Raw genomic sequence first — 1,153,433 nt, 5'->3', positions numbered from 1 at the left:
GGTTTGCAGGTCACTCACCAGAGCAGAAGAAAATGTAATGATAATTGGAGGTGTTAGCCAGAAATATAATGGTGATTTTGTGACTAAAAGGCTCGTGAAATGGAGTAAACTGACAAGCTGGACAATTTCCTAAGGAGCCATTTCACATCAGATCACAAAAGATCACTCGCACAAGACCCAAGTAACATTCCCTATAAAAACAAACAGCTTCATGCTCTCCAATTATCACTAAGAATCCAGAAAGTGACTATAAGAAACCAAAACATTGTCATCCTCCAGCCCATCTGAAAAATAATAAATAGAAGAAGCTGTGAGGATAATCTTTTAAAGTGTCCTGGAAATGAAGTGAGCACTTGGCTGAGTTGTGACTCCCTGATAACGATGGACCTTGATGGAGTCGTGGCTATCAATAAACCATGGCCAGCCCTCAGCCTGGCATCCAAAGATGATGGGACAAGGTTATCTGCCACATCTGTGAACACTTAAAAACGTGTCAGGACTCACCATTGTGCTGAGTGCTTATCAATCAGATACTCTTGAAAGCATTGCCAGGAAATACTAACACCAGAGATCACAGACTTGGGGATATTTATAGTGTTTCCCCAAAACTGGCATCAATTCCACTGTCAAAACAAGAGTAAAAAGAGCTCTTTCCATAGCTGGCAAGTTGTGAGGGAGAACTTTAAAGAGGCAAGCAAAGGAGAGTCATAGCTAAAACCAGTCAAAGTGTGTCATGTCACCACAACATCTCAAGGATTGTGCCCTGTAACGTGGCAAAACTGGCACTGGGACATTTAGTACAGAAGTGACAGCTCCAGGCCCAGGACATCTGCTGTGGCAGCATCTGGACCCAGACTGGCAGCGTGGCACTTCTTAACACTTGAGTGGTTTTAAACTAGAAAATTAAGACCTGCTATCTAGGTGTGGAAAGGGCCAAACTGATGCCCACTGCTTATGAAAAGCCACTGTCTGTGCATTAATTTGTTGTTACGTGGTTTTGTTCTTTGCAAAACAGGGTAGGCATGCAGAGTGTGTTTGACAACACCACTGCTGCCTCGATAAACCTAATGAGCCATTGATGGAAACCCTTCAAAGACTAAAAATACACCTGTCAGGTTTTTCCTGTACCACCACAATGGTCCCTGTGGGCTGGAGCAGCTCTGCTTTTCACGGACAGGAACATTCACCTGCCCCTGCAATAGGATTTGTGCTCACCAAGCAGCCCTGCCTGGGTCTGTGTGTTCGTGAGCATCTCTGAAATACAAGTGTTAGTCAGAACTGGGAGGAGAAGGAGAGGTGGAAGATCTGTAACACATCACAGATTAAGAAGAGGAGGTTCCTAAAACATCACTTTCCAGAGCTTTCAGAAGCAGTTCCAGATTTTAAAGGTGACTTTCCAACTCAGTCCATTGTGGCAAAATATCACTAAATGCACCATAGTGTCCAGCACAAGAACCATCTGCAAACTTCCAGAGCCATGGTATCTGTGACACCATGAATTTCTGGGGTAAATTGTGAATATCTAGTTATCCCAGAGGGGTGGCTGAGGGACCTGCTGCTGTGTAGCTGTGGGACATGGATTAAAAAGCAGGAGCTGACAGGTAAAGCCACACTCACACAAAATTTAACCAAGTTCACGAGAGGCTGAAACAATTATTGCTCGTATTCAGCATTAATAAACCTGCAATGACAAGCATTTAGCTAAGCCTAATTTTCAAAGATATACTGCTCTCTGGGAATTCAGTTTCTGCTCAGATTAAACCCAACCTGTGTGACAGCAGAATGATATAATGATGATATCCCACTACATCATTCTAAAGGAGCTTAAATCAGTCAGTATCCAGGCTGAGCCCATGGCTGTGCCAGACTCCATGTGACCAGACACCCACAATGCTGTCAGAGCTCTCTGAAACACCAGAAAAGACATTTTGGGGATTTTCAGCACTTTTCACTCTGCAGGAAAAGCATTGCACTTCCCAGCAGTAATGGCAGATGTTCAGGCTGGTTTTGGACAGGGAGGCTTCATCCATTGCTTAGAACACAGACACAGAGGAACAACTGTGACCGTGTTCACAGGGGTCTGAGGATGAGGGAAGAGACGAGGATCTGACTCCATGTTTCAGAAGGCTTGGTTTATTATTTTATGATATATATTACATTAAAACTATACTAAAAGAATAGAAGAAAAGGTTTCATCACAGAAGGCTTGCTAAGCTAAGAATAGAATGGAATGAATTACAAAGGTTTGTGGCTCAAAAAGAGAGTCTGAGCCAGCTGACTGTGATTGGCCATTCATTAGAAACAACCACATGAGACCAATCACAGATGCACCTGTTGCATTCCACAGCAGCAGATAACCATTGTTTACATTTTGTTCCTGAGGCCTCACAGCTTCTCAGGAGGAAAAACCCTAAGGAAAGGATTTTTCCGTAAAATGTGTCTGTGACACTCCTGCCTCCACGTGCTGTCCCCACCATGAGGGCTGCAGCAGTGGAGCTCAGACCGGTCCCAGAGGCCTTGGTTGTTTTCCATCAGTTTACCAGCTCTGGCTCAGCCCCAGAGGGAGCAGGTTTGCTATGGCTCACAGCTCGGGCCAGGCTGAGATCACGGGAGAGGTGGGCAAGGTGGCCCTTTCAGTGAGAGAGCACAGGCAGGACCTGCTGTGGGCAGGGCTCCAGGTGTGCCCAGGCTGGGCACAGGAAGGTGCCAGGGCTGCTGCTGCCTCCTGGCTCCCCTGCAGCACAAGGGCTCCCTTGGAGCAGGCAGGGAAAGCTGCATGTTTTCAGGCTGGGAGCTTTCAGGGAAACAGGCTGGGAGAGCGCTGGCAGTGCTGCCCCAGCTGGGCTGAGAGCTCCCAGACAGGCTGCCCTTGGGAAAGGGGCTGAGACCCAGGGGATCCTGGACCCCAAACTCCTGAGTCCTTACAGTCCCCTGTGTCAGAACCCAGGACACTCCTCTGGCTGCCCTGGAGGACTCCAGACCCTGGCAGGGGGCTCAGAGACCTTGGCACAGAGTCAATGACACCTGTGCCTTTGATTTTAACCCGTGGAAACAATTACCAACTTTGTGTGAGGAGTTACAGGCCACAAAGGTTTGAATACACTGATAGTGAATTTACCACAGGGTGGAAAAGCAGAATTTTGGGGTTTTTAGAATGGGGGTTCAAGAGGCAAGATGGAGGAATCTGGGTGTGTTCTGTCTTTCTTCTTCTTCTTGTCCTCCATCTTCTGCTGTGATGGAGGCCACAGCTGCAGTTTCCTCATCCTCTTCTGTCCTTGCTGCTCTGAACCATGACTCCTCACTTTTGGATTGGTTTAGAGTAGAGACAGACTGTCTAACATAGGTGATAGGTATTGGAAAATTATTGTAAATAAAGTACAGGTAGTTTTTAGTATAAAAAGATAACACCACCCTGAGGGCAGTCAGAGTGCCTCAACCCAACCTGCCGGACAGACCTCAGCAGGTCAGACAGACAATGTATGAGATAAGAGCAAATAAACAACCTTGAGAACCAGAGCTGAGGAATTCTGCCTTCTTCTTCAGTCTCAGGGCTGGGAAAAAGAGACTTTCCAACACCTCGGGGTCATCTGGACACCAGAGCCCTCAACATCCCTGGTCATGAAGGATTCCATCTCTTTCAGGCTCCTGTTGCATCTTTCCTGGCTGGGGGCAGCCATGGGAGGCATGGCACATCCCTGCCACAGCTTCCCAAGGGACAGTGGCATGTGCCAGGGGGCCTGGGCTGGCCCAGCTGCTCCTCTGTGCCCCAGGTGCTGACAGCAGTGCCCACAGCAGGCTGGCATGAAGGGAATGTTTGTAGCCCACATTTCCAGGAATTTGATGCCTGACTGCCTCACAGGGTTTGGCCAAGGACTGTGTTGCTCTCTGAAGAGCCGAGCTCAGTGGCCAAGAAGAGGTCCTGTGCAGGAGCATAAATGATTTATGGGCAAGCCTGAGCAGACTCCTCCCTGTAGGACACATCCCTGGTACTGCTGCTCCTTCTAAAACCTCGCTGTTATTTTCTGCTTTTTCCCCTCTCATTTTGCCCACTCACCTCCCAGTCTGGACTTCCCAGACAGTCAGAGGTGCCTGAGGAACACACCAAGCACAATTCTCATGGGATGGAGCTGCAGGAGCTGTGATCAGGAGGGAGCTGCAGGAACCATGAGCTCACCACTGCCTGGGGACCAGCACCCTGTGCTGAGAGCCCCCTCAGCCTCCCCACTGGCCCTGGCAGCGTGCAGAGCAGGAACATCTGTGCCACAGAGCCAAAGGGCTCAGCTCTTGGGACTCTGACTGCTCACAGTGACCCCAAGATGCATTACAAAGTCTCTTTTCCCAGCCTGGTGGTCAAAGAAGGAGTCAGAGCTCTTCAGTTCTTGGTCTCAAGGTTGTTTATTGTTCCTTATCTATAAAATTCTTTCTCCTGTCCAGCTGAGGTCTGCTCAGCAGGTCAGACAGAGGCACTCTTCCTGCCCTGGGGCAGTGTTATCTTTTTACACTAAAAACTACGTGTACAATATTTACAATTACTTCCCAACACCTATCACCTATGTTAGACAGTGAGCTTCTACTCTAAACCAATCTAAAAGTGCCAATGTCACAGCAGGAGATGGAGGCCAAGAAGAAGAAGGATAAAGGCTGGACACACCCAGATCCCTCCATCTTGCCCCCTGAACCCCCATTCTAAAAACCCCAAAAAAATCTATTTTTCGCCCTGTGATAAATTCACTATCATTCTACTTAAACTGTCATGGCTTGTAATTCTTCATCTAAGGTTGGTAATTGTTTCTTCCAAGGGCTAAATCAAAGGCACAGGGGTGTTGGGCTCTGTGCCAAGGGCTCTGAGCCCCTGGGCAGGGGCTGGAGTCCTGCAGGGCAGCAGAGGAATGTGTTGGGTTCGGACACTGGGCTGTCACAGGGTCCCCCTGGCACAGTGACCACTCTGGCGCTGCCCACGGAGCCGGGTGGGTGCCAGGGTGTCGCAGACAACTTCAATGAAAAATCCTTTCCTTAGGATTTTTCCTCCTGAGAAGCTGTGATGCCTCAGGAACAAAATGTAAACAATGGTTATCTGCTGCTGTGGAATGCAACAGGTGCATCTGTGATTGGTCTCATGTGGTTGTTTCTAATGAATGGCCAATCACAGTCAGCTGGCTCAGACTCTCTGTCCGAGACAGCTGCCTTTGTTATCATTCTTTCCTATTCTATTCTTAGCCAGCCTTCTGATGAAACATTTTCTTCTATTATTTTAGTATAGTTTTAATGCAATACATATCATAAAATAATAAACCAAGCCTTCTGAAACATGGGGTCAGATCCTCATCTCTTCCCCAATCCAAGAGCCCCCGTGCACACGGTCACACCAGGGCGGGCCCGGAGCAGTGCGGGCAGGGCTGCGGGATGGATGGGGTCACTCTGTCCCCAGGAATTGCCGGCCAGGGCCTGCGGAGGGCACCGCCACTCGCTCTGCATTAGCATTCCGCGGCGAGGACGAGAAAGCCACCCTGGGAAACACAAGGAGAGGAGATAAAAGCACTTATCGCGGGCTGGCTAGACACAGCGCCCCGGCTCAGGTGGCTGGGCCTGGCTCCTGCTCGGCCTTTTGTAGTGCGGCTGCGGCTCCGCTCCGCGCCCCACCAGCGCCCGGCCACGCCTGAGCGGCGCTGCAAAGTTCCCCAAAGGTTAATTGATGCTGCAGTGCTGCATCCACCCTGCAGACAGCTGCCTGCCAGCGGCTTCGCCCTGTCAGCTCTGCCGGGGCTTCTCCTGCCTCCGCACATCCTTCCCGAGCTGGGTGTGCTCCCACCGCTCCCAGCCCCGGCTCCTGGGGCTGGCACCGGGATCCTTCCCGAGCTGGGTGTCCTCCCACCGCTCCCAGCCCCTGGGGCTGGCGCCGGGATCCTGCCCGGCCCGGAGCGCTGCCAGCGGCTGCAATCACCGTCCCCGGCCCCTCTCCTGCTCCTGTCCCTGCACACAGCAGCCTGGCAGGCTTCGTGCCCGCCTTCCTCGGCAGCAGGAGCGACACGGAGACACAAACTCTGCAGGGATGCTGTCCCCGGCTCACCGGCGCCGTGCCCACTGTCACCTCCTCTGTGCCCCCCTCTAGCAGCACAGCCTGGTGCTGAACCCCGCAGCACAGCTCCTGGTGATTCCAGAGTGCATCAGCAACAGAATTTAACCCAAGGAAGGACAGAGATGGGGTTCATATTTAACCTAAGGGAGGACAGAGGATGGGGTTCATATTTAACCCAAGAAAGGAAAGAAGATGGGGTTCATATTTAACCCAAAAGAGAACAGAAAATGGGGTTCATATTTAACCCAAGGGAGGACAGAGGATGGGGTAAATTTAACCCAAGGGAGGATATAGGATGGGTTTCATATTCATCCAAGGAAGGACAGAGGATGGGGTTCATATTTGACCCAAAAGAGGACAGAAAATGGGGTTCATATTTAACCCAAAAGAAGACAGAACATGGGGTTCATATTTAATCCAAGGGAGGACAGAGGATGGGGTTCATATTTAACCCAAAGAGAACAGAGATGGGTTCATATTTAACCCATGGAAGGACAGGAATGGGGTTCATATTTAACCCAAAGAGGACAGAGGATGGGGTTCATATTTTACCCAAAAGAGGACAGAGAGATGAGATTCATATTCACACAAGGGAGGAGAGAGGATGGGGTCCCAAAAGAGGACAGAAAATGGGGTTCATATTTAACCCAAAGAGGACAGAGGATGGGGTATATTTAACCCAAAAGAGAACAGAGGAAGGGGTTCATATTTAACCCAAGGGAGGACAGGGGATGGGGGTAATATTTAACCCAAAAGAGAACAGAGGATGGGGTTCATATTTAACCCAAGGGAGAACAGGGATGGGGTTCAGCATGCAGCCTGTGGGGTTTGTTAGCCCCCCTCCCTTCAGACCCTGTGTATTCCCAGGTACCCAGTGAGGAGGGGGCGCAGAGATCTGGGCTGTGTGTCAGGGTTCCTCAGCAGGCAGAAGCAGGCTGCGCATTTCTGCTCGAGCAGCTTGCTGGGGGGCACAGCACAAGCCTCTGGCAGGGAAGCCAACCACCCTCAGCAGCCATGAGACCAAAGTGGGCAGCCCTGCCTTGGTTTGTACTGCAGCCACCATGTGGGAGGCCTCTCCTCAGCTTGTTTCTAAAATCTCACATGATGTCAGCTTGTTTGCCTCTGTGCAGGCTTTAAAACTAAAAAAGACCCATCTCTGAGATGTCATCCTTGCTCAGTCAATATTTTAATAGTCCTGGACTCTGCCGCCCTGTTTACCTCCTCAGAGCTGTAAAATAAATAACACTGGCCTTTCCTGCTGAAATCAGAAGGATTTTCCTTTGTTCTTCGCTCAGGGACCAACAACTTGCACTTGTGAGGAGATATCTATGCTACAAAGTCCAGCATTCCCTCCCCACAGCAAACAAGGTCAAAATTCAAAGCCCACCAGGATCTACATGGTCCTGATCATTTACAGAAGCACAATGCCCTGGATGGGGTGGTGTGACAGCACTGTCCCTCACGGGGCTGTCCCCATGGCCAGGGGCTCACAGCCTCTCCCCTAGACAAGGGCCAGGCAGAGGATGAGCCATGACCTGTGGCAGCCTGTCGGGGTCTCTGCTGCTCACAGCGACCTCCAGATGTGTCACAAAGTCTCTTTTCCCAGCCCAGCACTCAAAGAAGGAGTCAGACCTCTTCAGTTCTTGGTCTCAAGGTTGTTTATTGTATCTTATCTATAAAATTCTTTCTCCTGTCCAGCTGAAGTCAGCTCAGCAGGTCAGTTCCAGGCACTCTGCCTGCCCTGGGGCGGTGTTATGTCTTTATACTAAAAACTCCATGTACAATATTTACAATTACTTCCCAATACCTATCACCTATGTTAGACAGTGAGCTTCTATTCTAGACCAATCTAAAAGTGCCACCATCACAGCAGGCCAAGAAGAAGAAGGAGAAAGGCTGGACACACCCAGATCCCTCCATCTTGCCCCCTGAACCCCCATTCTAAAAACCCCAAAATCTATTTTTCACCCTGTGATAACTTCACTATTATTCTACTTAAACTGTTGTGGCTTTCAGGTCTTCATCTAAGGTTGGTAATTTGCTCCATGGATCATAATCAAACCCAGAGGAGCATTTTGGGCTCTGTGCCAGGGTCTCTGAGCCCCCTGGCAGGGGTCTGGGCTGCTCAGGACAGCCAGAGGGATGTCCTGAGTTCTGACAGCAGCCCAAAGCAAAACACTGTTCAACAGCAGCACCCCAAAAATATGATTGAAACCATCTTTTGCATCACTGGTGACCGAAACCAGAACTGAGGAATAAAGACACGGGCGCACCAGCAGCCTCAGGTGTGTGCACAGCCACAGCCTCACTCCCCGTGCCCCAGCTGGGTCCCTCCTCTGAGAGCTGCCAGGCCTGCTGGCATCTGCAGGGGTGGCTGTGGCCATGCCCAGGGGGCCGTGGGGTGCAGGGGTGCAGCCTGGGGTCCCCACTGCGAGACTTGCAGGGGAGTCTCCCTCAGCTTTTACATCCATGGCAGGGACAGAGCATGGCACATCCTCCCTGGTGGCACACATGGCATTCCGTGGGGTCAGCAAAGACTCATCCCTGGCTGGACAGGCAGATTGCAGCCCAGGAACTCCCTGGTGAGGGTGCTGAGGTGCCAGTGTCCCCATTCCCTGCCAGCCCCTCTCAAGGAGGGATCCTGCTCACCCTCCCTCTGCTCTGCTCTCCCCAGGCTCTGCAGCACAGCAGCCCTGGGATCAGAAACCCTGCAAAGGAGGCTTTGTAAACCACACAAACAGCAACCAAGGAGCCATTTCCCTTCTTCTCCTTTGTAGTCTCAGTGCAGTCTGGCAGGGCCGGGTGCGTGCAGGGGCTGAGGGCTGCAGCTGGCTCTGGGAGAGCTCTGTCTGTGCTGAGCCACCCTCAGCTCCGGGGCAGGACAATGCAGCAGGAGAGCAGAGCACGCAAATGTTCTGCAGCAAGCAGGACCAAGCCTTTTGCTAGGGGAGAACAGCAGTGAGAAACGGGAAAAATCCAAATTCTCATGTGGTGTGACCGTGTTCACAGGGGTCTGAGGATGAGGGAAGAGATGAGGACCTGACTCCATGTTTCAGAAGGCTGATTTATTATTTTATGGTATATATTATATTAAAACCATACTAAAAGAATAGAAGAAAGGATTTCCTCTGAAGGCTAGCTAAGAATAGAAAAAGAATGATAACAAAAGCTTGTGACAGTCCGGACAGCTGACTGTGATTGGCCATTAATTAGAAACAACCAACATGGGCCAATCACAGATGCACCTGCTGCATTCCACAGCAGCAGATAATCATTGTTTACATTTTGTTCCTGAGGCCTCTCAGCTTCTCAGGAGGAAAAATCCTAAGGAAAGGATTTTTCATAAAATGCGTCTGTGACACTGTGGATCTGAGCCCAGCCTCGCCTCACACAGGGTAAGTCCAGGGACCTGTTTCAGGGGTGCTGGGAGGGTGAACCTCTCTCAGCTCTGGCACTGGCAAGATGACTGAAAACTGGGACAACCTCAGCTTGGGGAGCCCTGAGTCTCCTTGAGAGGGAAACCTTGAGGTTCCCTTGAGGGAACCTTGAGAGGTTCAGTTCCTGAAAGCAGAGAGCTCCCTGGTACGGGAGATCCCAGGTGACATCCCAGACATTCCTGATCCTACAATGGAAAAAACCCCCCAAACCTGCAAGCCTGGGGGCCTCCTTTGGGTGGGAAAAACCCCCACTTCTTGGCCTTAACAGTGTTTAACTGTGTGTCAAGGGCCCCATGCTGGGAAGTAGCTGCCCTTGGCTGCAGCATCTCCAAAGCACAGGAACTCAGAGCCAGGAGATCTCCTGCCAGCCCCCAGATCAGGCACTGCTACAGGTCCTGTTCCTTCCTGGGCTTTTCAGAGGTGCTCATTGATGCTGGTGGATAGCACAGACTGTGAAGCAGGTCAGAAGAGTCTGAGCCATTCTAAATGGGGCAATCAGAAGCACACAGGGTGGTTCCTTGGTTATGAGCAGAGGAGGTTTCATGCACAGAAGAACTGGAGCAATCTTGAAAAATCCCAGCCTTCTTAAAGATCACATTTGGTCTAGAATATACCCCAGACCTTCAGGCTGCTCATTCAACAATTCAGCACAAACCTCCCACTCCTTTAGGCAATGGGAAGTGATGCCCACTCCTCACAATCCTTTGAGCAGTGTTGCTGTCCCAATGGGAGTCAAATAATTGATGTTCCCTAGTGCATGGGATCTCCTGGAAGGGGATATTTTTATCAGAGAACATGTTATTCATTTCTGGGCTTTGATTTACAGACCCTCCCTGAGCCATCCCAGGTGAATGGAAGCAGCACCCTCGTACAGCAAAGAGAGAAGGCATCAGAGCCCCATTCAGGGCTGACAGCACAGTGAGGAACCTACCCAGGGAATACAGGGAAAACTGTCAATGCAATGACCAAGAAAAACCTGCAAATGAGGCAGTTTCTTATGGCCATGGGAAGGAGCTGAGGGTTACAGGCACTGGGAAGAGGAATGAACACATGGGAGAGGTCCCGGGAAGCACTGAGCACCTACACTGGGTCCTAAACTGCATTTGAGTCTATACTGAATCCCAGAAACAGGATCTTCTATTAGTCATAATAAAATTGATTGACCCAATAGACCCAAAGTTATTAATATCTTTCCCTGCCATAAAAAAATAATATTTTAGGAACCTAAATATTATCTAATGCTTCAGTTCAAAACAGAAAGGACTAACAGTTCAGATACTAATGAAGGGTTGTCTTCAGAGCTGCTCTTTAGCCTGTATTAAGTAAAAAAATTGCACTTATTTGCTATATGAACTGTTCTGTACATGCTCTGCAGCTGCAGAAGAGCCCCATTGCCTTGTGACAGCCTTTTAGGGCTACAAGAAGAAATCAAAAACCCCCTGTTTGTGTGCTGTGATTCACCCCCATTATATATTATATTATATTATATTATATTATATTATATTATATTATATTATATTATATTATATTATATCATATCATATCATATCATATCATATCATATTACATTATTAATGCTATACTAAAACTATACTAAAGAAAGAGAAAGGATACAGACAGAAGGCTTAAGAATGATAACGAAAATGTCGTGACTGACTCCTCAGAGTCCAATACAGCTGATGGTGATTGGTCATTAGGTAAAAACAATTCACATGAAACCAATCAAACATGCACCTGTTGGTAAACAATGTCCAAACCACATTCCAAAGCAGCAAACAGAGGAGAAGCAAATCAGATAATTATTATTTACATTTTTCTCTGAGGTTTCTCAACTTCCCAGGAGAAGAAATCCTGGCAAAGGGAATTCTCAGAAAATATGAGGGACACTGGCAGAAAACCTGTCTTTGCTTCCTGCACGCTCCTAGCCCTCTGTCCCCTCTGTCCCCTCTGTCCCCTCTGTTTTTTGTCTTGTTCTTCACTTCCCAGCTGAAGTCCTGGCAGCAGGGACCAAGCCCTGCACAGCTCAGGGCACTCCGGGTCTGAGAGAGGCTGCAGTGGTGGGGCAGAGGATGAGGAGCTGGACAGGCACACATGGAAACATCAGAAATGATCACTTGAGGAAGTCCAGAGGAAATGCAATTACCTTCTAATGATGGTGACAGAGCGGAGATGTGAGAACATGTCATGGTTACAGGACAGCCAAATGGAGAGACCCCTGGTCACAAGGACTTGGGGACTGCAAGTCTCCCTAAAACAGAGCAGCAAGCTAACAGCCAGCTACTGGGCTCCAGCAACTTCTCTTTGTAAGCTCCTTTGCCATGGCAGAGAGAGGCCCAGAAAAGAGACCTCAATTCTTTGAAGTGAGCACTGAAATTATTGCCAAGGACTCATGGCAAAAGATCGTGGGAAAAGACTTTCTATTGATTTTTTTTTTTTAATTAGTTACTTAAAGCTTCCTCATCTTGGCCAAGGAAATGTAACCATTCACTGCTGCCTGCTGTTCAGAATAGCTCCTGCACCCATTCATCATGTACTAGGAGATGTAAGCTCCTTGTTCTAGGGCTGTAACTCCTTTGGGAAAGTTTTCAGCTAAGACCAAGGCAGCTCTTCAGCTTTGGTTAGATTATATATGTCTTTTTAAATACTCTGAAATATCTTTGGATCTCAATCCCTTAGGAGCACTTGGGGCACTGCAGGGGCCAGCAGCAGCTGCAGAGAAGCAGAGGTGAGAACCCTGCTGGAAGAGCTGTGGGACAGATGTCCCCACACATCAGGTCCCATCACAGCCTGCACCTGGCAGGGCTGCAAAGGGGAGGTTCAATTTCCTAAACTGTCTCTGCTGCATTTGCTGGGAAATTCTGGATAACTGCAGTTACATACATGAGAGCCCAGAAGAGTCAGAGAAAACAGCACCAGGGTGATTTAGGAGATCTGCACTGTCTGGAGTGCTTGGAAGTGCCCACCTCTACCAGCAGGATCCTGGGGCTGTTCTGGATTCCTGGGAGGGATTTCAGCATCACCAGTTCCTGTTTGTGTGCTGTGATTCACCCCAAGCTGCAGGGTGAGCTGTGGCCCCGGGAACAGCAGGGCCTGTTGCACTTCTCCCAGGAAAAGGGTCTGTAGTGATCTTGATCAGCGAGGATCAGTGATGCTGATGGGGAAAATGTGAGAAACACAGGGAGAAACTGTGTTCTTCTGTACCTGGATAGGGACAACCCAGCCTGGGAAAGTAATGGGGAAAGAAAGTGTGTGGATCTTGTGCCTGGCTCAGCCAGTCACCTTGGGGAAGTGACCTTGGCCTTATCTACACAGAGACAACCAGGAAAATGAATCTGAATTAACCTTTGCAAATTGGATTAGCTAAACTTCATTAAACTGTCTATGTGGACATTCCTGTTCAGAATTCGAGCAGCCTCCACTCGTCCTGGCTTACCTCATGTCCACAATGAGTGAGAAGAAAAGAAACTCAGGTTTTTTTCCCATTGAGAGTAGGACTGTCCACACAGCTGTCCTAGGTGCAGTTTAACTAAACCACCACAACATCCAGCTTCAGACTAAAGATCCCTGATGGTCTCACGTGTCTTTGTCTTCCTGCCACGCTGCCTGTTTGGACAAGGAGCTCCAGAGTCTCTGCATGAAGGAGCAGCTCTGATTGTATGCAGAGACCATGCCTGCTGCAGGGTCAACACAGCTTGTAGATGAAATGTACCTCAAGCTGTGCCAGGGAGGTCGAGTTGGACATCAGGAGGAATTTCTTCAGAGGAAGGGTTGTCAAACACTGGGTTGTCACCATCCCTGGTAGTGCTCAAGAAAGGATTGCACACTGCACAAGGTGGTTTTCAGCCACAGGTTGGACTCAGTAATCTCAGAGGTCTTTTCCAACCTGAAGGGTGTTGTAATTCTGTGATTCTGTGACTCTTTCACAGAAGTAGCACTGGTGCAATTGTAAAGCTGTTGATCTGGGTAGGAGAATGTCTATCAGGGACGGGTTGGTTTGAACCCAGCGAAACAAAGGTCACATCACTCCTGATGGACCTGACTACCTAGGAGGCAAGAAAACTGGCTGTGAGGACACAGGGTGAATGGTGAATAAGGGAATATTGAGTGTTTTCCCTTACCTTTAGTAAAGCTCTCAATGCTCACTCTCCCTAGAGCCAGGCTGGGGAGATGTGGAGAAGGAAGGAAGGAAGGAAGTGGCGGAAGGAAGTGGCGGAAGGAAGTGGCGGAAGGAAGTGGTGGAAGGAAGGAAGGAAGGAAGGAAGGGGCGGAAGGAAGGAAGGAAGGGGCGGAAGGAAGGAAGGAAGGAAGGAAGGAAGGAAGGAAGGAAGGAAGGAAGGAAGGAAGGAAGGAAGGAAGGAAGGAAGGAAGGAAGGAAGTGGCGGAAGGAAGGAAGTGGCGGAAGTGGCGGAAGTGGCGGAAGTGGCGGAAGTGGCGGAAGTGGCGGAAGGAAGGAAGGAAGGAAGGAAGGAAGGAAGGAAGGAAGGAAGGAAGCTAGCTGGAGGATAGGTTGGGCTGCTGCACTCACAGGGTGATGATCAGAGTTACAGAGCCCACTTGGCAACTCATTGAGATCCCAGGGGGACTGGAACTGATGGCCTGGATAATTGGGCACACTTCAGGAAGTTTTCAGAAGCCACCAAAGGAAGCAGTGGGGAGGGAAGCACTTGACACCCAAGAGGCAGCAGCTGCTGTTCAGGAGTGGAGAAGTGGGCAGACAAGTGCACAGTCCTGATGGAATAACCTCAGAAGGGAACAGGACAGGTTGGGCTGGGAAGCAGCTTGGTAGGAAGCAGCTTTGTGGAAAGGGAGGTGGAATTGAACAGGGGTCACTGCTGGGTTACAGCAGAGGTGATCTACACCTCAGCTGTGTGAGCAAGAGGCAGGCAGCACATCGGGGGAGTGAGAATCCCCCAGGTTTGGCCCTTCTGGGATTGTTTTGGAAACACTGGGTCCAGTTTGGGGCTTCCCAAGACAAAACCAGCATTGACAGATTGAAGCAGGTCCAGCAGAGGCCACCAGAGGATGGCTGAGGGACAAGGAGAGGCAAAACCAGCTGGGTTTGTTCACCCTGGAGAAGAATAGGAGGAAGATCAAACTGCTTTGTGGAAGGGACAGAAAAGACAGAACTCCTGGAGGTGCAGAGCCAGCCTGGGCTGTTCTGTGCCCCAAGTCTGGGCTTTGAGTGCCAGGCTCACCTGCAGTTCCTCAGAGGAAAGGGTGCTCACACCATGATGCCAATCTACACGAGGGTTTGAGGATGCTCTCTATCATCATCAGTGTTTGAGAATTGCTGGTGAGGGTTAGAGAAGTGAGTCCTCCATATTCCTATAAACTGGATTAGTGGAGTAGTAAACATATAATAAAGTAATAATAAACCTTTCTAGAGTGATTAATCGAACTGCTAATTGAGGAATCAGTCTGATCTCACTTCATATGTGAAGGTTTGCCAAAGGTACTCATTTGAACTTGCTCATACCTTTCCATCTGTGGTTCCACATTTTCCTTTAGAACTCCAGTGAAGCCTGTGAGATGAATTTAGCCTTGCTCACCAGGCAGGAAACTGAGGCTCAGAGAAGCCAAGCAACTTGTTTGGAGTCATGGTGAGCACTGTGTTATGTACATCATGCAAACACTGAATGCACCTGCCTGGTGCTCCTGCCTCAGGTATTTTTTCCCCCTGATTTTTAAACCTGGACACGGTCCACTCTCACAGCTCAGCTGATGGATGGCAACTCATTAAGCAGGAGTAATGCAAGTGGGTCTCAGCCCTGGAAACAATTCCCTAAGAACACACAGCCTCTCCTCTGCTCACACAGAGAAACTGCTTTTTATTTCCCTGACTGTCCCTGAACCTCTTATTACTCCCAATCTGAAGTCCTTTCCTGAGGCACTTTCAATAGGATGGCTGGGAAAATCAGGCCTTTCTAATCTGTCCTTTTTTTTTTTTTTCAATTTAAGGAGATAATAATTATGGAGATCATTGTGCTGATGCTCCAGTAGACAATCAGAGAGGCTCAGCACCGAACTGCTGGCAGCAGGTGGACTGTGAATCACTATCTCCTCCAGTCACCTGCCAGGAGTCCCCCACCCCTCCTCAAGCAGATCCACTGATGGGTTGTTGTGCGGTTTTTGTTGTTGTTGTTGATTGCTGACATAAAAGAAGCTGAAGCGACACCGTTTTAAGCTGAGTATCCAAGGCGACCTCATTAACATCTCTGCAGAGGAGCCCTTTAAAAAACATCAGTCACGGTGGTCCTGAGTGGAACAGAAACTGTTCTGTGTTTTCTTGATCAATTGCTTAAAATTCAAGGTCGGGGTGCAGAGCAGGGAGGGCTCCCCGCCAGTCACTGCGGGCTTGGGCTGAGGGTTTTTTTGGAAAATAGTGATGCTGTCGTACTGGAGAAAATCCATGTGCTCCCTCAGAGGAGCACTATTGGGAATAAATGCTGGAAGCTGTTCCACTTGAGCAGATGGCTGAAAAACTTTGGCTGAGAAATAAATTGAGTATGACGGTCTGAGGGCCAATCACAGATGGATGAAATTCTAGTGATGTCCCAAATGTCCTGAACATAGAAGGTTCTCTTCTTTCCCCTTTTGTGCTAAAAAACCATAGTAGGATTTTTAATACAGACTGAAAAAATGTTGATGGAGTGAGACACAGAGATAACAGTTTAATGTCCCCTGGATCAGCAGCACATTTAGGGCAGCCCTGAGGTTCTGCCACCTCCAGATCAGAAAGTGCTGATCGTGCAGGGACCATGATGGAAGGGCTGGGGAATGCCCCTGTGCTCCTTCAGACACAGCCTGGTGTCCACGTGCAACACCAGACATTCAAATATTCCTGCTGAATTCAAGTTGTGCAGAACCCAAAAGCAATTTTTTTTTCTTTAGGATCTTTCAACCCAGCCTTAGAGTAGACTGGAAAACTGTGCTTTAACTGGAGAAGTCACTAGGAGCTCCTTGCCTTGGTTTGAGGCCATCTCCATAAACCCAGGGGTGACCCTCGAGGTGTATAATTTAACAGCACCCTCCCTGCAGTGCAGCACATAAAAGGAGCCCTGGGTTTCAAATCCAACCCAGTGCAGATCCCAGACTCCAACTCATCTCTGCTCAGGCTCAGAAGGGAGACGAGCCACATTTCAAGTGGCACATGTCTTGCATGTCCTGAAAACACCCTGAGCCCAGATCCTCCCCTCCCAATGCCTCAGTTGACAGGATGCCATGAGAGCTGGTGAGACATCAGCCGTGGGCTGGGCTAGCGCAGCCTGGCAGCCAGCAGCACCCGAGCCCAGTGGGATCCCACAGGGAGCTCTGCAGCGTGAGGACCAGGGCACAGAGCAGTCCTGTGCCTCTCTAGCAGACAGGTGAGGCCACATGCAGGCACAGGGTTTGGGGTGATTGGAGTGGGGCTGGCCCAGCCCCATCCCCATGGGCACAGCTGTGCGCAGCACTGACAGCAATGAGCCATGGAGTGCCCAGGGGCACTGAGCACCCACCAAAGGGAGCAGAGGGCACACAGGGGCAGGGCATCAACAGGAGGGGATGAAAGGTTGGGCTAAAATACATAAAGGGCAGATGCTTGAAGCCTTCTGAGGTATTACGGTGTCACTGTGTATGGGTTGAAGCTTTCTGAAATTGCATGGGGACACTCTGTGTATTGTGGCCATCTCAGCTGTGACATGAGCTGTGACAGCCACACACACACACTCACACCCTGTTTTCCTCTCTTTGAACAGCTCCTTCCCTACACTAGTCCTAGGGTAAGAAGGAGGATGAGTGAGGAGGTTCAGGCTAGGGTGGTGGTAGGGGATTCTAGTTGGGTGCCTCATGGTGGTGGGAGGAGTAAGGCAATTTCTAGGTTGAAAAAAAAAGTTTAAGCCAACAGAAGCTTGGGGAAGAAGATTGCCATCAGCCCAGCATGGCAAATATTGAAGAATACCACAAAACACATATTTACTATAGGAGAGGAAATTAATATTTCAAATAAAATACTAAGTATTTCATATTCATTCACCATATTTCATTTACAGCGCTGCAGTGGTTTGTTTTTTATTTGTTTCTCTGTCACAGAACACTTGACATGTCAAATTGCTACTTTCTTTTCTAAAGCCCCAATGTCTTTCAGCAATCTCAGCTACTCCATTCACTTTTCATCCCTTATTAAATCCCTTATTTCTGGTGATGGGACAAGCTCATGCAGGTGAAGGCTGTTATAACCCAGCCCCAATATCCAGCCTCTTGGGGCAAGGTCAGCAGCTTCCAACAGAAGAGTTTTTCTGTGGTCAAGTGACCAGCTGGAAGGATTATATGGGATTTATTCATTGCTTCAGCCATACAGGACACCATAACCCCACAGAGCTGCACAAAGGGTCTGTGCTGCCTCTGAAATCTTGGTGCCAGCCTGCATTTGCTGGGGTATCAGCTGGTGATCTCTGGCCAGGTCAGTGACAGCTGTGACATGTAAGAACACACGGTGGGGACTTGTCAGGACTCGCTGAAAGCTGCATGAGAGGTGGACAGGGTTACAGCATTTCCTGGCAGCCCTGAGAGCGCTGCCCATGGCACTGGGACAGATATTAAAGGCTGGACTCAGCCTGCATCTGCAGTGCCCAGCAAAGGCTTTATCAAATGAGCTTATCAGCAATGCTGCTGATTCCTCTCAGCCAGCGGCTGTATTAGCCACCCTCAGCCCTTTGTGGCAGATGCCCCTTTAAAACCCATGATTTGAAAACAGTCTTTGCATCTCAGGGATGTATTTGGGTTTTTTACAAACATACCTTCACATTCATATAATCTATGTGGATTCAGTAACACAGAAAAAAAAAAGGGAATATGAGAAATTCCAGAGGGAAGAGGATGTGAAGCTTGCACTGTCAGTGCAGAGAGCTGGAAACCCCACACCCTTGGGACTTTAGGCCAACCTCACTTCGCTTTATGTTTACAGGTTGAGTCTGGCGCTCAGGGTGTCCTGCATGGTCCCACACCAAGCTGGCAGAGGAATTTTAAATACTGGATAAGACTCTCCACAGAAGATAGAGGAGTTTGGGCTGGTGTGGGAGAGGTTTTACAGTGATTTCTGTGAGCCAGAGAGAAGTTTGATAAGAGGATCCATGTTTACCTCTGAAAGAATTTTCTACCAAGGTCGTTGACATAGAAACCAAGAAAGAAAGAAGGAGAAATAAGAGAAACCTGCAACTGCCTGTTCCAATGAGCACTTTCTTTGTCTTTTGTGACCAATGAGTAAAGTGTAAACTTAGGAGTTTTGTAAGAATGTATAAAAAGCGTGCATGCTATAATAAAAACAGGTTTGAAGCCTTCTGAAAATGGAGAGTGTTGCTTTGTATTGTCTCTGTCTCACCTAGGACAGGCTGGGCCCTGCTCTTGCACTGTGGTTGAGCAGGAAGGAGGAGTCCAGGTTTGGAGGTGTTTCTGCTCTCTTCTCCAAGGGCAGCTCCCACAGGACATGGCCAGTGCAAACAGAGAGGAGGGGTGGGTGACACACACACCAAGCCTGGTGTTCCTGGTGGTACATGGCAAGGGCCACTCTCTGTCTCCACCATCAAAAAGTGGTAAATGATGTCGTGGCTGTGGTGTGACACGTGGTCCAAAGGCTCAGCACCTGTCCCCAGCACTGCCCAGTACACAGGAGAGTGTGGTCATGGACAAATACCACCCCCCATGACAGCATGATCATGGCCAAACACCCCCCATGACAGCGTGATCATGGTCAAACACCCCCCATGACAGTCTGATCATGGCCAAACACCCCCCATGACAGCGTGATCATGGTCAAACACCCCCCCATGACAGTCTGATCATGGACAAACACCCCCCATGACAGTGTGATCATGGTCAAACACCCCCCCATGACAGCGTGATCATGGTCAAACACTCCCCCATGACAGTCTGATCATGGCCAAACACTCCCCCATGACAGCATGATCATGGTCAAACACCCCTCCATGACAGCGTGATCATGGTCAAACACCCCCCCATGACAGTGTGATCATGGTCAAACAACACCCCCCCATGACAGCGTGATCATGGTCAAACACTCCCCCATGACAGTCTGATCATGGTCAAACACTCCCCCATGACAGTGCAGTGTGATCATGGCCAAACACTCCCCCATGACAGTCTGATCATGGTCAAACACTCCCCCATGACAGTGCAGTGTGATCATGGTCAAACACTCCCCCATGACAGTCTGATCATGGTCAAACACTCCCCCATGACAGTGCAGTGTGATCATGGCCAAACACTCCCCCATGATCTCCTTCCAGCCTGCAATACTTTGTGCTTTAGAGACTTCCTGACCCACAGTTAAAGCCCTTGTATTTAGTCATCCTCAATTCCTCAATGGTTTTCTTTTCCATGACCTTGTTTGTGAGTTTGCAGCCCCCAGTAAAGTCAGAAATTCGAGTGTTTCATTATGAGCATTTTCTTTACCATTTCCTGATTAATCATCCCCAGCACCAGGGTCATTACAGCGGTTCTGGAGAGCGAGCAGTGCCAGGGCTCATTGGCCAGGCACAGCAGCACACACAACTCACTCTGGAGATTTCCATGGGCTAACTGAGCAGAACCAGCTCTGGGATGGGCCAAACCCACAGCCCCAGGAGGAGGCACGGGAGGGATCCAGCCATGGGGCCACAGAGCAGCAAGGGACTGGAGGGGTGAGGGAGGACGTCAGGGAAAGCAAGGCAAGGGGAATGGAGAATTGAAGCTGGAGAAACAGAGGGATTAAATAGCTAATCTGCATTATAAACAGCACAGGTGAGAGTCTGCTACTGAATCTCTTAATCCAGTTATTACCATTCAGTGTGGTCATTTCCTCCTGTTCTGATGCACCACTCACTCTTCAGGTTTGGAAAAACAACAGTAGCATCAACACAAATAAAAAGAGACACAAAAGAACTTTTTGTGTGTTTGTGCAGTTTGGGATTTCCCTCCTGTAAAAATGTACCAGCGCTTGTAGGGGAGAACATCTTCAGGAAGAACAGGGCTGCATCATCCATGTGTTGATGACAGTGAATGTTCCTGAGTAACTCAGAAGTGACAAAGTTGATATTTGGAGGCAAATCTGGACTCCTGATAGTCCAGCAGGGTAAGACAGAGCAGATGTGACCTCATGAGAATTTATCAGATGTAGATACAGGGTGTTTGAGTGGTGGTGCTTTACCCTACAACCCACACAGGGGCCAGAAAACAGACACAGAACATGAGGAAATACAAAGGGATGGTCGGAAAGATGGAGGAAAAACTTTGAAAGGATCAGGGCAAAAAGGCCTGGATCTGCTCACAAGCAATTTGTGACTCAAAAAAAGGGAGGCAAAACTCCTGTACATCCCCATGTGCTGATGCCTGTTCCCATCCCTGGGCAGACAGGAGTCCCTCCCGGGGTGGGAAGTGCCAGCAGGAAGGGCCATGGCAGGTGGTGTCCCACGTCCGTGTCACAGCGATAGCGGCGGTACAGTGACGGTGGGAGAACTGACCCAAGTGTGACCTTGCACATCTAAAGGCAGCAGTGGGAGAGCCCAGTGCCTTCCCCAGGGCTGTGTGAAAATCAGATGAAGCCTCTCAGTGTAGGACAGGGGCTGTTGGCTGGGGAATGTGAATCCATCTGACACAAAGAGCCCCGAGTCCCTGTTCTGTCTGAAGCTCACAGAGCCATAGGTACCTGTGTGGAAAGTGCTGCCCTGGATTTCCCATCCAGGTGCTTTATGGCTCAGTTACATGCCACTGAATATGCTAAAAACCCTCGTTTCAGAAGAGAGCAAAGCAAGGATGTGCTGATCCTGGAGTTTCAGCCAGTTCTGGAGGTGTGTTTGAAGGCAGCAGAGATTGTCTTCTAGCCCAGCACAGAGACTTGAGGTCCAAGAAGGAGCAGATCCATCCAATAAGATGAATTCAGACATCACATTTCAGGAAAAAGGACGGGATTCAGCTGCTTTTTTGGGAACCACCTGGGGTTTCAGCAGGCAGGTTGATTAAATGAGCTGGAACCTTCTCCAGCTGCATGGAGTCATTTGACAAGCTGCCCCAAGAGTGCACAGGACAGAGAGGTGCGCGTGGCAGGGGCAGTGAGCCCTCTCAGCCTCAGAGCACTGCAAGGGGCTCTGAGGTCTCCTTGGATCCTTCTCCTCTCCAGGTGAGCCCCCCCAGCTCTCCCAGCCTGACTGCAGAACAGAGGGGCTCCAGCCCTGGGAGCATCTCCATGGCCTCCTCTGCCCATGCCCTTCTTGTGCTGTGGCCTGGATGCAGTCTGAAGATTCCCCTTAGTGCTTCCTCTGGAGGAAAAATGATGCAGAGGAGAATATTGTGCTAAAGCAGTGTTGGTCCCACTCCTTTATTGCCTGATTGGAAAATCATCTTCTCTAAAAAACAACAACAACAAAAAGAAAGAACAAAAAACCCCAACAAAATCAACAAGAAACCATACTCATTTGGAGGCATTTTCTCAGTACTGCATGGAATATTTGTGACTTAGCAGCAGCCACAACTTCTTGTTTTACCTTCACTTAGCATTTGTGAGCCCTGCAGAGATTGCACAGCTCTCCTGGAAGGGCAAGGACCTTCTGCCTCCAGGATGAAAACCCAGCCTCCAGGAGAGACCTCTGGCTTCTCTCTGTCAGATTTCTGCATTTTTGTGTAGGATTGGGAAGGGTGTTTTCCTCCTGAAGGCCAAGGGATGCTATGTGGGTGTGACTTTTTGAGTGACTCTGAAACAGAAGGTACCAGAGGTGCAGAACAGGAGAAGAGAGAAGAGAGAAGAGAGAAGAGGTCACTCCCAAAAAAGGAGCCCAACCCAGCCTGATTCCTTTAGAGAAAAGCACCTGCACCATCAGCTCCAAGCACTTGGTGTTGGCATTGCTGGCTGGAGCTCTCGGGCTGTGTCACTGCAGCAGAGCTCCAGCACAGAGCAATCCATCTCCTCCCTTTGCTGGCTTTGGCAGAGCCAGACATGCCCAGCACTCCTGCAGCCCCTGCAGGCTCAGGAAGCCCTGCTCTGGGTGGTGGTTCTGTGGCGGTGCTGGAGGAAGGGATGCTCTCCCTGTGCAGCCCTCACCTCTCCCCTCCTGCTGCTGTGCGGGGTAAAGGAACCACTCAAACTATGAGAATCAAGCCCAGCTCTCATCAGGCCTTTGCTAATCAGTTCAATGTATGCAAATTGTGGAAAAAGTGAGCTTGGAGAGACCCCTCCAGCACGGAAGGGGAGGGACAACACTGACCCAGGCTCCTTTCAAGCCCCAGAGGACTCAATGACTCCAGTTTGGGCTGAGGATGCTCAAATGTCACAAACCTCTGGGGAGGGTCAGGATCAGACACAACTTCTGGGACTGAATGGATGGATGGTGCTCAGAGGCAGAGACAGCAAGGGACAATATGGGACTGCACCAATTCTTGCCTCACCAAAGTCATTAGGAAGAAATTCTTCCCTGTGAGGGTGCTGAGGCCCTGGCACAGGGTGCCCAGAGCAGCTGTGGCTGCCCCTGGATCCCTGGCAGTGCCCAAGGCCAGGCTGGACAGGGCTTGGAGCAATCTGGGATGGTGGAAGGTGTCCTTGCCCATGGCAGGGGGTGGAATTGAGGGAGCTTTAAGATCCTTCCAACCCATTCTGGGATTCCATGCTTTGAGAAAGAAGCAAACTTGGCCAGCCCATGGCAAACATCACTAAAACCCCCAGTTAAGGTCCCCAATGAGCTTCATCACAACATTCCTCCAACCAGGCTGGATTAGCATGTTGAAACTCTCCTTGCAAATCACATCTAATCAGCAGCTATTTTATTTATTTTAATTTTTTGCAGAGCCCAGGCATGCAGGTTGCTCTGGAGGGCTGGATCTGCCTGTAGAAATATGCAGTCACCTGACTGGGGCCTCGTCATCTTCACAGGCTGTTTTGTAAACAGTCATTATAAATAATAAATCAACAGCATGCTAATGAAATGAGCTCTTTTCAGGATGCTTTAGAGCAGCCTCTAATTTAATATAGAAGAAACTCTAATCTGCTCTGCCAAGTTACAAAGAGGATTAAACTATCTTCCAATAATGGTGAAATATTCAGGCTCTGTATCACCAGCACAGGAACTGAGGGAAGCATTCAGAGGCACAGAGGGGAGGTCAGCTCCCCAGTCCTGTTGCATTTGAAGGAGAACTGTTGCACCACAGTGCCTGGAAAATCTATTAAATCCCAGGCCCCACACCCATGAAAATCAAACTCTGCTATCAGATTGGTGGGGACTGCCTTCACCCTTCAGTGAATTTAAATAAATCTTTCTAAGTCAATGCTGCCATGAGCTGGTCATGGCCAAGTGGTGTTTAAATATGTAGGAAGGAATTTGTTGCTCCAATGTTTTCTTGTGAAGGAAGGACCTGGGGATAGCAAGGACCCAAGAGACACTGAGGTCAGGATGGGAGGGACTGGGGACAAGCAAAATGAGTTGAATGAGTTTGCAATAAAATTTTGGGCCTATTTAATTTGAATTTTAATTTTATTTCTGTGTACAGAACAGAGCATGAGTCTGAGAGCCTCATCTTGCCTTTATTTTAGAGAGTCTGTCCTGAGAACCAGAAGCTGGTTGAAATTCCAACAAAGACCCAGCACACAAACACAACCCACAGGGACAAAGCAAGTCCTCAGAAGAAGGAGAAATGGAAGAAATGAGTGAACAGAAGAAGGAGAAATAGAAGAAATTAGTGAACAGAAGAAGGAGAAATAGAAGAAATGAGTGACCATGGAAAGCTGGCTGGGAGAAGGTTGTATGAGAGGCTCTGGGGTTTTTCTCAGTGGGGCTCAGTGGCACATGGAATTGAGAGAATTGAGATTTCTGTACTATTCCACTGGTTCTTATGTGGGGAAACACATGAAATAGCCTTTCTTTAAAAGCCATTCATGGATTGATGAAAATTCCTGCCAGCCCAGCACCCTCAGCACTTCCCTACAATACTCCAACCCATCCTGGAGCTGTGATGCTGAGTGCCTGAGCTGGGGAGCTGTGACAAGGGAAAGCCTGAGGTGTGCAGGAGGGCTGGGGAGTCAGGGTGGGCTGTTTCTGGCCTAAGAGGGCACAGGAAGATCTGCACAGCTGCCTCTGGGCATGAAGAACCAGCAATGTCCAGCTGTGGCAAAGAGCCACAGACCCTCCACCAGCTCCACTGCCCTTCTCTGGACCCACTCCAGCACCTCAGAGTCTTTCTTGGGGGCAGATCTGCTGGATGCAGAGCATCTGCCAGCACCCCACCAACAACAGTGTCGCAGACATCTTTTTGTGAAAATCCTTTCCTGAGGATTTTTCCTCCTGAGAAGCTGAGAGGCCTCAGGAACAAAATGTAAACAATGGTATCTGCTGCTGTGGAATGCAACAGGTGCATCTGTGATTGGTCTCATGTGGTTGTTTCTAATTAATGGCCAATCACAGCCAGCTGGCTCGGACTCTCTGTCTGAGCCACAAGCCTTTGTTATTCATTCCTCTCTATTCTTAGCTTAGCTAGCCTTCTGAGGAGAACCTTTTCTTCTATTCTTTTAGTATAGTTTTAATGTAAAATATATAATAAAATAATAAATCAAGCCTTCTGAAACATGGAGTCAGATTCTCGTCTCTTCCTTCAACATAAGACCCCTGTGAACACTGCCACACAACAGCAGTTTTATTCAGTGATCAATTCAAAAAGTGTTGAGCAGACACATCAGAGATGATGCCATTCCCCAGGAGAGCACAGGATGCAGTGCTGACCCCACACACAGGAAAGGGAGGAGCTGCCCAGCCCAGAGCATCCTGTGGCTGCTGGGTGTCCTTGGTACCCTCACAGCACCTGAATAAAGCAAATAGAAGCCAGCCCAGACTGCCTGGGCAGCCAGAGCTGGTGCTGGATCAGAGCTGCTCAGCTCAGAGCATCCTGTGGCTGCTGGGTGTCCTTGGTACCCTCACAGCACCTGAATAAGGCAGACACCAGCCCAGAATGCCTGGGCAGGCAGAGCTGGAGCTGGATCAGAGCTCCCAGAGAGCCCCCAGAGCTCCAGCTGGAGCAGTGCCCTGGGGTCAGAGCAGGGCTGGAAGGAGCAGCCAGCACTCAATGCCTGATTATTTTCTCTCATTTCCTATGCAAGTCTCTCATCATCAAGTGATCCCCCAGTGACCCACAGCTGCACTGACACACGATGCTGTGCCTGCACTGGCATCCTACACCCAGCAGTGCAGATGCTGGCTTTATACTCCAGCCTTCCTAGGAGCTGCATGAAACACAAAATACAGCCAGCCCTGTCTCACTAGAGCATGCAGCCTTCTGCAGAGACACCAAAACATGCTTCACCTTCATGCAAGGTTTTAATAGATAGAGTACCTCTTGTCTATTCAATAAGGAACTGTCTCTGCATGGGTTCAATCAAGTAAAACAGCTATCAGTGTAGCTGGGAGTTTAAAATGGCTCCAGGTTACACTTTATTCCCTTATTTGAAATATTAAAAAGCAGGTTACTCCAGTGTAACAAAGACTTGCTATGTCATATTTACACAAAGGCCATATTCATACAGCCATAGAACGGTTTGGGTGGGAAGGGACCTTAAAGATCATCTTGTTCCCCCCCTGCCATGGGCAGGGACACCTTCCACTACCCTGGGTTTCTCCAAGCCCTGTCCGACCTGGCCTTGGTCACTTCCAGGGATGGGGCATCCACAACCTCCTGGGCAACCTGTGCCAGGGTCTCACCATCCTCACAGGAAAGAATTTCTTCCTAATATTTGTTCTAAACCTACTCTCTCTCAGTGGGAAGCCATTTGTAAAGCCCTTGTAAATGCTCTTTCCATCTTCCTTGCAGGCTCCCTTTGGGTACTCGAAACCACAGTGAGGTCACCCCAAAGCTGCTCCTCTCCAGGCTGAACAGTCCCAGCTGTGCCAGCCTTCCCTCCCAGCAGAGCTGCTCCATCCTCTGCTCATCCTGGTGCCTCCTCTGGGCTCTCTCCAGCAGCTCCAGGTCCCTTCTGTGCTGGGTCCAGAGCTGGATACTGGATTCTGTCTGTGCTGAGAATTCTTCTTGATCAAATCTGGCTGGGTTTGGCCATGGAAGCAGCACCCTGACCTGAAGGAGGACTAATGCACCTTGCACCATGTCCTGAAGATCATTTATTTGAAATTCATGGAGAAGAGAGTAGATGATGAAGTCAGAGATGTGCCCAAAGTCACATTGCCAGCCAGAATCTCTCCCCCTGCACGGCACACCTGATGCCCCCTGGGACACAGGGAATAACCACAGCAGGCAGAAGGAGCCAGGAGGGATGGCCACAAGTCAGAGGGGAGACGCTGCAGCACAGGAACTCTCAAGGGCAGCCAGAGCCACCTGCAGAGGTGGCAAAGCTCCTGTCCTACAGAGGTGTCTGCTGTGGCCTGGCACCAGGGGCTCCTCAGGCACGTTGCGTGGAAGCTGCCCTGAGCTGTGCAGTGTGACCAGGCTCAGAGGAGCTGCCACACACACACCCTGTCAGCTGTCCTGACTGCAGGCACAGCCCCCAGGCAGCTCAGACGGCCCTGGGAGCAGCTGCAGCTCTGGGGTTCTGTGCCCACGGGTGGAAGTGGGTGTTCAGATTGCAAGGCAAGATGTATTCTATTACCATCTGTATGGCAGTTGTTTTCTGTTCAGTGGGCAGTTTGCCTTATCTCTTCCACACCCACTCCTCCCTCTGTGGACACATCTGCTGATAACAGCCATTAAATGTCACTGCATGACTGATAAGAACTATAACATCCCATTGGGAGGAGCCAAGCATTCCTTCCTGGACATAATCTGGAGATTCTGGAACACCAGCACGGCTTCTCCACTGGATTCCCCAGAGGAACAGCAGCTGCCTCTCCCACTGGATCTCCAGAGGAAGAATACATCCTTCTTTCTCTACAGGATCCCTGCTCCAGCAGAACCACCCCTGACACTGCAGGAGGGCTGCAGCCACAATTCCAATGGGACTGCCGCCAACACCCTGACCCACAGGGTGTCAGGTTGGGTTCTGACTCTGGCAGTGTTGTTCTAGTGTCTGCATTGTTTATTTTATCGTTTTATTTTCCTTCCCTATTGAAGAACTGTTATTTCCTGCTCCCATATTTTTTTTGCCTGAGAGCCCTTAATTTAAAATTTACAGCAATCCAGAGGGATGGGGAGGGTTTACATTCCCCATTTCAGGAGAGGCTCCTGCCTTCCTTAGCAGACTCCTGTCTTTCCTAACCAAGAGAGTGGGTGATCCACAGCTGGAAGTGGAGCATCCCAGTCCCTTGTGGCCTCCCCAGGCTGGCCACAAGCCCCAGCAGGAGCCACTCTGCTGTGAGGCAGCAGCTCCCTGCCCCATTTGCACAGGCTGTTCTCTGAAGAGTCTCTTCAAAGCTGAGGCAGCCCCTGGGGCTCCCTTGGCTGGCTAACACTGACTCATGAGTCACTGAAAATTACTTTTCAGTGCTCAAACCCCTGGGCTTGAGGGCAGGGAAGAGTTATGGTGACCCAGGAACCTAAACCCCAGTCCTGGAGCCACTGTTCTGTCTGTGAATGACTCAATGAAGAGCCCTGAGCTTACAATAGGAGCAAAATCTCAACCAGAACACTGCCTCTCAGGTTCATCCCATTCTTCCCCCTCTGTTCCAGACCTTTGCTGTCTCCAGCTCAAGCAGCAATGTTGTCATGCAATTTTGATATTTGCTGTAAGAATGAAGCCCAGCAGCAGCAAGCTGGCTGTGTATGCTGCCCCACTGCCTGTGTGTGCTGGGTACCTCTCCCAGGAGCACTTCATAGGATGCTCACAGCATCCAACTGCCTGCACGTCCAAAGGAAGGGAAGTTATGATGTTAGCACTGCCATGACCTTCAGAGAAAGGGACTAATTATTCCCAAGCAGGCAGTTTAGTGCTGGGCAGCTGCTAATGAACATTGATAGGGAATGAAACACATCCAGATGCAAATTGCAGCACTGTCTTAGGAGCTTAATGAAGGAGATGATCCTGTGCTGGCTGCAGCTCCATGGCTTTGCTGTGGATGAACATGTCAAGATTTTTGTCCACATCAATGCCTCTTTTTTTCTCCTTTCCCCACTTCCTTACAAGCTGATTACAAACCAATGCCATTGCCAGGAGCAGAGCTGTGTGCTGCAGGCTCAGATTCACTTGCAGGATCCAGGTGTTGGTGTCCAGGGAGGCCTTGGCAGGGCAGGGCTGAAGCACCACCTGCAGCATCATCAGCAGCAGCTCCCTTTTGTTTTGGGATGTGATGGGAGGAGCTGCAGAGCAGAGCCAGGCAAACTGGCACACTGCTCCTAAAGAGGACACACCTGTCCAGAGTGCCAGGCTTTGGACAATGCCAATCAGAAGCCAGTCCCTATCTAATTCAGCCTGCTCCTCTAATCAATACATTGGCAAAAATGCAGCTCAGAGCTAAGAGTGATGGCAATCTACTAAATAACGTGATTTTTCTGTTGAAGAATAATCAGTCTGCTGTATATAAGCTACTAGACTTAAATACCAGAATTTTACATAACTTGGGAACAGATATGCTACAAGGGAAAAAACACAATGATTTTTGATGACTCCTCAATTAGAATATATATAATTATGGGTCCACCTTGGCAATAGTGGCAGAAGTGCAGGAAAGTAAGGAAGGGCATAATCCTGAGGACAGGTAATGCGGTGGGGAGCAGAAAGGTGGGACAGAGCAGCTGGAAGCACCTCTGAGTAGGTCAGGTGGCAAAAGGAGCAGTTGCTGGCTCCCACACAGTCAAAATTCATCCCTAAAAGCCATTTGTGCTTTGCAGGGGAAGCTGTGCTGAGGGCTGTGATTGCAATCACCCCTGGCAAGGCCCTGCCTAGGCATGGGAGGGGTGACAATGTCTGTTGTCAGCATCCTGGAGGAGCCTGGGACACCCTGGCAGGCTGTCATCAGCACGAGCTCGGTGCCTGCTGCTTGGCTGCCTGGCCAATTCCACCTTGCGCGAGAAAAAAGCAAACACAAAGAGGAGGTTGCAAAAAATTGAAGCGCCCTGAAGACAGGAAGTGTCAAAATCCAGGCTGCCCGCTCAGCCTGGCTTTGGCAGAGCTCAGGGTGCCAGCAGGAAAGGAACACGTCTTCCATTTGATGAGGGGAAACATGCCTTGCTCTGTGTTGGAGAGGTTCAGGCTGTGCAAGGCTGTTTGATGTTCTGCTTCCCCAGCACCTCCAGTGGGTGTCCTGGCCCTGCTCAGGGCAAGCTCCTGATGCTGTGCTGGTGATTGAAGTGTTTGTCCCTTCTGGGCTGGGCTCTGGGGTGTGCAATTCTGATTTCTAGGCAACTTGAGATAAAAATATCAGTACCAGCAGTGTCCAGTGGAGATCTCAGCCTGCCCTGCCCCTGCCTGGCAACGTGGGCTGCTCCTGGAGCTCCACTGAAGCTCTTTGCGACAATGAGCACTGACAGCTCTGCTTGGACCCCCCTTTGCCTCTGCTCTGCCAGTGCCTTTCCCAGAGGGGAGGGATGCAGGGCACTGCAGAGAGCCCTGATTCAAGCAGCCAGTCCTGCAGAGCTCCTCAGCCTGTCAGGGGTGTGCAGCTCCAGCAAGGCCAAGCTCCCACCAGCCTCCTTCTCTCTCATGGACACAGCTGAGTGCAGAGGGCACCAGGGTTTGGTCAGAGCTCATTTCGGGGGTCACTTACCCTTCCCAAAGCATCCTGCTTTCACCTCACATCATCCGTGATCTCACAGCTGGCTGTTCACTCAGGATGGTCCTGTGGGCAGTGGTGTGATGGTGGCAGAGGGGCTCCATCACCCCTCATTCCATCACTGCTCAGGGATCTGAGCCCCCCTGAGCCACCCCTCACCAGAACTGTGCTCCAGAGCCTTTCCCATCTCCATTCCCTTCCCTGGACATGATCCAGCACCTCCATGTGGATCATGTTGAGGTGTCAGGGCATGGGTTGGACTTGGTGATCTTGAGGGTCTCTTCCAACCTAGTCATTCTGTGAATTCTGGGAATCGTGAGGGACCCAGAACTGAACTCAGTACATTATTCCAGTGAATCCTGGAAAAAGATTGATATTTTTGGGCATAAGTAAGATTATCAGGAATACTTGTGATCAAATATTCATAGAAAATATCAAAGGACATCCATAAGGCCATCCCTGGGCACACTGAGGAGCACAGTTTGGTCCAGCAGGCTGGCAGGTAGGACTGCACACTCAGAACATCCATCAGGCAGGTTCAGCTCTGAGCTCTTGGCCTCAGCTGCAAGGTTACAGCATCCCAGTGGGACCTTCCACTCACAAACAGGGAGCTGGAAAAGGACCTTGGGCAATCATCTGCTCCATCCTCTAGCTCAAAGCAGGGCTAATTTAAAAACTAAATCAGGTTGCTTATCTTTCTTATAGGTTGTAAATAAACTGGACAACTCCAAAGACAGTGCAGAGACAAGATATCTTCTTGTCAAGAGCATTAACTGAGTCTCAGTGTTTTTCAGGGAGCAAGAGTTTCAAGTTTCTTGGTCATTTTCGTTTATATGAGCTCCAGTTGATCAGTGACAGAAAAATTGGTTGAATTGTACCTGGCAGGACTTCTAAGAAATATTCAGTTTCATGGCAGAATGCATCTGCTTGACAAAATGGGACTGCTGGCTCACGTGGTGATCTTGGTGGAGATTCACAAGGGATGGTTTCCCAAATGACAGGGTCAGAAGTGAAGACATCCCATGAACTGATGGAATGATCAGGAGGCTCCTTCAGCAGCACAGAAACATCCACCCTGAGGAATCTGGGTACCCCTGAAGTTACCAGGAGCACCAGAGATGCCAAAGGCAGCAAAGCTGAGCTTGGACAGGCTCCACTGAGATGTTAGGGTGAAGTTTCCCTTGCTGCAGGAGACGGCTCAGCCCAAGCATCTCGTGCAGCTGGAAAGGATGGTTACCAACAAAGTTGGAAAGATCAGCTCCTTATGAGACTTGATGCTCAATTCCCACACACCTTCTGCTGGAAAACCATAGGAAAATTGTCCCAGTTTGAACAAAGCCAGGCTGTGTCCAGAACACTTTGTGTCCAGCAGAAATGCATGTTCCTGTCATATGGGCCTGCCACATCCCCAGGGCCTGGGCTCACTGTAAGCTCTACATCTGCAGCCAGTCTGACTTGAGCAAAGTGGACTAAATGAAGAAGAGAAGTCTTCTTGCTGACTTGTGAAGAGGAGGCATCAACCCCCATTTCTGTTTCTTGATATATTTGCCTTATCATTTAATGGACCACACACCCCACTGTTAGGGATGAAGATCTAAATGTTAAATATTCTTCTCATCAATGCATCTCCTTCACTAGCACACCTGAAGAAATCCCATTTCAGTGGAGGGGTGGCTGCCTTGGCCCTTCTCTCTGACCACAGCCTCCCCTAGGATGGGTTTGCCAAGAACCAAAGACAAGAACCATGGCAAACCTTTCCTGCCTGCAGGGCTGGGGCTCTGGGACACTTGTGTGTGGCTGCACAGCTGCAGCACAAGCAAAGTGTCCTGAGAGGAGGCACTGGAGAAGACTGCAGCGATTGCATTGTGATACAGAAGAAGTGTTAGAGCTAATCCATTGCCATCTGTCTTTATTTTGCTAACCCGTTCAGTTGGACGCCACAGAAGTGCATTCACAGCAGATGAGCTGGGAGAGCCGTGGCATGGCAGCTCTTGGATTACTGGCATGAAAAGAATCCTTTTGTTCACGAGCCAGGAAGATTAGCTGCTGCCACGTCTGTGTCTGGTTTGTAGGACAAGAAAGAGAAGATGCAGCTCTCTTGCTGCCTTGGCCACTGCTTTGTGGCATCCCAGCTCCAGCTCTTTTCTCACCTCCCTCTTGCTTTATCCTTCCTCTGCTCCTTCCTTCCTGCTCTCTCCTCATCTTGAGCTTTCTCTGTCTTTTCCATCTGCTTCTCTCCTCTCTTGGCATCTTCTCCGCTTCTGCTTGAGCGCACACAATACCCCCTTCTCCTCTTCCCCGAGTTCAGGCGGGCAGCAGCAAAGTTCAGAGCAGCACAAGCTCCTCTCCACCGAGGTGCTTTACCTGCAGCCCCTGCTGCGAGGAAAATTGGCTCGCACCACCTGATCCCAGGCAATTTTGCTCACAGCGGGCGCTGGGGATGAGGCGCTCCGGCGGCCGCGCTGTGCTCGCCGGCGGTGCGGGGCTGCTCCGGGGGACGGGGGTGCTCCAGCCGCTCCCCGTGCCCGGCTCTGCCGAGCAGCAGAGCAGCCTGACCCAGTTACGGCTCCCCGACCAGCTCAGCACGGCTGAGCCGGGTTGGAGAAGCGCTTCTCTCAGCAGGCGCTCAAGCCCTCCGTGTCCTTCGGCTCCAGGAGTGCCACGCTGGAAGGAGATGCCCTTGAGATGCCCCTGAGATGCCCTTGAGATGCTCTCTGCAGAGCACAGAGGAACTCGGGTTCTCTCTGGGTTAGGGGCAGGGCACAGCCCCAGCTGCAGGGCAGGAATGGGGGTTGTACCGCAACTCCTGCTCGCCCCCGTGGGCTGGGGGCTCCATGGGGTGACCCTGCCTCTGTCAGCCACAGCCGGGCTGGGGGCTCCAGGGGTGACCCTGCCTCTGTCAGGCACACCCTGCAGGTATCAGAGCTGCCTCCTGCTGATTTCCCCCCTGGGGGAGGATGAATGCGGGGCTGAGGCAGGGAGGGGAGGTCGGCAGTGTTCCTATTCCTCCGTCTCTCCCACGCAGGTCCGGAGCTGGGCACGCAGCACCAGCTGGCACCGCCCTGCCCTCCCCGGGCTCCTGGAGCACCGGCATCATGTGCAGGGCACGCTGACCTTGGGGCTGCATTCCCAGAGAGAATGCAGTCCCACCAGCTACTGGGGAAGTGCAGCCTGGGATGGGGACACTCACAGCCTGCTCAGTGGTGTGCAAGGCTCCCAGACCTGCTTTTGGGACATCCTTAACTCTGCCCTGTGCACTGCAGTTACCAGATCTGTGCCACAGCCAGCGTTCCCAAACACATCGCTGCTGCAAATGCAGAGACTTCTGTGAGGGGTAAAAGAGGTGTTGGCTTGCTTTGGGTGTTGTCAGTCTGTCCCTTACAGAGGTGAAAACTCACCCAAGTCAAAAAATCCCCCAGAAATAGGTCTGCAAAAGTGCCTGAAGCGGGTGCAGTGGATGAGAGTGATGGTGAGCTCCAGGAGCCAAGCTGCTCCCTGTCCCCCCAGAGACTCAGCCCTCCTCCAGCATCCTTCACAGCTACCTCTGACTTTCAATCCACATTCGTGAAAAAACTTCATAATCTCCCTGGCTAGGGAAGGTTTTGGGTCATATACAGATGGATGGAAGGAAATTAATTTTCTGCTTGGGCACTGAATCGTCCTAGGAGAAGACCTTCATCTCACACTGCAGCTCGCTGGACCATGCCAGCCTGTTGAATTTCCTCGTGTGACACCATGGGGGGCTGTTTGGGCCCTTCATAATCAAATAAGAGTCAGGGATACATTAAAGATGAGAAATGAGAATCCCTGCCCCCTTTCAGGGTGAACCCCTGCTTATCCCATTGAAAAAACACAGCCAGAATTTGACTCCCATGGTTTCAGAGCTGGTCAGTAATTTGGGGGTGCCCAATACCTCCAAAACTCTGCACATTCATCAACATAGGGGTCTCCATCAACATCTAGAGGTCTCCAGGATCTCATGCTGGTTTGGGGTGTTACCAGGCAGGTACCTGCAGTGATCAAGGGTTTATAGGCTAAAACTCCATGAGGAGTTTGTGTTGCTTTGTGCCAAGAGGGAATTTCATCCCTTGCACATCTCATCCCTGCACTGGCTCAGCAGCTGGACACTCGTGGTACTCATCATCCTGAGCTTCCTCCCTATGGGATCCTCTGCAGCCAGACCAGACCATGGAACTGCAGCTTTCAAAACATCCCATCCCAGCATGGATCTTTGTAAGTGGTGGTGGCCTTTCCATTCCCATGTTGCTCCCTTAGGCTGAAGCATTTGGGTCTGATCCTCTTCACTCCCCTGTGCCTCCCAGGAGTGGATTCCCCCTATGCAATCCCAGGGCTGGATGGGTGATCCTGAGCCAGGTGGGCGAGGGGCACGGCTGGCAGGGAGGGTGCCCATGCTGGCACAGCCATGGCAGCAGGGCAGGGTGCCCTGGGCTGGGCTCCTGCGTGCCCAGGGAAGGGGATGGGCTGGATCATGGCTGGTGGGAGCCCTGCCAGCACCCCTGGATCAGATGGGAGCTGAAGGGCTGCCTGGCTCTCCGTGACTCAGCAATAATGCTTTGGGTAGTTAACATTTCATTATCATTTTTAAAGGCTAAGTGGCTTTTACCACCTGAGAAGTATATTAATGGCCCCAGTAAAACACTCCCCTGAGTGCCCTAATGCTTCTGTTATATCGATTCATTTCCCCCCTCCCCCCTTTCCTTCTTTCTTTTTTAAAACATTTTTTCTCTCTCCCTGCATGTATTCCCCCATTATGAAAAATACACACTCATTTATACGGCGCAGACAGGGGGAATAATGCCTTTCTCCACCTAATAACACTGCTGAATCCTCCCTTCCTCACTTGCTTATTGCTCCCCACAGCAGAGACACAAGAGGCAGATGGTGACAAACTCCTTCCCTGCCCCCACAGATGATCAGCTTATTCCCTGGGTTCCCTGGGCTGTTCCCAAGGGGATTTCTTGGGGTTTGGAGGTGGTTTTGCTTCAGCCTCTGGAAGCCTCTCCCTTGGGTTGTGTTGTTTCCTGCATCTTGTCCCCTCACTTCAGGAAAGGCATTGAGAGGCTGGAGCGTGTCCATGGAAGGGAACGGAGCTGGGAAGGGGCTGGAGCCCCAGGAGAGGCTGAGGGAGCTGGGCAGGGGCTCAGCCTGGAGCAAAGGAGGCTCAGGGGGCCCTTGTGGCTCTGCACAGCTCCTGCCAGGAGGGGACAGCCGAGGGGGTCGGGCTGTGCTCCAGGAACAGGGACAGGAGGAGGAAAAGGTCTCAGGCTGGGCCAGGGAAGGTTCAAGTGGGACATCAGGAAGAATTTCCTCACTGGAAGGGTGGTCAGGCATTGGAACAGGCTGCCCAGAGAGCTGGTGGAGCCACCATCCCTGGAAATGTTCAAGAAATGTCTCCCAAGAAGAAGGCCTTGGAAGAGATCTCCAAGATCATCAAGTCCAACCTTTTATCAGCATCCTGCCAACAGCCCAGAGCACCGAGTGCCACCTCCAGTCATCCCTTGAGCACCTCCAGGGATGGGACACCTCCACTGTCCTGGGCAGCTCCTTCCAATGCCTGTCCTCCCTTCCAGTGAAGAAATTCTTCCTGATGTCCAGCCTGAGCCTCCCCTGGTGAACCTTGGGGCTGTGTCCTCTTGAAGAAGATCTTCCCCAGCACAAATGCAGGTCCCCAAATTCCTGGATGCCACCTGCTGTACAGACAGGCAGGAGCCTCCCAATCCAGATTTGGTTGCTGCTGATGCTGAATCCCACAGTGAAGGACTTGCTGTGTCAGCACTGGCACTAAGTGAGCTCCTCTGAGTGGCCAGGAAGGCCAAGGGCACCTGGCCTGTACCAGGAATAGTGTGTCCAGCAGGGCCAGGGCAGTGATGTCCCCCTGTGCTGGGCTCTGCTGAGGTCTTTTCCAACCAATAAACACATCTATGATTCTATGGAACAACTTCCAAAAAGTGATTCTCCTCTTCCCTCCAGCCCCCTCATCAAAAAGCCATTTCTGAGAGATGAAATGCCAGTTTCAGAAGACAGGAAAGCAGGGGGCGTCCCTGGCAGTGACAGGCCCAGGCACTGACCACGTTCTGCTGGTGAAGGTCACAGCTCAGAGTGCTCCAGATCCCCACAGGACTCTGAGGATCAAACTCTCCTGTGATGCTGTGAACTCTCAGCTCAAGGCAGCTGCACCCTCTGATGTGCATCCTCCCATCCCTGATGCTGGCCAGGAGTTGCAGGAGGGAGGGAAAGCACCCTTGGGTCAAGGCTGAAGCAATTTAGCACCAAATTTGGGGTGGCACCAAAGCTCAGCATGTGACAGAACACTCCAGTGGTGCCATTATATCCAGTCACAAAATGGAATTTTTCCCAATCAGTAGGGATGGACCTTGGGATGTTTTAAACCCTTCTTTTCTGGCTGGGGTAGCAGCCAACAAAACAAGGCAGATTGCAGTGTGACTGACCCCAAAGTGTCACCCCAGCTCAGCTGGGGAAAGGGCAGCTTTGGGCTTTCTTCTTCCTTGTGGGTTTCTTGCAATTTTTCTGTTCTCAAAGTTTTATCTAAAGATTGGCAGCACAGTTCCTTCCACATGCAGTTACCTGCTTGGCCATGAACCACCAAGATCCCACTGCTCCAGTCCTCAAATCCTCAGTTTTCCCCATCTCTAAATCTGGGGAAACATGCTCCTCCCAGAATTTATTTCTCAACAGGCAAAGCCTCTGTTCTTTGCTGCTTTTCTAAATCACCTTTCCCCATCTTTTCATGATTCCCTATCTAAACTATAGGGACAGGTGACTTCTTCTCATTGTCTCCAACATTTGTTGATGTAAAATGGATTTCTTGTCTCTGATGAAATACACCTCCCCTTTTCTCATCCTTTTTTAATATTTTTCGCTATTCTCAGGTCAGTATTTCAGGTGAGCTAGAGAAATTCATTTGAGCCGTTTCTCGTCTCAGGCCCTTTCTCCTCCAGGAGCTCACAGACAGTTTCCTGCACTGCCCAGCCCTCGGGGAGGGAGGCTGCAGGCATCCTGAAGAGCCACTGAACCTTGCTCCAGCCCAGAGGGACTCAGCCCTCCCCTGCTCTCCTCCATGCCTTGCATTTATATCCTGACCGGGGGCTCTCTGCATGCCGGGCAGGGCTGTGCTCCCCTGCGGCTCTCCAGGCTCTGCGGGGAGGAGCAGGGACGGTGTGTGGGGAAGAACAGCAGCAGCAAGGAGGGAGGGAAGGAGGGAGGATGGAGGGTGTCACCAGGAGCGGGCAGTGGCTCTGTTGTCCTGTGTCCGGCCGCCTCTGGAGCAGGAGCTGGCAGCTCCCTGGCATGGCCACTCCCTGCAGTCCATCTGGGGAGTTTGGGAATCCAGCCCTGCACACACCAGCAGTGGAATGAGCAGTAAGGGCCTTCCCTTCCCTTCCCTTCCCTTCCCTTCCCTTCCCTTCCCTTCCCTTCCCTTCCCAGGTTTGGGAATCCAACCCCGCACACACCAGCAGTGGAACGAGCAGTAAGGGCTTTCCATTCCCAGGATCTGGGCTGAACCCCCAGAACCTCACCGTGCCCTCCAGGCAGTGATTCCCTGGCTGCTCCCCAGCCCCTCTCTCCACCCTGGCACCCCAAAGCTTTACCCCTTCTCTTCCCTCTGTGTGCCCCCCTTGCTGCCATCCCCTCGGGCTCCCTGGCGTGCTGCTGGAGCGCAGGGGACACCACGGCTGCTGGGTGGATCTGCAGATACGCTGAGATGAGGAAGCTGGCTGAACTGATGCCCAAGTCTGCAGACTGTCACATTCAGAGCTGCTCTCCTGCAAGTGAGAAAATTTGGTCCCGATAGTAACACTTGGATCGCTGCTTTGCACAGATGTAACTCCTTTCTCCAGCTTCTGTTTTAATACGCTCGTTCCTGCCTATTCCTGGAGATGCACTTCGGTGCCGGATGGAGGGAGCAGCCCGAGACACCCAGGCAGCTTCACTCTGCAGCCAAGGGGCTTCCTTCCCATTGTTCTCCCAAAAACCTGCCCAGATCTGGAGATCTTCCACCCTAGGGGGCTCGCAGCACATCCCACTAAAAAACCCACCCAGCCCTCAATCTCCATTCGTGGCATTTCCTGGGATGGGAGGTTTGGGCACTGAGAGCTCCACACCACGCCCTTGTTCTCCTCCACCTGTGCCAGGTGTGCTGGAGGGAGAGGGCTGAGGCCATGCCCTTCATGTGCTGTCCTGGCAGCCCCGGCTGGAGCGGGCTGGGCGGGCCGGGATGGCTGCAGCTGCAGCAGGAGCTGCCTGGCTTTGGGGCTTTCCGACTCACAGCCCTAATGCAACATTAATGGGCTCTGCTGGCGCTGAATATTTATAAACCCGGCAGCGAGTTCCTGCCCATGCACGGGAAGCCGGGGGCTGCAGGGCAGGGAGCAGCACACGGCCGAGGTGAGGGGCCAGGACCCTGCCCATGCTCCAGGCAGTGGGACCTGCCCTGCCCACCTGCCTGGGAAGGGGAACAAGAGCAGAACAGGACGGATCCAGAGTTGAGCCGTCTGCAACACCTTTCCCTCCCCTTTCAGTTGCACATCTCTGCCTAAATTTGTGTAAAACCACACCAGCTCCACAAGCCCACCTCCCTCCCCTCTCCTGTCATCCCTCCCAACACCCCTGTGCTGCTGCAGCCCTTCCCAAAGCCTGACTGTCCCAACCAGTGTCCCTTGTCCCCATTCTCTGCTCCCCTCAGCATCCCCTCCTCTCCCCACGTCCCTGACCAGACCCTGCTCTTCTCAGCTCTTCTTCTCTCAATTTTGAGGATTTCCCAGGGCTCTTTCTGCACATCCCTCATTCCAGAGATGCCACGACCTGCTGGCTGCATGGCCCTTCCCTCCTCCTGCACTGTCCCTGTGGCAGCCGAGCCACACAAACCACTGCTGGGGATGGGTGGCACTGCCCCAGCAGAGGGCTGTCCCCACCACAGGACTGTCCCCACCAGGACACCCTGAGGAGAGCCTGTCCCAGCCCCCTGCAGCTCCATTCCACACTGCTGTGCACGGCAGCCCGCAGTGACTGCTCCAGATAAGCCTTTTTCAGCAGGAAAAGCACATGGAAAAAATGTATTTTTCCCCCCTTTTTGACCAGTTTCAAAGGGATCCTCTGCTTTTTTTGTTTGTCTCTTGGAAGCTTTTGTGTGCAGACAGAATGAGAAATCGCCCTGCCATGGCTATCTGGCCAGCCAGAGGGAGATGCCAGCCTCCAGGGGACATCACTTTGGGAATGTGGGGACCTTCTCTCCCACCCAGCCTCCTTGGACCACTCTTCCCAGTGCAGGGCAGGTGGAAATCCCTCCTTGGGGGCTGAGGGACAGCCCAGGAAGGCTCCCACCCACCTGGGGTGAGGTTGCAGTGAGGAACATGGTTGGGCTGTGCTCCAGCTCACCTCACCCTGCACCGGGCACTGCAGCTGAGGGGGCTGGGGGGGGTCCTGGGGCCAGGGACATCCCCCCTGCCCATCCCCATCCCCATCCCCAGGAGTGCCCTGGCCCAGGCCACCTCTCGCCTCTCCTGTTGGAGCCCTCAGCTGCAGCAATGAAAGCACCTCCCCTTCCCAGCTCTACATTAAAAGAGCCGGACCTAAAATTAATTTAGCCCTGCTCTTTGTTGTGGACAATACAGAGGGGATATTGTGTGTGGGGAGAGAAAGACTTTTTGTTTGGGTGAGGAGACAGCGGCGGTCTGTTCTTGCGGACATCTGAAAACAAGGCTGGGAAGAGCGGCCCTTTAAGTTCGGCTGAAGCAAAAACACACAGCCCCATCTCACAATTAAACACAGTATCAAACCGAGAAAGGATCAATTGAGCCTAAAACAGAAAGCTCCCCATGTGACAGATTCCAGAAAGTACGTGATACACCATGCCCAGGGCTAGTACATGCCTGCTGTGTTTCCCAGTACATGATTAATTTGACTCAGGGCAGGAGGCTGCAGGCGAGGGATCTGCAGCACACACTGAAAACTTTTAACGCTTTGAAGACTGGAGGCGCGGCTGAGCGCCGCAGACAAAGGCACGGGCGGAGGCGGGCGGTGGGAGCTCGGGCTGGACGGACACACGGACAGCCGCGGACTCGGTTCTCAGCCCTCACCAGCACGGGGTGTGCTTCTTGCACCGGCATCCCCGGGCAGCATCCCGCCTCCATCCCGCGGGGCTGCTCCCCACGGCCACGCTCCCAGCGAGGATTTGGGGCTGGGGTGCACGGGGCAGTCCCTGAGCTGCAGTGTCACCCCTCGGGTGTGTGACGGGGATGGCCGGGGGAGGTTTGTTTCCCTTTCCCGGTCTTACAGGTGACCTTGGAGATGCGCAGATTAGAAACAATTAATATATTAGCGGCTTAATTGCTGGAGAGTGCAGATGAAGGCAGCGGGCACTTTCCCCGGGAGGCAAGGGGTGGCGCTGCGACACCGGCGGAGCAGCCTGTCCTGCTGGGGGGCGGGCTGGGGACACGGGGGTGACAACCCCAAAGCTGCCCCCTCCTGCCCTCCACTGGCTGCCCAGGGGGCACACGACAGCTTTTCTAAGGGCAGGATCTTGGCCGAGGGGTGCAGGCTGAGGATACAAGGGTGGCACCGCCGGAGGTGGATGCCCTCTGTTCCCCTGCCCAGCTGTTGGGGACACTGCCCTTCCAACGCCAGCCTGGCTGAAGGGTGCAGGCTGGTGGAAAACCCTCCTTGGGGGTGAGGGATGGGGGTGGCATGCCCAGAGCTGGGTTCCTTGTCCCCCCCTGCCCACACAGCACTCCTCAGGCAGAGCTCACTGCCCTAGCCAGGGTCAGTGCCACCAGCCCTGCACTCCTCGCTGTGCAGGTGGTCCCTGCTGCCAGCCCCTAGGCTGCCATCCTGGGGGCAATGGGGTGCCCACAGCCATGGCACTGGGGTGGCTGGTGGGCAGCAGCAGGGCTGGCATCAGTGGGCTCAGACTGTGCAAGCCAGCCCTGAAAGCAAACAGAGCCCAGGCTGAGACAGCACTGCCCAGGATGGCTGGACACAGGACCTCACAACTCTGAGCACCTTTTCCTAGGCCTGGGAATGGTTTTAGCCTGGGAGTGACACTCCCCAGCCTCAGCCCCAGCTCTGGACCCTGCTCAGTGCCACAGAGGTGCTGCAGCCCATCACGGGGAGCCCTGAGATCCCTTATCCCTGGAGAAACACACCTCACCCAGGCTGCTCTGATCCTGCTACACTGAGCCTTAAACCAGCACGACTTCTCCAGAAATATCTCTGTCAGCAGGGCAATCCAGGCTGTCTCGTGAAGGAAGCAGACCCACAAGCTTCCAGGGGATGAGCCACACAGGGTTTGGCACCAGCAGCTCCTTTTTCAGGCAGCTCTGTCACATTAAAGCAGCAGCGCCATGCACATGTGGGATGTGGAGCAGGACGGAGTGGGGAGCAGCAGGGTCAGCCCATCCTCGGGCTGTGACCCCCCCATAAAATGCAGCCCCTGCTGCCTGCCTCAGCGAGGGGCTGCGTTCATCATCCGCTGCAAGTGCTCCGGGATGCGCGGATCAAAGGTGCTGCCGCAGCTCCAGCCTGATTATTGATCATCCCTCCCGAGCAGGTCCCAAACCAAGGCAGCGAGCCCTGAACGCCCAGAGCCCAGGGAGGGCCCAGCCATCGACTGGCGATTTTTACTGCGGCTGACCCGAGCCAGGGAGCAATTTCTGTTCATCCATCAAGGAGGATCCAGGCGTGAGCAAACAGCCAGGTCATGGGCATTCATTTTATTATTAAATCCTAAAGGGGCCGCGGCTCGTGCAGCTGGATGTAAGTGATCTTCCTGCTCAAAGGACGAGCTTTGAATTTAATTTTGCAGCCTGGCTGATAGACCTGGGGATGACTCAGCCAGAAGAACCAGCTAGGCCTTCTCCTCGGGGAGGAGCAACACAGCCAGGGAGAGTCAGGGGCAGCTCGCAGCACAGCACAGCCCTCAGGTCCCTCCTGGAGCTCCTGCTGTCCCTTCTTCGCTCTCCTGTCCTCGTGCACCGTGTGCCAGGGTGGCTGAGCTCACGTTGAAGGCTGTGCGTGGGCTGGGGACAGGCTCTGAGCTGTGCTTACCTCAACACAGGCACAGGTGGAGTGAACTGTAACAGTGCTCTGGTGGTGAGAGCCACCCCTGGAGCATGAGCACCACGTGTGGATTCACCCTGCATGCCTGTGCCACACATCCTGCATAGCTGTGCCACACATCCTGCGTGGCTGTACGCACACATCACCCACTGCAGAGGTGTGCTGCACACCCTGCATGGCTGTGCCACACTCACTGCACACCTGAGCCACACCTCCTGCATGGCTGTACACCCATCCTGCACAGCTGTGGCACACTCACTGAACAGCTGTACACACACACCACTCACTGCAGAGATGTACCACCCTCATTGCTCACCTCTACCATGCACCCTGCTCAGCTCTGTCACACTCCCTGCACAGCTGTACTGCACTGACTGCATGGCTGCACCACACTGCCTGCATGGCTCTGTCATACTCCCTGCACAGCTGTATCACACTCCCTCCATGTCTGTCACACTACCTGCATGGCTGTACCTCACTCCCTGCATGGCTGTCACACTCCCTGCACCACCCCATGCACGGCTGCCCGCACAGTCTCTGCTGTGCCAGGGTCCTGCAGGCCCAGCAGGGCCGGGGTGCTGAGGACAGGCAGGATGCTCGTGGAAGCCAGCCATGAGGGAATGTTCCTGGAGGGGATGCAAACGCTGCTGCAGCTCCCAGGGCTGTGGGTGTGGGAGCTCAGTGCCCTCTGCTCGTGTCCCCTGGGCTGGCACCAAGCAGGCGCATCAGCCCCTCTAATCCCTGGCCCCACAAGACTGGCTCCGCTTTCCCCAGCAGGAGCCCAAGGAGAAAAAAAAAAAAAAAAAAGGAAGAGAGAGAGAGAGGGAGGGAGGGAAAGAGAAGCTAAAAATCTGTCTTCTTTAATTAATGAGGCAAGGCAGCCTGGAGAGCACGTTTGGGATCGCAGGCCCCCAGCCAGGGGCGAGCCAGCAGCCAGGGCAGTGACATGGAGGAAGAGAGAGATGGGGGGAGCGTGGGGGGACACAGGCACAGCTTTTTATACTCTCCTGTTAACTGATCCACGGAGCTTTCCTGGCATCGGTTTCAAAGGTATCCCTTCACTAATCCGCCGGGCTGTTCCAGGATGGCGGTTTTGACCAGCAGGAAGGGGGAAGGGAGGGAGGAGAAACGGTCACAGGCAGACTGCACCTTTTCACAGCCCGCAGGAAAGAAAAGCAGGGGGGGGAAAAGGAGCAGAGTGTGCTGTGGGGCCGGGGAGGGGGATGCTGCTGCTGGGGAGCTGCACAGGGCCGGCTCTGGGGACAGCTTGCTGCAGCATCCGGGGAGGGAACCAAATGGCACCTTCCAAATTTAGCTGCTGGCACTCATCTGCCTGCCGGGCATCCCCAGCACGCCCTCCCCAGCAGCCTGGCCTCTACACGGGCTGATCCCCTCCCCAGTGACCTTCCCCACGAGGGCTGCTGCTCCAGGGGGAGAGCCACAGGGCACCCACCCAAATTCCCTGCAGGGCACACCTCCCACCCAAGGAAGGCAAGCTGGCAGCTATGCAGTGCATGGACACAACAGGAGGGAGGTGGCCCGGTGGCATTTGTCCCCTGGGGAGGGCTGTGTGGGTGCCACTTGGCCATGTGAGCTGGGGGGATGAAGCACATGCAGCAGTTTCACACAGAAGCAGCATCTCAGGACCTGATTATTGGAGGGCAGACACTGCCTGCCATTTCAAGGGTCTTCTTCAGTTACAGTTCCTGCTGCTCTGTTGCTGTTTTAATTTCAAAATGCAGCCCCAGAGAGGGCCTGAGTGGGTGCCCAGCCTGCTGTGGGGACTCTCCAGGCAGGTCCAGTCTGTCCCAGCAGCTCCCAGCATCCCAGCATCATTTCCTCCTCAGCCTCCCATGAGATACTGCCCTTGTGCCCCAGCACTCCCTCATTCAGGGCAGCCTCTGCCCATCAGCCTGGCCCTGTGTGCCCATCACCAGTGGACACCAGCACCCCTGGCCTGCAGGATGGACACCATGCCAGGCACCAGCCCTTCCATGGGACACAGAGGAGATGGCAAGATTGGCAATAAATCCTTCTTCAGGACAGCACTGCAGGCAGCAACGGTGTTTGGTCATTAATGTCACTTTTCAAATTGCAGTTCAGAGCTGGGCACAGAGTCACCACGAGGGAAAAGCTGCTGGGGCTGACCCAGGGGTAGGTACAAGAAGAATTTGCTTATGAGCTTTTTCTCTAGGTGGTTAAAAAGCTCAGTCTGTGTGACACAGAGAGCTGTGCTAAGACAGATCCCACGCCACAGCTCTGATTTCCCTGTCAGGCCAAGGCCACTCTACTAAAGCTCATGTCCTGACATGTAAGATTTGGGCAAAGCCAGGTAAAAACCTCAGTCTCCCTGTGACTCTGAGGTAGCTGTGCTAGCTCAAAAACCAGATGTGTTCTGCTCCTCAGCACAGCCATCTAAACTAGCCTCAAAATGTCTACAAAACCCCTCTTCAGTATAGGGAAAAGCCAATCCTCCATCCAATAATATTTTTACAGCTTCTTGCTGCCCAGCAAACTCCCTTAAGCTCCAACAGTATCAGTTCTGCATCATTTTTGAAAGGTTCTTTTTGAGTGAAGGACCAAGTTTTTTGTGTGAAGAAGAGAAATCAAACCAAACCCTCCTGCAGAGCCTAAATGGCATGGTGCCATTTGGTGCTTTTTGGTCCCTTCAGACCCCGCCCACCACATGGCCAGTGCTCCTTGAGAGCTGCTGGGAGGTTGGTGTAGCTCATGCGCAGTCCAGTCTCCCAGAATGGAGTTTGCTCACCCATCCTCCTATCTGTTGGAGAGGGGAAGGGTTACCCCCACACCCAAGAGAGGAAAATCCTCTTTCATGCCAATCTCAGCCCCTGATGCTCCCCAGGTTCTAAGGCTCCTGTGCAGAGAGTGCACGCAGGAGTTTGGGAAAGCAGCTGGGGAGGGGCTGAACACCTGATCCAGTTTTACACCACAGTGTTGGACGTGTGTTGGGCAGTCCCTTGTCCTGCAGAGCTGTAGGCAGAGAGGCTGGGATGGTGCTGCTGGGAATGGGAATGCCATGGCAGAACCAGCCCGAACCCAGCATGAGGGCATTACACATTTCATTCCTCCCTGACCTTTGTCCACGGGCTCATTAAAATAATTGATCCCAGCCATGACAATCACACAAGGACCCCGTGCTTGTCACATCCCCTCCTGGGTGGCTCCTTCCTTCCCAGCCCCAGATCTCGTTTTGCCAGCCCTTCCCTTGCCCTATGCTCCCCGGGGCTGTGCCAGAGCCGTGCCCCGAGTGCCCGGGATGGGGGGCAGCCTCGGGGGGCCGGGCAGGGTGTCTCTCTGCTGCCCTCGGGGACATCCAGCCGCTTGTTTTGCCGGCTTTCCTCCGGAGCGTTAATTATTGCAGCCCCAGGTGGCATTGTCCCTCACCATTACACGGTTGACCTGTATCTAATCCGTCATCATCTGAAACCCTCCGGCCCGTCCCGGCATCCCCGAATCTCCGTGTGCTTTATCGCTCCTGCACGAACCAAGTTCCAGTTTCAGGAGGGAACCAAAGCAAAGCTCCTTCATTTCCATCCAGCGATCCCGGTGCATTTGGAGCCCCCGGGGCTGCTGAATCGCGGGCGGGCAGGATCGGACGGTCCCTGTCACACTGCCCCCGTACCCCCGGCTGCGAGCGGAGATGTCCGGGGGCTCAGCCCTGCCTTTGGGGCCGCTCCCCGCTGCGAGAGCCGCACAAAGGAGCCCTCCGTGCTGCTGTCCGGGCCCGCAGCATCCCCAGCGCATGACTTGTAACCCGCCGAGCCGGTCCTTCACACGCCGTGCATGATAACAGCGAGCTGCAGCCCATTGTCTGCGGCCCCTGCGCCGGTTTGTCAAGTTTGCGGTTGCATTTTAATCCTGACGCCTTTTCAAAGCCCAGCTGCGCATTGTGTGGGCGCAGGAATTCTTGACTTGCAAATCCCCCGGCATTAAATTCAACCTTCTGGGGCTGCGGGGATGGTCCGCACGGTGAATGGGGGGCGGGGGGAGCCTCCTTGCCCCCTGCCATGAATAACAAGCAGATGAGAAGAGCGGAGGACAGCGGGGCTGGGGGAGCCTGGTGCGGCCGAGGTGACAGCGCTGGGGACGCTGGGGCTGCTGCGGTGCTCAGCAGTGCGATTTGTGGCCAGGCAGCTCCCCCAGCCCCTCCTGCTCTCTGTGGTGCCGTTTCAGACCATATGTGACTCCAACAAGGAGTGTCCCCCGTGTCACAGCACGGGGACAGACCTCGGTGGGAGACACAGAGAGGGAAGTGGGAACAGAGAACCACAGAATGGGTTGGGTGAGAAAGGACCTTAAAGCTCATTTTGTCCACCCCTACCATGAGCAGGGACACCTTCCCCTATCCCAGGTTGCTCCAAGCCTCATCCAGCCTGGCCTGCGACACTTCCAGGGATGGAGCAGCCACAGCTCCTCTGGGCAATCTGTGCCAGAGCATCCCCAGCCTCATCACCAGCCTCATCACCATCCTCATCACCAGCCTCATCACCAGCCTCACAGGGAAGAATTTCTTCCCAAGATCTCATCTAACCCTGCCCTCTGTCAGTTTACAGCCATTCCCCCAAGGATGGGGAAGGGACAGCAAAATCCTGCGGGTGCTGCAGTGCCAGCCACTGGGTCATGCAGGCAGATTTAGCCTTTTCCTGCCTGTCTGGGTCTGCTGCAGGGATTGGGAAGCCTTCCTGCAGCCTGAAGGTGTGGAGCTTGGCCAGACCCAGCTGAAGCAGAGAGGGCAGGGGTCTGCAGACACAGGTGGTGTTCCAGCTGTGATGACACAGCTCCTGCCCAGTGCTGTGGTTAATGCCAGCCATCGCCTTGCTGTGCCCAGAGAACAATGGGCACCCTGTGTGCAGGAGAAGGCCCTGCTGCCCTGCTCCCCTACAGGCTGGCTGAACCATCCTCCAACCAGTCAGGCAAGTTTTCAATGCAGCCAAGTTGGGTTTCTCATTAAAAAAAAAAAAAATACACACACACACAACAAAAAAAACCACACATTTGTCAAAGCTGAAACCTTTCAGGGAGCTGTATCATTCAGGCAGATTTTGCCAAAAGCTGGGCAGACTTTTGGTGGCAGCCAGCCCGATTTCCTAACCCTGTGCCTAGCAGGCAGCTCCAGAGCCAGGTTCCCAGGCCGCCTGCAGGCTGCCAGGGCTGAGCAGAGCAGCCTCTCCCTGCCTGCCTGCTCGGGTGGGAGTTCATCCCTCCAGGCACGGCTCTGCACAGGACCCAGAGCTGCTGCAGGAATCCCACGGCTCCCATCCCTTCCCTGCCTTTCCTGTCTGCTGGAAGCGGCCCCAGCAGCCCTCTGGAGCTGGGGCAGCGAGGGAAGTGTCAACTGACAGCTCTGCTTTGTTTCAGGGGAAAAAAAGAGTAACACAATCCCTTCTCATCTTCTCTGGTGGCCTCGCTTAACTTCTCAGTGCCTCGGTTTGCCAGGTTCTGGCATCGTAAAGCCCTGGAAAAGACTCAGAGGTCCTGGAGCTTGGGGGAGGAAGGTGGGAATGGAAACAGGAGGAGGGACTGGCTCCCAGAGCCCTCCAGCACCTCCCAGCCCAGCCCTGCCCTTTCCCCTCCTCTCTGCACACTGTCAAGTGTGTGTGATGGCTCTGCACATCCTCACCTCCCAGCGCCCCTTCCTCTGCTCTCCCTGACCTGTTTTCCTTCTCTCCCAGGCCAGAATGCTGCAGCCATCCTGCCTCTGCCAGGCCTCCCTCCTCTGCTTCCCTGCCTGAGCAAGTCTGCTCTGTGCAAGGGCTCAGGCAGGCTGTCCCCAATACTTCTTTTTGTCCTTGAGCTTTCTTCACCTGGGTACAGCCCCTTCTTCTGGGCACACACTGTCCCCAATCCTTCTTTTTGTCCTTGAGCTTTCTTCACCTGGGTACAGCCCCTTGTTCTGGGCACACACTGTCCCCAATCCTTTTTGTCCTTGAGCTTTCTCACCCGGGGACAGTCCCTTGTTCTGGGCACAGACCCCAGTCAGGCTCAGCAAATCCTGGGATTGGTGACCACTCAATGGGAGCCTGGAAAGTGCAGGAATGCAGGAATATGAATCCTGCAGAGGCAGAAAAAGTGTTTAGGTTCCCCAGGGCACTGGCCAGGAAGGCAGGCCCTGAGCCCAGCAAGCTGTCCCAGACAGGAGGCGGCCACTGTCTGTTAGCCATGCAGGACTTGGAGTGACGTCTGTCCTCAGAGCCACTCTGCACTCAGCAGAATTCCCCACACCAACCAGAGAGAGAACGATCCCCTGTTTGTTTGCCCTGGTTTGTTTTTAACAAAACTGTGCTGCTGGCTGTTTATCACTTCATTTTCCTCCAGGAGATGAGGCAAGCGAAGGAGATCAGCCAGAATAAACCAGGACCTTTCTGGGCTGTGCTGTGGGCTTGGACTTTCCACCTACCAGCGTTTGTACCAATGGGGTCTGAGCTGAGCAGATGCCAGGTGCCATGTTTGGTGCTGGCACAGGAGCAGCATATGCAGCTCTGAGCTCAGGCCCACGGGATACTCCCCGGCGTGTGCTCATGACACCCACCCAGAGAGTTTTTGTGCCACAGCTCAAGTCACTTCCTCACACCCAGCAAATTCCTCCCCCCACGGGGAAGCTCAGCAGACGAGGGCTGGATGCACACAGAGCATCATTTCTGGGTTCCTGCAGGGCCCAGGCGTGCAGGGATTCACTCCCTGGCCTTGCTCAGTCCCCAGCTGGGCAATGTGTGCAAAATTCCCTGGGATCTGAGGGGCTTTGCTCCCTGGATGTGCCCAGACTGTGAAGGCAGAGTCAGTGCAAAGCACAGCCATGAGAAAGGGGCTCCAGTTGGGGTGTCCAGCCCAGCCCTGCCTCTCCCCTCACAGCTCTGCAGCCCAGCCTGGGAACTGCCCCTGGCTCAGGTGGGCCTGACTGGCCTCCAGCCAGGCCCTCACCAGCCTGGGCTCCAAGCCCAGCTCAGGGGGAGCTGTTTGGGGCAGGCTGGCAGGCCTGAGTGCTCCCCAGACTCAGCAAAGCCTGGGGTTGGGGACCACTCCATGGGAGCCGGGAAAATACAGGAATATCCACCACACACTGACCAGCCTTGCCATGGGTCACATCACAGGGTTGTGCACAGCCAGCCCCCTCCTCATCTGGGTTGTGAAGGGCCTGGCTTGGGGGGCTGAGAAAAGCAAAGCCCTGACCCCAAAATGGCTCTGTGCACCCAACCCTGAGTGCCAGGTGTAGCTCTGCCGACCCAGCCCTGAGTGCCAGGTGTGGCTCTGTGCACCCAGCCCTGAGTGCCAGGTGTGCCACTGGTCCTGCTGAGCCTCCTGGGGTTCCTGCCCCTCCTGCCCAGGGATTCACATCCAGTGCTCCTGGCACATCCTCCCTGTGCTCATCTGGAGCCAGCCTGGCTCTCCTTCCCTCTCCTCATGGAGAGTGAGGCTCTCTCTGGTGTCATTGCTGCTGCCTCCAGTTCCAGAATGTTCTGTCCAGTGGATCTGTTATGCTTTGGAAGCACAGTGTGTCCAGCACATCTCTCCCAAACTGCCCTGAGAGGGGTTTGGGGGTGCCTCTGTCCTGGCTTTTGTGGTGCTGGCATAAGAACTGAACATTCACTATTGTTACCACAGACTTTAGCTGTGAAAAGAGCTCTCCTGATTTGTTTTTGAACAAAATCCAAGCAGTTTTGACCCATGGATGGCATCCTGAGTTTTGAAGGCATTTCCTGAGTAGCAGTGAGCTCAGAGATGTGATGATAGACCAGGGAAAGGCTGTTCTGGTAGGGATATCTCCAAGGGAAGATGGGAAAAAACCCACTCTAAGAGCCATCTGCCACGTGTCCTGGTGGCTTCTGGGCCACTTTGGTGGCTTCTGGGCCAAAGATCTCCTGGTTCTGAGCCCCAAAGGTCAGCCGTGGGACCTGTGTGAATGGGGACAGTAAGGGTGACAGTTTTGAGCTACTGAGAGAACAAAGCCTTTCTCAATTATATGTCTTGAAGGTCCAGGCCTTCCAAATCCTCCACATGAAGCACAAAGGTGTCCTCCATCCCTCCCAGTCCCACAGGCATGGTCAGATCAAGTGGATTTTGGTCACAGCTAAAGAATTCCCCTTCCAAACAGAGGGGAGCCTCAGGGCACACACAGGGAGCAGCGGGGCATGAGGCAAGGCAGCACTGGGAGGGCAAGCAGCTCCCTGGAGGCATTTGGGGACATGCAGGGAGAGCAGTGGGGATGGCAGCTAGGCTGGAAGCCTGCCCTGCAGCCTGCCTCTCTCCTCCCTCAGCTGAGCCCCAGCAGGTAGTGACACAACCCAAGCAGGTTTGTTCGCAGTGACATTTTGGAGGATGCCTCCCAGAGATGAGTCAGGCCGTGCCTGCTGCAGAAAAACAGTGATGCAGTGTCTTGTGGGACAGCTTTAGTGGCTGTGGAGGAGGCAGGCTCACCTGAGCCAGCCTCACCACGCTGCTCCTTGGGAAATGCCTGCCACGGACACAGACAGTGGTTCTTGCAGCCCAAACACCCTTCCCTTTCTTCCACAGAGTCATTAATGCTCCTGGAACTTGTGCAGCAGCTGGAACTGAGGTGTTTCCTCAGCAAGGTGCCCACCCAGAGGTGTCTGTGCCTGCAGTGTCCCCCCTCATGCTGTCCCTGTTGCTAAGGTGCCCAGCTTAGCAATGCCTGCTGCTGACACCAGACCCTGCACACTGCCTATCACATTTCCCCGAGCTGCAGAGAGCAATGAAAACAGAGATCAGAGAGCCGAGGAGAGCAGCTCAGCCTGCTAATTACAGCGGGAAAGCAACATTCAGCACCTGCTGCTGGCAGCTCCGTGCCCCTGCCAGGGGCTGTGTGACAAAACAGGTTCTGTGGTGGTGACACAGGGCAGCCAAACCGCATCCAGTGGGGCCAGGAGCACTGGGGAAGATTTGGTGTCACCAGGAAGGGATAAAACACACTGGTGGGCTCAGGATTGTTAAACCCACCATGCACTGATGCAGAACTACCCCTGCAGACACGCTGGGTGTGTGCAGAGCCAGGCTGCCACCACCATCACCCTTGTGCGGGCTCTGCTCCCATCCCTGCGCAAATCACGGTGTTTTCTTCCTGCCGCCCCTGCCAGGGTGATTTGTGTCAGCAGGGTCTCTGGCCAAGGTGATTGCAGCAGCAGCCGCAGCCTATTTTTGGGAGCGCCCTTGAGAGCAGGGAGGTGGGGCCCAGCTGCGGCCGTGCCCGTGCCCCGGGGGGCTCCGGCACCTGCAGCCCCTGCTGGCCGCTCTCCAGAGCCGGCTAATTGCGAGCGGCCCCTCAGCAATGCGGGGCTGCCCTGGCTCTGCTGCTCCTCGGCAGGGACGCCGTGCCCCAGCCGGGGCCACTTCAGCCTGCGGGAGATGCCAGCGTCTCCTCTCGGCTCCTGCGGTTTTGGCTCCAGAGGGGCTTTCTGGCTCAGCTTGGATTCTGGATGCCTGCTGCCTCCCCAGGACTCTGATTTGGCTCTGACAATCAGCAGTAGGCTCACAGATCCCCCTTGTTTTGAGGCCATTTTAGGTACAGACAAAGATTTAAGGGACAGCTTTGCACCCAAATGGATGTGAATCCTATTCTGACCATCACGTTTATTTACCTCATTGTGACCGTGTTCACAGGGGTCTGAGGATGAGGGAAGAGACAAGGATTTGACTCCATGTTTCAGAAGGCTTGATTTATTATTTTATGATATATATTACATTAAAACTATACTAAAAGAATAGAAGAAAAGATTTCATCAAAAGGCTAGCTAAGAATAGAATAGGAAAGAATGACAACAAATGCTTGTGGCTCAGACTGTCTGTCCGAGCCAGCTCACTTTGATTGACCATTAATTAGAAACAACAAACATAGGCCAATCACAGATGCACCTGTTGCATTCCACAGCAGCAGATAACCATTGTTTACATTTGTTCCTGAGGCATCTCAGCTTCTCAGGAGGAAAAATCCTAAGGAAAGGATTTTTCAGAAAAGATGTCTGTGAAACCTCATCTTACAACTCCAGGTAACATCTCAGTGAGGTGCTGCCCACCCCCAAAGCTGCCCCACTTCACCTGAACGTGGCAGGGATCCATCTGAGCAGCTGTTCCTGGGCCTCCCTTCATCACCCTTGTTCAGAGCAGCTGTGGCTGCCCCTGCATCCCTGGCAGTGTCCAAGGCCAGGCTGGATGGGGCTCGGAGCTGCCTGGGATGGTGGAAGGTGTCCCTGCCCATGGAAGATGTCCCTGCCATGGCAGGAGGATGAAATGAGATGGTGTTTAAGATCCCTTCCAACCCAAAATCTTCTATGATCTGTTGAGCTGCAACAGCACAAAATGAAGGCAGAGCCTGGCTGGAAGCACATTTTGCACCCCTCATCTTTGCATTGCACACCTGCCCATCCAGAGAACACCAGGAGCCCTTCCTGGAGTGGGTGTCACCCTGCAGGACCCAGGATGATGGTGGCACCTGGGATTCCACCTCTTTCTAGGTGGTGTTGCACCTCAGGGTCTGAAATCTGCCTTGCATGAGAATGGTGGCTCTGCCAAAGGCCTGCCCTGCCCTGGCCATGTTTGCACCAGCAGCTGGGGGGAAAGAATCTCTCCTACACATCCTTCCCTGGGATATAATAAGAAAAACACACAGTGCTTCCCACAGTACCTTCCCAGTCTCTCCCTGGATCTGCCTGATCCAGCTGCTGTCTGCAGAGTGCCTGCTTTTCCACAGGTTCCTTTTCCACGATCTTGCATCCACACTAATGCTTTGATGCCCTTTATTAAGGACTTCCACAGCACGTTCCTTGAAAAATTGCTTCCATCCATCTGCTTCAAGCCACTGCCTCTGCCTCATGCCCCTGCTCCTCAGCTGGGAGGGAGGATGAGCAATCCCTGCTCACATTCCCCGTGCTGCTCATCCTCTCCTGGATTTCTCAGGCACCCCCAGGTGTCTCCTCCTGCTCTGTTCATGAGAGGCAGCTGCAGTTCAGTGGCGTGCATGAGAAATGCTGTGGCTCGCAGGAAAGCTGGAGTCCTGTGATACCCTCCAAATATTGCTGAATTTATCTTCCCTGCACACCTGCCAAGCTGAGAAATCCTGTTACCCCTATTGCAGTGAGGAGCAGCATGGCCAGGTAGCAAACACTCCCCTGCTGCAAAACAAGGAGCTGGAAAGCAGGTGCTGAGCCTGCATGTCCTTGTTGCCACCCCAGAGGTGCTTTTCTTAGCAAACCAGCTAAACCAAGCTTAACAAAGCACCTGCCTTAACTCAGCACCCAGCCAGCTGACCAAAACCTTGTCATTGCAGTGACCAACCCACCAGGGCTGTGTTTTGATCTCCAGGAGTTGTCATCCAGCTCGGATGGCAGCAAGAACTCGGAGAGACATGGCTTTTCCCAGACAAAGGGAAGGAGGGGAGGGAGCAGCTGAGCCAGTGGAACTGTTTGTGCAGCCTTAATCACACCTTAAAGCACGGCAGCAGCACCTGGAAAACAGCCCTTGTGTGAGCCTGGTGACCAGAATGGTGCAGTGTGGAACCCCCTTTTTGGGGCACTCACACACCCCCTGAATTGTGGGTGCTCACCCAGGCAACACTTTGATCCTTTCTGGCCAGGGAAGAATTGCTCCCTCCAGGTTTTAACTTCACAGCTGTTTGCCTTCATTAAATATATATATTTTTTTTAAATAGAGAGGCAGACCAGTGTTTTTTGGCAGTTTGAAAGGGTCCCACCCAATGGAAACGGAAGGGAGCAGAGAATGGGGAAGGCTGGGAGTGAAAATGTCCCAGCTTTGCCTCTCCCTGCCCCTGCTTGTGGTCCATGTGCCCTCCAGCTGTGCACTCTTCCCCTGCCTATGTTCCCCTTCTTTCCCTTGTTGGGCAGCTTCTGTGACCCCTCTGTGGGCCAGAAGCTCCATCAGTGCTGGGGTACAGCAGGGACATTTGGGCAGCATCAATGTCAGAACTCAGGACATCCCTCTGGCTGTCCTGGAGTGCCCAGACCCCTGCCAGGGGGCTCAGAGACCCTGGCACAGAGCCCAGAATGCCCCTGTGGGTTTGATTATGACCTGTGGAGCAAATTACCAACCTTAGATGAAGATCTGGAGGCCACAACAGTTTAGTTAGAATGATGGTGAATTTATCACAGGGTGAAAAATAGATTTTTGGGGTTTTTAGAATGCGGGCTCAGGGGGCAAGATGGAGGAATCTGGGTGTGTCCAGCCTTTCTCCTTCTTCTTCTTCTTCTTGGCCTCCATCTTCTGGGTGTTGTTGGCACTTTTTGGTTTAGAGTAGAAGCTCACTGTCTAACATAGGAAAGTTATTGTAAATATTGTACAAATAGTTTTTAGTATAAAAAGATAACACCACCCCAGGTCAAGCAGAGTGTCTCTGACTCTCTTACTGAGCAGGAGAAAAAGTTTTATAGATAAGAAACAATAAACAACCTTGAGACCGAGAAATTAAGAGCTCTGACTTCTTTGAGCACTGGGCTGGGAAAAGAGACTTTGTGACACATCTTGGGGTCACTCTGAGCAACTAAAGCCCTGAGGCATCAATGCCGGGGTACAGCAGGAACACTTGGGCACCATCAATGCTGGGGTACAGCAGGGACACTGGGGGCTCAGCTCTGGGGCACTGCAATGCCAGAGACAAGGGTGGAAGCAGCAGGGCCAGACCCAGAGCCCACCTGAGCCAGGCCACGCCCCAGGAGGCTGCTGGGGCACGTAGGGATGCTCCAAGCTGTCACCAGGGCAGAACTTGCCATCCCTGTCACTCAAAGATGCTCAAGTGCCATTCTGGGAGACACAAGCAGGCTCTGGGAAGAGCCCAGTGGGAGAGACAAGGCAGACTGTGCCTCTCTCTCAGCTCTGTCCCCCACACTCTGCAAATGAGAGCTGCAGAGAGCCCTCTGCTCTGCAGGCTGGCCTCTCCCCCTCCGTGCTCCTGCTCCCACTCAGCAGCTCAGCCCTGCATCCAGGTTTACATATAAATACAGAGTGAGTGTGAAATCCACCCTGGGGTCTCTCCTGACTCCCACTTGGCTCCCTAATTGGAAAGTCTGCCAGCAGGAGATACTGCAATGAGCTCAGGCAGAAACAAACTCCCTTTATCCCAGGCAGAGCTGAGGGCTGGGGTTAGGGCCCAGCCCAAATCCCACAGGCTGGGCAGGACACAGAGCAGGTCTGCACAGGCTCTGCTTCTCCACCAGGCCCTGGGGCTCCACCACTGCTGTGCCTGCAGGGAAGGGATGCCAGAGAGGATCCTGCAGCCCCTCATCCCTCTGGGAAGGGCTGGACCAGCACTTTGCAACCCCTGACTATTGATGCAGCAAGGAGGGGCATTAGGACAGGGGCTGATCTCTGTGCATCTTCAAACAAAGGCACCTGGCTCTGATTCACCATTTGCTCAGCTCCCCAAAGTACACACAACTCCCACCCAAACACTGCTGACCTGCTCACTCCTTTGGTTATTCTGCCTAAAGAAATTGGGAGTCAGACTCTTCACCTCCTTCCTGTGAGGGAAAACTGACCCTCACACCTTGTGGCCTCTCTCTCTGCTCCCCAAGCCCTGCATTGCAGGTGTTTCTCATGGAGGCAGAGCGCCCACACCTCACCAGGGCACCTGGCACCCCAAACATTCCTGTCAGCAGCCAGGAGCACTGGGAAAGGCAGCTCAGAAACCTCCTCCACCAAACCCCCATTGATTTTTTTGCTGCCTCCTCTACTTTTTGGAGGCCCTGGAGGCACAAGCATTGCCTCCAGTAGAGCTGCTTCAAAAGCAACAATGATTTCAGTACAAGCAGATCAATGCTCCAGAGCTTTGTGGTTTTGGAGAAATAGAGCACAGATCTTGTCTCTAATGCTGCTCCCCATGTCCAAGGGGTGTTTTCCATGTTCACCCCAGGATCAGGGCTTAGCTGGTGCTTCCTTTGGGTCTGGCACCACCCAGCCCCAATGAGCTCTCCAGATGAGCAGGCAGGGAAGCGCCAGGGACAGATGAGGAGCAAGGGATGGTCAGATTCCAATTTAAACCAAGGATGGAGCCAAAGCAGGAGCCCTGAGCTGCTGAGCCCTGCTGTTGTGCTCAACCAATCTACTCCCATGAAGGCAGAAGCTTTGCCTCTGAAAGCTCATCAGAATTTCTGACTTGTGTAGAACCCAAATAACTGGGAACGCAAACGTCTTCAAACAGAAATTTCCATTCCTGACCAGTTCTCTGAAGCGAAAACAAACCTGACGTACGAAATACCAATTTCTTGCTCATGTTGTGTGTGTGAACTCAAACATCCACTGACGCAGCAAATGCTTTGTGCCAAAACAACGCCAGAATTAGTAAGCTCAGTGCTTTAATCATGGTGCTTGGTGGTGCAGACTCACAGGCATTTCCTGTGCACAGGAGCATTGCTCCTGTGTCCCTTGGAGAGTTTCTCATGGCCATTGCCTTGATTCACCCTCAAACACCAGACAGACACTGGCAAAGGCACCTTCATGGCCATTCTCTCCTGCTGGTGAGATCCTGAGTGCTGCAGACTCTTCCTTTCACTAATCCTGCCTCCTGGAGGCACTTAGCAACTAATCTGGATTATTATATATTACCTGTTTCTGCTGTTCCATGGCAAAGGAACCATCATTGTTTCAGGTCCTGTGGGCTCCCTCCCAGGCAGTACCCCATGGGAACACCCCCTTGTCTTCCTAATTTGATTGAGGTTGTTCCTTTGCCAAGACCCCTCAAGTCTCACGTGGATTTAAGTGAGCCATGGCATGGGCTCCAAGCACACTCTCCTGCTGCAGCAAACACTCAGACCTGGGCTTTTGCAGCAGGAGGATTATCGCTGTTTAGCAGATGTCAGCACCCAGAACATCCCTCTGGCTGTCCTGAGCAGCCCAGACCCCTGCCAGGGGGCTCAGAGACCCTGGCACAGAGCCCAGGATGCCCCTGTGGGTTTGATTATGACCTGTGGAGCAAATTACCAACCTTAGATGAAGATCAGCAAGCCACAACAGTTTAGGTAGAATAATAGTGAAGTTATCATGGGGTGGAAAAGTAGATTTTGGGGTTTTGGTATGGGGGTTCAGGAGGCAAGATGGAGGAATCTGGGATGTCCAGCCTTTCTCCTTCTTCTTCTTGGCCTCCATCTCCTGCTGTGATGTTGGCACTTTGGGATTGGTTTAGAGTAGAAGCTCACTGTCTAACATAGGTGATAGGTGTTGGAAAGTAATTGTAAATATTGTACAGGTAGTTTTTAGTATAAAGACATAACACTGCCCTGGGGGCAGGCAGAGTGCCTGGAACTGTCCTGCTGGACCTTGGCAGGGCAGGAGAAAGAATTTTATAGATAAGATACAATAAACAACCTTGAGACCGAGAACTGAAGAGCTCTGACTCCTTCAAGGACCAGGCTGGGAAAAGAGACTTTCTAACACATCTTGGTGTGACTCTGAGCAGCAGAGACCCCAACAAGCAGATGCCTAAGGAAACATAGACAGCACAATGCTGACCCACAGCAAGGAGCTGGAAACACCTTCCTCGCCTTTTGTAGGCAGGAGTTTCCTCCTTCAGAGCATCCCTTGTGAGTTTTGAACCAGCCCATGTCACTGCAGGTCAGAACATTGAGACAAACAAAGCCCAGCTGACCTCCCCAGCCCCTAGAGCACCCCAGAAAGGACCAGCCGGAGTTGGGACTTCCAGAGCTTTGGAGCCAAATGGGCCCAGGCTGGTGGGTATAAACGCCCCAGGGTGTGCCAGTCTGGAGCTGTTTTGCCAGGCCTCCTCCACTCCTGCCTGTGCCTGTCATTTGTGAGGTGGGATGTGCAGCCCTGCCCACCGCTCCAGCGAGGGCACGGTGACACCCCCGCCTGCCTAACGCCTCAGGGAGGCTCTGACATCCTCCTCTGCAGCCTCTCCCTGCAAGCTCCTTATTTTTAGGCACCTTCCTGGTCACTGCTGGGCTCTGCAGCAGAGGTCTTCGTTGGGTTGTGACAAAATAACCCAATTTCTGGGAGGTGTCAGCCAATTCAGGAGCTCTCAGTGCTCAGGGTGGGTTCTGCCTCTGTTTGTGAGACTCTTGCTGAGCTCAGCTGTGTGACCCAGGCCCACAGTGCCTCTGTGATCAGCATGGACACCCCACTGAACTGACCCTGACAGGTTCTGAGCAATCACCAGGACATGGTCCCACTGCAGACCTCTCCCTGCTCCCCCTCACGTGGATCCTCGGGGTGCCCACGAGCCCGCTCACAGATGCCACTGAGCTTCATGTAGGAGGATTATTCCTGGGAAATCTCATTTCTCACTTCCACTCACACATCCTGGTGGCCCCTTGTAAGGACAGCAAAAGCCCCAGCCCCAGAGCCTTCCCAAAGAGCTCAGAGGAGTGAGGCAGCTCAGTTGAGTTGGGCCAGGGTGAAAATCCATTCCCCAAACTGCTCTGGGGAAGGAGCAGCCTGGCTTGGTGGCCAGGGTGAGCTGCTCCACAAGGAAGGATGCTGGTGGCGGTACCCAAAGTCTTCAGCTTGTTCACTCACCCAGGAAGGACAAAGGCTTCAGCTTACCCCCAGCAGCAGCTCTGTGCTGGTCATGGTGCCAGGATGCCATGAAGTCCTGCAGAGATGCCAGGAAAACCAGTTCAGCTGGGCTTGTGGTGTTTGCATGAATTCAAATCTCACTGTCACAAAGCTTGTTGTTCTGCCTGCAGACCCACTCCTCCCTTCCCAGGCACCCTCCAGCCACCACTGCTTCATAGGTGGCTTTAGAAATGGTGCCTTGTCCATCCAGGTGAGCTCCTTGCCCATCCAGGTGAGTTCCTTGCCTATCCAGGTGAGCTTCTTGCCTACCCTGATGAGTTCCTTGCCCATCCAGGTGAGCTCCTTGCCCATCCAGGTGAGCTCCTTGCCTACCCTTGTGGGTTCCTTGCCTATCCTGGTGAGCTCCTTGTCTATCGTGACGAGGTCCTTGCCCATCTTGGTGAGTTCCTTGCCTATCCTAGTGAGCTCCTTGCCCATCCAGGTGAGCTCCTTGCCAATCCTAGTGAGGTCCTTGCTCATCGTGATGAGTTCCTTGCCTGTCCTGGTGGGCTCCTTGCCTGTTCAGGTGAGCTCCCTGCCTATCCAGGTCAGCTCCTTGCCCATCTTGATGGTCCAGCACCACCCCTGATGGGAGCCTGGGTTGCTCCAACCCTTCCAGACACCACCAAGTCCATCCAGCTGGTTTGGGCTCTGCCCTGGCTGTTCCTGCCTTAGTGCCTCCTGCAGTGGGGCAGGCAGTGTGCCTGGGGTATCTCACTGGACAGGGCAATTATTTCTGCTCCAGCTCCACATGGGTGAATGAAATCTCTGCTGGTGGGGCAGGACCTCTCTGCAGACCTGGCTGTTCCTGGGATCTTTGTCAGAGCAGCTTGGGAGCTGGTAAGGAAATTCCATCCCTTTAGCACTGCCTCCAAGGGGTTTCCAGGTGCTGGCTGAAGGCTTTGGCCTGGTGTCCTTTGCCCTCAGCAGGGCAGGCAGCTCCTCTGGGCAGGAGCTTCTCCCTCCTGGCCACCCTAGAGAAGAGATGACCTTCTGGAGAGGGAAGTGCTTGCCAAGCTTAAATTACATTTTCTAAATATCCTATGGCCCCAGAGCCAGTTGTGATGGCAGCCAGAGCAAAGTCCCAGAGCAGAGGGGAGACACCAGCTCCTGCCTCCCAGCCCAGCCTCACACAGCCCCAGCTTTGGCCTGGCCTGCAAATAAACAGGACAAAGCTGCCCAGGACAGTGTCCACTCACAGGAAAATCCTTTTCTCGTGGAGCAAAGCCCCACAAAGCCTGCCTGCAGGGAGAGGAAGGACGTGCTGCCTCCCCTCCCCATCCCAGCAGCCAGGATTGCAGCCCCAGGCGGATTCTCTCCTCGCTGGATAACTTACACGTAGCTTCCCTGCTCCATATACTCAGCTGTTCCTCTGATATGGTGCCAGTCTCAACACATGGAATCCAGGCCTTCAAAATCTTCCATAAGCTCAGGCAACTTTACATGAGCACACTGTGGATGGTTCTGAAGCCCACAGGTTCAGCCAGGCCAGCCTTCCATGAAATACCGAGCCAGGTGAGGGTAGCCCTGCATGGAGCACAATGAAAGTGTGCAGCAGTCCATCTTTGCAGCCACCACATCTCTCCTGGCTGAATAAAAGAGCTTGTTTAATGGCAGTATTAAATTCAGGGCCACCTGTTGTATTGCTGTGTCCCCAGGACCCGGAGGGAATGCTCTTTACACAGCTTTCATGTTATTTGTTATATTATATCTGTATGTATTATCTATATATTGTTATTTTCCATGCTATTTGTTATATGGCTCCTAATTGCAGCTCTGCTATGCTAACATTTTGAGGAATTTTCATCAGGCCATTCAGCATCAACCCCTAGCTCCTGAGAGCTTCCCTTCCCTTCCCTTCCCTTCCCTTCCCTTCCCTTCCCTTCCCTTCCCTTCCCTTCCCTTCCCTTCCCTTCCCTTCCCTTCCCTTCCCTTCCCTTCCCTTCCCTTCCCTTCCCTTCTGAAACTTTTGCCATTTTTCTCCCAGGGAGAGTGAAACAAACAAAGAGGAGCGGGGAGATATGACCATTCAAACTCTTGAACCAATTGGTCAATGAAGGAATTTCTCAATAATAATATTTTAATTATAAATAATACATTTTTCAGAATTTTGGGACTATTCACCCCCAGTGACTAACTCCTCCCTTCTCTTCATCATGAAGCCACAACTGTTCCCTTCAAGAGACCTTTCCACCCCAACTCCTTCTCAAACTCCAGCCCTGCAGCTCACAACAAATCTGGAAAACCATTCCTGCTCTCCAGGATGTGCAGTTAATGGAGGAGAGCTGGAGAAAGATCTGGCCACAGGTCCAGTGAGGAACAATGTCCCCTGCTGTCCCCTCCCTGAGTTCTTGGTGAGCAGCTGGATGCTCAGCACCAAGGCAGCCAGGCCAGCTCAGACACCTTCCCTGACCCATGGACAGAGTCACTGTCACCAGGCCACCAAAACTGTCCCCAAGGTCAGCTACAGGCTGACCCCTGGCACCTGGCAGCAGATGTGGCAGCTCAGCCTCCTGCTGTCCCTGCTGTCCCTCTGTCCCAGCTGTCCCTGCTGTCCCAGCTGTCCCTGCTGTCCCTGCTCCTTGTCCCGCTGTTGGTGGATGTTTGCAGGTGGCTCATCCCACCCTGTCCCTTCTCTCCTGCCCCAGTCCAGGCATCAGCCCTGCCTGTGCCATGCCCAGCACGCTCTGTGGGCCAGCCCTGAGCTCCCTGCTGCCTTTCAGCATCTCCTGCACCCAGCCCTTGGCCCAAAGCCCTGTAGGCTTTGGATCCCCTGAGATATCAGCCAGCACTGCCTGCCTGAGGCCGCTCTCCCAGAGGAAGGGGGAGATGTTCATCCTCTCTTCCTTCATGTCAGCACCCACTGTGTCCCTAATCCCTGGCTCATGCCTCCCCTGAGCATCCCCAGGACACCCCTGGAGGTCCCCCTGTGTCCCAAAGTCCCCATTGCACGGCACCGCCACCCCCGGGGCCCTGCATCCCACCCACTGCAGCAGCCGAGGGAGGCCACCACATTTGCTGGCTGTGCCAGGGGACAGCTGGCTTGTTCCTGCTCCAAACCCTTCCCTGGGGCTGCCAGCCCAGCTGGGGATCCTGGCCCATCCCTCATGGCACACAGAGGGGAGGACAGGGATACTGCGATGGGGAACCCCATCCTTGGAGCAGCAGGGGCTCGGGTTTCAGCTCCTCTGCCCTTGGAAGGGCCGTGCCAAGAGCACCTCGGAGCTGTTTGGACTCGTTTGCCTCTCCCCGCCCCTGCAGGAGGGTGTGGGTGAGATCTGCTTGCCAAGAGAGCCCCATGGCTTGTCCTTCTTGGCTCGTCATGGCTCGGACCAGATCAGGTTTCTAAGCTCTTCCCAAGCCGGTAACTTTGGGGTTTTTTTCCTTTTTTTTTCAGCACTGATTTTCTCCTTTCCCCACCCTCCCATCCTCCACCCTGCGATGTGTGGCCTGGCCTGAAGATGGTGAACGAGCAGCAGTGGTGCTCCAGAGCCCGGCCAGGGCTGGGCCACCTCTGTGGCCACCCAGCTCCCCTGAAAATGCTCCCCGAGCCCAGGCAGGCAAAGGGGGCTCAGCATCTCCTGCTGCACCCATCCCTCTGGTCTCCTGTGTGTTCCCACCTGGTGTCCCCAGAGAACAGGACCAGAAGTGGAGGGGGGCAGAGCTGTGACCCTCTCAGCCCCCCAAAGATGTTTTCTGCTCCCTACACCATGAGTCTCAGTCCCCCACTGCAAAAAGGAAAAAGGGCTGGGAGCCCTTTCCCAGGATGCTATGGGGATGAATACAGCAGATAGCGTGAGGTTCCCAGAGCAGGTAACATCCCCCTAATTAAGATAAATACTAATTAAGTCTGGGACTTTCAGAGAAGCCCTGGGAGCAGACTCCAACTCCTGTTGAATTTCAATGGGAACGAGACACCTGACTCCAGCAAACGGCAGCCTCTGCTATGAAGCTGAAATGGGCCCTTCTCTGAGGGTGATGTATTGCTGCTGTGTAAGTTACGAGAGCCTTCCCGTATATCCCACACAGCATCCATGTCCTGGAAATGCTAATCAGGAGCTCTGGGAGGGCAGCACAGAACAGGCTCCACGTCAGACGCCCATGATCACCCTGTGCTATTGAACACTGGGGACAAGCTTTGAGCAGAGCTCACCAGGCTCTGGCTGAGCCCCAGGTGCTTTGTGCATCCCTTCTCCTCTTCCTCTTCCTCCTTTCCAGCTGTGGAGAGCTGATGCTCTCCCAGGCCCAGCCCTGTGCTTTGTGGGGTGGGAGAGGTGAAGGGACAGGGCACTGCTGGTGGCTGTCCCTGCTGGAACAGCCTCCCAGAGAGCACTGAGGGACAGAGGTGAGGAGCAGAGCCCTGGCACGCCCAGATGGACGGGGCTGCAGAGATGGGGCTGCCCAGCCTGTGTGCAGTGCAAGCTGTGGGTCACCCCTGCCAGGACCATGCCATGAGGGCTGTGCTGGGTGCCCACAGCAGCAGGAGCCATGTGGGGATCTGGGGGGACATAACATGGGTATGGTGATAGGAAAGAGAAGGAAAGCATTGGGATTCTCAGTGCTGGGGAGCTGGGAGGACATAACATGGGTGTGGTGATGGGAAAGAAATGGAAAACATTGGGATTCTCAGTGCTAGGGAGCTGGGGGTACAAACCATGGATGTGGTGATGGGAAATAAATGGAAAGCATTGGGATTTTCAGTGCTGGGGAGCTGGGGGGACATAACATGGGTGTGGTGATGGGATAGAAATGGAAAGCATTGGGATTCTCAGTGCTGGGCTCAGGGAGTGAGCACTGAGCTCGGGCACAGAACCATTGGGAACTCCAGAGCTGAGACCCCTGCATGAGGCACCAGCACGTGTCCAGCTGGCTCAGCCCCAGCTTTGTGACGGGCCGGACGTCACTGCCAGCCCCGAGGGCTGACAAACACAACCTCTGTGTGCCCCGGCCAGCGCCTGGTTCGAATTAGCATCTCCCCTGCCCCCAGCAGCAGCCATTTGGGCAAATCCCTCAGCTGTCTGCCAGGGGACACCGACCCCGGGAGCCCCGTGCGCTTCCCAAGGACTTTCCCAAGTCCCCGGTACACTTTAGCAATTAGAGGGTTAAGTTTCCTCCCGGCCTCGCTGCATTAACTGGAAAGGAATGAAGTGTCAGGCATGTTCTCACCACAGCAGGCTGTTGGAAAGCAACTCCCTTCTCCACGCACACACACCTCCCACTGCTGCGACCAAATTATTTTCTATCCTCCAGAGACCCAGTATGCCAGACAAAATCTGCAGCATGACTCTGATTCATTGCAAAAGGATGCAGATGTAATATTCCCTTTTTTGCCGGGGCTTCTCGCACGCTAATTCACACGGCATCTCGGCGCTTCCAGTTTTACAGCTCTCCTGCTCTCTTTATTATTTTTTTTTTTTCGGAGGGCTCTGACGCCCCTCGCTGACCCTTGGCCCCGCGTCCTTTCTCCCAGCACCACCAAAATAAAGACACTAAGCCTCCCATCTCCAGCGTGCAAATAGGCAGCTCTCCCCAATGTGCTAATTAGCCGAGTGTTTGGAAGTAAATAGGTAAGATTGGTGGTAATTTCCTGGCTGAAGGGGTAATTATTTGTTTCAAACAGGCTGCAAAATAACCCCCGTAAGGTGAGATAGGAAACTAAATTCAAAAGAGGTTTCCTATTCCCACTAAGCAGGATTGAAAACTGGTTTGAAATTCCTTTTTTTATTTATAGTACATGGTATCCATGGAAACCTACAGAGGAGGTCATGGTAGCTAGGCCTCCGTTTCACCCTGCTCAGGGGATTACCGTTGCACAGTGGTACGCAGCCGTGTAAGAAAGTGGATTCACAATTCCCCGCAAACACCCCCCCGCCAGCCCCCAGCCCCAGCCTTCCTGGAGGGCCGCAGGAGAGCTTTGGGGAGGCTCATAAATCTGCTCCGAGATGGGGAAGCGATGGGAGCGGCGCCTCCGGCGTCCCCCCGAAGCAGGAGGCAGCCGGAGCGGGCGGGCTCCCCGCGGTACCCGGGCGGGACGCGCTGCGGGACGGAGCCGCGGGCGGCGCGGCAGCGGCAGCGGCAGCGGGAGCGGCGGGACGTCCGCGCCTCCCCTTCCTGGGCTCCCATCCTGTGCATTTCCCTTCCCTGGGCTCCCATCCTGCGCCCTTCCCTTCCCTGGGCTCCCATCCCTATGTACTGCCTCTTTCCTGGGCTCCCATCCCTGTTCTTTTCCCCTTCCCTGGGCTCCCATCCTGTGCACCTCCCTTTTCCTGGGCTCCCATCCCTGTGCCCTTCCCTGGGCTCCCATCCCTGTGCCCTTTCCTGGCTCCCATCCTGTGCCCTTCCCCGTCCCAAGGCTCCCATCCTGTGCACTGCCCCTTCCCTGGGCTCCCATCCTGCGCCCTTCCCTTCCCTGGGCTCCCATCATGTGCCCTTCCACTTCCCTGGGCTCCAATCCTGTGCATTTCCCTTTTCCTGGGCTCCCGTCCTGCGCCCTTCCCTTCCCTGGGCTCCCATCCCTGTGCCCTTTCCTGGGCTCCCATCCCCGTGCATTTCCTCTTCCATGGGCTCCCATCCTGTGCCCTTCCCCTTTCTTGAGCTTCAATCCTGTGCCCTTTCCCTTTTCTTGGGCTCCCATCCTGTGCCTTTCCCTTTCCCTGGGCTCCCATCCTGTGCACCTCCCTTTTCCTGGGCTCCCATCCCTGTGCCCTTCCCTGGGCTCCAATCCTGTGCCTTTCCCTTTTCCTGGGCTCCCATCCCTGTGCCCTTCCCCTCTTCTGGGCTTCAATCCTGTGCCCTTCTCCTTTCCTGGGCTCCCATCCTGTGCATTTCCTCTTCCCTGGGCTCCCATCCTGTGCCCTTTCCAGGGCTCCCATCCCCGTGCATTTCCCCTTCCCTGGGCTCCCACCCTGTTCCTTTCCCCTTCCCGGGCTCCCATCCCCGCTCCAAGCCCCGCACGGAGGGGAGCAGCACCGTGCCCAACTTTTCACTCGGCTGAACCGAGCGAGGGAAGCCCCAGCGCGGTCCAGCTCCTGAATTCCCATTTGCCGGCAGGGATGTGCAAGCAGAGCATCCTCTGCGTTCACCTTTCCCTGCTGTTCTGGGGAAAAGCGCTGCTCTGGAGGGAGAGCGTGGGCACAGGGCTGCCGCAGCAATGACTGTGGGGTTTGGCCGTGTCCTGGGTTGTGGTGCTGGGCACTGCTCTCCTCATGATTCCAGCAGGGATAAAAGGCTGCTCCTCGCCTTCGGGAGCTGTCGGTGCTCTCCCCTGTACGAACCTTTTGCTGCTGAGGATGAGAGCGGTTTCCCCTCCAGCCCGGCTGTGTGTGATTTAGCGGGCGAGCGCGATCATCGCTTTCTATGCCGTGTGTACAGCCCGGGGAGCGGCTGATGCTCCACCAACACCCGCGAGCAGCAGGAGCGCTCAGCCAGCGCTCTCCCCCGTGCTGGCAGGGCCCTGGAGCCGGGATGTTCCCCGGGAAGGCAGAGCTGGAACGTGGAGCTGCTCCACGAGCATTTTCCAGCCCAGCCCAGCATCCCCTGCAGCCCCCCGCGCTCAGAGCACAGCGACATTCCGCCTGTGACCTTCACTAATTCACTTTCCCTCTCCACGCCGCATTCCCCCGGCTCGCAGAAGGACTCGCTTTTTCACACAGCACAAAAATAGCCTGCGCAAGGCGTTGCCAGAGGAAGCTGCGGGGCCAGCGGCGCGGGCGGGCGGAGGCACCGGCGCTGCCCAGCGGGTCCCGGCCCGGCCTCCCCCATCACCCAGGCACCCCCGGCCTCCCGAGCACCCCAGCTCCTGCCCTGCTGTGCGCTCGCTCTGGGATGTGGTGAGATTCAGATGGTGGAAGTCAGCAGCAGGGAAATGCTACTGCATTAACCTTCCCCCTTAAACTGAATGTTTATCCCCCCTCAGTTTAGGAAATTGAAGGCTGAAAGCATCAAATTTAGGTAAATTGCAAGGCAGATTTCTGAAGCTTTCTAAAGAAAAAAATGAGCCAAAAAATAGTTTTTATGTCCTTTATGGAAATGCCTCTGGTTTGAATATCGGTCAGTGGGAATAGCACTGGAGCCATCACCGTCATGCAAACCTGAACTGTTGGTACCAAACCGACATTGTTACCATAGAACACCTCCAGCTCCTCTTCTCTTCACCTTGATTCTTCCTCTGCCACCCCTCGAGCTGGCCTGTGCATGGCACCATGTGATCACAGCCAGCCCCAGCCATTGCCCCGCTTTGAGCCAGGACTGTGGTGTTTCCCCATTTCCCATCACCGTCCCAAATCTGCCTCCCAACCACCCCCCTGTTCTTCAGCTCCTTTCCTAGGCCTGCCCTTTGCCTGGGAGCATCCCATCTTCTGGGCAGGGCTTCAGCTGGCAAGGGAGGCAGCCTCTGGACACACCTCCTGGCTGATTTGAGGAGGTGAATTGCATCCTAGGAGTGTCCTTTTCTCTCCAGCACTGGCTGTGACTGCTGGAGCCATCAGAAGGGAAGCAGAATGAGGCCAGCCCTGCTCTATGAAGTGCCCAGCCTCTGTGCTCCATGTCAGACTCATCTCCTGTTCCCTCCCTGCCCCAGGGAGCCACACAAATCCTGCACCTAGCCCATATGTGGCTCACATTAAGTCCATCCCCGGGGCTGGTGGTTTTCCAGAGCTCACCACAATTCCGTGCCTACCTTGCTGCGCGCTGTGCTCTCGCCAGTGCAGCCAATCAATCTTGCCTCGGCCAACAAGCAGGAGAGAAGCAATGCTTCCCCTACTCCCCCAGCTCTCTTCTCCTCCTGATCTCCATCAGGCACTCAGCAAGTTCACAAGGGCAGCCCGCTCTCGGTTTCCTTGGTCACGCACAGCAGCTTGCCCTCCTGGAGTAATAAAAACAAATGACACGTTGCTGGTTGTTGTCAGAGACGTGGCTGGGCCCCTCACTGGAGAGCAGCTTTGGGGAGAAGGGAGCATTTGCATTTTTAGGTTCCTTCCTGGGCAGGTGGAGGAGAAGCTGCCAGTGGATGTGAATTGTCAGTGGATGTAACGCCAGAGTCAACGGAGAAGGGTGAGCAAAGGCTGAGGAATGCACTCTGTGTCTGCTCACAGAGCCAGAGATGGGGAAGTGCTGCTGGAACTGATTATCTGGGAGCAAGCAAGACCCAGAGGTGCCTGTGCCAGGTCCTGGTGGCTGGCAGAGGGGAACAAGCCCCCATTCTGTAATGCTGCGCCTGGCACTGAATTGAGTCACCCTGGTGTGCAGACATTGGTTCTAGAAGATGAAGAACAGATTAAAGAGATTAAACCTCTCTTGTGACTGGAGCCAAGACTGGTCCTGCTTCCATGTGCAGCATATATGCATCTCCTCCCAGTTCAGTGTCCTCTCCTGCAGAGAAACACACAGACACACACTCTCAACGGCATGGGAGGAGAACACAAGCCTCCAGCAGAGCTGGAGCTTGGGAATTCAGCAGTTACTCATGCCAGGAGTGCAATCTTCCTTTAGCCCACATGCAGCCCATGGTGATGAAGACCCTATTAAGCTGTCCCCCCGACTCAGGAGCCCTGCACCTCCCACCCTGCAAGCCCTGCATCCCATCCCAGCTGGGAGGAGCAGGCTGTGCCAGCCCCTGCCCCATGGGCAGCCAGCAGGGAGCAGCTCCTGCCTGAAGGACTTCACCCTCTGCTTGCTGATCCGGCACCAGTCCCTGCTCCAGGACCTTCCAAAGACTCCAGGAGGGGAGGGCTCACAACACCTTTATCTTTGGCTTTGCCTCTCCTTTTTTCTTATTTTTATTAGCTGGGAGTCAGCCCATCCATTTCACAGCTCTGAATTCGAGGGTGATCAGATGAAAGTGGAGAGGGGCTCCTGCATGGGTGGATGAGCAGCCATAAGGTCAAGGCACCTGAAGGAGAAGTTTCCAGCTTTCACAGCCCTGAAGATTGTCCCATAAAATTACTCATAAAATTAAAGTGGGGCTTGGGTTTCAAAGTCCTAAGAAACTTGCAATAGTCATCAGTCAATCTGGTATATGGGGAGCCTCAGAGCCCTGGTTGTGGAAGCAGAGGTTAATGCTGAGCTGTAACTTCTGCTGGGGGCACCACGGCCATGGCAGTGCCCAGCTCAGCTCGGGGGTTATAGCACTGGGTGATAAGCTGTTCTCACTGTCAGAGAATGTGGATCTGAATTTCTTCACTCAAATTCTTCGAAATAAAACACAGAGCCACTGTCTCCGAGGCTTGCACAGGATTTACGAGAACTGGGTCCTCTCCAGTTTGCTTTCCATATCAAAGTGATGATTTAATTAATTGATGATGTAATTTCAGCCTGGAACTGAAGCTAACCTGCCAATGTGTGACTTTGACCTTGGTACAGATTAACCATGGTGGCGGTTAGTGTGAGTTTAACAGTGTCCAGAGCAACTTTGCTCTGGGGATGCCTTCCCTGGACTTTGCTTTATAAAAATCCATCCACAGCAGGGTAAAAGCAGAGAGGGAGGGACAGGGATTCAGGTGGCTCCAAGCATCTCAGACAGGAGGAAACCCCTGGCTGTAGCTGTCACTGTCACACCTATGGCAGCACCATCAGCTTTGAGGCAGGCAGGGGAGCTGATATCACTGATAAACAGCCCAGGCAGAACTCGAGAAGGTTCCACTGGGTGGCAGTGACAAGGGCACACAGCCCGTGGGACAGCACAGGGCACGGGGACAGGCTGCTGGGGAAGCCCTGGGGGCAGAGCCAGCCCTGCCCAGAGCTGTCACTGCCAGGGAAAAGGAAACAGCTCCAGGGAGGGACCCCTGTGCCTCAGCGTGCCCCTGGTGCCAGCAGGTCCATGGAGCAGGGCTGGACCTGGTGTCTGTCTGTCTGTCTGTCTGCATGTGGTATGAGCCTTAGCACACATAGACCCCACACATGTCCTGTCACACCTGCCTGCAGGTCTGTGCATTGTCCCTGCCACGGGCACAGCTAGTGTCACACAGACAAACACACACAGACACAGACACACACAGACACACACACAGACACACAGACACACACAGACACACAGACACACACACACACAGAGACACACACACAGACACACACAGACACACAGACACACGCACAGACATACACAGACACACACACACGCACAGACACACACAGACACACAGACACAGATACACACACAGACACACAGACACACAAACACACGCACAGACACACACACACAGACACAGACACACACACAGACACACACAGACACACACACACAGACACACAAACACACGCACAGACACACACACACAGACACACACAGACACACAGACACACAAACACACGCACAGACACACACACACACAGACACAGACACACACACAGACACACACAGACACACACAGACACACAGACACAGATACACACACACAGACACACACTCACACACAGAGCTGTGCATTCCAGGGTACAAAGTACCTGCACACAACCTCCACATGCACACACACCCAGTGCACCCCTGCACATGTGAACACACACATGCATGCACTCATCACACATGTATGTATCCATCCCCCTGCTCCAGGGCCCTGGACAGTCTCTGGGCTGCTCCTGTCCCAACACAGACCCACCCCAGGGATTTCCCTGAGCTTCACACCAAGCACAGGGCCCCACCATGCCCTCATGTCAGTCCCCCTGCACTGGGCACCTGCTGGCACTGCCCAGCAGCTCTCTGCATCTCAGGCTGGCAATGTTTGGCACATTCCTGGCTGCCAGGATACAAGAGGCATTAGGCAGGGCAGCAGGACCTGTGTGAGCTGGGGTCACTGGGACGGAGGGGAGAGCTCAGAGCATGGATCTGTGTGCACACCCACTGCCAGCATCCCCACACTCCCCTTCTTACCAAGGCTCACCCCATGCATGTGTCACACTCCCTGTCAGACAAACCAAGCTCTTGGCAAGCAAAACCAGGGCTCCTGGTGCAGCCTGGGCACTCCCAGCACCTCTTTCCATTATAGGTGGCACCCACCAGATGGGCACTCCCGGCTTGGGGAGGTGACCCAGGGTTTGGGACAGGGAGCAGGAGCTCTGTGTGGGCTGGCTGTGGCTCAGGGTGCTGCAGAGGGACCCGGGGCTGGCGTGCACAGCCAGGGGGAGGAGGCACAGCCTCATTGTGCGTGAGCCAAAGCGCAAATGCCCCGTGCCTGCCGCGGAGCTCGGTCCCATGGCCCGGGCTCGGGGCGAGCATCCTCGGGGAGAAGGTGAACCAGCCCCACTGGGGCGGGGGAGGGCTGCGGGCTAACCACGCTCCGAGTCTCATTATGCCGCGTATTAGGCTGGAATTTGCAGATGCTCTAATCACCCGAGGCGTTCGGCGCACACCGCTCCCTGCAGCCCGGCAGCGCTGCTGCGCAAACAGCGCAGGAGCAGCCCCGCTCGCCACCCTGCCACACGGTGTCCTGGAATCTTTACAGACCATTTCACCTTCACAAACGGCCTTGGAATGTCTGTGCATCCGCAGCCCCTGCGGTAGCCAGAGAGGCTCGGCCGCCGCCTCCGCAGCTCCCCGGGCCCCTCTTAAGCTTTTTCCCATCACGCCGTGCAGATGCGAGGCTCCGGAATTTACACCGGGGCTGGCTAAAGCGCCTCACGTCGAATGTGATCGGCGCCCCAGGCTCGCAGGAAACGTGAACTGTATTTTATAGAGGTTGAGGAAAGCTCCTGCCTGAATTGCTTTAATTTTTTTTTCTTCCTCTGTTTTCTCTCTCCCTTCTTTTTTTCTTCTTTTTTTTTTTTTAACGATTTTCTTTTCTTTTCCCGGATCTCTGCCCTTTGCCCTCCCTCCATCAAAGGGGCAAGCATTCAAGTGCCGTGGGAATGCTCCCTCCCTGAGTATTCTGGGCAATCTCACGAGAAAAGCTGCTTTTTCCCCCGAGGTGGGGACACGCGGATGGACTGGGCTGTGGGAAGGAGAGCTGTGAATCCTGAGGGCTCCCTGCGCGTGGGAAGGCAGGAGAGAGGAGCAGCACGGGAAGGGTTAACCACAGACTGTCCTCGCTGTTTTTTCCAGGCCTGGCTGCACCAGATTCTTCCATTTCTCTTGGCAGGCATTGAAACCGTGGGGCTGAGCTAAGCACACGAGCCTGGAGAGTCCCTGTGCTCCGAGGGTGAGCAGGACCCCGAGCGAGATGCTGCAGCTCATTAGCAAGGCAGCAGCTCGTCCAGGGCACGCAGGTGTCAGGCAGGCAGCAACAGCAGCAAAACAGAGACAAGGAGGCAGAAATGCAGCTCAGAGATGGGGAGAGATGGGCAGCGTTTGCTGCTCTGGAAACCCGCATCTGCGTGCACACACAGCCGTGGTTACTACAAGTAGTAGTGCAGAGGGAAGCTTGACCTGCTCTCTGTGTAGGGTTTGGTAATTGGGTTCATTCCCCTTGCTTGGTGCTTGGGCATGCACACCTGCGTGCACACACAGCCGTGATTACTACAAGTAGTAGTGCAGAGGGAAGCCTGGCCTGCTCTCTGTGTAGGGTTTGTAATTGGGTTCATTCCCCTTGCTTGGTGCTGGTTTGGTTTTGGGCACGCACACCTGCGTGCACATACACACGCGTGGTTACTACAGGTAGTAGTGCAGAGGAAAAGCTGGCCTGCTGTCTGTGTAGGGTTTGTAATTAGGTTCATCCCCCATGCTTGGTGCTTGGGCATGCACACCTGCGTACACACACACCCGTGGTTACTACAAGTAGGAGCGCAGAGGGAAGCCTGGCCTGCTCTCTCTGTGTAAGGTTTGGTGATTGGTTTCATTCCTCGTGCTTGGGGCTGGTTTGGTTGCTGGGCATGCACACCTGTGTGCACACACCCACCCGTGGTTACTACAGGTAGTAGTGCAGAGGGAAGCCTGGCCTGCTCACTCTGTAGGGTTTGGTGATTGGGTTCATTCCCCTTGTTTGGTGCTTGGGCATGCACTCTTGCGTACACACATACACCCATGATTACAACAAGTAGTAGTGCAGGGGGAAGCCTGGCCTGCTCTCTGTGTAGGGTTTGGTGATTGGGCTCATCCCCTGTGCTTGGGGCTGGTTTGAGCCACCACCTTGGGGCTCTCATATGGCATTTGGCAGCTTTTCCTTGCTGGGGAATGTGGTCTCATCATCCCACGCTGGAGGGGTGATTTGGGACGCTCAGGGAATCCCAGGCGAGGCCATGCACTGCCCTCCTCTGGGCTGGCGAAATGGGGTGACCAGGGAGGCCCCGAGCCGGGAGAAGGGCTGGGAATCATTCCCTGAACGAGCTCAATGCTGTCCTGGCGCCTCGGCTGGCTCACAGTTACCCAGGCGACTGCTCCTGGAGGAGCCGCACGGCGGGGGGGGGCTCGGCTGGGCCCGGGTCCGCATCCATCCACCCCAGGCGGGTCCGCATCCATCCACCCCCGTCCGGGTCCGCATCCACCCCCGGGCGGATCCGCACCATCCACCCCCGGCCAGGTCCGCATCCATCCACCCCCGTCCGGGTCCGCATCCATCCCCGGCCGGGTCTGCATCCATCCATCCCCTGCGCGCTCCCGGCCGGCCCGGCCCTGCCCCGCAGCACAGAACCCTCTGCTCACACCCCCGAGGAGCGAGCCCAGCTCCTGCCACTGCTGGCACTGCCCCAGCTCTGTGCCCAAAATCCAGCCTCAGATCTGCCACTTCCCACAAAAAAGTCAGGGACAATCCTGACCTGTCGCTATAGGACATGAAATAACACGATGTGCACACACTGTTGTTCTCAAGGTAAAAAGGGAAGTTTATTTTCTGATTCTAACATTTATAGATTTGCAAAAGTGACAGTGGATTGGAGGGTGACAGTGCCACCTCTCCAATGATGCTGGACAAACCAACAGTGCATCAAATTTCTCCTCTTCCATAAAAAATGCAAAACTATGAGTTATTTACAGAAAGTGTGTGAGAAAGTTCATTACAAGAATGTAAACATCAGAAGGTTTTGAAAATCTTAATCAGGGTGACACTGACCCTCCCTTCCCATGGATTGATCAGGGTTAGTGTGTGCTGCTGCCCCCACTGCTGTGGGTCTGTGCCAGGCACTGTGTGATGCTGCCCAGAGCAGCCAGGGACCCCTCAGTGCTTTGGTGTCGGTCTGTCCTTCATCCTGGACAAGTTTTTCCAGCTGGATCCTGAGCTGGATGGTCTGTGGTTTCCAGCTGCTTGGCCATGGGTTCCTGTAGGGGGAAGCAAGAAAACTGCTGGGCAGAGACCCTGGAGGAGCAGCAGAGGATTCAGGGTCAAAATCCATGCAGGCATCCTCCAAAGAGGTGTCCCCAGTGCTGCTCTCCCACCATCCCAGTGTGTCCCATGTCCCCTGGCTGTGTTCAGGCCCAGGGCAGCCCCAAGAGCAGCTGGGCAGTGTCTGCCCAGACAAACAGCCTGGTGTCCTGTGGGCAGGAGCCATGGAAGGGGCACCTCTGGGATGGGGTCTCCAGCTCCTCTGACATCCACCCAGCCCACACTGGAGCCTGCAGCCTCCTCTGGCCAAGGCAAGGCTGCTCTGTGCTGTTGTGTCCCATGGGTGGTGTTGACACTGCAAAGTGAGAAAGGAGACCCTGAACTCTTGTTCTGGTGCCTCTGTGACCACAGAATGGAACCCAGCTTTCTGCACAGCGAGCTCAGCATCCTTCAGGCAGGGCCTGGAGGTGTGCCCTCCCTTCAGGAGTGCCCTTGCAGGTGGGCACAGCCACTGGGGTGGATGTGAGCCAAGCTGAGGATGGAAACTTAGAATCATGGAATATCCTGAACTAGAAGAGACAATCAGGATGATCGAGTCAAACTCCTGGTGCTGCACAGACACCCCAACAATCCCACTTTTTGCCTGAGAGCATTGTCCAAACACTCCTGCAGCTCTGGCAGCTTTGGGGTGGGGACCATTCCCTGGGGAGCGTGGTCAGGGTCCCACCACCCTTTTCCTGATATCCACACTAAATCTCCTGTGGCACAGCTCCAGCCATTCCTTTGGGTCCTGTCCCTGGTCCCAGGGAGCAGAGATTGGAGCTGCAGCCCCTGGGGAGGTCTGACCTCAGTCTCCTCTCAGTTTCTCTAGCTTCACCTGTGCCAGCCACCTTGTCCCTAAATGGCATCTCTCTGGGCATGTCCCTGCCCCCTAGCCATGTCCTCTCCAGATCTCTCCATGGCAGGCACAGCCAGGGCAGTGCACAGAAGCAGCCCCAGCATCCATGCAGGTCGTGATTTGGGAGCAGATCCAGACACCAGTGTGTTCCAGCTTGGACACCCCTGATCCAACATCCACTCTGCACAAATGCACCCTGCAGGAGGAAGAAAACAAAAGCAGGGATGATTTAAAGGGAGGATAAAGTCCCTCCTGTGGGATTCTGTCCTTGGCCGGAGGAGGAATCACCTACTGCAGGAGTTTGATTGGGGTGAGTAACAGTCCCCCTCAGCTGAGGTGACACCTCCTGTGAATGCTGCATTCAGCAGGGGACAGGCCATATGCAGAAATGAGCAGGGACCTGGGACACCCTGGCAGCTCTTTAAAAGACTGTTAATAATGTGCTGTTCACGTTCCTGGGAGACTGCAGCCATGGTGTGCCAGCAGCAGACGCTGGCAGGGCTGGTGGCAGCAGCTCCTGCCGTGGCAGAGCCTCACTGGCACCAGCACCAGCCCAGCCTGCCCTCCCTGGCCATGACCAGCAGCTCTGGGGAGGGGAGCACGGTCCTGTGGCAGGGACCCCGCTGATCCAGGGGACACAGGGCAGGGGACACCCTCAGGCTGTGCACTCCAGCCCTGCTGGGCTGAGGGAGCCCAGCATGGAGCCAGCCCTCAAAACCAGCAGGGGTTTTGGGAGGGTGATGAGATGCTGCTCCAGATCTGGCAGGGAAGGGGAGATAAGAGTGGACCTGCAGCTGAAGGGGCCAGGAGGACAATCCCTGGAGAGCAGGACAGCTGTGGGACAGCTGGGTGGACACACACCCAGCACTGCAGGCATTTCTCACACTGCAGCTCACGAGTCAGCATCTCCGAGCTCATCCTAGAGCCTGAGCAAGCAGGGTCCAGGTCAGAGTGGTACAAGGGAGAGGGAGATGGAAAATCATTCCAACTGCCACGTTTCTGTACAATCCACATCCAACCCAGCTCCCAGGGCACAGGGATGAGGGAAGGAGCATGGAGCTTTCCCCATTTTCTGCAGGCAGGGAGCAAAATGTGTCAGGCTGGAATTCTCCCAAGAGCAGCTCCCTCCTGGGCTTCGCTGCTGCTTCCTGTTCCCGGGGGCAGGAAATACCAAGCAAACAGCTCCGTGCATGACTTCAAAACTTCCACTCCCAGTGCCGGCTGTGAGATGAGGATGGAGCAGCCTGGATGATGGGAGCAGCCTGGGTTATGGAGCAGCCTGGGTTATGGGGCAGCCTGGATGATGGAGCAGCCTGGGTTATGGAGCAGCCTGGGTTGTGGAGCAGCCTGGATGATGGAGCAGCCTGGGTTATGGAGCAGCCTGGGTTATGGGAGCAGCCTGGGTTATGGAGCAGCCTGGGTGATGGAGCAGCCTGGGTTATGGAGCAGCCTGGGTTATGGAGCAGCCTGGGTTATGGAACAGCCTGGGTTATGGAGCAGCCTGGATGATGGAGCAGCCTGGGTGATGGGGCAGCCTGGGTGATGGGGCAGCCTGGGTGATGGGAGCAGCCTGCCCCGAGGCTTTGCCCCCATGGACCACCCCCCTCCATCTCTCCTCTGCCCCCCAGGTCCCAGGAACAGCTTCTCCCAGCCTTAAATGCCAGGCTCAGGACTGCTCTGAGCTCCTGGGCCATCAGTCCTGGTGGGTTCCATTTGCTTCTGCTCTCTGCCTCCACTCAGAGCCAGGCAAACAGAGGAATTAATAACGGCACAGAAAATGAGGCTGCGCCGTGCAGCATGAGGCCGCTGCGCTGATCCCTCGTGGGCATGGCTGGCCAGCACAGCACAAGAGCCTCTGCAGTCCCCTTATTGCTGCCATCATGAAAAAATCCATGGGCTGCTCCCCTTGTGCAGCACAGAACAGCCTGGAGGGGGGAGCGGCGTTTTCCCGTCTCCATTCTGATTTTTGAGGGTTGGTTCAGCCTGTCCTGCTGTGCCAGGAGCTGCACAACAGCACAGTGGCTGTCAGTGGATGAAAAAGGGCTGTTTCCCCCACTTGGCTGGATAGAAATAACAAGGTAGTGCCTGGCCAGGCTCTAGCAGGGTTTCCAACTGCTCTGTTGATTGCCCAGCAGATCATTAGCCCAGGCAGCGAGGAGCAAAACTGGGATGGGGCTGATGGCTCAGAGCTGGGGCCACCCAGGGCTTCCTCAGCTCCAAGCCCCTGTTTAGGGTGCAGAGGAGGCCTCACTGTCTGACTGGCAAATCCCACGGGACCAAAGTGTCCTGGAGGCTCCTGCACCTTTGCATCATACATACTTTGCATCCTGCACCTTTGCATCCCGCATCCTTTGCTTCCTACATTGCTGTCCCCAGGAGACACCTGTCCCTGCAGGGCACTGCAGATCCCTGCCAACGCCTCTCCCTGGTGGGATGCAGGAGCTGGCAGCACACCCCACATGAGCACAGAGCCCAGAGGTGCCCGGCACAGCCCCAGCCTGGCACGGGAGGGCACAGCCCCAGCCTGGCACGGGGGGTCCCAGCCCCGCTCCCAGCCCCGCTCCCGCCTTTGCCGCTGAGCAGCCCCGCTCTTGGCCCGCTGCGGGTGGAGCCAGCTGCTCCTGGCGCCGCCGCTCGTCTCTGCCAGGCGCGGAGCCATCTGCCTGGCAGGGCCAGCCACACCTGCTGGGAAGGAGACAGAAGCTGGGCAACCTCCCCGCCTCTGCGGCTTCCCGGCTGGCGGCTCCGGGCGGGCCCGTGTGTTTGCACAAAGGGAACGCAGATAAGCGAGGCTCCTTCCCACCTGCCGGGCACCCACGTGGGGCCTGAACGGAGCCGTGGGACACCCTGGGCCGGGCAGGGGTGGGAGGTGTCCCTGAACCCTCTGCAGGGTGGCCCAGGGCCATCCCCATCCCCAGCACTGGTGCAGGTGTCAGCCAGGAGCAGGAGCAGCTACTCCTTCCCCAGGTGGGCAAAGGGGGTCACAGGAGGGACACTCCAACATCTCCTGACAGTGAGGATGAGGATGTTTCCTCTCGCCTGGGTGTTGTTCAGGGTCCACCCCTGTGGCTGCTGCTGTGAGGGAAAGGAACGGAGGGGATTTAAAGAGCTTTGTCCTTCCCGGTGGATCCATCTCGTCCTGCTCCTCTGCACCAGGAGCTGCAGCAGCCAGAGATGTGCCAGGTGCTGGTGCCAGGGTGGGGCTGCATCCCCAGCTCCTGGCAGTGCCACAGCACTGAGGGTGCAGGGTGCTGCCTCCAGCCCTCACACCCCAGCAGCATCAGCCAGTGCTGGGATGGAAAATTCCAGTTGAGGGTCACCTGGCCTCTGGGGTAGCAAAGCTGGGTAGCAGGACAGCAGAAACCATGGGGAGCATTTCCAGCTGCCCCACTGCTGAACATCCTGCCAGAGACTCTTCTGCCCTGCCCTGCTCCCCTCGGTGGGGTGAGGAGGCTGGTGGGCATCACAGCAGTGCTTCCCCAGCCTGGTGGTGTCTCCCATCCTAGGGCAGCCACAGCTCTCTGCCACTCCTGAGCATCACAGCTGGCAGCCCCTGCTGCTGCCACTGAGCCCCAAACCAGCCTGCAGAGCTTTCCCAGCCCCAGGTCATGTTGGATCTTTGTTCACCATCCAGCCAAGGCAGGGAAGTGAGCTCAGCTTTTGAGGGGTTGGGAACACAGGAAAATCACCTCAGGCTGTGGGAAGGTCCCCTTACCCAAAGCTCCACCCCAGCAGCAATCGTGGGTACCCACAGCTCAGAGGTGTCTGCAGGGAGCATGGTGCAGGGACAAGAGTGCAGCTCCCCATTCCCAGTCCCTCAGCAGGACTGACAGAGCAGCACATGGAGGCAAAAAGGTCTGCCTGGATGGTTTGGGTTTAGTGGATTGAGGATCTCTGGCCCTGCCTGCCTTGAGCTTCTCCACCCTCAGGTGCAGCAGGCTCACACACACAGGCCCAGGCTGGCTGTGCAGAGCAGAGGGACTGGTGTGGGCACTGTTATTGCAGCAAATGTGGGGTGCCAGGGCAGCCCAGTGTGGGAATGGGGATCACTGCCATGCAGCCAGTGCTGTGCCCCTGAGGGAGGCAGGGGGACCCTCATGGCATCTCCAGCTCGGTGCTCCTGGTGCTCTGAGGAAGGAGAATTCCCTCCTGGCATCCTGTGTGAGCTCTGTGCCAGGCAGGGCAGGCACAGGGTGGCAATGGACACAGCTCCCATGCTGCCAGCACCACAAGGATGCCAGGGGTGGGCAGCAGGTCCTGTGACACCCCCTGTGCCCCTGGGCACAGCCCTGGGCAGCTGACACCCCACAGGACCCAATGCTGGCTCTGCTCATGCACACAGTGCTGCTGGGGACCCAGAGGGACAGGGAGGTCACAGTGAGGATCCTGCTGCCCCAGGGAGCACCAACAGGGACAGGGAGGTCACACTGAGGATCCTGCTGCCCTGGGAAGCACCCAGCATCCCAGCTGGGCTTTGATGTGGCACAGAAAGCTGACAGGCAGCAGCACTCAGGGACTTAGCAGCAGCTCCTGAATGTAGTGTGAGCTCTCCAAGGGGTGCTGACCCCAGCTGAGGTCCTGCTAAAAGCCAACATTCTCACTCAACCCACCCAGGAGGCTGCTCCCCACCATCCCACCCAGTGCAGCACCAGCCTCCAGCCTGGGTTTTACCCATCCCCAAGGCTTGCTCACTCCATGGGCACCCTACAACAATCCCTGAGAGACACAGCCACCTCCACATCTGCTGACACTGGGCTCCTGGTGGCTCCTGCTGAATTTAACAAACCTCCTCCTGCACCAGCTTAGGCAAATTTTGCTCTAACAGGTCTGCTACGACCTTGACCTGGAGAAACTCCATGGTGGTGGCTGCAGGAGGGGACATGAGCTCAGCACCTGCCTGATGGGTAAAAAACACACAGAGCAACCTCCCTCCTTCCCTTGCTGTCTCTCTGCATCCATTTGGTGGGCAGGGCGGCCCCGCTGCAGCTTTATCTTGGTTCCTTAAAAGGCTCCCTGGCTGACACACACACCGTATGGGAGCAGTCAGCCGAGGAGAGCTGTAAATCTCCCAAGGCCTCATCTTGCGGGGCACATTAGCTGTTTTAAACTTGTCAGCTTTCAGCGATGGAAATTGACTGTTCAGAGCCCTTCTTCCCTCCACGTCCTGCTCCATTTTATGCCGTGGAGAAGGTGCTGCATCCCCGGTTGGAGGAAGGGATGTGTGTCCCCCCACCTGTCTCCTCAGGGACTGTGGGTGCTTTAGGGATGTTTATTGAGGTGCCACCAGGAATGTGAATGCCTCCAAGCCTTCTCCTTGCTCTCTGTCTCCCGTGATCCTGCCTCCACCTGGAAGCAAGGATGGGGAGGCATAACCTCACAGAGCATGCCTGCCCACACGAGCTGCCTTTCCATGTCCATCCATGCAGGACAACTCCAGATCCAGTCTGAGCCTGGGAAGGTTTATGAAAATGAAGCCCAGCTTGCAGCGTGCTGGTGGGGTTCACTGCAGCTCCGTGTGTGTGTGACTGTGAGCTCCAGCACAGCCTGGCACGCCAAGTCCGGGGACACGCAGCTCTGTTCCCACCTGGGACAATGCTGCTCTGTGCCCACCTGGGGACAATGCTGCTCTGTACCCACCCGGGGACACGCAGCCCTGTACCCACAGCTCTGTGCCCACCCGGGGACAAGCAGCTCTGTGCCCACAGCTCTGTACCCATCTGGGGACACGCAGCTCAGCTCTGTGCCCACCTGGGGACACACAGCTCTGTGCCCAGCTGGGGACAATGCCCCACGGCCACTGCCCTGGCGCCGCCTCTGCCGGCACCGAGAGCTCGCCAGCCCAGTCAGGAGCGCAGAGCGTGGGGGTTTCGAGGAGGAAAATCTCTGCTTTATCAGCTCACCCCGAGGCAAACTCCCACACAGGCATCTTCATAGGGCACGGGACCCTATCGCGCATCCAGCCTGGGCATCCCACAGATCCGGGGTGGGCGCCCACCTCGCAGCGAGCCCGCAGCTCATCTGAGCGCGGCGATCCCTCTCCATCCTGCCGGGTGCGCGCTGCATCCGCACAGATGCTCCCCAGCCCTGGTGTGGGACACGGAGAGGAGAGCCTGGAGCAGGCGCAGCCCTTCACCCCTTTCCCCAGGGACCCCGCGCCGTGCCTGGCTGCCATCCCCCAGGAGCCCCCGGCACCGCGGTCTGTGCCATCCCCCAGGAGCCCCCGGCACCGCGGTCTGTGCCATCCCCCAGGAGCCCCCAGCACCGCGCTCTCTGCGGAGCAGCATCCCCCCGGGGACCGCGGCCACCCCGGAGCACCCCCGCGGCTCCGGGCGAGCTGCAGCTGCCCCGTGTCTGCCGAGGGAGCATGACAGCCGCGCTGAGCCCCGCACCACCGCGGGTCCCTGACCCTGCGCGCACGGGGTCAGCGGCGAGGGGGGCCGGAGCCGCCGCCGCCGCGGGTGATTAGCGGCGCTGCGAGCCCTGCGTCAGAGCCCCGCTTCCCCCCGCCCGCCTGATCCCTCTCCTTGGATACCGGAGCAGGGGGAAGCGGGCCAGGTGGGAGGGGGGCATCTGGGCCGGGGAGCGCGGGGGCCCTGGCGCACGGCGCGATCCGTGGCAGGCGCTAAAGAGTTGCCCCCGAATTAGCGGAGCGGCGGATGACGCACCGAGCTCGCAGCCGGCGGCGAGGAGACGGGGAGGGGGAGGACGGGCGGCCGAGCGCGGCACCGGGCAGCCCGCGGGGACGCGGTGCCGGGAGGGCGCAGCGGGAAAGGTCCCGGCCCGCAGCTGCCGGCACGGCCGCGCCCCCCGCGGCACCCCCGGCACGGCTCGCAGCCGCGCGCTCCCCGCCGCGTCCGTCTGCGGCCGTGCCCAGAAATAATCTGGCAGCCGAGCAGAGCCGGAGCCGCGTCCGCCCACAGCTCCGCGTGAGCGATGGGGAGCGCAGAGGGCGAGAGCGGCCAGCTGGGCCCCGCTCCGGCGCTGCGGGCCTCTGATAACGCCGCGTGTGGGTCCTGCAGAGCGGGGACAGGAGGGGTGCCAGCGTGGGAGGGGGGGTTTAAGCTTCCTATCACCTGCAGGGCAGCGCTTCCTCGGGGACCCTGGCAGCCCAAATCCCGCGGGCAGCACAGAGGCTCCGGCAGCACGGAGGGCACGCAGCACCCCGTGCCCTCGGAGGGTCCCATCTGTGCCCTCGGGCACAGCCCGGCTGCAGGGACAGCACTCCGAGCCCCATTTCAGACTGCTGCCCATGGCTGGGGCCGGGCTGGTTATTGTGTCCGCAGCACAAACGTGTCGGAAATTGCCTGAATTAGCCACGTGCCATGCACAGGTTTATGGATTATGGGATGCAGGCAGCTCACAATCCAGTTAGACAGCTCCAGCCCCAGTCATTCCCCTTCAGAGGACAAAATCTCATTGGGTGCAATGGCAAAATCCAAGTGCGTCCCCTGTGTGGGAAGGATCAATCCCAATGAGCCCATCCTGCTCTCCCAGCTGCTGCCACCTCCTCACCTGATTTTTGCCTCCTTGGGAAAACATTCTCCTTGTCTTCCCCAGAAGATATTATCCCTGAGGATGTGAGGAGGGGGATGTTCTACTTTTGTGTCTAAATTGCATAACAAGGACTTTGGGCAAAATCCCGTGTCCCACAGGGCTGTCCTTAGCTTGGATTTGGAATTAAAACTCACCAGCTGTCCTGCCTCAGCCCCAGGCTGACCAGGTCCAGGGTCACATCCTGCAGCAGCTCTAACAGGCTGCCAACAGGGACCTGAGGGCTGGATTAGCCCTTGCAGGGTTTTCTGACCACTTTTTTTGGATCTGTGTTTAGTTTGGGGGTTTCCTGCATCAAAGCATTCCTTAGCTTCTTCCCAGAGATTCATTGGGACTGGAAGGTGCTGGGTGACCGTGGCCAGCCCCATGTCCTTGGCTGGGCTCTCCTCCAGGCCTGCAGCATTCCAGCCTGGACCAAAGCCCTTCCCAGTGATTTTGTGGGAGAACGAGGTGTCACACCACGGTCTGGAGACCATCACCGTGGGCAGCAGCAAGTCTGGAGCGGCCCTGCATCCCCACTCTGCACCTCTGCAAGAGTTCCAGCTTTTAAAAGGGTTTATCAATGTCCACCGGCACCTCGGAGCAGCCGGCACCGGGCGGGAGCGAGCCGGGAACAGAGACAAAGAAAAAGCCAGCAGTGGTGGGGAAGGGCCAGCTCGCCTCCCTGCACAAGCGCTTTTCCTCAGCCGAGCAGCGAGAAAGCAAAACTGCGAAGTGCCTAAAATTAGAGCTGCCAAACCCCAGCTGGGGAAGCCTGGAAAGATCCCCAGGCCCTGGAGCCTTGGGCGAGCTGCATAAAAGGCAGCGGAGGGGAAGGAAAGGGAGCTTGGGGACCGCGGCAAGTAGAGCGAGGCGCGGTGGGAGCGGGGAGCGGATGGCGGCCTCCCCCCGCAGCCCATCGCCCATCCCGGCTGCCTCCCCCTGTATCCCACCGCCCATCCCGGCTGTCTCCCCCTGTATCCCACCGCCCGTCCCGGCTGTCTCCCCCGCATCCCACCGCCCATCCCGGCTCCCCCCGCATCCCACCGCCTGTTCCCAGCTTCCTTCCCATCCCACCGCCCGTTCCCAGCTCCCTCCCCATCCCACCGCCTGCTCCGGGCTGCCTCTCCCCGCATCCCACCGCCCATCCCGGCTGCTTCCCGCATCCCACCGCCCATCCCGGCTGCTTCCCCCCGCATCCCACCGCCCGCTCCCGGTTCCCCCCGCCCGGGCTGGATGCTCTCGGCGGGCTGAAATCCCTCTGAGGGCGGCTCTTTGGGGATGCAGCTGTGCTGGTGCACTGGGAACAGGGTTCATACGGTGCCAGCACCCCCCAGTCAGACACCCCAGCTTGTCTGTGTTTCCAGAAGACTCACAGACCACACGTTGGTGCCTGGGAAGCTCCATGCACTTGGGGATGGCTCCTTCAGCCCAAGAGCAGGAAAACACCTACCTGGGCCGTTCTGCAGGGCTCCCAGCCCCACGCAGTGTCCCCTGCCTGCTGAGCTTCTCAAGGGGCTGCCATAACTGAGGCGGCCAAAGCTGCAGGTCCTGGGCCAGCAGTGCCCTCTCAGAAACTTGGGCACCCACCCCCAACCACCAAACCAGGACAGCAACTCTGTGACCCCCACACACAATCACCCAGTGTGTCCTCCTGCCCGGGCAGACACAATGAGAGAGTGAAAAGCACAAGCTCTGCCATCAGTTAACACGAGGGGAGTCTCATACACCGATCCTCAGCATCCCCCAGGCCGGCTCCTTCCACAGAGGTGAGTGAAGACACGGGCAGGACCAGTCCCACCAGCACCCCAAGGCTCCTCTGGATTCCCAGAGAACCATCCTGGCCCTAACAGTGTGGGTGGCAGAGCCACCAGCCACACACCAAATCGACATCTAAACCCAGGAAAAGCAGCAGCTCCACAGCCAGCAGTGACTCTGCACTGGATTTGGCTCTCCAGCTCCTATTTGTCATGATCAAAGCAACCGAGGTTTAGCCCAGCTTCACTGAGCTCAGGAGATGCTGTAAAATGGCTGAGTCAAGGGCAGCTCTGGAGCCTTTCCTTCAGTAGCTGCAGAAACCCCAAAGCTAGCCCAGCACCTAAAAGGGAGCAGTCCCAAACTTCTCCAGGGTTGGGACTGCACTCCAAGCAGTTCACAATCAGTCCGTGGGCACCTAATCTGGGGTAAATCAGCCTCTGTTGGGCATTTGCCCATGACTTGTGTTGGGTACATGCAAAATGACCCATGGAGGAGTCAGACAGGGGAGACAGGAGCTGTAGAGAAAAGGGGGATTCATGCCAGAGAGACACTCTGGGAGTAGCTCACCCTGAGGTCATACAAACATGGAATATTCTGAACTGGAAGGGACCACAATGATCACTGAGTGCAATTCCTGCCCCTGCACAGGACAGCCCAACCATCCCACCCTGTGCCTGAGAGCATTGTCCAAAGGCTTCTTGAGCTCTGGAAGCTGTAACCACTCCCTGGGGAGCCTGGTCAGTGCCCAACCATCCTCTGGGGGAAGAACCTTTTCCTGGTTTTCCTCTTTCCATCCAGCCTAAACCTCCACAGACACAGCTCCAGCTGTTCCTGGGTCACAAGAGAGCAGAGATTGGGTCCTGGCTGTGCCCCTGGCAGCCTTCATTCCTAGCATGAGAGTGGGTATGAGCTGTGACAGCCAAGGGACGGTGTCCTGGCTCTGGCATGGCTGGCACAGCGGGATGTGCACCCAACAGGAATGGGGTTGGGATGGAAGAGAAAAAGGCTGAGGGGGTCAGGGCCAGAGGATGGCACGAGATTGGTCACTGGGGTGCAGACAGTGACAGAGGGAGCAAAGGATTGGACAGGACAAGCATGATGTGGCCGGGAGATGATGGAATGGGTGGTGGCATGGGAGAGGAGCATTGGGACTGAACAAAGAGAATGGGTTTGGCTGGGATGGGATCAGGAGGGATAAAACAGAGCGGGAAGGATGGGACAGAATAAAAGAGAAGAGATGGAATGAGATGGCATGGCATGGCACAGCATGGAATAAAACTGAGGGGATGGGATGGAATGGGATGGCATGGTAAGGGCTAAAACAAAGGGGATGGGATGCATGGCATGGCATGGCATGAAAGGAGACAAGACAAAAGAAGGGATAGAATGGAATGGGATAAAATGGGGAATTAGATTGGGATGGGACAGAGTAAAACAGAAATGAAGAGATGGAATGGAATGAAATGGCATGGCATGGCATGAAACAGAGGGGATGGGATGCAATGCAATAGGATAAAACGGGATGGGATGGGATGGGATGGGATGGGATGTGATGGACCACTGGCAGGATGGACAAGCTGACGGAGACAAGAAATCCTCCTGGGGGCCATCTCCCTGTGGCCCCTGGGGTGCCCAGCAGTGCCTGCTGGCTCGGGCAGAGCACAGCCCAGCCCGTGCTGTCCCAGTGTGCCCGGCCATGCCCTGGGTGCCCCGCTGGGCACAGCCTGCGGGCAGCAGCCGCGTGCGAGGCCGGCACAGGCACAGGCGGCTCCGCTGTCCCGTGGTGAGGAGAATTGCTCCCTGGAGCGTGAGATCTGATTAGATTCGTGACACACCACAGCGTGGCAACAGCAGCACGGCCAGGACCACGGTGCGTGCCCCGCGCCCGAGCGGGCACAGCAGGAGGGGCACAGCAACTCGGGGAGGGGCAGTCGGGCGTGCCCTGGCATGTGTCTGGCCTGGGACACGGGACAGGGGCAGGGCTGGCTGCCAGTGAGCCTGGGTGATGAGCTGGGCTCTGCTGCACATCCCTGGGGCAGCCACCAGCCCTGGGGACTGCAGGAGGGATGGAGGGAGGGTCCGAGTTCCCTCACCCCGGCGGATGTTACCCCATCCCTACCTGAGCACCACAGGAGGGGTGAAGGGAGATTTGGAGGTTTCCTCACCCCAGTGGATGAATACCCCTTTCCTAACTCCTAGTGGATGTGAAATGATGCTCTCCCAGAGCCAATCCACCAGGACACCAGCTCACAGAGCCTTGGAGAGCCCCAGGCAGATCGGGGTCAGGGGAGCTGCCCAGCCAGGAGGGGATGTATCTTCAAAGGCCTCTCAAGGCAACAAACAGTACCTGTTCTGCAGTTTACCCTTCACATTTGCTGCCTTGAATGGCTCCTGAGCGATGCCTGCCTCTTCATTTGAGATCTTTCAACAGCTGTCTGATAGAGAAGACCTTTATCTCGCCTCTCCCGGGCTCCCATCCAACACCGGCCTCTGGAGGTGGGGAAGGAGGGAAAAAAACCCACAATTCACTCCTGACCGAGAGTCTCACCTAATCCACCGCGTGTGGAAAATTACTGCCACCACACAGTGCCCAGCCTGGCCCCCTTCCCACCCACGCCAGCCAGGGACTGCTCCCAAGGCTTTTGTGCCTGGGTTTTTTCTCTCCTCTTCCTGCTGGGAGAATGGGAACTTCAGCGTTTGGACAAACCCTTGAGAAAACAACTTCACACGTGCTCGGGGCACTGAGTCGGTTTTTTATTTAATTTTGTCTCATCCTGAGACGGATTTGCCTGGAATGACTGTGCAGGCTGTGAAAGCCCCCCCCAGTACAGTGCCCAGGCCAGGGGCCATTCGTGCCAGTAGCTTTGCTGGGAGTCTGTTAAGCTGTGCCAGCACTGCAGGCTGTGGCACCAAGCTTTGCCCCTCCTGGCATGAACCCAGCCTGGCAGTGCCACCACGTCCCACTCAGCCCTCACAGCCACACTTCCACCCCAAAGGAGATTATGTGAAAAAGCTCTCCAGGATGGTGTTGAGCTTCAGGAGAGGTCACCTCATTCCTCTGCTCAACACAGGCACAATGAGGTGAGGAGTCACCTCTGCCACCCCAAGATATCCTCTCAGGGATCTCTAGAAATGGAGGTTGCCCACTCCTGCACAGCCAGAGAGACAAAGCCACTGCCAAGCTTCCCCTGAGATCTGCAACATGTCCTTCAGCATCCCATCATTCCCTGGGATCCACTGAAAGGATCAGGCACTGGAACAGGCTGAGATGGGAAATGGTGGAGTCACCATCCCTGAAAGTGTTCCAAAAAAGCACAGATGCAGCACCTGGGGACATGGGGTGGTGGTGGCCTTGGCACTGCTGGGTGAATGGCTGGACCTGATGATCCTAGAGGGCTTTTCCAACCTTAATGAATCCATGAATTCATTCTTTGGGCCTATGCTGGCCCCAGGAACAAAGGCACCAGGCTGTGTGTGTGCTCTCCAGAGGGGCTGTGCCATCAGCATGTCCTCCTGTCCCCAGCACCTGCGACTGCATGGTCCTGTGACATACTCACCAGTCCTGGAATTGGGATTAAAGACACACAGGTGCAGAGTTTCTTCCTATCTGGGTGCTCTGGACAGAGCTTTGCCTGAAGGAGGAGGTGCACCAAGCTTCACACCCTGCTGACTGGAAAGCAAGGATTGTTCTCCCCAGATCACAGTTGGGGAAGTTGAGTCACAGGGCAGTAAATCTCAGTGCTCAGAGAGAGGTGGTTTGGCTAATTTTGTCTAGCCTGTGAATAGCAGGCAGAAGGAAACAGAAATACAGATTGTTTCCTATGGCAAACAAACCCCCAAGAGCCACACATTTCACCTCCTGTGCTCTCTTTTCACACCATCCAGTGGCCAGTTCAGACCGAGGCATTGCAACCCCTGTGCCACGTGCGACCCCAAACTCCTCCTCATCACCCTGGGATTGGTTGGATAAATCACGGGGAATTTGCTTTCTTCATTCCTCAGATTGTTTTGGAGCTATAAAGCACTTCCAGCACAGCTGCCAAGCCCAACCTGAGTGATCTCGCCCAGGGCCAGTGAGAGCTGAGCCCTGGAGACACTCGGTGACCATCAGAGGCCTGGACGCTCTCTGTGGTCACTCCTTCTGGACACACTCTGTGGTCACTCCCTTCTGGTAGCGCTGATCTCACCTCACCTGGGAGCTGGCGGAGGGAAATGGAGACACAAGGGTGCAAACCCATTCCCCAGCTGGCACAGGCCATACCTGCCTGTGCACATGCTGACTGTACAAATAAAACTGCAGCACCACTGCAGTGCTGCTGGTGCCAGGAATTTATGGTCCAACTGCACCTGAAGTCCCTGCCCAGGCCCAGGAGAGGGGAGGCAGCTGCAGCCTGGCTGCCTGGGTGGAGAGGAGGGAAAAAACCCCTGCTGCTTTGGGCAAATGAAGCAGTGGGAAGTGGGGTTCATGCTCAGTGTGCTTTGGGAAAACCAATCCCTTCCACAGAGTCCTGCCACCAGCACTGGCAGCCCTGGGGGGACATGGCACAGGACCAGCCCCCACATCACCAGGGGTCAGCTGCCATCACTGGCACAATGCTCAGAGGTCCATGGACTAGCTGGAATAATCTTTTGCTAGGATGGGGTGCTGGATAGTGTTTTCTGAAGTGTCTTCAGGATTTAAGGGCCCGGCTCTGTGAAGGAATGGAAATGGCAGGAATGAGGTACCTAAATAAGAGCAAGGCACTTGAAAGCCACTCTGGATCAGGCTTTTAATTTACCATTTAACCATACAGTAAGAAAGCCTCTTGAAAGATAAGGGCTGTGTTGTAGAGATGCAGGAGGCATCCACCTAACCTGGTCCCCCTTTTCCATCGGTGCCAGGTGCCTGGGGAAGTGATTACAGATGTGGTTGGCATGTGTAACATTTGCTTGCTCCCCTGATCTCCAGACATTCATGGAGCAGAGTTTTCTGAGCTAGAGAGGTGCTGCCTTTCTCCTTAAGAGCTCTCCATGGGTTTTTTCCTTGTGTCTTTGAACTCTCACACCTCCTGTAGGAAGCGGGAGCACCCGCTCCCCCTGCAGCGTGGAGCTCTCCTTGAGGATGCTCCATGGAGCAGGCATCTCCTCGGGCTTCCTTTGAACCTGGCTCCTGCTAAATGTGTTTCACCTAGATCCCACTTGATATATGAGCAAAGGAGTGAACAACCACCCGTTTTCTCCCTACTGCTCAGAAGTCTCTCCTTCCAGGAATCGGATCTTCCACCACCAGCAAGGATGGTCCCAATGACATGGAACAAAATGACTTCACACCCCTTCGTCATGGATGGCTTTGGACATTGTTTTCTTTTCCATCCCTGACCAAAACAAAGAAATGCAGGGAGAAGATTCTGTTCTGCCCCATTTGCTGGCTCTCGGCAGTTCACAAGTGACCTTGGAGCTCCCCACTGTGCTGAGAGCATCTCTGAACCTCAGTGCTGCCTCCAGAGGTGGGGAAACTGAGCCACAGGGCAATCATTAGATTTCTTCTGGTCACCTGGTAAGAAGACAGTTTAAAAAGGCTCCCAAAAACGAGTCTGGCCAGCACTACTGGGGCATTTAAATTCTGCTTTTCCTTAGGTGGATTTATCCTCACCACACTGCTTGTTCTCATTACAAGCTTTTAATATCCAAAACAGCGAGAGCAGGTAAACTGAGGCACCAGAGGGGCTCCTGCAGCCTAAACAAACCCCACAGAAAGGTGGTAACACAGGTGTGGACACCCCCACACTTGCACCCCTTGTCCCCTGCCCTGGCAGCGCACCTGGGGACACGGGGTGGCAGTGGCTGGGCAGCGGGGACAGGGTTGACAGTGGCTCTCAGAGGGGCTGTTCCATAACCCAGGAGCCCGGCAGCCAAGGCAGGGATGCAGAAGCAGGGAATCAGAGGCAGGGATGCAGAGGCAGGGGCACCACCAGCACGGGCTCCCCAGCCCCAGCCAGGCAGCTGATTAAAATGCAGTCCGGCCACCCCGGGCCTGTCCCCACCGTCTCCCGGCTTTAAATAATAGCTTAATTATCTCATTTACATTTGGCTCCTTTCAGGGAGGCACTGCAGTTGATTAACATTTTCCCTCCCGGTGTCTTGCTCTGTGTCCCTGCTCCATCCCACCCTTCCCAGGCACGGCTCCCTGCCCCAGCACGGCCACCCCGCACTGCCGGGGCTCTCCAGGGCTCTGGAAACGCCGACACCCGGCTTGCAGATGGCCACAACAGATGCAGATGCTGGAGGATGGGCATCAGTGCCCTGGCTGAGCAGGATGAAGGCTCTCCTCATCTTCTCTCCGTGTCCTGCCATTGCTTTGCTGCCGGCGCTGCCCCTGATCTCTCCCCACGTTCCCACTTCCACCCCTCACTGGGTAGCTTTTAACTTTCTTTTTTATCTTCTCTTTTTAAATCTCCTTTGAACGCTCCAGCCAAACACTGAATTCCTTTGAAGAAGAAGAAAATGTCTCTGTGGGTTGCCCTTTCTCACCGGCTGGAGCTGAGAGAGATCCCAGGGCCCAGCCTGAGAGCCCTGTGGCTCCCCCAGCCCCAGGCACGTCCCCAAGGGTGTTCCTGGAGGAGACCAGCGCCGGAGGCATCACCAGCCCTCTCCTCCCACACCCTCCAAGCCCTGTCAGGCTGCCCAGAAAAGCTCCTTCATCACATGGGGTCTCTGGGACACAAATTATTGTCCCCTGCCTCGCCGAAGGGGAGATTTCGCAACATAAATTTATGTGTAATTATCTTGCCAGGCCCCAAGGCCATGAGGCAGAGGAGGAGCCAGGAGGACGTGTGTGGACTCCGTGCTCTCCCCACCGGCCACAGCACACCCGAGCTGGGACAGGACCTCACAGACAGGGGCAGCGAGGTGATGCCACCAGAGCCCCAAGACGCTGTGCTGGGGGAGATGATGTCCTCAAGGCTCTTCATTAAACCTGCTTCCTGCTGCAGGATCCCGTGGCCTGGCAGCCCCTTTCCCCCTCCTCTGATCCCCCTTCCCTGGCTCCCTGCATCCCTCCCCGGGCTTGGCACAGCCGCAATCAGCACTGCAGACCCCGCTGCTGAATCCCAACCTCCTGCGTGACTGCCAGGCATTTCCAGACCGTCCTATTGATCCCGAGGAGCTCCAATCCCCCATCCCCGGGCTCATTCCGCTGGGACAGCGCCGTCCCCTCTGCCTTTGATCCAAGCAGCCCCCGCTGCCGGCAGAGCTGGTGCTCGGTGCAGAGGTGCTCTTTTTGGAACATATATTTTTAATGGGGATTTCAGACGTGACGCAGGCACGAGGGAGCAATTCTCCCGTGCCCTGCTATTTACATATTTTCCAGCTCAGGCAGTTGAAGGTTTCACGGAGGGAGCCGGGCAAACAGGAAGGAAAGGAGCTTTGTGCTTTGTATGGCCAGGGCCCAATTACAGCCTGAAAGGCGAGGAGCCCATCCGGGTATTGCCCTCTCTCCCAGCCAGTCCTGGCTGCAATTACAGCCCTCGCCAGGCTCAGCGGGGTCTGGGAGAAAAATAGATCTCAAGAGCTTCACAAATGATCACTGGCTCGCTCTTCGGGCGCGGGGATTTTAGGGCACCATCTGCTCGCTGCCTCCTGCCAACACAGATCCTAAAAACTCCTGGGTTTCACCTGGAAGGGAAGGAGAGCAGGGGAGAGCCCCGAGGCTCCTGCTGTGCTGGGAGGGAGGGAGGGGAGGTGATGCTGCAGGGCTGTGGCTGGGGCTGCTGCCAGGAGGGCTCAGGGTGGGCTGTGAGAGGAGATCCCACAGAGAAAAGGGGGTGAGGGGTGCAGAGGGAAGCTGGGATGAGGTTTCCCATTCCCACTGGGACTGACCCTCGCAGCCTGGGGCATGGCCAGGCATGGCTCTGCTGCTGCTGCAAGCCCGGAGCTGTGTTAGGTGAGGGTGCCCTGTGTCACCAGAGGGACAGCACCGAGCCTGGCACCCCCTGGGCAGCTCACACCACAGCTCAGGGCACTTCTGCAGCCCACACAAGCCATCCAGGCCACCAAATGCCACCCCCAATGCTGCCCTCAAGGCGGTGCCCACCATGGGGACAAGAGTGTGTGACAGCAGAGGGTGGTGGCATTGCTGCCTGAGGACCTGTGCTGGAACCAGGGAGGGCAGAGTGCTGGCTCTCCAGGGAATCTGTCACTGTGGCTGGGGGACTCCCTTTAAGCTCCAGGCCACATGCCATTGACCAAAATCTGATGGCAACAGCATTTTCCACTGTTCCAGGGCAGCTTCTGGGCAAGGATTGGGAAGACTAAGCTGCAGAGAGAGTAGGAAAAGGCAAAAAGAGCTATATGGAAAAAATAGGTGGAAATACATGAGAATCATGGTGTGATTCATGGGCTGTCCTGTGCAGGGCCAGGAGATGGACTCAATAGTCCTTATGGGTCCCTCCCAGCTCAGCATATTCCATGATTCTCTGATCCTGTGCGTTGTGCTATGACCAGCAAGCTCTGGTTTTGAGCCAAACCAGCAAACACTGAAGTGGTGCAAGTGAGTGAGCCAGGTTTGACCTTCAGGCTCTGCCAGAACTAAAGTAATGTGCAAGGGGAGGGTCTGTCCCACCAAACTGAGCTCCTGGAGAGCCACCACGCTGCTCTCAGCACACAGGAATTGTATTTTCTTTGAAGCTCTCTCAATCTCCAAGTCCTGCCTGGCAATTACACACATTTCCAGGTCTGAATTTGCTGGCCTGTCTCTAGACATATGCTGGATGCTATGATATGGAGCAGTTGGGGCTGGGCTTGCACGCAGCAGCACCGTCTGCTTCCGAGCGCTCCTGCTGGGGCTCTCTCTGCTCCTTCAGCTCTCTCAAACCTACAGATTCATATCTGGATATACAGGAGGCTGGCTCTGCATCTCAGCACGGGCAGGGAAGGGGTAAACCTGAATCCAGCAGGGCAGGGACAGAGTTTGGGACAGGGTGAGCAGTTCTGTCACCACTGCAGGTCACCCAACTCTCCCATGCTTTTCCACAAAATATTCACTATAAACATCCCAACATCAGTGAGGAGAACCATGACTGTTCCTGCAGTCAGGGAATGGGATGTGGCAAGCTCTGTGGGGTGCATTAAACCCAGCTCATGCCTTGCTTTCCATGGTTGTCCACACCATGAACCACCAGGCACATGTTTCCTGCTGTCCTCCCTAGCCTTGCCCAGGATTTCTGGGCATGAGAATCATTCAGAGAAATAGTGGGGCAGACCAGAAGCTGACTCTGGTTCTCATCAGTAAGTTCCAGAGTTAAAATCAAGCTGTTATCATGGCAAAGACTGTCCAAGGAAAGCAACTGCAGCCAAGGCTGCACCCCCAGACAGGGTGGGGTGATACCTGCAGCTCCCAGCACACTCTGGATATGAGGCTGGCTCTGCCACTCTCCTGCCTTTCCCTGGCACAGCACCTGGCTCTCTGCAGGATGCCCTCCATCAGGACACGTTGCAGCAAGGCTCAAGGGCAGATTTCCCTCTTTGCAGTGCACACTGAGGGTCTGAACAGGGTGAGCACCCTCGGGCACACCCCAAGAGGCTGTGTGGGCAGAATCCTGCCAGTTTGACCTACAATTCCTCCTGGAAGTGGCTCCTGAGGTTCCCACTCAGCAGCCAGGCACTGAGTGTGGCTCTGGGTCATAAGCAGGGCCACAGCATGTCGTGGCTAGAGCCCTGCAGTTCCAGTGGCCAGCAGAGCATCCTGTCCCATGGCATGACCAGCCCTGGGAGGGCTCAGGGGGCAGTGACAGCTGGCTGAGTGAGGAGGAAGAGCCATTCCAGAGCCACAGGCTTAGAGATCCCATCCCACATGGGCCCAGTCCCTGCAGCAGGGAGGTTCTGAGGGCCAGTTTGGAGGCCAGATTGGAGATGTCCCTCCCTGCCTCTTGTTTCCTCTTTGGAGAGCTCCTATTGCCCAGGGATAAGAGGAGGAACACACAGTGCTGTGTGTCCAGCCTGGGGTGCTCCAGCAGCTGCCAGTGAGGCAGAGGTGGCCAAGCCTGACCCCCACCATGTTTCGGCACAAGTTTGGCACCCAGTGAGGTGTCAGTGCCCAGTGACTCCATCCCAGCTCCCAGCCAGAGCCAGCTTGACCTCCCTGTGCAGGAGGGAGACCCTGGCTGAGCGTGGTGTGCAGCCTGAGCTCTCCTGCCCTTTGCCAGCTGCCTTCCTTGCAGTGTGTAGGGTGGGGGGCTCAGGTTTCCTGGCTCCTTGATGTCTTCTGCTCCTCCTGGTTTGGAGCCACGAGGGATGGTGGTGGTTTGTGCATCACTTCTGCTGAGGTCTTGCAGCCCAGGAGACTCTGCAGTCCTCAGGCTGGAGGAATCACAGAATCACAGGGTTGGAAGAGACCTTCAAAATCATCGAGTCCAGCCCAGCCGCAGCACCTCAACCAAACCCTGGCACCCAGTGCCACATCCAGGCTTTGTTAAACACACCCAGGGATGGGGACTCCACCACCTCCCTGGGCAGCCATTCCAGAACTTTATCACGCTTTCTGTGAAGAACTTTTTCCTGATATCCAGCCTGAATTTCCTTTGACACAGTTTAAGACTGTGTGCTCTGGTTGTGTCAGTGCTGCTGCAGACAGAGCCCAGCCCCAGCTGAGCACAGGCACATTTCAGGAGCTGTGCAGAGTGATGGGGGCACCCCTGAGTCTCCTTTTCTCCAGGCTGAGCACCCCCAGCAGTTCCTCACAGGGTTTGTGTTCCCAGCCCCTCTGGATGTGCTCAGTGTCCCAAGGTCCTTCCCAAGCTGAGGGGCCAGAGCTGGGCACAGCACTCAGGGGTGCCCTCAGCAGTGCCAGGCACAGGGGAAGGATGCCCTCCTGAAACCAGGGCTGAGAGCACAGCCTTGCCTGTGACCCTCACAGGGCTGCCAGCACTGCTGTTTAAGGGCTGAAGGAGATCCTGGATCTCAGTGGGAAACGTCACAAGTCTCCACATCAGGACTTCTCCAAGTCCCATCTGCCAGGGAGTCCCAGCTGAGTGAATCCTGGACCAGATCTCTGTCCCACTGGAACTCCTTCCCATCCCCACCACCACAAGTGGCACCATTCCTGCTGCCTCAGCCCTCCAGCCTGTGCTGGGGGCCACAGGAGGATGGACGCACCCCTGGCCCCCAGCCCCACTGCCCCTAAGCAGCCAAAGCCACGTGCCTTGCTCCCAGCTGCTGGAGAACAGCCAGGAACCACTTCCAGACTGCGTCACCATATTCATGGCCTCTCCTGGGCTATATTTAGTTTTGTGACTGCAGGTTTTTCTGGACGTCGAGTTGCTAAAGAGCTGGCACTCCCCGCTCAGAGCAGAGCACGTCCCCAAGGGGAGCTGAGCTGGGAGGGGGAGCTGAGCTGGGAGAGGGGAGATGAGGTAGAAGGGGGAGCTGCACGAGCAGGATTGCAGCATCCCCCAGGTGAGGCTTGCCTTGCTGACAGGAACAAGCAGCACACAGCAATTTTAGCCCTCCCTGTCTCCTCTGCAGGGAGGAGTGTGTGGAGCTGGGCAGCCTGTGCAGAGCCAGTTTTGTTTTGCCACAGCCAGCAGATCTGGAGAGGATGTGAACCTCAGTGCCAAAAGCTGCCTCGCAAAGAGGTCACAGAAAACACAGAAGAAGGGAGGGAGGGAGGAACGGTGGCTGTGCTGCACACCAGCCGCTGAGCTCTGCAGGTTTTTTACCAGTCTGAGCTCAAGGCACTGACTCAAGCAGCACAGCCTCCCTCTGGTCCCCTGGGAGCTCCAGGCTGGCCTGCAGCACAGCAGGGATGGCAGGAGGGCAGCTCTGGGCATCCACTGGCTCCCTGTGGCTCAGGTACAGCTCCAGGCCTTGTGATTCTCCTCCTGCTTCACTCTGATACCTGGGACCATCCTGGGGTGCCATGGATGGGGTGTGGGCTCTGTCAAACCCCAGAGCAGGACAGGGGGAGCTCTGAGCAGCCTGCTCTAGAGGAGGATGTCCCTGCCCATGGCACGGGGTGGGATGAGAAGAGCTTTAGGTCCCTTCCAACCCAAACCATTCTAGGATTTTATTTTATATTTCTGTGAAGCCAGTGCTTCTATGCTCACCTGGCTTGAAAACACCTACATTTCCCCTAAACATTTTTTTCACAATTCACCAGGAGATTAATGGAAACCTCAAACATTAATTATTGATGATGAAGCCAGTGCATGGTGATCCATGGCCTTAGACATGGCACAGCCTCCTTCTTCCAGCCTTCAGGAACCCCAAAACTGCTTTGTGTGAGGAGGTGGAGCAGTCCTGGAATGTTGATCTCAACACAAAGTGTCAGAATTTCCCAGGTCACAGGGGACCTCAGGAGGTCTCTAGTTCAACTTTCTACTCCAAGCAAAGTCAGCTGCAAGATCTCATTGTCCAGTAGGGCTTGAAAGCCTCAGAGGATGGAGACAGTGCAGCTTTCCTGGGTAAGCTGCTGATGCTTGGCTGCCTTCATGGAAAAAAATGTCTTTATCACCAACCTGAGCTTCTCTTAACTCATACCTGCTGTCTCTCTTCCTCTCACCACACACTGCTCTGAAGGGTCTGGCTTCTCCAACACCACCTCACAGGTACTGCATGGCTGCTTTAGGTCCCTCTGAATCCTTTCCTTCTCAAGGGATAGGGAAAAATCTCAAGGATTTGAGATCAAGGATGAATCTCCCACAGCCTGGAAAGGGGAGGAACTACCTTCAGAAAGAAATTTAAAAAAAAAAAAAAAACAAACAAATAAAGAAAGAAAAGTGTAAAAAAAGGGAAAATAAGATTACAAAAAAGAAAGAGAACTACCTCAAACTCTCATGACCCTCTTCACTCCAATCCCACTAAAAGTGACAGCAAATGAGGAGCTCCCATCCCATCATACTCTGGGCTGCTCTAAGAATCAGGAACAATAAATCAACTGACTTCAGCCCAAGATGTTCCCATCTCTTTGCTGACACCAGATAACACAGGGCTGTGAATATTCCCAGCCTGCAACACCTCTGAAGGAGAAGAAGCTGCAAGGCAGGGAAGCAGAGGTACTTAACAGGTAAAACAAGGGAAAAGGAGGCTCCAGAGGTCTCAGGCAAATCCATTAATCCCACAGTGCCTTCATTTTCCATGCTGCTCCTGAGGAACCAGGGCCTGAATGCACAAAATATCTGCACAGAGAGGCAATTGCTGCCTGATCAGCCTCTTCCCCTGGCTGAAGCTTCTGCCCTGCGCTGATTGCACAGAGCCTCAGCACGAGCCAAACCCAAAAATCAATGTTCCCATGGTCAAGGTGAGCTCTGCAGGAGGTGAGCTACATCTTTTTCCAGGTTGACAGCAAGATGAAGAGGGGCTGGAGGCACAGGAGGTAGCTCCATCCATCAGCAGCAGATCTGGTACCACCACCACCAACCCTGCTCCACCCATCAGAAACAGATCTGGTACCACCACCATCAACCCTGCTCCAACCATCAGAAACAGATCTGGTACCACCACCATCAACCCTGCTCCAACCATCAGAAACAGATCTGGTACCACCACCATCAACCCTGCTCCAACCATCAGAAACAGATCTGGTACCACCACCATCAACCCTGCTCCAACCATCATAAGCAGATCTGGAATCACCATGAACTCTGCTACATCCATGAGAAACAGATCTGGAATCAGCACCACCAACCTTGCTCCATCCATCAGCAGCAGATCTGGTACCACCACCATCAACTCTGCTCCATCCATCAGGGGCAGGCCTGGTCTCACCACCATCAGTCCTGCTCCAACCATCGGGAACAGATCTGGAATCACCATCAACCCTGCTCCAACCATCAGGGGCAGGTCTGGTACCACCACCATCCATCCATCAGAAGCAGATCTGGAATCACCACCATCAACCATCATCAACCATCTTCCCCCTGCCTGCAGCAGTGTCCCTGCAATGCCTCCTCAAGCAGCCCTGACCAAGGCCAGCCCTGCTCACAGAGACAGCAGTTCCAGATGTGGCAGCTGTGGACAGGTAGGCAGGGGACTGGAGGTGAGCAGGGATGTAGAAGGTGTGATGGAAACAGGAGGTTCAGAGCAGTGTGGAGGGCAGGTGGAGTGGGGACGAACAGGACATAGCCAGAGGTGGCCAGGCAAGGGTGACCACGCCTGGTCTGCTGAAGAAGACCAGCTCCCATGACAGAACACCACTGGGAGTTGGCATAAAGGTGAGAGCAATCCAGGAAGGCTTTGGAAGCCACCAGGAGACTTAAAGAGGGTCAGGAGATTGTAGGTCTCATCCTGAGCTACTCATTAGCCACAAGGACTCTGGCCTTTCAACCAGGCTAATTACTGATTGCTCAAAGGATAACACTTCCCACAGCTGCTAAACTTGCTGACACTGGGCCCTGGATGTCTTCTATTCTGGGAAGGGGGAGTGGAGTCTCCTAGTGTGAACTTGTGGAGCTGGGCAAAGCCACACTGGAGCAGAGATAAAGTCAAGGACAGCTGCAGCTGCTTGGCAATCGTTCAGAATGAGCCACGAGTCACTGACTTGGCTATTCTGGGACCAGCTGAAGAGCCAGAGCAGGGGAGAATGAATTCATGGCCTGCTCACACAGAAATGGACTGCAGCAGGCCTGGGCCTGCCCAGTGCCCAGGCACATTTGTGAGGGGCCTGATGGGAGGCTGCAAAGCTCCGTCCCTGGTCACCAGCGAGGAGCTGTGGCTGCAGATCTGCCTTGGGACTGATCTACCACGGCTCACAGGTCTCCAGGGGGAGGACCACGCAGTTCCCTGAAAGTCACAGAGAGAAATCACTGCTTTGAGGAGTTTTCAACCCTTCAGGTTGTCTGAAATTGGGTCAAAGCCTTTGCCCAGGGCTGCCATGCCTGAGAACAACTGCTGCTGAAGCTTCTAGAGAACCTAGCAGAGGTTTCCCAAGTCAGAATTTACTGGGGAATGGGGTGGATGAAGCCTGTGATATTCCCTGAATCTGCAACCAGTGACCAGAGTAATCCTCTCAAATCTTTGCCTAAGGCAAGGAACCTGAATTGTTTATGTGCTGCATTTCCCAGCTTTTGGGTGGGAGCACTGGGCTGGGAGGATCTGAGGTGGCCCAGCAATGTCTGTTCCCTCCCTCCTGTGCTCCCAGCACTGCTGGGACTGACCTGAGCCCTGCACACAGCCCAGTGCAGGTCACCTCCAGAGCTGCAAGACTCAGATAGACAATTAAGCTCGTTGGGAGCTCACCCAAAGGACACCAGGCCTTTTGAGGTCACTCACTGCATATGCTGGAAAGCAGATATGATCTCATTAGGCAAATATTTATGATCAATATAGTCCACACTCTGGCAGTGAGCAGCATCACTTGGAGCTAGAAGCTCTCCAGGGATGGATGTGGGTTAACAGGAGGGCCTGGGCTGAGCGTGAACCTCTGCTCACCTGGCTTGAAAACACCTACATTTCCCCTAAACATTTTTTTTTTTCACAATTCACCAGGAGATTAATTAGCTGCTTGGAAACCCCAGACATTAATTATTGATTATGCAAAAGATTTTGTTCATCACAGTTGCTGAGCTTGTCAGTGCGGAGGACATCAGGATGGAGGGGAAGTCTGGATTTGCCACCAGTTTCCCAAGGTGGGGCCTCTCCACAAGGCAGAACAGCTCCAAAACAGGAGCCAAGCGTGGCAGGGAGAGCCCAGCTCAGACACAGCTGCCCTGAGGGGCAGGAAACTGAGGCACAGGACGGCGTGACCCATTCGGGAAACAGAAACAGCACTCGCTGCACCCTGGGGCATCTAACCGAGCTTGGGGCTGCTCCGGGGCGTGCGGGGGGCAGATACCGAGGCTCCAGGGCACAGCGCGGTGCCAGCAGCCCCTCCTCGGCCCCGCTCCCCGGGCAGCAGCAGCCGCGGGAGCGCGGGTGGCAGTGATGAAGCTCCTGCAACGCCCGGCGATTAATCTTGCGGAGCGGTGAGTCAGAGTCACCCGGAGCTTCCTCCCCTCACCCAGAGCCAGCCGCCGCCGTCTCCAGAAGCTCCGGGCTCCAGGGACCTGCAGATGCCACCTGGCTGGGGAGAGGGATTTTTTTTTTTATTTTTGTGCTGTGCCATCACTGCGAGGTGCTGGATTCCCCTCCGGATCTCTCTGCTATCCTCAAGGGAAACAAGACCCACTGAAACCCGCATGTCTCTGCAGAGGAGTGGGGTGCCTGACTCCCGGCTTCTCTGGCCGTCAGGAAGGCGAGAGGGAGATGCCATCCTCATGATAAAGCCCATATAAAAAAGGTGTCAAAAGCCAGAGGGGAGGAGGAGGCAGGAAGGACTTAAATAAAACTCCCGGGAAGGAACGGGTATATTTAACTCCCACCAAGAAAACGCCCCCGCACATTTCCCCCCCGTCCCAACCCCCCAAAATCTGCGGTGCTCCCCAAACTTTCCCAAGCTTTCCCGGGCAAAAGCCTCTCTTCCCGCCTTGCCCTAGGCATGAATGCAGTTTGCAGTTTTAACAGCAGATGTCTCTCCTATTATGATTTATAAAAATGCTTAAAATAAATAATGCAAACATATTTACAGGAATGAATTCCTGCTCCTGAGCGCGTTTGTCACTCGGAGGCTCCCGAGCAGGAGCGCCTCGCCGCCTGAGTGCCTCCCGCACAGGCTCCCGCTGCCCCCCCGCCGGCTGCGGCGGCTGCCAGGAGCCCAGGGCAGGGTGGCCAAATCCCAAATCCCCCCCCCAGCCCCTCCTCAAACCCCGGGTCTGGGCCCACACCAGCGTTTCAATACGAATGTTGTATAATCAACGTGTTAAATATTTAAAATGGTCGCGCAGGAGAGCTGCCCGGCGGTGCCTGATTTCACACATCCTGACAATTTCACGGACCTCTGGGCTTACGTTTCTTGGCAAATAATGAAAGGCGGTGGGAGCCCCCTTGCTCGAAGGGCGCGTTGGGGAGGTTTGCCCTGGCCGCAACTCCTTCAAACGCGATGCGACTCGCGCAGCGCCGCTCCCACCTCCGCGCCCAGCCATGTCCAATGCTTTTAAGCGTGACCTTCGCGCGGGGCGGATGCAGCCGTCACGCCGCCGAGGTGACTCAAAGGCAGAGCGGGGGGCCGGGGAGGGGGGCACGGCCGGGGGCAGCTGCCGCCAGAGCCGGCGCTTCCAATGGAATAACTTTTTTCTTTTTTTTTTTTTTTTTTTTTTTTCTCCATGGCCGCTTTTTCCCGCAGCCGCGCTCTTTCCGGCGCGGTGCACACAAAGAGCCGCGTACCTGCGGTGATGCGAGTGGCCCAATTAGCGCTCCGCACCCAGGCTGCCCGTTTCCATAGCTTCACAGCACAGCGCTTCCCTCTCCCGAGGCCATCGGAGCAGGACCCGGCATCTTATCAGCCATCATCCTGCCACGCACAGGCTCCTCCGGGCCCTACCTGCCGGCGGCCAGTCTCGCTGGCAACGCAGGATAATATCTTTTCCCACCAGAGCCCGCCGATGATTTCTTCCCCGCTGTAATTTTGTCTTGCTTCCAAAGCCTCTTGCATAACCGGTGCCGAGGAGGCAGAGCACAAAGCAGGGCAGCTACAGGAGCTCCCCCGAGCAGGGGATGGGGTGAGGCTGTCCCAAGCTGAGGACACCCCGAGAGGCTCTGGTGCTTCAGTCCTGCTGAAGGAAGGGTGAGAGGAGGCATCAAAAAGAACTAATGTGTCCCCCCTGGACAATCCCCACTGGCAAGCTGTGAGGCTGAGCCAGGAGGACATGGAGGTGGAAGGCAGAATTTTCTCCCCAGTGATCCAGATCCTGCCTGGGTGAGCCAGAACCACAGCCTCTCAAAGCAGGCACAGAATTTGGGCAGGAAAGCCTGCTCCAGGAGGAGGGGAGTGTTGGTGGCCTCCTGAAGGGGTGACTTGCTCCAGCTCCTTGCCTTCCTGCAGGTTGCCTCGGCAAAGGGCAGAAGCACAGGGTGTGTAGAGGCATGAGGTGTCCCTTCTGCAGCCTTTGTCATGGAGGAGAGACACATTCCAGGTAGCACAAGCAGGGAAATCATGAACTGAATGCCCTGACATCCTCCAAGTGAGGGTCTTGCATCCTTCCCCACCTCAACCAGAGCCACAACCAGCGCTGCCCATCCCATCCATCCCATCCTCCACTTCCCAGCTCCAGAGCTGGCTCTGTGGGCAGTGCCAGGAGAGAGAGCTGCCAGCCTGGTGACACGACCATGGCCATGTCAGCTATCACCCTGCACAGCCCAGCAGGATGGTAGCAGCACACACCATGAAAGCTGCTCAGCACTCTGCATCCTCTGGGTGCTGATGTAGGAAGGGCAGATCCCCACATGGATCCATCCACAACTTCCCAAGCAGGCTGGAGTTGTTGACACTAACAGCTCATCACCAAAATCTCTGATTTCAGAGGGGCTCTAATTAATTGTCTCTGGTGACCAGCAGTAGGAGCTGGGGGAATGGCTGGGGCTGTGTCAGGGGACACTGAGGTTGGATATTTGGGAAAGGTTCTTGTCCCAAAGGATGCTCAGGCACTGAACAGGTTTCTCAAGGGAATGGTCATGGCCACAAGGCTGACAGAGTTCGAGATGTGCTTGGTCAATGCTCTAGAGAAACGTTGGGATTGTTGGGATATCCTGAGCAGGGTCAGGAGTTGGACACAATGACTGCCATGGATTCCTTCCAGGTCAGGATATTCCATGATTCTATGATTCCATGATTTGGGAATTTGGGCTCCATCTGCAAGGACAAGGAGCATCTCTTACCTTGGGAAGAGCAATGTTTATTTTTTATTTGTCTGGTATTAGAGGAACTTTGTGACTGTGACTTTTCACTTGCCATCTAGCAAAGTCATTTATATCAGTAGTGGATAAAACCAAGAGCCTCCTGCTGTTCAAAGCAACACTTTTTTGTTTCAGAAAGAGCACCTAGAACAATTCATTTTGGGTTGACCCAAAGTTATTTCTTTCCCTTGGGTTTTTGATTTAACAACCCAAACAATGCAGCCCCACTCATGCTCCCAGCCCAAGGATACTTTTTGCCACACATCAAGTGCCTGCTTGAAATTTTCCATGCTTTGTGGCTGACTCAGACTACATTTTTCTCTCCAAAATCTAAGCAAAAACTCATTTCTGAGAAGAGAGCTTTGCCCACCAAGCAGGACCATGAAGCTTTCCCACAGCCTTGCCTGGAATCAGGAATGAGATGGCTGTGCTGGAGTTCCCGAGGAGCTGCACAGGCATTTGGGGAATTACCAGCCTCTGGGAATGGCTGTTTGCAGAGGAGCTTGCAGCCTGGAAATGCCACAGAATTTGCTCAGCCTCTGGAAAACTGAGATATTCCAGAGAGCAGAGGGCAGCCAGGAGGATGGATGTGGTGGGAGCATCATTGTGCCCAGGGAAAGGGCACAACCAGGGTCTGCAGGGATGAGATGTTCCCAGCCCTGCTGATGTGAGTCAAGGACTTTGCAAGATGGAGGTGGAATGTTTGTGTTTTCTCTTCTTTCTGGCTTTTTTTTTTTCCCCTGAATCTCTCTCTGGTTTGAAAGCTGCACCTGCAGGACATCTCCAGCTCTGGTGTGAACTCACCTGCCTCACACCTCACCCGTGCTGGTACAGCCTCCTGGAGCCCACCTAGGGGCAAACAGAGGTGATGATGCCACAGATGCTGCAGACAGAGCAGCTTCCTCCAGGAGCTCACACCATCAGAAGGGTTTCGTCTCCCAGCAGAGCTCCAGAGGCAGCTGGAGAAGGAGGCAGGGGACACCCAGTGAAAGCAAGCAATGCCACTGGGGCCAAGGAAACCCACAGGAGCCTGGAGGAGGAGCAGGACAAGGCTGACAGGCTCGGGAGTGCTCGTGTCCCACCATGGCTGTGCTTTCTGAGCCATGTTCCCAAACTGCCCCACCAGCCTTGGGTGGCACCTGTGGCACTGTGCCAGCCCTGTGCTTGCCCTTCAGGAGGGCTGCAGAGGGACAGCCCCAGGCCAGGTCCCCAGCTTCCTGCAGCTGCTGCTGGGCTGCCAAAGGCACGTCCACCCCGGCCTGTGCCCACAGCATTGCCTCACCCAGATGGGACAGGCTGTGACCTGATTGTGGGAGGAACAAAAAGGCTCCCAGGCAGCAAATGCAGCAGCCCAGGTTGTGCTGGGTGTCAGCTCAGCTCTGCTTGGCACAGACATGACTCAGGACAACCATCACACTCCTCTGAGACAGCTGCAGCAGCAGAGACATGGCAAGTGAGGTCCATTTCCCTCTTTTCCCTGCTGTCCTGGAGCTCTGACACTGCCAAGAAAAGCAAAGATGCCCAAAACCTGTGACTGGAATATGAATGTGATGTTCAGGCTGTGGCAGTGGCTGTAACCCAGCTTGAACTCCCCAGCCATCCTGAGCTGCAGGCAGCAGGATTGAGGCCAGCCTAGCTGACAAACCCTCCCTGCACCCCAGCCCTCGTGTCCCAGCCTGCCCACCCCTTTGCTTGCCCACAGAGCTCTCCTGCCCGCCTGTGCCACACAGCCTGCTGTCCTTGGCACCCCCAGGGCACAGCAGAGGCTGTGGCAGTGTCTGAGCAGATGCTGAAGGAGAGGGAGTAACCCACATGTGGCCATGCCTGGGAAAGCTCCAGGCCACTGGGTTTGGCCATGATGCAGAGCAGAGTAAGGGATGTGGATGTGAGAAATCACCAGCTCTGAGCACAGGGGGCTGCACCCCTAGGCAGCAAGGGGGTGCCAGGGCTGGACACCCCTGCCTGAGGGCTGTGGTCAGTGGGGTCCCACCAGCCTCCAGCTCTTTGGCTCTGAAAAGGGCCAGAAACCTCAGAAAAGGCTTCTGTGCACTATATCCAGTGGAGCAGGACTGCCTGCCCTCCCTTTCCATGGGCAGCTCCAGTCCCACAGAGCCCAGCTGAAGGGCTGCCTCTGGTTTTCCACGCTCAGCATAGCTCAGCAGAGGTTTGGGATGAGGCAGAAGGGCCATGATTGGACTGATAACATCCAGAGAGCAAGACTGAGCTCCCCAGGATGCAGCAGCCATGTGGGAGCCATGCCTTGCTTGTAGGAATTGTGGCTGTTCCTGTCATGGTTTGGGGACATCTTGCCCCACTGTGGAGATGGCTTGTCCATGGCTTGTAGGATGCTCCAAGGTCCTGTGGGCAGCAGAGGCTTTGCCTGTTCCTGGCCTGGAGAAGAGCCTGAGCAGGGCTTTGCTCTCCAGCTGGGCAAGAGGGAAAGAGGGAAAGAGGAGAAAGAAAGGCTGTAGCAGATCTGCTCGAGCAGGGCTGTGGCAGCACCAGGATCTGTGTTAAGAACTGGCTTCCCCAAGTTTAGGAGGCTGAGAGATGCATGGAATAAATTACTTGTGACACTGACTCCCACACTTCCAGACTCACACGGGATTTAGCCACCAGACTCTGGGTAAGTCAGCGCTGGTTATTAAGGTCAGAGAAGTCGGGTGGCTAAATCCCTTCTGGGGCTGAGGCACAGGGCTGGGCCAGCCTGGGGAGGCAGCTGTGCCCCCTGGCACCACTGCCCAACACCCAGAGCAGCCCAGGAATGAGTGCTCCCATCACAGCCTGGATGGCAAATAAAGGAATTACCCATTATTGGATCCAGCTCCTGCATGGGGATATGGAGGAGAGGAGAGAGGAGAGAGGAGAGAGGAGAGAGGAGAAAGGAGAGAGGAGAGGAGATCTTGCCCTGATCCAGGAACAGCCTGGTTTGTTTTGCTGCTGGTTTCTGAGTGGTTTCACTTATCTCTTTCCTCCTCCACTACCTGGGGTTTCAAATGCTCTAGGGAGATGTCTCCATTAACCACAGTTTTCTTTGGCAGTTATATTTCATTATAGTCTCTCTTCCCACTAATCTTTCCCAGCTTTTGTCGTTGTTATTTTTATTGTGACGATTTTCACAAACCCTTTGTTTCCAGCCACACTTAACCTGGCCATGTCCCTTTAAATACCACAGTCTGGGCAGAATCGGGGATCAGTCCTTTGACAGGAGCTAAAGTCCTGTTTGATCTGGATTAGATGCTGATTTTGCTTACCAGACTAAAGACCGAGGGGGACCACGCAGTGCCTGTGTTTGCACAAACCTGCCTGGTCGCATTCCTCTTCCTGCCCGTGTCCAGCCGCGGGGTGAGCGCGGGGCTGAGCACACAGCGTGAAACCCAAGCGGATAAGCGGTCACTTTGTCTGGAGATGGAAGAAAATGGAGCTGTGGGGGCAGAGGTGGCAGCTCTGCACTGTGCTGGGGAGGTGCCCCGGGGTGCAGAGTGTCCCCAGGGTAAGAGCAGACCAGCACCATCACTGCGATGGATGCCTGTGGGCATCCTGCAGCCCTTGGCACTGCTCACTCTGGAGACCCAGCTCTGACCCGCTGCCCATTTAAACTTGGGGTTTAAATGTGGGTCCCTGATGGCCCATCTCCTGGGGGACTGGCAGGATGTGGGAGCACCCAGACCCCACCATTCCCTCACCCAACAGATTGTGTTTTGTCCAAGGATCCCCATCTCCACTGTGTCCCTTTCCCACCCCCATTTCCTGCCTCTTCTCCTGCCTTTTTCTCTCGTTCCCCTGCCTAAAGGAAGAGTGTTCTCTCTTTCCCTGTGCACTGCCCATTCCCTCATTTTTTGCCCTGCCCTGGTCCCTTCCCCCAGATCGGCCCCAAGCTCCCAGGAGTGGCTTTGCCTCCTCAGCTGCCCTGCAGCCTCACCCTCTGCCATGCCTCTGCCTCTCCTGGAAGGCACCACAGCCAAACCCTGCCCCAGCAGAGGTGACAGGGCCACCAGCCAGCTCAGGCACTCCATGGGCTGGGGGGCAGGGAGCCCCCATCACACACACACACTTGCAGCAAAGCCAATTTATGCCTCCCCCTGAGGCTGTCTCGATGGAGAAATGTCAGGACTCGCGGCAAGGCAGCGAACCGTGCTGCTGGTGGGAGCCCTCCCAGGCCAGCAGAGAGGCAGGAGCTGGGGTTCAGTGCAAATCCAGGGCCTGCACCCCATCCCTCACACAGAGCCTGCACCCCGTCCCTCACTGAGAGCCCATGGCCTGCACCCCATCCCTCAGTGCAAACCCAGGGCCTGCACCCCATCCCTCAGTGCAAACCCAGGGTCTGCACCCTGTCCCTATGAGAGCCCGGGCCTGCACCCCATCCCTCAGTGTGAGCCCAGGGCCTGCATCCCATCCCTCACACAGAGCCTGCACCCCGTCCCTCACTGAGAGCCCATGGCCTGCACCCCATCCCTCAGTGTGAGCCCAGGGCCTGCATCCCATCCCTCATTGTGAGCCCAGGGCCTGCACCCCATCCCTCAGTGCAGGCAGTGGGGAGCACACCAGTGGGATCTGCCCCAGGCTGGTTTCACCCCACCTGCTTCAGGTGAAAAGCACCCCAAAAATCCTGGAGGGAGGAGAAGTGTGTCTCCGGCTCAGGGAGTCAGAGCCTTGCTGGGGCAGCATCTCCCAGCTGGCTGGTGCTCAGGTCACCTGGCAGTAGTTGTGCCCACGATGGCAAGGTGGAAGGATGCCAGTGGTAGTGATGCCACCAGCACGTGTCACCCAGAGGGGACAGGGCACAGCTGGGAGGTGCTGAGCTGTGCCAAGCACTCCTGCTCACTGCTGGGGTCCAGCTCTGCCAGACAGAGGTGCAGGACCTGCAATATCTTCGTGGGCATCAGTGTCCTGCCTGGTGCAGTCCCAGAGCTGGAAAATGAGCTCTGCTGGAGCTGGGCAGTCACGGCTGTACCGCTGCTGGAGGCATCGCTGCCCACAGCAGGTGCAGCCTCAGAAAGCACAGGGCAGCACCTGTGGTAAAATGCAGGAATTATGACTGTAAAGGTCAAGCAGGATGCACTGATGGAGGCCCTTGGTTCCCAGGGTTGGGCTTGGCTGACTCTGCTGCAGTCCCAGCCTGCCAGGATGGAAAGCAGGTGGGTTCTGGCATCACCCCCTGCCCACTGGGAAGCCACCCAAGACAAGAGAGTGACACCTCAGTGGCAAGGGTGGGTGAGGAGATGGAGAAATCCAGGAGATGGAGAAACCCAGGGTCACCCAGGGCTCTGCCAGGGGAAGATGTTGCTGTGATCTGACAAGTGCAGGGATGAGAGGAGAAGGTTGTCCTGCTGTTTTCCTGTCCACAGGGAATCCTCATGACTGGAGGTAGCCTTGTGAAACACCCTGGTCACTGCTCTTCACCAGGAGTAGGAGAACAGGCAAAGCCAGAAAGCAGGTGGGACCAGATGGAGCATTGTAATGATTTGGGAGGTCTCATCCATGCTTGCCCTGTTCCTGAACCCATCTTAGGTTTAGTAGAACCTGCCCTAATCACTCGTTGGCTCATGGGTTTGCCAAGAAGACACAGACCAGCAGCTCCTCCACCCCTGACAGGCCTGCCCCAGGCTTGCTTGGGCTCAGGGAGATGGCCTGCAGGAAAAGCTAGCTGCAGGAGAAGCTAGCTCAGGGGGCTGAGAGGCAAGGCACGAGTGGGCAAGGCATCCTTCCTTCCCCATAGGCATCTCATCCTCCAGCCCTGGGTCAGAGGTGCAAGAGGGACTGCAGGACAGGCTGAGGGGACAAGGACAGGGCAGCTTGGTCCTGTGTCTCCAGTGCCTCTGGTACCATCTGGACACTTCCACCAGCACTGCATCCACTCCCAGCATTTTAGTGGGGAGGAGACACAATTACCCAGACCGATGCTTCACCAGGGCTGTCAGCACCAATGGCTGGCCAAAAGCGAGGCCAGCTGCAGGCTGCAAACCCCCAGCTCGGGCTGGTGGCACCTGTCACCTCTGCTAAGGCCCTGCTCAGCGCTGTCGTCCGCCCATCGTCACCCAAGGGCTGAAGGCTCGCGCGGCGCCAGCCGCTGCCTCCCTGCCCGATAACAGCGCAGCGTCGTGTGCTGAGTGGCCTCCTCCTGCTGTCACAGGCCGACCTATTTCTCACAAATCCTGACTGCTCTGCCCTTAAAACATCTTGACGCAGTGTTGAAGGCGGCCTTGGCACCGCAGCCAGTCCTGCTGAAGCGGGAGTAGCCGTGGCTTGGCGTGGGCTTTGCAGCGAGCCTGGGAGAGCAGCAGGGATGGGGAGCACTGATGTGCTCCTCAGGAATAATCAGGCATTGATCGTGGTTAAAAAGAGGAATACCATTGTTCAAATGAGACCAGACTCCCGGTACTGAAGTCATTTCAGCATTTATTGTAATAAAAAGGAAAGGCCTAAAGCAGGGGGCCTGCGGGCCAAGCAGGAGCGTTCCCTCGAGGATGGAGCAGCGCTGGCGCTGGGGCTGCTCAGCAGCGATGGCCCCAGTGGTCCAGGTGGAGTGGCATGGATTCACTGGGTCAGATGCCCCTTTTTATCCTGTTTTTTGTTGCTCTGGATTGGTTTCTGTTTGGATCCTTCATTTGCATGAAGGTTTAAGGCACTTGATTGGCCCATTACAGTTCTGTCCAGGCTGGCTGGTTTGGCTTGGGGAGTGCTGCACTTTACTGAGGTGTAATTTCTTATAACTTCCCTTTTAACCCCTTTTACCATAACCAAACTAACAGTACATGCTTAACAATTATCAACTATTTGACAGCAGTTTCTAACCTATTTTTGACATCATGGCTCAACCAGGCTAGAAGGTCCTTGCTGCCCACAGCCCAGGGCTGCTGGGTGTTGTGGTTCTCTGCTGGGGCTGAAGGAGCTGGTAATAGAAGAGGTGTCCTCCTGCACACAAGCACAGCCAGCACTCCCCAAGCAGTCACCTACTCTGTGGGGTGGAGAGGGGGAACCTGAGACCCCAAGCCAAGACAGCTTCTCCATGGAGACAGCACCATGGAGCTGCAGGCAGGATGCCAGGCCTGGTGGTGTTCCAGTCCCCAGGGCAGGAGGACCTCAGGCAGTTTCTGTGCAGAAAGCACCCTGTGATGGCTGCAGCGACATCCCCAGCCTCCTGCAGAGCTGCAGCAGGGCGCCCAGCCAGGGCCCATGGCCAGCTGGAGCTGCAGCTTTGCCTTGCTGGGGACACAGCTCATCCCAGGGTGGGCTGGTGGGATGCAGGAATGGGTGTCAGCTTCCACCTACAGAGTCCTTTCCAAGGATGCTGCTGGGTAAACATCCCCCTGCCCCAGCTCAGGAGTGGGGAGATCTCAGTGTGTGGGGGCTGGCCAGGAATCCTGGAATTCCCAGAGGTGAAGTGATGCAGATGTCAAGCCTTTATCACGGAGAAAGGATCTCCCATGGCTCCTCTTCCCTGAGAAAAGCCCTTTTCAGTCTTGCTCTGCTGCAGAGACAACGTAGCATCCCACAGACCTTGTGGGACCCTCCTCCCCTCTCCCACACCCAGCAGGCAATGTTTGTGGGGAAGAAGCCAACACAAAGCTCACTCCCTGTGGAGAATGTGCAAAAAACGAGGCATCCTTAGCCTGAATTCAAAAACTCCACAACATTTTGGAAGAACTTCAGCCAAGGCTGGAAATGGGGCTGGAAAGCTGCCATGATGTGTGTGACACCAGGAAGGTCACCTGGCCAGCTGCTGAGGAGCAGAACTTGGGATGCTTATTTCAATTAATGGTCCCAACTGAGCTGTCCCAGCAGCCCCAGGCTCCAGCCTGAGCCAAGCCAGATGTGTGAGAGTGAGCATCCCCCAGATGTGTGACAGCGAGCATCCCCATGCCTGGGGACCCCCAGGACACCTGCATTGGTCCCATCCGGCTGCTATGGGGCTGCCAAAACCTCAACCAAGCTGATATCAGCTCAGCTCAGCCCAGGACAGGCTGGGAAGCACCCAGTGATGGTGTTGGACATGCTGGATGGCTCTAACACCTGGCACCAGGGCTGGGTTGTCCCCACAGCCCCCTGAGCTGTCGTGTGCCCCTACCAAGGAAAGCTGAGCAGATCCCACCATCCCAACCTCCCACTGGAGCGGTGGGTGTGAACTGGCTCCCCTCCCAGCAACCAGGATTGGGTGCTCATGGAGGTTCCCACCTCATCACCGAGGTCCTGCTGCCTCCCCTGCCCAGCCCTGTTCCCCCAATGTCCCGTCTCCCGGTGTCCCCGCAGTGGCAGCGGGAGGTCACGCCTGGCCGGCGGCGGGCCCGCCATCCGGCTCAGCTGAAGCACATTTTGTATTTTGTCCGGCGCTTCCTGCATCCTGCCCCATGCCCGGGCCGGGGGGGCAGGTCAGCCCGGGGTCAGCCGCTAATTGCAGCCCGGGGGACGGCGGGACGAGGCTGGGACCAGCGCCAGGCTGAGACCCGGCACGGGGACACGGAGTGGGGACACCCTGCAGCCCAGCCCGGCACCCCACAGAGTGCTGGGGTGTCTCTGGCATCGCTGTGAGGGTTCCAGCTCCTGCTGCAGCTCACCCCAGAATCCATCCTGTCCAATCCAGGCTATTCCACATGGAAAACATCACTGCTGGATCAGCCCAGGGTCTGGCCTCACCTGGCATCATCTGCTGGCACCTTTCCACGCCACCAAGGCCAAGCGGGGTTGGGGACACGGCGGTGCCCTCTGTGACAGCACGCCCTAGGGCCACAGGCAGGTTTGGTTGCCCTTCTGCTAACTCTGTCTAATGAGGATGTTAATTAGGAGAGACTCGAGGCCAGCCCTTGTGGTAGCGCCCAGGGTTGTCCCTCAGCGCCGTGCCGAGCTCGTTATCCTCATCCCGGGTGCCCTGTGTCACCTGGCTGCCAGCAGGTACCCTGGGGACAGCAGCCCTGGGTGCCACTTCCCCAGCAGCAGCCGTGGGGACAGCCCAGCACAGGGGGTGAGCAGGGAGGAGGGGATGGGTTCACCCTCGGGGATGCCTCAGGTGCTGCTCGTTAGGCAAAGCTCCAGGCCAGCACAGGGCCACCCTCCCACACACTCACCTGGGAGGCAGGGATGGAGCCCAGCACAGGGTGAGCTGTGAGTGGGGTGGTGGGCAGCCAGCACCCCACATCCCACCTCCCCACCTCCCCATCCCACTCATGGGCAGGGTTTGAATCCCACATCTGATCCTTTTCTTCCTAAGCTGCTTACCTGCATGGGAAGCCCGTGCTCCCTTTGTCCCCTGCTGATGTCCGTGTCCTCCCTGGCAGCTCCATATCCCTGCTATCACTGTCCACCTATGGTCCCTGGCAGTGCCCTGCCAGCCTGGCACAGCAGGGTTTGCTGTGCCATGCTGGCATTTCCCCAAGCACCGCTCCGTGCCAACAGCAGCCCTGAGCACAGCCCTGTAGTGGGTGACACAGCAGTGGGGTGACATTCCCAGCAGTCCCAGCCCCAGCTGTGGGTGGGATGAAGCAGCACCCACCCTGCAGGTCCCCAGGGGATCAGGGCTGGGGAGGGGGCTCTGTGTGATGCTCCCCAGGACACTCTCCCAGCAAGGGGCAGGGGCTGGCTCCCTCCAGGTGCCAGGACTGTGCCTTCACACAGCCCCAACCCTTAGCCACAGTCATAAAGAGAGCAGCCAGACTCCTTTTTCCCAGCACACCCCCACCACATTCTTGCTAAGTGCTTTCGGCTGTGGAGCAGCCTGGCTTGGGAACCAGCTCCCAGCAGCCCCTTGCCAGTGCCACCCTGGTCAGAGCAGAGCCACGCACCAGAGCCCTGCTGGGGCACGACCAGGGTCTGTCTGTCTGTCCCTGCAGGCCTCGAGCTGTGTCACTCACCACACTGGCCCAGCTCCATCACTGTCACCATGTGCTGCAGTGGTTCCCACACCCAGCCCAGGGCTCAGCTCTGCTGTGACCAGGATCCCTGGGCTCCAAACCACCCGGAGCTGCAGGAGCAGAGGGGGGAATGCTGCTGGAGAGGGCATCTGGGGCAGCTTTCCCCAAGGGCTTTCTGCTCCATGCCAGCAGGTCACTGCCGGGCAGGGACAGAGCCCACGCACCGCCGTCACCCCCTCCTGCGGGTGCACATCTGGCCAGCAGATGCTGGCCCAAACGCTGGCTGGAGCTGGGGACAAAGGCTCTCGCTCCCTCCTCCCGGCAAGGCAGAGCCAGCACTGCCGGCTCCAGCCGGATCTTCCTCCTGCCAGGCTGGGAGGGCCCTGGAGAACCTCCGGGGGACTGGTAGGAGGTTCCCAGCCCACCTGCCTGGCGTGATTCCCAACACAGCACCCAAGCACTGGCAGCATTGTCCATGGCTGAGCCCATCCAACATCTCCTCCACCCCAGAGAGCTCCTGCTGATCCAGTACCAACATGAGGCCAGGCTGGAAAGCCATCCCAGGGCCCACTCACCTTTGGGAGCTCATTTCAGACTTGTCCCAGCAACACGAGCCTCACAGCGGTTCTTCATTGCATTTCAATGCAATATTGCACTTCAATATTATTTCACCAAAACAAATGGTGCTGGCACTGCTGGGTAAAGCTCCAGGCAGGTCAAGGAAATATCCCCGGGAGGAGCCAAGGCTGGCTTAGCCCAGGCACTGCCAGGATTAACCGTGGGGATTTAGCAGCCAGGGCGACTCCAGCTCAGCTCATCACACCGTCCCACACACTCTGGCATCGTCACTGGCGAGGTCCCCACAGCCAGCAGGAACACAGCACGTGGGCCACCACCACTGCTGGGGGGCTGGACAGAGGGGTGGGAGAGAAATAACCAAGCTGGAAATCATGACACAAAACATGCATTCATTTTATTCACAAAAACAGCCTGGATTGCTAAAACATTACAAACAGCATTTCAATTTAATGATGGAGAGAGAGCTGGAGAGACTGGGGGGTGAACAGAAGAGAAATATCACTTTGCGTAACTGCTTCAGCACAGGTCCTGCAATATTTGTTTTATTTTGATTTTAACTTCTGTAAGTTTACAAAAATTACTTCTAGGAGTAAACCGTTGCAATTAGGAGGATTTTCTGTACGCAGCATTTCTTGTTCTATATTAATAAACTAACAACGACTTTTTTTTTGCCTTTTTTTTACTCTTTTTTTTCCTTTTTTTGAATTCCGCCAGTTGTGTAGCAATTGTTTTCTTCCACCTTTTATACCGACCCTCTTGTGGGTTAAACTTCCAGAGGTGAATGGCGAGGAGAAGGGATACTACATCGCTTTAAACATATTCTCATTTATAAACATGAAGTTGAGGCATTCTAGAAACTATCCACTCTATTGTATGATGGGAAAGAATCAAATAAAAAGTATAAATGAGGGTGCAATTAAACAACTGTGCTAAATTACAGTAGTGCTTATTAGTAACTAGATTTTAAAAGGTTACTGTAAATTTACATTCCCTACACAAGTACTGCATCTTTCACACATAAACAACATCAACACCAAAACACAGAAAGAAACTGATTGTCCATACTCTGTCTATTAAGTCTTGGTACTTTACAGATCCATTGTTTTTTCTTTTAATTATTTTTTTGTTTTTTATTTGAAAAGCAGTTAAATGTCTGACTAGGACTCGAAGATGTTAAAACGAACGCAAAAAAAAAAAAAGGAAAAAAAAGAAAAAAAATTATAAAAACAGGAATGAGATTTGCGAGAAAATATTTTTGGTTCTAAAGAGACACAGGTGCATCCATTCATTTCAGCCAAAAATCCCTTGCCTGAGACAACACAAGCAAGCAGTGACATTGCACTTGGATGACAGAGCTTTGGGATTCCCGTTCCTACTGGAACCATCTGAACGCGGCTCCTGTAGGAAGCATCACCTTCTGGAAAGGAAGAGAGACAGGGAGGGGGACAGAAGAAGAAGGGACAAGGCGTTAGATCGGGTCCAGCACAGGTGTGCAGCACCAGGGCTGAGCAGCCACCCCTCGCCCCCACCCCAGAACCCCAGTCCCAGCCTCGGGATGGATCCAGCCCAGGCTCAGCACCCTTTGGTGCTGCTCTACATCCCAGGATTTCCAACCCACGATGCCAGCAGGAGGGACAGCGGGGTCCCCCTGCTGCCAGACCCCTCCCTGGCCGTGGGCCATTGTTCCCACATGCCCGTGTCCCTATGTCCCCATGTCCCTGTGTCCCTGTGTCCCCGTGTCTCCGTGTCCCTGTGTCCCCATGTCCCCGTGTCCCCATGCTGCAGCTGGCACAATGGCACAGCCCCTGGCTTCCCCTCTGGCCAGCAGTGAGCACAGCGGCCAGGCTGTGGGCAGTCAGCATGGCCTGGCACAGCCCAGCACAGTCCCCTCACTGCCAACCCCCACAGTCCCCGCCATGGACAGGCAAACACTCAGAGGACAGGAGCCCAGGTACCAGATAGGTTTAGGAGTGCATTTGGATGGAAACTGGGGTAGGGAGTAGGAGCTGAATGGGCCTGGGGACACCAGAGCAGGACAGGGGACATGCTCAGCCTCAAGGAGCAACCTTGACCCCAAGAGAGCAGCCCCAGGCACCATGAGGTACCTCAGCATCTCACAGGGAACAGGGATGAGTCCCACCAGGCTCAACCCCACAAAGTGCCAACAAAGGGCCTAACAACAGACAAGATCTCTTAGAAGCCACCTCCAGGAAAGATGGTGTGGGGCCAAGCCCCAGTAGCACTGTGGTCCTCTGGAAAGAGAGCCAGGGACATTTTCCATCTGGATGAGGCGGACAGCCTGCACAGTGTTCATGAGAGCACCGGTGGAGTATGCAAGGATCACAATGTCTCAGTGCCAACAGCCCCAAACAAGGCTGAGCTGTGCCAGCCAGACACACAATCACCACAGGATCACCACACAACCACCCGAGAGGACCCTTCAGGTCCCACATCTCCAAACAAGCAAGGGACACAGATGGGAAAGAGGCCACAGGCTGCACTGACAGGTGTGGGCCAGCAGACTGGCTGCCATGGGGCAAGCAGGGGCACAATACTGAGCCCGTGTGCAGGGCTGGGACACCTCATGTAGCATCCTAAGAGTCAAACCAGGCACATTTTGGTCCCTAACTCCGTGCAGGAGTCAGCCAGGTCTCACTGGGTCCTTCTCTTGGATCAAGACACCAACCAAGCATCAATGAAACACCTGAGCAGCATCACCCCATCCCTGCAGGAGGGTGTCCCCTTCCACAGGCACAACCCAAACACGGGGCTTGGGCAAGGGCAGAATGGGCAGGAGCTGGTGGTGCCCACCAGGCTGCTGACAGATCCCACCTCTCCTGCTCCCAGCCCATGTTGGGGAGCAAATTGAGCTGGGGCAGTCACAGGCATCACCCCTTCCCCAAGGTGTCTATGACACAAAATCAGACACCTGGGAAGGCACCAGTGCCTGTGCCCAGCCACGCACAGGGCTGTGGCACCCCACCCTGACCACACTGGATCCCACCCTAGGCACTAAGTGCAGAACAGGCAGGGCAGGGTGGACTCTCCAGCAAGGGCCACAGACCCAGATCCATCATCCCAGAGGAGAGGAAAGGGGAGAGAGAGGGGGGTCCTCATGGGTCTGGAAGGAGATGTCTGATAAATACCTCTGCTCCTTTATTGTTAAAGGAAGACGGACAACCAGCTCTAATTGGATGCCCAGGAGAGATCCCCCTCATCCCCACAATCACAGACTCACAGAATGGTTTAGAGGAGAGTTAAAGATCATCTCATTCCATCCCCTGTCACAGGCAGGGACACCTTCCACCAGACCAGGCTGCTCTAGGCCCCATCCAACCTGGCCTTGGACAGTTCCAGCGATGGGGCAGCCACAGCTTCTCTGGGCACCCTGTGTCAGGGCCTCAACTCCTCATCATAAACATTTCTACCTTATATCTAACCTAAATCTATCCCTTTCAGTTTAAAACACACACCCCTTGTGTGTGTCTGTCTGTGAGGCTGACATGAGGGTGACATTGACCCTCACTGGCTCTATCAGGAGCACCAGAGCTCTTCAGCACAGCTTCTCTGGGTAGAGCACAGCTCTGATGAGTCAAATCCCAACTATTCATGGCCTTCATGTGACCTGCAGCTCTGCAGACAAGGCCAGGGTGACCTGTGCAGGGCTGGCCAGCAGCCCCCACAGCATCAGCCAGGGCTGCTGGGGCTGGCAGAGCCCAGAGGAGCCTGGTCAGGGCAGGGACGTGCTGCTGCCTGCTCCCAGCACCCGGCCTGGCCAGTCCCAGAGCCCCAGGCAGCCCCAGCACAGGGGGACACCAGCAGTGACCGGTTCTTCAGGCTCTGTAGATGTGCAGATAAAGCTTAACAGCCGCTGAGGGATTTAGCCTGTTTTTTTACTCCACCATAAAGGTTTAATTCTATTTTTTTACTGCTTGATTTTAGATCAATGTTTAATCATAGCTGCAGCCCCTGTGTGGGCTCTCCAAGGACACTCCTCTGGATGCACAGGGGTGGCAGGACAGAGTCACTGTCCTTCCTCTGGGGGCAATGGCACTGCCCCCCCAGACAGGGACAATGCCTCACAAAGCCTTGTGAATAATTCAGCCCCATATGAAGGGCCACAGAATGGCCTCTCCTGTCCCAGAGTCCAGTACAGGGCTGTGGTGGCACCCCACCAGCACCAGCAGTCCATGGAGCTCTGCATCCTGACCCTCTCCAGAGAGGTCTCCAGCACAGCACAGGTGCTGGTGGTTGCCCTACAGCTGGCCCAATGTATGAGCAAGGCTGGTTGACAGGTTAGATTCAAGAACCCAGCTTTGACCCAGGTGACCTGGGACATCACCAGGTCATGGTGTCCCTGCCTTGTACACCCCTACCAAGGTCAACACACAGTGTGAATGGATGTTCTGAGGGAGGGGATGGTCTGTCATGAAAAGGGGATGGTAACACCCTGGAGTGACCCACACCTGCCCAGGTGTCCATCCCACCTGCACGGTGGCATCTCTCTAGACCCTCAACACACCTGGTCATGCCCAGGGGGATGGGGCTCATCTCCAGTGGGGCCCAGCTCTACCAGATGCAGAACCCTATTTCAGTGGCCTCAATTTCCCAGCCAGTCATGAGATGGAGAAACCCATCCCAGGGGTGACTGTTCCATGGGTTCCTGGTGCCATTCGTCACCCCCAGACCCAGCGCTGGGAGAAGGGAGCGACTGCTCCGGCTGCTGCGAGCTCCGAGTCTATTGACCCGCTTTAGGACTCTTTGGAAGAAATGAACTTTTTTTTCCCTTTCTCCCTTTTTCCAGATCACTGACTCAGCAAATTAGAACAAGAATATAATTTAGCAATACAGCGGTTTTTGAAAGACACAGTCCCCCTCTCCTCATCCCCACCTCCCAAATAGATTTTTTTTCCCCTTCAGTATTCATTCAGAGCTGATGCTAATTGAAAAACGTAGAACGTGGCTAAGGGAGCGGCAGGCTTTGGTTGCATCTGGACCACCAGAGGATGGGGAAAGCCCTTGTGCCAGGAGGCATGATCCAGCTGATGTCCAGGTGACTTTTTAGCCTATCTGCCTCTACAGAAGGAGGAAGCACACCAGCATGGCTGAGAGTGGGGTCAGCTCACAGAAAAATCAAACCTGGCTTCAGCACAGCACCTGGGTGTGCAGGAAGAGGGAAGCTCTGCCAGAGCAGGGTGTGCATGGGGCACCCCTGCCCTGCTGGCACCCAGCTCCCAGACACACCATGCCACCAGCAGCTGCCCACAGCCCCAGATGAGTTTCAGACCCACACAACCCAGGCCAACAGACTTTCCCTGCAGTCCTCACATGAATGTCACACCTCCCCAGTGGATTTGGCAAGGTGGCACCCCAACCCGATGGCTCTCCTCCAAAGCCAAGGACATCCACAAGCAGGCATGGTGAGCAGTGACAGCCCGAGCAGCTGGCCCACACCAGGGCACCTGGGCATCCCCAGCAGGAGCAGGGCTGTGCCTGGCTCTGCTGGGTGCTGAAATAGGAGCACTGCCAGTGGGGACTGCAGCACTGCTGCCACAGGAAATCCAACTGCTGCCTCAGGGACTCATCCTGGCCCAGGGAGACCCGGCACAGCCACTGCACTGGGGATGCTGCCCAGTGCACACTACAGCAGTTTGCTCCCAAAAGCAGGGATCGTTGTGCTCCTGCTCAGAGCAGAGTGAACTGAGGGGCTGGGCTTTGCCTGCACCGTGGCCACATGTTTGATCATCACCAATTACCCCAAGGTCTGCCCCAAAAAGTCATCCCCCTGCTCTGGGGTTGGATGTTGCTCCCCAGCTCAGGGAGCTGAGGACAGGGGATGCTGTCACCAACACCCCACTGCTGCCTGTGCTTGCAGAGGGGAGAGCAAAGTCCAGCATGCCCAGGGAGAGACCCCAGCCCTCCTCCCCACATCAATCAACCCCAGTACATAGCAGGGGGTGGGGACTGGGGGCACTGGGCAGAGCACACATCTCAGGGTGAGAGCTGTTAATGGAAAAGGGAAAAATAAAAAAAATAAGAAGTACCAGGTGTTTTATTATCTAGGGCAAGATCCAAACCCAGGAGCGCAGCCCGAGGAGGGGTTAGGGTGCCTGAGAGGGGCCGGTTACCTCCAGTGCTGCAGAAGGCTTCTTTTTGAGTTCTTCACATTTTCGGAATTTGCAAATCTGGTGGCCAGTTTTGCGATTCCTACAACTGCTGCACTGCTCGCAGTTTATCCGTCTTCGGCAGGGCGGGCACATGCCGCATCTTTTCCGTTTCTTTTTCCCCGAATTGATGGCAGATGCCAACTCATTCTGCATGGGATACTCTGCCAAGCCAGCCATATGGAGAGCGCTCTCTGCCAGAAACACGCCGGCAGGGGTCATAATGAAAAGGCCTGGGTTGATGGGAAAAGCCCCCAGGTAAGGAAAATCAGAGGGGCCGTTCATTGTCTCTGCAGCTGAGACTGCCTCCATGTCAGAGATACCAGTCCCGTGCTCGCTTGTTAGAGGAAGATGCTCCTGTACCACTCTTTTGAGCATTTCTGTCGACTGAGCAAACTGTTGGAGGGCGGTCTGTCCTTCTGAGGAGAGCTCCGACATCCGGTCTAATTTGCTCAGCATACTAGAGATGTTTTTGTGCTTTGAGGTAGAATGACTTTTATCCACAGTCGCATCGTTGCCATTAGCTAAGGGGTTGCCTTTCTCTGAATGTTCGCTTACCGAGCTGCTGCTACCAAAGGTGGAATAGTGGGAGAGTGGACGGGACTTCTTAAGACTTTTGTTCAAAGGTTCACTTATTATTCCACTTTTGTTCCTCCTCTCAGAGTTGACAGGGGGTTGAGAGTCATCTTGGTTATTTTTTTCCGTCTCTGGCTTGTTCCCAGTGTCTTGATGGGAGCCCGAATTTGACATGGTGCCCGGAGCACAAAAGCCAACCCCAAAATTAAAAAAAAAAAAAAAAAAAAAAAGCGGAAAAACCAAAAAAAAAAACCCCAACAAAAACCCCAAAACCCACCCTAATGCCAAAGTGAAAGACCCCCAAAGCCCTTCTGGTAGCACTGGCCCGCCAGCCACCGGGGACGCTCAGACGGGGCCGCGCATCAACGGGGCGTCTCCTCCCGCACGGGCTGCGGAGGACTCAGGGTGCTCTCAGTGCACAGACATACTCTGCGGCTCTGGGACACACCACGCGGCTCTGCAAGGAGAAAAGAAAAGAGAGTTAGCGCTGGCAAGAGCCAAGAGGCTTTTCAAAGCGGCTCTTCCTCCCCCTGCCATGAAAATCTCAGCGCCGCGAACAAAGGAACTCCAGGGAACGGACCTCGGTGGAGATCCGTTCCGCTGCTCTCCAAAAGGGTCGCCATACAGACACAAGCAGGGGGTCACAGGGGAAGTCCTGGCCTGGTAGCAATGGCACTCTGATACTTAAAGGCTCTCTGTGCCCGGCTCTCCTCCCCCAGGGACCGCAGCCCCAGGGAAGTCACGGGGCCCATCTCCCGCTCCGCTCCAGCGGCGTGCGGCCCCACACCGGATGGCACCGCAGGCGCCAGCGCGATGCTCCCGGACCAGGAGCTGGAGCTCATGCAAGGGGTGCCTGGTTCCCACCCTGCAGCCACCCTTGTCCCCCAGGCCGAGTGCCATGGAGGCAACAGCCCAGCTCCCACTGTCCCAGGGATGCTGCTCACCCAGCTCAGGCTAGGCTGCACCCCTTCTCCTCCTCCTCTTTCTCCTCCTGGACCATTGTCCCTGAGCCAGCACAGGGCAGGGGAAGGAAGCCACATGGAGAGCAGCAGTGTCCACCTTCAAGTGCCTCAGGGATCCAAAGCATCCTCCTCTAAACCCCACCAGCTGCATTGTTCACCCCAAATACCACAGGGAGCTGCACCATCCAATTCTGAGTCACTTCCAGCATTCACTTCCAAATCCCATGGTCAGCCATGGTGTTCACCTCCAAATTCCCATAAGAGCTGCAATGTCCACTTCCAAATCCCATGGATAGCCATGGTATCCACCTCCTAACCCCACCAAGGGCTGCAGTATCCATCTCCAAAAACCAAACAGGGAGCTGCAGCATCCACTTCCAAGCCTCATCAGGAGCTGCAGTGCCCACCTCCAACCCCATAGGGAGCCACAGCATCCACCTCCACTCCCCAGTGCTGACCTCCTGCCATGCCCCAGCATGCCCAGCACACATGCCCAGCTGCTCCAGCAGCGCCATGGGCTCAGCAGTGACAGCAAGAGCCTTCCTGGAGCGGATGCTATGCTGCTGTCCCTGGGGCAACTCCGGGGCAGCTGGGTCCAGTGTGGCTGCAAACACTTGTTGTTGTGAAATTCCTCCTCCTCCTCCCTCCCGAGCACGCACGCACACAGGCACCGCCAAGTAATCAGGCTTTAGAGGAGAAAAGCTGCAGGGCTTAATGGAGCAGGAACCCACGTCCCCACCCCGGCGGCAGCTGGGGGAGGGTGGCACTGGGAGGAGGCCCCTTGCCCACCCCACCCCTCCATCCTGGCTGTCCCAGCACCTTCCTCTCCAGGGCCCAGACGGGGATGTGGCCACGTGTGGAGAGCTCTGCTGAGACCCTCACTCCTGTATGGGGGTGATGCAGCAGAGCGAGGGGTATCCTGCACCCCCACTCCCCACTCCTGCTCATCCATCATCCTTCAGATCCCCTTCTCCAGTGCAACCCCAGGAACCCCACATAGCCCAGGAGGACCCTTTCCCACGGATAGAGCTCGGGCATCGCCCTTAAAGCGCTGATGGGGGCAAGGTCCTTGTGCCAACAACCGTGGTACCGGCTGCGGAAGCAGCCCCGGTGTCTCCTCGCTCCTGTGCCAGAGCCGGCTCGCCCACGGAGAAACCCCCCCGCCCTGGCGCTGAAAACCGCTTGCTTCAGCTGCTGCGGGATTTAAGATGCAGCGCGGATCGATGCAGGGCTTGGGCTCCAGCCGGGAGCTCGCCAGGCCACGTGGGGAGGGAGGGCTGCGGCGGCAGGACGGGCTGCCCTTCCCCAGCATCCCGCTCCGCGCCAGGCAGGGGATGCTGGGCAGCCGGGAGGTGGGGTGCACTCCAAAGGGATGACGGGGTGCTGGGCAGATGGGCGAGCTGCTGCCATGCAGCTCAACCACCCATCCCCTCTGCCAGGGAGGTGGGGGACCTGTCCCTGGGGCCCTTGGGACGGGTCACACCTCAGTGCCGACAGCAACGGGCGCTGGGGCCGGAGCGGGGAGCGCGGCAGGAAAAGCACCGGACGGGAGGATGTGAGATAAAGCGCCCGGTGCTGTTATCTCACGCCTGCCCGCGGCCGCCTTTCCTGCGGCCCTGCGCCTCTTCCGCCCGCCCCGCGCCGTGCACGGAGCCACGGGCCCGGCCAGACCGGCCCGGCACCGCCACCCTGCCCGGCACTGCCACCCTGCCCGGCACTGCCACCCTGGTCAGCACAGCCACCCTGCCCGGCATTGCCACCCTGCCCGCTATTGCCACGCTGCCCGGCACCACCACCCTGCCCGGCACTGCCACCCTGGCCAGCATTGCCACCCTGCCCGGCACTGCCACCCTGCCCGGCACTGCCACCCTGCCCGGCACTGCCACCCTGGTCAGCACAGCCACCCTGCCCGGCATTGCCACCCTGGCCAGCATTTCCACCCTGCCCGGCACCGCCACCCTGCCCGCACTGCCACCCTGCCCGGCACTGCCACCCTGGTCAGCATTGACACCCTGGTCAGCACAGCCACCCTGCCCAGCATTGCCACCCTGCCCGCTATTGCCACGCTGCCCGGCACCGCCACCCTGCCCGGCACTGCCACCCTGGTCAGCATTGACACCCTGGTCAGCACCACCACCCTGCCCGGCACTGCCACTCTGGTCAGCACTGCCACCCTGCCCGGCACTGCCACCCTGCCCGGCACTGACATCCTGCCCGGCACTGCCACCCTGGTCAGCATTCCCACCGCCACCCTGCCCGGCACTGCCACCTTGCCCACCTGCCCCGGGGCATCGGAACCACCGTCCCGCGGGGCTGCCGGGGAGCCACAGGCGGTTCCCAGCCTCGACTGCTGGAGATGCTCTGCAAAGAGCCGAGTGCTGCCCCATGGGTCTCCCCACGGCCCCACAGCAGGCTCCAGGTGCCAGAGTGAGGAGGACACCAGCTGAAGCCACGGCGTGGTGACCATTTCCACCAGTTCCCATCTTCTTCTGCAGCCACCACACAGCCCAGCCTCCCTGGCTGGTCCCACCATGCCACACGGATCGAGTGCCAGCAGCTCTGAGCCCCGCTGGCTGCCCCCTCCCAGCGGAGCGATGGCTGCACAGCCTGGCACAGCCCCCGGGCACCCAGGGGGCAATGGCTGCACAGCCTGGCACAGCCTGGCACAGCCCCCAGGCACCCCCGGCTGCGGGACAGGGCCATCCCTGTACCCACGGAGACATCGAGCACGGCGCCGTGGACGCGCTCAGCCCCAGCGGCGCAAGGCAGTGCCCGCTGCTGGCACGGGGTGCGGCGCCGAGCCGTGCCGAGCCGTGCCAGCGGCGCCACCGCACAATCCCCCATTGTCCCGGCCGCCGCTTCGCCTCCGCCAGCTCCCACCATCTGCAGCCACCCGGCGCTGCCCTCCAGCCCCCGGGGCCACCGCGCCAGCAGGCGCCGGACACCGCGGCCGTGCCAGCTGCGACGGGGCTGTCCCCACGCCGTCCCCACACCGGGGTACGCGGCTAGCTCACATCAAAGGGGGGTCCCCCACCCTGACACCGCGGGACCACCCAGCACAGCAGAGAGCGCTGCTCCTCGCCAGCCGCTGCCCGGCCCCGGCGTTAATTGCAGCGGGGGGAGGAATTAATTATCTTAATCCCTTCTTTATGATTGACCCGAGTAAAGACGGTGAGGGCCCCCCCGTCCCGTTCCTGCCCCTTTTCCGGCCCCCATCGCTCGGGGAAGGCGCCGGGCGGCGTCATCTGGGTCCCTGTCAGAAGGTGCTTAGTCCCGGCCGGCCGCCGCATTAAGGGGCACGTGATGGGCTCCCTCGGGCCGGCCTGTGCGCGGGGCAGCTTAACAGCCTGGAGCCACGCCAGGGTTCAAGGGGACACCACCAAGGTCGGGAGGCCCCAGCCCACCACCACGGCTTCCCAAGCCTTTGCAGGACACTGATCCTCCCCTGCATCCAACCCCCTGCCGTGTCCAGGGTCCAAAGGACAGGGGGTCTCAGGGTGAGGGATGGCACGTGTGGAACATGTTGTCCTGAGAAGCTGTGGCTGCCCCATCCCTGGAAATGTTACAGGTCAAATTGGAGGGTTGCCTAGTTAGTCCAGGGTTTAGAGTAACCTGGTGTGGTGGAACATGTCCTTGCTCATGGCAGGGGGTGGAATGAGATGATCTTTAAGGAACTTCAAACTCAAACCATGCTGTGATTCTATGATTTCCATGGGTCATCCCAAAGACCTGCCTCCCACCAGCCCAGAATGCTCAGATGGGGCAAAGCAGCTGTGCTCTCCCGTGATCCTGGTGGGGAAAAAAATGGGATACTCATCTCCATGGATCTTCCCCCATTTCTCAGCCCCACACCACCCCTCACCTCCTTCACTCTGCCCCAGGGCTCCCTGCACCCCAGCACACAGGGGACTGCTCTGCAATAATCCTGACAATGCCAAAATAAATAAAGGTTGCAAAAGGATTATCTCTGGTGGTCCGGAAAAACCCCTGCCAGCCAGGGAGACTGGCTGAGAGTGCCCCCAGTTGCAGGCACCACTCACTGTCAGAGGAGAGCAGGAGAGGAGCTTCATTTTTCCTAAAAAAATGACAAGCTGCAAATTCCAGCTGGCTCCCCTGTGTTTTCGCTGCATGGCTGGAAAGCCATCAGCTCCCGCCAACCTAAAAAGTCTCGTCTTCAAGAGAGAACTTCTGCTTTCCTTTAATTTTAAATAAATCACCCTGCTCCCAGCAAAGCCGCCGGTTGGTCAGCCGTGCACAGACACGGCGTGAAGGGAGAAGAAAGCAGCAAAGCTGAAGCCGAGCTGCTCCCGGGCTCCGGAAACAAAAGGAGAAAATCAAAATTCTCCTTTTTTCTAATCCCTGGGCGCTGGGTGGGCACTGGGGGCGGTGGCTTTGTCCGCCCGCGGCAGACGGAGGATGAGGACGGAAGGGACCCCGGCGTCTTTTCAGCCTGCAGAAAGGCTGCAATTGTCCCCTCTGCCGCGGTTTTGTCCCCACTTCCTCCCCCTCGCCGCGTGGCCGCCCGCCCGGCATGGCCCCCACCTCCTGCCCACCACCATCCCCTCCTGCTGATGGATGGACAGACAGACAGATGGACGGACTCAGCCGTGCCATGGACTGACCAAAGTAGGGCGTCCATCACCAGTGTGTGCCCCTCTCGAAGGCATCCCAGGAAATATGTCAGTCAAGGGAGGCTCCAACTGGAGGCACCTTTCCCTTGCAGCTCCAAAGAGGGGCTGGAGGTGGTCCCTCCTCAGCTGCCCTGGCCAACAGTGGACAGGACCTTGAGATGGCCAGGAGCATGGGACCATAGATGTGGAAGCACTGCATAGGGAGACAAGACACCCTGGAGACATCCTGGTGTCTGAAACACATCCTGGGATGAGACACCCGGCGGGTCAAACAGCACCACGGCCCTGGAGCTCTGCCACAAGCCAGAAGGTCCAGCAGCAACCCAGGTCAAAGGCCTAGGAGAACAGGCCCCACCAGAACAAGGTTCACAGCAGTTCTGACCCCAGCACCACACCAGCTGATTCAGCAACCAGGTGCCCATTTCTGCAGCACAGTCAAACCTGCTGTTCCCTCCACCAGGTGACACAGGTCAGCTGAAACAGGCGGAGATGTCTTATCACAGCCTCACCAGCCAGATGTCCAGCAGCAGGGGAACCAAGAGAGAATTCAATCCATGATCTCCCAAGGCTGATTACCCCTACAGGACACCTATCAATGGTGCCTGATAACCAGGTGCCTGAGGCAAAGACAAGCCTGTTATTTGCAAGCCATCATCTCTGTCAACCCAACAGCCCCCAGGCTCTGCTCTCTGCATTCATCCTCCCAAAAACTGGTCCAGCCAGAAGATCCACTCCTGGACGTACCATGGAAGTTACCATCACCCACCACCTTTTCTCCAGACATCAAGAGAGGACACCCAGGCCTGGGGGAGGTTGGGGCAGCGCTGTGAATGCTCAGGCTCACCCTGGGTGGGTTAAAGAGCCAGAGGTATGACAGGTCAAGGTATGACAGATTGCCACATGGGCAACTCACAGGGACATAGCTCAACTCTTGTGCTCCAGAACATCCTTCGAAGGGCCAGTCGTGGCAGCCACTCTGCTTGTCTCTGCTGCCGAGGTGGCACTGGGGGACGTTAAGAAGCCAACTCCTGAATTAAAAAGGCTATGGAAGATTAAATCCAGCATCTGGAGTTTGCCCTGGAAGCAGATGGCGAATCATCATGGTGCACAGAGTGGCTTTCACCCGTCTCCTTCTCACAGGCAGCCACTCGGCCCCGGTGATGTGACCCAGGAGCAGCTCTGGACACACACACAGGGTGGGCCAGGAGGTGTCCTGCCAGGCACATCCTCAGGGACAGCGTGGTGAGGCCATGCCACATCCTGCTGAGCAGGCAGGAGGTGATGCCACCTCCCCAGGTGGGCTCCCTCCACCACGGATCCAGCAAGGGCATATTGTTTCCCACGGGTGCTGGGTTTTTCCATGTACCCCCATGGCTGCTGCAGGATCCCAATCTGCTGGCACAGCCACACCCAGATTCACCCCAGAGCCTACCACCAATGTGCCCTGGACTGCCAAGGAGCTTATCATTGGGGAGAGGACAAGGAAGTGCCCAGGGACAGCACTGCCTCTGTGCGCATCCTTGCACCTCACCTGTGGCCCTGGCACAGCTGGAGCCACCACTGCAGTGACCGACCTGTGCCCGGGGCTGCCCCAGCTGGGAAATGTGGCTGTGTCCTGCCTCCGCAGGGTGGTGGTTACGGATTAAGGAGTCTTAAATGTCAGACGACCAGGCGCTCCCTAGAAATCCACTTATCTCCGCTGCCACTCGGAGCGGCCGGAGCCGGGCGGTTATGGAGATAACGCGATTTGAAGCGTCCACCCGAGCATTGCAGGGCTGCGGGTGCCCTGCGGACAGCGCCAGGCACCTCCTCCCCGCCTCCCCTCGCCCAGCTGCTGCCCAGAGAGCCGGGTGATGGCCACGCTGCTCAGCCCGGGGGCTGCACCCACCTGCGCGGTGCCCCCCTCCCCAATTCCGGGGGATGAGGGAGGCTTGGCAGCCTCGGCGCTCATCCATCCCCCCCTGTGCCAAAGCCGCACCAATTCGCTGCCCAAATCCTAAAACGACTGTAACTAAAACCTACCAGATTGAGCCTGGGGAAGAGCCCCCCTCCGCCTCTCCCCCCTCTCCAAATGGGATTGAACAGATCTGCTCTCGCACGAGCCCAGCTCGCAGCCAAGCAGCATCTGACATTCACGCGCCGTGGCACGGCTCTGCGCTCGCCCACTCCCCCCGGCTCGCATCGCCCCGGAGCTGCGCCAGCAATCCCAGCCCAGCACAACACCCCCCGTCCTCTGCTAATCCCCTCCAGACCTCCCTGGAGGGACTCTCTGGCCCAACTAGCTCCCCATGTTCTGTTCAATGAGCGAGGTCCCCAAGGTGATTCAGGGCCGGGAGGTTGAGGCAGAATGACCCCAGGGCGTGGGGGACAGGCGGGCAGGGGCAGGCGCTGCCCCATGGCAGATGCCAACAACAACGGGCATCCCAGCAGGACCCCGAAGAGCCGGGGGGCTGAAGGTGGCTGTGCCCCAGGGAGACCCCCACGTGCCTGCCTAGGCCAAGCTCTCTAGAAATCCACTTTTCTGTTAACAGATGGGGCCATTACAGCGTCAATTACTTGGGGTCTGACCAACAACCAGGTCACAGAGACACCCTTGGCATGGGCAGAGTGAAGGGAAGGTAATTAAAAACAAAGGGAAAAGTTGTAAGCACAGTCACATGGGAATACTGGATGGCCAAGAGCCCCAAAGTCAGCAGTGCCACCTCCAATGGTGTTCCAATCTACATGTGACAGCTCCCAAGTGCCACTTTTGATGGTGCCCAAATCTATTCATGCCACCTCCAAGAGTCACCCTCAATTGTGCCTAAATCCGTTAGTGCCACCACAAATGCCACCTCCACCAGTGGCATCTTCAAGAACAGCTCCAGCCTGGAGAGGTCCCCTTGTGCTCCCAGCTCTCTCAAAACCTCATCCCTCCACGTCCCACCAGGCAGCTCCATGGTGGGAGAGCACAAACCAAGAGGATGCTCCAGATCCCAGGAGAGCTGGCACTGGGACGGGCAGGTGCACCCACACCAGCACCTGTGTCACTGTCATCACTGCTAGCTCAGTGCACGTGAGTTTGGCCATTAAATGGGTGGTGTGAACCTTATGGTGCTCAGTGATGAGATCCCAAATCCCCCCACCCCTGCTCCTGGGGGCAGCTGCTTTGGAAGAGCCACTGTTCCCAGCAGGAAGGCGAGGGCCCCGTCGGACAGCGGGTCTGCAGCCATGGACAGATGTCTGAGAGCACGGCAATAATCCCGTCTTCCTCTGGGAGGATTCGGGTCGCCCTGGCCCTCACCGGGGGTTTATCCATTGTCTGGATCTGCCGGCCGTTGTTATTTTTGGTCAGCACCGCGTTTTGCTTGGCCTCGCTGGCAGGAGGGAAATAGGAGGAAGAAGAGAAAGGGGAGGAAGGCTGCTTGGTCAGAGCTGGGCGGGGGGAAGACCGGCTCAGCTTTGGGAGGGGGCAGTGAGGCACCCCACAGCCCTCAGGGAGTCTGAGCCGGTCTCTTCCCAGCCCCACAGCCTTGCTGAGCACAGCCAAAGCTCACCACAGCGACAGGGCTGGCACCATCCCATCCCCAGTGCTGCCATGGGGAGTTGCTTCCAGTAAGCCCAGTGGGCCAGAGAGGCTGGAGAGGTTTTGGGGTACAGGTTTTGGGAGGCAGGCAGCAGTCAGGGTTCTCTCTGTCACCAAAACCAAGTGCAGGGCAGTTCTCTGAGGGATGGGCAAACCCTGCCCACAGACCCACATGTGTCTCAGGTCCATGCAGACAAGCCAAAAATGCTGGGTAGCTTCAGGAAAACAGATCCCCAACCTGCCCTGGCAGCCTGGGCTGTGAATTCCCACCCCTCACACCTCACTCTCAGCACTGCAGCATCACAACAGCATCCTAGCCCTGCTGGCAGGTCCCATCCTCCCTGTTGGAGCTCACCAACATTGCAGGGTGCAGCTCAGGCAGCCCCTGAGATCTGCACCTGGATCACTACAGAGGCGTTACTATGACATTGGAATACATCACCCAGGGCAGCTGTGGCTGCCCCATCCTGGAAATGTCCAAGGCCAGGTTGGATGGGGTTTGGATAAACTCAGGATAGTGGAAGGTGTCCCTGCCCATGGCAGAGGTGTGGAATGAGATGAGCTTTAAGACCCCTTCCGACCCAAACCATTCCATGATTTTATGATTCTATCCTGCTGAGGCAGGTACAAGGGGAGGCAGAGCTGGGGTAAGAGCATCCAAGAGGATGTTCCTAGGGAGGAGACACAGAAATGCCTCAAGACTTTGCTTCTCCCCATCTCCCCAGCAGCGATGCAGGGAGCATCCCCTCGAGGCAGGGCTTGCCATCCTTCTCCACATCTTTCCACCACCTCCCAGCTTGCCTGCAGAGCAGGAAGACAGGATAAAGATGCCTCCCTGCTCCGTGGGATCTCGCTCCTACCAGAGATGGAAGGCATGAGCACAAAACTGCCTCTCCCGAGCTTTCCCCACGCTCAGCACCGCTTGTCACTCAAGCAAACCCCGTGGCCTTTAAGCTGCCAAGGTACCAGAGCTGCTCTGGAATCGGAGTTCGCTCGGCTCCTGCCCTGGAGCAAGGAATCTGAAACGCTGCCACTGGAAACGAAACAGAGCATCCGTCATTTTACTTGCCAGAAATATATCCAGCCCCCAAAAAAAGAAATACTGCCTGCAAAAGAGCCAGCAACAAAGCCCTCGATTCCACCGGTGAAGCAGAGCCCGGCGTTGGGCATTTCCACTGGAATTCTGATTCTCTTCCCAGTTCAAAATCACCCAGAATAAAACGAGCAGCAGGGCTGGGTTATGGCCAGAGGGGCCAGAAGAAGCCACCAGGTCATAACCAGAAGTTCTCACCTAGGATGCTACAAAGGAAATCCATGGGTTTGAGAGGAAAAGAAGCAGGTGGCAGAGGCAGGACTGGAGGGGATGGAAGGTGCAGAGGAGCACAGCAAAGCCCAGGCAGCCCCACCGTGGGGATGTCCAGGGGAACCCACCCTGCTCCCGGGCAGGCAGGCAGGTCAGCACCCCCAGCCATTCCCAGTGGCATCCCCAGGAAAGGCAGCAGCGTTCCCAGCCAGCCCAGCCCCCAGCCCAGGCACGCCAACCCAAATATCTTCGAGAGGCGCTCCCCTCCCTGGGAACGGCGACTCGCCGCGGAGTTCACATGCCCCAGCAATGCCTGATTAAACTCCCAAACTCCAAGGGAATACCCCTGAGGCTGTCTGAAGATAAGCTAGGAGCTAGGCTGCTCTCAGGAAACGCAGGAACTGGGAAAGAGCAATCCCTTTTTTTTTTTTTTTTCCTTTTAGATCCAGAATAACACAGAGCAAACCCTGTTGCTCTCCAGCTCAGCCACAAGCTGAGCTCGCTGCTGTGCACCCCAAAGCTTCCTGCTCCCCGAGACAAGGTGACTGACCCCTGCTGCAAGCCAGATCCTGCTGGGGGCACTGGGGATGGGACCAGAGAGCCCAGGAGAACACAGGCAGCACAGGGGAGCAGGCTGGAGGGTGCTGAGCAAGAGGACAGAGCTGGCAGAGGGCAGGGTGCTGCCCAGGACACCGGGTGCCAGAGGATGGGCACACTTGCTGCCAGCACCTCCAGCACTGGGATGCTTGGCAGGTGCTGCACCATGTTGGTTCAGCCTAGGGAACACCTCAGGTGCTGGTTTCTCTGGTCCTCAGGTCTCCTGCACCCCTCACTCTCTTTTTCCCTTCCTTGACCATGTTGGATGGTCACAGCACCAGACCCAGATCTCCCAGGACATCCACACACTCAAGGGCAAGGACAGGCAAGGAAACCCTGTTAATGGAGCACCCAAACAAACAGGCAAACTGGAGCACCCTGGGATCAAGCGGAAGATGATGCTCCTCCCTTCTGCACCTGCTGGGTCCCAGGGAGCCACCAGCACCTCATCCTGCAGGAGAGCAGAGCCACAGGCAGGGATTGCACCACGTCCTGGGGAGCAGGGAGCCCTTGGGTGTCCTGGCTGATGGTAGGGACACTCCAGCACTGACCAAATGTCCTCAGACACAAGGTCTGGCCTCACCCAGGACCACGGCTGGGAGACCCAACACACAGCATGCTCTGAGGTGAGCAAACACCTCTGAGGCCAGAGGACACACATGGACACAGCCAAGCCAATCTCCTTTCAGAGATTCCTCTTGGATCTCTTACTTGGTTCTGAACCAAGAATCAGCCCAAATGAAAGGCATCTTCCTTCCCCTGCATGGCAATAGAGGGCAGAGAAACAGCACTGCTGGGAACCTGCTGGCAAGAGTTATTAGGAAAACTGTTCCTGGAAAATTGTTCCCAGAAAACTGTCAGGGGTGGCAGGGCAGGGAGGTGCTGTACCAAGGCCCGGCTTCTGTATTTGATCAGACACCAGTGGGACTGCAGCAAACACTGGGACTGCTGTGGGACACTCAGATTCTCCTGGGGGTCCTGCACAGCCTGAGACCCCACTGTGACCTTTCCATGCATGAAGGGGGTGTGGGAGATTGGTGGATGGAGGCTTCTCACCATGGCCTGTTGTAACAGAGCAAGGCACAGGGTTTTAAACTGACAGGGCAGGGTAGATAAGACATCAGGAGGAAATTCCCTGTGAGGGTGGCAGAGGTGCCCAGAGCAGCTGTGCCTGCCCCATCCCTGGAGTGTCCAAGGCCAGGCTGGACAGGGATTGGAGCAACCTGGGCTAGTGGAAGGTGTCCCTGCCCATGGCAGGGGGTGAAATGAGATGATCTCTTCTGACCCAAAGCATTTTCTGATTCTATGGCAATTTTTAAAAAGCACAAGTGAGGTGGGAGAAGCTGTCAGGTCCTAAAGAACCAGCCCCAGGATGTTTGGAAAGCAGAGCTGGAGTCCTGGGAAGGAGGAAGGGCTCACCATCAGCAGCCACAGCATGAGTCAGGATGGGAGAACTCTCAGCTGGAAGGGCTGCAGGACTCACAGTAAGAAACAGAGAGGTTCACTCTATGACCTGGAGGAGAGCAGCCATGGAAAAACTCATCAACAAACTGTCACCACACAGAGGAAGATTGTGAAGGGACACAAGACCAAACCTGGGGAAGCTGAAGCATGAAGGAAACACCACTTGGTGGGAGCTGGAAAGGGCTCATCACACTGGAGACGTGGTTTGAGGGGACTGACTGCAGGCTGTCAGTCTGTCTGGGCTCCTGCTCCTTCCTGGCCCCAGCTCTGAGGGGCTACACTAAAACTAGAGCAAGATGTCAATGCTTCTGCCTTCCCTCCCTTCCAGGGTGGAGGGACAAGGAGCAGGTTGGATGTAGTTGGTGGTCCAGCCCTTCTGCAGCAAGCCCAGGGTGGTTCAGGACTCCCAGGACCTGCCTGCTGGATTGGTGACCCCCAGCAAGAGAACAATCCTCCCTCACCAGGGAAGGGTTTGATCCCATCAGGGTTTTCATCCCTTCTGAAAGCCAACACCCACATCCCCATCTCCTGATGGATCTTCCCACGGCACTGCCAAGCTCCTGGCATGGGAGGGAAGCTCCAGAGCACAGAGCTCCCACTGCCCACTCTCAGCTTCCAGGATGAACACCCTCCTCGATTTGCTGCTTCCCCAGCCTCCTCCCTGTTCCCCATGCCAGAGGGTGCTGCACCTTGCCCTCAGCACCATGATCCATGGAGGATGAGCCCAAGGAAGGCTGAGGGATGAGCAGGGGCTGTGGGATGAGCTGGGCAAGGGAGCACCCACAGAATCCATTCCCCAACAAGCTGGAGCACCAGCAGATACAGACTTGGTGGTGACGGATTCAACAGAAAGAAATTCATCCTTGTGTCTGGAATGAGGCACTGGAATTTTAGGGACTGTCCAGATCTCCCTCAGTGTTCTGATGAAGCTGTTTTCATCCCATGAGCTCCACAAAGACCTGTCTGGGGTGGAGAAGGGGGTTTCCCACTATCACAGCTCCTGACACTTCTGACATAAGGCACATCTGGGTTAAGGCAGGAAAAATCCCAAGCAATTCCTGACCAGGTTCCCCTTCACCAGAGTGGCTTCCCCATCCCCACCCCAGCTGGACCTACCTGCCCTCCCTGCGCTTTTCTCCTGCACACTGTGATGCTGAACGACAGCACCCGGAGGGGGAACAGCCTCCTCTGAGCATTTTTCAGACAAAAAAATGTACTTTTTCACCCTGATGATGCATTTTAACAATGCAACAGAGCCAAATCCCGGTGCCAGGGCTGCAGCCCTCACTGTCCCGGGGGAGCAGGCAGCACCCACGCTGGGATCCAGGATGGGTCTCTCCAGAGGATGGCCATGGCATCCTTGTGTCCCCACAGCAGCGCCCCCGCTTCAGCTCAGGGGGTTTAATCTGGAGCAGTGCAAGTCCCTGCTGCAGCCCCCCGAGGTGTAAGGCTCCCTGAGCTCTTAATGGGCTTATGGAGCTGCTGGGAGCAGAGCAGCTCCCCCAGCACAGCACCCAGGGGGGCTCAGAGGCACCCCCAGCTGGCACCCCTGCCTGGCACCCCCACCGTGGTTTCACTGCTCCTCAGGTCTCCTGCACCCCTCACTGTCTTTTTCCCTTCCTGGACCTTTTCCATGTTGGATGGTCACAGCACCAGACCAGATCTCCCAGGCCATCTGCACACTCAAGGACCAGGGCAGTCAAGGAAGCCACGTTAATGCAGCACCCAAACAAATGGGCAAACTGGAGCACCCTGGGAACAAGGATGCTTGTTCCACCCACCAGCCCCATCCAGGATGGCCCCGAGTGCTCAGCCTGCTCTCTCCCCATCCCAAACCCCACAGGCCTCCTCCTGCTCTCCTTAAGGATGTGTGTCCTCCCCAGCCCTACAGCAAACCCACTCCCCCCAGGCTGTGCCACCAGCCTGGCACCCACAGCTCTCCCTGCACCTGCAACCTGTGCCCCACACCTCACCCCACTCTGGCTCCTGCTCCAATCCTCATCCCTTCATGATTGTGCACCCCACATCTCACCCTACACCTGCACCCCACATCTCACCCTACACCTGCACCCCACATCTCACCACACATCCCACCCCACATCATCGCCCTGATTCCCCCCACTCCAGGGGTTCAGACCCCCTCAAATTCAGGCTGAGCATGCAAAGAGCATGTGCTACACAGCCTGGTAATGCTGGAGGGGCCAGCACATCATCCCACACCATCCCTGGCAAATCCTGGTTTTTCCAGGTTTGGATCAAGCACAGTGGACTGGGAACAACAGCCAGCAGGAGTGGGGCCATGCAGGGAAAATCCTGCTGGAAAGCAGTAAAACCCCATTCACCAAAACCCCATCCTCAACCAGCACAAGTTTGGGGAGGCAGCCCCTTTTCCCTGTCAGAAGAGACTCTGCCTTCCTTTTCATCCTGTTTTGGGGATTTTGACTTTCTGTCACTAAAACCCAGCACAAGTTTGGGGAGGCAGCCCCTTTTCTCTGTCAGAATAGGCTCTGCCCTCCTCTTCGTCCTGTTTTGGGGATTTGGACTTTGTGCATTTGGGTTTTTCCAGAGGGGAAATATTTTAAAAAGCAAAAAAATCACCCCAAAACCTAAGAACGTTACTGAGCTCCTGTGAATTCCCTATCAGCTGCCGTACACGCACATGGCACAGAAAAATCCTTAGCAAATTCCTGCTGAAAAATAATAAAAAAAAACAGGAAAACCCACCAAAAGCTGAGCTTGCCGGACACAGCGCGCCAGGAGGGGCTGACAGAGCTGTTACGGTCTATTGGGCCAATAATCCACAAACTAAGACAGATTTATTGTACATGGCAGATCCTAACAGCTCCAAAGAAACCATCACTGTCTCCTGGCGCTTAAAATTCACTTTCTTGGGGGGGAAAAAAAGGGGCCAAAATATGGCTTTATGAGATAAGATGCGTGGTTGGACCATTCTGTGACAGGCAGAAGCCTGTGCAAACACATCCACAGCTCTTTTTTTTTCCTTGGTATATAAATATATAAAATATCTCCCCTTCCAAGGCGAGCATGACTGCATTACCCGTCGGAGCGCTGTCCTTACCACCGGATTACCCGGCTTGGTTTCACCTCCCTTAGCAAGATGGATTTGCAGAGATGTTGTTTCTGCCTTGATATTAGTGATCAAAACCAGGGGGAGATAGAAAATCAAGTTAATTAAAGATAAAATGAGCCCCTGCACAAGGAACATCATCCCCCTGGCTTGCTGGGTGATGTTTGGGTCCCCTTTGATGGGTGACTTTGGGTCCCCTCTCCTTGGGGAGAGGGAGATGCTGGAGGGGAGAGCAGGCTCTTCCCAATAGCATGACACTGATGGCAAGCATGATGGGGGGCATAGTTTGATGCTGCTGATGATAATAAAAATAATAATATTAAAAAGGTCAGAGCTGGTGCTTTCCCTGCTCCTGGCGGACAGGACCCCAGCCAGCGTGGAGCAGCAGGCCGAGGGCGGGCTCAGGCCGATCCCATCGGTAATTGCGGCGTCTGTTCGGATCCCGCGACGCTGAAATCACGCTGGGCCCGGCTCGGAGCTGCCGGCGGCTGATCGTATCGGCCGGGGATCAAAGAGGCTCAGCTTACGGCTTTGGCACGGCTCGTCCCAGCCGGCCCAGGGGGGGCCGCGCACCCGGGATGCTCCGGGAAGCTCGGAGGGCGCCTGGGTGGATGGAGCATCCCTCGGTGGGGCGATACCCGGGGGGATAGCCAGCCCTGGATGGTGGCTCAGCTGTGCTGTGTGACAGCCCCACCGAGCCCGTGTGACCCCAAAACCATCAGCGATATGGGGGTGAGCGTGGGGAGCTGACAACCAGGAGAGAAGCTCTAGGAGAGCCGGAGCGATGGCCAGGGGCAGGGATAGAGAAGGTTTGCACGGATGCACAGCTGCAGACCCCGGTACAGGGAAGGGGGTTTGCACGGATGCCACAGCTGCAGAGCCCGGCTGCACCCCAAAACCGTGCCAGGGGTGTGAGCAGTGGATGCTGGACCAGACCCCGGCTGCACCCCAAAACCGTGCCAGGGTGCGAGCAGTGGATGCCGGGCCAGACCCCGGCTGCACCCCAAATCCCTGCCAGGGTGCGAGCAGTGGATGCCGGGCCAGACCCCGGCTGCACCCCAAATCCCTGCCAGGGTGCGAGCAGTGGATGCCGGGCCAGACCCCGGCTGCACCCCAAATCCCTGCCAGGGTGCGAGCAGTGGATGCCGGGCCAGACCCCGGCTGCACCCCAAATCCCTGTCAGGGTGCGAGCAGTGGATGCTGGGCCAGACAAGGGCGATGCCCGCGGGCAGGGCCGGGGCACGGAGGGCTCTGCAGGGATGCCCCGGCTCCAGCCCTGCAGTGCAGCCGAGGGAAGGGAGGGATGTGCCGGGACTGGCCGGGTGGCTCCGGGGAGGGAGGGAGGGAGTTGAACGAGTAATTAGAGCAGGAGGCTGTGAGTCAGCAAACGATGCGTAACCTCGGCGAGGCTGACAATGAGGCAAAAGATGGCAGTTTCGACCGAGAGCGCCGGCTGAAAGGGCACATTTAGATATGCAAAAAGCAGCAACTCCTGACAATCCCAGGGCTGCGACCCCGCTCGGCTCCGGAGCCGCCGTCTGCCGCCGAGCTCCCGACGCCTTCCTCCAAAATCATTGTGAATAGAGACATGGGTGGGCGCAGACCCAACCCCACGGAGCGAGGTCGTGGGGATCGCTCCCAAAAAAGCAGCAGCCGGGGGAAAACAGCGGCAGCCTGCGCTGCCTGCAGAGCGGGATGTAACCAGCCCCGGCAGCTGACCTTGCTCGGGCCGCCCCGGGGAGAAGCAGCCGCGGTGCGCACAGGATGGATAGGAAGGCTTGGCTTGGGAGCAAAGCTCCAGCCACAGGCTCGTCCCCCCCGTTTTGGGGGTGCAGCAGCGGGGCTGCAGGCAGGTACAGCCGCCCTCGGCGAGAAGAGTTTAATTAACCCCGGAAAGCGATCGTTAAACGGCCGGCGCGGGTAATCGATGCGGAAGGGGCAGCTCCGGGACCATCTGCTCGGGGAGGGGGGGAGGGAGGGAGGGAGCGACGGCGGCTCCGGTCCCCCCCGGCCCCCCGCGCCTGCCGGGAAGCGGCGGGGCAGCTGCTGCGGGCCCGATCCCGGGCTGAACCCCGGCCAAGGCGTCCCGGGGGGATGGGAGCTGCCCCTCGCCTCAAGCCCGGCTTCCCGTAAAGCCCCGAGGCCCGGCCGCACGTGATTTCCGACCCGACACGGCCCCCCCGGCTCCGAGCCCGCCGAGGGTCGCTCCGCAGGGTGGGGCTGGAGCAGAGGGATGTGGCCGATTTTCACCCCTGAGATGAGTCTGTGGCAGTCTCAGCCTCGAGGGCTCAGGGGGTTTGTGGATTTTGGAGCAGCCAGTTCCCCTGCACACCTACGGCCGCATTCCCCGATGAATACTCAGAGAGATGCTCTCAGCATCCCGGCATCACCCAGGATATCTCATCCTGGCCTGGGGCCCTCTGTCCCTTCCCATCCCCCAGCACCTCCAACCCTGAATTTCCAAGTTTCTGCTTGTTTCCACTCAGTAAATGATGGGGGGTGCTCAGGGGCAGTAAGGCTGGGTGTGGTGGATGTGCTCCCCAGGGACCCAGGAGCTACTCCCCACTCCAGGCTGACTTGGAGAGATCAGTGTCCCCAACGGTGTCCCCAGCTGTGAGGAGACCTTCTGCCATCAGCACACCCTGACCAGCTCCCAGGATCAGCACATTCTGGGGAACCTGTGGGGCCATGGCACTGGCATGACCCTGGGCATGGAGCCACAGGAATCCTCCTCCTGGTCTGGATCTGCCCCCCACCCATGGGGAGGAGAAGAGCACCCAAGGAGGGGCAGAGCTGCACCCCCAGGAAGAAAGGGGCCCAAGGGTGCTTCCAGGGGAGGTGCTGGCACAAGGAGCAAGCCCTGGGACCCAGCATGGCTGGGAGGCCAGGGAAAAGCCCTGTCCCATCCCCTCACCCTGCCTGGGGCACAGGGGATGGTGCAGCTGCTGCTGGCCCAGGCATGGGCAGGGTGGCAGGTGGGTCCCCAGGCCAGGGGCCTGCAAAGCACAGGGTGCTCCTTGCCCCATGCATGGAGACATCCTGGGCTCCTCCTCACCTCCCCAGCCCTGCAGAGCCCTGGGAAGGGGACCCTGCTCTCCCCACTCCCATGGCAGCAGCTCAGCTGCACCCACCCACCCTTCCCCACAAACTGGTGCCACTTTGAGGCCCACCCTGCTCCAGGCTGGGAGATTCAGTTCCTTTGGGACAGCAGGTGAGGCTCCAGCACAGAGCTGGCTGTGTGAGGGTTTGCCAGCACACCCAGCACACCAGGGGAACACTCAGGGATGCTCCTGGCAGCCCAGCATCACCCAGGGTACCAGCACCCAGCCACTGGACCCTTCCCTCCCCACCTGGGCAGGGATGCCCATGGCAGCCCCTGGGAGAGCAGCTGGAGCACTCTGGGCAGGAGGCAGCAGGGAGGCCCCTGAGGAGGAAGGGGGATGCTCTGCTCCACTGCAGGAGGGAAACTGAGGCAGGGGAGGGCTGGGATGGGCCCACACACTTGGCACAGCAAGGGGACCTAGGGCCTTGTATCAGCTTTTCCTGACACTCCCCATGCAGAGGGGGGATGTCTGTCCCTGTCTGGGGACAAACAGGATCCCTGTCCCCACTCTGTGCTGAGCACAGGGAGCAAGGGCAGAGCAGGAACAGCCCCTGCCCTGGCACTGCCACACCCCAGAATGGGACATGAGACAGGATCACACCCACAGTGGGGTGCCCCCCCAGCCCTCTCAGGAAGGATCCAGCCCCTCAAACTGGGGCTCAGCCCCAGAACAGCACTCAAACCACCCCCCAAACCAGAGCTCAACCTCTGACCAGCACTCAGCCCCCTGCAATGGTGCTCAGCCACCCACACTGGTGCTGGGTGGCCAAACTGGTTCTCAGCTTCCCAAAACAGTGCTCAACTCTCAAGGGCTGATCCCCCAAGCCAGCACTGAACCCCTGAGTGGGTGCTGAACACCCCAGGGAGGTGTTTGAGCCCTGAGATGGTGCTTGACCCCCAAGGCAGGGCTCAGCCCCCTGAACCAGCAACTGAGCTGCTGCCCAGACCCCAGACTGGAGTTCAGGCCCCAAAACAGTACCTGAGCCTCAAGCTGGTTCAGTCTCCTAAAATGCTGTTTGACTCTCAAGCTGGTGCTCAGCCCCCCAAAGCACCAAACCCCCAAATCAGTGCTTGACCCCCAATCCAGAACAATCCTTGACCACCAAACCAGTGCCCAGCTCCCCAAAATGGTGCTCAGCCCCTGGACCCAGTGCTCAACACCCCAAAATGCTGCTCGACCCCCAAGGCAGTGCTCAGCCCCCAAAAAGCCTTGTCCCACAGGAGGGGTCAGCACTGCATGGTCCCCCCCAGGGACAGGGACAGCCACTCCAGTTCCTCCCAGTACACCCACTGGTCACACGGCCCCTCAGGATGGCCACACAGCCCTGAGGGGTTTTCCCAATTTCCTTTGGCCCTTCATCAGCAGAAGGACACAGGAACACCATGGCAGGGGAGCTGTGGGAAGGGACATGTCCCTGTGTCCCTCACTCTGTGTCCTGCAGGGGACCCCCTGACCCCTTCCCCATCATTTCCCAGGGGAGCAGCACCAGTGGGACAGACAGGATTCCCAGAGCTCTGCTGGCAGCCTCCCCAGCCCCAGAGCCAGGGAGTGTGGGGGTCCTGGCCAAAGGTAAGGAATGTCAGGATATCCCTGGTTATCCTGGGAGGGGGCTGCATGGTGGGATGGTTTGTGGGATGGTTTGTGGGATGGTTTGTGGGATGCCTTGTAGGATTGTTTGTGGGATGGTTTGTGGGATGGTTTGTGGGATGGTTTGTGGGATGGTTTGTAGGATGGTTTGTGGGATGGTTTGTGGGATTGTTTGTGGGATGGTTTGTGGGATGGTTTGTGGGATGGTTTGTGGGATGGTTTGTGGGATGGTTTGTAGGATGGTTTGTGGGATGGTTTGTGGGATGGTTTGTAGGACGGTTTGTGGGATGGTTTGTGGGATGGTTTGTGGGGTGCAGACCAGGGACTTTGGGTGGGATGAGAGCACATCCAGCACATCCAGTCTCTAATAGAGGAGGGTGCTGGCTGTGGGGATGAACTCCCCAGTGCCAGGGGGTTTTCCAGCCCTGTCCATCGGGATGAGCTGCTGAAGCCACCCCACACAGCCCAGTGGAGCCATTCCCAGGATCAGTTATGGTTATGGATGTGCCTGTCTGTCCCCCAAAGCACCAACCACAGACAGCCTGAAGACCCACAGGACTGGCCCCAAGCCCCCCAGCTCCCCCAATCCCCCAGCTCCCCCTTTCCCCCCAGACACAGCCCCATCCCTGCCCCATCTCATCCCTCCCTGCTGCCCCCCACCCCTAATGGAACTGGCTGCTGCACAGACTCATCCCAGTTTAATCTTCACGGTGCATCAGGCACGGGGAGGAAAACCACAACGATTTTCCTTTTTTTTTTTTTTTTTTGGGTCTTAATCTTTACCTGGGGTCAGATTTACCAATCCTCCCACTAATCCCCCAACGCCTTGGCAAAGCAAAGGGCCCCCTCCTCCTGCCCCAGCCCGAGGGAGGCAGCCCAAGGAGCACCCATAGCCCCAGGGTGCCTCGGGATTAGCGCTCCAGGTGACTCCGGTTTTCCCCAACGAGGTGGCAATAAATGTTTTTAAAGGCTTTTTTTATTTATGGAATCTGAATGTGAGGATGGGGGAAGGAGATCACACGGTGGGGAGGAGATAGAGGCAAAGCCTGGGAGTCTTGGCTCCACTGACAGGCTCAGGTTTTGGGGAAATATTCAGGGAAAGGATGAAAAACCATTCCTAGAGAGGATTCCATGCCATTCCCTGCCTCAGTTTACCCGTGTGTAGAGATGAAAGTGGGGGAACTCAGATGGCCCCAGCTGGCCCTGAACATCCTCCAGGCCACCCCCGGGGGCAGGACTGGGAACCACCCCGGCCCTGCAGGTGTGGGGATGAGAGTTCCTGTGGATGTGGGGGTTCTGGGATCCCTGTGGATGGGGGACACGGGGCTCTGCAGAAGGGGGCAGGCAGATCAGGGGGCTTTGTGCATGGGAGGCTCTGCAGAGAGGGACAATGGGGATCTGCATATGGGGGGACAGGGGGCCCTGGAGATGAGGGGACATGGAGCTTTGAAGATGAAGAGACACAGAACAAGGGAACAGGGATGCCTGGAGGCAGGAGGGAGCATGGGGGGCTTTGAAAATGGGGGCAAATGAGTCCCTAAAGAAGTAGGGACAGGGAGAGATGAAGAGACAGGGTGCTCTGTAAAAGGGGGATGGGGGCTTTGCAGATGAGGAGGGGACAAGGGCAACAATGTTCCCTGCAGAGGGAGGGACAGGAGCCCTAAGTGGGGACAGGGGTGCCTACTGATGAAGAGAGAAGGGACATCTCTAAAAGGGGGATGGGGGCTTTGCAGATGAGTAGAGGACAAGGGCGACAGGGTTCCCTGCAGAAGGAGGGGACAGGAGCCCTGGCAGCTTGAGAGGGGTCCCTGCAGATTGAGAGATGAGAGATCCTTGCAGGTGGTAGAGGGACAAGGGTCTTGCAGACAGGAGAGGGACAGAGGTGCCTGCAGACAGGGGAACCACGGGTCCCTACAAATCACACCAAGCTCCCTCCCGCTGTGCCCCGCTCCCCCCGGGGCTGCCCCAGCTCTGCTGCGCACACAGCCGGGCTCGGTGGAGCGGGGGCTGCCCCAGCCGTGCCCAGCCCGTTCCCCAGCCGTGCCCAGCCCGTTCCCCAGCCGTGCCCAGCCCGGTTCCCCCGCGTGCGGCGCTGAACGGGGATGGCAGCGCGGGGCTGGCAGCGCGGGGACGGCAGCGCGGGGCTGGCAGCGCGGGGACGGCAGCGCGGGGATGGCAGCGCGGGGACGGCAGCGCGGCCCCCGCCCGGCACCGGCACCGCGCACGCTCCGCCGGCCGCAGCGCCGCGCCAGCCTGGAATTTGCAAGCTGTCCTGATGCATTAAAGCGCAAACGCCCGGCGTCCGGCTGCCAGCCCCGTGCCCGGCTGTGCCAGCCCTCCTCGGGGACGCCGGTGCGGGGCCAGCTGTCCCCAAGGGCGCCCAGAGCCACCATCATCATCATCTTCATCCTCCACGGTTGTTTTTTCCCCCTCAGCCCCAGCTTTAAATAGGGAATGGGGAGATGGTGCCAGGCTCATGCTGTTACCGTGGGGATGGAGGCAGGGGACACTAGGGACATCAAGAGTGGAGGGTCCCCAGCAGTGCTGGCATGGGTGACAGTGAAGCCTCACATAGTACCAGCCCAGGAGAGAATGGAGAGAATGGAGGGAATGGAGAGAAACAGACACGGATGGACAGATGGATGGGATGCTGTGCTCGCCATCCCAGGGACAGAGGGATGGGACCCAAGGTGAGCGCCATGGCAGCCCTGCAAGGATCACGCTGGAGAGCCAGACTCAGATGGGCTGCAGGACCCTGGGACAGCACCCACACCATGGGGGTACCAGGGTATCCCCCCCTCTCTTCAGCCATACACTGCACTCCTCCAAGCTCACTCCCTGCACTGGGTACTTCGCATGGGGGCAGGAGGGACAGCCCAATTCACAGTTCAGTGTCCAGCCAGCACCTCCCATCCCACATCCCCCACCCTGATGCCTTTCAGATTCCCTGAGACTCCCCAAAACCACTGTCACATGTGCCATGGGATCCCCTGAGCGAATCCACAGCGGGAGCCCTGGGCACCTGCCAAGCATGGGGGCACAGGGGACACCCCAATCCCTGGCACACGCTCACCCTGCTCCCACACACCCAGTGATGCTCCCAAATGGTTCAAGAGCCCCGGTGGCCACAGGACACGCTCCGTGCCCACATCCCGGCAGGATGGGCTCAGCCGGCCGTGCCCATCCCGGCCGGAACCGCGACCAGCAGCAGCGGGACGCCATGGGAGGGAGGAGGGAGCGCTGCAAAAGAAATCGCTCCTGCGTGCTCTGTCCGAGCCAGCTAACGAGGCCATATTTGAAATGCCTCGCATACCTCCGGTCATCAGATTAGTGAGATGCAGAAGGTAAAGCAGAGGGCAAGAGCAGCGCGCCCGGCTCCGGCAGCGATCCCGGGAACTGGGGCAAAGCGCCGGCTGGCAGCGGGGCACGGGCACGGTGCCCACGGCAGAGAGAACCCATGGGTGGGCAGAGAGTGCCCACGGGCAGAGAGAGCCCACGGGTGGGCAGAGAGTGCCCCCGAGGAGAAAGGCCATGGGCACAGTGCCCACGGGCTGAGAGTGCCCAGGGGCAGAGAGAGCCCACGGGCACCGAGAGCCCACGGGCAGAGAGAGCCCACAGATGAGCAGAGAGTGCCCACGGGCACTCAGGCAGTGATGGATGCTGGGAGCTCCTCCCCGCTGGGATCCCGGCAGATGCAGAAGAGAAAAGTGGGCAAGGATAACCCAACGTGCTGCCACGTCCTGGCCACCAGCCACTGCCACCTCCCCATGGCCCTGCTGAGGCCTAGACCTGCTGAAAAACCTCTCAGTGTTTTACAGGGGCTTACAGGAAAGTCAGAGAGAGACTTTTCACCAGGGTCTGACATGACAGGACAAGGGGTGATGGTTTTAAACTAAAAGAGGAAAGTTTGGGATTGGATATTAGGAAGAATTCTTCTCTGTGAGGGTGCTGAGGCCCTGGCACAGGGTGCCCAGAGAAGCTGTGGCTGCCCCATCCCTGGAAGTGCTCAAGGCCAGGCAGGATGGGGCTTGGAGTCATCTGGGATAGTGAAAGGTGTCCCTGCCCATGGCAGGGGTTGTAACTAAATAACCTTTAAGGTCCCTTCCTGCCCAAACTGTTCTAGGAGTCTATAGAAGGAGCAAGATCCCACAGAGCCTCCAAGCACCACCTGTGGGCACAGCTCACCTGCCCTTCCCAAACCTGCCTGGGCAGGAATGGTCCCCCCCGGCCCGGCTCCAGGTCCAGGAGTGGCAGGAGAGCAGGAGCTGCCCCTGGGCAGCAGGTGGGTGCAGAGAAACAAGAGCTCTTACAGGGTAAAAGCAGCTGGATCTGTGGACACTTGGGATCCTGCAGACACTTGGGTTGGGATGTTCAACTGGGAATGTCTCAGCTTTCAGGATGTTCAAATTGAGACACTGGGCTTGGATGTGGACCTCAAAATCCCATCTCTGAGGGAGAGAAAGAGGCACAAAGAGAAAGAGAAAGAGGCACAAGGGCAAGTCCTAGCAAAGCAAAGTGAGAACCAATGACACCAAGACCCTTGGGGACACCAAGAGAGAACCTGGGGCTGAGTAGATGGAGCTGCATTGCTTGGTGGGGCATGGACAACTCCACACAGAGGACTGTGGCAGACAGATATTGCCCAGATATCCCTACAGAAAGTGGAGCACAGGCATGGACTCAAGGCACATTTGAAGAGGAAAAACCAAAACATCACCAAACAAGGGCTGCTTCCAACCACAGCTAACCACCCACACCGCAGGAGGTGCCCAGGGACAGCAGCAGCAGAGCAGGCCAGAGGGGAACATGCCCAATCCCATCACAAACAGTCCCCATTCCAGCAGGCAGCAAACCCAGTGCTCAGCCCTGCTCAGCAAACGTGTGCCAGGGTCAGCCGAGGGTACCAGGGGTGGCAGCAGCCACCAGGAGCCACTGGGGTCACTCACAGGGCCAGGAGGGCACTGCTGCCAGCCCTGCCACCAGCCGGGTGACAACCAGACCCTGGGCATGGAGCCCATCTCAGAGGTGACCCAGAAGTGACAGGGTCACCTCAGCCCGTGGGCAGGTGCCACCCATCACCCACAGTGTCCCCACTGCAATGTCACAGGGCTGGCACAGGGCAGGGCCAGCAGCCCCAGCCCTCTCCAGCTCCCACCTCTCAGGCTGGCAGGGTGGGGATGGGAAAGCATCCTGCTTGGAAAATCAGAAAACAGCTTTTCTTTTTTCATTCTTTGCCACCGCTTCCAGGGTCACAGCTGACACAGATCCTCCCATGCCCAGGCCACCACAGTGACAGCATCACTGAGGGCAGGGGATGCATCCTCATCCTCCCTGCACCAAGGATGTCTCAGCTCAGGCCATGGAGGCTGCTCTGGTACAAGTGACACTGCTCCAGGACACTGTTCCAGGACAAGGACACCCAGGCAGACCCACACATCCCAAGGCAAGCCCACAGCCTGGGAGCCATTAGCCCAGTTCCTTCCATGCCATAACCATGGATGGTGGGAACCAGGGACACCAAGGCAGCTACAGGAAAACCTCCTGACCTCAAAAATCCTTTTATGCACATAACCACAGGCTGTCACCCACGTGCAGCACAGGCTGTCATCTCAGACCATCTACACACTCCACCTGCTTGCAGGCCTTGGGAAAAGACAAGCAGGGATGAAATCACTCTGAAGATGTAAGGAGCCAGCACTCCAGCACCCCAAAAGGACAGACTGTGGGGTGGGCACATCACCAGCACTGGGGTGCTGACAGACCCCAAAGGGTTTTGGCTGTGGATGACCGGTGCCTGAGGGCCCAAGGCCAGGGTAAATGTGGCCCTTGGACTTTCCCAAAGGCAAAAGGACACACAGGTCACCCTCAGCCACTCCCTGGGGTCACACTGTTCTCTGCCTGCTGTCCCTGGAGCTCTCCTGGGGCTCCAGCCCCACAGGTGTCCCAAGGGATACAGGACATGGGTAGGGATGGAGGCTGCTCCTCACCCACATGTCCTGATGCTCCCCAGCATGGCAAGTGCAGCCTCCCCACCAGGACATGTCCCTCAGAGCTGATCCCCACAGCAGAGCCACTGCTGAGCAGCAGCAAATTCCTCACATTTCCTTCTGGGATTTCCCACTGGCCACCTTTGGAGGTGGTTCCTCCTCTAGCCACCCTTTCGCCCACACATTTCTGCCCTCCTGCCCCTCCCACACCAGTGCTCCCTGCACCAAATCCCACAATGGTTTGGGTTGGAAGTGACCTTAAAGCTCCTCTCCTTTCACCCCCCTGCCGTGGGCAGGGACACCTTCCACCATCCCAGGCTGCTCCAAGCCCTGCCCAGCCTGGCCTGGGACACTTCCAGGGATCCAGGGGCAGCCACAGCTTCTGTGGGCACCCTGAGCCCGGGCCTGCCCACCCTGTGTAAAACATTTCTTCCCCACGTACAAGTTAACCCCAACCTGTTAGAGTTTAAAGCTCTCACCCCTTCTACCCTCACTCCAGGCCCTTGTCCAAAGTCCCTCTCCAGCTCTCTTGAAACTCCTTTGAGCACTGGAAGGAGCTTTAAGGTCTCCCTGTGGCCTTCTCTACTCCAGGCTGAACATGCTCAGCCTGGCTCCAGAGCAGAGGGGCTCCAGCCCTTGGAGCATCTCGGGGGCCTCCTGGACCTGCTCCAACCTCCCCACATCTGTCTGTGCTGGGGATGCCACAGCTGGATGTGGTGCCCCAGGGGGGTCTCCCCAGAGCAGAGCAGAGCACAGGGGAGCACCCCCTGCTCAGGCTGCTGCCCGTGGTGCAGCCCAGGACACACTCACCTTGCTGGGCTGCCATTGCACGGTGCTGGCTCGTGTCCCATCTGTCACCCCCCGGCACCCCCAGTCATTCTCTGCAGGGCTGCTCCCAGCCCGTCATTCCCCCAGCTGGGCTGGGGCTGTCCCCACACAGCTGCAAGATCCTGCACTGGGCATGGCTGAACCTGCCACCTTCCTCTTTCCCCACCACCTGCCTGGCAGGAAAGCAGCCAATGCCACACAGCACCCACTGCCAGCATCTCCATCCCTTCCCCATCCATTCTCATGTCCCCATCTGAGTGAAGGGCCAGCCTCCACCTGGGGCAGTGGCTCCCATCCTGCTCCCCATCCTGGATGAGCTTCAAGAGCACCAATCGCTCTGGGGACACCCATGCTCCATGCCTGGGCTCTGTGCAGGCTGCAAGGGGCAGCAGTGACAACTGGGAGTCCCACAAGACCCCCCATGCTCCCAGGAGTCACAGCTGAGTCAGGGGAAAAGGAAGGGGAAAGGAGAAGAAAAAAAAAAGAAACAAGCCTTTTGAGTGCAATATTTTAGTTGAGCACCAGAGCATGAGTAAAGGAGGGAGCTTTTCGTGGTCTGGTGAGTTTAAGCTATGAGCTGAAAGTTTAACTATTAATACACTTAATCAAGAGGTTGTTCCTACAGCCAGGATTTGGGAAAACAAAACAGGGAGGCAGGAGAGCGGTGCCATCGCTGTGGCCACCCCGGGGAATGTCCCTGCTAGGGGAGGTGGAGGGTCCAGGACCAGCTGGGGATGACCCAACCTCGGCCAAGCCCTGCATGGGCACACCAGGAGGTGCCAGGGCCAACACCCTGGATCTGGCCATCCCCCCGGTGGCCCAGAGATTGGCCAGAGGGGACAGTTTTGGGGAGAGGATGTCACCCCCAGACCCTGCAGCATCCCCAGGGCACAGACAAGCAGCACCTGCACTGCTGCCACCTGCCTGGAAGGTCCTGGTGACACCAGGGGATGCCGGTGGGTGAGGGACCCCCAGGATCAGGGATACCCAAAACACCTCCGCACCTCCTCTGGCCCAGAGCTGTGTCCCAGAGGAGGAGGAGGAGGAGGGAAAGGCCGAGTTTCGGGGTGCAGCAGGCAGAGCTCTGTGCCAGGGGCAGGGGCAGGCGGCGCGGGCAGTGCCTGGCAGCGCGGCGCCGGCCGCCCGCATCCCCACCACAAAATCCACGGCAAGGACGCTGGGCCGGCTCTGCCTCTCCCCACCGAGGCGGGGGGAGGACACGGGGACATTGGTGACGCCCGGCACAACCTCCCCCAGCCCTGCCTGCCCATCCCGCCCGGCACGCAGCCCCCCCGGCCCTGCCCCCGGGGCCACCGAGCCCCGAACGGCGCCGGGACCAACTTCTGAGCGGCACCGGCGGCTCCTTTGTTACTTTGCTTTTGTTGTCACACGCCGGCGCGTCCCCGTCCCCGTCGTCCCGTCACCGTGTCCCCCCCCACGTCCCTCCCACAGCCCCCCCCAGGCGGCGTCCCCGAGGTCAGGGCGCGACATCTGCCAGCGCGACGGGGCGACGCCGCTACCGGCACCGGGGAGGGGACGCAGCGCCGAGGGCATCTCCGGGGGCATCTCCGGGGTACCCGCGCGGGGACACTCGGGGTGACACCGCCACCGAGGGCGATGCGCTGCGGCGGCCCCGCGCTGGAGGAGCCGTTTGCCCAAAGCTGTTCCCGCTGGGAACGCGAAGGACGGACGGACGGACAGACGGAGGGACGGAGCGAGGTTTCCATGCCTACCAGCGCTCCCGCTGAGCGGGACCTCGGGGAGAGTCACCCCCCCTCCTTCCCATCCGACCCCCCTGGCTCGGCCCCGCCGGGGATGCGGCGCAGCCCGCGGGCAGCAGCGGGGCCGGGGAACGCGGGGGGCTGGGGAGGCCGGAGGGGTCCCGGTCCCCCCGCAGCCCCAGGTGCGGCCCCGCCGCCGGGCTGGGGGCCGGGGGGCGCGGACAAAGCGGCACAAAGGGGCCGCTGACACAGCAGGGCCCGTTTCCAGAGAAACAAAACTTCCGCCGGCCCCGGCTCCGCGCCCCAGGTAGCCGGGATGGGCATCCCCCCCCCAGGTCCCCCCAAAGGCGGCCTCAGCCGCCCTCCCGCAGCACGGCATCCCTCAGCATTCCGCCGGCCCCCCCCGGCACGGAGCGGCGGGGGGTGAAGGTTGCCCGGCCGGGTCAGCGCACACGCGGGGCCGGCACCGCAGGATGTGCGCGCAGCTTTGTTTGTGCGTGGGATGGACCCCCCCGCCGTGCCCATCCCACCCCCGAACCCCCCGTGCCACCCCCCCATCCTCCGCTCCCCGATCAATCATCCCAGCAAAGAATAACCCGACCCGAAGCAGCCCCGGCCCCGCAGGAAGGACGCTGCCGGTTGCGGGATGCGGTGGAAATAAAAAAAAAAAAAAATAGGAAAAATAAAATTAAAATAAAAGGAAAAAACCCAAAAACAACAACAAAACGCCCCACACCTCCGTGGGGCGCATGGGGCCGCGGTTCGGCGGAGTCTGGGGCCGTAATTCCCAAATTCGGGTCCAATGCACAGCCCCCACAGTGCTTTTGGGGCCGGTGGCACCGAACGAGGGATGTTCCACGGCGCGATCGCGGCGGCTCCACGGGTGTCGGGGCGCGGGGGGCACCGTGCCCGCGGGGCTGGGGCAGCGGGGGGTTCGGGAATTCCGTCTGCCGGCGGAGCGGGGCGGGGGGGCTCGCCGGGAACGGGGGGATGATAAAGTTGGGTGAGTTGTCGCACATGGCTGGGCGATGGCGAGCGGCGCCGCTCCCACGGCCGCCCCGCGCCCGGGCACCGGCGGCGGAGCCGAAGTGCCGCGGGAGCCCCGGCGCGCCCCGGGGAGGCGGCAACGACCCCCGCGCGGTCAGGCGGGGGTTCCCCCGCGCCCCCCACGCCAGCCCCGCCGCGGGTGGCACCGCCGGCCCCGCTGCCCACCGCCTCCCCCGGCGCCGCCGCCCCCGCCGCCCCCCGGCCCCGCCGCCACCATTGTCACCCGGGAAACCACCGGGCGCTGCCGCGGCGGTCCGGGGCGGCGGGGGGAGCCGTGGGGGGCTCGCTCCATCCCTGCCCGCCGCTCCCGGCGCATCCCCGCCGGGCTGCGGGTACCGGCGGCGGGGTTCGGTCGCACCGAGAAAAACTTTGCTCGTTACCCCGACGTTCCCCCCCTTCCCCTCCCATCCCCGGGAAGCGGCGGGGCCGCTCGGGCGCCGCGCAGGCAGCACCGGCCGGGCCCGACGCGGGCAGGCGGGCAGGCGGCCAGCTCCGGCCCCGCCGCCGCCGCGGGCAGCCCGGGCACGGCGCCGGGCAGCGGGGCGAGCCGCGGATCCCCCCGCCAAACTTTTTCTCCTCCGTCGCCTCCCCTTTCTCCGTGAGCCCCCCGACACCCCGCACCCCAACTCCGCCGCCGGAGCGCCCCGGGGGCCGACACCGAGAGCGGTCCGGGAGCCGCCGCGCTGCGGGCAGCGCTGCCGGGAGCGGCGGGGGCCGCCCGGGAGCCGGGAAAGGGGCAGCAGGGGAAGGGAGCGGGGTAGGGAGGGGAGGTCAGCACCTGCCCGGGGCCGGGGCCGGGGCCGGGGAGCCGAGGCGGGCTCGGTGCCTCGCCGCCGCCGCACACCCACCTCCACATCGCCGCTCGCTCTGGGAGTGCGCAGCCCCCGCTCCGCGCTGCACGGCGCTGCCGCCGCCGCCGCCGCTGCCCGCGGCTGCCGGCAAAACCCGGACCGGACCGGGCCGAGCGCCCCGCGCCGCCGGACAACGCCGCGACACGCCGCGACACGGCACGACACGCCGCGCGCGCCCCCCGCCGCCCCGCGCGCGCGCCGCCAGCCCCCGGCTCGCCCGACCCCCAGCGCCGAGCGGCGACACCCAGCCCGGGGCACCGCCACCCCCGCGTGTCACCGAGCCGTGCGACAGCCCACCCCGCGCGTGGGGCGCTGCGCGACCCTCGTGTCCCGCCCACCCCCCGCGGGGATTAGCCCGCTGTGACCCCCGCGTCTCATCTACACCCCCCGTGTCACGGTGTGCCCGCCCGCGCCCGTGTCCCAGCTGCCCCCATGGGTGTCACCACGGTGTGTCCCCTCGTGTCCCTGATGTCCCCTCATGGGTGTCACTGTGCTGTGCCGTCCGTGGGCTGTACACCCCACACGGGTGTCACCCTCCGTGTCCCAGCTGCCTCCCCTTGCCCCCCCCCCCCCCCCCCCGAGTGTCACCGAGGTGTCCCAACCTCTCATGTCACACCCGGATGGGATTGGAGTGTGTCCCCCGTGTCCCTCCATCCCCACGGATGCCATCCTATCCGTACCCCCTCCGTGTCCCACCTGTCCCCCACAGGTTTCACCCCACTGTGCACCCCGAGTCCTGGCCGCACCCATGGGTGCCAGCATGGTGTCCCCTCCAGCTCAGTGTGCCCCCCTTAATCCCCAGCGCTGCCCAGTGGGATGTCACCATCCTTTCTCTGGGTGTCACCATCCTGTCTCTGGGTGTCACCATCCTATCTCTGGGTGTCACCATCCTGTCTCTGGGGTGTCACCCAACTGTGCCTCCTCCCTCCCCGCTGTTCCCTGAAGGGTGACACCCCCATGTGCACCCACATCCCCAGAACGTTCCTCATCCGTCTGTCCCTCTGTGGGGTGCACATCCCTCTGTCATCCCCTCCTGCATGTGCTCCACCCTTGTCCCCAGCGTGGGGTGTCCCCATCCCTCTGCATCCCCTCTGGGGTTCCAATCCCTCTGTTCTCCCTTCCCACAGCGCGTTCCCATCTCTCCGTCCCCCCGTGGCGTGCAGTGGCAGAAGGTCCCAGAATAAAGAGTCACCCTGCGGTATTCGGGGTGCAGCAGAGGGAACTGGGGGTGCAGAGCCCCCCAATCGCTCCGCACAGCCAGGACCGCTCTGGGGAGGAGCCCCAAGCCCGGAGCCCCGGAGCCCCCGGCTTGCTGCCGCCACCGGGAGGGACCTCACGGTCTCCCAGCGGGGCATCGCTGAAATCCCCCTGAATAAACAGCAAATAATCGATGGTCCGATAAGTCAGCTGCAGGGAGGGGACAAATCCCGAGGTCTGGCCCCGCGGCAGTGTGGGGGGATAACACTCTTGGCCCAGAAGTTTCCTGCTCAACTTTTTGCCAGAATTTTTTGCGGCTGAGGGGGAGAGTTGTTGTTGGGTTTGCTTTTTTTTTTTTTTTTTCTCTCCCTTTGGAGTTGTGGGCACTGAAATATTGGAAGTTAAAAAAAAAAAAATCCTTAAATCCCCGCTCCTCAGCCGAGAGCAGCTTTCCAGGGACAAACAGCCCAAAAAAAAAACCCACCACCCCCAATTCCTGCAGCCTTTTCAGTTGCCAGCAAAATACCCAAACCCTCTCAAAAGCAGAAACCCTGACAAAAATGAAACTGGGTTTGTGTTGCCGTTGATTTTTTTTTTTTTTCACAGGAATGCGAAATCTCTTCCCACCCCGCTCCCGCCTCGAAATGAAACAAAAAAAATCTGCGATGGGGCGGGGGGTGGGGGGCGAGCGGCGCGGATGCTGTTTGTATTTGATCCACGTCTCGTTAATTATGCGCCTCTCTCGCAGATTTAGCCACTGGGATTTGCAACCGCGGGTGCTGTGACGATGCTCCAGCTTCCCAAAAAATCTCCCTCCGGGTGGCAGCGATGGGGGAGCGCGGTCCCATCCTCCTGGGCACCCTTTCAGCTCCTCTGCTGGCCCTCTCAATGTGCTCCCAACCTGCCTCCCTCCGCATTTCAGCCTCTCAGCCCTCCCAAAACAGGAGCAGGGGAGCCTCGTGCCCGGCACACGGGATGGGGGTGGCACTGGTGACACAGGAGAAGGGACAGAATGCCCCCAGCAGCACTCCAGGTGACACTGCCCAGCATACAGCACCATCTCACCCACGTGGGCTTCACCAAGGGCATTTTCTTTGCCCCTTTTTGGCTGTTTTTAAGGACCTGACACAACCCCCTGATGCCAGCATGAAGCACGGGGTGTTGATGTCCCCTTGGCCAAGGCAGGGCCTGTAGCAGTGGCACCTGGTGTTTGCCACCCACTGAAAGTCCCCAAATGCAGCAGCATTTCACTTCTCAGAGTGTTTGGAAAACTTGTGGGCAAATCACCTTTACTGAGGTCTGGGATGCTCAAAGAGAAGGGAAACTGAGGCACAAAGCCAAGCTGGGACTCGGTGACAGCGACAGCAGCAAAGCTGTGGCATCAGCCCAGTGTCCCCAGCCAAGCTCCAGGCTCCCAACCATTCCCACTGCCCAGTCCCCAGCCCTCCAGGCACAGGGAGCCCCCCAAATGCAGGGGAGGGTCCCCCAGTGCTCCCCACAAGGGGACAAGGGACACAGTCCCTGAGCCTCCACTCTGCTCCTGGAGCCTTTCCAGTGGCACGCTGGGGGCTGGGGGGAACAGGAGGATGAGGATGGAGGGCAAGGGGGACAGAGGTGGAGAATGAGTGGGCCAGAGATGGAGGACAATGAGGATGAGGATGAAGAGCAAATGGGACAGGAAGGGAGGGTGACAGGACAGGATGGAGAATGATCAGGCCAGTGTTGGGAGACAAGTGGGACAAGGTTGAAGGGTGAGCAGAATAGGGGCAGGGATGAAGGGACAGAGAGACAGGAGAATGATGGTGCCAGGGATGGAGGACACAGGATGGGGACTCATGGCAAGGGGACAGGGCAGAAACCTGTCACCAAACAGCAGCACTGCCCTGCTCACTGCCTGCCAGGGCCAGAATCTCCCCCAGCAGTGCTGGGCTTTGGGCTCTGGCAGTGGGGTCTCACTGCCCCTCCCCAGTGGGGAACAAACCCAGGAGCTCTGCCCAGCTCCAGGAGAAGAGCCAGGAATAACTGGGGTGGGGCAGGGAGGTGTTCCAGAGCAGCCTGACCCTGCAGCACTGAGGGGGGGTCATGCAGGTCCATGTCCCCCTCCCCAGGGTGGCAGTGGGACACCGTGAGACAGTGGCTGGCGGGCTGCCAAGGCTGTGTGACAGGGAGACACGTCCCAACAGCCTCCAGAGCACAAACACACATCCAAAATTGCCAACCCCAAATTCCCCCAGCCCAGCCGCTGCCGTCCAAGTGGGTTACAGAGCTGGCACTGCCTTGGCACCTCCTCCGTGCAGGGTGCTGGGAGGCTCCTGTTGGAGGGGAAGCCGCGTCAGGAGCCCCAGACCTTGGTGACATCCCTGATTTTGGGGAGGGGGCTGGATGGGGGACCCCATGCTGGGATTCACCCACCACTCTGGCAAGCTGGGGGCAGCCTGGCACGCACCCCTTGGCCCTGGGGGTGCTGGCAAGAGCTGGAGCAGCCGGTGGTGTTTTGGTGAGCCCTCCCGGAGTGTGGGTAGGAGTGACCCCCATGGTGCCCAGCAGTGACACAGGGCTCTATGTGTGTCCAGCCGAGCCCGGGGGACACCGCAGCCCCTCGTTCCCTTGCTGGTCACACACGGCCTGGGTGCCAGCACGGCCGGGGGTCCCGCGGGCAGCCCGAGCCCCCGGCCGGCCCCGCTGCCCCTCAGCGGAGCCCTGCAGGGTTAATTTTTAACCCCAGCTGTCTCCCGCATGGCGGCTGGGCGCGCTGGCCCCGCTCATGGGGACATGCCACAGCCACCACGGGGGACCGGCCACCCCTCCCTGGAGCCCGATGAGGGGGGGTGACACAGGGGGTGTCCCTGTCCCTCGGGGGAGCCCAGCGTGGCCTCCCGGGCTGCTCCAGGACGGGGACGCGGTGCGGGACAGGCGGGAGGCAGCGGCCTTTGTGCCCGGGGGGGGCCGGGCTGTCCCCCCGGCTCCTGTGCAAACGGCAGCGGCTCTGCCCGGGAATGTCCTGGCAGGAGGGACCCGGGCCTCAAAGCAAACAGACGCCGCGCCGGCGGCCGGGAGAGGGGCAGGAAGCCGCCCTCGCTCTGCCCTCAAGGGGGGAGCGTGTGCGCGGAGCCCCGGGGCTGGCCAGCATCCCCCAGCCTGCAGGAAGGGAAGGAAGCACGGCCAGACCCCCACCCGAAGCGGCCCTGCTGGGGGCTGAGGAGCTGCTCCATCGTGCCAAGGGACACCGGGGCCGTGCGGGTGTCCCAGCCCTTGGCAGGGGGGTCTGTGCCGCAGGGAAGGGTGGGCTGCAGCCAGAGTCCCGCCTACGTGCCAAGCAGCAGGAGAACCACGAGGACACTCGAGCTGCAGCGTTTCCACCTCCGGGGACCCTGGCAGGCGTTGGGAATTTTTTTTTTTTTTTTTTTTTTTTTTTTTTTTGAGCCGGGGATTCGCCTGGAATTCAGACGCCCACGTGGTCCAAAATAGCCTGGCTCCAACATCCGGAGCGCCCTGCAAAAGCCATCTGCCTGCGCAGGCAGGGCGGGCAGCCGCGGGCTGGGGCACCCGGCACAGCCCATCCCACCCCATCCCTTCCCTTCCGGTGCCTGCTGCGGGTCACAGAAGCCTTGCCCACGCCGTACCGGGGACACAGGGACAGGCAGTGCTGGTGGGCAGGCAGGGACACTGGTCGTGGTCGCATTAACACCAGGGTTTTCCCAGTGCTGGCCGGTTTTTGTCTCTAGGAAGACAGCAGTGATATGAAAACAGCCATTCTCAGACCAGAGGATGTTGCCCCTTGGACGGGAGCTGAAATGCAGAGCAAGCCAGGCTCCAGGGGGCAATTGTAAGTATTCCTGCTCCACCCATGTTCTCCCACATCTCATCCACTGGCCAGCACTGTGGTGTCATCTCAAATCCACTCCCAGCCCCTGGTGGGACAGGATCCTTCAGCCCCAGCACATGGGATGGGAGGACACCTGCCCAATGGTCCCTCTTCATGAGCTCTCACCACCAGGACAGCAGAGCCACATGGGGTTTTCCAAACCTCTCCTGCCTGTCCACACAAACAAGGAGACAGAAAGGTTTTAAAAACAGCCATGCCAGTTACATGATTTCCACTGGAAATATCAAAGTTACTTATGGGAAGAGCTAATTTAGGCACACTTGAGTCAGGAGCCCTGGAGAAATGAGGGTGAAAACCGTGCTGTGGCAGCCAGGTCATTGCCTCGTGCCCAGCACTCCACCCAGGTGTTGCAGGCTCAGCCTCACAGGCAGCAGGGATTTGGGATCCTGAGGAGGATGCTGAGAGCCACCTGAGCACGGCTGTGTTTCATGGAGGGCCATGAGAAGCCTGCAATGTGCAGTGTAAATCTGGTTTATGGCTGTACATGGGCCAGCAGCCAGCAGGGCTGTGGGCACAGGAGGAGGAGGTGACGCCCTGTGACCTCCCATGGTCATGAGGCCTCTGAGAACAAGCACGTGGTTGGTCCCTCCCTTGTGAGATCCCACCTGGACACATTTCCCTCCATTCCACATCCCCTCTTCCCATCAATGCTGCTGCAGCTGAGCCTTCACCAAGACATTGTGGAGGTGAACCATGCTCACCTTGTCTTGCAGAAAGGACTGGGGCATTGGAACAGGCTGCCCAGGGAAGTGGTGGAGTTGCCATCCCTGGAAGTGTTAAAAGACCAGTGGGTGTGGCACCTGGGGACAGGGTGAACACAGTGTGTGGGGTTAGACCGGGAGACATGGAGAACACAGTGTGTGGGGTTAGAGCTGGGGACATGGAGAACACAGTGGTGTGGGGTTAGACCAGGGGACATGGAGAACACAGTGGTGTGGGGTTAGACCTGGGGACATGGAGAACACAGTGTGTGGGGTTAGAGCTGGGGACATGGAGAACACAGTGGTGTGGGGTTAGACCTGGGGACAGGGTGAACACAGTGTGTGGGGTTAGACCTGGGGACAGGGTGAACACAGTGTGTGGGGTTAATGGTAGGACTTGGTGTCCTTACAGGGTTTTTCCAGCCTGCAGGATTCTGTGATTCTGTGACTCTCACAGGCTGCCTTCTCTGTTCTGGCCTTCTTTGCCCAGCTCCACCACCCTGAGAGGAAATCACCCCCTGACTTTCACAGGCTGGAGCAGTGCCCAGAGCCCACAGAACCCAGCCCTTCCCCTGTGGCCATGACAGACAGCAGCAGCCCGTGATGGATGCTGTGGAAGGGGCTGGCAGACCTGACTCTGGGGGTGTGAGAAGCTATCCCCCCTCATCACCAGAACACCACCCACGTGTCAGCCCTGCACTGATCTGAAGCCTAGAATGGATTGTGATGTATCAAAAGGATCAGCTCTGTCCAGGCCACTCTTCCTCCTGACAGCAAGCTTTGGAGCTGAGCAACAACAGGATGTGTCTCACATCACATCTGCAACCACCTAAACCCTCCAAGATCTCTCTCCTCACTCTGTCCTCAAGGACCCTTCAACAGCAGGGTTCAGCTGGAAGGACAGCCCCCAGTTCTTGCTGAGCTGAGGTGGGAGGGTCCCTTGAATTCTTCTGGGAGGCACCCAGTGCAGCCAGCAGAAGGGCAGGAGCCCAGGGCTGCATTCACCCACTGCTCCTGCCATCAGGGAAGCCACCTCTTCCCCAGGACACCCTCTGGGACCTGGCTGGGGACAGGCCAGCAGCCCTTCCCTGCCCTATCCCACCTGCTTGCTCTCCTTGCCTGGAAGCTTCCCTGCACTCTCCACGCTCTGGGGACACTTCCACAGCCCCCCAGGGACGTCTGGCACTGACACAACTGCTGTGTGGAGAGAAGACAGGCCTGGAGCTCTGACGTGCAGCTCCATTTCTTCCGGGGCAAACACAAGCGAAGGAATCACGGCAAGGAGCCAGCCTGGAGTTGGATGGGAACAGACCACCATCTCCTTACCTAGGAAGACCAACTGGACTTGTCAAGAGGAAAGAAATTCATCTACATCTCACACATATGGTCTCATCCTAATGGATATGTATGAGCATAAGGGAAGAAGAATAACCTTCTGGTTAGGCTAAGGGCTTGGCAGTTGAGATTTCGCGATGCTATTCTCAGCGCTGTCCACACCTTGCTCCCAAGCCTTAGAAAACTCTTTATCCATCCTCAGGCCTCACGTTCCCATCTGGAAAAGGGGCCCATACCTATTTTGTGCTCGTTGCAAAGGAGAGAGGAGGGATGCTTGGGATGCATCTCCCTCCTCGAGCGGCTCTTGTTGTGAGTTAAGGAGAGCAGGGAAGAATGAAGAGCCACGAGGCATCTCTGGGAAAGCTCCAGCGCTGCTGAAGGCTGCCTGGAAAACTCAAACTTCAGTGGAAAAAGGGAAAATGGTCTTTTCCCAGCACTCTGGGGCAGCACAGCTCATCACCTCGGATAACCCAGCTATCAGAGCATGTTTTCATCCTGTGACCCAGCCCAGACCCTTCCTGGGCTCGACATCTTCCAGGAGGGATACAGGGATGGGCACTGCCCGAGCTGAGGCACTGCTCAGAGGCCCCTGCCAGGCTGCCAGGCAGGCAGGAGTCAATGGCCTGTGCTGGGCAGGTGTTCCCTGTCAGCAAACCTGCTCCAGAAGGATGGTGCTCAATGCTGGGACTGGCAGTGACCTTGCCTGAGGGACTCCAGGCGGTGGGGTGCTCCAGGGAAGGTGTCCTAGGAGCCTTGAGGGGCTCCAGGAGATGAGGTGCCCTAGGTGACCCCAAGGGATGAGGTGTCCTGGTGACCCCAAGGGATGAGATGCCCTAGGTGACCCCAAGGGATGAGGTGCCCTAGGTGACCCCAAGGGATGAGGTGTCCTGGTGACCCCAAGGGATGAGGTGCTCCAGGTGCCTGGGGATGCTCTACAGGATGAGGTTCTCCAAGTGCCCCGAAGTTCCCCAGAGGCTGAGATGTTCAGAGGCTCACAGCACGTGGCCAGGTTGGAACTGGGAGATGTCACCACCTTCCCAGAGGTGGACAAGGTGTCTCCCCACCAATTCCCCACTGCTGGAAATGTCAGAGTCTAGCTGTGTCCATGCTGGACAGAATCACCCAGCTCCTGCCCAGCATGGGGGTCACCCCACTGTCCCTGCCCAGCTTTCCCAGCCCTGGGATTGCCATAGATCCATGGGTGAACCGAGGACGTCCTGTTCACCCTGCCTCCTCCAGCTCCCCTGATCAGCACTGCCTAGGACCCTGTTCCCTGGATGGATGCCAGCACGGGTTCCCTCCTCCATCTCCTCCTCCTCCCTCAGGGCATTTCTGCAGGAGCCCCAGCCCTGCAAGGAGAACACAGAGCAGCCAGAGCAGCTGTAAATCCTTCCCTGCAGCCCAGGGCTCTGCCAAGCTCTCCCTTCCACCCAAATTTATGGAAAAGCAGGTCTCTGCCAGCGAGGCACAGCACAATTGTGAGGTGGAACAGGCAGTGCTCGCCAGCTGCAGCAAGGGCTCCTGCAGCCTTTCTCTTCCTCTTCCTCAGGCTGTCACCCTCAGCAGCCTGGGGACAGGCACATCCCTGCACAGACAAAGCAGCCCCAGCAGAGTTTGTCCCCCCCCAGTCTGAGCCCCCTGCGAGATCCCAAACCTTGGATAGGAGTGTGAGACCCTCTATGGACAGGCACAGCTGGGCCCAAACTCCCCCTTGTACCACCCCTTCCCCTTGTGCCACCCCTTCCCCGGGTTCCACCCCTTCCTCTTGTGCCACCCCTTCCCCTTGTGCCACCCTTTCCCCTTGTGCCCCCCCATTCCCCTGCTGCCACCCCTTCCCCTGGTGCCCCCAGTGCTGGCAGGGCCATGAGCCCAGCCTTAGATGGGAGGGGATGAAGGGCTCAGGGAGGGAGACCAGAGCCAGAAGCTGAGCACCACTGGAGATTTTTCCCAAGTAGCAAAGGTCAGCCATGTGCCAGCCCCTTCCTCCGCTGCCATGGCAGAGGTAGAGCTGACAGTGGAGCCGAGTATTTGCATTTCCTGATGGCTGCGTGCTGAAATTTGCAGTTTTAATGGTGCATTAATGCTGGCTCCTGCATTTCATTACTTCTGAGAGCGAGAAAAGGCACAGAGGGAAAATAGAAATTCCCCCCAGTTCAGCCAGGCCAGCCTGGCCCCTGAGTGCTGGCTCCCTCCAGCCACCCTTGCACACAGCTGTGACACACAGCCACAGAAACCCCAGCAAAAAACACCTTTCCTTCACTTATCCTGAACCATGGGATGCCCCTTCCCAGGTGCAGAGGTGATCAGAGCCACCAGCCCAGGTGGGCTGCCCAGGATCCCCCACAAATACAGGGATGCTTTGGAGAGGTGACTTCTTGGCCACCTTCCTGTTTCTTGTCCTGTCTGCACACATCAGGGAATTCAGTCTGCTTTTTACCCAAATCAGACTTGGCTGCTGCTTCTTTACTGCATCCTGGACACAAAGCCTGAGCTTAAGCATAAAGCACTTGGAAACGTGGCCTGGAAGCACAGGGAAGAGAGGAGCCAGGATTTGCACAGGGGAGCCAGAGGGAGCACACACGGTGCGAGCAGGAGTGCTGGGGGTGTCTGAAGGGAGGGATCAGGCAGGAGGAACCTCTGAGATGCTCATTAGGGGGAAAGCAAAGCTTGCTGCTGGCCCCACTGCATGCAGTGGGCTTTTTGGGATGAGTTTTGGGGTGTCCAGCACACCAGTGACCAGCACCCTCTGTGTCCCTCTTGTTCAGTTCTGCTTCAGGGCCACTCATGACAAGAAAGACATTGAGGGGCTGGAGTGTATCCAGAGCAGGGAAGGAGCTGGGGAAAGGTCTGGAGCACAAGATGAGGAGCAGCTGAAGGAACTGGGAGGCTCAGCCTGGAGAAAAGGAGGCTCAGGGGGGACCTTCTCCCTCTCCACAAGTCCCTGACAGGAGGGTGCAGCCAGGTGGGGGTCAGGATATGGGACAATAGGAAATGGCCTCAAGTTGTGTTGGGGGCAGTCTAGATTGGATATTAAGGAAAAATTCTTCACAGAAGGGGTGGTCAGGCATTGAAACAGGCTGCCTAGGGAAGTGGTAGAATCACTGGAAATGTTCAAAAGCCATGTGGATGTGGCACCTGGGGACACAGGTTAGTGGTGGCCTTGGTACTGCTGGGTTAATGGTTGGACTCAGTGATCCTAGAGGGCTTTTCCAGCCTCAGTGTTTCCATGATTCCCTGTGTCCAAGCCTGATCCAAGGGCACATGGATGAAGTCAATGGAACACCCAGGCAGCATCATGGCATCTCCTGTGCCCTTCAGACCTGCAAACCTGTGTGTCCCTTCCCCCTGTGCCCTGAGGACGTCCATCAGCAGGGTGAGGTGCCTCTCCCTCCTCTCCCATGTTTGGGACCTTCAGAGCTCCCAGCCATCAGCACTGGGCAAGAATGGGGGATTAGGCTGACTGAATGTGACACCCCAACCCCAAAACCCTGTGGGAACTCAGCACAGCAGTCCTGATGTGCAGAGTCTCCGGGACCACCCTTGGGGGGCTCGGAGGTCCTGGAACATTGCCAGCAGTGTCTGGTGGCTGGACTTTGATCCTGCACAGGAGACGACACCTGTATGAGGATGGGACGATCACACGGGGATAAATGGTGAAGGGATAGGTTAATTATAGTGTGAAACACAGGTTTTAGAATCTCAGTACAGGGGAGTTCTAGGGACAACATGGAGGAATCAGGGCGTGTCCTGTCCTTCTTCTTCTTGTTCGTCCATCTTCTGTGGTGGTGGTGGCACTTTGAGATTGGTTCTTACTGAATGTGCACTTGTCAATAAGGGTGAAAGGTATTGGGGAGAAAAGGTAAATATCTTACACGTAGTTTTTGGTATAAAGATAAGTGACCGCCCCAAGGGCAGTCAGTGTGCTCGTGGCTGGCTTGCTGTGCGGGCCGGGAGAAAATATTGTAGATAAGAATTAATAAACAACACTGAAGACCGAAAAACCTGAAGACTCCTTTCGTCCTTTGGAGCGCGGGCTGCCCCAAGGCCACTCTGAGCCTTTCCAGGCCATTAAAACAGCCGAGAACGGGACAAAACCCCATCGCTTCCACAGGCTCTCCAAAGCCTCCATTATTCAATGTCAAAGTGACCCCATCACCTCTGTCCCCCAGGCCAGGGCAGACTTTCACCATCCCCATGGCTTTGGGGGTGGATCAATGGGGGTCCCCTCCTTCACCCATCTGCACCATAGGGTGACTTTGCTGATGTCCAGCCTGGAATCCCTGCTGGCTGTTCCAAGCCTGGTTTCCATCTGCAGGGCCTGCCCTGCCTTTCCTGGCCATAAAACCAACAGGGCAGTGGAAATATTTCGGAAACACCTTTTACAGTTCTCTCAGCAGGGCTGCAGTTAACCCCTAAAGGGGCTGGCTGCCATCAGGAAAAACAATTTCATTCCAGCCAAATTATTTCACAGGAAGAGGCTGATTTTGGTGCCATTTTTACCGCTGATGACTTCAGCATCGTCCCTTCGGACTCTGCCACCTTTTCCTGTTCTAATGTTCTGCAGTGACCTGGAGCTCTGGCATTCTCCAGATCAAACGTTTTGCCTCTCTCCACATTGAGCAGATGCAGTTCCTGGGGTGTCTCTGCTGAGCTGCCCTGGTTTGTGGGGCCGTGGGGCTGCTCTATTACAGCTCAGGTTTGGGATCGCTGCTGAAACCCAGCCCCTGCAGCCGCCCTCTGGCTGTTTTCAAAGGCACCTACAGAGCATTAGGTCACAGAGCCCAAAATAGCAGATTCCGGTCCAAATCAGGGTGATGAGCACATTTTGTCCAGCCTCTGCCCAGGTCTCCAAGCATCCCAGCCTCTCCCAGCTTGGAGCCATGTCACAGCTCCAGTGGGAACACCCCATGGGTGCCAGTGCCACCACCATGGGGCAGCTCATGGAACCTTTCAAGAGCACTTCTACCCCACTTCAGAGCCACCTGAAGGGTCCAGCACCTGCTGGGGACCTCCACTGCTGTCCTGGCACAGTGGGGCAGGAGGACACAATCCTCCAAAAGGGGTTTGGGGTTAAGACACCCCTGGGATCCTTCTGCCTTGCACACACCACACAGCTGATGTCTGAGGGGGTGAAGCTGGTGAGCTCAGCCCATCACAGCTCCTCGTGCTGACCTCCAGCACGCCCCAGCCCCTCGGCCGCTCCTGGAGACGGCAGCGCCAGGACGTGACATTCCCTCTGTTTGATCTTCACACATGGGCAGCTCTCAGCGAGCAGCAAAGGCCAAACCCTTTCACCACCTGGCACATAGGCTGGGGTAGGGAGAAAGGCAGGCTGAGAGTGCTTGTGTCCCACAGGCATCCAGGAGAAGCCACATCTGGTCCCCAGGAACCAGCCTGAGCCCACCAGCAGGTCCCAGGGAGAGACAATCCCTGAGCAGAGGTGGAAGCCAGCAAAGCCTTGGCTGTGAGTCTGATTTGTGGCTCCCAGGGCAGCCAGGTTCTCATCCCAGGAGCGGGGCTTTGGTGCAGCTTTGGCCACTGCACACTGCTGGGCCAGTCTGGGCAGGGACACAGAGACTGGCAGATGCTGCACAGAGATCCCACTGGGGACACTCACTCCAGCTCATGGATCACCCCAAATACCCATCTCCAACATGGTCCTGAGGAGGACACCATTGAACTACAGAATGCTTTGGGTAGGAAGAGGCTTTGAAAGTCATCCAGTTCCACAGGCAAGGAGCTTTCCACTAGAACAAGTGTGTCTTGGTTTTGCTCCCATCCAACCTGGCCTTGGCTACTTCCAGGATGGGGCAGCCTCAGCTTCTCTGGGCAACCTGTGCCAGGGCCTCCCCACCCTCACAGGGAGGAATTTCTGCCTAACATTCATTCTAAAGCTCTCAGTTTTTAATTTAAACTGCTCCCCCTTGTCCTTTCTTCACTCTGTGCCCTGCTCCCCCAGGCTGGACCATGTCCCCACACTCCACTTGCTGCCCTGGGATCCTCTCCACTAATGGCTCCCTTCTTCCTGAGGGCTCAGCATCCTCAACGGGTGCTTCACAGGCAATCAAAAATTGCTATTTTTTGCCTCTGGGAGAATTCAGCAGCAATTCAGAGAAGAGCCTGGGATTTGGGCCATCTGCATCCTGTCACACATGGCTTCACTGAGTCCCTAAATCATCCCATGCCTCAGTTTCCCACCCTGATATAGCAGAGAGGCCATTCCTTGGGTTGTCCCACTCTGTATCCTCCCTCTGGAAACTCTCTGGGTCAGAGGCTGCCTCTTGGTGTGGGGACTGGCTGCAGAAATGAAATTTTTGGGTATCCTGCTGCAGCTGAGGGATCTGTCTGCTGCTGGGATGTCCTACCCTCACACAGAGTGAGGGCCGGGCTCCCCTCATTCCATTTCTTGGCACAGCAGTTTGCTTTCCCCTTCTGAAAGTGCAGACTGTGGGTTTCCAGGAGCTGAGGGCTTGCCTGAATGCCCTGATTTTGGAAGGAGCTCAGTGAGGCCAGGAATGGAGCAAGGGCCCTCTGGAGCTCAGAGGGAAGAAGGAGAGAAGGTACCACCAGCCAGGCTGGGGTGCAGGAGCCTGGAGGTGTCACAGCTGAGGTGGCCATGACACACAGGGTGTCACCATACAATAGCAAAAACTCCAACCCACACAGAGTAACATCAGGCCACCTCAGAAGGCTTCAAGTGTTTGCTCTTCTTTTCCTTCAGCCCAACCCTTTATCCCCTCCTGTTGATGCCCTGCCCCTGTGTGCCCTCTGCTCCCTTTGGTGGGTGCTCAGTGCCCCTGGGCACTCAATGGCTCATTGCTGTCAGTGCTGCTCACAGCTGTGCCCATGGGGATGGGGCTGGGCCAGCCCCGCTCCAATCACCACAAACTGGTGCCTACAGGAGGGACTGGTGGCCTTTGCAGAGGTGGGGTTATCCCCCAGCATCCCACACACTCCTGGGACCAGGAGGGCTTTGCAGGCACTGAGTCACTCCAGCCCTAAAACCCAACAGTGCCAGGATCAATGGCAGGGCCAGAGGATGTGAGGAGCCTCCACAGCCCTCACAAGTGCTGCTTCCAGTCTCATTTTCCTCCCTTTCCTCTCCAGTCTCACTGAAAATCTTCTCCACCTCCTTCTTGGTCCCTTCCATTGCCCACTATGGAGTGCAGAGTCCGGGTCTCCAGGAGAGCCCTGCAGCAGGGGCACAGCAGGGATGGGTGCTCAGGGTTCCTGGGCTGGGGCTGCCTCTGCTCAGCCTCCCGAGGGACACCAGGCAGGCAGTGCCCAGGAAAGCAGCTCCATCCTTGCCCGGCAGCTGCCCAGGGAGATGCTGGGGCTCAGGATGGCAGCAGGCAGTGCCCAGGAAAGCAGTTCCATCCTTGCCCTGCACCTGCCCAAGGAGAGGGGAGATGCTGGGGCTCAGGATGGCAACAGGCCACTCCCATCCAGGGAAGGATGCCCACTGAACAGTGTGCACTCCATGGCCAGGCTCCCTGCTGGCTCCAGCCTCAGGAGCCCTAGTCCCACTCATTTCACCTTCTCCAAAATTCCCCCTCCCCACTTTGGAAAGGGCAAAGGTCTGGAGAGCAGCTGAGGCACAGGAAGGTTCTGTGTGTCCTAATGGGAAGTGGCAGGGAAGATGGAAAACCACCTGCCTTCTCTGAAACTGGGAGCAAAGTGGGGAACCACCTCCTCAGCTTGGTGAGTCCAGATCTCACTTCCCATGGCTGGTGGTCAGTCTGAGGCTTGGAGCCCCACGGGGAGGGATGAGCAGGCTCCCAGCAAAGCTGTCCTGCCCAGAGCCCACCTCCCAGGGCTCCAGTGGCCTGTGCCCACCATGGGGACACCCCAGCTGTGTGGGGGCAGGCAGAGGCATGCGCCCTGTCCCCTGTGGAACAGGGATGGAGGAGCTGCAGAGTTGCCATGGAGATTTTCTCCCTAGCAGATGCTCTGGGCAGGTGCAAGAAGAGGCTCTGCCCCCCTCGCTGTGCGGCACAATGCCAGCCGGATCCTGCAGAAACAGGAAGCCTCTGCAACTGCCTGCTGCCAGCCCAACGGCCACCACTGCCACCACTGCCACCACTGCCACCGCTGCCACCGCTGCCACCACTGCCACCATTGCCACCGCTGCCACCGGCCTCCCTGCCCGTGCCCGTGTGGGGAAACTGAGTTACCTCCCCAGGCACCCCGAGCTCCCGGTCTCACCTCCCCCAGCAGGGTGACAGTGGCATTGCTGGGCTGTTTGCACCCACCCTTGGGACCCTCCAGCCCCCCTCACTGCCTGCTCTATCACCTGAGGCTGTCACCCATTGCCTCCTCACTGAGCAGAGAGGTCACACACAGCCTTACCCAAAATGTCACCCACAGGACCCCCACAGTGCCAGGGCACTGGCATGGCCCACGCAGACAGTCAGCTCATGCCAGCCTCCTCAGCCTGTCCCAGGACTGGAGGGACACTGTTGGCCCCAGGGAGTGGCACAGGACATCCATGAGATGAGTGATGCCATCCCAGGGTTCTGCTGCTGGGGACAGACACTCCATAGCTCTGAATCCATCTGTCCTAGGTTGACTATATGATGGTTTTATCATATATTCTCTCCCAAATTTGCCCTGAACCAAGACATCATCCCAGAGCACCCAGCCCTCCACCTTTCCTGTTGCTCCCAACATTTCTTCTTCCCTCTCTGGTCCTTCCAGCTACTCATGGAATATCCAGAGTTGGAAGGAACCCACAAGGATCATCCAGTCCAGCCCCTGGCCCTGTACAGGACATTGCAGCAATCCCACCATGTTCCTGAGACTATTATCTCACTTCTCTTTCAAAAAAAACCTTCTGAAGTCCCCAGTGCCATAGCATCAGACACCTAAAAATCCCCTTTCCCTGGGTTTTCCCCAAATGCCTCAAAGCCCACATCATCAGAACAGTTAATAGCCAGCCAGAGTGTGGCTCCTCCAGCAGGGCCCTCCTGAGGAGCTGATTTCACCCGGCTCTGCCGGGCCCTGAGGGCTCTGCCCAGCCATGAGGGCTCTGCCCTGTGAGCTCTGCCGGGCCCTGAGGGCTCTGCCCAGCCATGAGGGCTCTGCCCTGTGAGCTCTGCCGGGCCCTGAGGGCTCTGCCCTGTGGGCTCTGCCCAAACCTGTGGGCTCTGCCCAGCCTTGTGTAGAGCTCTGCCCAGCTGTGTGGGCTCTGCCCGGCCCTGCAAGCTCTGCCCAACCCTGTGGGCTCTGCCCAGCCTTGTGTAGAGCTCTGCCCAGCCGTGTGAGCTTTGCCTGGCCCTGTGTCTCTGCCCAGCTCTGAAGGCTCTGCCCTGTGAGCTCTGCCCGGCCCTGTGGCTCGGCCCTGTGGGCTTTGCCCAGCTCCATGAGCTCTCCCCGGCCCCGTGGGCTCTGCTCGGCCGTGAGGGCTCTGCCCAGCTCTGTGAGCTCTGCCCGGCCCTGTGGCTCTGCCCTGTGGCTCTGCCCAGCCCTGTGTCTCTGCCCAGCCCTGAGGCTCTGCCCAGCTCTGTGAGCTCTGCCCGGCCCTGTGAGCTCTGCCCGGCCCTGTGAGCTCTGCCCGGCCCTGTGGCTCTGCCCTGTGAGCTCTGCCCAGTCCCGTGTATCTGCCTGGCCCTGTGGCTCTGCCCGGCCGTGTTTTCCCCTCGCTGCCTTGCCCGTTGTGAGGCGGTTGAGGCAGCAGTGGGAGGGTTCCGGGAGCGACACCCACACAATCAAAAGCTGCTCTATCCAGCCGGGCCGAGCGTTTCCGTGGTAAGAGGAGCCGCTGGCTTGTGTACCTAGCGCAGGGGCTGCGTTTCAAAACACGCCGGGGTCACTGTGCCGCTGGTGCAGAGAGCCCGGGCCGGATAATGGAGGCAGTGTTTGCGCACAGTTCGGCACCATCGCGGAAAGAACGCGAGCCTCGCTCCCCCTGCAGCTGCACGGCCACCGGGGCACCCTCCCACGGGCACCGGGGGGCACCGCGGGCCTGGCCCGGCTGGGGTAAAGCCAAAAGAAGCCCCCAGCTCCATGGGTTAGTCCTCTTCCCAAAAATCCAAAGGCATTGCAGGATTCTGCTGGGGCTCCTGGCAGCCCAGGGCTGGCAGATCCCTTGCTGCTGCACTTGGTTAGCCATGGCAGTGAGTGGCAGTTGCACCCTAAGGGACAGGGTTTTAGGGTGGCAGTGCTGGGTGGGTGTCCCTCAGGGGTCCCAGAGTGGCTGCAGTGTCCTGAAGGGACACTCCCAGGGACCAAAGGGCAGCAGGGGTCCGTGGTGTCATGCTGGGTGGTGTTGGAGGCGTTGGGATTGCAGCAGTGGTGTGGGGTGCTGGGCAGTGCTGTGGCACAGGACAGCCTGGCACAGTCCCACAGTGCAGCACCCGGTGCCCTGCATGGCACTGCCCAGTTTGGTGCTGGTGTGGTGCTCACTGACACTGTGGCTCTTCAGCACCTCGTTCAGTGCCTGGTGTGGCAATACCCAACTGGGTGCTGCCCAGAATGGTGCCCAGTGTGGTTTTGTGCCTGCTTAAGTGTCTGGTTGGGTGTCATCATAGTTCTGCCTGGTTTGGTGCCCAGGCCAGCCCTGCCTGCTGCAGTGCCTGGCTCTTTACCCAGTTCATGTCCAGTTTGGTGCCTGGTGCAGCACCCAGTGCAGCAGTTCCCAGTCAGTGCCCATTGCAGCACGGCCCAGCCTGGCGCCCAGTTCTGTGTCTGGTTTGGTACCCAGTTCTGTGCTCACTGCAGCAGTGCCTGGCATAGTGCCCTGGTCTGTGCCTGGTTCCATGTCCACTTGTTTGCCTAGTCCAATGCCCAGTCTGGTCCCTGGTTCAGTGGCTGGTTCAGAGCTTGGTTCCCTATCTGCTCCAGTGCCTGGTTGCTTGCCCAGCCTGGTACCTGGTTCAGTGCCAGTTCAGTGCACGATTGTTTGCCTTGCCTGGTACCTGACTGTTTGCCCCATTGCTTTCCCAGCCCATTGCTTGGTTGTTTACCTGCGCTGCTTCCAAGTTCAGTGCCCAGCTGTTTGCCCAGTCCAGTTCTCAGTCTGGTGCCCTGCTCTGTGCCCGTTGCCCTGCTCCATGCCCTGCTCAGTGCCCTGCTTAGTGCCCTCTCTGGTGCCCTGCTCAGTGCCCTGCTCGGTGCCCTCCAGTGCCTGGCTGTTTCCCCTGGGCAGTGCCTGGCCTGGTGCCCTGCTCAGTGCCGGCTGTTTGCCCTGGGCACTGCTCAGCTGTTTGTCCTGCTCAGTGCCCTTTCTGGTGTCTGGCTGTTTGCTCTGGGCACTGCTTGGCTGTTTGCCCTGCTTGGTGCCCTGCTCAGTGCCAGCTGTTTGCCCTGCTCAGTGCCCTCTCCAGTGCCCGGCTGTTTGCCCTGCTCAGTGCCCGGCTGTTTGTCCAGCTCGGTGCCCCTTCCAGTGCCCGGCTGTCTGCCCTGGGCAGTGCCCTGCTCAGTGCCCTGCTCAGTGCCCTGCTCAGTGCCCGGCTGCTTGCCCTGCTCAATGTCCTGCTCAGTGCCCGGCTGTGTGCCCAGCTCGGTGCCCGCTCCGGTGCCCGGCTGTCTGCCCTGGGCAGTGCCCGGCTGTTTGCCCTGCTCAGTGCCTGGCTGTTTGCCCTGCTCAGTGCCCGGCTGTTTGCCCAGCTCGGTGCCCGCTCCGATGCCCGGCTATCTGCCCTGGGCAGTGCCCTCTCCGGTTCCCGGCTGTTTGCCCTGCTCGGTGCCCGGCTGTTTGCCCTGCTCAGTGCCCGATGCCCGGCTGTTTGCCCTGCTCAGTGCCTGCTCCAGTGCCCGGCTGTTTGCCCTGCTCGGTGCCCGGCTGTTTGCCCTGGGCAGTGCCTGGCTGTTTGCCCAGCTCGGTGCCCGCTCCAGTGCCCGGCTGTCTGCCCTGGGCAGTGCCCGGCCGTTTGCCCTGCTCGGTGCCCGGCTGCTTGCCCAGCTCCGTGCCCTCCCCGGTGCCCGCCCGGCCGCTCCCTCCCGCGGCCGCCCCCGGCCGAGCGGCTCCGCGGCCGCCGCGGTCCAGGCCGGGTGTTCGGGGCAGCGCGGCGCGGGCGGCGCCAGGCGGGTGCGCGGTGCCACCGGCGGGTCCCCGGGCCGCCGCCGCCCGACATTGGCTGGAAACTGGAGCAGCGCGGCGGGGACGGTCGATGCCGATCGATCGCGGCGCGGGCGGCACCGCACGGCACGGCCCCGGCGCGGCTCCGCACGGCCCCGGCACCCCGGTGTGGCCCCGCTCCGCTCCGCAGCCCCCCGGGGGATGCGCAGCCCCCCGAGAGCCGCACCGGGCAGGGGGGGACGGCCGGAGCCCGTCCCCGGGGTGTTCTGACAGCACCGGGAGCACCCGCTTGGGGGGCGCGCAGGACTCCCGGAGTTTTGCTGGGTGATGCTGCCCGGTCCCCGTGTCCTTGTGAGCCGCTGGGACGGGGACAGGCGGCGTCAGCCCCGTACCCAACCCCAGGGCCACCCCTCGTCCTCCCCGGTCCTTCTCCCGCTGAAGGGAGCAGCTGGGACATGGCACTTGCGGTCTGTCCCCGCAAGTTCTGCAGCTGGACCTGTCCTTCCCAGTGGCCTCGCTCCATGGCCAGCTCCCTCCAGCTGTCCCCAGCATTGGGTACAAAGAGCTCCAGGACCGGCCAGCGGCGCTGGGACACGGCCGCGGGGCTGTGCCCGCACCGCCGGCAGCCCCGAGCATCCGCCGTGCCCGGCGCTGGCGAGGGCTTTGCTCCGGCTCCTGCACAGAGAACGGTGCCCAAAGTTTCCTTCCTAGCAGCAGGAAAACCTTTTTTACTAGAGGAAAGCAGAGCGGCGGCCTCGCAGTGCTCATGCGTGGCGGGCAGCTCACCGCTCCCAGCCGCCCGCAGGGATGGCCGTGTCCCTGCCCTTTATCTTCCCCAGCCAGCGCCGCATTTTCAGGGCCAGGGACGCGGGGCTGGCTGGACCACAGCGGCGAGGACACGGCAGCAGCATCTCTCCCGCCCCGGGCTGCAGGATGCGCCGGGATGCTGCGGTGCGGGATGACCGGCCCCGATGCTGGAGCAGGGAGAGCTGCTTTCCCGAGATTGCCGCTAATTAATTAATGGCAGAAGGGGCTGAGCGGGCTCGGCAGCGCTCAGGAAGGGGTTTAGCCCTGGAGCTGGCAGTTCTGCACGGATACCCCCTGCCCCGGCCGCTGCCGCATCTGAAGTCGGCACCAAAGTTTCCGCCAGGTTTTGCTCTTGTTTGAAGTGATTTCAATAATAATGAAGTGGAGGGTCCTGTGGCAGCAGGAGCGCCGGGGGGCTGAGCATCCCCTGGGGAGGGGCGCAGAGGGAGGGCGGCATTTAAATCCAGGAGATTGTGAAGATTTGGTAAGGAAAAAAAAAAAAAAGTAAATAAATAACCGGCTGAATAAAATGCGAAATCGTGCTCTTGGATTTGCCCTCCGAGGCTTTTTGCCCCCGTGGAATTAGCAGGCGTCTGGGGAAGGAGGTCACGGCGCTGTGCATCAGGGCAGGCGTGGGCCCATCCTTCCATAATTTATTGTTTTTCTTAAAAGAAAAGAAAAATTCCTTTCTTTGGCAACTCCTGCATGAATCAAGTTAGCATTTCACAGCTATTTAACACCTGGTTACAGCGTCTGCGGCAGAACCGCTGATGCTCCGGCTCAGCACCCGCTCCGCATGGCGGGATCTGCCCCTTCCCGCAGGCGGGACCAGCCGGATTTATTTTCCCTCCGTTCCCGGCAGGGGTTTCAGGCAGGAGGTGCTTTGCGTGACTCTCTCGGGGGTTCCCCCCGGCCCTGCCGGCGGAGTGAACCCCCAGCTCTCCCCTCAGATCCCCCCAGCGCCGCCCCTCGCCCCGTCCAGCTGCCATTACGGTCGGGTGGGAATCGACTCAAGTCCTTAAACCCCAAGAGTTAATCAAAGTGCTTTGAATATGTAAATGCTGAGTATTGTTTATCATTGCCTAGAGCTGATACAGCAGTTTTCCTGCTCAAAGCCCCGTTCAGATGGGAGCTCATGAAAATTCACAGCAGCCTCGCAAATAGGTGATGGGGATTATTACCCCCGTCTTCCAAATGAGCAAGGGGAGGAAGAGCAGCGGGGTGATGCTCGCCCTGGCAGCGGGGATCGGCGGTGAGGTCAGTGGTGGAACATCCCAATAGGTGTAAACCAGCTCCTGCTTCATTTCCCCCCGCCAAACCTTTGCCCTGGGCTACGATGTAGCCCTCGATGGCCGGGTGTGACACTCCTTTAAATATACACCGTGTTGGCACCAGGCAGGGAATTCCAGGCAGGCAACACACAATTTTCCATGAGGTTCTTCGGCAAGACCTCCAGCAATGAGTGCTCTGTCAATGAGTGCAACAATGAGCTTGGTGGGGATCTGTGGGAGTGCAGAGGGCAAGGGAGAGGCGTCTGTGCCCCATGGGAAGGGGCAAATCGGTCTGTGGGTCTCAGCAGGACATCCCTGGGCACAGACATCCCCGGCTGGGCAGGCAGGGGGTGCCAGGATGGGGAGAAGGCTCTCGCATCCCTCAGCTCCTCTGGGTGAGGGCACTCTGGAGGGGACCATGGGGCTGGAGACCAAACCCATCCACACCACAAGAGCTCATCCCACAGTGCTTCCCACCTCATTCCCGTGGGTCAACCTGTTGGCACCAATGCCTGCAAGAGCTTTTGCATCCAAGTGCCTCTGCAGCCAAGGAGATGCCCCAGTTTTGGGTTCCTCTTTGCAGGGCAGCTGACCCTGGAGGCCCAGGGCAGCCTCCTGCCTCGTGAGCCGAGCCTGCAGCAGAGCTGCCAACCTCAGGGGAGGCTGGGGGACAGCTGGGAGCAGGACGTGTCTCAGCCAGCCAAATTTAATCCTCCTACGTTAGCAAGGCTTAAAATAGGCTCCCTGCAGCATCGATGAGGGTGGTGGAGTTGGCCTACTCCAGCCCTCCCAAGTATTTTGGGGAAGCAGGGATGGCTGTTTTGCAGACAAGCACAGCTGGGAGGAACTGAGCTGCGCTGTCAGGGCGTCCTTTGTGGAAGCCATTCCAGGAATTAAACACACCTTGTGGTACCCTCACCCCTCTAACCTCCCACTGCCACCTCTCTGGCTGCCACCTTCTCCCTTGCCGTTCCTCCACAGCCCTTTCCTGGCCTCTCCCATCGTCACAGGATTCAATTTTGCACCTCATAGAAATGATCCATTTTGGTTAAGCCCAGCTTATAGTCTGGTCTTGATCTCTCAGAGGAGATGCCATCCTGAGAAGTGGCTGGCCAGGACATGACCTGGGCAGAAAGCCATGGAGGAGCCCTTGGAGCAAGGCAGGTGAGGTGACACATTTGAGGAGCCATGGTGGGAACTCTGGGGACACAAAGGCATCATGCAGTGCTCATCATGTGGAGAGACTCGTTCCATGTCCCAGGTGTGCTGGCTGTCTCCTCAGTGCTGGATGCCCCAGGGTGAGGGTGTCACAGCCTTGGGCAGGTCCCAGCAGCTCCCTGGGAAGGGCAGAAAAGGTTCCTCCTGCACCTCGCCCCAGCACCCCACTCGGGCTGGGGGATGCAGGGGCTTGTTCTGTGTGTTAGTGGTTCTTGGGGACCAAGCTTGGGTGGGGTTTGGGGCTCCTGGGAAAACGCTGCTCCTGATCCAGCAGTGCCTTTGGCAGTGCCTGTGGTCACTGGTGCAGCTCAGTCACTGGTGCTTCATCCACCCCTCAGGCTCTGCCTTCCTCCTGCTGGCTCCCTGCCACCACACTGGCCCTCCATCCCCTCCTGTCCAGGGGCAGGGGCTCCCCTCGAGCTCTGCCCTCCCTGCCTCACCCCGTGCCTGCCTTCCCGTGGCACCTGGGGGTTTACAGAAGCCATTTTCCCTTTTCTCCTTTCTCCGTGCAGCCTCTCCATGGGCCCACGCACCAGCTGGGCCCCCCACCATGCTACTCCCACCAGCCCTGCTGTGCTGCCTGATGCCTTCCTGCCTTCACCTGGTGGGGCCCAGCCCTGCACGGGGAGGCAGCGAGCACAAAAGGGGTGGGAGAAGCCTCATCTCCCTTTGTGATCCCTCCAGAGCTGCTCTTCACCTGCCTGGTGGAGCCCTGAGTGAACTGCCCATCTTCCCCATGCACCACTCTGTGAGCATCCCCTGGGGAATCCTCTGGAATGAACTCCCCTTGGCAGCAGCAAAACTTCCTCAGGAAAGAGTGCAGAGACAAATCCCTGTGTTCTCCTGGGCTTTGCCAAGCTCCCTGAGCTGGGAGCATCACAGGGTGGCACTGAGGCAGCAGACTCCCCGGTGTGCCACTGTGCTTTTCCCTCCATGTCCCCAAAGGGTCCCCAAAGGACCCCTCTGGGCTGTCAGAATCCTTATTCACATGCAGTGCAAGCTCCCATCTGCATCCCTCCCTGCCAGCACAGCACAGTCCTGTGGGCACTGCTCTCTGCCCGGGGTGCCTGTGTCACTGCTGGGCTCTAAAAGAAAACAAAGCCCCAATACAGCCCCCGGTTGTGCATCTCTGTGAGGAGGAAGGGTTTTATCCTGGATAAGTGGTGGCACATCCATTGGCCACCCTCACTGGTGACCATTCCTCTGTCCTTGCACCAGCCCTGAGGGCTCACACAGCTGCACTCAGGGCCCCTTGTCCTCTTCTCCTGGGGCTGGCAGTTCTGGAGATGCAGCGAGTGAAGAAAAGGAGTCTGCATGGGATGGAGGGAGTTGTGAGGGAAGCTAAAGGATACAGGAACTCCCTGAAACATGGAAGGAAAGGGAAAGGGAGGTTTCTCCATAGCAATGACAAAGAACAGGTGAGGAGAGGCATTAGTGCATTGCTAAGGAGAATGGTGGATATTCCCATTTGTGCTCACAAACCCACTGGGACACAACAGCTGTTGAGCTGCTGTCCCAAGACAGTCCCAAAACATCAGTTGTCCCATCATCTGGACATGTGTACCATCAGCAGCCACTGAGCTGGAGGCACACATGGAGCACTGGGATGCTTGGAAGCACCTGGGAATCCACACCTGGGAAAAGAGGAGCTGGCATTTTCCAGGAGGGTGTGGGACATCCTTGCTTGTAACCTGGATAAATACAAAATGGGAAGGAGAACGGGGGACCCTGACCGAGCAAGAGGGGCAGAGAGCAGCATGGATTGTCCCAGACCAAAACCATGAATTGGGTCCTGTCCAGTCCTGAGGAAATCCCTTGTGCCAGGGCTGGAGCGGGGCTGGCAGCAGGAAGGCGCTGCCAGGACCGCCTTCCGCAAGACTTCCTCTCCCATGGCCCTTCGTTAGGGAATTGGGACATAACGAGACCAAGGCAGCAGAGAGGAAACAGCGCCCGGGGAGCCGCCGCTGGGGGAGCTGGGGGGCTCTGCCCTGGCCCTGCGTGCTCTCATTAGGGAGGGGAGAGGAAGAGCAGGCAGAGGATGGCAGGCGACCCATGGCTGGGGGGAAGCGTGAGCACAGGGATGCCTGGAGCAGCCCGGAGGGTGCCCAGCCAAGGGACAGCCAGGGCACCCCACAAACCAAGGCAGCAGGATGGTGGGGGGGAAAGGGAGAGAGCAGGGAGCTGGGGAGCAGCAGGAGCAGTGGGATTAGCGGATGCAGTGGGAGCAGCAGGAGCAGTGGGAGCAGCAGGAGCAGTGGGATCATGGGGACAGTGAGAGCAATGGGAGTAGTGGGAGCAGTGGGAGCAGCAGGAGCAGTGGGGACAACGGGATCATGGGGAGCAGTGGGAGCAGGAGGATCGGCAGGAGCAGTGGGAGCAGGGGGATCAGTGGGAGCAGTGGGAGCAGCGGGAGCAGTGGAGACAGTGGAGCCATGGGGATCATGGGGAGCTGTGGGATCAGCAGGAGCAGCGGGAGCAGTAGGATCAACGGGATCAGTGGGATCATGGGGATCTCTGGGAGCAGTGGAATCAGCAGGAGCAATGGGAGAAGTGGGAGCAGTGGGAGCAATGGGATCAGCAGCATGTGGGGGTGCAGGCTCTGTGCCATGGAAAGGAGGGTTGGACACAGAGCTGATGAGCCTGGCATGGAGCATCAGGCACATGCCAGCAGCTAAACCTGCATGGGGCCATCTCCAGGCTCAGTGTGGGCAGGGCTCCAGCACCAATCCCAGCCATGGGCACCCTCAGGAGTGATAGGGCTGAGCCTCAAAGGGGGTGAGGTGGAGAGTGTGTACCCACAGAGCTGGAGCTCGTGAAAGTGGATGTGTTGGATCCCATGTGAGCGGGTGGGGTGGAGCTGTGGGGATGGATGGGCTGGATCCTGGGTGAGTGGATGAGCTGGAGCCCATGTGGGATACTCGGAGCCCCTTACCTGTCCCTGGAATCCCCCTCCCACCCCTGCTGTAGGATGTTGCTCTATCCACACCTCCCTGGGACAGCCTGGCCTTTGCCCTTCCAGGCTCCAGCCTGGATGTGGCCCCAGCTCCATGCCAGCTGCAGCACCCACACCCAGCAGGTGACAATGCTGGAACAGCCCCAGCTGCTCTCCTTGGGGGGCTCTGAGCCCACTGCCCCCTTTCTCCTGGGATCAGAGAGGCTGAATCCCCCCATGACTCCTTCCAGCTCCATCTCTGGGAGCTGCTGGCCTTTCCAAGCTGAGCAGAGGGAACACCTGCCCTCCCAACCTGGCTCCCGTGTCCTCCCCACGCAGGGCAGCACGGGCAGCAGGGACGGCGCGTTGTCGCTCGCTATTTTTAATTGCTCTTTCCCAGAAAGGCTGGTGCAGGCTCCTAAAGCTGCTTCCAGCTGGGAGTTTGGAAAGCTGGTTCCAGTTAGGCGCCCGGCGCTCGCTGCGCTCGGAGCTGTTATTTTTAGAAGGGCTGAAGGCAGCAGCCCCACTCCCCAGGCTCTGCTCGGCTCTGGCCACGTCCCCTGGTGGGCAGGACCCCGCTGCACCCTCGGCTGGGGACATCTTGGCAGCGTGATTCCATGACTGCCCTTTTTTCCTGGTGCTTTTTCGGCAGGGAGGGACTTTCATCTCCCCGTGTCAAGCTGCGCAGGCAGGAAGAGCAAAGGCAGAGGATGTGAGCAGTGGTCATCCCTGAAGGGCCGGGGCGCAGAGCAGCATCTCTGGTTTTAATTAAAAACCATCCGCTGGCAAAGTTGGATGGCGTGAGCGGTGCCTGGGCCAGGACAGGACCAGCAGGGAGCGTCCCCGGGGCAGCGACCGGCACCGGCACCGGGGCAGCGCTGCCGGAGCCTCTGCCCCGCGTCCGAGCTCCGCCCCGCGCCTGGCTCCGTCCTACTCCTTCCCCGGCTGCCTCCTCCCCTCTCCCCGGGTCCCCAGTGCCACGCTCTGCCACCGCTCGGTCACCCCATCCATGGCCGTGACCCCCTAGAGCTCTCCCCACGCTCACTGAGGTTCCCCAGGGCTGCCCAGTTTGGGGGTGTGGGGCAGAGGGCTGGGGGTGCCCCAAAGCAGATTATCCCAGGGACAATATCCCATCCATTCCCGGCCCTGCCACAGACCCCAGACATTTGCCGCGGGCACTGTCCCCTCGCTGTGCCCCCATCTCTCTGCCGCGGGGCTCCCCATCACTGTGACCCCCCAGTCCAGTTCCAGGGGCTCACCCTCTGCACACCGCTCACCCCTCCACCATGGAGCTCACCCTCTCCCATGACCCCATCCTTGAGCCCCCAACCCCTCTCTGCAGGGCTGTGACCCCATCCCTGCTCCCAGGGGCTCCCCGGCCCCCCGAGCCGCGCTGCGATTTTCCCGTCACATCAAATTGGCCCAGCCCGAACCCGGCGCTAATCAGCTGGATTATCCGCGCCCCCATTCTGCACCGCTCCCGCTGGCCGTGCTGCCCCGCCCGGGCGCGGGGGCTCATCCCACCGCCCTCCTCCTCCTCCTCCATCCTTCCCTCCCACCCTCCGGCCCCCCGGCCGGAGCGGGCCAGCTGGCTTTGCCTGCATTTCGGCTTCAACCTCCCCCAAGGATTCCTAAATCTGATAAGGGAGGGGGGTGCTGCTTTCAAAGGAGCGGGGTTGACCTTTGCCGCTGCAACGAGAGCCGCATGGAGGGAAAAAATTGGCTGCGGCGAGCGGGGGGAGCGAGCGAGCGAGCGAGCGAGCGAGAGAGCTGCTGTGGTTTTACAATCCCTAAATAACGCCGGGAGCTGAGCTGTAAACACATGGCGGTATTGCCTGAGCGTGTCCGCACCCCCTCGATGGAAACCCAGCCTGGAAAATACTCCGACCTTAAAGGGAAAAAAAAAAATAAAAAGGAAAGAAAACAGCTTTCGAGAGAAAAAAAAAAAAAAAAAAAAAAAAAAAAAAAAAGAGAGGGAAAGGAAAAAAAAAAAAAAAGAAGAAGAAATCTCGTGAATTATTTAGCGAACGGTTCCAATCCGACGGCTAATTCTGCCGGCAGACGCCGGCGGCCGGAGCCTGGCGTGGGGAGATGATGATGATGATGATGATGATGGCTATCGGCGGGGCTGGCGGGGGCTCCAGCGCGGGGGCCCAGCGGCGCCGCAGGGCTGAGGGCAGAGCAGGGACCCTGGCCGTGTCACCCTGAGCCTGCGGGTGTCCCTCATTGCTTGGTGACATGGTCCTTCAGCACCCCAGCAGCAGAAGGGGAGGTATTCACACACCGCCCCTGTTCCCCGCTCATCCGGAGATTCGCAGAGAGGGAACCCCACCACCGGGAAAGAGCCCAAGCGGCCCCTCCTCACCCCCCCAGCCCCACGGGCACCCCAAAGCGTCCCCTGTGCCCGGGGACTGTCCCCACGCTCCCCGCACGCCCCGGCACCCGGGCACAGCGCCCACCCCGACCCTTCTCACCTGCGTCTTCCCAATTTTTTTTTTTTTTTTCTCGGAAGCAACTAACACTTTTCTTTGAAGAGCAACAGATGAGCGAGACCCTCCCAGCGCCTTTTATGATGTTAAATTTATTGCCTGGCTCCACAATTGCCATTTTAATGACGAACGCTCCCACGGCTTTAACGCGGCTGAGTGCTGGCATTGAAAACAGGAGCCGGGGGGGACACGCTGTCTCCGGTCTCCTGGAGGAGAACGGATTCCAGCCCTTTTCCTGATCCTTGCACAAAGTTTTGCCAAATAGATAATGTGTTTTATAATTTCCAGACGGCGCTGCGCTGGTAAGGGAGGCCCTCTGCTGGCACCGGGCTGATGGGGAGAGCCCCGGGATGCAGCCGGGAACCACCAGCGAGGCTCCGAGCCTGGGAGACACCTCCGGCAAGGTGTGCCTGGAGAACCGAGCCTGGAAATCCGTGTCCAGCAAGCCAGGCCCAGGGAAACTCCGTTCTGGAGGTGCTGGGGAGCTCACAGAGGTGAGCGCAGGGAACTGAGCCCATGGGAAGGAGCCTGGGAAATCGAGTTGGGGAAACCAAGTGGAACCAGAAAAGTGAGCCCAGAGCCAGGGGCAGAGACCTGGACCTGGAGAAAGGGGCATGGCCAGACCAGCCCTGAGGAGAAAGGTGCATGGCCAGAGCAGCCCTGAGGAGAAATGTGCATGGCCAGACCAGCCCTGAGGAGAAATGTGCATGGCCAGAGCAGCCCTGAGGAGAAATGTGCATGTTCAGACCAGCCCTGAGGAGAAATGTGCATGGCCAGACCAGCCCTGAGGGTCACACCTGGGCTGAGCCCACCCCAGCCCTGCTGCACCCAGAGGGAGCCCCAATCCCTGCAGCCCTGCTGAGGTGGCTGTGCACACCCAAAGGGAGCCCCCCAGACCTTCCCTTGGCTGGGGTAAGCCCTGGTACCTCTGCCCCATGGGTGGCACCATGTGGGAATGTCTGGGATGCTGGAAGGGGAGTGATGGCAGCTTTGCCATGGGGTGGGATGGAGCTGCCACAGCCCCACTGTGTCCCAGATGGGGCTGGTGAACATCCCCCTCCTCTGCAAGAGCCCAGGGGTGACAATCCCCACACTGGGAGTCCCCAGTCCTCTCTAGGAGGGCATCAGGGCCCTGCCAGAGGACAAGGACAACTGTGGAGCTGGCAGTGGACAGCTGCAGTGTGGGGCCAGCCACGCAGACCCACACCGGGAATTTCATCTGAGGACATCGACTTCTACCAGGAGATGCTTTATTTTTTTTAACAGGGCCTGAAACTCGGCCTGGGTTATCAGGGAGATATTAAATTGCTGCTGGAAGCGACACCAGTGAGGTGGAAAAGCCATGCTGTGCTCTTACCTCTTCCCACAAGGTCGAGGCAGCAGCCCCGGGGGACGGCGCGCTCGCCGCGTCCTTCCTGTAGCGAGGATCACATGTCAGAGCCAGGGAAGGCTGGAGAAAATGAAACCCGTGAGCTCACCGCCCTCCTGAGCGCAGGCGCCAGCCCTGCCCCACGGCCCCACGCCTGGAATGCCAGCTGGGGTGGCCTGGCAGCAGTGCCAGTGCCAGGAGGATGGCACCTCCCCAGGGACAGCAGCATTCCCCACCTGTGTGCAGCTGGGCCGTGCAGTGAGGGAGTCTGAACCCTGTTGTGCTTCACTGGCTGATGGGGAAGGACCTTCCCTTGGGAAGGAGCTGTCAGCCTTGGCAGAACACAGAACCAAGTCGTCTGAAGGCCTTCAGCCAGATTTCCTCTGGGGATCCAAGTTCCTGCTTGGGCAAAGGAAGGGACAGATGGGTCAGCCCTGGTGGCACTGGCACGTCTGGCCCAGCCCAGGCTTGGGGCTGGGTTTTTTCCAGGACAAGGTGAGTGCTGTTGCCTTTGTGGCACAGTGGATGGACAGAATCAAAGAGAAAGGCAACAGAGTCCTCAGGAGAGCCTGTGTGTGCATGGGGGGTCACCTGGAGACCCCAAGAACCCCACACAGGGACCCCGAGCTGCCCAGGCCTCAGTCAGCTGGGACCATCACTGGAAAAGGGACATCATGAGTAACACTGAGTTAAATGAGTAACACTGCCTGGGAGGGACAAGAGGGGCCAAGACTAGGAGTTTGGGACCTGGGGACAGTGAGGGATTGCCCAAGATGGCAAGAGGAGCAAGGGGAGGATGAAGGAGAGATCCGAGTGAGGACCTGGAGACAATTGTTCATGGGGTTGTTAAAGCCCCAGGGCTGAGCCACCCCTCTTCCCAGGGCACCCTCTGCTCTCCCAGCTTTGCTGACATTCCCCAGCTCAGAGCGGGAGCAGAAATGCAGCTCAGCTCCCAGAAATGCAGCTCAGCTCCCAGAGATGCAGCTCAGCTCCCATTTCCCCCTCTGAGTACTTTCTCCTTCATCACCCTCTTCCTCCTCGAACCAGCCCAGCGCTGCACCTTGGCTCTGCTCCTTCCCAGCCAGCCAGGAGGCACCAGGGCTGGTTTTCCATGTTCCCACAAGGAACAGGGTTTCAGTGGATTCATGGCACAGCCCTTGGGGGTCTCCAGTCTCACCGGTGGCACAGGCAGTGCCGTACACTCACACACACACAAAACCCAAAAAACAAAAACCTCCTCTCTCTGCCACCACAGGGGCCTCCCCAGGGCCAGCAGGGCCAGGGGCAGGGGCAGCCCTTGGCACAGCCCGGCCCGGGCAGGGCTGCAGGGACGGCAGCAGGCAGGCAGGAGCCGTGCGGGGATGCTGCAGCAGCTGCCGCCAGCACGGCTGGCGGATGCCCTTTGGCCAGGAGCAGCCAGGCTTTTTTTCCAACCCTTCCCAGAAAAAATAAAAAAAAAACAACAGCCCAAGCCCCATAACAAGCTGGAGCGAAGCAGCGAGGAGGCGGCAGATAAGAGGCTGGAGCCGCGCGGAGGCCTCACGGAGATGAAAGGCGATTGCGAACGAGCCTCCCCATCCCCTGCGGACAAAAGAGCTCCTAAAATATTAACGAGGCCCCCGTGCCGCCAGGTCCCCCGGCCCCCAGCGCCGGCGGTGCCCGCCTGGGTCCGGGGGGATGGAGGCGCAGCGGGGAGAGCGCAGGATGCTCATTAATTACCTCCGACGGGCCCTCAGGGAGCCGCTGCCACCTCCCCACCGAGCGGCCTTTAAAGAGCTTCGAGCCGGGGCTGGGCGGGCACGGGGGCCCTCGCTGCCATCTCGGCACCCTGGGGGCAGCCGCAGCCCCCCAGCACCGCCCGGGGCATCTGGGGAGAAGCTGGGGCAGCTCAGGGGGTGTTTGCACACCACGGCGGGGTGGGCAATGGGGAGCAGGGGAGGGGGCTCGCTCCTGCCGGGTTTGTGTCTGCGGGTGGCTCGTCAGGATGGGGATGGGGTCACTGGGGTGGGGTCCTGTGGGAGCGGCCCGGCCCCGAGGGGGATGTGCAGGCTGTGCTCGGGACACGGCCACTGCTCCTGCCGCATTCCCTGCTGTACCCGGGGCACGGGCACTGCCACATTCCCTCCTGTACCCGGGCACTGCTCCTGCCGTGTGCCCTCCTGTGCCCGGGACACGGGCACTGCTCCTGCCGCATTCCCCCGCCATCGGCAGTCCCAGTGCCTCCGTGGCTCTGTCCTCACTGGTGCCCATCCTCAGAGCCCACCCGTGCCCAGCACAGCCGGCCCGTGTGCTGCAGCCCCCGCTCCATTTCTCAGCGAGGACAGGGGTGCGGTGACACCGGCAGCCAGGCCGAGCACTCTGGGGACTGGAGGTGACCTGGTGGAAGAAGCCTCCATCTCCCGAGCCCATCCATCCCCCAGAGCTGCCCCGTTCCCTCCTCACGGCCCGGCCCGGGTGGGCAGAGCACAGGGCTGGGTGCAGGGGAGGCAGGAGAAGGGGGAGATGTTCGTGCTCCTGGGAATGAGGGGCGGGATGACAACAGCTCCAGTTCCGGGTCCGGAGCGGGTCCACAGCGGCCCTCAGAGTGGGGGATTTGCGCAGCACAGATGGCAGCCCAGGAATCCCAAAGCATCAATCCCAAAGCATCAATCCCAAAGCATCAATTCCAAAGCATCCCCCGAGCCGCGGCAGCTGAAGGGCTCGGTGGCAGCTGCCGGAGGGAAGCGGAGCTGCCCCGGCCTGCAGGGCACAGCGGGCACGGCACGGGCACACCGGGCACGGCACGGCACGGGCACACCGGGCATGGCACGGCACGGCACACCGGGCATGGCACGGCACGACACGGCACGGGCACCACCGTGCCCAGCCATGGAGGGGACGTGCGGGCTCGGGGCCCTGCCGGGAAGGGCCGCACGGAAGGGCTGGAGGGCATGACATGTGAGAGACGACGGGAGCTAAATTTACACGGCGGCGGAGCGAGCTGCCTCCAAGGAGACGTGAGCACGGGCTATAAATACCTGCAAGGAAACAACGGGGACAGGGCCGGTGAATTATTCACAGGCGCAAGATGGCAGGGCACGGAGCGAGCCAGGGGAGGAGGCAGCTGGGGCCGGGGGCAGCCCGAGATCGGCCCGGCTGTGGGGCAGCGGCACAGCCAGGGCTGGGACAGCCCGGAGCTCCTCTGGAGGTGTGAGGGTCCCGGGGGTGAAGCCCAGCCTGGCACCGTGGGTGCCTCCTCCAGGTGGGTGCTGGCACCAGGGATGGCCGCTGGTGGAATGGGGTGGCCAGGTTGTGGGTGCCCCTGCAGGTCCAGCATCTCCCATCCCGGTCCTGAGTCCACAACAAGGGACAGCAATAGGGGATGTCGCATGTCCCCTGCGCTGGAGGCACCCCCAGCCTGGCCTGTCCCGCTCCGTGGGTTTCCCAGAGGATGCTGAGCAGACACAGCAGCAGGACAAGCCCTTTGTGTCTGCAGGAGACACCTGGGGGAGGATTTGGAGGCTGGAGGATCGCGGAGCACATCTGCTCTACTCGGGGTTCACGGGCTTCCAACGATAATAATAAAAATAGAAATAACAACGAGTTTTCTTGCTGCTGATGAGAGCAGGTTCCTAAATACCCGTGCTGGCGGTGCCGAGCCCCGCTGGCAGCGCGGGGGGAGCGGAGCGGGGCAGCCCCGGCCCGGCCCCGCCGCTTCCCGGCCTCTGCTGCCCTCGCCCGGCCGCGGGGAGCGGAGCGGGAGCGGGGCCCCCCGGCCGCGGGTATTTCCCAATTCGGGCCCTTCTGGGGGATATTTCCTCTTTTCAGCTGGATTTTTTCACCCACACCGAATGAAGGGATAGAGGAGACCCCGCTGTCCCTCAGCCCCCTCCGCTTGTCCTCGCCTTCCCCCTGCTCCCGGCTGGGGATTCTCCTTGTGCCCAGCTCCATCCCAGCTGGAAAGCCCAAAGCTGTCCTTACAAACACACCTGAATGAGAAATGCTTCCCCATGGAGGTCCAGCTGCCTCCCCCCTGGCTAGCCCACCCAACCCCTTCCACGAGGAGCTTTAAAGTCCCTTCCAACTCAAACCAGTCAATTCCCACATCCTTGTTTCCCCAGCAGCACAGCTACAGGGGGAATGTCTGACCCCCCAGCACTCCTGGGGTCCCTTGCAGCCTCCCCACAGCCCTTGGTGAAGGTACAGCAGTGCCCAGGGTGCCAGATCCCTGCTTGGAGCAGCATCCCTGCCCTGCCCTGCCTGTAACCACATCCCACAGCATCCCCCCTCCTCCTGGGAAAGCCACAGGCAGCCAGGACACAGCACTCCTGCCTGGTGGGGTCTGAGGGGCTGGAGGGGGCTGTGAGCTCCAGGGCCAGCACAGGACCCTGCCTGGTGGGATCCCAGCCCCAGCTCTGCCTCAGACCCTGGCCCTGCCATGGCTCCATCCTTCCTGCTTCCTGAAGAAGTCCTGCAGCTTCCAGCAGTCCCCAAAGGCAGGAGGGATGGATTTTGTTTGAAAAGAGTTTCTGGATCTGGTGGTTTCACTTCAGGGGCAGGCTTGGCTTGTGCTCAAGGAAAGGATCAGCAGATCCCTTATTTACACTGAGAGGTTTGGGGACTCTGGGTCTCAGCACCAGCTCCAGTTCCTCTTCCACAAAAAAAAAAAAAAAAAAATCCCTGCAACCAAAGGGAATGGCACAGGCTGGAAGGCAGAGCTAGGAAAAAAAAAAAAAACCAACCAAAAAACAAATCTATAAACATTCAGTGGTTTACAGTGGCTACACAGCCAAGGGCTTAACCAAGAGGATTCAGTGCTCAAATGCTGCTAATGCAGCTCAGGCAGGGGCTGGGACAGACATGGCCTGGCAGAGAGACAACTTTGCCAGGAGAAAAAGGGAAAAGACAACAGGAAAGCAGAGGAATGGGCTGAACAGGAGGAATTTTCATTCAGCTCATGGAGACTGATGCAAGTCACCCCCAGGGCACAGGATGCATGAGAGGACGCAGAGCAGGGGAGGTTCAATCCCACTGCAAAGCCCCTTTAGTTTTGTTCCAAAAGGGCCTCACCAGCCCTTTCCTGAGGCTCATCCCGTGTCATTCCCACCCAGGACAGCTCCCTCAGCCCTGGCTGCAGGCACTGCCACAGGAGGTGCTCCCAGCTCTGCCCCATCTGCTCCTCCCCGGGGCTGTGTCATCCATCACCCCTTTCCAAAGAGCCTCTGGCCAAGGATTTGGGCATTCCTGGGGGTGCCTTACAGAGGCCAACACAGCATTTCTGAGTGGAGTTACTTGCCCAAGGCAGGATTTGATATAAGGGAAGATTTCAGCATTTAAATACAGAGGGTCTGTGCTTACCTGTCCTGTGTCAGCTCAGACTGCAGCACTTGCACTCGATGATCTCTGAGGTCTTTTCCAGCCTACATGATTCTCTGATTTGAACAGTTACCCCACAACAAGCCCAATAAAACCTACTTGACAAAACCCCATCCTCCCATGAAGTGTCCAGCATCACAAGCTGGAGCACTGAGTGCTTTATGTTGGCAGCAGCAGAAAACTCCCATGGAGCTTTATGGAAGTGGTGAATCCAGCAGGGTCAATCCCATCTCTGACTCAATAGCATCAATGTGCAGCTGAAGCTCACCTGGCCCAAGGTGCCACAGCTGGGCTTTATCTCACACACACCTTTATCTCTGCAGGTGAGTCCCCACGTGCACCTGCTTGGACACAAGAACATCCAGGAACTGCTGTCACCTCACTGTCCCATGTCACCCTGCTCACACATCCTCACCCTCTGCTCCATTCTGCCTGTTTTCCTGAAAATCAGAGCTCTTATCCCACACAGTGCCAAACAACGGGGGTAAAAAAGAAGAGACAACTCAAAGAAGTTGTGCACAGGGTTAATCAGGGGATCAGGAATGTTGGGACATCCTTCTGCAGCTGTGCAGGTGACAGCCAAGGGTGAGTTTTGAGTACAGTGATCCCTTCCTGGAGCTCTGGTGCCACCAAGTCTCTCCTCTGCTCCCTGCAACTCCCCGGTTTGAACCATGTGGGGTCAGCCCCTTGTCCCAGGACAGGAGGAAACAGCCTCAGTTTGTGTCAGGGGAGGTTCAGGTTGGATATTAGAGAAAAGATCTTCACTGAAAGGTGGTTGGGCTTTGGCACACACCACCAGGGATGTGGTGGAGCCACCATCCCTGGAGGTGCTAAAAAAGAAATCTATGGATGTGGCACTTTGGGACATGGCTTAGTGGTGGCCTTGGCAGTGCTGGGGGAACTGTTGGACTCCTTCTTACGGGGTTTTCCAGCCCAAATGACCCTGTCTGCCTGATACCCTGCAGAATTCCTGCTCCTCATGCTGAACTGGCCTCTCACAGACCTCCCAGAGAGCCCCAGACAGCAGCACTGCAGCGAATCACCGAGCTCCAGGGCAGGGGCAGACAAATAATCCCCATCCCAAGCTGGAGGGGAGGTTGTTTCAATAAAAACTCGCTAAACACTGACCCAAAAATAGCCACAAGGCAGGGGGGAATCAAACCTCCCAAACAGCACAACTGCTTTGGGCACCTCAGGGGGAGCAGAGAGGGAGAGCACAGAGAGGGTTTAGACACAAACACCAGAGTGGGGAGCACAGAGAGGGTTTAGACACAAACACCAGAGAGGGGAGCACAGAGAGGGCTTAGACACAAACACCAGAGAGGGGAGCACAGAGAGGGTTTAGACACAAAGACCAGTTCTGCTGAAGGCAGCCAGAAAGCAGCAGGCACTCCATGGCTACCTGTGCTCCATCAGAACTAGGAATTAATGCTCCCCCCTTTAGAACACTGGCACTTGCTCCCAGCTGTGGTGCCCAAGCCAGCTTCTTCCTTTCTCCCAGCCTGGCCAGCTCAGATGGCTCCTCCAGAGGCAGCAGCAGGGCAGGATGAGCCTCCCCAGGCACCTCAGCAGCTGGGGCTGGGCAAAGGCACTGGGGACAGAAAAGCTTGGGGTATGGTGCTTGTGGCTTCAGGACACCAATTCACTTCTTATTCAAAATGCCATTTTTATCTATACCCCAACAACCTGCTCTCCCAGCCAAAGAAATGTTTAGAGGTGAGCAACAATCAGATTTGCTGAGGAAAGGAGGAGAATGGTAAATGCACCCAACCCCCGCTCGCCCCGAGGTGGTTTCACCTGACTAGACAACAATAAAAACGAATCCTCTCACCCAGGGAAGGAGGGGGTGGGCGCAGAGAGGCAGGAACACAATAAAATAGAACCTGTGGGTGCCAAATGCAGGTTAGAGGAAGCCATGAGCTCTGGGAACCAACAGCTCCAGCTTCCCCCCGTGCCTTGTGCTCCTCAGCTGATCCCAGCTTTTCTCAGGTGACCCCACTGCATCAGGGACTGGATCAAGCTCATGATGAAATCAGAGCACCAACAAACTTTCTATCAAGTCACAGTTTCCAAAAAGGAAGGGGACAGTGTAGGGCTTGGTGAGAGCACAGGGATTTCTGCCACTCCAGCTCTCCCAGAAAGCTCTGCCTGTGCTCAGAGCAAGCCAGGCTTTGCAGGAGGCTTAAAAAACAAGATGAAGGTGACTGGAGATTGTTGAGAGAGGGACAGAGCAAGACTGGAGCCTCAGGGAGAAGGGACAGAGCAGCCACGAGAGGAAAGGAACAACATGAGCTAAAATAAACGGGCAAAAGGCACAGGTAAAGCAAAAACAAAACAAACAAACAAACAAAAGCAATCAAGCCAGAGATTTTAAGGGAATTATTTAATGGTGATCAAATTGCAACACAATACAAGAGTACAGACAGTGTTAGCATGGATCTAGTCACACACACTGCAGGTGAGGGAGGGGCTGCAGGGATCCCTCCCAGAGCAGTCACTCACACAGGGCTTGGTCTCCTCACCTCCCCAGAGCTGCACAGCAGGATCTGTCCTGCTCTGAACCTTCCACACACCCTCAGTGCTCTTGTCCCTGTGCATTCCCTGTAGAAAACCACGTTTGCCAAGCCTCAACAACTGCAGCTTTTTGCTCCAAGCCTACCCAAGAGCCAGGGAGTGGAAGGAAGCAGGAACTGTGGGGATGGAACTCCACTGCAGCTGTAGGAGAGGGGAGGAGGCTTCCCTGATGCTGCAAGGATGAGAAGACTTTTCTGAGGTCCTGTATTCAACGGGGACAGCCTTCCTGCCACTCAGATACACCTCCAGGCTTCTTTTCTCCAGGGGGTGACTTCCAAGCTCTGCCTGGATGCACTGGCATGCCTGGAGCCTTAGCCAAGGGCTCCTCCACCTGGAATGGGAGTGCTGAGCACCTTCTGAGATGGTTTGTTGGCCTGGTTCTTCAGAGCAAGGTGACACATTCACTACTGGGAGCAGTTTCTCCACCTCCCACACCCCTGGGGCTCCTCCTTGCTCCCCCAACAAAGAGCTGCTCAGCACAAAGAAATGACCCTGTCACTGGGCACAGCTTCCCTCAGGATCCTCATCTTCTCCTGCACATCAGAACTGGCAACAAGAGCAGCTCCAGAGATGCTTTGCTGCTGGAGATGACCAAGACTGTGAAAACCAGAGCCAGGCATTGCTGTCATCCCAAACAGCAGGGACCAGACCTTCAAAAAGCATGGACAGGGAACAGTCTGCTACACCCTCTAAGGACACAGGATCACATCCAACTTAGCCCTGCTGCTTTTCCCACATCATCTGATGGATGCAGACTGAACAGAAGAGTCTGAGGACACTTTGGGATGCAGCTTAGTTGGAAGCACTGGGATAACATGGTAATAACTGAATTAAAAATCCCTCTTGCCTTGTCCAAAAGCTGTGACAGAAATGCAGCAGCACATCCACCACAGGACAAGCTGGGTGTTTGAAGCAGAGCAATCAGGTCTCCAGCACTTCCCTGGATCAGCTCCATCCCACTCTGCAGGTCCTTGGAGGTTGGGAATGTTGAAGCCAGTTCTGCACACTGACAAGTGGCTGCTCAGTGCTGAGCCAAGAGAGGTTCCAGAACACAGGGATCACATTCCTCCTCGGGGTCACTCTGAGCAGTGAACAGGCACTGATGAGCACAAGGAATGCATCCAGGCACGGTGTTCCAGCTTTGCTGCCAGACCTGGGGGTTCTAAGCAGCCCAGCACTATCTTTAAATAAAACACACATAGCACATGACAGGGAAAAAGGGATTTGCATGAACAATCTACAGCCACAGAAGGCCCAACACAAAGAAAGCCAAGCAAAGGGAATCAGGCAACTTAAATTACTAAATCAAGGTAAAAACTGCACAGGGATGGAAAAGGTTGATGACATGACAAGCTGAGGATTCCTAGAAAGGGAGTGACCAGAGCCCCTGGCATCATGTGCTGTTTGACATTACAACAAACTCAATGCAAAGGAGCAAGATTCTAGTCCCAAAAATAGCTAAGCTGGGTCAGGCTTTCAGTTAAATGCTAAAGGCTCCTCCATCGAGTTCACAATACAATCCTCAACAACAAATGGCCAACCCACAGGAGGCACGCAGAGCACATCCTCCCATCTCAACAGCACCAGAGCTGCTTTTTGTACACCACAACTGTGGTCATGCCATCAGCAAAAAGGTCAGAACTGTTCAAATACCTCACTGCAAATGAGCTCACCCCAGCAGGAGCAGATGTGTTAATGCATCCTCAAGCTGAAGCTGTTACAGGTTCAGGATTGTTTCAGGGCGTGTGTGGCTTGTTCATGTCCTGTCACCTCATGTTCATGGCTCCTGGCCCACCAAAAGAGAAACCATCCTCCTCCTCAGCTCCCTCAGCTGTCACTGCTGCCTCCTCTTGCCTCCTCTCTGTCTCCACTCCCATACGGTCTCTGATCTCTCCCTATCTCTGCCAACTTCCAAAGGCAGCCAGATCTGCCACACAAATCATTCCTGGGTGGCTCAGTAGCAAAGCAGTTCAAGAGAATCCCCCCAGACTGTTCACAGTCAGTGCAGCCCCTTCCCTGCACTTCTCAGTGACCCAAGGAAAATCACAGGAGGGCAGCTCCACCATGGCCAAGGTGAATTGGGGAGTGCAGCAGGAGCACAACAGGTCACGAGAGGCAAGGCCATGGAGCCAGGCTGGCACAAACCACAGCCACCCCAGCTCACACTGCAGTTTGGATGCCACAGGTGATATCCAGGGCCACAGGCCGCTTCCCAGAGATGCAGACACCAACACCCTGTGGATAACACGAGTTCCAGGTGACCCAGGCCGAGTTTGCAGCCCTGCACACAATCTCTCCCCTTCCCCTGTGAGCCTGCAGTGTCCCCAGGCAGGACAGTGGCCACGAGCTCCCTTCCTTCTCCAGAGCAGCAGAGGGACACAGCTCCCTGCAGGAGGGCTCACACCTGCCCAGCACCACAGACATGAGACAAGAGGAACAGATTTAGACCAAAAGCAGTGGACATTTATTCCTCGTTTGTGCAAGAGTGTCAAGATGCATTTGGGAATGGCTGGGACAGACCCTGTGGCTGGAGAGCCAGCGGCTCCAGCCTCTCCTGCCCGATGGCTTGGGTTACAATTCTACTAAGAGGAGATAAACTTGCAGACTCACCTACTGTCACACCAACGATGCTGGCAAATACACTTGTATACAAAGAAAAGTTTCAAACTACATTTTTTTTTTCACTAGATTCAAGTGAAGACTTTGTTCCAAAAAAAAAAAAAAAGAAAAAAAAAAAAGACACATACAAGTACAATTTAAAACTGTATGAACATTTGCAAATGTTTAGTGCAAAGTAATTATGTAAAAGCTACATTTTATGAAAGTTTGTGCTGATGTGTTTGGTAGGTTTTTTTCTTTTTTTTACCCTTTTACATCCATTTTTTTAGTTACATAAGGTTTCACTTACCTACAGTACATATGCATTGTGTTAGGTCCCATGCAAGTGGGAGTAATACCATCAGGCTTTGTAAAATGTCACTCTGATTCGCATTTAGTAAACTGCTTATTTGGTTTAACAGTCAAGTTCCTGGCACACTACACATCCTGATTTCATCTAAGTGCTCAAGCTCCTGTTTGCCTCTTCAGGTGCCTTGTGTGATGCAAACCAAACTGCTTCACGACTTCAGCCCAAAAAGTTTTTTTTTTTAGAGAAATCCACCGTTAGTTTAAGCCTGTAACAAACTGCTCTGAAAATTAAAAGCCTATTCACACAAAGTTATATGTAATGACTGTAGTAATCAGTTTATTACACAGATTAATTCATTCTTGAACGTACAAGCTCCAGGGGAGCAGTTGGGTCTTTAAATACACACAAGTTTTCTGTCATATGGATTTTTTTTTTTTTACCCTTACATCCAGAAAGACCTAAGCAGTTAAAAAACTTAAGAAAAATAAGAGCTATTAGCTAGGTATTAACTGAGAAACCACATACAAACCAAAAAAAGTATGAAGGGAGGGAGAGAGTTGAAACAAATCAACATCACTTGATGCACTAATAGCTCCAATCCATTTAAATGGTGACCGGTTAAACTTAGACCTTAAACACAGGATGTGGGTACAGTTTCTCATTGGTCATAACATTTACCTAAGGTGTAGGTCCTTCAGAATAAAATGAATACAGAAACAGCTTCAAGTTCTTCACCTTGCTTTTCATAACTGTTATGAGTTTAAAAGGATTCCACTTAAAATCCTTCACGGACCAGCAACACTGTCCCTAGAAAATCTGAAAGCCACCAGAACTCTCCCCATTCATTCCCATTTGATTTCCCAATTTAACTCAGCAAGGAATGCTTTTAGGCTCACAAAGTTATGACTGAAGAACCAGCTTTTCACACACACACTTCTCTGCTAGGAGTCAATGTTGGTACGGGGAAATACAGTATTTCTAGTTTGTTGTTCCAAGTATGTACAACACGCAGCACTGCTGTATCAGGTAAACATGTGCACAGGGGAAGATGAGGCGTGGGCTCATAGAAAGCAGTCAAATGGAAATCAAAAGGACTTTCTCTTTCAGAGTTCCCCTATCTTTATTTGTAGAGGTTATCCAATAATTTCTTTAATTACATCGCATACTTCTGAGTCCATTCCCGAGCTATTCTGTTGTACCTGTATGTATAAAAAGAGGATTTTTTTAACATGGCATCTGCACAGTATTTCAGCTCCAGCACTCTAGCCTACACATGGCATGAAATCACAGTACTATCATCAGTTTGTAAAATTCAAGTGCAAAATTAAACATTAAGCAAACAAGGGAAACAAAAAAGTCCACAGTGCTTCATGGAAAAGAAGTACCTGGTGGTATTTACAACAGGAATGTGAGATCTGTGTGATTGGAGACACAAAATGGAGCCACAACAGGGCTGAGGGGAAAGGATTTTCAGGAAGGCTTTATCTGTGCCTCCCCCAGCCCCATCTGCTGTGTCCCTGGGGAAACTCTTACTGCAGGGTTTCACTTGGTCATTCTGGAAAACAGATTAACATGTTCCCCCATCTCCTGCTTCCCTGCAAAGTTAAGCCCAGTACCTGCCATCAACTCATCTGCTAAACCCCAACAGCCATTTCTTCCTACACATTTGGCTATTTTGATGGCTGTCAGGACACAATGATTTGTCCATCAGAATCTTTTTATTCTAAAGGCACAATATAACTCAATTCCCAAGAAATCTGTAGCTTTTGCAGCTTTTTCCCTTGTTACTCTTTACAGCCAGAGGAAGCTGAGGATACTTGTGTAAACAAAGCAGTTGTGTGATTAACTGCACCGCTGAAAGCTTCTCTCTGACAACAGAAGGCAAGTTGTTCATGTTCTACAGAATTTGCAGAGCAAGATACAGCCTGAAGTTCTCTATAGTTATGTACACCAAGTTAGTTTGGGGTTGGAATTCAGTCTGTAGACAATGTTCTTTAGCTTAAACAATCTGACCACCCACTCCTAACTCTCTCCTTCATATCACTGCTCAGAGACTGCCCAAGGAGCAAATCCTCCTGTTTAAACCCAAAATTTATGTCTCTATTTTCAGAAAAAAATAGAAAGGATTTCTGCACACTTAGAAGTGCAGATAATCATTGTTGATTGTATATCCAAACATGTGCTGCTGCTCTTGCAGCTCTCAAAACCAGGATGCATAAACTTCTCTAACACTGTTCCTCAAGTGTTCTATGCAGCAGAAAAAGCCAATCTGTGGACTATTTTCCCTTTCCTGATCAGGTCTGGAAGGGAACAGTGAGGTAGGAAGTGTTTACAACACTAAACTGTTAAAGTGCTTGTTGGCACTGAAATTTCTCTGGAAATATGCTTGCTGGAGAGTCCTCCTGCCCCACTTCTACACCACTGGCTCTTCCCTTGTGTTGCAGAGTGAAGGTAAAGCAGGGAGTTTGTTATTTCTTTGTATGACTCCAGAGCTGCCATGGAATATCCTCCCGTTGGAGTAACTTGCTCTCCCTCTGGTGGTTACATGGGATTAAAGCAGCTCAGACAGTGGTAAAAAAAAACCCAACAAAATCTCCAAGACCACAGAGCTGTGATGTGCCTTTTTTCACTCTCCTCTCAGTTCCCCTCCACTGTGTAAGTGTGGATCCTGCCCTGACAAATCCAAGGGTTTGGTTTCCATACTCACTTTTCTCTATCTGTTTTGTAGATCCGTGCAATCTCAGGCACTAAAGGATCATCTGGATTGGGATCACACAACAGAGAACAGATGGACAAAAGTACTAAGGAGAGAAAAGAGACACTGAATTAGTTCCAAGACAGCTGAGGACACCTGCACCAGTCAGCCCATGCACTTCCTTCCCCTCCAGCCAGTAGCATCAGCATTTATTTAAGTTTGTCAGGAGCACCAACCCCAGGTAACTCAGCTGAGGGATTTTGAATAAACTCCTTTTACCAGTGAACTACACAACTTTCCACAAGCACAGTGTCACAGTGAGTAACCTCCTGGACAGGTCTATCCAGCAGCAGCCTTGTATCACAAGGCAGAAGTGCTATCCCTGAGCCTGGTACCTGAGAGTCCTCTGGGAAAACATCCTTGCTATTGCACCCAAAATCCAACAGTTCCCTAAAGCAGCCACCTCACTGCTGGGTGACCTGGAGAAGCATTAATCAAAAGTCAAACAGCAGACAAGTCCAGCTGAAATGAAGGAAGCAAGGGCTGTTCACAGCTACTGAAGAATCACAGAATGGTTTGGGATGGAAGGGACCCTGAAGCTCATCTTGTTCAAACCCCTGCCATGGGCAGGAGCACCTTCTACCAGCACAGGTTGCTCCAGGCCCCATCCAACCTGGGCCCAAAGATCTGTTTCAAAATAAGCTGATCTTGCAGTGAATTGAGAGGCTTAATTATTTTCCAAGCATAAGAAAGCTGAGATGGATTTAGTGTAGAACAGCATCCAAAATGACCCAAGAATGCCCAGCTCCTTGCACTTCTATGGATCACAGAGCCCCAGAATGTGAGTGTTTCACTATAAATACAGAGTGGATGTATCCCAGAAGGCAGACTGACAGCCCTCATCCATACAAGGAGCCAGGACACTGCTGCAAAGCCACAAATAGCACTTGGACATTCCTACACTCACTGCACAGGAGAAGGCAGGAAGTTCTAAGCAAACATATTGGGACAACACTACACCAGGCATGGCAGGGACATCTTGCCCCACTCCTGAAAATGCCAAACATTCCCTTCTCTCAGCCTGTTTGGATCAAACAGTGCCACTCCATATGTCCCTTCACCAATAGCAGCAAAGCAGTTGTCACAGTGCAGCCTCCAGGCAAGGTGCAGATGACAAGAGTGAGGAGTTTGAAGACACTAAACACGAATCTGCTCCAATTCCCATCACTTGCAGGAGGCAGAGCTATCTATGAAAAATCAAAGGAAACAGCATGCAGCCCATAAAAACAAAGGCATTAGGATAGGTTAAAAAAAGGCCACAAAACAGAGATCACAGAATGGCTTGGGTTGGAAGGCCCTTCAAAGTCCATCTCATTCCACCCCTTTGCCATGGGCAGGACACCTTCCACCAGCCCAGGGTGCTCCAAGCCCTGTCCAACCTGGCCTTGGACACTTCCAGGGATGGAGCAGCCACAGCTGCTCTGGGCACCCTGTGCCAGGGCCTCAGCACACTACAGGGAGGAGATGGAAACAGGTCTGATACTCAGCTTTTTTTCAAGTGGGACAAGAGTGAAAACTTCCCTTAAGTGTGAACTGCACAAGTTGCTCAGTGTTGTGAGCACCAAGAACCCACTTGGTTCAGTTTTCCCACCTGTTTCTGTACACCCTTCATTAAAGAATTACCAATTCCCAGCTCCCAGCTTCTAAATCAAGTTTGATAATAAACCAGTCTTGGTTTGGGAGAACATATTTCTGCTTCTAGAAAAAGGAGCAAACCTCTTCTCTCTTTCCCCAGTTTTTCACAGTGCACTTTTGAGAGTGAAGAGCTTCATGATTCTTCACCATCAGCTGTCACAGGGCTGCTTTACTGAGCTCCCTCTCAGCTCAGAGTGTGCAGGAGCTCTGCAGAAGCCACTGCTGCTGTCCCTCAGCAAGGCAGCACACTCAGCACCTGTAGCACAGGTCCAGCACCAGCTCTTTTCCCCCATAAATCAAGTGAAGGCCATGTCAGTCATCAATGGGAACATCTCTGCCACCCCACGCTGCTCAGTCAGTGCAGTTTGAACACAGCTGTTTCTCCAGCACTTTTCCTGCAGCTCATTTCTTTCTGTCAGACTCCACTGCTCTGGTCACTGAAGTTTCTTCAGCTGTAGGATGAACAAGGCAGCTCCAATCTGTTCCCTGCCCTCACCAGAAGAGGCAGGAAATCCAATCAAAACTTTTCTGGTCAACTGTTGTAACTACTCCTTCAAGTTTTATCTCATCACAGTCCTTTAAAACCCCAAGGACTTTTTTGAGCAGTGGCTCAGCCTTCATCAGCAGAACCACATGCAGGTCTGTGCACTGCTCTCTGCCAACCCTCACACCTTTCTCCTAACACCCAGCAGTTCATTTTTCAGTACCACCCCAAAAACACTGAATAAAAATGGACACAATCATTTAGCTTCAAGCTGCACTGCCACATTCAGCTGCTTTGATTTATTTTTCTAAGTCTTCATTATTCCAAATTATTCTCATTACACTCACTCTTGCTGGTGACTTCACATCATTCCCCTTTTATCTGTACAGCCTCAGCAAAAAAAGCATTTTAAACTAAACTGGTTTAATTTTAATATCCTGATATTTGTCCAAAATCAATCCTGCAAGTTTCTCCCAAGGCTTTCCACTAGAACACTGCACATGATGTTTTAGACCAACATACAGAAAAATCCCTTGGAAAAGGCACCACCTCAAAGTTTCAAGTGCAAGGGGAAAGGAGAAGCAACCCTTACAGATGTGTACCAGAGTTCTTTGATGCATCAGATAATGAGCTAAACCAACACCATGGAATAACAGACTCACCAGGCCCCCTCCCTCTGCAATCAGGTATTACTGCAATGAATTCCACAGCAAAGCCTTGACATGTTCTAGTCAAATGACTACAACATTACTGTCAGGCAGTAAAAAGAGAATTCTCCAAAAATTTGGAGCCATAGAATGAGGTTGGATAATTACCCAAGGCAGGTAAGTGACACTTCACACCTGAACATGCTGCATGGCCATGGGCAAAGCATTATCAGCTTGGCAGAATCCCTTCAAGTCCCTCACTGGCAGGGATGTACCTCAAGTGTGCACTCTTTGAATTCAAGCCTGGATTCTTCTCAGTAATGGCAAAATAAATTTTCCTTGCCATTGACTCAGGGGATTCATCCCTTGAAATAACTCTGTACAGAATTATTTCTCATAACTCTTAGCTGTCACAGCTGTCCAGCCACTAAGCAACTTAAACCACTGTCACTTTTAAGCTCCTTTTCACTTGGAAATTGGTTTTGCTTTGTTTTATTTCACCAACCAGGCAGCCTACTGACCTCCAACCCTTCAGCTACACTCCCCATCTATCTCTGCAGACAACAGAGAGAATTTACTCTTCCTGCTGCCATGGACTGGCACAGACTCCTCAACACCAAGGAGTTGGGAGAACCAAACTCAAACTCATCAAGCAGAAAGGCTGCTAACAAAGTGCTTCTGGAAAATGGGCTCAGCTTCCCCACAGAGCAATGACAGAAATGTATTCTCATCAGGCACAATGATCACTGAACACTTAAGATTGCTTGAGCACCATGCAAAACAAGCCCAGCAGTGTAACACTGCACAACTGAGATCCAGGTTCCCTCTGCATGACTTTCCTTACAAAGCATGTAACACTGAAATTCATGGGCAATCTCTCTCTGTGCAGAAAATCATGCCACTGACAGTGTGTTAACATGACCAGCTCCAGTTCCTCCCTGCACAGTCCACCTCAGCAGCTGCCCTGCTGTGCTCTCACACCAAGGCCAGCCCACCACCCTCCATGGGCAACTGCACCTTCCTGGCTCTGCCCCAGCTCCCACTGAGCAGATGTGGATGCAAATTCCACAGGTAAATGTCATGGCTGGGCTTCCTGTGCTATGAACAGCTCAGCCTTTAGTCAGGACAATCCATGGTGTCAGCTCTCCACAGGTCCTTCCAGCAGTGCAGAACACAATTTAAAGCCCATCTGGCTACTGGAACATCCAAATTTAGGTGTGTTAAAGCTCCTGGAACTCAGAGGTGAAGACACTCTTAAAAGCAGCTGATCCTCATCTGCCAAAACACAAACCCCAAATCACTGACTTTGTCTGCAAAGCCTGACTGGTCTGACACCCACCACTCCAGTCACAATCCTGCTGCTTAAGTCCAGCTGGAATTGCAAACAAACTTGCTCCAGTAAAGCACTCATCCATGGGGCACTTCAGAGTGAGGAAAAGTAGCTGAGGAGCCATGGAATCTCCAGCTGAATTCACAGGAGGGAGATAAATGGCACTTGTATTTCCAAAGTAATGAACTCCCCAGAAGAAACAGCTGGTGTGTTCTGATCCAAATGCTGTTTGGTGCAGTTACTGCCCTCCAAAAGGAGCCAGTTTATAATCCATCTAGGAGTAAAGGTCCATCTCTAAGCAGGCACAGAGACTGCACCAACAAAGTGTTTGTTCCAGCACCAAGAGGGTGCTGAGATGGTTGCTGTGCTTGCCAGGCTGTCAGGACAGCAGGTGACACTCAGCTCTCCAGCCTGGCTGCAGTCACACCACAGTGCCAGGAGCACCTGATCGTGGGAAAGCTCAGGCAGTGACACAGAGCAGGTGGATAAAACAGGGATAAAACACCAATCCCTGGCCATCATGAGTTCACAGCACAGGCAGCAGTCCATCCCTCCTGCTCTGTCCTGGGGAATGACAAACACTGTGCCAGGGCTTTCCAAGGAAAGTGATTTGTCACCTCCTGGAGAGCAGGCCATGGGCTCTGGCAGCCAGGGCTGTGCCTCTGGCCCAGCTCAGTTTGTGAGTGTAAAAGCAACCATTAGTCAGCTCAGGTTTGACTGAGCCTGGTAGGCTGGGAGACACCTCTGCCAGCAGAAACGGGAGCTCTGGACATGCCAGACTGCTGAGGAATTCTTAATTCCATCCTGAAGGGTTTATCCAGCTGCTTATCCTGCTTCTCTCACCAGCAAGGGCTCCTTTGCTCATCACCAGCCTGGCAGCCTGCACATCAAGTTCACTGCTACTTCCATCTCTGCTCCTTACAGGAGTCAGGTTTTTTCCTAATTTTGGGGAATATTTTCCTACACAATCACTGTTTTTGACTTTCAGGCCCCAAATCCTTGAAACTTGAGATGGGTAGTTGCCAAAGCTTTATCAGTACTGACAGATGTTAAGCTTGCAGCATTCAGCACTGGGAACACCACTGAGCAACAGGTTCAAATGCCTGGCAGCTGATTGTGAACAGGCAAGATGCATCCAAATAAATGAAAGGAACTCTGGCCTCTGCTTGAGTTAAATCCTGTTTCTTAACCACAACCCCATTTCCAACTCCTCCAGCCATCTTCCCCAGCCTTACAGGAAGTGTACCTTTAAATCTGAGCAGTTTAAACTTCTGCCTTCAAAGCAACTTGCATTCCTGCTAAGTCAGTTCAACAATTTCTGGTGACAAAAGAAGAAAAGTTAAGCATTGCCAAGTGTATTCCAGACTGGTTGAGGCTGGAAGGGACCTCAGGAAATCATCTTGTCTCAAGCAGAGCCACCTAAGACAGGCTGTCCATGACAAAGTCCAGGGGTTTTGGTGTCTCTCTGAGGTGGGACAGCCCACAGCCTCCCAAGGCAACCTGTGCTGGTGCTCAGCATCCCCACAGTAAAACTACAAAATCAAGTGTTTCCTGCTGTTCTGAGAGCCTCCTGTGCTTCAGCTTGTGCCACTGCCTCTTGTCCTGTCACTGGGCACCACTGAGAAGAGTCTGGCTCTGACATCCTAACTTCAAGTATTTACAGACACTGCTAAGACCCCCTGAAGCTCCTCTTCTCCAGGCTGAACAGCCCCAGCTCTCAGCCTGTCCTCACACGGGGAGATGCCCCAGTCCCTCCATGGCGTTCCTGGCCCCTCACTGGGCTCTCTCCAGTACATCCACACTGGGCAATGCTCCAGGCACAGCTTGAGCAGCACCCAACAGAGGGACAGGATCACAGCCCTGCTGGCACCACTCCTAGCACAGCCCTCTCTGGGGCAAGGACAGCTCCTGGGAAGCTGCACAAGTGGCTCAGTTACAGTTGTGAGAGTTGAAACAAAGTGGGCATCTCCCTCAGAACCCCATGGAGATTGACCCATGCTCTGTGACAAAGCCACCCCCAGTTATGTGGGTAAAGCTGCAATGGGCAAACTAAAAGCCAAGATGATCAGAACCCAACTTCCTGATTCTGAAAATGGCACTGAAAATGTCCAATTCAATCTCTCAGTACTGTTACTTCCAGCAAGTCTCAGTGAAGTGATTCATGAAGAGCAACATCACAGAAATCCTCACTGCACCAGGCATGCAGGTCTGGGCAGTGGGAGCTGAAGTCCTGCATGAATGAGGCTGAGGTTACCACTGCCCTCCAGGCAGGGCACACTCACACAGGCTCCATGATTTATTCCTCACAAAACATGGGGACAAGTGGGACAAGACAGCAGATCAGTCCAACCTTTACTGCACAAGTGCTTCAGTTCAGGATTAACTCTTGCACAGCCACTTGCCAAATTCAAGAGAAAGAGTGTCTTCCCCCTCACCAAAATGGCTGAGAATAGCTGTAATAATGTTAAAGCACTTCATATTCTCCTGTTTCAGGCAATAGGGATTCTTATTTATGCAGATTTGGAGATAATGTTTTTAATTTAAGCCTACACATCCTGCCTAAGCCTTGGAGTTCAAATTACCCACCACGGTGTGGTTAAGACTGTATTTTGAGGTTATTTATTCTCCAGTATGTATTCTTGAGGGAACACTGAGTTCAGAATTACTAATATAAGCAAGTCAGCTGTTGTACTGAGACAGTCACTGCCGTTCTCCCAAGTTTTAACAATTGTAGGAGGGACAGAACAAAACCCCAAAATGCCAATCACTTCTATCACAACCACAATTTTTATTAAATTGCTTACAGGGGGCTGGCTCCAGGGTGTGAGGAGCCAAGACCTCTACCTTTACCCCTGAACTGGAATGATTAAGTAGCACTGATATGATTTTTCAGGCTGTCCACCAGAAAGTGGCACTTTTAACCCACAGGAAGTCACTGCACACCCCTTCCCCTCTCTCCTTGCAGGTTAAGGTGAAAAACATCTTCATGTACCACACATTAACTGTGAGCTGCTGATAGTGCTGCCTCCCAGCTGCCTCAGGAGGAAGCTGTGCATGATAAGCTCTTTCCTACAAGGACTGTTTCTACTCTTCTCAGATTCCTCAATCAGTAGGATGTACATTTTTTCATAGCTGTGCTCTCTGCTTACAGATTTTAAATTCAAACAGCTTGCTCCCAGTAGCATCCAATTTAAAGGGTGGCACAATTTAGGAAATACTCTCAGAAATCTACACTACAAATAATGAATTGATGCTTTGGAAGAGGTATGAGCTTAATGCTGAATGTTCTAAGTCTTATTATTCACCTCAAATTACCTAAATCCAGCAATTTTTTCTGCTAACAACACATTCATTCTTGGATAAGGCTGATCAGGTACTAGAAAGCTGAAACATCCCTGAAGTCTGTCACAACACACTCTAATCTGACTGAACACAAGATTTCAACCCCAAAATACCCAAATTGCCTTTGTGGACTTTAATTCCATTTGTTCAAGATGGGAACACTTCCCCTAAGTATCAGCTCTCTGCTTCTGAAGTCTACCTTTTGACAGGGCATCCTGTGATTCTGAGGCAAGTATTCCTATAAAGCCACCCCTAGGAATTGGCTTTGTTGTTTTAATTCCTTCAGTAAATGCAGCCCAGGGGAGCTGGGAGAAGGTTTTCTCCCAGGTTAGAGCAGTGTGGATGTTGTGCTGTGTGCAGCAGTGTGGGCATTCAGCTGAACTGCTCAGCAATGAGAAGTGATCAGCACTCAGAGCCCCTAAAGCCAGGAGGGAGAGGAGCACTGCAAGGGGCAGGGGCACAGAACAGCCACCCTGATCCCATGGCTTATTGCAGCTGAGTCACAGGGATATAGTCTGAAAAGGATAAGACAAAAAAAAAAAAAAAGAGTTCAAAGCAGAAGACAGAGGGAGATTGAGATGTTAAAGCATATTGCAAATGTATTTGGGCAGTAAAATTAACACCAGGATGTATTTTCTGAGTGATTAAAGCTGACAGCCTGGAGCAGCCTCTTAAATTCTTGCCCCATCTTCTCCCAATTGTCCTAATTCCAATCTATCTTCCAGTATTTTCAATCATGCTGTCTATCACCCCACCACCCATCTGGTCACTTCAGATTCCCTACAAGAATACAGCATTTTCTCCAGTTAAGCAGCAATTAAATCAAACCAGAGCAGACATCAGTGCTTGGGGCTAATTTGGTGCTTCTGAGAGCAGCCAGTACTGACTGAGAGCACTTGTAAGGAAACTGCAGCAACCTGACAATCATTTTTTCTTCATTGACACCATTTTTTCAGTTCTTTCAAGACTTTCAGCCTTGTGCCCAAGCAGATTCACTTCTGCCAAGAGACAAGGAGATACTGGTTTGTCTTTCCATCTGCTTCTGCAAATGCCTTTGGGTGGTCAGAGAAGGTGGGAACTTGTGTGGGCTCAGGGAAAGGCTGACAGTGCTGATGTCCAAGGGATGCACCAGGATCACCTGTCTGAACCATAAAGTGCCTGGGAACATCACATGTAGCTGGAGAGAAGGACAGGCAACAGGACAGCCTCGGAGCAGGGACACTGCGAAGGACAATGTAATCAATGTGACAACTGCAGCATTTGATTACAAGGACAGTGTGAAGCTGCAGAACAGAAGGGTCAAGACATGATCATGCACAGGGTAGACTCCAAATATTCCTAAATAGCCATGGCTAGACCTACAAGCTTGATCTAGTTTGTAAATCTACAGTTTCAATAGCCAAAAAAACAAAAAAAACCAGCCTGAGTCTTCTTTCAAGATGTTTAAAGCCTCCTATTTATATTAAATATGAATCCTGCTTTATCAGGCAAAGGCTAAATTCCAGTGCCCCACAAGCTAACACAGTTCACAGGGACCAAGATGCTCTTAGCTAATTATTTTAGATTGTTCATTCTAGGCAAGTTTTAACCATGTTTCAGTAGTCCACACTGGAAGTTCTGTTAAAAAATTACCAACATGGAGTTCTGATGCTCCCTTGAAAGAGAAATTCTTTTTAATATGACAAAGAATTAGCAACTTCACTGTTTTTTAAAAGCCACAGCTTCTCCCTTACATATTTTACTCCAGGCATATCTCAAACATTAAAGTCTTCCACTGTCACACACTAGGTTTTATTTTATATCCATTTATATCTATTTTGAGCTGAAGTGTTCTGAGGTGAGGTGGCAGGAGTATGTACTCAGTGTAGTAAGACTTATCTGATCCACTGGCAAAGCTGAGGAGTCTCCCCATGGGCACAGGGAATCTGGATGTGCTGAGCATGCCGTGCTCCATGAGAGTCACAGGACAGAAGCTGTGCCCACAGAAATGGTGGATTCCAGCAGGAATGCAGCAGTTTTTACATCCCAAATCAGTACTTCATTTTAGCATAGTAACATGAAATAAGCATTGGAGGTACCTTTTGAAATAGTTAGTGCTGGGGACCACTGTGATCGTAGAATATCAAGACAAATGCTGCCATTACTGTTAATATTTGGATGATAGATTCTTGTTGTAAATGCAACCTGCAGAAGAAGGAAAATTTCAGTGTAGGCTCACAAATATACATCACACCACATGGTAAAGGACAGATTTATGGCAGGAGCCACTCACCTTAGGTGGTTTGAAGGGATAATCTGTCGGGAAGTGAATTGTCAAGAAAAATACTCCACCTTGATAGGGACTGTCGTTCTGTTAATGAAAAAGAATCATTGCAGCTTGAGGAGTTTCTACAAGGCCACCAGTCAAAAAAGCCATGAACATCAATTCTCTCATACTTACTGGTCCCATTATTGTAGCTTGCCAATGGAACACTGAAAAAGAGAGAGATTTACTTCAGTTTGGAGAAGCTCAAGTAATTATCTACTTTCTTCCAGACAAAGCAGCACAGAAAAGAAAAGTCTATTTTAAAAACAAAGCCTTGTGAAAGGCTGCAGGGAAGTGAGCCAAGGAATTAAAGAGAGACAGAGTGAAGTCCTCACTCCAGGACTCCTGTGGTACCACACACGTCCTGCAAAAAATCCCATGACAATAAAAATCTACAACTTTTCAGGCTCAAAATTGTGAGTTTAAACTTTGTAATTTCTGATGAATCATAATCCATGACTGCCCTGTTCAAGCCAGCTCCAGCATGAACTCACAGCTGCTCTCCTACTCAGACTGTGACACACAGAGGGGAAGCCCAGGCTCTGTGTGAACCAAACCAGTGGTGTCCTCACAACATTCAAGCATCATCTCCACACAGGCCTCAATATTTCCCTAAAGCTGCAGAAAGAACTGTCCTAAGAGAATGCAGGAATGATAGTCTGCCCCACACTTGGAGCAGGATGTGCCAGGACACACTCCAGGTTAAATGGACAGAAGTTAATCCTCACTTGTATGCACCTGCCCAAGAGAACTTTCACCTGCTAACACAGGATCTGTGAAGAATGTGGCTGTGCTGGGAAGGAAAACAGTCAAAGCTGATAAATCTACAGGAGGCACACTGGGGAGCTCTCAGGGTTCCTGTGTCTCCACAGGCTTCAGTGCCTGTGCAAAGAGCAGCAGCCTAGAAAATGATTTGTGAATTAACACTATGGAAGCTTCCCTGAGCATGGATGTCACCTGCACAGCACCTTCAGAGCTGGGAGTTGTAGATGAAGCCAGGAAAGAAGGGAATCAAAGAGAGGAGCTGAAGGCACGTGGAAGTGTCTGTGCCTCAGTGGCACCTGGTGGCCCCAGCTGTCAGGACTGCCTGGCCAAAAGCAGGAGTGGAACTACCTGTTCTCATCCAGCACAGGCAGCTTTTAATTACACATGGTACAGGCACTACAGCTCAGAATGATCTCATACAAGGAAGGAGGAAAAAAGCAGAGTGGGAGTAGCTCTGCAAGGCCAGGGGAGAAGACTGTTGGGTTGGAACAGGTTTGTTTTAATCTACTCCTACATTTCTACAGGAATGTGTAACTTTCTATACACTACAGCACTGCTGAGTGGCTCAGAAATGATTCAGAAAGACCTTAGCAGCTCATTTTTTCCTTTTAAAAAGGATACCTGAGCTTAGAGTTCTCAGCTCTAACAGAGACAGAGGATTTCACTACTTAAATATTCCCTCTCTCAGGAGCCTGGCTTTGGGAAACTCTGCATCCAATGAAGAATTAGGAAACCAAGACACATGCAGCATTCACACATCTTCAAGGGGTTCAGTTTCCCAGGAGCTCCCTGTCACCTGCAGCAGGACAGGGAGAAACATGGAGGAGAGGACAAAGGGGCAGCAGAAATCCCACAGGATATTGCAGCCAATCCCAAAAAAATGAGCAAAAATCTCACAGGTCCTGAGGAGATTCACTGTGGTGCTCTGCAGAGTCACCACTGAAAAGAGAACCTCAAATAACCAACTATTTTCTTAAACAAAACAAAACCCCAGAAATAAAAACATATCCACAGGCAATCTCAACTTTTGGAAAGCTAAAAGGGAGGTTTGGGTTTCCTCCCACTCAATGCCCACCCCAGACTTGGCTGCTTGTTTAACCTAAGCTGTAAATCCTGGTAACATCCAGGACAAGTCTGGTGAATGCAGAGATGGATGTGTCACACAGAACTCATTCCAATTGATTCTTTGCTTTGCAGTCAGCCAAACAGAGGTGTTTACAAAGGCAGGGGCTGTTGGCTATCAGTAGGTAAGCCCAGGCACACGGTGGAAAAGGCTGAGCCACTGGAGGCACACCATCATCCAGTCCCCAGCACATTTCCAAATCACAGGCCAGAGGTGGGTGGAAGAAAGCTAAAACCACATTGCCAGGAAAACCCCATTCCTACAGACAAGGCAGAACAGCCCTTCACTTGCTGAGGTCCATGAACCCCAGGGATGAGAAGCTCAGAGCTGGGGACAGTTTGTATGAGCTGGAACAGCCACAGGACAGCACTATGCCAGCACAGCATGTCCTGAACTCTGGGAAATGTTGTTCTACCAAGGCAGCTGCAGCAGACCTGGAGCACAGGGACCTGGGAGAAGGCACCTTTGTGTTGCTGCCACTGCTATCCACTTACACACATCCCAACTGTGGCTCTCAAGAACAAAAGGCTTTCATTAGAGGTCTTTCAGAAAGGTGGCACCAGGAGAACTGAATACTACTTTACAGCTTTCTGTATCAGTAGTAACTTTCCATTCTCAGCCTTCACCAACTTCAGTTACCACCTCCTCTGCCAGACAATCCTCAGCACCTTTGATAAGGTTTTGGAAAACACTAAGTGGTTTATCATGGCACAAATCACACTTGCTAATTTAAGGGAATAAAAGCCTCTGACTGGCTCCCCATCTTAGTCATTTCTTGTCTATGAAACTACAAACCTCTTTGAAATACTATTTGGAAAACAGAAATAGGTTGTGAAGTAACTACTGCTAAACACCCTCAAAGCCAAGCTGGTCTTCCACTCATCCGAAAGAGCTGAACAGGAACATTCCCACTAATTTCAGTATTTTCACCCTCAGGTTTCAAGTGCCTTTTTTTAAATGTAGCCCTACATTTCTACAGGAATGTGTAACACTCTGTACACTTCAGCACTGCTCTGTAGCTCAGAAATGATTCAGAAAGATCTTGGCAGCATTTTTTTCATTTTAGAAAGGATACCTGAGAGCTCTCAGCACAGACAAGGAGGGTTTCCCAGCTCCCCTCTCCCCTCTCTCAGGAGCATGGATGCTTTGCTGACATCACTTGTTAGACCACACTGCACAGCAAACTCAGCGTGTGCTGTTCAGGGGGCACTGCAGTCACAGCTGCCAAGGGTTCTCTAGGAGCCCTTTCCACTGGCAGAGCTGCTACAGGAAAGAGTGTGAGCACAGAACAGAGCAACAACTCCCAGTCACTCCCCAGACCTGAACAGGAAGGCCAGGAAGATTGTCTGAGGCTGTCCCTTACACAGCACCTGGCAGGGCATGCTGATTTGAGCCCAGTTTCCAGACACCATGTACAGTTTAGATATCTGAGTTCAGAAGGCTGTGGGCAGCTGCTTGCTGGTTTGACCACAGATCTGCTGAGGTTTTCTAACACCATCCCCCAGGAGAATTCCAGAACAGTTAATTTAAAAGGCATAATCTAAGATGTGCATTGAGTTGCCCAATCAATAGAGTGGGAATAACACCACAAGGAAAGTGTAAGAGATACAGAAGAGCAGCAAATTTAGGATCAGGAGGTGGAGTATTATCTGGTACTCTAAAAGAAACAGAAGGATTCTCCTTGCTGAGGAACTGGCCATCCCATTTCAGAAGGAAAAGGAAAAGCATGACAGAGGGCAGGCAGGTGCTTGCAGAGAGCAGATACTCACTGTCATCCCCGACAGGCCCTGCTGAACACTGTGCTGGAGGATCACGTGCCAGGTCGTTCAACTCCTAAAAAACAGGAAGAGTTTGTTTCACTTCATTTCAAAAACAACCATGTCATTGCTCAAAGGCTGCTAGGGGCACTCTGGCAGCACCACAGAAATAATAACCAGGACTCTGGAAAGTCAAGTTGTGTCTTAAACCCAGGAGACAGAGCTGGCAGAGGCCTCAGTGACCTGTCCAGCTCCAGAGCCCTGAGTCACAGCAATCCTCAGGTCACAGGGGCTGCCAGGTCTGCCTGCACTGGCCCCAAGCATTGCCAAGGCACTGCATCTTCCACCAGCCCAGGTCACTGAGAGATAAGATGGCCTCAATCCAACAACTCTCAGTGTCAGCCTTATTTTATTCCCTCAGTTGTAACAGTTCCAGTGATCCAGTTTACCACCCCCACAGCCAGCCTGCAGCACACACAGCTCCCACAACCTGGGGCTGTTTCACCTCCACACGTGCGCATCAGTGACCATGGCTGGAATGGAGTAAAACACAAGGCCTGCCATACCCACACACCTCACCGAAATCCCCCACTTTTCAGTGCCTGTGTCAGTCAAATTCTCCTCTGAAGAAACCCTATGATGAGTCTGAACAGGGTGAGTAACTCACAGTACAACTGAACTATACTATTTTGCTTCAAATTCAGCATAGAGTTACTGTTACCAGTAATTCACACCAGCCATTTGCTCAGGAAGTGGATGTTTGGTGGAAAGTGCAAACAGAGTAAAACTTTGAAGTCAAACTTTACCTGCTCCATTTCTGGCTCAGTCACTGACCTGCTTTGCATGATAGGCCTGAACACATCACCATTTTTGTCTGTGAACTCAGTCTAGAAAGCTGAACACACACCAGATAAGGATTATAACTATTATCTGGTGCTCAGGAAACACTCCCATGCTGTCCCTGGTCCTTTGTGTGTTCAGCTTTTCACCTCCCAGAACAGTCCAAACTGCAGTCTCCAAACCAGGCTTTTGGCAGACAAAACATGTAAGTACAATGATTAAGACAAGATGATTGCAGGAATGGAAGAAAATTTGCCATCTAATGGCCTTTTGTTATTCACAGGGAGTGATTAAGCTTTTGAACAGATGATCTCTGGGAGTTCCAGCTTCTACTTCCCAGGAACTGGGAGGCCACCACTAACCGAAGCCACAAGGCACAAACGCTGCCTCCCATCACACACTGAAGTCTCTGGATTTCCCTCTCCACATGCAGAGCCCCAGAAAACCTCACAGGTTTGGGGTTTGCCCTCAGCAGCTTCCAGAGAGCCCTGCTGGAAGTATCCTTGACTTGACACCAGACTATGGAAGCTTTTCCAGTGCTCCTGCTGGGCTTTTTCCACTTGGTGTTCAGCATGGGCATGGACAGGAGCAGACACTGAGCATACAGCACCTGCTGGAGAGCCTTCTCCCTCCTGGAGGGGGAGAGAGCATCTCCAAGTGTCCTCCAAAGGCACAAAGCTCTTTGGGGTTGCTTCATCACCACCAGGGCAGCACAGGAACATGTAGAAACCTCCACACACCTTCCTCAGGGGCACAATAGTCATGGCCACCAACAATGAACTGAGTCTACACACAACAGGCAGGAAAACTTTAAAAAAGCAATGACAGCAATGTACCTACTCTGTCTAAAGGTGTGTGGAGTACAGTCCATTTCCAAACAACACTGGATTCTGATTTTCTCAAAAAGAAAAAAAATTAATGCTATTGTATTCAAAACCACAAACTCACAATTGAAAAAAAACCCAAAAAACTCCTTACCACTTCTCATCCCATTTTATGCATCAATCCTATACATCCACATGACCCAGAAGGTACAACTGTAAAAATCCATGGTTTCCATGCATGACCACAACCTACCACAATGTCATTTATGAACACACTTCCCTGCTATAAAAGGGAACATCAGCTTGGGCACACATTTTACCAGTTAGTAGAATACACAGCTCCCCCTACATCCTGCTGCCCAAAAGCACCAACCACTTCAAACTGCACATAACAGAGGGACCACAAGGTAACTCCCCAGGAGCCACAGAGGCAGCAGTGAAGGTCAAGTAGCAGCAGCTTCTCATCAAAATACTATTTCGTTCTCTACATATTCAGTTAAAGAGAGATTTCTGAGTTTTCTGAAGCCCTGGGTATTATCTCAGAACAACCACTTGGACCACTTGTCTCAGTGACAAGGTGGCATTTCAGGTTCTGCTCCATAAATTCATAGAGTGAAACATCACAGATTAAAAGGTCTATGTAAAAACCAGTGTGTAAGTTCCTTGTGCTTAAAAAAGTATTGCATCAACTCTCAATACAAGCCCCTGCAGCACAAAACTTCCCAAATTTTGTAGAACAGCTTGGAGAATGAGTTCAGCTCCTTCCCTTCACCCCTCAAGTGGAGTGCAGGCACCAGCTGCTTGTGCCTCAGATAAGCCATGCCATTGCCTTCCAGCTGCTCCAAGACTCCCTGTACACCTGCAGAGTTCAGAGCAGGAAAGGAACAGCTCATGACAGAAAGGAGCAGCCCCAGCTGCTGCACAGAGCCAGGAGCAGCTCATGACTGGTAGCACAGAGGGGCACTCACAGTTGTACAGTGCCAGGCCCCTGTGCCAGAGGCTGCTCTGCCTTCTGCAGGCTCCTGGGCAGCTCCTGAGGGATCATGAGCATGACACCAGAGCCAGCAAGGTCCTGCCTTCCAGCTGCTGCTGAGGGACCCTGAGAAGCAGCTGGTTTCTGTAACTCAGAACAAATGACTCTGGAGTTCCATAAAACTGGAACTCATCACACAGGGAGGATTCAGTTACAGTCTGGTATCACCTACAACCTGAATGCACTGGGTCCCAAGCTGCCAAGCCCACTGTTTTCCCCTGTGAAGTCTTGCTGGTCCATGAGCAAGACTGACCTTGACCACACTGATATTAAACCAAAACTTGAAAAAAGCCATAGCAGTTTGCACTCCAGACAGTTTTTGATCCTTAAGCACATGCAGGTTTTGCTTCAGGAATTTACAAGCAGCCTTTAGATCAAGTTCCAGTTTGAGTTAATCAGCTCCCAGGGCTGCCTCACCCTGAGCTGGCTTTCCAGCTGAAGGCATCTTACAGAATTTTAAGTTTCTGTCATCTCCCCTAAGGAAAATACCCCTGGGGCTGGGCCCACTGGATCCTACCATTAACCTGACCCATCTCACAACTCTTAATGAGTCCTTTAGCAAAAATGAGGAAGTGGAAGAACACCACAAAGCAAGGTTCAAGGTGTCCTGCCTAAAGGCCAAGTTGAACAAAACTACTACCATTAAATCCACACAGGAGATACCCGAAAAGCTACAAAAATCTCACAAGAAACTGACATTTAGGCTCCAAAACCCAATTTAATTACGATCTGAAGTTCCCAACATGGGAACATAGGCCAATCCCCACTCAGGGGTTGCAGGAAAGCATTTTAAGGAAGATGGAATGTAGCTGTGCTTCCCAAGCCATGACAGGCATCAGCTGCCAGCAAGCCTTGAGGCTCACAGGTTCAGCAGTGCCCCCAGCCTGGCTCAGCCCCACACACCCTCAGCACAACCCTCCTCCTGTTCTGCTTCCAGGAGTGGCACAGGGCCTTTAAACCACACCTCAATGCAGGCATCCACAAACTGCACAAGAAGCTCCCAAAAAACTCAAACACAAATGGTTTAAGTCTTATAAGTTTAACCCTGCACATGTTTCAAGTTATAATTATCAACTCCAAAGACATTTGTTAGTGAAGTTCCAATTTACTCCTCTAGACAACAAATCCTCCCCAGCCCAACACACTCCTGGTAAAACCTGCTCTGGCCAAAAGATAAGACTGGTTTTAAGGATTAAGTTAATGCTAATACAGCCTTCAGTGAGAATAACCAACAGAACTGGCAACATCAAGAAGCCAATCAGGCAAGTAAAAAGCCAGTATGCTTTTTAAATTTTTTTTTAATTTTATTAAGCCTTGGGATACAGCAGAGCTCCTCAAATCCACTCCAACACACTGTGTGTATTCCTCTGGATTATCCAAAGTCCTCTTAGCTTGAACTCCATGGGCTTTCCACTCTGCCCCAGTCTGAGCTGCTTTCACATTGTACTTTACTGAGAGACCACATTAGCTTGATTGTAAACTTAATTTCTGCCTCAGGTTGCTGCTGGAAGTGTAATAAGGTTTTCATTTGCCTTTAGCAAGTTTATTTGCCTGAAGCCCCTGAACCCTTCAGCAACAGGCAGTGTAAGGAGATGTTACAAAATCCTGACTTATGTAACCAAAAAGGAACTCGTAGCCACTTCAGCCATGAATTGCTCCCAGCTCCCAACAGAGTAAAGCCAAGTAATGGGAATGAGGGCCAAAGTCGAACTGATCACACCCTGCCTCACCTCAGGAGCACAGCACAGAGGAGCTGCCAGCCCCCTGTGCAGGGCCAGCAGGGCAGGAGGGTGGGCAGGGCCTGTGCCCCCTCCCTGGGCCAGCAGCACCTCCCTGCCAGGTGCCAGAGCTGTGCCAGAGGCATTCCCTCAGCTCTGCCCTCCACCTGCCCGGCAGCCCTGCACACCAGGCAGTGTCACCACGTGCACCAAGGTCACACCAGCAATTCCCTGCAGTGTCCATAGCTGCTCTCCCACCCACAGGGCTGTCACCCCAGAGTATCTGCCACTACAATTCACACAAGCATTTTAATCCTCTCAACAAAAACTGCTTTTGCAATGCTTGAAGCTGCTCAGATCCCCCAACTCTGACTCCTCACAAGACTCTGCATGAGAAATCATGAAACACAGCTACAGCCAAAGTACACGTTATAAACACAAGCTCTGATCTAACTGTCACCTATCTTTTTAATTTTTTTTCCCAAAGCCTGAACAGGAAGAAGACCAAAGCAATGTGTAACTTCCTCCTGGTGTAGAGTGTGAGTATCAAAACACCTCTCTAGCTAGCAGAAGCTGCACAGCATTCTCTGTACACAAGCTCTCCAACACAGATGGGCTGTGCTGGCAGCTCCACGCTCGCAGCGAGGGGCCCAGCGGAAGAACCCACTGCTCCCACTGGCTGCTGAACAGAGCTGGCAGCACAGGAACGACACCAGCTCTGCCCAGCACAGGGACACAGACACAGCTCTGCCCACCAAGGCTGCTCTGCACCCTTTCCTCACACATCCCACCCACAGGCACGGCTCCTTTGGGCAGAATGATGCCTGAGCATCTCTGGACTGCAGGACTACAGCTACACACAACAGCACTGTGGAATTCAGTTTAACTTCCTATTTTTTGTGCCTGTACATTACAAGCAGTAGTAATCCCCAATTCCTCTGCTACAGAAAGTGTTTCACTTGAGCAGGGCTGGAGCACAGCTGCTGCTTTCCCTTCCCCCTCACCCGCCCATCACACAGGGGAACCCTGCAAGACAATGAGCCAACCTTTTCCTTGCTTCCCATTCAAACAACTCCCAACGGTGCCCTAGTTATCCACTCAGAGGTATTGCACTCCCTAAAGATCAGCAACACAGATGGGCATGTGCCTGAACCCAAAGGGTTTTGGCTTAAACCTTAAAATGGAAGGCCCTCCTGTACATCCCTCCCATCCTGCCCTTGGATTGCTTCACACTGCTTTGAAATAAAATCTAGAACCTAGATTCTATCTGGAATAAAAGAAACCATTTTTACATATATATAAAAATACCAATTCAATTACTGGACAGGAAGGACTCACCCTGGCAGTATTGCTTACACTTCTCACAAGGAAAGATTTCAAGTTTCAGACCCATGATCCAATAAAAGCACCCAAACAAGAATTTGGAGCCTCAGTGCCCGAAATACTGTGGTGAGTAACACAGGCAGCAATCTGAGAGCAGGTCTCACCCAGCCTGAGCTCTTTTGGAGCATCTGCTCAGAGAGCAGCTGCTGCTGTGTGCACACATGTTACTCCAGCCCGAGCCTCTGCACAATCCCCAGAGCAACTGTGCCACCAGTGACAGACTGGGACGGGCCCTGCAGGCTCCTGGGCTGCCTCACACGCCAGCAGCAACTCGGGCTCGCTGCTGGTTCTGCCCCCTCCCAGCCGAGTTCAACATCCAAGAGGCCATTTCAGGTAACACTGTATCACACCTTCACTCTTGGGATTTGCTCCTTTCCAAGTTCTCAGCCCTGCGTTATCCGAGGACACAAAAAATTTGACAAAAATCTCATGGAAAGCCTTTGTGGTTCAGTAAAAACCCCAGCTGCCAAGAGCAAGAGCCAGTGGGCAGACTGAGCTGTGCACACTGATATACCATGACTGATAACACCCTTAAAAAAAGCCAAAGCAGCAGTTTTCTCTGCCATCCTGTCTCTGTGCTCCAGTCCACTGGGATTATTCCTACTCAATCCACACTCTGCAGGCTTCTGCTCCTGCTACAAGCTGCAGCAGCAAAGGTCACAACCTGGCTGTCCCCTCGTTATGGTGACAGGGACGGCCACGCACCCTCCCAGAGCCCACAGCAAGGCGGAGATGGCGATAGGAGCGCTCCGCAGGGGGTTTAAAATAGCCCGAGCGAGCGTAAACAGCCAGCCATGATCACCGAGACAGCTACACCGAGACACCCACAGCAGCTCCCAGGGCTCCCCCAGCCTGCAGCTTCACGCCCATCCAACTTCCCGAGCAGCTGGGCTGCTACAACAGCACTTTTATTTCCCTCCCCATTCCTGTTTGTGGAAATGCTGCCTCCAGCCCCAGCATGTCCCTCTCCTCCACAGCCACCACACTCACTCCACTGAAACTCTCTTTGCAGAGCTCACACAGAACTGCTTTGGTGATGCTCTTGCTACTTCCCAAGGCTTTGAAGACTCTCACAGCCCTACACAGCCCCCATTATCTCTCAGGGTTCTTTATTTTTGAAAAGCAGCATGAGGAGTCAGTCCACAAGCACCCAACAATAACAAAGACTCCACACATCCAGCTTTCCTCCTGTCACAAACCAGCCTGGAAATGTAAGTGCTCTCAGAGTCCTGACTCCTACCCTCAGCATGCACTGAACTACAACCAGGCAGCTTTCCTGACTTACCTCACCCAGGATTCACCCTCCCCACATAGCCCTGCACTGCCTATGTGTGCCCAGCCCCCACAGCCACATTTACCCTGTTCAGCATCCACTGCTGTCTCCCAGGCCTACGAACCCACTGCTGAGGAGTAAGAGCTCTTCCAAAGCACCTGTGGGCCCACAAACACTCTGAAGAGTTCTCACAATGCCCTGAGGACCACTAAAGTAAGGGACAGAACACTTACAGTGAAGCAAGACTCAGCTGGAACACAATTCCCTTATGTAACTCACTACCAGATCCAGAACTGGAAAATCCAACAGTCTAAAATCACACTCCAAATGCTACCTATTCCACAAGTATAAGTAAGGCTTCAAGCTCTCTTCCATTTTCTTCTCCACCTGAGCTTTAACCTGATCAGTAGGACACATGAAGCTTCACAAAGCCTCCAAGGTAACCTACAACCAAAGCAGAGATGTTAACACAGACCCAACACTACACACAAAACCAGACAGGGCTACAGAGTGAGCTGTCAGGTGGTGGGTTTACAGCTGGTTCTAGGTAAAAAATAATTTACATGGGAATCAAGAGGAGAAACACTAAGGAAGGGCTGTTTGCTACACATGAACCTTGTACAGACTCCAAACTGACAGCTACACGTTTTGCAGGGAAAAGGATACCAACTCCCTGCCTGAGTCACCAAGGTAATACAAGTGGACTGCAATTACCGTCGAGGGCTTTCTTCCTGGTAAAAGACACTGATGATCAAGCAAACATTGTCCTAAGCCAGCCATGGACTGGGCAGCAGCGTTTTTCCAAAAAGCCAGGACACGGAGCACGGCGCAGCTCCCGCTCCAGGAGAAGGCAAGCTCGCAGCTTTCCCTACAAGCCTGCGGGATGACTCAGGCTGTAGAACAGCGCTGGCTCCATTAAAAGAGCACAGCACGCTGCTGTGTGACAGCTTTACTGCGCTCAGCTGCCCGCACCGCGATCCTTGTTGCTGCCGGGGAAGGTAGAGGAGCCCTTGGCCACGGGGCTCCGAGCGGAGCCACGCCGGAACTTGCAGCGCGGGCCACGCTGCGCTCCTCGGGGCGCCTTCCTGCGGCCGGGCCGGGCCGGGCCCTCGCGGAGCCGCAGCAGCTGCCGGGGCCGCCGCCGCCACCACCTCCGGTCCGGCCCCGCCGCCGGCGCCCCCTCGCGGCCCCGGCCCGGGGGCCACGTTGCTCCGGAGGGGCCCGGCCGCGGTGCAGCCCCGCGGGCAGGCCCGGCCCGGCCCCCCTCGAACAAAGCGGCCGCGGCCCCCGGGAGCGGCCCCAGCGCTGCCGCCCGGCCCGAGCCCCGCGGGGGGGAACCCGGCCGGGCCGGGCCCGGCCCGGCCCGGCCTGCCCGCCCCCCCCCACTGCAGGCCCGGGGCCGGGCCGGGTTATATAAGGCGAACGGGCCGGGGGCAGCGGGGCCGTGCAGGGCCGGGCCGGTTCGGCCCTTACCTTGTGGATTCTCTTCAGCGCCATTGTGTGCGCGAGCGGCGGCAGGAGGGGCGCGGGCGGAGGGAGGGGGCGGCCCGCGGGACTATTTGCGAGGGGAGGGGGGGAGGAGGAGGAGCGCGGAGGTGGCGGCTGCGCGGGGAGGGGACGGGGAGGGACGAAGCGACCGGAGGGGCGGGAGGGGACCGGGGCCCCCCGGGGCGGCGGGGCCGGAGCCTGGCCGGTGTCGGGCGGTGGCGGCCGCGGGCTCAGCGCTGCCGCAGCTCCTCTGTTCCCTCCGCCGCCGCCGCTTTATGCGCTGCCTCCGCGCCGTCCGCAGAGGATCACTCCGCCGCGCCGCCGCCGCCGCTGCCCCCGGGCACCGCTCCGGTTCCCGGGGCGGAGACACCGCCGTGGCGGGGAGGGGAAGGAAGGGAGAGGCCGGGACAGGAGCGGCGGGAGGAGGAGGAGGAGCGGGAGGGGGAGGAGAGGGCGGGGAGCTGCGGGGACTATTTGTCGTGCCGGCCGCCGTGCGGAACTCTCCAGAAGGGGGAGGGGGAGCGCGCGGAAGGATACGGCGGCGGCGTGAGAGCGCGCGCGCGCGAGGCGGCCGCCGCGGCGCGTGACGCCACAGCGCGTTCTCTCGCGAGAAGACGGGACGGGAAAAAGTCCCGGCCGGGCCGGGCCCGAGTCTGAGGGGACGGGACCGGGCCTGAGGGGGCCTGAGGGGACCGAATGGGTCTGAGGGGACCGAGCCGGCCTGAGACGCCGGCAGCCCCGGCCTCTGCCCGAGTTCTCCATCCCCGCCTCCATGTGGAGTTGCCCGGCCCCAGCGCGGAGGCCCCCAGGCCCTGTCCCGGGCAGGCCGGGAGCGCACTGAGGGCAGGCAGAGCCCTCCTGGAGCACTTGAGGGGCTGCAGCGGTGACTGGCTTGTCCTGATGGTGTCTGTGGGCCTTCGTGGCCCTGGCAAGCACAACTCACGTTAAATTGCACTGAAACACCGCTGGTGACAAAGTGTCCCTGCTCCTTCCTGTGCCCAGGTGGGGTGAGGGTCCCTGGTGCTGCCTCTGTTCTCATGCTGATTTTGCTGCCAGCCTTTTGCGAGACTTCATCATTTCTGGAGGCAAAATACACAGGGTGTATTTTGAATTAATTTCTTCTCCCTCCACATTTGTTACAGAGAAAATAAACCAAAAATTGATTAAAATGGCTCTCTGAGTGGGTTTGGTTTTGGTTGTTTTGAGGTTTTTGCAACTACTTTGGTTCATTTTGTGGCCTCCTGCTCTTTTCTTTCACTTTCCTTTCTTTCCTTTTCATTTTGGGCACTCCTTGATTGCCAATTCCAGACAAGCCAGCACAGCTCATTGATCCGATGACAAGGGAACACACCCTTCATCCTGGCCACTGGGAAGGCTCAGACACTAATCCCAAGCACTCCTGGCTGCTGAAGCCAATGCTGGGTTGGGGTGAAACTGTAAAACTGTTTTTCTTCCAGCATTTTCTGCTTTCCTTTTGTATGGCCCAGCCAATGCCTGATCCCCATCACTGGAAGTGAATCCCAGATTCCTTTTGTGGGAGATGCTCCTGTGGCCCCTGAGGGCAGCACAGCCCCTGGCTCAAACCTGGCTGGGCACACATCGTGTTCCAGGGCACAACAGGCTTCCCACCCCTTGGGAACATCTCTGCAACCTTTTCCTGTTTGTGAGGCAGCTTTCCAAGTCAGCCAAGATGAAAGTAACCTTTTTCTAGCATTCACAGGGGAAGTGTTGGGTTTTGTGCCCAGGAGGAGGTAGAAAAGTGGTTTGGTTGTGGTTCTGGTGCAAGGATTTAAAGGAATAGAAACTTCCCATCCAAGCTGGTTAAATCTAGTTATTCCAGGTTTTTATAACTTCTGAGCCCTTGGTTAGAGGGTGCAAAAAAGTCACTAAAAGAGGAGAGACACAACTGGGAAAGGAGAAACTTCCAATGTTGGGCAAGATTCAAAGAAAAGTGAAAACTCCAGAAAAAAAGGACCAGGAGCAGCCTCTGTGCCAAAGGTGCTCTGCCCAGCAGCACCACCTCAGTCATGGAATCATGGAATGGTTTGGTTGGAAGAGACTGGAGGCTCATGTTCCAATGCCAGCCTGTGGAAATTTGTAAAATGAGTAAAATGAGTAAAAATAGTTTTTCCACCCAACATATAAGTGGGGAATCAGTGCCACAGAACCCTGCAGGTGCTGGCAGCTGACAAAATCAGAAATCACAGATTGATCCACTGACATCTATTGAATTCAAACTCTCTCCTGGGAAGGGTCTGGTGCTCCAAAAGAAGCAGAACCTCAGTGGGTGAGGGGCGTGCAGCACTCAGAGCAGCTCTAGGGATGGAGGGAGGCTCCATTCTGCCACCAGGACTTGAAATTCATCATTGCTGAGGGCTCCAGGCCGGGCTCAGAGTGAGGCAAAGCAGCTGCCAGGCTGGGCACATCCGTGAGAAGGGAAGGGAAGGGGAAGGGGAAGGGGAAGGGGAAGGGAAGGGAAGGGAAGGGAAGGGAAGGGAGCACATCCCTATATGGGCTCTGTGAGCCAAGGTCTGAATCTGGAGGCCAAAAGGGAAATTCCCAAATCCTCAGGCCAGGACATCTCCCTGGCCACCTTGGGTGTCACCTCCTTTGTCCCACAGCTGAGTGTTGGGACAAGAAGGTTCTCCAAGGAGCATTTGGACAATGCTCTCAGGCACTGTGTGAGATTCTTGGAGCTGGGCTTGATCATCTTTGTGGGTGCCTTCCAACTCAGGACATTCCATGATTCTGTGGAAGTGCTTGGCTCAGTGAATGAGAAACAATGGGTGCTTAGGAGCTCCAGGAAGCTTCAGAAGCTTCTGCTGCCACCAGATCTCCTGCAGCACACGGTGGCTCCTCACTGCACCAGAACCTGGCCTGGTTCACACAGCCCAAGGCCACACAGAATATTGCAGAGCACTTTATTTTTGCTATTTTGTGTCACTACAGCAGCCCTGTCACACGGGACCTCTGAGGGACACTGCTGGTGCAACTGCAGCACTAAAAGCACCGACTGCAGCACTTTTAGTCAAGGCACCAAAGCCACTTTTGACACCAGCCTGGCACTGGAGCCCCATCCCTGCAGGTATGAAAGCTGTCGCTGGGCAGCCTGCCCTCAGCACGAAGCCAGCAGCTCTACCTGCTTCCCAGGCAATGGAAAACAAGGGAATCAAAGGAAGGAAGTGCTGCTGTGCCCATCCTGCAGCAGTGCCAGCTCTGTCACACTGCTGCTGCTGCCTGCTCACAGCCCTTCACCCAGGGGCTGCCAGGGAGAGCACCCTGCTCCTGGCCTGCCTTTTGGCAGGGGACATGCCACATGTGTCCAGCCTCTAGCTGGGCACCACAGTGTGAGAAACAGCATCCAAAGAGGGACACGAGGTGGTGAAGGGCCCCCAGGAGCAGCTGAGGGCACTTGTCCTGTCCAGCTGGAGCACAGGACACTGAGGTCAGACCTCCCCAGGGGCTGCAGCTCTGATCTCTGCTCTCTGGGACCAGGGACAGGACCCAAAGGAATGGCTGGAGCTGTGTCAGGGGGATTTAGTGTGGATATCAGGAAAAGGGTGGTGGGACACTGACCAGGCTCCCCAGGGAACGGTCCCCACCCCAAAGCTGCCAGAGCTGCAGGAGTGTTTGGACAATGCTCTCAGGGATGGGATGGGATGGGATGGGATGGGATGGGATGGGATGGGATGGGATGGGATTGTTGGGGTGTCTGTGCCGGGCCAGGAGTTGGACTGGATGATCCTTGTGGGTCCCTTCCAGCCCAGGATATTCCAGGACTCCTTGGTTCTCCTGATCTCAGCAAGGCCGGCAGTGTGTGTGGGTTGCTGTGGACAGAGTTGATTTCTGTGCCCCACTCAGCCTCACACAGGTGTCAGCACCAGCCTGGTTGGAGGTGCCATGGTGCTGGTCCACAGAGGTACCTTGTGGGGTTTTTATGCATCTAAAATCTTCCAGCATCATGTGTTCCCTCTGCTTGAGAGAGTAGCAGCAAACAGGGACAGAGAGAATGTCAATCCAGACACGATGTGGAAAAGTAAATTGTTGGCCAGAGGAAGGCCAGGGAGGACAATGGGGGCAGTTTCAATCCTGCCACTTCTTGTTGGCTGTGCAGAGGCACTGGGTGGCACTGGGCAGCTCTGGGCTCTCTGTTCCCAGGCAAGCTCAGATGTTCCAGGTGTCCACAGGAGGCCACAGAGATGTTTTGAGGGCTGGGGCCCCTCTGCTCTGGAGCCAGGCTGGGAGAGCTGGGAGTGCTCACCTGGAGAAGAGAAGGCTCCAGGGAGAGCTCAGAGCCCCTGCTGGTGCAGGAGGAGACTTTGGACAAGGGCCTGGAGTGACAGGACAAGGGGAAATGACTTCCTACTGCCAGAGATCAGTGTCAGATGGGATATTGGGAAGAGATTCTTCCCTGTGAGGGTGGGGAGGCCCTGGCACAGGCTGCCCAGAGAAGCTGTGCCTGCCCCATCCCTGGAAATGCTCAAGGCCAGGTTGGATGGGGCTTGGAGCAACCTGGTCTATGGAAAATTGTCCCTGCCCACAGCATGTGTTGGGAATGAGATGAACTTTAAGATCCATTTCCACCCCAACCATTGCACGGTTCCAAAATTCTCTGAAAGCTCATTCCTGGAGTTTAGACTCACTTCTTGGACCGGTACCACAGCTCTGCTCTGAACAGAAGTGAGACAGAAACACTGCAGGTGTTGGTGTGCTGAGGGTAGAACTGAAAGCCAGGCCAGGCTTTGAGGGCAGGAGAGCCACCAACTGCTGGGGGACCTGCAGGAAGGTGGCTGGGGAGGCAGGCAGCCCATGCAGCACACTGAAGAGCCAGGCAGAGCAGGTCAGTGAAGCCTGGCTGCAATGGGACAAGCTCTATCCCAGCGCTGGAGAAGGAAGAGATTCACTTGGTGTTTCAGCCAGCCTTTGTGTTGATGGAGCAAACACCACGTTGGCTGTACCCACAGGCCCTCCCAGGGCCCGGACTCTGGCCCAATGGTTTGCTGGGGTTTCTAAGGCACCACCCAAACAAGCAGCTCCCTGCCAGCCCTTCCTCCCCTCTCTGGGTTTGGGGATGCTGGAGCTGTGTCCACAGAAGGGCAGCAGAGCACAGGTCTGAGGAGGAGCAGCTCAGGGAGCTTGGGGGGCTCAGCCTGGAGGAAAGGGGACACGGGGGGGACCTTCTCTCTCCACAGCTCCCTGACAGGTGGGCTCTGCTCCCAGGGAACAAGGGACAGGACAAAGAGAAATGGCCTCAAGCCAGCACTACTAGAGGAACTTTATGCTGGGAAAATTTCTTCACCCAAAAGGGCTCTCAAGCACTGGCCCAGACTGCCCAGGCAATGGTGGAGTCTCCATCCCTGGAGGGATTTAAAAGACTTGGGGACATGGGTTAGTGGTGGACTTGGGGAAATAGTTCTGGGGAAATAGATGGACTTGGTGGTCTCAAGGGTCTCTTCCAACCTAAATGATTCTTTAATTCAATTATTTTAATTAAATGTGAACTGTGGGCATGTCTGAATCAAGATCCTTGTGCTGTAAGCCTGTGACAGGCTCCAGAGACCCTGGCAATGTGGGTCTGTGGGGACTGCCAGGGTCTCCTGGAACCCAGGGGCATTCCTGGCCAGAAAGCAATGGGACCCTGAGTGTGTTCTGGACAGTCACTCCCTTTCCCAGCCTGTATCCACCTAGTGTGGCTCCACAGAGGCCATGGGTGACCATGCTGAGGGCTTTGCTGAAGTGGAGGTTCTCCCCTCATCCCCACAGCCAGTTTTCTTGCCATTCCAGGTAGTTGGGTCCATCAGATGTGGTGTCCAATCCCTGATGGCTGTTCCTGTCCCATCCTTCAGGCATTTGTTAGAGATTGCTGAGAAGATTTGTTCCATCACTTTCCCAGGGTCAGAGGTGACATTGAGCAGGCTGTAGTTCACCTCCTCAAAGCTGGTGTGAGATTTCCTTGTCCCACTCTCCAGGAACATCCTGATTGCTACAACATTCCAAAGATAGCAGAGAGGAACCTTGCCAGGGCATCATCCATCTCCCTCAGCACCCTTGAGTGCATCCCACCTGCTCCTATGGGCTTGTGTACGTGTCCCCTAATCCATGTTCTTCCAGGATGGAAATACCTCTCCACTGCTTGGAACAAGGATCTGGGAGTCTTGAGGGCCTCCCTGGCCACCAAGGAAGCCCCTGATGTGTTGCCAGCACTCCTGGGCACTGCTTCCCAGCCTGGCATCTCCTGCAAATGTGTGGGGTGGGAGCATCCAGGGCACTGTGAGTCACCTTCTGCTAGACAGAACTTGAGTCTGTTTTGCCCCTGGCAATCTGCTGAGCTGAATCAATGCAATCTTTGAAATCTGCCCTTGAAGATGAGATCTCAATAAATTCTGGTTTCCTTCCTCATTCCAGTTCCTCTCAGACCATGTCCTGGCAGCCTTGGGGCTTTCCAGGATGTGCAAGCTCATGGATATCGAAACCTGCTAGAGCCACCAGTGCCTGGATTCCCTGTGGGCTGGGAGATCTCATGGATGCCCTGCGTGGGAGAGCTCTGGCACTCCGCAGGCTGCCCGCTGCTGCCAGAGCTCCTTTCATTTTCACTTTTCTGCGCGCTTTTATGTGCAGCTCCACCCGCGCTCCAGAAGCCCGTCCGTGGCAGAGATTCCGGCTGTGTGTCCGCAGCAGCCTCTGGAGGAGCCCCCGCTGCCCCGGCGGGAGCGCCGAGCTCGGGAGCCGCAGCGCAGGAATCCGGGGCTGGCGGCTGGAAACTGCTCCGGTGAGTGCGGCCAGAGAGCGGCTGCGGAGCAGGGCGGGCTGGCAGCGTCCGGGAGCGGGGTGACAGCCAGGCTGTGTCCTGCCGAGCCCCTGTGGGCACAGGGGACAGCCCGAAGGCGGGAAGCGCAGGGGAGCCTCCCCGAAGAGTTGCGGCTTTGGGATGCTCAGTGAGCGCTGGGCGCACACATCCCTGATGTGCTCCTATCCGCTCCCACAGTGCTGCCGCGGGCGCTGAGGACGAGCTGCAGCTCTGGGAGCCGGGACAGGCCGCTGCTGAGCCCGCCGATCCCCGCAGATGTCCCGGGAGCCGCGGCGGCCGCGCTGTGTCCCGCTGATCCCGCGGGCCCGGGCCGGGCGGGCGCAGCGCGCCGTGCTCGTGCTGCTGGGGCTCTGTGCCGGGGCTCTGCTCCTGGCCGGGCAGCCCCTCGTGCCTACCGCCCGCAGCCTCGCCCTCCACTTCGTCACCCTGCAGACCGGGGAGCTGCTCAAGGGCGCCTGCTACCTGGCCGAGGAGATCTTCCACCTGGAGTCCAGGTGAGGCAGCGGGGCTGGCTGCCCGCCCGCGGCGCTCCTGGGACTGCCCTGGACAAGGGCATTGCACCCTCGGGATGTGCTGGGGTTTGCTCCTGTCTCTGTGCCCACACGTGCCCTCTGCGGCAATGATGTGCTGTGCCCAGCAGCACATGCTGCCCTCTGTCACCCTCCTGTCCCTCTCATCTCCTGCTCCCTCTCCCACACTCTCCCCCTCTCCCACCTGCCAGTTCTCCCAGTTGTCCATGGATCTCTCCTCTCCTTGTGCTCTTTCCCTGGGGAACAGATCTTGTCCTCCAGCCTTTCCCCACCACGCAGTGCTGGAGGGCAGGGGGCTCTTGTCTCCCTTTGCTGCCCAGGGTGACATTCCATCCATCTGCTCCCTCTGAGTCCCACGGGTGCTCCAGGACACCCAAGCCCTCTCCTGCCTGGGGGCACTGGGGTGTGCTGGGCAGGGTCCCACACAGCTCTGTAGTGCTCTGGAAGGTCGGTGGCCCCCAGGAGATGGGAGCAGCCCCAGCCATGGCTGCTGAGGGTGGGTAGGTGGCCACAGCCTGACTCCTGTCTCCCTGTCCCCCCCAGGCACCATGGCAGTTTCTGGAGGGCCCTGAGCTCCTGCTTCCCCCCCCACTGGCACGGGCCCATGCTGCTCGTCTGTGGCTCAGCCTACGTGGCTCTCTTTGGTGATGGGCAGCAACTTGGCCTCCACCTCATCCTGGCCAGTCTGTGCCAGCTCCTCATCCTCGCCCTGGGGCTCCGGGTAAGGCTCCCACACCCTCAGCCTGCCCTGGGAACCCTTCCCCTGGCTGCCTGGGGAACCCTTCAGCCCTGAGCAGCCTTGGGGGCACCTAGCCAGCTCTACATGGCCTCTGCATGTCCAGCCTCTCAGCCCAGCCCTGCAGAGCTGATCTCCCTGGCCCTGTGCTGCCAGGAGTGTTGGCATTAGGAGGGCAAGACTGCCTCCTAATGAGCACAACCATTCCAGGGGATGGCATGGCCCCCCTGACACAAAAAACAGGGGTGTTTTAAATCTGCCAGTCAAGCTGGTGCTTGAGGGAAAAGCAGAGTCTGTGTGTTCTCAATTCTCAGTGTGGTGTGGGAGCAGGGCCAAGCCCCAGGTGCCTCTGCAGCAGTGGGAGGGCTCAGCTGTGCCCCAGAGGTGCTGAAAGGGTCACACAGGATGCAGAGGGTGCTTCTGTCAGGTGCCTGTGGGACAGGACACCCATCTCCACCCAAATGCACACACAGAGCTGGCAGAGGCCATTGGGAACCCCACCACTAGGCCCTGGGGTGTCTCCTGTCCCATGCTGGAAGCACAGGGCTGTCACAGTGGTCACAGGGGTTTTCAGGGTGAAGAGAGAGGCAAGAATGTTGACCTCATGTTCAGAAGGCTTGATTTATTATTTTATGATATATATTACATTATAACTATACTAAAAGAAATAGAAGGAAAAGTTCTCAGAAGCTAGCTAAGCTAAGAATAGAAAAGGAATGAGTAACAAAGGTCTGTGTCTCAGCAGAGAGTGAGACCCAGCTCTGCCGTGAGTGGTCAGTAAATCCAAACATCCACCCGAGACCAATCACAGATGCACCTGTTGCATTCCACAGCAGCAGATAACCATTGCTTACATTTTGTTGCTGAGGCCACAGCTTCTCAGGAGGGGGAAAAATCCTAAAGAAAGGATTTTTATGAAAAGATGTCTGTGACACAAGGCAGATGCACAAGTTGCACTGGGACACAGGATCCCAGGGGAAGGTGCAGCCAGGGAAATGCCTGGCTCACTCCAGCCCCATTCCCTCCTCTGTGGGGGCTGTGGGGCTCTGCCCTGCACGGTGGGGGAAGGGGCTGGTGGGGTTGTTCACTCTCCACTCTTTGGAGTTCTCCAATCCCGTGGAGAACTGACTGTGGCAGAAGGGCCCAGGTGGCAGCTGTCACTACCTGGTCTGTCTGTCCTTCCCTCCACAGAAGCCCTCAGCAGTGGAGATGTCTGAGATGTCCGAGAGGTCCAAGCAGAACGTTGCTCATGGCCTTGCCTGGTCCTTTTATGTTGGGTACCTAAAAATAGTCCTGCCACGTACGTAGCTGTTTCCCTGCATTCCCATGCCTACAGATAGAAATAGCTGCTAATAACAATCCTCCCACTTTTACAGTGTTAGCAGGGAATGGGGAGCAAGGCAGAATGCAGCTGTACTCACACCAGGCACCTCTGCCTGATGCTCTCTTCCACCAGGGGTGAAAAAGTCCATGGAGGAATTCAGCAGAGCCAATCCCAACCTGCCAGCGTGCAGGAAGACCTGGAAGCTCCACATCTTGATCCCTCTGAGCTGTGATATCTATGATGACCTGGAGAAAGCTGACAGCAATATCCAGTATGTGACAGAGCTCACTGAAACCACCCTGGCCCGAGCTGGCATCAAAAAGAGGGTCTACAAACACAGCCTCTATGCAATCACAGATGAAGAAAATCAGGTATGCTGAGAGCAGCATTAGGAGCATCATCACAAAAGCTTTGCTGGCCCCAGAAGTGGCCCTAAGGACAGGAGTGTGACTGGGTTCACAGGGGTTTTTGGATGAAGCAAGAGATGAGAATGTTCACTCCATGTTCAGAAGGCTTGATTTATTATTTTATGATATATATATTATATTTTAACTATACTAAAAAGAAATAGAAAGGAAAAGGTTTCTTCAGAAGGCTGGCTAAGACAAAAATAGAATAGAAAAGAATAAATAACAAAGGCAGCTCTCTCGGACGCTGTCCGGATAGCTCCATCTTGATTGGCCATTAATTATAAACATCCAAGAGGGGCCAATCACAGGTGGACCTGTTGCATTCCACAGCAGCAGATAATAATTGTTTTCCACAGCAGCAGATAATAATTGTTTACATTTGTTGCTGAAACTTCTCAGCTTCAGCAGGAAAATCCTAAAGAGAAGATTTTCACAAAAAGATGTCTGCGACACAGGAGACTGTCACCTCTGCTGTTAGATACTCCCAGCTTTCACCAGGCTTCCATGAGAGGGAGAGATCCCATTCCTGTAGCCCTCCCTGCTGGCTGCCTCCTCCCAGGCCCAGCTGCAGGGATGGTGGGCTGGCTTAGCCCCTCCTGGAGCTGAGTGAAGCCCAGAAAACAGCAGAAAACTGAGCAGGGAAAAGCAGATGTGGGCTACAGAGCATCACTTCCCACAGGATGGATGTTTCCTTGTGTTGTGGAGAGGTGCTCCAAGATGTCTGTGTGAGTCATTATTTGAGTCCCTCCTTTCCCCAGTCACCCTTTTCTAGGCTGGTGAGCCCTGAATCTCTCCAGCTCACATTGCATTCATCTCCTCCCACATCTCTGGGCAGACTGGCCCCTGTCCCTTCCCCCTGGAGGAGGGAACACCCTGGTGCTGTGCATGGAGACATTGGCAGAGCTCTGCTCCTCACCTGGTGCCTGCTTTGCCCTTTGGCAGTGGCTGAGCTCTGAGCCGCAGTTTTTAAAGCCCAGCCTGCAGGGACCCCGAGCCTCTGTGCCCTGCTCTGGGGGAATCACAGTCAGCCACGGGTTTTTCCTGCTGTGCTGCACACACTGATGCTGTGCTCCTTCTGCCAGGCTGCTGCTGAGTCACTCTGCTCCCTGGGAGCTCCAGCAGCTCTGAGCCTGCACCTGGCCTTCCAGTAATATTTGCCCCTCAGCTTCCTGCCCAGTCCCTCACAGCGAGCAGGGCCCATGGAAGGCACCTGCCCCAGGGCAGGAACTGCCTGCCAAGGCTGGGAACTTCCTGCTCCTCTGCATTCACCTGGGATCACATCCCTCTTCCTTCTAATTCACTCCATTCAACTTTCCAGTTTACCCATTGTAAGACTCACTGGTAACACCACTCCTCCTTGGCATGTTTCTGGCTTTATCAGATTTCTCTGGGTTTCTTTGCTCAGCCTCCTTCCAGCTGTGCCTCCACCTTTTCAATGTTTATGCTCTGCCCTCCAGCTCTCTGTTAGGATGCTCAGACTTAGAATAATGGAATCACAAAATATGCTGGGTTGGAAGGGACCCACAAAGATTATCAAGTCCAATGCCTGGGCCTGCACAGACACCCCAACAATCCCCCCCTGTGCCTGGGAGCATTGTCCAAGAGCTCCTGGAGCTCTGGCAGCCTGGGGGCTGTGACCATTCCCTGTTCAGTGCCCCCCTGTACCCTCTGGGGGAAGAACCTTTGCCTGAAATCCAACCTAACCCTGCCCTGACACAGCTCCAGCCCTTCCCTGGGTCCTGTCACTGGTCACACAGAGCAAACATTGGTCACTGGTCACACAGAGCAAAGATTGCTGTCCTTCCACTTTCCTTTGTATAGCAGAAAGCCACCAAGAAGGTGTGATCACAAGGAAGGATATCTCCCTAGGGACCAAATTCCATGGGGAAGATCACCCTCCAGGCTGCTCTTGGGAGCACTGTGGCTGCCCCTCATGGGCAAAGGCAGCTCCCTGAGCCCACCTGGCAGAGGGGACACCTGGACCTGTCAGGCCAGCTACTCTTTTTCTGCTCTGCATGAGGCAGAACACTGTCCCAGTGTTCCCAGTGCAAGGCAGGCCGAGGAGCTGAGAGGTCCTGAGTGCTGTGGACTCAGGAGTCACAGCAGCCCTTTGCCAGTCCTCCTGTCCCCATATCTTGTCCTCCCACCCCTGCAGCTCTGGCACTGTGCTGTGGAATATGCCACCCCTCTGCAGACCCTGTACGCCATGTCCCAGGATGAGTGTGCTGCCTTCAGCCGGGAGGAGCGCCTGGAGCAGGCCAAGCTGTTCTACAGGACCCTGGAGGAGATCCTGAGAGGCTCCAAGGAGTGTGCAGACACATACAGGCTCATTGCCTACGAGGGTGAGTGAGGAGAAAGAGGCTGGGGTGCCCTGGCTGTGCTCTTGTAGCCCTGAGTGAAGGGATCAGTGTCTGAGCAGGGCTTGGCTGATGTCCCCAGTCAGGGGCCATGGTGGCCTCTGCTGCCATGGGAGAAGGGAGGGGCTGCATTCCCCCATGAAATAGGAATGTCACTGAGCATGGCATCCCTGGCTGGGTGAGGGACGGCACTGTCACACTCTGCTTTGGGCTGGGGCAGCCTCACCTGGAGCCCTGGGGCAGGTCTGGGCACCACAGTATGAGAAAGATCTAAAGCTGTTAGGGAGTGTCCAAAAGAGGGACATGGGGGTGGGGAAGGGCCCAGAGGAGCTGCTGAGGAGCTGAGGGCACTTGGCCTGTCCAGCTGGAGCACAGGACACTGAGGTCAGACCTCACTGGAGGCTGCAGCTCCTGCTGAAGAGGAGGTCCAATCTCTTCTCCCTGGGACCAGGGACAGGACCCGAGGGAGCAGCTGGAGCTGTGCCAGGGGGATTTAGTGTGGATATCAGGAAAAGGTTCTTTCCCCAGAGGATGATCAGGCACTGCCCAGGCTCCCCAGGGAATGGTCTCAGCCCCAGGGCTGCCAGAGCTCCAGGAGTGTTTGGACAAAGCTCTGGGACACAGTGTCTGTGCAGGGCCAGGAGTTGGACTGGATGATCCTTGTGGATCTCTTCCAGCTCAGGGTATTCCATGACTCCATAATTCTAAGGACTTCTTGCTGTGGGTCTGAGGAGCAGGGAAGGTGGTGGCAGCACTGGTTGTCCCAGCTGGAGTCCCCAAGGGGACCTGAGGCAAGCTGTGTGCTGCCAGCATTGAGTGTAACAGAGGATCCAGGATATAACAGCGTAACAGAGGATCCAGGGCAGCCGCTCCCTCACTGTTGGTGTTCCTGGAAGTTGCTGGGGCTGTCACGCCCTCCCCAGCAGAGGGGTGAGTGTGTGCTGGCTCGGTGCCATTCCTGCTGACAGGGGATGGGAGGGAGTGAGGCTCTCCCTCATTCCCATCATCTTTTCATCTCCCATCTCCTCACCTCCAGCAGATGAAATCAGCATCTTGCTTTAATGAATGTCGGTTTTTTCAGAGGAAACTCTCCCTGATGGGGAGAAGCATTTCCATGCAGCGAGGCAGTTCCCATCACAAGCATTACCGGGAATCCAGCACATAGTGCCTGTAATTTTACACTCCTCCCCTCACTTTGTGTTTGAACTTTTCCCCTCTGCCAGGCAGAAAGTGGGAAGTAAAAGCTGTGTTTTGATGAGCAGGAAATAGTGCACATTTGGGGGCATCTCACAGAGACTCTGCTCCCTGCCCAGAGCTCTGCCTGAGGACAAGCAGTGAAGGAAGGTTTGTCTTTCTTCTGTTCCAGAGCCAGAAGAAGCAGAGTCCCACTTTTTGTCCAGAGAGATCGTGTGGCACCTGCGGCAGGAGCACCACGAGGAGATCTCGGTGCTGGAGCAGAGCCACCCACCCAGCCCGTCCACGGCCCTGGACTCGGCAGAGCTCAACCTGCAGATCAGTGTGTCAGACCTGCCCCAGCCCCTGCGCACTGATGGCTTCTGACACAGCCCCTCAGTGCCCCTGGGGCTTGGCTCAGCCTTCCCCAGCCCCCTTCCTCCTGGAGCTACCCATGGCTGCAAGCCCCAGCTCCCATCCCAACCTCCTGTGCAGCACGGTTACTGGAGCAGCTGACTCAGCCCACAGCCCTGTGACATGCTTCCCATTTTCTTTGTTATGTACAGCTCTGATGTTCTTCTGTGGGTGTATTGTTTTTTTAATCTGTTTTAATTTGTGTCATATAAAGCACTTTTCTCTCTGGGACAAGTTGCAGTATCCTAAATTTTGGACACAATGTGCAGTCTGCCCCATGTGGGATGGGAAAAGGTTTTTCCTTCAGAGGGTGGTTGGGCCTGAACAGAGAATGGTCATGGCTCTAAGGCTGCCAGAGCTCCAGGAGCATTTGGGTGATGCTGTTGGGGACAGGGTGGGATTGTGGGGTGTCTGCAGGGCCAGGAGATGGCCTGGATGATCCTTGTGGGTCCCTTCCAGGCCAGGATATTCCACGATTCTGTGATATGTTGTGGTGTTGGATGGGGCTGTGGAAATGCCAGCCACAAGTGTGCCTGTGTGTGCTGGCACAAACACACCCAGCCCCAGTGGCCAGACTGATGGGGCAGTTCTGCAGGCACAGGGAGCCTGGGCAGGACTTCCAGGGGAGCTCCAGCCTGACCAAAAGTGTTGGTGGCAGAGCAGGCTCACCCAGGATGGGGAGAGGCTGGGCAGGCACAGGCTGGAGCTGACACAACAGCCTTGCTCGTGCCCTGGGCTGCCCAGCTCCTTTTGGAATCACAACTCTGGAATCACTAAGGCTGGCAAGGCCCTCTAAGGTCATCAAACCAACCATTAACCCAGCACTGCCAAGGCCACCACTAACCTGTGTCCCCAAGTGCCACATCCATGTGGTTTTTAGTATTTCCAGGGGACAGTGACTGTCCTGCACAGCCCATTCCAAAACCTGACAACGTTTTCAGTGAATAAATTCTTCCTGATGTGCAAACTGAACCTCCCCTGGGGAGGTTTGAGGCCTTCTCCTCTGGTGCTGTGCCTTGTTCTCTGGGAGCTGAGCCCCACCTGGCTGTTAAGGAGTTGCAGAGAGGGAGATGGTGCTGCCTGAGCCTCCTTTTCTCCAGGCTGAGCCCCCCCTCAGCTGCTCCTCATCTTGTGCTCCAGATCTTTCCCCAGCTCCATTCTCTGGACATGCTGCAGCCCCTCAATGTCATTCTTGTCAAGAGGGACCAGAACTGGACACAGAATTCCAGGTGCCTCCCCTGGGCTGTATATATAGGATTCCACCTTTCATGCATGTGGGAGAACATGGTGGGAGATCTCTCAGTGAGCTTTCAGGAGAGATTTGGCTATATGTTGGTCCTGCTGGGACTGGGAATTGGAACCCATTTCAGAATGCAGTAAAACCTTAATCTGCAGCCTAATCTCTGGGTACTGCATCTGTGCAAAAATGGCAAAAACGACAGATGAAAGGGCTGTGAAGGGAGGGTTGGGACAGCAAAGGCCACTGCACAGAGGCAGCTAGTTTGCAGAGGAATGAGAAATCATTGCTGAGCCCTCCAGGATGTGCCAAGTTCTGGTGCTGGACTGACTGGAAAAGAAGACAGCAGGTGAGGGACCTGGTAGAGAGCAGGGAGGTGGGTCTTGGTCACCTGAGCAGTGTTCCCAAGGGCACAGAGCAAATGCTGTGGGCACCTGCTGAGATGCAAGGGAAATGTGTCAGGGTCAAGCTCACAACACAGGAACAGCCAGGAGCAGCTGTGAGAGCAGCAAAGCCACTGCAGCCCCCCAGGGCTCACACCTTCAAACCCCTCCCTGTGGGGCACAGCTCTGTGCCCTCCTTGATGCCCTGCTCCCTCCTCACGTGGAAGCTTCTTATCTCGCTCATCACTGCAGCCAGGCTGGGCTGGAGATGCTGATAAGCTCAGGCCATATTAGAAGGGGACAGGTTGAAAGGCAGGCACAAGCCCAGAGGAAATCTGCCAGCACAACCTCGTTCCAGCAGCAGCCGTGCTGCCAGCCAAAGGCTCAGCTCAAGGGCACAGCCAGGGCCAAGGTGAAAGCCTTTGCTGGCCGCAGGAACTGGAGGCAGGGCTGGATCACAGGCAGGAAAATCAAACCTCAGAAGTGGCAGCTTGCTGCTAAGCTGGACAAAACAGGCTAACCAGTTTCCCCTTGAGCTCTCCAACAGCACAAATAGCTCAGTTTTAGTGCTAATCACAGCATCCCACAGCAGGTCTGACTCAGACTCCGGGCTCTCAGCTTGGAGGCAGACCCACCCTGGTCCATGGGGAGCAGCAATGCCTCAGCAAGGGGAGCTGAGCAGCTCTAGGGGCCACCACAGCCCAGCAGGTCCCAGGTGCAGCAGGGAGGGACGGTCACAGCCAGGATCCTGCTGAGCAAGGCACAGAATGGCTGCATCCTCCCTCCAGCAAGGGCTGGGGCCTGGCTCAGCTTAGACACAGCAAGGACAGGGCTTCTCCCAGCCCTCCCTCACATCCCAGCTGGTTCCCCACCAGAAATCCCAGGAGGCACCAGCGGTGACCCATCCATGCTGCCCCACACAGCACAGAGCCTTGGTGTGTGACCTGGGGAGGCTGTGCTCCCTCACAGACCCTCCGAGAGCAGGGGCTCAGCTCCCACCATCACCTAGAAAAACTCATCTTCAAGGGATCCCAGAATGGGTTGGGGTGGAAGGGACCTTAAACCTCATCCCATTCCATCCCTGCCATGGCTGGGACCCCTTCCACCATCCCAGGGTGCTCCAAGCTGCATCCAGCCTGGCCTTGGGCACTGCCAGGGATGGGGCAGCCACAGCTGCTCTGGGCACCTGTGCCAGGGCCTGCCCACCCTCCCAGGGAACAATTCCTTCTCCAGTAGAGAGATATATAAACCTCCTCTCTGCCTTGTTGTATTACAGCTGGTGAGGCTGGCCATGGCTTCACCTCTCTGGAGGTGACAGCAGTGACTGATCACAGGGCTCTGCTGCCCTCACATGTTTTTTACCAACACCCAAATTTTCCAAGTCAGCCTTACACTAAGTGGCACTTTTCAAGTGCTGTGATTGTGTTCCAAGAAAGGCCCTTGCACTCACTCACACAGCTTTATTATTTTATCTTATTTTATTTTATTTTATTTTATTTTATTTTATTTTATTTTATTTTATTTTATTATTTCATTTCATTTCATTTCATTTCATGAAGTAAAAATCCTGCTTGAAAAGCAGCTGCTTTGAGGTGGCTGAGGAAAATGTCACTAAATGCACACCTGCCTCTGGGTAAAGTTTGGAATCCTGCAAAGCAAGGCAACAGCAGCTCAGCCTTCAGCAATGGTTGGATTTAAACTGGCTATTAATATTAATAGCAATATTAATGCTGCTTCTTTGAGCTGCACCTGGCACTGCCTCTGAGTCCCTTTCCTTTCCTTTTCCCAGTGCTCAGGGGGAGCAGTGTAACAGACACTGGGAATGTATGGAAATTAACTCAGAGAGCAGCAGCCCCACAGCCCAGAAGGCTTCACGGAGCTGCCTCGAGAGTATCACACACGTAACCCCCAGCACCACAGGCTTTAATTAAATTGTGCCAAGCCCCTGAAACCAACATTCCCCACAGTTGCTCAGCTGTGCCTGCAGTTCTGCAGGGCCTGTTTTCCAAGCTGTGAGTGCTGCAATCGGGGTTTCACTCACACGTTCAGCAGCTGGAGTGTGGCCCCAGCACAGCTCAGTGGGGCTCTGGGCTCACACCAGAGGTGCAACAGCCCCAGGTTGTGCCAGGGACTGGGTATTGAGAAGTTCTTCACTGAAAGGGTTGAGCACTGTGCCAAGGTCTGGATATTGAGGAGAAGTTCTTCACTGAAAGGGTCGAGTGTCACCCTGATATTTAAGATTTTCTAAGCTTTCTGGTGTTTACATTCTTGTAACGAACTTTCTCACACACCTCCTGTAAATAACTTGTTGTTTTGCATTCTTTTATGGAGGAGGAGAAATTTAATGGACTGTTGGTTTGTCCAGTGTCATTGCAGAGGTGGCACTTTCACCCTCCAATCCACTGTCACTTTTGGAAATCTATAAATGTTGGAGTCAGAAAAGAAACTTCCCTTTTTCCACCTTAAAGCAGCGGTGTGTGCGCTTGTGCTGTTTCATGTCCTATAGTGACAGTCGAGCACTGTGCCAGGGTGCCCAGGCTGTGCTGGAGTCACCGTCCCTGAAGTGTTCCAAACACCTCTGGGTGTGGCTTGTGGGAGCTGCCAGCTTTTTAATCATTTTTTGGATTGGCAGGGCTATGTTGTTGGGTGGATTGGATGATCACAGAATCATCTGGGTTGGAAAAGAACTCTGAAGTAATTTTTGTTCTTTCCTTATGCTTTTATTTCTGGGAGGGTATGTGGAAATTCCGTTCAGCAGCTGAGGAGGGCCCATCAGAGGGACTCCCACAGGCACTGAGATAGGTGAAAAACATCAATGTTTGTTCAGTAATCACTTTGCTACCTTTAATATCCTTTACTACTAGTATTGCTTCAAAAATATTGCACTCCTCTAGTGGCTAGGGCTACCTACACTATGTGATAAAGAATTCTGAATGAGCTCTTTTAGCATAGTCCTTTCAATTATTAATTATTTTATTTATAGAAATATTTTTGGGTTGCCATCCTTAATCCTGAAGGACAAAGTCATATAAAGGCTCAGTTGCACAGCTTCAGACATAAACTACTGGCCAAGCCTGGGACTGGACCAGACTCCTGACAGAGGAACAGCCCAGGGAAACTGCAGAGCTTGGGACCTCCATCCATGCTGCCCCCAGGGGCGACACAGTGGCTGGGTCCTGGGAGCCCTTACGAAGCTTAGGGGCGGCCATGAGCTCTGTCAGCCTGGCCCGGAGGTGCGGGTGCCCGGCAGGGCCGGTACCGAGCTGAACCCAGGCAGCGCCTCAAGAAGCAACCCCGTCCCCCCAAGATGGCGCCGGCCGGCCGGCGTGAGGGAGCGGGAGCAGTCACGTGACTCCACTCCAGCAAATCAGCGCCAGGTGCCGCCTCCGTGGCGGGAAGGGACGCGCGGGAGGAGTCACTGCCCCATGACAGCCAATCAGCGGCGGAGGAGTCACGTGCCTCCCCGCCAGCCAATCAGCGGCGGGCGGCGGCGGCGCCAAGATGGCGGACGATAAGGTGAGCGGGCCGGGCCGGGGCTGAGGGGCCGCTGGGGCTGCGGGGAGGCCGCGCCGGTTCCTCCCGCGGGACGGGGGGCGGGAATCACCTCCGTGTCTCCCGCAGGACTCGCTGCCTAAGCTGAAGGACCTCGCCTTCCTGAAGGGGCAGCTGGAGAGCCTGCAGCGCAGGGTGGAGGACGAGGTGCAGGCCGGCGTGGGGCAGGTAATGTGCGGGCTGAGGGCGGGCCCGCCGCGCCCTGTGAGAGGGACTGGTGGGGGGAAAAACAAATCCCAGGGTAAAAACTCACCCCTGGGGCATGTCCTGTGTCGCCCCCTCCCCGGTGCCTCACTGCGCTCTCCCCTCAGGACGGATCGCTGCTGGCGTCGCCCTTGCTCAAAGGTTTCCTGGCGGGATACCTGGTGGCCAAGCTCCGCTTCTCCGCCGTCCTGGGCTTCGTGGCCGGCACCTGCACCGGGATTTACGCCGCCCAGAATTATGCCGTGCCCAACGTTGAGAAGACGATTCGGGACTATGTGAATTCACTGAAAAGAGGTCGGGACTAGCGAGGAGGAGCCCGGAGGCAGCAGGGACTGCAGGAACCGTGCTCCTTAGGTAGCAGGCACAGAGCACCCCTAGGGCTCTGGGAGGCACACAACCTGCACCCTTCTTTTCCCTGGAAAGGCTTTTGCACCACACCACTGCCACACGTCAGGGGGCTGGTGATGGGTGTTTGTTGGGCACCATGGCAGCAGTGATCACTGCACTAACCCACAGCAGCTTGAGAGCACTGAGGGGCTGCCAGCTGCCTTTTCCCCTTAGCTTTCCCTGTGGACTGAGGGGCTGCTGTGCCTGGTCACCCGTGTGCCCTGTGCTTTGTGTGGCTTCTCAGGAAGGCCTGTAGTTCTCCTCCTAACCAGAGACAGCACCCTGCTCACCTGCTGCATCACCAGAGTTGCAGGGAACATCCTGCTTGAATCAGGCTCATTAAATTCTCGGTATTTGATCTGTTCCATGTTGCAGGGTGAGAGTCTGTGTGGCCTCTCTGCTGGCAGCTGCTCACTCCCCGCCTCCCACCCGACATGGGGGTGTTTGGGAATGCTGCTGGCTCTGCCGACAGGCTGCTCCACAGGGGGCTGTGGGCTCTGCTGCTGCTGCTCTCTGTGGCCATCTACGGCTCCCACGCCCCCCTGCTGACCCTGTGCAAGGTGGATGGGGCCATCCCCTTCAGCTCCACGTCCGTGGTGGTGCTGGTGGAGCTGACCAAGCTGTTGCTGTCGGTGCTGTCGCTGCTGCCGGGGCCGCGGGAGCCGCTGCCGGCGGCGCTGTCCTGGCGCCACGCCGCGCCCTTCGCCCTCTCCGCCCTGCTCTACGCCGCCAACAACAACCTGGTGGTGCACATGCAGCTCTTCATGGACCCCAGCACCTTCCAGGTGCTCAGTAACCTGAAGATTGTCAGCACGGCGCTGCTCTACAGCCTCCTCTTGCGGCGGCGCCTGGGCCCGCGCCGCTGGCTGGCCCTGCTGCTGCTGCTGGCCGCCGGTGTCACCTACAGCTGCGGGGGGCTGCGGGGACACGGGGACGCCGCAGGGACACGCCTGCACGTCACCCCCGTGGGGCTGCTGCTGCTCTCCGTGTACTGCCTCATCTCGGGCCTCTCCGCTGTGTACACTGAAGCCATCCTGAAAAGCCAGGCGCTGCCCCTCGGCCTGCAGAACGTCTTCCTGTACTTCTTTGGGGTGCTGCTCAACCTGATGGGATCCCTGTGGACTGGCATGGAGGGTGGGTTCCTGGAGGGCTTCTCCCTGTGGGTGCTGCTGGTTGTGTTCAGCCAGGCTCTGAATGGCCTCATCATGTCCGTGGTGATGAAGCACAGCAGCAACATCACCAGGCTCTTCATCATCTCCTGCTCCATCCTGGTCAATGCTCTCCTCTCTGTTGCCCTCTTCAACCTGCAGCTCACCCTCCTCTTCTTCGTGGCTGTGGCATGCATTGGCCTGGCTGTGCACCTGTACTATGGAGTCACATAGTCACTGCCTTCCTCCCACGTGTCTGGGCAGCCCCAGCCCTTCCTCAGGGCTGGAATCATTCCTGGTGCACAGCTCCAAGGATCCCCCAAGGAGGGCTGAGGGGGAGAGCACCCCGCCCCTGCTTCCACAGGGAAACTGCCCTGCTCCAGTCCAGCCAGGCTCTGTGCCATGGGGCTCCCGTGGCATCAGGCATGCCCAGCCTTAGGGGGGTCCTGAACCCCTTGTGCCAGGGAAGGTTCAGGTTGGACCTTAGAAGTGATTTCTTCACAGAAGGGGTGATGAATCATTGGAAGGGGCTGCCCAGTGAGGTGGTGCAGTCACCATCACTGCAGGTGTTTAAGGACTGGGCCTGGCACTTAATGCCATGGTCTAGGTGACAGGTCTAGGTGATGTTGGGTTACAGGTTTGACTCCATGATCCCAGAGGTCTTTTCCCACATAAATGACTTTGGGACTCTGTGTCCCTTGTCCTCAAGCTGCTTCCCCACACCACAGTGGCCTGGGAATGCCCTGGCAGTGCCTCCTGCCAGCCCAGCATGGCACTGGTGCTGTTTCAGCTCCCATGGATGCTGCTCGATCCCTGCCATTCCTAGTGCTGCTTCCCTGGGCTCTCCCACCTCCACGGTTTTCCAGGCTGGCCTGCCTGGAGCCCTGCTGTCCTCAGGCCCCATTACCCCTTCCTGGCACAGTGTCTGCAGAACAGCCAGGGACTGGGGCATGTGGGAACCTTCACCTGTTCCCCAAAAGGGGGATGCCCCAAAATTTGTACCGAGTTCCTGGCAGGCAGAGGCCACCCAGGGTATTAAAGCTGCGGTTCAATAGTGTCCGTGTGTCTGTCCTGTGTCTGCCCGCCCTGAGGGATGGTGGCCGTGCCCCTGGGGCAGGTTTGGGGACCAGGGTGTGTCTGAGCCTGACAACACTCACAGCTGAGGAGCACCCACTTTATTCAGTGTGGAGAATAAAGCCTGCCTCCCAGCAGGCTGAGCTGTGCTCCCGCAGGCAGGTTCCCAGCACAGAGCAGGCTTTCCCTCGGGAGCACAGCCAGGGGTCTGGTATAACTCCTGTGCCTGGGGCTGCCCGGTATCCTGGCATGGCTCGGTGCAGGGACCCAGTGCTGCCAGGCCAGCTGTCCCCACGCCCGGCCGTGCCTCAGGGTGTCTGTGAGGTGGCACCGGCCGTGCCTGCCCGTGGGGTGTCCCTCAGTCGCTGCTTGTGCTCGGTGAGTTCCCGCAGCACCTCCTGCAGCCGCTCCCGGTGCCGGCGCTCCAGGCCCGCCCGCTGCTCCTCCGCCAGGCGCTGCTGGTCCCGGAGCACCTGCGGGTGCCCGGGGCGGTCTGGCACAGGCCTGGCACAGCCCTGCACGGCCGGGAGAGGTGTCCCCAGCCCGGCCTGCCCACCTGCAGCAGGTGCTGTCGGCAGCCCTGCATCTCCCGGTGGTGGTTGAGCAGCAGAGCCTCCAGCTCCCACTCGGCCGCCTCCCGCTCCCGCAGCGCTGCCTCCAGGCTCAGACCCAGCGCGGCCACCTCCCGTTGCCAGCGCTCTGGGTCCCGCTGCGGGGACAGGGACACGGTCAGGGCAGCTCCGGGGTGTCCCTGCTCCCTTGGGCTGCACTAGGAGCTCGCAGTGCTGGGCTCTGCCTGTGCTCACCTCCCCGCTGTGCTCCCGGGCTGGCACAGAGCCGGCCCCGAGCTCCCGCTGGCGCTGCCGGCAGTGCTGAGCCCGCAGCCGCTGCCGGCGTGCCCTGGCCAGGGCCCGCTGCACCTCCGGGGGTGGGCACGGCTGGCACCGCCTCCCTGCCTGCAGGAGAGCAGAGGGGCTCGGTGGCACCAGTGCTGGCAGCAGAGCTGGCCCTGTGCAGGGACCCCGCGGGCTCCCACTCACGCTGTCACACCCGGGCCGTGGCTGTGACACTTTGCTCTGGGATGGCTCCTCCAGCAGCCCTGCGCTGGCCAGAGCTCGGCTGTCCCCTCCCTGGCTTCTGCTGCCGCCCTGTCCTGCCGTGTGGGGACAGGGGAGGAGGATGAGTGTGACATGGGAAGCTGATGAAGGACGTTCAGATGGAGAGTGAGGCCTTTCCCACCGTGTCCAGCCATGCTCTGTGCCCACATGTCCTCCACCCATCTGCGGGATGCGTGCCTGGCCCCATGCTCCGGCTCTGCTGGCTCCAGGGGTGTCTGACTCCCAGGCTGCTGGCCTGGAGCTGCATTCCCTGCAGAGACCTGCTCCTGGCAGAGAAGGAGACATTACAGGGACACAGCTGGGATTTAGGGCTTTTCCTGCACCAGACTGTCCCTGGCTAAGGGGGCCTGGCCTGATCTCTGCCCACCTCAGCGCTGGGCTGGTGCATCTCACGTGTCCCAAGCATCTTGGCCCGCTTTTTCTCCCACCTCTGGCTCTTCAGCACCTGGAAAAGGGGAACTTATTGGGGTGTTTCAAACCTCCAAGGCCTGGTGTGGCTCCAGGGATGCATCTCACCCTCACCCTGCCCTCAGTGCTGGACAAGGGCCTTGACCCCAGGATGGGTCAGGAGCCTGCACCTTACCCAGCCCAGGGAACGAGTGCCATGCCAGTCCCGTGGATCCAGGGGCAATCCCCACCTGCAGCTCCCTCAGGGCTCTCCTCAGCTGGGCCACAGCTGCTCTGTGCTCGGGGTGGCCAGGCCCAGCCAGCAGCTCCACGCGCAGCGCTCGGATCTCCCTGCGGCGCGCCCCAATCTCCTCCTCAGGGGCCCAGAGCGTGGCAGAGATGGTCTTGGCCAGCCCCTTCACCCTCTGAGCCAGTCCCAGAGCTCCCAGGATCTCCTCTCTGGAGGTGTCTGGGAGAACAGCGAGCCCTGGGCAGGGGCCATGGGGCTTCCAGCACAGGGGGTGCCATGGAGATGAGTGGAGCTGTGTCAGCTTCCAGTGACTGCAGGTGTCCCCGGGCACCAGCAGGGGTGTGTGCCAGTGTGAGGCAGGATGGGGGGGAATCCTCGGGGAGGGGGCACCCAGAGAGTGTCCCAGTCCCAGGGGTTACCTGGCAGTGACACACACAGCAGCAGGAAGGTCAGGCTGTTCCCCTCCAGCAGCCGCTCCACGATCCAGGGCAGGCAGACAGCTCCAGGTTCCCTGCACGTGGGGAGACACCCCAGGAGAGAGCTGGCTCTTACCAGGCCAGGCAGGGACCCAAGGATGGGGTGGCCCCACATATCCCCAAGGAGCAGTGACACCCCCTTGGCTCCCAGCCAGGGCTCCCACTGGGGTGTCCCCCTGCTTCACCTGCAGGGATGGAATTCCCTGGCCCTCAGCAGGCACAGGGAGTGCTGGAGGGGGAGCAGAGCTCAGCCCTGTACGTACGGCCTGGGGCAGGGCCCGCCGGCCCCTGGGGACAGCAGGATCCTGAGGGCCGAGCGCTGGCGCCTGCCCCCCCCCAGCTCCCGCTCCACGGTGAGAGTGAAGAGGCTGCCAGCCCTGGGGAGGGAGGCTGTGTGAGGGGTGGGACTGGGGCTGTGTGAGGGGTGGCACTGGGGCTGTGTGAGGGGTGGCACTGGGGCTGTGTGAGGGGTGGCACTGGGGCTGCAGCAGAGCCAGCCCAGCACCCCATGGCCCAGCCCTTCCCAGCCTGTGGGATCTGCCCCAAATCCTCACCCCTGCACAGCTGAATGTCCATCTGTAGGGGAATGCTGAGCACACCCCTGGAACAGGGCTGGCAGGGCACCCAGCCCCCTGGCATAGGCACTGATGGCAGCCTGGGCATCGGGCACGGCCACTTCTGTCACCTCCTCCACCATCCTGGAAGCAGAGGGAGACAGGACCAAGCAGGGAGGGTCACACCCACACCCTGCACTCTCTGAGGAGCATCCCTGCCATGCTGAGGCTGGCACCGTGCTCCCTGCCCAGCCCCCAGGAGCCATGCCCAGCCCTGGTACCTACAGGCCCAGGGGTGCCACATCCAGCACCTGCAGGGCTCGGCCATCGGGATGGAGCAGGTCCCAGGCTTTGTCCTGGCTGCTGACCTGGAATGAGGGGGCTGCATCAGGCAGGGGCAGGAAAAGGGGCTGCTGGCACCCCACACTCACCAGGGGCCCAGAGTGCTTGTGGCCATGCCCAGGTGAGGGTTGAGAAAGCTCATTTTGGGGTAACTCCCAGCTTTCCCTGGCACCAGGGAAGGGCAGAGCCCTGGGAACACCCGAGCTGTGTGTGGAGCTTATCAGGCCCTGGCAGCATCCCAGAGCCAAAGGGCAGGAGCCAGCCCAGGGCCAGGAGCTAGCATCACTGCTGTGCCAGTCAAGGCCACACTGGAGCAGTGACTGGCCCGGGGAGCCCAGCTGTGGGGGGAGCAGGAAGGGGTTACAGGGTGATCCTGGTCCCACCATGCTGCTGGAGCCCAGGAGCTGCTCTGTGGGCAGTCCTGGAAAGAGGTGAGAACACCTGGGATCCAAAGGTCCCCAGTCCCTGGTCACCCTCTGGATGAGGGCACTGCATGCCAGCACAGGGCAAGATGTGCTCATGGCACAGCAGGGGCTGGGCAGTGGCACAGAGGGAATGGGGCCCTCATGCCAGGCCATCCTGCCCTGCTCCTGCCCTACCTGGACCAGGCTGACCATCTGCAGGCTCTGAGTGTCGTCCCCCAAGGCCTCCAGCTCCTGGAAGACGGTGTCAATCACCTGTGGACAAGCTGGGAGCTGCTGTTCCCAGACCCATGGCTGCATCCCAGCCCTGCCCTGGGGACATTGGGCTCTGCTGGGTGACCCAGGAGCCCAGCACTGCACAGCTGTGCTGTCCCCTGTCCCTGCCAGCTGTCCCTGTGCCCTCACCTGCCAGATGACACTCTGGAAGGGCAGCTGTGTCCCAGGGCCACGGGGGTCCCACAGCAGCAGGGACACGCTGTAGCCAAGGGGAACCAGGGCTAGCTGGGGCCTGGCCAGCTCCAGAACCTTCTCCTGTAGGACAGACACAGCCAGCATGGCACAGACTGGCACAGCATGGCACAGACTGGCACAGCATGGCACAGCCACAGCACAGCATGGTACAGCCATGGCACAGCATGGCACAGCATGGCACAGCATGGCACAGCCAGCATGGCACAGCATGGTAGAGCCAGCATGGCATGGCATGGCACAGCATGGTGCAGCTAGTGTGGCATAGCCATGGCACAGCATGGCACAGCATGGCACAGCCATGGCACAGCATGGCACAGCTAGCATGATACAGCCAGCATGGCACAGCCATGGCACAGCCATGGCATAGCATGGCATAGCATGGCACATCCAGCATGGCACAGCATGGCACAGCTAGCATGATACAGCCAGCATGGCACAGCCATGGCACAGCCATGGCATAGCATGGCATAGCATGGCACATCCAGCATGGCACAGCATGGCACAGCCAGCATGGTCCACCATGGCACAGCATGGCACAACATAGCATGGCCAGCATGGTACAGCCATGGCACAGCATAGCACAGCATGGCACAGCCATGGCACAGCCAGTGTGGCACAGACTGGCACAGCCAGCGTGGCACAGATGTCCCTGGCCCATGTGGCTGGGGTTGGGGCACAGGGAAGGACTTGGGGCTCAGGTACCTGTCCTGCATCCATGTGGAACACCCCATCAACAGTCAGGGAGCTCTGCTGGTGCAGGGAGAGGGATGATGTTCAGCTTTCCCCCATCCCAGCACGACAGGGCAGGACAGAGGAGGGTCTGGGCACGCTGGGTGTGGCAGGGGTGGCACAGAGGGCCTGGCATGGGCAGGGCTGAGGAGAGACCCCCTTTCCCTGGGAGGGGCCCATAGGCGGGGTAGGGCAGGGTAAGCCCAGAGCCCCTGCTCCCATCAGGGGTGTCCCAGGGGGTGGCACAGAGCCCTGCTCCCTCCTGGTGCCCCAGGGACCCTCAGCCCCCGGCTGTCCCTGCCTGCAGCTCTCACCTGGGGCTCCTTCCCAGCCAGCAGCAGCTGCAGGGGATCCTTGCTGCCATCCAGGCAGCCTTCTGCTGGCCCTGCAAACAGCGAGTGTGGGGTGGTGTGGGGGTCACACCCATCCCAGCCCTGTCCTGCTGCCCCTGAACGTGGAGCCACATCCCAGGGCTTCCCCTGCCGCATCCCAGGGCTTCCCCTGCCGCATCCCAGGGCTTCAGCTCCCACATCCCAGGGCTTCCCCTGCCACATCCCAGGGCTCCCCCTGCCACATCCCAGAGCTTCAGCTCCCACATCCCAGAGCTTCCCCTGCCGCATCCGAGAGCTTCAGCTCCCACATCCCAGGGCTTCCCCTGCCACATCCCAGAGCTTCCCCTGCCACATCCCAGAGCTTCAGCTCCCACATCCCAGGGCTTCCCCTGCCACATCCCAGGGCTTCCCCTGCCACATCCCAGGGCTTCCCCTCCTACATCCCAGGGCTCCATCTCCCACATCCACATCTCAGAGCTTCAGCTCCCACATCCCAGAGCTTCCCCTGCCACATCCCAGGGCTTCAGTTCCCACATCCCAGGGCTTCCCCTGCCACATCCCAGGGCTTCACCCCTCACATCCCAGGGCTTCACCCCATTCCTGAGCCCTCCAGGTGTGACTCAGAGCCACCAGGATGGGGATGACACCCTGTCCTGTCAGCACTGCCCACACCAGTGGCGCCAGTGCCACCACAGCCATGATGCCACCGCAGCCTGTCAATGACTCCCTGGTGTCCCAGTGCCTCCACAGCCATGGTGCCAGCCTGTCCCCTGTTCCCTGGTGTCCAGGTGAGGGCTCTGGGGTGCCCTGAGCTCTACCTGCTGCCTGCTGCAGTCCCAGGGCTGCTCTCACGCTGACATCCTGCTCAGCCTGCAGGCACAGAGGGGAAGCAGCCACACACTGAGCAGCAGCAGGAGCTGGAGGAGACCCCTGGCAGGTCCCTGCAAGCCAAGCTGGGCTGTCCCCCAGCCCAGCACTCACCTGCTCCATGGGCAGAGTGGCAGCAGAGCCCCTGAGCTGCAGTCTGGCCAGGACAGGGATGGGGTTACCTGGGGATCTGGTTCTCCTGCATTATTGATGGATGTGGGCAGAGCCAGAGCAGCCTGGAGGCACTCTGCTGCAGGGCTGAGCCTGATGGGCAAGGATCAGTGGGGCCACAGAGAGCAGGGGGTGCCTGGGGCCACTCACACCACTGGGTGCTCCCAGCTCCAAGAGGGACATCTCAGCCATGGCTGGGAGATGAGGGACCCTGGGCTGCCATACAGGGTGTCCCAAGTGACCACAAAGCACAGAACCACTGGAGATCAGCCACAGCAAGGGAGCACAGAGGGAAATGCCAGTGCTGAGGGTCCCCACTGTGCAGGTGGTGGGTGTAGTTATGATATTTTCTGAAAAATCCTTTCCTTAGGATTTTTCCTCCTGAGAAGCTGAGATGCCTCAGGAACAAAATGTAAACAATGGTTATCTGCTGCTGTGGAATGCAACAGGTGCATCTGTGATTGGTCTCACGCAGTTGTTTCTAATTAATGGCCAATCACAGCCCAGCTGGCTCAGACTCTCTGTCCGAGCCACAAACCTTTGTTATTCATTCCTTTTTCTATTCTTAGCTGACCTTCTGATGAAATCCTTTCTTCTATTCTTTTAGTATAGTTTTAATATAATATAGATCATAAAATAATAAATCAAGCCGCCTGAAACATGGAGTCAGATCCTGGTCTCTTCCCTCATCCTCAGACCCCTGTGAACACGGTCACAGCAGGGCACCAGGACAGAGGGCCCAGGGCAGCCCCTGCCCTGCTGTGGGCAGGAGCAGGAGGAGCAGATGCACACAAGTCCCTCTGCCCTGTGAGATCAATGTCCCTGTCCCCCAAAATCCCTCAGCTGCGCCCAGCTGTGAACCTGATGCCAGTGGAGCAGCACTGGGGGCTCCATCAGCAGCAGGCAGCTCACATGGCAGGGACAGCAGGGACATGGCAGGGACAGCAGGGACAGCAGGGACAGCAGGGACGTGCTGGGCCCTGGGGAGTTGCAGGAGGCCACAAGGAAAGCCCTTGGCAGGGTGGAGCCCCGGGACAGAGCAGGGCACGGGGCTCTGAGGGGCTCCCCTGCCCTTGGCTGGGCACAGCCACATTGGGATGATGCTGGGGGAAAGCCCTGCTCCAGAGGGGAGCCCAGGCTGGGGACTCCAGGAGCCCTTGGGGATGCTGTGAGCGTCCCCAGCACTGGTGGGAAGGGTCTCACACCCCCTCCTGCTCTGGGGCAGGGCCTGGCCCCGTGTGGGTGCTCCCAAGGCGCAGCAAAGCCATAGGAAAGGGATTGATTTCTCCTTCCTCATCCATCAGCAGCAGCTGCTGCTCCCTGTTCCATGTCCAGCCAGGCCAGCACTCCCCAGGTGCAGGAACACCCTGTTGTGCACCCTGGTTAACACCAGCAGAGCCTTCCCCAGCTCCCTGAGCCCTCCTCCCACAGCCCAGGGCACTGCCACAGCCCAGGGCACTGCCCATGGCACTGCCCATCCTCCCTGGGGCTGCCCAGGGCACTGCCCATCCTCCCTGGGGCTGCCCAGGGCACTGCCCAGCCTCCCACAGCCCAGGGCACTGCCACAGCCCAGGGCACTGCCCATGGCACTGCCCATCCTCCCTGGGGCTGCCCAGGGCACTGCCCATCCTCCCTGGGGCTGCCCAGGGCACTGCCCAGCCTCCCACAGCCCAGGGCACTGCCACAGCCCAGGGCACTGCCCATGGCACTGCCCATCCTCCCTGGGGCTGCCCAGGGCACTGCCCAGCCTCCCTGGGGCTGCCCAGGGCACTGCCCAGCCTCCCACAGCCCAGGGCACTGCCCAGCCTCCCCGGGGCTGCTGGCACAGCCCCACAGCCCCTCCACCCGGGCAGGGCACACCCTGAGTCCCTCCCAACCCACTCCTGGACCCCTGCCCTGTTCAGCCGCTCCCCAGCTCCAGCCTTGGTGCTTCCCCCACCCCCAGGCTGTGTTTGCCCTCAGGTCAGGTGTACCTGTGCCCAAACAGAGACAGGGAGGGACACAGGGAACACCCAGGCACCATTAAACACAGAGTTTAATGTGGGGGACAGGACATGCCCTGGAGAGAGGAGCAGGGCTGGCCAGGTGAGCAGTGCCTGCCACCCACCATCCCCTTCTTCTCACAAGGACACAGGGAATGGCTTCACACTGCCAGAGGCAGGGCTGGATGGGATATTGGGGAGGAATTCCTCCCTGGGAGGGTGCACAGGGTGCCCAGAGCAGCTGTGGCTGCCCCTGGATCCTGACAATGTCCCAGGCCAGGCTGGGCAGGGCTTGGAGCAGCCTGGGACAGTGGAAGGTGTCCCTGCCATGGCAGGGGTGGAATGAGATGAGCTTTAGGTACCTTTCAACTGAGACTGCCCTGTGACTCTGTGATTCTCCCCCATCCCCATTTTCCCAAGCCTGTCCCTTCCCCACCCACCCCTTCCCTTTGAACATTCCCCAGTCCTGCATCCCAATAATCCATTTCCTCCTTACAGTGAGAGATTCTCTGAATAACCCAGAACAAATTAATTTTCTTTTTTAATCACTTAAAAAGTTTCTGGTTGCCCCTCCTCAAGGTCCCACTTGAACCCATCTGCCATTGCCTCAGGTTGAGGTGTAAGGAGCTGCTCCAGCTCATTACCATTTGTGTGCAGGGTGTTCAATTTAGTAATTTTTCTGTTTTTCATGGGTTTTTGGTTTTTCTCTCAAGCAACATCCTGCCAAACCTGACATCCAGGGTGAGGAGAGGGAGGATCAGCACAGGAGGCTCCAAGGATGCCTGGACTGGAGGGGCTGAAAGGAGTGGGGGGCTCTGGGGGGGCACCAGCAGAGCCCAGCAAGGCTGGGGACACCTGAGTGCTGCCAGTGGGACCTGATGGAGCTGAGCTTGTCCAGGACAGGTGACATGGCAGGGACAGCAGGGCTTGGGGGGCTGGACCTGGCCACAGGGACATCCCCAGTGGGAGATGGCACAGGGCTGAGGTGAGGGGTGCCCCAGGACCTGCTGGGCACAGGCATGTGCTGATCACACATCCTGTGAACAGAGACAGACACAGCTCTCTGAACAGAGACACACACAGCTCTCTCAGGATTTCCCTGGGAAGCTGTGAGAAAGCTCAGAGAAAAGAATGAGAAACAATCCTTGTCTCCACTTGCTGCACCTGTTGTTGTGCACATGTGGAATGTGTTATAAAGATTGTTTAGCAGTCCTTAATTGTTTGGTAAATAAACAAATTGGTAAACAAAAATTGTTTACCAACCCTTAATTGGCCACTGATGGTGTTTGGATTAATTGACCAATTAGGCCAAAGCTGTATCAGACTGTCTGCAAGGGCAATGGGGTTTTTCTTGTTTGTATAGTTTAATGCAGTAGAATAAAGTGATTGATCAGCCTTCTGCAATCATGGAGTCAATGCTCATTATTCCCTTCAGGGGCTCTCTGCTATGACAGAGGCACAGCAGGAAAACCCTGTGGACAGCCCTGCTCCACCAGGGAGCCCCTGTGGGCACAGCAAGGGCAGAACAGGAGCTGAGGGGTGCCCAGGAGCCCTGTGGGCACAGCACTGCCAGGCAGGGTCCCGGTGGCCCTCAGGCTCTGTGGCAGGGCCTTGTCCTGGCCACGTACACGGCCCCAGCCCCGGCCAGCAGGGCCAGGGCCACACAGATCGGGGCCACCACGGCAGCAGGGTCACAGTGCATCACGGACACGGGCACCTGTGCCACCTGCCAGCCCCGGTACTGCTCTGGGGAGTGGCACCTGTAGTCCCCAGGCCAGCCCAGCCCCAGGTGCCCCATGGCTGCCAAGGCCTGCAGCCCCCCAGCCCCGGAGCAGGAGCAGCTGAAGGGGTTCCCAGCCACAGCCACGTCCTGCAGGTGCCTCAGGAGCTTCACCTCAGCCCTGGGCAGCTCTGAAATGGAGTTGTTGTCCAGGTGGAGGGTGTCCAGCACGGGGCAATTCCTGATGGAGGGCACGGCCTGCAACAGGTTTTGGTTCAGGAAGAGTTTCCTCATGGAGCTGAGGGAGATGTCGACAGCATGGAGGTGGTTGTGGCTCATGTCCAGCACCTGGAGGTGGGGAGGCAGCGGGGCTGGCACTTCATCCAAGCCAGTGTTGGACAGGTTGAAGTGCTGGAGGGATGGTGGCCACTGGCAGGAGGAGGATGGCTCTGCCCTGAGCTCGTTGTGGCTGAGATCCAGGTGCTGGAGCTGTGGCAGCAGCCCCACGCCCTCACACACACCATGGTAGGAGCTCAGGTTGTTGTGCTGCAGGCTCAGATGCTGGAGCTGAGGGAAAGCTCCCTGGCAGAAGGCAGGGGCCAGGCTGCCATCCCCGAGGCTGTTGTGTGCCAGGCTCAGGGAGTGCAGGGCCCTGAGCAGCCTCCCGATGGCACAGGGCAGGCTGGTGACACGGGAGTCGGTGACAGCCAGCTCCTGCAGCGACCCCAGCCACCTGCCCAGGCTGGAGAAGGCCGGCTCATGGCCCGTCAGAGGGGCACAGCTCACGTTGTGGAAGCTCAGGGACAGGATGGGCAAGCTCTGCCCGTCCATGTCACTCCAGTCCCCCGTGCCCTGGAAAATGCAGCTGTCAAAGGCCAGCTCCTGCACGTGGGTGTAGGAGAAGAACCTCAGCACACGGGCCAGGAGCACCTCAGGCACCAGCACATTTCCAATGATGATTTTCTGGACGATAAGGGAGCCCAGAGTCTCAATGGTGGAGTCGTCCAGGTCCCTGATGGGGAAGTCTGTGTATTTCTCCAGATCTCCACCCCAAAACTCCACCACAGTAGCTGCCAGGCATTGGATGATGCTCCCAGCTGTCTCCTCAGACAGGTTGTAGCACATACAGAACTCCTGGGTGCGGTTGAAGAAACATCTGTTCCTGTTCCTCCTGCGCTCTGCAGCCTCCTGCAGCCCCAGAAGCAGCAGCAGGAGCAGCAGCACAGCCACATTCATGGAGAGCAACCTGAAAACTGGAGGAGAAACGGTGAATGGCAGCTGAGGGGAGCACTGTGACCCATGCTGGGAAGGATGGAAGTTTGGCAAGAAAGTCTCACAGACTTTCTGCTTAGCAAAAAGATTTTTAAATGTAGAGTCTGATGAACAAATAGAGATAGAAGCAAGTTTTGATATAAAAGAAAAGAATTGCTGAGCCAGTCTTACTGGACAACCAAGGAGGCAAAGGGTGTGTTAGTTAGAAGGGGTTTTTGTGGCTTAGAGTGAAGGATAAACACACCTCAGACAGGAAGATGTTTTTACCAAGCAGGAAGATAGCACAGGCAAACAAGTCAGCAAAGCTGCAAGTAGAAAAAAGGTCTCAGAATTTTCCACTGCAAGAAAACTGAAAAACAGCTTCTAGCTTAAACTGTAATGTACTGACTTTTAGTGATTGGTGAACAGTAACATGAATATGGTAATTATAGTAGTTATGATAGGCTATAGATAATAGTTAAGGTATAGATTGGTTCTACTGTATGAAGATGCTCAGCAAACAGAAGTCTATAATGCATTGTAACCAAAACCAAAGGGTCTCCAGGCCTGCCTGCAGCTGGAGCTGACAGCTGTAGGCACAGCTCTGTCACCCACCACCCTGGACTGCTGTAACGCCTTGAATAGAATAAACTGCATTTTGGAGAGCCCCTGGAGTCCCACATCTCTCATTTCAGCTCTTACAGACCCAGACTGAAGGGGTGGCTGGGGCAGGCTGAGCCCTGCAGAGCCATCCCTTGGGGACAAGGGGACAGGGCACTGCCCTCGTCCCTCCTGCACCTGCCTGGCCGCTGAGCCACAGCTGGGACAGCGCTTGGGACAGCAGCCAAACACCAGGAATGCACCTGTGCCACCCATGCCACCCTGTGCCACCCTGTGCCACCCTGTGCCTCCTGTGCCACCCGTGCCCCTGTGCCACCCGTGCCTCCCTGCCCGCCCCGGGAGCCTCCCGAGGCTCTGCCTGCCCTGCCTTGCTGCAGGCTCCCGCTCCTGACCGAGCAGGAAATGCCTGCAGGAACTAGAAACGCGGAGTTGCAGACAGTGAAGCCAGATGTATCAGCGTGACCAAGGAGAGCCCCAACTCTGTTTGTTCCTCTGCAATCTGGGGCAGGAAATTGCAACAGGCGGCTTCGCGTTTTCTCCTTCCCCACCCAGCGATTTGATTCATCCCTAGCCCCCAGAGGGGTGCTAGAAAATGAGCCCTGAAGGTGTGAACACATCCCTGCCAGCACCAGACGCTGGTCAGCCGACAGTCTGATCTCTGATCCCCAGATTTGCAAAAGAAGCAGCAAGCACAGATTAAAGACTCCTGACCGTGTGCTGACTCAGCTCAAAGGGGTTTTTGGGGGTCCCCAGCCCAGCCTCCTGCCCCGAGCAGTTCTGTGGCTGACACCAGCCCTGAGCAGGCACAGCTTTCCTCGGCCACATCCCAGAGCCCCCCCAGGCCGGAGCTGTCCCTACCTGTCAGTGCCATGCCGGGCCGCACCGCCCTGCCCCGCACCTGCAGCAGGGCCCCTCGGGCTGCGTTTGTGTGTCCGTGTGTCCGTGTGTCCGTGTGTCTGTGCGGTGACTCACGGCCAGCTCACACCCCAACGCCTCCTTGCTCCGCTCCTTCCTCCAGCCGCTGCCAAACGCCGCGGGAGCCGCCAAAGGCTCCGAGCGCTCGGCTCGGCTCAGCTCAGCTCAGCACAGCTCGGCTCGGCTCAGCTCAGCTCAGCACAGCTCGGCTCGGCTCAGCTCAGCTCAGAACAGCTCAACTCCGTCCGGCACCGCTGCTGCTGTCCGAGCCCGCCGGGGGAGCCCTCGCTGCTCCAGCTGAGCTCCAGCTGTGCCCAGGTGTGCTCAAGGTGTGCCCAGCTGTGTCTAGCTGTGTTCAACTGTGCTCCAGCTATGCTCAGTTGTGTCCAGCTGTGTGCAGCTGTGCTCCAGCTGTGCTCCAGCTGTGTGGGCTAGCAGACCCCTCGGGCACCGCCCTCGCTCCCGCAGTGGCTTCCTGAGAGGACAGAGCCACCCCGGCCACTTCTGCTTGGCTTCCCTGCGGCCGGAGCGCCAGCGCCGCTGCCTTTCCTAGGAAGGGGAGGGAACAGAGCGTGGCCAAGGTTCCCCAAATGCATCTTCGGGACCGGCCCCTCCAGAGGCTCTGGTGTTGCCATGCCTCAGTGTGGTGGTGGTCGCAGGGGTCCCAGGATGAGGGAAGAGATGAGAATCTGACTCCGTGTTTCAGAAGGCTGATTTATTATTTTATGATAGATATTATATTAGAAGAAAATTATATATTAAAACTACGCTAAAGAATAGAAGAAAGGATTTCATCAGAAGGCTAGCAAGGAAAGGAAAGGAATGATAATAAAATCATGTGATTGACCAGAGAGTCCGAGACAGCCGAACTGTGATTGGCCATTAATTAAAAACAACCACATGAGACCAATCACAGATCCACCTGTTGCATCCCACAGCAGCAGATAATTATTGTTTACATTTCGTTTCTGAGGCATCTCAGCTTCTCAGGAGAAAAGATCCTAGCAAAAGGATTTTTCATAAAATATGTCTGTGACACCTCAGGGCTCCAGCGGTGCTGGGCACCCTGCAGGCAATGCAGAAGGGGACAGGACTGTCACACCTGGCATCCAGAACTGGATGAGCTTTAAGGTCTCTTGCTATCCAAAAGGGTCTGGAATTCCATGAAATTGCTGCCGAGTGACGATGGCAGCCCCAGCCGCCCTCTGACCTCCCCTTCTGGCCCCTTCTGACGAGCCCCCAGCTCTGCCCGGGCTGGCAGCTCCAATTTCTGCCCTCAGCCGCAAATTCCCCAAACACTCGCTGGGGAACTGCTCTGTCCTCGGTCCCTGGGCAGGGACCCGCCTTGTTCCGCATTTCTGGTGAACCTTTGAGGGCTTTTCTTGCCCTCAGCACAACCAGAGCCCATCCCACCGCATCCCATCCCTGCGGGGCACAGCCGCCCATGCCCGAGCGGGCTGGACGCTCCGGATACGAAAAGGGGCCGGGATCGTGTTTTCCCCGCCCCGGGACCGCCCCAGGACGGCCCTAGGACGGCCTTTTCCTCCTCCTTTTCCTCCTCCTCCTTTTTCTCCTCCCCCGGCTCCGCCATGTGGGCCCGGCGGCGGGCCCGGCGCGGCGGGCACAGCGCGGAGGAGCTGCGGGTTCGGCGGCGGGAGCGAGAGGCAGGTCCGGCCGGGCACAGCGGGCACAGCCGGGGTGTGCGGGGTCCCCATGGGTGGGAGGGACCCCCCAGATCAGCCCTTGCCATCCCCATCCCCGCCCCGCGGGATGCGCGGGGTGAGCGGCGCCGCTGCCAGCCCGGGGAAGCGTTTGACAGCTTCGGGCTTCAACCCTTGGGGCTTCTGCCGTGAATCCCCCGTTCCTGCCATGAATTCCCCGTTCCTGCCATGAATCCCCCGTTTCGGCCATGCTTTTTTCCATATCCCCCCACTGTTTAGGTTTTTCAAGGTCTTAGCCTGGAGCAAAGGAGGCTCAGGGGGGACCTTGTGGCTCTGCAGAGCTCCTGACAGATGGGGACAGCCGGGGGGGTCGGTCCTGCTCCCAGGGAATAGGGACAGGAGGAGAGGAACGACCTCAGGGGAGGTTTAGGTTGGATATTAAGGAAAATTTCTTCATCAGAAGGTGGTCAGGCATTGGAACAGCTGGAGTCACCATTCCTGGAGGTGTTTTCCAAAAGCAAGTAAATGGGGCAGTTGAGGTATGGCTTAGTGGCCATGGTGGTGTTCATGATCCTGTACGTATTTTCCAACTCTAATGATTTTCTGATCCTGTGTGAAATCCAGCCTCAGGTCCCAGACGTGCCTTCACACTTTGTGTGCCTGACCCTCAGCCCAGCTCCAAGCATCCCTTCCCGTGCATCCCTTCCAGGCTTGCACAGGGAGCAATGGGCAGCTCCTGCCTGAATTAAGGGAGGAGTGATGCCCTTGGGGGACTGGAGGAGCGTCCTGCCCGGGCAGGTGTGGCCGTGCCGGGCAGCTGTGACTGTCCCCTGCCCTGCAGCTCTCCGCAGGGCCCGGCGGCAGGAGCAGCTGGTCAGCAAGCGGCTCCTGCGGGAGGACAGCGCCGCCCACGAGGAGACACAGGATGGAGGAGATGTGCCAGACCCGCTCTCAGAGGATGAGGTGAAGAACCTGACGGTCTCCGTGGCAATGGGGGTCCTGGGGGTCTTCCCCAGACTCAGCATGTGAAGGAGGCTGGGCAAGGCTGGGTTTGGGAATGGTTCTGGGTCACTGCCAGGCACAGTTAAGGCTCCTTTGCCTCAAGGATTAACGGGGTGAAATCTTAGTGCTGGCAGTGCTGGCAGCTCAGCCAGCTCTGAATTCCCTGGGCAGGTTCTGGAGCTGCTCAGGGGTGTGCAGAGGGGTTCGGAGGACAGGAGGCGATGGCTCGGCCGCCTCCACTGGGCTCTGCAGAACGAGGACACTCAGCAGAAGTTTGTCAGGTCAGCCAGGCCTGCTGTGCCTCTTACCAGGGTCATGTCCCCAGGGGCCAGTGTCCCTGTGCATGGGTGGCTGAGCTGGGAGGTGACAGCAGCCTTTGGTTCCCCAGGTTGGATGGCAGCATCCGGACGCTCACCGGGCTCTTCACCAGCAGCCTGGCTGAGCTGCAGCTGGAGGCTGCCCGCTGTCTGCACGAGCTGTCCCACTCCAGTGTCCCTGCTGTGGCCGAGGCCTGCCTGCCTGTCACCTCCTACCTGCTCACCTACCTGTCGGGACACAGCCTGGAGCTCACGGTGAGATCCATTCCCACCTGGGAATCCTTTGGGGTGCTGGGTGTTGGTCTCTGCTGGTCACACGTGGCTCACGTGGGAGCTGCTCAGGAGTGGCCCTCTGGAAGCAAAAATCTTTTGCCATCACAGCCTCACCCTCAGAGCAGGACTGTTCCCAGTGCCCAGGTGTTACAGCCTGCCCTGAGCTGGGGTAACTGAGTTCTTGTGAGTTCTTGTTCATCACAGATCCCTGGGGTTGGAGTAGAGTGGAACCACACTGAGTGACCCATGTTTATGTACATATATATCTATATCTATGGTAGATTTATTTTAGAACAATATGCTGTAGAAAGGAGTCATTTTGGTTGTTACCTGTAGAAATGACACAATGTAAAAGTACAAAGATGTCACTTAAGAAAATAAATAAGGAAAAGAAAGAAAGGATAAGAGTAGATAGAGTGGCTGTAGTTCCACACTGTGCAGCTTGATCTGGGAAGGAGCAAACAGCTGCAGTAGCTCTGGGATGGCCAGGTGTTTTCCAGCTGCTCCATGGGAAACAGGCTCAGAGCTGAGGAGGGAGGTGGGCAGTGACCCCACTGCTGATCCCATTTGAGTGCAGCACACAGGCAGGCTGCAGGAGAGCCAGAGGGGGCTCAGGGAAATGTCACCCTGAAAAACCTCCACAGTGGGAGTGACCAGATCCCAGCTTCAGCCAGGTAGAAGAAGAAGAATGAACTGTGTGGGCTGTGCTGGCTGCCCTGGGGTCACCTCCTGCTCTGCTGTGTCCTTGCAGGAGCTGTGTTTGTACACACTGGGGAACCTCGTGGTAGAAAGTGAGGCTGTGAGGAAGCAGCTGCTGCCTCAGGGCATTATTCCAGTGCTGGCATCCTGCATCCAGGTGGGTGAAACAGCTCAGCCGCATTTCTGCTGTGCCCTGGAGAGGCTTTTCTGGCTGACAGCCCTGAGTCACCAGCCCTCCTTCCAGCTGTGGGGAAACTCCAGGGAGCTGTTCCCATGAACCTGAGGGTCGCTTGTGGGCTCCCTGTGCTCATTCTCAGGGCTCAGCTCAGCACCTTGTACTCTCCTCCAGCTGTATCTCCCCTGGGACAGTCTGTAGCACAGGGAGCCCTGTCCCCTCTGCCTTGCCTGGGTCCAGCAGGGCTGTGCTTTGCAGGTCCAAATGCTCAAAGCAGAACTTCTGCTGCATTTGGGCTAAGCCCAGTGAATGTGGGGAGGGGAACAGCTCAGCTCTGGTGTGGCCACAGGTTCCTGTGTCCCTCCTGGTCCCCTGTGTGCCCCCTCTTCTCCAAGCACAGCGGGGCTGTGCCACTCAGCTGGGTTTGGTTGGCACCCTGGGGCCGTGGTTCTGCCAGAGGGCATCAGCTCTGCCAGGAGGGATCAGCTCTGTTCTCTCTGTTGCAGTCCCCTCACGAGGCAGTGCTGGAAGGTGTGGGCTATGTCCTCTCTCAGCTCCTCCAAGCCAAGGAAGCACCCACAGAGATCATCCCGTGAGTCTGAGCCTCTGAACCCTGCACCAGGATGGGCCCTGGGGCCTCCAGTGGTATTTGTGTGCTGGGGACACGAGGCCTTCTCCATCCCAGTGACATTCATAGTTCAGGGCACCATCTTGTCAGAACTGTGCAGGTTTTGATGCAGATCAGGGAGCAGGGCTTGGCTCCTTTCCCTCAGCCTCATCTGAGCAGACAGATCTGGTATTTCAGTGAAGGCCAGCATGGAGCAGGGAAGGCTTGCAGGGAATTCTGGCTCTGTTCCTCTTGCAAGGGAAAAGATCAACTTGACAGCCCCCAGTGCCAAAAATGTGACCCCAGTCAGAGTGTCCTGAGTGTCCCCAGGCCCTGCCATGGACAGGGAGGGCCCAAAGCTGGAGCCCTTGGCTCAGGGTCCCTTCCAGGTGTGTGTTTGCACCCTGTGCCCCCAGGATGGGTACAGCAGCTCCCTGCTCAGGGTTTGTGTCTCCCTGCTGGTGTCCTGCCTGTGCTCCAGCCCATGCCTGCATTAACTGTGCTCTCTGTCCCCAGGCTGGTCCTGGACTCAGCTCTGCCCCAGCACATGCTCCAGCTGGTCTGCTCCAGCCTCAAGGCTGCCATGGGAGCAGCTGTGGAGTTTGCCTGGTGTCTCCACTACATCATTTGTAGGTAAATGCAGTTTGCTCCTCATTTTGAGTTCCCTGGGGGCAGCCAGAGGCATGAAGGCTCATGGTCCTTCAAGGGGATCTGGATTGCCTCCCCTTTTCCCTTGGGAAAGAATTCCCCAGCCAGCCTGTGTGTCCCAGCTCTCCTGTGTGAGAATATGTGCTGTTTGCAGCATCACTGAGCTCTTTTACAGAGTGGTAAAGGGGGATGTACCAGAGGAGGCTGTTTCTAGTCCTCTGAAATGCCCCCACGTTGCTTCCCCTTGCCTGGAGTTGTCCCCCACCCTTCCCAAGGTGAGGTCCCTGAATCCTCACACTGGTGGGGCTGGCCCAGGGCCCCCCATGTGGGCTGTGCCAGCAATCCCCGCCTGCCACTGGAGCCAGGGAATGAGGGTCAGGGCTGTTCTTCCCAGACCCACACAGATAATTCCAGTGAATCTGTTCTTCATGGGCTTTTAAGTTTTCTCATAAGCTCAGGGAAAAAACCTGCTATTCCAATGTGAAACAAGTCACTGCTCCAACATGAAACAAGCCCTGTGGTGGTTCAGGAAAGCACTCTGCATTCCCAGGCCCTGTTTGGTGGGGGGACGTGGCAGTTTCCCCTCTCCAAGCTCCAAAGGCACTGCCCTGTCCCTCCCTGTGCAGGCACCAGGACAACGAGCTGCTGCTGGCCCTGGGGGCCGTGCCCGCGCTCACCTCGCTGCTGCTCGACCTGGCTGCACAAATCCCCCCGGAGGCTCCCGAGGGCCTGGAGCTGGTGAGAGGTGGGCAGGGGGCTGGCTGGTCTCAGGGTGCCTGTGGGGACACTGCTCAGCCACAGCCCTGTCCCTGTGTCACAGCTGGTGTGCCCCGTGCTGCGGTGCCTCAGTAACCTGCTGGCACAGACAGACTGCCAGGGCCCGGACACACAGCTGCTCGTCGCCCTGTTCCTCATCCTGCAGTGCTTCCTGCAGCAGCACCCCTTCCTCATCCACGAGTGCCTGTGGCTGCTCAACAACCTCACAGGTCAGTGGCAGGTGCTGGCACAGCTGGGCCCTGCTGGCACTGCCCTGGTTTGGTTCACCTGTTCCTTCTGTGCCCACCCAGCGGATGATCCCTCCTGCTGCTCTGCTCTGCTGTCCCTGGACCTGCTGCCGGCCCTGCTGCAGCTCCTGACGTGCTCCCAGATGGGCACAGTGCTGGTAAACCCTGCCCCAGGCAGTGGGGGCACTGGAGTGTCAGGAACATGAATCCCACACTGGCAGTGCTGAGTTGGGGTGGATGGGGCAGCAGTGGCAGCTTGGCAATAGGTGTCCTGTGGTGGCAGTCACCAGCCACCTCCCCTGGAGCCACCCCAGCTGTGTGTGCCCTGTCCCAGCATAAGGGTGGTCCCAAGGGAGGTGTTAGCTTGGGGCCACCTCAGAGCAGGCCTGGGAAGGCTCCTGCCTTTGCTTTGGAAGGCCCCAAGCTTTAGGAGATTGGGGGCTCTGCCAGGAGTGGGTGGCAAGGCTGGGTCTGCCTGGCACAGGGATGAACGTGGAGAAGGCTTCCCAAATCCAGAGGTTTGGTGGGCACTTGGCTGTGGGCAAGCACCTGGCAGGACAAGAAAAAAGGTGGAGAGGGACTTTGGGCAAGGGCACCAGTGACAAAACAACAGGGAATGGTTTCACCCTGAGAGGGCAGGGTTAGATGGGACATTGGGAAGAACTCTTTCCTGTTAGATGGTGAGGCCCTGGCACAGGCTGCCCAGAGAGGGGCTTGGAGCAGCCTGGGATAGTGGAAGGTGTTCCTGGCCACGGCAGGGTTGGGCTGGGTGAGCTTTAAGGTCCCTTCTAACCCAAACCATTGCACAGCTCCATGGCATGGGCAGTGGTTGGGAGCCCTCCCAAGCCTGTCAGGAATGTGCCCATGGAGCATTCACTGCTCCCTCCTGTCCCTCCCACAGGTCCTGACTGTGCTGTGCAACGTGGCAGAGAAGGGACGGTTCCAGTGCCAGCAGCTGCTCCAGCAGCCCCTGCTGGCCCAGCTCCTGCCCCTGCTCACACTGCCTGACCCTGAGGCCGTGGGGCAGTGCCTGGAGCTGCTGCACCTCCTCTTCCTGCACTGCCCTGAGGTGAGAGCTCAGGGGGCAGGATTGTAGAGGGGATGGGGAATCATTACTGTGGGGGTTGTTGTGGATGGGGATTATTGTCATAATCTGAGTCACAGTGACTGCCACACCACCCTCCACCCCCCAGCAGCCAGGCCCCTGCCCAAAGGGACCCTGTGGTGCACAGGGTGGGTGGAAGCCCTTGTTGTGTCTGCACAACAGAGTGCACAACTCTGCAAAAGAGTTCCTTTCTTACTGGCAAGGACTGGTGTTGGGGCAGGGTGTTTCTACCCCAAGTTTTCTTTTGCTCCTGCTGAGGTTGCTCTGCTTGCTGCAGCTCACAGGAGTGAATTCTGTGAGCTGGGCAGGCCCTGGCTCAGGGTGCCCAGAGATGCTGGATGCCCATCCCTGATGTCCAAGGCCAGGCAGGATGAGGCCTGGAGCACCTGGTGGAAGGGTGGGAATGAGAGGGGCTTTAAAGTCCTTCCCAGCCAAGCACCAGCATGGTGGGGTTTACCTGGATTGGGAATGCAGCTCTGGGGAATTCCTTCAGCCCTGTTCCCTGGGATGTGGTGGCTTGGGCAGAGGTGATCAGCTGCAGCACCCATCCAGCTCTCACCCTCTCCTCTCACACAGGCTGCTGCTGAGTTCACCAGGCAAGGTGGGCACCAGGCCCTGGAGCAGCACCAGGGCACCCCAGAGCTGCAGGAGCGGGCACAGGCACTGCTGGACATGGTCAGGCAGCCCCCAGGAGCCCCCAGTGCCTGCCAGGCCACACTGGCTGCCTCCTCCTAGGCCTCACCCTCTCCCTTCTCTCCCCTGAACTGCCAGGGGAGGAATAAACTGTTCACCCAGTGCCCAGCTTCCCAAGGGCTGCTCAGGGCTCTGATGTGCCCAGTGCTGGCTGCATGGGGGGCTGGTCCTCGTCACCAGCCAGTGCCCCCCAGAGCCTGGAGCAGGGCAGAGCTGAGCTGCAGCCCAGGCAGACTCTCCTGTGCCAGGGAGGGCTGAATGGCTGCCTCGGCCATTCCTTGGGCTCTCAGCCACCACCAAGCTCAAGGTAAGCACACTGTGTTTATGAACTGATAAATTAAAGATACATCTTTGACATTAAAGATAATCAGTCAGGTGTCCAGCAGGTGTGTACTTCCTGTCTGTTGTCATGCATGGCTTTTCACAACGCTCTCCAGGGCCTTGGCCACTTCATCCACGCTCAGGTTGCTCAGTGGGATGCTCTTCTCCTTCCCAAACTCTGTGGGAAAACAGGCAGGGTGAGAGGGGGCAGGTGTGGGGTCCTTTCTTGGTTCAAGGCACTGATGTCACAGCCCAGGCTCCCATCACCACACCCCAGTGTTCCTCCATGTGCCCAAGTTATCATTTCCACCTTCCTATTGTCCTCCTTTCCCTTGGAAAGAACTCAAAGCAGCTCAACACCTTTCCCAGTCTCCTTTTGTTAGCTCTGCCTGGGCAGAGACACATCTGAGATCAACCCTGTGCCCTTCAGCCTCATCCCAGCAAGGTGTTCCCCTCAGGAAAGCAGCCTGAAAACTGTTTGTACAGCTGCCCCAGCCTGGGCTGACCCCGGGCTCCATTTCCCTGTCAGTCCCACCCAGACACACGAGACTCCCCTGCTCTGTGCTCAAAGAGTCACTGCATCTTTTCAACAGGTCCTAAATTAGTTTTTCCAGCCTGGATGACCTTTGAGGAAAACAAATAATTTCCAGAGGGGCTTTTCTGCTTTCTTCATGGTGTTTCACTGAAAAGGCAGTGAAAATAAAGGAGGAACAGCCACACGTTTGTGTAGTGACAGTGTTCACAGGGGTCTGAGGATGAGGGAAGAGATAAGGATCTGACTCTATGTTTCAGAAGGCTTGATTTATTATTTTATGATATATATTATATTAAAACTATACTAAAAGAAAGGATTTCATCAGAAGGCTAGCTAAGGATAGAAAAGGAATGAAATGATAAGAAAGGCTTGTGTCTCAGACAGAGAGTCTGAGCCAGCTGACTGTGATTGGCCATTAAGTAGAAACAACCACATGAGACCAATCCCAGATGCACCTGTTGCATTCCACAGCAGCAGATAACCATTGTTTACATTTTGTTCCTGAGGCATCACAGCTTCTCAGGAGAAAAAATCCTAAGGAAAGGATTTTTCATAAAAGACGTTTGTGACATGTAGTGACTGGGGTGAGGGTAGGAGATGAGCCAGACCCAGAGGCTGGGAAGGCCCTGCTGAGCACTGGGCCCTCCCTGCTGTGCTTCCCCCGGGTCAATTCCCTGCTGTGACCCCAGAACCTGTGCTGAGGACAGCTGCTCCCTCCCCACCGCCCTCCCTGCTGTAACCCCTGCACTGCCGTGCCGCAGCGGCACTGCCTGCCTGAGAGTGGCAGGGCTGGCAGGGAGCGGCTGTGGATGCCCAGAGCAGCTGTGGCTGCCCCAGCCCCACAGTGCCCAGGCCGGACGGGGCTGGCAGCAGCCGGGTCGGTGGAAGGTGTCCTTGCCCATGGCAGGAGATGCCCATGGAGAACTTTTAAAATCGCTTCCAACCTAAACAGTCTGTGGTTGTCCCACCCCCGTCCTCCCGTGCCTGTCCTTTCCCCACGCACCTCCCTCGATCCTTCCCAGAGCTCCCTTTCCAACCCCAACCATGCCCGGATAATTCCGTGCTGTTTCCCGGCGGGCACCCCCTACTCACCGTACCGCGCCCAGAGCTTGGGCTGGATACCGGAGCACTCGCGGATCAGGATGGGGAAATCGGGATTCGCCTTCTTCAGGGTCACGTAGTGCTGCTCGATGAATTCCCTGCGGAGGGAAGGAGGAGCGGCGGGTCCTTCTGGCTCAGCCCCTGGAGGAGCACCCCCGGCCCAGCCCATCCCCGCTCTGACCTGACGCCGCGGCTGCTGGGGGAGCGCTGGCACAGGTGGATGCGGAGCTCCCTCAGCGCCAGGCCCAGCCTGCCCCCGATGCTCTTCACAGACACCGCCGCCATCTTCCCTGCCCGGACAACAGCGGGGGCGGGACCGCGGCGCCTCCGCCAATCGCAGCGCCCGCTGCGGCGAGTCCACCAATGGGAGCGCCGGCCGTGATAGCACCCGCCAATGGGAGCGCTCGCTGTGATCACACCCACCAATGGGAGCGGCGGCCTCGGGGCGCGCTGGGAGGGCCGCGCAGAGCGGAAGGGCCGCGCAGCGGAGCTGGGATCGCAGCGATGCCGGACCGCGACAGTGAGTCTGGGGACAGGGACACGGACACGGACACGGGGCATTCCCGGACATCCGTGGGGCCGTGGCATTTGGCCTGCGCGGGGCTGTCGCGGTGCTTGTGGCGGGGCGGGCGGCAGCGGCCCGCTGGGGGGCGGTGTAGGCCCAGGCGGCCCCCGGGATCCCCGGGCCGGTGCGAGGGGCGGCTCTGAGGGGGGGACGGGCTGCGGCCTCAGCCCGCGGGGCCGGGCAGGGACCCCGCGGGACCCTTGGGCAGCCGAGGGTGAGGAGCCAGGCGGGGTGCGGCGGGGCTGGGCCTCAGCGCGGGGATTGACACCGGGGGCGCCCCAGGAGTGGGGCCGTGGGTGTTTCGGGCCCTGGAGAGGATGCAGGGGCAGTCCCGGGGTGCAGGGGACGGGACACCCCCTAGAAGGCGCAGAGCCGCGGGGCTTGGGGTCTGGCAGTGGCCCCGGGACCCCGTGTGCTGTGCAGGCCGGCCCGGGTGAGCTCGGGCTGGGATCCAGCTGGGGGCCACAGGCGGACACTGCTCCCTCGGTGGCTCCTGGGAGGCTGTGAAGCTGTGCAGGCGGTCCCTGAGCTCTCTCTCTCTCTGTCCCCCAGATGAGCCGTTCTCCAACCCCCTGGCCCCCGAGGGGCACGATGTGGACGACTCGCACTCCTTCCACCAGTGAGTACAGCCCTGGGGCCCTGGCCTGGGGCTGGAGCAGCGCTGAGGGACCCCAGGCCAGCTCCCATGGAAGTCACTGGTGCACTGCTGCCTTTGGGTCCCCTCCACGGGTACCTGGTGCCCTTCTCGGTCACACAGGACCTGCTCCTCCTCCAGAGCTCTGTGGGAGTGATGGTTGCTGTTCCTTTCCTCCCTTGCAGGTCCAAGCTGACCAATGAAGACTTCAGGAAGCTTCTCATGACCCCACGGGCTGCGCCAACATCTGCGCCACCCTCCAAATCTCGCCACCATGAGTGAGTAGGGCTCTGTTTCACAGCTCCATGGGACAATCCGTGCCTCCTTTCCCTCTGGGGCCCTGGGCCCAGCTGGCCCTCTCCCCTGCACTCTGCAGGGAAGTATCTACAGGGGCTTTTGCCAGTGAGTGTGGGAAGGGGGGGAGCAGGTGGGTCAGGGCTGCTGTAAAGAAAAGAGCAAGGCTTCGGGGCTGTTAAGACACCTTGTGCAGGGGACAGATTTGGTTCAGTGAAAGTCACTCTTTTCCCTTCCTCTCCCTGCTGACAGGGTAGAATTAGGGGGAAATTAAGGGCAAGACACTGTTCTGTTCCATCTCTGAGCACCTCAGTGCAGTGCTGTGTCTGAGGGACTGTTCTATCCACCTGTCACCCATGTGGCTCTCAGACTGTACATGTGTATTTTCACCCTTTTCCAGGATGCCCCGGGAGTACAATGAGGATGAAGATCCAGCTGCTCGCAGGAGAAAGAAAAAAAGGTAAGTGGGGAGAGAGATGTAGCAGGACTTGTCATTATGCATCATGTCCTGCCAGTGGAAGCTGTTCTGATCTCTTGTGCTCCCAGAGAGGGCCTTGAGTGGATTATTCAATAGCTTTGGAGAAGAGCTCGGGCTGAGGAACTGTCACTGCTTGTGGGAACAGCTGTGGGAGGGCAGCAGTAGGATGGGGCTGAAGCTTCACCTGCAGAAGAAGCAGGAGAGGCCCTGTGGGTGCCTGGGAGAGCAGGGCAGTGGTGGGACCTTGCAGTGATCCCTGTGTGCTTTGGGACATGTCTGCACAGCAGGACTACACTGGAGCCCTTCCCTTGGGAAGGGAGGATGGAGCTCCTCACTTCAGCAGTTTCCTCCAGGCCTGTGTCCCTTGGTGCTGTAGTGCATTTCTGGGAAGGGACTGGGAGCAGAGTAGGTGTGTGTGAGGCCTCAGGGGCTGTTAGGTGACCCCAAAACCATGAGCAGGTCACTGTTAACCCCGAGCTGTGTCCCTTGGTGCTGTAGTGCATTTCTGTGAAGGGACTGGGAGCAGTGTGGGTGTGTGTGAGTTCTCAGGGGCTGTTAGGTGACCCCAAAGACACGAGCAGGTCACTGTTAACCCCGAGCTGACCCCAAAGATGTGAGCAGGTCACTGTTAACCGTGAGCTGACCCCAAAGACATGAGCAGGTCACTGTTAACCCCGAGCTGACCCCAAAGACATGAGCAGGTCACTGTTAACCGTGAGCTGACCCCAAAGACATGAGCAGGTCACTGTTAACCCCGAGCTGTGTCCCACCCACAGTTACTACGCCAAGCTGCGGCAGCAGGAGATCGAGCGCGAGAGGGAGCTGGCCGAGAAGTACCGGGACCGAGCCAAGGAGAGGAGGGATGGAGTGAACAAGGACTACGAGGAGACAGAACTGATCAGCACCACGGCCAACTACAGGGCTGTGGGGCCCACGGCCGAGGCGTACGTGGGCTGTGCTGGGGGCTGGGCTGGCCAGGCTGGGCTGGGGGGCTGGCCCTCACCTGCCTCTGCTCCCACTGCACAGGGATAAATCTGCTGCAGAGAAGAGGAGACAGTTGATCCAGGAGTCCAAGTTCTTGGGTGGTGACATGGAGCACACTCACTTGGTGAAGGGTCTGGACTTTGCCCTGTTGCAGAAGGTGAGTGCAGATACCACAGTGCTGCTCTTGGCCTGTCCTCTCCCACAGACACACAGGCTGTGTGTTGGTCCTGGCAGCGTGGATTTCTTTTCCTGGGGAGGATTATTGCAGGGCTGGGGATCTGATGGGCTCACAGATGGGCAGCAGTGGCATGGGTTGGGCTGTAATGTGTGGATTTACTCTGCATCCAGGTACGAGCTGAGATTGCCAGCAAGGAGAAGGAAGAGGAGGAAATGATGGAGAAGCCCCAGAAAGAAACTAAGTGAGTGATTGAGCATTTGGCATTCCTGAGTGCAGCTGCTTGCCAGAGAGGAGGATGCAGAGGAGCCATTCACTTGGCTCTAATACTTCTGGTTTCTGTTTCCGTTTAGGAAAGATGAAGATCCTGAGAACAAAATTGAATTCAAGACCCGGCTGGGTAAGACTGTGTTGATGTGGCTGTTCCCCACCTTGTCTGTGCTGTGAATGCAGGAGAAATCCTGGAGGGTGAATGTAGGAATGAAAACCATTGGAGGGGGATATCCCTGAATTTGAGGACTGAAGAGAGTGTGTACTTAGGATGTGCTGATAAACTAAAAATGGTTCACTTTGGGTGTGACAGTGGTCACAGGGGTCTTTGGATGAGGAAAGAGAAGAGGATTTGACTCCATATTTCAGAAGGCTTGATTTATTATTTTATGATATATATTACATTTAAACTATACTAAAAGAATAGAAGGAAAGGTTCTCAGAAGGCTTGCTAAGCTAAGAATAGAAAGGAATGAATAACAAAGGTTTGTGGCTCGGACAGAGATCCGAGCTAGCTGGGCTGTGATTGGCCACTGTTATAAACATCCAGGATGGGCTGATACAGATGCACAGCAGCAGATAATCAGTGTTTACATTTTGTTCCTGAGGCCTCTCAGCTTCTAAGCAGGAAAAAATCCTAATGAAAGGATTTTCATGAAAAGATGTCTGTGACATTTGGGCTTATCCTCTGCTTTCCCACACTTTTCCTTCTGGCCAGGCCGCAACATTTACCGCATCCTGTTCAAGAACAAGACCTACGAGCGGAACGAGCTGTTCCTGCCGGGCAGGATGGCCTACGTGGTGGATCTGGATGATGAGTACGCCGACACCGACATCCCCACCACGCTGATCCGCAGCAAGGCTGACTGCCCCACCATGGAGGTACCCAGCTGGCCTGCTCCTGCTCCCCCTCTCTGCTCTGAGCTGGCCACAGCAGGTTGTTCTGGGAGGGGTTCCCAGGATGCTTCCTCGTGGATTTCCCTTTCAGGCCCAGACCACGCTGACCACCAACGACATCGTCATCAGCAAGCTCACGCAGATCCTCTCCTATCTCAGACAAGGCACCCGCAACAAGAAGCTCAAGAAGAAGGACAAAGGTAGGAGGTGAAAGGATCCAAGTAATAGGATTTTAGTGCTTGGAGCATATCCCAAGGGAATGGGATGTGTTTTGGTTTGTGGTATTCCCCTGTGCCATGAGACAGCAGGCTTGGAGAACAGTGATTTCCTAAGTGCTGAGTCCTGAAGGCAGGAGCACATTGGACAGGCTGCTGGGAATTGAGAGCTGTGGGGGAGGGTACCTTGTGGTGCTCTGCTTTTCCTGATGAAGGCCCAGTTCCTTGGGGAAATGCCCCCTCTTGGGGAGGGACACAGTGGCTTCCTGGGGGAGCTGGGTATGATGTGACGTCCTCCAGGCTTGCCACTCCTGCAGTTTGGAACCTGACAGGGACAGGGGGGCAGCACAGGGGGCAGAGTGGATGACGTGCCTCTCACTGCTGTTGTGTCCTTGCAGGGAAGCTAGATGAGAAGAAGCCTCCTGAAGCTGATATGAAGTAAGTGCTTCCCTGCTCTCTGGCTGTGGGATCACAGCTTTGTCCCTTAGGAAATGGCTTTTTGGCCCACCACATTTAGAGAGGGCTGAGTTTGGAGCTGCTGGACCTGCAGTTTGTAGGACAAGGCTGGAGGCAAGCTCTGGTTTGGATTTCAGGCTTGAGGCAGGTGAGGGCTCACTGTTGCCCTGGGCCACACAACTCAGGTCCTGCAGCAGAAGGGAGCAGAGGTGCAATGATACCTCTGGCAGATGTGGAAATCACTTTCATATCTGGTGTCCTTAGCTCTTGGTGCTGGTCCTGTGGTGCACTTCCAGGTGACAAGGAGGTGGTTATGGCCTCTTCCTGCAGCACATGTAACTCCAGGCTCTTTTCCACTTGTAGCATCTTTGAAGACATTGGGGATTACGTGCCCTCCACTGCCAAGATGCCCCGGGACAAGGAACGGGAGCGGTACCGGGAGAGAGAGCGGGACCGGGACCGGGAGCGAGACCGGGAGCGAGAGCGGGACCGGGAGAGGGACAGGGAGCGGGACCGGGAGCGCGAGGAGGAGAAGAAGAGGCACAGCTACTTTGAGAAGCCCAAGGCCGACGATGAGGTGAGTGCTCATGAAGGACTGTCCCACCTGAGATCTGCCCTTTGTGGGGCTGTCCCGCCTGAGATGTCCCACAAAGGGCAGATCTCAGGTGGGACAGTCCTTCATGAGGACTGTGGGGTTTGGGTATCTGGCTGTGCCCCTGCACGTGCCAGTGCCAGCTCCTGCTGAGCTCTGCCTGTCCCCAGAGCTTGCTGGGTGTCTGGGTGCCTGTCCTGTCCCTCAGCAAGTGAGGCAGCCCTGGCACCAGCCTGCTGGGTTTGTGCTTCAGCTCTGTGTCATTGACACTGTCTCTCCCTCTTCTTTGCAGCCTACAGACATTGACAAAGGTGAGTCAAGTGTGGTGGGTACCTGAGAGGGGTGGGACAAGGGGGAATGGTTTTAAGCTAAGGGAGGAGAGATACAGATTAGATATTAGGAAGGAATTCTTCCCTGTGAGGGTGGGCAGGCCCTGGCAGAGGTTGCCCAGAGAAGCTGGGGCTGCCCCATCCCTGCAAGTGTTCAAGGCCAGGTTGGACAGGGCTTGGAGCACCCTGGGATAGTGGAAGGTGTCCCTGACCATGGCAGGGAGTTGGGACAAGATGGGCTTCAAGATCCCTTCCAACACAAACTGTTGTAAGATTCCAGGTCTCCTGGGATCAGCCCATCCCATCAGTGCCAAACCGGTTTGCTCCTCCTCTTGTACCTATTGTGAGGCAGCTTGTCCTGCCTGTTACTGTGTCCCAAAGGGATCTGCCCAGCCCCAGTGTTCTGCAGTGAGCTGTTCTCCCCCCAGATGTAACCTGCTGCTTTCTCTACCCCAGGACCCGGCTCAGCCAAGGAGCTCATCAAGTCCATCAATGAGAAGTTTGCTGGAGCTGCTGGCTGGGAGGGAACAGAGGCATATCCTTTACTGTCTGTGCCAGCCTGCCTGGCTGTGGGGCTGGGCTGCCCTTGCAGGCACAAGCACATCTGGGGGGCTGTCCTGCCTCACCTGGTAGCAGGGAAATGCTTCTCCCACACCAAACAAAAGCTCTGCACCCTTTGGTTTGGTTGTGTTGGGGCAGGAGGGGGTTTTCAGCTGGCTGTGCCCAGCTGCAGCTGTAAGGCTCAGCTCTTGTGGTGCTTTCCTTAACTGCTGTCACTTTGAAGAAGCCAGAAGACAAGAAGCAGCTGGGAGACTTCTTTGGCATGTCCAACAGCTATGCTGAGTGCTACCCTGCCACGTAAGGAGCAGTGGGGAGCTGTGGGGTGGGAGCAGGCTGTGCTGGGGGGGGAGCTGTTCTCTGGCAGTAAGGACTTGAACATCAGCCCCACTGCTTGTTGGGGAGCAGGCCTGGCCTTGTCTGTGGCAACAGCTGACTGGGAAAACCATCCCAAGCCTTTGCTTCAGGCTCTTCTTAGCTGCTCTCTGCTGTGGGTGGCTGCCTGGAGCCTGCTGCCCCTCAGAGCCAGGGGAAGGCTGGGAATCTGCTGCATTCCCAGTTGATCCATGTGGTTGTGAAGCTGTGGCCTCCCTCAGTGGGAGAGGAACATCTTTCAGCCTGCAGAGTCATCCTGGAAGCATTTCCAACCTTGGATGCCCTGTGCATCACCTGCAGGCCTTGCAGCTGGGGCCACTTCCCTCTGGCCCAGGAACTGTTTGGTCTGAGGCCATGAGACATGACTCCCACCAGCTCCAAGGTCCTGATCCATCTCATGGACCCACTCTGAACCCTTTCCTTGCTTTTTTCTCCTCAGAATGGATGATATGGCTGTGGACAGTGATGAGGAGGTGGACTACAGCAAAATGGATCAGGTACGTTGGCACCAGCCTTGAGGAGCAGCCAGCAAAGTTGGCACCAGTGCCAGCTGAGAGGATGCCATGGGAAAGAGGCAGCACTGGAGCTGGGTGCTGAGTGAGCTTTGGGGTTTGCTGATCTGCTCCCTGTTGTGTCAGGGAGCAAACAGGTGTCACTGGCACTTGACCCAGAGGTGTTGACAGGCATGCTACTCTGTTCTGAATTCCTCTTGCACAAAATCTGTCTGGAACTTCTTAGGGAGGGGATCTGGAGCCAAGGCCCTTGATCTGGGGCTGGTGGGAGATGGAGCCTCGTGGCTGGGTGTGCAGGGCTTTGTGAGAAGCCCTCCCAGCAACTGAGGAGCTGCTCTGAGTCGTTCTCTCCCTGCAGGGTAACAAGAAGGGGCCTCTGGGCCGCTGGGACTTTGACACGCAGGAGGAGTACAGCGAGTACATGAACAACAAAGAGGCTCTGCCCAAGTGAGTGCGGCTCTCAGGAAGGGCCAGGCAAGGGTTCTGGGTGGGATGGCCATGCTGGCCAAGCCTGGCTGCTGGGGCAGCTTAAAGCAAGCTGGGGGCTCCCTTGTGAGAACCTGAGGAGGAGCTGTGGGTCCTGGGCCTGGTGGTTTGTGTTTGCTTTTAGTGTCACTCTTGAGGACTCGTGACTGTGTCCACAGGGGTCTGAGGATGAGGGAAGAGATGAGAATGTTGACTCCATGTTTCAGAAGGCTTGATGTATTATTTTATGATATATATTCTATTAAAACTATACTAAAAGAATAGAAGAAAGGATTTCATCAGAAGGCTAGCTAAGAATAGAAAAGGAATGAAATGATAACAAAAGCTTGTGGCTCAGACAGAGTCCAAGCCAGCTGACTGTGATTGGCCATTCATTAGAAACAACCACATGAGACCAATCACAGATGCACCTGTTGCATTCCACAGCAGCAGATAACCATTGTTTACATTTTGTTCCTGAGGCATCTCAGCTTCTCAGGAGGAAAAATCCTCAGGAAAGGATTTTTCAGAAAATGTGTCTGTGACAGACTCTGGCCCAGGGGCTGTTTTCAGGGGTTCAGGCCAGCTCTGGAGCACGTACTCATGGCTGGGGAGACGTGTCCCTTCCTGTGGCAGGCTGTGCCTCCCCTGTGAGTGCTGAGCCATGTCCTGCTCCCTGTCCAGGGCAGCGTTCCAGTACGGCATCAAGATGTCTGAGGGGCGCAAGACGCGCCGCTTCAAGGAGACCAACGACAAGGCGGAGCTGGACCGCCAGTGGAAGAAGATCAGCGCGGTGAGTGCCCGGCCTGGCTGGGGCTGCTGTGCCAGGAGCTGCCACCCTGCCCTGGCCTCGCTGTCCTGCCATGGCCAGTGGCTGTGTGAGCACCAGGGCTGGCTCTCTGCCGGCTGGGTTTGCTCCTTGAAAGAGCATCAGCCAAATATTTGGGCTTTCAGTATGGCAGAGGTGGCTGGAGCTCTGTTTGGGACCCCTGTCCTGGGAGCAGCCCCAGGCTGGGGCTTTCTGCTCTGATGATGAATGTGCCCAAAACCATTAGTTTGGAGCCATCCAAAGGGGATTTATGGGAACAGGGGGTGTTTAGTGGCTCCCTGTTTGCGAGCTGGCAGAACTGGGGGTTGTCCTTTCAGGGTGAGCAGTATGGGACAGGCTGGGGAAGGTGAGAACAAATGGTCTGTGGTGGCCAGAAAGGAGCAAAGGGTGAACAGACCAAACTTCTCCAGCTGTAGCTCAGCTCAGCTCGCTCTGGCCTGGCTGCAGCTCTCCCCAGAGGGAGCTGGGTACCCTCCAGCCCCTCTGCCAGCTGTGAGCAGCCAGATCCCCTGAGAGTAACAGGACTTTGTGCTTTCTCTGCAGATCATCGAGAAAAGGAAGAAGTTGGAGGCTGATGGGTAAGTACAGGACCCTGCTGGGCCGCCCCATCTTCTGTGGTGTGAAAGTGTGGATGTCAGTGCTGAACTCTGGATGTGGAGGGGGTGGAGCTGCCTGCCCTGCATCCTTACCACTCTCCTGCCCCTCTCTCTGTTCCAGGGTTGAGGTGAAACGTCCCAAGTACTGATTTCTCCTGAGTTTCTTCCTCCCTCTCCTGGAATCCTGGCCCGCTGGGAGCTGCCTTCCTGGAGCCTGCTGGTGTGCTGTCCTTGCTCCACACACCATCCACTCTCTGCTCAGGGCTGGGGGCTCTTCCCTCCCTCTGTTCTTTGCTGTAGAGCCTGTGCTGTGTAAATGTTGTAGCTTTAATAAAACCTGATTAAATTTGTGCGTGAGCATCTGTTTGTGTGTGCAGAGAGGAAGGGCCTGGGCACATTCTGGCCTCCTTTGGAGCAGCAGGGGTGCTAGGACTCTTCTACTTAATCAGGCACTGTTGGGGCTGACAGTGTATTGATTGTGGGAGCCTTTTGGGCTGGGTGCAGCATCCCTGGATAAAATGAACAAATTTGAGGGTAATAATCCCAGCTGAGCATTATGTGCCTCAGGGTGGGAGGAAGAAATGGGACCCTGAGCTGAAGCAGAGGGATGTGCAAGCTGCTCTAAGCGCTGGCAAAGGGTAGGATGGGGCTAGCGCCAGGCAAAGCTCGTTCCCTCAGGGCAGGGCCAGCAGTGAGCTGGGGTGGTCCCTCGGGCAGGGGCGCTGCTGGTGGTCCCTGGCTGGGCTGGGATCTCTAGGGGGGGGGGGCCTGCAGCCCCCAGACCCTGCAAGCGGCCGCAGTGGCACCTGGTCCCTGGCCGCCCCCTCCCCTGGGGTCAGAGAGAGGAGGTGACGGTGTGAATTGGGGAGCCTGTGGTACGAATTAAGGAGCCTGTGGAGCTCCCAATGGTGAAGCGCTAAAGAACAGGAACACATGAGGCGGGCGGGGAGCGACCTGGTGAAATGGGGCCAGGGGCGCCGGTAAGCCGGAGCCCCGAGGCGCCGGAGCGCCGAGATCCTGGAGCCCCAAGGAGCCGGAGCCCCGAGGCGGTAGAGCCCCGAGGCGCTGCCGTCCCGCAGCCGGGCCGGTCCCGCAGCGCTGAGAGGCGCGGGCGGGCGGTGCCATGTAAACAAGGGGCGGGGAATATGTAAATGTAAAGGCGTGGCCATGCAAATGAGCAGGGCGCTATGGCGGCCGCCATGGAGGAGGTGAGCACGCGTGGGGCTGCGGGAGCCCGGAGCCCCCGGGCCCGGTCCCACGGCCCCGCTGTCCCCAGGAGCCCCAGGAGTCGCCGGAGCCGGCGGCGCGGGAGCCGCGGGTGCGGGACACGCCCGAGGACATCTGTCTGGAGGCCACGGCCAACGCCATCGCGCTGCACCCGGAGCGGCCGCTGCTGGCCGCGGGGGACGTGGACGGCGATGTGTACCTGTGAGTGCAGGGGCCGGGGCTGGGACACGCTGAGCGGGGCTCCCCGGCCCCCCGCAGTCCCGGCGAGCACTCTCGTGCCGGCAGGTACTCGTACTCCTGCACCGAGGGGGAGAACCGGCAGCTCTGGTCCTCGGGACATCACCTCAAGTCGTGCCGGGACGCGGTGTTCTCCCAGGACGGGCAGAGTGAGTGCGGGGGCTGTGGGGTGGCACCGGGGGACGCCGGGCGGGGGGCACTAAGGCGGCTCTCCAGAGCTTTTCACCGTGTCCAAGGATAAGTCCATCCACATTCTGACAACGGAGGAGGGACGGCTGGAGACTCGCTTCCCCAAGGCCCACGAGTAAGTCCGTGCTCATTCTGAGCACAACGGTGGGGGCATTGTCCCATTGTCCCCTTCCGTCCCGCGGCACGGCCACGCAGCCCCGCAGCGCTGCCCCGGGAGCCGTGACCGTGGGCCGGGGTCTCTGCAGAGCAGCTCTCAACTGCGTGCTGCCCATCGACAACCACATCTTCGCCACGGGTGACGACAGCGGGGCGGTGAAGGTGTGGGACCTGCGCAGGGGCAGCGCCATCCTGGAGGCACGGCAGCAAGAGGAGTACATCAGTGCCATGGCTGTGGATGGCAACGGGAAGATCCTGCTGACAGCCAGGTACCGGAGGGGCTTCGTGGGGTCGGGCTCCATGGCAGGAGTGCCCTGTGCCATGTCCCGTGCTCACAGTGTGTCCTTTCCACGTCCCACAGTGGTGATGGCACCCTGGGTGTCTTCAACGTGAAGAGACGGCGCTTTGAGCTGCTCTCGGAGCCGCAGAACGGCGACCTGACCTCTGTGGTGCTGATGAAGGTTGGCACTGCTCCCCAGCATGCAGCAGCATCCCACAGCCTCCTGTCCTCGCTCTTTTTTTTGCTCTACATCTGCCTCACTGCCCTCCCTTTTGCCTAGAGAGGGAGGAAGGTGGCGTGTGGCTCTAGCGAAGGCACCATCTACCTCTTCAACTGGGACGGCTTTGGGGCTGCCAGTGACCGCTTTGCACTCAGGGCAGAGACCATTGACTGCATGGTGCCCATCACGGACAGCATCGTGTGCGTGGGGTCCCTGGACGGAGTCATCAGGTCAGGGGGAGAGCTGGGAGGGATGGGGAGCTGTGGGATGGGGAATGGAGAGGGCGTGGGAGCTGGAGGGATTGTGGGGGGTGAGATGGAAGAGAGAGGGGAGAGTGGTGGGATAGGAAGGGGGAGATGGGCTGGAGATGGCGTGACAGGGAATTGTGGAGGATGGGATGACGTGGGATGGAACGGGATGGGATGTGGAAGGAGAGGTGTGGGATGGGCTGGGGTGGAAGGAGGAGGATGTGGGACGGGATCAGCCTTGCCCAGCTCAAAGGACAGGCGGCAGGCGGCGTCCCCGGGTGCTGCAGGGCCCTCAGTGCCCCGTGCCGTGCCCAGGGCGGTGAACGTGCTGCCGAACCGCGTGCTGGGCTGCGTGGGGCAGCACCTGGGCGAGCCCATCGAGCAGCTGGCCGTGGCGGCGGACGGGAAACTCCTGGCCAGCAGCGGCCACGACCAGAAGGTGAAGTTCTGGGACGTGTCGGCGCTTGGCTCCATGGTGGTCGATGATTACCGGCGGAAGAAGAAGAAGGGCGGGCCGCTGCGCGCCCTCAGCAGCAAGGCGCTGGGCAGCGGGGAGGATTTCTTCGCTGACCTGCGGGACGAGGCCGAGCCGGAGGCGGCGGCGGCGGAGGACGGTGACAGCAGCGACAGCGACTGAGCGGGGCCGGGGCGCCTTCCCCTCAGCACTGCCGCCCCGCCTGGCGCGGAAGGGGGCTGTGCCCGTCCTTCTCGCGGGGCGCGGCCAATCAGAGTCGCAGCCCCTGGGAGTGCCCGCCTACGGGGCGTGAGCTCACCGTATTGCTGCCACCGTCGGTGGGCAGGACGCTGGCGTTCTGATTGGCTCCTAGGGCTGCCACTCAAGCTGGGCTGTAGGCGCGGTCTTAAAGGGGCAGCGCGTTTCGGCGCAGGCGGGGGTCCCTCAGGGGACACCGGTTATAGGGGTCAGGGGGCCCCGCGCTGGGGGTACAGGCTGGGGATGGGCGGCTGAGGGTCCTGGAGCGGGGGAGCCCTTTGGGGGTGGGGGCACGTGGCTGGGGCCAGAGGGACTGGGAGCGGTCCGTGACGGATGGGGAGGGGCCCTGAGGTGGGGAACAGGGCTGGGGAGCTCTGTGGATGGGGGGGGACACTCAGGTATGGGGGAACATGGCTGGGGGGCTCTGTGGATGAGGGGGGGACTCTGAGGGTTGGGGTCTGTGGTGAGGGATGCAGGGGAGGGGGTAATGCTGGGGTTTGTGGATGAATTTGGGGGTCGTTTTGGGATGGGGGGGAGGCTGGAGCCTCCCAGGCCTGGGCCCGCCAGGCTCTGAAGGATCCCTGTCCCAGCAGGTCAATTACCCTTTGTTAATTAATTAATTAATTAAGACTTTAGCTCTGTTAGAAATAAACTCAGTGCCTTTCACTTCCCAGCACCTTGTGCTGATGGTTCATCCTCATAAGGCAAGGAGTCCTGGTGTGCCCAGGAGGGACAGACAGACTTCCAGGGAGCGCAAGGAAGAACCTAAAGAGTGCACCCCAAGGCTCTTGGAGGATCCTGGGGATCTCCAAAAGAAGAGGGATGGGACTTGGGTGCTGCCAAAGGGACTTGGTGGGTCACAGAGTGCCATGGGCAGGGACAGGGAGAGGGACAGGGATCCCTCCCTGGGATGGGCAGAGTGGGCAGCAGGGCCTGGAACAGTGTCAGCCATGGCCTGCACCTGCTGGGGAACAGGGAGGATCTGATCTGGTACAGTTCCAGCATTTCTACTCCTGGCTGTGGCTCACATCCCCCAGTGGATTCCCAGCACTGCCTGGGAGCCCTTGGAGCACCAGCTGCAGCCCCCAGGGGTTCATTCCTGGAGCTGGAGGTGGGCAATCAACAAAACTGAGACACCTGAAGTCCCTGGAGAGCATAAAGGGGTGTCCTGGTTTGAAAGGCAGGTGTCTGTAAGGAAGGCAGGAGCCTCCCTTGGAATGGTTATTGTTCCTTAGCAACAAAAACAGGGGGAAATTCCCTAAGACAGAGAAAAACAAAAGGAGAAACCTCTAACAACGTGCTCCCAGATATCCCAGAGGACCACAAAAAAACATGGAGGACATCAGGAGGCACTTGGAGGAGCCTGAGGAGTATCAAAAGCTGGTGAGAAAGAGCCCAGTGAGTAGAAGACAACAAAGATCAAGGTGTTAGGGAATGCTGCTTCCCACACAATGGGCCCACCAGGCTCTGAAGGCTCCAGATCCCAGCCTGTCCCTTTCCTGGTGTGTGGGGAGAGCACTGAGGTGCAGTGGACAGGCAGGGAGCTGAGGCTGCAAGAGGAAAAGATGACATGACTGAGCTGGTGCTCTCCAGAACTCTTTAATGCCAAAAGAACAGCACGTGGCCAGATGTGCCACTGCTGAGGAATCATTCATGGACAGCTGCCAACTCCACAGCTGCTTCTTCACTATGCAAACAGGTTAAGGGCACTCCTCTCCCCACACAGCAGCTCCACCAGCTCACAGAACATCTGTGACCCCTGGGACACTCTCTGTGCTGGCCTTGTTCTCCCCTGAGGCTGCTCCTCAGGACTGCCAGTGGAGGAATTCCCTCCATCACACTGGCATCCAGGCCTGGCACAGCCCCTCCCAGAGCTGCTGCTGCTTCTCCAGGATCTGCCCTCCAACACCACACCAACCAGCTTAACAGAACCAAACTCGGCAACAGGAAAACCAACAACCCAAAACTAGAACCAACTCAAGGGCTGCCCGGGGACGTGGTGGCTGCCGTGGAACAGGACAGCAGCCCTTATCCTCCAGAGCCAGCTCTCAAAACTGATGCAAACAACTCCAAGGAATGCTGGAACAGGGCCAGGAGCCCAGCAGGGCTGGGGCTCAGCCGTGGCTGTGGCAGAGCAGCTGCTACTTCAGCTGGCACCCTGCAGGGGAGAGAGAAAGGTCAGGCTCTGCCCTAAGCCCCAAACCCCCTCCTCTTGCATCCTGTGCTTAAATCAGAGATCCTCAGCTCAGAGCTGACAGTGTTCAGCCCTGCCAGCCAGCCTGGGTCCCTCCCTTCCCCATCCCACCCTGCCCAGAAGTGCCACAGCTCCACCTTCCCAGGGGACCCTTCAGGACTTTGGGAAAGGCTGTGCAAGGACTCACCAAGGACTCAGCCAACACCCGCAGAAGGTGCAGGGCTGCCACCACCTTGGCCTTCTCGGGCTCGCTCTGGCCCTGCCTGTCTGGTGAGATCCACATGAAGCCACTGACGGGCACGTGGGACCCCGGGATGGCCACCTGGTACCAGAAGCGCTGCCACCCGTTGGGGTTCACCTGGACACACTTGGTCCTGATCAGGGGTGTCCTCAGGTGATGCTTCCAGCACAGCGCGTTCAGGCAGTCCAGCACGTTCTGCAGTGACAGAGGCGGGGGCACTGCTGGGCTCTCACCTCCCTGCACCCAGCTGGACGGTGGCTCCTCCTCACAGAGCTGCAGCTTCTGCTTCAGCTGGGGATTCAGCCATTCCACCATCAGCTTTGCTTTCCCGAGCCTCAGGGTCCCTAGGAGACAGGAGATGCTCACCTACTCTCCAGCATCATCCCATCCCATCCCATCCCATCCCATCCCATCCCATCCCATCCCATCCATCTCCAGAATTTTAGGAGCAGCTTGATTTTAGAGTCAAGGTGAACAGGTATCAAAGCCAAATGCTCCTCAGCTGGGGCAGGAATGGGTACAAACCAAGACTTTGGAGGTACTGGTTGGATGTCTGGGAAGTGTGTCCCATCAGGGCATTGCAGCCATGGGACAGGGCTCAGAGGGACTGAGCAGCTCTATCAGGAGTGTTTAAGGGACACTGAGGGGTTGGGCAGCTCCACTGGAAAGATTTAATGACTTGGTTAATGTTCTGGGTGCTCTGAACTGCTGATGCTCCTGCTCTGAGCAGCCCCTTCACCCCCCCACCAGGACTGCTGAAAATCAATGGCCCCATGGGCAGCTGGCATCCCACAGGACACAGGGAGAGAGCAAGGGGTGTCTCAAGGCTGAAGTCACCTTACAGCCAAATCTAGGAGTGGGAAGCCCAGCCCAACCAGCATCCCTGAGCACCACTCACCTTCCATCAGAGTTTTCTTGGCCAGGGCAGCAGCCTGGTGCGACCTGTACTTCAGCACTGCGAGCTTGGCCTGTTTCTGGGAGGGGCTGGCGTGCAGGGTGACACTACAGATGCCCTCGGTGACCCTCTGCAGCGTGGCCTCCAGCTCCCGCTGGCTCACCGAGGCGCCCAGGCCGCTGACGAGCAGCTCGCGCTTCTGCGTGCTCCAGCAGACGACGATGGCGCAGCCGCGGCGCAGCTGGAAGCGGTGGAAGGTGGCGATGGCGCTGCGCGCGTCCTGCCGGGACGCGTAGCGGGCGTAGGCGAAGCCGCGGTTCATCCCGCTGAACGTCATCATCAGGCGGAACTCGTAGAGCCGCCCCACGCTCCCGAACAGCGGCAGCAGCGTGTCCTCGTAGATGTCCTGCGGCAGCCTGGCGATGTACACCTCGGTGCCGGCCGGCGGCGGGCCGCCCACCCAGCCTGCGGGGACACGGGGACACTGTGACCGCAGCTGTGAAAACGGGACCACACTCCCAGTACTACAGTGATTTCAGCATTTATTGTAATAAAAAAGTAAAGGCCTAAAGCGTGGGGGCCCACGGGTCAAGCAGGAGCATTCCCTCGAGGATGCTGCAGTGCTGGCAGCAATGGCCCTGATGTTTCAGGTATGTGACCGTGTTCACAGGGGTCTTACATCCTCGTCTCTCCCCTCATCCTGACTCCATGCTTCAGAAGGCTTGATTTATTATTTTATGATATATATATTATATTAAAACTATACTAAAAGAATAGAAGAAAGGATTTCATCAGAAGGCTAGCTAAGAATAGAAAATGAGGAATGATAACAAAGGCTTGTGGCTTGGACAGACAGTCCAAGCCAGCTGACTGTGATTGGCCATTAATTAGAAACAACCACAAGACACCAATTACAGATCCACCTGTTGCATTCTACAACAGCAGATAACCATTGTTTACATTTTGTTCCTGAGGCTTCTCAGGAGAAAAAATCCTAAGGAAAGGATTTTTCATAAAATGTGTGTGTGTGACACAGGTTCAGCAGCACCCTCCTTCCCTGGGTCAGAAGCCCCTTTTTAATCCTGTTTTTTGTCCCTTTGGATTGGTTTCTATTGGGATCCTTCATTTGCACGAAGGTTTAAGGCCTTGATTGGCCATTACAGTTCTGTCCAGGCTGGTTTGTGGTGCACTTTACTGAGGTGTGTTATGGTATCTTGAGTACCGTTTTTCTTATAACTACTCTTTAACTCCTTTTACCATAACCAAACTATAGTACATGCTTAACAATTATCAACTATTTGACAGCAGTTTCTAACCTATTTTTAACAAGGGTGAGTCCCCTCCCGGCCCCACTCTGCCGTACCTGGGGGAGGGCCCCCGTAGCGCCTCTGCCCGTTGATCTGCACCAGCTCGATGCCCATCTCCTTCTCCCAGGCCAGCAGGGCCATCTTGTTGGCCTCGTTGATTTTGTTCTTCCATGTCTGAAGGAGGAGATGGTGCTGGTGATTTGTGAGCAAAGAGCTTTCAGCCTCCCAGCTGGGAGCATCCCAACCCCATGAGGGAACCACAAGATCCAGTGCTGGCCAGCACTTGGAGGGGCAAACAAACTCCTCTGCTCTCAGGGAACCTGAGGAGCCTCCCAACACTCCCATCCCAAGGACTGTCCAAGCCTGCTCCACCTGACACAAAGCCCAGCAACTCTGTTAGAGCCCAAAAACCAGTTTCCTACAGCTCTGCAAGGGCTTGGAAAGCCAAAACACAGGGACCAGTTGCCTGGTGCTGCAAGAGGGAGCTGGAGCACAGAGCCAAGGTGACCCACTGCATCAAGACAGCTTTAAAGGGAAAGACACTGGGTTACATTGAATATTGGGAAGAAAATCATCCCTGTGAAGGTGGTGAGGCCCTGGCACAGGTTGCCCAGGGAAGCCGTGGCTGCCCCACCTATGGAAGTGTTCAAGGCCAGGTTGGATGGGGCTTGGAGCAGCCTGGGATGGTGGAAGGTTGCCTGCCAGCACAGAAGAGAAAATATTAAAGAGAAACAAGAACTGACCACTGAACTGGAAAGCAGCTGAGTTATTATTACTGTCCTTGAAAATAGAACAGCTGCAGAGACAGTTACAGGAGGACAAAAAGGAAAACAAAAGTTGGAGGAAAAAGTTTAGCTAATGCTTACACGGGCTCCAAGTGCTCCTGACATTGCACAGATTAGAAAATTAACTGCATCTCCTGAAGATTGGCCAAATCCTTGGTCTTGTTACAAAACGAGATGAAATTAGACAAGACACAGCCTTTAATGAACAATTGTCAAGGTGTGCTACTGAAATTACAGATGAAATTAGAAAAGACATAGCCATTAACGAACAATTGTCGAGGTGTGCTACTGAAATTTCAGAACATGGGGAAATCCCCACCTGTGGAACACTAATTGTGTGCATTTCTGGTATCACCACGAAATTCACTCCATCCCACAACTCAGTAATATGGGTGAGACGTGGGATGAAGTAATTTTCATGGGGATACCACGAATTCTATGTGCAATGTCAGACTAATTGACCATTCCCAAGAACTAGGATTACAGTTCGCCCATTGAGAAAACAGAGGTGGAAAGAATTATCTAATAAAGTGTTATTTTCAAGAATTCCAAAAATTGCAATTATCCTCCCCTGGGGCAAAGGTGAAAGAAACTCCTGACTAAAGTTAGCAAGAAAATGTAAAAGCTGTATGATTTCCAACAGGAGCAGTACACCCCACAATCCTGTCACAGCAGGATGGGGCTTTTCCCAGCATGGCAATAAAGGTAACTTGCTTCAAACTGGCACTGACCAAGGGTACCTTTGATAGTATAGGGATAAAATGTTTCCAAAATCATGGAATATTCAGGGGAGTTGGAAAGGAAGGATAGGCCTGGTAAGCCCTGGGAAAATGTTAGGCTGCACCTGTATAATCATTTGATGACTATGATAAATTGCATGATTGTTAGATGTGATGATTGTTTGGTAATTGGATATAATTATTGTTTAATCATAACAAGAATCATGAGAAACGATGTTTGGGGGGTTTGATTGAAATTACAAAATCCATGCTTGGATGAAATCAATGTATCCAATAGAACAATATAAGTTTAATAATGAATATGTAGTTATACAATGATAAAGGTATAAAAACGTGTTCATCCTGAACCCATGTTGGGAGTCAGATTTGGGTCTGTGCCTCTGACACCCAGAGCTCTTCAATAAAAGCACTGCATAGAATCATTCTGTGATTATGTGTTATTGAACATCTTCACTGCTTAGCTGGACTGCATTTCAGGAGACAGAACAGAGATGTTCTGAATGGGAAAAGGGACTTTTATCTCTAGTCTAAGCAGTGAAACGAGCTCACATTTTCCATGTAAGTAGGTACAATGGGCCAAAAAGGCAGAATTCTATGGGTTTTTCATAGCCCATACTACCCCAGTCAAATGGAGGCACAGAATGGGTTAATGGCCTATTGAAAAAGAGCCCGAAGCCACACAAGGCTGAGGGAAAAACTCAGGGTAAATAATCGCTGTGACCTCAGTGTGCATTTTATGCAAACCTTAATAAGGTGCTCCACCTTCCATTCAAGGGGAATCTGACAGCTTTACAATCAATCAGGACAAAGTGTTACGGTAAAAGTAGCACAGAACAATGCCTGAGACTAACTAAACCTCGGGGCACACTCACTTGGGAATCTACAGATAGCAGTGTCTCCAAAAAGTACAAAACAATTAGTGCACCGTGGCTTTTCCCTGTTTTTAACGGGATAATAACCTGTCCGGGCAAACCCCGACGAGACTTGTATTATTTTACTTTTTCACAAAATGATACTGGAAATGATGCCAGCATGTCTCCACTGAAAATCAAGTTATCCATTGAAGGAACGCTTATTCTCCTCACAGAAGGAATCAGCACCAGAATGAACCAGACTGAGCACACAAATCACCAAACCTGACCCCCCCGGATGGAAACCTTCACTTTCTCCATCTGTAATGGTCACTGTGCTAATGGCTGTAACCATGCCTAAGCCTGAATGCATTTCGATGATCATTGCTAATGAATAATTAGCAATGCTAATAATTCTCCTAAATTTGTACAATTAGCATTGATAATGGTACGAATTTAGGAGCTCAGCCGAATAACATGAATTTGGCAGACGGAAATACAGGCGTAATATGTGAAGCACAACTTTCAGCCAAAAAGGGAGAAATTTATTTACTCAGCTTCCAATACTGACACAAAATATGAAAGGGAAGTTTTGGTGGAGATATGTATCACAGCTGTAAGTGAGTAATGCATACTGCCTCAACAAAAACGAATTTAAATCTCACAATGCATTCCACTACCTCCCAGGCTCCTGGGAAATCTGATCACCACAAATTTCTAAAATTGGAAGCTATGCCGTCAAATACACCAGCCAAAACAAGTCCTATTTAATCCTTTATGGTCCTCAAAGCAGCGGAATTATCAATGGAGGTTAATATCTCTGCAATTAAACCTGCCATTTCTGTCTAGTCCATGTGGTCGGCACGGTGGCATGGCCGGATCCCGATCCTCCAAACCCATCGGGGTAGGAGCTGTCGTGGGGACAGAGCAGGGTGCATTAAGCACCGTGGCTGTCCTAGCAAACAAAATAAACTCAGTAACAAGTGATTTATACGAACTGAAACATCAGTTTCGACCTTCCTTATCAGCATTAGGAACTGGCCCTTTTCGGATACCTCAACGGGAAAGGATGGAGATAAAAGATCACCAGCAAATAGTGATAAATAGCGATAAACAGTGATAAAAGATCACCAGCTAATAGTGAATGCCACGAGGTGGTGGCACCTCTCCACCTCCAAGGGATTTCATCTTTTATGAAGAATAAAAACCAACTTCGGACGCGGGTGGGAATCCCCACTGGGGGAACACGTGCTCACAGCGGGATAAACCCAGGCGCGTTCCGTCCTCGGAGCCTCGTGGCCCGGTCCCGCGGCGGATCCCAGCTCCGGGAACCGGCCCGAGGGTGCCTGGGCTGTGTGGGGAGGCAGGACGGGCTCTGCTGGCACGGCCCCGGGGCTAACGGGGCTGACCCCGGGCGCGGCGGCTCCGCTCTGGGGCTGGGGTCGGGGCCAGGGTCGGGGTCGGGAGCAGCCCTGCCTGCGCTCCCAGCCGGGCCGGAGCCGGGACCGGGACCAGCTCCCTGCCGGGGCCGGGGGCTCGGATCCCCGCCGCCCCGGCAGCGCTCACCTTCTCGTCCATCCCGCCGCTCCTCCCGTGCTTTCCCGCCGTTCTGGCCGCTCCTGCGGTCCGGGCCGGGGTAGGAAGGGAGGCAGCGCCGCCCCCGCACCGCGCCGCCCCTCCCCGGATGGACCCCGGCAGCACCCGCGGGGGTCGCGCCCTGCTCTGCCTTGCCCTGCTTTGCCTTGCCCTGTTTTGCCTTTCCTTCGTGTACTTGTTCACTTGTGCACAAGGGAAGGCAAGGAGTTGGTGTAAGGTACAGCAGCACCACCAAACTCTCCCAACAGAAGCGTCGGGGTTAGATGAGACCTTCAAAACCACCCAGTCCAATCATCAGTGTCATTCAGTGTCATTAGACCTCAGATAACAACGGCCGGGTTTGAACCTATTCGTACTTCTTGCTGCTTGTTCCAATACCTGCTCACAAAGGCGAATTTTGGGGGGTTCAGAAACATCTACTGAAAGAAATCCTTCAAACAATAATGCCCAGGAGAGTGCATTAGCCTAAATCTCCACTGTGTTACGAAGTCCATCTGTGTGAGAGAGTCTGAGCTGTTCTTGGTTCTTGGCTCCGTTTTGGAGGCACCCCGTGCTCTGCTGTACCAGCTCCGGGGTGAGGACCAGACCTTCTGGGGCCGTGGTGGTGAAACCTGATCTACTCGAGCCAGAGGGGTGCACACCCAGCACCGGAGGCTCTGGGGGTTGAGCCACGTTAGGGAGAAGGCCATACAGACCGTGGTGTTTGTTTTTGTGCCAATGTCCTCCCCTGGCCACAAAGAAGGGTGAGGAACATTCACCCACTTGGGGCTGAAGGCTTTTGTCCTTTCTGGGACATAACTGGCTTAACTGCTGAAGTGAGAGGCAGGGTCATGCCTTAAAAGGGGTCATAAACCACCAAAGACCCTTCAGACAGTGTAAAATTCCCCTCCCCAGGGCAGGTACCCACGGGTTCCATCTAAACCTAAATTGTATTTACCCACTGACCCTGGTGTTCCTTGGGCTATCCCCCAGCCTGATGGATCAAGATTGTGAGCGCCACTCAGACCACCAGACGCCAAAATTGCAACAATCAAGTCCCTTCAGTCAAGTCTAGTTACTGATCCGCAGTTATGAGATCTTTCCACTCTTATCCTTCCCTCCACTTTCTTTCTTACACTTTTTCTTACCTGTTATTGCTATGCTTTTATATTGTTGCTTTACTATAGATAACAACCACAGTGGCCACATCTCTGCTTTCCACTGCTTCTAAACAGATCTAAAATAGACCCTACATATTTTTATCTACAAACACCACTCATCCAGTGTCATTTCACCTCCAATGCTTCCCAGTGGATTCATTAACTAGAATTCTGGTTCCTCCTGCTGTGGCAGCTCAGCATTTCTGGCACAGGGATGCAGCCCCACTGTTCCAGATCCCAAAGAACAATTCCAGCCCTCCACAGCATTGTCACTTGCCAGGCTATACTCACTTATTCCATAAAGCCACAAATAGGATCTTGCAGGTCCAGATAATGACCAATATCTCACAAAATTGTGGAAAAAGGAAAAAAAAATACTAAAAACCTTGAAATACAGACATGCACAAAAAAATCATAGCAAAGAAATATAAATTGAATACAAAATTGTAATGATTCTAAAAATGTTTAAAAGTTTTTGGGTTTTCTCCTTAAGAAGGAAGAAGTAGCTCATTCAGCCAGTCTGGATGAGCTGTCCTTTATATTTCTAAAGATAAACTACTTGGCTATACCACTGTCTTGGTAAAAATCCAAGAACAAGTAGAAAGGGAAGTTAATGAATCATATCCACAAGGAAAAAAATTGCTAGTGATCCAGGTTCATAAAATGATGAAACACAGCTAAAATAGGCTCTGCTCACCCAAGTACCTGCAAATGGAAACTCACTTTAGCAATGTGGCTATTTGTGCAGTGCTGCTGTAAAATGTAACTAGGCTTCTTAGTATTTTGAGTAGAAAAATGACTGATTTTTCCAAAGAATTAGGAACTCATTCCCACCTCTAGCTGACGTCAGCTCGCTTTTCCGGGATACATCTCAGCAAGCCAAGGTGCTGCCACTAGATGGCAAAGTGAGACTGAATCTTCTCTCCTACACAATCTCAAATTTTGTTCATTGGACGGAGATAAAAGAGAAAAACATTAATATATTTTTATCCATTTTAACCCTCTGCCATTTGTCTGGAAAACAGTGGTTGCAGGTATTCAATATGTGAATGGGAAGGTGTGTTATGTGATCAAGGTGAGATCCTACTCTGCTGCCACTTTAATCCACATCTCAGAGAAGAGCCCTGACAGAGCAGGACTTCTCCAATGGACAAAGACTTTTGGCCTGTGCTGGCCCCCCTTCATAATGAGCCAGAGGATAAAAATAATTGTCTTACATCCATTTATAGTACAATACATGTGTACAGTTTAAAATATATGCAAAATGCTTCTTTATAAGAAAGAAAAGCCTCTTATTAAAGTTATTTTGAACATAACAATGAAAAGTTGAACAGCATGGGATGTTCAACAGTTCAGCTCCTTGGAAACTCTAAGCCAGTCATAGAGAGGAACATAAAGATTGAAAACAAAACTAACATTAAAACCAAAACTATACCCAAGATGATGTTGGCTAGCAGCAGCTTTTTTTTCTCCCAGTCACCTGTGTATTTTCTGGTCTGTGAAATTCACTCTTGAAAACTTTCAGGACTGACAAAATCTTTTCCTGAGAAGGTCTGAAATGAGTATATGTTAGTGGAAAAGCTATAGAAACTTTTTTTATTTTTCACAGCATTGCAAAATCACAAGTGCTTTTCTTACTGGTCAGCAAGCTATTGAAATATTTAGAGAATTGGAAATCTATTGGATTGGAATCCAGTTCTGAGTTTGTGTATGGACAGGAACATTGCAACTGCAACAATGACCAAAATCCAAGGCTGGCAAGCAGTTTACGGTATAAACTCTGCAAGTTTCTATAGAACTGAAGCTACAAAGTAGCTTTGTTTAGGTTATAAAACAACTGCCTGACTGGATAAAAGGAGATCACTTAGAGTGTCAGAGCTGCTCATGGGTGTCAATAGTTCATTTGATTGAAATAGCAAAATGGGTTGAGTTACAATAATCATCATATCTTTAGCTGTCTCAGAGAATCTGACACAGCTGGACTGGGCTTAGTCATTAATTAAAACCACTTCACATGCTGGGTAAACAATTGTCCAAATCACATTCCAGAGGAGCAAAACATGGAGAAGCTGAGGCTTCTCATCTTCCCAGGAGAAGAAATCCTGGCGAAGGGATTTTTCATAAAATATCATGGTAAAAATAGGGTGTGTTTTTAACGTGCTTCATCTTTGCCTTAGGCTCCAATGTCTCCATCAAAGTGGTGAGCTCAGGTACAAACCCAGTGTGCTCACTGGCAGAGCTCTGTACCCGAAGGCACCGTTAGTTCAGGAGGGTCATGTCCAAAGCAGGACATTTCCAGGTGTCCTTTTGGCCCCCTCTGTGTCCCAGGACAGCTGGTCCTGTGAACTGAGCTGCCCTGAGCAGCCCAAGCGCTGCAGGAGAGTTCTTCAGTCCCCAATTCCTCCTTCTCAAGCTTGCAGCAGCTTTTCTGGTTAGCAGAGCCCTTCACAGCTCATGAGAACAACTGACTGCTAGTGTCACAAAGTTTATCTCCTTTTTTTCCTTCCCTCATCTCCACTTCCCTTTCTCAGGCTTAGCAAGCATTTTTTTTTCAGTCTTTCCTGAGCAGACAGCTCTGTTGAAGTCTCCTAAGTGTTCTCTGCATTTGTTTGCAGCATTTCTGGACAAACGAGACACATTATGTCACTTATGACTCAAACAGAGAGGAACAAAACATGTTCCTGAGCAAACTGCTCTTGCTAGAATATCTCTAAGAACTTGCCTTATTTTTTACAGGACTTTAGTAGATATTTGATTCTCTTTGGTTTCTGAATAGAGTCCAGCTGCACTCTGCAGTGGCTGTATTTTAGGATTTCAGGCCTTTTGGAATTGCCCAAACTCCAGCTTGACACCTGCTCAGAGGAACACAATTCACTGGCAAGGGAAAAGACACTTCTTCAAGTATTCATATTTTTTTTTCATCCAGAAAAATCTTTGCTGAGGATTGAGTTCCTATAGAGAACACTTTTTTTTTGTTTGCTCCATGTGAACTTGGATTTGAAGCCAGTGTCTCAGACAGAGTTTTATTCAAGCCATTCCCTGCAGAGGCAGGTAGGTTGGATGCATTTACCTCAGCTGCTGTTCCCATTAAAGTCTCATATTCAGGGTCCATCTCTTGCCCCGGCAGTCACCAGTGTGGGGAGGAAACCTCAAAGTTCCATTCCTACAAGTTGCTTTTTCAAATTGGCCTCATTGTGAATGTGAATATCCTGATATTTTCCCCACGGAGAGTTTAACTCACACCTGAGCCAGGTGTGGAAGGGAGGACACTGAGGTGGTGAAAACCATTATCCCACCTCACAGGGTCTGCTTCTCTTATCTCCCTTATCTGCTCTGAACCCAGAGCTAAGCAAAGGGCAGTTTGTTGTGCTCATCCTCCCGAGGTGGGTGGATAAAATAATAAAATATCTGAAATTTCAGAAAATATCTGAACTCCCTTGGCCCCAGGGCTGTTCTTATGATCTGACGTTTGTCCACCACACATCCAAAGCCTCTCCTTCCCTTTGGCCTGGCCTCAGCAAAGCACCAAATGAATGCTGACATTGCAGTCTCTCACAGTTACAGGTCGGAAATTCAGCCTGGCATTGGGCATGCCATGTTAAAAGGGCAGCTCTAGGCTGTCCAGGGTAAACATTTCCAGGGTAAAAGAAAGAATCTACTCCAGAATCTACCCCCAAATTTTAAAAACAAATTTGGGCAGGACAAAAGAAAACCACTTTATGAAGATCCACTTTGGTTTGGGAGTGAGATGAACATGAAGACAAAATTCTTCCAAGGTTTGAACTTTTTTTTTTTGTTTGGCTCTAAGGATATGGACAACTAACCTGAGTTATTCTAGAAAAATAAACCCTTCTGAAAGTGGTTCAAACTCCACTTAAAGCAGGGACAGAAGACAGAGAGAAAATGGAAAATGTTGCTGCTCTTTGAAGCAGCAGAATGTTGGCAGTGTGAATTTCCCCCCTCTGTTGCCTGAAATGGTTTGAGTCTCACATTTTCAAACATCAATCACCACACCATCACTGCATCAGAAAGAACTTACCATTGGCAGCTGTTACTGAGGAGACACTTTTTTGTGTGAAGGTTGTGTCACTGCAGGCTATAAAATACCTATGAAACACCTTGTGCTTTAAAAAGAGGGAAAAAAGTCTCAATAAAAAGATATGCACCTGATAATAGCAGTAAAGTCAGTGTTCCTTAGCTTTCCAAAATCTAAGAGCTTAAAATCTATCTCATGAGATTGCCAGCTGCTGGAGTATATCTGAAAATTCTGAAATATCTGAATATTCTGAAATTCTGAAAATATCTGAAAATATAGAAAATACAAAGTGTGTTTCCTCAGCAAGCCTTACTGGGGCACCACATCTGATGTGTTGATGATGTTACAAAAGGAGTTGTAGAGAAAGACAGAGCTCAAGCTTGTGTGCAGCTGGGTTTTGCAAGAAATGCATGAAATCTGCACATAGCTATGATATGCACAGTGCCACACACAGGATGCAAGCAAATAATAATAAAGCCATGTGTTAGAATTCCTGTGTTAGCTGCTCTGAGCCTGGGAGATTCAGAGGTAACTGCTTTCCTCCTTCCCCAGCATCAGGATGAACAATGCTGGAATTCTCCTATTGCACCACCAGCATAAATTTTGACCAGACGAATTAGTTTCATATTAGTACAAATAAGGAGTAACACAATTGCAATTAGATCTGCTACACTGGGTTCGGGATGGAAACCAGATTAGAAGGTAATGAAACACATCTTAGAATAAACAATTAGAAATTTAACACAGCCTTCTTCCTGTCTCCTTGTGAAATCAGGGGCTGTGATGGGATGTCTGAGGTGGAGTTTTGTAATCTCCCCTTTACCACTGCTCACAATACACCAGCAAAGCAACTTTTCCTTTCTTTGGCACCTGTTCATTCAGTCCTGTTTCATCTCCCGTCCTAGAGGTGATAATATTTCTGTGATATTGTCAGGACATGCCTCAGATGATTCACACAGGTAATTTCAAATAAGAACCCAGAAAACACAGCTGTAGCATGTATTTGATAAATGCTGCTCTGCTTAGAACAGCTCTGACAGCAATTTAATTTCAGGCAGTTTTAAGCACCATGCTGCCATCATTTACCAAAATTTCTCCAGAAAAAACAAAGCTTCTCTCAATCAGACTCTGAATTTCAAAAGGAAAGCTCTTACTGTGAAAACTTGTAGGTTTGATCTCAAATATATGCACTGGTGTGCAGCACCTGCAGATTGCAGGCACGAGGTTAGGAGGCCCTCAGTGACTGGGGACAAGAGGGATGCATTTCATTTCTCCAGAAAAAGAAGAGGAAATTTCCTTCCCAGTGCTTCAGAACTGTGCCCCTATTTTACCAGCCCAGGAAGCTCAGGAATTGCCACCTTTTGTGCGGTCTGATGGAGGAGTGAGCCCAAGGATTCACAGCAGCTCAGCTTTGGGAGGAGCTCCACAACAAGAAAAGGGAGAATGGACAAAAGAAGTGTGTCTGTTAAAAAACTCAATGTGAAAATTACTCAATGTAATCTCAGCAAAGGCACCTACTGATAGGAGGGTGCCTGAATTGGTTGTTCAGGACACATAGAAGTCTATCATATCCCTGTGGTAATAATGGTTTTGTGGATTCATTTTCAGATACAAAAATCCTCATAAGAAGTAGCCAAAAAATGAACTATTGAAACAATGGCAAGATAATAATTTTTCATCTAAACTTGTATGCTTTTTTAGTTTCACTGAGTGATTCTTTATTTGAAGGGATGCTGACTGTAATTCCATCATTAATTCATTAGTTCCTCATTATGTACAGCTCTGACAATGACCTTTAATTGTGCAAAGAAGGATATTTCAGGTACTGAGGTAAATTAAAGCAGTTTCTCTTAAGTGAATGTTTTCTTCTTTGGGTGGGAGACTCACTAGAAGGGTAACCCACACCTATGCAGATAATATGAACAATACTTTAATGCATGTATAATATAATTAATTACATAAAATTTTATGTATGTAATTAAAAGCAATTAGGGTCCAGAGGCGTTTACTTCTATGTAGCAGGCAGAGCATTTTCAAGCTCTGCTGTGCTTCCTTGTTTACTTATTTATACCCAGAGAAAGGAAGTGGTGAGGCTGACTAGCTGAAACCTCTCAGAGCAGAGACCATTTTGTACCAGAGGAAGCTGTGTCTCTCTGGAACCAGCTCACAGCACAATTTCAATTGACCAGAACAATTCCTTGACAGAAAGGAGATTGAAATCTGGAGATTGGGTAAGGAATTCCTTGGAGTGGCCACAGAGAGGGAATCCATGGCTGTGTCATTGGCAGCAGGGCTGTGAACACTCCTGGGTGCTCTGGGGAGAAAATCAACCATGGACCTGCGGAACCTCCCCTACCGCTCCGACGTGCTCACCTGGGACCCAGATGACTTAGCAGAATATTTCAGGACGGTGAGTTTGGCTCTGTTTTGTCTTCATCTGATGGAGGAGCAAACTGCTGGCACATTGGTTGGGTTAAATTCAGGTATTTTATAATAGGCAAAGATCGCTGCAGAACTAAAAGCAAAACCGCTGTCGAATGAGGAGCTGAGCTCAACTGGTCAGCGAAAATGAATCTTGAAAGGGGTTTTTAAATTGGGTATAAGAGAAACTTGTGGCTTAGTTAGAGAAAATAAACAGGTTGCTACAATGCTTGTTGGTGTAACACACACTAACAGCTGTGGAGGGCACTAAGGTGTGAAGATTACAAGTTTTCTGTTTCATCTTCAATGATTTTCAGAAGTGATTTTTTTTTTTTCCAAATTTCTGGGTGTAACAAAGAACCTCTGAATGTCTTCCTTAATCACATCCATGGTTAGACTTGTAAAACTTGGCACACCTTGGGCTTAATTTTGAAATAATGTGAAGTTTATTTTTTTCCTATAACTCTGTCAGAGTCTAATCTGGGGAGTTGAGGCAAGTTTGATAGTAGAATGCAGAACTACTTAATAAAGATGAGCGGATCAAACATAGAATCTGTGTCTACCAAATCTCCAGAGAAGTGAAACTGCCAACTACTTACAAGCCCCTAATTTTAGGGTGCGGGAGTTGGTGGCACAGGAAAGTGAAACCAAAAACTGGAGATGGAACAGATGAGATCATTATCAACAGGTAACTTCAGACAAGTACAAAAAACATCACAACAGTGGTGCAGAGGGAAGCTGGACCATCATTTCCAAGAAACTAGGAAGGAAAAAACAGCTTTCTGAAAGATCTGATAATAATATTCTGATCAGTGATAAAACTGTAAGTTCTGCCATAACTGAATGCACATTTATCTGTAGTGCCTCCCTTCTAGTGATCAAGATACTCACCAGAATGGAGATAATGGCATTCAGCTAAATCAGGGCAAAAGCTGTTTAAGTAATCTAAAAAATCTGGTTAAGACAAGAATGTCAGCCCAAGTCAGCCAGCTCTGGGCACCTGTCACAAGTGATCTTATCCCTGAGATAAACTCAGAGAATATTATATACTCAGAGATATATATAAACTCAGAGATATTATCTCTGAGATAAACTCAGAGAGAATGAATGAATCAAGTTTTCAAATAATTTTTGATTTTTTTTAGAAAAAGATGTTCATATTTGGGATAGTCCAAGGTTTATTTTTAATAGCTAAACAGCATTTTTTATCAACTACTTCAAAATTGAGATTAGGTCTCAATCACAGTGATGTGTTTCTTCCCTCTGCATACAGACTTGTGCTGGTAACATCACAATAGCATTCACTGTAGGAAAGAAATTATTTACAGGTTTAAGTCATCCTCAGCCTGCACAAAAGTTTTAATCTCTATCCTAAAATATTTACCAGAGTTAGGTCTGTTTCTTCATATGAATAACTGAAGGTGGCTCCTAAAATTTTCCTCTCTGCTGTTGGGTTGTTTCCAGGATCCGGACACCAAGTTACAATGTTACACCTTAACGTGAAAAATGGGATAGGACTGCAAAGGACATAAAACTTTCTGTAATTTCTCTGCTTTAGGGGAGCGATCCCAGCAGCACAAGGTTGTTTGTCTGCCGAACTTTCACTGACAGAAGTTTCAGACAGAATAAAAATCATTCTGTTGTCTTGAAGTCTCCAAAAGTCACTTTGTCTGCCTGCTCTTTGGCCTCCTTCTGATATGGACCTGACCAACTTGACACAGATCAAAAATATAAATTGTGTTCTTACATTATGCTATTACTGTTTAAATAAAAAAAAAAAACAAAAAAAACCAACCAAAAAAACAAACAAAAAACCAAACCAAACAAAAAAACTCCAAAAAACAACCAAACAACCAAACCCAAAAAATCCCAGAAAAAAACCCCAAAACCAAACTTAGGACAACTGTTGGAAATGTTTAAAAGTCGTGTCTTGCTTTGTGGCAGCTTCTAAAGAGCTAATGTCCTTGTCCTAAATGCTACTGGAAATCATAATACTGTGGGAAAGCTTTACAAATATTGTAGATAATTTCCAGGATTAACAAGTGAGATTTCCATAGAGAAGTGAAAGGTTTTTGATCGCAATAATGAATTTTGTGCCTGGGATCAGTCAGTTTTAGTATTCCTGAATAATAAGGTTTTTGCTCTGCTTCTGCAGCTGCTCATCCCAGGCAGTACCACAATAATCCATTTTTTCAGATATTTCTTTGGGCCAGGCAACTGTGAGGTGCTTTGTAAATGTGAGGAATAACATGTTCCTAAATGGATGAAAACCTTTAAGTTTACTGAGGGATTTCTGTCATAAAAATCCATGTTTATGGGACAAAATGAGCCATTTAGGCAGGCCACAGCATACAAAAAGGTATCTTGAAAGCATCTGCTCAAAGCCAGACATATCTTCAAGTGTCTTAATTGTTTCTTATAGTTAAGGGTGCAATAATCATCTTCTCATTGGCAGCTAAAGTACAAGGACTGTGAGAAAGTCGTGAGGAAGCACAGCATAAATGGACAAAGGTTTTTGGTAAGTGGAGCTGTAAAATTCCTTCCTGTAAAATTCCACCCAAGTGATGTTTCTGACTCCTCCTTATTTTGCACTGGCAGATGCAGAGGCACCTGCCAGGTGGTTACTGGGGTAAAAATATGGGAGGTAAATGCTTTTGCTAAAATCAGCCAGACAACTTGCTTTAAATATGGAATGCTGGGAGCCCAAGCATCTTGTTCAATATGAATATTTTTTAGTATTTTTTAAACTGACAGGGAAGTTCTAAACCAATAATCTTGTCTTGAATTCTTGAATATAGGAAGTTTTTGTTTTCAAATATTAACTACAGAAAACCCACATTTATTTATTATCCTCTCATACTAAAAACACAGCCCTGCTCAGAATGACTGGCCTTTCATTGGAATAACTCTTTCATTCCTCTATAGATAAAATTGGATTTCTTCTGTAGCAATACATAAAAGCAGTAAAATTTAAGAGCATCAAAACTAGTAAGCAAAGTCTCAGTGGCTTTAAATCAACATTGCTCTAGGCTTAGCTTAATTTTAGAAAAAAGCTGATAACTTCCACTGACCCAGCAGCTGTTTCCAGGTCTTAAATACACACCCATGAAGATGTGTAGGAGCTTTTAGTATTACTGCTTTTTGCTTTAATTTTCAAATATTCACCATTCTATTTCCCCAGAAGTAGTAATTTTATTCTATTTAATTAGTCATAGTGGGGAGATCTCTGCATACCTCTTCTAAAGTTTTGTATTTTTCATTTACTTGTCCTAATATTCAGTTTTTTGACATTTCATTGAAACAAAACATTAAATTTTTCAAGGCCCTGTTGTAGGAACAGGATTTGATCCCTCCCTGCTGCTGGAGGGTGCAATCAGCATTATTCAGATGGGATTTATCCTCCCAGCCCCCAGGAAATCTCCTCAGAGATCTTCAAGCACTGAGGATCTGTGGCTGGAGTGGGACTTCTGCCTCTGGAAGCACAATGACATTCTGGGAGTTTGTGAGGTGCAAATAGAAAGTGCAATAACTCTGTGATTTCTAAGGGATTTTTGTGATTTTCTATTATTTCCAGAGTGTTTCTGATATTAGCTCAGGGTGCAGCAGCTCTATAGAGGCATCCCAGCAGATTTGAAGGATGTTTTCTACTGAGCAAGCCAAGCAGCTGCTCACCTCTGCTCAGACTCTTTTTAAGCTTTTGAATTACTTGGCATTTGTATAAAGGCAAAAAAAAAGGAAAAGGTTCACTTGTTAAACAGAGGAAGATGTCCAGTAAAATATTCCAGAGTACAAAGCAATCTGGAAAAAAATTGCTTCTCTCTATGAATGGTTTTCCTAAGAACCATCTCTTTTGCATTTTGTGAGTGGCTGGAAAATGCCAAATTACATTTGCACAGAAGCAGCTGCTCAGGCTGAGTGTCTGCTGGGTTTGTAGCTGTTTTCAGATCTACATGATAAACCTGGTGCAAAAATGCTCCTCTAAAATTAATCAGAATAACATTCTAATTTCAGAGTCACCTTTCTGGCTACCACAAGGAAAGCCCTATTGGGATGCAGTGGGGATAAAACCAAAGGGGTTCCATGTAATTTATTTTAATAAAATCCTCTATTATTTAAAACAGAAATGTGGCCCTTGTAAAAGAGGTTATACCTCTAATGTTTGTCAGGTTTATCACCAGAATAGAACTCCAGAGAGAAGTTTAAAAAGCCTTTAGAAAAAATATGACTCTTCAGGAAGTACTACAGTACATTTCCATAAAAGCAGCACATTTAGCCTGTGTTTCACTCCTCCCAGAGGCAAAATAGCGTGGAAAAACACAGATAAGATTTGTTCTGTCCTTTGACACTGACAGCTTTGTGAACCAATGTCTAATTGGAAACCTATTATTGTAACCAGTAAAAAAGACAAAAAGAACCAGACTATCATCCCTCTTCCAAAGATAATTAATTAAGCTTGTGATTAACTAAACAAAACACTAAACCAGCAAAATACAAACTCTTCATAATGCCTGAATCTGTCCCAACTGTGGGCTTGCACATGCTGGAGGAAGAGAAGGGATGTTCTGCAGGAACATCAAGAAAGGTTTCCAGACAAACAAAGGTTTCCAGAGAGCACATCTCAGTCAGGGGAGCCTCAGCCCAGGGGCTGTGTTATGGTCAGGGGGAACAAACATCCTCCCCCATCCCTTCTGGAAGGATTTTTTAGGCTTTCAAGGCTGCTCTTAAGGAGTTTTATAGCTCTGTGTCCCCTAGAACATGGGATTCTTCAGGTACTCTGGTACAGATAAGGTTCTTAGAACAGCCAAAGGTTCTGTATTTTAAAATCTGCAGTTCTCCCCTCAAATTTTGCAATCATGCACAATCTTGCCTAATTTCACTGTCCAGACAGGAAAGAATTCAATATACCTGGCTTCTGAAGTCACATCAATACCACATGAATTCATGCCACATTTTGAATATATGTGTCTGACTGACTTGGATCAGTCAGTGGGTGTTCCATGGACAGTTTTGTCACATGTCCCCTGTGTTTCCTTTCTAGAACATGTCTGAAAATGATATTCAGAAATTCCCAAAGCTCAGAGTGCCGTAAGTAAAGTCAAACTGCTTTATTGTTAAAAATTATTTAAGCTGTTTTGCACTGAGGTCTCATAGGAAATATCAAGCAAATGATTTGTGAGTGATTGGTTAGAGGTTGTTTATTGGAGTGCACGGAGAGAAAAAGAAGAATATTCCAAAATAAAATGAGTGTTGTCATGACTGCTCAAGCAAAATGATACAATACAAGGAGATTGTCTGGGGGATGTTCAAAAGAACTTGTGCATAAATCCTTTGACTGACAGCAGCTCCACAAAGGTTAAACTTTTGTACAAGTATTACCTTTGAAGTATGACTTAACTGTTCACTGCTTAACTGCTGACTTTAACTTAAAGGGGGGGGGGAAAGTCAGTTATGTCCACAACAGCTGAGAATTTGAAATTATTTTCATGTGCTTTAGGTGGGTGTTCAAGAGAAATCAGTCTGGACCATGTGATTCAATGTTCAGTAGCTTTCTCAGCCTCTGTGGATATAGGCCTTGAAAAAGTTTCCAATTCATCTCAACAGTTTCCATCATTTCAGAGAAGTTACTTAATGAAGAAAAATAATCCCATTAAGTCAACACTGAGTAGGATAAATTTACTTCTTCTAATATTTCATGGTGAAAAATGAAGGATTTTATTTTGCTATGAGTTCTCTGCTACCTATTTAAGCTGGTTGAAGGTTTATAACCTTGGAGCTCACATGGAGCTCTTCAATCAAAGGAGGGGGGAAAAAAAGGAATTCGAGCTGTTCCAGCATGGCTGTGTCTTTGTTGCTCATTTCCCGGTTCCAGACTCCCTCCCTTCATGGATATCTTGATTTTTCTACACAAGATACAAATTGCTTTGCTTTTTCAGTTGCATCAGAGCTTGTGGAAGGTGTTTTGGGGAAGACAAGAATATTGAAAAATTTTGCGTTCATGGGTGAGCTGGTGGGAAGAGCTGAACCCAGCAGGACACCCTTGTTCAGAGCAGATATGAAGGACTGAATTTGAAATTTCCTTGGATGTGACATATTTCTTAAAATCACATCTATATTTTCACACAATAAATATCCTGATAATAGGGGTTGGTGGTGTACCATATGTTAGTAAGGAGGTCCAGATATTATTTAAAGAAGATGTCTCATTAAATTCTGATGTCTCAGAATTTCTGAACTCACTTTCAATTAAAAGAAACATTTAACAGCGCTGATGACAGACCAGATGTCTGTGACAGACTCATCTAACCATAGTGTAGAACTTGTAATTCTCTGATAATTTGTCCCACCTTAGCAGTCCTTTGGCAGAATTACCTCTTGGTCTCATTGTCTGAGATTTTAAAATTGAGAACTTCTGGTGATTTCCCTTTAAATTCATGAGAGAAAAGTAGGGTCAGTGGATGGTCTAAGAAACTCAGACATACCAGAGATATTGATGCCATAGGTGAATCACTAAAATGAAATTATAACCATGTGGAGTTGCTCCTACCTCCTCATCAAACCCATTGGTACCTCAAAGTTTGATTTTCCCACTCCAGAAAAAGTGAACTGCCCTTTTCAGACAGGTATTTTGGGTTTCTCGTGTGTTACACCCCAGCAGAAACTGAACAATCTTTTCACTCAGAGCTTTTGAATTTCTCAACAAGAAAAGAATTTGAAATCAAGAGCTTTGAAAGAAGAGTGAAGCTTGGTGCACAGCTTGAGGAACTGAATAAATAAGTAGATATTTAAATCTGAAGGAAAGCTCTGGAACTTTTTCATACTCACAAACAAGCAAAATATTCACTGGAATGTGGTGATTACACATGCAGAATGGTCTTCCATGTAATGGCACTGTTTAAAACAAGAATTTAGAGCTTTACTAGGGAAGAGAACTGGTTCTCACTAAAAACAATCAACCTACCAACCACCAAAAAAACCCCAACAAAACAAACAACAGCAACATTAAAACAAAATCCACTTAACCCCAAAACAACCCTCCAGGAGAGAATTAATGGGCAGAAGAATCTGCCATTTTGTTAAACATTAATTTCTTTACTTCAGAACCTCCACACCCTCATCGAAACACAAAGTAGTGACTTCTGGTAGAACACATTCACACTTTTCTTTTGTATCATAATGCAAACCTCAACTGCTTGTAGCAAGAGTTCTTCTACAAACTGAAAGAGGGATTAGCAGATTATGGTTACACTACCTGATACTTAATAGCAGTGCTAAAACCTGAGCATACCCTGCGAAAAGCTCAATAGAAACAGCAGGTGTTACAGCCCTGGCCAGTGACCAAATGAATAAAGGATAAATTAACAAGACAGATTGTTCCTCAGTAAATTTAGCTGGAATATTCTGACCTAAGTGGAGCCAGCACCTGGAATCACACAAGGTTTGCAAAGCCCAGACTGCACCTGTACAGAATTCCTGAGCTGGGTGTGTGGGCTTGCTAAAGGTGCTCAGGGTTTGAACAGAACTGTGTCATTACTTGGGGATGATTCTGTGACTTTTCAAGAATCAAAAGTAGGTCACAGGTGTCATTACAAGGTATGACAGGTCATTTCCTGAATCTAATTGTAAAACTCTACAACCTTCTGTTATTACTAATGAATTATTATTTTGAAATTTCATCTCTACCAGCCCTGTTACCAGTGCACGTCTTCAGAAAACTTCTGGCTTCTTTATAAAAACCAAAAAAACCACACATTTAAGCACTATTTTGAAAATGAAAATGCTTCTTAAAATCTTTAGCACTCTCTACTGAAAGGGCTGAACTCTTTCTGGAAGACTTTGCTTAAAAAGTTAATATTAATGCCACTATGTTTAGATACACACCTGAATCCTCACAAACAGCAGCCGTGAAAGAGAAACACTGGTGAGACTGGGAAGGGATTTGATGGATTTTACACAGAGCAGACACTGACCATTGGTCCTAACCTAATCATGAAGGTGTTGCTAACATTTTGATAATAAATCTAGTGGAACAAGAGGCCAATCTACAGCTTAAAAGAAAAATAGAATTTTCCTATTTTTCCTTAGCACTACTGCCAGTCAGACAAAGTCATGAAGTTTTATACTTGTGGGAAACAAATGTGAGTCTTGCAAAACATTTTAAAGCACATTCAACAGAATATGCCTTCCTTATTGTGGTCAGAACTCATAAACAGAAGAAGCAAAGATTTTATTAAAAACAACACTGGTGGCTGGTTCACACCTGAACAATTATATAAACACTGGAATTGGTCTGTCACTCCTATTGTTTATTAGCTTGAGAAAAAAGGATTCCAAATTTTCGTGATGCTGTTGATCCTTCTGGCTGTTCCAGTGGCAGGTTCATCACAAACCTGAGATTTGGAATTTCCAGGCTTGTGGAAAAATCTTAAGGCATCACAGCACTCCACAGTGTATCCCACAGCACTCCAGAAATTTCCAGCAGCAGACAGCTCATGGTTGCACTCCTGGCCTCTGCCAGCTCAGTGTGACACAGCCAGACCCTGCAAACATGGCACACTCTGAAAGTCGTTCTACTTTCAGAAGAGTAAAAGTGCAAACATAAAAATTGAGAAATCTGCACTTTCTCTATTAAAAAGGTAAAAGATGTCAGTGCCTGTGCACTCATGCTCTCAGCTGGGGTCTAAAGGCGGTGGCAAGGTTTAGAACAGAACTGGTGCTGAGTCTGTTTTGAGGTCAGTAACACAGCATTGCATCTGCCCAGCTGAGTCTTCTCAAAAACCAAACCAAAGACTTGGGTCACCAATTATGCTTTTGACAGTGCTCAATATGCAACTGTCAACAAATTCCTGGCCCCAGAGGATTTGTATTCCACCTCTCTTACCCATCTTAAGCCCTTTGTCCCAATACATGTAGAGTGGGTTCTACTCATGTGAGCAGTATCTGCAGCTGAGTGAACTAAAGCCAGTTTTGGAGTCCTGCTTTGGGGGCTGGCTGTGTGGGTTTTTTTTCAAAAATTTCAACTTCCTGCCAGTTTTAAGTTTAGCAACTGGTGGAGGAGGTAGAAAGAGAATGAGAAGTCTGAGTAACATTTTCTGCAAGTGCTGTTGCCTTATCCTCTCCTATCATCCACTCCCACAGCTCAGAGAGCAGTGTGGTTTTGGTACTTCCTTCCTCACAGAGTGACAGGCTCAGCTGCTCAGTGCACCAATCTTCCCTGAGAACGTTGCTTGTAAAGCCTGACCTTCCTAGAATTTGCTTTCTTCTAATAAACCCTCTGAGCCATTGGTTTGAAGTATTTCAAATGAACTAGAAATAAAGGTTAGACACTGTATTTTAAGCATGATATGATTAATTTTTTGGCAGCAAGATGAGATGATCAATTTCTTCCTCTCAGTTTTTCCTCAAAAATCAGTTGGTGTAAATGCTCATAGCCCAGGTTTAATCCAGAAAGCTTCCAAACACTCAGGTCTCACTCACACCCAGGGAAGTCTAAACTCTAAGAATTTTTAACTCCAAAAACCAGAGAACTTCATTTTACTTCTTTAGCTGAATAAAACCTGAGACATTCTGAAAGATCCTCTGCCTCTTCTACAGCAGGGAAAAAGCCACAGACAAATTCCATAACTCACTTTTTGACCAAAGCACTGATGTGTGCAGGGCACTGCTCACCCCAGGACATCTCCTGATGTCTCACATGGAATTTATTATTCACACAGCAACTTCCTTGTCCCCTGCAGCAAAAGGAAACAAAAGTGAAGCTGGATGTTCCTCAATAAGAAATAATGACAATTCAGAATCAGATCCTGGCTCATCCCAAGCTTTCTTTGAAACAAAATAGTCATAAAGGCAAACTTCATTAGTACAGAGCAAAATTCTGGTCTCTCAGTAGGATTAACCCTGTGAATCTCAGTACTGACTGTGCTCCATTTGGAAAGATCTCTCCAGGCATAAAATTATAGCCTCTTGATATTCTATTAATATTTCTGCCATGCACTGAAAATGTCTTAAAACATGGAATGAGATCAGCCTTTCCCCTTCTCTGCTGGAGGGATTGCTTGGCTGCAGAGGAAGGAATGCAAAAAGAATAGAGAAGAGTTTTAGGGAACATTTAATCCCTGGTTTTGCAGCCATAATCTCTGTTTTCCTGAAGCATTATTTGCTTTTTCCATGCAAAATCATAGAAATGCCTTGGCCATTATTTGAAGCAGTGTGATGTCTACAACACCCAAAGATCCTAAGGCTTGCTGGATTTAATGTTTATTTTCAATCACAATCCAACAACATGAGGTTTTACCAAGGGAAAAACAGTCTAGTTTGTAGCTGGATATGCTGTAGCACAACTTAGCAATACAATGGTAAATTCAGTGTTTTTATCACATAGTAAATAATAATCATGAGTTACCAGATCAAATTTAGCAAATTCTGAGGGATAATGGTGAAGAAAATAATTTCTGTGCTTTGACAAGTGATAGGTTTCAAAGGTTTTTTTTAAAACTATTTTTGTTCTTTTTTCCAATAGAATTGTAAGTAAATTAAGCCAAGAAATAAACAAAAATGAAGGGAGGCTCTCTTTCCTTCCAAAATGGTGAGTAAGAACTCAGCTTTCTTCTTCAAAGCTTTCAGATCTTTCCTGGACTGGTTTGAATTTGATCAATAATGCCTGATCAGAAGTGCAGCCTGGAAATTCCATAAAATAAAGCTCTGTTTCATTATACCATCTGATATCAAATACCAAATCCTGAGCCCATGAACACTCCAGACACTTCTGCCATGTCCAGAACCAAGTAACATTTGCACATTTCCTGCAATTTTCCAGTTGAGCACACAGCCCTTAAGAAGGCCATGAAGCCCAGACATATATTATTAAAAAATCATCATTAATGCATTCCACAGATCTATGCATCATTATACTCTTTAATTCTTAATATTTGTCACTGAATATAACCTTCACAATAGAAGAAGAGCAAAAATTGCAAGAACATTCCATGAGAAAAGAACAATTTGTGATCCTACCCAATGAAAACCAAGTCCACTCTACAAAACATGGTTTTGCATCAGCTGATAACATGATTTTGCACATTTCCATTCACTAGAATCCAAAACTAGAACTGAAAACCATAAAAACCTTATTTGACCTTCCATTTATGGACTTGACTTTGAAGTTTCTGTTTTCAGGACTGGTAAATGTATTTACTGGGTCCCCTTGCTTTGAACCTGACTTCTGTGACTTCAATTCCTCTTGAAACAGATTAGATTTTATTAGGATCCTCTATGTAAATATCAGCTAATGTGTTTTTGGCATTTTGGGCAGAGTTAAACTCATCTATGTAAACTTCTTTCTACTGTGACAGTTAACTATTGCCTTTATTTGCAATAGAAGCATCAAACATTTAATAGAAAGAATTTATTTTTTGTATCTTTGCTACAGGGCCCAAACACAAAAATCTCCAGAAAACACAGGTGAGTGAATACTGGCAGACCCTAACAACAAAAAGTGTTTAAAAATATTAAAATTTTAAATAAATACTTGCAGAGCAGAGTCAACAGAGGGGAGCAGGGTTAGGAACCAAAAACCCAAAACAATAAATGAAAATATGGGAGTATAAAGAAGTTTCAAAAATTAAAGACATAGATTCAGGACAATTAGTAAGAAAAAGTGTTTTTAAAGAGAAAAGATGGTGAAGGAAGGCAAGAGCAGAGACTTTTACCTGAGAATAGTCAAAATGTCTTTATTTAACACAATAAATTGTATCAGTGTTTATATATTTCTGTTCCAACATCTCCACCCCTGCCTTTCCTCCTAGCAGCACTGTATTAGAGAGGGAAGCTGAGGTTTAAAAAAACCAAACCCTTCTTTTATGAAAGTTAAAATAGTCCTAAACAAGGAGTTTAGAAGTCTGGGCTCATTCTGAAAGCATTTTGTTTCAAATGATAGAATTTAAATTGGAAGTGGGACAAACGTGAAGTGCCAGCACCCAGACTGTGTCACAGCAGGGCAGCTTTATCTTGGCTTGAATCAGGATGTGCCCTCATCAGTGCCAGCCTGCCTCTGAAAGAACAGCTCGTGCCTGTGGCACAGCACTGAGGTCCAGAACTCACCTGGCATTTGTTGGGTTCTTTCTTGTTCTAGTTCTGATGGTCACAATACAAATCAACACTCCATTTTCAGAAGGCTTCAGACCTGTTTTTGTTATAGCCTGCATGCTTTTTATACATCTTACAAAACTCCTAAGTGTACACTTTACTCATTGGTCATGAGACAAACAAAGTGCTTATTGGAACAGGCAGTTGCAGGTTTCTCTTATTTCTCTTTCTTTCTTTCTTTCTTTCTTGGTTTCTGTTTTAGTGACCTTGGTAGGAAATTCTTATTATTCTCTTATCAAACTTCTCTCTGGCTCACAGAAGTCTCTGTAAAACCTCTCCCACACTTTCTGTCAAGTTGTTACATCTCTGACAAAGGTGTCCATGCTCAGAATTGTGTTTCTTCCCACAGGGTATGCTCAGGATGATGGTGGCTGGTCTTCATTTGTGAGTATTTGGGTGAAGAAACTCCCCTGGCTCAGGGGGGCTCTCTGCTCCTGCCCTGGCTGCCTGGGCAGCACAGCTGGGGCAGAAAAAGCAAGAGCAGGAATGAGGGGAGTGGCTGCACACAGATTTCCTCACTGAGAAAAGGTTCTCCTCAGAAATTCAGTATTGCCTTACTACTGCCTTCCTGTAGCTCCCAGCCTACAACCAGCTCCCCACAGAACCACAGCTGAGTTTTACATGCCTGTTTCATTCTCTTAAAAGAGGTGTCTAGAGGTTGCTGTGTTATTCAATGGCAAATTCTTGCCATTTTATTTTCTAGAGCCAACCTGTTGAACAGTATTATTTTTAAAAAGCCATTTAGCCTGCAGAAGTTCCTTCTGCCTTTTGGCATAGGAAATGCCTCAACAAGGTGTTTAGGCGAAACACCCACCCCAGCTGCTGATGCACAGCCTGAGCTTATGAAGATCTCTGAGGCTAACCAGTGCTAATGGTTAGCCTTTGGCTTTTCTCCAAAAATAAGAGGGAGAGGCATTTTTAGAAGCCACTTGTTACTAAGTTCACAGGAGATTGGCTGCTATTCGGGGAACACAGGAGATAAAAGTAACCACCTACAGAGCACATGGGCTCTGTGCCAGTGCACAGGACTCTGGAAACTCCAGCTGTGGTACCAGTGACAAATGGAGGGCCCTTTTTCTGTCAAGCCTTGGCAGATTGCACAGATGTGCAGTGACCACATTGACACTGTCCCCTTATGAGGTCCTGCAAACAAGGCTGATTTGGGTCAGGACAACACCAAGACCCAGATCAAAGACCTCAGTTTTTATGAATAATTTTCACAAGCTGGGTTGAATGCTGTAGAGGAGATGTTAGAAAGCAAGAATGAATATCAGCAGCCTCAACTGCTGCTCCATTGTGTTCTGGGAACACTGGCTTGTTTGCTGGTGCCTTGGCTGTTCCCTAAAACACTTCATGCATTTCAGCAAACTTGCTCCTTATTTTGACCTACCACTGCACTCACTTTCATCACATGATATTTGCTTCCTTACTTAAGCCCCGCTAATGCATTAGTGGAAAGTTTCTTCCTTTCCCTGTATTATTTCAACAGATTTTCCCCCTCAAAGTGGTTGTAAAAGTTTGGTATTTTCCAAAGTGAAAAATCCCACAGTGAAAGGCCACCAGGAACTGCTCTGCAGGGTTTAGTGTTCTCTTCCAGCATCCACTTTTTATGTTTGTTTGCCAGGATGATGATGATGATGATGATTATGAAAGCCCTGATGAAGACCAGGAAAAGGAAGATGAGGCTGACTATGAATCACCAACAGAGGAGCCCGAGGAAGCAGAACATGACAGTGATGGCTACGAGCCACCTCCATCCAATAATGAAGAAGCACATCACAGTGTCATATTTCCTGCCAAATCACTTCCAAGCAGCACTGATTATATAGGTAATTACTAGAAATTAAGTGCTATTAATAAGATTTTACCACCACATTTTAGGTGGCGGATAATGGAATATTGAAGGTTTTTCCTTGAAGATAGCAGTGTAGTTCATAAGCAAGATTTAAAGTTGTGACTTTTAAAGTTACATTTTCTACTTTGCACAAGCTCTGCTGGAATAAAGATTAGTTTTGTGTGATGTGTGCATTATTTGGCCTTTGATCTGAACCTGTATGAAATCACACACATGTACATGCTGCAGCGCAACCTTGGACAGAGCAGGTTGTCACAACAATGGCAAAAAACTCTAGTGAAATTTGGGAAAAGAACAATCAGCTCTCCCTACCTGTCATTTCTGTGTTATGTCTGATTCTTCAGCAGCCTGGATGTGTGGAGTGCTGCCATTCAGATTGGCTGATTGGTGTTTCGCACACTGTGCTGCAGGGAATGAAATCAATCCTGTGGCCCAGAGCCTGGCAGGGGAGTCACCCCCACAGGGACAGAGCAGCCTGGAACTCCCAACACAACACACTGATCCTAAAGCAACTGCCAGGCAAATCCTACAGCAATGTCTTGATGATTCATTAACTTCAGTAGCCAGGTTCTTGTAAGGGCTCTTTGTCATAAAGATTGAATGAATGTTAAATAACCAAACTCTGTGTAGTTGTTTAATTTGGGATTTTTGTTTTCTTTAGACAGACCTACAACAACCAGATCAGCACATCAGCCTCCACATCAGCCTCCAGTACCGCCCCAGAGACCTGGCCCAGCCTCATTTGGGGGAAGAAGTGCTACTGTATGTTCCTGTCTTCATATCTCACTTATTTCCTATCCCAGGACCTTCTTAGGAGTCCAAGTGTAGGGCCATTTTTATTTACCTAGTGTATGAAGAGGAAGCCATCAAAACAGATTTGAACTCTGTTAAAAGGTGGCCGTTGTTCAAGGAACAATTCAATTTCATGGGAGAAATATATTTAATTATTTTATATTCCTTCATTGATTCTTACATTGGGGATATACACCTACTGGTGAATGACTCTCCCACATAAATGAAATATTTTTAAGGGATGCCTCTGTTTTGAAAACAAGGTTATGTTTTTCCAAGCAATACTTCTAGCGCTTGCTCAATTGAATTAAGACCACAGAAAAGTGTAAGAGACTGGGTAATCAGAATGTTGATGACCAAGATTTGATTCCTTTTTTTTTCCTGCTGTGAATACTTCAAAACTGAAAACTGTTGTGCTGTTGGCAGCTGGCACTACAGGTTCAGTGTTTGCCAGAACAGATGTACACTAAACCTAACAATGTTTCCACAAGAAAAGGTTTAGGATGTGATGGAGGGACTGATGCAGTGTCACAGAGGTACAGCAGGGTTGTTGGAGCTCCTGTTCCTTTCCTTTGACAATACATATCCCCTTCCTGAGGAGACATCCCACTGGAGTGTGGGGAGGCACAGCAGATGGAGGCAATTCTGCATCTACAAAAAGCAATTATTTTGGTCATGCTCCAGGAGGGTGCCAGGCTCCTGTCCTTCCTGCAGTGAGCAGAGACCTGCTCCTTGTGCTGTGCCACACAAGACTGGCAGATGACTGTGGTGGGGTTGATACACTCCAAACAGAAAGGTGAAGACACATTTTAACCACTTGTGAAATATTTGTTCTAGCTGCCAGCTTTCCCTCCTCCACCAAGCAACAATGACTTGAGTAGAGACAGAAACATGAAGCCTTTGAAACGTGAGTACAGCTGCTGTTCTCTTTGTAAAGCTTTCCCACAAACTACAACACTCTTCCTCTTTTCCCTCAGTTCTACTCCCTTCTGCTGCTCATACAGGAGTCTGAATTGTTGTTTTAAGAACAACTGTACTGATACAATTGTACTCATACAGGAGTCTGAATTGTTGTTGTAAGAACAACTGTCTGTACAACTGTACCGATACAATTGTACTCATACAAGTCTGAATTGCTGTTTTAAGAAGTTACACCAGTTCTAATCTATGCAAAATAAAGATATATTGACCTATACCAGCAAATGATCTTACACAGTTGTTGTGTTTAGCCCCAGCTCCTTCTATAGACAGAAGCACCAAACCCTCTCTGGATCGCCTTGCTCCCCCATATGAGAGAGAAGGCCCAGGATCAGGTCAGTATTTGCTCACATTAATATCACTGGTGTTGCTTTAATTACTGAAAATCATCAGTTTGTTGCTTTAATTACTGAAAATCATCAGTTTGTATATAATTAATCCAAAAGAACAAGGCTCAACCAAATGTAATCAAAGTAATCTGTTTGTGAATAAACGGTGTGAGCAGAGCTTACAAAGTGGGAGAGAAATTTCATGTAGAAAACAGCAACCCTGGGTCACACAGGTGAACAGAAATACATTATGAGAAGCGTGTGCAATAAAGGTTTGATGCACACCTCAGTGATTGAACAAGGAAATATTTAGTAGGTTAAAGGAGGAAATCACCTTTGCCTACAAAGGTAATGAAACTCTGCATACACTGCTGTAGGTAATGTGGCAACAGACTTAAAAGAAGGCTGAGAATTAATAAGATACAGGAAAAAATGGCATTTCCTTCAGAGCTGAAAACCACATTATAAAAAGCATCTACAGATATGACTCTACAATTTTATTTATTATCTAAACTCTTATCTGTTATATAATGGCAAGAAAGTATCCAGTAGTTCAAAGCTGAACCTTAGATAGCGTGATTGTGACACGTGCCATGTTGAAAATGTTTAAATTTCCCTTCAATAAGAGAGATTGCAATTTTACCATAACTTGCAAAGCCAAAATATTTTTCTGGCTGATGTCTCAGGATATGAGTTCTTCAACCAGCAAGATTAACTTTCAATTTTATTCAAAACTCAATTATTTCATAGGAAGATTAATTAATTAACTTCCATTTTTTTCTAAATAAAAGCTTTTTCTGTTTTCAGGGAAGAAGCCAGTCATTCCTGAGAAGGTAATTTTTTTGTGTTTATTGATAGTTTTTGCCTATTTTGATACACTTACACATTCTCTTAACTATTCCTTGTTGTTTTGCAGCCTCTGGTTTCACAGCTAAGGTAAGATTTGTCCTCTGCAAATGATCCTTTCATTGCCAGTATTTCCCAGTTATTTCTTAATAAGCAGCTTTTTGCCTTCATTTCATCATCTCACTCCTGCTTTAGATCTCTGGGAGAACAGTTAGCAATGATGCCAAAACCTCCTGTCCCATCAAGTGAGAGATATGAAAGAGGCAACCCACCTCCACTAAGGAAGCAAAGCCCTGGAAAGTAAGTGCTCATTTCACTGAAATTCAATAAAGGAGAAATGAAAGTTAACAAAAATATGGACAAGCAACACAGGATGGTCTGATTTACTGGTACTGCATGACAGCAGGGTCTGTGGCTACCAAAGGTTTGGTTCATAAATATGCACAGGATGTGCTTGAAACTGCAGAAAGGTGTGAAGGCAGAAAAACTCTCTCCAGTCATATCTGGAAGAGCCATTACGTGGGGCATGACTCACTCCCCAGTTGTACAAAGATACAGATGATCCATGTTTTTTCCAGCAGAGCAAGTTCTTGCTCTAGGGAACATTTTTACATGAGTTCTATTGCTATTGTTTTGGGTGTTAGAAAAGGAAAGCTGTACTTTCATCCCATTGATTTTATTAGCCTGCAAAACTCCTTCTGAACAGCCAGCAGCATTTTCTAGCAGAGCTGCATCATTCTCCAGCATTTTCTAGCAGAGCTGCATCATTCCCCAGCATTTTCTAGACCACCTGGGGGCTGAACACTGACTGTACTTCAAACAAGAGAAGAAATAATTGAGATCTGCTAACCAGGATATTTGATCAGAGAAACAAAGCCTGATAGCCTTATGATGTGCTCCAGCAGTGTTGTCAAATATTATAAATGAGTTCAAGACTTGAAGACTAATGTTTCATCATTGTACAAGCTTGTTTTAAGCTCTAATCTTAAAATCAATTAATCAGGCATTTTCCTTGTTGATAAAATCAAGATGGGCCAAGAACTAGAATAATGCATTAGATTATGGCTGAAAACTAAAATCTTAGATATTTTTATGAGGAAAAAAATGTTTCTGCATCCACTGGTCTTTAAAACTTGCTATAAAATCATGTTCTAGTGAAAATTTGGCCTAAAGCACATGAAGTGAATGAGTTTTATTCCACCTATGATGAATGTTTTGTTTTCATTTCAGGCACAGTTGGCCACCACACAAGAAAAATGAAGTAAGTATAAAGCATATATTTAAAAGTATAGGGGTTACAGTAAAATTAATATTAATAAAAATTAATAGTGCTGGAAAGGTAAACTTGTTTCTTTTATAAATTGTAAGGAATACTCATGGATCTTTCATGGCACATGGGGTATTTTTGAACAGTTCTTCTGTGTCAAGCTCAGTTTGTTCCCTGAGAACTTTATCTTGGAAAACAGGAAGAATAAAGCCAGAATTTCTTCTATGACATGGGAGAAGTGGTTTTGCTTAAAAAAGATTTGGGCTTCTGGGGATTTATTCAGCTTAAGCTGATCTAAAAGTTTCACTTTCAGATAACTCTGAGAGTCTACACTTACTTGAAGGATTAAGGAAAGTTTATATCTCCTGAGAGTTTCTGACTATTTTATGTCAAGATGCATTATGGGACATCTACCACGCATCTTGTTTAAAATTTTAAAGCTTTAAAAACTTAAAAATCATTTGGTGTTGCATGAAGACAAAACTCCCAACATTTTAGAGGGAAGTGATGTTGTAGATATTAGAATCCCTGTATAGTCAAATTTCACCAATGTTCAGAGTTTGTTTTGTAAAACATTCCCAAAAACTGTGCTATTATATGTTGCTAATTTTTTTTTTTTTTTTTTTTTTTTGCTCCCCAGGATGAAGAAGACAGTAAGTATTTCTACAGGGACTTTTCAAACTTGAAATCTTTCTTTGTCTTAGTTCTTAAAAAAAAAAAAAAGGAAATTACTTCAGTTGTTTCCTTAGAGCCATTTATGAAGTCAGGTGGTACCTACCCTGATAGGCAGTAGAATTATTTTAAAGTGCCTGATGCAGATTGACATATCAAAGCCATAGACCCCAGGAAATCAATAGCTAATAGCTTCCTTCACTCAGCCAGTTACCAGCCAGCAGGATTTCTTATTTTGAAATACATTACATTAGACAGATTTGTGTTCTGCACACAGCATCAAACAGCTGCAAACAGAAACCTGGTGTCTCCCAGTCCTCAGCAGACCCTGCTGGCTCTGTGCAATGTTAGTCACTTTTATGAACAGAACAGAACTTCTTCCATGTGCCACCAGTGTTTATAAACTACTGCAGAATGCTGATTTCTGCAATTGAGTTGGTAAAGTGACTCCATAACAGAAGCAGGACATTTGGCCAAGTCTCTGTGAATTATCGCTGCCCTAAACCTCCATAAAGAATGAGGTTATTTAAGCTGTGCAGAGCACAGTTAATCTGTTCCACTCCTGCTAGTTCAGGTCTGAGGACACTGCAAAAGGAAAATGTTTTATTTCATACTGGGAGAAATCTCAGAATGATGCTCAAAAGGGTGATATCAACTCTGCTATTTAGAAGCAATGTGACAGAAAACATGTACTACCTTCTGCAGTTAAGGTACCTGAATTGTGGTTTATCCAAAACAGAACCTAGAAAATGTAGATGTTGCTCAAGCCAGTTCCAGTTTATTTTTAATTTTAATACCTACTTTTAAGTTCTCAGCTGACCATATGAGTTTCCAGACTGTAACTAACACATCAAGGACTCTTTATTGCATTATATTTATCTAATCAAACAGCAGTAAGGTGACAGAATTTCTTCATTCTACTTCATTTAAGAATATCTTATGTAGGATTTAAGTTTCCTTCTCTTCCTCTCCACAGCTGCCCCGCTAAGACCAGTGCCACAGCTGTCTTTGCCCCCATACAGCTCCAATGCATTCCCACCCAAATCTCTCAAGCCTCCACCTAAGCCAGGATCCAACAGCATTCCTGCTGCAGAAAGGTTTGTTTCACCATTATGGGTCATTCCTTTTGAATCTCAGTCTCTTGGTAGTTCATTACTGAGCCTGTGCCTCTACAAAATGCTAATTAGTGCTGTTCCTACTATCCAGGAGAATCCTTTATAGAATTGAAGCTCTGTATTAGTGGAGCAGAGAGTGTACATCAGGCCTGGAAAAAACCATGAATCCCTCTGTTTTATGGCAAGGAAGTTTTTTAAACTGATGCCCAGGAGTGGCCACCTAAACCAGAGGCTAGACAAACTTAAGAGAATAAAAGCAGGTATTTATTGAAGGCCTTCAATAGGTTCACCTTGGGCAGTCAAAAGCCTCCAAGGGGCTACACCCAGGATGGAAGATGGTCACAAGTTTTTCAAACAATTTGAAGTTTGGTTCATTTACATCTCAGGGGTTAATCCTCCAATTACAGCTTCAGCTAATGAAGTCATTTACTCCAAGTTATCCCTCCCACTTCACTGTTGTTTACATCTCTGGGGCCTGAGACAGTGAGATGTCCTTGAGTTCCAGGACTAAAGAGGAATTGTTTTATCTCAATGAAATGTGAGAACAGCAACTGACAGGCCATGGAGTTTCAGAGCTATACACTAAAGCAGTGCAGGGTCTGAATAATAGAAAAGCTAAATCCTAAAGCATCAAGACCCTACATGGTACAAGGCTTCCATTCATGAGACACCCATTGCTCTCCCATTGCTTGCTGGGTCCATAAGAATGACCAGTCCTTCTGGGAAGGGATCATTTCCTACAGAACAAGGCAGGATTCAGGACAAAGGGGTCCTGCACACTCTAGGACCCCTTAAGTGTTAGAGCTGCAACTCCTCACACTTCAAAAATAAAAAAACTCCATAAACTCCATTGTCTGGAGTTGAATCAGAAAGAATTTCATGTCCCTTTTACTAAATCATTACTGGAATGGTTGATAATTCCTGTTTAAAATTGTGAACTTTGCTGCAATTTTTTCCCAGCTTCAACTCACAAATATTTGATTGTTATGCTTCAATTGCTAGACAGAAGAGCCCCTAATTAAATTTTGATTTCTGATTTACCATGCAACGGACTTAGACTTAGATGACTTAGAGTGGGCTCTTTGAGTCCATGTCTGATGCACATTTTCTAATATCTGTATTTTTTTAATGGCTCTTTGATGAATTCCTCACATTTACCATCATTCTCTGGAACTGCTGACACCAAAACAAACACTGCAGTAGCAATAGCAAGGTCATATGCAAATTGAACTATTCCTATGATGAACATTTCTGCTTATACTCAAAGAGCATTGCCAAATTTTGCTGTAGCAAAGGCCCCCGGGCTGACTGATTCTCTCCCATAAATCAAGTCATGATAGGGTGTTTTTGTTGTGCAAACAAAATTAGCATATTTATCTCAGAGCCTTTTTAACAGCTCATTTAAGCAGAAGAGAAATATGAAGAGTAAAGGTAAGGAGTGCAGGCAATTTGTTCTCAATTAGGTGAAGAAACAAAAAACCTCCCAGAAACTGAAGAGTGGGACTCCATTTTCAGCAGTTTTGGATGTTGGTTGAGGTTGGCAGAGATCTCTGGATGTCTTCTGGTCCAACCCCCTACCCAGGCAAGGTCACCTTGAACAGGCTGCCTGGTACCACATCCAGATAGCATCTGAATGTCTCCAAGGAAAAAGAGAGATTCCTCAACCCCCTTAGCAACCTGCTCCAGTGCTTGCTTGCCCTCACAATAAAAAAGGTTTCCTGATGTTCAGAGGGAACCTCTGGTCTTGTCACTGGGCACCAGTGAAAAGATCCTGGCTCTCCCTTCAGATATTTATGTGCTTTAAAAATCTCTCCTGAGCTTTTTCAGCTTCCAGCTCCGTTAGCCTTTCCTCATGTGGGAGATGCCCCAGTCCCTGGTGTTGCTGGCCCTTCCCAGCTTGCAACATAAATGTGAAGCTGCATTTTTATCAACAATGTTACAGAAGCTGCAAGGATAATAACTCTGTAAGTGGAACCCCGCAGCGAGAAAGGGGTGGAGAGCTGCTCCCTGTGCTTGCTGCTCTGGGGAAGGACAGACCATTCCCTGTGAAAACTCCTCATGCTCAATGCTCTCCTGCTTTGATCCTGCTGCAGAAGTCTCTGTGGCCTTTACTGATCGCCTTATTGCCAGATACTGAGCTCCAGGTAAACTTAAAGGTGGATCCACTTACACAAAAAGAAGGATAAAAAAATAAAAAGAAGAAAAGAAAAGGCTCTCCTCACCCTGCATAGGTCTCAAGGGGCTCTCACATTCTGTAAAACAGGCACAAAGTCCAGATCAGGTGATCAGAGCACAGAAATGTTGTATTTATACTGACCACTCTTGTTTTTTAAACAGTGCTAGAATCCTGTCTGCTACTGGCTCTCTACCACCACGCTTCCATCCAGGTTTGTATCCTACATCCTTACATTGTTTTTCTTGTTTAAGTGGATGAAAGTTGAAAGATAGTTTCAGTGAAGTCAATAGAAAAGCTTTTTTTCCTATGGATGTTTCTTCTTGGACTGGGAACAGAAAACTATCAAGTTCCTGAAAGGCATCTTGTGTATCTTACTTAGTCTGAATCAAAGACTTTGGGCTTTTTTTCCCCATGAAATTTGGGCTTCCTGCCCAGTTCAACCAGTGTCAAACCTTCATAAAAGCATCCTTTTCTGTGCAGTACTGAGAGCTGACCTATGCAAATCACTGTGGTATGCTAATACTCCCTAAAAAGGTTAGCAAATGCTTTTCATGTGAAATACACTCCATATTTATCTTGTAAGGAAAAAAAAAAAAAAAGAAAACTGAGACATCAATTGCTTTACAAGTAATTTTTTTGCACATGGTAACAGCTGTCAATGTCCTACAGAGACATTTTTTACTTTCTAATTGCTGAGAAGGCAAGGATTGCAAAGAGACAATGTTACTTCTGTCTCTAAAGAAACCAAGATGCTCTCAAGTGAGTAACTGTGCTACAGAAACTGATAAAATCAGTTCATCCCTATTTCAAGTTCATTTGTTTTTATGGAAATATGAACCACAAGAGCTCAGTTAAATTCCCTCTGCACGAAGGATGGAATTCCTTCCGTAAAAGTTCCGTAAAGAACCTGGTTCTCACAGAGAAGCCTAAATCTGATTTCAAATGATTTCTAGATATCTCAGTACCAGGGTGTTGGATTGCACTAAATAGTTATTTAGTTGTTTGCACTGGGTGTTTGGTAATTTGCACTGTTCACATGATTTTTATTTACACCAGGGTGATACAAATACTTTATGCTCCATAAAGTCAAGATCCTACACCCTGGGTGCACAGATGAAATGATTTTCCTGGTTTTAACATTGTTTTTCTACTTTTGTACCTCTGAAGGCAGCAGATCTCCTTCCAGAGGCCCAGCTGACATGAGACCTCCACTGCCAATTCCCAGCAGACAGACTGTTCACCAGGCAAACACAGAGCAAGATGAGGTACAAAACATGAACCATAACTGTAAAGACACCAAGTTTTCTGGTTTTGAGAGACAACACCTTTCAAAGTTGTTTTCCCAGTCACTGTCAGGACACAACTGAGTGCTTTCAGTTTCCTTTTCTGTGTCAAACTGTAGTGCCTTATTTTGTCCTCATCAAGAAAAACAACAATAGTTGAACCCCAAAAGAGCAAAATAAGAAAAATACTTGTTTTCTGGATTACTTGTTTTGCATAATTGCCTTCAAGCAGTATCAAACTTTCAGTTCTCCTTCCAGAAAACTTTGATGAGTAAAGGACTCACTCTTTTAAGCGCATTTTTGCTTGACATTTCCTTAAATAAAACAAGTTTAGAGCAAAACACTCATGGTGGTAACACTGGTGGGCAATCATAAAGAGTGCATTTACAGGAAGTCTGCACAGTTGTCTCAGATGATAGCTAAAAAACAAACAGATGAAGGCAAAGGATACCTTTGTGCCTAGTGTCCAGGTAGACAAAAGAGAACATAAAAAGAACATAAAAGAAATCTTTTACTGAAAGTATTTGGAAATACCTGTTTTCTTAGCTTACCTTAGCTACATTGCAGGGCCATAACGTCTATAACTGTAATATTTTCAAGTTTATCACAGTGAGCAGATAATTTAAAACAACTTAGAAGCACTTTCCATACCACAATAAATAGCAGCATGATCTGCACACAGAGATTCTGCACACAGACCCACATCTCTCTCACACTACAATTTGTCTCCATTTATTTGCACGTCGCCATTCCCTGGCAGCTGACCTTGTCCTTGTCCTTGTCCTGTCCCAGCCCCAGGGCTCTCTGAAGGATGAGTGGTACGTGGCTTTTGTCAGCCGGCCCGAGGCAGAGGCAGCGCTGCGCAGGATAAACAAGGTACTGCAACCCCACCCCTGTCTGGGCCACAGAGCTCAACAAAATGAACTACAGCTTCAAACAAGGCTCATCTGTACATGTGGAAATAAATTAAATATAGAAAATTTAATATTTAATATTAAATATATAAAATAGAAATGAATACATTTAAAATATAATAAATATTTATTATAGTTTAAATAAATTAATTTAATTTAAAAATAAATAATTTAAAAAGAAATGTTTAATTATATATTTATGATAATAATATGTTATCAAAATAATAAATAAAAATTAGAGAATAATATATTACATATATATTACATATAATATTATATATAATATATATAAATATAAAAATAATATCTAATATTTAATATAATAAAGATAAATATAATTATTGCTGTGGGAGTTGTGGTTACCCTGTGCTGCCTCACAGCACTTGACATGAGCTGAAGATGGCATGTGCACCATTCCAGTGACTTGTACTAAAGTCCAATTTATGAGGTACCATTCAGTGCCTTTAAGAAAGGGATTTCAATGGAAGAATTGTCAAAATACATCTGAAATGAGGAAAAGCAGAGAGAGTGGTACAGCATCACTGCCTCTACCTAAATTACACAGACAATGCCCTTATTTTAAGCTGTCTATAAATCCATCATGTAGGAAATGTGATTGGCACTTAGTGGAAATGAACTTCTCTTCTGGTTAAAGTGATGTGAGGTTTGGTCTTTGACATTTCACTTCCTCCTTTAATGGAATCTCTCCCTCATACAACACCATTCCTACCTTCCTTTAGAATCTGCTTTTGTAATAGAGGAAAGTTTGAAGTAGCAAATTGAAAGACAATACATTTGTCAAAAGACCTAAATGCTTTAATGGTACAGTGTCTCTTATCAGAAAGGAAAAAGATTTCAGAAAGAAAAACACTTAGAAGAACAAGTGTTCTATTGAAAGGTGTTACACTGATCAAACCCAGGAGTGTCTGCTCTTTGTCATCTTTCATTTTTTCCTCTTTCAGGATGGAACATTTTTGGTGAGAGACAGCTCAAGGAAAACAGTGACTCACCCCTATGTCCTGATGGTGCTGTACAGAGACAAAGTGTACAACATCCAGATCCGCTACCAGGAGCAGGAGCACTTGTACTTGTTAGGAACCGGCTTGAAAGGAAAAGAGGTAATCTGTGTTTTTCACACTATTTCATTTCAAAGCATCTCCTGCCTCATTCCTCAGTGCCAGGTGACCATTTTCCTGGCTGGAATTCTGCTTCTTGTCTCAGAGAATATTGTTATTGCTGGAAGCAGAATCAGGTTATGCTGTTTGCACTCAGGGAATGAAGGGCTGGCCTTAGGACACAGCCATTAGAAATCCACGTGCCTGGTTAGGGAATGTTTGTTTCCCACTGAGATAGCAGATAAGAGAAATGCAGAGCTGAGAGCTAATCCATACCTGCCAAGTTCCAGCTTTGCTCCCACATTGGTGGCTCAGCCCCAGCCTGCAGGGCTGTGGGTTTGCTCAGCACATTCCTGGCAGCTCTGATCCAGACAGAACCCTAAACTCATCAGCCACCTCTCAACTCTCAAGTACATCAAGCACAGTGGCAACAGCATGTGTTAAACAGACCAAGAGTATGTAAATTAATTATAAAACATTGCAGCAGTTTGTACACAGAGTTACTGAGCTACAGATTGTGATAGGAATAAGAACAGTTGAGCTGGACCTTATATATATTTATAATATTGATAAATGTTTAGAATATTAAATAAACCTTTTGTTTCAACTGGTTACTAATAATTCTGACATTTTTGCCTTAGTCTTCTCATTTCTTCCATCCCACAGGAATTTTCTTCTGTAGCAGATATCATTGACCACTTCCAAAGAACGCCCCTTCTTCTGATTGATGGAAAAGACAGAGGCTCAAGAAACCAGTGCATGCTAAAATATGCTGCAGGACATATTTAAATGAAACTTTAGAGAAGATCACATATAGTACTGAAGCCTCCTGAAGTTTATATACTTGAAGATATTTTCCTTTTCAGCAAACTAAAATCATGAAGTCATTAAAATTCACAGTTTCAAAGAAAAAGGACTATGTTATTTTTAAATTATGCCTTAAATAGAGTACTCTATAAATATAATTTTCCTACAAAGTGTCCATTAATCACATAGCACATGAGAATTTCTTAACTTCCAAGAAATCGTTTCCACACCAAATGTGGTGAATCACAAATAAATATCCATACAAGCCTCTGCTTTCATAGGAGATCTTTTTTTTGGATCAGAATTCAGCAGCAATTTTGTTATTTGGAGTGATGCAGAGTAGACCCAAACATTGTCAAAGCTATGGAGTAGACAAAAACCAATTTTTTCCTCAATAAATCTAACTCCCCTCATTTCTATGAAAAGATAACTCAGATCTGAAAGACACACAGGTTTCAGTGGCACCAGAAACCCTCCAGCCCTGGAAATGCAGATTCCTGTCAGGATCTGTGTCTGGGTTATTGAGCTGTGAACTGCTTGTTCCCACTTTTCCAGGAAAACACCACAGCCCCAGAGCACATCCTGTCTGCCACAGCACTGGGGATCCCATGCATCAGCCCTCAACTGGAATTTTGTATTTCCTACAATTCCCTGACCTCACTCAGAAAGAAGATTTTCTCCACACACATCTCTCTTCAGCTGTGTCTTTCTGGCTGAATCAAGGGACTGCATTTTTACACATCAACAAAATTATCATCATGTGATCCTTACGTGGCAGAATTCCCCAGATCTCTTAGAAAGCGCAGTCAGGCCAAACTTAGTTCCTCTTGCACAACTGCTTTCTGTTTTACTGTATATTTTAAAGAAAAAAAGGAATACTCACAATTCAAAAATAGAAGTTAGTTGAGGAACACTGAGGCCCCTTTATTAAGTGGGATTTTTCCAACCATTTGCCTTGGGTTTCAATTTCCCTTGTGGTTTGACAACATCTTGGTCTGATAATTATGAATTTTGTCACATTTTTTCTCCTTTAAAGCCATGATATCTATATCAGTTAAAACACTGGAACCAAAATTTAAGGTGGAAAATACCTTCATAGAATCTGTAAAGCTTCCCAGATAACATAATCAGATTCCATAGACAGTTTTCCTTATAGAGATATGTTTTGTAAGTTGTCCTTTCTAAGATGTTTAGGTAAGAGCCTGGAATTCAAAGTTAGCAAAGTTCATTTCCATGCAATTATGAGTCCAAAAATAAAGGTGGAAAATAAAATTTAAAAAATTCTTTAGCTGACAAAAGCTGCTTCTAACCCAATATTTTAAAAAATGGACTACTAATCTGGTGAAAGAAAAGTCAGTTCTAATCTGTCTTTTTCAAAAACTGTTAAATTTAAGAACAACATCCCCCATATCACCACTGACTCTTGTGAATGTAATTCTATTCCATTGCCTTGCCTTGAAAAATCTGACAACCCAGAAACACCTCCTGTGGAATTGTGTTTTATTGATTTTAAATCATCTCACCAGCAAAAGAGAAATCAAACATAAACCAGCATGACAAATTCTAACGCTGCATATTTTTTAAAAAGTAGAATAAATCTCTATTTGATTATTCAGAGAAATATATTTAGTGTAAGAATAAAGCTACATCTCAACATTCAAACATGTCCACAAGTAAAGTATGATTGAATATGAATTGTAATGAACTACTTGAAATTAGCTGTGAAAATGTTGGGCCAAGAAGATTTCAGGATAGAGCACTGAAACCACAAACTTCTCCTCCTCCTATTCTTGTAGCTAGTTGCATTAGAGTGTCATTACAGAAACTGGAATGGAAAGCATTTTTGGTTTTCCAGAAGCAATCTGCTTTTTGACCCCATCCTCAGCAACATTTTTAAGACGAGGAAGGAAGCTTAAAACACAAACTGCAGTTCCTCCTTCGCTGGCAGTTTCTTATCCTGTTTCCCCAGGCACAACTGAGACAAGAGACAGTGACTTGAAGTAAATTTCAAATCTTTGCTACTGTTCCAAACCATTTTTGTTTAAAAGGAGAAAACCACGTGAGAAACTTCATGCCCACTTTCCTGACCTTTTTAATTCATTACATCAGTCTTTCCAGCCCTAGTGGGCTTAATTTGGGAAATGTGGGTTGAAAAAACCACTCTCAGAACCAATAACCTAGTTTTTTTCCACATTCCACATGTTTAGTTTAAAACAAAAATAGTCTACCTTCAAGAAATCATGCTATCATTGTACAGTTCAAACTTAACTAAAAGAGAGAAGAAAGAAGAAAGAGGAAAGAAGGAAGAAGAAAGAAAGAAGAAAGAAGAAAGAAGAAAGAAGAAAGAAGAAAGAAGAAAGAAGAAAGAAGAAAGAAGGAAGAAGGAAGAAGAAAGAAGAAAGAAGCAACTTCGCAGTATTAATAGAAGACAATACATGAAAATGGATGTTACTTAATCAGTCAAACTCCACGTCTTTTCTTCAGCTTCTCTTAAATCTTTGGCCTTCATTGGATGGTTGAAATTCAAAATCAGGTCACAAAGCAGTAGCTGGCTTTCCACTGAAATACAAAGGGCAGTGTATCAGCATGGTATTTATTGAATGACAGGGAGTGGTAATCTACAGACAGCACTGTTTTAGTGTTCATCTATCAACTCAGGGTTGCTGTTTCACTTGCCTCAAGATGGTTACATTCAGTTGGTGTTAGCAGGTTAGCAATATTTGCATTAGAAGGATCTCAGTGTTCCTAGAAAGGAATGACTGATCACCTAGCAGGCGTTTGCCATGCTTAACTAACACGATTCTATTGCTCTCTAACTGCTGTTCCATTAATTTTTCAAAACACAAGAGCAAAGCTATTGCTTCATTACATTAAAACCCAGTTGTCTGACACAGAAAACCAGGCCATTCCAACTGCACACTCTTAGAAGAATGTCTTACACAGTTTTGTGTTTAACTGGATGGTGAAGTCAGAATTACCATTTATTTTCTTCAACTCGTTGGACATTGTGTCAACATTTTTAATTGCTGCCTCAAGGTTAAACTGTCCATCAGAATTTTTGATCACCTGTATGAAATAGGAACAAAATATGACTGGAAAGGTATATATGATTCATAAACTAATTGATACAGATAATCATAACACTCATGACATTTTTTCTTTCATTTTCTTAAATAATATTTCACTAAAACTTCCCCCAGTTTATAAGTATCCACTGAGACATAGCAAATTACAGCTATGGAAGGCAAGCACTAAACACTCAGGGCTGAGTTTTTTTCCTGTCACGTTTTTCTTATAGAAACAACCACAGTGAAATTAATCATGTTTATGAATTCCTCTCCTCATCATTTTTCATGTTTGTTTTTGACCAAGCTTTTCCTACAGAATCAAAAATTAATCGAGAATAATCATTCAGCCACAAGATGGAGCTGCAGTGACATTAACGTGACCAACTCATCTGGTCACTATTAACACTGTGTTAATGAACCTGCCAAAACATGCCCCAAACCATTTTTAATTAGTTTACAATCAATATCTGCTTGTCTACTTTAGAAATCATATTCTCTGCCTTTAGTATTTAATTAAGAACCAATCAAAATCTAGACCAAATTAAGACTATTAACCATTTGAAATGAAGCATAATTTGAAATTTCCAGTGTGTACTACACTCCTGTTAAGGAAATTTTTCCTTATGCAAAATTTCAAAGAGAAGTGTACATAGTACAATTTCTGGCCTAGTTATAAGCTCTCACTTATCATTCAGAAATTCTAAAATGTGGCAAAACTCTGGGTGATTAATAAATAATGTTCCTTATGCAGAAAATCTCACCACATTATGAAGCATGACCAAAAATATTAACATACATTTAACATATATTCTTTGTCTGAGTCTCTTTTCCCTTCAGTCAGTGGCTTTATGTTGAGTTCATCAGTCATGGCTGAGGCTTCTAAAAAGACAACTCCAAATTATTAAGGATTAGGAAGTATAAAATATATAAATGTAAATATCTCACATAAAAGATATAATAAATATTAAAATATAACAACTAGACAGTTTCATTAGTGTCATTTGAAAGTATAGTCTAAGAGCTTAAATGATTTTAATTCTTCTGAGGAAGAATCAAAAGCTTGGATTTTGTTTATTTTACTTTCTTTAGGGACAATGTTTCAGAATTTTTTCAGGAGTTCAAGGTGGAATTACTAACAGTGAGTAAGTGTATGAGTAATGGTGATAAAGAATTCCTGAAACATATTCCTGTACTTTTTAAACTGAAAACTTTCTGAGAGATCTAAAAAGGCATTGCAATTGGTTTCTGACATCAACTTATGGAAGGAAAATCTAAAGCAAACACAAAGAAGTGTGGACTGTCTATGGTGGTGCATCTTCCCCTGGCCACACTATGATCTCAGGTTTTTAAGAGACTCTCAAACACTCTTTTGGCACTGTCTGCTGGTCAGTAACAGAGCTGAGATTAAATACCAGATCCCTGGGTTTGTTCTTCCCCCATTCCTCCTGCCCGTCTCCCCTCACACGTCAGGACACTTCTGGGCCAGCTGAAGTGTGTGACAGTCACTGGAGAGCTGCTTCAACCCTAAAAAAGGGGGAGAAAAAAGGAGAGCAGAGTTATTTCACCCTCAAAGGGGTGTGTTTTCAGAAGGGGTGCAATGACATGAGGCAGAGAGTGGTCAGTTCTGGGGCAGTGTGTCCCCTTTGAGTGTCCTCCAAAAAGGTCTCAGGGAGGGCACAGCTCCTTCTGGCTCCTCTGGGTCACTGCCCTGCACAGGAGCCAGTCCCCCAAAATTCCAAATTGAGCTGAAATATGGTTTATGTTGGAGGGTACCATAGATGTAACCTGGTTCTGCTCCCTGCCATGGCAGGGACACCTTCCAGTGGCCCAGGTTGCTCCAAGCCCTGGCCAAGCTGGTCTGGAGCACTGGCAGGCAGCAGGAGCCCTTTCCCCAGCAGTGAGGACATGCCCTGGCCAAGTAAGTGTGTCCCACTTTGAGTGTCCTCCAAAAATGCCACAAGGAGGGCACAGCTCCTTCGGGCTCCTGTGGGTCACTGCCCTGCACAGGGTCAACCCTGCACAGGAGCCAATCCCCCAAAACTCCAAATTGAGCTGAAATATGGTTTATGTTGGAGGGCACCATAGAGGTAACCTGGTTCTGCTCCCTGCCGTGGCAGGGACACCTTCCAGTGGCCCAGGTTGCTCCAAGCCCTGGCCAAGCTGGCGTGGGACACTTGCAGGGAAAAGGAGCACAGCCCTTTCCCCAGCAGCGAGCACAGGCTGCTAGCTCAGCCAGGCTGGGCTGGTCCCTCCCTGCAGACCTCCCAGGGGCAGCCCCAGGGCCTCTCTCAGCAAGGAAAGCCCCGTGTGTGTCCCTCTCCCAGCACATCAGGGGTCAGTGGGTGGCAAGTGCCTGGGAGGATTCACAATTTTACGAGTTGGTGGTAAAAAGTAATTGCAAATGTGCAAGAGCTGAAGAAGAAATGGAGAGGAGAGGACTGAGGTGTCAACAGGGGGTGGTGGATGGGGAATGAATTTCCTGATAGGGAAAGAATTTCTTTGAGGCCCTGCTTGTGGAGAGCTTACTGCATATGCAACAACTAATTTATACAAGTCAGTTCATTTTGGTCATCAATTCAAGTTCATATGGAGTAAAGTAAGTTATACTATTTGAGCAAAGCTTAATAGTGAACCTGAATTGAAGGAAGCCAGGAGAGGCACTTTGCTAGACAGATTTATCCATTTAGACCATGCTCAGTGTTAATTTAGCAGTGACCACTGCCCTCAGAAGCACATACCTGATTTGAGTTTGAATCAACAAAAGCTACTAACTAATGACCTGGGCTTGGGAGCTGCTCATTTCTTACCCAGTCTGTGCTGTAGTACTTAAAGCCAGGGACAGCAAGCAGGGGAATAGCTGTCAGCACTTTCCTTTAATTTACTGGAACCACTTTTCCTGCTGCTCAGCATTCATCTGTATTTTGAACTTGTTTTTTTGGCACCAGTGGAGAAGGAATAACCAGCACCTCAGAGGAGAGTGGAATTACTTGGACGTGCAGCAGAGAACAGATGGACAGGGTGTGCTTGGGATGTGCTTTCATGCTATTTCTTCTTTAAAACAAAGCCCTCTAAATGTATTGGTTTACGATTGAATTGGAACTCAGAACAGCATTTTCTGGTATGGCACAATTAAACTGTGATTCAAAGAGAAAACATGGTATGCTGCATACATTGTGGGGCTTTCTGGAGATGAGAAATGCAGAGCAGGAAACCCTTCACACATGCACTAATTCCTGTACTACAGCCTTTCAGTTTACAACCTCCTGCCAGCACCCCAGTGCAAACAAGTTAACTGTGCCCCTTCTGTGGCCTCTAAGGAAAAAGCCCAGCTGAAGTTGCTGATATTGCTGGTAAAATACAAAATAGAGCTGTGTACAAAAGAACATAAAAGGTGATTTTATATATCCTCTAAATATAAAAGAACCTACAAAAGTTTATATAAATATAGATACAAAAAAAGCAAAATGGTATCCTAGCAAGGCCCTGAAAATATTCATGTCAGTCGAAGGAGCAGTTATTTCCTTCACTAAGCTGTAAAGCAGAATGCTTCAACTGATAAACCCTGTTTCTGTCAGTTTACTTTCTACATTAGGATGTTTTTTTGACATTGTATAAATAATCATTCCCATCGCACTTAAATTTCTCTGTATAAGGAAAAATAGGTTATTGTAATGACCAGAAAAATTAGATTCAAAATATGTACAATAAACTGAGTTGCCAGAACTAATTGGACAAATCAAATAGAGTGGTTCTTAAAGGCAGGGTCTTTCTGAAAATAATCTCAACAATGTGAGATATTGACCAGCAAGGTGACCAACAGTGCAGGAGATTGACTATATGTGGCATTTTTGTTAAAAAGAGAGCAAGAGATACTTAATTTCTACACCTGAATTTACTTGGAACAGAAACACTTTCTGGATTTTCTTTATAAGGCAATATTTCAAACTGAAACACTGAAATTAGAGCTTTAAATTATTAAGTTAGACCTCTGTGAGGAGCATTCTCGTAGGTGTTGCTGGCAGTTTCACATCAGCGTTTCAGTTTATGAGCTGCAGTTTGCTCTCTGCCTGAAGTAAACCCAGAGGTTTATGTGCAACGACACCCAGAGCTGAAGCTCTTTAATCATGGGCTGGTCTGGCCATGGGTGGTACTTTAAACACAAAACCCCTCTGGATCCAGGGGCTTTCAGAGAACACATTCACTTGTGGCAGTTCAGACACTTTTATGAATCCCTGATGAAGACAGAATTACTACCAAACCAGTTCTGTAAGGAGGGGAAAAGGTCAGGAAGACTAGAAACAGATTTCAGGATGCAGAATTAGGGTTATGATGGGAATGAGCAAGCTCTGCAGGCAGCTAAAACAGGCAGATCACTCTACAGCACTTCCTTACCTCTGCAGTAAAATTACCCCAAGCATGACTTCAGACAAAATATAGCAGCTAAATACATAACTACTGGACAGGAGAGTCTGAAAATAAAGGATATACAAAATTATTTTCTAGACAGAAACCATGATCTTGTATTGTATCTTATGGTTACAAAGATGTTTTAAAGAAATTGTTCTAGTGGGAAGTAGAAATAAATGTATTGACTTCAAAATAATATTTTAGTGTGCAGCTTAATAAACATTTAGAGAGTCTGTCTTTTAAGGAAGTCATATTTCTGCCACTGCAGTAACAGATGAGACATAAGGAAATCACAGTCACCAAGGTTGAAAGAGACCTTCAGGTTCATCTAATCTTGCCATCTACTACCATAATCATCCTTAAACCATATCCCCAAGAGCCTGATAAACTTTTACTGAAAGTACTACCATTTGCTGTTACTGTGAAGGCTTTAGCTTTCATAAAAAATTCCCTAGTGGGTCTAAGACCAGTGTTTAAAGTTTCAAGGCATGCTATTAAACTTTCACATGAAAAGCTTTGACAAAAGAGAAACTGATTTTTTACCATTGCCTAGGTATAAACATTTTTAATCCAGAATGCAAGGAAAGTCAAATAGAAACCAAACCAACACACACAAAATACAATGCAACCTTTACAAATGACAGTAAGTTCTGACAAAATAATGTATTTCATAGGCTCTGGAGCAGATGTCAAATATTAAGTGATGAAAACTGCTAAATGCTGAACACCAAGAAAAGCCTGACCAGATCATGGTACAAGAAAAAGCCAGACTTTGTCCTTAAAAGTTACAGTCCAAATAGTACAGGCAAAAAGTGGTAGGTAGAAAAGGGTGCTAAGCAAATGACCTTGCCTTAAAACATGCTCATGAAATAGGAAGAGTAAACCTCTTGAGTTAAAATATATATTTGTGGCATATATTATATGCCATAAATATAGTGGCATAGTATATTTATGCCATAGTATAATAGGTGAAACCTGCTATAGTTAATAGGTGAAGTATAATGTTATAGAATATATGAAGTATAATGTTACACTGTAATAGGTGAAACCTGTTTGCTTGAGTTTTCAGCCAGAAAACTTCAAGAAATTATGTAGCACACAATGTTACATGATATAACACATAATACAATTTTCTGAGACTGTTTTAATAATAACACATTAAGAAAATATTAAACCAAAAAGTTGCACTTACAGAATGAAAACCACTGCAGCCTTTCACAGAAGAAATGTAATTATTTTTTAACAATAAACAGCATAAGCTTATGCCTTGTAGATAGTCTGGAAGGTGTTCACTTGGTGATCTGGAAAGTTTTTTTATGTGTGGTAATATGTATATAAAATATGTGTAATAGGTTCTGAACTATAGCTTTTAAGTGGTTCTGAAATGTAATATTCAAGGTAATTATATGGCCTGTTAAAGATTGGAATATTCAGTAACTGAAGACAAGTGCACATCTAATGCTAATACAGACAGAATTGTGTGCTGAAGCTGCTTCGTCAGTATAAATATCTTTTCTACAAAAATAAAGCTACATTTCCTGCAGCTCATTCATATATAACACTTGTGCTACTTAGTTTTTTAGTAAAGTCAGGTAAATAGTTGTGGAGTTTCTTAAAAGATGAACAGTAAATATCAATTAGGTTCTGGTGGGATAATTTGAACAATGAATCATGAATGCTATTTTTACTGGAATTTGGGGAGATTCAAAAATATTTTTTTGCTTTCTTCATAGTCCACATATCATGGAAAGGGAGAGAGAGAGAGCTGCTGATGAAGGCTTGGCATGCAAGCTCTGAGCCACTGGAATTTGGAGGCACAACTGATCTTGCAGTGTTTTTTAAAGTGAAATTCAGATACATTCATGAATTGAGTGAAAGAATTTCAAGAAGCATCTAGAAATTCCTCATGCTTTCTGGATTTCACAAGAGAAGTGATTTCTGATGCTATCAAATATTTTCCCAGCTCAACATAAAACCATTGAAATGACACAGGTTTGACAGCAATTCTGAACCTTTACCTGTTTAAAAGCAGCTGTCTAGAGCCAAAGAACTGTGTCTGCTTCTAGTTCGCAGTTACTCTAACATCTGCTTCTCTACAACCTCTCTCACCAGATGCCCTTTAAAAAGATTTTGTTCATCCACCCAGGGAAAGTAAGTTTATAAAGCAAGGAGTTGTGAAATTGTCTCCAGATCCTAAGAAAGCAGTGAATCCAGTTTGTCTTTTGGAAAGTGCTGAGCCCTTTTGACTGAGATGTCATTGCTTAACAGCTCTGTTTTTACAGATATTTCACCACTGCTCTTTTATCTTCATAGATTTTTACAGCAGTAACAAAGTGCCTGAAATACTACAGAGAGAAATAAGGGAGTGTGCTAATGGCTGTAAGTCAAGTTTATAATTTGCCACACTGCAAGTTAGCCCTTCTTCATTTAAATGAATTTAATACCATCCAGTGTAATGGTCAGAGGCACAATGTAGATATTACAGCTTCTATTAGTTGCTTCTATTGTAATTATCCACACTATTTTTCATTTGCCAGCTTGCATACATTACTACATGAAATGCCCTCTAAACATTAGAGGTACAGAAATGAAAACTGAACAAAAGAATTTAATTCTGCTCAGGGAAATGGTATTATAATTTTGAAATCACACGTTTGATTACTTCTGTTGCTTTATCAGATTTCTTTGTGATTAACTCATGACATGGCCAGGAGGAGGCACAACAAAACATCCTGAAGCAATTCCTGTCTCAGCTGTTTGAATGGGCATTTCCCTGTAACTGAGGATTTTTTACATTATTTCATAAATAAAGACGTCACTCTTGCAACACTGTTCATACTCTACAAATACAGCCGTGTCACAAATTCCACCTAACACACTCAGTATTGCAGTCTCTGCAAGATGGAACTGGAGAGCAGCAAGAGAGGAGCCACTAGGTGCCCTCGTTCCCACAATCAAAGCGTGTTCGGCAAAGGAAGCAGAAAGAAGAATGTGCTTGCCCTCAAAGGCCGGTGGTTCAGCCCAAATGTGAGAATGACAAATACCTAAGAGATGGCAGAAAATTGATGCCACTGCTTTGAAAGCACATTGTGTCAGCTGCCCAGCCAGGGATGCTGTGATCCTGGGGAAGCTGTGGTAGGGGGAGGCAATCCAGGCACTCCCATTCTGTACTGGCAGTGATTGTCCCTCCCAGTGCCACCCTCAGCAGGGGATTCAGGCATTTCCAAACAGCTCCAAAGGAAGCCTTTTCCCTTCTGCTGATGACAGTGACAGCTGAGAGGGCTGGGCCTCCTCTTACTGAAGTTCACCAGTCTTCAATTCCTGCCTGTGCATTTATCTTGTGGGAAACCTCATGTCAGCATGTCCTGCTGTGTCTGCACAAAACCCACCAGGTGTGCACCTGGATGAGCTGCCATGCTGCACCTGCAGACATGGAAAAGTTGCTTTATCTTCTAAATCATATAAGGAAACTGAAATTCTGGAGTATGTTCAGATTCTTTTAGCAGAAGGGAGAATATGTGAAATCAGTTATTTCAACTGGAATTTAACAGTTTTCCATCTAGGAGCAAGAGTGCTCTGAAATAGCTGTGACAGAAGTTAATAGTTACTAGCTGTGATCATTTTGTGGCAGCTACTTAGCGTCAAAGACTAAGGCCTGTCACTGTCCCTGGAGGGATTTAACTGACATACAGATGTGGCACTTGGGGACACAGTTTAGTGGTGGCTTTGGCAGTGCTGGGGGAATGGTTTGACTTGATGGTCTTAGAAATTTTCCCCTCCTTAACAATTCTATGGTTTTATGTTTTCAAAATTGGGAATCAGGTCCTTCTACCTGTTGCTTCAAAAAACTTGATTAATAGCTAAGAAACTCAATAGAAATTAATGCCAAAATTATGCTTCTTTTCAGGGTCTGTCCTGTTCAGATAAATTTTACATATATGCCATTGCTTTCATTTTTTATCTAATAAAAATAATTTTAAATGTGCAATGAAACTGTATGAGAAAAAGTAACCCAAAACTCCTCAAAAAGAGAAAAATGAGAATTTGGAAGACAGTGCCAGGAACAGGTCTGACAGTTGATAATTTCTCTTGTAAACTCTAAATGGGTGAAATCTCTTATGACATTACTAGATCTCTTTGGAACCACAGAGGAATAATTTTATGACAAATTAGGCACATTTAAATGCAGCAAAATGTCTATAGTTATACATAATCCCCATTTCTGTGCATTCTGATATATTAACAGGGACATTTACCAGAGAAATATTTCACAACCCTATTTTATTGTGCTCATTTTTCAACAAGTTTGGGAGCCAGATAAATCATGGGGAGGGACTGTGTGATTTGGTTATCAGACTGATGCTGCAGACACACTGGAACAGCACCACAGCACAAAGAAATGGGAGGTGCTTCCCCTTCCCACAAATAACACAGGAGCTGGATTTAGTAGTAAATGAAGGAACTCAGTCCTAATATTTTCAAACTGCCTGGACAAGAAACAGCAGCAGGTGTGAATTTCATGAAGTGCAATGTGGCTGTCAAGGGTTAATAACAGCTGACAGTGTATTTGCCTTATCAATCCAGGCAGCTTTTCATTGCCCTCACGTCCCTGTTTCACTGCACATGATGGACCTGTGATCCCTCCAGCAGGGTGAGAAACAAACTCCAGACATCACCAGGTACAAGGTGAGGCATGTTTGCCATGCCAGCCGCCTCTCTGCTTTCTGTGCCCCTCACAGCTCTGTGCTGGCACCACTAAACTCACAGGGCCTTTGCTGGAGGCACTACACAGCTGACATCAATAAGAGGTTAAATAAAGTATTTTTCTTCAGCTTCAAATCTAGAGCTAATTAATATTTACACACTGTACCTTCTACCCTCATCACAGAAAGCCTAAAATCCAGACTGTCTGGACCCTGTGCAGAATTGCATATTATATAAGTGTTTGCAATCAAAATATCCTATTCCAGCCCAGCAGATGCTTTAGTTGCCCCTCAGCAGCAGACAAGATAATTTCCTGGACTTTTATAAATTTGCATTGTGAGGCTTTCTGCCCTGACATCTTAGGTGTACTTTATGGAAGTGTGGCAAAATGTTTAAATAAAAGGATGCTCTGTTTGCTGTATTTGGCAGCCAGGCAAGACTTGCTTCCCAAAATTGGTTTACTCAGTTCCAACTCTGAGCAGCAGCAGGCATGAACTCCCTGACAGGGGCAGTCAGCTTTGCTGAGAGCACATCCCAAAGCAGTGGATGTGGAGCAGTGCACCCCAAACACGATGAGACACAGGCATTATGATGTGGCTGCAAGGACTGAAAATACCTGGCCAAAGTCACCCCCTTTTCTGCTTGGCTCCCACTGAAGGTGCAGAAATATCCCTGCAGCACAGAGCTGTGGGGTCAGCCAGAGACCACACATTTACAAAGCACCAGATTAGGCTCTGTACACACCAAGAAAATAAAAATGGCCCATTGAAAGTAGAGCTTTACAAGCTAATTTAATAGGTTATTTTTGTTCCTACCTTCCTCAGGAACCTGAGGAATTTGATGTAGAACAGTTGGTTTAACTTTGGAGAATTCATGCACATTCACAGATAACATTACTTGACAGGTATTACACCAATTTCCTAATCCATTCCCACTATTCCTCTGCACAGCCCTCAGAAGGAACGAAATAAAGCAGGATTATTTCTTAAAGCTTAATACTGCTTAATATATTTTTGACATGCCTAATATATCTGGGACATGTAAATCACTATAAATTTCCTTCCAAAGTTAAATGAGATATACCAAAATTAAGTAAAGTGGAAATGTTCTGACATCAATTGCCAATTTATGCATAACAGTGCAGGTTTTCTGTTGCTGACAATTGTAAGAGATAGCTCTAAATAAGGAAATTGAAATCTAAATCTATGAAATTGAAAAATTCTTTACCTGTGTAAATATTCACCTTTTCTGAGTGCACTGGTCTCAATATTTTGTTCAAAAAACCCCTCCTGTAGTTTTCATTTGAATTAATATTCCTCGAAGTATTTACTTTGAATTTACACTCTTGAAATGGAGATAGTAAGAAAAATGAGCAGCTACAAAAGAAACTGTTAACTGTTGGCCAGGCTCCTTTTTCCTGGTTGAAATGAAACTGCAGGTTTTTGTAAGAGAACAGCAGAGGTTCCTGTGCCTCAGAGACCTAGAGGGATCCTGAGGAGCTGGCTCTGAACTAAATCCATGAGAGCACAAAAATGTTATTCAGTCAGAAGTACAAAATTTTTCTTAGTGATGATCTGAATGCAGCCAGAAGTTTGGCCTTGGAGGGTTAAAGCACAGTGTTATTTCAGCTACTGAACAGTAAAGATCTGTGTGTGGCTCTAAAATCAAGGAAGAAAGAAAAGAGAGAGAATAAGATCACAGAATGAAAGGGCTCTGCTTTAATAATGACTTTGGTCTGATACATATCCCTCAGTAATTTACATAAATGACTTTTACACCTTATCATCTGATCATAACTTGGGGTCTTTGGTATCTTGGTTGATACCAACAACTGATCACTGAACTTTAGCATCATTTTGGTGTTGCTGCTCTGTTCTCATCCTGACCCCACCTTAGCATTAAAGGAAGCAATGGATTTCCACTGAAAGTCATGACAGAATTTATTTTCTGGAGAAATTATAACATTTTACTGCCCAAGCTTTTTATGACACCTAGGTTATATTGCTTCAGTGCCTGTTTTTTATAGCTTTCTCCTCTAGCAAGAACTTGCAGTGGAAATTTGTAAAAAGTGTTGCTAAAGAATCACAAAGAGAGGAGTCTGGAAGTGTAAAATCCTGACTCTGACTTACTTCAATTATCATATCTCATCAGGGGAGCGTGCATTGTGTACATGTAATAAATTCTAGCCTCTCTTGCAAGTCAACATTTGGTGAAGCAAAAATTCATCAGTTCTCTGATATTTAGTGTTTTATAAGCTACTCATTGGGTCTACTGTCAGGAAGGCCATCTTTTAACTCTTACAAGTTTGGTTTTAATTACTGTACCACTGAAAAATAAAAGTACCACATAAAAATTCAAAAATATATGTATGCAGTCATTCCAAAATAAGAAGGTCAAAATTCTTGACCAAAATGATTCATGTAAAGTTGTTTTATTACCTTTTTCTTACCAGTTTCTCTGACACAAAGGCTGTTGAACATTACCGGGCAGCCTGGCCTCGGTCACTTTTTGGAAAAACTGCCAGAAGCAACTTTCATGTCATTGCTCATTAACACTGATCACATTAGCAAGGATTTATTGGCAACTGCTGGTGTAATAAAATACATTTTAATTGCTTTGGGTGTAGAGTCTGCTGTGCCTAACCATGCTGGCTTTGCTCACTTTTCAAAAGTGTTGCATGATTTACCACTTAGCCCAGGCACTCTTGTTTGATTAAATCCCTCTTTCCTTGCTGCTGGGAAGCAGAATTGGCAGCAACAAAGCATTTTTAATATTCTGTGTAGCACACCTCTAGAGGTCTTTGAATACATAAGTTCAAATTTTGGTTTAAAAGCTCCTTAAATTTGATTTTACTTGGCTGGAAATAGGCAACATGAAAATGAGCAAGTAAAATATTATAGCTGATGCAGAAAAAAATTTAAATTTCCACCTACTAAAGCACTTCAGTCTAAGGTGAAGCTCAATTGTGAGTCACTGGAGCATTCCCACCTTGTTTCTGTAGAGCTGCCCGATTAATGAGTCTGTCACAGGTAACCCTGGGGCTATGGGATACAGCAGCTGGGAAGTGACATAAAGTCACTTTAAATAGAGCTCTGTACACCTGTCACATAGTTAAAATTTTTGGACAGTGCAAACAGTTCATGATGTGAAGGACAACCAGGTTAATAGGCCTAGGAACGAGCCATTCAATTGCTTTCAGAAGGAATCAAATCTCAGTAACATCTGATTATTAACAATTAGCAGTTCCAGTGCTTCTATTGGTTTGTCTGAGCCTTAATGGTGTCACCAGTAAATGGAAGCACTTTGGACCAGATTGTTTAAGTGCTCACTGGACTGCATTCACTCCAACACTTTCATAAGGATAGCAGTGCAAGCAATGAGATTTTGGTATTTTCCTAGACTAGGAAGTGAAAAAGAAAAGTTTTGGTCATTAAAATGACAGATTTCCCAAGCAGGCAGTTAGAACAATGAAAAGCAAGGTGCATTTCATAACAACCCATATGCAAACAAAACACTTTGTCTCAAAAATTGGTGACTACTGAAATCAATCAATGTGTGGACATTTTTTCCAAATAGGAGTGTGTGCTGCAAGGAGAGCAGCACCGTCAACCTTCAGAAACTTTGAGGTGGAGCAAGGTTGTTAGCAGGAACATACCAGGAAAATGCTGTGAGGAGCTGAAGTCTTATCTCACTCCTCCGCCTTAAATTATCTCCAGGATTGTGGCTAGTACAATCAGACCTAGGCTACTGACTGTATTTTTTCCAGATCAACACTCTCCTGAGAACTTAGAGTGAATCACAGAATGGTTTGGGTTGGAAGGGACCTAAAAGGTCATCTTGTTCCACACCCCTGCCATGGGCAGGGACACCTTCCACCATCCCAGGCTGCTCCAAGTCCTACCCAACCTGGCCTTGGGCACTGCCAGGGATCCAGGGACAGCAGAGCTTCTCTGGGCACCCTGTGCCAGGGCCTCACCACCCTCTCAAGGAAAAATTTATTCCTCAAACTTCAGAAGTTTCTGGAAAATGTGGTAATTTTATTTTTCTGCTACAATTTCTTCCTTTCCTTATGATGCTTCCTGGCTAGTTTTCCTATGGTTTCTGTAAGGAAGCACTTGATGAGGACTTCTCTGTCTTATTTAATGAATTTGAGGATTTGGGGTTTGCTCTGAAGAATAAATGAATATTTTAAACTAACCAGAGCAGAACTTCAGTAGTTACACACAGCAGAATTCAGAGACAATTTGCCCAGACATCAGCTGGAAAACAAATCATGATCGACCTTCTTCAAGCATTTAAAATATTGGATTTTTTCTAACCGTTTTGCTATTGAAATGAGGAAGGTGCAATAATTCAACTACTGTGCTCTTGCCTGTGTCAGTCTGAGCAGATTGTTCAGGACCAGGCAGTGGTGTGACCCTTTGCAATGACAATGCAGAAGCAGTGTCAGACAGTTTCTTTGCTACAGCCTCTGACACAGCTCTAAGACACCTGGAAGCAGAGCTCTCCCTTCCCCACTCTGACTTTGCTGTGGTGATGAAATATCGCCAGGATTTAGCCAGCTGGATCCCATAAGATTCCTTTGCTGCCTACTCTGCCAACACTTTGACAAGCTGGGATAGGAAAAATGGCCATGTCTTGGATGAATATAATTTCTTCTTCCAATGCCATTATGGTTCATTTCCTTCTGCTGTAACCTTGTGGTGTGGTCACAGGTGAAGTGACAACAAGGCAAAATTGGAGGACTGCAGGAGGAAGTGGCTTTTAAATCTTTTCAAATAATCACAATTTCACAGGGCTCAGCCTGTAAGACAGACTGGGTGAGGAAGCAGAAGACTGTGGCTGCTTCATAAAAAAGAAAAGAAAATATGAGATCTTCTTTTTCTTTCTATCTTCTCCATTCTTAGCAATATGGGAGGTTTACTCTGGATTGCTGAATAACCTCCCATGTGAACACTCTCACAATTTGGGATGTTCACATAAGAAATTTCTATTCACTGCAGCAGCAACCTTCCATACTCTGCTGTCAGGAAGTTTTCCATGTCTCCAAGGTTACAGCAACCTTTGCAGGCTGATTTCTCATCCAGGGTGCACTGCAGAAGTACCATCACACACCACTATTAGGGGATGCTGGTAATGTGATTAAGGGATAGTAAGTGGGTGGCTGTTACATTGATTTTTCTTCAACCATTTCAATTTCAAGGAACACATGAAAGAGAATGCTAATTTTGTTGTTGCTGTAGTTTACTTTGTAACTCTCTGTACTACATAAACTCAAAGGAATGAAAATGTGCTGGATACTTTTCTCATGCTCAACTCTATCAAATCCCAGAGGATGTTTAAAAAAAGACTTCAAAAATTGCAGGGGGGTATCTGTTGTTTCTCAACTATTTCTTCATCTCATATGCTCAGAGACATAACCTGATGTGAATTTGTGATGTATTTCAGTTGGGGAACTCTCACTCATCAGGATTTATCGTTGCAGCTCAGTTGCTACCTGTGCTCCTCAGGAAGACTGTAATTTTTTTTCATTGCAAATGGATTGCCTGGGATAAATACCTGACTCTCAGTCTGTAGGCAGGGAAGGTCAATAACAACCTTCATAGAATCTCTCCATAAAAGGTGACAATAAATAACAGTTTAACCTCTAATCTATATTAACAGACTACCTTTATTTATTGTTTGACTTGTGCTGAGACAGAGACAGGTAATCCAAAAGGAGCAGTCACAATAACAGGTAATGACCTTCTTTTACAAGAATGAGCAAAACCCATTTCACTTCAGCATCATGCACGGGGCTATTTTGCAAAGAAACACTGTGTGTTAGTTGTTGAAACTTTTTCATGCATTCCCCGAAACAAACTACACTATTCTGAATATTTTCTCCTCTGTGCAGTAAATAAAGTCTTTGGTGTTGACAATGCTAATATTATATTTTAAAATATATTTGCATTTGTGTTTTTTGTCATTTTTTATTGCATTTTATAAATCCCAGAGCAAAGACCCACTAAGCTCACTGAGAAAGCCTCGTTTCTTGGGATAGCATCATGCAGTGACACAGGTGATCAGGTGGGATTTCACTGGGGGTTGCTGGCTGGCTCTGTGGGGACCTTATTTCAACCAGAATCGTGGGCAAGAGTTTGGAGTACAAGTCAGGAAGGTTAATTTTAAGTGCCTTTTAAAATGGAATGATTTCATATGAATGATTTTCAAGGGTAAATATTCATAATGCAAAATAATCTTCATATATTTTAGTCCAATTCATGCATTAATCTATTAGATTATCGTGGGAAAGTTGGGAAGGTGGAGCAAGAAAATAATTTTATCAGTACTTGTAATTCTGGGGTATAATAAAACCACTATGGCATTTGGGGGTAGAATAAGGAATCACTAGTAAACATTATTTTTAAGTTATGCACATATTGTGTTCTATTGAATAGATATTTTCTAATCTATGAAAAAATACATATAATTAAGTTGCTTTTACTTACATTTATGTTTCAGTAATGCACAAGACAAATAGTTGGAAAATGCTCTTCAACCTTAAATCATGTACCTGGAAATAAGAAAGTAATTTTTAGTTAAAGGAAAATGTCTGCTTGCTATTTAATTTGTTCTTAAATTACATTCTCTTTGTTTAAGAACACCTTAAAAGATCATTCAATTCATTTTTTAGTCTCTTTTTTCATTAAGTGAAAGAATCGATTTCTAGATGATTTTTAAAGATTTTTTTCTTCCTCTTCCTACTTTATGAAGCTGTTTGTAACATCAAATGGCAAAAATCTCTCACATGAAGGAACTGAGGTGGCAGGTGAAGGATTATTAGAGTTGTAATTATGTGAGAAGGGTTTTTGAAAGCACTGAGTGTAACTGAATGTAAATTCTGGGACAGTTTGCCTCATTTAATGTAGGAAATATGAAAAGGAAGCCACAACAGTTCTGAGAACAGAAGATTTGAATTTATTTTTCAATTACTGAAGGAGTTTGATACCAGTTCTGTAAATGTACAGAGCATGGGGGTTTTTTTGACTTTTTCTGATTAATTAGAAATTGCAACAGACTGCTCAGCACTGTGGGAAAGGTCAGTGGCAATTTTTGAAAAGAAGGCCTTGGAAACACATTGGCCTTCCAAAATAGAGTAATCCAAAACTGCCAGTTTTATTTTCCTCCATTTTTGGCTTTGCAATTCAGCTTTCTCATTCTCCTGTTTTCATTATGTGCAGCATTGTGTGGATCCATTCTAATAAATTCCATTACTTGGAACAATGAGGTTGAGCATGATTCAAATCCTGAATTAAATGCAAATCTAGCAGCAGAAAAATGGATTTATTGGTATGATAGGATTTGCAATATAAATATATTGCCTTAAATATAAAATTTAATTAAATAAATGAATATTGTAAGGACTGCCATTCAAGCTAGCATTGTTTCTGTGACTAATTACATGTGCATTGTGAGAACAGTGTGGAGATCACATGCTGGTGACTTTGGAAGCAACACACAATATATATTTTTGCTCAGTTTTTGGACAAATGGTCAACCTCTGCAGAAGAGAGAGGTCCTTTTCAGAGTCAGCAATGCTGGTTTTGATGGCACAAATATTTAACTTTGTGATGGAAATTGTGAAGTCTTTCTCCAGAACAGATTTACCACAGGACTATTGCATTATTTCTTTGAACTTCAAAACAGAAGAAGAACAGATTTCAAATCATATCAGCAGCCAGATAAGTACAATCTTAATTGCAATATTGATGTGGAACAATTGTAAAGCTTTATGGCTGTATAGTCCTTTGTGCTAACGTGGATCAGAGTAACACACAAAGGAGTTGGGCTACAAACCCAGGGCAATATTCCTACATTTCTGCTTGTTAATGATTCTTAGTTGCAGGGAAAAAGGTGATGTTGCTATTTTCCTATTCTTTTAATGAGGAAAGGGATTTTTGTTTTGTTTAGTTGTTTGTGGTTTTTTGTTTGTTTCGTTTGCTTTTTGTGAGAAATACTACTTTGCACATACACAGGGGAATTCAAATAATTAATTGATGTTTAGAAACATGGAAGACCATTGTGATTTCTTTCATTGCAAGTAAATAAATCCCATAGATACAGAAAATGTACCCTTGAGGAAACAAGTGTCCCATTTTCATTATGCCAAACAACTTTCTTGACAACTTGACAACATTTGCTGAACAAGATTTTGGCAATAGAATGCTTTAAAAGGCATCTTATAAGGCTATACAATTCAAACTATTTACTTTTCTTAAGTGAAGTATCTGTAGCAACTAGGAAGTAAAGGAACAGGAAGGAAATGTTCCTTCTGTGTGAATCCCTTTGTTTCACTGCTATCCAAAGGAAGTGAGTGCAGGCAGATTTGAGTTGCTGGGATTGCACAGGAGCAGTACCTGCCTCCATTTGTCACAGCCATAGGAGAATTGGAGATGAAAATACAATTGCTCAACATTTCCAGAATCCATAACAACAGGTCATGACTAAATACTGCTCTCCTCTAATTTAAACTCAAGGAGAGCCGTCCACATACTTGGATTTAAGTGCAAATCCAAACCTTTGAATTTAGCTTCTCTTTCTTCTAAGTAATGTGTTTTCCTTAATGTTTCTTCTCAATTAGAAATAGATACTGAAATCAAAACTGACTCACAGAGTCCTATGGAAGGCAAGATTCTCCTCACAACACTTTAAATTAATTTGAAAACTTCCTAAATATCAGTGACATTTCCAAAAGTGCTGAAGAGCTCTGCTGTGGGATATAAAGGTAACCTCTCTTGCTTTTAGCTCATCAGTCTTTCAAAGATATTTATCTTTGAAATACTTTGGATAAATTTGGATAAAAAAACTTTGGATAAATTTGCAGCCCCAAAGATAGATAAAATACTGATAACTGTCAAGGATTACGTCATGCAAAACTAGACATGATTTTCTTTGAAGGTCATAAAAATTTTAATGTTGCAGATAAATAATATGACCCATTTCTTTATTTGAAATTAATTATAATATTTAACATATTCAGCATACACCACTAGAAAAGGTCATCTGCTCTTTGGGTAGATGGGGGTCTCTTGTAACCCAAGAAATGCTAATAATGCTGATCCTAAAAAGAAATAGTTTCAAAAATGACACAATTGAAATTTGAAAATAAATGTGTTCAGGTTTCCACTTATATGCTGCAGTACTTTCTAATCACACAGCAGTGTCACTTCTGCACAAAACAAGCCATCAACTATTTTTATTTTGACCTGAGCCTTCATACAAAGTATTAATTTACTTTGCAGCATAATGGAACCAGTTCTGCTGTCACCACAGAGAGCTGCTGTGCACTGCATCAGAAAGAGAGATGACAGAAATTCCAGCAGCAGCAGAATTTAAATGTCTTGCCTGTAATTTTGTTCAGAAGCATCTTTGTACATCTGGCATGTGAAATATGTCTTCAGCTTTTGAGACAACAAATGACATTTGGTTTTGCTAAGAAGGCTTAGCAAGGGAAAGACACATTCAAAATGTCACTTGTGTTACCACAGAGGTATCCTCTGAAAATGAGCCTAAATATCTATGGAATGTTTTAATACTTAGAAATATTTCCAAAAATACTATTAAACAATTCAAGTTTTTCCTTTCTGGAAATGCTGGCAAGTGCACTGACCTAATTTTACACATTTATTTCTCCATTATTTTTTTATCCCAGCCCTCCCAGTTCAATGGACTTGGAAAATGCCAAAATATAAACTGATCTCTAAGAAGACAATGAAGAGCACACCAAAACCTGAGCCTATCCTATTTCATAGAGTATTAAGTCAAGTGCATTTTGAATTTCTGAAAGTTAAACATCCTGTGGCATAGGAGAACCTATTTAAATATCAAAGACCAGCTTTGCTGTTTGGAAAAACTAAAAGGTATAATTTTTTCATATGTCAATGTGATAATAAGATTTCCTTAAAAACAGATGAACTTCAAATGTCCTTATCATTAGCATGCTGGTATTTTCCAGTACTTGTATGTGCTGGCAACCCTTTTGTCCTTACAGGAGAGAACACTTGTACTTATTTACACAAAATAAAGACAGCTTCACTTTGTAAGTTTAATATTTTGGGCAAGCAGTAATATACCAGTCTGTCAGCCAGTCTTAGCAGGAAACAGTCCTAGTGCTGATCACAATGAGATGACTCGTGGTCTCAGCTCATTTTGAGAAGTTTAGTAAACATGTTATCTCTAGCACAGGGCTGATGTAATGTTTATAAGTTCAGTCTGTCCTGTTTTGCCATTGCTGGTGATACTCTTGTTACCAAAACAGCCTAAAAGTCTTTTCTTCATCATAACCTTCTGAAGGTCACACAAAGATGATGTTTCATCATGATTAATATTTGAAACATATTTTTAAAGAGAAATCCCCCATGCTGTTAAAACACCTCCCTGAATTTAAAATTTTAGTTCTTACTTATAATAAAGCTTGGACAACTTGATACTGCAGAAAGCTTTTAACTTATTATCTGATCTGTAAGTAAAATCCATTTTGTCTAAATAATGAGTATGTCAAGTCATATGGTGGGTTATCTATATGACTGCAAATGTCTACTTAACATTATGGTTACATGAGCATCCATATTTGTTAACATAAGGATCAGTACATGTCCTTCAGGACACTTGAGCTGAGGCTGACAATCACAGAGGAAAAACTTTATGTATAAATTAGAAGGAAAGAGAAAAAACTCTGCAGCCTGAATAACTTCTTTTGTCAAGGTTTGTTAATACTCTTTTTACACTCAACACACTTTCCATTTCAAACTATCTTTACAGTGCTTGAATTGGGACTATGATCCTGTCACACACATTAATTTCTAGGCTTGTAACCTATCAGTGTAACTGAACTCAGTGTAATCCTGACACTCCAGGCTGCAGAGATTCCATCCCCTCTGTACTGACAAGGGGGTCTCTGTTCATGTGTCACCATCTGGGACCTGACTGGAAATGCTGCAATGGAAAATCAACCCAGCTCCTCAGTCCTTAGCTGAGCAGTGTCAGGGGGTATCATTTGTAGTAATGTTCCTTTAATCCTCCTTCACCTCAAGTAAGAAGTTATAACTGGATGTGCACATCAGCAAGATCAGATGGACAGGGAAGTCCAAATTTTAGTAATTTCAGAATAAAGCAACACTTTCAAATTTCTCAGCATTACACATGTATAGAATATTTATTCTATGGAAGCTCACTACTGCTCTCATGCCTCAGTGCAGCAGGGATGAGTAGGAAGTCATAGAGCAAGTTCTGTCTTCAAGATCTCAGTTACTACTTTAATTACCTCTATAGACATAAAGTTCTTTCCAAGACTCTCTTGGATTGTGCAAATGTCTTTGGTTTTTTCCTACCTTTTACCTGTGATTAAGGTCCTCAGGAACTTCCACTAGGAAGGTGCCCATGAGAACTTAAGGGAGAGCATCCAGCACCTGTTATTTGCTATGTACACTGTCTTTTCTCATTTTTGCCTCAGCTATTTCAAAAGTTGGGGTTCCAGGTCTATGTCTAAACCAACAGATCTTAGCTCTGTGTCTGATATCTGAAAGGGTCAGAGTTCAGAAGCACTGAATATGCAGTAAGAGAACAAGAACAAGTAAACAAAATGCTCCATTGCAAAGAAAAACAAACTGAGATGACAAATTGTATAACTTACTATTGCTAATTAGGCTTATCTAAGGATTATTGTACCAGCAAAAAAATCTTATCTTAAACAAAGCCATAGAAACTGTTGCATGAGAAGTTTCAGTAATGCAATACTGGCTGCTTTCAAGCCTACAATGTCTACAGACATTTCTACCAATTAGATCACCCAAATATGTGACAAGCCCAGATAATCTGCTCAAGTCACATCACATTTTACATCTTTGCAGAGCTAGCACTGAAAACTAGAATTTTGCTTTTACAAAATCACTATATAACATTTCTGCAAAAACATATTTGGCTCCGTTAAAATGAAATCTCTTTCTGTTTACTCTTATCATATTCTGTGACAGAAACAACTGGTTACTAGTTAATAATGCATCAATACTGCATATTATTTGATTGCTATTCTGATAGGTTTCTCTAGTTTAGGTATAAAACTGCAAGCACAGAAAGAGATTTTAGATCCTCACTCTGTCGTCCAAGTGTGAATATACAGGTTTTTGATTAAATTGTACTTTAGTGAGAACTTTTTTGGATAATAACATTTTGCCTGCCATCTTGTTCAGTGTTAGCTCAGGAAAAGGAGCATCCTGACATTGTCCATGTGCCCACTCTGAACCAGCTGTGAGTGTTGTTACTGAAGGTCATTTCCTGCTTCTTCACAGTTTGGTACCAACCCAGACCAACCTTATTTAGCCTGAAATCAGACAGTGCTGGAGTTCAGGGTCATATGGCTTCAAGCAAAATGAATGGCCCCAGTCATTAAGCTGAATGTTTTGTGTAATTGCAGTTTAAAAAGAATGATAATAAGTAAAACAGCTCAGTTTGCAGATCTGAGTTCACAGCTGCTGCTTTTGTTAACTGATGCATTGTCCTGCTGCACACAAAAATTTGAGCTTTCCTGTCTTAAGATTGCAACACTGTTTCAGGGAAATAAGAACAGGGGAGGTTAGAATAGAAGAGCTGAAATGTAACACACAAATAAACAGATACTCTACAGCTCCTCCTAAATCTGTGCTTAGGCTCATGTATATGAGCAATATCTGCTGATATCCTGGTGAAACATGCCTGACATGTTTCACCAGGATATCAGCAGATATTGAAATTCAGTGTGCATGAGCAATGTTCCCATTTCATGTTAATTTGTCAAGAAAGGAAAACCAAGAACTTTGTATGAATTTCTGAAAACCAATAAAGCTCATATGAAAAGTGGATCTCAACAGCACCTCTACAACAGCTTTTGCATATGAGGTGTCTAAGCAAGTTTTTCCTTGGTGTCCACAGAAAATCTGAAAAGTACTGCTCTACACTGCTCCACAGATTATGGAAAAATTCCAGCAAGAGCACACTTGGCTCACAAAGTCACACATCAACATGTCTGTGTATACATTGCCTCAAAGAAATCCCTGGAGAACTGAGCTGCCCCTGAGATATAAAATAAAAAGCAGATACTTCTAAAAACACCAGTTTGTTACTAGCTGTCGTCATGTCCCTAGTTCTGAGAGTCCCCACAGAAATTTTGCTCATTTCTTCATGGGAAGGGCTGTTGAGCCCTGGCACAGGCTGCCCCAGGCAGTGCTGGAGTCCCTTTAATGGAGGGATTTAACAGACACATGGATGTGGCATTTGGGAACATGATTTAGTGGTGGCCTTGGCAGTGCTGGGTTAATTGCTGGACTCAGTGATCCTGGAGGTCTTTTCCAACATAAAGTATTCTATGACTCTTTTTATCTATTATTCCTCTCTCTAGTAAACAGACCTTTAAAGAGGGAATAAATGAGAGCAACATCACAGGAGAGATGGGCAGCAGCTGATCACAATTCTCTATTCAGTATTTATTTTACTACAATTATGCACCAATATCCTAAGGTACAAGGACATATGTCAATATTTTCAATTTGCAGGTCTCTAAGAAGTTTGAAACAACACAAGTGAAAAGGTCTTTCCAATCTAGTGAGCAAAAGCTGAAAGGCAGGAGAGCTGCTGAAAAGTCACATGGCCTTGAGGAGCAAGGCAAAGCTATACTGCATTAGGGAAAGAAAGAGGTTGAACTCAGTTAAGTTCTTGCCACAAAAAAACCAATATATTTGTGAAAAATAACATTGTCAGTAAACAGAATTAATTTTCAAGAAGAAGCTTATAGGTTTTGAATTTTTGTTCCAGCAGACCTGCTTTTAAAACTATTTTAAAAGAAATATTCTATACAAATCAAACTCAGTGAAGCTCTTGAGGTCTTTTAGATTTAGGGTTTTTTTGTTTTTTGTTTTTTTTTTTTTTTGTTTTTTTTTTTTTTGTGGGGCTTTTCTCTTGCTGAAGGCCTTATCAGGTATAGGTTGATCTATATGGAACAAGCATTTGATAATTTAAAAGTAAAGTAAATGTTCAGCTTTCCATCAGACAATCAATGAAAAAGGGAGCTGTTTTTCACAGTCAGTTATAAACACTTCTAGTTCCTTTTTACTTGGATTTTTGCTTATATTTAGTGGTGTTTATTCATTGCATGTGCCTATTTTTATAGAAGGAACACAAGAATACTTGAAAATATGTATAAAGAAGTACCATATGGGGAGGCCTGGAAATGTTGTATACAAAAATATAGGCCAAGAAGTATATATATCTACTCTTGAAAAAAATAAATACAAGGGCCATTGCCTATTTTTTAGGAATTTTAGAAGGTACCAGAAAAGTACATTGGTTTCCTATTGATGCTGGGAGTCCTCGATACAGGGAATAATGTGCTCTGACTTCATGATTCAGAATGCTGAACAATTGTTTTATTAAAACTATATTACACTAATACTATATTAAAACTATACTAAAGAGATCCAATACTATATTGGACGAAAGAAAACCTGTGACTGGCTGAGACAGCCAGGACACAGCTTTAAGTGATTGCCTAATCACTCAAAACAACTTTCAGCAGTGTCCAATTAACCAAATAACTTTTGGTTAACAATCTCTATAACACATTCCACGTGTGCAAAAATAGGAGCAGTGAGCAGAGATAAGAATTTTTTCTCTTCTCTCTGTGCTTCTCACTGCCTTCCAGGAAATATCCTTGGGAAGCTGTGCCTGCTGCTCTCTGTGAAGAGAGCTGCAGCCACAGTTTCCTTTTTATATATATTAAGAATACATTTTTCTTCTGTATTTAATAACACTACTCCCTGCAATGGAGATGGTTTGGAGGTTCATTGGCATTAGCCACTCCATGGCCATTAGCTCAGTGCAGTACAATTCCCAGTTTCCAGTTAAGGCAAGCAGACTGGAGATCACTTCAGGGGCCCACGACTCCTGTTGGAGCAGCTGGAATGGAAGTTCTCAAGTTCTCCTGCAAAGGGAGCCCTGACTGTGGCCTTGCTATGCCAGGTGCCAGTGGCTCCCACCTCACTGCCAGCCAGGAGCTCTCTGCCAGCCTCAGCACCAGTGGGACAGAAGCTTCACCAGCCACTGGCTCTGGAGCCATTCCTGACTGTACAGCTGGGGCTTGAGACAGACCCTTGAGGACAGGCAGCAAATATTCTAAAACTGCATGAAAAAATGGAAACCTTTGCCTCTGGTCCAGGCAGTAGAAGCTCTGTGAAACTTTCCAGCACCAGAAATCACTCCCAGCACACCTCTGTTTCTCTAGGATCCCCTTGGAATAGCACAGGCAGGGGGAGCAGAAGGAGAGAGGACAGATGGCAAAAATGTCTTCTCGTATCCTGTCAATCCAAGCCTCACAGTGGCACAGCACCACATGAGGCCTAACCAGCTCCTTCTTCTTTTGTTCCAGTCTATTTGTCTCTGATGAACACACTGTACTTTAAACTGATTCCCAGAACAATGAATAAAAAATGAGCAATTAGGCAACCTACTTCACCTAGCTGTATTCCCACCACTGTCCATCTGGTCTCGTGATAAACAATCCATTTAAGAGGGACTCTTGCACACAGCCACTCCAGTAATTTTCCTTTCTGATGTTACCTCCCTCCCCAACTATCAGAGGCAATTTCTGTCACTGTCTCCCTCCTCTGTGCTCATACTTTGCATGTCCTTCACAGCACTTGTTCTAACCACCTGCATTCCTACCTTGCCAACACAGACACATTTAGTTCTCTTAAAGCAAACATTTCAAATGAGACACTGCAGATGGGAGAAATCACGAGGCAGCCAGAGCTCTGCAGTACAGGTTGGATCAGTCACTGTGTACTCACCACTCTGCAGCAGAAGGACCACGACTGTGTCATGCCAGACAGCTGGTCAATACCAGAGCAAAACTGGAAATGGGATTCTTCCCATTCTGAAAATCAAAGCTCTGCTCTTATCTAAAGAGAACAATGTTTGTAAGTAAGCAACTCTATTCTACTCCCAGCCATTGGTTCTTCAGCACATGATCCTCTAAATCTTTTGTGGAGTTAGGGTTAAGTAATTAAGTAATTTGCAAGGACTTGCAGGATGTTCCAATTTCTTTTGAAACATCCAAAACACGAAGATGGCTTTGAAATGCTCATGTCTAAGCTGTTTATTTCCATAAGAAATGAATTTTCATTAAAAAGTTTTCTTTCTAGTAACTGCATAAAACCCCCCAAGCGTGTTACGTACCCTCAAGAGGGCAGCATGGTATTTGAAAATTCACCTTACAAAGTGAATAATGCCTTGGCATAAGAGCAGACTCTAATGAGAGCATGGAATTAATGTTGTTATAAACATTAATTATAGAAAAATTAGGCAAAAAAGAAGGTAAGTCTATGGCAGGGCCATTTGCTCACCTGTCCATTGCTGCTGTTCGTGTAGCACCACAGGGATTACAGCAGCAGCTGATGCAGCACTGCAGTTTCCAGGCCAGTTCTTGCTTAACCAATCCCAACTGTGAGCAGTCAATTCAAAACTGTGGTGGCATTGTGTGTAGGGCAAGGAACAGCCAAGCTCTGTGATAATGACATTTGTGTCTGTGACTGGTAATAACTCTGTTCATGCTTTCCAACAGTACAGAGAAATTAAGGATTAAAGGAATGTTGACTACAAGGTGATCCCATGAGTAACTGAGTATGGTTGAGTTTCATGGCACTGCATCATTTTATCCTTTCATAAAAGCATTGTTTCATCATAGAAGACCTTTTCCCCCTCTCTCCTTATATAAAAATTCCAGTGCGGATCTATTCTTCACCAATTTATATCCTCTGATTCTTGTATCAACATTATCAGCTAGCCCTTACACTGCTTATGTTTTGTTTAATTGTTGTTTCTGTCTTTCCTACTATGAAAAAAATCTCCCAATTCCTCGATCATGACCATTTTAGTAAAAATTCTCTGTGTCTGTTCCCATGTAAATCTTGCCTGAGCAAAGATAATAACTGCCTTCCAGTTGAACAATCCCTGTCACTGTCCTTAATATTTCTTCAAGTATTTCTATTGGAAATTCATCATGTCACCACATGTGCTTTTTTGAGCATGGATGGCTTAGGGATGGTAATGGTTGCATGTATTTGGAAGGCTTGGAGAAGGAACAAACTTGGGAGTTAACTGCAGGTCCAGGCTCAGATTTTGCCATCACAGGCCAAGACAAACAAGATTCTATCTCCCATACCTCATTTTAGATGGTGATAATATCCACCATGCTATTACTAACTGGTACCACAGCTATAAAATTATATAGAAACATAGTATCATATATCTTAACTGGATACTTTTCAGCTCACTAAACTAGAGCCTCTGCTGTAATTCCCTCAGTAATGTCCAAAGTCAGATAAGTGCTTTGATACAGGTGTATCACTATATAACCCATAGTTATTATCATATTATCATATAACCCATATTATTATCTCTAATAATACAGATTAACAAAGATTCTGTAGGAGTCCTGTTTCTTAAGTGCTTTGATACTGGTATATTACTATATAACCCATAGCTTGTCATGTATTAGGAGAATTTCTTTACCCAATTGAATTTTCCAAAACAAAACTTCTCTCATTCCAGAAGAATCCTTACTTGAATTATTCCTTAAATTGGTGTGATTGATTTCATCATAAATCCTGTGTACTAAGGAGAAAATTTCTAAGAGCATTTCTATAACTACTCCTACTTAACACCCTTCTACCACCCAAATGTAGTGCATTGCAAAATAAAAATTAATTTCTTCCTGATTTTCTGCAGTGTTTTTTTTGTTGTTATTGTTGTTATTTTTGGGTTAGTTTCTGAGAAAGCATTTGACCTGAAACACAAAGAACTACTCCTGTCATCAGTCAAGTGCCCAGTGATTGCACAATGGAGTAATCAGCAACGTTTTTCATATAGTCAGGATATTATACATGATACCCATCCCAAACACATCAAATCTTCCCAGATTATTTGTGCTCAGCATGGTGAGCAGGGAATTATCTATAGGCAGGGAATTATCTACGGGCTGACCAAGCCACCCCAGATGGGGGACATTGAGATGGCATCAAACCCCTGCAGTGCTGGCTCAGCAGGAGCTGGGCAAGGGCTAAACCCCTCCCAGAGAGCAGTGCCTGCTCCTGTGTGCATCCCCAGCCCGGGGTGAGCTGGGCTTGCTGCCCTGCCAGCCTCAATCCTGCTACACACAACATTTTTATGGTCTGGGGGAGATGAGCAGTGCTACAGGGGAAGAGGAACTGACTCCACACTCATTGGTCTTGTGCTCACATCTAGAAATCAATTTTCCCTCTCCCTGAGAACATGAAATAACACCCTGTGAAACAACACAACATCCACAGCATCTGGCATTGCACAGCAGCCTAAACAGGGAACATTTCATCCAGTCCTTGGCTCAGGAGCACAGTGAGGCTGGATACCAATTCCAGCTATCTTGACACACAGAGAGCTTGAGAAAACACAGAATTTGAGCAAGGACTCAAGCTGAAAGACATTCTTTCTTGTGCATGTGGTGCAGTTCAGCACCTAACACAGTTAACACAAAGGAAAATGCAACAACAAGTTCCTTTCTCCTGTTCGTAGTTCACCAGACTGTTTGCAGGCTCATTTCATCTCAAAATCTATCATTACTTCTTCTTTAAGCAGGAATTTGTCCTGCTCTCCTAAAGTTTATTGCGGAAAGCTGTTGTAAGACTTCTGCATTTCAAATAATAATCCAATTAGATACTCTTTATTTTATAAGGTTTCTACACATTTAATGAGTGATTTGATGAGAAATAAAGTGAATACTAAAAAGCTTTAAGAATGAATCACCTTAAAGAGCTGAAAAAAGTTAAAAGGAACCTGACTGAAAAAAGGAACAATGTTTTCATGACTGACCTACACAACTGGGCTCTGCAATTCTGGGAATTTATAGGTAGCCCTTCTACATGCCTGGATCACTGATTCATTCTGGTACTGTTTAATGCTCCTGCTTCTTGTAATGTATGGACTGTGCAGATGTCAAGAGCCTTGTTGACATTTAGCTGTCTCCTCTCAGATTCTGATTCAGAGATCAGTTTCCTTGCAGGGAAGGATGAGCACACTCCCATCTATGGATTAGTTCTCACAGCTTTTTTATCTAGTTGAGAAACGAAAAGAGAAAAAGTGACAGACTATAACTCTATAGAACAAATCCCTAACTCAGACCTGTAACACTAGAACAACTCTTTTGAGATGACTCTGTGCAGGTGGGGAAATTTCACCTGGAAAAGATTCTTTTTTTTAGCTGATCTCTGTGTTTCATTGTCCCATGTACACAGCATTATTCAGTTACACAAAGGAGGTAAAAATTGTGCCATTTGCATATGTGCAGTTAGGTTAGGGCAATGAAAAACCATGAGGGTGACATTACTCAGTACCAGGCAGTGTCATCATTTATCCTGTTGAGAAGCTGCACACCATGAGCTTAGTCCTACACTCCTCTCACTCCTCAAACTCCTCCTGAGTCAGATTCAGCATGTAGCCATTTTTTATTTTTTTTGTGACTTGCCAGGTGGCAAAGCTTAAAACTGTATCCTCTGGAAAGAAATGGCAGAAAGGTACGGCTCAGTCATCTTTCCCTCCATCCCCATCTTTCCCTCCATCACCAAACATGTGCTGTAGTGAGGTCACTGTTTCCTGACTGGAGACACTCTTAGCCTTCCCAGCTGCAGAACACAAAGCTCCTTCTCCTCAGCATGTACTGCCCCAAACCTGCACTGGAAGTAGAGCAAAGCCAAACCAGCCCCTTGTTTTCATGCTTCAATCCAAGTGCCTGGGCTCTACATCCATCTGCCCCCATCCTGCTCCCAACCCCAAGTTCTACATGACTGGAATCTTCCCTTTCCTGGCAGTTAGCAGGTTTTACACTGCATTAATTATTACCTTGAGAAAAAGTCAAAGGATCTTCATTGAAAAACATTAAGTAGGCCAGCAACAACAGCAAAAAAAATGTTTTCTACACTTAAAGCAGATATGACTTCCTTTATATATATATATTCTGATATGAGAGCTCAGCTAAGTAGTTTAGTGGTGCCTACTGACTTTTGTTAAAGTTTTCTTGGTATTATTATTGGATAAAATAAAAACAGAAGGTTTCTATATGATGAAAAAGACCTCAGGTTGGAGTGTGAAAGAGATAATCAATAGTTTTTGCACTCTGTCCTCCAAATACTGAAAGGAATACGTCAGCCCAAAATATTCCAATTGGGAGATCACATTGGAAAAGGAGATGGAGAAAAGTAGGCTCTGAAAGAAAGATCATAGGAGAAAAAAATACAGATTAACAAAAATTCTGTAGGAGTCCTGTTTCTTAACATGTGTTAAGATTTCTATCATCACTGATGTTAATAATTGACATGAAGTACAGTGGGAGTTAGATAACAGCAGGAACGTTCAGGCCAGGACTATTTTCATTTTCCAGTGGTGTGAGGCACTGGGTAATGGGGAAATGCACAACCATGTCAGAGATGATCTTCACTGAATTAAACCTTGAGGAACTTTATTCTGTCTAGAAAAAGATTCCTGCTTGTGTCATGCAACAGGATGTGTTCTTCAGAGGACTACAAAGAACAGGAAGTTAATTTTGTGTTCATGAAAGTGAGGAATTAATAGCAAAGCCTTAAGTCAGATATAAGCTGCATGGGTATTGTGCAAGCCTCATCACACAGCACTGCCATCTCGCCCCAATTTATGATCTGGAACACAGCAACTTTTACAGCTTTTAGCTGGAACTGCAAGTTGTACCAAAAGCATACAATGATTTTATAAATACAAGGGAAAGAGATAAAAGCTCCAAATTCCTTTTGCTCCTTCACCTAGCTCAAGTATAAGCTGGATACATTCTGATGACACACTGCACCTCCAGACTCTGCAGATCACACTGCTGCTATCTGAGTTCAGGGTTTAAATACAGTCACTGCATATTTTCTGAGCTCAGAATGCATGTGGAGGCCAAGATGAGCTTTCCAGCACAAGCAAGTACAAATAAATGACTAGGATCATCCTGAGCATGGGTGATGCCTTGAGAGGCTTCCTAGAACAGAAGCTAGGCAGTGCAAAAGGAATAAAGTAGGGATTTATCAAAAGGCCTTCAAAGGATGTATCTTGGGCAGTACAAGAGCCTGGCTGTGACTACACCCAAGATGGATGATGGGTCATGAGTTTTCCCACTTTTATAAGTTTTGGTCCATTTAAATATTGGGGTTAATTGTCCAATTACAGCTCCAGGTTATGAAGTCCCATCCTCCCAGATTGCTCACTTTGCTGTTGTTTGCACTTTTGGGCCTGAAGCTGCAATAGTGCCCTTGGTCCTGGGGCTGGAAAAGGATTGTTTTGTCTGACTGAACTGTGTTCAGAGTTATATACCAATGCAGTACAGAATCTGAAAAATATGAAATCTAAAACTTAAGGCATCATGGGCATGAGCTGTGTGATTGTGTGGGCAAGCCATATTTTAATTTTCACTATCGTATCTGATAGGAGTCCTCACAGGGTGCCAGAAAATCCCAGCCCATGGGGTCAGTGTCCTCTGAGTGCAGCTTTCCAGCCCCCAGAATTCACCACAGAGAGGGAAATCACTTTTGCTTATCTTTGCCCTGCCAGAGTCCCTGTTTTCTAGTTCATACCACCAAAAGCAAGCTCAAACCAGAGGTGAATCTACTTCATGATACAACACACTGCTATCACTGCTATTTGTCCTGTATGTTCTTATCTCACAGCTTGCAATTAATCACCACCCTGGAAATCAAACACCAAACTATTTGTACATTCTCTTTGAAAATACATTTCAATTTCCTTTTACTTGAACCGCCCTGTCCTTTGCCACACCTGCTGAGTGCATCAATCTGCACAGCACACTTGGATATACCTGAGGAGTCTGATGACTCACAGGAGACAGAGAGAACATAATCTCTATAGAGAGAGCACAAATCTGAAAAGTGTGATGCAATTACATACAGAGGGATGTGTGTGATCATTAGCAAATAATCACATTTGCATGCTGAAGATAGTTACAGTGTGTTGTGACTGAAGACCAGGTTCTGTTCTCAGAAATATAAAGTTCTCTTCAGTGCATGACCATGTCAGCCACAGGAGCACCAAGTCTGTATTAAATACCAAAATCCTGCACAGGAGAACTGTAAATATAATTCCATCTCTTTGATAAATAGAAACATTTTTTGATGCATGTTAGCTTAGCCTTTGTGAAATCTATTTCACAAAGTTTATTCTATTCTAAGCTGTTGGGATCTATCTTATTCTCTTCTGTCTGGAGGGATTTTGTACTTTTCAGAGAAGATAATTGGGAGAGGCTGATTTTATGGAAACAGCAGGGCACATGGACTGGTCTCCTATGTAACATTTATAGGGCAGATTTCCCTGGTTTCAGCACAGCTCACAGATACAGTTGAAGGTACAGCTTATTTCTCAGTACTGTCATTCAGCTTAGAGTACTTGGCTTTAGAACAAATACCTTGGATTCCCAAAGCCATCCTTGTCCTAAATCTGTAACTGCAGGGATGGCTGCCTTACCTTCCTCATGTTTTGTATCTATTGGTTTTACTCCTGAATTATTTGATGAGTTTGTATCTATTTGTTTTGCTCCTGAAATATTTTTGCCACTCTGTGGGGTATTTTCACCATGAATGTATAATTTTGCAAAAATATTCAAACAGATGGCTCTGAAGATTGTTATGCTTCAATGTGTCTGAAGGACAGCCACATTAGTGCTTAGAATAGTCTCTGCTCATTTGTTTAAAAGAATCTAATTTCTACATAAAAAATAAAAAAAGCCTCGAGCAACTGAAAATGCTGAAAGTAATACTCCAATCACTGCACATCCTGAGGCTGATTCAGTGAAATTCTTGTCACAGATCAAACTCATGTCCAATCTGAGATCTCTTTGTGTGATCCCTCTCAAGTGAAAATAAGATTAAAAATAAAGGTATCTATTGTATTTCAGTCTTCTTTGTTGTGAGTGAGCTAAAAAAGCACACATTTACAGCCTCACTTTCATGCATTACTTATATTAATTTGGTGTGAAATGCCACTTCTGAACCAATAGCTGGCTGAGCTCTGAGTCTGCTGAACCTGTGTTTTGAAAGAAGGAAAATGAACTAATACTTTATTCAAAGTTTTCCTGGCAGGTTGTCTGTCCTGATGATTTAACTGCTATTTACACTGAAACCAACATGCAAGAAGATTGCAGCCTATGATTCCCAAGGGAGCAGCTATGGAATTTTTGCATTCTGCAGAATGTTATGGGTTGGCAACCTCTCCTGTGTGCTACACAGATCACCTCAATCCCTTGTGTTTATCCTATAAACAAGAAAGTGCTCTACACTGTTGTGCTAAAGAAAACAGCTGAAATCTAAAGCAGCTCAGTCCTGTTTAAGCTGTTCCCTGACACACTCCCTACCACACGGGTTTGTTTTCCATTGATTTACTAATGAAAGCTGGCAGCAAATGCTACACTTCTACTGAGCATATTAATCATTGAAAGAAAACAGTACTTCTTCAGCTTTGGCAATTCCTGTACTCCACATAAATAAGGCCTCCTGCTTCCCTGTTAGCCCTGTACACAATGTAGGATCCCCTAAAGCACTTGGTTTCTTTGCAGTGGTGGATTTCTGCTCTAAGCCTGGATGCCTGCTGTGGAGTCAATTAAGATCTGAAAACATCCACGTGGCTCCTGATTCAGAACTCCACTTGTGGCAAAAAGCACAAACACTGTGTGCCTGGTGCTTGGATGCTTTTGAGAAATAAGAATGCAATACTTGTGCAGCTGCCCATTTTCTCAGAACGGAGAAAGAGCAACATCAGCTTAACACAACTGATTCCTGTCATTTACAGCTACCTCCAGCACTCCCAGTGTGTGCTGAGTGCCTGTAAGGGACCAGGGAATTCCTCCTGCCACAAATGCCCTTCATAGGGTCTAGCACTGTCACTTTTCATTTTGTTGTAGGGTAACATGAGAGGGGTCTAAGAGCAGAGCCTACCAGAGACAGAATTAGCTCTCAAACGGGCTTTTTCTTCTCCTCATCCCTAGTTTATGGATTTTGTTCCTAATGGTTCTCTTGAGGCAACTTTTGCCCTTGAGAACAAGCTACCTGCACACACTGCCCTGAGAGAAACTGCTTACTGCTTGGTACTGGACCTAAAAGCTCCAGAAATTTAGTTTCACTACTAATTTGTGCCATGCAGCACATGGCACTCTGCTTGTGGGGACCTCCCCAGAAGGGAGGATGGACCTGTTTCAGTGAGGCAATGGGTCTCAATCCAGCATTAATAAATCATCTATCCTCTACAGCAAAGCTGCATTATTGCAAATGATAATCACAACATTTGTACTGTCATATCCCCACATTCAAGGCTTTGACCAGTTTTCCAAGCACAAAGAGGAAATCAGAGAAATGCAGTTCATGCACCTGTGGAGGCACCAATCCAAGGCTGAGGGAGTAATCAAGTACAGGCTATTTAAAAACCACTTCACTGTTCAAATAACCCACTATTCACATATAGTTACTTTATCTCCTGTGATGGAAAAAATCCCTGAGGTCGATTAAATGCAGTGGAGACATTGATGATGACTGTAATCATCCTCTTATTTCTATTATTTACACTCCAGCTTACACAGAAGGATGTACCTGCTTGGTGACCAAATCAATTGTGCTGCAGAATTATGGACAATTACTGGTAACAGTTGAGCGTAACAAAAGAGAGGAAAGGCAGTCCTTGGTGGGGCGTTTGCATGTACTAGACTGCAAACAACAAAGTACCACCAAAGTGTCTATAATACAGAATATTTTAGTCTCTTGAATTAGGTATAACTTTTTTTGCCCCTCTAAGCCTCACTTTCAAATTGCTCCCTTAAATCAGTCCTAGGAGAAATCATTTGATTGCACATCTTCATTAGTCTCTGGAATGAATTTAATGCAAATTATAATTATAACAGGTAAATGAGTTTTACTCTGGCCTACTTGGGAGCAGTTTTATTCACATTTATTCCCAATTTGGTCTTTGCCCACTTGAGTACAGTAGCAGAGAATATCCTGGGCTGCAAAAGGGCAGTAGGCTGTCCCAGAGCAGCTCAGGACAGAGCAGGGCCAGAGGGAACATTGCAATTCCTACTGTACCTGCACAAATTTCAGTTCCTCAGTTTGGACACCTTGGCAATAAAGTTCCTGACAGATGAAAAATGCAGTGCTTGTAATTATGTGCTTGGTCATTATCTCTTCAGCAGACACTGCATTTTTCAGCATGAAACTGGTGTTTCCTAGTAAGAAGTAGACAAATCCAGCTTGGTGTTTCCCTGAATTTGTGTGCAATCTCCAAGATCATTATCCTTCAAGTTATCTTTTAGTTTTCCTCTGTCCTGCAGGTTTCCTCTGTCCTAAAGGTGTAAGTTTATTATGAACTGTATTTATAATATGAAAGATAGTAACAGTTGAAGCCCTTAGAATAAGAATTATTTTGCTTTATTTCTCCTTTTGACATGAGTGTTTTATGATTTGTCTGACTGCAAAGAAAATATCCCTGATTGATATTGACAGAATACTGATTCTCTTTTTTTTTAGTTCCTCTGGTTTCTAGCACAAGAAAATAGTTAGAATAGCTAGAAACCATTTCCTTAACAATTGTTAAACTAATTTTGTCTCATTTCCCACAGAAATCATGATGTTCATGGTTTACTGTACTAAAGAAATTCCTTCAAATCAGATCACCAAAAAATCTGTTATTATTTGCCTAAATTGTTAGCTAAAATGCTCAACTATACTAGTAGAAAATGATTAAGAATAACATTTTTTGAAGCTATAACCTCTTTTTCTCACCTAAATAGATACAAACTGTTGACAGAGAAGAAATAGCAGACTACAAAGAAAGAAGATGAAATGGAAAAAGGAAAACAAGACAATCTGCGATGTATTTAATGATCTACAATGACACGTTTGTGAGCCTGTGAGCACAGAAGATATATTTACACACAGGGAACAAATAAATCTATTCTAGCCAACAGAATTTATCCTCAGTCTTTACCTCTGTAATATCACTCTTCGATGTTGTCTCAGCAGTAACACCCAACTTCTGAGTGATATTTAGAAGCAATAGTGCCTTGAACCTTCTGTACCATAACCCCAAGAAAACAAATTGAAACATCTCTCAATTTGCAATTAGAACATAGATAGAGTTATTTTTTATGCACAGGATGATACCAAAGGCCTGAATTTCTGCCATTGCACACACAGAACCACACATTCTCACTTTTCCTGAGCCTTTCCCCAAGCATGGACTTCAGAGGCTGCCTGAGTGCAGATGCGTTAAGAGCAATGACTCAGCCTTTCTGCTTTAACTCAAAAAGAAACAAACTTGTAAAAACAGTGATTTTTAGTGTATCAGACAAGGTTATCCAAATAGAACACAATAGCTCTGTGATATCACTAAAGCCAATGACACCTAAATAACCAGATAGAGAGGTGCGATCTGTTCTTTGCCAGTTACTCGTTAACCAATCTTCATTAATCATAAAAAATGGTTTTATGCGATTCTTGATTCTATAACTGCAATCTCCCAATCAGAGTTTTGCTCAGGTGGCCTTGGTCCAGCTACTATCCCTTCTTTTCTGGTTAAGATATTTTGCAATAGCAACTGATGAGTTGGAGGTTCCAGTTTAGTTTACAGATGAAATCTCTTGCAGTACAATCTTGGTGTTTCTAGAGATTCTTAAACTTTATAAGAAAATTTTTCATTTACCAATTAAGAAATCAAAATGTCTTTTATATACTTACCATCAGAATATTTCAGCAGTTCATTACATGGGGGAGTATATCTTATAATATTCTCTGGGGCAAATATAAAATGAAAACAAATGTAAAACTAATTAAATATATTTCATTTGTTGCAAGGACTGGAAAACAAAACTGAACAAAACCAAAAACCAATTTCTACATAAAGCTGTTTCTCTACTTTTCAGACCTAATTCAAAATAATTTACATCACAGCCAGAATAAACTGAAAAAATATTAATATTAAAAATACAGGAATCAAAACTGGTTGATTCAATGTTAATCCTGTGACTGTAGTACCATTGTATCAGCAGCCACCATTCCAATTCTGTGCTAGGTTTCATTCCTTGCAGTCACATGATATTTTTCAGAGCAGAAGCTGACTTATTAACATAATTGACTTGTATCAATCACTAATCACCATACATTAACATTGTTAATGAAGTTACAGTCGTGTGGTGATTTAAATAACACTGTGAGGCACAGCTTTCCTTAGAGCTATTAAGAAAACTGCACTACCAGCTCAATTTTACTCCTCAAACCCAACACCTGAAGTGTAAAAGCCATGATCTTTCCCCCCAAAAACTCTTTGTCAAAAGCAGGAATTCCAGAAGCTCAGCCTCCAGGTTGCTTAAACATCTTTTCTTTGGTGACCATGGCTTTCTGCTGGCTGCTCTTAACCTTGCAGATAGGCACAGATAACACGATGCTTATCTGACAGGCAGGAGGTCTGGCAAGGTGCTGTGCAGACTCAAAAACAAGCAGTCCACTGTGGATTGGCCAGCAGGACACTGGGGAGCATAAAGCTGGCTTGGGCCCTCCCTGTGTCCCACTATATCAAGGTTTAAGCTTCATTGACTCCAGTATAGTGGCTTTAATCAAGATTTTTCATGCCTCAGAGAACAGTACAGCTGCTAAAGCTTCTTTAATAAGGGTTTTATAGCTGGGGAAGCTGAACAGGAATTAGCTGAGAAGAGATGACTTACTTGTGGCCTTATTAAGCAGCAATTTATAATAAGTCAGGCTGCAACATTGTTTTGCTCTAACATGAAAGAGGAATGTTGGTGAAGTGATTTAGTCACGTCCTTGATTCGGTTCCTGTCATTTCCTGCATTTTCTCTTGCAGTATCCTTCAAATTCAGGAATTTGCTAAGTCTCAGGAGAAACTCCTACATTTCCCATTTCCCATCAGGTCAAGCAGATGCAGCCATCTTCCCAGGGCTCAGTGGCAACATGGCCTTTATAAAGCTCACCTTTAGATTTCATGGCTTTTTTAATCTGAATGAAATTAATTTCCTATTAACTTATTGAGCCCATGCTGGCAATGTTAAGAGAGTATCCTGATAAAGAAAGCTCTGTTATAAGGCAGGTCTTGTAAAATGGACGTAGCTTGGAATTTCAGTGGACTGAAGATTCTTTTGCAGACCAGTATTACTGTAGTAGATTAAAAAAAAAAATCCCTTATTGAAGATCAATTTATCTACTTCTAAGTGACACATGTCTGGCCTTACCAAAAACTCACAGGAATAGTCCCATAGGAAACATGATCAACACTGAGGTAACACAGCACATGGGGCATGGGATGGCTCCATGGGCACCTGCTCAAGGAAATAACCCCTCTTGCTCCTCTCACTAGCCAGGACAAGGAGAAGCCCCTGCTGAAGCAGAACAGAGATTTTTTCCAGAATGGGACATTTTCCCTCAGTGGTGGATAACACAAGATTATGCAGAAGAGGCACATCGATGTGTTAAATCTTGAGGCTTCTGGCTCCTGATGGAGAAGGACTGCCAAGCATTTATTTTGTTAGCTTAAAGTAGCTTGATGTTCTCAGTTTTTGACCCTTGGGATTAGGCCCCTGCCAGAGGCACACTGCAGAACAGCAGCAGAGTATTATCCCCTTTTTACCTTCCCTTTCCTACTTTTCCCACACAAAGACAGATCAGGGATCAAGCTAAACAGATTATTTCCTGCTGGCACCCACAGCAAGGTAACAAATCCAACAATTGTACAGCAAATGTGTGCTCTGAAGACTCAGTAGTCTGGAACTGAGGAACTATGAAGAGGAGTTAGAATGTGTTGAATATATATGATAACCTACATTTCCGTCTGCCTCCTGTCTCAGCTCTGAAAGGCTGCTGCTTATCTCCTCTGCACTGACCTCAGAGGAGAAGGGATCCTGTGAAATGCATGGAAGTGCAAGACCATGTGCCATTCAGCAGAATCTCAGCACCAGGACCTGGAAGTTAATCACAGCTTCTTTTTCCCAAGGCAGGATATCTCCTCATGCGCCACAGCCACTCTTACTATTTTCTTAGTAATTGCCTCAAAGCTTCCATTCAGGCCACAAAGTTAAAACTCTCACAAAATCTGCCTATAATGAAAGTATATAAATCTTCCACTTGCAAACTTCTCATTAAGGCTATTCCCACTGTTAGCAGAATCTACTGTTGGTGAATACTGGGTCAAAAAGCTAATTCCCTTGCAGTCCCTTTACTGTCTCCTTAATGATTACTGAGAGTCCGGAAATGAGAGCAAAAAGTATTTAATTCTTTATTCAACATGAAATTGTCTTGATTTATACTCTTGAAAAATTAATAAAATGCCTCTGAGACAGTCTATCTCTGCTGCCAGGCTTGCACAAAGTATCTGCTTTATCTGCTGAGCTGTGCAGAACTGTAATAGAGAATAATACTTCTGCTTTCAGTGCTGCATTTACTGTAAATTTCCTTTCTTCCAGGAAGGTTCTGACAGACATATATAGCATCTCAGATCTGACTTCAAGAGTGGAACTTAACTATTATTTGTTCCACTAATATTTTTGAATAAAGACCTAGTAGTGGAATTTGGTGCAGAGATGGGACCTTTGCAGGAGGCTGGAAAAACCAACCCCTCCTGAGCTTATGGTAAAGGCACCACCCAGATGTCCCTTCTGTACCAGGGTTCCTCTTTCCACAAATCACAGCACCATCCCATGCAGACAACAGGATTTACATTCCTATACAAAACTTAGTTGGGTGTTGTCAGATTTAACCCAATTCTGCCTGACAAACAGCATCCCAATTATCCCATACTTCATTATCTGCCACATAGACTTAATTAAAACTAGCCCAACATCTTGGTTATTCTTGGTGATAATGACACAGATTTCACCAACCATCACAGTTTAAATGGCATCATGAATAGGATCCTTTACAAGGGTCTCAGGGAAGGAAAAAGAAGAATGTACTATTTTCAGCCTTTAAAACTTTATGTATATTTTCTTGGCAAACCACTCTTTTATTGCCCTGCTGTATCCTGTTTCCTTATGATCTTACTTTTCTCTCCTGTGAAACGCTAGTCTGTCCTACCAAAGAGAAACTTTGTCAAAACACATCCAGAGTTTAGGAAGGAGATTTACATCCAGGTAATATCAACAAAACTGTGGAAAGTCACCATGTTTCTCATGTTAGAAACATCGAGGAGGATTAAATGTGTGCTCTTGGAGATGGGAGCTGCTGTACAAATGTTCCAGTCCTGTATTATTGATAATTGTTTTCAGCTTCAGAAACAATCCTTGTTTGCTGACTTTCAAATAACCACGGAGGAAGTTAATCAGCAGCCAGAACAAAACAGCTTCCAGAAGGCAGTGACAGTGAAAAGGAAGTCAAGCACAGTTACTGTAAACTCCTTTTATCCCCATACCTTTATAAAACCTTAGCCCTTAAAGCTGGAAATACTCTTTGCTACTCTGTCATGACATGGCTGCACTGCTGAGCTAGAATTGCCATGCACAAAAAACGCTAAACAGAGCCAAAATAAAAGAACAATTGGAAAGCAGTTAATGAGCAATGAACTTCTCTTACTTTACTACAGAGCTCTTGAAAAGCTGTCCTTCCACTTGCCCATAAATCCAGATGCACACACAGGCACAATGCACACACAAGTTTAGTCTGTTTGCATGTTTGCAGATCAGTTCAATACAGCACAATCTTTATCAGAGATATGATGAAATGTCTTTGTAGACTTGCCTGTGACACACTTGAGAAGCAGCTGAAATAGAGTTCTGGTTGCCAGCAGGCTTATCTTTCATCTTTTACCTCTGACTAACAGCAGAGAATATATTACCTGCATTTTTCACAGTTGGATCTTTTAAGTGTGATTTTGGGCAGCAAAGATATAAAACAAATTCTTCTGTCTTTTTCATTCCTCTGAAAAAAAACCCTCTCTCCTTGGAGCTTATCTGAGAGCTTGAAATTGAACTAATGAACATCTCAGGAGAAAACACAAACTGGACAATAAAATGCACATACAAAAGGCTCTGAGCATCCTCATCCTAATGCATACTTCAAAGAAGTTGAAATGAAAAGTCGTTAAAACTCTTCCTCACTTACCTGCACTAATAAATATCAACAGACCATGCAACTTTGTTTCAGGTGCACCATCAGATGAGCAAATGTTTCTCTTCCTGTGTGAGGAAGGGATTTCAGAGAAGGCCCCTTGGCCAGCCCAGCAGCACTCAGGGCACCTCCGCTTCAAAAGGCCTTCATGTGTCAGGAAGGTTTCACAACATGCAGTGGTCTCTAAAGAGAAAACAACAAAATATTTAATGTTTGCAATGCCTCATAACACTTGATTTCCCAATTTGTATTCAATTTCTGTCAGCATCCTGCAGTGTATTCATCACCCTTCAGCCCGGGCAAACCCTGTGATTCTTGCTCCACTTGAATGAGGAACAGAGTGAGAAGGGGAAGATAACTGCTTTAAAGAGCACAGAAAATCCTTAAATACACCTGAACTTGCATTCAGGTGTATTTACCTGAATGCAACAGAAAGCCAAACTACAAAACATCTTTTTCCATATTTCATAAATATTAAATTGGGTACAAATAATATAATTTATAATATATGTGTTTTCATTCCCAAGGCTTACATAGACATTACATGCAAATGTTCAACTGTAACAAGTCAAAATACCAAACTTTGGACTATTTAATGAGTTAATTGATTTTCTGAGGTGTCAGGCAGTTTGTAGCTTTGCTTGCCCAATTATTTCTTCTGCCTAAAATAAGATGCAGTTCTGACTCTATTAGCTCATTATGCTGTAAATCAGAGAAAGAGGAAATAGAAAAGACCAGCAGGAGAAGCAAACACCATCAAGGTTGATAGGAAAGTTAAATGAATTTTCTCCCAACATTCTGCTTAAGATCATTTCAGTAATAAGAGTGAAATAAATTTCTTTTGTTCTTCAAGTGAAACGCTACCCTTTCATTTTACCAAAAATAATTCAAACAGAAAGGAAAGAATGGCTGCCAAAAGTTTTTTATTAATGAAGACCCCTAGTGAGGATGAAAACCTACACATCCAACCTCTTGGCATTTATGATCCCGTCAAGACAGGAACAAATTGTTCAGCTACATTGCAGAAGTTTTTAATAGAGAATCCATAAAATTTAATTCATGGAATAAACCTCTTGGCAACTGCTTTCTAGTTAAGTAAAACTGGTTTCTTTCCAGATCACTGATCTTGTTTTGTAGGTAATTACATTTTAAAATTGTACCTTTTCTCAATATTACTTTGAAATATCTCCTTTTTAATAGATAATTACATAAAAACAGGCTTCTTAGTTCTTCTGATATAATTTTTCATCAATATTTAATTATTCTAGTTACTCTCGACCAAAAGGGCCCACATTCTGGAGTTGCATACCAACTGTAGCCAGGATTCCTCTGAGCCTTTTGCTAACATCTAGAACAAAAATCAGATTTTTCCTTTTAAGATTGTTTTTTGAACAAGAGTTCTTCCTTGTCCTAAACTGCTAAAAAACCAAAAACAAAACAAAAAAATCCCACCAAAAAAACCACCCAAAAAAAATCAAAAAATTGAGAGGAAAAGATGTTCTTTCCTTCTTGTTTACCCAGAAATGAAAATGGATAGGAAATACAAACACACTATGTGCAAAAATATCCTGCTAGTGTCCAAGGATGTCAAAACTGCAGACATCAGATGGGGCTGTAGTGCAAAAGAGCCTTGGCATTCATGTGGGACCGTGGAGGAGCTCCTGGCCATTCTGGCTCAGACACCAACCCCTCTGGTCACTCTTCCTCTTCCCTGGAGATCACTGCTCCTAACCCCAAGGACAAATATTTAAAGAGACAAAGAACTAGTTTGTGAGCTTGAAAGTTGGGTTAATTACTGAATAAATATATAGCTAGAGAAGATAGAGATTTATTTGGCTTATTTGACTAAAAATTCACACTGCCCTCCTGATCTCCAGCCGTGAGTGAAGATAACTGAAATTTCCGGACACACCAGAAAATGTGTAGGACACAAGATGGGACTTGAAATCTTATCTTGCTTCCATTGACATGCAGGGATGTGTCCTGGCTTTAACAAGAGTGGGGAAGGCTCCTAAAAGTCTCTCTTTTAAAACATCAATGCTCAGTCTGCATCCTACAGGCTCAGTATTGCCCCATTACCACACTGTTTCAACAGCCTGTGGAGTTTTAGTGACAACACCAGGCAAGAAAAGGAGCTGTTATCAGGGAAAAAAATCACCCAGCTCACTTCCTGCTATTGCCTTTAAGTCCAAGGTAAAAAAGAAAAATATTAAAATATTATGCAGTAAGGGCAAGACAAAGAATTCAGCTCCTCTCATTCCTAGAATAAGGCAAGTCATCTTTTCAAGGTAGATATGAATGGGTAGATTGGTTCAGAAGCAGCTGCAAAGAAATCTAGAAATACTTTATTCAAGCACAGGCCCTAATTATCTTGTCACAATCCCAGTTGTCAGGAAGCAGGGAAAAAGATGCAGCTCCAGATGGTTACTCCTTCCCAAAAGTTAGTGTGTACCTACAGAAATAGGAGCTTAACTACAGCATATATGGGTATTAATCAGAATTAATCTACAGCACTAAATTCAAGGAAGTTAGCATTTCAAATGTATTTTTTCATTAAAGACTTTAATATTTCCTAATGTAAGCACTACAGCAAGCTCCAGTTTCTTCTTACTGGTTCTCCAGTGCCAACTGTGAATGACACCAACCTCATAATTATCCCTTATTATTTGTTGTTGATCCTTTTCATTATCTCTTCTCTGCTTCTTTAGAAAATCCATTTTAAAATTACTGATCCCACTGAAAGCCTTGATGTTTCACTGTGTTCTCCCATCCCAAATCTTTACTTTAGCACTCTGGTTTTCTCTCTAATGAAGATTTCAATCACTGTTTGCTTTACTGTCAACCACCTTGACTGGCTGTGAGCATAATGAACTCCCTTAACCCCAGAGGAAGGCACTGCAAAGCTGTCAGGGGTAATGGGCTCACGGGCTGCTGGTTTCACTGCACGCTCTCCCAGAGGCAGCAGGAGAGTCCTGCAGCAGCCTGACCTCCAGAGCCTGCCAGGAGTGGGAGGGCAGGAGGAGGGATGGCCGAGGGAGCCAGGCACGCTCCTGTGTTTTCAGTAAACACTGCCTGGAAAATGGGCCTGCTTTATAGCCCAGATTAGAGACTAAGATAGATAGATAGAGAGCAGCTGGCTGGGATGGAGAAGCCCTCTGAGGGGAACTGCAGGGCTCACTTGGGGAGGAATGTGCCAGGGAATCAGGCAGCACTTGGTGCACGGAGATGTCAAGCATCAGTGGTAGCTGAAGGTTGCAGGATGGGCACAGAATTGCAGCAGTGGCATTCTCTGCTACCATCAAAGCTGTGCAGCTGCTCATTCCCTGCACAAACCTTCCTTCCTGCTTGCCCACAGCTGATCCTGTATTTGCTGGAGCTTCAGCTCCCTTTCTGGAAATTTTTATGCATATTACAGGAACTGCAGCTCATCTAGGAGAGTCCAGACCACCACAGGCACTCTTGGTGGTGGATCTGAAGGCAGGTCCCAGCTGTTTGCTGTGCAGCTGCACTGCTGAGTGCTGAAATACCCAGCCCAAAGCCAACTGAGAGCCTGCACTAACTGCAGTGTGTAATTCCTCCTGTCTCCACTAAGAAAAGAGCCCGACCCAAACTGATCTGTCTCCAGAGAAGAGCAACATGAACTATATTTGCAGAAAAGGAAAAGCAATGCAAGTTGCTGCCTGTCTGCTAAAGAGCTGGCCCAGCCTAACTGGAAACACGGCACCAATGGCACCAGGACAGGACATGCCCTGCATGGGCAAACAACGTGGATGTGAAGATTCTTTGGCTTGGTTTGATAACAAAGTTTTGGAAAACAATGCAGAAGTAGCTAAGCAAATGTAACTACTATGAATGGAGCAGGAAAACCAGTAATTTCCAGGATACTGAGGCACATGTGGGTATAGAGAGTCACAGGGGATTATGACTTTCTTCTTTCTGAATTCATAAAGATGACATTTCATCGCAAAGAAAGCTCTCTTCATAGACTGATTTTGAAGGAAATAGCCTTGAGGTTGTTCTAATCCTGCCAGGGAGATTCAGTACAATAAGTCTCAGATCACACCACTGGACAGAAAGCGGCTGAGACAGCCAAAGCAGTGGAAGTAAAAGTCTCCAGTGGATTTATGGGTCAGGACCTCAGCTACTCCAAACAGGCTGCAGTGCTCTACCTGTGGATCTGAGGCCTGGCTGAACACTCTGTGTTCTGAGAGAGGCACATGGAACAGCCCAGAAACACCTTATTGCTTCACACTGCTGTTTTTCCCAGGAAGCTTCTTAGCATTGCTTATATGAAATGCTGGAGTAAATCTGGATCTCTGAGATGTCTCATTTTCCTTAATGCTCACAGTTAACTGAAATATTAAATCTATAAAGTGCCACCCTCTTATTATTTAAAGCCTAAATTAACATAATTACCATAATTAGGACAAATGCTCTTCCCAGTCTATTATGTCTTAGCTTTTCCTGAAGGCAGATTCATTATCTTTAGGCCAGCTTTTATCTAACAGTGAAAGCATTATTGAAATTGGTACCATTAATGTTCATCAAGACATGTACATCACCACTTACCTTGATATTACTGATTTCTACCCTGATTGCCAAGGTGAAAAATTTTGTGGCTCATTAGGAAGACCAACTATTAATTGAAAAGAAAAAAGAATTGAAAGAGAAAAGGCTGCACTAGCAAAACTAAAAGTACAGAAATCTTTAACACAGATGGAAAGTGTATTAAACTAGTGGTCAAAGCCATGAAGTCAAATCTCACTATGTTTCCAAATTGGAATTTATTTAGAATACAAAAAAGAGCTCACAGACACTTTTAAGTGTCTAGCCCAGTGGGACACTGGTAGGAGATGCAGCACAAGCTTCCTCACTGGCTGAATTCAAGCCCGCCCTGAGATGCACCAACGCCTTGCCTTGTTGGCAGTAGACTTGGGGATGTCTTGATTATGTCTCTCAGAGCTGCCATGATAAACACAATTAATTCAAAGAATGAATTATCCTGCAAAGCAGAGTAACTATGAAGCCACATTGCACATCATGGAGCTGCAGCACAACACCTCTGCACCCATAGCCATGACTGAGGTTACTCTCCAGTACTCAGCTACCTGCAGGTATCAGCACAGAAGCTGACAGCTTTTATCCTTCAGAAAAAATAAATTCCAGTTTAACTCTTCCTTTTGGTTGAGAACTCATATTACAGTATGCACTCATAAAAGGAGTGCTATTTCATTTAACTAGAATGTCTCAGTTACGGCAGCAGCAATATAAACTTTACTGAATGTTTTATTGTCACACAGCATTCCTTGCAATAAAGGCACCTCAGTCACTCTGAATGATCCTGGAAAGGATTGATCTCCTGTAAGGTCAGGCTGGCAATAAGCATATCTCAGTTTGCAATTCCCCTTAGTATAAGAAAGTCCTTTTTATGTTCCCTTTTCTTCCTCATAAAAAGCCCAAGAAAGTGCTCAGAGGCCTGGGCAGTGCAGTACACTGCACTGAAAGCAGGAAAGCAGGAGGGTGGAACGTACTAGAGGGACAAGGGTGGAGTCACTGCGCTGCCACTGTCCCTACACACCCTCCAGGACTTCCAGGTTCCCAGACCACAAGTGTGCCCTCTGAACAATTCACTGTGCTTGCCACCAGCATGCTGACCTTTTCCAGCAATCCTGAGCCCTGGCAATCAGATACTCAGAGAGGATCAATTCTGGAACCAAAATTTTTGTTCAGACTTCCACAAAGTTTTACCACCATGCTAAAATTCAGGGTCTTCATTTGGTGCATTTTGCTGGAAGGTAAAAACCCAAGCTCCAGTGTAACAGGCACCCACAGTCACAGTGGCTGCCCACTGTCAAATCTGTCCTTACAAATTAATTCTTATCAGAAGCCAGACCACAGGCAGAAAGTTCAAGTGGGGTCTTTGTGATCTGGATAGCTGGTTTCCATTTTTAGGAGTAAAACCCATTAAAATATTCTACCCTGATTTTCTTTTCCTGTTTGGTGAGTTTGTGGTATGCCAGGAATGCCAGCTGTTCATTTAATACCTCTCATGACTGTATAGGGACGATATTTCTTTCACTACCTCAGTACTGAAAAGCTGGCAAGCTGAGGGTAGTGCATGGGGTGCTGGCCACAGAAGCTTTGGTTTCCTGCTACAAATCATCAATCTGGGTGGCAGGAACTTTGTTGGTCCACCTAGAAATGTGGTTCAAAAACTGCTCATTTCTGGAACTGAAAAAGTTTTGTTAAGTAATATAAAGACCAGCAACTGTCCTGACTCTTCTCCAAGGCAATTTTCCTTGAATGCTGAAGTAGCCAAAACTCTATCACCTTTTCTGGAAGATCAGAAATGTGCATCTTTGCTGAAACTCACCACATGCAAACCTGGATTTGACAGACTTCATAATGAATTACCTTAACTTTCTATTACATTCATCTAGAGTCCTTTATCCCAGCAGACAATTATTTGATTGATCCTTTTCCACTGTAAACAACCAAAACAGCAGCTCTCATGATTCCACTACTTATATCAACAGGGCCTACTCAGCACAGCTGTTCAAACATTTGTTAAATCACTTCACAGCAAATAACAATATGGTGCAGCATGCCTGTTCCTCATTTCAACTTAACCATAGCAATATTTAGCATGCACTAAAAAAACATATGCTCTATTCACAAAAAAAATTGCTTCATCTTAATCAACAGCAGCCTGCTAGTCTCAGAGGATACTGGAAAGTTCCATAGGTAAGTAGAGTCTTAAAGGCTGTGAAACATGAATAGCTTCATTCATCCTGAAACCTAATTCCTAAGAATGTGCACTCAGAAGTTCAAACAATCTGACTTTACACTTTGGTGCCCACAGGCTGGGCCTGATTCTGCATCTCTTAATTTATTTTGTATGCATTGTAGCACAATCCACAATCCACTGAAAATACCAGGAAAGTGTTGTGATAGATGAAAACAGTGAAAAGAATACCCAGCACTAACACATCAATGTGAGAAAGCAGAGTCATGAAGTGACTCACTGAAAGAAAATCATCTACTAAGTCAGGGAGCAAAATTCAAATTTTTAGATTTCTTTGCTAATGTCCAAGCCACTGGACCCTTCTGGGTTCCCACATGTGTCATGATCTCCTACAAATTTTTCCTGCTGCATCCTTAAAACTTAGACAAGGAAATCTGCAATTTTTGTCTTAATTACTGAGCTCTGAGTAAAGGTGTGTTTCTCTCCCTGCATCTCTCAGTTTCCTACAGGGACCTTAGCAAGAACTTGGTGAATTACACAAGAAAAGAGACCATCACCTGAACTGGCTTGTGCCTATTCCTGTGCTCCTGCTTCAGAGCACACTAAAGCTGCTGGAATGTGCCAGGAGTGATAGAATCAGCAGCCAGCCCCACTCCAAGCTGAGACTGCAAACACGCACGGCTCCCTCTAGACACTGCTTTTAGATGAGCTGCTGATTGGCAAAATATCAGAATCCTGTAACAATTTTACACAGTTCAAGAATCTACAGAGCCTGTTTTCTTGCAGAGCTCTGTTCATTCTCCATCATAAAGATGTAGTGCAGCCTGCTACTTAAAGAAAGAAAAAGTAGAGAGGCATTCACCTGCAGCATGAGACCACAGCTCCTTTCTCAGGACTGCTCTGGCTACACACTCAGTGTCTTTGGGAAGTCCATCCTTACTTATTTCCCTCTTTTTATCTCCTCTTTACAGCCTTATTATCAACTGACAGAAATTTCCAAATCTTTCCATTGTTCTGTTTTCCTCCCTGAGCACAGCTCAAGGCATTTTTCAAGTATCAAAATTAATTTAAAGATTCTGTTCCTAGGACTAGATTCCAATATGAACACATTACAGAGACTTCCACATTCCAAATAGCACTGGAGGATATAAAAATCTAGTTGTGTAGAGTAATATTTTTGAGCATTTAGGCTGTTATCTCTCACTGGAATTCTCTATGATTGAATTATTTTGAACCATCTCAAAATTATAAACCATAGAATATAGTATTTATCTAGGAAAATAAAAAAAGATTAGACATGACCCCTTTTAAGACCACAGTGGCATTTGTGATCTCTTAGAGATTATAGAGTTATTTATTCAGTTTATAATGTGTATAGCATGAGGAGTAGATCTCATGAGGGATACAACTTTGTTCTGAGGACTGAGGAAAGGTGATATTTGAAGTTCTCCATGAACTGTCCTAAAAGGTTTTCCCAAAAGGTTTTTTGTTGGGGGAGCTAAACAGGGAAATGTGTAAATGCATTTTGGGTTCAGCAAAGACCAACTCTATATTGCCTTTTCTATGTCACGATCTCTATTTCTTTAGAAACCAAATTTCTCAACCTCTACTTTGCATGTCTTTGACAACTTTCATTCACACCATATGCAAATACTAAATGTGTTACTGTTAGGAGTAACATGAGATGATTTATTATTAATTTAATCAGATCAATCTGCTAATACCAGAAGACTGTAGTTTTGAATTCTATCAATATTTGCATTACCACTAACTGGAGTCAGCTAAGCACGTACTGGTTCAGTTTTATGGGAGGCTATTAGAAGGAGTTTAGTTTTGCATACTGAATGTGGAGTCCTTTAGGATCTCTAGGGTGACTGCTGACTTTCTGTTCTTCCCTTGGCCACTTCTGGCCGCTGCTGGAGGCAGGATCCTGAGCTGGATGGACCCCCAGTCTGACTCCAGAGAGGTTATTATAAATTACACAGGTATTTTATGTAGAAAGAGCAGACAAAAGGTATTTACACCCTGTATTAGCAGGACTCTGCTTCACACTGAATGTCCTCCCTTCTCTGAACCAAGACTGGAGTTAGACACAATTTTTTAAAGAGCTAAATTAGTTGAAAATATGAAGTGAATCACTGCTGCCTTTCCAAGCACAGCACTTTTTATGTAGGCTTAGAAACACCTTCTGTTTATTTTTTTGCTAAACTTTAAAGCATAAAGCTGTAGCCAAGGCAATGCCATGAGAAGCACTCCCAGAGCAGCAGGAGTGGGCACGAGGAGCAGGCTCAGGGGCTGCTGGATCAGCACAGCCCCAGCCCGAGGGGATTGGCTACACCCCTGAATGCCCCACTGCATCTCCATAAACACCCATTGTGCTCCTTCAACGAGCAACACAGCTCAGAGCTGAAAACCAGCAATGTGCACGCCTGCAACACTTAATTTGGGAAATTGGGAAAGCGTGCTCATCTCCTGTGGCTCCTGTTTCTCTATGTTCTTCCTTCATAAGGCCTCAGCATTTCACAGCCACTGAAGAATTCAAAGAATGCCATTAACCAAGATACCATCCCGATAATTAAAACTAAATACTTGTTCTGAAAGAATTCTGCTGCAAATCTTAATTCTTACACACAAAAACTCCTTTTCAAACCAAATTATTACAGCTTTTTATTTTCTAGGTGATGTTTCAGCCCTTTTCTTCCTTTTTATCACTCTTTCCCAATAATTACTCCATCACAATCATGAAACTGTATTATTATTCTTTCACAACTTACAAAGGCCAGTTTCCAAGTTTTGGTCTCAAGAGTTTGTTCTCTGCTTGCTGGGTTCTTTTTAGAGTGTTGCTATACCTGCGTTTATCACAAGGGAGAGAAAAGGAGAAGGGAAGAAATTATAAAGACAGAGGTGGATGAAATGGATTGCTGGAAATTATGTTCTCTTAGGGCAAGAAATATGTGTCAGTGGCTGAAAAAATGGAGAAAAACCATCAAGAATAGCTCCCACACACTTCACCTACTTGAAATGCACATTTTTGCTATGATTTTCTATTTTCCTGGACAGACAGATGAAAACTGAAGCTCAGATTTGTTCTCTGGGAGTTGTCATACACAAAGGCTCTGATCTGGAATTCTGTTTATCACCCCAGTACAGGAAGGAAATCAAGAAATCCTTTTGGCTACCAGCAATGAAAATGCTGCTGCATTCACACTGAGAAACAAACGTGGGCACAACATGTACACATAAATATTTCAGGAAACCTGCCTCCTCAATTCAAAAATCTAAGCCTCATTATTAATGTTAGAGGAAAAAACTTATTACATAAAACCCCATTTCCCTGAATACCCCATCAAAACTGTGATTAAATTACACTTACAGTATTTTATCACTATATGAAATACTACATTTGTTCCCTCAGTCTTGTATTGAAGCACCTGCCACTGCTTATGGGCACAATACATGAATTTTATGCCTAACTGAATACAAAGGGCAGCTGTAGAGGAAAAGAAATTGATAAATACAGCCATATCTGAATTCTTCAGTTCTGTGGATTGCCACAGAAGTTTCAATTCTCAAGGCTTCTCCAAGCTTGTTTGGCTTTAACACTTCACAGAAGGGAAAGGGTTTGTGAAATAACTAAGCCTGGAACTCAGAAACTGCATCTCATTTCAAAAATGTTTGAAATGCTCTCATTTAACAGTTTTTGAAATGAAATACAGCAGACTTCCAGGGCTGCAACACCATCTCCTCATTTGCAGTCCAAAGTTTTACAAAAGTTTAATGGAATTTAAGCTGGTTTTTTTTTTGTTTTTTTTTTTTTTTTTTTTTTTTTAAATACAGACAATCATCCTTCCAGACTCTCAGAGACTGGCCCTGGCAATGAAAAAGGAGGCTGAAGTACTTAATTTATGGCTGTGTCTGTGTAAGACAGAGGAACACCCTGGAACTTGCTGCTCATCCCCTCAGCAGAAAATGGTCTGCAGCACTGCCCTTTCACAGACACTGACATGATCCTTCCAATGTAACAAATTGCTTTACCTTTTGGGAGTGTGGCATTATAAAAGATGTCCATTTGCCTTGCATCAAAATGAAAAAGGTCTAGTGCATTGTTATGCTTTTTGAGTAGGTATATTAAGATCTAACAATATAGCTCAAGTAATAACTGCTTTACTTGCTAGTAATTAATATTGAAATAGCACAAGATGTAAGAGAGGGAAATATACCTTACTATTCATTTTCCCATGTTATAAAATGCTGAACTCTCTCTGCTATCTTACCTTTACCACAGTGCTGTGGGTGACAAGGCTGTAAAATATGAGGAATTCTTGTTGCTTGTTTTTTTGCTTCGGTTTTGATTGGTTGGTTGGTCAGGTTTTGTTTGTTTTGATTTGAATTTTTGCTAGTTTGGTTTGGTTTTTTCTTGTTTAGTTTTCAAACTATCTGGCTTGTGCAGACTGAGAGTACTGAGATTCCTATAGAACAATGGTTTGGATAATGAATTTCAGTTTAAATTATTTCTCATTTCTCAGGTTTGAGAGCTGTCACTGCAGCCTGTGAAGCTGTTTTGTACCAAGATTTGTGATCTAAATTCAAACCAGGAGCTCTGAAAAGCAGAGAGATACAGTCAAGCTCTAAAAGCCAAGATTAGCTATGCTTTTGTTTAAAAAGAACATCAAATTCTACACCTGAAAAGCACAACTCAACTCCACGTAAACTCCCTCAGAGTAGAGCCCCAGTTTTGCTCACTCTTGTTCGCTAAAACTGAAAAGTGAATAATTCAAAAGTTTCATTAATTTTGTAGGAACGGGATAATGTTAAAAGAGTACAAATCTATAGCGTGAAGTGCTCAGTGCAGGGGAAGAGCTGAGGGTTTGGCCAGGGCTGGAATTCACCCTTGGGTTTGTGAGGGGAGCAGGGACAGCACTCCCGACCTGCGGGGAAACACCGGCCCTGAAGGAGCAGCAGGGAAAGGCAGAAGCAGCTTGGGCATATCTAGAAAAATCTAGATTTTTCAACAGCCCAGTGTTGGGCTGCTCATCACCTGCCCAGCGGCACAGCCATCCTTTCCTTCCCCTCCTCCAGGCTGCTCTTTTACCCGGCAGCCAGAACCGCCGCGTTCCCTCAGCGAGCAAGCGGAGCGCCCGGGAGCTGCTGAGGGGCAGGACCGGGTCTGTACCTCGGCACAGGGTGGGGCTGCTCCTCCTGCTCCCGGACGCAGGATAAGGGATAGCGGGGACACTGGGGACACTGAGGGCCCGGGCGCCGCCGCGGCTCGGGGCCGGAACGGGGGGGAAGGCGGGAGGGCTGTGGGGGCTCAGCGGCAGTGCTGAGGGCAGGGCCGGGCCCGTGGCAACTCTGGGGCTGCGGCTCCTCTGGGGGCTCTCAGAGCTCCGGCGGCGGCAGGGGACACACACCGGGAAAGGGGGACACACCGGGAATGGGGGACACACACCGGGAAAGGGGGACACACACCGGGAAAGGGGGACACACCGGGAATGGGGGACACACACCGGGAAAGGGGGACACACACCGGGAAAGGGGGACACAGCTCAGTGTCACCCTCAGCTCTTGGTCTGACTTTACTTTAAAGCTACCGTGACAGAGATACCAGAACCTTCCTGCAAATTTCTTCGAGGTGTTTGCTATTCTTATTTTACCCCCCCACACACATATATGAGGGGTTATTTGTTCAGAGGGTTCAGCCTCTCTTTGCAGTGCCCGGCATTACCTGTCCTCCTTCATTCCCACCTCCATCCTCCGATGTCCCTCCCGGCCCCTGCGGTCCCACAGCCCTGTGCAGGCCCTGTCACTCCTGCCTGTGCTGTGGCAATGCTGCCCTGCCGAGGGAATCTGTCAGACTGATTTGGCACGGCTTTTTTTTCCTGGCAAGTTCAGGTTAACTGTGGCTCTCACCCTGAAGTTTATTGCCATTTGAAAGATACATATTTACTAGCATGGTTGAAGGGTTTTTCTTGGAATTCAGTTTAGCTGGCTGATTTTTACAGATTTCTTATATCTCTCTCTCTTAAAAAAAAAGAGGAAAAAAGTATGTACTTTCCAGCCTATGCAATGCTTCATCCATTTTCTGTCATAACCAAGAACGAGCTGTGTCAGGTTTTATAAAATTAATGATTCATTTTAGTACAACCTAGGTTGCTCTTTTTAGTTTCTCATATTTGACCTAAGAAAAAATTTTCTATGCTTTTGATCTCAAATACACAGATCAGACTGGTAGGCTTTGAAAAAGAACCTTCTTCAAGATCAGGTCTTTTTCACAGACTTGTCAATTTCGTAAATAGACACATGTCCATTCATAAATACAGAAATGTCAATTTCATATATAAACATCCACTAGTTTTGTTATACTGATGTTCTTTAGCACAACCTCATCATTTTGGCTTCATGCAAACAAAATTCACTAACTCAGCAGCTGTAATCCAGCTTGCTGGAGTAGAAATACTGAGTGGAGAACAAACGGATTAAAAATGAATACAGGGATCCTGCTGCAAAAAGGAGTTTTCCCTGAAAGGACATTATGAAGGGCAGCAAGTATGATCTAGGCTAGAAGGGAAGGACTGGACTTTTTCCATCACATAATGTCAAATGCAGGAAAATATAGGCAGACTTAATATGTAAAATGGTGTGAATTGTTCATGGTATGGAAATGAAGGAAATCTGAGCTCCTGAAGCAAATGGTGTGTGGAGACTCTGCAGTGGGAGCTGAATCAATTCCTAGACCAGCTCTATTTGCTAACAGGGCAATAGCTGAAATTTCACTTTTACAGGCATATTGTAATTATATGCAAAAATGTGATTTATGACAATGCTTCTGTGTTTACTGCTTATCTCCAACTGCGCTTTAGAGGTCCTGTTGAGAATAACATAAAATGTAGCATTTTGTTCCTGTGCAATAAACAGTAATTAGGAAGCAATTTTAATTTAAAGCCAGCTAAGTTTGCTGTTTACAATAACTGGCAGACAATGACTAAGTGTACACTGTGTATGAATGACAGATTAAAAATGTTAATAATGAAGAAACATTAATGAAAGTATTGCTTTTCATTACATGACACACTCAATACAAATTCTTATATAGGTATTACAGCTTTAACTGCCTATTTCAGTTCCTAAGTAGGCAGCAATTGAAGTTATACACTTCATCCTGCATCCTTTGCTTGCTATCTCAGTCCACCACATTACCACTCACTTTTCAACATTTATCTAGCTCCCCTATCTTCCCTACATTATTTAATTTTATGTTTTGTCTTGTTTTAAAAGTATGGAGCACAACATACCTACTTAAAACTTGATGCCAACCTTTTGTTAAAATATTGTTTTAGTATTTGATTGTCCTTACTCTACTGCTCTGTAAATTATCCAAACTCATTCCTGAGGCAGTCAGTGTTTGAGCTCCCATAAGTTGTCCCTATTCATGGCAGACAGAAGAAGAGCTTATATTTTAGTAATCTGGCTAAAAGAAGATTAGAGGTGGCATCTGTCTGTAACAACTCTCAGGATATATTTCTAAAGGGATATTTAGAAAAGACAGAAAGAAGAGACTGTGATGAGCTTAATTCTAGCTTTCAATTCCAGCTTTTTGATGAAGAATTGTCTTCCAAGTATCTGTTTAGCTTCAAGGGGAAGCAATTTACTTTTAAATCTTCAGAATGGCAAATGAGGAATCTCCTTTTTCAGGAGACAACTGTGTTTTGTTTATTGACTGATAATATCAGTAGTAGAATTAAAACCATGGGTTAAAAACTGGAGTTTCAAGGCTGGAAGATTGAAATAAATGAGAGTTAAAATAAAACCAGCAAGACACTTGGGCTTAAGGCAAATCAGTGAAAAGGACCAGGAGGAAGACATCAGCCAGTGATTTCTCTTGTGACACCTGATCTGCAGCAGCCTCACCATCTGTTGCTTTGGTCTAAACATTTTGAAGTCACAGTATCCTTTCCTGAAATACTGATTTATTTATAATTTAGATGAATGTCTTCCTTCAGCATTCCTCCACAAAAGCCAAGCATTTGCAGAGAGAAACAGCTGTTCCTGCCCTACCTAAATTGAACAATGTGTTAGAAAAACCCCAACTGTTTAACAATTGTCAACATGTCTGCCATTTCTGTGTTCTATCTTAGAATTCTATTCAACTTAGAATTTTTCTGAATAAAATTCTTAGCGACTGTAGCTTTAAAATAAAAATCTGTAGCTTCTAAATGAAATTCTTATTGACTGTCACTCTGTGCCCTCCTGTAACTGGTGATGGAGGAGATGGGGTTCCAAAGACTGACTGGGTTAAAACTAACTGGAGAGTTATCAATACTTTGGGAAATTGGACATACATTGGGCCAGTTTTGATTTCCCTTGAAGAAGTCAACCCACTAAAAAACCATGCATGCTGAACAAAAGCAGAAAAATCAGTCCTCCAAACATGTTCACAGTAAAGAAAAGCATTTTGTCTTTTCATTAAATCCCACAATATGGAACTGCCATTGTGACCTCATTTAGAGTAGAGTCACTGCCTTAGACACTGAGCTTCATGAAATTTTTTGCAAGTACAATTAGTGACCCATTTCTCCTCTTTAGTCCTGGTTTTAGGTAAAGTTCCTTTCTGGTTCTAGCTGAAAAAAAAGCTTTTAGAGCTAAAGATGGTGTGTCCTTCATGTTGCCACATCAAGGATGGCAATGACACGAGGTGAAAAGACCACCACTAAAAAACCCTCCCACACCCAACCAAAAAAATGCATCGAGTTCTGCCACATAATAAAATTGTGTCTTTCTTTATAACAAACTTATATTGTACCTTTTTGCATGGGCACAACGTATCTCAGATACATAATGACCCAAATGAGTCACTTTTTATAGCACTGAAATAATCTTTGACGTGCCTTAATGCAACGGACTACTGTTTTGATTAAGGCCTAGATTACCTTGGCCTGTCTGATAACTTCTACCAAGGGGCTAATTTTCACAATAAAGATGGGCTTTTAATCAAAGTTTTCTACACCCTGCAGAAGAAGCTTGTGATATAATCTTTATGAGGATTACTGGCTGCCTCCTCCTGTGTGCAGGGTAAGGCCATCAGCCTCTTTGATCAGCACAGGAAGCAAATCTGTGGATTTGCTCTGCAGGAAGGATGCAACTTCCTAGTTCTTTACTGCTGCCTTGTCCCCTTACAGCTTCTTGTATGGCAAAACTCACCTGGCCCACCCCAAATCTTAAAATTCATGTCAGAGACAGCCTCCTCTCTAGTGAAGGCAAACTCAGACTGCTGAGACTCTTTCAAGCTTTTACAGAACAGTTACATTCATTGGACTCAGTTTCCTCTGTACCAGATGAGAAAAGAAAAGCAGCATAACAGCAAGTAAATACTTAGTTTATATTTCATTATCAGACTCACTAGATATTGCAGACTCACCAGCAAAGGAAACTGGAAGAATCATCTATTATGTTGAAAAATGCAGCTTGAGGATAAGTTGAGTATAAATTATGTTCCACATTTAATGAATGACATGAAACAACTTTCCAGAGGACTATCAGTAACACAGAACCTCGTATGACCTATGCCTCTTTCTAATTTATGGGAGATCCCAGAGACAGTAGTGCCTGGATCAGAGTAGCATGCCTGATGAGTGAGCTCCCCTCAGTGCTGGGACGTGACACAAAAAGTCCCTGCCACAGGAGTGACAGCCAGGGAAGGTGCACAGAGCCAATGTCTGCACTGCTGCTGGCTGGAGGCTGCGCAGCTGTCATGGAGCTCTCCTGAACAGAGCTGCCATGGCTGGGGCAAGCTCAGAGCTCTGCTCTCCTGGCTCGGGGAGGCTCAGAGCTCTGCTCTCCTGGCTCGGGGAGGCTCAGAGCTCTGCTGTCCTGGCTTGGGGTAGGCTCAGGATTCTGCTGTCCTGGCTTGGGGTAGGCTCAGGATTCTGCTGTCCTGGCTTGAGGAAGTTCAGGATTCTGCAATCCTGGCTTGGATAGGCTCAGGATTCTGCTGTCCTGGCTTGGATAGGCTCAGGATTCTGCTGTCCTGGCTTGAACAAGCTCAGAGCTTTGCTGTCCTGGCTTGGGGCAGGCTCAGAGCTCTGCTGTCCTGGCTTGGGGAAGCTCAGAATTCTGCTGTCCTGGCTTGGATAGGCTCAGGATTCTGCTGTCCTGGCTTGGGGCAGGCTCAGAGCTCTGCTGTCCTGGCTTGGGGAAGCTCAGAATTCTGCTGTCCTGGCTTGGATAGGCTCAGGATTCTGCTGTCCTTGCTTGAACAGGCTCAGAGCTCTGCTGTCCTGGCTTGAGGAAGCTCAGAGCTCTGCTGTCCTGGCTTGGGCAAGCTGAGTTTTGCTTTCCTGGCCCCTGGGCTCTGCTCTGTGCCCAGGCAGCAGTCTGCTCCTACATTGAACTCGAGCTGTGCCTGGAACTTCACCTTGTATTCTCTTTAGGTGCTTGGGACAAATCAGCTCTCTCCTGGCCTGGCTGGTTTCTCTCAGCCCACGCTCTCTGTGTGTGCTGCAGCACTGCAGTGCCCTAGGGCAGGATTAGGCCATTTGTTTATGTATAAACACATGGCACACTCCTCCTGCACAAGTGTTTGTTTTTGCATAACTGGCAGATAACAGGGCTGTAAATTTTATTGTTAAATATTATAAACATAGATCTATGATTTTTTTCCCCCAAGAATTGTGGTTTGAGTTGGATTCTGATCTCGCTTTTGCCAATTTTTTAACTGATTTACCAATCATTTACCCATGTGTGACATTAGAGTAAAACTTTATGGGTTGCTTTTCAACAGCACTGACATTTCTTGTGGGTACTGTTTAACATAATATAAGCAATTAAAAGAAAAACCAGGCTATTTTTCAAGATGCAAATGAAAATTATTAAAATAATACTTTTTCCTATGATTTTCTAGTTAATTCCTTATTACATATATCCCTACAGTATATCAAACATGACATTTTTCTGATGGTTTTATGAAAACAACTATTTCTGGTTTTTTTATTCTTTACATTACTGAGTCATGTCATTTCCCAGAAAATCTCTCTATCTAAATTACTATTCATAAATATTTCTTCCCCTTGTTTTCCCTTCTAGAGTGAGAATTTACCACCACAGAGACCAGCTACTGCTGCATTCTACTGCTCCTGCTCCACATTGTCTCAAACTGCTCAGGATTTTATGAGGTAATTTCAGGACTGTCACATCACCCTTGAAACAGAATATCTAAAATGTTTCATAGGTGTGCAAGAGTTTTCTCCTCTGTTCATGTCTTTGGACACCATGAAACCCCTTTCCATACATGCTCCCTTTCCATTACCAGGATTTATGGGATTGGGATATCAGGTGCTTCTTTGCACACTATTCTGAGTAAGTCAGAAGTTTTAATCCCCAAAATAATTTCAATTCAAATATGCCTTCTGGAGCAAAAAGGAAACAAAGTAAAACTGAGCATAACAAATACTAACTTCAGAATGTTTTTTGGTGGTTCAGTCAATATCAAACTGATTAAAAGATTCTAAGCAGACAACTTTACAAATTTAGAAAGAGGTTTTCAAAATGAAAATAATGCATACTGTGTAGTTCTGCATGCTTCACTGTAATTTTCAGCATTCTAAGACCATTAATATGCATGATCCTATCTTTTTATTTGGATTCTTAGGTTTCATGTGCGTCTATGTCTGAAGTGGTATATAAAGTTATTTTGTTTGTATTTACAGTGTCATCACTTGCTGGTACTCACATGATCATCTCTTGCAGAAGTGTCACAAACAGCAGGGCAACAGAGTTAGTGCAGTCACAAACTAAATGCCTCAGACAATGGGAAATGCATTTACATTTGTATCACCAGCTCAGCACTGGAAAACCTCTTTGTAAATGTGCATCATGAACATGTGAGTAATGTTCTAAGAGGGTTTAACTATTCCATATAGCTCTTCTGGGTTTACCTTACAACTACTAGGTGATGCATGCTGAATTAAGAACTATATTTCTTGTAAAGATCACCTTTTATACCATGGATGGTGTAGAGTGCACCTGGTTACCAGCACTAATCAGAAGAAACTGCAGAATGATCAGGGCTCTTAAAATTCTGGTCCATTCTGAGAGGTTTTTTCTGCCTAAATAATGATAGATGCATGAAGTTAAAGAGAAGACAGCTCCTGCTGAGCTCAAAAATCTGGATAATGAGGATAAAATATATATAATACACATATTTTTGTCATCAAGTCCTGCTATTGTAATTGTTTAAAGAGTCACAACAATTCAGCTGAACTAGGTCTGTTCAGTGGCAATGTGTGTTAACTCCTTTGTGCAGGAAGGTAAGGAGAGCTTATTGTTCCTTGGGGGCTGCACCAAGGAGATAATTACAAGCTGTGAGATGTAATCACATGGACAGGGTATGGGGTGCAGGGCAAAGAGGGGTGATGGTGTTTCCACCAGTACCTTTGATTGCAGGACAGGGAACTGCAGAGTGACAATTTCTAAGCAGGCTGACAATAACCCAGGTGTGCTGTGTCCTTGTCCTCTCTGTGACTGTCAGCTGTCATGGTAACCCTGCTATGCAGGATAAAGGGGAAGGGATTTTAAAGTCTCTTAAAAGGGACAAATATGACTTCTGCTCATACCCTTCTCAGATTATTTTTAAAGTGATCTCAAACACTCTCGTTTGTAACACCAACTTACTGCCTCACCTCAGATGTGTCCATTCATTCCAAACCTCAGTTTCAAAATGAACTAAATGCAAATACATGCAGGATTTTCAGGAAGCTGGCACTTTACAGGAAAACATAATGAAGACAGTTTTATCATGCATTTTCCTTCCTTTGGAAGCCAAACATACACTGGAAAAGGAAAACATCAGTCTGCATTTAACACACACAGAATTATTCTGTGTCACATATTAGCAGTGTTCAAATGTAAGCATAAAGCAGACACAGCCCCAAGTTTGTAAAGCAAATTCCTGTAACTATAATTTCTGTGAGAGATTAATTGTCCCCACTGCAGCTTTACCAGGCAAATGGACTTCTGTGGATTTCCTTACCTTAATTGAGCTGTGCTGCCACATTCAGAACACCTCTTGCTTCAGTCCCCCTCAGTTCCAGCCAGGCAGGTTCCCCTGGAAAACAAGCAAACAAATAATTTAGTAAGATGCTAAGAAAAAGCTTGTGTGCATGGGCAAAAGAGCTGAATGTTGGGCTATATTAAATGGCCTTTGTTTTTCCACTGTGTGTGGAAAATGGATTCAATCTTCCCCTGAGTTACTGGCATTTGTTTGCTCCTTGTTTCAGACAGAATCCATAAGCTTTTAAACTTGGGCAAGACACGTAGGATGTATAAATCCTCTCTTCTGTTGTGGTCAGGGCATTGGGAGAGCACAGGAAATGGCTGTTATGGTCTCATGATATCTTTTCCCACTCTCTCCTGGCAGGAAAGTACAGAGTGATGATAGATTTCAAAAGTGAAGAGTGGCTTTTTCAGTGTTTCAGAATTAAATAACTAGAAAAAGCAGCTGAAACCCCAGAACTTCTGGCAGATTTTTCAGGAGGTCATTTTGCAGTATCAGACAAATTTCTCCTATGCTGTAAGTGTGAGCAAAAAGTAGTTCAACACCCCTGTGATGAAAAACTGATTTTCAGGTACATTTTCCTTTTAAAGAGTAATTTAAAGAAGGAGTATCTCATTTTCTTTTGAAGGGTGGAAGTAAAGGAATCATATTATTGATCAGAGGGTGCTTTCAGTTAGGTGCTGTAGTTATGACAATGGGTTCCATCCATCTGGAGACGCAGCTGAGTGCCATTTGAATGATTGCAGCACGACCAGACATTCTCCACCTGAGTTTAACCTACAACAAATACAATCAGTGAAACACTGCAGCTCCCCAGGCTCTGGAGCCCTGCAGAAACTTCAACCAGCAGAAGTGGATGTCATTATTTCACTACGGGGTACAAGCAGATACATTGACTTTAAAATTGTAATGCAGCTTTAGCTACACTGAGGGTTAATTGCAAGCAGTTGGCAAAAGCAGTAAATTCTGGCCCTTTACACGAACTCTGGTGCAGTTTTATAAGCAACCTTTAAAACTGGGCTGTTCCCTTGTTTGTGTTTAATTACACGTGCATTTAATTTTGATTGTTAATTTGTGCAGGGCTCATTTTCTCTGTTCTATCAATGTAATTATCCCATTCTTGTAAAATAACTGTCAGGTCCAAAGTGCCTGTGTCTCCTTTCCAGCCCCAGTGTGCATCTGCAGTGTGTGGTTAAAGCTTGCAATGACCAAGGGGACAGAGTGAATCTCGAGTGCTCACTGCTCTCATTTCAGGTGTGAACCCTGATTCAGTGTCAGTTCAACTGTGGAAAAAATAGTGAGCAAGAAGCACCATTGAAATTTATATAACAAAGCCCATTTCCCTCCTCCTAACACATACTTATTTTTAAAACTTCTGATGATTTGAAACTGCTTGAAATTTCCATATTTTTTTCTCTTGGAAGATGTGATGAAAATGTCCCATAGAGCAGTTACCCAAATACAGAATGAGTCTGAAATTATGTGAAACCATGGATAAAGGTTTGTGACAGAAACCTTGGTGGCAATTTTAGTTTAAGTAATTCCAGAATGACTTCCCAGTCCCTGTCTGTTTAGTTTCATGCTTGCTCCACAGAGTACTGCTCCTGCCATTAAACCCTCCAGCTCATTGTACGAGTATGTGAAGCAGTCAGTGCATTCAGGATAAAATACAGACCACCTTTGCTTTTTGTTTTGGCTTGTTGTTTCTTCCTTACTGGAAAAACATTAAGTTCAACAAGCACAATTTTGAGGCAATATAGCAGGGCTTAAAATTTAATTTTCACAGAACTTCAGGAGTATTTAAAGGTTAGCACTTGATTTACCTGATATTATTAAAATCCAGCCTGTACATATCTCCATAATTATTTGCACATAGTACACACACCTGTGTGTTTTGTCCATACAACTGTCCACTGAAATCTAACATAAAACTTTTAAAATAAAGCCCAGATGAAAATTTCCTTTACAAATATAATCTGCAACTCTAACTAGTTAGCAGATGAATAATCTCAAGAAATATATAGTAAAAATGTGTGATTAAGCTGACAGCTTCACTGTTTATCACGTAGATAAGGACAATGATACCCCAAGCACCCCAGGAGCTCTCACAGTTGTGCAGAAACCACTGTGACACTGAAGTTCAAAATTTGCAGGGGGTAATTAATACTTCTGCTTTCACTTGTGTCAAAACCCCCTAAACTTGGAAAATTCTCAAGTTGCAGTTTTTGTTTGCTGTCCACCCTGCAGGGTTTAGTTCAGCCCTTTCTCTGTCCCATTTGTTGGTGTCACTCCCCTGTGTTTGGGATGACAGGACACTCCAGCCATCACCTGTCCCACATGGCACAAGGAAATACCAGCAGCATTAAAGGATTAACCTGACCACAACTGGTGGCTTCTGTTTCATTCATGTTCCAGAATGTTCACATTTCTATCACTGCACTTCTAACTTTGCTTTTGTGTAAGTAGACCTGACCTGTGCTATCCACAGCCTGCTTGACTGCTTCATTTTCATATTATCAGTTGTGATCAGCAGATATTTCCACAGCTATGACCTTATTTTTTCCCTTCTGTGCAGGGCTAAGAATGTTAAATACTTTGATAGAAGGGAAAAAATGTCCTGATTGACAGTGGTCAGTGGAGTTTCAGCCTTTAGGGGCTACCTTACTAACTTGATGGGGATAAAAGACCTGGCCTCTTTGCATATTTATTTGCATAAATACTGTCTTCAAAAATTGCATAAAGTTACAGTATTTGAATTAATGCTAACATTAAAAAAAAACCAACTGAATTTACAATATTTGCTTTAAACAACACACTATATGAAAACTAGAAAAAGCGTATTACAAGTAAACCTGCAGGAGACTTACTTTGTCTTATCCTTACTTGAGGGGAGGCAATTATATGTTTTTGGCTGCATCTATTTTCTATCAAAATGGATCTTGAAGATACGCATAACATATCTTAAAGGAGGCACATAAACACACAACAGATAACAGATCTTGAAGATACACATAAAGATCTTGAAGGATACACATAACAGGAAAACAGTGACTGCTCTGCATGCACATATCTTGCAGAGCATATCACATGTGTACTGAAAGTGCATGGAGACCAGGTGGGATAAATCCCAAAGTAAAAACAATCTTACTCTATAACTAGCCAGAGTTAATTCAAATTTACCACTTCCAAACAGAACAGAAGATGACTTTGTGCTCCTGGGAAAAAGTTCAGCTTCTGTAAGCTTTGCATTTTTCCTCAGAACAAATCTGGGATCAATAAAATTTAATGCTCACACCAAATAAGAAGTGACCATTGCCTGACCACTAAGGAGGCCACATGTCAGTGACAGAAATGATGAAACAGTCTCAGTGCAAAGCACAATTCTGTGTCTGTCTGCTGTGGTGCATGAATGGGGGAGGCTCCAGTGCCAAGGGAAAAACAATGACCTGGGTGTGTAATTTCTGAGAGCCTGTGGTTTTACAGCACACAAGACTGACCCTGTAACAGCCCATCAAAGTTTCTGTAGGTGACAAGAAAAGTGTCAGATAAATGTTGCTCTAGAATTTCCTGTTATGGAGGGGGAGAGAGATTAAATATTCAGTAGGAATTAGTAAGGATTAGTAGCATCCCAGGAAACAATAGTTTTCAATGCTTGCCTTTGCATGCAGGATACATGTTTGTTCACCATAGTTCTAAGTAGTATTTAGTCCACATGAGGATATTTATTTCTCTTTTAGCATGCATGTTTGCATTGTCTACCAGATGGATTGCATAGAAATAAATCAAATAAAATTAAATGAAAAAAAAGATCTATTTTATGGTACCTGTACCACTCATTAAAGTATGTCTACTCAATTTAAATTAAAGATATGTGATAAGGCCAGCTTATTAATGTTAAGTCATCTGGGTACAATTTTTCATTAAGATATTTCCTATTAAAATGTGTAATATCATTAGAAAAAAGTCTAAAATTCTCACCTCTGTGAAAATGATACCTATTTCACTGCAGAAGGAGAAATCATCATGCAAGTTCATGGGGTTAAAGAAGTCTGAGCATGCCAAATGGTATCTCCAGTCTGGCAAAATTAAGGGGCAGGTCCAGGAGAATTCCTCACACCTGAGCTAAACAAGGCTGTTCACAGCTGTGGCAGGCCCAGGGGACCCCTGCAAAGCAACAGGCAACAAGAGTGAATAAATATCAACCCCCTGATCATTTATTCTTCTGTGCAAGAATTATGTTAAAGTGGTTTGGGTGTTTTAAATAACAGTAAGACTAATTAGAGATCTCCCTGCTTGTGGTGCAGTGAAGTGCAGGTACATCATATGGGCACAAGAGTTGAAGTCAAGTTAGATGATGGCTTTATCTGCATTAAATAGCCAGGTTCCCAGCTGACAAGGGAAAAAAGATATCCCTCCACCTTCTTTGAACTTCTTGCATTCTTAACATTCCTTCCATAAATCATTTAATAGATGCCCTATTCATAGGAAAATGCATTGCTGAAGTTAAACAGTGGTTTTTCTCCTTCCACTCTCATTGGAGAGAAGCATAGTAAATTATGCCTGATTTGCATGCAAGTTTGCATACACAAAGCTCTTGTCATGAACTAGCAAACAATAAGCTGCTCATGTCAGAACACATTGTACAAATAACAGCATCAAATAGCTACTGAGCTGTATTATTACCCTGCTCTGCTGTGCTACTGAGAGTTCTCACACAAATCTACAGCTCTGCAAAGGCAACAGAGGGGATAAATTGAGCAGCTTTGTGCCTGTCATTGTGCTGCAGTCCAAATAACCTCCACTGCTGTGTGGGACATCCTGACTCCAGGGAAGTTCTGAGGCCCTGATGAACCTGTGTGCAGGATGTATAAAAAAGTTTCCCTGATGACACAAGCCAACTTTCCATGTGGTGCCTGGAAGCTTCCATCGTTCAGGTACTGGGCAATGCACAACCAGTTTGTGTCATGCTGCCATGAAAGTATCAGCATTTCACTGTGGGCAGGTTGCTCCTGCAGCTGGGGGCTCTGCAGGGATGGATGAAGTGTGTTACTGATCCAGCTGCCACACACAATTTTCAGACCTGGCAAAAGCTCTCCTGATGTGTCATGGAGTTACAGCAGAGCTTCTGACAGCTCCTCATGCAGAGTTTGATGCTAACACCTGTTACTGCCTGCCTGCCTGCCTTACTTACCTTCTGGAATCTGCCAGAGGAACAGAAGCAAGAGGAAATAATTAGTGGAACTCATCACTGGTAACGAGGAGGCAGCAGGACAGATCTGCAAAGGATTGAATGAGAGGAGCTGGAGTAGTTCAGGGCACTTACAGAATCAAAATATGCCTAACATGAAGAATACTGCTGGCTGTCACATAGTGAAAGCACTTTTTAGAGGACTGGAATGGCCACTTTTAGAGTTGCCTCAACTTCCTTCTTAAAGAGCAAAGCATATCATGTGCTGCACACATGAGTAAAGCTACAGTGCAATGACATTAACAGAGGAACACATGTAGGATTTAAAAAGAATCAATACCATGCTGAAGTAAAGCACAATTTGCATTGCAATTTAGCTAACATATGACATGTAAAAATTCATTTTAGAGAGGTATTCTGAAAATGAATTTGCACAGGATATCAGCAGGCAGGATACTGGGCAAATACACTTTGGAAGGGTTGTTTTGGTAGATCACAGTCTTTACCCCCTTAGCACTAGACTTTCAGCATAAATGAGAAAAACTGAAATGTCTTTCTGTCCAGGGCATGACAGCTGTGCAGGTTTCTAGCCCATGGCAAGCACAGCTGACGTGTATTCAACAGCAATACCTCCAGGACTACAGCAGCACAGTTTGCAGCTGTCAGCACTTAAAGCAGGGAAAGCTGCAGGTTCCAAGTGTACAGCAGGCTTTTGGTTCATAGCTCACAGATCCAGAGGTACTTAGGCAAAAAAATCACACAGGTCCAGGGCAGCTCTTTCTAAAATCCTAAAGAAAGAGTTGTAAGGATTGCTGCAAAGTGCTACAAAGTGGAAGTGTTAGGAATTGGCAAACCTACCGGGAAGAAGTTCGTTGTTTTCCTCCCCTGGGGATGCTTTCACATGAAGCAACAAAGGAACTATTGACACCACTGAACAGTGAAGAGTTTCATAAAGTATCCCCTCATGAGAGAAAGTTAGTGCATTGTAACTCAGAGCCAATCTGGCAAAGTCTCCACTGCTGTTTATGGGAGAAGTAAATACTGTGAGGCCTGAAATGTGATTTTCCTGTCCAGGGGATACCTGTACCACACCTCTTGGTGTCATCTTTGAACCAGCTGTAACATTTAAGCTCTCATCAGTTTATCATCTGATGAGTGCTGGTTCAAAGATGACATTTGTAATACATTTAAGCCCTTATCAGTTTATCATCTGGAAGCTCAGGCATTCAGAATCTTGCAGTTAAACCCAAATCTTTAAACCTTGTGGCTTAAATGTCTTGAATTGTAGATAGGGCTCCAACAGGACTGCTGGGGCACAAAGGAGCTCAGCTAAACAGAACCTGTTACTGCAGGACAGCAGGCTGATCCCATAAAGAGGTGCAACAACCCTGGCACTGTACAAGGGAACTGTGTGCCCAGACCTGTGCTGTGAACCCCAAATCTGTCCTGGCACTAGAGCCAGGGCTGCAGAGTCACAGACTCCAGGGCTGCAGAGCCAGGACACAGATGGGGGAAAATGGGGAGCAAGAGCCCAGGGAAAGTGTTTCTAATGGGTCAGTGACAGTGAGGCTGCCCCAGGGATTCTGCAGCAATATACCTCAGACTTACGTAGGAACTTGTTACTCATTAATCATTAGTCAAGACACACTGCCTGCCCTGAAAGCTTCTATTTGCAGTTCTGCTGTGGTACAGAAGGAAAGCAAGTAGTAACCTACTCAGGCATTTTAGGGCTGGATGTGTTTGTGGGGAAGATAGGAGCAGCCTGTAAGGGTTAACATTTAAACCAGGGACAAATAATTGCAGAGTCATGAAACACAGTGGTATGTGAAGACAGCTGTATCTCAACATAAAACACACTCTGAGAATGAAATAATCAATCAAGAATCTTAACAGGGAAATCTATTCAGAGTTCTTGGAGCCTAGACTCTCTTCTTGAGCAGTTTAGCAAACATGTTTATTAATCACACTATAGGTCTATAAATATCAGTGATATTTTAAATAGATTTTAATTCCAGGTCCAAGATTAGTGGCTTCTTTAATTGCATACTTAAAAACAAACAAACAAAATAGTAGGCAAAAAAAAAAATCCTTAAAACCCAGATGCTCTTCCATCCAAAACTCTTACACTGATCATATTGGTGAAATTCAGGAAGGGAAGCATTACCTGTGACAGAGCAGTGCTGCTGCTCATACCAGAATCACTGCTAAGTTTCCCTGCAGCTGCTTCAGTGATGTGCAGGAGCTCCAGGAATGCATTGACATGGCTGCTTACCTAAACCTGTTCTCTCTGAAAAACACAAAATACAGACAAAGATTTGTTTCATTATAAAGTAGTTCTGTTTGGAGGAGAAATAGGATTACAATGCTTGCAATCTTTGCAGTCCTCCTTGAGGAGCAGCTCCACCAGGTGAGCTGATGTGCCAAGCCAGCTCAGGGGCTGCAGGGGAACCAATTCCTTGGTGTTCAGGGAGGACACTGGAGAACAAACCTTTGTGACTTGGAATTTTGGCAGCACTTGCTCAGCATGCAGAAGTCAAATGTGGCATTGGGTTGACAGCATCTGGGAAGCAATGAGGTACAAGCTTGGTTTTGTGCACACCTCTGTGGAGTTCCTGTTATTTTCTGGGATTGGGCACTGGCAGAATCAAACCAAGTGCTGAGTGACAAAGGAGTTGCTTTTTACTCTCTGCTGTCACTTAGCAATGTCATTCTTATTACTTTATTTTCCACCTTTTTTCCCCCACACTTTTGGTCTCTAAGTTCATAATGGAACATTTTCTATTTCAGCACTAAATACAATTCCTCTGAGTTTGTGGACCATATATTCTACAGGAACTGTATTTCTGGGCAATTTGTGACATGTGTGCTGAATCCAAGGCATAAGCACAGTGACTGAAGACATTTCTCAGTTGAAACACGACAAATCTTGCAGCCCACCCATCAGGCTGAGATTCTGCAAGGATTGGAATATTCTGAGGGCAGGAGTTGCAGCTCAGGCCTCAGCACATGCTTGCCTTGAGTGAAACTTGCAGTGATGGCACAAGGACACCACCAGAAGGGCATTTTCTTTTTTTATTGAACAAAGGTGTTATAGTGTAGGTAGGCTTCAGCTCCCAAGTGGCAATTTATTGTAGTAGACCTAAAACTAGTAAAAGTCAGAGCAACCTTGATAGTGGAAAACTAGAAGCATAAAAGAAATTCAATAATAAATAAGAATGCAGGGAAATTGCAGTCATATTGGCTAATTGACAGGTGAAAACAGTCTGCTTTCTGAAATTTAAATGATTGGCACCACTTTATTCCAGCAGGGAAACTCCAAGGGTGATTTTTATTCAGTGATAGTATTTTGCATAAAAGCAGCCAGTTATATTTGCCAGGCATGCAAATGCTGATGGCCTGGCCATGTCATCTCAGCATCTGACCTTCTGCTCCATTACCCTGCTCTTCCTCACAGGAATTGCCCAAGTCACACGGGTAAGGGGACTTTTAAACCCTTAAGTAGTGCAGTACAAACAAACACAAGTACACACTTTTCTATACAAATGCTTTATTAAAAATGCTTCTGGGGTTACTTATCCATTTTGAGATATTACTCTACATGAATTTGGAACTTGAGTCAAGTCTTGGTTTAAAAAAACTTCATCTACATTTTGAAATGTTTGTTGCTACAGTAGAGTGTAGGAAAAATAAGAATTATTTCTAGTATTTACACACAGACGAACAACATGGATGTTTACAAAATGAAAAAATACAGTACAGAGACTTTTTACAATATCTGCAGTTGTTAATCTGAAAGATCCAGCCTTTGAAACTGAAATTCAGAGACAGTTAAACTTCTTACCTCCCTTTTTTTCTTCCCTCACCTCCCACCCCAGTATTCAAACCCTTTATTCAGTAAAAATAATTCACATAGAAAGTTAAGATATAACAAATGTGTTTTCTTCTTAGAAAAAAACATGTCTTAAACATATATATTTATATATTCAGGACAGATCCTGTTTCCCTTATGTGGCTAGATTTACATGTGTAAGGAATAAAATTGACCCTGTAATTAGAATTGAAAACACAAAGATCCAACAGCAGAAGACAATTGCAGTGTATTTTGTTATGCTTCCCTGCAGCTTCAAAATTCCTGTTGTGTGCATGATGCTGTCAGTTTGCTGCTCAGCCACATTCCCCCTGGGACGGGAAGGGGGCAATCTTTAAAACAGATCTGCACTGGCAGGAGAGAAAGCCAAAGGCAGCACTCACCATTCAGGTGTTGGTTGTTACTATACAGTGGTTTTTATGATGGATCCTGTGGTGTTCAGGAGAGTTTTGGACAAATAAGAACTTGCTGACTGTTTAGTAGAGGCAGCCTATACCTGAAGATAGGATATTAAAGGTACCACCACATTTCTGTTATCACTTTAAAAAGCACAGCAATGTTAATGCCACACCAGAAAGAGCCTCCTGCCTAAGGCAAACTGCAACTTCTCAAGGACTTCTGTAGAGGAGCCTGCCTGGTTGGCAGCAGTACAAGCAGTGTCTAAGGAGACCTTTTTACTATTCTTCCTCTTGGGATCCCTGATTTTCTACGTGCAGCTGCTGAATGTGGAGTGTTTGTGGTTTCAGTGTAATGGGTAACGAGTTTGTGGCTGTCAGGAGGAAGATGGATGCAGTGTGGCCCTAGAGACAAGAGGCTAATGCTAATCACCTGCCCATGGATCATTTCCTCTCATAAATAACTAACCTTTAGTGTCCTAGAATCCTTCATTTAAACCTCTGTCCCTTCCCTGGAGTACAGGGTGTTGTTTGTGCTGAGGCTGCTGTAAAAATGAGTGTTAAACTGGTTGAGCACCGAGTTGCTGTGGCCAAGGTGACTGGAAGGCATGGAATTGGACCAGTCTCCCACACCATGGCTGGGAATACTGGAGAGTGGGGAGTAGGAATTGAAGCCTACCATGTTCTGCCCCATTTTGTCAATGGGTTCAGAGCTGAGTCCCACAGGCCCGGAGCGGCTCCCTGAGCTGGAGCCGTGGACGTAAGCGGTCATGCTGGAGAGGAAATTACTGAGGCACGGGCTGCTGGAGGAGGGAGGAGGAGATCCCTTCTCAGGTGAATTGTCAGCCCCAGGTGATGAATTTTCCAAGATATCCTGATGCTCTGCAGCTTTGGGGCTGCCACTCAGGGTACTGTCCTCAGATTTCTCTGATGCAAGAGCAGCAGCACTGGCCTCAATGTCAGACTTTCTCTTCCGCTTCCTCCGAAAGTTTCCATTGTCAAACATCTTCTCACAGTTCGGGTCCAGAGTCCAGTAATTCCCTTTTCCTGTCCAAGGAAACCCACACTTTTAGTTTAAAAATAAACACACAAACAAACAAAAAACCCAGTCATTTAGGGCTTTACAGTGCTTCTCTCATTTCCCAGAAACAGAGCAATTGCATGAGCAATACACATGGATTTTTAGTCACTCAAAAGTACAAGTCTGTTGAATACAGAAAAAAAGTTTAAAGTTTGGGTTCTACCCTTTAGTCCTGACTGTTCACAGAGGCAAAAATACATGTGGAGTCACTGGGAGGGCTTTTTGTTTTGTTTTCTTGGTGAGGGAAGTTTTCAGTATACAGCTGGTCTTCTGAATTTATGGCAGAGAGCAATCAAATCCCACATTGGGATCTCACTCCAGATCCAGTGGGGTAGCATAGGTTTCTAACAAGATAGAACTAGACTTTTGGTCCTCCACTGCAGAATAATTTCAATGAGTTTTTAATGTTCTCTATGGTTCTTAACAGCTATTGATAGGAAACCACGAATGAAGGAATATCTGACAGCCTAGCAGCCAAGGGGTTGGTAAAGGCAGACGTGTCATTCCAAGGAAAACACTAATTGAAACAAACCAAATAAAAGCACCCTGCTCTCCTCTTGAGAATTAATGCTGACTCCCCAAAGCCATCGGATTTCTTTGACAAATCCCCCTCCCTTGGATTCCCAGTTAAATTTGACACAAGGCATGCATTACACCAAATGGGTCATGAGTGTGCCTTGCCCAGTTGAATGTTCCTGTGTGTGCTGAGTCTCATGCTCAGCTCATTGATCCTTTCTCAGGGGGACCCAGAGCAGGATAGAATTCCCTTCCCTGCAGAGACCTCACAGCAGCACTGATTCACACCTCACCAGTGCACAGCTGCTTTCTAGTTCAGCCTTTTGAAAACAAAGTGCTGCTGTGTCTATGTCCAGTATCTGGGCTACTATGGCTCTTGACAGTGCACTAAGTATTTTAAAATTCATCAAGTTCAATGAGAGGTGGGGGAAAAGGGGGAGAGGGCTATACCTGGATCATCTTCATCTCGAGGCACCTTCTTGAAGCAGTCGTTGAGAGACAAGTTGTGCCGGATGGAATTCTGCCAGCCAGCCTTGCTTTTGTTGTAGAACGGGAAGTTGTCAGCCACGTACTGGTAGATCTGGCTCAGAGTCAGCCTCTTGTCAGGCGCCCCGTGGATGGCCATGGCAATGAGGGCAGAGTAGGAGTAAGGAGGTCTCACCAACTTCATGAGCTCCTCTTGGGATGGGAGGGGAAGCCAGCCAAGGTCAGTTCCTCCCAAGCCGTGCACGTTGGGCAGGAGCTGCCTCTGCATCCCGTAGGACTGCGGGATGAAGGGGCTGCTGTTGGATCCTGGCAGGTACGGTGGGGGGGTGATGGAAGGTCCATTCAGCCAGAGGTAAGGGTTGGGAGTGCTGCTGTAATCTGCTGTCTCAAAGGTGCTTGGCCTCTGGGGGCTGGGGACGTTCTGAGGGTGGAAGAAGTTCTCGTAGTAGATGTTCATCTCCGGAGGCTCCTGGCCGATGTTGGGGAACTGAGGGCTGCAGCGTGGAGGGGAGTGCGATGGGGGCTCAAAGAAGCTCATGCTCTGAGCCAGGCAGCTGCTGAGCTGTGACACACCTGTGCTCGTGCTCCTTTCCCGGGACAGGTGCATCACCTGTGCCCTTCCCTAGGTACTTATGCACCTGTAAATGTTTCAGCCCGGGCTGCAGGCTCCACCCCGCAGCCCTGAGTGGCTGCAGATGAGGACGATATCCTTTTTGGAATGCTGGCAGTCCCACTCAGTCATTGATGTCACATCAACCAAACGTGAAAGTTACAACTGTTTATCTTCTTAAATGAATGAAGGAATTTTCCATTAATGTGATGCACATGGAGAAAGCCTAGGGCTTCTTGAAGTTAAAACTCAGAGATCCTCCTCTTTCTACCTTTCTACAGTGAAGCTTTAGCGTTTCCTATTTTTTTCTTCTTAAAGAAAAGGCATTTTGTGCTGCTCTTAGTAATACCTCAGAATGCAACAGCCATTGTCACTAGTCAATGAAACAGTAGAGATACATACTTAAAAAACAAAAAAGAAGAAGAAAAGAAAAAAGAAATGAAAAGGTCAAACCTTTTCCTTTTGTAACTTTAATTGCAGACTTGCTTGTACTTCCCCCTAGGCAATCACAGTACTGCAGGCAAATTCTGTGGCTGGTTACTCACGTGAGTAATCTTACTGATATAAATGGAATTAACTCCCTAAAGTAAGGATTAATCTTGTGAGGAAAAAATTTCAAGCTTAATAATCAAACCTTTCTTTAGAGCTTAAAGTGGTGGACTGAGATGGGAAATCATTATATGCTGCTTCCTTTTTGATTCAGGATTGGTGCAGAGAGCTCATAAAACCTCTCACCACAACTTCCAAACAGAAAAGCAGCAAGAGTGTTCAGCACAGCTCTTCTTAGCCAAGTTCCAATAACTTCATCTGTATCTATACAGACAAGAGCTGATTTTTTAAAATTAAGTAATAAGGAAAAACCTCCAGCCCTTTTATGATTTGGACAAATCCTTGGTGCTTTGCATGGCACCCTGCACGTTTGAAGGAGGAGAGAGCAGAGCTGCAATCTCACCACCCCTGTCTCAGGATGGCAGCTCTTACTGCATGAACCCTGCACTGGAGCTAGGGCAGAGCTGCATTTCCCTTCAGTCATCTTTTTCTTGTGATTAAACACACACATCATTTAAAACTTGCCTCAGCCTTAATATCCATTCAATTAAAGGTCGTGATATGACAGAGCCTTCCAGATAGCTCTTGTCCTGTAATTTCTGCAGAAACAATAGTTTTGACCCATGGATTTGAATTCCTGGCTGTACCAAAAGCCTTTTGCTTTGTCACACATTCACCTTAATCCTTTGAGCTGTAGCACAACCAGTCAGACTCCCCAATCCCCAAGAATTAGTGATTCACTAATGTCATGTCCATATTGGTGCTTTGAAAGGTATGAAAAAAAATTCCACTGGGAATGCTGCTGAAATATTGAGCACAGAATGACAGAGCAAGCCAATCTGCCAGCTCAGAAGTGCAGCTCCACAGCTGTTACTTTAAAAATCCATGCTTTCACTGCACAGAAAATCATTTCTATCACAACAAACAAGCTGTTACTTTAATTTGAATGGCTGAGAGCTCAGAATATGTAAATGCTAAATAACCTGTTCAGAGACACACATAAAGCAGTCAACAGTTAAGTGGAACGTGGTGGGACTGGCTTGTTTTCTAAGTGACAACTGCTGTGCAAAAGGTAACTTGGACAAAAAAAAAAGAAAGAAAATGAATTATTTTTCAGGAGCTTATAATGTGAGTGCCTTCCTCCTCAAGCAACTAATCTGCAATAATCTTTTTCACCATAAAAATCTGAGTTACAAACATGCAAAATGCTATTTGAGCAACATCCCCTACAGCTTCCTAGTTACCTTTCTAACATATAGATGTATTTTAAAATTATATGTGTATTCCTGAAAATACTGGTATATTGTTAATAACCCCTCTTCATTTACAGAAGAGTCAATAGAATAAAACATTTAAGAAACACAAGTAAAACCACATCTACAATTACCTAAAGAGCCAGAATATAGTGAGAAAAGTAAACATAATACATTCTGACCTGCTCAACAAATTAGATTTTTTGCCAAAAAACGCATTGAAAACAAGAAAAACTTGTAAATTTATTCCAAGAAGTAAAAATTCAACTAACTGCATCATGGACTTTGATGAGTGACATTTAATACTTTTTCCCTGAGGTGCACTGCATGCATAGTTAAAATAAAAATCCACTCAAGTGGGTGCTGAGTGAATACAGGCTTTGAAAAAAGGCCAGACTTTACAAAGGGCAAAAACATTAGTGCTGCAGCCAGACTGGTATGTAAAATTCCCTCTGCCAAGGACTCCTGTGAGGTTCTGTGCAGGGCATGGAGCAGGGTGAGCCCGAGCTGTGCTGTGCCAGGGATGCCCAGCCCTGCCAGCCCTCCCTCCTGAGCTCCCACAGAAAAGCAGAGTGAGGATGGCAAGCGCTGCTTTTACAGCAGGGAGGTGCAGAGACACCTCTGGGCTGCTGCCCACGGAGCTGTGAAAGGGGGACAAAGTCTGATCCCTCCCTGGCATGGCTGGGCTGGCACAGGACACAATCCCATCAGCAGCATTTCCCTTCAGCTGGCTGGGCCTGATTTACTCAGGGCAGACTATAAACAGTGCCAGGAAAAGGCACTTTGTGAGTGCTCTGGGCACACCTTGCTGCTGCAGGGTCACTGCAGCACACGCTCCTGGGCAGCTCCTCTGCTGCAGATGCTCCTCTGCAGCCAAGGAGAGAATCTGCTCTGCTCAAGCTGCGGTGGCAGAGTCAGAACTGAAGGAAATTGAATCTAACCAGGAATATTGTCCTCAGGTCTTCACTGAGAGTGTTCCTTTTGGCAGGGCTGGAAGAAGGTAGCCATCCCAGAAGTGGAGAAAAGAGAAGGAAAACTGGTGAGGCTTCCATATAAAGAGGCTGGAAAGATATGGCATGCTGACCAAGCTACACTAACAGATCTTGTTTAGCAATTAAAATCTCTGCAAATAAATTGGAGGCTGCTGCTGGAGAAAGTTTAATAATCATTCTTTCCAAATGCATTGGGTCAGTAAGGTCTGACTAGGCAGGATGCATCACATTTTTAACATGTCTTTATTGCAGTCCAGTCCTGCATGGCCCTGGGTGCATGTCTCTACCAGCTGGAAGCCTGGTCAACCACAGGTTGTGGTCAAACCAAAGACTGTTGACAACTCTTGTGTTGTACAAATATTTGCTCCTCTCAATTTCTTGAGTGAAGCTCCAAAATCTGCAGGGTTGAGGCTGAGCCCATTGTTTTCCCTAGGTTTTTAGGTCAGCTCCATGTACCCCTCTACTCCAGCCAACAGTAGTATTTCTTCACGCTGACTACCCTTCTATAAAAGAAAATATCTGAAATCGTGGGGTAAGAAAGGTTCAGATTAATTTCCATTAAACTCACATAACTCAGCATTTCCAGTATACTCCACAGTAACCTCCAATGCAGTGTGTCTGAAATGCAGTGACTGGGGAGAGGTGTGCACACACCAGCACATGGTTCATGCAAACAATTCCTATGGTTTCCAAAGAAGAGGGGAAATTTGTTTCTAAAATAAAAGGGTCCATATGTAAGTCAATATACCAACCAACCCACCTTGTTTCAAACAATTCACACCCTGAATTCAGAAACAGGTCATCCATCAATAAGACATTTTCACACAGTGAAAAATTCCCTATGTTCTCAGTTGTACAGTAGATTACTTTTAGAAGTCTTCATGTCTTAGTCCACTTATCATCTGCCCAGCACATCCACAAAATAAACCACACCAACAGGCTGTAGCAGCAAAGCAATGTCATCTCAAGGACATTACAAAAGAACAAAAATTTAAAATACAGCACTGCAAATCAAGGAAAATGAGCTTTATTTCTAGAAAGGCAGGTTGAACATTAAATTAATGGAAAAGGCAATATCATTTGGATCTGTGCCATAAGTGCTGCAATGCTAGAATGCCCTTAGACTTATCAAGCCTTCCAGAACAAAATCACTGTGGATTTTTGAAGCATCTTAATAACTGTGTTTTTAGAATGTTGTGAAACCTTGTAAGGGTTCATAGCTGCTCTCTGACATGAGAATGATGATAATAAAAGCAGTCATAACTCCTACCTCCAAAAAGGCCTTCTACCATCTCTTAGCATATAATGAATATGGTAGAAGGGATTAGGTGTCCCCTGACTCGTGTATCAATTGTGACAGGCCACAGGCAGGCAAGGAATCCACAGCTTCCCTTGGCTGGGATGCTGTGGATGGGATTTCCCATGGGATCTGCTCTGCTGAGGGACACAGACGTGGTCACATCTGCCACAGAGGGGCAGAATCACCCTGTGACAAATCCTTCTCATGGTAGAATCCGAGGTGTCCCTCCCAGTTATAGGAGTTAATACAGATACAGACCCTTCAATCAATCACACTTTGACAGCCCTCATGGCACACAGAAGCTGTAGCTATCCTGGAAAACAAAAAATTACATTGAAAAAGGATAATTCTGTGCAAAACCCAACAAGGTTCCCTCTTTCAGATCATCTGCTTCTACTCTCACCACTAAATGTGTGTTTATACCAGAAATCAGTGGTGCTAAAATTAAATGAAGTCTTGTATGAACATCAACACGGGTACCAAAGAAATTAATCTGTACACACTTCCAAAACCCTTTAGAATTTAAATTCTTGCGCATTTCAATGAAATGAATTCATTAATTTCAAAGATTTATAGAAAGAAAAAGTAACATACTACTGTTTTTGTTTCAGTCACGTTTCAACATTAAGGTATTTACTGGTGAGGATAAATCAGCTCCTCCCTCTCCACTTTTCAATTGGAGATTTCATTGAAAAGACATTTTAGAATCACAGAATTTTTCAGAAAGCATTACTTCATTTTTTTAAGGAAAGAAGTTTTTTTCAGCATTCTGCACCCTTTAGTACACACACCACACAAACAATTGGGGGGAATTAAATAGAAACTAAATCTGGAACGCAAATCAAGCGCCGGGAACTTCTCTGCGGCCACACCCGGGCTCAGATGAACTCCGGGTGTTTTATTGCAGCCGGGTTGGAGCGCTGGAGCCTGAGATAACCTGACCTGTGAGCAGGGATTCAGCGCTCTGCTAATCCCGGCGCTTCCAGGATTATCACCGAGCCCCGGCAGGGCCACCGCGACACGGGCAGGGTATCGCGACATCCTATCGCCACCCGGTGACACTGCCTGGGAATGCACGGCTGCCCGGGAGCCTCCTGCGCTGTCCTGCTGATACTGGCCAGGGTCACCTGGATCTGCAAAAATATCCCATTCCATGTGGAAACAGTGTAAACCTTTTCCTATTAGAATCCTTCATTTGCTTTGGAATTCTGTGTGGAAATTCTGGTGGATTTAGAGATGTCTTTGTTTTAGATTAGTTTCCTTTTTTCTTTTCTTTTTTTTTTTCTTTTCTGTTTCCCCATCCTGATTTCCACTATTCATCTTTTCCTGTCTTGTGAAATTAGACCAAATGCAGCTGTAAAAAAAGACTCTTTGAATTCAAGGACTGTGCATTAGTACTACTGTGTGTATCAAAGCAACTGAAGAAAGGTTTTGCATTCCTCATTATTTGTAGAATCCTGGTATCCAATCATAACATACTTTAGCGTACAATAAAATCACATACAAAATACAAGGTTAAAAGGTCTGCATCTAACGTTACTCTATCCAGTGCTGTTTTTTTATATCTAAAAACTTATAAATAAACATTCCACAGGAAGCCTTCTCTCAAAATATCTGTCAAACAGGGAGAGTTGTTTAGACTTTTTCTAGTTACAGCAGCACAAGATTCTTGCTACCTCACCTACATAAGTATTATCTGGATGCTGGTTTGCCAGGGCACAGATCCTTTAAATGAGTGTTTTCTGATGCCCATCACCTGTGCTGTGCCATTTAAACCCATGGTGACACTTTCAGCAGCCATGAGCTGAACTGATCCCAGCACTGCCATGAGCTGAACTGATCCCAGCACTGGCAAGGCCTCTCAAGGGTTAACTGAGGATGGGAGATCAGTCATGCCTGCCACATGAACCTGGTACTAAATGCAGGCTGAATACCCACACACAGAGTGATTAATAGACATGAAAAAAATCATTTTCACAGACACTGTGTTTGTTCCAGCTCAGACACTCACAGGGGCTGTCTCATCACAGGCTCAGCCACAGGAAAGATCCCTCATGGCACACAGGAGCTGTCAGCTATCCTGAAAGACAAAAACCTACATTGAAAAAGGATAATTCTGTGCAAAACCCAATCAGATTAAACTGCCCTTGCTTTAAAGCCGTGATTAAATTTATCTAACATTTAAAAGTTTATGAAATCTGTGGCCTACCCGAGGTTTGTTTGCAGAGCAATTCTTCATTTACAGTGTTAATCTTTAGCACCCTCTGCATCATAAGAGCAAATCAGAACAGACAATTACACAGAGTCAATAAAGAACAAGTCCTCTCCTCACCCCAGAGCAGTAAACACTGCCAGTGCTGAAGTCCTTACAGCTGAGGGCAGCCCTGGAGTGTTGCTCAATGCTCCCCCTGAGAAGGACCTGGAATGCCTAAGAGCAAGTAGGGACTCAGTTCTGGGAGGGAAATATAAATTCTATGCAGGGATTTCTCCAAGGCACCCAGGATAGGAGATGGCTGCGAGCTTCTTTTTCATGGGAGCTTCCATATTCCTAAAAAAAATAGAGAGATGCCCCTAAAAAGATGGACATCTCTTCATCCAAAAAATACTGAGGGAAAGAATCCTTAAAGTGTTTCATTTTCTTCCCTCCTCAGAAACAGTTTAAAAAAAAAAAAGGTCTGGAAAACAGAAGTTGGCTTTAAATTCACTGATTTCTCTTGATTTCTAAATGAGAAAAATGCTGTGTATGCTTAAGTTATTCCTTTTATCTTCCTTCACTCTGGAGAATTGACCTCTGCTTTTGTTTTAAACAGAATGCCCTAGTTCTGGATGATCCCCATTGACATTGACTTATATGGATTTATCCCAGTCTCTGGGATAAATTCTCCATCATTTAAACAGTTTTGTTCTGAAGCTAGAACAAAAAAAAAAAAAAAAAAAAAGATCTTGTGGTATTTTTATGATACTTAAGGTAAAATCCTTGAAAATAGCAGAGGAAGTGAGCAAGAGAATTATATGGTTGGGTGCCTTCAAACACAACTCCTGTACAGTGACTGACTTAAACAGAAAGCATATTTAATAAAAAATAAAACCAGTTTCTCTTTCCTATCATGCTATTTTAAAAATGTATTTAACACCTCTTCTTTCTGACAGTGCCCTCATGCCATGGTCAGGGTGGAACAAATGAAAGCAGAGATCCAATGATGTCTCATGTGTCAGTGGAGTCCTCACAGAATAACCAGGACCCCCACTGGGCACTGGAAATTGTTGATTTTTAAGGTCTTTTCCAACTCAAACTGTGCCATGATTCTCCTCACCCACAATTGCTACTGTCTAATAAAGAAGGTTGCAGGCTGTGTGTGATAGAGATAAAAGTTCAATGTCAGGCAGGTACACAGGACTATCACACATTCAAGTTCCAGAACAACGTGTTCCTAAGGTCTGTAAAATCTTTAATAAAACTCTCCTTCCTCCTCAGAAACTTGATCCTTATTGACTTAGACTCTGACCATTTTCCTATAGCTCACACCAGCTAATTTTTCATGAGATTTTAAGGGCAATAATTTCCCCCCAGAATGAATATTAAAGTAATAATTTCATAATAAGAACTTGGTATAATTTCATGGCACAAACAAGGGCAGGCTGAATGCCCAGGTCAGGTGAGGATACTCCTGAGTACCCTGACTGGGTAAATGCCAACATTTGCTGTGCAGACCTTGTGCTGCTCTGACACAGTGGCTCCTGGGGCTCGACAGCGCCTCCAACATGGTTTTACAGTCCACAGAGACACCCAACTACCTGTGTCTGGGTAAAAATGAGATTTCTGCCTGAACTGAACTACAATGTGCAGCTTAAATGCATCTCAGGTCATTGCAGTGTAACAGCTCAGTGCAGGTCAGCTCATCAAATTCAGCTGCATGTGCAGCTTCCCTGCCCTGCAAACAGCTCAATAATTACAGATCACACAGCCCCATCCTTATCTCAGTGCATGTGAGAGCAAACCAGACTGCCACCAGCCAGACAACTGGAAATGTCACAGAGAGGGGAAATAACTGGTAGAGAAAAGCACAAGAGAATGTGGTGGGGTTCCTGAAGCCATTCCAGAGCTGGAGCCATTCCTGCTGCATTAATTCTCTCCACAGCAGCCAAAGCCTCACCCTGTCCTGGAGGAAATTTCTGCCCTCTGTGCTTCACCTCAAACAATGTCAAATACAGGTTCTGTCCCCCACCTCTGCACACATGAACCAAAGGCCTGTTGAGCTCATGACACACATGGCAGCAGCCACTGATAATTCACATTTTTAAACAGATGTTGCCATGCTGGCACTTTATTGTCCCAGGGCATCAATTGTCCTTCATGCTATGTTGGTTTGTTTGGACTAAATGTCAGTATCCACAGTTTCTGGAAACTTGTGAAAAGCTGGAGCTTGTTGTCCAAACATCCTTAAAATTCCAGTTCTATGAATGCCCTGTTCTTGGTAGCTATTTTTCTTAGTAATTTTGCTTTTCTGCTCAGGGTTGATTGACATGATTTCAGGCTTGGAACTTGGGCTGGCAAGGGAAGGACAATCTCTGGTCAATGGACAGGTGAAACAAATTATCACTGATTTATAGTAAACTAAATGTGAACCTAAACCCTTCCCCAAAAACTACCAAAACCTGAGCAAAACACGAGCAGAAATCCTGAACCGCTGGCTTAACACCCAACACCAAACTTTGGACATTGTGCTCCCTCCTTCCTGGTATTTGTTTCTGGGCATTTCTTTCACTTCCATTCTTGCTACTTCTTTATTTTGAGTCACAATAACAATTTATAATAACAGCTAGAGGTAAAACTCAATTTTTCCACTCACCTGAAAACGTCTCTGCAAGATACAATAAATAAAAGGTAACCTTTAACAGTATTTTTACAAAGAATAAACAGTTCTTAATTATAATTTTCTTACTAATTTCCACTAGAACCAAAACTTTTATTTTAAAATAAAAATACTTGTTTATTTTATGCTATATTCATGGTACCTGCAGATAATATTGAAGGACAGCTTTGACACCCTCCCTCCTCTTCCCCCAGGTTTGCAAGATGTTTAACATGAACCCTTCAACTTTTCACTTTCTCCACTCACAGATAACCTTCTCTATTAAACAGAAGACTTTTTTTCATGGAAAGCTTTCTTCCTCTGTGCTTTTTCAGAAGCATTATCAAGTTTCTGTGAAGAGCAAATGAAATAAAATGAAACCCAAATCCTATCAGAATTCATGCCAACACTGTGTTTAGTATTAAACCTGGGCCCATTCTGTTTTGCTGTCAGATTATTCTGGTGAAGGTGCAGCATTAATTCCAATGGCAAATATTCCAACCCTCTCACAGAAAACAATCACTAACTACTCTAGTAGGAAACAGCTTCACTCTGACAACTTGCAAAAAGAGCCTAAATTCATAAAACTAATTTACTCACACTGTATGTTAAAGTGTTGATAGAAAAACTTAGGTTTAAACAACCTGCAGATATCTTTCCATAGATTGAACTCCACAGCAAGAAATAACTTTAACCTCTTTATCTTTCCCAAATCTGTAGAAAGGGCAACAAGGCCAGTCCCCTCATCCACAACACAGTACATGAACATATTTTATTTACTTAGTATAAACCTATGTCAGTGTCTGAGATGTAAAGGGGTGAGTGAAGGAAATCAATTATTCACCTTTAGACCCCCCTCTGTCTGGAGAACACACTTAGAGAAAGAGCTGCCAGGTTATAAAGGCTCTGAGGTGCTGACCTGCCTCACACCAGTGAGGCATCACCTCCCAACCCACCTCAGACTCAGAAAATCAATCTGAACCCAGCAAACTTGGGCTTGTAGAATTCTGTTTGCTGTCAGTAGAAAACTATTACATTTCATACAATGATTCCTGGAGATGTCAGGGAGAAAGAGGCAGGGCAAATAAAACAGATTTGTAACATTTTATTGAACAGCAGGAAATGCAGCATTTGTTCATCATGCTGCTGGATGTAAGGTCAATTTGCACATGTGTAAATAAACTTTTCCATGTTTTCAAAGCTGATGCTCTGAAAAGAGCTCAGGCAGTGACAGCCACAGAACCATCCAGGGGAAGATTGAGGTACAGAGCACAGGGCTGGGAGCAGCAGAGGATCTGTGGCTGTAAATCCAGCTACAGCCACACTGTAAATTGTCAGTGGCTATTTTGTGCTGAGCCATCTGTTGCCTTGGCTACAGTGCCAGCAAGGATTTAAGGGTATCTGGACGTCTGTACAAGCTCCAGAAAACCCAAACTCTGCTGTTTGCCAAGAGCAGCCCTGAGCTGCATCACACAGGGAGCCTTGCTGCTGGCCTGGACACACATGTCACTGCTCAGGAACAAGCAGCGTTCGACACCCAGCTCCCTCTGACCTGTACAGCCAGAGGTTTCTGTCCCACATCCCAGGGGACACATCCTGCAGTGTTTCTTTCAAATGTAATTCCTGTATCTGTATCACAAGTAACTTAGCAGAGCTCATGGGAGGTGTTGTTCTCCATCAGTGCCTTTCTTCAGAGTAGATGGTGCTCCAAAATAGAATATTTGTGTGTAGATATAATTGTTTTCAGTTGAGAAGTGGTCTTGTAAAACTTGATCACAGATCTGTTGGTGAGGGTTTGAAATGCTGCTCCACAGACTGCTTTCCATCTTCCAGAACTCTGGAAATGCGCTGAAAAAACACCAAAACAGATTTCATATGTTAAAATGATTCTGTGCTGGATTCAGTAGTAAGTTTACTAATTACTTGTGCCTTTAAGCTGTAGCTAGAGAAAAAATACATTGACCAAACCCTGCATATTTTGAATTAATTTCTCTATTCTGCAAAACCTTAAACATGGATTTAAACCCATGCACATGATTCCAAACATGTTGTGAAGCACTTCACAAGTGGATTTTTATCTGTAGTTGGTCCTTTTTCTGCCATATAAGAGAGAACATTCAATCCTCTGTCTTCTATATGCTATTTAAATTTAAATATGAGTGGACGAGATAGTGCTGAAAAGTTGCAGCTCCTGGGTCTGAAATGAGCAAATGTGTGATAAATTGCATATAAGTGAAATACTACAGACTTTATGTTAATAGGTTATTCTTGTTCCTACCAGAAAAAATGTGATTATGAGCACATTTAACTGAAGGCTTTCCTAAATGTTACTATGTGGTCCCTGAAGGCATTATCCTTTTTTTTTTTTTTTTAAGAAAATCCCAAAACACTGCAGAAAGTAATGAATATAAATTAAACTCATTACCCAGGAAAAAAGAAACCAAAACAACAAACCCTTTGCATTGAAAGATCAGAAAAGCTGGCAAGTAAAATATTCCAGAATACTTTCGTTGGTAGCTACCCACATCTGCATCAAATGTCACCCTCCCATTACCTTCAAAGTAGGAAAACCTTCACATTCTGTGTCTGAATAGCTAACCTGGATATTATTTTCTCGTTTTTCTTTTTTTCCCCTTTTTTTTAAATTAAAAAAAAATTTAATTAAAAATTAAAAAAAAAATCCTGTCAAACACTACGCTAAATGAAATAGTTTTAATTTTGTGGAAATTTCAGACATCAGTGAAACGTCCCTCGCTTTAGAGGAAGGCAGCCGGCTTTAAACCAGTGACAGCTCCAGCAGAAGCCGATTTCCCCTTCGCGCTCATCATCTCCCCGCAGCATCCCCGGCGGTGCCTGCTCGGGGCCCGGCGCTCCCATCCCGGCGCGGTCCCGCCCGGTGCCGCCGCTCCCCTCCCGCCCTGCGGCTCCGCTCTCGGCGGGCAGCCCGCGCCCTCTGGCGGTGCGGGAGCGGAGCTGCACACGGGGGTGCAGCCCGGCATCCTTCCATTCCTGCCTGCATCCTTCCATCCCTGCATCCTTCCAGGCCTGCATCCCTCCATCCCTGCATCCTTCCAGGCCTGCATCCCTGCATCCTTCTATCCCTGCATCCTTCCATCCCTGCATCCCTCCAGTCCTTCACCCCTGCATCCTTCCATCCCTCCATCCCTGCATCCTTCCATCCCTCCCATCCTTCCATCCCTGCATCCTCCTTCCCTGCATCCTTCCAGTCCTCCATCCCTCCAGTCCTGCATCCCTGCATCCTTCCATCCTTTCATCCCTGCATTCTTCCATCCCTGCATCCTTCCATCTCTGCATTCCTGCATCTTTCCATCCCTGCATCCCTCCACCCCTGAATCCTTCCCATCCTGCATCCCTGCATCCTTCCAGTCCTCCATCCCCGAATCCCTGCATCCCCCTTCATCCCTCCATTCCTGCATCTCTGCATTCCTTCATCCTTCCACCCCTGCATCCCCCTACATCTGCATCTCTCAGTCCTTCCAGCCCTCCATTCCTGCATCTCTACATTCCTCTATCCCTGAATCCATCCCTGAATCCATCCCTGAATCCATCCATCCATCCCAGCATCTCCCCCACTGGAAATGCTGCCCCAGCCAGCTTTGATTTCACCCCTCTCTCTGACAAAAGCAGAGTTTCCCTTATGAGCCCATTTGTCTCAAAAATACTTAATTTTCATAGCACAGAACTTAGGAACATGTAACCCTTCCCCTTTTCCCCCACAAACACACAGGACCTACCATTGTTTTTAATAACTGGTTCACTTTCTTTCTTTTGAAGGTTTTCTTGTCACCATCTGAGGTGGAAGGGAACACTGGCTGGCTCAGCCTGTGTGAGGCAATTGTTTCATCAGATGCCACAGTGCTGACAGACAGAGTTACTCCTTAGGATGGAAACAATATTGGTTACACAAAACAAAACCAAAAAAGGAGAGTCAGACTGTAAGACAAAGCAGAACTCAAAATTGTGAAGTACTGCAATGATTAGAGAAAATAGAGACATTTTTAATCCAACTATAACCCTAGAATAAAAAATTAAATAATAGGTAAACAACAAACTCCATTACATTGAAACAGAACAGTGAAAAAAAAGAACCAATCTGGCCAAAGAATTAAAAATAGATAAACACATGCCAAAGAAGTGGGCCATGGCAGGCTGTTGTGTTGTGCTGAACATCTGTTACAGGCATCTGGAAAGAGAGGGGCAGTGAGAGGAATAGATGAAATGCAGGCTAAGAAATGGGATGTCCTGTGGAGCAAGGGGGTAAAAGAGACTGAAACTGGGCCTGTGTTCTCTGTGTGCCCCAGCCTAGAGATGAGCTCCAACTGCAGTCTCACTTTCCCTTTTCTTTCACCCATCTGTCTGGGGGCAGCTGTGTTATCTTGCTTCCCCTGCCTCCCTGGTAAGGCAATCTATGGGATTCCTCTCTGGCTTCAAAACCAGAAGTCAAAATCCTGTTATGGGGCAAGCTCTGGGGATATTCATCCCCCAGAGCACAGCACAGAGCATTTCTCCCAGTTTCTCACACTGCCCTTGGCTGTAAGCCTTGTTTGTGCTCCTGAGGTCCTACAGAGCAGGGAAGCTGAATAAACCTTGCCTCTTTCTAGGCAGCAGGAATGCTCACACTGTGCAAGGAAGTGAAATCAGAGCTCCAGGAGTAACAGAATTTGCATTTTGGCACAAGGTACTATGGTGTTACCCGGCATTTGGAGCAGTACAGCCTCACATGCACAGAACACTCCTCCACTCTAATCTTTGTCCCAGTGGATTTCACAAGGGTGGAGAGAGCTGCCAGCCCTGCTTGGAGCAAATCCTTCATTGCTGTGTTCTTAACATCCTAATAAAATTCAGAATTCTCACCCTGGGGTAAGCACCTTACCTGCGATAGTAGGCATAGAGCGACTGACAGTGCTCATCTGCTTGAGGACAGAAGTTTTCTGAGGTGCCACCACGTGTTCTGAGAGGTTGGTGTCACTCATGAACTCGTATTTCCTTGATAGCTGTTAAATAAAAAAGCCCCAGTATTAATGAGGGACTGAGACTTTGGTTCATGTATCATGTGAAGTAAAATCTAAAAATATGTAACAATTTTGCAGATAATTTATAGTTAGATAAAAACTTCTCATTCTACATACAAAAAAGAATTCTAAAAAGTTATAGAAGTAATCTGTGACCTGAAATCTGAATTCCTACCCTATTTTTGGCATAATACCATCAAACAACTCTGGGTGTGATCTGCAAAGAAAAATGAAGTTTTGAAAACATTTCATTTTAATTCCTATTGCATTAACATGCCCAGCTTGGCTGCTGCAAAGCTTTGTCACTGAGTTTTTGAAGCAGAAGAAAATCCTCTAACTCAATACGCAGTGGGATCCCCACAGTTTGGTGTATGTGTTATCTAATTTCATCAAAAGCCAAAGGTGTTACTTGGTTTTCTATATCAGGGCTCCTCAAAGGATGACTGTGCTTTATCTCTCTTTTGCACAAGGACATGCAGTGTAAGACAGTCATAATCATCCATGAGTTTCTCTGTGCTTCCCCAAACAGCCTTGGCTTTCTACTCCATTCATTTTACCTTTGATGATTCCTTCAAACATTTTTGATCAAATTATTTATGCTCCCTCCATGTATTTCAACAATCTGTTATTGCCTGGCTTTTGAATTTAGATGGGGCCTAGAGGTGTATCTAGAGGACATACACTAAAATAAAATTCTCCTGAGGATTAAACTGTGTGTGTAAAAAAGGCCCAGTGTAAGTGACATAAGTCACTGGAATGATCCAGCAGGGCAATAAAAGCCCTTGGATGATCTATAGAGTGCTTCTAAACTTCAGTCTGGCACCATTGAAGGAGCAGTGTTTGCAATCTTGCAGTTTCCTAACAGCTGCATGTTCCATAACAAGGTACAAAACGTCCAGGGCTCATCACTTCTGAATCAGCCCTGACTGCGAGGAGCTGCCGTGAAATGTCAGCACAGTCAATTGCCTCTCCACAGGAAAGCAGCTTAACCCTCCCCACACAGTGCTCCTTTTTCAGCTAACCAGAATCTGCCAGAGCCTCAGAGCTCTGGTATCTGTCACCAGAAGCCAGGAGGGATGATCTGATTTTCTCACTGATTTGTTTTCTCTGCAGCATCTCACATGTTTCATTCATGGCAGGGCAGATCATCTCTGCATCCTGCATCCTTCCCTTTATGACAGCTGCAGTTCTCTGGGATATATTTTCCTTTTTTAAGGAAAGGGGTAATGTCCTCTTTTTCATGGATTATAAAACACTAAATCAGTGACATACACATTTCATGTCAGAGATAGAAATATCAGCTGCTGCCTTCTCATCAGCAAACACCACACTGCTTCTTTTTGTTCTTTTTTTGGACCTTCTCATCTTGACTTCAGGATGAGGATTATTTTGAGGAGCAGTTTCCTCTGCTTCTGCTTTTCCTTGCTTTGGTAGCACTGCTTCCAGATCAAAGCTGCAGGAGCAAAAGAAAGAAAAGTACAAGTTTCTTAGTGATATTTTAAAAGCTGCTGGTATTCTGATGTCATTTCCCCATGAAATATAAATGCAGGTCATTCTCTCCTTCTACTTTCTAGGCAGCCTTGCAAACTGCTGGCAAAAAGTATCTGATGTGCTTCAGCAGCTGGCAACTGGAGATACAAATAAGATGCCTTCAGGCAGTGTGACACCATCTTAAAATGTAGTGAAGAACGTAAAATATTAAAATGAGCTCAAATCCCTCTTTATAGATTTGTGCATCAGCTTAAGAACTGAACTAAACAGAGCAGAGCTCACATGGCAAGTTGATGTGTGGTGTGGTGTGGTGAAAGTGAGGCAGGCTCTTCTGGTTGCACAAGGACCAAAGTGGAGCACAGTATTGCTGTCTGTTGCCCTGCTTTAAATGCATTCTCCTATTTATTTCACCATATTGGACAAGACTGCACACATCCAGAGATTAACCCCCCCCTTCCATCTTCTTTCTTCCTCTAATTTTTACCGTTTAAAAATTGGGCTACTTCTCATTAAAAAAAACCAAACCAAACCATGAAATTGGTGCTGGCTTTACTCCCTTCTCTACCTCTGGAGCATGGTACTGAACTTATGTTACAACATAAAAATTGATAAATCAAGAAGTGTGATCACTCTGTAGACCTAGAAACAAATTAGCATCCTAAGAACCAAAAGCAGGTGCAGGATGCCTTGTCTGGCTGTGTCAGAGGTGTCCTGGTGTGCTGCAGCACACAAATGATGTTGGTCTGCTCCACCCTTGTGGAGGGCAGCAGGAGCAGCCTCAGGAATCTCAAAGAAGAACAAGGCCTGTCTTAAAAACCAACCCTTCCACATTAGGGTCATACACCACTGGAATTTTTCAAAGTGAACTACTCAGAAAGGGAGATCAGATGTTTAAAAAATAATCAAACACTGCTCAACAGGTTCAGTTTTACATGTACCTTGTTTGGGAGGAAGTTTTGTGTGCCTGAAAGATAATTTATAAAGTGAACTAAACAATTTGTGGATGAAAAAGCTATACCTATAATTGTTCTCTCAAACTTAAAAGTCTCTTTGTTTTCCATCAGGCAAAGCATTTTACATTACTATAGACTTTACTAAAACTAGACTTTAGATTTTACTAAAATATTCCACCTCCTTTTCAAATTTGTAAAATGTAAATACAAAAAGAAGAACATTTACAAACAAAAAGATGCTAATTAAGTTAAAAGCTGTTTAAAAAGAAACTTGTAAAAACCCGCAGATCTTGGTGTTTGAAAAATAATTTAATTTTTAAACTACTTATTTTCTGAAAATGAAATACCACTTTTTTTTTTTTTTATGAGAGTTGAACACATTTTGTCTATTAAGTTTGAAACACCGTAGTTTTCAGCATAGAGGAAGTGATAGCTACAATTTAAAACAATGTTGGTGTAGACTAAAAAGGCTGCTGGTGATTTTCATTGCGTTTATAAAATCCTTTTGTTTCATCTCATAAAACTGATTAAAAAACAGGACTGAAAAAGAGGAATTATCTATAACCAAGTGTATTTGTAACCAACCTTTCTGAGGCAGGTTTCCTGGGAGTGCTGCAGTCGGAGCTGATGGAGCACATGGAGATGAAGGATAACTGGCGGTAGGATTTCAGCATCGACCTCGGCCGCCCCACCCTCTTCTCATCAAACTCTGGCTGCAGCAGGGAAAGAGAAACACATTCTGTCAAACTCCTGGCTCTTAATTCATCCTCCTAACACAGGGCTTCAACACTGTGCAGGTGTTTAACACCTGGCATTAAAGAAGTTGTCTGCTCCCATTAATTACTGTGATTTGTCCTGGGTCTGGATGAGTTCTTACTCTTCAAAACTCCCAAACTCAATTCACAAAGTACGTTCACAAAATTATAAATAGGCTGAGTTTCTTAACCCAAACCTGCTCGAACCCTCCCAAACTCAATTCACAAAGTTCATTCTCTGCAAAATTTTAAATAGGTTGGGGTTTTTAACCCAAACCCTCCCAAACTCAATTCACAAAGTTCATTCTCTGCAAAATTTTAAATAGGTTGGGTTTTTTAAGTGCTGGAGGGTTCAAGCAAGAGGCAATATTTCTGATTGTGGATTACAGCCTCTATTTTTGCAATTATTATTGCAATAATATTATTATAATAAAACATGATCAGAGAATTATAATTATATAATAATGTATTATTATAATATAATTACATTATATTAGATGTAAATATATATTATAATATTATTATTGCATTATAATATACAATGTATTATACATTATTGCATTATAGTATATTATATATTATATACTATATTATAACATTAAATAATATATGACACATAATACATAGTAATAGTATTATAATATAATAGATATAATTAATAATTATAATATCACACCATTTCAAGTAAATTATTGCAATTGCAGCCTCCATTATTGCAAAATAAAAGCCATATTCAGATAGATATATAGAATTTTCATCATACAGGTATATAATACAATACATATCCAAAATTTAAATTAGAAACTTGCTACTTTTCCCCTTATAACATTCTATTATAAAATCACCAATGCTGAAAGCAAAAATATAAAATAATTTCCAAAGCAACTGGCATTTAATCACAAAAACCAGGCAATGTCATTCTTGCTACCCTGCACAACTCAGATAGAATATTTTATTCAAGAATTATCTGGGGAGTTTGCGTTCAGAAGTTATCCTTCAATTGCCAGATATTTCAGTTTGTTCTCAACTAATATTTATAGTATTATACACATGACAGGTTTTACTTCACAACACAGCTGGAAGTGGCTGGCACAGGGAGACATCAATTGCAGATCAAAGCCCTAAACCACTAAGAAAAATTACAAAGAGAACAAACATAAGAACTTGCTTTTACTTCCTCAATAAGGCTGAAAAGATTTGCAATTTTAAGTCGTAATAAAATATACAAAAAATCTTCCAGAGTGACGAATATCTACTGTGTCAGAGAATTGAATCAGCTCTTGGATGACACAACTCAGATCTTACTATTTTTATATCACAAGAAAATCCATAAGCAAAACAAAATAGCATGTTTTTTTAAGAAGAAGATGAGTGTTAAATAAAGAGAAATTGGGTAGAGTTTAAAAGGAGAGTAATACCAATTCTCTGGCTCCATATTGTTTTTCCACTTTAACTTTTAAATGCATGAAACATTCCTCCATCCGGTCATGGAAAGGACGAAGATTATCAGAAACTCTTCTTCCATGAATTTTAATTCCAGCCCCAAGGAAAGGTATCTTAGGAGGAACAAAAGAAGAAAAAAGGTGAGACTTTTCATTTGTGTCCAACAACCTCTCTGGCTCTGTTTAAATTATCTGGGAAATCAACTGCAAATCTCTTCCTGTGACTGGCAGGTGGATTTCCCCATTGATGTCAGCTTGGAGCAGCAGATACAAGATGGAAAAGGCTCATGGAAAATGGGTTTTCCCAGTAAATTTCTGAAAAATGTTAGTTGCTTCACAGAAACTGTTTTCTCTCTCCTATATATTTAATGTTACGAGATTTGTGCAAAATACTTTTAGCTCCCCTTCTGCCACTAACCTGTTCTAACTGCTTTACTTCAGCTTTTGCCTCTTTTGCATTAAGATCTGGGATTTTTTGTAAAATCCACTTAGATTCCATGCTCACTTTTTGTGTTGTGACTCAGTAAATACTGTGAACATTGATCCACCTGTCACATTGATCATATTTTATGGAAGTGAAATTCCAAAATAACTTTTAAAATTGTGGTATTAAAACCCATCTGTTACTGACAGATCTGTTTGTCTTCCTTAGAGGGATTTGGAGGGATAGGTAGAAATTCCTCTTATTTCCTAATGCCAGGTGACATTGTGGTCAGCCAACCCCACTGAGTTCATGGAGAGATTCTGATGGCCAGAACACAACCACACACAGAGCTGTGGTGGGCAATGACACAGGAGAAACTGTAAAGGTACAACTCAAATAATAACCAAACTGGGATGAATCAAAATGAAACAGGAAGAAACTTCAAAAACATTAAGAAAATAGTACAAACTATTCCACTGAAACTATTTGGAAGATTCATTTCAAGGCTGGGAGAGGAATGAACAGTAAATTTGTGCTGTTTCTCATCTATGAAAGAGAGACAGAATCATGGAATCATTGAATAGTTTGGGTTGGAAGGGACCTTTAAAGGTCATCCAGTCCAACCCCTTGCCATAGACAGGGACAATTCCACCAGGTTGCTCAGAGCCAACCTGTCCTTGGATGTTTCCAGGGATGTTTCTAGTGAGTACAAAAAATGAGATATGGAACATGAGAAGAAACACTTTGAGCCATTCAATTCTGATCGTAAATCCCAGATGAACTCCCACTATTTCCTACCATCCCTCTATCTATCTATTGATAGCAATGGTTTGTATTTGGTTAATGGAAATAGAATGGATAATTTCTGAGGTCATGTTTTTTTCTGCTTCATTATCATTATCAGGTCAACAGAAAGAGCCATTTTCTCTTGAATCTCAGCAAAACCAGAATTTTTTCTGCTACTGTCTTCTACAGGTGCATTTTACTTTTTGAGGACAAAAGGGTTCTGCAGGCTGGTTGTCTTATTTTACATACACATTATATAAAATAATAAATAGTAAAGCCACATAACGTCAGTGCTGCCAGTATAGGGAGAATATTCAGTTCCCCTCTGGAGATAGAGATAAGACTGTTTGCTTATAGTCTTCCATGCTGTTTACCACACAGAAGAAACACAGCAGAAATCCCAAAGGGTCACTGAGCATGAAATAATTCCTGAGAGCAGCAAATACTCCATTAATGTTTCTAGTGGACAAAAAACCCAAACCAACCTCCACAAAAAAAAAAACCAAAAAACCAAAAAAAACCCAACAACAACAACAAAAAAAAAACCCCAACAAAAAAAAAACCAAAAAAACCCCCAAAAAACCACCAAAACCAAATACTCTAGGAAAGAGTTGTTTCCTAAGAGAGTTTCTAACATTTGCCAACCCCAGAAATTCATGAAATCATTATGACTTTTGTCATGCTCTCAGTTTTCTCTTAAGGAATACAACCCAAGCTGGAAATCCCATCCCTTTTAACTATAAATGTGGCCTGCTATATGTGGCTTTTTGTAAACCATTCCAGATGATGTGTTCTACAAAATACCTTTCAAGGGTTAAAAAGAAGTGGAAATGACACAATCAGCTCAATGCTGTGTTCTCCTGCTAGGCAGGAATGGAACAAAGGAACCCTAGTGAAGCCTCAGTGGTAGCTGTCAGTGAGAAATTACCTGCCAAGCAATCAGATCCTTGAGTCTGTTCAGCTTCTCTGTATCCTCTGGATGGTGTTTGATATATTCTTCTGTAAAGAAAGCCTTAGGAAAAAAAATAAATACAGTCCATCATTTTGACATGTAAAGAAATCAAGCATTAATCCACAGAGCCCAGCTGGTGATCATAATATTGGTCATCAAAGAGAAGAGGCACATGCATGGTCCTCAACCAGATGCTGCTGGTGATAATTTCTCCCTCTATCAGCTGGGAACTGAGGTGCACTTTTTAAAAAGATATATTTGGTCTTTATCCAGCACTTCTGACTTTGAGACCCTTATTATGAAACCAAATTATTATTTCTTTTATTAAGTTTACAGTGAAACTAAAAAGGCACAGATTTGGAGTATCATGCTTTACATCACCTGATAAACTCAGTTATTCTGGTTTGACTTCAAAGACAGAGGTGACCAGGAAAGGAGGACATGAGGATCCCTTAAATGATGGAATGATTGCTTTCCTGTTCCCCCATCCCCACTGCACTGCCACTTTAACAAGGATGTAGGAGGATTATGAAATGGTGCGCCTGAAAATGGAAAATGTTCTTTGCAGTGACTCCAAAGCTCCTACCTTCTCATATTTAGCAAAGCCACCCATAACAGCTGGATCAACAATTCCGTTCAGAAGCATGGAAAGTGGATTAATAGGGAGGTTCTCATCACTCTGGTACTGGTTAATCATCATCAAAATCTTTTCATTTGTCGTGGACATGGTCTCAATAGCATTCTCTAAAGGACTAATTGTGCACTGCAAAGAAACAAAAGAGTTCAAAGGTTCATAAAGATATAAATAGGTTGTTTTGCTTTTATAAAACTCATATACATGAACAACAGTTTTGCAATTCAGCAAACCCACACAGACCTGTTCAGTTCTGAAACTATAAATCAGGCAGAAGATATATTGATCCTGTATTGAGCAGTAGAAAGATTAAATGTAAATAATAATGGTTTTGAATGTATAAAAAGAGGGAACTGTAGCCTTGTTGATAATTTTGCAGACTGGTTTGCACATGAGGGTTGAATAGCTGCAATTTGGACAGACCCTGAGCCCATCAATACTCACGTGGGAGATGGAGACCACCTCAAACCAGCGCAGGATTCCTGGGAGTTTGTAGGCTGTGACAAAGGATGTCCTCTCAATCCACATAGACTATTAAAAGACATAGCAGGAGAAAATGATATTTCAGGATTGAAATTTTCATCTTTTCTGCCTTCTGAGATATCAAAGGGAAATAGAGGTAGATGGAAAATATATGCAAATTTTTTGAATAAAAAGACACTGCAAACTGAATCTAGCACAGTGATTGAGCAAATAGTTTTCCTGATTTCAGATTAGGTCATCTTCAGGCACAAAGCCTGCACAAAGCAGGGGAAAAAGAAAATTACCTTTGAATCTTTTAGTCTGTGTCCCTATTTTTGCCATTACAGATGGAACAGTTGTCATTAAATGACCTGCTATTGCTTCTACCCAGATTATATTTCCTCCCTCCACATTCAGAAGGTATTTCTGCAATTAAAAGCAGTAATAGCCCTATAACAACTTGCCAGAATTCTGACCTTTTTTTGTTCCTCTCATTTTTCTTTTCTGAACAAGACTGGCTGTTGGTATTTGGAATAGCCACTGTTTCATTTACCCTGCTGCTCCTTATTTCTGAATCAACTCAGGCAGGAATACCATAATAGATGCAATGAAAACACTCCAGTTGTCCCAGTTTCCACCTCTTTGAATGAAACATGCACCTTATCTATTGTCCTCAGCAATGAAAACATCAACAATTTAGCTCTTCTAAAACCATTTCAGGGTATTTTCACAAATGGGCCCAAAACTGTCTAGTTTGCAAAGGAAGCTAAGGAGCTGCTGAGTATTGACAGCACATTCTGGGTTGCCAGAGTAGAGTTTGTGTCTGAGGTGCTGATTTAACAGCAGGCAGGAAGCTCTTACATGAAAGTGGTGACTCTGCTAATCAGCACACACATTACAGAAATTGTACATTTTGGGAAGAAATGGCTTTTCCCAGCAGTATGCCAAGAGCACAGCTTTAGCCATAAGGCTTGGATAGGATGCTTTTCAAAACAAACCATAAAATACCAGATACCTGTAAAATAAAAATACAGACACCACATTTTTATGCTTAACACTGAAAAGTAATTTATGGTGGTGTAGATTTCTTAGAATATTTGAAGAGTGAAGGCCATTCCTCAGCATTCCACCACCAGGCATGGGAGTAAAAATGACATAGGCAGTTCTCTCATGAAGTGAGATTTCACAGGACCCATGAAAGCAGACAGCACTCACCTCATTGCCAGCCTGGCAGCTGATGGAAATGTTGCAAACTACAAGCAGCAAAGCATTTGATATTTATTTACATGTCACCTTGTTTCCTAATGAAAATCTGTACCAGAAAATGTTCCTGCTTAACACAAACACGTTGAACATGTTTAACTGCACAATGTTTACCTGCAACTGGAACAGTGATGTATAATTAAGTACACAGGGGTAGTGCTGAAACAGAGAAGTCTTGCATTTGGGTTTTTGAACCAGATCTTAAAGTTAAGGTGTATATAATGAGTAATCTGAGCCTAAGAAAGGAGCTAGGATCAAAATTCAGTTACCAGAACTACATCCATCACCTTGTGGTTAATTTACTTACAGCAAATTCATTTTCAGGGTCAACAGATCCTCTTCTGACTGGTCTTGAATAGTGGAACCTCTGCACGTTGTTTGACTTATAAAAGCTGAAAGATTTTAAAATTACTATTGTAAAATCCAGAAACCAGAAATTAATGGATCTTTTTATCACAGAGAAATATTTCATTTTGAGTAGTTGAGTTTTTAATTAAAAGTAAATTTACTGCTCAGAAAAAAAGGACTTTACTGGAAACTTAGAAGGCAACTACTTTATCTATAAATCAGAGTCAACACACAGTATTTTATAAGTATTAAGCTTGTTACTGGGTGTATTTCCCAGGTATAAAAATTCCAGATTAATGTTCAAATCTACAGGAGGACTAGAAGAGATTTTTCCTCTCCTATCTTGCTGTGGCACATGCCCTGCTTGCCACTTTATCCTGGTTTATGAAAGGAGTCTCTTTCATTCCAAAGAACTGACTGAGCAGAGCAGGTATTTTCACCTGGAGTGGAACATGGCACTCCATGAAAAAGCAATTTAATCTTTTCTAACAATCCTGCTCTCAATGCTGAACAATATTCAACAAATTCAACAACTGAAGCCATTAATAACAATTTTGTGAGATAGATAATGGAATGTATATAAGTGCTTCTAGAGGGGTACACCAATGTAAAGAATCCTTTGCAAATTCATGTAAAATTCATGTTATTCATATTAAATTCTGTTCTATTCAGCTAATGTTTCATTCTCCATCAGTGTGAGCACATCTTTCCACTAAACTTGCAACCACTTGGCTTTTAGCACTGGCACTGCAGAGTTTTTTGTGCTGCTGCTAAATATTTTGCTTTCCAGAGAAAAATCTCTAGTTTGTGTTTTTAGTATTCTTTTTAAAGATGAATTAAATTTAAACCCCTGTTAAGTAAAAGCTCATTTTGCAGAAAAAAAAATAAATCTCAGAAATCTCTTCCAGTAAAACTGAACCATGTTTTGAAAGCCCCAAAAAACAAACAGAGCAGCCCCAAACATCTGATTTAAGCAAACCATGGTATGCTAGTTTATAGGAAACTATGATTTCTGATCCAAACTGCTAAGATTTTCTTCATCAGAAAAGAAATATAACTGGAAAATACTGCCACACTGAGTCAGATCCGTTTATGCAGTTCCAGCTGAAAGGAATATATTGAAGATCTTTGATAGAATAAATTCATTGACAACACCTAATGTAACGAACAATTAAATGCCCAATAAAGTAAACTCATAAAAGTAAATCTTTGAGCCCAGATGTAATCAGCAGTTTGGATGAATTCTGCAGCTGAGACAAACCATTACAAAATCTCCCCTATGAGCAGAGATTGTACTTTACAAGGAACACTTTGCTACATAAACTGAAGCGGTTTGAAGTGTGGCTGGCTCTACACCTAAATCTGGTCCAACAGGACCACATTTATAATCTGCCTTTCAGTTACTGATTTTAAAATGAATCAGTAGTTGAAATAAGAGCCACAATTTTTTGTGGCTTTTTGGGTTGGGTTGATTTTGGTCTGTCTTTGTTTATTTTAAAATCCTGTCACACCAGACCTGTGCTTGGATCTGCTTTATTTACTTTGGTGTATGTGGGGAGGTGATTCCTTTTTTTCCACTCCAAGTCAGTTGCTACTTCAGTAAAGATTCCATAGAGAAGGCTGCAGACCAAGGGCAAAACTGGTTTGGAAGCAGCTCTTGGCCAGTCTGTTCTCAAAACACTTTGCTCAGTTAATTTCCTTTATTCCTTTACAAAACCCATATTCCATTGCACCAGCAGAAACCATTTTGCCACTCTGTATTCTGCATGGACCAGACAAGATATAACAAGAGTCTTTCATTCAAGAGCCTTCCATTCAACCACTCTCACACTGCCAGTCACCTCCAAGAGCCCGCTCCCCACCCCTTGTCTGAGAAGCTGTGTTGAAATCTCAGTAACTTCAACCCAAAGCACAGATTCCACCTCCCTGCCCTGCATCCAGGAGTTATTTCTTCAGTGGTACATGGGCACAAGCTCTCCCATGGAGTTCCTGGGGAACATCCAGGACAGGTTGGATGGAGCTCTGAGCAATGTCCCTCACAAACTGTTCTCTGATTCTATGAATACATAAGTCAGTTAGTTAATACAACAAAAACTCCAAGATTCATTGGCAAATGACTGAATTCACAAAATAATGGTTGACAATTTAGGAATCTGGATTGATTTTCATTAGACTGTCTACTACAGAAATTCACTTACTTTATGATTTGATCAGGCACTGCCTTATTTTTGAATCTAGGTTGCTCCTCCAGGACTGGCTGTACTGTAAAACATTGGATATCTGAAAGTGTGAAAGTTAAGGGCATGTTATTGACTAATAGTCAAAATGAAATAATGTAGGCTGCAGGAGAAATTAAAAAAATAGTAATAATAAAAAATACATTTTCTGATGAAAAATCTGAAGTGTTCAGGGTTTCATTTCTGGAGTTTCCTTGGCCAAAAAAGGAGAAATCTGCCAGTAGTAACCAGTGAATACATATTAATTCTAAACTGCATATTTTTATTATTTCCTGAGCTTGAATATCTGCAGCTGAATTTATCACACTGACTCATTCATTAAATTTTTAAGCTCAGGCAACTTACAAAAATAACATCAACCATATCTGATGTTAACAGTTTCACTGTGTACCTTTAGGCATGCATAAAGTCATGATGGTTAACATTTTATTTTGAAATCTGTAACTGAATAGCCCTTTTACTTGAGATTTCCTTTTTCTATAGAAGTGCTGTTTTTAAAATCTGAATCCTGTATTTGTAAGTAAATATATCACATCCTTACATATTTCAGTATGTTTGAAACTCATGCCCTCTGGTTAGATCCTTTTGCATAAGTGCAGAAGTAGTTCCCATCTCCTGCTCCTTGCAAATAGATGAGCAAATTCTACCTTAAGGACTGAAACATGTGTTCTCCAAAAAAAAATAAAAATTAATTAGTTAAGAGACAAGACAGACTTGGGAGAGCCTGGCTTTCAAGCTTAATGTGCTATTTTAGACAAGCCTGTAATACTCCCACTTCAGTCCCAACAGTGTGAAAAGAAAGTATTCCCTTTTTTCCTCCAGAAAGTTCCATCAGATCAGACTCAAGAGAGTATGTGGAGTGTTACAAAATTACCTTGAAAATTAATAAAGGAAAATCAGCATACAATGAGGTGATCTCATATCTGCTCAGTCAGTAATGACTCAAATCAGAAGAAAAAGATAATCAGAGTTATTCTAATCAAGAAAAATTGAGGCCATCCTAGAAGTTGGTTAACAAGGTTTCTAATTTAATTTTCCTAAGAAAATTTCTGAGGGACCTGGGACATGTTTATGTTGCCAAGAAATGGAGGTGATACTGAAGTGTGGTGCCACTCAGAGCAGTGCTCAAAGAAGACATGAATTAAACATCAAGACACAACAGCTATAAATGTGAGGCAACAGAAAATTTGTTGCTTTAAACTGGGTCTCTTCAAGTGTGTGACGCTGGTTTTGCCATTTGAAGAAAATAAAGCTAAACCATGTATGAGCTACAATGAATTTTCTTCCCTGAAGGGCTGTCAAGCCCTAGCAGAGGCTGCCCAGGGAAGGGGTTGAGTCACCATCCCTGGAGGAGTTTAAAAGACATGTAGATGGGGCACTTGGGAACATGGATGAACAAGGTTTATGGTTGGACTCAACCTTAAAGGTTTTTTCCAGCCTAAATGTTTCCATGACAAATGAAAGAGACAGACTCCTCAGAACTGCCAGAAAAACAGGAGCTCTCTTGGAGCAAACCAGAAAAGACATGGAGGACGTGCAGGCAAAACTGCAAACTGAGCTGCCACGTTGGTAATCTTTCAACCTCTTCCGGATATTATTGTTTCACACGGCGTCCTGGATTGCCAAGCAGATTGTATTCTGTTTGCCATCTGTGTGGCAGTTGTTTTCTGTTCAGTGGGCAGTTTTCCTTATCTCTTCCACAACCATTCCTCCCTCTGTGGACACATCTGCTGATAACAGGCACTGAATGTCACTGTATGACTGACAAGAACTACAGCATCCCACTGGGAGATGTGAGCCCAGAGGGAGGAGCCAAGCATTCCGACCTGGATATAATCTGGAGATTCTGGAACACCAGCACAGCTTCTCCAGTGGATTCCCCAGAGGAACAGCAGCTGCCTCTCCCACTGGATCTTCAGAGGAAGAGACTGCACCCTTCTACAGGACCCCTGCTCCAGCAGAACCAGCCCTGACACTGCAGGAGGGCTGCAGCCACAATTCCAATGGGACTGCCACCAACACCCCGACCCACAGGGTGTCAGGTTGGGTTCTGACTCTGGCAGTGTTGTTTTGGTTCACTGCAGTCTTTATTTTGTCTTTTTATTTTCTTCCCTATTAAAGAACTGTTATTTCCTGCTCTCAAATTTTTTGCCTGAGAGCCCCTTAATTTAAAATTTATAGTAATTTGGTGGGGGGGGGGTTTAAATTTTCCATTTCAGGGGAGGCTCCTGCCTTCCTTAGCAGACTCCTGTCTTCCAAACCAAGACACACGGATAAACTGATGTTAACAACAAGGCTCCCACCCCTCCTTCCCTCTCAATCTTCCCCATGTGCAAGGATACATTGACCAGGAGAGTTCCTGACATCCTCTCCAGGTGCTGCAGTGGTGTTCATCTTCTCAGCACTCGGGAACTGGCTCATCAGCTGGGCCTGGAAATCCTCCCTCCTCTCGTACTCCTTGCCACGGTAGATGAACACTTTGTTCTGCAGGAATGAGGAGGGAGTCACTGCCTGGCCAGAGTGGGGCTGAGGCAGAAGCTGCAGTTTCATGGTAATCCACACAAAGGCACAGCAGTGGCCAGGTTTTGGAATGGGGGTTTCTGTTTTCTGAATATCAAACAGCTCTAAAGCCAAACACCATTTTGATCAGGGGCTGGAAAGCAGCGCTGACTCTCCAGAGACTCTGGACTCAAAGATTGATTATTCAGAAACAGTAACAGTGGTTTAACCCCAGCCTATCATTTCACTGTTTTCCCAAAGTTTTCAAAGATATTCACCAGCCTATCATTTCACTTTTTTCCCAAAGTTTTCAAGGCAGCTTTGGCCTTTAAACTTGTGTAGCAGGGCCTCTCATTGCTTTCCAAGTGTGAAGAAAGACTCCCTATTAATTGTTGTATGTAAGAGAGGCTTTTAGTAGTAAGAAACTACTAAATAATTTCAATAGCAAATATTTAGGTTGTTTTTATAGTCTGAACTCATAAAACTACTGTGGTTAAATCTGTGGAAAAAACTGTGGTTAGAACTGTTAAAACCATGGTTAAAACAATGACCTTTTAACAAACAATCCAGTTGTGCACCACTTCCCAAGTTCATCAGGTTTCTTTGAAAAACCAGATCCTTTGGAGCCTGGATTTCCCTCATGGTAGTCAAAACAAAGGGAAAGTAAAGAAAAGAGAGTAGATTTGGCATATTTGAATAAAAGCAGTTCAAACTTACCAAAATTGTCCTAAAGTAGGATTTTTTTTGCTGTTCAGGAAAAAACTTAGAGCAGTACAAGACAGTTGGTATTGAACAATTCAGCTCAAAGCATATTTAGAGGTCAAAAGGGAACCTGGTCATTAATCATGAGGAAAACAAAACAGATGAAAAAGTAAGATTTAATCAAGCTTACCCTTAGAAATGTTGGGAATCCTTGGCCATAATATCCAACGGCAAAATAATCTGGTTTAGGCCTCAGAATTTTCATGATGTTTTCATAGAACTTTGCTTGCTGGATCTGAAAGCAAAACCAACTGTAATTACTTGTGTTTGGGGGTTTTATCTATGCATTTTTAACCTCTACTACACATGCAAGAGCCAGCAGCTGATGAGCTACAGCAATAATCAGTTTTCACACAGGAGGCTGCAGGGGGACATTAAACACTGTTTACATTTATATGCAAATATAATACACAGGAAATTGGGTATGGTTTCAGCTTTAATATTTGACCTCAGAATTGGCTTACCCTTAACTTAGGAGAAAAGCAACCACCAAAGTGATCCCTGGTCACTGATAGCATCACTGAAATAAGACACTTGGAAAAGCTCCCTGCCTCAAATGTTTCCTGAGGTGTGGGATCAACTCCAGTTTTTACTCTAGGCTCATTTTAAGGGCACACACCATGTAAAGGGCTTGGAACAAGTTCTTCCATAAAGTACCAAGTGTCATTTAGGCATTATGACTGTGAGAACACAGCACTGCAACTTAAATTGGCAAAAATGTCTTTTAAATCATGATAAAAACAGAGCAAAAGAAGCTTTCTTTATACACAGCACCATTCAAGAACATCATGTTTTGATTCCCACCATTTTTTTTGAGGAAGATTCAGGGATATCTATTGAATGAACCCTAAACAATTGAAATACTGGGAGTAGAAAAAAAAGTTTGGAGGGGTGGGATCCTTTTCGGATTAATTCAATTTTCATGAAAACAAGTAACTGAATATTTTATGTTCCTTTAAAATTCTCCTTCTATCCTTTGGACCTAGTTCTAATTCCTTGAGCTGTAATACTTCCACAGTCTTGATTAGGACAGAATTATTCAGGCTTGTCAAAATCCAAGCTGCTAAAATTGAAAGAAAAATTTAGGGGGAAAAGTTCATCCAGGTGTTCTTTCTACCCTAGGGCAGTACAGAGGCTTCAAAATGCGGCCTTTAAATTTCCCTAGGTGAGAACATGTTTATTTCATCTACAGACATTTCAGAACACCTCAATAAACAGATGTTCATGCAACTTTAACCAGCAGTTACTTATGAACCTTTACCACTGGATTGCTACAGTGAAACAGAAACTCTTCAACAAATGAATTAAAAATCCATTTTAGACCACAAGCTCATAGGCAGCTCTGTCGTTTGATAGCTGAAAGGCACTAATTTCTGTAATAATTTGAAGATCTGTATATAATCTTACCAAGTTTTGACTTAGAAGTTCATAGTCAAAAACCTCCTTTTCATATTGCTCTGCAAGTTCCTTGCATAAAGATATGGCTTCTTCCCACATCTGCAATGCAACCACACATTTAAGAAGTAAATCCTGTACCAACAAACAAGTTTTCAACACATCAGAGTTTAACTGCACTTTTATTGATTATGCTGTCTTTAAAGTGCACTCATTTATTAACTGCACATTTAGAGTGGAAGACTCAGGGCAATCATAAACTTAAGGAAAGCAGATTAATGTTAAAAAATAAAAGTGTTTTTTGATTCATTACAGGAAGGAATAAGTAAACCTACTTTATTATTACAGTAACATTTAAAAAAAATCATCTAACCTTTCAGATACATTAAAGAAAAAAAAAGAGTAAATCACTGAGGGGATAACATTCAGAACATACCCCAAGCACAGAGCAGTTTATGGGGGGACTGACACCTGCCTGTCCTTAAAACACACACCATTTAACAGAATGTCCTGCAGCATCCATAATCACAGGGAGCCTTGTCTAGGACAGCTAAATAACTACAGGTGTTAAATTTCCACCTGCCCAGGGTAGCAGCTTTTCTGTCCACACAACTTTACAGCTGCCTGTGACAGTGACTGACACTGAAACACCAGGACTGCTTTTCTCATCTGCTGTGGACACTTCACAAAAGTGATCTCAAAGCAGGAACAAACTCCCTCTTATGAGGATATTTCTCAAATTCTGTCTCCTCACCTGCTCAGAAGAGAAGAGACAAAGGGGGCCCTGAGCAGAGCTCTCTGCTGCTGCTGAGAGGACACAGCCAGTGACACATCAGGGCATTGTCACCTGCTGCCAGGGGCTCCTTGGCCAGCTACCCCTGGCCTGGGCTGTGCCTCAGTGCTGCAGATCAGGAATTGGGAGGGTTTAACTCTCCTGGGACAGGGGGTGGGCACTGCTGCAGTGCAGCTCCTGCAGATGCCAACAGGAAACCTGAGGGGCTGAAGCTGAAATGTTCTACCTTGTGAATTATAGGAAGGGCTTCTTTTGCAGAAGCAGAAATGAATTGCCTTCCCCCTTCCTACTTTTGGCTGCAGCTGAACAAGACATAATGACTTAAAAGTCCTATTGGGTGATAGGATTAATTATCTGGCACTGCAGAGCTTCTTCCTGCTTTCTAGTGCCTTGCTTTATTTCCAAAATTCTCAGCTCTAAAGCCATTGCACTGACAGGTAATTTTATTAACATCTTTTTTGTCTTAAATTGAACTAAACTGTGGTACTGAGAATCAATCTACTACATTTTAAGTTTAGGATACAATTCTCTGTCCTCTCTGAAACAAATATGTCTATTTTGAACCACCTGGATTTTCTTGAGATAAGGGCTGAGTGGTTTAGAAATGGAATCTGTGTAGTCCATGCTCTTTTCTTTGTAAGGGGAAGTAGATTCAACATTTTTTTATTGTATTTTGTTGGTGCCTGACAGAGATGCTTGTAACAATGTGCTGAGACATTAGCCCTTTCTCTGTGAATGAGGTCAAGGAAAGAACATTTTCCTATGGAACAGATATCTCTGGGAATAAGCCTCCAGGCCACAATTTTTACTTGACCCACATTTCAAAGAAGCTTCTCCTCACAAATTTTTTATACACATTAAACACAACTGTTCAGAGTAGCACAGCAGAGAGATTTGGAGGGGAAGAACTCTCCAGACTTACCTTTCCTTTGTCAAAGTATTCTATGATCTTTTCATACAGATTCTCTTTCAGGTGTCTGTAGGTCTGGGAGCACTGGAACTCTGTTGACATGACTTGGGGTGCACACTGCTCATCCGACCACTGAGAAGGAGAACACAGCAAAAAGAATTTTCAAGTTCAGTGTTTCACATCAAAGGCTCCCCTCCCATGAGGTCTCCTGGGCTTTTCCAAGTGTTTTCTTCCCAAGTCTTTTATACCCATCCATAGACAAACTGGGAAAGGCACAGGGATTGCATTCACTGCCTCGTCAGGTAAGTGCTGTACTTTATGGGATAACCAGCACTAGACAGAATATTTAAAACCTAATTTAGAATGTTATACCTGCCCATCCTTGCCCCGCTTACAAATTTTATATGAAAATCTACATGAAAAAATTAGTCCTTTTTTTCCCCTAATGGTATCATCCTGATTGACTTGATTTAGATTTTTTGCATGAAAATATTTCATCTACTGTTCTTTGTCCATACCAATACAGACAATATATCTTGTATTTGCACAATCACAAAAAAATCAAGTTTAAGCGAAATAGCACAAATTTATATAATTCTGCACTAAAGTGAATTCCATAAGAAATATCAGATTTTTGCTGAAGAACATTTAAATTTGGAATGTCCCCTTGTAATGGAAATTGATCTTACTGACCATTTTAATTGCTACTGTTCATTACGTTGGTAATGAAAAATAGTTATAGTGAAAGATAATTAATCACCAGCTACAAAAGAAAGCCAACATAACTTGTTTATGTAATCCATATTATTTAAAATTAAAATATGTGTCCTCTTGTGATAGCTGGAAGTGTGTTTAATTTTCATAACTGTTATGGTTAGGGTAGTAAGAAATTACCAAAATGAAAGCCACATTTGTACACAATGTTATCACTGTAAAGGAAAACTATTTTTTCCACCATATTTAGTTTCAGCAATATATGGCTTTTAATCACCTCCTGAAAATATAATTTCAACAATTAATGTTAATTTTGTACAGCCTACTGCAGTATTTCTAACTAGAAACTTGAATACCCCGGTGGAAAATAACTCAGAGATTAAGATATTCACTTTAGAATATCAAATTGAATACTGCAAAAGCTTAATTATATACTGAGTTTAGAAAATCTAACCTTCAGGAGCCACGTATGGAGTAGAAGGGTGTATGCTGCTTCTGTGTAATTCTCACAATCTAAATGAAGATCTCGCAATTTGTACAAATACCTGATAGAGGAGAGAGCAAGGATTAGACTGGAGACTGGCATGAGTGGAATACTGAGTGTCAGAATGTTCCAGATAACAGAAACTCCATGGATGTCACACTGGCTCCCCAAAGACTCTTCAAGGACACTGAGGGGCTGAAGCTCTGTTCACACTCTGCTGTGATCGTTCTGTGTGCTGAACCTCTGTGCAGGAAAGGAGGAGAAGGAGCTGTCCTTGTGAGCTGGGCTCAGCTCCTCCTCAGGGAGGAGGGATGGCTGCTCGCAGGGTCTGGGACACCTCCAAGGCCAAGATTGCTGCAGGGTTCCTCAGGGCACCCTTCCAGGCACACCTTCTTCATGTGCACAGATGCAACCACAGCACATCACAGGAGGAAGCAGAAAGTGGAAAATACCAGCCCAGAAAGGCAAAGCAGTCCCTAGAGGTGTTGGGGGCAGAAGAGCTGTTCTAAATTGAATTTCTCCTTGATCCCTGTGGCAGCATTGCTGCTTCCAGCATGGTCACTGCCCACCAGGGGGCTCAACCTGCATCTACTGCAGCCAGGAGAAAATTGCATCCTTCCCTCTAACTCCCAGCAGGAGTTTTGAGACAAAGGAGCTCTGACATCTTCCTGTGACAGTCCAAGCCACTCCCATTCCCAGTTGCCAGCCCAAAAGAAAGTTTCCCCATTGATGCCCTAGATTTTGGCTTTTATATTTTTCAGATTCTATTCTGCTTTAGTGTGTAAGTCTGGGTTTCATATGAGGGGATGGTGAGCTCTCTGCACAGAGCAGGGAGACAAAAAATTCCTTCTCTAGCTGGGGACCCAAGGACAAATGATCCAAATCTCAGGCCCAAGAGCATAAACAATGGTGGAATGAAGAGAGAAAACAAGATGTGACTTCATGGGCTGGAGCTGTAACTGGACAATGAACTGCAATATGCAGAACTGATAAAATTGAGAGACCCAGGACTGGTCATTGATTTTTTTGTGGCCATTTTGGGTTGTGCTGCTCAAGGTGCATCCATTGAGGCCTCTTAATAAATCCCTATTTTATTCTTTAGCTCTGTCCAGTCTCTGTTTTAGGTCAGCCTTCACAAGGCATCACCCTGAGCAATGACAGCCGAGGGAGCGTTGTTCCCCCCGACTGCTCTGGCTCACAGCTCCAGGGTGAGCTCTGAATCACCTCCAGGGCTCATTTCAGCTGGGACTCTGGGCTTTGTTCTGCAGATTTTGCAGGAGAGGACAGGCAGGAAACAGAGAGCTTTTGAAGCAGCAAGATCTGCTGCAGCCCACATGCAGAACTCTTGGAAACAGCAAGAGGCCATGGCACATCTGCAGGAATTTGCCACTGGAGACAAGAAGAGGCCATGCCACACCCGCAGGAATTTTCAGTTCCCACAGAAAATGTCTCAGCTGTAACCCTGCCTGTGGAGTGTTTCCTATTGAAGGAGACTCAGCATATTGGGCCATTGTACAAAACTGGAATGTTTTCTCTACCATACTAAATGTGTGATACATTCTCCCTCAAACCTCAAATCTGTCTGCACTTTCTTAATTTTAAACAACAGACAATGAATGTTGAGTGATTTGATCAATTAATAGTTAATTCTTGTGGGAAAAAAATGCTGCTGCTGGATACATAGCACAGATTCCCAGTTGCTGAAGCCTAAATTAACAGAGTGAGAATGCAGATAAGGCTGGGGTGCCACAGAGTCATTTGGGGTGGTAAAGTAAGAATAAATCCAGAAATCCAAGCACCATGATAAAACCAAAACTCACAATATTAACTGCTCTCTCCAAAAGAGATCCAATAGAATGGTTGCCATACCTGATGTACATCTCTTCTCGGTTAATGTCCTTGTAGAAATTCTAGGGACACAAACATTTAAAGTTACCTCTTAATGTCCTTTAATAAAATTATATCTATACACACACACACACACACACACATAGACTGAGGTTTTCCTTTCCTTGGCAGTTAGAAAGCATAGATAGTATGAAAAGTAGATTATTTACAGACTATCTGAAGTTTAAACTACTGGAACTACTTCTTCAATTAATATTTTTATTAGTTATATGTATGGTTTTACACATACATATACTTTTCCTAGTTCATAATGGGATTATTACTGAAGGATTTTCTATTGGAGAAGAGGAAAATATGGTTATCCAAATGAATTAACAGAATAAACCACATGCTCCAGCTACACTTGGTGGAAGCTTGTAAGTATTGAACCAGATGTGTAGCACTGTAGTTATGGAGCATTGTGCAATACCTCTAAAGGGGTCAGTTCTAGGAATAAAGCTCATTTTTTGTCACCATAATATGTTTGCAGGGATGCAAGTTGCTGAGGCTGTGCAAAATGTATGACAAGAATGGTCTCTTGAAGAACTGCAGAAACTGATAACCCGTTGCACAGTGATTACTGAGGAACAAATAGTGTGAGTGTTAATATTTCAAAGGTGGCAGAGGTTCCTCCTCAGCTCCGAGGAATTTCCTGGAGGAAGAATCTCTTTATACAATATCCTCACTATAAAACAGGAATAGAAAAGAAGACAGAGAGGCCTAAGACAAAATCAGACCCTCAAACCTCTTGGCACCCAGCTACAAAGGTGCCTTGCAGGTTTCCTGCCTGTATTTGAGAACTGTAACTATGGAGATGCTGAAGCAGCAACTGGGTCAGCTCCTCATCACTCTGTCAAGAAGCCACTGTCCCATCAAGCCTGTCAATGGGCATATGAGCAGCAAACTTTCCTGTTTATCCACAGAATCAAGGTGGATAAAGCTCACAAAGCAAACAAAGCACATGGGTGAACACTGCTTTCAGTCTCACACACATATGCGTGCAAAGAGACGTATAAATCTCTTGCTGCAGAGTTTAAACCACTACAGGACATTGTCACCCACTGCTGCCCTCAGGAAGATTTCCCCTCCTGTTCAGTAAATGGGCTCTGGTGCTGTCCCTCCCCAGGGGTTCCTCCTGGGCGCTCCAGAAGCAGGAGGGGCCGTACCAGCAGGTTGACGGTGCAGCTCATGCGGTTGTCCTTGCTCTCGTCGCTCATCACGGCGCGATAATCCAGCAGCCTCTCCAGGAGCCCCCTCACCAGGCTCACAAAGCTTTCCACCAGGCTGCAAATGCCAGGGTGCTGCTTGGCACACTCTGTAAGGCTGCAAATGCAGAAATATTGGTATAATTCTGATGGCAAGTACTGAATTAGGCCTAAATCAACTGCAGAATGCGCTGGAAATTCCCTCTGTGAGCTGGTAATTTAGATATTCAGAAGACAAATGGCATATAAATCAAATGGAAAAAAATAAAAGAAACATTTACTTTTCCCGTCTGAAAATGACTTTAAACTCAAGGGTGTACTCACAGCTTCTGGACAGAGAAACTGCATCTGTGCTATCACAAACTCAAGTCTCTGGAATGTCACACTACTGCAATAAGTAATAATGGCGATATATATATATATTATATTTTACATATATATATATATAAATTATATAAAATATATATAATATATTCTTATAGATTTATATTTAGATATAAAACATATTATATATAAATATAAAATAATGTTATAAATAATATAAAATATAGAAATATATTATATTTTTATATGTATAAAATATATAAATAAGTAATAATGGCACCTTCCTTTCCTCAGCAGAAAATGCAAAAATGTTTTCCTTCTCCTTGTAAGGGGTACATGTGAGTAAAAGTTCAAATAAACAAAAATTACAATTTTAGCTCAAAAAAGATATCACCAGAGTAATTTTGCTTTGAGAAATAAGCAAAATCAATCAACTTTCTGCAGATTGAAAAGAGCAGCTTGATCTCCTCTGATAAAAATACAAGAAAGGGAATTTTATATTTTGGCATCATCAGTTTCAATTTACATTAACAAACATTAGCATATACTGTCTCTATAAAGGGCTAAAGTGATTTAGGAGTAGAGTTTTCACTTTACTGCCAGAGTTTTGTTTTTAACATTTAACTGTTTAAACATCATTAAGTGATTACCTATGTCTTGTTAAGGAGTATTTTCTTTCTTTGCTTAAGAGAAATTATTTATTTTATTGCTTTTCTTTTGTTTCCTCTACTTAACATTATGGTTGTTCATTGGGATCCTATCTGACAAATTGCATTTTTTATATATAATACATATATATTTATATAAACACACACATACATGCGTTTTCACTCATAATTATAGATATAAGCACTGGGTCAGGCAGAGATGCAGTTAATTTTCTCCAAGGCAGTCCTGGTTTGTGTAGGTAGCTGGGAAGGTTCTGACCTCTTAGTGCTCAATTATTAATTCAGCTCTACATCATTGTTTTCCAGACACTCAGGTAAAAAAAAATGTTAGTAATCTTTAGGCAGAATATTTTTTAAACTCTAATTACTAATAATATTGTTTTAATTAATAGCAAACCAATTTTTTTACTCTTCATAATTGTTTCAACCTTCTTCAGAAAAATACATATTCATATTGACTTCAATTGCAAAGAAATCCTCAAAGCTCTGGCCTAGAATGGAACCTCTGCAGAATACCCAGGAATAAAGTTCCAACTCAAGCAAAGTAAAAGCAGCATCTAAAGTTTATTCCTTGGATTGTGCAGCTCCAGTGGAGTCACTGTCCTGACACAGAGGGAATGTGTACGTGGATGTGTTAAAGAACATTTATGTTGTGTAAGATAGGAGGGACAGGGACCAGCAGATAAAACCAGAATACTCCAATTGCTCTTGTCTGACTGGTCTGAAACTGAAATATTTAAATCAATAACTGACACATGGCTTATAAAATACACTGCAAATGGAATGGAAACACTAAAGGGGCCAAGAGCTGACAACTGACAGAAAAGGTTGGAGCGCATTAAAAGATGTTTGGGGGAAAGAAAGTAAGAAAGCCTCAGAAACACAGGGGGGAAAGAAAGTAAGAAAGCCTCAGAAACACAGAGGAGACTGGAATATTACACAGAAAAATGGTGTTTTATATCCACAAGTATCAGAAACAGTGTGAGTCACTAATGAAGGAAGGTACAGCCACCATTGAAGTGACTGTTATGGATTTCTGCCACAGGTTCCCTGGGAGTAACAGCAAACAAGGCAGAGCTGTGAACGTTCCCTGACTGCACAATGAACACAAGGCACCAAGACATCACATTTCTTCCCAGTACAAGCTGAACAACATTGACATAAAGCACAAGCTATTGCTGGGTCTCACCCAGCACGAAGAACATAACTCCAGTCACTAAAGAAAGGTGAACCAGAGTCCACATAAAGAACTACAAAAGGAACAGGAGTGAAGAATGCCTGTCTCTTGAGGGAAGGTTCAAAAAATTGTATTGCTCAGCTTTATACAATAATCCCAATAAAAAGGCTCACAAAACTTCAGAAGATTTTTTTGCCCCCAGGAGGGAGGAAGAAACCTTTGAATTTTTAAAGAGAGCTTGAAAAAAATAGAAAATTTTAAATAAAAAATATTTGCAATAAAGCTCGAGAAAAACAACTGCATAGCATGGGCCACTGCAATGATGGGGAAATGGAAATCTGCCGAGTGCCATTTCCTGTTGTGCCTGTATTGGGAACTAAAACATGCCAGAAGTCATTTTCTGAGCCTGAGGACAAGTGGCTTGGCACAAATTGTGCACTGATTGTCCTGCATTTCCCCAGGCAGAGCAGCCTTGTCTACTCTGCCTTGGAGAACTGCCTCTCACCTGTCCCACACCACCCCAGCTTCCCCGGGCTCTGGTCAGGACAGGTCACAGCCCCTCATGGACCTCACCCACATTTAGGTCTAGGGACAAATGCAGGGCAGGGCTTAATTAAACTTCTGCTGAACCTGTTTAGTTTGTTATTATAATAAATAATAATATTATTTATGGGCATGGGGAAGTTCCCAGCAACCAGCAGCATGGGCAGATGTTGGTTGCAGAGGTGAGGAGTAGCACAGCAGTCACTGAGAGCTGTTAATATCTGCCTTCAGGTGACAGCTGGAACTGTGCAGGGGTGCAGACAGCTACAGGAGATCAGCTGATGAAAAAATGACCAAATGAATAAATGTGGAGGCAAATTTAAGTGGGTCTCACTCCAGTTGGAACAGAGGCTTGAAACCCCTGCTTTGAAAGGTGTAAATGGAGGAGGACAAACCAAACCACCTGAGAGAACAGGTGCTACCACAGGCGGGTCACCAGCCTCTGCTCCAATACTCCATCTGCAGGAGTCATTCAACAAAATGCGGAGATAAATGAATTATCATCTTTAGAAATGTGGAAACTTTGAACTTGAGGCCTTCTGGAAACTGGGACAGTAGCAAGGGGAAAAGGCAGATATGTCAGAGCAAGGAGGGGGCCTTGCAAAGGCAGGAGATCAAAAGCTCTGTGCTGTGTTTGATGGCACTCCTTGACTGCCCTGCTGAAAGATGGGGTTTAACTGGATAGTGCCACTTTCCAAGAAAAGCTCTGGAATAAAGAGCAAAGAGCAAACGAGGTAAGCAAATAATGTTCCACAGCTCAAAAAGGGTGAACTTCAAAGGGTCACATACACAAGATCTGAAGGAAGGTTTGCTTTTTGCATAGATAAAGTCTCAGTTTGAACACTCTCTCCAGCTGTAAGGCAATGTAGTATTTCAAACTAGATGGAGACATTGTAGGAAGGTCCAGAAAACATATGGTAAACTGAAATACTGGGGTTGTTTACCCTAAGGGAAATCCTGAAAGAAACTAGACAGCAACATTCAAATTTGATAAAAGCTGCTGCAAAAAGAAACAGAATAAATGATTCTTTATGTCCCCTGTGTGTGTACCCAAAGCTTTCATGGTTCATCTGATGAAAGATGTGACTTTGCAAAGATTGCTACCCCTAACCAGAAATACAACCCATACAGGATAGCAGGCTTTGAGCAAGTAAAACATGCACACAACATCACAAAGCCTCATTTAAATTCAGACATGTCTGAATAATCTCTTGGATTCCAACCTAGATATGTAAAAATGCAGGTTAGGCATAACTTCTTCATAATTTAGCTGAAGCACAAAACAATGAAGAGCAGCCAGGAAAATAATTTCAATGAGCAAAACTACAATGCAAGCCAGGTATAGTGAAGCATTATGGTATTTCCAGGCCCTTCATGAAAAAAGTTGCTAAGATTCTATTTTAGGTGAGGTTACCAACCTGAGAACTGGGAACAATAAGACAGAAACACATCCTGAAGGCATTTGTTCTATTTATTCTCATGCACTACTTACATGGACTCAAACAACTGCATGTAGTGTTCATCCCCTCGTCCTCCTTCCACCTCATGGTCCAACTTCAAAATGATTTCATTTTCGAACTAATAAAGAAAGAAAAATCAAAACACTGAGCAGCTATCCAGAGGTCAACACACTTCAAGATGGCATCAAAAATGTACCTTTGTATGATTATGTCTCATATTCCCAAGGGTGAAATGCTTGGGCATATTCTGGTCTGGGCTTTAGGCACCGCTGAAAGCCTGGACACAGATTTTCACAAGTTTCCCCTGCACTGAGCACCAAGCTCAGTCTGTGGCAGCTACAGACAGTCTCTGTCCTCATGCAAACAGCTGCATCCTGCTCAGAAGGTAGGAAAGATCTACCTCAGGGTTCTTGACAAGTCATTAACACATCAAGAGGCACACAGAGAGCATTTAGTGGAGACCTACATTGAAATAAAGCTCAGTTGCTTTGCATAGATCTAATTATTAAAACTACTGTAAAAATGACAGAATTCATTACTGTGCTAATGCAGCAAGTTTTCACGTTCTTCTTTGATACAAAATTTCACACAACTGTCAGTACATGAATAATTCTGTTTCTCCCTGGAGTGTTTCTGTGTAATTGAGAGCTTTGGCAGGCTGGGATCCAGATCATCCCATCAGAGAACTGGAAGCCTCTCATGGTATAAAGAATTACTGTAGTATTTCAGATATGGTTCTTTCAGATAACTGCAATGCAAAATATTTTACTTTATTCCAATATATCCTCATCAAAACATTCAGCTCTGAGTTGAAGAAACCAAGCCAGGGCTACACAGAGGAAAATAGTCCTTCCTCTTAGAGCACCAGGCAGGTCATGGATCTCTTCAGAAGTGTTTTTAGAATTTCTTCAGTTTTAAAGAACATCACATTCTAAAAGAAAATGTGTTACTAGCTGTACTTCCTTCAAGTAGGTCATGATTCAAACTCTCCACCCAGAAAAATGATTCATCATTTTTCAAGAACAAAGGCCAAACTTTCCCTTCTTTCCTCCAGTGTCCAACCCAGATCTATTGGCCACGCTGGTCCTGCAAAACTGCTCTTGAGGCAGAAACTGAAGTGGTTTCTACTTCTTTCAAGGAGCTTTGAAACAGCATCTAAAGCAGCCAAACTTCTCCAGTGCTCACACCAAGAGCAAAACGTGGGCCCAGAGAAGTGGCAGTGCAGGTACCCTCTGCTCTGGAAAGGGGCAGGGAGGAAGGAGTCATCTCCACCACTTTGTTACTTGCAGGTTTTGCTGCTCTAATATTAATTTTTTCTCTGTAATTAGAATAAAAATGAAAGACTGCTTGTTGAACAGTACATTCTATACTAATATTAGAGAATATAGAGCTATCACTGAAAAATAGCTTAACAGAGAAAGAAAATAAAATTGCTCTGTCTCATCCTGGTTGAAATAGAAGTTTAAAGGGCTCTGAGTTCATTTTTATGCACAAGCAGGATGTGTATTAGTATTTAATGTGGGTAACACAGGTGCATGGCAGTTTCAGGACAAGGAAATGTTGAGCAAAAACATCCAATCCAGCCATTTTCTGTGGGCTTACTGCAATAAGACAAATCTGTGAATATAGTGCAGGTCAAGCAGCAGTTAAATCTAGCTCTTAAATCCTTCCTAGTACTTATTCAGCAGGTAGAGAATTGATTACTTCTCAAAGAGGCAATAATTTCACATTTCTGGATCTGAACAAAAAAGCTCCTCCTAAGCATCTTTCCTGCAGTTTCTCAACAACCTGCAAGAAGTGAAAACATCAGTTACTTGGACCAAATGAAAAGGTTGGCAGAATTATAAAGTTTTAAAGTTTCTGTGCCAACATTAAGCTCTGGAAAGCCTCTTTCTTCTCTCACTTAAACAGAGTGTGCCTAATTGTCACTGGCACCAATTTAGCTTTATACCCTCCTGCTTCTCTAATAGATCCAGGGAATCTCCCCTTGGAAAACATGTCCATGGATCTCTCTGAAGCACCAGGCTGTACAAACTCAGCTCTGCTGCTGATCTCTCATCCTTCTGAAACCTTAATCATGACAAAATTTTGAGAGCTGAGAGACAGAAATGTGGCTGTTTACAGCTGAATGTCCTGTGCCAGAGGACAGGACAGGAATCTCCTGTGCTGAGGACACCTCAGTCACCCTCTGAGTCCCCTGTGGGAGCTCAGAACAGCAGGACACTGCCCTGGAGTCAATGTTTGTCCTCTAACAATGAGCCTGGAAACCCAAGCACACAGCAGCAGCCAGCACTGATTTCTGACACGGTCCCACAGCAGCCAGGAAGGAAAGCAAACACACAAAACTTCCCCAGATGGCTCCAGCAGTTGGCAGAACCCATGAGAGATACTAAACTGCAAATGCTAAACACAAACAGAATGATTTATTTGAGCAAAAATATAAACACAGATGAATTAATCTTTCCTAAGCCAAGTTAAATCCTCAATGTAACTCAAATCCATGTTTATCTAAATGATATTGTCATTTACTCTGCAAAGAGCTAATTTTCCTTGTTTGTTTGTTTATTTGTTTCTTAAAGCAAGCATTTTCCAACTCCTGGCTCAGATCACAGTTAGAAGAAGCAGGACAGGGTCTCTTTATGATGTGCCTTCCTTTGGGAAGTCTCAATCAAATGCACAACCTGATCTTTCAAGGAAAAGCAGGGTGGGTTATCAGCATTTGGAGGATGGGGCTTTTTTAACACATGAGCAATGAGCTTGTCTCACATAAGAAATGAGCTTCTCTTTTTATTTGAAGGAGAAAGAATACATTTAGAGGACTGAGTCTATCCACAGACACTGAGAGATGAATAAATTGGCTTTCCAAGATTCCCAGCTCTCTGAGCTCATGATAGGCAGAGCCTCCATAGCTAAAATTAGGAGATATTAATGGCTCCCTCTCTACATCTTCAATTAGAGTTAAAATTACGAGCTTATGTAACACTGCTCTGGCTGAATGGAAAATACATGTGCAAAGTAGAAGAAAGGATTGCAAGAAAATGTCTTACTCTGTCCTACACCTACATACAGATTCCAAGCCATTAAATGTATTTGTAGAGCAATTCATTCTTGAGATAACCACAGGTGGAATTTTGTTTTCTCTGGGATTAGATGATTTCCTAGAAACAGCTAAATAAAAGAAAATAAAATTCTTGCTGGATAAATTTAAATGACTTTATATCCTTCCTGCCTGCATGTTGTGTGCATAGAGCAGGACACAGCCCCAGCACACCCCCTGTGCCCCCAGAACAGAGCCCTGTCCCAGCACAGCACCAGGGATGTTGACACAGACAGGATTTTTGGGAAAGTTTATTAAATCATGTTGGAGGTACCAGGCAATCTCTGGTTCCTGTGCTGGTACAGGCTCAGCTCATAAAGATCTTTCTGTTTGTGCTTTTTATCCCTCTTCTCTCATTAGAGAAGATTAGATTAGAAATAAATTATTTATTTTTAAAGTTCCACAAAATTATGTTTTAAGTGAATGTCATTCTGGGCTCCTGAGTGCCCCAAGCACTCTTGAAATAACATGTTGTCATTCTCAAAATTTTATACTAAAGCTTTAAAAAAAAATCCTTTATACTACTAAATGTCCATTTGCAAATGAAAATTGCCCACTACTGAAACCTGGAGTTTATGTGTCTGTGCACCCAGTAACTATCCATTATTATTACTTATTTGTCCTTTAAATTAAGGTGGTAATAATTTTAAAACACTGAACTTAATGTGCCTGTTCTTTAAAATATTTATTTTAAAAAACTTACCAGAATGGCTAAACTTACAGAGACAAGTTTTTTATCTTAATTACCTCATCCATAGCAAAGGAGAGGATAAACCCCATGATTCTTGATGAGCAAATGATCACAATTCCTAAAGCAGAACATTAGAGCCCAATGAGACCCAGCTGCTCAACTATGAAATAGTTTTTGCACCATCTGATGAAAACTCTTCCTTAAGCTGCAATAAACCCAATGTCCTTGTTCCTTGGCACTGTAAAATACCACCTGAAACTTCTTTTTATGGCAGGAGAAGTGATTCAGTGGGCACTGGAGGGCCTGGCCTCTCTCTGCCAGGCTCCCAGGCTGCTGCTGCTGTTCATCAGGCAGATGAGGGATGGCTTTTCAGGATTCCTGGGCTGCACAGATCTCTGTGTCCCTCCCAGGAGATGAGGCATAAGCCACGAGCAGGAAAACATTTTTAAGAAGGCAAATATAGGACTATCAGGACACAGAGGGAACAGATGCACAGAAACAAAGTGGTTTTTAATCTTGGCCTTGAACCAAAAGCTTTGCACTGTGGAATACAGACCAAAATGGAAATTCCATCTGCTCATTTGTTCCACACTTCATTGACACAGAAATGCCCCAAACAATTTAAAGTATTAAACATAGCTGGGTATACAAGATATTTATATTTACATGTGTCTAAAATGATGCCTTTTTGTTTGTCATTTTCCCTTACACAGATTGCTCTGAATTAATTATTTGTGTAACTGCAGAGCTGAATATCCAGTTTATAATTTACTATGGGAGGCAGTTGCAAACACAGAACACGGTGATTCCATGCCCAAAGAGCTCGAGGAGAATGGAGATGTCAGACAGGGATGGATATTCCACTGCTCAGGCAGACACAGCAAGCAGTGGCAGGAAATTTAGATTACAATCCCCAGTGCCCTGCCCCACCATCCCCAGTTCTATTCCATCAATCAAAAATATTTCAGTGCAGTGACTTAAAATCCTTTTTCCTTTTCAAAGTGACTGCCAAAAACACTCCAGGTATTTCAGTTCTCCACAGTAATTTTTTTCCTCACAATAAACATTTAAAAAGGTACAGTTTCCTGATAAATCTGATAACATATAATTAACTATTCACTGCTACTCCTGTCAGATATTAAAACCTAAATATCTATGTCACAAGGAGGGGGTATAAGGAAATATTTAGATTATAGAGGATCCCTAGAGGTCATTTAATTCTATCTCCTACTTAATGAAGAGCTGACTTCAATGTAAGTCTTGCTGTTCAGAACCCTTTCCAATAAAATCCTGAAAATTTGGATTAAGATTCTGAGATCTCCCTGGGACCTTCTTTGCTATTCCATCTATTTCTTGTTGTCAATGCAAGAACTTTTGCCTAAGTCAAGCTAAGTCACTCTGGAGATCCTGCACTTGCTGTTTCTTTGGTTCTTAATATCTGGGATTTCACTTTGTGTAAACAGACAAGCTCACTTGACAAACATGTACCAGAAATACCAAGCACATGACATTTAAATGCATTTTCACACAGAGCATTTGTAATTACCTTTTTGAATTCTCCTGTTCTCTGATATTCACACAGCATCATGTCAAAGAAAATTGGGATCGTGGCTTTTCGCAGCTCAACCTCTGGAATAAGAGTCATCTCCAAGATGGGCCCAACCATCCCCGGGATAAAGCAGATTTTATTCTGGCCTGAAACAAAACCAAAAATTGAATATTTGAAGAGCAAACTGCATATTTTTAGGAAGATATCTAGGAGCTGCAATCATTTAAAGTAGCGTTGAATCCATCTGTGTTGGTCAAGTCTTATAACTCAGTCACTTCTCTTCATTTCTTCTCAATATCTTGGGGCATGTGAATGGACATTGTCTCCTTCTAGGGTGCCAGAATGCAGTGCCAGGAAGAAGCAGGAATGCCAGAGGAGTTGATATTTTCAGTGAAGAACTCAATTATAAAAGTTTTCGACATATCCTTATAAATGTTTAGAGTAGAAAGAAATAAATTACCCTAAGAACCTCCCAAATTCAACCATCAGGGCACAGTAATGTGGAGTAACCTTTCCATGAAAGAGAAAACCATGACTGACTTTTAGAATTAAATTAGACATTGCAACAATGAATCACCAACCAATGCACCACAATCAGCAGCAGTAACAGAAACACCATCCCCAGAACTCAGCTGCTAACCCCACACTGAATTATCTGGGTTACATCAGCTGTAACAAACACCCCAATGTGCAGAGCTCAGCCAGGTCCCAAGCGTGGCTCAAACTCTACCCTGGTCAATGGAGCAGAGCAGCAAACCCAGGAACTGCGAGTGCCAGTGCTGCCTGAACCTTGTGAGGAGACAAAAACCTTCTCAAAAACACAGCTGAGACTTGTTTCACACTAAGGAGTGCCTGAATCTGATATTCCTCCCAGGTGTGTGCCATGTGAACTGTCAGTGTGAATGCCACACCAAAATTTTGCCAGATATAATGAATAGTCTACCTAAGTTCAGTTAATAAGAAATGATCCCAAAAGAGTTAATGAGAAACTCTCAAAGGAGGAGCAGCAGAACCTGGCTGGATGACAAATGTAAAAATTTTTTGGAATTTTAATCCAAGCAGATTCCAAATCTGAGGCTCCTAATTTGCAGAATCATAGGTTCAGGCTGAGCAGTAACCCTCTCAGGGAAAATTCATCCAGTCTTAATCCTGCAAAATAACATTCTGAAGTCTGATTTCAGTCATGCTTGAAATCTGAGAGAAGGTTTTGAGTTCTCTTTTAAATACAACCCTGGCAGTGGTCCAACTGTATCTCATGTTGGCTTAATTACAGGAGTGAAAACATATTTTAAGTTCAAATAGCAGAAATATTTACAAAAGCACTTCATGTCAGATATTTTTCAATGGAACAAACATTATGTGACAGATTCAGTTGCAGTGAAGCTCAGTTTGCTACTCACCAAGTTTGTACCACATGTCACGGATAGCAAAGCCAATTAAACGTCTCATATCTCCATATCTGGGAGGAAAGGAATATGAAAGATTTTTTTATCATTATCTTTTTTATCATTTTACCAGAAAATTTAAGATATAAGCTAAAGGATATATTTTACTTACTTGTTCTGGATTTTGTTGTATTTTGCATGGGAAAAGTTTTCTAGCTGTAGTGAATCTTGGGTAATAAAAGCCACAGCCAAATGAAAATAGTTGTTCCACAGCTGTAAATTGAATATAAGGAAATTATAATAATTTTGAGGAAAGCAGGAATAACATTAAATGATGCATAATGCAGAATAATTTATGAAACCAAACTATGGAAGCAATATGATATTTTTATATTATGCTGTAGAGATGTACATCATTAGTACTATGCAATTAGCAGAAAAGCAAGGAAGATGAATTTTAATAACCACTACTACACATTTGCTCTTAATAACAGAGCAGCTGAATAAATATTGCTAAAAAAAAGATTCACATGAGATTCATTGGCCAACAATATTCAACCCTGAACCAAAGCAGGACTGGAGGAACATGTTACATGCTGGTGGAGCTTGGCAAACTGGAGCTAAGGCACCTATGTAATTACACTGCATCTGAGCACCACTTCAAAAGGCATCTCCTGCCTCCTCTTCAGATACTAATTCAACAGCCATTTCTATGAAATTCTAGTGTAATTTGTGAAGAGCTCTCCACATGAAAGAAGGACAAAATACATCCCTAAATAACAGCTGATAGTACTGAGTCTGTACTTGAAGTAGACAAAAAGCCTCAGTGCTTACAGTGCACAACCCTTCACTCCTGAAAGCAAACTATTTGTTCTACAGACAATTAAAAACAAGCACTTCTCACACTAGAAAGGGAAAAGAGAAACTTCCCTAGGAAACACAAATTTAAGGAAGGAAATACAATTTTCAGAAGCTTTTAGGCAGTCAGCAGCAGCTTTAAACACTTAAAAATGCAGCTGTTGCTAAAACCAGTGGTAGGGCTCAGTGAGAGAGCAGAAGGCAATGGGGAATATATTCAGTGGTGGTTCAAAGGATGGAACAAAACACGGGACAGAGATCTTCATTTGGTGTGGTGCAATACAAGCCTGGGCTGGGAACCCACACAAACAGCCTGAAAAAAAAATATTCCATCAAAAACGTTAGTGGCCTCGGCCCTTTGTAGCCTGGAAAACTCTGGTGTGCAAAGAACCAGGAAAACCAGATCCCACACGCAGAACCACAGACATTTCCCATAACAAATACAATTCTCAGATGTCCTCTGTAATTTGAGGGTGCTCCTGCTGTTGATTTCTCCCTCCCTTGGAGGCTGCGCCCAGCAGAGCTGCTGCCCTGCACACACCAGCCCAGCTCTGCAGCCAATGCACAGCCTGCCTCAGCAGCACAAATGTTGTTTGTGCCCTGAAAGGCCTGGTTTACTGTCTCACCAAATATTTTAAGAGGTTATTTTGGCCAGTGTGTAGTTCTCAGCCCCTTGAGAAGTTGTGTTAATTGATGTGCAGGGAGCACACTCTGTATGTGTCAATTATAGCACTGAAATGGAAAATTCTTCAAATTGTTCTAGATTGTGGGGAGGAAAATGAAGGCTTATTCCCAAATGGTCTCTTATTTCATTTAATAGCTCCAAGTTCAGTGCCACCTTTGTCAGAGGCACACCCTACTGACTCAATCTCTTTATTTATAAAAACTTTTCCTTCAATCCTCAGAGTACCCCAAAATGGCTGAAAAATGGGTTCCTTTTCCTTTCAATTGCATATTCAAATTAAGGGCTCATAAGATTTAAGCACCAAAAGTAACTTTAAAACTCTATGAGACAAAGTAGTCTCTCTCTGAAGTAAAATAATATGAAAAGAGATTTTTAAAATGCCAAAATTATTCTTATGAGACATGTTTTGTTTTCTCTTAACCCCATAATAACATTCCAAGGTGCTTTGAACATCTGTCAAATTGGAAAAGGTGGAATTAATTCAGCAGAAAATTTCCAGCGATCTCACGAAGATGAGATTTGTTAGTTATCCTAAAAAATCATCCAGGAGTAAAGGCTGCAGCCTCCTCCTTCACACACCTCTGAACGCTGATATTTGCTGGTGGAAGGATCAAAGATGAACTTCAAATTCTGTAATTTGATAATTTTCAAATGCAGAGTATGATATATAACATATAAAAATATAACACTTTCATATTTGCAGTATAGTTAGTTCTAGTTAAATTTCCCAATGGTTTCATTCCCTATTAACCTCTGCACTGTTTCTGCAATGTCTGTCACTGTCATATATAGATTTTTGCAGTGTGCATATTCCCCCTTTGTGTTTGTAATGCCCTGAGGGTTTTGATTTTGGGGTTTTTAACATAAAAAATAAGCTGCACAATTCTGTTTGTGAATTGTGTTTGTTGAAATACATTTCATTACTGCTGAGTTATTAATGGAGCATAGCTCATGCAAGAAGGGTAGGAAAACACAAAAATAAGCATTTTCTTTCAAAGTAGACTGACATTAGATTTTGGATTATGCCTTTTATAATAGAACTCTGTAGCATAGGTGATTAATATATGAATTACAATCACTCTACCAGCACAGATATAGAATTATAATCCTTTCTAATGCCCTGTAAATGTAGTGCTAATGGAGGGAGGGAGGGAGGGAGGAGCAGGAATCAATAACTGCATTTCCAGAGCAGAGGCTCTAAGCAGCTGTGTGAGCACAACAAAATGGTTTGGGTTTGGTCACCCTGCCCTGCCCCAGGGTGTCAGACCCTGCCATCTCCAAGCAGGGACATTCCTGAGGGAATCCTGCTCAAAAGCCACCCTGGAATCCAGTGGCACCAAGGGTGGGATGGTCACAGGGCAGGTGTGTTCCCTCCTGCATGGAAACCCCTCTTGGCCAGAGAAAGACTCCAAACCAAAGGTGATGGAGCCAGGAGGTGACAGGGACAGCAGAGGGAAAATGCTCTGTCCTGGGCAGGCCAACACCTTGCAATGACATCAGCTGCCAGCAGAAACAAAAATGTCCTGGAATTATCCTATTTACCACAGATGGCATCTTCTCAGACAGCTGTTGAGGATGCCATGAATGTGTTGCATAAGTACAAAAAATCACACAGCTTTTGTTACAATTGAACCAAAGACACCAGGGTGACCTTCAGGGAACACTTCTTCAAAAATATATTCCACACTTTTTAAGATTTTTGTTTCTTTGTTAAGCCTCTTTTGAAGAGCCCATCTCAACTCCTGAACCAGAAATCCAGAATTTACACCTTTTGGTGGTGTAGCTGTTCTGCTGCCTGACAAAAACCCAGCTGCAAAGTGGAGTCTGGATATGGTGCCCAATCTTCTCATCTGAATTTGGCAAATCCCTGAAGAGCTGTTACTGATACAAAGCAGCAGAAATCCCAACATTGCAACATCTTTTAAGACTGGATATTATACCAATGGCTGAATTTCCTTTGTCTTTCCCAGGAGAAGCTGATAATGAGCCCTACACCACCAGCACTCCCCACCTCCAGAGGAAAGGAAACATCAAAGGCAGCCCACAACAAATCCTCATAAAACTGCATAACTTGGTTCTGGCTGGGGGCACCAGTGTGCAGACACTGCCTGAAACAGATCTGCAATCAGCTAAGAGAATCCTGGGGAATATTATTTTAAATAATATTGGGAGCAAACAAAGAAAAAGATGGAAAAGAGAAAAATAAGCAATTTGCAATCACACTGATCAGATTATTGTTGACATGAAATGAAACAAAGAAGTCAAATGAGCAATAAGACATTGAGTGTCATGGTCTTCAGGGGAAAGTCTAACCTCAGAACTGCTTGCCTTTTTTCCTGTATGCCATCAATGTATCTCCTTCTATTCTCTCCATAGGGTCATCCTGAATTGTCTTAGGTTGAAAAAGGGGCTGTGTATCCTATTCCCATCTGTTAGAGCTGGGGCAGTTATCCCCTGTTCATGAGGCAGTTTTCTTTCTCTCTCCCACAGCCAACCCTCCCTCCAGGAGATCTCTGCTGTCCATGGCCACTGAGTGTCCCTGCAGGGCTGATCCAATCCCAGCATCCCATGGGGAGATGCTGCGCCCAGGGGAGGAGCCAAGCATTCCTACCTGGATCCAATCTGGGCCTGGCACAGCACAGCAGCCTCTGCCCCCTGCGCTGCCAGAGGAGCAGCTTTCTGCTGCCCTGCATGGCCAGAGGGAGCCCAGGCCCATCTGCAGCAGCCCTGGAGCTGCAGAGGAAAACTCCCCCCTTGTGCAGGATCCCTGCTGCAGCAGAGCCACAGCTGGCACTGCAGGAGGGCTGAGCCCCCATGGGATGGGGCTGGGACACCCCCCTGACACACAGGGGGCAGGGCATGGTCTGACTCTGGTAGTTTGTGTTACTGCATTGTTTATTTTATTTTTTATTTTCTTCCCTAATAAAGAACTGTTATTCCTATATCTTTGCCTGAGAGCTCCTTAATTTCAAAATTACAGCAATTGTGAGGGAAGGGGGTTACATTTTCCATTTCAAGGGACGCTCCTGCCTTCCTTAACAGACACCTGGCTTTTCAAACCAAGACATGAATACAGGGTCTTAAGCTAGAATACTTTCCACAGTTGCAAGCCTTCAGACTTGTCCTTACAAGCTCTTCTGTACCTGGAAGGACACCTGCCAGTTCAGCTGCTCCAGCTCCATGTGCCAAGGCAGGAGCTGCTAAACTGCTTCAGACAAGTCAACAGCTGAATTCATTCCTCAGAATCCTGGAGTGAGAAAATATTCCCTGCCTTTCTAGATAACCTGTTTCAATATTTAACATAACCTCTTTATAGCTAACATAAATACAAGAAAATAACTTGTTTCAAATCCAGGGACATGAATAGAATAGAAACTGCTAAATATTGAGGGCTTTTACCTACTCCAATAATTCCTGCTGAAACTCCAGATTTCTGTGCATTAAATCCTCATGTTCCAGTTTATGTTCAGTACTGAAGAATGCAGAGTCATGCATTATGCAAGATTCTGTCCCTGTTTGTACTGTAGGCACCATGAATATTGGGAGCTCTCCTTCACTCCTACTTCATGGTTTATTTTTGGTCAATCACTTAATGAAATTTCACTCTATTCTCTCCTGTAAAATGATTTCCTCTGGAGCTAACAGCTTTGTTTTATCAGCACAACAGTAAATATTCCATAACAGAAGCCCTCCAGGCAGACCTGCTTTTGTTGTGTTAGGTTTTGCTGCATGCTGACACTGGAGAATCTCTGTAGGACACGACCTCTGAGTGCCACTGATGTACTGAATCCACCCCTTGTGCACGCTGTGTGCAAACCCAGGAAAAATCCCAAACCAAGGAGAATCACTCCCCACACAGCAGGCACAAAACCTCAGCTATCAGCTGATTTTTTTTACCTCCAAACCCAAAGATCCCCAAGCCAAAGGCCCATTGTGGCCCTTGCTGCCTGCCCAGTGCAATGACAACCTCAGTGTCAGAGCTCTGGGGTTGGGGAAGGGCTCTCTGTCAAAAGGGGAGGGTGGATCTGAGGGATAACTGTGCTAAGGCAGGAAATTTAACAGTGCTTCACTGCTGTGCTGGGCAGGGGTTTGGGATTTTCCTCTCTGTCCAACAGCCTCAGCACTGAACCTCTGGCTTTAAGGCAATGCTGAGGTCTAAACTGAAGGACCAGACCCACTCTTGGTCAGACAGAGCACATCCTTTCCCTAGATGGCCCTAAATGGTAACACCTCTTTCCCTTCTACCTGAATCACATAACAAATGAAGAAAGCAATTTGCTTTGCAAACAAGAAAGAGGCCAGGAACCTTTTTTTTCCTCCATTTAACAAGCTCAACTAGAGTAGCAAAAAATTTCCTCTTTGCATCTCTCTAGATTTAAATCACACTTTCTTAGATGCTCAACTGCTTCACAGCTGACTTGCTTTGTTTGCTTTGGTTGTTTGCTATTTATTGCCATGCAACCACCCAGCCAAGTGAAAATCCTCAGATCTGTTTCCCTGTGCTTTAAACAGCTTTTCAAATTTTCCTTTTAATTAAGACTTTGCTCCAGCTCTTAATAATCTGATCTGAGAACACCATCCTGCAAACAGTAAAAATCATGCACTTGTTTACAAAGATGTAAACAAGGCATATTTTTATTTTAAATAACACTCTGGCTGATTTGCATCTCCATTTTTCCCAGCACACTCAACTCTTCCTGCAGTGGGCTCAGGGACCTGCCCCAAAACCCACTGAGGGTTGGGATGTGTGGGACTGCCTGAGATGGGGATGAACAACCCATGTGGTTATCAAGCTGCAGCTCTTAACAAACATCAAAGTTACACTCTTACAAATTTTCTCTCAAATCAAAATAGAAAAAGCAAGTTTCCTTGTCTCATTCTCTTTTTTTTAATAGGAATGTAAATAAAAATAGAAATACAGCTACACAGTAGCTGTACTGTAAGGTGAACGAACTATTTTATAAAGTACAGAGTTTCTCATTTACTTTGAGTTAACCACTGCTCAGATTTGCTTAGTGTTAAGATATATTAATACAAAAAATATTCTGTGGGAAATCAAATTTAAATTTATAATTAAGGATATTAGACAATGTGCTTTGCACTATTCAGACCTTTTAAAGTCCAGTAGCAACTTTTTGAATAAGTATATTTAGGGAACTCTTAGAAGGTTTGCAGACTTTTATTCATGAAAGAAAAGGAAGGTAACACCTTGTTTTGTACTTTAAAGTCTTTTATGAGGACTATAAGGGTATTACAATGCTTTACAGGGCACCTCTTATTTATTGTAACATTGTTTACCTTACTCAGAGCCTCCAGATATTTGACAAGTCATGAATAAAAGAGCATTAATGCATCCCCTTGAACTGCAAGGTGCAATGTTGAACCACAACATCCCTGGTTGTTTGATAACCCTTTGGGAGGCACTGAATTGCCACAGGAAGGAGCTGAAATAAAGGCTCCAGATCAAACTGCTGCTTTCACTTTGAAAAAGGCAATGTACACTTTAATAAAGCTTTGACAGATCCAGTCTTTATTGTCTGTGTGATTTTGGTATCCTGCACATGATGATGTCTTTCAGGCCTTTGTTATCTGCTTTTAAAAATTACTGACACATTATGCAGTAAAATTGATCAAGTGCTACAGAAACAATAGTTTATAAACTGCTTGTTAATAAACTGACAGAGCCTAGGACAGATTATATCATAAATATGTCAAGGGCCTGACAGTTTCCAACAGGGATATTCACTAAAAATATATATTTTAAGTTTGTTGGAAGAAACATCTTTCATTGCGATTCAAAAATCTTTATTAACATCATATATATATACACATTTGTATAATCACACATTTTGAAGGTAAAACATTTTTAGTGAAATAAAGCAGAGAAAAGCTCTACATTTCCTACTTGGGGCCACTGTAACTGAGTGTGAATCTTTCACCTTTCTGTTCACTACTAGAGTATTTCAAACTCTTCCTGTTTAATCACTCTGTGGCTCCTCTGCAGCTATTTGGGACCAATGGGTTTTGTGTTGAGGACCAAGAGACCAATTCCCAAACAGTTTTTAGCACAAGTGGAATCATTAAAAACAGATTGAAAGCTGTGAGATGAACCATGAAATATAAAGCCCTGAACTTTACATAAAGGGTGAAACTGAATAACTTCACACACCATGATCAGGCAGCACTTAGTGACAAATCCTGAATCTAAAAGTGTATTTACATTTTAATACCAATTTAATGAATGTGAAAACTACAGACATTTTCATTTTTATCTAAAGGAAGCCAAATGTGGTAAAATGTATAATGAAACAGTTCAGTTGCACAGAATGATATTGAACAAACCAAAAAAATCCAAGTAACCCTAATTAATAATGATTACAGAAAGAGCTAATACAAACAAATAGATGAAGATAGACTTGTCAGGGAAGACTAGAAGTCAAAAATAAATTCTAAATGCTAAATACTCTAGGAATCAGCAAAGTTAAGCTCTTTCTGTCCCACATCCATAGCACTGACATTGTAAAAACTCCATGTGTTACATCTGAGATGGACTTGCTGCATTCACTTGGCGAACTAAGAAAAAAAGTTTTCTGCTTGCCAGTCCTGAGCAGAGTTACAGAAGAAAATTCCCTGGTTGGGTGCCTTATCATAAATAATCAAAGCCCAGCTCTGATGTCACATGGAAGATGGTCCAATCCTGCCCCACCCAAATCCACAGCCCATCTGAAACTGTAAATATCAGTCTGAAACTGATACTGGCACAGCACCTGGAAGGGTTCTGGAGATGTGCACATGCTGCTTTGGCTCAGCTAAAAACCCCAAATACTTACTTGGACTTCAAAATTCATGTTCTCCAAAAATTTCTGGTTCATTGTCTCTGCAAATTTGTTGATGGCTCTCAAGAAGACTCTAAAAAACCAAAAAAAGCAATGATAGAGATAAATGAATGTAACCTCTGGCAGTCCATACCCACTGTGTGTGGTATTGGTGGCAGCACATTTGGCACTGAACACAGCAGGTGACAATCTGGACAGTGGCACAGGATTTATGGTGTTACACATGAAAAAAATTACACAATTGTCAAAAAGCTTTCTCCACCTCTGCTGGAAAAGTCAGACAATAGAATTTTGCTTCCTCTGCTGCACTCCTGAGAAAACAGAGCAATTCTTTCAAATCCAGTGTCACCTTGTGCCAAACCCATGTGGCTCACAAGGGCGGCATCACCTCCTCTCAGTCTGACACCTGAAACAGCTCCTGTGCTCACATCATTGCTTAGGAGCTGCACTTCACAGATATAAAATCCAGCTTCTCAGTTTTCTTACAGGTAGGGAGGGCAGGACAACACCTCTGGCCACCTTCCTCCCCAGGTGGATTATAAAACCATTCCAAACAGTGAAAATACACATTCAAAATACTATACAGTTACTGCTTCCAAGAGTAAGAGCATGAGCATTACCCCTCCAGCCTGAAAAGCAGCACCTATTTAAGCTCTTGATTAATGCAGCATGATTAAGTCATGTTTGTAAAGCTAATTTCTGACTTCCCAGCATGGGACATTTGTAAAACAAAAATCAATTGTATCTTTAAATATTTATAAAGTTTATTTTAATAATTCAGTTGTTTTCAAAATTGGAAATTGACTGAAAGTGATCATTTGCCTCTGCTTCATAGGCAATATTTTAATGCTAATAAGTGGAAATATTTCTATGGAAAACACTGTAGGGGCAAACAGAATGCTGAAGGGAAAACCAATCCTAATTGTTCAAATATAATGATTGGCTGTCAACTAGATACTCCCAGTCAGGAAAAAATCTAATATTACAACAGCCAGGTCCAGAAATCCCCACCATCTCAGTGATTAGCAACATCAGAGAAAGCAATAATTCAGTAATTAGGATTATCAGCAAAAGATTAAGAAACTACAGGATATCCATATGTTACTGTCCAAGGAATGCTGCGTCCTTGTGCTGGGTTTTCTGCGGTGTTTTTGGTGTCCCATCTCAAAAGGATAAACAAATAGAAAAAGAAAGAAGAGAGAAGAAAACATGAAAATAATTATGACACAGAAATGACCCTCAGTCAGGGACAGTGTGACACAGGAGGGAGCTGACAGGACCCATAAAATCCAAAGTAATGTGGAGATGAGAGACTGAGTGCTCACATGGAAGCACCAGAGAGCCCTGAACACAACCAGGGTCTGCACTCAAAATAAACAAACCCAGGTTCTGTGTTAACTCTGCAGCTCATTGGTACAGGGTGCTGCAAATGCCTGGATTTGACACTGGCTCAGAAGTGATCAGACACATCAAAGATTAAACTGAAGGGAGCACCATTAAATGCCATTGGTCACTGGGGGCTGGTGGAACACAGCAAACAAACTCTGCTGTTACACTGCTCCCCTGGCAGCTCTCTATGAGCCACCGGAGAAACAGGGAAAGGAGTTTTAGTCTCATCACAAAAAAAGAGATAAATCAGAAGGTCTAAGTTCAGTTTCTTAATGAGGGAGGTAAAGCAGAAGTTCAGCTTTTGGCAAGCTTACAACAGGGAATCCCACATAACCACTAAGCAACCACCCACAGGAGCTCCCTGCTTCATTAGAGCAGCGACTGGCTGGAGTGAGATCCTCTGTTCGGTTGAGGAAAATGTTCTTTGTGAAAAACCTACAGAAGAATATCTCCATCTGTGTAGCATTCCCCTGCATTGCTGATGGCATCAAGGAAATTCAGTAATTATGCATGTTCTCACATCTTGCCAAGTCCTTTTAGTTAAGGTGACCAGAGGGACACTGCAGGAGCTGGGACTGGGGGAGGGAGCAGATTTCTGGTGGTGCTGTGTCACCCCCACAGACTCAGCTGAGCTTCCTCCCCATGGTCCAGGGCATCCTCTGACCCATCCTCCAGACTGGCTCAGCTAATCTTGCCAGCTGAATTATGGGGCTCGTTTGTGACAAGCCAAGTGGCATCAAATCTCCTCCAGTTACAGAAACCAGATTTTGCTCAGTGCTGCCCTTGCAGGCTGTCACTGCTCTGCTGAACACCTTGTGTTCCCTCACAGGGCTGCCCTGTGCCCCCAGTGCCACCTCCCAGGCTCTGCCACCTTTATGTGACCAACTCCTAAATGGGATTCCTGCTGGGAGCTGTCCTATTGGATTTGGGCTGCCCCCAGTTGGAGGAAGGAATGAATCTGACTCCATGTTCTCAGAAGGCTAATTTATTACTTTATGATACTATATTATATTAAAGAATACTAAACTAAACTATACTAAAGAATACATAAAGGATACTTACAGAAGGCTAAAAAGATAATAATGAAAACTCCTGTGTCTTTCCAGAGCCCTGACACAGCTTGGCCCTGATTGGCCAATGAGTCAAAATAATTCACAGCAGAAACCAATGAAACAATCACCTGTGGGCAAACAATCTCCAAACACATTCCAAAGGAGCAAAACACTGGAGAAGCAAAACGGATAATTATTGTTTTCCTTTTTCTCTGAAGCTTCTCAGCTTCCCAGGAAAAAAAATCCTGGGCAAAGGCATTTTTTCAGAAAATATGACTGCCACACTGTCCCACACTGCCCACAAGCAAATGAACACATTCTTCCCTAAAGCTCCACTCTCATGGGGACATTTATCTCCTCCAAGCTGCCTGATACTTGACACTAACAGTTTAAGATGCTGCAAAGAAGGAGATTCTAGAAGAGTGATTTATTTTAGGCAGCACAAAACCCCACACAGCTTGGCAGAATCAAGACAGGTTATTCTGTTTCATCATCATCATTATTCTTCTTCTGAACAGGAATTTTAGGTCAAGGCCTTTTTAGTGTTCAGTTTTCTGTATTGCTCTAGACCCTTGGATTTACAAAGTTTATTTCTTGCCAACTCACATAAGCTCCAGCTGCTCAGGGAGAGCATTTCCCTTCACTCAGAGTTTTTGGCTGGAGCAGGAGGGGGTGTCTTCCATTTCTGAGGCTTTTATAATTCCCAAATTCTGTGCATTTCTGTGCACACTGCTCCAACACCATGACAAACCACATCACGTAAATATCAAGTTTAGGCAGCCTCTGGTATAATCTGGTGCTAATAACTTCTCTTGCAATAAAAAAAATCCCACATTTTCAGTACTTTTTAAACAGAAATATCATGCAAGATAGAGTAGAAATAATCTTACCTTAAACACACAGGAAATTTATTAGTGGAAATCTATTTCCTAGTATGGACATATTACATTATATTACATATAACAAAAATTTTTGTGAAGAGCTTTTTTAGGTTTTACTTTTAGCCATATAAAAACCCCTCAAGGACACCTAAGAAATACTGAGGTATTTAATGTCAAGTAGAAATCATGGAAAGTACTAAAAATATTTACAAGTTTCTATACAGTATCATTATATGTAAGCTGTCTTCTGTAAATATCCCTTTCACTCTCACAAATATTTTTATCTGACAGACAGGAAGGACACATTTTCAGGGAGCATGCAATATTTCCAGGCTGTCAAGTTGCAAATATTTTCATTCATTTGTGTTTTGCCTAAAGGGTGGATCTATTCCTGTCACTGGGAGTCACTTAGGCAGAAGGTTTGAATGCTATTCCTGCCTCCTGCCAATGCCTCAATGATTTCACTGTCCTGCCTCAGTCTCCACTTTCACCACAAAGGGGCATTAATTAAGTAGCCACAAGTATGAAAATAATGGTACTTGTAAAATAATGTGAGATTCTGATGAAAAAAAAGAAGAAAATATAATTTCAAACACTAAGTTTTAAAGACATAAATTAAACTGTCACATTTTCAATTAATTTTAATGAAACAATAAATTTTCTACAGTCACAACAGAATTAATTTCTCATCAGTTTAAATAATTGTGATCTAAAACTGCTGAAATTCCTTTACCCACAATAACTTCAATGATATTTCCTGAGTTTATGAGGATTGATGCTTCTAATGTACAGCTCACATAAAACTCTTGGGCCTGAAGATTTATGGAAGATCTTCAAAGTCCAAAGTCTCTGGGCTAAATCTGGGGATGGGCTAAATATGGGAATAAAAATGCAGGGTTTTGGCTTAGGACAGCAACAAAACTATCATGGTTCGACTGCTCCTGTTTCCTCTCTCAGAATTTCCTGCTGCTTCTGCTTTACTTTATTGTAATGTCAGAGATATTTGTTAAAACTTTTGGCTGGAAAGAGAGCCCAAAGAATAGAAACCTGTGCAGCTCAATTTCACACACACAGATATCTGTTCTAAACAGGGGAGAACAGTACCTTAAGTAACACAGAGAAATAATTTAAGGTAGAAAATTCTGAAAATTCATGTCACCCTAAGATAAAAATTTGATTTCAAGTTGATTCTCCCTCAAAAGAAAACAGAGGGGTTGAGATGGACCAAGAAAAAAATTCTGTATTCATAAACAACATATTAATCAAAATAGCATTTCAAGGCTATTCATCAGGAGATGATGATTTTGTCTCACAGTAAAATAGGTCTGCATGTTGTCCTTGCTTTTGAAATGTAAATAGGAATAAACCTAAAATTCAGATCTGCACCTCCAAGTTATTTTTAGCAAGCTAGTTAGAATTGTTACATCAGCTTTTGGCAACATAAAACAAAGAGAGAATTTAATAAAAGAAACAAACAGACAGACCTCCCCCAAAAACCCCAAACAAACAAAACCTTAAATTCACATTGACTGTTCTCAGGTGGCATTGCAAAATCTGGCCTTTTTCTGCACCTTATTCCAAAGAAAGAGTATTTCTGGGTCCACAACATCATTTTGGGAAAAGTGCATAAATCAGATCCAGCGCAGAAACATTTCCAAAATAATGAGCAGCCCTTTCCTCAGACTCTTCAGGTGAATTCTTTTAAAGCACTGAGATGCTCTTCAATGTCTTTTGAGGTTCTCATGACTCTAAAATCTAGGAGTTCACTGCCTCAGCTCTGAGCTGAGTAACCCAGATGCTGAGGTGAAGGCTGAATGAATTCACTGAGGAATTTATGAGCATCAGCTCCAGCTCCTGCTTGCTGTGGCTCCTCACTGTGACTGCACTGATGGAATGACAGGTGCAAAAAATGAATCAAGTACAAACTTCTACTGGATAATTAGACACAGAAAAATAAAGTTTAAAAGCGGCTATTTTCTGTGTTGTGAAAACTTATTCGAAGAAATCATTAAAATGATGGCATTTATGGGGTTTTTAAGTCACATCTGAAAGCCAGTGAGGGCATGGATAGTTTTTAAAATTCAGAACTTCTTTCCACAAACCCAAAGTGCTTTTCCTTCAGAGAGTTTGGTCCAAAATCCAAACCAGAAGGAGTTATACTAACTTCAGTGTTTTTTAATCCCCAAAACTGATCATTCAGGATTTTCATCAGTGAATCCTCTATTTGAACAGATGAGGAATACAAGGGAAGTTCTTGCAAACTCTGGAGGATGTACTGACTATTACTTTTAAAGATCTTTCCTGAGTTTGGATAGAAACAGTTTGGCCATTATGCCAATTCTGTGAGATGTGGAGCAGGGAATAGCAGAGGCAAAATAATACTCATCCATAATTTATATCAACTTCTTACTATCATCCTCCTAAAATGTTGTGCAGAAGACACCTGATGGGTATTGTAACATAAGGGAAACACCAGGGAAAAGCAGCTGAAGTCAAATGATTCTCTGTGGGCTTCTGTCACCTTTTCTCTTCCTTGCTGTGTGCAGAACATGCAGAAGAAGGCACGTTACAGAATGAGAAGATTCAGTGTGGGTCAGACCCAAACCCCAATGCTGGTCGTTGTCAAGGACTGGAACAGTGAATGGCAAATATAAAATAAAGCTGGAAGGTACCAAATACACAGAAGAGAGACCAGACAAGCAATCAGTGTGACAGGAGAGACCAAACCACAAAGGTACTACAGGTGAAATAACAAAAATCCCCACAAAGGAACAGCAGAAATGATCTCCTAATAACTTAGCAATCGTTGATTTAGAAATGAAGGGTAATGCAGGATAGAAAGAATATTTAAAAACCTTGTGGCTACATGAAACCTAATTATGAAGAGCACAATAATGGCAACACTTGGGAAGAAATCCACTGCCATGGTAACTGGAAAAGTATGGCCACTGGCTCAAAGAAAGGAGAATAATTTCATCATATTTCTCCCTTGTGTCAACTCAGTTTCACTACAGACTGAAGAATAATTTCTTGAATCATTCACCTTGAATTCTAATGCTAGAGCAACTGCCATATTCCTAAATTCTTTTCCAATGTACACCTAGAGTGTAACTAAACAACATGGCCAGAAAGCAACAGCTTCAAAATGGCTGTGCCCCAGCTGCTCCTGTCTCAATGATAATATTGGGGCTTGTCTCAATCATGGTTTTCCTTATTAGCATTATTAGAAAATGTGCATTAAACAGCTCTGCCAAGCATCCAGAACACTGCATGCTGTAATGTGTCAGAGTCACTCTGACAGCAGCACAATTAACTCCCCGAGGAAGGCAGGAATGTGAAGTGGTTTTGTGCCAGAAAAGCCAAGTTTCCATGTGAGACCCTTCAACAGGCTCTTTGTATGTGGCTTTTCCTTCAGCATCTACCCAAAACATGCTTTAAACACTGGGGAGCTCTCATTTAGGAGCCAAAATAGATTTTCAAGTCTGCATATTAGGTGCATATTTTATGCCAAACTCCTGGAAATGGGATGTTCTGAATACTTGAAGGAACTTCGCAGCTTGAAAATGAAGTCTACAAGGAGCTGCCAGAATAGGCTCGAAGTGAATCAGCTTGAGAGCTCTCAGTACTTCATTACTTTCACTAATTTTGCTTATATTGTGACTTTCTTCTCACTTCTGTCTCCTCTGCTTTTCTGCCCATTCCAGACAATTTTTTGCATAGTGGAAATATTCTGAATTAATGAAAAAATTAACAATCACATGGTGTCTTTAGTGCTAATCAAGAATGGGAATCAGACACAAAGCTGAAGCCCTGTTCTTAAAGATGAAATGCAATGTCTTAACATGGTTGTGTCAGGATGTCACACAGTAATTAACTCCCACAGCCTTCACTTTTGAAAGAAGTTTGAGTTGATATTGCAGAATTATTTCTCAGTTCTTCCACTGATTTTCATTGCATTGAAGCAGCAGACTATGAATTTTAAAAGAGATGATTATGCAGCAAATACATAATACACCAGCAGGGTTATTTTGTGATGCTTCTGGTAAAAAAAAAAAAGAAAATTAACTCTTCAAAATAATGCTAAATACAAGGAAATTGCATATATTTTATTTCCTGAAAATCTCTAATTAGATGAATTCTGGTCAAAGTTACTTAGAATGGGGAATGCAGAAGGATTGCTCAGTTGCACTTACAACTAATGAAAATTATGAGTATTGAAGTTTTAGTCTTTTCTGCAGTGACAAAGAACAGTTTGTGTGGGTAATCTCTTCAATGCCTTTTACTCATTTGCACATATATTCTACAGAGGGCAAAATATTCCTCGTTGTCTTAATCCCCAGATGTTTTATTAAAATTAAAATACTTGAAAACATTTTATAGCAGGATATATACCACATAGCAAAGAACCTTAGGGGTTTCTATCTGCAAGTGGAAGCTGTATGTAGGAAAGTAACAGTTTATTTCACAGACTTCCTGAGAACATCCAATTACCAAGATATATATAAATACATAAATATATATATAATAGATATATTATATATTATCATTGCAATATATATTTTATATTATAGAATTATTATATATTATTAGATAATATAGAGATATAGAGATGAGATATAGAGATATAGAGATAGATTAGATAGATAGATAGATAGATAGATAGGTTTTTTTTTTTTGGTTGGTTGGTTTTTGGGTTTTTTGTTTTGTGTTGAGTTATTCTCTCCACTGAGGACTTTTCTTTTAGCTCAGAGAGCTCTTAGCCTGGGAGTGTGAGCATCCCAGCAGCTGATATCAGGAAATATGAGACACTGCAGTGGGAGTGGGAATGGGACATCTCCCTGCACGTTTTCTCTCTGCATTCAGATAAAAGATTAAATAAATGACTGCAGTTAAACCCACCAGGCACCCGCTCTCTTCCATGACCACCATGGGCAGCTGCCTCCCTTGCTGAGCAGAGGATCTGCTGCAGCCAGCACGTAATGAAGTGTTTAATTCCTGGTAAGCAGATAATTCCAGGACTCAGAGAACAACCAGCAACACACAGAGCTGGTGCAGAATGAGCATCTTTGTGCTAGGAGCATGCAGGTGATGGCAAGGCAGGGTGACATTGGCACAGGCGGGTGGCAGTGACTCTGTGCCAGGCTGGGAGCTGCCAGCAGAGCAGAGGGGGATCAGCCCCAGCGGGAAGGGAAATTCTCCATGGGAGCAAAGCACAGCCCACAGGGAAAACAAAACTACTGTCTCTGCTCTCACCTGCATCACCCACTGGCCCAGGACTGTTTAATGCCATTTCCCTGATTACAGACATTGACTTTTGTAGAGACTGAGAAAGACAGTGAGGAAACAGAAGAAGCTGGATTTAATGGTGTCATGGTTTGACAAAAATCTCTGTTCTCAAGACCCCTCGGCCCCAGGGGGTGAATTTGGGGAGGACAGGTGTCCTAAAAGTGAGAAACTTTTTTGGAACTGGGCAAAGCATCCTTAAAAGGGGAACCCTAGAAGACCAACCCTGGTCTGTGTGCAGTGGTGAGAGCACTGGCACGGAAGGAAGATGTCACGATGGCAGATGTACTCTCGGTGGTGCCACGTGTGACAGGGAAGCACAACAGGTCTCAACTGTGTTTCCTGGGGAAGCCTATGGTACAAGAGGGACTCCTCTCCCCTTGATGAACTGAGAATTGATCATCTGAAGGGTGGTGATGGACTGAGAGTCAATTATCTGAGGGGTGGTGACTGGATTGAGAATCTAAGGTTCTATTTCATGTGGCGGTGGAAATTGGGGGGAGGAGGAGTGTTTCTGGAAGGTTTTCATTCTGAGTTCTAGGCGTTCTTTTTTTCATATTGTAAGTTAATAAAGTTCTTTCCTTTATTCCTAAATTGGAGCCTGCTTTACTCTATTTCTGATCCCATCTCACAGCAACCACTAGGGAGAATATATTTTCATGGGGGCACTGACATTGTGCCAGCATCAAACCATGACAAATGGACAGGAGATACAAATTTGAGAACACTGAGGCATTATGTACCAAATACCTCAGCATGGGAGACAACAACAAAAAAAATTCCCTCTGAAAGGAACTTTATATTAACAGGTAAACTGCATTTCAACAAGGACATTTTTCGTCTCATAACAAAGCCAAACTGTCCAAGGACACATCCTATGACTGTACACAATTAAATCAATGACTAAACAGTGACATTTGTTTGCACATGTTATAATAGCCTTTGCACATGTTGTTTACCCTTTTCTGTAACTGTGCATAAAAGAACATTTTTGTTAGACATTTATACTTGTTGCTTAAAATATGTTTTCATACATTGAAATTACAAAGTTCTGCAATATGCCATAAGCCTGTGTATAAATGTATTCTGCTCCCCTGAAAATTCAAGCCCTTATAAAAACAACAGCATTTCTATAAGAAAATGTTTAAATCAGTCAAAAGTTGCAGAGGAAAACAAGATCAAAGAAAAGAATTACTTGTATGCAGCAGATCTGCCTTCTAAATTCTGCCTTATTTGCACAAAATAAACCATAACACTGTCATCCAACCTTAGATACATAAATGAATCAGCTTCCAGGGTAAAACTAACCTAAACTATTCATTTGGGGGTTGGATTGAGTTGTTTGTTTGTTTGTTTTTAAATATATATGTTTTATTCCCACCAACAGATAAATGGAAGGCTGAGAAGCAGCTCAAATAATTTAATTATTTTAGGTTTTTCTCCCTTTCAGCTTGAGTTCATTGAATCCCAGACTGGTTTGGGTTGGAGGGGTGTTAAAGCTCATTTCATTCTACCCTCTGCCATGGCAGGGACACCTTTCCTTGGGGCAGGCTGCTCCAAGCCCTGTCCAACCTGGCCTTGAATGCTTATTTCCAAGGTTGTGTCCAGGACCACGCATACATAAGTGGAAAACAAGTTTTTCAGTAGTCACAGAGTCATTCTCTATTCATCTATGAATAGAAAAACACACACAAAAAAGCCCAAAAAAACCCAAGAAAACCCAGGCCTGGAATCCCTAGTGTCTTCTCTGGACCAGAAGTCCCAGCAGTCACTCTCTGGGCGCCAAGGAGGAATTTCTTCTGCCTCCCTTTGCTGCCTGGCCAGGAGCAGATACCTGAGAGAGCCCAGCCCTGGCAGGCTGAGGATGCTCAGTGCCTGGGGCTGCAGGTGACACTGATGTGGAGGCACAGGGAACTTTGCCTGAATTAATAACAGAGCTCCAAGGGTGAGCTCCATGAGAGCCACGTCTGGAGGCTGTTCCAAAGCAGTTCATCAGCAAGAAAGCAGCTATTTTTAGTATGTATAATGAAAGAAAATTGACAACAATTCCAGCTCTTTTGCCAAATACCTGCAGTGCTAAACCTTTCAAGTTAAACTTAAAAAGCACTGGGGAAGACTTGACTCTGACAGATGTCTGAAAACACTCAGATACACAGGTAATGAAAACATATTTTAGAAAAAGCCAAACTACTGGTGTTAGAAAATGCTCTTCAATGTTATCTTGCAGTACTTTTTTCAGAGAGTAGGATCTGACCTTGGAATATGCTGGTGAAACCCTGTTTCCATTTATTTTTAAGTACCTTAAAATAATGTGGGCAAGGCTCAAAAATCAACCCAAATAGACATGCAAACAATCAAAGTGCTCACTAAGCCACTGCAGACCTGACACCAACCAAACTGATCCTAGGCACTAATTATGATAAGATCAAATTCTTTCAGACTCCCTGTGAGGAATTACCATTTCAAAGCCCAGAGGACAAGGGAAGGGATGTGAACACTTTCCCTGTAGTTGCTAACCCTGCTCACTGTTCCTTTTACTCAGCGAATCTCACTCCCCATGCACTTCATGTTGACAATAAAGTACATGAATTTCCTGGGAGAAATTATATCTCTCTAAATTAAAATTATGAACAGCTGGAAGATAAACAGACTATATGGTATTGCCTAAACCAGCCAAGCATTTCCCCACAAATGCCATGTACTTAGGAATTACTGCTTTTAATAAGTTAATAGCCAATATCTAAGTGTCATGAGTGGAATAAAGTGCACATACAAGCAGTAGTAACTAATAAGAAGAACACAGTAAGCAACTTTAATTAGAACAAAAGTTAATTAAATCCACCATGGAGGATCACAAAAACAACTCAGATATTATATCCTCATGACCTCAATGATGATGTTACTGTTTCCCAAAGTGTTCTGCCCTACCTAGCATGCCATAAAAAAGTGTTCTTTCTATCTTGCTGTTAGTGGAAGGGGGGGAAAACAGGAAGAAGAAAAGGTATTCAATGATTTCATTATTTCTTTCCCCCTTTGCATTCTCTGTTGCTTATTGAATACTGCCTGTCACACACAGCCTCTGCCTCCCTCAGAAGTGCTTTGGGCTGAGCATGCTTGGGAAGCAAAGAGCACTTTGTTTATCACAGTGATTTAAAGTAATTTGATTTAAATCTTTCCATCCTGACACAGACATAGCTCGATCAGCAAGTTTAGTCAGTTGAGTTTCTACTCCAATTCTTTCAACTCCCCCACCAGAATTTCTCATGGATGAGAATGTACCCATTCTCCCTTCCTTTGGACTCTGTAAGAAGTCATGCTCTCATTGTGTGCCCCCATCTATGTCAGACACCAAACTTTTAGCTGAAATCTCCCTGATATCATTCCGGCACTGCCTGTTTTTACTTCCAGATATCAGGAATTGTCTTGCTCAGCAAAGAGGACCAGACCTGCAGTGCTGGTGATGCTCTTCCCTCTGCTCTGCTCTCTGTAAATGTACAGATTTCACATCTCTGTGCTGCAGTCCCTCCTACAGCAAAACTCCTCCAATTCCCACTTTCCTTGCAAGCCACAAAACACACAGGATCATGCAGGGGAGCTGCCAGGCTGTGCTGCACTCCCTGAGGGCACAAGTGCCACCACCTGCACCCTGCCACTGCCCAGGTGACACCACAGATGTGCCCCACAGCCCTCACCAGGCTCTTTGCAAGTGCAGAAAAGGGAGACTTGAGGCTAAAACACCTCCTCAGGGAGTAAAACGGCTGCATGGAGCCTCCTGTTCTTAACAGGGCAATAGAGAATGCAAAGCTTGCACTGTGCTGGTCTGTTTTGTGTTTGCTTTGTTGGGGTTTTAATTGTCTTTCCTTCTCTTGGTGTTATTACAAGAGACCTAAGCCTGATCCCCTGTGACTCTTTCTCGGCTACTCCTCTGGTTTGTGGTAAACAATGTTAACAAGACAAATCTAGAAAACTAAATTAGTCTTCAATTTATTTTGTAGAACATCCATTCCCTCAAAAAAAAAAAAAACCAAAAAAAACCCACTCCAAAACCCAAACAAAGAAAAAAACAAAACCAAAATTCTATAAAGACTTATAAAAATCCCCCTCTCAGTTGTTGATATAACATAAAATTAAGACATAAAGTAAGATCAATAACTCATTTCCTTATGCATTCCAAAGAACAGCAACATAATCAAGGAGTATAAACAGTGCCAAGTCATTTTAGGTAAGCAATATGTTTACAAGAGAACTATTAAATAGCTTCTAAACAATATTATTTTAATGCAGACTTATTTCTTCACACAGGATAAAGCTTAGAGCAATAAAACCTGCCTGGAACAACTTGTCCACAGAGTTCAGAGTAATTAGGAGGCACATGAACACAAATACAGTCCCTCAAAGCAATTTTTCCTGTCAGGACCTGACACAATGCAGACACCACCAGGTGAAGCCCCAAGCCCCAAAGACACTCTTTGACCAAGGACAGACACTTCCCACCCTCACAGAATAAAATCTGTGAGGGTGGGATAATAATAATCTTATACTTGTGGATAATCCAGGTGTCAACAGCATTTTCTAGATACGAGAACCAGTTTTACATACGAAAGGTTTGATGTGCTGACATGTGCCAGATGATTTTAGGCAGTTTAGTACTAAACTGTTATTTTTTAGAGCAACTCTTGCTACATTAGAACTAATTGCAATCACAGCAGCAGCACATAAGAATGTGCAAGGAGTTAGAGTTTACCTGAAAGGCCAAAGACTGGTTCAGACAAAAAGCCAAGAGGGATGAAACTCCTGTAATGTACAAAATATTACCTGAATTTACACATCCACCAGCACATCTGTACCTGTCCACCTCAGAGGAGGGGTCAAGTACATGGTTATTAATGCCCACAAAATGATGTCTGGACACCTGACTAGAACCATCTGGAACATAATCTTCACTTTTGAATCACAGAATGCAAAAAAAGCGCCAACCAACCTTTCATTTAACATAATTCCATTCAAATCCTGGATTAAAATGCATCAAATATAAAAATCTGATATCAAAAAATTGTAAATTTTATTGAAAAATCTTTTCATCAAGACTGGGCACTTGCAGGAGATGATCAACTTTACTGAGTATCCTCAGTCTTCTCTTTTTATATAAGTGGAAGGATTGTGTAACTGTGACATTCAATAAACAGCATCTGTGGTCTAAATTCATTTAAACCTTTGCAATTTTGACACTCAACTCTTAGACCTGTCCCTCTAGAAAACTCAGTGTTGCCACCATCTCTAAAAAACTAAAATAAAGATAGTACAGGTGACTGCCAACAGAAATCTTGCTTAAAAAATGTATTCACTTCATAACACAATCCAGCATCTAGACTCAAATTGTTTCTTTGAAAACAAGAAGTCAGAATAAATTCAGCAGTAAAGGTAACATCCAAATAGATAAAAAAGTAAGTAATTTCCCCTTTGCATTTTAAGTGGACAGGCAATTTTCCCTTTGCATTTTAAGTGGACAGGCAATTTTCCATTTCCATTTTAAGTGGACTTAAAGCACAGGCAACAACCTATTTAATGGATTGTTTCAAATGACCTTGGCATTCTTCAGAGTGGAATAATAAAGTAATCGTAGACTGCACTGAAAATGTTTTGTAGGGTGTGAAAGGAGTCACTGTCCAGCAGCACAGAGAGCAGGAGCTCTGTGCCCCTCCCTCCTTACCTGTTCTGCACCATGCTCATGGCCATCCAGTCTGAGGGGTACACGTTCTTCCCAATGAGGTCTTTGAACATTATGAATGTTTCCATCAAGAAGTCCTGGAACAACAAAATGCAGTCAGGCTGGGGCTGTGGAACACACCCTTGGAAGTGTTTCTGTGGGATTAAGAGGCCAAGATGGGGAGTTCCACTTTGCTCTCAGTGAAGTCAAGAGGAGGACTAATGGTGATATCTCAGTAAATCTGAGATTGGAGCCGAGCCCTGTAGAACAGCAGTTTCAGATTCCAAATGGAAGCTAAAAGCCATTACATTAAAGTCATCATACAGGGTTCTTCAAAAAATAGAAGGCATAAATGAATGGGAAGAAAAAGTTGCAGTTCTTCTGATTCAAATTTGTTATTTTTTATGAATTAGTCTATGCATAAGAATGAATAGGCTTGAAAAATACAGAATGTTTTCCCTTTTTGCTCCATTTAGTCCATATTTAAAATTTCAGTTATGGCACCAATCTGACTTTAAGGAAGGAAGGAAAGTGATCAGTTCTTGACAAGTGCAGATATTGCCTCCATGGACTAACAGTAGATATAATCCAAACCTGTGCCACTACCCTGACTTACCTTTGAAGGTTTCCATAGTCCTGTGCGTGTCCTTTCACATTGCTGCTCTAGCAATATGAAAGGACACACACAGGACTATGGAAACCTTCTGGTACCATTAAACTATGGCAGAAAAAATTGCAATAAAAGGATGCACTACAAGAATAGGGCATTTATTGCATTTAACTTACAATGTTATTTGCACCAGGAGTAGACTCAATTGTGAAAATGGAAATGGATCACTGGGTGTGAAGTGTGGAGGGAATGTTCAACTAGTTGAGGATAAGTTTTGTTGTTGTTTTGTTGTGACTTTATTCTTTTTATTTTCCCCTTTCTCAAAAGAGTACGGCACAAAGATTACTTATTCTGGATCATTACATCACCACCTCAGTGATAGGTGACAAATTTCTCAAGAGAGAAATTTGTTTCCTTCCAAATTCCTGATTGCAGTGTTGTCCAGTGCCACCATTAGAAGAGGGAGGCAGTGCAATAATACTGAGGCAAAAAATGCACAGCAACAGAACTCATTCTAGGAAGAGCCAGACAAGAAACTCCAAAAAAATCTACAGATTTTTCACAGAAAATCAAATACTATGACTATCAACTCTGTGATCACTCAGTACTCACCACTAGTTCTGAATTTGTCTGGAAAGTTTCAATGTACACTGAATAATGCTGGTCGCTCATCTGGTTCAGGATCGCTGTCATGCACGCCACAAAATGACTCTGAAAGAAACCAGGCAGAATCAACACATGTGGATTACTGAAGATATTGGATTGTACTCTTTCTAAAATTGAAGCATGTGAAACGCCTGAAAAATCCCTTTATGTATGTAAAAATAAGTAATATTCAAGCTTTTGCCAGCCCAGATGAAAGAAACAAACTAAGAACTCCAAAAGGATTATTCAGAAGCTGCCTTGGCAAGGGACAGGCTCTTGTGAGAAAGCTGCATCATTAATGAGACACCGCATGGAAACACACATTGTGACAAGGAAAGTTCTTCTATAAAATACAACTCACTATCACCTTAAGACTCGTAAAAGGCATGGGATGTCCACTAGGATTCTTCTGTTAGGAATTTGTGGGAAGAAAATATGTTAGAATCAAAAATCTCTAATAATTCTATTATTCACAGGAAGAAATAGTGCAAAAAATGCCATTTTTCACATTCTGCAGGTGTTTAAACAGCTATTGGAGAACTCTCAAACCTCTATAGAACATTATGACCTTGACATCTCAAAACTACTTTCAAACTTCCTCAAAAGGAAGTATTTAGTCTTTCTCGATTCCTAAAGTCAAAATGCTGAAAGATACAGTGAAAACTCAGGGCTGGAAATCATGTAAGTTACTGGAAGTCACAAAGACATTTCTTTCCCAAGCAACAATAGTGAGTTTAATAATTTGCACTTTTCCTTTAAGACTGCGATGATTCCTCCTTATTGATTCCTTTTAATTTGTTCAAGTTTTAATTCTTGGCTTGAAACCAAGCCTGCTTTCAATGCTTTGATTTCATTTAACTAGAGAATTGCTGAGCAGGCAGAATAATTTCCTAGACGTCCCTGAATCCTTTCACTGCCCCGGCGCGGGGCTGCCCAGCGCTGGTGCCACCCGGTGCCACTCGGGCTCGCTGTGTCCCCACATCAGAGTGGCGCCCAACCATTTTGTCCCCATTCCAGGGCAGGAGCAGTCCCTGCTCAGCTCTGCCTGTCGCCACTAGAGGTCTTGTGCTTCCCTCCACGAGCTGCTCTCCGCTCCGAGCTGCTGGGCTTTATTTATTTATTCCTACGCGAGCAGACCCAGCACACCTCTTGCATACAAAGAGTGAAATTACAACCTAAAGGACCTATCGTACCTTCTTTTGGAGTAACCTTAGTGCTAGTGAGAGCCTTGGCTACTTTTTAAGGTTAAGAAGACTCATTTTCTGCAGGTAAACCAAAAGCTTTCAGGTAAGAAATCGTGTGTTCTCGGGTACTGATGCTCTTCTAAAAGAAATGCTGGATTTCCTGCAGTAGTACTTCACTTTTACAGTTCTGGAGCAGAAAAATCTTTGCTGTGGTGTTAAATGCATAGCTGAAAGGAATAATGAATTGCAAAGGATTTGGTACTGAAATTGTGTGGGGGTTTTCTTCTCATGTCTTGATTTTGAAAAAAGATTACCAGCAGAAGTTAGAGAATTGACACGAAAAGCAGCTCGTATTTTTAGTAGTTACACATTCACCCCTGAATGTGACTCAAGTTAAATAATCACTGCTTGAAATAAGCAGCATTTCTTCACAAGCATTGCATAGATTTATTATGATGCTTAAGGGCAAAAAGACTTTAAGAAGGTTATTTCTTTTGTTAAAACCAACTTCAAAAAATGTGTCTAGCTATGTCTGTGATTGTGGAACAGCACAAATGCCTTAGTGACTGGGTATGGGGATTTTAAATTTAACAGATGATGTGCCTTGAAAAGAACGATAAGGAAAGATCACATCTTGCTAGCCAGGACTTCGCATCAAACCTGTCAAATTCACATCAGTTGGACTGAATGATAATAAAAAAAGGTGTCAGTAAAGATGGTTTGCTGCAAAAACTTCCTCATCCTTTCCATGTAACTGTAAAGCAGGGAAAAACAAATACTGTTTGATCTTTAATCATTTTCTTGCCAGCAATCTCAACTATCAGAAATCATCTGCTAGCATCTTTATAGGTTTAAAGCTTGCCCCTCCCTCCTAATTCCCAAATGGCAGCGATGAACATTCACTTCTCAGAGGCAGCCTCAGGTCTCTGAGGTGCCTCTGCACCCCCAGCACTGCCACTGTCCCTGGCAGGACTGAAGGGTAACTCAGGGCTCTCCACAGCTCTGATCAAAGCTGCAAACACCGCCCTGCATTAGCTGAAATTCTCCTCTGGGCTTTAAGTGCCTCTTACTGGAGTGTGCAAAGAGCATGAACTGCCTGTGAACAGTAAGTTCTGCACAAAACCAGCTCTTGTGCCTGGCCACAGCCTGTATGTTCACAGGATGGGCAGAAGAAATTCAGGATCACACAAGAATCTATTAATAAACTGATTTCATTAAGTCAAATGTTGTTCATCGGGATTGAGTAGTTAGATTGAACAGGTTAGAATAGAACAGGATAGAAAAGGTTGTGGCACACAAGGTGAAGTTCAGGTAGAATCCTAGAAAATCATTTTAGCTGTGCTCAAGCTTGTTAGGATTTAGCCAGTGAATTACAGCAGAAAAATTGATTAGAACTAGGTCAAATGTATAAAAAATAAATGTATCAAAGCAAACACTTTAATGCTGAGACAATATGAACAGAAAAAAACCCAGAACCAACTCAGCATGACTGTAAAGAGCTCTAAATAAAATATTTCCCAAATTCAAAACATTAATTTCCTTATGAACACAAAAGAATCCAAAACAGAAACAGCACTGAATTCTATTTTTAAAATTATACAATTTCCTTTCAGACTTTAAAAAAACGTGTAAAGAAATAGGGCAATTGATAATATGAATGCTGCACTGCTGTAAGGAGTAGGAACATGAGTAAATAAGTGTCAGATAAAAATGAAACAGAGGAGAAAATGTCCAGGAAACATTCAAATTCTCTGTCCACTTAAAACCTCCCATAATTAGTACCATATATAAATGAAATGAAGTGCTGGCTTTAGTATAAACACTGCAAAGTAGTGGGTAAGGTGAAAGAGATGCTGTTTTACTTGAGTATACACAAAGTACACCAAAAGGAATTGCAGACTTATTCTGTAAAACAAACAGGGCTTCCTAAGGTCAAGCAGGAAGAGATGGAATCTCTTGCACTGCTGAAAAAGTGCAGATTAGCTGTGGATGCAACATGTACAGGAAAAGAAACAGCTGAGGAACATCAGGATCATATGAGTAAGATGACAAACTTCAACACCTAGCAACTAAGCCCAGCACACTTTATAATAGCAGATGGTGACAGGTTGCCGTAGTAACTTCAAATAGAGCAGCAGCACAAGGATGAGGCAAAAGCACTGGGAAAACAACAGAAATAACATGGAATGAGGCTACATTTTGAGCTAATCTAGTAGAAGGATTTCAGTGGCTGCAGGGTAGGCAATCCTCATGCAGATGCACTTCTGGAAGGACTCATGGGGATATTTATTTAATGTAGGCACTTAAGTAGCATTTACCCTCATTAATAGAGCACTTTACCAACACAGAGCCTGAGTGTAAACACAAAACCACATGGTCAGGCTCATTTTGCTCAGCCCCAAAAGCAGGGGGAGGTAAGGGGGCTCTGCAGCATCCTCACAACCCGTGACCCCACACTAACGATGGTTCACATTTGGTTAACACATGGCTTTCTCTATGGGGCAAGGAAACTGATTCAAACAACCCAGCACTCTTGTGTTTGCAGCAATCATAGATTAGACTTAATTCTGAAGTATCTTTTAGGATAAGCCAGAAGTTTCAAACTTCACTGCATGTTAGAAACAGTAATTGTAAAAATAACGCACAAAGAGATTGACCAAGAATTTCATTGGGCCAAAGAGTTCTGTTTTGGTTGGTTTTTTTTGTTTTTTTTTTTTGTGTTGAGAAATAAGTGCTAACACCTTTCTGGAGGAAAAGTGAGAAATATGTCACCTTGAATGTAATGAAAGAAAAACTAACCAATCGCCTATTTTAATCTAGTGTTAAAAATCATCAATATTTATGTTGTACCACAAGTCTTTTATTGAGAATATCTCCAAAAATACTGCCTTCAAAGAATAATTGAGTCATCACAGCTGTTCCTTGTCATGAGCTAAAGAGCAACATGGAAACAAGTATGGAAGATGCTCAGTGATGCCACAAAGAACCACAGTAGCTTGAAGCCACAGTTCCTCAGAAAACCCCATTAAACTTTGGGAACTGTGGCATATGTAGAGGTTGAGACAAGCATCTTGATCATATTATGCAAATACTAAACAATACCAGTCTGAAAGGAAAAATAAGCAGAATTTCAAGTGAATTGCTAATGCAGTAGTTCTGTTTCTCTCCAGAAATAGATGTCCCTGCCAATGCATGTGCAGCCCTAAAATGTAGTGTTTGGAGCTGGAAAGGCACAAATACATAAACATTAGGACAGGCTGCTATGCAACAACCCTGAGTATCCATCACGTGTGAAATGGGGAATAGCTCCCAATCCATACAGACTTGGAACCTGCCAATGAGCACATGGTGCTGATAATTCACTTCCAGTAACATTCATCTACTCTTGGTGGGTCTGAGATTTTAATTTTCCAGTTTTACTTTCATTGGTTCTGTCTCCTTGTGTTTTGTAGCTGACTGAACAGCATCCTGCTTCAGCATCTCCCTGACAGCCTTGGATTTCTGACTGAAAACATGCTGGGCTCTTTTAGCTTGTCCTACTATTTCCTTTACAGTCACAAGATTTAGCTAAAAGGATGCACAGCTATAAAAGCAGCAGACTACCAGGAAGAAAAATACTGAAAATTTTATAGCACAATAAGAGAGTAACTATAGCTGCTCTGTGTGATTTTAAGATTTGCTGCAAGTTAGACAAACACAACAATTTAAGTATTATTTAATTCAAGACTTTTCCATACATAGATAAAAGCAATAAATAGATAAAATAATGGTTCATGGCAGGACATAAAAGTAGCTTGATTTTCATGGAGTATGTCCTTTGCCATCCTTGGGGTTTTTTACAGTTTTTTTTTCCTTTTTAACATTGTAATGATTTTCCAGCAATATTCCAAAAAAGAAAACTTCATTCTCTGCAATGTTTTTTCTGCTGCTGGGTTTTATTGTTTGGCAGGTTTCTGAAATTCTCCAGAATTTCTGCTACTGTCTCTGATTGATATGAACACTCCACTGTAATTGATTTAACTTCTGCTGAAGTCTCTGTTCAAACAAGGTTGAGTAATTCACTACTTTTCCTGTAATAATAACTTTATGTTCATCTTCAAAGCATGTTTACAAATAAATTATGAATAACAATAATCAGTGAGGTCAGAAAGCACTGAGTTGAGCTCAGCAGGTCAGAGCACAGAGCTGATAATGCCCAGGTTGTGGGTTTAATAACTGTATGGGCCATTCCCTAAAGGGTTGAACTCAATGATCCCTGTGAGTCCCTTCCAACCCAGAATATTCTGTGATTCTGTAGTGCTGTGATCTGGAATGAGCAATCATTGCTTGGAAACTGAACTAGTTCAGAGCACAGTTATCAAAGACAAAAAAAAAAAAAAAGGATCTGTTTCACCTCCTCACTAAGCACTGCTGCCTCACTCCTGACCTCAGCTCTGCTCTAGCAGATGAAATCTCCCATCCTTTGCCTGCAGGGATCTGTGCAGCTTTTCCCTCCCCCTCTGCATCCCACTGATTGCCTCCCCACAATCACCTGAGCCTGGTCCCTCAGGCCAGAAGGACCCTCCTGCCCTGAGATGTGCACTGAGACACTGCAATGTCCTGGGGCCCTCAGGCTGCTCATTTCCCTGATTTCTTACCCCAGTGCTGCTGCACTGCCCTGGTGCCACTAAAGCAGGTGGCAGAGCATGGCTGGTGCTGCCCTGTGTCCCAGTGAGCTCATTCCCAGTTAAAGAGGATGAGAAACACTGCAACTACACACCAAGGAATAAGATTAAAAATACCACCCAGGGTTTATTTACTGTCCAAAGATTGGCCAATCTCTCCCATTTGAAAGGACTGGAAACCAGTTTGGGAGCTTGCAAGAGGTGACAGAGGGGCTGGGGGAAGGGTTCCCTGCCCTGAGGTACAATATATAACAGCAGGAACCAATCCAGCCAGGGCTGCAACAGGAGACTGCAGAGCAGAACAGAGCAAGGGAGAGCAACCCTGGGGTCAAAAAGAGCAGAACTGAGCAATCCAAGCTCCTCAAAGTGCAGCAGCAGCTTTTATTGCTAAGCCATGTACTTTAAATTTACACAATGTGAAGACGAATGCCTTGGATGATGATTCACTTCCTTAAAACAGAGCCACCTCCTGTATTCCCAGAACTATACCACTCTATTTGATTTTGTTCTTTTTCAGCTGCACTTACTGAAGACAGAAAAATTAAATTAGATTTCAACTACTTGATCGGAGATGAGACTAATGAAATATATTTGTGAATGGCTAAAACAAAACTTTATCACAATAGTTCTGCTTAAAACTGTTGAAAGTCATTTCACTGCAGAAACTTCCTTCTTTTAAATTGACCTTATGGAGAAAATAGGGCCCAATAAAAATAATTTTCCCACTAATTACATCCATTGCACTAATCAGTCTACCCACAGTGTTTGTTTAGGATTGATTTATAGCAACTACCAACTGTTAGAACAGTTTTAATTTGCATCTGAAATATTTTTCATATTTAGATGATATCCAGTAGGGCTTTTATTAAGTTTTTTAATTGTTTTGTAACAGTGGGCTCCACTTTTAAGCTTGAAAAAAATCTTGGAGTTTGGAGCAGAGTAATGGGCAAAACCAAAAAAATTCATAGCAAAATTCCAAATCTTTCCAAAGAGAGCTTTTCACACAGAATCTTGGGCAGGTTGCTTAATGGAATGCATAGGGAATTCTCCATGAAAGAAAACTCTGTGGAAATACATGTATAAAGATGAAAGGATAAAACTCCAAAAATTACAGAATGACCTGGTAATGGACACAATCCACAACCTTTAGCAAATTATGCATTCTCTCAGGTGTGGGTCTCTTCAAGGGATGTCACTTATGGTGCAGTTGGTTGAATTTCAATTATAATGTAACATAAACAGGGAATCTTGATACTTTAATAATGTACAGATAGAAATTTCCCAAATAGCATTGTCTGCATCAATTATTTGTGCATATGCTAATCTGTATTTTTGAGGGAGATTCTAACACATTATCCCTGGGCTCTGGCAGAATAAGGAATAAGGAATATTTCTTTAATAACTTAGCACCAGCCCAAGGGCTGGATTCATTAAATACTTACATATAAGTAGAATATGAGAAGATGAGATGTTGAAATTTCTTTGAATAACTAAATCAGGGATTATTTGAGGTCTTGTTTTTTCTTCCAGTTTTTTTTTTTTTTTTTAATGAGAGAAAGAAAAACCAGTCAAAAGCCCATAAAAGGTAAATAATTCCAGAGTGCCCTGGCTTAGGCTCCATCAGGGATGTGACTGTCCCTTGCTTTCTCAGTCACTGCAATCCAGGAGCCTCTGCATCCTAAAACCACCATGGGACAAGATTAACTCCTGTTCTTGGCTGTTTGGAAAATGCACCAGGATGGTAAAAGCCAGCACCTCTGCTCCCCAGACTCTAAACCCCTGAGACAAAAAATGATATCTTTATTCTGAAATTAAAACTTGCTCCCCCAAAAAACCCCAAACATAAACCATCCTCAGAAAAACGGATATTGATGTAACAGCACTGTGCTACAACAGGTCCTTCCCAAACACAAACTGGGCTTCAAACAGTTTTCAACAAGTTCCCAAACATGATTATGAAAATATTTTGTGGTGCTACGTCATCTGACCATCTGAACTCCTGAGGGTGATGACTGAGTGCCAAGAGACCACTTCTTTGCGTTGCTTTACTGCCAAAATATTCAAGGCTATCTGCAGAGATTTATTTTTCCTCATCTCTAAGCTAGGATTTCATTCAAATGGATTGCCTTGCTAAGGAGCCAGGGTACCAACACCTTCTCCTGGACAGGGCAAACAGAAATAATGAGTGTAGATACATGTTAGGGCATTGCAGTTCTAGCAGGAAACAAACAAAAAGCAGAATCACATGCATATAAAAGCAAACGTGATCAATGAGAGTGACAGAGAAATATAATCTGTTATGCCTCTGATATTCAGAGTTTGCATCACCTGAGCAGTCTTGTAGTCTCTTATTTTTGTGATTAGTCACTGCAATACAGAGTGTGTGGGAGCATCAGTACATATCTAGCAACACACACAGGGAAAAGGTGATGATTAGAAGCGTTACAACCCACACCTCCACTGTATTTTCCATATTAGTGCTGTTGGGTTTAATAGCAGCCTCAGGACTAAGCTACTGAAGCTGTGCAGAGAAGCCTCTTAGACCATGGTTGGTGGTGTCATCTTTGTTCTAGTCCTCCCTGAAGTGCCACCAAAGGACCTGTTGGGAGGCAGGTTATTTTCTGTCCTTTTGGTTCCAGAGCGCTGAGGGATAGAACCAGCACTTGGTGGATGCTGTGCCATCACACAGCCAGAAGAACTTCCAAGATATCTGAGGAGATATCTCATACCTTGACAACATCATTATGGTATGTTTTATAAACAAATTCTTCTCTCATAGTAGTTAACATAAAGCCATTGAGTTGGATGCTCCTTTCCAGCTTCCTAGACCTGCGTCTTGTGATCTATTGTGTGGTTCCTGGTCAAGGACTCTCCAAACTATGGCTGCAACATTATCATATTAAGGCAAGAGTCTGGGAAGCTGGAGGGACTGGAATCAAATTTTCCATTTAGATTATTATCAGTTTTCAAGGCATGTTCATTAAGAAGAAAAAAAAAAAGTAACTTGTTCTGCTCTGTTTCTGTTTTGAAGGAAGTTGCTAATATTTTGAATCTTAAAACAAGATTTCCTAGACTGCAGAGCTCAGTGTCAGGAATTCAATAGTGGAGAGTATTGCTTTCTTAAGTATTTCCCTTAAAATATAGATGTCTTTCTCATATTTAGAAAATATGAAAATAAAGCTTTTACTACTAGATCAAGGCCATTTGTGTTTTTTGAAATGGCACTATAGTCACATAAGATAAAAGTGTCGTTTGTTTGATCTCATCTTGGTACAAGGTCTTGAGCTCCAAGAATATTAAATACAACAAATATTAAAATATTTCAGTAATATTTAGCAAATAATTACAATAATTAAAATATATATAAAATTATATATATTAAAAAAATTACAACCAAATAAGAGGAGAACTAATATTGTTCATAAGTTGATTCTGAATGAATAATGTAGCAGAGAAGGAGGGATTTGGAACACAGGAGCAGTAGTGGAGCTCCTTTAGCCCTTCCAGATGATCCCAGAATTCTGCCTGTGCTGCAGTCAGAGAGTTCCAGGACATTAGGTCGGCCCTAGCAGGTTGTGAGCTCAAGGCACAGATGCTCTGCAAGAACAGAGCATCCAAGCATGAAAACAGGAAACCAGTAATGTGGTCCCAGGGATTTGGGAGAAGAGAGAAAAAGGAATTTACACTCTGCTGAGTTGAAGAGCACCATCCAGGATTTCACAGCAGTGTGTGGGGAGCAGGTTCTTTGGTGGCAAAGAAACTGGGAATGCAAATGTGCAGGATGTGGGCATGGGCTGGCAGCAGCTGGAAAAAGCCAAAGGTAGCCCTTGTTCAGGTGATTTCCTTGCATCAATGGTGGCCCTAGAGGTTTGGGCACCCCACTATTCCCAGACAGGCTAACAGGGAATCAGCCTGATGTGTAATGTGTGATACTCTGGGGACATGCAAAGGGCATCAAAATAAGTCTTGTTAGCCTGTTAACAAAATCTTAATTATTGCAACAGAAAAAGCCCTGAGAATGCTGTGATTTTCTGGAAGCTCTTCACAAAACAAGTGACACTAGGATTACAAACATCTCTATCAACATATGAAACTTATTGTTTATAAAAAGGAAAGGTGTTCCCACTGAATGAGGTCGATTCCCATTATACAAGGATACACATGCCCTCAGGCTGCCAGTTAGACACTCCTGCCTCATAACTCTTTTCCTGGACTTAGGGGAATAACAAAGCAATCTTGACAGATTGTACATGACAACATTTCTGTGGGTTCTAGCAATTTTTTTAAGGTGTTTAGTTGTTAGTTTGGTTTTCTTGTTTTTGTTTTTTTATTTTTATTTTTACAAGACAAATCAACCAACCAAAACCTGAAACACACACCTCATTTTATGCAGCTAACACATTATATAATAACCCTAACCCAGCCTCTGTAACAGCTTCTGGGTTGTCTGCCTGGCTCAGCTTTGTTGTAAGGTACTCATTTGGTTTCTTGTTACGCTTTTTTTGGAAAACATTGGAAAAACTGCTAAGGAGTCATGTCATGTCCAGTCATGTCTGAAGTTGAGACACAACCACACCTACGTGCTTCATGTTTTACTTGCCTTCTTAATAATACAGGTTTGCATTGCAGTATTTTGCTCGAATCACACTGCTACTTAGCCAAATTAAACCTGAAGCTATTCCCAAGGAGACCTTTTACATTGAAATTATTCTTTAAAATAAAAAACACCACAGTTTTCTGAAAATAACCTCATTGCAGGGCCATTAAGGCAGCACAGTGCTCACATGGAATAATGAAGGAAGGAAGTAACTTTAATAAAATTGCTGATATTTCACTAACAGGCCCTGGGAGACCATCCCAGGGATACAAAAAAGAAGAAAGGTCATCTTTGTTCTTGAGACAGGGCAGGCCATATTCCATATTATGTAACTACTTCAGAGACTGCTCTTTTCTTCTCCAACTAGAGAGATACAATCATGCAAAATACTCAATTACTTGGGCCAATCTGCATTCTTATGCTTAGAAGAGGATCAGAAAGTACAGGGAAAGTGACTTAAAGCAAATATTCATCTGCTTATGCAATTAACTTACATATTACTTTCAAAGGACTTCACATATTTCAAAACATATGAGGAAGTTGCTATTAATTTGTACAGAATACTGCATGTCTTCTGGCTCCTGTCTTCGTTGAAATTAATTGCCCTCACTGGTGGAAAAATAATTTGAGCATACAAAAATTTCTTAAAGATAGCTATTTCCATGCAGCCTTTTAGTTTAGGCTCATTGCAGTTCCCAAATAGAACTTCTGGACTTGTTCAAACTGCCAGCCTCATAAAGACTGAATAACAAAAACTCCAACCTTGAGTGACAAGCAGGTGTCCCACAGCTCAGGACACTGCAGATTTATTAGACAAATCATCAATTATTAACTTCTCTGACTATCTAAGTATAACTTTGTAAGCTAAAAATAAAATTTGAATTTATACAAGATATAAAATCAGTTATAAGGTACCAATATTGAGAAATGCCTGAAATGGCAAAGGCAGGGAAACAAACAGGTTTTTGTTTTGCCCTTGACATCACTAGGACATGAGCTTGTGCTGCCCAGAGAAGCTGTGCATTTGTTCAGCAAGGTTCAGAGCCCTTGGAGTGTTCAGAGATGTTCATCTTCCCTTAGTGGCCATCAGGAGGTCACCAGAGGGTCACCTCCCTCCCTCCCTCTGTGGTGCCATCTCAGAAACTCCACAAGGTGAAGCATCACCTTTGCCATGAGGAGAGTGAAATGTTTATCTACACTTAGTGATTTATTTTTGTAAACCTCAATTGCACCTTTGCTCTTTGGACACATTCCAGGACAGAGCAGACACAAGATCCATGATTCTAAATGTGCCCAGCAGGACAGAAATACATCTGTGGGATACTTTAGTGTGGTACCAGATCACTCTTCCCATATTAACACCAAATCAAGTGTCACCATCTCACTTTCCTGAATTCCTTTCCAAGACAAGTATTGTCTTACTACATGCACTAGTTCTTCCTCCTGAGACCCCACATCTCACAGAATTTCCTTCAGTTTCTGTAGTTCTGCTCTGTGCCAAAGACCCGCAGCTACTGAATCTCAGTCCTTAATGGGGGTGTTGTGGCTTCTCCAAAAATAACTCAAACTGCAGAGTCTTTACATGGAGAGTTTAGAGATTTAAGAAATTATTTACATTAATATTTCTTGGATATTAAGAAATAACAAATATTATCAAGATTAAGTGCTGATTAGAGAGAAACAATTAGTTACAAAGTTATAAAAAACCTATAAATTTATTCTTTCAGCTTTAAGGTTTTTTTTAGATGTCACCTAAGCCCTTCAGTCATCAGGGGCATTTCAGTTCCAGCCAAGTGTCTGGTCCCGTTGTAACTCAAACTGTTTCCAACTTCATGATAAATTGTACAAGCTTTGGATAAAGAAGAAATACACATTTTCTTTTAAATATCAGGAGAAAAAGTTGCTAGGCATTTTTTTGAATGTTCCATCTTACAGCATTCCTCAGCACCTGTTAGTACTGAGACAATTTTAGCTTTCATAATCTGCCCCAAGCCAGCAGTAACCACCAAAAAAAGTAAAAATAAAAGAATATTATTCAAATAAAGTGTGAAGAACAAATTAGCCAGTTGTTTGTCTTATCCCAGCGGGACAAGTTTTACTGAATTTTTATTCTATTGCTTTGAAGAAAAATCAGTATCTAGCCATAAATATTTTAATAACATAAAATAATGCTACACATGGCAATAATGCTGTAACTTAGCATGGGTGTCTCTGTCAAAGCATGAGCTGCAGAGAAACTTTCATTTTCCTGGTGCTCCTTATGTGGGGAGTGGTGCCAAGCTTGGAGAGCAATTGTAAGGCTACATTATTTTTCAGGCTATAAATAATTAACTGAAGCAGGATTCTTTCAAATCCTCTCCTCACAAAAAGCAAGGCTTTTCAAAAGCAAGTTTTCTCCACCTTTAGAAAAGGTAGCCAGGCAATAATGATGCTACAATTGAAAAGTAAAGGCACCTGCCCTGCATAATAACAATCTGTGCACCTCTCAAACAGCATTAAGCTGCCGACTGTTTAAATATACAGGGCAGAAGTGTATAAATTGACAGAATAAAGTCACAGAGAATTATGGATAAGTTGGTGAGGCAGACTTAAAACTCTAAAAACCACCTTTACAATGCTCATAAAAGAGAATAAACCTTTCTCATGGATTTAAAGAGAAGAACTGCGCAAGAGAGCAGACACAAGTAAAACATACCTGTGTGGTCTCTTTCCATTCTTTTGCAACATGAAGCTACTGAGTTGTTAAATAGACAGTCATGAAACCAAGAATTGTGTTCTTGCCAAATACATGTAACTCTTATAAATCTGAACTGTGAATTTCCTTAATGCCTTCACTATCGGTGATATGAAACAGAACTAAAATTTGCAACTGCAAAGTCAGAAGAAGAGAACAAACATTCAAAGATTTATAATGCAATTCTCCTCCATTTAATTGTAACCCCTCAAAATACATGTAACTGAACTCTCCAACATCAGCAGGCTGGTGTATTTTGATGTAAAATTACCTATAGCAGAGACTCAAAATACACAGAGGTTTCTCTTTTGCTCTACTCCTCACTAATCCCCTTCCAGAATGGATAATTCTGGCTCCTGACAGGTTTAGGATGGAATGAAACAGAATACACACAAGAACCTGAACTACCAACCTTATTGCCAATCAAACCACAGCTCCATTTTGCAAACATTCCAAAAGAGATGTGCCAAGGCATCAGCCTGGCTGAGCAGACTGCACTGCAGGGTGATACAGCCTGAGAAATCCTCCTCTGACACTGCAAAGCCATGGCCATCACTGAGCAGAGATTTTCCCAGAGGAGTCCTCAGCTCCTTGCATCCCAAACTCCCTTTCTCCTCCACCTGTAGCTTTTTGTGCCAGAATTTGGAGCCTGTGGGAAGTGCCAGTCTCTGCAGACACCCTGCCAAAGCCAATAAGCACAATTGCAGTCTCTCCTGCACTTACTGCCAGCCAGTGGCTGCTAACCCAGTCTGAGCTGCCCTAATTCAATCCCCCCACACCAAAAATATATTTCAAAACCGACATCTGGGAAAAGGCACAGCCAGATGCATTCAGCTGAGTACACAAAACACATCTCTAGAGGATGAAATATCCAGTTACTCACATTCCTGATGCTCTGGAGGAACACAGGTAAAAAAGCCTCAGGATGCAATTTTAAATTCCTGCCCTGTTACCCCAGTGAGAGCTGGCTCAATGTTCCCACCCAGGTTCCAGTGCTTCCACAGGGAACAGAAGCCATGGGACAGTGGATTTCAGTGAGAGCTTGGCATGGTTTCTGTGGCATTCACATTATCTGAAAAAATTCCTTCACCTAGGATTTTCTCCTGGGAAGCTGAGAAGCCTCAGAGAAAAAGGAAAATTCTTTTCTCATTTGATTCTCATGTGTGGAATGTATTTGGGAATTGTTTACCCATAGGTGATTGTTTCATTGGAATCTGGTGTGAGTTGTTTTGACTCATTGGCCAATCAAGGCCAAGCTGTGTTGGGACTCTGGAGAGAATCATGAGTTTTCATTATTATCTTTTTAGCATTGTGTAAGTATCCTTTCTGTATTCTTTAGTATAGTATAGTATTCTTTAATGTAATATAGTATCATAAAGTAATAAATTAGCCCTCTGAGAACATGGAGTCAAGCATGGGTACCAGTTGTGGGTTTCTCTGGGTCTGGATTGAAGACACTTGAGACAGTAGTTCATGTTTGGACTCAGGTGTTTATTATTTCTTATCAGTAAAACAGTCTCACTGCTGTGAGTTCGGCAGCTTTTCATTAGAAGGCACAAAATGGCCAACAATCTCTTGGTACAAAGTCTTTCAAGACTAAACTGTCCAATTAAGAACTGACACCTGGATTATTTCCCCTTTTTACCCAATAACTGATCCCAAAGAGCTGCAATGGGAACTTTCCTGCCCAATTACAAAATGCCACCCAAACCCATGGAGAAGAAGTATGAAGAAGAAACCCAGGACAAGACCCTGTGCTCTCCATCTTGCTTCCATCCACAACATACTAAAAATCCCAAAACCTCAATTTCTCACCAAGTGATACACCTACACTGCTCTCTATAATGTTTCACACTTTTGTGGATTCCAATCTATCTTGAAAACTTTCTCCATGAATGAGGGTCAGAGTCACTGCTCCCCTGGGAGCACCCCAGAGCAGACAGAGAAATATTCCCAGTACCCTGGGTTTCCACAGAGTCAGATACATAATTTCTGCCTTCCAGCAAATACAATCAGGTTTCTTCTCTCATTGCTTCCCCAAGTACCCAGGTTTGTGACACAAGTGAGAGTAACAGTTGACTCCTTACATTTACTGAAACTCCCACTTACTGAAGTGGCAAAAAAAGTTCTGGAGCTCCTAAAGAATCATCACTGAACACCCAGTGCTTACAAGGCATCCCACACAGCTGCAGCACAGCAGACTGCTAAATGCTCTTGGATGCAGCTTTGCCATGTCATTCTTGATCTGAAGTGATAAATTCATTGGAAAAAAACCCAGAAATTAACTGAAAGCTAAGGGGCTGCAGAAAATACACTTAAAACTTGTTTTTTAGTGTTAAATAAATGCAGTTATGATGAAAACAAGTCCAGTGTAGAAGTCACAGTCTTTAGCAAGCTCTTTATACTGGTTTTAAATAGTGTTTCTTGTAGCAGCGTCTCAACAGGAGAAAGGTGTTGGGCAGTGGCAACCTGTCACACAGGAACCATGAAAATGCAGCTTTTAAGTTTGTTACTTCAGGAAAAATAGGAAGATTTTCTGTTTTAACAGGCATAGTCAATATCATTGACAACCAAAGAGAAAGTTCAAAAGGTCTTTGTTCATTTTTATGAACTAAAATTAGTTCATTTTTATGAAATAATCTGTCTCTAACCAAGTGCTGATGCCTGCAAGGCAGCACAGGGTGCAAACCTGCCTTTCACAGGTTACCTGTAGATCTTCATACAGCTCTGTTAACATTTTATAAAGCCTGAATTAAAACCTACAATAATCTAAAGTGTAAAATGCGTGCACACTTTGATGCAAACATCAAGTACTTAGCAACATTTTTTCAACTGATAAGATTTCTACAAGGAAGAGCACTGAAATTTTGTGCTGTGAACCAGCTATTTGGACACTTTCCAGCTCACCAGCCTGTCACATTGGATAACTTCCCTCTCCCTGTAGGCATTCAAGCAGTTCTTCAAGAGAAATTTCTCAGTTTTAAGTACACTCATCTTTGCAAACTAACACTGAAAAAAATCCAGCTTGTGTCTCTATATAAATATGTGACTGAAATGCTTCCCTCTAAAGTGAACAAAGGGTTGTATCTTACCTCCTGACACTAAACCTTGCATGAACAATTTCCAGCATATGCTCCAGAAGAAATACTGAGATAAAAATGTTTTCTAATCTGTGAAGATTTTTTTTCTGACAGAGAAAATGGAATCTATCATCTTTTCAAAGGAAAAGAACTTTTATTTTTATTAAAGGAGAATAAAGGAATTTCAAGTACCATGGTTCTGAAAGTTATTTCAGAAATGAGATCATCATGGTTCTATTTCTTAGTGCATCTTCAGCACTTCATGTGCAATGGCATTGCATCATCTCAATCAAATCATAGGCAAACCACACTCAATTTTCATCCCTAGAACTTGCTTAGCTAAGTCCATTTTCTGCTGCAGTAAGTATCACAGCATCTTCTCTACCCAGTCTCACCAACCTGAAGTAATTTCCAGATCTTTCTGTAAAATTAGTCAGAGACAAAATCCTGTAATCGCTTCCATTACAGAAATGCTCCATTTCTGAGGACAGAAGCTTCCATCCCACCCTGTATTCCTTATCTCTGTTAGATTCTCTTCTCCAGTCACCTTGATCCCACCTGGATGTGGCTTACAAAACCCACCAGCGAAATTTATAAAAAAGTTCTTGCCTTCTTCAGTCCTTTTTGCTCAAGCAAAGTTCCCTCAGCATTACCAAACCACTGCTGGAGGGGAAAACTGAGCACACCCAGGGACATCCAGAGAGCTCCTCTGTGGCCATGAACACAAACAGAAACAGATACTCTGCGTACTGCCCAATTAGAGTAAGAAATAGCAGAATATTACACTAGACAAGCTGTGCACTGGAGAAAACTGCAGGTACAAAACTATATTCCACAAATTACACCATCTCTTATAATAAACACATTTACTTTCATAAATAGCTTTGTGCTTCATTCTGTGGGACCCAAAGCAATAAGACTCCTTGTTGTGATCAACAACAGGCCCCTGTACACAGAGGCCATTTAAAAATCTCTCTCAGCAGTTTCATCTCTCCTGTTCCCTGCCAGCTTTTCCTGTGTATCACAATAAGCTGCAAATTTGCACTTCTGGGGGACTGTTTCTGCTTTATAGGCTCTGCATCTGTCACCCATTTTCATCTGAAAATATTCCCTTCAGAGGCCTTCTTGCATGCAGTTCCTCTGGAACTCTGAGCACATTTCCATCCATTTCCCTCTGCAAGAAAGGAGGACAGGAAAAAGAGGTAATTTCCAGCATCATCCAATTCCAATGGTTTCAAATCCATCTCTAGCTCTCTGTGCTAGCTGGTGATGTATGCTTCACTGCAGTCTCCAGGGATTTCAGAAGCATATCTAAACTTACCCTCAACATCTCTCATTATTTTGAGGAAAAAAACCCAACATGACTTTTATGCAAAGAGTTATGACTGAATTAAGCAGCTTGGCCAACAGCTATTGCTGGAGTTTCTGATGGAGACAGAAAATGAAGTGGAGCAAAAGCAACATCCAAATCAACACAATTAAAGCCTTAATTCAGAGTTGTTAACTAAAAATGGAGCATTTCAGATATTATTTTTTTGTTTTGAAAATTGAACCTGCATAGCAGGAGATCTCTGCAGTGGCCAGGGTGTTTGCAGCCACTGACAACCACAGAGTTCACAGCAGCCCCCACATGCAGCCTCTGATCCCAGCAAGTTTAGGAACCCTGGAAAGATTGGCAAGATGAAGGGAAAGTGAGAGTCACACAAATTTCTTAGAATCTGAGAATCTCCCACCTAGAAAGCAGCTTATTATCAAGCACAAACCATAATTAAATTCAGCAAGCTGCCTCTCTAAACTGAAAATGTCCATCAAATGTGCACCATGGAAAATCTGTTTTCTACAGGACAAACCACAAATCAGACATGACAGAAAACTGTCCAGTCGGAATAAATTATCTTACAGTTATTACAGCTGTCACCTGTCACAGAATCAGAACAGTTTATGTTGGACAGCACCTTAAAAATCACCTTGTTCCAATCCACTGCCATAGGCTGAGTTGGGAAATTTAAAGTGTGGATGCTCAAAAGTGGAAGGCAAATTAGATTAATCATCTTCCTGTTGAGAGCCCCCACAAGCTTTTACCTAGTTTGTTTATTTATTGGAAAAGTTCTGCTCAAACATTTAGTTTCAAGAAATATTGTTTTTAAAACATGCATAAGGGAAAATCAAAACTCTAAAATATGTCACACTTTTACTATTAAAAAAATATTTATTTTCTGAATCAACTTGTCAAATGAAAATGTAAGGTTTCCAACTGCAGCTGGAAGTTTGAAAACCATGTGAAATAAGTAACTTTTGCCATAACCTGCAGAAAACCCCCAGAACCACCACTCTCACACACCTGCACTCTTCCAAAATCCCCACTGTCTGTTGCTGCATGGTTTTTCACTCCATGAGATTCCTGTAATCCCCATTTATCCTTACCACTGCACTTCTCTGCCCACAGCTTCAGCCATTAAACTGAAATATGAACCAAAAAATATGTTTGACTCTGTTGAAGAAACTGGTAAGGCAGAGGCAGGAAAGATGGAAGAAAAATTATATAGAAAAATATCTATGTCTTGTCAAACTTCTCCTGCCTGGCAGTCTGATTAAGCTGTGTGTGCATTTCTGAGAACTCAAACCCACAATCCCAGACTGGAGAAGCAGCTTTATTGCTGTTTGAGGGGCAGGCTTTGCACCTGAGTGTTTTTTATGGGATACAATTTTAGTGGAGCAAGTTTACACTGCAGAGGAACTACCACCACTAAGAATTGTGTGTGCAAAGCAAGCAGAGACCTTAAAAGTCAAGATTTCCTTTCACAGTACCAGCCAAGCCAAACAGAAGAAAGAATGTAACATCAGTCAGATTCACATACTCAAAACATTGAAAAGAGGAGCATGAAATGTGCACATTTAAAAATAACATCCAGCACCTTGTGGGGCACTTATCCAACAGGGGATGGAGGGACTGGAAAAACCCAGGGAGTTCATGGAGCAGAGCAGCCAAGGAACAAGGAAGAGGCTGCAGAGCTGGAGCCACGGAACATTAAACCCCAGTAAATTTGTTCTACTCAAACTGTTAGTATTACTACCAGACATTAATTTAAAACTGAATTAATCTTTTCTTTATGAGTGAAATAAGTTAAATTAATACATTGAAAGCACTTCTATGAAATGGATCCGTAGGATTTTTCCTACTTCAGTCAATGTCAAATAACGAGCAAAACAAGAACTTTAAATTGCTGTGTCAGGAAAGAATAAAGAATTAGATGCTGGGCAAGGGAAAAATGTTATTTAAACTTTGTAATTGGCAATGTTGAACTGATTTGTTAACTCAAGAGTAGACACCTATAACTCATTGAAATTCACCAGTCTGGGTTTTCAATCCAAATATTTGAACATTCCTAGCTATATATTTTTTTCCTTTCAGCTTGATTTAATATAAACAACAGCACCAAAATGTTCATTAGAATTCATAGTAAACCCAGAGTATTGGATGACAAGGTAGCTAAAAATCAACAGAGTTAAAATAGCAATTTTCAAATTTAGAATGCAGGAATGTAGCTCAAATGCTTCTACAGCCCAAGGAGAGCTCTTATAAAACCCTTAAGGGCTTTTTACTTTTATTTAAAACACAAAGGATTAGCTTTCTAAAGCTTCTTTTGGAATTTAATTGGGCAAGTATAACTTTTAAAGTAGTCCATCTGCCTGGAGCACAGCAGCTGTGATGGGGAGAATGCTGCTGCAATATTTGGATAAATTCTCAAACAGAACCGTTAAAAGTCTCTGGTAATTAGTGGGTGAAATGAGAACTCAGAACTTGGCACTGGAATGTTATTTGCAGAAACTGTTGGACTTGTTTACTGTGATTCTTGTTTCCAGTGCACAATCAGCACAGATATTCCTAGGACTTCATGAATATCACAGAAGTAAAATTTGGTATTAATGCACCTATTTATTTTCTCAATATTTTATGTGACATTTCTCTCTGCAGTGAAATAATCCAACACTCATTTTCTTCTAAAACTTTATAATAGAGTAATATCACGTTATTGCTTTGCTTAAATTATATTACAGTGCCTAAATGTTACATGATGCTGCATAACAGTTTGCTGTATTCTGTAACAAGATCTTTCCCACTGCACCCATCTCCTCAATTCTTGTAAATTAAATATGGTAAAATCTGTGCAATGCTTAAATAAAAGGCTCTGAGCTAATGGAAGTAGTAAGGCTAATGAAATGACCAGTGAATTAACAGGGAACAGGATTAATAGTAAATTACCACTGTACTGGGAATTTAGCTGCAGTCTTGTACTCAAATCTGAATGCTTGAAAATAATAACTTTAACAACAACAACAAAAAAAATTGATTTTTGTTGAAATCTTAACTTTCCTCCAAACAGGATTTCCATCCATAACAGGATTTAATAGCCATTCTCAAATCTAACTGCTTAAGTTTTAAGATCTGCATTTGGGACCAGATTCAAGCTTATGATATTTTGTGTCTGTTCCATATAAATATATCCAACCATTTTTTGAGCATTGTATTTCATATGAAAAAAACTTAAGCCACTTGCAAATTGTAAACCATTTTTCAGTTTCTGGATGTCATTGGCAAAGTTTCAGAAGCAGAGATGATGCAAAGGGCCTAGGAAACAGCAGCAGGAAGTCATGTTTGCCACTGTGCTCAGCTACAACTCTTGTCTTTTTATTTTCAGGAAACATTTTCTGCTCTTCTGCTTTTTCTGGTTATTCAGCCTGGACCTCTGTCCTGTTTACAGAGCTGAGGCAAGCCCTTGGACATGATCTGCCTTGTGTTTGCAAGAATGGCAGTAACAACCACACATCAGTAACTTTTCTCACTGAATCCCTCTGGATGCTGTATTTCACCCTGGTCATAAGTGGTGACGTTTTCCTTACCTCTTCGGGAAGATTAGTTTCAACAGGACATTAAAAAGATGGCTGAGGAAGAAAAGCTATCTCTAAAGAAAGCAATTCAGTTTGGTATTAATGGATATATTCCATCAGTACAACTATGCATCAGAAATGAAAATGCCCTCAGAAATTATCATGCTTGTTTAGACAACATGCAAATAAAACACATGTGACTGGTCCATCAGAAAAAAAAAGAGCTGCATCCCTAATGGAGAGCTGCTGTCAAATGAGAGCCTCCAGGAAAGCCATAGACTCAACCTTACCTTTAAATTAGTTACCTGAAACAGCCTGTTGCAATTTTGTAATACAAAGACCATGTTAGCTGCAGGTAAAAGGATTTCTGCATTCCCAAGCTACAAGAAATATTTCCTTAAATTTTATATTTAATTTATCTTAGTTTTAGTCTAATCAGCAATTAAATTTGAAAGAGGATCCCTAAAGAGAACATGCCAGTTGAAAATATACATAATAACAAGGAGAAGAATGCTAAGCTCCAGGAGTAAGGTGTTAATTTGTATCTTAGGAACAATATTAACATACAGGTCAAATGTCAAATGAAATGGGTCGCAAAGAAACACGTTACTTACAGACTTTAAATTGTGATTCAATGGCCCAGCAAAACATGAAAATGAGACCAGTGCTCCTGAAAAGGAACAGTCTGGACTCAGCAGATTTTCTGAGGCACCCCCAGCACCGCAGGACCAAATCCCAGCAGGTGCGCTTCAAGGACGATGGTGTCAGCAGCAAGGCAGAGCTGGAGGCCAATCCTGCCCCACACACAGCACTCACTACTGGCAAAACTGAAATATTTAGGGATCACAATTTTTTGCTAACTCAGTCTCCAACTTTTCCAAGGGCTCACAAGGGGCTTCGGAATATTGCCATACAAACTTCTCCCAGCCTCAGGAAACACTTCCCTGTTTTTAAAAGGAAAAAGCTGACAGTAAGCAAATCACTGACAGAAATGCCAGCAGAGCCTGCAAACTCTATCCAGGTAAATGGCAACCTTTGTGAACCAGACATTCTGTCCTCAGAGCTCTGCTACTTGAGGATAAGTCATCCCTTGGAGGATGGATGCAGGAATAGTGAGGTGGGCTTGGGTCAGAGATCATCAAAAGCACAAAGCAATGGACCGAGGTACTCGGGGGATTTCTCAGAGTCAGACAAGACAACTGCGTCCACACAGGTGCCTGAATACATTCATGTGAGTTTCCCACAGGACAAAAACGTTCCCCTGGATGCACCAGACACAGCCACAGCTTCAAGTAACTCACTGCATTCTTCTACTGTCATCAACAGCCATGAAAGTCATGAAAACAGCACACTGTCATCTGATTCTGACAGAGCAGAGCCTTGCCTGAGCAACTCTGGGAACTGCAGTGAATGTAACCCCCACTCTGCTGCTCCTGAAGAGCAGAAAATTGATTCTGAGCTGCCTGCAGCCAGCAGAGATGCCAGCAGTAAGGAAGCTACTCCACTGTCACCCCCATCAAACCACAGCTCATCTCCTTGTTTCCTCAGAGACTGTCACCAGGCAGGAGAGCACAAGCCAGGTTCCAGCTGTGTGACACTCCCAAGTGATGATCACCCACCAGCGTCAGTGCCCAGCACCAATGCATCAAATCCATGTAACACTGAAATCCAGAACAATTCCACCCAGTCAGATGTTTCCCAGTGTAACAGCTGTGCAGAAGGATTTCACACAAAGTCTTATCCGCCAAGGAATGAAATAAACCCACAAAGCAACAAAGAGATTAATGAAATCAATCAAATTCACTTGGCACATGGAGAACTCTCTGCCCTACAAGGCAGGCTGCAGTCTGTAGAGGAATCCTTGCAGTCCAACCAGGAGAAGATTAAAGTCCTTTTGAATGTAATCCAAGACCTGGAAAAATCCAGAGCCCTCAGTGAAGGGTATGGTTCATTTTTAATATTATTAATTCATCAGAAGTGAAAAGTAGATGTTAGCATTCTTTTAACCTTTGCTACTGAAAAACACAGCTCTGCTGATATTTAAAGATGAGTATGCAAAAATGTATCTTACACCCTTTTTGTGATGTTTGGGCCTCAGCAGAGAAGAAAGTCCCTTTATAGCTTGGCATTAGCTGATACTGCCTTTACAAAATCCAGTGCAAGATCCAGCTTAACACCTCCCTTTTTTATTTAGATTTAGGGTGTTCAAAGCATGGCAAGGTCAGGCACACAAGGAATGCCAGACTGAGAGCTAAGGACAGAGCATGTGAAGGCTGTCAGCAAGAACTCACTTCAGACTCTCAGGTTTCAGAGTGGCTCCCTTCTCACCCCCATACAATGTAAAAACCCTGTATTTATTGTCACTATGGTGACACAGACTGTGCCAAGGCTACAAGCAGTATTCATGCAATATTATGCATTGTAAATAATAATACCATAAATGCAACTAACATCTAAAGACAGGACAAAGTTAAAATAGAATTTTAAATATTTTTATGCTCAAAACAGGTTTCAGAATATCCTAATAAAGCTTTCCAAGCTATCAAAAGCAGCTCTTTTAGTAATTGCATCTAGGACACACTTTAAAGTTCTGTTTTGTTGTAAAGTAGTATATCCTTCAAGCAACTTATCTTTGAAAAACTCAGAAACAAATCAAGGGAATAAAGGTTCCATTTCATTTTTTAAAGAAAAAAGAACATGAAGAGATTATGCTACCATAAATCTAGTCTTTAGCACAGGCATCTCATGCATGTAGATAAATCACTTATGCATGCAAAACTGCCCTCTTAATGCTATAATTAGATCCTGTGTATCAGCTGTATTTACTGGCACAATAATGACCAAATCAGGTAATACTCTTCATTTCCACAAACTGTGCAGACACCACAACAAGGAGGCTGCACTGAGGGTTTTGTGCAGGTGCAGCTGCAGAAAGAGCCCAGAGCACAACACTGCTGTGCTCACACCACCCAGCATCAGGGCTCTGCCCTTGGCCCATGTGGGCAGAACTCTCAGGATAGAACAGAGGCCACAGCTTTATATACTCCAATTTTCTTACAATTTCTGAAGGAAAAAAAGAGAAAAAATAATCTATTTTGAAGAATTCTTTCTTTTCCCAAATATTTTAGCTTGGAATTAGAGTTAACTTGTATTTCTGTTGAATAACATTCCAACCCAAAATTAAAATAAGAATTTACACTCATTGATAAAAATTCAAACAATATAAATCAGGTTAGCATGTGATTTTACTCCATACATTTTACCTTTTTAACCTGGAAACATTAACTGGTAATGTCCATCTGGTTATTATAATTAAAAATACTTTCCTTAGTTTCCACTGTGACCACATAAATTCTATCTAACATTTTCCCCATACAATTCAGCTCCTCCCTCAGTGTTACATACCCTCTCTCAGAGGCTTGTTCCATATGATTTTCTAGCACCAAATTTGTAGCAGCCTAAACACAAGAGACAAAATCCACATAGACAGACTAACAGCAAAAATGCAAAAAATATTTACAACACTCCAAACCGAAAATTCAGGTAAGGGGCAAGATTGGAGGTAGGGATCCAAATATGTCTCAAGCCTCAGCAGTCATTTCTCTGGTGTAACCTTCATCCAGTCACCACCTTAGTGTAGTTCCACAGGAAGGGACAGAAAAGAACAGCCACTTCTTCTCCCCTGCATGCAGCTCTCTAGGGGAGAACCTAAATTTCAATTATGTTTGTGAATCTGCCCATAGCAAAGACTAATTTGCAGTGAAGCATGGTCAGATTATCCAGCAAGATTTATAATCCATTTCTGTTCAGTTACCACATGGTTGAGAAGAAAAACATTGTCCAATATTTTGAAGTGTCTCTCTGAGATTCAATAAGAAGCTTCAATACACCTTGGCAGATTCACCTCACAGTAACACTGAATATTCCAAGCAATTTCATTGATAGCACAACAATGCTCATGAAGAACTTCCATTTCTCCCAAAACAATCAGAAAATTATTTTGGTACCAACTGATCTCCCCTAATTCAAATAAAACTTGTTAAATCTAAGTGTTACACTTCAGATATAACGAGCCACCAGTCTCAACCTGTTTCTATCACAGGTCTCTCCATCATAAAAATACTTCAGCTCTAGCTGGTGTTAAGCATGAAAACTCACTTTTTTTTTCCTCAACACTACAAATTTGTAACTTATCAGCAGTAAAAATCTGACTTGGTTATAGTCAAATAAGGAAACATGAAAAGGGAAGACTGGAAAGCATAAGGACAGAGATCAGGCTGATTCAGCAAATTGCATGGATTTTCAAATACTTGAAAGTGTTTGTTAGAAGCAGTCTCATGTATAAGTGTTTTCATAACAAGTATTCATATCAGAACCAACAACCAGAACTCTTAGCAGCATGAGGTGGGGAAGTTCAGGACAAGGCTCACAGGGTTTGTGTGTGTTTAAAGAAATCTTCCAGCTTAGAATTTGGTACTAGAATTTTTAGTAGAACTAACAGAAGTGATGAACAGAATGGCTTTTGCTCATAAAGGACGCAGAGCTCTGTTATTGTGCCTTTAACTCCACATCTCATGGACTGCTGTCTGTTCCAGGAGGAACTTCTACCACACTGGGCAGGACCTCAACAACTGCAGCACCTGCCAGAACACAGCGTGCATCATCTACAGGTACCCTGCTCCCCCCAGTCCTGTCCTGCCTGCACACCCCAGCTGCACAAAACACTGCTTTGCTCACACCTATAAAATAACTCAACTGTTTTTAAGAACCAGCTTTTAAGAAAAGACTAAAAGTGGTTTGTATGAGGTGCTTGGTTTGTTCCCCAAATAGAAAACAATTCACAGTGGTGGTAGTTGAAAGGAAAGGGGAACTGGACTTGGGAGAATTCAAACAGAAATTTCCCTCTAAAGTTTCACAGTGTTATTACTGGCATGCTTTGAAGAGCTGTGATACCATTTCTGATGATGGAATTCCTTTATGTGGTACATTTTTAAAACAAGGGTTTCTGTAGTAATTTTAGATCTTGGAAAAGATAAACTCTCAGTTCTCTGAATGCCAGTGGGCTACAGCTACAGTTCATGCTAACCTGCAAAACAAACCCAAAATTCCCACATTTTCACCTCAGCTGTTGTTAATATCAGAAAGCACAATTTGAGTGTAGGCTACTTCAGATTTAAAGTGCAGTTTATCTAAACTCTTATGGCCAGAAAGATTTCAGGGCCTTGTTCTGGGAACTGCACATGTTTCAAATGCTGTGTCTGTACAAACACACTCTAAGAGCCTTCAGCTGTCCAGACATCAAGCCCAAAGCCAGCAGGTACAAAGTCTTGCTTGTGCTGCACATGTACCTTGTCCACTCAGCAAGGGAATTTATAAAGACAATATCCAATCTCTGTAAGCTCAGTTACAGAGGCAGAAACCCCACACCTTGATTACATTTACAAAAATAAAGAGTTACAGAATTTCTCTTTGAGGCTGGAAGCTTTTCCTTCCATGTTCCATGGCAGACCATTATCTTCAACAGTTTGTAATCACTATAACTTTAATTTTTTAATGGAAATAATTAATAGAAATTAATAGATATATTATTATAGATATATCTATATAGATATATATATATCTATATATATATATATAATAGATATATAAAAAAAAAAAATAGAAATTAATAGAAAATAGTCACATGGAAGTATTTTTCTCACTTCATGTACTGCAGGAAGCAAAATTAGTAAAGACCTTAATGAACTAGACACAGCACTGGAACTTATTGTTCAATATGCAGCTCAATCCCATACTGATGTCCTAAACCTCTGCTAATGACATTTCCAAGTAATTAACATGTCACAAATTAAACACCACAACTCCTCTGAGACAAAGCTGGAGGTCTTCTTCACAGCCCCTTGGATACCCTGGGAAGTTACATGACTTATCCAAGAGCACAGACTGTATCCATAAAAAAAGAAAAAAATAGATTTCCTTCACTTGATCATGGTCTCTGAAGAAACAATCTCTGTGTATTTTATGGGCTAGACATGAACAGGTCACTCCCCAGAATTTATATACAGACCTCCCTTGACCACAGGATGCCTTCTCTCTTTGCAATAACACCTTGTGTTTTTAAGTTTACATGGTTTCAGTGCAGGATAGATCTTGAACAACAAGCACCATCATTCAAAGGAAAGAACAGAGGAAGTAAGAAAAAACTCAGGGGCCTTTTTTGATTTACAGGTAGTTTGCAGCAGTAATGGTGCCTGGAGGCTCACACTGCAATGATTAATAGAACATGTGCAGAACACAGGTGATCTAAAAAGTTCCTACTTTTAAGAGACAAAGAGGAAATAGTAAAGAAACAATAGTTTTTGATTTACGGAGGTGTTCCACAGGATGTGGTTGTGAAAAAGCATTCTGAGTGACCAATATTTGAAGTTCTTTAGACAATATTCTGAAAGCAGCAATTGTTGTCAGTGTTTACTCCAGACAAACGTGCAGTTCCTGTGTTTTACGTGGCCTGAAATGTCCATGCAAGTATTTCCCCCTAAGACAGCATCACAGCTGTGATTAAAATCAAGTTTTTTTATCTTGCCCCCAGTTTTCCTGCTCCCAAAGAGCCTCACTCCTCAGTGCTGCAAGCCCTGCACATGCAGAGTGCTGGGTTGCTGTCACTGAACCATCTTTACCACACAATCCCTGACTCAAACAATGCATGAATCTCACAGAAATCCCCCTGTGGATTACACTGATCACTAAAGTCATAAAGAGCTTTTCAGCCTAACAGTGACTGTAAATTTGCCTTTATTAACTACCCAGCAGGGATTCCAGGCTTGGGATTTTCCATCCAGGTTGTGTAATAGAAATTTTTGTATTGTAATAAGCAAATGCACGTAGCAACCCAAGCCAGTTATCATGGGCAGTATTAAATGAAGACTGAATTGACCTCTTGCCTCTGGAGATGTTATCTCCAACATTAAATTAAAAACTCTGAAGAAGGGTGGAGAAAAGGCACAAGAGCAAATGCTATCCTTTCATGTTCTATAAACCCAACATTTCATTCTCCAGCACCCTTGGTCTGTGAATATTGAAAGGTATTAAGTTACAGTTTTCATAATAAGATGATAAAATTCAAAAGGCACTGATTTTATATCACTTCTTTCTGCTTTTTTAATATTTATTATGCATTACTTCCTGTTCATTTTCTAAATGAAAATTATCCTCCTGCTTTCTTCTTACCCATTGAGTTATATTATTTAATGAAAAATCCCAAGACACATGAATTAAGGGAAACAATCTTCCAGTTAATTTCAACATACTATGTAGTGATGTTTATGAATTTTATATAAAAATACAATTTAAAGTTTTTGCTAACTTTACAGATTTCTTCTGATCTGTGCCAAAATCAGCTACAGGGCCTTGAAGTGACATCCCAGCTCCCTTAAATAAGGCTCTCTTCCTCCCATCATGGCAAATACAACCTTTCCGCTCTCTCCTAAAGCCTTCACAGCAGACAAAGCTGATACAACTCACTCTCCTGCCCAGAAGAGATGATTGAAATAAGGAAAATACACAATACTGCTTAAACCCTGTCCACACTGACACTTTTGAACCTTACATTTATTTCAATGCACTCATCTGCTCTTATCTAATTAACATCTTGGCTCTTGTTTGACATCAAAAATAATTAGGGTTTTCAATTGAGGAAATGAGTTCTACTTTCCTCTTAAATAACACCACTTATCTCCAAGACTTAGATCCTGTTTCATTTCATATATTTCTGTTCCTAGCTGTGTCCTAGTGGGAGACATTCACATTTAACAAAGTTAAGCATGTGAGAGTTTTTAATTATGAGCACATGACTGTTAGATTATGGGATCAAAATCTGACCTTTGAATGAAATGTATTGAAAGGTTACCCTGGTACATTTTCATTTTTGTCCCATTGCTTTGGGCACAATGTTGGAATTCTTAACTCACTTAAAGGAACATTTTTCACTCAAAGGAAAAAAAAAGAGGGGAACTTATTTTCAAAAGAGCAACCCTTTAACCCCTTCTGTTTACCCCAGGCTGTATCACTGAATAACACCAATTATTCTGATGAGGGAAGCAGCCTTTGACATGTTCTTTAAAGGGGGAATTTCTCACTTACTAGCATAGGTCTCTAATTCTTTTTCCATAGTGTAGAATATGACTTCAGACAACAAGAAGGAAGATTTCATCAGATTTTGAAAACACTGGACAATGCAGAGCAAAATGCAGCTTCAGCTTCTCCTCAGAAGCCACCACCTGATCCTCCAGCTCCCGAGAAAAAGGAGTTAAGGAGAAAGACAAAAAAGGTGAAAAGAAAATGCTTCTGGTGGATTTGACTTCCTCATGCATCCTTTTAATTTTCAAAAGACAATAAAACAGAAAGAGCTTGAGAGCACACACCTGAAAATGTGCTATTATGAAATCACAAAGGTTAAGAATGGTTAATTAGAGTATCTGAAAAATCAAAATAATTGATTTTAATTAAATTAGCTCACTGAACAAAGGTGCATGAAGATACTATTTTCAAGAAAAGAAATGGATTCTTTGAAAAGGAAGTTCTCTTTTATTCCCAAGGACAGTTTCATATGCTTTGTAAAGACCTTTTTTTCAACTTTCCAAAAATAACAAGGTTCAAATCTCTACTTTAAAAAGCAATGGTAGACAAAGATAAGCATGTCACCCAGCCTTTATTTCCCATTTATAAGTAACATTGACTAAAAGGAAAAATCTTCATCAAGCTTTGAACAAACCACATTATCAAGAACAAATTCAGGGAAACCTAAATTGTTCAAACAAATCTCTCCTCAGAGGAGACAATTATAATTATTTCACACCCCCAATGAAATATTTTTGTTGCTGTCATCTAATATTAAACTACAAACAAAAGAATTTCAGGTTAAGTTTCAACTCTGTCTTTTTCTTTTTTTGTTATAAAAAGCCACCATTTAGAAGTCATTTAATGGACTTCTCTGAAAAGAACTGGGGAGTTGTAAAGCCAGAGAATGTCCCTGTAACTCTTGTCTTAAACCCCTGCTCAAGCAAGGTCCAGTTCAGTGAATTTGAGTTGTATCTCCAAGGACAAGAATCCTCAGCTCCTTGGGGAAGACTGTTCCAGGTTTTCCTAACACCTGATCTGAATTTCCTGCATTCTGATTGTGCCCATTACATCTTGTTTTGTCCAAGAACACCTGCAAGAAGAGCTACGTGGATCATGAGACCTCTCTCCTACATCTTCACTTCTAAAAGACTGAACAAACCCAATTTTCAACTGCCTCTCATGCCCCATGCTGCAGCCACAGCCATCCTGTGGTGTGAGCTGATGTCTTTCATCCATCTGGAAGCCTAAAAGTGGACATGATCCCTCAGATGTCATCACCCAATTGCTGGAAAAAGAGGAATTACTATTTTGGCTATTGTCTTACTGAATCATTTGCTCAGTCTATCCATTTAAGACCTGTATTGCTGTACCAAAATATCCCGAGATTTTTTTTTTGCCTTAAGATGTAAATTAATATATGGTAAAAAATGGAACATAAAAATAATATTTAGTGAACTGATCTGTATTGCACAAACAAAAATATATATATGCTGAAAAGATTTTATCAAATGTCAATGCAGCTACTTCTTTCCTCCAAAAACACTCAAGGTACCATTAGCACAGGGTGTGCCAATGGAACCCAATTTATGATTGGTGATCCCATTATTTTACTCATGAAAACATGGTCACCTTTCATATGGGGGCAGGGGGAAAAGATTTTCCAAAGCAAGTTGAGTGGAATGTACTGCAGACCTTTTCTTAGAAGTGGCCCTGGTTCAGGGTATTCATAGATTAATCCCTGCATCTTATTTTTCTAAGTAATCCTGTATTAATTGTGCAATGTTAGTTTTAAATGTCTGTACACTTTTTGTACACTTCTGTGTTCCTTGAATTCCTAGGGTTAATTACACATTTGAAAATACATTAAAAATACTTTTGCACAGAAAAATTTTGTCTGGAGGAACTAATTTCTTTATAAAACGAACCTTTAAGAAGAAAATTTGCACTATGCCATGGCTTAATTTATTAAAATTCTAAAGGACTGATGCTTAAAAACCATTTCCATGTTAATTTCAGTTAGTACAGAAATGACAGGAACAAAACTATTGTTACTTTAGTGGCTTTTCAGAAGGAAATTATTTTTTTGCTAATGTCTTTAGATGCCTTTAGTGAGACAGAAAAGCTCTTCAATAATAGGTTGTGGCTATAAAAAAGGTAAGAATTAAATGACTCCACCAGAACACATCACTGCTGTGCCAACAGCATTTCTTTGTTACTTTAGTATTTATAATTGTTGCAGGGAAGGATTTATTAGTGTATAAATTATTCTTTTGCATTAAAATAATACTTTAAGACCAATATCCCCTGTGGTAAAGTATAATAATATGCAACACCAAGAGCTCTAACACAAGTAAAACCAGCAAAGTTTGTTTTTTGTTTTTTCTGTATTGAACCCATTTTTACTAATTTATGATACAAAAGCCATCCTTTTGCCTTTCTTTTTGTTGACAAGCGTAAAAAGTACTCATTTTAAGCTGTCTGATTTTGGGTTTGCCTACATAATGCATATGATGCTTTCAATTTATTTTCAAAGGATCCAGATCATTTAATTTAAACAAACCACACCCCTTTGGTTCACCACATAGCACCAATCAATTCCTGGGGTCAGGAGAATGATGCAAAACAGAAACACTCTTTTTAGTTTAACAAAGTCTAACCAAAAGTGGTTACAAGTAAGGCTCTAAGTCTTTCTTATGACCTGAAGAAACATCAATGCTCATAAAAATCTGAAATACACTGATTTAAGTGCTAAATTTGAAATACACTGATAGAACTGCTGAATCTGAAATACACTGATCTAAGTGCTGAACCTGAAATTTCAGATTTAAGTGCTTACAGGTTTCATATTTCAACACCTGAGCTTGATGGGATTCAGAACCATAACCAATATTTAATCCTTAACCTCTCAGTCACAATTAGCTTTTGTTTTCCAGATTCCTGAGCTGGTGGTTTTTGGTTTCTCTCTCGGTCAGTAAAGTCTGGACCATGAGGTGTGGATGTGAAATTCTGTTTGTGATTTGTGCCACCAGGGCAGCAGGGAAGCTCAGGAGGTTTCCAGGCCAGCCAAGCCTCAGCCCTGCAGGAAAATCCACTTCCAGAGTTTTCAAACTCACTCCCCCAAGACACCTGTTTCCTGGACAGAAATATGGAATTTCAGTGCTTTCCTTCAGGAAGGCTACAAGGAGTTTTTACCCCCAGCCATTCCCACAGTGCTCAACACTCAAAAGGATTTCTACATCAAACATGAGAGAGAAAATTGGAAAAAAAGGTTTTTGTCTCACTAATAGGTGGTGAGGAGGTGTCAATGGTGGATACAGGAACGGGGTAATGCTGCTTAGATGCTGTTTTGTTCAGGTTTTCAAATGTGCATATCTTAGCAACATGAAATAATTAAAACTTAAAGCTTTGTAACATGTAACTGAAGATTCTTGTCTATATGAAAATATGATAGGAAAGCAATGGTATTTTTTATTGTTAAAATATTTTAAAATTTAATGGTTTTAAAATATTTAAAATATTTTTAAAAATTAATTGTTTAAAAACATTTAAAATCTTTTATTAGCGAATTATCCATTCCTATAGGAAATAAAAAAGTACCAGATACACACGACACAATTTATAGTGCGAGGATTGGAAGAGCAGTAGAAATTGGTAGACTGTTCAAAGATAAAAGTACTGGCTGCATAAAACTTCGCTAGTTTACAAAATTACAGCTTAATTCCTAAAACCAGCTCACAGAGCAGGAAAGAAATGTTAGAAAAACAAACACATTCCTAAATAAAATTTTAAAAAAAACCAGGCAAACCCCCCATACATTGTCAAAAAAATCCCACCAAAACCTGAAACCAGAGCTACTTGATAGCACTTGATTATAAAAATGCTGTGAGTTTCTGAGAAATATATATATAAATGATATATGCTATATATATAAAACATTGCACAGAATGCAGTATATCCCAAAATTACTGTATTTGAAATTGTTGTTTTATGGAGTCAAACGAACTTTCTTTAAAAATTAAAAATGTATGAATAAAATACTGATTTGTCTCCTGTAACAGCAGTTCATGATGGTTCTGTGCACTACAATAATCCTGCCAGCATAGACACACAATATCTTCCTAATGGCACTTGATCTGTAATGTATGTTTTGTATATTTCTAGGCCCTTTAAATGTGATGTTATCTTTTGCAATAAAATGAGATATTTTTATTAGGTTTCAGGAATCAATTAATAAACAATGTTTAGATTACAAAGGAAGGGAACAGCTGTTCTTTGGGAGAAGAAAAATGAATGGAAAACTAACAGGCATGTTGTGGAATCATTCTGCAGCATTTCCATGTAGAGCAAGGATGTCAATTTGAATACCAAACAAAAAAGCTGTAGCTTTTAGCTAGACCATGAATATATTTGAACATATCAAATTCTCCAACCATGGCAGCTCTGGAAATAGTTTCTGTGGTCCTTTTCTGCTCTGGAGTAGCTCTGCTTAAAAGAATTCATAGATTTCTTTTGGGCAAAGTTTTATTTGTAAAATATTATATATAAATACTGTCTAAAAACATCTCTGTGTAGCATAGCTACACTTCATCATGTTAAACTGATCTTGTGAGCAAAATCAAGTTTGGGAGTACTAAAGGAAACCTTTAAGGTACATATGGTGGATTTATGATATTTCTATTTACCTAGCCAGGCCAAGACTGAAAACAAGTATTTCTGTGTTCTACATGGTTTATAAATTTGACTTCTATAATTCCTGTAGGAGGACTTCACTGCATGGCAATGACCTTTATCTACAAGTCTAAATCTCATGAGATATTCAAGGTAAAGCTTGAATAGCCAGTTTCAGACAATAAGCTCTTCATGAAAGTGTAGATGCACTTCTACAACTACAAACAGCCAAGGTTTTCTGGGGTTTTAAGAGTGAAAACAACCAAGTAGCTGTTAAAGCCTTCAGCTGCTAAAGCAACACACTGAAGGCAAGAATGGCATTTAACTAAGTCTTCCCTGCAGTAGCTGCAGAGAGCCAAATTACCTTTCCACCACCACCTCCTTCTCCTGGGGAGATTATTTCTTTCTGAGCCTGACTCTTCTCAGTAATTACACTAACACAGCTCCCAGCAGGCACTTACCAGCTAAGCCCAAGGCAGAACCTCCCTTTCCCTTTCCCTTCAACTGGCATCACAGCACAAAAAGATCCAGGCAACTGTAAACCCACATCTCTGCCAACAAGCTAGAGGATTGTGAAAAAACCACCTGAATAGGAAAATTAACTTGCTTATCCCTGTCAGAAAGCAAAAACACCCCTCAGGTAAACCAAATCCAGTTATCTGTCAGGTGCAAGGCATTTAAACTTGTAAGGAATTACAGGTACTGTAATTGCAATCATTGTTCTTATCAGTGTAAATCAGTGTTTGCATTACTTTCCACAGCATTTTCAAGTTATAGTAAATGACATTGCAGACGTTAATAAAAGCACTTACAATGCTCACAAACACAGTGACAGATTTAAAACCTAAAGAATAACCTCCTGTCCTCCCAGAAGTGACAGATTTGTCCCCATTTGAAATGTCACTTGTACCTGTATAACCTCAGCTACACAGTCCAGCTGCAGAAACTCCACATGTCCCCTCTGTCCTTGCAGAATTCCCCACAATTTCAGCAACTTGAGCTCATCTAAGCATTCTTCAGGACATAATTCTTGACTAGCAGCTTAATTTTGAAAAGATCAAGCATTCAGACTTTCACAGCAAGATTGACCCTCTCAAAAATGTTAAGGCAAACCTGAAAATTAACTTGGTGACTAAAGTAGCACGCAGAGCATAGTAAAAGCTTCTTTTGCCAGTTCTTTCTGAATACCAAAGACTTTTGTTCGTTAAAAACAATTTATTTGCATGTGAAAGGCTATTTTGTTAAGTGTTGCTTCAGCTATAGAAAATGTAGCAATTTATTGGAATACCCCTTTGAAAAACCTCTAAAATGCCCAATACACGCATATGCAGAGGTGCTCATGAGTATAATTAGAAGAAAGGGAATGACATTTCAAAATTCACACTGAATTTTTTCTTTTCAGGTTAAAGCAGCTGAAGAAATTACAGTAAATGGAAGGGGGAAAAAAGAAACAGATTTTCCAAGCCATTTCAGTTTACTGTAACCAGCTTGTTTCCTACTGGTTTCCTAATGGATCTTTTATGCAGGATTAAAACAGCTTCATTTTGCTTTTTCATGTGCTGTTTATGGTATCCAGAAGTACTCCTTAACAGACTGGTTAGGTCATGCACAACACTCATATCATGCTTTCCTTGTACAGAAAACATTTTCCAACACTCAAGAGAGCTGTAAGGGTCACTGGTCTCTGTTTCAAACCATTTCCTGTTGTGCCCGTGGATGTGCCCAAGGGTTCCACATGATCAGCAGCAGCCTGGAGTTCAGATAAACAGCTAAGAGTTCACATAAACAGCTACAGAGATGGCTCAAACCTGCTGATGTACCACCAGGGAGTTCAAAGCACCCATTGGCAAATATTTCCTCTGAGGAACTCAATTAGTCTCCTCAATTATTAGGAGCCTAATCATTAGGAGGCACACATGCTCTGGCTGGCAATGATCTAAAACTGTTATTTTCCAATAGAAGCAAACAGAGAAACAGAGGACATTTAAAAAGGCATAAAATGTATCTCTTGTGGCCAAAAATCATCAAGTAAATGATGCTATGATTTTGTAGAATAAAATAAATCTCCAAAGACAAATCATTAAAAAGCATCTTGCCATAAGTGAACAGTCTGAAGGGCAAGCTCCACATTCCCAATGAATTCTTTGCATTCTCACAAATAGTCTAAATCCAGAGCAGCACTCAGAAGATGTGTACTTAAATCTGAATAAATTGCAGAATTTGTTCTCAAATATAACTGTTAAATCATGGAACCTCCACAAAAAAAATCTCTGCTAAGTATTTAGTGCCAGCACATGCCCAGATACTTTTTTTCAGTTTTGCTCATACAATTTCCCTTAAGATTTGTAGAAATACTCTTTTCAATGTCTTAAACCATGTCCTTTATGCAGGAAAGGTAAAACTTTCTGCTTTTTTGCAGTTATCAACTATATTTCTATTTATCATTTGTTCTCTTAAAGAATGCTCAAATCTTTCAACTACACTTCAAAAGACTGTGACTACAGTGTCACAGCTGAATGAAAACAAAAAGTAAAGCTTGAGACTTTTTAAATTAAAAAAATAATTCACAAGGAATAATATATTCACAAATATATTCACAATATGCTATATTTTTTCAGTAATTCACAAATGCTATATTTGCATTTTTTCCAGGATAACTATAAAATGAGTTTCAAAGCATTGAAAATGCATTAAAATATTACTCACACTTAATGGATCTCGTCCCATGGTAATAACAGTTCTGTTCACTGTGCGTAGTAGCTGCACCATTATTTCTTGAATGTGGTGATAAGTTGAAGCCTGCAAATGAAAAAATCAGAGTTTTGATATTAAAATAATATCTCTTTGAAAAGTAAGAAGAAACCAATTATTTCCATTTTGACAGTTCAAGTTGTACAATGTAACAGCCCTATTGAAAGAGTAACACTAATTCTTCTTGCTCACACTGCTCCTTAATTCTAGCAATTTCAGTGGAATACTTGTGTCCAATTTCAGCCCAATCTAATTCACAACTGTCTTTTGTTTCAGTCACTTCCCATCTCTCACTCAAAGGACTCCTGTTCTCCCCATAACTGAGCAGTCTGTAGCTTAACCCTGGTACAGTTAAAGCAAATTCTCTCACAGCTCCCCACGCCTGTCAGTGCTGTCAGGGCAGGCTGGAGCTCAGGAATGTCACAAATAAATAGCTGGCAGTCACACATACAGAGTCATTAAAGGAGAAAGTTGTCTTCATTTACCTGAGCTGCTCTGGGAGGGCACAGACTGGACACGGTTGGCCCCAGTTCTGCTCTTGTAGGCTGAAGGAGGTTTGATTATTTATTCTAAAACCCTGAGCAAATGGGAATGACATTCTGTTCACCAGTTTCAGTGACTTTACTCTGATGACTAGACAGTTCAGGAAAACAGCTTGCAACAAGAAAAAGCCTAAGCAAATTTCTAGAAAAGGATGTTTAGCTTACACCAAGACCCTTATTTAATGTCTTTTATTTATTTAAGCATGGAAAGAACACCACAATCACAGAAGGCATGGTGAGCTCTTGGTCACATTTTAGGCAGCTGAGCCCCAGTACTATCCCAGGAGAAACTGCTTCAGGTCCTGTTTTCCCTCTGAGTCAGCCAAATTGTCTTCTTTTTCTTTCTCCTATTCTGTCTGCTCTGGATCAGCCACACATCTCAAAACAGGGACCTTCCTCACACCTGGCAATTTATCCACTGTTACCATTAAGTGCTCCTGTATCCTTTGATTGTCTCAGCTCATGTCACAGCTGAGATGGCCACAATACACAGGGTGTCACCATACAATTTCAGAAAGCTTCAACCCACACAGAGTAACATACCACCTCAGAAGGCTTCAAGCATTTGCCCTTCTTGCTCTTTAGCACAACCCTTCATCCCCTCCTGTTGATGCCCTGCCCCTGTGTGCCCTCTGCTCCCTTTGGTGGGTGCTCAGTGCCTCTGGGCACTCCCTGGCTCATTGCTGTCAGTGCTGCTCACAGCTGTGCCCATGGGGATGGGGCTGGGCCAGCCCCACTCCAATCATCCCAAACTCTGTGCCTACATTTGACAATGACAATCACACAAGTGATCTCCTCGCCTGTCACAGCATTTCAGAAGCTGTTATATTCTATAAATGAACAACGTAGTCACGGAATAATTTTTGTTTGGTGTTTTCTTCTTTAAAATTTCACTTTCTCTGGTACAGTCCAATGTTTATAACACAACTATGCTTGAGAGTGCCTGCAGTGAAGACACATTTGCTGTTCTTATAACACTGTGTACCACTATAATTTAAAAAAATATTATCAACAGCCAAGACTGATAAACTATGTAGGAGCACTTAGCAGAGGGATATAATTTGTTCATTAGTTCTTAGTTTTTTTAAATTCAAAGATGAGGGCTCATGTAATGCAAGTTCACTTTCACATTTCAGTATGTGCTATACCATAATTAGTAACAGTTCAGAACATAGCATAATGAGTTTTAACATTTAGACCTGACTCCATCATTAAAGATGAGCTCTATTCTTAATTCACAAGTAGCACATAACAAACCCTTCCTGGAAAGACTATTACATATGCTGAAGCACACAAGGGTTATTTTCTGCTACACCTTTGAATTTTCAGAGAAACATTAGCAAATGAAATAAAATGAAATAAAATGGTTTCTCTATGGAACTGGGACTTCCTTTCTTCTTGACAATCTAAGAAACAACTAGGCATTCAATACCAACATTGAGAAATTAACAAAAATTGTTTTCACACATTGTCAATACACAAAATTTTGTCTTTTATCTTACAGCTTCTAGCTTCATAAGATAGTCTAACAACCAACTGCAACATGTGCTTTTTCAGATCATACTTCTCTTTGCAAGGATGACATGGGAAAACCCACCATTACTTGGCTTCAGTCCACTGATTAAGCATAAGATTTTTTTAGGAGCTAAATTAACAACTTGTATCATATATAAATGTTCCCTTGGAAAACATTAATTGTATTATTCCATTTAATTAAATATGGTGATCAAAAATGTTTGTTTTCCCTGTTGTTCCAAGGCATGGAAGAGCCAGAACTCAGGCTCTGTAGGCAGGTCAGCAGGAGGGACTGTTCTCACAGAGCTCAAACACCTTCAGGTTCCTTCTTGGGCTGGATGGCACAGCTTGCTACACAGATTAGTTAATAGAAAATCCAAACCAAACAAAATTTCACTCTCTTTCAAAAATATATGTGCAGGGTAAAAGCAGACAGTGTTTCATTTTGCTTTTTCTTCTATTTAAACTACTACAGGACTGGGACAGGAAAAGCAATTCTGTTTTTTCAGAGTCAATCCTGCTCTTCAGATTCTGATGGAGCGTTCATTTATTTGGACAGTGGCAAACAGAGACTCACTGAATGTCTGTGTGGGAATTAAATTTCACAACCTGTACTTGAGATACCCACTGGGAAACACTTCTGTCAATTCATTGCTGCTGTCCCTGCTCTGTGCCCTCCCAAACTCTCACCCAGCTCTGCCCTCCTCCCTGGAGTGGGGCTCAGTGAGGGACGCAGGAGGCCTTGGCACTGTGCACTGTTCAGCAATTAAACTAAAATTTCTTTGCTGCATGATCAACACTGTTCTGGTCACAAATCTAAACCATGGCACTGTGTGGGCAGCCACAGAGGAAATGAGCTCTGCACCAGCCAGATCCTGTGTGCTCACTCTCTGCTGCACCCAGTTCTGTAACTTGTATTCCTTCTTTGACACACACACAAATAAAGGCACATATAAAAGGATAACAATTTCTTTTTTAAACCATAACTCATAATCCTGCATTGTTCTGGCTGAAAAGTCTCTGCAGAAGACCTTAAGGTAATTGGCCCTGAAAGAACATGCAGAATTCCTGACAACATTCCTTTGAAATTCTCTTTTGCTAAAGCCTTAAGATCTGCCATAAGTTAGGGAAATGCTTAAACATTTCTTTACAATTACTGAAAATGCTTCCAGGCTTGTTTGCTAAACAGCTTAAAATGCAACTGCTACCAATTACTGACAATGCACAGAACAGGAAAAGATTCTTCATCTCTCTTGCACTTATAGTCAACCAAGATTTCACTGTAAATTCCAAGAGAAGGCATTTACCATTACATTTAATTTTGTAAGCACTATAAATAAAAAATTGTTCCGATTCAGGAAACATTAAAAAACAACATATATATCAGATTAGAGACAAAGTCACCTCATGGAGGACTGCCAGACTGCATGAAACAAAGTGTTGTAAAGAGGCAAAAGGAAGTGTTTTCAATTAAAACAGAAACAAAAAATCACTGATTTCACCATGACCTTTATCAATGACTTACTTGCAAGTCTGTATTTCACAGGTGCTTGAAGCACAATCTTGAGCTACAAGGCTAATTTCAGACATGATTAAATCAAAACAATGCCGTTTATGTCCAAAAGTTTCTTGCTGGAGAGGAATCTCAAAATCAAATCCAGGCATCTCACTGAGATACCCAACAGTGACTGTCTAGTCATAAAAACCAAGATACAAAAACAACACAAACCAGAGGTTTTAACAACATCCTGGCTACCTGCAGAACCCAGCAGTGAGGCAGCAGCTGAAGAAAACAGCATTTGAGCACAAGGATCTGATGATTCCCATGTTCCCACTTGCTAAACAATGTGAAGCACAAAGTAGAACAGAGCTGGTAATATCAAAATATCCTTTCCTTTGACAAAGAAAACACATTCTTCAAAAATTCAGTAACTACTTCAAAGATCACCTCACAGTATAAATTTTCACCACGTGAAACAGAACAACTACTGCTGTTTTTTCTTCCCCGTCCTTTGTGTGCCTTCTATTTCTGGTGACTTTCACAGGATAAATGCAATGTAAAAATATCAAAGTTAAGTTTCCAAAAAGTTTTGAATACTAGTCTGAAACAAGGTTTTTCTACTGAGATAGAAAAAACAGAAGAAATAAGGACAAGATGTTGGTGTGATTAATATTGTAACATGATTCTGCTACTAAAGGCTGAAGCTTTCTCCTCCAGCAGGTCAAACATTTTCTTAGGAGGCTGAGAAATGGTAGGGAATGAATTGTTGAATAGAAAACTGCCTTCATCTCAGGGTTCAAGTGTAATCCCAGCTGAAATAATTTGGTTAATTCCCAAACCAATGTCTGTATCTAGATCACAGTGAATAAAGGCATCCTGAAGGACACTGCCAAACAATAACAGCCATTTGTGAACTCTTTCATTTGCCTACAGGTTACAAAGTATTTACTGCTGCAAGGCAAACACAGCCTTGAAACAAGAGTTCTCACTTTAGCTGGAAAATAAACGTGTGTTACACTCCAGAGAAATCTGTAGTGGCTCTTAAAGAGAAATGAGTGTGGATGCTGCTGGGTTCCCTTCCTTTGCTCCTTTTTCCTCCTTCAGATAAGTCATCTTAAAAGAAGATTTTCAGTACTGAACCAAGATCAGTGTTTGGTTAAAAAAATAAGATAATAATCCATGCATTCCTCTGTCAAGGAAGGAAAAAGCTACACATTGCTGTTGTGGTTACAAAGCCCAGTGTTACAGTTAATGACACACGATTAATATATTCTAAAATCCATATTTTCTGCAACCAGCAGTTGTATTGCCAGAGGCAGGCCAGGGTATGGACTTTCTGCAACAGAAGCATCTGGTTCTTTTCTTGATATCCCAACTATCCTACAATATTTCTATGAAATATGATGCCTGTAGAGGGCTCAGCATGTTCTGATACTGCTGCTGGACTTAAACTTATCCCCAGGGGCTTTTCTCCTTATATCAGAAATGCATCAATATTCACTGCAAGTACAATCTGTAGATAATGGTGGCCCAAACATCTCACAGAGAATCTCCCTACTTTCCTTGAAAGAAACTATTGCAGAAATGCCACTTCTGTTGAACAAATTTCAATATATATTTTTTAATGTATGTGTTTTAAATTCTCAGCAATTCTGCTGTTCTGCATAATGTTCTCACTCACACAAAGATGAGCCACAAAACCATATTTTCAGTAGGCTTTAATGAGTCTTTTACATGTCAGCAACTGCTGCTATGGACAGCAACTGTTAAATTCAAAAATAAACTTCATTTAAGTGGTACACACAGAAAGTATTACTCCATCTTGCTTTACAACTGTGTTTTACCTTTTAAAGGGTAACAAAACTGGTTACTTTGCATTATAAGCCTTATGAGATGATAGCTTCGGTTTTTGCCCTATCATGCCTTCACCATTTATCTTAAGAATTACATTGCAAATTTAAATGTTCCAATATTTCTTTTGTATCCCCTTGGATCAATCCCTCCTGAACTGCTTAAGTCTAAACCAATGAGGCAAATAGCTCATAATACACATGGAAAGATTGCCCTGTGCAAACTGAAAAGCCTCAGCAGTATCAAAGATTTTTACGAAATTAAGATATATGCTGTAATGATTTCATTTACTCGGAAATGATCCAGGGAGCCACAGTGAAAAAATCCCAAAATGACAGCTTGCCTTAATCCAAAGTCTGCAAGGTTTGAACACACGTATCAGAAAACTATAGCTGAGGAAAAATCAGCACATTTTCCCAGTTTAAGGAAATTACAGCTTTCTTAAAGCAATTCATTATGATGTTTTCTCAGAATAAATCCCTCAAATTATTGAAAAGTTTCACTGAATAACCTACTGCTCATTAAAAAGAAAGGGAGTTAAAAGTCAATTCAACATTTTCTCAAATGAGGAAAAAAAAGAACCACCCAGATGAAAATTTCAGTGTTCCAAAACGTTAGAAATCTGATTAAGAAACTACAGTCTCCAAGTGAAATATAATAAAGAGTAATCTGTTTTATCTAGACATTGCTGAAAGCAGAAACCACACCCAACAACGTTTGTACACTGAAAAGCATTTGTTTCAGAAACTGCAAAGTTTTTTATGAAAGGAGCAAGATGAAATTTGAAATGTATTCTATATAATTAAAATAATTACAGAATAATTTAAAAGTTGTGATTGGAAGGGACCGTGCAAGGTCATGTAGCCCAAACCCCTGCAGTGAGCAGAGACATCTTCAGCTGAATGAGGTTACTCAGAAGTCAGCATTCATCTTCAACACCTCAACTGCCCTTTGGGTTGAGTTTATGACAAATAGGAGAAAAGTTCAATTTGCCACTGACTTGTACTAAATATTTGAAAGAGATTAATCATCATCAATAATTTACTTCCTAATCAGCTCAGGCTTCCTACAGACTTGGGCTCTCTACATCATCATCAATACTTACAGGGTCTTGACAGCTCAGAACCTCCAGGATGCTATTAAGTAATTCAACACAGTACTTCCTCTCCTGCACCTGGAGCTGCTGATCCTCCTTCTGTTCCAGTAATTCCCTCAGCTCTTTTGTAATCACAGGAAGCAGAATGTCCCTGCATTCTGAAAGAAAGCAAATTGTCTTAGCTACAAATATAAATGAAATACTAATGCAAAGAAACCCTCTTTCAAACAGTGAAACACAATATGCTTTAACAGCCACAGTCCCAACATGGAATTGTTGATTTTCCAATCATGCCTTGGGAATATTCCAAATTTGTGTGGTATTTTCATAAATCAACAGTATTTTCATATATCAAAACCAAAATTTCCTCATCAAAATAATTTTTTTCAGTTAAATTCTGAGAGCTGTTCAGCTTTATCAAACATTTGAGGTCACTTACATACAAAGCATCTTGTAATTACTTGTGTTTAAGTAATGGAGGATTTTAATGTAAGAAAATTACTGTATTTATTAACTTATTTCTGAAAATAAGACTCAAACAGCCAAACAGAACTAAGTGCATAATTTTGAAATGTTTCTTCTGAAGGCACATAAAAGAATGCAGACAAAAAAAAGACTCTAATGAAAGACCTATCAAACCGGAGAGCTGTGCATACATTCATCTTTATTTAAATTTAAGGAAGCTGACACAAATATGAAGTTACATTCCAGTCTCACATGTACATTGAGTTTTTAAAAGAGAGGTGCCTATAGGAAATGTCAGGAGTACAAAATACACACATTTGAAATAACTTTAATGAGAACAATATCTATCCAGGAATAAAAAAACATATACCTTTTTTAAAGAATGATTTAGAGCACCTGGACACACAGTGCACTCCCTGATATACAAGGGTAGGGTGAGGCATAGTGAAACTTTATAAATATGTGCTTTAAAACAAGCCAGGGGGTCAGAATCTCCTCAGAATAAGGGCATCAGTACACGAAGACAGAAGGGTGAGAGAAGGAAGAAAAGAAAGAGACAGAGAGAAGAGAGAAAGGAAAAGAAAGAAAGGAAGAGGGAAAGAGGGAAAGAAGGAAAGAGGGAAAGAAGGAAAGAGGGAAAGAGGGAAAGGAATGGAAAGTAGATTGTAACTGAATTTTGCAGATGAAGCAACAGAAGCAGTCTCTGCAGATTATTCTTATTTGAAGTAACAGCTCCAAGCTACATGAAGCCAAGAGCTTTTAATCATGACTGAAGAGCAGCATTAATTTCTTGCCTCAGAAAGTATCTCTACTATTGGTAACTATTTCTACAACATTTATTGCAAGCTGCAAGACAAATCTAACCCAATAACTATATTACAAACTCACCAGTGAGACAGCAGTTAAAGAACACATATCAACACAAAACCTGCTTGAACAGAAGCATAAAAATGAATTTCACAGAGCCTACAGTTCCTTTATGTGCTCAATTCTGCACAGACACTGCCTGCACATCCTGCAGGCCACAGACTCCCCTCTGCAGCAGAAACCAAGGGGCTGCTCTCACAGAGCACAGAGTGGAGTACAGCAGCAGGGGATTCCAGCCCTCCTAAAGCACTTCTGGGTGGGTTTGTTCTCATGGACATAGAGAACATCTGCCCTCCAGAAGTCAGGACTGGCAGCTTTGTGGTCACCAGCTGCAGACAGCAAATGTTATCAGTTTTCCGAAATTGAGATGTAATTCAATACCTAGCAAACACTTTCTTGATTTGCTCATATGAACCACTTCTAACTAATTGTGACTGCAACAAATGCAGTGCTATTAGCTGAAGCCAAAACTAAACCAAAGAAACATCATTAGAATCAAAAAAAGTTACATGCAATACCTGAAACTTGCTGAAATTTGGTAGGACCTTTTAAATTAAGGGTTTATACATTCAGCCAACAAATAAGTGCTAGTTATATAAGAGTTTATTAGCTCATTACTCTTGAAAAAACTAGGAAACAAACTTAAGTTCTGTTTTCACTGTTATCTGTGGAAACTGTCCTTCAACAGGCTAAGGTTATCCTGGGGGGACACCGTTTCCAGTATGATCAGTTCAGAATTTATTCATTCAGATTCTGACCACTCCAAAAAAATTTAAGGTGTATTTTGGATATAGCACTTACTGCTAACCAAGTTCCATTTAATGGTACTTAGCAGAAGGACCATAAGTGTAAGAGTCCTACTGAAAGATGGCACAGGTTTAACAGATTTTAAATGGATCAGATCAAGTAAAAAAATGGAATCACAAGCCAAGCAAGCAGGTGAGGCTGGATGTAAGGAAAAGCCTCTCCCTCCCATGGACAGCCAAGCAGCAGAACTAACAGGTTGCACAGTCTGTCCTGGAACAACCTGCTCTGACCTCAGAGCTGACTTCATGCTGCGATGGATGTTGGACTGGACACATTCCCAGATTCTTTCCAAGGATTTTTCAACTATTCTAGGATCCTTGATTGCCAAAACTGCTAATAGGTAGTGTGGCAGGAGCTTGGTGCACTGCAAATGACCAGCTTATAATGAAAACACAGGAAGACAAGGGTAGTGAGTAAGTGCTACAACACAGAAGAAATTTACAGGAGATCCTGAATCTCTGCAAAATGGACAGAGACTGTCAGAAATTTAGGAACAAAGCTACATATATGCCTGTATACATAAATAATGACATTTTTGGGGATTGTCCTTTTTTTTATTTGTGGACTCAAACATCAAGGTGTCCTATATCAGAAGAGAGGATATCAAACTCATTACTCTCAAGACAGGTGAAACCCATTTCTTGTCATTTTAATCCCTAGAACATGCGCAGCATCTGTAGTGAGACATAAAAACTGTTTCACATATATTTAACCTGTATGGAAATACACATAGAGTAAAATTTCTCTTTTCTGGTCAGCTCCATCCCTGTGTTCCTTTCCAGATTCTCTAACTGTGTGCAGGACATGCTGAAGGAATGATTCAGCACCAGCTAAACCCCACATTTCTCTATAGCATTGTGGATCCCATACACCAAGCAAACTCTTGGCAGTAAAACTCACCTGCATCCCTCTTGCTACCTGAACTTTGCAGTTGCAGCAGAGTTCTATCCATGGCAACACTTTGTGCCACAAGTTCTCTGCTCTCAAATTGCTCTTTATAAATTACACTTTGAATAAGGATTCATAACTTACTCTAACAATCTGCAACAGACACAGTAACAGCTACAACTAATTCAACATGAAGATAAACATATTTAGACAAACACATTCAACCTTTTACTAATCTGCAATGACATGTAGAAATACAGATTCCAAATCAGCAGCATGTGAGAAATTCAGCTGGCAACTCTTTCCCCATAACTACCATTCTTAAAAATAATGCTTGAAAACACTTGCACTTCAAAAGGCATCAGTAGGGAGTGCTGTGCTAACAGGCTGCTCATAACAGCAAAGTTCAAAGTCACATCACATTATGTGACATCTCAGCCACTTTTCACCTCTCACAAAGGAGATGGAAGGTTCTTTTCACATTCCAGTCTCACATCTGCCAGGATAAACATACTTATTGCCCTCACTCCTTCAAAATAATATCCAGCTCAATTTTAAGCTATTAGATGTCCCTTTGAACTGTCTGACAGTTAGCAAATACAAAAATTCCTTTGGGGTAGCTTTCAAAGTTACCAGGAGCAACTGGATAATAAAACCTATACCTAATGAGCTTTATTTCAAAAGCAAAATAAGAGACTAAATTGAGAAAATCATTGGCAAGAGGAATCCTGTCTTCTAGATAAAGTACATTTTTACATTTTTAATTTGTCCTCATATAGAAAATAAATCCCTAGGATTCAAGATAAGTGTTATGGGTATATTAATCACCAAATTACACCGGACTTCCCATGCCAGGGATGCACATTTGATCAATAATCAGGAAACATGGACGAGATCATAACAAGTTACACAAAACACCTTAAAGAGGAGTGGGAGCAAACTATATAGAGTTTAAAACTCCTCCATACCAGCCTTCAGAGGTCGCTCGAAGCTTCCTATCAGGAAGCAAAATGCCTGCTGCTGTCTATAACTCATTTAAAACCCACACAGGTGTATTTTGGTTAAAGAATCAAGTCTTTGGCATAATTTGTCTCCCATGTAGAGCCATTCCATACTGTTTAAACATGAAGAAGGCAGGGCTTCTTGTATAGACCAAATTTTCTTACTGTACTGAGGGAACAGCTGAGGCAGAAGGTGCAATTGGTTTCCTCCAGTTTTTGGAGCTAATTACTCTGCAAGCTTCGGTAATCCCGGTTGTACTTGGTAATACAAATTAAGATTGGATCCATATTTGATACATACAGAATCTCCTAAAAGGACTTAACATATGCAGCTGATCAATTATTTACAGGGTATTTTCAGATGTGAACAATGTTGAAATGTCAAGCTACATGGAAATTCAGAGGTTGTTTAACTTTTAGCTATATTATTTCCTTTAAAAAAGGTCAAACTTTCCATTAATACTAATATGAAAAGAATCAATAGATTTTAGTAAGAAAATTTGGTTTTTGTGTAAATGAATTTCATTAATATTAATGCTTTATGTCTATATTTTTTGACTGGCTGCAAGCTAAACTCAGCTTGTTGATTATACAGGAGAATTACTTAATTTTGTAATGCACTTTTAGGACATTATTCATTAATAGAAAAAAGGAGAAATTAATTAGGTTTTAGAAGACCCCTAACAGTTAAAATCATCCCATATGAGGATGAACTTCCAAAATATTCTGAAAAACACATAGAATCAAAATCCATTACCAAAAATGGAAAAAACCCAGTATTTGTAGCAAGGTAGGCCTGATCTCAGCCCAAACCTGCAGGTGGAAACTAAAATAAATATAAACCTCTAGTTGCTTCCTTGTAACTTTGAAAACCCAGCTAAAACTATTTCACTAGGACATGACATAAAATATGAAATTCTTGTACTATCTTGGGACAAAGAAAAGGTTGTTGAACCAGTATATAAATTTCTGATTCTAATACTAAGGTATCATTGCACAAGTTACATAAGGAAAATGAGCCAAGTGCTTGTTTAACATCAACAATCCACTAGTCTGGGAAAAGGAGGAAAAACTGAAGAAAATGGTGGAAGACTGTAATTAAAAATAGAGCTAAAAGAAAACTTTATGTCATAGTTGATGATTTAGGCTCATCACTGGGTGCACCCTCAGCAAGGCTGCAGATGGCACTGAGCTGGGCAGGAGGGCTCTGCAGAGGGACCTGGCCAGGCTGGATGGATGGGCCAAGGCCAGCAGGGTGAGGTGCCAGGGGCTGTGCTCCAGGCAGGAGGGACCTGGGGGTGCTGGGGACACCTGAACATGGCCCATGTGTGCCCAGGTGGGCACCTGGCCTGTCCCAGCCAAGTGTGGCAGCGGGAGCAGGGCAGGGACTGTCTCTGTGCTGGGCACCACTCTAGGCACACCTTGAGGGCTCTGCCCAGTCCTGGGGCTCTCAGCAAGAAAGGCACAGAGGGGCTGGAGCAGGCAGGAGGAGGGAATGGAGCTGAGAAGGGGCTGAGGGAGCTGGGGAGCTCAGGGGGGCCCTTCCTCCTCTACAACTCCCTGAGTTGCTCTCTCAAGTAGCAGAAACTGCCTCAGGGGGTGTCCAGTCCTGGCTCAGGCTGCCCAGGGCACTGATAGAGTCACCACCCCTGGGGAGATTTAAAAGAAGGGTGGATGTGGGGACATGGTTTAGTGGCAGACTTGGCAGGGTTAGATTTACAGTTGGACTCATTCTTAAGGGTCTTTTCCAACCTAAACAAATCTCTAAGTCTGTGATGAAGCAATTCACATTCTCACACCTCCTTCCATGCTCCAGGAAAGCTCAAGACAGGCAAGGGAGAGACACAGAGAGGGGAAGATGCCTATTCGAATACTAGCTGCTTTCTCTTCTGCTTGATAAATAATGTAAGAACATTGCCAGCAATCTTTTCTTTAATGTTCAAAAGCATGAAAAATCCTAACTGTTCTGGTTTTAGTCTAGCTGCCCCAACTTTTATGTGAACACATAAAACATCAGCATACAGTTTGAGCATTTTGCATTTTCTTCATCAAGGTCTGTCAAAAGATTTAGTGTTATGCATAGTCATCAATCCCAAATTCCAACCCATTTCTTGGAGAGGTTCCCTGGCAGCGCCTTCCTGCATAAGGACAGGTAGAACCATTGTTGTCCAAGATTAAGGAGTTATGTGTTTTCTATTTTGGGTTTGGTTGGGTTTTTTAACCCTTCTATTCACCTTATGCCCTTTGGAAGATACCTAATGATTTTTTATGTACCAGGCAAATGAAATTCAAACTCTTAAGTCATTAATGCAATCATGTCATTAAAAAAGACATTTGGGTCTCCTTCAGCAAAAATCACAGACGGGTTTCATTCCTGACTGCCTCATACGTGCAGCCAAAATGGTAATAAAGATTTAACATCACTTTTGTCTCCCTTAGGAAACACTTCTCTTGATTCCCTGGCATGCCTGTAGTCATATCCATCTGTTAGGATGGCTTCATGCCCACTTAAAAACTGGCATGCCAATTTAATAAGGACATAGGTGTCATCTGAATAGAGATTTAGAACAAAGCCTTAAAAATAAAGCCAGTGAACAACATTCTTTCAATGAGGTGAGACTTCTGATGGCAGCCAGTGCTCAATTAAAGCTTTGTGCTTCTTCAAAAAGGACATCTGTTCACAACTGCAGCAATCTTCCTGTTAAAAGTCTTCCCTCTGTTATTTGCAATTTAACTCTTTGGTTTACTGGGAAGGCCAGAATAATTATTTCAAAATGGTGTATTTTTCATTCATTGTTCAATCTTAGTTAAAATTTCACAGCTTAGATAAGAACCACAGAAAAGAAGGTACCTCAGGGTGTCACTGTCATATTTTCTGAAAATCCCCTTTACCACGATTTCTTCTCCTGGCAAGCTGAGACTTCTCAGAGAAAAATGAAAACAACAATTGTCTGATTTGCTTCTCCTGTGTTTTGCTGCTTTGGAATGTGGTTGGAGATTGGTCATTAAGTAAAAACAATTCACATGTTGGATAAAGTTACCATCCAGCTGTGTCAGGACTCTGGAGGAGAGTCACAAGTTTTTCATTGTCATTCTTTGTAGTCTTCTCTAAGGATCCTCTCTATTCTTTAGTACAGTTTAGTATAGCATTCTATAATATAATATAATATAATATAATATAATATAATATAATATAATAATAAAATAATAAATTAGCCTTCTAAGAACATGGAGTCAGATTGAATCATTTCCTTCTTTGTCCTGGGGACCTTGAAAATACCACAGCAGGTCACCTACAGATTCTGACAACTCTGCAAGATGCAAATTCTCTTTGTGACCTGGGCTCTAATAGGAACATGAAGGAAGGAGAAGAACAGGATCCTGTGAGGCCAGCCCTCAGCAGCTGCTGGCAGCTCGGTGTCAGCAGGTGAGGCAGGACACAGAGCAGGTCCTGCACCCAGAGCACAGCACTGACCCCAGGAGCAGCTGCACTGCTCTGCCCCTGCCAACTTCCAGGTGTGTGTTGAAGTGTCCCCCTTGTGAGGGCTGAGCAGTGCCAGGCACTCCAGGGCAGCCAGGACTTGCAGCACAGCCCTGCTCTAGCCAAGAGAGCATTCCCAGCACTTGGTGCCTTTTCCAGCTTGCAGGCATTGCAGGCTGCCAGGCAGACACAGCCTTGTCAGCACATTCTCTCTGGCACATTCACATCTTTTAGGTCCCTTCCAACCCAGGCCATCCTATGATTCTGTGAATTTTCACATTTCCTCATTTCATTTTACTGACACCCAATATGTGTCATTATCAAGTGCTTTAATATGTTTTTGGTCTCTCTTTTCTATTTGAAGTAATTGCAAACCATGTTTTACACATACATTTCAAAGTTCATTGTTAAAACTAGTTCACCTAACTTGATTTCCCTCCACATAACAGGATTTTTTAAAAATGTAACTACAAAAAATACGATAATGGGTCAAGTCTAACAAAAAGTTACCAGTTGCAATATCAAGCATGTCTCCTACTCATCCATAAACACAAGTAATGGCTTTAATCCACATATGTTCATCACAAATGTGTGCAGATAAATACCTACAGATATGTTTATGCCATATTCATCTATATCAAAACATTGCAGCAATAGAACTGGCAAAAGATGAATGCTTGAAATATAGGACTCAAAGTGATGTTTTAGAGGTAATGAACGCCTGAAAAATGCCCCAATAAATAAATAAGCTAAATGCAAAATTCGAGACTGAATCTACAGGATAGACTGGGTTTCAGAACCTTTTTAAAGGAATATATGATCACTGAATAATTTCCATTTTCCCCAGTAGCTGTAAGCAGCAGAGTCATGTGCATGAACAATCTCCAAATTCAAGTATTTGAAAAATGTTTCAAAGTTGTGTTGAACACAAGGAAGGGGAAAAAATCATAGAAAACCCCCACAAAACCCCAAAAATTTAGGCTTAGGAAATCTTGTCAGTAGGAACCATATTGTAAGATCATAATAGTAAAAACCATTATCTGTAACTCAATCCTGACCATAAAAATGAAACTGAAAGATGCTTAACCAGAAATTACTCCTCCTACTACTTTTTTTTTTTCCAAAACTTTTTCTTACTAATCCTGAAGGTAAAAACGATACACTATATCAACACAAACTAGGAACAATATTCAGTCTGTGAAATGAAACCAAGTGTTTCACAGATAAAACTCAGTAATGTACACGAGTTGGGAAATCAGCGTGGTTAGGGTTGTGTGCAATACTTATGTTTAAACAGTAATTGAATGAAAAGAGTTCTTCAGTGAGGAAAAAAAAAATTTGCTACAGTCTCACCATTTCTTTTGGCATCTGGCAAATTAACCCCTGGTGCTAACATATGTCTGTTGCTGCTGTTCTTCCAAAATCAGCAAGTGGTTTGCATATGCTGAACATGCAGCAGCCATGTCTGGAGCCACAGCAAGCACAGGGCCTGCATTTCCAGCCAAGACAAACCCAATTCCCACCCTGCCAGTGACCATCTGTGTGCCCTACTTAGAGCTCCTGCTCTTTGGGGTGATCTCAGCTCTGCTGCAGCACAAACCCCTCTGCAGGGCTGGACCAGGAGGCAATGAAACATCCAAAGTACCACTATCAAACATATACATTTCATTGTGTGTTGAAGCACTTTATATTCATTTCTCACCAATAAAAACCTGTTCTCTTAAGGCTATTCATTTACAAGCTCCAGCATGATGTTGTGGTCTCAGATCTCTTCACAGACAGCAGCAGGCACAATTTTCCCGAGGATTTTTCCTGGGGAAGGCAGTGAGAACCTCAGAGAAGAAGAGAAAATTCTTATCTCTATTCACTGCTCCTGCTGTTTTTGCACATGTGGAATGTGTTATAGAGATTGTTTACAGTCAGTGATTTAGGTGAAAGTTGTTTTGAGTGATTAGCCAGTCACTCAAAGCTGTGTCCTAGCTGACTCAGACACTCAGGGGTTTTCTTTAGTATTCTCATGGTATAGTATCTCTTTAGTATAGTTATAATGTAGTATTAGTGTAACATAGTATGGTTTTAATAAAGCAATTCTTCAACTTTCTGAATCATGGAGTCAGGTGCCAATCGTTCCCTGCACTGGGGGCTCTCTGCATTTGATATAATGTCAGTAAATATTCCTGGCCCAGCTTAGAATAAACATCTAGCTCCAAATACTGTAAACTCAGCAACACTAATTACAACAAAAACTCCATGTGATTTATGAACAGCTATATCTTAATTTGTTATTTTCTCAGAAACAGAAAGATGGTGTGAGAATTTTGGCAGTAAGTTTCCTAAAAATAAACAAATGAAACATTAACTCCTGAAAAGTAGTTTTGCATAGAAATTATACAATTCTAACAAAACCTCTTCACAACAGGGAGAGAGAATAATCCATTACATCCTACTAAACAGAGTGACTGATTTGACAGGAGACAGTTTCTTACATCACAAAAGAGACTCTAAAATCCCATTAGAGGTGTTTATATGAGACAAGGCAAGCATTTCTGTCACTCTGACATTTTAAAATAATAAAATATCAAGTAATCTAAAAGCAAAGTGTCAAAAATTAAGCAGATTTCTTGCCCTTTGACCAAAAAGAACTTAATATTTTCTAAAGAAAAAACTGCATAAAAGTCTGCTCACACATCCTGTTAGAACATTCCTGAATGCCACGGTGAAAGTGCACAAGCAATGGAAACATCCATCATCCTGCACTCAGCCCCTCAAACACCTGCACCCCCATAACCTCTCCAAGCTGTGTTATAGTTGCAGAGTGGGAACAAGAAATCAATGCCTCTACAAAAAATGGCAATGTAATTTAAAGGCTTCTAAAAGTGCTTTAGTGCTGCAAGGCCTTTGAAGATCAATTACAGCAGAGGTGCACGGGACCATTTCCTATCTGATGAAAGCACTCCATGGGTCTACAGTGGAAATTTTGAATGCCTGGGAATACCTAGCAATAAATTCAGTTTACCCTCAAGGCTTCCAACTTCAGGTTCATGTGTGACTTATTTAATAAAGGCAAATTTCACTGACTTTTAAATTTTTTTTCTAAAACACTTTCCCATGTTTTAACAAGTCTGCTTCTTCAGAAAATGCTATCAATGGGTCAAAGAACAGAAATGCCAATATATGCAGTCCAATTGAATTATAAAGATAACACCTCTGGGAATGGATGTAAATTAATTGAACAATTGCAATGAACTACCTGTAAAGAGACTAAAGTCTGGAGGAAAAATGGATAATCTGAAACATACCAAATTAATAGACTTCGCTGTAATTAGCAGTGTAGTTAAATATATTCCATATTCATGGCAGAAAAAAATACTACCTGTTCTAGATAAATGTGAACTTTAGTTAATGATACTGTTGGCAATCTTACCTTAATTATCATGCTGCATCCAATTCTGAGATAGCCTACATGTGCTTTCATTCTTGTTAATGACCTTCCAGCTCATTGAGTGCAGTAATGAATCAGGCGGTGTCTACACCCCACACACACTTGGTTCTCTACCCAATTAATTTGAAAATCAATTGTATTTAATGTATAGCAAAAAAAGCACTTTTTGAATCTTCTATTTTAAGCCATGGCAATGTAAATGAAAAGAAATTTGTTTGCTATTTATCGTGCACAGTATTACAACAGCATGGTACAGAAATGTTTCCCTACCACTATAATATTATATACTATATAATAATAGATATAATAATGTAATAATATTAAATTTTATATTATGTAATGATATAGATACTTAATTGTGTATTGGTCTTTTCACATTCTTCAGTGCCTGCACTTAAACATGATGTGGACTATGGTATTATATATAGTATATGTATATATAGATATATATATATACACACACTATATATATATAAAGGGAGAGAGAGAGTATGTATATATATATATATATATATATACATACACACACACACACTATAAATACTCTATTACCCTTACGGTAATTACAATATTAAGGTTGAAAGCAAAACATAAATGCAAATAATCAAAAATATAATTTAGATAAAAACCCACCCTGTAATTATTTAAAGGATGATTTTCTACCATTAGTAATGTAGGGGCAGTTGGGTGAAAGGAAAGGTGTAAAGATCATTACCAAACAGAGAAACTCCAATATTAAATACCCTAAAGGATACTTGAGTGACATCACTGAGGCAATAGGAGCATTGTTAGCCGGCCATTCTGTGTTAGAGGAATGGCAACTTTATGGAATGGTCTCAAGAAAAGGAAAATATATTTGCAAGAGTCTATTTGGCCCTGACCAGGTTGCACCAAGGATGGTGTAAAGGTATGCCTGCTACACTTCAGTAAGAAAAAAAATAAAATAAAAAAGCAAAGTTGTCAGTTTCAGGCATTTTAAATTCTGAAGTAATGGCAATTCTATATCCTACATTACCAGCAAGGAGCTGTTTTATTCTGTCACTCCATCAAACTACTGACACGCAAAATGTTTCAATGAATATTTTCTAGTTAGCAAAAATATTTCCTTGTTAGTACTATCATAAGTCATGATATTGCTAAAACAATATCTCATGATTAAGCTAAACAAACAGGGTATATTTTTGTTTTACTTTAAAATGACAGCAACTTGATTTCTCTATTTTGGGCAAATGCTTCTTCAGAGAACTTCTCTTGAAGTCCTATTAAAATTAGATTTTAATCTAATGCATGAAAAAAAAAAATCAATCCATTTCTCCAGACTCCTCCAAAAGGAGCACAGCTAAGTATTATTATAAATTATATACAAAGTAATGTTATATTAAGTATCACACTATAAACATTTTAAGGTAGATCTTGCACATGCAATCCCCACAAGCACATAAACAAGCAGTTAATTTTTACATATTATGTAGTGGATACACTTTAGCTGCCAATTACTAGTGCAAGTTTGGATCACAGTACCCAGATATGCAGGATATAGGTGAAACAGCAGGGCTGGCAAATCAATCCAGTGTGATTTGTTGCCTTGATGCTCTCAGCTGCTTGGTTCTGCTGTCAAGTGTGTGATGTTAGCAAAAAATGGTGGAGAGCTTTTGGGCAATACATTTTTTTTATCTACAAATTTAAGACTAAATGAATCCACTAACTACCTGTCGGGGAAAATTAAAATGTATTAATTATCTGGTCAGCATTATGTAAAACCCACCATTTATTGGTTTTATAAAAGGTCCCCAGAATTAGAAATCCTCCTAGCAAAATTTCTTATTCATTATTACCTAAAAAATACAGAAACAAAACTGTGTCCTCTTTTTAGAATTCACAATGCATCCTGAGGTAGACATATCCCATGACAGACCAACTATTTATTTCAAGACATCAGACAAGCTGCATTTACAAGCAACCAGCAATCTATTATTATTATTTATCTGCAGTAGTAAAAGCTTTAGAGAGTCTTTTGCATTAACAGACTTCAGCTAAAGGAAGGGCCTGCTAAACACATGAAACCAGCACCACACTAAGCAGACTATAATGAAAGATTCTTGGGAATCCAAACCTCACTCTTTTCTCTTCTGGAACACACAGAGGGGTGGAAGAAAGGAGCTGTAGGATGAACACTGGTGAATAGAACTGTGAAACACACAGTTATTGTATGCTCAACTGTTTTCCTTCTGAATATTTATTAGTGTTTATTCCTTATTATACAAGCCTGGGATCTGCTGTTCTGACTATCACTCCTGATCTGTGAACCAATATTAACTGAGTATCTTTAAAGAAAAACTATTGAATAAAAAAAAAAGTTTACAGCTTACACCTAATTTCTGAGTATTAAACACAGAGTAGCTGACTGAACTCTAGCAAGATCAAGAGTTCAGGTGAGTGCCTTATTTGTACCCAAATCTTTTACTCTTGTGAGAAGATACTTCTCCTTCTGGTTTGAATTCTGCTCACCACAAGCACCACAGATAAAACTGAGTCTGCACTTCTGATTTTAGAAGCAGCAGCAGTAAAGGCACCTCATACTTCAATGATGTATCAGACTCTGCTTGTAAAACAGAAATACGGTCAACTACCAGAGCAAACTGGGAATGCAGGACTAGAACTGTTTGAAAATTAATTAGAATCTCCTCTTAATATTTTAGATCAGTGTCTGGAGATACCTAAGCTGCAGCTACTTGCGTTTCACCAATTCAAAGTGAATTTACACATAGTTTAAAAAAAGCAAATGTGAATTTACACATAGTTTCAAAAAAATCACAGCTGTTGACCATGAAACTATTAGCATAAAGATAGGTTAAAATATTACTTAATTTAATCTAAACATTAAAACCATCTACATTATTTTCTTGACTTTTTTTCCCAGGAAATCTACAATGGTCTTAAAACACAGCAGACACTGCTATTCATTGTTAAAGCTTACAATATACAATTCAGTCTCAATGGAATACAACACAGGTCTGAAAATAAAGTGTAATTTTTATCTGTCCTGGCTAGTTAGAACTGCATCACTCTCCTGGCAACTCAGAATGAGGTGAGCAAAGCAATCCTCTCTCAATCTACTCACACACAGCACTATTTGCAACCCACTGTTGTACTGTCAAGTTCCTGGAATCATTATCTCTGAGCTGTCAGAAATTGGAACTCATCTGAGGAGTCTGTGTGCCTTTCAGGTTCTGAAGGTTATCTACACAGCAGAAAGGTGCAGAGAGAGAAGCAACCATCCAGTCCACAGGAGAGGAGAGAGAACACTTGACACTGAGATGAAACTAATAATGTAAAACTTGGCTATTCTTATAGGATTTCTTCAGCAAAAACTCATTTCTCGTGATAATATGAAGGAAAACTGAGCACAATGATGATAATGGCATTTCAGTATCATTAACACTCCTGAGAGTTGAGAAAGACACTAAGTTCTGGTAGAGGGTGAGAAGCACTGTAATTCCTGTAAGTGGAAATGCTGCATTGCAGCTCAGTGTACCACAGCACAGATATTTTTTTGCCCTCTTCCCAGGCAGAGGCCTTATTATTCACAGGTCTCACTTCCTGTTCCTATTCCACTATAGATCTTAAAATGGGTTGAAAGGGTATACAGCTCACCCACATAACCACTGTAACATAAGAAAAGCACACAAAACTGTTCCTCTGAGCCTCACCTGTTCCTTGCTCCAGGCCAGCAATCACACTTTGTACATCCTGTGGAAAGAGCTGAATCCCCCCCAGAGCCCAGGCTCCAGGCATTCACACTCTTTCACTATTTGTTTCACTCCATTTCAAAGGTGAATTGTACAACATGCAAGTCACTGAAAATTTTCACACATTTATTTGAAGCCTCAGAGGCATTTTGTATTTACCTTGTTTTTTAAAAAGGTTGCTGCGTACGATTTCCTTCATGGACTGCACTTTCTGCTTCTGTAGTTTCACTGGTGGAATGCAAGTGTAAAATTCATATAGAAGTTGGCTGCATGAGAAGGAAAAATGTCACAAATACCATACAGATGAATTCATCAGGTGTTAATAAGGACAGAAAGAAAGAGCAGAAAATCACGTATTTCTAAACATTTATCACATTTTAAGACTTAAATTTATTTATATATCATGAACGTTGACAAGAGACCAGTAACAAACATGTCCAGGGACCCACCAGTGTCTTGATCAGTAGGAACTGGTGTAGCTTTGTGGAAATAAACTGATCTACAAGAATTAATTGCTGACAATTAGGAAATGTTCAAGAGTGACTCACCTCAGTAACTTGGCATCAAAAACCGTTTCAACATCATGAAGAACTGATGGGATGTACTTCAAGGCAGCAACCTGCATTGACAGACAGATCATGTTAATCCTGTGTGTTTGTACATGCACAGCACAGAGCACACCACCATCACAAAACTAACCGATAACTCAGACTTCTTTCCCCAGACTGAAATTTTACATCACATTTGAATAAATTTCATCACAGAGCTGCATATGCTGAGGATCTACAGAGGAACTTCACTACCATAGTTCCAAGCGGATCTGACTCTCTTTGTGAGAGTTAGACCAACCCAAGCAGTGAGAGGGTCCAGGCTTTGTAGATTATCTCCTTGCAGACCACTAAAGGTGTCACTATGATGCAAATAAGTAAACCAAGCACTGATCAAAGCAGGAGCTGTACCAATTCCATGCCAGAAATGTGCCATGCAGGAGGCAGAAGTTGGGGTAGCAGTCACCCACCCATCCTAATGCCACCCTTCCAGAATAGATGAAAAGGGGTGGTCATGTCCCTACCCAACCATCTGCAGCCAAGCTGTGGTGGTTTATCTCCTCCTATCAGTTCCTGTTTTGACAGCACAGTGGGATAATCAAACCTTACTCTGACAAGGGTAAGAGACAAGTTACTAGCACATGGACAAAAAAACTTCAGCAGGAAATTTCAGGCTCAAAATCCCCACTAACTTAAGGCTAATATGCTTAAAAACTAACTTGAAGTACTTTACTTCACTGTGGAGCTTTAGGGTGTAAATTCCTACTAACATCTTGCTAAAAACTAAATTACAGTGATGATCAGCCTTCTAGTACTGATCTATCTGATAGAAGCCCATCTAGATTCAATATTTCTCTTACCTGTACACAGCAAGTTCCCTATTAAAAACTTAGTCTCTTTCTTGAGAGTAGGGGGCTTAGAATGAAGACAAGCAGAGCACAGCTTTCTTTGGCTCTCTTTTAGACCTTTTAAACACAATAAAGCTATAATTTTATTTGTATGAGTTTCCACTGCAATAGCCAATTAAAAAAAACCAACCAAAAAACAAATTATGTCTTGATTGAAAAAGAGAGCTTAGTCTGCAGCACAAGTGAATACAGTACTTCAAAGAGACTCAATGCTGGTTTATGATACCTTCAGATAAAGTCATTCTCCTGCAGATCTCATCCCATGCACATACACAAACCTAGAAAGGTCAAAGGAGTGTTTAAAACCTGTTGCAGCTTCAACAAAGAGATTTTACCTTCTACTGATCTTGAGGAATCCCTGGGCTATTTAAAGCACCCAAACAAACACATGTGTTGGGCTGGAAACTGCCTTCAGCTTTAATTCAAACAGGTGCTGTTCCTTCTTTTCAAGCAACAGATACTGCATGAAGAGACTGCACAGCAGCATCTGAATTTCATTTTACAGAAGTTCACAGGTACTGTAAAGGGTGTTTGATAAAAGATAGAGCCACCAGTAGCTACAAAATATTTCAAGCAGTACTTCACTGACACCTGGACTATTGTGTTGTCTGACTTTCATGTATTCCCTGTTCTACATAGTAAGGAAGGATAGAGATACAGCTTCTCTGCAGATCCACAGTTCCAGCTGAAGTACAATAATGAGTATATGCCCTGCACTATTTTAGACTCCTAAGTTTCATTTGCAATAATTGCTTCAAATGATGCACTATGGACACAACTGAGCACTGCCCTTAATGAAGTCATAAAAATCTCCTAGTCAGCAGTACAAGATGTTCTGCATTCTTCAAACCTTAAGAGATTAGTTTTTTAAGCAGGATACAGATAAACTCACAGCACTGCAGAAAATTATTTCTTACATATACAATGTACAGTTAAATTTATTTTAACCTTTAGTCATGACCAAGCTTATTTTTAGTTGCCCTCTTTTTGCAGCATTACATTATACATATTCATGAAATTCCAGTACCCATGAGATAAAAAGTATATTCGAAGAAATCATTGGTGCTCTGTTTCTTAATCTAATTTTACTTGCCATCAAGGCAACTCTAAGAAGTAACTGTGCCATCCCCCTTTGTGCACCACAAGAAAAGCATCACTATCAGTGCCTTTCTAGGCTTATTCTCTCATCAGAAAAATGTACTGAGATGCATAAAGTCCTTAGAATCTACTGCAGCAGTAGGGTGGGTCAAAATTGTGTAGGAAAGAATGAGAGAAAGGCAGCAGCTTCTTATTCCATTATTTTTCATAGTTTTCAATGCCACAGACAATTTCTTTTTCTATGTTTTGGTGACCTTGAGAACATGTCATCTAAGGTTTCTGAAAGCACGCACGGCACAGGGAGTTGTGTTTTCTCAAATCAGTGCCTAGGAGCAGGCTGGGGAGAGCTGACATTTGCAGCAGACAGGACCATCTGTAGGTCAAACGTGGTGTGTCAGCTGGGGAACACAACAGTTGGGAAAGGAGCAGGGGCTTGATTTGTAAATTAAGGTTGAGAGCACAAGCTGGTCAATGAAAGGGCACACTCACAGGTTACAAATCAGCAGTCAACGGTAGGACTATCTAAAAAACATATAATCTGAAATTTAAAAATCATTCATTCCATTTTATTCCCCAGAAATAGAGGGTGATTTAAACAGACACAAAACATATCCACTAAAAATGATAGTTTTTTCCCTGAGTCCTCAGGCAAAGGATAGAAACTAGTGACACCCCCCTCCACTATTCCCCCTCATCCCCACGCCTCCATTCACCAAACTCTTTGCAGTCTCTGGAAACTGATTTCCAGGTTTCAAAATATCAAGGATTCTTTCCCACAGAAGTACAGTCTTCATGAAAAAAAAAAAAGTCTCCAAAATCTACAAAAGTCATCAGTAATGGCTACAGGAGAGCAACTGATAAATGCAACCAAGCTGTAACATCATCCCTGCCAAAAGAAATTAAAGAAAGGTTTACATCTAGTGCCTAGAAAGCCCTACCACTGTAAGGACAGTGTAATTGTGAATAATTTGTTTTAAATAATTACAATAAAAATCTGGAAAAAAGCTTTTAAAAGGAGGAATCCTTTTAAGAATCCATCTGCACCTTGATTCTTGTACTGGTGAAATGAAACCACTCCAGCCTCCAGGAGGAGGGAGCCTGACAAAGCACCATGGCAGGACCTGCACCCAGGCCACCCTGCAGCTCAGCTGCTCTTAAACATCAACACAGTAGGAATATCGAAATTATAATCCTAATAGGAGTTTATTTACTCCATGCAATGCTGAAGTTGAGAATCATTCTGTCTGCATCTTCAAACAAAAAAGATAACTTGACCAACTCCATAAGTTTTTTTAAAAAAGGCTAACGTGGACTAATACTTACGTTTCCAGTTTGCCAACAATAAATTAAGCTGTTCAAAGCTTATATAAACAGTACTCAGAACCAGATATTTGCCCTTCCCAAAGCTCAGGCACTACACTATATCAAAGCCTTAATCCACTACAGTCAGCCTTAGAACAAGGACTGAAAAGAGATTTTTAACTTTTTGTAAATCTATACAGCATTTAACAGATCAGGAAGTAAGATATCACTCAGTAGATAAAGTTAAATTGAAACAATAAAGTGCTTCTGGCACAGATGAGGCTGTTCCATATAACACATTATTTTATAAAAATCCTTTCCTGAGTGAATTAATTTTCCACACAAGTCTGAGTGTGATTCTATCAGTAAAAACAACTGGGAAATTACTACTGGCTAAAATACTGAGTTTCAAATTTAAAAAAAAAATGGTAGAGACCAAGCAACTTCAGGTTTCAAAATAATTCTTTAAATCATCTACAGTTAAACCTGATAGGCATGGGGACAAACAAGCACGAAATAAGAGTTAAAAATTCACATTCAAAGCCTCTGCATACTAGTTCAAGTTTCAATATCCTGAAAAACCCTATTTAAGTTTCTTCAGGGCTCCTAAAACTTTCTTCTCTGATATCTTCAGACCATAATCTACTTGAAGACATTCAATTGATCCTACCAATCTATGTTCCAGTTATCAATGATAATTCCAAGTGCGACAGATTTAAGCCAGTTTTAGTATTCTGATTGTTCCTGTATTTTTCCAACAGACTCTCTGAACTTCCCTCTCTGGGCACACAAACTGTAACATCCATGGAGTCCCATGTGTCTGTAGAATCACTGAATAACCACCTGTCCCTTACTCTGCAAAGTTAATTTGTACTACTACAACATCCATCACTGTCATCTCAAATTCCCCAAGGGAAATCAGTGTTGGATTTCGGCAGAGACAGATTTATGGATTTCTCTCTACTACTTTCTCCTTCCTCTCAGCAGAAATTATCTCTATTTTCTGGCCTGCATCCATCTACCAGAGCAGGAGTCTCCAGTGTCAGCACTGAAGTCTCCTCCAAGCAGGCACAGAAATACTGTTCCCTGTGAAAGCTGGGGCTGCTTATGGAGTTCATGCTCAAGTGGGAGTGATAATTTTATATTTTTTGCCCCCATTTATTTCCAGCAGCCAGTGCTAAACTACTGAGCAGCTGGACACTGCTCATTCCATGCCTCTCCTATCAGAGTTTTGTAACATTGAAACAGTAGTTTTTATTTACTGCATGTAAAGCAATCTCTTCGTAGGCTTCTCTCAGAGACACAGCTGTATGAGTCATTAGTATTTGGAACAAGAGCAAAGTTATGCTATAAACCAGTATTTCACATCTGCCATGAAAGGTTCCTGCTAAAAAGAAAAATTTCAGTACCTTATGCAGATTTAGAGACCCAAAAGCCCACCAGGGTTATGAATAAATAGGGCCCATTTTGTACAACTGATGGCAGTCATTAGAAATCAAAAATGTTGATTTTTCAGTATGGTATTGATCAAAGCACAACTGTTTAATAACTAGTCTGTTTATGAGACACACTAATGTGCTCTTTAAAATTAGTGAGGATTTCTTTCCTTTAGTCCTTCTCAGAGATGCTCAGCTCTGTTTTTAAGGTTCTGGTGTTTCTGAGGAACACCAACCAAGATGCCATGACTGTTTGCCAGTCAGGTACAACACTGGGAGTTGGCATTAAACATGGGAAGAGGGAAATGAGGGTAGGCACAGTCACACTCCTCAGTCCATGCCATGCTGTGCTGCCACTGGCACTACAACCTGCTCTGAAACACTCCCAGCAGCCTTTCAGGGGCACCCCTGCCCCTTGCACATCCAGAAACTCTTAAGAAGTTTTCTGTGAGCCCTTCTTGTCATTTTCAAGAAGAAAGTGTCCTGCTCATCAGAGGAGACCCAGCTGGACAATCCCACGCAGCCCCTCTGAGATCAGGCAGGGCAGAATGCAGGGATGTGATGTGACACACTCTCCCCAGAGAGCACCAAATCCTACAAGATCTCTTAATTAGTACAAGTACCATAAGAGCAAACATTATTATATAAACTCTTTCAGTGTTACTTAAAGATGCTCTTTTTTTCTTCAGGAGATTCTCCTGCTTCTGATGCAGTATTCAAATGTATAAACTATTCCCAGGAAGGCCTCTACAGAATTATCAAGGAACAGAGTATCTGATTGATTTTTCAATGTGTTTAGAATATCACTGTAACCATGGCATTATATAATTAACTTGGTATTTACTTTCTCAGCTCTTTTGCAGTTGCACATTAAACACTCCATGCAAAGTGTCAGCTGAACAAATCTCACCACCTCTCATCATCAGCCACCTGAGCTTTTATTCAACACAGGCTTTTTCATGGGTTTCCACTTCTAATCCAAGTCATATCAAAAGGAATCAAAATACAAAACCAGAGGAAAATTCAAGCCCAATGCATACAATGAGTTTTTAATAAAGAATGTATGAAGCATCAATATCACAGCTGTCTAATAAATCTTCTACATTTTACAGGAAATCTTGATAGTTTTTCATCTTAATATAGAGCTGCAAATTATTTGATATTAGTGATGATGATAGTTCCTCTTTTTTTCTCATTTTCTTTAAAATGAATAGATTCTGAAGTGTTGGAATAACTGAGATTGGCATGAATGGCAAAAAAAAATCCTTTTTTAGCAATGTAACTCCCAAAGATTGAGACAATAGAATTTATTTTCCCAACTAAGATGGTGAAATTCCTGTTTAGCATTATCTGGAGAATTAAATATTCAGGTCCCAGGAGGCTTCAAGTCATTAGATTGCTTGAAATATTCCAACATCTGTGCCTTGGTTCTTTCCTTGCCTACATTCACAGAATTTCTGTAAATGTATCTTGTCCTGACCTTTTCAAACTAGGCTCCAATTTATCAGATAACCTGCTCTTCCAACAGAGGGAAATTACAAAAAGACATATTGGATACATTTCCTGAGTGTCTTTTCCTTGATTTAAAAAGAAGAAAAATAAAAAGCCCATGTACAAAAACCATATAAAAAAACCAAATCCAACTGGTTTCCAAGAACACACCAACCTGCAACAAAATGGCAGTTTTATGCTGGCTTTTCATCAGGTTGTTGATGGATTCAAAGAGTCTCCTCATTGATTCTTCAAATTCTGTTTGTTCTTTGCCTTCATATAATCTGTTGAGAGATGCATTAGGTTATCCTTTCGGGTTTCATTCTCCCAAACGCAACAGATTTAACTTTAAATATATATTTCAGAAGCTGATCCAATATTATGTACATAGATATTTCCCCAATGGGTTATAACTGCTATTCACTGTATCATGTGGGAATTCTTCAGTTTGAACACTACAGTAAACACTTTCAATTGTTTTAAAAGCCTCCAAACCATGACACCTCCCAGATTGCAGCTTATATAAATAATTTTATTTTCAAAGTAACTTATATGCAAAAAAAAAAAAGTTTTGGGTTTTTTTCCCCGCTACAACTGAGCTACTCCACGATATTTTTCACAAATTATGACAATTTCTGTCTTCTGCTGCTGTTGCCACTTTTTCCAAGAGCTATTTTTACTGGCCCCATTAACCAGTCTGCTTTTTGAAAAAAGTCTCTACTTGACACTTAAAAGTTTAAAAGTGCATTTAAATTGAGCTCACTCCATTATTTCTCCATTCCCTGCTCTAAAGATTGAATCCCTCAGATTATCTCTCCTCTATTGTTCATACTGGCTCTTAGTACTAAACACTGCCTACATAAAAAGTAAAAACACTGGTGACATGTGAAATTAGTTATGTGAAACAGCTGTCAAGAGTTAAAGAAAAACAAGCTCAGGAAAAAGCCAAGATGACAAGAGAATCCTGAAATGAGAGTAGAATACTGTAAGCTGAGTGTTGCCTCTTCTGCTCCATCAGAAGAGAAAAATCTCTTTTTAAAGTTATGCATTGCAGTGTCATTTGATGTTCTTTTCAATTTGAAATGTAAGACTGCCTACAATAACAATAATTGTCCAGTGAATTTAGAGTTCCAGACCTCTAGTTAAGTAGGAGTAGATACTGTGTAGTTGATCACCTGAATGTGCAACACATTGCAATAACCTACTTTATGACAGACTGTCCAATGAAGAGTTTAAGCTGCAAGATAACACAAGGGATTAAAGTGAGGACCAAAATTCTCCCTGAAACAAACCCTTTCTGCTTTTGACCTTCATCCAAAAAAGAAATTTTCCATAATCCTCTACACAATGCTTCCTATTCCAAAACTCTAATATACCCTTCTGCCATGATACCCATGATAAAAATATAAGATAAAGTTGTATTCTGCTCTCCTGAGCATCATCTCCCTCCTTATACAGCTTTACACCTTGTTTACCTGTATCCATCTATAATTAGTAAGTTCCTAGAGACAATATATTTCTAAGGTACTATCCATAGCAGCAAATTCCCTCTGAATCTGGTAATTAAACCAAAGCATCATGATCCAGTGAGTAAACTTAATTTTAAAAAACTATAAATCTACATGGATTTTTTTTTTTTAAGGGACAGTGGAATATCAGAGCAAAATTGTATTAGAGCACCCAGTGAAGATAAGACAGCTAGAACAGAACCTTCCTGTTCTGGTGAATGGCAGCCACAAACACAACACCCAACCTCTCCCTGCAGATCTGAGTCTGCCCTCCTGACCTCTGCCCCTTCAGCCATCCTTCAGCCACAGAGCAAAGGGAAATCAGAACCAGCTGGAGGGGCAAAGCAGCTCAGGGTAAATGGAGAAAGGTGAAGCAGAAAGCAGTTGAGGAAGTGGGTCTGTGGTATATGAGAAGAGTACAGTTACAAGTGTGTAATTTTTCTCCTTCCACTTTTATTTTCCTCTGCTCTCTCCTCCACCTTTCTCCTAAACGTGAACACCACTTTTAAACACTACACCTCAGTTTGCCTGAGCTGCACACATCCAGCCCACGAGTCCTCCTCTAAATTCCTCAAGAGGAGGTGCAAAACTCTAAATTCAGAGTGGCCATGGCTGCTGCAATGACACTGCTCAGTGCACAGTCTGAGGGGCTGAACACAGTGTTCTCAAGGACAAGTCTCCAGCCTCCAGCCATCTGTTGAGGTGTTTGGCCATGCACTGGTCTTAGGCCAAGCCACCTGACACAAAGAATAATCACCCTTTGAAACCTGCTGCTATTACTAAATACATCTCTAGAACTTACACTGAGAATCAGAAAGCAGATTTTTTAAATATTCCCTCTACAAAACAAATCTCAGCATTATTTGAATTTTAAAGCAGTCTCCAGTTTTATTTGTAAAAATAAAAAACCAGCTCTGTTCTAGAACCAACTTTTTCTACTTCTCAGGTCTCCTATGTCTGATATTAGACAGCTAATTAAAGGGCAATATCTGAGTACTTACTGGGAAAATAATGTCCTTGATCTAACAATGAACTTGAAAACATATTCCAGTGCTTTCAGAGTTCTGAGGATGGGTTCACATTGCTCCCCTCGGCTGGAAGTATCCAAGTAGGTCTTCAGTACACTCATTAATTTCCTGAAGTTTAAAAACATTTTTAAAAATAATTTTCATTATTATTTTTTAATTACCTTCTTGAGCTTCTTTGGCAACTCTAAATATATGTTTGTGCTTGGTCAAGCACATACAAGAAAACAGACTGTGTGTATTTCTGGATTTATGTTGCACAAATTCTGTCAGTATAAACAAATGAGGAACAAATTCTCAGCTGCACAAGCAAGAGAGAAATGTGAAATCCCAGGAGAGCAGCATGACTTTACACAATTCTGGAAGCACCTTTCCAGCAGCTTGTAATACACATGCACAAGGTATCACAAAATATTCCTTCTGCCTACCTCCACTGAGCAGGGATTAAACACCACTGCATGCTCTAATTAACAGCATGTAAATATTACATGTAAATAAAGCAGTACACAAGAACATCTGCTTAAATTATTTATTTTATTTAAACACTTCCTTACTCTCTATCTAAAAGCAACTTTTTGCTAAAGACACAGCTGGCTACAAAAGAGCAGAAGTTAATCTAAAACTAAGTCTCTAAATTTGTAGTTATAGAATCATTTTAAGTGATTAAAGCAATACTAATGTTGCAGTTTTGATCTTAATGCAGCCATAAGAACTAAGATAAGAGTGGTTGGGGTTTTTTCCTATGTCTCTACAAAATTGGAGACCTGCTGTCCCCTGCCCTAAACAAACCAAGCCAACAACCAGCTCTCTGTGTAACTAATAACATCCCCAGTCTAACTCACATTTCAGAACCAAAATGCTCTCAGCCTCTCAGCCTCCTGGGCATCACATCCATTGTGTGTTTTCATTTGCTCCCTTTTACAGCTTCTCTGGGTTGGAACAATATTGATCCTACTTGTATGTAGGGGCAGTGCATGTTAAGCCCTCTCAGAGCTCTCTAAAATCCAGGAGAGAGGATGACTCAACAGGAACTGAATAAATAGGTAACAGTTTGGCCAACCAACCATATCATAATATAGGTGTAATATATCTGGGACACAGCCTTTCCTTCCTAGTTAGGGGTTAGGCCACACACACTTGTTTACTTCATAAATGATTCTGGAATCAGAGTAAGTCTTCCATGATGTGCATTGAATCAATAATGCCAAGAAAACACATGATGTGGGGAGAAATAATAAACATTATTATTTTGCCTCTATCACATTAAGTCACCCAAAACTCCCAGCCAGGTAAGTCTTAGAAATATTTTATGCAAATTAGGCTGTCCTGAGAGGTTCTGTACCCTTTTCTTCTTTCACAGTACTGTAAAGCATTAAATTACATGTGCTTATTACTGGTGGAATGAGGGAGGATTGAAGAAGAGCACATAGTTGGTGTTTGAGCTTTCTGAGCCCACTTCAACTTTACTGAGGTGTGAGAAAGGGCTGATTTTGCACTGCTGCCTTTCAGCTTTAGGAAACTCATGGTCTAGTGCATGATTTTTGTGACATTTAGTGTTGAGTTAGAACTGAAATTCAACACAGACACTGGAAGATAGCCCCAGCTATTCCAAACCTCCAGTTCAGGTCTTCCATGTACTATTCATATTCCAAATTAAAGTTCTGCTTCAATCTGCCACTCCATTAAGCTGCCAGAACGAGACATCAGGTAGATTAAAAACCCACATCCATCCTCTTAGAGCACATCCCAGAGATCTGCACCAGCTGAAGATGTTACCTTCCTTCATAGTTCACTCATTTTATCCTACCATCTTCTGCAAAAGCCTATTCTAAATAAAGTAGAAATCCAAGATTAAATTTGGTGTATAACATTTCTGCACAATTTTTTACTCCTTTCTATGAGTCCGTGTTTTCCTATCTGGGTGTTGTGTAGAAGCTCCAAAAGTTGAAAACCAATAAATAAATAAAGAATCCACAACAAGTTCATCCATTGGTGTGATCATGTAACAAATACTAAAACTCCATTTCACAGCAGGACAAGTAACAAATACCAAAATTCCAGTTCAGTGCACTGAACTCCTCCTGACACAACATCAGGCTAAAATGCATATGAAGACTTGACAGCTCCCAAACAATTCTTTTTCCTTTGAATTTGCTTGATGTGGAAAAAAATTATGGAAACTTATGTAAATGGGCTAAGAAGAGCCTCAAGTCCTCACCTGAGGCATTTCTACTTAGGGCCAGGGATACAAATGGAAGGCTTCACAGCAAAGCATCTTTTGATAAATTTGACAGGATACAGGTGAAATGTTCAGACACAGCAAAATTCAGGCGACAGAAAACAAATGCCATAGCATCATTTAACCCCAAATCATTTGCTATGGGTTCATTAATTCCACTTATAATCAAATATGTCTCAGAGGCAAATAAGCAAACAGCAGCATCAAACAACAGTCACCATAAATTACATCAGGAAAGTCACAAGCAAGATTTACTTCTTTTACGTGATGGTGGAGGTTTAGAAAAGAGGAGAAAGAAGAGAAAACAAACTTACTTGTATGCCAAGGTTGCACTAAAGTGCTGCTGGATGTATGCTTCCAAAACAGTGTTAAAGTGCTGAAACTTACGGTCTGCAATGAGCCCTATGATATAGATCTAAACAGACAGAGATACAGTGAGTCACATTGCAAACTTAAATATTCACTTTCTACAGATATTTCTGGTAATTTAATATTTAAGTTTTTAAAGAAATTTGATTTTCAGTCAATGAGTAATATTCCTCTTCTCTATAGAGACTTTAAGACTAATTCTTTGAACTGCAAAACTTGATAGTTTGTTCAGAATTCTCAGGTTCTTTTCTTAGACAAATTCATTGGTGCTGATTCTTACCAGTGCATCAAAGACAAGGATGTCATACTCATTACTGTGGGAATGTTCCATCATGATGTTAAACAGGGCATCCAATGTATCCTGGAGAAACTACAGAACATGAAAAGACAAACCGATAACCAATTCAACTTGAAAACTTTACAGGAAAATTTTCAGATACCAGACTTGGTTTCCCTCAAGTTAGAATTTTACTACCTTTACTGAAGCATCACTTAAATTGAGAAAAAATTTCTAAGGGTTTAGGCTCTAGTTGCTTTAGTTTTAAAAACCTGCCTCCTCAGAACACATGAGTAATCAATAATACGTGCTTAGCTCAAAGCTTATGGAAAAGCTAAAAATATTTTATAAATTACAAAACTTGTTAAAACAAGGTTCCTTAGTGACACAGATTAGTGGCTGTTATTTTCACATATATATGTTGATTAAAAAGACTTTTCCTGCTTCTGTGGTCTGATTCAAATTCTGCTGTAAATCAAAGAAAAGTATCTCAGTGACTTGGGACACAAATCTTTGGTTAAAAAAATCCACTCCTCTTTCTTCCTCTTTTATTTATTTAATTCTTATTCCTTCTCTCCAGAGACATCTAATGTTTATGCTTAAAGACACAAAGGTAATAGTATATGCCATTTTCCAAAGTACCAACAACTTTTATTCATATACTTAAGTTAAGAAAGTGCTTTATTGGGCACATAGCACTTCTTGGATTTAATACCAACATGTAAATTAATATTAAGAACTGCAAAGAAAGCAGCAGGAATTGTTTGTGATTCTTCAGATAGACAAAAGGAAACAGATGAATAGAGATTGTGGAAAATATTTTATCATTACTATCTTCATCTCCTAGTAATAATCCTGGAATTCTCCCAGCCCAACAACAGGCAATACCAGAGATCTGAAATTAAATGTAGGAGGAAAGCTGGCCAGCCCTGGGAAGGATCCTGCCCAGTTGTTGTCCTTCTTGCTCCCTCTAATGAAGAGTTTTGCTCATGTCCTTTGCAAGCTAGCAAAGGCATTATGTATGAAGGGGCCTGAAAAATAACTATTATAAAAATAAGGATTGAAGGGTTTACCTTCACTACTTCCTCTCCATCCACAATCTTCAGCTTTTCCAGGTTCTCCTGGAGCAGCTCTGGCTTCATGCGCCACTTCAGGAGACCCAGCAAGCCCACTAATGGAAAACGAATGGACAGACATTAAATTTAACATCTGATTTATCAATTTGTGCACGCTTTCTTTCTAAACTCCCAGCTGTTTAGAAGGTACATACCATTCTGAGTTAACTTTGTAGAACAAACAAGAGTTGAAATGTAAAATGAATCTCTTGAGCTGACTGAAAGCCCCCCAACAATGCTTGAGCTCCTGGCTAAGGTTGCTCCCTTGTTTTCTGTGTGCAGACGTGTAGAAGGCAATGTCAAATAAGCACCTGCATCCTCCATTTTTTTACTATCCCCCTGAAAAACAACACACCATTCATTACATATTTCACACCACTGGATTTAAAATTAAGCTTATTTTGTAGTTTTGTACTAGAGAAGTAAATAAAACTGAGGGGCAGGAAGGGACTTTGAGGGGTGACACCCCATGCGGAGTAAAAGCAAGAGTGAATCTCTCATGGAAATGTCAGTGGGTGTGGAACACTGCAGAATACTGAGAATCACCTTGAAGTCTGTGCACAGGATATAGACAACATGATTATATTTTCTGCACACAAGTTAAAAGCAGAAAGCAGGACTGAGTAAGGAAAGAATAGCAATATTATTTTGGTATCCTCATTATAACTTCATACCTGGACCTTGAACATAAGAGATCAGGGCATGGTAAGATTACATTTTAAATCAGACAGTTTGCTGCAGTGGCTAAATGACATAGAATATGTGTTTGTCAGCAGAATGAACAGTACAAAACCAGAGAGCCAACAGATATTTTCCCCTCCTCTCTTTCATCAAATTCTGTGCCACAACCCCACAGATTTTCTGGGTCTTATCTTAGGATTCCCCAGACAGGAAAGAAGTTTTAGACAAAGAAAATAGAAATTATGCCCCTCACTGTTTAAAGAACACAGTGTTTCTTTAACAAAACTCCAGAAAATTTCCCTGATGATGATGTCTCATAAAGCTACAACACTGTGACAAGATACGACTCAACTGCAGACCTTTAGTCTACAAATGTGGATGAACAAGGAGCTGCAAAAACCATGATCTAGAAAGACATTTTCAAGTTTTGCAATTTTATCTGGTTCAGTGACTGCAGAGGTGCAGTTTCTACTTCGTATCAAACAGGCAAGGCTAAGAATTGACTGTTAGAGACCTAGACAGACAAGAAGCAAAATCTTTATACAGCAAAACACACAGCAGCAGCAACATCTATGATTGTATCAAGCTTGCCAAATAATTACTTCCCAAATTTCTGGAAGCAAAATAAACTCTTGACTTCCTCCTTGTGGGACCAGTGAGCCGGACAATGGGAAAAAGATGAGGTTTTGATCCAAAAGTCTCTCAAAAGGATCCAATGCCTAAAGACTCTTTAATCTTAGCAGTATTCAAATGACTTATTCTGAAAGGCCAGGTGTATGACTGCTTTAAACACTTACAGCTTACAATTACTGTTTTTAATACTAGAATAGGCAAGCATATGTCAGAAAATCTGTCTGTTTCTCACAACCACAAAGTAGGTCAACTCCATTTAGCATTTTTCATCCATGCTGTCACTTCAAAAAAATTACTGAGCTGATGCAGAAATGAATTAGGTGGAATTTCACAACCAACATTAACCACACAGTCCACAATTTTCCTTCTAGTCTCAATACTTTAAATGATAGTTTCAATGAAGAGAAGATAAATAACTATATGCTGCCATTAATCTTCTTGGCTTGCCTAAGCAACTTGATTTAGTTGCATGCATCTGACTTGGTATTAATGATACAGTAAACTTCTTTACTGAGAAGAGTGCTGAGAAATTACTTAAGTTTCCTTTGTACTGGAAGTGATTTCTGGTTCTTAGTTGCTGCTAGACACCGCTCTCCAAGAGGGCAAATAAAACAAAAGTCAAAACATCTCTTCCCTGTTTCCTTCACAAAGTTAAAGATGCTGTTTCCAGCTAGGGCCAGCTAAAGCTTTTCTTCACACCCAAAACCAAATTGCTGAAACTTTCAATATTGTACCTGAGAAACCACACAGCAGTTTAAAACAAGCATTTTCCTAAGACTGCATTCCCAGACTATTCATGAGATAAAGATCACAAGTGGATCAAACACTTCCTATATCCAGCAAGAGGAATGGCACCTACCCAAGTACAGAGCTGCAGCACAACTTTCTCTATGCTACAGAAGGCCAAAAGCACAAATACCAGTAAAAAGAAATAATCTCTCACTGTGCTTGGATAACACCTTTTTGTCATTAAAATTCAGAGCAATATTTACTGACAATGGAACAGGGTACACCTTTTCATTTTGTTCAGGTGGAAAACACAGTATCAACTTTGAAAGAATAATAAAATCAATCCAGCACTAAGAAAATACACAATGCAGTCAAAGGCAACAGTGTGAAAGAGAGGAAGAGAGAAAAAAAGAGAGAGAGAGTGTGATACCTTTAGGACTAACAAATCATGTATGCCATCATGGAGAGTTGTGCCATCCTCCTTCATTAGCCTTACGTAGGCCATTGCAAAATTCTTCTCTCCCTTATCTTTAGCTGCAAAGCAAAAGACTTTGGGTTAACTACCCATCAATGAATTAAAATTCACTAAAGTAAGAATTCCCTACTTACACTCCTGAGTTGACCTGTGCCTGAACATGAAGCGCAGATGGATCCTCTGCATGTCCTCAATGGGGACTGCTACCTTTGGTAAAATCAGAAAATATCGAGGAGAGTTATGAGGGGTGGTTTCACATGTAATGAACTCCAATTTTAGAATAAATAAGACCCACTTCTTCTGTTTCCATAGTGCCTTTCACAGGCCATTTCAAACTATTGAGCCTGATCACAGTAGCAAAGAGAGGGCTGATAAGCAATGATCTGTTAGACTTTGCTCAAAGTCTGGCACCAGCAAAGAAATGAAGCACAGAACCCCAGAGTTAATGCACACAGGTGCTAGAAAACAATCACAGAGTGCAGTCTTTCTGCTCACCCTTTTAACCATAGAAAATTAAACACCTCTGTGTAATGCAACTCCCACATTTCAGATACAGAAATTGACAACCAATTTATTAAACAGTGTGAAAATTCCAGGAAAATAAATTGATGATCTTTTAGTGATTAAATTTAGTGTAAGGCCTTGAGGAGAACCACAGGAACTTGCAAGTGCTTTATTCTTAAAGCAGCATACTTTAGGTCAAACATGCAACAAAAAAGGCCAACTGTGTAAAGGAAAGCAGGTTTTTTCATATTATCAAGTTCATAGTTCTAAAAATTTAAGGACTTGAACACCTTTGTGAACAATCACAACTTCACAAATCTTACTGGAAGATGCCTTAATATTAATGATGCTTTTCAACAGGATCTGCTGTTAGTGATCCTGATTTAATTATGGAATTTAATTATGCAATAATTTTTTAAATGAACTAGTGCAATAAGCAATAAACAGAATGGGTCAATGTTTTCAAAACAATAAATAAACTTCTGTTTGAAATCATACTTCCATTCCCTCCCTGTCCTTTACCACTACAGGTAACACATCTTAAGGTAATAACTACAAGCTTGTCATACATGGATATTTTGTCTTTAAAAAAGCATGCAAGCCTGTCATAGTTTATAAGAACTGTTTCTGGCAGCTTCTGGGCATGTTCCAATCATGGATATTGAAGCTTGATTAGGTAATTATTAGTGTGTCTCCAAAGAGAAGCAAGACAGTTTTTCTTTTAGAAATCCAAAGAGGGGTTGGTGTTTTCATTTGGGTTTTGGTTTGATCTTGTTTGTTTTTTAATTGAAGCTCCTCATCTCCATTGTTTCACTAAAATAGAACAAATGCAGTATTTCAATTTTGATGAGCCCTGTTAGGACATAAGGTTATCTAAGATGGTCTCATTTGTTTGGCTGAACAAAACCTACACATCACTTTCTAGGCCAAATTTCAAGCCTCAGTGACCATATATCTCTAATAACTGATGTATGACTAAGGCTTCATGCTTCAGCTGTAGTCAGGCACAAGATGGTTTTTGGAGGAAGCTGTTGCTGTGCAACTTTTCCGTGTGAGGCATTAAGAAATGAAAAAATAAAGTGGGAAGTTTCCACACCATACCTTCAGCGTCTCCATCCATCGTGGCTGCTTGACCTGGTAGTAAACAACAGATCGGTACTCGCTCACGGGTTTGTCCCCTGCTCCCAGGCACACAGCATTCTTACAAAAGGAGGGAACAAACACTGCTTAGTGCCTCACTCATTTGGGTACATTTTGGAGTAGTTTTGGTTAAATTAACTTGAGAAAACCAAAAAGCCCCAGAGAGCCTCCCCTCAGAATCCCGAGCCGGGAGTTGCACCCCGGCCCTGGGACGCGGCCTCCCCTCACGGGCTGCGCTCCCCTCACGGCGGGTTTGATTTGGGTATGGTATCATCCAAAGTTAAATAAAAATGACAGCACCAACAGAGGGGAAGCACTAACGTGAAGACACTGCATTTTCCAAGCCTCTGAACACAATGGAAATAAACATTTACCATAATCTATGGGTACAGACAGTGTAATTGCATTTTACAGGGGTCACACACAGTGGGCTCTAGGAGATGTGTGAAGAACATCACATTCACTTGATTTCTCCATTTGAAGAATTTAAGCAACCAACATGTTATCTCAATTAGTAGAAGAAATACAAAAGGAAAAAAATTAAAAATCTAGCTTCATTATTCTGTTTATGTCTCCATTTATTTTAAATACTTTCTTCGGGCAGTTTCAGAAGCTCTAGGCCACACACCAGAGGTGACTTCCAAACTGGATGTTGAAGAGGCACCAACAATAAACAGTTAGAATTTCCCATTCTTTAACAACTATCTGAACTAGGACAGAGCCAAGTGAAAGATTTGATCAGCTTCAAAAATTGTGGTTTTCTTTAGTGAGTCTGTGAAGACTTGGCCTGCATCTGTCTGCTCTGGCTGACTGCAGCTGGGCTGTGCATGCAGAGTAAAAGATACTGCTGGACAGGGAGGCACCAAGATCCTGGTACCTGCCAGACATGAAACCAAAGTCCCTGAAGGAAGTAAACATTAAATTCTCTACTGAAGGCTAAGATTCAGCTAATCCAGTCAGGCTGCATTGACTGCTGCAAAGGTGCAATAATCCTGCTGAAAATCCAGTGAACCTTAAAAGTCTGCTTCAAACACCATGATCCCCTGTGACCAGAAGGGTGTGAAGATGGTACCTGAAGATTATTTGTATGGTCAGAGGGATTTAACTGCAGAAAGCATTGTCTCATCTGCCTGAGCAGAGATTTTTCAAGGTTTATGCACCTACTTGTTTGCCACCTCCATGACATTCACTTGGAACAAAAGTCCTGTTCCTTGTAACAGTAAATCAAGGGCTAGTTCTGCAACTGGAGCTAGTTTGATACCTGAACAGAACCAGCCAGTTTCCTGTGTAGTAAACATATACCTGTTATGAGAAAAATTAATATAAATTCATGGGTTTGAAAATCTGTTGGTTTGGGGTATCTTTATAAGCTAAAAGGAAAAAAAACAGTCACTTTTGCTATTTCTTGTATTCAGCAGCATTTCTATTACCTCCTCAAAATTGTTGCTTAAATACATCCATTAAGGCATATTACCCACAGAAAGCATTTTCATCTTTCATGGCATTTCATCTCAAAGACAACAAGATAAATTCACTTTCTCCTAAGACTTGCAGAAATTCGGTATCTGCAGAACTGAGCATGCATAATATTGGAATGCAGGATTTAATGCATGGTAATAGGTTTATTTCTCTAAGGAATATTTTGTTTATATGTGATTAGACAGAATACAGAATAGAGTTAACTTCTGTGCATGCAAGTCATGGTCAGGTGCTGTCATGGGTACAGGCAATGTTTTGTAATCAGTGTTTTGTTGTGTGGACCTTAAACATTATGTGGGATTAGAATTTTCTTTACTCAAGCTTTCAACTTACATTTTAAGCAGTTAGCTGCAGTTCATAAACAAGTCATGAACCACAGTATTCTATTTCATCTTTATTTTATCTCAAGAATGTCTTTATGATTTCACCCTCGTGATCCCAACACTATAAGGCTCAGAAAATGACAGGTCAAAAATCCCCCTGAATACCAAACTGGTGATAAACCCTAAGGAAAAGACAAAGGATCTTCAAAATGGGAACAGACAAGCAAAAAGACACTGTAAATATTTATGGTGCATATGTAATTGTTGTCACTAATTTCATTCTTTGCCATGTACTTAATTCAGTGGCAGTGACACAGACTTCCTGGCACAAATCAAGCATTTGTTATGTAGCAGAAATGGTACTTCTAACATTTCAGTGTGCAAATTGCATTCCTCTGGGAATTTCCTCAAGAAAAACCCTAGAGTAAGAATGCAGTAATTGTCAGAATCAGCACTTGTTCCTTGGCACAGCTAAAATAGGTCATTCAATGTTGTTCCTTGTTACATTTTTATGCAAGACTTTCATAGGGCTTTAATAGATTTTAATTTTTTAAAAACCATAAAGCTTATTTGTCACAAAATGTCACAGGATGACACAAGGAAATTGAGGTTTTGAATAGTGGGGTTTTATTAAATGTGTAAGTTAAGGCTTACATCAAAAATTCAGCTCATGTTTCTATGCCCCTCATTGCAGAAAAAAAGGAAAACTTACTGGCAACACTTTTCCTTCTTCATCACAGACACACATTATCACTTCCACATTTCTCTGAGTTGTTTTATTGTATTTATCAAAATCTCCATACAGCAATGTAATATATATGTCATTTCTTATGTCTCCTAAGAGAGAAATTGAAAGGTTATAAAGCAATTAAAATGCTCTGAGAGCATAGGATCAGCTGAACTGCACCTAAATACCTCATTAGGTAGTGAAACAGATAAAAATTTTATTATTTTCCATCTGAACTTAATTTTTCAGTTCTTTATCTTTACTAAGGCAAAACTAGGATGTGAGGAGAAGCAACTGGGGGCTCGGAGTGACTCGATGCAATTCTCGTCCTGCCCCGACACCTGCTGGTGAGGTGGCAAACTTTAAAACTAAACCACAATTGCCTATCTAGAACAATCTCTAAAATTTTAAACGGGCTCAGGCTTTTCCAAACTACTGAAATGTTCAATTAAGGAATTACCTATGAAATATTTGGAAACTTAGAATTCTTTAGCAGCAGACAGCAACAAGATCTGCCCATGCTTCACTTTGCTTTTGGTTACATTTGTTTTATTTACATATTCTTTGCATTATTATATTATTACAGCACATTGGCAATCATTTTAGTTTGGTTTGGCTGATTCTATATGCTACTCTTCAGCAGTCAGAGCAGAAAGAAGCTTTATCTTATAATTCCCATCAGGAATTTCCCCCAAATATCCAGCTCTCTCTGGAGGGAGCTTCATTTTTTAATTCTCTCCTCTGAATGAATTCATATGACTTTTAGAAGGATCATGATTTTACTCGGGTTGGGATAAGGGAGGATTTTGTAGCTTGTTTTTTAAAAAGGAGCCCAGCAGACAGTGAGTGATTTGGACTGGAAAATATCTTCTCATACATACAAATGAAATCAAGATATTTCACATTATTTTGTTTGTTGTTATTAAAGGACAGCAATAACTTTCAATACAAACAAGGTTCATTTAAAATTAAAGTTACATCCACCATAATCTACAAGTTAGGTACAAGGAGATAGGTTTATCCCTCATTGTCTGGATTTTATTTTTCCTGTTTAAGTACTAGGAACTACTTTCCAAGGAGTTCACTACTTTATATAATAGTGAAATAACATGGAAACAGAACTTACCATGAGTGAAATCTAAAGATCCTCTTAGTCATTACAGAAATCAGTAAGGCAGCAGCTGATTTAAAAAGCAGCTGTTAATAAGCAACTGATGCTTATTAACATAGGAATGAAAAGAAATCCCTTCCTATCAGAGAACAAAGCACCTCCTACCTGGCATGATTATTTCAGGGAATCCCAGCTTTCGAGCAACAACCGTGGTTCTGTCTACAAGGTGTGGGTAATCCTTTCTAGTCTGAATCACATCTCCAACCAGCATTTTCACTGTTACCCACAGACCTATGAAGTGCAAAAAAAGAAAAAAAAAGTTATACTTTTGATAGGAAAAAAATTAAATCTGTCTTCAGATGATTGCCTCTTCTACCCACCAAAACACGCATAAGAATTTGCTTTCCCACTTGCTGTAGGTGAAAGTAAGAGCTCAATAATGCAAAATTATGACTACTAATTTAAATAGCCCCTAAGATTCTTTAACAAACTCATGGTTCATCAATTCCAGCTTCAAAGATGACCTACCTCCATGGTGGTACTCCAGCTCCAACATAATACGAAGTTTCACAAAAATATTGACTTCCTTAAAAGAAAATAATAAAAATGTACTTTACCTTGTCCACCACTGTCTCCTTTTGATGCAGTGATTTTGCTTAGGAGACTGTGCAAAAAGTCATTCTCTGCCACTACCCTGCAAGAGAAGCAGCAATGTCTGCTCAGGAATTGAGTGCTAAATATATCAGACACCATTTAGAACATAAGAGACTAGCAGCCTCAGTCTTTGCAGTATTGCTTGATTGTGATATATTGGGTATTTTTATTATCTCTCACTCAAGTTGCAGCCCACTCACATTCAGTTGTGTGTACATTGAAGTAAGAAAGATTCAGCCACCAAGAATGGTGTTTTGTGACAGGGACATTGTGAGTGCACTCACCAGTGTGCCACTCCTGCTCAGTCCACTCTCCCTGACAAACAGCCAAGTAAATGAACTTGGAATTTTTATCAGCTACTTTTGAATTTAGAAACAAATTCTCAAATTAGAAACAAGTGAAAAAATAAACCAGTGTGTCATACCTGAGTCTTTCAGAATTAAATTTACCCTCCATCGTACATAGCAGCAGTGCTATGTAGGACACACAGAGTTATTTCCAGTGTTTTCACTGGTATCTCTGCATTTGATCTGTGAGCATCACATTTTTAGGCAGCTGCTCTGGCATTTCTTCTGAAGATAGTATATGATAATTCTATTACTTTTTAAAGGAAACACAGTTTTTAGTCACAGCTTTTAGATTTTTCCTAAGTTCTAAACAGAACCAAACTCATAAAATAGTAGTTATCCTTGCTTCTAAATCTCACTTGTAACTATTTGACTTGGGTTTGTGAAATCAGACATGGTACCAGCTGCCTGAAGGAGCACATTCATGGAATTATTCTTTAATTTAAAGTGCTGTGGTACCTCTGCAAGCCTTAAATGCCATTTAAAGTCATACCGAAATAATTAGCACTATTACAACATAAAATTGTTAAAGGAAAACTTTCTTATTCTTTAACCATTTCACAGGATCTTACAGGAACAGAGATAGAGAAATAAATATTTTTCTTCACATATAAAAAAAGATATCTATGACACTCTTACGGATGAAAGGGAATGAAGTGCTGCTTCTCTTCATCACTTTCAGATTTTCCTTTTATGATATCTGTAATATCCATGACTAGAAGAATAAAAGAAAAATCATCAGAACATAGAAGAGTGTTTCAGAATAGCTTCTCTTATCTATGAACACTGTGCCTCAAGGTAAATGTGGATTTTTCAGCAGCAGGGCTGGGTTTGTGGGGCAGAGCATTTTGCAGAGTCCACACTACAAATATGCTGCTGTGGAGAGAGAGGGAGAACTCAGACTAACTTGGGAATACAAGTATCAGAGCTTTGGGGACATAAGCACTGACTTGATTTCATCTGCAAGGGAATCTGTCATTAAATTGCTTCTGTGCTTTCACTCCCACAGCTTGACACTCTATGAAAAATTGGGAAGTGAAATTCAAAAGTGGATTTCGGACTTGAACTGAAACATCAACGTAGGTGCAGTCTTTACAGACTTCAAAATGTACAGAAACAATAAATAGAGCTGATGGGTATTCTGACAGATCTTGGTAGAGATTTTAATAGTCCAGGGCTGCAAAAATCACTGATATTCTGGTTCAGCCATGGCACAGGAGACAGCAGTACCTGCCACGCCGAAGGGCCGCCGCAGCCCTTGTGTGTATTTCTTGGAGTTACTGTCCCTCAGGTCCATCCTGCCCACTCGCACTATCTGGCAAACTAAATAAATTTTGTCTCTGCTGAGGTCTTTATTTCCAAGATCCTAAGATACAAACAAGAAAGAATCATGGTGTTACTTGGGTAAAAAGCAAGTTGTGAAATCGAAACAGGACCTGCAGCAATAAACTGAATCTTAACAATCACTGGGAAAAAAACCAAAAAAACAAAAGACTGCCAAACCAAACAAACCTCCAAAAACTCAACAAATGAAAAAATCTGAGCACATCAAAAGGATGAAAAAATTGACAGTTTAAAGTTTGAAAAAAATATAAGGTAAGATAGAGAGAATAATAACAATCAAGAGATACAGCAGATAAAACTAAATAAATCAAGCCATCAAGAAATTCAAGAGGCAGCCAAGTGATCTGAAGAAAGGCCGCTGAAGCATTGTCACTGCCCTGAACAACTTAGTGTCACCTTGCTCTGTGTGTGGGATTACCTCTGCTTCCTTCATCATCTTGACAACTCTTTATGAGATCTGACAGTGACCACAGAGAAGAGAATTTCATTTGCAAATACAAAGGGCAGCAACTGCAAAACACTTACTGTGAACACCACTTTAAGATTGTTGAGCATATCAATTTCCTTTGGAAAGCCTCGACTCCCCCATCTCACCAAGTAGTTCTCACTGTTTGGAAGATAAATATCTCACTGTCAAGGGATTTAAAAATTCTCCCTTTACACAGTACAAAAGTTGCATAACAGTCTGTGGTGATGATTCAAATCTAAGACCAGACTAAAAAGACAAGAAAACATTATGCAAGTCTCAACAGTAAGTTTTAAAAGAGTAATTTGAACATAACACAAATGGGCATATTTTCTTTGAGGAAACTTTACCATCATCATAGTCTGTTTGATGGGAATACATAACAGAACCTTAATCTATGCAGAAATTTATAAATGTAATTCTTTTTCCTCTCCTCCCCCTTCAGCACTGTACTCCAAACACCACAATATTGCCCATCTAGAACAATCTCTAAAACTTGAAATGGGCTCAGGCTTTTCCAAACTTCTGAAATGTTTGATCCAGGAATTACCTATAAAAATATTTGGAAACTTAGAATTCTTTAGTAGCAGACAGCAACAAGATCTAAGTTTTGCTTTACTTTTGGTTTAATTTCTTTTATTTACATATTCCTTGCATTATTATATTATTACAGCACATTGGCAATCATTTTGGCCAGTTCCATTTGCTACTCTTCTGCAGTCAGAGGAGGAAGTTTTACCTTATAATTGTTGACTTCTGGGGGTCATATAGAGACATAAAGAGCTCTGCATCCTCTCCAATTCTGCAGACAAAATTCCTCACAAACACATACAGGCTGTGGGTGGGGGATGAAGACATCCGGGAGTACGATGCATAATCTGGCTGGTCCTTTGACTAATCAGGAGGAGGAAAATCAGTTAATAATAACCCAGGAATTAAAATGCTGCTATACTACAAGCAGTTTTACATTAGGTATATGTAATAGTTAAAAGTGAAAAGGAAACCAGAGAGTTGGACTCAATAATTATGATAATTCTCTTCCACCTTGAGCTATTCAATGACTTCCATGTCTTAGGCCAGTTCTTCAGCCAGTAGACAATGATGTCAAGGGGGAATACTCCCCCCATTCATAAAAAAAAGAGCAAGTATCAAGATGTCAGCACAGATACAAGCCTCCAAGCTTGAAGGAATTTATTTTTGAACACAGTAGGCTGTAGCAGAAGGCCTATGATCCACATCACAGAGGGGTTGCAGTGTGCTGGAGCAGTAGCAAAAGGAAGTCAGTCTCTTTGAAGAGGAGACAAATAACATGCTGAGATCAGGACACAGCTGAGCAGGTTCACTGACTCAAAAATAGGCTCCTGAATTCTTCTTACCTCTCATCTTAACCATCAAGAAGCAGCTTCTTAACACTTCTAAACCCATTGTTTGTCTCTATTTTAAAAATAAGTCACCACAGTCTATCACAGACTCCCAAGTTTCATTTTCCTTATCATGTCAGTTAATTACAAGGTGCTTTCCAGTGATTTGTCATGGGTGTTGTTGAAGTGTCATGACAAACCAACTATTTTCTCTTTAGTGATTTACTTGCTTTTTACAGTTCACTTTCTCATAAATGGAGAAAAGAACCAAAGAGGCTTACAAATCCTTGCAGAGGTTTAATATTGCAAAAGGTCAAGGAAGTGTAGTCACCTGCTTTGCATTTAAAAAGATTTAATTCATGCACTTGTCAGCTTTGCTTTGGCACATGAACTTCTGGTGTCCAGAAGATTATGCTGAATTCACCCTAGCTCCTCTTCAGTGAGCCTAAATTCTTCAGCTCCATCAGAATAACCAGCAAGCAGCAATACTTAGCAAATAACCAGCATAGTCACAAGAGCTTGTGAAAACAAGTTATGGTCAGTGCTGCTTGGCAGCCTGAGCTCCAAGTGTGTGGTTATTCCCTGTGCAATTCAGACTATTGAGTAGTCCAGGGGTGGAGTGGAGACATATTTCAATTTAGGAGCTCAAGAATGGATTTAGAACCAGCTTTAGACATGAACTTTCAGCCCAGCCCACAGTCCAAACCCTGTGCACAAATTCAATTAAATTTGAGGCTTAGCCATATTTATAACATAAGACTGTAGGTCTACTCTTAAGTCAGAGGAAAAAGTTTCCACCAAATTTTATGGTTCCATCCTTCAACCCTTAGATGAGTTTTTATTTGGATTCTGGTAAAGGAAGCATCAAATTTAGCCAGCCATTCCTACCATTTCCTCCTTAATTCTCTCAGTGATTTTATTGGTTGCTTCTTCATGTGCATGAAACAGGCTGATAACACTGGTTTTATCTGGATCCAAGATATTTCCATCCTCATCTCTAACTATCAGGTCAAGCTCAAGTACTCTGTGAAAATACAAAAGGCATAATGGTAGGGTTATTTCCTTCCAAATAAAGAAAGCTTAGAAATGTAACAAACAAGGAGACTCTTCAAGATTTAAAGTTGTAAAATTTAAATAAATGCAACAATATTTAATGGAGAAAAATTTAACTATATCCCATGATTTAAGCTGCTGTCCAATATTTAGGGATTTTTAGAATCGTCACCAAAGCATTGAAATGCCTCACATAAAACAGATCCACCCTGTTCAATGATTTCTAGCAGTCTTCATAGCTTTTAACTTTTAACACCCAGTGTTTATAATCAAGATGTTCAGATCTTGTAATCAAGATCATCTTGTTACCCAATGCTTTTATGTTGCTCACTCACCCTTTCTGTCCCAAAATTTAACTCTGCCCTCACACTAATTGTGCCTTTTTTGCCTAATTTTCCTTTTTTCTGCCACTCTTTTTTCCTCTCCCACAACAACCCCCTCAGCCCTCGCTGTCATTTCCTCTTTATTCCTTCTCCACAGTTTGGCAAGTTTCCTTCACACTACACAACTTAACCCCAGCCTTTCAGGAGCTTACAAACACTTTACAGCTTGCAATCCAAATCATTTTAAATATCCCCTTCACCCCTACTCTTCCAAAGGAAGCACTTTACTGTCTCATAATACAGAAAGACTATAAGGCTGACAAAACAGAAATCTGAAAGCAAATGAATTTTAATGTTGTCTTAATCTCAGTGGGCTTCTTTGATTTGAGATCTTCAAAGTGGATTCTGGTTTTAGTGAGCATTCAGCTCCACACAGTGCAGTAGGATATGTGTATGACATAGTGTGCTCTGTATGAATACAATTTATTACAAATTTGCATCCAGATCACAGTGAACAAGTTAAGAATTTCATAACACCTTGTGGTCATTTTATGTGCAGCCACAGGTAATGGTAGATTTTCAACTGCACAGAGGCCTTCAGGCCACAGCAACCACAGTCACTTAAAACAGCAAATCACAGATTGTAAGCAGATTCTAATGCCTGTAAAAACAGTCCTGTGAAGATTTTCTTAACAAGCTCTCGCTCCCCACACCTCATCAGATGGTGGGACACCATTAACCTCACACAACCCCAAAAGTTTTGCTAAAAAGCATGTTGTGTTGCAGTGACTTTTTATTTGCGAGGAGCAGACAAGACTCTTTGTCAAGTAACTATTCTGTCCCTGGGAGTTTCACTTCTATTACCAGAACCAGAGTTCTGCCTGGAAATTTCCTGGTGAATTGGGTGTGGATGTGATTGTTTGCACACTTAGTGCAGTTTGCCAGCACCGCTTTTGGGGGTCACTTACTGGACAAAGGCCATGTTTGTAACAGATGCACAAGTTTTGGATCCCAAGTGTGCTGGTGATATAGGTACATAGAGGCTGGTTATCTAACCTCAAATCTTCCCCATTCACAGCCTCATGTATTTATAATGAAGAAAAAAATCAAAATTTTGAAAAAACATTTTACTATGAAAAGCCTCATCATGATATCCACTATCAGCACAGGACTTACAGGGAGAAGCGTGAAAAGGAAGATTCTATATGAACCACACTTTGAATTCCAACCAGTAAACATGAAAACTTCATCATCTCTTTGGTGCTGTGCTTTCAACTAAGTCATGCTTTCCAGAAGCCACTTACTTGTTCCCATAGTCAATTTTAGATGTGACTTTCTGCTTGAGTTCTTTGAGTTCATCTTTTGGCAAAGTCCCAGACAGAAGCTGCGACCGCCACTCCATCAAGTCACACATCATGGACTGCACCTGCTGGAACCTGGCTTTCTTGTTTGTCTGAGAGAGAAAAAAACATCAGTGAGGTTCAGGCTTTGGGTTGAAGTGAAACACTGGGCTTGACAATGAAAGGCTGCATGTCATATTTAGTGCTAAATGATAGCAGGAACAAGAAGTAGGCAAAATAATGATGTCTCATCCCACAAATTGTTAAGGACAGAATATCCCACATGATCATAAAGAAATAACATGAAATTTTGTATCAGGATAGGGAATTATGTTATTTGTGTTTTATTGTGTTGTTTTTTGTATTAATTGTGTTGTTTTAAATCTCTTGAACAAATTCTTATTAAGAGAAAACACTACAAAAACTATTAACTTCTGCATGAGATACTGATGGGAACAACAACACTTGATTGTGGTATTAACACATTTAAGAGATAAATAGAATACACAGAAGTGACTAAAGCAGTTCTAGTGTCATTCAATGAAAATAAAGTAGGGTTTTCATTGCTGACTTAATCAAGAAGATTAAAAAAGTGGCATTTTTCAGAAAACTATAGCACATTCAAGATCCCTTTGCCCCAAGATAGATAAAGAAAAATACAAGTGGCTGGGATCCTGGAACAGTCAGCACAATTCTTGAAATTGCCAATTGTTAATGGCTACTTGCACCCAGTAAGCCTTGAACATCTTCTGTTCTAGCAGTCCATGAGCACCATGAATCTTTTTCAAATTCATCCCAATTATCTTTTATTCTCCTATCTGGAAACTTTTCAATGCTACAAACCAAAATTATGAAGAATTTATCATGCACAGGATACAAAAGGGCATGAAGTTACACCACTCCCCAGCAATGCCATCTTTCCCTTTACAGAACCACAGAACCATCCAGGTTGGGAGAGACCTTCAGCATGATCCAGTCCAAGGCTGGATTTAAAGTCACTAGGCATTTAAGGCCACTGAAGAAAATCTTAGTAGTGAGAAAACAATTTCTTAAATCCTCCCAGACCCTGCCCTGAATGTAGGAAGAGACACCAATTTGAACAAGGCCCCAGTGTGCATTAATAGGACTAAGAGGTAACAAGCAGCATGTAAAAGATCCTACCACATAGAGCTGCTTCCAGATGCTTCCCCATTCCCAGAGGGTTGTGGTAACTTCTTGGACTAAGGGAATCTCAGCAGGTACGACATGTTCTGTATGTCTAGGAAAGAGAAGGAAAGATCACAAAGAGTGTCTGATTTCATGGGTGTATCTTATACTCACTGTGGGTGAGGTACAGAAATGCCTTAAAACTCATTCTTTAGCAGACAAGCTCAATAATGTAATGAAATAGATAAATTCCATACCTTTTCTTTTCAGCAGCAGCTTCCTTGATGTGGATGAAGGATTTAGGAAATATTCCCTGATGAAGGAGAAAAAAAATATAAATCCACACTTATTCTCCAAAAACATTTAGGTAACAACCATGGCTGTGAACATAAACTGTAATGACAAACTTTAATATCCAAACTAACTCCTGGTTATTTAGCTTTCTGCTCAGATGGATGATTTCTATTTGACAGACAAATAATTGAAGATTTTAATTTCTCTTCAAATGTAGAGGGCATAGGCATCTTTCTTCCTAAGTAACACCATTTTCCACTCCAGAAAACAGTTCAATTAAATATCATTTAATTAAATACAATTTAAATTCAGTAAAGAAACATTGTGTCTGTGCATCATCTCATATCTATTTTAACTGACCTCTGTAGAAGATAAATGGGCACCAAACCAGAAGTTCTAATGTGATTGTCCTTGCTCTACAAAAGCTGAAATGTCTCAAATCATCCTAAAAGAAAGTTTGACATTCACTCTGTCCATGAGAATTCTTCCCTGAACTGGCAAATCTCACCTTGGTAATTCACTAGATCCTTTCTGGACTCTCAATTCAATAACTCACATATGGTACTTCAAGTACCACAATAATTCAATACCATATGTGCTACTTTACAAAGCTTTTCTCTGAATCAAATTGCAGCTTTGATAACCATTTTCTTTTAAGCACTGGACCTTAATCAAAACACAATTGTCTTATCACTTCCACTTCTTTTTCATTAAGATTAACGTTCAAAAAAGTCCATGAAGAAGCAAAGCAAAAGAAGAAGGTCCCAGTAATGGTAATTTTAGTGATATCTTAGTACATGAAATTAATAATACTTTTTAAAGAATGTTATGCATGATGATCTTGAAGCCCTTTAGCAATATTAGGAATTAATCAAGAATTAGTTAAAAGGAAGTGGTTAGTTCCGGTAAATATTTCCCTTCTTATTTTTAGGCTACATTTTAATTGATAAAAATAGTAATGTTATATAGAATAAATGGTTACAACATTTTCAGTCACAAGAAATGTCAAAGTAATTAAAACACCAGTGCAGTGCTTTAATACATTTGCATTGCATCTCCCTAGAAAATCTTATACCAAGAAGAAGTTACAAACAAAAATGCTTTTCTTCTAGAAAAGTGCAGTTGAAACTAGAAGTTATTTTCTTGCTACTTAGCTGAGGAGTGATCATACCCAGGATAAAAACTTTTCCTCTGTGGAACTTTCCATTTTCAGGTCTGAGAGTACTGACTTTAAAAGAAACAAATATGATTTTTGTACATAAGAGATATTTGAGAAATTAGGCCTCATGCAAGTTGTTTATATTGTTTGTGACCTAAAAAGTCCTTGGAGAAAGTACAGAAACAAGCACATCTAGCAGGAAATTGAGTCAAAATTCAATTGAAATGGTGGCTTCAAGAGTTGTTAACCTGAAGGCACAGTCATTTCTTCTTCATTGATCTGCTTTTCCCAGCTCCCACTTCTATTTACCAACATGGTCCAGGATGAATGCTGATCATTTTATTCATCTTGAAAGGAGAGAGTGGAAAGAGCTGACTTGAGAGATCAGCACAGAGAGATCAGGACTATCTAGGCAGAAATTTCAAAAATCCACTTCATGGGCTGCCCCCTTCAGAACAGTCTCACAGGAAAGGACAACATGATCTTACCTCTGCTCCTTTGTACCTCACTAGGTAACCCCTGTACCAATCTAAAAGGAAGAAAAATCACTTGGTATGACAAAAAAACCCACGCATTACAAAGCACACAATAAAGTAATGGGGTTTATTTCACATAAAAAATACTTAGCATGGTATTTGTAAAAATGAATAGTTACTTCAAACATACAGAGCTTCAAGTGAGAGCAGGGATTCTATTGAACATGACTTGCATATTATCAAATATGATTGTATTGTCTGCTTTCAAGCCTTGCACAGTAAGTACAGATAATTGTACACAGAATTTAACAGCCCATGTTCACATTAAAAAGGTAGAATAAGAGATTTGTTTTGCAAAGCGATATGTGCACACCCTTAAATTACATTAGCCAAAATCCCCCATGCTCCTGGGGAACGCATGGAACTCTTACTGTTCCAGGCCCAGCATTAATCCAGTGCAGCACATGGTTGTTACAGATCCAATTTCCTTCAATGTTATCAGATTAAGTCATTTTTGTGCCATGAGAAACTGTGGCTTTTGGACACAACCATAATAAGCAGCTTCTTGGTGCAAATGCAAATCGGAATGTCAAGAGAACTCAGAGCCATTATTGGGCTCGTGCTGCATTGGTAACTAGAAAACCCTTCTGAAAGGCAGGAGGGCAGAACTGCAGCAGGGGCAAGTTAAAATTCATTCAGGTTTTCTTCCAGCTATTCCACAGTTCAGCCTCAATAAACTACAAAAACCACAAAAAGCAGAGTTCAGCCTTACTAAATAAGGTCAGGGGCCACACCCACTGAGAACACACCCCATCATGAAAAATCACCTGCACAGCAACAATGTTTAAGTCTGTTGAAAACTGCACTTTTCATCCACAGAAAGAATTTAGGACCAAAAGCAGACATTTTCTAATTGTAATTTCATGAGCAGATATGATCTTTGCTATCATCCTTTCTCTCACAGGTATTGCAGCTATGCAAGCAAAGCATAAAAGAATAAAAATAAATTCCAAATGCCAAACAGCACAGCCAGAAAGGCAATGCTAAAAGTCACAGGATGATTGCTGACCTCAAAGAAAGACTCAGGACTGATTTTTTTAGGTTGTTCTGCAGTGGGATTATTTTCCCTCAGTGTTTTATCAACAATAAAATTTCATCTTACGGCTGAAACTGAATTATTTGCACATAGACTCAATGTACAACCAAGTGTGTAAAATTGGTTTCATCCCATTTGCTGTGACAGCACATATGTGTTCCGTGCATAAATTTTGTGCATGCAAAACCAACTAAAGAGGACATAAAAGGAGCACAGGAAGAATCCTGTCACTGTTGGTTACTCGCCAGCTGCAGCAGGCAGCATATTTTAAAGATATCAGATAAAAGATGAACTTCACTCCCACAATGAGAAGGATTCTCATTGACAAACATGTTTCATAAAGCAAGGCATGACAGAGCATATCAAGGGCAGGGGGTTCAGAAAAGACTTTTAGATAAAAAATAATCCCATAAGACCAGCACTCCACTCACTAGGCTGGGCTGACAGCAAAGGGACCCCAGGAATCCAAAGCCTGAAATGCAATTTCTGCAACTAACACACAACATAGGGATGAGGAGGTTCCTGGTTTGTGTGTGTGTTTTGTTCTTGGCCAAAATGGTTAGAATGGAGGCTTGAAGAATTACTTTTTTTAGGAGAGGACACAAATGATTATGACACTGTTGACTTCTGAGTGATATCAATATTTTCATTGATGCTTAAAGGTATTGAATTAATCTTACAAACAGAAGAGAAACAATTATGTTTTTGTGCTCCAGTACTTTGTTAACATGGTTTTTCAGGTGCTCCTCCCTCAAATCCTTTGTTGTTTCCTGACACAACAACCTAGAGCTCTGTGGAGTGGCACAGGCAGGGTTCAAACAGCCCCAAAGCCTTTGCAGCCTCGTGCCCACAGCACACCAGGTGTCTCAGCACTGAGCTGCCTCTGCCACTGTGCCATGCAGCCATTGGCCTCTCTCTAACATAACTGCACTCAGTAAAACACATGTTCTATCAACAGAAGTGGGTTGAAGAAGTTAAATTTACAATATATTTTTCAAAACTTTAAGCAATTTGCAATTTTTTAAGACACTCTTGATGTGGTCAAATAGCAAATCACTCTTGCAGTGCCATTTGCAGGTACATAACTGCTAAATTAGTAATAATAACTCCGCTCTCCTTGCTCTAATTATGAGGTTCCCATTTTACTAATGGAACCTCAGCAGCTCTGTCAGACTTACAGAGAATGAGTGGGATTGGAAGATATTGACTGTCCAGCATGCATAACTTGTTCTTGTCCAGCATGGACTTCTGCTGCTTAACATGTTCAATACTTTAGATAGCTTTCAGAACTGTTTCTGTCATGCTGACACTCAGATTTCATTAACTGGGTTTCCTCATTATACAACAGGATGATGAGGGTGCTCAATATCTCCTAGCAACAAATATTTAGTTTAGAGGCTAAAAGTGTACTCCTTTAAATCTTAAATCAAATTCAATGTAACTCCCCTGAGATGTATCACTAGCTGGAAGAAACTTCACAAACTCCACATTCACCTTGTTGACTTCCTCATTTGCTAAAGTCATCCCTAAAAAACACATCTACTATAATATGTCTAATTTTGGCCTTTCAGAAAAGATTAGGTTCTTCCTCAAAATACAACACACCACCAAAAATAAGGGCATTAGAAAGCTACTGATATAATACAGGGAACTGCTGTGAGGTGAAAGGATTGTGTTATTCACAAAGAGATGGAAAATGTGACTTACCTTCACAGGACTCCAGGATATGCACCACATCACCAATCTGTAGAGATAGCTGTGGTACCCCTGTGCCTTTGAAATTGTATATAGCTGGAAAATTAAAGATGAAAACAACATTTTTCAATACAGCCATACAGCACAGAGAAACCGAAACCCACACGTGGTTATTAAGGTTTGGATACTGGGATCAATACACCAGGCTAGACAAACAGAACTATAATTCTATCAAGGAGCTCCATTTGTCAACATTAAATAATCTCTTTTCTCATGAGAATGGAAACGTGGTGCAGGGGGCCAGTGCTGAAAGCAAAAAACCAAACAAAAGAACCCCCCAGAAAAGTCAGCAAGAACAAGGACACCAGCTATTGATCAGCACTGCTCTGCACAGGATTTAGGAGCCCTGTTTAGATGCAGGTCTTTGATAAATACACAGGCACAATGCTGGGGAATTGTTTATCTATTGGGCCAAGGATTCAAGCACACAGTTTATAGAAATTTATTGCTACACTGGTAGGAAAGGTCAGAGAGATGCCTGTGAAAACTGAATTTACTGAATTCTTTCCTGGGTTTAGATGCTTTAATTTAACATAAAACTGTGTTTCATATGGAAACAGAACTGAGGTTCATAATTTTCTGTATTCTCTGTATGACTCTGAAAGGAGCACAGGAGCTGTGGATTTTGAAAATGTCCTAATCAGAAACTTATCTACATGTGGTTAAGAAACACCAGCATTTCAGAGAGAGCTCAAGAAAATGAGCTCTTCACCAGTCATGTTCCCGGGCTACAGGATGTGGGCTCCTATGGTAACCATGCCTCTGTAAGCTTTTTTCTTCACAGGCTTGGTAAAAAAATCCTGCAACAGCATTAGGAAGGAGAGATGGTTGAAGCTGTAGTCACAGAGGGAAACTGACTGAAATACAAATACTGAAACCCCAATTCAGGTGTGCAGAGGGGAACAGCTGCTGAAGGTGAGCCCAGGTGTGCAGGAGAGGTTTTGGGGAGCAGAAGCCAACAGTGCCCCCGGCCAACCACACCCAGCAGCCAAACCTGAAGGATTTTGGATGAGGGAAAGCTGATCTATAAATCAGAGTTTACCTTCAGCATCTTCCTGCATGCCTTTTGCTCCCCTCTCCAGGTTTCTAAAGCAGGATATTCACCTTTGCTAGTCCAACATGTATAATGATGCATTTCATTTAAACATTTTACTTCTTTTACTTAAATTATTAAAGCCTCAAAATAAATTGCCTTCCAGGAAAATGCCTGAAGTGGGAGTGTAGAGCTAAATAGATTCATCCTCTTCATTTTACAAGTACGCCATAAATTATGTGTCTTGTTGCTTTTGCCATAATTTTGTTATCTTTCTGGAACAGAAATTAGAATGAATTTCAGATTGAGGAGGCTTACTGAACCAAGAATAAATTCTTGGTTTTTTTGACATAAAGAAGTTCTTAGCAGCTCCTTCTCCTCAGAGAGGAGAGCAAGGCTTGAATCATTCAACATATGCGGAGAAATAAGAGAATTATAACTTTGAAGTGAGACACTGCTGTTCAGATTCAGCCATTTATTCAAAAGAACGTTGAAAACAGCTCCTCAGAGCTGCCTTAGCCCAACACAAAATTGAGTTTATGTGGCGTAGTACATGTGTAATTCTATTCTGACTGGTCTTTTTTCCAGAAGGGGAGGGTGGCAAACAACCCTGCAAAGTTGTGATGACATTTGAGGATACACTTCCCTGGAGTGTTTGGGATGTGGGGGCATTTCCATGCTCTTGTTCCATCTTCCTGAAATGTCCATGGAGATCAAGATTGCTGTTGACCTGTAAATACTTTAGATTTCAAAATATGCACTGCTCTACTTAGTTGTAGCTGTCTCAAAATACAGATGCAAATGACTGAGTCATTTATTTACACTGCATTTCAGTTTTGCTCTCCTAAGACTTCATTAATAGCCCTGAATGTTTTGAAAGGTGCAGCAACAAGCTGGCAAAGGAAGTGGCTGTATCAGCTTAGAGATGTCTAAATGAGTAAGTGGAAACTTGACAAGAGATATCTTACTGCAGAACTTGGATTGTTTGGTAGGACAAGTTTAAAAAATCCCTGTACAAAGTTTTGGGCCATAAGCCTAGCTACACATTTTATGATAAACCACATCCCAAACCACTTTGCAAAAAAAAAATGTAACAAATAACTCAACACCAGCAACTACATCTATAGGTCTTATCTACAGCACCAAACAGCTTGATCATCACACCTGCTTTTCTTTTAGCTGTTAACTGTGAATAAAAGTTTGACTATCCAGTTATTATGTTTTTCTGTCAGGTGTAAATGATGTAATTTCCTTTACAAACTATTTGTGAGTGTCACCTCAGAGCTCACCAGCCAAAAGCAGGGTTCCCTTTCTTCCCCCCTCTTACAAGATCCTCAGGGTTGTTGTGTGCACAAACACATTTAACTCATTATTCTCTTCAGAAACAGTATATGAAAATCCCATGAGGAATTCAATATTTTTGGTGGGATACAACGGGTTGTTGGCTTTTTAAAAAATAAACTCTTCAGTGAGTAGAAATAAAAGCCCTTTGAAATCACTCTGAAGACCTCTCCTACTACTTCTCTCCTTGGCATCCTGCATCCCAACCACAAATAAAAAATGAGTCAGCATCCCCCAGGCACAGAAGTGACCCAGCATTCACATCAAATCCCAACAGCAGTTAGTGACCTCAGGAGCCGCTGAAGCCACGGCAGTAAGATTAGAGAGAGATTTGGGTGGCAGCTGCCCTCCCCAGCCCAGGCTGAGGTGTCCCCAGCAGCAGGGGATCTGCACACAGGTGCTGCAGGATTCCCCCAGGATGGCACAGAGAATGCCCAGAAACTCCAATTTTACAGCAGTGTTCTTAGCAGGGACATGACAGCTCACTGACAACACAGTTGGAAGATTTTTCCCTGGAAAAGCAAAGAAGGAAAACCATCTCCATAGCTCACCATAACCTCTGTGGTGATTTGATGACACACACAGTTCAGTCAACAAACAGCCCAGTGCAAACCCCTGGGATTCTGAGCTCCTGGGAAGCAGAGCTGAAGGCCAGCACACCACAACGCCAATATTCCTCAGAGAGCAGGGGGAAATGCCAGCTCAGAGTGCTGACAGAGCCAGCTTTGCAAAGTGAGCCCTGTTCCAGCCCAGGTGGCTTTGAATGGTCCCTCAGGGGTAGGAGCAGTTCCCATCGTGTCCAGGAGAAGTTCCCAGAGGATCCTCTCCTGCCCAGCCAAACACAACCTGCTGCAAACACCCTCAGCACTTCTGGGGGTTTTGTGTCAGCCTCACACCCAAAGACATCTACCAGTGTCCATCTCAGCAGGAAACACTGAGGCAAATCCCTCTGTTTCCATTGAACTCCTTCTCATTTACCGCAGCCAGAGATGCTGGGTCTGATACTCATTCTCCTCACCAGATAGATATGTGAGGGCACTCCTGCACACATGGCTGTGGACAGAGAAAACAATTAACCTGCCCTATTTAAATTACATGTCCTCCTCAAATTAGAAAATGGCCAGCAGAAAAATAACCCAAAACCCCCTCATACTGTAGACCTTGTTAGGGAGTTTTTACACACAAAACACTCCAGAAGAGTCACAATATCCCAGGTAACAGAACCCCTTCCTCAAGAAACTACAATCACTCAGAGTTAAAGCCCCATATTTTTGCCATTTATATGATTAACCTGTAAGCTACTTCAAGATGGGAACGGTAAACAAGGAAAATCCCACAACCTGCAACACTAAAGCCATTTATTATCACGTGCAGTCCCTGTCCTGACCTTAATACAAAAATACAAGCACTACATTGTTTCATTTTGAGACTCATCTCTCTGTCGCAAGCCATGTTACAAGTTGTTTTCCTTGGCTACTTTTCCACCCTTATACAGAATTTGAAAACAAAAAAACTTCTCAGGTATTGCAGAACCAGCTCCTAATTTCACTTTACCACAACAGAAGGACAATTTGGTATGAGTCTGATGCAATAACTCATGATGTGTTCCGCACATTCAAACAATTTCTAATTAATAGGTGCAGCAAGAACCCTCTTTTATTTTTTAAGTATCCATAAAAGCTCCACTTTTATGAGTAGTCAGGTATTCATAAAAGAACAGTTTTTAGTGTTCAGTTACCATTTTCTTCCCATGAGAGCAGGGTGAAATTATTCAGCAAGGAGACAGATAAATTCCAGGTGAAAATATTATACAGTTCTAACAGGATTTCTTGACTTCTGGAAAAAATATGTTTCAGTATTCCAAGTTAAGGATGTCCCCCTAAAACCTCACAGAGCAAGTGTGCCTGAATGTTCAGAACATGGACACAGCTCTAAGACAGGCCAGAAATTTGTCCTAAACCTCTGGGGGGGTTAGAAGCTGATTAATTCATTGCAAATCACGCTCAAAGGGCAACTCTGCAGTTCCCAGGTAATGAGAGAAAACAACTGAATACAGATTTCCTTCCTTGCTCACCCATGGGACCTGATGGAGGTTTTAGCTGACCTGAGCTACTCATTTTCCTTAAACATGATAAAACCAGGATGGATTACAAGAACCTGGAAGCTCTAACATACCAAACTAGTCATATAAAGATATTGTCTCTGACTCTTTATCTCCTCAGATAAAATTGCAGCAAAGCCATTTTTCTTAGAACTCTTCATGAAGAACAGAGTATTTAGCTGTGCTTTTTCCTTTTTATGAAGGACCATGGATAAAAATATTATTTCCCCAGATTTTGCTGCTTCCTAAGGAGCTAGAACAGTTTGTGGGACGCAGAGGGAGCATTTCATGGAGGAAACCTGCCCTGAACAAAGCTCTGCTCTCTGCCCCCTTACACCTCAATATATTCAGATTTCAGAGATGTAGAATAATTTCAGAGGATTTCAGCAGAAGGCATCAGACAAGCCAGTCTAAACACTGTGTACTCAGGCTGAGCAGGTGCTTTTCTACACCTTCAAAGAAGTCACCCACTCCTTCCCATAATTTTGCTTCAAAAGAACAAACATTCATTTTCAGATTCAGCAGAACAGGAGTAAATCAGATTCTTGAGTTTAGAATGCCAACGTTTCACCAGTTTGTAACTTTGCTCAAAGTCTGATAACTGGCAAAGACTTTGCATCAGGAAATTGCCACCCAAAGTCACCAGCCTGCCATGACTATTCCATCCTGTCCTGTCCAGAGGAATAACACAAATTTATGCTGGGAATGCTGCAAGACTAAGAGCAGGTTTCATATGTAAAATCAGGATTGTATTTTCCTCATGCATAGCTGAGTACCTGCTACCTGGAGTACTCCCTTTTATTTAAGTAAAGCACAAAAGTGGGCACAAGAGACTGCAATTTACCATGACGAAGGGATGGTGAGATCCTCCAGATCCACCCTGCAGTGTGCTCTGCTCATCCAGAGCATCAGGGGCTCAATATTCTCAAACTGAAACTCTGCTCATCAGCAGAAACTGAAGGCATCAGGCACACTTCTAAAAAGAGACTTGAAAATTCAACATGAGGTTTGTAGTCAGAGACTTAAACCCAAAGATTATGAAAAACACAGAAGACAAAATCAGCCTGTATGTTCAAAAAGTTTCTTGTGTGAATTATTCCAAAAGCTCATCAATTTTCACAGAATTTGACTCAGAACACTCAGTTTGCCCATTTTTCATATTTCCCTCAGACACAGGAGGCATGCTTACAACAGACTGTTCTCTTCATTTGAGACCATCATTTTCAATAGCCGATGTTCAATCCTCACTATTCCATGAGTTTCATTTACTTAAAATTTGGCAACCACACTATTTTCCTGACAATTTATAAGACTATAAATTTCTAAGAATATAATTTCTGGGACAGGATGGCCAGTGATGGTGGTACATGCTTGTTTGGGTTTGTTTGATTGTCTTAATTACTCTGAGTGCAAGAGTCTCCAATTTTTTCTCACCAACATTTATAATGAAATACATTTGGTTTCCAAGATAGAGCAAAATAAATGGTGAGCCAGCAGTTTGGCTAAGAAAAGGAACTTCTGAGTATAAGCTAAAGGTTGTTGAATTTGTACTCACCTATTAAATTCTAGCAATTGTGCAATAACACAGACAGAATGCTCTAACTGAAGAAAACCTACCATAAGCCACATGTATGCCCACTTACACTACTACTCTTGTGGGGAAGTCCATTTGATGGTTGTTTATTTTGATTTGTGACACACTAAACCACAGACACCACTACAACTGTGATGTTTGCATACAAATATAAGGAGTGTTAATAGGTGTTTGATGGAAAACCTTTCTTTAGCCCAGGACAATGATTTGGGGCCAGCAAGGGGCAGCACTCTCACCCACTGCAGGTACCCAGATTGTCTCTTACACCCAACTCTGCTCACAGTGAGAGCAGCAGGGCAGCTACAGAGGGGAAAGGAAACAACAGCAGGGCTGCAGTGCCAGTTCTTCCCAGTGACCCACTCTAGAGTAAATTGCACTGTTTCGGTCATGAAAACAAACAACGCTGGGCTGCCATTAGTTTTTGAAAGACTGTATTTCACAAGGTGGTTTTTTACTGTGTGAGGTTTGCTGTACCTTTCAAATACCACAGAGACTACTACAAGTGCAAAAATTATATGCTTTCTACTATTTGTAAAATTGAAACAGAAAATTGACACCTTTTATTTTGTAACGTAAACTGCCACCAGAACAGGCCACTTCCATTTCGCAGTTCTGCTACTGCTGGACATGGACATTGAACACCACATTATTTTCTTCTTGTTAATTTCTTGGTGTTGCATTTTATTTCATGAAGCCAGTTGGGTTTTTAATGCATACCACAAAAAACTATGTCCTACATAAAATAAAATACTTTTGGAAGCATTTAGAAGGTTAATAACTAAGTAGTAACATGCATCTTTCAAGTGCTTTAGCTTTGATTCCTACTTGTTTAAGGCTTTTTAAAAGCAGCAATTCCATCCTTAATACAAATTAACATAATTCATTTTAAGATTACTTTCCTTCCAAAAAGTACAACTTACCAGCTCAGATCCAGATTTTTTTCTGTAGCACTGACCATAAGAGACAATTTTGCAGAAGCAGCTGTAGGATTCCCCTTCCCCTACATTTGTTCCCCATAATTCTGGCCATTGTACATTATACAGCACATTAATTACTCAGTCTGCTTCTAACACACCAAGGTGGGAAAAGCTGCATTGCTGTCAAAGGGGAAAGCTGACTCTAGTGTTCTTCATTCTGTTTGACAGATCAAAACTTTGTAAAATTTTGATCCTTTAGTTACTCCCTGCTGGCGAAGGGGACGGTGCTAACCCATCACAGCAGAGGCAACACCTGCCCACATCCTGCCTGGAGGACACCAAGACAACACTCAAATGGCAGCTCCCAGAGCTACTTACCCACGCCACTCTTGTCCGTCCTGTGCCACCTTGCCATGGCAGTGAATCCAGGGGCTGCCAGGGATGGGCTGAGCCCCTCTCTGGGGTGCAGAGCTCGGGGGGGACCAGGCAGGCCCCGGAAGCGCCGCGGGCCCGGGACGAGCAGGCGGCGGCGAGGGCTCTGTGAGATCTGCTGCCTCTCCGAGCTTCCTTCCTCTTTTCTCAGCTCTGATACCCTGCCCTGTCATGGGGGAGGGGAATCCCAGCCTGGCTGCTTCGCTTGCACCGTGGCAGCTGTGAGCGCACAAGCACAAAAGGACCAAAGCCGCGCCAGGACCGTGTGGCACCACCCCTGGACTTCAGGTTGGCTGCTGGACACCAGACCAGCACCAGGCTGGAAAGATTTGACTTCAGAGGATGCTACCTCTTAAAAACTCTGCTCTTCTTAAAGACTTATTGTCAATAAAAAACTGTCAAAAGCAGTTTTCTTATAATATTTTAATTATATTTCCATAGGCTGCTGTGGGAGCCAGCTTGGGTGATGACATCTTGGATGTCTTCAGGTTGGCTGCAGTGACCATCTCTGACCACAGCTTAGGTCAGTGTTGGACACCAAACCAGCACCAGGCTGGAAAGTTTTGACTTCAGAGATGCCATCTCTTAAAAACTCTGCTCTAACTGGTCCTCAAACTTGGATTTGAACTTTTCATGTCACCTCTCCAAAAAGGAACCATGAAGACAAAGCCACATTTCAAACCACACCCATTCTTTTGTATTTCTATCATTTTACTTTTGCAGGAAGAAGTAGGAGACTCTTCTCTAAACAAAGCAGTACTTTCTTAAAGACTTACTGTCTATAAAAAGCTGCCAAAAGTAATTTTTAGTATATTTTCATAGACTGCTGTGGGAGCCAGCTTGGGTGAGGATGTCTTGGATGTGCAAAAGAGCAAGCCAAGCCTTTTAGAAAATGAATTAAGGACAATATACTGAATTGAAGGCACTATGTCACCTTAAAGCACAAAGTCTGTACTTTACTCATAGTTTAGAGTTAAAAAACCTCAAATGAAATCCTTGCAAGATTTACTGTTTGTTTGATCTTCTGCTTAGTACAACAAATTCAGTTCACAATCCTGTCCTCTGGATATCCTATTGCAATTTAGCAACCACTGTTTATCCAAACTGTTTAACGCTGCCATGCTACATCCATCTCCTGATTTTTGATAACCATCTCCTCTGGTTTTGAGAACATGACATCTTATTTCTCAATTTTAACTAGCAATCACATGGAGCAGACTGCCAGTCTCTCTCCTTGCACATGGAATTCTGATATATATTTCTACAGAAAAATCACTTTAGCCTTTACCACAGATTTGCTTGAATTGGTCTAATCTTAACCATACTATCTTAGAAAAGGATTTAGCTCTTTACTCTCCCCTGAAATAACATTGAAAGTCATGTTATGTTTACTAAAGTCAGCTAAATTCCCAGCAGCTCCCATTATCTCCATTTACAGACAACAAGCCTCATCTAAAAGTTCCTAATCTTCTCTGTCCCTGGAAAATCCACTTTATGCTGTTATTCTGTCAAAAACAGATCTTGAGGCAGAACAATTCCTTTTAGATTATTCTGGGTTGAGTAGTAATTTCCTAACCAGTGGTAATTTTCTTCCTCACTCCTCCCAATCCCTGTTGCAGCAAATCCCTTCTTCCCATTCACTACTTGGCCTAAAGTAGTTTTTATTTTCTTGTTCTGCCTTGCTCTCCCTCACTGTGTTTCTCTGTAAAGCAACAGCCCAGAGGAAAACTGCTCTTTTCTAGCACTCATTTACAAATCTGCTTCTCTAGTATACCTAGTTAATACTATTGTCTTTTGAAAGTAAATGATCTAAATTAAAGACATTTCACCTGCAAACTGGGATCCAATTTGCAACACTTTTCTGATGGCCTGATGAGATTCTGCAGGACTGGGCTCTGGCCAGAGCTCACATCCCTGCTTTTACCCTCTGGATTCACCCCAAAATGCAACTCAAAGGCCAAAACTCCCAAAGGAATTGCTCCCACTGCCATCCCCTTCCCCACTCAGGTCTCAGCTCTGCACAGCTGCTGGAGCTTCGTGGGCAGATTCCCATGATGATGCTTTTGCAGCCCCTGGAACCCACTGCCACTTCATCTCACTCAGCTCCCACCTTGTCTGGCTGTGCCCGCAAAATTCCTGCCTCTAACTCCTAAAGAATGGATTGGGCAGCCAAATCCTTCCTTAGCTGCAGGAGGAAAGGACATCAGAGCAAAGGACACACAGGAACACCAAAATCCTGTTCTTACAGCAGGGAACAAACCCCAGCACAGGTCTAAGGAAGTCAGGTGGGCAATAGTTACACCCTTCATCCGTGGAGGTTTTTATTTCCAGTTGGTTTATTTGTGCAGTTACTTCCACACAAAACAGTGGGCAGAGTCACCACCCTCACATACCTCACCAACTCTTCCTTAAGTCTTTTTCAGGATAGAAAGTTTTCTAAGGAAAATAGAAAATTCCTTGTTTCCTCCCTGAAAGATGAAACTCTGTTGAGGAAGCTCACAATAAAAACTTACCTTACTTTTGGGGGGCTGGGGACAAGCAGAAGAGAGACAGTGCTTGCTTCCTTCAATGTTGTATCAGTTCCAGAAAACAAGGCCTTGTAAGATGATGAGTAGCTAGCTACCCATTTTTCAGCTAAGCTAATTTCCATTATAAAGAATTTGAGCAGAACACAGAAGTTGCATTTAACTGCCTCTAAATTCTATTCTATGCCAGGATCTGTGAGCACAGTTGCAGAAAAGCAACTGATGAAACAAAGCAGAACAAAATAAGAAAACAGAGCAAGAACTCGCATGCACAGTAGCTCAGGTGTGTCACAGCAAACCCAAAGCCTGGGCCTCTGACACATTACACCCCCTGCACTCCCTGCAGGAGGATGTGCAAACACAAATCCACTGCATAAGATGGTAAAACCTGGGCACCCCAAGTGGGCTCCAGCAGCACACACTGTAAAGCAGCCCGAGGGTAATTAGATAATCCTAATCAGTTGCATTTGTTTGTTGAAATGACATCCCAGTTTTGTTTGTCACAGAAATTAGTTATTTCAACCTAGAAAAAGCTTTAGAAATGCCACATGCCAAGTAGCTCAACATAAAGTTAACTATAACATAAATCAACACACAATTAACATAACATATAATTAACTGTCTCAATACTGCCATTTAAACACATTGGATAATGTCAACTTACCACAGGTTTTCCTCTAAGTAGAACAATCATGTACCTCAGTTGTTTTAGGCTATTTGTGTCTCACAGTAGTGACAGTAAACAAAGGTAACTTTCATCATTTTCATAAAAAAGGATTTTTCTAACATTTTGTAGCATAAAAACCAGGATTTCTTCAACATGACATCATTTAAGTTCACATATCAAATTCAAGAAGAGCAAGAACTATTTCATGGCTACACATTTGCTGTCAGTAAAAGTTAACAAGAAGATATTCTGTTTAAGTAGCTTCATTAACAACAGACTGAAACACTCAGCTACATAGCAAATGTCTTACACCAGTGAAGTGACACAATCTGATTCCATGACACAGATTCCAGATTATTTTGTTCAAGAGGCAGCAGCCACTGGGCAGTGCCTAAACAGAACTGTGCAGAATGCTCTGATAATGAGATGGAGCTGCCTGGAAAGGGAGAAGATGGGGTCATTAAAGGCACTTTTGAGTCACTTCTGCTGTGATCAGAATTCAGATTTTGCTGATGTAAGTGACTGATGAGCTAAAGCCACCCACATGCACAACCACAGTTAACAAAATCCCAGCACCACTTCAGACTTGGCAGAAGTGTAAACAAACCAAGGAATTGCAAGATTACTCCCAAATGTATTTTTTTTACATGATGGATTAAAAAGAAAAATTCTTAAAGAACTTCCACCTTAATTACTGAGTCTTTTACTCAAAGACTGGCTAATCCATTCACCAGATGGAGCTCAAAGTATAGTACAATGACCCAAATGGAGTAATCCAACTTCCATACGAATACCTAACTTAAAAGGTCTCCTCAGAAATTTTCTTCATGAGCTTCAGGAAGTTACAGAATTGTCTCCTAAAAACATGACACACAGCACCTGCATTACACATTCTTATCATTTATTGAGGTACTTTTTTTTTTAACAAAAAGTTCTACAAAAGACATCACCTTCATTTAAAAAATGGATACATGTTTCTTCTCAAATACAATACAGGCTACATTTTATAAAGAAAGAAATAAACCTTTATTTCATTTAATAGTACAAATACAAGAATCCATAGAATTTCAAACACTGACCAACAAAACACACGGAATGATTCACATGCACTTTCGTAAATAGGTCAGCCTTAAAGTTGAAAACTAATACATTAGGAGGAAAAATATGAAGAAATCTGAATCTGGAAAGTGGAAAAAAATTAGGAGCACATCACTTAGTTGAGTTCTCCATCAACCCTGTCTAGTCTGCCTTACCATATAATAAAACCTCTGTTAGCCAGAACTTCTCCTCCACAACAGCCCTGTGCTTCAAAGAAAGCAATGGATGTGTTTGGAGACTCTGCCAGGAGTGGGGAACAGGCCACACTTGGGGTCAAGGGAACACCAGAGGTGCCTCAGGGAAGGCATCAGAAGCGCAGCTCTGCCAGGCAATCACACCCCCATAACAGCAGGCAGAGAAATTCAAGTTAAAAACCTGTGCACTGATGAGAGAGAGTTCCCAGAGTGCCCAGGGTCCCTGAGCAGTGACTCACTGCTGAGCACACTGAGTTTCACAACTTGCCTTGGAAGATACATACAGTGTGGAATGTTTTTTCTTCTGGGTTTTCTTCTCTGTTGAGATTTTAGTTTCTCTCTTATCTTCTTCTGTAGTTTCAAATCTGGATTCAGCTGTTAACCTATAGGCAAAGCAACCATTCTAAATACATATTTAGTTAATATAAACCAGGAATAAAAGAAGAATTTTAGGCAAAATCAACAAGCCAGCTGGTAAACAAGATCATCCATGTACAGAGACAGAGCAAGCACAGTTTAAGAAGAAAATGAGACTAAACCAAAGTATTTCTCTATCACATTTCATCACTTAAAGCCTCCTCTCCACAGCTGCTGAACTGTTTGGTAAGAAAGGTTATTGAAAAGGTGAAGTGGCTGAGACCAGCCTTCAGAAACACCAGTGACTGTGTCCTGCACAGAAAGGAGATCCAGTCCCCAAACGAACAACTCCAGGTGAAAAGTCTGAGCAACATCAAACAATTGGGATGAAATCAAGCTTCTTGCTTCTACACCACCAAAAACCTACCCTTAAAATAACATGCTCCTTTCAACCTCATTCTACACTACTGTGGCCTTCAGCTTAGTGCTTGAATATCTTCAGTTGGAGGAAGATTTATTTTCAGGCTCTGAATGATATAATTTGTCTACTGACATGTTTTAATTCTGCTATGAATGTAAATGGAGATAAAACTGTCTCATTGCCTAAAACCCCAAAGAGTATTATTAGTGTATATTATTAGTGTATCCAGATCTCCTGCTGAGCAGTACAGGCAATAGGACATAGCCCAAGTGAAGTAGATTTGGTGTGTGTAATCCAACTAAATTTAAGGGAGCAAATAAACTCTTAGACATTCAAGTTCTTCTTTAGATCAAACTCAGGCAAACAACCTCAAATCTCAAAGCAATATAAACTGTGCAGCAAGGGCTAGAGTTTGTTATTTCAGTTTAGGAAGGGAAGAAAAGCATTTCAATAGAGAAATATACCTTTCTATTGACCAGTTAGTTGGCCAAACAAAAGATATCACTGCACATAACCTTTGCATGGCCAGAACTCCAGTATGCATTGAGAAGTAATAATCACCACCTGAATACTTAAATCTGTAGTCTCAACACTCTCATATCAGAACCTGATCAGTGTCACCCCCTAATGAGCTACTCCAGAGCTGGCTGGAGCCCTCTGGAAGGACAGAGGTGCCCTGCACACACAGCTGTTGGCTGAGATTCTCCAGCTGTACCTGCTGAAACCTCCTCAGCAAGAAAGTCTCTTGACACAAGGTAGTTTGTCACCTCCACAAGCACACCCAGATCACATCTGACCACTTCCTCATTGCCTCCCTGGCTGAGATGACAAATTCAACCCCACTTTCTAGAAATTCAGTTTGCAGCCCTTTCACAGCTAAAGCGGCTCTGTTCTCTCACAATTCATGGGCCAATGTCAGAGCTCCACTAATTACTGCAGAAAAACTATTCCAGGCACAAAACCAACCCCCAGAGAGCACAACAGCCTTTCAGCTGCAGCATCACATTTTAGTTGACACAAGGTCAAACACTGACAATTATCCACTCTCATATTTTCCTCCCACAAACTCTCCCTGTTCAGGTCCCCACTCCTGATCAATTTGCCACTATTTTCTGTGCCCAAGGTTCAGCCACATCCATCACAGAACAGCCCAGAGATTCTTTCAGTGGAGAACAGAAATCCAGCTTCTCAACTACTCAGATTTCAACATGTCTTCCTATTTTATAGCACATCATAGCAGATCAGGGGTAAATAAATCCTTGATGCTAGCTTAATATCATGACCTGAGGTTTTAGTAGTTCATTAACATAATTAGAAACAAACAACTTTCTGCCTGGATTTGCCTTTTACAGGCTCATCCTATCACCAAAAAAAGCATAACAGCTTCTACGAAGTTTTGTGGCAGCTTAAGTGTGTTTGTGGTTTTTATTTTTCTAATATTTTCCATCTTTTGTTCCTTATTTGAACCAACAGCAATGGGTACAAGATTAGGATTAGAAACCTCCCTCTGAACTATGGTTTCACCTTCCTCTTCCACTTTTTCTACTCTCTCTGCTTTCCAGCATCAACTCCATAAACAATTTCCACTCCTCACCCTCTCTCCAGTAGGTTCCCCCTTCAGTTCCCATAAACTATTTCCAACAGTTTCCTGTAAGCAGCCATTATATCTTCTTTTCCCAAAGCAATATGAAGAGGTAAGTTAACCTTTTGATATCAGGTTACATTCTGCCTGTTCCATTATGTGTAGAGAACATTATCAAACCCCAACACCATTACTGAATTATTCCAAATCCTTCCTCTCCATTTCATCCACATCTGACCTTCCTGATCTTCCCTCCTCACTAACAATCCCACATTTTAACACAACTGCTAAAACTACTGTTTCTGCCATATTTTCCCCACAGTTTAAGATGACTGCAGTGTTTGGCTACTTTAAGACTGTTAATTACCTCCATGCAACCTAAGAGCCAAAGCATCAATCCAATTACCCTGAATGCCATTAACATTGGCTGTTTCTTCCAGGAGATATTAGCAAGTTGCAAGCCCAAAACCTCTGAACTAGCCTAGACTTTTTTTCTACCCCCAAACACTCACTGTTTACAAAGTATGTGTTTACAAAGAGTATGAAGAGAATACAAAAGGCATTAGTTGAAAAAGTAGAAAATCAAAGTCAGCATTGTTTTCACCAGGATAAAAAAGCTGGAGATAATGACTGTTTTTCAGTTACTTTACCACCTAGCAAAAAGTAACTTCAATTCTCAGTTCAGGAGAAAAATCTCATCTTAATTTGGCAGTTGTGTTTCCAGCAATTGTACATCCAGACCATGCATTTGATTTGTCTGACAACACAGACAGCTCATTAATTCTCTATTATCTTGTACAATGAAAGTTAACACAATTCAGGTGAAGAATTACTTAAATATTTTCTAGGCTTTTAGCTAAATCTGGAAGTTGCTGGGGGCTGAAATTAGGCATGAAAGTGAAGCATGCTTCCAGCTGCCTTTATTACCTTGAGCTGTAACACAGCTGAGGGGCAGTTCTGAGGGCACCAAGAACACAAAGCTTCTGATGCTGGAGCAAACCAAGTGAGCTGTCATGCTACCTGCACACCTTAAATGTCTTCAATAGGAAAGTTATTTCAGAGACTGTTTCAAGAGTCTTTTCTATTAGTCAGTGCTTTAGTCCTTCTAAAAGGGAGCGAGAGGCTGAGCGTGGGCAGCCGGAGCTGAGGGATGACACTGCATGCAACACTGAGGAAATAGATAAAGCAGTGCAGAGCACAGTTCATGCAGCGAAAGAAAAGAGATGCAGCTCTGTGCTGAGGGCCTGGAGCAGAGACAGAAGCTGACACTGACCTGGGGACAGCTGGAGCTGAGGAATTGTTTCCACTTCTGCTACTCGAAGTAAAGGTGACATGATTCTCATCCTGAATTTTAACTCTTTTTCTTTCAGGTTCAACAATGTTTCTTATTGCCTGCAGAGCTGTGTGCAGTGGGGATGCTTGGACAGGCTGTTTTTTTGGAGAAGCGTCACTTTGCTCCAGGGTCTTGGTACTCATCTTTTTCCCTTCCTTACTTGGCAATTGAGTGAGAGCAGTTTCTTTCACTGGAGTATTTTGGCTGTCAAAGTATTCACAAGCCGCATTCACTGGAATTCTCTCCCTCTTCTTTTTAATTTTAGAACCTTTAAGTAATTCTAAAGGAAAAAATGGAATATGCTTTTTGTACAAACAAGAAGCTGGAGATAACTTGTCCCCCAACACATTCACAATAAAAGTAAGAATATTTCACATGACTAAAGGGCTTGGAATAATTCTTAATAGACAATGTATAATTAGATATATATTTATATATATAACTTAATAGGCAATTTTAATACCCTTATAAGAATGGTTCTTCATATAATCTGATCATTCCAGCAGAAGTTCGCTTGAAAAAGAGACATCTTTCTCCTCCTCCACTCTGTCTTTTCACCAAGGCTTTAAATCAAATGCTCTGAACTGCAGGTTGCTGAGGTAAGCTTCCATAAATAACATTTTAAAGGTAAATCCTTTGGGTGTGGACAAAAACAACTTTCCTATCTGGTTCCCTGTTCACGGAATCCCAGAATGGTTTAAGTTGGAAGGATCTTAAAGCCCATCTCAGTCCCACCCCCAGGGGCAGGGACACCTTCCACCATCCCAGGCTGCTGCAAGCCCCATCCAGACTGGCCTGGACACTGCCAGGGATCCAGGGGCAGCCACAAAATCCCGTGCCAGGACCTCACCCCCTCTCAGGGAAGTTTCTTCCTAATATCTCACCTTAATTTGCTCTCAATTTAAATAGAATCCTCTTCCTCCACAGTTCCCTTGCTTTGCCCATACTCAGGTATTAGCTGTTTGTCAGGTGGGTCTCTCTAGCCAAAATTTAATCCATATTAACTTGAGCTGCTAAACTGTAAATGCTTTGCACCTTATTCCAAAGCTCCCATCAGCTGCCTACACCCAGAGAGCTGAGGATTCTCATCACCACCACAAAGACACTATTTATGGGAATTATTATGGGAAACACCTGAGATTTGATCCCACCCACTTGAGTCTGGTTATCTACCTGTGCTCTACAAAGCCCCTGAACTGCCATTTTTAACAGCAGAACTGCATTCTTTGGTCTTCTCCAGTCAGTGCTCACATATTCAAGTGAGGTCTTGAGCAAGGCAGGGCTTTTCTATTTCATCTCAGCGGATTTTGGATCAGGTTATTTCAGAAAGTCAGCAACTATTTAAGCATTGAATTCTGGAACTAAAACAATGTCTTCCTGTTTAATGTCATTCCATTTCTAAAGGCTGAGAAAATCAGAAATTTATAGTTTCCCTGACAGAAAAGAAGTTGTTACCTTCAGGTTCATATTTCATTTTCAGCTCATCCAGCATAACCCTCAGGTTCATATTCTCACTCTGACAAGCCTGCAAATGCCTCTCATTTGTGAAGAGCTTCCTTTCAAATTCCAGGACCCTCTGGCTCTCATACAGAGCTTTCATTCTCTGCAGGGATAGCTCATTTTTCAGTGTTTCAGTTTCCTTGCTGGGATGGGAGGAAAATTATAAGATCAGTCACACGGATTAGTTTGGGTTTTTTTTTCCTTTTAGTAAAGCAACAACTAAGCACTGAACTTCACCTTAAATTGGTAATTCTACATCAGCATGAAAAATCAAGCTTTTTTGTCCTATGAAACATTTTGACTATTATTATCTCACTTTTTGTAAGAGAAATAAACATACATAACCTAAAGATTTAGGCTTTTCATACAGTTCCCTTAGAGATTAACTTTTAATTTATTCAAGGTCTCAACTGCCCTGTATCTCTAGGAGTAGTAACAACATTTCTAAGAAAGCAATAATCATAAACAGTATTTCTGCTGTTATCTTTTAAAACATAAATGAAACTACAAAAACCAACTCTCAGTCCTATAATGAAGTCAGGTTGGTTCCACAGCATTAGAAAATCCAACAGGAACAAAACCCATTTGCACATGGGTGTAAAATACAACAGTAACAAAAAAGGGAGGATAAAAACAAGTACCTAGAAGATAACCCTGCCACAACCTCAGGCTGGAATCACTTACTTTGAGTTGTCAAGTTTAATTTGCAGTAAATCTGCATAGTAACCATTCTCAGAGTCACTTCCTTTCGCTCCATTAGCGGGTCTGGACTCCTCCATATTCTCATATAAACTCTGATAAAGAACAAGTGTCAGCTTGTCAGGCAGTGACCTTTCAGAAGCACATTAGCTTAGTTCTTAGGGGACATTTTCTATGCATTTTGATGGTGAAGCCTCATCATAGAGAGATTTAAACACAGATGATAAAACTCAGCTGCTCTGAGTACTCTCTCATTTGTTACAGATGTCAAATAGCACTAAAACTGACAGCTCTCTCTCATTCACTGAACAAAAGGGAAAAAAGTGAGTTATCTCAACTCCAGAAGGTTTGCAAGAAGAAAGCTGTGCTGTTTTTTTACTTGAAAATACAGGGTATTTAGTTAATCCACAGGGAATTTTCCTCAGCATTTATTTCTAGGCTCAGCAGCTGGACCCCAGAGGAATATCAGCCATGCTCATCAACAGTCAAAATCAAATATGTATCTCAGATGAGGAAGTTGCTTTATAGTAAAAAGCAACATATTATAAAATGTGACACTGGGGGTTTTGCTTGGTGATTTTTTTCTGAACAAGCAGTTCTCAAATTTAATTCTGTCCCAGAGACCTCCCAGGCCTCTGTCAGTCACTGCCTACAGATACTTTTGGTGGTTATTGGAATCAATCATTCTTTTTCCCAACACTACTTATTTACTAGAGACAGAAATAAGCACAGATCAAGCTTAAACATGACAAAACTGATAAAACAATCAGGCTTCCTCAGTTATTGCTAAAATGGGTTAAGCCTGCCTTCACACCAGGTTATTGGGTTAAATACAGAATACAGGAGGCTACCCTGGAAAGCACAGTTCTACTGCACAAACAAATACATCTCAGTTTGCATTCCAAAGCTCTGATAAAGAAGGGCCAAAGAAGTCCAGAAACATGCCAAAATTAAGAAAGGCTGCAGTTTTCCACTCTGGAAACACACAAACATCAGTAGTACACTGGTGTATACAGAAATCCTCATGTGTTTCTCACTTTTCAAAATACTGAGAGGATTTTTTCAAGTTGCATAAGAGGACTGAAAAAACTGCTTTACAAGGATAATTCAGCACTTCAGTTCTGCTAGAAAAGAGCATGCTTCAGCTGCAAAGTTGAGACACATCAAGAAAATAAATATCCAGGAAATTCAATAGAGCTGAGGCACCAAAGGCTGAAGCCTAAGCACACACAGTACAAGTGCCAAATGAGTGCACCTTCCCAGGGAAAAATTGCATGGCACAGCTCAGTGAGCTCTGACCAAGTAACTAGAAACGATCTGAAGGTGCTTCACACAGGACAAAAATTGTTTCTTCAACCCAGGTGTTGAGTGGGCTATAATTTTCTGCTTCTCTGCACTTGAGGAGTCTAATATTCTCCAGCTGCAAAATGCAATTCAAGTCAAATAAAGATATGAATCAGCTTTTGGATACCTTCTTAAACCTGAGCATGGACTTCAGATAGTTCTCATAATTCTTGTTTTCATGTTTTAACTTCCAATTATAACTTTCTACTTAATTAAAAACCACATACCTTAAATTTTTCTAGCTGCCTCACTTTCATAAGAAGATCTTCTATTTCACCATTCTTTTGCTCTACCATGGATTGTAAACGCTCCAGCTGATCAAATTCTGCCTGGGAGCCTTTCAGCTGCAGCAGTGTAGCCATCTGCAGCTGGAAAAGAGGAAAAAACTATTTACATCAAGCACTGGGATTAGGGGCTGAAAATCCCAGCCTTTTACACAAAATTGGTCACTCCAGCCTTGTAATTCTAAACCTGAATACAGAAGGGCACTGGGGGCTTGAAGTCAGTCTCCATGACACAACCCCAGCAATTATCAGCACAGACAGCCCAAGGCAGAGGAGAGCTGAGATCTCAGTGAGCAGTGCAGCCCTGGGGTGTCCCACTCACCTCTGTGCTGGCTGAGGAGCACACAAACACTGCCAAGGGCACACACAGCATTTACCATCAGCACCAAGCCAGCCAGAAGCCACTCTCAGTCCAGGCTGACTTGTCAGAGCTGAAATGCACCTTGAGAACTCACTCAGGAAAACCCACAAGCTTAATCCCCCTTTTTTCAGTTATAACACCACCATGTTTGCCTTTCACAATATTAACCCAAGAATTTCATTTTTTTCTTTCTGCTTCTCTAATGGAATACCTCCTTTGAGGCAAAAGAACACCCTCTGTCACTATAAAGGAGAAGTAATAAAAATCTTACATTTACAGCAATATTTCTGTTGGTGTTAGTAAAATTGAAGTACAAAGGCCTTAATACATTCAACACTTAAATACATTTAATACATCAGACACTTCAACAAGAAACAATAAATGAAAGACTTCACAAGGTGTTAGTGAAAACTGAGGCATTTTTATCAGTCTAGTCAGTATGGATAAGGTAATACTGGGAGAAATCACAGGGAAAGGATCAAGTGAAAAAATGAGATTACAGAGGGAAAGCAAGACAAGCATTTACCCTATAGAATCTCTTATGTCAACTAAAGGGTATTGATGATTCTGCGCACAAAGTAGAGCTAATGAAAGATTCTATCATCTCCTCAGAGCTTCCACAGGATGTAAGGGAGGCAAAACTGTAAACTCCACCTCACTGACTGACTAAAACTATCCTCACAGCTCCCAAGCACAGACACCCAACCTTTTTCCCTTTTCCCTTAAAAGCCCTCCTGCTAACTGTCAGAAACGCAAATTGCAGCTGATCTACATAACAAGGAGCTTAAAGAAACTGCAAAGGATGCTCTGGACTAGGAAAAATACACTAGAGGTGGCAAAGCTTTCCCAGGAGTGCTGTGTACATTCTGTTCAGGAGTCAGATCCTCAGGATTTACCAGTCATTACCACAAAGTGAGATTCTTCAACTAAAAATGCAACAGCAGTTACCTCTCCTGTGGGGTAAGCAGCTTTGAGTGGAGAGATCAGCTAAACTCAGATTGAGCTTTAACTAGCAGCATCTCAGTGCAGCACAACACAGAGAGGAGGCTAACAGGGATTTACGACAGCAGCTTAAGCAAAACAGCTGTCCTAACAAACCACTCATCATTTTCTAAAAAAATTAGAAAATTCCAAATGAAAGCAATGAGTACAGGGCTACCAGTTTATCTCCATTTTTGGTACTTTCAGTATTAGGTGTGTTTCTTACACCATTCAATCAGTATGACTGACTCACCCCATATCACAAAGAAAATTTCCAAAGCAACTGATCCTACCCAGACTGTCCTCATTCAAATCTCTGCTGTATCAGTAGGGTTCTTCTTCTCCTTTAAGACCATTTAAGACCAATTGTTTAAACTATTTTCAACCTACTCCACAAAATCTAGCTAATACAAACCTTCAGTGCAACTCATCATAATCACCCTTGATGTTTAAGCACTCTCCTCAAACTGCATGACCAAGCAGTTGACCAAAATGAAAGGATCCACTTTAGCATTGAAAAAAAACTTGAGACCAACATGAAAGGAGTTGGCAGCTCTGCAGCATCCCCTTGACATTATCCTGTAAATCAGCTTCTGCTAACTAGTCCTCAACATTAACCAACAGGCTCTCATCCTATTTAACTTAGAGTTATGAAAGTTATGATTTATTCTTACACCAAAAATAAAGAAAAGCAAGAATAAAAAACACAAAGACAAGAAAGCAACACAGAGGTAGAAAAACCCAAACACCTACAGTGTGAGGGTGGTAAAAGCCTGTCTTTTTCTTTATGCTCATTCCTAACAACCACATTTAATGTACAAATACTTGATTCGTGGAGTATAAGGATTGGACAAGACAAAAAAAAAAACAAATAGCAAGACAAACTGAATGCTAGTTTGACTGACAGGAGCTGTGTTTTACTTTTATCCATTGAACAACTATTGCCAAAGTGAGCAAACATGGTGCCTTCACTGTAAGGTGGATGCTGCTGGTTCATAGGAGTCAAACAGCACAGCATCATCTCACTTGCTTTTTCTCCCATTTCCCTCCCCCCAGACTACTGCACTATACTTTAAAGATAACAAATCCCCTGGCCTGTGCATTAAAGCAGTTCCTTTATCAGACCCAAAGACACCCTGGAGTATTACAGGAATCATCCTACCTTCATTCTTTGCAATTGTTCTCTACTGAATGCATGCTGTTTTTGTAGGGACTGATATTTTACTTTCACACTGATCAGCTGCCGTTCCATTTCTGCCCTACGGTCCTCCACCTACAGAACATTGTGAACAATTATTACTGGGAAACCACAACACTTGCTGTCACTTGGATGATCAGTTTGATAAGGACATGCTGCCCAGGAATTGCTGTTTAGTCTGCAAACACTGCTTTTCCACCAACAGTACTTGAAAAAAACAGGCTACTGTCTTAGCCCTGTGATAGAAGTGAGTAGACAGTGCCACTGAAACCCAGTCAGTGAAGTGCAGCAGATTTTTCTTTTGTTCTTTTGCTATCAAAATAAAGTAACATTGCATATGCTTCAGCGTAGAATAGTTTTGTCTACTAGAAACAGAACAAACAATTTAAAATAATCTGAGCTTCTTCCCAAGTTCACCCATCCCCTGGATGCTGCCATGAAACATAATGCTCCCTCTGCATTTAACTCTTACTCAAAAGCTAATTCCAAAACCCTCCCAAAAAGCCCAAACATCCAGACATTTCCAAGAAGTGTGCAAAGCAGCTTTTAGCAGCAACTCTTAACATTTCTCATGCTGCCATTAAAGATGGATTTATCAGCTGAACAAAACTGAAAATCAAGAGCTGCAGACAGAACCATCACAAACCCTTAGTCACAACTTTTGATTTGATAGTCAGATAACTTGAAGTGATTCCATTAAATTTACTAATTCCTTATCAGAATTACAGAAAGAGCATCAAATGGTTGTCCATGTGTCAGATCAACACTGAAGTCATATTTGAGGAATAGAGATAGCCAGATCAGGTGCAGATACTCCCATATTTTCAATGCAATATAAGAAAGAAACCTGAAAATACTTCTCAGGCATCTGTTGCATAGTTGTACCTCAGCAAAGAGAGAATTGCCTTTACTTGTAGGATCCAAAGATTGCTGCACTGCTTGATCCAGCTGAACCTGAAGCTCCTGATTAGCCTCATGAGCTTTCTAGATTAAAGTAAAGAGGATATTAGTCATTTAAGCATCTGATGTACTGCATACACAAATTTAATCAGATAGCTTTAACTCTTTTTGATTTCCTATACTTTAGCAGAGATTCTATTGTACTGAAGTCCTTAACTGCACATACAGTTCTAGTAACAAAGTATGTACCATAAAGTTCTAGTCCTTAACTGCACATACAGTTCTTAGTTCTAGTAACTACGAGACAAATTCATTTCATGTCACTAGAACACTTAATATTCCACTTATTCTTCAGGACAAGATTCCAACTAAAAGCCTTTAAGGGTAAGCTTTGATGTTTGTCAACTGGATTAATGATATCCAGATCACTCCCAGCTGTGTTCATCAGTGACAAAAGCTCTACTTCCCAGTACAAGATTCTCCAAGGCATTCAGCAGGAACATGAAATAAAAAGGAGAATTCTGCCAGTGACCTGTGAGAAGGTCCCCAAGAGGCAGAACAGCGCCATGCAAAGGCTCTCCCTTCGCAGCTGCAACAAAACAAGGCCAACAGAGAGCTTTTACCACCAAGCAGCACCAGATGTGATCAACCATTATCCTTCTCCTTCCCCTCTCTCACATCTCCTCCTTCACCAAAAACCAAAACACAGCTTGTGCAATTTGGGCTTATCTACCACTGTGAATAAAAATAAAGAGAAGACCTCTAATGCATTGCAGTAAAAGACAACTTCTTTTTCCCTCTCCTCTTTCTCCCCCTGCAGCCGCTCCAGCTGGTTCCGTAGGTTGCTGTTCATGAGCTCCAACTGCTCCTTGCTGCACTGCAGCTCATTCAGCTTTTCTTCATCACTGGCCTAAACAAACAAAAAAGCATGAAATGAAAAATTTTTAAAACAACTGAAAGACAGGCCTAAGTAAACCAAAGCCATTTGTTAGTAGTAATTAGTTTTAATACAAAATATTATCTTGAAGATAAGGTATTAAAGCCTAGCTATTAAGGCTGTCATTTTTTGCTGTGCACATTGTCTGAATAAAAGCCAATCCTAACATGGCACTGTAGGCAGCACGCCTAAAAATGGAATGAGCAAAAAAGCAGAATTTCATCTTCAACTAGGCTACAGTGCAAATGCAGAGCTACTCACACACCTTCTGACTCTGGAGCTCAGTGAGCTCTATCTGCAGGCTGAGCATTTCTGAGGACATGGTCTCATGGACACGCTCAGACATCATGTGCAGTTCTTCTGATTTGGCAGCAATGATTTCCTTCTGATGCTCCACTTTCTGTCTCAGTTGTTTCTCTGAGAGTCGGGTTTCATCCAGTTCTGCTTTCAGGTTCTCCAACTTAAAAACAGTTGATAACTACATAGTATCATTTCATGATAAATTCTTCAAAAGCACAGTATTTCTGACTGCTCCAATTACAGAAAATGTCTTGGAAACACATGAGTAGCTTTTAAAAATAAACATTGGAATTCAATGTAATTCATAAGTGACTACACAGATATTTTTTAAAAACCAACCAAACAAGCTACTATACATTGTAGCTATTTATTATTTCTTTTGGTAGGTAAGAGTGCAATTATAAGTTAAGCAAATAGTATCTAAAATGGTATTAACAACTTTTTAGCTATATATTAGTTACCAAACCTTGTTTTTAAGGCCACTGATTTCTTGTCCATAGGCTCTGTCAAGTTGTTCTTTCTGTTTATCCAGTTGCACATTTTGCTGTTGCTTAAGGGACTCACACTCAAAATTCAAACTTTCCAACATTCGATTCTTGAGTTCAATTTCTCTCTGGAGTGTGTATTTCTCTTGTTCAAATTTCTGAAAGAAATGACACACTAATAAATCTAGATGTAATTGCACACTGTTCCTTAAGCATTTATGAAAAAGCACAGGCTCAGAACCAAGATGCTTGTAGCTCATTTAGTCTTTTGTTGGGAGTATCAATTAGAGAGTTGTAATATCCATGTTATAAAAAATTAAAATAACTGCTCTAAAATGTTATGATTTAGAAATGCTGTGTTTATAATTTGATTGTGAAATATTCTCTTCTTCATGGAAACTCTGTGTTTCTTTGCACCCAACATGAAAGGTGCAGGTATCTTTTCTGCAAGTGTCATAAATTTAGCCCGAGTTTATACGCCCCTTCTACCACTACAGAACCCAGTTATGTTAAAAATTACTACAGTCCATCAAGCAGAACAGCTGAGTTCAATAGTTTTTTTAAGACAGCTAAATTGTCTGTTTCATAATAAATCCCATCAACTCTTCCAGACTGAAGAATAATTTTTTAAACAGCTTCTCTCTACGCTTGATTGCATGTTTGTTAATTATGAAGGGCAGCTTCATTTTACTCTTCCATTCAGGCAGCAATTAAGGAGAAGAAAAAGAGAATCTTGAAAGGAAAAAAGGTAAGAAGGAAGCCAAATTAATCTAAACATGCAGATTTTTTTTTTCCTTTTCAAAATAACCTAACTCTTGAGACACAAAACAGAATTAAATAAAAAACTGAAAGCTGTCAGGTATCAAAGCGACCTCTGTGGCCTAGACACAGCTTATCAAGGACAGGCTTAGCACTCAAACAAGGGCAGAATCTTTAACACAAAGATAAAGACTGGCCACAGGACAGGTTTGGGAGCTCACTGCTTGGCCAGAGCCAAGAACAACAAAACCCCAGCAAGAGCCTGCCTGCACACTGCTGCAGAACAGCACACAGAGCTTCTGAGAGGCTTTTGTGCCTGCTGGTAGAACCCACGCTCATGCTCACAGGAACTGCCTTGAATTACTGGACTCAGAGTGCACAGAGCAGAGCCAGAGAGAGATTCAAAAGCTCTGAAGAACCTCTTGGGTAAGCACAGCTCCCACAGAATGTTATTCTACCGTATGAAGGCCCACAATTCCTACTCTCCACCCCTGGAATCCAAGTTAGCAGCCAGGCTCAGAAGCTGGCTCCAGCCTCCCACACAGGATCACAACCCCGGGGAGCACCTTGACAGCTCAGTACCTGCCCTCTGTGCAGGTCAGCAGGACAGGATCATCCTGCCCTGGCTTCCTTGGAACCTGTGCCTTCAGCTGCCTCTCACACCAAACTTACTAATGGTGAACTGACCAGAATAAAAATTCTGTCCATTCAGAACAGCAGGATGCTGCAACCCTCCAGCTGCAACAAAACAAACCTTTCAGCTCTATCCCAGGAGAAGGGATGATGCACAACCAGAAGCAGACTAATTGAAGATAAATAAATTATCTGAAACACAAAGTTGGCTGAACACAAAGATGACCATTAAAGCATCTATGAAAAATGGAAGAGATTTTCCCAACTGAATTTTTCTTGAACAATTGCTAAAAAGAAAACTAAGTAATACCTCTATAACTTAGCACTATACTACTCCTTCTTCTGAGCTGCAAAGAAATGTGCTAAAAAGTTCAGAACCTTTGGGTATTTGGAAAATTTGAAACCTTTACTAGAGAAGAAATCAATTTTACAGTCTTGCTGCTAGCATTCTTTGCACAGCTTTTAAGTGATATAAAGTTGACTGGGAGAGCATACATAAATGGATTGCTAAACAGAGGAAAAACATGCTCTGAAGCAAATTTACTTTAGTAGTTAGCGCTCATTTTACATTAAAGGCAATTAGTCCTACATGATACTGAACACTTGGTGCATAATTAGCTAGGAAACCCTCTCTTAGTTAGATACAATTATGCTCAATGTCTTACAGCTGAGAAAAAAGTCCTCTCTACAGCTACTTAGAGGTTTATTAAAATTAATCTAGATGCTAGAAGGCATGTAAAACACCTGTGCCTTTCAGAAAACAGTTAAAATAAAACAAAGTTCTGGTTTTGAACTTGGAGAAGAAAAAACAGGCATCACCTCAGTTTTCTCAGTCAATTCAGAGCGTGTTTGATCCAGCTGATTCTGAATCTCACTTTGGGACTCCAGTAAATGCAAACCATACTGTGCTGCCTTCCTTCGCTCGTTCTCTGCTTCCTTGAGTTGCTGTTTAAGACTTAAAATGGTCTCTGCCTCCATTTTTCTTTTTTTATTCAACCCTGCAAAGAAAAAAAAAATTACTTAAGAATATATTGCAGTAAATTCATTTTACAGATAAGAGTAGTTATCTGAAAGAAGTTCTTGGATTTCCTTTTTAACCAGGACAGAACCGTATATTTTTGCAATACAAGATACAAATAAAAGTTCACAAGCAGACCTGTGAACAGTAAAATAACTGAAATAGTTATTTCTTCATAAACTTGGTTATTGCCTTATTTTTGATTTTATCTAACATGCAGCAAGAGCACTCCTGTGCACCCAGCCTTTCTTTGTACAGCACAACCAGAGTTAATTTAGGATAGAGCTCTCTTGCCAAGTACAAGACAATTAAATAACCTCAGAAAAACACTTCTATGCACTTGGCTGCCGCTATTTTCTCTGTATTACAAACCAAGCCCCACTAAGTCCAGCATTTCTTGTGCACACAAATAACACTTTAGATTGGCATAGGCAGCTACCTTAGCAAGACAGTGCACTCCTAATAACATTATGTGGGATAGAGAAACAGATAAAAGGTAAGCAAGGGAAGAGTCAAAAATAGAAGCCCTGTTAAAATATATGGATTTTAACACAGGGCTTTGCATTTATTTAAGTGCTTAATGGAGTCTTTCAAAATTTAGTTTACTTGTTGGTAAATAATCATCTCCTTGTCACATTTCAGAAAATTAATCGTTTTCTAACTGTAGAGAATAAGAAAGACAGAAGGTGAGTTTTGCAAAAAAGTTAGTCAAAGTAAATCCAACAAACCAAATATTTAAAAAAATTAAAATCAAGTTAAATTAATACCATAAGCTTGTATGACTGCTTGCTCCCAAATCTGCTAAATCAGCCTGCTGCAAAAAGATCCTATTAAGACAGAAAATGCTAAGCAACTTGGGCTTCTGAACAACATATGCCAAGAGGAGGAAATAACAGAAGGAGACAAAAAAATCCTGCAGTTGATTTTTCAAAGCCAGGGCCCACAACTTTTACACAAATTTCAGAATTAAAGTACTTCTGTATTGAAGACCTCTGACTCTTACTTTTTGTTCTCACAGAAGCAATTTATTTGTTGCCATTCCTTACTGGCACACACATAACTCTTATGAATGTTGTAATATCCATCTTTCACTTCTTTTTTTGCTAACTTTTATTCAACATGAATAACCCCCAGTGGAGTTACCCAGCTTCTCCTAATAGAAAAGGATTTCATTAACAGGCAGAAGTAATTGTGCCCATACTGTGCCAATTCCTTTCCAAGGCACAAAACAGAAACAATCAGATTCTGATTTTTGCATTTTCTCCTCACTTGCTGCTATCCATCCTGGTTTAACACATACAAGGAGACTTTATCCAGACAGGCTTTGAAACCTCAGTTTTCAATTCTAACCACTGCAATGCCTCAAATAATAGTTTTGCACTTACACTAAAATAAGCCAGTGAAGCACAGGAATTTTGCATACCAATACTTGAGATTCATCAGCATTAAACTAATACAGCGACACCACACAGAAATTAATAATTAAGTGTTTAAGGCAAGGTGTAGCAATACAAGAACATAGGCAACAACATCTGGCATGTATTTCCACTAGTAAAGAGGATGAATGAATCATTGTTCACTTACATAAACAGAACTTTAAAAATAACTTTATTTTCTGATCAGACAATACCATAGAGGCAACACAGCCATTTGGCAGCTCCTAGTTTACTAACTTAAATAAATAACATGTTTAACTCACCTCCAGAAGCCCATTAAAGTATCTCTTGACCTTACACTTCCACTCCACCTTTAAAGGAAAAAAAAAAAGCAACAGTTGTCTAGTCTGGATGAGTCTGAGCTGCCAGCACAGCCCTTCAGAGCTGTCCCTTTTCAGAACAGGCTTAACCCTGCTGGCTGCCTCATGAACATGCAGATCACAGGCTAAGCCCCCACATAAATGCAAATCTTATTCAAATCTCAGTTAGGCAGCTGTCAGACAGTTTAGAAACAGTCAGACCAGGCAATGCTGTCAAAGGATGGATGCTCTGCAATTTGGCCAGGGTAATTTTCTTCTGGTACACTTGTAATTTTTAATGGGTTTTTTTGGGGGATTTTTGTCCCACTCTCTCCTACTTCTTAAATCTCTTCTGCATTTCTCTTCCAGTTTCACATACAAGAACTTTGAGCTCTTAATAAATTATTTACTATACAACAGAAGGAAAAGCACAGGTTTTTTCTCTTAATTTTACAGCTGAAGCATGGAGGAAAAGAGAAATAGCTTTCTTATTCACACATTCCTGCTGACTATTTAAGGAAAATAACAAGTACGCCTTTTGGAGCACAGCCAACCTCAGTTCCTCCTGGCCAATTCTGGATGAATCAAACAAGGCCAGGTAGTTTTGTTCAAGAAGCTGTGCACTGAAATAATTACCAGCAACTTAATATTATACATGAGGCTAAATAAATTACTCTGAAAACAACATTTTAAGATCAATTGAATGGGGAGCAAGGTGAGTAGGCAGGAGGGAGGAAATAACAGCCATCAGTCTTCATTTATTCTACTGAGTTACAAGAGTTACTCACTTTTAGCTAAATATCTCCAAACATTTAATGAGAGAATCTATGCACCTCGATTATTCAACCATTTAAAGTCTACTTAATAAAAGTAACAGGGCAGGAGATAAAAGGCAGTCTGCTGGCAGGTCAGCTTTCTTCTCCCGCTCTAGCACAGTTCTGTGTTAAACGCCTATTCTCCAGGGGCACACGTAACAGCTGCCTATCTCCTGATCCCGTCAGAAGCACCCAATGCATTTTGTGATCAGGAGCACCCAGTGCACTCTGTGATCAGGAGCACCTGTACATTTTCTGATCCTGTCAGAACCACAAGCTCCAGGGTGGTTTTTCTCCCTTAACCCAGGCATTCCCACGACCACTCCACCCAGTTACTTACACGAGCCCGTACCTGCACCTTCCACGCCGCACACTCAGGCTGAAAGCTTTCCGGAGCCGATCACCTTCCACAAACAGGCTCCGGGGGAGGGCCGGTACTACAGAGAATAACAAATGTCACACCACAGCCTCATCGTTGTGCCAGCACAGAGCCGGCTCTGGCAGCGCTGCGTGTCACCAGCGCCATGTCCCCGCTGTCCCCTCCTGCCGGGGGAGGGTCTGACCCCCACACCCGGCACGGCCCGAACGGGCTCGCCTCGCTCCTCCGCGGGCCGTGGGGCAGCCAACGGCCCCACCCGCTGCAGGAACCGGCAGCCGGCACTACAGCGGCCCCACACAGAGCAATCCCCGCTCCCCTTCACTGCCCGCCCTCGCTCGCTGCCAGCTCCCCGCACCCGCCGTTGCTGCCGTTCAAACCGGGCTCCGCGGCGCCGCCCAAGTCTCGCGAGATCCTCCCGAGCCCGCTCCGGCCCCGCCTCCCGCACAAGGCGGCCCTGAGGGGCCCAGTGCGGGCGGGTGCTGCCCGCGGCTCCCGCAGCGCCCGCGGTGATTCTGTCTCTTCACTGCCGCAAGGTCGTGGCCGCTCCGCTTATTGATGTTAAATACAACGTTGTCCTGACCGCAGTAGCCAATTCGCACAGCGAGGAGAGCGATTTCTGTGCTTTATTTCATCCACTTTGCCTGAAGTAGGAGCTGGGTGGTAACACGCGAAAGGCTGGCTCACCGACCAGCACAACTTCACACTATTTATGCGTTTCAGCAAAGCCAACAGCACTCAGTGGTTAGGAATTCCGTAACTTTTCTTTTCGTGAGTTGTCAAACCGCTGTTTGCTGTCACACCTCTGGTTCCTCATGGCGATCCTCAGCTCCCCATTCCTGAGGGGATGGACGGCACCTCCTCCTGCTCAGCCGAGCCTGTCCCTCATTGCTGTGCCGCTTCACCGTCCAAGCTGCACGGCAGGTTAAGTGCTTGTGGCACAGCCGTCAATAACCTGATTTTCTCTCTAGCCTGCTTTAGTGTCTCCTCATCCTCACTTCTGTACCAGGCAGGGATTTTATAGGGTTAAAGTGTCCACTATTCACAGATTTCCTAAGCAGTGAAGACCTGAGTGATATCCACAAAGACCAAAAATCATCAGCAGGAGTGTTTCACCGTGGCTGTTCAGGAATCCAAGCACAAGTTTTTTTTTTTTTTTTTTTTTTTTTTTTGTTTTTTGGGTTTTTTTTTACCCCAGAAGAAAACCTTACTAATTCTTATCTTTGAAGTAGTGATTAAATTTTTGATCGGTTTTGCAAAATTAATATATTTTTGTACTTATTATTCTACTAGATGCGACATCTCTAACCAAAGCCACTGCACATAAACATGTGATAGCAAATTCTACCTTTAGTAAAATATCAGGTAATGGTTAAATGATAAATGATTAAAAGGTTAAATTCAAGCCACAGGCTGTAAGTAGGTACAAGGATAACAATCCTATTTGGAGCAACTGGAACAGAAATAGATGTTCTAAGAAAAAAGGGGCTTGGAAAATAAGCAGAGTTCACAGGGAAATTGACAGAGGGAGTAAATAAAACACTCTTACTATCAAAATCATGCTACTTCTACTTTCCTTTTCATCAAAATAGGAGTCTAGCTTTTGTCAGAAGAAATGGGATTAAAAATTAAATACAGAATAGTCTAGACAGGCAAGAATACCAAGTTAATTAAAACAGGGGCAGGAAATGAGACAATCCTATTCTAATCCTGATTCTGCTGTGTTCACTGTGATTAACCACTCCAAATACCCACAGCTAAACCTCCTTGTTTTAAAATAAGGATAAGAGTGACTTAATTAAGAACTCCACGTAACTCCACTGACAGGGAGTGAGCACATCTCAGGAAAAAACTAGATAAGTTGTAAATTCTAAGTGTTAGTATAATACTCCACTCTTGTAGTGTGCTAAATTCCAAGAGCTAAAATAGCTGCTTCTTCCCCCTCTTGGGTTCCACAGCCATCTATAATAGCTAATATTTAAAACATGGAGTATTTTAGCAAACTCCATAATATTTTCCTCAGCTTAGACTTTACATTTATGCTTCAAAGCAGAATTAGGAGCTTAGATGCAAAATAACTGTTGCTACCTTATTACAGGGGTTCCATACTGTTGTCTCCTTACCACAGAAACCTCATACCTTCTTGGTGTTTTCTTGAAGGCAGCTCCTCAGAGCACTGACTTTCTTCTTTACTAAATAACCAGCTGACTCCCGTTCCCCACTCTTTTATAGCCTCTTCTTCTCATTGCTTACAGCTGTGGCCTGTTAAAGCCAGGCCTGTAACTGATCTTTGATAATTGACCCAGCTGCAACTCCTTAGGGGTGAGATTAGTTTTTACACTATCTTCATTTTCTTATATTCTATCCCCCTACAAGTAACTAATTCACTATTTAAATAATCCATTATCTTCAGACCTGTTCTCTTCCCCTTGCTGAAGTGGCAATCACAAGGACAGTTTTACAGACCATATTCACAACTTGTGAATAGAACATACAGGCAGGGGTCACTAACAAGCTGTTAGCAATCTGTCAGGTGGAGTGAGCATCTTGCCAGAGAGCTGCAGGAGCATCCCCTGGGTTACAATATCTGATTGTGATATGCACCAGCATTCCTTGGCTTTGAAGCTGGACTTCACTTAAAAACACAGAATGACAAGGTCATTGTGTCCAGTGCTTGTGGTAAATATGGCTTTATGGAAACACATACCTTAGTCCTATTTATCCACGACAGGACTGTCACTTTCCATGTTTCTTTTCAGCTTTGGTTATGTTTCAGTCCCTAGATTGCTACTGTAACCATAAATTTACTGTTAGGAACTGTTTCCGTGCTTCCAACCCCAACAACAGCCACTGCCCTTTAGAGATTCTACAAATCCAGTAGCTGCTGAAGCTTGGATGTTTCCTAAGTGTGGAGTTTGTATACTTGTGTTTATTGACATTTTGTGTCAACACTCTTAATTAAACCTGTGCGCTGCTGACCCTGTGTAAAATGGAAATCCATGGTTCGTGATCTTCTCTACCAGCAGACAAGAACTCCACATAAGCAAGGGATTAATTGCAGCAAGTAAATGTGTTGGTGGGTTATTTTTTCCTCTGAGGAGGAGGAGGCTTGTTGCCTTTATCTGCATAAAACCGATGAGTTTAAAAAACCCTCTTGGTCTTTCCTGCTAATTGCTCAGGGTAACATATGAGCTGACAAATGTTTCACCAAGTGTGCCTGAGACGCCAAATGCCCCACGGAGTCTGCTGAGAAATGCTGATTACTGCCCCTCACTTTGACCCACGCTTCACCACAATAAAAACTTATTGGAGCATTAGAGTGTGGTTTATTTATTTGTTTGTTTTTTCATATTCTTGCTTTTCAGTATTTAATAACACTTAAAGCTGCCCAACTTAAAGCCATGTTATTTGCTAAAAAGCCAGGTTCCACTCTATCCAGATTTTTCAGCAGGGAAATATGAAAATATTCTGGGGTTTTTTTGGTTTTTGTTTTTTTTTTTGTTTTTGTTTTTGTTTTTTTTTTTTGAGATGGGACACTTTCACCTTCCATTAAGCAGGAACCAGAATATTAGTATGTTTTAATTAATTACCATGAACACCAAGAGCAGTAATACCAATACCCGAGTTGTTCTGTGAGGAACTCGAGTAGCTCAGTAATTACAGTAACAGATTGCGGGCCAGTGATGTTTCTAATCCTCTCTAAACTATTAGACACTGACCTCATCCAGATCACTCCATCTCACTATTTCAGTCTTAGCAAAACGTCTTTACTGAGCATTTTTCTCACCAGTCTGACCTCAAATAGCCTTCCATGGCCACGTGTGATCACTGCAGAATTTATCAAGTGGGTGTGAGAGTTACAAAAACAAACTCTCAGGTTTGTAACTCCCTCGTGAAACCTTTCTATTACTTTTATTTAGATTGGTCACATTTTTACTGTTTGTTTGAATGGGACAGGAGCCTCACAATGAGCTTCCTGGATTTGTGTAATCGAGGAACTCGGTTATGAAAATGTACTTTCTTCAGTGTGCAATACATTCTTACAAGAATGGGTAAAATTTGATGCATCTTTAATATTTTCCAGATACCCAGGGTTGAAGTCACAATTGAAAGATGTTGCTAAAAATAAAATAACAATGTAACTTTTATGATAACCTCCGGGAGTTGATTTTTTGGTTGGTTCATATCTGGTAACTCAAGTGATCAGTCAATCCCAGAACAAGGTTGTCAGATCCACATGTGATAGAACCCAGAGTGTGGGGTGACTCAAAGTTATTTTAACTTTTCTTTTAGCAGTATCTCAGCCACCTGAACTTCACACCCAGCGTAAATGAATATATCCAATATTACCACAATGGTGGGTCAGAACCCACACTCCTTTTTTTCTTACATTTTGAATTTGCTTGACACAAGTCCACATTCAATTTGTTGCACTGATATAGAGCTAATTCAGTGTTTAAATGCTGCTCTCCTCTGGCAGCAGCAACAAATTAATACTTAAACCCCACATTTCGTGATAAAAAAATATTCATATAGGCACCATCATCAACACTTCTAATTGCACAACCATGAACTAACCCAAACAACTACCATTCTCTGAAATGCCTTATAAATTGCTGCAGTTTATGTGTGGGTTTTTTACGTCCCATCCCTGTGTTCTGGGATTGACTGATCACTTGAATTACCAGATATGAACCAACAAAAAAAAATCAACTCCCTGAGGTTATCATAAAACTTGCATTGTTATTTTATTTTTAGCAACATCATGCAATTGTGACTTTAACCCTGGGTATTTGAAAAATATTAGAGACGCATCAAATTTTAACTTCTCTGAGGTTATCATAAAACTTGCATTGTTATTTTAGTTTTGTCAGTCAGTGACACACCCGGAGTTCCCTTTGCCCCAGGTTTTTATTCCAGGTTTGTATTCTATGTTTTTATTCCAGATTTTTATTCCAGATTTTTACTCCCGAGAACGCTGAGGCGGTGCTGGCGCTCCGCGGTCTCCGGCGCCACCTGGCGGCCATTCCGCGCTATTGCGGCTCTCGCTGCCGCTTCCCGTCCCGGGAGCCGAGCCCGGGGAATCCAAGGGAGAAAATATTAACGGGAAAAATTCTCTCATCAATTAATACAGTACCTTTGGAGCAAAGATATTGCTCAAATTAATTGTCATGGCTGAACTTCCCTCCCCTGTCCCCCATTCCTTCCCTCTAAACAGTTGGACAAAGGGATTGCCTTGAATTTTAATTGAATTAAATTTCATCCAGATCATCATTCTACACGATACTTTTACAGCTGCATTTTGGACGATAATTTTAGCACAGCCACTGTCAATTTCTAATCAAATTGAGTAAAAAGTTTAATCAGCTTTGCCAGCTGAAGGTCATTAACTATTTCACCATCAATAGCTTTCACCTGGCGCTCGTTTCAGGCTTGCTATAAAGGAGCCTGATTTCCCCTAAAATGTGGTAGTTTAGTTTAGGTGTGCTGTGTTGGTGACTCTGGAAAGCAAGGTAGCTTTTAATTTGTTTTGTTTTTTTTTTTAGTATATTTTTTATTAAAGTAGATAGTGCTTTTTTGTGTGAAATATATTAAGGCCTTTTCTTTGCTTAGCTTTTCTTAAGCAGCATTTTGAATTTTGAGATGGTGTGCCTGTGTTGGATTTCTTGTAAGCCTGCATTCCATTGATTTTTTTAAAAAACTGCTATTTGGCTTTCAAAGTGCTAGTTATTGATATATACATTTAATACTTACAACAGTAAATAAGAATTCAAAGCAGAAAAGAAAGTGAAATGTACTAAGTTAAAAGCACTATAGTTTGCTGCAAAAATATTTAATGGTTTAAAATGTGTATTTTACTTTTGAGGTCAGCTTTTACTAGAAGATGGTGTTATGAAATGCTCAAGCTAGAATTAATATATGTTATCTGTGTCTAATGTTGTTTATAATGCTAGTTTTATCAATACTGGGGCTTACATTCATAGCTAAATTTAGGTTCTCTGGAAGCAGTTTTATATAGAAATATGTGAAAATTCATCAGTTATATTTTCAGTGGTTGGGGGTCTGTTAAAAAGATTAACATGTAGAGTACTCAGCTGCCATTGTGTTTTTTGAGGTATTATTCTGTTGTTGGGTGTGTTTATCATAAGTTGTGATAAGAGAACAATTAATTGAATTGCAGCAGTTTAGCTTTGTCTCTATTCTAAGCTCTCCATTTTTAAGACTACTTTTATATTTTTTTTCTTGTTTTATCAAAACTTGATTTTAAATTTCACCCCAAACCTTGTCCTACTCCATCCCCCTTAAAGGGTGAACTCCAACCCTTTATTTAGCTAAACCTGGGAGATGATTTCTTATTCTTGAGGGAACCTGGCTGATCCTGTTTGGGCCTGAGCAGTTCTGCTCTGACTGTAAAGTCTCATAAGGCCACCTAAATCAGGGGGAAATTGCTGTTTCAGAAGCTAAGTAAATTAACAGTATTGATATCTGGTTCTATAAAAAAGTAGCAGATGCAGGTTTTGATGGCTTTCAGGGAGTTTTCAGGCCTGTAGGCACCAGTTTTAGCTTCAGCTGCCTCTTTAGCCACAGCACTAGCCCTTCTCATTTTGGGACTGCTGGGCTAAATGACCTGATCTGTTAAGTCTCACCACAAAGCAGATAGATTTTTCCAAAGCTTTTGGAAAATGTTTGTTAAAAGCCAAACAACCCCCAGCCTTTTTGTGGTAATTTGGATGTTTTTTTCCTTGGTGTAATTGTTTTCCCCTTATACTTACTTTTGAATGCAAAATGAAAAATAAAAGCAATGAAGTGAACATGATTGAGTAAAATGGGGCAGTTTGGAGAGATGAAACAGAAGGGTCTAATCACTTAAATATGCTTCTTGTTCTTTCTATTTGTTTAGCATGGTAAAATATTCTGACATTGAGAATCCCAGATTCATTTTCTATGTAATTATACTAATTAATAGCTTTACTGGCAGATCAACAGCTTAGAGCCTAGTTTTAATTCCAAACACAATTGGCTTTTATTTAGTTGTTAAATATTCATGCTGTATCTCAAAATATAAAGCTATTTCATCTCAAGTGCAAGATCTCACAAAATGCCTCAGTGATGATGGCCTGGAACCATATTTACTGCTTTGTGTCTGATTTTGGTACTTACTAATAGGATTTATCTCTTTTTACAGACAAATTGTGCTATTGAATGACCTAAAATATGTGCTCCAAAAAGCTTCCCAGTCAGGGAACTCACTGTGGCATTTGGTGAGAAGCAGTGTGTCAAACTTTGCAAAGCCTTGCTTTAGCCTATCTCAACCTGGATAATCTACACAGACTTAGGTGGATTCACCTGAAATTTTGAGGTTTAAAAGTACCTCTTGAGCAAATTTATCACTCTATACCAATCCTGGTAAAATATCAAATTGCACACATATTCTTGTTTAAGTCTTAGCTTGGGCAACGTTAACTAAAAAATGCCAGCGTGAATTTGAGCAAGTTCTCATAGAAAACCTCCACAGCAATGGCTTGTAGTTGTTTCCTTAAATTAAGGAGAAAAATGACTGGTTCTGAGCATTAAAACACTCTTTTAAAAATATTGCTTCTAAGGATTGATTCAGATTTAGGAGAGCAGCAAAATAACCACATTGTTCAGCACTCTGGGCCAATTTTTGGTGGGCTGAGTCTGCCCTGTTATAGGATGGCTTAAGATCATCTGCTGGGGTGCCACTTTCTGCTAATTAATTCAGTGTGAAGGGAAGCAGCTCTTGTTAGACTCTCACTAATGATGAGTAAGGTGAGAGAATAGTTCAAGCATAAATGGGTGCAATAGAAAAATGAAGTGAGAATGTAGGGATTTACCTGGCTTCTCCCATGCTCCTTATAAATGATGGTGTACTCTGGGTAGCTGGGCAATGATACTATCAAAATATTATTTTCCACTTTATTTCCTTATGTTTTTATAGCTTTTAAAATATTTGCTTATTGCTTTTGTTATATTTTTATCTTAATTAGTACCAAATTAAAAAAACCTGCATATTTATGTGTTTTGAAGCTTTTTGTTGAACTTTTTAATAGTCTTGGCAAACCCTAAGTGTGTAATAGTCCTGTGCCAGGCACTGCAGCCTTTCTCACGTGCTCAAAACAGAGAAGGTGCCTTTTCAAGGGTAGCTAAGCAGCACAGGGAAAAGCTTTTGGTTATTTGATCTTTAGCAGCAATATTCCCATACTAAATATGCATCTAAACCCTGAACTACAGATTAGGATACTTATGCATGTCTTCATTAAATAACTGTTTATTCATGATCACAGCAATGAGAACACAGTTAACTTCTGTGAGGCATTTGAGGTCGAAGGCTCTTTATATTTTAATTGTTAACAGATTTTTTCACACTGATTATATCAAAGAGTGGTAATATTAAAATGACAATAAGCCTCTTCTTTTCCTGTGGTATGCAGAATGCCTTTGTAGTCTCAGGATCTGGTTTAAATTGTGTGTGCTGATTTGAGCAGCTGGGTTCTGGCTTTTGTTTAAATTATCATGTTTAGATGAGTAATAGGACTTCAGAAATACTTCTGGAAATGGCAATTTTAAAACACATTGCTGATTTAAGTAATGAACCATGGGATGACACTGTCTCTATCCAAGTGAAAAGGTCAGATTTTCTTTTATACTGTGATAAATGTTGGCAATTACTGATCTTGGCTTCTCATGGATGTGGCTTCATATTCAAAGGGGTTATGAAGAAGGCTTATGGATTAAGGTTAATTTAGGCAAGGTACTTTGACTGGTAAAATAGCAGAAACCTGTTCTATGATCTGATGTGTCCAATACAGGGAATTTGGTTAGGAAATGAGGGAGGAGGAGAGAGAGGGATGGATTCCTACAGGAGGGCTGCCTGCTCAGCTGGGCCTTGTCTGTCCCCATATTTTCTGGGTAATATAAAATTAGAATACAAGTTCCTCCAGACTTCAGTGTCTCATCAAAACTTTTTATTTTGTCATTAACATGGATTTTTATATCTGCTGGTTGTGAGGTTTGCATTCATGATGTTTAGTTACAGCTGTAGTCCTAATACCTTGGTATTTGTTGTATTTGGAGAATTATTTAGAGAAGGTGTTTTTATAACAGGTTTGTTCTTTACCTTTAGACTTTCATTTATTGTGCTTTATTATTTAGGGTTGAGTGGGGTAAGACTGCTCTGCCTATGTAATTCTGTGCTACTCAGTTTTCAGTAACTTCAGAAGGAAATTCTTCTAATAGTTTTTCATGGAGAGACCACTAATGTGAATGAAGTTAAATCAGGTTTCTTTTTGAAAAGATGTGTAAAAAAATCCCATTAACCCATACAAAAGAATTCCCAGCTGAAGTCTTACTGCAGTTTAAATGCTGCTGAAATAATGAAGAAAGCATTGAATGGGCCATTTTTGGGTGCATGGTGCATCATCTGTGTGTGACAGGTGTGTTTTCCCCAAATAACTGAAATTCAGCAGAGTTTGGACCTCAGGTTGAAGGCTCTGTTTGTCCCTTGTGCTCTGAAAAGATTTTCCCCCTCTGCTAGGAAAATGTGGCAGTGTGGATCAGAACTGGTACTGTTTTCTTGTATCAATTCCATTGTATTTTAATTTCTCAGTGAAATTTCAGTCATGCTGCAGCTGAAGGGCTTGGCTGTTGTGTTGGCTCTTTCCTGTTCCTGCCTGGTTGCCCCTTCAACAATTTTAGTGAGAAATTTCCGTAGCTCCTCAGTGACTTAATTTAATTCACCACAAGCCGTGATTAGCTTTAATCATGGTACAGGGTCATGTTCTGTGCAACTGGAACAATTCCTTGCTGATTGAATGACTGAATATGAAGGTAATGTTTTATTTTTCTTATCACATCTTTCTGAGCTTTATTTCACTGCTGTATCGTTTCCCACAAGTCATTTAAGCAAGCCTAAATCACAATACAGGGCAGGTAGGCTTTTTCCCACTGTAAATAATTATATACCACATAAGGTTATTAGAAATTTTTCCCTTGGAATTTATATTCTAATGATGTTTTAAGTGAATTCAGGCTTCAGCAATAGCAGCTCAGAGGTTTTGAGAGTTGTGATGTGTAAATATTTTATGTGAGCTGAGTAATGCTTTGTTTTGTGCTCAGGGTTCACATGTGTAATCAGACAATAATTTATCTGTCATTGACTTGTTCCAAAACATATTTTCAGACTAATCTGGTCTTTTCTGATCTGCCTTTGAGTTGCAAGAATATATGAAAAAGAGGAGGGAGAAGAAAGAAAAAGTGTATCTTGTATAACACAAACAATTGCTACTTTTTGCTGTTATTTTATGAAGGGTTCTGGATATTAAAGCTGACTTTCACAGGAATTAAAGCCCTTCTGTTGCCTTGAGGTCTGTTCAGTGATGCAGAGTATTATTTTTTTTAGTTGCATAAGTAATTAAAAGGCAAGGTTATCAAAATCAAAGGTGTAAAGCTTTAATCTTTACAGACAGCAAACTGAGCCTTTAGTATCCATCTCTTGTGAGCTTTAACTGCAGCTGGTTTTTTTTTTTAAGAGGTTTGCTTGATCCTAAAATGTTGTTTCATGAAGTTTCATAGCCTTGTGACCAAAGTTAGACTGAAACAGGTTTTATTTGGATTTACCATGAAGGCTATTCCCAAAAGCTGTTATTATACAAAAAGTAGAGGGTACTTCTGATATTGTGACTTTATTGCTGTGTAAGGGTGCTTCCAAGAGGTACATCTAAAAAAGACTTATTTGTACCAGGCAGTAACAGCTGCTGAAATTAGGAATTTAAATCCTCATTGCTTCTTTGGGTTTCTGTGGCAGTGAATGCTGTGCTGTGCACAAGCTTTGAAAGCAAAACCTAATTAAACCCTGATGTAAAAGAAGAGTCATCAATTGCCAGGTTTAGGGGAAGAGATGATTCATTTGGCTGCTTCCAGTGCCCAGCCTGGAAGCTGCTCATCAGAAAACTCCCATCACTTCTGGGGGGGAGAAGTGTGCAAGTCCTGTAATTAATTGCAGCAGACATTCATTACCTAATGTCTTCTGCTGAGGCTGGTTTTTACACACTTAGCAGATTTTAACATTGAGGTTTTAACTCTTGAGGTGTGGATTCTGTGCAGTTGACAAGATGAATTTGCTTAAGCAATTCACTCTCTAGACATTGCGATCTTGGAGTATTGCAATGCCTCATCTAGTTAGATCCTATTCACTTTTTAGCTTTGACTGCAAGGTTTTCAACACCTGAATTTGAGAATTAAAGCCCTTTTGAAAACTATATGCATTTCCTATCTGGATCTCTGCTCTGCTGTTCCATTTGAAATATATTGATACTCAGCATCTGCAAGAAGTTTGGGATCTGAAGAAACAGACACTCCAAAAAAGTTCTTTATACTGAAGTTTCTAAAAGAAAAATTCAGTCTAGGGCTTTATTTATTGTTTCAGATGCTTTTGCACTAGACTTTGTTATATCTCACAGCTATTGTCATAAATCTGGAAGATGGACAGCCTAATCTGAGCTTCCTGTATTCAACCATATCACTATATATGATCTATATGAATATTAAATGATACTTTTCTGTCTCGTGCTTACTCTTAATTCAAGGTATTATGGTTTCAAGGTTTTCTACTGCTGCTAATTAGCTGGGCAATTAATGAAAAGTATAATGAAACTTAAATTCAGAAACTTTTCAGCACAAAATTTGGACTTTTAATAAAAAAATCTGTGAACATTATGTTGTATATATAAAGTTAGCAAAGATTTTAGCTCTAGTTCAGTATATTAGAAACCTGAACTAGAAAAATCACTCTGCTTAGAGCTGGCTTGAACTGTGGGAGATGGATGCCTCTGGAAATACACTTATCAGATCTCAGCTCTCTGAATATTGCTTTTTTTCCTATAGTGAGAGGATGGGATGGATCCACACTGCCACTGGAATACTTCCATGAAGTTGGTATTGGGTAGATTATTCTCACTTCTCTCCTCCTGTATTGCACAAGTACAGTACACTACCAACCAGAAGGATAACACAGATTATCTCACTCTTAGGCAGCACTTAGGCCCTACCTTAAATTTAGCAGCTGCTGTGATCTTAGGTCACTTACATAAAGTAATTTTTTTAAATGTCTAGCAGAAGCAGTTTTGGCAGTTGCTTCCCAGTTTGAGGAAGCAAACCCAAATTAAGGCTTTTCCTTAGGCAAACTTTTCATGTGCTGGGCGGAGCAGGAAGCCTGATCCCCTGAGTCAGTTGTTTATCACAAGTTTTCCTTTATTGGAGAGCACTTGTGCTGACTCCTTATACACCTTTGTAATGATAGCTACTTGTTTCTGCTTTTCCTTCAGGGGAGTAGAGCAAAATGAGCTAAAGTTTTAGGTAGAAAACTGGCAAAAGTTGATGCAATTAATGCTCCTTCCAACAGAATATGAATTAAAATGAATTGGAGCACATTGGGTTTAATCTTCTTGGCTGACATCTTCAAACAAATGAAGTGTTTGAGACAGTTACATGTTGAGCACCTGCCTCTCCTCAGGACTCCTGAAGATCTCTGCCTTTAGCACAGTCACATCCTGATGGAAGATGGCTGCCAGACAATTCCTTGTTTGCTGATTTTTTTTTTTAGCTTTTTTTTGCCCATTATGGGCAGCTAATATTCAGCACAGAGCTTGTGTTATCTCTTAGAGCTGCCTCCTCCTCTGTCTCTGCATGTAGTCATCTTGCTTCTGGATTTGCAGGTGAGTAAAGCAGGTTAAAAAGTACAAAATGGAAAGCAGCTGGATTTTAACTTTGTTAGAAATGTGGTTTTGTTCTTTAGGATTGAAGATTAGAAGGACCTAAAAGGTATTTAATATAGCAGACTTGTCAGGGAAAGGCATTCAGATTATTAACAATTAGATTATAGTGGAGAATGAATGAGAGGAGAATTTGTATTTAAGTTACCATTCATCATTTGGTACATTATAAGTACAGAAACAGTCTCTGAAACAGTTCTCAAAGCTGTTTGGAATTATGAAGATCTACTTTATTTTGTAGGCATTTGGGACAACTCGGTGTTGATTCTTTATCTTCTTTTTCTGCCTCTGTCAGGGTTGGGATTGAAAGGATTGGTATTTTGTGTTTGGACTCAGGTGTTCATTATTTCTTATCTATATCCCAGTTTTACCAGATGTGAGCTCTACAGCATTTCACTAACAATCTACAAAATGGTCTCATAGCTATCTATACAAGGTATTTTAAGGAAAAACTGTGCAAGACATTAAGAAATGACACCTAAATTATTTTTACTTTTAATCTGATAACTAATCACTCATGTCCCACAATGTGGACTTTTCTGTCCAATTACAAAATACCACCTAAACCCAAGAAGAAGGTGAAGAAGGACCAGCCACCACCCTAAAACCTCCATCTTAGTTTTGTATATATTGCTATATTCTAAAACCTTAAACTCTTAAGTTTTCCACCATGTGATGTTATACACTTCTATTCAAACTGCACACCCATAATCTCAGTGCTATCATTCAATTTTGGAAGCCTTCTCCATGGCCTCAGGTCAAATGCAGTGTTCTCTTGAGGGTCTGTGCCTTTCAACATAGAAAGTCTAAAATTCTCAGCATCCAGGGTTCCAACAACTTGGAATGAGCAAAATGCATGTGTAAGTCTGGATTAACTTTAGCACCAACCTGGGAAATGTGTTAATACTGAGTACAGAGCCTGAATTAGCAAACCTACTTGTTTATACTTTTAGTAACTTGTTGCTGTGTGTTTTTACTCCAGTGTGTTGTGTTAGCAAAAGTTAATGGACAGCTGTGCTTATGCACAGGCTGGAGATCTTTTCAGTGATGTTGCTGGAGCCCTATATGATTATATTTATGCAATTCTGAAGTAAGGGATCAGTTTATCCTGACTGTCCACTCCAGTTTTCAGTACAGTTCTTTGTTGAATATAGGTACTAAAGGTGGGAAATCAATCTTCTACTTTTCAAGAGCTGTAAAATGAAGGATGCTGAATGGAAGCTGGGGTTTGTATCCCAGTCTGTTTGAAGGGTTCACTCAGTAGCAGTGATGTTTGCAGTGACTTTCACAAGTGAAGTGCATGGGTTTGCCAGTCAACATGGGAATAATCACCAACTGAAGGAGCAGCTCAGCTGTCTTCTGCCTCAGATTGTTTATTTTACAGAAAGGGATGTGGGTCTAGTTACTAAACATGGAAGTAAAACACTTGTGGAAGGGATCTTTTGATCAAGCATTGTCATACCTCATTAAAAAACCCCACAACTTATTTTTCAATATTAAATATGCAAACAGGGCTGAAGAAACCGTATTAAATATCCAGTGGCTTTGTGCTGCAGGTGTTTTTTTTGTTTGTTATTCTTCCAGGTGAGGAATATTTTTGTCAGAAATCTGTGTGTGCTGTGGTTTTCCTTATTTATATGGCTTAGTGTGAAAAACAGCAGTCAAATCCTGAATTAAGTGTTATGAGATCTCATTTCAAGGAATACCCATTTGCTTATCACTAAATAGATGAATTGCATTAAAATTTTGTGCTGTGGCACCATTTCATTTCTTCAGTGAATGAAGCTGAAATGGAACTGCTCAGAAAGATGCTGTTCTTTCAACTGCATGCTAGAAACAGAAATGATAGCTATCCATCAAATGTGACCTTGGTGACATGCCATGGAGATGGCTCTTGATCCTGAAATTCCATTATGACCTCGGATATTGGCAAAGGGGTTTCTCATTTAGTCAATAGATTGCTTGAGATTGTGACTGAATTATTGCATTTATTAGGAACTTGGGAATCTTTGGGTGTAATTGCAGAATATTTTTTTTGTATGTTAGTCAGTGAAGTTATCAGACAAGGAGTTGATGAAACTCAGGTCAGTTCACATTTTATCTTGCTCTGATCTTTGTGCTACTGTTGTAAAGGAACCAGTTTAGGGATGAATTGTGAAGATCCACACAAGTTCAAACACATGAGTGGTCTCACTGCATACACTCAAGGGGGTTAAAAAGCAGCCAGAAATCTGCTGTGATAAAATTCTAAACTTATTTTAAAATCTACCAGCAAGTTGTGCTCCACCACACTGCAGGAGTACTAGAGACAGGAAAAAGAAATCGGTATTTTCCATGGACTCTGTGTAGTGAGCAGCATTGGGAGATTATTCACTCCCCAGAGGCTTCATTTTAGGTTTTTTCTACTGAGCAACAGACATGAATTTTTTTCTTGGTGTAGGAGCAAAAATGCTGTAAGGTTTTTCTGTTGTCCTCACACATCTAGACATTTGGGTATTCCTTGTGCGCCCATAATCCATGTGCAACTTGCGGTGATTCTCCAAGAGCTGCTGTTCAATGAAGTTTTGGCCCTGAGTTAAATGTTTAGCCATTTGTTCCTCTGAAGGCCCAGTAAAACCATGTTAAGCTTGTTAGCTCAGACTTTTGATAATATTTGGTGCTTTTGTCTGGAAGTTAATCTGGAGATTGGGAAGTGAAAGTAAAAATATTTGGGCCTAGTGCAGTTATGGTGGACATATGATTTACACCTCAGCTGCTGTTGAAGTGTTTCCTAGCAAATGCTACTTTTAAAAGATCTCTTTTTGCCATAAAGTCACCTTTGGATTCAAAACTTTACAGCTTGGAAGAAGTTCTTGTCTGCCTTCAGCAATAAAGCTGAAGTAGTGCTTCTACCAAAGGGCAGAAACTGAACGTTGGATTTCATGTGAAATTTTCAGCTGCTTTACTGAACCTGTCAGTATCTTCTGAAGACATATTCAAATATTAGTGGTGGCTGTTTTTTGAGTTTTTTTGTTATTGCCTAGAAACAGTGAGAGGTTTGCCATTGGTAAACCTGTCCCGACTTAACAGTGTTAGCTGAATTTCCGTCTCTCTGCAAATAATCCTGAATGATAGGCAGAAACCGCTGCCTAAATACAGCATTTCAGAATGTTTAGTCACAGTTACTGTTTCTTTGGCATCTCTTGATTATTCTAACCATAAACCAAGTGGGAAGAGAGGGCATATCCTAGGTCATTCTGGAGAATATTCTGTGAAAAGTCATGCCTGAGACATGTCTGACTAACACCTATCATGGGGGAATATGAGAAAGTGCAGACGTTCTGTCACAAGGGCAGACAAATATAACTGGGAAAAGGTCATATTTTGCATTCTCCATGATATGACTTCTCCTTGATCCGGTGAACTCTTGCAGTTTTCAAATACAGTGTAATTAGAAAGCATGTGGATGTCCATGTTGTGTAATTGAGAAATATGTTTAGAAGAATAAATCCCTACTAGCTAGCTTTTTTAGCTGGTGCTTTGAAATTCTCTAATTGGATTATTAGCAGATGGTGCCATTTCTATTGTTTTGCCTTACAGCAGTCTTTTCTGAAAAAGGAAGAAAAAAGTGCTTTATTTCTAATTGGAGGACTGTTTCATCTGGAAATTGTTGCCTTTAGTAATCTGCCTCACAGCTATTGTCAAATAGTGCTAGATAAGGATTTCACTGATTCACAGATCTTTCCTGGAGAATGTGGATTATAACTTGTTTCCAGTGAAAGGCTCTCTGGTACTTACATTGAGAAGTGATGACACTCCGACATTTGTGCTGAAGGCTCTTTGACTCCTTTTGAAGCTGATATGTAACTTAACTTTAATTTTTTTCTTGTATCTATTTCACTAACAGCTGAAAATACTCTTTCATTTAGGCAATGAGCTGTCTGCCACATTCAGGCTCCAAACAGCTCAAACTATTTCTGTTGTGTGTTCTGTGGAGGTAAAAAGTTCTGCTTGTAACTAATTAATCTTCCTGAATGCTGTACAACTCATCATTTGTTATTTGGATATACATAATTAATCTTAGCAATTGGAGCATGACTTTGCAACAAGACTTGGGATCTATCCTCAGACTGAGATCTTGATTTTATTATGATGAGAGCAAGCAAGCAGAAGTTTAATCTTGAATCAGTTACTTTATTCACACTCTATTTACTGATCAATTTCCTATTACTTTGCCCTGTAAGTCTTGATTTTATTTTTTTTTAGTGTGTAATAAGTCCATTTTGGCTGTCACCATGTAGGCTGTAAGATTCCTGATAAAAACAGGTAAGTTTACTTGTCAAGTTAGGGCTAAAATTCTCCTGTGTTTGGAAAAGCTTCTGTTGCAGAATGCTGCCTTTATGAAAACCTTCATTAAAGTTTCCTCAGGGAAGCAGGAGTGTCCTGTAATTAAGTTTTACAAGAGTAGAGAGGATGTACAGTTGCCACTAAAGCAGCACATGAAGAGCAGACATTCCCAAAATCCTGAACAACCTAAATTTTCTAAATGTCAAGGTTAATTGCAGTAAAAGTTGCTTAACTGAGAGCCTGTTAGTGTACATGGATGGGACCTTTGGGATCCCGACAGCATTTAACATTTTCTGTCCTTTCTAAACAGTGGCAGGACTTAGGTATGTTGTTTGGCTGTGCCAGTATTGATGCCTGAGAAGGTTGTGGTAACTCCTCTTGCCAGTTGGAAAATACCTTGGAAAACAAATGCAGCTTTTAAATAGTTCTGTTAGAGCTGTTGCTTACAAATTAGAGCTTTTTGCGTTAAGGATTCAACCTGTTTTGAGTATATTTGCTCACCAATTTGGCCACCAAAACTGTTAGAAGAGAAATGAAAATACTTGCACAAATTCATATTGCTCACATCTAATCTATTGTAATGATTGTTACATGGATACAGCAACAAGTAGTTATTAAATATTGCTCATTTAATCAGATGCACACAGAACCTGTTGCAGTATTTGCAATTTCTGTTATGTGTAGGGAAGCCACATTTCTTTTCCAATCCCTTATATAGATGTATTTTGCAATGAAAAGGCAACATTGCAAATTGGGGTTGTTTACTGGAGCAGTATCTGTGATAAGGCTTGAGAGGAAGAGCTTTATTAAAATTAGCCTTGATGAAAACACATCAAGAAGCCTGCCACTCGTGGTACTGACCAATAATCTTTTCTAGGCTCTGTTACAACTTTCTAACCTCTGTGTGTGGGAATAGTCTCAAAAGAAAATGTAATGATTCCTTTTCCTTTAATGGCTCTCTGGTGGGCTGTGAACTCTGGAGTTTGTGTTGGTGATTAAATGGTCCTCACTACCTATACACTGATTTTTACTGTGGAAAGGCACTGCTGTCATGTCCTTGGCTGTACAAAACACTTGGCTCTTTGGCTGCAGTGAGATCCTGTGGTACATCCTGGATGCAGAATCAGCAGGTTCCAGGGCCTGATCTCTATTCCTGGCAGCAAAATAGGGTTCTGAATGATCAAGCAATGAAATACCACATGAATGTACCTAAACAAAGCACCTGGACTTGAGCTGGGAACCAAAGATTTAGAATTTGGATAAAATAAGTGACTTTTATTGTTGTATGTTTGTGAGTTTTTCCTGTTTGGAATTAAGAGTTACTTTAGCTTGATGTTGTCATCTGGTCCCTCCTGAAGGATGCAGTTATATTTCTGTTTTGGACAGCTGCAGTAGTGACTTCATTGTTCCAGCATGTATTTATGGCTTGAATTATCAGGCTTCAAATCTGTTATGAGGGTTTTGTGCCTTGGGTCACTGTCTGGTTTTTCAGGACGTGTGCTGGGCTCTCTGGGGTGATGCTGCAAAACTGGCTGTTTGGTTTGGATACTGATGCTTTGGAATGTCCTGTTTTAATGGGTTAAGCAAGCAAAGTAAGAACAAGTCTTGAATCTGTGTCGAATTTGTCTGTATGTTCTGGAGTTACTCAATATTTCTTCTGGCCAGATCCAAGGAAGGATCACAAAAGCCAAATTGCACCAGTAGGCATTGCACTGTGAGTGCCGCTCAGCTGTGCTTAAATATCAGTGCTCAAACTGCTGCACATTGCCATCCCATTTGTTGAGTGGCTTTTTTGCTGTCCCCAAGAATGTTCTAGGCAAGAGAAGTGGGCTAAACATGTACAGAACACAACCTGATTTTTCTTTCAGGAGTTGGTAAACACTTGTCAAAAGAACTTGATGGCTGAACCCCAAAGAGAAAAGCAGCTTCTTTTAGGTGGATCCCTAGGATAAGTGGTGGAAGGAAGAGAAATTAATATCCAGTGGGAAGAAAGGGTAAGAATGAAAGAGTAAAGGGCAGGCTCACAGCACAGGTAATTCACACGTGCTCCCTTGTGCATGAGGAGGGGCTGGGACTCAAGCTGCTGTCTGTGCAGAATGAAAAGGAATCTGAGAATTATATAAAGAGGATTTTTTCTTTTTTTTGCACGCTTGGCTTTTGTCCTGATGTTTTCCTTTCTGATGATATTCCGTTTTATTAAATCAATCAACTTATCAATTGCCATTAAGGAAATTAGTTCACTCAGAATCATGTAACTTCTGTCAGCTTTCCCACACTTCAATATGGGCATTTCACTGAAATGTGATAGCTGGAAACAATTGAAATCTACACCCTGTTGCTGTCAAATTTAGCCTGAGGTTTTGTTGGGGGATAATGCTTTTGTAATGATAATGCTATTAGAATGTTAGTAAATGCTAAGTCTTGCATTACTTTTGGAAGTTTGGCTGTTACTGATAGAAGAGCAGACCTCTTTCTATAGGCTGATTGTTCTACTAAGTCTGTGTATTTCAGTAAATAGTTAAATTTGGTTGATTTACATCTCCTCTAAGTCAGAGTGAGTAGTTTGGCAGGGTACCTGTGGCAGACCTTAGCTAGTGTCTCACTCACTTTTTGTTACTAGAATAAAACTTTCAAGTGTTAATTTTCTCCTTTATTGGTAGATTAAAATTTCTGAGCTCAAAGAAAATTGTTGATCCTTTGTAGCTGCTGACATAAAACTCTCCCACCGTTGTTCCACTGACCCTGCTTTCTATAGTGGCGTCTGCTTCAGGACCAGCCTAATTTCCTGGACTAGAGCAAACTTACCTAAACAGAAGATTATTACCCAGGCTAGCCCTGCTACTGCTACACAAGGTAGCCAAACAGGGTTATTATTCTGCATAATTGTTCCTGTACCACTTAGATTCACTGGTTCCTGTGGATCTGCATTCTAGAATCATTAAGCCCTTTTTCTCAGGATAGAGAAATCCAAATTTTTACCCAAGAGGACTGGCTCTCTGTTCTTGGCAGTTCACCACACTATTTCAAGTACAATTTTGAGTGTGATGTTGATCTTCAAGGGTTGAAATCTTTTCACATAGGAGCTTTTAACTATTTGAATCCTTAATGGGGTGAATTCTTTTCAAGCAATCCAAACTCCAAGAGCTGAAAAGTGAATCACAAAGTGCAATTGCTAAGACAAAGACAGATAAAGATATGGATGTGTGCCTGAATGAAAATTCTGCTGAGAGTTTATCTTCTGCCTTCACCTCTATGAAATTGTGCCAGTAACTTGAACAATGAAAGCTTTTCTTCCAGCAGTGAAGTCATGGTGCTAACCTCCAGCAAAAATCACCTCTTGCAGGTTCTGAAAGCAATGCTCAGTAGTATGCTAAGTTACTGAAAAGCTGGCATAGCAAAATTAAAGTGTAAGACCTGATCAAGCAGTTTGAACCAAGTCAAAATGTTCAGCTGATTCTATAGCTGGCTCATCTGGAAGCATTGTGGTCATGGGGCTCAGAGCAGATAAATGGGGAGAAACAGAACACCTGTGTTATTTATCCCTGTTCCTCTGGGGTATATGTGTGGGATACTAAACCAGTGGCTGTGTTTTAAAGGAATTCTTCTTATACATTCATGCCGTTTGAGTAATTAGTGGTGGTGCACCACCAATTATCACTATGCTTGCCCCTCATTCTATGCTTCTGTGCTAAATTTCACAACTGGCTCTCTTCATTGAGATGTGCAATTCAAAGAAAATGTCAGAGTACCTGGTAAATCAGGTATTGTTCTGCTCTCATGTTTAACAAGCTTTATTTGCCAGCTCCCCAAATCAAAAAGTTACAGCACCTGTAACTGTTGCCAGAAATGTTAAACATCTTTTCAAGTTCTGCTTTTCTGTTTTTCAGTGTGTCCTTGCTTTCTGATCACTTGTTAATGTCATCAGTTCCCATAGGACTGGAACAATTGTTGTGTAGCAGGCAAAAGCCAATCTGGAGACAACAGGGCTGCATCTAAAGCTTTGTTTTAAGACAAGGCCCAATAGATAACACTACTTGTGCTTTTGAAGCTTTATCTTGCTAAATCAAAATCCAGGCAAGATGAAAATGTTTTTTCCATGCCAGATGCCCTGACTGGCAGATGTCTCCTAAACCTTTAGGGGGCTGAGTGGGTTTTGTCTCTTTTTTTTTTGCTGTTTTTGTTTTCTTCACAGAACTCTTTAATCATAGCAAGTGTGACTGAGGTCTCAAACACATAATACAGAAGTGTTCCAATGCTTATGAATTTTTAAGATCTTATCCATCTTATGAAAATGTAATTAGCTCTGCCAACTCCTGAATTTTCCTTCCTTGGGTTTTCTTTAATGTTAGTGGGGGGTCCAAAGCCATTTGCCTTTGTGTGTCTGTGGAATGATCTTTTCATCAGGGTTGGTAGGTACTGGCTGGGTTTCATGAGACTGAAGCCTTGACCATGCACAAAAGGAATGCCATGGGCAGGGCAGTGGCACAAAAAAGGATGAGCCTGGAGAGCTAGACTAGACATAGTAGAGTGGAGAAAAATGAAGATAAAAAAAAAATCATTAAAGAGGATAACATGAGTTTTATTAACATCACAACAAGTTATTTACTGTAGAGCTGTATTAAAAATTTAAATTCTTCAATTTCTGCTCCAAACTGGCCATGTAACACATAGTGTCAAAAACACTGCAGGTACCACAGGGCAATAACTTTAAAAAAAAAAGGAACAAACCCCAAAACAAAACAGGAAAATAAGTGAGTTTTAATCATATTTGTTCGCAGCAGTTTTTCTGGTTTGTGTTCCATGTTTCAGGAGTGGACTTGTTCATGGAGCAAGTACTTGAAAATATGTAACTAGGTGAGAAAATAATTGTGTGTTATAACTGATTTAAGCCTGGAAGGTTTTGCTGTCATCAATTTTACAGATGGACTGTTTAGCCAAATTTCAACAACAGCATAGCCCTTCAAAGACTTTCCCCGCTCCCCTGCTCCAAGTTCTGCAATAGATAACCTGTAGCTCTTTTGCAACTATTGAACCCTGTGAAGGGACTGTAACCACTTTTCACCTGTTCAATATCTGTACAGTGAGTTTCAAATCTTAAATGTGGATCATATCAAACCTATAGCCGTCTCAACATTAGGTACTTGTATCACTGACTCCTCTCACTTTAAATAAGACTTTCTTTGCTTTCAGCTTTTCACTGATGTGACACTTGCTGTTTTTTATAATTGATTTTTTGTTGTTTGTTGTTGGGGGTTTTTTTGGCTTTTCTTGTTTGTTAGTTTTTCCATTAGAGTCCAGTACCAAATCCCTGAAACAACTTTGATACTGGTCAGGTTTCACCTAACAGGTTCTAATGGAAATATGAAGGGGAAAAACAGAGCTCCCATCACCACTAACTCATCTGAAAGTGATAATCCATAAATGTATTGCTTACCAAAAGGAAAACAAGCCCTTCAGTTGTATTGAAGCAGCCTAAATGCCAGCTTTGCTGGTGCTGTGTCATGGCTTTGCTGTCCTGATCCCCTTCATTGTGCAGCCATGGACAGTTTGCCTCTAAAATTCTGAAGTGCACAGAATGCTCCCAGACCCAAGCAGCCACCACCTTACAGCTGGGGCTGCTCTGGCAGTGCCAAGAACCTCCTGCAAAGCACCCCACTCACGTAGGTGGTGAGTTTTGTTTCATAGGGAAGAGGGCTGGGGTTTGTGTCCAGGGGCTTGTGGCCCTGAGTGGGCCTCCTAAAATTCCCAACAGTGCAGGATGTCCCCAGCCCCAACCACCCACCACAGCAATGAATGTTGTGCTGCCTGTCTTGGCCACACACATGTGTAAGGCTGTGATGTGACTGATGTGCTGTGACTTTGTCTCCAAGGGTAGATTGGTGAAATAAGAATTCATGTTTTTATAAATGCCTATAATGTACAAGGTACTTGTGGTGCTCAGTGCACTTGTCACAGACAAGCTCCCCAATTCTCTGTAGCTGTTTGGCATCACCTGGCTCATAGTGCCCATGGATGCCTTTGGAATTACTGGAGATGAAAGCAAGTAACTCTGAGGACAGTTTCTGCCTGCTTGAATGTATGATAATCTTCTGAGTCCCATGATAAATCAGTGCTGTCACAGCTTATTTGACATGGCATTGCTAATGGAGAAATATGTCTTTCAAATTAATCTAAGTGACACAGCGTTTGTCATCTTTACTGAACTTTTTGGCTATGAACAGAATTTTGAACGAATCAATGTCTCAGATCAGGATCCACAAGAAAATATGTTAGACAGTTCTACATTATCAAAGCTATTTTTGCCAAGTGTGATCTAAATGGGATAGTAGAGATTACTTTATGTACTATACTAAGTCTCAATTATGAATGTGCTTATTTTCTTTATTCTAGCCAACATCTGTAAATCTGTATGTGGAAAATCACAGAAATTAATGGACATGTTTAACTGGCTCTGAGGAGGGTTTTGACTTGGAACAACATTATGTAATATACCTTCAGCTGCCATAAGTTTTACTTCCTATTTCATAGGCAAATTTGAGACAGTTAATAACTAATTTTCTTAGTTCTGCCCTTCTATTTATTTTTATTTTTTACCTAGCTGCCACCTTGCTGTCTCACTGCCCCAACAAAAAGAGAAAGTCTTCTGAGTTTAACTTTCTGTTGATTGTTCCTAGGAAAGGAAGATTGATCCCAAATTACTTCTAAACATGATTTCATCAAGGGCTGAACTTGTCTAATGACAAAACAAAACTTGGGGCGTAGTTTCAACTACAATGTTAAGAGGGCTTTAATTCAGAGAAATATTTTCCTTTAATCTTTCTTGCCTCAACATGTGTCCTGTTCTTCCTCCCATCATTTTTTAAAATCCTGATATAGACTTATATGCAATATCCTAAGTTGTTAATATGTTGAAGTTCTGATGAAAGGAAATAGTACATAAAACAATTTGTTTTGGCAAGAGTGTGTGCCAAAAGCAAGCCCTCCCTTGATGTGTCAGTAGAGAAATAAACACAGGAGGGAGGAAAAATGCTGGAGAAACAAACACAAATAGAGTTTGGATATAGAAACACTATAAGTTTACAAATAGTATCTATTAAACAAACATTAAGACTGGAAAATTAAACAAAATTAAGTTCCCCAGATACATGAAAGCCCTTACTAGTAAGCCTTAAAATAAAACAGAAGATATGAAATTGAACTGATGAGGTGATTGTTTCTCTTCCCAGTTTGCATTCTTGAAAGGCTTTAATACATGAGTTGCTCACATACTGGGGAAAATTCAAGGTTCTCATTTGGGCTGGGATTATAATTTTCCTGTCTTGTCTAGCCATGAGAAATCATTTGGCTTTGTGGAATGCTTGGAGGACAGAGGCTTTGTTGCTTTATATTACAATAATTTGCTTGAATATCGGGGTTTGTGACCTGTTGAGTGTGTCACTTCTGGAGACTTACCTGTATCTTGTGGGAGTGTTGGGTCACATGAAATGAAATAACTTCTAGAAAAGGTCTGGGGTCAGGTGAGGCTCTCCAGGACAATGCAGTGCAGAGAAATGGTGGAGGAGGGGGTGAGCAGTGAGCAATCCCTCCCCAGGGACAGCAAGCCAGGCTGAGCCACAGCCTGCACTGGGTTTTGTGCTTCACAGCCTTCAAGTGCAGGAGAATTCTCTGCAGAGCTCTGGAGCCCTGCTCTGGCACAGGCTGAAGGTGCTGCCACTTTACCGTCATCACCTCAGGGTGTAAGGCACTGAGATTCAGGGTGCCAGGGCAGATGAACTCCTAAATCTGTGCTTTGAGCTGTAAATGATTTGACATTCCAATTCTAGCTTTGAAGGGCTTCCGAATGCACACCCCATTAATACAAATTCATGTTTTTATAAGTGTCTATAATGTACAAGGTACAAATAATGTCAAATAACAGAAATAACCCTTAGTTGAAGTGCTGTAGATGTAAAGGTTATAATAAGAACATTGCAAAGCAAATCAAAGGAAAGATAAGCCATTTCACCATGATGGTCTCTTTTCTCCACAGAAAGATGTGATGCTGTCACTTGGTGCCAGAGAGATGAAGTAAACTTAGTTTGCCAAATGAACACCCTGGAATTTACCCTGTTGTTTCCTATAGGTTGTGTAGTTCAAGTGAAAGCATCTTTTCCAGTTTTGAACAGCAAGTGATTGTAAAAGAATTGAATCTTAGAATGCTAATTGCAAATATGAAGACCAAAAAAATCCCAGGAGCCTGACTCCTCTCTGTACATTCCTTGTGCAGCAATGTAACATGACTGATGTGGATTTAGCTTGCTGGAATTAAAGCAACCCTGTGCAAAGGGTTCATTTAAAGTTCTCAAATGCTTTGAACAGTTCTTTAGCTTGTATTCCAACAAGTGTGGCTGCAGCATGTCAGGCTCTTTGGAGGCTGCTGAGCAGCATGTGGCTGCTCCATGACCATCAGCCATGAGAGCCTTGCAGTTCATTTTTTACTGCCTGTAGGTGTCTGGTAGGGTTTTGTCACCACCTTGGTTTGAGGGATTTGCAGAATTGATAGCTTCCCCTGGGGCCAGCAGTGTTGAGGGAGGGGAGGGAGTTTTGCCTTTTATCCCACATATCTGTTATCACGATAGCATTTAAGCCACCACTCATCCATGCTCTTGACAGGACTGTCTAAGGTGTTCTCACCTTTTTTGCTTCTTGGGGAGATACAGGTTTAAGACAAACAGGCTGTTGGCTAGTTTAGGTGCATGGCTCCTTGGGTTACTACTTCTTGAAAGTTACAACTCACCTGGGAAAAACTCATGAAATTGTCTTGCTTTCCATAGTGTCTGTACTATATACTAGGAATTACAGCACCAGGAATTTTCATCTTTGCAGAAAGTCCTGTGTATGTAAAAAATCCCTCCTTAAATGAGCTCTTTTTTTCTGCACAAGATGGAAATTGTGATCCTGCCTAGTTTTACACTCACTTGTGTATTTGCTGTTAGGGTGCCTCTCCCCAAAGTAAACTGAGCTCAAATGCTCAGTTAGGACACTTCACTCCAGGAGTAGAGCCCTGGAGGGGTGTGAGGGAGGCAGCCTTGCCTTCTGGGAGGTATTGCACCCACAGAAGGGTTGTGAGATCAACAGGAAGGGCTGCTCCAGCAAAGGGCCCCAAGGATGGATCAAGCAACCTGTGGATGTACCTTGAGCAAAGCTTTTCAGTGTGACATTCCATCCCCACCCTCCCACCACTTCTCACTGCCAAAAATAAAAGTAAAAGAGCTTTCTGGTTCAGGGCTTTATTAGAAGTGGTTTGGAACTATAAACAAAGATTGCCTTTTTTGATTTCTGCTGTGTTGAGGGAAATACAACAGTGTGATGTAACTATAAAGGGAAGGGTGGCATCAGATGCCAGGTTCCATTATCTTCCTATGGAACAATATGTAGGCACTGCAGGTTTTGGCTCCCTGAGTTGAAAGTGAGATGACTCATGTAAAATCTTAGCCTTAGGAGGCTTGTTCATTCAGATAATCAGTAACGTAATTAATGCAAATCTCTGAAAACTAATGAAAAGCAAACAGAAATGTATTTGATTTACCACTCCTGTAACTGACTCTGAGTAGGAGCAGGATTAGTCAGCTGCACTGCAAGATGCAACAGGCTGAGCTGTGCTTTCAGGGAAGGTGATTGCTTAGAGTAATTACCAGATTCTGTTAACAGATAGCAGTCCAAAGAGTTACCCACTGATGATAATGAGAGAAATTGATAATCCACCTGTTTTCTTTTGCTGTAATCTGTGTATGACTCATGGCTAGAGAGGGGTTTTGTGGCAGTTCACTAAAAATGGTCAACAATTGACCAGGCACATTTATCACCTGCTCATTCCCAGAATGTATTCATTTCCTGGGAATTATCAGTTTCTGATGAAACAAATAGTGGTAGAGGGTGGTATCAGGTTTTAATATGGAAGATTCAATTTTAATTACTACTATCACCAAATTAATTCTAACTTAGAGGTTCTCCTTAATTTAGTTTTATTTTAAAGCTGCTGTATTGCAAGTTTTTGATGCTAAGCTGTATTCCTCCCATCTCTAAATGTAATGCTTAACCATGGAAAGAGAGCTACAAGGTTTCTACTTTAGATTTGATAGGCATCTTAAAATAAGAATAATTGCTCAGAAGATGTTTCTTTTCAGAAGTATTAAGCATAAGAAAACCTAGACAGATGATATCACAGAGTTTGAAATCACCACACTGGCTCTGGTAGGGAGATGAGAATATGAGAATTGGTTGTTGGCTGATCTTAGCATGAGATTGTTTTTTCTTAAATCCCCACTTTTTAAACCTCTATTAAGCATTTAAGATAGATCAAATACATAGCAAGTCTGTACAAAGTGTTAAGATGTATTTTGAGGAGTTTGTCCCACCTAACCCTGACCAAAAAAAGGCAAAAAATCCTTTTAGTGGTGGAAATAGAGTAAGCATTACATGATGTGGGGGAAAGGAGCAGTGAAAATCGCTTACTCTCACAGGAATAATAAAGTGTCATCTCTTCTAATGCTCTTTGCTGCTGCTTCTGTCACTTTGCACTGATATAAAAGTACAAGACAGACAAATTTGGCTTAAAACATTTTGGTGTCTGCAGCCTTTGTGGCTGCCGTTCTGCAGCTGAAGAAAGTACACAGCATAGTAGGGAAATATTCCATCTCTTAAATGAGTAGTGTCATTACAGAATATCCTGGGTTGGAAGGGACACACTGGGAACATCAAAGTCCAATTCCTGCACAGGAGAGCCCCAAGAATCCCATCACACTTGCCTTCCATTAGCCCTTCTTTGGCCATTAGCATGGCTTGGGAAGTGTGCCAGCTCTGGTGCAGAGTCAGAACTGCACACATGACATGGATTTTTCAAGCATTATTTGTATTATTTGCAGTTGTTTCTTATGAGGTCCTGGTCCTGCAAAATGTACAACAGCCATCACTTCAGTTAGTTCAGCAGATAGCAAAATGTCATCTCCTGTGTGGATCCATCAGCTGCAGCCCTGCCAGAATACTCATGTTCAGAATTCATTTGCTGAAGTGTTAGGGAACAGTCCCTGGCTCCAGTGCCCTTCATTTTTTATTGCCTATCTTGTTTGGAAGCACAATAAGCTCGGGCTTGGCCCCTGTTATCAAATTATTGTACCAGATATTGACTGAGCAAAATGTTCTCCTTTTCTCTCCTGTGCTATTACCAAGATAAATTTTGTATGTATTGAACCTCTGTGCAAGTACTGATAGAGACTTTTTTTTTCCTGCAAACATCAGTTGCCCTAGGATAGATGCTGCAGGTAAGAACATGAGCTGATGGAAAACAGTAGTGTGGAAAAAAATTCAGTAATGCAGAAATGGTGTGTTCTCTAGGAAGAGTTTGTTTGTTTGTCAGTTATTATCAATGCGTATCACTTTCTACAAGAAATTGATTTATTTTTAGATCAATAGAATGACAGCAGTGGTTATTATCTTTGTCTTTAACATTTAGATTTCAGAGGTTGTGTGTAGCTTTCAAGGAGGTGGAATGGCAACATGTTGAATTGTCAAATGTATTTTGAGTGCTTTTTGAGAGTCAGAGCCTTTGGGGTGAGGACGACATGTCATTTCAGCTGGAAAGTCAAAGGGAACAAAAATGCACGTAAACACTCAGGATGTGACACTCAGGATGGATCATGACACAAGGTCCTCCTTTAGTGCCCTTAACCCCCCCCAAGTCACATATCCAAGGTCTTTCCAGTTTCTAAGAACTGCAAGTATGGGAGTAAGCTGCTGAAATCCTCCTTAGGATGATCATTTATAGCTTGTTGATCAGGAATGCTGCAGGGGAGGAGGGCTTTAATGTCACAGTAAAACTCTCTAACAGCAGTCAAGATGGAGCTTTTAACTGCTGGAATTTGAGCTTGGGCTGAGGAAGCTTGGAGAGGTCAGGTCAAATGGACAGGCAAAAACCAGAGCTGCTTGGAACTCCATGGGACTTGGTGATTTTAATGCCCTCCCCTTCTGCCCCTGCTTAGTAAGGGGTCTATAATTCCTAAGTCTAGGGGACATATTTCATAATATTACTGGATAACTATTACAGCGTCCTGATAAGGTCTTCAGGGTGAGAGAAGTGGACGAGAATCTTGGTTGGTGATCAGAAGGCTGGATTTATTGATACATGATATATATATATATATCATGACTATACTAAAAGGAATAAGGACAGAAGTTGCTGAGGCTGCTAAGCCAAGAATAGAATAGGAAAGAATGAATAACAAAGCTCTGTGTCCAGCAGAAAGCAAGGACAAACTCTCCTGTGAGTGGTCAGCAAATCCAAACACTCACAGAAGCCAAATCACCGCCACACCTGTTACATTCCACACCAGCCGATAGCAATTGTTTACATTCTTCTTCTGGGGCCTCAGCTTCCCAGAAGATGAACAAATCCCTAAGAAAGGATTTCTATGAAAAAATGTCTGCAACAGATAACTATACTTTTTGCAGTTAATTCTGCGCTGAATAGATAATTGTAATAATTTTACACTGAAAAGTTAACATGAAAGCTATTTCTCAGAAGTCAGAAATTCCTTCAGTAGTTCTTGGAATGCCCATGATGAAATAAATGCCCATTAACTCAAAAAACAGACATGGATCCATTTGGCCCCAGTGCTGTGAATTCTGAGCACTTTGTTTTCAGCCTTTCCTGCTGTTTACAGTAGCTGAATATTGCAGCAAATGTTGAGAAACTTGAGTCAGAAAAATCAGAACATTTACATGACTTATCCCATGCACCCAGTGGGCTCCTGGATGTCCTTGTGCCCCCAAGTGTTGGGAAGGATGGAAGTTTGACAAGAAAGTCTCACAGATGTGTGCTTAGCAGAAAGATTTTTGAACGTATAATCTGAAGAAGGAATATAAATGAAAGCAAGTGTTGATATAGAGGAAAAGAATTGCTAAGCCAGTCTTACTGGCTAACCAAGAAAGCAAAAGGTGTGTTAGTTAGACGGGATTTTTGTGACTTAGAGCAAAGGATAAACCCACCTCAAACATGAAGATGTTTTTACCAAGCAGGAAGACAGCACAGGCAAACAAGCCTGCTGATATTGCAAGTAGACAAAAGGTCTCAAAGTTTTCCACTGCAAGAAAACTGTAAAACAACTCCTAGCTTAAACTGTAATGTACTGACTTTTAGTGATTGGAGAACAGTAAGATGAATATGGTAATTATAGTAGTTATGATAGGCTATAGATAATAGTTAAGGCATAGATTGGTTCTACTGTATGAAGATGCTCAGCAAACAGAAGTCTATAATGCATTGTAACCAAAACCAAAGGGTCTCCAGGCCTGCCTGCAGCTGGAGCTGACAGCTGTAGGCACAGCTCTGTCACCCACCACCCTGGACTGCTGTAACCTCTTGGATACAAAAAACTGCATTTTGGAGAACTGCCTGGAGTTCCACATCCCTCACTTCAGCTCTTACACCCAGGTGTGCCACTCTGATGTGCAGAGCTTTCATTGCAATATGAAGATGCCCCTTTTCTATTTGCACATGGATCAGTGTGCAGAGTGACAGTGCAGGGCCTTTCTGATGCTCCCTGCAGCTAAAATGGAGTTCATTGACTGCTTCCATTGTACCCACGTAACTGAAACATCACAGTGGGAGGGACAGGAGGCACAGCTGAGCTCTTTCATCACTTCCCTGGTCAGGCTGTCCCTGCCCTGATCCCCCTCCCAGCCTGGACATCAGCTTCATCTGCCCCCTCTGCTTTTAGGCTTCTACACAACATTTAACAGAGGAACTTGGTTTAGCTTTTGCAATGTCTTCATGTCTAAAAAAACCCCATAGATTTTATTTCTGTGAAAAATGGTGTTGATCCAGAAGCTTTTAAGGTTTAGTTGGTGTGATCTGGAGCTTGAAAATGCTGTCACAGGACATTCTCTGCTGTAACTAACAGTATAATTTATGAACTGTTATTAAACTTAGTTTTCATATTGAAAGGAACAAGAAACTGAATCCCAACAGCTCCAGAGTTCAAGCAATTGGGTAAAACAGAAAAGATAATTTTAATGTATAGTCTATGAAAATATTTTTTCTGAAATTTTCTCACTCAGACCAAAATATGCACAAGTTAATTTAAAGAAAGCATTTAGGAGCTGTCTGCCACATGCACTCTAGTGATGATTGCAGTGCTGGCAGCTCCCATTCCATGGAAGGATCTGATCAGATGATCCTCCAAGGAGTGTGCTGCTGATGGCTCTGGGCAGTGTCCTTGGATTCCTGCACTGAGCTCTGGCCCTGCTCCTCTGCAGAGGAGTCATTTGCAATTCTCTCTTCCTTCATCACCTTCAACAATCTCACCAGTGCTCCAGAATTTTGGCTGTGCTTCATCTCAGTGTCCATTTGTTTTCTTGCAGTCTGTCACTTTAATGCATAGCAGTTAATAAAATAACAGAAATGTCAGAAAGAAAAATACAGCATGAGAGAACTGAAAATGAAAATTGAAGCATGAACTTGAGCAGATTTTAAAACAAACACAACTGAGAATTGAACAGAGGAGAGAACTGAACAGCTACCAGGATCTGGGCAGGGGCATTGAGAGCTGAGGTTTCTCTGTGGTTATTTCTGGGAAAGTGTATTTAAACCAGTCACACTGGAGGTAACCAGGTACATTCTTGCCTAGAACATGGGGCAGGTGAAACACCTGGATTGATTTAAAATAATGTTGGGAAGTTAGGAAGATCCTAGATTTCACTGATCTCTTTGTGCTGTGCTTCCTCACAACTGTGTCTTTGATTCAGCTTTCACAAAAGACACTTTACTCATTTTCTTTTCTTATGTTTAAATCAAAGTTTGATCCATCTTAGAGCATAAGAACAAAGTGAACAAATGCTTTAAGCAATTTAAATGGGCATCAGCACCATTACAAACAAAGCTGAAGTCTCAGTGGATGTGGATGCTGAGGTTGGAGTTCATTTCTCCTTCACCTTCAAGATATAAAATTGCCAGTAAATACAAAGGCATGGAGGCTGTGGCTCAAATGCAGCAGAGAGGGTAGGTAGGCTAGGAAATTACTTTGAGATAACTTGGAGGTCAAGAAAAGCATGAAATGTTTCTCTTTGGGGGTCAGGAATTGTGATTTTTCAGGTACAAACAGGTAAAGCTCCAAGGTTTAAACCTTTAAACAGATCAGCAAAGGTATAAAGGTGTCCAGAGGGAGTTAATCTTTCTGTACTATAAAGTTAAGTAAAATTTCCCTTAATAGAAAGTTAAATCCTTGGTAGCTTTCAAAAAACCCATATCTGCCAACTCTTCTGTGGTGTAATTGGCTTTTATGAGAGCTGACACAGTGGCTATGCAGGAACCAAATTCATTTTAGAAAAATGGCTGTGTATGAATGACATCAACTGTCTTGCTGTGGGATGGATGTCTCAGGGACTTAATGGGTGGAATGTAACAGCAAATAGAGAACAGGGAGAATTATGAGCTTTTATGGTTTTTGTAAATATGTGAGCAATATTTTGAAAAGCCAATTTAGTACTCCACTGGATATTGACGTAGTAGCATTATTTTAAATCGTTCACTTTATTGAAGTAGAAAGTGACAAACCATTTAACCTTGCATTGTGCAACAGAAAAAGCATTATTATCTAATTTTCATCTCTTTTAAATTGTCTTTTAAGTCAAATAGTTCAGTGCATGTGTGCTTGCCCCATTCAACTTTATAATCCATTTAAGATAAATAGAAAGCAAAAATGCTTTTATGAAATGTAGTTGTGATGATTGGAAAACCTGAACTATGGCCAATTTCTGTGCCTCAACTGAGGTCAAACAGTGTGAAACAGTCAAGGCAGCACTTGATTAAGCTTAATTTAACACAGACCAGTGAGTATGGAAAGCACTGAAGGGTTAAATGAGTGAAATGAGAGTTTTTTAGTTACGACTGAAAAGCTCTCATTGGCTGGAAGGTGAAAATGAAGTTTTTCTTTGGGAAAAGGAAAAACAAAGGAGAAAAACTTAACTTTCCAGCCCTTCTCTAAGGCAGGACTGCCAGACCCTGATCCCTCCCTGAGCTGCATGGGAGGTGCTGCCTGCCTTGGAGGAGGCTCAGATGCACTTTGGAGCCTCTTGTGCAGAGGTTCAATGGCTCTTGCTGCTTTATTTCGTTTATAACACTGCTGTGAAAATTGGGAGCTCAGAATATTCACCTGGATGGAGGTTAAGGTGTTTTTTAAAGCCATCCTCAGCTCTAACTGGTGTGTGTGCCAAGGGACAGGGAGGAAAACTTCTTGGTTTGTTTGTACCCCCTGCTATGTGAGAAGTAACAACTAATTTGCAATCCTTCATTATTGCTATTAATTTCAATTTCATTTTAATAGATGCTTATTAAAAGTGATTATTCTAGTGCTATTATGCATTCTTCATATTAAATATGTAAGCTCTATAAACAATGCGAGCACTGGAGTGATGTTATAGAGATGGGCAGGGTTTTTCTGAGGTTTTCCCTGTTATGGATCACTTTCCAGCTTTTTTACCCCCTTTTGAAGGCTGGAGTTGATGGTTTCATTCTGCCATGTCAGGATAGCTGTGCTTTGTGTGAGCCTCCTCCACAAGCATGATGGGCAGAGTGTCATTCCAGCTGAGATAGAAATACTCCAAACCAGAAGATATTGCCATTTGGCAAGTTAGTTGTTAGTGAGTGGATTATAAAATGTAGTACAGAAGTTTCAGAGTATTAGCAGAAGCCTTTATCTTGGGATTTGGTGGGCTGTGTGAATAAGTAGTTGGCAATTTCATTGTCAGGCCCAACAAAGTACTAAATGAAGTGTTTAGGTTATTAAAAAATACATCAGTGTCACTGTGTTTATTACCCAAAGGTTTTACTCATTCTCTTGTTTTGGCGAGGAGATTTTGGCTCTGGCAGTGCCAAAGCTTTGGAAATATTTCCTCAGATTCTGAGCTTTAAAGCTTCAAACAAATGGAGAGCCACAATTCTATATCAAGCTTCAGTCTCAGACTTCACTGAGATCATAACAGATGCCAGTGGTCACTAAGAAACTTTGTGAGATGAGCATGGCAATGTAAAATATTCCTAAAGAACACCCAAACTCAACATTTCTGATTTCACAACCAGGCTCTGCTTAAGGGAGAACAAATATTTTTTCATCTCACATAATTCCAGTGTTTAACAATACCCCAAAACCAACCAACTCCTTCTCTAAGGTCTTCTTATCCTCCAAAGATGAAAAATAACTTTGAAGTTGGGCCAGAAAAACATAAAATTGGTTTGTATGACACATAGGTAAAATCTACATGGGGCAGCTGTGGTTTTGGACTTTGTTTTATCCAACTTCTATTGCACTTTTTCAGTGGGCTCTAAGGGTACAGTGCCACTTGGGAGGTCTGCTTCCACCTCCTGCCTCTCCAAGTTTAGGTAGGACTTTGACCTTTAAATGAAAACACAAAAAACAAATCATAAAAATACATGGCCACTTCAAATACTGGCCCATTTTTATCATTTTCTCTTTGATAGTCTAATCTGTCTGCTGAATACAGATGGAGTAAAGAGAAATTATTGAACTCTTATTACCACATTAACAATAAATAAAGAAGTGTTATCAGAAGAGGCAAATCAGTGTTTTAAATAAAGGGTTGAAATAAAAATGATTAAGATTTTATTTCTACTGAATTCATAGTGGTATAACTGTAAATTCTTGAAGTTTGTGGTCTTCAACTTTCAAACTTCAATAATCTATAAAAAAAATCTAAACTCTGCCCTTATGCTGTACTGATAAAAGCCATCTAAATACCTAAAGCAAAAATCCCAAACTCCAACTAAAGGTTGTAGTAGTGTGTGTGTATATATATATATATATATATATATAATGTATATATCTGTATATATATGTATATATCTAATAGTTACAAGTTAGCATGTTGTGTCATGTTCTCAAAACTAGTAATAATTTGAATAATAAAGTGATACTGTGCCCTTTTCTGATTTTCTATTCCTGAACCCTTACAGAGGTGTTAACTGTGTGCCTATATGCTGTTCCCTAGTGGTAAATAACGACTGTAAATGGTATTTCTCTACCTGTATTGTACTGATGTTCCTTAACGTTAGTTAAGAGTCTGTCACTGTGGTGGCAGAAGTAACTCCTGGTGCAGTGCTGATCATCCACCAGGCAGAGAAGGAGCTCTTCTGATCCCTCCTGAAATATCTCTGTGTGTTTTATCTGTTACCTCTTTGTGTGCTCAGGTTTGCCTTCCCTCAGGCTCCACTCCCACTCACTGAGTGTTGTCTAAGTCACATTTTGGTGCTTGCTCTCCTCTTTGGAGTGTTTCTCATTTTTCCCATGAGCTTGGCTGGCTGCATCCAGGTCAGGGAGGGTGAGTGTGTTCAGCAATAAGCTGCTTCCCTCACTGCTCTCTCCAGAGTATTATCTCAGGGTTTGTGATCCACTGCTGCCCCTAACTATTGTTCCCTCATTTTGCCTGAGTTCCCGATTAATTGTTTGCAGGAATCTGGATGCATCATTTCTCAATAGCCACCATATTCATCCGGGCTATCTGGTTAGTTTTGCATTTTAGTATTGTTCTTTTCATTAATTCCAGATACTGCCAGCAGCATGCTTCTGAAGTTTGTTAGATTGCCTGTAATTGGTTGGATGAAAATAAAAATAATTACTGCCTTGAATAATATTGGAACTATGTGGAGTTTCTAAAGATATTGTGTTAGTGGAGCAAGAGGGAGCCAGGGGAGTTTCAGGGGGTCTTGGATTTAATAGCACAAGGACAAAGCCTTTAAATTATATAAAGAATCCATAGGAATTCCTATCTAAGGTGAATTTCTCAAAGATATCTTATGCCTTGGCAGCTTGTAGATTTTGTGTACTCAGGTTTACCTCCCCTTAGGCTACATTCCCACTTAGTGAGTGTTGTCTAAGACATATTTTAGAATCTCTGTAGATTAGAATCTTAGGTGAGAATCTACTAAGATTCTCTACTATCTTCTTACAATTTCTTTATTTCTAAAAATACTCTAAAAGAAATGGTATTGCAAGAAAACTCACTTCTTGTAGTTTGCAGAGTTTTTTGTGTTTTTGAAGCTCTATTCCACATATTCTTACTAAAGGATGTGCAGTAGGTGTTTCTCAGTGTTCTGTAATTTACCTGCCATCCCTGAGGGGTGAATTGTCACTATGCAGTGTGACACTGGGTTCTGAGTGAGTCTCTGCTTCCCTGACAGCTTTTCCCTCTGACAGGATTTCTGGAGTTCTGAAAAACATCCACACTTGCTTTGTTGTGGCTTCTCCAGCTGTTTGTGATGAGGAAGAGACTTTGTTTTTTTACTTCAAGCTAATAAGTTAATTAGATCTTTAAAATTCTTTTCAGCCTGGTTTAGTTCATGTCCTGGGGGCACAGGAAGAAGTGCTTAGAAATCAATTTATTGGTTGCTGATTAGCCCACACCCTCAAGTGTAAGCAAAGTTCACCTATTTGCATGCTAGTTACTTACCAAGTTACCCTGTATCCAATTATTCTTCCTTTTTCCACTTTTTTCCTTTTTATCCCTTTTTCTTTTTTCTTTTTTCCTTTGCTTTCTTTTCTTCCCTTTTTTCTTCCCTCTTCCCTTTCTGCCCCCCATGGGTTTTTCCTCCTTTTTCTTCTTTCCTTTCCCCCCCCCTTTTTTTTTCTTTTCCCCCCCCTTTTTTTTTTCTTTCCCCCCCTTTTTTTTTTCTTTTCCCCCCCTTTTTTTTTTCTTTTCCCCCCCTTTTTTTTTTCTTTCCCCCCCCCTTTTTTTTTCTTTCCCCCCCCTTTTTTTTTTCTTTTCTCCCTCTTTTTTTTTTTTCCCCCTTTTTTTGCCTTTTTTTTCTTTCCTCTGTTTGAGGATTTAGGGGAGTTTTCTTCTCTTCCTCCGAAATTCTGAGAATACTGTTCATGTCCTTGTGATCCTGCTAATGTGGCTTTTGGAAGCATGGATGTTTACTATCTTTGGGCATTATTTTCAGTTTAGACCAACACATTTTCCCTGCTATGTTGTGTTTGCCATGCTCTAAGCCCTCAGTGTGTGTTAGCCACTGACCCTCAGTTTTTCTGCCAGCCCTGGGTCACTGTTTGGTTTTGGCAGAGACACATCTGCCAACCTTGGCCACGTTTCTGTGAAGTGGCTGTAATTCAGTCTGCACAGATAAATCACCATTTAAAGAAAAACTGTTTTGAAGCTTTCAACTCTCCCTGGTGGATTTTTCCTCTAATGTTCTAATTATCTGAAATAGAAGTGTAAACATAAAAATAATCCTGTCAGCTCTGAATTCTTGATTCTCAGGGTCTCTGTTGAGTAGAACAAAATTATTTCTGGTTTAAGATCACCTGAGAAAAAAGTTTAATGCAGCCCTTACTGTCTTGGGCTCCCTGGGCATCCTTTCAGTTTATTTATGAAACCTGAACAACCAAGCACCTTGAATCAGTTATTTTGATTTGCTTCTATCAATTTATAGAAACTCAAGAAGAATTTTAGTTACAGTGGCAACTTGGTGATAACAAATGCAAGGAATAATATTTTCAGTTGCTTTTATTTCATTTATTAGGACATTTCAAATTATGAGATGTATCAAAGAATGGACTTAGTATGGAAATATTGCTAAATACTGCTACAGAGCAAGAACAGAAGCATAAATATGTATTTACAGGTTCTCCATATCCCCAAGTAAGCCTCAAAGTAAAAAAGTGAAGGAAGTTAGGGAAAGGAGAGTTGTGGGAAGACCAAGGAAATGGCTGCACAAGCTGCCCTGGATCCACGGAAAAGGAAGCAATTGGCAAGGGATCAAAGTTTTTCAGAAACTGTTAAACTGTCAAAAAACCACAGAAGAAATAGTGAGTGTGAATACTTTCAGGGTTTAATATTTTGGGGTGCTTTCTTCTTTGATGACTTTGATTTTATGTCTTTTCTAAGACAATAAATTTTCAAGCTGTGCTGTTTTACAGCTACCTTTGGATCTGAGCTTCTTCTAGTTCTGGTGCAGACTTGGGGAAATGGGCTGCAGTGTGTGTGCATCAGTTCTGGGACACCACAGATAAGCTGGGGATACCTTGGTAGAACTCTTTCTTGTTCATGTCTTACAAAAGATTGTCTTTTTTAGGATGAATTTTGTTTGGGTTTTGTTGCTGTAGGTTTTTTTCCATCCCAATGGAACAGAAATTTCCTATAGCAGGTTTAGTGTAGCAGTTTGTGCTCAAAACTGGATGAAAGTGTTCCCAAAATTAGGCTGACAATTATAGTGAACAACAGGGCAACAGAAAGCTTTGCAGCACTAGCTGATGAGTATTCATGACTTGAGAAACACAAGGAAGTCCTACATCTCTCAGGATGTGAAATTGATTGGTTGTTCACAACATCATGTTAGAAAAGCCCCACCACCCCAACCTCTGAATCAGCACTGGGTGTTATTTAGCAGCAGTTCACTAGTTAAACTCCCAAGCAGTTAATGAACAAACTTTATTTTCCTGTTCAGTGAAATCTAGGATGCTACCATAGAAGAGAAGTAAATTTGAGCTCAATTTTAGTCTTTGTTGTTTCAACTGATAACTCAGTGTCTCAAAATTGGTTCTTGATTGTTTTAATCAAGGTTACTTTTTTGATTTCTGCAGGAAATTGCTTTTGGTCCTGGTATTAAACTGTCAGTGATGTGCTACTTTAGCACTTCATAAAGGAAGTAAACATTTGTCTTGCAATAAGTAGTGTGAGTTTGTGAGTGCCAGCTGGCTTTCCTGGGCATTCCTCAGAAAGAAAAGGGAGCTTGAAAGAAACAAATGATTATATTTTTTTTTAATTTCTCTTTACCTAACATGTACCAGTAACACATCCATCAGTAATTAGAGGAATGCAATGATCTGAGAACTTTGCTACTTTCCCTGACTGCTGAAGCTGACAAGCATGTGAGGTATCTCAGATTTATCCCCTGGTTGTGGAAGCAGGAGTGTATTGACCAGTTATACTGAAATGTAAGTGCTGAAAGAGTTAAAAAGAAAAGTTATCAAAAAAAGTTATCACACAGTAAACATTTGGTGCAGGAGATGCTCAGCTGTCTGTGTTGGATTATTTTGGGTCATTGACCAAAATATGTGGATAAAGGAGAGTACAGGTGCTTGGAGGAGCTACAGATCCCTTATTCTACCTACAGTGTCTGAATTTGTGACTGTGTTACCAATTCACATTTCCCCACTCCCTGAGTGTGGTTTCATTCCACATGAAAAATGGGGAAACTCGTGCTCCCCAGAGAGCAGGAGCCATCCTGCCAGGCTGCTCATGGAAAGTTCCTCAGCTGAGAACTCCTCTGCAGATCTGTCAGAGGGATGTGGAGTGAGGGCAGCCTGTCCCCAGGCAGCTGCAGCAGCTGGGATTGGGAACAAAAGGGTTTGAGCCAAGTGACAAGGGCAGCCTCACCTGTATGTGTGCCCCCCTCACCTGTGTGTCACCACGATATTTTCTGGAAAATCCCTTTGCCAGGATTTTTCTCCTGAGAAGCCGAGAAGCCTCAGAAAAGAAATGTAAACAAGAATTATCTGATTGCTTGGAATGTGGTTTGGAGGTTGTTTACCAACAGGTGCATCTTTGGTTGGTTCCATGTAAGTTGTTTTTATTAATGACCAATCCCATTCCAGCTGTGTTGGACTCTCTGGTCACTCATGGGTTTTTATTATCATTCTTGTTGAGCCTTCTAATGTCTCCTTTCTCTTTTAGTATAGTTTTATAATGTTATTTTCTTTTAATCTAATATGATATGATAGATGGAATCGATAGGATGGATATGATATAATAGAATTAACGTAATATATAAAATATCAGCCTTCTGAGAACTTGGAGTCAATTCTCATCCCTCACCTTGTCCTGGGGACCCTCACAACAGCACTGCAACAATTGGAGCCCCTCACCTGTGTGTGCCCCCCTCACCTGCCCGTGGCACCAGCACTCAGCTCTGTGTGCAGTGGGTGTAGGGATGTGCTTTGGTAGCAGGAAATTGAGATTTGCTGGGTGAGAGACCAATTTCCCTCCTTCCTTCCAAGCAGGCACAGGGTGGTGGCTCTGCTGGGGCAGTGCCAGCCCTGAGTGAGGCACAGACACAAACCAATATATTCACCTGTGCAGAGCAAAGCCAGCAGTGCCAAACCAGCAACTGCAGGGTCATGTTGGGATCAGAGGGGTCTGAAATCTGCATTGCTGGGTTCCCTGCTTATAGCAGTTGTGTAAACTAATTTTTTTTCTCAAAAGATTGTGTGTAGCTACATATTGGCTATATTAGTGATGTAATATGTAGCTACAAACAAGATTTCAGAAAAGAGTAGTCTTGCCTCAGTCACACCTCTAAAAATGCTTATTATGAGAATAAATCACATGGGACTCTATTTTTTTAATGGTGAGAAAAAAGCCCTTTATTCATATAACTCCTTTAACTCCTGTGTGTGACTCCCATTGGTTAATTGCTTTCTTGCCAATTCCTTATTGGTTAGTACAAGTTGTTATTCTGTATTCATTGGTCACTCAAACCCCCAGGGTGTACCTGCAGGAAAAGTTGTTTGTGAGAGATAGTTTTCATTTTTCTATCTGTGTAAAACCAGATAAAACGTGTAAAACCAGTGTAAAAACAGTTTATAGAGATGCTGGTTGTTTTTCATGCAGGAATAGATTGTTATGCTAATGAACTGCTCACACCAGGATTGCTTTCACATTTTTGCAAAGGGCTAGCCTGACAAGGCCAGCCACTGATTTTAGGAGAGCAGGTTTGATTTTATGAAGCCTTTCTTTACGGTTTTCCTACCTTACTGCAATACTTATGATCAACAATTGAAACTGAAGTTTTCAGTGTCCCTTCCACTATCACACTTGGGACGCTGTCCCCACCTGCAGTCCCCACTGTTCCACCACCTCTGGCATTTCTGCAGCTGCTTTCATGGCTGGAGCAGCATTGCTTAGATGGAATATTGGAGACACTGATTTATGATGTCGGTAGTAGGAGCTGAATGACACTTGAAGCAATAGTTCTTGCTGTCACTTTCCTCTGCAATCTGCGGGGATAATTTCTCATGCCTAGACTGCTGTATAAACATTTCTGATGGGAGCATCCATCACTCATTGCTTGTATAGGGGTTACTAGACACTAAAAAAAAAAAAAAAACCAAGCTGTTTATCCTAGTAACTAATTGAAATCTCCTTAAATCTTAAACTATTGGAACTTTACTGAGGTTGGTGTGTATCCTGCAATGGGATGTGGCAGTATGGACTTTACCAGCATTTTTCAGTCCATGGTAATCCAACTGGTTTTAATGTGAAGTTGAAATTTCACTCTATTTCAACTTTGAAGTGTAGCTTTAGGAGTCTCTTTGAGTTCATGTAAGAAGTAATTCCATATGCAGTGTGTCTCCACAAAAACCACCATGACTCTATTAAATATTTAGATTCCATAAAGTGTTATCATTCATCCTGAAATTTGATAAGCACACTGAGATTTTCAGTGCAGGAAGGAAGGAAGACAGATATTTATAAGGAACACTTAGCACAGTTTTACCTTGTGTGTTTTTCAAAAGCACCATTAATGAATACTTGTTTTCAGTAACACAAGAGTTATTATTTGTAAACAAGAAAAAATGAGAATAGTCTGAGCATTGTTGTGGTTGTTTTATTTGTTAGGGTTTTTTCCCAAAATGAGAATTCTGCATTATCTGTTAAGTGTATGATGTTTACAATTTCAGATAGTTATCTTTGAATTTGGAAGTAGTTTAAGGCTAAGACATGTGAAAGATAAGCCAAGTTTTCCCTCCTTATTTCTTTTTAATAACAAACCCCAAGACCACACAAACATAGTTCCTATTTAGAGATTCCTTTTTCTGACTGCTTTGGAAGTGGCTGGTTTAGGGGGTGAGGCTGGATACCTTAGTGACTTAACTGCCTTCAAAAGGAAACTCAGAATATTCTGGACAAGTCTGTCCTTTCCACAGTCAGTGTGTGGACCTCGTTCATCCTGGTAGTGAGTGTTTCCTGTCTGCTCCAGTGAGGGTGTTGCTGGAATATTTCCCAGGCTTTCTGCTGTGTTTGTGCTTTGTTAATAACAATTGTTTGAGATTTCATGTAGGTATTTAAGTTTTATCAGAAATCGTGCTTTTATAATACCAAATACTTGTTTATACCTACAAGAAATTCCCATTTGAAGTTGGAGGTAAAAATTGTCAAGTCAGGAAGTCCATGATGATAGGCTGACAGACCTTGGCCAAGTCCTGCAGTGTAACAGGGATTATTAACAGATAATCAACAGATCCAGTTTCTGGTGGCCAGAATCAGTATGGGGCTCCTTGTACACCAGGAGAGCAGAGAACCAGGACTCAACTCTGATTAGTTAATTCAGTTTAAGATTCATGCAGAAATGTCTTAAACTGACAGGAGAAAACGTGGACTAAAATAATCACAAGAGAGTTCTGGTTTTAGTTTGAAATTTCCAACACCTATCAACACCTATTTTGCAAATTCAATGCCATTCAATGAAAGTCTCCTAATACCTGGTTCCTTCTCAAGTAAGTTTTTCCTATGGGATAGGTCAATACAGCTGAAGTCATCAGACCCTCAGCTGAAAGATGTGTGTGAATAATTAAAGCAAACCATGCATCTGATCTAGTTTGAATTGAGTATTTTGAAAGAAATCACCTTACCACAACAGGTTGGGTTTTGTTTTTTTGCCAAAAGCAATTACCTCATGGCAATATTTAACCATACAAATGTTCTCACTCAGACTGTCATTATGATTTTTTGGTTTTGGTGGGGTTGCTATTACACAAGATGTGGTCTCTAGTAATATAATAAATTAATTTTACCTGGAGGCAGGATTTGGTGCTAAAGCTGAGCCTTTCAGTGGCTGTTTTGTTCTTGCACTGCTAGAATTGTGCTGTTCTGAGGGTCTTTCATTGTGTAATAGATTTTCTTTCCATGGGTGTTGGACCAGGGAACTGCTGTGTGTTCCTTGAATTTGTCCTTCTGAATCACTGTTAAAGGATTTGTCATCCTGCATTTTGTTCTTCTGCTCTTTCACCTTGAGGCATATATTCCCTGTAAAAACAAAGCCCTCAGACACAATGCCAAAATAAAGGCAATTCATCATCTATGAGAATAAAAATCAATGTCTTAACTAGGTCTTTTCACACTTTCCACCAAGTTATTTCCATACAGTATGAGGAGGGGAAAAAATGCAGAAATTTGCTTCCCCTCTGCTTCTTGGGTCTCACCTTACTGCAGGGCTGCTCAGGTGAGAAGTGAAAGGCTTCTCTTTGGGCTGTTGTGCAGCTGTGATCAGGACAGATTATTGTAGCTTAAGCAGTGTTTATATACAAGGAATTAGGATCTTTCTGTAGCAGTTGTCCCCTGAACATGAGCTCCTGTGGGGCTGTGGAAAAGCTCTGTGCTCTGTACCATGTGCAGCTGCTCAAGGGGAGGCTGGGGTGAGATAAGGGGACATCAGTCCCACAGCTGGGGCTGCTGGAGCTGGGACACTGTTCTGGGAGCAGCTGAAACTCCACAGAGGATGCACACAGCAGCACCAACCCTACCCCTGCACTTGGAGCTGTGACATTGTTCTGGAGGCAGCCTGGAGCTCCAGAGAGGACGTGTGACCGTGTTCACAGGGGTCTGAGGATGAGGGAAGAGATGAGGATCTGACTCCATGTTTCAGAAGGCTTGATTGATTATTTTATTATATATATTATATTAAAACTATACTAACAGAATAGAAGAAAGGATTTCATCAGAAGGCTAGCTAAGAATAGAATAGGAAGGAATAACAAAGGTTTGTGACTGACTGAGACAGTCTGAGCCAGCCAACTGTGATTGGCCATTCATTAGAAACAACCAACATGGGCCAATCACAGATGCACCTGTTGCATTCCACAGCAGCAGATACCATTGTTTATGTTTTGTTCCTGAGACCTCTCAGCTTCTGAGGAGGAAAATTCCTAAAGAAAGGATTTTTCATAAGAGATATCTGTGACAGGGATGCACCCAGCAGCACCAATCCTACCCTGCACTTGGAGCAGGAAATACTGAGTCACATGTGGGAAGGATTCACCTCTCTTGCAGCACATTGAGCTGTTACAGCTCATTCCTAGAAATATCCTGGTGCAGAGTGGGTCTGGAAAATCTGAATTCCTGGCATGCAGCTGAGGAATTTGTGCTGCTGTCTGTTCAGGGGTTCCACGTTAAGGCAGATGAGATTTGGGTGTGTGCTCACACTAAGAATGGAGCACAGTGACTGAAAACTCCCAGCTCTGCCCAACCTTGGCATTTCTAAATTCAGAATGGAGAGTCAGCTACAGGGAATGGAGTCTTAAGGAGATTTGTGGCATGAGACTAAAAAAATAGCAAATGTAGGCAGAGAGCTGCTGTTGGCAGCATATCAAATGCTGAATTCATTCCTGGACTTTGTGCTCATCAAAATGCTCCAAAGGGAAGAACAACCCTGAGCTGGGAGGGCCCTCTGGGGTGGTCAGAGTAGCTGTTGGAGAAAATTTTTCAAAGTTCCTTTCAATTCCTATCTTTTTCTAAAGTTCAGTGAGCTTTGTTGATAACCTGTGATAGATTAGTAAAGATCTGTGAAAAGGGATGATTGTTCACTATTAATGAACCTTGTCATTTCTTCCATAAACCTTTAAAGGCTAAATTGCATGTTTCCATTTACTCTCTATAGTATTCTGAATATTTTGGTAAAGAAAAATAATCTCGAATTTCTTATATTGTGTTAATGTGATGAGCACTGATCACAAACACTCTGTCCTGAACACAATACAGAGTGAAAATGATCATTGTCAGGGCAGTGAGTGCATAAATTCAGGAACAAGTTGCAATTTCTGCATTTTTCCCTCCTCATATTGGATGGAAATAACTTGGTGGAAAGTGTGAAAAGATCTAGTTAAGGTATTGATTTTTATTCTCATAGGTGAGGCATTGTTTTTATTTTTACATTGCATGAGGGCTTTGTTTTTACAGGGAATATATAAAAGAAAAAATATATCTAAGAGATAGTTAAACAATAGGTATTGAAAATCACATTTTTCACCCAGGAAAGCATCAAAAGCTAATCCAGATGGGTGCTGAAATAACTCTGCAGAATTTATTGGTTAGTGCATTAAATGGGCTGAGCTTCCTTTGCAGTTCAGGAGCACCCTGAAGTGATTGTGCTGCAATTTTGGAAACCACTTTCAGATGAGTAATGGTTCAAGATTTATTCTTTTTGTGTGTAAAGATAAATAATGTGCACATACAGGTACTCATTAGTTTGAGCCTAAAATTTTCCAAGTTGACAGAGTTACAAAGCAGGTAATTTAGATGCAATGCGCTTTGAATATCTTGTTCAAGGACAGCTTTAGGTATCCATTATCTGAAAAGCAATTTGTAGCAATGCATTCAATTTGACAGATGAATGTTGAACTGGTAGTAAAATTATGATAATGGAACTTTAACAAAGTAAAATACAGCTTTAATAGTTAAAAAATAAAGCAAAAAATTGCCACTAAAAAAAAGATCCCCAGAAAGCCAAAAAGTTCTTCATGATTCTTATGAACTATTTTTGTTTGTTCATGAAAGTATTTGCAGTCTCAATAAAGGTAGTCTTACAGATGCTAGAGTTCCTAATTTTAAAGAATTTGAAGCAAAATATGTCTCCAAGATCTGAAGAAAGAGTGAAGTAATCACAACCAAAATATTTGCATTAAGCAGATCCAGAACTCTTAAAGATTTTGGCAATAATTCTATGGAATGGGTCAAGAGGCCTGCTAGAAAATCTGGGTATTTCTGTGTCTGTATACACAAGTAATACCCAAAGTATACAGCTTAACATATTTCATCCTGGTTGCATTTCTTCTTAGTCTGCATTTTGTAACTCTGCTGCTCGCTAAAACCATTCCCTGTCATTTCTTGGAATAGCTCTCTTATTGCCAGGGTACTTAAGGATTTTAAATGAGACTTTATGTGTAATAAACTTCAGCAGGAAGAACAAATCTTTTCCTGGTGTATAATCACAGAACTTAAGGATTGAGGCAGAAAAATCCCTATAATTCTAATATGTACTTATTTAGATGAGTTATTTCAGAAGGTTATTTTGCACAGTTAAAGGTCTCTTTACACAAAGCTTTTTGAGGCAGCAATAAGATGGTTCAGTATCCTTCTGAACGTTGAATTTAATTTTTGTAGTGTTGCCCAGGTTTAAGGAGAGGACTTGTTAGAGAGAGCTCACATCTCATGAGTTTGTAATAGATAAGGATAATAAACTTCAGAGTGAGACATCAGTGTCTCCTGAGTTTTATTCACTCATGTGGAGCAAGAAAGACCCTGAAATTCCAGCAGGGTGGCAGTGACAGCAGAGATGGACCCAGCTGCAGGAGCAGACTGACCAAGCATTTGGTGACTGAGGGCACAGAGGTGCTCTGGCACTGCTGGCAATGTCTTTCTGAAATGCCAGCAAAATAAGGAATAGCAGAGAGGATCAAGGTGAGCACCTGGCAGGAAACCTTGAGGTCTGATTTGGCTGAATGCGGTCTCAAAATACAGAAAGTACAAAGGCACATTTCCTGTTGTCTTTATGTGGGCATGGTAAATTTGACATCACTGAAAGGTGATGGTATTAAATCCCAATGCCAGGCTCTACAGAAGGGTTTGTGATAACAATGACTCAAGCTGGTTTGCCCAAAAGCTGCATTGAGACAGAGCTACTGCCACAATACCCACCAGACTTGAATGTGTCTACCCTCAAGTGCAATTTTGAGTCCAGGATCTATTTTGTACAAACTTCAGGACTTGATGTTAGCTGAACACTGGAAAATGACATGAGAGAGAAGTGAAGCTGATGTTGAGCTTGAATAATGGAAGTTAATGCCATAACATGGAGCCAGCCAGAGTTGTTGGCCTTTTACACTTGGGCAGTAATTTATGTCCTGAGGAAGAGACTGAAGGTGTCAGTAAGCAGTGGTGTTATTAACTGTAGTAAAAATATTTCACTATATTCCCACTGGATATGTTGTTGTTATTTAAAAAAAAAATCTCAAATCAAACCCAACACCCTTTTCTGTTCCAGGACTTGGCCTTTCCCCCTGCATAGTTATTCTGCCTAATTACACTGGAAAGATTTCCAATTCAAAATGCTGGGTCAAAAAAAAACCCCTTGTTTGTGTGAAATTGAGAAGTGAACAGTTTAGACTTACAACTGAAACTTCAAAGCCTTTGTTTGACATTTTTAAAATCTGTCTCCTGGCTGTTTTAGGCTCTAAAAATGCTACTTCAATGATTAGATTGCCACAAAAATTCCCACTAACCACATAAATTTGCACTTGATGCACTTGAACCTGTTCCAGGTTGCCTGTTTACAGAAGACAAATTCTGTCCTATTTCTGGAATTACTGCTTACATTTTGGCACAAGGGAGCAGTTGTATGACAATAAAATGGTGGAGAAATGTTCATCCTAAGTTCAAACAAATCATGAGTGACCAGGAATCCAGGCTTCCTACAGCAATTACTTTCCACTTTTTTTAGTTTATTGTAATGTCCAGTAACAGAATAACTCTATTGCTTCTTTTTTGTGCTCATATATTTTGGATTTAATTCCTTCAGATCTTCAACTGCCTTAATGCTTGTTTAGTCACTTTCTTGGTTACTGTCTCCTGTTCCATGTATTTCAAGAGAGTTAAATCCCAAGCCCTAGTGGCCCAGCTGGTATTTTGTGCTCACCAGCTGGTGCAGAATAGAGGCAAAGCTGTCACAGCACAAACAGCCCCAACCAGGGAGCTGTGTCCCATCCCAGCCTGCCTGGAAACTCCAGGGAATTTTAGTAATGAGGGTAATAGAAAAGTGAATCTTTATTTGAAGGCCTTCAGGGGCAGTTATGGAAAGTTGTCCACAAAAGCCTTCAAATAAAGATCCATTTTTCTATTCCCTCCTTGCAAAAATTAAATCAGGTTTCATTTCTAGATTAGGGGAAAAGGCAAAAGGCTCAGTGCTGCTGAGCTGTGCTCCCTGAAACACAGAACTGTTGGGGATGGTGTGGGAGGCAAGGGCAGAGCATCCTGCAGAGGGGCACCAAAATTGCATGCTAAAATGAGAAAGAAGAGACGTTAAAAAATCAGATTAATGATGCAAGTGAAAATAATGCTTAGAAGTTGCAAATAATTGTTTGACAGTGGTTATGGAGGGAAAAGGCTGCTGCCAGATATTTAGCTGTTGTATTGAAACTTGAAATATGTTTTCTGCACAGCATCTTGGAAAAGAATTCTATCTGTGATGTGAATTTTGATTTTCTCCATGCTGAACGGTAAATTATAGTATTTGACAGACAGTAAAGAAGGTACAAGTTCCAGTAAAAGACATTTTAAAGAAAGGGAATAATAAAGTTAAATCTTTTAGACTATTCATAATGAGATAGTAATCTACAATAGCATTAGAACAATTTTAATGGTATAGAATGGGTTTCTAAGGCATAAAACCTCAAACTTAGAAATCATTCTGGCTATGAAGGCAGGGTTTAGAGTCACTATAGGGTAAATTGGCACTTTGACATTCAGAGACCTTTTTCAAGAAGTAAAAGGTTAATAGCATAAGGCCTTTTCTTTTGTCAATTGTATTCTCTGTGAAGAGGGTTGCTGAGGGTGAATCATAAAATGCTTCAGTTCTTCTTGAAGAGAAAATGATAGAAAAGCAATTAGGTTATGGAATCCTGAGAGTTCACATATAAAGTTTCATAATTTCAGGATTTTTCTCCCATTTCTTCCACAGTGACAGTGAATGATGTCATAAAATTAAACTGTGTTTGAAATCAGGCCTACTGCTTGTCACCAGCAAGAGAAGCTTTATTTTCCCATTCTGTTCTTTTGTTTCCATATTTTTTATGTTCATTAAAGGAACCATAGTTGCCTTTTTAATCCCAACATTTCTAAACATTTTCTCTTGAGAAGAGACAACCATGATCACAAGGAAGTTTTATTTCAAGGCCCAGCACATTATTTGCTGATCTTTTAAACATGAAACGTTAGCATTTAAGGCTTTCATTTGTACTTTAAACATGTTTAAACTCTCTTAATACTTCAAAAGTCTGAGCAGATCAGTCTTTTTGTACCTGAAAGTAGAAACAAGATTGGAAGTAGCACTTTGGAGTCTTTTGTGCCCATCAACCTCATTAAACCAACAGCATCTGGTTTCCAATTAGGAACCACATTGAATACAGGCTGCTCTCATTCCAATGGTTTCTATGAATTTTCTACAGCAAGTGCAATATTGAGCTTGGAATCTTCAATTCTAATGCCTCAGAATAATCATTATGGAGTTTATTTCCAAGTATTGCCTTGGAATAAATGATGTGAGGAAGGTTGTCAGCCCTGAGACCAGACAAATCCTTTTTGTTCTGTGGCTGGTCATAGTATTGTCCTGATGGTTTTGGTTTCATTGGGAAATTTCTTGTCCTTTTTTTCCCCCTGGGGGTTGAGGATGAGAAATTAGTAAGCCCAGACATGCAGAAATGTACAAAATGAATTAACTAGATATGCAAATCTTTTGAAGTGGAAAATTCCATGAAATGCTCTCAGATCCCTCTTTCTGTGGTGTTCCATGCCTTGCATGCAGAGCAGATATTGAAGAGCACTGTTAAAAATACTGTTCTACAGCCTTCCAGATCAATGTACATACATATGTAAGCACTTACAGGGAAAACTTGGATGTTTTTACAGTACTTTGCTTTCATTTACCATATCCATTAAAGACATCCATAAGGGAAAAAAAAATTTTCTACTGTCAAAGACCACAAAATGTTCACATTAATAAAACATTGCATATTTACAAAATACTTTTAGTTCTTTATATTTACTGTAGACTTCAACTTAGACAGAAAAAATAATTCTTGAAACATGCTTTGAAAAGCTCAGACTGCTCTATAACCTGGTGTATATTATAAATCTTTACAAACTACTAAATGGGGGCCAGAAGGTCTGACTTGCCAAGGTCATAGCCCCTAAGTAACACAAAAACAAAATCCAGGTTTTCTGGTTCCTGCTTTAAGCTCTAGATATTTCCTCTCTGTGCTCAGAAGAATTTTTAATGTAAGTGTGTTGGCAAAATGGGGATTTAGCTGCCTTAGCTTTGAACTGAACATATTTTTTAACTCCTGACGTTATTGAACTTTGAGTCAATGGTAGGAAATCACTCTGTTGTGAGTAGGTGAAGACCCATATCTCTGATGCCAGCACATGCTAAATGATATTTTAGCTTCTCTTGCTGCATCTTTTGAAGCAAAAATTCTAGGAAGGCTCTTATGCTTCAAAACCAGACAGTTCAGCTCGACACATTGGTCATGTGAAGCATCCAGGGTGAGGTAATGGAACATTTCACACTGTGGCAGTGGCACTGCTCTAAGTGCAAGTGCTAATAACGTTCAATCACAATACACATGTGATTTACAACAGCTTTGAGTGCTTTATTTTCTCCAAAGATGCCAAATCTGGCAGCTTAGTTTTGTCCTCTAAGACAATGCAAGGTAATAAACACTTTTTCCCTGTGAAAAGGCCTTATTTAGGGTAAATCCTGCCCATCTTTCTGATTTGGGTTCCAAACAGAGGAAGTGGTCCAATATTTAAAACTTTCAGCGTTTAGGTTATAAAGTTGATGGTCTATATGCAAAGCTTGGAGTTGTTAGCTCTTGTTCACTTCTGGGCCTGCAGGTTTGAAAACTTCAGCATTTAACACACTTCAATGGTGGAGCAAGCAGCCTGTATTTAAATTTCTAGCCAAGATTAGTGCCCCTCTGACTGTTTGGGAGTTTCAACAACTGCTGGTGTTAGACAGCCATGAATAATGAATTATTGCCTTGAATAATGAACTATGCCTTCAATTAGAAAAACAAAACAAACTCTAAATGTCCTCTGGTGCAGAATCTCTCAAAATTGCTTAGTGACAATTTCTAGCTGAGACAGAAAAAGCTGAAGCCAAGGGAACACTCACTCCTTGATGTGGCAGTGAGGGTCATGGGTTATGTTCTGACTCTCCAATCTCTCCTGTAACCATGGCCAAGCCTGCAGTGTTCTGTATCCAAAGTAACACCCTCAAACCTGAAAGGATGCCATGCTGTGACCCCCTTGCCCTTTTATATGTTTCATAAGTATTGAAATTATTTAGATTTCCCAACTAATTTAGTGCTTCCTTGCAGGATTATTACACTCCCTGTAAACAGGATAAAATGTCTTGAGTATTGCCTTCTACATGCAAGCTATGTTCTTATGGATTGCAGATTTAAGAAGAAAATTCTCATTTATTAGTAGGCTTTTCTGTGGTAAAAGCAAATAATAGGTTTTGCTTCCTGTCCTTTCCTCCTTTTTGTCACTTATTTACTCAAATGCTGAGCATGAAGCAGAAAAAGCTGTAGCAGGTTGTGTGTGCATGAGACAGGAAACTCAAGAGTTAATGCTCTAGAGCTGATGGAATATACGGCAGGGTGAGCAGCAGAGGGGCTATAATGTGGAAGGCTTGTTTCTCATATAGGATACAAATCTAATACAGAAAAACCTAATTCAATTTACTAAGCTTTTAGTGGAACTGCTTTTTGTTTACTTCATAAGCTGTAATTTAAAATTCTTTAACACATTTAAAGCATTTTCAGCAGCTGTGAAGGTGCATGATCCCATCTCAGTGTTGGCTTTCTGGTACTTCCTATTGACTTCTGAAGCAATAGCAGATTAGAAACTATAATAAGGAGCAAGTGAATTCAATACCATCCATTATTAGAATTAAACTGACAGAATAAACCAATTCCAAATTTCAAGGGCAATTGCAATTCAGTATCTGAATGTAAGCAAGAGACAAAATAGGTGGTTTAAGTTTCATTCATGATCTCTTACATAATTTCTGTGCATGAGAGCTCTGTTTTAAGTGGAAGAAATCCCATTTAAATTCCTTGTTGCTTGAAGTTACCACACTTTTTGTGTCCTATGTGAATTCCAGGTGTGCCAGGGGACAAAGTGGCAGAACCCTTCTGCCACGGAGCCGTCTTCCCTTTCCCATGTATCCCAGTGGGAGTGCATTTATATTATTTATCCATGTGCACCATATAATTTAACTTGTTTAATTCAAGTCAAATGTCAAGTTAAATTCACTTATGCTTGTGTGTTTCACAAAGAATGTGTTGGAAGCTCAAAATTTTCCAGATTTCTGTTTTGGTGCTTGTTTTTTCCCCCCCTTACCTCTCCCCAAGCAGCTGCTGTGATGGTTCTGTCTGATTCTGCCCCCCCTGCTCTATAACTCAGCTTTCCTAGCCACAGGTTGCTGATATTTTAACCTGTTTGAAGGACGTATAAAGCTTCTTTCCTTGCCTGGGCTTTTGTAATCTCTTTCAGAGATCATATTTAATATATTTCCGATTATATTCAATAGAATCTATTATATTAAACATATTAAATATATTTATATTAAATATGTTTAACATACTATATATATTATTTACAATATATAGTAGATAATATTTATAGTATACAATATGTATTATGTATTATATAATATATATAGTATACTATATGTAATATATTAAATGCCTTTATAATATATTTAATATATATAGTATACTATGTATATTATAAATATTTTTATATTATATATTATATATTAAAATTAATACATTTATATTAAATATGTATTAAATATGTATTTCAGAGATTATATTTCCTCTATTTCAGAGGAAGCAGTAACCTTCAGTAGTGTCTTGGATCCGATGACTGCTTTCATTTTACAGTATTTGAAGAGCAGTACGTGCTTATTTCAATAGGCACAATATTAAATAACGGAGACACAGGTACAAATATTATTTGCTTAGCTTAACTCACCCTTAACAAGGAACACAAATCGCTGTTTTCTCGGCTAACAGAGGAAGGATGGAGAGGGCTCGGGGACAGCGCTGCGGCCGCGAGAGGGCACCGCGACCCCGAGGCAGAGCGCGCACCGGGGCAGCGCGCACCGAACCCAGCCTGGTCCCGGCTCCTGGGGAATCCCAGCTCCGGTTCCTCGGCCTGGACAGCGTGCCCGAGCCTTTGCTGTATGTCCTTTTTAGGCAATGTGCTCGCAGACTTTATTTAACTCGCTGTTTGCCGCTGCTGCCCCGCTGCTTGCATCAGGGGATTTAAAATCAGGCGGGGTTTGGGATGCGCGCATCAGGCTGGTCGTGTGAGGAAGCACCGAGTGATGTCTGATGTGATTGAGAGCTTCTCTTTGAGCTGTTCAGAGAGGCCTGTGACTTGTGATAAGATTCAAGGCTTGGTTCCTTTGAAGTGATCAAAATTAGTCATTTCCTCTCCACCCTCCTGATTGCTCTGCTGTGCAGGTAGTCCTGCAGCACTGATGCTCTTTTGCACTTCAACCAAAGTGCCACATGCTTGGATTCCTTTCATGAGTCTTGCTTTTTGCCCATAAACTTTGAGATTTCAGGGCTTCATCCAGCTGACCAGTTCCCATTAGGCCCCTAGACAACTGACTATTGTGCATGCTAAAAAATGAGCATTTGGGAGCCATCGGCTGCCCTGCACATGTGCAGGCCACATGCACAGCACCAGTGCAGCGAGCCCTGTGCTTCTCAGACAAGCCACACTTGCTGCACAGTGTGAGCCTGTGCACGACTGCCCAGCAAGTCCCCAACAAGGGACACGGTGACGTTATATGTGACACACCATGTCATTTATCTTGAAATTAACTCTAAACACTTGTGCTTGCGTGTTTCATGAAGAATGTGTTGGAAGCTCAAAATTGTCCAGATTTCTATTTTGGTTTTTCTTTTTTTTTTTTTCCTTTTTTTGCCCCCTTACCTCTCCCCAAGCAGCTGCTGTGATGGTTCTGTCTGGTTTGGCCCACCCTGCTCCCAAAACTCAGCTTTCCTAGGCTGGTATGGAGAGTGCTGTTCCAAAGGAATGTTGATGATGGGTTCCTAAGAGAAGGCACCAACAGAAGTACTTAGGTGGCAGCACTGCTTGAATGTAGATATACTCTGAACATCAGCTTAGTAAATGTCATCCCATGCTAAGGGGAAAAAAACAAAGCTATTTTGTTTTCCTTACTTGAAAACAAATATTTAGGTATTACTCAGTTTTCAAAGATGTTCTAAGTAGTGAACTACTAATTTACTAAGTGAAACTATATTTCTTTGTAGTATATTTCATATTGCAGAAGCAGCAGGCAAGATTTAAATCCCTGCTGAGCAGACAGCACACCTTTGATAGTAATCTTGTTTGTAAGGGGTTTTACATATATGGAAATGTTGGTAGTGTCTAATACTCGAGGAAATAGTACAGATAAAAGCTGTCAAGCTTTAGATGGCTCCTAAAAATAACTTGCCTAAATTTGTATTTATATTAGGAAGAAACACTTTATTTATTCAAATTATCCAATAATTTGTAGCTTTGTGCAGTTTTGTGTTACACTTGCTGTGCTGACCTCTGCCAGTGCCCCAGAAAGAGAATGAGGAGTGACTTGTTTGCCAGCCTGTGGCAATTGCTGTGAGCCAGGAGCCACGGGATGTGTGTGAAGGAAAACCAGCAGAGTTAACACCCTGTTCCACTGTGGTGTGTCCTGAGATTATGTGGCCATCTCCCTTTAAGAGCTGTTTTAACTGGAATGCAAGAGAATGTGCCTCTCAGCTTTTATAAAAATTAAATATGTTTCAGGGATAGGCTCAGCTTTTGGCTCATCTGTTTTCCTGCCATTTAATCAGGTTCACTTGTGTTTCAGGGAAATTTTATTGTGAGGGATTACCACTGAAGCATGGAATATGTCAGCTGCTTTGGATGACAGTGTTGAAGAGGCTTTAGGGATATTGTTTTTTGCTATGATGTCTGCATTACCTCTAATCTTATTTACTGAGCATCCAACTGCTCCTGTACCCCCATCCTGAGGCGAGGGGTGTGTGCCTCTCCTTAGGGCTATCTTCAGGGCTGGGAAGATGATTGCTAGTGACCTAGAACAGGAAAAGAGCCTTTCCTTGGAATGATGGCCTGGCTGCCAAGGGAAGTCAGGTTCCAACAAAAGTATTTTCACTGTCAGAATGAGCTAAGGGCGTGCACCGTCCGTCTGTGCAGAGGAGACTTCAGAGCTTTGCGAGCACTTTGTCTTCCTAAGCAGTGTAATTTCTGTCTTGCCTGGCCTGAGCCAGCTGTTCCTTGTTCAAGAGCTGATCTCTTGTAGGCTCACACTTGACAGAGGGTGCTGGCCTCAGAATAGATAGTGCTGAGTGTTGGTGACATGCCTGGAGCTGGCTGTGCCTTGGCTCTGGAGAGGGAAAGGAGAGGGACACGGCTCTGGCCCCCTGGTTATCTCTGCTGCTTTGGGCTCTGTGAGGATGGACAGGGCTTGGGGGCTTTGCTCCTTTCTTCTGCCCATGCTGCTGGTCAGAGTCATTCCCCTCTGCCTTTTGATCTGGGAAGGGAGAGGATAATTTGGGAATCCAGGCAGGGCGACGCACACCTTCCCAAACCTTTGATTTCTGTGGATTTGGGATGAATGAGGGGATAGTGTTTTCCAATCTTTTCTGAAGCAGCAAAAAGCTCAAGGGGTGACAGCTGAGTCCCTCTGGGCATTTTCCAACCTTGTGTCACTGATCCTCACAGGCTGGATATTGCTGCATAAGGGCCACTGCACTGAGCTTTGGGTTCTTGTGTGAGGGGTTCAATCTCAAGGATTGATTAAGGTGGTCTCTATAAACAAATACAAATTTTCATGCAAATAATTCACTTTTATATGAGAAAAACTACTTTCTTACTTTTTCAGGCAAAGGCCAGGAGAGCTGAATGTTAACTTGTGGTCTTGCTTGTGCTCTTTGACAAATTTGCCTTCACAAAGAAACACTTAAGTGTCAAATGTTTGCTTGTTACAGAAGGCAGTAGACAAGAAGCTGCTTTGCTGGCTGTGAAGGGGAACAATTCACTGGTTTGAGCAAAAATAGCTATACAGGAGGGCAGAGATGACTCAGGTAATTCCAAACTTCAATAATCAAAACATGAAGAAAACATTGCCAGAAATTAACAAGTTGTTTAGGATCTGCTACTGCAAACTCAAAGGCCATATCATAGCTTGTGGAGAACATCTTACAGTGGTTTTCCTACTAGTCCTTCACTTAAAATACTTAATTTTAGTAGAAAAAAAGATGAGAGCATGTTTTGGGCACAACCTGAGAACCTGAGTCCTAATGTAACTTACTCATATCAAATCTTTGGAGTGCTGTGAGGGTTTTGTGGCAATGCTGGCCATGATCCTTGTTGAAAACTTCCTTACCCACAGGATCAGAGCCTGGACTCCATAGTCAGGGACCACAAGTTGGTGATGCAGATAAAGAACAGATTATCTGTGTTCCCAAGTAAGTTAGTCATAAACCTGTCTTTTGAACTATTTTTAAGTCTGTGAAATAAGAAACAAGGTTTATTGAAACAGGCAGATGTTTATGATTTGCATACATACACGAACTTTATTTTGGGTCAGTATGTCACTGTGTGCATGGTGTACTACAGGGCAACCCTACCTGTTGAGGGGCCAAGGCTTACCTTAAAAAACAAAAAGCCTTGTGGCAGGACTTGCCATTTTCCCAGTGCTCTGGGACTTTTGGGAGGTGCTGCCTTTTTTTGGCCCTCTTTAGGTAAAACATCTGAGCCTTAAACCGCACCAAATCAGAACAGGATGACCACGCTCAGGGACCCTGCTTTTGTCTTATTAAGCAAATTTTTCCAAGTTTCGACTTGTGGTGCTGAACTTCAGCCCTTGAAGCCGAGCGGTGACCCCAGAGGAGTTCCGGGACGGGAAGGACTCGGGCTGGGGCGGGACAGGGCCGGTGCCGGTGTGCGGGGAGCGCAGCCAGGGTGTCCGGGTGTCCGCGGCAGTGTGCGGGAATCAGCCCGGGTGTCCCCGGAGCGCTGTGCTATAGCAGCAGCCCTGGTGTCCCCGTCAGTGCGCAGGGAGCACAGCCCGGTGTCCCCGTGTCCCCGGAGCGCTGTGCCACGATAGCAGCCCCGGTGTCCCCGGAGGTGTGCGGGGAGCACAGCCCGGTGTCCCGGTGTCCCCGGAGCGCTGTGCAGGGAGCCCAGCCCGGGTGTCCCGGTGTCCCCGGAGGTGTGCGGGGAGCACAGCCCGGTGTCCCGGTGTCCCCGGAGGTGTGCGGGGAGCACAGCCCGGGTGTCCCGCTGTCCCCGGAGGTGTGCGGGGAGCACAGCCCGGGTGTCCCGCTGTCCCCGGTGTTGTGCAGGGAGCCCAGCCTGGGTGTCCCGCTGTCCCCGGCCGAGCAGCCGCCGCCAGGGGGTACTCGGCGAGAGCGAACGCGGGTAACAAAAGGCGGCGCAGCCTCCCCGGCCGCAGGGGCAGCGCGGAGTCGCTGCGGGCTCGCTCCCGTTCTCCTGCCCGCACATTCCTTCCCGAAACCCGAACCGGGGCCGGGGAGGGGGGCTCGCCCCCGCTCCGGGAGCCGCGTCCCCCCGCCGCGGCGCCGGGCGGGGAAGGCAAGAAGGGGCTGCGAGGCGCCGCCGAGTGCCCTCCGCGCTGTCCCCGGGCCGGCCCCGCTCCGCGCTGTCCTTGTCCCTGTCCCGGTCCCGTCCCGGCCCCCGCGGGTCCCGAACTCGCGGCCGGAGGGCCCGGCCCGGGCGGGCGGTGACGTCAGGCGCGGCGGCCAATGGCGCGGCGGGGGGGGCGCGCCCCGCTCCATCCCCGCTCCGCGCTCGGCAGCGGCGGCAGCGCTGCTCCGGCTCGGCACGGCACGGCTACAGCACTGCCCGGCACGGCTCGGCACAGCCCCGCACGGCCCCGGCACTGCCCGCGGCGGGGGCGGGCCCGCGGCGGAGGGGTCTCTGCGAAGCCCCGGCCGTGCCCTCCGCGGGTTACCTGCCCGGCCCAGGTGGGGCGGTGCAGAGCGGAGGAGGCTGTTTTGGAGGTTGCCGCCGCTCCTGATGGATGTTTTGTGTGTGTTTGCCTCCGCTCCCGGGTTCTCTTTCATCTGAGGACGCATCTGGCTCGAGCTCTGTTAAACTATCTGCCTTCTGGTACCGTTCGTAGATAACAGAAAGAAACCTGAGCCCGAAAGGCAATTCCCCACCTTCTTCCACCTAACGTGACCTTCTCGGGCGCCTTTGAAGCTTTGCTGGTGCTCCGGCGATGATGGCAGTGGTGGGTTCCCTTGGGCTGTACTAAGAGCCTCTTGTTTTCTTTTCCCTTTTTTCTTAGAGGCATTTCATCTTTAAGGGCCGGCTGCTCTCGCTCACTTTTTAAACCCACCGAAGCCATCGAGAACCATGTTGTGTGGTGGGAGAAGTGCGTTTCTGTGCCTTGGAACCATCCTGAGCTTTTGGAGCTCCCTGAGTTGGATGCCTGTTGGAGGATGCCCGCATAAGTGTACGTGTATCGCTTCCAACGTGGATTGTCATGGACTGGGACTCAAAACTGTGCCGAGGGATATTCCCAGGAACGCGGAGAGACTGTAAGTAAAACCGCTAAGGGCTTCTCGAGCGCTTGTAGCAACACCTGGGACGAGTTTCCCAACACCTGCCTATCAGTGCAGAGCGCTCGGTAACAGGAGTTTCAGCAATCCAGCACGGATTAATGTTTTCAGGAGGGAAGGGGAGGAGCTTTTCGGGACTCGCAGCGCTCCTGCCGCTGTGCCTTTGTACAGACGATCGGTTCCAGAGTTTCTGGGGAACTTTCAGCTGCCGCCTGATCGGGTTGTGCAGTGACTTGCTTGAAATGGAGTTCGGAGCTGTACCTGGAGTGCTCCCGGCTGTAATCGCTGTCAGTGCAAACATCAGTTTAATATGCAATTAGAAACCTGGATGTTTTCACCTGGCGGCTGGTAGCAGTTTCTCCTTACTTTCTCAGCATGGTGATTTCATCACCATGGCAAAGCGGCTGCTTCCATAAACTAATTCAAACGGAGAAGTCACATTAAACAGCCTCTAATTTCTGTTTTAAACTGCTGCGGGGAAGCGGGGTATTCAATTTTTAATCTGCCTCAGGGTTTATGATAGCAACGTAACGCTGTGGGGAGCACGGAGAATAATGAATGTGCTTGTAGCAAATCCCCCGTATTGCAAGTTCTCGGGAGTTTTTTAGCTGGCTGATTTTTTACTCGCTCAGTGAGTTCCTCGGGAGAAAGCTGAAAGCAGAGTTCTCTGATAGAGTTCTGGCGCTCGCTCGGTGCAGGGGACGGCGTCTCTGACGTGCCTTAATGCATAGCAGATGGCACAGCTCGGAGTGCCCGGTGCGAGACAGGGACACGTTAATTCTAGGGGAGAGTGTTAGAGGGACACGGCTGGGGGGAAATGTTAGAGGGACATATCCAGGGAGGGATGTTAGAGGGACGCATCTAGGGAGGGGTGCTGGAGGGATATGTCTGTGGGTGGAATGTTAGAGGGACATGTCCAGGGAGGCGTGTTAGAGGGACATATTCAGGGAGGGATGTTAAAGGGGCACCTTAATTCCAGGGGGGAGTGTTAGAGGGACAGATCTAGGGGGGGATGTTAGAGGGACACGTCCAGGGGAGGAGTGTTAGGGGGACATGTCCATGGGGGGGAATGTTAGAGGGACACATTCATTGCAGGGGGTGGTGTCAGAGGGACACGGCCAGGGGGGAAATGTTAAAGGGACGCGTTCATTGCAGGGGGGATGTCAAAGGGGCATGTCCAGGGAGGGGTGTTGGAAGGACACATCTAGGGAGGGGCGTTAACGGGACATGTCCATGGGGGGAATGTTAGAGGGACAAGTCCAGGGAGGGGTGTTAAAGGGACATGTCCATGGGGGGGCTGTTAGAGGGACATGTCCGGGGTCGATGTCAGAAGGACACGTTCATTCCAGGGGGCAACAGCAGAGGGACCGTCCAAGGAGGAATTTTAAAGAGACACGCTCATTCCAGGGGGGAATGTTAAACGGACATGTCCATGGGGGATGTTAAAGGGACGCGTTCATTCCAGGGGGGAATGTTAAAGGGAGAGGGGTGTTAAAGGGACATGTCTATGTGGAGAATGTTAAAGGGACACATCCAGGGAGGGATGTTAAAGGGCCATGTCCCGGAGATGTTAATCCGAGCCCCGGCCGTGCTCCGCTCCGGGGTGACCCCAGGAGAGCGCACTCGGCTGTGCCTCCTGTGGGTTAGCCCTGACTTCAAATGTTTTTGAACTTGCAAGCAAATGCTGTGGATTGTATGGCCTGACTTCCTGTTTTATTTCCTTCTGGGTCATAGACTTGGGGAAACTTCAAATTCTCAGGCAGCTTTTCCTCCGAGGAAGAAAGCTGGATGAGGTTACTAAGCAAACAAAGTTTGTGTGCAAAGAGCACTCCTAAAGGCTAAGTTCTGTCCCAGAATGAAATTTTATAGAATGCTTGGCTGTTTCTAAATGCATTTTATAGTGCTGAGAGCTCTTAAATGATAGCAATGTGCAGCTTTCTTACTACGCAATTCTACAACCTTTAATGTTCTGTGGCCATATCAGCCCTCCTTTAACCTCGGCTGTGTGAGCAATAGCTTTCAGATGTCAATGCTAGAGAAACCGGAATTCTGTGCCTGAAACTGTGCTCTAAAATTGGTGGGTATCAAGCTGGCATTTCAGAGCCAAAAAAACCCCAAATCTGGAACAACACACCCCACAACAAGGCAGTACCAGGGGAGCGTGCCAAGAATGTGTGATAACACGGGTGGTGTGTGTGCTTCGCTGCTGAGGCGTGTGAATGGCTTAAAGAGTTAAAGGCTGGAATTAAACTTTTAAATTGCTGGTTAAAGTGATTCACAAGCACAAGGTTAGTTGGCCACCTGAGAACCATTTCATAAACGGTAATTTGTTGTAGCTGGAGTTTCAAGGGGGCTGGATTCGTGTTGTTACTGGGTTTCATTGGTGAGAGTGAACATCACAGAGATGTGAACTTCCCTTGCCTGCTGCAGGAGGCTGAGCCAGAAGAAGAAAGCTCTTGGCCTTGGCAGGCTAAGTGTTAAAAAGAATGAAAGAGAGCATAATCATTGTCTTGGTCTTGTTCTTTTTGGTGTTATTTACAGATTTAAATTTTAGATTAATGGCTGCAAGAAGAACAATAGTAGCGATTTCACAATATTCAGTTTGAACATTTAACCTCAGAGATACCACCACTGATAAATGTGAAACGTAGCTGTGTTGGATGGTTTGTTTGGGGTTTTTTTACATATATAAATAGTGTATTGTTGGATCACTTAGTGGCTGAAACCTTGTGGAAATAGGATGCAGAAGGTCATGTGGTAACACTTTAATCTGTATTTTAAATACTGTTTTCAGTTTTCATTTCTGTCAGTCCATTGTGAGCCTCTCACTGCTTTTGTGGCATTCACCAACATCTTCATTACAACTGTTTTAAAGCTTGTATCAGTTTCTTCACATCTAGATTTCTACTAATTGCACCAACTTGGGCTTTCTGATGTAAGCAGTAGGGAGAAAAAGACACTGAGTGTAAATTCTGCTCATAGGTGAAACGTCAGTCAGCCACAGGATATATCAGAGTATCTCATTCTGCCCTGTGCTACACAGCAACCTGTAACTATTTATGACATAACAGTGGGTTGATGTGTAATCTTCGTACTTGTATGTTTAGCATGTAAATAAGACCAAATTGATCATATCTGAAATCACAAAAATATTTTTAATCTCGGAGAAATGTTTACATGTTGGGAAAATAATTTTAACAAGTTTCTTGGTGGCCACACACGAAGTTCCTTTTTAAACTGTTGTGCTCTGGAAAGGCATTTATTTCTCTCTGCCTTCTCCTGAGCTAAAAATTCCACATACCTGTTCAAGTCGGAAACTTTTTGCTTTAATTAGTAAAAGATCTAATGGCAGCACTTAAAATATTTTGCCACCGAGCTTGTAGAGTTATGTTTGGAGAAATGTTACAGATTGTTTGGGCTAATGGAGCCAAGTTAAATATTATTCAAATTTGTGTTAATATGAAACCCAGGAAAGCTGAAAATATGACATTAAGGAAACAATGGGAAATATCTTTAGGGGGAAAAGAATTTCTTATTGTGAAGTTCTGTTAAATGAACTAGCTTTGATTACTGATTTTTTTTTCCTGAGAAAAGAGATGCATGCTTGATTTCTTTTTTTTTTTTTCCTGAACACTTTGAAGGTCTGTAGGTTTATACCTGTGATTTCTACCTTGAAGAAAATCCACAGATTAACAGTGGTCACAGAAACAGAGTTATAAAACAAACCCATACTTCTATTTTTAATTTTTTACAGGCTGATCTTTAATAGTAACTTTGCAAATATAGCGAGTAGCGTTAGGTTTGTGCTGCAGTTTTTACCTTGTGATTACATTTTATGAAAGTCTTCTAATTGTGTGGTTGAGATGGAAGCTCTGGCTCACCTCTCATGAAGAGCTAAAAAGAGGTGAAAACTGTCCTGCTGCACAGTGAAATTACTCAGTCTGGGGAAAATAAGTGGTGAAGCAAATCCTTGTCACTTCCAGGAGCAACTTCCAATTATGCTTTTTCTGGAGAAGGGATGCTCGGGATAGGCATCATATTCCATATTTACAATATTTCCTCATATTGCAGAGTGTGATGCTCCACAGGGCTCCTTGAGCAGGATGGCAGAGCTGCCCTTGGGGTTGTTGTTGGTATTTACTGATCCCTCCCACACTTGCGAGCAGCTCAGCACCTCACCAAAAATAGAAATTGATAGAATTTTTGTGTTTTGGAGAGAAGCTGGTAATTCATTAGATCAATTCCAGAGTGGGCACAGCAATTCTTATACTTGAGCTGGGCAACTGATGAGACATTTTGACCTAATAAAGGAAAAAAATTTAAGGATATCCATGAGAATTCCAAATATTTTACCTTTCTGAAATGTTCCTTAGGATTGCTCCATCAAACTCCCATAATCAGAGTTTCCTTAGTGGTGCTTCACTTCTCAGATGAGATTATTTATATAATTTCGTTCAGTGGAATGCTTTCTATATATGTAGAATATCATACATGTAACTCTTTATAACACTTAGTAATGCTGATAGCCAGGTTTAATTTGAGATGATGCATAAATGTAGTGAGCAGATCAAAGCCTGACAGCTGAGTTTTTCAGCTCTGAAAGGAACCAGTGATTCTGAGAAAGTGCTCAGAAGTCTTCTGGGCTTGAATGTGAAGCATGAACCTTTGTGAATTTCCTCCCATTCATGCCTGGTTATCTTCCTGTCTGCCAGCAGCACATTACATATGTATAAAAGCTTATTTGGGGAATTTAACCATGTTTGAGTTCTTGATGAGTTTGTTTGGTGGCTTAGGCTCTTGTTTAATTGATAGCTCTCCTGTGTTAGTCATTGCTTTGTTTTGCCTTTCATTTGAAGGATTCTTTACCTTGCTAAATTGATAAAGTTTGCAGGACTAATCTGTTCTGTGCTTTGTCTGAGCAGCTAAATTGAGTGTGCCCACATTTAGGTGCAATTTAGAAGCTTAGTCATCTGCTTACTCCTGAGTTTTCATGTGGTCTGGGGTTTCTGTTACACAAATATATTATTATGGTGGTTTTGGCCTAGGTGCATGGAGCTGCTGAAGCTGCACTGGCTTGTAATAAGTCTTCAACTTCCTCAATTCTGTCTCCAAATTAAATCTAAGCTCCTGTCTTGAACGCTTCCATATTCCTGCAGAAGGAGATGTTCAACACATGCAAATATAATTATGTGACTCTTACACTGACATTCTGCTTTTCTAGAGCTTTTCCCACTGGGGATTACCACTCATTTGTTTGTAGTAATTGTCTCCAAAACCTTGCATGGAGCATTTCTCAGATATTTTTTTCCCTAGGTCATGTGTCAGTAAGTGGATGTATATGGCTTTAACTTGGAAAACTTGCTCTTGGAGGGACTGATCCTGGGAAAACCCCACTGAATTCTCTGATTTTATGGGGATAAATCCCTTTCCTAATGTAACTGTGACTAGCAGTGCTTGAGTGGATGTTGGCACAGACCTGGGTAGGATCAGTCTGCTGCTATTAAATCTGTGACATGGTTTTGAAGTGATGGGAGCAGGAAGAAGGATGGAATTAGCTGCTGTAAATTGGTAGCTGCAGAAGCAAGCAGTGGCCATTGTCATGTTGCCTGTATTTATTTGCACAAATTTGGATTAGATTTTGAGATGAAAGAGACCAGGCTACTTCCTGCAGGACTTTTTAATGAGCTTCTCCGAGACTATTTACTTTTATTCATACTCTTACTTTTGCAGCTGAGTATTGATTCATGCAAAGGAATTAGGCCAAAGGAAAATTGCCCCTCTGAAGGGCAGCTGTTGTCTTTTAGGAATTCCTGAAATGCAGATGATGATATTGTTTTTATACCCCTGGAATTTGTGCACTGTATGAGTTTGGGGAAGCATGTGGCCAAAAATACAGGTGCAGCTTACCTGTAGGGATGTGAGGCCAATAAAAAAAGTAAATCCTGATACTCTTTTATTGGCACAGTAGTTTTATAAAATTCCTTGTGTTTTACATTGTCATTTGACCTTTACAGTGAGAACTACCTGTAATTTCTTGCCATGTCACTGCCAGGTACAAACATTTCCAGGCATGTTTAAAGCAAAAGTAGCTTGTCCTGCATGGACATTGACTGTGTTTGTTGCATATTTGTTGTCTGTGTTTTCAAGAGTATTTAGGCTACTCCTCAACCTCCATAGAGAGAGAAAAATGATTTTTTTTTCACAGAAATCTCACAAGATGTTTGAGGATAATGACAATAGGGGGAAAGGACTTGGCTCTAATGAGGATATTCAATGAGTAATTTCAGTGATTGCAGGTAAAGAAGTGAGTTTGTGAAATCAGGATGTGTTCCCTCCCAGGAGCTCACACCCCAAATGACTTGAAGCTTCATTTTCCCAAAACCCTTGATAAAGGTTGTATGGAAATTAGGAAAAAGCTGTATTTCCCACAGTATGGACCAGCTGTAGGAATCCCCTCACACATCTTGAGATCCCACAGCTCTCTGAAGGGGCTCCTCTTTTGCTGTTGGGCTTATTGTCCGTCCTGCAGGGCAAAACAGGGAGGAGGAGACACAGAAGTTTCTAACTTTGGGTGAGGAATGAAGATAAGTTTGGGGAGCAAATCCTAAGTGAACCTCAAAGGGCAAAGCTTTTCCAAGAAGAATGACGTTGGCAACACGATGGAGAAGGGCTGACTGCAAGGGATGTGGGGCAGAGGCTCCTTCAGGGCATTGTCTGTCTGTCCATCCTGTCATAGGGATTTAGATGGAGCAGTGGTGTTCAGAAAATCTTATAACTAGTGTTATAGTAGTTTTATTCCCTGTTCTCATGTGAGGTCTGAGGGTCAGGCTGGTGGGAATGTGCCTCCTGTCCTTGGCTCCTTTCTGCTCTGGGGTCACAGGAAACTTCCAGAAGTTCTCATTGACTCTTAATTCTCATTGCTTTAGCATGACACAGTGTGGATTTTGATCTGTGACTGCTCTGGTGGCTCCCATCCCTCTTATGTTCACCAACAATTTGCCAATATCAAAGCAATATCAATTCCACTTTTTTGCTTGTTGTGTAAGTCATATTTAGGATAAGAAAAGGCTGGGTTCCAGTCATGTTTGGGTTGCAATATGGCCCAGCCTCTTCTGTTTTCAGTATTTTTCAAGTCTTTTCTCCAGAGATCTGTAATGCTTTATTTCCAAGTCTGTTTCCAGTGTTTTCTAGTCAGACGTATCATCATTTGAGATCTTGAATGGATCTTGTCAATAGCAAGAACTGCTTCTTCCCCATTAGCAAATGGCCTTGTGAGCACCTGACAGTTTGTCTAATGGCATTAAACACATCAGAGATAAGGAGCAGGTCTGTGCTCTGTACTCAGTAAATCTGAGATGGAGTTGAAGGCCATCTCCACAGAAAAGGGAATTTAAGAGGCTGATTCTTACCTCTGCCAGTTATTTTCAGCTTTTTTTTTCCCCCTGCAACTGAATCTGGTCTGTCAGTTGTCTCTGTCAGAATAAATTTTTGTATTTTGCTTTTACACCATCTGTTTGGTGGCTGCAATATATGATTTTAATCTTATGATTGATAGATTTCTGGAGCTTTTAATTAGATTTTTACCTTTCTATTTGTGATCCCACTTCTTTTTCTAAGACCCTAATTTTGTCTCTCAGGTAGAAATGAGACTGTAGCCATTGGTTTAAATCTCCTTTGCTGTCACTGCTGAAGGGAGCATTTACAGGAAACACGAGTGTGGTTAAAATGAGGCAGAAAACTCAGTTTTAAAGCTGATCTTGTCTTGAATTTCCATTGATCAGCCTTCAAATCTATCTGAAATTTGCTTCTAAGTTGATTATAGAATTGATGTTCCCATCAGTTCATTTTTACCTGTTTTCCTCAATATTTGCAGAAATCCTTAACTTTCTGTCACAGGGACTCCTCAGGAGAGTCCTGTGGGATGCTGTGCCTGCCTTTATTCCTGCTCCAGCTGCCTGCAGAGGGATCAGCGTGGTGGAATTAGTGCCAGAGTAGTGATACAGCTCTCAAACATCTGTAAATGCTGTTGGAGTGCAGCAGCCCTGGGGATTTTGGGACACAAAAATGTATAGCAGATTATATATATTATAATATATATATATAATATAAAGATTTTTGTCCCTGGTAGTGCCTCACTGGGTGCCCTGGTCAGTGTGGTTTACGGCAGCAGTGTTGGATTTGGGAATTAATTATAATTAATGTTGTATTTAGGAATTAATTGGAATTAATGTTGTATTTGGGAATTAATGGGAATTATTGTTGTATTTGGGAATTAATTGTTGTATTCAGGAATTAATTACCCCTGTTCTGTGGTGTGGGGACACAGTGGTGACGTTGTGCTGTCTCTGCATCCCTGCAGTCACCCACAGCACAGCACACAGGAGCTGCCTGCAGTTTCTCAGGGTGTTTTCTCTGCACCTTTGATTCTGCAGAGACAGATTGGTGATTCTGTGTCAGCCAGGGCTCCTTGGGAGGGGAGGACAGGCTGCTCTGGAGGTCAATGATTTGGGGATCAGAAACCCACTTTTAACAGCCTGTCGACATGCCTGTAGAAAATGCAGGGAGGATGGTGCTGAGCTCCATTTGTGATTGATTTATTCTTTTTTTCCTTCCATTCTGATGCTGTTTCTTGAGAGGAACTGCCCTTGTTAAAAAAAAAACTAAATCAACAACAATAACTCAAAAAAAAAAAAAAACCACCAAAAAACCACCAAAAACCCAAACCAAAACAAACAAAAACCCCCAAAACTAAACAAAAAAACCAAACAAAAGCCCAAAAAAACCCCCCAAAATATATATTTAAAAAAAACCACCCCAAACTAAAAAAACCTCTCCAAAGCCAACAGTTTGTTTCACAAAACTTAAAATTTACTGTAATTTTAATTCCATCAGTTAAAAATCCAGAGTGCAAGTTCGGCTGTGTTGGATGGAGGGCAGTGCCTGCTGTACTCACCAGTTCTGTCTTCTGTCTCTTCCCTTTGCTCTTTTTTTCTTTGCAGAAAATCCCTTGGGAAATCTTTGTTTGCACAGTGCTCAATGTGAAGGGATCTCGAGCTGTTGTGAGGGTGCTTTTAGGCACGATAACAGAAATGGTGATAAATTTCATATTAATGGAGCTGAGGTTCTGATCTCCAAAATCACAGCACAATCAAATGCAGCTTTTAATGTGTGTCTCCAAACTTTATTTCAAGAGCTGGATTATGTCAAGGTTGGCAATTTCACTCTGGGGAGAGAGGGACAGAATAGAGGGGAGGAGTGTGGAAATCAACTTTCTTGTGAAATGTGTCAAAAGATAAGTATTTTACTGTTAGGAAGATAACATTGATAGCAGAAGCAAGGTGCATGCAAATAGTTAGGAGACTATTCCTGAATCCTTGGGCTTTTTTTTCTGTTGATCTTTTCTTTCTCTCCTGTGGCAGGTAAGAATGTGATAATTAACTGGTGCAGAATTCAAGTGTTAATAGACTGTGAGCTATTACTGGTGTACCTAATAAATAATCCTGAAAGTTCCAAAGGATGCCAGGAGTTGTGAGCCTTCCTCACTTTTCTCAGCTCAGAGTAAAACCAAATATTTTAAGGCAGTTTAGCAAGCCTGTCCTATTGAATTGTCATCTCTGCCATTTTCTCTGGGTGTGCACTGGGCAATATTGAGCACTTCTTCAAATATTTTAGCAGCTTTTTAAGTTGAAGTACTTGGTTGTCTGTCTGACTAAGAGGGTTTTGGGTGTCAGCATTAAATGCAGTGTCATGTGTTACAAGATACCAAACGAATGAAAAAATGTGACGTTACTTGGAGAAGTTTTTTCCACAAATAATTTGTCCCAAAATAGAAAATATTCCAATTCCTAACTTCAGTTTTCCTTTAAAGATCACAAAAGGTTTGTTCAAAAATGGAAGACACTTCCTTAGAATTTTATCTTGTTCTTGGGATGTGCTGTCTTATCCAAGGTGAAAGAATATAGAAATCCTTCATTGTTACCCATTCCCTATGTAAGAATAAAATTTACCTGTACATTAATGATTTTCTTCCAATAAGGAAACAGCAAACAGCAGCTTGCCCATTCTCTCTGGTTTAGGACAGAGTGTGTAGCATAAAAAGTTCATATAGCAGATGTGACCAGAGGACATCCAGCCCATTAGAGTAATCCTGCAAATGCATGCACTGCTTGTCCACAGCTATGGAGACAGCAATGTTTAATTAAAGCAGTTGTGTTGTTTAAATATGACTCTGAGAAACTCCAGCAAGGAGAAGATGAGTCCAGTTTGTGTCTTGTGCCTTCCTGTTTGTCCTGGAGCACGTTTTGCCTGGACTTCAGTGGGAACTTAAATCATGGATTTTCTCCAGTTTTGTCTTTTGTCTGTGTGATGGTTTTGTTTAGACTGGGGAGGCATTATATTAGAGAGGTTTTTTTGAAATGCTGATTTTGGCAAAACCTGGGTGAAACATCTTTCTTTGGGGAGGGCAGCAGTGGTTGCAGCATCCCTGGGCAATGTGGGAGCCTCTGGGTCACAAACTTGTGTGAAATTGTTGTAGAGTGGTGAGAAATCAGCCTCATCCTCTTGAAGTGGTGGAGCTGGTTGGAGGTGGGGTGTGGAGAACACAGCTGGGCACAAGAGAGCTCACAGTGAGGCAATGGTGCATTTCTGAAATGCCTAGGTAAATGCAGCAGGGAGGTTTGCTGGAGACCAGAAAAAAATAGTTAAAAAAAAAATGATGGAAGGGAAATTCTTGAGCAAAGAGAACTTGTTTTCCAGAAGTGGAAATAGATACTGAGAAATAAGGCCCTAAGGGAAGGGCTGGCTCTTCAGAGAGATGAAAACACACATCTGGATATAAATTTCTCAGATAAGAATGTGAAAGTGTAGGAAACAGCCCAATGATCCTTTGGAGCTTTGAGTTTTAATAGATAACATGTGAAAAGGCAGCAGAAGATAAGGAGCAGTCAGAAGGGTTTTATGGATTTTTTGGGGGTTTGTTTGGCATTGGTTTAGTTTTATGTTCATTTTTTCCCTCTGGAAAGTTTTTAGCTAATTGCATATGAAGTTTTTTAGAAGATGAAAATGGATTTTTCCCAGTTAATCCCAGTTAATGTTAACTTCATTTTATGGAATAGATAATTTCCAAGCTGGTTCTTCCATAGCCCTCATGTGTGCAGCAGGGTTTGTACAAAGTGGTTTTATAAGCACAAGGAGTTTCGGTAACTTGAAACATCAGATTTCTGTGCAAAGGCTTTAGGAAAAGTTGAGTTTTGTGTTCATTTAGCAAACACTGTGAAATCAATTCAGCTTTACTGCAGCATGCAAAAAACCAAAAGTGGGATGAGGATGGGGGACAAGGAAGGTGGGAATCCACTCAAGAGTGAAGAAAGTTGCTTGTAAATTGGTTGCAACATCTGGTTGCTAACATCAAGTCAATACAACCCTTCCTTCAAAATTCATTTTACATATTAAAACTGTCCTACACATTTTATTGCAGCATTTTGGCTTCCTCTGCTCCTCAGTGGCCTCTGCAGACATGTTACACTCAGTGTGCTGGTGCTAGGAATGAATAGACTTGGTGAAACTGGATGCTTTTTACATTAAAAAACCCAAAGCCCTGAACAGCAACAAAAAGAAAAACCCCAAACATAAACAGAGATCTCTCTTACCTTTCCAGGAAAAGATCTGGGAAGGATTTCTAGTCTGTGCATGTCTGAAAGTGAGCAGCGTGATGAAATCAGGGCTTGGTTTTCATGCTAGGCTTCACTAAAATAATTTGTTTGTTCGTGGGATGTCTCTTCAAGTTATCAAGAATTTACAGCAGTGAGGAGCAGGTGTGAAATATTGCAAGTCTGAAATATCAGGGTGTCTGCATTAGTGGAGAACACCCAGACACTGCAGTTTATTCACTGTCATCTATTCAAGTCACACACCACACTTAAGTGAAACACAAAATTAAAGCAAAGTGTGTTTTGCTGAAGTTTGCAGCAATGATTTTTGCCCAGATGAGTTCAGAAGTGTCAAACACTGAAGCACATCTCTGTTGATATCCTGATGAGGTTGTCCATGTGGTAACTGAGTGAAAATGTGGCCCAGGGAATGTTTGACCTGGTCTGATTTCTGTCTGAGCTTTGGAGCTGCCCTGGGCTGGGCTGGCCACTGAAATCCCTGCAACCAGCTGGTCCTGTTGGACATGGAAGCAGAGCTGCAGTTGGAGGAGTTAAGTAGGAATGGCTAAACAAGATCAAGAATTGAAAAGAAGTAAAGAAGTGACATTTTGTATGTGCAGTTGTTAACTTTGGGGTTTAATTTTTAATATGAGTTAAAATGATGCTGGAGCTAATCTGGCACAGAACTGTACTTGCTGCTCTTTATTTAGTGCACATTCTGCCTTCTTCATATTAAACCACAATGCACTGCTGGGAGCTTTTCTTGGTGACCCTTGCCACTTGAGCTCCAGATGAGCTCTGACTTTGCTCAGACCATCACTGGAGGTTTGGGCAGTGTTGAATTAAATTAAAGAAAGGTTTCCTGCACCCCTGGGTGCTGTTTGTCCTCTCCCTCCTGTGCTGGGGCTCCATCTCCAGGTGTCTCTTTAGACCAGGTGTGCTCTGGCACTCAAAGTGCCAGCACAGCCTCACCCCTCTCATTCTCCCTGCAGTGTCCCTGACTTTCATCAGGCACAGGTGACACAGCCAGAGCAGATCTGGAGCGCATCAAGAGCAGGTTCAGACTCTGAGGACAGAGGTGAAGGGCACAGGAGTGTAAAATGCACTGTTAAACATTATGCTGTCAGCATAACCATTCCTTGATGTGGGTAATGAAACCTGTACACTCTGATTATTAGACAGGAATTCCTGCAGGCTGAGACAAACATGTATTTCCTTGGAAGAAGCAGAATGCTTGAATTACTCAATCCATTATGCTGCTTTCTGTGGGCCTTGGTGTGACTTCCACTGCAGTCTGCTGTGGGGAATTCAGCCTGGAATTCAACTGCACAAGTTGCAAAAAGTGAAGGGTTTGTTTTTCTCCTGGATATTTCTTAACATTTGTAGTTTGCCAAGTATTCTTTTTCTTATTTTTATAAGGGTGAGGGCAGAAGTGTGTTGTCTGCAAGCAGTTCCAGATCATTTGGACGCTTAATGTGTGTTATTAACCCAGCACTGCTGTAATGGGTTTAAGAATGGACAGCTTATTCACTAAATTAGGGCACTTAACCTCCAAGGTCCCTTTTTCTCATTGTTCAGACAGAAAGAAAACAGTCTGACTCATACCTGAAAGTTTTCTCTAATCAGAACAGAGCATCTAACCTTTTTTGAATTAAAAGCTGTCGTGTAGGTGTGTTACAAAACTATGATGGACTGCAGCATGAGGTTTGCACACTCCAACTATTGTGTGGCTGTTTAATTGCTATTTAAATTTTCCTGAGGACTGAAACTATCCAGGGTCACACATGTGGTATCCAACAACTGCAGCAGAAATTCAGAAATGTTGACTAGTGAGTTGGTTGTTACTCTTGTATAAGATGTCCACATTGCTGGATCCCAGTGTTGCTGTGTGGATCTGTGCAGTTCCTGTTGCTGAAACTGTGCAGAATATTTGGAAAGCACTGGTGGTTGTGGCAGGGCTTGTTTTTTTCTCTCTTAATGTTTCTCCACCTGTGCCTTGTTCTTACTGCACATCAGGGAAGGGGTCTGTAGTTTTCAAGCTGCTGGTTTGCAGTAGGATCTCCTCTTAACCTCTCTTTAATTTAATTTAATAAACACAGGTGTCTCAGCCTCTATTCAAACATCACCAGACAGATTCCTGAGAGTTTCATTCCTGTCCTGAGAGCCTGCACTGACCCAGCATTGCAGATGGGCTGTCAAAAACCCACAGGGCAAGACAGCAGTGGATTATTCCAAATAATCAACCCCTCAGTCTGTGCTTGAGGTGGCCTTTGCTGCTCCAAGGGCCCCTGCTGGAGTTTTGGGGCACAGTGGGGCTCCAGGAGGATTTGCTGCAAAGCATCTTCCTGCTCATGCCCTGCCCCACCTGGGCTTGTTGCATGGGTTTGTTCCCTCTCAGGTGGAGGGCTTTGAATATTTGTCTTCTATTGAACTAAATGATGGGTAAGGTTCAGAGAGTGCCAGTCTTTCTAGAGCTCAGTAGAAATAAAAATAAATTCTCATGCTCCTTTGTAAAGTCAGCTGATTATAAGAAAAAAATAACAAGTCATTATACAACAACAACAATATATATATTTATATAGTATATATTGTATATATGAAATATTGTGTATATATAATATATATTATATATATTGTATAAATATTTATATATATAATTATATAACAATGATAGTACATTTCATCTCTTATAGACATGAAATGTAGTATTTTTTAAAAAATCGAATTACCTCAGCTGAATATGATTTTGAAGTTTTTTGTCCTTCCTTGGAAGTGATGTTCATACTTGCCCATGTGATTTGGAAACTAGTGGGATTTGTGTATTTCATAAAACCCAGTCCCAGGAATTCATTTCCTGCATTGCAAAACTGGAGATGAAAATATGTTCAATGTGAAGATATGCAGATTGTGCTGCCAGAGGGCTCCAGGATAGTGTTATAATTGAGTAGTTTATCACAGGAGCTTTGAAGTTCTTGGATTGAAGGCAAAAGAGAGAATTGCCAAGTGCTTTCTTTTGGGAATTATGGTCATTTCAGGTTAAGAGGCTGGTGGCAGTTCATACCCATTAAAGAAAATTAGCTACACAGCAGAAATAATGGAAAATGGTTAAAATAATAAAACAGACACTGGGTGTGTGAGGACTGGAAAGGGCAGCCAGAATCTGCTCTGTGGGTACATTCACACATGAGAGTGCATTTTTATCCCTTTCCTGGTGCTGGTTTTAGCATCATCCCAAACCAAGAACCAAAGCACTCCTAAAGGGGGGAGGCTTTGCTGAACCTCCAGCTTTGCCTCCAGCTTTTAACTTTGCTATAAATCAAGAAGGTTTTCCTCATGGCTTTAAGTTTCTGGAGTGCAGTAGATAGCCAGGTCAAGGGTGGAAAATGCATTGCTGTGGAAAATGCAGGTTTGTTCAGCTCAGGTGCTGTTACCTGGGGTGATGACTGGGGATGGGGAAAACAAAGCACAGAAAAACTCCCAGGAGATGACTCAGCTGCCACTCAGGATGCTTTGGGCTGACCAAGTCCTTCAGCAGTGCAGTGGCACAGAAAAAACCTTTTTTTTTTCTCAGGAGTGAGGGTTGCTTCAGTTACTTGGCGGAATTGGGCTAATGAAAAACATCAGCAGCTCCTTAGATCCAGGAATCTGGATTAATTCATTATCACTTGGATTTTGGCTCCCATGTTTTCAATGTGGATTTGCCATTTAAAATAAACCCTTTGGAATGAGGTACAGATTAATCATAGCAAAGGATGTGTGCTGTCACTTGAAAACAGGTGCTCTTAAGTTTCTTGGGAAGTTGCTTTTCTTCTGTTCTTCATGAACATTTGGGAGTTGCATGAGTTGTGTCCCTGGTGAGGTTTGTTTTGATGGGAATTCTAGATGGTGTGTTGGATCCTGACCTGTTTTTAGGGAGAAAAGAGAGGTTTTTATTAGTTCCGAACTTTGTTCTGTGACACACAAATTTTATGCATTCCTTCTTGGAAAATACAAAAAATGAGGTGAAGAGAAATTCATCTTCCCTGTAGATTGTGGGGTGTTGCTTGAATCAAGATTCCTTTCAGAGTGTTGGGTTCTTGGCTGGTTTGTTTGTCCCTACTTTGAACTGGTGTGTGGTAACCAGTGGCTACTTTGAAAATGTAGCAGGAACAGAAACTCAACTTTGTGTTTGAGGTTCTGTGCCTAGAAATGAATATTTACCTTACTTAGGAAGCAGCTGGACAGGAAAGAATCCTGGAGCTGTTTAACTTGGGTAAGAGCTGTTTTTTGAAGTGTATGGCAGTTAATTTTTCCTTAAATACAGTTTCCCTACTGCTCTTATTGAATTCTTTATTGATGTAAATGAAGAAATATCTGAGGATTGCAATTAAGTCTGGTGCTCTTTCTCCTTAGATGGCAGGTTATTTTTGTTTTCCATGGGTTTTCATTTTGTGTAATGTTGTCTTAGGTTAAAGACAAATAATATTAATTAGACAGTAAATGTTTTTCAAAATATTGGCTATCTAGGATTTATGCTTGTCACTGAAATGCAAAATCAGCTACTGCCATGAAATTATTGGGCATCAAGGATCTTCAGTTTTGTTGTTAGGAATGTCACTGTTTGCCAGTTAGGCACCTAAGATTTCTATGAAATAGAGGCAAATTTGTTGTTCTTGAGCAGGTATTGATAATAAATGGCTTTAACCAAGTGCAACAACTGTATTCCTTCTAGAAAAGGAACTAAATTTAGGCCATTTCTTTTCTGACTAAAAGGTAACAGAATTAGGCCTGAAGTCTGGTAATTTTTCAGATCAGAAAATATAAAGGAAAATATTTTTTTTAAACACAGAATAGAGCCTTGTCTTAAATCAATCACAAGATTTGCAGAAAGAACATCAGAATGAGTGTGTTTTGTGTGCCCATGAGCTTGTGCCCGTGTATCAGAGGCTGCAGAACCAAACCATTACAGAGCTGTAGGGAGAGAACTGCTCTGTGCTTTAGGAAGAGTCTTCAATTTGGCTTCTCTGTGCCTGGAGAAGCACAACTGGGCAACCAGAGCTCTGAAATGAGCAGCTGAGTAAAGGACCCCAAACCTATAGTCTTGAAGATGTTGAAGAATTAAGTTAGGGATTGACCTGGGTATGTTTGAGATTCACAACTTAGATGAGGACCCAAAGTTTATTATCCAATTATCTTGGATATTTATAATAGAGAGTGGGTTCAGATGGTAGCAGAATAACCTCTGACTACAACAGGAACTTGCTACAATCTTGTAGTGTTGCTTTGAATTTCTGCATCCTTGTACATAAGAGGATTTGAACATTGTATAAGGTATTTTATTTATCTATACCTTCTGAATTATTGAGCTGAAGATTGTGCAAGACTGCAGCATCTGATTGCTGCTGTTATTGGCTCTCCTGTAAGAGCTGCTCTGCTCATTGTGGGGAGCTGGGGTGTCAGATCAGCACCAGGGAGGGCAGGGAGGCTCCAGGCAGTCCGGGATGAGGAGCTGTGACTGCCAAGGCTGCAGAGCCTGGAAGGCTGAGGCACAAAGTGTGAGGAGACAGCGTCCGGATGTTTTGGAAGAGTTGAGTGGCTGAGCAGAGTAATTATCAACTGAAATTCAAGTAATGTAGCAGAGGAAATCTGTGCACTCTCCTGGGAATGCTGGTGCTTTAAGAAATTGAAAAGTCTGTCTTGAATTCACTGGATTGTCTTTAGAGAAGAATGAAAGATGAAGCAATTCAGAGGAATTGTTGCAATGAAGCAGGATTTGCTCCAGTTGCTCCAAGCATCCCTGTTTGTAATAAGTGTGTATGTTGTGTGACTCAGTCTTCAGCATCTACAAAATGTGTGTTGAATTAAATTGTTATTAGAACATAGCAGGACATGTTTATGAGTAAAGCTTCCTTAATAGCTCATCTGAACTCACTTTCATGATGTCTTGTACCATTCTAGTCCAATTCATGTTTCTATTCTCACTGAAATAATTCCTTCCACGTCTGTTTTCTTAAAGCTACCACTGTAGCTGCACTGTTCTTAGCATGCTTAATCCTACAAATTATGCTAAAATAAATTAATAAATTGACAAGGCAGACCTAATGTCAAGAGCTTTACCAAAGCTGATATAGGTGTCATTACTGATTTATTTTTAATGGCGTGATAATCAACTTTGCTGCTGACACTCCAGAAGAGACCTGTATTCCTTAATGGAGGTTTCTTAGATGTTTTTAATTGATTAGACTATCTTAGTTGAATGTGAAATAACCAAGAGTAGTAGCTGGTGCTGTGGGAGAGATGTGTTGAGTAGGATTCAACATCATCTTGGCCCCACATACTACCCAAAATGCAGGAATTCTGCATAATAAGAATATTATTTCATCTGGACATAGATACGTGTTGAAATGAAATATAAATAAATTTGCCTGCATGGTATTATTTCCCTCATATCTTAGACCCAGATGATTTCTTTTCCAAGAAATCTGTTTGGTTCCAAGAGTCCTTTTTGAACACTGATGTGTTTGAAAGCCAACCAAGATTACATGTTAAGGTTTAGCTCTTTGTAGTTGAAACCCACTAGTGAGCCCATAATCAGCTGCCAAACTTTATAAAGGAAACATAAAATATTATGTTGCCCACAAATACCAGCTGTAAACCACTAATGTCTGCATTAGTTCAGTAACTTCAGAGTCACAAAGTTTAATTGACTAATGGGGTAACCTGTGGCAATCTGCTGCTCTGGAGCAGTGTTAGACCTACTGTGAACAGGAGGAGGAAATTTTACGTAGTTCATCACGGTTTCAGTCTGTTTTTCTTCAAATGGCAGATAAGCCTTGAGGCAGAGCACGCTGGAAAAAGCAAATGTTCAGAAGGTAAACACTGTTTTTTAAAACAGACAGAGGCTGCAGTTATGGTTTGAGCAGAGTGAACTTCATGAGGAATGTTTCTCTTAAGGTTAGGGCATGGTGCAAGTAATTGGAATAACAGAAATGGAAACCTTTCACTTAGACACTAAACTCTGTAAGTGATTAATAGGATGATTGATATTGTGTATACAGGACAGGCTGTGCCAATCTGCAGGGGCAGAGGAAAAAGCGATCTCGAGATGTGTGCTGATCAAGGAATGCTGAAGTCTTTCAGAACAGAGAGCTGCAGAATTTCCCAAGGGAAGAATGCTGAGTGTTCCTGGGGAATTGTGCTCGTGTGTGGGATTGCTGTCTCAGACTGGGTGTGGTGGGGAGGTTGCTGTGTGCATGGCAGGAGTGATGGTTCTGCGTGCATTGAAGCCAAGCAAAGCTGTGCTGGGATCAAGTCTTACCAAAATACACAAAAACAGGGCCATGGACACCGTGTTGCTCCATGTCCCTTGGCTGGCTCCTCTCTGCCTCGGGGGATTCCAACCAGCTTAATGCTGTGTTTTGCTAGAGCTTCTCTGAGATAAAGGAAAAGCTTGTGATGGAATGCCGTGAAAAGCAGATGGAGAACAATGTGCAAGTCAAACACCAGCTATTTACTCGCTGCTTACTCCAGACACAATTCTTTCCAGTGTTTCTTGCAATCAGCTCACTGGCACACCAGTGAGTAGTTAATGATGCACCAGGGTAGCAGAACCGAACTCAGAACAGAAGAGAAAATTAGACTGGAAAATCTGAAAGATGCAGGCAGTGATTCAAAGGTATTCTTGGGAAAAAGCATGAGTCAATTGAGAGGACGAAGACAAATGGAAGAGAATGGCTGGTACAGGCAGTGAAAGTGCCCTGTACAGGCTTGGTGGTTTCTTTTCTTCAGTGAACCTTTTAAAATACAGCTGATAAGTCAGGTAGGGATACAGGCTGTCTTGTTCATAGAGCTGAAACATAGGGACTTTTCCCCCCTCATTTCCTGGTCTTTACCCTTACTTTCCTGACAGGAGAATGTTTCTTGTGTTATAGAAATGTCTCGTGCTAAGAGACATGAACCAAGGCCTATAGTTTGTGAAATCTGTTTATAATCCATTTTATGACTTAAGGATTTTATTAGCATTATTTTGATGTCTGTCAATAACCATTAGAAGTAGATTCCAATATTCTTCAACACTTATTTCTGCGCTCTGGTGCATTACATACTGCTCCAATCCAGTTAAGGTCTTGCTTGTATGTTAGACTCATGGAAAGATTGATGTCAAATGTTCTAAAAAGTTATGCCAAAAATATTATACATTTTGTGTCTACATGCCATATTTTTGATGAAGAAAGGAAGACCAGCTGTTTGTCTTGTCCCTGTTGGATAGCACTAGGTCAGGGAGAACAGTGTGGACAGGACTGAAAACCATGAAATATCTACAGCCAAGTAACAGGACGTGCTCAGCTGGCAGAACTTCATGGGTTCTTGGCAAGGGCAGGTCTGGAGGGGAGAAAATGGCAAACCAGCTCCTGTGGCACCAGTGAGTGTTCCAGCCATCTGGGTAGGAGCACACAAGGAGTCACTGAACTTAGTTGTCCTCTTTTCAGGCTCTGTGTGGCCTAAGTTTCTGCAGCAGGTTGGACTCACTTGGCTTTAGAATAATAATTTTGGGACCTTGTACACTTCCTTCAGCTGTTTTGTATTAATTGGGTTTTGGGTATGCACAGCCTCTTACAGAATTGTAATCTCAGGGGAAAGAAGCATATAGTGAGCACTGACACTAGAACTAGGAATGGGAGAAACCCATTTTTAGGAGAAATTTAATCTGTGAGAACAACTTAGAGGAGGAGGCAAAATGCATCGGGATTGATGACTTGCTATTTGAGATTTTGATGCTTTTAATGTTTGTTTGTACAGTTTGAGCAGCTGGTGGGTGCTCCAGTGATAGAAATACTTTCTGCTAATGGGATTTTGGGTGTCAGTTATGGTGTCTGAATGCTGCTTTCTGTTTCCTCTGCAGGGATCTAGAAAAAAACAACATCACAAGAATCACAAAGACAGACTTCACGGGGCTGAAGAATCTTCGAGTCTTGTGAGTAAAACACAAAACTTGTCTGGTTTTTGTGAGACTATTTTAGGGTGCTACTACTTAAAAATTCCTTAATCTCAGGGATCAAATTCTAGTCATTTTGGCATATTATCCAGTTGTTGGTATTGTTTTAAACCAGGCAACCTGAACAGTTTCCTATGTCAAACAGTAAATTTTAGTTCTATACTAAAGTGACTGCAGTTTCAGAGCTGTTCAGTTGTTTCTTACTGGCTTTGAATAAGTCATGTGCTAAAGATTGTGGTCTGCTTTGCAATCACTCATGTAGAAATCACTTCTATTGAGACATTAGCAAATGGGACTTTCAGATTTTGGCCACTGTAGGTACAGTCCCATGAACAGCATTTTGTGTAGTCTGAAGCAGAAGTTGGTCAAGAATAGGGGTAGAGCTTAAGCACAAGGAGACTGGTGAGGTTTTTGGTCTAGTATAAATACAAAGATTTCAGCTGGTGCTGTCTCATGACAGCACCTCAGTATCTGTCTCAGTATCTCCGTCAAGAGCTTAACCTGTAGATAGTCTTTGAACATCAGACTTTGATTCCTGGGTTCCTGTTTTCTCTACATGAATCTCAAACAGCACTACTGAGTTACTCAGAGGAAAACTTTTCATCATTGTCTTCTAAAACAAACTCTAAAGCTGCAACTAAAGAACTGTTAGAGTTCTTTAGTGATAATTCAAGTAATATTTAAGTCCTGCTAAGGAAAAGGTGAGACTTTTCTCCTGCTACCTTAACACTTATGAACAAGTTGTCTAATACTAAGGAAACACCTTAAATCTATGGGAAGACTTCTTGGTCTTGTGGTGTTTCTCTCATCTCTAGCAGAGGAGTTGTTTAGATTTCCTTGGCTCCCATCCCAGCTGTCAATACCATTTTGAGAGTCTATTAAAATACATGTTCTATGCTATATTAATGCCAATAGTTGTTTCAGTTTGGTTGGGTTTTCATAGTGTCAGACATTGCTTAATCATGCTGCAGTCTTTTATGCCTTCAGGAATAACCAAAATGTACAACTGCCCTCTTTAGAGCTTTTTTGTGCTTTTGTCCTGTGTTCATTTCAGGTTTGTGTAATTCATTTGCTCAGACTTTGAGTAGTGTGGTGTCTGCCACAGATATCATTGGAATAAAGCATCCTTCAGATTTTTCTTAACTTTTCTTTGGTTTCTCTTATCATCTCTTCATAGTTCTGTTACTAAACCCCTATTTTTCCTTTTTTCCCCTCCCTGTTTGCTGGGGTTCCAGTGGGAATACAGATATCTGCGGCCTGTCCCAGTGTTCCTAGAAATGTAGCATAATTGTGTTTGCACACATCAGAATAAGGACTAGGAGCAAGTGACCTGGAAACTCATAGCCCTGTACAGCAGAAAGAAATCCTCCAGTCCCACACGTTCAAAATAGATGGAAAGGAGAAAACTTTTAGTTTTCAGTCAGTTATCTCAATTATGGCACACAAATCTCCTAGAAAGATGAATAATGTCCCAGGGATGTAAGCACCAGCCTCCAGACCAGCACTTTGCTGAGCAAAATGTGGTTACAGAGGTTTAGGAACAAAAATATTTACCAAATGTGGAGGTCAGGAGGAAAATTTGGAATCAATTTCCTGTTAGTGACCAAGAGAAACAGTGCTCCTCCACCCTGATTATTTTAATAATCTCCAATTAAAATTGGTATTGATACTTAGGTGAGAAGCGTTTTGATAATGTTTGAAGAGAAGTGGGGATGATTTTCTGTTTTGTTAAAATTAACTGGTATTTCTGGAATTGCAGACACTTGGAAGAAAATCAGATCAGTGTGATAGAACGTGGAGCTTTTCAGGACCTGAAACAACTTGAAAGGCTGTAAGTATCTGTATTTATACCTGTGGAAAAGCTGCACATTTCTACCTCACTCTTAATGGTCATCCATAATATATAATGATAATAAAATTAACTTTCTTTAAGAAAGAGAGAGATGAGTACCTGCCTAAATTAAAACATGCTCTTAAAGACAGCTGAATTTACATTACATGATAGCTAATACTTGAAATTAAATGTGGAGTGACTGCCAAGAAAATAGAACTGGAAGTGAAACCAGAGTCTCAATAACATTACCAGAAGAACATAATCTGGGCAAATCTTAAAATTGGTCTGTGGGGGAAAGATTTTTTTTTTAAGTAATAATTTCATATTATTGTCTATTTTTGTATTTTATATGTGTCTGTGCTGATGGAAATTTAATTTTTTTTCCTTTGAGAACCATAGTATTTCTAAAACTGCCTTTATATTTAGTTTTCTGATTCCCTTAATTTCCTCTGAAGTAGCATAATGCCAGTGATAGCAGTGAATTCCAGGGTAGCAAAGAAGACTTGTGGAGGATGGATTGTAGAGTTCTTCTGCTTTTTAAGTTATTTTTGCTTTTTAAGTTAATAATTCCTCTGCAGTTAATTTCTTTTCTTTTTTTGGAGAAGGTGAATATAAGATGTCTATTAATATGGAATTAGTTTATAGGAAACTCCTGGTCCTGCAGGAGTATAAATTTAAATATTAAAAAGGACAAAGTTAATTCTGCACCCAATTGCTGCTCTTAGCTGTGTGTGCTCCTTTTCATCATCATTAATTCTGTTTATGGTGAGAGCAGAACAAAATCTCTGCAAAACTGAAATACTTTGGAGAATTATTCTTTGTTAGAGGTAGGTGACCAGAACAATATCACAAGCTGGTTTGGAATGCAGGCTTTTTATGCTTGGTTGGTAACTGTTATCTGCAAGGCATTTCTTGTAGGACTTGTTATTTTCCCATTGATATTTTCTAAAGCAGCTTTCAAGAGTTAAGTGCCCACCAGCAATTATTCAAGAGAAGTCTGGAGTATTGAGCTAATGCTGTGCTAAAGCTGTTTCAGATGATCTCAGGATTAGATTTGCATTGGAGTTGTTTAATGAGTGTGCTGAACATTTAAAATTAATTTACCCAGTACTTTTGTCATGAATCAGAGAGCTCCATCTATGGCAATAAGGGATATGAGTTTTAAATTCCAACAGATTTGCACCTATATTCAATTAAAAAGTACTTTCAGGTGCAGAGTTTTGCTGTGGCTGATTTATTTCAGGAAAAAACTGACCCTAGCTTAATTTTCTAAAATTAAACATAGCCTGACATTGTAGAATAGTTTTTTCACATAAATCACTGTGAAGAGTCAGTATCCTAACTACCAAGTCCTAGTTTTGAGCTCATTTTATATACATGTGTATACATATATAAATAAATCTTCCTCATACCTATATTTAGATAAAGATTCCTGTAGTTTTCTCATACCTATATTTAGATAAAGGTTCAGGTAGTTAAATTTTGAGAGTTTTGAAGAGCTTCCAGGAGAAAGGCTGGCTCTTGGTAGCCAGAAACAAAACTCAAATGTCATCTGTGTGTTTCTGCAGGGCCTGCTCTGCCAGCAAATGAGAACAATATACATTGTGAAAGCAGAAGGCAGGAAATATGATACCTTTAATAGTGTCTCTTTAAGTCTGTGATGTTTGAAAGTCTCAGCTTTTTTTTTTTCCCCTTCCCTGTACGAACTCTTTACTTGGCCTGTTCACCATACTGCATCTCTGCTTCTCTTTTAGCATTGCCTGTCATTAAAATATTTCCTAAATTAATGTAGTATGAAAGGGAGGTCTGGAAACTTGCAAATTTTTGGTATTTTAGCTTAAATCATTTTTAGGACAAAACTATAAATCTGGGCTTTTTTGCTATGAGTAGGCTTTGGAGAATGGACTGTGGAAAGTTTGGCGTAACTCACAAAGGCAAAATTGCAACATTTTAGGTAATATTAAAGCTATTTTATTAAGTATTGTCAAACATTGCAAAATGTTAATGAAGAAAGTATGTTGGTTGCATTAAAAAAAACTGGCTTTTTTCCATTTAATTTCTTTCAAATAACAAATAAAAATCCCTTACATTGCTTCGATTTTTGGAATAATGTTCTTTTTTGATCTATTGAAGTGGATGCAAAAGTAATCATTAGCTTATTTTTAAACAAAGCAGCTGTACTGGGTCAAACTTTAAAGAACAGGAGTAATTTCTATTCCTGGCAAAATACCACATAATAAAGGTTTTCATTCAAAGTAACAGGGGAAGTATGTTCCACTCCTTTCCTCATGATAGGCTTCCAAAGGGCTCAGGTGAATATTGGAGTTCATTTTATTTTCACTTGTCTGGACATTGAAGCACTTCCATCATTATTACCTGAGCAAATCAGCAAAATTTTGTTTGACATGTTCTGTAAAGTAAGCTTTAAATAAAATGTTTTTGGAGCTGTTATCCACTGCTGCCAAATCTGCCATGGGGGTGGCCCTCCTGTTATTTGGATTTACTCTGATTTTTCTTTTTTTTGGTGGGACATTAATGCTTAAAATGCAAATGAAGGAGGATATGGTCAGTATTTATTTGCAGGGAATAATTGTTTTAACTTGCATGGGTAGAGTCTGACTACTTTGTTCAAAATACAAATTTTATTGTATTGGCTCAATAAAATTTGGCCATATCAGTTGAAGAGAGAACATCATGCAAGGTATCTTGAATTGACAGCACAAAGCTGAGAAATGAAGAATTGTGGAAGGTAGAAACCACTTCTTTTTTTGGCATGTTTGTACTCAGCACTTGGAAAATGAAGGACTCTAACCCAAAATTCAGTGTAAGTTCTGTTGAATCCTAAGATCCAGAATCCTGAGAAAGACCAGTGGTACTCACCACAGTGGAAAAGCCAAAATGTTTCCAGTGCTTTTATTGCAGCAAGGTTGTAGAGCTTTATTCCAGAACATAAAGATCAGTGATGAGGTAGCTGACCCCTATTTTGGGTTTTACCATTTCACTTTTATGCTTTGCTATTAACACAGTGTAGGATTTTAAGATAAACGATGATGAAATTTCACGTGCCAGGAGGATCAAGAGGCAGATTGGTGGGCCTGAAAGATGAACTGACGTTTCTCCCAGAGCCAGATGTATGTCACACATTTCTGTGAAAAATGAGGCAGGATATAAGACACCAACAGATCCTGACTTTTCCACGGCCAACTGCCAGAAATTGTCACGTAGCTCTGTAATCTTCAAAAGAATGGACTTTGGCTGATGGCTGCTTCTTTCTACTCAAATTAGTGTCTTTAGCAAGCATAAAAGATCTCAACATCTGAAAACACTAAAACTGTGTTTTTGTTGTTTAGGGGAGGGGGGAAAAATGTATAAGCGTGGCCAAATCAAATCTTCTCAAAGTTGGGAAAAATAATTAGCTCTAAGAAAATGGCAAAAAAGCTAGAATCCAGGTTTTAACCCTGGTATGGTTTTGGTTTGGTCTGTGTGAAGATACAGGTCAAAATGGAAATTAGGTTTGATTTTTAACTGCAGTGATGCTACTGTGCATTGAGTCTTTGTAAGCAGCTTCCCAAATGCTTGATAGGGGTATTAAAAGTGTATTTATTTGGCACAGTGTACTGTAAAATTGCTATTAGTGACCAAAGATGCTAGGGAAAAGAAGAAATTGTTATGTGGTGCTTCACAATCTGGATTTCATAAATTGAGATTGGACATGCTTTAAATAAATCATGTAATACAAAAAGCATCTTCCACAATTACCATGCTGAGTGGAGAGGTTGGTAGGTGCTTCAGAGTAGCTGGGGAAGAAATAAAAGCTTTGGGCAGCTCTTTGCTGCTGTAAACAAAGGCAATCCTTGGCAGCATGGAGCAGACCCTGGTGTTTACACAAGGTTGAGCAGTTTGGGTGTTCCTGCTGGAGCTGCATGCACTACACGTTTCAGAGGCCACAAGGAGCTGTGAAGATGTCACACAGGTCAAATTTAACCTTTCAGAAAAAAATTCCTTCTTGTTTTCAATCCCCATTTTGCTTTGGTATGGTGGGGAACACATCCCATTGGAAATCCATGCTCATGAAATGTTTATCTGGAAATGCAGGAGAACAAAAGCACCCTAAAGGGGATTAGAGCTGTGACTGAGTATTTTATTGGTTTTATCAATTGTGTGTTTCCCTCTTGCTGCTCCAGGTGAGTTGGTTTAGTACCAGGTGTGCTGCCAGCCTGCCCAAGGCTGCTGTGTTGGGATCTCTGCTTGTCAGAGTGATCTCGAGAAAGGTTAGAAAGTCTCTTTTCCCAGCCCGGCGCTTGAAGAGGAGTCAGAGCTCTTCATTTCTCGGTCTCAAGGTTGTTCATTGTATCTTATCTATAAAACTCTTTCTCCTGCCCTGCTGAGGTCCATCCAACAGGACAGTTCCAGGCACTCTGCCTGCCCCCAGGGCAGTGTTATGTCTTTATAATAAAACCTACATGTGCAATGTTTACAATTACTTCCCAATACCTATCTGTTAGACAGTGAGCTTCTACTCTAAACCAATCTGTAAGTGCCAACATCACAGCAGAAGATGGAGGCCAAGAAGAAGAAGAAGGAGAAAGGCTGGACACACCCAGATCCATCCTTCTTGCCCCCTGAACCCTCATTCTAAAAACCCCAAAATCTACTTTTCCACCCTGTGATAACTTCACTATTATTCTACCTAAACTGTTGTGGCTTGCTGATCTTCATCTAAGGTTGGTAATTTGCTCCATGGGTCATAATCAAACCCACAGGTGTTTTGGGCTCTGTGCCAGGGTCTCTGAGCCCCCTGGCAGGGTCCTGGCACTCCTGGACAGCCAGAGGGATGTCCTGGGTTCCCACACTGCTGCAGGTGTCTCTGCACACTGGAGTGATGGATTTCCCTGCTTTCCCCCCCAAAGACAGCAGCATCCCCCTGGCTCCTGAGGAACTGGCTGTGGGATATGTCAGAACCTGGGCTGCACTTTCCTACAGCTGCAGGAGCTGCCTTCAAGGGGAAAAACAGCCCTGAGGTGTCTGATCCCAGGTCACAGTCTGGGGGCCAGTGGTGCCATCTCTTGTAAATGAGGGAAAACTGTTTCCTTCAGAGACCACTGGTAAAATGAGTCACCCCTTGTGGGAGCTGGCAAAGAATAAACACTGAAATTCAGGTTGTGATACCTGGAGGTGTGTTCTGGTCTCTTGGTTAGAAGGATAGATTAGCACTTAGTTCTTGTGCTGCCTGCAGCTGTGAGCTAAGCAGTGTAAAGCTCTTTGTTGCATTGGTTGATGCCTGCAAATTTAAGTAGTATTTATTGATATTGGTGAATATTTAATTAATATTGTTGATAACTTTTCCCCCACATCTTCTGAGAAATTATTCCAGTCATTTAAAAAAGAGTCCTGTAACCAATCTCTGACAAAGCAATTTCTCTTACCTTGCATTTCCAGGCCAATTTAGCATGGCTTTTCAAATGAGTGTGACTGTTTACATTGTGAGAAGTCCAATATGAGGAGCCAGAATGTTTTGGGTGGGAGTATCTGACAGGGTGTTACTGGTTTTATTCCTGGATGCTGGTGGGACAATCATGGCGAATGGAGCACTTGGTGCTGCAGAATTTTTACAGTATTATTTGAGTCCCTTCCCTTCATTTTTACTCTCAAGTCTGGGGTTTGTTTAGGGCTTCCCTCTCAGACAACATCCTTGAAAAATACATGGTAAATTAATGAATTTATTTGGAGGGACTAATTGTTTTAACTTGCATGGGTAGAGTCTGACTGCTTTATTCAAGAATTGTGTTGATTTGGAGTGTGGCTTTGCAGTTTCCAGGGGCTGTAATGCACCTTTTACTGCTTACGGGTGAGCCATGCCATCATCACTGCTTCACCTGCTGTTTTCTGACCCTGATGGCAATAGAGTAGCAGCAGCACCCTCCTGTAGCAGCTTTCCATGCTCACAAGTTCCTTCCTCATGTTATTATTGCCCAGAGCTGCCCAGTTTGATGCTCTGGGGGGAGGCTGGTGCTGTCTGATCCCCTCTCAGCAGTGCCCTGGGGATGTTCACTTTCCATTCCTGCAGAGTGCACAAATCAGACTGATCAAAGGCACCTCCCCTGTGTGCACCAACCCCCAAACAGCTGGGAAACCGGGTTGGAAAGGTGGGAGGCTGGCACAGAGGGAGAGGAGGGTGATCCCTGCTTGCCCTGCGCATTGGCACTGCTGGAAATGGGGTGTGCAGCTGCCTGGGCTGGAAGTCAGCCCCAGAAATGGAGATTTGCTGATTTTCACATGTTTGCAAGAAACTGAACTGCCTCTCTTCCCCAAATCTAATTCTGCCCCTGCTGGACCAGCTGACCACCTCTTAGATCTCAGGGATGTGCTGTCCTTTCCCTGGAGAGGCCGAAATGCTGTGGCAATCCCAAATCAAATTTTAAAGTAAATCATGTTTTATCATGCCTGGAGCAGAGGAATTTAATGGTTTCCCAGCTGCCCTTCACCCCTGCAGGAGCTCACACTGGATATCTGACTCTAGAGGAAGTCACCAGTAAGGAATTCCTGTTTCTTGTAAGACTTGCTTAACAAAACCCAGGTGAAATCAGCAGCTTCCCTGAGGAATGTGAATTACAACAACAAGATAAAATGATAAATACAAATTTTATTCATGAGCTATGATGGAAACTGCTATGCAAGATGGTGAATTGCTGAGATGTGTGGTTGATATTTTACCTTCAGAATCACTCAGGACAAAACCAGTAGTGAGGGCAGAGCAGCTCTTGTTGATCTGTATGGGGAAAAAAGGATAAAATAGTAAAATAGATATTGACAGATGGTATGTGAGCAGTGCACTTGAGCCAGCCACAGGGGAAGAATGCTGGTATTGCATCCAGTCTCACCTTTGCTGATTCTTGGAAGGAAGAAGGAAGTTAATTAATTGGGTATTGCTTTTAATTCAGCATTATGTGCTGCTCTTGGCTCACACAGCCAGAATAAATGTTCCCAGTGAATGGCTCACATGCTTCCCTTATCTGTCAATACTGTGGACTGGCTGCTCTGGAAGATTTCACTGAGATGGATTTTTCTTGCACTCTTTAAGTGCCAGTAATTGAGAGAGATGTCAGTCCATTGTGTGAGTGATGGATCAGATATGGTCAGGAGTGATTATTGTTCTTTTTTGTTTAAAGGAACTCTCTTTTTGCTGTTCCCACCCTTCAGAGATGCAATCAGTATAAAACTGGGGCAGGATGGGGATTTGCAGCTATTAGTACAAAAAGTCATTTTTTCTGCAAGGGAATGTTGGAAGATGTCTGGTACATACATTTCCATATAGAGTCAAGATTCTCACAAGAGCTCAGGATGGGACAAAATACTCAAGTAAGGACTAGTTCATCCCAGTTCCTATGGGGAATCAAGTATCCTATCATTAATATTAATTCTTCAGAAGGAAATGTTCCCTTATTTTGGCTGTAGTACAGTGGTAGTGACCAGGATTAATAAATATTTTTTATATACTGTGAGCAGTAAGCACACATCCCAAGATGAAGCATACTTAAAGCTTTAAGACTGTCTTAACATTTTTATAGTCTGAAATATTGGAATTTCCCTTTGAATTTTGTTGATTTCATATGTGTAGCCACCAGTTTTGTCAGGAATTATACCTAGCAACTCTCTGAATTTTCTTCAAAAGATCTACCAAAGGGCTGAGGTAACTAGAACCTTGAAACTAGAGAATTAATGTTATTTTTTAGAAAAAACAAATAAAAAATTTATTTTTAAAACTAAAACACTAATAATACGAATTCTGTTCATAGTTAAAACTGAATATTGTGTAATATGAATGTACACCAGAATAACCAAGTAGTCTGTATTCACACAGAGACACTTCTGTAATGTCCATGCCTCAGCATCTCAAGATTAATTAGTGTTTACCTTCTCCTGCCAATAGGGGCTTGCAGGTAGAACTTGTTTATTTTTTGGGAGACACAGTGGTTCAAGTGTAAGTATAGATCACTCATGGTGTAAGACTGTGGTGAAGCAAAAAAAAAGAAAAAAACTTGAAGTGGCTTCTAGAAGCAAAACCTGGGTCATTTTCAGATGCCCCCAGTCTGTGTTTGGTTCATACAGAAACCACTGTCCTGTTCAGTGTCTTCATAAAGCTGGCTGTGGTTTATTCTAAGTATTTCAGTAGTTTAAACCACAGTGTGAAAAGGTCAGCTGGTTTTTAGAAGCATCACTGGGAACAACATTACTTACAGAAGCATAAAGAAAAGCTGAAACATGAAAAAAAAATATATCTGGGGCTTTTTTTGGAGGCAGACTTGGTCATTCTGTGGATGCTGGGTACTTGGAAAAGAGCAATGCTCAGCTGTGCCATGTGCTCTGAGCAGGGTGGCACCTCAAATCTGTGGCTTGGATATTGATGTTGGGGGTTTTTTTCCTTGTATTAAAAATCATAATTTCAGTTTATTGAAATTAATCAAGCATTACTGCAAGCATTGAAATATCATTTTGAAATACCAATCTTTTCTGCACAGGTGAGCTGGTGTGGTGTACAGGTTACGTGCTTGAAAATGTTTTGTATTACTTATCATCCATTTAGAAAAACCTAAAAATTGCCTTTTCCTTTTCCTGTGACATTGTTGAAATTATGGCAAGCTGTCAATTTGCCAAAAAAATTCTGCATTTGCTGCACCTGGAGTTTCAGGACTGATAATAGGTGCAGATGAATTGAGGAAATCAATCCCCCAGTCAGCCTGGCAGAACTTGCTCCAGGTGTGCCAGCTGTGTGATAATGGGGGTTCCTGCACCCCAGGCATTTTATTGGAGTTGTGCTTGATGTGAGGGGCACGGACATTCTGAAATGGTCAAAATTTCATCCTCCTACTATTGATGAGTGCCTTGCAAGGGGTAGGGCTTGTCCACACAATCTGGAGGTAAAATGGAAAAAAAAAGGTAAAAAGGAACCGGTGAACCTTGATGAGCAGATGCTTTGTGCACTGCCTGCTGCTTTGGGTTTCTACTGGATCATCTTTATTTAGCAAAACAAAAAAATCCCAAATCCAACCAACAAATAAAACACACCAAAATAGTATCAACACCAAAAAAAAAAGTTAAGCCTGTGTTACTTATAAATTAGTTCCAAGATAAATCCCTGCCACTCTTTCTTGTCCATTCTTGGACAGAACCCTATTTGTGTGTTTATTGTCATGGGACTCCTGTGAAATAAATTTTAAAATGGTGCAGTAGCTGTCACTTCCTTACCCTTTGGGGACTATTCAGTGAATGAAACATTTTAGGAAACCACTTCTTTGAACATGTGTGGAGGTGATATTTTCTAATAGGGTATGTGCAGTTGGAAAAATGACAGTTCCTGGGTACTGTGTTTATGTCCTGTGGGCTCCTAGAGGGCACTAATACCATCAAATTTCATGGCTTGCTCTGTCTGTAGCACATAATTACACAGTTACACATTACTCAGCCGCTGCAGGACAGCCAAGGTCCTGGTTATGGCTGGTCCAAGAGCAAACCTTTTATTTCTTTTGCAAAAATTATTAAAAAAACTAAAAGAAAATTAAAAATTCTCCGCTCTTTTCCAAGGGAAGCCATTAGCAGCTCTGTCAATAGGCCAGCACAGGAGGAATCCAAACACAGGAAGAGTTCAGGGGAGGTGAGGGCAGAGGCAGGATGCAATGCTTCAGTGAGAGGGTTTGGTTTGCATTAGTGCCTCTGGCCAGGGCCACAAAACAACCAGGTTTATTTTAACAACATGAAAATAAATGAACCTGATTTCATCAAAAACGTTTTTGTAATAGGTCACTGACCCACAAGAACTCATGGAAAAACAAATTTGGGTCTCATTTATGCAGACAAGAGGTTCTGTAACCACAGGAATCCTGGGCTTCCTGAAGCAGTGGTGACAGAGCAAGGGGGACAAGGACACTGCCCTGAGCCAGAGCTCCCTTGGAAAAGCTGATCAGCCCTGGACATTGCATCACAGCTTTTAAAATTATTCTTTTCTGTGCCTTGTTTGTTTGATTTTAGCAGGTTTTTTTTAATACTTGGTGAAGATTTATGAGGGTATTTGTTTAAGCAAAACACTTCAGGATTTAGCAGTCATTTCTTCCAGATCTGTAGGAAATGCTTAAGTGTCTGTGTTACTGTTGGGTAAGAGCTGCTGCATCAGTGGTCTGGAATTATTTGGGTGAACTTTATTTAGCTTAAATAATTTCATCAAAAGGGTTTTGCTGCTTTGAGCTTCCTCATATTAGAAGGATTATGCTGCTTGCTGTCCCAGAAATACCATAAGTGTTGGCTGAATTTCATGCTGTGGAGCACAGCAATCCTTAAATAATCCTGCTCCTGAGTGAAACATGATGAATTCAAAGCACTTGACCTCCTTTTGTTCTTGGAGAATACATGAATATGTAGGTCTTGAGGTCTCTCTGCCTTGGAGCAGATCAGTGCAGTCTTGACTTTGCTTTTTTTGTGGCACAATTCCATTTTAGCTGTGTCTGTTGAACTGGAGCTCCCCTCAAGCTGCACCTCCCTTCCACATGGAACACAACAAGCCAATCCGTGCTGGTTTATAGTTATCTTCATGTTAGTGTCATGCTCTCAGTTCCTTTGAGATAATCTCTTCTTTGGATCTTTCTGCTTGGGTCAAGGTGTTCTAGTATGAGGTTCCTAAAAAGAGAGGATTTTAGGGTTCAAGCAGGTATTGTGGATGTTCTATGTACATTTTCATATTGGTATTTGGGGACTCTGAGTGGAAAACATGTCCTGTAGTGTGTCAGGAATACAGGAGAGAAATGGGAGCTGCTGGATGCTGATACACCTCAGAACAGCTGAACCCTGCATTTGAAAACCTTCTGGGAAAGCAGAAGTGGATCAGAGGAATTATCACAGAAACTGGGAGCTCTCAGCTTTTAGGCAAGGTGGATTTTGTGCCTGATAACCTTTGTGTCTTCCTCAGGAGATGCTGATTTGTGACAGGTGATTGCAGTGCTGGCAGAGCAGTTGGGAGCTGTTTCTGTTTGATCTCTTTGAGCAGGGCAATACCTTTATTGGTATTGGCTTTTTGCTTGGACTCAAGTGTGCAGCGTGCTCTTGGTGCCCCTCCATCATTTCCTCATTCCATTCAATTGGCTTGGGAGGATGGAGCCTTTTTAAAGCATCCAGTTTGAGATGATCCTGCAATTCTTCCTTTTCCCCTGGTTCTGCTTGGCACAGATCCCTGGGAGAGGGAGCACCACAGTGCCCTGAGCATTCCTTACTATATATGGGTGGTGTGGGGAGCAGGGCTGGTGCTGCCTTATTCAAATAGGAACAGGGTTCTGTTCCTTCTGCTAGAAAGGACAAGAAGAGTTGTACTTAGAAGTTTTCACAGCGGTTTCTGACTTCTAGAAATAATATAAACTTCGAAGGCTTGTCAATAGGGACAGCATAGTTTGGAGATGTGAATGCTAAAAATTTTTTTTCCTTTCTTCATAGGCTTTCAGCCCTGACCTGCAGAGATTACTCACTAGTGTTAAAAAATGGTTTAGTCATGTCTGTGATACTGTCTTTACAAAAATTGATGAATATTAAAAGTTATGGGCATTAGTAATGAAAAAGTCACCCTGTTTCTATCATTCTAAATGAGTGCTTGAAGTTACACAGTGTGAGTTCCTATTTTTTTTCTGATTTGAAATAGGAAGCTTTCTAAAACTTGTCAGAAATTGAGAAGCAACTTCAGCAGAGACCATCTCTGCTTGAGGGTTTATGGATCAAGCTTTTTTGGCTTCTTTGAGTGATCGTTGAAAGAAATTGTGAATTTTTGTATATTAAAGTCATCTCCAGACAGACATAAGCTACTATAGTGCATGTTTGTAACTCAGTAGTTGTGTAAACTTGCTGCTGTGTTGAGAGACTGGGCACGCACCTCTGCTTGCCTCTTCTGCATTTAAAGGATTTTCTTGCTGTTGCCATTAATAAACACTCTGACACTTAAGAGTCTTATTCTCATCTTCATTTGGGTTGGTACTAAGGTTTCTCTCCATTTCAGTATCACTTTAGGGCATTGATGGCAGTTTTTGATGATCACAAGAATGTAATTAGGATGTTTTTGTTTCTTCACGTTGGCTTTGGGAAAAGTTGAAATTTAAATCTGTTCCTCCTGCTTCCCTTGCCAGTGTTAGTAGTTTGCTCCTAGCCAGGGACCATCTGTGTAGTTCTGTCCTCCATCCTAATGTCAGATTTTTTCATATGAGGAGATACTTAATAAAGAAAAAAAAGAAAAGATGGATTCTAATATTGAAAGCTATGAAGTGTTACAGAGCCACAGTTCCTGTGCTGCTGAAATGCACAGACATGTACTCTGCACTTCTGAGGAGGGGAGCTAATCTTTCTCAGTCTAATGAGAAGTTGGTAATAAAGGTTATTACTTGTGACAGCTTTGAAAATGTGAACCAGGACCACCCAGCCTGCTAAGTTTGTAATAAGGGATCTCAAAGTTATAACTATTATAAACAGTTTTCCTTCAAAAAATGGTCCCTTAGCAACTTGCAGTGGTATCTCTCCCAAGTTTTTTGTAAAAGCTTCTGAAATAACACATCATGTGGATGAAGAAGTTCATTTATCCCACACCATAATCCTGTAATATGGTTGTTCTGGGCTTCCTCAGTGTCCTTATTGAAATTCCATTATAGATCGTCTGGCTTTATTTCCTAGGGCAGTAATATAAAGAGGTGATGACAGAAAGTAATGGATAAGGTTGACTTTTTTTACTGGGTGCTGCATCTTGACTGTTTTTCCTTACCAAGAGGAAGTGATATGGAGCAAAGGAGAAGTTACATTAATGATCACTATGGATTTCTTGACTCTAATAGGATTTTCTGGTGAAACCATTGCAAGCAGTTGGCTGTGCTCCTGTTCCTGCTTCCCAAGCCAGTGCTTCCAAAGAAAAACTTAGTTACTCCTTGGAGTTCAGTAACTCCTGTCTTTCTATTTCAGTCTTTTATGCATTAAGTCATTTTTATTGCTTATTGGTTCTGCCCAAGCTTGTGATGTAACCACTTCTTCCTTAAGTAACTTGTAGGAACTCTTTTAACTGCATCCTGTTCCCTGAGCCACATCTCCAAGGATGATAGAACCACAGAGCTCTTGACAACAAAGGAAAAAAGGGGACCTTGCTTAGTGCCAAAAGGGAGACCCAGATGTGCTGAGTGTGAAATAAAATAAATGGCCAAGCTGGGGAGTGAACCCAAAGTTGCTTGGATAATTTCTGGATATGAAAGGCTGAAGTAGCAGGACTGCTTCTTTAAAGCTACCCATTAAAAATGTAAAGCCACTGTAGTTTTTATTTTTCTGTTGGAGAATGAATTGTGTAATAGGCAGCAGTGTGAACATGGATGTTAAACTTGAAAGTTGTTGAACTTGTGTGGAAAGGAACTGAGTGCTCCTTACTTCATGAAAAATATGAAGTGCTTTGATCTGGGTCAAAGCTGGCAATGCTGAGTAGAAAGGAAGACAGGATTTGGAGGCTGATGGGTATCACACATTTGTGGAGTTAAAACCAGGTAATTGCTCTATGTGGAGACAATAATAAAACTGTCAGGTTTAAGTCAGAGCCTGTGTATCAGCTTAAACTTCTGGGTGGAATGTGTTCACTAATGTTAGTATAGTACTGCAAGATATTTTAAATGAAAAAAAAAGATGTGCAGAAGAGATTTTTGCTGTGAGATTATCTAGCAGAGCCAGGTCCTTTGCTTTTTTCCTCCATAGCCATGTAAATGTGGTGATTTCTGCTCAGGCCCTGAATATTTGCAGTTTGCCTGAGGTAACTCATGTTATGGTATTCAAAACTTTCAAACCAAGTCAGTGGCATAATGAGAAACCAAATTGCTTTGGAAAGCTGCACAGTTTGCCCGGTTTGAATAAATGATACTTGAATTACTTTTACTTTGGGCTTTCATGTTGATTCCATTGTCCATGGGAAGTAGGCAAGTCTCAATTTGAAGGAACTTTGAAGGAGGAAATTTCTTGTGGAGTGAATGGGCATCAGCTCACTGAAGCTTTGCAGAAAGGGGGATTTGGGTTTTCTCTGATTTTTCTTACTCAGAGTAGAACTGTCCTGAAGCTGTGAGAACAGAGCATGAAGCTGATAAAACTCTGTCTCAAAATATCTTAAAAGTATCTCAATCTATCTCAAAGTATCTCAAAAATATTTCAAATTGTATAATCTACAATTATATTTGGCATGATCTCCTAATGTTGCTTCTCAGACCCTCTCCTTGTACACCTTGGATATAAATGAGTGAGAAGTCAAGGATTGTGATTGCACTGAAGCTTTTTCATATTATCCCAACTAATTGTATAAGAAATGCATAAGTATGATAATTTAGATGTTCTTTTTACCGTTCTGAACCCTGAAATTCTTCTGAACCTTCTAAAGCCTTGCTCTGGTGATATTGGCCCTGAGAAGGAAAGGAGGTTCTGCTGTGAGGGGTGGAACACTGCAGGATTCTTGGAATGTCTTCTCCTTCTTTTGCAGTAGCAAAGAATCTGGTTTAGATTCTTCTTGCAAAAAGATTAAAATAGCTGCAAGTTGAGCAATGTTCTCGTTCTGCTTCCATATGCATTTTGTTCTTTTCCATCTACGCTGATCATGCCTTCAGTAGAGATTAAATTTAGCTCCTCTCTGCTCTTATTGTGAGTGGAGCTCTGTGAGACAACAGAACCAGGATTGGATGTGACCCTTCCAGTGGTGTGAGTGTGAGGGATGCAGCTGAAATCAGCCCCCACAGAAAGTTTCTCCTCCAGGAAAAGATGACCTCTGCCTTCAGAAAAAATAGATTTTTTTCCCCAGTTTTGAAGCTTTTTTATTCACCCAGAAGTTATCCAGAAGAAAACTAATAAGCCACAAATATAATTAATATTAAAAAGTGTAGGTCTTTTTCTCCATTTGCTTCAGAGAACGATCCTGAGAAACATCTTCAACCTGGTAGCATTCTTTCCAGGCTTCAATGGTTGTTTTTCACTCTGTGTTTTTAATAATCAGGGGAATCTTAATAGTTAAGTTTCTCTCCTATCCCAGCTTCAGACAGAGGAAGGAATATGATTAGCCTGGTTGGAGCCAGGAAGGCAGGAATTTCACAGTTAATAACTTCTCCATTGTTTTTTTAAGGGCCCTTGATATTCTGTGATTGACACCGGGGTTGTTTCCCTCTCCCCCTTTGCCTTCAGGACACAGGAACCCCCAGGTGGGCAGCAGGGCAGAACCTGGCACTTGTTTATTATATATGTGAGCAAAATGCTTTGGGGAGGCGAGAGGAAGTGTTGGAACAGTGTTTGATGCTGTGTGGGGCTGCTCTAAAGAAAACAGAATAAACCAGAGGGCAGCACTGTATGGATGGACTTAGAAAGGTCACAAATTCTCTAAGTCTGCATTTTAGGCCATTTGAGTTGCAAAGAAAGAAAATGCAGCTTGTAATGTGATAAAGCTGTGAAGTACAGATGTTTATGTACTAATTTTATGTGGGAAGTCAACATCCAGTATCAAGAATTAGTGAGTAGCCATTATTAAGAATGTTCCAGCAATACATAATAATTTCAGAAGTAGCAATATTTGACTTTTGCACTGAATTCCTGCAGACAGAAGTATGGGCTTTTAGCTTTTACCCTTTACAGCTCCCTAAACATGTTCCAGCGGCACCAGGGTGACTCTGAGCCTTGTGATAGAGCAGAGTCCTGCTGTGGTGGGCTCCATGGAGGGCATGGATGGGCTCCATGGAGGGCATGGATGGCTCCCGGACACCCTTGGCTTGTACATCGAGAACTTTGTGTGCACTTTTGGTGCCTGGTCAGCTCTGTTGGGTCACTTCTGGGGACCTGAGGAGCAGAGTAACAAAACAGAACATGCCAAGTTCTGTTTCCTGTGCATAGCAGTGGTTAAAGGAGTCTGGAAGATGGAAGGAGCTGTGGTGTGTGGAGATTGTTGACTGCACAGCCAGCATGTGTCTAATCAGAGTTAATAAATTTGACTCAGTGCAGGTATTGCCAGAGCTGATATGACTCCTGGAGAGCCTCTCTGCACAGTTCTTCAGCTTCCAGGAGGTTTATTAGTCTGGGCTCCATGCTGTGCACATCCAGAGCTGCCTCTGATCCAGCACTGCAGCCAATCTGTTCCTTCATTCAATGATTATGCATCATCCTGCCCAGTGCTCCAAATTCCCCGAATACTTTGCAGGTCTTATGAGCTGTAAAGCATCCAGTTTGGGATACACTGGAGGCTGAGCAGCTGCTTTCCCATCCAGCAGTCCCAGGTCACATAATGTGGAGCAGATCCTGGCTGGCTCTGTGCCCCAGGTTCCTCCCTGCCCTGGGTGCTGGATGGTGCTGTGTGAGCACACACATCCTGGCTCAGGGCTGCTGTGCTCCCAGCCTGAGGGAAGAGCCCAGTTCCAAGGGTTTCTTTTTGTGCTGCATCCCAAGTGGCATTCCTAGTCTGAACAGTCCCAGGAATTTTGTTTGATAATGATATTTTTTTAAAATTGTAGTCTACTGTTCAGATTCACAAAGCTGATCAGACATTGCTCCGTGATGTAGGCAGTTACAGCTGCAAAACTGGCTTGGATTTAAATTCATTTTCCAGGTATGACCTGATGTTGTTTCTATTTTAAGTCACTAATTTAAAATCAGGAATATCTATATTTGTTAATAAAGCACAGTCCCAGGAACAACATCCACAGAATCATTTTACAAAACTCTGGCTCTGGCATTTTGTTTGTGAACTTTCTGCAGACTATTTTTATTTCACTGTTCCATGGCTTCACCGTTTCCAAGATACTTGTTACAAAATCAAAAGTGTGACCGTGTTCACAGGGGTCTTAGGATGAGGGAAGAGACGAGGATCTGACTCCATGTTTCAGAAGGCTTGATTTACTATTTTATGATGTATATTATATTAAAACTATACTAAAAGAATAGAAGAAAGGATTTCGTCAGAAGGCTGGCTAAGAATAGAAAAAGAAAGAATGATAACAAAGGTTTGTGGCTCAGACAGAGAGTCTGAGCCAGCTGTGATTGGCCATCAATTAGAAACAACCAACATGGGCTAATCACAGATGCACCTGTTGCATTCCACAGCAGCAGATAACCATTGTTTGCATTTTGTTCCTGAGGCCTCTCAGCTTCTCAGGAGGAAAAATCCTAAGGAAAGGATTTTTCATAAAATGTGTCTGTGACACAAAAGTATTGCTGTAATTAAAACTGGGCAGCTGACAGGATTTAGATTAATGCAGTAATGGGATGGGGACAGGTCTGGGCAAGCAGGGGCATTTCTGTTCCTCTCTTGGATCATTGGGTGTGGAGGGGCTGCAGCCCTGCAGACCCTCAGTGTGCCCAGGTGTGCCCAGCACCTCTCCTGGGCCACAGCTCCATCCCTGTGCTGCCATTCCCAAGGTTTGCTCCACCTTGCACTGGAATTTTCCCTCTCTGTCCTAGAACTGACACTGAAAGGTGAGGATAAACCCCAGTTCTTGTCAAATGATGTGTTAGGAACTCTTCCACTGCATTTCATCCGTGTTTGGCACCTCTTTGTCAAACCAGAGGAAAAACTGCTTACAAATGGCCATCCAGAACGTTTGGTCTTTGCATTAAATAATCTTTAAACATGTCTCTGTCTCTTTCTTTGGAATTTAAAAACATCCTGTCTGGTACTTTGATACTTCTGTATTGAGGACTTTATTAAAGGCTTTTCTCCCAAGCCCAGGAAGAGAAATAAGAGGTGTAATTGGGATTTTTTCCTAGGCTATTGGTGGCTTTCTGGCACATAATAAATAGGAGCATGTTAAATGTGTCCTACACCAAGTATGTCTAAGCTTCTATGAGGTGATCTGGTCTTATATTTCAGTAGGTATTGCAGTAGAAGGTATAATACAGTAGGTGATGTTCAACAGAAACAACTCCCTGTTCATTCCCACAGCTCCCCTGAGAATCCAACTATGAATAAAATGACTTTTGGAGGAAGTTTAAACTTGAAATAAATCTTAGGAAGTGGTGGAATGTCTGGAGAGTCCCATAGTTTGAAACAAGACAGGGAATAGACAGTTGTCTTCAGGTGCTTGGTGTGCCATTTGCTTCATTATCAATTAGTAAAATAACCTGGCATTAGAGAGATGCAGATTCTAGTTTGTGGCAGAAATAGATGAGGAACACAAAAATTCCTCACCTGGAGCTTCCTGACCATGGAACCTGTGCAGGAGCACTGACCAGCAGTGCTGGAGGAGTTTGAAAATCCACTTTACATAAGTTAAAGGCAGAATTTCATTGGGTTCTTGGCCTTGATACACACATCCAGCTTGCTTTCTACTGCAGTGTAAAAAGCATTTCATTTATAACAATATCATAGTAAAAACATTGAGTACATTTAGACCCATACAAAGTGTTTAGTGCTAGTGAAGGGCAGCTCACAGTGTGAGCTCTGCAAGGGTCCTTGTGTGGATGTTACTTCATATAATGTTTGAAACAAAATCAATATGGAAGTTGAGATATTAAAATTAAGAGAGTTAAAAAGGGCAGCTGAGAACTTGGTCCATTTGCTATCACAGTTAGGAGAGTGTTGGCCCATATAAATAATAGGAAATAATGTAAGATGTTCAATCTTCTGGATTAATTTGATAGTAAATGAAAGAAAACCCCTTGATGTTAGGCTTTTTTCCCTATCTGGGTTGTTTGTGTCACTGGAAGTTGTAAATGTTTCACTTCTCAGTGGAACATTTGCTAACCTGGAAATATAATTTCTTGTTACTACATATATTTTTGTGTCTGCTTGTTGGTGTGAAACCTCCTTCTCTAGAAATTTAATCTGATTTTGATTAACTTCTTTGGCTTAGAACAAAAAACATAAGCTCAGCATTTGTGAAATCATTGCAAGTAGAGAAAAGAATAACCTTAAAACATATTCCTGGGATGTTGCTTTGAGATGAGTCAGATGACTTTGGGTTGACAGTGCATAATTATGTGTACATTGTGAGTTCTGAAATGGTAATCAGACACAGGAATAAACATTTCACACCGTGTGTAAGAGATGCATTTCACTGGCATTCTCACATTTTGGATGATAAATAAGTTGGTTTTGTTTAGTATGTCTCAATGACTCGTTCTGGCCTTGGTGAAGGAGGACGGATGAGGAGTGCTAAGCCCTGAATAAGTATTTTTTGTTATATTTCATCCTGTTATTCTAAAAGATAAACATGATTAACCAAGGCAATGACTCTGATGAGGGCTAAGTAGCACATTGCCATCAACATTGAATTAAATAAGATGGTTTACTTAAGTATGAAATTGTAAAATGTCACATGGGTGTAAGGGAAACCAGTTTCAAATCTTCCCATGTATTTTCTCAGATGCAAAACTAGCATCTCTCATGTTCTTTAAAGGTTTATTTGCTGTTTTGTCTATTTATCTCAAAAATGTCATTGAGTATTTGGTAGAAGCTGCAGGATGTAACTTCAGCAGATCCAAATACTGGTTCTCATGTGGTGTGTGTAATGCACAGTGCTCAGGCTCTGTGAGCCTGCAGATGCAGCCTTTGATCTGTTCTAGGTGTCAGAAAGAGAAGTTGAAATTCCCCTCTCCTCCATCACCCCTTTGTCTCACAAGACACGTTCATATGGTGGCCATGTGAAAACTCTGCCATATGAAACCCCACAATGTTAGTTTGATCTCAGGAAGGCCTTTCAGTTCCAAAAATTCCTAAATTCTGATAGTGAGATTACTCAGCATGCAAGAGAAGTGGAAAGCAGATATGGGGTGCTAAGCAGCAGAGGGTTTATAAAAGCTCCAGGAGTCTTTGGAGATCAAAACTTCAGCAGAAATGGATCTGCTGTCAAAGTTAACCTGGGAGGTGGATTGGGAACAAAGGGGGCACAAAGCTCTGATATGAATTTCGAGAACAGCTCAGCTTCCCCTTTATGCAGTGGGGTTGTTTGTAATTAGCTCAGGTGAACTCATTTTGCAAATAGCATTCATTAGGACTGTGAGAGCAGGTGAATGTGTTCATTGAAAAAGAACTGAAGAACAGGATTGTGTCTTGAAGCAGAAGTACTTGCAGATTTTGCAGGGCTGTCACACATTTTATGGAGAGGAGGCTCATGCTTTTTATAGTTACAGGGCTGGAATAGCTTGGAGTAGTTGTTTGCCAAAAACTGGCAAGTTGTCACCAGAGTAAAAACTTGTATAGTGAGTGAGTAAAAGGGACTAATGTATAAACACTAATCTGTTCTCTAAAATGTTCCTGGAAGAATCTTCAGGATTAATATTCTATTTCAAATCACCATGTAGTCATCTGGTTATCCATATGTTCATATTTTCTACAACAGTGCTCAGGTTTTCCAAGTGAAGTTTCAAGAAAATTCTTTTAAAAAAGCAATTATGTATACTACAGAAATAATAGCTAATCTGGGAATAATCTTGGTTGGTCAAGTTACTGAATTTACTGTGCCTACATTTATTGAATAAGAATGAAAATCCAGATTCCTGCCAGTAGCTGTTCCTGAAGCAGTGTATGATTCTCAGTAGGCATCCAGAGGAAAATTTAAAAGTCATGTTTTTGTACTCATCCATATTAAAACTTTGTGGTGCCTGTCCCTGGACTCCCCACCTCGTGCATGTGGGCAGGTGCTCTAGAAGTGACAGAGTTTGGCTCCTGTATGAATAAAATGCTCAAGGAATCCAATGGCAAATTCACAACATGAGGTTTAATGCAATGGGAGCTTCATGTATTTATGCATAATAGAATAAACTTCTTCAATTGGAAGATAATCTAATCTAATTTTTTTTTATTCTGATTCTAACTCTTTAGGCGTCTGAACAAGAATAAACTGCAAGTTCTTCCCGAGCTGCTTTTCCAGAACACACAGAAGTTAACTAGGCTGTAAGTACAACCTGATTTATTTTCCTGTGGTGTGTTTCTATTTTCTGTTCCTTATTGTGCAGATTCACATGTTTGTGTTTTGACTGCGGCGAGAGGTTTAATTTCTGTGAGATTAAACTGCCACTTAGTAAGGGTTTTTTAGGGGATGTGTTATGTTTGCTTGTGTGTAGTTGTAATTTGGTAGAGCATAAATATCAGAGGGAAGAGAAACCACAGAATTTTTGTGTTCCTCGTCCATTCACCAGGATGACGTCAAGGTGACTTATTTTGAATTCTCTGTGAAGTTACAGAAACCATAGAAAGTGTCAGGTTCACATATCTGGTTCAGCCTAGATGTCTATAAAGTGCGTACACTTATTTTATTTAAAAAATAAGTGCTTATACTTATTTTAAAATAATAGAGGTGGCTACAAATTATTTCGTTTGGAAAATTATCTTTCCAAGTGAGTCAAGGCTTTGCCAGATAGACCAGCAAAGTTATGGCTGCTGCTTCATCAGGCAGAAAGTGGAGAAATTATGGACAAGTAAATATTTTTTAATTTGAAATATAAAAACTGTGTTATAAAATGTTTAGATGGCATCAAGACTCACTTCAACAGCAAGAGAAAGATATAATGAACTTGACATTTGTTTTTGGTGGGAGGAGGGAGAGGGGGTGTTAGAACAATAACTGGACTATTTTCAAAATATATATTTTTTTAAGTGTATAACAATAAAATGGATGAGCAGGTGCCTGCATAGTTACTATCAAAAAAGAGTCACCTGCCTTTTCAAAGGAGTAGTCAAAAACTGTTTGAAATCATTTTCTCATCCTGCCAAAGTTAAACTCATGACCCACACTGCCTTTTTGAAATTTGGTAAAACTGTTCTTTTAATGCTTGAGTCTGTTTATGGAAAATTAGATCCTTAGACTTATGATTTGGTCAGTGAAATTGTGAAGTTATTACAGGGTGGCTGAAAAAGTTCTCCATTCATGTGGGGTTTTTATAATGGTTTTAATGCATCTATGTGCAACCAAACCATTTAGACAGTAAATTTTTCTTCCAGTGGAAATACAAACCACATGGTGATAGTGCAGATTAATTTTGGAATCAGATGACTTTAAAGAAGTAGGATATTGGTTTGTGTTTATAAGAAGCAAGCTGAAAAGTGCTGTGCAACAAGTGATATTGACATTTTGGAGAAATTCTCTAATGAACTTCTGGTGTTGTTCAAACTTGCTCATGAAAAACTGTACAAGTCACTGCCATTATTCTGCAGATATAAAAAATATATTAAAAATATAAGCTATAGATGTGTTTTAGTCTTAAAATCTGCTTGGAAAAATCTTTGTTGGACTTGTTTTGCAAGCTTTGTCATGGCTTTTGAATTCACTAGGATATGTCTGCTGAATGGATCTGCTTGAGCTGAACAATTTGGTTGCATTTCCTAATGTTCTTTGCATGGTTTTTAAATTTTACATCTTGAAACTCTGCTTGAGTACAAAGTGTGAGCTGGGACATGGTTGCAGATAACTTAATCTGGTCTCTGGAAGGTGCCAGTTGTATTTATTTGTTAGAAGAGTTGCTTGACGTGGGTTGGTTGTCTGAGGACAAGATGATGCTTTCCAAGGAAAAGCTTTCACAGAGTTTACCTGGATCCCTACAAATTCCAGTTTAACATGTTGGAAATTGCTCTGAGAGTGGTCTCATTGTACCTGGATGTGAGGAGAGGAGCTCTCTGGTAATTTGTGGTTTCAATGGAATGCTGTGTGTGTTGATAACTCATGTGCATCTGCCCTTGTACAAAGAACTGAAGCCAGAGTAGCTGAGGCTCTTCAGTACCACTGTGTGTTTTTCAGTAGGTCATGTAATCATGATGCATTATAGCCCTTAACAGCAAGGGCAATAATTTTGCTTTTAGAATATAAAGATTGTAATAAAGTTCCATAGAATGGAGTGATTAATCTGAAAGCTGCGTTCTGTAATGCCTCCCAACAGGTGCTGTTGGAACATTTGTCTTTATTCACTGACATCCTTTCAGTCTTGCTTACTGCTGAGCAGAACATTAGATAGATCACTTTAACTCTGTTTGTCAGAAGAAACTCGCTTTTTCTTTTGAAGATACAAGTGTTATATAAATACAGTGTGTATTATAAGCAAATAAATCTTAGCTCAAGTGAACTGTTACAGTTCCAAGGGTAGTTTGGTTGCGTGTTTTTCCGTCATGGGAGAAGAATGAAAAATTTGCTTCCTACTAGAATTTATAAAAATACACCCACACATATATATATGTTTGCTCTCTATTGTTTCATGTTGCTGTCTTGGTCTCACTGCTGGTAGATTCAGAGCTGTTCTTTCTCATTTCCGCTCTGCCTGGTGTGAATGCAGCAGTGCCCCTCTGCTCTCGCTGCCTGAGTGCAGGGGCAGTGCTGCTGCATTCCTCCCTGCAGCTGCTCTCACCCAGCCTCTCCAGAAGAAAGCAGAGCTGAGAAAGTGATGAAAGGGCATAAAATCACTGAAACAAAAATCTGTAAGACAGGCTGATGCAGGGGTGAGGTAGATTCTGTGGAATTTACGAGCAGTGAATTTAAATGAACATTAAAAAGTGTAGATAAGGCTGGTCTTAATTTTAATTTTCCACGGTATAGTATAGTACTTCTGCTGCCATATTTTCCAGCTCTTGACTCTGAGTTACTCAGACATTACTCTGTTATTTTCTTCTCAGTAATTATTATCCTCATAAAATAGGAAATCCACAACTCAAGTACTTTAATTTTGTAAGCTTGCTACAGCTCAAACAATGCAAAATTTCCTAGAAGTAAATATTTCAGTGCAGTATGTCCAGATTGTAAGATTTGGGTTCATTCATTGGATTGAAGAGCTCCTAGTCTCATCCATGGAGGAAAGAGCTGAATTCTGTGATTCTGAAGCTGCCCTCTCCAGCAGTCATGCAGTGAATGTAACAGCCCATGGCTTTGTTAATGAAGGTAGGAGCTAGACTTTGCTAAGATAAAGCTAAATAGAATGATGACATTCTAAATTTAGTGAGAGTGTGAAAATGGAGCATATTTATTATCATGGCTGAAATTTGGTGGAGATGGAGTGATGGAGCTGCTTGAACATACAGGAATTTTGTGTGCTGGGGGTTTCAGGGAAGACTTTTTAATGTTTCAGGAGTAGTTAAAGGCTGAAAAAGCAACTGAAGGCTTTTCTGTGTGTTCTGCCAGCCAGGCTGAAACCTGGGGCTTTACTGGAGGAACCAGCTTTGTTTCTGTTGGTTGGTATCAGCAGAATCCCTTCAGCCCTGCTGCTGCTGGCAGTCAGAATGCAGGACCTGGTTTCATGTGCTTGAAAAGCAGCAGGACAAACCTGGGGGTTCTCCATGTGCACATGGCTTGGGACAGCATGTGCACGCTGTCCCTGATGTCCCCGTGTGTGTCACCAGGTCATGCTCAGTGCATTCCCACTGCAATCCCCTTTCTGATAACCACTGAAATGGAATTCAGAATATTTCCCACATTATAACCTCAGCCCTCACTTCAACTCCAGGTACCTTTGGCTTTTTTCTCTGAGCCTCTCCTGAATTCTGAGCTTCAGGATATCCTTGAATCTTTTACAGGGCTGGTTGGGCTTCGTTGTCACATCTGGTTGGTATTACCAGCAGGAACATATATAGTGAAATAAACCTCAAATGGAATGTGAGGCGTCCCACAAAGTGAGTTTCTCATAAGGCTTTGAGCCTTTTCTTCTAGAAAGAGTGGCTTTGAGACTCATGGGTTTTGTTTGCTTTGGTTTAGATAAGGGTTTTAAGTTTAAGTTGGATGGTGAGCGAGCCCTTGATTGGATTCTCTAGTGGAAATGTTTCTCATTGCTCTGTTGCCTTCACTGCCGAGGTTTTAAAGCTTCTCAACTGTTTTATCTGGGATAATTATCTAATAATTCAAAATGCAGGCACTTTTAATGAGAAAGGTGAATCAAGGAAAAGGCATTTTTAATGAATTGAGAAATAAAAGCATGAAAGATATTTTTTTTAATAGTTTAAGATACTAATATCTATCCGTAAAGGAACAGGTATTTTTAACACAGGTAATGGAATGAACAGAAAAAGTATAATAAAATGAAACATGTAATTTAACAGCTATGAAACAAGGTTTTGATTCTAAGTCAATTATTTCCTTATATCCAAAACAACTTGTGAAATTTATCTGTAAAGGTTGTAAGCAAAGATTTGTGCCTGCTGGAATCCTGTTTCCTTTGTGTGCAAAGCTTGTGTATAAAATGATTGTAGTGCATCTGCTTTTCACTAAAAAGCAAGTATTCTAGGGGTCCATGAGATACTTATTTATCTTTGGAAACAAAAGGGGGGAACAAGCTCGTTTTCCCACAAACTCCCTGTCATGTAAGAATATATTTGTTTCATTGTTGAAGCTTCTATACCTCAGGCTAGCTGCTAGCTAGTCATGGGAAAGCTCCTTTGTGTGTGTGAAAAAAACCTCTTAGAAGTGCTCTAAACTCAAGTCTTGCAGTGAGAATTATTGCCTCTACCAAATTTATAGCCATGGACCATTTGTTGGGTCTATTTACTTTTAATGAACTGCCTTAGTTGCTTCTTGACTGGGCAAACCAGGCTCTGGAAACTTAGATACTGAAATCAGACACCAAAATATCAGGATAATGGAAGCGTCCATTAGACGCTGAAATATTTTTTTTTGACTGTTTAAGTACTATCAGAATCTAGGTTTTATTCCGAAAATGAGTGTGTTAGTGAGCTGGGACATTTTGGGTCCATGGCTGAGTGTGCCCAATACCTTTGTGTTTAAATTTTCTAGTTTTGGTGTCCCAATGTTTTATCATCTTCATTTACAGTTATTTCTAAAGTAGGCTTAAGTGGCATGGAAACATTATAAAACAAGGTTTTTGTTTTAATGAAATGGCATTTTCTCTCAGTATCAGGAGCAGCCATTCAGTAATGAATTTCTTGCTGTTAACATGGTGTCAGTATTTGCAGCACTGTGAAATTTGTCAGAGCTGGATCAGTGGGATGCTTACTTCTCCTCTAGTGGAATATTTTGAAAGTTGATTGATAGATGGATAAAACAGTGAGTAGGTACTTGCAGCACACAACGCAAATTCCATGAGTAGCCTTAAACAGAGGCAATTTAGTTCAGTTTTAGCAGGATCCCAGAATGGTGAGGCTGTGTGCTGGGCTGACCCTGGTGGGACACTGGTGCCCAAAGCTGCTCTGTCACTGCCCTTCTCAGCTGGGCAGGGACAGAAAATCAAATGAGAGGCTTGAGGGGTGAGATCAGAGCAGGGAGAGAGGCCTGACCAGTGTCTGTCACAGGCAAAGCTGACTTGGGGAAATCAACTTTACTGACAGTGAAATCACAGCAGGGCAGTGTTTTATGTTTAGAAATTGCTATTTGCCATCTCTTTCCTTGACTTGTTCACTTCCTTATGTGTGCAGTATGTGTATTTGATTTTGTGTAAGTACTTTCCTTGGATAACTCCTGGTAGGAGCAGCTGGATCTATTTAGTTATTGCTCTAGTTAGGAAGGTGTAAATATGATGTAAATATGAAGGTGTTGTCACCTTCCCTGAGGACACTGCTGTGCTGCCCAGGTGAGTCTGTCCTCCTGCCTGGCACTGGGTGAGTGCAGTGTGTGTCACATTTTCCCAGTGTTTGCTTTCCTCTGGTTCCTGGGCAGCTCAGATGTTTATTGTAGCCAGGGACTTGTTGCACATGGCTGATTTTTCCAGGATTTGCTGCTGGAAGCTCTCTGGGAAGTGTCACTGGTGACCCCTCCTGTGCAGCCCCATCCTCGGCCAGCTCAGAGCCCCAAACCACAGCTCCTGCTCAAACCCTTTCATCTTGTGGGTGTCATTAGAAGCTGTGCTTGGAAAAGCAACCAGATCATACATTTTCTTAGTGTCCTCTTTATTCCTCTGTTTGTTCTCTTTCTAGAGAGAAAGCTGTCCCAGATTGCTCCATTATCGTTTCCCATTAAAGCAGGATCCTGACAATTCAGTTGTTGCAGGGGTTTGAGTTAGGGTGTTGCCATGACAAAAGAGCATGGGTTTGTAATAGGGTGTTTTTGTGGTTTCATCCACATCCAATAATTGTAGTTTTACTGTGTATAGATCACAGCAACCCTTTTCAGAAGACAGTAAATAATTACAGTAAGTGTTTGCTGGTCTCTGGGGTGCACTTCTGGCTTGGGAAAGATGTGCATTAGGTCAGGGGCTTGTGCTGCAGATAGCTGGATGACATTTACACCATTTATCAAGCTGAAGTCATTGTGCATCTTCTTTTGGGCTCTGCTTGTAAATAATATATTTAATTTTTTTTATACAAGTACACACCAATTTACTTTGAAGAGTCTAAGGATCTTCTTCTGTTTAAATTAGTGCAGAAAAATAATTAAAAATATAAAATATTCTAAACTTACTATTATTTTGAGAGTCGAAAACAAGGGAAAACATGTTGAAAGCCAGAAGGCTTCCTCCTCAGGGCTGCTTTTTATCCCCTGTGTGAAATTGGTTCTTTGAAATGATAGTGTGCAGATGTCTTGTTTCCCCACTTAAGGGAAACAGGCACCACTGGGGAGGAAAGGGTGTTTTTGTGAAAATTATTGCTGGGTTTTAGTGGCGTCTCCCTTCTAAGGAGGCTTCTATTGCCAACTTGTGATCAGGTCATCTTATTACAAAGCTATTTAAGGGAGTTTGTGGCAAAGGATTATACATTTCCAGAATAAATGCCACACATGCAGATTAAGCATAGGTCTGCTTTGGAAATAAGTTGGTTTACTCTGTTAGCTGGGTAACTCCTGCCTTGCATTTCCAATGTTTTTTCCTTTGCTGTTATTTCCTTTACATTAAATCTTACAGTGCTATGAGAATAAATTTTGAAGGGTGACATCTTTTCATTGATATTCAGCTCAAGAAATCAGGAGGCTCCAAATTAGTGGGATCAATTTACCATTTAATTATTTGATAATTATTTGGTAGCCTTAGCCATGCTGCTGGGTGTCCATTTTCCTGAATGTTGGGGTTTTTAAAGCACTCTCAGATATATTCAAGTTTCAAATCACATGGCTTGGAGATAAAACATTAAAAATACTGTTAATATACTGGCTGCTCAAAGCATCCTGAACTGCAAAATGTTAACACCAAGAGCAGCCTTGTGAGCTCACTAACTCCACTCCGTGATTTTGCATCAAGAGCCCTTGTAAGTAGTTTCTGATGCTGCTTAAAATTTGCCTTATTCTTAGTATCAAACAAGGAATACTGAAAAATTCAGTGTGTGCTCACAATTAGACATCAATTCCCATCAGAGCTCATTCTTTTTGAGAACATCCTGGAGGTGCTTAGCAAAATCAGGCTTTTGTGAAAACTTCTGCAGGATCTGCTGTGGTTTGAGTGAGTCCCAGCAAGGGCAGCTGGATGGGGGCTCCATGGTCACTCAGCCCCTGACTGAGAGCTGCACATGCTGAGGGTTCTGGGGGTGGCTCTGTGTGCTCTGCCAGCTCTGAAATGTGTCCTTATTAACTGCCTCCAGCTCCTGTCTTCAGAGTGACGAGTTTAAGTGGGGGAAAAACAGTGACAGCTTCTGGTTACCAGGGCTTCCACATGACTGAGCTGTTATGTCTCAAAACACAGCAGTTGTGGGTGGGCATTATTGGCTTGCTGCTTCAGATTAGGCTTCAGAATTTGGGCTTTTATTTATTTTTTGCTTCTGTGAGCAGCAGTCCATGTTCTGTAGCTCCTGCAGTGCTGGGTTCTGGTTCCTGGGGTTTGATTTGTGGTGGTGGCAGGGTTGGTGGCCCCTGCAGGGTGGGTTTGTCTGTGGCACTCAGGGGCTGCTTTGGAGCCTGACCGAGGATTGAGTGGCTGTGGGTTTGCAGCTGGAGATGAATTAGGTTGTATCACAGGTATATTATTACTGGGGGATTCTGACCTGATGGTTTATAGGCAGTTTCTTTTCCGGAAACTGGATAACCCTGGTAGCCTGTGCAGCTCTAAGTTTGTCGGGCTCAGATTTACTGCATTTGCTTTGTTCATGTGGCTTTTTTTGGCCTTGCCATTAGAGCTAGTCAGCAAATGTCAGCACATCACGGTGTACTTGCACTCAGTATGTTATATTATATATACTATATATATAGTACATATATAATATACTATAATATATGTATATACTATATATATTATATAGTATATATACTATCCATTTTGCTGTACGGATATTGCTTTTCTTGTTTGAAAACTTCCTTTGAATCAATTAGCTGTTATGTGAATGTTTTTTGCCTTTCCCCTTCAGCCTGAAAAAGCTGAAAAGTCTTTTCCTGAGTGTTCAGTGCTTCAGAGCTGCTGGAGGCTGGTCCATGGTTAGAATGAGCAGTGGGAAATTCACTTGTAAATTGTCATTACTGCAACTAGGAGACAATGCAGGGTGAATATGATTGTCTTTTCCTTCTGGTGAACAGAGATTAGAATGCATTTGGCATTATTTTCACAGTTTCCTCACACAAAGCAAATGTAGGAACAGATTGAACTGATGACCTGAAGTGCAGACATCTCATCTACGCAACAGGAAAAATATCATAATGATAATGTAAATATTTCTGCTGCTTTCCATAATAGACTGTCATCCTGAGGCTAAAGAGGAGTTTACATTCATCCTCTTGTAAAAGTCCTTTCAAATACTTTGGAAATATGTTGCAGATAATGAGAATTTCTTTTGGTGTGTGTGGATAGTAGAAGTAGGGGGCATGATCACTGGTGCAGAGATACTAATGAGTGTTACATTACAAGTGCTGCATGAGAAATCTTGATTTTCATCAGTGTCTTTAAAAAGAAAAGGCCATTTCCCATCAGCAGTTTTCTGGCTTCAGCTCTCCTGGTTGTTCCATGGCAGCAGAACCCTGATTTACCCACAGAGATTTAATGCCCAGTCAGGGTGCTCCATGAGTTAAGGGTTTAGTGGGTAAAATGATGCAAGGCCAAATACTTCCTTGTTTTAATTATCGTTTGTTTTCTTCTTGAGATCTTCAATGTGTACAATGGGAAGCTTAAGTGAGGCTTTCTGGAGCTTTTCCATGTGTTTCACAGGGGTAACAGGCCATGCCTGTTTAAAGTATTTCAGACACTTAAAGGTCCTGAAAATGAAAGCTGCTATTACTTTTAAATGTACTGGGTTTGCTTTTGAAATACAGTCATAAATGCTTCAGGATTTCATTTTGATTCCAGTGCCTGCAGTTGGGAGAGCTGTGGGATCGTAGCCTGGGGCTGTGTGTGCCTGTGAGAAGGGTCAGGAGCTGAACCAGGGGATTTCATCTGGAGCCTGACACAGCCCCATGTCCCCAGAGCAGACTGCACTGTAAAACTTACAAGGGCAGAAAATATTCATGAAACAAAATTAAAATAACCCGTGCAAGTCATTAAATGTTACAGTGCTATGAGAGTAAATTGGCAAGGGTGGTTTAGCATCATCTTGCCCTCATGGCTAAGGCAAGGATGTTGTACAAGGTGGGCCTTTGAGCTGATTTTATTTCTTCACTCAGTGTAACACACTGAAAACAAAAGGTCACAGCACCATGTGTTATACAAAGTTCATGAGCTGATTTTTAATGTTATATATGCTTATATAATACTTTGGAACTTAGTGAGATTATTCAAATATACCCTAATTGCCACTGTTGAATGTTGAGATTTTCTACAATGAAAATGCAAATACTAGTGAGAAAATGGACTGAAGCATATTTGAAATTAAGTACCTGCCTTTTGCTCTGCTCTGTTAAACTCCCTGATGGGCTGTTGCTAAAGACATCTATGAAATGTTTTCCTCAGGAAACAGCTGATATGAATTTAGTCCATTCCTATTGATCTACGAAGGAATGTTAAGTTTAATGTTTTGAATGGTTTCCATGCATGGTACAGCATCAGTGTTCAGTGAACTGTGAGGGGAAAAACGCTGACAAGAAAAGCATCCGATATGAAACCAAGTATTGTGCTTGTACAGTTAGTTCCTTTGGTTGGGAGAATAATCCTGTGTCCTACCACACAGCCACAGGAACAGACCTGCCTGTAAGTTCTGATAATCATCAGAATCAGATGAAAAATCAGTCAGCCCTGCCTCACTGTCCTTGCTGGGACTGAAGAGGGCTGCTGAGTGCCCTGGGACATTCAGTCTCTGAGCCCCAAACTGATTTCTTTACAACAAGCATATGCACAAAGTGACTGTATCTTCAAAAGCACTGGATGGAATATTTGCTTTTTTCACCTTGAGTCTGCACTACCCTGCTCTACTTTCTCCTTTCTCCCAGTAACTCCTTGATTAACCCCATACCTTGGAATCCCTCACTGGGAGCAGAGCTGCTGGTTGTTGTGCTGGGTTTTTACTAGGACCTTTTCTGCAGAAGTGGCAGCCTTTGCAGTGCCTTGGTGTTATTTGATCCCAGAACTTGCTGGTCTGCAGGAGGTTTTTCTCTTAAACACCTTCCCTTCCTTGGCTCCTGCTGTAGGAAGGGCTGCACTGCAAACACCACCCTGGGACAGTGCCTGCCACTGCAATAAACCCCAAATCCGTGTCCTTTGCAGGGTTTGTGGGGAGGACATCATGGCACATCCCACTGTGAGCCAGGGATCTCAGTGGGGCTGTTCTGGTGTTTGCCATGGGGTGGGAAATGCCCAGCTGTGCTCCAGAGTGTCCCTGCCTCTGACAGGAGCTCACATTGCTCAGGTGGGATGCTCACTTTGGGCTCCCAAGGCAACATTTGTGGGGTATTTTGATAAAGTGTAATTTACATGCATCCGTAATTGCAGGCTCCAGAGGGACCATGGTTATTTTTTTCCTGACAGGACAGAAAACAAATTTCCCATAAGCCTGGGGAATGCAACATGCCACTTGCCCCAGTTGGTGGTGAACTTCAAAGGAAAACAGTGTTTCCTTTTTACTGGCCTTGGGTTTTGCACTATTTTATCTTCAAAACTGGCATTTCAATTGCTTGAAGGGAATTATTTTCCTTCGCTGCTTGTTACTCTATTTTTCCCAAATGGCATTGCTGGTTTTTAAAAATGAGGACCACCTCACTCTCATGCAGCTGGAGCTTATTCCAACTCCTCTTTAATGAGGTAAACCCATTTCATTGTGTTTAAATAAGCAAATGAACAAAGGGCCAGTTGCTGGGCTGGCCTGTGGATGGCTGTGGCTTACAACAGGCCATGTGTCGGGTGTCAAACTTGGCAAAAATATCAGCTAGGCTGTTTTTCACTTTGTACTGAAGGTCTGTAAATAAATACAGCTTTATGGAAAGTGTAAATGATATGCCTTTAAAAGTTGAGACTTCTTTATTACCAGTCTGTTTTTTCCACCTCTCTAAATTCACTGGAGAGAGTCCTTGCATTCTAAAGAATGAAATGAAAAGGATTCCCCTCTTCCTTTAGGGCACATTAAACATGCCATGGAATATGGAAAAGTGAGGACTTGGCACTCTGGCTTGACTCTGTAGCCTTGCCCTGAAGATGAGGAGGGAGTTCAGTTAGCAGAGAGATTCTGAGGCATTTCTGTGTGTGTGCCCCAGTGTTTGAGTGTCAGACTGGCAGCAGGAATTCCAGAATGAGCTGCTCTCTGGGCTTTCAGCCTGGCCTCTCCCTTATGTACAGTGACCTGAAAGATTAACACAGTTAAAAACTGAGGGGAAGCAATTTTAATGTATGAAAATGTCCAGTATTCATAAAGAAACAAGCTCTAGCAGCTCCCAGTGAATATTCAGAGGGTTGCTGGGGATGCTGCTGTGCTGAATGGCCAGTGATAATGCTGCTGTGTAACTTTAAACTGCACTTTTTAAATTAGGCAGTGCTTAGATACTTCACTTAAGTTATTATTTAAGTAAATTTCCACAATTGACTTCATCTGCACAGGTTGGGGGGATTAGTTGAAGAAATAATCAGTGGCTTGTCTTGGATCAGCAGTCACTGGGTTGTCAGGAGTTTTTTCCCCACTAATGTGCCTGCTTTTTAGGGCTTTCATATTTAGCATTGTGTTAGCCAACCCATTTGTTTCTTTCTCCTGTAGAAGGAGATTTTTCTGGTTTTCTTGCCAGAAATATAAGAATATATATATACAATACAATATAAGAAAGAATGGAGCATATTAACCTCATCAGCATTTAACTGGCTGTGTTGTGAGTGGGAAGTTGAACCATATGACCACAGAGGTCCCCTACAACCTGAAGGATTCTGTGGTTAAATATGTTATTTGCAGTATTTAATGCTAGGGCTTGGAAGCTTTCAGCTGGTTCAAGGTTTGGCAGGTAATGTGGATGTGATACCAGACTGTGGAGTTTTTCTTTTTTTGTCCCTCTTCTATTCAGAATGAAAGATTAAATGTAGCAGACAGGATTTTTGTGGGTGCTGGAAGAGCCTGTGCCTAAGAGGTGCAAGGCTGTGCTCATCATCAGGATGTTGGAGTATGAGATGTTGGTTTTCAACTCCCACAACCCTGGAAAGCCATCAGGAGCCAGAATTGATGAACTGCGGCTGAGGAAAGGAAATTTTAGCTGTGTCCCACCCTAAACTGTGCTGTTTGAATCTACTTTTAATGTTGACTTTGGTATCCTTTTCAGAGGTAGGATGTGCCTTACTGCTCAGTGTTTTTAAATTTTATTTTCTTGCATCTTATTGTGGGAGTAACTTATTCTCTTTATCCCTTTTGTGAATGTGTCTGGTTTCTGCTTTGCTTAGAGCCAGCCTGTAAAACCAGAGTGGCTGTGTTGGGGCCATTGTGTAACACAGGCAAAGAGATTCTGTTTGAAAACAGGATAAAAAGGAAAAAGGGAGGGGGATAGTGGAAATCCTTGGGGTTTTCCTTCCCAAGATCCTGTTTAAAGTGGACTTGGCATGGATGGAGAATCCAGGTTTTCCTAAGGGAGGAGGGATTTCAGGACCGGCTGCTCTGTGTTCACATCCAGGGGTAAAATCTGACAGAAGGGCACGCTGGGCTCAACCTCCCATTATCTGAGAACATAGCCTTTGAATTTAAATGTTATTAACTTAGTTTCAGGTTGCGGCTACAGGAAAAGGTTGGGTCTCTTTCTCATCTTAATCTGATGATCTTGATTTAATTTTTGAATTTATTTCCAAACAGTCTCTAAGGTAATGTTACTACAACATCAGCAATCTATTTAAATTACAGAAAAATCCCAACTATTTTTAAAAAAAGTGGTTAAAAGGAAATGATGTCTGAGTGTCCACTGGGTTATGAATTTCAGGCATGTTTTAAGCAGCTGCAGCTCTGTGCCCATGCCACAAATGGGGTTTGTGTGTGAAGATTCAGATGGGCCCAACGAATGATTTCATGATTTTGCAACTTGTGCTAAAACTAAAGAAAATGCAACACTATTTCTTGCATGATGATACTGGTGATACTTCCTTGTGAAACTGAAGGGAAAGATTTCTTAAAAGTGTCTTCAGGAAGGTTCAATTTGACTCATTTAATTAAGTTACTGAATTACAAACTGTTACTTAAATGTGTAAATCAAAAGGGTTTTTTCAAGTAATGGGTTTTCCCCCCCCCCAAAAGTGGGGGGTTTTTTGTGAGTTTTTCTGGCAGCCATCTGTATACAAAATATTAAAACAAAAATTCCAAAATCTCACATTTGTGTTACGCAGATTAATTAGTTTGGAGTTCTTGGCTAGTTGGCCAAAGGAATGATTTATTCTGTGGAGACTGCCATGCCAGGGACAGGTAATATGTGAAGTAACTGTTAAATATGTGGATGAGACAAGTACTTCAATTCTAGGAAGATTGATTTTTGAAGAAAAAATGAGAGATTTTAAATGTTTTTATGATTTAATTTTATTTCTGTAATAAAAGACAAATTCAGTTTGTGAGTTGATTAGAACCATATAATATTATTTAGTGGTTCATCATTTTATATTTTCACAGGCTAAAGACAGACATCACCTCATAGCCCTGCATCTTAAATAATTCCAGATAGCATAATTATCTTTAATTACTTAATTATTAAATTATTCTCTACTTTGTCATTCTGAAAGGGTTGCAAATAATTGAGTACACACTTTACACAGTAAATTCTCATGAGCCCATACATCCCACTCCTTACCATGTAGGGATGGTGCTTATTGAGACTAGCACATTATTGATTAACATTTCACAGGGTTATGCACTTTATAATTCCTATGAGAAAATGCAGAAATTACAGTTGCTGTGCAGTGCTCTTATTCCTTTGAGTTACCCCAAGGCACCTGAGTATATTTGAATAAAAGGATGGATAATGTGGGTTTTTTTGCTTATTGTCAACTATCATCCCTTGCTAAAACACATTTAGAGATTTTTATGGGACTCATGGCTCTTTTCTGCAGAATTTTGTGCTGGTGTGAAAAGCTTGGTAGTATTTCTTTCACTTGTAAAAATATTAGAGGACAGAAGAGTGATCCATGTACTGAGAGAGGAGGCAGAACTGGCATCTGCCAGCCTGGAGGAGGATTTGGTGGCAGTTTTGTGCTCTGCTGTGGCACTTGGGGTTTTTCCAGGCTAAGTCATGGCCAGAGGAGCTGGGTGGGGATTCCTGATCCAGATCCTGGTCCTGCAGTGGTCAGGGTGAGTTATCCCAGGCCTGCCCATCTCCTGCAGCTCTGCAAGCACACATTGCTGAACTGCCTGGAATCACAACTGGCACCAGAGGCCATCATTATAAACCCCTGGGAAGAAATGCAGTCTTTTTGAATTTCTGCTGGCCGTTGAAACAAACCCCACCCAACCAAAAAAAACCCTAAAATCAGACAATTAAAAGAAAAAATACAGCTCTGTCTTATGTTTTTGCACAGCAGAGTGCATGTTCTATGGACCACAGATATATGGATATATATAAATATAAAGTTACAGAGAGTCAGGAGAGCAGCTGAGGCTTAAATTCTGCATTCCTGGTGGTTCTGGTTGTGTCTCTTTGCACTGAACTTGCTCAGGTGTGTGCAGAGTTCTTCTCCTGGAAATCTGACATTGTTCTGCTTATCATTTCAAACTGTATTAGGGAATAAAAATCCTGCATGGAAGAACATTGCTTCAGGGACTATAAGTTGAAAATGTGGAATGATTTTTTAAAGTCCTGCTAGAAAATATTAATTATTAAATAGTAAGGCAAAAAAATTACCTGATAAGGGCAAGGAATTTTGGAATGTGGTGGTCAAGACTCGGTGTCCTGATTGGATTTTCAGTTGTTGAATTAAGTGTATTATTTAAACAGCTTGGATTCATGAGGATTGGATGGCATTCTGAATTAAGTAACTTTGTGTGGGTTAGTTTACTGTTAGACAGCACTGGTGTTAAGAGCTAGTGATTTATTTTATTGTAGGTAGCCAAGCATCTTTGTGTGCTGGTTGTTCCACATACACATACATTTTACTCACCCTCTTGGTAGGTACTTTTTTCCATCCCTGCTCTTGCATATGTTGTGCTGCTGCTGAGTTGCTCTTGGAAACCATTTCTTAGTATGGACATTGGGACTGTTCTTCAGGGAAATGCAGTGCTTAATAAAAACAGCATGTAATGCAACAGCCCAAATGATTACCAGTGTGCATACTATTATATATTCCATAAAAGTGTTACAGTAATGCTGCTTTTTGCCTTCAGCCTGTTGTACTATTGGCATATTATATAAATAGCCAGCTCTTGAGATACTTGGGAATTTTTGAATGAAAGCTTTTGTGGATTTAAAAATCACTGGGTTTGGGTTTTAATGGGAATATTGGGAAAATCAGACACTACTTGAACTGTCTGAAGCTATTACAGAATAAGTAAATTCTAAAAAGACTGCATTGTGATCGTTCCTGTTCCTGAAGCAGTGATGTTTTTTCAGCAGTTGTAAATCAGTGATTAAATAGTCTCTTGGTATAGAGCAGGGACACAAAGGGTTCAGCTGTGCCTTGCCTTGAAAAGTGATGGAATTTTTTGGTTAAACACAATGAACTTGAAATGGTAAAATCTGAGTGAGTGATCTAAGTAATTTTGTTGCAATTTTCTTCAACACTTACAATGCCCAATTTTTGTGGCATAATAGGAGGACACAGATCAGAAATTGAGTTATGGCTCCTGACAAAATGGTTCCTGATATTAATAGAAAGGAATAAAATAAATTGGAGCCATTTTTATGAACCACTGAAGAGAATGTGTGATGGTGAGCCTGCAACAGCAGCCAGGCTGGAACAGAAACAGGCCTTGAGTTTATGAGCTTGAGATAAATATTTAAAAATGCCATTTCACTACGTGCAGGGTGCATTTCTCACATTTAAGGTTGATTTCCTTTTAAAGTGTGTGTCAGATAAGAGCACCTGCTACTGCTGCTGGTGGCAGGTCTGGAAGCCCAGAGGTGGCCAGGGAATGGCAGCCAGGAGGCAGAAAATGGTTTAAATGGTTTCAGTCTGGGCTGGGTGGTGAGGCTGAGAGGGCCACTTTTGGAGCATTTCAGCTGTGTCACGGGAAATGGCCACAGCCAGACTTGTGATTAGCAGCAGAGAGCAAATCCTCTGGGTCATTGCCAGGGTTCAGGAGGGCAAAACACTGCTGGGCTATCAAATTGTTGCCATACTTTGTTTAAAGAAGGAAGGGAGGGGAAATATAAGTGGGGAAAAAGAAAAACTACCTAACAAAGAAGCAGATGATTTTGTTGGGTGTCAAACGTGCCATCATTTTAGTGCTGCTGACATGGACATCCTGAGGACAGAGAAGGGCTGGACCAAGTGCATTCAAATATTGAAGGTGTTGAGGAAATCTGAAAAGTTAATAGCTACTCACTTGTTTGGGATTTTTCTCTTTGGATTAAAAGAATCTCCTCATAAATTGCACTGATTTTTTTTCTTCTTATAAAATCTACCTGCATTAAGGGTGTTTAAATATTACTGATCCCAAAATGACTTAAAGCTGATTTTTCTGTATCTTAAATGCAAAGATATCATGTGGCATATTGAGGGAGTATGAAAAAGTATTTTACCCTTTTTTTAACAAATGACGACAGTATATTCTGAAAGGACACTAATTAGAGCCAAAAGCAAAGTGGACAACTGCAAGTACTGTCAGTATACTGAAATCCATTGGTTTTTTCTGGTGTGAGGCAAGCTGTTGTAAATACCTGCTGTATTGGTCAGACCTGCTGAGTGTGATTTGTGAGGGCACTCAAGCAGGAGTTTCCTGGTTCTGGGACCTTGCAGCTTTCCAAGCCAAACCTCTTTATTCATTCACCTCAGGTGAGTAAACAGAGCTGTTTTGTTTTGCCCTTCTGTGGTTGCTCCCCAAACCACAGGGCCAGGGCTCTTGATCAGCTCTTGGGTCAGAGAGTGGAGGAGCTTGTGCCACCTGAGACAGGTGGTGCTGACCACAGGCAAACCCTTTTGTCACCCTGATTGTTTAAGATTTTCTAAGCCTTCTGATGTTTACAGTCTTGTAACAAACTTTCTCACACACTTTCTGTAAATATCTTATTGTTTTATATTCTTTCATTATGGAGGAGAAACTTGATGGGCTGTTGGTTTGTCCAGTGTCATTGGAGAGGTGGCACTGTCACCCTCCAATCCACTGCCGCTTTTGGAAATCTATAAATGTTGGAGTCAGAAAATAAAAAGTTCCTTTTTTTACCTTGGGAAGAGCAGTGAGTCTGTGTTGAGTTGTTCCATGTCCTATAGTGACACCCTTTCATTTTGTGCTCACCCGATTTGTGCAGCACTCCAAGGAGCCTGTGGGTCAGGCCTTACATGGTGCTCCGATTTACTTTCTGATCTCTGGGCTTTTATTTATTTATTTCTTGTTCCCTCACAAGTCTAATGACATTTCCAGTTGATCTTTCTGATTTTTCATTTCCTTACACGTTTCACCTTTCAGTAAATACAACCCCACATTCTTTTGAGTTACAGAAAACTTACCCTAAAAGCGAGTCCCTGCAATTTACATGTCAGTAATTATATTTTGCTGTATTAATCTGATTGTTTGAATTAATCCATCTAGCCTATTTCTTCAGTAAATGCAGAACAGTTACAGGTTAGTGTTTCAAGAATAACACTGTAAATGAGCAGAGCTTTGCAGACTTCTATGCCAAGTGCTGTCTAGATGGAGAGTTCTTTCCCACACAGAGCTGTCCTTCCCCCACTCCTTGCAGCAGTGGGAATCAGAAGCATCGCCCATGACTCATGGCACAGAGCTTGATATCTGCTGTGGAAGCTTGGGGTTGTGTCTGCCTTAGCCCCACAGGTAAATGTGGGACTGTTTTCTGACCAGTTGTGAGTTTATATGGATGGAGGACAGCATCTAAGTCTTCATGGTGATAACACTGATTTGGGTTGCCTAAAAACCCAAACCTGAGAAGGTGTAAGTAGTATCTATAAAGTATCCAGTGTGAATCAGGGTTGATTTTGGTACATTTCTTTGCAATGTTAGCAGTTGAATGTCAGCAGTAAAGTAGGCTCTTGTTAGTGCTTGAGGTTGATGGGTTGTCTCTTAAAAAACCTCAGTTTCCTAAATGAGAATGCATTCACTCAGAAGCAGCTAAACCAAGTCTAGAAGTAGTAGCCAGGTTTTTCCCAGAAAGAAAGCTGTTCACTTGAGGTGACATCTGAGTCTGGTTTGGCCTGAGACTTTGGGCTTTAGGTGTGTTTGATTCCCAAAGGATAAATAGAATGGATAAGCACAAAGTGTGTGTCTGTTCTGTGCTGTCACCAGTGGCTCCACTGAGGACTCTGTTTGCACAGAGGGACATGCAGGGCCTCAAAGGCAGCTCTGAGGAAATCTCAGACTCTTAGCTCAGGGATTAGGAGGTCACCACAAAACCTCTGGGCACATAATCCTGGAGTCAGAGGCTGAGGCAGGGCTATGCTGTAGTGCTGGGCATATTCCAGTGCAATCAGTGAGAAAATGTTCCTTGTGCTCTTGGCAAATTTGGGGATGAAATGGAGGGAGGAACAGGTATGAAATGCGAACTCTGTTTGCACAGTGACATGCAGGGCCTCAAAGGTAATTCTGAGGAAATCCCAACCTCTTAGCTGAGGGATTAAGAGGTCACCAAAGAACCTCTGGGCACATGATCCTGGAGTCACAGGCTGAGGCAGTGATGGGCATGTTCCATTGCAACCAGTGACTAAATATTACTGGTGCTCTTCACAAATTTGGGGATGAAGTGGAGGCAGGAACAGGTATGAATTGTGGGACAATCCTCAAAGGATGGAGAGGTAACAGAGCTACCTGGAAACATATAGGAATTTCTCAAAGTTTTCAGCATTCTTAAAACCAGATGAAAGCCTAAAAATGCCCAGGTCTGTAGAAGAGATTTGCAGTGTGAGTGCATGAATACCGCAATGATCGACATAGTCACTTTGAAGTATGTTTTTAATTATGTTGTTTTCATGTAGTGCTGCGTGTGAAATGTTTTGATCTCACATAGGAGGAAGAGTTAGGTCTGTAACAACCTCATGAATGGTGTGAGAGTGCTGTGCAGTGTGTTCCTGTGCCTGGAAAAACTGGCATCTTGTTCGCTGTCATCAGCTCAAGATGCGAAAAGGAAATGTACAACTGCTGAAAGTTGTGCAAGGAATGTGCTGAGGAATCTTCTGTCTTTGAAGATCTCCATATGGGAGGTATTCATGCATGTTTGGAAGATGACTTGGTTCTTGGGATTCCTGAAGGTATTAGGGAGGAATGAGTGTAGCAGGCTTGTGTTTGGCAACAGCTTAACAGCACAAACCAAATCACAAATGCATAAATATGGTAAGTTATTGTCTCTGTCAAAGCTGAGCACAGTTAGAAAGCTCTGTCCAACTGTGATCTGTGTGGTCTGGCTCCTGGCAGTCAACATTCTGAAGTGTAGAAGTTAATGTTCCAGAAACTTATCTACAAGGAGCTGTCTGAGCTCCTGATGGGCAAGGTTTGTGTTGTCAGAGATCAGATCGTGTTGTTCTGATAGCAAACCATCCATCTTGTTCCTGTTTGCTGCCTTGTTCAAGTCAGGATAATTTCCAGATTAATGTGCCTTCCAAGCACTGAGAGTGCTGAGCTTCAGTTGCTGGAGGGAAAGGTAAGCTCAAGGAGTTATTTGATGTGAAAATACATGGCTTGAAATTCATGAAAAGTTTCTAAAGGGAGAATGTGAAAGAGTAACTGGAGTTCAGAGAGAGACTATAAATTGCACCTTGAATGGAATTCCATGCTGAGATCAGAACTAGACCTATAGAAAACAGATTGTGTACCCCTCAAAAGTAAGAAAAATCTGCTTCTGTTTCAATACAGTCTTTTTCTCCTGTATGCACCTTGCTGTATTTGTAGTTGCACCCTGCAGCACCTCCCCATTGCTCAGCTCTGTCCTCCAGACGACTCCTGCAAACCCTGCTGGTTGATGGCAAACTGATCCCAAACAGCAGTTTTTAATCAGTTCTGGAAATATATAGAGCTGCATGATGCTGTTCATGACCCACCTCCATATCAAACTTGATTAAGGTAATTAATTTTCAATAGCAGTTGCTGCAAATCTCCGGAAATACTTTGTTTGTGTGGCTTTGAGGATATTCTCTGAGAACAGAAGCAGTGTGTGGCAAAATGAGAGATTCCTCCCCTCTCCTGCAGGATAACAGTGGTAAAGGCAAAAAAAATGACATTAAAAAGAGAGGCCAGAGTCAGCTTCCATTCTGAGGCAGGTGGAGCAGGGCTGTTGGGAGACCATGGAATAAAAACTCCACAATTGTGAGAGTGGGTGATTTTCATTGGGCAAATCAACCCCTTAGTCAGGGAATTGTGGTTTTGTAAACAGGATGCACTAGACTTACTTTTTGAACACTTACTTAATATTACTTCAAGCTCTTCCAGCCTCATCTTGATTTCCTTGGGGCTGATTTGTTGCTGCGGTTTTCTTTGCACCTCACATCCCTTTTTGGATTTCTGTGTAGGTTTTCTGTATTTCTTCTGAAATAAAGTCCCTGAGGATGCCAGGTGAGAGCTGCTCTCCAAGTAGCAACCAGCAGAAAGGGGGAGAGATGATGATAAAGGACGAATTGGGTTCTGTGTGTGGGTGGTATCTAAAAGCATTTGCCCAGACTTTTATATCATGAGCTGCAAGTCAGTTGTGTGCATTTCCAGCGACTTTATTCTGAATTAAGGTGAGCTGGTAGACATGCAGATTTAGAGCCTAATTGGTTCTTAGCTACAGTGCTTCTGGTGGAGTTCTGCTGTTTTGCCACAAAGCAGATGGAGCTTTACTAAGGTGTTTCATAAAAATTCTGGGGATGGCTTTGACAGACAAATCAGGAGGAGAATTTAGCACTCAGATGGCTCTAAGCTGTCCCAGGAAATTCTGAGCAGAATTCTCTCTCTCTGATGATTAAATCTCCTGAGAGTAGGGACTGTGAATGTTGGATTAAGAGAAGAGTCTGCTGCTTCTGTAGCCATGAGACATAATTGAATGTAGTGTTTAATTCATAAGAATGTTTTCTGAGTGATATTTGGGCCACAGGAAGAGAACCAGGCCGTACTAATCCAGGTGGACATTTTTTGAGGAGTAAATTTGAATTTCTGTTTGATGTTGAGCATTAACATCAACTAGGCTGGGTCTAGTGGTGGAGTGCTTATGGGTTTAGTCTTGTATTCAGTAAATGTCTTGTAAGCAGAAAATTTACTCCATAGCTTGACCATCTCTGCTTTTCCTGAGCTAAGCCAAGGTGAATCAGGATCTTCATTTCAAACTGTGGAAACCTTTTGGCCACTTTTGCATAAAATGATTGAGTTTGTCAATTCCTTGTAACTTTGGTTTGTTTGGTTCTTTTTCCCTCATTTGACTTCTCGCTAGCAAAGATTGTCTCACAAGCCTATGTGTCTCAGTAAATGTTGTGTGAAATTAGAGTTCTGTAAGCTCATGGCTTTCTTTGTCCATTCCAGTGTGTTTGGGTGATGGGAATGAGCCGTGTGATGCTGTTCCTCAGTCTGCACTGGGAAATCCTGCCAAGCAGAACTGTTGTGGCAGATGAGAAAATATTTGTCAGTAGGTGTAAAATCAGAGATAAGTTGACTTGAAATACTGGTTCAAGTGTGGGGAAGAATCTTTGGGAACACATGAGGAGTTTGGAGGGGAGTGATAGGGAGGAGGAGAGGTTTTGTGTAGAGCCTCCCTTGCTGGGTGGGGTTGTGGGGAGACTCCATGCAGGTGGTTAGGGAGAATTTGTGGAGCATTTCCATCTTGAGTTCTGGCTCCTCTTGGTGGTGGTTGCAGGGTTTAGGGGTAGGATTTTCCTCTGAATACATGGTATTCCTTCAATGGTACATGGTATTTCTTCAGCTCCACAACCTGAGTGTGGATCGAGGTGGTGACTGCTCAGTGGGGACTGCCTGGAGCTGTCAGCATTCCTGGAGGTGGAAGTTCTCCTGGAGTCTTGCGAGAACATTAAACATTGATCTTTTCAAAATCATCAATAGATGTGCATTTGTTTTAGCAGGCTGATCAAAGCATTAACCTCTATGGCTTTAGAAATTTAAATTAACTTTAGCATATTTTTAAAACTGCAACACTAAAATGAAGAATCACTTCTATAGTGTTAGAAGTGTTAGAATATTGGTTAATTGTTTAATCCTAAGCTGCTTTTGGAAATGTTCTCCAATATAAATGTGAAAATGGGAAAATATTTAGGTGATAAAAAAAAGTGCTGTTCTCCCATGGTGCATGTTCTGCCTATTAAGGTGTAAGATGCAAGAGTTTATGTCTTTCAGAAATAAGAAATATATCTGTTCTCACAACTGGGTGTATAAGTGTTATCTCTGCTATTTCCATTGTGAGTGTTGTTTAGCCTAACTGACTTGGTTGTAATATATTTACTATTTGTTTTCTGATGTTAGTTTGGACTCTTGATATGAAATGTATAATGGCTGTACCATAGAAATGCAAAACCACAGGTGTAGTTACCATGGCATCTCTCTTCTGGGTTAGGCAGTGTGCAAATTTTACTTTGCTGCTTCATTTGTAAGTAATATAAGGCCAGATAAACTTAACATTTTCCTTCATATACCTTAATGTAAATTTATTTTCCCTTGTCTATTTCATGAAATTTACAGACTATTTATAGATTTGTATCAAACAGATTCTATATACAAGTACTGCAAGATTTTTTCCCCATTTATTTTTTAAATTGTAATTTCATCTGATAGAAGGTAATCACTGCATTTTTAGATACAGTCTGTATGTTAAAAATAACCCTCTTAGGTTGCTGCAAAAAGAGATTATGCAGAGAAATAGAAAAGTAAATATAAACTTTAAAAGGAGATGAGATTACGTCTATGACTTATCCTTAGGCATTTTAGGAGGAGGCCTGCTCATCAGCTTCACTTCAGAGTGGATTTTTGCTATTAGTGAACTTGTGATGCAGAAAGCTTCAGTCAGTCTTTAAATAGAAAAGAGTGTACAGCTGTTTGGGGTTTTTTTCTCATCCTAAAAAGGCAGACAGACTTGAAAACCCATTTCTGCAGCTTCTCCCTTGTTTGCAGAATTATCAGAGGGAGAGATAAGATAATTTTGTCCGTGCCCCTTATCAGTGACCCTCCCTCAGCCGATCTGCCCCTGTAAGAGCTGTCAGACGATTTTCCCGCTGCAATTAGAAGGGGAAGTATTGAGTACAAGCACAGTCCCAAAACACTGCTGCAGGTGCCTGGGGCAGGGACTTCTTGCCTGTGCTGCCCCAGCCATCTAAGCTGAGTGAGCTTGTCCTGCTCAGTGATGAACAAACCCATCTGTACAGAAAAGCAGCTGCTGTTCCAAGGCTGGGGTTGGTGTAAAGTGGTGGAACCCAGGGTGGTTCAGGTGGAGAGGGGTGGCAAGTTAATGGCCATTCCTCAGAGGTGAGCAGGGATGCAGAGCCTTGTAATGTAAATATTCAGAATAGTTGCTTTTGGAAACCCATGTGTGTTTTTCTTCTGGGCTTTTTAAAATCCAGTTAGCCAAATAACCCAAACAATTTTCTTGTATTTATTTAGGCAGGAAGCCAGCTGCTCAATTTGTCCATATTAACTATCTGAGAATTTAGAAGAATAAATATTCTATGTAGTTTTCATTCTCCTGAAGTATAAAGTATGTTAAAAACCTTCCCTGTAAATGTCCACCTTACTTTAGTCTACAGATCAACAACTTCTCACTGAAAAACTGCTTCATTTCAGTACAATTAATTTAGCAGCTCAGAGCAAATTAATGGTAAACGTAATCTTTGGACAAAAGGGTGTGATTAGTCATAAGTATTTTGTGTGCAAAGATTCACAGACTTCTGCTGATTATAAAGTAGGAAAAAAAAAGTCAGTTTATTTTCCCGAAATTATTTTTAAAAGCTCTTCATTTAGTGCATCTCCCTTTCCTGTAAAAAAGCTGCTACTTCTGTCACCTTTTGACTTCATAAAAGTTTCCCAAATAAAGTAGCAGTGTTTATTTGGAAGGTAAATGTTTATTTTTTTGCCTGAGGACAGGATGTGTTTGTGCCTCCTCTTGGTGCTTAGGGAGGGGAGGAGGAAAGGAGCTCCCTGGAGCCTGGCTTTGGTGTTGGAGGGGGAAAGGAGCTCCTGGAGCCTGGCTCCTCCAACACATCCTTTGGTGTTGGAGGGGGAAAGGAGCTCCTGAGGCCTGGGAGGAGGAAAGGAGCTCCTGAGGCCTGGCTTTGGTGTTTGAGGAAGGAAGAAGCTCCTGAGGCCTGGCTTTGGTGTTTGAGGAGGAAAGGAGCTCCTGAGGCCTGGCTTTGGTGTTTGAGGAGGAAAGGAGCTCCTGAGGCCTGGCTTTGGTGTTTGAGGAGGAAAGGAGCTCCTGAGGCCTGGCTTTGGTGTTTGAGGAGGAAAGGAGCTCCTGAGGCCTGGGAGGAGGAAAGGAGCTCCTGAGGCCTGGCTTTGGTGTTTGAGGAAGGAAGAAGCTCCTGAGGCCTGGCTTTGGTGTTTGAGGAGGGAAGGAGCTCCTGAGGCCTGGCTTTGGTGTTTGAGGAGGAAAGGAGCTCCTGAGGCCTGGCTTTGGTGTTTGAGGAGGAAAGGAGCTCCTGAGGCCTGGCTTTGGTGTTTGAGGGGGAAAGGAGCTCCTGAGGCCTGGCTTTGGTGTTTGAGGAGGGAAGGAGCTCCTGGAGCCTGGCTTTGGTGTTTGAGGAGGAAAGGAGCTCCTGAGGCCTGGCTTTGGTGTTTGAGGAGGGAAGGAGCTCCTGGAGCCTGGCTTTGGTGTTTGAGGAGGGAAGGAGCTCCTGGAGCCTGGCTTTGGTGTTTGAGGAGGAAAGGAGCTCCTGGAGCCTGGCTTTGGTGTTTGAGGAGGGAAGGAGCTCCTGGAGCCTGGCTTTGGTGTTGGAGGAGGAAAAGAGCTCCTGGAGTCTGGCTTTGGTGTTTAGGAGTCATCACAAGGGCTCAGTCCTGGCAGAACTGCTGGAAAGGGGTGGCTGGACCTAATGGAAGGCTGGCCTAGAACAGAGGCTGGGCAGAGCTAAAGAATAAAGTAGGGATTCATTAGGAGGCCTCAATGGATCCCCCTTGGGCAGCACAAGAGCCCAACCAGGGCTGCACCCAAGATGAACCAAAATGGTCCCAAAATAGACAACTGGTCATGGAGTCTCTCGCTTTGATCAGTTCTGCTCCATTTGCATCTTGGAGTTCATTGTCCAATTCCAGCTCCAGCCCATGCAGTCCCATCCTGCTTGTTTTTCTCACTCCAGCCCACGGTGTTTGTGCTCCTGGGCTGAGATTTGGATCATTTGTCCTTGGTCCCCAGCTGGAGCAGAAATTGTTTTGTCTCCCTGCTCTGTGCACAGAGCTCACCATGCCCTCATGTGAACCCAGACCCACACACTAAAGCAGCACAGATTCTGAAAAATATAAAAGCTAAACCTGAGGCATCAAACCCACCAAGTCAGAGCTGATACTTTTGGCTGCCTAAGCCCAGGTTAATAATAACTGCAGGGACCTGTTGATCCCACGGCCAGCTGTGTGAGTGGGTCGGAAAATCCTCTGAGATGAACCAAGCCACAGAGCACAGGCATGCCAGAAATCCTGCTCTAGACAGAGGAAATAAAAGAATATATTCTGGAGATACTGAGGATGCAACAGATCTTAGTTCTCAAAGATTTATTAGGTAGCAGAAAAGTAATTGGAAGAAGTTTGTGAAATAATATTTCTTAAGTGAAATGAAGCTTCTTGGTTTTAGTCTGGATAATTAGTGTAAATAAAGAGCACTAAAGAGGGGATGCTGTCATTTGCACAGTTCCACCTCTCTCTGAGCCATGGCAGGCTGTTCCTGCTGCATGTTTGGTACCCAGGGCATGCCCAGGTGAGGGCATTGCCCAGCTCTCACTCCTTGAGCAGGAGCTCAGTGCCTGGTGCTGCTGGGGGATTCCAGATCCCTGCACACAGCAGGGACTGCATGCAGAAGATGAGAAGCAGGCTGGGGAAATGCTGCTTGGCTTGTTTGTTTCCAGTAGCAGAGTTATAAACTTGTGTGGATTTGATGGTTTTAAGTGTGAAGGCTCTTTGCAGTCTTTAAAACTTGCATTACCTGGTGGTGTTTAGGCAAGCACAGTTGTATCAGTGAATTCTGGAGTATAAACAAAGTTGGGAGATCACTATTTATTACAGAATTTGCTGGAATAAAGTAGCTCATTCCTCTGGGCTTTTATTTCTTCCTGTTCCTATTATTTGTTTCTTTTTGTGAGTGAAATTCCCTTTCCTGTTTGCTGTCCTGGTGTGACACCCAGAGCTAGGCAAACCCCATTAAGAAGATTGGGGCCTTTTTGTATAACCTTACAGGAGCTGAAATGGAAGCCAGCCACTTGAGTTGATTGCATTCAATTTACATTTGTTGCTGGGTGATATGACACCTGCAGCACTGATGTATAAAACCTCCTTGGGTTAAGCACAAAGAAAAATAATATCTGACTGCTCCAGCAAACTTTGTTTACTGTTATCAGGCAACTTGTCTATTTATATATTTATTGAGGCTGCATTTTATTGACATTTTTGCTTGGTGAGGGTTTTGTTTCCAAAGCCACGTCTGTGATATTTGACAGATCTGAATTGTAAAGCCAGATATGTGTCACAAATAGCACAGAGCAAAGTTTTGCATTTCTAAATATTTATCAACATTTATATGAAGGTACCTGTCTTTCTGTCTATAGTCACAATTGTCATAGGATTCAGTTTAATCAGTAATAATATCAATTCTCAGATATACAAAAAGATTTTACAGAGTCAGTTCAACTGTAATGAAAAATCTTACTTTTGTATAAGTTACTAGTGAAATTAAAATGTGGCACTAATTCCAAGAGGAGCTGATGTGTGGGTTTGGGGTGAGGGAAAGTTGCCTTGGAAATGAGCTAATGAGCTCATGGCTCTAAATAGGAAATTAACTCTTGCATTTAGGAAATAGGTCAGGCTGGTTAACAGGCCATTATCTGAATCCAGCCCTTGTTTGTAAATGTATTTGTAATTCCATGGAAGACCAATTGTTGGCTGGTTTGGTTTGGGTTTTTTTTTTTTTTTTTTTTTTTTTGTTGTTTTTTTGTTTTGCTTTTTTTTTTCTTTTCACATATAGAACCATTTGATAACACTTTGATCCTACTTTGGTCTTCTGTAGAATCTTTATTTAAACTTTTCTGAAAATGAAGAATTTTTTTCAATTCCTCTTGTGGGTAAACCACATTTTTTCCCTATGCTATTCATGGCCATTTAATTCAATACTTCAGTCTTCAGATGAAGACCAGCTTTTTCCAGGCAGTGAGAACAAGAAATCCATCCCAGGGTTTTGTAAGTTTGGGTACACAGAAGATGATGCTTTCTTACAGCAGCAGGTTGGATAATGGCACTTTTCCCACTGGAGTGGAAGTTCTGGCACCTGATGTGCAGGACAGGACTTGAATTTAAGAAATTGCTGTGCTTTTAGCTGCTTGCTGTAAGGAATGATATTCTGTATGCTGTGTATGACTGACTTCAATAAAAACCCTGCATTTTCTTTCCTCAGAGGACTATGAATGCAGTGCTGTCATTTGCTGTCTTTGAAATTCAAATTCTAACCAAATTAACAAAATCACACTTTGAGGTTTTTGCACTTCTGGTTATGCGTGGAAAAGTAGAAAGCAATAAGAGGTTTGGGAGAAACAAATGCATGGAGGAGATGTTTTGTTTCATTCCTATTCTTTTTGAAATTATAGTGATTTGCAAAAGGCTACTCTGAGTCATCAGAAACAGGAGCAGAAGTGGCTGGTGACTTGTGTTACACAATTGTTTTTGCAACCTTCTATTCAAATAAGTAAATTTTAAAAAAATAGAAAAGCAGTATAAATCAAAACAACCTCCCTCAAAACCCAAATCCAAGAGCAGAAAATCATCTCTGCATCACTCTCTTTTAATTAAGTAATGGATTTTCCTAATGGTTTGTGACTTTTTTATCTTCTCTGTTATAGTTGTGGATGCTGCAATTGAAGAACACTGCTGAAAATCTGTGCATTGGTTGGTCCTTTAAATATCCAATGCAAAACTGGGAAATTAGCTATGAGAAGAGTACATGTGGATTCCAGAGTTTTGTCTTTATTCTCGTTCCTCCTCAAGGAGCTAAATAACCCTCCATGAGGAGCCTGAATGTCGATGGAGTTTTAAAATGAATGGAAATTCAGTGTTTGTGACTATTTGCAAGTAAATCTTGAGAACACTGTGAACTTTGTGCATGTGGGCTTTGGTTCCCTTCAGCAATTAACCTAAATTCAGCCACCTAAAGCTGTGCAAACCTGTTCAAACACAGTGACAGGGAAATGCTGACAGGGGAGAGATCTCCCTGCTCTCTCTAAAACTCTGCATTTGTTGTACATGGCTTATTTTCTTGCCAGGTATCACAAACTCACAGCAAGGCACTGTATACAGGAGAAAATATAAACATTGAGTGATTAAAATGAGCAGTGTGGCCTGTGTGTCTTAGAGGAAGGGCAGATTTGGAAGAAGAGCTTTTCTCCCTTGCAAATTTAATTTCTGCTCTTCAAGACTCTGCTCATTTGTAGTGACTTTCATGGGAACTGCTCCCAATATTTGGTAACCAGCTTTTAATAATAAAAACATACTAAGGAAATTTTTGAAACATGATGTTACAAGTTGCCTTCAAAGAAATAAGAGTTGACTCCTTAACTTCTACTTACTGAAAAAAATTAGGAATGGAGTATTTAGTGCAGTTTCTAAAGGAAACATGGTTATTGACTCATAGGCTTTGTAATGCTGATATGTAATAGCAGCTACTGCAGATAAATGGTGCTATGAGGTTTTTCTGACAGCTGTGGTGATGGGTTTGGCATCACCAGGACTCACTGTAGCCATGATCTCTGATTTTCTTTGCTGATGCATTGTTAGGATGTCACCTCAGAGGAACAGTGATTGTATTTTTCTTAGACTGAATTATTGGAGATTAAATTATTGCATTGGCATCATGGTCTGTGTCCAGTTAGCAAAGCTGACAGACTCTTGTTAATGGAAAAAAGCTATAGTTAAATAAAAATACCCCAGCAACAAAACAAAAACCAACACTGAATCTTTATATTTAGAGTTAAGCTAATCAGGTTTTATTTGTAATAATTTTTAAGGGAGATGCTCAGGTTGAGAAGTGAGAGGCTGAAGGAATCCTGGGCCCTCTTCATGGAGGCTGCACAGAGCTGTGCTCAGTGTTGATGTATGGTTCCATAATGTGCAGGAAACGTGTCATTTCACTTGGTGCTGCAGGGTCAGGGGCATAATCCATCTCACCCACTGTAGTGTGACCAATCAAATCCCTGTTTGACAAGATCTGCTGCTTGGGAGCTCTGCAGAGATGAAATGAGGTCTAAATTCAAGGGCATGTGAGAATAATACTTTAGAAAATACCTGGGGATGAGAATTAAATGTACCAAAAGAAGCTAAAATGTTTAATTTTTAAAGGCATATTTGCTGTGTATAGTTCAACAAGTTAATGCTTCCCATATTCTGTGCTCACAAAAAGAAAAAGCAGAATGTGTGTTCTTAAGCAGTTCCTCGACAAGGGCCAGTCCCATTTCTGTCATTAAGGAAGGATAATGTCTGGAGTGGCAAAAGTCCAGAAAAAGCAATCCACTATAAAGGCATATTTACTTCAGTCAGAGAATTTGAGCTGTGGTTAAAGTATCAATATTAGCTTAAGCAAGTATTTGGCAGGGAGAGGGTCCAGAACACAACTGGTTACCTTACACTGTGTGCTTTGCTGTGCCTTGCCCTGGCTGTCACAAAGCCGCTTTGGAGCAAAAGGATACATCTTAATCCCCTCACTCTGCTCAGCTCCGAGCTTGGTTTGCCATTATTTCTGCCAAGCCCTGGTGTTTAGTGAGGCACAGGTGGAGCAGAGCTCTGTCCTGCCCTGGAAGTGTGTCTGTCTGGGTGAGCAGGAAGCTGCTGGCAGCGTTTCACAGCCATGGTTTACCAGTTCCTTCCTCAAATACAGAATGCCTGAGGGAGTGTGTCACCCGTGGTGCACCATCTCACATTCTGGCTCCCTGTGCCACTCCTCTCTGATGATTGTGGGCTTCCTGCAAATTCAAGGCTGTGGCATCTGTGCATGAACTGTTTGCTGGAAGAATTCCTTCCCTTTATTAGTATGCTTGTGTAACCAGTTTCAAGCTATCAACACTCCTTCACACCCTGCCCCCATGTAGATATTTAAAAATAAAAATGAACTCAGTCTCGAAGTGGGAAGCATAAGAACCTTTGTGGGTTATTCCAGCTACGTGAATATATCTGGGGCTGAGTATTGGTCAGATAGGAAGCCTAATTTCCAATGACTCCTTTGGGAATGTCATTCTGCAGGGGAACAGTGCTCTGCTTGATCCAGCTAAGTCATGTTCACTGTCACCATTGCTCATTTGCTGGAGGTGTGTTTCAGGTTATTTTAATGTTTTGGCCAGGTTTTACCTCAGAATTTCAGCTGTGAGGGTCTTTATGCAGCTTCCAGTGCTGTGGAGCTGCAGTAACTTGTGTTCAGAACCAAAACATTTTCTGTCTTGTACAGAAAGGGACTGTTCTGACACACCCTTCAGTGTTTTCTAATTAGAACTTCGTGAAATGCAGAATTCTCCCCTGTAAACAGACTGTGTATTCTGATGCAGAGAGTAATTGGAAATGTGCTTTGCGGGGATGTGTGAGTGTCCTGTGTCCATTCTCAGGAGTTGATTCTGCGGTGAAAAGTCAAGAGAGGTTAATCTTTTCTTAAATGAGATTAAGGCTAGGGAGCAACATGATTCACATTCCAAATATAATTAGCAATAAATGCATAAAACGCACAATTACTTGCTTTGACTGGGATGAAGATGATTTTTTTAGGTTTGGTTTTTTTTTTTTTTTGAAAGCAGCATCAATGCAATTTTGGAACATAAGCTGATCCAGTAATGAGTCAAGTTAAAACCAGGAAACTGCTAATTAGATTGCATTTTGCATTAGTTACCAAAATTTAAATTCCTTTCGGGTTGTGGTCGTTTTGGTTTGGTTTGTTTGTTTGTTTCTTGGCTTTATCCCTTGAAGTTTTTTTCCTTGAGTAAGAATTTGAGATATGGATTAAATTCAGGATCATTGGTATTTAATGCATCTTCTCTGAGCACAAGGGTCTTTATAGAAGTATTTCCTATTAATTAAAGGTGTTGGTATGAAATAAGTTCATTTTTGATACTTAAAAAGTTCAGTTCTTGAGTGGCTTGGCATAAAGAGTTTTCATAATGGAAGAAGGGGGGGTATATTGAACAATATCAAGACCAGCAGATTTCCCTTATATTTTCTCTTTTTCATGCCCAGATCCCTTTACAGTACAGAGGGTTTTGAGTAACTTGATTGAATTATTAATTTTTCAAGTTCAGGATTTTATTTGCCTTTTTTTTCCTATAGTTTTATCTCTCCTAAGATGTTTCTAACAAGAGAATTCACACTATTGCAGTGTTATTTTGAATTGATTATTTTGTGATAGATGGCTTTGGCATTTTCTAGTCTCATCCTTCCAAACTATTTTGAAAGATTTTGTGTTTGGAATAAACACCTTCTCTCAAAAACTGATAATAAAGGTCTGTTAAGAGTAGGAATTAAAAATGTCAATTTGTTTGAACAGCTTGTGTTGTTTTAGTACAAATTGTTTGGTGAGTACACAAGGCTCCAGTTCCATCTGAATGGCACTAAATTATGCTGAACTAATTATATTCTTGCTTTATGTAGCCTGACATTTAATTACAGAAATTAAATTCTCTGTGCACACCTCACCCCACGAGTGCATGACATGCAGCTCCCTTTCCTGCAGCTCTCTCACCTGCTTTATCTTCCCATCAACTTCTCATTTGCAGCAGGAATGTATTTTCATGAGAGCTTTCACCTGAGATGTTGCCTTCAAGCTGCAGATCATAAGCCATGTAAGCAATTGGCATAGGGGCCATTTTTGAATTATTTTCAAAAGTGTGTATCAGTCTTAACTGATAGAGTTGAACTCTCTTCAATAAATTATGATTTGACCTTTTTTGTTCTCCATGGAAACCAGCCTTTTATTAATGCTACCGTTCTCCAGCAGCTTTTGTGATGTATCTGGATCTGTAAGCAGATATTAAAGGAGAATAATTCCACACCAACACTCCCTTCCCCCCCGCTAAAGAGCACCATTTATTTTAAATTGCATTTTCAGGGATGAAAATTTGGATGAAGCATTGCATAAAATGGTAAATGCATCAGCTAAAACCACTGTGGAAGCAGGGACTGGTATGGCAGAATGGAGCAGTCAGTTCCCAAGGGATTTCTCCTGTTAGGAAACCTGGATTTGCCCCTGCAAGGAGCATCCAAGGAGGAGGAATATTCCAGGGTGTCCCTGCAGTGAATTAGGGCAGGGTACAACTGGATAAAATGCATTTGCGTTGGCTCACAGCATAGGAAAGGAAAAAGTTCATTTCCTATAAATATGTTAAAACACAAGCAGATCACCAGAGGTTAAGTTTAAGCACTTAAAACATTATATGTTGTGTTCAGTACAAGTTTTGTGCTGTGGTAATCTCTGAAAAATCTCTCAGAAAATGAAAACTCGATCTTTGTTATTATGTTGCACTTTGCTTGCAGGATTAACTTTCAATTAAATATTGGAGCTAGAATTAAACTGTGAAGTGTATCTGGAGATCAGTGTGACACATGGTGTCCTCTGGTTCTACCTGAAGCCACTTTAAAGGAGGATCATGATCTTGTCTGATAAGCTTTTCTGACATCATAATTAGCTATCTTTGTTTTTCTGGGTGATGTTTTGCACTTTTGAGTTGCCTTGGATTCTGATGCAGACTTTAAACTACCCTCATCTGTAATCATGCAAAAAAGATAATTTGGTTTTTTGGAGCAGTGTCTGGGGAATTCTGTAAGTGATGTTCAGGAGGGAATAGCTCAGTTCCAGGATGAGCAGGTATTGTCCCAAGGTGCCATTGCAGGGTGAAAGAGACAAACAAGGACTGAGCTGTTGGTCTAATCAACCACCCACCTGTTTGTGACAATTTGATTGATTCATCTACAGCATCATCAGCTTTATTTGGTTGTCAGTCAACTCATCATTAGTATAAGATGCTCCAAAGCAGAACTGTAGCTGCTGGAGAATATTGGAAGCAGTACCTGCAATTTGGAGAACAGCTGAAGCATTTTAGTCCCTTTTCAGTGTTCTTTGGGGTCAGAGAAGATTTTAGCACACAATCTCTTCTGTTCAAAAGCATTCTAATTATGGCCATCTGAGACAAAACAACAGAGTGGGTTTTGTTTTGTTTTGGTTTTTTTGTTTCTTTAAATGCTGCTGTAGAATTAACAGCTTTTTCTATTTTGCTGTGAATGTCAGAGAAAATGAAGTGTTCTGGGATCTAATTAAAAAAAAAATTAGTGTCATGTCACGGAGTACTTTGTCCAAATGTAGTTTTAAAAGACTGTACCATATCGTGTCCAAATGTTGCTCTTTGGAGTGTACAAAATAGAGGGTTCTTCAAGCCTTTTTCTTGTAGACTCAAGATCTTTATCCTTTTTGGAAGGACTGTTGCACTCTCAAAAGTGAGAAGCCTGGGAAGCACTTGTGTCAGGTCTGTTGTCACTAGGTTTAGCAAGTTAGAGAATAACCTGGAGCACAGAGAGGGACAGCAAAAGCAGAAAACATTCTGGGCACGGCAGGGTTAATTTGTAACGTGATGGATGGATTTCCTCAGCACCTGCAGGTGACCTCCCATGGCTGACACAGGGTGCAAGACCACGAATGCTTTTCACTTTGCTCATTAAAGTTCATGTAAGATTAACTTTCTGTGGGACACAGAACACCAGGAGGTGCTTAGGGTGCTGGATGTGAGATGTCCAGTAGATTATTTCCCCTTTTAACCCAATAACTGATCCCAAAGAGCTGCAGTGGGGACTTTTCTGCCCAATTACAAAATGCCACCTAAACCCATGGAGAAGAAGGAAGAATCAGCATGAAGAAGAAACCAAGGGTGACACCCTGTGCCCTCCATCTCGCTTCCATCCAGAAAATACTAAAAATCCCAAAACCTCAATTTCTCACCAAGTGATACACCTACCCTGCTCTCTATAATCCATTTCACACTTTTGTGGATTCCAGTCTATCTTGAAGTCTGCGAAACGTTCTCCATGAGTGAGGGTCAGAGTCAGTGCTGCCCTGGGGTCAGGGCACCCCAGAGCAGACACAGAAATATTCCCTGTGCCACAGGTTTCCAGAGGCTGGGTGAAATTGGGGGAAAAGCTGGGAAGGGAAGATGACACTGTGTGTTCATGAAGAGCTGCACTGTAAATTGAACTTCAGTCTCATGGCAGGAGCACTTTTGGAGATGGATGAATTTGTGAAGTCACTGAGGTGCTTGTGGGTGTGAAGCCTTCACAGCTCCCCTTCTGATGTCAAGGATGTTTCATGTGGCTCCTGGAATTCTGCAGAACAAAAATGTGCTAAGATAAGGAAAAAAGCTTCTATTCAGATGAGAGTGTTCAGGTGGGTTTACTATGAGTTGCACAGCATGTTTGTTGACCTGAGCATTGCAGTGACTGCACAACTCCTGCAGTGGTGCTGTGTAAATAATAAATTGTGTAAACAGGGACAAACACTGAGTGCCTGCAGCTGCATCCGTGAGTGTCACACACCTGGGTCTTTATCCTGCTCTTACCAGTACTAGGGACCAACTGGTTAATCCTTTCTTAGCAACAAATTAATATATTTAAGCTGGAGTTTCATGTTGTTTGGGGTCCCATTGCTAGGAAGACAATTGTGTTGTGTTCAGTTTATTTTGTTATCCAGGTGTGCCTGTTGCTTGAGGAACAAAGCATGGACTACATATTTAAGTTAAAGCAGAAGGTAAATGATGACAGAAATACTGGCTAGCAGAGAAATGGCATATGTGTACCAATCTGCTTTGAATCTCCTGGAAGGGATTACAAATTCCTGCAATTTATTTAAAATAAACAAACCTAAAACTTATGTCCTTTTTCCTTTCTGTTGTGTGGTCTTTTAATAAGGGACTTTTTTTTTCCTGGTGGCTCCAAGGAAAAGGTTTTCTTGTGCTAAAGATTGATTAGGGGGAATTCAGAAGAATAGAGCTCTCCAGTTCAAGTTACAAAATATACAAGGCTGTTCAGTAATTACATTTCCTGGAGCTGCTGCCTGCACTTGATGCAGAGGTTGGTGTGGAGTGGGAAGGACTCTTGAAAACCAGTATCTTGAAAATGTGGCAATTCAGTGCCTTGAAAGGCAGAAAATTAAGTCTGTTCTAGAGATACAATGGTTAAACTTTGTTTTAAAGGAAAAGTACCCACACAGTTACAAAATCTTGGTTTTGGTTTGAAAGGATCATAACCTTTCTAGGTTAGAAATTAATTGATTAATGCTACAAGAATCTTCTTCTAATTAATGCTAAAGTCTTCTCACAGTGGGGCTGTGACACTCAAGAGAGATAATGACGTTATGGCAGGGCTCTCAGTTGATATAGCACAGATTTGGGTGATTATTATCATGTAGGACATTGTTTCTGTGCACAGAATATCCCAACTCTGAGGGTAATATTGAAGTAAGGTTCTGTCAGAAAGTTGTACTTTAAGCATTTCCAGTGATTTAAAAAGAAATATTTTTTGCAGTATATGGGTTTGTTTTCTTTGTGACAGGTTTCTCAATGAATTTGATTACAAATATGAAAATACTACAGATATGCTTCAGCAGTGATGGTTCTTTAATTAAAAAAAAAACCAACAAAACCAGGTTATTTAGATAGGTTCAGATTGATAGAAATCTTTCAACAGTAGGTGAAAATCCCAACTAAAGTTGCTTTCACTGAAAAAAAACTGCCTTTGGGCAGAAGGATTTTGAAGAAATACTTAATATATGTTGTTATAACATCAAGAATCTGTAGGTTAAACATTTTGGCCTGATTTAAAAGGGCTCAGTACCCTGTAGGTGTGAATACCCAGCAGTGCCCTGAGTGGCAGGTGCAGGGCAGAGGCAGAGCCAAGGATTGCAGGCACAAAATTGTTAATTCTGGAGTGCAGAGAGAGAGGTGGGTGAGGAGGGCAGGAAAGGCAAAGGAAACCAAAGGGGAAATGGAGAGGAATTACCAAGTGAGCAGGAGCACAGAAAGGAAGGGACAGAGCTCTGGTGAGAGGGTCTGGCCACAGCTGAGTATTTGCTTCCCTTTTTCAATTTTAAATTAGCTCAGAAATTTGCAGTGTAATATATAATCTCTTCTTTTGTTGTTGTATTTGTTAGGAAATAATTTGTGTGAACCAAATAATGTGGGCTTTTTTGGTACTTGGGTTTGTAAATTGCATGTGAACATACATCAAATTGGTTAAAAAATAGACTGCAGGGCTCCCTATCTCCTTTTTTGCCACCACTCCAAAAGTCTTGAGCTTTTTCTTTAGAGCACTGAGACCATCAGCTAATTTAATTTGGTATCTTTCAAATATCCAATTTCCAAAGTATTTTTGTTGAATGCAACATGTATTTTTCTTCTCATTATACATTTTTATGGTTCCTTAAGTTTCAGAAATTTAAGAATGCTGCTCTGAAGAAGGAAATCTAAGTTGAAATGATGTTATAAGGAAACATTAGCTGCAAAACCAAGCAGTGATACTTTTTGCTCAAGCGGTTTTTATTTTGGATGGATAAAATTGTGCTTTTTAAAAACATCAAGGTTTTAGCTTGCAAATGTTTGAAGTATTTGACAGCCGAAGGGAGTATCAAAATATGGGAATGGGATTCAGAGGGCATCTTTCTGTGCAGAAGAGAATACAGCTTTCAGGCTGACTTTTTAAAAGCTCAGCTAGAGGATTCTAAGAGATAAAAAAATCAGAATAAATCTAGTCCTGCATAAGAAATATAATCTCCCAAGAGACAGCATTCAGTGGCTGAATGCTTTGTAGTTTTATGGTGCCTGAGACCCTGAGGTGCTGTTTAAGCACCTTTATTTCAATTTCTGTATATTCCAAGCTCTCCAATTCACCTGGATCCCACTTCACTGAACCCAAAGCTGCTGCAGATCCTCGGTGTTTTATTGATCATGACAGGGGAGTTGCTGCCAAATAGGCAGAGACCTTTAGAGCACCAGTTTGTAGGGCCTGAGAGACCAAAAATGCTGCACCCTCCTTGAGCTAGATGTGTCTTCAGTTACAGAAAGAATTAGGGTGAAAAGCCCAGCTCTGTTTTACAAGCATAGAACATTATTCAGAATCAATGACCATTCTCTCTATGGAGTAATGTTACTCTAATGAAAAACCAAATTGTCACCCATGTGGTCTCAAAGCAGAGATTTGTCCTCCCCCTTACCCTGCCATGTGTGGTGGCTAACCTATAATAATTAAGAAGAAATAATAGTAATTAAAAATTATTATATTAAGCTCAACTAATAGGAAAGTTTTTGTTTTTTTTTTAGTTAGTTCTAACTGGGATTCAAGAGGAGGGAAAACAAAACTCACTTGTCTCCCAGGTGAGCAAGGGAAGCCTCAGGGCATGACATTGGTTTTAGCCATGGTGTGAGTGTAGGTAAATAAGTGTTGCTAGTGAGTTGTAATGTTGAACATTTAATCATACTGAATTCCTTCCCTTTGACTGTTGAATGTTAAATGTTTGCCTCTGGGTGCTACAAATTTCTGTTCCTGTGTTAATTTTGTAGCAGCCTTTTAGCATACAAGTTTTACATTTTTGTCTTTCTGATCTAATGGAAGATTAAGTTTCTTTCTGAAGAAATCAAGGATTTAAAGGAGTCTTCTTTCATTTAATCTGTTTATATCAACACATCCCAGAGTCCCTTTCTTCTCGAGCAAGCAGGTGTTTTTGTTGAAATAGCTAACTGTAGATAGCAGTCCCACTGCAAATGTTAAGGCAAATCATTTAAAAAATCCAGTTTATGTAAAGTTCTTTCATGCTTTTGAGAGGCTCTTCCTGCTGGAAATATTGGAGCACTGATATACCCTAAGGGCCCCTGCTGTAGGCTCACAGCTCAAAAGGTGAACATTAAAGTCCATTATAACATTGGGGGTCATGAGGGTTCTCTCATGTGGTCTCTGTTTACTTTGGATGCTCCTTTGAGGCTTTTGAGTGTGAAGTGGTGGAAGAAAACATACAAATCCAAATTTCAGGTTGTAGGAGGACAAGTAGCATGCCATGGGAGAGTTCATTTGATGAATGCTCTCTGCCATGGATATAACTGTGAGATTTTGGGGGAATATTTTATCCTTTGAAGCTGTTTGCCTCATTGTCTCTGTCTTTTCAATTTCTCATTAATTTTATGTGCTGTATTCCAGCCATCAGTTTGTATTCTAGATTCAAGTTTTACTTTCATTACATGGCACATGCTTTCTCCATTTCTCTTGGTAAGCACTGCTCCAGACTCTTTAAAAAGAGGTTGCTCATGCAAAAACTATGCTGAAGTGCAAATCTGGACGTATTCAGAGAGCTGTTGGATTCATTTTACTCAAGCTTTCAATTGATTTTAAGGTATGAAAACCTGGGCTTTTATCCAACTGGCCAGGCCTATTACACCATCTGCTTTTGCAGATATTGCACCTTTCTTTGGATCTGCTAGTGATATATTTAAGGTATTCACAGATGCCTGGTGAGAGGCACCATTGTGGATGTCATCAGTGATGGGGCAGTGGGAAAGCTCAGATCTGGTGAGGTGTGATGTGACTGTCTTGTTTTTTAAAGCCAATCCAAAAGAACAGGATGGTTAATTCCTGTTCAGGATAAACGTGTCATTAGCACAGGGACTGAGGGAGAAAAAGGAATTTCAGTGTTTTTGTCACATTAGGTAAAATGATGCTGTTTTATAGAAAATCAGTGTTCAGCAATAAGAGTTTGAAAATAAGATATTTTTTGCTAAACCCTAGGAAGTTAGCCCCAAACTGGTATTGGTTCTTTATTTGGGCTCTTTGTGGATCCTTCTGTGAAGAATTTCCTCTGATTTTGGGTCATGTAAGTTTATCCATGTTGGGTTTGCCAGCTCAAAACTTTGGACGTGGTGGCCTGAGTGGCTCCAGGGTTGGCTCTGTGCCCACAGGTCCATATGTTCTGTGTGATTTGACAAGTTACAGTGAATATCCTCCTCTCCTGTTTCTTTTTCCCTGCATCACAATCTCTTCAACAAAACAGCGTCCACTGGCAAATGTTTTTTACATTCCAAGGAAAATACATTGGCCTGTGGTCACACCACCTTTTCTACCAGGGAGTTTGACACCTGGTGATATAAAACTCCCTCCAAAACATAGCTCTGGTTTATTTGTGCATGAAACACTTGTGGAGTCATCCTGTGCACAGCACAGATGGAAATCTGCATGCTGTGGAAGGGAAGCTCAGAGATTAGATCCTTGAAATTTTGGGTCATTCTTTGAGCCGCAGGAGAAAGATTTCCTGCAGGTTTGTTTGATGACTGATCAGCTTGTGCCAAAGGCTGCAGTTCCCTGAGACTTTGGCTCCATCTGAGAGGATGGTGCAGGGGGAGAGGCTCCCAGGTGTAGTGAGAGAGCACAGCAAAAAAAGAAACAAGAGCAGCAGCTTCTCAGGCTCTGCTTGCAGCAGTTCTTGCCAGTTGAATAAAGTACATTTTAAGGAATGAAATCATAGGGACATTCAAAAATGCTTAGGATAAAAGGCACTCTATTGTTTATTTGAATTAATATTTAATAAAATATCAGATTATTCTGTTCTCTAAAGCTTTAAACTGCATCTGTCATATGGGAAAATGGAGATACTTAGAGACTGCATGTTTTATACGGGAAGAAATGGAGATTCTTAGAGATGCATGGAAGTGCAAGTGCTGCTAGCTAAGCTTCATGGAACGATCAGCCCTAAGCCAAAGCGGAGCAAGAACATCATCAATGAACAATCTAGATTGAAAAGAGTAATGTGTGTATGACTGTGTAGAAACCAACATGATTTATGTCAGTTTGAGCTCAATCACAGTTAAGGTATGGAATCATAGGGATGTTCAAAAAATGTTTAGGAAAAAAAGGCAACGTATTGTCTATTTGGATTAATATTTAACAAAATATCAGATTGTTCTGTTCTCTAAAGCTTTAAACTTTGTGTTTTATATGGGAAAAAATGGAGATTCTTAGAGATGCATGGAAGTACAAGTGCTGCTAGCTAAGCTTCAAGGAAGGATCAGCCCTAAGCCAAGGTGAAGCACGAGCATCATCAATGAACAATCCGGATTGAACAGAGTAATGTGTGTATGACTGTGTAGAAACCAGCATGATTTATGTCAGTTTGAGCTCAATCACAGTTAACAAATCTCGCATCTATCAGGTGAATTAAAGCTTGTTTTCCTGAGGTGAGTTTGTACCTCTCAGTGGCAGGCAATATTAAATACAGAGTAATCAGGAGAGGCTTGGGTGACCAATGCTTTGTTCATTTACAACCTTTAACCCCAAATGAGTAAATTTGTTGGTTTGTGCCTCTGCAGCTGCAGCATGCATTGCTGCACGATTGCATCTGCAGCCAAGCATGACCTGCAGCCTCCCTGGAATGCACACAACTACAGCACCCTGCACATCAGAGCTCTCCCCAAACATGACAAGCAGCTTTTCACTTCTGAAAAGAATTTTTTTTGTCAGCAGAGAATATTTAGCAATGTGGAGAGCAGTGCAGCTCAGATTACAGATAGTTCTGGAAATGGCTGCTATGAAGGGATGGACAAGCACTGTGAGACCACTTTTGTCAGATTTGGCAGTGTGTACCCTGTGAAATAGGCTTTATTTCACCAACATTTTTTGCTCCAGGAAGGAATGTTGATAGACATTGCTTCAGTATCACCACTTGCCCATGTTTTGACATTCCCATCAGTTATGTGCTATTTGCAGGGTTGTTTGCTTTCAAATGGAGTTGCTTTTTGGAGGTTTTTCTCATCTACATGTACTTGTATTTTAATTTTTTGGTTTGTAGGGATTTTTGGAGGATCTCAAAATACACAGGTTTTGTTTATATTCAAACAGAATTTAATTTTGAGATATTTAAGTCCTTTTCTAAATTTTCTTCTGACATAAAGTTTTATAATTTATCTTCCCCTGTGTATGGGTATAATATGGGTGGCCACTCTGCTTTTCCTCTGTGACTGAAAACATCACATTGCACAGATTTGGGCAAAATGTAATGTTCCAGAATTGAAATTTCTGAGATGCACATTAATTTTATTTGTGCACAATAATTATTTTCCAGCTAAACTTCTATAAACCTTTTAACAGTTAATTACTTCTAAGTTCCTTTAGTAGTATGCACGTGAAATTATGATAATTTAACATTTACAAAAGCTTAAAAATTACTTTCTAAAATAGGGAGATGTTAAAACTTTATTTGGGGGAGTGATTGATTAATTAGGAGCATCCATTGTTTTTCACATGTGCAGATTTCTTTGGATTTTCATCTATTCTCTCAACTTTGGGAAAAACAGGTCTGCTAAATTAGTTTCAGAAACTGATTCCAGGCCTGATTTCTTCAAGCCAGGAATTGGTATGGGAGGAATGCTGTTATCCTGCATTCTGTGGCCTGGAAACCTCATGAGGATTATACAGTCAGAGGATGCTTTTTTCCTTTTTTAAAATGTTTCTGCACTTCTTGTTTTTCCTTTATGATTAATACTGGGAGAAGTTGTTTCCTTGCAGATATTAATGTATTCAGTGGTGCTCAATGCCTGATGCTCCTGGCTTGTTGTGTTAATGGAATGTTTGTGTGTGCTTTGAACTCTCTAAGATTTGTCTTGTTCATCCCAAGATCTGATGATAACCAAGGTCTCACTAGAATAATCAGAATTTCAGGGGAATCTCTGGGAACGCTGGTTTATTTGCGAAAGTGGACAGGAAGGCATTACCCAGGTGGTGCCATTTTGCAAAGATTACTTATCAAAGAAAGGAAGATGTGTTTGTGCGTGAAGAAAAGAAGCTCCCAAAAATACTACCCTGAATGTAAGGCAGTCTTGTTTTAATTTCAGTGGTTGCAATAATAACCACGTAAGGAGCATAAAATAGGCAGTCTGTGTTGAGCAGGGAAAATTGTGGGGTAAGACCTCCATTTGTGTAATCAAAGCGTGTAATAGAACTCGATTGTACACAAATTTATACTTAAGACAGCCTTCATTTGACATTCTATTTAAGAGGACCTCTGTATCTGGAAATGGGTAGCAGGCTTGCCCAAAATAAAACAACTTCAGAGAGGATGCTGCTTTGTAATGCATTCCCCAGGCAGCCTAATCAGAAGCCATAAATCAATAGGCAAATAGGACATGCCACTAATTAGTCAGTAGAAAATTGTACCAATGTGTTTTTCAGCAGAGACCTGTGCCAAAAACTCCCCCACTTGTTGAAGGCATCTTTTCAACTTCAGTGCGTAAAAGACAGATCTGTTTTTTCAGAAGAAAATTTATGTAAATGGAATGAGATTTGTGTCTAACTGGAGTAAACCAACGTATCACTAACTGAAATCAAATGTTTGTAGAAGTGTCTCTGGGATAAATCTAATCCTATCTGATTTCTATTAGCTGATTTGTTTTGCAATTTAATGGCTGTCAAATTTGGCCCTCAATGTCAGAATCCTGTTTAGCCAAATGTCATTGCCAAGGCAATCTAACAAGCTCTTGGTAAATAAAATTTGGCAGAAGGTTGATCGGTGCATGTTGTGGTTCAGCCAGCTCCAGTCTGTATTTCACACATGTGTGAATTCCTCAGTGTATAGTACCTCTTATCAAATAAGCATATTTTAGTTTCATGCCTGCCAAGTTTTTTTTGCATGTGGAAAGGTCCCCTCGAGTTGAGCTCTGCAGCACACAGGATGGAGTCCCAAATACCTGCTCCAGTTCTGTGTGTGAAAGCATGCAAAGACTTTGTGGATGCCAAATATGAATCTAATATTGAAAAAGCTAAGAAATAAACATTCTTTTTCTTTCACAACTGTTATTTAATTTAAATTGTGTTATTCTGTGGTATTCTGGTGTCTGCGCCCAGCTGTTAATGAGGACTTTTGACATGCACGGCTGCAGGGGTGATCCCTGAAGGAAATATTTTCTAGTCTTTCACTTTCTAAGCACAATTTATGTCTTTCCAGTTGAGATACGTGCATATAAACTGCTATTCTGATGCACATTCTTGCTGAGTCGCTTCATAAGTCTTCTGAGTTGCTTCACAAGAATGAATATGTGCAATCTGCATATAAAAATTGCTGCATATGACGAAAAAAATCTGTTAAATTAATGGATTTTCTGGAAAGAGCAAGCTTTAGGAGAAGCAGAAAGTTTTGTGAGATATGGGATAATTTTGGAGTGTAATTTCCCCCTTTTTTCCCTTTTTATTAAGTTCAGTTGCAAGCATGTCATTTCTCTTTTAGCTGTGTGCCGGAGGATTTTTGACTTTGAAAAGAGTGGACATTTTATTTATACTTATCTCATGTTTTTGTGAGGTGACAGCACCATGTGATATGAGAGAGTATCTGTGAAACACATTAGTGCCTGAATTTTATCTTTACTGATGCTGAATGTCAGACACATCCCAATGGAATGTGTGTAGGGCACTTAAGTCCTCCAACAGTTCAGCTGTACCACAAAAAGGACAATTATTAAGACTCATTGGAGCCTGAAACTTGTAAATCAAGTAATGTGGAAATTCAGACTTACAAATACATGGAAATCTTGCTCAAAATGCATTTAATCCTGTTGAAATGAACAAACAAATTCCCACTAAAAAGCCTAACCAAAGAAACCCCCATGAACTCCAACCTCAAATCCATGCCAGTCACTGGCTAGTTCTTCACTCCCCAGTGAAAATATATTTAAAAAAAAAAAAAGAAAGAAAGACAATAGCTCAATAGATTAATACTTTAGTAACTAATGGGGATATTGCATTTTACTTCCATAAAATCAAACTTTTGGCAGAATGCAACAAAAGGTGAACCGGAGTGGGGCACTCCAAAATGTGTGATTTGTTAAAATAATGGCTTTTTAAAAAATGGTGGTTTTTTGGGGGGGGGGGGGGGGGGAGGGTTCTTCAATTCTAGAAGGAAAAGACAGTGGATCAGCAAAACTGTCTTGATTTTTCATTAGCTATTTCCCCTGATGCTTGAAATTGGAGATTGTCTCCTGCCATGACTCAGCTGTGACTCCATCGCTGGGTCTGCTGGGCTGCTCCTGTTCCAATTCTATTTAAAAAAGGTGCAATATCCCAGTGTAGGCACAGACACAGAATGCAGCTTGTATCTGTCAGCATGTCCCAGGTGTGGAGGGGTATCCCTGGAAATCCATGCTGGGATATCAGGAGGGGACAGATCCCATGGAGGGCAGCCTCCCTTGTGCTGAGCATTGCTGGGGTCACTGTTGGCTTAAGCAAACAGCTTGTGCAGGGCATGTAAAAAATTTGGAATCTCCATGCTTGTTTTCCTACAAGAGAGGATTCTTTGAGGATTTTGTTGTCCTGCCTTTGATAAAATGATTCCTCAGTTTGTGTAATCATTGTGCAACTCAGGCTTTTGTAAAGGGGTTTTGTTTATTGTAAGGAAGGAGACAGATGTTTTTTGTAAGAACTCTTTTTTTTCCCCCCAGTGCTTTATAACAAAAAACCACCAAGTTTGTTACTTGGTGCTGTAATCCATGGCCAGTTGTGCTGTTTATAACTTTATGCTCTGGTTATTTCACCAGTTGTGTGAAGTCCTCATTGAGGAAATAAAGCAATGCTCTCATGGCTGTGAGCAATGCTCAGGCATCAACACATTGGTTTTAGAAACATCTATAGTGAGTGCTGAGAAACATCCTGAAGGATTTGGAGCTGCTACTTTGGATATGAATTCCTCCCTGTACACCTTGCACCCCTGTTGGTTGTACTGTGAGGGAATGGCGACTCTCGAGCTGCACAAATGAAGGAGGATAAATTATGCAGCTGGCTTTAGGGAGAACATAAATTACTGATTTTCTGTTGACTGTTTCAGTATTTGGCATCAGTGTCTGAGGGAGTGATGCAGCTGTGTGCAGTGCACCCCAAGGCGCTGTTACAGGCTCCTGTTCTTCCATCATCGTGCCCATTGCACCATGAGCTCTTCAATGTGCTCCTGGAGCTGTTGGAGATGCTTTGGACAGGACAAAGATGACTCCCAATCTGCTGAGATAATCTCCCTGCCTATTTTAGCAGTGGTATTTTGGGATGGATGGAGTTCCCCTAAGGGCTCAGTTGGGAGAGTTCGGCTGTAGAATTGCCATATTGCTCTTTTCAAGAGTGCCAGGAGCCAGTCATGCTGTCAGTGCCTTAATCAGAGCTTTGCATCTCTGTGCATCTGGGACACATTGGTTTGTTTGCAGTGCCTGTTCCAGGTGGTCAGGCAGGGAACCAGCTCCCTGTGAGCACAAACCACACGTGCACAAAGCGCTGCAGATGCCGAGCGTTTGTTCCCTGCCTTCTCACTCACCAAGCAAGGGTAGTTAGAGGAGAAGACTATTTCTGGCACAACAAGGGTATAATTTGGAGGAATAAACTCATGCTCTATGTTCTAGCCATTTTTTAAATGCAATTGGATGTTTCCCTTAAATATGCCATGAGATCTTTAGCTCTGGCAGGAGATGAATACTATATTCTTCTAAACAACATCAGATACATATGCATCCCCGGATGTGGTAACGCTCGGATTTCCTCCCAAAAATTTCATAGCAAGCAAATGTACAGAGTAGGAAGTGAAAAATATCTTCCAGTGAAAGATTCCTGACATCTTTCTTGCTACTAATGCAAAAAAGAAATTATCTGTAATCACTGCATTTCATGCTCATAATGTAGCAAACATTTCAGGCAGTGATGCTTAAGGTAGCTTGTAGGGAATGAAGAAGAAAAAAGATCCCATATGTTATTGTGAAAATCCCAAACTCTTAATGAGAACACGACATTGAAAGGTGTGGATAGGTTTGTTCTTTTCCCATTTACTCTCTTGTGCTTCACAAGGCTCTGGAGCCTGAGTTGTCCAGCCCAGCATTCAGCACTCCATTTTTGCCTCCCAAAGTGAATCCTTCTGCTGAGAATTCAGTTACAGAATCTCCTATGCTGAGATACTCCATTTAAAAGGGAATTTAAGAAAGGTTTGGACCTAAATACTCCTGGAATTGAAGTAACAGTTTCTTGGCTCATAGGTTCTGAAATCAAGTTGAAGGGCCAAACTTATGAAATAAATTAAATTAGTGATTTATTTTCTTTTTTAGAATTCATAGTCATGTCAAGACCTTTACTGGAATAAATTAAAGGGCAAATCTTATCTGGACTGTCAGTCTTTCCCAATTCTTATCTTCACTTTTCTATTGAGAAAACAGAGATCATACTTTGAGTCGTGGATTTGCCAACATCTGTCTTCAAGCAGTGCAGCACAGGTGTCTGCGAGGAGTATTTTAAACAACAGAATTGTATATTATACATAGACTGCTTTGTGTTCAGCAGTGGCTGCAGTTCCAGGGCTCTTCCATGGTCAAGGATCCTCTTTTTCCCACTTTCCAGAGGGTTTCCATTGCTGCAGTGGTGAGGGCATTCACTGCAATATTCACTTTGGGTTACACAGCATTAGGTTCTGAGACACAGGGTCAAGGTTCTGAGCTCCATTCCCTCTCTTTGGAGGAAATTATCTGTAGGGTGTTCTAAGTTGTTTTGGGCTTTTTGTTTGGTTTTTTTTTTATATGTTTTTTTTTTGGGTTTAATCAAACCAGTGGTAGGACCAGTGAGGATTGAATATTGCTTTCTCCCAGCCTTACGGTCCCTTGATATGCTAAGAGCAAGAAAAGAAGACAAAGTATTTTGCAAGTGTGCTACTGGATCATTTCTTGTTTGCGCCTGTGCTTTGAGGAAGGATGAAGCTCCCTGTTTGGGCACACCCAGTGTGGTTCTACTTACAAAAAAATCTCCATTTTCTGAGGGACATCTTGCCATGGTAGTTCAGGGAGCTTCTCCAGCAAGAAATGAACCAGGAGCCTGGGCACAGCCTGGGGGTTATGAGGTTGAAAATAACAGAACTTTGAGATTTGGGCTAGCACAAATTTCTGATATACATCATGCTTCATAGCAGCTGGAATTGGTTTTGTGGGGGTTTTTTTTGCAGAGTAGTTCTATGCTCTTTCTATACCCTTCTTTTTCTTCGTGATGTCTTCATTTTCCCTTTGCAGATTGCGAGAGCATTGAAGGTTTGAATTGACTTTTCAGAACTGCTCTTTTGGAGTATAAAATTAGGGAAAAGAAATGTGTGTTTTCTCCATGTCCTCAATGCTTTTGCAGTGGGCAAAACTGATATTGTTATATGGAAGAATGGGGAGGCAAACAGCACATGAGGAAATCCAGCAGCTGAGAATCAGCCCAGATGGGGCTGGCAGGGGGAGCCAATCCAACCTGCCTGAAGTTGTGGCCAAACAGATTTTGAGCATCTCCAAGGATGGAATTCCATCACCTCCCTGGGCAGCTTTGTTTATAAAATACCTACTGCAGCTGTTTGTTGTTGCAGACAGCAGCTTACTTGCTTAATTGCTGGTTTATTTAGGATAACAAAAAGTTGTAGACCAGACTTTTTGGCAACTTTATTATGAAATACAGCTTAGTAAAAATTCTGTCCCTTTTAAATGAGCTAATTACAATGAAAACAGATGTTTGTATTTATCTGTGGAATTGAAAACTTGATGCAAAATATTCTTAGTCCAAAATGAATGAACTTAATAAATGCTTGAAGATTATTGGAAGTATAGCCTATGCAGCTTTTAAAAAGATTTAAAAAAATAAAGTTATGTGAATCATAGAATGGTTTGGGTTGGAAGGGACCTTAAAGGTTTTCTAGTTTAACCTCTTTGCAATGGACAGGGATGCAATTCACTGGAACAGATTGCTCAGGGGCCCTTCCAACTTGACCTTGATGTGAAGCATGAATAAATAAATAAAAATTAGTTAGCAGTACTTAGCTTTGAAGATAATAAGTTAATATTAAAGTGTTAAAGTTAGTATAAATATTTTGAATTATTTCTTTTAATCTGATTTCCCTTGGAAATGAAAATATTTGTAAAAACCTCTTATATATTGTGTGTTTTCCCCCTTATGCAGCAAAACTCTTCTGAACAGAAGAGTCATTTAACAAATTGGATGCTAAAGGCTGCAGAATGAATGGTGGAAATTGGAGGCATCTTGTATAATGACTGAATTAAGCACCATGCATGGTTATGTAGTTAGTTATATAGGTTATACAGTTAGTTATGTAGGTTATATAGCAAGTTACATGGGTTCTATAGGTTATATAGTTAGTTATATAGGTTCTATAGGTTTTATAGTTAGTTATATGCATTATATAGGTTCTGTAGTTAATATTATAGGTTATATAGCTAGTTATACAGTTAGTTATATTGGTTATATAGTTAGTTATTGGGTTCTGTAGGTTATATAGGTTCTATAGGTTATATAGTTGGTTATATAGGTTATGTAGTTAGTTATATAGGTTATATAGCTAGTTATACAACTAGTTATATAGGTTATATAGGTAGTTATATATGTTATATAGTTAGTTATAGAGGTTCTATAGATTCTATAGTTATTTATATGGGTTCTATAGGTTATATAGTTATATAGGTTCTGGAGCCTGTCCTGCCATGGTTCAGCCAGAGCCTGGGGTGCTGTGAAACCTCTGCAGTGTTCCCTGAGCACAGGGCTCACAGGGCTCAGCTCTGCCTTCTCCTCACCTCCCTTCCCCTGCTCACACCTGGCAGAGCTGAACCAGCCACAAAAAGCCCATGGAATATTTCGGATGGGTGTGACCTGAGCACCCCCATCCCAAACAGAGCTGGAGCCACGTCCCCTGCAGGAGGGGAGGTCCCTGTGCTCAGAGGGCACAGCTGGCTGCTGAGAGCTGCAGCTGGAGAAAGCAAAATCCAGCAGCCACTCTGCCCTGTCCAAGCTGCTGCCTGAACTTGGAAAGAACTGCTGTTAGAATGAGATGGGCATGATGGGTTTTCTGCCTGGAAAAACAGATGTGAACAAGGGCCAAACTACTGAGTCCATCACAGAAACCTTCCTCTCTGCTTTTTGGTAGGTGGGATAGTGGGAGAGGAATGACACTTCCAGAAATTTCATTCTTATATCAGATGTATTTCTGTTTTCACAGCTGTGTACCTCAGGAAGATTTATTTGCTGTGAAACTGAGGAATAGTAGCCTTAAAAATGACCAGCTCTTTGGCAAAGTGCTCTTTAGAAATGAACCAGGAGCCTGGGCACAGCCTGGGGGTTATGAGGCTCCCTGGTTTCTGTGGGATTCCTGCAGAAGGACTCTGAACTTCCTGCTGGCAGAAGCCTGTGGTTTTATATTGGAACAAAAGAGAAATATCCTGGTAGAAGTGGAGCCTAGGATTGCATTTCAGGCTGGGGATGTGTGTGCAGTGCAGGTGGCTGGTTCCATGCCCAAGTGTTACTTCTGTTGGTCCCTTTATTACCCTGATGTTTTCCTGTTGTATCAATATGTTAGTAGGTTTATTAATTATTAATAGAGCTGATGGATTGTTCTAGAGAGCTCTTGCTGCTGGAAGTTTGTTTCTTTTTTAATAACTGCTCTGTAATGCAGATGCTCCTTTTGTAATTTCCCAATTTCTTAAGCTTCTTGAAATCATACCAAGGTTGTGTTCGACATTGGCAAGTTTTAAATTGTAGGACTGCCATGGCAGTTTTGGATAGCTGGACTAAATAAAGTGGTGCTGTAAAACACTTTTCTCTTTCCAAAAAAGCAGTGAGAAGGTAGCCAGACGTTGGATGGCAGTTCTTTTGCAAAGCAGTTATCTTTATAACATGTTACTTAAAAATATGTAAATGTGCTCAGACACTGGCAAGTGTAAATTTAGTGGTGATTAAGTGAAATCATAAGTTATGCTTCATAATATCTTTCAGTCTCTTTTTTCTGCTTTCCCTGGGCAGTAGCAAGTTTTTTTTCTGGGGTGCCAAGTTTAGATTATAAATTAGAAATGTGTAAGGAAAGAATGTTCCCTGCACTGACTCACTCTGGTGTCTGGTCTTTATTCCAGGCTGTATTGATGACAAAGTGTGCTATAAATTTAGAACATCTACAGCCCTGGAGGTGGCAAATTGCTTTCTGCTTTACCTCCAGTGTTTGCATGCTTATCAGGCTTGCTTTTGACCTTTTCTATACCAAATTGCTCTTGCACAGAAGAGCAGTAGCACAGGTGTGCTTTTTAAGGGGAAAATGCAGCATTTCTGGGATATAAGTTTGTAAAACTCCTGCTTGACTTTCTTTGCATTCAAAAGTATGAGTTTTCTCTATTTTGATTTTTTCTATTACTCCTGAGGGCTCATATAATTGATAAACCTTCAAAATACCATCTAGAAACTAATAAAAAAAAGAGATTTTAGATTTTTTACATGTTTTTGTTTAATGGGAGCTGTGCTGGCTAATGAGAAATCACTTCTGTTAAAATTAAATCCTGAAGTAAAACATTTGAACAGTTCTAATCTTAACATGAAAGAGAAATGGGAAGAGAAGCCATGTGAGTGCTGCTGCATGTGACCCAAGGCTTTGTTCCCTTTTCCTTTTTGGGATCAACCTGTTCACCTCTGTGGGGTGCAAATCCATTCCCCCTTGGAGCAGCAGGCTGAGCAGCTTCCCTCACATCCTGAGCTTATCTGGTACACCAAAATCTCTTATTGCACTAGATTTTGGGGAGAAGAGGCTTTCTGGACCTGTCACTTGATAGGTTCACAGGCAGCTGTTCAGGAATTTTCCTTCCCTGCACATTTCATGTTTGTCATTGTAAAAAGAATTGGCTGAGCTCCCTGAATAGGAGACTTAGGTGTTGGACTTCAAGTAGATTTTTGAAAAAAGCCATTTTTGCCTGAATGATGGTGGGCATAAGTGTTGTATAGGTGGGATCTGGTTGAGGGTGGATGCCAGAGGGTGTAGCAGAGCCTCTGGGAGATCTGCAATTAATTGCTTTCATTTCCTCTCTTGACTAGATCACCTAGACAGCAGTGGCTTTCCTCTCAGTAGCGAGGCTCAGCACTAAATTAAACTCTGCTGTTACACACCTAGCTCTGCAAATTGTTCCTACAGTCATGTATGAGTGGTTTTTCTCAAAGACAGATGATGGATGTAGGAGAGGCAAACATCTCAGCAGAGAAGCTGCTGCAGCAGCCCTGGTGTCCCCTGTGCAGTTTTACACTGAATGAACTCTCAGCAATAATTCTGTCAGTCCTGACCTGGAAATTTGGGTTTATTGCTCCATAAATATGGGCTTGGTTTGGAGTTGTCATTATCTTTGTTCTGGGTAATTGTCTGCAGATCGATCAAAATCCTAAAAATAGCAGCTGATAAGATATGGGACATGCTCTTCATTTTTTATTAATCTGAGGTGGTGCCATCAAAGTAGTAATTACATTTCCATGGACTAATTTTACGGAGCTTGAATCTGTAGGTTTCTTTCTTTCACCTTTTTCACCATTTTCATACCGGAAATATCTTTTAAAACTTTTACTAAATTTAATTCTTTAACTGCTGCTTTTTAATTTCTCCATAGATTGGAACACATTTCTCATCTATGGCATTCGGTTCAATTATGTGACTTTCACAGACCTTGAAAAAATCTTTTAGGACTGTACTTGAGGGGTTTTCCCAATAGTTTTTTATATTTTTATGCACTAAAATACATTTGTGCTATTAGAGTATTGTAGTCTATCACCAAATTAACCTGTATAATTTTTTTTGCTGGCCTGACACAACTTTTCTAAGTTCATAGTGTCTCTTTTTGGCATGACCTCATGTTGCTAGATAACCAGTTGGCATTGTGGTTTGGATGGATTTAAGCTGAGGGGTTTGTGCCTGGGCTGAGGGGTGCACAGAGCCCTTGGAGCAGCTGAGGAAGGTGGTCCTGCAGGAGGGAGGAGGCTCCAGCAGGCAGTGCTGAGTTCTGCAGCAGCCTGTGACATTTCCATGCCATCCTGACAGCGCTTTGCCTTCCCTGCTGTGCACGGGTGGAGGGCACGGAGGTGGATAATTAAACTTTGAACCAGTAAACAGAGTTGGAGGGGCCAGGGGCTTTGAAGAGCAGGAGATCACAAGGACAATTTCCTGTGGCTTGCTTTGCCTGGGATGCAGCTTCATGTGGAGCTCAGCCCCAGCCCCTCCTGGCACCAGCAAATGTGGCACAGGAGCCTCATCCCTCTGCAGCCACAGGCCAACCCATTAAGGGCTTCTCCTAAATTGAATGAGTGATTTGTACTGCAGTGTCATCTGCTTCCTCTTCCAAAGCTCTTTGGTTTTTGTTGTAGCAACAATTCCAAAATGAAATTTGCCTTTATTACATCATTGCTAAACTCATATAGTTAGTAGAACCTGCACCCCTTCAATATTTTATCTTCAGGCAAAACTGGGGGCAATTCAGACTAAAAATATTGCAATTCAGTCTTCCCTGCTGATGCTGGTGCAAGTGCTTTAATGCTGCAAATGAAGCTCTGACATTCCCTCAGCAGGGAGCACCGTGGTCTCTGTCCATGGAGACTCTGCCATTCCAACCCCATCACCTCCAGAATTTCTGTAATTCTGTCCTGCTGACAGAGTGACAGCCCAGCAGTGACTGTACAGACTCAACAAATACTGAAATACTCTCAAATATACACACAGGCTGTGCACATAATTATATCTATACACACATGTATGCACAGGCTTTATAGCAACTCCTAACTGAAAATGTCAGTACTGAAGGTCAGCTTGCCCTGTGCAAATGAACTTTTAATTCTTTTTGGTTGCAAGTGGAGAATATTTGTTTACTATTGTCAGCTTTGAGCTTATATGTGTTATTCACTGACAGGAAGCTCATTTTCCAAATAATAAATAGACCTGCCAGAAAACTTCTTACCTACCTTAAAAATATCCTGTAGGAGAAAAGTGTCTTTTTAGATTAATACATGTTTCTTGCTGACTTTGTAAAAGAATTTGAGGGCATATAGTAAACTTTTATTAAGAATTTATGGTTTCCTGGCTTACATTTATTGTGTATTGATAAGAATAATCTCATTGTTTTAACATGGCTCTGTTGGCTTGTATTATTTTCTCTGCCTCCCATTCGTGTTTTTATTTAATGAGTCCAAAAGAAACAATATCCCTGGGGAGGGCTTGAGAGCAGAAGGTAAAGTTCAGCACCAGAAAATTTTCTTGTATGGGACAGCACCTGGCTGACCCTTTGCTGCTTGAATGTGGCCTGAAATTCTTTGTGGTTGGGGTGTGAAACCTTTGGCTCCATTGCCCTCTGGCAATTAGCAAGTCAGCACAGAGCTGGGGATTTTCGGTGTCAGAAAAGGAGCAAGTGGGTGGTGGTGGCTGCAAATGCCCCCAGCACTGTCCCTGTGAGGAGGGAACACAGCTGCATCCAGCAGGGACAGGGACATGAACAGGGTGAAAATTGAACCTGTGAAATGTTTTGTGCCTTGCTGCACCTTGATCCAACAGAAAATATCAATTTCTCACTGCCTGGCCTGAGATAAGCGTCTGGTATCTGGGATGGAGTTAAGGGCATTTCATAGCTCAATGAGTGGGGGTTTATTTTTTGTTCTCTTTTTAACTTCAAGGCAAAGTGTGACCTTCTAATGCCTTTTTAACCTCTGAGCACTTTTTCAGCTCAAAAGCAATTTAGTGGCAAACAGTAATTAATCTGAAGGGGAACACATCTTTGGGTTTCATTGTATCTCAGTATATGGGTCAAATTATTAACACTGCAGAGGTATCTTCTGTGGCATTTGCATGTATTGGTAGAAAAATATCAGCAGACTTAATTTGAAATTAATATTTTCAAAGATCTAAGTAAGAAAACTTCATTACAGCAGTGGTGTTTTGAAAGGTAAACTTTTTGCTTGTCTTAAACACAATTTTACTCCTTTAAGAAGGTGATGGACGTTGGATAAAAGTTTGGGGTTATTCAGGTTTTTGTTTGTACCTTATTTGTGATATTTCTATCCTGTGTAATGTTTCAGGGACAGTTTGTTAGTGCAATCTAAATGTTGTGCTTATGAACAGAGGACAAAGATGCTGTTACTTACCAGGGATCACAAACCACACAAAAGGGAATAAATTTTTAACACCCAAGATTTTCAAAGCCTATTACTAAGTCTTCACAGGAACTAATATAATATCCACAACCTTGCTTTGAGCATGAGAAGATTGTCTTAGAAGGGAAAAAAAATCAAAGGATAGAGATTTGTGAAGCAGCATCTTAGGTTTCAAAAGATCAGCTGTTTAACAGGCTGAAGTCAGGCCCAGGGTTTGTAGGACACAGAACTGAGGGTGTGCTCAATGCTCCTCATCTGCTCCGGGGTTTTGTTCTTAAAATCACTTTGGCATCATCTCTGCTGCACAAATGGGGTCTGAAGGTAATAATGGACCTACAGGTCCATTACAGGTCTTTTAAATGACTAATGACCCTCCTAACAGAGAGAACAAGAGGAAAATGGTGGCGGGAGGGCAGAAAGAAGTCTAAATTCACTCCGTGGTTTTTTACTACCTGAGATCTCTCTCCCAAGCTGTTTATAAAATATTAGGTTTGCATTACACAGCTGAAGGAATTCACAAAATGTTAAAGCTGTGACTAAACCCAGCCTGTTAGGGTTTTTCCCTTTGGTGCTCAGAGAAACGGGAGTTGAGGGAATTGACAATGAAACATTGCAAGTTTTCAGCAGGAATATGGCTAAGAATTGATATTTGAAATGGGGTGGAAGGGAGTTAAACCCAAACACAACCTTCAGCACCATTACCCCAGCAATGTGTGGAATGCACTGCTCTGGGAGAGCTCCTTCCCTTTTTACCTCACCCCATCCTCCAGTCCTGCACAGCTCAGGAAAGCAGGGAGAGAAGGTAGGAAAAAGCCAGAGCTGGAAACTCTGAAGAAGGGCCTTTGAAAGGGGATCATATTCAGTCTGTGGGCCACACAGCAGTAGGAATTTCCACTAGGGTGAAAGAATTTACGATGTGCAGCCTGTCCATGAGCAGCTCCCACAGCCCCTGCAGCTCGGAGTGCTTTCCCTGCAGGAAGGGCTGGCAGCCCTGGTGTCCTGCTCACCTGGGGCTGGGGATAACCCCTGCTGATGCCATCCTGGAAATTCCCTGCTGGGGGAGATCCTGGCCTGCTGTGCCCTGTGTTGGTAACAAACCTGAAACCTTTCTGTGCTGTGTCAGGGGTTAGCAAGGGTGGCGTTGTCACTCACATCACCAACGTTTCACCGTGACACAAACCTCCCTCTGAAGCTCAGCATGGTAAATATTATCCAGGTTCACTGTTAAAAGCAGATTTAAAAAATTTTTGGTTTAATTCATGGTTACTTCTGATATTCAAGGAGTATATTTAGTAACTTCATTGAGACACCTAAGTAGTTGTAGCAAACATAACCAGTTATACTTCACAGCAGTGGTGTTTCCAAGAATGGAAGATAGAAAATATTTGAGGTGAGTGTCCTTCAGTTGACAAATGAAGAACAGCAGCCCAGGTTTCATATCCACAGTGTGACCTTGTACTCTTCTCAAACTACTCTTTTTGGCACTCCATCAGGAGAGCTGAGTACTTGGGCTTAAATGTCATAAAGGTCACACAAAAATCCACTGGCATAACCAGTAATACACCTTGGAATCTTATTTCCAGAGCTCCATTTAACTTGGAGACCAAGGCATTTTCCTCCTGTCACTACTCATTCCTGGCTGAGTGGATCTTTTTCTACAGCAGCTGTGTCAGTGACCTCCTGCCTCTCCACAAATGCCATGGAGTTTTAAACCTTTGCTCTTCATCAGCTCCAGCAGAATATTCCCACTTCTTGGCAGGGGTGTTGGGAAGGATTTAGATGGTCCTTTCAGGATTTTTGTGGTGTCCAGCTCCAGATTGATGTCTTGCTGTGCCATCCTTGCCTGCAGAAGTCTCAGTGCTTTCTCCAGAAGGTTCCAGCTGAACCAGAGCATGCCCAGACCAGGGACATGAGCAATCCTGGTTTCTGCTGGCTGCTCCCAGTTCTTCCCTCCATGTGACAGAAAAACACTTCTAGGAAATAAACATAGCCCCTCATCAGGGATAGCAGAGAAATAATCCTTCATTTGCACATGTTGGAGGTGGGAATGTGCTTTGGAGCCATGGCTTTGGTTTGGTGGAAATGGAGAAAGGAGAGATTTCAGTCCCAGAGAAGCAGCTGCTCACCTTTGATTAACCAGACCAAAGCACCGACCCTTTCAACACACTGTGCAACCTGGAGAGCTCCAAAAGAAAAGCACTAATTTTTCAACTCAACAGAATACAAAGGTCAGGATATTTTTAAGTTCATACCGTTGAGTTTCTGAAATGCTTTGTAGTGAGCTGTAACCCTGTGGTTTCGGAACAGAGCAGTTATTCAGGTTTAGTAACATGAAAAGAGTTTTATGAGGTTGAGTATAAAGAAGTGTTTCCAAGTTATGCTAGGAAGGCATATATAATTACTTTTTAGACTGTTCTCAAAAAAATTTGCTTGAAATACCAGATTGATAGATGTAATTTTTTAATTTTTAATTTCTTTTTTCTTTTTTTCCTTTTTTTCCCCCCCTAAATAGCACTGTTCTGCAGTAAAAGTGCAGTCAGTTGCTTCAGTGATTAAATATCTGGAAAAGCTCTGGAATGGCTTTGTACATGGGTGAGTTCCTGGCTTTTTGGGGTTGCTCCTGTGGTTGCTTCATTGGCTTTACTTCTGCCAGAGTTTCATTTCAGCCCAGGCCAGTCTCAGTGATGCGGTAGGGGATTTAGGCTCTGTAAGGATTTAGCTCAGAATGGAGCTGATGTACAGGACTGAGGTGCTGGTTGCTCAGAATGGGGAAAGCTTTGCTGTGTTTAAAAGCATTTTATAAATTGGAAATAAGATGGCTGTTGTAAGTGACTGCATGATCACATGAGCTTTATTTCAGGGTGAGGTCAGTATTTTCAAAATGTAACTTTTAATTCTACAATTTATATCAAGATTAATTAAGAACACAGTAATTTTGAGTTTCCTCATTCTCTTAAGAAATTTTTCAATGGAAGAAGTGAGTGATATCCTGTCACATTTCCTTTTGGTGCATAGGAGTGCTAAGAAATTCTAGGACATAGAAAATGGAATATGTAATTCTATTTCAGTTTTTGGAATTTAATTATGTAAGAGGAATTAAAAACACTGCCTTGGAATTATCAGACTGTCTGATTTGAATCAAAGTAGTTTCATGTGCTGCTGCAAGTATGCTGGAAAGAAAAAGGGAGATAAATCTCAGTTAAGAATAAAATCTGATACCTGATCCTGCCTTTAAATGTGTTTAAGTGATATATTCATCTTGAGCATGGTCTTGCTTCTGATAGTTTTTGCCCTGTGGTTTATTTTGCAATTGCTAAAGCTATTCCAGATGCCAGAAGTGTCAAACAGACAAAGCAGTGATTCCAGTCGACTTAAATTCAGATTATTGATTTAAGGGGTCAGTAGCAGCGTAAAAATATATTATACATTTAATGTGTGAACTGACATATAAAGTCTTTGAATGGCATTATTTTGGTGACAGGCAAATATTTAGTATGGTTTGAATTCAAAATCCATCAGTTTTTAAGCTAGGATAGGTAGAAGTGTTTGTAAATACTATTTAAAAATTAAAAATCAGAAAGGAGGATTATCAGATTTTGTTACAGAGCTTTGGAACCAAAGAGCCATTCTGGATTTATGGTTCAAGAAAAAGTCAAACATGAGATATGGGATGATTGATGGGAATCTAGGCCATGGCTGTAGTGCAAGCACACTTTTGTTGAAAGTCTTTTGTGGAAAAGGTTTTTCAACATCACATGTTTTCCTTTTCTTTCCAAGGTAGGTTTATCCAAAGATTTTCTTTCACTTGCCTGTGCTTTAGGGGGTTTTTTTTGTCCCTTTGAAGGATGCAAGGCTGTTAGCATTGCTACCCTCTGTAATGTTGAGTTAGGGCCTTTGGGGTATAAAAATAAAGTAGAGAATTACAGTAGTATTTATGTAGAATTATCTAATACTGATCATTGTTATCCCCTGAGAATCCACAGTGTGAGAGCACAAACATTTTGTATGAGTGGCCTGGGACTCAAAGCTGCTCCATGTAGGTTTTCCCCTGAGGATTTATTGGTGTTAGATGAGGAGCAGGCACTGAAATCACCTCTGGCTGAGGGATCAGTGCAAAGGGCAGTTCAGACTGTGAGTAATTCTAGTTGTCTGTAAAGTTTTGGAAATCTCCTTTTCTCAGTGATGTGCCAGTATTTTAACATCCCCATTACTGAGAGCTTGGCCTTTCCACTGCATCCCCCACTCCCTGCCCCAAAACCTCAGTCAGAATTAAACAAATGGCTCTAGCTTTAAAATATAAACCCATAAAACTTGGAGTATAATGCTTGGAGACCCCCCACCACCACACACACTTTTAATTAAGTGACTGTGTTGTTTCCAGATGAGAGGAAAGATGACTCATTTGGTGATTTAATCTTTATTTTGTGTTCAAAATGTTAAAGCTACAGTCTAAGAATCGCTTCAAGTTGCACGTTAACACCTGCATCATAATTAGATGTGCTGTGTGTTCTCAAACTAAAATTTTGCAGTCTGATTTTTTTTTTTTTTTTTGGTTTAAAGGTTAATTTCTAAGTCTGAACCTAAACTTTTAGGTTTAATGAAGTTTTAACCTCATAAAAGCAGTCTTTTATCATGGAAAATATCAGGCTTCCACCAGGAAATTCTAGTTATGCCTTCCATAATTATTGTAGAAGAGGTATCATTTTAGTCATGGGTCTTAAAATAGAAGGGAAGCCACTTTAATCGATACAAGACTTTGCACTGGGATTCAGTTTAACTGTGTGGTCATGGGTAAAAATCTATTACTGATAGTGCTCCTGTACCATGATTTACTTTTCTTCCATCAGTAGCTCAGTGTGGAGCATCTCCTTGGCTCACACCAACCTCACCTGCAGCCTCTGCCCTTGGTGTGATGGAAATGGTGACCCCTGGCAGCAAAAACCAAACCTGAAATTCTCCAAATGCTGCAAGGCTGCAGCTTTCCCACTGCAATACAGGGATTTACCTGGAGGCAGGGATTGGCTGCTGGGAACAGCAAAGAATTGACTGCACACTTCTGCACAGAATTTAAAATCTTGATGGCTTTGGTGCATCAAGATACAGTAATTGCCATATTCTTCTTTTATAATAAACTAAGGAAAAGCTTTTCAAAAAACCCAAGTTTTGCTTTGCACCCTTTACTCTTTAATTAACCTTGGAGGGTGGTTGAACACCTCTGGGTATTTTTTGGGTTGACAGATGCTTATTTATCAAGTGCAGTGGGATGGTGAGACATTAACAATCCCCTTTAGATGTCAGGACTTGGACAGATGCAGAAAGATGTGTCTGTTAAACTCAGTTTAAAGGAGAGACATGTAAAGTGTTTATTGCAGCCTGAAATTGAATTTTTGCATTGGTGATGGTGCACTGAACTTACTTTTCATGCTGTGACTATGGTTATAATGAAAGTTTTAAATAAAATCTCTCAGTAAGTGTATGTTTTTATATGTGTAGCACAGTTTTATTCTTTGACTCCTTAGCCATGCTGCAGCTAAAGGAACAGGGGGAACATTTTCCAAAATGATGAATATTTCCTGAGTAAAAATGAGATGTTGTTGGGAATGTAGAGAAAGACAGACTAAATCTCTTCTGTTTCCAGCATGCTGTCAGCTGGGCTGAGTCATAAATTCTTCAGTCAACAGCAGTTCTGCAAATGCTGGGAACAGAAATGTTAGTCTTGTACAGAGAGTAAAGAGCTGAGACTTGCAAGTGGACTGAAAGGACCATGATTCATTAAAATCCGAGAAAAGTAGAGGTCCACAGGTGAGAACAATATATTCTTGTCATGTGCCCTTTCAGCACAGCACAGTCATTCATCATTCTGCTCCTTGCTGGAACCAATGTGTGAGGAGCTGTGTTTCCCTCCTAGGCATCTTGTCCCTTTTTTCCTCCTTCTTTCCCCCACCCCCATCCAAAAAAAATGGCAGTGGAATTTTGCTCAGATATTTGCTTCTGCTTCCCTTGTTGAATCTTCCATAAATCTTTATCTGTTGGGTCAATTACAAGTCATTACTCAAATAATTCATTATAGGCTTCAGTAAAGTTAATATGGTTAAATTATGAACTGGAGGTTGTTTTCTTTCCTGAGGTTTTCCTTGAGGCTGGCAGGGTGGTGTGAGGGGGCCACTGGGGCTGGGGAAAAGCAAGGACAGGGCTGTCTCCTGTCTTACTGACCCAGAGCTTTGTCTTTATAATAATTACACCCCTAAAAAAGAATTTTTATTCTTTATATTTTAGTCCGCACATAAAATAGAACAAATTTCTTTCCTGTCTCTTGTTGAAGTAAAAGGTTCTCCTAAAGCCAATTTATTGTGGATTTACAGGCACAGGGGAGTGGTGCTTCCCAGCCTTGCTGGCAGGAATGTTCCAAGCACACAGTTCACTACTTGGTGTGACCTAATAGGGAGAAAAAACCATTATACCGTTATTCTTCTTTAAGACTGTCATTTAATTAGCTTTGTAATGGATTTCCTTTGACTTCCTCTGCATGAGAACTACTCCATTGGTTCATTACTATGATTTAAACCCAGCTAATTACAATCATAGCTAAATAATTGTATCCAGGTATTTCAGCATGTTTTGATTCTCATATTAGCAGTTTCCAGGCAATGCATCTCACTTGTGTCTCATTTATGGTCTTTTTACAAATGAAGTGGTGGTAACATAAATGTCTTTGTTTCTATAAAACAAAAGGGAAAATCAATAATGTCACCTATAAAGAATGTAAGTGTACCAGCAATGAAAATGATATAATGAGTATGAAATGCTTCTTGTTCACTTCTGAATGAGAATATAATATTCTTCAATAGCAGTTGGTATCTTCAGATTTACTGTAGTGAAAACCAACAAACAAAACTACCTGGTGTAATTTCAGTCCCAAAGCCTTGTAGGGTACAGACTGACAAACCAGGCAGAGGTTAAATGACTTTATTTTACATAGTGGGCTGAAAATAAATCAAAAGTATTTCAAAAGTGGAACAGGTAATGTTTTCTCTTGGTATGATGGTTACTAAGAGCTAGCAATGGATTATCCTGTTGTGTAGAAAACAGAGTAACTAAGCAGGGACTCCTTTCCTGTCCAGTGGAAAAGACAAGTCTGAGGTTGCAAGGAGGATATTTGTTGGTGTGGGGAGTAAACTGATGCTGCATGGGTGAGTTGTGAGAGCAGGAAATGGGGGTGATCTCAGTCATGGGGGAGCTGAAATGGGGGTGATCTCAGTCATGGGGGAGCTGAAATGGGGGTGATCTCAGTCATGGGGGAGCTGTTCCTGCCCCTCTGTTCCTGCTCTGTTTCTGTGTGTGGAAATGCAGCTTTGCTCTCTGGGCTGGGACTGGGCTCTCAAACACTGGTGCCAAGTTTGTGGGGTCTGCAGATTTTCTGAGAATGCTTTCCTCCTGACTTTTGTAGCCTGAAGATCTGGTTGGGTGGGGATTTGATGCTTGTAATGCCCGTTCCAGATCCCCTGATGTGCCTCAAGGTAGTGCTGTCAGGGGGATATGGTGTGCTGGTCATTGGAATATTGAGGAAATCAGGATATTGTGTGCTGGGCTTGGTGCATTTTAAGTGTGTAGATCTTTATGACCATGGATGTGACAGTGATTTAAAATAGACTCAAGTCTATTTTGTGTTCTCCATAATTTTGGTATGGGAGGTTTTCCAGCACGAGCATATAGTGAAAACTCAGAAGGCTTAACTTGGAAAAACCCAAAGCTTTGCAAACTGTGATGTGGCTGAGTCTGTATTAAAACTGTAATATTAAATACACATTTATAGCACAAACATTTGTACTGTTAATTTACTTTGTGTCTTTGTGCTCTTGGAACGCTTTCTGTGTGTGAGTGCAGTGGAGTGGGGAAGGCAGGTCCATAAATCTAAACCAAGCCATTTCTAGGTTGCAGACGTGTCTGCAGGTCACTTTCCATTTATGCAGAAAGAACAGTTGCTGGAGCTGGGATGTGGTGTGGATCCTTTCACTGGAAATGCTTTTGTACAAATTGTGCAGATGACAGAGTGGGAGCAAAGGTTTATAAAGTGACTTGTCTCCTGAGCTGCCAGAGCTGGGCTGCACCTGCAGCCCCCTGCCCCTGCTGTCACCCCAAACTACCCTGGAATGCTTTGGTGCTCCAGTGGGAGTGTTGGACCTTCACCCTGCTCACCCCTGCCTTCTCAATTGTGATTTACAGGGTTTGCTTTGTTCAGAAAGTCTCACTAAACCATGGAAAGAACAGCACAGGGCGCTGTGTTTTTGAGAAGGACATTGCATGTTCTCAAGGGCTGCACATTCTCCTGGTTCAGGTGTGGACTGGGATGATTTCAGGTGAGGGAGGACGGGTTTAACTTCCCTGCTTGGCAGCCATTCTGACAAACTTTTAGCAGAGAATGCTTGGGATTTCACCCCCTCCAAACCCTGCTTGAACAAAGCTGGTAAATAAGAAAACAAATACTTGAAGCGAAAGGAATTCAGGTACTCTGCTGCAAGTGCTTTGGGTAGTGGAAGGCTTGGTCTGACTAGAGAGCAAACAACGAGGCTGCAGCTGGTGCTAGAACTTAAACTTGCATCTCCATTTGAGTGGAATCTCCATGGGGAGAAGCAGAATGGTTTGTGGTGTGTGCCTGTGAGGTTCCACCATCGCACAGGGGAAGGCAAGCTCCTCACTCTTCATGTGGGACACACGCTGCCGTTCATTTGCCCTGTGGTTTATACAGGGCTATTTTTCAAAACACCAAATTGCAATGCTATAGAACAGGCCACATGTTTTTGTATTGCAGTTGTAGTAGAGACGTGCCCAACTTTCATTTTTAGTGGATCCATCTCCCTGTGGTTGATGCTGTAATGTGCCTCCATTTTGTGAAAAACTCCTTTGCCCCTTCTTGCAGCAGCATGGAGGATAATGTCAGCTGTTCAATATTTTTTTAAAAAATGCTTATTTTTTCTGCAACTTGAATATAATTATGTTCAAGTTACCAATTTAATAGTGCCGACTTTCAGAGTAAAACTTAGTTTTATTGTTTCTTTTCTCTGTAGCTTATTAAAACACTGTCTATATTTTCATACACTTAAATCCTTGTACACATTTTCTGATTTTACTGAACAAATTAAAGTGTGTTTTCTTCTTACTGTACATCATTTTTATAGTTCTTTTTCTCACTCTATAATCCCAGTGGGATTTTTTTTCCTGTGCCCTTCAGTGGCTTATGTAATAAACCCTAAATGAATGAACACGTTGCCTTTTGCTAGTAGATAATAATTAAGGAGGTGCCTCAGATAATAATTAAGAAGGTGCCTCAAAATATTTCTAGAGTTGAATCTCAAGGAAATGTCTTAATTTTAGCATGCAGTTTGCTATTTTTTGATGAGCTATATGGCCTTGTTCTACTTCCAACACTTAAAGAATGTGGTCTGCTGAGAACAGATGGTGTCATTTAAGTTTTATACTGATTCTACTTAAACTTTTAAATGAAGTCCTTATGCTTTTAAATGTTTAGTTAAGACTTACTGATTGTTAGCAAATTGAGAAAAGTTGGTCACAACTGATTACCTGTTTAGAGACTGAAAGAAGTAATTGTCTCAATTTTGAAAACTCTGTGGTCATTAACATCATTAGTGGATTCCTGTCATCTTCCAAAGGAAACAGTGAAGCTGGTTCATGAGCTGGGAATCATAGGTGGACTTGGGCTTTTCCAAAAGCCAGGAAGTGGTAAAACACACATGTGGTTTGCTTTAGTTGGGAAATTAATTTGGATTCTCCACCAGTGAGGCTGATACAAATGAGAAGTCACTAATGTATGTGCTTTGCTGTGACACTGTCAAAACAGATTATTTGAAAGCACAGAAGTGATGTGTTTCTGTCAGCTGTTTGCCTCCCTTTATGCAGCTACAGAAGCTGTTGTTTGTGTAAACTGACTTTCACATATTTCTCAGTTTTCAAAGTTACTGAAGAATATTGTTCATCATTTACACTATTTGCTTGATAACTGCATTAATTCAGCTTAACTTTCATTTAGAGAGCTATGAATGTTTTTTAAAAAAAACAACAATAATAAAAATCTCCAAATCAATACCCACCAGACCAAACTCTGAGAAATCCTGAAAATGCAGTGCCAGTTGAGAATGTGCCTTGCAAGAGATGAGTGAATAATCTCAGTCCAGCACTCTGGGGTAGGTGTGTAACCAAATGCATTGCAGTGTGCCTCTGATTGCTTTCTCTGCCATATCCTGATAGCAGACCTTGTGATGAAAGGAAAAAATGACTGCATGCCATGCCAGCTGTTGGTCTTGCCCTTCTAATACAGTTTCCCCTCAAAATTCAGCCATCCTGATTAAGATATTTCAAGTTCTTTATTCCACGCCAGGCTGGGCAGAGGCAGCGCTTTGTGTGTGTGTGTTCCCTGCTGGGAAAAGTCAACCAGAGAAGAGGACTGGGCCAGGCCCAGTGTCTGTGCAGTGGAAGGGATTATGGAGTGCTCACATGAGAATTTGTGCTGTCAGAGCTCTGATCTCTGGCAGGGGAAAAGGACAGTATATCTGCTGTGAATAATTTCCAAAGGGATCAGGTACTCAACTGTTCCATCATCATGAATTTGTATTTCAGCTTCCTTCCTAGCTCCTAGAACTGCAGAGGAATTTTAGGGGTAGCCTAAAAATTTCTGTGGTCCATGAAACATGTCAGCAGAGCTCTGTGTGCCCCTCAGTGAGAAGCTGCTTTCTGCCTGCAAAAATAGCTTCAGTAGCTTTTGACAATAGAGCTGAACATTATTAAGTGCTGCTCTCTGGGATTTGCTCCACAGTTTGTGGTGTTTGGTGTTACCAAAGACTTTGTAACTGTGGAGAATTTGGAGCAAGTCATAAGTGTAGAGTTCATTTCAGTAAAGGGGTAGAAAAAAATAATTTGGGGTGACAGAATACAAACCATTGCATTGCCATGGGCATTGTGTGGTTTTGCCAATTAATTAAATGGTCTTTGGTTACATGAGTGTGCTGAGTGCCCACCAGGCTGGTGTGGTTCCTTGTGGATTAGCCTTGGCTCAGCCTGTGAGAGGGGAACTGCTGCTAATGAAGAAGTGATTCCCCTTAAGGAGATGCAGATGTGCCATGAAGTGTCTGTGAAGCAGCATGTTCTGTGCTAGTTGTTTGTGTAAATAGAATATAGGCTCCTTTTGAAGCAGCAGAATAAACTTAATCAGCTTCAGAAAACTAATGAACTGACACTTCCAAAGGGGCAGAAATATTGATTCAATCACTAATAAGAAAAACTGAATAATGAAATGTAGCCTTCTATTAATGTGTAAATTAAAAGCAGATGCGGAAGATGAATGAATGCATGGATTAATATTGGGTTTTGTTGTCAGAATTTATGTTGATGGGAAATGGAGGAAATGTACCCTTACAGAAATATTTTGTAGTGGTTGTTAACACCTTATACTCTTTCTAGGACTCGGCTGTTTCATGCACTGTAGTATAAATGTGTAAGCTGTTAACAGCAGGATGAACATTCAGCAAGTTGAACGAGCACCTGCTCCCATAACTGAATCATTGTTTGAATTCCCACTGCATTTCACAGGTTTAAACCCTGACAGGGATGCAGATTTACAGGGCAAGGCATCACAGGGAGCTTGCAGTGCCCTGCCCCAGCCAGCCCTTGCACGCTCTGTGTATCCAGGGTGGCTGCAAGGGGATTGTGCTGAGGTGCTGGGAAATTGGGTTGGGCACCAAGTGGAGCGGAAAGAACCCTTCCCCTAAAGTTATCAATAATGAAAGGCTGCAGTGGCATGAGAAATTCCACCCCTGCTTGCCCCAGGAAAGGGGTTGTAGGAACAAGAAAACTATTCCAAGAACTCCCGGGAGTAGTAAGGCTCTGCCCCTTCCAAAGTTCCATTGTCTCCTCATCCTTGCAGCTGACACTGGTGATCTTTCCAAATCAAGTGCTTGTTACTCTTAAGCAAATATGCTGTGAGTATAAGGAGTTTAACCTTTAAGGAATGAGAAATATATGAAGTGCTTGAATAGAAATGTAGGCTCATTAAAAAAAACCCCCAAAACCAAGATAGCCCCTACCTCTCCACCAAGAAAACCCAACACTTGTCTGATTTAAAATGCTTCAATTTGTTAAAAATGTTATTTAAAGCCTCAAAGCACTGGATTTCACAAGCTGCTTTGTCAGTGGGCTCTTAGATGTGACAGTGGTTTAATATTTTTTCCAGTGCAGTGGGTGCCACTCTTAGAAGATTTGACATGTGCATGAATTCAGCTGTTGAGTGTTATCTCTATTTAGTTGGTGAAATTAGCTAATCACTTGAGAGTATGTATTCTATATTTGCATGTATTCTATATTTGTCAGACAAATTTCTGTGCTTTTAGAGTCACAAACTGACTCAAAGTGGTAAAACAGCTCTTTGTGCTGCTTTAATGACACTTATCTTTGTCTAAGTTGGACATTTTCCTCTGCTATGGTTTCAGAGCATTATTGTCTCGTGACCAGCTCAGCCTGCTCTGTCTTGCTTTTTACCTTGTTAAATTGGTGGGAGAAGAGTACAAAAATGAGGGTAGACAGTGAGTAAAATCTGGTATTTAGTTCCACATTGTCATGAAGAACCAGGTAGAGACACAAAGTTGAGCTGCAGCTAATAAAATCATGATGTGCATCCAGGAATTCTGTGACTACTAGACTCACACAAAAATATTTTGGATTTTTACCCTTCTTTCTGGCCTTTGCATCTAGGAAAGGAGGTATCATCTGCTTTTGTCTGGATGATAAGTGTGTCAGTTACCTGATAGCACCATTCTTCTCTTTGATTCCTCCTTTAAGCACAAAATGTAATTACTGTGGTTTGGGCCAGGCAGCTTCTACATGCCATTCATGTCCTGGCTCTGAGGGATATTCTAACCATAGCATTGGAGCTGAACACCTTTCAGCAGTATTCCTAGGATGCTGTAGATAAATTTTTGCCATCCATCCATCTTTCACAGGGTAAATGAGCATGTTAAAGGGGGCACAACCCCTGTGCATGTTATTTCAGGCTGACTGGAGAATATTTAGAGATAACAGAACTCGATCCCATTGTCTTAGGGCAGGCATTTGTCTGATTTACTAATCCACAGGACATAAAACAGTGTCTAAGCTAGGATTTGTCAGACCAAAAGCATGCAGGAGCTGGATTTGCCACATGCACAGGATTCCCTTCTGCCTGACAGTGCTCCAGTCTGCATTTCCAGGCTGTGGCTTCTCTCCCTCCCTCATTCCAGGTACTGCTCGACACCCCCAGCCCTGACAGTGTCTGTAGAGCATCTCTGGGTGTGGGGTGGGGTGGCTGATCCGATCCTGACCCTGTGGCATCTGGGGGCTCACTGGGTGTGCTGGAGCCTTGCTGAACATGGAGAAACCAGCTGGGAGCTGCAGAGAGGTGAGCAGGCACTCTCTGGGGTTATCCTGCAGAGCATTGCTGCTCCTCCTCGTTCCTTCCTGCTGGACTCCCTGCTACAGCACCCTGCCTGACTTTTACTTTGAGGTACTTGGTTCTTCCCTGCAGCTTTGTTTAACTCCTGTTACCCCCCTGTCAGAGTGAATTTCTTAGTGTGTTTTTCCTCTTCAGTCCACTCTTGCGTTTGCAGTCTGTGAATCCTGGTTTGTAATGCTGACAGGGGAGTAGGAAGCCTGATCCTCATGGAGTGTGGCTGAGCCTGTTGTAGCCTGGCACTTCATGCTGTTTCTGTTTAGTTTCAGTGAGGATAGGGTGAGGCAAAAATAATTCAGAGAAATTTTGTAATCCCCAAAGAAGAATGAAGGATGGGATTTAATGAAGAGGCAACAGGCAAGCCCTGAAATCCCGACAATGCTTCACTGTTGATTGATTAACTTTGCTTGTAAAACATATAGCTGACATACTAATGCTGAGATAAAAGAAATGTTTAAAAAAACAATTTAGGACGTGATCTTTGTAATGCTGATTCACTGTAATCTGTCAGAATATAAATTGTATACACTTAAATCCTAGATAATCCTGTAATTTGCAGCTCTTCATACTTCAGATGATTTGTTATATATTTCAGAAGCAATACAAAACTCATATTTGGGTTTAGTTATATTGCTTTTATTAAGATAATATTTAGAGACTCCGGTGAAGAATGGAGTACCACATGTGTTCAATAAAAATATCGTTTGTGTTTAAAGGAAGTAAATTGGGAAAGACCCCAAAGTTCTCAAGCCCTGAGTCAACTGCTCTGAAGAGAAGGCTCATGTTCCTTTCAGTTTCATACCTCAATCCTGTGTTTATTTTATGGGTGAGCAATCACAATGTTACCTTTTTCAAGTTGCTCAATTTGAGTTAAATGTAATTTTCTGTGACGTGGAACCCCGAAGAAGCAGCACTGAGTGTTCAACAGCAGCAGCCTTGGGCTGGCTCCCGTTTGCAGTTTGCTCACATGATGCTGGACCAGTCTCCCTAATGTTATTCCAGGAAATGCCATGCTCAGGTATGCTAGGAGAGTCTGCCCTTGGTCATGATTACAGCCTTCTGTGGATGTGAAATGGCTTCCAATAACTTTGCCAATTTTTAACTAAATGTTTAAATATTTTACTTTACATTGCTTAATTTACTTTACCTTCGTGACTGCTCATACTGTGTGGATTCACTTAATAGGAAACCTGTCTCGTCTAATCTGCTGCTGTTCAAGCTTTTCTTTTTCTTTTTGGGTTTAGGAATTCCACAGTTAACTGCTTTTGTGTGATTGCTGATGAACCAAACATCAATGCAATTACAGGCCAGAGGTGCAAATGCCCCTTGCCTTGGGAGAAACAGGTTTCATCCATCAATTATAGAGGCATTTAACCGTTCCCAAGGTAATTGAAATGTTTTCAGCCAGCAAGGAGAGCTAATTCTCAGCCTTCCAGCCCAAAGGAGCCCTGGCACTGCTTCCCCCAAATCTCCTCACATCTCTCCAGGTGGTCGAGGCCCTGGTGCTGACCCAGGCAGGCTCAGACCCATGCCAAGATGTTTCTGAGCACTTCCACTCTTTAGTTAGAAGCAGCTGCTCCTCAGTGTGCAGAAAACATTCATACTTGAACCTGCACTAATACCAAAATGCTTTCTATTAATCCTTTCCTGTTAATGAAGCCAAGCATAGAAATAGCTCTAAGATTTAGATATAAAAGTCTAGGTATGATACAGCTGCCATAACAAAACAAGACACAGTTTGGGATGGTGGAACAAGAATCCTTACTGTTTTCTGTAAGTTGACAAATATCCCTTCAGTTCAAATATTTCTTTTAGAAATTAATTGCAGCTTTTAGAGAGTAATAAATAATAAATAGAGTAAAAAATAATAATAAAAAAGTATCTCATAGCATACAAATATTAGGTTTCATTTTTGGCTTTACCTGTGTGTACTTTTAAGAAAGTATTCCAAGTTGAGGACTGAAATCCCAGAACATTCCCCTAGTCTTGAATTAGTTTAGAAGAGAAGTTCCTTGCTTCAGAAGCTGGCTGGAATTCCATCACACCTCTAACTTGCTATTTGTGAAGCTATTAAATTTGACACTCAGCTCTTTTGTACTGCAGTGCCGGGTCAAGATGACTTCCTTGGTCTCTTCTCTATTTCTAGTTGCATTGATATTGTTAGAAACTATTAGGTAATTTGAAAAAAAAATTATTTTATATATTTCTTTGGTTGATGAAATGCTTGGATTGCTGCAGATCTAACACTGGTGATTTAATGGGACTCCTGCAGATACTGTTGACTTTCCCAGTTTGTGTTTAGTTGGATTGCCTTGTATTTGCAGTGGCTGCCCTTTGGAAGTGAGCAAGCATCACTGTGTGCCAGAATTAATCAGGAAGCAGCATGGGATGGCCAGGAGGGCTGCACTGGAGTGCCCCAGGGTGTAAATGGGAATTCAGTGGGTTCTGCAGCCGGAAGAGCCAAGTGTGGCCCCCAGCAAGCACAGGGGCTGGCAGATGTTCTCAAGTGAAGGCATTTGACTCTGAGCAGCACAGACAGCACCATCCAGGATCCCCCAGCTGCTGCCATAGAGCATCCACTGGGTGATTTCATGCTGGGCTGGATTGTCTGCTTTGCTCTGCTCATCCCTGGGATAAAGGGAAGGTGTAGGAGATGTGGGGTGCTTCACATGTGGTCCTGTTACAGTGAAATGCCCAAAGATTTCAACTCAGTTGGGCAAACAGAGCAAAATAAATTGGGTTTCTCTATGAGGAAAGAATAATTTTGCTGCTCTTTTCAAGCACAGTGCTAAAAGTATCAGCCTGGCTGCTGTACCTCGCCAGATCACTTCCATTAGCTGATGAAAACAGTTATTAAATAAAAGGATAGCATAAGTAGTGTGAATGTTAAAACTCTCCCAATATGAATTTTGCCTGAAAGCAACGTATTTGCTGAAGCCAATGCATCTTCATTTATATTTCATTTAGCCAGTGAAAATATCATACCAGCTGCACCAACACTTAACAGTAATTGTGAGAAGTGCCCAGCTATCTGCTTTGTTTGCTGGGAGTTGAAGGCTGCAGTGAGGTGATGAAATGCAGTTAGCATTGTTACATCCTACCCTGAACATTCAGGGCTATTACAGAGCCGGTGTAGGCAAGTCCCTTGGGTTGACATCTGAGTCCTCCCCTGGCAAGTGATGATTCTGTCTGTTGTTGAGATAGTTGATGTGGGAATGTGGATAAAATTATCTGAATGCCCAAAGAATCACAAAGCTGTAATGCCTGGTTTGCAATCAGATATGGCTGTTGTGTGGACAGATCCTTTTTTATAAGGCATGCATTAAGTACAACGTTTCTTTTGAAGATCATCGACTTCAAAATGTATTTGGTTGTGTGTGGTAATTTTAGTGTTTTTGTATACAAAGAAGCTGAAAGTCAAGAGGTAGCATGGACTTTGACTGCATCATGCAGTGGGTTATTCTGGCCAGAGCACTCAGCAGCTTGACATGAGGCCTGGGAGCTTTCTCTGAGGAAGACGTGCTGTAATTCCTGAAGGGTGCTGGGCCTGTGTGAGCTCTGCCACACTCCATGAACGTGTTCTTACTCAAGGTAGAACCAATTTCAGAAAACCACCTTAAATTAGGCAAACAGTATGCTTGAATAAAAGCTTGACACCACAACAGCAGCAGACAAAAGCAGCAGCTTTGCATCAGGTGGTGATGAAAGATCCCTTCCTAAGAAATGCCTTGATGACCCTAAACAGTCCAATATTTGTTGGAATGCCTTCCACACACTCTGAGTTCATCTCTAAGGCTGCTGGTCTGGTACATGGTTTCAGAGGAGCAGATGGCACCTGGATGTGTAACCCCAGTGAGTTTTGATTGCAGAGATCTCAAGGTGTGGTAAAGCCAATCATCTTTCTTTGTAATTGCCTTAAACAAGGTCTCCTTGCACTTTGCACATGGCTTTGACCTTGGCAGCTGGAAAAGCCCCTTTCCCTGCCTCAGCAGACTGAATGTCTCCCTTTCTCATCATATCCAAGTGGATGGAATGGCACTGTCATCCTCAGCAGCAGGGCTGGCCTGCTTGGTGAGGAGCTGGTGTTTGAGCACTGGCAGATGTACAAAATCAGGAGGCAGTGCTGTGATTCTGAAGGAAAAATCATTGCTTCTTGGTCACTCAAGCTCTCTTTTGACAGCTGAACTCTGTCAAATGTCTGTATTTGCACAAGGGACCATCAGTTGGTAATGACAGTAAAAAAGAGGATGCCCTTATTTTCTTCACTCTTGTTACACTTTCTAATGACTGGGGAGGCCAAGGGAAAACCTCCCACCTTGAAGTGCTTAACCAGACTCCACAAAGTCCATGGGGAGGTCCGAGGAGGAGAGACTTGTGATCTTAATCTTAATTGGTTGGGCTGGGGTAAATTTAATGGGGAGAGTGGTAATATGTAGATGGCTCTAGATTTCATAAATCTGTTAAATATGACTTGATTCCTTTGTAATAACTAATAAAACAACCTGATCTTGTCTTGGAGGTATTTTCTGCAGTTGAGAGTATGAAGATGTTGCAATGAAACATCTGGCATTCATTTCACTCCCTAAAGGAGCAAGGATAGAGAGACCTTTGAGCAAAGGGTAATTTGTTCCTTTTTGTGTAGTGTTTGTGTGTTACTTGTCCTACTGTTGTGGTGAAATGAGTTTCTCACTCCCCGTGTGAGGGAATGCAGCAGGGGCTGACAGGGGTGTCACACATCAGGTGTGTCACAAATCAGGTGTGTCACACTCCAGGTGTGTCACACCCTGTGCCAGGTGAGGTGTTGGGGAAGGTAATGAGAATGGTGTGGTGGACAGGAGTGAGTTTTTCTACAGGAATTCTTTGGTGGGATCCATTCCAAAGGGTTTTCTGCACACAGCAGAGCACAGACCAGGGTAAGGCTGGATTGCAGAGGGGTTGGGGAAGCCTGGTGCTAAACTTCAGATGCCAGAGATGCTTAGGATGTGACTCTTCTAGTGGGTTTCTCAAGTGATTTCTCATCTGAAGAGTAGGAAAAACCTTCAGCTTTTATTCCTTTTTTCATCTTCTGTCATATTACTGCTTTTGAAACTGTGCATTGAATTTCAGCCTTAGGTGTATAACAAAATTGCTGCCTGGTATAATTAAAATTATCTGTGTTCAGATTTTAAGACTCCAGCTTCTCTTTTTATTCTGTGTACAACTCGGATCAAGGATTTCCTATAAGCTTTTCTGGAAGCCTAATTTCTCATTTTTCTACTTTGATCAGGTTAACATTGATTTAATTTGTAATGACTGTTTCCTTTATTGCTAGATCGCAAGATAAGTGTTGCCAAATTAACTTTATTTGTGTGTTAAATTGGAATTTTAGAGATGCCTTGCATTCCTGTGCAGGGAAGGTTTGTCACATGCCACTGGAAGTTGTTAACAGATAGCTCATTTTAAGAACTGATGGGCTTGTCCCTGCCCTGCCTGATTATCCCTGTGCCCCCTTAACTGCTGGGTATTGATTCCAATTAACATGACTGACATCCACCACTGAGGGTGAAGTTAATCAGCCAGAGGATCTCCTGTTGTGAATTCATTTCCTCCTCCGAGCTTGTCCTGTGCAGTTGAGCATTTAAAGAGACTAAAGCAGACACTGCACAGAAACGTCCAGTCTGGGCAACAACTCTGAGCCCTGGAAGCTAAAATAGCTTTTTACAAGCTGTGCTGGCCAAATAAAGTTGATACACTTCTGAAAGGTCAAGCAAACCGCCTTTTCCTTCTGTCTTGATTATTGATTGCTGGAAAAGGTCATCAAACTTGGTCAAATTTCAGCAAATATGTTTTTCAGCCTAGCAGTGACTCAGATGGAACAATGGGAGGTTTTGTTAGTGGTGGTGGTGGTGGCATCAATTTTTATATTTGTGCTTTGGATGGTGAAACACGAACAGTTTTTGGAACCTGGAAATTTTTAGGATAGTAGAAAGATAGAGGTTACTGAAGTAGAGACATTCTTAAGTTGTTAAGATTTATGATGGATAAAATGTTTATATTTATGGAGTGAAGTTGTAGCTGGAAGGACTGAATATCCCCCTGAACACAAATCAGGCACATGTTCAGATTGTCTGCAACAACCATCCCTCCTTCATCACTGCCCCTGGCCCTACCTGCATGGAAGTGACCAACTCTGGCCTGAAATGTCTCTCTGGGCTGGCTTAAAGAGTTAACAATCAAGTGGAGAAGGAATGGGAGACCTGGAATAATCATAATGAATTGATAACTATCTGTTTTTCCTGTGCCAATTTAGCAATTTGTAGCTGTTAGAATGTGAGCTACCATCTGGCTTCACAGATCTCTATCTCCTACTAAATTACCAGGACTGGTCCAGTTCCTACTGAAAGTTTGTAACTCTGACAAGTAGCAAATAAATAGAAAACCCTGCTGAGCCCACAGATAAGGCTGATACTCCCCTCTGGAGGAAAAAAATTGCTAGGTTTTAATTATTTCCTAGTTAAACACTTCAAAAGCTCAGCTCTTTGTATAAACTACAGCTCCGCACTGTTTGTTTTTCTAACTGCATAGCTCCAGTGTACTCATGTAGGAATGATGCTTGCTACTGTAGGATCTCATCTGTCAATGGAAATGCTGCTTTCAAGTGATTTTTTTAGTCTTGACTGAATAATTTTGGTAAATCTTGGCCATGAGGGAGAAAAATCCAGCAAGTACTAATGGCCCAGTTACCTTGGTGTGGTTTTATGCGTTTTGGCTATGGCTGGAATGGTTTTGTCTTCCCACCACACCATGACATCAATAACAGCAACAAGCACAGTGATTTTACTTGGATTGCTTTTCTTCTTGACCAGACTTAGTGTGGTAACAGGTATACAGTAAACTATCATGATATAAACTTTTGTATAAATATTATTAGGAGCATATTACACAACCAGTCACGCAGCTGTGTCTTGAAAACTAATTCCTCTGCTCTGTCTCCCAGTATTTCCAAAAAGTTGATATATATGATGAAAAATTTATTACAATTCATCTCCAATTCCACACGAAAACTTGCAGAAGATTTAGGCTGTGGAATGGTCTCCTGTGATTCAAAAACTGCTTAATTCAAGGTGAATTGTTTACTTGGACTAAATGTGGTCATGCATAAACTTTAAGTTTTGTTATTTCCAGTTAAAAACTGAAGTTATATTGAACAAAGACATCATTTTTCTTGAAACAAGTTTTGTGCCTAACATTGAATGATTGTTACATCAACATTTGCGAGTTAAACACTGTGATGGGAGATAAAAAGCTTTCCTTCTTCCTGAAAGTACATCTCAATACCTGGATACGGAAAGCCAGTCCTGCAGAAAATATCCCTGGTTACTCTCAGCCACTGAGCAGTGAAGATGTGGGTCTTGAAGCATTCCAGAACTTTGTATGTTTAACTGGAAATTTTTATAGTCCCCCTGTTTATTTTAGTTTCCAGCTCATGCCTGCTATGTCACAACAGCAGGCATTGCCCTGGCTGCAGCAGCTTATCCAAGCAATGGATTCCTTAGGGGTGGCAAGCTGAGGATGGGGAGTGAGCCTCTATTTTCCCTTTCTCTGTTCCTCTTGGAGCATGACTGCAGTTATTATGGCTAGCAAACTTTGACAGCAGATGTTAAAATAAAGGCAGCCTGTATTGGAGCTTCCCAATTCAGAGTGGCTGTGAGAGAACCAGGAGAAACAGGCTTGGAGAAGGAGATGGTGTTTAGCATAAACTTAGGAGAAGATTTCTTTATAAATGGGTAGATGATAACACAGTGTTGTGTGCAGGTCATTGCACACTGAATTGAGGGGTTATATTGCACTAAACCCACCTTTTGTGAAAGCTCTGCAGTGTCCTGTGAGTGCTGCATTCCAGGCATTTCCCTTGTAGCTGATTATTAAGAAATCAAATCACCAAAGGAAACAGGTTTGTGCACACATCTCCAAATTGCTTAGGCTAATTTTATCAAGCTAGAGCTGCCACTGTGAGTGTAAGCCTGCTCTATTTAAAAACAGATTATTGCACATTGTATTGTATTGGAAACTTCATCTTCATAGTTGCTGCCTGTGAGACAGCACAGAGTGAAGGGCTTGTCATGACAAACACTTGTGATTCTGTTTCAGAAATGCCAGTGTTCCCTAAACAGAAGGAGAAAGAGATTTATTTTTTATGATCGCTGCTATTATTTTGGATGGCTGACTGTTTTTCTTGTCTGCTTGCTCTGGGCTGATGTAATAAATGATGTAACATTGGAACAGTAGGAAATGACCTTCTGTTCACCGGCTTAGATACTACAAGCACAACCTCCTGAACTGACAGGAGGAGTATTTTCTATTTTGATGAATGGCTTCAGATGTTATCTGGTTTCCCATGGTTACTGGGAAGCAATAGCACAGTTAGCAAAGCACCAAGGGGGGTCCTCTGCTATTTATAAGTCCAAAACCTCATCATAAAGATTTCTATCAGAGTATTGCACAAATAGTCTCTCAAAATTCCATCTTCTGAGCAGAGGCAAGTACAGGTGGTGGGATGTTAAAGGAGCTGGGCATCCAGCTGATGGGCAATCCATCACTGGGTGCCTTGGTAGCAAGATGTGCTTTCGGATGGACAGAGGATACTGGAGAGACATAAATTCTGTTGAGTGATGTCTTATAAAGCTGAGTCAGAAAACATGGTAGGTGCTGTGAGGCAGTATGATCTTATAAGTTAAAGTTGCTGGTCATGTAGATACTGTGTAGATACATGGTAGATACTGTGATCTTATTAGTCTGATCTTATACATTCAAGTTGCATTTCCTGGTCATGTAGATTACACATAAACAGTATCTATAGGCCAAATGTCTACCTTAATCTTATATAGTTCAGTCAGAGGAGAGGAGGAGGCAATAATCGTTTCCTTGTGTGTCTCCTTTATTTTTTCCTCCAATTCGGTATAATTGTTTAAATTTGGCTCCTTTTTATTTTATTTTTTTTTTTAATTTGACCTGTTGTCAGGAGAACATGAGAAGTGGAGGGAGGGGAGCGTGGCACTGAGAAGCAAATCTTTTGCATCTTCTGATTCTTTGGTTTTTCCTAGGTGCTTTCTGAGAATTGGGGTAGGAATTGGCTTCAGTCTTTAATTATTCTCATTCCTACACGAGCAGAACCCGTGGCAAATGCAGCCCAGGCTTCCTTCCCTGTGTGGGAGAAGCTGTTGCTGGAAGGGCAGAAGAGATTTCTGCCTTCCAGCCCTGCCTCTGTGTTTGGTGTTGGTCTTTGGAACTGATGGGAAACCTTTGAAGAGTGTATTTTGATTAAAGCTGTTGGGTATGTGAAGTTTATTTTGTGTGCTTCGGGTTACAGTTTTTGGCTTCGAAGGGGGACTAAATGGAATCCAACTTTTATATCAAAAGTTTAAAGAAATATCAGCATTTTTTAATATTTAATAATTTTTATTATAGTAATTAGGCAGGTCATTTGTCAATATTATCAGTCCTGCCATTTTCTGTCTATAACAGGCTTTGCAGCCATCTTATGACTACATTTAGATAAAAATAAGTCTAAAAATACATAAAATGTTTGTAAGCATTGCACTTGTAAGATAGTTGCAGCTACAGCAGGCACTGTGCTTGATAAAGACTCTTTTTAGATCATGTGTCTTTGATAACTTCTGATGCAGGGAGTCAACCCTTTGAAATAAATTGATCTTTTAAGCAATGATTTAATAATGTAGCTAAGAACTTTTTTGTTATGTAGAACAGTTCTTCCTGGTCTCAGCTTTGACGATTAAATTCATTTTTCATGAATTCACAGTGCTTCAGGCTCCTGTGAAACCTTGCTCAGCTTCTGAGGATTTTTTTTTTTTTTCAATGTGTGATGTGAATTGTGTAAAGCCTTTCCATAATCAGAAAGGTAATTTAGGCCTTTCCTGACCCCCTTTTTCCCCCCCATTCCTCTGAAGAGGGAAGTTTCAAAAGAGTTGGAAATTCTCCAAAGGCTCTTATACAACTGGCACATTCTGCTTTAACATAATGCAATCTTTCCACATTTTCTGTTTTTCCTTAATTAACAGGCGGATGGAAGGAGTGTTAGATTCACTTTCACAGAAAGATTTTCTGCAACCACACAAGACAGTGTGAAAAAAAGAGAAGGAACTTCATAGCAAATAGTATTTTTGAAAAGTCAGCTGCATTCTAGCAGGAGTGGTTTTCTCCTGCTGCATGTTATACTGTATTGCTGGAAATGTGTGATTTGGTGAGCTGGCTGTCACTAATGGATCAATTGAAGGAGAATTTTTTTTTTTTTTTAATGTGGCTTATTAAATAGGACATTCTCTGCTGTGGAGTTGGATTTGGGCTGCCCCAGCCTCCATTCCTGAATTTTGGTTGAGCTGCAGTGTTGCTGTACTGCAGCTTTGTGTAATGAGGAAAAGTTCCAGGTGGGGAAATGCAGGAACTTTAGCACACAGGTGCCAAGGGGGAAGCTTTTCTGCAAATCATCCATGCAGAAATGGAGAGCTTAAAATGTGTGTACAGCAATGCATGTCTGTGAAAGCAAGGGGAGTGGCTGGAGATGAGGCAGTAGGAGTTTGTGAAGTTAGGAAGCATCAGGACAGGGAATATTTGACAGCTTTAACAGATACTAGCGACAGAGAAGGAGTGAGGGGGAGGGAAAATCAAGGCTGGATGGGTAAAATTTTAAGTTGCTTGTTTTTTAAAGGAGTAGGTAGTTCATGGAGCCTAATTGGGGAGTAGGAATATGTGTCTGATAGTCTGTGTTCTGCATAGAGCAGACTGTAGCCAGGCATAAAATAAATGCTATCTAGATTAACCTCTTTCCCTGCTGAGCAGAAGTCTGTTAATTAAATGACTGGGTGTTGCTAGATGTAGTTCTTCTGTGTCTATAACAGATATTCCTTCTGCAGACAACTGGAAAATGTTAAACAAAAATCCCAGATGGAAGACCTGAAGGGAAACTTCTCAGCAAAATCTTGTTCTAGTGATTACACTGCGGTGTGGGAGTGCTTGTATGAGTGAATTTCAGTTTAAGGAAATCTTTGATTTCTGTGAAAGACATTCTGGTAGTGTGGAAGGGAAATATGTTGAACTGCAGACTACAGATTCACTTTAACTTAGTGAATCCAGAACTTCCCTTTAATTTGTTCAGCTAACTTTGCTTTAGTATCCGGATTCAAAATTGGAATTACAGGGGGTTTTTGATCCATCAGATGAGTTTGCTACCATTCAGAGGGATCCCAGCCTGGAGGGAAAGGCCAAGGTGTTAATAGAGCTCAGCAGGTTCCTGCTCCTGGGAAGGAGCCATGCCCTGCACCAGGACATGCCCTGTTGGGGAGCAGCCTGGCATGAGGGGCCTGGAAGCATGAGATGGCCATAAAACATAAAACTGTGCCTTTGGGACAGGGCTGCCACAGGTGGAACATCACCCTGGGCTGGGGAGAGGGCCTGGCCCTCTGTGAGCAGGGTGGGACACACCTGGGCAGGGCTGGGCTCACAGCCCCAGACAGGGATGCTGGAGTGATCCAGCAAGGGGGGAGATTGCTAGAGCTGGTTTCTGGCTGAGAAATTAACTGGGAGTTGTTTCTTTTGTGCTTCTTGCAATAATTCCATAGGTCCATCTTGCTCACTGCACCTGGGATGGGATGTGAGAGGGTTGGGTAGTACCAGCATGAAAAAGTTTATGGTCTGGTAGGGTAAATCCTGACATAAAAGGATATAAAAGGTTTATCCTGGTAAATCATGGCATCAAAGGAAACAGTTTCCTTGTGCTTGGCTGTGTTACTGTTGAGTTTTGTTGAGGGATGTGACTATGGTGCCTCTTTCAGAGGATTTTAATGAGAGAGGGTAAAAAATGTAGGTATTTGTTTTTCATCTTCATAAAATCAGATTTTTACTCTTTCCTGAAGTTCAGAGAAAGAGCTCTTTCAACTATGAATTAAATATCAAAACAGAACAAACAGGCAAAAGTTTAAATTCCTTCTTAATGTATTTTTCTGTAAGATAATTCCTGAAGATGAGCAGAGCCATCACACTTTTCACTTTTTATCCCTTAATAAGAGGTAACATATTGAGATCACAAGTTTTGTGGGGTCTTTTGAGATTTTTAATCCAACACCTTTCTGTGAAGCTCTGTGCATCCCTTAGAGGCAGAGGGAGGAGCAGGGGAGGGCTCTTCCAGCTGGACCACAGATGAAGAAACCCCTGGGAGCTCAGTCCCAGCCATGCTCTGCCCTAAACATCCCTCTCCTGACTCAGTGTGCAGGAAATTTTTCATTAATTTCATGAATTTTTCGTGAATCCTGTGCCAAGGCACAGGAGGCTTGCATGGACTAAAGCGTGTCTACACAAACACAGACTGTGCAGTGTGAGCAGCATCACACAAAGTGTTTTTCTTTTCTTGCAGTTGAATTTATTTTGAAACTTGTAAATATTTCAGTCATTCATCATCCATATAGATACTAAAATTAAGCATTACTGAAATTTGGGTGTATTATTTTGAGACAGAAGGCAGATTAACTACTGTTTTATTAAACCAATATACAGAGATGCTGGAGGAATACACAAGCTAAAAGAAATACTCATTTTGTTGAACCAAGTTGACAGGCCATGATTACAGATCATCTATTTTTGTGATGCAAACTGGAAATTAATATAAACAGTGTGGACCAAACCAGACTTATGTTTTGCTTGTTTTTGATAGGAGCTGTGTGTTAGGGCTGTCTGTAAATCAGCTCCAAGATTTATTCAGTGTTGTCCTGTGAAAACAGTCCAAGTTAGTATTAATTTCTGAGAGTAACATTTTTTGCTCTTTAGAATTTTAGCTTTGAGATAGGGAATACCACAGCAGCTTGCATTAATTGTTGAGTGTGATGAAATGTACACTGTGTATAAAATCCAGTGTTCCCTAAATATCAGATCAGATAACAGACACAATCCCAAATATGTAAAGAGTGGGCAAACTTTGATGACAGTATGATAAATCCTGTGGTAGTTACAGCTAAAACAGGCTGCTAATATGCATCTGAGCTCAGGAGATATTAAACTATATATAGATTCTGCTATTCCTAACAGATTGTTGTTGAGATACCTGACACATTTTTTGATGTTACATGCATTCAGAAGAGCTGAGCTTTACATAATTTCTGGTTAGTGTTAGTTATGTGAAAACATATTAAAATGAGTGGCCTAGTTAGGAAACTCTGTCACATACGCAGAAAGGCAGGTTGGGATATTTCTGCCAAAAATGCAGAAACTCTCTCAAAACCAGGATTGGGTTCTGTACATTTCTTTTGAATCTGGCAGAGTTTCAAACTCAGGGAGAGGTGACCTGGAATAAGAGGACCTGAGTGTGTTCCATTTTTGTCACTGTCACCTGCCTGTCCAGGCACTGGCAGGGTGGGCAGAGGGAGCAGGCTTCTGGTGGCTGAACATCAGCCACTGGAGAAATAAAATACATCTGATCAGCCTTTGGCTAAGAGCTGCCCAGTGCAAACAGTCCTAGAACATTGCACAGAAAACTCCCAAGGGATGTGTGAGCATGGGGAGATCCTTCAGAGGCCCAGCTAAGCTTAAAGGCCAAGAGATAAGCTGGTGCTGGGCTGGGGCTCCGTGGTGTTATGCTCTGGATTCAGTGTGAGGATGAGCCTGGCTGGGGTGAGGAGGGCAGGGTGTGGGCACGGTCACTGACTGATGGGGTGCTTGGTCTTCATGAGGGGCTGGATATTGGAATTATTACCAGTATAGCTGGATGAGACATGCCTGAGCTTGTCTGGACATTGCTGTTTGACCAAAAAGTGGCAACTGTGGTGATTTCACCTCAGAGACAGTTTTGGCTGGCTGGGTGTGTGGTGTTTCACCTCAGAGACACTTTTGGCTGGCTGGGTGTGTGGTGTTTCACCCCACAGACACTTTGGGCTGGCTGGGTGCTGCAGCTGGGCACGTGGGGACAAGTTCAGGCCTGCAGGAGCTCTGGTGGTGCTGGGATGGAGCTTCCCCCCATAACAGGGTCTGCTCCTCGGATTTACCTCTGTGGAGAAGCTTTAAGGCAATGGTGAAGGAAAGGAGTCGGTTCTGATGGAGGGTTTGGATCCAGAGCTTTATTCTGGCCCACAGGCCTCTGAATGCAGCACCAGCTCCAACAGAACTCCTCAAACCATGTGGTTGCTGCTCCTTTTAACCCCGGGGAGGGAAGGGGTAGAGAGCCACCAACCAGGTACAGGAGGGGAGGTCTCGAGGGATAAAGGACACCTGGATGGCCCAATGTCCCCTCAGGGACATTTTGAATTCTGCCAATAACTCAATGCCCTTCTGGAATGCCAGGATTGATAGACAATGCTGGGCAGGGGTCAGGGAGGGGAAAGGAGGGATGATTGACACACCTGGCAGGGAATTATCAGGGAGGAACCTGGGGTATCTGAGGCCAACCATGACTTCACACAACAACAGCTGGTACTGCTGGGGGAGCTCAGGGCTCTTGGCTGCACAGGCCAAGAGAGCTGCAGGAGAATGTATTATATGGGCAAGCTAGCTCCTTCTAACAATCTTTGGGGAAATGGTGCAATCATTTCTGCTGAAGGTTTTAGCTTGCTTTGCAAAAACAAAAAGCAGCTGGGAATAGCATTGTCATCTTCAAAATATTGTGTGGTGCCCCCTATCAACTCTGTGCATAATTCCCAGCATTTCACAATCCATGGCTAGTAAATCTGAAGATTTTTTTTTTTAATATTGTCCCTAGAACACTGTGTTTGGACTGTGCTTACAGCCAAAGCATTGCTTTGGGTTTTCAACACCTGAAATGTGTCTAAGTTGACCTTGCTGTTCTCTTTGGGTATTCAATTGCCTGTCTTTGATAGGTGATGTAATAGGTCATATGCTGTTCAAGTATTTCTAGGTCTTTATGTCTATTTATTACCCTCTAAATGTTTGCTTGCTGGTTCTGTTTTCTTTGCCAGGGGCTGTTAATCACAGTAGTTTATATTTAACCTCTAGCACAGAGACAGGAAAGTTCCATATTTTTCTTAGTTCCAGGACAATACCTGAGGCAAGTGTTCCTGGCCACTTGAGGAGACACATTGCTGAGGCAGATGGGGCTTTGCTTTTCCTCCTGGATGTCTGTGTCTGATAGAAATGCTGTCAGAGAACCATTGTAATCTATTTCTTGTTTGCTTTGTACACATTTGGGGATGTATGGATTTTCCAGCTCCTTACTGAGGCTTTACTCAGATTAACCAACTGTTCCACTGCTCCTTTGCTGTCTCTCATCTTTTGCTCTATAGAGTGGAATAATAAAGTCATTTAACTCTTGAGAACCATCTGACTTCTGATCACAAAATTGGGTGCTTGTAATGATTCACCAATTTGCTGTTGAGCATTTTCACTGTTAGTGTGGTTAATTTTCAGAGAAAAGCATCTGCAAATAATGCAGATTGTGCAGCTCCAGTCCTTTGCTAGGATCTTACAGGAGATTTATTTGATTTTGTACACCACAATAACAGTAATAAGTGCCAGAAGATGGAATTCACAGCAGATATTTTGGCAGGCAGCTGTGGGGATGCACCAGGCTGGGACCCCGGTCCCTCTCCTGCCATGTGCCAAGGGCTCATCCAGGAGGGGCTTCAGCTTCCCAGAGAGCCCCTCTGCCCCCCCAGGTGTGGGTGCAGCCACAGATCAGCATCCTCAGATCAGCTGCTGTGCCTCTGGGTGTGTTGAAAATGGTGCTGGGGGTCTGGGATGCAAAGGGGGCAAAGCCTGTGGGATCCAGGGTGTCCCTTCACCACCCACCTGATAAACACAGGAGAGACAGCTTATTAAAAGTGTCTGCTCAGAAGAGAAGATGCTGACAGCTCTTAGAGGGATGACCCTGAAGGTTCTGAACTTCTCTGGTGTCTGTGGTTGATGGCACTTTAGGGAGGATGCTGTTCCTGCACTGTGGGGTTTGGGTGCGAGCAGCACACACTGCAGACAGCAAATCCTGCTTGGCTACTCTGGCTGGTACAGAAACAGCTCTTGCTGTATTTCGTGTTGCAGTGGGGATAACTTTGCTTCATCATCCTCTCAGTGTGATCTCAGAGACAGAAAAATAAACAGTGACAAATGGACTAAAATGTCCATCTTGAGGCTTAGAGTGTGTGGCCCTCTCCAGCCTTGTGTGAGCAGGTCCTTTAACAGTTCAGAGCTGCAGTTTTTGCTCTTTCTGAGCACTCTTTAACTGTGCTTCAAGTGGTAGTAAAAAAAGGTGGTATTATTCAATAATAAACTGAATTTACTTTGAATGACAAAAACTCTGTGTGAAAGGAACCTGAATTTGGGGAAATAACCAAGAAAAACCTGCTCATGCCAAAATATCCCATGATGCTTCAAGAAAACAAAACATAACCAAGGATTGAGTTATAACCTATTGTATCTTTAATTGCTGCTTGAAAGAGAAATTCCTTTTGAATAAAAAGAACATATCTCTATTGAGAAATCAAATGCTCTAGATTTACATTTTCTTTATGAAATGAGGAGTGAAATCATTGCACTACATTCTCTTTTGCTTGACTGACATTTGATTTCACACTTTTTAGTTGACTGGAGTTGTACTTTCCATAAAAAAAAGAGATTGGTTTTCCCTTGCATAATTAAAAACTGTTGCTTCCTTTGGGTCTTCAGCCAAGGGTTGATGGGTTTATTTCTTTTATTTTTTTTTTATGTTACAGACTCTTCAGACACGATTTTTTATTTTTTAGGGTGGTTTTTGTTTTTACTTTCATAGACTATGAAGTTGCCCTGAATGGAATTTTTGAGAGCAGTTGAGACTGCCATCCTTAAATCATTGGAGCACAAAGGGAGCAGAAGCAGATTACATAAAGCACTTTGATCTCTGTTATACCAAGAAATTTGGTGGTGGTGACCTAGGCAAGGTCTCAAAAAGGACCTGGACCCAGAGCTTAGAAATAGTTTCAAGTTCTGGCTGGCACTTGGAGCATCAGAATCTGGGAAACAACTGCATTTGAAGCTGGGAAAGCCCACCCAGTTCTTTTTAGCTTTTCTTCTTCCTCCTCACTAGGGAATTATTCTCAGTTTGACCTTGAGTTGTGGAGATTTTTCACCTACTTGCCTTAGCTCAGCACTGCCAGAACTGGGGCAGGACAGTGCAGAGCCCAAATTTATGCTTCAGAGGGCTTTGTTTGTTTGTTTGTTTTGTTTTGTTTTTTCAAAGAGCCAAGCTCCGTGGTGCTACACATCAGAGCTGGGTGTGTGATTTCTGGAGTGCACTCAGAGCTGTGTATGTGATTTGTGGAGTGCACTCATAGCTCAGTGTGTGATTTCTGGCGGTGTACTCATAGCTCAGTGTGTGATTTCTGGAGGTGCACTCAGAGCTGTGTGTGTGATTTCTGGAGGTGCATTCAGAGCTCAGTCTGTGATTTCTGGAGGTGCACTCAGAGCTGTGTGTGTGATTTCTGGAGGTGCACTCAGAGCTGTGTGTGTGATTTCTGGAGTGCACTCAGAGCTGTGTGTGTGATTTCTGGAGGTGCACTCAGAGCTGAGTGTGTGATTTCTGGAGGTGCACTCAGAGCTGAGTGTGTGATTTCTGGAGGTGCACTCAGAGCTGAGTGTGTGATTTCTGGAGGTGCACTCAGAGCTGTGTGTCTGATTTCTGGAGTGCACTCAGAGCTGTGTGTCTGATTTCTGGAGGTGCACTCAGAGCTCAGTCTGTGATTTCTGGAGGTGCACTCAGAGCTGAGTGTGTGATTTCTGGAGGTGCACTCAGAGCTCCGTCTGTGATTTCTGGAGGTGCACTCAGGCTGTAACTCCCTGCCCTTGCTGTTTGGCTGGCAGAGGCCAGGAGTGAAAGCACTAAATCCTGCCCTGAGAGCTGCTAATGCCTGTTGACACAAATGAGTATTGAGGGTTCTCGGCAGCACTGAACCTACACTGCCACTGCCAGACGCCAGCTTTAAACAACTTGATTTTGTTCCTACTCATGTCCCCAGCCTGGAATTTGGATAGGAGCTATTGTTGTGATTTCATAAATTGTGTTTTAAAAGGGAGGTTTCCTTGCTTCTGATTTATTTCATCTTCATGTTTGCTGTCTTCACAGGAGCTTCAGCAAGCTGTTCTCATAAATGATTTCAGATGATTTCAGGGTATTTTATTGTCATTTTCTCTGGTGAACCAGGAACATAATATTTTTAGTCTCTGTGGAGGACTTCTAGGCACAGCAAATAATTCATCTCTGCAGAATAATTTTATTATTGTTTCTATTGAAGAAAGTTACAATTGCCCTATTTTTAGAAGTTACATAAACTAAATCTGAAGTGGTTTTCTCAGAAGCACAAAAAAAAGGAGTGGATTTTAAAAACAGTATTCACACACTAGGAGAAGGGTTGTATCTGTTTTCTTTTCTAAAACTAGGTGCTGTGAAATGTAGTGAGAATTAAGTGAGTGCAGAATCTCTGCTGCTGTATCCCTTGTTTGGGTTAGGCAGGGATGCTCCATCCCCCTGAACTCATACACTTGGAGAAAGCCTGAATGCATTGACACTGCTTTAAATATAATTAACTGATCTTCAGAGTGTTAATACGGTAAAAACAGCCAGCAGAAGGGGGTCTGTGGCATGAATCCTGTTTTCACTGAGCAGGTTTGTGTGGTCAGGCATTTTTATAGAGCTCTCGTGCAGAAATAGAACAGAAAGATTCAATATTAACGCTGGCATTTAGAGTGAGTGGTGATGGTGCTGTGTTCCAGCAGTGAGTGCAGAAGCAGCTGAGATGTCTCTGTCCCTTGGAGGATGTTGATCAGTGGTGAGGGATGCCCCAAGCCCAACCAGCATGAAAGCAGCTGTGAGCTGTGTGTATTTACCACACCAGGCAGCAGCTGAAACACACACCTGCTTGTTGGCTTTGGAGCTCTGCTTATTTTCATAGCTTGTGGCCATGGCAGAGGCTGCCTGCCAGAAAAAGTTAAATGCAGAATAGGCAGGAATTCAGCTGAACAACAAGCTCTGTCTTTGCATGGATGGGAATATTTGCGTGGCACAGAAGTTGGAAATGCTGATAAAATTATAACCAAGCTGATACAGATTTCTATCCTGATCCCTTCTTGGTATTGGGGTTTGAACAGAATGAGAAGGAAAAATATATGAAGAGGGAAAATCTTACTGTGAATTTTTTTTTCTGATGAAATAGTATGGAGCACTAACTTGGACTACTTATTTCCTGGAGTACTTGAGGAAATTTCAGTGCTCATTAGAATTTTACAAACTGTGGAGATTTCCATGAGATTCTTAAATCACTTGTGAGACACAATGATAAAAGTTTTAATTTCCTTTCTCCCAGTCCCATTATAACTGTATGACTATATGAATATAATAATAATAGTATATATGCAACATAATTAATTGCATATACATATATAAATGAGGATTTACATCAGAATTCAGTAATTGCGATGGAAAATTTGAAATGGAAACTACAACTTTTTTATTTGATCCATAAGGCCCCAAGGCTGATGAAAGTTAACTGCTGAGATGTTGGAGGACACTTTAGGAAATTCTAGAAGTTTGTGTGAAGCAGGGTAGAATGTACTTTCTTCTTAGCTGTAAGAAGAATGTGATTAATTAAAATCTTATGTGTCTTTCCATTACTTGTAAAAGTGCCAGTGAACAGCCACTGATGCTTGCAAAGGCATAACTGTTTTGTTTCCCAGAAAGTGATTGCCTGCTGCTTCTTCCTCCAATCAGCACTTGTGAATGATGCATTAGAATATGTAATTCTATATGCCCTGGACTGAAAAATGCCAGAAGTAAGTGTTGAGTCTGAGGGAAGAGATGTAAATGACTGGAAGATACTCAAAGTTTCTGATTTGGTTGCCTGGAAGTGTAAAAGTGTAAAAAGATTTGGTTTTCTGTGAGGAATTTCCCCATCATTCAGGTAATGCTGTGGATTGTTGCATCCCTGTGAATCCATGGCAGGAGACTGGAAAAGTGAGTGTTGAGAGCAAGGGAAAATTGCAAGAGGTTGAGCACCATGAGATGATGGAGAAAAGCAATGTTGGGCGGGGCTGGTGTGGCTGTGGCTCCCAGAGCAGCTTGTTAGACTGTGCTCCCTCCTCCTGGGTGCTTTGAAATGATTTCTCCTCCTCTTACCCCTTGTAATTTTTCTGTAATCATTCCACAGAATTTAGGATAGATGTTCTGATCCTAAACCCTCTGCTGTTCAGGCCTTGAGTGTGAATGGCTGTTGAATTAATGTAACCCTGGTTGCTCAGCCAGGCCACGATATTTTCATTTTCTCTTATGCAACAACAACCCGTTTTCCAGCTTTCTGTCTTTGTGCATGTCTGCCCTTCCCTGAGCAGTGTGGGGACAGGAACTGGAAGCAATGTTTTACAGAAAACCAGCCTTTTTTACAGCAGCACTTTTGCTCTTGTGCCACGTGGGGAATCCACACAGCAGCTGTAGTCATTTGCTGGATGAGTTTACCTGGTTTCTGTGGTGGGATGCAGACACACAAACAACCACACTTTGGTTGAAACAACCTTAAATCCAAATTGCACAACTTATAATTGAGAGTCTGTAAACAGCAATTTCTCTCTGAGGCAGCCTGACATTGTAGGCCCCAGTTGGATCCAAGCCCCTGTATCCTCAATCATGTCATTACTTAGGGGTGATAGATTTTGTGTTAATTTTATCTTTAAGAGAACAAGATGGTTTTTTTTTTTTTTAAAGCAGAGTATTATCTAGTATCCATTAATTTCAGGGAAGAAGCTGAGTTCAGCCTGCCCATGGGGCTGGCAGAGCTGCAGCAGGTCAGGCAGGGTGCTGGGGTTTGTTGGGGTGTCTGGAGAACAGGTGTGAAAAACACATTCACTGTCCTGTGAACGTTTAAAAAGTTTAATAAAGGACAAAAGGAGACAAGGACCACAGAGCTAAGGTTGATACAGCCAGGTGCATCTTGGCACTGAGCTAAGAGCACCTCGGGGATACCCCTTAAACACCTTTTCCATCACATCATCCTGCTGCATATTCATAGACCCTTATGCATAGCAAACTTTTCCCCAAACTAGTTTACATGTTCCAATAATTATTTAGCATATCTTCTCCTTGGGTCCACGTTTTTAGAGCAGGCAGATTCCTTGTTTGTTGTTTTGGTCCTTTTTTATCATCACCTTCAGTTTTGGGCCCTGGCCCACGCTGCCTTCAGAGGGTGAGTGCTGATGGTTGGCAGATCTGTAGCAGGTGTCCTGTGTTCAGTGAATGTTATCACATCCAAGCAGGCAGTTTAACACAAGCAAAATTACATCAGCTATTTCACTAAGCTTAATAAACAACAGAAACAAAACCTATATCTTTATAACAAAGCTACTTTAACACCACACATATAAAATCCATTTTAATATGTGTGAAAAGTCAATATTTTAATTAGCATCCATAACAGCAGGGATTGCTGTGTCTGTGCCCATCAGAGCTGGGTGCTACCGGCAGGGACAGAGCCCAGAGACCCAGCAGCACCTGCACAGGGGATCTGCAGCACCAAACAGCCTCCAGAGAACCAAAGGGAGCAGCTTCCCAACAGAGCCTCTCCCAGGGCGAGGCAACTGAGCCAGGATCCCACCCTGCATCACTCTGGGATGTGTTCCACAGCTGGATGGCTTTTAAAAGCTTTGCATATTCTCTTTACATTCAAAAATAATATCTCGAGTTCAGCATTCATTCAGGTTTATGTAGCTTCATAAAGATGTTTCATTTTTGAGATACTCAATAGGGTGAGAGAGGGATTTGCACACAGAAAAGATGAGGGTGGTTTATTTGGGAGGAGCTTTTTAATGTTTTTAGCCTCGGGCTATGAAGTGCTGGAAGTGCTGCAGAATTCTTTTTATTTTTACTTATTTTTATCTGCACCAGGCACTGGTCCATGCTCTCTGCCCTGCCAAAAGGCTTCAGCATTAATGTGACAGACCACCCTGCCCGTGGGTGAGGTGTGTAATTCTTTCTTGGAGCAGGGATCTTGAGCAGAGGCTGCTTGTTATGTCAAAGTGCATGTGGTTTTCTCACACGAGTTACTTGGCAGTCCAGGGAAAATATTAAACTCCACTTAACTTGGAACGACCAGGAGGTCTTAAATGCATAGTAAAAAATGTCTGCATTTCATTTTTTCTCCTCCATCTCTTATGGAAAGTCTTGGCAGTGGTGAAGAGAGATCTTCCCTCACTCTGAAGTACATCCCCATGTTTCAGTGTTCTAACCTGTCTGGGTCAGGAATGGCTGCTGGCATTTGTGTAAGAATTTTTTTTTTCCCATGGTTGCCTATTGAATTTATAAATTGAAATTAAAATTACTGGTATTAAGAAGGAGCTAAACTCCCAAATCCAATGTTTGGTCCTGGGAACTACTGGGAAAGTCTGTTCTCCATTTTTGCAGGTGGCCTTTGGGCCTGCTTGTGCCACACAATTTTCCAAAATACGTTTTTCACATTAGAAGTACGAATATTTTTCAGCATCACTATTCGTATTTGTTATTATGAGAGGGTAATTTTTTTCATTTAGTAGCTTTCATTAAAGGTCATAAATTAAAGTTTTTTAAGCCTTTTGCCCATTTAAACAAACAAACAACTTTCATACTTTAAAACATATTTAATTATTGAAAATCATTAGAAATTTTCTTCACTAAGGATTTTATTCCTTTAATCAAAATCCCTACTGACAACAATGAAAACTTTTCTTCTTATGTGGACAGCCATTTAAACAAATGCTGAATATTTACCTTTTTTACTTTCTACTTTTGTAATAATATTGATATTAGAACGCAGTTTGGAAAAGTGTTGAACTTACAGGGTTATTTTAGTCAGAATTGTGCCATTGTGCTCTGAATACTTGTGAGAAAGTGAGGGCTGGGACATTCCCCTGCTGCAGCAGGCTCAGGGAGGAGCTGGGCCCTGCACCTGTGGGGTGCAAAGGGATGGGATGGGAATTGAGATGGGGTTGGAATTGGGATGGGGATGGGGATGGGATAGGAATTGGGATGGGATGGGGATGAGATGGGAATTGGGATGGGATGGGGATGAGATGGGAATTGGGGTGGGATGGGAATTGGGGTGGGATGGGGATGGGATGGGGTTGGAATTGGGATGGGATGAAGATGGGGTTGGGATGGGATGGGAATTGGGATGGGATGGGGATGAGATGGGAATTGGCATGGGGATGGGATGGGAGTTGGGATGGGAATTGGGGTGGGATGGGGATGGAGATGGGATGGGAATTGGGATGGGATGGGAATTGGGGTGGGATGGGGATGGGATGGGGTTGGAATTGGGGTGGGGTTGGGATGGGAGTTGGGATGGGAATTGGGATGAGATGGGAATTGGGATGGGAATTGGGGATGGGGTTGGAATTGGGATGGGGATGGGAGTTGGGATGGGATGGGAATTGGATGAGGATGGGAATTAGGGTGGAATTGGGATGGGAATTGGGATGAGGATGGGCATGGGATGGGGATGGCTGTGTCAGGGGTGGAGTATCTGCCAGGGCAGAGAGAGAAATCCCCTGCACTCAGATGTGACAAAACACAAAAGCAAAGGAGGGCCCAGAGGAGCAGGGGTCAGGTCTGACCCCTCAGCACTTCCAGGAGTTCACAGCTTAACCCCCAAATCCTTTCAGGAGCAATCCCAGTGTGTTCCTGCTCATGCTGCACTGGGAGCCTGCTGTTCAGCCAGTTTTCTGTGCTGCCTCTCCCAGTGTGCCTGGAAAGCAGCCTCAATGTGGAGCTCCAGATGTTTAGAGCAGAATTGTGATTTTGGGCTCCATGCAGAGCAAACAAGCCCCTCTCTGAGTCACTGGCTGTCAGCAAAGCTTCTCAGCAGCCAGGCTACTGCAGGGCACCTCTTGAAATCCAATCCTTCATGCCTTGATTAGGTCTTTGTGTGTTACACTTGTTTGGAAAGCTCTCCTCTTGCCAGCCTGGTGTGTTGCAAGATTTCCCCCTCTCAGACCCAGAGAGGGCTCTGGAGCTGCTCCTGGTGCTTGGTGTTCCCTGAGCCACAGGGCATCACCTCTGGAACCCCTTTGGCCACACTGGATGCTCATGACCACAATGCCTTTGGATCCCAATGGCAGGGAGCTGAATTTTGAATCTCAAGGAGAATAATAGGAAAAACAGCTGCAGAATCTCCCAGCACTTCGTGTACAAGCACTCATTTTAAAAATGAAAAATTACCATTTCATCAAACTGACATAAAATTGGCTTGTCAAGCACTGAAAATAAAATGTGTTTTTCCTTTATTTCTCATTCCTTTTAGTTTTTCATGATACTGCTCAGTGTTCAGCTTTTCCTTGTAAAAAGCAACCACTCCTAGAATCTTTATGAGAATGAAAGCCATCAATTTAATGTGAATTCACAACTCCTGAAATTGAGGTTTTTAGCCTTCAGCCACCAAGGCTTGCTCTGGAGTGGCTGTCTGTACCTAGCAGGTCTTGGAGCAATCTGACTGTGGGTTCTCTTCTTGCCCTGGATGAATCAACCTGGTTCATTAGAACTGTTAAAAAGCAAACAGCTCCAACATGTGCCATGGAGCCAACACTACACAGCACAGGAGCTGAAATGAGTAAATAGCAAGCAGTTGAGCTTTGATGTACCTAGATATGCCTCCAGGAATCCCCAACTGCCTCTGAATTCCCTGTTTAATCCACTGTCTATGTTTGAACTTATGCAACAACCTAAATATTTGGGTGTTGTATTTTAACCATTGTGTTTTCACTGGGTTTAGAAATATGTGTTTTCATATCGAGCATTTGAGCATAAAGTGCAGCCATGTTCTTGATGAGTTGATTGGAAAATGTATTTGTATTCTGCCATAGCAATAATGATGTGTCCAGATGTGGGTAACAAGTACCATTGAACTCCTGCTGCATTGTACAGGCTCCAAACACCAGGGCTGCTGCAGAAATGGGAAGGATGTTTGTGAACAAGTTATTCCCTTCCCTTTGCCTGCTCAGACTGCACCCTGTGCTCATGTCCTCCTCATCCTCTGAGGCACTGCCCTGCCTATGGAGCATCCCAGGGTCCCCACAGCAGGACAGGAGGCTGGACTGTGGCATCTTTGATGATGGTTTGTTACCTGTGCACCTCAATTCACATCCTGGGCAAGCGCTTAATTTCTAATCTTTTAATTCTAATTCTTCTTCTTTTAATTTCTTCTCCCTGTACTCAGCAGTGGAGGATACACAGGTGGCAAAATCCTTAATACAATACATCCCATTTTAGGGAACTTTAGTAGATCCTGTTTTCAGTGACTTTACGTTTTTTTAGGAGGGAGCAGGTAATTCTGTGGTTGTTCAAGATTTCTGGAACCAAAAGTTCATGTTGTGTGGGAGCAGAGCTGAAGCAAGGGCAGGGTGTGAGCCTGAGAGGTGCCCATGGCCCTTTCCAGCCATGGGCTGCTGCAATGTCCTTGCCTTGGTGCAAACCTGGGAAAAGCAGTTCTGATCTGCTGCCATCAGAATGAATTCATAAAAGCTTGTTTGCTGCCTTCTCTGTGTTCATAGTGATGGGATTTTTTACAAGCATTTCCCAAAACTAGGGCGTTGTATAACACTGGGTGGTCTAACACTGAGGCATGTGAATTTTAACTCTTCCTGGGTTTCCTGCAGTTGAAAATGGTTCTGTTTGCTTTAAAGCAGCTTGACTTGGGCTTGGCAAAGGTGCTGGGTCTGTTATGATATGCACTGCTAAACAGAGCTGCAGAATTCCAGCCAGCAGCCCTGTTTGCAGAGGTGGGGATTTTGTTGGAGTAGAATTTTATTAAATTTACAGAATAAATTTAATTAAAAGCTAGTAATTTCTAACATCTTATTTACAGTGTGTATAGATTTAATGCATTGATAGCTTTCAATTTGCACTTGGCAATTTGTTGGAGTAATTTACTTTGTAATTATTTCATGATTGCTAACACTTTGGTGCCATGCCACTCTCTGTTGAAATTTTGTTGCTAGCTTTGTGACTCTGATCTTTGCACCACTTTGTGTATGATAGTTCTTCATAGCCTCTTCTAATCTTTGACTTTGTTCTAAATTAGAATTTATTTTGTCTTCCTTTACTCTACTTTTGTCTGTTCCTGATCCATCTGTGTGTGGCCAGACTAAGAGAAAAAATTCAATTTAAGAGGTCGCATTGGACCAGTCAGATGGACAGCATTTCTATGCTGTTTTTTACATAGCAATATTATTTCCTATGCCACAGGTACTTTCAAGGGCAGGGGGTTGTCCCCAGAGGCCTCCAGGCTATAGGATTACAGAAGTAGAAAGGATGTTCATGTAGACATTCATTGAGTGATCAAGGTGCACGTTATGTCTGTGTTATGTCACCTGCTCCCCGTGACAAAAAATGTTCTTTATCCCTTAGTGATAAGTTCACCTCACCTTAATTCCACGTGGATTTTTAGGTTCAGCTCTGTGCTCCCTTGCACAGCAGCAGTTTCTGCCCCAGCTGGTGCAGGAGGAGGCTCTGATGCCTGGAGAGGAGCAGTGGCCAGGCTTGCACGTGTGCTCAGGGGGAAATGGAGCCTGCATGGAAAGTGAAGCCGGGCCAGATGGAAGGGCTGTTAAATATCCCGAGTAGCACAAGCCTGAAAAGCTCTGTTTTCTTTGTAAAGCTTTCCTGCTATTCCTCCAGCTTGGGAAATGTATCCCCAGTGTTGTTTATTGCAGTCACCAGTAACAGATGATGTGTTTGCAGCCAGAGCCAGGCGTGGCCCGTGGGGCTGTTCTGCTCCTTGGCAGTGACGAGTTTGTACCAGACTTGGGTGAAGATTCCTGCTTAGACAAATGCCAGTGTCATTTGGGCAGCCCTGGGCCTTGCCAGTGCTGCTGACCTCAGATAACACTCCTGCTCCAGACCCAGGCTGGACTTGTTTATCTCTCAGCTCACAGGGTGCTTTTTACTACTGTGTCTGCTGCTTGTCTTGAAAAGGAAACTTGAAGTGGTGTTGCTTGCTTTTCCTCTGGCTCACACTTCAGTCTCAGCCTTGTTATTCTTAAACATACTTCAGAGAACTGCTAGAAGGCTTGTACAAATCTGCAATGGTTTGTGGGCTTATCTCGGATGTGTACTTTAGTTTGAAGTATGTGAGATTTCTTCTTGCCCATTCTCCACTAGATTTAAAAGTTACAGCTTGAAAAGTGACTGTTGGTAATGGCAATTTATAACAGCCTGTGTCCTGGAGCATAATTTATGATGAAAAAAGCAGAGGATTTAGCAAGTTTAAAGCCTCCCTGTCTGTTGCTCTGTTTTAGGCATTGTGGGATAATCTAGCACATGCTTAGTTAGTCACTGCTTCAAATGGAGATGTAATTCAGGTTTGGTACCTAATGTCTTTTGCAGACAGCTTAGATAATGTTGCCTTGTGAGGTGCAGTGTGTTCTTAGGTTTGCTGTGGCTGCAGAAAGGAAGGAGGTACCTGGTGGTCACTTTGTTTTTGCTGTGGAACATGGATTGCTGTTGGACTGGTGCTGGGTGTCTCCTGTCAGGCTTTTGGTGGCTGTGGGGTGCTGGGCTGGGTGTGAGCTCTGGGCTCGCTCTCACACCACAGTGAGCCCTGCTCTTCTGCTCTGCTCAGACAATGTCTGGGGCAGCTTTGCTGTTCAGCCTGGTCCTGTGGTGCCTGTGGGGACCCGGCCCTGCTGTCCTGCTGCCCCTTGTCCCTGCACTGGAGGAGCCTGAGGTCAGGGATGGCATCACTGCCTTGTGCTCCTCGTTTCTGGCCAGCCCTGGGTGTGCTCTGTGTCCCTCCCCACTGCCAGCAGGTTTTGCTTTGCCAGGTTTTACCTTTGCAGAGGTTGAGGGAGGTGGACAGGGCTCTGGTTTTGCAGATGTTCCTTGGATGCAATCTGGGAGGAGAGCAGATGTGTTTGCACCTCCTTAGTGAGCACTGCTGTGACTGACCTCACCATCAGCCCAGTTTACACTGCTGAATTCTCTTTCTGTGCATTATTGCTTCCTTTAAGTATCACAATATCACATTAGTGATATTACTTCCATAAGTATCACAATAACGCATTAAACACAGAGTTTCTGTTGCAGTGATTTATGCTAAGATTAATTGCTTGTTGATACACAGGGGTTTGGTGTCTCGGTTTCTGAGTCTGGTTATTCCCCGTGCATTAAATTACTGTGTCCTCTGAAATGAAAGCAGCTGAAATTCAGTGTTTTATTATGTCTTGCACCATTTTGACAAACTTATCAATGTGGTTGGAAGACTGAAGCTGTTATTTAACTAATACAGATGTGTTTGTTCAACTTTACATATAATAGTCCTGGTTTCTTTCAAGTTCATGACCAGCTTTGCCTCAGATTTGAATATTTTGTTTTCCAGATGCGGGGAGACTGAGAGAGTGGGTTTTTCTCTGCTTTACAAGGTCACAGGAACAGGAGCCTTGCCAGGGCTGGCAGAGCAGCACCCTGCACCAGAATCCTCATTGTTTAAAAATTCTGGAAGCCAGTTGGGTTTTCCTCAGTGCTTGTGCTTGCTCATGTACCCACAAGCTTAATAGTGAAACAAGTTCAATAAATAATATCGCTAGAAAAAGAGTACCTATATTCTTCTTTCTTCCCCCATTTTGTAGTGGAGAAATCCATTTATTCATGTTTGTATAGCTTCAATACCTGAGCTGAGGTCTGGATTATAAAGATGCCCTGATATCCTGGATGCTTCCAGTAAATGACTCCTAATTCTGTGAATTAAGTCTATTTTGTTTATTAGAATTGCCAATGTGTTTTCCTCATCTAATATAAGCACTTGAACATCTGCACTTCTGTATAATGATTTCAAGATTTTTCTTCTTGCCCATGTTTTACTGGACTTTTTGTTAGCTTGATTTATTATCTTCCTAATCTTATTTCAAAATTCATGTGGCATGTAACTTCCTTGGCAAGTTAAATGTCAGGCAAATGGCATTGCTGTGTTAATTTAAATTTAATCAATAGATAATGTGCTGCAGCAGGAACACAGAGGAACTCAACAGGTCTCTGAGTGGAGACAGGAATTTTCTTTCTTAAAGAATTTTGGGGTGCTGTGTAAGAAATGGATGCTTAATATTTGGCTGGGAGGTGCTGTCATATAAAATCTCTGAAGTCGGTGATACTCTTTCAGTTAAACTTAATTTAGTTAGAGTCCATGTATTATATTATAGTATTTCCTATTCTATTTTTTGTCATGGCTGTTGTCAATATTATAAATAAATCTACCTTTGAGCTAACCCAGCTTGTCATTTGGTTTGGGGAAAGGAATTGTGCTTATTAACTTGGCTAAAAGCTGTGAGTGTGGCTTTTGTAGCTATGAGTGAGAAATGCTCAAAAACCAAAGGACAGAGCAGTTATTTAATTTGTTTTGAGGGTGAAATTTGGGCACTACCATGGTTTTTATTTGAGGATAGCTGTTGGCCTCTACAGGGAGTAAAGGACTTGATACATGGCAGCATGTGGATCACTGTTACCTGCTAGAGGAGATGCAGGCAGGGCAGGATTTTGGTCTGCTTCTGTACTATCAGATTATTTTCTGCCTGTTCTTGATGTAGCTACTGGTTCCTTTTTAATAGCAACTGAGGAATGAATAAGGCTATGGTAGGATAGCTGTGATTGTTTGCATTTCTATGATTTCAAGTGCCACTCTGAGAAAATAAATATGAGTGGAGTAACACACTTCCACTGGTAAAATAAATAAAAAATGATAATGTGCACAGCCCAACCCTTCCTGAACACAGCACGTAGCAGGTGATCCTGCAAACAGCAAAGTGAATTAAACCAAAAGGAAGCTCTTCTGTCTTATTTTTGCTCTATAACAAATATGCTATGGGGACTTTGTCAGTGCAAAGTAACTCTTTGTGCTCCTTTCATCTCCATGAGCTGGTTGCATGTGTGGGAAGGAAGTGTGGCTGAGATCACCTCTGAAGTTTTCTGTTTAAATCTGCAGATTTAGATTAAATGAAGCAAATTGGCTGGTGAACTCAAGAATCACAAGCTCATAGAGCTGGTATTTCTTCATTTCAAAGGTTAAAAGAAAATCAGAGAAGCTGTAGCAGAAGTCTTGAGATTTAATTGGATGAGTAACTGTGTCAAAGACCTGGAGCTGGGCAGAGCCACTGTAATAGGAGCAGGCTAAATACAGATGCTGGTACATTCTGGAAGGTTTGCTATTGGAGTTGTAGGTGTTTCTGCACTAAAGAGTGCTAATATAAAGCCAAAATAACAAAGCATAGAAGTATTGTAGTTAAATACATTCCAAGAGAATCTGTTAAGCTTCTTAGATGTATTTTTCTTTCTGCTTGTTCTGCCATAAATTTGGCAGCTTTATGTTTCTTACCACAGACCTGCCTGGTGGTATGGAGAAAACCAAATTCCTTCTTTGCTGGTCACCAGCAACATCCCTCGTAGCAAAAGGCTCAGACCTGGCATAGGTTTCCACCCTGAGTCATGTATTTAGTAAACATTTAATTCAATTTGGGTATTCACCTAGGGAGGAGATTAAATGAGAGAGGTCAAGCAGCTGCTGAGTGTTGAGTAATTCTATACTTTGGACATGTTGAGATTTTAATAAACATCAAGGTAAATGGTTTGAAATTGGAGCTGGGATTTGAGACTCCAGAAAGAAAGGGTTCATCTTTCAGTTTTAATTACGAAACCAAAGAGACCTCTATCCTCAAGTCCTGCAAGCTGTAGGAAGGTATAATAAGCTGTGTTCTGCTTTGATTCTGTAGGTGAGAATATCCTTCAGCTACAGATTAAAAAGAAAAAATATCTAAAAATATGTTTAAAATTGTTTTGGAGGCTACCTACCTACTTCTGGAAAGAGCCTGCAGTGTAGTACATGTTCAGGATTTATAGACTGTCTGCATTACCAAGTTAAAAAAAAAGAGCAAACAAGACTTGGGTGCTGTGTCTGTGATATCCTTAAACCTGATTAGTGTGTGTATCATTTTTAAATTCAGCCTTTTATTTACATTCATATGAATAAGTACTGATTTGTATCCATATTTCCATGTTTACTTTGCATCATTCCGTTTTCCTGGGTTGAGGACCATGGTTTGGCTCTCTGCTGTCCCTCAGGATGCTGCTGCAGAGGTCACTGTCACTCTGCTGCCTCTGGGCTGGGACAATTTGTCTGCTGTGACAGGAGGTGCAGTGCCTGGATGTGTGTGTGGAGCAGAAGCTGTTTGTCTTCACTTGCAGGAGTGAGGGTGCCATCCATCACCCACTCGGCTTGTGAAACAAGGCTTAGCTGCCCTCAGTTTTGGAGTTTTTAAACAGGATCACCCCTTGGACAGTGTCCTTACCCTGGAAGGGGCTGAGCTCCCTGTAAACCCTGCAGAGCCTTCACTGCTGCTCCTCTACATCTGCCCCTTCCATTAGCCCTTGTTGTGTCCCCTGATGAGCTCAGGGTGCTGAAGCCCTTCCTGTCCCACTGACCTGGGCAGGGGCTGTTCCCTCAGAACTCCCTCCAATGCCTTCCTCCTGTGCCTTTGGTCTGCCTTGCCTTTCCCCTGTGATATATTATCTTTTATATCATTTGGTCTCTCTTTTTATCTTTAGCTGCCTGCAGTCCTGGTGTGTAATTTACAATTTTTAAGCTACAGTGACGATGGATAGCTTTGCACCTCCGATCCAGGAGATCAGAATGCTGCTGTAATAAAAACTGATTGGAAAATAATTTATTTTCATTTTCTTGCACATGGTGAGATTTATGGGAGCTTCCCAGGTGTAGCAACATCTGTCCCGTGTGACCTTCAGCTGGAAGTGAGTCTCCTTTGGTTCATAGTTCAACCTTGAAGCTATGTTTTATTCAGCTTCAGAATATTTAGGATAACTCATTCCACTGTGGAAAAAAAAAATAAAAATTTGCATTTGAAGTTCCCCCTGCTGAAGTTCTTCTGCTTGTAGATTCACTGTGTAGGTGATGTGCAAGTAAGAAAAATCAGAGAGATTTGTCCCTACTTTGAGTTACATATGAAATATAGGCAGAAAAGTTGTTAGCTTGGTTAAATCTTCATGTATTTTGGTTTGTTAATAAAACCATTATGGCATCTCAAGACTAGCTCTTTCAAAGAATAAACCACTCAAAACACACTTATCCACACTTAGAAAATCTGTTTACAGTGCTGACTTTCAAGTATTACCCTTAATTATCATTCAGAGTATGCAGTAATCAGCAAGTGATTTGAACTTTATTTTGTTTTGCTGAATTGATCCTGTTAAAATGCTGCTGCCAGGGGTGATTTGTGTGGGTAGGGCTGAGCAGTGAGCACTGTCCAACTGGTCAGACAAGAGGTGTTTGGTGTGTCAGGATGGGGCACAGGAGCTCTGGTTACACCTGCCTGGGGCTCTGCTGGCACCCACAGACACGATACTGCAGGGGTGCCACACACACAAATAGGAGCTGCAAGTTTCATTGGGTTTGGGTTTTGATTCCATCTGTGTAGTTTTTTATCTACAAATATTTGCATTCTAGTTTTGAGAACAAGTTGTTGTTTGTTTGTTTGGTTTTTTTTTTAATTTTCTCAGCGTCCTCTAACAAGAAGTTTTATGCTACTATGTGCTTTATCAATAAGTAATTTTTTTTGTTTAGATGCGCTGGTAATTTTAGCTGATGTATTCTAATTCTACACATGTGAGAAGCAGTAAAAAATAGTTTTTGTTTTCTGCTTAGTATTTCATGCAGTCTCAGTGTATCCACTGTCCACAGCTGGCTCTGTCCTTGTTCAGAGAGCATTCCACATTTCTTGAGCTTTCTTGTTGTTATCTTGGGTTTGGAGTTGTGTCACACTGAGCTTCTCAACTTTGATAAAGGCACTTTGCTCTTTTTCGTAGTCCCTCTGTATGGGGAGGCTGCCTGCTGCCCTGAGCAATTAAATGGATTTTACAACATTGAAAAAAAATCTGAATCATCCACCAGCCTTGTCCCTTCATTCCACGAACCTGCTGATCAGCACCAGTGCCCTGTTCCCCCATCAGTGGGGAGCTGCCCATTTATTCCCAGCTTCTGAGCCTCACTTTTTAATATTATTAATGCACACAGAGACCCTTTCCTTTCATCCTGTGACTGCCTGGTCTTTGCAAGTGTCTTTGGTGAAGGACTGTGCAAAAAGCTTTTCAGAAATTAAAACACACTGTAACAGCAAGGTCACCTTGAGTAATAGACTTATTGGCTACTTCAAATGCATTTTTTATTTTGTGGTAAGACTGAATTCCATGAACACCATGCCAGCAGGTTTTCACTGTATTAGGTCAATGTATGCCTTAATCCTGATTCCTGTTAATCCCAATTAAATACCAAGATTTCAGGAGCTATTTCCTTTTCTCCTTTGAATTGCTTCTAAATATTGTCTTTGCCTGTGTCACCTTATGGTTGTTTCCCGCTGAAGCCACTCGAACTCTGGAGTTGTCAATGCAGAAATGTTGTGCTCGTTTTAAAGAGCTAAAAGCAGCTGGGTAGAGTAACATGTGAAGCTTACCCTGAGGTAGTGAAAAACAAGAAATATGCCAAGGTATTTGTCACACTGAGTCAGAGCTGCTCTTTGAATGGCAGCTATTGCAGGTGATCTCTCTGTGATTTTTATCAGGGCTGTAGAGTCTCTTCCCCTGCCTTTTCATTGCTGGCATTTCCTCTGGTTCCCACCTGATTTAAGGGAAAGCTTCAGAGTGGGAACTTACTGAGCTCCAGTGTAATTATTTCCACATTTCTCCCATGGCCTTAAGTCTCAGGGGAATATTTGTTGTATCTTTATCATCTTTTTGCCCCTCTGCTACTACTGTACGGCTGTTTTCTTGCCTTTGAAATCTATCAAAACATATATAGTGGTACTTTTTATACCTTTAGCAGGTTTTTTGTCAGAATCTGCCTGGATTGGATCTCTTTAGTTTTTATTTATTATTGGAAAGCTGGTATTTCTCTTCTCTGAGATCTTTATATGCATTTAATCAGTCTTTATGCTACTTGAAACATCCTTTTTTTAAATTTATGATATCTAAAAGTTATGGTATCTATAAATTATGATATCTAAAACTGTATAGCATCTGAAATTACTTCCAATCACAAAATGTAACTAATCTGTAGTAGGAAAATTTCTACTGCCTGTACACATATAAACATGTTTTTTTTTTATTTTGGTGTGGTTGCTTGTGATTTTGCTCTTCTTAAATTAGAGATTAGCTGGCACTTGCCTCCAGTCTCCTCTGCTGCCTGTTCATTTTGACTCTACATTAAATTAGGATGCTGCAAAATTACTACCTGGATTGTCCTTTGGTCAACCAAATTGTTTCAGTGGTTGGAAATTTCAGGACCTATCAATTTAGAATCAATGGAAGCGTGTATAATTATTTAGATAATTTCATGTCATTTCACTAAACAGAATTATCTTAATATCCCTGTGCAACCTGGCAGTGTACCTAAAATAACACTTTGATGGGCTCTATCAGTACAGCACATGGAGATTTGGGGATCACATGCACACGAGTTACTGCACCATGGTACCTGTGAGTTGCAAAGCCTCTGGAGAATCCAGCTGCCAGGATCAGCTTTTGTTATTCTGCTGCTGACCTTTATACCAAGAGAAAATATTTTAAAGCAAATTTGAATCAGGTGCCACTGCTTGGTTAAGTGCATCTTGCAGATACTTTGAGCTTAAAAATTACCTGCAGAAAGGAATTTTCAGCTGCCTGTACCTTTCTCCTGTGTGGCTGATGTTGATTTAATGAACTTTTTAGTAAAAGAATACTCAGGTTTCGTTATGGCTCTTCTTTTCAAAGTTCCCTGTTGCTGTCTTGGCCTCCAGCTGCAGCTCCTCATTCCAGTGTGAGGTTATTACCTGCTGACCTTTGCTAAGGTCAGATTACTTTGAGCTTTATATCTCCTGTGCTGGAGGTTATATTTGTGTAATCCACAGGTAAAGTTTCATTGCTGTGTCAACATTTGTTTTCAGCTGGGCACAGAGTGGTTGCTTGCCTATCAAATAACTCCAGTCAGCAGCTGATTTTCATAGGCAGTAGTTACAACTGCCCTTTTTGCTTGCTGAGCTCAGTGTCTTCTCCCATTAATGTTCAAAACAAGCCTCAAGCAGCATTTAAAATAGAAGGTTTTGCCTTGTATATTCATGGTTTTTAGGCAGTAACTGGGAGCCCTGGCACAGAGCTGTGGAGGAGCACCAGGCATTTCCCCTGGGGCTCAGGTGGCCATTGCCTGTATGGGGATGTGATATTTTTACTGCATCCACCTCCTGCCCAGACCACACGAGATGGTCTCAGCACACATCCCTGCATTTTCCTTACAGAGGGCAAAGGTGTTTTCTCTTTCCTAGAGGATTACAGATTTCTCTGTGTGGTCCCCTGGTGTGCAAATAGCAAATATCTGCTGTGATTGCTAAAACAGTTCTATCAAGATTATTAATTGCATAATTAGAATGTATAAATAAGACTTGTCACATGCCTTTGATTCTCTAGCTGAAATTGTAACATATGATGATGTGCTCTGGTAGCACGCTGCAGTAAAAGCAGTAATTCAACCATCAGACCACAGTTTCCTACTAACATATATTCCTTATAATTATATTTTCCATGGCTTAAAAATTCACGAGGGGACAGTCTGACTCTTTGCAGGGCTTTGCTGCCTCATAAATCAGTGTCAGCATTTTCACTCAGGGGCTTCTCAACCCACCGAGCTTGTTGTGTCTTAGCGGGTGTCCATGGCACAGAAAAGATGAGCCAAAAATAGTCCAACAAGTCATTCTTCCTCCAGAAAAAACAAGAAATAAAGGCATTCTGGGGATCTTGTGACTTTGAGGTTTCTTTGTGTTTCTGGTTCGCTCACCAGCCTTGCACAGTGGAACACTGAGCTTTGTGGAGCATCCCCGGATTCCAGGTTTCCTAAATTAAAAACGTCCTGGATTTGAGTCCTTGTGATCAAATGGAGAGAAGAACTCAGTTCCCCCTGGCCCACATGAGGTGTGGGGCTGCTACTGCTTGATTCCTCAGCATGAAATGTGCTGGGAGAGGCAGAGCTGTGATGCCAAGGAATTAATGAGGAGGGCAGCTTGTGGGGGTGGTGAGTGGAGGGTTCTCAGTAAGCAGGGAAGAGAAAGGGCAGAGCAGAGTTTGCCCTCCCTGGGAAGGGGTGAGCCTTGCCCAGCAGAATGCGCAGCTCTGTCACTATAAGGCATGAAACAACACAACGTGGACATGCTGCTGTTTTTAAGGTAAAAAGGGAAGTTTGTTTTTTGAGTTTAACATTTATAGTTTTCCAAAAGTGACAGTGGGTTGGAGGATGACAGTGCCACCTCTCCAATGACACTGGACAAACCAACAGTCCATCAAATTTCTCTTCTTCTATAAAAGAATACAAAAAAATAAGTTATTTACAGGAAGTGTGTGAGGAAGTTCGTTGCACGAATGCAAACATCCGAAGGCTTAGAAAATCTTAAAAAATCAAGGCCACACAGGTCTGGGGCAGGGAGGGGTTGTGGGGCTGCTCTAAAGCCCCCAGGAGCCCACACAAGGCTGGGGCCAGTGAGCAAACAAGGGACACTGCGCAGCCAAAGCAGAACCCCCAAACCAAAGTAGCAAATTAAAAAAGTCTAGAATAGAGAAAGGGAAAAAAGGAGGAGGAAAAGTGCAAAACCAAAAAAACACCCCAAAATATCAGCAAAGAATATATATATTCCTGTATATATATTCCTGTAAAAAACATATATTCCTGTAAAAAAACCCATCTATTTTTAACATTGCAGCACAAATATCTAATGGGAAGTATTGGATCTTATTCTTGTCAACAAGAATATTTCATTGTCTAGTCAGTAATTAGGAACACCTTTCACTGCAAGGCTCCTAGACTGCCAATAGTAAATAATTAATGCTAAAGGAGTGTTATTTCTCTAAGTGGTGAGTGTTTGTTTCCTCCTTCTTCCACTTATGGGAGTAGGTGAGCGGTTTGTATCTCACACCAACTTTAAAGATTCATATTCTTTTGGATTAAAAAATCAGTTTATAAGTTTTCAGTATGTAAAATTTCATTGAGCGAGATGGGGAAAAGAAAATGCTGAGAGGAAATAGAAATAATGAGAGGAATCCATATTAGCAAAAGCAGCCCTCACTTTACCTGATGGAAAATGAAAATATCTGTGTGACTTATAAATTTATCCTGTAAATTGCTGTTCATTTTCTGGATGATTCAGCATTTGATACTTAAATATTGGAAGGGCTTTTTATTTATTCTCCTTTGTAAAATCATTAGAAAAAATATGGTGAATGAAGTCTCCTTTTCTGTGGCTTTGTATTTATTAAATATGTAGGCTGCAGCCCTTTGTTTTGGCTATTTGCACCTGTGCCTTCAGGGAAATATTTTTCTAAATATCCTCCAAGACTGTTGCCACAGCCAGGGGAATCTGGATGCTTTAATGGATGCACCTACAGAACACTTTCAGGCAATGGTAGTTACTTCATGAGCAATGCACTTTTTTCCTAATGCAGTTTTTAAGTCATCTCAAAGCATTTCTGCTGAGATGAAAAAGAGATTATTTTTAGATTTTTTTAAATGCAGAAGTTCTGGCAAACAAATTAACCTTTCAGTCTTAAACAAGGATATGCACTGTGAAGTTTCTAGAAAGGACTACATCTACTGCCTTAAATGACTCCAGAACAGGGTGTGTGAAATGGCAGTGATGGCAGGGAACAGCTTTGCTTTGAGACCATTAAACCAGTTAAATGCCAGAATATTCCCTGTGAGTTCATGGGCAGGTGCTGGTTTATGGAGCTGCTTTTGTGTGCAGTGGCTCACAGGCAGTGGAACACCTTGGGCCAGTGATGTTTGGGCTGTCCAACCCCATGGCCAGAGTGTGGAAATGTCTGTCCAGCCCCATGTGTGGGGTATGGAAATGTCTGTCCAGCCCCACGTTCATGGTATGGAAATGTCTGTCCAGCCCCCTTCCCAAGGTGTGGAAATGTCTGTCCAGCCCCCTGTGTGGGGTATGGAAATGTCTGTCCAGCCCCATGGCCAGGGTATGGAAATGTCTGTCCAGCCCCCTATGTGGGGTATGGAAATGTCTGTCCTGCCCCATGTATGGGGTATGGAAAAGTCTGTCCTGCCCCATCCCCAGGGTGTGGAAAGCCCCTCTGGCCATGCCCAGGTGAAGCTGGGCTGGGGTGGCTGCCCTGTCCTTGTGCCCAAACTCAGCCCCTGCAGGCAGAGCAGTTGTGTGTAGCAGTGCCCTAAGACAGTTCCATCAGCTGGTACTCTTCTTTCTTAATTTCTGGTTTACCCTTCTTTCTTAATTTTTGAGAATCTAAGTATTATTCCCTGTGCTGTGCCCCTTCCATTTTTGGCATCATTGTTTTCTACCTCCTTTGACCTGTAAAACATCTGCACCACCTGGGCTGTGCTGGTAACACTGGACAAGGATTCCATGTTGTGCTTTTTCCCATGGCCAGATGATGCACTGGCCATGCATCCTTATACACTTCTAGACAAGGCAGTTTTAGTGCCTTTTCCCCCTTTTTCTGAGGTGTGGAGACTGCAGGTTTGTAGATGATGGTAGGTTAGTTTTTGTCCATCCTGTAAGTGCTGTGTAGTGGCCTCTGTTCATCTGATTGTTTGTACAGCTTTAGTCTTTCCAGTGATAAGTTGCAAACACTTTTGGAAGAAGAGAATCTCACTTTCATTTGTTGGTAATTTCTTTGACAACAGTGATCATGATGAAGACTGTGCTCTTCAGATGTCCTAGTGAAAAATGGTCATTATTAAATTTGAAACCTCAGTCTCATCAGCAATAATAAAAGTTTTCAGTATGAGTGTAGAGAGAGAAAAATAATACTAAATTGCCTCTTCCTTTCTTTTCCTGCTTCTAGTAGTCCTTTGCCTCATTCAAGAGATCAGTGACTCACTGAGCATGTGGCAACAGCTCTGTGGAGCTGGTAATCCCTGCTAAAGCAGAGGCAATTTCCAAAATTTAGGTTCCCTGATTTATGAGGAAGGGTGTTGCTTTTTCTCCCTTTCCCATGATGCTCACATCAAACCCTCTCTGTACAAGAAGGCTGTGTTTCATCTGGAACATTTCAAGCCTGTCTTCTCCCAGTGCTGGAGCAGCACGTGGAACATGAATTGGCTCTGGCAGCACAAAGCGGCTTGGAGCTGAGCAGTGTGCTCGTGCATCAGACAGTTGCTGCAGTGAAAATGTGTTATCCCTCACCCACAGCAGGCAAAGGTCAGCAATTGGCTTAAGCTGTTCTCCCACGTGCTCCTCTGTCAAACACTGGAGATTTTTCCTTCCCATTTCTGAGCAGGTTGCTCAGTTTGGTGGTGGGAAAGGCCAGCAGGTTCTCCTCCTCAGGTAAAAGAGAAACAAGAATCTGTGTGTGAATTGCTGTGGAAATCAGCCCTCCCAAAGTGGCAGTGATGGACACAGCTGGGCAGTGACTGTGCTGTGGCTTGCTGATGATCACACTGTGCACCTTGCTCATCAGCTCCTTTACATATCCCAGCTGAAGCAGAGCTGTCTTCCAGCTGCCAGGGTGGTTTTTCCTGGCAGTATCATCTTCAGTATCTTTCTGGCAGTATCTGTTTAATTATCTCCTGTGCAGCCTGTTCTTGAGGCCTTCAGCTGGCAAAGGCTGTTTATGTGAAATGTAGCTCGTGTTTGCTTCTGGGGTCTGGGTTTTAGAATAATAACACCAAAACACCAGGTGAGGTATTTGAATTTAAGTATTATTAGCAACAGGTGGTCCCTCTGAATTGCAGGGTTTTGAGGGAGTTTTTCTTTCTTTTATTAATATTTATTGTAGCTTTTTAATAGTAAGCCATAGGTGATGAGCTGCAAGGCATGGCTGGTACCCTGATAATCACTTTAATTACCCATTAGAAATGCAGAGTCCCATGTTCACCTCATAGGCTTATGTGTGGTTGAAACAGTCCCATAGTTCAATATGAAGTTGTAACTATGCCTGGGTAAAACCAGAGAAAGAGTCTGTGATGCTGAGTGACAGAAGCAGAGTCAGAGCTCCTGGTGTGACAGTCCCTCAGTGCAGGCAGATGTCACCACGTTGTCACAGCCCCATACCTTGGCTTCAGACAGAATTCCCTTTAGCTTGCCAGGAATGCAGCAGAGACAGCTCATCCCCCATTCTTGGCCCCAGAAGGAAGAGAGAAAGGGCAGAACCCAACCAGGAGCTCCCAAGTGCTGAGGGACTGTGTCCCTGTGATCCCAAATCCATCCTGCTGTGAATTCTGGCTGTGGGACAGGATCAGCCCCATCAGCTTCAGCCACAGCTCTCTCTGCACTAGGGCAGAAAAGGATAACTATTGCTAAAAGCCATCCAGTGATGTTAATTCTAATCTCACTGAAGTAACTTCCATACAATTCTTGTCCCTAGCATCAAAGCATTACCTATGAATAAAGCTTTCATGTGGAAGAGAAGAAGCTTTAAAGCTCTAATGGATGTAAGAACCTTGAAAACCCAAATGCTTACAAGTGGCCAGGATGAAAAAATATTGGTGAATAAGGTGGTATAAAATCAATAATAGGACCTTTTCTTAGAGTTCTAACTAAAAATTTAATTTCAGTTCTGTGTTTGATGCTGTTGAACAATTAGCTGACTATCATTATCTTTCATAAACAATACACAAAGCCAAGTCCCCATTTGTGGGACTTTGGGGATTCTTAGACCACAACTGTTTCCAAAATGGGGTTGGAAGAGTATCTAGGAGAAATGTTTTGCTAAGCATGAATGTGCAATTATCAGAACATTTACATGTAATTTTGATATATTATTGAACTCTACTTTGCACTTTATTTTTTCTGTGCATCATTCATAACGCTTTATCTAAAATATTGATTTCTTGGCTTGCCATGCTAATTTTGGTTTTATTTTTCATGTGTGGGATAAAGAGCAAAAGTGACTTAATCCTCAAAAGCTGCAAGGAATGTTGGATCTGGCACTGAGAAAATAGTTGGTTTGCAGTGGGAATGGTATGGAAACCAAATATTTCTAATGCTTCCTAAAAGAAGAAAAATGAGCAGCTGATGCTGAGGACTTGCAACTTCCAAACTTTTATCTCAAATAACTCATTAAAGTGCTTATGTATTTTGTCAGCCATTTTTGCAGTAGCTTTAGGTTGGAATAACACATCTCCTGCATACTTCACTTTTCCACAGAGAGTAAAAAAGCACAGGTAAAATTTGGCGGTGTGAGTGGCTTTAACAGCACCAACGTGTCTGAGTATAAACCCACTTTGTGTTCTGGATTGACAGAGCTGCTCCTCATGAGCTGTGCTGCATTTCTGTCAAATGACCCAGAGCAAAAGCCCTGCCAGCACCAGAGCACCAGCACACCCAACTTCTGCCTGAGAAAACACAGAGCTTTAAAATCCCTCTGTGGAGACAGCCTTGAAAGCTGGGATTGGGAGAATTTGCTGTGCTTCCCATTAACTTGCTATAAATTGCTCTTATTCATTTACTGAGCTCCTTCAGGCAAGCATCACAAGTTGTGTGAATGAAGTTTTACATGAAATTGGACTGGTTTGCTCAGAGTTTTAACGCAGTTGTGATAGGATTTGGTTTGGCTTAAACATATGTTTGACATTTGTGGTAAATCTTAATTGATGGTTACTGTTTTTATGGCAGATATCTCAGCCTATTTTTGACCAAAATGTAAAACTAGTTTGTAGACATCCTTTCTAATCTCACTTTTGTACTCCTACAGCCTTATTTGGATAATGATTAGGGCACTTCCTGAAACTGGAATGATTAAATGTTGTGTGGAAAGAGATTGATCTTTGCTGTTCTTGCATTATTGGTCATGTTTCTGCACCAGCGACTGCATAACATATTAAATATTTTTTGTCTCATAGTTCTATATGATGTTTGTATTCCTACTAGAAAAGTAATGAGAATATCTTTTAAATGTCTCAAAGCAAATATTAATGTTACCCTAGCTAAGTGTTCCTGTGCTATAACTGCAAAAGCTAAAAATATCAGCTAGGAGGCTTAATACCACTGGGAAGAACACAAATAGTTCTGGCTTTTTCCTCTGTTGTGTCAGTTACTGAGTAAAAAATTGTATTTTCTATAGACACGGTCTCAATGAAAGGTTGTTGCAGGCCATAATTAGATGTCTTATTGGTGACAGCCTTAATACCAAGGCTGTGCTCAAAGTAGCATGTTATAGGTATTGTGTGAAAGAAAGAAACAAATGAGAAAAAGGGAAATTTTCAGTGCAAAAAGGAGTCAGTCCTTATGATGTTTTGTTAGAGCCAGGAGTGGTTAGAGGCTGCTGGGGTTTTTTGACTGAGAAATCTCCCCAGGCACGTGATGTGATGACTGCAATGAGGATGGCAGGGCTGGGGCTGGCAGGGTATTGGCTCTTCACTGGGTGCAAACTTGGCATATTATGGAATATTAACTCTTCATATTTACTCCTATTGTATCTGGCAGGAGGCCTTCAGGGTTGCCCTGTTGGTGTTGCTCAACTCCAGCACCTTTGTTGTTGCTTTGATTAATTTGACAGACCATTGCCAGGCCCAAAGCCAGACCCAGCAATTTTCTCAGCAGCAAAACATGAGAGCAGGAAAAGAATCCAGGCAGCTTTTCAGTTCTGCTTGCTTTCTCTGTAGTCACTGTATATTAATGTGCAAATTGGTGTGCACTGAACACACAGGGGTGGTGTAAGTCCCCCTGGAATGGAAATCAAACAAATGGTCTCTCCTAACATTTCCTAAATCTTTGCAAGTGGCACAAAGATTACATTCTTGCTTTGGAATGATGAAATGGTTTCAAGATGATCTGTGGAAAATCCTGGATTGTGATTTGGGCATTTAATAATTCCTGTAGAAAAATTATATTTGTGATATTATTTTTCCATGTTCTTTGCCTAAAAGGCGGGTAAGGTTTCTTGGCACTTCCTTTGATGCAATTCACACAACTGAGGGAATTAAATTGCAAAAGAAAGGAGGAATGAATGGCACACATGGTTCTCATGTACCTCGTGGCTGCTTGGCAGCCTGTGCTAAGGTTTTTGTACATATTGGCTTGTGAGATGAGTTGCTGATTGATTTGCACCTGAATCTCTGGCTGCTGTGAGGGTGTCCACAGAGAAATGGTGTCACCCCTGTTACATGTATGGCTTGGAAAAAAATGACTTGCAGGGAAGGGAAAACATGCCAGGCTGCTTTATACAGGAGAGGAAATGCTTCCAAAACTCACAGTCCTCATTCACAGCAGTCAAATATTTCTGTGTCGTCATTTCACTTTTCAGTTTTGGGCAGTGAAACTCAAGTATTAGTAGTGTTATTTTGGAAATAGAATAACTTGGCAATTCTGGATACCAGAACCTGCAGGAATATGTCATTGAAATCATATTATCAGTCAAAGTCCAGCCAGCTGGATTGGGTTGACTGAGGTCAACTTCTCTATGTAAATAGGAAGTTTGGTTTCTTGGGTTTTGGCTTTTTCTTTTTTTTAGTACGACAAATTATCTGTGAGTCAGCTTGTAACTAATTGTTAAAAGTTTTTTGAGAACCTCTTTCTAAATTCAAATATAAAATTCAACAAATTCTTTTCCGTTAATTCTCATCAGTTCCAGTTGTTCTAAGTATCTAAAGCTAAATATCCTTCCTTTGAACTTAAAATCTTTATTTGGTTGTCACCAAGATTTTTAGTTTTTCTTCCCAGAATATTTCAGTTTCACCTCTGTTTCTGTATTTCATATTCTCCCTGGACAGGATTTTCAGATGCAACTGAGGAGCAGAGATTAAAAAATAATGTAAACTTGACTACCAAATCATATTCTTTGCCAGTCCTACCATTTTCTGTGCATGGCTGATGTGTTCTCCGTGAAATATTGCCCTGCTTGGTGAATCTCCTTCTTTAGCCACCATTTTGAGTGGATGTCCCTCCTCCCATTTGCCTTTAAATGTGCTGGGAAGGCACTGCTGGGGCATCAGAGGATGGCAGATGGAGCCCTGTTTGCACCAGAAGCTCTGAGCTGGGCTGAGCTTTCATGGAGTTTGGACAATGTGTGTGAATTTGGACTTATACTGCTGGCTCTGTGCCCACAGTCACCGTGGGGACACAGAGAGGTGACACAGAATACTGAGCAAGTGAGAATGAATTCTTGAGTTGTGTTTTTCCCTCAGTCTCCTCTCGGTATTTGGGCAGCTCTGCTGGGGTTTTATTCAGAGCCACACCTCATCATTCCAATGTGGAGGCTGTTTCTTCCCTTTGCAGAGGTGTCCTGAGATGAAAATTGAAGTTTTTTCTGGTTTTGTTCTGGTGCTATCTCTGAATGCCGCTTGTATGCTTTGGTTATCGTGTGGTCCTTTAGGCTTTCTGGAAGGCTTCTTGGTTTTGGTAAATGAGTATTTCACTGCTTTTGAGGATTTCTGTGAGTTCTTTTGCAAGTGTGGGTTTTGTGGGGTTTATTTACCCCCACCTAGCTGTGCTTCTGCACTTAACCTGTTGGGCTTTGTAGTCCTTACTGTGCCATTTGGATCTTTTGATGCTCTTTGTAAAATGTTTTATTTCCTTGGGGTGTCATTAACCAAAGCAGTGGCTTTCTCTTGGTCCTTCTGAAGTTGTTTCTGATATTTTCTTGAACCTTCAGTGCAGTGTGTTTAAATAGTTTCTGTGCTGCCCACTATGGACTTTGTGTGTCAACTGGCTCTTTGAACTCCTTTTTGAGAATTCAAGGTGCTCTTTTTCTTACATTCCTGCAGTTTCTGCTTCTGAAGTTAGACAAAAAATCCACTAAGGCACATTCTTACAGTCCCTGCAAGGCCACTGTATTTGAGGCTGCTGTGGTCAGTGCTGCAGAGGAGCTCTGGGGCTGACCCCTCCCCAGGTGCCACAGTCTGTGCAGGGGGAGCTGATGCTCCTCTCTTTGAGGGCTCCCTGCCCAGCTCTGCAAATCTGCTGTGGTCACACTGATGCCTTAGGATTTGAAACATATTCAAATCCTGTACTGGTTTAGGGTATAACTCTAAATTCCATGTGGAGTGTTACAAAGACATAACTGTCTTCACATTTTGGTCAGATGAAACAATCCCTCTAGGCATGAGATTCAAGGACACCCTACTGCCTCAGGCCCCAAAAATATAAACAAAAGTGAATTGGAGGGGAGCAAACTGGGGGAATATGACTTCAATACCTGAAGCTGTAATTGGAGGATGAACCTCTGAGATGTGAATGGATCAATCTTTAAATTGTCTGAAAAACTCATGACCATCTTCCATCCTGGGTGTAGCCCCTCTTGGAGGCTTTTATCTGCTCAAGGTGTATCTACTGAAGGCCTTTAATAAATCCCTGTTTTTATTCCCTTAACCTTATCCAGCCTCTGTTCTAGATATCCACTCCAAGGCATCAGCACCCTTGGCTGTGGCTCTGCCCTGACTCCTGGTGTGATGTTTTGCAGTTTCCATGGAAGGCTCCCATTGCTGTTGTGTTTTTTTCATCCTTTGCAGCATTTCTGCTCTCTTATATCTACTTAGATGCTTCTATTTCTGGGCTTGCTGTTGCTACCAATGGCACAGCAATGCCAGAAATCATTAAAAAATATCCATAAAAAAATACTGTCTGGCTTGAACCTCTGGTGCAATCTCTGGTTACATTTCAAGGAGCTTTCAAAAGATTTAAATTTAAGTAAGAGATGGTGCCTGCTAGCTACAGCCAGAGCGCAGGACACACCCCTACATTCTCCCTAACACTGGAAATAGAATTATCTGCTAACTCATGTCTAAATACTGATTGCTGCTGTGCTTCCCCAGCCTCCCACTGCTTTTGTTGCATGCCCATGTGTGCCAAACTCTGCCAGGAGCTGTCATTGCTGTCAGTCAGCATTACCCAGCACCAGCAGTGCCAGGAAGGGTTTCTGGAACAAGACTCTGCAGAGGGGCTGGAGGAGCTCAGCCCTTGTGAGCTGGGGCTGGGGATGAGGCACCCGTGAGAAACACTGCACATCCATGGGGAAGTGAATAAAAATGTGATACAGGAAAAATGAGGATGGGGAGGGAGATGAGTGCAGGAGGAGAATTGCCCCAGCTGTGGTGCAGAGCTGTGGAGCCCTGGCTGTGTGTGCAGGATGGATGGGCAGGCTGGCACATCATTTGATAAAACTGCTGTTCCCTTATCTGATGGAAATGCTGCTTGTGTCGTGTTGTGGGTGGGTTTTTACTGGATTTCTGTGCCTTGCCCTGCCACCTCCTCTGGTGTGAGATTCTGCCCATCTCTAAAAGAGCCTGAGAGCACAGAGGAGCTGGAACAGAGTCAGGCTTCTCAGCTGACCAGAATAAGGACATATATATATATATATATATATGTATATATATACCAAAGGCTTGGTTTTCTCTACAGCAACATGTGATTTCATTTTTAAATGCTGCAATTTCTGGAAAAAAGGTTGAGTTGATTCTGGCTTGTTAGCACATGCAATCATGGCCAGTCTGGTTGCTCACAGGTATCTGCTGCCCTGCCCTGTGTCCCTGCACAGAGAGGAGCAGTAATTTGACTTTTCTCTGCTGTTTGCAACTCCTTCTGAAGTTGGGAAAATTTCAGGAGGGACAGACTAGGAAACCTGTGTTTCTGAACATGGATTTTCTTTTATGGAGAGATGAAGGAACTGAGGAATGTAATTTGCAATTAAAACCAGAACAAATTTACACTTCCAGTTCCTGATGAGTTCAGCTTTGTATTTAAATTCAGAATATTTCCTTAAAAAAGAAGAATCAAAAGTTGTATTTTCCTATAAACCACTTTTAACTGATTACAGAGGGTGACACAAGAGGCCTGATACCCTTGAGTGCCCTGTGACACCAGGTGCTCCATGCCAGCACCCCTGTCTATGATCCCTGACATGAGAATGGGGGGAGCAGCAGCCACAGATTGCTTTGCCAATTAATAAAATCCGTGTCATGAATTTCAATTTTAAGATGAAAGTTTTGTAAAGGGGGAAAAAACCAACCCACAAGCAAGAAAAGAAGTTGAGAGTTGAGCCTCATGCTGGAGATGTCTGTTCATCTCATTATTTTTATAATACGAAACTGGTTTATACTTGTGAATTTTCTTTGCATCAAATTTATTGCAGAAATTTTCCTTTACCCCACTCATATGCTAAGCTGTTCTCTAAGTATAAAATATGTTTCTTTGTAACATGTTTTTTCATGCATTTTGTTTGTTGGGTAACTTCATAATGCTTTTAATGTAGTTTGTTTGATCTGTGGAGGTAAAAACAAGATGGAAAAATGTGAAATAAGGGTTGGTATTTTAATCTTCTTTTCTAGTGAATGCACTTTGCTCTTACTGTGCTTTTATTAAGAAAAGCTTAAAAAATTGCTAGTGACACAAATTTCCTGGAAGCTTCTCTACTTCTTTTAGGCTCATTATTTTCACTGTTAAAAAAAAAAAAAAAAGTAATATAGGAATTATGTGTAAACATCAGCAGCTTTTGTTTCACCCATCTTTAGCTTTGGTTTTATATTTTTTTTCACATACATCTATCATAGTCCTTTCTTTTTCTGAAAATATATCAGTAATTTTGGAAAGAAGAGCTATTTCTAAAGTATCAAATACCTCCTTGGTCTATTTTTAATGTCTTTTGGAAACGAGGGGTAAATTGTTCATCAGGGCATTCAGGAGCTGTTGCCTGGATGGAAAGGCATTAGTGAAGGAAAAATGAAGGAAAAGTAGAACTGGATACTTTTTTATTTCCCTTTAAGTTGCATATAGCATTTCTGTGGAAAATATTTGTGTTTTCATTTTTATTTGTATGTCTAATTGGTTTAAGTGTGGAGAAATATTTAATTAGGGATTAATGAAAGACCCTTTTATATGACAGATGAACATGCCTTCAAGCTAATTTCCTCTGTTTAAAGCTCCACATTTCTGAACTTTTAATTAAATTTTGAAAGAAGTAAAATAAGTGAATACATTTCTTTATGGAAAGGTATATGTCTAAGCCATACACGTCTCTGCATCCTTTCCATTCTGTTTCAGTAGGGTTAGCTCACTTCTTCAGTGAATTTGTGCCACATCTGGCTTTTCTCCAACTCCTTGGAGCCACAGTAAGGGACTTCTTACTGTTGAAGTGATTCTGTTGTTTTGTGAAGTTATTTCCATAATTCCAGTTCCCAGTTTAGCAGTCAAACTGGAATGTTTTGCAGTCAAACTGGAGTTTTGCTCCTCACTGGCCATGTTTGCCTCAAATACCCATTTGGGGGGCTCAAAATACCAGCTTCTCCCTCTGCCCCTCTTTGAACCAAGTAGGAACAATGCAGGACTCAAAGCAGCAAGTGTGAGGAGCCAGGCTTAGATTTCTGGTTTGCCAACCTTTGCTTGAGGTGACAAAAGCAACTGGCAAGGGCTGGGTCACTCACTATTGAATTTGCAGGCAAGCCCGATGAGGGGAGAGAGTGAAGGATGCATCTGACTCCATCTTATCAGAAGGCTAATTAATTACTTTATTCTATATTATATTACACTATATTACATTTCATCTAAACTGAATCTGCATTCACTCTGCTCACACTGCCCTGAATCTCGTGACTGTCACCCAACAGTCCCCACACACAGACCAGGCCCTGACAGGCCAAGGAAACAAAACATCCTCACTTTTGTTAAACAATCTCCATATTGCATTCTACTTTTGCACAAACACAGGCACAGCAAGTGATATGAATTGTGTTTTCTTATTCTGAGGTTCAGACAGTGTGAAACCCAGAAATATCTTTGGGAAGAATTGTGCCTTGGTTTTCTCAGTGAAGAGGAATGTGGGGCTGCAGCTCACTGCTCTTCTCTCCCCCAAGTCTCCCTCTTTGTCATTGAAGAGCAATGGGATTTGGAGTTCCAGGGAATCCTGAATCACTGAGGAGGGATTTCAAAGGGGTTTTTTAATAGGTGAAAGAGCATTCCAGAGCATGTGAGCTGTGATTGTCCATGAGCACGAGCCCTGCTCACAGCCTTGCTCTTCATAGGCCTCTGGAGGAATCTGAGTGAGCCTCAGCAAGCTCATTAGTTAATTCACTCCACAGAAACATTTCTTTTCCCTGCCCCCTTTTCTCTTTCCTTTTGGTTGGTAGGGAAACCCAGGGATCTGACAGTGAACTTTTGGTCTCAATAAAGCAGTTATACCAAATTTGGGTGGAATTTCTCTGAACTCCTGTAAGAAGGAGAAAATGTGGAAAATGCTTCCTCCAAGCAAAATATGAACAAAATGTTGTGATTCGTTAAACTCCTTCCTACTTGCCTGCAAGTGAGAACCTTACAGTTATTCAGCTGAATGGTGCATGGCCTTGAGGGGGCAGAGCCAACAGAAAAAGAGATGGCTTCAGTCCAAAGAGCAAAATGCATGTTTTCAGGGAAATCAGGAAATTTTGCTTCAGGCACATCCCTACTTGCACAGTGAGTTTGTTGTGTCAGGATTTTATGTTGCTGCTTACTTTGGTTTTAAATGAGAAATGAAAGCTGCCTTTGGTGTCACAGAGTGTCTGGAGGGTGGTCCACAGAGCACAGACCATCTGTCCTCCTGGACACCCACTGAAAATGTTCCCTGTCTGTGAACATACACTGGAAGATGCACAGGATTGTCTTGAAAAATAAAAATCCCCAACCCAATAACCAAGACCAACCTTTTTTTTATCTGGGGAAAGCCTGCTTCTTGAGACTACCCTGTATTTGTTTTATGTAAAGTTCTCAACTGTTTCAGAATTTAAGCCGACCACCTACAGGTGAATGTGGTTAATTCCAAGAGGCACATGTAGAAAAGCTCCTGCAGATATCACCACAAAGGGATTTTGCGTGAGAAGTTAGAAACAGAAAGCTGCTGGCTGCTGAAAGGACATGGAAAAAGAAATCCTGATGCCACATGGATGGATTCTGTGCTGTGGGAAAAGCATTGACTTGGCTCCAAATGGTGAGCAGAAAAAGCCACGAGTGCTCCAGGAAGGAAGGAGCTTCTGCAGAGCCCAGGGAGGGAGGCAGGGAAATGTCATCAGCACAGGGATCAGAAAGGCTGATCTGCTGCAGGGGGCTCGCGGCTGGCAGGAATTTTAGCCCCCACGAGCCTGCCAGTGGGGTGAAGGGAAAACTTGGCCAAGTTGTAGCTACTACACACAGTGAATGGTGGGATTTTGTGTTCTCTCTTCACCCAGAGACATCTGATAGATGCTGTTCCATTACACAACTTCCTTAGGAGCAAAGACAAAAATCCATCCTTGTTTTTTCATCACTCTTTTGTCTGCAGATCCTGTCAATGGAAGCATCTTTTCAGGGTCTGCAGTCAGGTCATTGGATCACTCTTAGTCCTGTGCAGATGGGAGTTCTTAGTTTATTTTAAGCTTTTGTTTTCCTAGATGAAAATGATTGTTCGGCAAGTTGAACTCAGAGTTTTAGAATGACTTTTCTTGAGCACATTACAGCACCCACATCCTATTGAATCACACTGTGTAGGCTCTTGGCAGCAGCAACTTCACATCTGTTTTACAATTTTTGAATCTCTCTTAATATAATAAAGATAATGTTTATGAGCCTTTAAAACTGTGGTGTTGGAAAGGGTCGGCTGACTGCTGAAAAGCTGGTGTGATGATGAAAATGAAATAACAAGAACAGACAGGGTCTGTATTATAAAAACATGTCTGACATGAAAACAATGGATTCTTCTAATCCTTTAAGGCTGTGACTACGGGTTGTCCTGTAGATGCTGCCTTCAACTTCATTTAACTTTGGCTTGAGAAGGGAAAGACTATATAAATACAATAAGTTGATCTTTGGTGGGATAACTTGTGGTGCCGTGCTGCTATCAAAGGGAATGGGGACCCCAGAGTGTTGCTGTAGGGCATCTTCTCAGCACTGCAGCTGCTGTGAGCATGTCCAGACTCTGCTGAGTTGGCTGTTCATCAGGCACAGGAGATGAAGACGCTCAGACATTCAGTGAGCAGTGAAATGGTGCATGTCAGATAGTTTCAATAGGGGTTTTTGATGTGATTGCTAATATTTGTGGGTGAAGTATTGTGAATTAACAAAGGCCAGCTCTGCTGATGTGCATGGAAGAAATGCTAACTGGGTAATGCAAACCAGATAGGTGTAATTAGCATGCAGCTAGACTTTGTTAAAACATATGTGAAGGAGTCATTTAGCTTAGTAAACAAGAACAGTTGTTGGTTCAATAAGTATTTCAGCAAGCCTCCTTCTTAACAAATAAAATTTCCTTCCCTTCTGTGGTACATTTTCAAGAAAGTATTGGGAAAATGTAATTGTATTGATTGTCCTCTATTGATGGGCCTGTTTGCTGTATTTCCCGTGTCAGCTGCTGCAGTCAGTAACACTCACTTTCCAGTGAACTGATTAAAGAACCAAGTTAGTTATTCCTGTGCAAAAGGAAAAACTTTTGCTTAAGCTCCATGTTTGCCAAAATAAATTCTTTGTATTGATGAGGCATGTTTTCTAAAAAGAGGGAAATTGTGTGTTCTTACTGGGAAGAAACAGTCAGTAAAAAATGTTAGAATGTCCAAATTTGGACAAATTTGGTTGGCGCTGTGTGTAGCCATTGCTTGTGGCTATCAAGGAATGGACCTGGAATACAAAACCCCAGAGTTCTTTTAAAACAAACCTTGTGGAGCCAGAGCTGAATGTGTTTTCTATCAGGTGTTTCCCACATTGCAGAATCCATGTAGTTTTCTCAAGGATTTCTCAATAGCATTTAGGGTGAGCACTGGCTGTAGCACACTTGGCTGTTGCTGTAAAGTTCAGAACTTTTTGTCTCAGTTGCTCTCAGTGACCAGGCTGCCAAAGCAACCAAAGGTTGGGTCTCAAAGTGGGCTCAGGGACACTTCTTTACCTTCCTCTGTTCAAGAATCTCTGAAGGCATTTTATTTGGGCAGAATAATCTCATGAAATGTTTTTCTCTGCACCAGCTGAAGATTTCATTCTCATCCTGTGTAAGTAGACTGGCAAATGTGTTGGAAGGGTTTTCCCTGAGAGAAGTGGAGCTGTTTTCACAAACAATTTTTATTCTTTTCTTGCATTTTTATATCTGTCTCACTGTCTGAAAAAAGGTGTGATATTCAATGCTTGGGTTTTACAAAACTGAGTCAGGAAAGCTGTGGTTTGCCAAAATTGTTTCTTTCAAGAATATGTTTTTAAAATTCCATGTTTTTTCCTGAAGGAAAAATAAAATGTGGTTGAGAATTAAATTTTAAAAAGGGTCATTTGAACCATGAGAGTTATTCTGACAGTGATTTTGTGTTCTGTGGCATTGCTACTGGTGCAGCATTTGGCTCAGTGTTGCCCTGGGTTGGCTGTGCAGCCATTGCCAGTGTATTTATGTATTTATATATTCAAGGAATGGATCTGGGATACAAAACTCCAGGGTTCTTTTTTAAAAAAAAAAACAACTCGAGGAACTAGAGCTGGATGTGTTTTCTCTCAAGTGTTTTCCACAAATGTGGTCTATACTTGGATGATAATTCCTTACCCTTTTGAGAAGCTAAGAGGCAGTCTATGATTATTGCAGTTCTGTAATGATCACTGGGCACTGTAATTATTATGGGCTACAAGGGGTCAAGGTTTGGGTATAAACATCATGCAATTGGAAAAGTTATTTGTTTATAGCAAAGTATCATGAGAAGCATCTTAGATGCATTGAAGGTAAACAAACAAAACTGATCTCTGAGGTTAGCCTGCAGCTCAGAGTCATCATTTTTCCTTGGGATTGCCCCAGTTGTTTGGTAAATTCAATGTTCTTTCATGTTACTGGCTGAATTGGAAAGTTGAGAAATGCGAAACTAGAAAGATGTTGATGTTCTTGACATAATGGATGATATAACTCCACGGCTGAGGCCAGCTCAGATAGCAAGTCTGCTCATGTAATTAAAATTGATTGGACTTGCAGTCAGTTCCTTGGTTGTTTTACAGGTCAGCATCAAATACCGGGATCTGGTTTTTTAGCTTCTTACTTATGGGAGCATAAACACCTCACTCTTGCCATTTCAAGAATTTTTGGAGCAAAAGTATGTTTAAATCTTTCTTTTGAATGTATACACCTGCTCCAGCCACAGTGTGAGCACCTGGGTCAGGTGTCTTCAGATCCTAGCAGAGAGGTAGCAATGGAGGGGTTTGAAATCCAGAATGAGCAGAACTAAATAACCACCAGCTTCTGATTCTGATGTAAAAGACAGCATTTGTCCTTTCCTAGCAGAACATTGCAGTTACCAGGAGCAAGCTTGATTATCCTTCCAGAGGGGCCCCAGCAGAGACCTGGAGCTCTGAAATGATAAATGTTCCTAATTAACAGGTGGCCCCCAACATTTGACATCCCTGCTGATCAGAGGGTGCATTGCCCATGTTGTGTCCCAGACCACCAGGTGCTAGAGAAAGGAGGTAAAACCAACAGAAATGTATCATTTCTTTGCTTTCAGTGGTGGCAATAACCTCACTAAATAAATATTGAGAGAAACCAGACACCAGTACTTTGCTGCGTGAAGACTTAAAATTTCATTGCTTCAGCTCAGAATTAATAAATAATTCTCAGTCTGTTAAGAAAAATAATTCCTTCATGTGGTGGTGGTCCAAGTCTCTATGAAGATCTGCATTTCAGTCACTGCTGAATTTCCATTGTTCATGAGCATTGCTCCTTTTCAGGCTCAGGGCACAAAAGATCTCCTTCAGAGAATGGCCAGTGGTGGTGGGAGAACCAGGCTGTTCCCTCAGGAGAGCTTTGGCTGTGGGAGCTCTGTGGAGCAGCACAGCTGATGGGGACAGGGCTGCACTGGAAGCAGTGACCCCAGGAACTGGCAGCTTTCAGGGGTTTATGTATTTGTCATCTCCACTCCGTGTGTCCTGCAGAGATGGGTGCAGGCAGGGCTGCCCCAACTGCTCTGCAAATTTCCCAGTCAGGAATGAAGGAATGAATGAAGGAATGAATGACTGAATGATGGTGCAATCCTTTGGCTTTTCTTGGAAGAGCAATAAAATGGATGGAGAGTCATGGATTATGAGTGCTTGGATTAAAAAAGAAAAATAATTTTTTAAAAACTGAAAGTGTATTTCTTGAAAGCGTGCTGACCTGTAAACTGCTTGATTTGTACTGCTGTGCAAGTGCCTGCTGATGCTCCCTAAAATTCCAGTGAGATGAGAGTGACATGAAAAATTAGAATAGACTAACAGGCATTGTTTTCCTATTGTATTATTAGTGTGTGTTAGTTTTTTATTGTAAGATGTGTTTCATTTATGGAGTTCATTGTTTGTCTTTAAATAATTTCTCCATGGGTAAAATGTGTCATAATTAATATCACTATCAGAATGCTTGTTTGATATATCCAGTTAAAACAAACAATTACTACAGGACTATTTTTAAATTATAGTAGTGGCAGGAAAATCAATTAGATGCTTGTTGCAAAAATCATTACATTGATTGCATTTTATTTTTTCTTTCTTTTGCTTAATGCAGATGGGAATGACAAGAACATCAACCTACCACTTTAATAGTTTTCTGTAAGACTAGCAATTATACTTGTTACTGAATTTATGATCTCATTCACAATTTCATTATTTTACATTTCAGTACACACAGCCAAATGTGATAGCTATGAGGATTGTGAGTTTATGGTTGTGGATTTCTAGTATGTTGCTGCATTCAAATTATTTTAATTATTCATTCTGAAATGGTGAGTGTTTCCAAGTTTTTGTAGCTTTTAAGAGGGGAAAAATAGAGCTGCTTCATAATTCAGTTGAATAATATCAGATATTTTAGCATCTCAAAAGAATTTGAAAGAAAACTGAAATGCAGTTTGATAGTACTTATTATATATAAATACGTAAGTGATATTTATTAAATAAAATTATAAATAAATGCATAATATTATGGCAATAACCACATACTCCTGAATTCCATAGAATAATAGGGTGATTTCTTCCCTTTCTTCCTTCTGGGTCTTGGTGCAGAATTGCGTGTGTTTCTGAATGACTAAGAAGGATTGGCTACATGATGGATATTTCTTTTTCATGTGCTCAGGGATGGCCAGAGATAACAGATCTGGGGTTTCCACTCCTTATTTAACCATATGAAGAGGTTAAGTAGACCCAAATTAGTGCTAATTGAGCTCTTATTGCTCCACCAACTGTTCTCCATCCCAAACTGCTTCAGATCTGGCACCTGAAGACTCACACGAGCTGCTTTTCTTCTCCTCTTCAGGAGACAGATAACAGCAAAGCTCTGTGAGTAGTGTAGCATAATAAATACTGTTAGATGTTATGTGAAAAATCAGCTTCTGAATTTCACTACAAAACCCGAATAATCTTCAGGCAGGTGAGTTGTGGACCCCAGAGTGCCCAGACTGTGCAGTCTCCATCCTCAGGGGGTTTGAGGACCACACAGGATAAAGCCACAAGCAGCCACATCTGACCTTGGAGCTGGCCCTGTGTTACACAAGGGACAATCCAGGCTTCCCTTCCAGCCTGCATTGCCCTGGGGCTGGAGGGCCCTGGGTGATGAGTGGGAGGAGACACAAACCCAATTTCTGCTGGTTTTGGATGCACTTGGGAACAAGATACTGCTCTGGAAACCCAGACATTTTTTCTGGCATAAGTGTTTTACTGATCCAAAATAATTTTTCCCAGATATTCCTTTTAATTTAGTGTTATTTCTGTCCCTGTGAATACACTTAGTTGAAAGTCATGCAATTAAACTGAGTCATCCACATTAGTCACTCCATTTTTATCATATGAAGAGATTTCCTTACATTTTCCTTTGCTGGCTTTGTTGTGACCCTCCTGAAATTACACATTTTCATTTGGAGAGAAACAGAAATGGCCAGTCAATCTGGGTTTGTAATGTGCTGGGATTTCAATTAGTTTCTGAACTAATTAATTTCTGAACTCAGAAACTGATTTCCGAAGCAATCCTTCTCAGGCAGGATTACTGTCTTGCCTTCTCAGTGCATTTGGCTTTCATTGAAATACAACTTTTTAATCCAAACCTATTAGGATGATAACTTTTTTTTTTTTTTTTTGGAGTAGGCTTCCAATCCATCTTTCACTTTTTCCATAAGCTGTCTCCATCTGTTTTGGGAGATGTTGTTTAAAGAAGGAGTCCAGTGCCCGATGGTTATCTGCTCTGCCTGAGTCAGGGTGAGGAATGCACAGGCAGGAGCCCTGCTCTGCAATTACAGCACTGCAATGGCATCTCTGACCCTGTGCAGGCTGTGAACCTCACACCACGCTCCCTGTGTCACAGCAGCCACTTGGAATTCCAGCAGGTACCTAATTCTCTGATTAATTGTGCAGGGAGGCAAATAACTGCAGGCAAAGAACTGAAGAATTTCTTTCTTTGTTTGTACACTCATCATTTCCAGTGGGATTAAATGGAGAGATGTGAGAATTTGTGATGCTCAGGCCACATTCCTGTGTTAATGAGTCACCTTGAATGCTTTTGCCCTAATTGCACTTGTACAGTATTTTGTAATTCGTTACGTGGCAGTCTGGTACAATAGGCAGTAAATCAAGTTTTGCCAAATAAAAGGGTAGAATTAGTGATTTAAAATGAAATTTCGTTGGACTTGTGGTTGGGTTTGGTTGGGTTGGGTTTGGTTTGGTTTGGTTGGTGGGAGTTTGTCTTGTTTTCTTTTGTTCATTTTTGCTTGGGATGATGGCAACAGTTGCACAGAAAATACAATTTGAGTTTAGTGGTGTTCAGATGGCTCCAAGGGCTGGAGTTACTCCAGCAGCAAGGTTCAGTGATAGCATTGCCACTGCTGATATCAATATCACCTTTGAAAGCAGCCAGTCCCAGGAGGGAGACCTTTCAGCTTGGTTAGGCTGAAGCATTCCATAGTTTAGCTGTTAATATCTCTGGCCACCTCTGAACCGTGGTGCAATGCTCATTGGAGAATACAGTTTAATAGAGCATAAAAGTATCAGTGATCATGCACTGTTTGTCCTGCAGCAGTGAATGATTGTTCAGTGTTTAATACAGAATGTTGTGCATCTGAATTTTTACTTAAATAGCATCAGTGTTTGTTCTCCTGCCCTGGTAATTGGAGAATCCTTGCATTAAATAATCAGTTTCAGCAAATATTTATAATTCAATGAAAGATTAATTTCATTTGCATGCATTTAATGGAAATTCTGATTTGTTTCATACGTTCTGACATGAAATAGGACTGGGAGACTTGGTTCTGGGAGGTGCAGAGGGAGTCAGGCAAGCATGAGGACTGCTGTCCTCATTTGCGTTTTCCTTTTATATCATTTTTGTACATGAGTATTAGTAATCCTCTTTAACTGGCAAAAAGAAGTATTTCAGATGTTTTTCCTAGCTGGGCAAACAGTGTGGTGCTGTTGGATACATCTGGCCAGGGACAGAGCCTGCCCATAGCGTGCTTTCCCCAGAAATCCCTGTTGTGTATCTTGCTTTAACTTTCTGTTAATGTCATCTCGTTTACATTAACAGTGGATGTATTCAATTCCTTTAGTTCTCTGGATGAATTTCCTTGGACAGAGCCATGAATTTCTTGGGATGGAGCCTGTGTGGCCTATTCCCCTGAGCAGAGGTTTATCAGAGGCCGTTAGAGCTGTGCTAAGAGGATCTGGGTGCAGTAGCTCAGCTGATCCCCCTGGAGCTCTCCCAGTGTGTGAGAGCCGTTCCTGAGCGTGCCCATAAATATTTCTGTGCAGATGTCAGTGTTGGGAGCAAGGTACAGATGTCTGGTGGATCAGTTTCCTTTGTAGCCCCTCTGACTCTTTCAGCAGATGACTGGAGCTGCTCTCAAAGCCGTGGTGAACACACAGAGCAGGGGGAAGCCTCTTGCTGAGTGCCTTACATCAAGAGAAACAAATGTATTTTTGGTTGCTTACAAATGTGTGACTGCTTGAAGAATGAATTTCCAAGGAAAGGGAATTTGGAATATAAGGATAATGGGTTATGCAGGCTTCTGGCTGGAGACCTTCAGGGTTTGTTTTATGTGTGTCTTGTTTGCATTCATGTGCAATGAGAAGAGTACAGAGCTTTTTTTTTGCTGGACTGTGGTGTTAAGAGTTCGTTGAAAATGAATCTCAGGAATACTTTGTCACTGCAATAACATCAAATCTATTCAAGAGCTCATAAAATATTAAAAAGCAGTTCTGGATTAAAGCACAACCAAAGGTCTACAGAAAATAGAGCAGGATTCTTTTCTTGAATATCTTTTATCGTGGATTTGTTCCACAGTGATTGCTTTAGAAATAAATTTCAGTAATAAATATATGCATGTCGTACATGCTGAAAATACAATGAGCTGAAATGGCAGGGTGCAAGTTGAGCAAGTAACCATCTTAGAATTATTCAATTTGAGGAGAAAATAGTCTACACAAGGGTGCTTTTGTGGCTGGGACTGGTTGTTTTAACCATCAGTGATGTGAAGAGTTGCCAAATGTGTTGTTTGTGATTCCCATGCCTTCCCCACGCAGAGTCTAAAGAGAAACAGAAACCCCCAAAGTAAATAAGAGCTGGGTTTGCACAGAAACAGTTGTGCAGCTCAGCACTGTGCATCATCAGCCAGGCAGGACGGAGCCAAGAACAGCATTTTGCAGCAGATGCTGTGAAAATCAATTGTTTTAAGTGGAGATAGCTATTTAAACATCTTATTATAGAACAGGGTAATTGCAATAGATCACCAGATAAAATAATAAAAAAAGCTTCTCTGTTAATGGTGTTGCCCTCAATCTAATAACGAACTGACAGCACACTCTGTTGGTGAGAGCAAGCTGTCTGCAATTTTTCCATGCATAAAGATGGTACATCACAGCTCTTCTGCATGAAAACATGCAGAGCGCTGAGCTTCAGTACCTAATAGGAATAATTTTATAATTCACTGTTAGAGGAAGAAAGCACAAGCAGTCTAACAGAGGGAATCAAGCAGTAGGGGTATTGCATGTTGTACCTGTGATCTTTGTGTAATATTTGTCCTCTCCGGTGGCAGAAGCATCATAGAGCCCATACAGAAACATTTCTAACTGCAGCACTTAGAAATAACTCCTTGTTATTTTGGCTTTGTCATAATGTGGCTCTTTAATGCAATTAAATTTAATGCAATGAAGGGAATGAAAGGGAGGGATGAGGGAAAGTGTCTTTTTCTCCTGGAATGTTTTAGGAATCCTTGTCTTTGCAAATAATTTCATGGAGTCTAAAGTCAGACTAAACAGCGTATTAGAAATGTATCATTGTATGGAAGATTGCTTCTGCCGTGGTAAACAGAGCAGGGATAGAGTTGCTCTTTGTTTGATGTGATTTCTAACCTCACACAGAACATTTAATTCTCCCCAGAACGTACCAGTGCGAGCAGGGCTCTTTTGAAGGTTTCCCTCAATGCCTGTACCCAAATTACAGAGCGGTTACCAGGCACACACACACACACAGATACACAGCAGAGGCACCACAGGCCTGCTGCTGCTGCTCTCTGAACCAAGGGGAGCATTTATCCTGCTTTGCTCCCCTGCCCAGCACTCCAGAGCACAGCCTGCTTTTATTAGAGGGTGTTGGTCCTTTCCCTCCTCCTCCCTTCCCTTCTTGTTTTTCTGTGAGGTTTCTGCACCATCACAGAGCCCTGATGGGAACAAGACCAGGAGCTGGATTTTGGGGAGCTCTGGGGGTAGGGAAGGGAAAGGAACAGAAGAAAAAGGGTTTTAATACAGTTAAGGAACAGAATCTTGGGTAGCAGTTTGGTGGAGAGTTAAAAGATCAGACAATAAATTTACTTAACAGAGACTAATCTACTGGGACTGAACTTCATATCCTGTTTTGGGATAATATATTTCCTTCTGTGCTCTGGAATGAATCTGTCATCTCAAGTCTAATAATGAGAGGCAGAGGATTTTTAATCTCTGACCCCCTTCCATATAATTTAATAAAGGCTGGTTTCTTTATTTTATTTGGAAGCTAACTTATTAAACTTCTTCTTAACTGCTCCTCTGAAAAACACAGTTCAGGATTTTTGCGTTCTCAGGTTTTTAAAAATGAAATTGGGGTTTTCTTTAATGGAGAACGACGATGTACTTGCAAAATATTTGTTATGGGCCTGGATTCAGAGCATGTTTGTGTCTCAGCATCTCAGCTGAAATCAGGGATGGGAAGCAGAGTCAGGCACACTGTTTGCACATTCTTGGCTCCACATCCTCACCGGATTCCATCCCACTGGGGCAGGCAGGGATGGGAGACCTAGAGCTGGCGTGGGACTCTGTGTAGCAGTGAATGATCACTGTGTGGGAAGCTGAGCTTCAAATGTGGCAACCACATGCATAAATAGCTGCAAAATCACAATGCTCCCAGTCCAAAAGCTGCTCCTGGTGTGCCAGGGGCTGCGCTGCTCTGGAGGTGCCACACCACTGCCCTGACACAGCAGCTTTGCCAAAGGCCTTCAGTCCTCTGCAATTTGTTAGGAAAAGCTCTCCTCACCCTGGGGCAGCCCCCAGACATGCTGAGATTATAAATCACTCCCTGGGCCTGCTGAAAGCTCCTGCTCCCAAGGAATGTGGTGGCAGGTCACGCCGAGAGCTCTCCTCCTGCTCTGTGTGATGAAGGAGGAGTCAGGAAAATACAGCAAGGAGCAAGGCTGCCCGCCCACTGCACAGTTAGAAATACACTACAAAAGGGGAAAAATAATTAAGCCCTTTCCTAAAGGCTTGTCTGTAGTGTAAGTCACTTAAATTAAGGGCTGGTGTCCCCTCAGGGCTCCTGTGCCAAGGGTGTCTCTGGCACCAGTCGGGCTCCTCACCACAGCCCTGTGTCTGTGCCATTCAAGGCAATTCTGGGATCTTGCTTCCTACAGAACCCTGTTTATCATGGACTTTCTATAAAAGGCTTTTCATATAACTTACTTCAGCTTCTGAGTTTTTACTTTTTTTTTTTTTTTGGACCAAGCGTGATAGGGAGGATTTTCATATTTGCCACAGAGAATTCTAGAGGCTGAATTAGAAGGGGTAGTGCAGGCCATTCAAAAAAAATCTTAGATTTCTGTCTAAAATAAAAGTGTAGTCTTGACAATGATTAAGAACTTATTTTCACACTTTCCAGAAATTCCAGTCTAAGCAGGCAGCTCCTGAAACTCAGTGCAGAAGTTCCTTTCTTTTTAATCTTGCAGGTTTCTGTGTACTGTGTTCAGTTCATGTTCTGAACACCTTTGATCTACAAATGCTGCTGAGGTGTGGGGGCTCAACCACCTTGCAGTGTGATTGCACATTCCTGTGTTATTCTGCCCTTGACAAAAAAGGCTTTAGAAAACATAGATACAACTAATCCAGCGTGTTCTTCTGAGAGTTTGGGTTCCTAGTATTAACACAGAGGACAGCCTTTTGTTTTTGAGCACTGAAACTCAGAATTTAGCATGTTAAGATGCTGGAGTCCAGCTCTTGGTGAAGAGAATGATGGTTTTGCAACAACTGAAGTGGAGCTGTGCTGCTTGATACTTCCCACTCAGTCCTAGTGTTGGGGACATGTGAAAAAAATGTGGCTCTTGTGAGACTTTCTAGGTGACTTTTTGTAGCTGTGTAGGATTAGTAAATTTAAAAATGCTTGAATTTCAAAATAGGATCAATTTGGAGATGGCAGTCCTCTAGGGATAGCAATTAAAATGGGAATATTTTGTTATAATCTCTGGTTTCCATAGTAACAGCAAGTTATAGACTCATCAGATTCCTGTTCTCTCTTGTATCCCACTGTTACCTTGTTGTTGAGCAGCTTTCCTCTTCAGAGCAAAACCCAGTAACTCTTATATTCCACTAGCTGTGACAGGTCCAGTAATTAGAACAGTAAATTTTGTCCAGTAAATAGGGTATGTACTTAGCTGTGCTAATGTGGTTTTACAGCAGAAGAAAAATGGTGGCAGTGGCAGCTTTAGAACTGATACAAGTATTTTTGTATAATTTTAACAGCAGTTATGAAAAAAAATAATAGTTTTGCTTCATCTTGATAAATGACATATTATGGATGCCTCTATAGTACTTTGTCTTCAGAGACAAATATTAAAATGTTTTCTATACAAAGGACATTTGCTCTTTCATTTTGATTTTAAGTGGAGGAAAAAGCAGATAGATGAGAATTGACTATTCATGAGTGGTACTGGAGACAGAAGTGCAGATTGAAAGACAAATGGTGTTTTCCTTGGGAAAGGTGATTTTCTGTAGCATAGAGACAAGAACCCACGACTAGAACATCTGGAATGTTTGGCTTACCCCCATTAATCTTGAAAGTCTATCTTGTGACTTCTGTGGATTTCTATTTTCCCTCCATTTTAGGACTCTGAGTCATTAGATTGTCTGCTTCATTTTACACATTAGCACATCACACTCCATGAATCCAGACAGGAACTCCTATTCTCCTGAATGTGGCTGTTATTTCTGCATTTGCTGTCTGTGTGCATTCAAATCCTATTTTTTTTTCCTCACTTTTTTGAAGGTTCCAAGCTTAGCTGTTTGCTTAGTAACAAAGACCTAAATCCACATCAGTGACCTCAGGGGGGTCTGATGCTTCATTCAAAGCAGGCAGAATTTCAAATCATATTTATGATGAATTCTCTGAGCTGTTGCTGGATGGAAGAACTTTTCACACACTCTCTTTCTTAAAAATAAAATAAAAATAAAGTTTAAAGAGATGAAAGGAAGGGAAAACAAATATCCCCAGAGGAAGGGGAAGCACAGCACCCTGTTTCACCTCTGCAGGGTGTCTCTCCAGGTCAGGTCCAAGAGGATTTTAACTGGGCTCCTGGGGCAGGTGCTCGTATGGTTTGTGCTTGTTCTACAAGTAAATAAATTACTTCAGTCTCCAGAACTGTCTCCAGGGCCTTTCAACAACACTATAAATTCTTATTATCCAGACAAAATCGAAACTTATTTCTAGTAGAAAAAGCAGGTCTTTTGTTTCCTCCTTTTTTTCCTTTTCTCAGATTCTTTAAAGACAAAAGAAGCCAGGTAACATTGCCTAAAATATTAAGATTTTCAAGCAGACTTTGTTCAGCTCCCTGGCTTGGTTTTCTGGAATTAACTGGGTGACACGTGGGGCTTTTTTAAGAGTGAAAAAATTGCATGTGACTCAGCATTCCTGGTGTACCCTACAAATACTATGGAGGGCTAAAAAAATGTCATTTTCAGTGTATTTTAATCATCTTGAATGTCATCTTAGCATCAAGTTGACTTGAGTGATTCTGTAGCAGGAGAGGAGAGCCAAGGGTTTCTGCTGTCTGATTTCCCTGCCTGGGGAGGAGCAGAGGCCAGGGAGGGCTGATGGCTGCCTAGTGCTGGATGGTATATCTGTCATTGTGACATCTGACAGATGTCACTGGTGCCAGTTTTTCTCTGTAAGACACAATTTTGGGCTGTGCTTTTCTGAATTTTTAAGTTAGTGGAACTGTTTAAATTGCAATAAATCATTCTTCAGGCTGGCCAGAAATTAGAGTTCATGGGCTAAACTGTGTTTGAGTACTGGAATGATAAAATATTTTGCATATCTTTATGAGCATTTTCTTCCAAAGTTTATATTTGCTGTATTCTGGGTATGTTACAAATGAAGGGGTTTTAACATTTTGATCTCCATGTCTAAAGGTGGAAATAAATCTTAAAGTCTGAGCAAGATCATAACTCTAGAGCTGGGCTTCTTTGGAGGTTCCTTCAGCTTCATCAGGGTGTAATGAGTAAAAGATGATGTGAAACCGTGTTGAAATCTATTTAAATTATAGAATAATGGTTTGTGGATCTTTTCAATAACTAAAGGGCAAAACTATCTCTCTTACAATGATGCCTGAATGCAAAAACTTCTTCAAACCTTGTGGTACATGCCTTGAGCTCCTTGCAAGCTGAAGAGCTCTCTGGACACCTGGGATGGAAAAAGGAACTGTGAATTTTGAAGATATAGAGAGACTGACCTGCTTGTTGCAAATATTCTTGTCCATCCAGAAGGTCTTAGTTTTCTCGATTGAATTTTTCTTTGATTTAAATTATTTTTTGTTTAAAATGTCTTCTACATTTATGGTAATCATGGGAAACAGTGCAGAGTGTAAATACCAACTCAGGAAGGGAAGGAAAAGATGAAGCTATAGCAACAGTGCAAGCAGGCAGACAACAAACACTCTCTTGGTGCAAGAAAATGTGATTTATGGAAAGGAGATAAGTAAACACAAATGGCACATAACTTAGTGTAGTTGCTGTAGATATTACATTATTTCTGCTGTGAATATATAGTGAGCAGTGAACCTGTGCTCTCTGAGAACTTCCTGAGAAATATTTCAGCTGTAACTCTGCATTTCAGTCACTACTATGAAAAAGATGCTTTTATTTGCTTTAATGTGGGAACAACATCCATTTGTTTAATACCTTCACAGCTACAGGAGTGAATAAACTTCCCTGAAATAACACAGCTGAAAACCCTAATATTAGATTTCCCATTGTGGTTCACCTTCAAGTGTATGAAATATAAATTATAACCAAAGTAGTTACTTTCAGCAAGTTTGGAGGATGTGATATCTGCATTATAGGGAAAGGTGTAATGTGTCCATCTCTGTCACTCTGACTGCTCCAGGCAGCTTTGTACAGTCACACTTGATCTATCAGAAACTATAGCTGCTGCAAAAGTTATGAAAACACCAGCTAATATTTTACAGACTCGAGTTTATTTTTGCAAGGATTTTACCTTTCATTTATCCCAGAGCCTTTCTTCAACAAACTGGGTGGCGAAAATCTCAAATTACACTTGAATGATGGCACCTTGGGCCCAGCTTTCCCCAAAATGTGCGATGGATGGGCTGGAGGTGTGTGGCCGCTGACTCACAGAAGGGGTTCAGACGTGTTGAGCCCCAGCTGTGCCAGGTCCCTTCTCCAGTGCTGATGTCCCAGGGGTGCTGGGCTGAGCTCCTGGCCCTGCTGGAAGGAAGGGGTGGCATTTATCCAGCAGAAAACAAAGGCCCCAGTGCTCAAAGTTGGGTTGGGATGGTTTGATTTCTATATTTCTACATCTGAATCCCTCATGAGCTGTGGTGTCTTGGTGGAAGCTGGAAAAAGGAAAGGGAGAGCAGGGTGTGGGTTTATCTGCCAGGTATGTGCATCTCATACACTTATTTACAAGGGTTTTTTCTCCTTGGCACAGCAAGGCAACTCATTATCTGTGAAATTCCAGCCGCTGTCAATATTTTTGGGCAGTGTAGGTAGGTAAATATTGTGTTTTGTTCAGAGTGAGATTTCTAATAGAAAACTGTATATTTGCTATGAATCACTGATAGTTATACAGTAATCTTGCATATTGAAACTTCTAGTTACAGAAGCAACCCCAAATGAATCTTACTTTTCACTCCTGTCAATAGCCAAGACAAGTTGGGTTTCTTTTTTAACTGCTATGACAAAAGATTAATGTAGAATACTTTTATTGACCACAAGCAAGATGTTGTATCCCTAATCTGAGAGTTAGAAAAAGAGATGTTCATTTTACCCATGTATTCTTAGACTCAAATCTGTTTGAAGCACAGATGTTAATTCAAATTCCACAGTGCCTGAAGACAAGTACTAAAGAATAATAAATATGATTATTTGTTGTGATAAGCTAATTTTAAAGGAGAGGTTTTAATTTTTGACCATGGAGTCATTCACAGCCTCCAACCTCAATGATATATGGATTCAATTTATAGTATTTGAAGGCCTTGAGGAAATAATTTCAACCTTTAACTGTGTCAGTGTCAAAGCTATTATTTGTGGAGTCTAATTGTTTTGTTTTTCCATTTGATAAACTGGACCTATAGGATAAAATATATTTAAAAAAAATATTTCTTGTCAGGGCAATCAGGAGCCTTTTCTGCAATGGACCCTCTTGTTCTTGAGAATGAGAGCTCAGTCATGGTAAATCATGAGCTCTGAAGTTGCCAATTTAGTTCTGTAAATATTGGTTTGCATTTTGATTTCTTAACCTCGGGAGATAGAAAACTCATTAGAGTACTTAGGCAGAGCAAGAACTTTAAAATACCTTGGTTTATGGCTTTTGGGTTTTGCTGTGTTTAATGCACAGCCTGGGTGCCGGCAGTGGCTGTGAGTGACGAGTCCAGATTTCATCTCCCAGAGCTGTGAGCCCTGCCTTGACACCTGTCCCAGCAGCCTGCAGAGCTCCTGCAGGGAGTTTCCCTCCAGTTCCTCATGAGGAAGGAGCCCCAGCCTTTCTCTCCTGCTGTAAAACCACCTTAGCACAGCTAAGTAGATACCCTATTCACTGGAAAAAGGGGCAGTGCCAGAGGAACTCGGGGTGCTCTTCCTCAAAGCAGCTGCAGGAGGCTGGCACTGCTCTGTCCCAGGAGAAAGCTGCAAAAAGGAAGGGGAGAGCAGGGGGTTGGTTTATCTACCAGGAATATGCATCTCATATACTTATTTACAAGGGTTTTTCCTCCTTGCTGCTTTAATCTTGTGCTCAGCAGCATCTGAAGATGAGGAGCAGTGGTAGCACCACAGGGTCTGAGTCTGCTGTCCCACCATGGGTGTAGCATGTCCCCACATCCATGGGGCCCTGCAGACTCCTTGCAGAGGACACCAGTGCATGCCCTGGGCTCGGAGCAGCTGTGGAGAGGGCCCAGCTGTGGCTCCTGGAGGGCTGAGGCACTGATCAGCAGAGGGCACCAGATCAACACAGCTGCACCTGCCGGGATGGCGCAGGTTGGCCGGGATGCAGGCGGGGATGCAGCCAGGCTTTCATCTCCAGCACAGCCCCTCAGTGTGCCTGCTTTCCTGGAAGCTTTTGGGCTCATAAACATTATTTCCTTCTTAGACTGTTTTGTTAAAAAGAAAATCTCATGTGAGCGAGCCGCTCCAGTATTGCATTTCCAAAGGCTGTGGGATGCCAAACGACAGTCACAGCTGCTGGAAGTTCAGATGAGCTGTTCTGTCATTTCAGAGATTAAAATTTTTCAGTCATGACTTAACACTTGACAAAAAAAAAGTTTAATTTTTTTTCTCTTTTTGTTTAAACAAAACTCCAAAGAGCCTAACATGACATGACTTTGGAGAGGTAGGACGGCATTAATTTCATATTACCAGAGTTGCTGCATGAAGAAGGGTATCAGGAAATGAATGAGCTAAGCTTTTCTAAAAGCCCCTCCAGCTTCTGGCTTGTTTTTCTTTAAGAGTTGCAAAGATATTTATGTTTATCAAGATTAACACCTGAAAGAACAAGAAAAAAAACCCCAAGTATTTATTTAGTGAAGGGCTCACAGGTTGCACTGGAAAGTGCCAGCCCTGCTGTGCCCCAGTCCTTCCTTCCCTGTCTCAATACAGCAAAATATCCTCAGCTCCTGCTCACTTTTCCTAAAGGCCATGCCAATGTTTAACTAACATAAAGCTCTGTTTAGGGGGATAAAATGTTGGGACTTTTTTTAAAATAAGAAAGGAAAAGCAGAGTACATAAAGCTGCAGACATCAACTGTATTTTTCAAGCTATTCAACTTCACTTTAAAGTTTTCTCCAGAGTGCATCACCCCACATAATTTCTCCATTTTTTTATAGCTGTGCTAATGATGTTCTCATTTCTTCTGTAATCTGTTGCAGTCCTACACATTAGATTCAGTGATGACTTTGCAGAAAACACAGATTATGGTGTTGGCAGGAATTCCCTTCCCTGGAGGTACAAGACATTTGAGTTAGGTGAGGAGGGCAGAGTTTGCAGTTTTTCCTGGCAGTGGTTCAGTGCAGTTCTATATTTATTGTGACTCAAAAAAAGCCTTTTATTTAGTCTGTGTATGAAATGCCTCTTGCCTTTCTTTTGGAATTAGTGAAAGTTGAGAGCATTTTATATCCTCAGAGATTTTACATTTTTACTAGTGAATGTCAATGTGGCAGAAAATTTTGATTAATAATACCTATGGCAGGGGGAATACAGGGCTTGAGAGAGTTGCAAATTATTTGGGGAGAGCAGGATTAGTGCATTGGTTGCTAATCTGTCTACTGCTACAGCACTAGAGCAATCTACATTAATTTACTTTTTCTGAGAATGATATGAAAAGGAATAAATAATTTTCTAGGCTGGAAAATGTGAGTGTGTTATTGTGGTATGTTGTCATGGAAATGTTTTAAGAGACCACAAATAGTTAATAATACATAATATTGTAGATAATACATTAGTTTAATCAGTGAGTGATACAGATCAATGAACTGAAACTGATGCTAGAGGGAACTGAAAAGAAAATTAATAATTTAAACTGCACTCTGTTTTTCATAAAGCTGAATACAGGCAGAAGGGATGGATAGAAGGAAATAGAGACATGGATTATTTGTGTAATTCATCCACCTGTTTCTTCCAGTAAATAAGAAAACCTGTTTTCAGTCCTAGATCAGCCTTCTTTATATAGGTTAGCTTCTGCTCTGCCTCTTTGTCTTCTCAAAATATTTTTCAGATGTTTAATGTCTCTAGAATTAAAAGTCCCCCTGTAAACTAGTTTTTGTAAATAACTGATGTGCTTGGTTGAGCAGCACATGCTCTCAGCACTGGGGCTGAGAAACCAATCCTACAGCAATTTTATTTGTTCTTTCCTCACTGATTTGAAGTGAAACAAGTCAGTGACTGAAATCCATGTATTTCTTAGGGCACCAGTCCCTAATCTCCCCCACCCTCAAGATATCATGTTTTAAAAGGAATCTTTGCCTGCCTACAGCAGTCAGGCTGTTCAGTCACTGCCTGGGGAAAGGGAACAATGATTGGAGTGACTGGGAGACCACAATATCCACAATATCCACAATATCCACAATTTCCTTCAGGGTCTCTCATCAGCCCCCAGCAGGGCCACAGGGAGCAGCTCAGGTGCTGAGTGCTGCTCTTCAAAAGGGTTTGGGGAGCAGCTAGAGAGCATGAAGTCTTGCAGACGTTTTTTATTAACTACTTGTTTAGGAAAGCACAGAGGTATTTTCTATTTTCTGCTGTAGCCTGAGCACCACCTCTGAATACCAGAAATCAAATAAAATTCCTTATTTCCTGCCTTCCCAAAGGAACTGCATTACCTATGAACCTTGTTTAACTTTGGGCTGTGATCAACAATTCCCCATAAGAAGGGATTTTGGATAGTCCAAAAAGGAAAGACAGCAGTGATATATGTGCTTGTAGTATCAATGTGAGAAGAGTAAACAAGGAAAAATATTTCTGTTTCTGTGATTTCCCATTTGACTTTTTTGTTTGCCACTTAACTAATAATGGATGGGATGAGAAAATATCCAAACTGTGATTTTCAGTGGGGAATAACAATAACAGTCAGATTTGTACATATTTCCAGTACATTTTTACCTTTTTTTTGCTAACCCACATCCTCATTTATGTTCAGCAGAAAACATCTATGGACAAGCCAGCTGTTTTTCTATAAATACCTGAGCATCAATGCTGTGTGTTCCCTACAGGATTTTTCACCACCACTACTCTGGGGTACAATTGCCTGTCCCTGACTGTGAGTTTTGTGTACTCCTGAGATTTTACATGTGGTGGGAACGTGGAAGGAAAGGTCAGGTCAGTGAGGGAGGTGCAGGACAATGATGGGCTGCATTCAAGCAGAGCCTCCTCAGGGCAGTTCAGCTCCCTGAGCATCCTAAATTTGTTTACTCAGTCTGGCATCTTCTCTTTATCAGATTATTGAGATCTTCACAGACCTGCACTCTCAAACCAGGAAATTCCTCAAAGATGTGGTTCAAAATGTGTGTGTGTTGTTTTTTTTCTATTTGTTTTGTTTAAGATGCCAAAAATTGGTATTTACTGAGTGCCCAGCATTTAGGTAGTTGAGATGAGATTAATCATATCTCTGTACTGAATTCTGGTGATTTATTAGAAAGAAATTACATTGACAAGCTGTGAGCTTGTGTGGACAGTCCAGGATCCATTCTTGCTTATGGCTCCTAATAAACAGAGAAAAATCAACCATTATTTCAATTCCAAGGGTAGAAAATGTCAGTAGTGAAAAAAATCTTTTGCTAAAAGCAAACTTACTAGGTTTTGCCAAGAAGCTTGTGCAAATGGCATTAATTATGAAGAGCATGATTTTTGTCGCAGAGCATTTATGTCATTGAAACAAATAGACAAAACATTTCATTCTATACAAAATCAGCACCAATGTTTTAGACCTATTGGTCAGGTTAGGTGTTCTTCAACAGTAGAATATTGTATAATTCTTTGTTCTAATATTTCTACCCCATAGACAACAAAAAACTCCCCACGAACAAACTCAAAAGCAGCACAGGATTACAAGGGGATGGCCCAGTCTTCCTCATAACCAGGTGCCAGAAAATGAAAGAGGCTCGAGTGTCTTTTAACCCTGAGCTCAAATTCTACATTTAGATTTAGAAACCTTGTACAGGTGCCACTTTGCAATTGTTTGTTTTGTAAGTGGAAAGTCAAGCAGTTCTGCTGAGCGATTTCCTGTCATTTGTGGTTTGTGTGCATTTGGATAATGCAGAAATATCCCATGTGAGCTGCTGGGCTGTGGTATCAGAGCATCTCTGCCTGCAGTCACACGTCGACACAAGGAGATCACTTTCTGCATGAGATTTTGGAGAGGTTTAAGGAATTTGAAAGTTTGGGGAAACAGCATCTGTCAGCTATTATTGTAGTGTTGTTCTTCCTTGTTTAGCAAGTTGTCAACAACTAAATTGACAGAAAATCAGGCAAATGTATTTTTGTGTACAGTCCTTGACAAGTGGTGGAGGCCCATTTGTGTCTTTTCTTGGCAGTGACATTGTAGGTTCATGTACAAAATCTGAGCAAGTTATCACTTCACTGAAAGACATTGAGTTGAGACAATCAAAAATATTTGCTTTCTGTTACAGTAACTATTTAATAATTCTACTGTAAATAAGATCCAGTTGGAAAATAGAACGTAGTAGGAAGATACTTCAACTGTCTCTGAAGTGAGCTAAATGCTCCTTTTAGCAGTTAAGCCTTTACAGATGTCAGCAGAGGAGAACAAACATCTTCATAATTTATTTATCAGAAGTGAATGTTGGTATTTCTACTTGTTCATCTAGATATTACTGTCATTTTTCTGTCTCCATCATGTCCACTTCAAAGCAAGTGAAAAGGTGAGATTCTAAAATAACTTCTTTTTGAAGCTTCCCTCAAGATTCTCTTCCCTTAGTCAAGAGAATCTAATAAGACATTGTCCATCTGCAAAGCTTTTCCATGAAATGCTCTTTTTTATTTAATTTGCATATGATTTTATTTATGTTAAAGCCACCATAAGAGCAATGGAGGTTTTCACTGTCTCCTTCAGAGATTTCAAACCAACTGTTTTAGAACTAGATGTGTGCAAGAATTGTATTCAGGGCTATGGAAGAAGAGGAGCTTGGTCACAGTCTTTTGGACTGCCAGTTCTACTGTACCTTCAAAACCTTTTTACACCATAAATGACCAAAAAGTATTTTTAAATTCTGGGATTTTCACAGTGAGTGGAGATTTTAGGCTAACTGCAAGAAGGAAAGGTCTGTTAAATATGAAAGAGGTGGAGGGATCACAAATCCTCAAGTGTTCCATGCTCCCTTGTTCCCTTCTAAAATTCTGCATTGATATTGCAGGGAAATTTTTCTTTGGAGTGTAATGTTTACTTGGGGAAGATGGTGTTAAAGTAAAAAACCCCTTTATTTAGCTGTGACATTCTTAGGATCATTTAGCTGCTAGATTGGGCTGTGCAGTGTTTGAAAAGAGGCAGAAATTGCAAGATAAGATCAACTGCTCACCTGGGGAGACTTAGAAAAGTTTCATATTTGAAGCACATGTTCCAAACGCTAGTCAGGAATGGATAGCATTAAATTCTTACATCTGGCACAGAGCTGCTTGCTTTTATGTTGGTTTCTTTTCTTGTTTTATTGTTTAAAAGGATAATAAAACCTCACAATAATATCTCATAATCAGTATAGAATATCTCCAGGCACCTCTTGAATGGTGGCTTTGCCAAGAAGAACATACGTCGGGGTTTATTTTGCCTACAGAAATGCTGAGGGTTTTCATCTGGATCCCCTTGGAAATAAATTTATGATTTGTACCAGTGCAAAAAAGGAAGAGGAAAATATTCTGCACTGGCTGAATGGATGGTAATTCATTTTGGCTGTGTGGCAAGCAGAATTAATTATCCAAGCAACGTTACACCTTTGGCATGGCTTCAGCTGTTGCATGTTGCCATAGATGCTTCAAAGTCAAGGCTCCTGCCATTTCCCTTTGGTTTTGATATAGTTCTGTGGCTGGTAACTGGATACAATAAACTGAAAATCCACCTTTAAATGAACAAGGATTCCAGCTTGTGGGTTTTTAAGCAAATTTTAGCTGTACTTCACACATACTGATCTTCACTGCTTGTTTTTAGGATTGCAGAAAACGAAGTAAGAGCAAGGAAAAGACTTGAACAAAGAGTGTTCAGATGTCTTCATGAGAGTTTTCTCTTTGGAATTCTTTCCAAATATTCCACATTGTTTCAGTTAATTTCTTTTTATTCTCAAATCTAATTAAATGCAGTGTTGATGGCAGTGGACTGTTCATGTGATGTGTTTGTTGCTGGCAGATGTGTGTTAGCTGGATCCTGTGTGCCCTGTTTGTCCACTCCTCTCTGATTTTGGCTGTGGCCACTGTTGGCGCCAGGTGCTTCAGCTCAGACTGGTTTTACATCTCTGTTTCTGTGGCTTCTGCTCTAGATTTTTATTTACCAGTCCAAATTCCTCTATAATTTTCAAAAGTAACTGTTTCCTCCTCAGGACTCTGAGGGAATCAATATCCATTCATCTTTTGAAAATCCTAGTTACAATGCTTCCAGCTGGTGATTCCAGGGTATTTTCCTCCCTCCAGTTATATTGACATCTCTGAGGTTAGTACTTCCTACAGACAGTCTTTAATTCTCCCCTTAGTCTAACGGGGCTGCTTTAGCTCTCTCTAAAGAAGAACTTCTTTTCTGAAGGTGTCAGCCAGAATTTTATCCCAGGAACATCCACATGGTGTTTCCAGGAGGAGGAATGCCATGCTTTGACTGTGATGTTTGGTTGGTCACACTGACACATTCTGATATCCTTTCCTGGAGCCAGAAACTGGGCAGTAATTCCAGGACTTGTGCATCCCCTTGTCCTGCATCTCTTTAGCCCCTTTCACTCTGTGGCCCCTCTCAGTGAAGCTGTGGCTGGGTTTTTCCAGATTTACAATTCCATCAGCTTGACTTTGCTTTGATGTTCGGATCTAACCACCTAGATTAGTGCCCTGCTCATTTTTCTTGGTGTTTGAACAACTTGTCCATATTACTAAGGTGTTTTTTTACTCTTTTCTTATAGAAGAACTATCTGGAAACATTCTGGGAATAGGCTGCAGTTCCAAACAGAGTTGTGATTACTAAGCAGTTGGGTTTTTGCCATCAGCAAATGATCATTCACTTACTAATGTAGTGAACAATTTTAAGAGAATTTGTCTTTTTTGTGTCCTGTTACTGTTGGTTATAATCATTTGTCTGATCCAGTCTCTTAACTCCTTGCAAATTGTTCCCATCAAATTAAATTTTTAATCTGTGACAATGCTAAATGCAGTTAATTGATTATGGAATGTTCTATAGCATAGTGATAGAGACAATTTTGATCAATCAGGTGCCTCTAAAGCATACAGATCTAATACTAAATCACCATTTTTCAAAAATCATTACTGTTGTTTTGGAAAGTGCCAGTCATGGTTAAAGATGTCAGAAAATTTAAGAGAAGGACAGAAAACATCCATTTAAAAATCTTGGTTTAATTTAAAAGTTAATGGTGAAAAGTGTGCAATTGGAATTTTATTTTCCTTCTGTTACACCCACTGATGACTGTCATGAGAGCAATAGGCCAGACATGGGATTAAAATTGTGCTAGTTAAGTAATTTACTAACTACTATTCTGCAGTTCTACTCTTTCTTTAGACTGCTGGCTTGAACTATAAACTTGAGAATTCTTACACCTCTAAGACATTTTACTAAACAAATATTAATTTAATATTAAGGGTTACAGAATGGAAACTATTGCCTATACAGTACTCAGAGTATTAAAAGGAGCAAATGTAATATAAAAGGCAATATTTCATAGAAACACATAAATTGAATCCTTAAAGAAATACTTTGCTTCTGATTCTTTTTCTGTAGATAGTTTCATCAAGCACGCTCCCAACAGATAATGTGAATGTCAAGGTGTAAACATGTCTTGAAACAACCCTTTAATTTGCCATGGGAAGTTATTATGGTGACTGTAAATTGTGTGACTTCCCCATGCTAAGTAAACCCAAAATGAAATCTAGACAAGCCATTAAGGAAATAAAGCATTGTTTAATTCTATTGCATTCCAGCATTATGGAAAGACATCTTGGAATTGGGATTGATTGGAACATTTTAGACTGAATATGTTGACATTGAAATCTGATTATTTTGTATAATGCTCAGATATATCAACTTTTGCTGAGCTGCCAGCATGATACCATGAGGGATGTTTGCATCTCAGCCAGCCTTTCCTAGATCCTGACCCTGCATTTTCCTCTGCTGATGAGGATCAGAGGCTCATGACTGTGGAATCTTTTCTGTATCTGAACTTGGGGTTTTTAGGACAATTATATCTTCCCAAGATACCTGGGCCACACTTTTGGTCTGCTTTGCTTTGATGCAGGTCTCTACAGTGCCTGAAGTCCTTGTGTTTCATGAGGAGCAGGTCAGGCTCTACAGGGGCTCGTGTCATCCATCCTCCTCTTGCACCTGCAGAGCCTCCAGAGGTTTAATTCAGCACAAGGGTGTCCAGTATGAGGTTTTAGCTGTGATTGTCTTTCCTTGTGGGACTTCCTCACCTAAATTTTAATTATGCTGGATGAAATAAACAAATGGGGCCATGTTTAGAACATCATTAGGTTGAGAGTTTTCAAAACAATTCTGCTCACTGCTTAAAATGTGTCAGGAAAACAGCCTGGAGATCTCCTTTGTGTCTTTTGGTTACTGTATTGACTAGTGCCTCACTAATTTTCCTTAAAATTTCTGATTTATGATCAGTGAAGAGTTTGTGAAAAAGTAGAAGGCTCATTTTTATTTTATACCATACATTTTATTTCACACCGTACATTTGTCTTCTCAACTTGATCAATAATCGGCAAATTTCACTCTTGATACTGAAGGCGTTCAAAGTTTAGCCTATGTGTCTTCTTAAGCATCACATACAGGAAGGAAAATCTTATGTACCTGATAAGTTACTTTTGTTTGAAATATTTTTCAGGTGGGATTTTTTTGGGGGGTGGTCATTCACTAGAAAACAAAATAATTTTATTAATGATTCAAAAAATGCCCTTGCCTTGGGGTTATTTGGGTTTTGGCTGTAACTAGAAAAAGGAAACACTTATGCCAGATAGAGCTGAGCTTCCTACAATACCTGCACATGGCTAAAATTGCTAAAATTACTGGGCAATTTTGATAAGTAGTTATTATATAAAAAAGGGGGTTTTCAGATGCTTTTCTGATCAATGGGTAACCAGGGCCATGTCATAAAGAGATTTTAAAGAGAAATGGAGCAGATATTCTGTCTGTGTGCATTAGGAAGTGGTGCCAGGTGGCTCAGGAAGAGCATCCAGGGTCACTTCGTGCTGTCCTGGCTGAAGCCCTGGATGCCTCCTGTGTCACAGCTATGATTCCTGCAGTTTTGGGTTTACATCCACAGGCTGGACTTCCTTTTCAATTCTGTGAAACTGTCTGCTAAAAGGACAAATGTTGTATGTGCTGTTTATCTTTCTTGTATATTTAGGAACTAAAGAAATATCTTGGTCTTTCTTATTAAGATAAAATTCTCAAAACTACTTCATCTTATAAAACTCAGCTGTAGAACAGGAAAATTCTCTGAGCTGATATTTTTATTTTCCGGTTAGATGCTTTTTAGTGGTTTTTAGGGTGTATATTTGACTCAATTTTCTATGACTACTCAAAGCAGAAAGCCCTGAATTATGCTTTATTTGTAAGGTACTAGCAGCCAAAGCAAGGGTTAAACAGAGTCCTGAAAAAACCTCAGGTTATGTAAAACCACATGCCAAGTTTCTAAAGTGAAAGGCATGAACACAGGTCATAAATCACTGTGTCTGCAGAAGATGAAGTCTCCAGAATTTATTATTTACGCAGCACTCTGATTTGCCCACGAGGAAGCTCCTTGTTGGGATAAATGCTGTAACTATAGTGATAACACTCTTGGAGCTGCAGCTTCCAGCATGGGGCACAGCCAGGAGAGCACCACAGCATCCTCTTGCTGTGCTTCCAGATAGGAAGGGGAGCATTTGTCTCACAGTAATTTATTTTTTATGGGAAACTATATGTAAACCGCAGAAGAAAAAAAAAGAAGGTAAAAGAGGGGTTGTTAAAATACTTCGAGGAAACTTGTATACTTCTTTTCTTTATGTATTGCTTAACAGCAAACAAAAACAAAGAGATTGGGTTGGTTTTTTTTTAAAAAACCAAGCTATTGGGGAAAAAGTTTTTAAATTTCTTTTCTAAAGACAGCTTTTCAAATGTATCTGTATAAAAGCATGCTGGGGTTATTTTATATGCGTGCATTTGGAGCTAAGTAGCCTTGGCTAGAGCCAGTTTTGAAGGCAGAGGTGAGATCCCCCATGTGCTTCCCTGCTCCTCCAAACCCTGTGAGAGGAGCCTGCCAGATGGAGCAGCATGAATCCATGCACATGCATTCAGATTAGTAAAAAATCCAGATTTGATGCATATCTCAGAGGTTTCTGAGTGATCTGAGGGTGTTTTGAAGGTTTCCATGAGATCACTTGTTTGATTTTTACTTGTTGCAGATAGCAGCTCTTTCACTGCAATCTGCTGGCTCTGCAGCTCAGCTCCCTGTGCTGGGTGGTTCTGTCAGTCCCCTCTTGTGCTCAGTCTTTGTGGCTGTGAAGAAAAAATGTTACTTTTCAGGATGATAATAGTCACTGAAGAAAAGCCCATTATTTTGTGACAGACTGTGTGTCTGCAGAGCTTGTTCAGCACTCAGGAAAGAGGGGCTGAATTCTCACCTGGACCTTCTGTGGAAGGGACATATGGGGAGATGAGATGGAATGGCACTTGTAAAATTACTTACTGTTCTGAGCTACCACAACAGGAGCTCTGTGATTTTCCTGTGCTTGGCTTACATTTTGTCTGAAAGAATCAAGTGAGTTTTTATTTAGAATAGCACGTTCTGATACATCATGTGGCAGTAGTTTATACACTCTAATCAGTTGTAGTTCAATCTCAGGGAAAACTTTCATCTATCTTTGTTTTTTCTTTGCTAAAGAAAGGTTTGATGTATCAGTGTGTAATATGAAGGCTTGCTTTATTCTCCCCCAATGGTGTTTATTCCTCTCTTCTCTCTGTAAGAAGCTGCTGTGTTCTCTGGGGACAGCACCAGAACCAGCAGTCTGAATTCTTGGGTTTTATTCCATGTCAATTCTTTACTGAATTTCTCCTCATTAACTCATTTTATCTGTCTGTGTTTCTGCTCATCTCATGTATAAAGTGAGAATAACAATATTCTGACTTCTTTGGAAATAAAGTAGGAATTTCTTTCTGGAAATCAATATGTTGAGGTGCAGTCCTTGTTTTCTCACTCTAAATAAGATGTCTTGAGAATTTGCTTCTCAGCTTGGACAAGATGCCTGTGGAAGTGTCTTGTCAAAACAGTAAAAAATTTTGCCTGAAGTGGAGATATTTTGTCAACTGCAGAGACAAAACAAAATCATTTTAAAAGTTTTCTGAGAGATGTGTGGTTTCTCTTTGCAGGAAGAGAAGATAGAATTTTATTCTCTGCCCACATTAATGGAAGTAGTTTTCAAACATAATTTTTGCCCACAGACACTTCCCCCCACCCCATATTCCCTAATTCTGCATCTCACAGACACTGGTGGCTTTTTCTGAGTAAGCTTTTCCAAAAAACTGAGATGTACCAAACCCTTGGTACAGAAAGGTTGGGGTCAGAAATTCATTCTCTGCCATTTTGAATGTGTCCATCTCCATCTCTGCTGGGTCCCTCCTGGCAGCAGAGTTGCCTGGCCTCTGGCAGGGATGGGTGGGGAGGCAGGGATGGGTGTACAGGCAGGGATGGATGGATGTGGAGGCAAGGATGGATGTGCAGGGAGGGATGGATGTGCAGGGAGGGATGGATGTGCAGACAGAGGGGCTGCAGACTGTGAGCAGCAGAGGACAGGATGAACGGCTCCTGAGGGTGAGCAGCCTGCACAAGACAAAGGAGAGAGCACTGCAGCTCCCAGGGAAGAGGCAGCATTTCTCAGTGTGATGATGAAGTGCTTCCATGGAGCTGCAGCAGCTTCAATAGCACTTCCATCTGGTAACTGCACTTTTATGGAATGCTTTTGCCAGATTTTTCAGTATTTCAGTGAACATGTGTATGTTTATATTGGAGAAAGGAGTTTGCTTTAATGTCATCCCTTCTGAGACACACTTGGTAATAAACAACTCCAAATCACACCTTACATTTTTTATCAGGAGTGAACTCAAAATGTTAAGCTGAATTTCAGACTAAAACTATTCATCACTTGAGAATACACCTGGGTCTTTGATAAAATATGTGTATCAGTACAGGGTTAGTATGGGAAATTCAGGCACCCCAATTTTATCTTAACATGGGATTAGTGTATGAAATTCAGGCACCTCCTGTTTGTTATTTTCTCAATTTTAGGTCATGATGTCTTTTGATTTCTGTCACTGCAGTGATTAGAGCTGAATGAATTTTCATGTGTACAGGTTGGGGAATGAGAGGAATTGGTGCCATGTGTTTCCCATTGTGGGAACCTTTATGATATCATCAGCAGAGAACATGCTCAATATGCCTTCCAGACTTAGCCTGCTATTTAGGTTGTGTGATTGCTTTGGACTGTGTCAGAAAAATATTCATATTCCCCTTGGTGCATGAATATTAAAATATTTAAAGCATTTACTCGATAAGAGGAATGATTCCCCCCCAAAAACAAAAAAAGAGAACCTTTACATTGCTAATAAAAATATGTCCAGTATCTCATTTAACATCTCATTTTGCCATGTGCACTTTCAGAAGCTCCCTATTCAATGGAGCACTAAAGCTCACCTATCCATCCTCAGGTACTCTCAGAAAAACACATTCTTGGTCCCAGTTGCTAGAAATAAAGTCCTCCTTCTGTCAGCATATGGGTAACAGCTGTCATTACCACCAGCCAGTTATATTGTCTGCTGTCCCAGTCCTTTATCTGTCCAACTCCAGACACTAATTCAGAAAATCAGAATAAATAATCAAGGCATGTGGAGCTGGGGCCAAGTGTTTTTTATTTACAACACCTGTTGCCTTTTTGAGGGTAGGCACAGGCAGTCTGAGCCACAGCAGCTTTCTGGATTTCCTAACTGGACTGCATGAGAAGTGTCATTGCAGGTTTGTTTTATTTTTTATGTAACTCTTCATTTTTATTTTAATTACAAGTTTAAAACCCAAAATAACACCTCACATCTTCCGCATAAGACTGGGCAAAATGTTTGCTGTGGGTGGAACTGTGCCTATTTTCACCCTGTGATACACAGATTGTGTTCAGCTGTAGTGCTGCTGGGGCAGGGGACATGGAACACCTCAGAGAGAGAAAGCTCTCCTGTCCTCCTCCTCCTCAGTCTTTTTTTTTCTTTACCAGTGTGTATGCTCACTGCAGTTCTCTTCATGAATCCTTGGATTTTCTCATGTGAATTTTCAAAGTGCATTGTGTTTTGGCTGTGGGGAAGAAAAGAAAGGGGAGGGGGGAAGTACCTCTCTTCCTATTTCTTTAAAGTTTCCAAACTTTAAACTTTTTTTCTTAATTATTTCTGCCTCCTGAAACCATGTCAGTTGAAGCTGAGATGTTTTTGAACAAAAGACAAAGGCAGAGTTTGAGTGCTCAGTGATCCGGTGATGGGGCTGCTGGCCTGGCCAGGTGTTTGGGGCACCTGGTCCTTGTTGGGTGAGGTTGTAATGACCCAGAGCAGCTCCACACAGCCATGCACAGCTGTGCCTCCTTGGGTGTCAGCTGGAAAGAGAGCCCTCATCTGAGTTTTTAAAGCACCAAAGTTTGTTATGTTTAGAGGAATTGGTGGAAGAGGTGCTTTGGAGGACACAGCCCCTTGTGCAGGTCAGATAAATTATCTCCCTTTCAACCAATTATTTGAATTAGCTAATTAATGTAATGAATAATATTTTATCTGTCCAGAAACCTTGAATTACTTTTGTCTTTAAACTGTCACGAAAATTACATCTTGTTTAACCAGATTTCACATCAGTTTTATGTGGTGAAATTTAGAAAAGTAGAAAGAGGACTAAAATGTCTAACAAAATCAATTAAAACTTTAGAGTAATTTAGGCTCTGAAGATCCAATACCTCTCTAAAGCACAATTAATTATAGTAATTAAAAAAATTTACTATTAGTTCTCTTCTGTAATGGGAAAGCCATAAACTCAAAGCCTGAAAAATGGAATGTATTTCTTGCAAATGTATGTAGGTACATAGATACTATATATATAAAAAGCCATATATTTCATATATATATATAGTCTTAGCATCCAGTTCCAGCTTCTACAATGGACTACAGTGTCCACTGTGTGGTATGGCAGCTTTGCTACCTGTATTAACAGAGGTGAAAAAATCTGCACTTGAGTTCCCAGTGTAGGTGATTTTCTGTGCTATTTAAAAAAAAATAATTAATTTTGTGAGAATTGATTAGTATCTAGGTTTACAGCTACACAGGTACAGGACAGAAAGGAGAAAAGAAAATACAGCCTCTATATGCATACAGCTATATGCATGTATTTATCCTAATTTGAAATAATTACTTTCTTGCAGAACAGCCAGTGATTTCTCATTTCTGCATGTAAACAACATTTATTAAAAGTTAGAAAAGACAAAATACATTTTGGAGAAAAAGGCTCTTAGAACTCTTAAACTAAATTAGTTTTGTTCTAGAAGGAACCACTGAAAGTGGTTTATTCACTGACAGGTTTTGCTCTGTGAAATAGCTGTTCATGCAAGGCTTCTGCTTGGGCTTTAATCATTTTAACAAGGATATAACATGTATTATATGTAGCATGTACTCCATATCTATCTATAAATATACATATTATACTCAAATCCAGAATCCATACAAGAGACCTCTGAATATTCAATTTCCTGGCAAAATGTCTCAGTGGGAAATGAGCACAGCCAGAGTTGCAGTGGCTTCAAACAGTGCAGGACCAACAGTGCTGAGCCTGCACCCATTTCAGGGCTGCTTGGGTGGAAGGGGCAAGGAAAGGCACAGGGAACTGAAGATGTTCTAGGAGTCCACAAAATAAAACTCACCTGCCTGTTCTGAGGTGCCTTTTCAAAGTCCTTGAGTGCCTCTAAGTGGCAGGAGTAAATAAGAGTGGCAGAGTTAAATCTGCCAAATGGGATTAAACGCCAACAAAACCATGCTGAAAGGATCTCTCCCTTTGCAATTTCCTGCATGGGAATTACCACACTCTGCAGGGGAAACCCCAAAATGCAGATACGGTGTGACCTGGACGTGAGGAGATGCTGTGGCTTCCCTGGGTGGAGTTTCTCTCCATGTTTCAAAACTCCCTCAGAGATACCCATTTTTAGCAAATCCATGTAAAGAACCACACCTGTGTTTTTCACTGCCCCTAGAGTTGTTATTTATTCTTCAGTCATTGGGATTAACTAGAACAAAGTGCAATGATAGTTAGGGTTTGTTTCTTAATTAATGTCCTGACAGTCCATACAGTACATTTTCTGTGTTGGGCAGCTGGTGGGGGTGGCTGGCAGTGGAGTCAGGCCTTGAAAAGCTCTGTGGGCTCAGCAGCTGCTCCCTGTGGGGCACAACTTTGTGCCAGAATGATTTTGGAACAGGCTCCTTATGCCAGGGGAGCCCTTCCCCTCTGCCACAGCTCCAAACTCCCCTCTGATACAGACACTTCATTTTTGATGGGAAATATTGATTTTGTGTGCTGCTGCTGTGATTTCACCCATTACCACCAAATCAAATCTTCTCCCAACAGTTACAAACCCACCCCAAAGGGACAGGTCTCTTTGGAGAGCACCACAGCCACCCAGGAAGAAAGTTCTCATTTTCTGTAGTCTTGCAAGAGAGTAGTAGGGGTTTTTTCCAAATAATGACTTTAACAATATCTTTCTACTTTAAAAAATAATTTTCTTTTAGATTTCTATAAAGATGACAAAAGAGTAACATTTTCTAAATTTAGATGTTTTACCTTCTTGCTAGCAGCATTCCCTATGCTTTGTGAATGATCATTCCTTTGGCAGTTATGTAACTTTTCTTTTGCTCTCTAAGTTTTTATTTCAGGTTCATGGATAAATGCTAGTGTGAAACAAGTATTTTCTGATTAAATGAGATGGCTTAAAAATATTTTTTTTTCTTCTCAATAACTGAATTGTAATGAAAAATTTGATTCCCCTATCCTAAAAAAAGTCTGGAATTTTGTTTTTCATTAATAGCAGCAGTAATCCCTCAGGTTTTAGAACAGTGCTTAAGATAAAAATGTATTTTGTATGTTCTCAATTAGTGTGAAAATGTGCAAATGTCACAGGTTGTTAATTACTTGAAGCTAGGAACCTGGAAGGAGGACAGGAGGGGCTCTCTCTAGTTTTCCTTTGATGAAATGAAATTTCATGGTCCCCCATAACTCAGTGCTGAATGAAGGAGGGGGTGTCTCCCAGGTGATAAATTTGCACTGTGCAGGCTGAGATTTATTGGAAGCTGAATCCTGGCCATAGGGTCAGTTTAGGAAAACTCTGCCAGCAGAGCAGTTCTCTGGGCCTGGTACCACCAGCATGATATAATTAAATATGTTGTTTGGCCAGCAGATCAGAGTGGGAGCTGGAATTAGGGTATGAGAGCAGTGCTAGCACAGCCAAACAGGCAGGGTGCAAATCAGCCCTGCTCGTTGCATTCTTCCTTATTTAAAAGGAAAAAAAAAAAAAAAAAAAGAAATGGGGTGAAAAAGATTTGTTCATGTTCTGATTACCTCTCTAAAGAAGGTCTTACAAAGTCTGACACTTAGAGGAGAGGTAGGAGGGCAAGACGGGGTGGAATGGCAAGGCAAGATTGATCCTTGAGAGGCTCAGGGAGTGGGGGGAAACATGTTACAAATGGTAATAAGGCAAGTTAAGAAAAATGATACCAGATGTGGCTGTAATGCCAACAATCAGCAAAAAAATGTAAACATACATAAAGCTGTAGTAATAAAGCTGTTACAGCTGTAATGTTCAGGATGGAAAGAAAAATGAGGTCTCTCTTTTTATCTTCAGCTCTATCAGGCTCTGCCCTCTCCTGAATCTTGGTTTTCCCCTCATCCACTCTATCCTGTTAAACCTGTGATCCATCTTCATGGAAAATTGGTAGAGACCATTTTCAATATTTTGTATAAAAATAAAATGCAACGCTGCCAACATCTTTTACAATGAACGGTTCTATTTATATCAAAGAACACTTTTGAACTCTTCAGCATATTTCACAACCAATTAAATTTCTAAGTGTGTGGAAGCATGTGAAAATTGATCCCATTAAATCACAAAGTGTGAGGGTTCAGACAAGCCCTGTGCACCAGTGGAGCCACACATGTGTGTGTGTGTGCTGTCTGTCCTCCTCTCCTGGATCACAGTTCCCTGAGCTGGGGTGTCCCCTGATGCTGGCACAACAGAGGTGAGGCCACCCAGGAGGCCTCAGCTCTGCCCAGGAATCTGCTTCCTTTGGATTTGTGGCTCCCATGGTGTACCTGACCAGGAGTTTCAATCTCCTGCCTCCTGTTCCAGACACACAGGACTCTGCCCCAGAGCACCTTAAAACTTGCTGAGAGCTGGGTGACCATTTTAAGGGCACACCCTATATTCTCATCAGTTATAAGATCTGGGAGTTCTTCTACTTTGTTAACTTTTTTTAATATGCAGATCTATATAACAAACATAAATTTTCAAAAGGCCACAAAGTTTGTGTATTCCTACAGTCAAGTAATCCATGCCTGCAGAAAGCTTTGTTTTCCACTGCTTATGAGCTTAGTGATTCAATATTTGATAATTAAGGTGTTTTCTGTTGATCCCATGACTCCTCCTAGTTTTAATAATGCAATAGCTCTTGGATCATTTAATAATAATGATGAAAACTTTCAGGACTTTCAGTTGTTCCGAGCTTTCTGGGACTCCCTAATAATTGGATCACATCAGCCTGGTGAGTTAGTGCAGTCCTAATGCATCCTGAGTGTGAATGACTAAAAAGTCACATGGCTGTTTTAAGAGCTGTAAATTTTGAATGTAACTGTGCAAAAAAGTACAACCTTTTATGGTTTGTGGTCTTGAATCACTAAGTTTGTGCCATACTCCTCTCATTTTATGGGCTCTGGTACATATGATTAAAGGAAATATTTTTAATAAGCAGTTTTGTAAAACTACACTCTGGGCTTGCAGGGAGTGGATACATTTTCATAGTGCTTGGAATTTCCAGTCCTAGTTATTATACAGTTGCTCAGTCCTTTCCTTATTTAGTCAGAAAGTTTTTCAGATTATCTATTAGATGTTGTTCCACTCAGCCTGAGCATTTCATTCACATATTCTCACAGTCCTTATCATGGCATAAATTCTTCTGTCTTCTTTTGTTCTGATTTTTTGACTGCATCCCTTATCTGCATTGAAGTGGGGAATATCCTAATGCCCAGGGGAACCCTTAGGACTGTTCCCATCAGGAAGGACTGTTTTGGCTCAGCTGGGAGACTGTGCACCGTTGGCATGACTGCAGCAGGATTTCATGACTGCAGCAGGATTTCATGACTGCAGCAGGATTTCATGCCTGCAGTGCAGGAGAAGTGCTGCTGTAGAGAGCAGGAGCATTGTCTGCTTGCTTGTCTGTGTGTTAGATGCTGGTTTTGAGTGTGACACTTTGATTTTTACTCACATGGTCACTGTTTCTGAGGCTTACCCTTCTCCTAAGATGACATGAGATCTGAAATTTGTGGCTCCTACAGGTGTATCAATCCATTTGTTCGAGTAGATTTCTTTATTCTGTTTCCTCAGTACTGACTGCATGAAATGTCTTCAATAATTCAAGTTTTTGAGTCATGCTTTGGAAAGAGTGAATTGTCTTATTAGTGATTGAAGTTTCCTTCCTATTATTGCTTCATGCACAATAGAATCACTGATTCTGTCTGGGACATCCCTCACCCACCTCTATTCTGTTTCCACACTTGAGCTATGTGGAAGAGGCAGTCTTAAAACAGGAAAATGCTGTTCAGGAGGAACCAAGGCTTTTGCACATTGCTGCTATGGCCCTGAGAGCACAACCTACAACCTGGCAGGTGCTTCCTACTGGATGGAGCATCCATCTATGAGCAGTGTCCTCTTGGCGCCCCTTTTGCTCCTGTTTGATCCCACACCAAGCCCTGAGTGCTGTCATCCCCTGTGGTCAGGCTCTCACCTCCCTTCTGCCCACGTGGCTGTGAGGAGGAAGAGCTGCAGCACTGCCTGGAGCTCTGGTTGATTTTGGGGGGATGCTCTACTCAAATCCCTTCTGCTGCCATTGCAGCGTCAGCTGCCCTTCAGTGACAGCCCCATGAGTTTGTCTAGAAATCCGTGATCTGGAGTTGCAAAACAGAGTATTTCTGCAAAGAAGAAACAGTAAAATAGTCATATAAGGGAGAGGAAATAGGTGTTGGAGGGAAAAAACAAACCCTGTTATAGGATTGTAATGAGCCACTTTTTTCAAATGCTTGTACAAAAATATTCTCCTGAAGACTTCAAGGTGATAAAAGTAATGGCTCCTGGGAGTTGTTTGGTATTGACTTGAAAATAGAAAAAAAAAAAAACAAAACCAAGAAAAAGTTTTATGCAATCCCTGTCAGAAAACACAGGTCTGAGCCATGGACAACAAATGGAGTCAGAGAGGAAAACTGCTGTTGTCAAGTTAACTTACAGCACTGAGCAATTTGCTGTGATTTTTGTTGATCAAATTTATAGTAACTCAGGATAAACATTTGAGAGGACGCTGTGTTCTCACAGGTACCTCTGCAGTTCCTTGGAACACTGAAATAGTTGTTCAAGATGCAGACTTTATTTTCAGAGAAGTCAACTTTCCCATTAGGGCAACCCAGCGAGCAGAGAATTGCAGTGACTCCTTTCAAGTGCTGGTTTAATCTCTTGTCTCCGTGCTGTGCCAGGCTGCAGGAGCTGCTCGTGCCCCACAGGTGCCCAGCCACACACCCACAGCAGCCCTGGCACACAGGAGGCTGTGGAGATCCCATCTCCTGCTGAAGGGGCTTTGGCTCCTCCATCACAGCAGAGGAAAATGCATGTGGGTAATTGAGTGCAGGCAGGAGCCCCACCAGCCCTTTGCCCTGAAGATAAGAATGAATAAATAAATAGTGACACTGTGGTCAGGGAGGCAGGTAGTTCAGAAGGCAGGCAAGAAGTCAAGTGTGGGAGTTGTGAAGCTGGTGCAGACTGGGAGGAGGGTAAGAAGAAAGCGTGGGAGGTCGTTGATTCTTTTTTTGAGTGCATCATTCAGTTTCAGTCTGTAGTGAAAACAAGCTACAGTTTTTCACAGGGAGTTTTAAATATGTATGTATCTACATAAAACACCTTAAAAAATCCTCTTTCTTTCAGAAATGTGGGGGTTTAGCCAAAATGATTCTTTGAATAATACTATAATCCTTCTCATAGCATCTTATTTTCTCTTAGGGGAATATAAATGTTTTTGTGAGAGGAATCTTCCGCTTGGAGTAAACAAAGTTTAAAATTTGCATTACCATCAATAAGAACATAAATATCTGCATGCTTTTCTTGGTTTTGGGTATGAAATGATGACTGCACTGGCTTCTCATAACAAATCAATGTCACTCCAGGCTCAGCTCCATTGGCAGTAAGTGATTGCCAGAGGTTGAAGTTTCAGCAGTGATGTCTCCATGCAGGTGGAAGGTCCAGGTGAGGGTGAGGGTTTGGCCCCACGTGAGGGCTCAGCCATGCTGGGTACCTGAGGATAGGGAGGGAGCTGTGCTCATCCCACCTCTCTCTCCCCCAGGTGTCACTGTTGGTCCATGCTATGGGTCCCCACGCTCCATCACCTGTGGGGTACCTGTGGCATGGGGACCTGAGGCAGGGCATGTCCTGGTAGAGTGTGGGCAGCGTTTGGTGACAGCCATGGAAATACCGCGGGCTGTTTTACTGTTCATGTGAACATGTATTGTACATTTTCTGCTCGATTCAAGGGGTGTTTTCCATCAATCCCAGAGCTGAGCTGTGGACAGAGCGCAGGAGGATCAGGGGGCCTGGAGCAGGACATGAGCTGGAGGTGGGACTGTGTCCCTCTCCTGTCCTCAGCAGGCTGAGTGCTTCCCTGGCTCCACAGGGATGTGAGGGAAGCAGGACACAAAGGCTTTGTCAGCAACTCTGCCAGTGCTCCCTGGTCCCCACTCCAAGCCGCCACTCACTGGGGTGGCCCTGTTGTCACCCTGCTCCCAGCCCACCTTGCACTGCGGCTGAGGGGACGCCAAGGAGGGAAGGGGAGATGAGGCAACAGAGCAGATCCATTCTGCAGTACCCTAAAGCTGGAAGTTACTTAGCTTCTAGTTACCAAAAACACAGTGCAAATTAATATTTTCCTAAAGATGGTTTTAATTCGGAAGAGGCCGCTGGTGTCGGTGCGGCCGCCCTGAGGAGCGGGCCGGGAGCGGCCGAGGGCCCCGCAGCGCTGCTGGGCGTCCCCTCCAGCGGGGCCTGCTGCCCTAATGGAATAATCCCAGAATGGCAGGCTGTTATCCAATTAGGCTGACATTTCACCATCGCTGCCCGCTAACTGGATTAGGGCCATTGTGAAAGGATTAGCTGTGCAGCAGAGCCCGGCGGAACGAGCGAGGCGCCGGCGCTGGGCACGGCGCTCCCCTCACGGCCGCGGGGGAAGCGACTCATTACACACAATAGCACAAAGTGTTCAAAATCTGTCACACCGGCGTGGAAATCCTCTGCGCCCTTGAAACGGATTTTTCTAATAAATAATTCAGGGTAGTGCATTTATCTGGCTCTTCTCTCTCGTAAATGCAGCCTGTTGCCATCTGCATTGCTGTAGGAGCTGATGTGCATTTTCTGGAGTGGTGAAATATCCCAAATATTTCTGTATTTGAAATGTTGGAATTCATTTTATATGTAATAGTTTGTGTGATGATGCTATGCCTTTTCTCTGAAAAAACATTAGACTGATTAACAATCACTTCAGTAAGTTCACAGCAGGTTCAGTATTTCCCAACCCCATGGCTTTTCACTTGCATTTTCTTCTCCTTTGTCTCTCACTTCTTTCACTCCGATTTGGATTGGTATAAACACTGAGTGATGGTTGTTATTAACCAGTCAGGCTGTGCAGATTTCAATTTCCAGCCTTGCACTTCACTCACACTAACCACTCTGTCACTAAATGCAGTTCTAGTTTGATTATTATCATCATCCACGCATGATGGGCCTTGGTGCGTTTTCTGTGTACAGCATTTCCGAGGCTGCTGAAGAGCTGCTTTCTATTGGAGTACAAGAACTGCATCAACAACAATAAAGAAAAGAGTAGGGAAAGAAAAAAAAAAGAGGAAATTAGTTTGTCAGAGTTGAGAAAGGAAAACAGTGCATTAAAATTGCTTTGAAACTATTTCGTTCTGCTTGTCTCTCTCCTGCCAAATCGTACTCTCATTGAAGTCAATGGGAACTTTGCCATAGAATTAAATAAGGACATAATGGAACATTGCTAACGTCAGTGCCCTGGCTTTCCCCTCCCCTTCCTAAAATGGTTTTCTTCCCTTCTTTCATTTCTTTTTTTTTTTTTTCTTTCAATGAAAGCCGGCATAATAATTATCTGGAGCCATATTTAGTGAGTGTAATTATAGTATCTTTTTTCATGCATGTATTTACTCTAAAACATTAAATCTGATTTATTTTCGTTCTGGAAAAGATTTGCCATTCTGTAGGCAGTACTAGATGATGTTTTTAAATTACATTAATTGTTTCAGCATCTTATGAAGTAAGTATTATACTCTGTGAGGAGGAAAAAAAAAGTTAATGGCTGTGAATGAGGTGGCTTTGAGTGCCTTGGAGCAGAGGCTGCCAGCCCAGAGCTTTCCTTCCCAGACCTGCGCTGTCACCAGCTTTAGTTCTACATGGTGTCACTTGGATGTGAAGCCTGGCTGTGGAAAAAAATCTAATTGTCTTGGATTTCCTTGGTGGAAGCGTTTGGATTTGATTCACTACCACTAATGGCTTGTTAGCTGTCTTGTCTGTGGAATTTGTACATTTCCAAATATTTCATTCCATAGAATTATTTGGAAAAATTTGAAGTAAAAATGCTTCAGCATTTATTTTGTTGTTTAATTAAAAATTTAAAATGGAGTGTTCCTGCCGACATTTTCTAAATGAGAGTTAAATCTATTAGGAAGATCTCAGATCTATTTCAGTTTGGTGTTCCAGGTTCTGCTGTGGACACAGGTTTTGAGCTTAACTAAGTGTAACCTTTCAGTCTTTCTAAACAGGGCTGTAGTTCAGCAGTTCAAATCTAGAAATTCATGGAATTTGCTGTGAAAACTGCAGCTCTTGCTTGTGCTTCAGCAAGGCAAGTCCCTTCCCTGATCAAAGGCAATCAGCACTGACTGTGTACAGATTTCTTTTTGCTGGGTGACTTGCTAAGGGATTGAAGCTGTACTGCCTTTTAACTGTAATGGAATAGGCGTAGGAAATAAGACATGCAGAAAGATTTCTGCTGAAGTTTTCCCAGATTCAGCACCTAATTTTCCTTTAAAGTATACAGCTTAAGCTGCTCATTTTTCCACTTCATGCAAAATAACCCTAAAGTAAAGCAGATTTGGGGAAATTCCTCCTCCCAGTGCCAGCCAATGGACAATCAGGTTTTCCTGATTTCCAAGCAGGTTACACTTGACCCTTGGGTAACTTTTTCCCTACCTCTCTCCCTACTTTTCCTCTGCCATCATCTCGTGGTTTTATGGGTCCTGGCTTCCCCATTTCCTAATTATGTCCGTGGAACTTGATCATGATATGAGTAATTGGAGTTCTGATACAGGCTTACAGCATGCATTACAATGTAATATGAAATGTAGACACTTCTGCTCTAAGTGGAAGTGACAGATCAGAGCTTACAAATTGCATTCATTCATTTAAGAACCGCCTGGGACCTCGAAATTGATCACATGTGTTGTATGGATTATGTAATATTAATTAGAGTGGTATCCAATAGTGCAGCTGTGCTCTTTGATGGTTCTATTAAATCTCTGTTTTCAGGGAGTTGTAATTCAGTTCTGCAAGTCTCTTATTTCACGGGAGGAAAACTTGAAGTATAATTCTTTCTTCATTGAAATTGAGAAGGTTAGCATAGGTAGATATAAATTCAAGAGTGAATCAAAGAAACAACAATATCCATGAGGTCTCAGACTTCCAGGTATTTTTATACCTGTACTCAGCTTTTATGGTCTAGAATGACCATTTTTCATCTCAAAACTGAATATTTTCTGTTTGAAAGAGAGATAATAATTTCTTGCCCTGCTACTGTAGTGTTAATTTTTTACATAAGCTGATGGCACTTTTGTGTTTCATGATGTATGTTGTAAATTGTTGCTATGTATTTATGATATATAAATATATTCATAAATATAGATATATACAGTATATAAATATATACAGTATATAAATATATACAGTATTTATGAGGGACATATGTGGTCATTATTGGTGCAGGATTAAACTAAGGCAAAGGTGATTTTATTGTTTCTCCAAGGCAACATAAAAAAGAAGTTCAGTTTTAAAGTATAAGATCACATCTTCGTGATTCCTATGCTCAGTTTTCCTAAGTTCAGTTTTTCAGCAGTATGGACTTGATGTTAAAATATTTGTATGAGGATGTGAACATGCTGCCATTATTTTGTGCAATATTTTAGCTGCTGCTGGGTTGGGTGCTTGTGCTGGGCCATATGTAATGTTAATGTTTTGGAGTTAATTAGGATTACTCACAAACTTTGCTCTAAAAGTTAATTTCTGCTAAAACTCCCAAGCTGCATTCTAGGGCTGATTTAATTTGCAGTATGAGTAGTGCATCTTCTGATTCACACCTTTAGGCTCCAGTCTGTCTAACAAAAATACTGGATAGTCGTAATGCAGTGAAATTAAAGGGCTGTACTAACTTCCTACAAATTATATTAAGCATTTAAAAATGGCATTTGAGCTCTTTAGGATTATGAACCTGGCTGGGTGTTGGTGATTCCATCTGCAGTGAGGCTGCACATGAAAAAAATGTGAAAAAAATTGAAAAATCTTTTTCCTCTTGGTGTCTAACTTCCAGTTCAGAACGACAGCAAACTGCTCCAGGCAGGATGCTCAGAGCCCTTCCTGGCTGCTGCAAAATTAAGACTTCAGCAGTATTGTTTATAACATGATGGATTTTTATTGTTTTCCCCAGACAATATGTGCAAAACTTGTTATTTAAGGCTTACATAAATGCTCTTTAAATACAAAGAAGTTTCCTATTCTAGTCGGTAGGGATAAAAATCTGTCATTTTGGAGCTCCTTTTGATTTGTTTTGGTTTTTTATTTTATGTTTCTCAAAACATACATTAATATTCATGTTGAAATTATGGGCTACAAGTAGCACATCTCCTTTTGTTTTAAAGGAACAGTGGCCCACATTCTCTTCTTGTCCTTCTGATCTGTCATTTATTTATGTTTATGATCTGAAGTTTAGAGAAACTTTTTATAAAAAAGTTCTTTTCAGTTACTTTTCAGTTACTCTCAGTGTCTTCCAGCCCTGAAGAGCTGCACCAGGCCCCCATGCACATTGCATTCTTCTCATGTGCAGCACAAGTTATTTCTCAAAGCAATGATGCTTTTTAAGTTTGCAAAAGCATTGCAAAGCCATCTTCAAAGCATTCTGGATCAACCTTACTCCAGTGATATGAAAATAAGATAGTTTTCCTTTTTTTCCCTGTTTGTGCACTGCTTCTATTTCAGTATGTTCAATGTAATGAAAATTTTTTTTTCTTTTAAAATTACAAAAGAAAACTTTGGAATGATCCACTAGAGTGGGAGAAAGATAAAAGTTATCCACTGGGATCACTTAATTTGCATCATGATTAATACTCAGATTTCTTTTTAGATGAAAATTTTAAAAAATCCATGTGGATAAACCTGCCTTTTTATAAGGATTTTCATTGTGAGGTCTACATTGATCAACTGATCCACATAGTTTTATTGTCAATCTTTGTAGTTGATAGAGACAATTAATTTTGTTCTAATCTTTTGCCAAATGCTAAGGATTATCCTTCTGTTTAAAGGAGCTCCTTGATTATAAGTGTGATTTGCATCATCTGCTGAATTAAGTTTTAGCTATATCACAAAACATAATTAGAAACAGAATGAGCTCTTACTATCCTTTAGTCTTCATATTCTTCTGAATTCATTTTGACTTTGTTGTATTTTAAATATGAACAGATAACACCTTTGACTTCTTAGAAAGTAACTTTTAAAAGAACACCCCCTTTGAAAATACTTTAAAAAATTACTTAAATGCCTACTGCAGTGTTTTTGCCAAAAGGAAATATCAGTTCTGCATGGAAAAACAAAGTATTGCCTTATGCTTATGAAGGGAGCAGTGTTTTCAGGAGTGCTTTTGTTCAAACATGTACTTGATGGATTTTATTTATTGGAGCCACTGTACTTTCCTGCTCCCCCAAACATCAGGAAATCTGAATTCCCTTTATGTCCAGGACTCTGCAAGGAAGAGGTGGTCATCCCTAGTGGATACTGGTGCAGAATTTCAACACTTAGCTCTCAGTTAATTTCCTCTCTACTTCTGGATAAATTTTCCATCTCCACAAGGAACTTCAATTTCCATTAGAAATCAGCATTTTAAAAAAAATTTAATTTAAAAAGCTATTAAATAGGCAAGCTGGACAGCAGCTGTTGTTATGGTGTGTGATCAGTCTGGGAATGTGTGAAAAAGGCTTTTTAGGATTTAGTGAGCAGGTCCTTTCTGATGTGCCTCTCAACTTCACAGGTCCCCAGTATAACATCACTGCAGTATTTACCACTGCAAAATGACTGTTGTTTTCCTGGAGCTTTTTCTTCAGCTTATACTTGTCTAAAATAAGTATAATTGTGTGCATTTGAAATCCTTGATGGTTTCTTTCACCTCTTTTTCTTCTTTAAATTCATAATGAAGTAATTTCATAATTACCTTGGAAGGTTTAAAACTGCCCTCATTCCCTTTTTGCAGGTCTTAAAGCAGCTTTGCCATAAAATCTGGTGGATCTGTGCAGTTTTTAATCTGCCTTATTAGGGTGGCTCTTGTGTTAAATACCTGCAGGGCTGAACCTTTGAACCAGATTGTGCTGCTGGAAAATCCACCCCAATGAGGTCTCACTGGAAGTTAGAGTGGTAGAAGGAAATGAAGTTCAGGGGAAATTGAACAATCTGCTGTTTGTATGGAATAAAGAGGAGTAAAGACTTTCAACTTGAAATGCTGAAATCAAAGAAGTTAATCAAATAACCTCTTATTACTGCAAATTTTTATTAATACTTTTTGATGTCTCAGCAGTTTCATTTTCATAAAACTTTCTCTTTCTACCTAAGGACTGAATTTAGTCATTCCATAATTTTGTTTTCCATGAGGGACTTTAGGGCTATTTTTGAAAGAGGAAGTGTATTGATTGTGAGGTGTCAATGGTATTTCCAGCCTGTTTATCTGTTTTGCGGCAATTTTCCTGCACAATACAGGCTTTTGAAGCATCTAAAACATCTGAGGAGCTTGAAGATCCCAGAAGCTCTTAAGTACTTTAAAGCACGTCTCTATTTTGATTCAACTAACAAACAAAATCTGATAGATTTGATCAAGAGTAATAGATTTGATCAAGACTAAGACTTCTTTGAGACATTAGTTTGTATTTTTTATGCCAAGAAGTTTAATTTAAAATAATTTTAAACTTTATGTATGATGAGAATAATGTTTCAGCATCCAGCATAGATTAAATACCATGATTTTAGTTCTTAAACTATAAACAATTTTTTAAAGAATGACATAAACTATTAAGTAGTTTATTGTGTCCCTTCCCAAAGGCAGCAGAGAGGAAATGAACCAAAAGAAATGCTATTATTCATGACAAATAGGCAAAGCAACACCAGTAAATAATGTGACCACTGGTAGTTAATGGCCAAGCCACAGTGGATTTTAAGAGGATAAACCAAATTATTATACTCATATTTATTTGATTTTCTCACTGTAACAATTTGAGGCTTTAATGCAGGAGCTGCCAGGCTGCAGATCATGTTTTACTGTGTGTAATGATACCATTTGTTCTGCTGTCCCTTGTTCAGGGTCAGTTCAAATCTTCCCAAGTTTACCAACCCTTTCCTGTACCTCCAGCTAAATGTCTGGCACTCACATTATCTGTTTTCTCTCTGTTGTTAACCATCCTGGAAATGCAGTGCAGGTGATCAGGTGTAGCCCCTGCTGAATATCAAGTTCCATTACAGTAATAAAACCTTTTTTTGGTGACTTTTGTAAGCCAGTTTTGTTATCAGGAAAATCTCCCATCTTCAGCCTTTTTCTGTGGCCAGTCTCTTGGTTTCCTGTAGCTCAAATGCAGTGTTTGCATCACTCTGTGCTCTACCCACAGCTTTCTTTTGGTCCCTGCTTTTCCCACCTCACCTTCCTCAGGTCAGTAAATACTCCTGTGAATATGAAAGAAGAGACAACAGGAAATGGTGACATTTCCAATGTTGTTTCTTGGCTCTGTGACAGAATTTCTGATTTGCTTTGCCATGCTCCTCCTGGCACCTGCTATCATTCCCTTTCTCTAAAATGTGAATATCTGAGCCCAAAGTTTCTCCAAGCTGAGCGAATTCCCTTCCTGACATATCCAGTCCCTCCCAAAGTGTGCTAAGGTCTGTTTACCTGGTATGTATTAAATTTAGTACTTCCAGTATCTTCTGCTTGAGCAGAGTACTTGATTTAGGTAGCATTTTGTATATTATTTATTTGCTCAGAAACTCTATCTAAAAAGGGAATAGATCATTGCAGCAGAGTGGGTCATTCATGTAGCTGCTAAATAATGTAATTATTTTATACTTTGATGTTAACTTCACTTTCTGTTAAATATATCAGTCATCTGTAGTCATGCTGGTCTGTCACCTCTGTGGAGGAACATCTCTGTGGGATGGGGGATGTTCACTTTGGGAAGCTGACACTGGTCAGTGAAGCAGAGCTTCCCTGGCTGAGGTCCAGCACTTGCAGTGTACACTTGTGTCAACAAATTCCTATAAACCACCACAGGGCCCTTGCACTCACCAGAGTTACTCAGGCAGTTGAAAATCCTTCAGAATTCAACTTCAGGAGAATTTTTCAGCTAAGTTGTTTCTTTTAGGCCAAGTGGCTGGGCAGTGATGCAGGGAGTGTCACACCCAGCATCCCTTGGGCTGAGCAAACCCCAAATCACTTGTCCCACTGCCCAGGGCAAGTGTCCCACTCTGAAGGGACCTGCAGTCCTTCTGTTACATCCTGAGGGAATATTCAAATATAGTTTAGTGATTTCTCAACAAGTCACACTGGCTAAAGATATATCCCAATCAAACAAGCAAGAAAAAACCGGAAATGTTTATTTATCAGCATAAGTGGAGAAAAACCCAACTTTCCTGCATACTCTTGTATCACATAATGGAGAAAAACCCAACTTTCCTGCATACTCTTGTATCACATGAAAGTATTTAAAATTGCAGAAATGCTGAACCAGGCCCTCAATAATGGATGATTTTGCTCTTTTCACCTTTAACATTAGTTGAGGGAAAGGGAGTGATAGCTCTGAAGAATTATGTGGCACTTGCAAAATGATGTTTTGTGTCCCCTTCTGCCCTTTACAGTACTGCTAAATATTAGGAAAATTCTGAAGCTGTGGGTGTTGGAATACAGACATGTATTGGAACTCAATGGAAATATACTTTCCACCAGAATTTAGTTGAGCTGCATTTTTTAATAATTAAATTAACACATTTTACTTACTAACTCGGCTCCTAGTTACAGTATTTATGCTAAATAATACAAATAGTATTTGTGTTATACTAAATGGAATTGTTCATCTTGAAATGCTTTATCTTTTGTGAGCCAGAATGTCCCTGTTTGGGTAAGTGAAATGAGTCTTGCAGACTCTTCTGGCAGGATGAAATCCAGGCTTCATGGGTATTTAAAAACTCAGACTAAAGTGAATTCTCCAAATCCTTCCTTCCTTTTTAAAACCCAAGGACAGCATTACAATACAGGGCTGCTGAAACATTTGAGCTTTCACTCTAATCTACACTTCAGCTTTAAACGTCATGAATTAAAGTAATTAAGATTAATAGAATCCAGTTCTGAGCAAGACAAGCGTGCAGGCTCTGAACTCTTGCTTGTGTCTTTCATTGTACTGTGTAAGGGATATTAGGAGTACTGAATGGATTCCCATGAAATAAATGTGTGTAGTTGTACTAACTACTATTTTTTGCTTCTTTTTAAGGGATTTTCTAAGCAGCACAAACTAGTTTTGATAACAGAAATTAATGTGAAGGGCAGGATGTTAACAGATGTATTAAGAATTGCTTTTGAAAACTGATTATTTCACAGAACAGTTTTTATATCTTTAAAAATACATATTTTTCTCTTTAGCAAGTTGCCAAATGTGCCTTAATGTGAGCTTTTTGCAGTGTCAAGAGAAATTTGGGCAGGTAGAAAGTCTGTTCATTGCTTGTTAGCCAGAATGTATCCCTTGCCATGCATGGGAAAGTACAGGTTGTGGCTAATTAAATTTCTAGAAAACATAATGAGTGAAGAGATGTGGGGACAGAAGAGTGGGGTGGCATTAAGCAGAAGTTTTAGTTCATAATTGAAGAGTTGTTTGGGAGACATTGTTGTGTCTTACCTCTGTGTGTCTGTTGCTGCAGTGTGGTTTTATCTGGTTGTTGATGCTGCTCTGGGAGGGCACTTGTGTGAAAGCACATTGAAACATGTGACATTAGGAGGCCCAGTGCTGTTAAGAAAATATAAATAGTCCCTTGCACATCTTCTGGCTCCTGGAGGATTCAAAAATCCACTGGGTTTTTGAAAACATGGCCGCTTTCAAGTGGTAAAATGAGCAGAAGATAATTACAATCCTTTTTTTTTCCCCCAAGGGAGCACACACAGCAGTTTTTGTGTTTTCCAGAGCGACAGATTAAGATTTTCTGAGGAGTCTGAGAGTGTTTTCACAGAGGCATTAAGGAAAGCATGTTTTGCCATGTGAGATTTATAATAACCCTCTAAGTGTTTGGTACGACTGGGGCCTGTTGGATTTCAACAGCAACCCCTGTCTGTGGCAGTGACAGGAGGGGGAGATTTTATCATGTCCAAAAGGCAGGGGTGACACTCAGTGTGTGGAGCTGGCTGAAGAATCAGCCACAGAACAGCCACAAATTGCAAAATCCATCCTGCCCATGTGGGGTTCACAGTCCCCAGGGACTGCTGCTCATCCCTCAACTGAGAGCAGATACAGGGCTCCACTGAGCTCAGAAAGCAAGGCTCCTTTTTTATGACAACTTAACATTCATGCTCGTTTGAGCTCTGAGAAAACAGCTTTTTGTTCTTGAGTGGAGCTGCAGTTCTTGCAAAATCTCCCCCATTACGTGAGGTACTAAAGAAAGGAATTAAGAGAAGTAGTAAAGTCATGATGACTGAACAAATTGTTGGGCTCTGTTCTTGCTTTCCTCTCATCTTCAGGCTATAACAGAGTCAATTTAAATGGAAAAGTGAGCACGTAGCAACTGTTGTGTGTGTTGAGAGGAAATTGTGTGCTCCTGCTGATGGAGTTTTCAGGAGTGGGGTGAATCTGTGCCTTTGTGTTTGCAGTGAGAGCTATGGGGGTGCCATGGCCTTGGCCAGGGAGCAGCCATGGAATTGTATTTCTGTGTGTTGGTGTTACCTCGTGCTGCCTCCATTCCTGGGCACAGGGGTATTACAGGCAGGGTGGCTCTTTCAGGCTCATGTGGATGTTTGAAATAAACTGCTTTTCCAGTGCTCAGCTCACTCCTTGAATTACATTGGGACTTAAGATTTTCTATCCTGTTGTACTTTCCTGTAAGAATGCAATGATTCATCAGAAAAAAATCCCATTTTGTTTTAACACAAAAGAGGTGTTGAATAAATTTTGTATATGGAGGTGGTTTTTTTTTGGCCTAGTATTTCTGTCTTGTGGGAACAGGTCAGAGCAAAATCTCTTCTTGGCATGGCAGAAGATTAGGCTGTGTTAGTAGCTGTATATACTGAGTTGGACCCCTGAGTTATTTCAAAGTAGGCAATAGGTTTTAATTATTACAAGGGGGAGAAAACATTTCAGAAAATCAATGTTGGATCTTGGGGAGCCAAGACTCCAGTGGACTTTTCCTAGCTCTGTCAGTACTTTGGTTTGCTGCCACTGGGAATTCAGTGTCAGCATTCATGATGTGTGAAAAAAAATACCCATGAATGTTGTAAAGTTTATTTTAATATTATTACAATATTTAAATGCCTTACATTAGTTGCCTGGAAGACAAAGTATTATAATTATGATGTTTTGATTTTTGCATGTCTGTACACTGAAGAAATCCCTCTTTAGCCTCATAGTAAATAGCACTGGAGGGCTGCAGAGAAAGTGGATGTGCAGTAGCAGGAGCGCCAATGTAATTATATTTTGTTCTTCTGTGTGGTTACTCCTAGGGGAGAAGGAAGTTGGTGATTAAAGTGATTAGGTACCAATATTGTTGTGGTATTAGCTGGCACCCAGGCAGTGCTCAGGGCTGTGTCACTTCATAGTGGAGCTTTGTATATGATTTACTCAAGGTAGGAGTATTTAGAGTAATTAAGGGGAATAAGAGCTTAGCTCTTTAGGGGTAACAACTCCAGAAGTAGCAATAGCAATGGTATTTTGAAACACATGGTGACAATATGGCCCTCTTTATTTCTGCAAGGGTGTAGTTACAGCTCCTGGTAGTTTCTCAGCAACTGTATTATTTCTCTAACTGACAGATCTTATGCAATCGAGCACCTTATGCTTAACCTCTGGTTGTATTTCCCCTTATTTTTTCCTGACCTTGAGTAAATGATTGTCATTTTATGTTCCAGCCGAAGTCCTTGAAATGTTCCTCTCCAGAAAGGGACTCAATATCACTGTGCTGTTCCCTGAAGATTGCTGGGTACTGCGAGGGTGGAAACCATTTGCTATTACTTAATGAAAAAATGTCCTCCATAAATCACCTCTTCAAGTGGAGCTCACAGTGAAACAGCATGAGTCTTTAGCACTGCCAGCACTCTAATAGACTTATATATCCTGGGTACTCATTATTTGCTGGTTGTTAATTATAGAGTGTGTTTAAGACAGGAAATCTGGTGTGCTTCTTAAGGAAAAAGCAGCATGACCCATCCTACAGATGAGAGGGAGAGGGAGCAGGCAAAGGAGGGGAAGGAAATGTCTTTCAGTTTGATTTAAAGGAATGGACTGTGTATTTCACCTACAGTGAAACCCATCTGATGTTTTAATGCATGTAATTGTGTGTTTTTACTTTTTACATCTGAATATAGAGGCTAAAGGATTTTATACCTCTAGAAAGGTTATTGCTGGGGCAATTTGGGTGCATCTTTTGGAGATTTTGTTTGCTATTATGGTAAAAAAAACCCTTGGGGTAGGTGTGTGAAGGATGTCCCTCAGGGGGGAAGCTGGAGCTTTAAGATCTTTACACAGCTCCCTGCTTATTAGATCTGTTAATCTAATTAAGTGGTTTACCATGGCTTCACACAGGCATGAATCAGAAGCAATTCATCTCTGCGGTCAGTTGTGTGCAGTCATTATCCTGGTGCTGGGAAGATGAGGGCTAAACCCAGTGCCTGTGAGATCACCTCTCCTCCCTGCTCCAGGAGATCACACTCACATCTATGTCACTGGGCAAAGTGTATAAATAGCTTTACAGCCAGGATTGACAACTCAACTTTTCCTTCCTCCAGGCAACTCTTTTTACTGTCTGCTTTCTATTTCTGACTTTCTAGGTTTAATTTTCTTCCTGTCAATGGCACAGCTTCAACAGGGAGGCCAAAGGGCTCTGCCAGCAGAACCACTCACTGCTGTTGGGGACTCCCTGTTCTGTCAGGGAGTGGCAGGTTTTGAACCCACTCCAACAGGAGGCAATTTCTGATGCTCACTGCCTACAGAAGGAAAGTCCTTCTCCTTTGGCTGAAAGGCTGCTTCTCCTGTTTGAGAGGGAGGAATTGGAGGGTAAATGGAAAAGACAGGGAAGGTGGTGCTCACCCAGTCTTTGAACCCTTTGTCATTTTGCTCTTTACATTTGTTATCAATAACCATAAAAAGGCACAGATTACTTGCAAGTAAGCTCACATGTGGTCTTGGAAATAGTGAAGTGTTTAGCTATGGGGGATTGGAAAACTTACTGCTCTGTTGGAGATGTTCTGTGTGAAGCTGTCGTACCCATGGGAGCAAAGAAAATAATTGGAACAACAGAGGTTTCTCTTGATTTCTTGCTAGCTAATGATCCTCATTTGTCAAAATGTAGGAGGGAGAGACAGCATTCCTTTCCTCAGGAAAAATCTTTCTGTATCCTAATTTCTGATAATGTGCATTGTCCATTAAATCTAAAATTTTCTTCCATACATTCCTGGCTCCTCTCAGATCTCATTGCACGTGGAAGGTGCTTAAAACCCAACTTAATCATGCTGGAATAGTCTGCATCCTGTCTAACCCACGTGTTGTGCCTTGGAGCAGAAAGGAGCTGACATAAAACTGTCTCTGTGGCAGATTCTTGTCTTCCTGTGAGATGTGTGCTGTACAGAGTCCAGTGGCTGCATCAGACCAGGAAATGTGCAAAGGAATGGGTTATAACTGGAATGCTAATTAACATAGGGAGTTCCTTCATAGAGCACTGTTATTGTACTGTAGGCTTTAATAAGGCTAATTACATGTAATTTGTATCAATAACCTGCCAGCCTTGAAGACCAACAGTATTTGAGAACCTGTGTTAGGAGCCATTATTTCCTTAAGGATACTTGGCACCTTTGAAGACATAATTTTTTTAGATAATTGATGTCATAAAGCCATTATGTATTTTTTTATTGATGTGTAGATGTATGTTTATGTTTACAGCATATAAGTTTTATAATTTTGCAGGAGGTGAGTGATTTTCCAAAGCCTTTTTAGCTGGGGCACTGGCATAGCTGGAGATCAAGACTTGTCTCCAACAGAAGTGGTGGAAGAAAAAAAATTCAAATTACTAAGAACCTAACTCAAAAAAAAAAACAAAACCACAAAACCAAAACAAAAAAAACACCAAAACAAACAAACAAAAGCAGAAAAAGAGAGAAGGAACTGCAGATCTGGCTTTAGAGGAGAAGCTGACGGCTGGGGCTGTTCATCCTGGAGGGCAGCCCCCTGAGGGAGGTTTTAATTCTCTGTCTGTGAATACCCCAGATGGGTGAGGGCTGTGATGAGGGGCTCAGGCTCCTCTCAGTGGTGCCCAGTGCAATAGGCACAAACTGAAATACAAAAAATGAAGGAATTTGGGAATTGAGTAACCCATTCTAGTTGGCCCTGCTTTGAGAAGGGAGATCCACAAAGTTCCTGTGACTGAGATGGCTTATCTGGTGAGTGTCTATCAGTGCAAAGATATTTAGTGGTATTTTGAATCTCTTTACACCTGTTTGTTTTTCCACCTTTCAGTGCTGATTTTAGACAGAAAAATACCAAGGTTGTGTTCTGACCTAAGACTGTAGCACCATGCTGTTAATTAGGGGTCGTTCATGCCTCCTGCTCCATGAGTTGCTTTTTTCTTAAGAGCCCTCTTCTAAACATTTTTATTGCTTTATAGCCTTGATGAAGAGAGGGAAGCTTGGCCTGACAGTTCAAGAATGGCTCTTCTGTATTCAGACAGGCACCAGCTGTATAACTGCTGCTGATTACCTAAGATTTCTGTAAAAAAATAAATCCCAATTTTGCAGCAATTTTCTGTGACCTTTGCTTACTCTTCACCTCGGTGTTGGTTTCCAGATGCCTGGACTCAGGTCCAGTGGCTGAGCTGGAATGTGTCTGGTGCCTCAATCAGCACCATTACCTTACCCTGCATAAGTGAGGGCAGTGTTGGCTCATTTCAGTGGGCAGAGCCAGCTGGGCTGTCCCAGTGGGCCCTGATCCCTATGGCACTGCAGTGGTGAGCAGTGATGCTGCTGGTGAGAGAACAAAACTCACCCTTTGTCCTTCCACCATGTTGTAATCACTGCAGGAATCACTGCTGCCCTGTCCCACAGCCGGGTGCAGTGCTCCTGGCTAATTCCTGGAGGTCAGAACTGTCACACAGCGAGGTGGAAGCCTTGGCAGGGCCCAGGGGAAGGATTCTTGGTGCTGAATTTGGCACTGGGCTGTGCTGGCTTTGCTGTTTGTTAGTACCATGCAGTTGTGAAGTTTGTGTGAGCTCCTCAGACCTTTGCCCTTGCAGTGATCTCTCCCAGGGGTGGAGGGCAGTGGTCTGGACAAACATCCCTGTGCTGATGTGGGACACTGCTGTGGAGGCTGTCACACCTCCAGCTGTCACCTCTGCAGGGAGTTACTGCCCGAGGTGGTGGCAGCCCTGGGGAGGTGCTGTGTCAGAACCCAGGACATCCCTCTGGCTGTCCTGGAGTACCAGGACCCCTGCCAGGGGACTCAGAGACCCTGGCACAGAGCCCAAAACACCTGTGGGTTTGATTATGACCCATGGAGCAAATTATCAACCTTAGATGAAGATCTGCAAGCCACAACAGTTTGAGTAGAATGATGGTGAATTTATCACAGGGTGAAAAAGTAGATTTTTGGGGTTTTTAGAATGGTGGTTCAGGGAGCAAGAAGGATGGATCTGGGTGTGTCCAGCCTTTCTCCTTCTTCTTCTTGGCCTCCATCTTCTGCTGTGATGTTGGCACTTTTAGATGGTTTAGAGTAGAAGCTCACTGTCTAACATAGGTGATAGGTATTGGGAAGTAATTGTAAATATTGTACACGGAGTTTTTAGTATAAAGACAAAACACTGCCCCGGGGGCAGGCAGAGTGCTTTGGACTGTCTTGCTGCATGGACCTCGGCTGAACAGGAGAAAAGTTTTATAGATAAGGAACAATAAACAACCTTGAGACTGAGAACTGAAGAGCTCTGACTCCTTCTTCAAGCACCAGGCTGGGAAAAGAGACTTTGTGACACATCTCGGGGTCACTGTGAGCAGCAGAGACCCGAGACAGTGCTGGAGTGGCCAGGGCTGGCAGGGTCAGGGCTCACCCCACTTTAGAAAGCTGTGCTAAGGGCTGGCAATCCAAAATAGTCTCCTTAGGCAATCCTTCTGGCAGGACTTGTGGAGGGACTGCTGTTGGCAGCCTGAGTTCCTGAGGGCATTCTGGACATAAGGAGACTGCAATAATCTGGTGGCAGCAAGGAATAAACTCTCCCCTCCAATGAATGCAGAAATTGGAAAGGTCAGGCCAAGTCAGGATTTGAAAATATGCTGCAGGGAGAGAAGATGGAGCAGAGCCTTGTGGCCTGCAAACCCTCCTGGAGGAAAATCTGCTGGTTTGCACTGACTGTGGCTCTACTCTCTTCCCATCCCACCAACCAGAGCCACAGCAGAGTCTCAGTAAGTTGAAGGGTTTAGATGAAAATTACTTGGTTTTCAATTTATGTTTGTCGACACAAATGGCATCTCTGTAAGGGTTTACATAGGTAACATAATCCATTTTCTTCTCAATGAAAGAGATTTAAAAAGCTGTCTTGAAATTGTTTTGGATCCAGGCAGTGAAGTAGTTTGCTATCACCACAAGGAGGCTGAGGATCCTTCTGCTTTCTCATGTGCTTTGTATTGTCACAGCTTTGGAGATTATCCAGAGCAGAGAGGGGCTGGTACGTCTGATGTGGCATATACTAATTCTCTGCAAAAAATAAATATTTGTCATGTTCTGGCAAACTCACAACAAGCACATAAGAAATGTGCATTTTCTAACTGAAAACACACAAAACATCAGCTTAAGTCCATCAGGCTCAAAATCTTCTCCCTCTAAATTTTCCTCAGAACAAAAAAATATAATGAAAAATACATTCTTTCTGTTTCCAAGTGAAGCAGAGATTAGAAGAAAAAAGCCCTATCTTTCTTTTTTTCCATAAACTCCTCCTGAAACATGCTTGAAGCACTGGAAAAATTAGTAGGCATATGATAAATGGCCCATGAGCAGCAGATGCAGAAATCTGTGTGCCTTTCTAAAATAACTGTCTTAAGGGGAACTTTTATGTCGTTATTTCTTAGCCACTCTGGTTATCAGAAAGGCTCTGCACAGCAGCATATATCATGCTTTTATTTTAATTAAACATATCTCAAAGAAGAGCTTGTAAAAACCTAGCTAGAGGTATTTTATAGGGCTTGAACCTGGGGTCATTTTGTTCTATTCATCTCATTTGTATTCAGGGGTTTCTCCACGTTCTGGGAGCAGAAAGGTTGTGGGGCACAGGATGGGTAAGAACACGGTTTGTGCAAGGGGGCTGTTTCTACAGCAGTAGAGTTCTTTGTAAGGTAGCTGCTCTATAATACTTACATCTTCTTTTGCAAGGGAGAAGTGGCCATTTATTTTAGGACTTTTACCCTTTCATTTTTTAAAGTAGGATAATGCATTTTCTGAAACACCTTTGGTCTGCAAGCTGTGCCTGTATTTTCCTTCTTAACAGCCCCAGCCAGCCTTCTCAAACACTAAAGGTGCAATTTTGATTATGCTGAAACATTCATATTTCCAGAATCAGCTTTTAACAATGTTTTCTGGTTTATTCCTTGGTAGCAAAGAGGCAGCTGAACAAAGTGCCCAGTTCCCAAGAATTATCTGGGAGACAGAGCTGAGTGCAGTAGTTTCAGTACAAGGTAATATTGAAGTAGATTGGCTCAATGGAGCTTTAGTGGAAGGAACATTCATAAAGAGCTGTGTGAGAGAGTGTATTAAATGGACTGGTGTCAGGATTCATTTGTTATACTTACTAGGGATTTGCCTGCTTACTACACAAGCACCCTTTATTACTGTATTGAATTTAGACATCACCCACTCCTTGGCAATATAACTTTTTTTCCCTTTGTGTGTGCTGCAGTTTACTTTTTATTCTCTTCCATCTGCCATCAAACCAACAGCTGATGCACTTTTTTATCAGAGTGGTGATAAAACAGCAGATCCAGAAGGTTTTTCAGAGCAGTGATTTCTGTGTGGTGTGTTGGTAGCTTGGCTGCCTCCCTTGCAGAAATCCAGGTAACATTTTACAGGATCAGTGGCTGACATTGGGGACATGAATTTATAAGGATAGGATCTTGTTAGTTGTGTAATCTTTACCAGAGTAATTTCATACAGACCTTGTGTTGGCTTTTAAAACAGTTTTTGAAATAGACACCATGGGATTAATGCTGAGATTTCGGCTTTCCACGGGAGATTTCTACATTCACTTAAATGCAGAGAAGGGATTCTTCAAACTCCAGCACTGTGCAACCACTGCTGAACTTCACAGGGCTTTCTGTGACAATGTTGAAGGCTGAGACATCAACCACTCTGTGGAAAAGAAGCTTCCTTCAGGCAAATAAATGTATTTTATTTTATTTCTAAGCTTGAAAGGTAAAAAAATGCACATGCATTTTAAAAGCATTTTGGGTGTATCTGTATAGTGTATAAGGCAAACAGAAACACATATTTGTTTCACTACAACCACAGATATCCTTCTAACCCATACTATTTTAGTTGCTTACAATTATAAAATATGAAATCTTAAAAAACCTGAATTTTTATATGCATGAAACCTGATCACAGCATGCATGTTTAAGGAATCTAGATTCTGGATAACTCAGGGGTTCTGGTATATTAGAACTGAATTTTTTCCACAGATGGAGTTATATTTATTCTGAAACCTTAAAATAATGTGGTATGAATATTCTTGATTTAAAAAATATTCTCCAGTGAAAAGTGTTCAAGAGCTGGCTGGATGTGGCACTTAGGGCTGTGGTCTGGTTGACTGGTGATCACTCAAAGCTTGGACTTGGTGGTCTCTGAGGTCTTTTCCAACCTAAATGCTTCTGTGATTCTGAATTTAAATACTCATAACAAGTGTAGGCTTAGACCTGCAAAATTACTAATTTCCATAAATAATGGTTGCATCTTTGTGAAATGTAGCTGTTCTGTGTTTGGGTGTCATAGCTGTGTTTTAGAGCTTCTGCCACTAATTGATCAAACAGGGTGTGTGATAGCATTTGAAATATATCCAGTTTATAAATGCAATCTAGCGGTTAATAGGATATTTATGTATGGCCACACATGCAGGTGTGTTACAGGTGGAGGGGGAAATGTGGGAGCCAGTGTCACCAAGCTGATCCAATCCTGCCCTGCATTTTAATACTCTTGTCATACCTGATAATGCTGTACCACACCATGGAGGGCTCCTGTTACTGAGTTTTGGTGCTCTGGGGGTATTTTGTGTGTCAGCAGGAGGTTCTGTGTTTGTGGTGCCATTTGTGCTGCTGCTGGGGGCTTTGCTCAGCACTGCTCCCTGCAATGCCAGCCATGGCCCCCTTCAGCCTGCCTGCAGCAGCATCAGGGCTGCTGATTCCAGAAAGATGGAACTGCCCCAGCCCAAGCCAGGAGAATACCTGGGTGTGACATTCAGCATGTGAAGAGAAGCATGACAGTGCTGAAAATGTCTGAAAGAATTCACATTGCTGCTCCCTGCAATATATCCAGGATATATTGTTCCACTGGCTATTGGGGTTTTACCACCTTCTGACTAATCTGTATGAAAAGGGATTGAAAATGCAAATAGCTTCAGATAGCTCAGGCTGAAAGAGCAGGGAGTTTTCTGAGCCATTAATACTGTTCTGCATAGAGGCTTATCTGGCACTGGGTTAATAACGCATATCACAGCACTCCCAGCGCCTTGCAGTTCCTTTGGCTCCTGTTAGCAGCACAGCTGGACTCCTACACTGCTTTTACCTTGTTTAAAAAAGAAATCTAATTGGTCATTAAACTGCATTAGCATCTGTAATGAGCCCATCATCCCTTTTCAGCTTTTTTTCCTTGCCTGTCTTCAAGAAGCCTCTGTCAGCCTGTTTGATGCGAGCCTTAACAACACAGCAGTGTAGTTAAATGCAAAATTTTGTTCTAAGAAATGGTATGATAAAATTTTAATTAATCTTGTTGTTTATTCTGATCCCTCAACAGAAAATGAATCCTTTCTCTGCAGGATTTACTAGTGTTTGGATTTATTTGAAGTTCCGGTGCTTCTGTGTTAAAATGAATAAATTTTTACTTACTAGAGTAAAACATTCAGGTGTGATGTAAAGGCAGTTATATATCAGTCTTCACATTCAGAACCTTTCTACAATTTGAATATTAGACTTTTTCTTACTTATTTCAATGTATCCTCATCTTTCTTTTCTCTCATTACCTGATTTCATGTGAAAATTTCTTCATGTGGTTCTCTTTTTCTTAATTCATTAGATTTGGCATGGCTGTTTATTGTATCATCTTGACATCTGGCTAGTGTAGCTCGTTTGAAACAAATAATGTGCTCCGACAAAGCCATATAAAATTAACCCTTTTGATCTAAGCAGACAGGTGCATGTTCAGTATGACCAAAATACTTGCTCTGTAAAACTTATTTAGCAAAAGTAAAACATTTTTGTGCTCTCTTCTTGTTTCCATCCAATGGAACATTTAACAGCATTTTCAAAACATTTTTAGAATTTACTGTTTACATCTTCTAGTACATCTAGAAGATTACATCTGCTGTCAAAAGCAGTGCCTCTTAACTGGAGGGAAAAAAAAACCCAAACTAAAAAGAGATCTGCAAAACTGCAATATAAATAAAGCATTTCAGTCTTGTTTGGAAAGTTGTAAATCCCTGTACTATAACAAATGTTTTAGGGGAAGTTATAAATCCCTATGCAATTGAAATATATCAGAAGTATCTTTATCCTATGGTTAGAGCATAGAATATTCTACATGTTTTTGTCTGTGGTTTTTAGGTTGATTAGGTTGGAGTTTTTGTACTTTCTCTGTCACATTGCTGGTTTTTTTTTTTTTCTTTTTTATCTGTGAATTCTATCATTATTATCCTGCCCAGTGAGGGGTTTGGGGTTTTCCTTAATGATTTACAGCTGTTCTGTGTGAGAAGGGACAGACATGCAAACTAAACATACAAAAGATATATTTTTTAAAACAAAACTCCAAGGAATGTTAGAGCACTCTTACAATACCAGCGCTCCCACCACAGACCTCATGTATATGCATGATGTGAGACCACCACGTGGGAGAAGCAATATGAGCAAGGGGGGAGAGAAAATGAATATTGATAAAACATGTCACAAACTGTGAACAGCCCACAGGAAATATCTAATCTCGGTGGGTGTGCTTAACTGAGACAGATTAAAATCTAAATCCATGCAGCTGATAATGTTTTTTATCTTGAAAGGTCAACTGGGTATTTGACACTCCTGGTCTGACCAGGAACCTTTGTAAAAGACATTGGGGAGGGTGTCTTCAATACATTTTATTTAGAATGGACATTTATGACTGGTCGTTGACCTTGGGATTCCATTAGCAGTAATGAAGGGCAGCAGTAATGCCTTGAGCCCAGCACAGCAAATGATGCATAATGCACAGATGAGAGCTCCATGCTGGGCTGGGCTGTCCCACGGTGCTGTCCCTGCATTCCTGGCTCCAGGAGGATAAAAGGAAGCACTTAGTGACACTTAGAACAGTGGCACTGCTTTGGAAATATTTTTAGTTTACAATGTGTTGGTGTTGTGCTTTTTTTGTTTCCCTTCTTCCCTTCTCTCCCTTTTCTGCCTCCTTGCTTTGGAAAACATAAGACAGAGTTTCTAATTCTCTACAGAAACGAGGACAAACTCTGTTTGCCTACTCACATATGAGTTCAGTTGAGGGCTGTCAGAAAGATGTATTACCAAGTACAACAAAATATTTCCAGAGTGCCCTTACATGAAAATGTTTTAAACTCCATTTATTTGTGGAGTTTCTAACTGGCTCTGGGTGACATTCATTGTACCAGAAGCACAAGTGCTGAAGGATCAACAATCACAGAATGATTTGTGTTGGAAGGGAATTAAAGATCCTGTAGTTCAAACCTTCTGCCATAGGCAGGGACATCTCTAAGCTCAGCCAGTCTGCACCAGTGAGCAGGAATTCAAGTGAAGGTGCCAAGGAGGAGCTCAACTGAAATAGAAAGTGTGCAGGAGGTGGAAACAGAGACCAGAGAAAAATACACAGATATTGTCTGTGTGTGTGGGATGGGATTGAGGAAATCATCCTTGTGGCTCTTATTGTTCCTGTTCCTCTTTGGTGGGACTTGAGACTGGTTATAGCCCAGAGAACTTCAGAAGGAAGTGAAATCAACTTCCTAATTCCATGACTTCCCCATCACCCTGACATTGTTTAGTTTCTGATAACAAGAAGTCCCAATGTCTTAAGTTAAACACAATATCAGCAATAATCAGGCTGACTTATACATGATGAAAGCACAAGAGAAATAACCTAAATCATATTCTGAGCTGCAGACATTCAATTTATGGTAATGGTGACTGAGAACAGAATATTTCACTGCTTATTTGTCATTACAGTTGGATTTGTCCTGAGACAATTTTTAATTCTCTGGATTTTCTTACCTATTTCAAACTAATTTATTATTAATGTGAGAGATTTTATATGTTTGGAGGGCATGGGTGTGGTGTTTTTGTTCTTGTTGGTTTCTCATACAATCAAATATTTTCAATGTGCCCCAGAACATGAAATTTCACTTATTGAACATCAGCTTAGTAAAAATATGTATAACTGCATATACTTCAAAGAATATTCTCTAGATAATACTTCAGTCTCATCTTCCTTGGAAGGATAAAAAGAAGTACCTAGCTTAAGTATGAGATTGTGAGCTACTCTTGAATTGTGAAGAACAAATGGAGTTATGAGTTTCACATTTGAGTGACTTTTATTAATTGTCTCTCCTGTCTGCACTTGGATATTATTTGCCTAGAGATAATAGCTCAGCAAAATTTTGTTTAGCCTAAAATACTAATAAATTGCATAATTCTATCAGGTTAATCTTAAACCACTGATTTTTCTTGCCCTTCTTTCCGTCCTTGTTATGCAAGTTGTTTATGAAATCACAAATTTTTGATATATCACTAGAAGACCCAAACAATTGGCATTGTCAGCAAATGAAAGCCATAAAGATAGCAGGCATTCAGGCTTTAGAAAGTACATTGTTTTCTTACTAGAATAGGTTGAAAATAAAAACAATAAAGTTGACCACTGAGCCGTGGCAATGTTGGCAGAAGGATGGAGGTTTTAAAGGTCATATTGGAAAAATCTTATTTTTAAATGCAAACTCACCTGAAAATCGCACATTTCCTTGGGAAAAGAAAGTTTGCCTTTGGAAATGAGGCTTGCCAACCTTTGTCATTGTACCAAGCTGAAAAAGCAATTTGGAACCCCCTACAGACTCACATTTTCCTTTTCAAAATAAAAGAGGGAGAGAAAAGAGAAGCTGCCACCACCCAAGCAGCAAACTTCACCCATGGTCTGTTATCCAGTGGCTGCCACCAAAAATACCCATTTCCTGAGTCAGAAGGATCATAAGGATCATTTCTTTTTTTTTTCTTCTTTTTATTGGAGGCTCTGGAGCATTGCTGGTGGATGGGCTTTGCTCCCAGCCAGCTGTTGTTGGATTGTCCCATGGCAGAGCTGGGATCCTGTGGAGCAGCATCTCCGTGGGGTTTGGGGTGCCCTGAGCACAGTGTGGAGCCAGCCTTGCCTTAGGACGAGCTCACCTGCCCTAGTGAGGGGTCACTGAGGAGATCCATGGATGGAAGGGTGAGGAGACAGGAAAAAAGGCAAATATTGACCTCTTCTTCCTCACTGAACCAGAGCGTGGCACCTCAACCATCTATAAAGGCCTTGCTCTAAATTAGGTGACAGTTTTTTAATGTCTTCTCTCCCTCTTAGCTGAACCTTTTCAAATTTGAGCCTGCTGAAGGTGTCTAAAGAAACCTTTTCTACTCATAAACAAGTTTCTGTAGAGAACACTCTAGAAACTACTTGATGTATCTGTTAAGTATTTTGTAACTTCTTTAACACATATTGCAAAAAACCACTTTACTTTAAGATCCCCTGATCTAATGCAAGCTCCCCAATGCTCCAATGCCAGCTGGGTACTCCTGGGCTGGCACTTCTGCCTCTACATCAAGTGCTAAAAGTTCCCATTCAAAATGGAAAATAATAAATGCCCCCAAGGTTTAGCTGTGCTGTGCTGGTGTTGGTGTGTGAGGTAGAATGGATTCACTTTGGCACAGGTAGGCAAGAGTTGTTACCACATTATTCACAGAGAAACTCTGATTTTTTGTCTCACCAAACCTTCCAGGAAGGTGGAGCACACTAAGTACTCTGCTTTTTTTCAGTATTACCAAACATGAATCAACCCCCTTATCCAACAGACATTAGCTGTATGCATCCTTGGCTCACTTCATCTTAGCTGATTTCATTACAAGTAAAATATTTAGTATTAGTTTCACATTAAAAATATTTTATTAGTTTTAGAAAATATTTGCAATGTATTTTCTCTTTTAGCCTACAGAACAGTACTTAAGGGAAAGTTCTAGCATGACATGGTAAAAATTGGTTTATTACTGTGACTGTATTTTCTGCATTATTGCATACTTAGATTTGAAGAAACATCTTTTGTCTTTTAAATATATTCACAAAATATATTTTCTCTAATTATTTGCTCTTGACGTGTGTTTTTAATAAGACATTTAAGTGAAAAGTACCTCTTCATCTTGTAAAACTGAAAGCAACAACTAATTAAAGCAGTAGTTTTGTTTTATTTGAAGGACAGTTATTTCTTTTGGAATGTGTTGCAAGCCTTGGTTTAAAGTAAATGAGCAGTTGAGCAGTGTTTTCTGTTTATAAAATGGAAGGGTTGCATTCTGAGTTCCTAATTTGAAGGTCACTGCAGCGGTTGGGGTGTGGTGTGAGCAATGGTGCTCCAGGAGCCCAGGGACACCCAGGGAGGCTCCTGTGAGAGGATTAATTTTGGAGTTCTTTGTTGTTTTGGGGTTTTTTTTTTTAATTAAATGTATAGCTGATGCCTTCAACTGCAAGTTGGAGTACTGTAAAGCACCAAAATCTGGAGAAGCTCCTCTAGAAAATATTTTCTGACACTTCTGCAGGACAGTGATGCTACAGCAAAACTAGTTTTTCTGGAGCTTGTCATTCTTAGAAATTCTGCCTTTGAGATACTGCTTAACATACGAGAGCATCCAAGCAGCTGGGTTTCATGTTTCCATTTAAATTGTCAAAAGAATCCTGTAACTTTTTTTTTTTTTATTAAAAATAAAAAAAAATCCTGAGCAACTTCTTCAGTAATGAGAAAATCTGCTCATTAGGGTGTTCCAGCTTTGATTCTGTAGTTTCTGTGATTTGGAGTCAGATACCAAAAACTTCAGTCTCATTAACACTGAGGAAAAAACAATCTTTTTCTCAAGTGATTGGCTCTAATCAGTCAAACATTTAAATAGCCTAATATCACTTCCCTGTTAAGAATTACTTTTGGTTTGGTTCTGCATAAAGTCTTTTGATTAAATTATTTTTTTAAATCCGTGAATGTCTCTGTTCATCCTTTTCCAGGAAGACCATGGCAAATTTTATAACAAAGTTGTGTACCTGGTTTAGAATAAGTACCAAGATGAATAATTAAATTTATTTTCTCTTAACCAATCAAATCCTCCCATTAATCATAAAAGTGGAACACTTAAGCAGTTGTAAGGGGTTCAGCTCTTCTTTATATTATTGCTAGAGCTGAAACTAGTCCTGCTTTTCATTTTTAGTGGATTAAAAACTTGGAAAATAAATGCCTTTTAAGAAATTACATATAACCTAGCAATTTGTTATACAGTTTCTTTGCTTCATGGATTCTGACATTCCCTAGGAAAACTAAGATTTAAAGTTATCGTGTAGATACTGCTGTCTCTAATAGTGATGTAATGAGATGTCACACCTGTCAGCAATTTTTTATATAAAATATTTAGTGTTAAATGATGTCAAAAGTAAAAGTTTAATAGTTTTTATTTAAATTAAAAATATTGCTTTTTCATCTGCAATTTCACAAATGAATGTGAGAATGAAAATTTAGACATTAAAGAGAAAGGGGCAATATTCCGAGAATGTACTGTGAGGTAACAAACCAATTTAATGTCAGTGCAGAAAAAGGGGGGGAAAATGCAGTTCTGAATGTTGAGAAAAGAAAAAAGTTCATATCCACATTCTCTGCAAAGAAGAAACTCTGCTGTGGAGAGGTCACAGCAGACAAACTGAGTGGGAAAGCTTTGACTTTTTTGGTTTATAACCTTTTTTAGGCCATCAGCTGGCTGGAATGGGTAATTTTTTCCTGAAGTGTAATTTATTAGTTATAAATTTAGCAATATGTAATGAATAAGTGTTTGGTATTTCTTTAGCACAACCTAGCCACTGCTGCAGTAAAGGGATGGAAAGCTCCACTGGAATATTCAGGATGTAACCAAACACTCTAAGTGAAATTATTTTGCTGTTGTTCACCTATGTGGAAAAAATAGTGGGTATCAGAATCAAATCAAAAGTTACTTTATATTTTATTTAAATAATAGCACTTCAGTACATAAAAATCATTGCCATAAATACAGCAAATTCTGCTTGTGTTAACTGAAAAATCAGCTCATGTCTTAGATATTTGTAAAAATAATGGGGAGAGGTAGGATGAGGCTGGTGAAAATTCTTCTTCTTCTTTCCTGACATTTCAGCCCTTGTTCTTAAGTTTTGTGGTTTTTTAACCTAACAAACTCCTTTATATCAAGGAGTTTATCCTTCACTGTCACAGATGCTGGCATGGAATTCAGCGAAAGAAATCGATTTAATGTTTTGAAGGAGAAAAATTAGGTTAGCTTTACAGAGAAAACATTTAATAAGGATAAGAAATAAAGTCAAAACACAAGGTTTGTCTCTTCCTGACCAGAAATAAGACATGAAAAAGCACATGGCTGCTCCATTTCTTGGTTCTGAAGGACCTATGTCAAGTTGTATTTGGTTTTAATTATAGTTTAGTTAAAGGTCTTACAAAACCTGTTACAGTTCATAGAATAACTAAAAGAAATACTTTCTTGAAGTATTTACAGGTAGAATCTCTTCACTTAAATGGGAACCTGAAATTTAAATTATACAAAGCCTTGAACTGGATATTTTTTTCCAAATAAAACTCAATAGATTGTTCAGCTGAGAGGAAAGGTGAAGGAATAACAAATGCTCTTGTTTTACTTAGGTGCTTTGCAGTTGAAGCTCCCTGGGATGGTTTTTGTTATCTTCAGTTTTTCTGTATTTTTTACTAGGCAATGAGAGAGAATCACACGTGAGCAGAACTTTCTCCTTAGTTTGTTTTTGGCAGAGAAAATGTGCTTTGTGTTTGCTCACCTTCAGTCCTGCTGGGGATGTCTGCAGCAATTGCAGGGAAGGCACTTTTGCAACACTTCCCACTTGAGAAGGTATTTCATTTTTACATGAAAGTCAGGCATTTCTTACATATAAATCCTTGTCTTAGAATATCCTGAGCTGGAAGGGACCCACAAGGAAATCCAAAGTCCAACTCATTTACTGTAGAACTGTGTCACTGACACAGCTGATGGCTTTGTCAAGGTTGCAGAGTACATTTAGGATGGAGGCAGGAATTATGCCAGGAAATTCAGCATCCAGTGCTTTTTTAAAATTATTTTTTACCCCAGAGAAGGTGGATACAAGATTGGAAGCAGGCCAGGATGGGAGTAGAAGTCCCCATTGCTTGTGGTGTAAGATCCTTGTGCTTCCAGGCATTTATGCTGCCCTAGTCTGACAAGAAGTCTTTGTAGTAACTGCATGTCTGCAGAGAAAAGTTTTTCTTTGTTTTTGCTTGGAGGAAAGGCATGGCAGTGAGCCTCAAAGGGGAAAAACCCTATAATCATTTAGGCTGAAATGCTTCTTAATTCAAATGGTGTGCTACTTAGAGAACTTGATAAGAAGGATTAGAACTGGAAAAGAAAGGCATTTTTAAAAGCAAAGCTATTACAGGGTTCATTACTTTATTTATACGTTCTCCAAAATCACATGAATGAAGGGAAAAAATGAGGAGAAAAAATACTGGCTTCAGTTCAGAATGTCAATTACTACTTTTTTTAATCCTCTTTTCACAATTTATTTGACATCTTGAACAGGAGCCAAAAAAGCTATTATAACTATAAAACATATTCATTGGTATAAATCTCATTAAGTTGAGCAATTTAATTAAGGTATTGACATGCTTAATTGATACGTGCAAGGAGAGACCATTTTCATTTCTAATTTCCATACGTTTTCTGCTTTTAAGAAAACTAGCTCCGTAAAAATGTTATAGATTCAGCTGAGCCCTGTCATCCCAAAGGAGCACTTGCTGCCATTTACCTTGATTTAGAGCCAACTACTCTTCTAAGTGGAGCTCCATTAAATGGATCTGATGTATGTCTGACTCAAACATGCGTCAGCTTCTCTTATGATCAATAGTGGAATATTTATATTAATAAAGCACCAAGTTAATTAAATAAAATAGTCTTCTGGGTAAACTTAAGATACTAGGGGATGGGCAGCGAATCAATATACTCTGCCATTTGAACATTAACTATGTGCTCTGAAATTTTATGCTACCTTAGCAAAGATGCTTGCAGTGTTGGAGTCTTGGATGCACAGAAAGCCTCAGGGCAGGGATCTGCTAAGCAGCCTGGGCAGGATTTGTTTATCGAGGTAGAAAAGAAACCAACAAACAAAATGCCTTGGGTCAGTTTGGCTTCTGTGACTTCATTCCTGCAGACATATTGGGAATCCTTTGTTCTGGATTAGGACTGAACACAATAAAATGGGTGTTCTCCCAGTTCCCTGAACTATTCCAGTGGTGCCAGAGAAGGGGCACATGTGACACACTTGCCATGTCAGGGTTTATCAGTGATGGTGAAGAGTCACAGAAGCCCTACAAGGACATTTTAAAAACTGCTTTTAAAATGTGTTGGCCATTCATGAGCATGTCTGGTTCTGGTGCATTGCACGTTTCAGCCCAAAGCACAGCTGTCCTTCAGCCTTTCCCATCCCCATGGGCTCTGTTATTGGAATCAAATACAACACTCTGTCCCCACAGACAGAGCTGGGAGAGAGATTTCTACATGAGTGGGTGACCTTTGGCCACTGTGGGATCCTACCCCTGCTCAAGATGCAGTCACCAGTCCCAGATTCACGTCACCATACTGCCCTGATAAGCAAACCCTGCTGTCCCTGTGGCACTGGTGTATTTCTATGACATGCAGATGGCCTTTGAAGGAAGCAAGTTCCCTCAGGTGCTGTTGCAATCCACAGCTTCCACTTCATCCTACTTTTTATCTACATTATAAAGTTTTAGTACAATAAAGTGAAAAATGTGCTTTTTAATCCTGTGGCTTTAATGAATGCCTCACTTCAATAACCAAAGAAGATGCTTGAAAGGACAAGGAAATATTAATTCATTATTAATAATTTGTTCAGTCAGTTCAGAACTTGTCCTGTGTAAATATGCTTCCATCTCCTTAGCCAGGGCACCATGACATTGCTGAAAACACTGATATTTCTGGTCCAGAGGCAGTGGTTGTGTGCTAGAGCCCTCAGTTCCTGCATTCCTTCTTTACCCAAGGGCACGGGGCTCCCTCCTCTTGGGGATTAAAGGAGCTGAGTTACAGCTGAGGGAATTAGAACATGTTCATTTGGGCCTTCTCTCCTCTTTCAAATCTCCCATGTGTGGGCTGGGCTCTGGTCCTCGCTGAGCATCCCCTGACCATAACCAGAGGTCTGAAATCTCAGTGAGGGGATTATTAGCTGGCTTCTGTGAGACAGACACTGCCATAGAAGTGACAAATCAGAATGTAAACCCACAGGGAGATAGTTTATGGAATAATGTACAGAATTTAATAAAATAATCAGTAGTGATACTTCTGGGCTATTGTAGGAAGAGAACATAGACATTGTCTTGTGGGTTGGGATTTTGGCCTGGTTAAAATGCTTCTAATTACCAGGCATTAGGGACAAACTAAAGGAATAATCTCATTTGTCTTGGAGTGAATTGTCTTCCAGTTCAGCATTTACTGAAAATACATGGTTTAGATCCTATATTTCTAATTATGTAGAAGAAGACAAATGTATGGTGTGTCTAATACTTCCAAATACTCTTCATCCATGAAGAAATAAATGTAGACTCTTATTTAATATTGCTAATCAAAGCACATGTAGGTTACAGCTGACAGTTGAAAATATTTAATATATGTAAAATTACTTCTGTACTGTTATTGTCCTTGGTAAAGTGTTGGTAATGCATCCCAGCTCTAACATTTAGTGTTTGTTTTTTTCCTTTTTTCCTTTACATCATTCTATGATTCAGAAAGACTGAACAAAGAGTGCAAGCTAGAAAGAGCATTGGAACCATATGTGTTATAGTTGTATATAATCTATATCATAATTGTATAAACTTAACAGAGTGGGATAAGTTTAGCAAGAAAACCACTTTCTGTGTTAGCCACAGTTCCCTGGTATTTAAAGTTGTCTTTCCACAAATTCAATGTTCAAAGAAAGGAGGAGTGATTGCATCTGAGCTGGGATAAAAACAGGTTCCATTATGAATTCCTTTCTGGAACCAGACAAAAACCTTTGTGTATGGAACTGGGATGAAGATATTCTTGTGTATTTTTTTAACCGACTCTTAGTTTCTGTCTCTTGATTGTTGGTTTTCCACATGACATCTGGAAGTAATGATGTGAATAATATCAGGATGTAAACTTTCCAAGTCTTATAATGAAGTTAAATTTCCTTTTCTGATAAGACTGTTTTTTCATATGACCCATGACACCCTTTTAGCTAATTGGTTTTTTCAAAAGCTTGCTAAGGAGGTGTCATAAATTGAAAAAACTTTTGGGGTAATAAATCAAGTTTTACTGTCAGGCATATCTTCTCTTCACATAACTGAGCTGGACTTGGGAGAAAGTCATCATCATTCCCAGCAGTGATGAAATCAAATCATGCTGGAATTTGATGTTCTTTGATTTGAGAGTGCCTCAACAATGAAACAGCAAAGCGTGGACACACTGGGGTCTGTTGTGCAGGAGCCACTCCTCCCTCTCTCCTGGTTAGCTCTTTTACATTTAATTCAATTTTGTGTGCTGACATTGTCAATCTGGAATTCAGCAGTGCTTGACAGGGAGTCAGGGGAGAGCCAAGTTCATTTCTGGAAGTGGCTTTATGCAGATGAACTCGTGCGGTCTCTGTAAGGAGGCAGCTGCTGATGAATCAGGAGTGCCCTTGTTCCCTCCTCAGCGTCGGGAATAAAGCTCAAAAAACACCACAAACACCTTGGAGAGGTGCTGTAAACCATTCCCACACACCCAGGTCTCCCTATGAGTGTTTTTGGGTGTTTGAGGATTAAAAATGAGGGTTTTCAAAGCAGAATCTGGAGGATTTTGTTTTGCAGTGTTTGGGTGGATTCGAGGAAATTAATTCAGTTTGTAACTTGTTCAGGCCAGAGTGGTTTGAAAGTGGCAATGAAGTCCTGGGAACACTGGTAATTCTCGTGAATTGTCCTGATTTTAGCTGTTTTCAGTAAAGGTTTAGGTCTTTGGTAGTTGATTTATGGAAACACTCAAATAAAACCCTCAGTAAGCTGAGCAGAATGATTGTGAAATCATTAGCTAAAAGCTAATTTTGGTTTAGGTTTGTGTCACATTAGCATGTTTGTTCTACTGGTATACTTGAGTTTTATTTTCTCTACATTCCATTTAAATGCCTTTTTCTAAAGCATGGCATTATTAAATGATAAACTTCCTGTGCATGGAGTGGATTCTGAAGGTGCATTACCTACGTGAATAATCATTGAAAAGAAGAAATTATTGGTTATGCTCCAGTGAACATTTTTTGGTGTGGATAAAGCAGGAGGATGAGGTTTGTAAGGGTGTGATGTGATGCAGCTGTAATGGTCAGGGTGGCCTGAAGAGCTGCTGGATTTGTGGATCCTCCCAAAAACCAGAGAGCTGCTGTTACCTCAACACATAAATGAATATCCCCACTCCAGAGAACCACTTTGTGGTATTACATCTTGGTCTAATAGATCTGGATGTCACATCCACACAGAAAAAAATGAATTATGGCTACAAACCAGCCTGAAGTGGATTTCCTTACATCTGCAGTGTTTCACTGGGACTCTCAGGGCTAAACCATCCATAGCAGGGAAGATACATAAAGGTGAAACTGTGGGAGAAAAAGAGAAGCTAAAGTATTAGAAAAAAAGGAAAAGGTGCATGGAACTCCTCTGTCCTTTGTCTTGGGCTTCTGTACCTGTTCCTGCAGTCTGCTGAGTATCAGCAGGATAGATATTGCTGGTCCAGTATTATAATTGATTTTTAAAACTTTGTTTACAGCTCCAGTACCAGTGTGCCCTTCTGGCACAGGTGCACTTTTTAGCACAGAACAGAATAAAGGCCCTCTGATAGCTGGGCCTGAGCTGTAAACAATGTTGTTTTTCTCACTGCACTGCATTCAAATACTTTGCAACTCACTGGAATGGATGGAAATTCAAGTTGGTTTTACTATCCACAGATTCTCTATAATTTTTATTACTTCTTATATAGCCACAGGAATGTCTTCAGTGATCATACAAACAAATTATATAATTGGCCTTTTTCAGGAGAACTTGGTAAAAAAAAAACTCCTAGATCTTTACACATGTAATTGCTACTTAATCCTAGGAAAAATCTTATTTTCTTAGCTAAAGTACAGGATCACAGCCTGAATTAAATAAATACTGTTGTGGTTATTGTTTTCATTGTACAATGTGATGCTTAGGTACACAAAAATATTAACTGGCAGGGGATTTTTTTCCTTTAATATATTAGTAAAGTAGTGAAGTAGTAAAGTGCAGAAAAAAAATCTTTAGTATAAAAATGTTCATCTTTAACAAGGTTAAGACAGATCAGCCAAAAGAGAGTCTCGCTCCAGATGCTGATCAGTTATCCAAAGACAGTGCATGTTTTATTCTTTATGATTTCACATGTTTATCTTCTAAAATAAAAAATCATCATAATTAAAAAATGTATGACCAATCAACTGCAAATATATTTTTTTTAATGGTCAGGCAGGGCTGTGGAGGCTCCTGTGTCTGTGGGGAGATCAGAGGAGGGTGATGTTGCCTACTGATGTTTAGAATTTGCAAATGCATAGAATTTCTTTCCTGTATGGTTCAACAGACAAAAGTATAAACCCCTAAACTAGTCAACAGTATAAAACCAGTGCTTTTTAAAATTAGCTTAAAATAAAGGCACCTCCATATAGCTGCATTTATATTTTAGCAAGTATTAACATTAATAAGCAGTGAGAGAGCTTTTGAATTCACGCTGGTTTAGCAGCAAGAAAATATTGACAAAAATAGAAAATGATGGGGACAATCATTCCTTTCTTCTGATGTTAGGGCTTCAGTCCCCCTGTCTGAGGTGTGTGGTGTCCCCACTAAATCACAGGAGCTCCTCTGTGTTCCAATCTCACTTCCAGTGCAGTTGGAGGATTTGTGAGCATCACCACCCTGGGAGGCTCTGTTTTGTCAGAGGTGCAGTGGGGCAGGACAGTTCCAGAGGAAAGGTGTTCCTGTCCAGGTGGATCCCAGCGGTTCAGAGCTGTCTCTGCTGGCCTGGCACCCTCCCCACACACGGGAAGGTTCAGTGGATGGATGGCACAGCGTGGATTCCTGAGCTCTGGGGCTCACTGGGAAGGGTTTTTGTGTCTCTGCCCACACTCCCTGGAGCACCTGGAGCCCCATGCTGCCTCTCTTTGTGTTCCTTTGCCTCCCTGATCAAAAGGAAGGATTAATTATATTGATATATTTTCTAAAGCACTAAAACCCTGCTAACAAAGACATCTTCTTGTCATTTATTAGTCAGAACCCTATCCCATTTCCAGTGAGCTGCTTCTCTTCAAGAGTTTCCCCTGAGTCCACTGGCTGTTACTTTCCAGGTCCTACTCCCTGACATACCCAAAACTGAGTGTAAATACTGTGAGGAAAGATTTTACTTTTGTGTGTATGCTCCAAAAGACAAAACAGATGCTGCTTCCTAAAATGAAAGCTCACCATCAGTCTCAAGATGGGTGGTTTTAAAATAAGAGTCTCCTAAATGCTGTCTGATCACCATTTGCTGAGCTTTTTGGAAATGGCAGGAGGAGGGAGAACTATAAAAGTCATAAAGATAAATGTTGCCTTTAGTTGGACATTGGCATTGATTAGTTTTACAGTTTATTTAAAATGATATAAAAAAACATTTAGTTAAAATGATATAAAAATATAATTTAAAAATATTTAAAAAAACATTTATTTAAAATTATGTAAAAATATTTAAAATGATATAAAAATGTTGATTTATTTTACAGTTTATTTAAAATTATATAAAAATATTTACTCATCTTCTAAGAGATATTCTAATAGATTTTTTTCAATTTGTTGGGTGCATCAACAGACAAATGTTGCACTGTGTCTCAGTGAAACAAGGTAGGGTTTGGTTGTTTGGGGGTTTTTTTGTTTGTTTTTTTAAGCAACCAAGAATTTAAAAAACCTCTAATGAAGACTTAAGTAGTCACAAATGAGTATTCTCTATTCTTTTAAACATTTAAAAAGACCTCAGCATGCGCTGTGTGATCCCCGTGGTTGTGTCAGGACAGCAGTCATGAAACTGCACAACTCCACAGAGCTTGGATCCTTTGAAGGACCTTTATTAACAGATGGTTTTTAAATTGTCCTTGGAGAAGGTGGAAGATGATGATAAAATAATCATCCTCTGCTGAGATCTTTTTCCCCTGACTCCTTAGTGAGCACCTCTCCCAAATCCTGAGGCTCTGGCTCTGCTCAGTGTCCTGCTCTCACAATGAAGGTGTGTGTGCCTGGGTAATGGGGCTGTGGGCAAGTGCTGAAACCCAGAAGCACAGAATTAACATCTCTCGCTTCACAGTGCCACTGGATCAACAGAGAAACCGTGGTGTTTATCTTGTGCAGGCTTAGCACAGTGCTCGTGCAGCAGTGCGTGACTGTGTGAAAGCACCGAGCGCTGCTTTAATTGGAATTTTGGAGCTAAACTCCCTCCTCAAAACAAACAAGACGAAACCAAACCTGTGTTTCCCCTGCAGCCTCCCAGGGCAGGAGCTGAGAGGCAGCTGTATTGTGTTTAGTGAAACACAGTCACCTTGTTCAGGGTGCACAGCAGCTGCAGGACCTGCTCTGTTTGCAGAGCTCAGATCCTTCTCACCCTCTTTACTTCTCGTGCACTGCTAGGAGGATTTTTTTTCCTTTTAGAAAATCAGCGGTGATGCCAAGTTTCCACAGAGTAATGCTTTACAGCACTGCTGTTGTTAAGCTCTTGCCTTGTAGCCCATCAGCAATAACACTTTTCCATTTTTCCATCAGACACAGAGCTACAAGTGCTGCTTTACTGTAAATATCATTTTTACACTGGCCCTGCTGAGAGGGAGAAGCCATTCCTGCACTCAGGGCACAGGTGCTGATGAGTGTCAGACTTGCCACAGCTTGTTCTAATTACTGGAGGAGGGACCTGATTTGGGCAATGCATTTCCCACCTGGAAGATGATAAATATCTTGAATTTAACTTCCACATTTACGTGACTCAAAGTTTCTGAATTGTCCTTAACTGTTAACTCTGTTATTTTTTAATCTGACTGTAGAACAGGAAAAACTAATTCTGAACAGTTTTGGAAATACTAGGACATTATCTCCTAGGTAAAAATAATATTTAGTTGTTGAAAATGCTAAATATTAGTTTTGATTAAAAAAAATTTTAAAAGATACCATATAATTTTGGCAGAGCAGGAAAAATCCTTTTGTTCCTTGCTGTAAATGAAATGCATAATATTCTGTGCTGGAATTTTTACAGATACAATTAAACTCCTTTTTTTCCCTGATTTCCTTGATCTTTTTGCCTCACTTTCCCTTGCACACTCTTCCTGTTGGTCCCCTTGCCCTGTCTCCTCTCTGAGTGTAGGAGTTCTCTTCCCTCAAGTATTGTTCTAGGACAAAGCTGACTTGTATAATTCCTCCCTTTATTGACTTGCTTATCTTTTATTACACGATACTTAGAGATACCTATTATCTTTGGATTATACTCTCTAATTTTCCCCATCTGTTATTCTTTAACTCCTTAATTGTTCTACTTAATTCAGTAAAACATTGCAGGATAGAGTTTATGTGTAACATGCTGTACAAATTAAAACTAATTCTAATGAGACAAATTGCAGTGACCAGATTGTGTTAAGTATGTGACCTTTAGTGGAGCAGTTCAGTTTAGGTTTAGTCCAGTTGTAAAGAAAAATTAGATTGAAGAGTAGTCATTAAACTTTAAAAGTGCACAAAAACCTCAGGAAAGTTTTATTTTATTTAATTTTAATCAGTGCATTGGACTGAAATGTTTTAAACCAAGGAATCCTAATTTGTAAAAGAATGTAAACAAGCTACCAACAGGGATGAATTAATTCTTATTTCTTTCAGCTGCACATTCTGTAGCCAGAGCAGAGCTGTTGGGCACAGCGCTAAATTCTTGGCATTGGTGGCAGCCCTTTCTTAAAATCAGGAGTAGTATCTTTCATTAGCAGAGCAGGTGAACAATATTAACTTTCCAGTATTATTCTGGCAACAAGAGAGGATAGGAAACAGTTTTATTTTGCACTCAAGTCCCATATCCAGTCAAAGGAACCAATGTTTGTCTTATGGTTTTGTACCAGCTGCTTCAGAGAGCTGTGTGTGAGCTCCCCTGACTTACTCCAAGATGCAATTAAGTTGTGGATAAACTGAAATGCTCCTGAAGAAAGGAATCAGGTTTGTTAGGCTGGATTTTCCCTTCGTTTTAAGTAAACCATTGGTTCCATGTGTTAATAATTAATTCTGTGAGTTTGCAGTTTTACTATGGAATAAACATAGAGTAAAATGCTGGGGAAGATACAGGTTTGGCTGTGCAGAATTTGCTCTGGGTGACTTGTTCTTTAAGTCTTTGCATTAAACTCTTTAGACATTAAAGGCAAGCTGAGTTCTTTATTGGATAACACTGCATGGTGATCTCTCAGCCCATCTGAGTGGGGGAAATAATTAAAGATTAGTGTTCAACCACATTAAATACTTCTTAATCAAGCTGTTTTTCAGACAGATGTAAAAAAAAAAAAAAAAAAAAAAAAGTATTTTTAAATTTGCAAATCTGGGTTTGGTTTTTTCTTTGTTTGAAAAGGAAGAAAAGCTAAGCATAATGCCATCACTGCTGAATTTTTGATTTTCCTATAATATATGTTATTTCCAGTACCTTTTTAATTTTGCAAGTTGTATTTAAGTAGTTGTTTTAATGTTTTAGATCTGTAGTCCAAATGAAGATTCATTCTGTGGATGTTTGTAGGGTCTGTGTTCCAATTTAGTGATTTATGTTCCCTTACCGGCAAAATAATAATAATAAAAATGTCTTAATGTATTCTGTTGCTCTGTTAGATAGCTGAATTTCCACTCAGGATGCAATAGGCAGCTTTAGAGCAGAAGCTGAAACCAGCAGTACAGCAAAGACTGCAGAGGCACTTAGGAAATGTCAGCACTTTTGGATGGGGTTTTTTTTTTCCCTTTCCAATCCTTTTATCAGTGAAGCACTTACAATTCACATTGGAAGATCAAGAAAACAATATTAGACTTGCAGAGGGAGTTCATCTGTGTCCAAAGCATTTTAGCTAAATTAAAATAAAATCTAAGAAAGGTATTGGCTTGTGCCAACTCTTGCAGGAGTCTGGGCTGGGCTAACATGAGCTGTGAGCCTCAGCTGCTGGGTCTGTCAGCTCCTGCCTCTCTCCCCTGTGCAAAATGCCAGCCCAAGCTCTTTTACATCCCTGTGGCTCCGTTCCCCCAGCTCAGAAATGAGGATGCTGTTTCCTCTGGGGTATTTTTGCTGTGGAAGCTGTTGGATGAGTTGGAAAAATTAATTTTAATGCACAGAGGACTAAGTAATATACTTATTTCACAATCTCAGTCAATTTTAATATTTTAGTATTTAAAATTTGTTCTGCTGTTCTCCCCTGAGTTCCTCTGGGCTCTGCTGCCTGTGCCCAGCACTGCAGTGCCCCAGGCTGGGTGTGCTCTGTGGCCTGCTGCAAAGCTGTGTGCCAGGTCAAACTGCACAGAACCTGCCTGCATTTATCAAAACAATTGATATCAAAACAAGGACCGTTCAATCTAGAAATGTTTGCTTAGCTCAGCTCATCTGTTTGACCAGGATGCAGATGAGCACGTTCTGGTTTTGTTGATGCTTTCTCCCAGCACCAGAGGGACTCTTGCAAGGAGGGTGCTGCAGATGGACTGGCACATTCTGGTTTGTCCTCAGGTCAAGTGATTTCAGCTCTCTAACACTGCCTGTTTTGGGAAGTTTATTATTCCCTAAGTCTGGAATTTTTCAGATTTCCCCTTTCCCATCATGTTCCCCCCAGGCACTGGACTTGTCTTCCATTACAGAAATAGGGGGCTTGAAGCTTCTGTCGAAGTAGGAAATCTATTAGTAATCATCACTCTTTTTTTTTTTTTTTTCTGTTTATTTTTCTTAATTACTGCCATATTTTTCCATCTGCTTTTCAGGTTTTTGTTTTGGCCTCACATTAATTTTCTGGTTTTCAGCAGTTACTATTAATAACTAATATTTTTTTGCATGCCATTGCTGTAAGCTTCTCATCATGTCTGCCGTGACAAGCAGGGAATAAAAAGCTGGAACTTTAGGATAAACTCAGCAGAGAAGTTTCTTGTTAAAGCCTTCTGTTACTTCAGAGCAAATTTTGTGAAGTGCACAGGCTGAGCCTGGTTGAGGTTTGCTTGCTTATGAAAGATGCTTAACAAAACTCTGGCAAAATGTCAGGAAGCACAGAGAAACACTCCTCTTGACCATCTCAAAATAGGGTGATTATAATTGTGAGAAGGCAGAAAAAGAAACATTGGTGACTTTTCCTCCATGCTGTCTCACTAATTCCACTCAGGCTCAGATTTATGGAATCAGTCCATGATCCAGGAGATTGAAAGAGGCAGGTTTGTTAGCTGGAAAAGAGAGCCTTATAGAGAATAAAAATAATACACTTTACAAGAAGGTTTTCATAGAAAACAGATGAACTTCCTGCAGTCCCCTGGTTTTGCCTGGCTGCAGGTTAAAAGTTGAGCATAAAGACAAAGCAGAGATCAAATATATAAATTAGCCCTTGTAGAACACATCAATGCTATGAAATATCACTTGAAAACCTGATTTACTTTTACACATGACTGAAAATGCACAATAAAATACCAGACAAATGCAACTTGAGATGGTGGATTAAGTGTGGTTTTATTTGACCACACAATTCCACTTTTCCAAGCCCTTTTTGTTCTGCTTTGCATGTGTCTTCCTTTCAGATCTTAACTAATTTTTGGCTTGCTAAGCCATTTTGTCACACTTTTGCCACAGCTCTGCTGTGCCTCAGTGTCACACCAAAGTGACAGCTTAAAACTTCCTCCTTCTGGGTCTGAAATACCCTGTGCTTTGTCTCCTCTCTGTCCCAGTTCCCTGATCATTTGTCTGGGTTGAAGGCCTGTCTTTAAAGAACTAATATTTTGTTGCTGGCAATATAAAGGGAAGGTGAAGGCGGGGTCAGAGTGTGGATCAGTGTTAAACAAATTGTGAAGGTCACAAAGAATTTTAATCTGACTTGAAAAAGAGACTTGTATCCGGCAGCACATTTTTGTTTGCGCTCCTCTGAATGGACAATTGTGGCTACTTTGAGAATTTGGTGTAGACTGCGTGACTGGTAGAAATTGAATTAGTCTCGTGACAAGGACATAGTCCCCTTTTTTCCTTATCTGCCTGATGGAAAGCAGAAGAAAGCCCCGTGTGACACGTCTTGACCCGCAGCGTCAATGTGGGCTTTTGTGACAGGCTCTGATTTCTGGCCTCTCATTTGATAAAACCAATTTGGTGGAGGCTAGAAAGGAGCTCGCTGAGCAGTAAATGTACTTACAGAAGAGGGTGGCTGGGGTGAGTACAGAGGGCTGCCAGCCCCTCCTAATAATCATCACAGAACCAGAGTTTCTCTCTGAAAATGGGGCAGAGCCTTGGGGATGCTCTCACCCAAACAATGCCCTGTGCAGTTCTGCAGGATCACTTTTATTTGTCCCTTTGTCATCACTGAGCCTTCCCTTTCCTCCATTTGCTTCTTTCTTATATTTTTCTTTCCCATTTCTCTGCCTTCCTTTTTTCTTCCTCCATTCCTGTCTTGCCCCACCCTGTGTCCTTCAAACCAGACTGAAACCTCTCCCCCTTCTCCATGCTGATGGGGCACCCAGAGGAAAATCAGGGTAAATGCTGCTTTTCCTCAGCATGAAAACATCCCAGCTTTCTGCTTTCATGTCCATTTCCCACCCATTCCTGGAGCTCTCCTTCCACCTCCGCTGCCCTGCTGGAGGGCTGTGAACCTGGAACTATTTATAGTTCATCAAGGGGAAAAGCTCTCAAATGCAGGCTGGGAATCAGGAAAATGTTACCTGCGCTCACAATGCATATCTAACCATTTTTAACGTGCTTTAAGTACCAGAAAGACTTTTTGAATTGCTTGTTGGTTGTTTAGTTTTTTGTTGGTGCTTTTTAAACAAGGTTAAAAATTCAGTTTTTCCCATTGATACATAATGCAGTGGAATTTTAATGCAGTAGATTAAGATCTTTTTAGTTTAAATTTAAAAGGCTCACAAGAGAATGATTGTCATGTTTTTCCTGAATATTAACTTCAAATAAGAAGTTGTAATCTGAGCAGGGCTAGCCAAGTATTTTTGCAGTCTGTAAACAAATAGAAGCATGCAGAGAAAATTACATTTACACTACAGGGTTGTGATTCCAAGGCATGAGATTTGGCTGCAGGTACTCTGACAATGAACTATGGCATTGCCAGCAACACCATCACATTTGAGTGATGTTTGCTCAAAGTTCTGTCATTTGTATCAGGAATTCTGGTGCTTTTGGTTGGAGAGTCATTTCAGCTCATTCCACAGACCTCTGGAGGAGAGAAAATTGAAAACACCGTGTGGTGTAACAAATCCAGCAACATCTCCTTTTCCAAGCACGTGGATGTTCCATTAGCTGATGCAGATTTGAGAAATGTGTTCTCTTTGTTAACACAATGTCTTTTTTTTTCTGTTCTCTTATTCAGAGACCTGAGCGAAAACCAGATCAAAGGAATCCCTAGAAAGGCCTTTCGAGGAATCATTGATGTGAAGAACTTGTAAGTGACAACTTCATTAATATTTGTGCTGAAAACCTTTCTCCTCTCATTATATCTGGCTGTTACTCTCAGTTTGGGTACCTTGTGTCCAGCTCTGTGCAGCACCAAAGGGACCCTGCAGGTTTTTGTCAGGGCAGCTTTGGTCCTCATGTCTGTGAACATACCTGGGGACGTTTTGAGCTGAGGAAAAAGAACAGACTCAAAGGCTTCACCCCTTCCTGCAGGACTGTCCTAGAGCAAGGTGTGCACAGGGAAAATTACTGGTGGAGTTTGGGGATGGAATTGAAATGTTTTGCTTAGTTTAAGTTTTCTGTCCCATCACTTCTGTCATAAGTAAATATGACAAACTGTGGCACTCAGGCATGGTGGTTGAGCACAAATATCAGAAAATGAAAAACGTAATGGGGGCAGTTAACTGCACAGGCTTTGACAGCTTGTATTTAAAATTAAAATAATTTATAAAAGCCTTTTAAGAGAGAAAACAGGGCTGTGGTTTTTGTGTTAATGAAGCCAGTCTGTCCTAGCCTTTTGCTGTAAGGTAGCCTGAAATATGTGTAAAGATTTTGAGCTCTGAATTTCCAGAGCTGCTGGCGGCTCTCACAGGTTATGCAACAGAAACCCCTTTTTGTGCACACCCACACTGTAACCCACCCTTGGCTTTGCTGGAGTCAGCACGGGGTGAGCTGAGCAAGGAAACAACAGCCCCTGGATTTAGGGGCTCAGCAGGCTCAGGATTCCCTGGGACAGCCTGCAGCCACCCCCAGAAGCTTTTCAGAGCATTTCATTAGGGTTAGCTCTGTGTTACCGCAGCAGGAGCTGAAAACTGATCCCCACTGTGTTAAATATTGGAAGCACTGCATAAATGGTGTGGATGTCTTAAAACTGAGTGGAAGGAACGGCTAAAGGAGATCTGAAAAGAAGCCCTCTTCTACAAACAGTGTTGCAACATAGCTGTGTTCTGTTTTCAGATCTTGCCCCAGTGAATTGCTCTCAGCACGTGATGTGATCCCTGGGGCATCCTGAGAAGGGCCGGGAGTTGGACTTGATCATCCTGATGGGATCCATCCCTTTAATCCTGTTCTCATGAGTTTTACTTGCATTGTGTGATCTATAGGAACAATAGATGGTTCTTTGTTTCAGAAAATCAAACTTTGCCAGCTGTAATTCACTGTTGTTGTCTGACTTGATTTCAAATAACAAAGTTTGCATTCAGAGTTTAGGTCACCTCTGAGAAGGTGTCACACCCAGAACAGGTGTTCTGATTTATGCACCCGCTCTCAGTGCAGAAGGATCCAGGGTTTCTCCTCTCCATGGGCTGGTACCAAGTGGCTGGAGTGCTTACGGGAGCTGTGTAAATGTTGGGGTTTTAAGCTTTAACAAAATCTTGTATCCGTCAAGTCAGGCAGTATTGATTGTTTCACTGTAAAATGCACAACATTAGAAGTACTTCCCTGTAGCTCCAGTTTCTGACTTCTGTGAGCACTGAAGTTATCACAGAGTCATAAAATAATTCTGGTTTCAGTGGTCATCCAGTCCAGCCTCCAGCTCAGCAGGAGCGCAAAGCTTGGTGCTCTAACAGATTGCTGCTGTGAGCCAGTACTCATTATTTAGATAAATATCAGGGGAAGCAGACTGTTCACTCACATCTAGACACGTAAGAAATGTACAAATCCCGTGCCCAGGGTGGTCCATGGCACTGGTGCTTCCAGACACAGACAAGTGCATTGTGACTTGCTGGGAAAAACATGGCACAGTCTTGAGCCAGCTTGGGCTGGAAATACATTAAATTTTTTCCAGGAGTAGCTGTAAAGGTGTGATGCAGGCTGAACCAAGTCAATAGTCAAAGCTCTTTCAGCTGTGAGCTCAAAGATGCTGATTCCCATTGTCAGCCTGTGTTTGGCAGCCAGGTCTGTCCCCTCTGGGTCCCAGCAGTGACCATGGCAGTGAGCAGCGGAATGAGCCTGAGCCTTGGGGTGCCAGCACCTGCCTGGTGACTGTGACACAAAGGTGCTGATGGCACAGCAGCAGGGTGGGTTGCTCCTGTGGTTATCACTTTGCAGATTTATTGTGCTGTCTCAGTGTTCTTCCACCTTTATAAAGTGTGTTTGTGAGGGAGCTTGGAGACTTTGGGGCACAAGAAATAAAGCTACAAACCATCACATACTCCCCAGCCCTTTCCATTTTATATTTAGAATTTGTATAGGGAAAGGCTGGCATGGAATGGTCTCTATTTTCATGGCTTGACCTTTGACGTGGCCTCAGATTCTTCCAGGTTCTTCCAAAAGTGTCCCAATATCATGGCAAAAATAATAACTCTGGACATACCATAATAGAGACACAGCAATTGCTAGACCAGAGGAAAGTCTCCAGATTAATGCTGTCTTTAGCAGCAGCTGGGAAAGCTTCCCTCAGGACAAAATGCAGAGTTGATGCGATGGACTGAGGCAGGGCATGAATTCCTTTTGGACTCCAGCTCTGAAACAGGCAGCCTGAGGGCTCAGTGTGAATTACAGTGTGAGAATTACCCTGTCCCAGCATGGCCATGGCAGGGAGGGACACAGAGGCACAGGTTGTGTCCAGCTGCAGCAAAATGGTGTTAAAAAATCTTCTTCCAAAGGGGAAGGTGCTGCTGCATGTGTGAAGCAAGGAGAGTCTTGGGTGATGTTCCCCAAGCACCAGGGCTGCAGAGTTGGCTTGGTGCTGGGGAAAAAATATTAAAAAAAATTTTTTTTAATGATAGGGGGTGAAAAAAGTGTTATAAAAAGCATTGTTCCAAGATGGTTTTCACTGTCTTTCTTTTTAAACGGTAAAAGCTTTCTATTTTTTATCATTCTCTTAGCAGAACAGTGAGCCCAGGAAAATGGGCTTGGATTAGGGCTGTGCTGAAGAATTTTAAATGTCAAGGAGGCCAGTGTTTTTGCACAAGACAAAGCCAAAGCAGAGGCTGGAGTTTCTCAAACTCCTAAGTGGGGGAAGTTTCCTTGTGTGAATTATTTTCATATGAAGTGTTTTCTGCTGTTTCAGTACAAAAATCAAAGAATCTGCACACAAATAAATTAGTGAGTATATTTCTAACTGAAATGTAGATATAATTATACAGCTTTTAGAAAGTTTCATGAGCACATAATGTCCATTAGCAGTAGAGAATTTATTTGGGAATTTGGCATAAACTGACACTTTGAACACGTTGTGGAGAATGTGCATGAACTCTGCTCAGTGGCCCTAAGAGCTGAACAGGAGAGGGCAAGAGAGGGCCAGCCTGTAGAGCACACCTGTATTCAATTTCTGTTACTTATTACTCAGAGAACAGGAAATGTTTCTTGCAGGAATCTAGCCCCAAGTAAGCACATTTATTTCAAGAATTAAAGTCTATGGGTTTGGGTCTCATTGAGCTTTGGGCTAACTCAGCGCTGTCAGCCATGGCTTTCCATCATAAAAATATATAGAGCTGCTTCTTGGGTTTCTGCACGTTTCCCCTGCTCCTATCACATCTTGGCAGGCAGGGGAGGGAGTGTTCCTCTGCTGAGCCGTTCCTGCAGATGCTCAGCCCACCTCACTGAGGGCAGCCAGGATCCCAGCACAGGGATATATAGAACTTGATGTTAGGCAGAAATTCCTCCCTGGGAGGGTGGGCAGCCCTGGCACAGGTGCCAGAGCAGCTGTGGCTGCCCCTGGATCCCTGGAGGTGTTCATGGCCAGGCTGGACGGGGCTTGGAGCAGCCTGGGATGGTGGAAGGTGTCCCTGCCATGGAAAAAGACAGTCCTTATGGTGCTTTCCAACCCAAACCATTCAATGAGTCTACAAACATCTCCCAGCCAAGGAAAGGAAAACGGGAATCCCTGTGCAGTGTGGATGCAGGGCAGAGGGGGAGCCATCCTGTGTGAGCACCACTCAGAGCTGGAGCCACGCAGAACAACACAGGCACTGCTTTATCCATCAGGGGTTCCTGCAGTTTCTTGTGCTTGAGTCACTGGAATTCACTTCCATCCATATTCAGCCTTTTATCTCTACAGACTTTGGCTGTAAGATTCTGTAGCACTGGGATTTAGGGAAAAATAAAAAGGAAGTTAACAGGTTCATGTTGACAATACAGGCTCATTGCATTTCTGTCCGAACACTCCTCAGCCTCACCTGAGATAACAGCTCCTATCACTGGACCTGCAAGAGGCTTTCCCTGCATCCTGGGGCCACTTAGCACATTGTGGGTAATATCCTCCTTGATAGCCCTAAAGGTTCTTGTGGAGGGAGAAATGAAGCACTTAGATTTATGTTTTTAAAAATACAGGAATACATCAGCACATTTGTAACGTTTAACACTTCTGCAAGCCAGTACACATTTATTTTCCTAGTGGTTAAATTACCTCTGCAGTGGGGAGAATCAGAGCTCTGTGAGTACTGTAAAATATTGTTGTACCTATTAGTTTCAGTTCCTTATTTGTTAAATGGATTTTCCTGGAAGATTCTGTTACTTTTTCTGCATGCATCTACTATTAGCATCAATCTACAGAACTTTTACAAAAAATTAAACATCTTTATTGCACATTCAGGTTTTGGAAAAAGCTGACCTTGCTCTTTACATTGAGAGGTATTTTGCATTCACCTACACAAAATATTAAAGTGTCCCAATATAATTTTTTTAACCATCACAGCCAGCTCTGCAGAGTATATTTGTACCTTCTGCCATTCAGCCATAGGAAAAATTAAACATACCTGTCAAGTTAAACTAATGAATAAACTAATGAATAAAGGACATAATGGTTGATTTGTGTGTAGCCATTTCACTAGAAGAAAGCAAGTGATTGTGAGTTATTTGCCATACATAAATATGCAGTAGATCTTAATGAAATGTTACACTAAAAAACATAACTCCTTTAGTCTGGGTTCTCCAGGGAAGCTATTATCCAGAGCCCTCTGAAATTCCTGGCTGTAGTTTCTTGACATTTGTGTACAGTATTCAGTGTTTGCAGTAAAATAAAACTAAAGGAAGAAGATAAACAGTAGGCCAGATTTTCCATTCTTTTGGTGCAAAATCTGGAATGAGCCTTCTGAAGCCAGTGGCTGGTCTCAAATAAAAGCAAAGAAATGCCTAGAGGAGAATTGATTATCATGTGTTGGGTTATGTATTTGCTTTTGTGTCTCCCAATGGGCTGAACAATATGTATCTATATTTGATGGTGTGCATTAACAGCTCAGTATATTTTAAACAGGAATACTACTGTGAGGAATTTTGGGGTTCTTGTCCCTTTCCTGCTCGCTCTGTTTCCATCAGGAATGTCACAGCTGCTGCAGACACAGCCAAGGGAATGCCTGTTAGGAACATGGAGATGAAAACTTGAAAAATATGTATTTTTATTTGATGGTGTGCATTAAAAGTATATTTTAAATAGGAATACATAAAAATTTAAGGAAAGGATACATTTCTATTATGGAACAGATTTCAGGTTTGTTTTGACAAAGAGCTGGCTAAACAGGTCAGAGGCATGGAAAGAGCTATTTTGAATACTCATTGGAGACAAGCCTTTTGCACTCTTTAGGGGGCAAATAGATCACATTACTTCAACTATATAAATTTGTAAATAATTTTCCTGCTCCTTGTCCATAAATTCACCCTGCACTCAATGTATTCCAACAGTGTATTCCTTTCTATTTCCTGTAATTGGTCTTCATTGTGATAGTGACCATAATGAATTCAAGAGAGATCTCTGTGGCCATTACATTTGCTTTCCTAGAAATGTCATTGTCATGCAGCATGATTATAACAATAAAATAACAAGTTCCCAACTTACCACCTTCTATGGAGAAACACCACCTGCAGCGTCAGTTAATTTTATGAATACATTACTTTGAGCTTTTGCCATCTGTTCTAGCCCTTATAAGAAATGCAAGGAGCATATACTTCACAATTAACTCATTAAAAGGATATGATTGATTGGAATGCACACACATGTTCCCTGCACCACGGTTAAGGTGAGATGGACAGAACCAACCAAGCGCTCAGAGTCGTAGCTGAGGACATTTTGTGAGGCAGAAGAGCTTCTCTCTTGACATCCTCAGCCACACACACAGGGCCAGCACATCAGGTGACACAAAGGGATGACACTGGTGGCTTCATTGTTCTCTGGAGAGTCATGGCCCAGCCCTGCAGGGGCTCCCTTGTGGTTCTGCTCAGGCTGAGGTGTACACTAACCCTTGGTCTGTCATTCTATTCTATTCTATTCTATTCTATTCTATTCTATTCTATTCTATTCTATTCCATTCCATTCCATTCCATTCCACTCCATTCCATTCCATTCCGAATCACTAACCTCTAAAATCCACCTGCCCTCATCTTTCTAAATATCTTCCCTTTTCTGTCTTATAGTAACAATAAGAGAAAAAAGCAAGAAAGCTGAAATAGTGTGCAGACTGGCTTTGGGCAGGCAGGAAGGTGGAGGGAGGATAACATTGATAAACACTGATTAACACTGCTCATCCCAAAACCATCCCATGAAGGGTTTAAACCTGGGCCATATTTGGTAGTGTGATCAGTCCCTACTTGTATTTTTTAAACACATTTGGGTTTATGTAATCCCCTTTCTCTTGTCCCTTGCTAATAAATGTATTGTGGGGGTTTTGTCCCTTTCCTGCTCACTCTGGTTCCATCAGGAATGTCACAGCTTCTGCAGCCACTGCCAAGGGAAAGCCTGTTGGGAAGATAGGGATGAAAATTTGAAATTTAATTCAGAAACTGCATTCTTTTAATCGCAGTTTTTTCTCTGCCTCCAGTGAATCAGCAGAGGCTTTTTCCTGCTTTTTTTGCTGCATTGGAGAGATGATGAGTTCATCATCAGCATCTTCCTCATGGTCTGTGGGAGCACAGGACCCTGAGCACAGGGTCTGTGCCCTGCCTGTGTCCTGTCCTGGGGTCCCTTCTCTTGCAGAAGAGTTTTGTGCAGGATGGCTGAGGGTGAGCAAGGGCTCTGGAATAAAAAGCTAATTCTGCATGTTTCTAGAATATGCTGCACAGAGGCAGTGTCTTCCGAGGAGCTGTGCTGAATAATGGTGCTCTCAGGCAGTTTATTGGAATTCCCATAAAATACTGGGGATTTAAGTGTTTTTACAGCCCTGAAACTTCTGTGTGTCTCTTTTGACATCATAAGGAATAGCCATTATTCAGAATTGTCTTCTTGAGAGGAAAGTTTCCTAGGATTTTTGCACTGTGCACTGATGCTAAGAGATATCAGCTCAGCAGTGATGTTGCTAGTGAGTGAGCCAGTTTCAGTCTTGATAGTTTATTTTTGTAAATGCTTGGCATTAGGGGTGTGTCAGTTTTCAGGGGATGTTTTAGAAGGGCATGAAGTGATAGGACAATGGGGAATGGCTTTAAACAACATAGAGCAGGTTTAGGTTGGATATTAGGAAGAGATTGTTCCCTTTGAGGGTGGGCAGGCCCTGGCACAGGTTCCCAGAGCAGCTGTGGCTGCCCCTGGATCCCTGGCATTGTCCCAGGCCAGGCTGGATGGGGCTGGGAGCAGCCTGGGACAGTGGAAGGTGTCCCTGCCATGGCAGGGGTGGAATGAGATGGGCTTTGTGATGGTGTTCACAGGGGTTTTCAGGTGAGGCAAGAGACGAGAATGTTGACTCCGTGTTCAAAAGGCTTGATTTATTATTTCATTATATATATTACATTAAAGCTATACTAAAAAAAAAGAAGGAAAAGTTTCATCTCAGAAGGCTTGCTAAGCTAAGAATAGAAAGGAATGAATAACAAAGGTTTGTGGCTCAGACAGAGTCCAAGCTAACTGGACTGTGATTGGCCATTAATTATAAACATCCAACATGGGCCAATCACAGATGCACCTGTTGCATTCCACAGCAGCAGGTAATCATTGTTTACATTTTGTTCCTGAAGCCTCTCAGCTTCTCAGAAAAAAAAAATCCTAAGAAAGGATTTTCATAAAAGATGTCTGTGACAGAGCTTTAGTCCCTTCCCACTCAAACTGTGCTGTAACTCTGTGATCCTCTGGTTCATGTGGTCCTCTGGAGGGTTTGGCCCAGGCTGCAGGAGGTTCCTGTGCTTCAGGACAGGAGTGTTAATGGGAATGCTGCTGTTTGCATTATTCCCAACAGCCTGGATGGCCCCCTGTGCCTCAGGGAGCAGTGGAGCAGAATGTGCACACTGACAGCCTGCAAAGGCTGCAGCACGCCTGATAAACACTGCTCACCCCAAAACCACCCCATGAAATGTTTAAACCTGGGCCATATTTGGTAGTGTGATCAGCCCCTACTTGTATTTTTTAAACACATTTGGGTTTGTGTGATCCCCTTTCTCTTGTCCCTTGCTAATAAATGAAACACCAGGTGGACAAACCAGCACAGCGCGATCTTAAATCTGTTGAATGTGCTAAACCATGACTTGGACTTCATGTGAGATTGATTGCACAGATTGGAAATGCACCACAGATTTTTTTTTTTCCTGTTTTTTAAATGAAAACATCTGCAATAAGTAGGGTGGGTGTCTGCTCTGCTCTCTTGTCCACTTGCATTTCAGGAAGTGTTTGTTTTCATGGATGTCTGCAGTTGTGGGCTCAACTGGCCACAAGGGATCTGTCACTGACAACTTATTAAAAGCTGAACCATCACTCCTGGGGAACAGATTTCCTCACTATAAAGGTTGCTTCCCCTTGAGTAAAATGTCAGATAAATAAAAAGCTGAAATATCTCTTAAGTGTGTTCCACTTATAAAATAGAAGTACATAAGCCAATGTAGTAGTGGAGGATGTATGTTTGGTGGCATTTAATATTTTTTAAATTTTTCATTTTTCTGAGCTAATCAGAGCTGACTACCTCCATAATAAGGTTATTCATAATTCTGATTAACCCAAGTCCTGTATCCTGGATATCCACTGCAGTATATATTGGTTTTAGTATTAATTTTTAAACAAACCACAGATTTTTTTTCATATTTCTTGTAGAAGTTAGACAAACATCAATACCAATTGTTTTCTCCTTTTCTGGAAATGTATTTCAAACATTATTGAAAGCCTGCACTTTAATTGTTTGTATGGTGAAGTCCTAATGCTGATGACAAGAAAGATGAAGTATCCCACACAGGCCTAAGTGATCTTTTCCATCTACTTCAAATTCTGTTCTGATCTTCCCTATGCTTCGTGTCTTGCATAATTTATTGCCTTGTCCAGCCTTGGAGGGGCTCCTTCTGCAGCCATCAGCAATGAGCTCTGTCAGTGGTCATTGGTGAGGTTTGAGGAGTGAGTTGGATGTGCTGTGTCCCATCAGGAACACAAAACAGCTGATACAGGGATGGGAATCCTTTGGATCCTTTGGAAAAATCCAAAGGATTTTACAGGGGACTGAAGAACTCCAGCCTTTGTGTGTTAGAACCTCAGGCTTGGTGGTCACTTTTACAATTTCTCTTCCATTAGGTAAAATATGGGAGTCTGGAAGTTTAAATTATATATAACTCACTTACCTAAATGGGACATTGGTGGAATTTTTTAAACAAGATCACAAGCTCCAGGTCCAGAGTTTGATAAAAGAAAACCTCATCCCTAATCCTGGATGGGACCCATTATCTGGGGTTTGAAATCTGCTACAAAAAGTCAGGCTGACTATTGCTATTTCCAGAGATTACTTATCTGCTTACTTATTTCACTGAGCTCTGCTTGCTGCTTTCTGGGCTCGTTATTCTTTTATCCTAATGAAGCACAGATACATTCTGATGCAGCACCCATTGCTGCAGCACTGCCTTTGTATGAAGAGTAATGAATAGCAGATTTGGCTCTTTTCTGTTTTAATAGACTTACAAGAGTCTCTCTGACAGAAACAAACTCCAGAAAATACCTTGATTTAAAAACAGGCTATGTGGTATCTTTACTGTCCTTTTGATATAAAACTTGATTAAAATGGGATGTGACATCGGTTGAAAAAGTACGAAATCAAATTTTCTTTATTACGTACGTGTTTAGGCTAACCTATGCCTACAGTTTATCTTTGTGTAATTTATGCTGTCTTTGTGCCATGCCTTAATTTTGAATGCATTTGTTGAAGATTTCCTGTAGCATTCATCTATGATTGTCAAAAGGAAGTTTTATTCTAAAAAAAGATAGTACTGGTTTTAATTATGAATATAAATAGCTTCATAACCAGAGTGAACTCTGAATTTACATCATTTTTATGATAGCCACACCATTCCAGGTTTATTGATTTTGTCATTTGCTTCATTACATTTAATGCAAACCTTTTGTATGAAATTATTCTGGTGCTGTGCTGGCCACGGAGGGGTCAGCGTGTGCAGTCTCTAGCCAAAACAGCACAGCAATATCATTTCAGTGCAGACTCCATGGACAAAGGGGGGTTGTAAATACTGTCCACCAGCAGAACAAAGTTTGCCTTTTCCACTTGACCTTCCCAGCTGGACGAAGTTAAAACCACAGCTTGAGTTGTCTTTTTTTCCACTCTTCTTTTCTCTCCCCCTGCGCTTGGCTTCAGCTCTTTGGTCAGTGTGACAAATTCCTGTTACTGGGGAGGAAAAGGAGTTTGGGGTGGGTTTGGTGTGCCAGGCTGTGCTGGGAATGCCAGGGCAGCACCAGTTCTGTGCCCATGGAGATTCCCAAGGGAGATGGAGGTGGTCTGCTGCAGAGCTGATCTCCTGCTCAGCAGCTGTTCCCAAGAGCCACTTGCTGTTTCCTTTCAAGGCAGAGACACCCCAGGGTCTCCAGTTGTTTTTCCATCTCACTGGGATTAAATTCTGATATTTGATTTTGTGAAGAGGTAACTGTGCCTGATTTGCTGTGCTTTTTAAGGAGTCTCTTAAAAAAGGAGGGGAGATGAATCTCAGTGATCTCCAAGGTCCTTTCCAACCCAAGCCATTGTGTGATTGTATGAATAAAACTTGAGTTCTTAATTCATACTGCATCACTTTCTCCAGATAACACAATTATTCTTTTTAATCTAACTTCATTTTAAAATAAGTGGTGCAAACACTATGCGAAGCAGGTGAGTAAATGGACCCTTGTTTCCCCAGAAGGCAATGACTTGGGCTCAAAAATTAATTTCAGTAATTGATTGGGGGACTGGATTTCCTGCACCACTCTTCCTTGACCACCAAATGAGATGGATGTCCCCCTGCTTTTGACCCCAACTCTCACCTCAGCTGCAGCTTTCTGTGTGAGAGCAGAGCTCTCTATTTCAAACAAGCCTGTGCAGCTTCTTGCCACATTTAGAGCCCAGAAGGGAATGATTGCATTTCTCATTCAGTGATTCACTCTGCTCCATGACTTTGCTATCCTACAGTTTGGTGGCTCCATGAGATAAAGTGTAGAAAAACAAAGCCACCTGCAATTCAATTCAATGCAAAATTGATATGCCTTGAAAGAAAAATATTAAATTGTCATGGTATAACTGTAGTGTAGAGTTTTTCCATCACAAATTGTTTTTATATGAACATATGTTTCGCTGTGTTTGTACAGCAAGGGATGTTACACAGTCCTTTTAAACGGCTCAGTTGCTGCATCACTTAAAAATGTCTTCAAAAGAAGCTCAGGTCATGTAAATCCTGCATGGACATTAAGAAAATCCTATGGAGGATCTTCATTTTATTCAAAAAAACCACCAGTGTTTTTGCTTGCATCTGCAGTGTTTTCTTCCTGTATAAAATAAGGATCTAAATCTGAGCAAAGCACAGAGGGAATTCTCAGGCACTCAGATATCTGCTATGAGATTAATAGAAATAAAGTTGATTATCTAGGTGCAAATCTGAGAATGGCTTTAGTATAATAGCTTTGAGGTAGGCAAGAATAAAACCCCTTTTGTTTAAGACCAGATGACACAGGGGGAGCGGAGGCAGCAGCAGTGGAAAAGGCTGTGAGATGATGGTCTCATTTGTACAGCTGATTTCTGCTGCTGAACATCATTTCCCTCCACTCTTTTTTTTCCTACCAAAGGCCTGTGGGATCTAATTTTGCTTTTGTTTACCCTTTGGTAGTCCCATAAATGTCAAAGAAACAAATGAGAGAATTCCATCTTCATGAGGAAGTAACCTCTGCTCCAGTCTTTTGTGGGTTTTTTTAAAGCTCTTTTTGGAGTTATTTTTCCAACCCATTGAGCAGCACAGTAGCACTGTGGTAATGTGCATGCACAGCTTGTCCAAGGTGCATTTCCACACTTAGGATTCTTCTTCCTTTCCCTTGTTTGACTAGGGAAAACAAGGGGTTTTGGAATTGTTTATTTGAAGGAACAGCAGAGTTTGATGAATGAACAATCAATATTATTTCCCTATATAAATTCTGCATCAATATCCTGTCAATCACAAGTTGCTTATAAGGCAGTCATGATACCTTAATGCTGGAATATAGAGCGGTGCTTTTCAAAAAAAAAACCCTCAGAAAAGCCCCAACCCAAAACCAAACCTCCCAACCCTAGAATTTAACTCATTTAAAGAGATAATGGGCTGTATAAAACTGTGGTGTGGTGCACAAGAAATCTTAAGGCAAATGATTTACATCAAGATGCCCATAAGCAGTTCTTGCTGCATTTCCACGAGCCCAGCATAAAGCATCCAGCAGAACAGGGCTCTCTCATACATATCAAAAATGGTATTTTGTGGCATGGGGTGGGAAATGGAGCTTTCTGCTGTGAAAATTACCTTTAGAAATGAGATTGACTTTTCCCCCCTTTTTTTTTGTGTGACCCTTCAGTAGCCTTATATGTGAGTTCCACCCTTGAACCTACTTTATTTAGTATTTAATTTATATGCTTAAACTCGGGTCATATGCAGCAACAGCTATTGATTAGGTCCTGCTTTTAAACCCAGTCTTAGAGGGAAGATGACTGCTGCAAAGAGGTCAAGTGGTTTGCCTGGAATAATTCACTGAGTAAGAGGGACTCACAATTATCTGAGCCATTTGAGCAGGGGGTTGTTGTTGGGGGTGGATTTTTAGTTTGGTTTTAGCTCTCTGCCTGCAGCTCTCACTGATTTTCAGAGCTGTGGAGCTCTCCCTTGCTGAGGAGCAGCTGAAAACATAATTAAGGGTTAATGATCAGGCAGGGGGGGAGCAGCCAGCCCTTCACAATAAGTTGGGCAACAAGCAGAGCTCTCAGGACAGGGACTGAGAAGGATGGGAGAAATGTCCTGTGAAGTCAATTGTTCAGGTATCCTCTTTACCTACTTACAAAAAAAAAAAAAAAATTTGTTGCTTTGATTGCAAAAAAGAAAAAAAAAATGGGGCAGGGCTTTTTTCTGGCTGTTTTATTTCAGTGCTGCCATGCCTCAGTATGAATGAGGTTTTTGAGGTTTTGTCTGAAGGGTCAGGTGAGGTAACTGGTGTGATCTTGTGATCCAAACCTGCTGCCTGCTCTTGCTTGGGAGTCCAAGTTTTCTTGCATGTGGCTCCTTTTTTTCACAACAACTCTGGCAGAGGAAGCAGATGTCTCTTTATGAATGTATTTATGGATTAATGTCAGGAAAAAATACCTATAAAATATAAACCACTTAGCAAGGAAATTTCAAATTCATCTGGATATGTTAATTTTTAAGATTCTTTGATAGTGGCTTCAAGTTTATAAGCCTTGTAGAATCCTTATTCAGTGACTAGTGAGTAAATGTGAACGAACATTTCAGAATGTAAGCATTTATATTTAAGAAATCACAATGTCTTACTTGAAGGTTGTTTTAATGATTTCAAAAGGAAATACTTTTCTTAACAAAATTTAAAAGTAAAATTTGTGGAGAAAAATATTGAAGTCTGTACCTTCTAGGAAATTCTGTACATAAACCTGCCTCTACAATTTTTCTGTTGATATCAGAAGTACAAAAATTATTTAATAATACAAACCATATGCCTAACAGTAAGCCATCTTCTATCCATATTATTCTTTTTAAATTGGGCATGCAGTTATCTCGGGGTGCTGTTTTTACCAGTTTTTGATTAAATAATTCTTTCACACTTAGATTCATTACAAGTCCTGCATTTATAGATAAGGTACAGAGTTTTAAGTTCCTGAAGTCTCCTGCAAGATGGAATAAATCCCTTTGGAGGTGACCTGTCCCCCTGCTCTTGCACTGTGTGTTGTTTTGGAGATTAGGGTTGTCCCTTGGTACTGGGGTCTCAGCTCTGTGATGTTTCAGCTCCCAGGTTGAGTTTTTCCTTGCCCAGCAGTTTATCCCTCCAGGATTTTGGCAATCCACAAGGAGAGCTGGGGGACCTCAGCACCTGCAGCCTGCTTTTCAGCTCTCCCCAAGAATTAAGCTCATGTGAGGATATACCAGAGGGATTTGATGACTTTTCCTTTCAAGCCCAGTAAAACACCAGTGCTGTTATACATCCTTTACCTGTATATTTTTAAAGGTACTTTGTGGCAATAATAACATCAGTAATGATCTCCTGCACTGTGTTTAGCCCTTTTGATATAAAATTTCCCTTCTGCATGTGGATGCTGACAGTCTGATCAGAGAGAAATTCAGATAAACTTTCCCAGGCACTGTTTTGGGGGAGCAGGTTTGGTTTTATGAAGCCTTTTTTTATGATTTTTCTACCTTACTGCAGCATCTCCTGGTTTTTGTTTATTTAAAAAAAAGGAAAAGCCCATGCATTCTGATGTGAAAGCTGTTGGTTTTTGTGAGAGTATTATTTCATTAAGGTAATCACTGGTTATCTATTAGATGTGGGGTAAAACACATAAAAACAGATTGCAATCAACAAAACGTATCAATTTCTATCATGTCATTGCTCCATGTTTTATATTAGTATTACACCTGTCCCAAGGCTGGAGAAGAACATTTTAATTCAGAAATTTGTAGATTAGTGGAACTGGAAGAGATGAGTTCAGTTCCTAAAATTTTGTAAAACCTCACAGTGTTAGTGACAGCTCTGGGGAGGAGGAATAAATATATTAAAGGGTGAGGGACTCAAATGCCACAGCCATCCCATGAATGCCAAAAATAGATGGATGCCATTTGTTTTTATGAATCAAAAGAACCTATGGTTACATGTAGGTGGAAAGAAACTCCCTGGTGCACATGCACAAGAGCTGTCACATATGCTCCATGCCATGATTCTGAGGGATAAGCGGCAGTGCCACATTGATTTGGTAAAACATTGTTTGGGAAGCTGCAGATCTGCTAACAAAAACTGAATGTAGTCATCCAAACATATTGGGTGCTTCTGGTTCATATGGGTGTTCAAATGGAACATTTGTTGCGAAGTGCTTGTAAACAACAATCTGCAGGGTGGATTGCTGTCCTTACCTCGGGTGACAAACATTCACAGATGATGTGAGTTTGGCTGCCTTGAAAACAGGAAAGCAAAATGGAAATGGCTTTTTTGTCAACTCTGATCCAGTTTGCTGTTAATTCCTGAGCACTTTCCAAAGTATTTAAAAACTGATGTAATTACTAGGTGCCTAGATAACCAAGAAGAACATTGGTTTTGATTCCCACTTAATCTATCAGGTATCTTATTTATTTTGGTTCCTACAATATTTTTTGGGGTTTTTTAAACTTTTCTTAAAGATATCCTCTTTTTTTATTCTAGAAACTGGTTGTCTTTCCAAACACTTCTTGTTCTAGTTAGTTCTTTTTAAGGGTTTTAGGCCTTAATTATGTGCAGGTGTTTCACTGGCAGCATAGATGAGTTTGGGAAGGGTTCTAGACCTGGTGTGTGTGGCAGAGGGGAACACAAGACACAGATGCAAAGGGGAGCACAAGTCACAGAGGCAGAGCTGGTGTGACAACTTCAGAAATATGTCATAGGGTGATTAATTTGGATATGGACAGCTACTCAGGGAAGAAGAATAGGTCTTCAAGTTCATATCCCACTGCCCAACAAACACCCCATGTCTATGAGTGGACCTCAGGAATGGAGATAATGAGGAATCAGCTGCAGGCTGGCCTGCTCAGGACGTGTATGTGACAGAATAGCTTATAGGAACCCTTTTGCCACTCTTCTTAGTCTGAGGGAAGTGTTATTTGCTTACTCATATATAAGTACATGTATATGTAACTACCTAAGTTACTTATAGAAGCACACAGAGTGCTCAGAAAAAGTGCAGAGTGCTATTTTTATAAACTAAGTACAAATATAAATCAGCAAATAAAAGCCCACAGCAAGATTTCACCCTTTAATTACAGTTTTTGTAGCATAAGCAGGTAATGCAGTAACCCAAAGCATGTATTTTGTTAATTTATTTGTTTGAAATCATGCAGAACAAGCAAATTTGGGGCAATGCAGTACACAGGCAGATTGTAAAAGTTATTTCAGTGGGACTCAGGATGGGGAACTTGAATTCATTGCCTTGAGTAGTGAGAATGAAGTTTGATGTAAGTGCTGTAAAGGTTTGTGAGGTTCAGGCTGAATTCCAGAGTCTCTCTCTCACCCTTAGCACCAATTCATCTAAACTCACCCATAATCTTATCTAGAGCTGGTTACAAGTCAGCCACAGCTCTGACTTGCAAAACGGGATGTGATGCTAAGAAATGGCAAATATAAAGACTTGAAATCACAGGATCAGGGCTTTGCATTGAAGCAACCACTGGAAAACAAATTTCAGTGGTTTTTACAGCCATTGCCAGCCCTGTTTTGTATCAGTAAGAGGCAACAGGGCTGTTGTTATGTGGGGTACTCGTGGTGCTGCTCTTCCTCAGCTGGCCTGAGAAACCAACCAGCAAAGCAGAGAAAGGGTTAGGAGTCAGGATTTGCAGCTGCATGCCATTAGAAGCATTTTTGTGTTAAAAACAAAACCTCTGATAATACCCAGGCAGGTCATCAGTGAACAGCACAGAACTGTAACTAAGCCTAATGCCTCTTTGTCTTAAAGTAATTCAAAACACTCTTTTTTTTTTTTTTTTGGTGGTGACTTTGTCAGTGGCTGATTTTACAACAGAAATTACTAGTCGGGGATAAATTCCATGTCTCAAAATCAAGCTGCTGTTATCTGATCAGTATAGAAGAAAAAGGGTAAAACAAAGCAAAATCCTGGAAGCACACCCTCCAACCCTGCTTTTCATCTGGAGATGCCACTTATATTCATCTGTGTGGTTCATATGAACCAACAGCTGTGTTAAAGATGAAATGGCCTGATTTGCAAACCCTTAGAAAACCTTCTGAGCCTGTGTTAAGCATGGTCAGTGCTGGAAATCCCTATCAGGATGATTTAAAACTAATGCAGCATCTTGAAATACGTGATTTGTGAACTGTTCTCCAGTGGCTGTGGGAATTTGGTTGAGGAATTGAGCAGGACCATGTTTAGAAAAGTCCCCCAATCCAAAATGGGATGTGGAGATATTTAGAACTGTGATGCCTTCTCCAGCTTTAACTGGCCATTTTTGTATTTTTTTAAAAAAAGTCTGATAAAACAGGCTTTGACTGAAAACTTATTGGTGTGGTATACTAAGAAACTACCATTTATAACTGCAAGATGTTAGTTGGATAGTATCCATGAGTTTTTAATATTAATTTTATAATTACAAAAGGAAAAAAGTTACCAAAAAAACCAAAACAACAAACCCCCCAAAAAACCCCAAACAAACAAAAAAAATTCAAATTTACCAGCTATGCAGCAAGGCAGACACTCTGCCATATACTCCCAATATTTAGTGGTTTGGTATTGCGTCCTCCTAATTTTTGTCCTGAGAGCTAGAACATATCCCAAGTGATTGTATGACTGCAGGTGATAGCATTAATTTAATGTGATATGGGATTTCAGAGGGCACAGATGTCTGGAGATTGAATGTCCAGATTTCCTTTTGCTCTGTCATCCCCCTAACCATGTAAACACCAGGCACTCGCCCTGGGCATGTTCACCTTCCCTGCTCTGCCACAGCCTCTATGCCCCACCACGTTCTCATGTTTGCTGGTCAAGTCCAAGCTTCTCAAAGGCAGGAGAGCCTTCTTTCTCCTCTCAAACCTGAGTTTTGTAGGTTTTTTAACACAAAAATGTGTCGGCAAGGAGCACCTCCAGAATTACGAGGCTTTTTGCTCGGTGTCCCTGTTAAACCATCTCACGGTGAGCTCAGTGCCACCGGTATGGGCTGGGCTCAGGGGCAGCTCCACCTGCAGTGGTGTCCCCAGGGCAGCAGGGATGTCACCCATGCCCAAAACATCTCTCCAGGAGCCAGCAGAGCACCAGCCCAGCCTTGTTGTGTCACACTGGAGAGTTTCTTGCAGCCATCTGTCCTGCTGAGCCCATTTTACATGCCAACAGCTCCAAACAAATTTTGTCTGTCTTTGATAATTGATACACTTCTTAATAGGAAGGGATGGAGCATTTTGGGTCTTTTTCTTTTTTTTTTTTTTTAAGTTTTGGTTCTGTAATGAATCTGTTGCAGTACAGAATGACTTTAAGGAGAAAACCCCAATACCCAGCTGATGCTTGTGACCGTGTTCGCAGGGGTCCGAGGATGAGGGAAGAGATGAGGATCTGACTCCATGTTTCAGAAGGCTTGATTTATTATTTTGTGATATATATTATATTAAAACTATACTAAAAGAATAGAAGAAAGGATTTCATCAGAAGGCTAGCTAAGAATAGAGAAGGAATGAAATGATAACAAAAGCTTGTGTCTCAGACAGAGTCCGAGCCAGCTGACTGTGATTGGCCATTCATTAGAAACAACCACATGAGACCAATCACAGATGCACCTGTTGCATTCCACAGCAGCAGATAACCATTGTTTACATTTTGTTCCTGAGGCCTGTCAGCTTCTCAGGAGGAAAAATCCGAAGGAAAGGATTTTTCAGAAAATATCATGGCTACAGATGCTGCTGCGCTGATGGCCGATACCAGCTCCCCTGTGGGGTTTGTTTGTTTTGCCTTGGGAACGAATGGGATTTCTGTGCTGTTAGCTGCACAGAAGGGATGCCACGATGGTGCAGGAGCCTGTGTAAGCGCAGGGCACAGATTCTGGGTGAGTTTCAGTGCTGCTGCCATCCTGGGCTCAGGATGGGGCACAGGCAGCTGGAACCTCCCCATGCTGTGCCCCCTTCCCTGCCAGAAACACCCGAGAGGAGCAGGGGCTCAGGTGGGCTGGAACCACAGCCCCAGATGAGCAGAGCCCAGGGCTGGAATGCACAGCTCCTGCTCCACCTGCAGCAGCTGGGGGGATGGAACCACCTGCACCTCCTCCTCCATGTGCTCTGTGCACATGACAAATGTCTGCTCTTTATTTCCTTTTAACAACTGCGTATTTTTTCTGTGCCTCGCTTTCAGATTTTCCAGTTTCATAATACTTTCCCTAATGATATGATTTCCTATTAATATTCCTAATCTCATTCCCTGGTATGATTTCTGGTTAATAAGGTCACTGGTTAGTAACATTGTGAACTAGAACTTTCCTTTACGTGTGGTGTTTGACACTTGTCAACGTAACAATAAATAATTTAAATAAGTGCAAACCTTCAAAAACTGTAAAAAACACCACAGTAAGTAACTTTCATTTTCTCAAACACCCATTTTATCTTTCTCTTTTCTTCCCCTTTTCCCCTTTGGGGCTGTGGCAGAGGAGAACAACAGATGGTTATCAGTCAAGAGTAACTAGGGAAACAGCAAAACCTGCCCCAATTGCTATGGAGACAGCCATTTCTGTGCTTGGTATGCACTATTTGTTACATCAGCAACCAGAGAGAGTTAAAAAAAGAAAAAAAATGTTCTAAAGCACCTGATATTGAAAGGGAATCTTGTGTTTGTGTATATTTGTCCTTGTAGCAGGAGGAGTCTCCATGTTTGTTTGTCACTCAAGTTTTGCTTTAAGCTGATATTTTGGTTATTTTGTGACAGCAGCGTTTTGATTTGTGAGTTAATGTAGTACAAACACTCAGAGTAAATACTTAGTAATTTTGAATAGTCTGCAGAATAATTATTCATAAGCAATTCTTCCCCTTCAAATCAGATATTCCTCCCTCCTTGAATTTAACAACCTGGCATCAGAGGTCGGTATGAAAACTGAAGGCAGAGAATATGAGTCTGCCCAATCATCTCAGGCAGATGAGCTGTTTCTGCACAAAGCCTCAACCACAGCTTTGGCAAAACTGAATCCTTGGGAACAAAAAAAAAGGGAATTCTGAAACACTTGTAAAAATCTCAGAGTGAGATTGCAGCTTGATCACAACAGCTGTATCAATCTTTTATGTTTTCTAATATAAGCAAGCTCTTATAGAGTGACTTCAGTGACGAATAAATAAAAAGTAAAAATTAAATGAGAAAAAATGCATTAAAAGCTACTTTGAAAGAACTTCACATTATTTCAATTTAATTTAATTAAACATTACCCCAAAGCAACATCTTTCCCCATTTATTGGGGCTTCCTCATCAATTAATACAAGGATAAGGACTTCAGTTTCGTATGTGAGAAATTTTAAATAGATGTGTTGGTGTCGCTTTCCTCAGATATTTTCATATTCTTGAAGTCACGTAAGGGCAATAAATGTTGTAGAGTGTCTTTCTGATTCTTACAGGTTATAGAAGAACTTAAATACTAGAGTGCAAACTTTACAGGAAAGGGATGACATAGAACCAGCAAGTCTCTATTACAAACAGAATGAAAAATGAAATGGAAAGGGAAAATATTGTCCAAACAGGGATTCTTTTGAAGATATAAATAGCAAAATGAATTCATTCTAAAAATGATTCTGTAATATATATATATGTTTCATAAAAATAATATATGGTGCATTTACCTTCCTGTGAAATCACGATTGAATTTCCTTTGAATGTTCCTTTAAATATATTTAAAATTCCTTTAAATACATATATATTACAATTCCTAACATGCATATATCTGGTTAAAAATGCAAGTCTTTCCTCAATGAGGAAATACCACCTGCCTGTTTTTTATCTGCAAGTGTAGATACAAGCTATAACAGTAACTTTATATCAGTAACAGTAAACCTTAAATATGCAACTATTATAACACTACTTTTTTATGCTAAATGTGAAATATGAGAAAGAAATTTGAACAGTATATATTGCAGTAGTCATTAATACTGGCTTTTATTTAAATATTTAACTAGATTTTGGGCAAAATATAGAAAGAGGTTATAGTAATTTAACTACTGTCACAGGATAATTAAAAAATAGATTAGCACTTGAGCTCTGCAGTGGCCTTGGTAGTGTTTGAAAATGGGAAAAAAAAATCCCTTACTGAATAAAGTACAAAACACTGGTTATAAAGTCCATTATTGTTAAATGTTGATGCTTGAAGGGCCTCTTCTTTGTGAATGTGAGTGTGGCAAATTGCAGAAAAAATGCTGAAATCTCTTATGTAGTTGGTGGGCTGTGAAGAAATCTTGCTAGTAATACAAATGTTTTGGGTTTTAAACAGAAATTTTTTAATGTTAATTTTAAAAAATAGATTATTTCAGTTTTGGTAAATTTCACCCCCTATGAATTAAATTCTTTTTTGTTTTAGAGTATTTCTGTGATTTAAAAAAAAATCTTTAAATAGTTACATGATAAAATTTTGTCAGCTTTGTTGCTGGGGATTTTTATCTCTTTAATGCATTTGAAAATTAAATATTCCTTATTGTTGTGAGCAAAACCTTCAAGGCTTGGTATTTAACAGATTATTTCAAATGGCAAAAGAATATCAACCTTGTAAAACCCTATTCCTTCTAAATAGTACTTGAAATGTAACTCTTATTTATGATAGATAGTGCACCAGTCTAAATGGATAAGCAGAGTTGCACTGTCAGGGAAAAAGTGTTTTAAACATTTAAAGTGGCATTTTAGCCAAGCCATAGATTCTCCTGTGATATAAATCTGTTAGGATGCAGCATTATTTCTCATTTCTTAGGAAGGTGATTTGTGTCTAAGTTTTTTTTTTTTTCCTTTAAAACATCAATTTTAAGTTTTATCCATCAGTTGCATATAATGTACTCACATAATTTTCCTGCTTTTCAATAAAAATTGAGAGTAGTTATTGAGTCCACATTAGAGCCAAATTGCAGTAATACATATGGCTTCATGTATTACATCTCTGCCACATGAAAGATGTCTTTTCCTCCAAAGACTTTTATAAATTCTTGGATTGTTTATAAGCATTTGTCTGTGTCACACTCCGCCTAAATCCCATTTGCCCATTCAATATTTTCCTTGCTCGAGTGCTTTGCTCTGCTCTCGGGGGTCTCTGGTGCTGCTGTCGTTCTCTGCCGGCATTGTCTGGTTGCTAATTGCCTGTCACGGAGCTCAGGGATGCCTGCAGCCCCCAGGGTGGCTCAGGGGGGATAATTCAATCCCAGGGGAGCTGCTGGCTGTCCCAGCTGGGATCTCAGCTGCCCTGCTCCGGCAGCATCACCCAGCCCAGCTCTGGGGTCTGGGTCTGCTCAGCTTCGCTGCTTTGTGTCTGATGCATGACAGATTCAGCATTTCAGACCAAATCAAAGTTAGCTCTCTGTGCAACCCAGCAAAATTTGGGAGCGTCACACAGCTCAGTTACTGTGGTTTCATTCATCCTTCAGCAGCTCAGGGTTTCTCTACGAGGATGTTTTTTGGTCAGAGGCAGTCAAATCACTTGGTAGGTTTAGATCAAGTCTGTGACCAGTGCTGTATTCCTTCAAAAGGCAGAGTGAATACAGGTATGAAAAGTGATTTTGTCCATGTATTTTTAAAATTGCCTCTTAAATGTGAGTTTGTGTTGTCTGACCTTTTAGCACCAGCATGTTGCACCACTACACGCATAAAAACCCGTTTGCAATCTCAAGGAAAAGATTTTCTAGAAAGGCTGTGAGTGCTGACAAATAGAGGTGCCATTTAAACCTGAACCAAGTCTTCTGCAGCCCAAGACCATTTTTAAAAATTCCCCTGTAAGCCTGGAGCGTGTGAGGCGTGTCTCAGGAAGCTGACCTGTGCTCTGTTGAGGATGCAGCAGTGGGGAGATGGGAGTGGTGTCACAATGTTGCTCAGGGAAATGCAGGTTCCACCTGGTCTGAAATATTGGGCTTTTTTTCTTTTTTTTTTTTAAGTTTAAATTTTACCTTCTCTGCATATGTAATTTTATTCAAGTAAGATATTCTCAACAAATGTTAGGGATGTCTGTTTGGCCCCTGGAGGAGCTGCATGCACAGCCCGCCCACACTGTGTGTGTGAGCTGGCTGCTAGTCCACATCACAGGGGGTTTGTTTTGTCTTCATAAGCATAAAAAGATGTGCTGGACACCTTGGCTTTCTGTAAGAGTTCACTTAAACTTTGCCCAAAACTTTAAACTTATCACTTTGTTGTGCAAGGAAGACATTTAGATCTAAACTCTCAGATTTCTAGTCTTGGCTGAACGGCTCACCAGGGTGCTGTACAGAGGCACAGAAATAGGATTTCCATCTTTACACACAGAGAAATAAATAGGGAGGCAGAGGGTCTTAAAACCTAATTTTAACACAACCAGCAGTTCTTTTCCTTTTGAGAAGAAATTCTCATGTTTCAACGCAGATGTAAATGTGTTGGGGTGATAGATACCAGGAGACACGAGCTCTGTGACAAAGGAGCATTAAACATGTGAGTTTCACCCCTGAGACTGTGAAGAATTGGTTATGGGCCAGAGCATCAGGGTGTATCACTAATGAATATGTTCCCTATTTACTGATAGCCCTGCTAAGTGTGTGTCTTGTGAGCATTGAGAGGTTTCCCTTGCTGTGATCCTGAGCATCGATCACACAGACTAAACCTGGCTGTTGGCAGTGGCATGACTGGACCTGTGGAAATATGATTAAAATGGTCATTACGCTTTTTCAACAAAAATCAATCTATGAGAGCAGCAGTTTTTTTAAAAAATACAATGCCCACCAAGGAATCCCTTTAATCAGAAGGCTTTGAGAGTAGCACACTGTGGGTTTATTTGCTTATTTTAGTGCATTTGGCAGAAAAATCAATATCATAGTATAACTCCAATAAAAATTGTGCAATATCTAGTACTTCCCATAGAAGGAGAGGGAGAGGTGATTCTCAAGTTGAGGCTCCATTCTCCTCATCGTGTTAATATCTGCCAAACTTCTGCTTAATAAAGCTAAGTGTAAAGTACTTAATCATGCAGACAGCACTGTATTTAACTCATTTGAAGTTTATTCCTCTTCAAAATTCACCATCCCTTCTGTTGGAGCCACAAATTTTTGTCAATTAAACAGGGATATCAGGACAAGTCTTCTCAGCAGTTAAAAATAGAGAGATTTTAGGATTTTTCACAGATGGTCAGAGAAACAGAGAGAACATAAATATGTATATATACATTTATCCAGATATGTATGTATGCTGTGCATGAACTCCTACACACAGAAAAATCCCTTTTGGAGGATTGTACATCCCACTGTCTGCCAGTATTGGAGACATTGCTGAAGTTTTGCCAAATTCACAAAGTTCTCCAAAGTTAGCAAATGCTATGAGAAATCTTAGTTGGGGCTTTATGGTTCCTAAGGTTTTTAGTAGACCTTAGAGTGTGAGTGGGTTTTTCTGTACTTTAACTCATAAAAAATACAATGTTCATTGATACCAACTGCATCACAAAGTGTCCCATGGTTGTCAGAGATGTACATGTCCAGGATGCTCAATGTTAGCAGATCAAACTCGGTCTTTAGAGGGGTTCATAAGGACTGTATTTGCTCTATTTCTGCTTTGTTGTTGTATAATAAGAAAATAGCTGCAAATGTCTATTTAGGCCAAAAATTAGATACAGCGAATAATTGGAAAGTAGTTGGTGAAGCTGTACAACCATACTATACATGGGTGTAATATATTTCCTGTAGTTACATATATATATATTTTTGTTTCATAAAAATCAGAAACTACAGTGTAATCTTTGTATCTTTATTCAAGATACTTTACCCACATAGTACAAAAGGTCTCTGCCTCATCGAATCCAAAGTTTGTGCTGTGCAAAGGGCAGTAAAAGATAGTCAGAAGCTTGCATCTATTTTTTCATGGAACGCAGATATTTTACTTGCATGTGACTGGAGATGCAATTTTATTTCTTTAAGTGTAAAATTTAAGGGATCAGATGTCAGAAAATGTAATCACTGAATTTTAAATTGCAACTTTAATTCTTTTAAGCAGAGGAGACAGATGTAGCTGTCTTGCTGCATCCATGTGTATTGCAAAATACATTTAAATCATGCGCATACAGGGAGACAAATGAGAGAACTCCGCCACCCAAATATTAAATTACATGTTTTGAAGCAAAATAGTGTTTTAAGTGTACATGTGTCTAATGCTTTTTGTCACTGGATTGCTCTCCCTGATGCAGTTAGACAGAATCTGTATTTAGTCAGAAATCTTTCAATAGAAAGGGCTACCAGATGGGACCAGTAACAATGCAGAGAGGCATCGAACCACCACAGACATTTGGTGCTTAGAATAATAAAAAGACTATAAAATTAGATTAGTTGAGTCTAATTTGGAATTGGTATATTCCCTATGCACTCTCACAGCTCTTGGGTAGATAAAGCCTGAAGATTTAGTACTGTCAGGACAGAGGACTCCAACTTCCAGTAAAAGAAAAAACGGCATTCTGTGAGGTCACGGAGGGCAGCCCAGTGACCTCCAATGATTTACAGGCCTTTAGCTTAATGAAATTGTTTCAGTGACATGACGGTAAAAGCTCATAATGGATTGGATGCCCTAATGTAATGAAATTACTCCCTTCTGCCTTAAAAAAAAAAAAAAAAAAAAAAAAGAAAAAAGAAAAAAAAAAAAAAAAGGCGCAATTAATATTTACTGAGACCTGACAGGCTTCAGTGCGCGGGAGCGTGCAGCGCTGTCAGACAGCCTGAGCAGCCCCGAGCAGCGTGGCAGCTGAGCAGGCGCTGCGAGGGGGTGGAGGGACACCTCGCTGACAGGGAAGCCCCAACCTGGCGCTCCGAGCCAGCCTTCATCCTCTGCCTTCCTTCCTGCAGGCAACTGGACAACAACCAGATCAGCTGCATCGAAGATGGAGCCTTCCGAGCGCTGCGCGACCTGGAGATCCTGTGAGTTGACTTGGTGCCGGGGCGGTGGGGGGGTGCCTGTCCCCACGGCGCTGCGTGCTGCAGTGCTGCCGGGGCTGGGGGCTCTGCAGCCCCGCTGCCCGCCTCAGCAGGTGCGATCTCAGCCTCCCCCGGGCCGGCAGCGCTGCTAATTAAACCACAATAGGCGCCGTGTGCGCTCCGAGGAGCGCGGAGATCGCAGCGCTGGCTGCTGCCTGGAGCAGATGGGTTCAGCAGCGTTCCCGGCGTGTCCGGTGTGTGATCTGCAGCCAGAATCCTGCCCTGATGGCGAGCACAGCATGGGGAACAGCTTCATGGGGAGCAATATTACGAGATAGGTGACCGCTGCCCTAGACAAAAGCTGTTTCAAAGGTGTTTGGTGTGTAAGAGGGAGGAGAGACGGGCGCTTGGCAGGCTTGTTCAGTGCAGTCATTGGCTTTTGGGGAGGATCCTTCTCTGAGGGCTGAAATAACACCACGTTGTGCTCTTCATGTACCACAAACTTTACACAGAGGCTGTTAAAGCTGCAGCACAGACTGAATAAAAGGTTTTGACAGTGAAACCTGACTCTACCAGAGACGCAGCACATTAGATTCAGAGCGCCGTTATTGTAATGTAAATCCAATATTATCCTGACCTTGGTATCTGTGCAGATAATTCGCTTATTACTAATTGTAACTTGTTCACTTAAAGACCTTTTCTAGAATAGGTTTTCACAATATGAACTGCTGTAAAGCTTTCCCTGTCACCCCAAAGTTAATCCTGCAAAGCTGAGTGTCAGTACTCATGAAAGCACATCGTTCTGAGCTGAAATGGAGGGGGGCAGGAAGGACACACGACCTCTCCAAAATTCAAACCCTCCCCGTCCACCGTGAGTTAATGGGAGAGCAGCCCTGACCCAGTGCACACCTTCCTACAGCAGGGGAGGCCTGCCTGGCTGCTGCAGAGCTTGCCCTTAAATTACATGGGATGAAACAGCAAATGGTAGGTGCATCAATGAAATAAGCACCTGCCTCAGACACTACTGGCACCTGGAGACTCAGCAGAGTCACGACGTGTCCCGAGAGGAGGCAGGGCTGGGTGGGCAGCCCTGTGCCCCTCCATGGGGTCTGAACGCTCTGGTGATGCACAGGGCTGTCCCCAAGGGCTGGGTCCAGCTCACACTGATGCTCCAAGGAGCTCTGCCCTCTGTGTCAGCACAGGCTCAGCTGTCTGAGGGACCTGGTGGTGGCCGTGTCTGTCACAGCCCCTCTGTCCCCCAGGCTGGGACCCTGATGTGGATCACATAGTATGTGTTGTTCATGTTGAGCTAGCAGAAGGTTTCTGCAGAGTTTCTTACCTGGCAACTTATGTTATCAACAGTATTGTTTGAATTCTCTAGTAATAGCACTTTTCAGGAAAAGTAATGTGTTACTACTACAAAATTTTACATGTCTGTCAGATTGAAAAGTCTACTGTGCGGTGAAAGAAAGGAAGACAGGAAAAAATAGAACTCCTCTAAAATTGGCTTTTTTTATTTTTTTTTTTCCTTTTGATGTACTGATTGTCTCTATCTGCAGAGAGTGAATCAGTCCTCCCCTGACAGCAGACTGTGCTATAACTTTCACTAAATAGGCTGGACAATAAATGGAGCTCTTTTTTTGCAATATACTGAGTTCTGCAGGCTCTGCAGAAGTTGCTAGGAATGCATTCCTTCTCCCCACGTTGTAGTAAATGCTGAATTAGTTTATTTACCTCTCTGTTTTCAATTGGTTGCTCCTATGCCAGTTATTTATGGGTGGGAAAAGATGAGGAAATGAGAATATATAAAATAGATCATAATCAGTTATTTAGTGCATTTTTAATTTTCAGCACAGATACACTGCTACAGGAAAAATAATATTAATTCTAAAAGATGAGAAAACACATTGATAATATCTATTTCTAAGCTTTTTTTTCTTGCAGTCACAAAATGTGTGTTTTATACTTACAACATTATCTGAATTTTTTCCCATGTTTATCTTCAAAGAAGGTCTGAGCATTTATTCTGTCAAAATAAATTTGCTAAATGCCCCAGAGAATATAATATCTTTAGTTGTAAAACAGTCATAAATGTTAAAATTTACAACAATCTGAACCATCAAAGAACATTAACAAATGAAACCAAATTTCAACCTTTCAGACCCACTGTGTATTTTATGCAGATATATTTTAACATATAATGCGGTATGTAGAAAATATTCAATGATTCTTGCAAAAATAAATCCAATTATCTGTTTGAACAGTTTGCCAGAGTACCAAATAATGTGTTTCTCCTTTATCTTACTGAAGATAGTGATTTTCTTGTGATTTTTTTGATAATCGGTGTTTTCATTCCTGTACTTTTCTCTGCACACACAGCCTGTCTGTGGAATTCTAAATTTTGTCTATAACTCGGGGCAGAGCCATGCTTAAAAAACAAACTAAGAATATTTTCTTTAGAAACACTTTGGTTTCTGGATTGCACGTTTCATTCACCTTGAGCGCCTCAAAAAAACATGACTTCAAGGAGCTTGGTGATTCAGTGGCTCTTCAGTAGAAAGAAAGGAATTTTTGTGCAGTTATCCTTCAAAACGCAGAGCACACCGTGACCCGTGTGACTTATTTCTTCTCACCAACAAGTTGTTTTCATTACTATCCTCATTTTCTTGTTTTGCGTTATAAATATCTTCCTGTACCAGCTAACAGCACAGACGCAGAGATGAAAACAAGGCTGAAATTTGTGCCCAAGTTGAGAACTTGGCGAGGTGCAGGGAGCTGGGAACTCCATCTGCAGCTGGGAGCAGCGCGGGGCGCGGAACGCGGCCGCCAACGCCTTCGCGCTCTCGGTCGCCTCTGTGCTTGGGAGCCTCTGTGTCCCCATGGCACAAAGAGTGCCGCTGGTTTTATGGCCTCACCTACCTAAACCCTAAAGCAGGTGCTGAGTACTACTGCTGATGCTGAGTTTTGGGTGAAAAGATGCAAAAATGTTGAGTATAAAGCGCGTTGGTGCCTTCTCTTGATTGACTTTGCCTGTGCGGCAAGTTGAAAATAATGTCTGAGAAATGACCTGCAGAACTGATGGACTTAAACGTCCTTAAACATCTTACGTACATCTGGTAGTTCTGTGTTGGGGCTGGCTTTTTCATTCTTGTCTCAGATTTTCTGAGCAGATTCTCATGAAGGGTTTTGTTTCTATCTGTTCATAAAATAGGAAAATTTTCTTATTGACATAACTCCTGTATCCCCCTTTGTATAAAACGATAAAACATATTTCAATGGGTTTGGTCTTGCATTCCAAGATGCAGAAAAGTGTATGCAACAGCTGGAACAGCGATAAAATGGAAAATGGGCATGTGTCCCTAAATGAGTGGCAAAAGGTATTAACTGTCTTATGACTTGTTAGAATAGAAGTGCACAGAAATGTTGAAGAAAAATGGTGGGAAACCTTTGCTAATTAAAGATTTTTTAGTAGGGGAAGGTCTCTGCTCTGCTTAATTTTTACTTACGTCCTGTGGCAATGTCTGGCAATAACAGTATTATTGAGAAATGTCTTTTACTGTAGCTGTAAGTATGATTAAAGGTTATTAAAAAAAACCTCAAGACCAAACCAAAAACCCAGTGTAGTCTTCAAAATGATCAGACAGTATTCCTTGTGCTATGGCAATGTGCTGTTCATATACTTTGCAGGTTAGAAATTAGTCCGTCGTTTTATTTCCAGATGCCCAAAATTATTAAGGATATGAAACAAAACATGTCTAGGGTTCAGAATTTCACCTCCAGTCTCTTGGGACACATGAATAAAAGAAATTGATTTCAAAATGGTTCAACAAGCTCAGACTGGATAAACTGGTAATATTGAGTGCCTGAGCATACTATTGTCACTAAACTGGGAGGGCTGAAGCATTTTTCTCAGTAAGAGACAGAACTCAGTTTAGCAAAAAGCCCATTAATTTATTTGTCATTGTTTTGTCTCTCTGGGATAACGGGAAAACTGTGTGGTGGCATGGGAGTTATACTGTGTGGACAGCCCAGAAAGAATTACAAGTCACTGTTGACAACTTAGGTGGAGTGTTTCCTTTTTTTATTATATTGTAAAAGCTGTTTTTCTCCTGCTTTATAATGATAGCCAGAGGGTCCAGAGCTTGAACACATTCTGTTTGTTGCATAAGATTTTATCATGGCAAGAGCTAATCCTAGGAGGTCTGCGGGTAGTATTCTGTTAAAGAAGGCAAATGGGTTCTTGCTGCACAGAGCTAGTACAGAAAGATTTGGGGGTTTGTTTCTTGTTAGCCAAATTCATTGTAGGTCTTTCATATCATATGGCTGAGTTTAAAATCCTGCCTCCTGAGTTTCACCTGCTTTTGGAATGAATGAGCACTGACTGCCCTTGAGCCCGTAGCCGCACGCGCTCAGGGATCCAACAGTCCACTTTGGGTCCCTTAGTGTGAAAAACTGTGCCAATCCATCCACAAGTAATGATGAAAAGTGCAAGTATAGTCATCTAAATATTTGTGACCTCAGTTCCAAATGAGCCCTAAATGTATTATATTAAAAAGATAATTTCTTCTGATTGCAAAATGTAATGAAGGTAAATAAACCTGCACCACCTTTCCTTTCCTAATATCTTAAAGCAATGCGAGAAATTTAAATCCTTCTGTTGTGAATGCAGAACCTTTTCTCTCCAGATATTTCTGCCACACTCTTCTTCCTGCTCCATGGCAAACCCACAAAGCCACAGAGCTGTAAGGGCTGTGCCGATGTTTTTGAGCTCCAGTTCAGCCCCGAGCCGCGTTGGGTGGGACACAGCCGGTCTGTCACACCAGTCTGGCCTGCAGCCCCAGCTCTGTGCATTGTCTGCCACATCCAGGCTTTGCAAGCATTTGACCAGTGGGTAAAAACTGGGATTATTCCTGCCATCCTTATTTGGAGTCAATATATTCCTGTTATAAACGATTCTTTGATAAAAGGTTTAGTCTGTGCAATTTCTAATAGAGATGTCATGTGATTGTGATTATAATGCGCACTGCCTTTTGTCATGGCAAACTTTTAAGAACTTTTCTGAACATTAATCAATATTTTGTGCCACAGCCAGGGTTTAATTGTTCCTAGGGTTGCCTCTGTATGCTGAACACTCAGTTATATAGTCAGTTTTACTTATTTGCAAAATGCTATTCTGAACATGTCTTAACTAGATAGAAGATTTTTATTTGCTTTCACAACCTGGAGAGACAGGGAGCGAAAGTCATGACATAATTCTAAATATATGAGATGTCACTGCCTAATGAAAGCCTGAAAATGCCACACAAATGTGATTTCCTCCTCTATTTTGCTGCAAATTGCGATCGGTGGAGGCAATCAGGATCAAATTTGAACTCTGTAAATCACGTTCCTATAACTGATACCAAAATGCCAAAATACAATAATGAAAATCAGAATTCTTTGTCAAATGATGTGCATAACAAGTTTACTTATACTTGAGTACAGTGAAATTTAAATTACTGCAGGTTTTGATTTATGTTTTTTGTGGTTTGGGTTTTGGGGTTTTTAAGTTTTGGTTTTTTGTTGTTGGTGTCTTTGGGGTTGGTTTTTACCTGAGGGTGTGTATTAGCTCAAATGTATGCAAATTAATAAAAGCAATTTAAAATCTTTACTTATTTCATCAGTCAACATGGAAAAATGATACGTGTAATAAAAAGTAATGGAAGGGAGTAACCATTGGCAGTTAATTGAAGTATGCACCTGCTTGGTGAAATTAGGTGAAAAACAAGGAGTTTGGCATTTCTAGGAGTATCCACAGTTTTCTATGTTAAGCTTGTCTCACAGACAATAAAGTTATGCCAGAGGAAGTCAACAGTTGGTTTGGCAATAGAGAAATTGTGTGCCCAGAGTACAGAGGTATCAGTAGACAGATGAGAATTTCCCCTTCCCTTCACTCTGTTATTTGTTAGGCTGTCCCTTTAGATTCCTCTCTTCCCATTTTCCCTGCCTCCTGTATCCCTGTCTGCAAGGGAAGGAGAGAGGCTCCCAGAGAACCTGGCTGTGGTTACCACAAGGTTTCAGTTACATAAATAGTCAGAGATAAGATTAACTGCAGAAATGCCTTTTTTGGGTGAACTTTTAGAAAGTGGAGTGCCCCCTCCCAGTGCACCCCAGGGGAAGGAGATGCACAATCAGCCTGATGAGTTGATGGAGGGACGATGGGCTGCATACGTGGTTGCTTGATAAGAAATGTTTTTATTTGCTGATGCATGTCCGTGGGAGATCTGGTGTCCCTGCTCAAGATGGGGAAATGAAATCTGAGATAACCCCTGTTGTACAGCAGATTACAAATGGGAGGATGGAAGTACGGCATGGTGAAAGGAACACTGTCCAGATGGCACCATGATGACAGGCTTTATATCAAACACCAGCCAAGACAAAATCAGAGTGGCTAAGAGAGGGTCTCTGAAAATCACTGATGCCTGTTACAGATGTAATATAACTCTCTCTTTATGGGGAGAATATATTTGCATAAATTCATTGATCAATGATTTTGCTAATCCTGCTGTATTTCAGGCATGTCCTTGCAAATTGATGAACATTTCTATCAGCCCTTGGTCCGGATGCCTAATTATGTTACATATTTAGAAAGATGGATTTTCCCCTTCCTGGAGCATATGTAGTAGTTGAATGCTGTGCTCATTCTCCTTCCCTGCCCCATTAGGTTGGAGGGTTTTTTCCCTTTAAGAATAGCCTGGAGCCATGCAGGCTGCAGAACTTAGCAAGATAAGAGCAGTGGCAGGTTAGAATTATTAGTTTCATGAATCACTGACCAGTATGCTTTTTGAGGGAGCCCAGTTTTATGGGTTGTGTCGTTTAAACCTGGTGCTGCAGTCACTGCTTCGAGAGATTCCAAAGGCAAAACCCCAGGAGATACAGAGATTTCTGGCACACCTTCTCTCCCATGATATTAATTGTTTCATTTGCATGCTCTGCTCATCTTGTGACCTGCCCTCCCTCCCCTTTGACTAATACAGTTTCTTCGTCAGTAATACAAAAGATGTAGAACAAGCATTTTGACTGTTGAAAGTCAAATGAATGTGAACGACTCAATCCAGAGGACACTCAGCTGTGTGTTTCATGCTGATGTGCAGCTCAACACCTTAACCAAGAGCTGAGCTGAAGGCTAGGATGGAATAAAACTCCTTGCTGATAAAGTTGAGTCGATGACACGCTTCTGAGGGAACTTGACGAGCTGAAGGTGGATGAGCAGTCATTTTATGCTGAACTCTGCAGTTCATTGTTTCTATGACTCCCCAAGGCAGCAGGATGACGATGCTCCAGGAGCTGGATGTGGTTCTGTTGGCACCACTGCAGCCTCTGTGGCTGGGGAGAGGCTGCATGTGTGTGCACCACAGGTTCCTGTGATATCACTGTCAGATATCCTGGGATGTCCTCAGCCCTCCTGCGACACCGGGGTCCGGAGCTGGAGATGTGTGTGGGAACTCCTGCTTCCTCCGGGCTCAGTCACAACAGCAAAAAATGATCAATGCAAAAACATTTCAAAACACATAACTGTTTCCCTTCTTTTTTTCCTGTGTGCAGCTAAAGGCATTGTTTGTGACCAGTAGGGGGGTAGATGGTTTGTCTTTCTCAGAGGTTGCTTTTGTCCCTCTGCTGTGCTAAGTACAACAGAGACAAAGGCTCTGAGCTGTGGCCAGTCTTTGTTCAAGGGAGGACTCAGAAGCCTGGAAAGAGAGAGTAAAACTGTTATGGTAGCTCTGAATACAAGGATTGTTGAGCTCCCAGTTGAAGCAAGATGTCAGATATTTTACCTTAAACTGTAGCTGCAGAGACCAGGGTACTATGCATTACATATTACTGGCATTACCCAATATTTTTAGCTAGGACAATAGTATGCTCCTGTAAATTAGAAATCTAATCAGTAATCTGTAGACAGCTTGGAATTTCTTGGAAGTGAAGTAGATAACTATATCTGCACTGGAAAAAAATGCATTGGTAAAACCTGCTTTTGATCTAAAGATCAAATAGTGTCTTTTTTCTTGCTGTTCAAAAAGTTATGCATGTAATGTAGGTACATATCTGTGTATATGTGATGATGAGAGCATGTTAAAGTTAAGGTTAAATCAAGAAAAATATTTTTTAAAACTTAAAAGGTAGAAATAAGATAAATGTAAGTTAGATTTTATTTATGTAGCTTATCTAGTCCTGGGCTTAGGAATAAAGAAAATTTAAGAGCTGCTTCTAGGACAGAAGTAAAAAGTAATGTCAAAGTCATAGGAAGACAAATAATCACTATTTCTATGTTTATTAAGTTATCATAAATGAAGCCATTTCTTGTTAACTGGTTCAATATCTTTGAAGCAGCATTACATTTCTTTATGTTTAGAAAGTGTCCATTACATTTCTATTTTGGGGTGAATAATCTGAATGCATTGGATTTAATCTTTACAAGCGATGGATGGCCATGCTTGGGACATCTGCACATCCTTAGAAACAAATCTGAAAATGCTGTAAGACCATCCAGAAACCTTTGTTATGATGTACCATGTTGCTGGAGTGTTTTAGAGAAAATAGCTTGGCCAGTTGAAAAAGCATCAATGGCTACATAAAGCTATTGATGGAAATGACGTTCAGTTGTGCCGTTGACTTTTTAAAATTATCCCCCCTGTCTTCTTGGTGCTGGGTGGGGTGAGGCTTCTTGGTCTGAAAGCAAGACTGTCACTTGGAGTGGGCTTTATTTGAGGGTTAAGAGGAGAGAATGCATGGAAGCCGGGCTGATGGCTGTGCTGGAGGGGTGAAGCAGCACAGAGTAGGCAAGGTCTCCGTTGGGTTGTGTCTGGGAGCAGCAGGGCTTTGCTGGAGAAGGAGTGTGGGGCAGGAGCCTGGTTTTGGCCCCCGTTGCAGGACATGGATGGATGGATGGATGGATGGATGGATGGATTGCCGCAATGCAGCACCGCTGCGACGCCGCCTTGGAGACCGCCAGGAGCCCCCGCTGGTGCAGGAGGCGGCTGCGGGCTGGGCGGGCTCTGGGGAGGGGGAGCCCACCCCGCAGCACCCACGCTTCCTACTGGCTCCTTGGGCAATTCCAGTGGTGTCTTAAAAGGGTTGGGTCCATCTCGTCCGTGAGACATCCCGTCTGCCCGTCCGCGGGAAGGGCGTTAGGAGCCAGGTGAGCCGCTGCAGCCGAAACAGACCCTCCACCATGGCAGGTATATCTTATTTTGGATGCATGCAGAGAAATGGTCGTGTATGGAGAACAATAGACTCCTTTTATTTAGCTACAGCTTGCGCTTGTAGAATATTCCTGAATAGATCATGGTTGCGTCGAATTTTTTTCTGTGTATATTTTATTTTGTGCTTTTTCTCTGTGGACTGGAGGCTAATGAAACACTGTGAGTATTTGCTATTCAGATTCTGATGGTTTCTTACCTGTATTGCATGGATATAAGCAGATATTGCTGCTTCTCATGGGTAGGTGGAGTTTGGGAGAAATGTAAAAATTGGAAAGATAGGCATTTTTAAACATATTGACCTTTTTCTTGTGTGGTACACACAAGCACTGTCTAATGCCTAATTAAAATAAAATCCTGATGGAAAGCAGATCCCTTTCCAGCTTTACCAAGAAACGTAATTGCCCTTGTCTAGAAATTACATGTAGTCTTTGTTCTTCCAAAGCATTTCTTTCCTCTAAAAATGTGTAACTTTTCCTTAACAACTGCCCATACATGCAAGTTTAAATTCACAGAATGTGTGTATCACACATTCCCTATTTTGTTCATGTGGATTTATGCTAGCCTATATTTTAGCCTTAATTTCCAGCATGGATGAGTTGCAAATAGGTGCATGACATACCATTAGAATATAAAATTATTCCTCAAATACCTTCTCAGTCTCTTGCACCTTGGGGAGACAATTTCGGCAGTTAAGGTGAAATGTTCTCTCTTCAAAAGATTTTCTTGTTTTCATTCCTCTGCTGTCCAAAGCCAGGGAATGCCTTTGCGGTTCTTTGCCGCACCATGGCCATTGTCCTCTCGCTGGAGCTATGGAAGATCTCTTCCTGCTGCTCTCTCCCAGTGGGAATGCCAATGGCCTTGGGAGCTGCGGGGCAGCTGAGGCAGTGAGATCAGAGTGGGCTCTGGCCAGAGCAATAAGGGGCGTTATTTTGTCTGCAGGACCCGCTGGTTCTGCTGTTGGGAGAAAATTGCACCCAGGGATTCTGGCAGTCCCTGCTCTGTGGATTCCCATCGCATTCTCTTACAAGGTGTTGGTGGAACCTTTTACATTTGGCTGAGCTGCCTCAGTGCCGTGTCACTGTGGGGCTGGTGGCTCGTCCCTCTTTGTTCCCAGAGGGCAGCACGAGCCCCGCAGCCCCGCAGGCGCTGCCGCATTGCGGCACTGAGGTGTTCATGGGCTGCCACCATCCCAAGGAGACTGAGCATGGCCACAGACCGCCCACAGTGGGTGCAGAACAACATTTTTATCATTTTCCCTACCTCAGAAAAGGCAACTAGTTTCTGTCTGCCACTCGGAATGGCTTTTCTGCTGGTGGTGTGTTACTCGGAGGAGCATGGAAGTGATGTTCTTTGTAGGGGAAGGCTGTAAGAATAGAGAATATTATAGAATTTTTTTACCATAAAGCTGTAGCAATAAGCCTGCAGTGTACTCAGGACAGGACAAATTAAAAAACGGCTTTGAAGAATGATACTGTTCCTTTCTGATCCAATGCTAATCAATTTCTGTAGAATGCCTTTTGGTGAAGTCCTGTAAAGAAATAGTAACACTCGGCTGACTGAATGCTGAAACATTTTACCTTGGAAATCTCCATCATTAAAAGCCATCAGCCTGAACAAATGATCAAAGTTGCTTGCTCCTTTCAAATTTTGGAGTTGAACTGTGTTAGTTTGAATTGGATTGTGTTCACAAAGCTGTTTCAGCTTTAGAAAGGACTAATCTGAAAGAACTCTTTAGGCAGGGACCTGAGAAACTGCTTTATTTTGCTGAGGAGCTGATGCAACAAATATAAGGTTTGTATAATTTGACTTCATGTTGTTGATTCTTTTTCATCTTTTCCATAAATTCACTCTGGTAGGCTTTCAGACCTCTGCATGCATTGAGAACCCAATCCTGTTTCCATTGATTTTGTCAGGAGCAGCACAGAATCCATAAACCACAGTTCCTGACATGAATGCAGTTGGGGGACACCAAGAGCCATACTTGGTATCTCTGTATAGCCTAAAAAAACCCCAAAACCAACTCTACTTAACAATGAATTGATATTAAAGTGAAATAATTGTATTGTAAGATTATTGTATTAATTCATTGAACAGGAGCTTTTCAAATGAATCTACAAAACAAAATTTAGGGGAATTTAATGGGAATGCAATTATATTTTTGATTTTGGTGGCTCCTGTGAAAATCTGTGCCTAAATAAATGGATTGCAGGGACTAGATTCACTCCCTGCTGAAATCAGCAATGGGATTTGCTGTGACTTAGCAGACATTGGTCTGGGTATTATGACAATTGGAGTTGTTCCCAGTGGTTTTAGGCAATAATATCAGCCCTGAAATTTGGTACCATAGAGAAACATCAAAGCCACCCTAATGATGCAAAAGATTTACTCAGTGTTCACATAAATACTTTTATTTCTTTTAGTCCAAATCAAAATTGTGGATGTAATTGGGACTTAGAGCCACAGCAGGAATTCCCAATACAGTGTACTGAAAATTGTGTATCCTTTGGGCAAAGACCTGAGAAAATTTCTTGATTCAAAAATAAAAAGAAAAGCCAATGTTTCATTTGCAGTTTTTGAGTTTAGAAGAAAAACTCGTTGGAGAATCCTTCATTCAAAAATAAAGCAGTGGCAGAATAATTTCAGCCTGCATTCTCTTGTCTTTGCACCACTGCTTTTATATTTTAATTCAGGCTGAATGGAATTTGTATTTTCTGCCTAGAATTAAAGTGCCATGTAAGAGATTGAAAAGCTGATTGAAACTTCTCTAAAAAGCTTTTTCAACTCTCACTAGGCATAGATGTTAGAAAGAATTGGGAGATGCAACTGGTATATGTATTTTGTACAGCTGATAGAGGTGATTTCATTGTGTGGGAAAATAGCAATGTCTTTCAGTGCACAGAAAGAGCAACTTCCTCTAGGGGAAGCAGTAAGACATTTCATGTCAGACCACTTGAATGACATTCTTGATTTACCATTTAAAAAAGTACACAATTAAATTTGTACCCACTTTCTCTGTATAAACTTTATTATGTTTTATTTTACTTTACCTGTTCTCTGCTTTATCTTGTTCTGGAATATTTTATTTATTTGGGTGTTGGTGGATGTAAGTAATTTCAGGCATAATTATATCTATGTGCATATCTAAAAATATCTATACATGATCTATAATGATCTATAATTTATCTATAAATTCATGGCTAAAGGTAACACCAGAAAGGTTTGGCAATATGTTACCAAAATCCTTAATTTTGCTCATGCTTGGTTTTTTTTGGCCTTTTGTCCATTTCTCGCTGACTCCCAATCTCTTTAGCTGGGTAACTTGCCCAACATTTTCTTGCTGCAAGTTCTCTTTTTTCCCTGTCCCCTGTTCTTAACCTCAGCTCCTGAGCTTGCCCATCCCAGAGACTCCAGCCAAGGCACCGCCAGACTCCAGGGAGAATTAATGCTGTAATTACAGGACTTAAGTTAATATGCCCTAAAGTTATCACTGTGGGCAAGTGTGAGCATCCTGGTTCTTGCCAGGTGACAAAACAGGCATCTTAAAGAATCTCCTATTGTAATAACTCAATTTTCCTAAACCCTGATGGTTTTGAAAGGAGTCTCACTCCTTCAAGGAGGAAAAAAAAAATCTGCCTTAAACATCTGGCCTTTAGAATAAACTTAAATAGCTAAAATCTGACAGTTATATGCAAATTAAAATTAGCCACAGAATGGGAAGAACCAGGCAATTGCAGCAGTAAACACTGTCGGCAGTTCTGTGTATAATTCTGTGCTAAGTTTATTTACTTTATTTTTTCCATACATTTCTAAAATGAAGATTTTCTTCCCTCTGTATCCCTGAGATGTTCATATTTCTGATGCCAGCTTCCCAAGTTAATGATGCTGGAGCCTCTCACATTGCTGTGATGGGAACATTTGCGAACACATTGTCAAAAGCCTAATACCAGAACAGAAACCACAAATTGGCAACCAGTTATTTTTATTTCAGTGGCTTCTTGGTGTCACCTGGAGACTATTTAGTCCATTATTTGCCTGGGCTAACGTTGTGTTTAAAAATAGCACTTTTCTGGTGCCAACTCATATTAGAGTTGGGTACAAATATTGAGACAAACCCCCAGCTGTTATTGCTTGTGCTGCTAATTTGAGGTGTCAGCTCAGAGCTCTGCTGCTCTGTGGCAGTGAATGAGGCCCCTTGTGAGATCATTATGTTTCCTAACAGTGCTGAGGAACAGATTAATCAGTGCAGCATCGGTTGCTTTCATTATCTGCCCACATGGTAGTTGCGGGCTTTAACTTAAACAGTCTGTGGTGAGATCAAGGAATTGAGTACAAGAGGCACTCGGGGCTCACCACAGCTCACAGGAGATGCAGTTGAGTTTTGGGCATTGCCTAACAAGCAAACCTTGAAAACTGAGGGTGGCTGCACTCACTGCTGAGGGGTGGAGGGCTAAAACCACTTTGTTTTTTCATCAGAGGCCATGAGAAACAGTAAATATTGAATTCAATACAAATTCCTCCTGACCTGTGTGAAAAATAGCTCTGTACAACTATTGGAAATATAGCTCCTTTTTGCCCTGCAATCTGAAAGTTAATTACAAACATTAATTATGGCAGTGTTTGAAACTCAAGTCTTGTGTTTATTACTAAATATAGATTTAGATTTACTAAATATAGATTTAGATTCACTTTTTGTAATTGTTGCTGTTACTTTTGTTGGGTGCTATATCAGGGCTGGAGAGGGTCAGAAGTTGTCACCCATTGTCCCTCCCTGGGGCAGGCCCATCCAATGCCATTCCTGACAGGGATTCATTTACTGTTTTATTTCAGGCTTCCCTCCCAATGGCTGCACACTCTGTAACTGCTCTTTTCTCTATTTTTCCTGTTCTTATTGTAAGAAACATTTTCCCTCTATCTAATGGAAATCCCTCTTTCTGAAATGTAAACCTGTTACTCCTTTGCTTACCCCCTGCCTGTGTGCATACAAGGAACAGAGGGTGTCTTTTTCCTTTGCAGTGACATTTTGTGTAGTTGAATGGAGCTTTAAAAGTAAGTGATGTGAAACTGCTAACACAGAGGTCTAAGGTAATAGCACTGTTAGTGCTAAATTATGCTGCTGGTCAGTTTCCAGATTCATGTTTCATCTCTGCATTTCAGACAGACCCTGAGATCTTCCTTTTATCTGCATAAATACTGATGGTGATGTCTAATCTTGCTCAGGCTCAACTGTTTCACTCCACATGTGCACTGGCAAAAAAGGTTCCTTCACTTTTATTTACCAACACTGCACACACAGACAGCCCCCAAATCTTTGGGGTCTTGGATAAATCATGTTTCTGGCACTGCAAGGGACAGAGTTGTACTGTCTTCTGAGCTCCACTGGCAACTTAGGCAGAACTGTTCAGCTTTTTCTTTTTTTCTCTCCTTTTTTGCCTCACTTCACCCACTTCTGAGTAGATGTAACATTATCAAAAAAACTATTAGCACGAGAGGCTTAATTATGCTTGGAGTTGCCTTGGTTAAGTCAGAATGAATTTCCTGGCCTCATTTAGTGGATGTGTGGTTGCACTGGGGATGGGAGCTGGGAGCCATGGCAGTAATCTGGGCATATGACAGTAATTCACTCCTGGGAGCACTCCCAGCTGCAGACACACCATTTGTAGCTCTCCATTGCATGCACATGGATAATAATCTTGCATTAGGCCCAATTACATGGTGTTATGGGCACACAACAGGGGGATTACACACCCAGCCAGGAGCACCCCGTGACAGAGCAGGGGGGTAATTGGAGGAGACAGAAGGAAATGTTGGTTGTTAGTGCTCCCAGTGCTGCAGGGCCTGGCACAGCTCAGCCCCACCATCCACTCCCCTTGCCTTTGCTGCTCCCTTTCAGTGCCTCACTTTCAAAACCCAGGTTTATGCAGAGGGAGTAACCCAGCACCACCTTTTCACACAGTGTTGAGAGAGTTTTGAGTGGGAAAAGGAGCTGAACATCGTTGTTTAACTTAGAGTGAAGCCCACAGACACATGGAAGCCTGTGCTGCCAAAGAAGGGCTGGAGTTTGTGAGATTCCTGATATAAATCCTGTGTTAGAAACCTGTAAAAAGTCTGCACTGCTCAAACATAAAATCCACTCAAACCCAGCAATAATCCAGTGCATGAGATGGTGCCCTTTCAGATCCCTTCCTTCGTTTATGGGATGTCTCACAGACGAGATGGACCCAACCCTTTTAAGCCGCCACTGGAATTGCCCAGGGAGCCAGTAAATGGATCTGAATATTTCTTTCTAACTGCGAATTTTGCAAATGCTGTGGTGTCCCATGGTCAGCCAAATGTGACACAGAAGCAGCCTGGTGTGGATCAAAACCCTCTAGTAACCATGGGAGATGCTTATTAAGCCTTGGGGAAAAGTGTTTTCCCAATTGGAATTGAGTTTGAATTCAAATGTCTCAGTTTGATTAGCTGTTTTGCTAATCAGCTGCAGATGTGGAATGGGAAGGAAACTAGTCCCTGTTACTGACAAGTAGCAAAGGGCATCTTCAGCATCCAACAGGTTCTCCCCTGCCCCTTCACTTGAATCTGTTCAGGTTGAAACAAGAAGGAAGCATCACTGTGGGTATTGCACTGGACTGATGCACATTCTGAAAATGCATTGAACTTAGAAAAATGGAAATCTGCGTTATTTTTTGGTTCTTCTTTTCCTTTTGTCAATGATCAACTAGGATACCAGAATTTTTTTAATCTGGGCTATAGCAGGTGGTATTGTCATCAGTGTTGTGTGTTAAACAAAAAATAAAAAACCAACCCTCCTATACATTGTCCTGCTTAAGTGTGACTGGAAAACATTAGGACAGTCACTTTTTACTAAGTGTAAGAAGATATTTACTTTACTAAGATATTATATTATAATGCCTTTACTAAGATATTATGTAAGTAATATCTTTACTAAGATATTTCTGTTCTGTTGTATAGCTTTTTCTGTCAGAGGAGATCCTTTTGGTACCAACCCAGATTAGAGCACATGGACATGTTGTCATGAAAGTATCTGATTTCAGATGAAATTTTCATCTGATTTCAGATGAAAAAGCTGACAGGCATTCTGATGTTTATTATATGCTCTTAATTACATTAATTGAATTCTAAGTAATGGAAGCAAAATCTCTGTGTGATCTGTGATATACAGAAATGAGATTGAATATTGACCTGACAGCCTGGGATTTCTGCTCTCTGAATTCATCCAAGGGACCTGAAAGGGTGCTTAGAGATTCTGAGTATTGAAAATAAAATATTTGTACTATTAGTAAGGTTGAAAATTTAAGTAGTTTCCTTTTTTCTCAAGGCTTCTGCCATAAAAGTTGTGTGATTTCTTCTAGAACTAGGAGTATTGTTTTTTTCTGACTCTAATCAGTCCTATGCAGGGTGGAGAAAGGTGTAAAGGAAAATGTGTAAATATTATTGAAAAAAACACACAGACATGACAGTCATTTCTGCAGGCTAGTGATTTTAATATATTTACATTGAGTCTGTGTCAGGGAACTGCAGTGGTGTTCATGAATTTGGAGCAAGTCAGAAGAGAACAAAAATGCAACTGCATGGAAATAAAATTGCACCAGAAGTTTGAGGAAGGAGATAAGTAATTGTTTTCAAATCGTGACAGGATTGCAGACTGAGCACTCTTTCCTTTAGGAAAATTCTGATTAGTGGGGGCTATAAATCAGCTTTCTGTTTCAGAGGGAGGGAGGCAGCTCCACGAGTGCCTGTAGCCGGTCTGGGCGAGTGGCAGAGCAGCGGGCTGGGAGAGCAGCTCCTCTGGGGCTGTAAATTGGAGTCAGTGGGGCTCTGACAGCTCTCAGTGCTGGAGGCTGGGCCACCTCAGAGACTGCTGAGCTCACCTCCTGCATCTCCCAGGTAGTCCTTGGAGGATCCTTAGGGCTGCTGCAGTCTGCTTCTGCTTACCCTGCAGGATGTGACAAGGATCACAGCCCAAGGTGGGAAGTTGGCTGGCATAAATAACATTGTCTGTAACCCCAGTTTCCTGAGTCAGGACTTTGGGTGTGAATAGTTTACAGGGAGAGGACTTCTCAATGAGAGGACAGTGCTTTGTCAAGGGACGTGTTGGGTCTGGAAGAGTGGGAGGTTTAAGGGGCTGGGGACCACTCAGCAGGATATGTGTCCCCTTATGGTGCTGGAGGAATCAGAAGATTCTGGAATTCCTATTTCTCACAGCTTCCTGGTATTTATGAATCTCTTTCTAAGGATTTGAATTTTGGGCGGATCAATCTGAGGCTGGGACCTCGGAGCATCCAGCAGACAACTGGAGCATCATTTACTTTTTCCCTTCATGTACTAAAAATGGTGCTGTATTTTGTGTTCACCCCTGCCAGGGCACATCTCTTAAAAATTCATTTCTGAGAAGGAATGTGCTTGATGAAAAGCCTTGCAGGATGTCTCTAGAGCACATCTCTACCTGAACACGTTCCCACTGCCTGGGAGCTGAGAGCTGTGCAACCAGAGCAGCAGGGTTAAATCCCTGTTTGTATTGTGTGTTCACCCCTGCCAGGACACATCTCTTAAAATCATTTCTGGGAAGGAATGTGCATGATGGAAAGCTTTGCAGGATGTCTCTAGAGCACATCTCTACCTGCACACGTTCCCATGCCAGAGTTCCCCTGCCTGGGAGCTGAAGGGTTCAATCCCTGCAGCTTCAGCTGGGCTCTGGTGCAGGCAGTTCACTGGCAATTAGTGCCCTTTGCAGTGTTTGGCCTCCTCTCTTCTGAAATAATTGCTGTTATCATAGATGTTTTATTGCCTTCATTATGGTTAACATTTAAATATCAATGAAATAGTATTCTACTAAGTTATCTGTGCAGTAGCTGTCTGCTAGAGTTATCCCTGAAATTTGTGTGTAACGAGAATATTAATTCAGTGCTGATTTAGGATTCTTAGAAGGAGGGTTGTATATTTGTCAATGAACTATGGGGAACCTTTGCTTACTTGAAAATAAGCAAGTATTTGAAACCCTTGCAAAACCTGAGCCACTCTCATTTGGTATCTTGTGAGCAGAAATGCTGTGTGATTGGAATAATGCTTAGTCTGTTGAATAGAAATATTTTAAGAACCTGTAAAATATTTTTGAATCATCAAGTCATAACAGGTGACCTTTGTGCATGCAGATGAATTGCACTGAGGGACAGGGATGTGCTCTCTGTGCAGAAGGAAGCTGACTGTCACAGTCTGCTCTGCCTGAATCCAATCCACATCCTTTAGAAATCAATAGAAAAATCTCTCTTGAATTCCTATGGCCCCATTGACTCCTGTAGTGCCATATGTGACTGATTCAGACATCAGCTACGCCTGTGATTTAATGTTTGTGAGCTGACTTCACATGTGGCTTTTATTTATCACTGCATACCTAAAATCTTCCATCCCAGTGCATTACTCATTTTAAAGTAACAAGCCACAAAAGCACAGGGTTGTCTCAGAACTATATTTTTATGTTTACAGGGGGAAAAAAATGGTGATGCAATTATAAATTCCATTTCTGAGCCCTGCTTGAACTTCCCAACATGTAAAGAGCAAACACATACAGATACTGAAGGGTGGGTGTGTTATTCATGCACTCTCAGTGGGTTTGTTCCCTTTCTGAAATTGTTGTTCAGGCCTGTTTTTGGCTCATTGACCACAAAAGACTTTGGTTCCATCTCTGGGTAAATAAGGTAATGGAGCACTAGCACTGTGTGACAGAGAGGTTCATTTTGCCCCAGCAGGGTGTGAGTTGTCCCTGTGACCTCAGCAGGGACTGAGGCAGGGCTTGCAGCCCTAACCCTGCTGCTCAGGGTGCACAGCAGAGCCCTGCAGGCACAGCTGGCACAGGGGCTGGCAGCTCCCATGCTGACTCCCAGCTCTCCTGCTGGAGCTGGCAGTGTTTCCCTCTTCATCTTGCCCTTTACATTTTTAGTAGGCTGCCTTTGAGTCCTTGGGCATGGAGACCCTGAATCCACAAACCCAGTGGTTTGTACACCCAATACTTGGCTGTGTGTTCCTTGTCCAATTTTTAGTATCTCTGAGTTTTCCAGAGGATCTGGAATGAATGCTACATGTGATACTCTAAGTTATCATGTGCTAAGACTGACAGCTCTTATCAGCCTGGTGTGTGAACGTGTGTGACTTGACTGATACAGATCTCTGGCAGCAGACCTCAGATTTCCAAAACTCTGCTTTTACTGACATAACTGCTCACAGATTTGGAAAGGAAGGGTAACTTTGCTCTGTTGGTGCAGTTTGCTGTCATGGGTACGCCAGCCCCCAAGCTGGCTCCAGATTGCCAGTGCATCCATCTGGTGCAGCACTCTGCTGGAAGAGCAGCTCTGGAGACTGCTTGGGTGCTGTCCTGCCAGCATGCAGCACAGCAGCAGCAGCAGAACAAGCTGCCAGTGTCAGAGCTGCTCCCACCCTGCTCCTGAGTGTGCCTGTGCAGGGCCAGGGCGCCCTGCAACCTCCTGGCCTTGCCAATGTGTGTGTGTGTGTCTTCCTGTGTACCCAAAACCCAGCCTTAATAGGGTAAAATCTAATTTGCTGTAATCTGCTGATGTTTTAGATGATGGCTCTGCCAAGGGATTTCTAGGCAGAATTGTAAAAATGGTTTTTGAATTGGCAGATGACCAAGAAAGAGAGTTAACTCCTGGAAGACTTTTCTAGAGCTTTTGATTAAATGTCCTACACAAATAGATGACATTGGAATAGCTGAGTAGTTCAGGGAAGGATGAGGTGCTGTTCCTGCTTCAGCAGGCATGTATTGAGGTATTCTTCAGCACATCCATAAGCACACAAAAGCACTGTCTGCTGCCAAAGTGGCCCTGTGGAATTCTGTGCCCCTTGTGGAAAGCAGAGTTTGCTCCCTGCCCTGCTGCATGTTTCAAACAGGCAGGGGCAGGACTGGCCATGCTGGGACACTGAGTGACACCAGCCCTGTCCATTCTCATTACAAACTGTATTTGCAGATTTGGTGCTCTTGCAGCATGGCAATTATGCCCTGTTGAAGTGCTTTCCATTTCCTGTGCTATCTTGGTAAACTTTATAGCTTCTAATTTGCTGGAGAGTCATTGATATAATTAGGAGCTACACAAATGGGAGCAGCACACTCAGCTGATGGTAATCTCAGTTCATTCTTCCTGAGAAGCTCTAAGGGGGTCCCTCCAGCAGCCGAGATTTTCTCTTTAGGCTCAGCTTGGACAGAGCAGCAGCAATCCTTCTGTGTCTGGATCAGGACATGCTTTATGACACGCTGCTCCACTCCCCATCTATTTTTCCCTGAGGAAGGGGAGGGTTGGGAGCCCATCCATCCTTGTGTTTCTGAGGAGCAATGGGGGCTGTCTGCCCATGGCAGCAGGCTGTGCTAACAAGCCTGGCAGAGCCAACAGCTCTCTTTTGGTCACAGTATTTCCAAATCCTTCAAACTGCCTTAAAATGCTGTGCCCAAGTGTGATGTCCCTCCACTCACATTGTATTTGCTGGGAAATGCCCTGACGAAGGCAGGAATGATGAATCTGACTCCATGTTCTCAGAAGGCAAATTTATTACTTTAAGGTACTATATTATATTAAAAAATACTATACTGACTATACTAAAGAATACAGAAAGGATACTTACACAATGCTAAAAAGATAATAATGAAAACTCGTGACTCTTTCCAGAGTCTCAACACAGCTTGGCCCTGATTGGCCAAAGAGTGAAAACAACTCAAACCAGAATCCAATGAAACAATCACCTGTGGGTAAACAATCTCCAAGCACATTCCACATGAGCACAACACAGGAGAAGCAAATGAGATAAGAATTGTTTTCCTTTTCTCTGAGGCTTCTAAGCTTCCCAGGATTTTTTCACAGGATGTGAATGCCACACACTCAGGCTGCGCCAGGTTTTCAAAGTGGCAGCTGGACAGACAGGTCTGGATCTGTTCCAGTGGTTGATAAAAACTCATTTTCTGTACCCCTCGATACCCAGACATGGCAAACAGTGACCTGCAGCCATCCTGATGCTGCTGTTGGTTGCTTTCCCTGAGCAGCATCTTTCATGGTATGTCACAAATTGTCACAGCTATCAGGGAGTGTGCCTTGCTGCTTGCCAAGAATTTTAACAGGCTGTTTCTGTAAATGGTGTGTTGGTGAAGAGATGCAAATTATTGACCAGCCTATTTTTTTTCTCTCTTTTTTTTTCTCTCCTAACAGTACCCTCAACAACAACAACATCACCCGCATTCCTGTTACCAGCTTCAACCACATGCCAAAGATCAGGACTCTGTGAGTAGGATTTTATATTACAATACAATCCTGATGCTGTAAACCAACTTTTTGGCTATTTTTCATCTGTGATAATCTCATTTATCAGTCCCTCAGGGGCTGGGTGGCTGCAGGGCTGGGGAGCCCAGGTAGGGCTCTGAAGGGGCTGGTGCCCACAGAGCCCTGAGAGCCTCTGTGCTGGATCTGCCCAGCATTAATTAAAAGTCAGTTTTATCAAGACTTTGAATTTGCCCAGAAAATAAACTGGCTTTTTTTTTTTTTTTTCCCATGGGAAAATCCATAATGTGAAATGTGTTCCAAGCTGGAGCATGAGCAAGATCGTAAAATCTGCTCAGATGGATCAAATTATTGAATTTTGTTAAAATCCTGTGTTTAAATCCCATTTATTCTTTTCAAATTCAGAATGTTAATTTTTGAAACAAGGCATTTTTAAAGAAGACGAACAAAGCATCTTTCTAGATACTCTCTGAAACAAAATGTCACTTATTCTGATGGATTTTTTTTTTATAAAGGCTTCTCTTATATCAAATCCATTTGTTTTTGAGCTGCATGCCATTGCACTGGAAAAGCTCTGTTCTTTAATAGATCAAAATACAAAGACTGTGAAATTAGACTAAGCATTGTATAATTTAGCCATAGCCTACCAAAACCATTTCCTTAAGTAAATTATTTCTTTAAATTCCTTTAGGGAATACACAGCTTCAGGAAAAGTCACGTCTAAACAAAGCACCCCTGTTTTTCCTCCAGATTCTCAAACTCATCCAAGATGTATTTAATTCTAGAGGCAAAGAAAGGGAAATAGTAGCTAGCCTGAAAATTTTCTGTGCCACTGAAAAAATACAATACTTCAGGGATGCTATGCATGCATGTGTAAAACCATATTAAATAAATTAACAGAACTGAAGGAAAATGGCTCTTACTTATGTCAATCTCTGTAAGATAACCTCTGACTTAAATTTGCATTCTTCATCAAATGATGACATTATTAGATCTTAATGTAAGTAATTAAATGGAAATGAGATATTTGTCTTTTAGAAGAGAATGGCTAAAGAAGATAAAGGTGTAGAGTTAAGGTTCCTGGAGTTTTGCCTTTTCTTATTCAGAAAATTTGCCTGGCTTTTCCAGATTAGCCACTCTTGTCTGTTAGCAGAGCTCTGTGCCTTCAGTGTCTTCTGCCATTTTCCCTTTAGTTTAATTTCAGAGATGGCTTTGTATATAGCTCCCTGGAGACTTACACTGACTAATCCCCCTCTGCTGTAATTAAGGGGGAAAAAAGAAAAGAAAAAAAAAGGGAAGAAGTCATAAATAGGATTTATAAAGGGAAGCTTTCCTATTGAATTCTGAGAGACACATTTTACAGAACATGAATGCTGCCCCACTCTAAAAGGATTTGCTGGAAATTTAATTTTGGGACTGTGGATAAAAGGGCAACTTAGGCAAACTTGCGTTTGTATTCATTCACCTGATGTTCTGTAAAGTCAGTTTCATCAATATCAAATGACAGGTTCCAGTCTCCACAGACTGACAAATAACACACAGCACCCCTAGCAGGGCAATGTAGGAATTTGTATAAAGATACTCTTTGGGGGAAGATGTTAATATTTTCTCAAGTTTCTTGTTGGAATGTATAGTGAATGATGCTCCTCACAGTTTGGTGACTTCACTGTTTCCTTAAAAAATGCTCATCACTGTGTCCACCTTCTCAAACAGCCTGACACTTAGATGTGCTTTTTTTTTGGAAGTTTTTTTGTAGGAAATGCCTGCTCTGAATGTTCCTTAAGTAGGGATGAGCCCTTTTCCCAGTCAGCTGAGGCCCAGTGCAGTGTGGACAGTGTTTTCCTTTTTGCCTCTTTTACACTCTGGTGAGATCCATTAGCAGGATATTTGGGATGCTCCTGCTGCAGCTAGTGTGCTCTGGTGGTTCTGTGAATAAACAGCTTTTCTTCTTCATGGCTCTCAAAACAATCTGCCTATGGTAGAACAGAGAAGAAAATATAAAAAGTATATTAACCTTCAACATGAGCACTCAGGGGAAAGAAGAAAAAGGGTAAAATGCCAGGAAGTTTTGTAGCATTTGAAGAATTCTTTGCTAAAATCAGCTCTTCTGTGCTAAGATTTTTTAGCTAACTGTCTCTTCTGTTCTTAAGTTTCATCGATTTTTAGCCTTGATTGGAAGTGACAGGAATTAGTTTTTATTGATCTGCTTTCCTTTGCTTGAAACAGCTTTATTTATGATAAAGCATGTTCCTTCTACCTATTTGCCTAATGGTAAGTGTCCTGTTGTCTCTGCATCTGTGAATTACTGCTGAGACAGGTAATTACATTATTTATTTTCATTTTTTTATTTAAGGGTAAACTGAAAATGTGTGAAAACACTTCAGTGTTTTATGTGTTCCCAGGGAATTGGTTTATAATATTTTTGAAGTACCGTGAAAAGTCTTCTTGAGGCTGTGTTTATTAGTATAATTATCAAAAATATATTCTGATAGGCTGCTTTGTTTAGATAGGGTCTCTAAATGATCTCCTCTCCAAGTGGAGTGGCTGTGCCAAAAGACAAGGAGGGCTCTGCTGAGGCAGAGAGCTGGTGGTTTGCACTGCTGAAACAGGATCCCCCAAAACCCAGATAAATCAATTTATTGAGGGGGAAAACCAGCTCACAGAACTGGAGAACTGCCTAACCCTAACCCTTTGTGTGAAATAGTGCTTTTCTCACTGATGCTTGCATGCAGGGGGTGCAGGGAATGGCATGGGATGAGCTCAGTTCCAGAAGGAAGCAGATCCTGAGTATCATTGTTGATTGCTGTGGAGGGAAGGATGAGACTCTGAGGGCTTAAATAAAACAATGACTCTCTCAGGTTACAACAAATTCTGACTTAGGATAATTTCTGGCTAGATCATATTTATGTATTTTTTTTGTTCTGCAACAAAAAGGCAAATTAATGGTTCATAACAGCTGAACATTTTACTAGAAATCTAACTTGCTGCAGCTCCAATTAAATAGCTTCACAATCTCTAGACTCAAGGTTTTCTAGCCATCCTTGTAGAACAATTACATTTTACAGTACTCCCAGGAGATTAGTGCTTTCCATCTCTACAGGATAAACTCCCAGCTCCAGATTTGTGGGGTTTTTTTTCCTTTTCCGTTATTGTGGCTGTCCATCCCAGACATACAAATCTGGAACTGTCAGCCCGGGCGCCACTGCAGGGCTGAGCTGCTGCTGTGCTGCAGGGACAGCTCACAGACAGACTGTTCATTGCTTTGGAGCATGGACAAGGCTAAATCTGGTGCACACCAATTGTGTGCCTGTAATATGAGTGAATAATGCTTTGTCTAACCATTTCTGACAGGATTTTTAATCTGGTTCATGATTTCATTTGGTGCAACACTCCAAATGCATGAGTCATTACAGGAATGAAATAATTCATGTCCTGGACTTTTGTTTTGACCTTAAGTTTGGTGGCTATTTAAATGACCAGATTTGTTCCCTGAACCCATCATCATTTTACAGATGTGATAATGGGTCTGCAAATCCTGGCAGGGAGCTGCCCATGACTGGATCTTTCATAAGCTGAAAAATTCTTTGTAGATCTTTTATACTTGTGTTAAATTACTACAGGAAAAAGAGCATTGATGGACTTGTACAGGCAACACAGAAATTATACCAATAGTCTCTGAAGTTTTATTTTACATGTCATTTCCCAGAATATTCTGAGTTGGAAGGGATCCATAAGAATCATCAAGTACAAGTCTTCAGTGAATGGCCCATACAGGGATCATACAACCCCGGTGTTATTAGCACCATACTCCAACCAGCGGAGCTAATGTGGAGAGGTTCTCCCCAAAGGATGGAGAAGAGGGGACAATCATTCATCATCCTGTTCTTGAGCCTGGTCCTCATGTTTAGACAGGCCATTCTTTGAATTCACTCAGAGATACCACATTGATGCAGCTCTTTCTGATGTGAAATCACAGACAAAGTGATTACGTGGAGCAATCTTAAATTCTGCGTATTTTTGTCTTTAGAATGGCCAGCTGCAGGTGGATCACCATTGAATTGAATTTTTTGAAAACATTACAAATAACAGCACAAACTTATATCAGTCCTTTGTATAATGTTGAGGACAGCCAAGCCCTGACTCGTGTGTAAGTAAGAACCGGGGATGATCCCACTGAGATGGCAGCAGAGAGAGGGGCAGGCTCGCAGTGATGGCTCCCTTTGCGGGTTTTGTTTAGAAAACCCCACTAACTGTGTATTTGCTGTGCGTTTTGTCCAGAAGCCCCCAGTAACTGCATGTTTGGTGTGTTTTGCAGGCGGCTGCACTCCAACTTCCTGCACTGTGACTGCCACCTGGCCTGGCTGTCGGACTGGCTGCGCCAGCGCCGCACCATCGGCCAGTTCACCTTCTGCCTGGCGCCCGTCGGCCTGCGCGGCTTCCTCGTGGCAGAGGTGCAGAAGAAGGACTTTGTCTGCTCTGGTAATGCTGCCAGTCTTCCTTTGTCTCATATCTGTCTCATGTCTCCTTATTTATCTCTGGTTTTATGTTCCCATAAAAAAAAAGCGGCGTGGAAAATGGCTGTGTCGCGTTCGAACGCAAACACGGCGATCCTGTTTGGTTTTGTTGCTGCTAAACTGTATGGGAGGAGATCAAATTGTTGGGTTTTTGCAGCTTTGTGAGAATTATTGGATTCCAGTTAACATTTTGGTTCTCAAATTACTTCTTCTGCTTTAACATTGCCAATGATATCAACATAAGAAATCAATTATGTGTGGATAATTTGGTATTTCTCAAGGGAAGAGCTCTACAGCTGACTGGAATACAAAGGAAAGGAAATAGAAAATGCAAATCTGAGTCTGTTGACAAATGATTGGACTTCAGAACGCGAGGAGCAGATTTTATCCCAGGGACTGAAACAGGGATTCTGAGGGAGCCAATGCACTTTGCTGTTGTACAAGTTTCCACACTGATAAATGGGGCTGATGATACTCACAAATCATGTGTCTGTATGTTGGGCCTATTCATCAAGTCTCTGGAACTGCACTTGGTTCTTGTAGAATTGAAATACATTTTCCTAAAAGGAGGAGAAAAAGAACAAAAGAAAAAAACAACAAAAAGTGGAAAAAGAAATCTCTGAGTTGGGTTGAAAGGAAGGATGTGGTGGAGGAGCAGCATGGCAATGTCTATCCTGTGGAAAAAAAATATACCAGACATTAGTTTGGAGGTGGTTTTGCAGCCTCCGTGGTGACACAGAGGGTTTGTTATGGAGGTGATATAAGTCTAAACATTGATTGTGAGTCTTGTGCTGTTTTATTCCTTATCTCTCACAGCCTGAGAGCCCTAAAACTTTATCCTATGGGTACATGGATTGGCTGATGGAAATACAGTAGAGCTGCTCCTGCCAGAAGTGTTTTGGGAATGTGTTTTTTCTGCCATTTACATGGCATTTACATGGCAGTGACTAAGAGAAATGGTTGCATTTAGAGAAAGAACAAAGGCTTGACCCCACTCAACCATGATTAATTAATGCCCAGCCCAAAGGTGTGTTGAAGTGTTATGGGCACGTGGAAAATGAAGTTGTGCATAGTGCTCATTGAGACATGATATTTCAGAGTGCTGAGCAAATTTTACACTGTAGTGGAGATGATGGGTAGAATATCTGATAAGTTATATCAAAAGTTTAACTAAAGGAAAAGTTTAGAAATGTAACGGTCTTGAGAGAGGAAGGATAAAACAAATGGATAAATGAATGAAGCTATTATCAGAAGCTAATTTTACCAAAGAGGCAACCACAGCTTTTTTTTCCCTTTCCTCTTGTGAAATGAAGTTTCAGATGGAGCATGAGTTCAGCTATTTGGATTTATGATACAGTGAAGTGGAGGAAAATGAGTTGTTTAAGTCAGGAGAAGAGATAATAATTGCTGAATGAGAAATGTAATGTGAACAGAACTCATTTAAATGGGGTTGTCTGTGCAGACTGAGACTTCCAAAAGTGACAAGGTTTTTAACAGTTCCCTGTTGGACCAAGAGGATATAGGCATTCTCTCATGATCTGCCTGCTTTTGTAAAAAATACAAAATCATGAAAATTCAAGGAAAGAAATTTTCAGTGTGACAGTCCATCAGCTGTATCCCTGTAACTCTCATTTGGGAAATGAAATGAAACGTACTGAAAAAGAAATTCATTTGGAGACCTCATTTTAGTGGTGGATTTAGCTGAGAACTCAGCTTAGTACATGCTGGTTCGATAAAAACCTACATGGACAGCTAGTTTAAAGAGGATATAAATCTTCCCTGCTCCCCATTACAGCTCTTATATCTGATTTTACAGCATAATTTGTTAATGTGTGAATATGAAGTCAAACCAGGACAGGCGGTGAAGAGCAAACTGAACTTGTCCCTGTGCAATGGAATTTTGTAGAAATTAAGATTTTGTGAATTACTGTAACCAGCCTCAAGCTGGCAGGGAGAGCCACCTTGGCATCCCTTCCAGTTAGGAAGAGCTGAAATTCAAAGTGGTGAACTTTGAATTTGTTGAAGTACAGGTTCAGGACATCAAACATTTGTGTTTTTATGGCAGTGGGAATATCACAGCAGCCAAAAACCCTCAGCTTTTCCTTCACTGTGAAATGGGCTCCATCATAGCATTCCAGTTCAAAACTGGTGCTGCTGGATGCTTCAGAGGGAAAGAGTAGGTCCATAATTTGGGGAAAGAAGAAACACAACACTGAAAAACTGACTCCTCTTTAATCTTTGGACCTTATGCAAAAATAGCAATGTTTTATAATTTTAGGAGAAATGTTTCTTTGGAAATAGATTTTGAATGCTCCATGCCAAGTGGGAAAAGAGGAAATGAAACAATGATAGAAAAGTGCCATAAATAGAACCCAAGTTTTTGGATTCCCTGTGGACATGTCCTGCACCATGGTGTTTGCATTAGGAACAAAATCTCTCCAGATAGTGCTGATGAAATCAGAGTTATGTGCAGATATATCGAGGTAAACTGAGTCATACCCGTGTAACCTGGGTGTCAGTCTTTCAAAAACATTGTTCAGCTTGGGTTTTACAAATTATAAATTATTATATAAATACATAATATAAATTATAAATATATAAAGCATTATTTGTATTAATTAAAAATATTTAAAAGCTGATTCAGATGGTGCATGTAGGTCACCTGAGAGCAGTGGAGGAGCTATTCCAGGTTTCTCCTGTTTGGGCATTTGGCTCAGAGATGGAGGTGAAGGTGCAGGATTCAGCAGTGCATAGTTGCTGTTTGGAAATATGTCTGGTTGGGTTTGTGTTACTGAGGAGAAGGGGAAAGTCAGGGACAGAGTGGGGCTGGGAGTAGATGGCTCCTCACCATCAGGGAGAGTGCCAGGTGCTGCTGGCACTGCTGTCACCCACCAGACTGGCTCCTCCAGCAAGCTGTCCCCTCCCTGCAGGGGAATGTCCCCTCCAGAGCCACCTCAGCCAGAGCAGCCATCCTGGGCCTCTGCCTTCAGGGCCATCTGCTCCTGGAGAAATCTCCAAACAGCCTCTTCTCCTGCACAGTTGGGTCTGCAGCTCTGGGATGCCTTTGGTGACAGCTCCTGCAAGGTGGGATGTGAGGAAGGGGAAATTCTGTGGCACCAGAGGATGAGCCCCTTGGTGATGTGCCGCACAGAGGTAGCAGGGTGTATTTCACCTGGATAGGGGGTGTATTTCACCTGGATAAGGAGTGTATTTCACATGGATAAGGGCTGTATTTCACATGGGTAAGGGGTGTATTTCACCTGGATAAGGAGTGTATTTCACCTGGATAAGGAGTGTATTTCACATGGGTAAGGGCTGTATTTCACATGGATACCAGGCTGTATTTCACCTGGATACCAGGCTGCATTTCACCTGGATAAGGAGTGTATTTCACCTGGATAAGGAGTGTATTTCACATGGGTAATGGTTGTATTTCACCTGGATCATGGGATATATTTCACATGGATAGCGGAGTGTATTTCACATGGATCATGGGGTGTATTTCACCTGGATAAGGGGTGTATTTCACATGGATAAAGGGTGTATTTCACATGGATAAGGGGTGTATTTCACATGCATCATGGGATCCATGCGAAATACAAATCATGGATAGCGGGGTGTATTTCACCTGGATAGTAGAGTGTATTACACATGGATAATAGAGTGTATTTCACATGGATAAGGGCTGTATTTCACACGGATACCAGGGTGTATTTCACATGGATAGGGGCTGTATTTCACATGGATAATAGAGTGTATTTCACATGGATCATGTGATGTATTTCACATGGATAATAGAGTGTAGTTCACATGGATAAAGGGTTTATTTCACATGCATCATGGGATCCATTTGAAATACAAATCATGTGGATAGTAGGGTGTATTTTACATAGGTAGCATGATGTATTTCTCCTCTCTCCACCATAGCTTTGCCATTCACTGCCATGCTGCTGTGACAAAAAGTCAGTGCAGTAAGCAAAGACAGTCGCACTTGAAATACTACCTGTATTCTGGTCTTGGAGAGATGTTTATTTTTATATTCCCTCAGGTAGCAGAGAAGCATCTGGGGGTGTTGGCTTAGGCTCAGTACCTCTTAGGGGTTTCTCATATTTGCCTGGATCAAACCCAGCTTCCTTCCTGTGCTCAGATGTTTCACTGTTGGACTGGCTTCTCCTTCTCTGCCTATGTCTCTCAAACACATTCTCCCTCTCTCTCTCTCTCTGCCTATTTGTCTGTCTCTTGTCCTCCTCTGACCTTCTCACGATAGCAATTTTATTTCATTTTCCTCTCTTATAAGTTTTATTATGGCTCTTTGATTTTTCTTCTACCTGCTCCTTACTTATTGAAGATGAAATTAGCTTATGTATTGACCAGTTAAGTCAAGTTATAATGTGTTTTCTCACCTGCAACAGCTGTAAAGCTTTGCAAGCAAAGCAGTGGGTTCATGAAGTTGTGCCATCAGCAGCACTTTGGTTATTTCAGGTCTCTCTGTGCAGAAGCCACTGACCCCATTTGGAATTTTTTTTGCAGTGATGAATTGTTCTGGTTTCCCTGAGAATATCTGTGCATCTAAGCAGGAGCACTGTGTCTTGTACTGTGATCTGTCACATACTTCAGCTGCTGGCAAATTTGTTCTCATTTTGGCCAGTAGCTTGATGGTGGACAGCATTTACACTGGAGTATGAATATTGGGTAAGATTTCTTAGGCTAGACCAGAGACTGATATTTCTAAGAGTTGATTAAATTTTTAAGTCTAAAATATGTGATTATTCGTACTTTTCTAAGATAGTTTTCTTTAATAATGAAACATGCATTGTTGGAGAAGGAAGGTGGATCCATACAGTGTTATCTTTTTATATTAGAAACCATTTTCTTTGATTCTTGATCCTTAGTTCCCATTCCGACAGTCTCAAACAATGTAAAGAAAATCAAGATGTATAATTTGGACTAAATAACTTGAATTTCAGTCTGAAATTGACTTGAGAGAAATTATTACCGTAGCCAAGTGTTTTCTGGCTAAGTAAACTGATACTGATTTTGAGAAAACACTGGATTGACCCAAATCTCAGTTGAAAATCTAGATTTTCTGATTCGTGTGGTGAGGCTGCAGCTGAGGTATAATAAAGAGGAAAATTTGTTAGCTTCCTGCTGCTTCATGCAGACTGGCAGCCCTAATAAGGAAGCAGATTTATTTGCTTGGGTGAGGTCAAACAGTCTTCAAACATAGCTGTGACTCTGGCCAGACCACGGAGTCAGGAGATTGTCTTGCTCCATTTCCTGATAACTCCATAGCATGTTGCTGAGGAGACAACCAACAATGAGTAGCTAATAAAATAAAATAGCACTCCTCAGGCTTAGCATCTTAATGAGAGCATTCAGGAGATGCCAAAAGAAAAGTATGTGGGGATAGGAACTCCCCCAATCTGCAGCTGGTTAAAACACCCTGCAATCTGTGTGTGCACAGGCAGCAGTGGCACAGGGGGCACTGCCAGCACAGGGTGCTCCTGGAAGCTAAACTGGGGCAGGGACTGTTTGCTAGGATGCAGGTTGTGCTGGGGATGCAGGTTTTGGTGGGGATGCAGGTTTTGCAGGGGTGCAGGCTTTGCTGGGAATGCAGGTTTTGCAGGGATACAGGTTCTGGGGATGCAGGTTTCCCTGGGATTCAGGTCTTGCTGGGGCGAAGGTTATGCTAGGATGCAGGCTTTGCTGGGGATGCAGGTTTCCCTGGGGATGCAGGTTTCCCTGGGATGCAGGTTCTCCTGGGGATGCAGGTTTTGCATGGATGCAGGTCATGCTGGCGATGCAGGTCATTCTGAGATGCAGATTTTGCTGGGGTGCAGGTTTCCCTGGGGATGCAGGTTTTGCAGGGATGCAGGTTTTGCTGGGCATGCAGGTTTCCCTGGGATGCAGGTTTCCCTGGGATGCAGGTTTTGCATGGATGCAGGTTTCCCTGGGATGCAGGTTTTGCTGGGGATGCAGGTTTTGCTGGGGATGCAGATTTTGCTGGGATGCAGGTTTTGCATGGATGCAGGTTTCCCTGGGATGCAGGTTTTGCTGGGGATGCAGGTTTTGCTGGGGATGCAGATTTTGCTGGGATGCAGGTTTCCCTGGGATGCAGGTTTCCCTGGGATGCAGGTTTCGCTGGGATGCAGGTTTTGCAGGGATGCAGGTTTTGCAGGGATGCAGGTTTCCCTGGGATGCAGGTTTCCCTGGGATGCAGGTTTTCCTGGGGATGCAGGTTTTGCAGGGATGCAGGTTTCGCTGGGATGCAGGTTTCCCTGGGATGCAGGCTTTCCCGGGGATGCAGGTTTTGCAGGGATGCAGGTTTTGCAGGGATGCAGGTTTCGCTGGGATGCAGGTTTCGCTGGGATGCAGGTTTCCCTGGGATGCAGGCTTTCCCGGGGATGCAGGTTTTGCAGGGATGCAGGTTTTGCAGGGATGCAGGTTTCGCTGGGATGCAGGTTTCCCTGGGATGCAGGCTTTCCCGGGGATGCAGGCTTTCCCGGGGATGCAGGTTTTGCAGGGGTGCAGGTTTTGCAGGGGTGCAGGCTTTGCTGGGAATGCAGATTTTGCAGGGATACAGGTTCTGGGGATGCAGGTTTCCCTGGGATTCAGGTCTTGCTGGGGCGAAGGTTATGCTAAGATGCAGGCTTTGCTGGGGATGCAGGTTTCCCTGGGGATGCAGGTTCTCCTGGGGATGCAGGTTTTGCATGGATGCAGGTCATGCTGGCGATGCAGGTCATTCTGAGATGCAGATTTTGCTGGGGTGCAGGTTTCCCTGGGGATGCAGGTTTTGCAGGGATGCAGGTTTTGCTGGGCATGCAGGTTTCCCTGGGATGCAGGTTTCCCTGGGATGCAGGTTTTGCTGGGGATGCAGGTTTTCCTGGGGATGCAGATTTTGCAGGGATGCAGGTTTCGCTGGGATGCAGGTTTTGCAGGGATGCAGGTTTTGCATGGATGCAGGTTTCCCTGGGATGCAGGTTTTGCAGGGATGCAGGTTTCGCTGGGATGCAGGTTTCCCTGGGATGCAGGTTTCCCTGGGATGCAGGTTTCCCTGGGATGCAGGCTTTCCTGGGGATGCAGGTTTTGCAGGGATGCAGGTTTTGCAGGGATGCAGGTTTTGCAGGGATGCAGGCTTTCCCAGGGATGCAGGTTTTGCAGGGATGCAGGTTGTGCTGGTGCAGGGCAGTGCACCAGGAGGGTTCCTCTCCCTGCAGCCCATCCCTGTTCATGCAGGTGAGCTGCCAATGGTCCTTGTTTTTAAAGCAATCCGGGGGGGGAGGAGGAGGAGCCCTTTGTGTGTGTGTTTGAATGGTCACTCTCTGCCTTGTGGGGCTCCCCCATTGTGCAGCTGTTTTATTGCTTTTAGAAGGGACCTTAACCACTTCATCTAACTGTGACCCCTTCCCAAAAGAGTGACCTTCGAGTCACCTTAGATGGTGGCAGCTCTTTTCTCACTGCTCTTGCTTTTTGTGACCATCCACTGACCCAGTCAGTGCTCTTACAATGGAGTCTAGGAAGGATTTAAAGACTTTTAAAGCCTTTTGGTAGAAATTGCTGTTTAAATTTGATCTTGGGAAATTTTTGTGGAACGCTGATGGAATTTTTACCTCCTGTTACAATTTGCTGCCACAAACTTATATTAACATTTAGTCTGAAGAAACATTTCAGTACTGTGCATTTGTTAGTTGCTCTTCAAATGAAATTGTATAGGAAATTTGAAGAGATGCTAATCACAATTTATCAGTTTGTTTGTTTTCAGTTTTCATTAAGTTTCTTATTACAAATCTAAATTTACTCCAGCACTAGCAGTGATGGTGTTTCATACTGTAGGAATTTACTTTTTGACTTGCTGAGCATGTGAGATGCCACATATGGTGTTTTTCATTTAGGGGACCATCTTGTGAATTTGAAGGATAAATATGTATTTATTACAGCACTTAATATTTCTTTAAAGACCAAAGCTGAAAATTGGCTTTTAATTACAGTAAATTTAGTTTTATTACTGAAAATGATGTCTTACCTTTCAGTATAATTAGCCCTTTTTTCTGGAACTCTCTTTTCCCCAGAGCAGTATGTATAGCCCTTTAATGCTTATTTAATGATGGCAGGTTGGGGTGTAATTATTCAGCCACTGAGCTTTTGAACTGTTGCTGTAAAAATAATAACATGATTAGCTTTTATGTTAATGTCCAAAGCTGGTGGTTTATTTTATGAGTAGTTATGTTGGTAGTATTTTGGTACAGAAAAAAAAATGCTTCATGGCAGTACCCCAGCTGGGCTTGGAGCTGTTTCACAGAGAGCAGTCATGGTAAATACAGAGCAACAGGGTTGGCTTTGAGTATGTGGAGGAGCCTGTGCATGAAATCTGTAATTTTTCTATTTAATTCATGTAGATGACTGGCAACTCATTTATCAATTCACAATTAATAAGAGTAATGAAAGCAAGCATACAAGTGCTTATAAAATAATTCTAGATATTAATGGTGGGCAAAGTTGCATAGAGTCACCACCAGGTTTGTGTGAATTTCTGCTTTATTGGCAGTGAAATTAGGGATGATATGTAGTGGCGTTACACCTGTGGTGGGCTGGCTGCTCACACTCCCCCTCCTCACAGCGCTGAGGTGAAACCAGGACCTGCTCCAGCACCTCCTTCCCTGTCTCACTCTCTGGCTTGGCTGCTCCAGGGCTGTTCCTCACAGCTTTTCCCTCTCAGCCCTGTCTCAGTGTGACAGGGGCACCAGGAGCTGCAGGGGCAGGCTCAGCTGTGGAGCCCAATGGAAGCAGCCAGAACTGCCCTGGCCTCCTCCCACAGCAGCTTCCCCGGCAGAGCTGGGCACCAGCACCTGAACCCAAACTGAAGGGATCTCCTGGCTCGTTGAATTTACCCCTTGGAATGGCAGGCTAACATGTTGAGCTCTGAAGATCTGTAAGAATTTTATTCTATAATTTGCAGACACCTTAAAGAGATTAAATGTACCAGGGGCCTCTTGCAAAAGACCAGAGGCAGCAACCCCAGCCTGTTCTAGGAAATGTCTTTATTTTCCCTGCCTTCCTTAGCATGTTCCAAATGCCAAAGAATCTGCTCTGTGGAATCCCAAGGCAGCCCAGGGAAGGGGATGGTGACTCATTCTTCAGTTCTTGCCCACTGACCTGGAAAAAAGCATTTCCTCCCTCCAGATCTGTCCGTGGGGAAGCTCATGACCAGACTGGAGCCCTTGGATGTCATTATCAGGAGACAAGTCCCACTGTGTGTGCCATCTCTGAATGGCTGGGTCAATCTGCAATGCCTCTGGCTGCGGAGCATCCCATCCTCCTCCTCCTCCTCCTCCTCCTGCTGCTGCAGAGAGCAGCTCCAGTGCCAAGGCAGGGACAGCCCCGTGCTGCTGCAGCAGGATGCAGAAGCAAAGACAAACATGCGAGCAAACAAAGTCATGCAGTATTTAAAACTCCTTTTCAAACAGCACTAAATCAAAGCCCAAGGACTGAGAAGTCTTAAACTATTTCTGTTCCTTCTATAACTTTATCAAACTTCATCCTGGAGCAGCCCAGGATGGATCACCTGTTTGGAGCTGAACTCCCTTCCCTGGCTCACCATTGATCATGGCCATTATCTATCTTTTAACCTTGTGCAGGTGGCATCCTTTCACTTAAATAATTTATGGTCCTCTTCATTTTTATGCTTGAATATATTTATAAGTTCACTGTATTATTTCTGGACCTATATTTAAATGTCACTTCATGTGCACCTTCAGGAGTGCTGATACAAATTGAGGAGTTGGCATTAATGAGATGACTGCATGGCACCATTTGAGCTGCAGGAGCACTGCATCTTTTAAGACTTTCTTTTAGAATTTTTTTAGTCTTTGGAAGAGCAGGCAGTGTCCAAAGCCAGTGAACCAAATTCCCACTGGCAGCCTTCATTGTGGTGCAGTAGGTACAGAAAGTAAATTTTACAAAAAGTAAATTTTACAGAAAGTAAATTTTACCTGCTCTAAGGTGAACATGCCTGTGCTGACAGGGTTGGAGAAAGACCTTGAAAAAAAGGCTCAGAGTGGGCACAGGGCCTAGGAGATATTTTCAACCCCTCCTTTGGAAGGCTTAGGTGGAATTAATTTCCCTGAGAGAAAAACACTTTTGTCATAGTTTTATAGACTTCAGTTGTCTCACAGGTTCTGTTTTATTAATTCTTCAGAAGAACAAATTCACCTGTTCAGCCTCTGTTGTTATGGTCAAGGCTGCTTCTTTGTTCTACCTTTTTCATTTTTCTTAATTTATTTATCTCATTCCATATAATTGTGGTGCTATTATTTTTAATTAAATAATTGCAACATTAGTGCTTTAGGATAAGGCAGTGTGAAGTAAGGTCTGATTTTCAGTGGTGTTACTTTATTGATAGATTGTGAAACTAAGTAGGATTTTGTAGAATAAAGTGGGCTTCATTCATTAAGCCAGACTTTCCCTTCAGTGCAGTTGGATATTTCCAGTTTTATTCTTTGATATTTATTTGTAAACTGATTAGTGTTGACTCTTGCCTTACAGAACTGTTGTGCTTATGTGCTGTGAATTTTTGACAGATAAATTTACTCTTTGGGAATGTTCAGCAAAGCAGACAACTTGAATCAAATCATGAACATTCATGACTGGCAACTTTTTGCATGCTATGAACTCAATGCTATTAACATCAATTAGGAGCTTAAGTCACTAATCATAAATCTTAAAGCTCAGTAAATAACTATTGAACAGCCATAGATGGAAATATTTGCTTAAACCATTTGCTGCACATTTGTGTAGGATAAACAAATTCGTACAAATTCTGTCCATTAGAGGAAGATTTGCCCTCAATAAGGAACATTAATTTTGCATATGGTCAGTTGTGGTCCCCTTGCCCATCTCTCTCTCTGCAGGACTCTGTGCTTAAATGTCCCTTTAAACTGGGATCAATCAGGAGCAACATCTGCTTTAGGTGTTGTGAAATAAATTAGTTCATATCCCTGGCAATCTAGTGCAAACTATGGCTCATGCAGTAGGAATTGATTTCAGATATCCCAGCATGGTCAGAACTTCCAAGGGGTTATTTAATTACACCCAAAAAGGTCATACCATATCCTTGGATCTGCAATACTTGTAGTGTTTTGTTTATTGATCAATAATTTTGTGTCTGATCTACTTCAAATGATGTAAAGTCAGCACAGGTTTTTAACCAGGAAGTCCTGTCAGATTTATCTTAAAATCCATTGACATGTTTTACAAATAACTAATATTTTACTGGTGGGAAGGAGCTGCTGCAGAGGTGATTGGATAGGTGAGGAGATAATAAAACACACTGCTTAGTGTGCTGTAATTGGGTGTCAGTGCAAATGAGATTATTTCGTTTATTTAGTAATTGCAAAATTTATTTTCGATGCCTGTGACATTTAAACTGTTCATTTATACACCATAACAATTCTATTCTAATTGTAATATTAGTCTGTTTGCTGCTTTTAAAAGAGGCCAATGAGTGACTTACTTGAACAAAGCATTTATTTTTCTGTAAACATCTGGGTCCTAAGTCTCCCCTCTCTTTCCTCTTTTCCCCTAACCAAATCTGAGGCTGTAAATTGAGGTGGTGCCAGATATTAACTGCCATAATTATTGACACTGTCATTCCCCTGCATCAGGTAAAAAAAGCATAGTAATTTTTGTTAATCATGCTCCTATCCTGGCTTCCACATTTTGTTAGTGTTTTTCTTTTAGCAAAATGTATGATTGAGTGGATGATTTTTATCTCAGAGAAAAATATAATTAACGTGGTGGAGAACTAGAGCTGCTGTGTATTATAAAAAATCTGCAATGGCAAGATGACAGATTGTGAAAACAACTTCAGAAGGGAAATAATGTAAATGCAGCTGATTTGTCTGTGGCCATTTCCTTTTGCTGCAGCCATGCTGTGAGGAGTTTACTGCACTTGTGAAGGATACAAAGAGAAATCTTGAAATATTTCTGCCTTTTCTGTGTCTTTTCTTTTGAAAAAGTATTGGCAGCAAAAGGAAAGTTCATTTTTAGGTTTCAGATACCCTTCTTTAGAGGCTGTGTTGTATCACGACCGTTGATTATCTGTATGCTTATACTCTGCAAACCTAGGAAAGTCATAGCCAATTTTAATACTTTTATATTCCATAGCCTACTTAGACTTGTTTTTTTGGCCAGTCTTTTTTTAAACAGTTCTCCACAACAATACAAACATCAAACTGATCAAACTGCCTTAGATTTTTTGTGCTTTAATTCTATAGATCTGCAAACAATGGATCCTCATTGAAGTGAGGCCATTAAATCTAAATCAGATTTTAAATTCTGTTTCTAATGTTATTCAAGAAACATTGACCTGAACAGATGATTTTTTGTGTGAGAGCTGATGGAATATGTGCTGGATGCCTGTTGAGTGTGCATGTGCAATACAGTATTTTGTTCTTTGCAAAAGAAAAACATAAGCAAAGGCATTTCATCAGGATAACAGCAATTTATACACAAAGTATTTTTATCATTAAAAATCTCATAAACTTACATTCTAGATCTGCTTTTGCTCATGAAGAAGATAGAAATGTGCTTGTTGTGCTTTGGGGATGTGGTTTAGAGGTGGTTCTGGCAGTGCTGTGCTGATCGCTGACTCAAGTGTTCTTGGAGGACTTTTCCAGCCTTAATGATTCTCTGATTCTACTGCTGCTACCTGCTTTTTGTTCCACAAAGACTTATTTCTATATTTTCCCCTTTTCCAGACTGATTTATCCAATCCCCTCTTGCATTCCCTGCCTTTCCTGCACTCTGCAGTGCAGCATCTCCCAGCTGGGGAGGAGCTGGGCTCAGCCCCACTGTCCCTCCTGCTGCTGGTTCAGCTGCACAGGTGTCAGCAGCAGGCTCTGAGAGCTCCTCCTGGCACTACATCAGCTTTGTGAGGCTGTGCCATAACAAAAATTTGGTGTGCTACTGCTTCTCCAACCCACAGTGGTATGTTGTGGTGCTATAACTGTGCAAAATGCAGTTTTCCCCTGCTACAAAGTCCCTGCAGAAAGCACATCAGAGATGGAGATGTTGGTGGTTGTGTGGAAGATTTGACCTTGTTGCCAGCTCTTTATCTCCCAGAGAACAAGGATTGCTCTGAAGTTTCTTCCTAATTTGATAATTTCTCCCTGTCCCTAAAAGCTTGCAGTAGCTCGTTTGCACTCACTCATCCTTCATTTTGTTTTGGCCATCGTACCAGGGGGTGGGCAGACAAAGAGAAAGTGTAAAATGTAGGTAAATGTAGGTAAAATCAGGGCCAAGAACAAACCTCGTGTCCTTGCACAGACACAGCAGAGGGCTGTGTGCATTTTAAGGCAACATAAACCACTTTTAGAAGTAGTCACACCTAATGTCCCACAGAAACCTTAGACTCCATGAAAGGCAAAGCTGGCAGTGCTGTTGTGCAGATTTCTGTTAATTTTGCAGCAATTCTAATAACAGACAGTGGTGGTATGTGGGCCCTGCATTTCTATGGACAGAAAACAAACCCAGGAGAGCTGCTTGTCCTGCCTGTTATACATGTACATGTTTAATTAGTGACATTGGTTTTTCCTCTTTAGTTCAAACAGCTACCACTTAACTTCTGTGTTAAATGCATGGTCATGTCTACAGACTGTGTTAAGCCAATAATAAGATTTTGAAACTGGAAAAAATCAAAGTTCAGGTTGCTTGATAAATATGAATTTGTTTCTTTGGACCATATGCATATGGATTTAGATTTTTATTGAATTCTTTTTACTGTAGTTTTTAGCCCAGATGGTTCTTCAGGGTGACACTAAAATGTTCTCTGTCAGGCAATGAAAGACTCATGATGGAAATATGATGGAAAACTCCTTACCTGCAGCTGTCAAGGTGGCTGGAGAGTGGACTGTAAATGAGAGGGTATTTTAGCAGAGAGAAAGGGTCGTTACGATCATCTCATGGTGGAAGCAGCTGCCCACACTCATAAAGAATGTATTTGACCCCTGCCCATGCACAAATTTCCTGAGAGATTCATTTATTTCTACATGGTCTCTACCTCTTAAAATCTGACTTCTGGATTGGAGCTCTGAGGTCTGGGCTGCCAAAATGCAGCCACTCAGAGCTCTGATTAACATCAGTGTTAATTTGTTTATCTGTGTTTAAAACTCAGTAGTATGAAACCCAGAGTTTTCTTCTGGTGTCCTGACAGAAAGTCAGGTGATCAACCAATAAAAATATTTCAAACCCAGTATTTGAACTTGGCAATGTTTTGCCCACAATTGAAATGGTGATCTTATCCTGAAACTCAATATTATATTTTAATATAAGGCTGTTCTGCCACCCCTGGTTACAAAATAATATTTAAAGAGGATGACAGCATGCTTGAACTTAAGGAAACTCAGACAAATTGAAATTAATTCCCATCAGAGTTCAACACCTTTCTAATGGAAGGAATGATTTCACAGAAATTGTGTTTTGCTTTCCAGGAGGGGTCACTCTGCATGTGTAAAGTCACCTGCAGAAGTTTTCAGCTGATGTCCTTTCAAACTGTGTCTGCCTTTGAAAATAATGATCCTTAGAGATGCCACTGGAATCTCTTTGGGATGTTGACTTTTCTGTGCTGGTTACAAGGCTGTGAAAGCAGGACATGTGTAGCTTTCTGTACAAGCTGACACTGCTGTGCAGTTAGGAGCTAAACCAAGCAAGTATGGAAGTATAGATTAAGAGAGGAAATTCATAGGAATGTTGCATTTTTATAAAATCTCTAATTGTCCTAATGAACATTGAATTATGAGTTGATGCAAATTTTTTTTTTTTTTTTTTAAACTTTTTGTCAGTTGTAGTTGGAAAACACGAAAGTATCCATCATGGGTCTTTTCAAAGACAAAAAACCCCAAGAATGAACAGCTTTGTGAATAGTATTTCCACATTCTTGTATGTATTCGTGTTTTGACAACTATGATGTGTTTAATTTTCCACCCAAAAGGCCAATCTCTTACGAATTTTGTCACTTCTTACCAGCCTTACAAACCTTCACATTTAGCCATCTGTATCTCAACATAAAGATTCTTGAGGCTTCTTGTGTTCCATGTACTTTGGAAATATGACTCACTATAAATAAACCAATAACTGCTGCATCTTGATAACCTCAATTAGCATAGCAAACCCATTTTATCTATGGCTAAATGTATGCATATATCAAAACTTTAAATGTAGGAATCATAACCATTTGAGTAAAATTGACATAATTGCTACAGTTTCAAAAAAATGTAATGACACTTAATTAAGCCTGAATCTAATGAATTGACTAGAATTTGTATGGAGCAATGTCCTCGTGCTACACCTCTGCTCTGTGTGTAGCTTTGTGTCTTTGTGTCTAGCTTAAGCAAGAGTTTGAAAGTTTGAACTCATGTTTTTCTAAATTATTTTAATGTTTCCTTTAACTGCATTGTCTAATCTTGAAAAAAAAAAAAAAAGGATTTGTGTTCTCAGTCTTCACACCATAACAGGTTTCCATATTTCAAAAACATAAGTTGTCTCTGATGAGAGTCTTCTCTCAGTATTTAAAAGTACTCAAGAAGTATTTGTGTAATGGAAACTTCTGGAGAAAGATAACTTTTGGAAATTTGGAAATGCTACTTGATTCTAAAGCTTAATTTAAAAATCTTTGAATGTATTGATATGGGTGAGCATGAAGGAAGTGTTCATGAGGGGAAGAGATTGATAGGGTGGAGGCTGAGAGGAATAAGAACACACTTGTGACAGTGTTCACAGGGGTCTGAGGATGAGGGAAGAGACGAGGCTCTGACTCCATGTTTCAGAAGGCTGATTTATTATTTTATGATATATATTACATTAAAACTATACTAAAAGAATGGAAGAAAAGGTTCTCATCAGCAGGCTAGCTAAGAGTACAAAAAGAATGATAACAAAGGTTTGTGGCTTGGACAGAGAGCCGAGCCAGCTGACTGTGATTGGCCATTAATTACAAACATCCAACATGAGACCAATCACAGATGCACCTGTTGCATTCCACAGCAGCATTGTTTACACTTTGTTCCTGAGGCCTCTCAGCTTCTCAGGAGGAAAAATCCTAAGGAAAGGATTTTTCATGAAAAGATGTCTGTGACACACACTTTAACATATTTTCTCTACAGCTGATTTATAGAATATTATATTCACTTGCAAATAAATTATTACCTTGTATAATAAGATGATCTGCAAAACCCACAGCCAGATGTATTTTGTTGTTAAAGCCTCACAATCATTTTTTAAAGCCTGGCATGTGTTCCTTGTGTGCAGGCCCCCAGTCCGAGCCGCCGTCGTGCAGCGCCAGCTCCGTCTCCTGCCCCTCCGCCTGCACCTGCAGCAACAACGTGGTGGACTGCAGGGGCAGGGGCCTGACAGAGATCCCTGCCAACCTCCCCGAGGACATCTGGGAGATGTAAGTGCCACTCTCACGCACGAATCTTTTCCATTTCTCTCCATTTTTATTCCATTTCACGGCCTCCTGTGTGGAAGAAAGGTGTATGTTTTAAAAGGTGTTCTAAGCAGTTGTCAGGTTGTTCTCAAGTCAGTTGTCAGTAGTTGTCCTCTCTGGTTTGTTATTTTGAGCTAAGGGCTCAAACCATTTTTAAATGTAAATTAAGATATTTTGGCACTGTCCTACCTGAAAGCAAGATAAAGTTCTTGGGGCCTTAAGTTCAGATTGCGTTTACTTTTCACAAACCCAGAACTGCAGTTCTGTAGTCAGTAAATGAAAATACACAGTGCTTTCTTATTTCTAGTCAGTCATTTCCCCATGAGATGGAGGGGCAACTTTTTAGCTTGGCAAGATGCATTTATAATAAATTAGAACATCAGAGCTCATTGTCCCTGCTGATTTTACCTTCTGTATCTTGTTTTCCACATTGTTATTTCTGGTTCTTTAACAGTTTTGTGACTTGTGTTGTGGAATCAGATGCTTGTTTTATAGACTTGTTTGCCTTTACTACCTCTAGGAATTGGAACCATTTATTTCTGTGTCCATGACTTCACACTACTGTGATCCTGAAATACTGTTATATTAAACCATTTTACTTGTGGTTAGTCCATAGGGAATGCAGATCAATTCTTTTCCTATTTAGGTTCTTGTCATACTGAGTTTTCTGACATCCAGCCAGCTTTTACAGTCTACACAGTATAAATTCAAGCATTTACATGGTCACTGGACTTATCAACTTCTTGTTGCTGTAGAAATAATGGTACACAGCAAAATTGACCATGATAAAGCATAAATTTGTAAGATTGTGGGGTGTTCTGGGTTGGAAGCAATCCTACCAGATTTGGGCAGGGACATTTTCCGCTATCCCTAGTTTCTCCAAATTCCATCCAGCCTGGCCTTGGGCACTTGCAGGGATGGGGCAGCCACAATTTCTCTGGGCAACCTCTGCCAGGACCTCCCCACCCTCACAGGGAAGAATCTCTTCCCAATATCCCATCAAACACTGATCTCTGTCAGTTTTAAGCCATTCACCCTTGTTTTGTCACTCCAGGCCCTTGTCCAAAGTCCCTCTCCAGCTCTCCTGGAGCCTCTTTAGGTATTTTCCCTTAGGAAAAGGTTTTAAGGTTTTCCCAGAGCCTTCTCTTCCCCCCCAGCTCTCCCAGCCTTTCTCAGTAGCAGAAGAGCTCCAGCCCTCTCCTTGTCTGTGTGTCCTTCTATTGCTCTGGGCATAAGAACCCCAAGGAACATTGAATTCAACTTGTTCTTGTATTTCCCCCTAACTCAGTATTCCCTTGTAATCCAAATTGCTCTGGTAAGAACACTTGACTTACAAACTGTTCTATAAAAATGAAACACTCAGCTGTAGCTCTAGCACAGTTATTAAAGGTGACCTACATTTCACTCTGTTTCAGTATTAAAGATCTTTCATTCAGTCTTCCTACCTTTCTTCATTAGCATGGATAGGCAGAACCTTCTCTGACAAAGCTGCCAAAAAGTCCTCAGCCTGTTTTTGTTGATGAAAACCCATCACAAACCAGGAAACTCACTTGTCATGGGACATCAAACAAGCATCATATGATGCTAATTTTCCCTCTCCCACAGATGACTTAGAAGTCTGTTGTGTTACTCTATTACTCCCCCAGGTAAAGGACTTCATTGCAAGGATGTTTGCTACTAAGTAAGCAATTTAGGAAAGCTAGAAATCTGTACCCCAGACTTGCTTTCTCATAATTTCATAAAATAGGTAGCAAGAATGTAGAGAATGCAATTTGGTTTTTTATACAGCTTCTTGTTCAGTTGGGAGCTGACAGCAGCAGCCAAATTGACTGAGGAAAAATGAGTTATGAGAAATTGAAGCTGAGGAATACAGACTGTGTGCTGAGTGTTACAAAATAATCTCTGCTTACAAAGTGGTTCTGTTCTGCTTTTCAGAGGAGAAATGAACAGTTTGTGCCATAGAGAAGCACATGAGAATAAACACAGAAAAGTTTTGCATGACTACTTGGGTGAAAACAAAAGTCATTAAGCACCTGGAGGCATTTAATGAAAAGAAATACCAAAATGCATGTGGTGTGGTGGTTTGCTAGTACATGAACAAAACAGTCATTCCCTATGTTGGGACAGCACCTACAATAAAAGGAGAGGTTGCAGTTATTTAGAAAGAATGAGAGAAAATGCATGAAGGCAAATAGGGAACATTATGTGAGTGCAGAAGGGGCTTGATGCTGGAGAGGTGTAGGGAGGGAGGGATGACCAGCAGAGAGGAGACAAAGCCTCCAAGAATCTGTTTTTCTGCTCAGACTTGATCACAAGCTTGCAGCCAGTGCCTGTCAGACAGAGTGACAGCTCAGCCAGGGGATAGCAGAGACCAAAACCACATGGCTTGGGCAGCCCTGGGCTCAGGACATGGGCTGGACAGATCCTTTCTCAGTCATTAGTGATTCCCTGGCATCAATCAGCCCAAGGACAGCGTTCCTGCCCATGCAGATGTGGGCTCAGGGGCTGAGGGCACTGCCAGCCCTGGCTGCAGGATTTCAAACAGAATTTGCTTCCACGAGCTGCCTGCCACGTTTGTTTGATGCCTGCCAGTCATGGGCAGGAGCAGTAACCCCCTATTGATCTTCTCCCACCTCACAACACTCTTCCTCTGCCCCTTCTTTAGAAGGAAGTTTTCATGCTGTTTGTCTGCCTCAGACTGATGCACTCATTTTTTATTTATCACTGCAAGCAAGGCTTGCAGCGTTTTAGGATGTGAATTCTGGGCAGGTCTTGTCTGAGGATGTTGTACACCTTAAAACAGTGGTGCAGGGACTTCCACTTGTGCCTTTGTGTTTGATAGCAGTTGGTGCAAGACTTTCCTGGGTGAAAAGCAGGGCACAGACCCCAAAGGCAGGACACAGCCCCTCTCCTGGAGGCAGATGCTGGAGCAGCAACCACTGGCACTGGGTGCTGCTTGTCTGAAGGATCTGCAGATTGCTTAAAAGAAGGAATTAATTATTTGATAAATCTGGAAGCTGGATTGTGGTTGGGATGCTTGAGAGAATGTAAACAAGCAGAGTCCAGTACAGAAAGTGATGGGAAAAGAAGGGTGAACTGAAACAACCAAACACATGAGGAGAAGAATTGGGAACAAAGGAAATCGAGACAGGGTGAGCAAAGTGCTGTGAGCCTGAGAAAGAGAGGAATATTTGGTGAAAAGGCCTGGGATTGGTGCCATTGGACACCAGCTGTGTAGGCTGGCAGGAGGACTGGGATACTGAGGCAGGACAGAGGGACACAGGGAAAGGTGGAGCACATTTACCTTGGAGAGCCTTCCTGCCTCCTCACCACGTACTTGGGAAACCCAACTGCAATTTGAGTGTCTGTCCTGTGCATTAGGGACTATCTAGGCACAGATTAACTCTTAAACTACACAGACAGCTCCTGTTTGCACTGCTGCTGTTCCAGTTAGAGAGCACTACAGGGGTCTGGGACTCAGACTTCTGTTCCACTTGAGTTTCCTTGTGATGGAATCAATAATTTCAGTTTTGGGGTTTGAGGCCACTGAATTAAATGTTTGGGGTTTTTTTAAGTAAAAAGAAATAAATTAGAAAATGCTAGAAAATACTAAAGTTAATGTTTGTAGCTGCAGTTGTCATTTGAAGCTTTTGTGTGTATTTGTGGTGACATTCACTTCAACAACAGCACAGTCTCATGCTGCTGTTGACAGCTTGGATTCATTTCTTGTTGCCTAGGGATGCATCAGGGATGTGTAGGGAGGGAGCCTGTGTGTATAGACGGGGTCTGTTCACTTGTTGCAGAAACAGGAAAACTGCAAAATGGGGGCTGTGGGGAAGAAAATCTTGTGAATGCAGTTCAGAGAATTGGGTTGTGCCTCTTCTTGCCACTGGTTTTATTAATTGATTCTGGGCAAGTGACTTGCACAAGCTTTCCCTGGGTGGTCACTGGTGATGTAATCTCAGTTCTGGCTGACTCAGCTGAGACATTCAGCAGTGTTGAGGACTCCCAGCTGCAGCAAAAGTCAACAGGCACTGTGCTTTGAACACTTTGTGCTGTGCACTGTTAATTACTCTGAAAAGCCAAATCTCAGTCATCTGCAGACTTATAAATCAAACTCCAGAATGTAAAGTATATCCTTAAATTTTCAAACAGATCTAAGATCTGTCCATGTCAAGTTTGCTTCACCACTGTCATTTACCTGTACCATGCCCTGTGTCTGGTGAGATTAAGAGAAATAGAATTGAATGAGCCAAGATAAAGCTGGGTGGGATGTACCTGGATCAGAAACAATCACAAACCATTTGTTTGAATGCTGATGCAGTTGCTCCAGACAGTAAAGAGGCTGCCAGTCCCTGAAGGAGAAGTGCAGTTTAGGCACCATGTGTGCTGAGATAATAGCCACAGCTTCCTCTGGTGGCTGGGCACAGCAAACAGGGACGGCAGCCCTTCCACCAGCACCCAGGCTTGGCCTAAGGGTGGTTTGAGTCACTTGTTCCACATGGGTTTAGTTTAGCATTTTCACTTTTGATAGCTGAATTGGTGGCTGATGTGTTTGTAGGTATAAATAGCACGTGATTTTGGTGCAGAATTTCCACTCTTAGGAAAAATTCTGGAGTTGGAGCACAGGAAAAATGAAATGTTGGTTTTCTCCTGGTTCTGGCAAAATGAGCACAAACCTAATTTTCTGCAAGATGATCACTTTGTAATGCAATGTTCTACTTGTTCTACCTTTAATGAATGATTTCCTGACAAATTTAACGTCAGGAGGGTGCCAGTGTGCTGGGCAGTGTTGCAGAGCTGGAGGCAGACAGGTTTGCTGTGTTTGTTGTTTCAGGAATTGTCTCAGGAAGAAATTGCCTTTTCTGTTCTTCAGTACCTGCAGGAATGTGCATTTCCAGCTGGGAATCTTTAGGAAGCTTTTATGATTTGAAGAGAGTGATGAACAATTTCTGGGTTTTAAAGTTACTGGTATATTCAAAATTCATTTTCCTCCAACTAAAATAAAGTCAGAAAAGCTATTATAGAAAGATTGAGCACTGGTAACTATTCATTGTAATAAGAATAATTTTTTGTTATATAAATTATAAATTAACTACACGACAGCATTTTCATGTTTATTAACAATTGGCTTTGTAGTTCTCAGTTTCAAAAAGGCAAGAAGTTTTATCAAGAATATAAATGTGTAGGAACTATAAACTTCATGGAAAAAGTAATGACAATTTTTAATTTAACATTATTCTTCCTCCTGAAAGAAAATTATAATAATTTTCCCAGGCTTCCAGTAAATAGTGCAGCTGAAGCCAGCAGAGAATTTTGGAACCTGCAGTAAATGCTCCATAATTGCCTCTGGTGGCAAATTCTCTGCCTGGGGAACCAGGTTGGCTCCTGTAGCTGAATCCTATAATATGATTTTCATTCACTGCTGAAAATTGGCTCTGGACAGCTTCTCATGTCTAACCTGACTACTTTGTTCTGGATCTCACCAGGCAAACTGTGTCTTGCATTCCACAGAGGTTTATTTTGTCAGGCCAAAAATATGTAGAAATTTTTTTGTGGAGTTCAAAACACAAAAATCATAAAGAAATAATAAATATTTTAGATTGATAGTCAGTGAAGAAAATATAAATATATGGAAAATTTTAAGAATAAAAGTGTTTTCTGTGCTGAGACAAATTAAGGAAAACAGAAAGCTGCATTTCACAGTTTTAGAAACAAGCAGAAACAGCAGGGAGTTTATGCTGCAAGATCAAGGCAGATTTATTTCTTACATCTTTACTTTTATTTCTGAAGTTGTGTAACTAATGTCATCTGCAGGCACAGGAAGGTGGGCTTGTTTTGATAAATTTCTAGGTCTCATACACATGGTAATTTTCATTTCAGCCATATCAATTTTTACCTTCTTCACTGCTTTTGATAATTGGGAGATTTCTTTTAGAAAAAAAGTTATGTACAGGTTAATTTACTCAGGCAAACTGTGTAGGATTAAACTTAAAAGGTTTGTAGATTTGAGATTGTTTTGGTTTTTAGTTTGGTTTAGGATATTGGGGGCTTGTGTGTGTAAGTGTGTAAGTCCAATCTTTTTTTCCCAGAGATATCACTTCAGTCCAGTATAAACACAAATTAATAATTACTCATAAAAATGAATGTTATAACCAAAATGGTATATTTTATCTAATACAAATTTCACTGCAAAGCTCCTGTGTTGCCAAGCAAAATAAGGAGATTGCAATATATAATGAGCATATACGTTCTTAAAGCTGATTATGAAGAGGAAAAGCAATTACAGAAAATAAAATAGAGAGCATAAAATCACAACTTTGACATAAAATATACTAATCAGCTTTTTTACTGTTTGAAATACTAATTGTCTTTTGGCCAACACATGTTCTGTTTATTTTGCTTAAAAAGACTGTGAAAGTAAGAAAGGATTTGAGGAATGTCTATTGTCAAATAACAGAATCTGTTGAGAAAATATTACAGGTGGCAGAATTTCAACTACCAAACAGCTACTTAATTTTCCTGCTAATTTCTGGTGTTCTGCCTTTTCCTTGTCAGTATTGTAAACGTGCAGTAAAAACAGATGTACAGAATGTACACAGCTCCTAATAATAAGCTAGATTAGAGATTAAAGAATAATTTTTTGTTTTTTTCTGTCAGCTTACTTCAGTTTTCACTAAAAGAATAGTTTTGTGTCACAACTTGACAAATTAAATGCAAATCAGCTTGAAATTGTCAGCATTGTGAGAAAACATGGGGAGTGATCAGGGCTGGAAGTTTCTCGAAATAATTGGACGCCAATAGAGGGTGGTCAGGACTGACCTCCTCAAGCAATAATTAAAATCAATGTGATGCGTTTAGGGGTTAGTCTGTCTGGGACCTCACAGAGCTTCTCAGTGAAGCAAATATTCTGGGTTTGACTTGTTAAAAATGATCCTACAGGTTTATATTTATCAGGTTCAGCCACTGGTGGATGATTGCTTTCACAGAGGTGCTAGAGAAACTCTCTGTCTCCCTTCAGAATAACAAAACCAACCTCAAAACAACCCCCCTAAAAAAAAGTTCCAAAAAATATCAGTGAAAATGCTCAGAGCAGATGCTGGAAGTGAATACCAGAACTGGGCAGCACCTGGGGATGGTCTCTTTGGAGATGGTCTCTCTGTCTAGTCTAGACTCAGAGCAGGGAGGCATTATTGTGTATTCTACCCCCAAACCAGCTTCTGATTTACCCTGAACACCGTCACAGGTGATGGCTCAGGGGAGCTCACCTGAACTAGGTCATCTGCAGGTGTGGGAGGGAGCTCAGGGGGAGCCTGCACCCTCAGCCAGGGATAAGGAAAGAAAAATATATGGATTAGACTGGCAGGGACATTGCAATGATGAGCTGTGTATATTCTGATGAGAAGGGCCAAAATTTCCCACCACAAATGTGGAGTTGTCACAGTGGTGGATGGAGAAACTCTGAGGTTTGGCAGAACAATGCTTCATTCTGGTGTTAATGTCGTTAGAGAGACGTTTGTGTTTTATCAAAAGACGCTTTGTGAAATACCAGTCTGTGGATTTCTCTGGCGTTTCCTGGTTGTCTGTGCTATATTTAATGCAAAATTAACGTGCTACAGCAGAGAGAATGGATTTCTAATGTGGCTGCCATCACAAATTCAGTGGTTACCAGCTGATACCTCAGTCTCACACAGCTGGAACTAAACTCACTGCAGTGTGTCAGAAGATCCAATGTCACCAGCACTGCTTTGAGAATAACACCATGGTATCAGGAACATATCAAAACATCTGTTTTCATTCTGAAAGATGTCTTTTGGTGAGCAGAATTACCTGTGTAACTTCCCAGGTAGATTTATGTTGACAAGTCACTTCACTGTTGATGGGATTTTTTCTCTTGAAGATCTGCGCTCAGGTGAGTTGTTAGGAAGCACTTCTGTCCAAAACTACAGCAGGAGCTCAACAGCTAGACCTGAAAATCAACAGCAAAGGAAATATGAAGGGAGACTCCAGTTGTCACTTTTATTAATACAGGTGGATGCTTTCCTGGCTCTCAGCTCTCTATTTCCTAAGGCAGACTCCATAAGAGGCATTTATAATTGTAATATTAATTTGATTTGGGAGTCATTCAGGTGCTGTGATGAAAGGCAGCAGTGTAAAACTCTTGGAGGACCCCATTTGTTTAAGGGTTTTATAGTGGTGGTAGAGTCTGGCTGGGGTGGAGGGTGAAGGCTTCAACTGTTAAACCAAGCAATAAACACACACATCTAAAATACTTCATGTCCCACCATCCCAAAGCACTTTGTTTTCTACAAAACTTTCTTTTCTTTTTTTTTTTTTTTTGGAGGACTGAGGGGTGAGAGACACAAAAAGCTGTTCCCTGGGATATCAGGCCGTGAGCACTTTCTGAATCAGCAGACCTGCAGGTTTTGGCCCTGCACTGAGGCTGGTTCAGGTTTTGCTGCTGGATGAGCTGCAAGTCCTGACTGTGACTGCAGGGCAGATTCCTCCCTTCTCTCCCATCCAGAGCTGTCCTGGGTGAATATTCAGTGCAGCTACCCAAACCTGCTGTGCATGCTAGGAGTAAAGATTGTGTTTCAGATGAAGAGGCAAAGAAAGGTGTCAGAGCAGGGATTAGATCCAGCTCATACCTGTAGTAAGAAGACCATGTATGATGGTGATTTATTTAGTATGATTTATTCACCTTGAATAGTGAAAATACACCTGTAGACTTTTCTGTATCAGATACTAAAATGCGCAGTAGAATATGAGAGTCTAAATGATGAGATAGATGTAGAATAATGGCCCAAGTAGGTTTTTATAATCCAGTTGTTTCAGTCCCTGGATTGATTGTTGTGTTCCCTAGAAATTTCCTCCTTCCTAACCCCAACTGTTCTCCCCATCCCTGGCTTCTGTCACTGTCACAGGCACATTTTATGAAAAATCCTTTCCTTAGGATTTTTTTCTCCTGAGAAGCTGAGAGGCCTCAGGAACAAAATGTAAACAATGATTATCTGCTGCTGTGGAATGCAGCAGGTGCATCTGTGATTGGATCACGTGGTTGTTTCTAATTAATGGCCAATCACAGTCAGCTGTCTTGGACTCTCTGGTCAGTCACAAGATTTTGTTGTTGTTCCTTTTCTATTATTAGCTAGCTTTCTGATGAAATCCTTTCTTCTATTCTTTTTAGTATAGTTTTAATATAATATATATCATAAAATAATAAATCAAGCCTTCTGAAACATGGAGTCAGATCCTCATCTCTTCCCTCATCCTCGGACCCCTGTGAACACCACCACGTGTCACCATGGTGGATGTCAATGCTCCTTCTTTCCCCACCCAGTTCCATGCAAATCCCAGGTCATAGGGAGGAGGAAAACAAGGATTTTACTCTTCACACAGGCTCTGTGTGTCCTGCCAGTGCCACAGGTTTGTTCCCCTCTCTCTGAGGTGGCTTTGGCTTGGGGCTGTCTGGTCATGCCAGCCCAGCAGAGCCCAGGGAAACCCTGTCTCATCCTCTCTGTGTCCCAGCAGGGCCCCAGTGCCTGCCCCATGCCCAGGGACACCGGTGACACAGCTCCTGGCACTGTTAATAGAGCGTGGCTGGCTCATTTGTAGGCTCTATTCATCTGACAGCTGAGAATTATCAGTACTGATGCTTCCCTCCCTCTCTTTTTCTCCAAGGTAGTGATTTGTCTATGTTATGGGTAGGTAAGCTTGACAAAACATTGCACATTAGCAGCTGAGACAGTGTTTGAAATGGGAAAATTGCTAGCAAACTGCTCCATTAGAGACCCAAATAACAAATTCTTTCTTTCCCTCAATGAAAGGGAGATAGTTAAAGCCCAAATTAATATGTCTGTCTCCCCAGCTCTGCAGGGGGAATCGCTCTTCAAGACAAATGGCTCCATCGCTCCTGAGTGTGAGCTGGCTCTGCTGAGTCCCTGTTAGCAGAGTTCTTTATCCCTTTGTGCTTTGCCATCCTGGGCGTGAGCAATGCAGGCGCCACAGGAGGAGGTGATGAAAAGATTTGCACGTCAGTGAACTTTGAGATGGATTAGCATGGGAATTTGAGTGCTTGTTCTTTACCCTGGGACAGTTTTTCATCTTTAACTGCATGGCTTCCCCGGGTTTGTTTTGTCCTGGTTTTTTCTCTGATATGTTTACTTTTTGCTCTCATTGCTGCAAAGTCATTTAAAACAAAAAGTAGGAAGAAGGAGGGCTTTATCCAGTCTAGCATCATGTTATGACAAGCAAAAATGGATCTGAGTTCAGTGGGCCCTCATCCTTTCCAATCTCTGTTGATATATGAGAGAAGAGAAAGGAAATTGTTGCTGTCCTTTGATGTTGTTGTCAAAGCCTCTAAAATGAAGCTGGTAGAGGCAGACAGAGCATTGCTGTGTGTGGAGAGGGGGAGATGTGCTCAGCTCATCTCAGCACTCAGATGGTGACATGGCACAGCCACAGGGCAACAGAGGAGCAACAAAAACCTCTGGGAGCTTCAACAGGGCCAGTTCACTTTATCAGTTTTGGGAATTCTGCTTGGCAAGTCTCTTAAATAGAGCTGGGTATGAAATACCACAGGAGAATGAAAAAAAAATTATTGAGTTGTAAGAAACTTTTAACAGGAGGGGAGGTAATTGTTTGAATTATCAAAATTTAGCATTGTTAGGACTGTGTGTCTTGTACAGATTTCTCAAATGCATTGTAAAATTATTTTATAGTATATTCTGGTAATACCCCCCAAAAAATGAACTCCCAGATGTTGCTTTGCACTAGCATAGATGGTTTTATAGTATATGACAGCACTCCATAGTATAGGGATACACCATAAAAACCACAGTTTTCCAAGGGTCATGTTCTAGGTAATCTAGGTATTCTTCTCAGAAATAAAATGTGGCTATAAAATTTATACTTTCTCACTTTTTGGAGGAAAAAAGGCCAATATTAGGTAAGAATACTGCTTTTCACTTTATTTCAAAGATGACATCTCTAGCAGTTTCCCATTGTATGGTTTCTAATTAGGCCTTCATCACCCTGAAACTTCCAGCTCCCCTCCTGGCAGAACCTAGAATTTCTTGAGATTTTTAGTTGTCTGCTGTACTCAACATGTCATGTATGAGCTAAACGAGGTGAAAGAGTAAAGTGTTAATACAAACAAGGTGTTTTCTGTTATTTTACTTGTGAAACTGCATTGTGCTTTTCAGGCTAGGTTTGCCATTTTAAAACATGCATTTATGTAAAAATTAAATAGAAGTTAGGTCAGCACTTCATTCTTTTAAAGCACAGGCTTATTTAATGCAGGCCTGGGCTCGGTGCCCTGGTTGGTGCCCAGGGTAGAGCCCACCTGCCCACACACCCTGAATGGGACCCGTGGTGCTGCTCTGGTGCCATCTGCAAGGTGGAATGCACTGAGCACAACATGAGATTCCTTAGTCCTTCATTTGCAAAGGGCTTTGTGGAATAAGGCAATGACAGGTGCTGTGGTGGAAATCCAGCAGCAGATGACAAGAGCCTTGTCCATCCATTTCTGTACAGGCCATCTGCTGCAGATTTTGTAGGAAAGGGTGAAGAGTTCATTAGGTAGCTTCAGAATGCAACTCTCAGATAACTCCTGTTTCTTGTGATGGTGCTCACAGAGGTTCTTGGATGAGGGAAGAGACGAGGACCTGACTCCATGTTTCAGAAGGCTTGATTTATTATTTTATGATATATATTACATTAAAACTATACTAAAAGAATAGGAGAAAAGGTTTCATCAGAAGGCTAGCTAAGAATAGAAAGGAATGAAATGAATAACAAAGGTTTGTGTCTCAGACAGAGTCCAAGCCAGCTGACTGTGATTGGCCATTAATTGGAAACAACCACATGAGACCAATCACAGATGCACCTGTTGCATTCCACAGCAGCAGATAACCATTGTTTACATTTTGTTCTTGAAGCCTCTCAGCTTCTCAAGAGGAAAAGTCCTAAGGAAAGGATTTTTCATAAAAGATGTCTGCGGCAGTTTCTGTCTTGCTCTCCACTTTTCCTAGAAATTTATTTTTATTTTCTTTTTTTTAAATTTATTTTGTTTTTTTTTTTTTTAATTTCATTTTTTTATTACTTGGGATCTGTGACTAACTATTCCAATTTGGGATATTTTTTTCACCCTCTCTGGGGGGAGAAAACTCTGTGTATATTTCCACCCTTGAGTCACTAAAATTGCCCGGGAATTCTGCTTGTAAAGAGCTCCACGTTCCCCCCCATCCCTGTATTTGGGTTTTTCTGTAAGGGCTGCATGTGTGGTGTGGCTGAGCCCCATTTTCCATCCCCAGGGCCAGGAAATCGGGCAGGCATGACCCTCTTTTGTTCCTCGAAGTGCCTGCACAGAAACCCTTGGGAGGAGTGAAACACCCGGCTGGCAGGCTGACAAAAAGCCTTTATGGGAAGAGTGTGTGCTGCTAATTCTGGTGACAAACACCCAACAATAGTGGCGTGCTGGAGCTCGCAGCAATTTGCATTTCACTGTGGACTTGCCAGAAATGAAACGTGTTATATTTAGACCGACTGGGAGGGAAATCTCAGACACTAATTCGGATCACAAAGCAAGGAATAGAATTAACTCTGATCACAACCTTTAAAAAATAGATGGCTACAGATATAAAAGAGGGCGAGCACGTTGACTGTACAAGCTGCCTGTGCAAATATCAAAATATTTGTACTTAAATAGCTTCTTAGAGTATAAATGAGCTGGCAAATTATCTTATTTTCAAGGGGATTCTTTTCTTTTGCTTATGAAAGCACAGATCACCAGAGGGATAGAGAGCTAACACATTTTCTCTCTACTATTGCCTAGTACTTTGCAAACCTTGATTTACTTCTGCCTTCTCCCATTTCACTTTATTGTCATTCCTGGTTCTAAAGTGTTTTTTTTTCCTCCCATCTGCATTGCTGCAGCAACTTGAAATGACTGGAGTGCCTCATTCCATCATTCCAAAATGTTTTTGTATTTCAATTCTAAGCCATTTTCAACCACAGATTTTTTACTATTTAAACTGTTGCTTTTTAGGACACTTCAGTGAAAAAAAAAATACACAAAATTTCAATAATAAATAAGAGCAAGGTGAAACCACATTTTGATCTCAGTTTCAACTCAGTAGAACATGGTCAGGGGAATTAGTTGTTTGAGGATCCACTTTTACATTTCTAATGGAGATGAATATTTGAAGTTCATCTGAGGAGAAGCCATTCCTTTTAGCAGGAATTCAGGGAACTTGCTGACAAATGCTTGAAAGTACTGTGAGGAAGGAACAGAAATTAATCTCAGTGGTTGCTGTAGGCGGTGTCTTAAAGCTGCTTGCATTTTATTTTAGTGATACATGCATTTATGGTACTTCATAAAGAATACTTCTTTGAAATCAAATACTAGAAATAAAAACAGACTTTTTATGTAGTCTGGACCATATTTTAGAAAAATTAAAGTATTTGGTAGTTGAATAGGAAGATGCAGTTCTCTTTTTTTAGCATTATAACATAAAATGCTCCCTACCCTCTTAAAAATATGAATTCATCTTGCAGTGAATTCACTTTTGTTTCTAGCATCTTCCCAGGTTGTTGCCCCTGAATTGGTCTGATTGTGTTAATTAATCTGTTTACTAAGCTGTCACAACCTAGGTTAGCTGTCCATTTAAACAGCTACATTCTATTTACAACAGCTAGTCAAGGAAAGCATCTGTGTTTTCTATTTTCTACCTTAACTTTAAAATGTGCCTACTATTATTTATTAATTCAATGAACCTTAAAAGTGCAATTTCCTTAACTTGTGACATTTCTTCTAGACCAATTTAGCAATCAGAGAGATTATTTTATTTTTCTAAGTAATTTTCTCAGTATTTTCTCTATTTAGTGGACTTCAAAATAAAAACATGTTTTGCACAAGACCCTGTAAAATTGCTTTATATTTCTATAAAATGTGCTGTCATAATTAATGTGATTCCTGTCCTGTAGCTGAGCAGTTAACATGTATATTGCTCTGTTTGTTTTCAGACGTTTGGAACAAAACCTCATCAAAATCATTCCCCCTGGAGCTTTCACCCAGTACAAGAAGCTGAAGAGAATGTAAGTTTTAATAAGACCAACATGCAAGAGCAATCATGAATCTTCTAGCTTCAAGTTCAGTATCTTCATTTTAGAAACATATTGGCAATTCTGTGTTGAAATCACTGGGGATTGCACAAATCATCTCTTCAGAGTGTAAGCAGCAATGGAATTTGGTTCAGGATGCCTAACAGTGCATGAAATCCTTAATAATGCTTAATTTCACTTCCTATTATAAACGAAGTGATTTAATTAGTTGTTAGTCTGCTCAGACTTCAAACCTGCTTCCCCAGAATAGATTTGGAGTCCTGTTTCTCCTCTCATCCGTTTCTCTGTGTTTGCAGCACGTCAGGGTGGTGACCCCAGTTAGAGCAGGAGGAATTCTTTGCAGTGCCTCTGATGGGCTGATGTTGAAATGCTTTGACTGTTTACAAGAAAACAAGGAAACCTGCTGCAGCTTGTTTTCATGTCACTTAATCACCAGTAGATACCCAGATAATTCTTCCTTTTATTGCCCCTTTTGTTTTCTCTCTGGATTAAGAAAACAATAACCCTGATGTGTAGCAGTGCTGTCATGCAGATAACACGGGGCATTCCCCCAGTCAGGTTTTTCTTTCATTTCTGAGTGATGTGTGAGAGATGATGTGACAGTTCCACGATGATACAGATCATGGTAAAGCAGCTCAGCCCTGCTTCCCCACAGAAATGGAGATTTTGCTGCTGCCACTGGAGCAGTAACTTCCAGAAGTCACCCAGGCTTTGTGGATGAGCACTAATGCAGCTGGGAAAGTGCCTCTGCAGCTCTCCTCTGATGTGAACAATGCTGGAATTAAGGCACTGTCAGCTCATTTCAGAGAACACACTGGATTATCAGATAGCTTTGGGAAGCTGAAGTCAGCTCGCACCAGACCATTGATTTAAGGGCAAAATTGCTGTTTTCCAGTCCCAGCTTAGCAAGTTCCTAGAGCTGAAGAGCTGTAAATATGGATCTGAATATTTAACAGGTCAAATCATCAATCTTAGATGGTCTCTATTCTTCTGTCTCACTTCCAATATGGTTGTATGTATTTTTAAAGAAGTGCTGTATTGGATAGTAAGATGGTAATTTCAGTGAATAATGATGGATCTCTTTTCAGTGACCTAAATTGTAACTTTTTTATTATTAAAATCACTACATAGTTCTTTCTAAGGTATGACTAATTTTAGATTTTGGTGATGTTTTACTGTCTTTTCATATTTCTTTGATGGGTGAAGTGTAGTTTTATGGGAGTTGACCAAAAATACTCTTTAATGTAGGTAGCTGCCCTATCCAACGCAGCACTTGCTATGTGAAATTATTAATGTTAGAATTTTGCAGCAGAATTCCATTAGCAAGTGGTGCTAACAGCTTTTTGGGGTATAATTGGCACACTCATTGAGATCTGAGCTCATCGTGAAATAATAAGTTATTGTGGCAGATGATCTGTGCCAAAGCTTAGTGAGTGTGACAGGATCTTGTGGGAGAACCTGGGACAGGTATTTGGGCTGCAGAATGTCCCATAACAAACTTGATGTTTTGCCATTTGTTTATCCTCCTGTCTCCTTGTTAAAGTTTAGTTCCTGCTGGGCACTGAGGCCCTGGATTGAGCAACAGTTCTGCTACACATGGTTTTATTGAGGACATTTGTTTTAGTATTTAAAGAGATTATTGACACCATCTTTTCAAGATTCCCAGTCCTTTTAACAAAAAAAATATACTTTGGGGAAAAGATTATATCCTCAAACAAAAGAATCATCCATCCTTTTCCTTTAGAGGAAGGATAAGTTCAGTATCACTGAAGTTTTGTTAGCCTTTCTTAATTTCTGTCACTTTGATTTCAATGAACAATGCCATAGCAGGAAGATTTTCAATGTAATTAATGGATGCCCTACTGGGGGTACAAATGCAGAACATTAATATAACTGTTGTTATTGTTACCATTAACTACTATAATAATATTTTATATCATTCAGGGTATTAGCATAACCCTGTAAATTGTATTGTATTGTTCTTCTTCTGGTGAAAAAATATGCAAGAATGTTAGTGATAATAGTCCTCATTTGCAACCCTGTACACTCTGTATTTTGATTCTTTACTGAGTATTTCCTGCAAGATAATGAAGTTTCCTTTCCTTAGCTAATTGGATAACTGAGACTAATTATTAAATTAGATCCACTTGTCCAACATAATCTAGATATGACTTGATATTATTAGGTCAAGATGATAGCAGAAAATGTATATTAATTCAAGTGTTACACTTGCATATAGCTGCATTTTGCTGTTTAGAATTATCTCTTCATCTTCCAGGATGGGAGAGTTATTTTGGTGATTAGGTTTAGTAAAGGAGCTGAAATCTATTTTGTCTTGGGCTTAATCAGAATTGCCCACATTTCCTGTCTCTGCTCTTCTGAGGTTTCTAACTAACAAGTTTGTAGAGCACGAGTAAGAGCCAAGTACATGGAATAACTTTGAAGGTTGTGGTTGCACCTCTCTAGCTCTGATGCTTGTAGTGGCATTTCATGTTGTCAGACTAATTTTACCACATTTTAGCAGAAAACACATTGAGATTTCACAGGCTTGCCAGTAGCTCTGTGGAGTTGTGACATTTTTAAGCAGCTTCCACAAACTAAACCATGTATAACATGGATTTTGCTGAGTACTCTTGTCAAATGAGAACAGTCCATTTTATAAGTTGGAGATAATCAAGTAATCTGTTTTTAATAATGTTAGTCAACAAGAGAGTATTCAACCAATGCTATTAATAGTTTTGCATTTGGCTGCATCTAAAAATAAATCTGTTTTGTTTCAAAACCTTTTCCAGTGAAGACGTTCAAGCCATACAGTCATGTGTTACTCAGCATCTTGCAGGGTATCCTTGCTCCCCTGGTGCAAAGTCAAAACCAATTTATGTCCCCAGCTGGTGACTGCGCACAGCCACCCTCCAAGGGGCGTGCAACAACCTTTTCAGAGGTTTCCATCATGCTGTCAGAGGTGCAGGGAGGGAGTGTGAGGTGACTGATATCATCCCTGCCTGAGTGCAATCCTGATAATTTTATTACATTTCCAGTTGAAGAGGCACACTTCCCCTGAGTGATTCTGAGATAGCCTAAACGAAGAAAATGAGCCTCATGTCACCTAAATTGTCCCGGTTGTGCAGCTTAGGAAAGCCTCTCTCTGTCTTGATGTAAATGAAATAAGGAATAGGACAATGTCACCAAAGCAGGACAAACACAGGGAACAGAAATACCAGGACAAAATTGAATCCCTTTCTTTCAGGCAAGTCAGAAGGAGATGGAACCTCCTTATCTGACAGCAGTGGAACTTGGGCTCTAATAGAAAGGAAATAATGTGTCTAATTATCTTCTAATGCTGATTGTAGTGCAGCTGCATGAAGTGAGAGCACCGAGCCCAGCGTGGCGTTGCTGTCGCTCAGCACCATCACTCACACACTCCTTGGGGTCCAGCCGTGGGAGACAGCAAGGGTGGCAATGCTGGGATGCATTCCCAGCATGCCAAAACACTGCTGAAATACTTCAGTCAAAATCCAGATGCCCCTTTTCAGATGCTAGTTGTTGTTCAGCAAACTCGCCTTTTCCCGTGATTTTGTCTGATTTCAATTCCTCAATATTTAACATTCCTCAATATTTAACATTCCTCAATAAATAGATAGGACTGATCCACTTCATACTTCTGCTTACTAGATAAAAAGCAGCAGTCAGTCTAAACAAGTTTCACAAAAACCTGTATAAAAACAAAAACAAATGTTCCTGCTTTCAAGGTGACAAGTTTGGCTGCTGTAAGTTGAGCTGCAAAACCGAAACATTCCGTGAATCCTGTCCTGCTAGGCAGGATGTTGTAGCAGAAAACATCAGTAGATTGCAGAGCCATTCTTTATGCGCTTTAAAAAAGAATCAAACCTTAGAAAAGTTACCAAAAAAACAAACAAAAAATTCCAACTTTACATGGCTAGATTTGAAAAAAGTTTGAAGGCCTCATTAAAATTTTAACCAACATAATTTGTAGCTCAAAAGATATAGACAATGGAAAACCTCTTTACTTTCTGATTAGTAAGTTCTCATTCAGTGAGGTTTTATCTAGAGTCTACTTGGGTTCATAGCACATCCCCCAGTGAAGATGTACATGAAATACATGTTCATCATTTCTCTGAGATAATATGATCATTTACTTCTGGTTTATATCAAGTGTGTTCTTCCAATACAGTTAAAATATTTTCATTAAATTCCTGTTTGCTAACACTTTTTCAAATCTTTCTTTTCACAGAGACATCAGCAAGAATCAAATAACTGACATTGCACCTGATGCATTCAAAGGCTTGAAATCTCTCATTTCATTGTAAGTAGAAAATAGAACTGAATGGGCATTTGGGGAGAGCTTGCATGTAAGAGGAATAAAAATGATAATGTGCTGTCTGGGGGAACATATGTTTCTGTGTGCAACTGCCAGCTTGTGTGAAGCATCTGATCTTTTGTAAATGAAAAATTTTGTAAATGAAAAATGAAGTTCAGAAAGGAGGACTGTCTGCAAGTCTCTCATAAGGCTGCTGACTTCTGCACTTCAAATCACTTCAAACATTATTCAGTCTCCTGTACCCCTGCACCTGCAGGCTGCTGCATCCCCCACACTGCTCATGGCACACCAAAACCTCACCTTAGGCATGACTGGAGCACTTAATCAGGGAAGAGTTGGGGAAATATTTCCATACTGGATTTTTCTTCTATAGTAATGAAATTACACTCTCTTTGGAGTTTTCTGGCTTTGTGTTGTGGATTTTTTCTGATTGGTTTTTGTTTTAGTTTTGGGGGTTTTTTTGTGGTGGTGGTTTTTGGTTTGTCTTTTTTTCTTCAAACTAGTTAGGGAAGGGCCTAATCATAAGAAAATGTTTATATGCTTTAGCTGTAATTACTGCATTATTAAGCTGGCAGGGGACTAAGATATGATTTCATACAGGAGATAAAAGGAAGGTAGGATCTCTTGACAGCCATTTGTTTCTCTTTGTAGAACACAGAAAACCGATTTAGCACCAAGTTGAATTTACATGCAGCTGTATTTCAGCCTAGGTACCCATAGCACTATTAAAACAGTTGAGCTTTTAATGGGTAAAAAGAGCAAGATCAGAGCTGCATATTGAGGATAAACTAGAATAGAGTGGTAGAAATGTTGAGAGAAGAGGGAAGCACAACTAGAATGATATTTACCTGAATTAATTTTGAAAACAATATGGAAACAATTATCTCATTAATATTCATATAACCCAGCTTGGTTTTTAAAAACTGTCGTTTGTCTCTACAAGCTGACATAAATTTATTTTCTGAATACTGGGCAATTCTGAGAAACTGAATAAATTTTTGGCTAGAAGAATATTAGAAAGTTATTAAGTACTAAACTTCCATGTTGCAGTAAACCTCTGAGCCAGAATGCAGAAGGATTGGCCCTTTTTTGTGCCCTGAATCCAGCTGGGAGAATGCCAGAAATATATATTAAGTGTTGCTGGTGTTTGTTAAATAGTTCAGGCGGTGTTATTCAACATGCTGTGGAAATGGTCAAATCCCTCACTGCTGTCTGGAAGCAATTCAGCAGGAGAGTGACATTCACTGAAGGCTACAGTCCTGGCTTGGTGTGAAACTGCTGCTGATGCTGCAGTGCTGCAGCTTCCTGCTCCTGCCAAACCTCCTGGCTAGGATGGGCAAGACATTTCCACTGGGCAGAATTTATTCAGCTTTAGCACAGTTAATTCAGATACCCCCAGGTGGCCGCAGGAGTGTGGGACAAAACACATCAGAGTGCACAGGGAGGAAATGAGAATATAAACTGGGCAGGAGTTTATGGTGCTTTGACTTGCAGACAGAAGCAGTGACATGACTGTGTGTACTCTGCCCAGTCATCCAGGGCAATATTTTAAGTAAATGATGTTTGGATATGTTCATATCCAAGTGGGTGAAAGAGTGCTTTAGTTAATGCCAGTGAGTTGTGGCAGGGAGATGAGATGCAGCGCAGCAAAGGCTGTAGCAAGGGAACTGCCTCCAAGTCTTCCCTTTGCTTGCCTCAGTTTCCCTCCACTACAGACACACAAAGCTGTAAAACAGTTTCTCCTCTCCTTGGCAGCCTTGTTTATAGGACAGTATCAACTTTGGTCTTGGAATTATCAGCCTCCTTCTCTAGTGTCAGTTATCAGCTGGGTTTTACTTCCTTTTGAAAGGTTTTGCCCCTGCTGTTCACTGCAGGTAGGTCTTAAAAATGTTTTCCCTCTAGCTGCCAAGCCATGGTTAGTTCCTCATCTTTCATGATTGTCACACAGACCTGACAGGTTTCTCTCTGTAGTTCTTTCAGTTTCTGAGTTCTAGATATGTTTATGGAGCAAGATGAAATTCTGGTCAGCAGAATCTGCGTTTCTCTGAAAGCTTCCCCAGGTGAGGACACCTTGGATTTGCCAGTCCTCCCAATGTCACTGCCAAAGGGGAAAGAACAAGGAGGCAGGAATGAAGTCAGACAGTGGCTTACCAGTGTTTTCCCTCTTAGCAGCTCAGTCTTGTGGGTGCCCAGGGCCCAGGTACTTCACTCAGGTGTGTGCCCTGGAGGAGCACTGCCCTGCATAGGAGGAACAGCTCTTTCTGTTCCTGCACCTCTCTCAGGTGGGATTGGTGCTTGCATTTCAATGAGACATCACTGAGGTTCACTCTCTGCACAGAGCAGGATTTGCAGCCAGCTGAGCTCCAACCAGAAGAAAGGAGGGGAAAGTATTAATGCACAGATGAGAGCAAGCAACTTGGTCTCCATTAAAAATGGAGTGCTGCTGTACAACGTAATATCCTTGTGCTTTTTTTTGCCTGTTTTTACCCCCATTTTGTGCTCCTCCCTCTGCTCCCTGCTTGCATGCAATCACAGTGCTCCCTATGGGTCTGGGGAGCCAGAGTGCTGCTCTGGAAGGCAGCCAGCCTTGTTAGTGTGCCTGCCTAATGCAGGCCTGGATTTAGTGGGCTCTGCTCTGCTTTCTCCTGAACTCAGCTTGGCTTGGTGTTTCCAGGCAGAAATGCTTCTCAGAGCACTCTGCCTGTTGTACCTGTGTTGAGATGGTAGGAAAAAAAAAAGTGCATTGCAGTTTTGCAACATGGGAATGTTTATAACAGAAGCTGTTTCCTCTAAAAGGTCTAAAACTTAAATCCTTTAAAAGTGCTAAGTGATCCATGTGCTAGCAGGCCATAAGTTTTTATTGTAAATCTATATATTTTCTCTAATAAGAAATTCACCTATGGGAGTCAAACAGGACACAAAATTATTATACTTGAAAGGAAACATTTCTGCCTTGGGCTTTCTCTGCATTTAGCAAAAAAGGCAAATTTGTTCCTGTAGGGTGGTCAAGACTTCTCCATTCCTCACATGCAGGAAGAAATAAGTTATTTTCTCTATGCCCATTTTTCAGTGAATTTTGTTCCCTATTCATGTTTTTTCTTTGGATCAATAAATTTCTACTTAGAAACATTTGGGGATGCACATAACTTCTTTTTTCTCCTGGATGTTACAGAAAAAGGAACTGTAATCATTATGATTTAAGAACTTTTTCCTGGAATTTCCTGGCTTTTCCTTTTCTTCTTGTTGTGCTAGAAGAATTAGTCTTGCTATGCAATAGCTCTGTCATATAAGTCTGAGAGCAAATAGTGCCCCTACATTGAGCAGTGTGGCAAAATTGGTTGTTTGCAAAGGAATGTATTACCTGAATTTGAAGGAAAAGTTAGAGAAACATTGTTTGTAGTACCTGGTGTTTGTGTTCCATGGTTAGCAGGGCCTCTGTAGGAGCTGGGTGGTTAATGGTTAATAACAGCAGTGGTTAATAATGCTCTGGCATGGGGGACAACAGCAATAGCTTCACGTTTCAAGATTGCTGCACACACTTTCTAAAGTAAATTAATTTTCCATTTAATCAACTCAGAATCTGTCTGGTATCAGTGAGAGAATTGTATCAGCATTTGGTTATTGTTAATGGTAGCAGAGATAAATGTGATTCCTGGGGTCGGTAAATGTCCCACCAATGCAGGTTTGGAAGGCCATATCCAGACTGTCTGGGGACATTTTATGGGATATGACAAAACAGTCTAAGCCTTCAGGGTGTTAAACTGCATGAATAAGTTTTAGACCATTGCAGAGGGAGAATTCCTTTGGTTTTGTTCATATACTGAATTAAGCTAGTGAACACTTTAAAAGCTTAGATCAGCCTGGGCACAAAGACAAGAGACAGCTTAGGTTTTGACATAGCAGTCCCATTTAGACCATCATCTCCTGGGTGATGATGTATGGGGTGTCATTCATGGTGATTTGAAATCTGCAATAAAACACTGTCTATTGCAATAGCTGACAAACTTATTTTAAGGTAACAAATTGCTTTGGATAGTTTTACTGTGATTTATTTAGCTTAGCTTTTTCTGAAGAAATATGAAATAGTGCAGGGGGAAAAAAATTACAAGTCTAAGTTTCTTTTAGATATTAGATATTTATTGCCGTTTTTATCCCTATCAATTTGTCCTCTTCTGAAAACCTGAATTCGTGTTGAGCCTGTGCCATTGTACATAGCTTGGGAAATATAATTCTTCCTAGCAAGAATTGTTTTCACAGTCTGAAGGAAAGTTAAAAGCGTTCTGAGGACTGAAAAAGACATTGCATAAAGTCACAATTTGACACTTCAGTAAGAATGTTTCAGCCCAGCCAAATTAAAGGAACACTTAGCTGGAAACCATATGGTCTAAAGTAAAGGATTCTGTGCTAGGCTTTCATACCTCAAAAAGCTCTGTGTCACCTTCAAGGGAAAAATCTCTGTATTCTGTGATCTGACTTAATGAAGCAGCTCAATTGCAGCTACATTTGCAAGTAAGGAAGCTGAGGAGCAGATACATAAAATAAAGAGCACAGCAATTATTGTTTCACACCCCTCCAAGGTGGCATGTTAAATATCAGTGCATCAGAATGGCCATGTATTGGTAAAGTCAGGGCAAATTCCCTCTGTTTAAAATGGTGCAAGAGGCCAGAATGGATAGAGACTGTGAACAATCAGTGTAAATTTCATGTTTTAAGACCCTTCTGCTGAAGGTTTGGTCCATCACTGATTATATTCTCACCCAACACATTTGTGGCTACGTGTGGTTCCTGTGCTTGCTTTGTGTGTGGTGTGTCCCAGAAGTGCAGATCAATCTATGTAGTGACTATTCTCACTGTTTAATCTTTATTTTAGAACATCATGGGTTAAACAGCAAAACTTGAAGCTTAGTAGTAACAATTAATTATTTAATTGGAAATTTAATATCTAACATGTCTTGGGACAGATACGTCGTTAGGAGACTATTAAAATATGATGCCAGAATCAGCCTAAAGAAACACAATGCCTCATTTGTGGCTGTTTTATATTTGTATAACTTCTTGTTGCAGATCCATAATGACTCTTTAGGGTGCTGCTCCCAGGGATTTCCAAAGCTTGCAGTGCTGCCAGGGGTTTGTGCTTTATGTGCTATTTGTCAGACCCATGGCTGACTTACTCTCCTAAAGATGAGGAGCCAATGAAGAATCAGGAGCAAAAAAAATATTTTTTTGTGTTCTAATTAATGTTCTAATTCACTGATTCACTGTCCATTGGCAACAATCACTGAAATACTTTTATTTTTATTACATGTTAATTTTGTTAGTGTGTTTTTAATTAAAAAAAAAATGCTTTGTGTCTAAAAATTTCAGGTGCTTTGGGATAGAGGAAGGGTTGTGTCCCCGTGCCAAGCTTGCACATTGGCCAGGACACCTGCATGTCCTGCAACACGTGTGGGGAAGCAAGTGAGCACCACTTTTACAACTTGTAATGCCAAAGGGAAAATCTCCTAAAATTTACCTCTGCTGGAAAAAGCACTGGAGATTTAAATGAAGCTCTTGAATTGAATTGGTCATGTTTCCTGCTATATGGCTTTTTTAAGTTGGTAGTTTTTTGGTTGTTTTTATTTCATTTGGTTGTTTGGTTTTTGTTTGGTTTGGTTGTTTTTGTTTGTTTTGTTTTTTGAGGGATTTTCTTGGTCTTTCTTTTTTAGTTTTTGGGGTTTTTTTGTGGTTGGCTGTTTTTTTGTTTAGTTTTGCTTAGTGGTTTTTTTCAGGGGTATTTGTTTTTTGTTTGTTTGTTTTATGGCATTTTTGTTGTTGGTTTGTTGGCTTTTGATTTTGTTTTGTTTTGTGGGGGTTTTTTGGGGTGCTTGGGATTTTTTTTGTTTGTTGTTTTTTGGGGTTTTTTGTGGTTGGTTGGGTTCTTTTTTCATTTTAGTTTTTTAGGGGTGTTTGTAGGTTTTTTGTTTTGTTTGTTTGTTGGGTTTTTTTGTGGTTGGTTGGGGTTCTTTTTTCATTTTGCTTTTTTAGGGGGTGTTTGGGGTTTTTTTGTTTTGTCAGGGGTTTTTTTGTGGTTTTTTTTTATTATTTTGTGGTTGGTTGGGGTTTTTTCACAGGTTTTTTTTGGGGGTTGTATTTTTTTTTTTGTTTTGTTTTGTTCGTTTTGTTTTTCTTTTTTGGTGGGGGGAGATTTTTGTTGTTGGTTGGGGTTTTTTCTGTTTTGTTTTGTAGGGTTTTTTTTGGATGTTTGTGTTTGTTTGGGGTTGGGGGTTTTTTTGTTGCATTTGTTTGGTGTTCGTTTATTTGTTTGTTTGTGTTTGGTTATTTTTGTCAGGGTTCTTTTGTTTGGTTTCTTTCCCCCAGAGCTGCTGCAGAGGGAGGGAGAGGGGCAGTGAGGCGAGAGGAGAGGAGAGGACAGCACAGCACAGCACAGCACAGCACAGGAGGTCCCTGTGGCTGCCCAGGGCAGCAGGGGCAGAGCCCAGTGATGCTCCTGGTGGCTCTGTGCTCTCCTGGCTGCCACAGACACCCAGCTCTGAGCAAAGCAGGATTTCTGTGCTTTCCCTGCAGTGGGAGCTGCACTGGGGAGCTGCAGGGCAGGGCAGAGCTCTCTCCCTGTGTGCTGCAGCCCAGGCACGGCAGCAGACATGGCATCAGCTCGTTTGGCTCTGAGCACTGCTGAGCATGAATATGAATTAGAGACAAGTGCCTGAGCTCTCATACTGACTTTTGTTTAGCTGCTAATCTGTTTGAATGCTAATGTGCCGCATGCACATAAGCCAAATTAGTTTGGGAAAGGCTTATTTTCCTTTTGGTGGCTTCTAAATATTCAGAGCTTTGCTTTATTTTATAAGTTACTTTGATCTATTTTGCTCAAAATAATAAAGAAGATGTATAAACACATCCAAGGTTTAAAGTTCAGTAGCACACTGCACTATAACCTTCTGACTCTCAAATTAAAAAAAAATTGCTCTGAGGGTCTTATTTTGATATTTGCATTCAGTAGTGCCATAGGACATGAGTGGTGATATTTCTTTAAGTTTTTTTTTTACCTCTACAGACAGAATAACCCTTAGGGTGGAGTGGGGATGTTTTTACTTTCCATGGGCATTTTGTAAAACTTAGCTCTCAGTTCCTCTTTGCAGTTGTGCTGTGCATTATTGATGATCCTGCTCCTTCACAAAACTGAGGAAGATGTTTCTCTGACATCCCAGAGTTTGCAGTCTAAACTCAGTGTACAGATGGCACACTAAAGATAAAGAAAGCTAAATAAAGGTTTTTCAGAAAGACTGGGAGGTGAAGAGGAAGCATGCTGGGTTCTGTGGGCATTATGGTTTAACCTTTTACAAGTATTTTATTTGCAGAGGTTTTGCTTCTGCTTCCTAATACAGGTGCACACATCTTTGTGCAGAAGGAAATCTGTGAGTCAGCCTTTCACGTGTTGGTTTAGAGCCCAGGGAAATCCAGGGACTTGAATGTTCTGTCTAAATGATCCTGTTAAATAAACCTTTCCAAGTTCAGCCACCATTTCTGTCCAGCTTTGCATAGATTATAAAAATCTTCATGAATTGCATTACATTTTGTTGAAATAGGAAATTGTGTGTGTTTTCTAAAGCTAAACTTAAGAAACAATCAGAAAAATTTGGAAGCATTCCTTGCTCACAAGAAACACTAATGGGAGCAGCACATAACAAACACCTCCTGACTCTGTACTAGATAGAGAAATTGTTAAATTTGTTTAGAGAAAATAGAATGCTGGATGACCCTGAGTTTCTTGAGTAGCACTTCAGTTCCTGCTAAACTGCAAAAGTAATGAAAAATTGGGTTTCATTTTGGGTTTTGGTATTTAAATGGTGTTGCTGTGTTTAGGCTCAGAAATGAGCTGCTCTGGGAAGGCTCCCACAGGGGTGATGGACTCCCAGTGACTGATGAAGAGCAAACTGAAGTGGTGATGCTCTGGGAAGGCCAGGGGGTATTGGAAATGGTCTGCTGTGCTAAGAGTTTGGTTTTCAGCATGTTCAGCTCTCCCTAATATTTCAAATGTTGTCAGGCAGGGTAAGCCAGGATTTCAGCCAACATCCAAGCCTCACATGGTCTTTTGATTCATTGCCAGCCTATTGTTCCACATTAAAAAGTGAGGGAATCAACAAATTTAGTGACACACAAGCAGCAGAGTTTTGGCATTTGCTGGTTTATAGCCATTTGCCATGTCCTTTATAGAGCATAGAAATTACATAAATTTTGGTTTTTTCCTAGTTTAAAATATTTAGGTAAGGCAAAAAGTTGTCAGAGGGAGCCTCATCATCTTCCCTTTTATCAGGACTCACAGAAGCTCCTCAGCCACTCTCTGGTTTTACAAATGATACCGACCTGCAGAAATGACATGAGCTCATACTTCAGCCATGATTGAATTTCTGGTGTTCCTGTCATACATGATTTTGCTCTGATCACTGGGTAACACATCTCAGCATAATGGTGGTTCTGTCTCTCTTCCCCCTTCATTCAGTTTCTAAGGATAATATATGCGCATTGCTCCATTAAAAAAAAAAAAAGAAATATTTTTCATGTTAAAACTGAATCATGGATATCAGGTCATATATTTATGGTTGATTAAATATACACAGTGAGTCTCATTTTGTTATTAAAGATTTACTGATTTTTATAACTGAGCTATACCTAAATTATTTTTGAGTTCCTGAAATATATGTCTATTTCCAGTTCAGCACAAATTTCTTTATATTAGTTCATTGAAATGGTAACAGCAGCTGGTGAAGCCATAATATTTTATCCAATGATGCCTGTGTCACATTTCATGCCAATTACTGTATCTTAAGAGACTCTGTTATATGAAATTTTATCGACAACCAGCTTGTGCTCTCTGGCTTTTAAACTCAGTATTACTGAGCAGAACTCTAGGTTTTTACATCAGACAATGTGCCTTTCAGTGGCTAAAATATTTCTAAAGAGGATGGGGAAAAAAAAAATCCTTTAACAGAATGAAAAATATTTCAGATACAGTTTTTGGATGGTGTCCAGTTTCTACATTAAAAATGCCTTCCAACACCAGACGAAGCCTGAATCATAACGACTCATTTAATGCCATGTGCTCTCTGAAAGGAAAATGAGATCAGTGGTTAAATGAAATGCCCACAGATCCTGGGCACGGTGCACCATGATCAATAAAGATGATAATGCAGAGATGTGGGAGGACACTAAACTGGGCTGTTATTTAAGATTTATTTTGTCTTCCTGAATCTTTCAGAGTGCTCTATGGAAACAAGATCACGGAGATTCCCCAGGGCCTTTTTGATGATCTTGTGTCTCTGCAGCTGCTGTGAGTATGATCCCTTCCTCTTCTTTATTTTACTGACTAGCTAGATTTACTGTTCTTTCAGCTCCTGACATTAATAGAACCACCTTTTCCACTGAAAACTCTCTGGGATGTGCTAGTCTGTTGTTTCTGTGTCAGGCAAGAGGGAGGCAAGGGCTGAAAAAACTGAAAAGGGAAGGTGTCAACAGTTTTATAGCAGAGTGTGTATAATGGATAATAGACAGGGGGGATTTAAGTGTGGGGAGGAAATGAGAGATTCTGTCCAAGAAAGGAAATTTGGTCACTGGCTGATGCGTGGGTGGGGATGCCATCTGATTGTTTTTACACATTTAGCACTTATGGTTCAATGTCTGGATCCTTGAAGGCTTCTGTGCTGCAAGGACCTGCTGGGGCAAGTGAAAGGGCAATGTGAGAGCTCTGACTGCTGCAACTCCTGCTCAGTTCCACATTCCTGTGATGTCAGATGGAGCTTAGCTGCAAGAAAAATGATTTTACAATATATTGTTATTTAAAGTATTTTATGCCATGTGTGATTTAACTTGCAGTCATGATCAGGGTAAGATAAATAGAGAGATATTCATTATGTATTAATGGAGAAGAAAAGATTTTCTAAGCCAAATGTGAATTTGCAAATTTCACTCACTTGGTCTCTATGATCACATTGGGAACCAGTAACTCCTTCAAAGGGAAGGGAATTATCAGCCAGTCAGTAGAGGGAGCAGCAGGGAAGTGAGTTTAGAGTATTCCTAATGTTGTGATTACCATCATGGATGATACACTCCAAAAATAAAGGTGATGTATCAAAAGTGAGTCAATTCTGGTTTATGTCACATACAGCACTCCACCCCAAATGGTAAATCATATTTAATATAGAATATGAAGTAGCTTTTAGACATGTCACTTGAAGCCTTTCTGACAACCCTGATGTAGCCAGCAATGACTTTCCCCACGATTGTCCTTGCCATTGGATGTGTCCCTGTGACTGCAGCCTGTGCTGCCCTTATATGGGATATCAAAGTAAGTTTAGATTTGCATCAGCATTCATGAGCAAAGCCAAACAAGTGAAATGGAGTCACTGAAATGACTCTCTGTGCTGAGTGAGGGACTACTCAGATGTGCAATTTATCCATAAGACCTTGATTGCAGGCATGGAGCAGGGCAGGGCAAGCAGGAACCCCTTTGGTCTGGCTGTGACAGTCCCTGGGCTGGGGCACTGGGGAGCTGCCCATCACTTTATCCTCACATATGCACCTTTTTCTGGCAGCTCCTTTCCTCTCTCCTGCCCCAAACCTCACAAGTTTTCTGCTACTTCAGTGTTTCCCTGCCTGGGCAGTAAGAGAAATTTTGGGGATGGTTTGCCAGGTGTGAGGACAATAATTATGAAAGTGCAGAGGAGCTGGGACTCTTCCTATTTTGAGGAAAAAAACTGTATCTTAAAAAAATCTGAGATTTCAAACATCCTCCCCAACCCAAATATTTTACAGTTGCAGCTTTGAAGTGATACTCTTCAAGACTTGTTCTGTCTCATCCAGGACACTTTACAGATAGAATCCTTCCCAGGAGGAAAATATAAATAAGAAAATCACTCAACACATGGATCATCATGTCCCATAAAAATATGGGTCTAGAACTTCTGCATAAGGCATTAAGCAATTTTTAACTCCTTTATAGAACAGTCCTAGGGTACATTTAGAGCAGGCCTTTAGTGAAGTGAATATTTAACACAAGACACAATTGGTTTTAGTCAGAATTGGCTCGAGTGATGCCTTGTTATTAAGGAAACAAAATCTGTGTGCCAGGGAACTGCTGAAAGGTGTTTTGCTTCAACTGTTTAAACATTCTCAAGCTGAGACAATGTAAGTAGGTTGCCCTGTTTTGGGATTCCCAAAATACCATGACCCTGGAGCCTTCCAGGGTCTTCTTGAGAGTGTTTGTATGTAAAGTATCTTTTGGCAAGGAGAGCATTGAATGATCATGTTTTAAATGCAAACAAATGTCTGCAGCTTTTTGGATTGTGGCTTTGAAGCAGCTGCTCTGGGATTGCTTGTAGTATTTTAATGGCTACTAAAAAAACAGAATAAATGGCATTTGTTGGTCTTAGACCTGCTGTTGAAGAACTGGAAGAGTGCCCTGTGATTAGATCTAATTTAGTGTTCTGTGGGCACTAGATTGGATTTCTTCTTATTAGTCTGGAGACACTCTGATAAGAGCACTCTGATTAAGGTATCCTGCTAGCCTGTCTGATTTCCTGAGATGGAGCAGGAGCAGTTTAGAAAATGTACTGGCTTTATGATGAAGCAGGACACAATGAGAAAAAGGGAGTCCTTGTGGGTGCTGTATTATTTAGAAGGAAAAAACTATTATTTAGAAAGAAAATATATTATTTAAAAAGAAAAAATGATTACTGTGACATTTCAGAACAGATAATATTTTTATTAATTGTTTGGATATAACTCATCAGAGTTTATCAGTCATGTAATTATTCTTCAGTTTAAATATAATATCACACTATAGGCCAGGATTATTCTGTATTTTGGCTGAATTAGTCTTTAAGGGCCTGGCAGCTTCAGACAGTAGCACTCTATGGTGTCAGGAACTCCATAGAGGAGTTCTCATCTCAGGCATGGCCACATCCTCAAGTGTCCTGTTTGACTTTGGTGTAGAGGAAATGAATTCAGAACAAGTTTTACACCACCTGGCTGGCATCAGTATTTCCACATTCCTGCCCTATAAGGCAGAGGTGGTAAGCCAGTATTATATTATATTTGGCAAGAAAATAACTAGGCATGTTTAGATAATAAGGGTTTGGAGGATTTTTGTTGAGGGATTAGGGTGTGGTTTTGCTGGGCTTTTTTTAAACCCTATGGGTTTAATTCAAAATGTTGTTTCTGAAGTTTTCATTATAAGTAACCGCCTTAAGTAGTTAACATTACCCACAGAAATAATTGCAATTGGATTTTTGTTAAATTGCTGATTTCACAAATCTTATGTGTTTCTTAAGCATGCAATGGTAACCAACAGAGCAGCCAAAATCATTCTTCAAGTCCAGCTGCACATCTGTTCTGTGGAGCAGAAGCTTTTCTTGGACCATGGAGTTTTCCTTATCCTGTTTGAAGGTGCCAGAGGAGAGGATGATAGAAAGCTTTGTAGCTACTGTACCCTATCCTCACACATTCTTCTTTTCAGCAGGCTCTATCAAGTGTCTTCTGGGAATTTTAGGTCAATTTGGGTTTTAGAGATCTATGTTGTTTTCCAGAAAGGGATATCTGTTTCTTTAGCTTTTGTGGTTTTTTAATACAGTGAATGGAAAATTTCGTTTCATTGGGGGATGTGTCCAAGCTGTGAAACAGTGTTTGATTAATTTAATTGTTTGCATTTCTTGCATTTAAATACCAAAAGAATGGCAAAGGCTTCAGCTTAAGGTGGAAGTTTTCTAGTGACCATTAGCTGAGGATGGTCAGTCCAGGAGACCTTCAGCTGACCTTGGGCTTTCTAGAATCTGGAAGACATTAAAATGCCCTGCTCAGCTGTCCTTGAGCTCCCCTGGAATGTGGACAGGCTCTTGCAGGAGCCCCTGATCTTGCCAAGGTGCTGCCAGTCACTGCAAGGGGGGCTCAGCCTGACCCTGCAGCTCCTTCCCTTGGGGCAGCCCTGGGACAGACAAACCCAACCCAAAGCACAAATAAACCTGAGGCAGCCACTGATAACTCAAGTTTTAGCTTTTATATTTTCCAGATTCTGTTCTGCTTTAGTGTGTAAATCTAGTCTTCATATCAGGGGATGGTGAGCTCTCTGCACAGTGCAGGGAGACAAAACAATTCCTTCTCTAGCTGGGGACCCAAGGACAAATGATCCAAATCTCAGGCCCAAGAGCATAAACAATAAACTGAAGAGAGAAAAAAGGATGGGACTTCATGGGCTAAAGCTGTAATTGGACAATTAACTCCAATATGCAAATGGAGCAGAACTTATAAAAGTGAGAGACACCAGGACCTGGTGGCCATTTTGGGTTGTGCTGCCCAAGGTGAATCCATTGAGGCCTGTTAATATATCCCAACCTTATTCTTTAGCTCCATCTAGTCTCTGCTCTAGGTCAGCCTTCACAAGGCACCACCACAGGCACTGAGTTTGTGATATTTGTCATTTCTAAGCAGCACACTTCCCTCCCTGCAGCCAGATAAAAACCAACATTCTGGGAGCCTTTTGTGGCAGCTGTGCACATTGTGACACTCTGCTCCTGGAACAAGGGGCTACCATCAAAAACTCTGCTCTTTAAAGAGGCTGCAGAGCAGAATAACATGAGGGATGAAGTCTCATTTTTCAGATGTCTGGCAAGTATCAGTTTTCAATAAATCCTTTTCCTTGAGGAAATTTACTTTGCATAGTTGCTAATCATATAAGCGCTCAGGAGTGTTGATCCTAAATCTTCTGCTTGTGATCCCCATGTTTAATTGAGCAAGGAAAATCCCCCTGGTGGACTCTGTTTTGGTGTTGCTAAACATCAGGAGATTTGCTCCTGTGGTACATATATATTAGAATCAGAGGCTTGTTGTGTTTCTCTCCCAAAAAACGAAGCCAGAAGCTGACAGCCTTCTCCTCTCTCACCTAATATCTGGGCATTGGGGAAAACTCAAGGCTGCAGTTGGAAAGGACCAATAATCATACTGGTGCCTGGAGTTTGACATATTGACAGATAAAGTGATGTCAAAAGTGGTGACAAATTATCAGTCATCTAACCTGGGTTAAAATTGGAACTAGATATAATATTTACAATTCCAGCTGACCCTAAAATAGACTTCTATGAAGTGACAAGTCATGTGTGTACTTTCAGAAACTGCTATCATCAGTCTTCCCAAAATTCAGCAGGTCAAATTTTGGTTTGAGTGATTCTTGTTTTTTTGAAACTTGATTTTTCTGCTGTTTTTTCTGTGATGAATAAGGCAGATACTTGGTATCCCCAGCTCTTTTCTGGTGGGGTTGCTTGAAAAGTATCTTCATGGTGGATTTGCCAAGTTTGAAGTGCTTGTGTTGATTTTTAATTCTAAACTGAATGCCAGTACTGAAGAGCTTAAAGCAGAATATGCCAATTATTTATTGTGTACTTTTGGGACTTGGTAGAATCTCGAAGAGAATGCTGTGATGTACAAACTCATACAGAGTATTTAAAAACAACAGAACATACATCAATTCCAATATTTGGCATTGTATACATTGCGCTGTTGTATACATAAATATATTAAGCAGATATGTAAACAGTACAGTAATGTCAGAATAAAGAAAGTGCAGTTTTCCATTTACAAGTCTTTAGTAGCCCCCTTGTCTCTTCTCTTCCCCATAGTGATCTGGGCTTTAAGTGATGTATAAAATCTTATTCTGTGGAGTTTCTAATTTTTTCCCATGGAGAATAGACAACAGGCAGTAAAAACAGAGCCCTTGTGACTGATGTGAGGGGAAAACATTTTCACAATGATGTCGGGTATTTGGAGTAGGCTGCCCAGAAAGCTGAGCATCCTCTGTCCCTACAAGCTTTAGAAGACCAGACTTTATCCAGACTGGATAAAACCCAATCTGACCTTGTAGCTCATCCTCTTTTGGCAGCCTATCAGGACAAGCAACCACTGGAGCTTCCTGGAATTCTGAATTACCCTGTGATCTGGTGAAATGCATTAACTGTGCATGAATGAGTCATGCTTTGAGTGGGTTTCAGACCAGATGACCTGGAGGTGCTATGCAACCTATGTCATTTCTGGGATCTGTGAATCTAAATTCTTAACAAAATGGCATATGAGCTTTTCTCTTGATTACTCAGAATATTTCTGGCTACAGCATAGAGACCATGCCACCCTCATCCTTCCAGTCCAGCACAGAATGCTCTCTGCACAGACCTGTTTAATAGCTTTAGAATTGCTTTCCAGCCATTTGCCTCAAGCTCCTTTTCCTTCAGATTTCTGCATTTAGGTTGCTATTGTGATAATGTTGCTAAACTCAATAGCCGCTGTTAAAAGTGAGGGAGCAGCATCTGCCAGACTCAGAAATGCAATTACAGTCAAGCACTAATGACAGAGTGCAGCAGCAGCATCTGCCTTTCCTGTGTCGCTGGTGTGGCCTGGCTGCATGCAGCCTCCCAAAGCACTGCTCATCCCTGTGCCAGTGTGAGCAGCAGCCTCTGGTGCTCTGAGCAGCTCTCCTCACTGTTATTGCACACAAACCCAGCCCTGAAAGCTGGGAAAATGTGTTTGTTCCATTGTGCATTTGAATTATCATGTGGTTATCTCTAATCAGCTGTGATCTTACCTTCTGCAGGCAGAAGTTGGACACTGTTGAATTTCAAACAGCACAAGTCTGGGTGCTGTGACAACATGTGTTTATAATCCTCCAGGTAGTAACAGAAGTACTACAGGGTTGTTTTGTGGGTGGTGTTCAACCAGAGCTGGAGATTTTTGGATCAGAAGAGGAATTTCTGAAATCCCATTCTAAATTCCCACCAAAACAACACTGTCAGACTGTGCTCTGCACTTCCTTCTTGACTCATTATCAGCTTCTGACTTTTCCATTTTAATTTACTGTGAATAAATTTGTCATCACCATCATCCAGTTTCCTGGACATGGAGAAGCACTTGAAGCTGGTTAAGCAAGCATGATGATGATTTCATGCTGGTTATTATCAACTGAAGCACTGACAGGCTCTTCAGTGGTCAGTCATCACATTAGCAAATGTAAATTTCAGTAGATGTTTAAATATCTCGACACAGTGAGAGACAATCAAAATGCTCCCTGACAGTCCAGGCCATCTTAAAATGTTCCTGAAACTTAATATAATTATTTTGCCAATAACTAGGCAGGGGCACACGCAGTTCTGTGTGTAGATGTTGCTTTTCATTGGCTGCTGGGATGACCAAGTGCTTGACTAGATATTGCTGTAGTGACACTTCAGCTGTTCTCCTGTGAAAAATTGTGTTAAATCAAGGATGACACTTGATTCCCTGTAAATTTCAAGAGAAAATTCTGAAAAATTCATGCTAATTTTTTTTAAAATTCTTGTAACAGATATTATATATTCTAAGGAAAGCTTTCTGCTGAGAATTCTTTCCTTGCTGCCTTGTAGTGCCTCTGAATGTAGGTGAAGCCTGCAACTATTGATATTCTATAACGGTCATGCCTGTTCAATTTGTATTCTGCTGTTAGCCAGGCAAAACTGTTACCCAGTTCTCCTCTCCCTTACAAGTCTCCTGTGCCTCTTACATCTGTTTTTTCTGGTGAATTCTCATTTTCCCCAGTGGAGTCTGGCATGTGGGATGTGCCAGCCAGTTTATGGGATGCCAAACATTTTCATTCTTGTCATGTTGTCGTTGCTGTCAAAACACAAGGCTGGTGAAAAAGGAAGAGAAGCTTTTCAGTGCCTTGGTGCAGCTTTTCTCCCTGACACTTTCCTTTAGTATTTAGGATGATTCCTGCTCTATCCTGGAGCACCAGAGGCCAGCCTGCAGTCCCTGGCACGTGTAAGGTTGTCAGGCTGCTGCTGATTCTCCCAGTTTTGTGGTTATTTCCTGATAGTTTGATTACTTGACCTCACTGAGATAAAAATACAAACATGGCTGAGGGTAAAAGCCATATAAACATTCCCATTTGCTCTTAAAAAACAATTTTTTCAGTCATTTTGGGTTTGGAGTTCAGAATGTTATTTAAATGTTAATCACTTGAAGCTGTGCTTGGGCATATAATTCAATTATGGGACCATCTTAATTATGCAGATGGTGCTTATGAGCAGCTGATACAATTACAGAGCCAATTCAGTGCACATTCATTTCAAGGGCCTAGCTGAAACACGTTATTATTTCAATGTGTGTGGACAAATCCACTTTTTCCAGGAAATGGGTTCATGGAATTGCAATAGTGCTCTGCTCAGCTCGTTGTTCCAATGGTGTGCAGACCACAAGGTTTTTAACCATTCTCCCTCAATCTGTGGTGGTCCAAGGCTTGTGAGGGGTTTCTTCATGTTTTTTACATATCCAGAGGGATGAAAATGGAGACTTGAGTTAATAATCCATCATCCCTCTGGGTAGCAGGCGGTTTTATTTCTGCTTGAATATTTAACCTCCTTTTGAATGGTGCCCCACATCTGGAGGCCGTGTGTAAATCTCATCCAATCAAGCTGATAACAAAATAGGAGAATTAGTGGAATTTACTTTCACCATGAATTGCTGCAAAAATAAATACTGGGTAATTCCTGCTAAAATAGAACTCCACTTTTAATGTTGTTCCTTCTCTTGGTGTAAGTCCAATAAAGGAACCCTTAGTGTATGTTTTATGGCCTGGTTCAGTGTTCAAGGAAGATTCTGCTTCCTGGAATATGCTTTTCTCATCTGCCTTTGTGTTAGTTTGAAAAACCTCTTAAAACCACTTTTAACTCCATGTGAGGCCTGCCTTGTATACTTAATTAAAAATTAGATGCCATTAGTGGAGCTGGGATAATGGAGAAAGATTAAATAAAGGACTGAGGTTTATAGGGGGGAATATTCATAGCAGATATTTTAAAATAACTGGGAATTTTGAAAGGAATATGAACCTGAATGATTCTGGCCAAAAGTCATTATCTAACCCACAGTAAGTAGGAGGGAAAAATTTTTAGGGATGATGTATTCTGCATCCTCAGTTTCTTTTCTCACTGATTCTGAGCAGAAACAAGTCACTGATGTATCTCACCATCCACCTCCTATGGCCACACCTGTATTCCTGCTGAGCAGACTGTCTGTGATACACAGAATAGATTTTGTCACCTCAGAAAAGCTGTTTAGGACCTGAATTCCCTCTTTTAAACAGTCTGCACATGCACCTTTCTGTTCCAAATTACTCTGGTGCTTGAAGAAGAGCGTGTGCCTCTGTATTTGTGGCTGTATAGAGGATCATTGCTCTCATTTTCAGTGTTTGGCTCTAAATAAACATCACAATTATATCACCATGAACATAGTCATCAAAAACTCATGCCAGGAACTTCGTCACTTTGTAAATTCTATTTTCCAGCATGGGGTTTATTCATGTTTCATTGAAAGTAATGGGAGAGTGAATCTGGATTTAGTGTATTCACTGCAGTTCAGGTCAGTTTTGCTCAGAGGGTTTTCTCAGAGGGATGGATCAGTAATGTAGACTTTGTGCCTGATCTTTGCAGAGGATTGAGCAGCATCTGCCCAGAGCAGCTCTGCTGTGCACTTCTGAGGCACCCCAAGAAGACATCCTGGTTACCCACACGTGGAAATGCAATTGTAGTTCAGTTGTAAATTCTCTTATTGCTGAGATTGCTTTCATTTTTGCTTTATACCTTGTTACAAGTTCTGCTTGCAAGATAAACCATAACTGCAATAATGGGGGAGAAAATTAGCACCTAGCAAAATAAATGGAAGTACATACTTGTTTTCAGTTTTGTTCCTGGGTCATTCCACTTACTGTGAGTTAGATGATGACTTTTGTCATGGGACAGGAACAGCCAAGCCAAGCTGGTGTGCATTCCCTGAAATTGAGATGGCACCAGTGCAAAAGGACAGGGGATAGAAACCAAAGGATTTTAATGCCTAAGAGCATGTCTGGGGATACTGCTCAAAATTCACTACCAGGTTCTGCCTCACACTGCCTTGCTAAACCATTCTTTATGGATAAGATTCTCTGTGAGCTGGAAAGAGAAGTGCATGATGTGTGAGATCTGGGAGGAGCAGGTTGCTCTGCTCTGGTTTACAAAGGGCTGTCAGAAGCAGCAGCAGCAGGAGATGGCATTTGCTGCTGGACTGAGGAGGAGGAGCTGTTCCTGTGGCCCAGTGGGAAAATTACCCTCTTACTTTTGGGGGAGCCAGCAGGAGTGTGGATTAGGTGTCATGGAAATACAGATTCCAGAGGGGTCATACTAGTGCTGCTTATGATTTCATAAAATTGTTTTAGCTATTGGTTCATGCAAAAATGTAACCTCATTTATCCATCGTTGCCTTCTATGGGATTTTGTCTTAACTAATGTCAAACTTTATTTTCCACAACATGTAAAGGAGGAAATTAGGGTAAATTGATACTGACTTTCCTGTAGGCTGGGAAGGGGAGTTTTCCTTTGGAGCCCTCTCATTCCACAGCATTCCTGCTCTCCTGGAGCTCCCCATGCTGCCTGTGTGTCACAAACACTGTCACTTTGGGCTGCAGCAATGGCTCTGCCAAAACAACAGTGGGAGCAGAGAACTGCAATGAGCTTGTGGTGCTCCAGAGGTTTCAGGAGTGTAAAGGCAGAGGAAGCATCTTCTGAAATACTTTTTGGAGAAAAGAACAGCATCACACGCAGCTAGCAAGCTTGTATTTATTCCTGAGTGGCTGCCCCCTTGTCTTTAGTGGTGTCTGTGCAGTTTGTTGAGAATGGAACTCCCTGTGCTGCTGTTAGAGGTGTCCTTAAAATGATGCATTTGCTTGCTGAGAAATAGAGGATATATTTTCCTTTTTGCCTATTTGTCTTCTGTTTTTGCATTAGTGTGCTGCCTCACAGGGAACCACATTGATGCAATATTTACTCCTTTAAATTCATTGACAAGGGAAGAATTTTGAGCTCAGAGAACTGAGTTAACATCATATACTGTTTGCAGTTTGTCATTTTTCTCAGTAGTTCTTGGTAGTAGCGAAAAGATGTGGATTTTGGCTTTGCTAAGTAAATAGGTAATTTCCTGCCTATTTCCCTTCTAAGTGCAGGATACCACCTATGCAGATGACAGTGACAAATTAAGTGTTCTTGTGTTTGATTGTCTCAGCAGGAGATGCAGCTTGTTGTTGGGTTTGTGTCTACTTATAACATGGGGCAGAACTCTGCATGGATGAGCTAAGAAAACTTGCACAAGTACTGTCCAAGATTTTCTTGCTGAACTGATTAGCCCCACCAGCTGGTTGCTGTGTAGTAAAATATATGTTCTTTTTAAAAAAAACCAGATAAATAAAAATAGTAAAATTTATTGTTTTATATATAAAATATATGTTTTTTTAAAAAATAGTATTTAAATTGCCTTTGTGCTGCTTTTCCACAACTGCACAGGACTCTGGTGTGACTGGCATTCATAGAATTGTGGGACAGTAGAGGCTGGAGGGGACCTTGAGTGATCACTTGGCAATGGTCTGGGGAGCCCTTGTTTAAAGCAGAGCCACCTTATCAGGTCAGGGCAGGTTGCTCAGGGTTTATTTGGTGTCACTTTGAAAACCTTCAAGGACAGGGACTGGGGACACAGCTCCTGTGGCCCCTGCCTGGCTGTCCTTGAATGTGAACTGAGTTTTCCTTTTTAAGTTTTAGCCCAGACCTTACGCTTCCCTCTTTCTGTCTCAGGAGAAACATCTTTTTAATCTTCCCTTATCAAATTAACCCTACATTCCTTATGAAAAGATTTCAAACTCCCAGAATTTTGGTTAGACTTAAGACAGCTGCTGCTAGAGAAAATTGAAAAATAAGGGTTCTTCTCATTGTGGGCTCTGTGTGCATGGAGTAGCAAGGTGAGGAGTAATTTTTTTTTTACTAAGCTGAAGGCTTCCTTAAATATTTGTGTAGAATTTTGAGTAAATTGAGAGAGAGCTAGGCATACAACCCCCCACATCCCCCCAGCTTTTAAGTATTTTAAGATGGCTAGCACTGTTATATGTCTGTATATCCCCCAGCTATGAGAGCACTCTTGTCCACTGTGAGTTTTTCACCTTTGAAATGTAGCAGGCAAATGAAGCTTTTACATGTGGTTTAGCTTTGATGGCTAGGTTAATTATTTTTTTTTTTTTTTTTAGATTTAACCCCGAAGTCCAGTCTATTTTTATTCAATTATTACAAGATTAATGAATTCTAAACCTTTTCTCTGTTTCCAGGCTTCTCAATGCCAACAAGATCAACTGCCTGAGGGTGAACACGTTCCAAGGTCTGCATAATCTCAAGCTGTTATCTCTTTATGACAACAAACTGCAGACCATCAGCAAGGGGCTCTTTGCACCTCTGCGATCGATCCAGACTCTGTGAGTATGCAGCCAGAGCACAAATGACAGCTCTCTCCTTCCCCACCAAAATGTTGCCTGTCTTTTCATCTGACATTTAGACAATTTGGAAGAGACATCCATGTAGCAGCCCCTCCTTTCCTCACTGAGAGACAAGGAGCAAGAAGAAGAAGTGTTGCATCAGTTCAGCGAGGGCAGGATCCACACAGCCTGCCCTTAGTGACAGAAATGTCAGGGCTCTGTGAAGCTCGGGCTGTTTGTTGGGGAGATAATGTGTGCATTTGACTCTGGATGAGATATGAACAGCACTTTCTATTAGGATCATTGCCTAGCAGTTTTTAATGAGCCAATGATTTGGCATCTCTCCTGCCTGGGTCTGAGTCCTGCTGTGCAGTTCGTGACTTCTGTAACCACATTTCAGCTGACATCCCACTTAAGGGGAATGATATGTTGTATTATTTGATCCATTAAGAAAATCCACTAAACAGTTTTGAATTTGGAGGCATTAGACTAGGCACCAGAAGCAAAAATACAGAAATGATTCAATATTTTGTAGAAGGTCTCATCCTAAAGCTGTGAGTAATAAGATAAAAAGGTAAATAGTACTCCTTCAGAGCTGGAGTTGGCAGCCTGATATTCCAGTATTAAAATATCAATGAGTGTGTGTGTATATATATATATGTATATATATACATACTGCAGTATCTGTGCACACACACCCTATAGTACTGCAATTTTTGTATTCAAATGCACATGTATATATTTTAATACTGGGAATGCATTGGCTGAATTAGTTGTAGAAATGTTTTAAATGATATACAAATGAACTGACAGCAGTGATTTCTTGCAGCAGAGTTTCTGCCACGTCCTCAGGCAGCCACAAACATAACCTGAATTTCCAACAGATATTTGGCCAGTATGTATTGCTGCAAACCATTATTGGAATAATCATGTACAGCACCCTCAGTTCTGCCCCCACAGCTCCACCATGGTTTCTGCTGCTGCAGCTTGGTGTGTGTGTTCACACACGAGCTGGGGCCACAGAGAGGGTTCTTTCACAGAGGTATGTAAGGTTTGTCAGGTTAATCAACAGGCTTTTGTAATGTTTATAGCCCTAAGGTGTGAACATCTCCTGCTGGTTTCCATAGGGTTTTCCTGGTGGCCTTTGCTTGGAATGGACTTGTTGCTTCACACCGGGCCTTTGTCACAAGGTTTTGATTCATTCTCCCATTTTTAATACTCCAAGGGATTGCCATCTTCTGTACTGTGCTCTAGAAATAGAGCAGCAAAATCAGCCCCAAATTCTGTCTCTATGCACTTCTTTGGACCTTTCACAGCAGGAATGGCTCTACTGCAAGAGGAATCTTGAGTTTCTTCAGGCCCCTTCTGCTCTGTGGGCTCTCCCTTCCCAGTCCTGAACAGCCACTGCCCTGTTGCATTTTACACCTATTTTATTCAGTGGCAGTTCATAAATATAACTGCAAACAGGAGAGAAGTTTCTACCAGTGGAAAACAGCAACAGAGGGACAGAGTTCTTGTGAGGCTATAACTTTATACCTCTGTCCAAACCAAATTGAAACATCTGTCTTTTCTTAACCTGTCTTTGCAGTTATGGGAGAGCTGAGTCCTGCTCCCTTGGAGGTCAGAGGGACTGATGCAAGTTAGCTGAGCTGAGATTAGAGCCTGGCTCTGGGAAAGACCTGGCAAACTCTTCTGATACAGTGCTCAGCTTTGTCAAGCAAAATAAATCAGAGCAGCAGCAGAAAAACACTTTCTCTCTGAGATGCTCCAGCAGATTTCTGTTACCAAAGCCTAAATGCCCAGTTAAAATCAATGCTATGATACCTATTTCAATTTCATAGGGAACAAGTTGAGCAAATTTTGGTGAAGGATAGAGTGCAGTTGTACCTTGCCTAAACATTTCAGTCTTTAAATTAAAACCTTTTGCTTCAGGAAAAAATACATATGAAGGAAGTACTGTTAGAAACTATGAGCATGTGCAAATATTAATTTCACTCTTGTGAAAAGATTCTGGCCCACTTCTGCCTTTGCCCAAAGATCCAAGGTGCTTTACTAATTCATATTTTTGAGCTTGCTGATCAAATATCTTTTAAACCAGGATACAAAATGTCTTTACCTTTGCCCAAAGATCCAAGGTGCTTTACTAAGTCACATTTTGAGCGTGCTGATAAAATTTCTTGGATACAAAATGCCTTTGCCCAAAGATCTAAGGTGCTTTACTAAGTCACATTTTGAGCTTGTTGATCATATTTCTTTTAAACCAGGATACAAAATGATCTTCAGGTAAGGTGCATTCATTTCAAGAGGCAGCACTTGTCAAACTCTCAGGAGAAACCATGGGACTTGGGAGACAGCAGCAGGTCTGTGTCCCTTAAAGGGAGCTTTGCTGTCTTAATTTTTGTTTCCTCTGTGGAGGACTTGCTGCAGATGGGAGCACTCACAGAATTCTCCCATTTGGGAGACAGGTCTGTGTCTTTTAAAGGGAGCTTTGCTGTCTTAATTTTTGTTTCTTCTGTGGAGGACTTGTTGCAGATATGAGCACTCACAGAATTCTCCCATTTGGGAGACAGCAGTAGGTCTGTGTCCCTCAAAGGGGGCTTTGCTATCTTAATTTTTGTTTCCTCTGCAAGGAGGACTTGCTGAAGATGTGAGCGCTCACACAAGTCTTCCAATTGGTAGACAGGTCTGTGTCCTTTAAAGGGGACTTTGCTGTCTTAATTTTTGTTTCCTCTGTGTGAGGACTTGCTGAAGGTGTGAGGGCTCATGGAATTCTCCCACTTGAGAGACAGGTCTGTGTCCCTTAAAGGGGGCTTTGCTGTCTTAATTTTTGTTTCTTCTGTGGAGGACTTGCTGCAGATGAATTCTCCCATTCGTGTGTGGCTCTATGCAGCTTCTGCCGGGCCTGGGGTGGTTTTTTTTTTTTCCAGGAGCCAATTCAATTACTCCTCTCTTCAGCTTCAGTGAAAAAAAATACCAAAAAAACCAAAAAAAACCCAATGCAGGAGCAGGGTGTCACAGGTCAGTGGTGATTAAACATGCCATCCTTCTCGCAGCCATTTAGCTCAGAACCCATTTGTGTGCGACTGCCATCTGAAGTGGCTGGCTGATTACCTGCAGGACAACCCCATCGAGACGAGCGGCGCGCGCTGCAGCAATCCCCGTCGCCTTGCCAACAAACGCATCAGCCAGATCAAGAGCAAGAAGTTCCGCTGCTCAGGTAATAATTCATTTATCCGGGCTCTGCTGCGCTCCCCGCGCGGGGAGGAGCGGGCCCAGAGAGCCCGCTAATCCAATCTGCCCCACAGTGTTTGCTCTAATGGATATCAGGGAGCAGCTTTGGAAATTGAATTCGGGCAAATTCGGTTAGTTCGACAGAAAAGCAATTACCTTATGGATTAAAAAAAAAAAAAAAAAAAAAAAAAGGGAAAGGAAAAAAAAAGCAGTCTATAGCTGTCTTCTCTTATAAACAAACAAAAAAAAAAGATAAAAGCTTGTGACATATATTTGTAAAAAAAAATACTAAATTATGAAATATTTAAGCAAAACAATGAAAATATATATGAATTCATGTGGGAAATGTTATATTTTGACAGGGTTGTCAGTTGTATTCAAGCAGAGCTCTTACTGACCTAATGAGAGCTAAGCTCAAGTTTAGTTCCCCCATCTTAAATGCTGAGAACAGTACGAGAACAGTATGAGAGGTTTTTGTACAAGTGGCAGTGAGCATTTCTGAGCTGGGATGGGAGTGAATCTGGGGTGAGGGAATGGCATCAATGCACGTGCTTTCATACATTCATTTTTCTTACATCCATAAGTAACACTCACTATCTACAGTAAAATTGCCATCAAGGTTGGTAAGATTTTTGGTTTCAGCAAGCTTTGAATCAAAAGGTGCATGATAATTTAGGAAAAGTTTTTGTGTTGTGAATGAAAACAGAAAAATGTTTCCACCTGTAATTAACCTCCAAAGTAACATAAACAGCTTTTTCTTAATCTTATCTGTTCTTTATTTATGGTTCAGCTGTCAGTAAAAGGATATTTCCTGCCTTACACAGCACAGCTAAGCAGATGACTCCTTTTTTATGTGTTTTTCCTACTGGTTATATTGGTTATATCTATTTTGGATTACTGCATTTTTGTGTACTGTAAAGACAAGCAGGTTTCAGTAAGCAAATCTATTAGTGTGTACTGAGGAGAAAAATGACTGTTATTGATGGAGTACCTTGCGGTGTTTTCTATGAAAATTACTATGATTTTTCTTTTTTTTCCTCTGAAAAGCAACATGATTAATTGTGTTCCTGGTGGTAAAAGATGAATGGCTCTAGATGGGGATGCAGCATGAAGCTGAGTGGCAGCAGCCCAAAACAAGCCGTTGTGCTTTGTGCATCACTGTGAGCAACATGCCGAGCTAAACCTTCCCTTTATGGGGGAGAGAAAATAAAGATAACTTCATTTACAGTCAGCTTCTCTTGGGCAGGCTTGTTAAGGTCTTCAATCCCTTGTGACTCAAGCCACAACATTTATAATCAGGCCTGAAATTATGACATATTTTATCTAGGTTTTTGGATTGTGTCCATCATAGTAACAATGTAATTAGCCACTAATATTCATATTTAAATAAACTGGAAATGAAAATGCATAAATATAACTTAGACAGGAAAGCAGCCTGCAGAAACAGATCTGTATAAACCTGTACCAAATTTGCCATTGTTATTTTCTTCTGCTTTTATTAATGGGCTAGAGGAATTAATGTTATGTGTGTGCGTGCATGCTTTGAACAAAGGTACAGGAGATTGGAGAAGGCAAACACCAGCTGACACCATTTAGGAGAGGTCATAGCTAAGAAGTCCAGAACTCAGTGCCTGGTGATGCTGAGAATAATATTTTGTGTGAGTTCTTATCGTGGGGGTCCTTTCCTTGAGGCATTAGGCTGTTTTTCCCTGGGTCTCCAGCTCTACATCTATATCAAAACCACATGGAAAAAGCATAAACCTGACTTATGAAGGAGGAGAGCAGGGATTGAGCAGCTTCAGAACAAAGATTTCAGCTGGATGAAAACTAATGCTGTTCAAAAGCTCAGTAGAGAAGAGATCCTTGCCTGTAGAGTTTCCAGATGGTGATGAGAGGCATCGAACTCGACTTGCTGTCTGCTCACATGAGACAGGGAACATCTAATGGTTTAGAAAGTCTTAGCTTGTAAATCAATCCAGGGAACAGACATCCTTGGCACCTGCTCTGCTCAACTTGTCCCTTTGAATCATGGCTGCTCCAGGCTTGGCATTTAGCAGGAATTTTCCATGTTTTCATTTTGAGGAATGTGTTTCATCCCAGGATCTAACCCAGCACGTCTCTCTGCAGAAATGTCCATGAGGTATGAATCTTCTTTTAGAGCATTGGGCAGTGCTTTGTGTCATCCAGGGATGACACAATCCCACTGGGAGGCAAAGTTTAGTAACTTGTCCGTGTCCTCACTGCCTTTGGGATTCTCTGTTCTAGTTTTTACATCTCCCTCTCAGTGTATGAGAAAACAATTTTTCATTTTAAATTCTTTTGTAAATGTGCATCTCTTTCTCAAATTATTCTTTTTTCAGGATCCTTCTATTTTCATGTCGTTTGTGTCATATATCTAGTACATGTCAATGGTCAGAAAGTTCTTTTTTTTGAGGGGAAAACACAGGGAACATGAGGGGCTGGTTAAGGAAGAAAGTTGAGGGATTTTATCCTCACACAGTCTTTGACCTTTGAGAAGAGATGAGGATGCCCAGAAAGTTTGGGCTCTGTGGGAGCAGAGGTACTCAGGCAGCGTCAGGATCACACCCAGGGGTAGTTAAGCCTAGGAAAGCTTATAGTATATATATAATACAATACTTGGACATCTCAGAAAGGACAGTTTTAAAGTCATAAAATTCTGAGGTTGTCCTGAAGTGGTCTGTGTGTCTTCCACATTCCTTTTGACAAGGGCACGTAGTGACAGGAAAGGGGAAATGGCTTTAAACTGTAAGATGGTTGATTTGGATTAGATATTGGGGACAAATTCTTCCCTGCAAGGGTGGGCAGGCCCTGGCACTGGGTGCCCAGAGCAGCTGTGGCTGCCCCATCCCTGGAATTGTCCAAGGCCAGGTTGGATGGGGCTTGGAGCAGCCTGGGACAGTGGAAGGTGTCCCTGCCCATGGCAGGGGGTGGGACTGAGATGGGCTTTAAGGTCCCTTCCAACCCAAACCATTCCATGATTCTGTGATCATAAAAGGGACTGTCAGAAAGGACCTTTTATGAGAAAAAAAGAAGTGTCTGTTCAGTAAATTAAGGGAAGAAAGGGAAGTGCTTTTTCTCTAAGAACAGAAGAGAGGAGTGGTTAGCAGGAACACGGGAGAAAAGCTGAGGTGTTTGAAGTTTCATCAGTCTGAAGTGGCAGAGGAGCATCAAGAAGGAAATGTCAAGAGGACACAGAAGCAGATGGGCTAGGTAGAACTGTATTTGATAATTAAATGAAACTGGGAAGACAGATCTACAAAACTTTCTTCTGCACACTCTTTCCTTCAGTTTTCATTGCAGGTCCCCACCATCCTGTTCAATAGCATCCAGCCTGAAGTACTCACCTTCTTTTTTCAGTTGACCAGTTCTTTCAATTGAGGCACTTTTCCCAGATGCCATTTCCCCACAGAACCCAATGACTCGAGCTTTTACTGATGACAATGGATCAACATCTGCAAAGGTTATGAGTGGCCATAGGAAGGAGCTTCTGTGCAACAGGTAGATAATGTACATAATTCTTTTTAAAAGGAGAATTGGAAGCATTATAGCATGAAATGAAGGAACAGCAGGGAACAGGACATATTTTTGCCCAGGGCTGTGAGACAGGCAAAGCTTTTGAATATGCCATCAAATATGTTTAAACTTCAGATTGCAATAGATACTATTTTCTGTGATTTTTAGCTTTCCATTTGACGCAGTGCACCACAACAATAACAAATCTCCCCCTTGCCCAACTGTCCCCACAGCTGTACAATCTGAGACTAAAAAATCTGAGATGTTTTCTTGAAAGAGAAATCATAAGTACAGGCTGTGTCTAATTCTCTCTCTCTTCTGTTTAGAAAAGGGAAATACTGTCATTTTTAGTAGCATTAGTGAAATTCTGATGATCATTTTCTTTTTGGCTACATCTGCCCACTCTGACCACCTAAGGATCCAATGGTGCTTGGCAGCCTGAGGTCACTGGAGGCTCCTATTCTTAATATGAAAAAGGGTGGAAAAGATCAACACAAATATCCTGCCCAGAAGCATTTGATTCAGTTCACTACAGAGCAGTTTTGTTTTCTGGGCTTTAGGAGTAAGGGAAATGAATCCATGAGCAGATTGTGTTGTCTCTGTGGTAGCTTATTGTCACTTCAAGACTTGGCAGGTTCCTTGATTGCTGTGTGACACTGTGTATGAAATAGCTTTTGGAAAGAATTGCCTTTGCATTCAGCTGTATGTCTATTTCTCCCTGTGATATGTTTGCATTTTTCAGTATATTGTGCATTTCAAAAGCGATGAAAGTTCCACCTGCTGTACTGACACAAGCTATCTCTGATAATGATCAAAGCAATGTGTTTCTACAAACATCACATCACAAAAGCTCTTTATCTTCTAATTCTTAGAAATAAGACTTTTATCAAGAAGATTGCTATTGGAAATACTCTGAAGTGAGCCTGTCTTATTGCTTCCTCCTGCATACATTGTGTCTAACTGCCTTTAATTAGTTCCTTCAGTTCCAGACAGTGCCTTACAATCAAAAGGACAGGGGAGAGCAGGAGGAGGAAAATGAACCATCTGCCAGCATTATTCTCTCCTTTCTGGACACTACTTCTTGTTAACCCAACCCAAAGAAAAGGCAGCCTTTTTAGTACATTTGGGTCCAAAAATGGCATATTTAGGGCTAGTGTCATTTCTCTCATGTTATTCACAATTATTGCATGGTAATGTAGCTGCTTTTTGTTCACTCATAATTTTCAAGGCAATTGATGAAACCTCTTCTCACTAATTGCAGCTTTTCTCCTAATTCTTTATGCTCTTTATGTTCTTTTCCAGTCTCTGTCTTCATACACACTCACCTTCCTTGGGTTACCTGTCTGCTTTGGAACAGACTCGCTGTTTCTTGTAATCACCTCAAATTTCCTCCTCTCTTCTCTGCATTGTTGCACCTTTGGAAGCACAGAACTGCCCTGGATGGAGTCAGGGGAGCACAGGCTGCATGTCAGGGCTTTTTTTCTGAGGCCATTCCCACATTTTGTGTCCCTTGGACTCCTTGGGTTACCCCCTTCTCTGCTCCTAGTGGTGTGTAAACACCATTTCAGATTTTTGAGCTCTCAAACTGAAAGCTGCTATGCATTGCTATTCCTCAACCAGTGTTTGAAAGTCATGAAAGGCAGGTGAATTTAGCCCAGATCTTACATAATTTATCTGATTGAAACACTCTGCAGTTGTTCCCATAATTTGCCAATCACTCTGATGACAACTTTGCAAATGCCTTTCATTTTTAATAAGCAAATAGTCATTTACAGACCATGGGCTCATGCTCCTGCCCTCAGAATTTTCTGTTTGATGGCAAGCACAGGTCTCCACCTGCTCCACTGCCTGGTTGCAGCGCTGCAGGGACATGTTTTTTGGGGATGTGATGATCCCCCAGCAGCTCCTGGGTTTGCTCTGGATGCTCCAGAATTGCTCATATTTGGGGGAAATCTCATCTGAGATGAGCTCAGATGAGAGCTCCAGTAGTTTTCTCACCATGGGTTTGCCCTGCTGTGAGGGAAAGGGATAGAAAACACTGGTTATGATTGGAGAAACTGCATTCAGATTTCTATGTGGTTTGGTTTGGTTTAGTTTGGGGGTTTTTTTTATGTTTTGTATGTTTGTATGTTTTGAATGTTTTGGTTTTATTCAGTTAAATTCTGTGTGTTGAACCCCTTTTTTGCTCCCTAAAAGACACAAAGACTCAGCAGAACTACCTTCAGAAACCCTATAAATATACAAAAACTGAGGATATGTTTGTGGTGCATAAGAATTATTCTTATCTGAATGGAAGGTTGTTTAACACCAATAAATCACCTGCAGATTAAATGCTGCACTGAATTTGTAATTAGGAATATGAATTTTTCATGGCCCACTGAAACTGAGTGTATTTGGGCTTTGGTTTGCATGAATTCTTCCTGAAGCTGAAGTCATTAGAGAACACAATGCAACTGCAATGACTAACAGTAATGGAGCTGGGTTCCCTTGTGCTGTGGGAGTGTTGCTGTTGTTAAATTAATTTAACTGTACTGGATACTGGTTATATTCCTCTCTTTTCTGCACATCTTTGACAGCAGTTCAGATCTTTGTGTTAAAGTTTGTGTCAGTTACTCTGAGCCTCCCTTAGCCTGTGCAGAACACAATGCTGGAGGGTTCTGGCTCTGCAATGGGGGAAAGAATGGAAAGCATTTCACTCAAGGAAGCCCAAGCTTAACATAAACCAGGTGGGTCTGTTTGGCAGAGAGAACGGTTCTTAATAAGAAATTAAACTGATGTGTTTCAGTTAGGAAGTTTATTTTAGGCTCTGCCTCATTTTATTTTTGAATTGAAGTAGTCTTCAAAAAAGCAAAATATCTGAACAGCTTTGTTACCCACCAAAATCCTTATTGCAATTACAGTAGAGGCACTGGGAAAAGGGAGGATGAGTCTTGAGTCACAAATGCATCCACAGGCATCCAAATATCACAGTTATCCTGGATTCCCCATGTAGGCAGAGTGCAGGGCTGTGCAGATTCCTCCCTTGAGATCTGAATTGTCCTCTTAAATAATTGTGGTGGTGTTCACAGGGGTCCCAGGATGAGGGAAGAGATGAGAATCCTGACTCCATGGTTCACAAGGCTGATTTATTATTTTATGATATATATTATATTAAAAGAAAATTACATACTAAGACTATACTAAAAGAATAGAGAAAAGGATTTCATCAGAAGGCTAGCAAGAAATAGAAAGTAATGGAATGATAATAAAAGCTTGTGACTGACCAGAGAGTCCGAGCCAGCTGACTGTGATTGGCCATTAATTAGAAACAACCACATGAGACCAATCACAGATGCACCTGCTGCATTCCACAGCAGCAGATAACCATTGGTTACATTTTGTTCCTGAGGCCTCTCAGCTCCTCATGAGAAAAAATCCTAAGGAAAGGATTTTTCATAAAATGCGTCTGTGACAATTACCCATGTCAGAAAGCTGAGTGATTGATTGCTCTTTTAACCTCAGAAATTACACTGGGACAAAGTTTGCTCTCCTCTGACGTTGCCATTCCACGTGCTGAGGTTGAGCTGAGCCACACCAGGGGTGCCAAGGCAGCACTTTTTGTGTGTGTGGTGTCACTTGAGTGGGATACAGAAAATAACTGGGGGGTGCTGCCATGAACAGAGATCATCAGCTAAAAACCAGTGCAAGGGTGTTGGTGCTGCAGCTGGACAGCAAATATTTCATCTGACTGTTCTGAGACTGCAGCTCCCCTGAGGTGTTGCACCCTGATGCCACAGTTAAAACAGGGTCCTGTGTACAAATTCTTTACAAGCTGCAGGTTCAGTGACTGATTAACAGAATGTGGATTACAAGAAGTGAATGAACACCAAAGCAAACCAAACAATGCTGTTTGTGTGTAAAGTTTCTGAAGGGAGGGGTTTTCATGGAAGCTGGCACAAAGCTGGAGATGTATTTCACTTTTCAACTTCTTTTTTTGCAGACATTTATGCAGGATGATCTTATGTACATCCAAAAGGCTTATGGAATTTATTTAAATGTCATTTATAAAATAGTGTGCTTTCCTGGTATTTCTGCTGTCCTGCATTCTAGGGACATAAGTTAGGATTTTGACAGATTTCTTTGTGTGCTGGTACCTCTCATTCATTGCAGTTGATGATTAGTTGAGGCAGTTATTGTAAGTGGTGTTTAATTAGTGCAGCAAAGTAATAGAGACTTGTTCAAAATATTCTCCTGGGGTTTCTCAGGAAGGTGTTTGCAGAGCTCAGGCTGCATTTGATTCTAGTAGGACTGAAAGAGTTCATTGACACTGAAATTCTTGAGTTTATTACAGATATCCCACTTAATACTGTAAATCAGTATATAATATAAAAGTCTTTGGAAGATATGAACTGTTACTTGTCATTGTTTAACAGAGTACTGTGGATTAATTTGTTTGAAGTGCCCAGGCCAGAATTTCTGCTTTATTAAAGCAGTGCAGGAATAAGGATATAGGATTCTACATCCTTCTTCACTGGAGCCATACAAAATTATTGGCAGGAATGCTAGTTATAGATATAATTTCTAAGCAAATGAGGTGAGGATTCCAGGGTTATGCATACTTTGAATTAATCGGGCGAGAAAATTAATGTGGTTTTGTGCCACATTGCATGAGTCACAGAAGAAAATTAATAATCTAATGTTTTTATCAATTCAGACTCTGGCTACTTTGGCAGCTTGTGGAGATTGAAGATTTGTGTTCGGTTCCCCTAAAAAACTGCTTCAGTTTATTTCAGTTTATTTCTTAGACTGAAAAATCAAATTGCCTTACTTTCATTGCTGAACCAAACCCTCACTGTGGGGTGGCTAAGTTAACACTGTACTGATTTATTTCCTGAAGTTCCCAGGTAACTCAGTGCTGGCTTTTCTGCACAGCAGAGCTGGGTCATGGCAGAGTGGGGAAGCACAGACCCCTGCTGCATTATCTGTCATCTCTGCTCAGGCACTTGCCTTGTTCTCCGTGTAGGTAATGAATAATCTGCCTGGTGCCGACTTTGTTCTTTGGGCAAACCCCTTACTAAGGAAAGTGATTTGTATTTAAAAGCACCAGCACTGACCTTCCCTGGAGTCCAGCAGAACTCTGTGAGCAGGTGCAGAGGACAGACAAACTCTCTCTCATCTTGGAATCCTGCAAGCATTTGAGATGTGACTTTCAAAACCATTGTCCACTGGCACGGCTCTGCAGACTGTGGAGTCAGGGAGAGCTTTATTCCAGTGGGAGCAGTCAAGCCTGAACTGAATGTTCTGCCTTATATGTCAGAGTTGCAGGGATGAGTTACAGGGGCAAAGCTGTTTGAAATAATTCAGGATGTCGGAAATAGAGAACGCTCAGCTTCCATCAGAGAGTGATGTACAAAACCCAACAAATGTGCTCAGGAACAGAATAACAAAATGCTGTCTGTGTCTGCAGTAGCATGTGTGTGCTGCTCTGCTGGAAAGCGCAGAGGAAACCAAAATAAGAAGAAAAGAAAAGCAGTGGCAATTGCAGATTGTCAGTGTAAGTGCCACCAGCATGAGGTGCCTCTGGGAGCTGGAATCAGGCTCAAAGGGCACTCGGGGAGCATTTGAGGCCAGAGCTTGACCAACATCTCAGAATCTGCTGTTATTAGCATGGGCTGCGGTATTTCTACAGTTGCATTTAAATAAATGGAGCAAACCTAAACGGCATTTTTACTGAAAGGAGATGCCAGGAGAGAGTAAGTAATAAAAAGCAGCGTGGACTGGGCACTCAGTGTGTGGTGGGAGCTGCAGGTGCTCTCTGAAGGAGCAGTGAGCTCTCCTCTGCGGTGTTTTCTGTCGTGCCAGCTCTGTCTCTGAACTCGCCCGGGCTCTGTTCGTGTTCACTAACCCCAATTGTGCTCCAGGGTGTTCCTGCAGTAGCATAAAGGATGACCTCTTGTATCCAGCACCTTTTTGCATGGGTGGAGTGGAGAGCAGCTCTCCGTGAACCTTCAGCTTGTGCTTCTCCATGCTGCTTCCTCTGACCGCTCCTCTCTCTTTGGCACTGCCTAACTCTGACTCTGGCTGTCCATGGGGTTTTCCTTTGTGCTTGATCTAACCATGTGGTAGAACAATACAAATGGAACATGGTTCTGTCAAGCACCATGGAAGGCTGCATACTCCCTGCAGCATGGCATGCCTGGATACTTCTGCTGGGGCAGAAGCATCAAAAGGTGAGAGATCCCCTTTCCCTTTCCCTCTGGGCACGGTGGAACTGGAGAAGTGTTGCTAACCAGGCTCCCAGGGGGCCACAGAGGTGTTTGCACAGACTTTCCACAGGGCTTGCATGCAGAATAACCATTTCTGAGTAATTAGAATTACTGCATTTCTATGTATTTCTAAGTAATTAATCTGTTTAACTGCTCTCACAATGGAGGAGTCAGGCGTTCTGTTGGTTGATAATGTTCAAGGGTGATTCCAGCCATACCTACAGAGATTAAAAATCACTTTTGTCTCCTTACCTTGTGCATAATGTAATGCTCAATGTCTGTTTGAGCATTGAATGAATCCTTTTACTTGAGGTACACTTTGGATGCCATTTCTGCAACAAGACACCCACCACTCAGTGTAACTTTGGACCTGCTCTTAATGTGCTGGCATTGCATTGTGAACAAATATAATGCAAAAAAAGCTTCAGAAGAGTCTGCAAAGCATTGTTTTCACCTCTTGAAAATGACATGGCTAACATGGCCTGTTTGGGAGCACCACTGTCCAAGAATTCCAGAGGGCAAAGCTGAGTCAGCAAATCCAAATGGGCCATTTTAGCTTTGACAGCTTAGACAAGTTCTTCAAAATACTTCTGCCTAACTCCCCTCCTACACAGAGATAATGACTCCTTTTCATAAAGGACTTTGAGAGTCTCATGCAGAAGTTTTCTTGCATTGAAAGATTTCCTTGTCTTGCAAATTTCTCACATCTCTATTGTGGAACTGTCAAAGGAAGGACATGCAGGATTCTTAGATTTTTTTCTGTAGTTACTGATAAAAATTAACAATAGCAATGTGAAATTATTACCAAAAAAATGCACTTCTTTTTTATTCCCTATGAGAATTGTGATCTTGTGGTTGTATGAAGAACTTTTGAGATTCCTGGGTTTTTCATTCAAGTTTTAGACCAACTGGTGGTTGGTCTCAATGGTCATAATTTTGGTGCCAAATTTGAGGCAGCTGGATCATTTTCTAGGATGAATGTGTCAGGTCACTTTTGAGGCAGCCTGATTTGTAGCAGAACAGATCCTCCAGAAGTCCTTTTAAGTTCTTTGGACAAGGCTAAGTGTTAAAAACTGAAATCAGGTTTTCTAAACAATGCTTTATAGGAAGAGTAGAACAAAAAGGTATTTCTCTCTGTTGCCTGATTCTCCATGTGGGTATCAGAAGGGCACATAGAATGAGCACTTGGAAATGTGATGTTTCTTTATCTCAGTGCTGCTGTTCTGTAGAATAACATCGTGTGTTTGTTTATGATAATAAGAAATCACAGTACCTGATAGTTGTGTCACATTGGTTGTGAAATAAAAATGTTATCAGAATAACTAAAAAATCAAATAACTCCAACTGCCCTCAGTTACACACAGGCCTTGCTGTTGCCTTGGCTACTTGTTTTACAGCAAGCTTTAATTCTTCCTCATTTGGGGAATTGCTAGAGACTCTTGGGTCATGTTCTGTCCTGCATCTCTTCTCTGTGCTTCCATGGATGATTTTACAGTGCACAAGGAGTATTCCATGCCTGTGGGGTGAGCTGTGCTTCCTGAGTCCTGTTGTGTTCTCTCAGAGCCTGGCAGTCAGCAGGAATGGGTATGTGTGCTTAAACAGCTCTGCAAGCAGATGGCTGCATTTCACATTGCTATCCCAGATGGGAATATCTTAATAGAGCAGCCACCTGTCCAAGTGATCTCGAGGCTCGGGTCAAACAGTAAATTTTATCTTGTTTTTGGCAGGTGATTCCTGCTGTCTCTCAGGCTAAGAGATGGCTGAGTACTTGCTGAGCACATACAGGCTGTTGATTGCTTTTGACTCAGTGATTACCCGAGTAACTCTTGTTTAAACTCAAAAAGAAAAATGAAAAAAAAAAAAAAAAAGAGAGAGAGAGAAGGAACAAAAAGTGTGGAGGTGAAGTTTGCTCCCTTCCTCTCCTGTTGAGCTGAGCCTTTCCCCTGTTTTGGTTGTGGTACAGATGCCCAGGCAGCATCAACCTCTGAGAGCTGCTCAGTGTGGAAGGTTGTGTGCCTCGCCATCAGGAGGGTGGGTGCCAAGTCAAAGTGTGATAAAATTCTTTATTTGTTCAGCCAGAAAGCTTGAGAGAAGACCAAACATTTATTTTTCACCCTCCAATGTTATACACTGCTTTTTCTCCTTTATATAGAATTCCACTCTCCCATCCCTTTTTCCCCATGGGAAGGTGAATCTTGTATCCATCAGTAGACTAAAAATTTTACTTAATAAATGTTTACCCTGTGAAACTTTACATTGTTTGTGATTATTTTTTTCAACAAAAACTTTTGCTAGGAAACTTAGTAGTGCTTCTTCAAGGTTAAAGTTGGAGATTTCCAACTTTCTGATCACTGATTGTTGGTGGGTTATTCAATGTGTACTGTAATTGTAGCAATTTTAATAAACTCTGGTTCTGATAACTGTTTGTCTTTGGTATTGTTTCCAAGGAATTATAAACATCCAAACATTCTGACTACCCAGCTTGGAATGTCTAGGACTGGAAATAAAATGTTAGATTTTTTTTTTAAAAGGATAATTGTGTAAATGATAATGGTGTGGGGAAACTCTTAGACTGTATTTTTATAATGCTTTAAAATGCCCACTGGTCCTAATGCTTCAAGTGCTGTGCTGTCAGGGAAGTTGCACTTTAGATGTATAATTTATAATAAGCACAAAAACCAGCGAAGAATTTAGCACCGCTGAAGTAGCAAGGTACAAATCTGTATGTCAGTGTTCTCATAATCCAACTTGGAATTACAAAACTAAACCAAAGTGTGGCTGTGGGATCAGAGTGTTAGATTGCCTGTAGAATTGCTTTTTTTCACTGCATCACCCTGTGGAGATAATGCATAACATAAATTAAAATAATAGTGGATTTAGGAAATGTCTTTTTTCTCTCAGAAAATAGTGCATGGTCATAAACTGGGCAGTGGTGTATTTGTCAGTCAGGAAGGGGAAGCAGGTGATGAATGTCATCAAGTCTCCATAAGCAAATTTCAGGTTAGGTTTAAGTTTTTGTTGATGTTTTTAGGTTCTTAAAACATTTGTTCAGCTCCTCTCTCTGAGAAAGCCTTGTAATTGTCTTTTAAAAATTTGGAAACCTTGAAAAATGCTTCTTGGTGATTACAATCCCTGGGCCTTGCACAGGGCTCCTGCAATGGTTCTGGTGCTTCCATTATGAAATACGAAGTGAGTGGGCAGGAATTGCATGGTGGGGGTTTGGCAGCACTTTGCTCACACACACATTTATTAATCCTCCTGGTTCCTTGAAGCACTGAGATCGAGTTTCCAACCTGCTGCTATTAAACGAGAAAAACCAAACCTGAAAAGGACAGATTAGTTCACTGAGCCTAATTGGAAAAGCATTTCATTAGAATGGGTCAAAAACCCAGTCAAAGAGGTCTGGCAATCACTGTGTAATGGTACATCAGGGAGTGCTTCTCACTAAGTATGCTCTACCCATTCCTTAATTAAAATGAAAATGATTTAAACTCCTATTACTTTCCTTTGCTGTTTGTTTAACATAGTTAATAAAGATATCTAATTGTTGGAAAGTTGACAAGGTTGTCTAATAAAAGGTTGCTCTGAAAAACAGCTCTAATAGCTGAGGTCTGTACGTTTGGGATTTTCAAATGATATCTTCAAAAGTCTTTTGTCATTTGAATTCTTTCATGAGATGCCTTATTCCTTGTTGCTGGACTAAATTCCAGATGGGAAAAAACTGACTTTGCTGGAAAATACCTTAACAGGTAGGCTTGTTAGACAAGGAATTATTCTGTTAAGGGGAGAGTGAAAAACCAGGGACAAGCCTTGGGAGTAATTTTAAAAATTGCTGAGCACAAGTCCTTGGCAAGTATTGGAAGTGTGTGCAGGACCTGGGGGATGACAGGAGGCAATGCCGAGGGTGGATTCCATGGTCACTGCAGTTCTCAACAACTGTTTGCTGGAATATATTTCCCTTTTATTGCAGGCTCAGAGGATTACAGAAGTAAATTCACTGGGAAGTGCTTCATGGACCTTGTGTGTCCCGAGAAGTGTCGCTGTGAGGGGACAGTGGTGGACTGCTCCAACCAGAAACTGACCCGGCTGCCCACGCACCTCCCTGAGTACACCACCGACCTGTGAGTGTGCCTCTGACAGGGCCTGCAGCTGCACTTGTTGGCTTTTCTGATTTTCAAAGGCTGTAAAAGCGACTCAGATTGTTAAAAGCACCTCCTACTTTTATCCCTGTGTGAAAATGGGAAAGCGAATTTTATTTCAGAGTTGCACCATCACTCTCATTTTTGTAGCACCAGCCCTGTGTCGTCCTCCAATGCTGGCCAGGCCCAAGCTGTGTCCTGCCTGTCCAGTCTACCCTGGAGTCCTCTGCCTTTGCACCTGGTCATTTTTATTTAAAAAGTGGTTTTACCCATTTGAGTGAATCTGTGACTGGGAGCTCGTTGCATCTCAGCATTGCCTGCTACTTGGGTGGAGCAGGTCTTATTAAATTAATGTAACTTCAAGACATTTCAGTATGAGAAAACATTTTTATTGCTTAGCAACTGAAGATTCTGGTTCTTTTCTTGCACTGGTAGCCCATTCAAACAGAACTTTCTTTTTTTGAGTTAGTGTTGTATTTATTGTGCTTATTCTATTTAAAACCTCATAAAAATTATTGATCTGAAGGTAAGAAAAAATATGAGAGACATCCAGAAGCACAGCAGAGACTCTGCATAGCAAAATGGAGCTATGTTCAATCAGAGAACGAATTTTACATGGCCAGCCTGCCAAGACAGTGGCCTTCACATTCATTTTGAAGATCAGCAGAGTTTTATAGGAAAGGAGCTGAAATCAGAGCCCTGCTGGTTGCATGGCCCCATCTCCAGTTGCGTGCCTGGTGTAGCAGAGTGCACCACAGAGGTTCAGTCACGCACAGGGGGTTTGTGTGCAATGGATTAGCTCAGTAATTCCTTATCCCATGCACTGGGAGATGAAGGGGCTCTGACACTGTCCTTTGGCATTACACTCTTTAGGGCACCCTAAGCTTTCACTGCAGATACTCCTCTATGTCCCTTTTCCTTCAAAGCTAAACTCTGTTACCTGTAGGAGTCTGGGGGCAATGGCAGGGAGAGCCTTGCTTCACAAAGGTCATGGATCTCTGTGAGGCAGCCCTGAATGTCACAGGGATGTATCCACAGACATCTGGGAAGCACTAAATATCTCTCTGTTTGTTCCTCTCAGGCGTCTCAATGACAATGATATTTCTGTTTTGGAAGCTGTTGGACTCTTCAAGAAATTGCCCAACCTCAGGAAAATGTAAGTCTGAGTTTCTTGTTTACCATACATGCAGCCTTGCATTGGGAGGAAGGAGGGAGGGATGAGTTTTTGTATTTATGTACTGCAGTAGTAGAAATCACTTTTTTAATGTGAGTTTAACAAAACTGAAGGAGTTCCCTGTTGGATGGACAGGCACAGTTAAACCAAGTGACAGATGAAGACCCCTAGGCTGACATTTCAGTGGGTTTTTAAGGCTACATGTCTTAGTCTTTCACTCAGAGACTGACAGGAATTCTGTCCCAGAGTTTATTCCACTGTATGCTCATTGTTGGAGCTGATTATGGCATTTAGCATTTTGGTTTTGTCTCTCAAATGTATTGTGTGCCTCCAGCTGTGGTGGGGATGTTTCAGATAGTCAAAGGAAAATAATATTACGAGATATGGACAATGGCAGCTTCTGGTGATCATTATTGGTTTAGAGAGGAGAATAAATTAGCAAACATATAGATCAGTCATTCTAGCTGTATAATTCTGCTGACAGTCCTGGCACAGTGCATTGTATATATTTAATAAAAGCAGTGTTTTGGAAAGAGAATAATATGTCAGATACCTGCTGATAGTCTTCAAAATGGATCCTTCTGAAGTTATTTCAATTTTTAACCCTATGGACCCATTGCTAATGTCTCATTTGACTGTTTACTTTTAGTAAGGTTTTATTGTCTGGATCAGGCTAATTTAGGGAACCCAACCAACCCAGGCAATTTGTTGTGCATTTGTTTCACGTGGTTTCTGCCATCTGGAGCTTCCTGGCCATTTGAGTCCCTGTGAGATCTCAGGGGCTTTGGAGGCACATGCAGTGGGATTCTGTTTAATTCTGCAAGAGTTTCAGATGCAGTACTGCAGGCCTGGGGCGGGGCTGTATTTGTGTAAGCACAGCCCATCAGGCTTGGGGAACTAATCACAAACATTTGCCTCATGTTTTATGAATGATCAATAATTTGTAGCTACAGTGCATTCAGAAAATGATGTTGACATTGTTAAGTGCTCTGTTCCCTGTGTAAGTAGATAGTAAACAGGAATGAAAAATGCATGCTATACAAGAGTATGCACAAACTGGAAAGCATCTGTCCTCATCAAACCTTCAGGATTTATGTTCAGAAAATTGGAATAATTTGTTTTTATTTAAATCTTACAGTAGGGAATTACAGTGCTGTCCCTCCTGTCCTCATTGATCACTCAGAGGAAGGGATGCCTTGACAGGGGCTGTATTTTGGGAATAAATCCAGCATGAAACCATGTTGAGGGATTTTTAAGAGTTGTTTCTTGTGAAACCAAAGATTCTTTTATCTGTCCTTGGTAGCTGCTGAGATCAGAGGTGTGCAGGAGCAGGTCAAACTCATGGCAAAAGGAAACTGCACCCTACAAAGGGTGTCTTGCTGGGTTTTAGTGGCAGCCTCCAAGCAGAGGCTCCTTAGGAAATCTTTGTAGCTGAGCTCATTTCTTTTGTTCTGCCTGATGCTCTAAAGAAGTTTCTCCATTTTAATTAAAGGGATTTTCTGAAAACAGTGGTTTTTCATATGAGGACAGCAACATTTCAACCACAACTTTACTCAGTGGCCTGATCCCTAAAAAACCAGATTAGACTTTTTTTCATGTTTCTTCCATTTTGTGAAAAAAGGGGTTACTAGGAAGAAACAAGCAAACAAACACCCAAGTTATTATTTAGCCTTTACCAGGCCAAATCCCTCTGCTAATGAAATTCCCTCTCCACCCAGCAAGGAGGGAAATGTGGGCAGTGCCTCAGGTGGGATTGCTGCTGAACCAGAGAGGAACAGCATTGACCCAATCCCCATTTTTTAGTGTGTATAGGGGACAAGAAACCTAACTATTATTTGATTGACAGTACTGACTCTGTCTCATCAAATATTCCTTCTCTGCTTGAGTGTTAAAGGCAAACAGCAGGTGGAGGAATCTGTCTTGAAATTGAATTGCTTCCTAGGCTTAAGAAAACAGCTCAGAGCTTTGCAGTGGCAGGGCATTAGCCTAAATAATATAAATTTTTTTTCTTTATTTTTTCTCTGAAATACTATTTTTTTCTGAAATGAATCTGAATATCTGTAATATGGATATCTGAAGGGTATTTGAATGCTTGCCCTTTGGTTGTCTTTCACTTGAGTTTAGGAGTAGTGACAGATCCATGCCAAGGAACTTGAAAATAAACTTCATTTCAGAGAGCCATGGTCTCACTGTGGCTGGTAAAGCTCCAGCAGAATTCCAGACAGAGTCAAAATGATGGGGCAAAAAAGGGAAGTATCAGACCACCTTTGCAACATGTGGCAGCACCAACCCCACCTCTAATATGTAATTAGCAGTTGTGTAATTTGTCTGCAAATAACCCTCCTAAGCTGAACCTTATTGTATGATGTGTCAGCCTAGGATTTAATGCATTTTAATGCAAAACAAAATTGAATTCTTGATATAAAAATGTAAAGGTCAGAGATACAGAATGCAATGTGATGCCACATTTTACTTAGAAATTAAATACCTAAGATTATCCTGCTGGTTTTTGAAAGGTTAACATATCTGAATGTGCCTTTATAAAACTAATCAACCTCAATAATTAGCTGCAAAATCCCATATACACAGTGTGGTTTTCACAACCTAAATTTAAATGTTCTTTATATTTAATGCTTTTTACAGTAGAATGACAAGATTGGTGTAGATTCTTCTAGATGGGTCTAATCCAGTCCAGAAGTAATTCACTGGGTTCTCCAGTGACCTCTGTTTTGTTTTCATTGTGTTTTTACTGTGTGGCCTTGTCTGATCTTGCCTGTGCAAAGGGAAAGCTGAAGGCTCTGAAGGCTGAAGTCCCATCCCCATCCCACCAACTTCAGGCTCCAAGGATTGTGTTTCTGGTGTTTTGCAGTGGTTGGCAAAGAGCACTTTGGATCTGCCTGGAGTGACAAGGATGCATCTCTGAGCTCTTTAGGAATGGGAGCAGCTCCAGCACTTGGATTTTTGGGGGTGTCCTAAAAAGGCTCCAGGAGCTGCTGCCCTCCAGCCATGGCAGCTGGAAGCTGCTGCCTTTCACAGGGAATTGTGCTTCCAATGCAGAAACAGCAGGGAAATATATTTCCAATGTTTCCAGGGAGACCTTCCCACTCAGCACATCAAGGTCTCATGTCAGGTAGGGAGAAGGGAGATATCCCTGTTCACAGAGGTGAAGTTTTGACTTCTGTGGAAGGCAGCAGTTCATTTCTTGCAGCAGCCACCCAATTCAGCATGAATCAAGCACTGGGAACCCCACCACTCCCTGGCAATGCCTCAGCTGTTAACTAGAGAAAAAAACCCAGTGCCTGCCCAGTGCACTGTACTTCCCTACTGTAAGATTTCAATAAAAACAAATTATTCCAATTTTCAAAACATAAATCCTGCAGGTTTGATGAGGACAGATGCTTTCCAGTTTGTGTAAACTCTTATATAGCATGCATTTTCCACTCCTATTTACTATCTACTTACACAGGGAACAGAGCACTTAACAAAAAATCCCCAGTGCCTGGGGACTCCCATGGCAGTGGGAGCCTGGACGGGTCTCCTGGCCATGACAGGTTCAGTGTCCAAAACCCCCTGGGTATCTGGCTCAGGGAGCACAGAGAGACCCTGAAAGACTTGCTGAAATGGGATCCTGACCCACAGGCAGAGGCTGGAGCCCCCAGATGCCATTTCTAGAGCTTGCCCACTGCCCTGTGCCTGCAGGAAATCAGTGGCCATTCCCACTGAGGTCCCAGCTGCTGTTTCTGCAGGGGAAAAAAATTCAGCAGTGAGCTCGCATTCAAAATAGAGAGGTGAACTGCCATACTTCATGCACTGCTGGGGAGAAAGGGGACTGACCTCTTCTCTTGAGAACAAGAGTAATGAAAAATGTTTACCTCAAAACCTGAAAGGGTCACCTAACAGTTCATTCAGTTAAGCCTTGCCAAAGTTACAAAGTGAACATATAATATGGTTTTTATTATAAGAAATGTCAGGCTGGCTTGCCAATAGCTGGTACTGCCAACCCACCTCCAGCACGTAATTGCCTTTGGAGGCTTAATTTGGCTGTAAGTATTCCTGCTAGATTGAACTGTATGGAGTGTCAGGCCAGGATCTGAACATTTTACACGAGAAATAAAATTGAATCATGATAAAGTCTGTGGACTAGGAGTCAGCTTCAAAACCAGGCTATCAGGTTTCTGGGGGAGGCAGAAGTAGTTTGTGCCCTTGGAAACAGCTGTTACCTGTTGTTCCTTCCCCTAAGCATGAATTTTGCCATGGCAAATGAGGCTGCAGTCATTTTTTACGCAGAAACAGATTTTATTTTCTGGAAATGGGGTTGAGGAGTGTGTTGTGCTTTGTGCCATTTGGGCTCAGAGTGGTTTTTACAGCAAGGCCATCAGTCTGCTGTGCTGGATGAGTGCAGGGGTGGCACTGGGTGCAATTCACTGTCTGTGTGCAGTATTTAAGGCTGTCAGTGCAATTTTACCTTGGTACTACTACAAGATAATTTCAAAAACAAAACACCCCCAACTCTAATTCCCAGTACAGTATTTATTGTAGGGGTCTAGCTCCATAGACTTAGCAATGTAAAAGGGGTGAAATACAGTGTTTTTAATCCAGCACTTTGCCCACAAAATACACAAGCAAAGAGCCAAAATGCAGCTCCTGAGGACAGCTCACACCGCCAAACGCAGCCAGACTATTGTAAAACCCCCTCAGCATCCTCCAGAGGAATGCAGCAGCTCTGGGCTTTTCCTCCTCACACGTGCTTAGGGATTCCAAGCACATCTCCAGAAGACAGAGACATTCTAAGGAAACCCCACTCAAACAGGCTGGGTTTGTGATAAAACTGCAGGGTTGGAGGTGAGACCAAGCAGATCCCTTGTGGCTGCAGATCTCTCTCAGGGATTTTCCAGATTAAAAGGTGAATCAGTAACTCAGTCCTGGGGAGCTGCAATGCTGACATTGCCCCAGCAGGTACAGCTGGGTGAATGCTTCTGTTAATTCTGAATAGAATCCAGCTTGCTCTTGCAGTTATGAGATCAACAGAAATAATATTATTATAAACTTCAGCCATGAAGTGAATAAAATGTGACTGAAAAGTGAGCTGTGTGAACAATGTCACCTTGATAGCTTCTTGATCTCTTCATTTCCTATTCACAGCCCCCCATAAAGCAGACCCAGGCTTGCTGAAAATTTATTTTGACCTCTTGCCCAAAATGAAATCTGGAAATAGGATTGAATGTTATCACCAGGGTAAATCAGGAAGTTCTTATGGAAAAAGCCTTCAGGAGTCAGGCTGGCTCCCATTTGGGTCCTGCCAGAGGGCAGAGGAGTCTCAAAATTCAGTTTCTTCTCCACTGTCTGCCAGCATTTCAAGAAGAACTCCTGGTAGAAGCTCAGTGTTGCAAGAGGATGGGGCTTTTCTGTAGTGGGTGTTTGCTATAAAATGTCAGTAGGTATTTTCTGGTAAAAAAATTCCTTGTCAAGTGTGATGATCACATATAAAAGAATCTTTTAACGCAAGGAAGGATGGAGTTAGAGGTCTCAGAGTTGCAGACCAGGCAAAAGGTTACAGTGCTTTCATTTTTTAAGCTTTATACCAGCTGATTATTTTTCCTGGTAACTCTTAGACTGAAAAGTATGTAATTCTTCATGTTTATTATTCTAGCTGTTCAGACTGTAGGAGGAAACTTTTTTCCTTTTGGTGACTGAATGTTGTCATCTACCACTTTTTTTTTGTTGTATTCTGATATGGGAAACTCTAACTCAGGAAGACAAATAACAAAATCCAGGTTGGCAGAACATCTGCTTTGTCAATACTCCAGGCAGGATTGCAGGACTGTAACATCTTTACCAATTTATTACTGCAGAGCTTCTCCTTTCTCTGCCTTGCAACTTTGATTTCAGCATAATGTTGGATTTGCAAATCTTTTGCATGGGAAAGTTATTTATAATTGGCTTCTTCTGAGGCTGCTGGCATATTTATGGGTAATTCTGTCTTGCTGAAAAGATCAGGCATTATTAACTCAAATGAGCAGAGTTGCCTATCTGCTGAAGTCCTTTGGCAGCAATTAAAATTCAGATGTTAGCACTGTATAAAGGTGCCAATTCCTTTGCAGATGGTGACCAGCTTTTGTCTCCAATATTTGCTCTTTTCTGCCTTCAGTATCTAATACACCATTAAAATTGTCCCCCTGTTTTAATACATGTACCTAAATATCTTTTATATGGCAAAAAGTAACTAATAAAACTTTACAGCTACAACTGTAGGTCAGTTTGCAATCTGCAAAGTGTTTGTCTGTTATAGCAACTCACCCTCCCTCCCCACCACAAACATTTACTCACTTATTCTGTGCAAATATGCATCATGGCATGATCTTTACCAGGAGGGGCATCTTTGGGAGCATTTATTTATGCCAGCATTCAGGAGAGATGCTGAGCTATAAACATTTCCACTGGAGAAATAGCTGAGCCCCAAAATTAAATGCATATGTCAGAATATCCTCCCTTGACTTGCTTTGACACTGAACATAAACTCTTCATGTGAGCCTTAGCACAAAGCACTAAACTTCTGGAAAGAGAAATCTGCCTGTAAGTATTTCTAGATGTTTTTATGTTATTTTTGGCTGATTGCTGGCGTGCTCCTATTCTTTCTGATCACAAGAAAGCACAAGAGGTGATGGGCCACATGCTGTAGGGCCCACTCTCTGACAGTTGTTCAGCAGACATAAACCAGTGTACTCCAGTTTCCCACATGAAACATATTTCCAAGGCTCTTTTTTTATTTTATTTTATTAAGTGATGACTTCTGAAAAGAGCAAGACCCACATTATTTCTGTCTGAGGCCAAGCTGTCCTCTTTCCATGTCTTCTGTCAACTTTTATCCCAGTAAGATTGCCAGCTCTTCTGAGCAGAGTAACCCAGGTGTTAATCTGATACCTTGTCATTTGTTTTATATCACCTGGAATTGGATTTTGGAACTATTACTCATGCTGTGTCTGTGCTGGGATCATTTCTGGAGTAATGTGCTATTCTGCATGAGTAATGGTGTTGGAATTTAGCATCTTCTTGGGAGCAAAAATATATCTTGTACTTTCTCCTTTTTGTTGTAAATGGTAAAACAAAGACCAGTGTTTCCTGTCGTAGACCTCAACAAATAGAATTATTCATCATAATCTATACAGGACATCATGGGAGATGTTTGAAGGACTCAGGCTCAAAGTTTTAATGTGCTTAAGGCCTTCTGTATAAATGTTCTAAATAATTAAATGCCATTTATTTTTATGCATCTCTGATGGCACTTTTATCATTCAGAAATTGTCTTTTCATGGGGGTTTTCACAAATATGAAATATTTAAAAGATTAATTTTGCATTTCAGGAGAACTTCATTTGACTTTGTGGATCAAAGTTTTCTTATATGGATCTATAAGCAAACATCTTGTGACTGTATAGGCAGAGTAAACATTTAGAAAATAATGCTGTGTATTGCAGTGGCTGTGAATTGACAATTAAGTGATACTTGTTTCATTTTGAGTGGTGGTTTTTTATTTAAGTGCACACACTAAAGCTGGTATGCGTTCATGGTACAGTGAATAAAAGTGGCCCATATTTCAATTTTTGACACCATTTCAATGGCAGTTAAATTAACTGGCTCTTGCCAGATGAGCACCCACACCCAGGCATTGTCCATAACTTCATGGACATGAATCAGATGCTGGAAACTCCCAATTACTGTTTGCAGAGACATGGATAAGAAACAACTACGTGAGGTATTAAAATCTGGTAACTGCATTAATTTAAATTATCTTGATTTAGCTGAAATAATTGTAGTTTTGATGAGTGCAAGGGAGATATTTGTGAGAACATAGGAATACCTTTGAATTTCTGGATGGTCTCCTGGATGGATGGATGGATGGATGGATGGATGGATGGATCTCTCTAGATAACCACTCAAAGGAATGAATTCTCCCTATCTCCAAATCCTCCAGTATGATGTTTGGAATGAAGCACTACTGATTTTGTTGTTGTCACTGGGTGTTTCCTTCCAGAAACCTGAGCAACAACAAGATCAAGGAGATCCGGGAGGGCGCGTTCGACGGCGCGGCGGGCGTGCAGGAGCTGATCCTGACAGAGAACCAGCTGGAGTCCGTGCATGGCAGGATGTTCAGGGGCCTCACGGGGCTCAAGACCCTGTAAGTGAGAGCCCTGCCCTTGTTCCTCCCTGGGCACTGCTCAGGCTCAGCAGTGCTGCTAAAATATCTGTAATTGCACAGCCACTGCTGCTGCTCGGCCTTGAGGGTTTCAATCTATCTCTGCTCCTGGGCAGGTTTGAGATTTATAAGCTATTTCTGTAAAATGGACAGATTTTCACAGGGCTGACATGATGGGGAACCTGTCATGTGTCAGATTTGAACACTTCCAGTCGTTTAATGCTTCTATTATTTTGTTATTTCCTCTGGAAACGAGACATTCAGGAACGTGTTTCCTATCACTTTGTCCATCCTCCCACTGTTCCTCCACCCAAACTGGAGCTGTGCTGTAGAAAGAAAGCACTTGACTAGATGGGGCTGACAAGAAATAGACTCTAGGAATCAAAATACAATTAAAATCTGCAATTTCATTAGCAAAAAAAATACTACTCATGTTGGAAGGTATCATGACACAATTAGTATAGTCCTTACTCAACTGTAAAAAGAAATTCACGTTTCATTTCAAGGACTTTGTTCTGTGATGACAAATATGGAACTTTTGCATTTCCATTAATATTTTTTGTGGTTACAGCCATCTGTTCTTCAATTTAATGTATGCACTTTACTAAGGGATTTGAAAATACTGCCCATAGATATTAAATTAATTTTTATACTGTAAAGCAGCCTGTGGCAATGCTCCTAAACAAAATTCAGCATTTTTTAATAAAAAGATGCTTAAGATTCAAGCCATCCTGCTGACCTGACCTACATTCCCCCCAGCTGATAAAGCAGTCTAAATATACACAGCATGATATGAGGATTTGTGAGTCTAAGTGTTCTTTCAGGAAGGGCACACAGTGCATGGTGAACCATGATATGAAACCAAAGGCTTTGGCTTGAGGGACACATATTGCTATCCATTAATTGACTTTCTTTCAGCATTAAAATAGTAATCTTTTGCAAAGGGGCTGCATTTGTCAGGGTCATGGTCCAGCTTTTAAAAGGGTTCCTGCAATGTAAGAAATCACTGTGCAGGATATATTGGCATTTAAATTATCCCATCCTGCAGTTCTGCTGCCTGATACTTTCCATGCAGGCAGGAGAAATGTTTCCTGCTGCTGCTAAGGGCCTTATTGTCCCATTTACTGCTTGTTCATTTTACAGCTGGTGCTCTTGACCTGGCAAAGGTGTTTCTCTGTGCCCTGTGGGTCTCTCCTGACACAGTGTCACCCCAGCTGCAATCCCAAAATTACAGAGACCGTGATGCTGGTAACTGCACAGAGAGCAGTGATGCAAAAGCAGCACTGTGTTCAAACAGGCAATGTCTGTGATGACACTCAGTGTTTTCCCAGCCACATCTAAACTCTCTCTGGTGATTTTCAGGTAGCATTGATGTAGCATTTCAGTGCCCAGCTAGCAGATACCGATGTGAGATTTAAATTCAAACTCCTGAGGGAGTCTGAATTTCCATTGTTCACTGGATACCCAGGAGTTGGATACCCAGGGGTTCACCCTTCTCAGTTTGGGGATCAATTCACTGCAGCAGCAGCAGGAGCTGCATGGATGTTGTGGGTCTTTGGTAGTGTGCTTTAATTACTGAATGATTTTTCACCTAAGTAGGAATATCACAGCAGTGCAGTGATGTTTACAGACCCAGATATTGATTGGCATGCAGTGTAACAAATACACATGAGCCTTTTCTGCAATGGAGTGAAACAAGACACTCCAGTCTTTCAGATTAATTGGGCTTTATTGTCGAGTTCATTGTTACCATAACAACTCAGGGAGATGGATCTTCCAAAACACAGCACTGATTCATCTGCTACAAGCACCAAGCAAAGACCATTTTATAGAATGATTACTGGGTTTTGTCTTCAAAATTAATGATGATAATGACATTCCAGAGCTTGTGCCAGGTCTGGAAATCTTTCCTACAATATTCCTTGATTTTTGATGAGGATTCTGTTTTCTTCTATACTTTTGCAGTGTGGAATACAAAAAACATCCAGGACATGAGCAGAAGTAATGCAGCCAGTATTGTTATTGTCACACACTTCTGGCAATCTCAAATGATCTCTGAAATACATCTCAGCCTACTCTCAGATATTTATTAAATTGAGAATTTAGTTTTTATTTCAGGTTTTTCACTAGTAATAATTTTAATTACATATTGCTTTCAGATGTGCAGCTCCCATAGCCTCTAATGCTGAGTGGAAGAGATGCATTTTAAATTCACAAAACCATGTTTATATGAACCTAACCCTCCTCTAGCTGTGCTCTACTTCAGCAATCAGTAAAACCAGAATGATTTCCAAAGCATCTCTTTGGTGAAGCACCTCCCATCCTGAATTATTATCCAGTGGTTCCTAATTCCCTGTTTTAATCCTTGTAGGATGCTGAGGAGCAACTCCATCAGCTGCATCAACAACGACACCTTTGCTGGCCTGAGCTCAGTGAGGCTCCTGTCTCTGTATGACAATCACATCAGCACCATCACCCCTGGGGCCTTCAGCACCCTGGTCTCTCTGTCCACAATGTAAGTGATTTTATTATGGGATGAACATGGCATGGTGATGTTCTTTATGCTTTCCTTTTAAAAAAGACCATGTTTCAGATTATATGGAAAACATCATCTAGGGAAAGAAAACTCCATGCTACTGAAATCACAGGTTTGGAGGATACAAGGTGTGATTTTATTTATTTTTTTTTTTAATTGAATAGTTTCAGCAACTTGCAGGTCACAGTCTCAGACAGAATGACTTTGTTTTGCTGTGTCACAGCCCAGTGCAACGTGCAGGAGAAGGTCATGTAAAACAATTTCTGTAGATTCAAGGAGTGCAGCTTGTCATACACTCAGCTCCCTGAAGCTGCTTTAGTGTCAGTAGAGTCTGATTTTGCAAGAACAGCTTTCTTGGATTTCAGTTAAATTAGTTAAACATCAGAAGTCTACTAGCTAATTCTTAGATTTTCAGAGCATCTGAAGAAGATAAAATAGTCAAATCTTACTGAATGTGAATTTGAAAATCCCAACCTAAGCTTTATTTTAATTCTCTTACACTTCTCAGTCATTCTTTGAAATATTTCCCATGCTTCTTAAATACTTTAAAATGCTTTTTTAGTGTGTCCATTTTAATAAAGTACAGACTGATAAATATGGAAAGAAAGTCTGCCTTTTGTTTCCAACTGTGAGAGGGGACCCTGGTGTTGCTGTTAATGGAAATTGTCTGTCTTGAAAATACAGCCTAATTGTCCAGTCAAAATAAACTCTCCATCCTATTGCATTTCAGGATTAGAAAACATTCTTCATCATGTTTGGGCAGAGAAGGATGTGTTGAATCTCTGCTGTTTTGTTGCTGACACTTTCCTTTTGCTGTGGCAACTTTTCACCAACAAATCAGTTATCATTCTGGCATTAGCTCTGTGCAGCATAAGGAACACAGAATTTTCTTTCCTTTTACATTGTGCAGTCCCAAGAATCTCCTCAGAATTGATGGACAAAGAGAGAAACACAAGCAGATTATTTTTATTGACTGTTTTCAAGTCTCTGGTCAAAGCAAGTGGCACTTGCTGAAAGCTGTTGTCACTGTGCTGCAGGCAGTGCCTGCTGCTCCTCTGCTCTCTGAATCAGTCTGTGAAGCCCCTACCTTGCTTTCATGGAATTCTCCTTGTCATATTTTGTTAGAGAATAGCCCATTTTCTTTTCTGTGGGAAAAGATTGTTGCACTTTCTAGCAAGAGCAATTAAAGCTGCTGCTAATTGCAATGCATGGCTTAGGCACTGATTTATAATCCTGTTGGTTCTTAGCTGTGTCTTGGTGGAAGAGTTTGTTCTTTGACACATTTGCATTCTGTGTGTGATCTACAGGCAGAAAAGGTGTGGTTTTGACTTCTTTAGAGCCTGGGTTGAGGCCATGGTGATTTTTGCCATACAAATGCAGAATTCAGCTTTGTTCATTTCATGGCAGCTCTCTGCTGTAGGTGGATTTATTGGATGACAAACACCACTGAAGTTAAATGGTGTGGCTGTTTTCCCTGTTCAGCCCACACTTTGAGAGCTAATGGGGTACTGTAATGCCTTACTTTCACAGCTATCAATGGGAGACAAAAATTCATGCAATGTTCCATTTCCATTTTAAAGAACATTGTTCCTTTTGTTCTTACTCTTTGTGAGTCAGTCTCATTGATATTCTAAAAAAACATGGTCAACTCGAAAAGTAATACCCTATCTAATGATTTTCAATAGAGGAAGAACATCTATTTGGTAGAAAAAGTTTCAATTTTTATTTTGTTGTTGGTCAAACTGGGCACTGTAGTATCTTAATTTGAAGTGTCCTTGCAGTTTTTCACACAGAAAATTCAGTCTTTTAGTCCTTACACAGTCAAGGGAAATATTTGCAAGCAGAACTGCTTTTCCATGGATTAATATTAAAATAACTGCATGACTGCATAATGCCAGAATGACATAAAACTATTCTTGTATAAACTTAACCTGAATTCCAGAATAGATTTTCAATCTAATTTCAAAACCATCCAGATGTGTTCCAGCATGTTTTTCTAACAGGTTACTAGAATCCATTTAAATAGTTAATATTCTATGACTTCTTTGTAATTTTGAAGAGGCACTTGTAGTAGGATATACATATTTCATTTCTCAAGACTTCTATTTCCCCTTGATTTTTAAAATATGTCCATGTCCTTGAGTAAACACTTCTGAGTTTAATGTTAGTACAAAATCTCTGCTAAAAGTTTGATTGCTGTATTTCTGTCTGAGTGGGTAAATCACTATTGTGTGTGTAGGAACTCTGATTATTACTGATGAGTTTTCACATCAATTTTTCTGCCCAACATTACTGTTTCTGATTTGAGAACTCCACTTGAACAGTCAGTTTCCTCAGTAAAGCTTTGACATACAATTAGCCTTTCCAGGCTTTCAATTCCATTTCAAGTCAAGTAGGAAATCTCTTTATCCATGTGATAGTTTAAGGAGGGACTTCATCTTACATTTCTATCAAAAGTTGCATCACAGCCTTGCTATGGAAAGAGGGACATGTGTGTATGTGGGGACATGTGTGAACTTCAGACTGCATTAAAGCTAAAAATCCCTGCTCTGCATTTGGAAAAGGATAAAATCTATAAGTTGCTAAAGTGGCAGATCAAATGGAATTACTGACAAGATAAATTTCTTCTTTTTCTGCCTGGAGTGATTTGAATTTCTAAATGAGAGACTTGTTTATTTGTTAATTTTATCTGTAACAACCTATTTCTTTCTTAATTCCTAAGAAAAAGCATAATCCAACTTCTAAACTAAAAGAGTCCAAAAATTTCAAGTCATACATTAACCTGTGTTTGCCAAGAAGAAAAGGAGGCTTCGTGGATAGTTACATTAAGTCAAAACAATCTCTCCTCTCTAGACAGGGATAATTACTATTTCTTGATACAGAGCATTTTGTAGATGGAATGTTTGTGAAAGTTTTTGACAAGTCTTGGTAAGATGCTCTCTGGATGTACAAAATGTCCTTTACCCTCAGAGCTGCTGCTTTTCCAGAAACCTGATTATGCACACCTGCTGTTTGTTCCCAGTGGTAGATTACTCAGTTCTGAGGCTTTGTGTGATGGGAGCAGCTCTGTGAACATGATCTCACTCTCTCCCACCAGTGGAACAAATGGCCTTTGAAGCACGGCCTCGCTCAGCGCTTCAGACATTTGGTTCAGGCACTCTGCTCATGCCAAAGCCTATCAGGGTGGAAAATATACAAAGCATCCTGCATGTGGTCCCATTATGGATTAAAGAGAATGGAAAACAATTCAGGAGGAAAGCAGTTAGAATGAGAATATTGCTTTCAGTGCTTTTTTGCACCTTCTATATGAAAGCCCTTGTGTAACCTGTTGGGTTTCTCACCTTTCTGCAGCGTTTGAGTCTAAGTGTGAAGCAGGTGGAGTGTTTTTATAGCATTATGCTGGGTTTTCTGCTCCCCCCAGCTCTCCTTTCTCCACAATGTCCATAAGCCTGTGTTAAATCCACGTGGGATTAACCCCAGAGCTCCAGGGCAGAGCAGTGATTGAAGTAGGCTGTGCTGCAGTGCTGAGAGCAGCTGTAAATCATATTGTGGCTCTGTGATTTTGGCCTAGAACCTACAGAATGTAGGAGTTGCTTTGGGTTTGCTTTCTAACTGCCCCACCTCAATTGTGCCACATGTTTTTGTCTTCAGTACTATTGTTTTCTGAAGGAATTGTTTGGCTGAAGTCATAATGTGATTTTGACTGCATATTTAGGTTTGTGAAAGCAACTTGGAAGTGAAGACTTAAAAGCTACTTCAGCTACTACACCTGCAATTGAAGTGCCCGTTTCTTGCCTTCAAAGTTCTTGTTTTAAAAGAAATGCTATGATTTAAAGAAATTTCATTATTGTATTTCCTTCTGAGCTACCAAAATACTAACTCTTGGCCACATTCAGACATGATGTGAATATTCCATCAATATTAGTTTAGAGACTTCATTTTGCATGCACAGGCCCTGACAGCTCATTCTTCTTTGTGACTGAGGCTGTTGATTCCCCCTCTCTGTACATGGCATAGACAGCTCTCTGTTTTTACCAGGGAGCTCAGCCTCTTTCCTTCAGCTGAACTTTAGTTAGGAAGGAGCTGCTAAGCCAGGCTCTGTTCAACCTCATAGAGGTGTCAGATGATTGCTTTGGGGGCTGCACACCACAGCCCCATGCCTGGCCTGCAGCTCTGGATGGAAGATATTTCAGGAGCTGCAGCAAGATTTGAAGCAGACCCCACAAAGTTCACAGGGCAGCAGAGCACTAAAGGTACCCAGACCTGAGAAATCTTCATAAGTGGCTCAAGATGACAGTGCTGCTGTATATATGTGTATATATGTATATATCTACATATCTATTATCATCTATATATCTATGTATCTATATATGTATATGTACAGCACTATCCTTGCTGTTTCAATAGGAACCCCAAATTCACTTGCCAGTGGCTCCCTCCTGGCTCTGGTTTGTGTGGGACAGAGGGAATGGGAGTGCTGGGGCAGGTACATGGTCATGGTGAAGATCATGCACACGTGGGTGCAGTTTGTGAGGTCAGTTTAGATTTGGGTGTGAGCTGTAGCTTGGGTTGAATTCCACAATAAATCCAGCCCTGGTAGTGGAGTAAGTATGTTTAAATAATATTTTTAAACACTTTAGTTCATAAACATACATGTATATATGCATAATTATATATATTTTAATTATAATCCCATCCCTAATATAAAACCTGCATCTGCAGAATGGAGTAGGGATCTCACAGGAAAAGAGGAAAGAGCCTGGACTTGGAGCCCCTCATCTTTCTGTGGTTATTTCAGTATTTCTGTATGTTCATGTGTAATGGAATCATCTTTTGTTCCCTTTCAGTAATTTGCTGGCTAATTCCTTTAATTGTAACTGCCATTTGGCCTGGCTGGGGAAGTGGCTGAGGAAGAAGAGAATTGTCAGTGGAAATCCACGCTGCTTGAAACCCTTTTTCTTGAAGGATATTCCAATCCAAGATGTAGATGTCCAGGACTTCACCTGTGATGGTAAGAAATTCCAGTTTGATTTGGCACTTGTGGTAATGTTGAGAAGGCTCCTCCTTACCAAGAAGTGCTGCACAGTAAACATTTTGGTTTGGTGGTGGAAAAGGCAGCCACCTAGAAGATCACTGTTCTCTGTCAATGGTATATTTTTATTCTTGATTTCCAGTTTCTGAATTTCTGCTATCTACACCTAAATATAATAATTATATTAATTTATTGTAGACAAATGCTCTGCCTTGTCTAATCCTGGTGCAATTCTGGGCCTTCCTTACTCTTAGTTAACACTCTGAAACCAGTGGGGGTCTTGGCTTGCTTGGAAAGTCTCTTAGATTTGGATAATGTTCAAGGTCACCAGTAAAAGGTGAATACAGGGAAATAAAAAAAAAAACCTAGACATTATTTGAAATGACTCAATGATGCTTCATGCTTTATTGGGTCTATGTGAGTTTAAAAGAAAATACTCTGAGATTTCTTTCATTCTCCAGGTAGTAGTTGTCTTCTGGTCAAGAAACCAGTAAGGAGAACATTGTTTGATGAATGCCCTGCTAACTTGACTTGCAGCTTGTTGAGACCAGGGAGGCTGGAGGTGCAGTTAGTCATACCTCTAAAGAGACAATGAGAGTGATTGAAGTTCCCTACTTAGAGTAAAAATTAATTCCTGTCCTAGTCAAGCAATCTGGCAACAGGCCCAGGTTCTTGAGCTCAGAGCTCAAGAGACCCAAGTTTAGTCATAAAAGTATAATTCACTTTTAATTTGAGAGAAAAAAAGCCCCAAAACCCACCAGAATCCTGGTCCACAGACTGACATTCCCCACTTGGGAGAAAAGAAGAATCCTGGTGCACATAATGTCATTCCACAGTTGGGCGCTTTCTCTGTCAGGCAGTAACTTGGAGTCGAGGCAAATGGAAAGTAGGTGGTGGCAGGGTGTGAAACACAGAACACAGGGGAAAATTAAATATGCTGGAAAAACATGCTCTTTCTGCAGGTTTATGAAGGACTTTGAATTTTGTTTCCAGTCATTAAACTCAGTAGGGAAGAAAAGAAAAAAAAATCATCTCTGTTCTTCTGTAGTCTGGTGGTGCCTCCCCAGCCCTCTGAATGCAAATGATTCCTACCCGTACATTCAGGGGTAATTCTGTTATCTTCTACCAGGACTTCCAGTCTTTTTCTTTAATCTCAATGCTCATGGGTGCTTCCAGCAGAGAGAAGGAATAACCAGATCTGTCTCAATTAGTCCTTGCATCAGTTAGGAGGAAGGAGCAGGCTGGGAGCTCTGGGTCTCAGCTCGGGCTGCCCGTGCTCACACACAGTTTTGTGCTTCCCCTCCCTGTCATCCCCAGAATGTGCCATAAGTGTTTCCTTTCACATCCATGTGATCCTGCAGCAGCCATGTGCCTTATGTTTTGCAAAGCCTGTTGCTTTTGGGGAAAATCCATGCTTTAATGTTCTGAGCTTCAAAGCGTTGCTTTCTACTGCAGAAACCCTATTGTTCTTCAATTACAAGATTTAATCTGCTGTTTATGGACCTTTGAAACCATTTTTGGAGAAAGTTGATATTTTTAAGTGTGCACAGATGGATTGCCAGCAGTTGGAATTGTGCTGCCTCAGTTTGTTGTTTGCCTGGTTATCGTTATTGAAAACAATGAGGCTTTACAATTCAGATCATAAACAAAGTGCCAGGCTGACTTTGAAAAGTAAAAAATAAACATCTAAAAGCTGAAGACTGTTTAAAAAAAGTCTTCCAAAAGAGAGTAGATAGTGAATATCATCTCTCTAGATGAACTTAAGGGCAATGTGCTCATTGAACTCTCCATTTCAGCTGGTGGGGGAGGATTTGGGATTCATACATTGGATTGCACTATAATTTGCAGAATTATGAAGTACATTCTCCTTAGGAAAAAAAAAATCTATTAAATAATATTGTAAAATATTTCTATTCAGCTTATGAGCTGTTCATGTTGCCTAAAGAACTTGCATGAGGGCAAGGTGATCCAAAGCACTGGATCTAGTGTAAAATGAAAAGTAAAAAATAAACATCTTTGGTAGTGATGAAAAGTAAAAAATAAAACATCTAAAAGCTGCATTTTAAAAAAGTCTTCCAAAAGGAGAGTAGATAGCCAATATCATCTCTCTAGATGAACTTAAGGGCAATGTGCTCGTTGAACTCTCCATATCAGCTGGTGGGGGGAAAACTTGGGATTCATACAGTGGATTGCACTATAATTTGCAGAATTATGAAGTAGCTTCCCCTTAGGAAAAAAGAATTAAATGTATTAAATGATGTTTTAAAATATTTCTATTCAGTTTATGAGCTGTTCATGTTGCCTACAGAGCTTGCATGAGGGCAGGGTGATCCAAAGAGTTCTCGTGTAAAATGCTGTGATGGTTACCCTGGATTCAGGCTGCCCCTCCCTGGTCCTTGTCACCAGTTATGTTCAGAGTGGGTGCCCTGGGCTGCAGTGCTGATTTCCTCACGCCCTGCCTCTGTCCCTGTGCAGGTAATGACGAGAGCAGCTGCCTGCTGTCCCCTCCTTGTCCTGCCCAGTGTACCTGTGTGGACTCCGTGGTTCGCTGCAGCAACAAGGGGCTGCGCATGCTGCCCAAGGGGATTCCCAAGGATGTGACTGAGCTGTAAGTTACCTTTTACCTACCCCCTCTCTTGAGAAGTTCATCAAACTGCATCCTACTGAGCCTTTGTGGGTCCCTGGGGGGTTTGCCTTTGACTTTATCATCTGTGCTCTGGTGCTTCCCGTATGTTCTGACCATTATTCTTATTCTTATTTGTCCCTTGACTGAATAAATTGCTTTGTAATGGGAACAGAGTTTATCTGTCCTTGTACCCATTAATTCTGGGTGTAGGAACAAATGCATTTATTAGTATCAAATAATCCTGTAGTGCTTCTGTGAGAGCCCAAGCTCACAACAGGCAGTTTGAAGGGATGATGAAAATATGTTCCTGAGTTGCGCAGCTGTGAGCTAATTATCCTCTGAGGAGATTAAAAAAAGGGAAAAAAAGGAAGCTGGTGGTGGAAACAAGGAATTCTTTTCTCCAAACCTCATGAAATGGCTAAAATAACAGATAATTAGATTATATTGCAAAGTAAATTCATCCTAGTTTAGAACCATCTTTCTAGTTGTCTTTTCATCCATGCTTCAGTAGGAATTTATAGTGGATTTTCTTTCCATGGAAAGAAAATATCCTGGTGGAACTGCTTGGCTGAAGCAATTGGCAGTAGAAGTACTGAGCTTTTCCCCTTTAGGCCCTTATTCAAATCTATCCCAGGTGAGTCATTACTGAAACTTGTTACAATCTCATCAGCATTTCTATGTGAAAATAATTGATTGAGTTTGTTGGTATGTTTGATGAATTTTATAATGAACTAAAATCTGGTTCTGCTATTTTCTAGTACCAACTATTATTTTTTACTCCCTTCACTGGGGGAGACTGGGGCTCACACTGTTTTTAGCAGTGCTGTGGACAAACAAACACAAGGCTTTGTGGGTGAAGGAGGATACTGGAAGTGCCTGGGGTAACTCAACGTGGAAACTTTGCATTAATGAATGCAACCTTGCAGCACTGGTGACCAGGGCGTGGTTAGTGGTGAATTGAATTGAATTGAATTGAATTGAAAGGCAATTCCTGGCCTGGATTCCTTTATATATTGCCATCAGTGTTAAGAAGTCTGCAAGGTCATCTCTGCTCTGCTTTTGTTCAGGTTTCATTGCATTCAAATGTAACTTGCCAGCAGTAAGGTATCACAGATGTTACTTTGATTTCCACTGCCACACTGAGGAATTTTTATGTTTAAATTTTGCATATTGAGTTCTGCTGATACTATCTGATACCCTGATGACATAGCTTTCACAAAAAGAGTAAAATTAATCTCACATTCTTAAAAACTGCTAAATTTCTTAACCATTTCTTGGCAAATGAGGCAATAGCCTGGAAGTGAGCAGTCTGAGTTCATAGGAGTTTACGTGACTGTCTTCTTCAGCAGGAGCCTCTTGGCTGTGCAAAGCTCTAGTTCAGCTTTCTGCTTTCCATCCAGAAATGTGTCAGCAGAACACAGACAGCCATGGACTGCCTGGCTCTGAATATTTCATATTCTGCAAATATAACCTTTGAATCTGTCCCAGCTGTCTCAAAATTCAATCCTGATCTCATTCTCCTCTCCACTAACACAAACTGAGCTCCTTATTTGTTTCTAAACCAAAAGATGGGTTGCAGGTACTGAGGCATGAAATTTCATGTGTTTGTGGAAACTGTGACAAGAATGAAGTAAGTAAATAAAAAATAATCAATCTTGCTTGCCTTTCTTCTGCTTCCAGATTGAGACAGAGATATTGCCCATAACCTGCTGCATCATGCAGGTTACCAGTGTGAAGTTACACATTTTTATTGGTCTGTGTTTGAGAATTTCCATTGTTGCTGTGAGAAGCAGCATCTCCAGTGGGACCCAGCCTCTTGTCTCATCTTGAGGACAGCTGGAACCTGGCAGAGGGAACCCAAAATCTTCCTGGGCACAGGGTGGATGAGATTTACCTTGTTCAGCTGCCCAAACCCAGTCTCAGGTGCCAAGGAGGTGACAGGGACATGAGGACTCCTGTCCCTGTGTCCCACAGCTCCCTCCCTGAGCAGGGACAGGATGCACAGGAGCATCTCAGTGCATTCAATTTTTATGAATGCACCAGTCTGACATTTATAACCTTCATTGCTCGCAGCGCTTTTTATTAAACTGCAGTGCTTTTGTGCAGCATGGCTTAAGAAAAAAAGCTGTCAGGTGTCTGCTTAAACCACTCTCTTGTGGCTGAATGTAGCCTTCTCGTAAATTTCTTTAAATTCTCTTAGAGGTCTTAAAATAGTCTTAAAGGGGGAATCCTTTCCTTGTAACAGGTATTAAATAGCACTGTGCAAAAATAAGCATACCCCTTGCACAGGCACTCAGGGGAAATGTTGCCCTTTCTGGGTCAAATTTCACTGTACACTCAGCAGAGAGGATCCCCAGCAAAGTTTTATTGCAGGGTGGACAGGAGACACAGGCTGACTCCTTTCAGTGCTCATTCTGAGTTTCTGTTGCAATGTATATTTAGACAAGACATGTGAAAACCATTATCTGCTTCACATTTAGAGCTGGGAATGATAGGAGACATCCCTGTGTTTGGTTTGTGCCACCCTTGGGAGCAGGGATTACCTTGGCAGGGAAGGCTTCCATCTAGAAAAGAGTTGAAAAGATCACTCAGTGCTTTTTAGAGGAATGATGATGCAAGAAACTTCTATTTCCCAGTTTTTCCTTCAGAAAACCCTGTCATCATGGGTGAGATCTCTTCCAGCTTCTTGGGAGTAGGAAAATATTCTGTTGTTTCTTGCAAATTCCTTCGCTGTATATTCCTCCACTGTATATTTACATACTGCCTACATTTTTTTCCCACTGTTTGTTTGCCCTGAAGAGAAACCTTGGGTTTTTTTGAACATATTCAGTTTTCTGCTCCAGATGTTCAGAAGTAAGATGTTCATGCAATGAAGTAGTTTGGAACTCAGCCTTGCTGCTGCTTAGTGTTTTAGGCTTTCCTTTAATTATGTTTTTTTCCCCTAAATCTGTTTGAACTTAGTTTCCCATGCTCTTTCTCCTTTTATGTATTACCTCAGTGTGTGAACACTAGATTTTTGCCTTTTATTCACAAAAGTATAGTCTATTTCTAATAAAGTCTTATCTGACAGCATCCAGCTGCTTTTATGGACCTACAGCAAATAACATTTTGCACTGGGGAAAATCATTGGAGGCAATTATGTAGACGGTGTGCACAAGCTGTAGCATAATGAGTGTGGTGTGTATTAGAATAAATATGTACCAATCATGTCATCTCTAGACTCCAAATGTTGTCATGACACTGAGCTATAGGATAGCACTGGTGGGATTGTTAGAAAAACCTGCACTCATACATCACTGTTAGGGATTGTTTTCCCTTCCATTTATATCGATGCAGGCCAATATTTGCATTACTTTTGCCATTTCTCTTTCTCTCCTCACAAACCTCTCTCCCATTGCTGCTCCTTGTTCTGCCTGGTAGGTTGGTGTGTTTTACACATCAGTTGTCATATTTATTTGGAAGTATTTATCACCAATCTCAACCCTTTTTTTGCAGCTTCCAAGGCACTTGTGATTTCCTTGTGACTAAAACCAGTGGCTTTTACCTGGGTTATGCTGATCAATGCCTCAAATATGCCCACAGCAGTTTGGATAGCTGTGGATTATTGTAACAGTTTAGCACCATTTTTCAGCTTGATCAAAGGGAAACTCTGGAGTGAGATATTTGATGAAAATCATCTGCTTGAGAATGCAAATTCTCTTGCTTGTCTGGCAATTCACACTGTTCTACACAATGACCCCCAGCACAGGCATCAGGGGTTTTCCTTTGATAATAAAGGAGATAAACAATTAGATTTATGTGGTCCTGATAATTTTCTGCAGAGGGGGATTCTGCCATTGAGAGGAGGGAGAGTTCTGTGGAGGATATTTTAGTTACAGATGTGTGGTGGGTTCAGTGTTGGTTAATCACTGGTGCACTTGCTTATTTTCTGCTGTGAGGTAGGATTAGGAGAAAGGCAGAGCAGGCTCAAAACTTTAAAAGAGTATAAAGAGAAATTTATTAACTAAAAGAAAAATTAATAAGAATCAAAACAAAACCTTCGGGACACTTCTCTCCCTACAACATTTTCTTTACCAATGACAATGTAAAGAAACAAAATGTAAAATTTCAGTCCATTTACTACCTCTAGAATAGTCTTTCTTCAGTTTCCTTCTATTTCCTCGTGAAATAGAGGAATTAATCTGCATTTCAGACCTGATAGTTTGGAAAAAGTAAATAATTTCAATATTATCAAATAATGTGTTCAGTAACTGTTAAAGTTTGGGTCCATATCAGAAAGGTGACATTAGCACTAGCAGAGACTAAAATTTAACTTTCTCTCCAACACAGCCATGTTTGTGTGTCACTCATGGAGGTTGTGCTCTGATGGCAAATACAGCAAAACCCAGAGTCCAAATTTGCCGAAACTTATGATCCAAGATCCATATTTGAATCTAGATCCACACTTAATTTTTGTTTCCTCTCAAAAAACTCTAATTGAAGCTCTTAAAATTCTTGTTTGTGGATGTTTCCTCTTTCCCAGTCCAATTCTTTTTTTAGACCATTAGGAAATTAAATTTGACTCAAAATTTTAGGATAGTGGGTATGGACATGAATAGTTTTGGAGTGTAACTTAATTTTAGAGCTACATAAAATTGCCAAGTATCTTGTATTTAGTAATGTAGCATTCTTTGTGGAATATTTGAAGGAAAGGTTTTGTGCCTTTTCAATTACTGCCTGAGAACTGATTTCTCTCTCCAGTTTCTCCTCTTAGCACGGATTGCCACTGCAAGTTTGACTTCATGGCTGAATAGACACCTCAGCTCAAAAAGGATTCCAAGTGATTCAGATTGTTCCACGACGCTCTGGCACCTTGGGCTGGCTATATCACCTCCAACCCAAGTGGTTTCAGTACAGAAATAGACAAGTTGGGAAAAGAGCAGCTGTCATCTTTAATGCACAGTTTTAAATGTTTTATGTGCAATGTTGGTGTGTGTGAAGGATGCTGGATGAGCCCTGGGGCTGCTGCAGCCCTGTCCCACCCTGCCAGCCCCCCTGGCCATGCTCTGGAAGAAACCTGGCCAGGTAGGAAGGTGGTGGCTTTCTTTGAGAGCTGAACACGTATTTTGGGATTTTCTGGTTTGGTTCTTTCTCCATTTTTGCTCTGGCAATTGCTTGTTGGTTACAAGTCATTAGTGAGACTTGAGGGTTCTCAGCAGCATTCGCAGGGTAAACACCAAAAACCTCCAATCTGATATTTAAACAGACCCTAGAGACCTCAGGAAGCAAATGAGGTTGTTTTGGATAGCAGTCAGTGTCTATTTTAAGGCAGCTGACACTCAGTCTTGACTCTGTATATTAATAACTTGATTCCCAGAATTAAAATTAGACACGTATTTTTCTTCATTCATACCAGAATTTCTTTGCATACCAGACACCATGGACATCATATTCCTTTGGCTGGAAAGAATTAAAAATTTAATCTTCCTTCCACATTGACTCTTTTATGGCCATTTTGAGGGGCTTTTTGGCAGACCATCTGGAGTTTCATCTCTGTTTTTTTTTATTTGTATAGATGCATCATAAATACACAAAGTTTTGTGTCTCTGCCCATTTGCCCCCAAGAATAATTCCTTTATCCACTGTGTCCAGCTTCCAGCCCCCTGAGCCCAGCAAGGTGGGGAGGGGGTGCCCTGCACCCCCAGCTCTGCCAGAGGCACCTCGAGGTCCCTGCTGCAGTTGTTTGCCCCAAATTCTGCATCCCACATCCTCCTGGTTCTTGGCAAGCTCTTCTGCCCTAAAAACCTTGCTTTTTTCAAATTCCCTGCACTTAAATGTGCTTTCAGAATGAATGCCTTCAGCTTGGAAAATGCTGCCACGTTTTGGATAATGGGGTGAGAGGTTTAGCAGTGGTGAATTGTTCTTATGGACACATGAAAAGTGTGTTATCAGTGCTTTTTCAGAATCAAATTGTGTTTATTCAGAAACTGTAGCACTGGTATGAGTATTGCAGTTTTCTGCTAGCACATTTATATAACCATCAAATTGCTGCAGAGCAAATCCAGAGCTATTCAGAGCAGATCTTCTGTAGGAGTTTAACTCCAGGGGTCTGCATGTCTGGGTTAGTCTGAGTCATGAAGCACTGAATTAAAATGTGCACCCTTGACTTTTGATTGCCCCAGCAAGCAGATGAGGAGGAAAAAAACTTTGGCTCACTACCATGAGTTTGTTTAAATTGCAGGCTGTTTCATATTGAGATCAGCTAGAGAATATCCTGAAAATATGTTCCTGAAGAATTCAACATATTGCAAGAGTCTCCTTTCCTAAAGGAAAATCATATATAACTTCCAAATACATAATACATGACCTGCTTTTGATTTTCTTTAGAAATCCTTAGAATTTTACATTTGGAGTAAAGACTAGAACCCTAACCAGCCCTCTTGCATGGGTTTGATATTTGTGATTTTCTGGGATGAAGGGGAAGGCACAGGGTCCCAGCATCCTTCTGCATGCACAGCAGACCATGGCTGGGGGAAAGAGATGTGGTTTGCCCTGTTAGAAATGTGTCATGCATGTCTAAACACTGAGAATCTCCAGTTTATAGTGGGAAATTACCAAGGAACTCCATTTTCACAATAATTTATAACAGATTCAGCCAAAATGCAGCAAGTGGCTTTCCACTTGTGGAAAATGTGGATATCCATGGGAGGTGTAAGTGTGGCACAGCCAACCTGTCCTGTGGCTAGTGAGACTCTGTCCCTGCTGTGCTGGCTGTGCAACTCTCTCACTCGTTGGAGGAGAGAGATTAATCAGTTCAGCAGGGTTTTTAATTGAGGAAGTAATTTATTTTGGTTAAAAAGTCAGAAGATGGTGTTCCCACACTGTCCAGCCTAACCCTGGTGAGGACTGAGGTGAGCTCCAGGGGAGCTCTGCCAGGATGGGATCCTGTGCACATCCAGAAGGGATAACTGTGAGCCTGGCTGGAGCAGTTCAGCTGGAGTTCAGTACAAAAAGAGATTTGAGGCAGCAGAAAATGCTGAGAGGTCATTAAGCTGAAAAAAAAAAAGGTGGGGGAAATAATACCAGCTATAAAATATATTACGTAGGAAATCCTGTTGGTTTTTATAGATTGTATTTTTTGAATGATGTAAAAATAAAGTTTGTGGGAAAATATTCTTGGATTTAGTTTACACAAGTATCTCTGTGCTGTTACAGTTAATGTAGAAGGGAACATAGGGCACAAGGATAATCTATTATTATTGCTGTTTGCTATAATAAGTGCAGAATAAGGAGGCCTGTTGCCAAAGACAAGGAAATTGTATGTGTGGAATAAAAATTCCTAACATGATTATCAGATTCTGTTTTCAGCAGCAGAGGCAGCACATGAAGTGTTCTGGTGTCTGTGGGCTGCATTTCCTGGCTACACTTGATTGTGTTTCAAAACATTCCATATCAATTTCCTTGCCCCAGGTCTGCCTCAGGAAATATCCCTGCAGCACCGTGTAAGGAAGGGAAATATCATTTTCTCTTTCATCCCACCTGTGGAGGGAGGAATGCATTCCTCCTCCATGGAGCCCTCTGAGAAGGATGGGTTGGTTTCCCAGGCAGATGTTGATTCTGGAAGACATCTGGAGAAACACCTTGGCAGTGCCATGGTACCACAGTAGTCACTTTCCTTTGGAGCTTTATTATTTTGGTATCTCCCAGAGGTACCTAAAAGCCAAGGTTAAGGAACAAAACCTTCAGCTCTGTTTCTATTTTATTGTGATAAACAGGGAAACACCCACATCCCCTTGCTGCCACAGTCAGCTGTGCAGACTGGAGTACCCACGCTCTCTTCTAGGCAAGCTTTTAAAAGTGTTGTGTTTTTTCAAGGGTTTTTGCTGAGTAACTCACTGATCATGTTCCTTAATTGGAGAAAAAGTGCAAAATGGAGGCTCTCTTAGCCTGTATGAGGACTTAGGATTATCCCCTTTAGCCCTTCCATGCCTGTGTCTGCATAGAAATAAGTTCAGTGGTGTCTCAAACACTGAAACTTCCAGACTAGAAACACCAGATATGTTGTTAAATATATTTAGTGCACATAGGAGGAACCTCTGTTCCAAGAGAGCTTGGCCTTTGCTCTTTAATTTACACCAAGTTTTCCTCCTGTACCACGTGCTGTGAAAAGGAGAGGTGAGGAGGGTGCATTGCTGTGGTGGATGTGCCACAAACTTGTGGATGTTTGTTTGTGTTGATGCTGGAATTAATGGGACCTTTTGCAGCACAGGGATCTATCTGGGAGTGCAGCTCCTCTTCCCCTTCTGGCTGCACAAAGACCTTCCATGCCCAGGACAAATGGCAGGGTCAGGGAGCTGCCAGCACTGTCCTGCTGAATTTGTCAAATTTGAGATACTTGGGAAAGGTAACTCCAAGTTCAGGGCACAGGCCATGCAATTCTTCTCCCCTTCTTCAGCTGCTGTCACAGAAGAACCAAATGGTCATTTCTGTTTGCTGCAGGCCAGAGATCCTTTATGCACTTCCAAGTTTTAAAACAAATAAAGTAAATCAATAAGCTACTGTTGTTCTTTGCATGTAGGGTAATTCATTTATAAAGTAAAATCTGTTAGAGTTTCAAAGCAATGAATCAAAGATAATTTCATTAGTGACTGACTTTATGTTGTCCTCATTCATGGTGCAGATTGAGTGACATGAGTTCTCCTTAATGTGTTTGTATAATTGTCAAATGTGACTTTTTTCAGGTATTTGGAAGGAAACCATCTGCCTGCTGTGCCGAAGGGGCTCTCTGCCTTCAGACACCTGACACTGATGTAAGAAACACGTGCTTTCAATGTCAGGGAAATTGCATGACTCTCTCTGCACTGTGCTGTTTGTGGAACATAATTAATTGGTATTTGGAGTTGGGTGGAGGGGAAAACAAAACCAACACCAAACCCCAAAACCTTCTGTAATTTGAATTTGGAAAGAATTTCACAGTGGACACTGCTGCCAGTAAATGTTCATAAAGAGTGAGGTGCCTGGGAAGCCCCTTGCTCTGCAGGACCCCGAGAGGACAAAACTCTCGCACAGGCTGCTGCAGTTTCACTTGGCAGATTTATCTGTAAAGGTCATTAGCAGAGGAGACACATTCATTTGTGCTAGATGAGGCAGTATTTACAATGCTAAGGCAATGACAATTTGCATAGCTGTTCCTTCAGTGAACGGTCTTGCAGATAGAAACACAGCTAGACTTTGTTCTGTAAAATGCACCCTGAAATACACAGGAGTGAAATTCCCTGCCTGAACTATTTATCAGGAATTTTCAAATGCTGTTGGAACCAGCTGTGCAGATACTCCAGTCCAATGGGCTGGGCAGCCTCAGACAAAAACAACATGGATGAAAAACTGGAATGCTTTGCTTTAAGAGTGTTTTTTATTTAGAAACATCTCTAATTTTGCTTTTCAAGGGAGATCAATAGCAAAACAAAATGTTCTGGTTGAGCCTAAAAGACTTTTTAAAATGAAAAATGAAACTTTGTTTCAGTAGCTGTCAATATGATAAGTATTTGGAAGTGGGATGCCTTGAATGCATTGCAAAGCAAGTTGGAACAGTAAACATTCAGCAGTGCTTGTATCATTTATTCATTTGTTCTTTTCATTGAATGCTGTATGCTGGAAAGATGCCTTAATGTTTCCCAGTCTGAGGCTTTTTAGGAGAGTCTGATATGCTTTTCCTTTAGAGCTCATTCAAAGTTGGTCAGAAAATACACCAGTTGATAATATGCGACTTTTCAATTGCTTCCAAGCATTTTGCTGTGCAGATATTATGTAATCTTTTCAAAAAGGCATTTTTCTCAATTCATACATGTAAATGATATTTTCTCTGTGTGTTTCTCCAGTGATTTGAGCAACAACAGCATCAGTGTCTTGGCCAATCACACCTTCAGCAACATGACTCAGTTATCCACGCTGTAAGTAGCCCCAAGTTCTGATAACAGCTTTAATTGCCTTTCCAACACCATCTAAGCTGTTGGGAATGTAATGTATCTCATGTTGCTTAAGCATGTGTGTCTCCATGCCTGTCTGTGGTTGAATTAGCAGTGAAATAAGCAAAGCCAGGCCAGAGTAGTGACTGTGCTCTCCCCTCTGCAGCATCCTGAGTTACAACAGGCTCCGGTGCATCCCCGTCCACGCCTTCACAGGGCTCCGCTCGCTGCGAGTGCTGTAAGTGAACCCTCCAGTGCAGCTCTGCAGGCTGCAGCTGGGGCAGGGAGGGGGCAATGGGCAGGGGGAAATGGATTTTCACATCATTGGTGTCAGGGTGTTTGTGCTCTGGTGGAATTTGTCGCATAGAGGCCAGAGCAGGTGAGCGCTAAAGGCACGATTATGTATTTGCAGGAGGAGTGCAAATTCATTTGTTTGAATTTCCCTCAGGGTTTACATTATGGAGCTTTTCTCTGAAAGGTGCAGGAACTGTCATGAAAACAGGTGATAGTTCCTGCATCAGAGGAACAATCTCCAAAAACCCTCACAGAATCTGTTTCTGCTGCCTGAACAATGTTTGGGTGCTCCACAGGAAAAGGCTTTTCTCTTAGTCTGTATACATTTGGTTATAGAGTGTGAGTTTCCATTGGATGCTTTATGGAAAACTTCTGTGCATTTCCAGAATATTTTCCATTGATGCAGATTTATACAGGCAAGCTAGAATGGGATCTGAAGGGAAGTTAGAAGCCCCCACACTAAATCAGTGAATAAATCAGGCCAGTGGCTGGGCACCAGTAATGCTGAGATGCCTGTCTCAAATCTCCTTAAGTTGTGAATAAAATTACACCTCATATTGTCTGTGGGCCTGCTCAGTGATATCTATGTGTGGTTTATTTCTTGGGAGGTCCTTTTCTGCACTCCTCCTTTCTTTCCAGTGTGGCTGCTTTCAGCAGCTTTGTGGATTAAACCATTTGTTTACAATCTCTTGTGAAATTCATCCTTACATTGTCTCAGAGTGTGGGCTGTGGGGCTGTTCCTCACTGCAAGAGCCTCTCCCAGCTTTCCTCAGGCATCTGCAGGACTGGCTCCTGCTTTTCTCATATCCGCTGCCTGATCAGAAACAAACCTGGGTTGGTTCTGTGGACACCTGGCCCCACATACCTGTCAGGAAAGTGGATAAAGAACCTTCCCATGGCCCAGAGACACAAGTGGGTCACCAAGACTTGCACAGTAGCCCAAGGGGATACATTAAATAGCTTGTCTGTGGTGAAGGAGAGATAGCTCTGAGCACTCAAAGCTCAGGACAGAGGAGCTGAAGATTGTCCTGAGTGCTTTGAAACTTCACATTGACATTTTCCATTACAAAAAAAAAAAACAAACTAGGTGACATTCAGCTTCAGAATTTTGCGTTAATTTAAAGAGCAGTGGTTGTTGTGTGTTGTTTCTATATGTGTGGAATCAAAGTGTCAGCATGGGCAGTGCTGGGACTGTGGGAGCAATAAGGCAGAGCTGCTTGGCTGAGACCTTTCACTGTGGTTTCCGTGGTAAAACAGATATCTCAGTTTCAGCCTCCCAAATTACAAGACAGCTTTGGATTCCCACTGTTCATTAGCAAAAACAAGAAAGATTCGTGATTTGGATTTGTTGCTTTAAGTTTGGCTTGGGATCCTGATTTCTAGCACACTGGGATGGTCACATTTGAGCTGTTACATGAATCCTGAAATTCAGCCACAGATTAATATATTCTGTTTCATGGCCAAATAAATTATTCCATATGGAGCTGTCTTCTGGCCTGCTCCTGAGATGCAAGCTATCTTGATTAAAGCTGCTGTGGGGCTCTCTACCCTGAATTACAGTGTGGATAAACCTCTTTCCAATAGCCACAATTTGTCTTTTCACTTCTGTTCTTGCAGGCCACATATGGGCAGGAACAGAGGGCAGTATTTTAATGGCAACTGTTGTTTTTTGGCTTTTTTAAATGATCTGTTCATCAAAAAGTTTCTTCCTCCTTCAAGGGAGAAACCTCCCATTGCCTTGCACAGAGCAGTGAAATGGGAATCTCTGCCTCTGCTCCCTGCTTGTGGAAGCCTCCAGATTGATTTGATTTATTATGGCCCACAAAACTCTGGTATCAGCTACAACTTTTGCCACGTGTCATCACTGTTGCTACTAAAAATCAATTCTCCAAAGAGAAAATGGTTTCCAAGAGACAATAGGAAATCTGTTACTGTCAGTTTTTTATTATCCATGCTCTCAGGGGAACTTAAAAGAGAAAACATCAGCAAAACAATTTTCACTTTTTTTTTTTAATAAAAACAATATAGGGATCTCATTACTTTTGGCTGTGCATGCCTTTGGAGGTAGCAGACCCTTCTCATGAAGGTTTTCCAAATTCCTTTGTTTTCTGTATTTTTGCCTCTATAGTAAATACAATAAAAAAGTGTTTTGAAAATCAGAATAATCATAGCTTATATGATGCACTTGGTCTTTGACAGATATTTCATTCTGAGCTCCCTTTCTTAGATTTTGCAGCACAAGCCCAAGTGAGAAAACTGCTGAGTCAACATGTTTATGATTAATCCTTAATATCTATCAGTGTTTACACAATCAGGTCTTTAATCTCAGCATTCCCATGGTTTATCCATAATAGCAGCCAAAGGGTGCAGGAGAGCACAGGACAAAAAGTCTGGAGGTTTTTTTTAATAAGCAGAAGTAGGTTTTTGAGCCAAAGCTGTTACAGTGAAAAGTTGTGGATTTGTTTTTCAGTTAATTTGTCCAAAGCCAGTCTTCTTAGAAACTAAATATAAACAGATTAGGGAAGCTGGGATTGAGACAAATTAGAAGTATTAGAGCTCTCTGAATGACCTGAACATATTATTTTAAAGATCGTTGTGTAATCATATATTTTTATATGTGACTTAGTTAAGAGGCAAAGTCCAAAAATCAAAATAATTCCTAAGGTCACTAAATAATTGTCCATGTTCTAGTTAGGGGGAAAAGGGGTAAAATGACCTATTGAATATTCTATTAAGAGACACTGCAGTTTTACTGAAAGCTGATGGGCATTTCCTGCAGCTCAAAGCTCAGAGAAACACTAGTATGTCTGATGATAAAGCTGTCACCAGTAATTTTTGGGCACAAAGTTTTTGCAATGCACTTTCACTGTTGGGTGCTGCACTGATTTGACCTAACAGAAGCATCTGGCTGGGGTTTTTTATGTTTGGTTAGTTTTGGGGGTTTTTTTGGTGTTTTGTTTTTTGGTTTGTTTTTTTTTTTCTTTTATCAGAGAATGATTCCCTGTATTTATGCAGTCATTTTTTTAAGCTCTGCTGTTGTGAGCAGTGGCACCGTGGCTTCCCTGCCATCTGAGCTGTGCTGGCTCCTGCAGGCTTTGGCACCCTGGGGGCTCCCCGTGGTGTTTGCCCCTGATGGGATGTGGCTCTGAGAGCTCACATTTCTCTCTTCCCAAAAAACACATCCCCCCTGTGCCTGCAGGAGCCCAGGGCTGGGACAATGGGCTGCCAGGCAGGACGTGGGAAGGGTCCATGAAAGAAAAACAACCAGGAAACCCCAGCCCAAAAGGATTTGTTGAATTAATTTCCTTCCCTGAAGGCAAAGGAATAAGTTAGTGAGGTTCTGTGTTGAAGGAAGTTTTGGTTTCAAGGATTCTCAAGTGTTCTGTTACCGTGTCCTCCAGAGGGAATCCACATCACCCTAAATCCAAACCCCTGCTGTTTGCTGGGGCTCAGACGAGGATCCCTACAAATTGTGCTTTTGAGGGAGAATACACACATCAGTGTGTGCTTTTACTGTCCTAATGTGAAAGGATTTATTTGACCATTTGCTTGTAAGGAGATTTGGTATAAAAATGTGTTCCTGATGTTGATCCAAGAGGAAAGATTTTGTTGCACTGTTGAATTCTCTTGCCACTATTTATTATTGTGAGTTTTAAGGGAAGGTTTAGCATTTGTCATTTCATTTTAGTTGCAGGAGTGATGATGTTGCTGACATGATTTTTTTATTAAAATGCAGGCACTTGCATCCATGAAACACCTCAGTGTTTGGGTCATGTAGTAAAGCAAATCCTTCTAAGGGTTTTATTTGATGGGTTTAACTTCTTACAGACAAATGGCTTTGTCATTCTTCAGCTTCTCTTGGATGTTTCCAATACACCTAGAAGAGAAAATGTACTCTTTCACAGGATAAATGGGACTGATACAATCTGAAGATTAATATGTCTGTTTACAGAGAATTGTCTTGCAGTTCAAAAGATCAGCAATAAGCTCATCATGAGCAGCTGCTTATTTAAATGTGCTCATTTCATTGATCATTTTGATGACAAGTGGTTGACTAGGTCTCCTCACACCACCAAAACACTCCTTGTTGAATAGCTGTGGGTTTGTCTCACTCAGTGGGTCATTCTGTACAGAATTAGTAGTGAGTGTGTTTCATCTGGAGTTACTGTGTGGGAGCTCACATCCTTCCTGTTCCTGTGCAGATTCATTTCTTGGAGATGCACCCTTATATATGGCAAGTTATTATTAATAGTCAAAACCAAGGAAGGCTTAAAGGAAAATTTCAGAATCAGGATGTTGGAAGGGCATCAGGTACATCCTGGTGCAGCTGAAAGTGCTGTTAGGGAAGAAAGGTTGCAAAAAACAGATGGGTTTTATTTTTTCACTTAGGGCAGTTGTCTGCTTTGAGATTTGGATTGTTTTAAACCCAGTGTTTCAACAATAGGTATACACACAAATAAAAGCTGTGATTGCTGTGTCAGCAAATCACCAGGTAAGTTAGGAAATAAATGACTCAAGGGCAAGAGCTGATCCAAACCACACAGCAGCTTTCTGTTTTCCACTCTCCTCTGCCATGTCTGGAGCACTGACAGGAATTCCCATTTATGCTTCTCTATGTAACCCATGCACAAATGTGGGTCTTTTCTCAGAAAAGAGATAAAGTGGGTGCTTAAATTGTCCTGGAAACAGTGGAGAACCCTTTCACTCATTTCAAGGGTCCTGAAAATGCTACTAAAAATTATAATTTCTTTGCACAGGGTGAATAATGTCCTAAAACTGATTTCAGGTGCTTTCCTTGGTAGCACAGAGAGGTGGTTTGTACTGTAAGAATGGGAAAGTGTGGCTGTATTTACCCTTAGGGGCCCTTGCTCTCTCTCCTAGGATCTCTCTGAAGTCAATAGTTAATTTAACTTTCACAATTCTGATTTCCCCTGCTCTGTTTTTGCTGTGCTTCTGGCTAATGGGATTCTGTAAGAGAACTCAGGTGTGGATGTGGGGGTCCACTTGTCATCAATACACTTTTAATGGCATAAATGGTTATGTCACCATTTTAATTTACAGCAGCACTCACCAACACTCCTGATTGCATCATTGTTTTAAATGCCAACACCTCGAGGCAGGAGTGATAAACTATGGAAGTTCATGAGTTGTGAAACTCACAGAAACTCTCAGAGAATCAAAATTAAATACCCTTTTTAAGCATCCATTCCTTCAGTTGCAGGGAGCAGACAAAATGCTGTGGTTTGATAAATTCCTGCTTCTCCCCCTTGTAGGACACTCCATGGAAATGACATTTCCAGTGTTCCTGAGGGATCTTTCAATGACCTGGTGTCCCTGTCCCATCTGTAAGTACTTCTGCCTGGCTGAATCTCTGGGATTGATGGTTTCAGATTTGTAAAACAGCACACGTTGCTAGGATTGTAGAGCTTTTTTGGTTTTCCTGCTCACTTTTCATAATGTGCTCTGGATATTCATAGTGCATCTGTTCAAAGGAAATAAAAATTTCTAGGACCTGTTGTTATTAGTTATGAAAATATTTTCTTAAGGAAAACCAAATGAGCAAGTGTGACAGTTTTCTCTGCTGTGGACTTTGTGTTTAAGGTTTTCTTTCAGCATTGTCAATGTGAAATGGAGAGTATATTATGGTTTAAGAGTGAGGCAGGAAACCTCCCACAAAGAGCAAATATTAAGCAAATGTGAATTCTTTGCCTAATAAGTGTCATATGTTTTGCATGCTGGAATGTTGTCAGTATATGGACTTGTTGATGAATCACTACTACAGACATATATATTTAATCACATGGAAATTGGTCATTTCACAGCATTAATGCTTCATTCCATAGTTTGCATAAATTATTAGGCATTTCAGCTTTTTGAGGAAATCACTATTACACTGGTAGAGGGCCAGGAGACTTTCAAATGCACTTTAGTTGATGAAAGAGCAGACAAAGAGCTGCAATGGCTCCAAACTAAACTTGAGTGACCAGAAAATGCTTTTTCACTGAGATAGTGTGTGATACCTCACACTATCAGATAATTGATGTAGGAAAAGCAATTTTGTGCAGCAAGTTTCTTGATTACTGTCCTCAGTTAATCAGAGGGCTGAGCATGTGTTGGTCCCTCAGTGAAGTGAGTGGTTTCACAGGCTGAGACAGATGTTTTCTGTACACACAAGCAGATATGTGTGCATTTAACATAGGTTTATATCTATTTATTGTCTCTTTTTAACCTTTAACATTCCCTCCAGAAAACTTCCCTGAACACCAGACTCAGATTGTATTGAATATTTTCTGGGTAGCAGATATATCCCTGGCAGCTTTCTGTCTCTGTTCCTCTATGGACAGTAAAAAATAAAAATATCTCAGATAGGGACAGAAATCATGAGAGCAATTGGGGCAACTTGAGCAGAGAAATAATGAAATAATCTTCTCTGTTTCCAGCTTGCACCTTGGTATCATTGGTTTTTCACATTTGTTTTTCCTGTTCCCAGTTTAGTCAAGTCTTTTTGTGTGTTTGGGATTGAAAGTCTGGCTGAGCTAAAGCCCTGTACCTGCTTTTGGGAGTGCAGTGACACCTTCCACACTGGGAATCTGGCTGCTGGGGGTATTTTCAGAACTCCAGGAATAAACACAGCATGTTCCATTTGTTTGAATTTCCCTCAGGGTTTACATTAAGTGAAGTGGAGATCCAATTTTCCTGGGTAAACTGTTCACCTTAGGGAGTGATAAAATCCCCTTTGGCCCAATACAATCTCTGCACTCTTTTCTGTTTAGATGTATGTGCTGCCAGAAATGTAAAATACACAAAGCCCAAATGAACAGTAATAAATAGGATCCATAAAATAAATAAGACCTGTCTAGGGTGTAATTTGCACAGCTGAGCAGTTGAATTTTACAGTGCAATTGTGCTCTCCAGTTTCTTAAAGAGGATCCTGAAACTTTTAGCAACCACAATGAATTTTTTCTTCACATGCCCAAAAAAGCTATGCTTACTCAAAATTGAGTCATAATAATTGAAAATAAATTAATTTTGAGCCCGTCCTGATACACAGATCTTCAAGAAGAAAGCATGAACTTGGGGTCAGTTTGAAATCCTACAAGGACTTGCTGCCCATCACACTCTTAAGGCATGGGAGAACAAAAATTTGTCCTAATTGTGCAAGGTGTGTGGCTGAGGGTGGGATTGGTGTTGTGGCAGGGCAGAGCTGAGTACCAGGGTGTGGAAAGGATGCTCAGCCCAAGCCTCTTGTGGCAGGACAAGGGGGACACCAAACTGACTTTTAGAATTGCAGAGAGATATTTGTGTAGCATAGACAAAACTATTGATTTTTGTCAGAGTCTTTTGCAATAGTTTTGAATTGGTCTGTAATTGCAAGAACAAAAGTGAAATCCAGATGGTCCAATCACTTTCTCCATAGCTGTTTAAAGCCCACAGGAACATTTTCACCAAATTTCCTTTATGTCATGAACATCATCTCACTGTAATGGAAATATCATAACAAACTATGCAGCTTTAGCTCACTGAATTTGGAGGTAGGTTTGCATGTGCTGTACACTGCTTTTGTTTACTATTTATTTAGTTGAATCACATAATTGTCTGTTTAAGCCATGACTCGACTGACAGTTTCAATCCAGGGCAATGATAAGAATGCCACAGCACTGCTGAAGGATTGGGTATAATATTAATTAAAAAGAGCCCAAAATCTGCTGGGGTGGAACTGGGACCTTCCCAGTTAGGTCAGGTCCTGCAGTTGCTGTCCTCACCATTCACTGGTGAGTGTCCCAAGCACTGCTCACACAAACTCAGCCTGGGGCACTCCAGGGATTCCACAAACCCTCAGCAATGGGTGATGTTGAGTACAGCAGGTACTTCCAACATATTTCCCATAAACAGCTCAGACTTCTAATCCTGCTGAATTATCTTCTCTTTACTCAAATTTTTATTAACTGCCTCTAAAACTAAGTCGTCCCTTCCTCTTTTTTTCAGCATTTTCACGGATAGGGTTATTTTAATTTACTTTATTCAGAGTTGCCCCTAAACAAAATAAGTGTCTGAACAGAAATATCTGCCCAACATTTTGAAAATGCTTCTGGTGGTATTTCCTTACAGCAGAAGATATTTTTACCTTCTGGAAATATTTTGCTATAATAGGCAAAGAAATTGAGAAAGTATGTTAGAACTCATGAATGAAAATACGAGAATTATCTCTGGTTCCTAGAAATAAATTTTTAAAAAATCCAAAAAATAACCCCAAGCCAAACCAAACCAAGCAAAAAAAAAAAAATTTAAAAAAAAAAAAAAAAAAAAACAAACAAAGCACAAACCACAAATAGAAGTGTGGAAAGATACATTTCTGAAGTTGTCAACAATGTTATGAGTAATCATTTTTAGTGACTGTAGAGCAGCTTTATTTCTAATGTAGTTTATAAATATTAATTAACAGGGTAACAAGCTTTCCGTTGTCCTCCCACTCACATTTTATATATGGAAGTTTCTCAACACTAAAAATTTCTCAGCTTTCACTGCTGCATTTTGTTTGACCTTGGACAACTGAGCCAGTTGATCACAGTTCCAGGGTCAAAAAGTCAACCCAGTAGTTTTTTTCCATTGTAAGCAATGGATTTACAGGAGGAGTGGATGGGTATTTTTTAATGCTGAGCTGCAGTACACATTTAATTTTGATGAATGAGCCCCAGACAGGGTTTGAACCCATGAACTCTCATTATGAATCTGTCTAGGGCACAGTGGGTTCATTAGTCACTCCAATAGAAATGTATCAACAAATTTACTGAGGTTTCTATCTTAATATCCTGCTTGATGTGTTTTTATTTGAAAGAAGCTTGAGTTTACAGTACCATCTTAAAAATAGTTTATAGCATATGCAGAAATTTTAAAGTCTAAAAGCTGATTTGAATCATTGGTTCCTTTAGTATCTCTTCCTTGTGCTATTCTTTATTTAGTTTATTTTCCTTTCTTGTCAATTCAGGTGTTGTACAGCTGAAGTCTTACATTGACTTTAAGCAAAATAAATACAGACTTTCAACATGCATCTCTTCACATTTTAAACAACTAGTTGGCTTCAAACTGATTTTTCTCAAGTGTGAACTTTGTTTGCAATTGACTGATTGCCTAAAAAGACACTTTCTTTAAGAGAAAGAGAAGTACAAGTTAGTCAAGGCAGCGCCTAAATTTAAAGTAAAAAGGTTGGTTTTCTTTTGGATAGATGTCCATGAAGAAAGGAAAAATTCTGAGAATTATAATTTCACTTGATAAATGCATCTTCTACAACTATTTGACCTAACTCAAATGATGGGTCAAGCAGCAAATGTGTTTTCAAAGTCATAAATAAACTTATCAGACACTGGGTTGCAGTTTGGAAAATGGAGGTATCTTCTGCATATGTGTTTCATCTGGTGAGGAGTCATTAATGTGAGTCATCAGAGCCAAACTAAATTACTCAATTCAGGGTTAGAATACGCTCAGGAAGGACAGAGAATTAAAAGGAATCAATGTGATGAATTTGATGAAAGCAGTATGTCTGGTGACATTGCTCAAGCACAATTGTTTGAAAAAGGGATTTCTTCTTAGGTGTTTATATAATTTCCCTAACTAATGATGGGAAGAAAGGAGAAGAGCAGGAGGTGAACCTAAAATCCTTCCTGAATACTCAACAGATCTTTGCCTCATTGGGAAACAATAACATAGAACTGTAGAATAAACCGTATCAGAGCCGTCTGTGTCTTTGTGCTAATTTAACTGTGCTAATTGAATTGTTGTGCTCCCCAAGGGCTCTGGGCACCAACCCCCTGCACTGCGACTGCCACCTGCGCTGGCTCTCCGAGTGGGTCAAGGCGGGCTACAAGGAGCCGGGCATCGCGCGCTGCCGCGGCCCCGAGGCCATGGCGGACAGGCTGCTGCTCACCACGCCCACGCACCACTTCCAGTGCAAAGGTACGAGCTGGCACCTCTGCCCGAGGCTCTGCCCACTGGGCTGGGCTCCGGCACCCTTGGTTTTGTGCGGGAGTTGGGGTTGGGGTTTGTTTTCCGCAGCGTCGCGTTCCTTCCAGGTTGTGTCTGGGGTTTCCGTTCTGAAATGGCTCCTGAGGAGTTAGAAAGTCTTTTTATCCCAGCCCCATGACTGAAGAAGTAGTCAAGATTCATTTCTTCTGCTTTTCAAGGTTGTTTATTTTCTCTTATCTAATACATTCTTCCTCTGACCTGCTGAGATCTGTCCAGCAGGGTGGTTGAGGCACACTGACCACCCTCAGGGTGGTGTTAGCTTTTTATACTAAAAACCACCCGTACTTTATTCACAATAATTTTCCAATACCTATCACCCATGTTAGACACTCTGTCTCTACTCTAAACCAATCCAAAAGTGTCACCATCACAGCAGAAGATGGAGGACAAGAAGAAGAAGGAGAAAGAACACACCCAGATTCCTCCATTTTGCCTCTTGAACTCTCATTCTAAAAACCCCAAAATTCTACTTTTTCACCCTGTGAAAAATTAACTATCATTCTACTCAAACTCTTGTGGCTTGTAACTCTTCACACAAAGTTGGTAATTGTTTCCATGGGCTAAAACCGAAGGCACAGGTGTCTTTGACTCCGTGCCGGGGTCTCAAGCCATCCAGGGCAGTCAGAGGAATGTCCTGGGTTCCAACAGTTGTGTTTTCTTGTGTTCTTCCCCAAAGTGCAGTTAGCTGCTCCACCAAGGAGAGGAGAGGCACTCCCCTCTCCACTCAGGCAGGAGAAGCAGAGAGCATGAGAGCAGTGAGTGCTCCTGATGCTCACACCAGGTTATGCAATGACACATTAGCATGTAGGGTGTTGTTAGAACTTATTGGAATAAATAATTAGTTTTGGCCTGTGACTTACCCCAAAAAAATTGAGAAAATAAGAGGCATTATAAAAACACTGTAGTTATTATGTACATTTGCTTGAAAACCAAGAAACAGAGAATTCTTGAAGCAAATATGTACCAAAAAGTACATTTTCATCTGCAGATCTGCAAACTGTTCCCATCAGCGGTGATTCAGAAACTGCAGATTACAGAAAATATGTCATGTTTGAATTCAGAGTGCATTCCTTCAGGAGAGGGTTGAGGAGCAGCTCTGAACAATTTGGGGTGCTCAGTGGCAGGAGTGTACTGCTTTAGAGAGCACTCAGACAAATTATCCACGTTTTTGTGGATTAAGTAGCTCATTAGTGAGTGGTGGAGATTAAGACATATCTGCATATTCTTGTAAAAAAAAGAGTTTCAGAGTTTTGCTTTGCTTACCAGCAAGTACTTGAAGATGGAGCTATATTTATAGTGGAAAAGATGGATCAGTAGCCTCTCTTAGAAATGGAAATGAGGGCATAAAGCCTGTTTTTATGTCTCTCAGAGTGCCATGCCCATTTACAGCACTGCTTGGCAGGGTGATTTTATAGGTGCTGGAATTAAACTGCTGAACAAACAAATGGTGGTGTTGGGGTGAGTTTAAAACACAGGTTCCCAAGGCTGAGTGGAATTTTATGTCCTTTCAAATATATCTTTAATAACTGTAACCTTATAATTTAATTACTTTGAAATGTCAGTCTCAAAACTATCAGAACTTCTGACCATAATTATCAAAGCAGAGACTTTACAATAGTCTCTCAAATGTGAAGTAAAAATATAAGAAGTACTAAAAATACCCAATAATGCACTTGCTTCCGTGAAGTAAACCAAAGAAAATAATTGATTTTGTATATTACATGGGATCTGAAAACTAAACCAGAAAGAGACTGGCTGTCTTCTTCATTCTGAACCTGTGATATATCAAGAGTTGTGCTCATTTTCTCTCTGAACTAAACAAGCAACTCTTAGGCAAGAGATCAGTACATCTGTGATCCAGGATATTGGATGTAGTCGTATGCTTTCTATGTAAATATTAGATTGGTCCACTAGAAAGCTCGTGTTCTTTCTAATATCCCGAAGTCCCCATAGCTTGCTTTATCTGAACAGAAAAGGAGAAAATAATGTGTTGATTTGGAGTTGGTGTTTGCACAAGCAGAAACAGTTGATGGTCTGGACAAGTGGCAGTAAAGTTCAAGAAGCTCTTGGCCCTTGACAAATTCACCTTTGCTCATGAAAATACAAATATTTTGCAAACCAGGGCATGGTTTGGCAGTGTTAGTGCACCCTGCTCCCATTTCAGGGGGTGCTGAGCCCTGGCCCCAAACCCTGGGTCCCCACCAAGGCTTGGCCCATGCTGGGCTGGGTACCTTGAGCTGTGTGAAGGTCCTGCTCAGATGTCCTCTGTGACCTCCAGGAACTTTTACAATAGTAAATAATGTAAAAAGTAGTTTAACTTATTCTTGTTAAAAATATTTTTTTAGCCCGTGCCTGAGCAGGAGGTTATGTCTCAGCAGAGCCAAGGAAATAAAAGTGTGTTATGTGCAAGTCATGCAAACTCAGCTCTGCTTTTTATTAACTTGCCCTCCCAGCTATGCAGTAGAGGAAAGGAATGTGCTGGGCTGAGGGCATTTTGCTGTATGGATTTATAAATCAAATCCACAAAGGCAAAGTAATGAACTACTTAACTGCTAGGAACTAACACTGTTCTTATTAGCTCCTGCATTGATTAGCTTTGATCTATGCCGTAGAAATAAATGGAAAATGTACACCTATTATGAAATAAATAGTAGAACTAATTCTGGCTTACTGACCTCTAAATCTAAAAGAGCAACACTGCTGCTGTCTCACGAGCTCTCAGAGGAGCCACCTTTGTTTATTCTTTGTTTATTTTACCATGAAGACAAAAGTAACTCAGGTATGTCACGTTCCAGCCCCTGTCAGTGCCAGGAATTCAGGTGTGATTTCCTCTTCCAAGGTAAACCATGTATGGTGTACAGTTAGACAAACACAAAGAGAGTATAGGATGACAGCAGTCCTTCATTTAATTTTTGTAATTTTTTCTTCCTGTGTATTTCTCCCTCATTGCTGCCTGTGCACTCCCAGTCACTCCCTGATGGCACCAGCATCACTACAGGAGCAGACACAGCCCAGTGCTGTCACCTGAGACCCTTCAGTCCCCACTTGTGCCATGTCCTTACCCTTGCTGGTGCTCTGCAAGTGTTCAAAGTGAACATTTATAACTCATGCAGGACAACTCAAAGCAAATCCCTGGCTGAAAGGGAATTTTTCATCCCTAGTTCTAGTGACTCTGGAGCTCCATCTTCTCTTGCACATCAAATTTAAGCTTCTTTTCTTCACTTTCAGGATGTTTCACAATTTAGTCCTTCTTACTATTTATCATGCAGTAACAAAAGCTCTATGCCCGCTTTTGATTAGTACTAGACCAATTTTAAAGTATTTTAAAAGGTATTTCCTTGAAAATGAAATAAAATTACTTTAAGGTCTTTACTGCCTGATATAATTTAAGCCACTTTAAACTGCTAGGTTTTATTTTTTTACATATAAAAGGCAATGAGTTAATACTTATTATTATTTGAAATGTAGCCATTTAAAAAATCACCATGTTTTAACTGTGAATATAACTGTGAATATTACTGCCTAAATTAGCTTTCTGTAAAATCTCAACCATAAAATATTGATTGACTTGGGACCCCAAATGTAATTAGTGTTGTTTTAGTCTGTGTTTGTTTTCCTGCTCACCTAAAAACTTCATTACTTCTCTGGAAGATTCCTGCTACAAATATGAGGTTTTTTAGAGGGTTTAAATATGGCCATGTTATTTACTTGCATACATTTACATATTTTCATATTTGGCTTTATTGCCCTTTGCTGAGATAGGTCAGTGTTGATCATTCTTCTGGGCAGAAAGGGAAGAAAATAAGTTTCAAAATCTGTTAAAATTAAGGATGGTAGAGCACTTTGCACCTAAATATTCCCATAAGCCTCTAACTGAATCTGTCTTGTACATGGTTTTTATTTATGTTGTTGCATCTGCACTTTCATTCTTTTTATCAGCCATAGAAATGTCAGGTTACAGTTCCCTGGGGTTGCTGTTGCAGGATTTCCAGAACTGAGAACAGGAAAAATTGCTGAAAGCCATATATATATATATATATATATAACCCACTCCCTGGAGGTTCCCAACATGCTTTTTTTCAGAGCATATGTTTGCATCTTCAGGAGAATATGAGCATCATTGAGACTTGCCTAGCACTTGATTTAAGCACTTAAAGCCTCTCTGATCCCTGGGAATCCCCAGTGCACCTGCAGCATGTGCATTTGTGCCAGTGCTTGGGGGAAGATGTTGGTGTGTGCATGGGAGGTGTAAATTCTGCAATCCTGCTCTCTGCTAACATGTTGGAACCCAGGACATCCCTCTGGCTGCCCTGGAGGACTCCAGACCCTGGCAGGGGGCTCAGAGACCTTGGCACAGAGTCAATGACACCTGTGCCTCGATTTTAACCCGTGGAAAAAGTTACCAACTTTGTGAGAGGAGTTACAAGCCACAAGAGTTTGAGTAGAATGTTAGTGAATTCTTCACAGGGTGAAAAAGTAGAATTTTGGGGTTTTTAGAATGGGGGTTCAAGAGGCAAGATGGAGGAATCTGGGTATGTTCTGTCTTTCTCCTTCTTCTTCTTCTTGTCCTCCATCCTCTGGGTGATAGTGGCACTTTTGGGATTGGTTTAGAGTAGAGATAGAGTGTCTAACATGGGTGATAGATATTGGAAAATTATTGTAAATAAAGTACAGGTAGTTTTTAGTAGAAAAAGATAACACCACCCTGAGGGTGGTCAGCATGACACAAACTGACTTGCTGGACAGACCTCAGCAGGTCAGACAGACAATGTATAAGATAAGAGCAAATAAACAACCTTGAGAACCAGAGCTGAGGAATTCTGCTGCCTTCTTTGGTCTCAGGGCTGGGAGAAAGAGACTTTCTGACACCTCAGGTTCATCCCCACACCAGAGACCCCGTCACTCACTCTGTGTTTGCCTCTGCAGAGCCCGTGGATCTCAGTGTGGCGTCCAAGTGCAACCCCTGCCTCTCCAGCCCCTGCAGGAACAATGGGACGTGCAGCAGTGACCCCGTGGAGCTCTTCCAGTGCACCTGCCCCTTTGGCTTCAAGGTATGGCTCCAATGAACCACATGAGGAGCAAGGAGCTGCTCCCCATCACTGGTGGTTCTTTAATGGTTGTGCTGTGAGAAGTTAATTTTACAAGCACTGGGCTCCAAAGTTCCTTGCTCAAGCAGGCTGTGTGTGACTTTTCAGCTGTGCCCTGCCACAAATTTCATCCTGTGCAGTTGGAATGGCTTTGTTTTGTGCTGTGACTGCACAGATCATCCTGAGAAACTTGCTGTGGGTGCTCCTGTTTTGAGCAGGGTGGTTGGGCTGTACAATCTCCAGAGGTCCCTTCCAGCCATGGGCATTCTCTGATTCTGGATGTAGATAGATATCCATATAAAATGCCAAGTGGGTTTTATCCTCCTTTTCATTTCTTGTTTTCTGCCAGCAACCAGATCACCATTTCACAGGCTCCCAGCCACAAGGAAGGCAGTTCAGGTGACAATTCAGGGCCAGGTTGGTCCATGGTGACAGAATGTTGACACCTGGTAGTTTACATTTACCTTCCACAGACTGATGAGCAGAAGGATGATCCCTGATCAGACACAACCCCTAAATCAGCTCTCTCTGAATTCAGAGAGAATTCATTATTATGTCCACAGAGGAATGTCCACATGAATCCTGTGGATTCCAGTCTTTGTGGGCTTCCTGATAACACAGTGGGAAATGGGGAAAGGGTCATTGAGTAAAGCAGTTTCTTCAGCAGCGATGGATAAATCCCCTTGTTCATTGTGAGAGCTTCAGGACACCAGGGCACTGTCCCAGAGCTGATGTAGCTGGAAACCCAGCTCAGGAGTCAGTAGCTGAAGGATTAAGTAATAAATGAGGCATATAATCTGTTCACAGCCTGGGGGGTTTCAGGTGCTATGGCCAGCATAGGCTGCATCCTGCAGATTGGGATTTTATTATTGGCCTCTCTGGATACTTCTTGCAGTCCTGGTCAGCTGAAACAGATGCTCATAAAACACAGAGTAATAAGAATTATAGGGGAAAAAAGGAGGGCAAAACCAGACATGCATGTGGGAAGTAAGCACAAGTATCTGTGTGTTATAGTTCAGGAAGGATTTAGGAATTAATTGGTTCTGATGATATCACCATTTCCCTTCTCTGTTTTCCTGGGATGCATCCCAGGGTAATTGGCAAAAACATTGGGAAAGGGAAAATATAAAGCTTATTTCTTCTATTTCACCCCAGTGCCCTACTCAAGAATAACAACAGTTCTAAATAATTGAAAAAGCATTGGAGATTTTCTGTCATTAGAAATCTTTTTACTCAGTGGCATATCAACCAGAAACTTTTCTAGGATTTAAAAGACTGTATTGTCAAAAAATCTGTTTACCTGAAACTACTTGATAACAATCTATTTTTGTCTTCAGGTTAATAAAAAAATGGTCATTTAAATTTGATTTTTTTAACATAAATTATGTTGAATTCTCCAGGTGGGAACTTGAAAAGTAAATTATTTCAGAACTAGAAGGCAAACACATAAATCTTTGTACTCTAAGATATGTATAATGGAGCAGGTATCCAGGTTATTCTAAATAAAAATGTGTTATGAGCATATCTTCTCTTTTTGGCCCTCAGATTTTTGTTTGCTTGTTGTTCTTTTGGTTTTTTGCAGTATCCCCTATTCACTGAGGTAGATTAGAGAGAAAGTTACTGGTGTAGATGCATTTCTATAGCTAAAAGACATGTTTATGAAGGGAAGATTTATTAAAAAGAAAAATCCAGAATAACCCTCCAGTTTATCAGCACGTTGTAGTCAGGATGCATCATTTTCCTTGGAGGGGTTTTGGTAAACACTTGATGTGACTCCCTTTAAACATCTCACAGAGCATCCATCTCTTTTCTCTCACACACTTTCTCAGGTGACATCAGTGTGTGAATGCAAAACCCAAACCCACTGTGAGCCTGTAAGCCCCAAGCTGCCAGCCAAGCGTGGCAAAGAGCAAACAGAGCAGGCATGGAGCAGGGTTTAAAAACACTGGCCAACAGTTCAGGCAGAATTGGTGGAAATTGAATAAGCAAAAAAAAAGAACTGTGTGTCTTTACCGCAGGTTTTTGAATAAAAATGAAATATGACAGGTCCAAATGCAAACCATATGAAAGGAGCACTCTATCTACCACGCAGTTCTCCACCAGAGATTCATGCTAATTCAGTAACAATACCTTGCTTCCTTCTCACCAGCCAGCACCAAACAGCTCCATCCATCTGGAAGCTATTTCCCAGACCTTGATAAATTGCCCTAAATCTGCCCTCTCAGCATTTGTTTTTCCTTGTTTGATGTAGATTTTAAAAAAATCCTCTGTGGAAGAGTGCATCAATAAAGTGAAAAACCCACCCTTTTTCCAAATTTAAGCTGACGGCTTCGTAATGTTCCCTGTGAGGGGGCAGGCATTACAAGAGGCTTTCTGGGGCTCCTGTGCTCATGCCAGCCTTCAGAAAAACACAGAAAGTCACCTCAGTTAGCAGCTGCCAGAGTGGTGTCTGATGGACCAGGACACTCCCCAGTTATCTGCATTCGCCAAGCTTGTGGTCTGATTTTTGCTGTCACACTGATGATGGTTCCATCTCTCACTTTTCATGCTCACAGAGAGGTTTTGGCTATTGAATGTATGAATGTATACTTGGTGGGGCTTTTAGCAATTCCAGTGCTGCCTTTGATGGTTTGGGTAAGCTCAAAGCGAGATAAGTCATGGACCACCTGAGCTGTGAGGGGCAAGGCTGAGCTGATAATGATCTTTGCTGCTGCTCTTGCCTTAAAATGGGTGATGAAAGTGCTTGTTGGAGATAAACCATGGCTGGCACGGTGCTGTTGTGGCTGTACTTTGGGGAAAGAGCCCCAAAGAGGCTTTCTTGGCACCTCCAGCATCTGGCAGGAGCTCCAGGGTGCCACCAGTGCTGGCAGGAGCTGGCTCTCCATGTTACAAAAATCATGTTTTCATATTAAACACAGGCATAGGGGTCATTTTCCAGTGGGTTGCTTTTTTTCCTCTTCTCTACAGCATTCTTTGAATGGTGATTTAAATAATATGTGTGGTTTAGATTGTAAAGTCTGATTGTAAGTAGAGAGAAGGAGCTTTCTCCTGCTGGAAATGCTGCTGGCCACCTGCAAAAGGCAGTGAGTGTGAGTGCAGCTGGGGCTGGGAATTAGATAACAGGAGCCCACCAGTTCATAGATTCTGTTGAGTGTGTGGCTTGTAAGTATTCCCACTGATATTGCAAAACTGAGTCCATGGGTGTTGGAATTCAAGAGATTAATGAAGCTTGCAATCAATAAGCTATTGGAAAAAACTTCACTTGAATAACTGTAGCAAAAACTAAGGTGAGTGAAACCAACAGTCCATTTATTTTGTCATTGCTTTATTCTGAAAATGCCTTTTTGGAGTTTTTTGGCTGATTTTTGTCATTTATACTTTCTTTTTCTTAAGATTGAGGTAGCAACAAATAAAGAATAATTTGCTTACTTTCAAATAGAATTACTTGTAGAACCGGGGAAATAGTCTAAAATGCATTTTTGTTTTGCCTGAAATGAAGGAACATTGCCAAGCCAGAATAGGAAGTGCAGTGCCTGCCTAGGAATGTGCTCTGATAGCTCAGGTAAAGGAGCCAGAGCTGCTGGAATGCAGATGTTTGTCACCTCTGGGTCCTGCTGGCACTGAAAGCTGTCTGAAATGGAAAGTGAAGATGGGTAAAATTGGCACAGCTCACATCCCTCACTCCAGGCACCAGATGCTGATGCATGTGTGTGCTAGAGCTGCTCTAAATTTTACCCAAATCTCTTCACCTCCCTGTTGAGTTCAGCCACTGTCCTGACTTTTCCTGCAGACCTGCAGAGACTTGAGGGTTCAGGCGATTTCACCAATCATCCAGAATGACAGACACAATTGGAAAAATCCTGGGCAAAGCTCCTGGGCTTTGGAGAGACAGCATTCTTTGCAGCCAGACTCTTGTGGTGGGAGGCATTACAGTGCAGCCAGAATGATATTTAGTGAGGAAGCTGGCTCCAAATTTCTGCTAGGCATCTGGCTCTTCCCCCTCCCCACCCCCGATTTTTGTCCCTGGAAACAGGGTTAGAAGTGGAATTTCCCAGAGCAGGATGTCTCTGGGAAATGGGGGATTCATACAAATCCCATGTTGTGCACTGATTATAAAAATTCAGTGCCAACATTTGAGGGGGTCAGTGAAGCTGAGCAGGAGCTGTGGCTGCTGAGCACGAGCCTGAGAGGAGGTTTTCTCAGCACTGTCCCCATGCCACAGGTGCTGCCCTGGCTGTACCCCTGGCCCTGCTTTATTTTATTTTATTTATTTATTTATTTACTTACTTATTTACTTATTTATTCATTTAGATAGATAAATAAATAAATATATTATTATAATATTATATATTATATATTATATATTATATATTATATATTATATATTATATATTATATATTATATATTATATTAGCTTAATTATATAATATATTACTATATTTTCCAAAATATTATGAATATATTAATATAATTATACAATAATATATAACATATTAATATTATATAATGTAATATATTATATGTAGTATATAATATATATAAATAATATATAATAATAAATTTATTTATTTATTGAAATAAATTTGCACTTTTATTATTTTACATAAATTTGCACTTCACCACAGCAAGGTTCTGCAGCCTTATACCAATAATCAGTGAGAGCCCTGCAGCAGGGGCAGCCTGGGGAGAGGATTCAGCAGAGCTCAGCGTGGCTGTGGGGGTGTTTGCTTACCAGACACAGACTGTTCCAACAGGGCAATGTCTCAGTGATGCTGACTTGGGTGGGGTTGGGTGGCTGTAACCCCGTGCAGAGTTTGGCTGTTGCTGGGCCTGGCTTGTCAGGCTGATCCTGTGTGCAGATGTAGCTCTGTGCTTTTGTTTTGGCTCTGTTAACACACATGGGTCCCCCATTATTGTGGGGAATTTAGGACTCCTGAAGAACTGACTAATATGATTAAGCAGAAGCTGTTCATTGTTTATATTACACACATATTTCTAGATTCTCCAAACTACTAAGTACACACTTCTTGATTGGTGCCTTTGTCTTGCTCACTCATTCTCTGCCTGCATTTCTCAGAGTAATGACTGGTTACAGCCCAGGTGTTACACAGTCCTCTGTCATCCAGTCCTTGCAGTCTTGGTATTCTCTTTTTTCTTAATTTAGCACAATTTATGTTTCAACACCCTTGATGAATTCTTGAGGCTAACAAACTTAGAAGCAGGCTGGCTGGTGCACCCTTGTGAATACATTGCAATACCCCATGTGCATCCCTCAGCAGACAAATAAAGGGAGAAGGAATTTTTAGGGACTCTGAGCATCCTGGCCTCATCCACAGGAGCCAGGAGAGCAAACTCCTCTCTCTGCCTTGGATTCCTTCTCTCCCAGGGTCAGGGGACAGGCTGACTGGAATGTCAGCTCAATGCCAAGATTTGGTGTAGAAGAAATGAGTGCAGCAAAATGCTGTTTGTGTGAGGTGGTTCTGCCTTGAGCTTTCATTCTAATAAATTCTCCTGGAGTGTGTGTTTATGTGATCTGGGGTGTTGTATTTTTGTTTGATTGTTTTAGCCATACTGAAAATGCCTATTAATGAGTGTCAAAGAAGCATTTTCCACTCTTAGTAAAATAAAAGAGAAAGCCTTTAGGGATGAGAGGTAATGGGTGGCCACATAAAATGAGCACATCTGTATTTATGTGTGGATTTTTAGAACACCAGTGTAAGCAGTAATTGATTATAATTTCATATAGAGCTCCTAGGGCAGAAAAAAATGCAGAAATCACAATATTTTCTTCCATGTGCTTATTCTGTAAAATCTACCATGCAGCAGTCAGACTTGTGTTACCTACTTTTTGCACTTTCTGTTGTAGTAGGTGTAAAGAAAACAGAGATTTACATGTAGAAGAGCATAAAATGAGAGGCTTAGGGAGGGATTACTGCCCCAGTTGCTGGCTGAAGGCAGGAGCACACCCACCACAGGCCCTGTAAAAACCCACCCATGCACTGTGGCAGGCCCTAATGAGGGCTCTTAGCAATAAAGCCAGCTCTGAAGAAGGATTTTGATTTTTGTTGGGCCAGCAAGAAAGCAGATGTTGAACAGCTTCAGGCATCCCCTGTGTTTGAGCAGTGCAGGGATGGGGAGCTGCACCCACAGGTGGGCACTGACACATTCATCCTCTTGTCAGTGTGGATTATTCCCACAGGTGGGCACTGACACCTCCATTCTCTTGTCAGTGTGGATTATTCCCCCTCACTGTGGTTTTACTACTGTTTTCCTGCTCTAGCTCTAAATGAGTGACCAGACTTCCAATCTTTCTTTTCCCAGGGTAAAGGAGAAGTTTTTATTGGCATTTAGACCAAATTTCAGGCTCTTGTTCTTATGTTTGCCTGGTCCTGTTACACTAAATAAAAATCTTTCTTCCTCTGTGTTTTTTCTGCCTTTCAGGTGATTGCTGGTTCCCATAACTCTGCTTAATCAAGTTCTGTTTAACCAGATCTTAATTTTCTGCATCCCACCATTTCTGCATGATTGAAGCAGTTGACGTAGTTGGCCCCAGCAGAAAATCCTTATTGTAAATTTCCTTGTGATTTTCTGTCATCTGTTATCCTTGAGGCTTTCTTGGCTCTGAGTGCACTCCATGAAGTGGCTTTTGGGTTTCTTTTGTTGTCCAAGAACATGAGCAGAGATTGTCCTGGGAGGTTGATTGCCTTATTTTCTCCTTTCCCTGGGAGATGATGGAATTGATGAAGTTGCTAAAAGCAGGCTAAGATGAAGAGAAGAGTAAAGCCCCTCTTGTTAATAGAAATGATCTAATGCCAGACTCGTTTGGGAATTAGATTGGGATTAGATTAGTGTGGAGGGTAAATGCATAAACACTGCAGGTAAGGTTGTCCCAAAGCTCTCTGCCCCCCTGGTCCCTGGGGGTCCATACTTCTGAGAACCTCTGAAATAAATATTGTGCTCTTGCCTCACACAGGGGACATGCTTCACTTGTTTAGAAGTCTGCAAAATTTATGTGCATGCTTGATTCTGAAATCACTGAACCTGCCAGTCCAGCCCCCTATCAGATGGATTTCACAAAGGATTGCTGGTGTCTCCGAGCTGGGAAACCTTGCAGGGGAAGCTTTGCAGATCTTCCACCAGCAAAACAGATTACACTGACATTTCTGCTGAAATAGTGTGTATTTCTGTGGGAGACCTTTTATCTGTTGCAAACCAAATGCCTGCATCCTTAACAAACAGGGATGTGCCAGCAGAAGGTTCTTCCAAGGGACTGGGACTCTTCCAGCATCCTCAGCTCTATTTATTTCAGAAACCCAGTGAGCTTTTTGGAGAGATTTTTTAATCACATAATCTCTGCCTCATGTTAGGCTTCATTGGGTTTCTGTTTGCAATGTGTGCTCCTCTCCAGGCAGGCTGTTCAGTAGCTTAAGCATTAGGCATAGTTAATCTAAAACACAGCAATTATATTTTATTTCTATTTCTTAAATCATATTGATAGTGTTTTTGTTATCTATACAAATGTCCAGTCTTTATAACTTTCTCTACAGAGTTCACATTGAAAAAGAGGCACTGACTTTGGATAGCCTGAAAGGGAAAGTTTTATTGTCACGGCAAAATGTACTTTAAAATAAATAGGCACTTAAGTATTTTGAAGGTACTTAAAACACTGTTCTCATTCATGAATACTGGTTTAATTAGAGACTACATAGGAAATATTCAGTGGTAGATTTACATCGAATATATTGGGTTGTATTTTATGTATACAGTCAAACCTCAGAAAAATTAACTATTTTCAGCATCCCTAATTTTCTTCTGCATCTCCCAAAATTCACACAATGGTCTGGATCAGTCAGTTGTAACCTTGGAAGCTCTAGAGCACCTGTCCCATCCAGTTTGGCAGCTCTGGACTCATTTCAGACATGTGCTGTGTGAATTGACTGCTGATGGATTAATGGCACATCTCCTGTCATTGATTAAAAGCCTAAAAGACCATTGAAACACAAAGTGCTCATGTAGGGAGAGGTTTGGAAGGGCAATCAGGATTTGCATGGTAATTAATATAATTACAAAATAAACCTCAAATGTCCACAGAGAATTAAATTCCGTACTCCTAGGAAAAGAACCAGAGTTTTTAAAAAATATAATATGATGAATCCTTGCACTTTGACTTTGACAGGCATATTCTTGATTACTAGCTGGAGAGGTAATGGAAGGTGTGTTATACCCTGGAGGGTCATAAATCTTTCTGATTGAAATAAAATGAGGCTTAAGAGAGCAGAGTTTGCCTAATTTGCTATAAATTGACAATTGTGATTTATTAACAAGGACAAGGAAGTCACTAAGAAGTGCTGCTGCCATGGCCAATTATTGTTTAATCAGATGCCAGATGAAGCTAGACTGGCATAGGACATAACTATATAGTGGGGTTTAAATATTGTCTGTATTTTTACTTCTGATAGTAACACTGAGAAAGTTTGCAGAGGGAGATAAATCAGCTGAGTGTTGGGAGGGGCAGCACAGGAACAACATCAGGGTCTCTTGTTTTCATAACCTGCTTTTTGTGCCATTTAACAAATAGTATTTCTCATTTTTATGAGCAGCAGGCAACTCTGTTGCAGTATGGATGTGTCAGTGTAAGTACACCTGTGTAAACAGAGATGCTGAACTGAAAAAATAATTCAGATTGTTCTAGGTAAACTCGGATTTCTATTAAAGAACTTCTATTCCAAACTAGAGGTGGATGAAATAAATTGTTTTTTCAGGTTAAATTAATTGGCTTCTGAACAGCAGTCCTCAGAATGCACATTTTTATTACCCCATTGGGATGGGAGACTGAAGAGAAAGAATTAATCCATCCCCAGTGTGAGTGAGAATTCATCCCTGAGGTGTGGGTCTCTGTAGCAAGGTCTGGGCTCAGAAGGAGGAGTCACAAGATTTTTGTGAACAACAGATGATCCAAATCTCTCAACTTCCACCTGGCAATCTGAAAGCAGTCTGATCCAAAATTGCTGTGATATTTCCCACGCCTTGCCAAATAATTTGTATATATGCCTGAGCAGATGGATCTAACACAGGCCCTGCCAGCTCTTCTGCTTGTTTGACCTTGCCAATGAGCATCAGATGCAACTTTTCCAGATTGAGGCTTAGCCACTGTGTCCATGGCCAGAAAGAGCAGAAACAAGGAAAATAGTTTCACCTGGATCTGCTGCAGAGCTTCCCACTCCTGTGTGTGGATAGCAGGGTGTCAACTGTCTGCATGAATCTCAATATCAGATATCTGTGTCTGAATATCAGTTTCAAATGGCCTCACTGGTAAACTAACACTCCTTTCCAATGCTGTAGTGTTTAGCCTTTCCTTTAAAATAATTTAATTTAATTTTACATTTGGAAGTCAGTTCCATTCTTCACACAGTTTACATCTCTAATTATTTGGTAGCAAATGATATTTGAAACTCACTGGTAAACTAACACTCCTTCCCAATGCTGTGCTGTTTAGCCCTTCCTTTAAAAGAATTTAAGTCAATTTTACATTTGGAAGTCAGTTCCATTCCTCACACAGTTTACAACATCTCCAATTATTTGGTAGCATTCCCTTCCCCAAGCTGTGTTTGCAGGGATCCATCCAGTCCCTCATGCTGCAGTGAGCACCATGTGTCCTGCTTGCTTCCATGCCTTGCAGTACATGTAAAACTTCTTTTTATGACCCTATTACAGCAAATACTGGGTTTCCCTGCCTTGAAAGGCTCTGAAATATACAACCATGAACAGAACTTGAGAGAATTTTTCCTACCAAACTTGTAACTTAGCGTGTTGGCTGTGAGGCTGAATTTATGGTATCGTGTTTCCTCGGTCAATTATGCAAAATTCTTCTTGTTTCTTCTTTGTATTTATTGCTGCTGAATGTGTTTATTACAGGGAAAACTGCTGAATGCCTCATTCTTTTTTCCCAGCTTAATTTTCTAGTGGAATTGAAGTTTATGTGCTAAAACTTTGTTCATGAGACATCACATTCCCTTCATGCCCTGGAAAATTTCAATTTACCCTCTAATTTTGACTATTTTTGGCAGAGGGATAAAGATTTCAAGTGGTGAAAGAAGTGACTGGTAAAAATGCTATTAGGTCAAAATTAGCATGAGTCTATACCTTATTGGATGGCTGCATGGCACACCTTCAGGAAAACCTGTGATCAAAAATCTCACTTTACTAAGCATGAAGGAAGTAAAACTCAAAGGAAAAATCTGCATTCAGAAGTTCAGACTTTTCTGTGCTTGGTCTCGGTGTCTTCTACTGCTTCTGGATTTTTCCCCTCTCCTTACCTCTTGTCCCATCCCATCTCATTTTTTTCATACAAAGCCTCAGGAAATCACTGTTGCACACCTCATTTATCCCTTCTCTCTGCTGTTGGACCTTGCAGGTCTGAATTTAAGGGCAGGTCCCACTGGCACATCCAGGTGTAGCAACACTCAAGTGTGTGCATCAACCTCGATCAGAATAATTCAGAAAATGATAAAATCCTTGCCACACTGTGGGAGCAGAGCACAGCTCAACAAAGTGGCTGCAAATGTCCATTTATTCTCCATTTCCCAGGATGACGAGGTTGAAATGTTAAAGCTGGCAGATACTTGTAGGCTGGAATAACATTCCTTGGGATGCTCATGGAACACAGTGTTTTTCTCAGTTATTCTCCTGTGCATTTTCCTTCCAGCCTGTCATGAAGTGGAAGATTTACTAAGCCTTTTCCTTTAATGTAATGGTTTCTTATTAACTTCTGACCAGGAAACCCATAAGACAAGTCTTTAAATGTTTGTGAGACTGAGACTTGGATGTGGATGCATTACTCCCACAATTAGGAATGTAAAGGACAGAGTGTGCAATGTAGTGTCTTTGTAGATGTAATTTTGTCTGTTTTCCCTAAAAGCTTTAGCTGTATTTAGACCTTGATAATTAAGTTGTTTATGAAAATTTCCTGGTTCTTAATTTAAAGTCTCTATCAACTATATTTGTCTTCATTTAGTATTTTTGCTAAACACATGAATGCTACCATCTGTTCTCCACATACACCATCTAACTAAAATTTATTATGAGCACATTGTATGTTGTTAACAAGTCGAATAAACTTTGGTATTTCTGTTGTAGAGCTCATTTTTCCAGCATGCTGTGAAACACTGTAGTCATTGAACAGGGCTGTAATTAGCTGCAAAGAGCTCTCCCTGTTCACAAACCAGTGGGGCTGGACAGATTCCTGCCTGTCTGCAGGTGTCTCCCTGCCTGCCTGGGTCGTGTTTCTCCTGCAGTGATGGTTTTGCACACCAGGAGGTTTCCACCTTCTGCCTGTGCTGTGGTGGGGTTTCCACCCCTTATCTGTGCCCTGCTGTTGATAAAACAGGAGAAGGATCACATTGGGATGGACAGAGTTCCAACCTCTGCCATGTGGGTGTCAATGAAACTCTTGGTCTACACAGACAATGCTGATTCTTGAAAATTAATTGAAAAAAATTACTGCAGTGGTTGAAACAGTGTCAAGGCAAATGAGTGCCTTTTTTACTCTATTATCCCTTGTTCTTCCTGCTGAGGGTTCTTACTAGGTTTTGCTGCTTGTTATGGGGTGTTTTATTGATCATGATATAATGTTCCCAGTGTTGGATCCTTGTAAAAGCTGGAATTTGGCACAGCAGTGCTGAGGAACAGCTTGTAGATACAGCAATGCCCAGTATGGGTAATTTCAAACAAAAAAAAAAAAGATTCTTTCTAGGTATGTTCTGTTCTCATTCACTGAAAAATGGAGCTGGAGCAGCCCAGATTAAGTCTGGACCAGCTGAGGTAGTTCAGGTTCAAAAGGACAGCTGGACTCTGATATACATCTTGTAATAAGTTGCAGAAATTTCCTGTTTCAATGCCTAAACCTTTCCACTCCTACAGAAAATTAGAGAAAATATATAAAAGTGTTTTGGATCTGATGCCTTCCCATCAGACTAGACAAAAATTTATTGTATCCTAAAAAAGCTCTAGAAGTAAAATATGGCACACACAGGGACCTTCATCCTCTTTCTGTGCATTGCTGAGACAGTCCTATCTTCTTGCCTGTCCTTGAAACAAGTCTGCCCCTCTATTTCTGCTTCAGACCTCATTAAAAGGCTCTTTAGTCTGGAAGCAAATAGACAATATTCTCCTTTGTAACAATAGTTATTTCCAGGCAATGTAACTCAAGGAGTATTTCCCAACTTGCAGATAAATTAATTTTAGTGATGCTTGACAGCAATTCCATTTTTCCAGTAAGAAGTCTTACAGTAAATTGAGACTGGAGAATTGTGTTATTCATTTGAAAGATGTTTCTAGAATGTCTTTAGGCTCTTCTGGGTAGTGACAGTCTCATACAGAAATGAAATGGCCTTGCTTTGTGTAGATTTATTAGTACCACTACTTTCTGCAGTTTCTCTCCTCTCAGAGTTCCTTGTTTTCCAAAGTCTTCCTTGTTAGAGAAGTTGTGCTTCTTTTGTGAGCTTGCTATTGATAAAGTCAGGTCTGAGAAGATGACCCTCAGAGAAGGATTGAATGTTGTTTGCCCATTTATTACAATGAGTAAACTGAGTCAGAGAGACTCTAATTTTCTTAAAGCCACATAGCAACTCATTGTTGCAATTTCCTTATTCAGCAGCACATTCTGATGGGTTTCCATGCTGCCTGAGGCCCAAAAAACCAATAATTCAGCCATGTTCAGTACAGAAATGAGAGCAGAATTTGTCATGCAAAACTTCATGTGCCAGTGCAAGAGACTGAAGGGGCCTTGCTCTCATTTTAACATTTATCTTTATTAAATTTTTACAAGAACATTCAAATTAATCTGAGTAATTATAGTGGAAGTGATGGGCCTGTTTTACATGGTGTTCAGCTGTGAGAAAACCTTCAGAAAAACAGATGCTTTGCTGCTTGCTCTGCTTGGCTGCCAGGGGTTTAATGTTTTAATGATACAGGGGTGAAGAGTTTGCATGAAATAGAAGTAGCTGATGTTAGTGAAGTACCTAAATAACAATCAATTCTCCAGGGACACAGGAAAAGTATAAAAGTGAAGCTTCCAGCTTCACTACAAGAAGGTGGTGAACTGTCACCATGATATTTTCTGAAAAAATCCCTTCCCCAGGATTTCTTCTCATGGGAAGCTGAGAAGCCTCAGAAAAGAATGAAATCATTAATTATGTGATTGCTTGGAATGAGGTCTGGAAATCGTTTACCAAGAAGTGCATCCTTGATTGGTTCCATGTAAATTGTTTTTAATTAATTACCAATCACCATCAGCTGTGTCGTACTCTGAGGAGTCAGGAGCTTTCAGTATCATTCTTGTTTAGCTTTCTGAAGTATCCTTTCTCTTTCTGTAGTATAGTTTTTGTGTATAATTTCTTTGAATAGAATAGGATAGAGTAGAGTAGAGTAGAATACTAAATCAGCTTTCTGAGAACTTGGAATTCAGATTCTCATCTCTCACCTCATCCTGGGGATCTCACAACACCCCAGTGAGCAGCCAGGACTCAGGGCACAGATGGAGGAGGGATGGGCAATGCTGGAGCAGGGTGGATCAGTGTCGCTGTTCCACAGTCGCATCCGCAAAGCGCCGCAGGCCACATGGTGCCAAAATAAAACCTGCAGGAGCTTCCCTCAGCTCCATCCCAATCCTTGCCTGAGACATTTGGGATCTCAGATGGAGGAGGACAGGCTGCTTGGCTCACAGGGCACGGATGGAGCAGAGAGTTTCTGTGCCAGGCCTTGGGCGAGTGCCGTGCGTGCTGCCGGCACTGCGGTGTGGGGATGGACTCACTGCCAGCCACGGTGCCCAGGGCTCTCTGGTGGCCTTTGGGACATGAACTCACTGCCAGGCATGGTGGCCAGGGCTCTCTGGTGGCCTTTGGAAGTATTTCTCTCCTGATACAGCCGTGGAGAAGTCTGTCCCTCCTGTATTTGCAGGAATTTTAAAATGCAAAGCTGCGTCTCCTCACTCTGGGGAATGCTGGAGACAGAGCCTCAGGAAATACAGCTTTGTTAACAAAGCTCCTCTGTGGTGTTGAATGAAATTATAATATAAAATGTATAATATATGTATATATCTACATATTGCTGGAGGCCAACAGTATGAGGCTCAATAAGGTCAAGTGCTGGGGCCTGTCCTTGGGGCACAACAGGCCCTGCAGCTCCAGGCTGGGGGCAGAGGGGATGGAAAGCTGCCAGGCAGGAAAGAACCAGGAGGTGCTGGTCTCCAGAGACTGAACATGACCCCATGTGCCCAGGTGGGCAAGTGGCTTGTGCCAGAAACAGATTGGTGGTGGCCACACCTCGAGTGCTGTGTCCAACTCCGGCCACCATCACTGCAAGACACTGAGGGGCTGGAGTGTGTCCAGAGAAGGGAACAGAGCTGAGGAAGGGTCTGGACAGTCCACAGGAGTAGCTGAGGGAACTGGGGTGCCCAGCCTGGAAAAAAGGAGGCTCAGGGGGGACCTTCTCCCTCTCCACAAGTCTCTGACAGGAGGGTGCAGCCAGATGGGGGTCAGGCTCTGCTCCCTGGCAGCTGGCAATGGGACAAGAGGAAATGGCCTCAAGCTGTGCCAGGGAAGGTTCAGGTTGGATTATCAGGAAAAACTTCTTCACTGAAATGGTTGCTAGGCATTGGAATGAGCTTCCTAGGAAGGGGATGGAGTGATGATCTCTGGAGGCGCTCCAGAAACAGCTGGGTATGGCACTCGGTGCTCTGGTCTGGTTGTCACAGTGAGGATCAGACAAAGGGTGGGTTTGATCCTGTAGGTGTTTTCCAGCCCAGTGATTCTGTGATAATCAGTGTGCCTCACTTCTTCACAAAGACTTGTCTGTTCTCCACATGATGACCACATGTCCTGCCTGCTGCAGAGTACTGAACCTTTCAGTGGTGTTTGGAGGACTGACCCATAGGATGTGTGAGCAAGAGCCAAGCACCAGGAGTGGACAGACCAGATCGATTGAACCCTTTACTAAAGTTCACACTCATAAGCTGATTTGAGTTTTTTATGCCTTGGTTGGGCTTAAAAATGCACCAATTTCAAGATAAGCACTCTAGAGACAAATTAAGACAAAAAACCAGGTACCTGGACTGAATTATTGTATCTCCCAAGATATTTTCCTCCTCTTGTCTGAAGTAATCCACCAGCTTCCCAGCAGATGAGCTGGCAGAGGTCCACTGCTAGCAGGACCTTCAGCAGAAGAGCAGAGTGATCTCTTGAACTTCTTGTCATTGCTCAGATCCTTTGAGTATTGAGGCTTTTGGGTGGCTTTACTCCACCCTACTGTGTCAGCAACTGAAAAGCAAAACCAAGCTCTTCAATGTATTTGCCAGTTTTACAAATAGCTTGTACTCATCAGCAGAATATAATGAGCAGAGAAATATATTTATGCCTTGAAGGGTCAGTGAAAAGTCAGTAGCAGTGGAGGTGGCTCAGGCTGGTGAGGTTCAGTCAGAACTGAGGTGTGTTCTAGGAAAATCTTAAAGAATGGAACTGAGTCAATGATGAACTCTTGGTGTGCTGTGTGCAGAAATTCAAGCTCAGCTCTGAGCACACCAAGGGCCTCTCCCCTGTGGTTCTGGCTCTGGTAATGAGCAGCCTGTGCTGCTGCAGGGTTTAACTGAGAGCCTGGTGAGTACAGTGGGTGAGTGCTGACTCCACATGGGCTTGTGCTCACTGTGTGTGGCCTTCTGCTTACCTCTGGTCCTGAGTCATTCTCTTCATTGTAACTAACATTAGAGTGTGCTGGAGTGATGGTGAAACTAGCTGTTTCCTTAAAACACTCCAGTGAAAGAGTTCATTACAGTCTTGAACCTGAAGTGATGCTGAGGTACCCACCAGTCCCATTGGATAAAGCAGCTGCCCTGGCAAATTCTCACTAAAATAATGAATAAATCTGATAATCAATAAAGAACATGAGGTGATGTTGTGGGTCTGAAGACCACAGACCTCTTGTAAGTGGTGCCACAAGTAGAGTGAAGGAACAAGATACACTGATTCAGATAACTTGAGTCTTACTAACATTGTTTCTTTTGAATTTTCCCAAATAGGGTCGAGACTGCAGTGTGCCCATTAATTCCTGCATTCAGAATCCATGTCAGAATGGAGGGACCTGCCACCTCACAGAGACAAATAAAGATGGATTCAGGTAGTAGCACAAAGTTCATTTAAAACGAGATGATAAAATTTAATGTGTTTCTGCTTTGCATTAATGAACTGTAATGGCTGCTTTATAAAAACTGCTGCATGTGTCATTTCCATTTGCCATACTAAACTATTGCTTTGGTTTCCTTGGTGTGACATATCATTTCCTGTGAAACAGGCCTCCTGATTTCCTCATAATGCAATATACATTTAAGAGCTTTTGAGCAGTCTCTATGTTCTGCATTGTGTTTTCTGTATCCTAATTTTCCTTGGGGCATTTTAGGCTCTGAAACATCTAAGCTGTTTTTGTATTTGTAAAGTGAGCATCTGTTGCTTGACAGCCAGATCCAAAATGTTTTCATACTGAAGAATCTTGCAGACAAACAGGCTTTAAAGAAACAATTAAAAAGCACGGGGAGATTGTCACATCTTAAGCGTTGTGCTGCAAGAGAATAACCTTTGCAGCTGGATATTGTGGATTTCAGTTTGCCCATATTACAAAGATGTAGCATAGGTGGGGATGCTCTGAGAGAAGTCCAGAAATTTTAATGAGATAGCTGGGAGATCTGCACTGCTGCAGGCACTACTTCACAGCTAATAAAATACAAGTTTGAGGCTTTGGTCACTCGTTGTCATTCAAATTGATAGAAAGTGTCTTTTTTAAAAAGAGCTACTAGAATTTTCATAGATTTGCTCCTCCATGTTTGTGCTGTTTCTTGCAAAAGAAGAAGCAGTAAACAGAACAAGTGCCCCAAGCTTCTCTCTGTGCCCACCCTCAATAATTCCCTGCTTCCAGAAGCAGATGCAGCACGTGGCAGGACAGAGGACACTGCTTCTGGTCACTCATGTACACAGCTTTTTCCAGCTTGTGCCAATGTAAAACTGCACCACATTAGAATATCTGGAGTTAGTCACTCAGTATCCATTTTTCAAAAATATAGCTGATACTAAAAATGCAGTAGTAAAACATTTTATAATATCCATAATACTATAATGAGAGCCTTCCACATATATTTTGGATTGGGTTTTTCTTTAGCATTTATGTTTTGTTCTGTGGTAGCAGATAAAGAGTTTTGAATGCCCTGAATTGAGAGCTACTTCTGCATTTCTCTGATGAATTGAATGAATTTTACAATTTCAGAGGCTTTTCCTCAGTTCCAAATGAGCATTGTTTTAGAGATCCTTTATAAAACTGCAGGGGTGGTTTTGTTGCTGAACAACATTCGAGGCTTTATAGGGAAGGATTCTGTTTTTTATAGTTATTTATATAGTTTCAGTTGGTCTAATAAAACACACATAAAACCATATCTCATCAAAACCCTGCTGCATGAAATTGAATGTTCAGCATATGCACTGCTCCATTTTCTCCTTGTTTTTAATTCAGTCAGTCCATAACCTCTGTGGCTCTGCAGGACTGTGGAGCTTTAGCATGGCTTCGGGAAATGTGGTGTGGAGATGGAACAGAGTGACAAGGAAGATACAGAAACCTTTCAGGATTGAACTTGCTTGGTTGGGTTGGGGTTTTTTGGTGGGAAATCTCTCCAGTGGATGGCAGCAGTTAGAGTTATGTAAATTGTGTTCACCAGGATGGGAAAACGCTGCCCTGCGTTATGTGCTGTGAGGAAGCGGATGTCAGAAACATTTTCATGAGAGGCCTCCTTGGATTTTTTTTTTGTTGTGTGGCCTGTAAAAGAAATTATATCTTCTGTATATTCTCTTCCCTAGGGAAATATATTCATACACAAGCCCCGCTGCCAAACTTGTCAAATCTTTACTCTTGTAAAAAGGAAACTTAAGCCAAAGTTCTCTCCCTGTGAAATGCCAAGCTGTTTAACTCTCAAGTTTCTGTGGCCTTAGACAAGAAAATTACCATTTGAAATAATGCTAAGGTGGTGATGTTCCCCCCAAAGACAGGAAGCTCTCAGTTATGACTGAGATTCCAGCCCAAGGCCCCCGCTGTGCCTGGTGCCCACAAGGGCTGTCAGCAGCAGGGGCTGAGGCACTCAGGTTTGCTGCAATGGCAGATCCTGGTGGGACAGCCAAGGGCAAAGGTTCAGCTGCAGTTACCCCCTCCTCTTTTACCCTTGCACTTTTTCAATCCTGAGTCATTTTCATATTCTCTTCCTTCAAGTAGGGGTGACCTCTGTGTTGAGGAATAGATAAGTGACACGGTGTGGCTCAGAGGAGTGGAAATGTGAAGTTCTTCTGTGGTATTTTCTGAGGTTCCTGTCGTTGGAAGGAAAGATGAATCTGATTCCATGTTCTTAGAAGGCTTCTATTCTATTCTATTCTATTCTATTCTATTCTATTCTATTCTATTCTATTCTATTCTATTTTAATGCTATACTAAAACTATACTAAAGAATAGAGAATGGATACAGACAGAAGGCTAAAAGATAATAATGAAAAACTCCTGACTCCTTCCAGATTCCCAACACAGCCTGACCATGATTGGTCATTAAGTCAAAACAATTCACATGAAATTAATCAAACACCCACCTGTTGGATAAACAATCTCCAAACCCCATTCCAAAGCAGCAAAACACAGGAGAAGCAAATCAGACAATTACTGTTTTCCTTTTTCTCGGAGGCTTCTCAGCTTCCCAGGAGAAGAATGCTGGGCAAGGGGATTTTTCCGAAAATATGATGGTGACATTCTTCCTCCCTTTGCATTGCTGATTCTAATCTAATCTTTGCCTGCCATGACAAAAGGTTGCCCAAAAAGTCACCTATTAAGGCTGATGAGAGAGATGGCCAATGAGACACATCCTGATGGATCAGCACATGTGGAGGGGAGGCTTTGGCAGGAGCAGAGCTGTCACAGGCAGCAGCTGATCCCTGCTAACCTGCGGTGCTGGGACATAAAGGCTCTGGGTTATTTTAACTTTTCTCCATATAAAAACCCCCTCCGGTTCCCAGATCGCTTTTTTTAGCATTTTCCACAAACTGTAAGTGCCCTCATAAATGTAAAATCCTGGAACTGATTAACTGCCTAGTGTTAATTCTGCCTAGTTCAAGGAAAAACATTGCACTTCCAGACTTTCAGGCTACTCCATTGGGATCTAGACATAAAAGGCATCTTTACCATGTAATATTCCTGAAAGAATTTACTATATCTATTTAAAAGCTTTTTTGAAACTTGACACACTGTGTGGCTATCTATTTTAAACAAACAGATGCTAAATTTTTTTCATTAGAGTTTATTTTAAAAATCTAGTACAGTAAACTTTAAAAATTGCCAGCTTGAAAAAAAAACTTACAAAATACTTTGGATCCAAAAGTTTACCCCAAAGTGTTGCCTTGAAACTTCATGGGGATAATGGGATGTTATGTAATTGTTTATAGGAAAACACAACACAAATCCCTGAACAGGAGGAATAGGGAATTTGGACTTTTATTAAAACACAGTTGTTTCCTGCATGGCTCCATTGTTTCCAACATCCACACAAAATGCTGTCTCACACTGCTTCACTACTGAGTCACTGCAAAGTTCTCATCATTGTCTCTGGAATTCATTTTCTCCCTCGGTCAGCTGGAACCCAAGTTTGATGACCTTCCAGTCACTCAGCAGACTTCATTTTTCTTCTAAGCTTTTTCTGGGATAGTATACACAAACAGTCCCAAGATGCAATTCTTTCAACATGTAGTTCAATCCAGGTCCCAAGCAGTATGTTTTATCTTTCCATTTCAGGCCTCATATCTGGGACATTTGAATGCAAATCAAAATAAAGAACTGTATGTAAGCAATAATGTAAAGACTCCCTATACTACATAAGGACCAGTAGCCAAATGCCATCAATTACTCTGACATTTCCCTGAGTATGGAATGTGTCCTAATACTGAGCAATTTATGTTAACAATCCCAAATGAATTGTTACTAATGGTATCTCCACTGTGAACCATTACTGTGATAGTGTTTAATAATGTCATTTTTAAATGCACACACCCAAGCTGTCCCAATCCTTTTGTGAAAGGAAAATGGTGTTATGTTCACATAAAAAACCACCAGCACAAAGCCACTCTTGTTGCTTTTCTTTAAATGGAGACAAAAAATTCTGTTCCCAAACTGAGACTTTGTCTTCCAAATTGCAGCCTGGAGCAGATTTGTATGACCGAGTTATAAACCCCTGAAAATGGGGTTTTGTAATCAAAAATCAAGACATGATGAATGTATCACTGTATTTAATTAGATATCTTTAACCCCCTCCCTGACACTTGCATTGCCACAGAAGATGGTGTGCCAGCTCTTCTTTCTGCCTCCTGTGATCCTCTGGCTCTGGGTCAGCAAGAGGACATGTTTTATTAGCAATAATGAGCTTGAGACAGGAAAAGAAAATATTCCTTATTGAATTTATGATGCTCTAAATTGGATTTATTGGAGCAGCTTGGTTTTGGTTATTCATGGTGAAGGTTTACTAACCCTCATGACCAATGGATGGTCCCTGCAGAATGAAGATGACTCTGAATGTGACCAGTGTCCCTCTTCTGGACCCATCTGGGTGATCTTCCTGTTGTGGTGGCTCAAGACACATTCCCTTCCCATTTTTTCTCCTCTTTATGACTCCTTTCTGAGATTGCACATTATGAGGAATCTGATCCAGCCTGGGACTCCTGAGGTGGATGCAGAGCTTTGAGCCATCCCTCCCTTGGGACTCTCTGCACTCTGCTCAGGCTGTGGCACACAGCAAGAAGGGAAAATCCTACAGCTCTTCATGGGTTCTGAAGAGCTCCTTTTCCCCCAGGGCTTTCCCCATCTCCTGCATAAAGCAGGAGAACCACCTCAGGTCCTCTTTGTCTGTCAGAGCTGGGAACAGCACCCTGCAGCTATGTCTGCCTTGGAAATCCTCCTGGATTCCAAAAGCAGTGCATGGCAATTAGTGTGACTGCTGCAGTGCTTTCTGATTTTCATCCTCATCAATCAGGAGTGCTTTTTATTTGCTCAGTTTCTTTTCTGCCACCAGAGCCTGCATAAGAAAGGAAATGAACAGCAGAGGGAATGTGTAGTTTGGACTGGGACTGCAAACAGCCCTTTCTGTGACTACTGAACAGCAATGCTGGCACTTCAAAACTGACATTTCAAATATCACTGCTGGCTTCTCAGAAGCCCCTGATATTACTGGAGCACTTAACTCCTGGTTTTAGACTCTCTTTTAGGAAACTCTGCCCTCCACCTCTTCATCACTTACAGATAGTTTAAAATATAAAGGTTCTGTTTGTAACTGTAGCTTCTAGATGTAGAGAGGAAATGGAGATTAAAAAAAAAAATCTAGCCGTTCTTCAGCCATTTAGTTTTCTATCTTTCCCCTAGGGACCATACATCACACTCCTGTGAGATAAAATATCTAGTGCAATTATTCTTCACTAGTGTCCACATCCTCACAGGGCCATTACTGGCTGTGCCATGCTCTGTGTTTTAGTTAAATTATCTGGGTATCATCAGCTCTTCTCCAAATAGATGTGGAGGGAGCTGAAATCTTACAGCACTTGTAAAAGCAATCATTCCCAAACATTTCTTGTTTGGACAAGTGACAAAGCAGTAATGAGAAGAAAATGCTCCTGTCTGTAAACTCAACTCAAGCTGCTGTTCTTTGAGGAGACCAAGGTATCTGAGAGCTGCCAAGCTGTCCTGGGACTGGGCAGTCCTCAGCAGGCAGATGTCCACATTGTCACAAAAACATCAACAGGGAGGCCAAGGATTTGAATATTGTGATGAATGTTTGCTCTCCTGCCCTGGAGTTGCTCGCTTCAGCTCAGGGCCAGAGTTCCCAATAAAGCAGCAAAGGGAGCATGGGAGCTCCTGAGGATGAGTTTTGTCTCCTGTAAATATTTTTCACCAAACACTTGGGGTTAAATTGCTCTATGCCTCACAGCAGCAGTGAATTTGGCTCCAACTGACTTTTATATGTTTTAATTTCAGTTTTATACCTCAAACGTCCTGTCCCTTTAGATCCATGCTAACATTTTTTTGTTGTTTTTCTTTCTCCAAAGCTGCTCTTGTCCTCTTGGGTATGAGGGGGAGAGGTGTGAAATAAACCCAGATGACTGTGAAGATAATGACTGTGAGAATAACTCTACATGTGTGGATGGGATCAACAACTATGTGTGTCTCTGCCCTCCTAATTACACAGGTAAGAAAGGAATCCATGAGGAGTGCCTGAAGGGAAGGGTCCAAACTAAATAATGTTTAGTTAGTGCATGAGCATATGATTAACTGAAAATCTAGTCCCCTTCTAAACAATCTGAATCTCTTCCTGGAAAAATGTTAAGTTTACTAATATTGCAATATATGTGCTCACAAACATGGCCACTTTTCTGAGTCAAAATACTAATGCCTCATTGTAAAATACATTAAAAACAGTATTTAAGGGATCAAAAAGTGTCTACTTCAATGTGCATATTTTCAGTACTGAGCTTGATATACTCCTGTCCTGAACCTTGGAAAACCTTGGCTTAGGGGGCATGGCTTTCACCTGAGGTCTCAGGGCTCTGCATGTGTTAAATACAGTGAGCCTGCTAAATTCCTGATCTCCATTTCACAGGTGGGTGAGCAAAGGCTCTGTAAGAGGCTGCAGGCTCAGGTGTTGTCTCCAGTGTGAGCCAGGTCAGGGAGCAGGGGCAGCTGCTGGGTCTGTGGTCACAGGGCTTGGGAATGGGAGTCAGAAATGGGATGAAATGGAGTCAGATGGAGTCAGAAATGTCTTGCATTGCAGATAAATTCCCTCCTAAACCTTCTGCAAGAGTGTCTGGGTTTGAAAGGACAGGTGTCTGCTAAGGAAGGCAGGAGCCTCCCATGAAATGGAAAATGCAAACCCCCTCCCTCTGAATTGGTATAATTTTTAAATTAAGGGGCTCTCAGGCAAAGATATAGGGAATAGGAATAACAGTTCTTTACTAGCAAAACTAGCAATACAGATGTAATAGTACAAACAACAAAAAAATACTTCTAGAGTGAGAACAGGAGCTGCCCCCCTGTGTGTCAGGGCGGTGTCCCAGCCCCATCCCATGGGGGCTCAGCCCTCCTGCAGTGCCAGCTGTGGCTCTGCTGCAGCAGGGATCCTGCACAAGGGGGGAGTTTTCCTCTCCAGCTCCAGGGCTGCTGCAGATGGGCCTGGGCTCCCTCTGGCCATGCAGGGCAGCAGAAAGCTGCTCCTCTGGCAATGCAGGGGGCAGAGGCTGCTGTGCTGTGCCAGGCCCAGATTGGATGCAGGCAGGAATGCTTGGCTCCTCCCCTGGGCGGGGCATCTCCCCATGGGATGCTGGGATTGGATCAGCCCTGCAGGGACACTCAGTGGCCATGGACAGCAGATAATTAATAATTAGTGGCCCATTAACAAAGAGATCTCCTGGAAGGCGGGTTGGCTGTGGGAGAGATAAAGAAAACTGCCCCATGGACAGGAGATAACTGTTCCACAGATAGGAATAGGATACACACCCCCATTTCCAGCCTACGACCAAGAGCAGAGACTCTCCTGAGTGGAATCTAAAAATGGTTTTGCTCAAGGCCTTCTGGAGCATTCCATGGACTCATTGACACAGCCCAGCCCTCCTGGCTCAGCATGGAGGGTGAGGAAACACCTGCAGGAGTTCCTGCTCCAGCCTTTGAAACGGGGTTATTGCCTCCTGAGCATGGAGAAGCAATGAAGGGCTTCTTGTATGCTGGAATATATTACATGTCAGGGGATTTAATGAGGATCAAGCTTGAGTGGCTGAGTAAGGCAGGAGGAAAGCTTCTAGAATTTCCAAACTCTTAAAATACTTTTGTGGCTGATACAAAGGAGGCCCATGGTAAATCTTCAGCTGAGAAAAGTCTTATGACTCAAATGTACATTTATTGGGTCTCTAAAATGATATTTCTGCCAAAACCTAAAAAAAAATTTCAGCTTAGCAGAGTAAAGAGTTTTGCTTGTAGGATGTTGAGCCCATTGTGCTTACTTGTGCACTATTTATGTCAGCTACTCTTGGGTGGTTTCTAGCAGAGCTCAATGCAAGGAGGCAGAGTCTTTACATTTACAACAGGAAATGGATTTGACCAGCCAAGAAAAGACATGTCCAGTAAGGAACTGAATCCAGCATATATGCAAATGCACTTTCCTTTCCACAGGATTATTGCAGAATTATTTTTTTTTTTCCAGACAACAAAGGTAGGAAAGAACAAGATTGGGATTTCCTCTCAAATGGCCATCTGGATAATGGCTAGGGAACTCACATGATACTTTAGAAATATTTTTACTCAACTTCCAGTGTGGTTTGTTTTATTGATTTTTGGTTTTTTTTTTTTTTCCTGGTGTTTTTTGGTTTGGGGAGTTTTTTTGTGTGTGTGTGTGTGTGTGTTTGTTTTTTTTTTTAATCTGAATGTTTTCTGTGCTGTGCCTCTGCTGATTAGCAGGAGTTTGTCAAATACCAGAGCTCGCTGTTGCCATGTGGGTAATATAAAACCACAGAAAATGTGCTATCATAGTGCAGGCAATAAGCTTGATTACAATTGAGAAAAAAAAAAACCAACTTGAAGAAAATAAGGAAATACTTCCAGAAAATACAATATGAATCATAGGTGAAAAAGGTTGCAAAAATAGGGGTGTTGCTTAAAATTAGAATAGCTCATGTTGCTTAAAATAGGAAGAGTTTGGTGAACTGTGATACCAGAATTGCCTTAATCTGCTTTACCTCCATTTTGGAGGGGGATATTTCATCAAACCTGACCAGTCACTGTCAAGACTGCCTGCAGTTCAGCTGCCTGGGCTGAAATGTCCCTCAGAGCTGCCCCTGGCCTCAGAGCAGGACAGGGAGCAGCATAGAAGGGCTGGGAGAGTTGAAGCCATCAACCAAACGAAAGTGCACACAAGCCAAGCAAACCTGAGCAATGGTTTTGGGGGTCCTTATGAGTTGAATCCAAACAAGAAATGGGGAATCACGTGAAATGCTCAACTGGCTGAACAAAAGTGGAGGAAATGCCATGGAAGCACAGAGGGAAACCATGACAGCACACCTGGGAATGGTTTGTGTGTCTGACCTGAAAGAGAGGGAGCTGCTGGCCAAAGAGTTGGACTGAAGTCTCCTGTGACACCCAGGGCATCTCTAGGTATGTTCTCTTTAGATGAACCTTTTTTGTACTGACACTACTACAGCAGTATCTGTTAAAAACAGCAAAAAAAGGTAGGTGCAGATTAGTTCACTATTGCACAGAGTGTGAAGGCCAAGAGTTCAGAGAGAAAACAGTTCACTCCAGGGGTCAGGAGTGCTTATTCCTGTGCCCAGAACTGTGTTTTGAGGTACCTGCCTCTCTCTGGTGCTAGATGTTGAGTTACCAAACTCTGTGTGCTCCAGCTTTGCCAGGTGTATGGATTTGATCTCTTTATTTGAGAAGAGAAAGGCAGAGGTGTACAGTCCAGGGAAGGAGTTTTCCTGTGAGGTAATCTGGGGGACAATGAGCTCTCAATGGGCACAAACATCCACAGCCAGGCTGTATCTAGCAGGACAGAAAATGTAGGAGATATCTCTTTATGCTGTACCCAAATATTCTCCTTAGTTCTGTTGTTAACAAGTAGTAGACAGAGTGAGCTTTTATTGCTTTTTTTTTCCTCATCAATGCTTGTATGGAAAACAGAAATTTCTTTGAAAGTTTGACTGGCTGGGTTTTGTGGCTGGACAAATCCAGACCATCCATTTTTATCAGTGTGATTATGCAAGAGTTGTGGGTTCTGTGTACAAATGGGATTTCTCAGCTGTATTTAACCCGCATGTTCAGTCAGGAGTGGTCTGTCTGGCACTGGAGCCTGGGATGTTTGCAGTAACCTGAGCTCAGAGGTGCCCAGCTCAGTTATTCAGATTCCTGCATTTCTCCCCTGCCAAGCCTGAATCCCTCATCACCCCTGTGCTCTTGGATGCCACAGTGCTGGTAACACTGCAGTGATATTTCAGTAAATTTTGCATTTATAGAACAAATGTATGCTGTAATGCAAAAAAACCCACCAGTCTGAATGCAGGGAAGAAGATCCAAGAGTGTCTGTGTGTTGTTCTGTAAGAAACAGTAAGGGTCCCCCTTGGCTTAGTTGAGTAATGGTTAAATCATGATAGTAAATCTTATGTTCCTAAATGAAATACAAATTAAAAATGAATGTGTTGAAATTTTTGACTGTTGACAGAGTCACAATATCCAGGCTTTGGTTTTTTCCATACCTTAGTGTGTTCCTGCTCTATCTGCTGTCTGCCTGGTTTTACTTGTTATAGCCTTTTTAGGGAACAATATCCCAAATTATGATGCATGAATTTTGCTTTCATTGGTTGGAAAAATGAAGGCCAAAAATCTTTCTTCAATTAATAAGATTTTGCAGTGTTTTCTTTTAAAATTCTTTGACAGTCTTTCCCCAGACTCAGAGTAGATGAAAAATGGCCAATTTGTTAAGTGACTGCTGAGGAAGGAATTTCCCACACGCCAGCCCCATTTCACTTTCATTTAAAAAAAGAAAAAAACCACACCAAAAAGCAGCCCACGCTCACACAATAACCTCCTTCCTAGTTCTTTTCCATCTATTAACTTTAAAACAATGTGGAATTACAAATGGATTCCATTAAGTAGTAAATGTAAGTTAAAAAAGACTGAGAGGAGGGAAACAGCTGAATGCCCTATAAAAGCTTCAAACCTGTACCCACCATCACCAGGTTTCCCCACCATTCTTAAAATCAATATTTTCAATATTTGTTGCCTGTATTTAAATAACCAAACCAATCCTCATGCTGTGTAGCAGATCCTGATGGCTTTAATTGTCAGCTGATGTCTTGTTTTTCCTCTGCCCCACTGGTTATTTTAATACTGAAGCTGAATTATAAACATGTAATTCCTCCAGGACAATCATGTACCCAAACCCAGTCAACTCTGAGGAGTGTGGGGCTGCTTTACAACCTGCTGGGACTTTTGGTGGTTTACAGCTCCTCCTTGCAGTTTTGTAGGCTCTCCTTCCCTTCAGAAAGAAACATCGAAAGAGAAGGATAGGCATTAGATCAGTCACCTGGTTCTTGCCCTTTTTGTGTTTTCCTAATCTCTGTTTTTTTGGCTGTGGCATGGCCTGTCCCCAGCCATTGATACAAACATTGTGTTTTCCCTTCAGCTTTGTGGTGTGGGAATGTGGGGCAAAATTCAGAGTTTTACTGTGACCATGTTCACAGGGGTCTGAGGATGAAGGAAGAGATGAGGATCTGACTCCATGTTTCAGAAGGTTTGATTTATTATTTTATTATATATATTATATTAAAACTATACTAAAATAATAGAAGAAAGGATTTAATCAGAAGGCTAGCTAAGAATAGAATGGAAGGAATGATAACAAAAGCTTGTGGCTTAGACTCTCTGTCTGAGCCAGCTGACTGCGATTGGCCATTCATTAGAAACAACCAACATGGGCCAATCACAGATGCACCTGTTGCATTCCACAGCAGCAGATAACCATTGTTTACATTTTGTTCCTGAGGCCTCTCAGCTTCTCAGGAGGAAAAATCCTAAGGAAAGGATTTTTCAGAAAATGTGTCTGTGACATTTTCCCTTCCCTTCCTTTTTCCCGTTCCCTTCTGTTACAGCTCTCCAGCCCATCACTGCTTTGCTCACAGTCCTGGGCTCAAACACACAATCTCATCCCTCCAAAGAGATCTGTCCTCAGCCTCTCTGCCCTCTGTGCCTCCATGTGAAGAGTGGTCCAAACATGCACAGAGGAGCAAATGGGCTGCACCAAACATGCCCTGGGTGCTTTCAGTGCTTTGGTGCTTTGCCTGCTGGTTTATTTGGTTTTGTTGTTTGCTGTGACTTTTCCTCTTCCTGTCTGATTTTAGCAGAAGAAGAAATATGTAGCACTTACACACACAAAAAAAAAAACAACCAAACCAAAAGCCCAAGAAAGGCATTCCTATTTGCCAAAGATCCTAAAAAGCCTCAACAATGCCCTCACTTCTTTGTTCTGAAACCAAAAAAACCATAATTAGTGGCTTCCACTACTGAAAATAGGTCTTTACTAAAATACCCAGTAACCCATGGCAAAGAGAGGGCAGGAGCAAATGTTTAAAATAGTTTGCCTGCCTGGGAAAAAGCTGCAAGCAGTTTGTATCACTGAAAAAAAAAAAATCCCTCTCAAAATAAATAGTAATAAAATAAAGCTAGGAACTATTTCTGGTTTGATGTGTTTGGAAGAGAAGGCTGAGATCTGTTTTACCTTAGGGAACCCTGTGGTGTCCTGTGGTATCTGAGGGCTCTGAGCTCTTTCAGAGCCCAGGTCCCTGTTAGTGATTGGGGGCTCTTTCCCTGGAGTGTCCCACTGTGGTGGCTCTGTCTGGCCAAAGCCCAGCACCAGTGCAGGGAGACAGCTGCAGGGAGAGCTGCAGCAATGCAGCCAGACAGCTGCAGGGAGCAGCACCAGTGCAGCCAGACAGCTGCAGGGAGAGCTGCAAGAATGCGGCCAGACAGCTGCAGGGAGAGCTGCAAGAATGCGGCCAGACAGCTGCAGGGGGAGCAGCACCAATGCAGCCAGATGGTTCCAGAGAGCAGCACCAATGCAGCCAGAGAGCTGCAGCTGTGTGTGGCTTGTGGCTGTCCCTCTGTCCTGGAGCCCCCCATGGCTGGCTGCTGTGGCACCCATGTGGCTCTGTCCCCAAGCCACCCCTGCACAGGCTCAGGGGGGTCATGCCACTAAAGCTGCTTTTTTCCCCCAAATTTTTGCTACAGGAGCAAGGAGGTTTGAGGTGGCGTGGTTCAGCTTGTGGTTCCACAGGGATCTGGGCTGCCTAATAAATGCTGAAGGCTTAAACAAGTACTTAGCTATCGACTCCTTTTACATTTTGGAACTTCAGCCATAATTTCCTCAAGACAGAGAAAATTGTGGTCAGAGTTTAGTGTGTTTTCTTCCTTTTTGTTTGAAGGAGTTCTGCCTTACATGGAAGTTTCTCAGTTTTAGTTACTTGGCAGATGTGAAGTGTGTGAAGTGTACTCACTTTCTGCATGAAACACGAAAAGGCACCCACATTTCCCAGTTGTGTTACTGGGAGTGAGAAGTGCTGGAAGACCTGGAAGGTTTGGGCTTTGTTCAAGAGCCTAAGCCCATTCCCAACCCTGTTTTATGAAGAGAGAACCACATATCACTGCTATCAGATTGGACTCTTATCTGACCCTCTCGGAGGAAATAGCACAGCAGCTGGCAGGGCTGCAGCCTGTCCTCAGCCTCAGTGTGGGTGTCCTGCTGTGCTGGAGTGCTCCAGCATCTCCTCTGGTCAAACTCCCCTCTCCCAAATGCAAAATGTCATGTTTGTGCAATAAGATATACCAGAGAATTATATACCAGAGAATTCCTCCTTGTTCAGCAGGACACAGCATGCCTGCAAGAAAGTGGAATGTCAGCTACTGCTGTCCTGTAGGATGAGCAGAGTGAATTCATCCTCAAATGGGATCTGAGGGTCATTAAATCCAGTCTGTCAGGAAACACAGTGGGAAACAAGGAAATCAGGCAGCTCCTGAAGAGCTGTGTGCTGTGCAGGGGAGCCAGGCTGGAGCAGCTCTTGGGATGGAGCCACCCTGGAGGAGTCCATGAAGGACTGGGAACGCTCCTACAGTATCCCATGGAAGTTCTGGAGCAGGGAGTGCTGGAGACAAAGCATTTTTAACAGGTTCCAGCCCCATTCCCTGCTCAGACAAGCAGGAATCCACAGGGTGTCCTCTCTGCCAGCCCAGGAGGAACATCTCAGATAATGTGTGCCATCTCAGGTGTCACCCGCTGCACTGTGGGGATAGCTGAACTGACCCTCAAATGATTCCAAACAACTGGAAAACATCCATATGAATAAATACAGCTCAAAAATGTAGGGTGTCCAGCAAAAGAAGATCTTTCCCATACACTGTGGTTCTGAGGAACAGTGCTTCAGGCAGGTCACCACCTTGCAGGGGCACTGGAAATTGTCTGGTTCAGTTAATGTTTCACACACTGCATTGTGTGGCATTTGGCATGTTGAATATGGTTTTTCATACTCCAGCAGTGCATAGAACACATTCCTTCTCTGAGATTCTGAAACACTGAAAGGATCATTATTTCCCTGCCCAGATCTGGTTTTACCCATGCTCCCTTTGCTGAACCTTAAGCTTAGGGAGAATTTCTCCATGAATCTGAAAAACAAGCTACTGTGGGAATTCCAGCATGGAATTGAACTTAAGGGTTCACACTTAGCAGGTCAAAACCTGATAAGTGAAAACCTGGGAGTTTTTAGCAGTTAAGACAGGATAAAAAGCATAAATAACTCTTTTTGCCTGCTAAGTATTGTGGGCAATGTTTGTCAAGCAAGAGCAAACTTCAGTGATCATAGCAGAGTTTACTCTGCTATAGTGAATTTCAGGTGATTTCTTTTATGTTTTTGTATCTAACATAACAGCATTTGCTGCTGAAGGATTTTCACAGAGTTTCTCATTTGTTCATTGCAAGTTGAAATAGTTTGGAAGTAAAAAAAAAAAAAATTATTATTTTCTTAAATGAGCCTCAAATAATTTTCATCAAACATCAGCAACATTCCTTACTGAATTACTTCCTTGGAGGAACACCCTGTCTGTTCCACCCAACCATTTTTAGGTTCAGTGTTCTGAAACTTCCAATTGGCACTGACTTCTTTTTAATGACTGAACAGAGAGAAGGGGAAAACAAAACAACAGCAAACACTTCTTCCAATGCAATTTATTAGATATAAAATGAGTAATCTCCTATGAGAAGAACAGCAGAGTGTTTTTTATTAGCAGCAAAGAGACAAATTCCACTCAGACTCACCTGGCAGAGGTCAGAATGTTGCACCACACTATTTGAGCACTGGAAAAGTTTCCATGCTGTGGATGCAGGCCAGGCTTTCTCCATCCTTCCCTCACCATAAGCACGTTCCTTTTCTCAAGTAATATTGTGAAATCCTCAGCAGCATATTTACTGGCAGTCCTGCAGGCCCTACTAAAGCTTCTCTTGCATTAAGGACAGGGATATTTTCTGTGTTGTTTTGTCAGTATATTACAACAAAGCATCACCCAACTGACACATGGAACAAAAGAAAAATCGTTGAACTCATTGGTTGCAAATGGCTGCTCTACATTGTCTGTTCAGAACTGCAGTTTCACTTAAAGATAAATAAGTAAAATACTTTTACTGCATGCAGCCTCTCTTTTACTGATTAGGGAGGAATAGCAGAGCTTGGATCCTGGTTTTAAAAGTCTAATGGGGCATGAAATAAATAGCTCTCATGACAGCAGAGAACGGAAAAAAGATAGATGATTATTAAACTGTGTGTAAAAGTCATCTTTATTGCCCTATTGTTGTTTTGGCTTTGCTCTGAGACGTGGGGAGGGCTCAGAAAAGCCTGAGCATGTTTCTTGGCAGCTCTTCATAAGCAATGAGCCCTGTGGAAAGCCCCATGAAATTCATGATTCTGTTGAAAAATAAGGCCAGGAAAATGTTGCAAGAGGCAAAAAAAAAAAAAAAAAAAATTCTGTGTTTCTTTAAGACAATGTCAGTAAAGGTGACAAGGGAGGTGGTTTTGAAGGAGCAGAATTCCTTGGCGATTGTTCAGGGATCTTTTTTCTCTTTCTATTTTTTTCCTTTTTTCTATTTTTTTCTTCTTGCATGAGTTACGAGCAAAGGGAGATCCACCTGTTAAAGTTCCACCTGTCACTATAACTTGGTTCTAATCTGAAAACTGAAATATTTTGTGGTGTATCAGACTGCTCTCTGTCTGCTTGCATGTTACCTATTCTCTTCAGCTTTGATTAAAGAGAATAAGTGTGCCTTGATGGAACAAAAGCATTACTTGGGATTAAAAGAGTTGTTTAACTGATTACAAAATAAATGTAGTTGTGGTTTTCCTCTCTGTTTTATAGGAGCCCTTCAGAAACCCAAACTGGAGCTGTGATTTGAGAACATGTAGAGAGAGGAAAATGGGGATGTTGGATGGTTTTCTACACTTGAGAAAGCTTTGCACTGAAGTTCTCTCTTGTTTTAGCATGATCAAATATCCTCCACAAAGAGAAGCAGTGCTGCTAGGAGTTGGCCCAAGATGAATGTCCAGTCTGTTTTTAGGTTCACATAACTATCCAGTGAGAAATTTGGACTAGACCTTTAATTGCTGCACAGAGAAGCAGCCCTGTGTCACTCCAAAAAAAAGAGGATCACATTTTTCCTCTGATACTGACATTAAAGCGACCAATGAATATTGAGCTCTCAGGTCTGAGGGCAGATTTTTTTGGCCCAGATAATTTTCTGAGTGAATAAAATATGAGAAAGACATTGTGTGGCTGGTGCCTTGGGCTTTGCTTTTCAAAAAGTGTTTTATTTCCCTGGCATACTTTCTGCAGCATCTACTGAACATTGGTGGAGCCTGAAATAATGACCAAGAGGTATTTTCTTCCTGAGATGAGGCTGCTCCAGTTGCTCTAGAGCTCCCAAGTGAGCTCCCAAATGAGTGATAGATGGGAAAAATAACAGGAAGGATCCTTAAATGTTCCAAGTTTTGCATGAAAAATATCATTTTTTTTGGATGCTGTGTTTGGTACCTAGCCTAGAATTCTCCTACATTTTGATAGTGGTGTCTTCAGAATGACACAGTGAGTCATAATATTTGACATTTGGGGAGATTTTTACTGGATCTCTAAGCACTTGTCAAGACTGTTCAGAAGAATTCTTTAAGAAGAATTATTATTTCCTTTGAGAGTTTTGATACTGCTCATATTTTTTTAAAGCCTGTTTCCTTTGCTTCAAAACAAAACAAAGGAAAAAATAGAAACTTCAAAAGTATGTATTGACCATTTATAGTCAGAAAGGACAGCTGAAGGCATCTATCTACACTCTCTTCAGTTATTAGATGGCCTTCCAAAATTATTTCCAGCTTTAGCCCATTTGAGCTCTTTTCATGTCACCAGCCAGTTAATTTTTTAATGTTTATTTTCACATGAGATCCATAGCACACGAGGGACATGGGGAATATTATGATGACAAACTGGCAGCTCTCCAAGCTTTGTAGCCAGGTCTGACCTGCTGATTTCAGGTCTGAGGGAGTGCCTTTGTTAGTTTTTGGGAGGGTTGGTGTCCTGTGGGCTTAGGGATGGCAGTGAACAGACCTGTCCTGTAGGGGGATACAGTGTGGGGAAATGAAGGTGGTACAGAGTGTAACCTTATCCCCCAAAGAGCTGCAGCTGGACCAATTACTAAAGATCAGGAGCAGGCCTGATGTTAACAGGCCACAGCTGTAGCCAATAAGAACAGTGCTATAAAAGAGTGGATTGAGGGGCGCTGGAGTCAGATGGCTGCTGCAAGGACCAGTCAGTGCTTAGAGGAGCTGACTATGAGAAACATCAAGGAGGTATGGAACTCTGAGGATATGGAATCCTTGCACTATAATGATGATAGAACTGTTAATATACAAGACAACGCTGTCCCAGTTCTGCCATCTCAGAAGGTGTCAACAGCTGTCCCCAGTGTTCACAGCTATAGGAACTGAACATCTCTTTATGCTTTTGAGGAGCAGCTAAGTGCAGTGGCCAACCCCAAGCCCAGATCTGTTCCCTGGTTCCCACGGATCTCCAGTGTTCATTTTCTTTGGCACATCCCCTTTCCTGAGCTGGATATTTTCATTATATTTGCACAGGGTTTGTCCAGGGCTGTGAAAAGATTTGGTAGCCTGTGACTGTGTTTGCAGGGGTCTGAGGATGAGGGAAGAGATGAGGATCTGACTCCATGTTTCAGAAGGCTTGATTTATTATTTTATTATATATATTATATTAAAAATATACTAAAAGAATAGAAGGAAGGACTTCATCAGAAGGCTGGCTAAGAATAGAAAAGGAAGGAATGGTAACAAAAGCTTGTGGTTCAGACTCTCTGTCCGAGCCAGCTGACTGTGATTGGCCATTAATTAGAAACAACCAACATGGGCCAATCACAGATGCACCTGTTGCATTCCACAGCAGCAGATAATCATTGTTTACATTTTGTTCCTGAGGCCTCTCAGCTTCTCAGGAGGAAAAATCCTAAGGAAAGGATTTTTCATAAAACATGTCTGTGACGGTAGCCTGTAAGTGGTGGCTGCCTAGGATCCCTTGGTTCCAGGTGGAATTGCTTGTCCTGTAACTTCTGTGCACAATAAACTGCAGGATGCCATGGCAGACTCCCCTGGCAGTGCCAGCCCAGCACCAAGCCAGGAGGGTTTGTATGGCCCATGAGGATGGGGTTTGTGCTGGAGGTGCCCCTCCCATGGGTTGGATTCCTGCTCTCATTTACATTTGGCAGTTCTCAAAAGCAGATCTAGGACACATTCATGTTTGAAACACACAAAAACAATTGACAAACACGTATTATACTTCCATTCTCAGAGGAAGAGTCATACCAAGAGCTGAGTATCTTGTGCTGGAGGGAGGCTGGGCTCGTGGGAGGAATAACCTGACTGAGCAGTAGCACCTGGGGGAGTTAACAAACCCCACCTATCAGCACCAGAATAATCCCCAAAACTGTGCTCTCAGCCAGCTCACCAGATCACAGAACTGATAAAAGATGAATGGTTCTGATTTGCATTTTCCATGTGAATTTTGATCTTTGTGGTTTGCTTGGCTTGTGTTTTCAGGTGTTTCTCTGTAACCACTAGAGTGTAGAAAAATGTGAGGATTTTTGAGAACGGCATTTCTCCCAGGACAGGTGGAGCTGCAGCTCCATGAAAACCTCCCAGAACAATGCCAGCCCACCAGTGCCTCCCACATTATCCTTTTTCCCCACGGCCTGTTGGTTATGTGATGATGTGTACTATGTACAGGCACAGAAAATATGTGTAACCTTGAAACCCTGCAGATGTGCTCCTCTGGTGGAGCTGCACAGGGGGTTTGGGACTGCAGATTTTTTGGGGTTCCATGCTGAGATTACCTGGCCTTTGCTTTCCCTGCAAGGCTTTGGGAGGTGTGGGATAGGTTTCTGTGTGATTCTAGGGAAGGCAAAGATCTCTGTGGTCTTTGGCTGCATCTCAAATCCTGGGGTACTGAAGTGTGACCTAATAATTTAGAACTCGGAGAAGGATTGTATTTAAATAAACTATCACGGCTTGAATGTTCTACAGCTATTAATTATTAAAACTTATACAAATCCAGGGAGGTTCATGGCATGTTATAGACCTAGAAACAGCTGAGCTGGGCTTACATGAGGTAGATTTTTTTTCTGAAAAGACATCATCTCCTGTGAGCACAATACAGCTAGTACTTCTCTTATAAACAGTGAATGTTTTATAATTGCATGCAGTCCTGAAGCTGGTTCCTATTATGGAGAGTCACAGAGGTTTTGGGGGGAGGGTTTGTGGCTTGTTGTTCTTTCCCAGAATGATGTCCAATCAACTTCTCTGGCAGTGTATTAACCATGGCTGAAATATGTGCCCGTGTGAAAATGTTAGGGTCTAATGAGCAACTTCACTTTTGTGTCACTATCTTGCTTTGAAATGAGAGGTTCTGGGTCAGGAGCTGCCCATTTGATCCCTTGTCTGTCTGCAAGTGGAGTTCATAGCAGGCTTTCAAACCCCTGTGACAGGAACAGTGTGGTCACTGCAGGTCAAAGGAGCTGATTTAATGAAGTCTCACGTGCCCTCAACAAGCAATTTTGTCACTTCCTGCTGAACTACTGAGCTGTCTGCATGTGGGGAGATTGGCCATCCCTGGACATCATGGGTGTTCAGCATTGCTCAAGCTGTGTCACAGCTTTGTTTGCTTTTCCTTTGCCTCAGGTGAGCTGTGTGATGAGGTGATTAACCACTGTGTTCCTGAGCTAAATCCCTGCCAGCACGAGTCCAAATGTGTTCCCCTGGACAAAGGCACCAGGTAAGAGTGTGTGTGTGTGTGTGTGTGTTGGTCTCTGCACAGAGAGCACTTTCATCCATTGGCTTGACTGGGGTTGTACTGGCAATGAGTGGAGAGCAAAAATCTCCAAAATGAACACAAATAATGCAAGACTATATACATTTCAGTCTGTGCCCCATTTTAACTTTAATCCATCCATAAATACTTTTCTAGCTTTCTGTGGTTTACTGAAAATAATGGATGTACCCTCAGAGCAGAGGAATTATTCTGGAATAGAGCATGGCAGTAGGAGAATTTATGGAGCAGTCACTGCAAAGCACCTTATCCTACACCACAAACCAAGGAAGTTTCCTTATGTGATCCTTAGGGCACTTATAAATTCAAGCAGTGTAAGAGGAGCCTGAACAGATCAGAGCTGGGTGGCTCCAGCTCAGGAGCTGCCTTTTCCATTGGCCTTGCTTGGCTCAGCTGGGCTTTGGTGATGTCTGTGTTTTTCCTGTTGGGAATGACACTGGCTGTGTCTCAGGGGTGAGAGGAAGCCTCGTGTTCTGGATGGCAGCAAAGCACCAGGAGCTTTGGGCCTGGGGACTTGGAGAGGTGGCAGTGGCAGCGTTCATGGCTTGTCTCAAGAGGGACTGGCAGAGCAATTTAGCAAATAGAGACAGCAGGAAAGTCCAGCTCTGTGAAAACCTTGTCAGGAAAAGATCTCTGGAGACAAATCCAGGAGAGTTCAGTGCAGAGTGAGCTGCTGTCTGCACCTTCCCTGGGGCTGTGTTCTCAGTGCAGCCTTGGGTGCTCACGGATCCCCTCTGGGGCCCTGTCCTCTGCCAGGACAGGGAAGGTGACAGGCTTTGCTCCTCCTGGCAACTTCCAGCTGGGGTCAGATTGCGTCCTGTGAAGTGACCAGTATGTCAGAACAGGGTAAACTGACACACAGGACATTTCAGGAGAATTAGAAAGAAATAAATCAAAATCTTGGAGAGGGTGGCTATCTCAGCTCTCTGCTAGACAGGCAGTACAACAACACCAGCCTTTCTTTTGGGGGAAAAGCCTCCAGACAGAAATGTTTGCAAATCTTGAAGAAGGTGAAGATGTTAAATGGTGAGGATGGCTCCTGAACTGATGTGTAGGCACCAGACAAGGAGGTGTGTGCCAGTGCATCAATAGTTCCTGATGTTCTTTCCAGGTTTTGTTCCCAATTAATCCATCACTTGGTTAATCCAGCACTTTTGGGTAATTCAGTAGCTACATCATGTTTTGAGGTGAAGGCTTGTAACTCAAATTGCCTTCTTTTAGAGCATGGAGGGGTGCAGGCAGCTGTGAATGGTTTTCCCATTGCTGGAAGCACTGTCATCCCTGCACCCAAACAATTTGAGTAAACAAGACACTTTTTCTCACATGCTTGCTAGAAAAATGTTCTGCTCAGTAGGGCCACTAACCCTTGAGGGGAGCTAAATAACTGCTTTTAAGTGTTTTTCTGCTACTCTCTGTTGTGTTATTCTTCCCACTATTCATAGAACACTGTCACAGACATGTTTTATGAAAAATCCTTTCCTTAGGATTTTTCCTCCTGAGAAGCTGAGAGGCCTCAGGAACAAAATGTAAACAATGGTTATCTGCTGCTGTGGAATGCAACAGGTGCATCTGTGATTGGTCCGTGTTGGATGTTTGTAATTAATGGCCAATCTGAGTCAGCTGGCTCAGACTCTGAGACACAAGCCTTTGTTATTGATTCTTTCTTTTTCTATTCTTATACTCTTTCTTTTCTATTCTTACATTCATTTTTCTGATGAAATCCTTTCTTCTATTCTTTTAGTATATTTTTAATATAATATATATCATAAAATAATAAATCAAGCCTTCTGAAACATGGAGTCAGATCCTCATGGAGGATGGAGTCTCTTCATGGAGTCAGATCCTCATGGAACATGGAGTCTCTTCCCTCATCCTCAGACCCCTGTGAACACGGTCACAGAACACTACAGAGAAATCCATTATTTCTTTACTTTTCCTGTCCCATTTCACTTTCTAGCCGCCAAACTTGAGAGGTGAATGAGCCTTGAATGTAGAGGTATCCAAGCATTGCTATTTCTTTCATACTTTGGTGGCACCAGACCACTCAGAAATGAGCCCTCAGCAGTTGTGCAGTGATGTGTGGATGCTGCTGGGGCTCTGAAAACAGCAGCCTGTGCTGATCCCCTGAGCTCCTGCGGTGCAGGATGAGGCTCCTGCAGGAGGAGTCTGGCTCCTGTCTGTCTGTCTGTCTGCTTCAGAGGCAGGGAGTGTCAATGGCAAGGGTGCCCTGGGCATGTGAGCAGGACACTCCAGTCTGTCTGTCCTGCTCTGGTCAGTCTGCAGCTCTGCAGAGGGAAGAAAAGATGACAAAGACAGGAAAAAAAAAGATAGGAAGCCAAGTTATTTATTGATGTGGGGAGGGAAATTCCATCCTGGCCCTGCCATAGGAGCTGTGATTCACGGCTTTAATACAACAGACATTGAGTGCATGCAGATGCAAATCCCCTCAGATAGGCCAACAATTTAAATACCACTGGACATGTTTTAGGCTCTCTGTGATACTGGGAATCTTGCCATCGCTACAAGGCTGTAGGAGAAAACAAGATTTCAGCTGTAGTGGTATCAGATGGTCACTGTGAAATGAGAAATCTAATAATGTAAATTACTCTCTTGCCAGGATCAGAACATCAAGGTTTCTTTGCCACCTCCTTTACTGCATCAGTTTTTACTGACTGACCCTCAGTCCCCTGCTGGCATTTGTGGGATAAGGATGGAGTTACCATGCCACCATTCCCTGAGTTTCTAGGAGGAAACCAGATGAGGAACTCATGGGGCTGAATTTCTCCCCTCCTGGACTTCAGGCAGGCATTTTTTGGTAGCTTCAGCTTAGATGTGACACACCAAGAGCTCAGAGAAGACTGACCCAAAAGGAATTCCATGCTTCTAAAGCCAAGCTTGGAAGCAAACTGGACTATTTCAGTGTGTCTGTGGCTGCACAGAGCTCTTTGCTTTTGGAGTTAAATTTGCAGGTGGCTTTCCTCCCTTCCAGCCTCCACATCTTTAGTATGCTGTTACTGTATAGAAGAAGAGTAGCTTTCAATATGCCAGAAAACAAAACAAAACAAAAAAAACAGCCTTTAACACAATGAAATTACTTCCAAAAAATAACTTCAAGAAAGGAGCATGTTTTTCCATTCACTGTATTGATGTTGGAGCATGATATAAATATACTTTATTATTCTAAAGCTTGGAATTATTACCTGACAGCTTAAAATGCTGATTTAATGCAGCCCCGCAGAGAAAAGTGGTGGTTCTGTCATTACTGAGATAGCCAATACACATCATAAAAGTGATGCATGGCAGCCCTGTATAAGGAACTGCACATTGTTCATTATTACATCACTTTATATTAGGACTGCAGGGATCAATAAAAAACAACAGGATTAAATGCTGCCAGTTCCCCTCACAAAGCCTTTTGATTGACACTGTTTCCTTGCAGGTGTGTCTGCAATGCTGCCAGAAAATGCTGCCCATTTCTTAGGGTTTGGGGCAGAAACGCCTCTTGTTTTTTGCTCTTTGCTCTGATTTGCCATCTCCATTATGTTAACCACAGTACTCCCTGAGGCAGCAAGGTGTAAAATAGCAATACACACATGCAGAGGTGGGAGATGGATTGCTGTCCTGATGGACAGCCAGGTGGTGCTGGGGCTGTCCTGCAGGGAGGGAGGGTTCTGCATGTCCCTACCCCTGCCCAGGGACAGACCAGGCTGTGCCCCATCTCCTCCTTCAGCCAGCCAGGCCATGCTGTGCCAGGGCCTGGAGCTCACATTCTGTGTGAGTGACCCTGGGTGGGGTGGCTGCTGTCACCCTGCTGCCTCTCTGGCCACTGGCATTCACAAGTGACACTGTGGATCCTGCAGTGCCACCCAGCTCAGCCCTGGGAGCAGCCAGGAGCCACCTGCTGTCACTGGGGACAGCACAAGGATGCTGCCTGGGAGTGGAAGTGGCGTTTCCTCATCACTCCTGTGTGTCCAGCTCATCTGAAGAGGTTTCCCACAAGGTTCCTCTTGCATTTACCCCCCCAGGCTGCTGGCAGGGAGGAGGAGGAGTAGTAGACCAGCTGAAGAGATTGATGGAGTCTCTCTCCTGATGCCACATCCTCAGCTTTATAATGTCTCGCCTCTTCCAGCTTTCAGTGACTACCACACTGTGTCCAACCACAGGCTCTAGCAAGAGCACAAACCTCTCCTTTAGTGCTGAAATTCTCTGCAGCTCTTCCCCTGATTTGCTTGAAGTGCCTTTTGTTTTCCAGATGTGCAGCATCCAGCTGGGAGGACTAAAATGTGTTTTATGGACTAAAGAGTGTTCATGACTAAACGTTGCCTACAGGATAGATTCAAAAAAAAGGCTGCTCAGCAATCCCAAAAGATCTGATCCAAGTCAGAGACTTTGGGATGCATTTTCTATTGTCAGGTTATAAACTTCTGCAGTACTTATAAATAGAAATGCTGATGCAGCCTTTGTATAGCACACTTGAGAATTGTATAAAATGAAACCAACAGGCAGTGTCTGCAGGTCTGGGTGCATCCCACTGTGCTCCATCCCACAGTGTCACCCACCCCACAGCAGAAGGTGCAGTGTCACCATGGCAAAGGACACACTGCAAAGACAACTTTGCACTGCTACAGCAGCATTTTGAATGGAAATGAATTTTGCCAATGAATGGAAAGCAGGTGGTGGTCTCAAAACTTGCTCTTTCTCCCTGAATTTGCTGAGGCTTATAGCTTGTTTACAGACTGTTTTGGAAGGTGGACCCTTCCTGTGTACAGGGCCAAGCTCAGACACCCAGCAGTGTGCAGGCACTGGCAAAATCAAACTGTGGGGCATCAGGGGCACTGCCCTTGCAGATTATTGCCCCTTATTCTGTAATGTCAGGGAGGGGATTGTCACCTTTAGCACAGCTGAGACTCTGCTGGGTGAACACCCCTCTCACAGACTCGGCTGAGGAGAAGCTGGAGGATGGTGGTGCTTTGCTCCAGTGGGATTTCAGCAGGTTGCAGAGCCTCAAATGCAGCCAGCCAGGAGGGACCTGGGCAGGAGCTGTGCTTGATGCTGCCAGCAATAATTGCAAACGTGTCCCCACCCCAAATCCAACAGGAGCTGGGCTGCCGGTGTGAAAGGAGCCATTAACAGGGATGTTGTGCCTTTCAGGTGCGAGTGCCTGCCGGGCTACAGCGGCAAGCACTGCGAAGTGGATGATGATGACTGCGTGGGACACAAGTGCCGGCACGGAGCCGCCTGCGTGGATGCGGTCAATGGCTACACCTGCGTGTGCCCGCAGGGATTCAGGTACGGCAGGGCTCGCCCCGAGCCCCCCAGCCTCACCAGCCTCCAACAGCACTGATCTGACACCCCCACCAGCCCCTAACCCAGCACTGATCTGACACCCCCACCAGCCCCTAACAGCACTGGTCTGACACCCCCACCAGCCCCTAACCCAGCACTGATCTGACACCCCCACCAGCCCCTAACAGCACTGATCTGACACCTCCATCAGCCCCTAACAGCCCTGATCTCCCATCCCCAACAGCCTCTAACCCAGCACTGATCTGACCTCCCCATCAGCCCCTAACCCAGCACTGATGTGACAGCCCCATCAGCCTCTAACCCAGCACTGATCTCCCATCCCCAACAGCCTCTAACCCAGCCCTGACATCCCCATCATCCTCTCCAGCACAGATCTGACAAATCCCCCCTGTGAACAGGTGCCTGTCCTGGCTTAAAAGGAGGTTCTAACAAGTTAACTGGATATTTTTGCTGGGAGAGCAGCGATTTTGGGGCAGTGCTGTGTGAGTGAATGCCCCAGCCATCCCTGCTCACACAAAGCACACCACCCAGCACACTCACCTAAGTTATAGGAGATAAACCCTGCATGTGCAGAGTGAGCAAAGGAGAATAAAATTGTGTTTATGAACCCTCCCAACTGGCTGCAGGGAAAATGTGAGTCTGAGGATTTTGTGGCAGTGTCTCTGTGCCTCTTGGACAAGCTCAGAATGATGCAGGCTGTAAATTTCCAGCCTCTCATTCTGACAGCTGCCAATATATCTGACTCCTGGAAATCTCTGTCTGTCAAAGATAAGTGTGCTCCTCCAAATGGATTCACTAATCATTGCCTGGGGCTGGATACTGGCTTCCTTCCAGCTAAACCTTTTCTGTGTTTGAAATACACACATGAGACAAAGAAGGAGTACCTGTAAAGATCAGTCTTGACAAAGCAGAAATTGCATGAACACTTATAAATCATCTTCTCTGCTTTGTATCTGCAACTGTTTTCATTCTTCTTACTTTCATCCTTGCTGGTTTGGGGTTTTTTTCCTTCTCTCCCAACACACATTTCTGTTGCAAAGCAGACAGCCTTCCCTGAACAGGCATTGATATATAACATGATGTCAGCCCATGGTTTCACAGAATCAGGCTTGTTATTTACAAGGTATCAGATATCCTCTGAATTTCAAATTCATACCCTTCTCTCCATGTTTCACTCTCTGCTGCAGTCCATTTGGTGGCCTGAGGGATGCTGCAGATTGGTGGCTGGTGAGGCTAACGTGACTGTGGGATGTAAATCCTCAGTGTTACCCAATTGTTAGAGCTGAGCAATGGATTGCAAAGCCACGTCTGGAGTCAAGGCTAACTCCAGCCTGTCATCACATGGGGCTGACTTTTCCTGCAGGTCCCCTGATTTTTAAGGCCTGTAAGCACTAGGCAGTGATGAATGTGAGGGGTTTTTCTGGGAAAGCAGAGTCACAGTGTTGGTCAGAGATGTTCTGAGCTGACACAGCTGGGTGGAGCAGCAGGGGTAGGTGGGAGGTTGGTCTGGTCCCTTCCCATGTACCAAAGAGCTCTCCTGGCACTTCAGGCAGTGCCCCAGGTTGTCTGGTCTCACACCAGGGGCATCAAGAGCAGGACCTGGAACAGCCCAGTCTTCTCTCTTGATCAAATGAGGGCTCTTATTCCACTAACAGTCCTCCAAGGAGAGGAGGAATCTTTATACACAAAGCCCCAAAACTCAACTACAGCTTAGACAGCACTTCACAGCCCAAGGAAACCATGGGCAAGCAAAGTAATTCCACTGCCTGTCAACAGCACAGCCAGATTGACTTGAGTTCTCCTGTTTGCTTTATTTTTTCCACTAGTCCATGCCACTTCCCTAAATTTCCTGTGCAAGATGCAAGGAAGACAAGGGCCTTTGGGGAGGAAAACCTCACACTGAGCACTGCTACACTCCCTGTGCCAAGGCAGACAGCAAGATGGAGCCCCATGTGTTCTCCATGCAGAACAGTCCCTGATCTTGATTTCAGGATTAAAATTCTGCTAACAAAACATGATCTCATTATTCTTCCCATGACTCAAGCCTTTTGTAGTTTGAAGGCTTCTGCTGCTCTGAAGGGGGTTCTGAGGTTTGGGCTTTTTCCTGTTTAGATTACAAATGCAAATATGGTGATTGACAGAGCTCAGCCTTCTGATGTTCAGGGTTGCAGACTCCCCTGTCCTCACAGCTGCCTTGGGCTCGGGGATGTGTGACAAGGAGATAACTGTGCACGTGTTTGAAGGCTGCAAGTGTTGATGAAAAGAAGAAAACACGAGGGGTGGTCCAACAAAGGTAACTAGGAGACCTAAGATGATGATTAATAAAGTTTTTTGGCTCAGTATCAGGAATCATTTCCCAGCAGTGAGTTTGCAGAGTGCCCTCCCAATTATCCAGAGCTTATGCTGTTGTAATAAAAGCACAGACCTGTAATGATTTTATGGTTGTCACTAGGCTGTGTGTCAAAGCCACACATTAAAAAGATGTTAAAACTTCCATCCTCACACAGCTGAACAAATGGCATTGGGTAATTCTGAGCAGTGTAAGCAGGGCCTGATGCACACTGAGGCTCTCATGACAGCCCCAAAAGTCAGTAGTGCCACCATGCACTCACTCTCCCATTTCATCCCTTCCCATTCACTGGTCAGGTGTAGCTGTGCTCCTTGCAGCACCTTTCCTGAGCACTCACCAACTCCTCCCAGCTGCAGAATCTGCTTTCCTCTGGAAAAGTTTTCAGTGTTTTCTTCCCAAAATAGCACTCATTTGCCCCCTGCAGATGAAAACATTTTAGAGAATTGGTGAGCCCTGCTGAATAAACCCTGAGTTCTCCAAGCTTCCCTCCAGCAATCAGCCTCTCAGTGGTAAATGCTGGTAAATGCTGCTCTGGTGAGAAGCACACATTATCTTCAGAGCCTGATGGAAGCACTGCTCCTCTGTGCTGCAGATGCTCCTGAGTTCTCCACTGGGACACACTGCTGCAAGGAGCTCACAGTGATTATTTAAATAAATGAGATTGTACCAGGCAGAATGGACTTGGCCAAGCTATGGAAGGAAGTCAGGCTGTGTTCCACATTCCACTGCTGGGGAAATAAATCTTATTAATTATTTCTAAATATATACTTACAAAAAATGTTTAAAATTAAAAAGGAAAGGGCCTTGACAGACCTGTCACTAATGTAAGTTCTAGGTGCCAGTATCAGGAGAGCTGCCCTGGTAAAGCCACACGCCAGGGGGGTTTCACAGCAAGCAAGGGTGTGCAGGAGCCTGGGGAATCTTTCAGAGCAGCACTCAGCACAGACAATCTGGCTTCTTCCAACATTTGCTTTCTGTTAGTGGAGGCTGTTGTGGGTCACATGAATTTTTTATTATGATTATTTTTAACTTCCAAAAAATTAAAATTATATTCACTGATTTTCCTTCTGTTTCCTACTTGCTGCCAAAGACAAAACAAAACAATGGGCATTAGGTGGAAGGGAGCTCACAGACTGGGTTAGCAGTGCTCTGTTCTGTGGTACCTCTGGAAAGGGATTCCCTGTTTGCAGAGCAGACTCAAATCACAGATGTAGGATGGGGAGGTCTCAGGTTTGGGTTTAAATGGCTCACAGGCTTCACTGGGAAGCTCTGCAGGGCACAGATGGGTGGAAGCTGTTTCAGCCAGGCTGCAGTGCCTTGCAGAGCTGAAGAACCAGAGCAAAGGGGCAGTTCAGGCTGCTCTCAGTGCCTCAATGTCCCCCAGGGGTAGAAGGCATCCTTTGAATTTGCCAATCACTCAACACCCTTCTGGAATTCCAGGATGGACAGACAGTGCTGGGAGGGGAAAGGAGAGGTGACTGACACACCTGGCAGGAAATCATCAGGGGAGGGACCTGAGATTCTGAGCTATACCCCAAAATCACAACGCAACACGAGTATTTATTAAAGACCTGCTTTGCGGAGATAACCAAAAACTCCACAACTTTGTGAAAGTTGTAAAGCTGGTATGTTTATTACAGCACTGGACTCGTGGAGATTACTGTCCTTAAAAGACATGCGTACCTCTGGGAACTTCAGGTCCCTTTTTATGCCCCTCTCAAATACATATGCATACAATTTCACAATAGGTTCATACATATTCATTTTTATGAATCTTGCATGACATTTGCCGCTAGTTCTTCTTTATCAGAAAGAATTCCTAGGTCAGGTTGACCTGCTCTCACAGCAGTCTCTGCCTCTCTCTATCACTCTCTGTCTCCCCCCCCCGTTATCTCTGTCCTTCACTGAAGCCGTTTCTCTGAGCCTAGGCTTTTGCAGTCAGGCTACATAGCTATGTTTTCTAACCACAGACTCAATGATGTACATTTCACCTAAATCAAAATGGACTTCTCCTCTGGAGAATTTCTACTCTCTAGAATTTCTACTCTCTCTCAGACCTTCTGCTTTTATTCTCTTCATTCTGTCCAGCCTCTGTTTTACGCATGATGCTGATGCTCCAAGGCACCAGCAGCAGCTGAAATAAATCCAACAAAGTGCTGGTGACCGAGGGTGAGTTTCCCTTCCCTTTGCAGTGGGCTGTTCTGCGAGACGCCGCCGCCCATGGTGCTGCTGCAGACGAGCCCGTGTGACAACTACGAGTGCCAGCACGGCGCGCAGTGCGTGGTGGCGCAGCACGAGCCCGTGTGCCGCTGCCTGGCCGGCTTCGCGGGGCAGCGCTGCGAGAAGCTCATCACCGTCAACTTCGTGGGCAAGGACTCCTACGTGGAGCTGCCCCCCGCCAAAATCCGCCCCCAGGCCAACATCTCCCTGCAGGTTGGTCGCAGGAGGCTGCGCGGGTGAAAACTGATGTTTGTTGGTGATGCTGTGCCTTCCTGTAGTTGGAGGAAAATGCGTTTTCTAATCTGCTGTTGTGGAAACCCAGAGCATTGAGAATATTTCTCTGCCTGCTCTGGGGTGCCCTGACTCCCAGGGGAGCACTGACTTTGACCCTCATTCATGGAGAAAGTTTCCCAGACTTCAAGATAGACTAGAACCCACAAAATACATTATAGAGAGTAGTGTAGGTGTATCACTTGGTGAGAAATTCAGGTCTTGGGATTTTTAGTGTGTTGTGGATGAAAGCAAGATGGAGGTCACCGGGTGTTGTTCTGGGCTTCTCCTTCCTTCTTCTTCATGGGTTATGGTGGTATTTTGTAATTGGGCAGGAAAGTCTGCATTGTGGGCTCTGTGGGACCAGTTATTGGGTTAAAAGGGAAAATTATCTAGGTGTCCTTTCTTAATTGGACAGCTTAGACTTAAAAGACCTTGTAACAAGAGATTGTTGGCCATTTTGTGCCTTCTAATGAAAAGCTGCCAAACTCTTTTACTGATAAGAAGTAATAAACACTTGTGGATGGAAGCAAGATGGAGGGCACAGGGTGTTGTCCTGCCTTTCTTCTTCATGCTTCTTCTTCCTTCTTCTCCATGGGTTTGGGTGGCATTTTGTAATTGGGCAAAAAAGTTCCCATTGTGGGCTCTTTGAGATCAGTTACTGGGTTAAAAGGGTGTCCTTTCTTAATCTAGATGTCCTTTCTTAATTGGATAGTTTAGTCTTAAAAGACCTTTTAACAAGAGATTGTTGGCCATTTTGTGCCTTCTAATGAAAAGCTGCCAAACTCAGTACTGAAAGTGTTTTACTGATAAGAAATAACAAACACTTGAATTCCAACATGAACTAAGGTCTCATGTGCCTTCAATCCAGACCCAGAGAAACCCTCAATTGGTACACCCACAGCTGTAAAGTGTCGGTTTCTGGTGAATTTTCTCCTTGTAATTGTTCCAATTAATCAGTTTCTTTGTTGATATCTAGCATTATGTGACTGTATCAAGACAGAACAGTGAATGTGACAGCCTGGCCAGAGGGAGAGAAAGCTAGATAAGAATCAGCCCAGGAGACTTTAGGGAGCTGGAGATAAGCAATGATAGCAAATTATTAAAACAACCTGTAGGCAATATTTTTCTAATATCTGTTTTGTTGTTATTCTCATAAGATTGTTTACAAATGGGTGTCTTGTTAATTAGCCAGTCAGGTGAAATGTATTGATTGCATGACCAATCAGGCCCACCTGTATCAGAGCAGTGTATAAAAGAAGCAGTTGCAGTAAGGATGGAGTGCTTATGCCACTTCTGATTGTCTCTGTGTCATTTGTGACTTAACAGTGCTAAATGTGCAGCTGCAGGGTTAGACTGCCTCAAATAGAAGGAAGAGGGGTGAACTCTTCTGTGGGGGGAATATTTTTAAGGAATCTCTTCTCTGTGTCAGTAGTAACTACACAACCACAAAAAAGCACAAATGACAAAGGTAAGCTGTAGGAGTAGTTTGACCTTCAGACACTTGGCTTTTGAGGATATGAAATCCACAGGTTTAATTCACTATTCACAAGAAAGAAAAGCAAATGTACAAGTGAAAGCCATGCATAGAGACATTTAACCTGTAACATGCATGTATCTCATGCTGATGGAACCGGGGCTGGTGGCCAAAGTCCTGGAAGAATTTGTGAGCCACTTGTCTGGTCTAAAATCAGTGAAATGTGAAGGAGTGGCTGAGGCACCAGTGTACCTTTGTGGGCACACATGCTGCCTCCAGAATCCCTCCAGACTCTGATTCCCAGACTGGCAACACAGCCAGGGATGACTCGGGAGTGCTTGGTGTCTTTCTACTGGTTCTCCCTACAGTACTGTGTTTCGTCCTGTACAGCTTGGTGTTCAATGTCATGGTGCTTCTTAAAACAGGATGGCCTCCCTGGATAATATTTTGCTTATTCAGCAGATAGAAGGCCTGGGACTTTGATACTGGTCCAAGGTTCAGAAGACAACTGAAAACTGGTTCTCATGTGAAATGGGAAGTTGACCTTTGTGTGTGAGCCCAAAGACCTTTCTGTGCCTCCTGGCTCTTGCTCTCATTGCTGCTCACACATATGATGTATTAAAGCACATTTGAATTGCATGTATGATTTTGGTTTGATTTTAAATACAGGTTTATTCCTTTTATTAATCATTCTCAAGCACCCTCACGTGGTTCTGAACGTTTCACAGGTAGCCACGGACAAGGACAATGGCATCTTACTGTACAAAGGAGACAATGACCCTTTGGCTCTGGAGCTGTACCAGGGACACGTGAGGCTCATCTATGACACCCTGAGCTCCCCACCCACCACAGTGTACAGGTAAGAGGCTGAACTCTGCCAAGGCAGTTGGCTTCCAAAACTGGTGAGCAGAGGTAGGATTTTTCTAAGAAATGTGCTTTGCAGAAAAACCTTTTATTTTGCTTCAAGGTATCTCTTCTTTGCATGTAATTAGATGAGAAAGTCAGAATAAAGACTTAGCTGGAGGCTGCACGGGTAAAAATTGACATTTATTGGCAATACCAGTGATGCTGTGCCTTCCTGTAATTGTAGAAAAATGCATTTTCTAATCTACTTTTCATCTTCTGGTGAATTTTGTCCTTGAAATAGTTCCAATTAATCAGTTTCTTTGTTGATATCTAGCATTAAGTGACTGTACCAAGACAGAACAGTGAATGTGCAACTGCAGGGTTAGACTACCTCAAATAGAAGGAGGAGGGCTGAACTCTTCTATGGGGTGAATATTTTTAAGGAAATTCTTGCCTGTATCAGTAGCACTTACACAACCACAAAAAAGAACAAATTACAAAGGTACATTGTAGAATAGTTTGCCCTTCATACACTTGGCTTTTGAGGATATGAAATCCACAGGTTTAATTCACTATTCACAAGAAAGAAAAGCAAATGTACAAGTGAAATCCATGCATTTCTGCAGGAAGGAGGGATGTGCTGCCCTTTTCCTCCACGGTTCCTTCAGCATCCCTCCCCTGGTTGTTATTTTCAAGCCCTGTTGCTCCAGTTTGCTGTGAGCACAGATGCAGCAGTGACCACACAGAGCACTTTGGGCTGAGCACAGGCTCCTGGCACTGAGTGTGCAGCAGAGCTGCAATTCCCAGCCCACTCACACTGTGGGGAGAGCAGGGGACAGCATGGATGTCACCACGCATCACCCACCTCAGACTTCTCTCAGAAAGTTTTCTCAGCACTTGCTAACATTTCAGCCTCCCAGGGACTTTTCTTTAGGGAAATGGTGACATTTTTAAGAAAATGAAAACATTCTTTCTATATTAAAGCAACGTGGATAATACCGATGCAGACATGTTGCCAGGAAGAGCACTGGCTTGTCCCCTGTAGGAATGAAGGGAGTAGTTTGCCCATGGTTTTCACCAGCTGGATGGATGGGTGTGAAAAACATGTCTGTGTGTGGCTGCTGATCCCAATTGATCAGCTGTGAGAGCAAAGCTGAGGCTGATAAACAGTTTAGTGCTGCTAATTAGAACAGAGGCAAAGGTTGTTTTGTGTCAGGGGTGATGTGGATGTTTGCTGGCCATGTCACCATGGCAGAGTGGGGACAGGAGCTGCTGCCACCTCAAACAACACAAACAGCACTCCATGGATCTGCTGCCACCACAAACAACACAAACAGCACTCCATGGATCTGCTGCCACCAGCACACAACACAAACAGCACTCCATGGAGCTGCTGCCCTCTGGGTGGGTGCAGTGTCCTCCTTGTCCCCACCCTTCCCAGGGATCAGGGGGGAGGGCTCCATTCACTCTGACACCTCATTACCATGAGATTAATGGCCTGTTCACTATGTTTTGTGCACCCTGGTCTGCTGAGATGGGAAAGAAGCTGCTTAATACGGTGCCCTTTCTGAAATGTCACTCTAATCTTTTATTAGTTTAAGGAGTGGACCAAAATGGGATTAGCATGGAGCTCGATGGGAAAAGATTAGGTTGATTGAGAAAAACAGCAGCTAAAGAATGTCAGAAAGGGCCTCTAAATAGATTAAAAGTCTTGTTTTCTTTAAAGGCTGAAGAAGGAGCAGGAAAACCTGCTTGTCCCCTTGCAAACATAGGATTTAAGGGTAGAAGGCATAAGTGGATCAGGTTTGACCTCTCTGACTTTTAGCTAAGGCATGTGCTCTGTTTGGCCTAACACATGACTTCCAGCTTGGCACAGAGTTTTGACAGGAAAACACCAAATAGCAGAAAATCCCCCATTTCCTTTTAGCTTGGACAATGGTCAATTATTTCCATTATCCAGGCATTGGCCATCATTTCTAAGTTGCGTCACTAATACCTTCTGGATTGTTTAGAGGCTTTCTCAGGGGAAATTAAAGTGTACTTATACCTGGACCTGATTCCCATGAGTTTATCTGGACTTTTATTTGCATTTTATCCTAATCTGCATTTTGATGAAGTGAATGGCTGGTTCAGTGTGATGCATTTTATCACAACCTGAAGAATTTGGGAAACTCCTTTCTTTAACTTCTACAATTTTCATTTGTCATTAAAAACAAGGTTGCCAGGAGAACCTGTAACATCCTGACCTCACCATTGCCAAAACAGTTTGCCTTCCCTACTGCTTTGTCCCCGCTCTCTTGTTTAGATGCCTCATTTCATTTTCAATCTCAGCTAAAGTGGACTGTTTGCCTTTGCAAAGCTCTGTTGAAAGACTGTGAGATTAATTTTCACAGTCAGTATCATGTCCTGCTCCCCTCCAAAGCAGTCCACTTTTTGGACTGGATGAGCAGGGCTTTGGCTCTTGGTTTTTCCCCAGAAGAGTCTGCCAGAAGAGGAGGAGGCCCTAAAATGCTGCCTGGTGGGAGCTGTGCCAGCTACAGCTGCAGGAAATCTGTCCCTGACCTGGTCCTGGGCTGTAACTGAGATGTTTTGCTGGCTATTTCAGGTACTCCCAGGATGGGATGTGGGAAGTCATTGGCCAGCCACATGATCTGTAATTCCTCATCAGAGTCTCCATGATAAGATTTATTAATAGTACTTGCAAACAGTAAAATTAGCAAAGTACTTGGCTGATACAGGTGGTATCCTGTAGGGATGAGATAAAGCTGTTGTTTGGGAAGCCAGCAGTGAGTCAGTCACACTTGATGGTACTTTTCCATTTTTCCAGGGAGTGGCTCTGCTGCAGAGCTGCTGTGGGCATTGCAGGGCAGGGATGTGCCACAGGAGGGGACTGCCAGGAAAGAGATTTTTAACTCCTTTGATAAGGCAGGTTGTCCCTGGGTACCACAGGGAACCTGTTCCTGTGTTTTAGTCACTCCTCTGAGCAGATTGAACCAGAATTGCTTCACAAAGTTAGTCTGGAAAAGCCCAAGATAATTGGCTGTACATTCAGGTTTGCTTAACATGTGTTTGTCCCTGTGGTAGTTTGGATAGAAAGGTTAAAGTTGACAGTGGGCTTCTCTTTCATTCTAGTCAGGTAAAGGTCAGCACATGTCCAGTGGAAATGACTACCTACAATTCCCTGTCATTTTTCATCAAGTTAGAGAGAAATACAAGTTAATGCAGTAATATAAAATAATGCAATGACAGCACTCACCCTTTAATAGAAAATCTGGCTGATCTTTTACTGGAACCTGTCACTTGTGAGCTGCAGAAAAATGGTTTTCTGGACATCAGAGTAAAGCTCTTACAGAAGATCCATATTTGAAACAGGATTCCAAGTTATTGGTTCTTTTATTCTATTTAATGGACAAATGGGTACAGGAATCTTTTTCTGAATGCTTTATTGCCTCCTGGTTTCTGCACTGCTCAGAGTTTCTCTTCCATGCCATGACAGTGCTTGGTGCCACTCCAACAGTGAGTTCTAGAAATGAAGTAAATTTTTTACATAGATACTGTACCTTAATTTGAAGATGCCAGCTGGTAAGGAACATGTTGCTTTTACTTACTACCACAATCCAATTGTTAAAAGTTTGAATTAAAAAAGAGCAGTTAATTCCATAGTTCCAGCATTCAGCCAATGACACTGTTATCCGTTTAACTGCACTCTGTAGGGAGAACTCCCTATTTTCAGTCTTTTTTCCCACATCTGTTCCTTGAGCCAGAGATAAGACCTTACTTGTAAACTTTTCTCCCATAGATTTTTATGCTGCCACACAGTCATATTGATTTGGATGCTGAAATAATCCTTCCTAATTCAAATGGAAAACAGAACTTTGACACAAAGTGCTGATGTAATTCCCTTCGGAGTTCACAGATTGCCATGTTGCATACAGACTGTCATATCTGGTGAAGAGCAAGATGCAGGCGTTGTTGCTGTAAAATCATATGTTTTCATGCAAGATTCCCGACAGCAGTGAAAAAGGAGGCAGTTAGGAAAAGATAAGAATGAATTATATTTGTCTTTCTGTAGAGACTACACCCAAATTACATTTTAATTCCTTTTAAAAGTATCCTTGCATAATCTGCTTTCAAAAATGCTACATCATTAAAAATATTCCTTGTAGATTGTATCATGCAGTTCTCATGGTCTGGCTGGCTCTTACACAGCATAGATGGATGTTCTTGTGGTTAAAGCAAAAGGCCTGAAATAAAGGAGCTCACATTCCTGCTGTATCTGTTTCACATGTGATGACTGCAAGACAACAAATTAAATCTGGTTCCCTGTGTAAAAAGTCGAGAAAGGCATGAATAACAGTAAAGGTGTTTCAGAAATGTGCTGCAGGTCTTTGGAGGGTGAGGTTCCTGCTCCCATGTCCCTCTTGGTTGTAGAACCAAGGTTCTTTATGCTGGTGGCATCTGGAAAATTCTGTGTCCTGCTCCTTCAGGCTCTGGAGCCTGGGAGCTGCTGGGATTCCATGTCCAGCACTGTCCCTGGCCAGGCCGCTGCTGAAGGGATGTGCTGCTCCCCAAGAACTCTGGTCCTCTACTCAAATTTCTGCTGGTCCTGAGCAGTTCCTTTGGTGGTGAAAAACCCACACCTTCCACAGAGAAGGAGTTTGTGCCATTGTCTCTTTAGCTGGGATTGCTTATCTGCAGAAAAGCCTGGGAGGCTTCACCATTAATTCTCTGCCTTCTGGGGAGGAATGTGCTGGAGGAGTGAGAACATTAATTATTCTTAGGATCATTATTAGAGCTTGTCAAACTCAGTTTTTTGGTAAAACTGTCTTTGCAGAGTGCACTGCATGACTGCTCCTGTTCTTCCTAACACCTTCACAGTCTGCAGCCCATGCTGTGCCCATCCCTGGTGGGATGCCTGTTTGATACTCTGGATGGGCTCTAAATTGACTGTTTTTCAGTCATTTCTGTGAGGCATCACTGAGCTCTTTACAAATCTGCATATTTGCAATTCATTTTATTCTAGCACGCACTCTTATTTTTTCAGGTACCCCTTAGGGATTCTGTATCAAATATAATGAAAGAAACTGGCACTAGTCTCTGACCTGCATAGGAAGAATTGTAAAATTTGAATGTACTTGTACATCTTGCATGAGCCAAGGCAAAGGACAGCTGAGTTATTTTTTTACCTTTATAAAGGGCTCTGGAGTACTTAAATGGGAAAAAAATGGCAAGTGTGTGAGTACTCGTCATACCACAAACATCACATTTCCCTAGTTTTTCCTGGATTTTTTTTTTTGCAGGAGGACAGTGAAAATGTAAGGTCAAGACCTTAAAGTATCATTTAACATTTATCATTAAGTTCAGAATCAAATATTTGCTTTCATGAAATACAGAAACGTTTTCCTGCTGAGCTGAATCTTAGGAAGGGTAAAGTTTTGTCCTTCAGGCTGCTGAAGGACTTAGCAGGCAAAATCTTGTTAAGCTGAATTAATTTTTTTTCTTTGTAAATCTGTCCAGTATCTCTTGCAAGAATGACAATTTCTCATCTCCTCCCCCTCTGAGAACCCAGCTCATTCTCTGCAGTTCAATGTCCAAGCTGCAGACCCTCACTTCATGTCTCACACATAGGGTGTTTCAGGGTGAGCTTTTCACCAGAAGAAAGCAAAACTTTTCACAAAGTGAGCCAGTGCTGGCCTGTCTGTGGTACCAGGTATGGTTAGGAATGGGTCACCTAAAGCCACTTATTCTGGGCAATGACAAAATGATAAAAGTTTGATAAAAGTAATGATAAAGGTTACATTCTCTGAGTCCCAGGGCACCTTATTCAGGGGCCAAAATCTGGAGCTGTGGGTCTAAGCTGCACTCAGGCATCCCCTGTCAGCAGAGGCCAGGCTGGAGAAAGGTTGCAAATATGTTTTAAAGGCATTTTCCTGCTATACCATAGGTCATTGGTCCAGTAGTACATTGCCAAAGTTGGTTAATTGTGATTGCATCAGAGGGAGGTTGAAGTGTTTGCATAATAGACAGTGATGGAATAAACCTAATCATAGTCAAAATGACTTTATAAACTTCCTGTGCACTAATGACTGGCTCATGTCTTGAATTGTGAGGGGTTTTGCCTTACAACAACATGTAGCAAGCTAATATGTTTATTTTTTCCTGCCTGTAAATTTCTTGCGAACATGATGAGTAACACAAAGTTTAGATGTGTGCCATGTGTGATAGATTCATGTCCCATCCATCGCAAGTGCTGAGCTGGCTCTGATGCAATGGAGGCAGGCTCTGCTGGGAGCAGCACACACAGACCTGGAGCTGAGGGAGATGGTGGAGGGGCAGGAGGGTCTGTGCCTGGTTATTTCAGTGCTTCCTCCCAGTATGGAATGGCACCACAGCTCAGCACAGTGCTGGAGGAAAAGTGGGCATGGCAGCTGCTCTGGTGGCTGTCAAACACAATGGGTTTGGTGGAAGGAGAGGATCCAGCTATAGGTATGCTGCTATAACAATTTCTAAATGAAATAAACAATTTCTAAAGACATGGCTTCTTTTTTCTTGGGGTTTAGCCTCCAATTTCAAGTAGAGCCCATCATTCTCTGTCAATCTGGCTGGATGCCCTGTTAATTGTACTCTGTAGTGGCCCTGCTCCCTGCTGCTGACAGGCAGATAGCTGCATATTTTCCAGAGCTGAAAAGGGGATGGATGGTGCAAAGCATTGCCTGATGTGCCAACTCTGTGAAGGCACCTGGTGGATTTTCTCATCAGAACCTGTGATTTGATAATCAGCTGAATGGCAGAGCTGTTTTTCTAGGTGACCCCATGCACTGTTCCCAGTCCTGGTGGGGCCAGGGGCTGTGTCACAGCCTGTCCTGGTGTGTGACACTCAGCTGTACCCACACAGTGCTGGGGAAGACGTGGCACACAGGCTGCCACCACCCTGCTGCTGTGCCAGGGCGTGCCTTCCCCTCTGCTTTTTGCAGTGTCATTTTCATAAGGTCACCAGATTTCACACCGACCCAACAGCACTGCAGAATCTCTGAGTGATTCTCTTTTTGCACTCTGTATTTTGTGGGTTTGTTATTTTGTCTGATGCTTATCACTGAGAGGACACCAGTACACGGCAGTTCGTGAAACCACCTTGAGGAGCCAAGACATCCTGGTGGAGAGGGTGGGCAGGGAGCAATGCTCTCATCTGTCACTCAGGAGAGGCCTTGGACTTGAGGATGCATTCCAGCTGCTTTTAAAACTACCATGGCACTTGTTTTAAAAGATTCTCAGCAGAATGAGGTGTCCAGCTCTGCTGGTACGAGTGCAGGAGACAGCAGCTCCTGCTCCCCCCAATTTCTGATCCCCCCAATTTCTGATCCCCCCAGCTTCTGCTCCCATCAGTTTCTGCTCCCAGCAATGGGGTTGGAGAAAGATCTCACCCAGCTCTGTGAGAACCCACTGCAAACAAGCAATGTTTGCCCTGGCTGGGTGTCTGACCCCTTTATGAATCATCTAGGGAAAGGGGTCAGGATTGTGTTAATTGCATGATGCAAGGGTGTAAAAAAGGTCCTCGCCTTTGCCTCAGAAGGTCTGTAACACAATGACTTTCACTGCTGGCAGGGGTGCTGCAGGAATTGAATTATGGCTGGAAATTAGATATGCATAGCCTGGCCAAACGATCATTAGGGGAGATATGGTAATCAGCTGCCAGTGTTCAAGGGCTGTAAACACCAGGAAGAGAAGGATGGTTTATTTGGGTGGTCTGGTCTACAAAGTTGTAAGTACGAGAAAAGGTATAAAAGCAAGTAAATTAAAATGGAGGTATCAAGGAAAAAACTCTTAATGTCGAGTACTCTCAGCCTAACAGACCTAACACTCAAGTCATGTAACACAGGATTGAACATAACAAAAGAGTGGATTTCAAGCTGAAAGTGAACTTGAGTGCTTTAATATTCCTTTCACCTCTTATTTCCCTAGTCCTGTGTTTCATTAGCATTTTTCATACTTTTTTCTCAACATGTGTTTTTTATTCAGCTGCTGAAGATGATAGTGCTTGAAGTGATGTGTTATTGTGGAGGTAGCACAAACACCACTCCAATTATGATTTTGCCTTTGTTGCCATGGAGAAGTTTAAATCTATTTTAGGCCAAGGATTGATTATAGCTGGAACTAAGGGTAGGAGGTAAGTGTAGCTTGGAAAGGTGAAAACCCATCACTGCTGATAGCCACAGTCAGCCCAGCACAGTGTGAGTTTCACAGCTCCCAAACTGCTGACATCTCAGCACAGTTCCCTGCAGCTCTCACCTTGAGTTTTTTATTTTGGTGCCTCTTTTCTAGTGCTGCAAGCTCCTTAAGCTCTTTTGGACATGTATTTTTATTTATTCCCTTCTACTTTAAATGTTCTCAAAGATTATCTAAGTTCAGTGTTCCCCGTGGCCTTCACCCCCCAGTCTCTTGCCATCCTTGTGTTTCCTTTGTTTTGTGTGTCAAATGAGGCGTGTCCCCATTAAGACAGAGGTCAGGAAAATCTGGAGACTCTAGCTAATGAATTAATGTTCTCATTTGCATAATTGATGGTTATATATCTCCTCAGTGACATGGTTTGCTGTGATACTTAAAGCTATTTTTGGTTTTGACTCCTCTGCCCTGCTGTTCTCTGCTGTCTACAATGAAGGTGTATTACTAGACAGTGAAAAAAAATCTGACCCCAAAGCCCAAATTTTACAGGTTCCAACTGAATGCTTTAATCCTTTAATGCATTTCTGTTCACTGGCATATTTATAGTGGCTCAGCTCTAAATCTCTCATGGGTGTTAGAGCAAGGGGAGTCAGTGCTTGAAACATCTGTGTGTGCTTGGGGCTGGAGTACAGGGGAAAGAAAATATATGAGGGAGAAGAGAAATAGCTGAAAAACGAGAGTGGAAATCAGTTCTTTCCTATATTCCCTGAGGTGTTATGTTTAATACACATCCCTTTCCCATCAGTTCTTTGTGTCCTGGAGCCTGAGCTGCCATGTGCACTGTGTGCAGTGCCCTGTGCATGGCTCCATTGGCTCACCTTGCTGGAGCTGCTCTGGCAGAAGACGCCAGCTCCCTCCCACAGGAAATTTTAATTTCTCTCCCATAGAACCCTCTCTAGTGGCCTCCCTTCCCTGAGGGCAGCTCCAAGGGAACAGAAGGTGCTGGACCCAGAGCTTTGGAAGCTGAGCTCTCCTCACATCCCAGCATTTTCCTCTTTTTTTGGCCAAATTTGACCAGATGCTAAGTCGAGCTCTGTGAGGGTGACCTTGGTGAGAGCAATGTGCTGGACTGTGCAAGGCATGTAAGGTGGGCTGTGAAGAGAGGAGTGTGATGGAGAAGAGAGAGTGGAGGGATGCTGCAGGGACTGAGCACAGTGGGGGAATGCCAGGTGCCAACCACAGCCCACAGCAGCAGTGTATCCTGAGGAATCACTTTGTGTCATGGGAAACTTTTTATTCCTTTTGCTGCTTACTTTTCAGTAAGTTTATTATTTAATTCCTGGAGATCATTTCTTGCACTTAAGGTGTTTACTCTTTAATCATAACTCCTCCCTTTTTTTCAACAAGAATTTGTACTAAACTATACCATATCCAAACTAGACAATATCCAATGGCGGTGGCACGAAGTGCTGCGGCTGGAAGCCAGCTAAAATTCCCTGACTGTATTGAGGGTTTAGGAAAGATCTCAGGAGCGGCACACGGTTTGTCAGCACCTGGGGAAAGGCCCTGGGGCGGCTGGAAAGAGCCCTGGGGCTCTCCCTGCCGCACCTCTCAGGTGTCCCTCGTTGTGCTCGCACCGCTTGATTCGGTTTCACCGGGACGCGGGGCAGCGGGATCAGGCCCGGGATCAGGGAGCGAGGCCGAGAGCGGGATCCAGGAGCACGGAGCGGGAGCAGGGATCAGGCCCGGGAGCGGGATCAGGCCCGGGAGCGGGAGCGGGGCCGGCGCTGTCCCCGCTCGGCTCGCGGTGCCACGGCGCCCTCTGCTGCCCGTCAGCGCCGCTGCACCGCGCTCTCATCCCGCATTCCGCCTCTCACCCTGAATTCCCGGCCAGTATCCCGCATTCCCGGTTCTCATCCCGCATTCCAGCTCTCTTCCTGAATTCCCGGCTAGTATCCCGCATTCCGGCTCTCACACTGAATTCCCAGCCAGTATCCTGCACTCCCGGTCCGCATTCTCCGCTCTCACCCCGCACTCCCGGCTCCCATCCCACTCTCCCTGCCCGTATCCCTCATTCCCTGCTCCCATCCCGCTTTCCCTGCTCGTATCCCGCATTCCCCGCTCTCACCCCGCTTTCCCTGCCCATATCCCGCATTCCCCGCTCCCATCCCGCTTTCCCTGCCCATATCCCGCATTCCCCGCTCCCATCCCGCTTTCCCACACCCCGCACTCCCGGCCTGCCCCCGCCGCGCTCGGTGCGGTGTTTGCCGGAGGAACCCCATCACTCCCGGCTGGAGGCGGGCACCTCCATCCGCGGGCGGCTCCAGAAGGACGAGCCCTGTGGGAGCACCTGATGCCCTGTTTCAGGGAACAGGGAATTCACTGGGGGTTTAACGGGACCCTTTAACGGGAGCGGGGGCTGGCGGGGAGCGGAGCGAGCGCGGCTCGGCGCTGCGGCCGCCGCCCTTCATCCCCGGCCAAGCCACTGTCTCCAGCTGTCTCCGACGATTGCCGGGGCTCCTAAAGGCCCGGCTGAGCGGAGTTCGTGCAGCTTTTCTCTCACCACCGGTCTCTCCCCCGCGGTTGTCTCCGTCTCAGAACCCCAAGGCGTCTGAATGCCTTTCCGTCAGCAGCGGCAGTGAGTGCGTGCTCTCTCTCGCACGAGTATCTGCTGCCTGGGGATTTCCTGTCATCCTGCCTGTCCACGTTCAGCCTCTCCATCATATCGCTGTGTCTTCTCAAACAGCAAATGAGTGCTTTGTCTGTTCGAACTTTATCTGCTTTACAAAACTGCAGTGTTGGGTGATGGCTGTGAGTTGCTTTGTTTCTCAGAGTTCAGGCAAAGATGATTTAATTCTGGGTTAAAAAGTGAAAGGAACAGAATGTAGTAATGCTCATCCATGTATTCCTGCAGACTGGGACTTCTCAATCCCTTTCCAACCAAAATCCAGCACTGGGTATGCTGAAAGGCATGAGTACCATGTGGGGTGGCTGCTTCCATGCCCGGGACTCACAGATTTTTGTTTGCCTGCTAGTCAAGGCATAATCTGGAAAAAGCACACCCTGTGGGGAGTAGGTGATGAATGCCTGTGAAATCCTGGCTCTGGGAAGAGCCAGTCCTGCCAGATGTGATAATGTTGTCCTCTGACAAATGGCCATAGCTTGGCCTTCTGCAGATAACCATGGGGTTTGTGTGCTAGCTTCAGCTCTTGATCCTGCTGGGGAAGGGCTCCCCATCCTGCAGCCATCCCTCCCACCTCCACAGTGCTCAGCTCTCACAGCCCGTGGGGTTTGGCCCCACTTCTCCCTTTCACTGGCACTTCTGCACAGACCAACAATTACCCATGTGCATTTCCATTTATCTCACACCTTCCAGCTGAAGCCCAAGTGCTTCCCCCCGGGAATCAGGCACTGAGATAAGCAGGGAGCACAGAGGGATCACCCAGTCGGCCTTGCTGAAGCACAGCTGCTCCTTGTAATGCAGCAGACACTTAGCAGAATTCCTGAGTATCCAAACACAAAGTTCAGAGCAGCTGTTTCCAAACTCACTTGAGTTGCTGCAGTGCCCTGGGGTGCAGTGGGGACAGGGCTGCCCTTCCGAGGACCACAGACATCCTCTGCCTCTCCTCCTGCCTTACACAGCCCCCTGCCCCTGCCAGGGCCCTGCTGTAACAGCTCTGACCCACAGTGTCTGCTGGACCTGCAGCTGGATCTGCATTTTTGTTCACTGTCAAGCCTTTATGTTTTTTCTTTAAAACACTTTGAACTGTGCCATCAGCTCCAGGTTCTTGAGTTGTCCCCAGGGCTCTCTCAGCATCTTGCACAGGGGCAGCAGCCACAGCCCAGGGCTTCCCTGCAGGTCAGGAATGAGTGATTGAGCCAGCAGAGCTTTCCTGGGAGCCTTTCTGTGGCAGAACTATCTCACTTATTTATGTAAAGCCACACTGTAAAGGTGCTCACTCACTGCTCTCTGTTACCTTATGGCCTGTGTAACCTTGCATGAACTTTTGAAGGCCTGTGTGTTGGTGATTCATCCCAAAAACCTGTGGGGAGAGCAGAGCAGCTCTGCAGAGGCACATGAGCTCCAGTGTGCTCTTCTCCACCAGCACATTCCCAGAAATGCTGCAATGCTGACTGGCTGCCTGACATTGCTCAAGTACAATTGGTTGTGTCAGGTCTACCATAAAACACTATAAAAATGAAACTTCTTCCAGCAACAGCTGAATTCCAGTAATCTCCAAGGCATGTAATTTGTTTGTGGAGTCGAGGCCCCATTTCCTTGCTGCAATAGCCTTACACATCAGTTCTGCAGGGCTGGGCACTAAGGATGGACATGTCATCTAGGCTGAGAGCTGGTCACATCTAAAAGGTGATTCACCCTCAGACATGAGTGTGTCTCTTCCTCTCCACTGCCTGTGAAGAAAGTGTGGGTAAATAGCTCAGAGACAATGACCTTGCCAGTTTACAAATCCCCTGAAAGGAACCTGGCTTGTGAATTTTTAACCTCCTGTGAGAGGATGCTGAGCTTATGGGCCTTTGGAATGAGCAGAAACCCAAACTTTGACACTGTGCGGGGTGTGCACCACATGTGCAGCAATCCCAAATCCAGGCTGTTTTCCAAGCAGTGTCTCAGGATGCACAAAGCTGGTGTGTTCTGTCATTATCCACACATAACAGCACCCCAGGCTGAAGGGAGGAATCTGGGAAGGGGCATCTGTGCATGTGGGCAATTCACAGAGCCCACAGGCTGATAACAACCACTACTGTTATCACATTATTATGTTCCTATGTGCATCTGAGTGCACATGAGATACTGTGCCTTTTAATTGCACCCACAGCAGTGGGAAAACCCCATCAGATCTAACTCCCACCCTGCTTTGAAACTCTTTGCTCAAGAGCAGGTAATCAACCCTTGCCCCTCCCTGCTTGTAGGAGAGCATTAAATCCTCAGGTTGTTTTAGGGAATTTCACCATGCAGCATTAAGGTTTAGGAGCTGAAGCTGCCCTGAAAATAAAAATATGATAGCATGATGCAAATGGAATGATATCAGTGTACCTTTTAATGGCTGGGGGAGTGGACAGGAAATGAAGGTGAAGATTGTGTGAGGTGCAGACTAGGAGGTTGCTGCAGGCTTCATGCATCTCAAAAATCAGCGATAAAAGCAAAGCAATAAATACACACTGCTTTACCATCTTGTCTTCTCAGATGGCTGCCTGCTCCCTGCCCCACCACCCAACAATTCCTACTGTTTTATCCTCAAACTTCAATCTACACTTTAATGTTTCCCTAAAGGAGTAGCAATTTGTCATTTTTCCTTGTGTTTAGGTAGAACTGTCTGATATTGAACAAAGCATAGTGGTCATTTACAAGCCAAAGCCTCCTGAATTCCTTCTCTGGCTTTGAGAACCTCAGTCTGTCCTTATTCCTTGGTACATAGTCCAAGACACTTCTGCTGTGAGGAAGTGCTGGTTTCAGAGGTCTCTGCTGTCCCACCCCAAAGTGCAATCTCTCCTGACCCCTGTGAGATAATTTGAGTTTAAATTACCCATAGGAGAAATTATTTCAGTGATCCAGCCTGCAGCATGAGCACCAAGCAGTGTGACAGAGCAAGCTGTGGCTGAGAGCTCAGAATGGGATTTTTTGGTACTTTTGTCCCCAAAGCCAGCGTGTCATGCAGCTACACTCTTGCTTTTCTGCCCTGGAAAAAGCAGCTGGAGTGGCTGCTGTCCTGATTAGCTGGCCCTGAAGCATTGCACATGTGTCAGTGCTGCCTGCCCAGGATCAGCTGAGGGTCAGCCTGTGCCTCCCTGCTGGAGAAAAGGCTGAGAACACCCTGGCTGCAAACTCCAGAGCAGCCCAGGGCTGTGCTGTGCAAGGTGTACCACAGGGACACTGGGTGTCACGGAGGCTGCTCCTTGTTCATCCTCTAATTATTTTCTTTTTCTCTTACTTTTTAGTGTGGAAACAATAAATGATGGGCAGTTTCACAGTGTGGAACTCGTGATGCTGAACCAAACTCTGAACCTGGTGGTGGACAAGGGGGCTCCCAAGAGCCTGGGAAAGCTCCAGAAGCAATCTTCTGTCAGCCTCAACACACCCCTCTACATTGGAGGTACTGTGATTGCTCTAGAATTGAAGTTTTAACCTGTTTTTTCTGAATCAAATCATCTCCCATGCTGTGGGGAGGGCTCTCACACAGCCACCACAGGAACAGCCTGCTTGGCATTTCAGCAGCTCCCAGAACTTTCTGTGACCAAGCTGTGGTGGCTGAAGTAGAAGTATCAGTGGGACTATCACAAATTGTCATGGCAAAAAAGCAAATCAATAGTCAGCAGGTTTAATTATACCATAACTGAGCATATTTCTGCTGGAAGTTTTATAGAGGTCTAAAAATGGTGAGGAAAAAGGTGTGTGATTCAAAAACATATTAACACACAAGCTAAGAACACCTTGGTTAATAGTCTTCTCATTGGAAACTGAAGGCACAGTTTTAGACAGATATTAGAATTGCCCAAACCTCAGTTAAGAAATTTTTTCCCATTAAGTACTGAGTCTGGAGGGAAGAGGCCAAATGGGATGGGGAACAATGCCCAGAATAATGACTATACCACTGATTAGGTGTCTGGTTACAAGAGACAGAACAAAGGCTGCTCTCTGCCCAATGGATTGTTTTTGCCAGAACCCCCCTGGTCCTATTCTGACTGAATGTTGAAATCTCTCTCTCAGTGACACGGAGTTCTTGAATTTTTAGTCAGACTATTTCAAATACAAAAGTCAGCAGAATGGTAATAGGAAGTCTTTGAGCCTTTTCTAATGAGATAATTGAAGCCAATAGTAGAAACTCTTACCAAATTCAGTTGGTGCTGGTCGAGGCTTTTCTAAATAATTTTCTTTAATAACACTTTTCTAAAAGAGCCCTGAATATTGCCCTTGTAAAACAGAAAACTGGCTGATCTTGCTTTGTACAGAGCTGAACTTTTATAATTGGCTCCTATTAAGAATGTCACAGGCTATTAAAGAGCATTGTGCATCAAAGATAATCTGCTGCTGCAGAGGCAGTCTCAATTTCTCCCTTTAGCACAGCACAAAAGATACCAACCCTGCAACAGTTTATTCACAGGGAACTTGGGAACTAATCCCATGGAAAAGTTTTGTTAATGGATGAGCATTGTGGATCAATACTAATTCTCCAAAGGTACCTAAAAAATTCTCAGGAAAAACCTGAGATGTGGAATGAAGGACTGTTGGATACCAGGATCCATGGCCTCAGTAAAGACTTTTGCTGTTGCCAATTAAAAATCTTCTTGCTTCTTTCTAAACCCTCCCTGTTCTTCATGTGCCACCTCTTTGTGTGCAGCCGTCCCATGGAGCCAGCTGCCCTTCCTCTGCAGGTGGTGTGGCTCAAGTAGCTGCCTAAATTACCCCAGAGCAATTGTTCCTGACCTACAGTAAGGTTAACACAGACTGAACCTTCAGGTGCTCACAGTTTTGTCCATCTCACAACCACATCACCTGTTCTAGCAACTTTCCTCCTAACACACAGTGAAACAGGTGCTGGATTTGTTTTAGGGCATTACCTATAGACAGTGAGTTCAGAGGCCTCACATGGCTGAAAATGGAAGGTCCTGCCTGTGCTAATGCAGCTGTACATCCAAGCTGGCATCAGTGGGAAAGGCATAAAACAACATTCCAAAGAACCTGCTGGCCATCCAACTGTGTGAACTCTTCCAAGCACTTGAACAAGATGGAAAGGACTGGCCACAAAGCCTTGGCCTGGCCCTTGAGTGCTGTTCCCTGTCTTTAGACCTCTCCACTACTTTCCATGGGATGCACCCTTAGCACTGCCTCTTATAACACTGTGACCCAGTAAAGCCAAACTATCTTGTTGCATCCCAGAGGTGGATGCTGCCTGCTGACAAATGAAGGCATTCTCAAACCTTTCAGAAGAATAATTGCTATTAAACTGTAGAGAAGGAACATTACCTAAGGATAGGAACACATAGCCACCAGGCAAAAAGAAAATAGTTTGTTTTTTCTTTTTTGTTTTTTTTTGGTCATGTACTTCTTACAGAAGACTGGGCAAGTGAGTTTATTTTTTTTCCGTTCCATTTCCAGAATGAGGACAGTGAGATTGTGCTACCTTGCAAAGGTCCTATGCAAATTAGTTATTCAAAGATTTTACGGGGCTGTGACAAAAGAAGCTTTAGCAATTATAATTTATATAATTTATAATTATATAAATTATACTAATTATAATTTATAATTGCTAGTATAATTGAACCTTCTCCTTTTGCTTTTATCTGAAGGGATCCCAACCTCCACTGGATTATCCTCCCTGCGCCAGGGTGCAGACAAGACACCGAATGGTTTTCATGGCTGCATTCACGACGTCAGGATCAACAACGAGCTGCAGGATTTCAAGGATTTGCCCCAGCAGTCCCTGGGAGTCCTTCCTGGCTGCAAATCCTGCAACATCTGCAAGCACGGGATCTGCCGGTCCCTGGAGAAAACGAGTGTGATTTGTGAATGTCACCCTGGCTGGACGGGCCCTCTGTGTGACCAGGAGATTGGAGATCCCTGTCTTAACCACAAGTAAGCTCAAACCAACGCTGACTGGAGAGCAAAAGCTTTACAGCTCATGCATATTTCACATTTCATCTTGCAAAACCACATCTGACTGGTTTTGGAGGTGCTGGAGGTTATTGATAGTTGTGAGTCTGTGTCTGGGGCAGCTCTCAATTTCCACTTCTTGTTCAGACATTGCTGACTCACCAAAGGAGCTCTGGTCCTGCAGGAGCTCAGGTGTTAATGCTGCAGGTCATACCTTCAGCTGTGACTCTACACATTAAAATACAGAACCTCCTGTTAATGGGCATGGCTTAACCCCAGGAGGTGACAGCCTGCACGGATCCAGAGCAGCCTGTGAGGGAGAAGTACACATTTCAGGGGTTTTCTCCCTGCAGCACTGAGCCCAGTCTTCAAACTTACTCCCTGAAGACCATTATGCACTCCAGTGTGAGCAGTTTTAAATTTCCCAAATAGCTGACTTAAATATTACACTTTGAAACAGCCCTTTAAAGTGCAAGTTTAAAGGATAGCGTGGTGTTGCATGTGAAGGGAGCATGAGTGTAAAGTATTTACAGTTCAAAGGCTCAATAACCACATCTCCATAAGAAACATAGGATGAATAGCTTTCTTATGGCCAATACACAGGAAACAGTCTCGTGCAGAGCAGCAGGCTGCATATTTCAGTGTTGTTTCATAAGCAGATGGAAGTACTTTTGTTTTAGAAGTTCCTTCAGTTGCTGTCTTGGAAGGCGCTTTTCACAAGCTCGTACTTTTGACAGGTAAATTGATGCAGTGAATAATCACTCTCAGAGATTTAACCTGGCAAAGGTACCATTTTCAACTTGCTTCTGGTTCTAATTCTGCAAAGTACTGAAGTCTGGAGGTGTTGAAAAGCACCTGACAGTTTACAAACCAAAGGTATGAAGACCCAAATGTTTCCTTGAATTTCCAGTGTCAACACAAAGCTGTTGTGGCTGGGCAGAGAAAAATAAGGGAGTTCCAGATGTTTACATGATGAGGGATTGTTTCTCTCATAGTCCAGGGAGGATGAGGCAATCATGAACATTGTTCCTTGCTAGGGGAAGTAGCTGTGTGTATTTTTATGCTCACACACTGTCCCACCTTTCCTAAGTCAGTTCAGCCTTTTGGAGCTGGCTCCCTAAAGCCCTGCCTGGTGTGTCCAGGGGAGTGTGAAGCCTTGCTGGCAGGTGTCTGCTCCACCACTTACAGGTTAATCTCACTGAGGAAATGCACCTGTAAAGATCAGGTAACCTCTGGTTCTTGGGGCAGTAAATACTGCTCTATACAGACTGTGATCCCTTTCATTACAGTATGTTGCATGTCTGGAGCTCACTGAAACTGCTCTTGTAATCTGTCTTTTTTAGTTCAAAGCTTAAAAATTAAATGTTAAAAAATTCAACATAAACAGGGAATAATTTTGAAGTACTAGAAAGAAAATAGAAATAAGAGACAAATGGGCTTATGTCAAGTTAGGTTGTGCCAAAGTTTTTCCTTGGCTGGAGAGAGTTGCTTTCCTCGCTGTTCTCAGCCCACACCAAGTCTGCCCCTGTGCCAGAAGTGGGGACAGTGTCAGAGAACTCGCTCAGGATCACCACCCCACCCTGTGGTGTTCCCTGGAAATGCCAAAGCTCGCTGCAAACCCCAGGAGCCAGGGAACCCTCAAGTACAGCTGCCTGCTGATAAGTCTGTGCATAGCTTTGCTACCAGCACCTTCATTTATCACACTGGTTTTCATCACCTGATATTATTTGTACAGCAGCTCTGCTCAGGAAGCCTGGGCATGCAGTTTGATTGTTGGCACTTAGTTGCACGTGCTGCTGCTGTAAATGTGAGCTGTCTCCTGTGGGTGCTAAGCCTTGGTCTGTGCTCACCAAGAGCCCAATGTTTTCTACTTAGGTTCACAAATTCTAAATGTATTCTCTGAACATTATCCAGTATTCACTGAAAACCCACACAGTTTTCTCCAGAGTGTTTGACACTGAGCTGCTATTTTTGGATTAGTATCCTGGAATTAAATGGGCAGAAATGCCAAAATCAAACATTTCTGGGAAAAGGAGCTTTCACATCCAGCAAAGACCAGCTCTAAATGCTGCTGTTTCTCCAGGTGCCTGCATGGCAAGTGCACGGCTGCTGGTGCTGCTTACACCTGTAAGTGCATGGAGGGCTACACGGGCCCCTACTGTGACAAGAAGAACAATTCCTCAAGCCCCTGCAGGACTTTGAAATGCAGCCACGGGCAGTGCAAGGTGTCGGAGCACGGGGAGCCCTACTGCGAATGTGACCCTGGCTACAGCGGAGAGCTCTGTGACAGAGGTAGGCTTGTGCTGCTGCAGTCCTGCTTTACACCTCATTTACACCTGCCTTACTCCTCTCTTCCCTGCCACTCCGACTTGGGGAGGAATGGCAAATAGAAGATAAAGCTAAGCCAGCCTCTGCAGAGCAGTACAAGAACAGAATCACATAAGAGTAGATAGCTGCTATCACATAGAAAAATGGAGACATGGAGTGAAGAGTTTTATTCTCTGTCTCCTGAATCATCAAGGTTTGCAGCTCCCAGGATTTGGGTGGGATGTTTAAAGAGCTTGTTGTGATGTTTTCCCTCAGCAAGCAGGGATCAGTTATTTGCACTGCTTTTATTTACAAGGAGGAGCCACTCACCTGAAGTGGCATCAAAGATTCTCCTCCTTCAGCTTGGGCAGGTTTCCAGGGGAATTCCACAGATCACGATGGACTTTCCTACGAGGGCAGAGGCCCAACTCTCTGCCTGACCTGAAAAGACTCCCTGGAAACTCACTGAGTTTTAAATGCATCCTTTCTGCCTTTTTTTGTTCTTGTCCAGAAGGAAGGAGCTGGATTATATTATTTTTATTTCCATTGTCCCTTTCCGGTGCATGAACCACAGACTTTCCAAATTTTACACATGCCCATCACCAAAATGTATCTGGCTGCTGCACAGGGACTGCAGAACAGCACAGACACTTTCAGGTATCCCAGACCACTGGTGTCACACAGAGCAGGCTGACCTGTGCTCCAGAGAAGCAGACATGGTAAACTAATTCTTATTTTGCAGGAGTGTTGCAGGACTCAACACTCAGCACTCATTAAAACACTTCCAGGCTGCTGATCAAAGCCAGCAGGCCTGCTTGGCCCCAGCCTTGCACAGGATATTACACATTTGTGTGGACATGCTCTGTTCTGGTGGCAGGTACAAAGCAGTAAAAGATTAAGGTTCTTCTCATGCCATCTGTTTGTCTTGAATCACATCAGGAACCCAGGGCCACTCACTGATGTGTGGGGAATATCGGCTGTGAAAAACATGTTCAATCTCCTGTGAGCATTTAAAAGTTTAATAAAGGACAAAAGGAGACAAGGACCACAGAGCTAAGGTTGATACAGCCAGGTGCATCTTGGCACTGAGCTAAGAGCACCTCGGGGATACCCCTTAAACACCTTTTCCATCACATCATCCTGTTGCATATTCATAGACCCTTATGCATAGCAAACTTTTCCCCAAACTAGTTTATATGTTTCAAGAATTGTTTAGCATATCTTCTCCTTGGGATCCTCCTTTTAGAGCATGTGTATTTCTTGGTTGTGGTTTTAGTCCTTTCATATCACCTCCAGTTTTTGGGCCCTGGCCCACACTGCCTTCAGAGGGTGAGTGCTGATGGTTGGCAGATCTGTACAGGTGTCCTCATCCTTTGTGCATTGGATGTTATCCCATCCTAGCAGGCATTTTAACACAAGCACACTTCTATCAGCTATTTCACTAAGCTTAATTAACAACAGAAGTAAAAACTGTATGACAAAGTTACTTTAACACTACACATATAAAATCCATTTCAAAAAGCCAGAATTATAATATGCATCTATAACATCTGGCAAAATAGTTACTGTCATAGCTGGGCATCCCCAGCTGGGTAATAATTAGCATTGACTCCATGACTCTCAGAAGACTGATCTATCTTTTTATTATACTATACTTACTGAGAAACCCATCTCCCTTACAGACAGTAACGACATAGGTGGACCCAATTGGTCCTTCAATATAAACACCATCACCATTGCCCAATTAAGAAAGATTTGTGTACCAAATCACCCTTTGGTAAACAGATCTCCATAACACATTCCACAGATGCACAACAACAGGTGCAGCAAGTTAGGATAAGAATTGTTTATCATTCTTTTCTCTGATCTTCTCACAGCCTTCCCCAGGACAATACCTGGGGAAAGCTGTGTGTTGCTCCCTGTGGCCAGACAAGTTACCACATTACCACAACCAGAAAAGTCAGCACCTTTCTGACTCCTCCCCCCCCCTGTTGTCCCAGCAGAGAGCCTGTGCCAAAGAGACATCATCCGGGAGGTGGTGCACAAGTGGTCCTTACAACACAATTGGTCCTTTAATTAAAACACCATCACCATTAGTCAATTAAGAAACCACCCTTTGGTAAAAAAATCTCCATAACACGTTCCACATGTTCACAACACCAGGTGCACAAGTGGAGATTAGAATTGTTTATTATTCTTCTCTGATGTTCTCACAGCCTTCTCCAGGACCATACCTGGGGAAAGCTGAGCTGCTGCCACAAGTCAGCACCTTTCTGACTCCTTCCCCCGCTGTTGTCCCAGTAGAGAAACTGTGCCAAGGAGACATCATCCGGGAGGTGGTGCACAAGTGGTCCTTACAGACAGTCATGACACAATTGGACCCAATTGGTCCTTTAATTAAAACACCATCACCATTGACCAATTAAGAAAGATTTGTGTACCAAATCACCCTTTGGTAAACAAATCTCCATAACACATTCCACATGTTCACAACAGGTGCAGCAAGTTAGGATAAGAATTATCATTCTTTTCTCTGATCTTCTCACAGCCTTCCCCAGGACAATACCTGGGGAAAGCTGTGTGTTGCTCCCTGTGGCCAGAAAAGTTACCACATTACCACAACCAGAAAAGTCACCATCTTTCTGACCTCCTTCCCCCCCTGTTGTCCCAGCAGAGAGCCTGTGCCAAGGAGACATCATCCGGGAAGTGGAGCACAAGTGATCCTTACAGACAGTCACGACACAATTGGACCCAATTGGTCCTTTAATTAAAACACCATCACCATTGGCCAATTAAGAAACCACCCTTTGGTAAAAAAATCTCCATAACACGTTCCACACGTTCACAACACCAGGTGCACAAGTGGAGATTAGAATTGTTTATTATTCTTCTCTGATGTTCTCACAGCCTTCTCCAGGACCATACCTGGGGAAAGCTGAGCTGCTGCCACAAGTCAGCACCTTTCTGACTCCTTCCCCCCCCCGTTGTCCCAGCAGAGAGCCTGTGCCAAGGAGACATCATCCGGGAGGTGGTGCGCAAGCAGCAGGGCTACACCTCGTGCGCCACGGCCTCCAAGGTGCCGCGGCTGGAGTGCCGCGGGGGCTGCGGCGGCGGGCACTGCTGCGTGCCCCTGCGCAGCAAGAGGAGGAAATACTTCTTCCAGTGCCTGGATGGCTCCACCTTCACGGAGGAACTGGAGAGACACGTGGAGTGCGGCTGCTCAAAGTGCTCGTAAGCCACCTTGGGGTCTCTCGCCACTTTAATCGACTCAGAAGCGTTAATGGGAACGGGACCTGTTTACTTGCAGAGTGAAGAAGAAGAGAAGAATTATTAAGTATATTGTAAAATAAGCAAAAAATAGAACTTATTTTTATTATGGAAAGTGACTATTTTCATCTTTTATTATATAAAGTATCGCACCACTTTGGGTATATGTATCATATAGTGAGCTATTTTTACCATGAAACTTTTTTAACAGTTGTAAGAAAAAAAATTTCAAAAGCTAAAAGGTTAAAAAAAAATTATATATATAAAGAAAACATAGCCTAACAGGAGAAATGTGGAGTGACTTTATGTGTATGCACAATGAACAGACGTAAATGTGTTCCAAGGACCCACTGCCAGACTGATTTGGGCTGAAGAAAGCTCCGAGGCCCTGGCTGGGAGTTCCAGGTGAGCAGATCCCCGTGACTGACTGCATCCAGGCACCCGAAGAGCCTCCTCAGCCCCTTCTCTTCCCAACACTGCCAACACTGCTCCTGTACAGTGGCCCCGCTTGCTGTCCATGAACTGGTTCCCTGGAGCACACAGGCACTGCCATAGCTTGAGGCTAATTACATTATTTGACTATTGTAATACTATAATAATACATTTTTTGCTGTGTATGTTGTATTTATCTGTGTTCATGTTATATTCTGCGGCAACTGTATCTATAGAGCACAGGCAGCTTTATCCAAAAGAAGGGTGCAAAGGGAAGGGAAGTGGAGAAATTTATGTTGCTTTGGGTAATTTGGGGGCAAAAATGTGAAATAAGTGCTAAGTGATGCCTAATAAATGACATAGTACTTTTGTGTAAACTCCTCAGCTATGTTATTTCCCAAGTTTGTGCCTTCTTGCTCCCAGTCTTGAGCCCTTTTTTGTATATGAAATGTAAGGAATGCACTGCTACATAGTTTATCACACCTTGACACTTTAACTTGCAAAGGTTGTAAAGAGCATGAAAATACCGCAGGAGCCAGAAGGCACCTGCAACCTATCAGCTTTTACTGCCACTGTCACTCGAGCCAGGGTGTGAGCTGGCCGTGGCTGCTGCTCAGCCTCCCGCTGGCTCTGAGCAGCTGCCTGCCTCCCCACGGCTCTCCAGGCAAGCAGAAGTTGCACTAAGTCCATGTGAAGGTGTTCAGCTGGCACCTGCCCTGCAGGGAGAGGTGTCACAGCTCTGCCTGTGCAGCCTGAGCTGCTCACCAAAGCTCCTCCACCTGCCCTCGTGCCTCCCGCTCACCTGAGCTGGGTTCAGAGCAACTGCTGAGCAGGAATTGGAAATCAATGCAGGGATGAATTCTCACTGTGGATGTGAGGGGAAAATGGACTCTGGGAGTGAGTTTGATTTTTGAAGGGTTTTTGTCAGGGCTGCCTTTCAGGGTCAGGACATACATGCAAAGAGCACCATGGATACCTTGAATTTTCTCTTGCTGTAAGTTTCAAACCTCCCCATCAACAACTGTTCTATTCACTGTATCATTTCTTTCTTTCTCTAATGGAGTAAGTATTATGATCCTTTCTTCAAGTTCTCCAAGAAAGGTAGTCAGAGATGCTTCCTAGCAGCCATAAAGTCCTTCTGGAAAGTTACTGATCCCACCAAAAGGCTTTCAGATCAGGAGAGTCAGCAAAGGATTAGTAGGAAAGCTGAATCAAGAAAATGGGACAGCTTTGATCTGGGCTTTGTAAGGATGCACAGAATGCAACCCTGCCATGACAAGTAGAAATGTTTATTTCACTATAGCAGAGAGACCATCTAGCTGTAATACAGCCAGAAAGCTGTAACATGCTTGTTGTCCTTCTGCTATGTCAGTCTCTCCTTAACTGCAGCAGTTCATTCATATCTCTCTGTTATGACCAGAACAATGTGAGCAGAAGGGACATAACCAATTTAACAGGCATCTCAAAGCAATCATCACAATAAATATCAGTACATGGAGCTGGCAGTCAGTGACACATAAAACAATCACTACTTAATGTGCCAGACTCTGATTGATACAGTACAACTCAGAAGCCAGGGAAAAACTAACCCTGGTTGCAAGTACTGTGGACTGCTTTTTATTTTTAACATAACATCAGCAGCTCATAGCAGCTGGGGTTTGTGATGTATGACAAAAATCACCTAAACCACAACCCACATGTTTTAAAAATTCATGTGAGTGTCTGCAAACACTTGTACAAATACGTGCCAGGCACACTACTACCATTAATGATTCATTCCTGCTTAAAAACATTTGAATTTCTGAAGAAGCAGCTGCTGGGGTGTCAGGCAGAAGAAACCCAGCCTGGCAGTGGCTCAGATTTGTAGCCACTCTGGACTGCCCATGCAGGAACACGGCCCCTCTTGAACCTGTCCAAAGCTGCTGTGCTCACTCTGTCACCTGAGCAGCAGCACGGTGACAAACAGGGTGACATTCACGGGTGGCCTCACACCTGCTCTGAAAGCAAAGGCAAAAGCCATCAACATCTTGTTAACACATCACTCTGGGATTTACCTAAGCCAAGCCTTGCAGCAAAGGGACCAGCAGCAACTCAGCAAGGCCGGCCCTATTCCTGGCCTTTTCCTGTTCTGGCGCTTCAGTGTTAAGTGTCAGGATAGAGAACTAAGAAAATATCTATTTTGTAACCAAATGATGCAATTTTTGTATGCTTTTAGGCAGCACTTGCCACTGGAGAGTGATGCTTTATGTCCATGATTCTCTGACTTGCTATAGAATTATTTTAAAATAAAAAAGCATTCAGATGTGCCAAAAATGTGTGGTTAACTGAAGTGTAATTAGCTCTGAAAGTTCCTTTGTAACCTGCCTAATGTTACAATCGATTTCAAGAACTGTGGGTACAATGCAGTAGTTTTTACCTCCAGAAAATTTTAATATAAAGTGAAGAAAGATGCTTACCCTTTAAAAATGGCAATGCAGACTCGTGTGAACTGATGTATTTTATTATTAGATTCTCATTGTGACGTAAGTTTAAATAAATTGTTGGGTTATGGAAGATTGTAACACCTTGTGATGCAGATTATTTCTCTGTGTATTTGAGGTATTGAGTCCAACCTTCAGTGTCCACAGGAAATGATGGGGGAACTGCAGGCATTCCTCTTGGACAAAGTCAAAGAACAGCTGTAGTTAAAGGTGGTATTTACACTAGTTACCAATTTAAATGGCATCACAGCCTAGTATTTTAGGAGTCTTACATGCACAGGCAAAGTAAGCCACATAGTTTCTGATCCTGGGCATTTTCTTTAATTAAAATCTTTATTTGCTACATTTTTAACTGTTTGATAAAGACCTGCAGCAAAACCACACTCATTAATTACTGTTGGAATAAATGAAGAAATGCTGGGAATGGAGCTGGAAGAGGTAGGGCTGAGGAAATGGAAGTCACAGCCAACTGTGGATGGAAGGGATCTTGTGATGTCCTGACACACCTGCACTCCAAATCTGCTGCCACACTGCTGTAGATGATTATTTAATATTAGTGACCCCAGCAGCAACAGATTTCTGCTTTTCACTGCATTCCAGCCTTAGCATAGAATAAAATAAAGCTCCCAGCTAGTCCTCTGCCTTCCCTCACCCATGCCCCTGTGCAACACTCACATATTGCTAATTATGCTTCAAACTATGGCTCCTAAGAGTTGCCTTTGCAGTTCCATGCAAAACTGGTGGCAGCAGTTAGCCAATAAAAACACTCAACCTTAATGAGCATCATTAAGTCTGAACTATGAAGGTTAATTACATAATTGTAGCAGATGGCAGCATTTTCACCTAAAGCAAACCCAGCTGAGCCCACTAAAAAAGCTAGCAGGGAAGTGTTCAAAAATGGCTGGGTGGTGGATGCTCTGCTCAACAGTTTGTTTGCATTGCTCATGGCTGTGCAGCTTGGGGTTGCTGAGCTCGAGGAACTGCAGCCTGAGGATGCAAAACTCCTGTTTGTGCTTCTGCTTGCACTGCCCAGGTACTGCTTACCAGCTGTGGTAGGAGGCAAACAGTGCTGGAAACTGTCTGTCCCATGTTCCTTTATCTTTGTGCCCTCCAGTTGGCAGGGAATGCTTGGATGGACGGGGTTGGCTGCGGGGTTTGGGTTGTTCTCTGGGGTCCTGTCCCTTCTGGTCTCTGTGACCTCTTTTAGGAGTCAGCTCCCAGTTTCTACTCCCGCTCACTGTAGGCAGCCCCGCGGTTCAGCGGGCTGGACAGGCGGAGTTGGCTCAGCTCTGCCCGGGTACTCCTGATGCCTTGGTTTAAGATGTCACACTGGGTGTCAGTCCGGTACTGTTCTGTGTGCGCGCTGAGGATGTTTTCTGATGTTCTCCAGGTGTTATCCAGATGTTTTTCAGAACGGGCCCCGCAGCTTTGGAGGACAGCGGAGGTGAGCGGGGTCCGCCAGCAGGTGCCGCCACAGGGCGGCCCGTGCCGCTCCCGCGGGACGGGAATGGGATGGGATGGAACGGAACAGGACGGGATGGGACGGAATGTTTCAGTGGAAAGGGACCCATAAGAGCCATCTGAGCAACTCAGGCTAACAGAGTCAACGCCCTTTGTTGAAGGCACTGTCCAAATGCCTCAAGCACTGCCAGGCCTGGGGTATGACTGCCTCTCCAGGAAGCCTGTTCTAGGCTTTCCACAAAAGATGCTCCCTGATGTTCTGTATAAACCTCCCCGGTGCAGCACTGAATCTTTCCCATGCCTGCTGTCTGGATCCTGGGGAGAAAAGCTCAGCACTTCCCTATCCACGTCTCCTCCTCACAGGAAGTGCAGAGTGCAGTGAGGTCACCCCTCAGCCTCCCTCCCTCCAAACTGAACAAGCCCAGAGTTCTCAGCTGCTCATCACAGGAGTACGTGTATATGAGTTACACAGATTTTCTAGAAATTTTTAAATAATAACTTCTCAGGTTTTATTGATCCTGAGCCATCAACCTCTTAGAGTTGTTCAGCTGTGATGACAGGCATCCCTGCTGTCCCTTCGCTATGGCATGGATCATTGTGGCTATACCCCAGGAAACTGCATGAACTGGCAGCAGGAGAGCATGTGAGACCTGGGGATCTCCAACACTTCTTCAGCACCATCCCTGGCAGCAGGACAAGGGCTCCATGTGCTGGCATATGGGACAGCCTGTGCCCAGAGGACCGGCGTCAGTGTCACACGGCTGCTGTTGATGTTGTTTATTTCCATGCTAGCACCTTATGGAATAACAACTGATTCTGCTGTTCCTACCCGATTTCTGCTGCTGTTTGCTCACACACACACCGAGATAAAAGCACTGTGTGCCTGCAGAGTTCATTACCCAGCAGGGTGTCCAAGCTGGCACAGCCTGTGACACCTCTGGTCTGTGAAGAAAGCACAGCTGCTCCTCCAAGCACCCTCACTCCGCAAGAGCCCTGCAGGCAGCAAGAAGCTCCTCGGGCATGCAACAGAGCATGAGGCAGAACAAGCAGCAGTAGCTGTCAGTGTGAGGAGCTTCACTTACCCATGGTGCAGGGGGCACCCTGCAGTCTCAGACAGAGCTTTGTGTGTTGTTCATGTGTGATCTCTTGACCTCCTCCTTTCCCAGGGCTCCTGAGCTTTCAAAGTACAGTGATGCTCAAGGTACTCTGGGGATGACAGTGCCTTCTCTGAATTGCCTGTGAGGTTTGTCCCCACGGCACAGGGATCACTCCTTTTCTGTAAAAATAACCTTTTACAAGGCTGTGTCTTATCTGGGGAGGAAAAGTGCACATCCTGCCTCTGAGGTGTGGGAGGGAGGAAAGCAGGTAAATGAGTGTTCAGGGGATAGCTCAAAACTGACAGGAATCAGGCTACTTTGAATGGTCCAGCCCTCCAGCTAATCTTCCACCAGCAGCATTTAAGGGAAGGAAAGGGGGATGTTCAGAGTGATGGTGCTCATCTTCCCAAGTCACTGTCACCTGTGATGGAGCCCCGGAGATGCTGAACACCCACCCACCCACGGGAAGCAGTGAATTCATTCCTTGCTTTGCTTTTCTTGCATGCACAGTTTTGCTTTCCCGATTAAACTCATTCCAAGAGTTCTCTCCCTTTTACCCTTCCAGTTCTCTTCCCAATCCTGCTGACAGGGCAGCGAGGGAGTGTCTGGGAGGGGTTTCACTGCTGACTGGGGTTAAACCTCGACAGGCAAAAGCCTCAGCCCTGCCTTTGACACTTCTTTCAGAGCAAGGTTACAGGAACCAAATACCACAAGGTAATTTAGGTGGGGACTTTGCAGCACACGAGATAAGATCAGGCTTTCACCTAGCATGTGATAAGAGCAGGCACAACAGGCAGTTCTTATAAAGCAGCTTACACTTCCTTAATTACACACCAGCATATTTTGCATCTCTTAACCCGCCCTAGTTTCTCCTGGTAAAGCACTCATTGAACTGTTTGGGGGGAGGGAGATTTAATATTTTCCTTATATTTTCTTAATATATTTACTATGTTGAGGTAAACACCAAAGTACAATTTATGGGACCAAGACACAGACGAAGTTGGTCACATCAATAAATAAATGAAATTCTTATATAGCAATGAAACAATTTTCATTTCACTCCAGTAATAACTTTTTTTTTAAGAAGTCCTTGCCTTCAGGTGTATCATTCATATAGAATCCTTTCATCTGGTTTCATTACCCAAAGATGCTGCATAGTATTTTAGGATAGTGGTTATATAAGTGTCTGTATATGTGTGTGTGTATATATATATATATATATACACACATTTGTATTGATATAGTTGATAATATATTCACCTTCAGATTAATTTATTCTTACTTAGGGGCTTTTCCAAGCAATGTGTTGACTGACATACCAATAACTCCAATCTGACATTGTTCACAACTAATAAATCAATTGCTCTGAAAATTAATGAACATTCTGAGCCTCTCACAGACCTGTGTTAAATTTCCAGTTTGAGCTAAACCTCAGCTCTGAGATGGACTAAAGATAGCTGAGCATTGATCTCAGTTTCATTTTTTGGGGTTTTATTTCACATATTCTGTTTTAGCTGTAGCATTCAGATAAAACACTGCAGCTTATTGTGAAGAAACTGAAACTTCAGATTTGCTGACCTTGTATTTAACTGAAGAGCCCTTAGCTCATTCATTATCACAGAGCCTTTATCTAGTCCAATTTTTCATGTGGAGAGATGAGTTAAGAGGGTTTGCTTGACACAATAAGTAAAGTGGGCAGAATGTATAAAAAATTCAGAACTTGCTCCTAAAACCCATGCACAAAATATGCATTTTTGTCCCTGAAAGAGTCCAAGACTGGGAAAGCAGTCAGAGAATGTGCATTGCTGGAAAGGGAGAGGTACCATTTCCTCAGTGAAAGCTGGGTCAGGAACTTCTCTGCCTGTTTCAAGACAGCAGGAATCAGACAGCTGTCAGGCTGTACACTATGGTTTTTCTTATTTTTCTGCGTGTATATATTTATTACCAGCACTTCCCAGGGATGGTATTTCATTTCCTCTAGAGTTAGAAGGTGTGTAGGAAACAGTCAGAGTGTCAGTGCTGGGGAAAAAATGCCTCAGAATTAAGGTAATAAAAAATCTCCCTGCAGATCTGTTTTCTCCATCCCCACCAGAGATGTCTGCAAGACACCGGATAGCTCATTTTACACCAAACATTCCACACTGCACAGTCTGGTGACAGGCAGGAAATTAAAGACTCTTTTTCAATCACTCTGTATATTTATGAGCAAGTTAACTTCCAGGTAGCAGCTAAATTCTTGTATTGCCTAACATGTATGCAAATGCTTGTGTTTAATGTTTTAATAGTAAACTACATTGCAGTGAGAAACCACAAAACCACACCAAAATTTCCTGCCTTTACGAGTAACACACGAGAATTTCCACAATTACACGTCACTTACAGAAAGAGAGAAGTTCTGCAGCCTTGCTAATACACTGAGAACTTCCTTTAAAGGATGAAAAAAGAACACTTAGAAGGCTTCAGAGTAAGTTTTCCAAATACAGATATTTCAGAAAGGAAACATGATAAATGGGAAAGGGCATCCAGAAGAGAATTTTGGCTTTCTAGTGAAAGATTCTGGATTAAAATGAACAATAAATATATGACAGGTTTTACATGTTTAGGAGCAGGGGGGAATGGAGGGTGAAAAGACAAGGCTCCTGTCCTTACACAACAGGTTTGTGAGTAAATATCATGCCCAGTAAGCTGAGCATTCAATCTTTAGTTTGTGAACAGTTATTTCAAAAGAAACTTTTGCCAAAGCTAAACTCCAGACACAAAGAAACTTCAGTTTCCAAGACAGAGATTATGCCCAAACCCTCCTCCCAGACCAGAGCTTTTAGGTTCATCCTAGGTCACAGTAACTGATCTATAATTACAGAGCACTTTATCACAAAGGAGAGGGGAGAAAGTGGAAAAGTCCCATTATGAATTCTGGCTGGAAAGCCCAGGGTTGTGAGCAGTAGGTGGGAGACCTCACCATGTCGTGCCACTGGCAGTGCCCCGTGACACCCTGGCCTGTGCCAGGATCGGTGTGACCAACAGGACCAGGGCAGTGACTGTCCCTGTGTGGGCACTGGGCAGGGGCACCTCAGTTCAGGAGGGACATGGAGGGGCTGGAGCGAGTTTAGGAAGGGAATGGAGCTGGGGATGGGTCTGGAGCAGCTGAGGGAGCTGGGAAAGGGCTCAGCCTGGAGAAAAGGAGGCTCAGGGGGCACCTTGTGGCTCTGCACAGCTCCTGACAGGAGTGGAGAGCCACATGGGGGTATGCTCTGATCCCAGGGAACAGGGACAGGAGGAGAGGGAACGGCCTCAGGCTGGGCCAGGGAAGGTTGGGTATCAGGAAGAATTTTTCCACAGAAAGGATGATTAGCTATTGGAGTGGGCTGTCCAAGGAGGTGGTGGAGTCACCGCCTCTGACGGTGTTCAAGGGAAGACTAGACACAGCAGTCGGTGCTCTGCTCTAGGTAACACAGCGGTGTTCGGTGCTAGGCTGGACTCAGTGATCTCAGAGCTGCTTTCCACCTGATTGTGTGATTAAACATCAGCCTGTTCCACCAGGCGAGGAAGAGTTTCCAGGGCAATAAAGTTACTGGTGCCATCATTGGAGTCCAGGCACAGGAAAGAAGCCACTTCCTGAACTGCTCCGGTGCTTAATTGTGAGAGCACTTCAGTCCGAGCGAGGGGAAATGAAAGCAAACGCCAACTGCTCGTTTCACTTTACAACATTCGCGTGGCTCTGGCAACACGCAGAGCGCGAATACCGGGGTCCGACACCAGCTATGACTGAGGGTGTCACAGCGGCGCGGGGCCTGTGCCCGCTGCCCGTGCCCTGGCAGTGCCGCTGTCCGTGCCCGTGTCCCGGTGCCCCCGGCCGAGGCACGGCCATTGGCAGCGGCCCTGCTGTGAGGGCGCGGGGCCCGCCGGGAGCAGTAGGCGCGGCCAGACTGCGGCTCCCGGCGCGCCCCGCGCCGGGCGGGGGCAGCGCTGCGGCAGCGGCGGGGCGGGCGCGGAGCCGCCCCGGCCCCTTTGTGTGCGCGGCCGCGGCTCCAGCGCCGCCGCCATCTTGTGCCGGCCGGGCCCGTGTCCGCCGGGGATCCGCGGGGCAGCGCCGGGGCCGCGCTCCTGCAGGGAGCGGCCGAGCGGAGCCTCCCCGCGCTCCCCCGCCCGGGGCCCGTCCCGCGGCTGCCGCTCGGCTCCCTCCGCTCGGCGCCTCGCGAGCGGAGCGCGGCCGCCCCGCCCCGTCTCCCCGCCCCAGCCCGAGCGCGGATGCCGCCGCTGGAGCGGCCCCTGCCCGGGCCGCGGGCGTAGCGGCGGGCGCGGCCAGCGCCGCTCCCCGGGAGGCGGGCGCCCGGCGGGCGAGGAGCATCAGGAGAGCGAGGCCCGGCCCCGCGGAGTCGCCGCCGCCGCTGCCCGCCCCATCAGGCGAGCGGCAGGAGACCCGCCCCGGCCGACAGCGAGCCGGGCCGCCGCCGCAGCGCCATGAAGATCAAGGATGCCAAGAAGCCGTGTAAGGCCGGGCCGGGGGAGGGGGCGCGGGGCCGCGCGGCGGGCGGTGCCCATCCATGGAGCCGGGAGATGCCCGCAGAGACGCGAATCGCTCCTGTGCGTCCCTCTGAGCGAGGTGTCGGGGTTCAGGTGATCCTCAGTGCTGGCGTTGGAAGGACTAGAATAGAAAGTGATATAATCAGTTTCTTGGGGATGTGTGCTCTTTTTGATTAGCCACTTAACCGCTGTGCTGAGCATCTGCGCAGGTGGCTGCTGTTGCTACAGTTTTGGTTTTTTAATCAATTTTAATTCTTTTTAGACTATTTACTAATATTTGGATATAACTCTTTTACTAAAATTCTGAATTCTCCCCTTTAATGATCACAGCTCTAATAATATTTCTTGCTATGTGTTGTTCTGGAGTGCCATGTTTGTTTTGGAGGGTGTAAACTTGATTCAGACTCAGGTGAATATAAACAAAACGTCTTAAGATTACAGCTACTTCTTGAAAGGAGAGATTTGGGTTGAATATCGGTAATCAATATGCAGCTGATGTGCTCTCAGTGTAACAGATGCACAGCTGTGCCAGGCAACACACCTGTCAAGCTCATACAGGTGTGCCTTAGCTGAAAGGGATGCAGGTTTTGCTTCGCTGAGTTTGGCATCTTTTTCTTTGCCATCATACTTAAGGACTTACTTTCAGGATGAGTTACTGTGTAGAAAATGCCTAGTCCCAAATTTCTAGGCCTCGTGTGGTTCATACAGCATGACTGGCTAATGAACAGCATACAACCAAGACAGGATATTGGAAGTTGATGTCTTGAATTTATTTTTTGAACAGCCCAAGAAGAAGAAAATCACCAAACACGTATTTAACACAGGAAGTATTAGCATAGCTCTAGAAATAGCTATAAAAGCTTTGAAAGTAGGTTGTTTCCTGTGGTCTGGTTTGGAAAGCCTATATATGTATCTTGTAGCACACAAGTAACCATCACCTCTTGTTAGTGCCAGTCTGTGGAAATTGCTGAATTGACTGTAACGATGTTTATGAAGAGTAAAGTTCAGGCAGCATTGTTTTCCCCGGTATAATATTAAGAAATTTCATCAAGACAGCAGTAGCTGGCTGTAAAATGTTACAGTGGTTTGAGAATTGGAATGGGGAGACTATGGCTGCTCCTGCTGTAGAAACCTGCTAATTTCAGGACTGTCTCTGCTGGACCTCAAAGCCTTTGTTTTCTGTAGTGGTGGATTTAAGCCTCATGGTTAAATAACAGTGCAAATGTTACCAAGAAGTTTTAACTGCTCAAATATGCTGCAGTTGTAGTTACACTCTTCCAGGTCTTGAATTTGAACTTTGATGTTGGTGTCATGATGTGAATATGGGAATTAGAAACAGTTGGAACTGCACGAGCAGGAGGGGCAGGATACAGTGTCAAACTACGTTGTTTATTTCTTCTTGACTCTTGAACACACTTAGGAGCTGGTGGCTTTTTAAAAGATAATAGCACAGAGTTTCTTAGGCAGTGAACTTTAGACTCAGTCTGCAGATTTCTGCCCATGGTTAGTCACACTGAGAGAGCAGCTGGATGTTTGGAGATTCAGGTCCACAGAAGCACTGAAGGTGGAAATTGATGTTCAGGGTCTCTGGTACCCAAATATTGCTGTCAGTTTGGCTTAAATGCTCACATGGACGTGAAAGCTGAGTTGGGCTCACAATACCACTTATAGACTGTTTACAAATCATTTGGCTTTTGACTGTTTACAAATAATTTGACTTTTCAACACAATTGTTGAGTGTACATTCCTCAGAGCAAGCGAGTACCTGATCATCTGTGATGTAGCCAGATGTGGTTCTGGGGAAAAATGGATAATTGTTACTTAAGAACCTGCAGAGTAGAACTGAGCAGATTGCTTCAGTCTACCTGTACTTTTGTCTGTGATGTTTAGCATCAGGAAGGAAGGGCTGATTGCAGTGGTTGGCATGAGAGAGGTGAGGGTAAAATGGAAACACCAAACCAGTTCAGAGTTCTTGACGTGGGTACCCTGCCTGCACATGCTTCTGTGGTCCTCCCTTCCAGATCTTCACCTGACCAGTGCTGTCACTAATTTGTGGAGTAAAAACTGTGAGAAACACAGCAGAATTTATGGAACACAGCTTCCGAGATTGGCTGTCTTGAAAGAGGCTAGTAAAGGGCCATTTAAATCTCATCTGCTGGTGATGAGAGGAGTCAAGCATTTTAAAGGAAGATAAGAAAAATTCAAATCAGGAAAACCTTTTACTAAAGTCAGTGTAGCAGTGGGAGCTGGAGAGGTTTTGGAATCTCCATTCTTGGAGGATTCTTGAAAAACTTCTGAGGCCTCAAAGTGTTGACTGGACAAAGCTGCGGCTGGCCTCATCTGGTTGTTGGCAGTTTTCCTGCTGGTGTAAGAGAGGTCAGAGCAGATGACCTCCAGAGGAACCTTCCAAGCAGCAATTGCGTGATTGCTCTTCTGAGGAAATGCCCATGGGGAAGAAGGGCTGGCAGTTTTCAAGGAGATTTCCAAAGGTTATTTGTGGGTTGGGATGATAAATGTGAGAGCAGCAAGTGTTGCAGAGCTGCTGCTGTGTGGGATCTGCCCGAAGGGAAGGGAGCAGGAGCTCATTGAGAGCTGTGCGTGTTGGCGGGGGCAGGCAGAGCGCGGTGCCAGCGTGCTGTGCTCTCCAGGGCAGCTGGAGCCCTTCCTTCCCTTGGCTCTGAGTGTGACCCGGTGCTGCAGAAAGGCACAGGCTCCCAGTACTTGATACACTCTGTGTGTGTTACTTTTTGCAGTCTGTTCCTTTGGATTGTTTGTTGAAAAGAGTTTGGGAGCAAATGCCTGTATTTCCCTTGAGGTGAAGTGAGACACACTAATATAGGAATGTATATTGCAGAGATTTGCAAAATCCTTCATCAGTATAAAGGAAAGATGAAAATTTCAAGTTTATTTTCTCCCGTGTTCTTCTATGGACACATGTAATCATTGTGGACACCTGGAGGATTAGTGTAGTAAAATTGATGAAAAATCCATTTGGATTGATGGAGAATCCTGTATACATAGATGGGGGTTTTTTTCCCATGGAATTTGCTGCATAGTATTTTAGTATCCTAGCATTTTCTTATTGGTCCTTGAAAGCTGATGATTAGCCCATAGCAGATGTTAGAGGCTCTCACTTGATTGCAGTTGAGAAATGTATTTCAAATAATGAATTCATACTGCCAGGAACAGTGCATACTAAAAGTGTTATACACAGTGCATCTTTAATGTTAAATTATGCCTCTGCATTCTGTATCTCACCATAATGACACCTATCCCCAAAGAGATGGCTGCTGAAATGTCAACAAAATTATCAGAATGAGCAAGGAGGGAGAGGCTGAAAGCAGCGATATTTTGTGTTGTATTAAGCTTTCTGTGGTACCCACTTGTAGAAGATAGAGCCCATGAAGAGCAGTTGCAGTAATTGCCCATTAGCACCTGTCCTCCCACCGCCAACGGGGCTGTTGTGCAGCGTGATCAGAGCTGGCTGAGTGGGAGTTTGCAGAGCGTGATGGAGTTTTCCCACAAGGAAAATGGGAGGATGTGCCAGGGTGTGTCAGATACATTTAATTTGCATGTTAATTCTGTCGAGCCCAGATGTATTTTGAGCTGGACTTGGGATATTTGAACCAAAAACCTGTTACTCAGCTTGTTAAGGAGAAAAAGTCTCCAGTGTCTCAAGGGCTAAGGACACTTAAGTGCAGTTTTGCTCTGTAGAGGCTCATAGGCCATGTAGATTGGTGTTCATGGGCACAGCAAAGGCATTTTGCTGTCCAGCCCTCAGGCTACTTTAATTTAATTTAACAGTTCAGCAAGCTTTGGTGTGTTTTCTCTTAACTTGTCCCATAGCTCACATTAGCTGCCTTAGCCCCCCAGCTGATTTAGCTGTTAAAATTTGCCATCAGGTTGTACTTTGCTGCTTGCTGTTTTAGGGAAATGCTGGAAGTACAAGAATGGATGCACATAAGAAAATGTATTTGGAAAAACTGCAAAATGCATTTAGTTTATGTGTTTGTAAACACTAACTGTGTAATGGTTCAGTAGAACTTTTAAATAGTTGTTTGCCTTGTCAGTATTCAGATAAGAATGGGATCAAGGTTAGTTTTGGTACCAAAGGCTACGCACTAGGCTGAATTAGATAAGTTTTGGGCATCAGAACTGATGGTACTGCTTAGTTGCATAAAGAACTGTTGCAGTGCTGGCAGAAGTAAGTTCAAGTTTTTGTGGATTTCATGATCATTTTCCTTTGCTGTATTTTAAGGCTGTATAACATCATGAACCTTGGCACCCTTTGGCAGCTGTTCCCCAAGCCGTGTTTGTACTTGGAGTGCAACAGTCTTATTTCTTAATAATGCATAAGCTTTCTTACAGAGATGACACAAAATGTGGTAGGCTGTTCTTTGCTGTCACTGACAGCTGTGAATTTTTTTTTCCCCATGGTGCCAAGCTCCCAGCTTGAATTAGGAGTTAGCTACTCTTCTTTGAAGGTTGGTTCTTATTAAATTTATACAGGATTGACCCAGAGTGTCACTTTATCTTACTGGGAAAATGAAGTATTTCAAAGGTGTTTGTGTTTCAAATATGTCATTTACATTCATAGGAAAGAGGTTGACAGGAATCTGTTTCTCAGTTTTTAAAAGCAAAATACAACTAGAACATTAAGCTGAGGAATCTTCAGCGTGACTGAATAAGGGAGGTGTAGTTAAGTCTTTGAGTGTGTACTTCCTGCAGCTTTGGATCCAGAATGGGTGTACAAATCAGAATACAAGTGTATGGTCTGGGTGGAAAGCTTCAGAGGTCCCCTGGAGAACCCATGGAAAAGGAAAACACTTCAGCCTTTGTGCTTGCATGGGCACAAACAAGACATGTACCGTAATTATTTCATTTGGCATATAAAGACCTTACATGATAAGATATAAGTAACCTTAAGACTGCTGCCAGTGACTGTGCACAGCATGAACTTGAGAAGTGCAGACACAAGAGAATGAGGCTTCCCTGTGCTATCTCTAAAGATGATTAAGGTTTAAATAACAAGCAGCAGCCACCCCAGCATGGGTTTTCTTACTCAGCACAACTGCTCCATCATTACGTGACCACAGCACTCTTCCCTTGTGGGAAGTACTTTCCTAATTGCAGGAAGCAGCTCTAGGGAATCCTTTTAAAGATTAAAAAAAAAAACATTTAAAGATGGTTTTTTTTTAATTCTGAGCAGGTTGCCCCTCAGAGCTGTCTTCCCAGCATGTACTGAGCAATCTGCTGCTTTATTGCAAGGACTTCTGGTTGCTGTGTCTAGGTAGGGACCACAGTGGCTCCTGGCAGAGCTGGGGAGTGAAAGCAAATCTGGATTTGTAATTAAGGAGGTTGTATGTTATGGTACTCCACTTGGTGTCCTGAAGATAGTTAAATTTGGTGTGAAGTATCACATTAAACACCATATGGGTTTTGACTTCCCAGTTAGTGTTGTGCTTCATGTATCTGTCTCTTCTTGGATAGTATAGATCTGTATTTTGTGTATTCTTAAGTAGAGCCTGGCCTGACTTCCTAAAAGTAAAATGAAAGAATTTTATGTAGTTTATGCAAGGCAGTTGGGCTTGTTAAATAAAAAGCTGGATTCATACTTTTCCTTTTTTCAAATGGTTACTGACCACTGCAGAGAGCAGGTGAACTTTGAAAAGTTGGGCCCTGGATTTGTTGTGTGAATAGCAGTTAAATTCTCAGCAAGGAATTTCTCTGAGCAGTGCATCACTTTTTGTGGAATATTCCTGGGAGCAACAGTCAAGAGGAAGAGCTAAAAAAATCTTTTAATTATCTAATCCCCACAAAGCTGTGGAAAAAAGTCCATCTTTAGTGCAGGGGAATTGACTTTCCTTATGGTTTGAAGCTGTGGAATGATGGTTACAGTTGTGCAAGTCTTCAAACCTAGTATCTGCAGACCTGTAAGCTTGAAAAAAATGGTTGTGTAATTGGCATTGGCCTCATCCAGACATGCTTCTGTAACTGTGACTGCTGAAAGGATCTAGCTGATGTCTGGGGATATTTCTTCTAAAAGTTTTGGTGGTGCCATTCTGTTCTTAAATCTCTCAGAGAAGCCAGACCCACAAATATAAGTATAAAAATGTCTTTTGTAAAGTCATTTATGTTTTCCTGCATCCAGATGTGATGGATCCTGAGGCAAGATCTACCCTAAGCAAACCTGCAGCAGTAAGAGGAAGGTTCATCAGGTTTCCATGTTGTGTCCATCTACAGTTACATTCAAATTCAGTAGAATCAGTGTATTTCTATTATTTAAGGACAGCTCATGCATAGATAAACCTTGTATCCTTGCAGTCCCAACTGATTCTGTTGTTGCCATTTGTGTGTATGTAGATCCCCTGGTCTGTTTGGAAAACAAAATGACTTTCATTCTCCTGGCTGCACCTGTAATAAAATCCATAGAAATCAATTTAGAGTGGTTTGCATGCACAGGAACCCTTGTGTAACACCTCCTTGCTGCTATAAGGACTGAGTTAACAGTACGTGGGCCCAGTTGCTTGTCAGAACTCCTCCACCTTGCAAATGAAACTTGAGCAATGTATTGCCAGCCAAATACTCACAAATTTTCAATAGAAAAATGTAAAACTTCCTGGGGTTTGTCACAGGTGAAAGCTGACCTATTTCTTCAGTTTCAAAGTCTGTAAATGGCTGTTAAGATCATTCAGTTAACCCAGAAAACTGATCTTACACAGCATGATCCCATTTTTCAGCATAAAATGTGTTCTCATTTAAATTATGGAATAAATATACAGTTCAGCTGTTCTTGTTTTCACTTGGTGTACAAGATTCTTAAACCTTAAGACTTACAGAGGCGTGACTAATGTTGTATTTGCAAAAGCTTTTTGGATCATTTAACATGGGATGGAGTGGATCTTCTGACAAACAGGCATGACTTGCACCAAATCTTCCTTCAACTCATCACATGAACTTCCAGCTGTTCCCCCCTCTTTCCTGTTTCGGAGGACAAGATCTCAGTTAGATCTCAGATCTTGTCTTAGTTAGGACAAGATCTCCAACCCCAGGTAGTGCTTGGGTTGGGGTGTCCTAGTTAAATTCTGCATGGCTTGGATTGACTCCTACAGGCACGTTCTGGGTGAATCCACTGCCCTTCTTCACTTTTGTTCTTGTGACATCATTCATGGCAAGGGCTTGAAACTTGGTGAGGTCACTTAATAAATCCTCAGCTAATTGTGGTCAAACAGTAAGATGTCAGATTTTCTTATGTCCAGAGTCTCAGGGTGCAGCATGCAGTCACAAACTCAATTCATGTGTATTTCTATGCTTAGTCTTATGCTTAGCGCTCAGTTTTATGGAAAAGATACCAAATTTGTAGAACTTAATTTCCACTTCAAACTACATTTTTTTTCACAGAATTTACCTTTGAATTTAAATTTAGTTTATCAAGGTAAGCTAACCAACAATTTTTTTTTTCATTAATGTCTGACAATATTCTCTTGATGCCCATTTCTCAAAGTTCAGGCATCATTGGAGTTTCTTTTCTTTTTAACTTTAGCACTCGATAAATAAACTGACACACAGCCAGCCTAAATACATTACAATAATTTGGTAGGTCATTCTTCTCAAGCATAGATCCCACTGGTAATGTAAATACAGTGTAATTGCATCTTGCTCATGATAAGCATATTAATATCTTTCTGGTTTTTTTCTTGAGTTTCATGCTTCTGTAAGATATAAATTACATCTGACGAGATAAATTGGAACTCTAAAAAAGAAAAAGAGGAGGCAAAACCAAGCAAGTTACAGTGCCAATTAGGAAATAGAATATGAGCTTCCCAGCTGGATATCCAGGATCTTTTTTAAGCTGTTTCTGGGAAATGACAGTGGGAAAGCTCTCAGTTGAAGATGTTGTCTTTGCTGTAGGGTTTCTAAGTATCTGTTTCACTGCACTTAGTTAGGAATATTTATTGATACATCCATGTTCAAAATTTGGTCATGCATGTCATAGACAAAATCCCTTTTATGAACTGCAGTCATCCCACATAAGGGATAAAGGTAAAGCACTTGTGGTTTATTGCTGTTAATTTGTAGTACAGAAATTCCCTCTTCCAAGCCAAGGTGCCAAAAAAAAAGAAACCAGAAAATGGAACCTAAATATTCATTTTTGCTTTGCTTACACTTTTTAATAGGACATTTTGTCATCCTTTTGACTTCAAGAGATAGAAATTGGGCATCTTAACTGTGTCAAGTTTTAAAGTGCATGCAAATAAATTTCCTCTCAACAACCACATTATGTGAGGGACTGTTAGAGGAGGAGTACCTGGGCTGCCCCTGTTGTCAGCTGTAATGTGTAATCTGCTTTCTTCAGGTGTGCATTGTACCCTTTGTACTGAACTACGTCAGAGCTGGTATTTTAGAAGTGAAGGTTATTTTAATCCTTTTTTCTCAATAAGAAAAAGTGGTTGAATTTTGTTTATGAGTTGGTCTGAAAGAGAGGGTATAGTTTGGGGAGTTTTTAGTTGAGCTTTCTGAGCACCTTATAGCATTTAAATGTGTATAGTTGCTCATTTTTCCATTTTTACATGAGGCCAGAGAGATATTTAAGGTAAGGTAATTGAAATGAGTGGTAGTTCTTTTTTCCTGTGAGGAAAAAAGTTCTTTTTCCTGTTCCTTTTGCCTTTGTTGTTAATGTCTGCCTTGTTGAAAAGTACAGCCAGGGACAGTCTTAAACTCCATGTGTGGCTTTTGCTCTTCCACAAACCTAATGGCTCATTCTTGTCTCTTCACAGCTTTCCCATGGTTTGGCATGGACATTGGGGGAACATTGGTCAAACTGGCCTATTTTGAACCTATTGACATCACTGCAGAGGAGGAACAGGAGGAGGTGGAAAGCCTGAAGAGCATCCGCAAATACCTGACTTCCAACGTGGCCTACGGATCCACTGGCATTCGGGATGTCCACCTGGAGCTGAAGGACTTAACCATTTTTGCTCGAAGAGGAAACTTGCACTTTATTCGGTTCCCAACTCATGATTTGCCTACCTTCATCCAAATGGGAAGAAACAAAAACTTCTCAACACTACACACGGTGCTCTGTGCCACCGGCGGTGGCGCCTACAAGTTCGAGGAAGATTTTCGCACAGTAGGTAGCCTGCCCTGCCTCTGCCTGAAGCTGATGGGTTAAAATAACCTGTAGTTTGAAAATAACCTGTTAAAATAACCTGTGATTTGAAAAACTGGAGAGCTCTAATATATTTTAGTACTACTTTTGGTATGGTGAGGAGTTAGAGCCTTCCTGGATTCCGCAGCCCCAGTTAGTTGTCTTTGTGCTTTATGAGAGAACCGCAGCTTAAATATCACATGGAGAACTGGAGAGAGCCTTAAACCTTGCAGAATTTCTGACTTGTGCTTTTCCTGTGATCCTTGGAGTGTTTATGAAGTTGCAAGGATAGTTAGTACAATGTCATTGAGCTTTTTATATGCTGATAGCTTAGGAATTACTATTTTGACTTGTAAGATGGGGGAGGAACCCAACAAACCTTGAACAGGTTTTCAGATATGAGTTCCACCAAGATGACACTGAGTGGGGCCTCTGGGGTATTTGATGACCTTTCTATTGATTTAAATTGATGAAAAATGTTGTTAATTTTTCAATAGATTCATGTCTTAGTATTCAAAAGTGATCTTTGAGCTTACTGAAGCAAATACTTATACTGCATCTCTCTTCTTGATTCAGGTCTGAGATCTGGATTTACACTCAGATTAACTTGCTGGTTTAAGTTTATGCATTCAGAATTTAAGTCTGAATTCTTTGTTGGCTTTACAGTGACATTGAAATTCCTGAATTAGTCACATGAGATAGCTTCTTGAAGTTGGGCAGTACAAATATTGTCAGAAATTTGTAGCTCATTTGTGCAATGTTAGCACATGTTGCCACAGTCTTTTTTTCTTTCTTAACACAGATTGGAAACCTCCAGCTGCACAAACTGGATGAGCTTGACTGCCTTGTCAAAGGCTTATTGTACATAGACTCTGTCAGCTTCAATGGCCAGGCAGAGTGCTATTATTTTGAAAATGCCTCAGATCCTGAGAGATGCCAAAAGATGCCTTTTAACCTGGATGATCCATACCCATTGCTGGTTGTTAACATTGGTTCAGGAGTCAGTATTTTATCAGTCCATTCCAAAGACAACTATAAAAGAGTAACTGGAACAAGGTAATTTAAAAACCTATGTTGGGGTTGTTACTCTCTGGGGCAATGAAACAGGGATCTTTCATGAGAGGAAATGCTGTTTGAAAGCAATGGTTTTCTCTGTCCTTAGTCTAGGTGGAGGGACCTTCCTTGGGTTATGCAGTTTGCTGACAGGCTGTGAAAGTTTTGAAGAAGCTCTGGAAATGGCATCCAAAGGAGACAGCACACATGCTGACAAGCTGGTTCGGGATATTTATGGAGGAGACTATGAAAGATTTGGTTTGCCAGGATGGGCTGTAGCATCCAGGTAAGCAGGAGTCTCTTGGTGGATTATTCTCTTGGTTTGTGGAGCTTCTAAAACAAGGCTTCAACTATTCATGCAGAAAGAACTGCTTTTCTGCATGGTTTTATTGTAGTCCAGTTACATTTTTATCCTAAAAGTGGGTATCCTCAGCTTTCCTGCTGGTTTAAAGCCATGTGCAAGTGCAGGTGCCTGCTAGGTCAATATTAAAGAAACCTCCTGAGGTATTTCATGCACAGCTTTGTGTGAGTCAGAGGGAACACAAGGTGACAGCAGGAACAGAGTGCAGAGGTGGTGTGCTGTAACCCAGCAGGCATTTAAACACCTCACAGGCACTCAGGCACTCCCTCCAATGAGATGGGGGAGAGAACTGGGAGGAAAAAAATAAAACCGGTGTGTTAGATAAAGAGTGTTGAACAGGACAGAAATGGAACAGAACAGAATGGTCTCCTCCCCACTCTGTGCATCCCCATTGTGCTCACTGGTGGGGTGCAGTGAGGAGCAGAAAAGGCCTTGACTGCTCAGCAATAACAAAAACATCCCTCTGTTATCAACAGTTTCCAGCACAAATCCAAAACACAGCTCCATGGTAGCTACAATGAGAGAATTAACTATCCCAGCTAAAACCAGCACACAGCTACTAGGAAGAAAATTAATTTTGTCCCAGTCAAAATCAGTACAAGACAGGGGAAAAAAGTGCCAATTTCTTTTTATATTACCTAGAGTCTTTTAGTAGAGCCATTGTCTAGAGGGAAGGTGAGTGGGAGATGGCTTTTATGTTGCTCTTACAGTGGAGAAATTCCTAATTTTTTTTGGGAAATGTGGTTGTCACAACAGACACCTGATGTAGTGTTTTAACTACTTTTCTCACTGAAGAGGGCTGTTGAACACCAACAGTTTGCACCATGAGAATGTCATTGTCATCAATAGAGGACTTTTGTCACAGCTGCACACATATTTTCATTGGGGAATATCATCAATGATATTACAGCTTACAAAAGATAAGAAAAATAAACTCTTCAAGCGAAACTAGTATGTACATAAGAGTGCTCATTAAATCTTTACTGTTATTCCATAGGGAATCATAATTCATGGCAACTTAATTGTTCTCCCTCTGCAGCCACCTGAGTCCAAGCCTCTTGAGAGCCCATGTGCTGAGAGGTTTTAATATGTGTGAACTTTACACTTCAGTCAATAATGTTTTACCTTGCTTTATGTTGGTGCTTTCTGTTCTCATTTGCTTTTTAAGATCCTTAAGAGCTTTAATGGCTTTTTGAGCTCTACAATAATCAGGATTCTTGCTCTCCAAACTGGCTCAGAGTCCTTGGTGGTTAAATATCACACGTAGCTATGGATTCTTGTCTTTTGTGCTGTGCATGGCAAGGGAAGTGGCCTGATCCAGAACTCTTCATTTCTGCGACCTAAATTGCATTCTGTAACTGTTCATTTTGTTTCAGAGGGTTGTGTTCCATCATAAAATGGTTTAATTAATGGAAGAAGACCTCTGAAACAAAATTAACAGTGACAATAGATAGGTGTTTGTGAGCAAGCAAGCATGAGAAGTGGAAGATTTACCAATCAAGCAGTGACTTAATTTACAGTGACTAAATTTGCAGTCATCTTCTGTGAAGAATAAAATTGTTTTACTGTAGGTGGTTCTTCATGGAAGTCAACAATCTGAACAAAAATTATTTGCTGGAACACAATTGACTGATTCCTGTGAAGGAATAAATAGAGGTGTAGTGTCAAATTGCTGTATTTAATACAGACACTAAAAGCAAGTTCCTCAAAGAGGAAACATGAGACATAGTTTTTGTTACAGCATAAAAAAATCCATTTTGAAATTATTTCAAATGCACATGAATCACTTTGTAACTCATGGCCATTTCTCCTATTCTAGTTTTGGGAATATGATCTACAAAGAGAAGAGGGAGTCTGTCAGTAAAGAAGATCTTGCCAGAGCCATTCTGGTCACCATCACCAATAACATTGGCTCTATTGCCCGGATGTGTGCAGTGAATGAGGTAAAACCTGACCAGGAAATGATCTGTCTACAGCTCTGTTACATGTCTTCACATTAAATGGCTGCTAAAATGGTGTATCATTTTAAACCTTTTAATACATTCTCAAATGAAATGAGAAATGCATGTGGTAGCTCTGAGCTGGGCCTACAATCACCCTGCTTTAGCAAGGGGACTTCAAGTCCTTTATCAGAACATCCTGTGCTTACCTGCAGGCTTTGGGCTCCATTCTTTACCAAAGCTCCTCATCAGGTTCCCTCCCCTTTGGCAAAGATATCCTTGTTCCACTTCTCCAGAGACAGTCAAAATATTCTGAAGCAATTCCTAATGCTTTAACCACAGAACAGCTGGGGGTGCAAAGGACTCCTGGAGAGGATGCAGTCCAGCTCCTTGCCAAGGCAGGGTCACCTAGGGAATGCATCCAGCCCTGAGACATGGACTCAGAGACAAACTCTGTGCTTGGAGGTTTCAAAATACATGACTTGAGCAACTGCAGCATGTAAGCTGCTGAAAGTCCTGCTTTAAGCAGTGCATAATGATGGCCTCCAGCAGTTTCTCCAAGCTGAAATTATCCTCTGATCAAAGCCTTGTTTCTAGATAAACATTATTTTTAATTTTTTCTAGCTCTTGAGACTTTAAAATTGCTTTGACACCTCTCATCTTGCTGGTTGGTACAGAGAAGGTTTCCTGCCATCTTCTGTTTCTCAAAATTCAAAAAAGAACCAGTATTGGTTCAGTATTAGTGTGGACAGCCAAGAAACTGTGGAAGAATACTGAATTTAGGCATAGAAGACATGAGAGTCTGAGCAGCAGGGATTCCTTCCTTCCTTTCTTCCTATTATCAACAGACTTGGGATAAAATGAGGTTTAGCAATAGCTTTCTTGGAGAAGACTGGGGTAACTGAATTTAGAGTTCTACTTCAAATCTTTGCATGTGATTGTCTCAGAAGTGCCAACAGCCCTGTTAGCTGCAGTAATCCTCCTTTTGCTTAGGAGCCAGATTAATTTTATTTTCTAGTTTTAATATTGTAACTTCTCCCTCAGTTTCGTTATCTTTCTCATGTCTGTCTTGGGAAGGAAGGTAATTTTGTAAGTGTTGGTTTTGGCTTTTTGCTTTATGGCAAAGCTTAATAACAAAAAAGTTAAAATGAAGATGAAGTTGAAAGTACATTCTACATGTCTTAGGCAAATTATGCAATTTATATTTAAGGGTGGGAGTAAATGAGGACAAATCAGAACTTGTAAACTGCACAAACTACCTTTATTCCGAGTGAGTTTTGGTCTAATTCCAGCTATGTCACAGAACTACAAACCATAAGAAATAGCTAATGGGGATACACAAAGTTGTACCTTGAACTGATGTCTAAAGATGAAATAAATGTAATTATTTTGATTGCTTGCAGTAGAGCAGAATGATGTTTTTGTGTCTTAACTATGTGTCTACTTTTCTTCACTGGGAACTAATCAGGATGGTTAAAAAACAGTTGCACGTGAGACATTTGACTGCAGGTTGAATTGTCATATTAGTTATTGTAATAACTTGGAAATGACCATTTATTTAATGCAATTAAGTGCTTTTTAAAGCACTGTGTTAAGGACTAACACAATTACATTTTCTTTGGCTCTTCCTCTCAGGTCATTAAACTGGTGTTTAATGTTTTCACTTAGTGCTGGATTTACTTCAGTTAATGGGGAATATGAAGTGATTTTCACTTTTTTACATTTGACTGGATTAAATTCACAGCTCCCTGGTAGTATTCAAGTGCTCCTAGAGTGATGCCAGGCTGAGGTACAATGAGGGCTGGAGATAAAGGAACATCTGTCATGTCTTAGTGCCTTCGGCTTCTTTACAGTGCTGCCTTGTTGCATATGGATCAAGCAGCATTGTACAGGGCTATGAAGGCATTGAGTCTGCTCTACCAAACACAAGTATCTTTCATTTCATTTCTTTCTTAGCTGGCTTCTTTCTTTGGTGTAATTGCTGAAAATGCTCACTTAATTTGAAACACAAATGCTACTTGTCTGTAAATTAAGTCCTTTAATTCTCAAGGGCTGCACCGTTTTTCCTTCTCCCCAAGTATGCCATGTTTTAAACTTTGGAACCGTGTTTTAATTGTGGCTTGTTTGGTTTTTCTGTGTTTTTTTTCCTTGCTTGAGACAGTCTTCTCTTTCAAAGCTGTGTTAAACAGTGAAAAGACTTAATCCTTTGCTATTTTTCTGGTTTTTTTCCTTTTTTTTTCTAGAAAATAAACAGAGTTGTGTTTGTTGGCAACTTTTTGCGTGTGAATACTTTGTCAATGAAGCTTCTTGCATATGCACTGGATTACTGGTCAAAAGGTCAGCTGAAGGCCTTGTTCCTAGAACATGAGGTATGCTGTGGCTCATTTATCTCTGTGTTCTGTTTCACCATAAATCAGAAATGCCTCTATTGAGCAGCTCTCATGTGTGATATCCTGACACACCAAGTGCTCAGTAAATATTAGAAATAACAGGAGGTTTGTCTTGCTGAATTGGTTCTCTGGAAACAGTTTTCTGCCAGGGAAGTACTTCAGTCACTTTGGGGTTTCTCAGTTCATGCTGTGGATCTCTGGAGAGGGACAGCAAGATGTTAAACTCTGTGCTAAGGGTCAGCAGTCTTCCTTGGGTTTGGGTGGAAACAAGAGTAAGTATTGTGTTTCAAAGAGTGCAGAAATGTAAAGCTTGGCCCTCTGAAACACTTGCATTGTTCTCAGCTGAGCTTGAGCAATGTCTTGAAAGTCAAGACTGCTTTGACAAGGCCTGTTTTCCTTCCACAACAGACCCCTCAGAGCTGTTGGAGTGATTTTATGCTTTGAAAATAACCTGCTTTTGGGCACCTTCTGCTGTCTCAGTATGCAGTACTGAGAGCTTTGATCTGGTTTGGTTAAAATATGAGCAATCAGTATTAATTTCAGGTGCAACAGTTGCTGACTTACAGCTCCTGGGCAGTGGGTTGGGAATTTTTGTCCTCAGTTTCTTGGTCTGAAAATATTACAGCATTCCATCTATTCCTTTCAGATGATTTTCACAACTCTTTTCCTTTATTGCTCATTTCAAGAGTGACAGTCTGTTCTGATGGCCACAGTAACAGTGGAATGGTTCCTTGTTAGCTCTGCCCTCTTCAGATTTTTCTTGGGTAAATTTTAAACTCACATTTGGTCAAGTGTATATTCTAAACACTTGAATACTTCTTAGTTATAGGGAGGAGGCAGATTTCAGTCCACAGGGGGAAAAAAATTCAACATGAGAACGTGGTTCTTTGCATGCAGGTAGATAGTCCAAAAGTGTGATGTGTGGATATAATTTGAGGAATTTTTCACTTTTACTTTAGAAATAATGTTGCTATGGGTATTGAAGATGTTTTAGCAAGCAAAAGATGCAGCTTCTTTAGGAAGAAAATACCAAACCTGATTTCCATGCTCTAGGAGTCACTGATACCTGTCCTAGTGATCCTGCAGTGTACGGTGAGGAAACTCCTAAAGTCAAGCTAGATAAGAAGGATAAAGTGTTTGTTTCACAAAGCCTTGAATAATTACTGTGAAATATTATATATTAAAAGTGTATCATGTTCTTTTTGTACCACTGATCCATCAGATGATTGTTGTTACTAAAATATGATTACTGCAGAATTTAATACCCTACTTAAAGTTGATTTTTTTTTTTTTTACAGGGATACTTTGGAGCTGTTGGTGCTCTGCTTGGGCTGCCAAATTTCAGTTGAGATGCCAGATGTCACTACACTGAACTCCTTTCCACCTGAATGACACTTGTTTATGTCAATGGGAATCAAATCTGGGGAGGGGAGGAGAAAAAAGCTGATTTTCTGTAACTCTTTTTAAGAAGTGATGAAGCTACTGAGTATTGCTGTTGTAAGGAACGGGGTTTCACTCTGCTGGGCATTGGCAAGTGAACTGTTTGTGGCTGTAATTTATGTTCTTTGGTACGTGTAGCCAGTAGTGAACTTCTATTATGCAATACATCCTCTGAAAACAACTTTCCAGAAATTCCAGAAGAAGGAATGCCAAACCCTTAAGTGCTCAGGATGCAAATATTGCAGGTTTAGCCCCAAGGCTTTAGGCCCATAAGTTTATATATAGAATTGATGACTAAAAAATTATTTTCATTAGTTATGCTGTTATTATGAGCACAAGATTTATGTGTTCTTACAGAAAACAACAGATAGCCTGGTACTATTGACAAGATGAGGAAACTGTAGACAATTGCTTCCCACAGCAAACATAGTAATTATTTTATTTTTATGTGTAATATTAATGCTTTAATTTCCAGTGGGAAGAATAGAAACACAGAGAATCAGCCAAAGCAGCAGATTAAGCAGTTGATATTTTGAAGGTTTTCTGAAGTTACCTTAATTTATTGGAAGATTCAGCTGGTATTTTGGGAAGATTCCTCTCTCTTTGTTTGGATTTGGAAACGAGTTCAGTGATTAATGAAGTCAGGTTTTAGGGGAAGATTTTTTAAAATTTTTTTTTGAGGACATGAATTCCAAAATGCCTTCTGGATTACTTTTTTTTTTTTTTTTTGCCTCCTAAGTTCTTCCATCATGAATCATCATTTATAAAGGTACCCTAAAGCCTGGGAGAATTGAGGAAATCCTTTTAAAATAGACTAATTATGGGACCTCATAACTGATGCTTTGGCTTGTTTCTGTAGAGGTTTGGGAAAATTTTTGCCCCATCCTACTGATTTGAAGTTGTGATTTCCCTGTAATTTTGTAAGAGTTGATCAGAATTCAAGCAGATGTTGAAGTTGAAAGGTTACTTTTGGATTTGGAAGTTTGTTTTTGGAAGTTGAGGACAACATCAGAGTTTGTATTGCAGCAGCAAATGGACCAATATTTAATGCACTTGCAATATGGAACAATTGTGGCCTTGGGATAAAATCCATACTCTGGAGCTGATTTTTGGGGTTTTCTGTAGACTTTTAAAATTTACAGTTATGATTATTACAGTAACTTCAGCCCTGAAGCCAGGGCATGAGATCTTAAACTTACAGGACTATCATACAGTCAGTAGCTGTATGACTTTTTGTGGACTAAAGCTACCCAATTTTGTGATATTTTCCTGTTAAATTTATTTCCTGTAAGTGCATGAGGAGCAACCAGACCCAGACACGTTCATATCTTGGGGTTTAAGGTTTTTAAAACTGATTGCTCAAGTATTCCACAGCATGGCTGTGTTGTATTTACAGATACATCCCCCTTGTGTTAGAAACCCCTGTGCTGTTTTCACTCTTCTCTTTCTCAAAATTCAAAGCCCCAAACTAACATCATAGGGTTTTGCTTTTAAAATTTTCTGTGGTCCTTTCAGAGTACAGTACCTTAGAGTAGGCAACTCATTAAGTGCAATGCTAATCACAAATGCAGTTCCATTTATTGTTGCTTTTCCTGGTACTTGTACTTCATTTGCATTGTGCTTGCTTTGATGTTTCACTATAGACATAAACAACTAAAAATTACACTCACAGTTCAGCTGATCTAATGCTAAATCAGAGCACTTCAGAAAATAAGTGAATACAGTTTTTCTAGAATGTCTTTATAAATGCTGTAAACGGTTCCTTTTGAGTTAGGATTGACTATCAGAAGTAACCTTTCTTTGGTTATAAAACTGTGTATAAACTTAATTTTCTGAATGTTCTGGCAGCCTGCTGAAAATTTTGCAAACTAACTGCATATTTTACTCACAAAGGGTGCTTTAGGAGACATACTACACTCCATTAGAAACAGTTCCTTTAGCCCATGTTTATTGCTACTTCATTTGTGATACTCAGTCCTCTTGAAGCAGTAGTTAGAAGTTACTTGTATATTTAACCAAAAGCACATATAGAAGATGATTACCTAATACCCATAGTTCATTAAACCAATTGAAGTTGATGTGACGTAACATACATTTTTTTAAGTAAACTGTACAGAGTTACAAATAAAATAAGCAAATGGAGTAATTCTTGAATAGCTGTACTGTATAGAAACTACTGTGAGAATCAAAAAGTATGCCCTACCTCTGTTTTATTTCCCTTGAGCTTCTAAAAAAAATTGGCTTTCTGTTGCTAATTTTATCAGCACAATTGTTACTTCATTACAAGAGCAACCACAGCAGTTGTCAAGCCCTACTGTAAAGCCCAGGGCTCCTGTGTTTAAGCCACATCTTTGGGTTTCATCTCATTTTCTGTCAGCTCAGAACTTGTTACCAGAGTCTCCAAAGATTGACTCTACCACCAGGAGAAATGATAGGCATCACAAATAGTTGCAAGATAAGCCTTAATGTCTTTTCTTCTAAATTCTCTTGTAAACAGGTTGAAAATGCTTGTTTCTTTTGTATGAGTCACTGAAGTAAGTTGCTTTGTCCTGCTAGTCTGTTTTTACTTTCACCTTTGCCATTTCTTTTCCTCAGAGCTAATTGGTTGAAGCAGCTTTAGGGTGAATTGTTTTAGTGTGAGGTACTACAGTAGAGAAAATTTGGCGTTTTCTCAGGACTACTGTGGTCTTCTCAAGTGGAAACACTGTCTAGAGGAAAGTTCTGTGATAGTTCTTGAAAGTAAAAGTAAGATCCCTTTTGAATGTGTAATCATCTGCAGCTCAGTCAGCCATGTGAGTGCCTTTTGAGTTTTTCATGTAATGCCAATTTTATGGTACTTTATCCATGAGGTTTCCTACCCAATATTACTTACCAGAGAAATGGAAGGTCATTTTATTGGCCATGGAGATGATCCCTTTCATGCAGTGTAGCAGGAGATACCAGGAAAAAATCATCAGGTTTCTGGCTTCCTATCCCTGTAGCCCTTAGTCTTGGGGTAAGGATTTTGCATTTCTTGGTCTTATCCCTCCAGCTTGGTCCTTTCAAGTATTATGCACAGTTTTATTGTATCATTATCTCCCTAAAAATCATGCAAGTTTATAATGAGATAAGTACTGTTTATTTCTGGGTAGAGAAGTTCAATCTTAGGTGAAGTTATTCCAAGCTATTACACATAACCAGTTTGACCTTTCTAAGTCTACTTGGGTAATTGCAGTTTGAATGAAAGAGGAACTCTGACAATACATCTTGAATATTTAACAGGCTGGAATCAAAACATCCTCAGTGTTCTTTACTGAACTGAGCAGAGGTTTAAATACAAACAGTTTTTCATTCTTTTTAGTAAAGTCTTGATACATTTAGGAGTTGAGAGAGAAGCTGCAGTGATGCACCCTGTGTCTTAATAAAGTTCCAAAGTGTGTTCAGGTGTCTGCCCTGCCTTTTGAAGATGTTTAACTCCCTCAAGCACTTGTGTGATTCTGCCAACAGCTGCTCATAATTGAGAGTTCCAGGGTGGAAAGAAGAGAAACCACCCACATTGTCCCTCTTGGCCTCAGCTGTACAATCAAAAGCTCTGCCTTCACCTGATGGATCCTCTGCTCCTTCAGTGCTACTGTGACATTCCTGCTTGCACTTGGGTTAGTATAGATGCAAGGTGCTTGTAAAGGCTGTAACACTCTTTGTCTCTACCCAGTACAGGTTATCAGGAAACACCTGCTTCCAGATCCATTGAAATAACTTCTCATTTCTAAGTATTTCAAAATAGTAATGGGGTTTTAATGTTTGGAACTAATTAAAGGGTCTTTTATCTAGAGTAGTTCTCTGCTAGATAAAGATTAGATGGTGTCTTTCACATCAAGTCAATAATTTTCATTAATTAATAAATTTGCAGTCAACCTGTTTTTAAATATCACTTTCATTGTGGGCATTCTGAATACCATGTAATCCTGAGGAAGTGACTTCAGAGCAGAGGTGAAGGTCAGTGTGGTTCTGTTGAGCTACTTCTGGTCAGTTCCAGTTAGAACAAGACTAATTCTTTCCCTTGTCACTTCTTTTTTTTCTTATCTACATCTCTTTATGTAGGCTTAAAAACCATATAATATGTGACAGAGCTTTGCTGAGGTTAAAAAGTGACCAAACATCTGTGGGTCAGGTTGGAAGTGCTTGAGCA

At 44.5% G+C, this 1,153,433-nt stretch overlaps 20 protein-coding genes across 28 annotated transcripts; 12 read left to right on the top strand and 8 right to left on the bottom strand.

Annotated features, from left to right (window-relative positions):
• Positions 1-113,719: 113,719 nt before the first annotated feature.
• CXXC5 (CXXC finger protein 5) lies at positions 113,720-150,906 on the bottom strand. Of its 2 annotated transcripts, none has more exons than XM_054288101.1 (3): positions 150,823-150,906; positions 119,479-120,547; positions 113,720-114,767 (listed from the first exon to the last, which is right to left on the bottom strand). In XM_054288101.1, exons 2-3 carry the CDS (start codon positions 120,262-120,264, stop codon positions 114,723-114,725), a joined length of 831 nt encoding a protein of 276 aa, XP_054144076.1. In that variant the 5' UTR covers positions 120,265-120,547; positions 150,823-150,906; the 3' UTR covers positions 113,720-114,722. The 2 variants fall into 2 exon arrangements, with proteins under 2 accessions (XP_054144076.1, XP_054144077.1); XM_054288102.1 differs by lacking the exon at positions 150,823-150,906 and adding an exon at positions 150,753-150,808.
• Positions 148,157-148,806, top strand: LOC128944823 (translation initiation factor IF-2-like). The gene is made up of 2 exons (XM_054288273.1): positions 148,157-148,162; positions 148,225-148,806. The coding sequence occupies exons 1-2, from the start codon at positions 148,157-148,159 to the stop codon at positions 148,804-148,806; spliced, it is 588 nt and encodes a 195-aa protein (XP_054144248.1).
• LOC128944822 (proline-rich protein 2-like) lies at positions 149,956-151,189 on the top strand. Its single transcript, XM_054288272.1, has 2 exons — positions 149,956-150,516; positions 150,578-151,189. The coding sequence occupies exons 1-2, from the start codon at positions 149,956-149,958 to the stop codon at positions 151,187-151,189; spliced, it is 1,173 nt and encodes a 390-aa protein (XP_054144247.1).
• A 39,226-nt stretch (positions 151,190-190,415) lies between these two features.
• On the bottom strand, positions 190,416-215,685 carry UBE2D2 (ubiquitin conjugating enzyme E2 D2). Its single transcript, XM_054288221.1, has 7 exons — positions 215,574-215,685; positions 207,042-207,105; positions 203,520-203,551; positions 203,352-203,429; positions 203,158-203,263; positions 193,594-193,687; positions 190,416-192,085 (listed from the first exon to the last, which is right to left on the bottom strand). Exons 1-7 carry the CDS (start codon positions 215,595-215,597, stop codon positions 192,040-192,042), a joined length of 444 nt encoding a protein of 147 aa, XP_054144196.1. The 5' UTR covers positions 215,598-215,685; the 3' UTR covers positions 190,416-192,039.
• A 6,963-nt stretch (positions 215,686-222,648) lies between these two features.
• STING1 (stimulator of interferon response cGAMP interactor 1) lies at positions 222,649-229,538 on the top strand. The gene is made up of 6 exons (XM_054288219.1): positions 222,649-222,890; positions 223,470-223,647; positions 224,854-224,962; positions 225,119-225,357; positions 227,552-227,738; positions 229,120-229,538. Exons 1-6 carry the CDS (start codon positions 222,652-222,654, stop codon positions 229,311-229,313), a joined length of 1,146 nt encoding a protein of 381 aa, XP_054144194.1. The 5' UTR covers positions 222,649-222,651; the 3' UTR covers positions 229,314-229,538.
• Positions 229,539-234,430: 4,892 nt separating this feature from the next.
• SLC35A4 (solute carrier family 35 member A4) lies at positions 234,431-235,461 on the top strand. Its single transcript, XM_054288222.1, has 3 exons — positions 234,431-234,476; positions 234,582-234,680; positions 234,824-235,461. Exons 1-3 carry the CDS (start codon positions 234,462-234,464, stop codon positions 235,019-235,021), a joined length of 312 nt encoding a protein of 103 aa, XP_054144197.1. The 5' UTR covers positions 234,431-234,461; the 3' UTR covers positions 235,022-235,461.
• Positions 235,462-235,527: 66 nt separating this feature from the next.
• LOC128944778 (probable UDP-sugar transporter protein SLC35A4) lies at positions 235,528-236,495 on the top strand. The gene has a single exon (XM_054288218.1). It carries the CDS (start codon positions 235,538-235,540, stop codon positions 236,483-236,485), a length of 948 nt encoding a protein of 315 aa, XP_054144193.1. The 5' UTR covers positions 235,528-235,537; the 3' UTR covers positions 236,486-236,495.
• Positions 236,496-247,017: 10,522 nt separating this feature from the next.
• On the bottom strand, positions 247,018-251,524 carry CD14 (CD14 molecule). The gene is made up of 2 exons (XM_054288270.1): positions 251,408-251,524; positions 247,018-248,334 (listed from the first exon to the last, which is right to left on the bottom strand). Exons 1-2 carry the CDS (start codon positions 251,522-251,524, stop codon positions 247,018-247,020), a joined length of 1,434 nt encoding a protein of 477 aa, XP_054144245.1.
• Positions 251,523-258,319, top strand: TMCO6 (transmembrane and coiled-coil domains 6). The gene is made up of 12 exons (XM_054288217.1): positions 251,523-251,601; positions 252,436-252,557; positions 252,768-252,877; positions 252,985-253,168; positions 253,938-254,042; positions 254,567-254,652; positions 255,184-255,300; positions 255,942-256,053; positions 256,136-256,301; positions 256,383-256,477; positions 257,221-257,388; positions 258,001-258,319. The coding sequence occupies exons 1-12, from the start codon at positions 251,523-251,525 to the stop codon at positions 258,157-258,159; spliced, it is 1,503 nt and encodes a 500-aa protein (XP_054144192.1). The 3' UTR covers positions 258,160-258,319.
• A 100-nt stretch (positions 258,320-258,419) lies between these two features.
• Positions 258,420-260,383, bottom strand: NDUFA2 (NADH:ubiquinone oxidoreductase subunit A2). Its single transcript, XM_054288223.1, has 3 exons — positions 260,256-260,383; positions 260,066-260,172; positions 258,420-258,616 (listed from the first exon to the last, which is right to left on the bottom strand). The coding sequence occupies exons 1-3, from the start codon at positions 260,357-260,359 to the stop codon at positions 258,525-258,527; spliced, it is 303 nt and encodes a 100-aa protein (XP_054144198.1). The 5' UTR covers positions 260,360-260,383; the 3' UTR covers positions 258,420-258,524.
• A 180-nt stretch (positions 260,384-260,563) lies between these two features.
• Positions 260,564-269,648, top strand: IK (IK cytokine). The gene is made up of 20 exons (XM_054288224.1): positions 260,564-260,594; positions 261,192-261,258; positions 261,459-261,551; positions 261,968-262,027; positions 262,822-262,989; positions 263,072-263,186; positions 263,378-263,448; positions 263,558-263,604; positions 264,193-264,356; positions 264,463-264,571; positions 264,985-265,024; positions 265,406-265,619; positions 265,927-265,945; positions 266,420-266,498; positions 266,741-266,821; positions 267,336-267,393; positions 267,767-267,855; positions 268,558-268,666; positions 269,246-269,280; positions 269,420-269,648. Exons 1-20 carry the CDS (start codon positions 260,579-260,581, stop codon positions 269,445-269,447), a joined length of 1,662 nt encoding a protein of 553 aa, XP_054144199.1. The 5' UTR covers positions 260,564-260,578; the 3' UTR covers positions 269,448-269,648.
• Positions 269,649-270,482: 834 nt separating this feature from the next.
• On the top strand, positions 270,483-272,492 carry WDR55 (WD repeat domain 55). Its single transcript, XM_054288036.1, has 8 exons — positions 270,483-270,506; positions 270,575-270,726; positions 270,811-270,911; positions 270,979-271,066; positions 271,197-271,376; positions 271,469-271,568; positions 271,668-271,837; positions 272,171-272,492. Exons 1-8 carry the CDS (start codon positions 270,486-270,488, stop codon positions 272,490-272,492), a joined length of 1,134 nt encoding a protein of 377 aa, XP_054144011.1. The 5' UTR covers positions 270,483-270,485.
• A 223-nt stretch (positions 272,493-272,715) lies between these two features.
• Positions 272,716-281,158, bottom strand: DND1 (DND microRNA-mediated repression inhibitor 1). The gene is made up of 5 exons (XM_054288269.1): positions 281,147-281,158; positions 277,261-277,378; positions 275,901-276,362; positions 274,949-275,346; positions 272,716-272,913 (listed from the first exon to the last, which is right to left on the bottom strand). Exons 1-5 carry the CDS (start codon positions 281,156-281,158, stop codon positions 272,716-272,718), a joined length of 1,188 nt encoding a protein of 395 aa, XP_054144244.1.
• Positions 281,159-288,491: 7,333 nt separating this feature from the next.
• LCP2 (lymphocyte cytosolic protein 2) lies at positions 288,492-315,133 on the top strand. Its single transcript, XM_054288067.1, has 21 exons — positions 288,492-288,761; positions 291,228-291,290; positions 293,811-293,857; positions 299,289-299,354; positions 300,198-300,229; positions 301,263-301,297; positions 302,538-302,742; positions 303,430-303,530; positions 304,398-304,467; positions 304,790-304,873; positions 305,675-305,700; positions 305,784-305,803; positions 305,909-306,013; positions 306,944-306,974; positions 307,621-307,633; positions 308,629-308,749; positions 311,105-311,154; positions 312,111-312,208; positions 313,019-313,102; positions 314,103-314,258; positions 314,922-315,133. Exons 1-21 carry the CDS (start codon positions 288,684-288,686, stop codon positions 315,042-315,044), a joined length of 1,608 nt encoding a protein of 535 aa, XP_054144042.1. The 5' UTR covers positions 288,492-288,683; the 3' UTR covers positions 315,045-315,133.
• Positions 315,134-388,192: 73,059 nt separating this feature from the next.
• Positions 388,193-390,320, bottom strand: FOXI1 (forkhead box I1). Of its 2 annotated transcripts, none has more exons than XM_054288146.1 (2): positions 389,712-390,320; positions 388,193-388,426 (listed from the first exon to the last, which is right to left on the bottom strand). In XM_054288146.1, exons 1-2 carry the CDS (start codon positions 390,318-390,320, stop codon positions 388,193-388,195), a joined length of 843 nt encoding a protein of 280 aa, XP_054144121.1. The 2 variants fall into 2 exon arrangements, with proteins under 2 accessions (XP_054144121.1, XP_054144120.1); XM_054288145.1 differs by having other exon boundaries at positions 388,193-388,746; positions 389,747-390,320.
• A 10,143-nt stretch (positions 390,321-400,463) lies between these two features.
• DOCK2 (dedicator of cytokinesis 2) lies at positions 400,464-560,832 on the bottom strand. Its single transcript, XM_054287819.1, has 52 exons — positions 560,796-560,832; positions 553,384-553,467; positions 550,593-550,633; positions 548,909-548,964; positions 548,667-548,763; positions 547,470-547,618; positions 545,678-545,813; positions 544,168-544,322; positions 543,488-543,569; positions 542,849-542,984; positions 542,258-542,333; positions 541,235-541,311; positions 540,783-540,908; positions 539,492-539,616; positions 536,939-537,037; positions 535,468-535,540; positions 535,289-535,392; positions 532,971-533,154; positions 532,774-532,871; positions 531,704-531,793; positions 531,369-531,469; positions 528,792-528,926; positions 526,458-526,566; positions 520,048-520,118; positions 519,659-519,765; positions 504,809-504,957; positions 498,250-498,342; positions 461,576-461,674; positions 460,357-460,451; positions 446,036-446,114; positions 437,835-437,935; positions 437,678-437,736; positions 436,275-436,423; positions 430,973-431,058; positions 426,730-426,886; positions 425,546-425,586; positions 423,647-423,737; positions 422,491-422,610; positions 420,788-420,877; positions 419,511-419,615; positions 418,462-418,603; positions 416,081-416,162; positions 413,842-413,926; positions 412,254-412,340; positions 411,762-411,938; positions 411,152-411,235; positions 408,990-409,127; positions 407,402-407,529; positions 405,645-405,825; positions 404,234-404,354; positions 403,095-403,237; positions 400,464-401,187 (listed from the first exon to the last, which is right to left on the bottom strand). Exons 1-52 carry the CDS (start codon positions 560,830-560,832, stop codon positions 401,113-401,115), a joined length of 5,505 nt encoding a protein of 1,834 aa, XP_054143794.1. The 3' UTR covers positions 400,464-401,112.
• INSYN2B (inhibitory synaptic factor family member 2B) lies at positions 462,723-492,915 on the top strand. 2 transcript variants are annotated; one of them, XM_054287821.1, is made up of 4 exons: positions 462,723-462,876; positions 482,568-484,698; positions 487,353-487,427; positions 490,927-492,915. In XM_054287821.1, exons 2-4 carry the CDS (start codon positions 483,332-483,334, stop codon positions 491,111-491,113), a joined length of 1,629 nt encoding a protein of 542 aa, XP_054143796.1. In that variant the 5' UTR covers positions 462,723-462,876; positions 482,568-483,331; the 3' UTR covers positions 491,114-492,915. The 2 variants fall into 2 exon arrangements, with proteins under 2 accessions (XP_054143796.1, XP_054143795.1); XM_054287820.1 differs by having other exon boundaries at positions 462,723-462,895.
• A 4,711-nt stretch (positions 560,833-565,543) lies between the features above and the next one.
• SPDL1 (spindle apparatus coiled-coil protein 1) lies at positions 565,544-583,745 on the bottom strand. Of its 4 annotated transcripts, none has more exons than XM_054287866.1 (13): positions 583,316-583,645; positions 582,125-582,172; positions 580,227-580,405; positions 577,997-578,173; positions 577,496-577,690; positions 577,054-577,203; positions 576,279-576,377; positions 575,358-575,468; positions 572,797-572,937; positions 571,211-571,320; positions 570,482-570,669; positions 568,967-569,306; positions 565,544-565,716 (listed from the first exon to the last, which is right to left on the bottom strand). In XM_054287866.1, the coding sequence occupies exons 3-13, from the start codon at positions 580,383-580,385 to the stop codon at positions 565,569-565,571; spliced, it is 1,818 nt and encodes a 605-aa protein (XP_054143841.1). In that variant the 5' UTR covers positions 580,386-580,405; positions 582,125-582,172; positions 583,316-583,645; the 3' UTR covers positions 565,544-565,568. The 4 variants fall into 4 exon arrangements, with proteins under 4 accessions (XP_054143841.1, XP_054143839.1, XP_054143840.1 ...); XM_054287864.1 differs by lacking the exon at positions 565,544-565,716 and adding an exon at positions 583,710-583,745 and having other exon boundaries at positions 568,749-569,306; positions 583,316-583,412; XM_054287865.1 differs by lacking the exon at positions 565,544-565,716 and adding an exon at positions 583,710-583,745 and having other exon boundaries at positions 568,749-569,306; positions 583,328-583,412.
• Positions 583,746-641,331: 57,586 nt separating this feature from the next.
• Positions 641,332-1,124,917, top strand: SLIT3 (slit guidance ligand 3). Its single transcript, XM_054287925.1, has 36 exons — positions 641,332-641,942; positions 662,493-662,564; positions 664,345-664,416; positions 685,247-685,318; positions 881,691-881,762; positions 907,629-907,700; positions 929,161-929,232; positions 933,545-933,708; positions 950,046-950,187; positions 964,249-964,320; positions 968,600-968,671; positions 977,943-978,014; positions 989,868-990,011; positions 993,065-993,228; positions 1,006,992-1,007,142; positions 1,008,242-1,008,316; positions 1,016,366-1,016,509; positions 1,018,899-1,019,042; positions 1,023,911-1,024,074; positions 1,026,571-1,026,703; positions 1,035,442-1,035,510; positions 1,036,579-1,036,650; positions 1,036,832-1,036,903; positions 1,042,233-1,042,304; positions 1,046,747-1,046,910; positions 1,051,906-1,052,030; positions 1,068,137-1,068,234; positions 1,074,219-1,074,358; positions 1,087,977-1,088,070; positions 1,093,276-1,093,413; positions 1,097,974-1,098,214; positions 1,100,477-1,100,607; positions 1,114,713-1,114,867; positions 1,117,062-1,117,347; positions 1,119,449-1,119,657; positions 1,122,669-1,124,917. The coding sequence occupies exons 1-36, from the start codon at positions 641,758-641,760 to the stop codon at positions 1,122,905-1,122,907; spliced, it is 4,563 nt and encodes a 1,520-aa protein (XP_054143900.1). The 5' UTR covers positions 641,332-641,757; the 3' UTR covers positions 1,122,908-1,124,917.
• A 7,890-nt stretch (positions 1,124,918-1,132,807) lies between these two features.
• Positions 1,132,808-1,152,136, top strand: PANK3 (pantothenate kinase 3). Of its 3 annotated transcripts, none has more exons than XM_054287673.1 (7): positions 1,132,808-1,132,898; positions 1,141,711-1,142,063; positions 1,142,884-1,143,137; positions 1,143,244-1,143,420; positions 1,145,315-1,145,438; positions 1,147,679-1,147,804; positions 1,149,124-1,152,136. In XM_054287673.1, the coding sequence occupies exons 1-7, from the start codon at positions 1,132,871-1,132,873 to the stop codon at positions 1,149,172-1,149,174; spliced, it is 1,113 nt and encodes a 370-aa protein (XP_054143648.1). In that variant the 5' UTR covers positions 1,132,808-1,132,870; the 3' UTR covers positions 1,149,175-1,152,136. The 3 variants fall into 3 exon arrangements, with proteins under 3 accessions (XP_054143648.1, XP_054143647.1, XP_054143646.1); XM_054287672.1 differs by lacking the exon at positions 1,132,808-1,132,898 and adding an exon at positions 1,132,924-1,132,993; XM_054287671.1 differs by lacking the exon at positions 1,132,808-1,132,898 and having other exon boundaries at positions 1,141,326-1,142,063.
• The last annotated feature ends 1,297 nt before the right edge of the window (positions 1,152,137-1,153,433 follow it).

The sequence above is a fragment of the Melozone crissalis genome, unplaced genomic scaffold (assembly GCF_028551555.1).
Source record: "Melozone crissalis strain CALT ecotype California unplaced genomic scaffold, PUWL_Pcris_2 ptg000061l_1, whole genome shotgun sequence".
Lineage (NCBI taxonomy): Eukaryota > Metazoa > Chordata > Aves > Passeriformes > Passerellidae > Melozone > Melozone crissalis.
This window is presented reverse-complemented; position numbering and strand designations above follow the sequence as displayed.

Bases quoted from the DNA above. Each gene is read 5' to 3' on its own strand.
- WDR55 (XM_054288036.1), top strand. From the start codon at position 270,486: ATGGCGGCCGCCATGGAGGAG. The intron at 271,067-271,196 runs GTAAGTCCGTGC...GGGTCTCTGCAG, and splicing joins CGCTTCCCCAAGGCCCACGA to AGCAGCTCTCAACTGCGTGC. The intron at 271,838-272,170 runs GTCAGGGGGAGA...TGCCGTGCCCAG, and splicing joins TCCCTGGACGGAGTCATCAG to GGCGGTGAACGTGCTGCCGA.
- LOC128944822 (XM_054288272.1), top strand. From the start codon at position 149,956: ATGGCGAGCGGCGCCGCTCCCACGGCCGCCCCGCGCCCGGGCACCGGC. The intron at 150,517-150,577 runs GCGAGCCGCGGA...TTTCTCCGTGAG, and splicing joins GCACGGCGCCGGGCAGCGGG to CCCCCCGACACCCCGCACCC.
- SPDL1 (XM_054287864.1), bottom strand. From the start codon at position 580,385: ATGGAGGCAGAGACCATTTTAAGTCTTAAACAGCAACTCAAGGAAGCA. The intron at 578,174-580,226 runs GTGATGCCTGTT...CATTTCTTTCAG, and splicing joins AATTGACTGAGAAAACTGAG to AAATTTGAACAAGAGAAATA. The intron at 576,378-577,053 runs GTCTTCTCTTTA...ACTTTAATCTAG, and splicing joins TTTACTGCAATGCATTAGAG to AAAGCTCATGAGGCTAATCA.
- INSYN2B (XM_054287821.1), top strand. From the start codon at position 483,332: ATGTCAAATGAAATGGGTCGCAAAGAAACACGTTACTTACAGACTTTA. The intron at 484,699-487,352 runs GTATGGTTCATT...TGTCTGTTCCAG, and splicing joins TCCAGAGCCCTCAGTGAAGG to GAGGAACTTCTACCACACTG. The intron at 487,428-490,926 runs GTACCCTGCTCC...CTTTTTCCATAG, and splicing joins ACAGCGTGCATCATCTACAG to TGTAGAATATGACTTCAGAC.
- IK (XM_054288224.1), top strand. The intron at 267,856-268,557 runs GTGAGTGCGGCT...CTCCCTGTCCAG, and splicing joins AACAAAGAGGCTCTGCCCAA to GGCAGCGTTCCAGTACGGCA. The intron at 268,667-269,245 runs GTGAGTGCCCGG...CTTTCTCTGCAG, and splicing joins AGTGGAAGAAGATCAGCGCG to ATCATCGAGAAAAGGAAGAA.
- STING1 (XM_054288219.1), top strand. From the start codon at position 222,652: ATGTCCCGGGAGCCGCGGCGGCCGCGCTGTGTCCCGCTGATCCCGCGG. The intron at 225,358-227,551 runs GTATGCTGAGAG...CCACCCCTGCAG, and splicing joins TCACAGATGAAGAAAATCAG to CTCTGGCACTGTGCTGTGGA. The intron at 227,739-229,119 runs GTGAGTGAGGAG...CTTCTGTTCCAG, and splicing joins CAGGCTCATTGCCTACGAGG to AGCCAGAAGAAGCAGAGTCC.
- CXXC5 (XM_054288101.1), bottom strand. From the start codon at position 120,264: ATGTCAAATTCGGGCTCCCATCAAGACACTGGGAACAAGCCAGAGACG. The intron at 114,768-119,478 runs GTAACCGGCCCC...CTTCCTTTCCAG, and splicing joins AGCCTTCTGCAGCACTGGAG to AAGGTGATGCTTCCTACAGG.
- DOCK2 (XM_054287819.1), bottom strand. From the start codon at position 560,832: ATGGCAAGGTGGCACAGGACGGACAAGAGTGGCGTGG. The intron at 540,909-541,234 runs GTAAAGTACATT...TGCACTTCATAG, and splicing joins AGGAGACAGTGGTGGACAAG to GTCTGTGGGTAACAGTGAAA. The intron at 401,188-403,094 runs GTAGGTCCTGTG...GTGTTTTTTCAG, and splicing joins ACCAGTTATTAAAAACAATG to CGCATTTCCAGAGTTCTGGA.
- PANK3 (XM_054287671.1), top strand. From the start codon at position 1,141,656: ATGTGTGGCTTTTGCTCTTCCACAAACCTAATGGCTCATTCTTGTCTC. The intron at 1,143,138-1,143,243 runs GTAATTTAAAAA...CTCTGTCCTTAG, and splicing joins AAAAGAGTAACTGGAACAAG to TCTAGGTGGAGGGACCTTCC. The intron at 1,145,439-1,147,678 runs GTAAAACCTGAC...TTTTTTTTCTAG, and splicing joins GGATGTGTGCAGTGAATGAG to AAAATAAACAGAGTTGTGTT.
- SLIT3 (XM_054287925.1), top strand. From the start codon at position 641,758: ATGTTGTGTGGTGGGAGAAGTGCGTTTCTGTGCCTTGGAACCATCCTG. The intron at 881,763-907,628 runs GTAAGTGACAAC...TCCTTCCTGCAG, and splicing joins ATCATTGATGTGAAGAACTT to GCAACTGGACAACAACCAGA. The intron at 907,701-929,160 runs GTGAGTTGACTT...CTCTCCTAACAG, and splicing joins CTGCGCGACCTGGAGATCCT to TACCCTCAACAACAACAACA.
- LCP2 (XM_054288067.1), top strand. From the start codon at position 288,684: ATGGACCTGCGGAACCTCCCCTACCGCTCCGACGTGCTCACCTGGGAC. The intron at 291,291-293,810 runs GTAAGTGGAGCT...TTTCCTTTCTAG, and splicing joins TAAATGGACAAAGGTTTTTG to AACATGTCTGAAAATGATAT. The intron at 308,750-311,104 runs GTTTGTTTCACC...TTTTTTAAACAG, and splicing joins AGCATTCCTGCTGCAGAAAG to TGCTAGAATCCTGTCTGCTA.
- FOXI1 (XM_054288145.1), bottom strand. From the start codon at position 390,320: ATGAGCTTCTTTGAGCCCCCATCGCACTCCCCTCCACGCTGCAGCCCT. The intron at 388,747-389,746 runs GTATAGCCCTCT...TTCCTTGGACAG, and splicing joins TCGAGATGAAGATGATCCAG to GAAAAGGGAATTACTGGACT.
- NDUFA2 (XM_054288223.1), bottom strand. From the start codon at position 260,359: ATGGCGGCGGTGTCTGTGAAGAGCATCGGGGGCAGGCTGGGCCTGGCG. The intron at 260,173-260,255 runs GTCAGAGCGGGG...TTCCCTCCGCAG, and splicing joins CCCAGCAGCCGCGGCGTCAG to GGAATTCATCGAGCAGCACT. The intron at 258,617-260,065 runs GTGAGTAGGGGG...GTTTTCCCACAG, and splicing joins CAAGCTCTGGGCGCGGTACG to AGTTTGGGAAGGAGAAGAGC.
- CD14 (XM_054288270.1), bottom strand. From the start codon at position 251,524: ATGGCGGAGCCGGGGGAGGAGAAAAAGGAGGAGGAGGAAAAGGAGGAG. The intron at 248,335-251,407 runs GTATCCGGAGCG...CTGGGGCTGCAG, and splicing joins CACGATCCCGGCCCCTTTTC to GAGGCTGCAGAGCGCAGGAG.
- TMCO6 (XM_054288217.1), top strand. From the start codon at position 251,523: ATGTGGGCCCGGCGGCGGGCCCGGCGCGGCGGGCACAGCGCGGAGGAG. The intron at 251,602-252,435 runs GTCCGGCCGGGC...CCTGCCCTGCAG, and splicing joins GCGGCGGGAGCGAGAGGCAG to CTCTCCGCAGGGCCCGGCGG. The intron at 256,302-256,382 runs GTCAGTGGCAGG...GTGCCCACCCAG, and splicing joins GCTGCTCAACAACCTCACAG to CGGATGATCCCTCCTGCTGC.
- LOC128944778 (XM_054288218.1), top strand. From the start codon at position 235,538: ATGGGGGTGTTTGGGAATGCTGCTGGCTCTGCCGACAGGCTGCTCCAC.
- SLC35A4 (XM_054288222.1), top strand. The intron at 234,681-234,823 runs GTAATGTGCGGG...CTCTCCCCTCAG, and splicing joins TGCAGGCCGGCGTGGGGCAG to GACGGATCGCTGCTGGCGTC.
- DND1 (XM_054288269.1), bottom strand. The intron at 275,347-275,900 runs GTGAGTGGTGCT...CCTGTCTCCTAG, and splicing joins CAAGAAAACTCTGATGGAAG to GGACCCTGAGGCTCGGGAAA. The intron at 272,914-274,948 runs GTGAGTCCTTGC...TCCCCACCTCAG, and splicing joins GGGTGTTGGCTGAGTCCTTG to GGCCCCTCCCCATCCGTCAC.
- UBE2D2 (XM_054288221.1), bottom strand. From the start codon at position 215,597: ATGGCGCTGAAGAGAATCCACAAG. The intron at 207,106-215,573 runs GTAAGGGCCGAA...CCTGTTTTTTAG, and splicing joins CGCTGAAGAGAATCCACAAG to GAGTTGAACGACCTGGCACG. The intron at 203,264-203,351 runs GTGAGTGGCTCC...CTTCTTCTGCAG, and splicing joins ATCCCTTCAAACCACCTAAG to GTTGCATTTACAACAAGAAT.